The sequence below is a fragment of the Rhinichthys klamathensis genome, unplaced genomic scaffold (genome assembly GCF_029890125.1).
Source record: "Rhinichthys klamathensis goyatoka isolate OS25496 unplaced genomic scaffold, OSU_Roscu_1.1 h1tg000006l_1, whole genome shotgun sequence".
NCBI classification, from domain to species: domain Eukaryota; kingdom Metazoa; phylum Chordata; class Actinopteri; order Cypriniformes; family Leuciscidae; genus Rhinichthys; species Rhinichthys klamathensis.
This window is the reverse complement of record NW_026606559.1, coordinates 4,927,589-6,081,021: the sequence shown is the minus strand read 5'-3', so window position 1 is coordinate 6,081,021 and position 1,153,433 is coordinate 4,927,589. Positions and strand designations below refer to the sequence as shown.

Below are 1,153,433 nucleotides of genomic sequence, written 5' to 3'. Positions count from 1 at the left end.
GAAGATCAGCGTTTACCTTCGCAGGTGGCTAGGATTGCCACGCAGCATCAGCAGCACAGCTCTGTACGGAAGGGACAACATAGAATTCAAGGTCTCCCGCACTAGAGAGGCACTGCAGTACCGAGACTCAAAAGACCCAATAGTCTCAGCGGCCGGCATTGAAATCCGCACAGGCAGGAAATGGAGTGCCATTAGGGAGCTGGAGGCAGCAGAAGCGAGGCTGAGGCACAAGGCAGTGGTGGGGACAGTGGCGAAGGGAAGAACAGGCTTCGGGAGCTTTCCATCGCCGAAGTACAGTGAGAGCAGCTGTGGGAGAAATAAGATCAAGTAGAATGGCAGGCATGAGACAGCAGGGCGCTTGGATGAGATGGGAGAGTGCGATGGAGCGAAAATTTACCTGGACCGACATCTGGCGAGCAGAGCCCCAGCGCAAAAAATTCCTGATCCAAGCCATGTATGATACCCTTCCCAGTCTGGCAAACCTCCAACTCTGGGGCAAGGCTGATACACCGTCCTGTCCTCTCTGCTCTGGGAGAGGAACTCTCGAGCACATCCTGAGCAGCTGCCCAAAGGCCCTGGGGGATGGCGACACGACCAGGTGCTGAAGGTAGTGGCCGAGTGTTTCTCCTCAGCCATAACAAAGTTGCAGGCACCACCACCCCCCCAGAAAGTACATCTAATTTATAAAGGCAGGAGAAAAGTCCAAACCACAGCCAAGAGTTGCTGAAGGCCTGCTCACTACAGCACAGGACTGGCAGCTGATGGTCGATCTAGGCAGACAACTCAAGTTCCCGGCACATATCGCAGTGACATCTTTGCGATCTGGCCACGAAACACCTTGCCCTGATAGAACTGACTTTGCCCTGGGAAGACCGCTTGAAAGAAGCATTCGAGAGGAAGAATGCCAAGTACCAGGAACTTGCGGAAGAATGCCGGAGGCAGGGGTGGCCCGAGGCACACTGCCACCCAGTAGAAGTAGGATGTAGGAGTTTTGCGGGACGCTCTCTCTACAGAGCCTACACTTGGCTGGGTATGAGCGGGCTGTTGAAGAAAACAGCCATCAGGGCTGCAACAGAAGCAGCAGAGAGAGCTTCGAGATGGCTGTGGATAAAGACGGGAGATCCGTGGGCTAATGCTGCTGGGACGCAAGTCGGGGCTTGATCAACCCCGGCTGGGTCGCCTGGGCGAGGGTGTATGATGTTGTGAGACCCGAAACACCCAGTGAACCCAGGATACATCACTGATGATGCGTCCCAGTGCATCCGTAGGATATCATTCACCATCTGCCTGCATTGACACCATTATATGAGAACTGAACTGACCTGGACGATGACATCAGGTTTTTTTTTTCCCAGAGTGGCTATATATATAAATGAACTAAATTAATAACTTTTTTACAACAAAAATTAAACATCACATAACTTACTTAAGCTGGACTGTGATGCTATTTTCTTCTGGAAACAATCTTTGTTACATTATTTTCCTGTTATCTCTGTAAAGCTGCTTTGAAACAATCTGTATTGTAAAAAGAGCCATATAAAGAAATAAACATAATTTTGTTTTATTTGTAACTATTTGGTATAGATTACACATCATTATCTGTCTGAGCGATTCATGCAAATGGTCGGCTATAAATCTCCAAGAATGCTATTTACGATACATGACGACAGTGGTCTCCCAGTCCCCTTTTTTATCAAGCTGTAAAGAAGGCAGGAGATAAAATGCCAGTGAAATTATGTATTTTCTGCAATAATCTGCAGTCAGAAAACCAACGCAAAGTTCTGTTGTTAATTGTAGGTTTCATGTACTCCAGTGCTCTACAAGAGACCCTCACAATGTGCAAGCTCATGTAGTTCATACTATAAACCGCACAGATGAAGGAAGGGAAAAAGATGCTGCTCTTCTTTTCAGCCCTGTTTTGACCTGCCGGTAAATTTGCTCCCCACAATAGGAAACAAACTCAATAAAGAAGCCCACTAAGCTTGAACTCAGCCGTATGTGTGGCTGAAACGTCTCAGGGGTCCTGACGAGTATGTGGGTCTGTGGAAAAGTAATTCAACGCCACGGGCTTGTGTTGTGTTCTGCTAGCCCCGCTCCTCTATAATGAGCTTGGGATTAAACCAGCCCAAGTTGACATGTGAAACAGGCATTACTGGCAAGCTCCAGACTTCTCTGAGAGAAGCGGCTCATTATTAAAACATATTGCCCAAAGCTGGAATAATCGAGGATAGAACATAAGAATCATGTTCCTTCTCTATTTTTCTCTTTTCCTTGTTGAAAGTGAGCATGGAGGCTAGGGGAAATCTAGATGTAGTTTTAGGATGATTTATGATGTTTCACATGAATGTCACAATTCACTACTGATGTATTTGTGTTAGAATCTTAATTTACGAATGCTTTGCTTTTATAGCTCAGTCTGAAATCTAGTAACAAAAATAATTTATTCCTTAAATGCAGTAGCAGGTAAATTCAGAAAACTACACTTTAAAACAGCTTTCCATCAAAAGTGATTAACAAATATTACAGTGAAGGGCTATTTCACACTGTGAATATTTTTCAGTTTTTTTTTTTTCTTCCCCCAGTCAATTTCTACATGTTCAATGGCTTTTAGTCAATACTTAAAAAGACTTGTCTATGTACTTTATTGCCCACATTTTATTTTACATTTAACACACGTTTGTGTCCAAAAAAAATAAAAAATAAAATAGGTTTCCATCCAACTATTTTGATACATATTTTGAGAGTATGTTTAATAAATCTTTGATGGAAATGCTTTAAATTGACTCACTTTTCAAATTGTGTTACAGGTTTATTTGTACAGTGAGTTTTCGTAATGGATCAGTTTGTTCTCACATAAGCATTTAATGCACTAGGCAGAGGTGGGTTATTTAGAGTTTTGCATTTGTTAATATTGTATGTGCAGTGATGATAAGAGTTTATTTGCATAACTGATGAAATGTTTTCCCATTGGGCTGCCAATACACTCGCTTCTTCAAACGTGGCTTCAGACAAACGCGCTTTACCCACAACTGCCCGTTAAAGTGAGTCATCTCAACGCTATCTGCTCTAGAAGTGTTTTAGGTATATGATATATGGACTAGGAATGGCTACTTGAACTATCATGATGCTATTGCACTTATGCAATGTCTCCTGCCAACATTTAATCAAATGCGAAACATTTTGGATGGAAATCCAGATATAGGCTGTTTAAAACACTACAGAAAATTACTAAAACTAAAAAAAAAATCAGTGTTCAAAACTGTTGTGTCACTACAGTATATATTTTAGTGCACTTTGTGTACTCTTTAAACAGCATTATGGTAAAAATGGAACTCTATAACAGCCTTTGTATCTGTAAGCAACAGCGTTTTGCTATGGGGAGTTGGGGAGAAGGTGCTTCTCATTCCTTTTATTCCCAATTAACTGACAGATTGGAAGTTTCTTTCAGATTTTCTTCCGCTCAATTTGGGCTCAAACACTGTATTCCTAGTCATCCAGTTTGAAACTGAGACGTGGAGATTTTTCAGATTTTCCTAAAATCTGTAATCTGAAAAAAATCTGAAATCTTTCTAAAATTGTACTTGAACACAGCCTCGGAGCAGATTGGGAGTGCCCTTGAATGCCAACATGCCCAGTGGATTATAGGTCTTGAAGTTTTCCTTCCTATTGGGAAGACAACAGCCCCTTTTCTCTGTTTTCTCCAGCTTTAGCACCAATTTCAAAAATGTTTTGCCTTTCAGCACAGGCAGCCTAGTTTTATTAAAAGCCCATTTTGGCAGCAGTGAATTACCCATTTAAGTATTATATGATGTTATAATTTATGTTCAAGACTTATCAAATCAATGAAAGTTATTACAGAGTGTGACTACCTTTAATATTAACACAGGTTTTCATGGAGAGAGATTGTTAAAGAATACTACATTATAATTTACGAGGTTCTTTGTTTTCATTGTCACTTCCCATGGGCCCACACTCTCAATGCCCTTTGTTATGATCAATAGTGTGAAGGTGACGTTTCCACTAGTAAGACAGCAGGTTTCCTTCCTTGGCTCTGGTCAGGCCATAACTCACTGTCATAATGAATATCTCCAGGAGGGGCAGATAGGGGCCAGATTAATGATTCTCATTGCTTATAGTACAAGCTCCTTACTCCTATGGATACAGATTAAAGTACAGCGATGAAAGGTTCAATAACAGAGTTCATGTGTGACTCCCACTGAGGGCTGCCGTCACTCAGACTCGTACTGCTACAGTACACTGATCTCCTGGCTGACTGTGTCTAAAGTGTGTGAGATACAGTCTCCTTTAGAATCACAGATGTAGTGTCAGAGCATTTATTTATTATTCGTGTTGTCTGATGACTAGTATACATCATAAACCACTAGTTTACTTGGCTGAAACAAAACACAAGGGAATGTTTTTGAATAACCTTGGACTTTGCATGAGGGGAGACAAGTTGGAATAATAGCATGTCTGATCATCACATGGCAGAAGGTCATTACTGTGTCTGGAGAAACTACAGAGGTGTTGCTCAAACATTCTGCTCAAGGTTTAATTTAAACCTCTGACACAAATGATTATACTTCCATAATTTCATTGACTTCATTGTACAGACTTCTGTTTTGTAGACCAGTGTTTTTTTTTTTTCTTGCATATATTTGAATATTGTCATTGTCTTTAATACTCGTGTTAACATTAACATGAGAGGCAGAACTGCATTTCATTTATGCAGGATTAAATAAAAAAATTTTTAACTTGCCTAAATCTTTAAAACTACTCGTCTGCTGCTTTGCAAGTGCTTTAGCAAATCTTTTATGAATTACTGGACATTGTACACTCTTCGGTAACACTTTACTTGAAGGGGTGTGCATAAGACTAACATGACACCTTCATAATCATGACATGACACATGTTATGAATATGAAGGAAGTTGTGTGCATGTTTATGACAACTGTCATTAAGTGTCATTCGCTCAGTTATGACATTTTTAATGCAAATATGACATTGTTTGAAATGTCTTTGTTATGACAACTTGACATAAACAAATACATCATAACCTGTCAGTGTCTTTGTCATGACAACTTGACATTACTAAGACAACACAACCTGTCATAAACATGACATAGCAGATTAATTATCAAACTTAAGAAACCACTTAGCTTTATTGGTTAACATTACATTAAACTGTCAGGTGGTTGGTTTTGACATTGGCTGTCATGAAGCCATTATAACTTTTTAATGACAAATTCAATTTGAACCACTGTAGTTGAGGTAACGAAAAATACTCATGACACAGTTATAATGGCCTCATGACAGCCAATGTCAAAACCAACCACATGACAGTTTAACTTAATTTAATGTCAAGTTGTCATGACAAAGACACTGACAGGTTATGATGTATTGGTTTATGTCAAGATGTCATAACAAAGACATCTTAAACAATGTCATATTTGCATTCAAAATGTCATTATTGAGCGAAAGACACTTAATGACAGTTGTCATAAACATGCATAAACCCTATGTCATGAATATGAAGTAGTGTTACTCACTCTTCAAAATGAAGGTTCCTAAAGTTTTTTTTTTTTCTTTTTCTCAGTGATGCCAGAGAATAACCATTTTGGTTCCTCAAAGAACCTTTCAGTGTACAGTTCTTAAAACAAACTTATTTTTGTCTTAGTGTGAAGAACATTTTAATAATCGAAAGAACCCTTTTTCCACTGTAAAGAACCTTCTGTGCAATGCAACTTCATGGAAGCAATAAAGGCATTTATGCTTATTTCTGTGTACAGAAGAGACCAATAATGTTTTTTTTTTTTTTTTTTTTTGTAATTGGAACATTTAGCAGCTGCAATAAAGCAGGCTCTAGGCTGTATTCTTTATCCAGTGTAGATTTGTGGCATGCCAAAGCAGCATGCCTACAGATAAAGCATAAACTCCACAGTCCAGCATCGGTGAGAACATGGAGTTTCCTGGTGTAAGTAATTGTGTTGCTATTGGCATTTCACACACACCAGGCTGTTGCCCAAGCTGAACCCCTACAAGATTGCAGCCTGCTCAGCTCCATACTGGGGGTCTGAAGCTCACCCTGTGCTGACTGCGTGAAGATAGGTGTGTCCAAACATACCAAACACACTTAATACACAGGGGAAATACTATTTTTTCCCGAAGGCTGAATGCAGGGTTGGTTTAATACTTCTGCTCTGCCCCATACTGAGGAAGCTCTTCCAGCCCTGTGTTTGAGGTGTGCAAGAGCCATTCATCGGGTTATTTCAAACTTATGATGTATTTGTATGGATAACACATTATGCAGCTCAGCAGGTGTCACGCTCTAGCTGCATCTCGCTTCAGGTATTGCTCGCTGCGGGCCATCATTTTGCGGGTGGTGGGTTTCACAAATAAGTAGAACAGGTAGTAAGGACTTCCTGGAAGCATCCAGCTATTGCGAATTTCAGTTTTTTGTCTTGAAGAGACTTCATGGTTTTATTTGTGAAACGATATGCCATCCCACCCATACCTACTAACTTCTGATACTGCCGCATGTCCAAGAGAAATTTATGTCACCATACAGATGACACAAGCAATATATGGCTGCGGTAACCCCTTTCTTTGAGAAACATTAAATGTCAATATACTGACATTACAGTTTTTTTTTTTTTTGTTGTTTTTTTTACAATTGCTAACAAGCTTTTATCAATACTTAAAGTCCTTTTTCTAAACTCTTAACACAGCAACACACCTACATCACACAATAAGCCAAATAGTTAATTTTCTGCCTAAAACCACATTTTGTTAAATAAATATCAACTCTACATTTCAAAATGCTAAAAACATTTTTCTACATCTACTATAACTCTATAAAAACACAGCAAACCCGACTCAAAATTGAATCATTCTGTCAAAACTTTATCACTAGTTTTCTATCCAGCATGAACATATAGTCAATCAAAGTGCAATGGCTGTCAAAATACTAACAATTGATGGCATTATGAAAACTGCCTTACTTGTCATGTTTCAGTTCTACCTGTAGTAGACCATATGATATCAATAGTTGCTCAGGTCAGCCACTGGTCAAATGGGTCCCCTATGCAGAACTTCAGTTGCCCCCTCTGTTAAACTTGTTTCCAGGGGGTGGGGTGTTGATGGTGCCCTCTTAGTTAGTGCCCTACGCAGAACGCATATTCTGCATATACGGAACAGTGGTAATGGAATGCTTTTCATGAAGATTTTACTGAAATGAAAACATGAAATTTCTGCAATTGATCAACAACAAATCCAACATACACTTTGGTAACTATGGAATAAATTACTATAATATAAAAAGTATAAGTTAATTGTGAGTTTACATCTCACAATTCTGACTTTTCTTTTCCTTAGAATTGTGAGATATAAACTAGGAATTGAAAGGGGTAAAAAAAGTCATAATTGTGAGATAAAAAGTCAATTACCTTTTATTTTATATTCCATGGTAGAAAAAAGCTTTCATAGGTTCCACATGTGTAAGGGGGAAAAACATAAAAATGCATCCAGTACATATTATTTCTTCCCAATATAATAAAAAACATACTGTATATATATATATATATATATATATATATATATATATATATATCAGTACTTGGAGCTGCCCTTGTTGCAGAAGTAGAGGCTTTATACTGTATTTAAGGTTTGGAACATTAGTTGTCACGGTTCTGCAATAAAATGGGACCCAGAGTGAGCAGTGATGTTTTATTGTCAAGACTGTAGACAGGGCACAACAGGGAAAGTGAGGCCTGAAACAGTTCATACAGTAGGGCAGGGCAGACGACACGATGACAGGAGGGAGGATGACGACTGAGACCAGTCCTGGGCTACGTTTCCCCAAAAGCATCGTAAGGCTAAGTAGATCGTAAAAATGATCGTACGACTGATCTTAAAGGAGAACTCCGGCGCAAAATGAACCTCGGGTGTAATAACACATTGGTACAGACTAAATCGTTCCCTGAGATTTGTTTTCATGATAATCGAATGTAAAAAGTTTTATCTCTAAAAACAGTTTAGCTTATAACGCTAGTATATTGGGCATAGCGTAAGCAAAAAGAGATCGCTAGTTAATACCACCAACAAGGCTCAAATTAGCCCCACACTAAGACGGCAGCATAATGAGTGTCCTTACATGCAAACCGAAGCATTGATAACTTTGTAAGTGTATAGACAGTTTAATAAGAAGATACTTTACACAGACAGTACAGTTAGCGCATACAGACAGGAGCCATCTTGGAAAACAGTTTGTTTACCACTGAAATTGTTTACCACTGAAATTACTTTATGTTAAAGGGGTCATATAATGATACATGCACTTTTACAAGTTTATTGTACTGAAATGTGTGTTGGCAGTGCCTGTACACAACCATCATATAATGATAAAAATCCATCCAGTGCTTTTTTTTTTATCTCCTTATATGTTTTCCCGTCTCAAATCAAGCCGTTCGACCGTGTGACGTCACACTGTCGGACGCCCCTCCCACGGTTGTTGATTGACAGCAGCGTTTCAACACAGACTTGTGAGCGACTTGACACAGACGTGTGAGCGACTTGAGCGACTTGTGAGCTTGTGAGCGAGCTGTCAATCATAGTCCACGCGGACCGGCGCGGACATTGTTGATATGCTGGAGCACTGTCTATGAGCAGAATGGCGTCTAAGCGATTGTGGTGTTCTGTTCTTGGGTGCAATAAGGAACACAGCAGTCATTTTAATGTTCCCAAATCCGAACCGCTGAAGACGCAGTGGCTGAGTTTTGTTTTCGAAGGGAATATTCCCCACGAGCAACGTCATTGCTTTCATGTTTGCGCGAATCATTTCTCACCAGACTGCTTTATAAACGAGGAGGGTCAGTATAAAGCTGGTTTTGCTAAGAAGCTGCTCCTGAATAAAGGATCGGTACCAACTATTCGTGTTCCTGCTGAACCTCCAGAAGAACTGAAGTGAGTGTAACGTTTTATTAACCTTTAACCCTCTGGGGTCGGCAATCACGCCGGCGTGATCTGCTCGCTTTTTTCCTTATCAGTGCAAAAGAGACTCAAAATACTCTGCTGATTTTGATCGTACATATAAGTGTTATACATCAATCGATCCTATTAAGTGTCTATTTTTTTTTTTGTGGATACTCACAATAAAAACAAAGTGTTGTGCTTTTCGTCAAATAAAGAAAAATAAACATGATGCGCGTTTTACTTTCTCTCTGTCAGTAAAGTCCATTCTGAAACGCGTCCGAAAAATTAACTGTAACTCAGTCAATACTTGTCACAGAGATACGAGAGATGTATCTTTATGAAGCTGAAATTATCTTCTTTTAAATGAAGTAATTTATTTTTAAAAAAAAATATTTCCAGTTTATGTAATCCGTTTGAAACCAAGGAGAGGTTCCCTTCATTATCTTTAATTAGCTGAGGCCGCCACGCCCCCAGAGCTTTTCACATGGTAAATAGGCGATCTATGCATCGCACACGCGGGACGCCCCCCGATCAATGCCATAACAACACAAAGTAACTTTCTTCATCAGAATCACTGATAGTTCATCGCGTTTTGAGGATGGCAGCACGCTACTCCTTCAGAGGATTATGGACAGCGGGGAAAAATTCACCTTTTCCTCAGAGGAATTTGAAACTCACGACGAACGGCTGCATTTCGAAGAACGAATTGACCCCGCCGATGATACAAGCTCGGAGTAAGTTGTTTAGTGTTATATAATTCCTTTTCTGATCATAGAGCTCAAATTAATTTTCAGACTATATTTTGCCTAGTTTTGACATGGGAAATATTACCTATACGCTCGTGTAAACTTTTTTAATAACTGCTTAGGTTATTTATATTAATCTTTGCAAATCGCTAGCTGCACGGTTCACGATGAATGCGGCTAAGGTTTACACTCAGGGTGCATTACGGCATGTTTTCTATGTACAACGTTCTCAATATAATTCATAATCCCCCGTTTATAATGAACAACGCGTTATGGTTATGTGTTATTGTGTTACAAACGGTGTACGCACAGAACAGAGGGGCGGGGTGAGCAAAGCTCATTATCATTTAAAGTCATATGCACTGAAACGGCGTGCTGAAAACAGAGCTGTTTTTGACCAGGTAAAATAAGTGTTCTCTTACGAGAGTATCTCTCGTACTGCGTAATAGCTTACGCTAGGGGAAAAACTCTTTTCCGCGAGATATTGAAGCCAAAAATTATCCTTAATTTTTTAATAATGTAAAACGCTTTGCAGCAGCAAGCAGACATAGGCGAAACAGCTCGCGCGCCTATTGGCTGCTCTGCAGCAAATGCAGCAGCCTATCGAGAGAGACTCTGCGTGACGTAATGACCAATGGGGGCCATTCGCGCCCATATCGTCACGTCCCGCCAGAAGGGGCGTGGTCTCACCCTATAAATATGCTCGTTAGGCTGATACAAACTGATTTTTACCTCTTCAGCGAAGCACACGCATCGCTGGATCCGAAGTGAGAAGCCGCGCCGTCGAAGCAAGCCTTTCAGCGGGACGAGCTCTGGAGTCGCTGGCCTCGCCGCCTTCAACTGCCGTACCTGCTGCGCTTTCCGGCGTTCTATATCCTTTTATACTCTGTGTGTATTTACTCTGTTGAGAGTGTTTGTCAGCTTACTTCGCGACTCACACTTCTCTCACAAAAGAGCTGCGTCTTTTTAAAGATGCCTTCCTGTGGCTCGTGCCGCGCCCCGCTCAGCGATGGAGACCGGCACGTCATCTGTGTTTCCTGCCTGGGTGAGGATCACGCGGCTCTCGCGCTCGCTGAAGGCGGATGCCCTCATTGCGAGCCTTTGCCCATGGTGACTCTGAGGACTCGCCTGGCATCATCATTCTCCGAGCCTTCACCGCAGCCCGCCGTGGTGCCGCGCCGCAAGAAGCGCCGCCCAGCGCGCTCCCGAGCTCTCTCCAGCCCGCCAAAGCTCGCCGGTTCGCCCGCCAGTTTCGCCGGTTTCGCTCGAGTCGCTCACTGACGGACAACGGCCGCCGCCTGCCGCCGCGTCCATCCACGAGTTTGACGAACCCACCGAGGCGTGTTCTCTTCTGGCATCCGATAGCGAGGATTGGGCGAGCTCCGTGGACCTCCCCTCCGCTAGCGTTTCCGGCCAGACCACTGGTAAGAGAGCCGGCATTGAGACTGAGCTGATGCGTCTGCTCTCTCAGGCCGTGGATAGCATCGGCCTCGATTGGGAAGCGCCCGCGCAACCGCCGCGCAACAGGCGAGCTCTGTGGACCTCCGCCTTCTGTCCGCGAGTCATCAAGGAAACGGGCCAGCATTCTACCCCGCCCCCCATGGGCGTGCGTCACCGGCAAATGAGAAAAGAGTGTGTTTTAGTCCCCGCCGAGGCCGGATTAATCTCCATTTCTCAAACATTTCTCAGCTCCTAGTTTGAGCGGCTGAAAATGTCATTATTGCAGCAATGAGCCTGTTGTATAACACGCACACCTGCATTCAAACGCCGACACACACAAAACTGTGATGACACTCTCTTATCTGCTTGCGCTAGTGTAGTTCTCCCTCTGGCCCAGTGGCGGAACCTGAAGCTTTCACGTGGGAGACCCGTGTTCGATCCCGGCCCCGCAGCAGATAAAAATTTAGTCTCGCCGCGGCCAGACTTCCACCGAAACTTTTCGCTCGTTCAGTTCCAGATAATGCGACTGTTCCAGTGTATTTTGCAGTAAACAAGCTGGTACCACGGCCCGCTTGCCTGCACATAAAGGCCGTTTCCATGGCGACCCAGAAAAATCATTGTATTTCTGGTTTTCCGGCCACAGCCGATGGTGTTATAAGTGTAATAAAATGCTCACAGCCCAGTGTTCATTTCTACACACAAACACAGCCCGCCACGGTACAGGGCTCGCACAATTGTGCATTAAATGTAGTGAATGTGCCCACAACCCAGTGCCCACATACACTACCACGGTTTCTGTAAAACGAAACCAACACAAGTCTTCCTAGCCTCCTAGGAAATTGACGGTGTTTCAGTCTCGCCGTGGCCAGACTTCCACTGAAATTTTCGCTCGTTCAGTTCCAGAAAATGTGACTGTTCCAGTGTATTTTGCAGTAAGCAAGCCAGTACCATGCCCGCTTGCCTGCACACTAATGCTGTTCCCACGGCGACCCAGATAAATCACATAAATGGTGTATTTTCTGATATTCCGGCCACAGCCGATGGTGTTATGAGTGTCTTGAAAATGCCTACAACCCAGGGCTCATTTCTACACACAAACACAGCCCGCAAAAATGCAGGGCTCGCACAAACAATCCGGCCACGGCTGATGGTGTTATGAGTGTTGTAAGAATGCCCACCCAGTGCCCATTCCCACACCCAGACACAGCCCGCCACGGTGCAGGGCTAGCACAAATAAACTCGACTCAGGTCGATTGTGCAAACAATGTAGTAAACGCGCCCATGTCACCATGCCCGCTCACACTACATGCTGCGTGTCCCTTGGTTTCTGTAAAAACGAAAACCAACACACATTCAGTCGGCCATGAACGACGGTGTTTTCAGTGTAATAAATGTGCCCGCAGCCCCGCGCCCACATTTTGTCACAGACACGCCGATTCCTACGGGATCTCCCCCGCTCGCTTTTTCTGCACTATCTGCCATAAAAAAGCTGAGCGCGGTCAGGCCGCCCGCTGTGATCAGCGCGCCCCCCGCCTCGAACGCTGTAAACACGGTGTTGTGTTCCCAGTATGCCCGGGCTCTCGAGTTGCCGTTTTGCCGCGACCAGAGCCCGGATTTCATTCTGCCCCTAGCTATTCATGCAGATGCGTGGTCAAAGCTTCCCGGGGTATCAGAATGGGTGCTGAACACTATAAAGAGAGGCTATTCGCTACAATTCGCTCGACGCCCACGCCGCTATACGGCGCGCGTCGAAACTACGGTGAAAAACGAAGTGTCTCATCTACTTCGTGCCGAGATAGCGAAACTACTGAGCAAAGGGGCTATAGAACCTTTATCTCAGGCTCAGAGCGAAGGGGGCCTATACAGCAGATATTTTCTGGTACCGAAAAAGGATGGGGGTCTCAGACCCATTTTAGATCTGCGACAGCTGAACAGAGCGCTTGTCAAACGCCAGTTCAGAATGCTTACGACCAGGAAAATCCTCGCGCAAGTGCGCCACGGGGACTGGTTTATGTCAATAGATCTGAAAGACGCCTATTTCCAGATACAAATAGCGTCCCATCACAGGCGATTTTTGAGATTCGCCTTCGAGGGCCAGGCATATCAATACACAGTCCTGCCGTTCGGCCTGTCCCTAGCACCTCGTACATTTACGAAGTGCATGGACGCGGCGCTCGCACCCCTGAGACTTCAGGGCATGCGAGTCCTGAACTACTTGGACGATTGGCTGATTCTAGCTCGATCACGATCGGAGCTCATAGAACACAGGGCCGCATTACTCGAGCACCTCGAGAAGCTGGGCCTCACAGTCAATTGGGCGAAGAGCTCACTGTCTCCCAGTCGGAAAATTTCCTTTCTGGGAACCGTGTTGGACTCGCTGTCCATGACAGCACGCCTGTCACCAGAGCACGTACTGAGTATTCAGCGCGGCGTGAAATCCTTCCGCCACGGCGCGATAGTTCCGCTCAAAAGGTTTCAGAAAGTGCTGGGGCTGATGGCCTCAGCAGCCTCTGTACTCCAGTTGGGCTTGTTCCGCATGCGCCCACTGCAGATGTGGCTGAAAGCGCGGGTTCCACCCAGGGCATGGACAGCGGGTCTGTTTCGCCTCAGGGTCGACCTTCAGTGCGTTTCAGCTCTGGAACCTTGGAAAGTGACCGACTGGTATCAGTCAGGTGTGAGTCTGGGGACCGCTTCGAGTGTGAAGGTGGTGTCTACGGACGCCTCCACCTCGGGGTGGGGATCGCTGCTCGAGGGCAGACCGCTAGCTGGCCTGTGGTCAGAACGGGAAAAGCTCCTTCACATAAACTGCTTGGAGATGATAGCAGTCGACAAAGCGCTACGGCTTTTTTGTCCCCAGATAACAGGCCACCACGTCTTAGTCCGGTCGGACAACATGTCAGTGGTGGCATACATAAATCGCCAGGGCGGCGTCAGGTCACGAAGCCTTCTCAGGCTGACGGAACGCCTTCTGGTCTGGGCTCAGCACAGCCTGCTCTCACTGAGAGCGGCGCACGTGCCTGGTCACCTGAATGTGGGACCAGACAGACTGTCCAGGAACAAGGTCCCGGCAGGGGAATGGTCGCTGCACCCGCAGACGGTCCAGCTGCTGTGGAAAACGTTCGGCAGAGCACAAGTGGACCTGTTCGCGTCCCACGAAAACGCTCATTGCCCGGAGTTTTTCTCGAAAAGCAAGGACGCGCTGGCTCATGTTTGGCCCCGCTGCCCCCTATATGCTTTTCCTCCCGTCTCGCTCCTGCCTCAGGTGTTGGAACGAATCAGGGAGAACGGATGCCCAGTGCTGCTCGTAGCTCCGCTCTGGACAAACCAGACGTGGTTCCCTGCCCTGATGCAGCTGACCAGCACTGCCCCATGGCCTGTACCATTGAGGAGAGACCTCCTCTCTCAGGCGGAGGGCTCGATTTGGCACCCTCGCCCGGAGTTGTGGTCCCTGCACGCATGGGCCATCAACGGGTACCCGCTAGCCTCCCAGAAGGAGTGTTAAACACGATCGCGCAGGCTAGAGCTCCGTCTACCAGGCGGCTCTACTCCTCGAAATGGTCTGTTTTCTCTGCATGGTGTCAAGCCCAGAGCTTTTCACCTGTGGAGTGCGGGGTTTCGGAAGTGCTTTCCTTCCTTCAAGAGCTACTGGATAAGGGCAGGACCCCATCCACGCTCAAAGTGTATGTGGCGGCCATAGCAACGTTTGCAAAACCGGTGTCTGGCCAGTCGCTGGGGAAAAACGACTTAGTCGTGCGTTTCCTTAGGGGAGCTCGGAGGCTGAACCCTCCCAGGCCCCCTTCAGTCCCGACGTGGGACCTTTCCACGGTCCTGGAGGCCATGAAAGGCGCCCCGTTCGAGCCAATCCAGCTGGTGGACATGAAACACCTGTCGTTCAAAACAGTGTTTCTCATGGCTCTCGCTTCAGTGAAGCGCATAGGGGACTTACAGGCGCTTTCAGTAAGCGCGTCGTGTATGGAGTTTGGGCCTAATGACTCGAAGGTCATTCTCAAACCAAAGCACGGGTATGTCCCGAAATCCCTCAATACACCGTTCAGGGCCCAGGTAATTTCCCTGTCCGCCCTTCCGGTTCTCAGTGAGGAGGATGATGCGAGTCTCCTTTGCCCCGTCAGGGCATTGAGAGCTTATGTGTCACGCTCGTCTGTTTTCAGACAGACGGAGCAGCTTTTTGTTTTGTTTGGCGGGCGTTCTAAGGGACTCGCCGCCTCAAAACAGAGCCTATCCAGATGGATAGTGGATGCCATTGCGCTCGCTTACTCTGCGAAGGGCCTACAGTGCCCTTTGGGTGTCAGGGCGCACTCCACGAGAGGCGTGGCCTCTTCGTAGGCGTGGTCGAGCGGGGTTTCCCTGCAAGATATCTGTACGGCCGCGGGCTGGGCCTCGCCGTCTACATTTATAAAATACTATAACCTGGAGGTACCCGCCTTACAAGCTAAGCTTTTGGCGGTCTAAAATTCAGTGCTATCTGCCCCGCTGTGCGGCCCAGATGCTGAGTTTACTGCAGCCCCATGAGTGTTGACACACGTATGGCTACCCAGATCAGGCTGAAAGCTTTCACCCTGGCTGCGCGTTTTGTTGTCATATAATAGCCCCGCTGGGTGCTTTTTTATAAGGAATGACGCTTCCAGCCTCTCTTCCTCCACTCTATGTGAGTTTATGGTGATTATGCACTACATGAGCCCTGGGCTTCGGCCCCCGGGACTTTGGTGTTGGATCCCTGTACGCACGGCGTGTTGCATTGTGTTCCCCTAGCGTAAGCTATTACGCAGTACGAGAGATACTCTCGTAAGAGAACGTACTCGGTTACTAACGTAACCTCTGTTCTCTCTAGAGAGGGAACGAGTACTGCGTATCTTGCCGTGCTTGGAATACGCTCTGGTTCGCTTCAGCGGTAAAAACCAGTTTGTATCAGCCTAACGAGCATATTTGTAGGGTGAGACCACGCCCCTTCTGGCGGGACGTGACGATATGGGCGCGAATGGCCCCCATTGGTCATTACGTCACGCAGAGTCTCTCTCGATAGGCTGCTGCATTTGCTGCAGAGCAGCCAATAGGCGCGCGAGCTGTTTCGCCTATGTCTGCTTGCTGCTGCAAAGCGTTTTACATTATTAAAAAATTAAGGATAATTTTTGGCTTCAATATCTCGCGGAAAAGAGTTTTTCCCCTAGCGTAAGCTATTACGCAGTACTCGTTCCCTCTCTAGAGAGAACAGAGGTTACGTTAGTAACCGAGTACGTTTTCTTACAATACTAATGAGAATTTTTAATTAAAGTATATTACAAACTTTTAATTTAGACCCTAATGAATCATATTAGCTTGTACAAAAATGGCATTATGTGACCCCTTTAAGGTATAATTCTTGCATAATGTCCCTTTAATTTTAAAATAATGTTTCCCAAAAGCATCGTAACTTAAGTAGCACTTGAAAATTATCGTAGATCTATGAGTGCTCTGGAGTAATCCTATATCCCCAAGTGCATCGTTATGAGGTCACCTGCAGGACAACGGGCAAATTACACCTTTAACTTTTTCCAGTGCAATGTGATTATAATATAAGGTTTTGATTGTACTGTTTTAGCCATAACTACATTAATCATTTTATAATGTTTTTCCTTATATTAAGAGTGATTAAGTTTTTAGATAAATGCATATTTTGTGTTATTTGTATGGTATCGCGAGATTTGACTAGTTGTACGTGCTACGTACGTGTAATAAGTTGAAGAAGAAAAAGGAAGAAGAAAGGGTTGGTGCTAGACAGTCTTTTGACCGTGAAAAGGATCGGATTCATGTTATTGGAACGTGTATAGTGTATAATCTTTTTTATTTTTGTGTGTGTATTTGAGTTCCCTTTCGAAAGGGAACTCGTACTGCGTCGAATGACACTTTGGGGAACGCCTCAGGCATGACAGGTGTCTGAAATCACTATCAAATCACGGCAATCATATTGACCAGCGACAGCCCGTGAATCATTAACGTGAGTGATTAACGTGCGACCTGCTAGTATATAAGGGTGCCTTGCAAACATGACAAATCATCTTTTCGTCTTCAGGGACTGTCTGTTTGTGAACGCTACAAGGAAACGGTAAGAAATTAAAATGAAACGTACAGCAAAGGCCGATTGCTTTCAGAATTGTGCCGACCCCTGTCCAAGGTTCTTGACGCAGAGTGACACAAACGAGCTGTGCGTTTTTTGTCTGGGTGAAGAGCACGCACGGGAGGATCTCGAGGGAGCCCTCTGTGCAAACTGTGAGCGTTTTTCTTTGAAAACGCTCCGTTCTCGTCTAGCCCTCTTCTCGAGTGAAGAGGGCTCAGCATCTGGTCCTCGTGGTTCGGGTCCTGCTCGTGCCGAGGCAGAGCGGCGACTTGCATCATGGGGCTCCCAGATGGAGCTCGTTGATCACCTCGAGAGGGCTGTAAACCTCTCGGATGACCTGGCGACTGATGAGGGCGATCTGCAGGTCGATGATGATGTTTATTTGCTGACTGTTCCTGCAGATATTGCTCTTCGGGACGAGCAGGGGATGGCTGAGGAGGTTGATAATCCGGTAGATCCTGAACCCTCTCAGCCACCCTGCCCCGTGTATGCGGAGCTGGTGGATGTTATGGGTAGCGCTGCCGACAGGTTGCAGCTGCCATGGCAATGCGCTAGAGGAGAGACAATTCGCGGCAGGCTCGACGATCGGTTTCTCCCCGGCCATAGACCACCAGCTCAGGTGAGCCTTCCATTTCTTCCTGACCTTCATACTGAGGTCGAGAGGGCATGGAAGAACCCATTCTCCGCTCGTATCCATCGACATCAGCGGGCTAGTTTCGCTGAGGTTGAGGGGATCGAGGAGCATGGGTACGTGTCGATGCCGCCCATTGACGAGATGTTTGCGAACTATCTCGTGTCTGGGCGGGCGTCGACACTGAGAGCTCCAACCCTGCCATCCAAACCGCTGAAAACAACGGCGCGTCTGAATGGCAGAGCATACATGGCAGCGGGTCTGTGGCGGTGCTGCAGGCATACCAGGCCGACTTGCTGGGGGATCTCGACCAGGGGGCAGGAATGTCCCCTGAGGCGGTGGCTGAGCTGTGCCGCACCACAGATCTTGCTCTCCGGGCCACCAAGTAGAGTAATGCAGCGTGGTGCAGAGGCATGGTTTATAAAGATCCTGGGTTAGGCCTCAAATAGGCCTCCCCGGTACAATGTGTCTTTATTGAGCAGGGTTAGGCCGTCTTTCGTCTCACGAAGAGACTGGGTTGTCTGCCCGACCCTGCAGTGCAGAACTAGCATACAGATCTGGGCCGCCAGTTTAGGCTTCTACCTCACTGAGTTACTGCTCGGGCGCTGGGTTGTAGGTGGTTTGGCTCACAAACAAGCCCCACTACCCTAGGTTGGGCACAGATCCAATTTCTGTCACCCCTAGAGCCACTGGGAGGCCCGCACCTGGGTAAACCTCAGGGTGAGGTGGGAGTGATACAGGGTAGGCTGTGATACAGGGTAGGCTGAGTACTTCACTTCAGTTCTGTATTATCCTACCTCGCACTACTATGGCTCGGGTAGAGCGGTAAGCTGTAGCTTCACTTCTTCTTTTGTCAAAGTACGCTCCACTGAAGCCAGAGCATGGCCATGATTTTAGTTAAATCTGACTTGTGTCACGGGTGTGGTGCAGATGAAGACAGAGGCTGCGTCAAAAAGCTCCAATTTAAAACGTTTACTAAATATTCCAAACACAGGTACAGGATGACTGGCAAAAGGTTCACACAAACAAAACATCAGGTAACAGTCACAAGAACCGACAAGGACAGACTGGGCAGAAGGAAACTAAATACAGATACCAACGAACAATAACGAGGTGAGGACAGGTGACACGGATAATGAAGACGATGAACAGGTGGGTAATTGAGGGAGTGAGTACAGGTGTGGAGACAAGGAGGATTCTGGGAAGTGTAGTGAAGACGAAGACAGAATGGTGCAGACGATGACTGTGACCCATGATGACCCATGATCAAATAAAATCTTATTACTCCATTGATTTTGCCAAAATTTCTCGTCCTCCTTACGATGAGTTTAATTAGAAACAAAATTAGAAACAAAAATGTTAAAAGATTTACAAAACAAAAAAAAAACAGATTTTATCTTAATTATGTCTTATCCCCGAACATTAAGCGAAAAACAAGAAATATTAAATAACATAAAGTAATTAAGCTTAACAACCAGATTGAAAGCTGAATATGGAAAAAAGTAAAGAATTAAGAGAAAAAAGGAGCTTACTCAGAGTACAAAACCATTCATGGTTTACTTTTTTTTATAGAGAAAGAAAAACTATCAACAGAAATTGATTCATGCAAACAGAGCTGCACATAAAGGCTGTAATCAGCTTATGATTTACATTATGGATCACCTTTCATTTGTATTTAACTCCCAATCTGGTTACAAACTATTTACCTTGATACCTGTTCCCCTCTAAGCAAAGGCACCTCTAAAACCTGCCCTTTTTCCTTTGCCCCTTGCCTATTTCACTAGTGGCCACAATTTCTTGTTTTCCTCCATGTTCAAAAACAAGTCCTCCAAAATCGTATATAGTTATTCCATCGTAGGTAGTCGGAAGACTTGGCATCTTTCCAGATTTTGTCTCTGAGCGAGGTAAACTGGATGATAATACGACGAGAACGATCCGTAGCTGTTTTCGGACCAAGTCTATGTACAATGTCCACAGAATTAGCAAGAGACGAGGCAGATTCCGGTGAAACATTTCCGAAGACATCCAGAATGATCTTCTTTACATTCTCATTGTTAGATTCAGGAACACTTGCAACGCGCAAGTTCCATCTCCGTTTATATTCATCCAGTTCCAGACAAGGCTGACGAAGGACTTCATTTTTTTCTGTGAGGTTAGTAACCGTATTCTCCAGAGAATCAACTCTTTTCGTAACGTCTTCAATTTCCTTGCCAAATAATTCCATGGATGAGGAGAGGGTGCGAATAGAAGCAGTGTTCTCTTGAACGGACTTTTCCACAAATTCCTCGCCAAGCCTCGCCAAAGATTCCGGAGTTTGCCTATTTTTTAATTAGCCGTCAAGATAACGGAGTTCGGTACATCATCTTTGTTCACTGTTACACGCGACTTCTTGGCCAATGGGCGTTTGTCAGGAGTTTCAGTAGTGGTATATCAAGATTAGAAACTGAATCGCGAGGTTTCGCATATGGTATGCGTGTCCATCTCTTCTGTCTGTGAAGAGTGTGCCATAGTTTCCATCTGATTTGTCGAGGGGGAATTCGAGAGATTTCTGTTTGGATTTTTAGCAGAACGTTTGCCCATAATGCAACCAACGAAACAAAAATGATATATATATAAATCAGTAAGCCATTATACTATAATAAAAAAGTTCACCACATAGTAAAGTAAAACTGAGTTTTGCTCAAATAACTCACGAGCAACGTACACAAGCTTGTTAACACAGCGCCATCTTGTGCGCCACCCCTTCCATTTCTTAAAATTATGTACAGTTATGAAGAAAAACGTAACAGACAGACAAGTGTAATCATAATACTTTATTGATTGCGAAAATGTCAAAAGCGGTAGAAAAAGTCGTTCAAATGACGATATGCTATATATAATAGTAGAATTTAAGTTAATAATCCATGAAAATGTTAATGCGGCTTCGCTCCGCAAAGGCAAGCATTTCCCAATTTCAAATGTACATCGACTGAAACACGGCATGTGTTAAGGACTGACGAAACAGGCGAGAGCCAATGAGCGTTAGGTAAAACATCACGTAAAGCTTCTTGAGGGTGCAATTTTTGTATTTGAAATCATCATAAATAGCGCAGGATTTGACGTTTCTGGTCAATGCTGAGAATGGAGATGAAGATCGCTGGATAAATGGCTGATTATGGATCTGGATTTGGATTACAGCTAGTGAATAAAATGTATGTCTTTTGTGACTTTATGTTGTGTTTTGGTGTACTTTATGGTTCTATTGGCAGTCGCTGTATAGGAGAAAATGCCTTTTGTGTCTCACAACAAACAAATTAAACATTACAAAATGGTTAAAAGATTAAAGAAATGTTATTCATGTCAATGTTATCAAACGTGTTAATTGACTGTATATTGTGTGAAAACAACATGAATTGTGTTAATAGTATGGTCAAAACAGACGGATGTTGTGCTAATTATGTTTAGAGGTTTGAAAATGTGACTACAGATTGGACAAAAGTATTTTAGCAATAGAAAAAAATTGGGTAACGCTTTAGATTACAGCCCGGAAAGTACTGTGTAATTAAGAGGAATTTACAGAGTAACTTTCAGTAATTATAGTGTACCTATAAAGTACTTGCATGTAAGTATAAGGGAACAATATGTAAAGTTTGGGGAATAAAGGGGTAACAACCAGGAGAATTAAAAAAATATTTATACTGTAAGTATTATAGAACTAAGGGTAACTTATTCTACTATTATGATATAACAATCTTACATTTGGGAGCAATTTAGCGAGAACATACACATTGCTTACCTTTTTGTAATAATTGTATACCAATACATACTGTATAGGCTTTTTTTTTAATTACAGGGTACATATCTATGCATTTATACTTTCATTTATTTATTTTATGATAGTAAAAGTGCAGATGTTTAAGTTGGGCTAACATGTTTCAAGGCAAGAAAAGCTAAGACTATTGCAATTTTTTTAAATACTGGGAAATATATCTTGTTTCATGTGGTTACAGGGTAAGTGGTGCTTCTATAATAAATAAAGGTTTCTGAGTCAGTGATATAAGATTGTGTGTATACATTTTTATTGTTTCCCTGTAACTACATGGAACAAGGGGGTAAAAAGCACCACTTTAATTTACAGCCCGCAATGTCACACTTACCCTGTAACTACATCGAACAAGGGGGTAACAAGCTACATGAAACAAGAGTATCTTTCCACAATATTTAAGCAACAGTTGCAATCGTTTTCGTTTTCAGTTTTTGTTAAAAAGATTACATTTTAAAAATTACAGGGTACATCTATGCATTTATAAAGTAGCCTATACAGTATGTACTGGTTCACCATTATTTCAAAAAGGTACGCAGTATATGTTCTTGCTAAATTGATCCCAAATGTAAGATTGTTATATCATAATAGTAGAATAAGTTACCCTTAATACTTACAGTATAAATATTTTTTTTAATTCTCCTGGTTGTTACCCCTTTATTCCCCAAACTTAAAATATTGTTCTCTTATACTTATATTGTAAGTACAATATAGGTACACTATAATTACCGAAGGTTACGCTGTAAAATTGCTTTAATTACGCAGTACTTTCCGGGCTGTAATCTAAAGCGTTACCAAAAATTGTTAATAAAATACTTAAAGCTACACTAGATAACTTTGGCATCTTTATAGCCATCAGTCCTTGAAATATGAAATTGCAAGTTACAGGTGGAGTAGCTATTTGCCATCAGTTGTGTTTCGTCACTTCGCTTAGGTGTGGATGAATCTGATTGCTTGAGTAATACTCTGATCTTGTCTTACTTTGGCAAATTTAGAACAATTTAGAACTCCCCATGTTTAACAATAGATAGCTGACTAGTTCAGATTCATGCAACAACATTATTTAATCTAGCAAAAAACTAAACCCAGACCCCCTTCTGTCAATATTGTAGGCTTACCATAGTGAATCAAGCCAGGATAAGGCTACCAAATGTCACAGTTTTGAATTTAATTCATTTTTAACCAAAAAACATATGTAGTGCAGCTTTATAGCACGGTTTTATACAATGTGCTAGGATAGGATTAGACTAGAGACTAAGTTTTTTATATATTTTTATACAAAGTTATAAAAAGCTAAAAGAAACGCTTTATGTTGTCTAACTACTATGTACTTACATTTAAATGAATAATTTGACACGATGCACGTATTGTGTACATGACATGTTTTATATTGTACATATCAAACCTGTCCCTAACCTTATATAGCCATATCCCTCCTCAATAGTTGCACAAGTGTTTTGCTATACAACATCAACACAATCAGTACATACATAACCAGTATGTATGCAAGTACATAGTAAAGACACGTAATATATAGTGTGACCCAATATTGAAATCATGTCATCATACTTATATCTAATAGTAGATGTTAAATAATGTGTCACTCTGTAAAATTTAACCTTTACCTAATATGTGTTTGGGATAAAAAAATGCTATAAAACGTCTAACTTCCGTTTGAAATATCTGCTCACTCTTAAGGTTTATGTCAGCTTACACAGAGTCACCGAGGAGTCAGGCAGAAGAGTAAACCCTGTATATAAGGGGCCTTTGAATTTAGTGTGGTGTGTGTGTAGGTGCCTGGATGTGTAATTACAAATACTGTAATATGACAGACTTCCAAGTTCCAAGTCCACATAAACTCCAACTCTTTTGGACTGAGTAATCACTGGGAATGCACAAGTAATCTCATTATTCTGCAAGAGTTTTGATTTGCCATTCAGACAGAGGAGAGCAGGGAAAGTGTTTTTAACTCCCATTATACTCTCTTTTCTATCTAAGGTCTTATAAGCCACACCCACACCAACTCCACCGTTACACTCCACCTCAAAATAACAGCGACCTTTCAGAGCCTCTGTGCATAAGGCCATGGGGTACAGTTTGAATCTTTCAGGATGCTCAGGATATTTCTGCTCCTCTGTAGTTTCCGATATTCTCTGGTTTCCTTCGGAGAGTTTCAGAAGTGGATGTGCTGTGTTTGGATCCACAGTGAGCTGACATGCATCTGCAGAAAACAGGGGATTTGTTGTCATTTGTTAGTGGCTACCAGTTTTGAGGGTAATGCATTACAAGTAACGCAAGTTACATAATCAGATACTTTTTTAAGTAACTAGTGAAGTAATGCATTATTTTTACATTTACAACAAATATCGGAGTAACTTTTTCATTAAGTAACGCACTTTACTTTGTTTTCCCATTTATTGACTGACAGCTCTCCTGTCCCTATATTGATATAAATCTGGAGTGAGGTGTAGAGGCATTGTGTGCGCTGTGTAAACATGATGGTTATTGTACTTCTAGACTAAATGTGAACATGCATTTACTCATCTCATTTGCACACACACAAAAAAAGATTCAGTATTCCTCAAAATAAATAAACTATGAAATGCAATTTTAGAATATTACAAAAACCTGCAATAATTAAATTAGGGGGGACCCCGAATAGTCGAAGATTCGATAGGATGAGCCTGATTCCACTACCAATCTCACGGTCGAATCTTCGAAGAGGTGTTATGAAACAAGGATCATGCCACTTTGGCTATATGAGGGTGCTCAATGTCTGATTTAACAGCGAACTACCGTTTTTTTGTCAATACATTAATATACAGCCTATTATGATAATGCTGTAAATAAAAATGTTCAAAGAAAGAAGATTTTAATAAATATTTTTAACGTGCTTGAATAAATCCAAACACCCCGTGACAGATTTAAGTTTCACTTTCGATCCGTGACTGACAGGAGCATCTTGGCACAGCATCAGAAAGGATATTCTCCAAGGCTGGATTTATCATCAGGAAAACCATGATCACACTTCTGCCGGCCAACGTTAACAAGTTGGTTTTCCTCGGGACATTCTAAAACCTTTAATGTGAAAAAAAGCTTTTAAAACGCTTAAGCAGATGAACCCAGAATATGAACGCATTCATCCTATAGAAAGTCACGTAAAGCATTTTCTTTATAATAACAGTTTTCAATGGGAGGAAAATGCTTGACGTGTAATTAAACGCGTTGCGTTTATATATTGGGGTCATCTACTTTTCTGTAGGCTATATGCTTTGCTAATAAGGTGTGTACAGAATTTGATCTTTTAATATAACTGTCTTAGGACAAGCACGTTTTAGAATGTTTTTTATCCGCACACACATTTTGAAAAGACTCAAACGGACACAGCATGAAAGACTGCATCTTCTGCATCTTGTGACTTGATTCTGATGTTTTGTATTTTTATTTATTAGAAAGGTATATTCTGTTCTAATTTAATTCTGTAAATTAATTGTTGATTATTTTTTAGTGCATCGATGGTACTTAGAGTCTGCTCGCACAGGCAATTTAGCCATTTAATATGATTTGCCGACATGTGAAATGCAAATCCTGTCTGCAGTGTGGCCTTTCTGCAGTTATTTATGTTATTTCTTAGTTGCATTGATCCGAAATGTTTTTATACATTTTCTTCTATATCTTTGTGTGATATTCTGTACATCGCAGCTTTAAAATGTTAAAGCCCCGCCCCCTTCCCAACCCCACACACATGATTCGACTATTAGTCGACTATAGGCAAGACTTGACGATTCTGATTCGACTATGAAAATCCTTAGTCGGGGACACCCCTAAATTAAATATGTTAAATAGTAAAAATGTACTTTCTGTATTAAATCTCACTTTATTAACCAATGTCTTTGCTGCTGACCTTCGATTATCCAATTCAACCATACTAACTTTTGGTGTGAACGGACCTTTACAAAAATATAACTTTTTTTTAACTAGTAACTAATTAATGTAATTACTTGTAAAAGTCACTTTACCCAACACTAGTGGCTACCAACTTTAGTGCTGTATCAAATAAAGCAGGCAGTCATATTAACATTATTTAGTAAATGGATTTCCACTCTAATAAAAAATTCTTTAACAAACATGATAAAAACCATTTAAAAGAAAAAAAAATAGTTTGTAACAGCTTGTAGTTTAGTTCATGTTCATGTTCACATCTGACACACAACCTTTGACACCAACAACAAAAGGTTTTCTTCTCCATTTTAAGGAATAATTGACCCCGGGCCGTTGAATTACAGTTTTTCTCAATTGCTAAAACACAATTTCTGAATCCTTGCTCCTTTTTCTGAAAACATTAAACACAAAACCTCATCTTCAAGCACTATTTACAAAACCTCTGACTCTTCTTGCAAAATGAAACTTTCGCCTCAAAACAGTTTTACTTGTGTTCAAAATCAAACACTGCTCTCAAATCATTGACAAAGTGATCAAAATGATATACACTATCAAGCAGTCAGTAAACAATACACCAAAAAATAGAAAACACATTGTTCAAAACATACAGTTCTCGAAAGATATCTACGGACGGCTATTCTGTTTGTAGACTTACCCGTGACACATTACTGTACCATCAAAATTTCAGGGAGAAGTACATTTTTAATCTTAAAACAAATTTCATATTTGTCCGTCATTGTCTTTTGATGAATGAAAACATCATAGTAGCGCAAAATTGATCAGAAATTACTACTCTGCTTTGCTCTTTGCAATTTTATTTGTTCTTCTTCCTTGTACCCCTATTTTTACAGTACAGTGCCCTGCATCTCACAAACTTCTCCTTTGTCAGTTCTATTGTTTGATACTGTAATTCTTGTTCTTTGTTGATATGAACCTGCAAGTGCAACCAGTAAAATCTATTGAGCATTCAGTACTGTAACAAATGGTACTGTTACAGTAACGATGTTCGGGGCCATATAATTTGTTCATTGTACAGTATACAGCCTACAATGCACTGTACTACAGTATACAATACTAAAAGGGACAAAAATCAAAGGAGTAAACGTGATCAGTGTGCTTCTTCTTGTCTTTGGGCATCATTTGAAACAGGTTACAGTTTTTCTCAAATGCTAAAACACATTTCACAAACGTTTCCTCCATGTTCCCCAATGTCTAAACACAACACCCTTTTCTAAAGCTAAATAAACACAACCACACCTTCTCACTTCAAAACTCAAACTTTCACACCAAAAGAGCAGCTCGAAGCTTTCAAAAATGTAAACACTATACACATCATTACACACTACAGCAAAACAATTGAAAACACAATGCTCAATTTGTGAGAAGGTTCTTTGTTTCATAACTGCCAATGCATATTTTTAGAAACTTTACAGTAATGGATCTTCTTAGATCTCTGCAGAGGATTAGGCATTTAGATTTGTGAGTTTCATATGAAGAGTATAAATTCTGCATGTACACTACTGTAACACAACTCAATGCAAAAACAGAATCTATTGCACACAACAGTACTCTTGAAAACATGATCAGGGTGTGAAGTTTTTTATTTACTTTATTCACACCACACACACACCACAATCACTGTGCGGCATCGGGCCACATCACAGGCTATATTGTCTCTTGCCAGGCACCGTGGGAAAAACGCCCTGGAATGGCGAATCCATCCTTCGAAGGCCTCCACTGGGATGTCAACACAGGCCAGCTCCATTGCCCTTAGGAGGTTCTCTCTAGTGTATGGTTGTCTGTCATAAACCTTCCATCTCCACGATGAGAAGAACTCCTCTATAGGGTTCAGGAAAGGGGAGTAGGGTGGCAGACAGACGTTTAAAAAGTGGTTACTGTTGGTGGTGAACCACTCTCTGATTTGGTTTGTTCTGTGAAAGCGTACATTGTCCCAAATGATCACATAAATGCTCCTCTAGGAAGGTGAGGAGACGTTGGGTGTTGTAAGACCCAAGGACAGCATGCCGGTGGACAAGCCCCTCCAAACCCATGGCCGCACAAAGAGTAATATTACCCCCCCCGTTGGCCAGGAACCTCAGTGATGGCTCTTTGGCCAATGATGTTACGGCCTCTTTGCCTTCGTTTCTGCAGGTTGAAGCCAGCCTAATCCAGGAAGAGGTACTCATGAGGTCTAGCCATCGCGTCCAACTGTAATATCCTCTGTGAAAATGTGAAAGTGCACAGGTGTTCAGAACAACAGTCAATCAGGTAGCACAGTATTGTCCAGAAGTACTGTAGGCCACTGAGCAACACAGTATGTCCACTAACTGTACTGTGAACATGGATGTATACTTACTTGCACATACTTGTAACGTAGGTCTTTGTGTCGCGCAGAGTTGCGCTCAAAGGGAACCCTATAGACCTGTTTCATCCGCATCTTTTGGCGCCGGAGAACTCGGTCTATTGTGGCCAAGCTGACATCATCAATGCTCTCAAAGTTGACATTATCGGCAATGACTTTGTCTCTGATCTCCCGGAGTCTAATGAGGTTGTTCTCACGAACCATATCCACAATGAGGGTTTCTTGTGCCACTGTAAATATGGCAACCCTCCCACCTCTATGTGGCATTCTTTCAACTCTAAAGAAAGAAACATGTGTTGACAATACCTGTTGTGTTGTCTGAATGCCCTGATAATGGTGGCCACGGTGAACCTACTCAGGTTTGGACGGACTCTTAGTCCTGCTTCAGCCATTGTCATGCCATGGACAATGACATGGTCAATGACTGTTGCTCGCATCTCGTCCGTAATGATGGTGCGAGGTTGTCTTGCTCTCCCTCCTGGACCTTCTCCTCTTCCTCGTTGGCCTGCTCCTCTTCTTCCATGGCCAGCTCTTCTCCCTCCTCTGACTCGAATTCCTCTTCCCCTGACTCTGCCTTCATCCATTGTGTTTGTTTGTAATCTTCAGCAAACTATGCACTCTGAACTTGCTTTTATACATGTGGTCACAGCATTAGCAACAAGTGTCTTCAATTTTGAGTCGTTGTGTGTAATGAATGACGCCAGGTGTGTTCATTGTGTTCAAATATTGCTGACTGTGGCAAGCATTTTGCATCACATGAGCTTTCATTTGAGAATATGAGCAGAGTTCTTTTGCAACTTGTGTTTTAGCAAGGAAAAATGTGTTAAGATTTATGAGAACGGAGGATTGTGTTTTGTGAATTGTGTCTTCATGTGAAATGTGTTTATGATATTGGAAAATGATGGCTAGATTTAGTAAATGTGTTTAGACAACTGGTCATTTGATTTAGAGGATTGGCTTTTGTGTTTTAGCATTTGAGAAAAACTGTAAATCAATTTTGAGTGGTTGTGTTCAATCAATGACATTTGTTCTCTATTTGTATTTGATCATTGCCACTTGTGTTTACCAGTATGGATGACGTGTGCATTACAGTGCAGAATATGTTTTGAGAATGAGAATGTGTTTAGCGTTTTGCTGAAAAGTCTAAGTAAGATCTGCAAATTGTGTTTTGCCATGTGAAATAGTTTAAGGTATTGACAACAGACTGCACAATTAGCTAAATGAGTTCAGGCAACTGAGAACTGTGTTCAGCCAATGGGTTTTAGTGTTTTAGCAATTGAGAAAAACTGTAATAGAAAAATAATGCACACCTGAGGTGGTAATGCGGCCATGATGCGAAGCAGAGTGTTGAGTGCTCTTGTGTGTAGGACTAATTTCTTACACATCTAATCCCAAGCCTTCATTGCTAATTCCAAAACGTAATTTTAGAGCTAGTAACGATTTGAGCTACTGATAGCAGACTAATGTAGTTATTAATGCAGATACTAGAGAGAGAGAGAGAGAGAGAGAGAGAGAGAGAGAGAGAGAGAGAGAGAGAGAGAGAGAGAGAGAGAGAGAGAGAGAGAGAGAGAGAGAGAGAGAGAGAGAGAGAGAGACGGGGGCTGTTTACACCTAGCTACTTTGTGCGTTTTCTGTGATCGGATAGCAATCCGATCGTGAAAAGACCAGGTGTAAATGCCGTCCATAACGCATTTGAGACGGATTTAAATCCGGAGGTGGTCTGGGCTGCATTCCAGACGAAACTGGACAAGTCTAAATGCATCTGGTTGTTGAAACCACATATGTAAATTTTACTCCTTTTAACTGCTAAAAATAAACGTGTGAGAGCGTGTTATAGGTTATATGTCATGTTATAGCCAGATAGTAAGCCGCTATTGCAGAACGCATCACCGCAGATGAGCAGCTGAGCATCTATTCATTAAGCCAACGTGTAAACTACCGCAAAAAAACAACAACTGAAAGTCGCAGACGATTTACTCACAATCTTCTTCATTAAAAGTAAAGAAACTAAATTATCTTACCAGTGCTGTTGCCGTGCTCTCTCCTATTGCGGTCTTTGATTTTGAAATTAGCTGATAATCAATAAAATGCAGCTCACCGATAAATCTGATCAGTAAAAACGCATGAAGTGACCAGGTGTAAACATGCCCAGAGAGAGAGAGAGATTAAGCTTTGATTAAGAGATGAAATTCCCAAGTTTGTGTGTCTCTCAACAGTGTTCGGCAGTAGCGTCTCCACTAATAGCAAAACTGTACATTTATCTGCTTCAAGAACAGCGCCGTTATTACCTAGGTAGTGAGAAATGTCATGTAGTATTTTACTGATAAAATCGTCAGAACAGCGCTGACAACACTGTGCGAGTATGTGTCTGTATGTTGGGTTTGAGAGAGACAGAGTGATCGGGAGAAAGAGATTATGTGCTTTTCCATAATAAATAATAAATACATAATAAAAGGACATTTTGTGGCAAAAAAACATGGAAATAACTACTTTAGCTGTGCATTTCCCTGAAAATAATTGCACACCGTAGAACATTCGTCAACCAATCAGAATCAATGATTCAACAGCTACATAGTATAAATGTTGATTACATCTTTCAAAATATAATTAACAGTTCAATTTTGTGTCTTTGCATAAGATACCTACATTTTCTCAGACCTGGATTAGTTCGACACTCTCCTCCTTTCTCAACACTGGGGGAATATACAAACACTGAGATTTAAAATATAATCAACTGTTAAAAGAGCAGCATTTGAAATACAGAGGCTTGTGATATTGTAGAATCTTATGATCATGTAGTATGATCATAATGTCATGCCATGATTAATCAAGATTCTAACATGTAGTGTATTAGATAATAGCAAAATAAGTACATACTTTAGTTTCTCCAGTTTACAGGTTGGATCATCTTTTTTATCAGAGAGCAGTTTCACCCCTAAGTCTCCAGGGTGGTTGTAGCTCAGATCCAGTTCTCTCAGATGACCACCATTTGAGTTGAGAGCTGAGGCCAGGGAACTGCAGCCCACCTCTGTGATCATACACCCCGACAGACTGCAGATAATGTTGGAAAAAAAACACACAAAAAAAACAGTGTTTCTAGAGCATCTGATTTAAAAATATATATATATATATATATATTTAAAAAACAGAAATGAGCCCAAGATCATGACACATCACTGTCAAATGTCTTTTACACTTTGCCACACAGTCCCAGACTTGTAAGAATTAACAATATGTTCTATACATTTTCATGAAGATACTGTAATGGCATTTGCCTGTGCAAAAATTGCTGTCATGATGCTAGGGTGTTGTAAGTGGTTGTCAGGATGTTTTGAGTGGTTTTTATTCCATTGCTGTGTGGTTGCTTGAGTTTTCTGTTCTGGGCAATGTCTATGCGTTTGCAGTCATGCAAAACGAATCCACCCTTAAGTCACTGTGATATTCAGGTCTCTAGATTTGGCTTGGCTACCTCCTTCAGTGTAAGACTGTGTGACTTGTCTATGAGGTCTTTGCCTGTTTAGTTGTGAGTCAGCTCATTAAGAAAGAGCTTACCTCTTAACAAGATGTATCATTCATGTTCACAGCATAAAGTTTAATGCTTAAGGGTTTTTTCAGTTTCATTTCCCTCACCCGAACGATACCATAATAATAGTGATGCCTGCAAGGAGGACCACTAATAAAATAACCGTTGGTGACCTTTGGTTATAATATTATAACACAGCAATTATGTCATCATAGTTGTGCTTACCCCAGTTTCTCTAATGTACACTGTGGATCATGTAGTCCTTTTGAGAGCTGATTTACTCCTGAATCTCCCAGATCATTGTTTTTCAGCTCCAGCTCCTTTAGGTCTGAGTAAGATGATTTCAGAACTGATGCTAGATGTGCACAGCTTGCCTTTAGGAGACCACATTGCTTTAACCTGTAGAAAGAGGTCAATTACATATCATACCAAATTAGCTAATGATAAATGTAAACACTCTCACAAATAAATACTTACTTGAGTTTCTGAAGTTTACAATTTTGACTAATAAGTCCAGCACAGAGTTGTTCTACTCCATTTTTAGTTATCGTATTGTAGCTCAGATTCAGTTCTGTCAGGAGTGAATTTGTTGATTCGAGTGCTGAGGCTAGATTTGTACAGAATGCTGATGGAAAATCACAGCCAGCCAGCCTGAGATGCAGAAACAAAAGACACCACAACTAATGAATTAACAGTAACCATCAACTCACATTTATCCACTGTATTCTATTTGAAGTAATTGCATCAACACTATGAGGAGTCAATATTTTTGTCTAATAACAGAGTTTTATTTTCCAATTGCTATTGACAAATTTCTCAATATTTAGGTCACTTTTTCAAAACCTTATTGTGGAAACATTGTGTGCCCTGCATGCCGATCTGCTACGCCACTGTCTTAATCTAAAAAAATGGGAAACACTTTATTTTGATGGTCCCCTTAACACATTCTGTTGACTTTAAGTAAGCACCTACTGTAGATGTCAACTGTTACATGTTGCCTGCATTTGCCCCTGGACTTGCCCCTAGACAATTAAAATGTTTCCTGTTCCTTGTGCCGTGCTGTAGTCCTTTGTAGTCCTTTTGTTTGTTGGTTTTCCCTGTTCATTAGTCTTGAATGTTACCATATTTGAATGTATTCTGAATCTGAAATACTATTAAAAAAAACTGTAATACTCAACTAATACTTTAATACGAGTTAGTTGACATGTAGGTACAACATTACTTACAGTCAACAGAATGTCTGATGGGGACCATCAACATAAAGTGTAACCAAAAAATAAAATACTATCAAAACATTTAGATGTAGCTGAACACTTACACAGCTGTTAGTCTTTCAATTAAATTACCATCTATACAATAGGAGTCAAGTTAAGAATAATTTTGTACTGTAATTTAAACATGGGCCATGTTACATATATTGCAGCGAGTTCTAATCAGTAGATAGCTGTCATCCTTGTTTTAAATACATTTTACAAAAGACAATATTGTATAATGCAAACCATTGTAAGTGTTATAGGTCGATGCCTCGTGAGTAACAAAGTGTGTTTGTTGGGTGACAACCTTTACTTGTCTTATGAAGAATCTGAGACATGAAGTGTTTTGGTAGTTTTAACGCACTCTGAATGTGAAATTAACTGCTGTGCTGAGTTGAAAGGTCATTATGAGAACTGTTAAGAGTTTTGAAAAAGTGACCTAAGTGTTGAGAAATATGTCCTACCAACTGTGGGGGGGAAAAATTAAGTGGCTACAATAAATTACAATCACAACATCTCATATCAAATAATCACCAGATATTCATAGTCTTAATTATCCAGGTTATGTTTCTACTGATTTATTAAGGTTACTATGATGTGTATATTTTTGGTGTATAAGATGTGATTAAGGCCAATAACAGTGTTTACTCATTTAGCCTGGCTTCCAGAGAATAAATATCAAAGTGTTTTGTAATTGATAATTATATGACAACACTCGCCAGTCTGTGATTCTGACAAGAACAGGGTTTCTAAGAAATACCTCATACATATTGACTACTTAGACTACTTACTTCAGTTTTTGTAATTGACAAAGTGGACTTGCTAGTCCAGAAAAGAGGATGGTTGCTCCACACTTCTTTAGTTTATTGTTGCTCAGATCCAGCTCTCTCAAGGGTGAGTTGACTGACTGTAAAGCTGAGGCGATTCTTCCACAGGACTCAGATGAGAGATTACAACAATCTAGTCTGTAAACAAGAGTGCATTTTTCCGGGGTTTTTTTTTAAAGTTGTTCAGACAAACCATTCATATTGCTGTGTGCATTTAAATGTGACAATGCAACAAAAACATTCTAACAAAATAAGGTTAAAGGTGCTCTAATTGTTGGGTGAAGTCATTTCTTGTTGACGTTCGAAGTATTGTCAAACAAAACGGAGGCTAGCTAGACCCTCCCTCCTCCTCATCCCGTCCCTCCATTTTCCCTCTTCTTTGCAATCTGTTCATCAGAGCATCGTCTCTTTGGTCGTGTGTCGGCCATCTCAAACTTAAAGAGAATATAATTCTAACTTCCCTCTTCTTGCTTCTCTCTCCTCCACACCCCCCTTCATGTGTACGCACTAACCCCCCAAACCCCACCCCCATATCCTTGTCGGTTATTGGCTGGAACACTGTTTGTAATGTTTGTTGCAGTTTGTGGAGCCTAAGCTGTCAACAGAGACCGTATTTTTTACAGTGTGTTCAGGGGACAGGCAGCTAGCGGATAGTGAGGAGATGTTTGCTGTATGTGACAAAAAATCTTTTGACCTAAAAAACGTGACATCGCTTATGGCGCTTTTCCATTACCAGTACCAGCTCGACTCGACTCGCCTCGGCTCGCTTTTCGCTCCGTTTTCCATTGCAGAAAGTACCGCCACAAATAGTACCCGGTCGTCATAGCGACGCCTTTCGTTCCTCGTTGCCCCATCAAGCTCTCGCTGGATCCTCTCTTCGGCAACCAAACAAAGGAATGTCTGCACCTCCTCGTTTGACCACGGCGTATTCTTCCGAGTTGCCATAATAATAGTAGTAAGTTTAGTAACTATCTCTGGCCAAACTATTTAAAAATGGCGGGGTTATTCTGGATACTCCATCTGGCGCGTGCAATGATTACGCAGTGAATAGTGACGATTCTCTCTGACCAATCAGCAGTCGGCATTGTTTTCACGTCACATTTTAGTATCGCCTTAGCTCGCCTCAGCTCGCTTAGAACCTCGCCGGAGGTGGTACGAAAAAAAGTACCCGAAAGCAGGTACAGGTACAACTTTTACACAGTGGAAAACCAAACAAAGGCGAGTCGAGTCGAGTCGAGCCGAGCCGACGCGAGCTGGTACTGTGTAGTGGAAAAGCGCCATTAGAGCACCTTTAAGTTAGTAAAGTCTCAGTTCTTGGCTGGAAAGCCTTTTAATGATATTTTAAATATATGGAGGTGTAGCAGTGTACAACATATTATAAACAATTTGTATACAGTATGGATAATAAAAACAGACCTGGCCATTTTGCAGATTTTGAGCACTGGCAGCAGTCTTATCTGGTTTTCTGTTGATGTGTTGAACTTCTTCATGTCAAACTCATCTAATACCTCCCCAGATTTCAGCAAGACATAAGCCAGTGCTGACCATTGCTCTGGCTCCAGCTCACTACCCCTGAGTGTTCCTGATTTCATGGCAGTCTGAATTTCTTTAACAAGAGTGTTGTCATTCAGCTCATTTAAACAGTGGAACAGATTGATGATTCTCTCTGGTGATTGTACCAGTTTGATCTTCTCTTTGATGTAACACACTGTCAAGTTTTTATCTACACAGGGTTTACATGAACTGCCTTTGGTTACAAGGTCTTCCAGGAGATTGCAGTTAGTCTCAACAGAAAGACCCAAAAGGAAGCGAAGGAAAAGGTCAAGATGTCCATTTTCGCTCTCTAAAGCTTTGTCCACTGCACTCTGATGTACATTTGAAAGATTTGTCTTTTTGTCTTTTTCAAGAACATTTTTCCCATCATTAACACATGCAAAGTGAGCATATATCGCTGCCAAATACTCTTGGTAGCTCACGTGTACAAAGCTATAGACCTTCTCCCTGTACAATCCCAGCTCTTCTCTGAAAATCTCTGTGAACACCGAGTACTCTGAGGCTTGACTCGCATCAATGTCACCTTTTTTTAGATCCTCTTCTTGGAAAATAAAATTGTGCTTCTCCATTTGCTTGAAAGCAAGTTCCCCCAGTTTCAGAATCAATGTTTTGTCAAATTCAGACAGTTTCTTTGGATTATTGGCATCAGCTCCATTGAACTTCTTATGCTTGAGACTGATCTGAATGAGCAGGAAGTGAGTGAACATCTCAGTTAGAGTTCTGGGTATTTCATCAGAGTTTCCATCACTCATCATATTTTCTAGCACAGTGGCAGAAATCCAGCAGAAGATGGGCATGTGGCACATGATGTAGAGGCTCTGACATGATTTGATGTGTGCTATGATTTCACTTGCCAGCTTCTGATCACTGATTTTCTTCCTGAAGTATGCTTCCTTTTGATGGTCATTGAACCCACGAATCTCTGTGACCTGGTGGACACACTCAGGAGGGATCCTATTGGCTGTTGAAGGTCTTGTAGTTATCCAGAGGAGAGCAGAGGGAAGCAAATTACCCTTGATGAGGTTTGTAAGCAGCACATCCAAATTAACTTTCTTATTTATATCAGAGCAGTAGTCATTCTTATGGAAATCAAGAGGATACTGACATACTTCTAAACCATCTAAAATAAAAATCACTTTCAGTTTTGAAAGATTTTCTTCTTTCACCTCAGGAGCATATTGTTGAACCAGCTGTAGAAGACTACAGTTCCCCTTTTTCTGGAAAAGGTCACGAAATGGTAGATGGATGATAACGTTGATATCTTGCACTGTAACAAATTGCTGTAAAAATTACAGCAACTTACTGGCAATTTTGGTTGCCAGTAAGCCTGTACATTTTACAAGAGTACTGTAAATCATAAACTACAATTATACTGTAAAAAATACAGCACACCTGTAAAAACAGCAAAACAAGACCAGCTGTGAATTTACAGTTCTTTACTGTATTATTTACAGTATGTTACTGTTATTAATAATGCATTGAATTAAAACCTGAGACAACTCATTTCATTTGAGGAAATTTGCCATGAAATAGTTATACCGTGAGCTAATTTCATTTGAGTCTACTAAGAAAAAGACTTTATGAGTTAACTAGAAACATACATTTAACTAAATCCTACTAGATAACAACAGCACACATGAATGAGTTCAATAACTTTAATGCATCAGCAAATACACAGTCGCTACCTTTAAATAAAGCAACATTCAGCTTAACCTCAGTGTTTCTCTGCTCCTCCTGAACTGAAGCACAGGCTCTACTCTTCAACACAATGGTGACACACAAATCTCAACAGAAACACTTTAAATCCCAACAGATTAAACACTAACAGATCTCCACTATATCATTATGTGCAAAAACACATAAAATCACATAAAGTAATTCACATAATTTTACTTTTTTGTTTAGTACATTTGACTGAGATTTTTCAGGAAACAACTGACTTCAGCCACAGCCTTAGAGGAAATCCACTGAGGAGAAAAGAAGACATTAAATCTGTGAAGATCTCAGCAGAGGAGGATTAAACAACTCCACAAACAGCATTACCAGCTTCACTTATTACTAACCAGACTCTCTTTATTTCTGTCATAATTAGACTTACTGAGAAATAGCTGAGGGTTAGATGTGGATGATTTATTGAAAATATTTCATTTGAAGTTACCATGATCGTGATTAGTGTTTACTTTAGTTGGGCTCTTGACTCTTGATAAGTTTAACATTAGTTTTACTTTGACTACTATAACCACGTCTTTATGAGACAAATTTGTTATGGCAATAAAAGTCAAGTAAAATGATGTTCAGGTGTTGATGGTTGTCTATTGATATCAGCCTTGACAACATCTAGTGGCTGATCTTGATCAGAATAATTTTTTTGATTATGAAATTGAGGTTATAATAGATTTCTCCTTACTGATTGGTGTAGTCGTGTGATTCTACAGCATGATGATGATGTTCAGTTGTGATTATATCAGGTAATTTGTGTTTGACGTATATAAGATTCACAAAACCTTTCAAGCAACTGGAACACACGTGTATCAAGAATCAGTATATGAACCTCAACTATGGTGACAAACATAATATAGATATATCAACTCTGAACATCACAAATCAAGCTACTAAAAAGTCACATCAAAAAACAACAACAAAAATAAAAGCACATGGTAAGAAGAAAAGAAAATAAGACAATTCAGCTGCATAATTTATGCATGCTGCAATGCATGCTGGGAGTTCTGTATTAAGGTGATACCCAGCATGCATTGCAACATGAAGCGTTTCATTTGAGTGTCACCATTGTTGAGATTCATACGCTGATTGTTGATGTCTGTGTGTGACTTAATAACATGATGTTTTTTTAAACTATCTATGCCATATTGTTTTTAAAATCATTCAAATGATAATGCTGTTAAATTGTTTTATGGAAAATCGCTATATCAATCAATTATATGGAAAGAACCATATGACTGAGAAGACATTCAACTCTGGGCGAAATGAGGTGCTACTCATCTGTAAGCTCTTTTGATGACATCATCAATACACAGTCAGAGTCGCCAGATTTCTTTTATCTTGGCTTTATTGCCATAACTGTTGTGCCTTATAAACACACAGGTAAAGCAGCCAGAGAAAAACTAATGTTGCAATGTCAAGGGTAACAGCCCAACTAAAGCCAACACTTATCACCATCATGGTGACTACAAACTAAACCATAAATAATCAACATCTAAACCTCAGTTAATTCTCAAAAAGACCTTGACAAGTGATGCTGGTAATGAGTTATTTACTCCTCCTCTGCTGAGATCTTTAGATATGTACTGTCTTCTTTTCTTTTCAGTTGATTAAATATATGGCTGTGGCTGGAAGTCAGTAGTTTACTATACAATCTAAGTCAAATTTACTAAACAAAATAAGTTATTTTCTGTGCATGTATTTATGTGACAATAAATGTGAAATGTGAATATATATTTATATGAATGACTGCTCAGGAGAGTAAATGCTGAAATGAAGTGTGATTTTATGTGTTTTTGCACATAATGATATAGTGGAGATCTGTTAGTGTTTAATCTGTTGGGATTTAAAGTGTTTCTGTTGCGTTTTGTGTGTTACCATTGTGTTGAAGAGTAGAGCCTGTGCTTCAGTTCAGGATGAGCAGAGAAACACCGATGTTATGCTGTGTGTTGCTTTATTTAAAGGCAGTGACTGTAGTTGCTGATGTATTGATGATCTTTTTGTTAAGTTCGTCAATTCAGGTGTATGCTCTTGTTAACTAACAATTATCTGCAAGAGGATGGAGTTAAATAGATGGTTTGTTAACTCATTTAAATTTTTTTTTTTTTTTAGTGGACTCAAATGAAATAAAATCACAGTATAAATATGAAATGTCAATTGACCAATTTAAGATAATCGGTTTCCTCAAATTATCAAATAATCATACTGTAAATAATACAATAAAGAACTGTAAATTCACAGCTGCTCTTGTTTTTCTGCTTTTACAGGTGTGCTGTATTTTTTACAGTTAATTGTATTTTATGATTTACGGTAATCTTGTAAAATTTACAGGCTTACTGGCAACCAAAATTGCCAGTAAGTTGCTGTAAATTTTACAGTAAATTTTTTACAGTGTGGTTTGATTTTCCATCCGCCCAATCTAGAATGAACTTCTGCACCGACACATGCTTTCCAATGCCAGCTATGCCCATCGTCAGGACTGTTCTGATTTGTTTTCTTTGTCCTGGCAGTGTCTTGAATATGTCATTACATGCAAATGAAGTTCCTTGCGTGTTTCTGTTTTGTGAAATCACCTCAATCCTCAGCACCTCATGTTCATTATTTATCTCTCCACTTCCACCATCTCTCATGTAAAGATCTGTGTAGATATCCTTCAAAAAACATTGTTGACCTTGAGATGAATTTCCTTCATTTAAATGTTGACATTTGTTCTTAAGCTTTGCTTTATTGGCATCTGTGATTTTTTGAAGTGGATTAGCTAGACAAAAGTAAGAGATGTTTAGATGAAATGAAAAAAAAAAATCTTTATTTAAACTTCAATTAAATAATATTCCTACCATTTGCCACGAAGTGCCATGTGATCCTCAGTGCTGCCTCTCCTCCAAAGCTCTCCACTAGTTTCTTAGCAGCATCAGAGGGACTGAGCTTCTCTGGCTGATTCCCTAAGCATTCTGGGTAATCCTCAGATAGTTCTCTTTTGAAGGTTTTGAAGAATTCTGTTTCCATGTTCTCCATCTTATCATGAAGTATGGTTTGACTTCCTGGAACATTCGATTTCTGTGGTAAAATAGAGTACCCAATAGAAAAATGTTTATTAACCATAAATTATATAAATTGTTTTAAAATGAAATTGTCTGTTAAAAAACTGAAAAGTGAGCAACATCAGAAGGATTTTTTTATTTTTTTTTTGTTAACGGTTCCTGTCTATTCTTTCAACACTGTGCTAAAATACACTGATATAAATACACAGTTGGAATCTGCAGCTCTATGGTAAAAAATCTAGACATTCATCTAGATATTTCAAGTCGACTAATTGCACGTTATATTAATTTAATTACTTAAATGTATACTTGGGGGAATACTAATCCATAATGAGCTTTTAATATACATATATAGATGTAACATATAGCCTATTCCGGGCTCATGCTCACTTGTCGCTTTTGGCTTGCTTAGTTGGGGACATTTCATTTTATATTTAACAAAAAGATATTTCAATGGAAAACTAACCACAATGTAGAATTTACTGTGGCCTTGGTGCTCTTGCCCCATACAGATGCTACAGATGTGCATGTTATCTGTCTTACAGAACACCACTGGAGCTCCGTAATGCTGCTGACAGACTCTTTTAGCAGGTCTGTACTCCCCCTGGTCTTGGGTCTCTTCCACAGACAACCTCCTGCAGGAATATTCAACAATATATTGCTGCCTATTTTGGATTATCTAGGCATTATTATAACTATTTCAGCATGTTTTCTCATTTTCATGCTAACTTCTTTGTAAATGTTTAATTAGACAAAACCTTTTTATATTTTTCTGTGGTCCACTGCTGAAGTTCAGTGGTAGAGGGATTGATCTGCCACTCTTCAGAGACAGATGTGATGTTGAGTCTGATTCCTCCTGTTTGGTTCTACGAGTAAAACACAGACCGTTTATCAAAGGTAAACAAGTATGTTTATCCTTACACATGAAAGACAGTTTATACTTTTCCACTTCCATGTTATATTTACTGTAAATGTTACATTAGATCAAACCTTTCTGTATTTCTCTGTGCTTCATCACTGAAGTTCAGTGGTAGAGGGATTGATCTGGTACTCTTCAGAGACAGATGTGATGTTGGTGAGTCTGATCTCTCCTGTTTGGTGCTATGAGTAAAACACAGAACGTTTGTCACAGGTAAACAATTATGTTTATCTTTACACATGAAAGACAGTTTATAATTTTCCTCTTTCATCTTTACTGTAAATGTTACATTTGATCAAACCTTTCTGTATTTGTCTGTGCTTCATCACTGAAGTTCAGTGGTAGAGGGATTGATCTGGTACTCTTCAGAGACAGATGTGATGTTGGTGAGTCTGATCTCTCCTGTTTGGTGCTATGAGTAAAACACAGAACGTTTGTAACAGGTAAACAAGTATGTTTATCTTTACACATGAAAGACAGTTTATACTTTTCCTCTTTTTATGTTATCTTTACTGTACGGTATGTTTATCTTTACACATGAAAGACAGTTTATACTTTTCCTCTTTCGTGTTACCTTTACTGTGAATGTTACATTAGATCAAACCTTTCAGTATTTTTCTGTGCTTCATCACTGAAGTTCAGTGGTAGAGGGATTGATCTGTCACTCTTCAGAGACAGATGTGATGTCGGTGAGTCTGATTTCTACTGTTTTAAAAACGTCTCAGGTTACGACTGTAACCATAGTTCCCTGAGAAAGGGAACGAGACGATGCGTCAATGACGCTTTGGGAACGCCCCCAGCGTGAATGCGTCTGAAGCATCTATGTCAACTAGTCCAATGGAAAGAATGAGCGTCACGGGTGGGTGAAGTCATGACCAGGAAGGGATAAAAGCACATCCGGTGCAAACCGGCATTAGCTTCGAAAAATTGCCGAAGCAAGCCGATCACAGGGATGCAGGAAGTATGGCAGGGTGACGCATCGTCTCGTTCCCTTTCTCAGGGAACTATGGTTACAGTTGTAACCTGAGACGTTCCCTTTTGAGGGAACTCGCGATGCGTCAACGACGCTTTGGGAACGAGAATACCCAAAACGCCAGAATTCCAAGTACCTGAGTGTTAGTCTGTTGTAACTAAGCACTAAGCACCTGAGAACCTGGGGCAGCATCCAGGTCTAAGCTGTAAAACCTAACGAATGTGAGCGGTGAGGACCAGCCTGCTGCATCACAAACGTCTTGAAGAGAAACCCCAAATAGTAAGGCTTTAGAGGCCGCCATACTCCTCGTAGAGTGAGCTCTGACCGCCAAAGGACACGGCTGGTCAGAGTACTCGTATGCAAGTGCAATAGCCTCAACTATCCACTTACTAACTGTCTGTTTAGAAGCAGGAAGACCTATCTTAGGTGATCCAAAGCAAATAAGTAACTGGTCGGACTTTCTCCACGAAGATGTCCGATGAACATAAGTGTCCAATGCTCGCACTGGACACAAGAGGTTCAGCCTTTCCTGGTCCGCAGATGTAAAAGGAGGAGGACAGAAAGCCTGCAGCACAATAGGCCTCGGAATCAAGGTCGGCACGGGGGGACGAAATAGCTAGCAGAAAGATAGTCTTAAGGGTAAGAAATCTCTCTGAAATCGAATCTAAGGGCTCGAATGGAGCCCTAGACAGGCCTTCTAGTACTATAGCAAGATCCCAAGCTGGCACCCTAGTGCGAGAACGACACCTCGGTGCCGAACCGCCAACTGCTCTGATTCCGCTAGAATCAGCCAGTCGTCGATGTAGTTCAGAATACGTATGCCCTGCAGCCTGAGCTGGGCTAGAGCTGCATCTACGCATTTCGTGAACGTGCGGGGTGATAAAGCTAGACCGAAAGGAAGTACCCGATACTGGTATTCTTTGCCTCTCGAGGCTGGTCTCTGGTATTAACGAGACAGCCAGTTCTGGAGCCTGAAACATAATGGCAGGAACTACCTGAACTGGCTGCTCTAGAACCCCCCTCAGAGGGCGCGAAACCGATGCAGTGCCGCAGCATAGCATCAGCGACTCGCTGGAGACTGCTGCGCCCCGAAGCACCAAGGGTGACGGGGTTGGCAGAACGGTCCCGTGAGGACCCCGAAGTGGAACGGGCACCGTATTCTGAGGTGTACACCGCTCCACTTCGGTCGGGGCTGTCCTCACAGGTCTGACGCCAGTGACGTCAGGACCTCTTTTTTTGAGCCGAAGTCTTCTTCGCCTGAAGTGTTGCGCCTGTTTCCAGTGTTTATGTGGAGGTGCACGAGACGAAACACTCCATTTCTGTTGCGCATGATATGAGGAGCTCGACGGCTGGGGCTGCTCACGCCCAGTAGCCCCAGGGGGCTGGACACGGCGAGGGAGGAACTTTTTAAATGCCTCCGCTTGCTTCTTTGACTCTTGAAATCTCTCGACGACCGCATTGACTGCGTCGCCGAAGAGACCAGAAGGCTCAAGCGGAGCATCTAGTAAAAAAGCCCGATCTTTTTCTTTTATTTCGGCCAGATTTAACCAAAGATGTCTCTCAGTAGCTACAAGGGCTGCCATAGACCACCCAATTGCTCTGGCGGTCTCCTTTGTAGCCCTGAGAGACAGATCGGTGGCCCGACGAAGTTCTCGAACCTCGTCAGGACCAACTCCCTCACTCCTATCCAGATCCCCCAGCAGGTCAGCTTGGTAAGCCTGGAGCACTGCCATAGTGTGCAGACATGCTCCAGCTTGACCTGCTGCCGTATAAGCTTTGCTCACTAAAACCGAAGTTGCTTTAAGCGGTTTAGTGGCCAAAGCTAAGGCCTTCAGAGACGATGCTGGACCAGGTGACAGATAGCTTGCAAGCGTCTGTTCAGCCTGGGGCATCGCCTCATATCCGTACTCTTTCAGCCCTCTTATACCTGAATATAAATGAACCTGAGGGCTGAAAAGTCGTGACGAGTACGGCTTATTCCATGATCTAGATAGCTCACTATGAAGATCGGGGGAAAAGGGAAGGCCTCGTGGTGGAGATGATGTGGTTGAAGAAAGGAAGCGCTCGTTTAATTTGCTTTTGGGACAAGCGCCCCTTTTCTCAACTAGCCATTCAATATTTAATTTCTCTACAGCCCGAGACATCACCTCCACCAGCTCCTCATATGCTGGGGAAACAGGTGGCGAATCTCTTTCCCCAGTGTGTGTGCTTTCACTCTCCATACTCATTACATCAACCTCCTCAGAGGAAGAGCACTGAAGTAATGGAGGACTCTCTCCCCGCAGAGCGGGCTTCCGACACAGGGTGGAGAGCACTGGATCCTCCGGGTAAGGAAGGAGAAAAGGCCCTCGGACCCGTCTCCAACCCCTCCGAAAGATCCTTTTGCGATCCCCAAGAATGCATTCTCTGTGTTGCCTCGTCAAAGAGTGACAGGCGAGAGCGGAGCATGCGAAGCGGAAGCATCTCACAATGCTGGCACTCAGCCCCCTCGAAGGGTGAGACCGCATGCTCCACTCCCAAACAAATGACACAAAGCTTGTGTGTGTCCCCACCCGTTAAATAACGCAGGCAGGGAGAAGCACACTGTTTTTACATTTGTTTCGCCATAACTCTTTCCAATATATATGCAACAGACAACAATAAATAGACAGAGACAGTATAACACAGATCGCTTGCTGAGGCACAGAAGCTAATGCCGGTTTGCACCGGATGTGCTTTTATCACTTCCTGGTCATGACGTCACCCGCCCGTGACACTCATTCTTTCCATTGGACTAGTTGACATAGATGCTTCAGACGCATTCACGCTGGGGGCGTTCCCAAAGCGTCGTTGACGCATCGCGAGTTCCCTCGAAAGGGAACTGTATACTGAATATTTGTCACAAATAAACTACCAAGTTTTTTTCTATTTCTCAATAAAATGTAATAAATAATAAATTGTATCTCCATGCCCTTTAAACAGATAATGGTAACACTTTACTTAAAGCCTTTATATATAATGCATTATAAAAGTATTTTTAATGCATTAATTTATGCCTTGTAATGCACCTAATAATGCATTCTATGGTTTCATTAATAATTTTAACAAATACAATACTTATCTATTCATTGTTACACCTTTCGAAAGTATAGCATTTAAACACATGATAAACAACCAATTTCACAAGGAATATGCAAATATTATGATGCATTTTAACTATGGTTAGAATTATGTATTAAATATATAATGCACATAATGACTATCTTTATAATGCATTATACATTAATGCTTTAGGTAAAGTGTTACCCAAATAATTCGCCCTGTATAAGCTAAGGGTCACATGTACTGGTGTCTGCCTGTGTATAATATTAAAGCAATAGTGCTATATGTATAGCTATACTGTAAAAAAAAAAAATGTCAAAGCAAGTGTCTCTTGTGTGTCTCAAATGCTGCACAATCTTATCTCTTCACACGCATCAACATTCTTCATAACTGTTAAAGTCTAAGTGTGTTTCAATCAGCTTGCGTTTTGATGATTGTTAGTGTATGTATGAAGTCAGTTCTCCTCAAATCCAAACAGGTGTCCAACAGAGAACCACAGGTGTAAAGAATCACATTAACTAGCAACATCTTCCGCTTACCACAAACAAACACTTACAAACACAACACTGACTGTGTTGTTTACTCTATTGTTTTAGCATTTCAAACTTCTTTTAGTCAGATGTTTTGCTTGAAAATTTGTCCTCTGTAGAGTCACAGGTATGCAGGAGCCAATCCCAGCGTCTCGGGTCAAAGGCAGGGAAACACTCTGAATGACCAGTCCATCACAGGACCAACCCACAGACATACTGTACACTAGAGGTGTACTGGTACACAAACATGGCGGTTCGGTACGCACCTCGGTTTAGAAGTCACAACTCTGTCTTGAAATAAATTCAATTATTATTACATTTTTCTTAGGGATAAAAAATATATATATTAGCTAATGTTGTAAATTATAGGGAGCCCTTACTTACACATTATTACTATATTATTTAAGGTTAAAATGAACAACAGAGCACAAATTATTAAATTCAGTTGCCATTTATTTTTAGATAATAATCAACACTCAAATAAAATTAAAAACATGTAAATTGAGGCAGGTTTCGCATGAACTACTAAATCTAACTATAAAGTACATTTTCTACTCCAATTTTGAAATATAATCATTTACACAGTTACTGTCATAACTTGTTTTCATGATTATTTAATGTATGTTTAAATAAATTTGTCAAGACATTGCTAACAGGTTATGTAAATATAATGAATAGGCTAATAAAGTGCATATACGAAATGCTTATCTCTAGAGTTAATTTCTCTAGCGAACTAACCTGTTGTTGACACTAAATGCTTGAGGTAAATGTAATGCTACGTGAGATATTATTCTCAAGCTGTTTTTATTGAAGTCTTTCCGCTGGTTGATAGATTACATGTAAACATACCAATTGATCGTCTCATCATCTTCAACGCTTTTTACTGATAGCAAACAGTGTTGCATTACCGCGCGCGCCCCCTTCTGGATGGAAGTGTGGATCGCCTGTGACCGATTGTATTCATGGTGTGACTGCATGCACCGAAACCGTGATGTCCGTAACTTTCGGTTCGGGACGAATACATGTACCGTTACACCCCTAACATGCACACATTCACACTCGCACTTACACCTATATAAAAATTAGTCTCTCTGATTCATCTCTCATTTGTGAGGAATGAATTTGTGCTATCTTTAAAATAAATGTCAATAAATCAATACAAAGCATAATTGATCTTGAAATGTAGCTATGTGACTTTCTCATTGTCCTCACCGTTCAGAATGAAGGTCTTCTTCTGGACTGCTCATAGGGACAGAGCCATCCTCATTCTCTCCAGCACTCATTTTTGATTAATGGATTCCTGTCAAGACACAAATGTAAAAAAAAAAAAATCAACATTTGGCTGCATTTTTGTGTATGGAACTTTGACTGTGAGTTCGTATTTTGGTATTCTCCTGTTTGAAACCAACATACAAAACAACAAAAACCTTTTCATTCAAATTACTTATACGTTTTAACATAAACATTCTAATAATACAAAGCTGAATAAGACAGCAATTTGATACATTTCAACAATAATACCATATTGACATATTCAAAATCTAAAAACATTCTTACTTAAATGTTTTAACATGTACACATTCTAATAACACAAAGCTAAATAGCAATTTGATACATTTCAACCATAAATTCATATCGAAAAATATTCTGAATCTAAAAGAATCTGGAAAAAAATAATCAAAATAATTAGATGTAGCTGAACTCACTGTAGGCATATAGTTACTTTCAATTTCATTACCATCTATACTATAGAATAGGGATATTTATGTACTGTAATGTAATCATGGACCATAACATAAACTACAGTGCATTCTTAACAGTAGAGAAATGTCATGATTGTTTTGTAAATAAATGTTACAAAAGAAAACTGTGTGAAGAGTTTTGAGGGGGAGGGGAATGTAAAAAAATATAGAAAGATGTTGGAAAAAGCTCACCTGCAGTAATGTGGCCACTAACAACTTCCTTTGAAATGTGACATTATGCAAATTGTAGTGATTTTTCTCCAAAATAATGATGTAGGCCTGTGTCCCTAAAGAGGGAGATATTTGCAAAATGTCCCGTTAAGAGTCCGTCTGACCACAACCTACAATAATTGGGATGTGAAAATATCAATTAGGTAAAGTAAAGTAAATTTTCTTTCTAAAATAAATGAGTAACTGTATAAGTAGCCTACGTGTAAAAATAGAGACTTGGCAAAACCTCAACTGTAGATCTGGCACTTGGACCGTGCCAACATTTTAACGCAGTTGTTTTTTTGGTTTAGAATTTTAAGACGGTCCCTTTTTTATAGCGAATTATAAATATTCAGCTATAAAAAGCGTTGGCGGTTTTGAGTAATTTGTTGTTGTGCCCATATACAGTTGTTAAATATATTATTTAAACTAACTAACCGTGGTGTTTATGCCTATAGGACTGTCACATCTCTGAACAGAAGACTAATATCGAAACTAACTTTAACGCGGCAATTTAACCAAGTAACGTTAGGCCTAGTTAAACTGTTGGTTATAAGGACCCTATGCAATCATTTCCTGTCTCTCAATGCGACATGCATGAAGAAAAATATATTTTACATTTTTTATGAAATCGTTTTATGCCTATAACTTAATAAAATGTCACGGTCTACACCAACACAATCTAAATTATTCGGTTACTTTATTGAACATAAAGAGGGCACATGGTCACCTCTTTCTGTATCATTTAGCATAAGGTTACCAAATATGTTGCCTACTTATTGAATCTTTACAAAATGCACGTAAATCGAAAGATCTAATATGCAGCCATAGGTTAGGCTACTGACTGTTATTTCGTATGTCGTTTTCCTGCAGTGTCCTCCAAAGTGGTGCAGGTTAACATAAAAACATCAGCGGGGATAGTAGGTTTAGTAATCTATCATAGATTAAACCAATAGATTCAATAGATGAACAGTGTTTTTTTTAACTCACCGACACGTAGGCTCGTGGCACTGGCACTTTCACTTTCACTTATAGTGTGTGTCGCAGCTTTATATTCAAACGCGGAGGAGTTTTTGTAACCTGCTGAAGTGCCCTTTCAGAGTTGAACATTTATTCGAGACTCTTGCGCACAGTAACAGCTACTTTTGGATTTGGAAATTAGCGTTGAATAATATTTTTAAAATGCATTTATAGGATAATTTAAATGCTTCCCCCTATGTGGCTTAGACAAGAAAGACAACTGTGTAATAAACTTAAAGTAACAAGAGGCTATACCTATAACAAAGTGCAATGTGCAGATAAACTTACTTTAGTGGTGAGCAAAACTAGATGACAGTAAATGAATAACTTCTTAGTTTGAGCAAGTGTATCCGGACTCCCGCATGCAGAATGAAAGTCTATGGAGCAAAAGTCTAGTAACTGCAGACAAGTTTCTTATTTTACTGCATCTGAAAGTTCAAGTATGGTGAACTTTGACCTGACTTTGCATGACGAGAATATGTATGACCAATAGAATCTGAACACCACAGATTGGCCTTTGACTGAATTAAAAGAACACAAACTTTATATTGCAATTATGAAGTGTTTTGGGAAAGTGAGAAGATTGTATATTATCACATTTTGTATTTATTATTTCCTATATTTTTTCCTTTATTTTCACTTAGGCTATGTGTGACGCAGCATTAAATTCAAACGGGGAGTTATTTTCTAGGAAGCAGTCGCATGTTATTTAAAGACGCTGTGCTGAAGTGCCCTTTTAGAGTTGAACATTTATTCGAGACTCTTGCGCACAGTAACAGCGACTTTTGGATTTGGAAATTGATTAGCTTTGAATAATATTTTTTAAATGCATTTATAGGATAATTTAAATGCTTCCCCCTGGCTTAGACAAGAAAGACAACTGTTTATTAAACTTAAAGTAACAAGAGGCTTTTCCTATAACAAAGTGCAATGTGCAGATAGACGTACTTTAGTGGTGAGCGAAACTAGATGACTCTTGATGACAATAAATGACTAATTTCTTAGTCTGAACTTGTGTGTCCGGTGTCCCGCATGCAGAATGAAAGTCTATGGAGCAAACGTAACTTGCAGACAAGTTTTTATTATTTATTGCATCTGAAAGTTCAAGTATGGTGAACTTTGACCTGACTTTGCATGACTAGAACATGTATGACCAATAGAGAATGGATGGACACCACAGATTGGCCTTTGACTGAATTTAAAAGAACACAAACTTTATATTGCAAGTATGAAGTGTTTTGGGAAAGTGAGAAGATTGTATATTATCCCATTTTGAATTTATTATTTCCTATATTTAAAAAAAAGGAAGTGTCATGACGATCACAGTGTTGTGGATGCAGAATGCACACAAACATGAGAGACGGGATTCATGGCATGACTAGCGTAATAGGCCAATCAAACAGGGCTGGACTGGAACAAAATTTCAGGCCGGGAAATCTCACACTCATTCAGGCCATCGCATACAGACACAATAAATTTTGAAACCAAGGACAACATTATTTTTTGTTGGTATTTGTATTTTTCCATCACATAAAAAAAGTTCTCTTTACGAGAGGTTCTCTCATACTGCGTAATATCTTACGCTAGGGGAAAACATCTTTTCCACGAGATATTGAAGCCAAAAAATTATCCTTAATTTTGAATTAATGTAAAACGCGTTGCGGCGGCAGCATACAGACATAGGCAAAGGCGGCTTGCGTGCCTATTGGCTGTCCTGCGGCAACTGCATCAGCCTATCGAGAGAGGCCCTTTGGTGACGGTCCAATGGGGGCGCTTCGCGCCCACTGTGTCACCCACCCGCCGAAGTAGGCGTGGCCTAGCCCTATAAATATAGCTCTGTAGGAGCCATTTATACATTCACCATTTCTGCATAGGTTAATTCTGTTATTATTTATCCTAGCCACTTGGTGGGAGTGTTGCACTGGGTGTGACACGTCACTGGGAGTCAGGTATATTTACAGGTGTGGCAATTAGTCAGGAGGAGGTGTGGATGGCGGGGAACACACGGTTCTTACCGTAGCCGTGAGCACCCACTTCACCAACAGCACGACAGCACTTTATTATTTAGCACTGGGTGAAGTACCATAGTATGTGAATTATCCCCTTTTTACTTTTATAAATAAACGGGAAAAACACCCAAAAAAAGAGCTAATGTTTGGACTCAGGATTTATCTGCTACGAGTTGAGAACACCATGCCATCTATGCCGAGGCTTATAGGATAGCCTCCACACAGTAAGAACCGATTCCTTTCTGTTTTGGATACGCTTCTGAACTGGACAGGAGTGTCTTGATCGTTTGGATATTGAAAGGATTACCCATCTCATTGGATTGCTTACCTGTCGCGGAGTTTGGAAGTCATCATTGAAACACCTGTAAGTTCTCACGCAGATCGCAATCACGGAAAGCTGGTGGGTACACTTTCATAATATTTCTGCTGAAGGAATTGGAAAAAAGGTGGACTCTCGAAATCGAAATGAAAGACTGTTTCAGTGTTGTTGCTTCGTAAAATTGAAAGTGCTTTGTTGTGCGTGCTGTTGGTTGCCTCTGCATAAGTAAAGTTAATTTTGCTGTTTTCATTGAGTGCTTTGAACTTGACGTGCTTAGTGCATAAAGATGAGTGCAGAGGAAGAAACCTTGCTCGATGGAGCCAAAATTGCTTCTGTGGCTACAGACGAAAATTATATTTCTGATAAGCCTAGTGTTGCTGTTGATGACTCGGGGAAACGCATAAGAAAATTAACAGCTAAGGGATTTACAATGTTGTACGAAAATCTGCAAAAAAATCGGAAATCCCAACTTATGCAAGCTAATAAAATTAAGCAGAGGATTAATGAGGTTCTTTCTGGGAACAGAACATCTCAAACTGTGTTTGATGTGAAGAATTGTCTAAACAAATATACCACGTTGTGCAATGAGGCTTTAGAAACTCAAACTACTTTGCTGGAAATGCCTATGCCAGATTCTGAACATGACAAACAACAACGTTGGCTTGCACAGAAAACAGAGGAAATGAATACATTTGAGAATGATGTAAAGAACTGGTTGGCCGATGCTGATCCAAAAAATGATGAGAATCTTGATGTGCTGTCTAAAATAAATTCTGACATAAGGCCTGAAGATAGCATATCCAATGTTTCAAGTAAAGGGTCAAAACATAAAGATCACTCTTCTGTCCATTCAAAGGCTTCCAGTATTATTTCTGTACGTTTAAAGGCAAAGGCTGAAAGGGCTGCACTTCTACAGTCTGTAGCTGCTTTGAGAAAAATGCATGACATTGACGCTGAGGAAGATTCCCTTCAAATGGAAAAGGCAAAGCTGAAAAGGAAAAAGGAACAGCTAGAGGTTGAGGCCAAGTTGGCTGCTGCTACAGCTAGATTGTCTGTGTTTGAAAATGTGCGTGGTGGTGAAGATGTGGACGAGTATGAAGGGGATAATGGAGAGGATGCCATGAATGCCTATCTTCATGCTCATTTGAAATCACAGACATCAAGTTATTCTAACACAGCTCCTGTCTCGCAACTTCCTAAAACTGTCTCTTTCCAACAGGACCATTCTCTGCCATTGGCTGTGCGGCCTAAGGGAAGGCCACACATTTCACAAGCCCAGTCTTCAGTAAGGTCTGATAACCCTTTGTCTTCAGTGTCATATGCACCATCTTCTCACAGGTCTGAAGCGCGGGGAAATGTCCTTGAAACCAGACCCACCAACGCTGCACCAACAGGACTTCAGCCGTTGATCTCACAAGGGAGTCGGCCTACCCACATGCATGAGTCTGAATGGCAGGGACACGGATCCAGACACTCCAACGCTTTAACAGCAGGATTTCAGCCACTGACCTCACAAGAGAGTACATGTATGCAATCACAGTCTCATCATCATTCCTCTCTTGACAATGTTCAACACCCTACTTTGTATGACCTTATGCAACAGCAAACTAACATCATCGTTCAGCTGGTTCAAAACCAAGCCATAGCCTCTCTTCCGCCACGAGCTATCCCAGAGTTTGATGGTGATCCACTTAAGTATGCTGCCTTCATTAGAGCTTTCGAGCAAGCTATTGAAAGGAAAACTACAGATAAACAAGAATGTCTTTATTACCTTGAGCAACATACCAGAGGGCAGCCAAGGGAACTGGTTCGGAGTTGCTATAACATGGCTCCTGGGCAGGGCTATGAGAGAGCAAAGAATCTATTGAAAGAATATTTCGGAAATGAAATAAAAATTGCTGTAGCTTATATGGAGAAGGCTATGACATGGCCTACGATGAGGGTTGATGACATTAATGCTCTGCAGTCTTTTTCAATCTTTTTAAGGGATTGTTGCAATGTCATGGAAGATTTACAGCATATGGAGGAGTTGAACGTGCCATCCAATCTTCGCCTGATAATGATGAAGTTGCCATATAAACTGAGGGAAAAATGGAGGTCTGTCGCCTGGGAGCTACAGGAGCGCCGTGGTTACAGAGCTATGTTCCCAGATTTTGTGGCCTTCATTGAGCGTCAGGTAAAGATTCTGTCTGATCCTCTCTTTGGTGACCTACAGGGTACGCCACCAGACCCTTCCTCTAAACCCAAGAGTAGACATACCGGAAGAGGCCAAGCTACTGTTGCTGCCATCAATACTGCCTTAGGATCAACCACATCAGCAGCTTGGCACCAACAGCGCAGAGGGCCAGCTTCACAAAAGAATGACGAAGAGTCATGCTGTGTGTGTAAGAGCCAGCATTCAGTGGAGAAGTGTTCACAGCTTGACGAGATGACACACAGGGAGAAATTGGAGGCTTTGAAAGTAGGCAGAGTGTGTTTCAGCTGTCTGAGGAGAGGTCATATGAGCAGGGAATGTGACAAGCCTTTGACATGTGATATGTGTAAACACAAACATCCAACTGTCCTACACGTTGAATCTAAAACACAGGAAGTGTCCGTCAATAATGCATCCGTGTCATTGGAGACATGTGGCCATACTGGGGCCGGAAGTGATGAATGTGTTCTCTCTATTGTGCCTGTACAGGTGAAGGCCAAGTCCGGGAGCACAATTATGAACACCTATGCCTTTCTAGACCCTGGGAGTTCAGCTTCTTTCTGTACCCAACATCTCATGAGAAAACTGAATCTTTCAGGAGTCAAGACTAGCATTCTTCTTCGTACTCTTGGCCAAGAGAGGTCTGTAGACACATTCTTGCTTAGTGGTCTCGAGGTTTCTGGCTTGAATGAAGAAAACTTCCTGAACTTACCTGAAGTCTACACTCAGAGGACTATGCCTGTGAGTAGAAATAACATTCTCACTCAACAGGACCTAGAGGGATGGAAATACCTCGAAGGCATTTCAGTTCCCAGTCTTGAGGCAGAGGTGGAATTGCTGATAGGCACCAATGCGCCGAAGCTTATGGAACCTTGGGAAATAATAAATAGCCAAGGTGAAGGTCCATATGCTGTCAGGACTCTACTGGGGTGGGTCGTGAATGGTCCGCTGAGAGGTGGTGAGCCGCGTAATGTCAAGATGGGCCGTCCTGCTGTCACTGCCAATAGGATCTCAGTTGCCAAGCTACAAGACTTATTGGTTGCCCAATACAATCGGGATTTCGATGAAAAATCAGACGATGTTTGCCTTTCTAGAGAGGATCAAAGGTTCATGCAAATAATGGAGTCTTCAGTTCAGCTTGATGAAGGACACTACTGCTTTGATTTGCCTTTTAAGGCTGAAGATGTCATCTTGCCAAATAACCACAGCATCGCAGAGCAGCGTCTCTTAAGTCTTCACAGGAAATTCAAGAGGAACAAAGATTACCATCAAGAGTACACAGCTTTCCTCTCCGAAGTTATTGAAAAGGGTTATGCTGAGCTCGTACCACAGCAGCAGTTGAAGCGAGATGACGGCAAGGTGTGGTATATTCCTCATCATGGGGTATACCATCCGAAAAAGAAAACCCTTAGAGTTGTCTTTGACTGTGCTGCTGTGTTTAAAGGAATTTCATTGAATTCACATCTGTTGCAGGGGCCTTACCTCACAAGCACCTTACTTGGCGTACTTACCAGGTTTAGACAGGAACGTGTAGCGCTGATGGCAGACATCCAAGCTATGTTCCATCAGGTGAGGGTGACTCCGGAGCACACAGACTTTTTACGCTTCTTGTGGTATCCTGATGGCGATACAAGACAAGCTTCTAGGCAATACAGGATGAGAGTTCACCTCTTTGGCGCCGTGTCTTCGCCCAGTTGTGCGAATTATGCACTGCAGAGAATTGTGCGAGACTACAAAGACAACTTTGAACCCAGTGTTCTGAACACAATACTCCAAAATTTCTACATGGATGATTGTTTAAAATCTGTGTCATCGGAGGCTAAAGCCATAAAAATGGTGCATGAATTGACTGAAGCCTGTGCAAAGGGAGGATTCCGCCTGTGGAAGTGGACAAGCAACAGCAGTGAAGTCTTGACTAGTATTCCTGAGCCACAGCGCTCCAAGACCATTAGGGGGCTTAACCTGGATCAAAAGGCAAGTCCTGTTGAAACAGCTCTTGGTCTTCATTGGTGCATAGACGCAGACGTTCTGACCTTTAGGATAGCCATAGAGGAGCGCCCACATACAAGACGTGGCATATTGTCTGTGGTGTCGTCCATCTATGACCCTTTGGGTTTTCTTGCACCATTTACCTTGCCTGTTAAAAGGATGCTGCAGGAGATGTGTAGGTTGAACATCGGCTGGGATGCCAGCATTCCTCATGTCTTTTCCGAGCAGTGGTCCAAATGGCTGGCTAATCTCCATCATATCACTGAGCTCACAGTGGACCGGTGCATCAAGCCAAAGGACTTTGGAACACCTACTCACCTGCAGTTGCATCACTTCTCCGATGCCAGTGAGTATGGCTACGGAACTGCATCATATCTCAGGATGGAGAATAAGAGAAACCATGTCAGTATTGCTTTTATCTTGGGCAAGGCCAGGGTTGCCCCTTTAAAGCAAATAACAATCCCTCGTCTTGAGCTGACTGCTGCTGTCCTGGCTGTCCGGGTGGACAAGATGCTGAAGAGGGAGTTGCAGCTGGATCTATACCCATCAGTATTCTGGACAGACAGCACAACTGTTTTAAAGTATATTGGAAACGAGATCAGGAGGTTTCATACGTTTGTGGCCAATAGGGTGGCTGTGATCAGAAATGAAACAGATGTCGCACAGTGGAGACACATTGGTACAAGACTTAATCCAGCAGATGAGGCATCCAGGGGTCTAAGTGCTGAAGAATTTCTTGCATGCGAGCGGTGGCTGAAGGGACCAGAATTTCTCTTGAGGGAGGAAGTGGAATGGCCTAAGACCATCATGGAACAACCTCTGATCCCTGTGGAGGACCCGGAGGTGAAGAAAGACCCACTGGTGAATGCCTTTGTCTCCCACTGTTCACTGAATGCAACAAAAATGTTTTTAAGCTACTTTTCAGATTTTAAGAAGCTGAGAACGTCTGTGGCATGGATGTTCAGGTTCAGAGATGTGCTTCGAACCTTGTCCCAAAAGAGAAAGGTTCTTGAAGCCTCCGAAAGCATTGGCCACAATAATGGAGGCAGAAGAAACGACTACCTTTATGCCGAAATGCAAAGGGAAAAATTGGCACTTCGTGGACAGTCACTGACAGCAGGTGACCTTGAGAGGGCAGAAGGTGCCATCATCTGTTTTTCCCAGCAAGAGAGGTTTTCCGATGAGATTGTTGTTTTGAAAGACGGAGGATCTGTCAAACGAAACAGCGACCTCTACAAGTTGGACCCAGTGTTGGAGGATGGATTGCTGCGTGTGGGAGGAAGGCTTAGTAGGGCTGCCATGCCTGAAGTTGAAAAACATCCTGTCATCCTTTCTAAAGAGCAACATGTGTCCAAACTCATTTTAAAGCATATCCATCAAAAGCTGGGTCACGCAGGTAGAAATCACATGCTCTCTTCTCTCAGGAAGCACTACTGGATTACTCATGCCAATTCTGCTTGCAGGAAGGTCATCTCTGAGTGTGTAGTTTGTCGCCGCCTCCAAGGAAAGACGGGGGAACAGAAAATGGCTGACCTACCAGTAGAGAGAATTGTGCCAGACTTACCTGCTTTCACAAATGTGGGAGTCGACTATTTTGGGCCAGTGGAGGTGAAGAAGGGACGGGGCAGAGCGAAGCGCTACGGCGTTCTCTTTACCTGCATGGCGAGTAGGGCAGTTCATCTCGAAGTTGCTTATGCTTTAGACACTGACTCGTGTATAAATGCCATTCGCCGTTTCATGTGTCGCAGAGGTCAGGTGACACACTTGACATCAGACAATGGCACCAACTTCATAGGAGCTGAGCGGGAGTTAAGGGAAGCCATTGCTGAGTTAGACCACCAGAAGATTCAGCATGCCTTACTGCAGAGTGGTCTGACATGGTCCTTCAACCCTCCAGCCGGGTCTCACCATGGAGGGGTCTGGGAGCGTCTTATTCGTCTTGTGAAAAGGGTCCTCTCTTCCACGCTCAGACTCCAAACACTGGATGATGAAGGGTTTCATACCATTCTTTGTGAAGTCGAAGCCATTCTCAATGGTCGTCCCATCACAAAGGCCTCTGATGATGCGAATGACCTCGAAGCACTTACACCCAACCACATCCTGCTCTTAAGGTCAAAGCCACACTTCCCTCCTGGGCTCTTTTGTAAGGATGACCTGTATCTGAAGAGAAGATGGAGGCAGGTGCAGTTCCTATCTGATCTCTTTTGGAAACGCTGGGTGAGGGAATACTTACCGCTACTCCAGGAGAGACAGAAGTGGACGAGACCCAAAAGAAGCTTTTCTGTCGGAGACATTGTGGTCATAATGGATCCTGTCGCTCCACGAGGGTCCTGGCTGATGGGAAAAATTATGCAGACCTACCCTGACAAGAAAGGCTTTGTCCGCTCAGTGCTGCTGAAAACAAAAACGGGTCAGTTGGAACGGCCTGTAACGAAGATCTGCCTTTTGATGGAAGTCGAAGTGTCACAGAGGAGGTCTTGACTAGATGATCCTACCACAGATGTCCTAAGCTCAAGAGAAGAAGATTTCACTTAGATTATCATTGCAAAAATGACTCCTTTAGTTTAAATTAATTTGGGTAATTGTGGTTAAAGTAAATATTCACACAATTATGGGGCCGGTGTGTAGGAGCCATTTATACATTCACCATTTCTGCATAGGTTAATTCTGTTATTATTTATCCTAGCCACTTGGTGGGAGTGTTGCACTGGGTGTGACACGTCACTGGGAGTCAGGTATATTTACAGGTGTGGCAATTAGTCAGGAGGAGGTGTGGATGGCGGGGAACACACGGTTCTTACCGTAGCCGTGAGCACCCACTTCACCAACAGCACGACAGCACTTTATTATTTAGCACTGGGTGAAGTACCATAGTATGTGAATTATCCCCTTTTTACTTTTATAAATAAACGGGAAAAACACCCAAAAAAAGAGCTAATGTTTGGACTCAGGATTTATCTGCTACGAGTTGAGAACACCATGCCATCTATGCCGAGGCTTATAGGATAGCCTCCACAAGCTCGATGGGCTGATATCATTAATTTTTCATCTCTTCAGTGAAGCTCACGCATCGCTGGATCTGGAGTGAGAAGCCGCGCCGTTGACAAAGCCTTCTGCAGGACGAGCCTCTGCATCTGAAGTCGCTGGCCTTCATCTCGCCGCCTTCAGTCGCCGTACCTGCTACGCTATCCGGTGTCTATATCCTTTACACTCTGCAAAGTGTGTGCTCGCCATCGCGACTCACACTCTCTCTCTTTATCTAAAAGAGAAGCGTCTTTTTAAATATGCTTCGTTCCTGTGGCTCGTGCCGAGCCGCACTCAGCAATCAGTGGTGGACAGTAACGAAGTAAATGTAATTCGTTACTGTACTTAAGTAGCTTTTTTGTGTATCTGTACTTTACTCAAGTATTTAAATTTTGGGAGACTTTTACTTTAACTCCACTACATTTCAAAGTCAAATATCTTACTTTTTACTCTACTACATTTTCAAAATCAGTCGTTCCTTTTTATTTATGAGTGGATAAAAACGTAACTGGCCAAACGAGCCTCCAATCACAGTACAGCTCGCGCGCTTTGTTTTGAACTTGGCTTGGCGGTATCTACTAAGCGCGAACCAGAGCCGTTAAATGAGAGTTGCGAACATAGATGGTTGTGACAGTGATCTCGCCGCCGCGCGGACGGTCACGTTATTCGTATAGCTCTCAATAGTTCCAAACAAATCGCGTTGACAATGATTTTAAGCGGGACAGAGAGCAGCGGCTATTATTGCAGCAATTATCGGTAAGTATTGACGCATAATGTACATTGCTTACGTTACCACTAAAATGACTTGCATATAATAGCTTTTTTTCTGGGGAGTAGCCTAGCCGAAACACTGCATTAATACGTTTTTGTGTTTAATTTTGGAGGGAAATTGGCTGCTCCCATAACATAGAATATATATATGTATATATATATGTGTGTGTGTGTGCGCGCGTCTGTGAATGTGTGTGTATATGTTTGTGTATATAAAAAGAGGCGCGTCACGGAATAGCTACAGTGGCGTAGGTCGTAGCGCGTGAAGTGCTTGAAAGCAGCTTTTGATGCGCTCGACCCGAGTTCGAATCCGCCTTTTGCCGAACTCTCTCTTCTCCCTTTTCCCAACACATATGAGATGTAAAATGTATAACCTTACCTAACATAAAGGTCTCTAGCGTTATATTTTGCCAACGAACCAAAATCGAAACCATGATGGCTTTGTGCCTTTATAAAACAGCACAAGACTTTAAGAATAGGCATCCTGTTTGTGCTGAGTGATTGAAAGAAAAGTGCACTTTGCTCACGCGATCAGCATGGTTATCTGGTGTTTTCTCCTAAATAAAAGCTCAAGGGTTTATTTCTTGCAAGTGAAGAAATTAGGACAAAAGTATTTTAATTTTCCTGTTTTACAGTGTAATGTAGACTAAAATATACTTTTTAAAATATTCATTTTCATTTATATAGTACATTTATAGGCTATGGATTTTACGTCATAGGAATAATTATATAAATCATTATTAGATTATTATAATTATTGTTTGGCATCCTAAAACACCATTGATAATGTAATGTAGACTGAGACTCTCATAACTAATAAGATGTTTGAGCCCTCTTTATTTTCCTGGTACAAATCAATGCTTTTTCTTTGTTCAATGAGCAGTTCATGGGTTGAAGCTCTTAATTTTGATCTCTCAAAGAGCACGAGATTGATGCATTTAACCTTAAAATGTACAAAATTTTCTTGCGGGGGAGCATGCCCCCCAACCCCCCTAGAGGCACAGAGGTCCACCCAACATAGCTTTACAAAATCATATGGGAAAGAACGACCATTTATGAACTTTACTCCAGCATAGTACAACAAAGTTCCTTTTAAGTCAGTAAAACTGTAAATGCCATATAAAAATGTCCTTGGACAAAATATACATTTGGCCTGCCTAATGCCGAGTTCAGACTGCACGATTTTCAAAATAATCGGGTCACTGTTGTTTTCACACTGCATGACTATCTGGGGTAACATTCAGTTGCTGCTGTGTTCACACTGCACGATGGATCGGCGACAGGAGGTTTCACACTGCATGACTTTACAAAAGAAAGAATCGCCGACAACTTCTGCCTGGTCCGCAAACTACGTTTCACAACCAAACAAACGCGAGAAGTGATAGGAAATAACGGAAGATCACGCGTGCGTGAGACCGGAGTTCTCGCGCGACACTGAATTTGTTATTAAAAATGATAGACTACAAATTGTCTGTGCACTGATTTGTAGCGAAAATGAAAAGAAAAAAAAAAGTTTATGCAGGAAATGGTTGGGAACGAGGGGAGCAAGGACTGTGTTTTGCAAAGAGAGTTGGGGGTAAATAAATAGTTTTGCAAATGTCCTGCTGTTGCTGCTGGTCATGCAAATGTTTGTGCTTTGTTTCTGTTTGATATAATTGTAAATATAGGCCTATCTATTAAAATACTGACATTCTGGTCTATAACTCCTCCTCCCTGTATCTTGCTCTCTCATTGGCTGTCGGTCATCGCCGATGTAGTTTTCAGTCAGAACACATTCACACAGCAGGATTGTGAATCGCCGACAGGTCCAGATATTTAGCATGCCAAATATCTCACGGGCGTCGGCGACTCGTCGGCGATTCTCTCAGATCGCGTCTTTGCTCATTCACACTGCGTGATTGTCACTCGCGTGAACGAGCACCGATTTGCCTGTGATTTCGGGCATTTGTCGGCGATTTCTCAAAACCTGTCGGCGAGCCAAAATCGGGGCTAAAATCGTGCAGTCTGAACTCGGCATAAGGGGGGCCTACAAGACATTGTGCCCAGGGGCCTCTGAACTCTTAATCCGGCCCTGAGTGGAGTGCTACTAAGTGCTAATGTGGATTTCTGTCTATATAATAAACATTTACCAAAACCTCAATAAGGTTAATTATAGATAAAGTAAGACAGAAACACACCTGTTCACCGCTCATTTTCCCATGGGCAAAGGCAAGCACGCGTTTCACATCAGTGTTTCTCCCGAGAGACTAGCGCGAAATTGATCCCCTATCTTAGCGCCATCTACTGTTCTAGAAGAGGAAGTTGCTCAACTGCATTTGTGAGAAAATCTGCCTGGACGCGGAAAAATAGTGTCAAAAGTCACGTGACAGTTTTTCGTACTTGTAGAATTTTGTTTTGTACTTGTAGAATTTTGTTTTGTACTTGTAGAATTTTGCTTTGTACTTGAAGGTTTTTGTTTTGTACTTGTAGAATTTTGTTTTGTACATGAAGGTTTTTGTTTCGTACTTGTAGAATTTTGTTTTGTACTTGAAAGATTTTAGTTTGTACTTGGATGATATTTTTGTCATTGAAGAAATACGTTTCTATGTATATGTAAAACATAATGTATTTGTTTGATAGGTACGTTTTTTATTTGCAGAACAATATGCATTAGTTTGTGAGTGATGTTTTGTATTTACAAACCACATTGAGTTTGTTTGTGAATCATTGGGTGTGAGTAAAACACGTTTTGTGTGTGTGTGAGGTTTTGGCACATAATTCGCTCCATAAGCACGAATCTCCCTGCTCGAGTCGCGCGCGCTCTCAGATACACGCTGCTCTTGTAAGAATTTTCTCTGGGCTCACTCAGAGAATATGCCTGCACTTAAAACGTGTTCAGTGCAATCGCGAATCTCTCCTCTTCCCCAGCTAACAATTTTAGGTTATAAGAATGTTTTCATAACGTTCCCATTAAGTTATAAAAACGTTATTTCTGAATGTTAAAGGAACGTTCAAAACGTCAAGTTTTGAGTGGATGACGAGCGCGAGACGCCGAAATGGATGCCAACAAGATTCTGAATGGAAAGTTTACTTTTAAAAAGTTGCCAAATGGTTCCATTGACAAGACCAAAGTGATCTGTGTGTTTTGTCGTTGTGAACTGAGCTATCATCATCGCAGCACGTCCAGTCTGAATACCACTTGATGATGGCCAACACACACACACACACACACACACACACACACAGCTGATGCGAATTCTCCGCCCCCTCGTCAATATCAGGACCTCGTCAGTATTTATTTCACCCTTTTATTGATGGGCAGTGTTATATTGTGTGAGAGATTATTTGCTCCAAGTGATAATGTTTTAGTGTGAAATTGAATAGTATATGCCAATATTGTTTTCAATAAAAAACATTTGCACAAAGCAAGCCGATCCACTTTTCCATGTTGATAAGAGCATTAAAATGAGAAAAAAATAATGGGACAAAAAGAAATCAAGAGACATTTAGAATAGATAAAAATGTGCGATTAAATGCGATTAATCGCGAGTTAACTATGACATTAATGCGATTAATCGCGATTAAATATTTTAATCGTTTGACAGCACATATATATATATATACAGGTCCTTCTCAAAAAATTAGCATATTGTGATAAAGTTAATTATTTTCCATAATGTAATGATAACAATTAAACTTTCATATATTTTAGATTCATTGCACACCAAATGAAATATTTCAGGTCTTTTATTGTTTTAATACTGATGATTTTGGCATACAGCTCATGAAAACCCCAAATTCCTGTCTCAAAAAATTAGCATATTTCATCCGACTAATAAAATAAGTGTTTTTAATACAAAAAAAAAGTCAACCTTCAAATAATTATGTTCAGTTATGCACTCAATAGTCAATACTTGGTCGGGAATCCTTTTGCAGAAATGACTGCTTCAATGCGGCATGGCATGGAGGCAATCAGCCTGTGGCACTGCTGAGGTGTTATGGAGGCCCAGGATGCTTCGATAGCGGCCTTAAGCTCATCCAGAGTGTTGGGTCTTGCGTCTCTCAACTTTCTCTTCACAATATCCCACAGATTCTCTATGGGGTTCAGGTCAGGAGAGCTGGCAGGCCAATTGAGCACAGTAATACCATGGTCAGTAAACCATTTACCAGTGGTTTTGGCACTGTGAGCAGGTGCCAGGTCGTGCTGAAAAATGAAATCTTCATCTCCATAAAGCTTTTCAGCAGATGGAAGCATGAAGTGCTCCAAAATCTCCTGATAGCTAGCTGCATTGACCCTGCCCTTGATAAAACACAGTGCACCAACACCAGCAGCTGACATGGCACCCCAGACCATCACTGACTGTGGGTACTTGACACTGGACTTCAGGCATTTTGGCATTTCCTTCTCCCCAGTCTTCCTCCAGACTCTGGCACCTTGATTTCCGAATGACATGCAAAACTGAGCAACAGTCCAGTGCTGCTTCTCTGTAGCCCAATTCAGGCGCTTCTGCCGCTGTTTCTGGTTCAAAAGTGGCTTGACCTGGGGAATGCGGCACCTGTAGCCCATTTCCTGCACACGCCTGTGCACGGTGGCTCTGGATGTTTCTACTCCAGACTCAGTCCACTGCTTCCGCAGGTCCCCCAAGGTCTGGAATCGGTCCTTCTCCACAATCTTCCTCAGGGTCCGGTCACCTCTTCTCGTTGTGCAGCGTTTTTTGCCACACTTTTTCCTTCCCACAGACTTCCCACTGAGGTGCCTTGATACAGCACTCTGGGAACAGCCTATTTGTTCAGAAATTTATTTCTGTCTTACCCTCTTGCTTGAGGGTGTCAATGATGGCCTTCTGGACAGCAGTCAGGTCGGCAGTCTTACCCATGATTGCGGTTTTGAGTAATGAAACAGGCTGGGAGTTTTTAAAAGCCTCAGGAATCTTTTGCAGGTGTTTAGAGTTAATTAGCTGATTCAGATGATTAGGTTAATAGCTCGTTTAGAGACCCTTTTCATGATATGCTAATTTTTTGAGACAGGAATTTTGGGTTTTCATGAGCTGTATGCCAAAATCATCAGTATTAAAACAATAAAAGACCTGAAATATTTCAGTTGGTGTGCAATGAATCTAAAACATATGAAAGTTTAATTTTTATCATTACATTATGGAAAATAATGAACTTTATCACAATATGCTAATTTTTTGAGAAGGACCTGTATATATATATCAGACTAATTAATGTAATTTCATTAATAGATTGGTGTGCCAAGAGTGACATTAGTCTTCACTTAGACTGAGTTAAGTAAGAGTATTGTGACAAATTTTAATAGGACATTATAGCCATAAAAAAATCAAAGTACTTGGATACTTAAGTACATTTGAAGACAAATACTTTTGTACTTTTACTCAAGTCCGCGAGTCGTCAGGGAAACGGCCCAGCATCAAGACCGCGGCTATCTTTCTTTACGTTATAAGAAAGCTACCCCGCCCCCCGTGGGCATGCGTCAACGGCGAAATGACGAAAGAGTGTGCTTTAGTCCCGCCGAGGCCGGACCAATCTCCATTTCTCAAACATTTCTCAGCTCCTCTTAGTTTGAGTTGCTCAAAATGTCAATATTGCAGCAATGATCACAGCTTCCCGGGGTATCAGAATGGGTGCTGAACACTATAAAAAGAGGCTATTCGCTACAGTCCGCTCTACGCCCCCGCCGCTACACGGCGCGTGTCGAATCTACGGTAAAAACCGAAGTAGCCCATCTACTTCGAGCCGAAATAGCGACACTATTGAGCAAAGGGGCAATAGAGCCTTTATCTCAAGCTCAGAGCGAAGGGGGTCTGTACAGCAGATATTTTCTGGTACCGAAAAAAGACGGGGGTCTCATACCCATTCTAGATCTAAGACAGCTGAACAAAGTGCTTATGAAACACCAGTTCAGAATGCTCACAACCAGGAAAATCCTTGCGCAAATTCGCCAAGGGGACTGGTTTATGTCAATAGATCTGAAGGACGCCTACTTCCAGATACAAGTAGCGTCACGTCACAGGCGATTCTTGAGATTCGCCTTCGAGGGCCAGGCATGTCAATACACAGTCCTAACGTTCGGCCTGTCTCTTGCACCCCGTACATTTACAATGTGCATGGACGCGGCTCTCGCACCCCTGAGACTTTGGGGCATGCGAGTTTTGAACTACTTGGCTGATTCTAGCTCGATCTCATTCAGAGCTCATCGAACACAGGACCATATTACTCGAGCACCTCGAGAATCTGGGTCTCACAGTCAATTGGGCGAAAAGTTAGCTGTCTCCCAGTCAGGAAATATCCTTCCTGGGCACAGAACTGAACTCGCTGTCTATGACAGCGCGACTGTCGCCAGAGCGCAGACTGAACATTCAGCGCATCACAAAATCCTTCCGCTGTGGCACTATAGTCCCACTCAAGAGGTTTCAGAAAATGCTGGGTCTCATGGCCTCAGCATCATCAGTACTCCAGCTGGGTCTGCTTCGCATGCGCCCACTGCAGTTTTGGCTAATAGCACGAGTACCACCTCGAGCTTGGGCCTCCGGTCTGTTTCGCCTCAAGGTCGATCAGAAATGCGTCACAGCTCTGATACCTTGGAGAGCGACCGACTGGTACCAGTCAGGTGTAAGCCTGGGGACTTCCTCGAGTGTGCAGGTGGTGTCCACGGACGCCTCCACCTCGGGATGGGGAGCGCTGCATGAGGGCAGACCGTTCTTTGGCCTGTGGTCAGAACGAGAGAAGCTCCTACACATAAACTGTCTGGAAATGATGGCAGTTGACAATGCGCTGTGGCGCTTTTGTCCCCGAATAAAAGGATACCACGTCTTAGTCCGCTCGGACAACATGTCGGTGGTAGCCTACATAAATGACCAGGGCGGCGTCAGACCCCGAAATCTTTCCAGGCTGACGGAACGACCTCCTAGTCTGGGCTCAGCACAATCTGCGCTGACTGAGAGCAGCACATGTGCCTGGTCACCTGAATTTGGGGCCAGACAGACTGTCCAGAAACAATGTTCCAGCAGGAGAATGGTCTCTGCACCCGCAGACGGTCCTTCTGCTGTGGGAGACATTCGGCAGAGCGCAGGTAGAACTATTCGCGTCCCGAGAGAACGCTCACTGTCCGAAGTTTTTCTCCAAGAGCAGGGATGCGTTGGCCCACGTCTGGCCCCGCTGCCCGCTCTATGCTTTTCCCCCAGTTTCGCTCCTGCCTCAGGTGCTGGAACGAATCAGGGAAAACGGATGCTCAGTGCTCCTTGTGGCTCCGCTCTGGACGAACCAAGCTTGGTTCCCAGTCCTGATGCAGCTGACGAGCACTGCCCCATGGCCAATACCGACGAGGAAAGACCTCCTCTCTCAGGCCAAGGGCTCGATTTGGCATCCTCGCCCGGAGATGTGGTCCCTGCACGCATGGGCCATCCACGGGTACCTGCAAACCTCCCAGAGGGAGTATTAAACACGATCACGCAGGCTAGGGCGCCGTCTACTAGACGACTCTATGCCTCGAAATGGTCAGTGTTTGCTGGCTGATGCAGAGCCCGAGGCTTTTCACCCCCAGACTGCGGGATTATGGAAGTGCTTTCCTTCCTTCAGGAGCTGCTGGATAAGGGTAGAACCCCATCCACGCTCAAAGTTTATGTGGCGGCCATAGCTGCGTTTACAAAACCCACGACTGGCCAGTCACTTGGGAAAAATGATCTGGTCATCCGCTTCCTAAAAGGAGCTAAGAGACTAAATCCTCCCAGACCCCCCTCAATCCCCATGTGGGACCTTTCCACGGTTCTGGAAGCCATGAAAGGTGCCCCGTTTGAGCCGATCCATCTGTCGGACATGAAACACCTGTCGTTCAAGACAGCATTTCTTATGGCTCTCGCTTCAGTGAAGCGCATAGGGGATTTGCAAATGCTCTCAGTGAGCGCGACGTGTTTGGAATTTGGGCCAAATGACTTGAAAGTCATACTCAAACCAAGACACGGATATGTGCCTAAATCCCTAAACACACCGTTCAGGGCCCAGGTTATTTCCCTGTCCGCCCTGCCGGTTTTTAACGAGGAGATGGACGCGAGCTTCCTTTGCCCAGTCAGAGCATTAAGAGCTTATGTGTCTCGCTCGTCCGTTTTCAGACAGACTGAGCAGCTTTTCGTTTCGTTCAGCGACCTTGCTAAGGGACTAGCCGCGTCGAAATAGAGCCTATCCAGATGGATAGTTGATGCCATAGCGCTGGCATACACGTCAAAAGGCCTTAAATGCCCTTTAGGTGTTAGAGCGCACTCCACAAGAGGCATGGCCTCGTCGTGGGCTTGGTCTAGGGGGATTACCTTACAAGATATCTGTATGGCGGCAGGCTGGGCCTCCCCGTCCACATTTATAAGGTTTTATAACCTAGAGGTTCCCGCCTTACAGGCTAAACTACTATCAGTATAAAATCAAGTACTGTCTGCCCCGCTGCTTCGGCGCAGAATACTAAAATCGCTTGAGCACTGCTCGCTGACCGATAAAATTACCCCATGGGCAAAAGTAAGACCCATACTGTTACACAGTTCAGGCCGATTGTTTTCACCCTGACTGTGTGAAACACTGCAAGTGATTAGCTCCCTACGAGCTATATTTATAGGGCTAGGCCACGCCTACTTCGCCGGGAAGGTGACGCAGTGGGCGCGAAGTGCCCCCATTGGACCGTCACCAAAGGGCCTCTCTCGATAGGCTGCTGCAGTTGCCGCAGGACAGCCAATAGGCACGCAAGCCGCCTTTGCCTATGTCTGTATGCTGCCGCAACGCGTTTTACATTAATTCAAAATTAAGGACAATTTTTTGGCTTCAATATCTCGTGGAAAAGAGGTTTTCCCCTAGTGTAAGATATTACGCAGTACTCGTTCCCTCTTCTAGAGAGAACCAAGGTTATGTTAGTAACCGAGTATGTTTTACATCCTTAGGCTGGGGTTGTGCAAAATAATTAAAGATTCTCTAGAACTGCACTTTCTCTTCCCTTTTCCGTCTCTTAATTCCCTTATATCTGTCTCTCCCTTGTGTGTGCGTACTTTTTTGCTATTGTTCTTGTCCCTGTCACTTCTTCATCAGCAGGTCTACTGTTATGAACAAAACTTGTTAAATGCAAAGTATTAAATAGGACAGTGTTATTGTTGTTGTTATCTCAAAATTACTTAAATACCCAATATTTAACCCTTTAGGCGCCAGAGGATTTTTCCTAAAACGTTCGATTTTGACATCTTAATTTCAAAAGGCTATATCTTAAAAGTGATAAAAGATAGAGACTTTCTGTAAATTAGAGAAATATTAATGATGACCCAAAGTTTATGTAGGGATTACATTTTCCCATCTAATTTGCATATTATGACGTCATATGGTGGCGGCAATCTTGGATTATAGAATTTTCATGAAAAGTCACGTTTAAATGATAAAATGCAGCACTTATTTCCCCCCAAAATGTCCATCACCTTCTGTATGCTATATTGCACAATACTGAATGCTCAGGTATATAGTAAGTAGTAAACAAACTGTGTAAATCATTACTAATAAATGGTAGAAACAAACCGAATGCATGTAGTGGTTGGCCTTTTGCTGTAGAGATTTTCCATTTACTAAATACAGTAGGCACTCTGATTCCATGTATGGGGCACATATATATTATTCATATCACATACAAACACAAGTAGACAAGACCTGTTTAGTTCAAACGCTCACTCGCCACGGCAAGGCACAGATCATGAGTGAGATGATACGAGCAGTGCGGTCAGATCTGCCTCGCACGCGCGCGCCGAGTGTGCACAGCTCGGACTACTGTCATTGTCATTGCGACTCCTCACCCTGCCTCCACGTTGCCTCCTAACTGTCCAATGAATACTTCGACCTCGTCTAACATACCCAGTGGTATTAGACAAAGTCTCCACCACAATACTGTCGCCGCGATTGCGGAGAGGCTCTGATAACATGGCTTACTCGCACACTAGCTCCGCTTTTGATCGCACTGATTCATTCAATGCGCACTAACTCTAACATTTTGTATAGAAACATGACGTTTTTTTGATTCGGGGATGAAGTATGACATGTCTGCCATCCCGTGGAGGGGAGGTCGAACGAAATTTGACACCCAATTTGACAAAATTGGCCGTTTTATTCAGTGCCGCATCTTGTCGAGTAAACTTGACCGTGGCGCCTAGAGGGTTAAAGGGGTCATGGACTGCATTGTTTTATTGTTCCCTATCGGTCAGTCACTACAACGTAGGTCATGACTGACCAATAGGAATCTCGCTAGAGAGGCCAATCTACTTCGAGTGAAACTAAAACAAGCCAATGCACATTGGCGTGCAATCATTTGCATATGCAGCCTCGCAGCGCGGGTATTTAACGAGCAGCTGTTGCGATTGCACACTAGCTTTTTGCTTCGGAGCCAAGCACTTCGTATGCTGACTACACAGAGTGAATCTGCAAGCCTCTTCTGGATCTCTCCACTTTGGTGCGGGCGTGACAGCACAGCAGCTCGAGCGGTCTTCTTTTTTTCTCTCTCTCTTTTTTGTTTTCTGTTTTTTATTTTTAAACTGAGCAAAACAAAAAAACGTTTTTTACAGCTGGTAAGGTGCGTGGTGAGAGCGCTCAGCAGCCGTTTTCACGGCTGGTAAGACCAGTGAGAGAGAACAGCGCACAGACAGGTGCACATTCCTGTCTGTGTTCACGGCGACCGTTCCCCTGCGTGCTTCAGCACCAAGGAGAGCAGTCTCTAAAAGAGCTTACACAGATAGTTTGCGTCTTTTTCAGAAGAAAAAAAAAAAAAACATTTTGAAAAAGGATGACGTTCTATCTGTGTGTTTCTGGATGTGGTCGTTACCTGGGGTCACGGGATGGTCACGATCGCTGCCTCATGTGTCTGGGCCTCAAACACGCTGAGGCAGCATTTGTGGATGAGTCATGTACCCATTGTGGGAAGATGACCATCTCGGAGCTGTGGTCGAGACTCTCGTTCCTGCAAAGGGGCGGAGTCCCCATGCCTCTGCCTCGATCCAATCCTCCTCAGAGGGTTGCTTCGGGCAGTGACACGGGAGACCTGAGGATTGCGGTGAGCGCGCTTCCTTCGGGGAACCAACCTCCTAGGAACCCTCACCCCTCTCACACTCCGCAGCCAGTTGAGCCACCAAAGGAACGTGCTGGACCATCCTCGAGGTGTGTACCAGTCGTTTCATTTGGTGCTCTCCGTGACGATCAGATGTCGGTCGCTGCATCGGAGGGTGGGTCAGACTTCTCTGCGGACAACGGCTCGGAGCTGCTGTCTCCTTAGGACCCAGAGATGATGGCCATGCTGTCCTGGGCCGCCAACAGGATCGGGCTCGAGTGGAAACCTCCACCGTGTCCCGAGCCCTCGAGGCTGGACGATAGGTATCTTGGGGTGGTGCGTGCTGGTTCTCAGCAACCTACCCCAGTACCTTTCTTCCCGGAGGTGCATGAGGAGCTCACGGGGACGTGGATGGCAGCTTTTACTGCCAGAAACCGTCTCAGTGGCTCCTCCTCCCTCACCACCCTTGATGGCAGGGCAGCTAAGGGATACACGCGTGTCCCACCAGTGGAGCGGGCCGCTGCAATGCAGCTGTGCCCTAACTCCACTCGGCGCGGAGAACCGTGTCTTCCTTCCTGGGCCTGTAGGTACTCGTCGGACCTATTCGACGAGGCTTACAAGGCCTGTGGGAAAGCTGCCTCTGCCATGCACGCCATGGCGTTGCTGCAGGTCCATCGGGCCAAGGCACTGAAGGACCTGCACGAGGGTGGTCATGATCCACAAGTTCTCCAAGAACTTCATGCCGCAACGGACCTCACGCTTCGTGCGACGAAGGTCACCGCGCGGACAGTGGGTCGTGCGATGTCCACCTTGGTGGTTCAGGAACGCCATCTCTGGCTGTGTCTGGTCGACATGAGGGAGACCGACAAGCTCCGGTTCCTTAACCCTCTGGGGACCATGGTGTTTTTGGGGTCCTTGAGATGTTTTGACATGCCCTGACATTTGTGCTTTTTTCAGTTGTTTATAAACATATTAATGGCACAGGTGAAATTACACTCTATTTAGCACAAAAAGGGCTACCATAATATGTGAGCTACATGTATCTACAAGTTTGTATTTTTGAGAGAATATTGTTTATGCATGGTTATTGAAAAAACTAAAAATGAAAGTTTCTGAAATAAAGCCACAAAACACATACTAAATATGTGTCCACAAGACTTTTGACTAATGGAAGTTGTGGCCTAGAGTTTTTGCTTCAAAATGATCTGAAAATCATGCTTTCTAATCATTGACATAAAACAATAGATTATTTTAAATTGTGAAAAACTTTTTTTGTTAGCCAAGGCAATATGCGAATGGGCGTGAACGGCCCAACCCCATTGTGAATAATTAGGTGGTTGAGAAGACAAAGACCCCGCATATTAATGAGCCTTTCATTCAGGTGTGTCACACAAGAAAGAATGCAAGGACAATATACACACACACACACACATACATATATATATATATATATATATATATATATATATATATATATATATATAATCAAAATATAAAAAGCACATTTTTAGTCATACCTGGAAACAAATCCTGTTCAAATAGGTTATATGGGCCATTCTACAGAACTGGTTCAAAGTTAGAGTTGGAAACATCTTGAAAAGAAAATGGTCTTTTTCCATAAATGTCTTAGTAGGCCAATACATTTTAAAGTTAAAGGAGAACTCCGGCGCAAAATGAACCTTTGGTCTAATTACACATTGTTACCTAGTCAACCGTTATCTGAGATTTGTTTTCATGATTATCGAATGTAAATAGTTTTATCTCTAAAAACAGTTTAGCCTATAAAGCTAGTATAACGCTAGTATATTGGGCATAGTGTAATGACAAATAAAAATCGCTTGTTAATACCACTAACAAGGCTCAAAATAGCCCCACACTAGCACGGTAGCATAATGAGGGTCCCTACCTTCAAACCGAAGCATTGAGAACTTTGTCAGTGTCCACACAGTTTAATAAGAAGATATTTTAAACATACAGTCAACTTCGCGAATACAGGCAGAAGCCATCTTTGAAATACAGTCTCTACCAGTCGATCTACGAACGCCGATCCAAGTGTGCTGGTGAGATGTGAACGAGCTATAAGTTGTGATAAGGTGAGCGCGAACAGCAGGCTTGGATCGGCGTTCGTAGATCGACTGGTAAAGACTGTATTTCAAAGATGGCTTCTGCCTGTATACGCGAAGTTGACTGTATGTTTAAAATATCTTCTTATTAAACTGTCTGGACACTGACAAAGTTCTCAATGCTTCGGTTCAAAATGATCTGAAAATCATCCTTTCTAATCATTGACATAACACAATAGATTATTTTAAATTGTGAAAAACTTTTTTTGTTAGCCAAGGCAATATGCGAATGGGCGTGAACGGCCCAACCCCAGAAATATGATTAAAATTTAAACAGTAGGCTATTTTTGCGTTTACGGACACTAACGTTATTATATATCGCGATTAGAACAAAGCACAAGAATAAAAACACTTACAGTTCAGCTCGCTCCTCGAAGTGAAAATAAACCAGCACTTGTTCTGAGGTAGGTAAATTTCCCAGGATTATTCCTCACAGCCGCGCAAGACGACAGTACATTAATCTGACTAAATATAGTGTGTTTACCGAGTTTGTGTGGGCGTTTACACGTCTCAATGTGTTGCTTCAGATCATTAGCGTTTGAATAGCACGCGCTCTCCGTGGGCGTGTCACATTAGCGGAATAATGAGATGCGAGAACGATAATGAGAACGGCTGACACCTCTCTTTTATATAGATTACATAAACAGGGAATATTTATTTTAGTTTTAAATTAGATAATTTAAAAGTACAAACTTAAATGATCATAAACATATATTGCTCATGTCTGGGTGAAAAGTATTCGCTGAGTTTTGTTTAAGTTTAGAGACGTGCTCCAGAAAAAAAGTTCACGGACACGGAGAGGCAGAACGCACACCCTGTTTATTTTCTTTATTTTACAAAAGCACAATATTTTATTTCGATTGTAGGTGGGCACACAAAAAAGTAGACATTTAACAGTTTTTTTTTAATATATGTTTCATAACTCTGTATGACCAGAAATGATGGGGTAGTTTAAGTCTATTTTTTTCTGCTATGTGGAAAAAAATCTGCCGAGATTTGGCAGATTGTAAAAAAATCTGCAAAAACGCACGGGTGCGTTCTTGGTCCCCAAAGGGTTAAATCCCCTGTGTCCCAGACCGGCCTCTTTGGCGACGCGGTCGAGAACTTCGCCCAGCAGTTCTCGGCTGTACAAAAGCAGACAGAGGCTATCAAATACATCCTGCCGCGGCGGTCAGCTGCTGCCTCTACCCCACCGCCCGCGGTTCCTCAGTCTGCTCATCGCCGGGAGCGTCCTCCTGCGTCTGCCCCTGCTCCCGCACGGCAGCAGCAGCCTCCACCTAAACGGCGCCGTGGAGCCAGTCGCAGGCAGGACGGGCGACCCGGAGATGGATGGGACTGCTCTCCAGGAGACGGTGACTGCACCGCTCCTCCCCGGAAGAGGGCCGGGTGGAAAAATCTTCTGTTTGTGTTCCGCCGCTGGCCTCAAAAACCAGCGGTACCCAAATTTTAAATAAAAGAGTAGTTTCCTTCATCTCTGGGTCCGAAGAGGGCCCGGAGAGCAGTGGGAGGAGAGAATCCTCACCATTCTCATCCGCCTCTTCTATCGCCAGCGGGCAGCAGTGTGCGGTCCGGGAACGCCACCGAGCCGCCTCCTGCACCTCCTGCCCTGTGGAACCAGGTAAGTGTGGCACAGCACACTCAGACCCCGCTACGGGCCGCCTCCCAGAGAGAGCCTCCCGAGCCGCGTCCATGTGTTCCACCTCGCTGCCCCACTCCGGGTACGCCTGCGGCCCCTCTGGTCCCACTTGTACGGTCTCTGAGAGCCTGGTTAGCACTCCCCAGTCCGTCTCGATGGCTCATTCGGACCATCAGGCTCGGCTATGCGATTCAGTTCGCCCGGCGTCCCCCCAAGTTTCGGGCCATCCACTCCACTACAGTGAGAGCAGCCGATGCCCATGTCTTGTGTGTGGAGATCGCAGTCCTACTGGCGAAGGACGCGATAGAGCCGGTCCCTCCAGCCGATATGAGGTCAGGACACTACAGTCCCTACTTCATTGTACCCAAGAAAGGTGGTGGGTTACGACCGATCTTGGACCTGCGAGTTTTGAATTGGAGCCTCCACAGGCTACCGTTCAAAATGCTCATGCAGAAATGCATTTTCGAATGCATCCGTCCTCGAGATTGGTTTGCAGCGATCGACCTGAAGGACGCGTACTTTCATGTCTCGATTCTTCCTCGACACAGGCCGTTTCTGCGTTTTGCGTTCGAGGATCGAGCATATCAGTACAAAGTCCTACCCTTCGGGCTGTCCCTGTCCCCCCGTGTCTTCACGAAAGTCACGGAGGGGGCCCTTGTTCCCATGAGAGAACAGGGCATTCGCATCCTCAACTATCTCGACGACTGGCTCATACTAACTCGAGATTGCCCCCGTGCAGAGGATCTCTTTTCTCGGTATGGAGTTGGATTCGGTTGCACAGAGCAGCGCGCTCAGTCGGTGCTGAACTGCTTGAACACGTTCAAAGGCAGGACGGCGGTCCCACTGAATTTTTTTCAGAGGCTCCTGGGGCATATGGCAGCGGCAGCAGCGGTAACCCCGCTCGGCTTGCTTCATATGAGTACGCTTCAGCACTGGCTTCACGGCTGAGTCCCGAGATGGGCGTGGCATCACGGCACTCACCGGGTGGCAATCACACCGGCCTGCCGCCAGACCTTCAGCCCGTGGTCAGACCCCTCATTCCTTCAGGCAGGAGTCCCCTTGGAACAGGTCTCCAGGCATGCTGTGGTATTCACAGATGCCTCTGCCACCGGCTGGGGTGCCACGTACAACGGGCATGCAGTGTCAGGGGTGTGGACGGACCCCCATCTGCATTGGCACATCAATTGCCTCGAGTTGCTAGCAGTACATCTCACTCTGAGCCGCTTGAAAAGGCCGCTACAGGGCAGGGACGTGCTTGTCCGCACGGACAACACTGCGACCGTTGTGTACATCAACCGACAAGGTGGTCTATGCTCCCATCGCATGTCGCAACTCGCCCGCCATCTCCTCCTCTGGAGTCAAAAGCATCTGAGGTCGCTTTGAGCCATGTATGTCCCCGGTGTGCTCAACCGTGTGGCCCACGAGCTATCACGAGCTGTGCTCCCGGGAGGAAGGATCTTCTGACTCAGAGACGGGGCACCCTATGGCACCCGCGTCCAGACCTCAGGAAACTCCATATCTGGTCCCTGGATGGGACGCGGAGGTTCTAGGTGACTTACCCCCTGAGGTACTTAACACCATCACTTCAGCACGGGTGCCGTCCACGAGACGTGTTTACGCCCTGGAGTGGAACCTGTTCATCGAGTGGTGTTCTTCTCGCAAGAAGACCCCCGAAGATGTTCGATAGGGTCTGTGCTTTCCTTCTTGCAGCAAGGGTTGGAGCGAAGGCTTACTCCCTCCACCCTCAAAGTACATGCTGCCGCTATTTCAGCTTATCACGACCACATAGATGGCAAAACAGTGGGGAAGCACGACCTGGTCATCAGGTTTCTTAAGGGGGCGAGACGATTAAATCCTCCTCGACCCCCCTCCATACCCTCTTGGGACATTTCCCTGGTGCTTCGAGCACTTCAGGATGTTCCCTTGGAGCCTCTGCAATCAGTAGACTTAAAGCTTCGTTCCATGAAGACTTTGCTACTGGTTGCACTGGCCTCTGTCAAGAGGGTAGGAGACCTGCATGCATTTTCGGTCGACGAATCGTGCCTAGAGTTCGGGCCGGGTGACAACCATGTGGTACTAAGACCCTGGCCTGGCTATGTGCCTAAGGTTCCTATACCACTCCCTTCAAAAACCAGGTAGTGAACCTGCAAGCGCTGCCTTTGGAGGAGGCAGACCCAGCCCTGGCTTTGCTCTGTCCCGTTCGCGCTCTGCGTATGTACATGGACAGAACTCAAAGCGTCAGGACCTCAGACCAGCTCTTTGTCTGTTACGGAGGCCAGCAGAGGGGAAAGGCTGTCTCCAAGCAGAGGATGGCCCACTGGATAGTGGATGCCATCACCTTGGCTTACCAAGCACAAGGCGTGCCCTGCCCGCTCAGGTTGCATGCACACTCCATGAGAGGCGTTGCATCCTCCTGGGCGCTGGCACGTGGCTCCTCACTAACAGATATCTGTAGAGCTGCGGGCTGGGCGACACCTAACACGTTCGCTAGATATTATAGCCTACGTGTAGAGACGGTCTCCTCCTGTGTTCTCACCCTAGACGGGTAGAAGCACCGAGAGGCCCGGCTCTGTCGGCTTGCTGCACCCTACTGTGCAACCTTATTAATCCAGAGTAACACTTGTTGAGTCCTCCAAAACCCCTCGGCCCGGACATGGCGGAGCGTCCGGCGCCAGGCCTTCATCCGCTGAATCCTTGAGAACCGGATCTAGGCTGGGTTCCATATGTGTGACCCTACGTGGATCCCATATGTGTATGTTTTCCACGGCTGCTCCTATCGGAAGCCCGTGTCTTACCCTTGGGCTAAGTCTCCCATTATTCATATGCAGTACAACCTTCGGGTTAGTCCATATGTATTTTCCACATAAGTCTTGAAGAAGTGGCTTCCGCAGCGTTCTCCTTCCTAAATAGAAAGGGCACGCTTTCCCAGTATTATCCAATATCTCACTGTATGGGTTATCACTAGGGTTGGGTATCGTTTGGGTTTTATCCGATTCCAGTACCTACTCGGTATTTTTTAAACGGTTCCGGTGCTTAAACGGTTCTTAAATCGGTACTTAAGAAAATGAAACCGCACACACTTTATCAAAAAATAATACCCTTTAATTTACAGGGCCAAACTGGACACAATATTAACTTAAATCTTTAAACAATATAAATACAAGTAACATATGGTAATAATAAAACCAATATAAAATAAAAATTCATATTTACATAATATCAAATGAAACAATATTGTATAAAACAATGTAATAATACTGGAGATTAATAGAGATTACTAGCAGGCAGAGCTGCCAACTCTCACGCATTGACCGTGAGACTCACGCAAATGACCCTTTTCACACAGAGAAATCGCGGACAAAGAGGACACTGACACCGACAGACAAGACAGAGAAGGTTACTTATTTTGATATGGAACAAATCCACAGCTGTCAGATTCTGTCAATATTTTTACGAGATTCACACAATAAATAACGTTTTGGCTCTTTGAAATGTGACAGATCGCTGTGGCGCGTCAGTTCAAACGGTACGTGATACAGCAGCCTACAAATCCACTGCTTCTTAGCTACGCAGCGTTGAGTGAACCTATGAAAGATAACATCTCTGGTTACTGGTGTAACATATCTCTCAATAGGGAACGGGACGCTGCCAAGCTCCTCGCGCTGCCGACCAGCTTCCTTTTTCAGCAGAGAAATCAGAGGAGCAGATGGCGCGCGCGCGCCAACATATGACGACGTAAGTGCGTCGATGCGGCGCCCGCGCCATCAGCCAATGAATTGGCTTGATTCTATATGGGATTCAGACTATCGGCACACCCAGAGGGCGTTCTGACACGTAATTTTAAACGTGAAAATGCAGCCAAACCTTGCGAGAAAGAGCGCGCATGCGAGACAGAAGAAACTGTGCTCCAAACTGTGTAGCACACGCACGGCGGAGAGGGAGAGAGCGATAGACCTTGTGTGTGTGCGTGTGCATGTGTGCATAATGAAGTTAGGCACCGAAATCAGGCACCGAAATTTTCGTTCTTATTCGGTCTGGTTACTACCGTTTACGTCGGAACCGGTTCCCTATTGGCACCGAGTTTCGGTACCCAACCCTAGTTATCACGGAACAACAGTGTCAGACTCACTCTGTGTAAGCCTCCTCCTATCGTCCTTCCAGGCAAGGTGTAGAGGCTTGCATGGGGCGCTGGATGGGGTTCAGCGGCTGTGGCACTTTATTAGGGATTCCTATTGGTCAGTCATGACCTACGTTGTAGTGACTGACCGATAGGGAACGTCTCGGTTACATATGGTAACCCTCGTTCCCTGAGGGAGGGAACGGAGACGTAGGTCCCGTCGCCACATCTGCTGCCGCCCGCCGGGGCGGCCAGCTTTTTCAGGCTTGGCTCCTCAGCAAAAAACTAGTGTGCAACAGCTGCTCGTTAAATACCCGCGCTGCGAGGCTGCACAGCTGATGCAAATGATTGCACGCCAATGTGCATTGGCTTGTTTAGGTTTCACTCGAAGTAGATTGGCCTCTCTAGCGAGATTCCTATTGGTCAGTCATAACCTACGTCTCCGTTCCCTCCCTCAGGGAACGAGGGTTACCATATGTAACTGAGACGTTTTATAATGTTTCCTGGGGTGCACTGATAATGTATGGTTTTTACATCAAAAATTGTCATAATTTAGAAATAAAAGGCATTTTCCTACACTGATTTTAGCCTCTGATTTGAACGCTCTGTTTTAAGGGACGTATCTGCTATGAGACTTCAGTGTAAACGCCCACTGCTGTGATTGGCTAACATCTGGAAAACTTTTAGCATGTTTTTACTATTACAGCTCTCAAGGTTAACTAATCGGGAAATGTGTTGATTATAGCATTATATTTAGATCTATGGCATTATATTTAGATTGTGGCATGACAGGTTGCAGTGATGAGCATTGTAGCCGATCACAGACAAACTGTTGAGTGCATGAATGCTGTGATCTCGTCATTGCAACTCGATTTCTGCACACTAACGAATGATTTCATTATAACTAAGAGTGCAAACAAGATGTAAATAAGATTTTGATTTGAAGAAGTTGATTTTGGCGAGATCCCAGAACTCAGTCACAGATAAACTCGTGCTGTAAAGGGGGCGTTCTTTGATCGCTTTCTATATACAGTATAATTTAAACACAGTTTAAATAACATTATTTTCCTACTGAGAAACAATGTGAAATTGACCGTTTAGTCATGGTTTGATTTATTGACACATAGACAAAGAACATCTGACTGTACATGAATCATTACATATCAAAAATCACTGGTCACAGAATTATCAGAGTTACTTATTTGATGTGAGGGACATTACTGTCCAGTCCATATCGTAAAAGTCTGTTTGCAAAGCCTGGGAAGAAATTGCGACTGATTTACCAAATAATCCACAGTGAAATGAACCGAATAGAAATAAATAATGCTCAACTGAAACATAGTTGAAAATAAATAACCACATTCCTAGCATTCCTAGGATCCTTTGGAAGATAATGTTATTTTTAGTCCAGTGATCCTGTATTGCAATTGAAGACTGAAAAAAATATTGTTTAATGTTATTTTATTTTTATTTTATTATTTTTCTTTATTCATTTTAATAATAATTTCATAATGTTTTTTATGAAGTCAGACAGTGTTTGTACATGTGTGCTGAGCAGAGAGCTGCTTGAGTTATATTTTGCTTAGGGGTACTATGTCTGCAATGCAATGTTCACGGAGACAGTTGGCATGTTCTTTGCAGGGAAAGGAATGTTTCCACTGATGCAAATGTACCACTAATGTATACAACAAGGTTAGTTCTTAATATGGAAGTGGATTGTGCCATGTTTAAGCATGACGTGTACATATGACATATGTGTTCTAATTTTAAGAAGCTCAGAGCAACATGTTTTGTTACCTTACAAGGAAGCTGTAAGACTCTTTGTGATGTATAAAAGCTCAATCTTACTGTACCACCACAGAGAAACATAAGGCATGAGGGGGTGAGAGGAAGGAGGAAACTTAGAGATGATGGGGTGAGAAGATAGAAGATAGACAAATGGGGAACAGTTAAATCTAGAATGAGACTTCCTCACCGGTAGCCTTATTGTTATATGCCTGTTTCTCTCTGTCTGACATGACACACATTTAAATAATAAATCTATTGGCAAAAGTAACTGGTGTAGCTTCCGTGATTCAACATTAAATGGGGGAAGCATGATTTTCAAGTCTACATTTGGCGTCACGAACAGGATTGCATCTTCAGGCATTTGTCTCATTCATTTCAGGTAAGACTTTTCCTATTCTAAAATAGTTCTAAGTCTGCCTGATGATTTGAGACATTGACTGAGACTGCTTTAAAAGAACTGTGTTATTTAAAGTACCAGGTGTGTTGCCAAAGAATATATGTGTCAGACATAAAAATAAAAACAAAAATTAAGAAAATGGAATTAAATTCATTCAATTTAATTTGGCTTATTTAAGTTTCTCCGAAAAGTAGACCTCTAAAATATTTGAACAATTCTGGGGTAAAACAGTGGATCTTTTTTAGAAAGAAGACCATATAGAATTAGCTGTAAGGCGATTTAGCAATTAGCTTGTAAGGTGGTTGGAATATGGCGAGATTGCGATAAAGGGCAGATCTCTAAAATATATCCAATACACGAAGAATCGTTTCAGAAGAAGACGAGGATAGTGTGACAAGCAGTGATTTATAGCGGTTTAAAGTGGCGGAATAGATCCTAAAACTCAAATACGCAGAGGATTGAACTCTTAGAAGAAGAGTATCAATGAAAAAAAAAAGAGCTAGGATCGCGGGCATTCTGATTTTGACCGCAGAGCTGTTCGGGTATTTGAGGAGGATACTGATCTGAGTAAGCTTAAAGAAGGAAGAAAAGGAAAAATTATCTGAGATAAACTAGGAAAAAAGAAAGAAAAAGAAACAGATCTGAGTTAAACTAAAAAAAAAAAAGACAACTGAGTGAGAAGGGAGAGTGAGAGGGGAGATTGGAGCAGCCCCTTCCTTTGGAATCTATACCCTCCTCTAGACACACACAGACACACAGAGATATACACTCACCGGCCACTTTATTAGGTACCCCATGCTAGTAACGGGTTGGACCCCCTTTTGCCTTCAGAACTGCCTCAATTCTTCGTGGCATAGATTCAACAAGGTGCTGGAAGCATTCCTCAGGGAGTTTGGTCCATATTGACATGATGGCATCACACAGTTGCCGCAGATTTGTCGGCTGCACATCCATGATGCGAATCTCCCGTTCCACCACATCCCAAAGATGCTCTATTGGGTTGAGATCTGGTGACTGTGGAGGCCATTTTAGTACAGTGAACTCATTGTCATGTTCAAGAAACCAATTTGAAATGATTAGAGCTTTGTGACATGGTGGAAGTAGCCATCAGAGGATGGGTACATGGTGGCCATAAAGGGATGGACATGGTCAGAAACAATGCTCAGGTAGGCCGTGGCATTTAAACGATGCCCAATTGGCACTAAGGGGCCTAAAGTGTGCCAGGAAAACATCCCCCACACCATTACACCACCACCACCAGCCTGCACAGTGGTAACAAGGCATGATGGTTCCATGTTCTCATTCTGTTTACGCCAAATTCTGACTCTAACATCTGAATGTCTCAACAGAAATCGAGACTCATCAGACCAGGCAACATTTTTCCAGTCTTCAACTGTTCAATTTTGGTGAGCTCTTGCAAATTGTAGCCTCTTTTTCCTATTTGTAGTGGAGATGAGTGGTACCCGGTGGAGTCTTCTGCTGTTGTAGCCCATCCGCCTCAAGGTTGTGCGTGTTGTGGCTTCACAAATGCTTTGCTGCATACCTCGGTTGTAACGAGTGGTTATTTCAGTCACTGTTGCCCTTCTATCAGCTCGAACCAGTCTGGCCATTCTCCTCTGACCTCTGGCATCAACAAGGCATTTCCGCCCACAGAACTGCCGCTCACTGGATGTTTTTTCTTTTTCGGACCATTCTCTGTAAACCCTAGAGATGGTTGTGCGTGAAAATCCCAGTAGATTAGCAGTTTCTGAAATACTCAGACCAGCCCTTCTGGCACCAACAATCATGCCACGTTCAAAGTCACTCAAATCAACTTTCTTCCCCATACTGATGCTCGGTTTGAACTGCAGGAGATTGTCTTGACCATGTCTACATGCCTAAATGCACTGAGTTGCCGCCATGTGATTGGCTGCTTAGAAATTAAGTGTTAACGAGCAGTTGGACAGGTGTACCTAATAAAGTGGCCGGTGAGTGTAAATAGCCTGTTGCTTCTCTAGTATACATAGAGAGTGGTAAAATGACCGGAAGTAATGAATAGCAAAACATTATCTTCGGGTATTTGAAGAGAAAAACAATCTAAGCTTTTGAATAGAAATGTCTGGTGTTAATGTGGGTTTAAAAGTAATCATTTTTTAATGTTACAAAATTTAAGTTTTGTCTAAAAAGAACAAGAGATAAAAAATAAGATCATAAGATTGAAGTTAAGGAATTACTTTTAGGAAAGATCTATGATAGTTGTATAGTTAATTGACAAGTACAAGCTGGTGAAAATTATAGATAATCACTCCAAAAGAATGAGAGTTGGGAAAATATATAAGGAAAATGATAAATATATATAAAGATGTTTATTTGAAAAACATGTCATTTCTGACTAAGTCAGAGTAAAAGTGAGTAGAATGAAATTATAAAGTTATGAAAATGCAGAATTACTCTGAGACATTCTTGACTTTCTCTCAGAGTTCTTTCTCTCATTCAAAGTCAGTTAGAATCTGCTATTTTAGCCTGTGTCATAAGTCAAGAGCTATTTATAGTAAAGAACAGTGTCTCAGTCAGAGGCGGCGCCAGGGGGGGTCTTGGGGGGTCTCAAGACCCTCCCAAAAAATGCTTTGACCCCCCATTTGACCCCCCACCCCCTTCCTGATTAAAAAATATATATATCCGGGATAAATATTTAAAAATGTTTATCTTCAAACTATGCAGAACAATAATAATTAATAATTTATTCGACATACAAAATATATATACATAAGAATCACGTTCCCTCTAAGCTGCGCGCGTGCGCGGTCGTGCACTTCTGATGCCGCGGCCGCGCAGAAAAGAATAATGGTGTGTTCACACCGAACGCGAATTTAATTATTTGCGCGAGTAGATTACATACAAAGTCAATGCAAAGACGCGAATAGACGCATCATTCGCTCCGGGCGTTGCGAATGACGCGAATTGGGCGACGCGTTTGCCGCGAATGTCTTCCGCGCAAGTTGAAAAATTTGAACTCGAGCGAATGTTCAAGCGTCTAACTAGACGCGATAGACGCGTATTTGACGCTCTATTCGCGTTCGGTGTGAACACACCGTAATATGCCACGCGGAGGACTGACGCGAAATGTGTGGGGAAATCCATTTGATTGTATGTGAGAAATAATTGCAGTGCTCAAACTGGTGAGTGCAGTTAACATGTTTCAAAGAAAGAGAATGATGTGAGCGCGTGTGATTGGCAGTGAGTCGTGCGGACCAAATAGCCTATCTCAATACGAGAGGCGACGAGAAACGCAAAGACATGTGAAATAAAATCACAATATCATGTTTTAAAGAAGAGTGGTTTGATTAAAGTGGTGGAAATAACGGATGATGGACACAGAACGGTAACAATTACACACCCACCCGCGTGCAAACTCAAAATACATCATTAGTTTACATAGATTTAAATAGTTTCAGGCATGGTTAGATTAGGCTATAAAAGAGTTCACATATTGACTTTTCTTGAAAATATTTAGCTATTAGATCTAGCTATTTACAGTAAATGCTTCAGTTTGTTTTCATATTATAATAATATAATATGAAAACAAATTGAAGCATTTAAACTATCACTTCAAATACTTCAATTCATTTTTTTATATTATATTATATTGGGCATATATTTTATTATATTATAAGCCTAAATAAAGAATCTCACAAGGGTATTGTTTAGGGCTCATTGCCATTAAAAAGTTTGAAACCCCCTGCTAAAGAAAATATAGGCTAGGAAATTCATAAGCTATAAACAATCATTTAACTTTGATGGTTTAATGCTGCCTGTACAATTAATTGACTGTACAAAAACACTTTATGGTTTTCCTAAACCATCTCAGTGTAACAGCTTAATTTTCTTTTATAATATCTTATATTATTGTAAAGAATTGAACTGTCCTGCAGAAGATTTTGTAAATAATTTTTCATAGGATTTCTTAGTAAAGACTGGAAACAGAGGACACCGAGGAATTGGAGGATGAGGAGGATACTATTTTGTAAATATGTTTTCTGTCATGGGTGTGGCTATGGCAATTAAAGTTCGAGCATATTGTTTGCAAACTGCAATTGATTAATTAATTAAAAACAGAAAACCGTCGGTGTGTGAATGGGTGAATGTGAGGCAATATGTAAAGCGCTTTGGTGGCCATTGGGTCTGTGAAAGCGCTATATAAATGCAGTCCATTTACCATTTACCATTTGTTAAGTAGCAGCAATATGCAGTTATTAGCCGTGTCCACTGTATTTTTTGTTGGTTTTCATGAGACCCCCCTTGAAATGACCAGGACCCCCCATTGCCCCCCCAATCAAAATTGTCTGGAGCCGCCACTGGTCTCAGTTGGAGATTATAGACACAGAGATTTTAAAATTCAATTGGGAGTAAAATGTTTCTAGAAATGAGAATCTACCTTGAATGATAGAAGTGAACATTTTTTATTTGTTCATCCCATGACCAGTAACTTCTTTGTCTCATCTTTGTCTTCACCATGAACAGGGCTGATGGTTCGGTTATTGATGTAACAGAACATTACACTGAATGAACGGGTGTAATAACTAAATTCACTAAGTATAACTCAGCATTGCTATGTTGATGTTTTAAAGATGTCTAATGGATTTTAGTGATGAAATGCTGTCATTAATTTGTCTCCATATGTTTATACTATTAGGCATTCCAAATGGCTCTGATGGCTCTTGAATGCACTTTCCTGAGTTCCAGAAAATACCTGTTAAATTTCTTAAAGAGCGGTTACAGTGTGCATGAGGTGATTTCTCAAAGACGAGTAAGATTCTCTAATGGCCAACAGAGGACAACCTAAGGCAGAGGGTCACCGCCACTGGCCACCTACCCTGAAGGGAGGTCTTTATGTGAGATGGGTATGGTTGAGCAGATGTTTGTTAGGCCAACAGCATCATTGAGGGTTACAATAGTCTGCCCGTGAAAAATTGTGAGCTCTCCATGCCTGATCACCAGAAACCGCATTCCTTGGATGACTAGTATTTCATTGTGACAAGTGTCCTTTACTTGATATAAATATGTCAGAGGACAGCACCCTGAGTAGGGGAGATTATTTACAAAAGAGCTGATGGGAATGAGTTTTCAAAAACTATCTGAGACCATGAGGGATATTGTCGTTAACTTTATGGAGAACATAAATATTATTAATTAATTTTAGGAATTTGGTGTTAGTTGCTTTATGGACAACATTGTTTTAAAGTTTTAGATCCTGAGTCTGTAATGGTTGAATCTGTGAATTAATATGTCTACCATAGTTTTCATTTTTGCAGATTAGACATGCTATTGAAAATTCCAAGACATGGTGGTGTTTAAAGATGAAGACTTTGTTTTTGCCAAATCAAAAGAAGTCTGGATAACAGAGGATGAATGAATTAATTATATAAATTAAAGATAACTTTAGAAATGTTCCTTTAATAATAAATGGATAAAGCTGAGAATGGAACATACGAAGTGAAATAAGAGATTTTACACATTCTACACAACTTCACAAAGAATGAACATCCGTTTACTGATTTTCAACCCCAAGGGATAGGATCCTTTAACATCAACGTTTATTTTAATTTATTGTTTTAGCACGGAACTGAAGGAGTTAATTAATTAACGAGTTCAGGCACGGGCAGAAGACTTATTAGTTTTTCTTTTCTTAGATAAATGGGGTTCATTTTAAATACATACACATAGATATTAAAATACACATAGTATACGGGGACATAACATGGGTTGGGGTTTGTTTTTTTGTTTTGTTTTGTTTTCTGTTTCTATTCTTCTATCCTTTTTGTCTATTTCTTTTGTCTGCTTTTCCTTTTCCTCACTATCACTTCATTAGGTGGCCACTGGTGGAGTGACGGTGTGGAACTGACTGTCGTAGTTCCAGTGGAGGGACTGAAGACTGAAAAAAATATTGTTTAATGTTATTTTATTTTTATTTTATTATTTTTCTTTATTCATTTTAATAATAATTTCATAATGTTTTTTTATGAAGTCAGACAGTGTTTGTACATGTGTGCTGAGCAGAGAGCTGCTTGAGTTATATTTTGCTTAGGGGTACTATGTCTGCAATGCAATGTTCACGGAGACAGTTGGCATGTTCTTTGCAGGGAAAGGAATGTTTCCACTGATGCAAATGTACCACTAATGTATACAACAAGGTTAGTTCTTAATATGGAAGTGGATTGTGCCATGTTTAAGCATGACGTGTACATATGACATATGTGTTCTAATTTTAAGAAGCTCAGAGCAACATGTTTTGTTACCTTACAAGGAAACTGTAAGACTCTTTGTGATGTATAAAAGCTCAATCTTACTGTACCACCACAGAGAAACATAAGGCATGAGGGGGTGAGAGGAAGGAGGAAACTTAGAGATGATGGGGTGAGAAGATAGACAAATGGGGAACAGTTAAATCTAGAATGAGACTTCCTCACCGGTAGCCTTATTGTTATATGCCTGTTTCTCTCTGTCTGACATGACACACATTTAAATAATACATCTATTGGCAAAAGTAACTGGTGTAGCTTCCGTGATTCAACATTAAATGGGGGAAGCATGATTTTCAAGTCTACAGCAATTTTCTCCACTAAGACGCAAGTGGGATTGATTTTCTACTGCAGAGGCGGCCTTTACTAAGGGCAAACAAAGATGATTGAATGAGCATGTGTTGCAAACGAGGGAACTAATGGATAGTAACACACAAGATTGCAATAAGTAACCAAGGAGAATAATTAAAACACAGGCAAACGGGAGCAAAGCAGACTGGTTATAAATAAAACCAGATACAAACTAGAATGTCCATGTGACACCCCTTTACCCTCATTCGCTATTCCCTACATTAGTCCACTAATATAATTGACTTGAGGGAGTGAATGTGTCACGTTGTCAGTTTGTTTTGTTCTGTTCTTATCTGTGTTTGGTTAATCTGTTAATAAGTTCAGTCTCGTCTTTCTCTCCCCCTCCAAACCCATTAATTAGTCTCATTAGTTCCTCTGTTTGCTGTCTATTTAAGCCTTGTGTTTCTATCAGTTCTTTGTCAGGTCTACGTTGCATTTAGTTGATTGTTCTGTTCATGTTCCTGAGATTCTGTTTTGAGTTTGGTTTTGAATAAAGCTGTTGCACTCAGATCCTGTTTCATGTCTGCTGCAACCTTGTAACAGAATGAAAACTAAAGAGATAATTTGGACAATGTTTGTGTGCACTGGAAGGGCTGTAGCTTTTGTGTAGTAGGCCTATGTGTTTGCTGTTTAATAATAATTTGAAACTTAGCAAACTGGCAGCCCAGTAGTAAGATGAAAAGATTTATCTCAGTCTTGGAAAATTAAAATGTAATAATCAATTAAAAAGGAATTTTTACCTTTATGATATTACACTGTTGCCACATTGGTCCAGCAGTTTGGAAAATGGAGGGATGGATGATTCAGCTGTGGGTGCCATCTTCTATGCGGGGATTAATTCGGCACGCAACACTCAAACTGCATTATGGGTATTCTCCAGCTGTTGCGCATACATCCTGTAAGCCACTTGAAGGCAAGCCCGAAACCTTGGCCAAAAACAGCATAATGACAAGAGGCTTTTTTTTTTACTTTATGTTTGTCAATGGAGGAGAGGCTTCACTACACTAAATAAACCACTTTGTGAGGGAATAGCTTATTTAAAGAATCGACAGCCCATCAGCTAATCTTCAACATTATTTTAGATTGATCTATTTTTAGAGTTTACACTGAAAAAAACCCAATGCTGTTTTATAAGAGAAGTCACAGACAATTGTGCGGCAAGTATGATTTAGTTGCACTTCTCATTGTTAATTTTTAATGTTCTATGTGCTCTGCAATTGCCGATGCCATGCAACAGTTTACCATGCTTAGAAATATGTATTACCATCTCTGTCTCTACCAATTCTGGATTGCAAAGAATCTTTTCATCTGTCTCAATTTTGACAAGTCTTTCCTCGAAAAGTCAAGAGGGCCCATCGCTGACAAAGGTGGCAAATTTCATTTCATTGGGAATTTGTAATTTCAGTTTCTCTTGCCCTGAGATGTTCTCACCTGCAGACCCCTGGAGGAAGTAAGTTTGGTCTTTGACTCTGATCCAAAGCTGCAAATTGCTACATGCAATAGCTGGTGCTCCACTACACGTTTCATTTTTTCTAGTAAAGAGATAGAATCACCTGAGGAAGCAGGACAATTAAAGTAGTTACATTGAAACAATAACCTTCATTTCCTTACACAATTGTGATATGAGGAAACTATGCGTTTGACTTTTTGGACACTTAAATATACATGCATGTATTAAATATTAAATATACATATATTGCAAAAAGTAGGTGTTGCAAAATATCTCCTAAAATGGCAAAACATGTTGATAGGTTTATTTGTACACCTGCAACAATTCACTCTACAGTACGTTAACACGTTTTCATGTTCACGGTTTTTTCTCATCTTCTGTAGTGCAGAGTGAGTAGTGCTTCCAGCGTTCATAACTTCTTGGCAGAATTAAAAAGTATATTTAAATGAATAACAAACTAAATTTAAATAAATAACCTAAAAAACTAAAATCAAGTCTATTACTGAAACACACAAAGCTATGAGATGGCTTGGAAAACAGAGAAGGAGTATGGACTATTTGTATGCCTTTTGGAGTTTGACAGCCCCGGTTCAAATGTTTAAAATTTGTTTAGATTTAAGGTTAGGTTTAATCCTTCTGTATTCATCTATCATCTGAAATTGTGTTGGTTGGTTGATTCCTCTGTTGCTGCTGAAAAAAAGAAAATGTGTATTTATAGTTCTAAAATACTTACAGTATAAATTTGTTAATTTTCCTGATTGTTACTAGCCTGGGTTTCCCCATACTGCCTTTGCGCAGCGCGATTTTATTCACGCTGCTAGGCAGTCTGAATACCATGGACCAAATTTTCGCCTCAGCGAGGGGACCAATCACAGAACGGGGAGGGAGCAGCAAGACGATGACGACGTCTATGCGACACACCGAAGCAGTTTGTTTATACCTATGGATAAAACATGGCAGCAGACACGAAGTTACCTTTCGATGCAGCCTTAGATATTGTTCTAAGTAGTTCAGAACGCAAATAAATCTCTGACCCATTGTCTTCTTCCTCGTCTAATTTCTTTCGCTCTACATAGGTCATCTGGTATAATTGAAACGATTGGCTATGAGCTACGTACAGGCGCATTTGATAGACATTCGTAGCACCCAATAAACGGCTCTGGGCATTCGTAAACCACGCCTCAAATACGAGAAAATGAACATGTGGTTCCCAGACCACATCTCAATGTCAATGAGACGTGGTCTGACGTTAGCCAGGCTAGGTTGTTACCCCTTTATTCCCCAAACTTTACATATTGTTACCTTACACCTACACATATGTGACCAGTTACGGAAACTAGGGACACAAGTCGTTCTGGAGCATTTTGAGTTATTCACAGATTCTGAAAGTGTGGTCTCCAAGCTTTCCAACGATGTGTAACACATGGAAATCTGATAATATTTGGAGAAGTTGTAGCCATTTGAAGTTAGGCACTCAAAAAAACTAAAAGTGGAGAAAACCGCCTCGAAAGATGTGCAGTTCTCACCTCTCTCTGCTGCTGGGAGTGACAATAGGGCTCATTTACATCTCATTTAGATAAGCCATACCCCCTGTAAAGCTCCCCCTGTGCTTTACAGCTTTTTTTTCTTTCCTGAGCTAGCTAATAACAATAGGTAGGTATGGGAAGGTCTAAACAGACTAAACATGAGATAACATGTACCTGTTCTTAGAATTAAAACAAAACGACAAACTTTAATGTTTAATGCAAACTCACCCCCAGGACCGGCGAATGCACTTCTGCCGCTCTAGGCGAAAAACAATTGTGCTGCCCCTCTATTTGCAACGTTTACCAGCAACAACACACAAAGACCAATATGCCATATACATATAACGCAAAACCAGCAACAACACACAAAGACCAATATGCCATATACATATAACGCAAAACCAGCAACAACACACAAAGACCAATAAGCCATAGGCCTACATATAACGCAAATAGTGCGCAACGTGCGTGTGCCCAAAATGTCAAGAATATTAAAGTTTATGCAGGAGGTAAATGCCTGCTGGCATTTTTATTTAAGCAGTCATGACAGGAATTTTCCAAATAATCATATTTCCTCCTCAGATTACTGTTGCAAATCTCTTTACACCACTTTCTTATGTGCGTATACACACACAAATGAAATGTCCGCAAGCACATTATATCATCAGCAGGTTCAGCATCTTACATAACGACTAAGGAGCAAATAAAGCTTAACTTACGTTTCAGAAACGCGCACGGCAGGCCTTCATCGCAGCAAAGGTCTTAACTGCATCCTCTATTTCGATTCTCTGTGCCAGTTCATGTTCTATGGAGATTGTTGCCAGTCCATTAAGTCTGTTCCCTGTTCACAAAACGTTCCCCATTCAAAGCAATCGGGACGTCACATACGAAACAGTTAGCCACCGCTGTCAGCGAGCCGAGCCGCCGTATTCAAGCACCGAGGGCGCGCGCGCCGCGCCCATACCTCCGGTTCAGTTTCCCGAGCCCACAAAGTGCGGCGAAAACATTTTCGGTGTAACTGCCACGGTTCAGCTCGTCTGCGACTATCTTTGCGGCATCGATCTTCATTGAATTTTGATATCAGACAGAGCCGGCCAGAGTGCTGCATAATAAGTAGCCACGCTGTTGGGGGGCGGGGGCAAAAGCGCCGGCGGCTATTCAGTATGGAAATACACACAGACAATGACACGCCCCTACTGCATGCTAGAATCTCCGAAAAACAAGCCGATTTCAACCTCAAAATGTACGCTTTTAAATATACCAATACTGTTATCTCAAACATGGAGAGGCTTCTTCGTGATCTCAACTAACAGATTCTGCAAAAAAGCGGAAATCACCAATTTTGGAAAAAAACGCTTCTTTCTCATTTTGCTCGCAAGTTGTGCTGCCGACTTGTGTCCCTGGTTTCCGTGACGGGTCACATATGTGACCGATCACGGAAACTAGGGACACAAGTCGGTTCTTCGGCATTTTGAGTTATTCATAGATTCTGAAAGTGTAGTCTCCAAGCTTTCCAACGATGTGTAACACGTGGAAATCTGATAATATTTGGAGAAGTTGTGGCCATTTGAAGGTAGGAACTCAAAAAAGCTCAAATGGGAGAAAACGGCCTCAAAAGATTGTGCATTCTCACCTCTCTCTCCTGCTGGGAGTGACAATAGGGCTCATTTACATCTCATTTAGATAAGCCATACCCCCTGTAAAGCTCCCCCTGTGCTTTACAGCTTTTTTTTCTTTCCTGAGCTAGCTAATAACAATAGGTAGGTATGGGAAGGTCTAAACAGACTAAACATGAGATAACATGTACGTGTTCTTAGAATTAAAACAAAACGACAAACTTTAATGTTTAATGCAAACTCACCCCCAGGACCGGCGAATGCACTTCTGCCGCTCTAGGCGAAAAACAATTGTGCTGCCCCTCTATTTGCAACGTTTACCAGCAACAACACACAAAGACCAATATGCCATATACATATAACGCAAAACCAGCAACAACACACAAAGACCAATAAGCCATAGGCCTACATATAACGCAAATAGTGCGCAACGCGCGTGTGCCCAAAATGTCAACAATATTAAAGTTTATGCAGGAGGTAAATGCCTGCTGGCATTTTTCTTTAAGCAGTCATGACAGGAATTTTCCAAATAATCATATTTCCTCCTCAGATTACTGTTGCAAATCTCTTTACACCACTTTCTTATGTGCGTATACACACACAAATGAAATGTCCGCAAGCACATTATATCATCAGCAGGTTCAGCATCTTACATAACGACTAAGGAGCAAATAAAGCTTAACTTACGTTTCAGAAACGCGCACGGCAGGCCTTCATCGCAGCAAAGGTTTTAACTGCATCCTCTATTTCGATTCTCTGTGCCAGTTCATGTTCTATGGAGATTGTTGCCAGTCCATTAAGTCTGTTCCCTGTTCACAAAACGTTCCCCATTCAAAGCAATCGGGACGTCACATACGAAACAGTTAGCCACCGCTGTCAGCGAGCCGAGCCGCCGTATTCAAGCACCGAGGGCGCGCGCGCCGCGCCCATACCTCTGGTTCAGTTTCCCGAGCCCACAAAGTGCGGCGAAAACATTTTCGGTGTAACTGCCACGGTTCAGCTCGTCTGCGACAATCTTTGCGGCATCGATCTTCATTGAATTTTGATATCAGATAGAGCCGGCCAGAGCGCTGCATAATAAGTAGCCACGCTGTTGGGGGGCGGGGGCAAAAGCGCCGGCGGCTATTCAGTATGGAAATACACACAGACAATGACACGCCCCTACTGCATGCTATAATCTCCGAAAAACAAGCCGATTTCAACCTCAAAATGTACGCTTTTAAATATACCAATACTGTTATCTCAAACATGGAGAGGCTTCTTCATGATCTCAACTAACAGATTCTGCAAAAAAGCGGAAATCACCAATTTTGGAAAAAAACGCTTCTTTCTCATTTTGCTCGCAAGTTGTGCTGCCGACTTGTGTCCCTGGTTTCCGTGACGGGTCACATATACGTACATTATAGGTACACAATAATTACCGAAAGTTACGCTGTAAATTCGTTTTACTTACCCATTTTTCACAGAAGAGCTGAGGATAGATCCAGCTGGTGCTTAGCAATCAACCAAGCCTATAGAAAGTCCACACAGTGTTGGCGAGAAAGAGTCATGGCTACCATGCAACGCAAGAAGAACTCCACTACTGCACCTCTGAGAGCATCCTTTTCGTGCCTTTAGGGTTCCAAAGTGTGTGTATCCAGAATAGGCCTTATCAGTCACACACGTTCCCACAAGAGGAAAAATAAAAATTAGATAATCGAAACTGTCACGTTCAGTTCAGATTAGTTTTGTTCATGGACTTTCAGTGTGTTTTCATCTTCTGTCACATGTTTCTTTGTTCAGTTTCCCACTACTCGTCCGTCTCCTTGGTTACCATCATTATTAGTTCATGTGTGTCTGCTGTGTTTAGTAATTATCCTCGTTGTTCACTACTTAAGTTGTTCCTTCTCCTGCACTCCTTAATATCACCTTAATATCTACACTATTGTGTTAATGTGAGTTTCCCTGCCTGTTACCTGGTTCTTGAGTGTTATTATTAAAGTGTTGTTTGGATTTCATCTTCTGAGGGGGCTTTCACACTGGCAGTTTAGTTCGGAACGGGGCACGGTTCGCATGAAAAATCGCTAATGTGAACGCTGTCATGGGACCCGGGTGCGCACTGGGGTACCGAACCCGAGACTACCTGGAAGAGGTGGTCTGAGTTCGTTTGCTCCCGAACCGTGCCACGGTTCGCGTGAATGTGAAAGCAACACGGACTCGGGTGCGCACTTGTTCAGGAAGTAAAGTAACCTGCGCATGCGTTTTTAGCTTATTGTGATGTATTTAGTTAAATAAAACGCTTGTAAGGGATGATAGTGTTTATTTACCTTGGATACGAGCGAGAGTGAGCCTGCGTAAAGTGTATTCGTGCATTGCGCGTGGAATCAGGGCAACAAAGTTGGAAATCCACTGTCTCCTAAAAAGAGTCCGTTTGCAAGCAGCAGAAGTCCACCTTATGTGACACACGCACAGTAAACCTGTAGTGTTCACTCAACTGCGCATAATAGCAGCGAATTAATAAAAAAAAAAAAAAAATATTGACCCACGTTCTGTTTTCTATCATGCGCCGTGCACTTTTGCGATGACGTCACATGCACGCAAACGCACCAGGGTTCGATAGAATTAAGTTGAGTGTGAAACCAGACCAACGCTGCGGGGGGCGCCGGGAAGAAACGCGCTCGGGCTCGGACCGCAGCAAACAAACCCAGTGTAAAAGCCCCCTCTTCAGCCTGTTCCTGAACACCACACTGTTACAGTAACCAATAGTCAACCACCATTTTCTTCTAAAATGGATGTGTAATCTTTGTCGTGTATGTGTACATATTTCAATCAGGTGAATTTTGCATATGCAACAGTGTATAAATATAGCACATCAAATGAAATGTCTACATTACTAAAGCTTCTGATGAATTTAATGTGTGAATAACATTTTTTTGAAAAAAAAAATGAAATAATTGTCTACATATTCAACACGATCTCATGAAAGTGCGTATCTATAGCACGAATTTAATTTCTCGTACCATTTATATGCCATGTTTTTGGGTAGGATTAGGGGTACACGCCATAAAGTGCGTATCATATGCACGCGTATACTGCGTATCATATGCACGCAAAAAATATTTTTGGCATATAAATGGTACGAGAAATTAAATTCGTGCTATAGATACGCGCTTTCATGAGATCGGGCTGACATATTTCAGGAATACGATTTAAATATTGAGACTTTGTTTTACATCAGTAATGCAAATGGGAGAAATCTTTATAACTCTCATAAAAGTAAGTACACAGACAAATGGGTGGTTCTAACATCTGCTGGAATCAGACGAGCTGCTGATGCTGCTGTAGGCTGCTGATGGTGATGTCTCACCTCCACACTGCTAGGGTCATTCCATCAGCATGGCTAGCCTGATACCATTGTGTACCGTATAAATAGGGTTTTGTTTGTGACTCTACTGCCCTTTCCTTACCTCCATTTAGAGAGGGGGATCAGAAACCATCAGCACAAATAGACAGCTCGAAGAATAGAGCAATTCCTCCTGGGATGATAATGTCAGAAAAAGGAGGGCAAAGAGAAAAAGGAATGACAGATAAACCAACACATTCATGACGGAGGCTCAACTTCTCTTTGCCTATTGACAATGACATGTCCGTCAAACCAGAAGTCCTTTCTAAACATTCTTCCTAATAATACTACAGGGCTAAACGCTACAGAGAGACAATGCAATGCTTTTTAGAAGCCAGGTCTAATTTAAGACTTGTATTCACATATTTGTACAAGGTTCTGAATGGGTTCCTTTGTTTCTGCTCACCCAGATTCAGTTTGCCCGCGTCCGTTGCTTTATGTCATTCCAGAAATCAGAAAGTGTGCCTGTAATGCCTGCCATAAATTGCACATTTAATGACAGGCTCTCAATCTTGGAAATTTGACGACTTACTTCACGCCCACTGGATCAGGTCTAATTTCCATTTTCAGTGGCAAATTTTGCACTTATGTACTTGGGACCACATGCTCCTTCACAAATGAGAGTGAAATGAACCTCCATAAGTCCAATCTGACCACTCACAGGCAGTAAATAACATATTATTAAACACATAGTATAATGGGCTGATTCACGAGACATATCCTGCTCCATACAGCCGTCAGAGGTAAAAACTAAAAACCACCATACATTTAATATGAGGAAAAACCTCTGAGTAGAGATATGGACCATTATATCATGCCATTAAGACAATCTCAGGACTTTAATACCTGGTGTATGACATGCACACTGAGGACATTTATCTTGATATCAAATGATGCTTGAACTTCTCGATAATTCAAGAAAATTAACAAAGTGATATACACGAAATATAAAATGTGAACTGAGTTGTTGATGAAGTGTCACTTTCACATACTGTATGTGACCCTGGACCACAAAACCAGTCATAAGTCGCACGGAATATTTGTGGCAATAGCCAACAACATTGTATGGGTCAAAATTATCACATTTTCTTTTATGCCAAAAAAAAAATAGGATATTAAGTAAAGATCATGTTCCATGGAGATATTTTCTAAATTTCCTACCGTAAATACATCAAAAATGTGTTTTTGTGAGTGGATGCAGCAAAATCGAGGACTTCATTTTGACAACTTTAAAGGCGATTTTCTCAATATTTAGATTTGTTTGCACCTTCAGATTCCAGATTTTCAAATTGTTGTATCTCGGCCAAAGATTGTCCCATCCTAACAAACCATACATCAATGGCCAGCTTGTTTATCCAGCTTTCAGATGGTATATACATCTCGATTTCAAAAAATGTACCCTTATGACTGGTTTTGTGGTCCAGGGTCACATATCGGGTAACAAATAGGCTCTGAAATGATTTAAATACCGGTAGGCTCTTTTTTTTCTATTTTAACAAATAGTCAGTGAAATTAGGTGCAAAGTGTATATATAGGGTTAAATGGTTGATCTTAATGACTGACTTGTTTTCATCCCAAACTGTAAAAAGGATCCAAGTAACATCACAATTAAGAATTGTTCATTTTTAATCATGCAATGATAGGTTGAATATCAATTAAATAGATTAAAATGATGACACTGTTTATTGATTTTGGGAAAACACATTGTGTATCACTCAAAGAATGAGCAGAGAAATCCTGGACGTTACCTTTGTGTTCAGCCTCAGTGGACCAATGTCATGTTTATCAGGTTAATGTCACACCAGAACATTATTCACACTTTTTCTGATAAGATTTTGAATGATAGAGCTGTTGCTGGGGGATCACAAACATATTCCCCAGCTTCCATCCTTCTCCAATCTTGTGGATGTATTTTTACCAGGAAGGGGAAAGGTCAGGCCTGGCAATTTGAGCATAAGCCAACAAGAACTGTTCAAACACGAGGCAAATGTTTCCATATCTCGCTGAGTCCTTGAACTCACAAGGTTACTGGCAGTCATGTTGGTCCAACAGTTCACCCCTCTAAAAAATCATTCATTTTTCAGTGCACTTTCACATCTAATAGAATTTCTTATGACGGTACATATATGAGCAGAAATCCTCTGGAGCTTGCCTCAGTGAAATTCACTATCCTATTAAGATGAGAAATCAAACAAAACAAATTGTATTCCTTTGGCGTGTCAAGCCACTCTTTACACTAGATTGCTATTTGCTATTTGTCCTTTAAGAGATGCCACAAAAAATAAATACACAAAGACAAACAAATGTTTTAGTGAGTAGGCCTATAACCTTTTTAAGGAAGTCTTGCATCAGAGGTGTGACCTCTCTCCCGATGACTTGAAACTGCCTTCTGTCAGGACAGGGAAATGAAAAATGGTTATCATCAGCCCAAGAGACGAGCGCTGTGCTCCCCTGACTCATAGCAGCCGGCTCTATTTCACAGAGGAAACAAGAGGAAATGAAAACTTAATATATATGTTAATGAGTGAAAGCATGTTTAAATCACCAAATAAAACAGCACATGAACTTACACAGAGGTCACAGAGATTTATCTATCTATCATCTATCTATCTATCTATCTATCTATCTATCTATCTATCTATCTATCTATCTATCTATCTATCTATCTATCTATCTATCTATCTATCTATCTATCTATCTATCTCACCATTGTTCTATCTCATTGTATTGTTTTATCTACTGTTTTATCTATCATTCTATGTCTGTCTCCATGTCTAATTCTGTTGCATGTTTGCTCTAAAACAGATCATTAATTGGACCCTAAGAAGGCCATATGAAATTTAAGACAGTTGTTGACTTTGATTGACAGTGTAATCAACCTACGACAGTCGTACACTAGAGGAGTGACCCCAATTCACTTCATTATGACAGATGTCAGTTGCCACACTCATATCACATATTAGGTTTTAGTCAAGGTGACTGAGATATAAAACCAAATGTACTGTACACACAATTTTCTTTACAAAAAGACAAAAAATATTCACATTCAACTTTGTTTATTAATACTTTCCTTGACTGTTTAAATGACCTCTTTTGCTTTCACAGTCTAGCTACCATCCCCAGCATCTCTCCCACTGGTAAATATTCTGTTTTTGTCTGCCCAGAGGACGAACCAAAAGTCAAAGCCTTAGTGCTTTTATACTGATGCTTTTACTGCTGACCTCCAATATAGAAAACATGCAAAGACACGCAAAGAGAGTGTGTGAGAGCGAGACACATCTTACAGGTTTGCACAAAACACACTTGAATGACCTCTACTGTTTGGTCATGAATAATTGGTGACTGTTACTCTCAGGGTACAAAGACTCAGAGAAACACTCGTCCTGCTTTAGCAGACACTGATGGGTTGCCATGTTTTGCACTTCGGCCTCATGAAGCATGTGGCTAGAATGGAAGGTTAAGTGCGAAGTGGAGGAATGACTCTATTTGTTACAATAATGTCCCTTGCGGTAAGTTTCATTTCCCATGTATTGTTATTTATGTGGAGTGCATCATTCATTCCTGCCTTTTTTAACCAAATATATGTATGTAGATGGCTGCTCTTCCTTTCCCATTACCTCTGATGTTGCTGTTGTGTCAGAGCAAAACTTTTTCACCCTAATTTAATCACTGGAGGTCAGATAAATGGATCAATGTTTTATTAGGTTGACTGCATTACTTTAGGCATGATTAAAAGACACAATCTTCCCAGGCCTAATATTCAAATTAAACCTTTGATTTAATTTCTGGTTGCTAGTCTCTTAATTGTTGTGGAGAAATCTGATCACTAGAAAGGACATTAGTTTTTTTCAGGTTTTTGTTTTTTGCAATGTTTATGTTGGCTTTTTTAACATACTGTAAGTCAAGAGATTGTATGAAGTATGTTTTGTGTAGAGGAGTCATACTAAATCTTTGACCTTCCTTTTCGAACACTGCACACACATTGTTCCTTCTTTCTACAAAATTAGGGGTGAGTTGAAATATTTTAATAAATTAATAAGTGATGTAAATTCAAAGTTTATGGTTTCATCAAATGTCCGTTCATTGTAATATAAATTCATATTTTTAACGTATGATATGAAATACAGACCTGGAAGTAAAGGATGATGTACAATGAGCTGGTAATTACAAGCCCCAAGCCCCAACATGGTCTTCTATCACCCTAAAGGAATCAGTGTAGCCTTACCACATTAATGAGAGGCTTGAAACATTGTGCAGGCTTTTTACTCATTGTCCTTGTGGGTCTCCAATTGTCCATGAAAAACATAACATCCTCACCGTCTCCTTCTGCCTGAATAGCAAATTAATGCTGCTCTGAATTAAATCTCTATCTCATATCTCTATTGCATTAAATCACAGTCAATTTTAGTATGCTGACAGTATCATTCACTACTTTATAGCCTTCATTAAGAGAGAGGTTAGATGTTAAAGGGTAAAAAAATTACGAACTGTGGTGTCGAGCATGAACACAATTATGTTGTTATGGACTAGAGAAGAGAATAAGATTGTACTAGAGGAATACTGCAGCATTTCATGAGGACTGAAGAGGTGAAACACTTAAAAAGACTTTCTCAAATAGTTTATGTCAGTGTCTGATTATTTACATAATTATATAATTTGACTGGCCTCTCAAGTTCATTTGTTTTCTTATAAACACGGATAAAGCTGATAACATCCAATCAACCCATCTCAGATGAGAGATGTGTAATCTAAACTGCTGCAGTCAGTGTGATTATTAATGCATCCTGCGGTTAAATTTCACCCTCCATTTATTAATTCATCACCTAAAAGCAAAGTATTGATTTTTCTAATGGTTTTTCAAATCTGTAAAACACTCAGTGGGGTAATTAAAAAAAACATGGAGCTCTAATAAATAATGTGGAAAGGGACAAAAGTTGCCATCCTCTGTTCCGCACTGGAGAATTGGATGGATTCCTCAAATGGATTTTCTCCAATTGGAATCTTGAAAGTTGGTTAAGGAACAGTAATTATTCTAATTTCTTATGCCATTACAGTAAAAATTACATAGAGAATATGAAATATGTTTGGTTGTAAATATTCTCTTGATTTCCATTGCTGTGGTTTCCGCACCAAGAACAAAAGTATTGCCGTAATAGCTCAGAAATAAATCACCTTTTTACATGTACAATTACAAGCAACCGGTTTGATAATTACTCTAGCAAGTTAAATAAATAAATCAAGCAAAAATAGAGGGAAAAGGATGCATTTGACAGTCACATTTATTGAAACACAGGAGGCAACACATGAGCGTGAATAACAGGACGGGCTGTAATTACTGGGCTATAGGCAGTGTGCTGCATACATTTGTGTCAGCTCAGAGACAAATGCCCCTTTTAGTACATGTCATAAGATTCTTGTGTCAGGACGTGCCGGTGCGCATATAAATCTAACAGGTCCATCTTCTAGACTCCATAATTACATCAAATGAAGGAATTAGTGCTTTCCTACACAGCAAAAGTCCCAGTGCCCCTCAATTTCTCAACCGCTGTGGTGTGGCAACAGGCACCACACACCCTGTGTGCAGGAACACTGGAAATAATTGCGGAGCTGCATATGGTTCATAAATCTACTTGGTGGTGGTTTGTGAGATAATCTTTTAATTTTAAAGAGCCTCAGCATGCACTTCTGTGACAGATAGATACATCAGTTAAATTAATATTCTTAAAGCAGTGCAACTGCTCATGTGATGTGACGTGCTGAGGTTAGTGTGTAGAGCCAAAAATGGCGTTTCTGATGACAACTTTTTTGGCCACTTCAATATTTCATCATCATTTGAACTTTAGGCTCAGACATACCTCGAATAATACACAGATCTTTCCTACAGGTCCCTTATGTGATGATGATAATGATGATGAAGAAGAAGAAGAAGATGATGATGATGACAAAGACGGTGGTGATGACAATGCTAATAGTAATGACGACAATGATGGAGATGACATAATCATGAAGCAGATGACAGTGGTGAATGATGTTAATGATGTTGTTGGATTTATGAGAAGAACCATTCAGGCTCATCCCTCAAACAGGTACTGCGATAACTAGAAAGAGTTATGCTGTGTATTGTACACAATGAAATACAGTGGACTACATCCAACATAATGACTGCATACACATCACCATGAAGATAATAAACAATGAGTTATGTGTTATTAGGCGCAGTTTGTAATCCCTGTCATATCCTGTCGGCTTCATTATCTCGGGATCCGTGATGAATACGTCCTGCATAACGCTCCATTCAGGGTTTTTTTTACTCACAAACTGTACGTGATCATACTCAGAAATCGACTTCAAGGAAAATTAAGAAAAGGAATGGAGGTGCTAAAAACTGTTAAAAAACTGTCAACCCATATCACCCTGTGAACCAAGACTGGTTGCCCACTGAAGCTAAGCAGGGTTGAGCCTGGTCAGTACCTGGATGGGAGACCTCCTGGGGAAAGCTATGGGTTGCTGAGATTTCCCCCTTCTATGTAAAGCACTTTGGGTGCAGAGAAAAGCGCTATATAAATGTATCTAATTATTATTATTAAAGTATGGTGTAATGCATAACTTCTGATGCATGAAAATATTTTGGTCACACTTTTTATTAGGTGGGCTTAAAGGTATAGTTCTGAATTCTGTCATTAATTACTCATCCTCATGTCGTTACAAACACATAAGATGTTTGTTCATCTTCGGAACACAAATGAAGATCTTTTTGATGAAATCTGAGAGCTTTCTGTCCCTCCATTAGCAGCTATGCAACTGACAATTTTGACCCTTCAAAAAGGTCGTAAAGAGATTGTGAAACTAATCCATAAATCGAGCGGTTTAGTCCAACTTTTCAGAAGAGACATGATTGCTTTATATGATGAACATATAGCATTTAGGCTTTTATTCAACATAAACACTGATCAGCGAACATAAACAGAAGGTCAACCGAACCAGCTTGACGCGCGAAAACAAACATCTTGCGGAAACTCAAACGTGCTGCGTAACACGAGAATGAACCTCCTTGGTTCTTGCACGTCAAGCAAACATGGTTGAGCTTACGTTTACCACAACTGATCTGTGAGTTGATGAATGTTTGAATAAAAGCCTAAATTCAATAGTTTTACGATCTCTTTATAAACTTTTTGAAGCAAAGTGGTAGCTGCCAATGGAGGGACAGAAATCTCTCAGATTTCATCAGAAAGATCTTCATTTGTGTTCCGAAAATGAACGAAAGTCTTACGGGTTTGGAACAACATGAGGGTGAGTAATTAGTATCCGAATTAAAAATTTTGGGTGAACTTTCCATTTAAATACTATGTACTTAAGCATGTGATACAATATACTTATCAAATATTTACATGTCAGTGCATTTTAATCACATTTGTTGTTACACTGATAACTTTACCCTATGTAACCCAAACTCTTACCTCAAAACTCTAACCCCTAATCCTTATCCTAACCCTACCTTTACTCCTAAACACACCCATACCTCAAATTCATTAACAATAAATGTGAGAATTTTGCAGAAATACATGTAGCTACACAGTAAATGCTTAGTCTTTTGGGTATTTAAAGTTAGTATGTAGTAGTTAAGGCAAATTAGTTAATATAGTACATGGTATATAAAGTGTGACTAAGGCCCCGTCCACACTACTGCGTTTTCGTTTAAAAACGGAGACCTTTTGCTACGTTTGCACCTCCCGTCCACACTAAAACGTCTAAAACGGAGACCCAAAACGGCGAAGTTTAGAAACGCTGCCGATCCGTTTTTCGTTTTGAATCTCCGGAGGGCGTTTTAGTGTAGACGGGTCAAAACGGAGGACTTTAGAAACGATGACGTAGTAGAGGCTCACGCTCGGCTCTATGATTGGGTGTCATCAGTCATGGCGTATATCTTTGGTAGCAGCTGTTGTACAAGTAAATTCTGCATTTTACAACGCTATAACTGCCTACATGCGCCGGAGTCAAGCTATTATTCGAGCGATCTGTGACATATCCCGTGTGCAGCAGCGGCGTTGACCGTACATGGAGCGTCGGTTTGGGGTTAACCCAGAGCATGGTGAGATATTTTTATCAATGAAGTTGTGTTTACACCGACACGCGCATGCCCAGTGTTGGTAAATGGTCACGTGATCCGCGTTTTCAGTCGTTTTAATGTGGACGGAGATCAATTCTAATACGCAGCTAAAACGCTGGTGTGGACGGAGATCATATTCGTTTTAATTATCCGTTTCTAAACTAAAACGCAGTAGTGTGGATGGGGCCTAAGATGTTTTCTTTCGTGTCACAAGTGAACATATGACTAATTCAGAATCTGTTTTTTCACTCATGTTTTCATTCATTTCATTTTTTTTTTTTTTCAAACTGAAGCAAAGGTTTGTGTTTTAAACTCATTTTAAGTGTTTCATGCATTTTCTGTAAAGCTGCTTTGAAAAGCGCTATACAAATAAATGTGAATTGAATTGAATTGAAAAAAGCTCAACCATGGAGACTGGCAGTAAAGCTCTATTGTAAACGTGTATCACACCATTGCAATGCTAAATCAATTCTGATGGAACACAGAGAGACCAGTTTCTGTCCCTGGACCAATTTCATACGGGGTGCGTGAATGCAGGCAATCTCCATTTCGCCGTGAAAACAAGTGTTTCAGCTGTTTCCTGGAACTGCACTTTGACAATATCTTATTTACTTGGGACACTTGTCTGCCAAACATGATGACTTCAAAATGGCTGACATGCTCCGATGAGGACAAGCAGCTATTGATTTTCCGTGTCATCGAAACAAAGAAAAAGCCACTTTCATACAGTCTCCTCCAGCGCTGTGAAATACCGTCATCAATGATCATTCACGGTGTGCAGGTGTGGGAAGACAAACCGGTTCTCCCTGGCAATCTTTCCTTCTATTCTAAGAGACAGTTTTTTTCCACCTCTTTCTTCTTTTCTTCTAGCATAATTGCTAACAATTACCCATACATTGGTGAGGTCTTGCAATGGCATGATTGCTGTAACAGTCTAGTAGTCATAGCAGCATGTGCCCTCCATGGTCCATGATGTCAAAACACAGCAACATGCCCTTTAGTTTTCCCTGCAACCTCTATGGTCACAGTTGCATCAAAAAAGAAAAAGAAAAAAGAAAAATAAATTCCCTTGAATTCACCTGCATAATTACATACAGTACATACAGAAATATATTTTGTGTGAAATGTTCAGTAGACACACCCATCTCAATGATTTATGTATATTGTTTATAATGCACGTACTGACCATAAACATTACAGTAACAATTTATTTACATAGATATATCATAAAAACTAATCCTGTTTGACTTATGTTGCTGCAGATCTGGTCATTTTAGGTCAAGGTATCGGCTGTCTGTCATTGACACCCTCTGGTGGTTGGGAAAGGGAACATGGCCACTGGAGCACTTCAGGTGGCTTCAACGCCTACTGGTAGTTTAGAATTCAATAAGAAATCCATTCATAGATATAGGTCAGTTGTTCAGTGCAGGCCCTCAGTCCAAATGAGAAAACAGCCTAAAATAGAGCAAATGTACAGTATAAATCAAAGTTTCAATTTGAGCATCTGCTTCCGCCTGCTTTATTTTTAGTCCACAGCACACCTGCCATAATACTGCAAGACACATCCATTATACCTTCAATGTTGCCTGTCACAGATGTTGAGAGAATGGAAACTCACACTGCCTCAGCATTCCACACAGTGAATGATTCAGGTGTTTCAGGAGAGGGATATATGGAACTCATAGATTCCAGAAGGTCTAAGATGCTGTATTAGTGTGCTCTGGGGAAATACGAACAGATTTATATGAACTTAGAGACTCTCATGAGACTCATGGTTTATATTCAAATATGCAGAATCGCACCGATCTAGAAACATGATAAAAATCAAAGCTCTTTTTCAAACCAATGTTTTTAGGATCGAAGGTCTGAAGGTGCTGGAACCCTATTCTATACTGTTTTGCAATTTTTTTTGCCCTAAAAGTGTCTGGGTGTCAGAGATCGTAAGTTGTAGAGATCTCAAACTTGGTGGGATGGTTCCAAATCCCCCACCCTCTCCCCAATTACTCAGGCACCCCCACACGCATCTGTCAGACACTAGAAGGCGCCATACATAATTTTACAGTTGAACCCTGGGACATTTCTCCGCAATTTTGAATTTTCTGGAAAAAAAAACCTTTTTGAACTTTGAAAGCTTTACTTTCATTCTGATTCTTTTATAAAAACTACTTTTTTTCAAACTGTTCCTTGGCAAGGTATGCACCATCCTGAGATACAACAAGTTAACAAAATAATTTAGATTCATTTTATCATTTAAAAGAAACGTAATATAATTTGTGGTCTGGCACATATTGACAATTTAGTCTATTTCTTGTAAACACAATGTCCAAACCTCACAAAACACGAGGTTACAGCAATTTCTAAATATATGTGACCCTGGACCACAAAACCAGTCACATGTCGCACGGGTATATTTGTCGCAATAGCAAAAAATACATTGTATGGGTCAAAATCTTTATTTTATGCTGAAAATCATTCGAATATTAAGTAAAGATCAAGTTCCATGAAGATATTTTGTAAATTTCCTACCGTAAATATATATAAAAAATAATTTTTGTGAGTGGATGCAGCAAAATCGCGAACATAAACAGATACAAGATTTAAAGGCGATTTTCTCAATGTTTAGATTTTTTTGCACCCTCAGATTCCAGATTTTACTATCCTAACAAACCAGACATCAATTGAAAGCTTATTTATTCAACTTTCAGATGATGTATTAATCTCAATTAAAAAAAAAATACATTTTTGACTGGTTTTGTGATCCAGGGTCACATCAATGTGAATATATTCATCAATGCCAAAGGTTTGGTTGTCAAAACGCCGGTTTGATCAGCCCGGTTTTGTCTGCCTAGTTTGTCCGCCCAAGCGTGTTGTTCTGTTGTGTTGGCCATGCGTTCAACTTACCTTGTTAGTTCATCATTACTCTCACGTGTTACCCCTCATTAGCTTACCTTATATTTCCTTATATTTGTGTTTTTTGTTCCATGCCAGATCGTATTTAGGCATCTTGTTATTCACGTCTTGCTCTTCATCACGCTGTTCCTGTTAGTCTAGTCATCTAGTCAAGTCTTGTTTGGATCTCAAGTTATTTCTGTTTTGGTTTTATTTTGCGGTGTCTAGAACTCCTGATTGTTATCCAGCTTTGTTTTGATTTTCAGTTTTATCTTGTGTTTTACTTTCCCATTTTTTTCCCCTACATATTACATGGCATAGGTAGTTTTTTTTTCTCTCGTATAATTTTATTTTATTTTTTTCCTGTGGCTTGCCTTCAGACCAGTTGTCTTGTTTTTTTTCCTTTCCTTTTTATTTTATTTTTATTTTGTATTTTCTTTCCAGTATCCCTGGATGTTGGACTGTGCTTATCTTACCGCCACCTCAAGCTTTTCCGGCTGCCATCTGCAATGTTCACCTGCCACCATCGCAAGTTGCTCCCCCTGTCTTTTTCGCGATCATCCTTGACTTCTTGTGCGGAATGTTTTCCTATTTTGCTGGCTGGGCATTACCGTTCCATGGACTGTGTCTTTGCTACCTGAGGCCTTCATTGACTGGGGACCATATATAGCCTTTGTTTCTGTATGTTACACCTTGAACTCATGTGTTCTCAACAAACTGTGTTTTACCATGCAAATTGAATCCTCTTCTTTCTGAACCCTGACATTGGTAGCAGCATGAGTGCAGCAGGCGTAATGATATGACGCAGCGCCTGAAAATAGTTCCGTTGTGTTGACGGAAGGTAGCCTATTTTCAGGCGCTGCGTCATATCATTACGTCTGCTGCACTCATGGTACGGCAGTAAAGTTTCTTGATTATTACGCAGGAATGAGAGTATAGTTCCTAGCCATATCAGCCTAGAAAATCGCAACTTTACATTTCCCGTCAGTCTTAGTGCACGATGTAACTACAGAAGAGTCAAGTTTTAAATAGGAAAAATATCGAAACTCTTTGGTCATTTTTTTTTTTAGAAATGCTAATGGTCTTGTCCACTTCAATGATGTATGCTAAGCTATGCTAAAAGTGGTACCGCCAGAACCGGAGATCGGCTGAATGGATTCAAAAACGGTAAAACTCTGGGGGAGTTGTAAAATGAGCCTATTTCCAAAAAAAAGTGGAGTATCCCTTTAAGATATTGGACAGAATTTGTATATTGGTGTATCTCCACTTATAAATAATAATGTGTCACAACAGAAATAATTGTTTTGGACAACCTCTGAATATCATCAGGACAGCTGTTGCTCATAGTTATTAAGATGCATTTTAGCTGAAAAGGGTTTGACTCTACAATAACTCTGGCGAAACATACAAAATTACAGCTTGGCCAACTTATAAGCACACAGTTACCGGAGCAAATAGGGAGTGGTTATCTTTATTCATTGGTCACCTCTGTGGTCTCTGTGTGCAACAGTGATTGTCCTCAAATGTTTGAAAACCACAAAAACATCCCCAAAATGTCCAAAATGTTAATAGTGTTCAAATCCAATAAGTGACCAGCAATTTGTGCAACATCTGACAGGGTGAATTAAGATAAGCGGTTTTCTGTGATGCATGAGCATCTTACAGTTCTAATTAACCTTCCTACTGCTCTAATTAATTAAATTCCAGCAAGGTCAAGCGCTATGAATTGAACAATTAAGCACTTACCCGGTACGAGACATTTGCAGTGTTAACTTAGTTAGGGTCTGCCTTGAGTGCTGCAGAAATGCGTGAATGCAGGGGGTTTCTGTGTCTTTCCAGCAACCTGCTTGGCACATCTGCTGATGGTTGCGCGTGTATGTTTGGGGAGCACTCACATGTGTTATTCTCTATCCATCTGCCCACAAGTCGTCATGAAAGTCGGCAGAGGGCAAGAAACTGCGAAGAAACCTGGCACCAGCACTTTCTAGTTTTATGGTCCTTGTTGCAACTTGAGCCTGAGATACCACCAGGGTAATGAGGCAGTTGGACACAACAGCTTGCTGATGTTCCAGAAAGGCACTAATAACTAGGTATCATTTACAATGTGAGTCCCCCCAAGACCTAACCCATTCCTGTCTAGCAGTGTGTAACCTGCCAAATGTGACTGCCAACTGTTCCTGTCCTCAGGACATCCTTCGATTTGGCGTTTGTACAGTGTCCGGATGTGACAGCAGACCTGACACCATCCTTTGTGGAATTGTTAGCAATATTGTTGTGCCTCCTCATCAACCTGAACTCAGAGAAAAACACATAATGCATTAATTTATCTCATCTTTGGTAAAGTATAAAGGTCTTTTTAAAAAAAGTCCTGTAACTTGATTTCATCCATAATTAAGGTAAAAAATTACCTTAGCAAAATTAGTTTAAAAAAAAAATATTTTGTCAAGCATCCAACTCTGAGCATATTTGCCGGTGATGTGCGGCTTTGGTCTTGTTTTGCATACGTAATTAAGGTAAAATGGTTGAAAAAGTGAGAGTTGTGACTCTCGCACCACTTTGATTGTACTTATAAATGTAACGCAGCAATTAAATCAAAATTTACAATTTTAGTGTGGTGAAATTTTGTAATCTATTTTGTTTTCCTTTGGCTTCTACATTTTTTCAGTAATCCAGTGTTGCCAGATTGGCCAATGACATTGACTGAATTGTGCTGGGAAAAAATGTGTTTAGGATGGTGAGCACATTTTTAGTTAGTTATCAATCATTAAGGTGGATTTTATAAACATTTCTAATGATTAAAATTCTATTGATTAATTGTGCAACTAAAATTACAAACATTTTGTTGTGTCAATCAGTCAGAACAGGCGAATCTATATGGGTGGCAATTGCTACTCGCAAAATAATGTTAATGTTAATAATAATTAGTTCTGTCCCCTATCAGTTTGTCACCATGGTGTCTGATTTGATTAGAGTTTGAGTTCAGGTGAGTCTAGTTAATTAGTCTCATTAGTTAATCTGTTTGCTGTGTATTTAGGCCCTGTGTTTAGTCCTGACTCCTGTCTATTTTTCTGTTATTGTCGCGTTTTCCCTGATTGTTTAGTAACCATTTTCATAGTCAAGAGTGCTTTGTTATTTGTTACTAAACCTTTTACTGCTGCACCTAGATCCTGTAATCTTTATCACCTGCAACTGACTGTGACAGACTAACAGACCCAAAAAATTGATCTAGCAGCAGCAATGGAGATTCTCCTCCTCTAGTGGGATCTGTCCCTCGAGGCCCACCCACAAAGGTATTTTCGATCTGGTTCCTTTCATCCATTATGGTGACACTAGCCTCTGTGTTGGGCCTCGGGGAGCTTCCATGACTATGTGGAGTGGGTTCTTGTCCACAATGGATCCCACTTTAACATTGTAGAGAGTGAGGGGGAAACCAGCATGCCAGCCTTTCCAGTGTGTGAAATCCCCAAGTACGTTCCAGTGAATATTTTAGAGCCTGTTCACGTCATGGCCAACACGCCTGAGTCTATATGATGTTTTATTAACAAAGTTCGGGAGGAGCACGTTCAGTTAATTAACACGAGTGGAGTGAACTCAGCAATCAATGATAAGAGGTGTGTATATATAGATTCAGCAATCTCACCTCACTCCATTGATAGTTTAGCAGCATCCCTCCACCGCCCCTTCTCCACACTTCCAGTCCTAAACACTTACATAGGGGGGAGTACTCTGGGTTCGGGCCAAACTCCGAGCTCGGAGCCCTCCCCCCGGACAGCACGCCAAATACGCATTTAATCTTATCCACTCTAATTATATGCAAGTGTGAACTCGTGAAAACCCCAGAATCTACAGTGTGTGCAGTGTTGACAATTGTGACCACGGCTATTGTGTTGGGCCATACATGCATCCACTCCAGCTCCTGACCCGAGTCCAGTGACGGCTCCAGCCCACAACCCCATGGCTCCTCCCAAGAAGATTTTGGAGGGGTGCTATATATTTCCCCGGCCTTAGTGTCCAAGCAAAGCTCCTGGGTTGAGGCCACAGAGGCCGATCCACCCTGGGTCCCCTGAACTGCCGGCTCCGGGAGGGTGGGGTACTGGCATGTTTTAAGTTCATGTCTATTTATTGTGTTAATTAGCTCGGTCACCTATCAGTTTGTCACCATGGTGTCTGAATTGATGAGTTTGAGTTCAAGTCACTAGTTCCTCTGTTTGCTGTGTATTTAAGCCCTGTTTAGTCCTGCATGTCTAGTTGTCTGTAATTGTCATGTTTTCCCGGTGGTTCTGTTACCATTTTCATAGTTAAGAGTGTTTTTAGTTCTTTGTTAATAACTTTTACTGCTGCACCAAGATCCTGCAATCTTTATTACCTGCAACTGACTGTGACAAAGCACACGTTTCTATAAGTTGTTCTCATGGGCTGCGCAGTCAGATTATAACTTATTATAACAGATTATAACAGTCAGCAAAATAACTTCTTGGTAAAAAATTATAAACCTGCTTCTGCACACCAAGCTCAGACAAAATGTGTTAAACATCCCTATTTGGACAAAACTAGTTTTTCCTGAGAAGATTCATCACAGATTTTTATACCATGCAAATTGAGCACTGTCTGCCAACCTTAGAAAACTATGGGTGGAAATTCCTGTTTTTCATCTAACTCAGCTTTGAGTTAACCTTTGAGAAATCTAATCCTGTGTGGGAAAGGATATCTGTGATTGAGGTATATTATTATTGTGGTGTGCTGACTACCTGCTCCACTTGCATTATGAATACAGAACTTTGCCATCCAGCAAAAAATATCCTCAATAAGAATAAGATGATCAAGGGGTCTGTTCTTTGTACATTGCTTAAAACAACAAGATCAAATGAGACATCCAAGATGATATCGTCGGCCTAATCATGATCTGGCTAATAAGGTTCTTCGAACACACCTGCCGGTTATGATTAGTATATCTGGATTGAGTTATCTGAGATAATTGCGCGTTCATGCGCTGGTTTAAAAGGGGATTTGTACCGATAGTAGAAACATTTATCAGAAACGCTGCTCTTGGCTGATCACCATGGCCAAAGAGCATGATCAGTTTTTTTAAATGCGAAAGTGCTCACCATGTTATGGTTCTATCACTTATATTATTTTATTTTAATAATTTCATAATTGCTTAATGTCAGAGTTACCTCAGGACCCACTAGAACATGGAAACAAGTAAAGTAAAAGAATATTCTTCAAAATGGTAATCTTTTCTAGGCTACTTATACTGTTCTTAGTCTCTTTTACAAAAAACACTGTTAAATGATGTGTTTGTCTGTTTATAACAGCAACCAAGATAAAGGCTGAGCAGAAAAAACAGGTGGTGGTCCTGCTCCCCACATTATACCCCAGCAGAAGAGCTGGCCCTTGGGTTAAATGTGAACCGACCCATTGTGGAGGGCATCCCTGGGGGCAGCTCTCCCTTAGACCAAAAGCCAGGGACCAGTAGCAGCAACACCTTTTATTACTGGTAAATTAGTTTTAAATTCTCTTGCTACGCTGTAAAATAATTTGTTGCTGCATTAAATTAAGTAGGCCTATAATCCAAATGGCTGGTACAGTCATTTCAACTGTTAAATATGGAGTAGTGATCAATTGCTTTGACTTGTGAAGGTGAAAACTGCTGAACTTGAAGTAAAAATATTTTGCCATGAGTTACTGATCACATTTTTTCCAAGTGAGGTTCATTGTAATGCCATTTTGTTTTCCTCTTTTGTGCAGTTTTACACAATACACCAACACTTTTACGTTTTCCCAAGAAAGTGGTGGCTGAAATATGTGCAGTAAGTGGACTTTTTCTAACTTTACATCAAAATGGAAGAAAGTGCAACACTTTGTAATACCCATTTGTTTCCATTGCACAGGACCGTGAAGAAACCCTCTCAGATTACTGTCCTTTGGAGGAAGTACTTGTAAGTGGATAAATAACTTTACTTAATTAATAGTATATATTATTTCTGACTGCAATATGAGTTGGAAAGGCCACAAGTGATACAGAGGTGGACAGTGTATAGTACTTTTCATTTTCATTTTTGTTGCGTGAGTTCTTGTGTTGACGGTTCTTTTTTTATTTATTATTCTCATCCAAAAATGGCACAGGGTGATATCCGTACCCTATATAAACGGAGTCTTGAGTATAGTACAGAATGAGTACAGAAAATTGAGTATTTTGACCTGAAAAAACAAAGATTAAGGGGAGAAAAAGAACTTGACACCTTAAAGAATAAAAAAACTGGCACTAGATATTGAGTTGCTTCAAAAGGAACTTCAGAGTATAGTGCTAATACACTATTTCACACAGAGTACTATTGCTGAACTTGCATAACAATATCTCTTATTGCAGGCACAAGATGACTATCACTGGCTTTTCTTGACCAATAATAATTGAAATAAAACTCAAGGAACTAAGCATATTGTCTTTTATTATTAATTTAATTAAAGTTTTTATTTTGTTTTTTTTGTAAAATAAAAATGGTGTTCCACAATTCTGTCCCTGTGCAGCTCTGCCACTACTGTAGGTTGGTCCAAGGCAACTTTCTGGAGGTCATCATCAGGCTGCACATCCACCACAGGGGTCCTCTCCTTTCTGATGGTGGCAATGTTCTGGAGTATGGCACATGCAACAATAATGTCACAGGCCCTTTCAGGTGCAACCAGGAGCAGCTCAGACTGAAATCTTCCCTTTAGTTGCCCAACGGTCATTTAAATGCGTGCCCTTGTCCTGGCTAGAGCTGCATTGAAATGGATTTGTGGTCCGGGGTTTGGGTCAGGGAATGGCGTCATGGCATAGCCCCTGTCACCAAGCAGGATCCCATCGTAAGCACCTGTATAATTGAAAAATGCAGTTTTGTTAGGCTCAGAATAAATGTATGTAATACAGTGAGCTTGATATTTATTTATTTTCCCTTACCACATTCAAATAATGTGCATAAATGTGACTCTAAAAATCTCTCACACACCATGCCTTTTGATTACATTTAAAAAAAAAAAAAAAAAATTATATTACTAATCTGGAATATTAAGAATCGTAATAGTAACTTACCTGCACATTTACACTGTGAAATCCCTTTCGGTTCACAAAACCCCCTTCATTGGGGCCTGGTGGGGCCTTGATGGGGACGTGTGTGCAGTCTATGGCACCAATCACGTTAGGGTAGCCTGAGGAACAAATAATGTAAGTCCTACTTGGCATGGTCATGGTTGCATGATCTTCATTAACAATTATAATGTACCTGCAATGGCAAAACAATTCTGCTTCACAACCTGGGGTCTTAAGTGGCTTGGAAATACCACAAAACCCCCTAAAAACCACTTGAGTGCCAGGTAAACTTTGTGAATGGCATGACAGACAGCACTTTTCTGCAAGTTTTCCGTATCTCCAATAGTGTAAAGGAAAGAGCCACTCGCAAAGAATCTCAATGCAATGCAAACAGTTTGTGCCGTTGTTAAAGCCCGACTCCGACGAGTCGAACATTTAACATGTGGTTCCAACGAATGAATGATGTATATCAGTGGTTCTCAACCTGTCCTATAGGACCCCCAACACTGCACGTTTTCTTTGTCTCCCTAATTAAACACACCTGATTCAACTCATCAGCTCATTAACCCATGTGATAATGAGCTGATGAGTTGAATCAGGTGTGTTTGATTAGGGAGACATGGCTGCGAAAGACTTCCCGTATCACCTCCGCTTATAAAGCCACAATCTAATCCTGTTAACGTGAAATAAGCCTGCTTGCGAGCAGGTTTAAGCTTACACACCTGTTGCTATGACAGCAAGTCCAGGATGAGCGTCGAAGAACCAAACAATCCAAGATCATGCCAAATCGCCAACAATCAAATCCAGCTAAGTGAGTAAGCGACGTACGAAGAACAGACCACATTGATCACATAAACAATGTCAACGTTAGGCAATAATCTACTGTTTTAGACTACACAATGGAGTTCTACTGTATATAGAACCCTAGAGTGCTCAACTCTATTTTAAACAACCCTTTATGCCCAAAAGGTTCTATATATGGAGAAATGTCTTAAATGATTACATCATACTTTCATGTTTAACAGGTTTCTAATTTTTTTTCTAGTGATTAAGTATGTTTACGTGCTCTTTTATGGAGCTAGAAATGTGTCTATTACATGCGAGAAAATAAATGATCTGAGACAAAAAAAAAAGTTTGAGAAAAAAATTATCACACTGATAGCAAAAAAGCATTTCATGAGAAAAAATAATATTTGAGAGAAAAAGTTTTCATACCAAAAGCAAAAAATAATATTTGAGACTAAAAAAAGTTGAGAGAAAGTATTTTCTCATAGAACATAAAAAAAATATAAATTTGAATTTTTGTTTTATTATTTCTGAGAAAAAAAATCTCTCTCAAAATACTTATTTACTTACACATATATACATATATATATATATATATATATATATAATATATATATTTTTTGCTATCAGTGTGAAAACACTTTCTCTAAAAAAAAAAGTGTTTCTCTCAAAACGCTTTTCTTTGCTCTCGATGCAATTTTTTGCTCGTGTCAGAATTTTGCTTTAGCTGTGAAAATTGTGTCATGGGCGGGGCCACGTTCTTTTTTTCCTATTGGAACGTTCCTATTGGCCAGTCGGTTTGAGCATCGTCTTGTCTTGGGAGTCGAACTGAATCATTACACCATTGTTCGCGTTCGGTTCACCTAGATAGATGCTGCCTCTGCCTTAGAGTTTAGATTCTCTGCCCGAGCCCGAGCCGATATTTCCCGTCACTATCCTCGGGCCGGGCCGGGCCGGGCCTTTGATCTAGAGACGAGCACTCCCAACCACTAGCGGCGCCAGGAATTTGATTGTAGGTGGGCCTCCAGAAAACTGGATGGGCCAGTTAAAATAAGCAAAAAATAAATTAAAAAAAACGGGTTCCCCTTCATCTCCGTTTCAGCGCTTTTCTGCGGCACTAAGGACAGCGACTCAGTAGCCTACCTGTGTGGCTCTTGTGTCGCTGTCCTCAGCTCAGTGCAGTAACGTTAGCCTAACTGGGGGGTCGCACACTGGACAAGAAGCGCAGCGCTGTGCCGCGTCGCGTCTAGGACAACTCGAGGTATCGCACACTGGACGCGCACTTTCTCAGTTTATGGCCAGCAATACTGTTATGTTTAAGGACATTATGGAATTAAGATAATGTCTGTACTATGTTATGATTGTACTGTACAATTAAATACAATCGTTGCTGACTTTGCAGTCTGAACACTTTACCTCAGAGCGTCCGTTAACTGAATGAATTGAGAATATCAGCTGAAAATTCGATAACATCAGCAATTTTCTTTCAAGCAGCTGATTTCTGTAAATGAATATAAAACTAAATGTCTATTGCAGCACAGGGTGAAGTCAGTATATACATTAACGACGATTTGAGACAAATACATTTAAATTTAATATAAAACAAATGGCGCTCTGTGGCGTGGCAGGATTTTGAACAAGGTCCTGAGCCGTTGCTGGGCGCCGCAGACAGACGACGAATGGCGCCGCCGGTGTGTACACTCATAGAGAATAATGTGTTTGAATTTTAAAGACGCGGCGCTGCACTTCTCGTCCGGTGTGCGACCGCCTTAAGTCACACGCCTGCTTGATTTTATGTTATAACAGTGGTTTGTGTGTTAATGCTTTAATAACACATAATTTATCAGGAGCATTTATGCTGATGTGTATGATGGCGACACGGAGGTGCAGAACAAAGGAGGAGAAAGTAACATAGAAAGTAGTTGAGAACGTCAGTTATAACAGCCCGTTCTCATCCTTTGGCGTCATACATGTGACGCTTTGTACATTTCGTTGAAATCTTACGCACATGGCATCCTTTAGCATCAATATGAGACGCAGAACCCAAGACGTCATACAGGTGACGCTCGTCTAAATCCAACGCACATGGCATCGTTTAGCGTGAATATGAGACGCAGATCCCAAGGCATCATAACCGTACCCTACCCCAGACCTAAACCTACCCATAACAGTGCGTGTTATATTGACGCTAAAGGATGCCATGTGCGTAAGATTTCGACGAAATGTCATATGGCGTCACCTATATGACGCCAAAGGATGAGAATGCGTTGGTTATAACGACCCACATATTCAAATGGTCGGGTTTAAATCGGGCTCGGGCTCATAATTATAGTTAATGTGTCGGGCCGGGCTCGGACACAACGTGCACGGGCTCGGGTAGGGTCGGGCTTGATTTTTTTGGGCCCGATCTAAGCTCTAAGTTGAGCACGGACACTCCAATGTTTGGGTAAGATGATGACACACACAACTGGATGTTGGCTGGCTGAGCAAGTTCAGCATCACTGAAGATTAAACATTAAAAATAGCACTCATATTCATGAATGAATGTGTATTATATTATTAGCTTGCTATTCGCTAGTAAAGCTAATTATTAATTAGCCATCATGCTAGGTAAACTTGCATGAGTGCTATTTTTTAATGTTTAATCTTCAGTGATGCTGAACTTGCTCAGCCAGCTACCCATCGAGTTGTGTGTGTGTCATCATTTTACCCAAACATTGGAGTGTCCGTGCTCAACTAAGGCAGAGGCGGCATCTATCTAGGTGAACCGAACGCGAACAATGGTGTAATGATTCAGTTCGACTCCCAAGATAAGACGATGCTCACCCGACTGGCCAATAGGAACGTTCCAATAGGAAAAAAAGAACGTGGCCCCGCCCATGACACAATTTTCACAGCTAAAGCAAAATCCTGACACGAGAGCAAAAAATTGCATCGAGAGCAAAGAAAAGCGTTTTGAGAGAAACACTTTTTTTTTGAGAAAATATTTTCACACTGATAGCAAAAAAATATATATTTTAGATTTTTTTCAAAGTATTTTGAGAGAGATTTTTTTCTCAGAAATTAAAAATTTCAAATTTATATTTTTTTTATGTTCTATGAGAAAATACTTTCTCTCAACTTTTTTTAGTCTCAAATATTATGTTTTGCTATTGGTATGAACTTTTTCTCTCAAATATTATTTTTTCTCTCATGAAATGCTTTTTTGCTATCAGTGTGATAACTTTTTCTCTCAGATCATTTATTTTCTCGCATGTAATAAAGACACATTTCTCGCTCTATACTCTTTGATTCATAAAATTTTATTAAAATGAAAAAATTAAACCAAATCCATTATATGATCCCATGATGGGACCCCCTAAAAGGTTCTACATATAAAGTGCCTGCCAGAATGCTTTATGGTTCTATATTGAACATTTTCTTCTAAACAAGTTCTTACTGTGCATCACATATATAGGCCTCAAAATAAATATACTAAAATATACATAATTATCAGATGATAAAACTTGATATTAATAGCCTACTAAACCATAGTAAGCTTTTCGTATCTTTTTCTAAGCACTTTTCCACGTCGAAGACGTTTATATAAATATGAACGATGGCATGGATTTTAGAGTACGCACACTCTAAGATCAAATCTGTGCGTACGCTAAAATCCATGCCAACGTTCATATTTATAAAAACATCTTTGATGTGGAAAATTGTTTAGAACCACGTCAGAGTCTAAGCAGACATACACACTATTCCTTGTGACAGAGAGTCAGAGAACTGCAGATATTTGAAAATCAAAGTAATTCTTGCTGCTCGCCATTCTCAAGTAAAGGATTTGGACGTTACTGGTGCTCTTTTATATATTAATGGCATTAATTAGGCAGTGTGACACATTCTATGCCTGCTGTTTCCATCCTATCACCACTAGAGGTTACCTGTTCACAATTAAGACTTTTTCACTGCGCACACAGTTACAGGTTACTTTGGACTACATTTCCCATACTCCATTGCTTTGATTATTTCCACACCTGTAGTCAATATCAGGGACTATAAATCACTGATACATGAGCTCTCTGGTTGCGGAGTATTGTTTAACTATTGTGAAACCTTACTGAGTGTTCATTTCTGTGTCTGCCTGCTCGTCTTGTGACTTTTCTGTTTTGGATATCTCCTTGTCTGCTGCCTGCCTCTGATACCTCTGCTTGGCCTTCCGACTATGAGTATTTGCTGCCTGTCCTGGGGCCTCATTTATAAAACTTTGCGTAGGATTTGCGTCAGAAGTGGCGTACGGATGAAACATAGGACGTGCGTACGCACAGAAATATTCGGATTTATAAAACCGTGCGCACGCACATCCTACGCATTTTTCCCTTAATAAATCACAATCAATTCTAAATGTAGCGCAGCTTTTGCGGCTTCATGTCACGCCCATAGTTGCCCATAAATAGTCCGTGAAACGCCCACAAGTTAATATTCATCGATTGCGAAATCATGGCAAACATAGAGAGGAAATCAAAAAAACGTAACTTCACTCAATGTGAAGTAGAAGTTATCGTTGGCGAGGTGGAAAAGAGGAGAAAAAATGTTGTTTGGAGGGCACAGTGTGGGCATTAGCCTACTAATGCCAAAAAGGCACTTGAGTGGCAAAAGGTTGCAGACGCCGTATGCTGTAGCCACAACCTCGGACTGTGGCCGAAATAAAAAAGAAATGACAAGCTACAGATGTCGGTTATAATCTACTTGGAAATGGGAAATAGTTCAGCGCAAATGTAATTTCTTGCAGCTTTCTGAATGGTTGAGACATAAGTCATACGTTATTTTATCAAAAATAAAACAAACTAAAGGCATATGCATGAAATACCTGCATGAATAGGCCTACCATGATTCCGTAGCTGATGAAGACATTTTTACTATGAAAACAACTTTCCCCAGTGGACAAATAATACATCTATCTATTTATCTATCTATCTCTCCCTAATTTATCTATCTGACTGACTAGCTATATCTAGCTATATCTGCTCCGACAGACGGACACATTGGCGGGAATATCAGTTTTGTACATTTCATTCTGTTTACCATCTTATTAATGAGGATGAATTGTATAACATGCCAATATTATTGCAGAACATATTTCACTTTTCTTTTTGCAAATATGTGTTAATTTGCATTTCTGTTGCAGATCGATCAAACGGGTGTTTGTGTTGGCTGTTAATTGTAATACTTGCTTTAAGTCTTCGTGTTATTTATGAGAGGCAGTATTCCATTTATTTTACACAACGGTCTACAGTTTCACACACTTTCACGTGTTTCTTCCATCTGCCGACGGTGTCGCCATTTCTCATTTCACCCGTTTTTGTGCGTACGCCTGGGTCAGAGCTTGCGTGAAGGACCGCACATTTTACCGTCAAGTTTGCTTTTTATAAATACCAATTATTGCGTAGAGAGCGGCGTACGCCTTCTTTTGTGCGTACGCAACGTTTATAAATGAGGCCCCTGATCATTTGCTTGGTTTTGTACAACTTTTTGGCCCAGTCTTCACGGTTGTTTTTGCTGGTTCTGATCTTTGCCTGTTTGTTCATGATTAAGTCTCTGCCTGTTTTGAACGAATCTCGCTCTGCACATGGATCCGCACGCCTCTTGTATCTGTCCTACCGTAATAGGCAGTGTTTACAAGGCGGAGATCTGAATCCATTCAGTTGTGCACAATTTCAAGATCATTTGCGATTTTTTTTTTAAGTTTCACATCTGGAAGAGAGGCGTAGGCACGTCTTTTTGTGTGTATGTTCGTTCCCTGAATCACACGTACACACATTTGAGAAATGATCTTAAGATTCAATGTAGGGCAGTTTTTACACAACATTTTATGAATGAGGCCACCTGTGTCAGCGTGGGTTTCCTCCAGGTACTCTGGTTTCACCCAGAGTCCAAAGACATGCAGGATAGGTGAATTGGATAGGGCAATTGGAAAAATTGCCCGTAGGTATGAGTGAGAGTGTCCATGTGTCCAGGGTGTTTTCCCCGCCTGCAGCCTGAGATGTTGGGATAGGCTCCAGCCTCCTGCCACCCTAGAAATAATCTTCTAGATTTGCTGCTGTAGAACACTGAAATGGTTTATTGGTCCGCTGCTTCAAATTTTCATTACGGTTGCAATGGCTAACCTCTATACATTTGAAAGGGGTTTTTGAACAACCTTTTGGACTGGAAAAAGTGATCAGGTAGCCCTAGTTAAGTCTTGAATGGTCTAATAAAAGACAATGGAGGGTAAAGAAAGGATTGATTTTAACATAAAATCTGAAAATACTTGATACCTTCCCATCTTTTCTTTGCCAAAAGTAACTTTCACATAACTATCAAAGTCCAAATTAAAACCGAAAGGTTAACGACCTTTGAAACTGTCGCCAGTGGTTCCTGCACTATTTACTTCAGGGTTTAAATGTTGCCTCACTCAGTTTCACACTGAGAATTATTGAAAGCGAGTTCGTCCCAGAACAAAACAGGCTGAAAAACAGATCTTTAACGAGCCCAGCATAAATCCACTGTAGCTCAGATCCAAAAACAAGGCCGTTAACATGCGTGATACAACCGTCGGGGGGAAGGAAAAAAAAGAGGTGTCATTTCAGTCACTTTGAGAAAGTGAATATACAACAGATGGTTATTTATATTTTTCTCAGAGTTGATGTAATTACGTAGGCGTTCTAAAACACATTTTATTATGGGAAGTGCATCAGGACAAATGAAACCCCTGCAGAGGCATGGGTTAATTAGGCTATTACGTATTCATTTTATATCATCCTTGGCAAGGAGAGCGAGCTTTACCACCCCCACCTAAACTGCTTATTAAAGACGAGTTTAGGTGTTGTTGAGAAGATAGATGCACGGGTCCGGCTCTATACATAAGAAAAAAGAAAAATCCTGCAAGAGTAATCTTGAGATAATAGATATTATGGATGTTCTGTTTTCACAAGAAACAATGAGTTATCCAATTACCACCCTGCTTAGGTAGCACTTGTATAAAAAGATTAATGGTCTGCAGGTTTGTCCCACATGGAATGTCTCTTTAAAGCAAATCCCAAGTAACTTGTATGAGAACGTAAGGAAAACTAGTCCAGGGTGTTGTATATTAATCAACAAGGGATAATAAATTACATATGGGAAAGTGTAACATTAAGTAGCTACATGCATGTGAAAGGGCACAGTGGTAAATAACGAGACAACGAGGGAACTCGAATGTTGTTGTGGACAGACTCGTTCGCCCCAAAAGAGATTCTTCCTAAGATCATGAAATTTATACTGGTTAGTGTCTGAGAAGTACTGATTAAATGTGAGTATATGCCTCTTTTAGGTGAACTGTGTCATTTTCATGCGAAAATACTTAGAGTTGTCTCTGCATATTCAACTGAGTAAGCAAGTTGTTAATTTCTCCAAAAAGCGAAACACTGTGTCGCCTTAAATTTCTGTATAGTGAACATCATGACCAGCCAGATTTGAGCTTGTAAAGTAGCAGCATCGACCATCTAAACTGTTTAAGACCATTTTCAAACTGAAGCTGTTTAATCAGCAGTAGGTTGTGATTGTGTTTTGTGTGCACAGCTCCTGTTCACAAAAGTGTTGAATCTTCATCTAAGTAACCAAGGAATTGATCAGTTCACTATTTAGAATTCAGTGCATGTTAGAACAATCCGGTTAGTTATCAGTCATTTCTATCTGATAGATTTCCAGAGCGGTTAATTCAAAATGACAAAGCTCAACAGATGATATTTTTGCTTTTGGCTCTGTCCTCTAGCCCAACACTACCTCCTGAGACACTGATCTCAGATCTGTGGTTAATTAAATGATGCTAGTCCACTTGGGAGGCTAATCTGTGTGACACGTGTTATTGGCATGTGTCAGATAAGAGCTGCCGAGTGAGTGAGAGACAGCTCAACTGTTGTACGTCCTCAGGGAACATTAGACAGTTTTCTTCTATGCCATGAGAGATCATTAAATTGTCACAGCAGACTTTGGAAGACTTTGTTGGCAATGGGTACATAATTACATAAAATCATGAATGGCAAACTCACAGTACAACGAATGGTAAACATGACTAATAAATAATATGTTAACAGCTGATATTCCAACGCATTCTCATCCTTTGGCGTCATATAGGTGACGCCATATGACATTTCGTCGAAATCTTACGCACATGGCATCCTTTAGCGTCAATATAACACGCACTGTTATGGGTAGGTTTAGGTCTGGGGTAGGGTACGGTTATGACGCCTTGGGATCTGCGTCTCATATTCACGCTAAACGATGCCATGTGCGTCGGATTTAGACGAGCGTCACCTGTATGACGCCTTGGGTTCTGCGTCTCATATTGATGCTAAAGGATGCCATGTGCGTAAGATTTCGACGAAATGTACAAAGCGTCACATGTATGACGCCAAAGGATGAGAACGGGCTGGATCCAGAGCGTACGCATCGCTGGATCCGGAGTGAGAAGCCGCGCCGTCGACGCAAGCCTTTCAGCGGGACGAGCTTCTGGAGTCGCTGGCCTCACCGCCTTCAACTGCCGTACCTGCTGCGCTTTCCGGCGTTCTATATCCTTTGTATCCTTACTCTGCTGAGAGTGTTAGCTCGCTTACTTGACGCGACTTGAATTCTCATCACAAAAAGAGCTGCGTCTTTTTAAAGATGCCATCCTGTGGCTCGTGCCGCGCCCCGCTCAGCGACGAGGACCGTCATGTCATCTGCGTGTCCTGCCTGGGTGAGGATCACGTGGCTATCGCGCTCGCAGACGGCGGATGCCATCATTGCGAGCTTCTGTCTATGGTGACTCTGAGGACTTGCCTGGCGTCATTCTCCGAGCCTTTGCAGCCCGCCGTGGCGCCGCGCCACAAGAAGCGCCGCGCCCAGCGCGCTCCCGAGCTCTCTCCAGCCCGCCAAAGCTCGCCGGTTCGCCCGTCAGCTTCGCCGGTTTCGCTCGAGTCGCTCACTGACGGACAACGGCCGCCGTCTGCCGCCGTGTCCGTCCACGAGTTCGACGAACCCACCGAGGCGTGTTCTCTTCTGGCATCTGATAGCGAGGATTGGGCGAGCTCCGTGGACCTCCCCTCCGCTAGCATTTCCCGCCAATCCACTGGGAAGAGAGCCGGCATTGAGACTGAGCTGATGCATCTGCTCTCTCAGGCCGTGGACAGCATCGGCCTCGACTGGGAGGCGACCGCGCAACCGCCGCGCAACAGACTGGACGGACGCTTTCTCGGGAAAGACGAAGCGCCGTCAAGGCCCGCGCCCTTCCTCCCCGAACTACACGAGGAAGTGACTAAGTCGTGGAACGCCCCCTTCTCCGCCAGGCTGCGTACCTCTGCCTCTGCTGCATTCTCCACGGTGGATGGTGCGAGGGACAGAGGGTACCTCTCCGTTCCTCCTGTGGAACCAGCTGTAGCGTCTCATCTCTGCCCGACCTCCGCTGGACGGCGCGCTCAGACGACGCTCCCATCTAAAGCCTGCCGAGTGACGTCAGCCATGCACGGGCGCGCTTACACCGCCGCCGGGCAAGCAGTTTCAGCGCTGCACACTATGGCTATCCTGCAGATCTTCCAGGCCGACCTTCTCCTTAAACTGGACGAGGAAGGGGCCCGAAGCGATCTGCGTGGCGGACCTGAGAAGCGCTACAAACCTCGCTCTACGCGCTGCTAAAGCCGCTGCACAGGCCATAGGACGGAATATGGCCTCTCTCACCGTGGCTGAGAGACACTTATGGCTGACGCTGTCAGAGATGACGGAAGCCGAGCGCTCTGTGTTCCTCGACGCGCCCATTTCGTCAGCGGGCCTCTTCGGATCTGCCGTCAAGGATTTCGCGGACAGATTCATGGAAGTGCAGAAGACTTCGCAGGCTATGAAGCACTTCCTTCCGAAGCGCTCGAGCTCCGCTGCAGGCCGCCCAAAACAGCTGTCTGCTCGCAGCTCTCGGCCGCAACCTGCACCGCCCGCCGCCGCCGCTTCACAGCGCCGCCAGACCCGAGACCCAAGACCGCGCTCTCGCTCTGTTGGACACCGCCCCCCTCAGCGCGGGCCCCGGCCGAGGATTGAGATCAAGCCCGAGGCCTCAAAGCCTTCCTAGCCACTCTAGGAAAGCGACGGTGTTCAGATCCCGCTGCGGCCGGATTTCCACCAAAACTTCTCGCTCGGTCAGTTCCAAGCATTGTGACTGTCCCAGTGTATTTCGCAGTGAGCCAGCCGGTGTCTCAGCCCGCTTGCCTGCGCACAAAAGCCGTTTTTACGGCTACCCACATAAATCCAATAAAGAGTGCATTTTCTGGTGTTCCGGCCACGGGCAATGGTGTTATGAGTGTTGTAAGAATGCCCCCGCCCCAGTGCCCATTCCCACACCCAGACACAGCCCGCCACGGTGCAGGGCTAGCACAAATAAAATCGACTCAGGTCGATTGTGCAGACAATGTAGTGAACGCGCCCATATCACAATGCCCACTTACACTGCACGCTGCGTGTCCCTTGGTTTCTGTAAAAACAAAACCAACACACATTCAGTCGGCTCTAACCGACAGTGTTTTCAGTGTAGCAAATGTGCCCGCAGTCCCGCGCCCACATTCTCTCACAGACACACCGAATCCTACGGGATCCGCCCCGCTCACTTTCTCTGCACAATCTGCCATAGAGAAGAAGAGCGCGGCCGGGCTGCCCGATGTGATCAGCGCGCCCCCCGCCTCAAACGCTGTAAACACGGTGTTGTGTTCCCAGTATACCAGGGCTCCCGAGTTGCCGTTTTGCTGCGGCCAGAGCCCGGATTTCATTCTGCCTCTAGCTATTCACGCCGATGCGTGGTCAAAGCTTCCCGGGGTATCAGAATGGGTGCTGAACACTATAAAGAGAGGCTATTCGCTACAATTTGCTCGACGCCCTCGCCGTTATACGGCGCGTGTCGAAACTACGGTGAAAAACGAAGTGTCTCATCTACTTCGTGCCGAGATAGCGAAACTACTGAGCAAAGGGGCTATAGAACCTTTATCTCAGGCTCAGAGCGAAGGGGGCCTATACAGCAGATATTTTCTGGTACCGAAAAAAGATGGGGGTCTCAGACCCATTTTAGATCTGCGACAGCTGAACAGAGCGCTTGTGAAGCGCCAGTTCAGAATGCTTACGACCAGGAAAATCCTCGCGCAAGTGCGCCACGGGGACTGGTTTATGTAAATAGATCTGAAAGACGCCTATTTCCAAATACAAATAGCGTCCAATCACAGGCGATTCTTGAGATTCGCCTTCGAAAGCCATGCATATCAATACACAGTCCTGCCGTTCGGCCTGTCTCTAGCACCTCGTACATTCACGAAGTGCATGGACGCGGCGCTCGCACCCCTGAGACTTCAGGGCATGCGAGTCCTGAACTACTTGGACGATTGGCTGATTCTAGCTCGATCACGATCGGAGCTCATAGAACACAGGGCCGCATTACTCGAGCACCTCGAAGAGCTGGGCCTCACAGTCAATTGGGCGAAAAGCTCACTGTCTCCCAGTCAGAAAATTTCCTTTCTGGGAACAGTGTTAGACTCGCTATCCATGACGGCACGCCTATCACCGGAGCGCGGACTAAATATTCAGCACGTCACGAAATCCTTCCGCCACGGCTCGATAGTTCCGCTCAAAAGGTTTCAGAAAATGCTGGGTCTAATGGCCTCAGCAGCCTCTGTACTCCAGCTGGGCTTGCTTCGCATGCGCCCACTGCAGATGTGGCTGAAAGCGTGGGTTCCACCCAGGGCATGGACAGCGGGTCTGTTTCGCCTCAGGGTCGACCTACAGTGCGTTTCAGCTCTGGAACCTTGGAAAATAACCGACTGGTATCAGTCAGGTGTGAGTCTGGGGACCGCTTCGAGTGTGAAGGTGGTGTCTACGGACGCCTCCACCTCGGGGTGGGGAGCACTGCTCGAGGGCAGACCGCTAGCTGGCCTGTGGTCAGAACGGGAAGCTCCTTCACATAAACCTCTTGGAAATGATAGCAGACGACAAAGCGCTACGGCGCTTCTGTCCCCAGGTAACAGGCCACCACGTCTTGGTCCGGTCGGACAACATGTCGGTGGTGGCATACATAAATCGCCAGGGCGGCGTCAGGTCACGAAACCTTCACAGGCTGACGGAACGCCTCCTGGTCTGGGCTCAGCACAACCTGCTCTCACTAAGAGCAGCGCACGTGCCTGGTCACCTGAATGTGGGACCAGACAGACTGTCCAGAAACAATGTCCCAGCAGGGGAATGGTCGTTGCACCCGCAGACGGTCCAGCTGCTGTGGAAAACGTTCGGCAGAGCACAGGTGGACCTATTCGCGTCCCACGAAAACGCTAATTGCCCGAAGTTTTTCTCGAAAAGCAAGGACGCGCTGGCTCATGTTTGGCCCCGCTGTCCCCTATATGATTTTCCTCCCGTCTCGATCCTGCCTCAAGTGTTGGAACGAATCAGGGAATACGGATGCCAAGTGCTGCTCGTGGCGCCGCTCTGGACAAACCAGACGTGGTTCCCTGCCCTGATGCAGCTGACCAGCACTGCCCCATGGCCTGTACCATTGAGGAGAGACCTCCTCTCTCAGGCGGAGGGCTCGATTTGGCATCCTCGCCCGGAGCTGTGGTCCCTGCACGCATGGGCCCTCAACGGGTACCCGCTAGCCTCCCAGAGGGAGTGTTAAACACGATCGCGCAGGCTAGAGCTCCGTCTACCAGGCGGCTCTACTCCTCGAAATGGTCTATGTTCTCTGCGTGGTGTCAAGCCCAGAGCTTTTCACCTGTGGACTGCGGGGTTTCGGAAGTGCTTTCCTTCCTTCAAGAGCTACTGGATAAGGGCAGGACCCCATCCACGCTCAAAGTATACGTGACGGCCATAGCAACGTTTGCAAAACCGGTGTCTGGCCAGTCGCTGCGGAAGAACGACTTAGTCGTGCGTTTCCTTAGGGGAGCTCGGAGGCTAAACCCTCCCAGGCCCCCTTCAGTCCCGACGTGGGACCTTTCCACGGTCCTGGAGGCCATGAAAGGCGCCCCGTTTGAGCCAATCCAGCTGTCGGACATGAAACATCTGTCTTTCAAAACAGTGTTTCTCACGGCTCTCGCTTCAGTGAAGCGCATAGGGGACTTGCAGGCGCTTTCAGTAAGCGCGTCATGTATGGAGTTTGGGCCTAATGACTCGAAAGTCATTCTCAAACCTAAGCACGGGTACGTGCCGAAATCCCTCAATACACCATTTAGGGCCCAGGTAATTTCCCTGTCTGCCCTTCCGGTTCTCAATGAGGAGAAAGACACGAGTCTCCTTTGCCCCGTCAGGGCATTAAGAGCTTATGTGTCGCGCTCGTCTGTTTTCAGACAGACTGAGCAGCTTTTCGTTTTGTTTGGTGGGTGTTCCAAGGGACTTGCCGCCTCAAAACAGAGCCTATCCAGATGGATAGTGGATGCCATTAAGCTCGCTTACACTGCAAAGGGCCTGCAGTGCCCCTTGGGTGTCAGAGCGCACTCCACGAGAGGCGTGGCCTCTTCGTGGGCATGGTCTAGCGGGGTTACCCTGCAAGATATCTGTACGGCCGCGGGCTGGGCCTCGCCGTCTACATTTATAAAATACTATAACCAGGAGGTACCCGCCTTACAAGCTAAGCTTTTGGCGGTCTAGAATTCAGTGCTATCTGCCCCGCTGTGCGGCCCAGATACTGAGTTTACTGCAGCCCCACGAGTGTGACACACGTGTGGCCACCCAGATCAGGCTGAAAGCTTTCACCCTGGCTGCGCGTTTTATTGTCATATGATTAGCCCCTCTGGGTGCTATTGTATAAGGAATGATGCTTTCTGCCTCTCTTCCTCCACTCTATGTGAGTTTATGGTGATTATGCACTATATGAGCCCCCGGGTTTCGGCCCCTGGGACTTTGGTGTTGGATCCCTGTACGCACGGCGTGTTGCATTGTGTTCCCCATAGCGTAAAGCTATTTACGCAGTACGAGAGATACTCTCATAAGAGAACGTACTTGGTTACTAACGTAACCTCGGTTCTCTCTAGAGAGGGAACGAGTACTGCGTATCTTGCCGTGCTTGGAATACGCTCTGGTATGCTTCGGCGATGAAAATCAGCTTGTACCAGCCTACCGAGCTTATTTATAGGGCGAGACCACGTCTTTTCTGGCGGGAGGTGACGATATGGGCGCGAATTGCCCCCATTGGTCATTACGTCACGCAGAGTCTCTCTCGATAGGCTGCTGCATTTGCCGCATGAGCAGCCAATAGGCGCGCGAGCTGTCTCGCCTATGTTTGCTTGCTGCTGCAAAGCGTTTTACATTAATAAAAAATTAAGGATAATTTTTGGCTTCAATATCTCGTGGAAAAGAGGTTTTCCCCCATAGCGTAAAGCTATTAGCGGTTAGTAACCGAGTACGATATTCTGCATAAAGTCGAAATGCCTTTACTTAGTATGTAGTAAATTTGAAACTTCTCGACCTTTTATGAAGTATCCTCTGACTTACATCTGCCATGTTGCCATTGTTCTTTGACATTTTTTTTTTAACTACTGTATGACATACTATAACAATTTGCAAAATTATAAAAGTACAATTTGAAAAATAATGTTATTGGTACTTGTAGCGCTTGTTGTTGAACAGCAACCAAGGTCACTATTCTACATTCTTTTTTCAGTGTATAATAAAGGGTATTGTTCAACAACTGTTTCATGAACACTGCACGTTCACACATCATACTGGTTAGTTAGTTACTTTTGTTGACCATAAGGTGGAAATTTGTCTTTGGTTTCAACATAAAGGCATCAACGCAACCTACAGACAGAGAATACAAATTACATAAAAAATATATTGTATATTTAACTGTGAAAGACTGTAAAAAATACTACAGTTAAAACATGTTAATTTTAACAGTAAAATGACATTCCCAGTGTGATACTTCACATTTTATGGTTTAAAATATTTTTTTAATAATTATGTTTCTTCTTAGTTTTTTTTCTTATCACTTATGTACATAAGAGTTTTATGTTACATCCTATTTAAATTAAAATATTGCATTATTTTAGAGTCATGTGTGTTACCATGATGATGTTTTATATTTAGGTGTCGTAAATCAACCCAATCACATAAATGCGTCTCTATAGCACGCAGTGTGTTTATCGTGTAATCTATACGCGAAAATGAGTTTTTACGTGCATAGGATACGCATGGGTTGGTTAGGGTAGGTTTAGAAGTGGTGTGGGGTGCGTGTGTATTATACGTTTGGGTAGAATTAGTGGTGTGGGGTGCGTGTGTATTACACGCAAATGAACTGCGTATCATATGCATGTAAAAACTCATTTTCGCGTATAAATTGCACGATAATACACAATGCGTGCTATAGAGACACATTTACGTGAGAACAGGCTGCGTAAATGTACAGGTTGTTGTCAAGTCACCTTCATTTATATAGCGCTTTTAACAATATTGTTTCAAAGCAGCTTTACAGTGATAATAGGAAGTTACAGTAAGAGAGATTGTTTTGGGTTTTACAGCAGCTCTAGGATGAAGTTATTGTCCAGCTAAAGTTAGTTTTGTTAGATTGATTCACTTCTTTTGCAAAGATCATTATTTATTAACTTAGGGGCCGCTAACACGACACCGTTCTAACAGAAAACATTCAACGCTCTCCGGCCCGCTCATCCGCACAAAACAGTGCCTGGTGGCTCGAGAACGCAAATCCTGAAATAGATTCGGTGCAAGCCTTGAAATTTTTGGAAAAAAAGGTTATCTCTGCGCAAACCTCAAAAACGCAAACCCGCAAAAACGCAGACGGCGTGGACATGCGCATCAGTATGCGTGTTTGAATAAATAATGTTCACATTTTCACTGTATTTTTAATTTTTTTTACGGAATAATTTGAGCAACCACAGCTGCCAGTTTTCTGTAAAACAAAACATGTTATTTTCTATAGAAATTACAAAACCGAAAAATTTTAACACACACACACACACACACACAGTTCTCTTACGAGAGGTTCTCTCGTATTGCGTAAGTTTAGCTTACGCTACGCTACGGGAAAGATTCATCTTCTCGAGATATTGAAGCCAAAAAATTATCCTTAATTTTGTATTCATTGTCAACGCAGTGCAGCAGCTAGCAGACCTAGAGCAGGCCATCTCGCGTGCTCATTGGCTGCCCTGCTGGCATCTGCTGCAGCCTACCAGTGAGCCCCGCGTGACGTCACGCCCAATGAAGGGCACTCGCGCCTTCATAGCGTCACAGCCCGCCAGAATGGGCGTGGCTTAGCGTATAAAAGCAGGGGCTGTAGGCTGACTTCCCTGATTTTTCGACTCTTCAGCGAGCTCTCTGCATCGCTGGATCTGAGAGAAGCCACCGCCGCCGTCGAACAGCGAACAGCCAGCTTAGGACAGCGCTGAGGAAGCCGGCCGTCTTCGCCACCTTCAGCCATCCGTGCGAGCTATGCTATCCGGCGACGTATCCTTTTTACTCTGTTGTATTCTCTTCTAGCTTACTCCTAAAAGAGCGCGAGTGTCTTTTTAAAGATGCTTCGCATTTTCTGCGGCTCGTATAGGGCCCCGGAGACAGCCGGAACCTGTGGCCACTGCGACGCGCTCGCCGGAGAACCTCCCTCGAGCCTCGCTCTCGCCTTCCCCGCCTCTCTTCACCGACGCGCAGCTGCCGCTCACGAGCCTCACTGCCGTCGCGTCTGAGGATGAGGTTGAGGGACACGCCACAAGGGACTGCTGTTCTAACCGCGGCTAGCTTCCTTTACGTTACAAGGAAGCTACCGCGCCCACCATAGAAGCAATCACTCCGCCCTTTGTGGGACCGCGCAGTGATAAGCGCCGTTCCCAAAGGCAGCCGGAGCCTGTAGCCACAGTGACTCGCTCGCCGGAAAGCCTCCCTCGAGCCTCGCTCTCGCCTTCCCCGCCTCTCTTCACCGACGCGCAGCTGCCGCTCACGAGCCTCACTGCCGTCGCGTCTGAGGATGAGGTTGAGGGACACGCCACAAGGGACTGCTGTTCTAACCGCGGCTAGCTTCCTTTACGTTACAAGGAAGCTACCGCGCCCACCATAGAAGCAATCACTCCGCCCTTTGTGGGACCGCGCAGTGATAAGCGCCGTTCCCAAAGGCAGCCGGAGCCTGTAGCCACAGTGACTCGCTCGCCGGAAAGCCTCCCTCGAGCCTCGCTTTTCACCTTCCCCGCCTCCCTTCACCGACGTGCAGCTGCCGCTCACGAGCCTCACTGCCGTCGCGTCTGAGGATGAGGTCGAGGGACACGCTATGGACTGCTGTTCTAACCGCGGCTAGCTTCCTTTACGTTACAAGGAAGCTGCCGCGCGCTCTTATCTGCTCGCGCTACTTAAGCTTTCGTAGTTTCCCCCGTGGCTCAGTGGCTAAACTCAAAGCTTTCGCGCCAGAGACCCGTGTTCGAACCCGGCTCTCGCAGCAGAAAAAATTTATGCAGCTCTCCTCTATGAGCTCGCGACCAGCTTTCTTACATACAGAAAGCGAGCGCGCGCCCCCGAGCGCATGCATCACCGGCGAAGGAAGGAGAGAGTGTGGTTTTTTTGTCCCGCCGAGGCCTGACAAACCCCCTCTTTTTTCTCAAACATTCTCCAGCTCCTCCTAGTTCGAGCGGCTGGTAATCTCTATACTGCAGTAGAGAGCCTGTTATAACATGCACGCCTGCAGACAATGCCGACACGCACACGAAAACTGTGATGACGCTCTCTCTCTTATCTGCTCGCGCCAACTAAAGCTTACGATGTTTCCCCTGTGGCTCAGTGGCTAAACCCTAAGCTTTCGCGCCAGAGACCCGCGCCAGAGACCCGGCTCCCGCAGCAGATAAAATTTATGCGGCTCTCCTCAGCGAGCCGCCGTATTCAAGTTTATTTCCATGTCAGTCCCCTTCAATCAGGCTACTGCAGTGGTCCATTTAGCAGCCAACGAGCCGGCTCATTTGCCCTCTCGCCTGCACACATACGCCGTTTTCACGGCGAACCAGAGAAAATCTCAAAAGAGTATAATGTCTGGTCCGGCTCACGCCGTTGGTGTTTTAAGTGTAGTGAAAGTGCCCACGCCCCAGTGTTCACCCCTACACACAAGCACATCAAATCTCGTGTCACTCACAGAGCACACTCTCATAAAGCGCAGAAAAGCCGCTCGAGTGTTGAATATAAGGAATGTGTCCACAGGTCTGTGCCCACTATCTGCCCGCTCTGTTACACGGTCAATAAAACAGGTTATGAATGTAAGTCTCGTGCCCGCCGGAGAGCGTTCACGCTTACTGACACACACCTCCCCCCGGGCGCCGCCCGCGCGTTTAAATGTTATCACAAAACGCAGGGCATTGATAAGACGCTCCCCATCCGTTATGATCGGGGCGTCAAATACACTTGTAAGTCTCGTGCCCGCGCACACGCGCTCACGCTTACAGAAAGCTTTTCCACCCAAAGCGCTGCTTGCGCGTCAAAAAGTGAGAATAAAATGCTCCCCATCCCTTATGATTGGGACACCTCACATAAATCAGACGGTCTCGGCTTTCAGCAAGCAGCCATTGCCCAGAACCGAGAGCGTGCGCGCCGCGCTTTCGGCTCCGGCTCAGTTTCACAAGCCCGCAAATGGCGGCGATCTGAACCCGGAGGCCATTCGCCCCCTAGCGGCTCACATAGCTGCGTGGGAAACTATCCCAGGGATTTCAGAAATGGTTCTGAGCACAATAAGCAGGGCTATACACTTCAATTCATTCGCCGTCCCCAGCGCTTTCGAGCCCGGACCGCGACGATAGTGAATGCGGAAGTAGCACACCTACTTCACGCAAAAATAGCAAAGCTGCTGTGCAAAGGGGCTATAGAAAAGGTGCCGCCTTCTCTGAGCGAGTCAGGCTTTTACAGCCGTTATTTTCTCGTACCCAAGAAGGACGGAGCCTTCAGACCTATCCTAGATCTGAGACATTTGAACAAAGTGCTTGTGAGAAGACCGTTCAAAATGCTTACGACCAGGAAAATCCTCGCGCACGTTCGCCCGAGGGACTGGTTTATTTCTCTAGATCTGAAGGATGCCTATTTTCAGATTCAGATAATACCCCGTCACAGGCAATTTTTGAGATTCGCCTTCGACGGTCAGGTATATCAATACACCGTCCTGCCGTTCGGAGTGTATGGACGCGGCGCTCGCCCCCCTGAGAAGTCAGGGGCTGCGAATAATGAACTATCTGGACGATTGGCTGATTTTGGCACAGTCAGAGACAGAGCTGCTATCTCACAGAACAGTGCTTCTCAGTCACCTGGAAAGCTTGGGTCTCACGGTCAACTGGACCAAGAGCTCATTACTACCCAGCCAGTCAATTTCCTTTTTAGGAATAGAACTGGACTCGGTGACCATGTCGGCTCGTCTATCGGCACAGCGCTCCGTGTTCACCACCTAGCCGCGTCTTTCCAGAAGGACAGCTTTCTCCCTTTGAAAACATTTTAAAGGATGCTGGGCTGTATGGCATCAGCTGCAGCGGTGCTCCAGCTGGGCCTACTGCGCATGCGCCCGCTCCAACGCTGGTTGAATGCTCGCCCGTCCCGCCGAGCTTGGGTTTCTGGCGGTCAGAAAATCAGAGTGACTCAGACCTGCATAGCGGCTCTGCAGCCCTGGTTAGTGGCCGACTGGTACCAGCTGGGAGTGATGATGGGAACCATCTCTTATCGGAAAGTCTTTTCGACAGACGCGTCCAACTGGGGTTGGGGCGCGCTGTTCGAGGGCAGACCGGTCTTCGGCCAGTGGTCAGACCAAGAGAGGTGTTTTCACATAAACTGTCTGGAGATGATAGCGGTCGAGAATGCGCTGAAGCGCTTCCTCCCGTTCATACAGGACCAACATGTTCTTGTCCGCTCGGACAACATGTCTGTGGTATCCTATGTAAACCGTCAGGGCGGTGTCAGATCCAGAAATCTCTGCAATCTGACGGAACGCCTCCTTATTTGGTCTCAGATGCACCTGCGCTCGCTGAGGGCGGCGCATGTGCCTGGCCATTTGAACGACGGCCCAGACAAACTGTCCAGGGACAACGTTCCCCCAGGGGAATGGTCCCTGGGCCCCCAAACGGTCCAGAAACTGTGGCGCCTATTCGGCAGGACGGAAGTCGACCTATTTGCGTCAAAAGACAACGCTCAATGCCCGACGTTCTTCTCGAAGGACGAGGACGCGCTGGCCCAGGTTTGGCCCAGCCTCCGGCTATATGCTTTCCCTCCGGTCTCTCTGTAACCACAGGTGATCAAGAGGATCAGGGAAACGCGCCACTCGGTGCTCCTCAATAGCCCCGCGTTGGGAGAATCAGATTTGGTTCCCAGAGCTAGCACGGCTGTCACATACAGCTCCGTGGCCGATTCCGGTGAGGGCAGATCTCCTCTCTCAGGCTCGCGGCACGATCTGGCATCCCCATCCAGAGCGCTGGTCTCTGCACGCATGGTTGATCAACGGGTACTCGTTGCCCTGCCAGAAGGAGTAATGAACACGATCGCGCAGTCTAGAACCCCTTCCACGAGAAGGCTCTACGCGTCTAAATGGTCGGTGTTCTCTGGATGGTGCACCGACAGAGGTCTGGACCCGCGGACATGCGGGGTGGCGCATCTGCTCTCCTTCCTACAAGAGCTGTTGGATAAGGGAAGGTCCCCATCCACACTCAAAGTATACGTGGCGGCCGTGGCAGCGTTCGCAGAATCGACGCACGGCCAGTCTTTAGGAAGACATGAGTTGGTCATCCGCTTCCTTAGAGGAGCTAGGAGGATGAACCCGCCGCGGTTTTTTTCCCTTTTCCCTTCGAACCACTAAACTCCGTGGGGTTGAAATATCTATCACTCAAAACCGTCTTTCTGACTGCACTGTCGTCAGTAAAACGTGTGGGGGACCTGCATGCGCTGTCTGTCAGTGCATCGTGTCTTGAGTTCGGGCCGAATGACTCTAAAGTCATCCTCAGACCTAGACATGGCTACGTTCCTAAAGTGATGGGCACTCCGTTCAGAGCGCAAGTTATCTCGTTGTCAGCTCTGCCAGCATCTGACAGCGAAAGTGATGTGAACCTCCTCTGCCCTGTCAGAGTGCTGAGGTTTTACATTACGCGCTCCGCCTTATTCAGGCGTTCGGAACAGCTGTTTGTTTCGTTCGGTGGGCGCACCAAAGGTCTCGCCTCCTCGAAACAGAGCCTGTCCAGATGGATAGTGGACGCTATAGCAGCCGCTTACGCGTCAAAAGGTCTGCAATGCCCTCTGGGCATCAGGGCTCATTCCACGAGAGGCGTGGCCTCTTCGTGGGCATGGTCCAGTGGAATTTCTATCCATGACATATGTGTAGCGGCGGGCTGGAGCTCCCCGTCTACCTCTGTCAGGTTTTATAACCTAGAAGTTCCTGCCTTGCAGGCTGAACTGTTGTCAGTTTAAAAGAGAGTTGTATTCTGCCCAGACCTCCTGCTCAGATCACTCTCACATGACTCTAAGTACTAAGTAGGGTATGTGCCATGTGCCTATACAGACCGGCGCGCTGCTCTGTATTCCCTATGTGTGCTTATGTACAAGTGATGGCCCGCGTGGCTGGCCACCTTATTCTCCACCTTACAGGTTTCCCCTGAAAGTTCGGGGTCTCATGGTGGATGCTTGGCCCGCACAGCGTTGACAAAGTGTTCCCGTAGCGTAAGCTAAACTTACGCAATACGAGAGAACCTCTCGTAAGAGAACGATACTCGGTTACTAACGTAACCTCGGTTCTCTCTAGAGAGGGAACGAGTATTGCGTAACCGGCCGTGCTCGCGCCACGAGCGACTTCGCTTCAGTCGTCGAAAAACCAGGGAAGTCAGCCTACAGCCCCTGCTTTTATACGCTAAGCCACGCCCATTCTGGCGGGCTGTGACGCTATGAAGGCGCGAGCGCCCTTCATTGGGCGTGACGTCACGCGGGGCTCACTGGTAGGCTGCAGCAGGTGCCAGCAGGGCAGCCAATGAGCACGCGAGATGGCCGGCTCTAGGTCTGCTAGCTGCTGCACTGCGTTGACAATGAATACAAAATTAAGGATAATTTTTTGGCTTCAATATCTCGAGAAGATGAATCTTTCCCGTAGCGTAGCGTAAGCTAAACTTACGCAATACTTACGTTAGTAACCGAGTATCGTTCTGTGCAAAAGTCTTAAGAATGTTAGTATTTTCACTCCAAAAAATGGTTTTAAGCCAGTTATTTGTATATTAACTCCGAACTCCGAGCTCGGAGCCCTCCCCCCGGACAGCACGCCAAATACGCATTAAACTTTACTCCCTCTAATTGTATGTAAGTGTGAACTCCAAGACGCTTGAAACCTACTGGCAAAGGTACCTGAAAAACTATGTGTAACTGTACCTAGAACAAAAGCTGTTTTGAATGCAAAGGCTCACACCAAATATTGATTTGATGTAGTTAATAGAAGTTAATTGATAATTCAAATATATTTATGACATTATTTTTTTAAAGTATCCTCACTTTACAGCATTTTTACACGCGCCTAAAAGTTTTCACAGAACTGTAGCTTTGCAGGTAGGTTTCTTCAAGTGTATTGAAGACATTTCCGCAGTTCTTATGGATTTAATCTGTCAATAGTTTCTTCATGTAATCCCAGACAGATTCAATGATGGCGAGATCAGATCTCCATGTGGATCATACCAGCTGTTGTCAGACTCCTTGTGCATACAAAAATTTCACTGGATTATTACAAATTGAGCGTCAGTTCTGGCAGGCCAGGTAGTCAAGATGCTGCTAACGCTATCGGCCGACTACACGGTCTCATCAGCGATCGCTCAGCTGAGCTGCATCAGCTGTTCATCTCCCCTCGCTGCTAATGACTACGCTCAAATCAGGGCGCCCTATTTAAGCAGATTCAGTTCGCTCCTAACTGCTTGCTCTCTGTAATCGCTGCTCGCTCTCTGCAAAATTGAAACAGGGCTCGATATATTCACTCTCCATTCATCTCTGAAAGTCTTCACGAAGCTAAGCTAAATTTCTTTTTAATGCTCATTGTTAAAAGCTATCAGGATATGGGCACCATGCTGTTGCTAATGCTATCCGTGTGGTTGGGCTTATCTAGTCGTTTTATTTAAATGCTCTTGCTAGGCTTATGCGATCAAATTGGCTGTGCGTTTACTTATCTGTTTACTTATCATTGGCAACTGCTCGCGTTGCACATGCAGTGATTTAGCACTATGCAGCGATATTAGCACTATGCAGCACAGATCATGCAGCTTGCAGTGAAAGATAGTTAGTAAATTACAATTCATGGTGCAAACTGAATTATTTCTGCTGTGGCACAGCTCTGAAAAGACATAGTAAACAGTCACTATTCAGTGAGTCAATTAAAAGAAAGTCTCATCTGCTAAATCTTACTTGTCTGTCTTCTGCTTAGTTACATTGCCCTTGGATGCGCTTACTGGCTGCTGGCGCCATTCACATATAGCGCCTAAAAACGCGTAGAAAACACTAGGCGTGCCACGTTCTCCTTTTTCCAAAGCGCTAGGGCGGTTGCGTTCCGGAGGTGTCTGTCGTTGCTGTGCTGGTTCTTGTCACGTGACCTCGGTGCGCTTGCGGCATTCTGAAAAGTTGAGATGTTTTTATCTCGATGCAGCACGGACGCGCTTGAAAAAAATGAGCGCATCGCACCGCTTCCATTATGAGCGCGCATACCGCGAGCCTACATTTGAAATAACGAACTTCGCGATATGTTAACAGGCCCTAATTCATCCTTCATTTATTTGATCACAGGAGGTTGCTTTATGGTCTCCTATAAGTTCAGCTCTCCTAGTCCTAAATAATGTGAGCGTCCCCTAATGCTGCTGCTCTCTCCTGACTCTCTGCTAAATTCATGGTGCTCATGAATGGTCAGGAGACTCATCTGAACTGAAACATATTGCCAACTAATTCATATTTATCATCAGATTCTAAGCATTTTAATTGTCTAATTCCATCTCTTGTCTATTCACAAGAGGTTGCCAGGTATTGTTTGTTTCGGGCAAGCGGCAACATTCTAATCTGAAAAATGAAGCCTACCCGGAAGTGCGAAAAACTGCAATACATCGAAAATCCGCTAGAGGGAGGTCCCAAAAGGGAGCAAATATCCATAGACCCCATGTTAAAATGTCCGTTTTCACAGCATAAATTCATGTTTTTGCAGGTTGGTCCGATGGACTTTTATTGTATTTTTCGATAGGTTCCGAGTGCCTGACAACTGTGAGGGGGGTGATTTTTTTTTTTTTTTTTTCTAACTCGTTAGTTTAGATTGTATTTAGATATAAAATGTATGACAAATAAGGGCGTGGTTAACTTTGATTGACAGCTTGATTGACAGCTGATAACGGGCTGCGTCGAGTGGAATTCCTGAAATTTGACATCTCGGCCATGATCTGACACAACACATCATACCACCTCTGTATCCTTTCTGAACATTTGTATTGAAATATTGTACATAACATGGGTTGCTCTGCTGTAAACTCCACTAACCGACACTGTAGGACTAGGAGTACTTCGCTCTTTTTTTTTTCGGTAAGTGACATTCCACTACTATTTCACGTAGTTAGCACTATTTAGCATCAATGTTTGTGGGCAGTGGCACTGCAACAGTTAGCATTAAATCGCCTCAGATAAGTTAGCGTCCGAGTAGTCTCGCGTAGCCAGACCTTCAGACTGACGGCTGAAGGTCTGGAATTCATAGCAGCTTTCTTTGGCCAAGGCCCGCCCATAAGGCCGTTTGACCGACATGTAAAACAACCAATTACAGATCGTTTCGTTCAGCGTCACGTTTCGGGCGTGGAAATGTCCCCACAACAACAGACCTGCGTGCAACAAGGCTACAAGTCAGTCAGCATAGAAAATCAAAGAAGGAGAAGAAAACTTCAAGAGTCTATGCCGTGAACCTTGCATACTTTTGAGAATCCTACGTTTAGCTGATCTTGATAAATGCTCATTGTCACTCATGTAAACACAACAGATTTTCTTCCGCAATCACATGTCAGCGCTTTGTTTCCCGGCGGTCCGAAAATAAACGCGACACTCGCGCCCCCCGGAAATCCGATAAAATTCAACCAATCAGATGACGACTTCGACATTCCTGAAGTGTTTCCAGTTAAGTGTACCATATGCATCAGACGTTTAGCCAACGTTCGGTGGGCGTGACGTCTGAGGCTGAGACTAGCGTCCGAGGTACTTTACCTATGGTTATAACTGACGTTTGAAACACTGTAAATGCGTCTGCCAAATGAATAACAGTAACATAAGAATAGACTGATCTGCGAGCTAGTTGGTCGTACGTCAGAGGCGCCCGCGCCATTGGATGTGCAGTTGCCGCAGCACAGCCTATGAGCGAGCTATGCAGCTGCAAATGCGTTTTACATATAGGCTTCAGTAAATCGAGGAAAAGGAGTTTCAACATAAGAATGATACTGGCTGTAAAAAGTAGCCTAGTCTGCCAGATAGCTGAGGCTGCTTGGCTGAAGAGGCGCGTCCACCGGCCGGCTCAGTCTCACACAAAGCCCACCCTTTTACCCATATATGGATTGGCAAGAAGGTGGGCGGGGTTAGGATTTCCCAAGATTTTCAAAAGATGGCGCCGCCCATACCCCCCATAAACGGCCTCAAAACCGTTCTTCAGAAAGTCTATGGGTGACGTCACAGACGCTTTGTCCATATTTTTTACAGTCTATGGCTTCGGGGGAATAGTTCTGCTCTCCCAGTACTAAACTGTAAGCGTTCCCTAATGCTGCTGCTGTCCTCTGACTCTTTGCTATTTCATGGTGCTCATGAAAGGTCAGAGGACTCCCTGAACAGAGCCATACCGCCAAATTTTAATTATCAACTTGAATTGCAATTTATTCAATACAATTTCCTAATCATTTATTGTCATGTGTGTTCTTGACTTAATGGACCTGACAGAATTACAATTAATGGCAAAATTAATGTTTGTAAATGCAAACTGATATTTTCTACTGACACACTACAGCAAATATTAGGGGTGTAACGGTACATGTATTCGTATTGAACCGTTTCGGTTCGAGGCTTCCGGTTCGGTACGCATACAAACCGAACGATTCCTTGGACCATTTTTCTTGCCGACAAAATTCGCGCTGGCGCGATCACCACAACGTTGCGCAACATCAAATGGCAAGCGTAATGAAAGCGAAACGAAACTGCGCTACTCATTATATTGTGCTTCACGGATCGTTTGACCAGCAACATCTGTGCAGCACGAGCCGATCTCGATCAAGCGACACTGTTACAACACAGCGCTAAGAGATCCAGTGAAGAAAATATTTGAATTCGCCACTGAAGTAATAACAGCACTGCGAGATCTAGTGAGAAGCATTCACATTTCTCCGTTATTAACCGTAGATCTCTATTAGATCAGACAGCGCTGACGTGGAAACCAGGAGAAACATTGTGCCGTGAATGAACTAGTAATACTTTACGTCCACAGACCAGCAACATTCACCATGGATTTATATCCATTTATATTTATATAATATATATATTTAAATGTTATTTTTAATGTGATGACCAAAACATTATTTGTTCATCCTTCAAAGATGACCCCCATTTATAAACCTGAAAGTTTCAAGATGTAGGAAAACTCAGTTATTTAAAAATATTTTTTTCTTTTAACAAATAATAAATTTCTCTGGCATTTCTTTCTTTTTGCTGTATTGAAAACGTACCGAACCGTGACTTTAAAACCGAGGTACGTACCGAACCGTGATTTTTGTGTACCGTTACACCCCTAGCAAATATACAAATAACTTGACTTAAAAACATTTTTGGGGGGTGAAAATAGTATACTAACATACCTAAGACTTTTGCACTGTACTATATATATATATATATATATATATAATAATATATATTATATTATATATATATGCGGCCACGTGGACGTCCTGCAACACGATGGCGTGACTCGCTACGACAAGATCTGGGACAAAATTGGATGGGGCTCACCCAGAACCGACAGATCTGGGCAGATCGTTGTGGTCTGCGCTGACCACCTTTGGCCGGCGAAGACAGACCTATTCTGGATTCTGGATTCTGGATATATGCCTACAATAATTCATTAAAATTCATGACATTTCTAGAATGTGTTTAATCACACCAAAATGTTTTAAACTTCATATAATACATTGTCTCTCCATTGCCTTTTAATTGTCTCATAATCTGCATTCTCAACAAAATTATAATGATTATCTATGAATGTTCCTAAATAGTTAAAACTGCTAACTGTTTCCACCCGGTGTCCATCAAGTATCAGGGCTTGCAATTGTTCACGGAGTTCACATTTTGACATAATATGCTTTTTTATGTAAAGTACACATATTTTGGACACATGCACGAGTTGATGCTGATAGTAATTTTCAGCTACAACATTTAAAGAATATCTCAGGGTCAAGATGTGTTCTAAAAAAGACAATACTTATTTGCAATGCAATGCTTTAGTAATTCTGGTTACGCTAATGGCTAGAACAAACAGCAGGAGGCAAAGAGTCTGCAATGCAAATATTGCTATTAAAAATCAATTAGCCTGTAATCAAATGCTTTGTTTACAATGTAATTCAAACATAAATGCTTTTCCTCTGCAAAATCAAGACAACACATAAAACAAAGGTCAGGATTGTGATGCTCCTCTAGCTATTAACTCAGTGAGAGGCAGTTATCTTCGCTTGAATTACAGCAGCAATCTGACGCGCTCTCAGCGTGAAACCAATAAGCACTTATGGCGCCCGTGATGCCTATTAGAAACAATCGTTGGAATATTGTCTTCATATTGCATTTCAATAGTCAAAACTAGAAATGACAACTTTCATGCTTACATTTGTTACCCTTCGGTGGTTGCTTATGTCAGTTTTGATAGCTCTCTACCACAAACGCTCCACTGGAGTCAACGTATACTGACAAAAACACATCTTACAGTTCAGTGAATCTGTCTGCTGTGACACCCCATCAAAGAACGAGTTCCCAGTTCTTATTCTATGTCCCTTTGGCCATTTATATACTGTTTTCACTCTGCACTCTAATTGACCTGCCATAATTGGATGTCAAAGAATGATGAACTGAAGAGAAACAACTGTTTCTAATGTATGATACACCTAATTACTCCCTCGGCTGAAATGGGGATTGTGGATCAGTCTATATTGTATTCAGGGGGTCAGATTGCTGACCTTTGCCCAAGACAGGATGTTTATATTTCAGGAAAATAATAATAATAATAATGTAACATTTAAAATGAGAGTTACTCTTAAATAAAAATGTAACTTAAAGAGATATGGATAAGAAAAAAAATATATATTGTTATGCATGATATGAAAAAATAGATATTTAGTAATAATAATAGTGATTAGTAGCCTAGTAGTAGTTATGTTAACACATTTACGCAAAATTATTTTTGTGATTAAATTTAACATTTCATTTAATATTCAACAATAATATTGATCTGCCTGCATTGACACTAATAAGCAAGAACTGAACTGAGCTGGACGATGACATCACGGTTTACTGCAGAGTGGCTATATACTGTATATAAATTAACTAAATTAATAACTTTTTTTAAAACAAAAATGTAACCACTGAACTTATTTAAGCTGGACTGTGACGCTATTTTCTTCTGGAAAATCTCTGTAAAGCTGCTTTGATACAATCTGTATTGTAAAAAGGGCTATATAAATAAATGTGACTTGACTTGACTCAATGTATTATATTGCAGATTTATTTTTAGATTTTAATCAAAATCTAAAAATAAATCTGCAATATAATACATTGAGTCAAGTCAAGACTCTTTTACTTGAAATAAGTTGATTTAATTTTGTGAGTGCTGTTGTTGAGTGCTGCTTTTTTTTTTTAAACCCACTAAACAGTGGCATTTATCAGTAGACTAGATATCAAATAACTGATTACACTGTATTATGAATAAATATCAGTAAAATAAAAAAAAATGAAGCAAGCAAAGTGACTGAGCCTCAGATTAAGATACAGCAGCACTGAGGATGGACCAATTCGACACTCCAGTTCCATCATCCCCCTTGATCCCAGAGATGTGTCATTATCTGGTCCGGGGAGCATCTCAGAGGAGTCCTCGTGTATGCGGTAGGGAGACCTGCCATGCAGCTCAGTCGATTAAGAGACAACCTGACAAGAGGTGGATGGATGTACTTGTATCAACGACTTCACTCTATGTTTCCTCTGAGACCTTGGTAAAATATATATTTTCCACTCATTGTCAGAGGACCACATTGACTATAATGTACCGCCGACAAAAAAACAGTGACAAAAACAATGGCTAATTTGCTGAACACTGCATTTTTTTCTTCCCCTCTAAGAGGTCAGTCCACAGTAATAGTGTCTGCGCAAAATGTATTTCTGCGTAAAATAAATAAATCAGCAGTAATAAATGGAGATGAACCCTCAAGGCACCGCTCTTTCTTGTGGTGCCAGATATCTATTGATGTCCATGCATATTTCGTTGAGTTTGGTCTTAGCTGTGTTTTACAGTCAGCAGAGGTGGAATGGATTCAGATCAGCTGTGTCTTGCAGCAAATGTAGGCAGAACATTTTGAGGAAGAAATTTGAGCCGAAGCAAAGGTTTAGTTGAATTTATCTAAATCTTAAAATCTAAAATCTAAAATTTAGGCCATTCTTGGATAATGCACTAGTTATGTGTGAGTTGATTTGCTTTGAAGCTGAAATTAAAATAACAGACAGTGATGACAGTTACAGACAAAATCTGTATATATATTTCAAATGAAGGCAGGGATAAATTAGACATTTATCATTATGGGTTAATGGGATGATTGTTGTAAGTTTATTAAAGGGTGAATTTAAAAGTGTTATAAGTTTGCTTATTAAACGATGATAAAATGATTCAAATATATAGTTTATTGGCTGTAATTGTTCTGTATATTCTCAAAATGTAAAACAATAAAGGTATTGGTAACTTGGTTCTTAGTAAAAAATATCATCAGACAAACATAAAATATTAAATGTACTTCCTTTATGCTGATTCTACATTACTTTGGCGATTAAATGTGCAGATTAATATATAGGGCTGTGGAAAAAAAATATGGAGAACCTATTCTACAGAGTAATTGTCTAAACCAGAGGGATTCAATTCAGGAGGTGCAGTTTCCAAATTCCTTTTCCATTAAATGTTCAAATTTGCAGGAGTCATTATGCTGTATGGCTATTGAATATCCATTGCAGATTTTCAAGTTGGCAGTCATTTTGCAACTATGTTGCATCTTTGTATTTAAAAGCACAAGTCTAAAAAAAATCACTGGGATCCTTGATTTAGTCTAGATCTGGAAATAAGACACAATGGAACTCTTATGATGTAATTTATCAATGCCCTAAGTATTTCCAAATGCAACTCAGATTCACCACCTCTCGTTGGTCCTTCTAGACCGTTCTACAGAAGATAAGGAATCTAAAATGGTTTTCTTGTCATCATGTCTGGATGACCTTGCTCATTCAACCTTGGGGTTCATGGGCAATAATCCCCAGAGGGTCCCATCACAGAGTGCTGATCATAGTGAAGGATCTCCAGGGTTGTGCTCTTAGTCTGGCCTAATTATTTAATGGAGCACAAAGGTTGTTCAAATTACCCAGTTCCAGTTTGTCTCCAAGGAAAAGGCCTTAAGTGAGATTCGATCAATCCCAACATGAAGCTCTCACTCTTACCCTAAGTTTACTTTTAAAGATGAAGTAATGTCTCCCATTGCTTCAAGGGTAGTTTTGAAACACAAGTGCCTCATGTGTGCAGTTTGATTCATCCCTATAAGAGTGATCAGTGGTCCTTTAAATTTATGAATTACACAATTCTAGACCTCAACTTCCTCCAAACTCATTCCTCTTAACCATTCATATAGCTGTCCAAAGGAGTGTTTATGATAATTGGGGATGAGATATCTGATTGACATGTAATGCAACCACATACAGTGTGTGTGTGTGTGTGTGTGTGTGTCGTTTAGGGACAGATATTCAACTATACAACAAACACCAAGTTCATGCCTGTGGTACAAGATTTTGACCTTCGTTCTAGGTGGAAAATTCACTAGCACTACTCTTTGTTTTGAATCTATGTGCTCAACCATAGTTTGGTAAGAAAGTATTGACCAAGAAAATAAATGCAAATGTAAGGGTATACTTCATTCCCTTTTACCACCAATACGTTCATCATCAAAATAGAAAAAATGTCAAAATTGCCAAACCGCCTACTGACTGAATGATTTATTGAGCCCACAAAATCCTGGTTGATTCACTGTGAATAAAAGGTTTCCACAGCAAGTTGTTATCTGAGCGAGAAATCTCACTGGCCCGCTCGTACCGGGGGCTCGTTGCAAACGTGTCAGCCCACCGCTGCTGATTTATGGCATGTCATATCAGATGGTGGAAATGCCCAAGGAATGAGGCTGAAGTGTGAATGTCTTTCAGCGGGGGGCTTGAGGAGGATAAATTAACAAGTCTCTCTGAGTTATGAAAGAGCGGTGGCCATCATTATGAAACAACGTACGCTCTTGCGCTGTGTACGGAATCCTGATGATTCTGTCAATGGTGCGCAAAGTTATGTTGCTAGCTAAGCATACCCGAGTGCTGTTTTTGATGGATAACAAGGCAAATAAAGACAAGAACTTTACTTTGTAAGTTACTGCATTGGATTGAGTTGTAGTGTTGCTGGAAAATTACATCCTGAATGGGATTGCCAAACAAAGGTGGTGTTTTATAGTGTGTTTGTGTCTGTACACAATGTGGTTTATGAGAGAAACATTCAGAATTATCCGTAGACATTCAGAAATCAAAAAACAATTTAGGGTTATTCACCAATTGACTTCATCTCCAGAATTTAAAGCAGTCATTAACACTTTCCCTTACGACAGATATATGAACCAGAACTTTTTTGAAGGTGTATTTGTTCATTTCTCACTGCACAGTTGCGTTTTGTTATTTTGGGCTATACTACATGGCATGCTTGTAGTAACAATAGTTTGAGTGTTTCTAATTATCTTCATAAATCACTGCATGAAATGTTCTCATGGATCAGTTTCACAGAGCTAATGTTTAGGAAAGTGCTGTGCTGGTGTTTGGTGCTATTTAGTGTTTTGGGGCGAAAATAAAATGTATATTTAATGGGGACATTGCATGTTAATAAACTTAAATTTTAACAAATGTCAAATGTAAACATACCAAAAATATTGCTAATTTATGTCCATAGTACCTATGGTCTTCATCATAAAGTGTCTTTTACCACAGAGGGCCTTTAGCTGTGTCTTATCCTATTTTTTGCTTTTTCAGCCACAAGCCTTTTCACTTTTACTACACACTTGTGTGTACTTCTGAACTAGTTGCCTACACTGCACTGAAGTGTGCTTTCAGTTTGTGTCCACTCATTAATCTCTCTTGACTTCAACAAAGCCCTTCACCACAGCCATAATTACAGCACCTCATATTAGTCAAAGCACCTTCAACAAAGAGGCACTTGTGAACTTTTTAGCATGGCTGAATGTCGGCGGGGTGGTGAGACGGGTCATTTATCGGGATGTTAAGGTTCTCAACCAGCCACAGGCCTGCAGCTGCTGAACGCCTCAGACGCTAAAACTGTTCAAATGAGCTGGTGAACAAATGAGGACAAGAAGTTCCTCATCAGAGCAAAGGTTAACTCCAAGAGCCGAGAGCTATGTCATAATCCCAGATCTTGTAAATTTTAGCTCGGCTACATGATGCTGTCTCCAAAAGCAGATCTTTTTATGGCTTAATGATCATTTGAAACACATGGGACCCCAGGCCACTGATAGTTAAATAAAACTTGCTTCAGAGAAACCATACGAACAAATGCATGCCTTAATCTCTCAGCAAGTACTTGAGTTTATTATGTGACTGGGGCAGGCAAAGGGTCAAAATTGTTAAAAGCTTCAATTCAATTCCTAAGATATATACAGTACAACTTAACTGGTCTCCAGATAACACACTGTTAGTCACTGTTAGGGATTTTTTTAAAGCATTACAGGAGGAATCATAAGGACTCAAATTTTAGATTTTCAGAGATTATTTAATTGTAAATTAAAAACAGACTGTAGCTTTCAGAACTCATAACTTCTTCCCCAGCTCAGGGATAAAAGTAAAATGTGTTAAAATGTGTGAAAGTTTGTTCTGCCGCTCTGAAGATCCGTCTGAAAAAATGTAATGTAATGAGTAAAAGATGGCATAATTTTATCCCATAAGAATTTACATCTAAAAACAAATGCACACCTGTATATCAGTAATACAGACAGTTACAGTAAGACTCATTTGAGATCATCAAGACTGTTTTTGAAGTTTGAAATGGTTTTAGACTTTACATGCAGTATTTGACAGGCTGGAACATCCAAGATTTTTAAGTCAGTCAAACATGTTCTTGGCAATCCCTAACCAATCAAATCCCTCTATGCCCCAGGCCCAAATAAAACCATAACATGTGTAAGGTTTTATATCTAGATGCTTTTGCAGAAGTTGACAGCTGAGATTGGGATTAGACCTCAGAGCTCATCTCAATCAAATCCTCTGGAGTTACACTCTCACATGCTAAAGATTTCAAGGCAAGGTCGCATGCAGTTTTGTAGCTCTCTGTCAGTTTCATTCAGGACTCAGAGGTTTGCGGCTTTGGGAAAGCACAAGTTAAACATGAATACTTCTGCTGCAGTGCCACCTGTCACCCGACCTTTGGGATTTCACCAAGAAAAAAAAATCTCCTAAAACAGCGTCCTTATGGGCTTAAAATACAACAGGGTTCTGGTGGAGCCCACACAAAAATGAATAATATTCAAATTAAATAAAAATATTACATGTGTGATGCATACTGATATCAGAAAATCTTGTTTAATTTTATTACAGCCAATCTTTTAAACGAAGGCACGACAGTTTAAAGATGCACAAATGCAAGTGCTTTTCAAATGTGAAACAATTGCCTGCCTGAAAAATGAATTAATATTCAGCCATGACAGATAATGGGAATGTTCTAATCCACTGGGAACAAACATTAACTGATCTCGTGTCTGACTCTCCGGCAGGACTTGAAAGTGAAGTGCGTTTGGAGGCTGACATTTCGCCTCAAAGCGACACCTGATTTGCAATTTGTATTAAACTCCAAAGTGACTCTGTGTCAAATGATAATATCTGTATGGTCATTAATCTACACTTTCCCTGGCTCATGTGGTGGAGAGAGGCCAAAACAAGAAGCTCCTGAAGTTTGGAAACAAATCTGAAATGCAAATACGCTTTTAATAAGCCAGGAGGGAATATGCAGCATGTTTGTGAAGCACACCTGAAGCTCGCCTGTGAGCGGAGAACTGTTTCATCATGTGTGTCGAGAAGGCAGAGGTCACTAACAAATTGGACAAAGCTGCAATGAGGTGATGAACGGTAAACAAACCTTCCCAGCCTCATTAGGAGTCAAGCCGTTTCGAAATCCAGACATGAAATGGGCAACATGCGTCTTGGTGTCATGTTCAATGGGAAGATCAGATCTCTTGTGTATGATTTCTAATTTTTTCTGTCCATTTAGGCCCTTTTATCTCCAGTAGGTATTAGTAAATGGAAAGGTAATTTTTCTATTGCTTTGCACTGCTGCAGGGCATTGTGTCGTAAAGTTAATTTTGAACTACTTATTCTGTCAGGTTATATTTTATAAAAATAACAATCGTCAATATTGCAAAACATTTCAGCATATTCTCATAATCATATATTTCATAATAATATATTTCAGCATAAACATTCTCCACTCTTTGTATTTCAACCATGCCTCGTTGGGTTAAAACACATGGGAACCAGTGCCATCAGTTGTCAATCCTAATGGCGAGTCCACACTGCACGATTTTAGCCCAGATTTTCACTCGCCGATAGATTTAGCGAAATATCCGACAAATGCCCAAAATCGGAGGCCAATCGGTGCTCGTTCACTCGAGTGATAATCACTCAGTGTGCATTATCAAAGACACGATCTAAGAGAGTCGACGATGCCCGTGAAACAGCTAAATATCCAACGCATTCTCATCCTTTGGCGTCATATAGGTGACGCCATATGACATTTCGTCGAAATATTACGCACATGGCATCCTTTAGCGTCAATATAACACGCACTGTTATGGGTAGGTTTAGGTCTGGGGTAGGGTACGGTTATGACGCCTTGGGATCTGCGTCTCATATTCACGCTAAACGATGCCATGTGCGTTGGATTTAGACGAGCGTCACCTGTATGACGCCTTGGGTTCTGCGTCTCATATTGATGCTAAAGGATGCCATGTGCATAAGATTTCAACGAAATGTCCAAAGCGTCACATGTATGACGCCAAAGGATGAGAACGGGCTGAAATATCTGGACCTGTCGGCGATTAAAAATCCTGCTGTGTGAAATGTGTTCTGACTGAAAATTACATCGGCGATGACCTACAGCCAATGAGAGAGCAAGATACAGGGCACAGCAAGTTTGGGGAGGAGTTATAGACCAGAATATTAGCGTACACATAAGCTTTAAAATTATATCAAACAGAAACAAGGCACAAACATTTTTTTGATTGGTCGAAAATCAGCAGCACATTGTAACATTATTTATTTACCTCCAACTCTACTGGAATGTTAAAGGTGAAGTACATGTCGAGAGCTTGACTTTACTGCAGCAAAGACATAAAGTAAATTAGCAGAACACTGCATCGTACCAGTGATGAATTATCATCATTATTCAACACTCTCAGCACAACTGGCTCAAAGTCTGCTATTTTATCCCTGATTGACCTTCATTCAGATGATTTTATTTCCAGACCAATTAGTGAAAACTTTCCTCTGGTGTTGACAGGAACTGCAAAATGAGGAGGTACTTCACATGGACTACCGTGATGTATTGTCCATTTGTAATAATATAAACATTTCAGTACCAGAGGAGCAAGCAAATGTAGTTGAGATAGCTGCAAGGATTAAGCTTCTTCTAAACTGTGATTTCAGTTTTGTGCTGGTCGAATCACAGCATCTAAAATGAAAACTGCATATGTTGCACTGATCCCAATAAACCAGCTCAGAGCTTTATCAAAAGTTTATGCTATCACCAATTATACAAATTTATATCAAAAGGATGGGGATGGGGATACCTGGGGATGTTCTCATGAGAAATTTGCATCTGATATGCCAATTCTTAGGTGCTTCCCCATGGCCTTGTTTCTTGTGATTGTCATTGAAATGAAATGTCTATTCTGTGTAAAATCCCACAAGTTAGACAGTGTGTACGGGATTTTACTTGGAGAAGGATGGTAAATGGAAACTGACACTAAACAGAAACCACCAGTATTTCTACCAGGTCCAAACACAGCTTGGAGTGTGAAAAATGGAGTCTGCCTATTTTGTTGTTTGGACAGAGAAAGACGTGCATGTTGAACACACTTTGTTTAATGAAGAGTTCCGGGACATGATATGAAAGAAAATCAAGCACATTTTTGACACAGCCATTATGCCCGAACTAGTTGGCAAGTTCTATACACTAGGCTTTCTTAATAGGCTAATGTGTCAGCACAACCTGGTATATATGTCCCTGATTCGGATGGTTCTGACAATGGTGCAAGTGGCAGTGGGCAAGGAAAAAAGCTGGTGTCACTGTGGCCAGGTTGAATTTGGTCAGATGATTTGATGTGTGACAATGCAAAATTTCATATTCAGTGGTTTCACTATTCATGCGTCAATGTTGAGATTGCTCCAAAAGGAAAATGGTATTATTCAAACTGCCGTAAGCTACCTCAGTTTCTCCCAAAAAGGTTAAAGAAATGTATTAAAGGGATAGTTCACCCAAAAAATTAAAATTAGCCCATGATTTACTCAAGTCATCCTAGGTGTATATGAGATTCTTCTTTCAGACTAATACAATCGGAGTTATATTTAAAAAAATCCTTGATCTTCCAAGCTTTATAAAGGCAGTGAATTTCTGTTTCTGTTTTGAAGTCCATAAAAGTGCATCCATCCATCATAAAAATGCTCCACACGGCTCTGGGGGGATAATAAAAGCCTTCTGAAGCAAAGCGAGGAGTTTGTTTAAGAAAAATATTCATATTTAACATGTTTCAAAGTAATGGCGTAGCGTAAATATCAGCAGTATGTCGCATTACTCGCTTAAGTTGCGTTTTAGGCTTGAGTCGAATCTGTATGTTCGTGTGACCGGAAGCTATTTTACTTTATAAAGTTTTAAATATGAATATTTTTCTAACACAAACTCCTCGCTTTGCTTCAGAAGGCATTTATTCATCCCTGCCCCCGCCCCAGCTCATTCTTTTATGGACTTCAAAACAGAAACAACCATTCACTGCTATTATAAAGCTTGGATAAGCCAGGACGATTGTATTCTTCTGAAAGAAGAATTTCATATACACCTAGGATGACTTGATGGTGAGTAAATCATGGGCTAATTTTCATTATTGGGTGAACTATCCCTTTAAGTAAAAAAAAAAAAAAAAAAACTGTTGTTATATGCAGTAAACCGTTCTGTAGCTTCGCATGGTCAGCCTAAGTGTAGCCAAGCATAGTGCAGAGGGGGTTTTTTCAGGCACTTTTTGTTTAAATTAGGCTGAAAGCTTTATTTTAATATTCATTTATTTATTTATTCATCTCCTTTTGAAAATGTAATGGCAATGTCTCTCCCAATATACAATATTTCTGGCGCACACTACTGTTCCAATCACACGTTCAACATGAATCCTAACATGAGTGATTTTCCTTGTGGTTTCTCAACTGGAGCTAGTTGTGACTTCCCACCTAAAGTGTCCTGAATATCAAAGCCACGGTCAGCAAGAACTAAATCACCAGGTAAAATGTTGTCCAGAAAGCCACAGTTTTCGGTTATGTACTTATCACTTACTCTTCCTCCCCATGCATTTGATATGTAAGAGACTGCCATGTGGTGCAATACCAATCAAAAACTTGACTGTGTTATGGTGCTTGTAGGATGACCATGTTTCTGCTCTGGCTATAAGGTTAGATGGATGATCTATAAAGACCTCAAAGCAGTCGATAATAACAACACATTTTTTCCCAAATTGTTTTCTTGAATTGCATTAGCATGGTTTTTAGCAACTGTTCTCTTTCTGGCCATATCACAAGTGGTTTCATCTGAATAAACATAAGACATCGGTAAAAAGAAAGAAAATAAAGGCAACAGCAGCTCATCTATGATTGATTATGATTGGTGTATAGGCTCAGTATTTGAAAGATGGTGGATGTAGTAAATCAAAGTTGTTTCTAATCTCTTCATCCAGGTTAAAGAGGGAGAGCACATCACAAGTTTGTGTCCTGAATCACCAAGTTATTATGCCACTAGATTCGATCTCCTCCAGACCACCCTAAGTGCTCACGGTAATTGCAAACACCAGGATGGATCGCTCTAGTCAGAAAGATGTGTCTGCACACATAAACTAATAGAACTGTGTGACTGATCTAAAAAAAATATATCATGTGTAATATGATGAATAAAAATAGTAGTACCATTTTACAATAAGGTCCCATTAGTTAACAATGAGCAATAGATTTGTCAGAGTATTTATTAAACTTATTAAACAAATACAACTGTAGATACAACTTTTGAACTAAATACTGTATTAGTGAATGTGCAAATTAGAATTAACTAAGATTAATAAATGCTAACAAACCCAGAGCTTTGAAATAGCACCAGAGGTCCTGGATCAAGTGTAGAGCTGTTCCAACTGCAGATTGTAATTGTAATTTTAATTTCAAATGTCCTGAAAAGAATGAGTCTTCCTAAAGTCAAGGTAAAATTTGTTAAATGAAAAGCTGTGGTGGTGCTGATGAACGCTTGGAAACTCACTCCAATTATGAAAGACACCCATGTTGCTTCACCCAGAGTTTGCAAGTCACAGATGGCAAGAAACAACATCAAGCAGTCAGCAATAATCCACAATACGCATGCTCTCCAAGGATAGCAGCGATCTGCAACTCATTTTAAAAGCTGAATGTACTCACAAGTGCAATCATGCATGGCTAATGGATGTCATGTCAGCGCTGGTTTGATGCAAAAAGGTAAGCACATGTATATTCAAGATGTTTGTGGATAGCTAAAATCTGTTGACGCTAACATCATTTCCATGCCATGTTTGAATGCACAAACTCCTAAGTCAATAAGTCACCTGTCTTAGTAGGACCACCAGGGACTGATTTGAATAAAGCATATCATTAAATAAAATCTAATTTAATTGCAGAGCTCTAGGATCAACAGAGCACATTCCCTAAAGTGCTCAATACAAAGCCTCAGATATGTTCTCAGCCAACCAAATGCATATATTAAACATCATTTAGTCAGGATGCATCTCTTCACTCATTATGTTTGACTCAGTTATGTTTTCCAGTGTATTCAGCTCATTGTAGAATACAAGCATAGACTTTGATAGGGAATATGATTGGAGCATTCTTAATAATTATATATTTGTTATATATATATATATATATATATATACACATATATATTTGATTGTACTAGACGTGTTCAAATTGACATGCCTATTAAAACATTACTTATGTTTTGATCATATTTGTATCAGGGCCATAACCACCGTAGACACTGACAATGCCAATGTCCCCCCACCCCCTTGATTACTTAATAACAACTTTCTTATTTATTTTTCATTATTCCCTTAAACCCCTTTTAATCCTTTATTATTTAATTCCTTTAAATAAAAAGACCAACAAATAAAGACCAATAAATAAAAACCTTTTTATAAATATAAAAACCCAACCCAAGTTGTGGAGCCTCCACCTATGAACTCTCAACGGGAGCCTCCAAACCTCCCCCAGAAGGTCATGAACACGATCTCTGAAGCTAGGGCACCTTCTACCAGGCGCCTCTATAGACAAAAGTGGGCCATATTTTCCGGCTGGTGCTCAGCCCGGCATGTAGACCCCATATCCTGTGAGATTGAGTCCATTCTCTCTTTTCTTCAGGAGCCGTTGGACGACGACACACTCCTTCCACGCTCAAAGTGAAGCATACCATGCACTGATAGCTGGCCAGTCGATTGGGAAACACAACCTGATGGTCAGATTTCTCAGAGGGGACAGAAGGCTAAACCCACCTCGTCCCAACTTAGTCCCTTCCTGTCCTGAGGGCACTCAGAGGACCTCTGTTTGAGCTGCTCACGACAGCTGACGTTCGACGGTCACTCTCGCTAAAGACCGCTCTCCTGCTGGCTCTGACATCGGTCAAGCGAGTCGGTGACTTGCAGGCTCTCTCAGTGGATGCTACCTGCCTCGAATTTGGACCTAACGACAGCAAAGTAGTCTTTAAACCCAGAAGAGGCTATGCGTCTAAAGTGCTCTCTAAGCCCTTTAGAGCACAGGCTATATCGTTCTCTGCTCTCACCTCGGCTGAGGGTGATCAGCCACCACACCCACCCTGCCCAGTGTACATTGAGCGCTCCAGCCAATCGGAGCAGCAATTTGTGTGCTTCGGAGGCCGCTCTAAAGGGCAGCCAGTTACTAAGCAGAGACTGTCCCATTGGTTAGTGGAAGCTATAGCGCTAGCCTACAAGTCTCTGGACTTACAGCCCCATTGGAGTGAGGGCCCACTCCACCAGAGGAATGGCCTCCTTTAGAGCGTGCTCTAGCGGAATAACCAGAGGTGGGTAGAGTATCCAAAAACTGTACTCAAGTAAAAGTACAAGTACTTATAGAAATATTTACTCAAAGTAAAAGTAAAAGTAATAATCTTAAAAGTTACTTGAGTAAGAGTAAAAAAGTATCCAATGAAAAAACTACTCAAGTAGTTAGTTACTAGTTACTTTACACATAGGCCTATATATATATATACTGTATATGTAACATGATATTATTTAGATTTTTTTTTTTCATTTAAATGACTATTATTATCATAATTAGATAAGCTATCTTTGCAACAAAAACAGAAGAGACAAACATTATTTCTGTATATCTATAGCCTGAAAACCATTGGCTGTCCTTTGGTTTGTATAATAGTATAGTAACTTATACAACTACATTTGGATTATTAGACAATGTCGGAAAAAAGTGACTATGGAGTTTTGCATTCAAGGGATGGGAACCATTGACAGAAAGTGTAAAAACTCTGCGCATGTGCTCGCAGTCATGTCATGCCCAACACAAACAACGATCAAATGCACGGATCTTCTTCTGTCTGTTCTCCAAAATGTATTTAAATGTAGGCTATATTTATGAAAGCATCTTTAAACTGGTTAACTGTGTCTAATAAGGCAGGCAAAGACATTCGTTTTCAAGTCGAGTTCGCACGCCACTGCGCAATACACATTGTGTGTGTACACACATTCATAAACTGGACGATGATAGCTTATTTAATGTATAAAGTAATGTATATGTCCAAAAAAAGGGTAATGCCATACTTTGTAGTAGTGCTATGGCGCAATAATCTGTTTGGTTGTAAAATGTATTACCTTGTCCTGAATAAAATCGAATGTAGCCTATCGTCGTGTGGAATAATTCATTCACAGACAGCTTACGAAGTAACATACGAAGATGTTCAAGTTCAACTAATAAAGATCTTCATCGCTGGCAAAAAATATGATGCATTTGCAGATTTACTTTCTAGACTGTACTGTAGACTGCCACTTCATACAACGCTCTTGATGTTCTTAAATCTTCCTGTTACGACTCCGAGACGATTCGTGCGTGCAGGAAACTGAACAGATCATTCCAACTGATTCGCGAACCGATTTAGACAGATCTGCCCAACTTGTTTGATGAAGTCTTTGAACAGAATCGACTCAAAAGAGTGATTCATTTGTGAATTGAGCATCGCTCATGCCCAGAAAAAAGAGAGAGCGCGCGCTTAGAATAAACTACGCTTTTAACAACATATTGCAATAAAATAAAGTAACGAGAGGAACGTCGCCAAACGTAACGAAGTAAAAGTAAAGTTTTTTCATTAGAAATCTACTCGAGTTAAAGTAAAAGTACCCACAATTAAATCTACTCTTAAAAGTACAAATTTTCCAAAAAAATACTCAAGTAAATGTAACGAAGTAAATGTACTTCGTTACTACCCACCTCTGGGAATAACTATGTGAGGCTATGACCCCAGGCTATGACTTCGCAGGACAGCTTCCGTTCTGTGCTGGTAGCCTGGCATTTTGCAGCCGTTCCCCATATGCGAGAGAGATATCTCACGAAATGCGAGTGAACCCTATCAAAAGGCAATGCTCCGGTTACTGACGTAAGCTTGGTTCCCTGAGATAACGGGAACGAGCATTGCGTATCATGCCGTGCTACTGCGCATATGCACGAGTCGACACTGTTGCGCTTCAGTCTAAAAAATCTGACTAGATGACTGTTTTTGTGTGACTATAGGCAGTCGGCCCCACCCATTCTAGCGGGTTGAAAGGCCGTTTGTCTGTGAAATTCAAAGATGTGAACCAATCAGGCTTCAGTATTTGGAGAAAACAGAATTTCCCTATAGTGAGAGAGAGATAATATCTCAGTCTGTTGGTTTATTTGTATAGTTTGCATAGTAATTACAGTTATTACGTTCCTGTGTATATTGCGTGAATGAGGGTTGGTGTTTGGGCAGATATTGTGTTTTGCGGTAGGTAGTATGCCATACGGAACCGTTCCCACTGAACCTGCTTTAACGACGACAGTGGGGCTCGACAGCCTTAGTCAAACGGGTTGGCGCGTATGGTTGGGTTGCAGAGAGATTGTGAGATTGTGGTTAGGTCACAAGTGAACTACGAGGAAGGAGCAACCTCAGCAGCAGGAGGGATGTAAAGGTCAGTAAGCTGGGCTGAGTTGAGTGGGGGACGGAGGGGAGTGACTCTGGGACGCCAGAGTCACTGTCGAGCCCTCTTGAGGTGTCGTGGGCTAGTCGACGAAACACTGAGGATGGAAGGTGCCCACTTGAAGACCCTAGAGATGTCCACTACTCGGCTCAATCCAGATGGTTGTCATGCTGGTCCACTGGGGAGACCGGCTGCGCTTGCAGCCGTTGTGTGTGCTGACGCGCCAAGTACACTGCAGCCGTTAACGCCGGACAGAAGGAGATTCACATCACCATATGGAAAGAAGTGTAAATGGATGGAGAAGCATAGGTTACTGTAAAGCTACGTCTTAGTTTGTGCTTATCTTGGCGAAAGCCGAGTACAAATCAGCATGAAGTTTTAACATCTACTCTCGTGTAATGGAAATCATAATTTTTCTTCTTCATAGTAACGCATAGATGTTTAAATAGAATAAAACTGCAATAACAAAGTGAACTAGGTAGGTTAAAAGTCAATAGATATCGGCATCAGTTCATACGGCTGTTAACACTTTCTCTGACAAGCGGATGCGATGAGATCAGTGTTCCGGTTTGGTCATGCGATGTTCAACATATACCCTATTATGTGTGAGGTCAAACAAAAATTCTATGGGATCTAGAAAAAATCTGATCTTGATTAAACCAGAAATCTCAAAGTTAGTGAACAAAAACAATTTCTAAAGTTAGGGCTCCTAAACATTAGATCGCTCACACCTAAGGCGGTTATTGTAAATTAAATTATCACAGATAATAGTTTTGATGTACTCTGCCTAACTGAAACCGGACTTAAATAAAATTATTATTTCACTCTTAATGAGTGTACTCCCCCATGCTACTGTTATAAGCACAAACCGGTCTGATTGGTAGTGGCGGTGGTGTTGCAACTATCTATAGAGATATTATTAATGTTACTTAGAAAACAGGACACAGGTTGTGCTAAATGTTACACTCTCAGATATATGAAAAAATCCCTAATATCTCTAGCTTTGGCTACCGTAAATAGACCTCCAGGGCCCTACGTTGATTTCCTAAAGGATTTTCTCTCTGACCTATTGGTCAACTGCGAGAGAAATTTGTAATCTAGAGTGCAAATGGAGACAAAATCATTTAGAAGTCTTTAGAATCGCATGGAAAGACTGCACGTCCTGTTATAAAAAGGCTCTAAAAGCAGCCAGGGCTGAGTATCTACATAAACTTATTGAAAATAACCAAAACAATCAAAGGTTCTAGTGGCTAGATTAACAAATAAATAGACATCACCTGAACTGAATATTCCATAACAGTTTAGTAGTAATGACTTTATGAATTTCTTCACTGAGAAAATGTAAAACATGAGGAGTACAATTGTAAATGTGCAATCTTTGACAGCGTTTTATGATTCAGTCTCAATTATCGCCCCTCAAGAACAATTGCAGTGCTTAGGACAGGAGAAGCATGAGGCTTCGATTCTCAGTCAGGCATCCTGTTTTGACATTTTAAAGCAGCATCTTAATGATCTGTTTTCCAGTGGACTTCTAGAGGAGTAGACAAGCACCTACAGAAACACAAACAGAATAAAAGCAGGTATGAAATACTGAAGCCGTATTCATCACCGCTCGGCTGAGAGGCTGTCCATCAAACTGATTGCACATTGAATTAAAGGCCTGTTCTCACAGCGATGGTGTCGTCTGTCATCAGCAGGCCGTGGAAGATGAAGCTCTACCTGTTTGGGTGATGTATGACCAAAACAACACACTCACATTAATGCAGCCCAAACAAAACGAGTGAAAAAAAGCAAAAAAATATCCCATTGATGTTTTTTTTTTCTTGTTGGTTTTTTATCAGATTTTGGATTGATGCGTGTCTGATCAAAGCCTTCAGTATTGCAATATGAAACCTGGACACGTAACATCTGAAGCTTATGAAGCTGCTCAGTGTTTTCAGTTCCTGGTGGATTCAGATGTTGATGGGCTGATTTTGTTGAGTGTGTCGTTGGTGGCACCGTTATCATCATAACGTTAAGTCACCGTTATCATCATAACGTTAAGTCACGTAACCAGCTGAAAACTGTCATGAGGAAATGACTTCATCAGAGCAAATGGTCCTGAGAGAAGTGTTTCATAGATGATCATTGGAAGTGCTTCATAGATGACCATTGGCTTTTAAGTGTCCTGTAAAGACATATTAAATGTTAGTGTCTCGTCAGTTGCATCTTAAAGAGATACTTGTTCTCCCAATATCAGGGCTTTTTGTTATTGCTGTTATTGCACTCAAACCCTTTGAAACCCAAACATGAAAAAATGTGTGTGTGTGTGTGTGTGTGTGTGTGTGTGTGTGTGTGTGTGTGTGTGTGTGTGTGTGTGTGTGTGTGTGTGTGTGCGTGTGTGTGTGTGTGTGTGTGTGTTTTTTTGTTGCTCTCTTTCTCAGTCTTCATTAGTTTATGATCTGTTTAACAGTCCTGTCTAATATGTTATTAGATAGAGCTGTTATACAAAGTTAGTAGGCAGTATATGAATAAGTATTAGCGTTTGCTTTGTGGTTGATGTGCATAATCATGTTTCGCTTGGTCTCTTCAAAATTACGTTGGATTTTTTCTTTAGCGTAAAGGCAAGGCAAGGCAAGGCAAGTTTATTTATATAGCACATTTCATACACAATAGCAATTCAAAGTGCTTTACATAGAAGAAATTAAAATAATCAAAACAAATAAGAATAATTCAAATAATCATCTAGGCGTGATTGTGTCATGAAGCACCTGTGAAATCAGTCCAATGTTGTGACGAGAAGTAAAGATTGAGAGGTCCATCTATCACTATTCTCCATGTTCGTTTGTGGAGTAAATATATAAGCAATAATCTCTGTTTACACAGCTTTTTTTTTTAAATGGAGGGTGCTGGTGTTCCACGTGCGTTCTGCCAATCAGCGAAATCTAACGTCACTGGTAGTTCCTATTGTGCTGGGTTAGACCCTACTCTGAAGTAGGAGCTAATTTACTTCCCCCAAAAGAAGTTCCTAGAACTAAAAGGTTCCTGCGAAAACCCCTTATAGTATGTAATTTTGTTTCTGAAGAGCGGGAACCCTCAAGCTGTTTGAAATACTGACTGAACCAAACGTCAAAACATCCCACCGCTGTATGGCCAGATGAGATTCAAACTATGTCTGTCGGCTGGATAATGCAGACCAGCATTTCGCTAGAATTAAAGTTGAACCACTGTAGTTACATGGACTATTTTAACAATGTTTTTACTACCTTTCTGGGCCTTGAAATTTGCAATGACGTTGCTGTCAATGGAGGGACAGAAAGCTCTAAGATTTCATCAGAAATATTTTAATGTCTGTGTTCTGAAGATGAACGAAAGTCTTACGGGTTTGGATTTGAGGGTGAGTAATTAATGACAGAATTAAAATTTTTGGGTGAACTAACCCTTTAATGCTGTTTTTGTAAAAGGAATAAAAGCATTATGGCAGTGAGTCATATGAAGCAGTATTTCAGCATACTGCTCGTGCAGCATGTGTAATTGCTTGTTATACAAGCCCTGAATGATCTCAATTACATCTGTATCTAAGAGGGAAAAATGCAAATTCAATTATGGTGCAATTGATGGCTTAGATCATCAGGGCTTTTAGCTTTTGAAAAATGCCTGTCTTCAAAATGTCAATGATATCCTCAATTGCTGCATGAAATGCTTCAATCAGTTACATTTTGTCAGGATTATTCAGTTATTTGTTCATTTAGTTTCATTTTCATGGACTTTTAGTTTGCTTTTGGTTTCCTGTTGTCTCTGTTCCCGCTATCATTAGTGACTATGGTGATTGATGTGATCATGACACGTGTTAGTCCTTTAGTTTTCTGAAGAGGGAACGAGACGCTGCATCGATTGATGCTGTGGGAGCGCTAGGCGTGATTGCGTCATGAAGCACCTGTGAAATCAGTCCAATGTTGTGACGAGAAGTCAGAGGCGTGTGACGTCACCAACCAGGAAACTATAAAGCCTGCCCAAACAGTGTAACGCTAGCTTCTAATCGGCTGAAGCAAGGCACTAACAGGCACGCAGGAGGTATGGCAGGGCCACGCAGCGTCTCGTTCCCTCTTCAGGGAACCAGGGGTACAGTCGTAACCGAGGCATTCCCTTTCAAGAGATCTTGTGATGCGTTGATTGATGCTATGGGAACGTTTATACCCACCACGCCATAATGACCTGTGTCTGTCTAGTGTGAATCGAGAAAGCACTAGGACAAGAACACCTGAGCCCCAGGTGTAGAGCCAAAGTCTAGGTCATAAAACCTCACGCATGTGTGTGGTGAGGACCAGCCTGCCGCATCACAAACATCTTGAATTGAAACTCCTGACACTAGAGCCTTTGAGGCAGTCATACTCCTAGTTGAATGGGCCCAGACTGCCAAAGGAGTAGGAGGAGAAAGCAAGAGAGATAGCCTTTACTATCCATTTCCTCAGCCTCTGCTTAGATGCTAGATTCAAAACACACAAACAGTTGTTCCAATCTACGCCACAGGGCAGCTCTGTGGGCGTAGGCATCCAATGCCCTAACTGGACAAAGCTTTTCTTTTCTGGTCGGAATCCTGGAATGTAGAAGGACAGAAGGCCTGCAGAACAATACATCTGGCCACATTAGTGGGGACTTTAGGAATGTACCCTGGTTTAAGGTGAAGGAACGCCTTTACCATGCCGGGTGCAAAATCCAAGCACGAAGGGGCAACCGACAAGGCTTACAAATCTCCTATCCTTTTAAGAGAAGTGATAGCTAGGAGGTACAACATCTTGAGAGTCAGAAACCTGACTGGAACCTCCTCAATAGGCTCAAAGGGAGCCAGGGATAGTCCTCGGAGCACCACTGCCAAATCCCACGCCGGTACCCTAGTGCCACGGCGGAAACGTGTTACCAAGGGGTCACGCCCTAAAGATATACAACCCAAAGGAACGTGGAAAGCAGATATGGCCGCCATGTAAACCTTTAAAGTGCACGGGGATAACCCTGCAGCGAATCGCTCTTGCATTAACCCTCTGGGGTCTAAGGTGTTTTTGGGGTCCTTGAGATGTTTTGACATGCCCTGACATTTGTGCTTTTTTCAGTTGCTTATAAACATATTATTGGCACAGGTGAAATTACACTCTATTTACAAATATGGCTACCATAATATGTGAGCAACATGTATGTACATGTTTGTATTTTTGAGAGAATATTGTTTATGCATGGTTATTGAAAAAACAAAAAAAATAAGGCCACAAAACACATACTAAATATGTGTCCACAAGACTTTTGACTAATGGATGTTGTGGCCTAGAGTTTTTGCTTCAAAATGATCTGAAAATCATCCTGCCTAATCATTCACATAAAACAATAGATTGTTTTAAATTGTGAAAAACGTCCTCGGGTTACGACTGTAACCCTTGTTCCCTGAGAAGGGAACGAGAACTGCGTCGAATGACATTTTGGGGGAACGCCCCTCAGCGTAGTGCCTCTGAAGCATGAATGAAACTGAGCCAATCTCCAATTGGTGCAACGTCACAACGTAATGTGTGACGACACATAGGCGGAACTATAAAGGGACGCCGGCACACATGAAATGTCAGCCTCTGTGATGAAGCAAGCGCTCCCAGGCAGGGGAAGGCGTGACCAAGGGACGCAGTTCTCGTTCCCTTCTCAGGGAACAAGGGTTACAATCGTAACCCGAGGACGTTCCCTTTCGAGGGAACTCCAACTGCGTCGAATGACACTTTGGGGGAACGAGTGCCCACTACGCCACAACGTGCCCTGCCTGCCCTAGTGTGAAGCTGCTCACAGGCGAGAGCACAAGAGAGCATTCTGTGTTGACGGAATGTCCAGACTATAAAACCTAATAAGGGTATGAGGGGTGGCCCATCCTGCTGCATCGCAGACCTCCTGGATGGGGGCCCCCGCGAGAAAGACTCTAGAGGACGCCATGCCTCTGGTGGAATGAGCCCTCACGGACAAAGGTGAAGGCATACCGCGCACCTGGTAGGCCGTGGAAATCGCATGGACAATCCAGTTGCTGATGGTCTGTTTTGAAGCGGGAAGCCCCTTCCTGGGCGACCCGAAACACACCAGCAACTGGTCCGACTTCCGCCATGAAAAGGACCTCTGAATGTAAATACTTAGTGCTCTGACAGGGCAGAGCATGTGAAGTCTCTCTTCATCCGCCGTCACGTGAGGTGGAGGATGAAAAGCCTGCAGAACCGTAGGCCGTGCCGCACTGGACGGCACCTTAGGCAGATAGCTGGGCCTAGGGTGAAGGATGGCCTTAATGTTGCCTGGAGCAAACTCCAGGCACTCGTTAGATATGGAGAGCGCCTGGAGATCTCCTACCCTCCTCAGAGAAGTAATGACCAACAGAAAAGCGACCTTCAGCGACAGGTTCTTGGCCTCAGCCGACTCCAGCGGTTCGAAGGGGGCCTCAGCCAACCCTTCAAGAACCACTGCCATGTCCCATGTGGGAACCCTGGTACGAGCCGCAGGTCTCATCCTCCATGCCCCACGGAGGAAACGTACGACCAACTGGTGTCTCCCCAGAGGCCCATCACTCAGAGGAGCATGGAAAGCCGCAATGGCAGCCACGTACACCTTGAGTGTGGACGGGGTAAGACCAGTAGAGAAGCGATCTTGGAGGAACTCCAGCACTGAAGCCACTGGGCAGTTAACTGGGTCCACCTCACGCTCCCTACACCAAACGGTGAAGACGTTCTACTTTAACCCTCTGGGGTCTGAGGTGTTTTCAGGGTCCTTGAGATGTTTTGGTATGCTCTGACATTTCTGCTTTTTTCAGTTGCTTATAAACATATTAATGGCACAGGTGAAATTACACTCTATATAGCACACACAGGGCTACCATAATATGTGAACAACATGTTAATATATGTTTGTATTTTTGAGAGAATATTGTTTATGCGTGGTTATTGAAAAAAAAAAAAAAAATAAAGTTTCTAATATAAGGCCACAAATAACATACTAAATATCTGTCCACAAGACTTTTGACTAGTGGATGTTGTCGCCTAGAGTTTTTGCTTCGAATTGATCTGAAAATCATTCTGCCTAATCATTCACATAAAACAATAGATTGTTTTAGATTGTGAAAAACATTTTTTTGTTTGCAAAGGAATATGCGGATGGGCGGAACGGCCCAACCCCCTCATGAATAATTAGGCAGTTCTCACCTGAGCAGACTGCATACTAATGAGCCTTTCATTCAGTGGTGTCACACAAGAAAGAATGCAAGGACAATATATATATATATATATATATATATAAATAAATAAATATGTATACACACACACACACATATATATATATATATATATATATATATATATATATATATATATATATATATATATATATACACTACCGTTCAAAAGTTTGGGGTCAGTGAGAATTTTATTTTTATTTTTTGAAAGGAAAAAAATCAATACTTTTATTTATAATGTTACAAAAGATTCTAACCCTAACCCTATTAATCAAAGAATCCAAAAAAAAAAAAAAAAAAACTGTACAACTGACAGACCAACAACTGTTTCAACATTGATAATAATAATAAATGTTTCTTGAGCATCAAATCCTCATATTATACTGATTTGTGAAGGATCATTTGACACTGAAGACACTGACACTGGTGATGCTGAAAATTCAGCTTTAATCACAGGAATAAATTACACTTTACTATATATTCACACAGAAAACAGCTGATTTACACTGGAATAATATTTAATACTATAACTACTATAACTTGTATTTTTAATCAAATAAGCGCAGCCATGGTTAGCAGAAGAGAATTCTTTTAAAAGTATTTAAAATCGTACCGACCCCAAACCTTTGAACGGTAGTGTGTATATATATACAAACAATCAAAATATAAATGAAAGCCAAAAGCACATTTTTAGTCACACCTTTTAGCCATCCACATACCATTTTTAGCCATCCACCTCGGTAAAAATAAACCAGTCGCATTTCAAAGTCGTTCGCGAAATGACCGCCAGGTGGCGCAAAGGGACATTTAGCAAAACGTAAGTGGGGCTAATGTCTATTAACAGTAGCCTAAGGGTGAAATACTACAAGTTATGGTAATTCCCAAATAAGCCTACAACAAACATTTATAGCCTACTCCGTAATTGTTGGTCATACAGATAAGATATAATCTTTTAAAACTGTAAAAGGCTAAAGTATAGGCCTACACTCACAGGGTAAATGAAAAAATCGCTCATGTGAGAAAAAGACGTTTGGGTATTTCTCAGTGAGAAAATTCATAGCCGAGTGGTAGAACTTAGGGTTCATCATCAAGATGACACGGGTTCAAATCCCGCACAAACATGGTCTGCTGTAAATTTTATATATATTTAGATTTGTCTAGCTCTAAAACTCTGTTACACCATACAGTTTTTTTTGCTTATATTTATAAAATACAATTATCATGCATTTCCATTTTACACTAAGGAACAAAATAGTATCCAACAGAACGACTTTGCATCTGTATAATAATATGCTACCAATCGTAATTTCAAAAGCAGTTCTGTAAAAAAAATAATTATATATAGCCTATATATATATATATATATATATATGTATATATATATATTTATATATATATATATATATATATATATATATATATATATACTATATATATATATTTTTTTTTTTTCAGGGCTGCCAACTCTCACGCATTGAGCGTGAGAGTACTCACGCAATTGACCCAAATCTCACGCTCTCACGCCACACCCCCGATTTCTCCCGCTGAAGTGTCAACCCGGTCGGTCAAATTCCTAAAAGATATAGTTTATCTATAGATCTACCTGTTGAGCCACTCGTGATCGACTAGTTATACCGCAAATTAGTTAAAATATCCCGTAATCTATCTAGAGCGAGCGTGCATGTGAGACAGATATTGTGCTCCAAACCATGCGCGCACATGGCAGAGAGGTCTGTTCCCTACAACCTAGAGTTTTTAAAAACATGGTTTTAAGTAAAGTGTGATTTGCCAGGGGGGACTAGGATTTCCTTCTGGTCTAAACATCCCTGCTTCTGCTGAATTATTTTAATCCCCCCCGTAATTTTTTGGTCATACAGATAAGAGTAGAGTAGCTTACATCGTTCAAAACTGTAAACTTGTATTCATATAGGCTAACGACAAAAACAGTATATCTGTAGTCTCTGTCTTCGGGAACTGCGCGTCACAAAAAATGAACCGAAAGCCACTTCAGCTCAGTCACGATAAGAAATCGGCTATGTCTAAAGCCTTTAAATGTCTAAATATGTAGGCTAATAAATGTTATCTGATTATGTAGGCTAATCCATATGAAAACGAGAGGTACAGAGGATCTACTCAAACATGCAATGTAAGCGCTTCCCAATGAGAAAATGACAAGACAAGGGTGAAAATCTCGCTCTAATTTAATGTAGGCTAAATCGCCCTGAATTAAAATGTAAAAACAGATCAAATAATGTATTTGTCAAAATGTTGCGATATTGTTTCATTTAAGTTCATAATTATTCTATAAATGTTATTTAATTTAGCAGCATTACCACGAAGCACCGTGTTTCGATATTTATTTGAATAATACAAAATAAAATAAAAACTTAATTCACAAATTGCATGCCTTGTAAGGATCCAAAGATCCCTGTAGAATTTAATATTGAGTTGAACATTTTGTTCATGACAACAAATTAACATGCGTTTTTTCAGATTATATTTAGTTTTGCTTGGAAAAAGCTGGCCCAAACCAGTTTTATTTCATCAATTATTGAAATAATGAAATATTTAGTAATAAACTTTTATGACAGAAATATCACTAGGCTACATGTAACTTAAATCATTTAATTCCTTCATTATCAACACTGTCTAGAATAGAGATTTAAGTGTGAATTGCGACTTCTCTTTGTGTTAAGTCAGCCTCAGACTCAGACGATAGCCTGTGGGGGGGTTGGAGGGACAGTTGCTGGACAAAGGTGTTAATGTTCCTCTTTCATATGGAGAGTGTCGGATAGCCAGCCTGATGAGCAGGCAAAATTATTGTAAGGATAAATCTGTGTCCAAATGTAGACCCCATATCTTATTAAATTATAAATATTGTAGTTTATTTATTGTAGCCTATTTAAAGTTTTTTTCAAACAAAATTTCAATTGAAGTTATTGTAAGGTGAATTCAACAAGGCATGCTGTGTCTTTGAAGCAACAATTAAAGGCTAAATAATTTTTTCGTGATTTGTATGGCTGACACGCAGCGACATAAACAGTATTATCAGCTGTATGATGTGTTTTTACCCTGAAATGTTTAATTTCGAGAGAGAGACCCGCGCGCGCAGCGAGGGAGACTAAATAAACTTGTTAAAAAGAGATCCAGCGCGAGAGAGGCAAAGAGAAACGCATGTTTTTAATTTAATTATGTTTCTTTGGACAATTTTCGTTTTGTACTGTTTTAATTGTTTAATTTAGCTGTAATTTCTTTGGCAATACAAATTTAAAATGTCACAAGAATAAGATTAGCCTAGTGTTTCTTATTTTGCATCGCAAAAGAAATAAACTCTAAACCCGATGCAACCCTGTTTTAAATTTAAAAAAACTGTCCCGACACTTTATTTAAACCTTGAAATGTTCGAACTTGGTTTCAAACTTAAGTAATTTTAGTGTTCTTTTACATTACACAATAATTTAGCAGACTAAAGACGAGCTTCTTCATTTTCATTTTCTGATGCAATCGGCTGACAATCTTCCTTCATCAGTTTTTGTCGTTTGTGCAGCGGCTGCGGTTCTACAGGAATGTAGCAAATTTATGTTGTAATGATAATCAAACAAAACTCTTGACTTTAAATAAGTAAACAGATATAAACAGTTACCTATTTAAGCATCAAGGTGGGAAAATATAAACGCTGTAGGACAACATCGGTTAACAACATGTAGGCTACATTGAGATTTGATCGCGGGTCTATTGAAGCTCCTCGAAGCTCGTGTTGTTGCGTTGATCATTGAGCTACCTTCTGTACGCTGATAAAGTTGTAAAGCCTCATTGATGTAGCCTAAATGTTTTTATTGCAATGTTTTATGTTGAAATGTTTTCATTATTTATTCAATTACATTTCAGTAGCCTAATTTCAGTATTGTGATTATGAATTATTTTAACTACGTTTCACTTGTTGAATTCTTCTGCTACCAGCTTTCAATCGCTCTGAATCAGCGCGGTGCGGCAGCAGATTACGCATTAGAGTATAGCGTTATTCCCCTGTCAAATGTCGAGAGCGCATTATTGTAGTGCGAAAGTACATTAATATAATGCGCGAGCGTGAATCTCTCTGCTCGCGCGCGGAATATGATGTGCCGAGCGTGAATCTCTCTGCTCGCGCGCGGAATATGATGTGCCGAGCGCGAATCTCTCTGCGCACGCGCGGAATATGATGTGCCGAGCGCGAATCTCTGCTCGCGCGCGGAATATGATGTGCCGAGGGCGAATCTCTCGATCATGCGCACGCGCGGAATATGATGTGCCGAGCGCGAATCTCTCTGCTCGCGCGCGCTCTCAGATACACTTCTCTTGTAAGAATTGTGGGCTGAGTGGGCTCGCTCAGAGAATATGCCTGCACTTAAAACGTCTTCAGTGCAATCGCGAATCTCTCCTCTTCCCCAGCTAACAATTTTAGATTATAAGAACGTATTCATAACGTTCCCATTAAGTTATAAAAACGTTATGTCTGAATGTTCTAGGGAATTTCAAAACGTCCAGTTTTTTAGACGTTGTATTAACGTGTATTAAGGTTTTTTTTTTTTTTTTTTTTTTTTTTTTTTTTTTGGCTGTTCTGTAAAGCACTTTGGCCAGCCAGTGGCTGTTGTAAAAATGAGCTATATAAATTAAATGAACTTTAACTTGTGAATGTCATTGATTGTTTTTGGTCATAATCCGTGTCCTTGTGTTCCCATTGTCTCTTGTCTAGCTTTGTTCCCTGTACCATTGTTGGTGATTCTGCTTAGTCCAAGTTTATGTTCATGTTAATTTCATATTGTCACTTCAACCCAAATCGGTTTATTGGAATAAACTATACTTGGGTTCAATTCAACTCGACTTCAGTGGACTACATTACACATATTATAGACATGATTCATGGGTCTTTTTTTTTTAAATTTTTGTCTTAATTTTAAAATCTGAAAATCTTGTTTTTCTAGGCCTATTATATAGGCTACCTTGTTATATAAAAAACATTAAGAAAGGTTTTAATAATTATTAAAACATTTCTTAATGTTTTTTTATTGAATGAAACGTTTTTCATTATCTTAGAAAAACATTAAGAGAACGTTTATATAATGGGAGAATTGAACGTTTGAATAATGTTCTTATAACCAAGCAAGAACGTTAATACAACGTTTATATAAAGGGAGAATTGAACGTTCTAACGTTATTATAACCAGGAAATAACGTTAATACAACCAACGTTTATATAACGGGAGAATTGAACGTTCTTATAACCAAGAAATAACGTTAATACAATGTCTAAAAAACTGGACGTTTTGAAATTCCCTAGAACATTCAGAAATAACGTTTTATAACTTAATGGGAACGTTATGAAAACGTTCTTATAACCTAAAATTGTTAGCTGAGGAAGAGGAGAGATTCGCGATTGCACTGAACACGTTTTAAGTGCAGGCATATTCTCTGAGCGAGCCCACTCAGCCCAGAGAGAGAATTCTTACAAGAGAAGTGTATCTGAGAGCGCGCGCCCAGTTCCCGCGCGCGAGCAGAGAGATTCGCGCTCGGCACATCATATTCCGCGCGTGCGCAGAGAGATTTGCGCTCGGCACATCATATTCCGCGTGCGAGCAGAGAGATTCACGCTCGCGCATTATATTAATGTACTTTCGCGCTACAATAATGCGCTCTCGACATTTGACAGGGGAATAACGCCATATTAGAGAGAATAAACCGGAATAAACGAACACTTTTCAGAGTCTATGATTGTAGCGCCTCTTAGCGGTAAAAGGCAGCAAATACACCACACATTTTACCGCCACGGTGGAACGGCTGATGTGGGCATTGTCATGGCTTGCCTCGACATTTGCGTTTGAATAGCGCGCGTCCTCCGTGGGCGTGTCAGATTAACGCGTAATGAAGTGTAATGAGCTGGGAAAAAAAATACTGACAGCACTCTCTTTTCATACAGATTGCATAAACTGAGAATATTTGTTTTTTATATAAATTACTTCATTTAAAAGAAGAGAATTCAAGCTTCATAAAGAAAAATCTCTCGTGCCTGTGTGACAAGTAATCGCGGAGTTACAGTTAATCTTAGGACGCGTTTCAGAATGGACTTCACTGACAGAGAGAACGCAGAACTCGCATCATGTTTGTTTTTCTTTATTTGGTGAAAAGCACAACACTTAGATATAGAAACTTAACAGGATCTAATGATGTATCGCACTTATATGTAAGATCAAAATCAACCGAGTATTTTGAGTCTCTTTTGCACTGATAAGAAAAAAAGCGAGACAATCGCGCCGGTGCGATAGCCAACCCCAGGGGGTTAAGCCGTACAATTTCCTCGTGGAGGGAGCTCTAGAGCTGAGTATGGTCTCCACTACTCCAGCTGATAGGCCGGCCTCTAGGTACTGTGCCCCCTCAGGGGCCAGACCCACAGTTTCCATAACTCGGGCCGAGGGTGAAATATTGAGCCCTCTGCCTGTGTCAGCAGGTCCCTCCTGATGGGAATCTCCCATGGAGGGCCGTCCAGGAGCAAAATTATGTCGGAGAAACATACTCGGGCCGGCCACAACGGGGCTACCAGCAGTAGACTGATCCCGTCGCGACGGACCCTCTCTAGAACTCCCGGGAGCAGAGCAATCGGGGGAAATGCGTACAGACGTAGCCTCGGCCACGTCTGCACCATTGCATCCAACCCCATCGGGGCTGGATGGATGAGGGAATACCACAGTGGACAGTGGGTCGTCTCTCGAGACGCGAACAGGTCCACTTCCACTGGGCCGAACCTCTGAGATATTGACTCCACCACCTCGGGGTGGAGTCTCCATTCCCCGGGCCTCAGCCCCTGTCTCGACAGGATGTCTGCTCCCTGATTTTGACTCCCCGGGATGTATGTTGCTCTTAGAGACAAAAGTTTCCCCTGGGACCACAGGAGGATCTGATGCGCCAGTCTGCATAGAGAGCGAGATCTCAGACCCCCCTGATGGTTTATATAGGCCACTACCGACATGTTGTCTGACCTCACAAGTACATGATAACCTTTGAGGTCCGGCAGGAAGCTCCTCAGAGCTCGGAAGACCGCCAACATCTCCAGGCAATTTATGTGCCAGGAGGCATGATGGTCCTGCCATAGGCCTGTCATAAAGCGGCCGTCCATGACCGCGCCCCACCCCGTGAGGGAGGCGTCTGTCGAAACGGTTCTCCGGCGACATGACGCTCCCAACACTGGACCTTGGGACAGAAACCAAGCTTTCTTCCACATAGATAGGGAACGAAGGCATCTGCGCGTAACCCTGATCGTGCGGAACGGGTTTTCCCTCGGGCAGAACCCCTTGGTTTTTAACCACCACTGAAGGGCCCTCATGTGTAGCAGGCCAAATGGAATGATATTGGACGCTGCTGCCGTGAGCCTCAACACTCTCTGGAAGTGCTTTATTTTGATGCCTTTGCCTAGCTTTATCCCGGACACTGTGGTCAGGATGGACTCGATCCGCGCAGGAGACAATTGTGCCCGCATCGTGACCGAGTCCCACACCACTCCCAGGAACGTGGTTCTCTGGGCTGGTGTCAACACGCTCTTTTTCGTGTTGAGTCTCAACCCCAGGCTTTGGATATGGGCGAGGACGACATCTCGATGCCGAACCGCCAGCTCTTGTGACTGTGCTAAAATCAGCCAGTCGTCGATATAATTGAGCACCCTGATGCCCTGAAGCCTCAGCGGTGCCAGAGCTGCATCCATACATTTGGTAAATGTGCGAGGGGAGAGAGCTAGGCCGAACGGAAGAACCCGATATTGGTACGCTTCGCCCCCGAAAGCGAACCTCAGGAACTTCCTGTGAGATGGAAGGATGGATATGTGGAAGTATGCGTCCTTTAGATCTATCGTGACAAACCAATCCTCGGATTGAATTTGACTCACGATACTGGGAATAGTAAGCATCTTGAACCTGAATCTCCTCAGAGAACGGTTCAGGTGCCTGAGATCTATTATTGGACGCAACCACCAATCCTTCTTGGGAACTATGAAGTAGCGGCTGTAAAACCCGGACTCCCTGTCCGGTGGAGGAATGCGATCTATAGCCTCCTTTGCCAGCAGGGAGTTTACTTCCTTTTCCAATACCCGACCCTGCACTGGGTCGACTACAGTCCAGACCACCCCGTTGAATCTGGGTGGGCGGAAACTGAACTGCAGCCTGTACCCATTTTGAATGGTGCGCAGGGCCCAAGGAGAAATATTCGTCAGATTTTTCCATGCATCGAAATATTTTACCAAGGGAACCAGGCTCTCGAGCCTGGCTTCGGGTATTAATCGGGATTCGTTCTCGGCCCCCTGAAGCGGATTCCCAGCAGGGCTGAACCGAAAACGATTCTCGATGGGCGGACGCGAATGCTGCCTGACCGCAAGCCTGTGGGGCGGACAGTGCAACCTGCGTTTGCTGGAAACCGATGTGTCCCGAAGCGTGTTTAACGGCGGGAGAGCAACATCGATTTCCTGCGGGCTCCGCGAAGGAGACGACCTCTTTGACGAAGCCTTCTTCGCCTGCAGGACGGCCCTCAGGTCGCCCTGCTTTTGTTGAGGCTTCGCCTGAGAGCGCCGTCTATGCCCCCAGGCTCCTTGGGGGGGGGCTCTAGACGAAACGCTCTCTCTTTGGGCCTGTCTGTAGGCGAAGAAGCTGGTGGATGGCTGTGGCTGCGGCTGCCCACTAGGGGCAGACTTCTTTGACTTCGAGCGGCGATGGAGATATTGTTTGAAGGCCGCCGACAGTTTTTTCGCATCCTGAAACCTGTCGACGACGGTATTTACGGCGTCGCCGAACAGGCCAGAAGGCGAAATCGGGGCATCAAGGAGGAAAGCCCTGTCCTTCTCCTTGATGCCCGACAGATTTAACCATAAATGTCTCTCCGAGACCACCATTGCCGCCATGGAGCGGCCGATAGCACGGGCCGTCTCCTTGGTGACTCGGAGAGACAGGTCAGCGGCCTTCCTCAACTCCACGACGTCATCGGGAGTTGGTCCCTCGCCCTCATCAATATCTTTAAGAAGGTCGGCCTGGTATGCCTGGAGCAGAGCCATGGTGTGAAGGCTCGCACCAGCCCGACCCGCAGCCATATATGCCCTGCCCACTAACGATGATGTATCCCTACAGGGTTTAGTGGGCAGCACCGGGGCTTTCAGGGATGACGCCGATTCGGGGGATAAATAGTTAGCCAGTGGCTGTTCCACCCGTGGCATCATCCCATAACCGTTTTCTCGTGCCCCCAAGATGTTACTATAATTAAGTACTGGGGGGTTGGACACACGAGATGAATGTGGTCTGTTCCACGACTTACACAACTCGTTGTGTAAGTCGGGAAAAAACGGTAAGCCCCGGTGATGAGGTTGCTCTCTGTGCTGCAGGAAGCGCTCGTCCAACTTGCTCTTAGTAAGCGCTTCCTGCTTCTCATGTGGCCAACTGATGTTCAGACGGGCCACAGCACGAGAGACAACCTCCACCAGCTCCTCATATGCGGGGACATGGGGTGGCGTGTCATCCCCAAAATCACCGCCCTCGATGCTGAGCACGTCTACCTCATCAGAGGCAGACAGTTCAAGCATTGGGTCCTCGGCTCGCGCAGAAGAAGCCGCCGGGCGGGCTTCCACGCGAGGCTCGAGAACATCGGAACTGTAAGAAGAATCCCGAGAAGGTGCCTCAGCAGCCTCGGGATCCCCTGACAGATCCATTTGCGAGCCCCATGAAGAGCGTCGCGCTCCCGCACCACGGGGCTCGTAAGGTGGGCCATCTTCATCAAAGTTAGCCAGCCGGGAATGCAGCACACGGATTGTCATTTTCTCACAATCCTCGCAAGCAGCCCCCTCGAGAGCTGCCTGCGCGTGCTGCATTCCGAGACAGTGCGTGCACAGTCGGAGTGTGTACGCGCCAGTGATGTAACGAGGGCAAGGATGCACACACTTTCTGAAACTCGCGCTCGCCATTTCACCATAGATACTCAGTTTTGGGTGGCGGCAGTGGCTCAGTGGTTCATGTAGGTTGTCTACAAACCATAAGGTTGGTGGTTCAATCCCCGGTTCCACCTGACCAAGTGTCGAGGTGTCCATGAGCAAGACACCTAACCCCAGCTGCTCCCGACGAGCTGGATGGCGCCTTGCATGGCAGACACCGCCGTCGCTGTGTGAATAGGTGAATGTGAGGCAATGTAAAGCGCTTTGGTGGCCATTGGGTCTGTAAAAGCGCTATATAAATGCAGTCCATTTACCATTTTTGACAGACAACAATAAATAAGACACACAGTCACAGATAGCGCTTGCTGAAGAACAGAAAGCTGACAGTGCCGGTGTCCCTTTATAGTTCCGCCTATGTGTCGTCACACATTACGTCATGACGTTGCACCAATCGGAGATTGGCTCAGTTTCATTCATGCTTCAGAGGCGCTACGCTGAGGGGCGTTCCCCAAAGTGTCATTCGACGCAGTTGGAGTTCCCTCGAAAGGGAAAATTTTTTTGTTTGGAAAGGCAATAGGCGTGGCCCAACCCCCTCATGAATAATTAGGTGGTTCTCACCTGAGAAGACAAAGACCCGCATAATGAGCCTTTCATTCAGGTGTGTCACACAAGAAATAATGCAAGGACAATATATATATATATATATATATATATATGTATATGTGTGTGTGTGTGTATGTATGTATGTAGGAACTCTCATTCCTGCGTAATAATCAAGAAACTTTACTGCCTTACCATGAGAGCAGCAGGCGTAATGATATGACGCAGCGCCTGAAAATAGTTCCGTTGTGTTGACGGAAGGTAGCCTTTTTTTCAGGCGCTGCGTCATATCATTACGCCTGCTGCACTCATGGTAAGGCAGTAAAGTTTCTTGATTATTACGCAGGAATGAGAGTATAGTTCCTAACCATATCAGCCTAGAAAATCGCAACTTTACATTTTCCGTCGGTCTTAGTGCACGATGTAACTACAGAAGAGTCAAGTTTTAAATAGGAAAAATTTCGAAACTCTTTGGTCATTTTTTTTTTAGAAATGCTAATGGTCTTGTCCACTTCAATGATGTATGCTAAGCTATGCTAAAAGTGGTACCGCCAGAACCGGAGATCGGCTGAATGGATTCAAAAACGGTAAAACTCAACAGTTTAACTCTGGGGGAGTTATAAAATGAGCCAATTTTCAAAAAAAGTGGAGTATCCCTTTAACCCTTAGGGGACCAGGGTGTTTTTGGGGCCCTTGGGATGTTTTGACAAGCACTAACATTTGTGCTTTTTTCAGTTATTTATAAACATGTTAATGGCAAAGGTGTAAATTCACTCTATATAGCGCATACGGGGCTACCATAATATATGAGCAACATGTATGTACATGTTTGTATTTTTAAGAGAATAATGTTTATGCGTGGTTATTGAAAAAAATACAAATGAAAGTTGCTGAAATAAGACCACAAAACACATACTAAATATGTGTCCACAAGACTTTTGACTAATGGATGTTGTCGCTTCGAGTTCTGGCTTCAAAATGATGTGAAAACCATCCTGCCTTATTGTTCACATAAAGCAAAACATGAATTCATACTTTGTATGACAGTTTTTTGGTCAGAAGAGGTTTATGCGAGGGGGTGGTAATGGCCTATCAATATTAATGAGATTCAGACCAGGGGTGTGACAGACACTCTCCCAATGGCTAATGGCCCATCAAGTGAGGCAGCCTGAACCAAGAATGAGAGGAGATTCAAAGGTTTTTCAATCTGTTTTATTGTAATTCCTCTATATGGAGAAACTAAATGTTCTAAATTTGCTCTAAGCAAATCAAATGTGAGTAAAATAAATAAATAATCAGTCGGCTATAAACAAAGCAATTGTGAAGTCATACAGGCTCATATTGTATTAACACTAAGTATAAACAAAATTGAACTAACATCTGTAAAATTGTAGGTAAATATGTACTTTCTTTCTGATTTCTGACTGTGTTGCTAAGCGCACTCCGAGTTGCAGGCGGAGGTAGTGATGAAACTACATTCCTTTTTTTTTTTTTTAAGTTGAGGAATATTATTACATAAATATAACCATAGCAGCATTAGTCTATAATGAATAACTGATGTAAATAATTTTAGGCGAGTGCAATAAATATGCGTGTCAATGGGCCATTGCCGGAGAGGCACACCGCAAACAAAACACATTTGCGCAATTTATTAACTGGGAGCATTAATTTGCGAGCATGCATCGTCAATGATAATAATGAGGCAGCATTTAAACTAGTCAAAATATAATCGAAACATCTAGTAGGCCTAGGCCTATTTTCTAAAATAACTTCTACATTCTAGCTTTCATACACAATGATCTAAACATATCATTTACACATACAAATTTCCTAACTGGGGTTTACAGTGCGTAGCATGCACAAAAAAAAAAAAAAAAAAAAAAAAAAAAAAAAAAACCTTTTTCTCTTTAACACGAGAGATTACATTCATGGTATAGATATGCACTTTCATTAGATCGTGTTGAATATATCAAATGTCAATACTCTGGATGGCAAGTGGAAAATAGTCCACCCAGTATAATATGTAAGCTACATGTTTATTGAATAGCTTGTCAACTAATGGAAGTAAGACTGCTTGTCAACTAATGGAAGTAAGACTAAATACTTACTCATACGAAATTCTATCCACGGCTCGATCAAACGATCGTCATCAGAGTCGCGCTCTTCTTCTGATGAAAATGTGGATTCTTCGTCGCTAGTATCCAGGACGAGCTGAAGAGCTTCTACACCGGTGTATCGTGCCATCTTCCTAACGCGCAGGTGAACTGAATGATGAAACTTGAAGCCTTTAATGCATTTGCTTGGGGGCGTTTACCTGTTTTCCATAGATGGCTTAACACATTATCTTGTGAATAGCGCGCTCCGGGAGTAGGCGTGAACGAATTAAAGTGAATGAGCTCGTAATGAGCTCGACTGGAATCGCTCTATTTTCATACAGATTACAGAAGCTGAGAATATTTGTTTTTAAATATAAATGACTTCATTTAAAAGATGCGATCTATAGCTTTATGCCCGTGGGTATGTTTGCCTGTTTGACTGAATTTTCGTGGAGTTACAGATCATTTCCGAACGCGTTTCAAATTGGAGTTCGCTGACAGAGAGAGTGAAGAACTCGCATCATGTTCATTTTTCATTATTTGGCAAAAAGCAAAACACTTTTTTTTTATTGTGAGTATACAGAAAAAAAATTGAAACTGAACAGGATTGATTGATGTATAACACGAACATGAAAGATCAAAATTAACAGAGCAGTTTGAGTTTATTTTGCATTGCTAAAAAAAAAAACGAGCAAAACGCGCGGGCGCGTTTCTGGTCCCCAGAGGGTTAAGAATAAATGACTTACAACATCAGCTGAATCTGTTGCTCCTCGAAATGAAACTACCAGCACTTCTGAGGTAACTTTTCCAGGATTATTACGATAGTATTATTCCTCACAGCGCAGCAAGACGAGGTAAAGTACAAGATTGTTATTAAACTGGATGTTTTATCCAGCTGATGTGGGCGTTTTCATGGCTTTCCTCAACATTTGCGTTTGAATAGCGCGCGCTCTCCGTAGGCGTGGTCACATTAACACTTCATACGCTATATTTAGCTGAAAGGAAAAAGACTGACATCTCTCTCTTTTCATACAGATTACATAAACTGAGAATAGTTGTTTTTTATATAAATTGCTTCATAAAGAGAAATCTTTCGTGCACCATTTTTCGGACACGTTTCAGAATGGACTTTATTCACAGAGAGAAGGCAAAACGCGCATCATGTTTATTTTTCTTTATTTGACAAAAAGCACAACACTTTGTTTTTATTGTGAGTATACACAACAACAAAAAAATAGACACTTAACAGGATCGAATGATGTATAACACTTATATGTAAGATCAAAATCAGCAGAGTATTTTGAGTCTCTTTTGCACTTATAAGAAAAAAAAAGAGCTGGTATCGCCGGCGATACCGCCGACCCCTGAGGGTTAACTCCAGCACTGTACCAACAGGGCAGTTAACTGGGTCAAGCTGATGACAACTGCACCGAGAAGTGAACATTTTCCACTTCAGGGCATACAGTTTCCTCATGGAGGGAGCTCTAGAGGGAAGAATGGTCTCAACAACCTCAGTTAATAGACCAGCATCTATGAGCTTTGCCCCCTCAGAGGGCAAGACCACAGCTTCCACAGTTCTCTGCGGGTGTGAAGTATTGAGCCCCCTACCTGGGACAGAAAGTCCCTCCTGATCCGAATTTCCCAAGGAGAGCCATCGAGGAGAGACACTAGATCTGAGAACCACACTCTGCCCGGCCACCACAGGGTGATCAAGGTGAGATGAATCTTGTCCCGGCGAATTCCCGTGAGCAGAGCGATCGGGGGAAAAGTGTACAGATGTAGCCTCAGCCATGTCTGAACCATAGCATCCAGCCCCAGAGGAGCTGGGTGCACGAGAGAGAACCAGAGTGGACAAAGAGATGTCTCATAAAACGCAAACAGATCCACTTGAGCCTGGCCGAACAACCTCCATATCTGCTCTATATAGCCTCCATTCCCCAGGGCTCAGCCCCTGTCTCGACAGGACGTCTGCTCCTATGTTCTGGTTCCCAGGGATGTAAGCTTCTCTGAGTACGATTCTGTACGATTTATGATTTATGTACGTGACCACCGATGTGTTGTCTAAGCGGACAAGCACATGGTGGGCCCAGAGGTCTGTGAGGAAATTCTTGAGAGCAAGAAAGACAGCCATCATTTCCAGACAGTTGATGTGCCAGGAAAGATGGTGTCCCCTCCACAGACCCTGAGTCGATTGACCCTCTAGGATCGCACCCCCCCCCCCCCCCCCCCCCATTGGAACCAGGGTTTCTTCCACATAACCAAGGCTTGTAGGCATCGCAGCTTGACCTTGATCATGTGAAAAGGATTGCCCCTCAAAAGGTATCACATTGGACGCTGCTGCCATCAGATCAAACAGCCTTTGAAACTGTTTGACAGTGAGTGACTGGCCTAGCTCTAATTGGTTTACTGCTGACAGGATCAACTCGATGCGTGCAGGAGAGAGACGTGCTTGCATTGTGGTCGAATCCCATACCACGCCTAGAAAAGTAGTTCTCTCTGCTGGAGAAAGTACACTCTTTTTGACGTTTAACCTCATCCCCAACCTTTCCATGTGCGCAAGAACGACATCTCGATGCCGAACCGCTAGCTAATGCGACTGAACTAAAATCAACCAATCGTCGATGTAGTTCAGAATGCGGATGTCCTGTAGACGCAGTGGTGCTAGTGCTGCATCCACGCATTTGGTGAAAGTGTGGGGTGATAAAGCTAGACCGAATGGAAAAACCTGATTCTGGTAAGCTTTGCACCTGAAAGTGAACCTCAGGAACGTCCTATGTTGTGGAAGAATGGATACGTGGAAGTATGCGTCCTTGAGATCTATTGTAACTAGGGCTGCACAATTAATCCAATTTCTAATTGCGATTACGATCACGGATGCCACAATTACAACAAAAAAAAGTCCATTTACATTATTTTGCGTGCTTAAGAGGAGTGTTTAGAGCATGCTACGTTGTGAGAGGGGAATCACGACTAATTTAGAGAACCCAGCATAATAGGAACTACCAGTGACGTATGTGTAGCTGAAATACAAAGTCTCAGCAAACTGAGAGGGCACAAATCAGATCTGAGGAGCAATGCACTCATGGTGCTGTCCATGTTAACATTACTGCATGAGAGATGTTCTCAATTTCTCAATCTCAATCATTTTTACTAAAACTTCAAACAAACAAACCAAAATAATAGACATGATTTTCTCGGGCCACATCCCACTTGTAAAATTAGATGAATTATTAAAAAGATTATTATCATACCTATGGATGACAGTTGAGGACAATAACAGTTCAGTTAATTCCCCTAATACTGTCATGGATGTTTACAGAACAGAGGTCAACTTATTATAGAGGTCTATAATTCCAAAGTGAGAGATGGACTTTTGTTTTTAATATTATTTTGTGCTGTACTATTTGGTTACTGTGTTATTTCTGTTTCAAAAGACAGCAATAAATAACACTTTAAAATCTAAAGAATTCATGTGACTTTATACATTGTTGTGAAATTAATGAATGCATAATAATCGTGATTATTCCTCAGACTATAATCGTATCAACAAAATCTATAATCGTTGCATCCCTCCGCACAACACATTGAACCTTGAAGCAGATGGGCTAGAAGACCATACCGGATGACCACTCCTATCAGCTGAGAACAGGAAACTGAGGCTACAATTTACACAGGCTCACCAAAATTGGACAATAGAAAACCGGATGTTGCCTGGTCTGATGAGTCACAATTTCTGCTGTGACATTCAGATGGTAGGGTCAGAATTTGGCAAAAATAACATGAAAGCATGTATCCAATCTGCCTTGTATCGAGGCACAATGTGGGCCGCTTAAGCACCAACTGAGCATAGTTTGAATGCCACAGTCTACCTGAGTGAGATCTTCAGAAGATCTTCTGATGGCTATATTTATCAGAATAATGCACCATGTCACAAAGCTCAAATCATCTCATACTGGTTTCTTGACAATGAGTTCACTATACTCAAATTACCTCCACAGTCACCAGATCTCAATCCAATAGACATCCGGATATTCGCATCATAGATGTGCAGCCGACGAATCTGCTGCAACTGCGTGATGCTATCATGTTAATATGGAGCAAAATCTCTGAGGAATGTATCAAGCACCTTGTTGGATCCATGCCATAAAGAATTAAGGCAAGTTCAGAAGGCAACCGCTCAAAAGTGAAGCAGACAGCAACTATATACATATGTTTAGGGGTAGGTCATTCGTACAAATTCATACGAATTGGGCAACTCGTAAATTATGTGTGATTTAGCAAAAATCATATGAATTCGTACAAGTGAGGTCGTATGAATTTGTACGAATTAGCCACCTCGTAAAACAGGTACGAATTGCTGTGAGATCGGGTTGGTTCAAACATATTTTTGCAGCAGCAGTGAATTTCTTATCTTCATAGCAACAAATTCATATTATTGACACTTTTTCCAGCTTCCATGCAGAACCGGTTGGTCTGAGAGCAGGCAAGTGCAGTACAGTTTGTTTGAAGTAGGTCAGCCCTGCATTTCTAATGATGGTACGGTCTGCTGACCTCATGGCCCGTCTGTCTGCCCCGCCCTATAATAACCTCAATTGCCTAGTGACACAATGACATACTACCCTGTTAGAGTTGCAGTCAAATCAGTCGCCGTTGCGTCGGCCACTGGATCTGACGGGCCTCCAGGGCTTGGGTGTGCTGGCAGAGGACCAGCATTTATCAAGCCCAGATGGGATCTTCTTCCAGCGGCTACATTACAATGTCTGTCATGGCCTGAACTCCAGTAGCTTCTTCATATTCTTTAGGCTTCGGAAAGAAAGATGGTTTTCTGCAAAAAAACAGCAAAGTGAAAGTAAAAGTGTCATGTCACTTTTGAAATACAGAGATGCTGTGAGTGTAAGTCAATAAGAACTGTAATTTCCTTTATTGCAATTTCAACAATGAGATACGACTAAACAAAAAAGTCTGAATTTACAAGAACCTCTCAAAAATGTGTGTGTACCTGATTGCATCAACCAAACATTTACAGTACAAATTTAGCAAAACATCTGACTAAAATTATCACAGCACAATATTTCAATATTTTTCTTTCACAAAATATGGGCTTGATGTGAACAGACATTTTGCTTTTTATATAATCAGGTCTGTCAATATTATTTAAATTTTCTTCAGAATAATTTTAATAATAACAAGAAACTAGCCATTTTTATTTCTAATTTAATCTACTTTTTAATTTCCTTTACTTTCTAAGTGTTTTATGTCATTCACCTGCAGGGATCAGCACTGTTTCCTCTTATTCTGTACAAATACAGAATTTAACAAAAAAAACTGTAGAGACAGACATTTGTAGAACACACACCCCTGATATGCTTTTAAAGAAAGTATTCATGGATATACACGCACCATACATATAGAGTTAGAGATCATAGATTCCTTCTAATGGGAACATGCACACTGAAAAAAAACATGGTAAAGATCAGCTCAAATGTCTGAGTTGACATGATCAAATGAAGAGTTCAAATGTCTCATTCAGAGGCCTGAGAAAATGACAAATACACACATAAACCAGGTTCAGGTGTGTGTTTTTCCACTCAAACCAAATGTCTCTTTGTCTCATTTTTCATGAGATCAAATTGCAAAATGCTGCTGTTCCATGTAATCCGATTATTATAAAACTTGAATTGATTTCAATCACATATTGATACATTCTACATACTTAATTAGACATTTAATGAAACGAAAACTGGATGAACAGTGCTGCAGAAGCTTCATTAAAAACTGGTTTCTCAAGACAAAAGCAGATGATGTAGCAACTACAATCAATTCACCAATTTACCAGTTTATCAATATATTGTATTACTTATTTTTATTACTTGAGTCAAAAACATAGTGATAAACATTGATGAACAAAGTGATAAACAACAATATTGCACTAAGATGTAAATAAATCAGACAATTGTTTATTTGATCATTTAATGATTTGTATACTGTATTGTTCAAACAAACCAATTTACTAAAACGAGCCAAGAATTAAAATGAAGCATATGTGAGAGCGCAAACAGTGATTATTTAAATATCGCTGTATAGCTAAACCACTGTCTGTAGCACTACTGTAATAGCAGTTATGTTAGCAGCGGCACTATTTTTAGGTAGTTACCCCTTAACACTGGTATTAACAAATGCAAATAAATAAATCCATCAAACAAACAACAACAAAAGGCTTGATTCCCAATGTACAGTTTACAATTGTCACATAGACAACATTTGCCCTATAAAAATCTCTTGCACCATTTAAAATTAAGCCAATTTAATGGTTTGAAGATTATTATATTTCATTTTTCATTTGTTTTAATCATAGACATTTCTATTTCCCCTTCAGTCACAGACAAATAATTAGGTTAACGACCCTGTTTCGCTGAGATGATGCAATTAGCTGAAAAACTCCAGAATGCAGCTGACCGCCAGCGTTTCTCAGGCATAATTAACTTGGCACAGCCACTGAAAATCATGTGCTGCGACAGAGGAAACAAACGTATACACACACACATGAATACTCATATACACACGAGTACATTTGCAAAAGGGGGACATGGTGTCAAAAGTACAATCATAACATCTTATGATTAAATCTAAGTGTTTTCAGGGGTAAAACAAATTGACAAAGTAAAAAATCGCCACATCAGCGAGCAGAATTGAAGGACAAATGAAGGGAAAATTAACAACAACTGTTGTTACTTTTTCCTAGAGCAAACATTCTTTATTTTCAGTGCAAACATGCTTCTCGCCTGTGTAAATTAGGCTCACTATAGACTAACCCTTTAACACAAAACTGTTTGCCTGCACAGTTAGTTTCACAATAACAATGACATCTGCTGAAAGCAGGCACTAATTGGATTTTATTTCAAAGCAATGTTTTGTACATTTTCTATTGATCATAGCAGAAGTTATTCATCAAATCATGCAGAAGAATGTTCTAATCAGTTACATATCCAGACTCATTGTTGACTAATTCAATTTCAGCATTGTAAAGAATCTTTTTTGCTGGATCAAAGTGTCACAAATGTGCCAATAAAGTATGCCAGATCGCAGGAGTATGCTGTATCTATAACATCCAGAACCGCACTATCGGAAACTGCACCATGCCAGTTTCATTCAGCATAGATTCTCTGGGCACATTTGCACAGGTAGCTGATAATAATAATTCCTTTATTAATTGAGCAATAAAAAACTGCAGAAAGTGCATGCAAATAAACAACCAAAAATCTGTGCTATCAGCAGGTAAGCGTTTTGCTCCACTGAGGAATCCACAGGCAACAATGAACCGTATATTTGAACAACACTTCTGTCCAGAACTGTCGTACGCACATGTGGGAATATGAACACACTATAATTTTCTGTGTTGTCTAAAGCCCTCCTGGGATGAGCAGTTTCTTTTCCACTGATGTTTCACATCCTTCTAATGACTAGTCCAAATAGCAGACCTCCGGTAATGGATCTGAGCATCCATGGCTGCCAAGAAGTTGGTGGAAAGCCGGTGAAGCGACCGATGCATTTATACCCCCTTTCTTCATTCTAGCCCTTGACAGAGGGAATACGACAACATGGCTGAATGTTTATCCTTTGCCAACTTTACTGTCCCAGCTCAAACGTGTATTTCACTCTAATTTGAATCCCATCTAAATGAACACGTGAGCAGTCCAAATTTTTCATCTTTCTTTTTACAGTCTCTCGTTTAGCCCATGGCGGCAACGTCCCGGAGCAACTGAAATCACTAACATCACAGTTTAATTCCTTTCAAAAAAGATTCCCCATCACAGAAGACAAAAAAAGCATGAGAGGTGGCAAGCGTAGCACTCCAGACGATCCCTTATGAGCGTGCTTGAAAGAGGAGCAGATAGCCAGTGCAGACAGTGGCTGGATGGGATAAACACGTACTGCACGCTCTCAAAAAGTCCCAGACTGCAGACTGGAATCATCAGCAGTGTGTGTCTTTTGTTTCACTCCCACAGACAGACAGACGCTCAGCCTACAGCAAGACACAGTAAAACACAGGACACTGCTTCTATCTCTTCATATGCTACAACACTGCCGCATGTTTTTTTTTTTTTTTTTTGGTTTGGTTTGGTTTGGTTTGGGGAGAATGAGCTCTATTCTTCCTTCCTTCCTTCCTTCCTTCCTTTCTTTCTGAGAAGAACTGTCCCATATCTGTCTCTCACTGATCGGTGGAGAGCCACATACTGGATGCGATTCCACCGACTCAAGCTTGATGGCAGCAGCATCCGCATGTAGGAGATGACAGAGTCCCATCTGAAAGCTTTGTCTGAGATGATGAGAGACAGATATATCACAGCATGCAAAAATTCGATGATAGTCACTTAACTGAACAAAATTCAATTCAACCCTCATTTCACATCTGATGCGTGTCTTATGAACTTGAAAACACGCTTGTATATTAGTTCCATTTTTAAACACGTCATTTTGGGTTGATTCAGGATTATTGCTTTTTTTAGTTGAGCTTATGCACAACTTTTGCCTAATGGTTCTTCTGTGTGACTAAAACAAAATGGATTTATATGCAGTAATTCCTGCTGCAGGACAGGGATGAGATATCTAAATTGCTCTTGAATCGGATTGAGCAAATCCTCCCCCTCGATTAGCCGCCAGCGAGACTCATGCAGTTTGTTGTGTCTGACTAGTATGTGATGTAAGCATGTGTCATTTCAGGCCGTGGCAGATAATCAGCCATATTCTACTGGCACAACACACAGAAACGCAAGCATAATCAGAAACTCACCTCAGAAGTTTGTTATTTGCAAGCAACAAATTTAATTCAGGTTCTGTCATTACTTACCCCTGTGATTTACCAAAGCCGCATGCTGTTATGGAAAACACAGTAGAAAAGAAGTATAAATCTTTGAAGAATTGTCGCACAGCTGGTATAAAACGACAGTTCATGAGCTGTCAAGCTCCAAAGAGATTTTTTTTTTTTTTCATATGACTGCAAGTCCTCCCTTACATTTAAAAAATAATATTTATAATATGAAAATAAAATAGAGCAACACTTTTTTTTTACAGTGTCTTTGTTACATCAGTTCCACTTACCATAGTAATAACAGTAAATAATGCATAATTACATATAACTAACCCTCAACCAAATCCTAATCCTACCCTAACCCTAAGTATGTAGTTAATTAATATTACTCAGTACTTAAATATATCATTACACTGTAACAATGACACCTTAAAATAAAGTGTAACCTAAAAAAACATACTTAAGTGTGAACTGGATGTAACACATAAGTGCATGTTAATTACAATTAAATTAAAATGTATTGTACTTTAAATTTATATTTTAGTTCATTCATTTCATGAATTGAGAAATTAAATGTTCCTTTTGACATTTAAGAGGTCATTGTAATATAAAATATAGTACAACAATATAGTATATAGTATAGTTTCAGAACTCAAAACTTGTCAGTTCAAAACAGCTTTTATTGAAACCAAGCTCAGAAAACGACACGTTTCGGATTTTGTCACATTATTACATCATAGTGCGAATCCACATCATTCAAGTCAAGTCAAGTCGCCTGTATTTCTATAGCACTTTTTACAATAACGATTGTTTCAAAGCAGCTTTACAGTGATAACAGGAAATTAATGCTAGAAAATTTGTTTCGGCTGTACAGCAGATATAGAATAAAATAGTGCCATAGTCAGTAAGTTCAGTGATGGTTCATTTCTGTTGTAAAAAAGTTATTAATTTAGTTTAATTAATTTATTAATTAATTTCTCTATACAGCCGCTCTGGAGAAAACAGTGATGTCATCGTCCAGGGGTGCGTTTCCCGTACAACGGCGTAACTCGATGCTTCACTACCATAGATGCATCGTTGAAGAAATCAACTAGCTAGTCACGACTGTTTCCCGAAACCATATTATCGCAAAGTTCAACCACGTTGGTTTATGATGTCACGCACGTGGTGGAGTAATAACTTATTTTAATGAAACTGTTTGAGATCTAATTAATGCTAGATGTTTTGATATAAATTACAGACATGGCATCTGAGGAATATTTCTAATTTTTCTCAGTTATTTCGCTTTATTCCCAGATTCAATCACAGGCTCGTTCTTAGTGGAGCACGTTCGCACATGCGCAGTCTTCAAAAATGGTGCTTTAAATCTCTTGACAAACTCAAAGACGTAAATGACATTTGTATTTATTCTAAATTAAAGACACAGGTTGTACTGAATGTCAGCTTGCTTATTTTGAGAGTTGTCGTTCCAACCACACAACTTTGCGATGCTGTTTGCGAATGTTCGTTGGAACGATGGTTTTGGGAAACATGGACTCGTTGAACTATGCTGATAACGACGGAACTTGCGAACATAGTTGGCTAACGATGCTTTTTCGGGAAACACACCCCAGTTCAGTTCTCATACAATGGTGTCAATGCAGGCAGATCAATAATATTGTTGAATATTAAGTGTCCCCACTAAGCAAGCCAAAAGCCAAAGGCGACAGTGGCAAGGAAACACACCACAATCAGTTGACAGAATGGAAAAATTGCCTCTTTAGCCCCGCCCACCGCATGTCATGTAGTAGTAAATACGAAAGAGTTGCAAACACAGGATTACACCAGCAATAAAACGATAGAGATGCCTCAAAGACGTTTTGAAGTGGCCAGTTGTGGAAAAACACATCCTTGTGATGCTAAAGCCACGTTTCCACCACAGGAATTTTCCCCAGGAACTAGGGACTTTGGGATGGTACTCGGTGTGTTTCCACCACAGGAACCAGGGTCTAAATGAAGTTCCGGGTAAATATCTCCCCCTCAGAAAGTCCCTGCTTGCGAGGTAGTTGTTTTTCAACGTTCCGGAACTTTCAGGGGTGGGACTGAACATGCTGATTGGTTGAGTTCATGCCGCATTTTGATTGGTTGACTCCACGCAGCATTTTGTTTCAGCCACCATTTTTTAAATCTGTTGCGGTGCGTGCAGTAACATTTACATTTACATTTACATTTACATTTAGTCATTTAGCAGACGCTTTTATCCAAAGCGACTTACATCTGAGGACTAAAGCAAGCGAGTCACCGTGAAGACGGAAGAACGACGCAAGAAGTGCTCAAAATACAAAGTTCAGGCATTGCTCAGAGTAGCAAAAGCCAGACAAGGGAAGATTTAAAAGGGACGGAAAGATTTAAAAGAGAAGATTTTTTTTTTTTTTTTTTTTTTTTTTTTTTTATGTTTAGTACTCACGGAAGAGATGAGATTTCAGTTGTCTTTTGAATGCTGTCAGGGATTCTGCATTACGGACGAGGGTGGGGAGATCATTCCACCAGCATGGAACCGTGAATGAGAATGTTCTGGAGAGTGATTTAGTGCCTCGCTGTGATGGCACCGCGAGACGTCGCTCCTTGGCCAATCGTAGGCTTCTGGTAGGAACGTAGACTTGTAGTAGGGAGTGAAAGTAGGACGGAGCTGAGTCTGTGGTAGATCTTTAAGCAAGCGTCAAAGCTTTGAATTTGATGCGAGCAGCGAGTGGTAGTCAATGCAGGGAGATAAACAGCGGAGTGACATGGGCCCTTTTGGGCTCGTTGAAGACAAGGCAACAGTTGTTTGCTATTCGAATCAACAATGGAGTTTAAAAAATACGACAGATGGACCTACCACAAGGTTCAGGCTTTATGAAGCTTAAAGGTTCTGTCACAGGTCGGGGGGAGCCAAGCCAGACTGCGCCCACCCCTCAAACCCAGGATCACCTCGAGGAGCGTACCAGAGACCAGACAGACAAGAAGATTTTCTAAAAGTAACAATCTTTATTTGAATAAAAGCAAGAATTAAAAGTCTTAATACGGGCTTCGTCTCTCTTTCCAGGGAGGAGGAGGCCGAGGGGTTCACTGCGGGGGCCCGGGTTACTGGCAGCCACAGAGGAGGAAGGAGTCGAACGCCCGTCCGGCGTGCAGGTAAGTAACGTGGTAAGTAGGCTCTTTCCGGCGTAATACAGGCGGACAACGGTCCGGGCAGACCAGGGTCGGGACCACAGGCCAGGAGGGGACTCTCTCCACCGGACAGGTGGGTAGCAGGTAAGTTTTTCCCCCAGCGTCAGCTATTCGGCGAATGATCGGCACAGGGGGCGATGGAGTCCAGGAGGAGGACTCGCTGCCGGTCAGGTAGGTAGTCGGGTAGGCAAGTCTCCTCCGTGTAGGGTGCTCTCCCCCGTGGCGTCACTGAGCAGCAGGTGTGAGGTCCTCTGGGTGCCTTTCCGCCCTTGACGACTCCAGCCAGAGACAAGGGTACCCTGTATATTCCAAGACAGAGACAAGTGTGCAGGTTCAATTCTATTCCGGTGAAGTAAGGACTTACGGCTGGAGCGGGTGATTCGGGACAAGCAGCGCTGCTGCTGGGATGTGTCTCTCCTCTGAACAGGCAGCACAAGAGAAGGCCGAGGCAGAAGAATCTTCTATTTAAATAGGCACAGCCTTTGATACAAAAACGAACATGATCCTTTCGTATAATGGAGAATAGGCTTACGGCTGGACTGGGTTGCTCCACACAGGCACTATGGCTGGGGTGTGTCTCTCCTCCGAACAGGCAACACCCAAGAAGGCAGTGGCAGAAGAATCTTAAATAAACGGAGCATTTGATACAAGAACAAACATGATCCTTTCGTATAATGGGGAATCAGGCTTACGGCTGGGCTGGGTGGTTCCCACGGCGACACGAAGGCTGGGGTGTGTCTTTCCTCCGAACAGGCAGCACACAAGAAGGCGGTGGCAGAGGAACGTTCTATTTAAATAGACAGGACAAGTTAAACAGGACAATCACACTCCTCTCCCATATCACAGGACCTGATGGCCGAAGTGGACTATGCACATCCAACCTGAGGGCTTCGTTCCGCAAACACTGGCGAGAATGTGAACTGGAGAACACTGGCGGTTAAATAAACATGTATATCCACACACTGCAACTTCACGTCAAGTCCAATACTGTGTGACACTTCAATTCAGGCACCGCAATCCACTCTCAAATCTTAGTGCAATAAGGCCAGCACTCACCCAATGTTCAATCCCTCCACTGTTGCGCTGATTCAACACTCAGAAGCTGATGAGATGCAGAGGATTTCGCACCGCATGGAACACAGCGTCTTCAACACTCTTTCACACTCGGAAGAAGATATCAGGGTTTCAAAGATGAATCAGTTCACACTCTTAGTGGTAATTATATTTGTGGTCAATACACTTCACAATTCCTTATCCAATTCAGTGCAAGACATGCATTCACACGGATCCGGTGTTTCATTACTTATCTTTCTCCCTCGAGTGATGACATTCTCCAATCTTGACTCAATCTCCACAATTCACTCACTTCACATCCAATTCACGTTCCAGCTTGCACTCCCTCAATCACCGTTGCACCCCTTTCCAGTCAGATCCTCACAGCCGCTCCAAAGATCCCAGCAAACCCAAGCCACTGCCAAAGGAATCGATCTCTCCCGGGGGAGTACCACCCTCGAATGCCTTTTCCTTTTCCTTTTAACTGCTTCTCTGGGCCGTGTTTCCCAATCACAGATCCCCACACCAAACACCCGCACCTGGTCCCGCTTAGCTAAATCAGCTGCCGCTGTCATGGCAACTGACAACAGCAAACCAGCACGGTGTGCCGGTGAAATCGTCCCGGGGGGAAACACACTCCTAGCGGAAATTAGTTCCGCTAGATTTGTCACCTTGTGACAGTTCTCTAAGCGATCCTGGCTGACGTCACTTCTTGTTGACGTTCGAACTATTGTCAAACAAAACGGAGGCTAGCTAGACCCTCCCTCCTCCTCAACCGCACACTAAGCCCCCAAACCACACCCCCAAACCCTTCTTGTCGGTCATTGGCTGGAAGAGTTTGTTATGTTTCGTGGTGCGGGTAAGCCCAGTTTGTTTTTGTTGCCGTTTGTGGAGCCTGGGGTGTCTACAGAGGCCGCGTTTTTTTACAGTGTGTTCAGGGGACCGGCAGCTAGCGGATAGTGAGGAGATGTTTGCTGTATGTGACAAAAAAAAGTTTTGGCCTAAAAAACACGTGACATCGCTTAGAGCACCTTTAAATTCAGAGGATGAAATCCAGCGGGAACTATAAACTGACTAATTTGCCTAATCTTCACGGTACTTTAGACCGCGGTGGAAACGCAGACAGCAATTGGTCTGTGGAAAAAAAGTTCCTGGGACAAATTGTTTCGGGTAATTCCGGTGGAAACGCGGCTTAACATTATGAAAGCGTGGATGACTTAATGTGGAAACTTAATGAGCGACCTATTCTGATTTGTCATCAGTAAGACATTACAACACGTTTCATTTTATTTAAAATGGCAATGTAAATGTTTTTCACTAGAAAATAGCCTCCATAAAAATCTGCAAGTGTCTTGTTCACTTCGGAAATAAAAGTCACAGCACGTTTCAGATGATAAAAAAATATAGTCTGGAAAATAAGGTTTTCAATTATTTGGCAAATTATTTTGCGGACCATCTGGCTATTGGTCACTTTGAGAATCCCTGAAATAGATGAAAAATCGATGCTGTACTATCGGTATTTTCCAACAAGATATGTAACATTTTTCCCTCTATCAGCAATCAGATGTGCTTTCTCTGTCTGGTGTGGTCTGCACGGTCTAAAGATCTAATCGGCACTGAGCCGATTCAACCACTGAACAAAGCCGTGAGGCACAACAACATACAATACAGCATTTTGATTGGCTTAGAGAGAGTAACCTAAGTATTGATTTTTTTATATTTTAAATTAAACTCTTATATTTTGCAACTTAAACTCTTATATTTTGCAACTGGGTTACAATTTAAACATAATTCAATCCTGCTGTAAGGCAACTCTAAAAAGACAATACTAAACAGTCATTTAGTTGAAATCAGTTGCTTTAGTTTGTTAAGCCGAGTTCAGACTGCACGATTTTCAAAGTAGTCGGGTCACTATTCTTTTCACACTGCGTGACTATCTGGGATAACATTCGGTTGCTGCTGTGTTCACACTGAACGATGGCTCGGCGACAGGAGGTTTCACACTGCATGACTTTACAAAATAAAGTATCGCCGACAACTTCTGCCTGGTCCGCAAACTACGTTTCACAACCAAACACACGCGAGAAGTGATAAGGAAATAACGCAAGATCACGCGTGTGTGAGACCGGAGTTCTCGAGCGAGACTCAAATTGTTATTAAAAATGATAGCCTGCAAGAAGCTTGCAATCCCAATTGTCTGTGCGCTGATTTGCAGTGAAAAGGAGAAAAGAAAAACAGATTATGCAGGAGGAAATGGTTGGGGAGACGAGAGCAAGGATTGTGTGTTCTGCAAAGAGAGTTGGGGGTAAAAAAAAAAATTTTGCAATGTGCTGCTGGTCAAGCAAATGTGTAGGCTACTTTGTTTCTGTTTGATATAATTGTAAATATATCTATTGAAATTCCTCCCCGAACATCCTGCTGTCCTGTATCTTGCTCCTGTGTCGGTCATCGCCGATGTAGTTTTCAGTCAGAACACTTTTCACACGGCAGGATTTTGAATCGCCGACAGGTCCAGATATTTAGCATGCCAAATATCTCACGGGCGTCTGCGATTCTCTCAGATCGCGTCTTTGCTCATTCACACTGCGTGATTGTCAATCGCGTGAACGAGCACTGATTTGCCTGTGATTTCGGGCATTTGTCTGCGATTTCTCAAAACCTGTCAGGGCTAAAATCGTGCAGTCTGAACTCGGCTTAAGTCAACACATAATTATAAAGCACAACAAAAGATTATTACACCATAATATTGATAATGATACACCATGATATTGAAAATTATATCAGATTAATACTTTAATTTGCCATTATTATAAAGTGTACTTAAGTGTGATAAGAAACGGGGTAACACTTTATTTTACCGTGTCATAGTTACACATTACATGTTACTGTCGTAATACCTATAAATTATGCATAATTACATGCTATTAACCCCGAACCAAACCCTCATCCTACCCCTAACCCTATATTAAGTACATGTGGTTAATATATATTACTCAGTACTTAAATGCATAATTACACTGTAATACTGACACCTTAAAATAAAGTGTAACCAGAAACGGTGAACGTAATTTAAAGAACAGCATTCCTGGATCAACGTCTTTGTTGATCATGGAACAACACTCCAATTAACCAATCAGATTTGAGGGACAAGTTTACGGTTTATATCAAGTTTAGGCAGGGCCGCCCCTGACCAATTTGCTGCCCTAGACAAGATTTTACATGGTGCCCCTTGCATCACAGCCCAATCCACCTGTCATTGTGTTAAAAAAAATAAAAATAAATAACAACAACAACAAAAAGGCTGATGATGGGTAAACTATACACAATGCACCTAAGCCACATTACAGCCTAAACATAAAATGTTGCTATTTTAAATAAACCCATTTATACACATCATTACTAATTTCTATAAATAAAATAAAATAAAATAAAATAAACAAAATGCCATATATCCCCCCAAATCTGTACAACAGAGCAAAAACATTAATAAAAGACTGATATTACAAGTGTTTAAAAAAACTGACATGATTGTTACAAAAATCACACTGTGGAGGGGACATTCAGTTCATTTATTTTTGTCGTGGCAACGTCATATTAACTCGTGGAATTGTGATGAGTCATGGCCACGAGATAATTTAGGAAACAACATCCTTATGTCGTGGCCACGTGATGTAAAGTAATGGCCTCGAGATCATATGTTGAGGGAACTACATTTTTTTTCTCATGACCACGACTTCATATGTTGAGGGGGTAACACTTTAGATTAATGACCCGTCATTACTAAGTAAATTAGGATTAGGGTTAGGGTTGGGTTGTAGGAAGTAATGCAGGACTAATGAGTAGTACTAAATTAGCACTTCAGCTACTACTATTAACTAATATAGAAACAAACTAATCAGTAAGTAATATCAGATTTAGGAGATAGTTACTTATTAGGTAATCAATAATTACTGAATGAGATTAGCCTCATTAATAACTATTAACTTACTGACAAATTATAAAGAACATTATGTGTGTCTGAGACGTAATCAGTCATCATTTTTACTTTGAAAATAGTCAAAAAATTTATCACTAATTACTCAAGTGTTACCTAGTTACTATGCAGGAACTAATGGACCATTATTTTATGATAATTACTTACATTTACATTTACATTTAATTATTTACATTACTTTAAAATAATGGTCCAGATCACTAGCAATTCTTGAAGATTGTCTTTTTTTACACAGAACATGGTCATAAAATGCATCACTAATAACTCAAGTACCTAGTCACTCTTCAAGGACTACTAGTGATCTGGATCATTATTTTTAAAGTGATACATTTTCACTTTAAAATAATGGTCCAGATCACTAGTAGTTCCTGCATAGTGATTAGGTAACACTTGAGTAATTAGTGATGCATTTTATGACTATATTCAGAGTAAAAATAATGACTGATTACGTCTCAGACACACATAATGTTCTTTATAATTTGTCAGTAACTTAATGAGGCTAATCTCATTCGGTAATTATTTTGATTACCTAAGGAACTATCTCCTAAATTTGATATTACTTACTGATTAGTTAAACTTGTTTCTATATTAGTTAATAGTGCTAGCTTGAAGTGTTAATGTAGTTCTATTAGTCCTGCATTACTTCCTGCATAGTTACGTATTAATGATGAACCATTACTCTAAAGTGTTGTTGAGGGAACGACATCTATTTCTTGTGGCCACGAGCTAAATGAGTAAACAACATGCGCGACCATAGCAACCTGGAATTATCAGAAATGGATATGCCTATAATAATTTTTATTTTTAATTAAAATAAGTGCAGAATTAAGAAATTATATAATGTATTGTCTAACACAGTCTCATCCCAAGAAGTCATATAACTGACGTCTTGGGACGTCTTTTGACCATTCGTCAATATCCGCCTTTTTAGGGTACCCTTAAACGTCGGTTTATGACGATCCTGGGACGTCATACAACTGACGCTTTACCTTTAACGTCAGTTAGGTGACGGGGTAGGTTTAGGGGTAGGTTTAGGTCTGGGGTAGAGTTAGGATCCGATAACGTCATCTAACCGACGTTTAAGGGTACCCTAAAAAGGTGGATATTGACGTATGGTCAAAAGACGTCCCAAGATGTCAGTTATATGACGTCTTGGGATGAGACTGCGCATTATGATACTTTTATGGTGCTGTTTTGGAGCTTGACAGCTTGGCAGTCTCTATAAAATGGTCACTCATTTTATGGCAAGAACCTTCGATTTGAAATAACATGAGCAACTAATGCCAATACTATTTTTTTAGTTGAACTGCTTCTTCAAGAGTAAAGCCTCATGCTCTTTAACATCTAAAAAGAGCTGTTCCGAGGTCAGTTTTCATGAAGTGGTGTAAAAGTGCCACAGTTTCAGATTAATCCTTTGCCTCTGACAAGGTAGCAGTGTTTTGGAGGTGGGTTCATAGCATGACAGCGTGTGTTTGAACACCTGCAGGAAGTCTCATACTGGCAGCAGAGGCTGAGGAAGTCAGTTTTTCCATGGCTGACTTGGTCAACAAACACAGCCTCACCCAGAACACCCAGTTGAGAGCATCGCTCACAGAGCTGTTAGTGTGCTTATTTCCCGGGGTGGGACTGGACTGGACCAGAGCATTATCTCCAAATATCTCCTCAGAAAACTCTGTGTTTGACTGTGATAAGCGGGAGAGACCAAGAGTGGATGTCATGTAGACAAATAAAAATGTATTAACATTAGAAAATATCAACAGATCAGTCAATCAATCGATACATATTTCAATTCCTTTATTTTACAGGCTTTAAATTGTGGTGTAAATTATGAATTATAAATAAGAGCTTAAAGCGCTCTAAGCTATATACAGTAAATAAAGGTAACACATGTTTTTGCAATGATGCAATAGAAGAACCAATTTGGTTCCCCAAAGAATGTTTCAGTGATCTGACCTTAATAGAAACATGTTTTTTCTTAATGTGAAGAACAATTTAATAATGTAAATATTTTTTTTCCCCATTATAAAGAACCTATTGTGCAATGGAAAGGTTCTATGGATGTCAAAGGTTCTTCATGGAACCATTGATGCCAATGAAGAACCTTTATGTTTAAGAAAAGTCAAGTAACAGGGTGAAACATTGTAAGTACATGTGAAATACCATAAACACTTTTTAATAAAAAAATGTATAAGGTGCATACAACCAATATCCATGAAGCCTATCATTAAGTGCTTAAGATTTCCTTCTTTCGAAATTAGTTGTTTCTTTCTTTGTGATGAGGACACTTAGAAATATAAATTGTTATAATAATGCATTATAATGGAAGGAAATTAAAAATGCAACCTTGTGATATACATAAGATGATCAACCTGCATTTAACATGCATGTTCATTTTTATGAACTCCATTGATTAAGTTTAAGTGCAATTGAGTGTATAAAGAAAAGCTCTCAGTACCAAAGAAGAATGGATTTGACATTCAAGCAAGTCTACTCTAAAGCATCCCTGGACAATAAAAAAGGCAATGACTCCATGTTACAGGTGATCATGTATTGTTTCTGTTTTGGGTCCGTTTGCATGTGTTTGTCACGGATCAGCCAGGCTCCATCATCAGCCAATCACAGAGGTCCCAATCACCAGAGTACTGATCACCCGCACCTGCTACACATTCCCTGATCATCTCCCTCTGAATTTTAGCACACACTTTGCATCACATTGTCTGGTTTCGTTTGAGCAAACACCTCCTGTTCAGTGTTTTGAAAATTGGAAACTTGCCTGTTCCTCGCCGATGTGTGTGCTCAGTCATCCATCCACAATCTCCAATCCACCTGCAATAAAGACTGTCAATATATTTATATTATTTGTCACCAAACTACCATATCTGTCTGCAAATACTTACCTGCATTATCTGTTGCGCATCTGTGTTAAATAAAGAAACACCTTTTGGTTTATCTCTGACTTGGGTCTCTGTTCCTTAACAGTTCTCTCGCTCTCTCCCTCTCTGGCGTGCGTGCGTGCGCTATGTTATGCATAGATTCCGGGAGATTTGAACTAATTTGCGGGCATCAGGGAGACGCTATCAATATGCGGGAGACTCCCGGAACTTCCGGGAAACTTGGGATGTCTGGGATTACAGTACACTGGATAGATCCTGCTAATCTGCATCGCAAAAAAGCTGCAATCGCCTGCAGACGATTTCGTGGGAGACACACGTACGATACCATCGCAGCGGAGTTTGAGCAAATTCACAGCTCATATGCTCTTTGTGGTAAGATAACTGCCACGGTCACTGACAATGGCTCGAACTTTGTGAAATCATTCAGAATGTTTCAAGCTGATGATCAATGAAACAGAGAATGATGAAGACGAGGTAAGTTTTACGGACTTGCACGCAGTTTTACGAGATGACATTGAGTCCAGCGAACGGTATGTTCTCCCTCCACATCACCGGTGAAATCTGACAGATCTGTTTAATTGGTGATGTTGTTTGTTCTCAAGTATCATCTTATTGTCCTCTAATAAGTTAATAAAACATTTTAAATGTTTGAGATATGTCTTTTACCCTAATATAACTTATTTCATAATGGCAATTTGCTAGTATTACACTCCTTATTATTACAATGGATAGTGAATTCACTTTATATAGTCTACCCACACAAAAAGTACAAAAGTAAAAAAACACTTTACTTTCCATAATCTGTAATGTTTATTGATATTTTATATAGCATGCATAGCTCTGGGATCAGGAAGATCTCCGAATATAATATTATTCTATATTATTATTCAATATATATGTGTTTTTAAAAGAACATTAAGGTGCTTATATAGGCTGTTGTTGAATATATTACTGCTTTAAACACTAGTACAATAACTTCTCAGTCGAAAAAACACCTGTAAGACCTGAGAGAGATCAAGCCTCAGCCAGGTAAGAAAAAGTAACGCAAAAGTAACGCAAAAGTAGCGTAACACATTACTTTCCATAAAAAGTAACTAAGTAACGCAATTAGTTACTTTTTTGGGGAGTAACTAAATTTTGTAATGCATTACTTTTAAAAGTAACTTTCCCCAACACTGCTTACAGGCACATCTTTCCGCATTAGCAGTCACCACTACTCCTTCACCACCAGTAGCCGCCAGTCCTGTGGCCAACCCAGCACCCTACTTTGGCTCGGTGAAGATTGCAATGGATTTCTCCTGCAATGTTCGCTGACCCTGGAGATGCAGTCGCACCCCTTTTACACAGAATGAGCCAAGATTGCTTTCATCATATCCCTGCTGAAGGGATAATTTCACCACTCACTTGTTTGGAGTTCCCGAGGGTGATTTATCTGTCGGTGAGAAATTAAATCATCTTAATCAAGGAAAAATGTCTGTAAATTACTATGCTCATCAGTTTAGAACCCTCACTGTGTCTGCGACTGAATCTCGCTGCATATGATGAAACCATCGGCCTCGAGAGATTTATCCAGTTATCCACCGTGTGGCCCGAAGTATGCAGCCCTGTTTAGAAGACCTACAGGGCCAGCAATACTCTCATTTCCCTCACCAGCCACAAAATACCAGCTCTCCAGAACCAGGTCACGAACCAATGCAGCTCAACAACACTCGTCTCAAATTTATTAAGTGGCAGAGGGGGCTGACCTAGGGCTCTGTTTGTCCTGTGGTGCTGGAGGACATGTCGGTAACACTTTACTTGAAGGGGTGTGCATAAGACTGACATCACACCTTCATAACCATGACATGACATATGTCATGAATATGATGTAGGGTTTATGCATGTTTATGACAACTGTCATTAAGTGTCTTTCGCTCAATAATGACATTTTGAATGTAAATATGACATTGTTTAAGATGTCTTTGTTATGACATCTTGACATAAACCATAACATCATAACCTGTCAGTGTCTTTGTCATTACAACTTGACATTAAATTAAGTTAAACTGTCATGTGGTTGATTTTGACATTGGCTTTCATGAGGCCATTATAACTGTGTCATGAATATTTTTCGTGACCTCAACTACAGTGGTACACATTAAATTTGTCATTAAAAAGTTATAATGGCTTCATGACAGCCAATGTCAAAATCAACCACTTGACAGTTTAATGTAATGTTAACCAATTAAGCTAAGCGGTTTCTTAAGTTTGATAATTAATCTGCTATGTCATGTTTATGACAGGTTGTGTTGTCTTAGTAATGTCAAGTTGTCATGACAAAGACACTGACAGGTTATGATGTATTGGTTTATGTCAAGGTGTCATAACAAAGACATCTCAAACAATGTCATATTTGCATTAAAAATGTCATAATTGAGCGAATGACACTTAATGACAGTTGTCATAAACATGCATAAAACTTCCTTCATATTCATAACATGTGTCATGTCATGATTATGAAGGTGTCATGTTAGTCTTATGCACACTCCTTCAAGTAAAGTGTTACCGACATGTCTTTCCAACAAGTCCAGTTCGTCTCCCACGACCAATGATGAGTGTTATTTGCTCTGTGTCTGTCCAGGGGCGTAATTTGTGGGGGGGATGGGGGGGATATAACCCCCCCAATATTTAAATCTATGCATTACAACCCCCCTATTATTTATACCATGATCACAATATCAGGAGGCATACCCAAACTTCAACCCCCCCAATGTTCACCCCAAATCTACACCCTTGTGTATGTCAATATGAAACCATTAACCAATAAGGTAAACCTTATTCTGAATTCAACAAATAAATCTAGAGATTATGTGTTATTAACCCCCTGGGATCGGCAGTTGTGCCGGCGATACCAGCTCGCTTTGTTTCTTATCAGTGCAAAAGAGACTCAAAATACTCTGTTAAAATAAGTGTTATACATCATTCAAAACGGTTAAATGTCTTCTTTTATTTGTGTACACTCATAATAAAAACAAAATGTTGTGTTTTTCGTAAAAAATAAAGAAAAAAAAACATGATGCCCTTCTCTCTCTCAATGTAAAGTTCATTCTTAAACGCGACAGATAATGATTTGAAACTCAGCGAATGTTTGTCACACAGGCTTGAGACGTATGTCTTTACAAAGCTTGGAGTCTCTATTTTTTAAGGATGTAAATTATATAAAAAAAAATATCTGTTTAAGTAATCAGTATGAAAGCAACGACATGTATAGTTTCTCAAACGCTTCCTCATTAACTCTAATGTGACCACACCCACACGCACAAGAGCAATTGACATGCAAATCACATGAGACTTCTCTCCGTGAGGAGACCCCGAAGGTGTTCGATCACTTCTGTGCTTTCTTTCCTGCAAAATGGGTTCGAGTAGGGCTGTCTCCCTCCACCATCAAATTGTTTGTTACCTCTACATTGTTGCACATCATGATGCAATGGATACAAATCCATGGGAAGCACGACTTGGTCGTCAGGTTTCTGAGAGGAGCAAGGTAACTGAATCGCCTTGCTCTTTTGCTCTTTACCCTCTTGGGACTTATCTCTGGTCCTACTGCACTGCAAAGACCTCCCCTTGAGTCACTTTAGGCAGCTGAGTTAAAAACCTGTTTTTAAAAGAACAGTTCTCCTGCTTGTTTGGCCTCTATCAAGAGGGTAGGGGACCTGCACACATTTTTGGTCAACGAGCTGCGGGCTGGGCGACACCTATCACGTTCGCTAGAAAAATAGCCTACGTATCGAAAACCGCTGCTTCCCGTGTACTCCCTTCTCCCTTCTGGATACGTGCGCAATTCTTGCTCCAGTAGAGTTCCTCTTAGCCAAACCCTGTCGAGTTCCTCTATACCCTTCGGCTAAGGACGTGGCGGAGCATCCGAAGCCAGGCCTTTTACTCGTATGCACTCGTGGAACCTGTGTTAGGCTGGGTCCATATGTTGTATCCCTACAGCGATCCCATATGTGTATTCTTCTACGGTACGGCTCCCTGCGGTGAGCCCGTGTCTTTCCTTGGCAGAGCTTGCTCTGCCGTCGCTGACCAGTTGATTCTCCCCCCTGTTATAGGCTGGAGCCACCTCAGTGACATTCCAAATGTTGTACTGCCCGGTAACGCCCAGTCCATATGTGTATCCTCCACATGTTACCTCCCTGTGGTATGGATGTGGCTTCCGTAGCGTCCCTCCTTCCATCGAAAGGGCACGCTTTCCCAGTGGTCTTGTGGAACAGCAGTGACTTCCCTGGCCTAAGCCCTGTCCCATCTCCGCCTCAATAATGTGGGGGGATCAGGGAGCTTTTGTCTAGGCACTGGAAGGTGGCAGCACTAGTGGCGTTTTCAATGGTGATCCCATTCAGTCGACGTCGACCACGTCGAACATGAACGAGTGAAAAGGAACGTCTCGTAGCGTATGCAACCCTCGTTCCCTTCGCCACTATTGCTGGACCACCGCTGACTCCGGGGTCTGCTCGGCTCCTCAGTGAATAACAACTGGTGCGTGCATCTACTTCCGTATTTATGCCCGCGCTGCGGGGGCGGAGCGTGTGATGCAAAGCTCGCACTTTGGCATTGGCACAGTGCATTGGCTCGTTTTAACAGTACTCGAAGATGACAGGTTCCCTAAGCGTGATCCCATTCAGTCGGCGTCGACTACGTCTCCACTCCCTCCTTCAGGGAACGAGGGTTCCATACGCAACGTTCTCATGCATCAAGCAGGTTTGGTTGACCCATACGGAAATGTATTATGTCCCTATATCCAAGTAGTGTTGTCATATTGTATATTATGTATATATAATATGTATATTATTATGTATAGGCAATATATTATCACATATATACATCCACAGGATATATTAATATATAAGTTTATATCATGTATGACATTACCATAGTATAATTATTTTATATACAGTTGTGCTCAAAAGTTCACATACCCCTTGCAGAATCTGTGAAAATGTTGTGGGGGTTGGCTGTAATGCAAACGTTTTAATGCCTCTAGTGTTCATTTTATCTGGAATGTGCATTGATTTGAATGTGTCAGTATACGTTGTTTTTTTTTTTTGCGCTTTGCATTTTGTATTTTCAATACATTCCATAATATTTTCAGTGCCTTGCTTTGTATAAATAAAGAATAAATTTAATCACTCTCCCCCTGTTGCAATATTCACATTGATTATATTTGATTAAATTACTAGATGGCATTGGTCAGCTCTCTTCTCATTCTTATTTATTTGCATATGCAATTGAAGGGTTATTTTAAACCCTCTTTTCAGGTTTTGCTTTTATTTCAGAATTTGCTTTTATTTGTGTTTCACGTACCATAATGATTAGAAGTTTCAACCCATTCAAAATGGTCTACACTTTATGGCAGGATGAAAATTATATTTAAATAGCATCAAAGATGATAAATATGAAATACAAATGAAGAATTTGACTTAAAATATATGTTGGCCAACATATTTCACAAGATTTTCTTATATCTCATGTAAAAAAATAAGGTGTTTGTTTTTGTGGTTCACTGCTAAGGCCAGCCAAAAATAACAACCTCTAGACATAAACAGATGGGAGATAAACCATTATGTTGAGCGGGGCCAAGACCAAATACATTCACACATTCAGGAAAGTGGACTGAAGTTTAAAATGAAAAGCTTTACCATCATTAAAAAAAAAATACTTCTGCACTCTGGCTCATCGGATCTTTCCCACTCACAGCTTTTAAGCTCTCAGACATTTAAACTTTTAATGTTTATAGAACCTCTGAAAATTATATTTGACTAAAGGAAGAAAAAGGACGACGCAGCCAGATTAAATTGGTGTTAATGCACTAATGCACGTTCCATTAGACCCATTTTAAGCCAGGTTTGCTGGTGAGGGTATTGACTGACAAACCTCTCTGGCCTCTTTCGAGCTTTTTAATGATACGTTGTTCTGTTCGGTCATAGGAAAGTATGATGAGGCGTTAGACCAAATCCACAGGGAGGGAAAGCAAAGCATCTCAGTGCAGGGTTTGCAGCTGCAGTGCTGGGGCATTTACTACCGTGACACTGAGCTTTCAGAAGAAAGACAAATAAAACAAAACCTACAGCGGCTGTGACCTTTCCCAGAGTCCATCCACGGTCCACTGCCCATGGCTCCTGAACCCTTCAGAAATGTACAAGGTCTGAGTTCTGGGGCACGTGTATCAGGGAACATGTTCACTGAAATAATTGGGCCAGCGCAGTCTTTCTCCACCTGACTGCACAGGTCACTAAGCGTCCTCTCCTGACCTGTGCTCCTGAGATCAGGTCCCGCCGTACAGCTGGAGTCTCTAGATCTCAGTTTAATAAGCGTGAATGATCTACCGTTTGTTTTTTGGTTCAGTATGTTACTGCTGGGTCTTTAAAACAGCTGATGTTCATTGGCAGATGTTACAGATGTCACAGTCGATGGATGGTGATGATTCTGTAAGATTAATGGCAAATCTTTTACTTTGGCCACTTGTGTCATCAAATTACTTGTGTTCAGTTATTAGGCTTGTTGCTGCACCAAATTTTTAGAATTTCAATAAAACCTTATAGATTTTAAAATTCTACATAACACTGCAAAACAAATTAACTCTTGTTTCAGTACATTCACATTTAGCAATATATACAACACATCTTGATTGATTGTTTATATCGTTGACAAATGTAAACAATCCCATCACCCAGTTCAACTGCTAAATGTGGAAAAATCTGCATTAAGGTATTATAAACATTAACAAATTATGATTGTATGTAAAACTGATTTGAAAAGATGTGTACTGTGAAAAGTGCTGTACAAATCAAATTGATTTGTTGGTCAAACTGCGGAGACTGCGGTCACATTAAACCCATCAAATTGTGCCCATATTTCCCTATGGTGAAATCTTTTATGAATCCCAAAATTTGTCTCATAAAAACCATTAAGGGATAGTTCACCCAAAAATGAAAATTAGCCCACGATTTACTCACCCTCAAGTCACCCTAGGTGTAGATGACATGCTTCTTTCAGACAAATACAATCAGAGTTATATTAAAAAATGTCCTGGCTCTTCCAAGCTTTATAATGGCAGTGAATGGCTGTTTCTGTTTTAAAGTTCAAAGAAGTGCATCTATCTAAATTAAATAAAATAAGCTTTCTGGACAAAAAAAAAAAAGTATAATTTTAGGGCTTCAGGTCATTTTGACCTGGCGATGGAAAGATGTGTTGCAAAGTGCGAGGGAAGGATGAGGTTTAAGTGATACCGTTCACTATTAAAATCATGCACTGAACTGTATAAAATATTTTCATGGATTATTTATATTCAAAAACTGAATCCATAAAGCTTGCTTAAATAGGGTGAGGGTCAAAAGTGCAAAATCCAGCCATGAATCTCTGCTTCTTCACTAATCAAACATTCTAATTTGGAGCTCTAGATTGACCTCGACTGTGGGCGGTTGACACAGACACTTCATGCTCCTGTTACTGGAGGGCTACTTCGTCTAAATATGCTATCACTTGTCTTAAATTATGTAGTGTTCTTCTCTTTTTGCAAAGTTACCTGTTAAAGCACATACATAAGCAGCTCTACCTGAGTTATGACAGCAGGGTCTCCTAGCAGGGGGTTTCCCAGCACAACCCAGCTAGCTCTAATGCATCCCGACATCCGCTCAGAACAATGCAGGCTAGACCTCACCCTGGGAAACATATGCCAACACGGCCACAGTCCAGCCATTTGTGGACCGCATGAGGAAAAGGCCTAACATTAATGCAAACAGACTCATCTAGCGCAAAATCAGCTAATGCCCTTTCACCAGACATAATGCCATGTGAGCAGACGGCTTCCTTGGGCTATCTATATAGGTCAGTGCCGAGTGTCCTGTAATCTCGCTTCGGATGAGCTTCCATGTTATTGGCTTGGGAGTGTTCCTTAATCAGAAGTGCTGAGATTGCAGTAGTTATATTTCTGGAAGGCAATCTTTCAGAGCAGGCACAAAGTCTAATATTTTTTAGATGTGCTTTCATTAGCGATGAGATTTGTGGCAAAATTTACATTACAAATCAGAGTATTTTTAACCATCAAAGTGTTCATTTTTAAAATAATTTATTTTAAACTTTAAGCATTGATTTTAAAAGCCTTAGAATTTGTTCTGGGGGAAAAAGCACAGTTAAATCACTCATAGACCAAAAAGCATAACACTGACAAAAAAAGGGTCAAATGAAGTTTTCCTGGACTGACCAAGACTTTAATTCTACAACAGATGCTGTTCCAAAACACGTTCAAAGTTTAGTTGCAGTCTGACTCAAATTGTACCTGTCTGGTTTTTGTCAAGTCAAACTAAAACAACTCGATAGTAGCTCAGCTTCATCCTGTATATTTAGCTTTAATTGGTGTAAAATAGGCCTCAGCACTGTGTGCGCTTAAAGACAGTGGTGACCTTTAGTCCTTTAGAGTATTTTCACAATGTATCACAACTCTTGAATATTATTGCCTCATTATGAAACTAAAATATTTGATACAGATACTTGAACATCAACTGTTGTATTTATATGTTAGTACACTAAACACTGATTCATGTCGTACCATCTATCTATCTATCTATCTATCTATCTATCTATCTATCTATCTATCTATCTATCTATCTATCTATCTATCTATCCATCCATCCATCCATCCATCTATCTATCTATCTATCTATCTATCTATCTATCTATCTATCTATCTATCTATCTATCTATCTATCTATCTATCTATCTATCTATCTATCTATCTATCTATCTATCTATCTATCTATCTATCTATCTATCTATCGATCAACAATAATGACCAGTTGACTGCAAATTATCTTTTAAATATTGTACATTTATCATGTTTAAATGGATGTTCGTTTTATGCCCAGTTTGTGTCCAGTAAGTCCTTACATTCACGTCTATTAGCTCATAAGGCTAAAGTATTTTCTTCATACCATCTGCATGAAAGGCAAAGGCAGATAGGTGGAGAGCGAAAGACCAGGACTGGGTTTACCAAAGGCATCGTAAGCATAAGTTGAACGAAGAACAATTGCCACCAATGGTCTCTATGATCAACTTAGGCTACGATGCTTTTAGGAACGCAGCCCTGGATGAGAGAGGGACCCCTCGACACTAACCTCTGCTCTCAGTGCTCAGTGGCCCTGTGGTTCATGGAGAAATATTGTTAATCAATGTCACAGCCTGCCTGCCAAGTGAAAATAAAAAAAAGTTCAAAGAAGATAAAGTTTCTCTAGTGCCAGATTCTTTAACTGGAATCATTGTACAGATTTGTCCGCTTTGAAATTAGTGAACTTCAGTAAATGTAGGGAGGTTCTTCCCTTTTCATTTAGTTAATGTGTCCTCTTAAAAAGGTTCTAGGGGGACCTGAGGACAGGTAAACACAGACAGGTCAGCCAGGTTTAAAGGGGTGCCAGGATGTCTGACGGCTGGTAACGGGGTAAACGGCCACTGTAAAGACGGCAAGACACCCCCCTGTCTGATTTTAACAGCAGCTAGTTACAGTTTTTCTCAGTCACTTTGGTACATTTCTCGAATCATCCTCGAAATTTGCAAAACAGTAAGTGCATTTCTCAAAACAATTCGTACAAATAGCAAAACACCATGGATTACCAGCAAAAGCCAGTCTCTTGCTCAAAATCTTTAGTTCATCTCTCAAAAGTAAATATCTGTGTCAATGAACATGTCAGTGCCATCAGAATGACAAGTCCTTGTGTCATTGTGTACGGATAAGACAGTCAAATTGCTTAGTCATGTTGTAAATATAACAGTGTACTCTGGAGGGATGTTCTGATGTAAACTATGGCTAAAGTTTTGATGACAATTATTGTAAATTGTTGGTTACACCTTAGTGTATGTGTGAGTTTGATTGCAAGAGACTGGGCAAGATTCACATTTACGCTTTTACTGTTTGTACTGTAATTTGTTGACAGACCATGTCATTGCGATACAGAAAGGAAAATACATCACTGCATAAAAAAAAAGTCTAATGGAAATGTATATAAATATGCTTGACACATTATGACAACTGGAAATGTGAACAGGACAGATTTAGAAAAAAAAGTCAAATGGAAATGTATAGAAATATGCTTGATTATGACAACTTGTTCAACCATTTTGCATGTAAAGACTTATGCTATAAACCAATGCCTAAATGTTGTGGGGGGTGTCAGGGTGAGACAATTCAACAGAGACCCATTATAATGCATTTTGATCAACATGACATAAGCAATTGATAATGTAGGAAACAGCAGAGAATTGTACATAATCATTTGCATGGATGTACCAAAGCATTTGCAACTTGTTCAAAGAAATGAGAAACTGCTTTTTTGATGTGCACACAATGATGTGAAGATTGATCAGGTAGTTTTGAGAATTTCAATTCTGATCTGAGAAATGTACCAAAGCGACTGAGAAAAACTGCATTGTAAATTGTATTAGGGAGTTTGATTGCAAGAGACTGGACAAGATTCACATACGATTTTACTGTTTGTACTGTAATTTGTTGACAAACCATGTCATTGCGATACAGAAAGGAAAAGACAGTACTGCATAGCACAAAGAAAAAAAAAGTAGAAATGTGAACAGGACAGATTTAGAAAAAAAAGTCTAATGGAAATGTACAGAAATATGCTTGATTATGATAACTTGTTCAACCATTTTGCATGCAAAGACGTATGCTATGAACCAATGCCTAAATGTTGTGGGGGGTGAGACAATTCAACAGAGACCCGTCATGACATTTTGATCAACATGACATAAGCAATTGATAATGTAGGAAACAGTAGAGAATTGTACGTATTTGCATGGATGTACCAAAGCATTTGCAACTTGTTCAAATAAATGATAAACTGCTTTTTTGATGTGCACAAGTGACACAATGATGTGAAGATTGAACAGGTAGTTTTGAGAATTTCAATTCTGATCTGAGAAATATACCAAAGCGACTGAGAAAAACTGTAATATGTCACTTCTCAATGTGGACAATTATGCAGATAAGCTTTTTTCTTTTCACTTTATAAAATGTGAATGGTGTTTGCCAGTTCTGTGTTGTTGTTTACTTTCTCGAGTAATCAGGGGTATGAAGGAATTACAAATAGGCATACTCACGTTACTGTTAATGGTAAATGGACTGCATTTATATAGTGCTTTCACAGACCCAATGGCCACCAGAGCGCTTTACAATTTGCCTCACATTCACCCATTCACTCTCTCATTCATACACCGACGGGCGACGGCAGCCATGCAAGGCGCCATCCAGCTCGTCGGGAGCAGCTGGGGTTAGGTGTCTTGCTCATGGACACCTCAACACTTGGTCAGGTGGAACCGGGGATTGAACCACCAACCTTCCGGATTGTAGACAACCTACATGAACCACTGAGCCACTGCTGTTAAATAGTTTTTTATTTTATTTTTTCAGAAACAGAAAGTTCAAATACTTTTTAAACTATAGATTTGATAGAATAGATGTTGTATCTGTACTTTTACTCTGCTATTTTCCCCTAGTTTGTAGTCACATGCTTGTTTTAATTTTATTTTATCGATCAACATGATTGGACAGGGAGAGAGTAATCGGTCTCTTGACTCCCATCAAATCTACCGCGCATAGAAAACTTTAAACACGTAGACGGCGATTTGTCATTGCTACTGTGGAAGCGCATCCTTCAAGCTTCAATTCAATCAAGATATTGTCAGCATCTTTCTATAACTTGAAGAAACATGTTAAGGTAAATTTCGGATTTTTGCTTAATCTCTATATATACACTGTAAAAAAAAATCATAATTTTACAGAAAATAACTGTGATTTTTTGACGATCATTTTCTTTCATTTTAAATTGTACTCAAAACACTGTAAAATTACAAATAATATCTGTCAAATAAAAATTCAGCTGTTATTTTAGGTATTGTGACATTAATGACAAATTGCAGTAATTCACATTTTTTATACAGGAAATTGATTGTATTTTTCATACAGTCTTTTTTCTGTTTTCTTAAATTACATAAAAATGTATGTAAAATTACAAATATAATCTGTAATTAAACAGTAACAAAACAGTTAAATGATAAAACGGTCAAATGACTGGCAGGCCCCAAAAAACTGTAACATTAAAGTAAAAAATCCTAAATTAAATAAACTGAAAAACACTGTGATAATTCAGGATATACCTGTAAAATAACAATCATATACCTTCAGTGGAAAAAAAAAATCGTAAAAAAAGGGTCAAATGACTGGCAGCCACGGCTGCCAAACAAAAACCATAAAATTTAAGTAAAATCTTCTAATTCAAATAAAACAAAAAAACACTGTTATTTCACAGGTATTTCCTGCATTATTATGATCATATCCCTTTATTGTAAAAAAATCGTAAAAAAAGGGTCAAATGACTGGCAGCTACGGCTGCCAAACAAAAACCATAAAATTAAAGTAAAATCTTATAATTCAAATAAAACAAAAAAACACTGTTATTTCACAGGTATTTCCTGCATTATTATGATCATATACCTTCATTGTAAAAAAATCGTAAAAAAAGGGTCAAATGACTGGCAGCTACGGCTGCCAAACAAAAACCATATAATTAAAGTAAAATATCCTAATTTAAATAAAGTGTAAAAAACTTTAATAGAAATGTGATGTCACCATGATTGAGATCAGTGTTTGCTTTAGTTGGGCTCATGACTCTTGAGTTTCAACATTACTTTTTCTCTGGTTGCTTTAACTGTGTTTTGATGCACATTTATTATGGCAATAATTGCAAGAGAAAATATAAGATGATCTTGGTCATTTATTGATGATTGTATAGTCATCATATGATGATCTGATTCATTGATATGACAGTCAAATCTCTATTGGCTGTGAATACATTATATATAGATGGACTTTAGTGTTATACAAAGTTATACTTTTTTTCACATGATTTGTTGAAATATTGTGGGATCAGTATTAATGCAATCTCAAATTTAAAAAAATTATATATTCTACATACATTTTTTTGAGTTGGCTTATATTGTTAGGAGTATGGAGACATCAAGAATCAACATATGAATCTCAACAATGGTGACTATCAACAAAGCCTTTTTGTGACTTTATAATAGGTCAGAATTTTTTTTTCATTGTCACCATTTTTGAGATTCATACGCTAATTCTTGATGCCTGAGTGAAAAAGTCTGTATGATCCTGTCAAAACATTTTTTGCATAATGACTTCATAAAATCTTATATCAAAGCATTGTAGGATCTTCTATAGCAATACTGGCATTCTATATTAACAACTAACATTTTACAACTTATTCAGTCATTAAAAAGTCATACCAATCAGGTGGTATCAATACAGCAGACAACTGCTTGATGAATATTATCACTATTAAGTGACCAATATCTTCTGATCTGAGTTTCTCTCGATTTCCTACAATAAGAAATATGCATCAAAGACATGCACAGTTAAGAGAAAAACTAATGTTAATATAAGAAGGGTCAAGAGCCCAACTAAAGCAAACACTGACCTCTATCATGGTGACATCAAACTTTATTATTTTCAATAAAATATCACCTTCTAAACCTCTGTTATTTCTCAATAGGAATGTTAGTATGAAAGAAGTCTGGATTGTAATAAGTGAAGATGCTGAGATCTTGAGAGATCTGTTAGTGTTTAATGTTCTGCTGGGATGTAAAGTGTTTCTGTGTGGTGTGTTTTGTGTGTCACCATTGTGTTGAAGAGTAGAGCCTGAGCTTCAGTCCAGGATGAGCAGAGAAACACTGATGAAATGTTGTGTGTTGCTTTATTTAACAGACAGTAACTGTGTAGTTGCTGATGACATATAATCATTAAATCATGCGTGTAGTTTAGATATTTACTGTTTACAGTGAATATATTATTTAGTAAAAATTCAGTAAATATATATATATGTGAAAGAACAGTGTTTCTGTTAAAAAGCTTAATGAAGATTTCTGCAATAGTATTTATTATTTAAATTAGGATATTTTACATTAATTTTATGGTTTTTGTATGGCAGCCATTGCTGACAGTCATTTTACCTTTTTTTCACAGTGAAGGTATTTGATCATAATAATTCAGGAAATAACTGTAAAATAACAGTGTTTTTCTGTAAAACATTTAAGGACAAAGTTTGGAAAAGTTTTTTGCACTCAATTTAAATTAGGATATTTTACTTTATTTTTACGGTTTTTGTTTGGCAGCCGTAGCTGCCAGTCATTGACCGTTTTTTTACGATTTTATTTTTTACAGTGTAGGCTAGCCTACAGGGCCTGAAATTTGGCGGGTATTGTGTACAATGTTAATAACTCGTAAGTGCCACGTTCATAATGCAGGAAATTCCCACTCCCATTAATTTACTTGAATATATAGAGAGATGCGTAGCCTGTTTCCCTCACACACGACCTGCAAGAGTCGGCAGTTTGTTGACTGAGTTTAGAATGAGCGCACTGTGAAAAGGAATGTTGGGGACACACACTAAGAATGAACATTTCTAACTCACCATGTTACCCTAAATGTAAAAATACTGTTGTGCACCTTATCAACACTCTTTCATATGGCATTGATTTGTTGATAAACATAATTCTACAGCAGAAAACAAATGTTGTTCATGTTTATACGCACTTTACTACCATTACTTACATTTAAATAAGTATATGGATTTAGTGAAAAGTATACAGTATTTCAACATTAACTGATGTGTTACTAACATTTGTAGACTCTTTATTGACATTAATTACCATTAATAAAGCATTTATTAATGGAATTTATAAACCTTATTGTAAAGTGTACACTATTCAACATTAACTGTTACTAACATTTGTAGACTCTTTATTGACATGACTTACCATTAATAAAGCATTTATTAATGGAATTTATTAACCTTATTGTAAAGTGTACACTATTTCAACATTAACTGATGTGTTACTAACATTTGTAGACTCTTTATTGACAGGCTTTATCTTTATTGTAGGCTGTGTGTAGCATGCCAGAAAGGTAACAAAGCGTCAATTCTATGCGGTCCGCAAACGCTGTGATTGGTCTGCTAGAACCAGCCTACTTTATAAATTACTCAGTCATTCAGTGAAAATACCTTGTATTTGTCAGTAATTTCAAGGCAATAACAATAATAGTGTGACACTGACATGTAGCCTAATCTGTAGCCAAACATTTCCTTTGCAAACTTTTAATGCTGAAATTCTAGGAAACATGATAAACATTTGAAATCAAATCAGTTTAAAATCATGTTCGCCACGTTCAACTTCCCTTGATCAATGACAAAAGAAATAAGCTGTCATTTCACTGGATATATTATTGTATGGCTGTACAAAAAACAACAAAATTTAAATAAATTAAATAGGGCTGTCACTAAATTATGTTTTATTAACAAGGTTCGGGAGGAACACGTTCTAATGATCAAACAATCAAGTCATTCCAACCAGCTGTCAGCAATCAGTAATCAACAGGTCCACTCAATCAGCATGGGTAAGGCCTATACAGTCGACTCACCCATATTCCTCGACAGTTTTCAGCATCACTCCACCACCCCATCTCCTCACACTTGCCTGGTTATCTTACTAACCAGAGATATGGGGGGAGTACTCTGGGTTCGGGCCCAATTTCCGAGCTCGGAGCCCTCCCCCCGGACAGCACGCCAAATACGCATAATCGTTTACTCTCTGATCATTCGTAAGTGTGAACTTGTAAACGATTATTTCAGTAATCGAGTAATCGGTCGATTATTTTGACGATTACTCGACAAATTGGATATTTTGTTTGTGGTGATAAAAACAGACCGAAGCAAACAATAGCCTTTAAAGGGTCATAAAACCCTAATCTAAATTTTCTTAGATTTTAACAGAGGTATGTGTGTTGAACATCATTGAAGACAATGTTAGCATCTGTTAGATTTAATTTTAGGGGAAAACTGGTTAATTTTTATTTATTTTTTCCCCGCTATTTTCGTCTTCCGGGTTTAACATCTACATCGTGGCAGAGCACTACTGCGATGATGCATCTGTGTCTCAATTATTCATGAGACAGTTTTTTTTTTATCCTATGAGAAGACACTGTCTCTTAATTATTCATGACACAACATTGTGCTTTCCAATGACAGACGTGTCAAACTGTGAGATAGCGTAATAGATAAAAGACGCGTTCATGGGTTGCAAAGTGTTTGTTTCCGTGGTGTAAAAGTTCGGGTGTGTTGCGTGGCTTTCACTGTGATGCTGCCAGGGCTAGACTGTGGCTGCGGGCGGTTGGTTGGTTGGCTATCATCGACACATCAAAACTGTTTGTTGCAAGCATCTTTCTCAAGGAGTGTTTTGTCATTTAAAAACCTTTTATAATGACCATGTTAGCTGATCTATAATGCGAGATGGGCGCCGCAGTTCAGAGAATCGGATCTGTCGGATTTACAATTCGTCCACTTCTCCCGAAATACATGAAAGTAAGTGGCCAGTGAAGTTGGAGAATAACAGAATAAACTTTATAGTTATTTACACAATGTTTATCTGATGTAAATAAACACGTCAATTTATAATTGAAAGGATTATTATCTACGCTTGTGTATTTTACAAACTCTAAATATATTGTTTTGCTAGTACTTTTATTTAAATGTCTGAAACCTAAAAGAAAGATTGTGTGGTTGAAAGCACGGAATAGAAAGCACACCAGTATGATCATATGCGTGATTAACCCTGCTCCCACAGGGTTAATCTCCTGTACATTCAGTTACTTCTCAGTCACTTTGGTACATTTCTCGAATCATCCTCGAAATTTGCAAAACAGTAAGTGCATTTCTCAAAACAATTCGTACAAATAGCAAATACCATAGATTACCTGCAAAAGCCAGTCAAACAGACATTTAGTGTATTTTATTGGACTTTAAAAAATTAAAATCTTGTATGTCCTCACGTTTTACCCCTGATTTTTAGTGAGAGTTGGCATGGACCACTGACATATGCCACACTCCTCTCCTTGCCACCCACTTCCCTCCCTTCTTCTCACAGCCATCCATGCCCATTTAAGTTGCATTTTTCAAAAAGATTGTGAGCTACACTTGAGCTGAAAGAGGGACCCTTCATGACCCTTTAAGTAAACAATAAGCTACGAGAGGCTGTGCTGTATCATGAATAAGTCACGGTTGAAGGGAGTTGCGTGAAGCGGAGTGCCTGCAACCCCTTCAGTCGTGACTTATTCACGATACAGCACTAGCCTCGAGTACGTTATTGCTTTTATAAAACGGTTAACACACAATACAAATATTAAAGCCGAAAAATATGTATCTATGCAACTTTCATGAAGTAAAATCACTAAAAAGCCTTCCTTCCGCTGGAAGAAATAGTCTCTGACCGTAAACAGCAACAGAATTTAAATACATTATTTCGCCAATAGATGGCGGAAAAGACTGTCTTTATGAGTGAGTCTGTCAGTAGAGAAGACTTTTACATTGAAAGGACTGAAACTTGTGATCATGGAGAAGGAAGACGCAACTGACAAATGACTAGGCCACGGAAAAACCCCTTAACTGTTAAAAGGACAAGTTCTCTTTCATAGGTTCACTCAACGCTGCGGAAAGCGCAGTGGGATATCCTCTGGATGTGCCGATTGCCTGAAGCCCTATAGAATCACGCCAATTCATTGGCTGATGGCGCTCGCGCAAAGCTGGCTCCGCCCCGACGCTCTTACGTCGTAGCATGATGAACGCGCGCGCGCCATCCTCTCCTCAGATTTCTCTGCCTTCACGAAGCGGTCACATGTTGCCCTTCGTTCGGTTTTTCTGAGCCCGAATTCTAAATTCAACTACAGCTTTCGTCTCGACACTTCAGCGACTGGTATAAGTGGAACTCTGTTCTCCTTACAGTGAAGTGTCATGGATTATCGACGCTGCTCTCCGCCATGCGTTCGTTTTATTTCGAATGACGACCCTCACAGTAAGTGTGTTAAATGTATGGGTTTTTCCCATGCGCGTGAGGCTGTATTAGGATTGTCAAAATGTAAATTTTGTGACAATCTCCTTCTCAAAACCCTCCGCTTTAGACTCGCGGTTTTTGAGAAGGAGTCATTCGTTCCCCCCCGTCGCGCTCCCGAGACTGCTGAGGCCTCTCGTGGATCCGTGGCCTGGGGCTCGGATGTTGAGCTCGAGGATATTGAGTACGAGCAGACGGGCCTCGCCCTTTCTCTCCCTCCCTCTCCCGAGCATGCACGTGGCGCGGTTGAATTCGCGCATGATTATTTATGCCCCAGCCCGGGAGCCCGCGAATCGGTTTCTTTCGGTCTGGATGACGTGATTTACACTGCAGCTTCCGACTCCGAGGATTTCGGGCCTGCTTTGACTGATGACGTTATCCTGCCTACCGGCCAGGATGCGCGGCCTACTCCGGCCTACACTGAGCTTATTGACGTGCTATCGCGCGCTACAGAGAAGCTCTCTATTGACTGGCCTGATGAGCCCTGCGAGTCTCAATGGTCCAAACTCGACGAGAGGTTCCTACGTGGCCCTAATTCTAGGCCAGAGCGAAGAAAGCTGCCCTTTTTCAGTGATCTGCATCACGAGATCTCCAGATCCTCTCCGCACGCCTAACTAATGCGGCAGCCGCTGACTTCACCAACCTTGTGGGTTTTGTGGAGCAGGGTTATTCCGCTATTCCAGCGGTCGAGGACACGCTGGCTAACCACCTCGCCCCGTCGTCTGCACCGTCCTGGAAGTCGCGTCCCCTTCTTCCTTCCAAGGCTTGTAGGACTACTTCCTCCCTTATTGGGAAGTCTTACATGGTGGCTGGTCAAGCAGGCATGGCCCTGCATACCATGGCCATCCTTCAAGCCTACCAAGCGGACATCTTGAAGGACATGGATGAAGGAGAGGGACTGACGCCCGAAGCTGTCAAAGAGCTTCGCAAAGCCACAGATCTGGCCCTAAGAGCCACCAAACACACTGCTCGGGCTGTAGGTCGCTCTATGGCGGGCTCGGTTGCCGCAGAGCGCCACCTCTGGTTGAATCTCACGGAGATCCGAGACAAGGATAAGAGTTTCCTCCTGGATGCCCCTATCTCCCACTCAGGTCTTTTCGGGGAGGCGGTCAACACGGTGGTTGAGAAGTTCCGTGCCGCTAAGTCTCAGTTCAGGTAGTTTATGCCCAGGAGGGTTAGAGAGCCAAGAGACTCCAACCCTCCCCCTTCAAAACAAACCCGAGAACGCTCTGCTCATAGGGCTGAATTCCCTACTAGCAGGAGTGACCCGGCTCACCACCCACCAACTACGGTCTGGGGAGCCCGAGGTCGTCCATTTCCCCGCCAGCGCCCTCACAAGCGCCTTCAGCTGAAGCGGTCCAACAAATCGGCCGCTCCAGCCTCCTCGAGACGTTCCTGACCCGCAGGTCAGAAGGAGGAGAGCCTCACCAGATCTACGAGGTTGGGACAGACAGCGCAAGCGTTTCTGCCCTCCTCCAACCGGCTCTCCTCCTCCAACCCTGTCACCTTCGCCACCCAGTGTGCACTGCAACACTCCTCTCCCTCTATCTCATTTCGTTCAAGAATGGGAGCGTTTACTAGGGGTATCGCCTTGGATCCTTCGCACAGTTCGGCTCGGCTACACCGAACTGGCCGCTCAGGCTTCTGTACTACAGCAGGAGATTTCATCCCTTCTGCTGAAGGGGGCGATAGAAGAGATTCCTTCGGGGGAAGTCGAACAGGGCTTCTACAGCCGTTACTTCCTGGTCCCGAAGAAGGGAGGCGGCCTGCGGCCGATATTAGATCTTCGCCGGTTGAATTTCTCTCTTTACAAAGGGAAATTCAAAATGTTGACGCTGAAGGCCATCATATCTCATTTCCGGCTGGGGGACTGGTTCGTGACAGTAGACCTCAAGGATGCTTATTTCCACATCCAGGTCGTACGGCGACACAGGAAGTTTCTCAGGTTCGCCTTTGGAGAAAAAGCGTACCAGTACAGGGTCCTCCCCTTTGGCCTCGCTCTAGCGCCAAGGAAGTTCACAAAGTGTATGGATGCTGCTCTGGCCCCGCTGCGGCTCCAGGGCATCCATATACATCCATAATGTAGTACTCAACTACCTGGACAATTGGCTCATTTTAGCCCACTCCAGAGAATTGGTGACTCACCACAGGGACATTGTCCTCCGTCATATTCAGTCTCTCGGTTTGAGGTTGAATACGGAGAAGAGCGTTCTTACTCCAGCTCAGAACACGGTTTTCTTGGGGGTACGCATGGACTCCGTTCTTATGCAGGCCCGTTTGGCTCCTGCACGGATTTCCAGTCTGGTGACATGTCTTTCCCGCTTTGCGCTAGGCCAGCATGTTTCCGTGAGCACCTGCCGCAGACTTCTGGGCCTTATGGCCGCGGCCTCCCCTGTGCTACCTCTAGGGCTACTCCACATGAGACCTTTTCTGTGGTGGATGAAGCTCTCAGGGGCTCGGCCCACGGGGCCAGCCCTTCGCCTATTGAAGGTGTCATGCAGTTGCTTTCGCGCCCTGTCAATCTGGCGGGACCCCCTCTTCCTTCAGAAAGGAGTCGGTATGGGTGCGGTATTCCGTCGCCAGATGGTTACGACGGATGCCTCTCTGACCGGCTGGGGAGCGGTTTTCGAGGGCAGGCCAGCGTGTGGGGTTTGGACTGGCGAGACCCTCTCGTGGCACATAAACAGCTTGGAGCTGAGGGCTGTCTTCCTGGCTCTTTGCCACTTTCTCCCCCTCAAAGGACACCATGTCATTGTCAGAATGGACAATTTGGCAGTAGTGTCCCATGTAAACAGACAGGGGGGTTCACGATCGCGCACCCTAGACAGGCATGCGCGTCACCTTCACCTGTGGTCCCAGGACAAGTTCCTCTCTCTGAGAGCAGTTCATGTCCCAGGGATTCTGAACCTCGCAGCAGATTTCCTGTCGAGGCAGAAACTCAGGTCTGGGGAATGGATGTTGAACCGCCAGACAGTGGCCCTGATCTGGGAGGTGTTCGGGAAAGCGGAAGTGGACCTCTTTGCATCTCAGGAGTCGTCCTAATGCCCGCTTTGGTTCTCTCTGAGCCCTCCAGCTCCGTTGGGGATAGATGCGTTCGCCCACCCTTGGCCGATGCAGAAACTCTATGCCTTCCCGCCCATCAAGCTGATCCAGGCGGTTCTGTCCAGAGTGAGGGAGAGCGGAGTCCGCCTCCTTCTGGTAGCCCCATTCTGGCCGTCCCAGCCATGGTTTTCGGAGCTTATCCCTCTGTTGGAATCCTCCCCCTGGGAGATCCCGGTCAGGGAGGACCTGCTTTCCCAGCTTCAGGGCAGGATATGGCATCCTCGCCCCGACATTTGGAAGCTGTACGTTTGGCCTATCAGAGGCCGTTAGCTTTAAGCTTTGATCTCCCAAAGGACGTTCAGGAGACCATTGCGAGTGCTAGAGCCCCTTCTACGAGGAGGCTGTATTCCTCCAAGTGGAGGGTGTTCGAGGCATGGTGCTTAGCACATGATAGAAACCCAGTTAGCTGCCCAGTAGGCTCAGTGCTGGAATTCCTGCAGGAAAAGTTTGCTTCCGGAGCGGCTGCTACCACTCTCAGAGTATATGTCGCAGCTATAGCCGCTCATAGAGAATCAGATGAAATTCCCCTGGGGAAACTGAGGTTAGTTTCGGCCTTCATGCGTGGGGTTAGGCGCCTGAAACCGGCTCGCCCCCCTAGTGTTCCCTCGTGGGACCTGTCAGTCGTCCTTCGAGCTCTTGGAGTCAGCCCCTGAGCGAATTCTGACTCTTAAGGTTGCTCTTTTGTTAGCTTTATCTTCACTAAAGTGGATGGGGGATTTGCAGGCTCTCTCTATTAGTGAGTCATGCTTGGACTTCGCTCCTGGCCTGGTTAGGGTTACCTTGAGGCCGAGGTCAGGGTATGTACCCAAGGTTCTTTCCACGGCGTTCCGCTCTCAGGTTGTTAACCTTAACGCTTTCCCCCCTCCTCCTTTTGCCTCTGAGGAAGAAAGGAAACTTAACTTGCTCTGCCCGGTCCGTTCTTTGAAGTTGTATGTAGATCGCTCAGGCGGTTGGAGGAAATCAAACCAGCTCTTGGTATGTTTTGGTGCTGGCCGCCGCGGGCTTGCAGCATCAAAGCAGAGGATTTCCCACGGGGTAACGGACGCTATTTCGCTGGCTTACGAGGTGCGTGGTTTGCCCTTCACCTCTTTGCATCAGAGCACATTCCACCAGAAGTGTGGCTTCCTCTCAAGCTCTCTTTAGAGGGGCCCTCTTGGAAGACATTTGTGTGGCGGCAGGTTGGTCCTCTCCGCACACCTTTGTAAGGTTCTATAATTTAGATCTTGACATGACTCCAGGTTCCCAGGTTCTATCTGCTTGAATCGATCATGATTGTTATTATTATTTGGTCTGGTACCAGTTATGGCAGCGCTTAGCTTGGCGAATTTGGTATTTCGTTCCCACTGCGCTTTCCGCTGCGTTGAGTGAACCTATGAAAGAGAACGTCTCTGGTTACTTGCGTAACCTATGTTCTCTGAATAGGGAACGAGACGCTGCCAAGCTCCTCGCGCTGCCGACAGTTTTTCTTTTCGGCAGATAAATCTGAGGAGAGGATGGCGCGCGCGCGTTCATCATGCTACGACGTAAGAGCGTCGGGGCGGAGCCAGCTTTGCGCAAGCGCCATCAGCCAATGAATTGGCGTGATTCTATAGGGCTTCAGGCAATCGGCACATCCAGAGGATATCCCACTGCGCTTTCCGCAGCGTCTCATTCCCTATTCAGAGAACATAGGTTACGCAAGTAACCAGAGACGATATCGCAGCGGACATTCAAAAAGATTTTTTTATTATGAATATAGGACCTGAAGGAGAATGCCATGTCTACTGTAAATGCAGGTACACTCGCTTACTCAATCTCTCACAATACTCTACTCTAGCTTCAATGAACAATATCAATGATATCAAACATGTGTTTAAGTTGCTAAGAGTGGTTGCTAGGGGTGTTGTGTAGTGATACATAGAACCGTTGGGTGAAGCAGTCATAGCAGTGTTTTATCGTGAATGAAAGGCATTTGTAATATAACAAATTCCTGCAGAGGGGCGCCAACGACCTGGTGTTGTTACACTACAGCAGATCAAATCCTTGTTTAATATGGCCAAACAACATTTAATTCAAATGTTAACTTAATCTTTAATATTTGGCTACTTCTTTAAGATAGAAAAGATAGTAATGCTTGAAGCATTCAGTTGCATGCTAGATGGTGGGGACAAGTCTGTGGCAAACCTCAAGTGTTTTCCGTAACCATTTCAGATAAAAAAGAAGGTTTGTTAGAGGCACGAAACTTCTTTTTATCTTTAGGTAAGTGCCAAGATAATCTGTGACTGCCGGGTCCATTTCTGTCTGATTTTAAAGCAGCTCAAGGATTGTGTTAACTTGCTACTCGCGAAATCCTGTCATTGCCATTGTACAATTGTTACATCGTTACGATGGACAAAACTTGATAAAAACTCATGGCTCATACGCACACCATCATTCATCTTGAAATCATATGATTCGATTCATGTCTTTTGATTGCTATTGTGGACTTAGAGGATGTGTTGCTGGCAAAGGGAAGTGGCGTTTAGCAGTTTCTGCCTTCCATTGGTGAAAAGTGAAGCCGCCAAAGTCCTAATATGGCGCTGACATCTTGCGCAGATTTGGGGCCTGATTATGCGCAGTTGTGAACGCGGGACCCGAGTCTGCGCAGTAGTGAGCGTGAAGTGGAGCCGGGATATCAAGGTCCCGCCCTAGCTCTCGCAGAAACCGTTAGTTCGGTTTACTACAGAACAACTCATTGTGTCAGTGTGAACTAAACAGTTATGGACATGTAGAAATTAAAGCTGATGCTCCTATCTCCTCCCAAAAAATTCCCAAAAAGTCTGTTGGTGCCTCAGTGAGAAGCTGTCAATCACAGCTGTCAATCATGACGTCACATTCAGTTTTTAAGCATCAAATAACTAACTAAGACCAAACTTATTTTTTTTTTAAACCACACACTTAAACTTACATCAGCGTGATAACTACCTAACATTGCAGAAAACATCTTCAGAAAAAAATTATTTTAAGTATAATTTGATTGTTTAGTTTCCATCCCTTCATGACTTCATGAGGAGGGCGGGGTTTATGACCTATACTGGGACAGGACTTGTGTGGCACGCTGGTTTCTGCAATGAACTGGTATTTCTGAATGGGGCTTATGCTGGAATATAGCGGATTTAGCGGACAAGTGTTTATGAACATTTACTATGTGCGTAGAGCATTTTCTCTATATCATGATCTCATTGTTGACAGAGGTGGCATTTAGGGGCTTTTGAATCTGAACTCTTCATATATAGGTTATGTGATATGTGATAACAGGAAGCAACGTAATACGCACATGACAACAGGGAGGTGACGGCAGTGTGTAATTTGAGTTACCCCTCCACTTATGGTAGTTTTTACTGAGATTTCTTATCCTGTTCGAATTGGCCATTTAATGTTACAGACGTCCTGTGATAAAATTGAATTACTCCATCTACCCTTGTAAAACTAATCCCATCCGAATAGGGCTTTATAAACATATCTCACATGTACATACCTCATGTGTAGAATGTTCCACAAGCCCTATAGAGGTTGGACAAGTCATTTGTGTTTACCAAAAGTCAAATTCAAAAATACCAATCCTCATAATATAGGCAAACACTTGTCAAAACCTTACCAGTGTCATTGATGAGCTTTTTGGTATCCCCATCCGAATAGTTACAGTACACCCTGTTCATCGATGTCAAATCACCTCTTCCCAAGGACACGTTCAGCTAGCTGTTTAGAAGCAGGTTATGGATCTACTGTAATGCATACCTAACATGACTAAAAAAATTGCAGAAAAACTTACCTTGCACACCAAAGCCCCACAAGATGTTTTATCCTGTTGATGCAGATGCCCAATTTTGCTAGATGTCCACCGTGAATAGTTGACACCTCTCTGTCTAATGAAGGCTCTGTAAATAGCATTCATAATCATTTTGAACATACATAAAATTCTGCAAAACATGTACTCACCGGGATACATCTCTGCATTTAAGGATTGTCATGGACTTGGCTCCAAATGGATAGATGTAGAGGAATCACCACTCCTTTGGATAAATGACCTTGATTGTGCAGCAAAACGATTATAAGGAATAGACTTGTAAGGAACATCTAAGTTCATTAAGATGTCCTTTTCCACTTACGATGAGTGTCCAGATGACAGATGTTAGGAAGAAACCTGGCAGATTAGGTGCTTAAATAATATAAAATACATGCAGTTATGTTATTAACCAACTTTGTGGATGATACAACCTGATCTCACGGCAATTCGTAAGTATTCATATGACCTCACTCGTACGAATTCATAAGATTTTTGCAAAATCGCACATATTTTTACGAGTTGCCCAGTTCGTGTGATTCTTTACGAATGACCTACCCCTGACCCCGCCCCTAAACCTACCCATCACTTGGATTTAGACAAAAATCCAACTTTATCTCACGACCAAAGAGTGAGTACGAGGTGGCTAATTCGTACGACCTCACTCATACGAATTTGTACGAATTAGTCGAGCCTATAGCGTTGGATGATACCACAAAACACCATTTTGTTAAAATAAATAAACAAACAAATAAATCTCACGAGGGAGCATGCCCTGGGGACCCTGCTAAACAGTTCACACTTCAACCTGCCAATGTTCAAACCAAAACAACGCCCGTGGTGCGTTATTGTCCTATATTGTTATTGCATGTTTTTTATTGTCTAAACTAAATGTACTAAACTTTATGTATTGTTCATATTTAATGTATCTTTTACTTAGGTATGTGATTGAACTCCTTGGTGGTGAGGCTTATGTCTCATGCTCTGTCGTGCTGCCTGCACTCTGCCTCTTAACCATGTAATGAACCATGTGATTAAATATAAAACTAAAGGAGAGAGAGCATTTGCAGTAAGGGCTCCAAAGTTATGGAATAGTTTGCCAGTGGATATTAGAACTGCTGAATGTGTGTCTGTTTTTTAATTGCGTTTAAAAACGTATTTTTATAGACATGCTTTTAGTATTTTGTGATGTCTTTTGGGTTTGGGTTTGGGTATTTTTTATTTTCATTAAATTACACTCTTTTTTAAGTTACATTTTGTTTGTTCATATACTGTGTATAGCTCTTAATGAATGTATTCTTAATTATTGTGTTCTTATATTTTGTAAAGGATTTTGTGCATTGCAGCTTTAAAGGTGCTATATAAATAAAATTGAACTTAGGCTACTTAATTACTTAACCATGTAATGAAGGTCTCTGATGAGGATCCAGACTATGTGGCAAGGTTTAAGATTGCCTTCAAGAAAGACCTTGATGAACAGCAAGCTGACATGAACAATGAATGGCTGAAACTGGCTTCAGCATTGACCCACATTTTAAGAACTTGAAGTGCCTATCAAGAGGAGAGAGAGAACAAGTGTGGTCCAGCCTTGAGAAGAAGAAACAGGATCCAGCACAGATACTTCACAAAGCTGTGACGAACATGAGCCAGCAAATAAGAGAATCCTCCTGCTGGGTTCAGAATCAGAGGAACAAAATGAGCTTAGCAATGCTCTACATCACTACAGAGCTGACCCCAGTATTTGGATAAAAAAGCGTCCTCTACAGTGGTGGTCAGATCATGCAGAGGCCCATGATAAAAGGTCTTCCTTAGATCACAAATATCTGGCTACTCCTCCAACCACTGTACCATGCGAAATACTTTTCTCACTGGCTGGCAACATGGCCCAAAAGAAGAGGGCATCTTTAAACTCAGAAAATGTAAACAAGTTAATTTTTCTTTGCAACTGTCTGAATGAGAAATAAGAAGAATTGAGATCAGTTGAATTGTGTTCCTCTTAACTTATAATAAAAAAAATAAAAAAAATAATGTGGTTATGTAAAATGGATTGTGTTAAATATTAATACTAATACACACACACACACATATATATATATATATATATATATATATATGTATAATTGTTATTAATTGGTAATTGTTTTATGCATTTGAGGAGCAGAGAAGAGTGTCTAATGCTGGGTACACACCAAAAGATTTTTTACATCTAATAAGATTTTCAAAATGTGATAGACCACAAACATGAGGACAAAAAATCCAAGATTTAAGCGTTTTGCTCCTATAGTGTGTGGTGTGCCATGATGTGACAAAGACAGCACACCACACACGAACAGATTTTCCACCAGAGTCTCGACTGTGAACAAAGGAAATCTCACAAAATCTCGCGAGACTTCAGAATAAGCTTGGCGGACGATATGCAGGAAGAAATTGCGATGATAGTGTTTGGAATGATTTTCACAGAAAAACATTCGTGCTGTTGCCACAAATCAACAAGCTGATCCTCCATCTCTGCTGTTCACATCAATTTAACTTTTTGCAACGTCATGACTGCGTTTGTTATGCTTCCGTCTTCCATCATCTCGCTTTCTGATTGGATATTGTTTCGTCTCACGTGATAATCTCCAGAATCTCCATAATCTCAATGCTACAGTTAGTGTTTCCGTCAGTTCTAGCTTTGTATTTATTTTCAGTATTTTCTAGTGGTGGACAGACCGAGGCTTCGTGAAACACTGAAACAGTTGAAGCAAATGTGCCGTTTCGTGTCGAGGCCGACACCTGTCTCCATGGTGACCCCTAGTGGTCAGAACAGTGTAAATGCAACAAAAACCAGGGTCAAACATGCATAAAAAACCCTTTTACAAATCTATTGCAAATGTTTTGTTGAAAGTAAAATCTTTCAAATGTAATTCTCTAATCATCTAATGAGATTATCAAGTGTATGTTCTTTTATCAATTGTCAGGGTTTGTTTTGTTAGTTCTATGAATGGCTCAGCTAATAAGACTATTAACTACCATTACTCATTTTAATTATAGTAATGTCTAATTAAATAGTCTAAAAATGTCTAAAACTGATCAGAGATCAGGTAAAACCCACAGACACTTGTTCAATGGTTCTCAGTGAATCCTCATGATTCATGGGTTGACCGAGATCATCGCCCCCAACGGTGAACCACTGAAATTCCGAAGTGTTCCGAAACGTTTCGAGTTATGACGTAATGAAGCCTCGTTTACTGAAATCACGTGACTCTGGCAGTTTGATACACGCTCCGAACCATTGATTCGGAACAAATGATTTGTAAAGGCTTCGACGCTTCATGAAGCAGTGTTTTGAAATTGCCATCACTAGTATTTTCTTTGTTCCTGATTTTTAGTCTTGTCAAGTCCTAGTCTTCATTTTTCTCTAGTTCTCCAAAGCTTTGTTTTTGGTTCATCTTTTGTTTTTGCTTTTGTTAACTAATATTGTATTTAGTTTATCTCTAGCTTGCCTTCTAGATTGGAGTCTTGTTTTATTTCTTTTTTTACTAGTTCCAGTTATTCATTTATATAATTTATTTTATTTTTCCTTTGCTATAGCTCCAGTTATATTTAGTTCTTATTGTTTTCTGGTGTTCTAGTTTTTGCCAGTTTTTATTTTTGCTCTTGTTTTTGTTATCTCTTGTCTTGAGTCTTGTCTTGTGTTGGTTCTTGTCTGCTCCCCGAGATTCCCTGCCTGCTGGTTCCTTCTGCCTGGCTGTTAGACTGGTTCAGGGTCTGTGTGCAGCAAGTGCCAGATCTCTGCTTCATGGTTCCATAGCCCTGTCTTCACCACAGCCAACTGCCTGGCCTGGTCTCGTCCTCAGCAGTTCTTCGACCTGTTGTCCTCTGGAGTTGGTTCCAGCAGTCACCCTCATCTGTCCTGTCGTTGTTTCCTGTTGATCCTTCTGTTTGGACTGTTCCTGCCTCACCCTATCTTGTACTGTCTCCTGTTAATAAATGTCACTCCCCTGCTCATTCTGCATCTGCGTCACAAAGAAATGTATGTCACAATATGAATTAAGTCCGGCCCTGATAACGACAAAGAGGAACAATATTTTTGGAATCACTTTCGGGGGGAAATCCCTCATATTTTAAAATACACAGTTCAGTTATGTTCACAGAATGTAATTGAAGCACTTGCTTAGAATAAACAGAATGTTTGTCGTCTGACGTTTAGTTATCATGGTTATAGTTATAGTTGTTGTTTTGTGAACGGGCCTTAACTTGAGTCTGAGTGTGAGGTCTTCCATGTGGAAGATTCCAAAGTGCAGTGAATATGTCAAACTAACCTCTGCCCTGCGCAACTCTGCTGGGACCATTGCTGAAGGCAGGCTGGCCACCAATTACAATGTCTGTGTGGCAGCTGGAGGCAACAGAGGGACATCCCACTGCCCCAAGGGTCACTGTTTTCATCCTCTCTCAACCCACCTCTGACGCTCTGCTCCACTTACAGTCCGACAGGAGCGTCTATGAGGTATATGGCCATCACTCAGCTGTTGCCCCTCAGTCCCCACAGATGGCTGGAAACGTCAGCAGTATCCCAGAAGAGTTCGGTTATGACTGTCCGTCCACATTGATCTGGGCAGAACAAATCCCCAGGGCTCATCTCCACCTGTATGAGAAGCTACCCACTAGAGAACAACAGTCTAAACATATGAAAAATACATATCTGTCACCACCACGTCAAAATCTCACTGTTTTCTATTTTATTTATAAAATATTACAAACGTATTTTCTCCAGAGGATGTGATACATGAAACCTGTTTCAAATTTTGTGTTATCAAGCCACCAAAATGCAGTTGTCGTGTAAATGAACGGCAGAACACATAAAAAGTTTTCTGTTTTCAGTTGAAAACGGTGTTGTGTAAACGGCCCCTAAATTAATAACTAATGATTTTTACAACAGAAAATGAATCAATGTTGAACTTACTTAAATTGGACCATGACTTTCTTCTAGAGCTTCTGTACAGCCAAAACAATTGCATTAATTTCCTGTTATCACTGCTTATGTAAAGCTGCTTTGAAACAATCTGTATTGTAAAAAGCGCTATATAAATAAAGGTGACTTGACATGAACAACAGCTGCCTTTGTGCATTAAATCTGATGATGGATGGACTCATACGACAGGGCCACAGTACAATTCTCCACTTAATCGTTGTCTTGATTTAACCTCCACATGAAAACCAAATGTATCTGATTTTTGCACTGAAGTTGCTAGGTGGCATAAAAGTAGTGAAGATAGTGGAAAAATGATTTACTAATACACAACACCAGTTCAAATCTTATTTTACTGCACATTATTCAGGTTTTCACAAATCAGCCATGAAAAAGTTTAAAGGGGTCTTATTGTCATTAAAGGGTTGTTGTTATCTTTAGTTTCACTTTCATGGACTTTCAGTTTGTTTTCATTCATCACGTGTTCCTTTGTTTGATTTTCTGCCACTCAACAGTTGTCATGGACACTTATCAGATCATCACACCTGTTCGTCATCTCCTCATTATCACTGTTCCTCACCTTCACTCTGTGTTTATTGATAGTTGTTTGTGTGTCTGTTATTTTCTCTTCATTGGATTACCTGAGATTGTTTTCATTGAAGAACCGTTTTGTTTATAGAAACCTTTTTGAACTCTCCTTCGTCTTCTTCAACTGGTGACAGAACAACTGACCAATAATGGAATATGTAGCCAGGTTTGCTGCTGTGGCTCGGGAGAGCTATGATTTTTAATGTTCACTGAACACTTGTCGTCTTGCCATCACCAGCCCCTTCGACGACAAGACCCTCAAGTCTTTGTTCTGCATCAGGGCGAACTACCACCATTCCATAGACCTCCCAGGCACCTCTAGATTAAACTGGAGGGACGCTATCATCCGGTGTCTGGAGAGTGTCTAAGAAAGCTGTCCAGAAAACAGCCGGACCCAGAGCATGCTTCACCAGTGTTTAGCTACAGGGTTCTCGCTTTGGTAAGGAGGAAGGAGGGGTTTCATCGAAACAGGAACTAAACCAGTTGATGATGAAGGAGAGTTCAAAAAGGTTTCTTTAATGAAAACACGGAGGAATCGTGTGAGCCCCCCGCAGAAGGAGAGCTACCACCCGCCACGCCGCGTCAGCCAGTGCCCGAGGATAAGAGGCTAGTGTGGACCCTCTCCCTGGAAGAGACCAGTGAGTCTGACCAGGGGTGTGAGACCGCGACATCAGTGGCCTAAGGGTATTTTGGTGGATTTTGAGACTGAGGCCTGGCTGATTGACTGTTTTCATTAAAGAAACCTTTTTGAACTCTCCTTCATTTTCAACTGGTGACAGTTATATGCCCTTTTCTGAAGTCTTGAGTTTGTTTTTGGGGTGAACTAGAATAAGTTTTCTTGATTGTTTAAAAACTGCATTATTTTTCACATATTACATTATTCCAGCACCTCTCTTCCCAGTCTGTCTCAAATGCATGTTTAGTTCCTGTTTCTATGAAACCCCTCATTCCTCCTTACCAAAGCGAGAGCCCTGAAGCTAAACACTACATCAACACTGTTATTAGCTAGCAGGTAATTCCTGTTTACATCAAAGCAACAACATAAAACTGATAATTAACTGTTAATTGAAAGCACAACACATAATAAAACACATAGGATGTGATCCATAAACAACTGATTGTCCCGACAAAGTGGGAAGTGCTCTCTCTTTCAGGAAAAGCCTTTGTGCATGGCCGGCAATGTACTCTCTTAATGTTCAGGAACAGTGTTAAAAAAACTTACCCAGATTAATCTTAGAACGTTTTCTAAGTTCGTCCATCTTAGGAAGGCCAAACAGGGGTTTTCTTTGTCTTCTCTACAGCGGCTCCAGGCTCTTCTTTGCATATTCTGTGGGCGGGGAATTTTTAAATGATTGACATTGTGATTTCACAAGTACCCGAAGAAGTGTGTTGTAGTTCTTGAAAAGTGTTTTCTGTTAAAGGGGTGGTTGATTATGTTTTCACTTTTCAAACTTTAGTTAGTGTGTAATGTTTGAGATTAAAGAAATCTCTTTTTAAGGACTACAACAAACGGCTGGTAGAGACTACAACAAGCTTCTCACCGGGTTAGTGACATCACTAATCATAAAACTTGCATAAACCCCACCCCTGTGTAGAATAAAGGTAAACTATGTGAAAAATAATGTGATTTTTTAAAAACGTATGAACACGTTTCAGTGCACCCCATAAACACAATCAAACCTTCAAAAATAGCTGTTTTACCACCCCTTTAAAGAGAATATCTCCCTTTGGAATGGACTTTGAGCTTTGTAACCTTGCATATTTTTTTATGCACAAACAGAAGCATTACACGCCAACTAAAATTGAAAAAAGTAAAAAAGCATAATAGGACCCCTTAAATACTCTGAATATTTGCACTAATGCATATTGTAATGTAATGAAACCATTTGTCTGCTGTAAAGCCAACACATTCTCATCCTTTGGCGTCATATAGGTGACGCCATATGACATTTCGTCGAAATCTTACGCACATGGCATCCTTTAGCGTCAATATAACTTGCACTGTTATAATAATAATAATAATAATAATAATTCATTACATTTATATAGCGCTTTTCTAGGCACTCAAAGCGCTTCACATGGAAGGGGGAATCTCCTCAACCACCACCAATGTGCAGCATCCACCTGGATGATGCGACGGCAGCCATATTGCGCCAGAACGCTCACCACACACCAGCTTACTGGTGGAGAGGAGACAGAGTGATGAAGCCAATCAGTGTATATATATATATATGGGGATTATTAGGAGGCCATGATGGACAGAGGCCACTGGGCAAAATTGGCCAGGATGCCGGGTTTACACCCCTACTCTTTCGAAAGACATCCTGGGATTTTTAATGACCACAGAGAGTCAGGACCTCGGTTTAACGTCTCATCCGAAGGACGGATGAGGTAGGTTTTGGTCTGGGGTAGGGTTACGGTTATGACGCCTTGGGATCTGCGTCTCATATTGACGCTAAAGGATGCCATGTGTGTCGGATTTAGACGAGCATCACCTGTATGATGCCTTGGGTTCTGCGTCTCATATTGACGCTAAAGGATGCCATGTGCGTAAGATTTCGACGAAATGTCCAAAGCGTCACATGTATGATGCCAAAGGATGAGAACGGGCTGGTAAAGCTCACTATTGGTAGTTAAGCCAGTCACCAGCTTACTCCGAAGCACTTGGCACCATTTTGGAAAATATAAATAAATCATGGCTAATTTAATTTACATGGTTTATTCATTGACCAACATGTATCTTTAGATCTAGGTAAAAAGTCTCAATTTGCGGACTTATGCACTACCATTTTCAGTGTAAATGGTGCGAGTAGGCAATCTTTTCACTCATTGGGCCCTATTTTAAGTATCAAGCGCGAAGCGCAAGTAACTTTGTGGGCGGGTCTTGGGCGCTGTTGCTATTTTACCGGCGGGATAAATGACTCTTGCGCCCGACGCAAGTTTAAAAGGGGTTGGTCTGAAATAGCTTCATTATTCATAGGTGTGGTTTGGGCGTAACGTGAAATAAACCAATTAGAGCGTCATCCAACATACCCTTTAAGAGCAGGTGCGCATGTTGCATGGCGGATTGCTATTATAACGGCGGATTTACCAGGCGCGCACCAGGAGCGGTTCACAGCCGAGGAGACCGACGTTCTTGTCAGGACCGTGAAAGACAGAGAAGTGACGTTGTATGGGGATGGGAGAAACCCACCCAAATCAGCGTCGGTTAAACAGGCGTGGGAGGAAAAAAACAACATTTTTTTACATCTTCATGGACACCACAATGATTTCCCTCATGTATTAATATTTTTCCTTGTTATAATTCATGATTTGCAAAAATAAAAACTGCTGCATCTGTGTTGATGAGAGAATCAAAGTGTATGCGCGTCGTGCACCCGCTACATTATGGCCAAACATGCGCGCTTAAAATAGCATTGTGAACAACGCGCAACGCGCCACTGACTTTAGACTAGGTTTTTTCTGGTCAGTGGCGGAATTGTTTTCTGGAACTGCAAAATAGCACTAGGGAATGTTTGCGCCGAAACACGCCTCCTTTTTGCGCCAACCCGCCCAGGGAGCGCAAGTTCATTTCCTAATTCACCGACGTGCGTCTGTGGAGGGAAAAGCCGGCTTTGCGCGGGTGTGAAATAGGAATGATACATGCGTCAGTGTACAAAGTCATTTGCGCCGGGTGCAAGATAGGGCCCATTGTGTTTATTGCATCGGAGAACATTGACACAACCCACATGAAAGGGCCTTTAGTTGTAGCTTTAAGCTTCTGTCTCACTGGAGCCTGAAACAACGTTGTGGCTCTGGTGGGCAATTCTCAAAGCTCCAACATTCAAGATACTCAAAGTGGGAGATACAGAGATGATCCCAAAACTGAATACATCTCACTCTGTCCTTTGCCATCTTTCTTCAATCCTTTCTTTCTTATTCCCATTTTGCCCTCGGTCTACTTTTTAGTCCCTTAAGCCTCAAGGAGATCAAATCCAGTCCAGCAGTGTGTGACTAACGTTGCAGCAGACAATACGTTGCTACGACTCTTTGATCATAAATCCATTTAACAGCAAGAAATTTTAAAGAAGAGAAAGTGGGGGAGAGAAAGGAGCACGTCAGGCTTGTTACGGATCCTTCACGGCCCATCAGTCTGGCGTCGCTGATGTATCGGCATGAGTATGCCAAGCACGTACACAATTACGGATTAGTTTCTTTGACTGAGCCTGAAGCTAGCATATAAGAATCACCTTATTTCAGGAGTCGCATGTGTATGCTAATCACGTGTGATAATGGCAATGTTTAACAAAGTAACCTATATCAAATGCAAATGTGGAATTTGTATTGAAGGTTTCTTGCTTAAAGCTTTTACTTTATTTTAGGCATGTTGTGGATGTTTGCACACTTAAAAACATTGTTTAGAAATAAGCCTTGTTCACATGGAACTGAATTTCCCTCAGGAGGTTTTCACAGACGTACTTTGTAATTTCAACCACGTCCCAATCGAACACATCTATGGTTTTTCTCTGGGTAAAATCTAAACAGCAAATTGCCTACTTTTTTTCGGCAGTATTCAGGTGTCCTCTGAGAAATCTAATCCCGTCCGGATGGGAATGTATGATTATGGATATTTTATTTCTTATCCACAATGCTTCTCCTCATGTACGGTGACCTTTGTTTAATACCTTATCTAAAGCCACATTTCTCATTGCGCTGTCTGTCGCAGCTTCAAAATGGATTTAGACCTTATAACCAACTTTCTGGGTAAAATAACAGCTGGAGGTTCATCCTTTTTTCTGATTAAAAAATAAAAATTTATATAAAAAAATCTGACACTATGCAGAAAACTATTGCTTACTATTCAAACACGTTAGACAAGCTTCATAGAATATAATGGGGAAAATTTAGTTTTGACACAACACGTCATGTCTAAATGTAGGTGGTTTATAACAACATTATTCATATTAATATAGATTTCAACTGATGTGCATCACAGTGTGCCAGCTATTTTACAACAGTGGCTCATCTAATCATAATGATCATATTTTATGGTTGTATGGTTTCATTTATTTGGTTGTCTTATTGTATATGATGTGAAATGAATCTTTTGGCCTCTTGGTCATTTGTAAAGTATTTCATAGATCAGGGGTTCCTGGAGACTCAGAAGTGAAGACCAGGAGACTTGGTTGTATCTTCAGCACAACACGAGCTGTCGGTAGCTACAGTCATCAGGTCTAACTAAGGCAGTGTACATTGTAGTTTATATAGATTTTAGTGGGCAGTGCTTATATATGGAGATAAAGCACCTGGGTGACGACCTTAAACAAAGCATGCAAATGAAGTATCCTGGTTTAGGAACCCGCCCTAGAGTTACCAATCCTAATCCAATCAGCATTCAAAGACTAGGACAGGGGCTCCAAGAGCCCCTATGAAGTACTTTATTTCTATGAAATACTTTAAGACAAGGGGTGAGAGTCTTGGTAATCTGACTCATTTAACTTACCAATAGAGAGAACAGGACTGGCAGGAATCTCTTGCTGGAAACTTTGCTTAACAGCTGATATCATCATAATAACCTTAAATGCTAAATTCAATGTACTCTACCTTAGTTGTTCATGTTATGTTATGTAAGGACATAAGATCAGCCAACCCGATCTCACGACCAATTCGTCCGAATTTGACGAGTGATTAAAAGATGGCTAATTCGTAACAATTCATACGACCTCACTCGTACGAATTAGTATGATTTTTGCTAAAACGTACATATTTGACGAGTTGCCCAATTCGTATGAATTCGTACGAATGACCTACCCCTGACCCCGCCCCTAAACCTACCCATCACGTGGGTTTAGACAAATTGTACAAATTCGTACGAATGAGGTCGTACGAATTCGTACGAATTAGCCATCTTTTAATCACTCGTCAAATTCGGACGAATTGGTCGTGAGATAGCGTTGGATCAGCAGATCTTAAACAGATTCTTAAATTTGTAATCCCACAAGATCTACCTACCTGCAGAGTTCCAACCCTGCAATCTTCATCCAGATCCAAATCAGCAAATCTTTGGCAAATTTAAACTATCACTTTGTAATAACTATAGTGTTATAGTTAGAGATAGTTTATAATAGAGATCCAAAACCAGTCAAATCAACATGAAATTACAGATGGCCAAATAGGTGTTATACAGTAATTGTAACTCTAATGTTCATTAGAAATGTGTGTGTGACCTACACAATCTTGTAAATGATCATCTAAACTGTTTTTATATTTTGTAATATTATAAGTATATCTTAATAATTTGTTCTTGTGTAAAAGCTATGTTGCATCATCTCTTAAGGGGGGATTTGTTGGATCCACTGTGGAATTCTTGAATCTTGAAAACTGCATGCAGAAGTAAAGAATGACCCTCGCATCATCATCATGCCAAACCACTATTGCATATTCATTAGTAATATTTAAATGTTAGTTGAATGTACTTTTCAAGTAGTCAAGCAAATCTCAAACTTCCTTTTCATCATTAGAGCAGTTGACAGAGAGGTTTTAGCGCTTTTTTGAGCTGTCAGACTAGGAGCGTCTCTCACCACAGGTGGTCCACCACACATCTGACATGCTGCTTTTGTCACTACAAAACTGGCAAGGTGAAAACTTCCCTGGTGAATGTATGATAGTTTAAACATGTTGAAGAGAGGGAGTGATAGACTGAGGTCCATATGTCTGGAAGAGAGATGAAGAAACAACAAACCAAACAAATAAGAAAACCCTCTCTCCTCTGTTTGTTTCATCAGCTGTCAGATACCTTCGGTCCAGCCCTCTCTTTGGTTGAATCCTCTGTCTGCCAAAAATGTATAAAACAAAGCAAGCACATTGAGATTGAAAAAGCTTTAAAGTGCTCTGAGCTCGAGCAGTTATCTGGCTTTGTTCGCTGATCACTCTACGGTCCTGCGCGATACCCATCAAATGAGAGCATATCACAGGAAGGAAAACTTCACAGGACACTGAACTCTTTGACAATCAACTCTAATGTATTATGCAGAAGAGTAGTGTTTAGCTTTTCAAATGCAAAAGCTCTCAAAGTCTTAAATCAACACAATAGAGATCACAATCATATTTTTAGGCCTAACACACTTTTACTGTAGTGACTGGATGTCATATTGTGGGTAGTCATCGGCGGTCACTCGAAGTGGGTAGTAAACGTATACTGTAGACAACACAGTCACGGTGAAAGCAGTGCTGCTCTGTCTGTAATGTTAGAAAACATTAAACCTAAAGTCTCTCACTGCTGACATTGCTCCTTAAACACCTGATATAACCATGAGTGGAGTGATTTTGTCACAAAAATTACTTGTCCACAAAGAATATTGAAAATATCCCATGGTGCAAAACCACCACAGCCAATCAGAACACATCTTATATATGGGAACTGGGTTTTCATTGTGAGCTACCCAACACAATGTGACAGACATAACCAAGAAACCTGTTGCTTGTTGACCTGGTAAGGACAAAAGGTCTGATTTCCCATCTATCATGGAACGTTCTCAGAACTTTATTCAAGGTTCTCTCAAAGTTATGAACAAGCGTTTTTCCAGTTTACAAGTTCAAATACATCTGGTCTTTAATAATGTTCTCAAAACATTAGCATATTATGTACATCATTTAAAGGGTACATATCATGCTTTTAAATCGTTCCTTTTTACATATAAATCATACATTTGTAGTATATATAAAGCGGAACTGCAATGCTTGGGTCTGAATTCCTCATTATTATAGCTCCACAGCCTTTTCTACCCCTTTTCTGATGTGCGTCTGAGAGCAACTCGTTTTGGTGCGGTCTCTTTAAATACAATTGAGACACTTCAAACCCCGCCCCCTCTCCAGGTTGTAGCGGTGACACTCGGTTCAACTCCACCCCGTTCGGCCATTTTTGTAGTTTGATAGCAGAGATACGATTATCTAGCGGCACAGAAACGTTTTATTCACACGTTATTAACAAAATGTCAACAACGGAAGACTTGTCCAGCCAGCCTTACATGTTCTAGCCAGAGTCGGAGCCGGAGCGAGATGAAAATGAAGACGACGAACCTGCAGAACAACGTCTTCATATGGATGTATCGCAATGGTGTGTTACTGTATTTACACATGAAACTTTGGTCTTCCGACCTTTTACCACCGTGTCGATTTATTTTGATTAATATGTGCGAGGGAGAGAGAGCAAGACAGCGCCTAGTTTGGAGACGGTGAAGTCTTGTTTACACTTTCGCCTGGCTCCGAAGAGAGAGAGTGCGCGCGCGCGCGACCGGGTCTCTCTCTCTGCTCGTTCTTTCAGTTAAATATGCGCCCTATCACAACACAAGCACGGCAGTTCATCTACATTAGACGGTGTAATGAAGCGTGTGGGTTACTACATCCAACAACCGAACATTTTAACTTACCCTCTCGTAAGTTCTGCATCCTTTAGCTTGGACTACAAAATTGCAGCGAGAAATAAAAATGGCGGATTGCTCGAAGTGGTGGGCCGGAAGTCGATGTCCTTATTTGGCAGTTCCGCTGCAAATACTGTGACGTAATAGTTCAAAAAACGTCATCGAGAACAGAAAAATCGGAACAGGTTGAAAAATATGACCAAAACAGAATATAAAGATATCAACGAAGCACCTGAAGAGAATAATTTAAACTTTTCTGTACTTCTAAACACTACAAATATTCAACAAAATGCATTTAAAGGGATAGTTCGGCCAAAAATTATATTTAACAGGCGTACGAGGTAGGACGTAGCGTAGGAACCGTCGTGACGTAGACGTTGTTTTGCTCTGCTCTCTGGCTGCGCAGGCGCGTTCGTTCTACGTCACGACGGTTCCTACGCTACGTCCTACCTCGTACGCCGACTTCCATCACCCGTGAACGCGCATCGATCGTTGCCGGAAGTCAGATATTTTCATTTATAAGGTTTTAAATGTGTATATTTTTACGACAAAACCGCACGGATTACCCTCAGAAGGCCTTCGTTTATCCCCCTGGAGCCGGATTGATTACTTTTGTGAAGGATGTATGCACATTTTGGGACTTGAAGGAGGTGGACCCCATTGCTTCACATTATATCCACTGAAGGGTCTAAGACATTTTCTAAAATAACTGAAAATGTGTTCGTCTGAAACAAGATTGACATATGCATCTCGAACGGCTTGAGGGTGAGTAATGCATGTGTTAAATATCATTTTTGGCCGAACTATCCCTTTAAGGGCTAAAAAAAATGGATTTAGCATGATATGTCCCCTTTAAGGAATGTTTTTTTTTCTTTTTCTGAAATGTTTTAATTGGACGTTCATCTAACACTTTTAAATGTTACTACTTGTTTCAGAATGTTCATAGAAACATTTTGCAAAATGATCAAATGGAATGTTCTGTTAACATTCACATAAAACATTAAAATAAAATAAAAACTAGATATTTTAAATGTTCAGAGAACATTCATAAATCACGTTTTCATAATTGTATGGGAACATTTGCAAAGAGTTCTTAGAAGATATTTTTGTAAGCTGGGTTATCAGGTTGTGCTCAGTTAGGACACAGTGAAATCTCTTATTTTAATGAGTAGGATGGCAAGTCATACCATCATCTTAAACACAGTTTTGCTAATATTTCTGACAGGATAAGAGCCTTAATTACTGTAATTATCATTTCCGGCTCCATTATGATGATCATTATGTAGTTAATGATCTACACGCACTATCAGTTTGGCTGACAGGTGAGGATTAATTAGTGTTAGGGCCGGTCATTTCATGGGCCCCTGGACCACTGGACCAGAAATGCTTTGACAGCTCCTGGTAAAATCCTGCAGTGACAGCAGATGCTCTACAGTGAGAAGGTGCGATCACATTCAGCCATGCTAAATATTGCTGCGTGATGTTGTGGAACTTACAATTAGATTTTATGTGCAATTGACGACGTATATCGCATGATGATTTTAAACATTGATAAAAAAAAATTAAAAAGATCATTCTGATCTCTGACTGTCTGGCCGCTTCGTTTCTCTTCATAAACAGAGATCGTCTGATTGTTACATTTCTTCATCCCCCGTTACATCAGATGCAATTACAAATAAATTTAGCCTTGTTGCCATAGAGACATAAGAATTTGTCAAGTTTAGATCAAACTATTAGTATCTCAAAAGAAAAAACAACAACTTATATTTCTGTTACATTTTAGCACATCAGAAAAAGATAATTATGATTCATTTAAAAGCTATACATGAACTTTAATAGACTAAAAGACAAACAGCAAAATTCATTATGACAGTCATTCCATCCAGAGAGCTTGTAAGTTTAACCTCTCCTGGAGATGAGCGTAAATGAGCAGCTCTGGGACGCTGGAGAAGAAGAGTAAGTGAAGGGTGACCTGTTCACAAGAGTTCTGCAAGCCGTGGTATTTGTCTTCATTGCATATTGACAGTTTAACTGGTCTCCAGTGTTGCCAGATTGAGCGGTAAAAATTGTTTTGGGCGGGTGGAAAAAAATTGGGCTGGTTTGGGGTCAGTTCTGTTTGGTTTATATCTGGTTTCGTGACAGAGCTCTGACATTCCCGGTTTGTCATGTGTTTGTGTTTAGTCTGGTTTGTTGTGAGCACATGGCTTGTCTTATATTCCTTGTGCCATGTGCTCTCTTGTCAATTGTCTGGCCCCTCCCATCTTGTTACCTGATTATTGATTAATTTGCCCCACCTGCCTTGTTCGTTACCTTCTTTTATTTGCTTCCTATTTAGTCTCCCTGTGTTTGCAGTCCTGTGCTGGTTTGTCATCTATGTATCCTTGTGTTCCTGTGTCCTGCCATAGTTTCTGATCAGGGCTTGACATTAACACCCGCCAACCCGCCAAATGCGGGTGCATTTCACCCGTGGCGGGTAACACAGTCACTCTCACTAGCCACTTTGGCGTGTTGAAGATTTGTAGTCTTGTCAAAGGACATCTGACATAACAAACGAATTGCAATTTGACACTATGCCACTACCACTCCCATGAGTACCACCTGCACATAGTTTAGTGTTTGCTCATTGGTCCATTCGTGAATCCTCTTGAACGACAACACTGCAAACAAGAAGACACGCGGAGATTAAACTCGCGGACTGTGCGACGAACTGGGCTGTTTTAGTCTGCCCTTAATTATCAACTTAATGTGATGATATAGCGATCTTTTTTTAATAGCAGGAGAATCCAGACCACCGGCGTGTCTCACGCTCTCCTGCAGTGCCGCTGCGCGAGGGTGCGCGCGCCAAACGAACGATCATCACACGCGACTGGTTGCATACACACACACATCAACACAGCGTTCAGTCAGTTCGTGAGTGTGCATGGCCGGTATTAAAGCAAAAATCATCTTCATGATTAAGGGCCACGGTGTAGGCCTAACTACTAGCAGGGCTGCCCTTATGTCACGTCATATCACAACTATCTTTCCAGAGTTAATTCTATGTTTTAATAAAATTAATCATGCCATGAAAGAAAGCAGGAGATGCGCTTGTGGGAATAATCTGGAAAATAAAGACCTGTAGGCCTATACTTGTTTCAGGTGGACATATCTCCAGTTACTCAGAGCTTCATGATGATAATTATTAAGTCAGAGCTCTGAGGAAAAGCTGATGCAAAACAATCCAAAGTCCTATATAGTCCTATATAGCCTATATAAAGTTGTAATCCTGGTGCCTTAATTGTGGATTTTTTCTTTAAAATTATTATTTATTCTTTGCTCGTTGTTTCTAATGCAGATAATTGTTCTACTCTGTATTGCAGTATTTACTGCTGTAAAACAAAAAACAAACAAACAATGCAGCACTTTTATTATATACAATAAGAAGCTATTTTATGTGTGTATCTTAGACAACATGTTATCAAAAAAGGAGCTTAACAACCTTATCAGAGCTAATGATAATATTAGTTCATTTTAGCACGTTTTCAGCCCCATTGTCAATTTTAATCATATAAAACGTACAACAACAAAACTGTGGCTAGTAAAAATGCTGCGTGGCTAGTCATTTTGGAAAACCACTAGCCACATTGGCTAGTGAGCAAAAAAGTTAATGTCAAGCGCTGTTTCTGATGTATTTTGATGCCTGTGTTGTTTTTCCCCCACGGGGAGGTTTTGTTTGTATTTTATTTCCATTTTATTATTAATTAAAGATCCTTCCATTCTTGCACTTGAATCCTGTTTTTCTGTATTTAATAAATCCTGTATTTACATGCGGTAAACATAAAGCTGCTTGGTTTTATATTTTAATGTATATCATTAAAATATAATGATATATTTCCATTTTTTTTAAATGACATCCATCCTTTTGAGATACAAATGCAAGACAGAAATTTCAAATATAGCGTGTCCTATTTTTAAAAATGATATTTAAATTAAATAATAAATAGAACATTATTTCCCTATTATTAAATTAAATATGAATGTATTCGTATTATTCCAAGCATATGACATTTTATTTACAGCAGACAATCGTCGACCCGATCTGGCAACACTGCTGGTCTCCACAGAACCTGCAGCATTTGAATCCTTTCAATAGCATCATGGTTGACCACATTTCTTCCACCAGCAAACACTAACCAGCCTAAACCAGCATGGAAATCCTTGCAGTGTATTTCATTAGATTGGCGATGAAGAAAGACAAAGAGATGTTACCATGCCACTTAGGAGCCCACCAAAGGACGTCTGCGATTAGCAGAAAAGTGCCACTTCAACCTGCATGCCTTCCTCAAAGTGTCAGAGCCCTTCATCTGCAGCTCGCTAAACCGTCACGGTCCATGTAAAAAATGCGAGCCCTGGAGGTTAAGACCCTCATAATCATACTAATCACAGGCCTTTTCTGTCTAATTAATATTAAAATGCAGCAAGACCTGATAAAACTCAGGGGCGAAGTAAACGTAAACACGCAGACCTGCCATATCCTCTGGAAAATGAAAATCAACAGAGGTCAAGGAATGAGTCTGAGCCAGAGAGAGGCAATGCTAATGAAAGGAAGCCCTCTGTGGAGATCTTCCTGTGAGCAACACAATGGCGAGGGCTTGACCCCGTGTTTCCCTCATGAAAGATTCATGCCGCTGACTGGCAACTCAACCTCAGAAGGAAAGTTTCTGTTGTGCTCTGTGATGATGCTAAAGAGTCTTTAAAGTACATTAAACACTAACATCAAGCACATGAATAAATGGAAATACCCATAACCACTCTCCTGAAATGCAAACACTGGTAAATTCTGAGAAATAGCTTGGATGCATCCGATTCCATAACCTCATCATTTCAGTCAGTGTTGGATTTAAATGTGTTACTGTCATAGCAGCAGCGTTCTTTCATTAGCTGAAGGGAAAATGATTTGCAGTCTAAATATGTTCTGAACAGGTTTGTAGCTCATGCACAACACGAGATCTCACTGCGCAGCTCACATAGCAATATCATTTATGTTCCAAAACCGACGTTCTTTCTTATCAGGACGGGATCTAATCTAGGCTATAAATTATTTGATTGATACAATAACTTTCTGATGAAAATTTTAGGGATAAGTTATGGGTAGGGTTAGGTTTAGGGGTAGACTACATTTTTGGACAGAAATGCTGTTCCAGCAACAACAAAATATGTTGACCCTGGAACATGTTTTACTTGGCAAAATCACTGTGATCCTCCAGAGCAACATGAACTTCATCCACAGGAAGAGATAATATGAATTATCCTTCAGTTGGTGGAGTGAAGTTGGTGCTGTGCTTCCGCACATGTGACCACAGTGAGAGCCGCTGCTGGAATTTAGATGGGTCACCTAGGGTGAAAACATTTGTGTATGAAGCATGAGAAAAAGACATGGGAGGGGGGATGAGCCCTATAGAGGGAAGTAATTATGTAAATGTTACTACAATGAGCCTGACTGACTATCCCTTTCTCTTGTCTGTGGTTCTTCTGACCCCAGCAGCAGCCAGGTAGACAAGAAGCCGGGTTTGAAAGGATGAAACCTCACTGCTCCGCTCAAACACACACATGCACAAGGACTGGGCCCTTTCCAGATGGTGGTCTGTGATCATTTATTAATGAGGAAGTTCAGAGAGTTACTGCCAGCTGCTGCTCCGTAGGCCACACACACACACACGTGCCCTCTAACATCCAGGCTCACTGTTGCCACTAGATGCAGAAATTTGGGTAACGCTTTAGATTACAGCCCAGAATTAAGACAAATTTACAGTGTAACTTTCTGTAATTATAGGTGTACCTATAAAGTACTTGCATGTAAGTATAAGGGAACAATATGTAAAGTTTGGGGAATAAAGGGGTAACAACAAGGAGAATTAAAACAAATATATTTATACTGTAAGTATTATAGAACTAAGGGGTACTTATTCTACTATTGTGATACAACAATCTTACATTTGGGAGTAATTTAGCGAGAACATACCTACGTACCTTTTTGTAATAATTGTGTACCGAAAGTTACACTGTAAAATCGCTTTAATTACGCAGTACTTTCCGGGCTGTAATCTAAAGTGTTACCAAAATTTGCAAGTCATTTTTAAAAGAAATGAAATCAACTTGGAAAAGCCTGGGACACACAAAGTTTTTCTGTGTTTTCTGCACCACTGGCTCTAGTTGCATGCTGTCTGGGTTTTTTGGGCCGAATCAACATGTTGAACCAGTGTCGGGCCGTCGGTGAAAGAGATAATTCTTCTTCTGCCGTTTTATGGCGGTTGGCAAACAAAAGATAGGAGCATTCCCGCCCCCTACTACTACATTGGTCATGACCATTGATGGAATAGAAAGAACTAAATAAAATAAAATAAAAAATGAAAGTTAAAAAAAATATATTACAGATTTACCTTATGTCATTAATGCATTTTATGTTTTATGACGATTTAAGCCATATTTCCTATCCCCACTTAGAGAGAGAGAACTCTGATTGGCTGTTCAGCTTAGAGAATGAGTCAGTGCACGAGAATAATAGCAAAACAGCGAGCAAAGAAGTCAAGATGGTACAGACAGAAGATTTAACCAGATTGTGTTTAATCTTATGTCATCTTACCTCAGAATTCATTAAAGTGATGTCCATGTGACTTGCATATGTTACTACATATGCAAGTGAAACAGGTATATACATATGCAAGTGAAACAGGTATTTCACTTGCATATGTTACTACATATGCAAGTGAAACAGGTAGCTGTGGTGAATGAAGTGCACAACGACAGAAATACGATATATAACACTCAGGTGTATCAGAATACACAGCAACTTGTATAAACAAGCAGACAAAGGAACACACAGAAACTCAGGGTATAAATGCATAAGGCAAACAAAGGGGAGTAATCAGGACACAGCTGAACAGAATAACTAATCAATCAGTAACTAAGGAGACTAATGCGAACAACAGAAACAGAACATGACAGTAAGCAATAAGGTACGAGGCCTTGCTTTATTGTGAATGCAGTCTCGACTGGAGGATGATATGATATCAATATGATATTCACAGGACAGAGCATGTTTGTCTAAGATTCAAAAAGCAACATTAAATAGTTTAACTCAATGAACATTCAGTACCATCTTGTCACCGTTGAGTTTATGTCTGAGTCTTGTTGTCACTAGTCACATGTCTTCCTTTGTTCTGTTTTCCCGCCACTCATCTCTTTCCATGGTTACTGTCATTTAGTTCATCTGCATCACCTGTGTTTAGTTAATTATCATCATCATCTTTATCTGTTTCACCTGTGTTCTGTCAATCAATGTTCATCTGTGTTTGTATTTAGTTCCCTTCTGTTCAGTCATTCTTTGTCCGTACTCCATTGTATTTAGTGTGTGTACGTTCAGCCTGTCTGTACCAGTTTAAGTTATATTGTTGTCAGTAAACGCTTTGCTTTGGAACTTTGGATTCCTCATCTCCTTCTGCCTGCACCACACTGTGACACATCCATAGCTGAAACAGAAAACTTAAATTATATTCCCTCTACACTTCAGAAACTTTGAGCATCCACACACAGAAAACTTTCTTTAACAGGGGACATAACACCAGCAGGGGTCACTCAGGTTTCAATAAATAATAAACAATTTTTCTGAAATACATGGAACAGGTTTGACAACATATTTATTGTTTTTGCTGGCAAGTGTGCAGTCACACACAGATTTGTGCGATTAAGGGGTCATGGCCATGTTTTACTGTAAATAAAACTCGGAGAGGGATCAATCAGCAACAAGGACTGGAACTATCTGTTAATATAATACATATTATCTGCTCAGTTAATGTCATGTACATTATGAACACCTTTACAATCCATTAAAGATAAAGGCTTCAAGTAAAAAAATAATAAAAAAAACAGCAGGTTGCGATGATTTCCATATATGTCATGCATATTGTTATTTAAAGCTGCAATCCGTAGTTTTTCCTCTTTGTCGCCATCTCTGTTCGAAATCTGCAATTGCAATCACGCTGATTAAATATAATGTTAACGTAATCAAGTCAAACCGTGCAAATTATACTTTGATGTCAAATTGTTAATGTTAACAACATCAGCATTGCGTGACTACATTTAATGTGTATTAGGGCTACCTGTAGTTTAGTACTCCATAACTGTATGAATTATAATTGAACCATTGAAATGTCTTACCTGTCCAGCAGAAAAAAAGCCGTCTCTGTGTCCATTTTGAACCCCTTCAAAACACGGAGTTCACGCCACCTTTCAAAAGCCCTTCCAATATTTATCCTTTTCGCATGGGCCAGGTTGCAGTCTTTTTTTTTTTTTTTTTACTGTAACCACTCTGAAGTCCGAAGTCTTTTGCATTTCACAACGGGTAAATCTCCAGTTGTGCAAACACATGCGCAAATTTGAAATAATACTTTAACAAAAAGTATTTTAAAAAAACTCTAAAGTAATAATGAAAGCAGCATAAAGGAGTAGAGCACATATCCATAGTTTTATGCCTGATCTAAGGTAAACTTATAGGGAATTACAGAGTATATATTGTGTAATATCTGTAGTATTTTAAAAGTTTTTCGGATTCTGTTGCACTTTACTGTGTAAATTACAAAATTACTGTTAACTTTAATGGCACCTTATATATTTCTTATTTTAATCATTCCTCTGTAATAGTTCTTGTTTATTTTTGTGCATTATATAGGCTTTTATTAAACATGTATAATGTGGGGGTGGTAATGTGGGCTGGCGTGGCTACAGTGCCAGTGTTCAGCAATTTTAACACAGTATAGTCATCATATCAGTGTAGATGGACCAAAATAAAACCATTAAAATATCAAGTAAATAAGTACTGTGATAATTGGTGCCACAGTGACACTCTTGTCCCAAAAAGTATTGCTATACCACGATACTCAATATGTTGTCCCACGGTGAGTCATTTTTCCCTTTTGGACCTACACAAAATTTGAGGGTTCCCCCACCTGCCAAATCCCACTTTAACCACTGCGTTACACATACACACACACGTACGTACGTGTGTGTGTATGTGTAACGCAGTGGTTAAAGTGGGATTTGGCAGGTGGGGGAACCCTCAAATTTTGTGTAGGTCCAAAAGGGAAAAATTTTATTCCGAGAAGGACGTACGTACACGCACACGTATACCCCTCCATCATTGAAAAAAACAATCAACCGAGCAATCGCCCTCAACCTCCTTCTCGGAATAAAATCAACGCAGGACTCCCCTTCTGCCATCACCTACAGACCCAGGTGGGCAGTCCTCGTATATTGCAGTGCAAGCACAGAGTCAACGAGTAGAGCACCCGGAACTCTTGCCTATATTGTCTGGAAAATGCACTCCAGTTCACAACACCTAATTTAGATAAAATACAAACCAAACAATATTGGGTAACACTTTAGAATACGGTTCCTTCGTTAATGAATAACTACACAGGAACAAATGAGTAACACAATATTAACAATCTAGTTACTACTATTAACTAACAAGAAATTCTGATTAACAAATTAGTAAGTAACAGCGCACAGATGAAAGTGGTAGTTCACTATTAACTAATTGATAACTACTTTTTTTTTAATGCTTCCCAGAGAACTACTGAAGAAGATTAATAGTTCATTAATAGTTCAAAACTAATCAATAACTAATGCAGGACAAATGAATAGCACTACATTAACATTAATAACTGCTGTAAACAAATACACAAGGTTTATCAATATGTAATAGCATAGCAGACTTATGATTTGGGAAATAATTAGCCTATGCTCTCTCCTAGAGAACTATTTATCAACTGAATAATTTGAAAGAAATGGCTTTTTAAATGCAGTTGTCGGGACCTTACTTGTCCTGTAGTGATTCAATGCCAGTCCAGAGGAATGCCAGAAAATTGGCCAGAGTCACGGTGACGGCTGGAACATATTGAGTTATCGGCCATCCAAATACCATACAGGGATTTAATTATTTAACCTATACCTCAAAAAAAAAAAAAAAAAAGATTTTATTAATGTCTCCTACCTCATACGTGTGTGCAAATATCTTGTGAAGGATTAGAAGATTCTACACTTTAGGATTGGCTTTTCATGTAAGAATCATGATAACTAACTAGTAATGACTCAAGTGTTACTACATACTTCTAAAGGAATGACTAATTATTTGGATCCGTATTCTAAAGTGAAGATCATGGTAACTAACTAGTAATTACTCAAGTGTTACTACATACTTCTATGGGAATTACTATCTAAAACTTCACCAAAAACCTCAAAAGCTTAAAAGAATTAGTAATTCCTTTAGAAGTATGTAGTAACACTTGAGTAATTACTAGTTAGTTACCGTGATCTTCACTTTAGAATACGGATCCAAATAATTAGTCATTCCTTTAGAAGTATGTAGTAACACTTGAGTCATTACTAGTTAGTTACCATGATTCTTACAGTAGTTCTCTGGGAAGCATTTAAAAAAGTAGTTATTGATTTGTTAATAGTGAACTACCACTTTCATCTGTGCGCTGTTACTTACTAATTTGTTAATCAGAATTTCTTGTTAGTTAATAGTAGTTACTAGATTGTTAATATTGTGTTACTCATTTGTTCCTGTGTAGTTATTCATTAACGAAGGAACCGTATTCTAAAGTGTTACCCAATATTGAATCATTTTGAAGAAAGGCATTAACATAATACAGAGTCATACAAGGAACTTCTTTTTATATATATTTTAAACATATTATAGGAAAATGTTAGACAAGATATGCTTGAGCGTTATTGGCTTTGTCTGCCTGGAAGTTAAGTATGTCTAGTAAGACCTTGATTGACTGGTTCAAGTGTGTTTAACTGGGGTTGGAGCTAAACTCTACAGGACAGTTGCCCTCCAGCAGCAGGATTGGACAGTGTATAGCAGCATAAGTACAAGTAACAGTATGCAATATATAAAACAAGCCCTACTTTCAAGGAGTTTTGTTGAATTTGTGTTGAATAATAATACTAAGAATGTTTTAGTCTGGAATAAGATAAGACTGCCCTTCTCTTTTTGTCCCTCCTTCCATTTATGTTAATAGTTCACCATTTTAAGTTATCCATGTAAAGAGGGAAGAGAAAAAAATATAGGAAGACAGAAAAGAGATTGAAGAGAATATTCACCATTTGTGCCATTAAACAGTCTTGCTTTGTCTTAAGTTGGACATTTTCCTCTCCTTAATTTTGTTACAATTTTCTTAGTCTGAACCTTTTCTTCTGCTAAGTTCATCAAAACCTATTGATATCTGTATTTTCATTGCTGAACATAAGAACTTGTCAAACGTTTCATCCAGAAAATCATTCATTTCTTTTACAGTGTACAACTGTATCTCCACACACTGAGAAGGGATATCCAACATTTCAGGCATATTATCATAATTACTTCCTCCATTCTATGACCAATTCCCTCTTTCTCTGTAAGTGAAAAAAGTGATCTTCACTTTTTAGCATGGGTGATAATCCATACTAGCTGTTTCAAAAGTACAAGTGACTTCAGACTTTCCAACCCCAACACTCTTCTCACCATTTTCCTCAACTACTTCACTCACTGTACTTTCTTCACTCTCCTGTACATCTTCACCATTTACATTTTCACTTGTTTCCATATGAAGTTGATCTTCCTCTACTTCAGTTCTCTGTACTTCTGCTATTGGTAAGTATTGCTTCAGTTCCATTTGTGTTTTAATTTCTTTCAATCTGTGTTTTGTGTGGACAAGCATATCTTTATGTCCAATATCTCCAGACTCAAAACATTCTAGCCAGTATTCGCATAATATATAGGACTTCCCTTCATGTTGAAGGCAAAAACAAATATCAGAAGACGGCGATTTCAAAAACATAAACTGTTAGGGTTCTGGCATTTTCTCCTCTTCTACCACCTCCTTATCTTCCTTTACCACACCCCCTTGTTAAGTCCTTGTCTGGTCCTTGTTTCAGTAATTGTGCTCACCTGATTCTCATGTGCTCTGGTCCCTTTTTATTGTGCTCCTTTACCTCGTGGATCTGGTGACAACAAAGTTTATTTAGATTACAGAGACTACTGATAGACGTGAGATTCTGCTGGGTACCTGCCCATGGCATGTAGGTATAAAAGGGAATGAGGGAGCAGATAAAATAGCTAAAAAATCAACCAGGACGAACGATGTCATAAATATACCCATTGGAAAAGGAGAAGATAAGGCGATAATCAAAAAAGAAATAATGAAGAAATGGCAGGATAGGTGGGATATGGATAAAGGTGGAAGGAAATATTATAGCTTGCAAAAATCTATTAATGTTCAGGGGGTGAATAGAAGTAACAGAAGAGAGGAGAGCGTTTTAACCAGGCTGAGATTTGACCATACAGGGTTAAATAAAACATTGTTTTTAATGGGCAAAAGTATATCAGATAAATGTTTGGAATGTAGATCCAAGGAAGATGTAGAACATGTATTAATACATTGTAAGAAATATAGGGATGAGAGGATGAGGTTAAACCAAAAGATAAGTAAGGCAGGAAGGAAGTGGAACCTCGAAGGTTTATTAGGCACAACAGGTGATGGGGTAAAGGATACACAGAAAGCAGTTGTACAATATTTAAAAACATAGGAATATATAAGAGGATCTAGTTTTTTTTTTTGTTTTTTTTTTGTTTTTTATATAAAGTAGTCCCAACGGATAGTTCATGCTGCATACTCTGATACAGTAGGTGGCGGTATGCACCTTTAAAGTCATGGATGCAATCTGCCATAAAACGGAAAAGAAGAAGAAGTGGATCTGGTGGTTTGTTGCTTGTCTACTGATCTTTTTAGACAGTTATTGTTTTTTGTTGCATTTTATTCTTTTGAGGTTTTTTAAGTCTAATTCCAGTTTTTTGCTCTAGTTTTCTGCTCTAGTTTTCTCAAGCCTTATTTTTTGGTTTCTATTTTGACTTGGTCTTTTCTCTGTTTGAAGTTCCAGTTATTTATACCTAGTATTTACCTTTCGTATATATATATATATATATATATATATATATATATATATATATATATATATATATATATATATATATATATATATATATATATATATATATATATATTAGTGCTGGGCAACGATTTAACAATTTAATCGCGATTAATCGCATGATTTTCTTGCGATTAATCGCATTGTTACGTGCAAAATTGAATAATGAATTCTAAAGTAGTGTATTGCGCACTTTTGATTTAAATGTACTGCTACAAAAGTGTTTTCCTGGCACACTTTAGGCCCCTTAGTGCCAATTGGGCATCGTTTAAATGCTACGGCCTACCTGAGCATTGTTTCTGACCATGTCCATCCCTTTATGGCCACCATGTACCCATCTTCTGATGGCTACTTCCACCATGTCACAAAGCTCTAATCATTTCAAATTGGTTTCTTGAACATGACAATGAGTTCACTGTACTAAAATGGCCTCCACAGTCACCAGATCTCAACCCAATAGAGCATCTTTGGGATGTGGTGGAACGGGAGATTCGCATCATGGATGTGCAGCCGACAAATCTGCGGCAACTGTGTGATGCCATCATGCCAATATGGACCAAACTCCCTGAGGAATGCTTCCAGCACCTTGTTGAATCTATGCCACGAAGAATTGAGGCAGTTCTGAAGGCAAAAGGGGGTCCAACCCGTTACTAGCATGGGGTACCTAATAAAGTGGCCGGTGAGTGTATACATATATATTCTCTCTGCAGTTCAATTTTAGTTGTTTTAATTTGTAGTTTCTCTAGTTGCTGTGCTGAGTCTTTTTTTTTCTGTTTTGCTTTTTCTTGTTGTTCTCTTGTCGCCTTGTGTTTGTTCCTGTCCTCCATCCTGATCCACCCTGGCTGCTGCTCTCAAGACCAGGCAGTGAGACTGTACAGCATCAGTTGCAGCTCAGTTTCCAGCCTCTGGTTCCTCAAGCTACTGCCTGATCTCCAGTGTTGTCGTTTTCTTGTGCTACTCCTTCTCCTTGGTTCTCCAGCCTAGCTTTGCTAGCGGGTTGGATCTCATTGGATCTTCCCTTTCTCCTGTTGACTCCCCTGTCCTACTGTTTGGATCATCCTCACTCTTAACTATCCCTATTGTGTCTTGTCAATAAAATTCTATCCCTTGGTCATTCTGCATCTGGGTCTTCTTTCTCCATAAGACTGCTGTGACAACCTGACATAAGCACATCCTCTCATTTAGAAGCCAAGTATTTGATTTTTTACAACTTAGCAGAAAATGTTTAATTCCCGCTATAGCAAACTTAGTAATTTTCACTCAATTTCACAGTTAGGTTAGCCTGGGAAAACCCAGACAACTTTAGATTTGCTCTGAAAGTTAGTCTGGCAAAGAGCTCATTCAAGCTCATTTCCAATCCGCCGAAATCGCGGCACCAATCAGAAACGTTGGGGCGGGCTTTACACGATGACGACAGCGCTGGGATTTTGAACATGATTTTGAAGCAGATTTTGTAGCCTACATTACAAAGATGGATGCCGCCGTCGAACATCACTCGTTCGAATCAGCTATCGCGTCTGTTTTAAGCAATTTGAACGTTTCCTTTTAGTTAAAAACCGAGCAAAGAACAACACTCGGAGATGTTTCTCCGCTGCTCTGCATACGTCATCTCCTTCATCGCTCTGATTGGGTTTAGGTCTATCCGCGATGTCCGTTGGTGACGCCCCTCTGGAAATGATTTGTCTATGACGCTTTACCAGACCATAACTCAGTTACAACTGAGAATGGTCTGGTTTTGACCAGGCTACAGTTAGGTATGAATAGTGGCACATTAGAAACAATAACTCCGCTCTCAATCAACTGACCATCCAAAGGACCTTGTTCATTCGTGAGGCAGAAATTTTCTAATCTTTTTTTTAATTTTTTTTACATTTTATCATTTAGCAGATGCTTATATCCAAAGCAACTTACAAATGAGGAGAACAATAGAAGCAATCAGACCAACAAAAAGGCCAAAGTATTCAAGTGCTGGAACAAGTCTTAGTTAGTCTAGCACAGTACAGCAAGATTATTCTTCTTTTTTTTATCAGAAAGAAAAAAAACAGAATAGAAAAGGTACAGAAATTTTTTGGAAAATGGCTAAAGACTCAGCAGCTCAAATTGAGATGGGCAGGTCATTCCACCAGCTGGGAACAGTCCAGGAAAAGGTCTGTGAGAATGATTTTGTGCCTCTTTGGGATGGCACCACGAGGCGTTGTTCACTTGCAAAACGCAAGTTTCTGGAGCAAGGATAAGTCTGAACTAACGAGTTTAGGTATATTGGTGCAGGGCCAGTGGTTGTCTTAATGGCAAACATCAGTGTCTTGAATTTGATGTGATTTCTTCGGCTCGTTGATGATCACCCTCGCTGCTGCATTCTGGATCAGATGCAAAGGCTTGATAGTACAGTACATGCTGGAAGGCCCGCTAAGGACTAAAATGCTAGTTGTCACTAAGGAATCTAGTTGAACAGATTTATTGGTACAAGCATATGCAGAGGGGGAGCCAGGTTGTAGTGGGTTGCATTATTCAGTGTTCTCAAATAGCAGATGAGCATGAACACTGGTGTTGAGTGGTATCGTCTTGTGCTTTATGTCCTTAGAAGTGTATCAGCATATGTGGTCTGTTACAAACAAAATAAAGGATATGCTAAAGGATATACAAACAATGCTTTTTCTTATCACAATTCACAACATTTATAGGCTCACATTCATAACAACAACAACATAAATGTCATTAATAGGCCACTGGCTTCCCCCACACATAAAAAAAACAATGTATCACTTGAATATAACAAAGCAGGGCATTGTCAAACATTGTAAACAGCTTGCAATATTACACTTTACACTGGATGTGAACTTACATACTGCAATACTTCAGATTAGCGTTCGTTTTGTGTCATTGTTCCTTTAACATCTCTATTTAGTAATTCAGTATTCAGTAAGCAGTATCAACTCAACTCGAGTAACAGTGAAATTTACAATACTCACTTTCTCTCTGGATGCACACAACTTACCATTCACTTTCAGCTGACTCTCGACATCACTGTATAGATTCCTGAACTTTTACACAAATTCTTGGCAAAAACCAAAAGCTGCTAAAGGTAATTATGTTGGACTTGATCGAAGGCCTTCTCTTGATCAAGAGAAATCAAGGCAAAATCTAAATTAAACAACTTGGAGACATAGAATATCCCATACTATTTTTTTTTTTTTTTATCAAAAAAGGACCTACCAAGCTATAGCTATAGCTTTGGTCTGGATGAATGACATGCTCCATTACCTCCGCTAGCCTATTTGCCAATGCTTTGGAGAGCAGTTTGTAATCGGTGAAGAGAAGAGACACAGGACACTAGTTCCTAGTTCCAGGTCACCTTTTTCCGGGAGGAGAGTAAGAACTGCTCTACAGCAGCTGCCCTTCAAGCTAAAGCTGGGCACACGTAACAAGATAATCGGGCCGGTTTTGGGCCCAGTTCTCCCCTCCCGGCAATCCTAGGTAAAGACCCGATTATTTTGATGGTTCTACAAATTATCTTATCAGATATCTTAACTGTGGTGTGTTTTAAGAGTAATTGAATCTGCTCGGAAGAACGGCGGGAAAAACCTATCTCACATCATAAATATCCAACATGTTGAATTTTTACAATCAGAAATGATGTTTTATAAACAAAGTTCGGGAGGAGCACGTTCAAATAATCATTCCAATCAACTTGTCATCAAACAATTACCATGTCTACCCTATCAGCACGAGAGGAAGCATATAAATATTCACTCTGTCAACTCACCTAACATTCCTTGACAGTTTCAGCATCCCTCCACCACCCCGACTCCTCACTCTTGGCTTATCTTATTTATTTATTTCACAGCCAGGAATACGGGGGAGTGCTCTGGGTTCGGGCCGAATACCTAACTCGGAGCCCTCTCCTCGGACAGCACGCCAAATACGCATTTATTCTATCTGACTTATTTGTAAGTGTGAACTCGTGAAATCCTGTTGTGTGGGGGGAACCCCGAGGACAAATACGCATGCACATGCAGGTTGTCACATGGAACGAAACAATACCAAATCAGAAAGCGAGCTGATGGAAGCATAACCCGACTTCATCCAACCCTTTGTCTTGTTTTCTGCAAATTTTCTGTGGAGAGCCTTATCTATTGAGTAGCCTATTAAATACTTATTTCATATAGTTTTACATACTGTCTTATAAACTTACATAGTTTAAATTGATTGATTTATAAAGAAAACAGATATGTTCTTAAGCCTGAGTTTCTGATTTGTTTGTGTGGGCTAGTCCACTGTACATTTACTTCAAATCTACTTTACTCTTTCCCTGCCATTGACTGAATTTTCCGGCTATCCATGTTATCACGGTTATATGGTAGGGGGCGCTATTACGCATCTTCTGAAATAGTACAGAATCTCCGTACAAAACACAGGTGAAGAAGAAGCAGAAACAAAGTGATAAAAGATTGCTTACGTAATAATTGACAACGGGCCTTGAATTATTAGAAAAATAATGTACACCCAAGGTGGTAATTCGGCCACGAGGCTTTGCCAGCCTCTGATAGCAGACTAATACAATTATTCTCATGGGTTCGCGTTTTTGAAGTTTGAATATAGAGAAATTAAGAGTTTTCTGTTAAAACGGTGTTGTTTTAGCGGCCCCTAAGTTAATAACTATCAGTTCCAACTGAACTAGATAACTATTCCGTTGCAACGGAAGTGAATCTGAAGTGAACGGAAGTGAAACAATCAAAACTTTAGCTGGAAAATAACTTTATTCTAGAGCTGCTATAAAACCAAAACAATCTCTGTTACTTTAATGTCCTATTATCACTGTAAAGCAGCTTTGGAACAATCCTTTGTTAAAAGCGCAATATAAATGAAGATGACTTGACTTGACTTAAAGTGAAAATCACAAATGACATTATAAAACAAATATTGTATACATGCAAAAAATGTTATTCAGTTGAATAAATTAAAATGAGCTGAAGTAACACATTTTATTTTTTTTTAAATCACAACTTACTTTAATTCTGTTCAATCCACCTAATATATAGGAGGGTATGCGCGTGACGTCACCATCGGCCAGAGAGACGGCGGTTACACCCACTGACAAAAAGACTGCTGCAGAATTTGTTTTCTGCGTGAATGCCACGAAAAACACACAAAACATTGCTTTAGTGATTAAAATCTAATAACTTTAGGTATACTTTAAGATACTGCCGAAAGGTACAGAGAAGCAAATGGATCGCTGCAATTCATAGAAACAACTGGACTCCAGGCAGAGAAAGGTGGATTTGCAGTTATCATTTTGTTTTAATATGCTGAATTTAGGGGTAAAATCATACTCTATATATTGGATTGTTAAATGGTGTATTGATAACTCATCAATTCAATATTAACCATCATATATTCTGTATAATTGGATGTTTTTAAATAAACATGTTTTAGGGCTGGATGATATGATGATACTTATAACATTGGTCACGTTAACATTGGATATAAGTGATCACCCGGATTTACACCTACCTATATTGTATTTATATAAAGCGTTCACGGGAAAATTTGCTATATATTTCCCCGGCATCGAAATCAGGCACATATAAATATCAGGAAACATGATTCCTGGCTGCATGTATCAAGGATCCATGGATCTTTGGTGAGTTGTATCAAGTTGTCTCACTATATCGAGTCCAATCTTTAGTTTAAACTGATAACTGATTTGTTTTACCTGCGTTTTCACAGTTCCCTTTCGTAGTCACTCCGAGGTACGTCAGATGATGGAGAATGGGGGTTTCGCCAGAAAGCCTATCATCTTCGACTATTAAAAAACGAGCCTATGGCAATGAAATGCCATGGGTCTGCGGAATTTGCATAATGTATCTCCGCCCCACCGCGTGGGTATTTAAGGAGAGACACCTGCAACAGCAGATCATGTTTTCGCTTCGGAGCCAAGAGCATCTCTTCACTCCACAAGCCAAATCCTGAGTTTCTAATCAGTGACTTCATCTCTTCGAGACGAGCGAATTCTCCGATGTTGGTGTTACGCCGGTATCCAGCAAGCTTCACATTGCCTGCGATCTGAGCAGTGGTCTGCTGTCTGTGTGTCTCTCCCTGGTCGCCCCAGCATCGCAGAGTTTTTCCTCTCTAAAAGAGCTGCACGTGGCACGTCTTTTTAAAGATGTCTCGCCCGTGTTCTTCTGGGTGCGGTCGATATTTGTCATCCTTTGATGGGCACAATCGCTGCTTTGCGTGTCTGGGCTTAGAGCACGCTAAAGCAGCGCTTGTGGATGACTCATGTTCTTTCTGTGGGAACATGACCATCGCAACACTGAGGTCGAGACTCAATGATCTCGTTCGAGAGAGAGTCCCCTCATCCACACCCCGATCTACACCCTCCACGAGAGGTGGTACTTCGGCTGGTGGACAGGGTGACTTGAGGGTGACGGTGGGGAACAATCCGACGATGCGTCCTCGGACCACGCCCCCATCTACAGTGTTGCAACCCGCGAGTGCCGCGGTGATTCAGGCGGGTCCATCTGCGGATGCCCGGCGTGTTTCATTCGGCGCTCCAGAGGAGGATTCAATGTCGATCGCGGCATCACAAAGCGGGCAAGAGTCATCGGGAAGTGATGATGCGGCTGCGTTGCCTCCCTCGGGAGTGCCAGCGTTGCCCGTATCAGATCCCGAGATGACCGCCATGCTCTCCCGGGCCGCCGCGAGCATCGGGCTAGAGTGGAACCCTCCGCCCTGCCCCGAGCGCTCGCGGCTGGATGATTGGTTTTTGGGTGCGGCTGCCGCCTCACGGCCACAGCCAACCCCAATTCCATTCTTCCCGGAAGTGCATGAGGAGCTGTCGAAGTCATGGAAGGCTCCTTTGACCTCCCGTGAGCGTTCGACAGCTTTCTCCGCCTTTCCTCCCCTCGATGGCGCGGTCGCCCATGGGTACACTGGGATTCCCCCGGATGAACGCTCTGTTGCGATGCAACTGTGTCCTCAGAGTGCTTCTTCTCGTGGTACTCCTAAGCACCCATCCAAGGCCTGTAGATTCTCGTCTACCCTGGTGGCGAGATCTCACCGAGCTGCAGGACAGGCGGCTGCTGCCCTGCATGCGATGAGCACCCTGCAGGTCTACCAGGCCAGGCTGCTCAGAGATATGCACGAGGGCAGGACTGACCCCGAGCTCTTCGATGAGCTGCGTGCCGCCACTGACCTCGCTCTCCGAGCGACGAAAGTGGCCTCACGTTCCTTGGGTCAGGTGATGGCCACCTCTGTGGTCCAGGAGCGTCATCTGTGGCTGAACCTGGCCGATATGCGAGACGTTGAGCGGACTCGTCTGCTCGACGCCCCCATATCCCAGGCCGGCCTCTTCGGCGGAGCGGTTCAAGACTTTGCCCAGCAGTTTTCAACCGCACAGAAGCAGTCTGAGGCGATCAAACATATTCTGCCCCGACAGCCCGCTGCTGCCTCCACCCAGCCGTCGGTACAGACGCCTCAGCCTACTCGCCGCCGAGGGCGCCCTCCTGTGGCTCCCGCCCCTCCCGCACGGACCCAGCAGCAGCCTTCACCCGGGCCGCGTCGTGGAGGAAGCCGCAGGAAGGCGCCCCAGCCCTCTCCAGCCCCGCGCCCCGCTAAACGCCAGGCCAAGCGGCGCTCCTGAGACGGGCTGCTCAGTGATGGTGTCGTTTTTTTCCCAGGAGGCGGTTGCAGGCCCCCTCCTTCCCCCGGTGGAGGGCCGGGGGAGAATCTTTTGTTCTCCACTCCCCGCTGCTCACCCACGGGTGGGCAGCACCCTAATGTGGTTAAAGAAAGAACCGAAATGTCCATCACTGAGCACACAGAGCCGGATGACAGTGCGCGACACCCCCGGGCCTCGCCGCTCTCGTCCCCCTCTGTCCCTGAGAGCGCGGATGACAGTGTGTGCCGTCTCCGGACCACACCACTCTCATCCCCCTCTGTCGCCAGACCCCTGGCAGAGCAGACCCCGTGGAACGCTGGTCCTTCCCTGGTCTCCTCTGTCAGGACGCGGAGTATGACCGCGCCCCCGCACCGAGCCGCTATGCCACCCACGCCTGGACCGGTCACTCCGCTTCGCTGCCAATCCGGGGGGACGTCTGTGGTTCGGATGATTCCACTGGTTCAGTTCTTGGGAGCTTGGTTAGAGCTTCCCAACCTGTCCCGCTGGGTCGCCCGAACTATCAGGCTCGGCTATGCGATTCAATTCGCACGGTCTCCTCCCCGCTTCAGGGGAGTCCGCTTTACGATGGTCGGTGCCAATGCCCCGGTCATGAGAGCGGAGGTTGCCACCCTGCTGGCAAAGGGTGCAATCGAGACTGTCCCTCCAGCCGAAATGAGGTCAGGGTTTTACAGCCCGTACTTCATTGTCCCCAAGAAGACCGGTGGATTACGGCCAATCCTGGATCTGCGCGTCTTGAACCGCTCCCTTCGCAGGCTGCCGTTCAAGATGCTCACGGCCAAACGCATTTTCGAATGCGTGCGGCCACAGGATTGGTTTGCAGCGATAGACCTGAAGGACGCCTACTTTCATGTCTCCATTTTATCTCGACACAGACCGTTTCTTCGGTTTGCTTTCGAGGGGCAGGCATACCAGTACGCGGTTCTCCCATTCGGGCTGGCTCTGTCTCCTTGCGTCTTTACGAAGGTCGTCGAGGCAGCCCTTGTTCCCCTACGCGAACACGGGGTTCGCATCCTGAATTATCTCGACGACTGGCTAATATTAGCTCACTCTCGAGATCAGGTTTGCGAACACAGAGACCTTGTGCTCCGGCACCTAGCCCGTCTGGGCCTTCGGGTCAACTGGGAGAAGAGCAAACTCTGCCCCGTGCAGAGGATCTCTTTTCTCGGTATGGAGATCGACTCGGTCACCATGTCCGCGCAGCTTATGAGCGAGCGCGCACACTCACTGCTGACTTGTCTTCGACAGTTCGAGGGCAAGAGTGCGGTCCCACTGAAATTGTTTCAGAGGCTCCTGGGGCATATGGCATCTGCAGCCGCGGCAACGCCACTCGGATTGCTTCATATGAGACCGCTTCAGCTGTGGCTTCGCGATCGAGTCCCGAGGTAGGCATGGCATCATGGCACGCTCCGAGTCCCAGTGACTCCGACCTGCCGTCAGACCTTCACCCCGTGGAGGAACCTCAGTTTTTTACGGGCCGGAGTTCCCCTAGAACGAGTTTCCAGGCATGTTGTTGTCTCCACAGATGCCTCGTCCACGGGCTGGGGCGCCATGTGCACCGGACATGCTGCCGCGGGCTCCTGGACAGGACCCCAGCGCCTTCTGCATGTCAATTGCCTCGAGTTGCTGGCAGTATGCCTTGCCCTGCACCGTTTTCGAACGTTGCTCAGGGGTCAACACGTACTAGTCCGTTCAGACAATACAGCGACAGTAGCGTACATCAAACATCAAGGTGGTCTACGCTCCCGCCGTATGTCGCAACTCGCACGCCACCTCCTCCTATGGAGTCAGAAGCACCTGAGGTCCCTTCGTGCTATCTACATTCCGGGAGATCGGAACTTTGCAGCCGATGAGCTGTCACGGTTTCGGCCCATCTCTGGCGAATGGCGACTCCATCCCCAGTCGGTCCAGCTGATTTGGGACCAGTTCGGGGACGCACAGGTAGACCTGTTTGCCTCCCACGACTCATCCCACTGCGCCCTGTATTACTCCCTGACCGAGGGCACGCTCGGCACGGATGCACTGGCGCACAGCTGGCCGCGGGGCCTCCCCTTATATGCGTTTCCCCCAGTGAGCCTTCTCGCACGGACTCTGTGCAAGATCAAGGAGGACGAGGAGCAGGTCATTCTGGTTGCGCCGTATTGGCCCACCCGGACCTGGTTCTCCGAACTGATACTCCTCGCGACAGCACCTCCTTGGCCAATTCCTCTGAGGAAGGACCTCCTTTCTCAGGGACGGGGCACCCTATGGCACCCTCGTCCCGATCTTTGGAACCTCCACGTGTGGCTCCTGGACGGGACGAGGCAGGTTTGAGTACCCTGCCACCAGCGGTGGCGGCTACCATCACTTCCGCTAGAGCATCGTCCACGAGACATGTCTATGCGTTGAAGTGGAACCTCTTCGTCAACTGGTGCTCTTCTCGCCGAGAAGACCCCAGGAGATGCTCGATCAGTGTCGTGCTTTCCTTCCTGCAATTACGGGTTGGAGCGAAGGCTGTCTCCCTCCACCCTGAAGGTGTATGTGGCCGCTATCGCCGCTTATCACGAAGCAGTTGAAGGTAAGTCTCTTGGAAAGCACGACCTGATCATCAGGTTCCTGAGAGGAGCGAGGAGACTGAATCCTCCTCGCCCTCCTCTCGTTCCCTCTTGGGACCTCTCAGTGGTGTTAAATGCCCTGCAGAGGGCTCCCTTTGAGCCTCTGCAATCAGCTGAGCTTAAGTTCCTGTCAATGAAGACAGCGCTCCTGGTTGCACTGGCCTCCATCAAGAGGGTAGGGGACCTGCACGCATTCTCCGTTGATGAAGCATGCCTGGAGTCCGGGCCGGGTCACTCTCATGTGATCCTGAGACCCCGGCCTGGATATGTGCCCAAGGTTCCTACCACTCCCTTCAGGGACCAGGTGGTGAACCTGCAAGCGCTGCCCTGGGAGGAGGCAGACCCAGCCTTGGCACTGCTCTGTCCAGTACGCGCTCGCCGTGCTTACGTAGACAGGACGCAGTGTTTCAGGACCTCAGACCAGCTCTTTGTCTGTTATGGTGGGAGACTGAAGGGAAAGGCTCTCTCAAAGCAGAGGTTGTCTCACTGGAAAGTGGACACCATTGCTTTGGCTTACCAACAGCAAGGCCGACCGTGCCCCCTTGGTGTGACAGCGCACTCCACCCGGAGTGTGGCTTCCTCTTGGGCTCTAGCGCATGGCGCCTCGCTGGCAGACATCTGTAGAGCTGCAGGCTGGGCAACACCCAACACATTCGCCAGATTTTATAATCTCCGAGTGGAGCCTGTGTCCTCTCGTGTACTCGCTTCTGTTAGCTAGTACTGGACCCGCTCAGGTGTCTTCGCTTGCTCGCCATTCCACTCCACGGACTGGATACGTGCGATATTTCCTCAGGTGAGCCTTCCTCTCTGAAGCCCTGAGTTCCTCCAGCACTGTTGACGCTGGCGCCAGTGTCTATTGCCTGTGCGCCGGCTAGGGGTCGACATACGGCGGGAGCGTAGACCACCTTGATGGTTGATGTACGCTACTGTCGCTGTATTGTCTGAACGGACTAGTACGTGTTGACCCCTGTGCATGGTTCCTCCTCTGAGTAACCCCTACATGTGTATTTCCACTGTAAGCCTTTTTGAGCATGTGTCTTTCCCTCGGCAAGCCACCTTGCCACTCCTGGAGTTGAAAGTTGCCACCCCACGGGCTGGTCACTCCAGTGTTCCTCCATATGAAGCCCTCCTCGGGCCATATGTGTATAGGGCCATATTCTTAAGTCCTCCCTACGGGTAGGCATGCTGCGGCATATCTCCCCTGAGATATGCTTCCCAGTGTACCTTGGTATTCCTGTGTTAAGTAGGACTCCTTCGTCCGTGCCTATATCACGACAGGGAGGTCAGACTTCGCAGGGCACTGGAAGACAGCTGTGAAGGTGGCGTGATTACACGGGGACCCCCATTCTCCATCATCCGACGTAACTCGGAGTGACTACGAAAGGGAACGTCTCGGTTACGGATGTAACCCTCGTTCCCTGAGTAGGGAACGGAGACGTTACGTCTCCTTGCCACTTCCGCTGTACCGCTGGGTAGACGCCTGAGTTCAGTCTCGGCTCCTCAGCGAAGACATGATCTGCTGTTGCAGGTGTCTCTGCTTAACTCTCTGGGGTCGGCGGTCTCGCCGGCGATACCAGCTCACTTTTTTCCTTATCAGTGCAAAAGAGACTCAAATTACTCTGTTAATTTTGATCTTACATATAAGTGTTGTACATCATTCGATCCTGTTAAGTTTGTATTTTTTTTTGTGGAACCTCATAATAAAAACAAAGTGTTGTGCTTTTCGCCTAATAAAGAAAAATAAACATGATGCGCGTTCTGCGTTCTCTCTGTCAGTGAAGTCCATTCTGAAACGCGTCCGAAAAATCATCTGTAACTCTGCAAATACTCTGTCAAACAGGTATACAGTCACACAGGCATGAAGCCTGAATTATCTTCTTTTAAATGAAGTAATTTATATTAAAAAAAAAATTTCTCATTTTATGTAATCTGTACGAAAAGAGAGAGATGAGAGTCGTTCATGTCTCAGCTCATTAAAGTTAATTTGACCACGCCCACGGAGCGCGCGCTCTATTCAAACACAAATGCTCTGAGGCGATCCACGCCCACATAAACTGGATAACCCACCAAAAGAGACTCAGATTTACGACGCTGTGAGGAATAATAGTACTATCTTAATAATAATCCTGGAAAAAATTACCTCAGAAGTAGGCTACAGGTAGTTTCATTTGGAGGAGCAACGGATCCAGCCGAGGAAATAGGTACATTCTTTATTTTCAAGTGCTTTGTGCTAATCGCGATATGGAATAGTGTCTGTAAACAAAAAGACTGTTTGAATCGCGTTTTTGTGTGTGAATGAATGAACAGCTTTTACCTAACTATATTCCAATACTGAGATGAGTAAAAATCGACTGAAATATGTTGAAATAAAATATTTTTGTATAAGCAACGTATTAAACTGCAAATTAACATTTATATGTCCTAATCATAAAAACGATATGTTACATATGAAAGACAAGATGTCGTTTTTACTGTAAAATACTGCCACATCAAATAAGCTTGTTTGCTAAGATGTTATTATAGTGTTTGTTCGATTGTAAGCTATATTCAAACTAATTAATCCACAACTGTGAAATATGTATGATAAAATGTATACTTTAGTACATAATACAAAGAAAGATTACATTTGAAATATAGTTAAAATTTTAATTGTTGTTGTAATTGTAACCTTTTTATTAAAATAGCAAAAATATATGTAGGCTACATATAAATAAATCTTAGGTCAAAATACATATAAATAAAAGCTCAATATAAGCCTCCTCTTTAAATTATTTGTATTGTGTTTTATTAGTGACACATTTGGGATATAATCCCAAACTTTCTGTAAAAACAGTATGATAATTAACTGCACAATTACTAGAAATTTTTACATTTGATATTATACAATTTGCAAGCACAATTTGAATAATAAATAAATAATTGGAACTGTGAACCAATTTTGTATTATATATATATATATATATATATATATATATATATATATATATATATATTGTCATTGCATTCTTGTGGCTCAGTGACACACCTGAATGAAAGGGTCATTAGTATGCAGCCCCATTATGCGCTCATTATGCGGGCCCATTGTCTTCTCAGGTGTGAATCACAGCAGGTCACACCCCTGCGCATATTGCCTTTCCAAACAAAAAGTGTCATTTTTAAATTTAAACCAATCTATTGTTTTATGTGACTGATAAGGCAGGATGATTTTCAGATCATTTTGAAGAAAAAACTCTAGGCGACAACATCCATTAGTCAAAAGTCTTGTGGACAGATATTTAGTATGTGTTTTGTGGCCTTATTTCAGAAACTTTAAGTTTTAGTTTTTTCAATAACCACGCATAAACAATATTCTCTCAAAAATACAAAAATGTACATACATGTTGATAACACATTATGGTAGCCCTGTGTGTGCTAAATAGAGTGTAATTACACCTTTGCCAGTAATATGTTTATAAGCAACTGAAAAAAGCACAAATGTCAGAGTATGTCAAAACATCTCAAGGACCCCAAAAACACCTTGGACCCCAGAGGGTTAAATACCCACGCGGTGGGGCGGAGATACATTATGCAAATTCTGCAGACCCATGGCATTTCATTGCCATAGGCTCGTTTTTTAATACTCGAAGATGATAGGCTTTCTGGCGAAACCCCCATTCTCCGTCATCCGACGTAACGTCTCCGTTCCCTACTCAGGGAACGAGGGTTACATCCGTAACCGAGACGTTTCCCATATTAAATTCAGTCACGCAGCAGATCTTTTTGCCACTCAGTCCGGCTGAGGGGGCGTGTTCTGGCAGAAAAGTGACCTCAATGCCTACCCTCTATAGGAGAGTCAAAACGTAGGTATCGTTTGATTTAGAAAAAAAAAAAACATTTGGACATTCTCATGATAAGAAATTGCTGATAAAAGACAAAAATATATTTTTTTATTTATTATAATTTTACATATCTTTCTTATTTGGCATGCAAATAACTTAGGATGGAAATAAGGTTGGAGGAAAGCTACATTCCCCTACATGTGAGCAGCATCTGGATAACATTTTGTGGTGGTAGCATAAAGTATTCAAAAGTTACAGCATTTGGAACCAAGGTAGCCTTTTTGTTAGGCCCTTGACAGCCCCCTAATGGGCATTTTTAAATTGTTTCTCCATGAGGGATATCTCATGATCGACAAAAACGTGACAAATGCATCATGGATTATGTTAATTTTGTATTCATTTCAATCGGGAGCATCCACTGTAAGTAATGATGTGTCATTTTATAAGATCTGTGCATGTTTCATGAAGTTAGTGAAAACGCATGTGAAAGCTACATTTGATTTTAGTTAGCGCCTGTGAAGGTTTATGTGTCTTTTAACTCAACTCTGTGACTATCTCGTTATTGACGCAATGAAATATGTTGATTTTGAACTCATTTTAATCATGAGAATCTGCTGGATGATTTTCCACAATCGGACCGTTTCATGAAGTGCATCAAAAATGCATTATACTATATTATTTATTTATCAAGTTTAGTTGTTAACCCAAAACAATTACAATTAACAATTTCTACTCTGTAAGACCTTTCAAATGACATATTAACGCATGACAAGCATGTTTTTATTTATCAGCAAATAACTCTGCAAATAACTTTTTATTTATCAGCAAATAGCACTATTTTTGAGTTAATCAAATTGGCTACATTCCTTGCAAAGTTCAGATTTTAAGCTTTGGAATTAAATCTATTTTCGCGGCAGTAATTTTGAAAAATATGATTAATAATTTTTTCTTGTAGCTTGGTGACCATTGCTTTGTTAATTGATTATGATTTTTTTTTTCACAGGGGTGCCCACTGCCCACTTGCTCCCACCACCAGAGAGAAAGAGAGAGAGAGAGAGAGAGAGAGAGAGAGAGAGAGAGAGAGAGAGAGAGAGAGAGAGAGAGAGAGAGAGAGAGAGAGAGAGAGAGATGTGTGTCCCACCATGTTTTGCCAGATGTGGTGCAATGATTCCCTTTAGGAGTGGATTAATACCGTTTCCGTGGCTTCTTCACCACGCCTGTGTGTTCTGTTTTCATGCACTTTGAGTCAAACCCACGTCAGCCGACCCCTCGTGCCCTTTGTTAGGAATGAAAGTCAGCATAATCATAACTTCATTACCTGCCACCTAGATCTGTCTGACTAGATACATACGTTTTATTTAACAATTTATGTTTTAACATCCATGAGCTGTTGACTCAAAGGAGCTTCTTAAATTGTGGCCTGTAGCTTTTCAAATGGAAATTCTGAATGAAACGGAAATTCAGGGTGGTAAAAAGCCAAAAAGCCTATTTATCCCATTCCAGTTTCAGGTATTTAAAATAAACATACCATGAGATGTTAAAAAGCAGATACACAGGATGGACTCCTAAACTCCTGAGAGAGCCCATTAATCTGAGCGTCACTCTCAACCACTTCAAATCATCAGCTGTGTTTGTTTCAGTGGCCGGAGCTTCACCTCATCAAGACACGTCAGCTTACTTATTTAGCAAAGTCAGGCATGTGCGTGTTAGGCATAAACATTTACATGTATGCATTTGGTAGATGCTTTTATCCAAAGTTTTGATTCCCAGGGAATGCATGAACTGATCAAATGTACACCATGAATGCAATGTAAGTTACCATTATCCTGAATTGAATTCCTGCAAACAAGTGTCTGTGGATCAGGCTAAAGGCCCAGCTTATACTGGCTGTTTGTTAATATCCATGACCATTTCTGAACATCTGATCACACATCTGGTCAGTCAGGGCACTCTCATTTACATATTCTACATGAGACCACTTTATTAAATTAACCCCTTCTCCCACATCCCCCGTTTTGGCAAGTGGGACATAAATGACAAACCCAAAATAAAAAGGTTGCTGCTCATAAGTCATTCTGAATAGACAAATAACCAACATATTTTAGAAAGCAAACACTTGAGAGTTTACAGTTCAAGACTCAGAATTACTCGTGAAATATGACTGCACCTCTGCAGCAGGTGCAGTAGAGCTACAATTAGCATCAAGCTACATAAGAAAATGTATTCGATTAATACTATGCTTTTGCTCAAAACTCACTTTAATCCACCAACGGGTGTCATAACTTCCGACTGCGATCTAATGTGGATTTTAGTCATTTAATGTTGTTGAAATATGTTATGTATGGCCTTTTATAAGCAATCATTTTGCTAATAAAATTGCAAATGTTTCTAGATGTATCTAGATGTTTCCTGCTTAGCATTTATAATAAACAACCATTATTGGTATGAAAATACCCCAAATTGCATAAAAATCACACACAAATCATATACTATAGTAATCATGTGTTTATTAGCTTCTTGTTTCACGTGTATTGCCGTGAATTCCGGCGTATGAATGTTCTGATCTGCAGGTTATTTTCAGTGTTTGATTGACAGCTCCACTGCTGCTACTAAATTAGCATTTACACTACGAATGCTAAGTGTTCTACAGTAAGTAAACAGAGTATACAAAAGGCTCTGCAGAGACAACCATTTGTGTAAAACTAAGTTGAAGAAGCCTTAAAATGTCCCAGTTGGCATTTTGGTGATTATGCATTTATGTAGATGCAGTGTGAGTAGGCTATGAGAAAGACAGGCACTGCCGCCCATATGTTTTAAACATGTCACATGTTTTTGACTCTGTGCTGAGAACAGATGATTAGAAACCAGATATATTTAATGTTCTCATTGCTCAAAAAGGGTGATTCAAACATGGGGCGCTGACAAATATACTGACCAGCTGAGACACATGCAGGCAGACAGACAGGCGGGCAGATGGTCTGGAGCGCAGACTCATGGGGAGAAGCAGGCCTCGGCAACACTTTACAGGGACACAGAAGTGTGAGATCATGGTGGCTTTAGTCAGATCCGACAGACAGGTGACCCAGTAAGGACTTAACTTTGTCAGACAGAAATGGAAAATTGTGCCCGCATGCACTTTTGATGTGATACTGATGGTATCTAGATGTTTTTCTCCTCAGCACTGAGTAACTGTGAGAGAGACAGACATGGAGGTCTATTTCTCTATCTTTCCATGGAGGTAGAGACTCATGAAAAGCCTGCTCTCAGCGTGACTCAAACCAGATGTGTGAAGATCCAAGCACAACAAAGAAACCTGCAAAAACACGATACGCCTGTATTTTGTCTTGCAGCGTGAGTTAATTTCCAATACAAATGGTCATTTCACACACGTACACACACACAAACACACACTTAAAAACATTTGAAAACTGATCTACGTGCAAACAAACCTAACACACCTTTGTTGGTTCAGCGATAATTACGCCCAAGTACTGGCAATTAAACAGGTAAATGTGAACTTAACTGAAGCTTTCATTTAAAACGGGAAATCCAAGTTCACGGACACGCCAGCATTTTTATGAGGCAATAAAACAGTTTGAGGGAACGAACAGAAACCCCTGAGGTTCAAAGTGAGAGCTGCTAAAAGATTTCTTCTCTGGAGTTTCCCCCTCTAGCACGTTCATAAAACATCATTACAGTCGACCTCAATCACGAGAATATGTTTCTTTGAAGCTCAGGCAAACTAACTAACTCTGTTCCAGCTAAATAAACTCCAGACATGCACGCTTTCGAGTTCTGCCAGCTAGTCTGATAAGCACCGTTTCTGGATCATGCTGATACTCTTTAAACATTCAAAGATTAAATGGCCGAGGATTTTCTGTGAACTACATCATAATGTGATCTTTATCCTTAATTTCTTTATTGTTGGCACACTGTATCAACAAATATTCCTGGAGGGTGCAGTTCTAGGAACACATTTCAAGAACCCTAGCTAATTCTACTCCAACAGAGGAGACTGATTCAAACCTGAAACGATCAGGCGCAAAGACTAGACACGTGAAAATTAAGGCAGGATCATGACACTCGACTGTATGAGCGTGTGACCGCAGTGCCAGTGTCTGTTGATAGGCGGTGCTGTTTCACATGCAATCAGATGGCTAAAAATGTGAGAAACAATCGTTCTCTTTATTCTGTCTCTCTCCAAAGCTTTGTGATTGATTGAGAGTGTGTGTTTGTTTCTTCTTAGGCGTCATCATAAACACTTGTAATTTAAAACAGAATTCAAGGCCTGTAACTGCAAACTGTACCCACTGCAAAGGACAATTTACACCATGAAAATTCAGCATGGAAATTCATTATGTGTCAACAAATAAAGGTCAGAATATGTTCTAAAACTCGTTTTAATAGAGGCCTTCTTAGGCTCTATTTACCTATAGTACAAGTTTAAAGCTAAAGCTGTAAGCCTGTCTTTTGTAAGTTGCTTTGAATAAAGTACATAGGCCTACATTTGTTAACACATTATTGGCTCAAAAGCATCCACTGCTTTTTTGTGATAACACATTAATCTGCTTTTTGGTGTACAAAAACAAGCAGATGTTGATTGTCTCACTATGCTCACAACACTTTATTTTGATGGTCCCCTTTAGTCACTGTTGACTATAAGTAACGTTGCACTGTCAACTTATTCCACTATCCATAACCCCTTATTCTACTAACCCTACCCCTACCTCTGCACGCTTTCTAGTATGTCTGAAATGTCTACTAATACTCAACTAATACTCTAATGAGAGTTAGTTGACATGTAGGTACAACGTTACTTATAGTCAACAGAATGTCTAAAAGGGACCATCAAGTGTAACTATATATTTACAGTATATATATATATATATAGTAATGTGGTATTTAATAAACCGTATTGGAGATCATAGATTTTGTTGCCAAATAAGTAGGTTTCTTCAAGCATCTTGGAGACATCACAGTTCTTCTGGATTTAGTCTGTCTCAGTTTTTTCTGTTTCTTCACAGACTCCGATGACAGAGTATGCCGGCTGTTGTCTGACTCCTTGTGCATACAAAAATCTCACTGGATTATAACAATTAATGGATGTTTGGAAATGTAAACTGATATTTCTACTGACACACTAAAGCAAAAGATATAAATAGCTGGCTTAAAACTTAAGTTAACTTTTTGGGGGGGTGAAAATAATAATGTGCCTAATACTTTTGCACAGTTATGTATATACTTTGAAAGTTTTGTAGTTTATTACGACAACATTATAGACCCTCTGACCCTCACTTTTACGGAAGAAAAAGAGTAATTGGCAAAACAGTGCAAATACAATCGGGTTTTAGTACCTTCACTGATTAGACTGCAAACAAGCCTAAAATAGACCACGACTCTTATTTTTAAATGTATATCCTTTACTATTTTTAGATGCTCATTAAAATGGTAAACATCATAATTTATTAACATAAGCAATACATTTAAGGTATTCACTGATTGTGAAAACATTGAGCTGTGTTTTTACTTTGAAACCAGTAGCACTCATGTTTCAACACTGAATTAACCAATAATGTGAGTTTGGGGCGGGACTGTGTGTTTGTCTGACCAATTGAAGACTGCTTGAAAACAGCGGTCATGTTTGGAATACAATAGCTTATAGCATAGCTTATACTCACTGAATACTGTATGGTACTGTATATTACATTTATTACAATAGTGAACTTTAAGTTTAACAGTGGGCATTATTCCACAATAAACAGTACACATGACCTCATCACTTTCCATTTTTAATTCAGCAAGTGGAATGACCAGTAATCAGCTGGGAAATAAATATGGTCATGTTAAAAATTGTTCAAATCAATCAAATAAACAAAGAGATGAAAAATCAATCCATCTCACTGGAATGGGATGATTGAGAGCATTGCATTGTGTAATACAGTGAATACAGTATCCCGCAGAAAATTCACAACCTCAGTATAACATACTACAGTAGCCTGTGTAGTGCAGCAACAGTAAGAGCTATTCCAAACATAGCAGGCATTGTTTGCACTTCCATCAGGTGCCACTGTGATGCAAAAATCTTTAAATTGCACAGCTATTGAAAATACACTCAACACAGATGTACAGTAGAATATTTAATTGTTTTTTTTTTTTTATCAAGAACACAACCAAGTCCCTGCTGACATCAATTTAAGCTTACATTAACCTATAGATTCAAGTTCAAAAGTTTGTCTAGTGGATGCTGGACTGAAAGCAGAAAACACTCACAAATGTTCTTTGTATTTTGCATGAATTCATTATAAACAGTATAAGCATTATAAACAGTTCTGATCACGGCCTTTGAAGGACATTTGCCCTGCAGGTATGGTCTGCAGTGAAAGCCTGTTTTCCTCCGCCGTTATTCCCACAGAATGGAGCCCCCGAGTTTGCTAATTCTCTGAGCCCATGGAGGGCAGCAGATATAGTCAATGCGGGTGTTGGTGAGCTCAGACTAGCGGGAGTACAAATCCCTCAAAGAACTTAAGGCTGGCTGTAGTCCTCCGCTAGGCTGTGGTGGGAACCGAATCAAAGAAAAAGGTGCCTGTAAGGCAGATCAGCCTAGAGCCCAAATTGATTTACACACACACACACACACACACACACACACACACACACACACACACACACACACACACACACACACACAGACAGAGAGAGACAGAGAGAAGGAGGAATGATTTGAGGTAGTAAAATGAACAAAATTTAGCTGCATTTATTTCAACGATAACTGGAGGATACTTTCCGATTAAAGAAGACATGTTGATGTTCGAAACATATTTTAACCTAATTCTGGTTATTTTTCAGATGCTGGACCTTATCACCTAAAACCATAATCGATACAAGACGAAGCAAAGTGTGCTCCTCACAAAGCATTTGAATAAGGCATTTAGACATCAAAACACACAAAACTTTCCCAGACATTTGAATTGCTAGCTGTGCACTTCTTGACGTCTCAAGCCAAATTTCTTGACTTCCCTGCTTTTGCTCTCTGAACACACTGAGAAATCGCCTCAGACCATGTTCCACATCAAAAACAACAGCAGAGAAAGAGCGATTCACCTGCTCCCCTCTCTGCACGTCTAGATTCAGAGTGAATCGCTGAGCCACAACAGGGTTCAGAGATCAGCTTTGAAAATAAGGCCAGGGGTCGCAGTTCGCCGTGGCTCAACACCCTGTGGCAACCGGAATAGTAATGTAGTTGCTGGGATCCGGCCCGGGCCGCTGTGAAGACTTCCAGTGAGGAGAAGCTATTGTTTATGGGCCTCTTGGGCTGGAGCAGAGCAGAGAGGCGATGAGCTCCTCCGGCTCCTCTGTGCTGATGCTGGATTTCTCGGGCTCCTCTTGAGGAGATCAGCATTCCTTTCAGCGTGAACTTTGGCCGTTTACGGTTTCTCACTGTGTCCTGCCCACCAGTGATGAATGTTCATTCTGAGCCAGGCGCCAAGAAGCAGTTTCTGAAGGAAGAAAACAAAGTACATCATGGTTTGCAATACATCTTACTGAGTCTATGGATAATGAAGAACTGCAAATAAAATATACATCATACAGAATGTGAATCACCAACATAAACCAACAGATGACATCAGGAGTCGGGCTGATCTAACACTTCTCTTGCTGTGTAGTGTTTGTGATTTTTAAGTATGGATAGAATAAAGGACCTACAGTACTGCCCCAAATAATCTACAACAGCACTCGAGGAATAATATATCCCACAATCCCACTGTGACAAAGATATTGAAGATATTTTCTCCCAAAGTTGAATTAAATTAACAAACTAGTTACATTTTATTTCGGAGATCGTAACCAAATGCCACTCACCGAGTTAAATATGTGATGAGGACTAGGGATGTGCCTGAAGCTGAAATTACCCTATTCGAAAATAATGCCTTCAAAATGAATACTGAATACTTCTACTGAATAATAGGAAACATTATAATATTAGATCTAAGGTTAGATGGAGTCACTCCTCGTGTTTGCTGGATATCTGGTGAGCAGGGGATATAGTCCAATATTATACATAAACCTCTAAAATCACTATGCAATAATTAGTGTGTGAAGTGAATGAGTGTCAACTCTATGAATGAAATGTGCACAGCATGATCGCAAATCAAAAAGACTCTGTAAGTCTCTCAGATAGCAGAACCTGCCAGGAGTTATTTCAGCTAAGATACTGAATCATACACATTTTCTACTACTTGATATGTCTATTTAAATGTTTTAAACCTTTTACGATATGACACTATATGCTTCTCTGTCTCACTCTCTCCCGGAGCCGGCAAGCATTTTCTAATCTTTATAATTTGTTCAGCTTTGCATTTGTTGCATAAAAGTTGTTTTAGCTATTTTCAACCATTGAATATTTTATTTCAACTTCCATGTTCTATAGCTGTTTTATATAGAGTCCTTTTATATGAGGTTGTGGATGATTGTCCTGACATGTACACAAAATTCCTCTGAAAAATAATAGAGTTTAAATATAAAATATATAAGATAGAGTTGTTTTCCACTTGTTTAACAGTTAGCATTATTGGTGTTAAAAGATATTGGTGTTTAAGATATTATATTTAAAGAAATGTCATAATTATTTTTTTTAAAGTATAATTTTATGAGTTATACAAGGCACATTTATAAACTGAAATGAATGAAGGTAACAGAATTACGTTTGAAAGAGGCTTTTGATGTAATTTGACTAAGCTCCGCCCACTCTTGGTTTTATCCAAATACAGATACAAATATTTGGAGATTTCTACAGATACAGATAGGCTCCGCTACATATACCCTTAATGAGGACAATTGTTGCGTTCTTTGTTTCACATACTTCTTTTTCTCATTTAGGATCATGAACATGTCTGCAAAGTGTTAACACTCTGATGTATTGTGGAAAGTGCATACAAACCTTTTATTACTATTATGATGTTTGCGGGTCAATATGACTCGCATATTTCATGGTTAAAGGCATGCTGCACAGACTATTTTTAATGTATTTTGTTGTGTCAGTTTCTCAACCACCCTCTAAGGTTGTTACATAAGGTATGTATTGAAGACATCATTTAAATTTTTTATGCGTTCATTTAGCTGGCAATCAAACCAATGTGTTGCTGTTGCCTCAGAAAAAGCACACAGAAAAAGTGCTGTTTTGATCACACCTGTTTTGTTTAATATGTATTAAAACTTTTTAACATTTTAGTCACAATACTGTTAATAATATTTATAATTTGTATTGTATTTGTATAATATTTACAATTTGTATAATTTTTAAAACAAAAAATGTTTACAAAATAGTCATATACAGCTTATGTTTTTTTGTAATGTGTGAGAAATACTGTTTTATTTTTGTTTTTCATGGGGTGATTTTTGGATCATTGTATTGAATCCAATAACCCTAACCCTACATAAAAATTGTAGCAGAATTTAACTTACTTTGAGTTTGAACCAGAATTTGAACTTAATACAAGGGATAAGCAATACATCCTGCATTATTCAGTAAGTAGATTGCCAGTATTCCCTTCTGAAAACAAATTGGCTTGCAATCCTGTAGCATAAACAACAATATCGTGGAGTTCCTTTGGAGTTCCTGTGGTGTCATTCCTTTGTGGTCTAGCAAACATTTGTGAGTTTGACACATGTATAAGCTCAGAAAACCAATAGTTACATCATCACAATTAGCTGAAAACAGCACTGGCCACAACAAGGGGTTATGTGACCATGTATTCCATACAGTCACTACGTTCTCAGAGCAGCAGGAGCCAACATTTAATCTAAACCATGTCATCACCATGCCACATATGTACAAATTAAATTACAGCGCACTGCAGTAATTGGTCACGTCGGCATGAGTAAAGGTGAATGTATAGGGTCTCGCAGCAGGGGTTGTGTCCAGCCTGAATGAGTCAGTAGGTGCTGCAATGGTCTCTGTTGAGACTGAGAGGAGCCTGTGGTACAACCACCGGGGTCTGATTTGACCATTACATCTAAACATCATTCAGACTTTCTGCACACATCGCCTAGAAGAGGAGCATCACACACTCATAAATTGTCACTTCATGGATACTTTAATCTAGTCAGTGAAATCCTTCATGTTAACAAGCTAAGACTGCTTATGTGATGTTATGCTAGTGGCCTGAATCAATCAGGCTGGGTCATCTTCTACAAATATAATGAGCATTGACGTGTCAATTTTAAAGAAATCCTTGAAGCTATTATTGTTTTGGAGGCTCCTTATGGTGGAGGAATTCCACAAAAAGAGAGAGCGAATGCCATTTGTAACTAATATAGTAAAATTAACTATAAATAAAAGATGTAATCCAAAAAGTACCCTTTATCATATTCAAAAGTCCTCATTAGGCATTCAAGCCAAGTCTCGTTTCCTCTCCAAATGCAATTAAGTGTGAGCCTTTAAGGATAAAGTAAGCTTGTTAATAAGTTCACAGAGTAATGAAAAACAGCCTTTTCTTTATTGCTGAAGTGAGAATATTGAATCTAATAACAGGGCTGTGAAACATCAGCGACTCTGAGCAGTGCACCTGCCAACTTCTTGGGGTTAAAAATGGAGCCATGTGTTTTTCTCATTACACATGGAAACCTCAGCCCAGACATCAGGGATCTTCACGACAAATAAACAGACATGATTAAATATCATAGCGTAGCGATGTTGACTATATGGCTGTTCATGCGAAGTTTAAATACTGTCAACGGGAAAAGTCCTCGCATTGAGATGGCGAAAGGAAAAGTTATTTAGGGAATTTTAAGCTGTAGAAATGTTAAGCCAAAAAAAGGTCCATGTAAACTTATCAACATATACCTTGGGGAAAGTTAGGGTTAGGATTTTCCAAGATTAATGAAACATGGTAAAAACGGACATGATTACAATCTGAGGACACAACAAAATCAAGGAAGCTACAGCTACAGCTAAATCTACATATACAGCTTCATCTACAGTTACATCTACATCTACATCTACATCTACAGCTACTGCTACATCTACAGCTACTGCTACAGCTACATCTACAGCTACAGCTACAGCTACTGCTACATCTACAGCTACTGTTACATCTACAGCTAAATCTACTTCTACAGCTACATCTACAGCTACTGCTACATCTACATATACAGCTACATCTACAGTTACATCTACATCTACATCTACATCTACAGCTACTGCTACATCTACAGCTACTGCTACAGCTACATCTACAGCTACTGCTACATCTACAGCTACTGTTACATCTACAGCTACATCTACAGCTAAATCTACTTCTACAGCTACATCTACTGCTACATCTACATATACAGCTACATCTACATATACACTCACCTAAAGGATTATTAGGAACACCTGTTCAATTTCTCATTGATGCAATTATCTAATCAACCAATCACATGGCAGTTGCTTCAATGCATTTAGGGGTGTGGTCCTGGTCAAGACAATCTCCTGAACTCCAAACTGAATGTCAGAATGGGAAAGAAAGGTGATTTAAGCAATTTTGAGCGTGGCATGGTTGTTGTTGCCAGACGGGCCGGTCTGAGTATTTCACAATCTGCTCAGTTACTGGGATTTTCACGCACAACCATTTCTAGGGTTTACAAAGAATGGTGTGAAAAGGGAAAAACATCCAGTATGCGGCAGTCCTGTGGGCAAAAATGCCTTGTTGATGCTAGAGGTCAGAGGAGAATGGGCCGACTGATTCAAGCTGATAGAAGAGCAACTTTGACTGAAATAACCACTCGTTGCAACAGAGGTATGCAGCAAAGCATTTGTGAAGCCACAACACGCACAACCTTGAGGCGGATGGGCTACAACAGCAGAAGACCCCACCGGGTACCACTCATCTCCACTACAAATAGGAAAAAGAGGCTACAATTTGCAAGAGCTCACAAAAATTGGACAGTTGAAGACTGGAAAAATGTTGCCTGGTCTGATGAGTCTCGATTTCTGTTGAGACATTCAGATGGTAGAGTCAGAATTTGGCGTAAACAGAATGAGAACATTGATCCATCATGCCTTGTTACCACTGTGCAGGCTGGTGGTGGTGGTGTTATGTTGTGGGGGATGTTTTCTTGGCACACTTTAGGCCCCTTAGTGCCAATTGGGCATCGTTTAAATGCCACGGCCTACCTGAGCATTGTTTCTGACCATGTCCATCCCTTTATGGCCACCATGTACCCATCCTCTGATGGCTACTTCCAGCAGGATAATGCACCATGTCACAAAGCTCGAATCATTTCAAATTGGTTTCTTGAACATGACAAGGAGTTCACTGGACTAAAATGGCCCCACAGAACACCAGATCTCAACCCAATAGAGCATCTTTGGGATGTGGTGGAACGGGAGCTTCTTGCCCTGGATGTGCATCCCACAAATCTCCATCAACTGCAAGATGCTATCCTATCAATATGGGCCAACATTTCTAAAGAATGCTTTCAGCACCTTGTTGAATCAATGCCACGTAGAATTAAGGCAGTTCTGAAGGCGAAAGGGGTCAAACACTGTATTAGTATGGTGTTCCTAATAATCCTTTAGGTGAGTGTACAGCTACATCTACAACTACTGCTACAGCTACATCTACAGCTACTGCTACATCTACATCTACAGCTAAATCTACTTCTACAGCTACAGCTACAGCTACAGCTACAGCTACATCTACAGCTACTGCTACATCTACATATACAGCTACATCTACAGCTACTGTTACATCTACAGCTACAGTTACATCTACATCTACAGCTACATCTACAGCTAAATCTACTTCAACAGCTACATCTACTGCTACATCTACAGCTACTGTTACATCTACAGGTACAGTTACAGCTACATCTACAGCTACTGCTACAGCTACATCTACAGCTACTGCTACATCTATACAGCTACATCTACAGCTAATGTTACATCTACATCTACAGCTACATCTACATCTACAGCTAAATCTACTTCTACAGCTACATCTACAGCTAAATCTACTTCTACAGCTACATCTACAGCTACATCTACATCTACATCTACATCTACAGCTAAATCTACTTCTACATCTACATCTACAGCTACATCTACAGCTTCAGCTTCAGATTGGCAATTCAGTCAAATAATGAGACATTTCCACAACTTTTACAATGTGTTTGGACCCTGAGGATTGTTGCTTGTGGATACATTTTCAGATTATGATGAGAAACAATTATTCAGTATGTTCTTCCACCGTATAAGTGCAAATTCCAAAACCTGACATCCACTTTACCATCATTCCAGAAGAGGCATATGTAACGCACAGTGGTAATAAAGCATTACACTCGTAGTGTTGCTTAGGGAGCCTGTCGGTGAGAAAGAGCCCGAAAATGGCTGTGGAAACAATTTCCTCATCCGCGCCTCAGGCCAGAGATTAAAAAGTGTCAATTATAAATGATGTCAGTCTCACTTACCATGAGGAGCGTTTATGCATGAGGCTATCTGGGAGATTGAGTGGACGGCAGCGGATGATTTCAACATTGCCAGCAGCCGTCTCTCTGTGCCATTGTCCACTGCTGGATGTGACAACTGACGTGTAATGAATTGCGTTTGCCAAAAACAACAGTTTGATGCACTAACATTGTTTATTGACTTTGCTACTCACACAAACCCCATGCCAACTGCAGAATCAGTGGAAATGCGTCTGTACAACCTGACAGTTTCCACGTTGGTTCAGCTTCTGGAGGGAGCGCAAGCTGCTATTTGTTGATCTTGTTTGTTGAGTTTGCGCTAAAGCTCTGGCAAAGTGCTTAACTTCAAATTCAAGGACATTTGTTTCTTCTTGGACAGGAGCCATTTTCATCAGAACCGTGTGCATAAAGCGGGCTTATTTAGCAACCGATGTGTTGCTTTGAATATGTGGCCCCCCTTGAATCCAGATGTCAGAATAAAAGAATGCCTGCACCCTGCAAAGGTCTTCTTTCTCTGTCCCAGAAAACCTGAGAGGGAAGTGAATTCCCACTGAGCAGGAGCATGGATCATGGTAATTGCCAGCGGTACCTTGGGGCCAGAGCAATGAGCTCATTATTTCTCCCAAAACCCTTAAGTCTCGCAAAACAACAGCCGGCCGACTGTGGCTCTCGGTGGGAGTCGTGGGCGTGTGTTTGTGCATGTCGGTGTCGTCTTCCAGACATCCACTCTGCTGAAGCGTCTGGAAGTTCTTATTGTTTTCATGATAACAAGTAAGTAGAATATAGCTAGTTACAAAATAAAAAATAAAAAAAACATTTCTCACACAGCCTCACAAATCTGACTTGAAAAGCAACGCATTCCCTTTTTTGTTGTATCTCTCTCTTGGTGAGGTGCTGAGGAATACAGACTACAGTATCCAATATCCATCCATCTATCTTTATATACATCCAACATCTCTCTAAAAGAACAACATCTCTTGCAAAGTTTTTCACATATCTCAAGCAGAGGAGGCTGTCCAGAGAACTGATGTGAATGGGAAAGCTGACAGTCACCCTGTCCTGGACTGAGCTTTCATCTGGAATAGGGTTGTCGCTGGCATTGGTCAGTGCCCAACAGATATAATGCCAAGTGGAGCTTACACAATATTTAATGGAGAGCCCTTTCAAAACCAATGCAGCAATTCAATTAGAAAAATTCACTAGTTTCTATTTTTGCTACTTTTAATCAGATGTCTTTAACTACTATATACTTGTACAATGTACTTTGTTTTATTGCAAAACACTTGTGCTGCTATTGAGGATGGATATGGGTAAGGCTAGGGATAGGTTTGGTGGTATGGGTAGGTTTAAGGTGTAAGGGAAGGGTCAACAGTGTAATTATAGATGTAATTACAGAAATTAATTACAGCTGTAATTGCATGTGCATTATAAAAATGTACATAATAAGTGCAGTTTATCAAATGATTGATTTAAATATACTTAATATACACTTAATACACTCAGTGGGGCACTTTTTTATTTCATTTTGTTTTTGTATTCACAAATACTGTATAAGGAAAAGGTTTTAAAATGCTTTTAAGAGCTTCATCTGTAAAACATCTACAATAATACAAAGACATGTTTGTTACTTGTTTAAAAATGCAACAATGTTATTTATTTGTTTGTTTATATTTATTATTATTTTAATATGTGGCTACTTTTTAAAATGGCCGTCAATAGAGAAACATGCTTTTGGTGTGTAGTTACAACATCTACCAGAAGGGGCTGATGTATTAGGGATTGAAATCTGCATACACAATTTTCCACGCACATATCGGGATTTATAACAAATAAACGTTACGTAAATGGGTGCGCACAGTACGGACACTCTAGACACTATTTTACTGGAGAGTGCGAAGTAATGAATGATTTTAAACTGTTTTCCAGTTGAACATTTTCATTTCCACAATTATATTAAATGTGCAGTATCACATCTGGGAAAATGCTAACTTTAGCCTGATAGCACTAAAAGCGTACGTCCCACCCTCCCTGCAAATCACCATCCAATTTATTAATTTATAAAAAAATACATTTAGACCGCTTAACAGCTTTCAACTTTCAACCAGCAAAACAAAAAATGTTTGGCACCTATGGCACTTTTAAATTTAAGTTAATTTTAAGTTAAATTTAAGTTTTGGATACACTGCTTTTGAACACTTTTCCTGTGGCATGCTATGCCAGAGGAAAGAACATCTCTTTAACATCTCAAATGTTTCTCCTAGACAAAAATAAGGTTACTTTAACATCAAATGGAGACTTGAGTCTTGACTCCTGCTTCTCATACTTGTCTCCTGAGAGAAAAAAAAAAAATCTAACACTCTCACAACGGTCTCCTTTAAAGATTTAGATTAGATCTCATCATCACCACACAATGTGCTCATACTCTGGATCGCTCACATGTCTCTTCTAAAGATTATGAAAAGATCTCAACAACATCACACACTGTGCTCAATTTTTTTTTTTTTACTCAGCTAGAGAAACTGGAGCTCTCATATTTGTCTCTTTAAAAGTTAAAACTAAGTTTCAGAGAAGATCTCATCAGACATTGTGCTCGGATTTTTGGCAGCTAGAGGAGCTGTCACATTTGTCTCATTTACTGTAAAGTCTAGAAAATACATCAATGACTTTACAAATTGGGCACAAAGTCAAGTACTTTTAATGCACCAAGTAAAAATCAATCCATAAATTCAGAGTTTGAGCCTATATTGAGAGTGAAGTTATGCAGAAATAAGTTCAAAGTTAATCTTAATTGCTGCACACAATAAGAGACTTGAGCTGTACAGTTTATGTGCATATGGCACATCATGTGTTCTTGGAAATAGTAATGTACCCGATGCCAAACGTCTTACTACAGGAAGGGTAACCCTGGAGCTTATTTTGCTAAAAGGCACATTAAATGTCTCACGACTCAATCCTTGAGCAATTTTATTATTAATATGCAAAATCTGGCTTTTGTGAACGCACACTTTTAGGATGAAATCTACGGAAAGTTGTATATATGAGGCCCCTGATAACCAGCCAAGGGCTGACCCCTTTATGACACTCACACACAAAATAAAAAATTGTAACAAACATCTGTGGTTGATTGTTCTATATGTCTCTCAGGCAGTCACTCGTCTCATTGGGCACTTTATTTATGACTCTAATAGTCTGAATTCAGACTACATTCATTAAATCAAACCATCCATCGATTAAAATTATGACAAATTAGTTTAGTCTGACATTATATTGGGGCTCAATTTGCATTTTATTTTATTTTCGTTTACTTGATGAGCTTCATTCATGAAACACAAGCAGAACTTTATAAATCATTCTTAAAACATTTCCTAAAAAACTGCCACATTCAATTACATTTACATTTATTCATTTAGCTGACGCTTTTATCCAAAGCGACTTACAATTGCTTTATGTCAGAGGTCGCACGCCTCTGGAGCAACTAGGGGTTAAGTGTCTTGCTCAGGGACACATTGGTGTCTCACAGTGGATTCGAACCCGGGTCTCTCACACCAAAGGCATGTGTCTGCTTCTATTTTTCACAGCCATTTTTTGTCTCGTCTTGTAAAAGTTAACAGTAATAACCATACCATACCATACCATCTTCTTCCGCTTATCCGGGGCCGGGTCGCGGGGGTAGCAGTCTAAGCAGAGATGCCCAGACTTCCCTCTCCATAGACACTTCCTCCAGTGCCGGGGGGACACCGAGGCGTTCCCAGGCCAGCCGGGAGACATAGTCCCTCCAGCGTGTCCTAGGTCTTCCCCAGGGTCTCCTCCCAGTGGGACGCATTGGCTCCCTATTAAACATCGTATACATTTTAAAATATTGTTGATTACCTACAAAGCACTAAATGGTTTAGCTCCGCAGTACTTGAGCGAGCTCTTAACGCATTATAGTCCTTCACGTCTATTGCGATCTCAAAATTCCGGCCAGTTGATAATACCTAGAATATCTAAATCGACTGCTGGCGGTAGATCCTTTTCCTATTTAGCACCAAAACTTTGGAACAGTCTTCCTACCATTGTCCGGGAAGCAGACACACTCTGTCAGTTCAAAGCTAGACTAAAAACACATCTCTTTGAACTAGCATACACATAATACATTATAGACTTCTATAAATTCAATGTTAGGCTGCATAGATTAGGTCAGCCGGAACTGGGAACACTTCCCTTAAATCTTGATGTACTCGCTACATCATAAGAAGAATGGCATCTACGCTAATATTAGTGTCTTTGTTTATCCCGAGGTTTTCCCGCAGCCTGCCGGATCCAGGCCTTGTCCAGATCTGACGAAGGAGATTCGCCTGGACCCGATGACAATGCAGTGCTGAAGTATCCACTATCCTCTCCCTATGGAGGATCCCTTTCCCACTCTACAGATAAAGCGCTGTGAATTCCGGCTCGCGTACCCCGAAGTGATAAAATAAAACAAAATTCTGTATCAAAATTTATAGGCAAGAAAAGTAGTTTGTTTAGGCTGGGTTGTATGAATTACAAACCTGCGCACATATTTTAAAAAGCACATAACTATAATATTCTGAATGAGCATGTGAACGCCGTCAGCGTTAATCACAGGTTCGCGTTTAAAGTCTGATCATTTCGACGGAGGTGAATCAATCAAAGTTAACTTTAGCTGGAAGTAACATTATTCAAGAACCGCTATAACGCCAAAACAATCTGTTACCTTAAATTATATGTTTATCTCTGTAAAGCTGCTTTGAAACAATTCATTGTTAAAAGCGCTATATAAATGAAGATGACTTGACTTGACTTGACGCGCCCGGAACACCTTCCCGGGAAGGCGTCCAGGAGGCATCCAGAACAGATGCCCCAACCCACCTCAGCTGACCCCTCTCGATGTGGAGGAGCAGCGGCTCAACTCTAAGCTCCTCCCGAGTGACCGAACTTCTCACTCTATCTCTAAGGGATCACCCAGCCACCCTGCGGAGAAAGCTCATTTCGGCCACCTGTATCCGGGATCTTGTATTTTCGGTCATGACCCAAAGCTCATGGCCATAGGTGAGAGTAGGAACGTAGATTGACTGGTAAATCGAGAGCTTCACCACGACAGACCGGTACATCGACCGCATTACTGCAGAAGCTGCACCGATCCATCTGTCAATCTCCCGTTCCATCCTTCCCTCACTCGTGAACAAAACCCCAAGATACTTAAACTCCTCCACTTGAGGCAGGAACTCTCCACCAACCTGAAGTAATAACCTTGATCCTGAGTTTTCTTGCCAGAATAAGGATGTAAACCAGTAAAGTCCGATCAGCCCTTGAACTACAACATCTTTCTTGATTGACACTCATTCAAGTTAACATGTTTTCTGTCAAAATCAAATGAAAATGGATACAATTTCATTTTATTATATTTGATACTTTACTGACTGATGTTCTTCCCGAGACTTTTATTTGTCCTGTCTGCCACAGCTCATCACTGCCTCTAATGAAGATCTGAGACTGTGCGTGTCATTAAGTCACATGATATACTCACAAGTCATACAGCTCAGGTGAATGGCTCAAAAGCATCTGTGCCTAGAACTGCACCGATCCTAGTTCATCAGCAGAGCAGATATTGAAAGCAAGTTCCCACACCCCTGCCTCTCGGTCGGATAAAACCCAAGGATCAGTTGCCTCCCTGAACACCCATGGTCGAGGCAGGCAGCAGACGCAGGCCCTCGGGCTTTCATGTGCTGAGCAGGAAGCAGGCGGTAGGAATTAGACCGCTTCGTCTGCTGCTTCCAGTGGATGAAATCTCTCTTTCATCCTGCGCCATGGCTCTGACCGCTGCTAAATTTCACTGTATGATGTCCACTCACTCTTTCCACACACAAGACCTTTAAATGGAGCTGCTCTGCCTTCATCTCCTCACCATTAATTACAGCCACTGCGCTGATCTCTGACAGTGAAACAGACGATCATCATTATAGATCTCATTCACTAGATCAGGGGTCGGCAACCCAAAATGTTGAAAGAGCCATATTGGACCCAAAAAAAATAAAAAATATCTGTCTGGAGCCGCAAAAAATTAAAAGCGTTATATAAGCCTTATAATGAAGGCAACACATGCTGTAAGTGTTATATTAGCTTTATTAGTATCAAAATGATAAGTAGGCTACAAATTAGAGCTTAGAACGGCCCAAAAAATCAAGCCCGGCCCGGCCCGGCCCGACACATTAAACGTAATTATGAGCCCGAGCCCGATTTTAACCCGACCATTTTTTAATGCGTGGGTCGTTATAACTGACGTTCTCAACTTTCTTTCTCCCGCCCGCAACATTTGTTTTGTCCCGCTCCCGCCCGCAAATACACTTTTTTCTGTACCTCCAAATACTTTCAAGTTAGCCTACGTGTCGCCACCATACATCCTCCTGATAAATTATTTGTTATTAAAGCATTAAAACACAAACCACTGTTAATTTAACATGAAAGCAAGCAGTTTACTGCGTGCATGGTTTGCCATGACTGAATGCGCGCAAAGTGCGCTCTCTTAATAATCCGTAAAAAGATGACAGTTCATCGCGATCTCACACATCTCTGTTATTATCAATGAAGCTGACTGCACAATGAATCTTTCATAATATCCACACTTTGTTCATTATAATTAAAGGATTTGCCAGCATACAGAATTCAGCACTGAACAAAAACGTCAGTTTCAAGCGATGAGGGGAGTCTATCTTAAATGCTTCTGATTGGCCATTGCGTTCAAGAAATCAACACATATGTCTGTGATTGGCTATATCGCTCAACGCTGCAAACATGTTATGAATAGAAATTCTGCCCTGTAAATCGTTTCTATTTTGTTTTAGTAGAGTGAGTGCATTACCGCACGCGCCCGCGCTCGCGCTCGGCCATCAAATCTAGTCCCGCGCCGCACTCTATTGCGTTGGGAGTGCTCAGCTATCTTTCTCTTTTTCCCCTTGGGATCCATGGCCCATGACACACCCGCCGGTTTGTTTGTTTGTTTGTCAGCCACCGGTCTACCATCACGCCGATCTGACAGACACGTGTGTCACAGTCTATGACGTAAATTCTTCAGTGACAGAAATGTTGAAATTAAATATTTATCATACACATTTTTACAACGTTGAAAAACTTTAAGAATATTTGTCATGTTTTTCCTCATACAGAAATTATATTAAAACAAAAAAAATATTTTTTCCATTTTCAAATTTTTGAAAAAGCTCCAGGGAGCCACTAGGGCGGCGCTTAAGAGCCGCATGCGGCTCTAGAGCCGCGGGTTGCCGACCTATGCACTAGATGAACACATTTCACATAGCGTAATCCTCCAGATTTAAGTGGTTTACGTCATAACATAACATTATCTGAGATGTTTCTCCCAAAAATCCTAAAAGAAATAAAAACAGATACACTTTACAATAATAACATTTGTTAATGCATTAACTAACATGAACTAACAATGAGATCTAAGCTGTGCCGTTGCTCTCTGTTTATGCATGTGTGTTTATAACTCTTCAAGCTCTTTGTGAAGCAAAGCGGGTCTTTGCACAGGGATGATTGTGATATGACATTTCATAGGAGAGCCAAACAGATTAATCTCACCCCTAGGAGGTTTGTGTAGCTACAAATATTCCCAAAGCATTACCTAAACCTGGAAATTTTCTGATTCTGTTAGTGTTACACCTACTACATCACTGCCAATAGAAGAACAAGCCAAAATAGGATGTTCATTGAAGAGCATTAAGAGCAGCAGTTTTGAAGATTGTCTTGCATTAACAGGTGGTCCTACTCTTGGCAGTCAGTCTGGATTTATGCATATTTTAGGCATCTTGCGTAATACTCAACTGCCATACTGCCCATCAGAAGTGGGGAAATAAGTTATTTATGTCCGATTAAGGTTGCTGAATAAAAATAAATAAAAATCCCACCTGAGAAAACAAACAGAGAAAAGCAGCACATTCTGAGTGGTGAAGAAAGTAGATAAACAGTTTAAGGACAGACTTTATGATGTTGGTTTAGTTTTTTTAACTTGCATAAGTATGTTTCTTAAAGGGTTTCTGAATATGAATATCATGTATTTCAGTAGGGCCCTTGTTTAATCACAGCCATTCGTTTTAATATAAATACTGCTCTCTTGACATTCCTTATAATTAGTAATTACCATGTTATCATTTCTGAGAGATTAAATGCAATGCTCTTATTATTTTGAGCTGTATTTACTGCATTAATCTTGCAGAAATAAAAATCAGTATGGAAGACATACAGAACATACACTACACTACAGTAAAAATATACAGTAAAAAAACAGTAATGTTGTGAAATAATATTACAATTTAAAACAATATATTTTAAAATGTAATTTATGCCTGTTATAGCACAGCTGTAATTTTAGCATTATTACTCCAGCCTTCAGTGTCATATGATCCTTTGGAAATCATTATATGCCAAGATTACTTATCATTATCAATATTTTGTATCATTATCATTCTGAAATGTGGAAACTGTCAATTTATAAAATACCCTGTTTCTCTTCGCACAATACATTTCTTTGTCTACTTATAAAGAAATAATAATATATCCAGCCCGTTCTCATCCTTTGGCGTCATACATGTGACGCTTTGTACATTTCGTAGAAATCTTACGCACATGGCATCTTTTAGCATCAATATGAGACGCAGAACCAAGGCGTCATACAGGTGACGCGCGTCTAAATCCGACGCACATGGCATCGTTTAGCGTCAATATGAGACGCAGATCCCAAGGCGTCATAACCGTACCCTACCCCAGACCTAAACCTACCCATAACAGTGCGTGTTATATTGACGCTAAAGGATGCCATGTGCATAAGATTTCGACGAAATGTCATATGGCGTCACCTATATGACGCCAAAGGATGAGAATGCGTTGATATCGCAGCTTGGCTGCAGTAATAATCACACAACGAAGAATTGTCCAGAAGGAAATATTAATATATTAATCAAACTCATAAATCTACTGATCTTCCAAAAGCTTTAAAAGTGAACCAAAGAATAATTACAGACAAGGTTAATATTGTTAATATGTTTAATAGTCATTTTATTTCAGCTAGTTTGATAGACTCTAGTAATTTGTTGTTCATTGATGAACAGGGAATTGATGAGTCGACTAACTATAGGGAATCCAATTTATTATCCTTCACCCCTATATTACCCACCCAAGTTCAAAAACTACTCTCACATTTAGACTGTAAGAAATCAGTTTTAAAAAATAGTTTTTAAAAGTGTCTGCGGATATTAACCTATTGCGACGATTTTTAATCTGAGTCTATCTACCAATGTAATTCTGCCATCTTGGAAATCAGCTATGGTTATACCATTACTAAATCCCTCCGATTTGAATAACTATGGTGATGTTATTTATATGCATGCTTCCATGTATTTACTGAAAAGGCTGGATGGTGTTTATCATGCTGCACTGCATTTAATAACAAATGCTTGCTCACGTATTCATCCTTGTTTGGTGTACAACTGTTGGGTCCTCTTTCAAAGAAGGAAATCACATATGTTAGTGTATACTGTAAAGGCATTGCTGCGTATGCTTCCAAATTGCATTACTAGTCTTTTATGCTTTCGTAGAAAGAACTATAGCACCAGATCATCAAGTGGAATTAAATTAGAAGTACCTAGGATACACTCAGAGCACGGAAAATCAGCTTTCTCTTATTATGCCTCATGGCTGTGGAATGAATTTCAAGCTATTATTCCACTAGAAACAATTCCTTCTCTGAATACGTTTAAAAATGTATTGCAGTGTAAAATGAATAAACCCTGTTGCAGTTTTATTTAATTTGTTGATTTATGATTCATGTTTTTTGTTTTGACTGTTTAGAATTTGTCTTGAGTGTTATATGTTTGTGTGAAGTTTAATGTCAAATTTTAGTACGGCCATTTTGGTCAGGACTCCCAGGAAGAAGAGATTTATTTTAATCTTAATAGGACCTTCCTAGAAAAGTAAAGGATAAATAAAATAACATAAAACCCAGACTAGCACAGGAGAAAATACAACCCACAACAGATCTCGCAGAAAAAATTAACAGAATGAACTGACTGAGGGCTTATATACATACAGAGATAATTAATGTAGAAACAGGACAGGTGCAGTGAACTAATTAACTACCTAAGAGACTAACTAGAAAACAAATGACAGTGAACATGGGCAAACCAAAACTGAACTAAGCACTGAAGGACTGAACCAAAACACTGAAACTAAACAAAACAGAAATATAACCCTGAAAGTAGCTTCTCCTGCAGGAATGCACATCCTCGCGCCGTAAAAAGTCCATCTGAGGAGGGGGGAAGAGGGCTCTGGTGGAGGACATGGAGCTGGAGAGGGACGTGAAGCCAGCAAGAAGGATCTCCTCGAAAAAGTCATTGGGCCATCGAATGTAAATGGAGCTGATGGAAAGGTAGCCCAGAGCGCAGAAAAAGAGCAGATAGACCAGAACAGCATGCAGGCTTCGGAGGCACCGAAGGAGCCGTAACGACAACCCCCCGAGGTGGAACCAGGATTCCGGAGGGCTGAGGCGGAGCCAGAGCAACTGAGGGCCGAGGTGGTGCCGGAGGGCTGAGGTGGTGCCAGAGCAACTGAGGGCCAAGGTGGTGCCGGAGGGCTGAGGCGGAGCCAGAGAACTGAGGGCCGAGGTTGTGCCGGAGGGAGGGCGGAGCCAGATGGAGCTGTAGGGGTGTGTGGAGAGAGGGAGCACAGTGGACGGCTTGCAAGTCTGTGGCGCAGGCGAGGCAATGTCCGACCGAGGTGGAACCGCAGGATCGAGGGATGCCAGTTCAGCTTCAAGTCTGATGGTCCCAGGCGGAGAAGTCTGGATGACAGGGCAAGGTGGAGTGACGGAATCAGCGGCTGAAGGTAGAGCCAGGGGATACCTTCTTCCAGGAGGAGCTGGATGCCGAAAGCAACAAGGTGGATCCACGCCACAGAGGAGAGGCATAGGAGTAGGAGGAGCCGAGGGACTGACGGGAGACAGCAGAGGAACTGGCTGAAGTTTGAAGAGGAGGTGGGAGAGGGAGGCTAGGAGGTATCATAGGAGATGCAGGAGACTTGGAGCTGGGCGGGACCAGTGAAGACGCAGGTCACCAGCACCCACTAAAAAAAAAAAGATCCCCGGAAGACCAACAGGGCAAGCAAGCCTTTGTGCGCTCGTTGATGCTGGTGTAGTAGAATGTGCACATTGAACAATCGGGATAGTCAGTAAGGCTCGCCAGATGGAGGAATCTATGAATGTGGTCTTCGAGTCTTTGCTGCTCCTGCTCGAAGGAAAAGCAGCTGGACTGCCGGCAAGTCCATTTTCTCTTGTATCGGTTGCGAGATCGTGTCACAGCTTGGCTGCAGTAATAATTGACCTACAAATAATTGTTTGGAAGGAAACAAACTTTAAAATAATAATCAAACTCAGGCTAGCACAGGAGAATACACAACCAACAAAAGATATTACGGAACAGCCCCCTGCCCTCCATCATGGACCTGCACAGTTCCAGATCCATTATTAGAGCTGTGAAGATTGCGGCCGACCCCTCTCATCCTGCCAATAGTCTGTTTAATCTTCTCCCCTCTGGAAAGCGGTATAGGGCCATTTTGCCCAAAACATCACGCCACCGCCACAGTTTTTTCCCCCACGCATAGCCCTCCTAAATGACTCTTAAACCTGGTATACATTGCACTCTGTTTTTATTTAACACAACACTATTTATATTTATTCATATTCACTTATTGCTCAAAATGTCTCTGTTTGTCCTTGCATTGTGGTTCTGTCCTTGTTTTCTTGTCTTTCTGTTTTACTGTGTGTTGAGGTTTTATTGCCAACACGCACTACTTGAGTCCTCTGACTGAGGAAGTCCAATAGCCAGTTGCAGAGTGAAGTACTTAGTCCTAGTTTATGAAGTTTACAGATGAGTTGTTGCGGAATTAATGTGTTAAATGCTGAACTGAAGTCTATGAATAGCATTCTTACGTATGTGTCTTTTTTGTCCAGATGGGTAAGGGCTGGATGAAGGGCAGAGCAGATTGCATCCTCTGTAGATCGTTTAGCTCGGTATGCAAACTGATGGGGATCCAGCACCCTGGATCCCCATCAGTTTGCATGGGAGGACGGATTTAATGTATGACATGACAAGCCGTTCGAAGCACTTCATGATGATGGGTGTTAGTGCCACAGGGCGATAGTCATTGAAACAGGATGGTACGGGTTTCTTTGGCACAGGTATGATGGTAGCAGCTTTGAAGCATGATGGAACTGTGGCTTGCTTCAGGGAAGTGTTGAAGACATCTGTGAAGACCTCCTTCAACTCCTCTGCGCAGTCCTTCAGTACACGACCCGGAATATTATCTGGACCTATTGCTTTGCGTGAGTTGATAGTGACGAGTGTCCTCTTCACGCTGGCGGTGGAGAGGCACAAGGACTGATCATGGAGGGGGGGAGGGGTCTTCTGTGGCCTTGTGTTGTTTTGTTCTTCAAAGCGTGCGAAGAAACTATTTAGGCTGTTGAGCAGAGAGGGGTTGCTCTCGCAGCTCTGTGGCACAGGCCTGTAGTCCGTGATGGCCTGAATGCCCTGCCAGAGGCTCCGTGCGTCTCCACTCTCTCTGAAGTGAGCTGTTATCTTATATGTGTGATCCTGTTTTGCTTTCCTGATGCCACGGGACAGGTTGGCTCTCGCTGTTTTCAGTCGAGATTCATCCCCGGCTCTGAAGGCTATGTTTCTAGCTCTCAGCAGCCTGAGGACATCGCCTGTTAGCCATGGCTTCTGATTAGCCCGAGTGATGATGTTTTTTGTGTGAGTCACATCATCGATACACTTGGTAATGTAGGAGGTCACAGTGTCTGTATATTCCTCAATGTCTGTCTGGTTATTGTAGGTGGCTGCGTCTTTAAACATTCCCCAATCTGTTTTTCCAAAGCAGTCTTGAAGACCCGAAGTTGCTCCCTCTGGCCACACTCTTACCTGTTTCCTAACAGGTTTGATGGCTTTCACTCTCTGTCTGTATGCTGGTATTAACATAACAGTGCTGTGGTCAGAGAGTCCGAGGTGGGGGAGGGAAACGGCCTTGTAGGCTCCTTTGTGTGTAGTGTACACTAAGTCCAAGATATTATTTCCCCTTGTTGGAAAATCAACATACTGATGTAATTTTGGAAGGACAGTCTTGAGGTCAGCATGATTGAAATCCCCGGCGAGGATGATAAAACCGTCTGGGTGTGCTGTCTGTTGTTCGCTGATAGCCTGGTACAGTTCATTTAGGGCCTCATTCCTATCGCTGCTGTTGTTAGTGGGAGGTAAATAAACCGCAACTAGCAAGATCGCGCTGAACTCCCGAGGCAAACAAAATGGTCGGCACTTCATGATCATAAACTCCACCAGTGGTGAGCAATGTTTGCACACCACCACAGCGTCTCGGCACCACTCGTTGCGGATATAGACACAGACTCCTCCGCCACGCGTCTTTCCTCCGTCTATGAGGGCCCTGTCCGCCTGGTAGCATGCTAATTGCTCCAGTTGTACAGCAGAGTCGGGAATGTTGTCATTTAACCAGGTTTCAGTAAATATAAACACACAGCAGTTACTCACTGTTCGGTTCGCTGAACTCAGCAGTCGTATGTGATCCAGTTTGTTGTCCAGTGATCGTACATTTGCCAGGAGAATAGATGGTATGGCTGGGCGAGTTGGGCTAACCGCTAGCCTGGCCCGGATGCCTCCGCGCTTGCCCCTCTTCTGCTTCCTCGCACACCGCTTCCGACGCCTCCTTTCCGGGGGAGGAATAGCAGGCGAGTCCGGTGTTATCGTAGGCCGCAGTAGTCTCCACTCTCTTAGCTTCTCTTTTGTGTAGTCTAAAACATTGCAAATCCTATTTCTGCTGATGTCTAGCAGAGCCTGTCGACTGTACTTGTGTTTCAGACGAGACAAACACGTAAAACATTCGGACAAACACTTTCGAAACGAACATATCACCGCACAGTTGGGACAGAGAGCAGCCGCTGCGTCTGCACGCGCCGCCATTCCCAACAAAAAAAGCCATTCCCAACTACATACTTCTAAAGAAATTTTCTAAAAGTTTAAAAGTTCACCAAAAATCTCAAACGCTTGAAATGACTTTTGTGTTTGGTTGCACAAATCATGACTAGATCATGTAGTAACACTTGAGTCATTACTAGTTAGTTTCCATGAACTTCACTTTAGAATACGGATCCAAATAGTTAGTAATTCCCATAGAAGTATGAAGTAACACTTGAGTCATTACTAGTTTGTTACCATGATTCTTACGGTAGTTACTAATGAAAGGCCAATAAAGTGTAGAACTGGATTGGTTATTGATTAGTTTTGCATGAATTATGAAACTTTTTCAGTAGTTCTCTGGGAAGCATTAAAAAATAGTAGTTGTTGATTAGTTAATAGTGAACTACCACTTTCATCTGTGCGCTATTACTTACTAGTTCGTTAATCAGAGTTTATTTTTAGTTAATAGTAGTTACTAGATTGTTAATAAACTTTTTCAGTAGTTCTCTGGGAAGCATTGAAAAAATAGTAGTCATTGATTAGTTAATAGTGAACTACCACTTTCATCTGTCCGCTATTACTTACTAGTTTGTTAATCAGAGTTTCTTGTTAGTTAATAATAGTTACTAGATTGTTAATATTGTGTTACTCATTGGTTCTTGTGTAGTTATTCATTAACGAAGGAACCGTATTCTAAAGTGTTACCTAATATTCTACTTAAGAAAAAAGACATCATACTGACCAAGAAAAAGAAAGAATAATGTAATTAATTAAAATAAACTGATGCGTCATTATTATTGCTGCTAGCAGCCACAGACTGTCTGAACCGCTTGTGTCCATAAACAGCATTCGATTCATTTGCAGAGTCGTACAATGTCAGGAGGAAAGTACTTGGCATGCATTCCTCATAATCCATGAGTGGATTAATGGAGATGTAAGTAGTCCTTCTACAGAACCAATTATATAAACAACATGAAGGTATTAGCACATAAAAGGGCCATTAAATTGAAGAGACCAAGCAAAAGATATTCTCCCAAACAAAGTACTCAAAAGTTCTGATAAATCAATGAGTTCATTCAGATATGTGACCCGTCACGGAAACCAGGGACACAAGTCGGCAGCACAACTTGCGAGCAAAATGAGAAAGAAGCGTTTTTTTCCAAAATTGGTGATTTCCGCTTTTTTGCAGAATCTGTTAGTTGAGATCATGAAGAAGCCTCTACATGTTTGAGATAACAGTATTGGTATATTTAAAAGCGTACATTTTGAGGTTGAAATCGGCTTGTTTTTCGGAGATTCTAGCATGCAGTAGGGGCGTGTCATTGTCTGTGTGTATTTCCATACTGAATAGCCGCCGGCGCTTTTTGCCCCCGCCCCCCAACAGCGTGGCTACTTATTATGCAGCACTCTGGCCGGCTCTATCTGATATCAAAATTCAATGAAGATGGACGCCGCAAAGATTGTCGCAGACGAGCTGAAGCGTGGCAGTTACACCGAAAATGTTTTCGCCGCACTTTGTGGGCTCGGGAAACTGAACCGGAGGTATGGGCGCGGCGCGCGCGCCCTCGGTGCTTGAATACGGCGGCTCGGCTCGCTGACAGCGGTGGCTAACTGTTTCATATGTGATGTCCCGATTGCTTTGAATGGGGAACGTTTTGTGAACATGAACTGGCACAGAGAATCGAAATAGAGGATGCAGTTAAGACCTTTGCTGCGATGAAGGCCTGCCGTGCGCGTTTCTGAAACGTAAGTTAAGCTTCATTTGCTCTCTAGTCGTTATTTAAGATGCTGAACCTGCTGATGATATAATGTGCTTGCGGACATTTCATTTGTGTGTGTATACGCACATAAGAAAGTGGTGTAAAGAGATTTGCAACAGTAATCTGAGGAGGAAATATGATTATTTGGAAAATTCCTGTCATGACTGCTTAAAGAAAAATGCCAGCAGGCATTTACCTCCTGCATAAACTTTAATATTGTTGACATTTTGGGCACACGCGCGTTGCGCACTATTTGCGTTATATGTAGGCCTATGGCTTATTGGTCTTTGTGTGTTGTTGCTGGTTTTGCGTTATATGTATATGGCATATTGGTCTTTGTGTGTTGTTGCTGGTAAACGTTGCAAATAGAGGGGCAGCACAATTGTTTTTCGCCTAGAGCGGCAGAAGTGCATTCGCCGGTCCTGGGGGTGAGTTTGCATTAAGCATTAAAGTTTGTCGTTTTGTTTTAATTCTAAGAACACGTACATGTTATCTCATGTTTAGTCTGTTTAGACCTTCCCATACCTACCTATTGTTATTAGCTAGCTCAGGAAAGAAAAAAAAGCTGTAAAGCACAGGGGGAGCTTTACAGGGGGTATGGCTTATCTAAATGAGATGTAAATGAGCCCTATTGTCACTCCCAGCAGGAGAGAGAGGTGAGAATGCACAATCTTTTGAGGCCGTTTTCACCCATTTTACCTTTTTTGAGTTCCTACCTTCAAATGGCCACAACTTCTCCAAATATTATCAGATTTCCACGTGTTACACATCGTTGGAAAGCTTGGAGACTACACTTTCAGAATCTATGAATAACTCAAAATGCCGAAGAACCGACTTGTGTCCCTAGTTTCCGTGATCGGTCACATATGAGGAAAAGACTAGGTTATAAAAAATTCATTTCAATTCTATAACTGTTTTTTTTTTTTACATGGTTATCAAGGTGATTAGACATGGTTGATATCTGGAAATGTTTAAGGTTTCAGTCATAAATATTAATTATGTACATTAATTTAATGTCACACCTGTTGGTTGTTTGATTCAGAACGATCAAGCTTGAAGATAAATGGTAAATGGACTGCATTTATATAGCTCTTTCACAGACCCAATGGCCACCAAAGCGCTTTACATTTGCCTCACATTCACCCATTCACACACTCATTCATACACCGACGGCGGTGTCTGCCATACAAGGCGCCATCCAGCTCATCGGGAGCAGCTGGGGTTCAGTGTCTTGCTCATGGACACCTCAACACTTGGTCAGGTGGAACCGGGGATTGAACCACCAACCTTTTGGTTCGCAGACAACCTACATGAACCACTGAGCCACTGCCGCACCAAATGAAGAAGTATTTAATTGAAATAAAGACACAAACAGAGAGAACATCCAGGTAGCAATGTTAACACGAGACAAAGATCAGAAGCTAACTGAGTGTATAAATACACAGTGGTAATGAGGGACAGGTGAGACTCTAATCATTATAATAATAAATAATTAGACAATGAAACAATGAATGACTATGGCAACCCAGGAAGCACGAGCTAAATACACAGGAGCTAAACCCTAACACAGTCAAAATAAGACAAAAGAATATCAAATAAAGGTCCATAGACCCAGACACAGAGAATTTGTGACATTAAAATTATCTTTATCTATTTATTTATTTTTATTGTCTGTGTGAACTGTGCAAGAGGCAACGTAATATTTTGCAACACTTTCAGAGTGAAATATCCAGTAAGTGGCAGTGTGGCACTAAAAGCATGTTCAGTTTTATCTGAAACAGATTAATGTGAATCTGACATTTTATAACGTACATATCGTGGCAGTTCGAAAATGAAATGTCCAGTGACAGGCACTAAACGGTTAATGCTCTATCGTGTTTGAAAATAACGTACCACCAAACCCTATTAACAAAACCAAATGTGAGATAAAAACACATTTGCTAAAGCATCCATGCCATTTTAGCTTGCTTTTTATTAATCTTTCTGCGCTTCACAGGACTCGAATGCTCCACATCACAAGAGCATGAGCTGAGATGAGCTACTGAGCAAGTCTACTACATAAGAAAAGCCAGCCCGTTCTCATCCTTTGATTTCATACATGTGACGCTTTGTACATTTCGTCGAAATCTTACGCACATGGCATCCTTTAGCATCAATATGAGACACAGAACCCAAGGCGTCATACAGGTGACGCTCGTCTAAATCCGACGCACATGGCATCGTTTAGCGTCAATATAAGACGCAAATCCCAAGGCGTCATAACCGTACCCTACCCCAGACCTAAACCTACCCATAACAGTGCGTGTTATATTGACGCTAAAGGATGCCATGTGCGTAACATTTCGATGAAATGTCATATGGCGTCACCTATATGACGCCAAAGGATGAGATTGCGTTGGAAAAGCCACACATATGTGATGCAAACATCTACATTTAGTGATGCAAACATCTACATTTATTACAACAACAAAAAAGTTACTCCAAGGCACTCGAATAAAGTAGAAAAAAGTTTAAAAAGTATTTTATTTATTTATTTATTTATTTTTATTTCTTATATTGAGTTTGACTTAACTTCATATTACGTGAGATACTCGTCCATTCCTTGAACTTTTCTCCCTTCAGGTCGCCTTACTTTAGTGCGACCAGGTGTTTGTTATTTAATTAATTAACTGCTGCTTAAAATGAACTTGTGACTTGTTTGTTACACACACCCCGACGAAGGCCTAAAGCCGCAACGCGTAGGTGTATCTGTCACCAATTTTATTCACTTAAAGCCATGACCAAATAAAGGCTTTTTAAACTTTTTTCTACATTATTCGAGTGCCTTGGAGTACCTTTTTTGTTGTTGAGCTGAAATATCCCAAGCAACCAAAGAGCACCGAGATTTCTCACCCTGTGCAGCACTTCTTTTGCATTTTTTTGCTTTGTGCATCATTTGTAAACTAATAAATGTAGATATCAAAGGTAAAAGTGTTTTGAGCATGTAACATAAAAATAAGTCTTTATTAATAGATAATTTGCCCTGTAATCAAAAATCATAACTCCAGAAAAGTTGTTGGTGTTTTACTGCCTCTAGTGTTCTTTTCAGCTGGAAATTGCAGTGATTTGTATGTTTTTGGTATGCTTTTGGAGTTTTGCAAAAATGTAGAGGCACGTTTTTCCAATGAGCCTATGTATTTGATTCATAATTTCCAAGTCAACCCTAACCCTAACAGAAATAAAGTAAAGAACAATATTAAAATGAGAACCTTTAAACAGCACGTTGTGCCTTGAAACTAACCTCCTGTCACATCGTGATTTAAGCAAGCACTGATTCCTCTTAAATAGTTCAAGAGCTGGATTTGATTTTATTCAGTATGAAGGTTCAGGGTTCTGATCCACACTAATGTCTCATCTATTGTAATAAAGTACATCTGTGAATGTATATCAGGAGTGAGGATACATTTCACTTACAATACATAATTTACTGTAAAATAAAGTGTTACCTAAATTAACAATAATTTCTTTTCCTGCTAAATCCATTTTGTCTTAAGGATTTTTCTATATTTTTACTAGCAAAGGATGTGATGACCAACACTCCCACAGTACTGTAATTCAGCACCTGGACAGACGGCTGGTGGTTTTAATTCATAGACATCCCATCAGCACAGTTACATGTGATCTTCCCAAATGCTCCTACACACTGGAAAACTCTTCACAAACACTTGATGTGTTGAACGGATCCAAAGCAGCTGTGTTGGAGGAGGCAGGGCATAAGAAAGTGAAGCGAGTGGGAGAGAGAAACGGGAAGAGGAAATGAGAAGGACTGTGAGAAATAAGACGGTTGCTAAATAAATCCAGACATATAACTGAACAATGAAGAAGTTACAACTCTTAAGGTGAAACTGTTAGTCAAAGCCACAACTAAGCAGTGTTTGTGTTCCTCCTGATTCAGACCAAAAACAGGCAGCTCTGTTTACCCACAAATCACAATAATAATTGTTTGGTTGTTTATTTGCAGGGAGCGCAGAACCATTTAAATTTTTCTTCCTTGAGTTGTTGAATAGGTGCAAAGTCTCCGTTTTTTTTGGAGGGCGCTCTTCACCAAGGGAGGAGACGCATGAGGTGGGCGTAATGATGTGAGCGCACATGACCAAACAGGAGCCAATCGAGGTGAAGGGAATTTAGGTTCACTACAAAGTTTAGTGGGTCATGCCCAGCTGTGGACAGATACAGCCAATGATATGCAGAAAGAAGACTGTGCCGCGCGGCTCCAGACAGACGAAATGTGATCGTCTCGTGTGACACAAGCTGCACGAGAGAGAGACGGATAGAAAGAAAGAACCAACAACGGAATCAGTATGAATGGATGAGTGCTGGAAATATGGTACAATATGACACCTGACACTCTTTCAACTTGATGAACATTGGATTGTTTTTATACATGTATAGGCTAGTTCAGCATATAGTCAACACAAACATTCATATTTATGCATTGGACAGACGATTCTGTCTAAAATGACTTGCAACTTGTTTTATTAGTATGTGCAATCTTTAGGAATCAAACCCACAATCTTCATGCTACACACACAATGCATTTACCAGTTGAGCTACAGGAACAGCAAATACTTGAATAACTGCAACAACGGAACCATAGCCAGAGGGTGAACCAACTCCAGGGTAAGGCTAAGCAGACACACTTCCCCTTTAAAAACACATTTAAATAGATTTCCATGAAATAGTTTCAAGTTACGTGTTGTAACGACTGGACCGATCAAACACACTTAATCACTTAATCTTGAAAACTCCTCACCCAAGCAGACTCTGTGATGTCTGGTTGCCCAACTGTGAATGATCACCCTTTTTCTCCACTCATACACTTCAAAGACTCTTGGGACATTGATTGTTCTCAATGAGAGGACAGTATAGGCTGCAAGAAACTGACATGCAGTCCCATAGAAATGGAATTCTCTCCACTAATTCATTGGCAAATCTGTCTAATGAATAAACATGCATTTCCTCATTACATTTTGTGTATTATTACTGTTTGTATATTGTCTTTTTATATCAGAATTTGGCGTAAACAGAATGAGAACATGGGTCCATCATGCCTTGTTACCACTGTGCAGGCTGGTGGTGGTGGTGTAATGGTGTGGGGGATGTTTTCTTGGCACACTTTAGGCCCCTTGGTGCCAATTGGGCATCGTTTAAATGCCACGGCCTACCTGAGCATTGTTTCTGACCATGTCCATCCCTTTATGGCCACCATGTACCCATCCTCTGATGGCTACTTCCAGCAGGATAATGCACCATGTCACAAAGCACGAATCATTTCAAATTGGTTTCTTGAACATGACAATGAGTTCACTGTACTAAAATGGCCCCCACAGTCACCAGATCTCAACCCAATAGAGCATCTTTGGGATGTGGTGGAACGGGAGCTTCGTGCCCTGGATGTGCATCCCACAAATTTCCATCAACTGCAAGATGCTATCCTATCAATATGGGCCAACATTTCTAAAGAATGCTTTCAGCACCTTGTTGAATCAATGCCACGTAGAATTAAGGCAGTTCTGAAGGCAAAAGGGGGTCAAACACAGTATTAGTATATGGTGTTCCTAATAATCCTTTAGGTGAGTGTAAAACACAATGTATGTTATAAATGTACATTACAGTCTGTGAAAAGGGACCATAACATGCTGAATTATTTTATTTCAATCAATCAGAACTATTGTTACTGAAATAAATGATATTCTGCACATAGTCCCTGTGGTTCTTGTTCCCATCAGATAATGAATGCCATCACCCAAAAACCTGCCTACCAATATGGATATCTTCTATTCTCATCACTAGACATCTAGAACCTCTACTTAATGGAAAACGGCTTGTATGAGATAGCTTTATGTATTTTCTGCATAGAAAACATGTCTGATATTGAATACAAACATACAAGAACCAGACCTTAGACCTCACACCAACCAGGAGACACCTCCCCCCAATGCTTTGTGAAGAAGGTGAATTATTCATGCTTTTTTCTTTATGAAACATCAAGGATTCAGAACTTGAATTTAAGCTAAATGTAAAAAAAAAAAAAAAAAAAATACGTTATACATACCAAAAACCCGAATAACAAATGTATCTGTTCATACACTAGTAAAGTTATTTCATTTCTTTCTCAGGCTGAATTCAAATACAGGAAACAGAAAAAAAAATGTTTTTCAACAACAACAGTGGAATATAACAGTAGTACAGCAGGTGTCAGAGTTCTGCTGCAGATGTGCTACGTACACACACAAACACACACACAATACACAACTTCTACAATGAAAACACACCGTTATCAGATGAGGGTCTATTTTATGTTTCTTCTTGTTTGACATTCAAGAAAAAAAAACAGGTTAGAATCAATTCTGTTTAAGAACAAACCATTATTTTAAACAAATGAATGAATCATTCTGCTAGATTTAAAAGTAGGCTAGGAAATTTACTTTATAAATACTTTTTGTAATACTGGTCGACACTCTCTTCACATCCTGATAGCAATCGATAATAGAAGTGGTCTAAATAATATCTTCTGTGGAAGTCTCAGGACCAAAACACTTTCACACGTCATGAGCGCCTTCCATATGGCTATCCAGAGTTGTACAGCAGACACCTTTTACAGTTACTCCTAAACCGAATCATCGAGCTTATGCTTCATTCACACCATGTCATAACCGTAATTATGAGATGGCAGCCCATGACATTCTACCTAGTGCTGTTCAGGTCCTCAGACTCAGATTTATGCTTTTCTATGTCAACACTATCAACGCCAAAATTAACCAGCAGTAGTCAGGTGGTACAACTTAAGCTCTGTAAGTTGTTTACATTCATTATTATTGTAATATTATGTGCTTTAAGACATTAGGGTAATTTAATGCTCTCTCATCTTGTGACATTGTGCAGACTCTGCTGTGCGTTCATGTGTTTTGGAACACATGAACGCACAGCTTTGGCTTTGGAAAGCGCTCTGAAGGGATGATGGGATCTTTTTTTTCAAAGCTAGCTATTGCTAGCCTCTTTGAAATTGCCTACCCAACCTTTAATCAAATTGAGTCTAATTATGGATACTATACAGAGAAACCAAATGTAAAGATACTGATTTTTTACAATCTCTATTTTCTCTATACTTTTTAAAACAATTCAGTTTTCCTTTATAAAATTTCTTTACAAAACAAGAATGACATCTTTCTACTGTTAAAATGAATTGCAGTATATGTGTCACAATCCTCCAGACCAGTAACCTCGGCACGCTACATTTCCCATAATCCTCTCTGGCTACCACTTGTGCACACTCAACAATGACCACACCTTTCTGCCGTCAGCCTCATCAGTTCATCCTTATAGGCCAGCACCAAACATACATGTTTGTCTGGTCTTGTCGTTCAACCCTAAACACTTACTTGACGACCAACCTTTTTAGATTCAGAATATTTCAATATGGTATTACTGTAGAAATGTAGTAAGTTGCTGTCTTATTCAGTCTTGTAATATGTTAGGTATTGAACTTACTCTTTTCAAAACTTAGGATGTAGGATTACAGAGTTTTGGGGGTGTTTGTGTCTGTGTATAAATATTGCTTGAGTATGTTATAAGAAAATACAATTTCAGTATTAAAATTTCATGTAGAATTCAGTGTGTCATTTCTTTTTAATTATTTGTGAAATTTACTAGCAATTTCTGAGTGATAAAGGTTTCAAAGTAAATCAGTGTATGGTTACGCTAGTAACCAGTGTATGGTGTAAACCTTTATCACCATACACAGTAACCAGTGTATCAGTGTATGGTGATAAAGGTTTCAAAGTAAATCAGTGTATGGTTACGCTAATAGCACTACACCACATATGGCATCCATCATGGGTAATGATATGAACTGTTGTGTGTATATGCTTTTCAGTAATGGAAATATAATTTAATATCTGACCCAATATGCACAACATCCACCCCTAAAATCATCACGCACAGATACCCATAAACCCCGGTCCAAAAAACATCCAACACTCTATTTTTGACACAAATATTTCTGTTTGGTTGCAGCTTTCAGATGGGAATGATCTCTGGAGATTGTTATGAGGAAAGACATGTTTGGTACTTGTGGCCACATTAGCCTACGGTTCATGAGAATGCAGCACCAGAGGCCATGTGACATGCTGGAGAGGAACACACCTCACAGACCTGCAAATGTCAAAGTGGCTTCCTGCTGAGCGGCCGATCAATGCTAACCTGTGACCCTGCCACCATGCCGCAGGATTTATGCTCGGTTCTTCAGAGGTCAGACGTCCCACAATTAGCACGAAGATGAGAAGCAGAGAAGGAACGAGAGTGGAAGGAACAGGAAGAAACCGAGTACGATGCTAAATATAGATGAGGCAAAAACACATGCCTTATAAACTCTTTTTAAACACGTTTGACAGTAGCTGTAATACAACGGTTTCCTTCCAAATACAGCACTTAAAGCATTTTGTAAAGACATTTTATGCTCAAAGACCAGTCCAGGAAGGATAATGCAGTTAGTCCTGATTGAGTTGATGTGCAAGCAAAGCCACTTTTCACCAGCTTATATATTTACAGTACGTTTATTTATTTAGCAGACACTTTTATCCAAATATTTTGTACTTTTTTTTGCAAGAGGGAACACAGTAAAACAGTAATTTATCATAATGGAACCAACAATATTAGCAGTGCAGCAACAGCACATTTTAGTGGTTTACAAATCTAGAGAAGTGAAATTGCAGAACAGAAGTTTACATGTGGGTGTATATGGTCTGGTAAAGTCTTGGTGGTGGAAACCATTTAAAGCTTTGCCTTGGACCAGCATCCAAAGCACAAAATACTCTGGAGTTTTCAGAAAATTAACGTCATGGCTTAATTTATTTCAATAATTGCCACTGCATCTCTAGTATTGTTAAAAATTAAGATTATTGCCAAAGATCTGTATCTCCATGCTTCTATCCGAAAGTGTTCAAAACTAGCACTTGATTCACATATCCGACCTGAAATATATTCTAATTCACACAGAGATAGTGTATGAGTCACAGAGTTTGTGAGCGCTGACCACTACCAGTATGTTACATAATGGCTGTCCATGCGGCTCGTAAAGTCAGGCTGGGCATCTGGGAGACTCTGCAGGACAAAACCCAGCACCCAGTGGAGCCCATCGGGAGCCATGAGCCTGAATGCACACATTCTGCACAGATGGATGTGCCGTAGCTTTCTGTGAATTGCATCAGCCAGGGTGGTCTATTTTTACTGTTTATTTGAAAGCTGGTGTTTTTTCTAAACATGCAGAAAGCTTTTAGAGTAGATATGTATGAGAAATGAGGGGGTATTGATCCTTGGAGTTCCTGGATATCAAGACCAAACCGATGAATGTCTTAAATCATTTATGTCATAAGTTGACTAAAAGTAATTTCAACTTAATTGTCCAAGTAATGCTCAAAGGGATTTAGACTACATGACAACAGAAAAATAAAGCACAACAAGGGCAACAACACATACCAAACTCAGATATGGTCACAAAGTTCAGTGATGCCTAAACAAGACATCTGTAGTCTTTACACTGAGTTTCTCTTCATCCCTCCACCTGTTAAATTCCTATTAGCCCTAATGACACTCAAGCCTTTGAAGCAGCATACAGGATTTTCTTTCCTTTCTGACACCTGTTAAAGAAAGGCGAGCACTTCAAAAGGCAAGCGTAAGTGGCACCTCGCAGGGAGAGACGCGATCGCACTGCCGCCAGACCGTCATGCCATCGTCTTGACGCTCCAGAGATGACGGTGAGAATGCGCAGTTCGTCTGCATATCATTGTCTTGTCTTATCATGCAAACAATTATTAAAAGGCAATAAATCAGTCGGGAATCTTTTATCACCTGCAGTCAGTAAATATGACATGAAAGTTTTTGATACCAATTGATAAGTATGTTCCAGGGGTGTTCTAAAATTAGGAGGCAAAGAATTCAGTTCCCTATCACGTAATTGGGATCACTTTAGGGAGCCCTATCATCTTTGAGTGTCTACAGAACGAGCCAGTGAACGTTGGCGTGCGTGAATCGCGTCACGCACCCCGCTCCGCAGCGCAGGTATAAACACGGAAGCAAGCGCACACATCTTTGTCTTTCACTTCGGAGCCGAGTGGTTTCACTTATCTTCTCAAGTACTGCATAGAGATTCTGCAAAGTTGGAAACCAGAAGAACTCTGTTTCAGTGTTGGCGTGATGGCACGATCAGTGGTGGCCGGGAGCATTACAGCTCACAAACTGCTGTTTTCACAGAATTGCATTCTGTGTGTGTCAGTTTCGGTGGGCGTTCCATTTGACTGTGTAAACCTTGTTACACCACGGCTAACCCTGGGTGTCTCAGCACTGAAAGAGTTTTTTTATTTAAATTTTTTGTTTTCTACTAAAAGAGCAACATAGGCGTGACACTGCGTCCTTTTCAGAATGTCATTCCGCCTGTGCGTATCTGGATGCGGTCGTTCCCTGTCCCCACAATAGCTCTTGTGTTTGGGCATTCAGCACGCTGAGGCTGCTTTTGTGATAGTTCATGTTCTCACTGCGGGAACATGACTATGGCTGCGTTAAGATCGAGACTCGCTTACCTCAAGGGAGGTGCAGTCCCCTCGCCTATGCCCCGATCTAGTGTCTATTCTGGTCCCCAGAATAGAGCTACTTCAGCGTGTAGCCAGGGTGATCTGAGGGGATTACCGTGAAGGCTTCCCGGCCGAGCCAGTCTCCGTGGGCCCCTCACGCCTCTCTAACGCAGCAGCCGGTGGAGTCTTCAAAGGAGCGCGCTGGTCCTTTGCATGGACGACCAGTCATTTCCTTAGGGGCTCCAGCTGATGACCAGATGTCAGTCGCAGCATCGGAGGGGGAGCTTCAGTTCTCCGGAGATGAAGATTTGGTTGCGTTGCCCCCTTCGGGGAGCATAACGTTGCCCGAGTCTGATCCAGAATGGGCGGCTATGCTTTCCTGGGCCGCCGAGAAGGTCGGGCTTGTGTGGAACCCTCCACCACGTCCCGAACATTTTAGTCTGGTCTAACGGCAAAGGCTTACAGAGCCTGTGGACAGGCTGCTTCCGCCCTCCATGCCATGGCGCTCCTGCAGGTCCAGCATGCCCAGGCGCTCATGGACATGCACGAGGGTGGTTCTATCCCAGAGCTCCTCCGGGAGCTCCGTATGGCAACCGACCTTGCCCTCTGGGTGACGAAGGAAACTGCGCGTTCCGTTGGTCAGGCAATGTCCACCTTGGTGGTCCAGGAACGCCACCTTTGGCTCAACCTGGCGGACATGAGGGAGACTGATAAGTATCGGTTCCTGGACTCCCCCCTCTCCCAGGTTGGGTTATTCGGCGACGCAGTCGAGAGCTTTGCCCAACAGTTCTCGGCTGCCCAGAAGCTCACTAGGTGAGCTTGCTCAGACAGGACAGTGGCACCACTGAAACTATTTCAGAGGCTCCAGAGACATATTGGATTGCTTCATATGAGGCCGCTTCAACACTGGCTCCACAATCGAGTCCCGAGATGGGCATGGCAGAGTGGCTTGGCTGTCGACATCCGGGCGATAACCGACGGAGACAGAGCCAGTGGATCCGATGGCGCAGACCGAGGGTCAAGGGAGCTGAGCAACATCGCCTGGGTCTCCGGCGAAGAGCGTCGAATTACAGTGTGACTGAGGACAGAGGCGATGCCGATGGGAAGGAGGAACCTGCGATGGGAAGGAGGAACCTGCTGCAGCCGAAGGGGTGAAAGGACGGAGTGCAGCGGTTGGCCCGTAAGTAAGTAGCGGAAGTGATGTGACGACTGACTAAGGGGGAGCCGGTGGGATGAGGGAACCCGGAGGAGCCACTACGCTGAGCGTCTCTGGTGGAGCCAAAGGTGGGAGGAGCCAAGACGGAGCCGATAGGTTGACGGGCTGAGATGGAGAGACCGAAAGCCTCTCGGACAGCCGTTGCTGGTGGTTGCGTGACCTGCGGCTCGACATCCTGGTAGGGCATCCCCAGAGACTGCGCAGGGCTGCAAACATCCAGTAGCGATTGGGCTGGAGGACTGGCCTGAGCTCTGTTGGAGAGGATGACCGTAATTATGATAGCGCAAAGAATAAATTCATACCAATATCAACTGTGACCGGACAAGGAGTGCAGGAGAAGAAAAAACTTAATTACTAAACGCAAACAAGGATAATTATTCAAACACAGCTGACACATACAAATTAATAATGACGGTAACCAAGGAGACAGAAGAGTGGCGGAAATCTGCAGAAGGACACGTTTTAATCTCCCCCATTAAAAACAAAAGTCCATGAAAACAGAAACTAACAGAACATGATGTTGACATCTTTATAGTTCTTTTGAACTTTAATTTTTTTTAAACATTTGCTTAAATTATTCATTTTTTTTGTATTGTTTTCTTGTATTTAAATTAGAGTTTTTGTTATAAGAAAAAAACGTTAAACTATTTTATGATGTCCTTGTTAGAGTGGACATACTGTACTACTGTAATATATACAGTAGTAATATTAATGAACATGTACTTATTATAGGGTTAAGGCTAGGATAAGGGTTTGGTTTAGGGGTTATTGCATGTATTTATGCATCATTCACTGTTATTACTACAGTAACTACATGCAACATATGTAACAAGGACACTGTACAATAAAGTATTACTGAAAAAAAGTTATTAAACTTGTTAGGAGGACTAGAGTTCTCAACGGGTCGGGTCGGCCCGACAAACCCGACGGGACCCGAGGGTTCGGGCCGGGTTCGGGTCGAAAATATTTGCAAATGACTCGGGTCGGGTCGGACCTCGGGCTTAATCTTTTGAATTGTACAGTGAAAAAAAATTATTCATCGCTGCTGTTCACTGTAAAGAAAGTCTGGCTGCTGCGTGCAACGTGCATCGCGACGCGAGGGCAGACCTGACGCCGCTGCGTGCACGCCTTTAGCCCGGAGAAGAAGATGGAGTTGGTGAAAAGTAAACTTGCTGCAGGTGAAATCACCGTTGCTCAGGGGCGGCGCGACACGTTGTGTGATTATCTCGGCAGTTTAGGACATCGCACAAGATTTGCGTCAATACAGAAAACATTTAATCACTGGATATTTTTTTTCGTTTATTGAAATGTGGTTTACGTATGTCAGCTGGATGGGCGGAATGTGTGAGACGTGAGAGTGAGCGCGCGCGCGGCCGGGGCTCTCTCTCTCTCTGCGTCAAGCGCAGCAGTCATTCTACATACATCACTCACCGATCAAAAGGGTGGCGTCGGGCCGCGGGTCGGGTTCGGGCAGATAATTCATGTTGATGTGTCGGGTTACATCGGGTCCGGGCTTTAAAAGCCACGGGCCGGGTCGGGTCGGGTTGTAATTTTCAGGCCCGTTGAGAACTCTAAGGAGGACCACTCTTTTTGTAACTTAATTCAATAACATGATAAAAGCTTCAGCAATTTTAATATCAAAATGTAATACCATCACATGCCTAGTGTTGATTTACTTCAGTTCAATAACTGTGTAAAGTTCATTCAGTGATTTGTACTCTTTTAAATATAATGTTTCATAATATTTCTGTTGTGTTGTGTTGTTTTTGAAAAGTGGATTATTTTCTCATCCAATTGTTTTGAGGAAGCACTGCCTCCCTTGCTCATGATATGTTCTAACAAAAACCCTAAAACTAAACATGCCTGCTGTCCTGATGAAAAGACCAGCGGTGCAATTTGCAAGATCTACCATCTTCAACACAGTGACTATGCAGCTCAAGCTGCTTCATCAGTCACATTTGCTGGTGAACAGTGAACAGACGCCAACTTCTGCGAATACCTCAGATGACGCAACTCTGAATCAACATGCACCAATGCTCCATTTTTCTAAATGTCATAATCATTTAAACAAACAAGTATTCATTACTTCAATGAGCTCATTGTTTCTGCCTTAAATCATTACACTGTTTAAATTAATACATTTTTAGCTAACTGTGATTTTGTATATGTACTTTTCTGAAATACATTAACAACTTAGACAGTTACCTCTGATAACAGATTACTCTAAATTGTAATGTGGACTCATGCATTTTCTGTAAAACTGCTTTGAAACGATTGTGAAAAACGCTATACAAATAAATTTGAATTAAATTGAATTGAAACAGTATGGCTGTTTGGGTAAACCATCAATACCAACATCAAACAAACACCTGGGACTAGCATGCAGATTTTGGTCTAATGGTATTTAGACTCTAGTGCTCTCCTTTCTCAGAATATTTCAAAGTGCAACCTCTGGAATAGAGCCACATGCAACCCACGTGGTTTCACTTGAGCAGATCTCTCAACCACAGCAGGCCAAGTAAACATCTTCATGTGCTTAACATATCGTCTGCGTCCCAAAGCAGGTGTTTGACTGAGCGGTGCAAACATCCGGTTGGAGGAGGCCTTCGTGCCACCCAGTTAGCGCTCTTTCTTCCTCAGGAAGAGGCTCAGTTATCTGCGTCTGTGATCACATCAGCTGCTGATCTGAAGTCAGCTTCATGCTTTTTTCATATGGCTGTGTGGGGTCTACAGAGGCTGGTCCTAGATCAGTGCTGGAAAGTTTGACACCAAGCGTGGGACGTGAGCTAACTGACACCAGATCACAAACACAACCGTGAAGTGCTTCTGTTTCTCTTGATCAACCATATGATCCAAGACGAGATCTCTGAAAACACTGTGAACCCCTCATGCGAGATGAAAACAAGAAAATTTGCATTCAAACAGTAAACATGTTTAAGATTCAGAGAATCTTTTTTTGATGGCTGATGCTGATATCTTAGAGAGCAGGGTGCATGATGACCGATATAAAGCCAATCACGCTGTTTAATTTAAACATAACACATGCAAAGAAAATTAAAAGTTATTTTACATAATATTTGATAAAATAGTTGGGCATTAATTATTTGAAAGAAATTAAGAACATGATCAGAAAATGAATCTGTTCAACATTTTTAACGACAACTTCTACATTGTATAATTCTAAAAAAGTGAATATAACTTTTGAGTTCTTAATGCATCCTGCTCTTATTGGCCAGATAAACTGGAAAAACCTACTGGAAAAAAAACTTACCAGCCAATGCTGGTCAATAAAAACTGCCAAAAATCAACCACTTGAAGCAAACCCAGCAAGGATTCTGATGCTTAGAGCAGTTCAAATGTCACACAGTCACACAATCCATTCATGACACACTGAACAGCGCCAGTGTGCCATGAACAGTAAATATCCTTTAACTATTTATCTGTGAATCGGATTACAGTAAGCTTCAATATGCAGAAAGAATAAATCACACACATGACCCTTTTTCAAACCTAACAAACAACAGCTCATTGTGTGCAGACTGTATGACACTCTATCAGCTACAGTGTCTCATTGTGTACACAAACACACACAGAAGGAGAAAAACATTCGCATCTGTTAATAAAGGAGAGTCGCTGATGCTACACAGGCTTTGTGCAGGAGAAGCATCTCCATGCTGTTCCACTTCCTGTCCTGGCACCACTCACACACACACACTCACACACACACACACAGACACATTGTCAACACTCGGCACGCTACCCGACACACACCTCCTCCCTCCCTGCCGACCTTCACACACCCCTGGAGTCTCCAAGAAACCCAATGACCTGACAGACGGGGCCTGGTGGATATGTGCACACACACACAGACCCTCCCTGTCTCCCTCAGGCAGACTCCTGTTGACATGCACTTCCCAAGCATAAGTAAAACAGCCGGATAATGAGAACGTGCTGAACAAACACACACGCACACAAGGGGAACTCCAGCTTATAAACTGTTGTTAGTCAGCCAGTTCCTGCAAACAGGCCTTGCTTGTCTCTTCATAACACCAGCCAGAGTTCATCCAGGAATCTCATTATTTTGCAGTGAATCTGCAGTAGATTGAAGGAAGTGATCGAATGTGTCTGTCTGTGAACTTTAGATTTGACAGAGTTATCAAAAGAGACACTGTACTCAGCTGCAGCTGTGAACATGGAGCAGAATGCTGCTCATGACAGTCTAACGATACAATCACTCATCCTCATGATGTTATATCACATCAGTCTTCAAGCTTAGAGATTCGGGTCTTTTGAAGAACAAGTTAGACAGCAAGTTCTGACAGCTTCTGATGGAAGGGACTGTCTCATTACACAATCCATATGTGCAACAGGTTCCTCTACTGTGATATACAGGGACACAGACACCTGCAGATGTCAATATTGTTATTTTACGTCTCAGGTTTTGAAAATCATTTGGGTTCAATCCAACTGTTCAATCCCAAATTAGCACTGCCTTTACAAAATAGAATTGGGCCTATACTTCAAGTTTATTTTATTGAATAACGTTCAAGTATATTTTCCAAGTAGTTAGTATGTTGTTATCAATGTACTAGTATACATGTAAGAGCACTATTTCAATACTTCTTGGTAGGTAATATTGTGATACGTTTTAAAAGTGCTTTCTTGTACTATTTCTGTTTTTATACACTTTTGGAAAGACCTTCTTCATTGCTAAGAAGTTATGAATTCAGTTTTATCCAGCACTCCTTACTGTTGCAATAAGTGAGAATCACTCAGAACGATTTGTGAACTGTCCATAATATTCAGAAAGAATCATTTTGCTTACCCATTTGACTGATTCATTGATAAGAACTGACTCAAACTCTGATTAATTTGTGAGTCAGCCATCACTAGTTTTGATGTAACATTGTAATAGAAAATGTAATATTGTTCTCACGGCTCAAAACTGGGCCACACTATGAAAACTTATACAATTTATTTGTCATGTGAAAACAACTACTGCACTTAACCCACACCTCCAAACCTACATAAGTTTGAGACCAAAGATCTGGAAGCCCCAAATCGAAAGAGAAGAGACAAATCAGGAATCTGAGTGAACATGTCAAAACAAACAGCTGCTTCTGTGACTTCCTGTTTTTCTACAGTGATCCCATTCGTAACACCATTTGAAGAAATGGTCAAGCTGTACACTCATGTAATGGACAGAATGAAAACAAGAGCACGTACCAAGCAAATCATCCTGTTCCTCTCGTCAACACTGCAGCTGGTCCGATCTGGAAGGAAAATATTAAGACACATTAGCAATGCCATAATGCCATGCTGTGTGTCTGAGAAAGGACACATACAACTGACTGCTAAACTACAGAAGGAAAATAGTTGTGAAGGATGGATATGCATTACATTATATGTCCAACAGAAACTGTAATCGGACAATTTAGAAGCATGTTTACAGCAGATAGACAAATTGTCAACAAGTAAAAGTTGACTCTGCTTAATTTTTTTTAATTAATAAAAAAATAAAAAAATAATAAATAGATAAATAAAATATTTGTCCACATAACCATCTGATCAAAATGTAATAACTTGTGCCACCTATAAACTGAATTTCGTGGGATTTTGTCTCTTCAAAAAACTTGAATTAAACTGCTTAATTCATATGGATTACTTTAATGATGTCTTCATGTATTTTCGTGAAAGTTTTGGTTTTGTGGACTGTTTTTAATGGATGGACAAAAGTGATGAGAATAATAAAGATAAATGTAGGGCTGTCACAAATTTTGTCATAATTTTTTTTTTTTTTTATAATGGTTGAAACTCTCCTCACATCCTGATAGCAATCAATAATAGAAGTGGTCTAAATATTAAAGGGGTATGAGAAACCCGAAACCCGGGAGGAAGGAGGAACACGCTGTCAAAGAGCCCTCGCCGCTGTGGGGAATCCGCGGTGCCATCTAGCACGTCTGAGCAGAGTCTGTCGCCATGGACGATCGAGGCAGTGCGCTGGAGTGAGTTGCCGGGGGGAGGGACTAACCCACTGCCGGCCACCTGGGTTCTGAAGGGGCGGCTGCCGTCCACGAGGGAGCGCCGTTCGCCATGAGCCGGAGCCTGCTGCCGTCAACCATGATGGGGAGGAGCAGGGAACGGGGGACTCCTGCCGGCTGCCCGAACTCGGTTGACCCGTCACCGTCCACCAGGCGGCGGAGGAGTATCGAGCCGTCCACCAATCCAGTGTCACCGTGGAGGGAACCAGATCAAGATTTTTTCTTTTCTTTTCCTTTCCGCTCTCCCCTCTCTCGTCTCTGTAGCTCCACATACTTCCCTCTCCTTTTCTCTTGCCTCGTCTGTACTTACCCCCAGGTGCCGCAGCCGCCGTGTCTGGCCCCCTGGGCAAGCAGAGCGGGGCCGAGAGCCGTGAGAGAACGGCACGAGACGGGTGGCGTGATTGATGATGAGAGCCACCTGTGCACTTCACCAGCCTCGTATCTCTCACGGAGGAGCTTCGAAAGCATAAAAGGAGGAGCGACGACAGTGAAGACGAGAGAGGACCAGGCCTGGACTTTTACTTTATGTTTTATTTATGTGTGTGCGGCAGTCGTTCGTGAGGGGCTGCCGCCTTTACTTTCATTTTGTGTTTGTTTATTCTATAATTAAAGATTGTGAAAGTTTATTGGTTCCAGCCTCCTTCCCACAACAGCTACAGTGTTATGCTTTTTCACTTTTTCAACTGCAGTTAGTGTAATGTTTCTGTTGTGAACCGGCCAATCACTGCCATTATAACGCTTGGAAGAGCCAGGATTTTTTTTTATATAACTCCGATTGTATTTGTTTGAAATAAGAATGTTATATACACCTACGTTTGCTTGAGGCCGTGTAAATCACTGGGTAATTTTCATTTTTGGGTGACCTATCCCTTTAAAGGGTAAATGTTATGTGGATAGCAGATGAACCCAATAGCAGACAGCAGATAACTTAAACAAGGGGTTTATTAAAGACAAAACAGAAAACAAAACCCACGATGGGGCAAAACAAGACAGGATAGACTAAGACTCTGACAATAAACAAACAACTAAGACAGGAACAAACACTTCTCTTAACAAGACTTCCAACAACTCTTCTAACTCACGGTTTGAACACACAAAGTATGTCTCACCATCAAACAATGAACCGGCACAAGACAGCAAACACAAGGGGATTAAATAGGGAACACTAATGACGAGGACAGGTGAAACTGACTAGACAAATGACAAGACGAGGGTAACAAGGGGGCGGAGTAACATAACGAGACAACACAAGCACATGGCCGAACACTAAGCCATGTGCTTGCACACAAAACATGATTCTGTCATGATCCTGCCTCACGACTAGGGAAAATCAAGGGCAGAATCATGACAGAACCCCCACCTTAAGGAGCGGCTTCCAGACGCTCCTCAAGTGGACATTAAACACGGGACATGACAGACTGTGACAAAGACACAAACCAACAATACATGACAAAAACTAACAAAGGCATACAAGAGAAAACAATAACAGGGTTGGGATGGAACAATAAAAACAACAAACATGGCAGAGGAGGAGGAGGAAAAACAAAGTCTTTGGGAGACTGTCCAGGGTGGGTGGGGGGAACAGGGGTCCTGGGACCACGGGGAGTGGGCTTAGGACGAGCGGGCTTGGGTGGAGTGGTGTGGGACAAGGGAAAAACAGTCCGGGGTTGAGCCATGACAGGGGAGGCAGGGGAAACAAACGGAAGTCCGGGGACAGTGGGGACTGCAGCAGGCAGTGGAACGGAGACATGGGGATCGACAGGCAGTAAGGAAGCAGGAACAGGAACAGAGCTCTCAGAGGCAGACCCAGAGTCACCGCTTCCCCAGGTAGAACCGACACTCATGACCTCTGACTCTGAAGAGGCGTTGAAAGTTGTTGACTCTGGAACAGCACCCTCAGCAGCAGGCCTGGATGCAGCGCCCTCTGCGGCAATCGTAGTGCTCTCTGTGGCAGGTACGGGGGCTGGGGACGAGACAGGACAGGCAGGGACTTCAAGGATCTTGGCTAGACAAGACAAATAATCAGACAGGGTCTTGGCAGCAAGGATGATGGGCATCTCCTGACGGGCCGAAACCGATTGCAGAACCTCCTTTGCGGCTAGATTGGCCGCAACTCTCTCAGCAGACTCTGGGACGGCGCTTGCTGGAGCGGGCTCTGGGACGGCCATCGCAGACTCAGGGGGAGACAGAGACGGAGGACAAGACGCTCCCTTCTTTCTCTTCTTCCTCCTGGGTCGCGGAGCAGAGGCCGTAGCCGGGCTTGTGACCGGTTGGGGAAGCACAGCAAGAACTGTGGTCTCAGTGGAAGAGGACTCCGAAGTCGACTCCCACGACAGCCGTCTCTCTCGTTTGCCACGGAGATCAGCGGGTGCAGATGATGCCTCGGGAGCCGAACTGGGACAAGTCTGGTTCCCCATAGTAGCCACGGCGAGGACGCGACCCTCCGGGATCACGGCCAGCATGCCAGGTGATGACGATATGGTGGGAGCCCGCGATTCCTTCCGTGACAAACCGGCCACCATATCCTGGAAGGGGCGACGAACCAGCCTTTCCCGTTCGTCCAGAGGAGGAAGATCATTGAGGCCCGCGATGAGGTAACGGTTAAAGAGGATGTCAGGCAAGAAGAACCTCCTCTCTTCTGCAACCCGCACGTACTCCCTCAGTGTCCTCTCACCCTGGGGAGGAATTGGAAGCTTGCCATTCCAACTGTCGGCGATAGCCGACTGCCACCATAGTTCCGGGTCAGTCGGTTGTAGTATTGCGGGAACAGGCAAACTGTCTGCTGGGTTCTGTATTGGCCGGTTCATTCTGTTATGTGGATAGCAGATGAACCCAATAGCAGACAGCAGATAACTTAAACAAGGGGTTTATTAAAGACAAAACAGAAAACAAAACCCACGATGGGGCAAAACAAGACAGGATAGACTAAGACTCTGACAATAAACAAACAACTAAGACAGGAACAAACACTTCTCTTAACAAGACTTCCAACAAGTAACTCACGGTTTGAACACACACAAAGTATGTCTCACCATCAAACAATGAACCGGCACAAGACAGCAAACACAAGGGGATTAAATAGGGAACACTAATGACGAGGACAGGTGAAACTGACTAGACAATAATGACAAGACGAGGGTAACAAGGGGGCGGAGTAACATAACGAGACAACTCAAGCACATGGCCGAACACTAAGCCATGTGCTTGCACACAAAACATGATTCTGTCATGATCCTGCCTCACGACTAGGGAAAATCAAGGGCAGAATCATGACAGTAAATTGCAGGTTCAATTTTTCACAAAGATAATGCAATGTGCTTACTAAACATAAAGATAAGAACCGCCCACCATTGTTTTTTATGTTTTTTTATACCAAAATGCTGAATATAATATGAAAAGTTAGTACTTTTTACACTCTCCCTCCCTTCCACTGGGCTGGGCGTGACGTCATAAAAGGGACTCCAAGCCTAGAGTTACCGTTAGTCTAACGGCAAGTAGGCTAGCAATTATATAGAAAAGTTTTTTAGATTCAGAAGTGATGAATGAAATAACTCAATTGTAAACATACTCATGTGTGCTGGCTTTAAGAGGACCGTGATCCTGTCTGAAATGAGAGTAAGCTATTCGCAAAACAAACGGGTTCAGGCAGCATGCGCCAAAACCAAGATGCTGCGTGAGGCACGTCAGATTTGCCGGTCGCGGGTCGAAAACGCGTTCACCTCACGGCAGCACATACTCTCCACTGCTGATTGCATTGGGTGGCATAGCCCACACAAACACATGTCAAACACAGCGATAGGGACATCGATCTCTTTTTTTCTTTATGACAATGAGCATCGCTAATTAGTTGCGTTTTAGCACAGGCAATATCGCATTCTGTCAGCAGATGCCAGCAACAGCGCCATTGTGCCTGTGCAGGACTACTAACACCATGTAAGTAAATGTAAATGTCTTCATTTGTTGTCCCTCCTTGCTATTCTACATGACGGCAAGATTTTGAAAAGACTTTGGCTTGTTCCCTAATGTTATCCGGGTTAGCACCAGGCTAACTCTAGCTACTCACCAGGACACCTGGCCAACCCTCCACTCATTTTCCTCACACCAAGCATTGATAATTGATAAATTGTAGGGCTGTGGTCCATCAAGAATTTGATGGTTTTCCACCTCCTCAGTCTCCCAGTCGTTCTCCATAGTCAAGCCACAAACTGTAGGAATCTAGCAGAGTATGGGTTGCTACTCCCTCTTATGACGTCATCACCCAGTTACTGTAAAAAACATGCTACATTTGCAACCCCAATAAATGTTATTTTAACGCATTTTAAGACAGAAATGTTTAAATATATACATATTGAGCACTTTAATTTACACATTAATTGGTTGTGGTGGTTAACCTGCAATATACACTTTAACCGTCTTACCCATCCAGTTAGCTTTAACCAGAGCCATAGAGAGAAAGAGTTGCGACACTCTTTGATGTCGCCGCGACGGCTGTCACGTGGTTCATGTAAGCTCCAATAGTTCCAAAACGTACGCGGGCTGTCATGTTCTTCTATGGACAGACAGCAGCGATTGCATTATTAAACGGTAAATATAAAATAAAACACACACCCAAGTACTTTTTAAGCTGTTATTGCGTTTTGTTAATGTCAGTTTTGCATTTGGAGAGGCAGGGTGACAACTTAGATAAGTTTTAGGCTATATTTTTGGAGGGAAACGCTAGTGTTCATGTTCGCATGGGTAGTAATAGCACTGGCTTTAGCGGCTCTAACTTAACTTTTCCATGTCATTCATCTGATGATGGACGTCTCATGATATTTATTTTAGCACAACTGGGCTGTATTAGGCTATTGATTCCCGTGATCTTGCTTATAAATTCCGCTTCGTGATCACGCAAAGAGGTCTGCGGTCCGTTCAGAATTCCAACCAACATAAAATATAAATAATTACGCTGTGCATGTACAAATGAATGATTTAGGAGGGAATAGACTGCTCCCATAACGTAGAAAGCAACGACTATATACAGCAATGTTCGGTAAATATTCAACCGAAAAATATTCTTCATAAAATTAAACCGGAGAGATAGTTAATGAGTGAATTAACTATGTTCCTAAATACATATAAGCACATGCATAGCCCTAACCCATTTAAATAAATGAATTGTGTGTGTGTGTGTGTGTGTGTGTGTGTGTGTGTGTGTGTGTGTGTGTGTGTGTGTGTGTGTGTGTGTGTGTGTGTGTGTGTGTGTGTGTGTGTGTGTGTGTGTGTGTGTGTGTGTGTATATAATATTATATATAGGCTATATATATATATACATATAAAATATTATTAAAAATATTATATATTATATACATCAGGTTACCAGTTAGCTAACGTTAGTGAAGTGTTGGTCACGTAAGCTATCGCTGCAATTAACCTATTATCTTCCAATAAACATTTACTAAAACTGGCTACATAAAATATAACTACAGACTAGATTCACGAGAGGTCGGCTAATGTGTGTAAAAGTAAAAAAATACAGTAATTTCATTCATTTACCAGCGAACGTACTTCGGAAGCACTGAAAATGAATGGGGTTCAATGGGGGAACTATCAGTGTTTGGAACTATTGGCTGCTCCACGACACGCGTTACTTCCGCATTCCAAAGTTCCTATGGCGGTCTATGGGAGTGTCGCAACTCTTTCTCTCTATGGCTCTGGCTTTAACTTGTCAATTCTGGCGAATGACCAATACCGCTACTCCCTATACGCAGAGTACGCATTCTGCATAGGGCAACAACTACCACAGGGGGCACCATCCGTTAACATCCTGTTTCACTCAGAAATGAGCCACATTTCGTCAAGACAATGACTGGTTGTACATGACCTTTTGTTTTGACTGGAAAATTGTATTATCTGCTTTGTGTTTCCTCCAAATGAATCATAGGTTCATAGTGTGTATATTAGCCAGGGTGATTCAAAGTGGAGTTTTGGGAAGCCCATGTTATTAAGATTCCCATGAGCCTCTGCTGGTGGGAAACAGCACAATAAAATGTGTCTCACGAGAGTGCACCAACTTCAGAGAGACTCACATCTGCATATGCATCTTGTTAGTCTCAAAGCCTCTACAATGCTGGGTTAGCAATAGCCTAGAAGCCGCTAAGAGTGCAAATGAGACAAAGATCTTGTTTTCGTCTCTATTGTGGCTCTTCTGTGTTTCTGCTCTTGTGGGGTCAGCCAGGACACGCTGATGCAGCACTGGTTTCTGAATTGGAGGGTGTTTTTGCTGTAACACTCAATAGCAGTGGAACCAGTTCAAATTAGTGGTGAGAATGTTCTGCTGTGGATAAAACTGAAACCAGCTGTAGGGTAATTAAGCTAAATGGAAGATTTCAAATGACTTTAAAACAATATTTCAACTTCTTCGTTGAAACCTCCCTCTTCAGTAACAGCAATAAACAAGAGGCCATAAGAGGTTTTGGACTTTTTTAAGTGTTTAAAAAAGGGTTTTAAGCTCTGCCTGAACAACTGAGTGAACTTCAGTTGCACACAGTTATTCCTGCTGGAATGAGAGTGTGGTATTCATTAGTATTATAGCTTTGTGCTGATGAATCATAGAAATATAACTTTGCTTTACCGTGTAAATCAGAAAATGTTGCAAACGTATAATGTGCATTTTAGACAGCCATTAGCTGGACTTTAATGCACCAGTAGGGCCCTATCAAATTTTTCCAAAAATCAGTTTTTTTTTTTTTTTTCTGGATTATGTTTGTTCTGTTTACATTTTTCTGGAACCCCTTTTAGTGGTTAAAATTTGAAATCACCAACACAAACACACCCCTACATAAAAGGATCACACCCATATCTTGATAGCTCCGCCCCCAAATTCACGAACACACAATGGGTGTTTCTCAAACGGAAGGCTGCATTCTACGAAGGCTGCATATATCGGCTGCCACGTCATCAAATGTTGCTGAAGGCAGTCTCAAATTGAAGGATCCTTGGAAGGCAGCCTTCGATCCACGTCCTTCATTCGGCCTGTTTTGAAGGATGCATCGGATGTATCCTTCGCGGCCTTAAATCACCCACAATCCTTTGCACACATTCCAATTTACAAAAATACTGAATGAAAACGAGTCGGTACTGAGGTTGTCTGAGCTTATTATGAAATGTAAGACAAATATAAAGTTTTCGGACATTAAAACATTGATGTTATCTTTTATTGTGCTGTAAATTAATCACCAAAACTAAACTGACAATAATGTAAGCCACTGGGAGACCACAGACGGCTGTCATTCACTGAAAGCCAGTTAATATAAAGATTTGTAATACAATGTATTTTTCCAAAATTAAGTTTTAATAGTATTTTCGTGCCTTGACCGCGGAGTTGGGAACAAGTGTGACATAGCCATGCACTCTTACTAGAGCATATCATTCTATCGTTTAATTGCTAAGGAGGACTCTAGCCTACAAGCCTCAGAAAGACTGAATTGGGAAGGACACAGTCTCAGTAGATGCAGCCTTCCGTTTGAGAAATGCCCAATGCAACACAGGCACCTCCCGCCTAATGAGCGTATACGCCCCTTACTGCTGTGTTTTGGTGCTCGGTCCGATCCACTCTCAACAGAGTTTCTCAGAAATCGCTTACTTCACCTTTAAATTTAAATTTAATTCAAACAAAATAAAAAATAGTGTCTAATTAATTGAAATTATGTAACAATTTAAACAATTTAAATACAATGTGCCCTATGAAATCTGTTTTATTTTTTCCCAAATTCTGTATTTTTTGTTTAAATATATTTAATTTTGGGGGTGATTCTGTATTTTTAATGGTTTAATAACATTTTATTAATCAAAAAAAATGTCTAATCAATTGAATTTTTACAATAATTTACCATTTTGTAATTTTTTACAATAATAGGGCCCTATTAATTTTTTTTTCTAGATTTATGATTTATTACAAATCTGTTAGTAGAAACGATAGAAATCAAAGGCATACAACATTAGCAACTAAATTTTTTTTTTTTAAATGTCATGACATTTATTTTAAAATCTCCTATTTTTGGTGATTTTTTTTGACACAAACAAATAGGAAACTGCATCGCTCGTTCACATAGAGACACACGTTTTTCACATTGTGGAACTAGTAGGGCTCTACACCAGTCAGCGCTCTCAAACACTAAAGATCCTAAAGCTTCTAGTTTTCCTGGATATTCAACTTCAGCATGTTGCATGAGCTCCGGCAGATTGATCCTGACCTGCGTCAGCCGTGACTCCTGATTCAGTTGTGATGGAAGGTCAAGCACGGGGAATGTCAATATTTCCAATAGCAGAGACAGAGACATCATGACTATTTGTTCTTCTGATCCTTTCCCAGGCCTCCCTGCTATGGAGCAGATATGTCATCAGCTGAACACTCAGCACTTCAGCACACATTCTTTCACACAGACTCCAGCGCTCATGACGTTTCAAATGACTCATTCCAGTGAGGTGAACTAGAGTCACCGTAACAGCACACAAGGAGAGTTTCTCCCTGATTACACCGAATTTGAGACTCTAAAGAACTCTTTCACCAAACAGAAATTCTTTTGAGGTTATAGAGTGTGTTTGAAAACACAACATGCCTTTGACAGTGTAATGTGAGAGCTGCAATTCTCAGACATGACATCAGAGGAATGTGCCATCAACAGGCCCCTCTTAATATTCATCTCCTCTTTCTTCAAGGGGCACAGCTAGAGTGCCAAACCCCTTTAATTATGCTAATTCATAACAGTAATGAACTGAGCGACTCAAACACCTACGACCGGGTTCTATATAGAACTTTAAAGGGTTCTGTCCAGCGCTTCATATATAGAACCCTTTAGGGGTTATATTTTCGATAACAAATTGAAATAACCCATTAAACATTAAACCTTTTTTGTAAGAGTGTGGTATTGAGGGAGGAAAGAGTCACTGACTCGCAGAGAGTCCAGCCCCTGAAGGCCTGACCGTGGTCTAGCGACGCCCCTGATCGCGTGTGATGAGTTTCAGACTGCAATATTTTTACATTCATATGCATGACTGACAGCACTCAAGCACATCTCCTTATGTAAGACATTACGTGCGTATCCGGTGAAACATTAAACTGAAAAATGTTCTACCCTATAATGGGCCCCAAAAAGTCTGAGAACGCCTGTGTGGCGAGCAGGACGAGGTCGAGGGCCGTGGGAGGACGGCGCGAGGCCGGTGCCGTGATTACTGATGAAGCGACACCTGCGGGACGCACCGGTCTCGTATCTCTCACGGAGGAGCGGAAGCATAAAAGGAGGAGCGATGACAGTGGAGATCGAGAGAGGCCAGTCCTGGATTTTATGTTGTGGTTTGTTATATGTGACAGCAGTCGTCCGTGAGGGGCACTTTGTATTTGTTTATTTTATTATTAAAGTCTTTAAATGTTCGCCGGTTCCTGCCTCCTTCTTCCCATAACAACGAACTGTGTTACAGCCTGCTCTGAAGTGACACCAAGGTTCAGTAATTTAAGCAATGAACTTCTCAAACTAGTCAAAAAAACAATAATTTGTGCATTCTTATGATTGTTATGGTATTCTGCAGGCAGTGCAAAAAGACAACCTTTGAGTTGTTTTTCATTGAGTTGATCAGAAGACTCTTAATTGTCTGGCAGTTCTTGACAAAATCAATAATTTTCTTAGCGATAGATGCTATTTACACTAAGTACAAAAAGTGATAGCTGCTTTTTACACTAAGTTTAAAAATAGCAATAGATTCTATTTACACTAAGTGAAAATAGCAGTGTTTTCTTTGCAATAAGTGTTGCTACTTATTATAAATAGTGGCAGATATTATTTGCACATCAGTGTTGTCGTATTAAACGGTATGAAATAATAACAGAGTGTAAATTATTATATTTAATAAAATTATTAAATGGATTCCGCCTTACTGGGACAATAAAGCCCTCCCTACACCAACCCCTAACCCTTACTGATAAACACTTTATTTTAAACACACGTTAGACCCTTTATTTCCAATTTCCGTATATTTTCTTTCCGATCTGATATATGATGGGGAAAGGGAGTAGAGCGAGTTCAGCAAAAGGCTGTTGACAATCAGTCCATTTTTTTCCCCCACTTAAAGCAACGGAAACAACTTAAATACTCTGTCATTTATGGTTAATTATTCTTAATTTTTTTAATAAAACAAGTAATAAAACAATTCTACTTTTATGACCCCTGAGCTGTAATCACATTACCACATTCCTCCAATATTCTGATTATTTGTCCAATGGGTTTATTCTTAAATCTCTCATATTGCCTTTACTGCATGACTACACCAAAGATTAGGAAGGAGAAAATAACACTGTGATGTTGTGTCCTCTCTGCCTTCAAGCTAAATCGAGTTCGACACCCCTGATTTAGTGCATTCATCTTTATTGGGCGGCAGACAGAACCGCTATAAACGAGACACACTGGCTCTGTTACAGACATTCATTAATTCTGGAATGCTGACAGATCCAACATCCCAGTTGTTTGCAAGTTGTCTGTTCATGTCCTCTTCAGTACAGAAAGAAAAGAGAACTTTAAAGTGTGGGATAGACAAAAGATCTCGCAAAAACTCATAAGGGATCAATAAAAAGTCAGGCTCATGGCTCGTCACTCTTGTCCTCCTACTGTACCTCATCCTTCCTTACTGGCGGTTACAGTGGCCTGGTTTCCACCTCTGACCACAGACAGGCCCCGGGGTTCCTGTTTACTTGTGCCTGACATGAAAGGCTGTAGCTAGCAGGCGTGACACACACACACACACACAGAGTTCACACTCCAACTGCCTGCGAGCTGAAGCCTTTGCTAAACAACTGTGTAATAGGACTCAGTGTCTGTGCATAACGAAAAGCACCACTATCAGCCATTTCATATAAACATGAGATTCATCATCAGAGGAACATCCTGCACACTGCCTGTTTTTAAACAAACAAACTGGCTACTCTACTGCTGTTGAAAATCTGTTGTTGTTTTTTTTCCCTTGTTAGTTGTGATGCTATAGAAAAATTCTCCTTTTTTTTCTCAGATTTTGCACCTGGTTTTCCTAAAGCCAAATGGCCCAACTCCCATCGCTGACTAGAGTCGGCCAATTCAAACATTCTTTACAAATAGGCACATCTCACGACTTCCCCCTCTCATTGGTAATGACAAAAAAAGGCGTGAACAACACAAGCTAAGCAGTTCACCAGCATGACCAGACCTACATGTTCATGCATATGCTAATACAGGCAGTCAAAAGAAATCAAAAGTTCGTTAAAAAATGCTGAATTATAAAAGTGCTTATAGAGCAAATTTTTCAGCAGTATTGGTTCTGGAAGTATTCTTTCCATTCATTTTTACCATAACGATTTAAAAGAGTCTTTGTTAAAGGGGTTATTATGAACCAAACCAATCAACTATAAGCTTAATCACAACATTGCAACATTACTTTCATTTGAAGCAAAAGCATTTAAAAAACTGACAAAAAGACAAAGATACAAGACTGTGTACCAAACGGCTTTATTTCTTTCCCAGCCATTGACTTTAACTCTTTCCCCACCATTATTTATGACACAAGGCTTCCCCGCCATTGATGAGTTTTTCCAGCTTTCCATGTTTTTACTGTTATACGGTAGGGGGTGCTGTTACGAATCTTCTGAAAGAGTATAGCATCTTCGGATCCAAAAACAAGCGAATAATGCCCGTTTCGTGGGGATTCGTAAACGACAATGGGCCTCGGATCAAAACACAGACGAAAAAGAAGCAGAAACAAGTGATAAAAGCATTTATTATGCACGTTGTAGTAAAAAAAAATAACGCTATTTTCTTTGCTTTTTCGTCAAAATTTAGCCTTTTTTATGAAACTTACCCACATTTTTTATTTTTTCAATTTTTTTCAATTTTAAAATGTTTTAAAGCAGAGACTTTGTTATTTCCTTTGATATTGCCTATTGCATGTTCAGATATTCGTACAACAAAATATTCTGGGGACCATTACATTTTTGTGAAAATTATGAAAAATGCTGGTGGTGGCTGGCAACTTTTTTTTTTTTAAACCTGGTTGGGAAAGAGTTAATAAAGTGAGATTATATACAAAGTATATTTGTGTAATTTAACATTTAGTTATTGCAGGTTTGAGTAATATTCTGATTGTAAAATGAATGAAGGAAAGTACTATCCCTTAAAAAAGCATTGCAAACGACAATCAAATTCAAAACTATGGTGAAATATAAAACTATTCATTTAAATTTGTTGATTATATCTATAGAAACGATACATTTTAGAATTATTGTAAATATGCATTTACACATATTTAAATACTAAAAAATATTCTTGTTTCTGTTTGAATTAAGATAATTTTTCTTACCCCATTGGCAGATAATTTAGCTTTTTTTTAAGCATCAACTTAAAAATTCTAATTCTTTAAAAAAAATCTTTTTTTTTTTTTTTTTAAGCATCAACTTAAAAAAAGATCAATTCCCCCAGAAAACAGGACATAATGTCTTATGTCATTTTACTCATCTAGTAAATGCATCTTGATCTAAGAATGTTTCGATATTTGGACTCGAAACAAGACAAAAATACTAAGTAAGAAAAGCATTTTTTTGCAGTGAATGGTAAAATACTAATGTTAAAAACACTGATCATCTTGACCCGCGCATAGCTCTCTTGACCTGATGGCAGCGGGCCACTGAGCGCAGGACAGCGGTGTTTTCCGAATTATGTGATGCTGAAGGAATGTGCCCTCTGACCCAGATCTGCCTGTATAAAAGGATGTGGAGTGGCCCGGAGAAGAAAGCCCAATGTTTAGGACCCCTGCAGTCCATCCCCACTCTTCTCGAACACTGCACTGTTTTAGTCCACCCTGTGTTAACACCCCCCTTCAGCTCGCACAGACGCTGTCTTTCTCTTCCTCTGCCCCTGCAGCTGCAGCTTCCTTTATGTAATCACCTCGGAGACACACTGCCACTGCGTGAGGCCTTTATTGTCCGGCAGCGGAGAGGGCCGCCCCAAATAGTTGCAGTCCTTGGACGAGTGGTCTGCTGTTAGAGTAAGTGTGGATGGAAAATAGACAGTGGAGACCACACTTGAATACTGATGACAGATGAACAGGTGCACCTTCACACACACACACACACACACACACACACACACACACACACACACACACACACACACACACACAGGTCATCGAGTACAACGGGGAGAAAAAACAGCAGAGTAACTTGAGGCATCAGCAGTTTTCATCAGCAGTGATGTGAAGCTTACTGTTTTAAACGTGCAGATTTTTGAAATACTAATGAATAAAATACTAATATGAATCATGAACTCTAATAGTTAAAGTTGTGTTCTTTTGCAGCCTCATGTGAGACAAAAATATTACCGTTTGTTTCTCAGTTCAGGCCTCTTGAACAGTGGCTACTCAGACGTTTGATTATCAGCATTAAAGATGAGAAAAAAAGATTTGAAAAATATGCTTTAAATCAGGCACTTACACATTTACTGAAACATTAGAACACTTAAAATCCCACGTATGAGATCCACCCTTAAGAAAAAGAAGTATACTTCAAGTTTATTTTATGAAGTATACTTAAGTTCAAGAATATTTTTAGGCATACTTTATGTAGTAAGTAAACTGATATCAATGTACTAGTAAACTTAGTAGTAGTAATACTGGTAGTAATACTGCTTGCGACTAAATTGGCCCACTTTTTAGTATATCCCACTTTTAAGTGTATAAGTGAAGTAGTAAACTTTAAGTGCACAACTACGTTTCTCATTTGTACTGTGTCTGTACTACAAGTGAACTTATAAGTATACTTGTAGTTTTCTATTTTAATACCTGTAGTACATTTAATACTTGTACTTGCATTAATGCTTCTATCACTTATTTCTGCTACTAGACGATCTGTAATAGCGCCTCCTACCGTATAAAAGTACGTATAACTATCATGGTTAGCCAGAAAATTCTGTCAATGGCGGGAAAAGAGTAAAGTAGATTTCAAGTAAATTCTTCTGTACACTACCAGTGGACTAGCCTACACAAAAATACTCCGAATTAGGAACATATCTGTTTTCTGTGTAAATCAATATTTGTAAGTATACTTAGAATAATTATACGTTTTAAGTATATCTCAATCAAAAGTTCATGTATAGTCAAAATATACTTAGACCTTTCTATCAGTATAAGTAAAGTATACTTAAGTGCAATTATTTATGCAAATATTTCTGAGAAGTACATAAAAAGTAGACTCAAAGTATACTTTCTTAATTTTAGTTTAAAATAAGTATACTAATAGCACACTTGAATAAACTTCTTTTTCGTAAGGGGCAGTCATATCAGCGTTTTTTTTTTTTTTTTACAGCTGCTTTGAAACTTTTTTAAGATTTTTATGTTTCATAATTTTCAGAGAACATTCAACAGTATCGTTTCCATAATGTTTGCAAAATGGAATGTTCCCTTAGCTTTCGCATAACCAAGAAACTTTTTTTTAAAACATGTTTTAAACTTTTTTGGGGGTGTTTTGAACATTCAGATAACATTGTATAACTTCTTAGAACATTTTTGTTAGCTTGTACTCACTTTACATTTTACTCCGTATCCGCACTGTTAATCGTGCATTTCACAATGGCATGACTGAAAACTTTTGTGTGATTCTGCATCCATACCACTAGGAGTCAGTCCAAGATGACTTTCACATCTGCCAGTGCAAATTAAACTAAATAATTATTGACTACAGCTATAGTTCTGAAGCACTGCAACTCAGTTTTTCCTGAAACCCGGTATACCTTGTAAACGTTTTATTTTTCCGACATTTTTGTGTGCAATACGAATCAAGACGATCTGAAACTGCGACTAGTATTAAGAATATAACGTTAAATATCTATTTGTAACAGCTCCAGGATCTCATATTGTGATAGTTCCTGTTTCCCTGCTCAGTTTAGTTTCGGTTTCCTGATTATGTCCTCATTTTTTTCCATGGTCACTTGGTTCAGTCCCTTGTCGGTTCTCGTTTGTAATTGATTGTGGTTGCGGTTCTCCTACGTTTATTCCTTTGTTCTCCTGAGTGTTTGTATTATAAATAAATACTGTGTTTACTTGAACCTTTGTCTATATGTATGTGTACCACTACGTGTGACAATATTAGCATCCACACCAAAGCACGATAATGTTCTGTTTATTGTAAGATCATGCTGTAGTTTTGTAGTCTTCCGCTTTAAATGAATATGCTAGAAGGGCAAAGAAGAGCATACCTAAAGTGGTTTGCAGAACTTTGAACACTGGATGAGAAGCAATACGTCTTTAAAACAACATTTCTGAATCCTGGATTATAATGTGTAGTTGAAAACACTGTTTGTGAAGCCGTTACAAACATGACCGCTGTTCTCTTTGGGTCAGTGGCAGCGCGAAAGCAGCTTTAAATATTCCAGTGTGATCGTAATTTCAAAGGTTTAATAGACAGAGGAATAATTGTCATTTAGCTATAAGATCGCGTGTTTGAATCGAGATCACAACCTTTTAATGAATAACCGTGCATACATATGGGCTTATAGCCTATGTATTTTTTATGCCACATTTGTACCAGGCCTCAAAAGTAACCCGGGCCCAGGCCAGGGCGACCTCACTCCCACTTCTGATCCAAGGAGTTACATGTAATGTAGCTCAGCTGTTTCTCATAAAAATATGAATTCTTCCAATACAGCACTGCTCTAGACAGCCAACCACCCCTCATCTGCCCCAGAGTTCAGCTGTTTCATCTGTCACACTGGTGCCTTAATTCTTCAGAATGTGATAGTGCTGTAATGTGGTCTTTGTGCTGTAATTTGCACACAGTGACTCCAGTGTTTGCAGCAGTCTGAGGAAGAGGAGAGTGATCTGTACACAGCTCCTGGTCAGGCCTGTGAATCTGAAAGAGAGGCTTTGTCTGCCATATGCAGCAGTGCTGAAACCGAGCACTCACAGATTACAGGCTAAAGACTAACTGCATGAGAAGCCCCTTCATCGCATAAAATGTCACCACGACTCTGCAATACATGCAGTACTGAACAGTGAAAGGGTCACAGAAACACACAGAACATGGCAGCAGCATCTCCTTCTGTCTGAACTCACCTGAGAGAGGAGCGTCAGTCAAGATTATACGTCATTACAAACTCACTTGTGAATGTCACATTTCAGAATTTAGACTGAACTGCTTTTTTAGTGAAGAACTTTGGATGGATAAACAGATTTTAGATTTCCTATTAAAGTGTCAGCCATGATCTGTGTGTGTGTGTGCGTACTGATATTTCAAATGTGACCCATTCGGTTTCAGAATCAGAATTTAGAATTAAAAAATTTAGAGTGCTTGCATGATTAAGCTTTTAACACCGAATGTAATATAATTAATTCACAAAACAAGTTTGTACTCAGGCATGAAAAATTTAAAACAACAAATGTTTAGTGCATCTGAGCTGTGATAAAAACCGGTCACATTCAGCAGCATGTTTAGTGTTTATTCTGTTGTTACGTCTTATGTCTTTTTTGAAGTGTTTTGTTGTTGTGTTTTTGAGTGTGTGTGTTACAAGATAAAGGTCTGGCCTGCACTCAAGCCAGCAGAGATCCTGATTGGTCTGGTTCTGGTGACAAGGACCACCCAAAACACACTATCGAAGCCGAATTCATGCCATTTGTTCTGCTCGGCCTTGGTTTCCTCTTTATAAAACTTGCTTGTGTTCAATTCGATTTACAATTCTTAGCATTACTTTTGCCTTTTGTTATATTGTGTAAATATTATGTACATATTCAGTTTAAGGGAAGTGTGTTGCCATTTCTTTTGCATATATCGTTTGTTCTATGTTTTGGGTTAATGGAGATAGGGAAGTTGCGTTGTATTTTGTGTTTTCTTTCTTTTAGGGAATTTAGAGGGTACTAAAACTAGTTGTTTGTTATTTTGGCCTTATCCACTCCTGAATTGAATCCCTTTGTTTCTGGTTTTCCCTATATTTTTGTTAATAAATCTACTATTATTAAAGATTAACTTTGTGAGGGAGCGCACATTCATTTATGTTCACTGTTCATTTTACACTTTCATAACCTTATAAAATGTAATATATATATATATATATAAACACAATCTCAAATCACATTTGTGAAAGCAAACGTTTCTAGCAAAAACTTATGGAGCTCTGAAGGTCTTAACTAAGAAGGCTGTTTTTAATCAGTTATGAAAGAGAAAGAGAAATCCAGGGATTTTGAAGCTGTAAATTGGGATGTCTTCCATGAGCGTCTAATTGCACGCCTGCTGTTGTCAAGGCATGGAAGGTGACAGCAGGTGAAAGCCAGTCATGTTTTTCAGGGTTCTGGAATTTAAATGTGCCTTTCTCTCTCTCTCTCTCTCTCTCTCTCTCTCTCTCTCTCTCTCTCTCTCTCTCTCTCTCTCTCTCTCTCTCTCTCTCTCTCTCTCTCTCTCACACACACACACACACACACACACACACACACACACAAACATGAGTGTGAGTGTGAGTGGCAATCAAGCTTCTCTCGGGATGAGCGCGGTCTGCACTCACGCATTCTCTCTGTCCCTGGATGTCAGTCACTGTCAGAGTGTCAATTGTGCCAGGAGCGTCACGCCTGATTATATATTTTTATTTTTTATTTAAAGACTCATCAATTCCTCAAACCACCAAGGTCATTGTTGCACCAAACCAGTTCAAGTGCTCCGGCACGTGGTTGAAAGGCACATTATTAGAGCTCTGAGTTCAGAGAAGTCTCCACTGAATATGTTACAGTACAGACTCACAGGCACATGTGCTCCGTCAGGAAAATGTCTCATCATACGGCCTCTCACTTGATTCTGTTTTTAATGCTAATATAAAGTATTTGAAATCCAAATAGCATCTCCTGACTACATCCAGCTTTTTCAACATGCTGGAGGCTATAAAAAAAGAAATTCTATTCCGTCACAAGGAGATGTTCACCATAGCCTGATGGTTTGTGCCACAGCACTTTCTATAGAATAATTGAAAGAGGAAAGTGGATATGGAATAGCGCAATAATAATAAACATTTATACTGCTGATTTATATGGAAAAATCTACACGCTGGTTCCTACGATCACACTGCAATAGAAATGTGTAATGTGGACACGCATGACGGCACTGCTCTCACTGGAAATGTGTGTATTCATCGCTTGGCCATTACATTAAAAGCTAGCAATAGTGTCGGTTTTTGTGAACAGCAAAAGCTTTTATCTTAATATACATAGATGATGTGATAATTTACGTGCTCCGGTTTCAGTCAACAGTGTGAGTCTTAGCTTGGATGTTTCACAGAATAATTTCTCAAGGGTAACCAAATTAATGCACTTGTTTTTTCTTCAAGCTGGTGACTCTGCAAATCAATGCAGAGAACAGCACTGAGGGCCTGTCAATCCTCTAATTCAATTCAAAATCTATTTTCGATTCTTCTAAATCAATCCGTCCTCAATCCAATATTGCACTCAATAAAGCTTCGGTCACAGCTAGTGAGTTCTGGAGAAGGGCTCTTTGTGAAACAAAGAATTCAATCAATCCAATGAAAGCTTTTTGAGAATTTCACCAGTATGTGAACGACACAATATCAAAAACCGTTACAGCAGATCTGCATGGATACTAAAACTGGGCCGTTACTCTGGATACAGGTGCATTCTACACTGTTAACTTTTAGGCATGAATTTATATGTCTTTTCACATCAGTGGATGCAATTACGTCAGTAAATAAGTCAGCTCTGCAGTGCAATAACACTGGAGGGGAACAAGGACTGCAGAGGAAGGCGGACACCCACCGCAGTGCTGAGAGGGGGGACCGCTCCCTGTCTCCGAATGGAAATTAATCCCCCAAAAAACAAGCTCATCAGTATTCTGCTCACACAGCCTCCAATCGCAAAGAAGGGCGGTGGGAAGGGTGCAGGAGAGTCCTGACTGGCTGCAAGAGCACTCCCAACACCCAAAATGTGCCTATTCTTTCTTCCTCCAACTTCATTACTCGCTAGTTGTGTTTAGACAGCATTTCAAAACTATTCCCTCTTTTAGCAAGTCGTTTTTACCTTGAGAATCAAACAGGAATGACGGGCGTCCTTGCGTCTGTCTGTCAGGCAGCTTTAAAGAAAAGCCAATCCACCAGAATAAATTATGTGGACATTATCATAACACAAAAAGATCCATCCAATCCAGGATAAATTGCTTCATGCTTTCAGGCGCCTCAAATTGCCCATATGACAAGTTTTTTTTTTCTTTCTTCTCTCTATGGGTTGGAATATATTATTTCTGTCTTACACCTACATTTAAATGGGTGGAAGAGGAGTAACATGGCTGCATGCTACTGATACTGTACATGTCAACCAAACACACTTCTTACACATGAGATTTGCTTCCTCCTTTTATGTAAATCTGACTAAATTGCGGTGGATGAACACTTGAGGGAGTTGGGGGAGGTTAATTGTGATTGGATGACAGTTTCTTTCTTTCTTTCTTTCGTTCTTTCTTTCGTTCTTTCTTTCTTTCTTTCTTTCTTTCTTTCTTTCTTTCTTTCTTTCTTTCTTTCTTTCTTTCTTTCTTTCTTTCTTTCTGCCTATGCAGAAGTTTTAATTTTTAAATTAGTTATTGCACAAATCAAAACATCAATTTTAGCTCTGATTTCTAGCTCACTGCTGATATCAAAGTTTAACTCTCCTTGTGTCTGATTGACCACATTTACCAAAAAACAACTGCCTTGGAGTCACTTGCCGAGCCCGCAGTTTCAATAGGTCAGAAATTTCAATCCAGTTTCTGTTACATTTCTCAAAACAAGACTGACAGGGAAATGTGACAAATTCACAAGAACAGAAATGTGCATGTAACTTCCCTCTAATGCATGCAATTCAAGACTTAAGATGACATTTAGAGGTGTTTAATCAGGGAAGCATCACTTATTACTGCTCAAACTAAGTGTGTGTGTGTCATCCTGCAGTGTTTGTGCTTCAGATATGAATGATTCCTAAAATGATTCATGTTGTTGAGGAGAGTTTGCTGCTACTACTAGGTGATCAGACACCCATTTTGGACCAGAAAACAGCTGCAAAAATCCCATTGGAAGAAGGGACCTGATATCAAAGAGACTCAGAACACCATAGAAGCCACTCAGAACACCATAGCAACCCCCTGGAAACCACCCATAACCTAACATTGTGGCGCCAACTACTGCACAGTGTACGACTCTGAGCGTCTGTCACGTCCTCAGCACATGCACACTGAGCTCAGATTAGCTGCCTTTAATTGCTGCCACAAACTGTGATGAGATCAGATGTAGACACTCCCTGTTCTGGAAGAGAGATTCAGGGAGTTATGGCTCAATGGCCCAATGTCAAAGGGTGGAGAACACAACCACAGCCTCTCTCTGTTTGACTCCCTAACTGCCTACACTCTATTTATCGTGCGTCTTTTCAAATCTCCACAGGTTTAGATTGTAAGTAAAACTGCAGATGCAACTGAGTTAAAAAACAATGCAGAAGTGACATAACTGAGTCAAAGCACCAACAAGCTCTGTGGTTTTTTTTGCGTTATTTAAAATGTAAGATTCTTTTTCTCCTTGTGATAAATAATTGACATCGCTCATGTAAGTAACAGTGTGACACATCATCACTACACATCGCAACCATCTCTTACATCATCCTTGACTCCTTTTCCGTCATATTTCAGCAATTCCCGGCTGTCAAAGAGCTGATGTAGGAGTCCGTTGACTAACGCCATGCGCATATGCGGCTAATGAATCCTCCTCAAGAGAAAGAGTGACGAGTTCCGCAGATCAAACACTGAGAAAGAGAGAGAGAGAAAAAATGTAAACAGAAATGTGCTGTTAGTGCCACTTTGCCATCATCGCGTCCCGTTTGAATGCTTAGCCAAGAATAACAATCCATAATTCATGAGCTGCCGTCTAGTCCACAGACACAAGTCAACCAAGCATTTATTATTCATTGGCACACACCTCATGTGATGAGCTCCAACAAATAGGTTTCAGGCCTGCTTTTTCTGTAAATCATTTATTTTAGTTTTAGTTTCGTTTGTTGCTTTTTTTCTTCCCTGTTGTGTTTTTTTTTTTTGCATGTTTTATATATGAAAAGGGGATTAAATCATCAACTGGCAGCAATTAGCTGTTATTAACTGGTATTAGCATAAACAGAGCGAATGAGCATTAGAAAAATGCCCTGAAAAGACTTAATTTCAAATTCACCAGACCTATTAAATCAGTCTAGCATATTAACATACATGAATCACCGTGTATGATCATGAACTGCACATAACACTGTTTTATGTGAACGGTAGGGGTCAGAGGTCACGAGCAGCTTCTGCAGCTGTTTATGAAAATGCACAATCACTCACACCAGACCTCTGCCATGTTAATGTGCAGTCATTAGCGCTGTGAGAATAGCTGGATTTGATCATTTCTGTTGTGTGGAGGGATCCTGGGGCACATGTTTCCTCCGCTTTAATCAAATTTGAACCAAATTCACATCTGATTTAGCTGTTTATTTCTCCCAGCGCTCCTGATGATATGCGTGTGTTGGTGACCTACTTTTGCTTGAGCTGATTCAGCAAGAGGCAGTGGGGTGCAGGATTCATGGTCCCTCATGTTGATCTGTCTATTGTGTTTCAGTTTGTGTGTGTGTGCGTGTTTATATGTATATACGGGTGAGAGTGTGGCTGCCGTGTGTTTAGTAATATCAAAATGCTGATAAAAACAGTTCTGCACACTGTAAACGAACAGACACTTCCTCATGTCTTAAAAGTTAACAGGAAACGTTCACAACAAAAAAGTGGAGCAAGATGGATTAAGACAGTAAAAGGAGTTTGATCTCAAACTTTGAACTCAACATCTGCAAATGTGTTGCTGTCTGATGTGATGGAAGAACATCTCTCATAAAATGTAAAGAGGACAACACAGAGACAAAGCCAGTTCCCAGAGGAATGGATGCATTTCCTCAGATAAACAGGAGTGAATCCTGTAACATGGTCACTCAGGAACGCTGTGGTCTGCACACGCTCAGTCAGTGGTTATGTATACACACCTTTTGTTTCAATAGGAATTAATTCATTCCGGTTGATCAGTCCGGCCGTAGTGTTTACATGAACACTAAATAAAGTGACCGGGTTGATGTGTGCATTTACAGTATATGTCACAAGCTTCTAATCAGAATTGTTTTTTGTTTTTTTTTGACATGCTAATACTGCATGAATATGCATAGTTTGCAGTTGTTTGCACATACTATTCTCCAACATTGCTTCTTTTCTTTGTTTTAAAGACTTAAAATGTATCTATTTCGTTCCTGATTAGGAGACGATGACCACATGAACCGTTGTGCAGTGCTGTTATATTTATCAAGCACTATAAACGCCCCATTCCCGTGCCCAAAACAAAGTGCCTGTGGATGAGAGTATGAAGTGAGGACTGATGGGACGTAGCTCTGCTCCACTTCACAGACGATGAGTGGTAGGGGAATTTTTAGATTAACACAACAGTCATTTATGACATTCTATTTAACAACAACTGCAGCTTGTTCCGTGTGTCATACGTCATTATGCCATCATTGCACATCGCAGTCCTTTCCGGTTTCGGTTTTCAATCTGATCAAGTGTTGTCCTCTCGATCAGATTAGAAAATTAATTAACCACCCCTTCCAATCCAATCGAAATTTAATTCGGATCGAGCTCAATCGGATCGATTAAGGTGTTTACATGAAGGCTTTCAGTCCGATTGCCAAACGATTATTTGGTTGCATTTAAACGTAGTCAGTGTGTCTGCTAAACACTGAGGGTTTTCAGGATGAGGACACCCTATGCAGTTGTAACTGGCTATTGTTGCATTATATTACAGCAACAGCCTCAATGAGACTGATGAGAAACTGTGCTAAACAGTATTTCATGTCTTATCTGAATGACTGCCCTCTGTTTGGGCTCCCAGAGACCTAAGGATGTGTATGTTAAAGTAACACAAATGAAAAATACGTAGCATCTAATTTCCCTTTTAAAACATTTTTAAAAATTATTCTGAGAAGACAACCAGCGAATACAAATCTGAAAGGTTATTTAAAAACATATAAATGCAGTTTGACTTTCTGTTTGACTTTCACTAGTTCACACTGAGCTTAGAATTTGTCCCGAACCCAGATACCCAGAATTTGCTTTTCTATAAACAACACCTACTGTCAGAGAGTGAAGCTGCATTTTCATTCAATCCATCAGCTGTTTTTTTTATTTTTTATGAATTTATCTGAACAGACAAATTTGCATGTGAAAATTTGACAGAAATTTTGTGCCGAACATTTCTATTGGATTGAATACGTTTTTATACTTTACCTGGAGTCTCTGAGACCCCAAACAGAAGTAATGCACTTTTATGGAAGTTTGGATGTTTGATACGTTTAGCTTGCTAGTAATCAGTAAGGAAATAACATCTGATCAGCTGAACTATGATCTAGAACTTTGAATATAAGGACGTTTGGGTCTCTCATCCCTGAAACATTAGTAAAAGGTGCATGCTGAATGTGTATCCTAAAATATGCCAATGACAGAAGTATTACATTCTACATCACTTTTGTGAAGTGTTTGAGAAAATGATGGTCTGCTTGTGAAGATATGACAGCAAAACACCAGAACAGGAGTGGAACAGATTCATGCAGCCATTAAAGCAAAGACACAAGTAACAACAAGAACTCTCTACCATTACACACGCACACACACACTTGTTCTCTGTCTGTGTGTGTGTGTGTGTGTGTGTGTGTGTGTGTGTGTGTGTGTGTGTGTGTGTGTGTGTGTGTGTGTGTGTGTGTGTGTGTGTGTGTGTTAGGGGTGGGGGAAAAATCGATTCTTAGATGCATCGCGATGCGGACGTGGACGATTCTGAATCGATTCACAATTGTCAAAAATCGATTTTCAAAAAAAAATAAAAAAAATTTAGATATATATTTATAATAACGTAATATTGACGGAACGCGAAAGACGGAACTCTGAAGCGCGGAAGTGCAGTGGCCGGACCGTCTGTGGCGTGCACATAACAGACGCGGACGCGATGGCTGAGCGCCAAATCCAAACACCCTCCTCGTTAAAAGCTGACGTGTGGAAATATTTTGGCTTCTGAAGTTGAAGCGGGAAAGGAGCTGGACAAGAGCCACACTAGTTGTAAGCTTTGTAGAGTAAAACTAAAATATTTCGGAAACAAGACACATATGAGAAGCCATATGACACGTTTCCAGCCAGAGGAGGAAAAACACTCGGCTGTAACGTTACCGGTCGGTTATATTATTAATTTACTACAAATATGCTGCTGCTAGTTCAGACACACATGTAATTTCCTGTTGGTTCTTTGCAATGTTAATAAAATATATTGTACGTTAATTCTTAATGGGTCATTACTTTCTACTTTTAAAGCAAAGTATTTATAGTCACACACACACAAAAAAAAGATTCTGATAATCGATTTAGCATCGAATCGCAGCCCTCTGAATCGTAATCGAATCGAATCGTGAGGTGCCTAGAGATTCCCACCCCTAGTGTGTGTGGCCTCATCTGATTCATCGTCTCATGTTGAACAAATCTGAGTTTGAACAAATCAAAGTTTGTCCAGACAAGAGTCATATTTTACCAGGTTATTTCTTTAGAAGTACATCTATGATAATGATCAAATTAAAGCCACGCTACATAGAGGACAGTAATTGCAACCTCATTTGCATTAACGGTCTTACCTTATGAACTTGTGTGATTTTTGTACAGCTCTGCACCTATAAACACAGTATGCATGTCGAGACGCGAGTGAAAGTAGATGTCACGGCTAATGAAGGAGCCAGGCAGAGCGACACGCGCTAACTGCATGAGAGGGCCATGATGTCTCAACCCTCTAGCACACTTAGCCCTACTCCGGATTTAACTAGAGAGATGCGGGCCCTCTATAAAATGCTATCGGTAAACACCATCCACCGTGTCCTTTCCTGCTAGCTACGGCAATGGCTCAGCCACCTCTTCACCCTGTTGGCTACAAACCGTTTGGTTCCTGAAAAGGGAGGTCAGAGGTCGTCACCTAGGTGCGGACCATTGTTAATCCCAATGGTATTATGCTAAATATCCAATCGTTTAACTTTCGCTTAATCTCCCCTGTGGTTACCCTAAAGGAGCACTTCTTTAATGGCAATAACGTTGTTTTTCTGAGAGCAGTCATGCAAACAATAGTAGTGCAGAGACAGCGGTCTCTGAGGGTTAGCAAATGGCTCAGTAACATGAATCAGAGTGACCAAAGAATGTGTGGCGTCTGCCCTGCTGGAAACGGGCAATTATGTAAATAATGTGTGTGATCTTTAAAAATAAGAACATCGTCTAGAACTAAGTGGGTTAGAATCTGCATGTCAGGACTCGAGGACTTGCTGTTACTGGCTCAACGGCAGCTCTATCTTCATGTTTCAGCCTGCTGGACAGACTATAAGTCTTCCGTCCTATCTAATGCCTGTGTGACGTATCCCGAATAATCTCACACCTGTTCGTTCAATAAGGCCATGGGCAAATGAGCCTGGTTTCTCCCAATGTTTTTTCCTCCCTTTCTTTCAAATGATGGAGTCACATTTGGCTTGCTTGATGGAGACACTTAATATCCAGCAATATTACTGATTTAACTGCACTGACAATATTGGATGAGAAACAAACTTGAACTGAGTTGAGCTGAATAATGACACTATTGTCTTCTGCTTTATAGCGGAGTAAAAAAAAAAATTCGAAACTGATGAAGTTTGCAACATTGGTACCTTTATTGAACTAAATTGAATCAACAGTAAACTGACTCGAGCTGAATAACGACACTGTTATCTTCAGTAGAGCTGCTTATAGCTATATTGAACTTGTTTCTTAATGAATTTAATTTAGTCATGTCACTGAACTGAATCATCACTGAACTGAATTGAGTTGAATAATAAGTTTGCATCATTAATTCTGTTACTTTCCTGTTTATTTTTGTGAAGCTGCTTTGAAACAATTTCTATTGAATAAAGCCTTATAAAAATAAAGCTGACTTGATTTGAGGAAGTAGGAGTATATCCACAGGACATGATACAGAACTCAATGAATCCATAGTCATGGAGCGCTAAACAGGTTAACTTCTTTGTGAGCCTGTCAAACAGAGAGAGCGAGAGAGGTAATTTTTTCACATGTCCTCAGAATGAACCAGAGTGAATGAAATAAATAGCTTTAGACCTCAATAACGGTTGCGTGACGTAAAGCGCTCGGAGGACTGACCTCATCACTGTACAAAGACACCTACTCTGTGTATTGTTCCTTAAAGGTGAAGCTAATATTCAAACTGGATTGTATGCAAACAGCAATTAATCATGTTGTACAGCCATGAGTCAGTTCAAAAGCACTTACTGTAGCTTCTCAATCTACAACTATTCATAATAGACTTTGGAGGCTATGTTATGTTGTAAATATTTATAAAACGTGTGTATGCAGAGATTAGAAGTAGAGTGTGCGTACGCTAAAACCCAAGCCAACGTTCATATTTATAAAAACGGTCTTTGACGTGGAAAAGTGCTTAGCGCCATGTCAGGGTCCAAGCTGATGTACGCACTTTTCCTTGTGGCAGAGAGTCGGAGAACTGCATGTATTTGGAAATATAAGCAATTCTTGCTGCTCGCCATTCAAGTAAAGGATTTGGACGCTGACGGGTGCTCTTTTATATGTTAATGACATCAATTATGTGGCATTTAAAAGGCGGAGATGTGAAACCATTCAGCTGAGCACAATTTCAAGATCATTTGCAATTTATAAATTTCACTTCTGGCATAAACGGCATACACGTTTTTGTGCGTACGTTCATTCTCTGAATCACACGTACACACATTTGAGAAAGGATCATAATATCAAAGACACCTATGGGAGATTTTGGACTCCACTATCATCAAACACCAACAAATGAGGGAATATATTTTGGAAGAATGGTGGTCCATGCCTCCAGTAGAGCACCAGGGACTTTAATTGTGAACTAAAGTGGTTCTGGTAAGCATGTGGTGGCCCAACCCCTTACTAAGACATGTTATGTTGGTTTTTTCTTTCATTTGTCACCCATCTTAGTATATTCTCTGTTTTGCATTGTGCTTTTTTCAATTATGCAAACAGAATTCTACTGTAAAACAACTCTAAAAAGACAATAGAGTAATTTTTCAGTTGAAGTCAGTATAGTTTTGATTCATTTTGGTTTAAGAACTTTGTAAAGTTAATAAATTATGGAATGAGTTCAATTCAGCTATAAGCAGCTCTGCATAAAACAGTGATGTCATCATCCAGCTCAGTCCAGGTCTCATCCAATAGTGACAGTGCAGTCAAATCAATAATACTTCAAATCAATAAGACTTCTAAGTCTGCAAGGCATGCTGGGAAGAGAATCCTGTACTAGATTAAAGTGAGATGTGTCATTCTTGCACATAAATAAAACCAAGGCAGCAACAGCCAAACACAAATAGCAGCTTCTGCATCACAGGGGTTGTTCATGTTTCCCTTTCTGCAGATTACCGCCTATCCTCTCTGCTCCTTCTCTCTTTTCTCTCGTACTTTTCTGCACTTTCACTTCTGCTGTAGCTTCTGTACTGCCCCAGCTTTCTCTTTAAACTTGAGTGTTGTTGATCTTGTGTGATAAGCTGCTAGTGATGTTCCTCATTTGTAAGACACTTGGGATGAAAGTGTCTGCAGAATGACTAAATGTACTTGTCAGTCTCTTCTCGCGGCCTCATCCACCCTTGCTCATATCTGCCTACCCTCAGAATCACAAGACAACACCCAGCAATCTACAGCTCTAAACAAGGCATTTAAAACACCCATATGAGCTATTAAAACTTCAGAGTTACAAAACGTTCCCAAGACTTGAGTCCACCCCAAGCCTGTTGAAGAGTCTAGCCCTGAGCTGTAGACCCAGGAGGTTTCCACAGCAAGGTCAGACACCGAAGAGGGTTATTACATTACAATTAGGCCCTGGCAAACCAGTAGGGAGTGACGGTTCGACTTTATGAGCCTGCAAGTAATATGGGCCTGTTTGCTGATGTTATCACACAGAGCTCTGGGAGGGTTTGGACAGTCCCTCGAGGTGTTTGCATGCTGTTTTAATCATGCACTTACTAGATTTCTAAATGTCTAAAATGGCCAGCTCTCTTTGAAGTCCTCACCTCTTCAACCTCACAGAAGAACAATCAATGTGAAAGACTCAAAGACGAAAAAATGACGTCCTACCTCCTACCCGTCTTGCAGCAAAAACATGCTTTTCATTTTAAAACATTATTTGTACAATCATTAGCCTGACCTACTGAAGGTTTTATTGTTATTCAGAGAACATGATTATGTTACTAGCATTACACACATATAGCTACCTGAAGACCACAAACAGGGTCAAACGTAAAAACAGTGAAACCTTGGTGACTGTGAACTGTCTGGATCATGTGTCCTTCACAGACAGGACACAAAGGAGCTGGAGTGAGTCCAAACCAGAGGATCTCCACCTGGAGTCTCCAGAGATGCATAAGGAAATGCATCTTTCTTACATACTTTGTATGGCTGTACCTGTATGTTAAACCTACATATAACATACACAGCTAATCCTGCTTTAAAATGTTGTGTGAATTATGTGATACAACAGAACCTGACCTGGTCGCCGAGGTGACCTTAAATGCAAAGAATATTTTTTTTCCATAACTTGACTACCAGTGTAGTTTTTGCTGCTTGTAAGATCCAAAAAGTGTATACAGATTAATTATGTTATGTGGGTGGGTTGGAATAATTTGTCATGGAGCCAAAAAAAAAGTTGAGGCACATGTTTTCAGTCACTGGGTTTACAGACAAGCTCAGGAAACACTGGAACGGAAATATATTTTGGACCACACAAATGCAAAAGACATTGCAGGCCAACAAAGAAGAGGTTTTCATCAAGACGACATGCCTGAACATGCCCCGTATCTGTGAGAGTCTTGAGCTTGCTGCCTCAGTGAAAAAGACTGAGCTTTCCTTGACCTCGGGTTTGTATTCAGCAATAATTAGACTCTCAAATTTAACCCGCAGTAAATGTTCTGCCCGGATTACATCAGCATTCCAGTGGGCAAATGGCAAACAGCCATTTAAACCAGTTTCATGGTGAACGACAAGGTCTGTTTTGAGAGTTGGCTAAGATTTAACCTCAGTGACTGCCATGCAACATTTCTCCACGCTTTTCACTATACAGGGACGAGACAACATGCATGATTGTTTGTGTTTGTTCATGATACAGTTTCTCCAAGCTGCCAGATCAGCCCTCCAGAGGGTCCCACAGCATACAAATTAGCCTTTTATTGCGGCTGTTGACTGGAATGCACCTCACAAGAGCCACAAAGGTTTAGATCCAAGCCATAGTGAAGTCTGAACAAGCGCAGTGGTTACAAAATGCCACGGTGGCTCGAGAATAAGGATGAGAAAGTGAGAAACCACAAAAAAACCATTAGCATACCATCGTCTCTACCACCTTATTAACATTTTGCATCTGTCTTCCCCCGACGCTCTCCTGCGATCAGGGCTGGCTGCTTGAATCCTACACATAAAGATAAATGTACTCTGGAAAGAGCCTGAAAAAAACGTCAAGGCACCAAATGCATGCCTGGGTTCAACTCTCTAATTCAACATTATCTCAAGGTTAATAGCCCTGACACACAAAGGCACTTAATAACCCAATAAAACAGCACTACATCATTAAACCTCCCTCACAGCATTGCACTGCCGCTGTGCTGGGGACGGGGACCACAACAATGGCCGTAATAATCTCAGAGACTCTAATTCACAGCTAGAGTTAGCCTATAATTCATGAAACCATATGTTCGGGTTTTGGATGGACTCAGAGAGCTGAGCGCAATTCAATGTCAGCTCTCGGAGCAGACTCCCCTTCAGGCAATAAGCTACTTTGTGAAAAGTTGGTGTTTTACTGCCAGTAGTGGTCATTTGAGCTGCAAACTGTAGTGAATTGCATGTATGGGTACATTTTTGCCAAATTTGTGACATCACTTCTGGAGATCTCTGAAACACGTTAAGATTCTCAAGTTTCTCTTTGATCTCAATTTAACCTCATTGCTGTTTAGGAGCAACAATCGAGCTGTGCTATCCAGACAAGATTCATCTTTACTCTTACTGTTTGTTAACAAAAAAATAAACAAAGTACACAACTCTAACAGAAAAAAAAAGAAACATAACTGAGAAATCAAGTCTCTTGCGTTATGAAAGCACTTCTGAACCAAATGTTCTTTTGGTTCCCCTTACTCCCCTCACTGTAATTACACACGTCCAAAAAAAGACAAATGATGAAAAGTCTCGAGAAATCGTGTCAATTTTATTTTTTGACATCCACGGTTCCTTTGTTATTGTACACAAGGTCTAAATGAGTTGCCTGCAGCTCTGTTTATATTACTTCTCTGTATCTCTCTCTGTATCTGTAAGTTTTAATAAACCCCTTTGGATGGGGAACATCTACAGCAAAACATCTGCTTATTTCAAGTCAATCTAATCAAAATTAGTATCAAATGTTTGGCCCCATAATTTGAAATCAACATGAGCTCAACTGTTACATAATAGGCTATGCCGTCTAAGCAAAAAGACAAATTTACAGTTTATCAAGAGCCTATCAAATTCTAGGCTCCCAAAATTGCCACAAATGGCCACACGCCTCCCACAGCAGGGCAGAAGCCCGTCAGGGGTGTAAAGTTAGTTCCCCACTGGGCTTCTCTCCCCATCAGTAACAGCAGGGTATGAAAGCCGGGAGTGGAAAGTCCCTCCGAGCCCAGCCCATAAAAATGGCCTGTTATCTATGAGGTGTAAGGCCTGGCACTACAGCGAGGTTCATATGGGGCCTGCTCACACCGCCTGACCTCACCGTGTGCGTGCTTGTGTGTGTTTACTGTGCGAGGGAAGCAGATCTGACGAGTTTATACACAGTTTACTCTGTGTTTGGGTTACCAGGGAATTACGAGTCAGTAATGGTTTCTTATGAGGCCAGATTACTGTGTCGCATTTGGACCGAGTTTGGATTGGACTGACTTTTGTTGGGTTTGATCTGTAAATGATTATTCTTTATTTTTTTGTGTTTTTGACGAAACAAGCAACATCTGTTTGAAATCTATGCATGTACAAGGTGACACTGAACAAGGGTCCTTAAAACAAACACACACATCTGGAGTCCTTCCTGCTTTCAAGAATAACAGAGGAAATATGGACAGATAAGACATGAAATATGAACATAATACATGATAAACTGCCACATCCTGCAGAAGAAACATGGCCTCCCTTCAGTTTAATTTCAAAACCATCTCTCGCTTCACTCAAAGAGATTCTCTAGCTTTTTTTTTTGTATTCTTTCTTCAGCCCATTTCGTTTTTGTTCTGATGTTTATTGACCCATGACTGCAACACAAATACTGTGCTGGAGTGATGGAGGGATGAGGATGAGAGAGAACACAGGACAGAGACAGGAGGGAATTACTGACGGCATGAATCTGGAGAGTCTTGGGCTTCACCACAGGAGCTCAGCCTGCAATTTCATCCATGGCCAAACCAGAATACGACCAACCCAGTCTGGTCCTGGGTAGCTGAAGGATCACAGCACCCGCTACATCTGTCTCAGACCTGCTGTCTGTTCATGCGGACTGTAATTGTCAGAGCCAATCTAATCACTGGACTTGCCAAAGTTTGCAAGGGTAGTAGCAGAAAATTCATGCAAAGTTTCAACATGCTGATGTGTGTGAAATGTGCATACAGAACATGTATATGATCTTGATGTTCACGGGTCAATTTGACCCATATAGGCAGCTATTCAAAAGCAACTGTACAGACCCAAAATAAAAACATTTCTTTGATGTATGTCAGAGCTCTTAGTTCTGAAGCGCCAGTGTCAAAAAAAAATGTTTTAATTTGTGAAAACAAAACTGTTTTTCTTGTTAAAGCTGCAGTCCACAGTTTTTCCTCTTTGTCGCCATCTCTGTTCGAAATCTGCAATTGCAGTCATTCGCGGAATTATCAACTTTACGTGAGTTGTACCTCGACACGGCACAGCGCGGATGAACACAATGTTTTGAGGAGAATGTGCAGCTGTCAGTCACCTCGCCGGTGTGGATACTGTCATTCGGAATCACAGATTCTACTTTTTGGAAGTATGACCAACATAAGAATTTTCACCCTAAAATGTCATCTGAACAAGTAAGTAACATCCACTTTTGTTCTGACTAACTGAAACAAAGCATAGCAGTAAATCGCGCTGATTAAATCTACCAATCGGGCCCGGTTGCTGTCTCTTTTTCCAAACTCTCAGTCCAAAGTCTTTTCCATTTTACAATGGGTGAATCTCTAGTTGTCACTGGTGATTGTCGTTTGAACCTTTCTGGATCCGCCATCAAATTAATAAGTTTAATTATATCAAGTGCTGTGAGAAAAGGCTATAAATCTCCACCTCCAACATCCTCACTCGCAGTATAGCCTACTAGCCGAGACTCCTTCTTTATGTGTACAGATGTGACGTAGTGACGCAAAGACATGCTCGAATCTCCCGCGGAAATCCACCAGTACCACTGTAATTAAAAACATTATTACAAGCTTACCGCTTTGAATCGAGCTAAGGCAAGCAGATCGTTTTGAACACAGGCTGGTTATGTACTTGCTCAAATTTATTTTGGATAATTTTTAACCCAAAAAAGTTACGGACTGGAGCTTTAAAGGTTCTCTAAGCGATGTCGGGTGATGTCACTTCTTGTTGACGTTTAAAGTATTGTCAATCAAAACGGAGGCTAGCTAGACCCTCCCTCCTCATCCGCGCACTAACCCCCCAAACCCCGCCCCCAAGTCCTTCTTGTCGGTGATTGGCTGGAACTGTTTGTCATGTTTCGTGGAGCGGGTTAGCCCAGTTTGTTTTTGTTGCTGTTTGTGGAGCCTGGGCTGTCTACAGATATCGCGTTTCTTTACAGTGTGTTCAGGGGACAGGCAGCCAGCGGTTAGTGAGGAGATGTTTGCTGTATGTGACAAAAAATGTTTTGGCCTAAAAAACATGTGACATCGCTTAGAGCACCTTTAACTGTAAGTCCCACTTTTTGAGCATAGATCTGAAAATTACATTTCCTAATTTAATTTGTTCTTTAATACTTTGGAGCAGAGAATTAAGTTTCGTGTCTTTTTAAAGGGGACACTTGTCAGATTATTATAGAAGCAAAAAAGTTATAAAAGTGAAATTATAAAAAAGTTATAGAAGTTAAGTATATGAACATATATATATATATATATATATATATATTACAAAACATATTCAACTCTAAAACTACAAACAAATATAAACCCAAGATCTGAATAAGTTCTGTGCCAAATTGTAGGTTGATATGTTTAAAAATTTACTTTCAATAAGATTTTTTGGCTGCAGTACCAAACTTTTCCACTAGATGACATCCAGGCTCCACTGGTGACAAATAAGGATGCACCCATTTCCAAATAGTTTGGTTTAAGCGATCTTAACCATATATTTCCACAGTTTTCATAATATTTATTAAGTAGACATCCTATTCAGAAGAAATTTGGGCAGTAATGTTAATATTTGATTTGAATTCCATCTCTAAAACCCACATAAAAACATACAGAAAGAATCAGGGTGTGCGTTATAGTTTGGCACAGATGGAGAATATTTTGGTATCTATCTATTGCTCTGTCATTTCTTTTAGACTAAGATATTATTGTTATAAATGTGTAATGGCAAACGTCCCACATGTGTGGGGGAGGGGCCGTTTTAAAAATAGTGCTCAACAACATTTTTATTAATCATAAATTCTTTGTAATGTGTGAAAAGTATTGACATTAAAATGTAATTGTTTGCACCTGATTCTAGGTTGTTGTTGTTGTTTTTCAAAGTGTGATTTTTGGAGATTTTTTATTGCATCCCGTTGGGGTCAATTGGACCTACTCCAACAAGATTGTATGCAGAATTCGAACATAACATGAGGGTTAAATGACCAGTACTAGTTCATCATTGTCCATCTTAAACTAGTCCCATCTTGGAATTATTTTCAGAGTTGAAATGGTTCTGTTGAAGAGTCACACCCTGTCATCACATGTTCTAACTAAAGAAAATGGTGTCACAGACCACAATAAGCCACGTGAAGCATATCTTTCCCCAACACAACTGCAACACACTACCATCCTTCCTGATTGGATTGGGTTTGCTTACAGTGTTTCCCATCTCTGCTTAATGAAAGTTAATATTTTAGAACTGTTCCATGCTGGGCAGTGTTGCATTACCAGTCATAAATATCCAGACGAATGTACCGCAGTGCCTTTGACTATCAGCAGCTCTCGACTGGGAGCTGCCCCCCCCCCCCCCCCCCCCCCATCCCGCCGGCTCTAACCCAACATGAGCTGACCTCAACTGAACCACTACTGCTACTGAAACTGAAGCAGAGCACTGAAACGGAGTTCATTAGTGCCTCTCGCCCTTATTGTGCTCAGCTCAGGAACACAGCCACCCTGCAGCATGAAAAACACTGAATGCACAGCAAGTTGTCCTCTCCATGTCTGAGACATCTGAAAGGTGTAAGGTGTCTGATGTCTTGAGACACGTCTGGGCCACAACACTAAATGAAAGTAAGGAGTTTACAGTTACGTGCTTGTTTTCCAACCCATTAAACAGAACACACACTCAACTATTGGGGGTGTAAAAGACAGGAAGGAGTTCTGCCAAATAGGGACAGCCAAGATGCCTGTATATGATGCCTGGCAGTGACCTGAACCAGGGCCATTTAGAAACCTGTCTCTACTTATATGCATCAGTTTCCAGTGCTCATGAAATATAGATTAGATGTGTGAGATAAGGAGAGAGGCCCGTAGAAGATGGTGGCATAAGGACAGATGGAAGAAAGTGAGATAATCAAAGAATGAAAGATATAAACAAAAGGCAGCAAATGAAAGGAGCTAATGGCTGAATTGCAGGCTGGTCTTTAAATACAGTCCTCTGGTGGGATGCTCCCCAGACACTAGGACCCAGACAGCAACATAGTGTCAGCCCAGATCCGGCCCAGATGTGGAATCCATGTGTACCAGATGTGGGCCGGATCTGGGCCGACACTATGTTGCTGTCTGGGGAGTTTCTTCAGCCCGTCTTTTCACTGCAGCTTCTCTAGGAAAAAACCCTGTCAGGCCGTTCTACCACAGGAGGGGCCATATCCCACCAAACGGCCCATCAGCCTGGACCTCAAAACCAATAATGGACACCAGAGACGATGGAGCTCTGCTCATCACAATATCACACATTTTTTGCTTCATTACCACTACACGCTTTTATGTTTTAGGACCATTTTAATTGTACAGCCTGGGGATTCCTGGACCCTCTCCTGTCATTAGGGGTGGGAAATACACCGGTAGACACAATAAGCCAGTAGAAATTTGTCAACCGGTAGAGATTTCTGATTATCGTCTCTATTGCGGCTACGAAAGCTTATGCGGTATCACGAAAGCTTATCGTTTGAATACGTTTTTTTAAGCCTTGCGGTTTAAAACCAAATGATTTTAAACCCTTCATGCCCAATAAGCAGCGGAAGATAAATTATTCGGTATATGCACGCACTTGTATGAGAGACGGTTTCTGAGTGCACACACCTGAAACACACACACACACAGCCATTGCTCATACAGTGCATGAGGACTGAACTGATTACTTTTTGGATGCCTTTTTTGGCTTGAACACTCAAATTCACACACTTGTGTCAAAATGCCGTCTTTGCGAGCATCCTTGTAGACACAGTCATGTATGTCTTAACCAGTGGTGGACAGTTTATCTACTTCATTACTGTACACTTCATTCTACTTCATTACAGCACCATTAATAAACAGTCGATCACACACATAACTTTCCACTCCCATCGTCGCTTTTTTGGTTTTGTGCTCTCACACTAATTTGCCCTGTTTAGTAAATCTGGCACTCACTTGCACACAGTATGTTAGCATCATTCAATTAACAACATCAATCTCTTCACACACTGTTTCTGATAATTTATTTGATCATATATCTATTACTCAGTTAAATATAATTCAATGATTTATAAAAAAAAGAATCTAATCTGTGTACAGTAAACTGAAAGAAAGTCTGTCCAGAACCTAAATGTAAGAGACAATGAGAAACAATAAGAAGCTGGAAATATTTTATTTTAGAAAATTATATTCTTTAGTAGAATAGTCAATAAGACATTAGAGGAATATCAAACAAATGCAGCTCTATAGATTTTTTTTTTTTATATATATAAATCATTGAATGCACAGCATCGGTTTATTTCTTGTTTACCACACAAAAATGATTTCATTATATGAGAACTGAACTGAGCTGATATCACGGTTTTCTCCCAAATGGATTGTAAATATAAATTATCTAAATTAATAACTTTTTTTCAACAAAAATGAACCATCACTACGGAAGCCCTGAACCGCAACGTAAAAAAAAAAAAAATCAGTAAAAAACAAAAAAATCAGTAAAAAAACAAAAAACAAACTAGCATTTTGAGATTAAAGTCGAAATATTTCGAGAGTACGAGAACACAGTCTTCTGTGGAAGTTGCGTGTGTGCTTGCCATTGTTTCACATTGCCGCACACACAGGCATTCATAATGGTGCATAGCGAGTGTTTCACACTGTGTGTGTTTGTGTTTGTGTGTGTGTGTGTGTGTGTGTGTGTGTGTGTGTGTGTGTGTGTGTGTGTGTGTGTGTGTGTGTGTGTGTGTGTGTGTGTGTGTGTGTGTGTGTGTGTGTGTGTGTGTGTGTGTGTGTGTGTGTGTGTGTTTGTGTGTGTGTGTGTGTGTGTGTGTGTGTGTGTGTGTGTGTGTGTGTGTGTGTGTTTTGTTTCAACAAAAGGAAATTCAACAGGTGACAATCTACCAGCATTAGGCTACCATTATAGGACGTTATAAAATATACTGCGCCGGAATAGACTTTAGCCTATAGGAAAACCAACCCGGAAAACACTTTTTTTAGACTGGATGGAGATATCCAGCTGTATGAATGAATTAATGAATGAATGAGGCATTTATATAGCGCTTTCATATGTCTACACTCAAAGCGCTTTACAATCATATCAGATAATCTCTCCTCAACCACCATTAGTGGTTATAAAATCTGAGGAAATCACGGGATCCGACCAAATGATTGGATACAGAATGATAAAATGTATCCTGAACGTATTTACGGTGAAGAGGGAGACAGAACGGTTACTGTTGTGTTCTCGACCCAGATAGTGTTGCCTAGACGAGCACGAAAACATTTAAAAAACACTGCCACATAAAGTTTGGACCATTGTGATACCTACTCCGGCGGAGTCTGTGCGCTCGTCTATAATAGGCAACGCCATGGTAATTCTTGTTGGTAGATTAGCACCTGTGTAGAATTTTGTTAAAAGCCCAGATAACACACACACGCGCGCTCTGAGCCAGTGGACGCGCACTGTTATGAATGCACACACTTCTATGGAAGACTATTCTCGAAATGTTGCGACTTTAATCTCGAAATGTTTCGACTTTAATCTCGAAATGTTTCGACTTTAATCTCGAAATGTTTCGACTTTAATCTCGAAATGTTTCGACTTTAATCTCGAAATGTTTCGACTTTAATCTCGAAATGTTTCGACTTTAATCTCGAAATGTTTCGACTTTAATCTCGAAATGCTAGTTTTTTGGGGTTTTTTACTGATTTTTTTTTTTACGTTGCGGTTTCGACTTTAATCTTGAAATGCTAGTTGTTGTTTTTTTACTGATTTTTTTTTTTTTTTTTTTTTTACGTTGCGGTCTCAACTTTAATCTCTAAATATTTCGACTTTAATCTCGAAATGCTAGTTTGTTTTTTTTTTTACTGATTTTTTTTTTTTTTTTTTGATTTTTTTTTTTTTTACGCTACGGTTCAGGGCTTCCATACATCACTGAACTTACTTAAGCTGGAAGCTGTTTTCTTAGCAAACTTTGTTGCATTATTTTCCTGTTATCAATGTAAAGCTGCTTTGAAACAATCTGTTTTGTAAAAAGCGCTATATAAATAAAGGTGACTTGACTTGACATGACGAGATACCCAAACAGATCAAGTTTTTAAAAGTCACAATGTTACACTTTTCATTGAAATCAACCTACAAATGACTGAAAGTGACTCCTCTTATTAAGCAACTGGGATTCAAAGTATTTTTAAATAAAAAATATACTGTAAGAGCAAGAGACAGATTGGGAAGGTGTGGGCATGTTTTTAACAAATATAATAACTCAAACTTAATCAAACTGCAATTGTAGTAAGAGGAGCTATCTTTTCGCATAAACCATTCAAACATATGCACAAGAGTATCACAAAGAGGTACAAAACCTTTAAAAGACACAGAGAGGATGTTGCTCTCTGCTTCTCTGTTGTTTCTGTGTCATTGAGCAACGCATGTAATTGGTTTTGATCGCTTCCATCACACCAAACTTCCTCCTGCTAGTTTCACTCGTCTCTTGCACTGAGTTCCTGATTTAAAACACAGCACTCATGATGACTCCATTCACTATAAGTTTTGTTTGTTGCCTTAACCCAGAGAAACTAACTAATCATTTTGTTTAGATGGTGCTGTAGTTTGTCACAGCAGTGCAAAAGAATATAGACTATAAAACAAATTGTAAATAAAACAAGCAGTTGAATTAGGCTTTACAAGAAAATACTATTTCAGTCTTTCTACAAAATTCAGGTTTAATTCAATGTGTCAATTGTGTCACAGCTCATTGGACTATTATTTTGATATTCTGTTTTGTTTCCTTTAGGTCCTGTTTCGCTGCTCTGTTTATTTATTTTTATTTTTTTTGATTTTAATAATAAGGTCACAATTGTTTGTTTCTTATGGCTATATATTATTTGCACCTGTCTGTCATTATGTCCACATGGTATTTATACTCTCAGTCGGTTCAGTCCGTTGTCGGTTCTCGTTTGTTTGAGTTTATGTGGTTGTGATATATTACTGGTTATGTGGTTGTGATTTAGTAGTTAGAACATTAAAGATTGTTCTAGTTGAATTCTCCATCGTCATGCACTTCACTGCAGCCACCAATACCATGACAACTTGCTGTTTCTTTGTAATTATATATTTATTAAATTTAGTAGCAATTCTTGAGTGAAAATTGTTTCAAGTAAATCCAACACCTTTTTTTTTTACCGTACGACACTGCAAAAAATATTTCCTGAACATGCCGCCCCCCCGTCCTCCATTGGTCAGACAACCAGAAATATCCACCCAAAGCTCACACCATTGGCTGAGCTAATGTTGTCAATGTCAAGTATTTTAACATCAAAACAACATTCACCTGTATAAGGTTAGGTGTGTGTGTGTGCGTGCGTGCGTGCGTGCGTGCGTGCGTGCGTGTGTGTGTGTGTGTGTGTGTGTGTGTGTGTGTGTGTGTGTGTGTGTGTGTGTGTGTGTGTGTGTGTGTGTGTGTGTGTGTGTGTGTGTTTGTGTTTGTGTGTGAGAGAGAGAGAGAGAGAGAGATCCACAGGGCATCTGCTGCTCATTTCAGAAACTCTATCAGATAATGGTGCATGTCTCATGTAAAGGCCAAGGGCTGGTGAAACAGACACCGGCAGCCCATATCACTTCTACTGCAGAGCGGACTGGCTCCAGACACCAGCTCTGAATGGCCTGTGCGGGAACAGGGGGCCGATTCAGACTCATTGTTGGGACCGGGATGGGGCGGCTTCCAAACCGCTCCATTAAACCGGACACCGAGACCCAGAGCCTAGAACATCTGTCAGGCAAACCCAGCCAAATCAGTTGCAATCCTGTTTCAGCCATGAACAGGAGGAAGTAAAACTCACTGCTGTTTTCCCTGATGCACAGATAGAGTTTCTTCCATCGTGCAAGCAGGAATTGAGATTTCATTCCATATAAAACAATCATCATGTAATATCTCTGTGTAGTTCTTTGCACTTGAACTCCTCATTCTCACTGAAAGTACAACAGCAAGCCATGTCTGTCTCATTTTCTGTATTAGGAATATACACTCACCTAAATGATTATTAGGAACACCATACTGATACTGTGTTTGACCCCCTTTCGCCTTCAGAACTGCCTTAATTCTATGTGGCATTGATTCAACAAGGTGCTGAAAGCATTCTTTAGAAATGTTGGCCCATATTGATAGGATAGTATCTTGCAGTTGATGGAGATTTGTGGGATGCATATCCAGGGCACAAAGCTCCCGTTCCACCACATCCCAAATATGCTCTATTGGGTTGAGATCTGGTGACTGTGGGGGCCATTTTAGTACAGTGAACTCATTGTCATGTTCAAGAAACCAATTTGAAATGATTCGAGCTTTGTGACATGGTGCATTATCCTGCTGGAAGTAGCCATCAGAGGATGGGTACATGGTGGGGGATGGACATGGTCAGAAACAATGCTCAGGTAGGCCGTGGCATTGAAACGATGCCCAATTGGCACGAAGGGGCCTAAAGTGTGCCAAGAAAACATCCCCCACACCATTACACCACCACCACCAGCCTGCACAGTGGTAACAAGGCATGATGGATCCATGTTCTCATTCTGTTTACGCCTAATTCTGACTCTACCATCTGAATGTCTCAACAGAAATCGAGACTCATCAGACCAGGCAACATTTTTCCAGTCTTCAATTTTGGTGAGCTCTTGCAAATTGTAGCCTCTTTTTCCTATTTGTAGTGGAGATGAGTGGTACCTAGTGGGGTCTTCTGCTGTTGTAGTCCATCCGCCTCAAGGTTGTGCGTGTTGTGGCTTCACAAATGCTTTGCTGCATACCTCGGTTGTAACGAGTGGTTATTTCAGTCAAAGTTGCTCTTCTATCAGCTTGAATCAGTCGGCCCATTCTCCTCTGACCTCTAGCATCAACAAGGCATTTTCGCCCACAGGACTGCCGTATAAATCGGCTTAAAAATCGCTTAAATCACCTTTCTTTCCCATTCTGACATTCAGTTTGGAGTTCAGGAGATTGTCTTGACCAGGACCACACCCCTAAATGCATTGAAGCAACTGCCATGTGATTGGTTGATTAGATAATTGCATTAATGAGAAATTGTGTATGTGTTGATACACTTATTTCACTATTAGCCAGAGGAAACCCCATTTTGGTTGACTACAACTAGTCTATGAAAAAAGCATAAGATCATAACTCTCCTGGTGTGCTCAGATGCTATGACAAAATAAATTATTCCGTCACGTGTGCACACTGTGAAACAGCAAGAGAGTGCATGAGCAGAGAGGGGAGTGAGACTGTACTGGTAATGTGAACCAGATACCCATCAGATCCACGTCTCCTCGACCCCATCAGTACAAGTACGACCACAGACTCATCCTGCATGGTCTCTGTTGATGTTGTGAAGAATCAGCGTGTCAGTGTGTCGTTGCTGTCTTGATGAGTTTGTGTGAAACAGAATCCTAACTACCGCACACAGCAGGAAAGAGAATGATCGTGTATTAGCTGTGTAAAGGACGGACCAGAAAAAGTGCTTAAAGGAGTCATAATGTGCAATTTTCACTTTTCCATGAGAATCAATGTATGTTATGATTGACTAACGATTATACATTTGCCGGGATGCCGATATTCAAAAGTGAAGCGTTTGTTTACCCCAGGGTTCTTAAACTAGCCAACGTGCACGCGCACTCAAATACGAGATTTCAATTTCTCCCCCGACTTGACGTCAAGACGGGGCCGGATATACCATATATGGACACCGCAGAGGAGGCCCGCCCTGCCCCTCTCCCCATCATATTCAGTCAAGAAAGATGCAGAAACGTAGTGCACACGTGAGTTGCTCTGTGGTTGACTGTCATAATCCACATTCTAATGTTTTTTCTTTACCCAAAACTGACCAAACTACAAGGGACAAGTGGATGAAATTTATTTTTAATGACGCTGTTCCAACAACCATCTCAACTTGCTCAACGTTAGGTGTCTGCGCAAAACATTTCACAAAATAATCTTTTACAAATTTGGGGCAATATCAGGCGAAGTTGGCATCGAAGCTACGTTTGGAAAAAGGTGCCATTCCAACAATCAGGGACTTGCCTGAATTTGAAACGGTAAGACTGTGTTTTTATTACTATATTTTGTGTAACAAACAGCAGCTAAATACTAATGCGGTTAATGTATGTGATGTAAGGACTGGGCCAGGGTGAATTTGAATAACTAAATACCTTCCTGCTAAAGACCCAAAAAGCCTGGAATGTAAATTTACACACACACACGCACAGCCACACACACACACACACACACACACGCACGCATCCCCCCACAAATGAAGCCTGCTCAGGACAGAGCGTGGTTTCCTGTTACGAGACACTTGTATGACTGACTTGGAATTTGATGTTCAAAGAGAAAGAAACTTCTTTTCTTTAAAAGACATTTAACCCGATATATTCGATGTGTTTTTATGTGTGTCCATTTGCCCATGTCACATTGTAATGACTATAATTTGTCCGTAACTTAAAAGTGAATTATAAATACCCTAGGTGTATTTTTAATGTAAATGTTTACCTATAACAGTCGTGTTTGATATCGTAAAAATGCCCTTGACTTGACTCAGCCAGATATATGTATGAACACACCTTAAAAGGTATGATTATGTGCATAACACATCTCTGCAGTAGAAATGACCCTTCCTAACACAGGTCATAATTTAATTAGACAAGCAGTCTGACAAGACAAAGAGAAATAAAACCCAAAGTCCCGCCTGTAAACTTCCAACCCTCTAATTGGCCAAGCCAACAGGAAGAGGCTGGATTTCTCCAAAAAGTGATAAAAGACGCTTCTCTTTTCTCTCTCTCTCTCTCTTCCTGCCGTGTCATGATGTAACGTCTCGCCTCCGGGCGAGCTCTTCGCCTTTCTTTTATTTGTTTCTAGTTTAGTTTGTGTTTTTCAGTTGTAGATAAGTCTCTGTGTTTAATTCCAATCGACGATTGAAAAGAAAACCCTGTGGCATATCTCTTCAGCAAATCCATCTACGAGGGACCTTTAAACGAGCGCGCGCTCTCTTTGAAGGAGAAACACGCGCACGTGACCACGTGACGCGCCGGACCGAGAGACACACACGCTTCTTCAAAGCCATGGAAAGATGCAACGTTAACCCCGCGTGATTTCCCCGTAGAGATCTTTATTCCCTTTTTGTTAGTCAAAGTTTTGTTTTCCGTAGCCGACTCAGTTCACTTCCACGAAGTGAAACGAACTTAGCCGAACTATTTCCCTTTGGAAATGTTACAACAAAGACTGTAAACCTCCGTTCAACACGCGCGCCACGCAACCCACGTGACGCTTCCTCACACCCAAAAGGACTCCGCTCACGCGGCCAGACAGGGCCGTACAGGAATGTTTCGGCACAGAGAGAAACCATAACATACGTTGATTGCAAGTATAAATCTCTTTATAGAGCTTCTAAGAAGTTTTAAGATGATGTTCCGTGTTGTAATCGGAGAGGTGAATGTCTTCCTGCCAATGAAATTCTCCCAATTTCTCTGTTCTCTCTCTCCCCATCCCCTTTTCTCTCTCTCTTACTCGCTCACGCGTGTACGTTATCCATTGTCCAAACTTTATGCATTTCTCGTTCATTGATGTCTTATTGTATTGTTCATTGTTGTCTATGTGTTTGTAAATACATATATCCCATGTAACCGTAGTAAATACATAAGTAGTCATGCCTTTATTAAATCCATTATATTCATTTTGATTGATGTTACTGTGTCTGCTCATACTCCAGGTCTCTGAAATGAATAGATCAAGCTACGGCTTTATGAATTAAAAATACTTTTAAAGAGTATGTGTTTATAGGGCAGAAAACCCAGTTCTTCTGGCCAGAGAATTGCGTTTCCTGAAATCCTATGAAGTAAGATGATATGTGGGATTCCCCCAATATTAATCTGACAATTGAGCTAATTAAATTTTACCTGTCTGTAAAACGTGATCTATGCAATCAACTTGTAGTTAAAATGCAAGGATACACGTATGCATGCAGGTAAAGTGATAGATCCTCCCTTAGAGGGAGAGTAAATTCAATGTAAGATTGATCTAATCCAAACATGTATGAATAATTATTAATTACCAATTATTAATTAATTTATGCAAATTCCCCACGGATTAGATCCGCCCTGAATCCTTACAAATGGTGGAGAAAATGCTAGGCACATTTTAAACTTGTTTTATGAGCAAAATCAGTTTTCAATCTATGTCTATATTGTGATTTAATATTGTACGTGCGCCTCGAGTGAGCGAACGCAATGCGAACTCACCGCTGCAAAATAATGTCTGACATTCTGTTTGCCATTGTTAATAACTAAAAGTAAACTGCAGTCCATAGTATTAAATTTGTCCCACAAAAGACGAAGAAACCTCTTTTGAACGACGACATTTTTAATGTTAAACTCCCCTGTCCGAACGATGTTCTTCTGTCAGGGTGAAGACAAGATTTAGTGAATCGATGCTCTTTCACTATTCTTAAAAAGGCCTTATTTTATAATCGTTAGATTAACGATAAAAACTCCTGGTTAAAACATTGACTTAGCTACTCAATTGTAAAAAACCGAAAAGCATATTATCACAAGTGCTATTTGATATATGCTTGGAGTCGAAAACAGATGAATAATTCCTGTTTCCTTTTGCACGACGCAGCGAAGAAAACCTGCTAACGTGTTAAATAAATATAGCACCGATAAAAATCCAAAACTGAAAACATTTTTAATCAATGCTATTTGACATATGTTATGGGAGTCGAAAAACAGATGAATAATTCCTGTTTTCTCTCGCACAACGCAGCGACGAATCCTGCTAGATGTGCTCGTAAAACATAGCACCGAGAAAAAAAAAAAAATCCAACACTGAAAACATTTTTCATCATATATGCTATTTGATAAATGTTATTTGGATCCGAAAAACAGATGCCTAATTCCTGTTGTCCACAATTTACGTGTAGTGCAGCGAAGAAATCCTGCCACACACTTGTGTGAAATATAGCATCGAAAAAAATCCAAAACCTAAAAAAACATTGTAAATCATAAAATGCTATTTGATAAATTTATTTGTATCCGAACGACAGACGTGTAATTCCTGTTGTCCCTATGTGTGTGTGTAGAAAAAATCCTGCCACGCCGTTTTGTGAAATATAGAACCGGAAAGAAATCCGTCGATATTTAAATTCCGCACTATTTCGGATTGATGCAGCAATTGAGGCGTGTAATTCTTTGCACGTCCTCTGAGACAGTCACTTGTGAAAGCAGGCGGGTTGCAATGCTACTGCCAAACGCTAGGGCGCGCCCTTGAGTTTCCCAGTATCAGACGGCCTCCACGTCCTGACTTTACCCTCCATGAGCGAGATGTCGCCATCGTGTGGACAATGGTAACAAGGTCATCCTTTCCTAAATAATTTTCTCTCAGCACCATTTCAGATTGTTCCAGTGAATTCCTGAAATTGTGTTTCTAACTTTCAATGCATGTGCAAGTTCCAGTTTTAATAACATGATTTCACTACTGACTGTGTACATTTATTTTGAATTTAGTTCAAACCACGTTTGAATTTAAAATTCAAAAGTAGGTATTAGCAGTTTCTGATGACTAATCAAATATAATGCCAACCTTCAATTTCCTACACTTATTCAAATTTGGTTTGAAACAAACAAATTTCAAATTAACTTGAAGGAAGTCTCCGTTCCTGTCGGGAATGGTTTTATGGCTTTATTTCTATATTTCCTTTTTCAAATTATTTTTAGTCATTTTGATTCGATACGTTATGACAACTGTATCCTTACTTTCTAGAAGTTACTTAACATCTATGCATATGCTTGATTTGAATTGTAGTTAAACCAGTTTGAATGCAATTTAAATCAAGGTCTCTGTCAGCCAGATTGACCACTAGGAGGAAGTGGCCCAAACACGCCACTGCAGCTTGCTTCCTCCTGTGCTCTTCCTGCGGCTCTAAAACTCTCCTCCGAAGGGAGACTAGGTTATTCTGATAATTAACATTGTCATAATTCCCTTTTGTTTTTACCATAATTTTAGTAAAGCCGTTGCCTTTGATTTTTCAAAAAAAAAAAAAAGAGACACTCAATTTGATTTAGATAAAAGAGCTTTAATTCACGTTGAGGTTCAATTGTTCTTCATCCTGTTTTGTGTTCGTAGGTAGAAATCTCTCTCGGGCTGTGGCGATTTGACAGTCAGCTCTGCTCGAGGTCCGGCGGGTGGTTCGTCTGATCTGCGTCACCAGCACTGACTGAGCACGGGTCTCGGACTTTCCTGTATCTTTCCCTTCGTGCGGCCCGCAACACGACATTACCAATTCGGCACCGCCGGTTGTGTTCCAGGTCAAGTTGCTTGAAAGGGCGCACCTAGGTACAGATGCACCGAAAGGCCCGGGACACTGCTGCCAAGTGTTTGGGGCGACAGAAGGACCAACCACGATGCTGACTTCGAGCGGAATGACCTCATTTCACCCCAGGCAAACTAGAAAAAGGTATTAAACCCATCCACTTAGTATTGGCCACAGAATCTATGAATTCCCCCGGTCATTGAAGCGTGTGGCTCCCTTCTCCTCTCCGAGCCACAAACCGCAGGCTTAGGCCTCCTCTTCCCTTGTAACACTTCCTGTGTACTATTGACGCCATTTCATTACAGAACTTTCCATCTTTAATGGTTGCATGTTACTTCAAACTTTGCTATCTTGCCACTGCTCTTTTCTGTTGTGCTCTGTTCCTTTCAGTTCACCTAGAAGACAGAGCCTATCTGAGACAACAAGGAACGCTGAATAATAGTTTGACAAACCAAGCCGTTAGCATCAACAGGTGACCACTAAGCTACCGCCCTGTTAAATTTTATTCAGGCCCATACTGAACCACCTAAATTGTCCCACCGAATGATTTAACTGTCTGCATCAGTTAACCAAAATTTTCATACACGGCATAGCCGGTATTATAGCTCGTTAGACATAGACGAACTTGCATTGGTCTCTCTGTGTGTGTTGTTCCTCTCGCCCACAGTGAAGCCAGTATGTTCCGGTCCTACAGTCCCACAACCCGCTGGGACAACATGGAGACATGGCTGAGATTCATGACACCTCCATTCCTGCCCAAGGTCGCCAGTGACAGAGCCCGAGCAAAGAGCAGCTGGACGCAGACGTGGACACGCTAATGTCGCACCAACCCAGCCAAAGCTCCCACGACAAAGACTGGGCCAAACACGTCAAAACCTCGCTTTCCAGCTCACCGCGAAAGCACGCCTCCACAAAGGAGCCGCATCGCCCTGGAGCACAAGGTTGCAACGCCGAGGATGACAACGACCCCGAGCTACAAAAGGAAGTGGAAAGACTTCAAACTGCCCTGGCTAACCTTCATCGACACAGACCGAAGTGAATAGTCAGAGAAAAGAACCAGAGAGGAACTCGACGAGAAACTCCGACAAAGTGAAGCCTCTTGCAAAGAGCAGAGACCGAACTGAAAGAGATTTGAAAGCGCACAGCCTGCGAAAAACTCAATAGAGGCCCGTGCGACCATCCACAAGCCCGTTCAACAGAGACAAGATCTCGAACACGAACTTGGCACCGATCACACAGAGTTGCCACACTCTTATAGACTGCAGCATGACCTGAAAAGGGGAAACACACACCACAAGTTTCCCCTGACCGGTCCGCACATTTCAGCCAACGCACAAGAGCTGAAAAGGGGGGTGAAAAAGCCCGCCTTCCACACATCTCTGACAATCTACAGGACATTGATTTTTCACCTGCAGTCTCCAACCGGTGAACACACGTCACAGACACCCAGCAGCACAGACCTAGAAGAACCTGTGCTACCACCACCGGCTCCGAACGAGTTTGCTGTGGAACTTACAACGAACCTGTGACTGAGGACACAAGTTTCAAGAAACTTTCCCTCCAAAACCCGTTAGCCACCATAGTTCTTCTGCCCCCACGCAATGCCCACTCAACGATGCGTGAAGGTCCCCTCAGTAAGAATTCCTAAAACCCCAAATTCCTGAACTGCAAAACCAGAAGACACACTGCACGAACACCGTGCAAGACTCCGCTAAAAGGTCCTTGATCAACATCGGACATAAAACTTTTAAAAGTAGATGAAAGTGTGCTCAAAGAGTTGCAAGACTCTGCGTCTGTAAAATTAGAATTTTACTGATTTAAAGGAATCTTAGATGGACATGTAAGCCTCAACGGCCGACAGACTATGCACGACTCTTTTGAAACAAACGGTTTCTAGATGTTGAGTAAATCGGCACCGCTAAACATTAGGTTCCGTGACAGTGAAGAGTTACATAGAACACCAGCTCCAAATAGGGTATACGTCACCTTGACGCCAGAGTGTAGTATAATCACCTGAGTTCTAAACTACCGTTAACCCACGGGCGTGCACTTGATCATCGCGATCCAACTAAAACAAAACGTGCAATACGTGTTTCGATCGCTGGCTTGTCTAAATGCCGATAAAACAATAGCTGGAATTGACATCTCTACTTCAAGTAAAAGAGCCTTAGATTCTCAACTGGTATCAGTAACTTCAGCATTAAAGCGTAAGTCTGTGTGAAAAGGGTATCATCTCAGCAGCTTGTAATCTGTACCGATATCCATTCCGCTTTGGTTAAAAGGAAATCCAAATCGCGGTATGACTAAAACCTGTTTCTGACAAAGAAAACTCAGAACAGTGTTATCTATGTAGACCCGGGTGATGCTCCCCTTTCTACGATGTAAAGGCCCTCAGAAAAAAAAAATTGTTGCTAGATTGATGTAATTCACCTAAATTTTGGCTGCATCTACAAGCAGAAAGCTACTAAGCGATCAAACCAAGTCACGTGCTGAAAAATCAGCATTTATGCACGAGAAGGGACGTAACTACATGCGCTTAGACAAGCGTTGACTTGCAGCAATTCTATTTCCTTACTTTGTAAACAAATAGAATAAGTCATGTAAAGTAAAGAGCAAAGTTGCATTAGTACAATTAGCAAATGCCAAAACACATCTGCAGTTTACTAAATGGAACATCAAGTTCTTGAAAAACAAAGTATAGGCGCCTCCTGTTAACCCGTTAAAACGTGTGTGATTCATGTAAAATGTACAGACATTCTTCAAGTACTGTTGAATTGTTCTGACATGCTCTGGTTCCCATGACAACAACTTGCCACAGGAAGTGTTAACTCGTAATGTCACTTTTGTAAACAAACCAGCATGGGTGGCTAAGCTAAATCTAGCCTAGCATCCAGCTAACTTAGGCTAAGCTAACCTAGCTCCCGCACAGCATAGGCTAAGCGAAATAACTTCCACAGTTAGCAGCTAGCATAATTTACTTGAACCCTTAATCACCGCCTGTGTTCCACAGGGCAAAGTATTCTAGAATACTTTCCTCAACACCAGTTAGGGTTTCTAATTATCCACTTTCCGTGTTTGCAATTCTTATTAGCTAAAGTTCACCTTCACTGGTTTAGGAATACTCCTTGCTAACCGTTGAAGACTAACTTCGCAGATCCCCTGTTAATTAAACTTAAGTTTAACTACATGTAAACTGCGTAACTAACTACAGAAGAATTTGTATAACCATAGGAAGTTTCATCTGCATGTTGACTAAACCTTTGGAGGGACACACACGATGTGGTTTTGAACATGCAACCGCTACAACCCACTATAAAGTGTTGATCAAAGCAAATCCAAAGTTTAGTCACTAATGCCACTGATTATTCTCGACTTCAGATCATTCCTGTGTTTGATCATTTTATTCCATTTTGCTTTAATTTTTATTTTATTTTCCTCATTAATTATTTCATTCCTTTGACCTTGATAATAATAGCAAGCAGCTATTCCCTGGTCTATTAGGTCATCTATATGATTTAATTTTTTTTTTTTTGTGCCTCTCTTGTCCGAGTGTGGTTCCATCTCCTATAGGGCCCAGAAAGGAAACAGACCCCCTTATTTGTTATTTTGGCTTAATTTCAACCAGTGCACTCGTTTTGTGACCCTTCAACACCACTACTAGAGTCCTGAGGATTGACAATAAGCAGAATTTAAATAAGAAAGCTGTCCTTTTCCCTATTATCGTTCACTTCGTCGAACCATCTCTAAGTCCAGAGAAATAATCTAGTCATAAGAACCACCTTACGTCATTTATTTCATCTCGGCTATGTCCTTTCCAGGAAATACCATCGGAACCACACAAAACTTAGCCTAACAGTCACAGCTAAGATAAGGACACAAGAGACACTTAGCTTTATGCTAAATGCTTAACGAACCTATTAAGCAGTAGTTCTGAACTTTTAGGGCCACGCATTAATCACTCACAACAAGTGTGCCAGAATGCCACAGAGCCCCTGCCTAACCGCTCATCAGTCACGACACCAGCCCAGACGCCAAGACTTCTGTAAAGCCTAATCAAAAAGGGGGTGGCACGAAAACTCTACCCAACCACCACCAGAGACATTGATTTGAGCCTTGAAGGCCTGCTAGACACTAGCTCGAACACCACGCTAATGTCAGCCCAACTCTCTGAAAGACTCAGTGCTACAGCTGAGCATCAAAACGAACTCTCAAGTCCCAAACATGTGAGCTGAACGTGCAATCCTACAGCCAAAACAACACTTGGCTCAAAACAGGTAGCTTCCGTTCACCCAGTGTACCGATCACGTACCCACTTCTGATTGGCCAAGTTCTGTTAAATCGCTTTGAGCCTTTAATAGACCCTAAACAACTGAATGTCTGAGCTCAAGTTCAAAAACCCCTCCCCCTCCAGTCACACAGGTCAAGAGAACCTAACTGGCAGGTCACAGAGGTCACAAGAACTCCCTCAGCCAGCCATAAAGGCACAGCCTCAGCACCAAATGGAGATGTGAACTTGCTACCCTGCACCTTTCAGCTCACCAAAGACTGTGACTAACCAAATGAACTTTGAGACAACCACCTCTCTACCCCTCCAACCACCCACGACCGCCGTCTGCACCCACCGACAACCGGTGCCTTCAGCCAACCTGCGTCGACAAGCACATGCTGCGTGCACTAAACAACATTCAGCGTTCTGCACCTGATGCCATCACCGCGCCACAGCTTGTGATGCCACAGTGCAAAAGGGGGGTAATGCCAATGTATGCCGCTGCACGCCGCAGCACCAGAGACACTCGCAAGACACCGAAGCAAGTGGCATACCGGCGAAATTTTTCCTCCCTTTCTCTCTTTCTCTCTCCCTTTCACTTTTACCAGGATGCTGCTGTGCCTCCAGCCAACCAGAGGGCAACCGCACTCGGACATCTCACCAGGTCTGGCACCAGGACTCCTTTTCTGCCGGACCCGCACTCAGAAAGTGAATGTGCCACCTGATCCTTACAACGCCTACAGAACACACTACCCCAGCGTAACAACACAATACAGCTGGGTAGGTGCCGATGGACAAAGGACTCCCGCACTCACGCTGAGACCGTGGTTGAACACATGCTCAAGCAACTTGAGAAAATGACTGTCACGAGCACTCACAACAGAGTGCATCCCTGCAGACCATCGACAAGACACTAAAGGGAACTGTGGTAACTTTAAACACTCACAGCGTTGAACCCCATGCACTCCAACACTCACTCCATGAAACAGCTGTTTACTGTCTTCCAGAATGACTTTGCCCAAACTCAGCTGGTAACAGCCCTGATGACAAACCTGCTGCAGGGGGTGAACTCCTCCATCGACAGCCTCGCCAGGGGTAGAATTCCACCGCACCTGATACCCTTAAGCCTCGTGAAAACCGCGCTGGCGTCCGCCATCACCACGCCAACTGACTCTTTACAAATACACCTTTCCTACTCTCTGGGTAGTGCCATCCCTCTCTGCGTCGACTACAAGCAGAGAAGGGGGGGGGGCTTTCTCTCGAACTTGCCCATCATAGAGTCAAGCCGAATCTACCGGCTCAAGAACATTGTCAAGGTCAGATTTTGAAAAATAACATTCACATCAAGATCCACACGCCGGACGGGGTTGACTGCAACGACAGCAACACAAAGCCGTCCTAAGCTCCGAACCCGTACGTGTGCACATTGACCAAAGAAATTCACTATCTCTGCCCTAACAAGCCTTTCCTCAGAGACAACACTGACGGAATCTGCGGGCTGCAGATCAGCGACACCCGCTGCCCTGCCGAAGCCAAGCTACGCACTCAAGGCATCAAGACCCAAGCAGAGAGTGTAAGTGACAGGCGGCTCGCTAACACTCCTGTGCGCACAGCTGCACTCACTTACGACCAGAATGACACTGACACCTGTGTCACCTCGCTCCACTAGAGCCTGTGAATCCAAGCACCGGAAAGTGCCATCCTTCACCTTGACGACCTGGCATGATACCATCTTCCATGCAAAGAGTACAAATTAAAACTGGAAATCCCATCCTTCTCCAGGTACCACACTTTCACCCTAACTCCAGAACGGGAGTTGTGGTTTGCGAAAGGGGGGGTGATCCCAGCTAATTGACATTGCTCCTATCGACACAGCTTTCCAAGCTGTGTCTCTACTACCCATTCTGACTACCTCACCTGTTGTCCAAGGCTGGACCGCAGCCGACACTGCACGGTGTACCTCTATGGTAGTCAGACACACCCTGACACTGGGCTTGACCTTCATCCTATACAGGAGACTCAACGAGATACAAACATCTTCAGCCAAGCTCACGAAAGGTTTCGGACGAAACCCGCAAAAAGGGGGTGCCAAGTCAGAGACCAGGCCAGAGGCAGCTTCGAACCTCATAGAGCTGAATCCTCAGCCCTAATAACCACCTGCTGCATGAGTCATGATTCACCTGCCATCCGTCCATTGTGATGATTGTTGTCCGATTAAGTCCACACAGGGACTTCATCAGACAAAAAGGGGGACTGTAAGGACTGGGCCAGGGTGAATTTGAATAACTAAATACCTTCCTGCTAAAGACCCAAAAAGCCTGGAATGTAAATTTACACACACACACGCACAGCCACACACACACACACACACACACACGCACGCATCCCCCCACAAATGAAGCCTGCTCAGGACAGAGCGTGGTTTCCTGTTACGAGACACTTGTATGACTGACTTGGAATTTGATGTTCAAAGAGAAAGAAACTTCTTTTCTTTAAAAGACATTTAACCCGATATATTCGATGTGTTTTTATGTGTGTCCATTTGCCCATGTCACATTGTAATGACTATAATTTGTCCGTAACTTAAAAGTGAATTATAAATACCCTAGGTGTATTTTTAATGTAAATGTTTACCTATAACAGTCGTGTTTGATATCGTAAAAATGCCCTTGACTTGACTCAGCCAGATATATGTATGAACACACCTTAAAAGGTATGATTATGTGCATAACACATCTCTGCAGTAGAAATGACCCTTCCTAACACAGGTCATAATTTAATTAGACAAGCAGTCTGACAAGACAAAGAGAAATAAAACCCAAAGTCCCGCCTGTAAACTTCCAACCCTCTAATTGGCCAAGCCAACAGGAAGAGGCTGGATTTCTCCAAAAAGTGATAAAAGACGCTTCTCTTTTCTCTCTCTCTCTCTCTTCCTGCCGTGTCATGATGTAACGTCTCGCCTCCGGGCGAGCTCTTCGCCTTTCTTTTATTTGTTTCTAGTTTAGTTTGTGTTTTTCAGTTGTAGATAAGTCTCTGTGTTTAATTCCAATCGACGATTGAAAAGAAAACCCTGTGGCATATCTCTTCAGCAAATCCATCTACGAGGGACCTTTAAACGAGCGCGCGCTCTCTTTGAAGGAGAAACACGCGCACGTGACCACGTGACGCGCCGGACCGAGAGACACACACGCTTCTTCAAAGCCATGGAAAGATGCAACGTTAACCCCGCGTGATTTCCCCGTAGAGATCTTTATTCCCTTTTTGTTAGTCAAAGTTTTGTTTTCCGTAGCCGACTCAGTTCACTTCCACGAAGTGAAACGAACTTAGCCGAACTATTTCCCTTTGGAAATGTTACAACAAAGACTGTAAACCTCCGTTCAACACGCGCGCCACGCAACCCACGTGACGCTTCCTCACACCCAAAAGGACTCCGCTCACGCGGCCAGACAGGGCCGTACAGGAATGTTTCGGCACAGAGAGAAACCATAACATACGTTGATTGCAAGTATAAATCTCTTTATAGAGCTTCTAAGAAGTTTTAAGATGATGTTCCGTGTTGTAATCGGAGAGGTGAATGTCTTCCTGCCAATGAAATTCTCCCAATTTCTCTGTTCTCTCTCTCCCCATCCCCTTTTCTCTCTCTCTTACTCGCTCACGCGTGTACGTTATCCATTGTCCAAACTTTATGCATTTCTCGTTCATTGATGTCTTATTGTATTGTTCATTGTTGTCTATGTGTTTGTAAATACATATATCCCATGTAACCGTAGTAAATACATAAGTAGTCATGCCTTTATTAAATCCATTATATTCATTTTGATTGATGTTACTGTGTCTGCTCATACTCCAGGTCTCTGAAATGAATAGATCAAGCTACGGCTTTATGAATTAAAAATACTTTTAAAGAGTATGTGTTTATAGGGCAGAAAACCCAGTTCTTCTGGCCAGAGAATTGCGTTTCCTGAAATCCTATGAAGTAAGATGATATGTGGGATTCCCCCAATATTAATCTGACAATTGAGCTAATTAAATTTTACCTGTCTGTAAAACGTGATCTATGCAATCAACTTGTAGTTAAAATGCAAGGATACACGTATGCATGCAGGTAAAGTGATAGATCCTCCCTTAGAGGGAGAGTAAATTCAATGTAAGATTGATCTAATCCAAACATGTATGAATAATTATTAATTACCAATTATTAATTAATTTATGCAAATTCCCCACGGATTAGATCCGCCCTGAATCCTTACAGTGATAAGGATAGATACATTTAAAAAACAGTCAAGAATTAATAAACATAAAGAAAAACATAACGTTACATGTCTGCAGATGAAAATGATTAAATATCTAAAAAACCACAACGTCAAAAAAGGCAAAAACAACACATTATAGCAAACGTTAATCTCTATAACCACTGTAAGCCGAAAATAAAGTAGACTACATCTCCGTTAATGTAATCTACATTAAATTAAAGCTAAACTTATGTGGGAGAAAATGGCAAAAAAACGTTTTAGCTCGTTACTGATGTTAATGTATGTCTCAGTCAAAAAAATTGTCTTTACCATTCAGAGACATGTTGATGTAGACGTCCTTCAATTGACTGTTGTTCCTCTTCCGTTTCCAGCTCTGGTTCAGAGTCTGGCTCAAACATAGGCTATACCAGCCTTTCTCAAAGTGGGTGCCGCGGCACACTGGGGTGCCCCCTGACTTTGTCAGGGGTGCCGCCAAAAAATTACGTAGGCTAAATATATATATATATATATATATATATGAATTTACATAAATACATTCTTCTTCTTTTTAAACATATGAACGTATTAATAAAATTGTAAATTCATTTTAGATAAATATATATATATAAAATTAACCATAAAAATCCGTCTCACAAGACCGAAGCAAGACACACACACAACTTGACGCAAGTGACGCAACCTATAGCAACAACACCGACCGCGCGAACGCGCGTCACACAGCAACTGCAGGCTCTGACAAACACATACAAACTATACTATACTTCTGCATAACGTGTCTCTTTTTACAACAAAAATGTGAATTCTGCCGGTATTCAGACAGTCCCATGCATACAGATACAAATCCGGCCTACAATCGCCTACGTAGGGGAAATTTGTTTGACATATGATGTTTTATAAACAAAGTTCGGGAGGAGCACGTTCAAATAATCATTCCAATCAACTTGTCATCAAACAATTACCATGTCTACCCTATCAGCACGAAAGGAAGCATATAAATATTCACTCTGTCAACTCACCTAACATTCCTTGACAGTTTCAGCATCCCTCCACCACCCCGACTCCTCACTCTTGGCTTATCTTATTTATTTATTTCACAGCCAGGAATACGGGGGGAGTGCTTTGGGTTCGGGCCGAATACCTAACTCGGAGCCCTCTCCTTGGACAGCACGCCAAATACGCATTTATTCTATCTGACTTATTTGTAAGTGTGAACTCGTGAATTCTAATCGTAAACACAGCCATGTTGAAGCCTGCAGTAATGTTTTTCATTGATGTTATGGCAGTCCACTCTGCTTATTGTTTATCGAGAATCTTGCACTCCTGTTTGTCATTGTGCACGAAACTTCATGCCAATAAATCATCAGAAATATTGCTGACTTGTGCGCGTCTCAAGCGCACTCTTTACGCTCGTGCTAATGCCTGTTAGTTGTCCGTGGATTTGCCTATATTTGGCGCTGAAAATGGAAACATCTTTAGACATGGAAAATCGATTTTACAATCGATTCAATGAACGTATATGTCTCAAAAATCGATTAGGATTTTTTCACAAAAGTGATAGCCCTGTAAAGTTGTTATTATTATTGTTATTTACAGTTCGTATTATGCTCTGTTCATTACTGTTCTGTCTAAATAAACAGGACATTTGCATTTACATTTGGGTTATGCAGTGTTTTTAATTTATATTTTACACTGGGGTGCCTTGAGATTTTATGCACTTTTGAAAGGTGCCCCGACTGAAAAAAGTTTGAGAAAGGCTGGGCTATACGGTTGAATCCCGTAGGTCGCGGCCAGGTCGGGTTCATTAACAACTTGCGCCATGATCTCTTTTTGGAATGATATGCTGAAGTTACCTGCGGTGTCAAGCCCCCTCCTTCCTGCCACCAATCAACGCGCCCCTCATTTGCATTATTAAAATGACCGTCCACGACAGCCAAAACCTCGCATCAGATCTCGCGAGACAATAATGCATTCAGAAATAAGGGTCAAACGAGCTCTGTGTTTATTTTTTTCCAATTTTTCTTTTTTAGAAGGGCATGAAATGACTATAATAGAGCGTGGGTATCAAAGTTAATACTACATTATGACTCCTTTAAAGACACCATGAAATCAAAATTGAACATTCTTATACATTTTATTGAATATTGCAGTATTTAATTATAAATGATTTATCGATGCTAGAGGTGTCGCGATATTGACGATAACCATAATATTTAAAAAAAAAAATTATATTGTTATCGTGTTAATTTGGGGTGTCTGAATACTGGTATTGCCGATAATCATAATGTTCCAAATTAATAGTGCACATATGATAAAATGGCACGTAAATTATCCAGTGCCAGTGTCTGGATGACATCCCAACAAGGTGGTGTCGGTATTGCACCTTAACACTGGTTGCCATCAGTCATAAAACACACACAGACACAGCTCGCAGCAGCCACTGCCATGTAAAAGCATGTCGTCGGATATGACAGACGACATACTCAACCCTCACTCCAAGAAAGTTAGCTCGCCAGTGTGGACGTTTTTTGGATTCCGTGAAAATTACTTGTTAATCAGCCCAGGACTTGCCAATCAACAGTGAGCGCAAAAGAGGGCAAAACCACCATCCTGTTCACCCACTTCTGCTATCTTGCAGATCACTGACTGTACAGAGAGTAAGGTGCCATTATTTTTGCAAGTCCTGAAACATGAAATGCTAGATTAATCTGTTAAATGCTGACACCTTTCTGTGTTTTATTATATTCACATATACAGCCAGTGCACTTCTTTTTTTTTTTTTTATCCATTTAATCTTTAATTAAAAACTTCCCCTCCCTATTACAGCAACATCACTTCTCTGATGACATGTTTACTGGCGTGAGGGCAAAACAACCTGTCACTCACATGAGATCGACCAATAGAAAACCACAACCATCCAATCAATTTCCCATGGACAAAATCAAGTCCCACCCTACATTTTTTCTTATTCCTGAAGCCGTTCACTAATATGTCACAATAGGGAAGAAAAGATTAGGGCAACTTCCGCTTCACTCCGACTTTATATAGACGGAGTGTGACGGGCTTTCGTTTTTTTTTTTCTGTGTGCACTTGGTTTTATGGGTGACCAAAAGATTCAGTAAACAAACAATGAAGCAGCTGGGATGAGCAGCGTTCTGCAGGACACTGGTAACAAGCTGAAGTCAAACTAGTCATTTATGGTTCCTCCAAAGGGCGATAATACTGCGGAAACAAGTGTCTAAAATGTGCGGTTATGTTTAAAGGGACTCCAAAAATGAGCAGATGATTCACAGCCATACAATTGAGATAAAGATAAATGGCTTCTTCGATCTCAGCTAATTAAGACCCGGGCCTACAGGAGGGAGACGTCCATGTCCAATCTAAATGTCAAGCCGGACCCAGAGGAGCCTCTTTAACTTCATCAGAGAGGGCTCAAGTGTCCACTGCTGGCTACCTATGTACCTCTACTGTATGATCGCTCCACAATAACAGGGTGTCGCATTAAGAGACGCAGGCAAGCGGAATTAAACACCCCGTTCATTTTAATGAAGCACTCAGATAGAATAAAGGTCATTTCTGTTCACTTTTGCTCCTGTTCACTTACTACTTATAGCTCTTTGTTTCTCCCTCCCGACTCCCTTACTTATTTAAAAAGTGGCTTAATGGTCTATCAAATGAGGCATGTAGGAATCTCAGGGCTTCATTAGACATATTCCAGTGTATGTGTAGACCAGAGCTGCTCTCTGCGGACACATGCAAGACACTGTATAAGTTACCTTGACCATCTGATCAGTTGGGCTGCTTCTTTGAACTAAAAAAGAGTACATAGACCAGGGGTCTCCAACACGTCACTCGCAAGCTACCAGTAGCTCGTGGCCTGATTGAAGGTAGCTCGCCAAGGGGCTGTTCACATATCGCGTCTTTTGCACGCTCAAGTTCGTTTTTTCATAATTGAAGCGACGCGCTCATTTTTTCCAGGCGCAACCAGATGAAAAAATCTCAACTTTTCAGAATGCCGCAAGCGCATGTTCATGTGACAAGAACCAACCAATCAGCTTCACCCTTTCCGTAACAACATTGAAAGCTCAGTCAACATGAAGGATGGGGGTGCACCCAAACACTGCGGGTGTTTTTCTATTCTCTATAAATAAATCTTGTAGCAGAGCTACAGCAAGCGTTTTTCGGTGGTGGAAATCCATTAGCTACTAAAACTTCTTTGTCGTTGTAGAGAGCGCAGTGCATGGTTGCATAGCAATGACAGACGCCACGGGAAAATCGGACCGAATTTTACTATTAATAATAAAAGATAAGCTAATGTGCATTGTAAATTTATCTTTTTTGACTAATTATTTTTATAAAAATGATTTAAAGGCTGAAATATGTGAGTCTTAGCCTATCTTTTTATAAAACCTTTTTTGTCAAAACTTTATTTGAACTTATACATGTTAGATAACATGTTACAAGACACTCCTTTAAAATAGGGCCATTATTTTTTAATGTTATTATTTTAATGTTTATGTAAACAAAAAGTGCATATTGATGCTGGTTTTCGACATAAAACTTGGTGAATTGATTTCCTTGTGTAGAATTAGTACTTTTTGAACAGGATTCTGTAATAACAATGATCATTTTGGTCACGATAATCATGAAATGAAATTTTCATGCCATTTCATCTCTAGTTATGATCAACTAAAATCAACTATAATTATGAGTTTTTACAGTATAATATGCAAAGTACAATTTTCTATAATTGTTTTATCTCTAATTTTGTTCTTTTCTCTGACACAAAAACTTTTTCAGGTCTAAAACAGTTTGGATTGTTGTAAATATCAGAGTTATGAGACATTTTGAACAGGATTCTGTAATAACAATGATCATTTTGGTCACGATAATCATGAAATGAAATTTTCATGCCATTTCATCTCTAGTTATGATCAACTAAAATCAACTATAATTATGAGTTTTTACAGTATAATATGCAAAGTACAATTTTCTATAATTGTTTTATCTCTAATTCTGTTCTTTTCTCTGACACAAAAACTTTTTCAGGTCTAAAACAGTTTGGATTGTTGTAAATATCAGAGTTATGAGACATTATTTAAGAGATTTAAGTATTGTATTACATGAGTAGCTCTCGGCCACTTTCATTTTTAAAAAGTAGCTCTCAAATGAAAAAAAAGGGCTGGAGACCCCTGATCTAGACATACACTAACCTTCAGAACATAAAGCTTCTTCGGTCCACACAAACCATTAATGGACAGTAAAATACATGCAAAATGGGTAATTCTGCTACCGTCACAGTTATGATGTCATGACACGAATAGGGCCCAATGAAATCAATTTGATTTTTTCCCGTTTAAATTATTCTGGATTCGGTTTTAATGGTTAAATTAAGTTCAAATCTAATTAACTGAAATCATAACACTTTAACAACAATTTATTAAGTTTATTACAAATAAACAAAACAAAAAGTGAATAAAAAGTTTAAAAAAATTAAATTAAATTAAACAAATTTATTATAAAATAAGGTGTCAATTAAAGGAAGGCATAAGACTTTTTTTTTGTAGTAGTAGTAGTAGTAGTAGTAGTAGTAGTAGTAATAGTATTTGACAGGAAATTGTTATGCATATACTGCAGGTTAGCCAGTCTTATCAGAAGTCTTAAAGGTACCGTGACAAGAACATTTCTCATCAAATGATGTGAGCTTCTCTCCACATTCGTTTTATATCTCTTGTTACTGTATGACAACTAGTGAATAATTTGGGTCTGATTTATTTCTCCTAAGGAATTTTAGGTGAAACATCTAAGACAAAATTGAGCAGCTTCTGAGCAATACTGGGAATGTGAATGTAAGTCGGCTGATCCTGATCAACTTAAACCAACTTTTCTCCAAAACTTCACTCAATGAATCAATAAGTAAACAAAGTAATAAATTAAGGCAGAAAGAAAGCCGTCCCTCCATGGCCTGATTTACATTGATCACACCAAACAGTTTTATGTTAAAGCAAATAATAAATAGCCTTTAAAATGAGATTCACTGGATGGTTCAGCCTTGGTGTAAATTGAGCTTTACTCTTATCGTCATGGAATATCATTCATTCCATCCTATTTCAAGGTCCATTTATGATTCAGACACCAGATCTGATAGAAAAATGAATTCTGTTCTCAGATCAGGACCATTACCTCAGTAAAGCCTCACGTGTCACATGCAAATGAAATATGAGCGCTGTTTGTGATTGAGTTAATTACTGACTGAGAGGCTTTATGAAGTTGAGCTCAATATGCCTCATCAGCATCCTGTAATCTGTTCAACCACAGGATCCGACCACCATCAGGCTTTTGGCGTGTGATTCACATCATCACGAGAGGTGTGACTCATGCGTGTAGGCAGGCTGTCTGAAAGCTTGTTTACAGCATTTCTCCCATCATTCTCTGAGCCTCAGAGAGACGGCAAATGCTTTAAAGTTCAGGAGTGCAAACAGCCCTTTGCCTCTTCTCTGTGCAGGGGGTCAAGCTTTGAAAGCAAGCCAAAGATCTCCTCAGATGTTGACAAGACGCCAACAGAAAGAAGAAAGCAGATTGCCATTTCAGACATGACACAGACACAAATCTGCCTGGTATAAGTCTCAGGCATCTGTGGTTTTGCTGATTACAGGGCCTCCATGTCAATAAAAGTGAGTGCAGATACATACGCAGTGGCTTCAAACTTTCTGAATGCAGATCACAGCATGGTTAGTGCCAAAGGCCTGTGAGACCATTTCATGTGAAAATAATGGGCTGATCATCCAATAAGAGCCAGACAATCCACATGTGACACTCTCTGTTTGACTTGCATTACTCTATACGCAGTTTGAAGACAACGACCACGATGGAGCGAGAAAGAGAGCTTTCCGCTGATCCACAATCACACCATTGTCCATTTGCTTCTACATAGACTGCAAACAGAGAGTATAATGACATATTTGCCTAATATCTCTCACATCGTTCTTTATGAATATATGAGATTTGAATACTCAGTTAATCACATTAGTCCTGTACATTAAAAGAATATTTTGTATTGCACTTTTGTTGTATTGAAAAGTTAAACTTAATTTTAGTGGGTTGAAGTTTCCTATAAAGCAGATTCTTTTTTAGCTTACAGGTGATGTGGAGCCAGTGTAGTCTGTTCTAAACAAATGCAGTCTGTTTCAAACTTGTTCTTGCCAGATTCAACACTGTGGTTGAAGTTTTAGTTTGATGGAGAAATTCAGTGAACTGAAGGAAAATATGCTTAGTATGGAAACATAGGGCTTTAGAAAACAGCTATAGAGGGTGACTAACTGAAACAGTCTTTGATGTCACACGTTTCAGATCACAAGAAACAGACCCCCCAGAAGATCACTCGGGGACTCGGCTAAAACGGCAGTGCTGACATACACATGAAAGGGATCATTCACTTGAAAATGATCATTCCTTCGTCATTTACTCACCCTCATATCATTCAAATCTTCCTTCAAAATATCTTCTTTTGTCTTCTCAGGAGAAAGAAAGTCATGGAACGACATGAGGGTGAGTAAATGTGACAGAATGATCTGGATCTTCAAACAAAAATGCACATGTAAATAAAACAAAGATTATTAGAGTATGTTTTACAAGAAAATACTATTTAATAATAATAATAATACATTTAATTTGTTATGCACTTTATATTTAAGTAAATACCAAAGTGCTACATAATAAAACAGGTAAGTGCTAAAAAAAAACACACATGGAGCTGTGTTTAAAAGAATATTTTCAGTCTTTCTACTTAAAAAAAATCATATTTAATTAAACGTGTTCCTTGGTGTTTCTGTGTAATTATTTGTGAAATTTACTAGCACTTTCTGAGTGGAAATTGTTTTAAATTAAATCCTACACCATTTTTTTTTGTCTGCGCAACTTGTAGAAAACATTTGCTTTAGATTATAAATAAATCAATGTGTGGGAATATGCAAAGAATTTTGCTGCATTCTTCTCAGACTATATTACTGAACTAATTAGTGATAGATTGGTGTGATCTTAAAGGTTTCTACTCATCCGACTACAACTTAACCTTTCATGCTGAGAGCTTAAAGCTCATAACTGGATCATCACACATTTATAGTAACACATTTCTGCAACAATATTGAAAAGTCACAGGACAAGAAGAAGACATGAAGCGCTAAGTCTCTGAAATCTACTCAGTATGCAGTAATGTGTTTCTTCACTGAGAGAATGAGCAGGTCCCTCCATGTAAAAGCTGTGCTTTCTGGCATTGCCACCTCTTAAATTACTCTTCCAAGCTCCTGCAGGAATTTAATAGCTACCTGTGGCTTAAATTCCAATCGTTACAGGGAGTCCTGATGGAGCGAGTATAACCTCACCCAACACACACACACACACAGTCATCGTAACACAGCAGGAGAGAGATGGAGAGAAATAACTGGAGAAAGACAGATAAAGAGAAGAGAGACATAACAGTCGTGTAACAGAGGGTTGAGACTCACTGATTACTATATTCATATAAGAGGTCTGTTAGATTAACACAACATGTGATTTCCATCATGTATATGGTGTAGAGCGGCAAAGATGGGTGATGCAGTAATCAGCTCATGTTAAAACATATGGAACTGGTCACTTGTCTTTAAAAATGCCAGTATCATGACTGTTCAAACCGGACAGAGTGCAGAGATCTTTGTAAAAGTACACTAGATACTACACTTGTTTCATCACTGCAACCCGTCTCACTGTTTTTAGCCACTCACCCATGAGCGTTGTGTTCTAAATTCATCATGATCATTCTACAAACAAAGTTAAACAAAGTGCCATCCCACTGTGCGGTCTATAGGTTTTAAGAGAGGAATTAAAGTGTAAAGTGCTTACATATAATTATACCTCACATTTCTGCTAATAAATCCTAAAAAAGCAACTGAACTAAGCTCAACTTGTTGTACTTAACCCAGAATATTGCTTTAAGCTAATTACAATAACTATAGACTAGCAATAAAATACAACACCACACATGCAATTACCTAGCAAAATTGCAACAGGGCCGTTCAAAGGCAAACTAGACGGTTGCCCCGTTAGCACATTAACATAATGACACTGCATTTTACCAGAAATTCACAGTAACACTTTATGAAGTCCATGCTTATAATTATAGTCTCATTTATACTTTATACTTTTTTTTACAAGTATTACTATTCTATAAATATATTTATAAAGACTCATGAGTCGTATACTATAAGAACAGTTATATTAAAGGTGCTCTATGTAACTTTTCTACTAAAATGAATCCTTTTTTTATTGCCTGTGTGTGAAGGGGTTGTAATCACACACAAAATGATCCACTTGTCGAGTTTTGCTATTACCTCTGAAGGCCAGTATTCCTATTTCTATGTGAAGTCTCCGGGTCGGATTTACCGCGAAATCCAACAGATGTGACGTGCATGCGCGCTCCCGAGCCTCTCTCCTTATATACAGTCTATTGTAGACGGTCAGGGAGTTACGTCCGGTTAAAGGCGCACGTTTTTCGGCTTATATCTCAGTCAATCTTTGATCAATATTCCCAAGACTCTAATCGTTCGTAGTGCTGGACGGGGCCTTTCGAACGAGCCCACCCCCGAGGTCCAACTCGCCCGGCTCCCTGAGTTATAGCCGTTCGAAATCGGGGGTCCCAGCGAACGGCGATCCGGTAGGGGGCATCCCCGAGGCCCGCCACTCTAGCGTTCGGGCAAGGGTTCCCCTGGGACCTCCTCCCCCGAATTTGAGCTCTCTGGGTCTTTGCGTTCCAGAGATACGAGCGATTTTCTTCTGAGATCGTGACGTCACCGGCGTCCGCAATTTTGCAGCGTGCCCGATGGTTTTCTGCTAATATCTCCGCGAAAACACCACCAAAAACTATGGAACTTATATGGTTCTTTTCAGCTCGACTAGATGGTCCCAACGAGCTCGGTGCTCGCCGAATCCGTCTAGTATTCGCCGAGATATTTGCGTAATAGACGGTATTGTCTATGAGTTCGAGCACGAGCGCTCTTGTAAAATTTGGTTGCAATCTGAAACATCACCACTAGAGGCCGCTAAAAGTTACATAGAGCACCTTTAATATTAATTACTTTTAAGCCACACATTTGCTTTTTCAATGTGCATGCTCATAATCCATAATACACTGATTTATAAATGATCAAATATAAAATAGTTCCAGAGACACTTGTTTGCTGTATACCACATAGTGATCAATTATGTATTTGATGACTAACGTTTGCATTAGAGATAATGAATAGTAATTTTCAATCAATCAATCAATCAATCACTTTATTTATAAAGCACAATTAAACAACTTCCGTTGACTTCCGATGTGCTGTACAGAGTGCAAAAGTTTTATTTGATTTGTTAAACAAATTTTGATTTGTTAAAATCTATGTCTCCTCAGTCATATGCATGGTATTCCTTATATCAGTTTGGAATTATACTTTAAAAATGTTGTTGCAGTGTTTTACTGGTGTAACATTAAAAAAATAGATATTCAACTGTTTGTATTTAAATTATTTTATAACAGGAATTATTGTTCATTAGTTATAACTTACAAGTAAACAACTTAAAATGCATAATGAGCACATCTTCATAATTTCTCTTAACATTTGCTTTAGTAAAATTGCATCCTATGTTTTCACTTTACTTAAAGCCATCAATGATGCATTTATAGAGATTAGTAACTGTATTATCATCCACGATGAGTATTTATAAGAACACAACACGGCTATTAAATCACAATATATTCACTTATTTGACAGAAATAAATCTGAATTACTAAAAGTCATTGTAACTATAATATTGTCTGCATACAGAAGGAGACAACACAGGGAACTGCGGTAACACTAGTTTATTGTAGTAGAGAGCAAGTGAGATAAGCAGGTGAGTGTTCAGCAGATAGATCGTTTGGTTAACTTAACTCGGAGAGATGACAGTCTGTGTGTATCTTGCAGGTGCTGTGACGATGATGAGGAAGAGAATGAATTATGGCAGGTAAGAAGAACGGCTGAGCCGGGTAAGTGTTGCATAGTTGGTAACAACAAGACCAGATGATTTGGGGAGTGAAAGGTGACTGCTTAAGTACTGTGTGTGTGTTAATGAGTGGGTGCAGGTGCGCTGGATTAATACACAGGTGAAGCTGATCGAGTGGTGAAGGGTCTGGTGTTGACTAGGGTGTATATATCCGTGACAAATATAACATTATAGCAATGCAGGTTCCATCTTTATAAATATATTCATGGAACCAGTATATGATTAATACTTATAAATCAGTATATAATGGATTATGAACATGAGCATTGAAAAAGAAAATGGATGACTTATAAGTGATTATAAAAATAATATAAATGTAACTATAACTGTTCTTATAATTCAGTATAGGTCTTAATGAGTCTTTATAAATATGTGTATAAAACAGTGATACTTATAATGAATTATAGCTCCATTATTTATACAAGCATGGTCATTTTTTAAATGTTATTTGACAGACACCGATCAGAAATTACAACTGATTATTCCGACATCAAATGTCCTCCCGCGAATCCTTTCGCATCCTGCGAAAATTTGCTGAATAACAGTGAATGTGACCCACTTTAAGCATACACCCTGACTTAAAGGCATAGGATATTAACAACAAGTAATTGCTGTGATTTGCTTGACCATTCAAGTCCTAAAGAATGAATCACAGGCAGTGATTTGCATATGTGTATGCAAATCCAGCACCTGAGATTTTAAGATGTTGTTGAAGGCAAAAAAAATCTGTATTTAAATGAAATCACGCACACATCAGTCTTCCCACTGTGGCCACAGAGCAGCAGTCAGGACCTCGTACTAAATTAACAAGATAATGTTTTCACAAACGTGCACATGCTTTCATTCCCTCACACTACACAAATATACTATACTTACATGGGGCTGAGCTCAAATCCATCCATTCACAGCGATGCCCTACGGCACTACACCAGACTAGTCGTGATACTAAGTTAATCACTCATTACTATACCACAGAAAGAGAGAGAAACAGGAGAGGTGGTCCATTTCCGCTGGCCGGGCCTCTATAATCGTAGTTCTGTGATGATATAAATCGTGCCTAGTGTGCCAAAATCCCATCAGCTACACCCAGTATTTATAGGCTCCAATTCCTAACCAGGGCACTAAGCTCTCATAACATCAGAACTGGCACAGAGTCCAACAGATCTCAGATTTAAGACTAGACTGGACAGTTTCACAACTAAATCATCTGGAAAGCTGTAAAAGACCGCTGACTTCACACCGGCTTTGCATTAAGTCAGCTCGGACCACAGGGGTTCGCGGGGTCGGAGCAGCAGATCCAGATGACTCTGAAACATAGACAAAAGACCAGAAGCAACATCCGGCTTCTCACAGGGAAAATGTAAATCCGAGCGGCGCTCTATAAACACAGCAATAAATCAGCAGGATCTTATCAAAGCTGTGCTGATGATGATCTGGGCTGTTGCACACACACTTACAGACCCAATTATTCTCATCAAACAAGCAGAGTCACTTTCAAGTCCACACACGGTAGCTTTTATGACAGATAAAGTAGTAAATGCATTTCTTATGAAGTGTCCTATTAATTTCACCATAATTTCTTTGAACTTTCATGCTTTTCTGTGATATGGAATCAAGCAGATCCTCTTTCAGATTTATTTTTTATCCAACACACAGTATGTGAACAGATCAGTAGCAGAACAAGTTTAAGTAGGTGATGGAGCAGCTCGGAAAGGTTAAATCAATTAAAAAAATGAATCACCGCATTAGGGCAGATGCTGAGAAGCAGGTCACACATTTAGAGAACCGATCGGTCTTGTCGTGAGATCAGTGGCTGCCTAGCTAACAAAAATATGTTCTAAGAATGTTTGTCTCATTGAGTTATGAAAACGATATTTCTGAAGTTTTCTGAACAATCAAGACATCCAGTTTTTTTTTTTTTTATGATTTAAAAATCCAAAATAAATTAAAAAAATCCATGAAATGATGTATATGTGACCGTGGACCACAAAACCAGTCACATGGTTCAATTTTCTGAAATTGAGATTTATACATCATCTGAAAGCTGACAGGACATAGTATAGGATATAGGACATATATTTGGCCGAGATTCAACTATTTGAAAATCTGGAATCTGAGGGTGCAAAAGAATCAAAACATTGAGAAAATCGCCTTTAAAGTTGTCCATTTATGTTCGCGATTGTGCTGCATTCACTCAAAAATAAATGTTTTTTGTATTTACGGTAGGAAATTTACAAAATATCTTCATGGAACATGATCTTTACTTAATATCCTAATAATTTTTGGCATACAAGAAAAATCGATATGTTTGACCCATACAATGTATTGTTGGCTTTTGCCACAAATATACTGTTGCTACTTGTGACTGGTTTTGTGATCCAGGTAGGTATACATATCCATCCAACATATATGTTTTTGTGCTAACGTTTCGAGAATATTATTAAAGACAAGATAACTTTTCATGTACTTTCATGTAATCAGATTAGATATGATAACTTATGCATATTTGGCGTCCGGAATTTGGACCGAACCCAGAGTACCCCACCATCCTTGACATGTATATGAACCAGCCAAAGTGAGGTGCTTGGGTTGAAGACGAGGGATACTGCAAAAGTGCCATGGGACAGAGGTGAGGGACGGCTATATATACTGGTCTCTTCTCACTTTGGTTGGTTGGATTACCTGAACGTGCTCCTCCCTAACTTTGTTAAATAAACTTCATTTTGAGAGAACCTTGTCAGTGTCACGGGTGGTGTCGAATTTCCAAATTCAATAAACTTTACTTACAATAATTCCAAACTTAGGTACAAGGAAGACAGGCAGGCAGGAAGGAAGAGAGGCAGGAAGGAAGGAAGGAAGGAAGGAAGACAGGAAGGAAGGAAGGAAGGAAGGAAGGAAGGAAGGAAGGAAGGAAGACAGGAAGACAGGCAGGAAGGAAGGAAGACAGGAAGACAGGCAGGAAGGAAGGAAGGAAGACAGGAAGACAGGCAGGAAGGAAGGAAGGAAGGAAGGAAGGAAGGAAGGAAGGAAGGAAGGAAGGAAGGAAGGAAGGAAGGAAGGAAGGAAGGAAGGAAGGAAGGAAGGAAGGAAGGAAGGAAGGAAGGAAGGAAGGAAGGAAGGAAGGAAGACAGGAAGGAAGGAAGGAAGGAAGGAAGGAAGGAAGGAAGACAGGCAGGAAGGAAGGAAGGAAGGAAGACAGGAAGGAAGGAAGGAAGGAAGACAGGCAGGAAGGAAGGAAGGAAGACAGGCAGGAAGGAAGGAAGGAAGACAGGAAGGAAGGAAGACAGGAAGGAAGGAAGACACACACACGCACGCACACACACACGCACACAGAGTACATCTAACAACCAACAAGGACTGACTGAACTGAAGGGAACTAAATACAGGGTCTGATGAACTGAAAACAGGTGACACAGATGATGATAATTAACTAAACACGTGAGACAACTGAAGACAAACGAGGAGTGGGAAAACTGAACAAGGAAGACATGTGACAGATAACCAAAACAACAGAACAGATGAACATGACTGTGACAGTCAGAACATTAACCAAAGTTCTGAATACGTTTCCTGTTAACTACGTATATGTGCATATGCTTCCAATCTACATTAGAGGTTTTACTCAGATGGTCATCAGGGTTTTTCATGAACAGTTGTCACTATAACATCGTTATTTCTAAAGTTTTCTTTTCAAGACATCTATTTTTAGATTTTAAAATATGGCTTTGTTTTTAAATGTTAAACGAACCAGTAAATCAATCGAAAACTTACTTTACCTGACAATAACGGATGTAAAGCCAAAACAATCTCTGTTACATAAAATTCCTATATTCACGGTTAGTCTGCTTTGAAACAATTTGTATTGTAAAAAGCACTATATACTGTAAATGAAGCTGATGTTGGACAAAAAGGCCTGTTACTCCATTGATGACCATTCAAAAGTAGCCTGATAAAATCATGAATGATTCATAGTTTAGTTGATGTTTAGTGCCTTCAGTGTGAATCAGACTCACGTTTTTCCCTGTCCACTGCAATGCACTCAGTCACATGGTGCTTACGGCTCAAACGATTGGCAGAAAGTAAAGATGGCGACAGAGAGCAGCTGCAACAGAGATGAACGGGAATTCGTTCATTTTTAATGAATCTTTAACATGACTTGAGAACAACAAGTTGTCTCAGAGAGTGATTAGTTCATTTTGTGTTGACCATGCATGCGCAACATCCTATTGGTTCTTTAGCTACAGGAAAAATAAATGATTAGTTCACCTCTCGAGTCTTCGGGTTTTGAGTCGTTCGTTCTTCCAGTGACAGCCCCATAGGCTAATTCTATGTAGAAACAGAAATGATTAGTTCACCTCCAGAGTCTTCAGGTCTGAGACGTTCGTTCTTTTGTTATGTGACTTGACAGCCATATTGGATACAATACAAACAAATGCTTAGTTAGTTTTCTTGGTAACACTTTAGTATAAGGTTCCTTCGTTAATGAATAACTACACGGGAAGTTTAGTTTAGCTACTTACATCTTATCTTGCTCTTTATAACCGTTAACTGAAGCGTTGCGCTGCCTGGAATTCGCGCTCAGCAGCTTGTTTGAACATGAAGCCTGCCTACTTTGATTTGATTGGTTATTTCTAATATTTTGACATTGACAAGTGGTGACAGACCAATGTGGCTCAAATGAGTAGATCTTGGTGCTGTGCAATATCCTTGCAGCACTAAAGTAGTGTTAATACTGTATTAGGCAATTATTTCACAACCTTTATTATACACACCTCGGAAAAATACGAAGGTCCGGACATCGGTGACCTCATAGCCGGCTAAAGCCATGCTCACACATCGTGAAAATAAGAATTTAATATAAAAAAATCAAACAGAGAAGGGAGTAATCCACAGGCAAGAGAAAATAAGAGAAAATAAAATGTCTCAGAGTTAGAGAACACTTACACAGGCAACCGGCTTAAGAACAACTAAACACCAAGCAAAGAAGAGTAACTTAAATACACATCTGAACGAGACACATGTGAACCTAATAACACTAATTACAAGTTGAGTAAGCTGGGCATGAGAGCACCATGAGCTAGGCACTTTATTTCCTCTTTTCAAATATTTACTTCATTTTTATTGAAAATAAATGTATTTCCATTCTGATATGTGATGGGAAAAGGGAGAAGAGCGAATTCGGCAAAAGGCGGATTTGAACTTGGGTCGAATGCATCAAAAGCTACTTTCAGGTCACACTGCCTACGGCCTACGCCACTGCAGACCTTAAGTGGTCCGCGTCTTTAAATCTTGGTTGGCCCAACCAGACATTGACATTGAAATAGACACTCCGTTATCCTCGGAAATGTAAAAAGAAACAAAAAATGTCTTCCCCTTGCTTAGGCCCCAAGTGTGCATGGGCCCCTGGGCCCACACCCATAATGCCCATTGCATAATCTGGCCCAGCATATTTCACAACCCTACATCACACCTCCTTGGAAAAAAAGACATCTGAACTTTTCCCTGGTTCAGCAGTAACACTGAATGAACACATCTGAAGGCCACATCACTCCCTCACAATGACTCCACTTCACTAATTTCAGTTGAAATTGTGATATTGCTATGTACAGTCATTGACTACAGGTGATGATGATGCAGACTATTTTATTTGACCAACATTCTTGCTCGCCTCTCTGATGACAATCATGCCATTCACATTTACAGTGCCCAACCTGTATAGAAAACATACATTTGAAATAATCATGGCTGTTACAGGGCCTTGAGTTTAGTCGAGGAACACATTTTCTCCAAGACAGAAATACACGGACATAAATATTTGAAGAAATTTTGACAGAGTAGGTAAATCCTCTTTGACCACCCAGTCAGTGTCAAGAGCAACGCTGCTTTATTCATTCACACACACATGAGGAAAAAAGCATAAACTGCCCGCTCAGCATGATTTCATAACTTACAGCCACACCACAAGTGGTCTAAAGTGAAGCACTTGTAAAGTCACCATCGGCAGGTCCTCAGATCTCGTCTCCACCCCACATCTCAGGGGAGCAGTTCTGTATATACAGCCTTTATTCAACATGACCAGAACCGACATTCAAAAAAACCTCAGAAAAATTCCCACAGCCCAGAAATTTAAACAAACATCAAACACATGTGTGTGCCAGCAGCATGACATGTGTCCTTATTTGACTTGTGACTTGCGCAGCATTACACCAAAAAAAGAGCAACTTGATTGAAAGTACTTATTAAATCAAGACTAGCATTCCCTGAATGCTTTCGTGATCCTTTCAACCGGAAACCTACCGGATGACTGCTTTTATTTGTGGGTGAGAGAGGTGTGTGCAGCCAGATCTCAAGAATAACAGTGGTGCTCTTTTACTCTCTAAACCTTCTCCTAGACTGACCAATCGGCCACCCAGGAAGACGGCACAGGAACTGCCAGCCATGTTTATAAGCCAGGATTGGATTATGAGCCGTGTGTTCGAGCGATGGCGTCTGTTCAGCTGTGTCTAATTAACATCTGCCTTTCAGTGAGAATGCAGTGTTCCATCATAACCTGTTCATAACAAGAGTTTATTATAGTGCCCGAGGATAGTGAAGTTCAGGTGAATCCTCCATAAACGGTTCAGCCTGCTAAAGGTTTCATATTCAAAGCTTTTACTGCATTGTGAAAATAATGCACCCAAATGCAGAGTTTCCTTTTAATTAACTAGACTCTGGCAGGCCAGCCATAGTGGTTCTCAACTATGGCCCTTAAGGTCCACTTTTTTGGGGGGTGGGGTTTGGGTGGAACCCTAATAAAACACATCTGAACAAGCTGATCAAGGTCTCCAGGATTACTAGAAACTTGTAGGCAGGTGAGTTGATCAAAGTTGGAGCTAAACTCTGCAGACATGTGGACCACATGGTCCAAAGCTGAGAACCCCTGGGGCCGGTTGCATAAACTGCTAAGACCAGTTTTACAAGTTACAGGTCATTCATTATTTATTTTCTTTAAGACTGTTCACAAAGTCAGTTACATAAAACCGGTAAAACTTTCTATGAAGACCATGCTTATAATGAATTACAGCCCCATTTATACTTATTTATAAGTACGTATTACTATTTTATAAAATATATTTATTAAGACTCATTAAGACCTATACTGCATTATAAGAACAGTTATAGTTACATTTATATTATGTTTATAATTACTTATAATTCATGCATTTGCATTTTCAATGCTCATGTTCATAATCCATTATACACTGATTTATAAGAATTAATTAGTCAGTCATATGGTTCCATTAATGTATTTATAAAGATGGAACCTGCCTTGCTGTAATGTTATTATAATATAGTTACAATGACACTTTAGTAATTCAGATTTATTTCTGTCAAATAAGTGGTTATATTTAGCCGTGTTGTGTTCTTATAAATACTCATCGTGGATGATAATACAGTTACTAACCTCTATAAATGCATCATTCATCAAGAAAAGTGAAAATGTGAGATGTACTCATGATACATTTTAGGTGGTTTACTTGTAAATGTAACTAATGAACAATAATTAATGTAATAAAATAATGGAGAAAAAACACAGAAATCATTAATACAAACGTTTGAATTTTTTCAACGTTGAAATACGTTACATACTAGCAAAACACTGCAACAGTATTTTTAAAAATATAAAATTATCATTCATGAACTCTAATGCAAATATTAGCCATTAAAGACATAATTGATAACTAAGTGGTACAGCAAACAAGTGTCTCTGGAACTATTTTATATTTGATCATTTATAAATTAGTGTATAATGGATTATGAGCATGCACATTGAAAATGTAAATGCATGACTTATAAGTAATTATAAAAATGATATAAATGTAACTATACCTGTTCTTATAAAGCAGTATAGGTTTTAATAGTCTTTATGAATGTATTTATAGAATGGTAAACCTTCTCATATAAATGAGGCTATAATTCATTATAAGCATGGTCTTCATAAAGTGTTACCGAATTGGTAATGCAAATATTTTGAGAACATTATGAAAAACCAGACAACGTTGAACGAACATTCTATTACCATTTCTGGATGACAGTTTGTTAAACTTCGAGAGAACCTTGCCAGAATGCAAATACAAAATGCAAATACAATACATTTTGATATGCAAATACAAAAGCGAAAAACAATTTCACTTTAAAGAGTTCACATGCCAGCAATGCTTTGTCTCTGTATCCTTGCGGCAACTACATTGTCTGCTTTCTGCTGCTGCATTAACACAATATTGCATATTCACTAGCCTCTAATATGCTTAGTAACTCACTCTAAGCATTAAAACAGGACTTGTAAATATGAAACATTATTTTAAACCTCGTGTATGTTTACTTCATAAGGAATTGACCAAGCAGACAATGCAAAAACCCAGTAATATAGCAGCAGCAATTATGTATCATGTTTATACAGCAGCAGCAAGGCATTTATGTGAGATTACTGTGACTAAACTTGTGGATATGACAACATGTTGAGTGAAATGTGCTTTGCATGTTTACACATTTAACCGGGGCTCACCTTATTTGCACGAAACTTTCATCGACACCTTTTCAAGGGTGAACTTTTCATTTACACGTGTGTGTAAGAGTCATACTCCGTTATGTATCTATTATTCTATATATAAAAAATACTTATAATAATAAAAAAATCATTTCAGATTCAGTTCTGTTTAGTGAGAGTGTAAAGTTCAATTATAAAATTAGTTCAAGTCACATAAAGAAAAAATCAGTTGGATGTAAAGAGTGAGCAGTTAGTGAACATAACTTTAGACTTTTTAAACTTTAATTGGAATTTGCTTATGTTTTCGGTTATTCAACAGTGCTTACAGCAATTCTAAGTACTTTGGTGCAGCTGTAGCAGCAGTATGCAGAGCAATTAATATTGCAAGTTAGTGAATATTATTAACAGCAGCAGCATGCATAGCAAATTCAGACGGCAAAGTTATAATTATAGTAACAAGCAGAAGCATGCATAGCAAAATTATAATGTTTGAACAATATTAGCAGCGGCAGGAGTAAGTAGACAATGTAGTTGCATGAAATTTGAGTGACAAAGCATGGGTGCTGGCCTAAATTAACTCTTTAAAGAGAAATAGGCATTCACGTTTTGCTTATTCAACAGGGCTTACAGCAATTCTAAGTAGGCTACTTTGTCCAGCAGCAGTAGGCTATATCAAATTCAGATATCAAACCTCCATTTAGACACTTGTTAGCAAAATATCCTGAGCTTGAGTTATCCACAGACATTATTTCATTTAACCAAAAACCTATTCAAAAACCCACTGGCTTCAGGGTTTTGGCTTACAAAAATATGTCATTCCTGCAGCATAGTCACAGTACACTGTCTTGTGTAATTCTTCGTCTCTTGCCAGAAACCACACGTTAAAACACACACATGCATCCTTGAAATTTGGCCCTTGGTTGGTAGTTGGGCCAAATGACACAAAGACCTGCTCTCAGTCTTTACTCACATTCCTCTCCTGCTGACCATGCTTGAGTCACAGCCAATCATAACGGCTGTCCAGAGCCAAGGTTGTCCACCAGGGCTTTGGTCTAGACCCGCTGCTGATTTTGTATGCAAGGTGAATGGGACACACGCTTTGATCTTTGGGGTCTTGTAGCTCTAACCCCTCAGTGAACCAAGCACATCCTCTCTGTGATGGGCTTCGGTTACACTCTGTTTCTCCACTGGCCTTGTAGAAGGGGCAGAGCGCGGTAGAATGCTAACATGCAGTGGGATGGGTTCACATACGGAAGGAGCTCACTGCTGAGCCTTGCTGAGAATGCATCACCGAGGTTGGCAGCAACTCTCTGGCATGGCTGAAGTCAGAACGAATGACCTTCCAGAGCCCTCGCCGACATGCCAACCCTGATCTATTGGGCATGAAAACTTGGCCGGAGTCTGTGAGACGCCGTTCACATAGATACGGTTTCAACATGAACAGGACATGAACCTCTCCACACATTCTGCCTTAGCACTGCTGACACAGAGAGATGGTTGACCTACCACTTTCATGGCTTTCCTGAAAGCTTCCGGTCCAAGATCCTCAGTGTTCCTTTCAACGACCTCTTCCTACATGCAAGATCAATAATCACACATGCAGAAGGCTCACGTAAAGATTATCCTGCCATGGTTGCAGCAGCAGTCCCTGCTCTATTCACTTCATACAAAGAGACGAAATATATATTCGACATCACTTGATCCTGCAGTACAATCCATTTGTGGTCCGGAATGAAATACATTAAAAGCCACAAATGAAAGCTTCTGTTACTAAGATCTGTCAGCCACACAGGTTCAGCTGCAGGTCACCCAGTGTTGTGGCCTGTACATCTCTGGTTACCCAATCGGAAAAGATGAATAGAGGAGGCCTAAAGGACATCAAGCGCTGCCCTGGTGCTGCATGCTTTTAAGCCTGCACGCAACACTCTGCTCCTCATAATGGAAAACTTGAAGGAAACATTGGATTATTCTATTTGTCTTTCATTATCACTTGTGAAACAAATGTTAGAATTGTAACTGGTTATGGACACTGTGATTTTATTCAGTTTCCCATGTTCTGCTCTCGTGATTTTCGACATAAAAGCAATTGTGCAATGGTCATAAACATTTGGCTCACATATTTCTTTAACACTGTTATGCTGGATATCTTGATATAGACACATTGCCATTATAAGATCTCCTTGAGGGCAGGACATTGTATATATCTTCAATTTCAGAAGCGTTATCAAGATTCAATATTCACATTTAGTGACAGCAGGTCATCACATCTGAACAATAAAAGTATGTACAGGAGGCCGGCAATGGAAATGAAAGGTGATTGAGACCACAGGTGAATATGCCGTTATGATTGCTCACATGGAGTAGCCATGAATTGTGCTGTGCTAAATTGAGCCATATTGGTAATATATATATATATATATATATACTGTATATATATATATACACATATATATATATATTAGGGCTGTCAGTTAAATGCGTTATTAACGGCGTTAACGCAAACCCATTTTAACGGCGTAAATTTTCATCGCAGCACGTCCAGTCTGAAATACCACTTGATGATGGCCAAGCACACACACACACGGCTGATGCGAATTCTCTGCCCCCTCGTCAATATCAGGACCTCGTCAGTATTTCTTTCACCCTTTTATTGATGGACAGTGTTACATTGTGTGAGAGATTATTTGCTCCAAGTGAGAATGTTAGTGTGAAATTGAACACACTATTGTCAATGTTGTTTTCAATAAAAAAAACATTTGCACAAAGCAAGCCGATCCACTTTTCCATGTTGATAAGAGCATTAAAATTTGAAAAAATAATGGTACAAAAAGAAATCAAGAGACATTTAGAATAGATAAAAATGTGCGATTAATTGCGATTATTCGCGAGTTAACTTTGAAATTAATACGATTAATCGCGATTAAATATTTCAATCGTTTGACAGGACTAATATATATAGTTGTTTTTGCTAAAAATAAGCTTGCTACAAAAAAACACTAATATTAGCCAAATACATAGTAAAAAGCCTTCGCATCACTTCTGAATTGATTTTCTTGAATTGAAGAATGTTACAAAAGAGTAACCCTGCCTCAAGTGGAGGAGTTTAAGTATCTTGGGGTTTTGTTCACGAGTGAGGGAAGGATGGAACGGGAGATTGACAGACGGATCGGTGCAGCTTCTGCAGTAATGCGGTCGATGTACCGGTCTGTCGTGGTGAAGAAGGAGCTGAGCCGCAAGGCGAAGCTCTCGATTTACCGGTCAATCTACGTTCCTACTCTCACTTATGGTCATGAGCTTTGGATCATGACCGAAAGGACAAGATCCCGGATAGAGGTGGCCGAAATGAGCTTTCTCCGCAGGGTGGCTGGACGATCCCTTAGAGATAGGGTTAGAAGCTCGGTCACTCGGGAGGAGCTCAGAGTTGAGCCGCTGATCCTCCACATCGAGAGGGGCCAGCTGAGGTGGCTCGGGCATCTGTACCGGATGCCTCCTGTACGCCTTCCCGGGAAGGTGTTCCAAGACACGTCCCACTGGGAGGAGGCCCCGGGAAGACCTAGGACACGCTGGAGGGACTATGTCTCCCGGCTGGCCTGGGAATGCCTCGGTGTCCCCCCGGCACTGGAGGAAGTGTCTAGGGAGAGGGAAGTCTGGGCATCTCTGCTTAGACTGCTGCCCCCGCGACCCGGCCCCGGATAAGCGGAAGAAGATGGATGGATGAATGGATGGATGGATGAATTGAAGAATTCTTGATTCTTCTCTGTACGACTGCAGGCTCTATTAGCTAAAAAAAAACTGTTAATAATTAGTGCATGTTGACATTGAGGATTGAGGGACTGCAAACATTCACTGCTCAAGCAAAAAACAGACAGATTCTGATGGGCAGTACTAAATAATACATACATATACACTTGTGTTCTCATGCTCTGAATTCAGTAAAGCACTCATCTTTGAACAGTTTGAGGAAAGAGATGTTTTGAGGCTATATTACTGTATTACCGGTTGTTGCATGCAGGAGGAGCTGGTTAAGCAAGAGAGCTGTTTAGATGGAAACACAGCTTGTGTGAGATGTGAGTGGGTTTAAACAGCATTGCTGTATACTGAGCATTAAAAACAAGCTGACCTACTCAGGAAGCTATGAAGTCAAAATTACATACTCACCAACGGCGCTTATGAAACATTTTGGTTACGTATGTAACCTTAGTTCCCTGAAGAGAGAACGAGACTCTGCGTCGAAACACTGTGGGAAAGCCTCTGCGTGATTGCGTCGTGAGCATGACGACTGCGTTGCATCGTTGCGTATGAAATCAGTCCAATGGCGTGACGGAACGTCATAGGCGGGTGACGCCATCGACCAGGAAACTATAAACTGCACCCAATCCAAACAGAGTTAGCTTCTGATAGGCTGAAGCAAGACGGTCACAGGCATGCAAGGAAAACACACTTTGTGAAAGTGTGAAGTGACAAAGCTAGGCCTAAAGGAAGAACTCGATATTGGCACGCTTTGCCCCCAAAATCGAACCTCATAAACTTCCTGTGTTGTGGAAGGATGGATACGTGGAGGTATGCGTCCTTGAGATCTATTGTGACAAACCAATCCTCTGACCTGATTTGAGACACGATTTGCTTCAGAGTAAGCATCTTAATTTTTTTGCTTCCTTACAGAGCGTTTTAGTTGGTGCAGATCTCAAACCGGATGCAACACCCCATCCTTTTTTTTTTGGAACAATAAAGTACCGGCTGTAAAACCCGGACTCCCTACTGGGAGGAGGAACCCGTTCTATAGCCTCCTTTCACAGAGGAGCTTTTACTTCTTGTTCCATGACCAGACGCCAAAAGAGTAACCCTTGAACTTGACGCACAACGTAATGACGAACGTGGTTGACTAGTCCTGTTTGTTTGAACTGCGTCATACATCACAGAGGGTTACTCTTTTGCCGTAAGTCGACTTCCGTAGGCCGTCTGCCGGAAGCTAGTTATTTTAGTCGATAAAGTTTTAAAAATGGATATTTTTCTTACACGAACGCATCGCTTCACTTCAGGAGGCCTTTATTAACCCCCCTGGGCTGCGTGGAGTACTTTGATCAGGGATGAATGCACTTTGATGGACTTCCAAAGACATACACCCATACACTCACATTATAAAGCTTGGAAGAGCCAGGACATTTTTTAATATAACTCCGATTGTATTCGTCTGAAAGAAGAATGCCATATACACCTAGGATGACTTTTAAGGGTGAGTAAATCATGCGCTAATTTTCATTTTTGGGTGAACTATCCCTTTATTAAAGGTAGCCGCTCACAGTGCTCCAGTCCCCTCGAGGGCTGACTGAGCGTGCTGCGCTCCCAAACAAACCACACACAGTGCATTTGTATCCCCACCCGTGGGCAGGGATGAACACACTTCCTGAACTTTTGTTTGCTCGCCATTATAATGTTTTTTTTTATAGTGGTGAATAACTCCTGCCCAAAATGCTTTGAAAAATACTGAGACAGACAAAAACACCTAGGACAAATGATTCATATGAAGCACTTGCTGAAGGCACAGAATCTAACTCTGTTTGGTTTGGGTGTGCTTTATAATCTCCTGGTCGATGACGCCACCCGCCCATGACGTTCCGTCATGCCATTGGACTGATTTCATACGTGCTTCACGATGCAATCACACAGAGGAGTTCCCAAAGCGTTTCGACACAGCGCGAGTTCCCCTTGAAAGGGAACCGTCATGTTGTTTTAATATAGACAACACTGATGTGCTGTGTAACTGAAATGAGCCTTTAATTGGCTTTGAGCATGATCTGTTCCCATTTAAATAGCAATGAATGAGTGGAATTAACCTGTGAATGGAATAACCTCAGGCTGAGCTCATCAACACAGGTGAGAGAGAGACAGAGAGAGAGAGAGACAGGTCCTTAAGTCACCGGGAGGAAATTTTAACTTTACAAGCTGGTTTTTTTCCTAATCTCACATGTATACATTAGTGTTTTCACACAGTCCTCGAGTCCTCACACAATCCATCACTGTCTGTAAATGACTAAAGTGTGACATTCTAGACAATAAGCACCTCATAACTACAATGTTTCCCAGACAGATGTCGGGAATCACGAATAGACTCATGTACAGAGACAGAAACTAAACACTGTGAGATAAACATACTGACAGACGTCATCTATGACACATAGACTAATCATGTTTCTAAAACACTGCAGGCATAACAAGACAGTTTTTTTTACCCAGTCTAACTTTACAAAAACACTCTGAAGGCACCATGATACAGTGACACTATCGGGTGGTAATGATGCTGCTTTGAATTAGGCGACACCGGGGCTAGTTGTCCCATTAGATACTCAGACACAATCTTGAGTTTTTTTTTTTTTTTTTTTATACAAATAAACCTACTGAACATTTTCACTGATAATGCCAAGACAAAGATACAGTTGAGTGAACACACACTGGTTTCACATTTGCTCCATGTATGTAAGCAGAATCAGAATGAGATTTATTGCCAAATATATGCTTATGCACACACACAGATTTATATTGGTGAAGCTTCCAGTCGAATGAATGAATGAATGAATGAATGAATGAATGAATGAATGAATGAATGAATGAATGAATGAATGAATGAATGAATGAATGAATGAATGAATGAATGAATGAATGAATGAATTTCCATACAGTGAACCCGAAGAGAGCAAAATCGTCATAAACTGGTGCAAAGTCACATGACTTTTTTGATGCGCGTCAAGGAATTTATTCGGTAAATGTGTTTCCATCGTAGTTTATGCGCATTTTTACTTATCGGACACTCAATGGGCTATATGCACACATAACTTCCGCGTTTGACGCACGGATGCTCTTGCGTTTCCGGTTGGGAAGATTTAAAGCGGAGGAAAATACCGCCGTGCATAGAGCCCATTGTGCGCACACTTTTTTAAGCGCATTTTTTTATTTATGCGCAAATAGGTGGATGGAAACATCACTAATGTCAGTGTTTTTTATTGTGTTGAATAATAGATCTTATAGAACTATGATGATATTGAATTTGGTTTTGGAGGACAGGGCTCCCGAAATAATCATTTCAAGAGGGTTTTTAACTGTCTTTGTCATTTATTTCTTAAAGTTAAGGTTATGTTATACACTACATGGCCATTAAAACGAATAGAGTAAATATTTGTGACAAATTGAGATTAAATTGAGAATGGTGTCAGCTGATGGCATAAAGATCTTATGCAAATGTTGGAGTTTTAATTGTGAGCGTTGCTGGCAAAGGACCTGGAGAGTTATTGAGATCTAAGTCTAGCTTTATCACCATTGTGCCCTTGAGTGAAGCATACACAATTAGTGCACTCACAGTCATTTAGGTTAAGACTTGTCTGCTTGATAACATGTACTCGTACGAGAGAACATGAAATGTAATGGATGACAAAAGCCTCCGACGTTACCTAGAAGTGAAGATTGATGTCTGCAGAACACTGCGTCGGTGCTCTGATCTCCCCTTAGCTTCAAGAGACTGGTTTACACAAACACTTTATTAAGGAAAATCAACATCTTGCTTTGTGTAAATTACTTCATCTAATTTGATTGCTCACCTCACACTGTTTATTTTGTGTTATGAGCCAAGATTGCACAAACAAATTAAGTGAACCACCTAAAATGACTAAGAGCAGAGCAATCATTTCCATAAGCCAAGAGAGAGAACTCGACTGATCAGTTCTCTCTCATTTTACAATGTCATCTGATGTAAGCAGCATTCCGGTTCCATCATCACGTTATGGTACACTGCACTGCAAGAACGATTTGTTTATTGCGCTTAATCTGATATAGATTTAAAACACTCAGGTTTCTAAAAGTTCATGATGTTGACAAACTGAAATTCATATTGTCATAAAAGAAAGCTCTACAAGAGTTTCCTGTCACACCAGTTTTCCTCCTTCATGTCAATACTCAGAAGTTCAGATGTGCCCGTTAGGAAATTGCTGAGAGGTTACTGGGAGTATGTAATGCAAAATAGTTGTACAGCATACCATTAATGTATGTCAACAGATATTTTCACTTTTTAATTTACAGATAAAATTTGAGGTCTCAGTAAAAAAAAAAAAAAAAAAACATTAATGGAATAGTTCGTACAAAAACTAAACATTTTGTCAGAGTGCTGCAATAATGACGTACTTTTGTAGGTCAATCTGGAAGTTAGCATCACACTGGTTCCCTTGACAAAAAAAAACAATAGAATTTTCCCATAGGCGTTTGAATTATCATAAAGAATAAGCTTTGTGATCAACAAAAGTTTATGATACTTACACTTTTTGTCAATCAAGATAATTTTCACAAATTAGCACAACTTTAATGAATTGTGAAACCTAAATACAATCTAAAAGCTAACTTTAGGCTATACATGAACTACGCCACGGTCACTCAACTTTAACATCACGTCCACCAAGCGTCCGAGAACTCTTTCAGTCTTTATTAAAATCCTTGAAAGTGGGGCGGGAAGTGTGTGTGGGGAGGGGGGGTTAGAATAGTTTGCAAGAGCGTGATTATTAACACAAGGATGCATAAGAAAGCAGAGTAGTGTGCAGATGAGTTTACCTGTTCGGTGTGATAACATTTAATATCAACGACCATGTCTATAGTCTCATTTAGCAACTTGTTAGCAGATGCCTTTTTCAAGAAACGTAAAAGTTTTTTTTTTTTTTTTTTTTTTATCACAAGTGGGTTATCATATGTGTGTTTTACAGTAAAATGTGAATCTTGAGCTTGTTTTCACAAAAGACCTGCACTGTAAAATCCAATAGCGTTCCTGACTCACATATATTAGTTAACTTTACTCAGTTATATAAAATACATACTTCTTACTAGGTTTTGTTGAGTTACGGTCAATTGCAGGGTGAAAATAACAAGTTACTCAATCATTTGAGTGACGCTTACTTGATACAAGCAAGTAGCAACAAATGATGCAATGGCGTTACTGAACCAGTGAGAGGCAGCAGTGCATTAAAGCGTGCCTAATGTGCCGAAAAAACAAAGAAGAAGAAGCTGCACTTGTGAGAGCATGCGCGATAGATTCTGTGTATTTCAGCGCCAATTTTGAAGATGTGGAAAGACGTTGACAGACTGGAGACTGCCTACATTTTTATCTGGAGCCTCGCTACATTTTTGGAATAATAATATGAGATGATAATAAGGTGAGTAATCAAGCATGCGACTTTTGTGTGAATGTTTTTTTTTACTGTCTGTCGCTAATCTTTACTGATCTCCTTAATGTGTACCAAATAATTGTGATATTCGGAGCTTGAAGAATATGGTTTGGCATAACAGTTCCTGGAATGCCTGAAAAGCTATTTATTGTTCCCAAATTTAAAACCGATGCATTTTCACTGATGCATTCTCCTCTGTTGGCATTGGTTTATAAATGATTAAGGTTACAAATCGTGTGAAATGGCGCACATTTACAGTTAAATGTAACGTTAACCTGCAGTTTATGCAGAGATTAAGTTTTCTGTGATGATTTGTGACAGTATTTATGAATTCACAATAGCATTATACTTTTATTTTTTAAATTGAGTAACGTTACATTAAGAATGTAATGCAAGCACTGGTAAAAGTGATTTTCTTTACTCAAACTCAACTGCTTTATCACTGCTGATAAAATTAGCCATCTTTTAACAAGATGAGAAACTTAGTAATGTTAAGTGATGTTATCCTAGACTAGTGGAACCTCTGATTGCATCAAAGATGGACCAGACCTTCTCAATGCGAAGACGTGAGATTGTGGATGCAGATGGAGCAGTGGCCAGCTCTTTTTACAGAGAGACCAGTAAGAACTTATTCATATCCCTTTTTCCACCATGAGAAACCACATTCTGTTTAGGTTTGGCTTTAGGATTGGCCTGTAGGCCTGACCATGCATTGAAAAATTTCCACACTGTCCCATGCCTTTTTTTGTGTGCCTGTGTTGTAGGTGTTTGCAGAGTTTGACAGGATTGTCACCACAGATCTGCAGACTGCAGAGTAACTTTTATGGTGCTGTGGATCGCTACACACCACGTTTTGTCACAAGTCTTCAAGAAGCATTGGAGAGAAATTTGATGATCTTATGCAGCGAATTAATACAGGGGTGAGTTTCCTGCAGCCTTAATTTTTTATTATTATGACACTTTTTTTCATCTTCAGATAAAAAATTATGATACTTTTAATAAAATCCAAGTCCTTTCTGTTCCTCAATAGGCAGCAATGAAAGAAATCATTAGCTCATGTGTCTCCAGTGGTTTAAGCTCATTTCATGAAGCAACATGAGCGCTTTTTGTAATAATATTTATATATAATAATATAAAAATAATATTTTGTATTTACTAAATCTTATCGATTTGTTCAAAGGATAACAACTGGCTGCTCATGCAGCAATACACACATGTATGCAGGACAGATAACTGACAATTAATCATGCCTTTTCACTTTTCCCTGTTGTAATATTTTTATTGTTTGGTTTCATTCAGGTTTGTGATGTTGATGAAGCCTGGGCACAAGTATCTGTTGGGGTGCTGACTGTCATTGATGAAGAAGAATCTCTCTCTCTACCTTTGCCCAGTGTCTACTGCCATCATTGTTGAGAGAGGTATTGTAATAATCTGCAGAATCATGCAATTTGCATCTATTTAGGTCTGTCTTATGCTTTAAATTTGGATTACACAAAAGACATGAAAAACACTTGGTTTGGGACAGAACAAACTCCCACCAAAACGGCAATCTCTGAAAAATCTCTTGAGTAATGAAATGTGCAAGATTAACGATGTTTGGCATTAGATTAAATTCGTTTATGACAGTGGAATTAGATTAGTTGATAGACAAATAAAAGGGAAACTAAGCCACTTGTTTAAAATTATCAGCCCATTAGTTCATGAGCAAGTTAAAGGGTTAGTTCACCCAAAAATGATAATTCTGTTAGTATTTACTCTCCCTCATGCCGTTTTAAACCCGTAAGACCTTCGTTCATCTTTGGAACACAAATAAAGATATTTTTGATAAAATCAGAGAGCTTTCTCTCCCTCCATTGAACGCAACGTCATTGAAACTTTCCAGGCCCACAAAACTAGTAAAAACATTGTTATCCATGTGACTACAGTATTTCAACCTTAATATTATGAAGCGACGAGAATACTTTTTATGTGCAAAAAACCCCCCAAATAACGATGTAACGAGGTTCAGTTGTTATGGGAAGGAGGAGGCGTGAACCGGCGAACATTCAACAAGTTTAATAACCTAAAATAAAACAAATACAAAACGAAAGTATAAGCCAGCTGCCCCTCGAGGATGACTGCTGGCCACACATAACAACATAAAATCCAGGCCTGGCCTTTCTCGATCTCTACTGTCGTCGCTCCTCCTTTATGCCTCTGCTCCTCCTCACAGGTGTCGCTCATCAGCAATCACGCCAGCGGCCTAGCGCCGCTCTCTCACGGCCCTCTGCCTCGTCCTGCTCGCTACAAACTACATTCAACAATCTCTTCTCTTCCACGTCATTCTCCTACACTGTTGACGATAGTGTAAACAGCACAGTGCTTCTAGGTTCTATGTCAGAATGTAGGCTTATTATTGGCCAGCATCACACATGACCAGCGTCGGCCAATAATAAGCCTACGTTCTGATGTAGAACCCAGAAGCGCTGCGCTGTTTAAACTAGATCAACAGCGTAGGAGAATGACGTTGAAGAGAAAGAGATTGTTGAATAATGTCGTTATTTGGCGGGGGTTTTTCACACAAATACTATTCTCGTCGCTTCATAACATTAAGGTTGAACTACTGTAGTCACATGGACTATTTTAACGGTGTCTTTACTACCTTTCTGGGCCTTAAAAGTCACAATGACGTTAATCTTTGGAGGGACAGAAAGCTCTCATATTTCATCAAAAAGATCTTCCTTTGTGTTGTAAAGATTAATAAAGGTCTTACGGGTTTGGAACGGCATAAGGGTGAGTAATTACTGACAGAAATTTCATTTTTGGGTGAACTAACCCTTTAAGATGCTGTCAGCGTATTCATTTCTAATGTACATGTGTGTCAGAGACATTGCTTTTTCATTGTTTAGGATAATGAATGTAGCCACTTTTTTTGCACTTCTATATACCAAGTTTGGTCTCCGAAGTGTTATTGATTAAAGTGAGTAATTGTTATTTATTGAATTGTTAAAGCTGTTTGTTGAGGATGTGTTAGAGTCAGGGTATGGTCTCAAATTTATTTATTTTTATTCAGATTTTATATAAAAAAATATATATATTGTTGTACTGTAAAAGGTTTTTGGGAAACAACTTAACAATAAGGTTAATTAGTTAACATGAACTAAGAATTAACAATACTTCTACAGCATTTATTAATCTTAGTTAATATTAATTTCAACATTTACTAAAACATTATTAAAATCAAAGTTTGTATTGGTTAACATTAGTTAATGCACTGTGAACTAACGTGAACAAACAATGAACAGCTGTATTTTTATTAACTAACATTAACAAAGATTAATTAAGACAATAGCAAATGTATTGCTCATTGTTAGTTCATGTTAGTTAATACACTAACTAATGTTAACTAATGAACCTTATTATTAAGTGTTTCCGTTTTTTTGTTTTACAGTTGTTGTTGTTTTTTTAAACCTAGTGATTTACATAAATTGTATACCCAAATGCAAACTTGTGTGGACCACCCCTGTGCAGTTTTTAAGAAAACAATACAATAAATTTACCTTTGAACTGTATCATTGCCTTACATTTATTTGTCCAGTTGTAAATGTTATCTTTGTAAAATTGTGAAACTATTCTCAATGATTTATAATAGATGTGTACACGTGTAAGTGTACACTACTAGACATGCACTTGTTAGTTCTACATATTTTTCCTATTTCACTTTACTCAGTTTTTAGAGTGCAATCGGTTTGCATGCTTTTTTCAAGTAAGGTGTACTAATTGGATTTTACATCAGAGTTAACACAACTAGCATAAATGAGTACATCTAAAGTAAAAGATCAAGTATAGTATACAAATTATTTTAAGTTACTGGAACTCTCTTGTAAGTGTACACTACTAGACATGCACTTGTTAGTACTACATATTATTCCTATTTCACTTTACTCAGTTTTTTGAGTGCAATCGGTTTGCATGCTTTTTTCAAGTAAGTTGAACTAATTGGATTTTACAGTGTGGGTTTGTTTCTGGGTTTTGGCCTACAAAAATGCATCACCCCTGCAGCACTCTATTATTTAATCAGACTTCTGTCGTTCCAACCGCATAAGTTGTTGTCTGTGGTACACAAAAGGAAACTTCAAAGAATCCTTACGCAGCTCTAAAGTGACTATGACCAAAAAAGACACAAGAGCACCCTAAAAGGATCATAAAAGTAGCCAATAATACATATATTAAAACAATAATATTATTCTTAAACTATTCACATTTGCTGCTCTACAACCTAACAAATATAATACAAAATAATAATAATATAATAAAACTAAAATTTTCTTTTAATAAACCTATGCGTAGCCCTTATCTTCTGCTTCAAAATTTTACAAATGCATATTCCTATGCATAATTGATTTGCCAATTCAGAGTTGATGCTTATTAATGTTGATGCTTACCAGACTACTCAAGCACTTTTGTGTAATAAATGAGCATAAGTATTTAAAAAGCTTCACTCAGCAAAGGCAGCTGTCACAGCGAGTGTCAGTTATAGGTCACGCTACTTATTGCTTGTTGTACACTAAATAAATGCTTAAAAGTATACCAAATATTGTTTTAGTTTTTTTGCCTCATCTGCATAAGCATCCAGCCGTCCTGCTTAGAGGCATTTAAAAATTCCAGCAAATATCAACATTTCTCCTCTTGTGTCCACAGAAGAAGAAAAAAAATACCAGCATACGGGTTTGGAACGACATAATGAATAAATGATGACAATCACTATCCCTTTAAATTGCTCCTCCATATGATTTTCCACTTATATATTCCCATGATAGATATAGAAAGTGACAGTTTGAACTGGATATACACGTGGCCTTTTTTATGAATGTTGTTCAAATCAAGTAAAAAACATTCCTGTTATTGTTTATGTTAGTGTGATTACATTTCCTGGCCTGCCCTACACCTGCACTGCCAGGGATGTGGAGCACAAGTGCACCCGAGGCGAGCCGCCGAGTCTCGCTGTCACTTTGCATCTGAGAACAAATCCGAAATATTTACATTTAAGCAGGGCTTGTTAGCTTCACAACCAAACATCATTCTGAATCACTGTCTGTTCTCTTCAGGCGGATGCCACGATCACAAGCACAAGGCACTACGGGGCGAGTACGCACATGCACACGTAACAAGCACTCCACTCCGATCCCCACACTGTGCAAGTAAATTGCTGGGAGCTGGTGTGCTGGTGCTGCAAGGCATGCTGGGATGTGTTGACCTTTTCCTCAGATCATTATTAATACATGCAGGGTATTAGGAAAGGTTAATGAGTGAGAGGAAGGCCATTCTCTTCGAATGCAAACAAGGGCCTCTGAGCATCGGCTGTTAGCAGTAACCGCTGACTCTGCTGTGTGTGGAAACTTAATCGTGTACATGCATCGATGTCACGTCCAATCACATCAAAGGGATGGAACGGTTTGGTATTCATTTGTAAAACTCAGCAACAATATGTATCTTTCTATGTTTTTGATGATCACTCCCATTAGTCAATAAAAACTGGGCATCAATAGGATGAAACCACACTTCTTTTCTTTCTATTCTTTTTTTTTTTAATCTAAAAGGGCTTATTCTCTGTAGAAATTTCTTAAAACTTTTCAAGAAACAGTTCAGTCAAAAACTGACAATTCTCTCATTGTTTACTCACCCTCATGTCTTGTATGCTGTTTTGTGTGAGGAACTGACTGGAATTTAAGTGGTTATTGAAAAACATCAATAGGTAGAGTGCTGATGGTAAAAAAAAAAAACTTTTATAATAAGGTGCTCTATGGAGATGTTATAATTAATATACCAAAAAAAATAACATTTAATAAGCTTTTTAAAAGCCTTTATTTTTAAAGTGTGTGCCATGGATATGCAATATTTTTGACCTGGGCTCAGCCCAGCAAGGTTTTCAGTGAAACTGGTCTGTTCCTCACACAAGTATCATATGGCTTCAGAGACTATGAATATAGTTGTCTGAAATTATGTTGTGGTACTTTTATAAGGTGTTCGAAGCTTTTCGAAGCTTCACAATGAGAAACATTGGCGTAAGTTTTCTTCAAAATTGCTAAGAAATACAATAATACTGGTTTGAGAGGGCCAGGGGTTGAGTACATGATAACCGAATTTTCATGTTTGGGTGAACTATCCCTTTAATTTAGCAGGCTAAACCTTCAGACTTAATCCTCCTTTATTTATTTCCTATTAGACTACCATGATTTTACATCAGTGACTTGAGTTCAGTGCGTCTGAAACGGTGTGATACCTCTCCCACCCCACACATGCACACCTTCCTTGATAGGAAATCTCAGCAGAGATAAACTTTAAAGACCCCTGGTGCTTCTTTGAACTCTTTTTCCCAGGCCAGCCAAGAGTCTTTGTTGATAAGCCACAGAAGAGCACAAAGGTAGCCAGGGATTGTGAAGGTTCTGGTGCCATTTTCATTTGAGCAGATTGATGGGTTATTTTGGGCTGAAAGTCAAGAGAGTTTACCTGTCCCCTACAGATTAAGACGGATGGCACGCCATCCGATCTTTATGCAAATGTGACCACTTTTAACACACAAGGACCGCACTGATCTGACAAGACCACCGACTGTGCCCAAGCATGTCTCTGCAGGCCAAGAAAGTGCACATTTGGCAAGCAAGAGACTCCCGCTATGCACTCCGCGTTTGCAGATGCGACGGTACGCTCGAAAAGCAGACGTCCTGTCATCAGACACATAAAGTCTGGTTGAAGCCGAGCAGCTCCCGCCGTGTGGTGCTCTGGACGGGAAGGAAAGGAGTCGTTCTCTCATTCGCATGCCAGGCAGGGTGCAAAGCGCATCAGCATTCCTGAACCCGACACATATTCTGCCAGCCAGCATAGCAGGAGAAACAGCGAGGGTGAGACAGAACGCGTGTGCATGTGTGAGAGGCACATGTGTGAGCATGTGCCTCCATCCCAAACCAGTCAGACGCGCTGCGACTCGACGGGAAGTTGTAACACAGCGAGCTGACATGTTGTGGTTGTTTGTGAAGCATGAGAGATTTAGGTGCGAAACAGATGTCAAAGTTGTTGAAATACAAAAAGCGTTAACCTGTGAATGCTGAAAGCCCTGCCTCGCTGAGTTCTTCAGCAAAGTGTTTACTTCACTGGGAGAAAAGTCTATAAACATGTGTTGACCACTTGTCTAGCCCTCATCCTTCCCTCGCTTTTTTTAACACATATTTCCCTCGTGGGTCAAAATGAGCCGAAACCCTAAAATTATACTTTTTTTTTTTTTCAGAAAACTTATTTTATTTCATTTTGATCATATTTTTGCTTTTTTTTATGCTTTTTTTTTAGGTTTTTTGTTATTTTTTAATTTTATTTACCTTTAAATTACTAGATTTTGGTCAATAAATAATAAATAAATAGTAAATCAAGCACATTCCTCACATTCTTTCAACTTAAATCCAAAATAACTCACAATTTTCATTGATAATCCTTTTAATTCAGCTCAAAATAACTCACATTAGGTGTCTGCAGTCCTATTGTGGACTTCATGACTTTTGCCACTAATGACTTTTGGTCCTGAAGTCAGTTTTTCTTCAGAAGCATTCAGATACATGTAGACATTATAAAAAAAAATTTTGGTAAAGTTTTAGCATTTTTAGTTACAAAAACCTAAAAATGCTCAAAATGCAATGTGTACTGAAGCATTCCTCGCATTCCATTTATTTATATGGGGGTCAAATTGACCCGCGAGGGAAGGATTTGTTACTTTTATAATTTTAAACTCAAATCACAAAACTCCTCGAATCCATAAAAAAAATTTTTTTTAAATGTGTGTATTCGTGGTTCAAGTGCGACAAAAGTCCTAGGGTCTTACACCCCTCTGATGAACACTCAATTGTAAAAAAAATTACAAAATGATTTTCGGGCCAAAATGACCCTCGATGAGGGTTAAATGATCAGTTGACTCCATCAGTCTTAGTCTCGATGGCCTGCAGATGTAAACTCCTGAGATGTTTTCATGTTCACCATCATTATAGCGCTTTTATTATATTTGGAATGGGGAGTCTCTTATGTCTGGACATGTAAAATGGTTTTAGCCCATATAAAATCAATAATATAAATGTCATATCATTTCTAATCTTTATGCATAATTTTTCTTTCTCCTTATCATGGGTAAAGCCCTCTGGATTTATGTCATACAATACAAATAAACCTGCCGCTTTTAATTGGATCACTCAGTTGACGTCTCGCGGTAAATGTCTTTTTTTCTTTTACTGAGGCAGATGCTTCATATGTCTATTGGAGAAACACAACGCTGTTCCCCTGCTGTACTTCAGTGACCTTTCCGTGAATGAGGTAACCGTGCAGGGATTCATGCAACACTACTCATGCATGACCGCTGTTGTCCACCGGGGGCAGAGTCGACTCGCTCATCCTCCTGCGTGGCCAGGTCAGTAATGTGGCACTCAGTAGATAGTGAAAACCCGTCAGGGGCCAGAGGGTGCCATCTTCCCCTCTGAGGAGTGGACCATAACCACCAGCCTCCTGTGACTCCTGCCCTCGTCAGGCCTGTAAAAATGTCATGAGGTAATCACCGCCCTCCCGAAGTGCTTCCTCCTCGTAACAAGGCCCCCCTCCCTTAACCTGCTAATGCCAATATCCTCTGTGCGCGGCATTCTGCCTCCCCACTTTCTATATGCCTGTCATTCGCAGGGTCAACTGAAACGGTTCAAATGGCATAAGCGTGTGCCGGTTCTTGGCTCGTCACCCTCTCGAACACAATGGCTCTTGCTGCACGTGTCACTCAGTGCCACTCCTTTTCCATGTATAATTCATCACATTTAATTATTGCGCTATTGCTGACAGTGGCTGTTCTGCCTTCCAGTGCTCGGGAACAGCTCATTGGTTTTGTTGTCGGATGCATCATTGACTGTTTTTACAGAGAGACAGACAAGGCGGTGAATTAGCCCTCCGGGCACGATGCACATACATTAGCCGAGCTCTCGCGCCAGAGGAAGCGGGTCCCACTGAGATGAGGAATGGGGATCTGGGAACAACATGGGGCTCGGATCATTCTTGAAAGAAATGGGATCTTTTCTTTCAGGCACAGATCCATGACAAGAGGCCGAGATTCGAATTCTGATGCTTGGTTCATTTTCGTTTCAATTTGTACAAGTTCAGATACAATAGTACAAGATACAAAAGCACAAAGTAACCTTTTCATCTGAGATTCTCAGAGGGGCATTTTCACCTGATGAATGCTCAGAAGTTGCATATGAATAAATAAGCAAAGTTTAAAGCTGTATCCAGTTATCAAAACTTGCCATAAAAGATGAAATTTAAATGCATGTAATTTTTAAACTGATGACATAATAGACCAAGCAGTAAAAGAGACCTTTCATATAGTTCAAATTTAACACACCACAAAAAAAGAAACATGTATTATATCATTTAATGTATTGTATTAATTGGGTAACACTTTACAATAAGGTGCATTAGTTAACTACATTAGTTAGCATGAACTAATAATGAACTGCACTTATACAGCATTTATTAATCTTTGATAATGTAAATTTCAACATTTACTATAACTTTATTAAAATCTTGTTAACATTAGTTAATACATTGTGAACTAGCATAAACATTGAACAGCTTTATTTGTATTAACTAACATTAACAAAGATTAACAAATACAGTAACAAATATTGCTCATGGTTAGTTCATGTTAGTTAATACTAGGGCTGTCAAATGATTAATCGTGATTAATCACATCCAAAATAAAAGTTTTTTTTACATAATATATGTGGGTGCACTGTGTATAATTATTTTATATATATAAATACACACACATGCTTGTATATATTTAAGAAATATTTTCATGTATATACTGTATATAGATTTATATATAATTTATATTATATATAAATATAAATATTTTATATATAAATAATATTTTTTCTTAAATATACATGCATGTGTGTGTATTGATATATATACAAAATAATTATACACAGTGCACCCACATATATTATGTAAAAAAAAACTTTTATTTTGGATGTGATTAATCGTGATTAATCATTTGACAGCCCTAGTTAATACATTAACTAATGTTAACTAATGAACCTTATTGTAAAGTGTTACCATTTATTGTACTGTAGAATTCTTCCTCTGTTCATATTAAATGGGTTACCAAAAGATTTTGTCATTACACAATTGCCAGTTTATTACACATGGTAAGCATCATTGGTGAACATGCAGGATGTGTTCAAGCATTCAGAGATTCCAGACGTCCTTAACACAGTCTACAAACATCTGAATCCTCTTAACAGTCATGGAGGATCCTCAAAGCAGGACATTCTTTTGTCATTTAAAAGCTTTAAGCTGTTTTCAGTTGTGCAAAAATAAAAAATTTGCCTCTAGACAAAATTTTGAGATTTTGTGCATTGTTTTTAAAAAACAGCTAATTCAGTCAGAACTCGCCAGGTCATCCCTGGCACTGCATCGAGTGTGTTAACACATTGTTTTGGCGTGGTTTGGACTGTGAAGTCCATGGCTCATTTGGCCAAATGACAAACCTTCAGTCCTTGTGCAGCTAAGCCCCAGCTGGAGATCTTGATTGTATGTGTCAAGCATGGCCGAAAAGCCTTCCAAAAGGTCCAACTGGCGTTTTTACGATAAAGGCTTGCTAAATAATATAGCTGACATTAAAGGCTAACAAGTTCTTGAAATGCTAAGCATTCCGACATTACATTCAGTTTTGGAGCACAGAACAAAAGTAGACAGAATAAACATTACTATAATGTTGTTTTCAGGCATGCTTTCATTTTGTTGCGGAGCTAGACGAGGTTCCTTGGAGATGCCTGCTTGAGTAAGGCAAATCTGGGCTAAATGTGACGATGTGAATGACAAGTGACCTGCAAAACCCAAAATGAAATATACTCCAGGTTCAGCCAGTTTGGCAGCATCAAATAACAAAAGGCCAAAAGCTGAAATAAGCACTATAATTGAATCTCTTGCATTGTGGACGCACCTGAATGGACTAACTGAAGTGGTGTGACAAGTACTGACTAACATCATTACTATCGCCCTGCTTGAAGGTGAACGTGACACAAATGACCTTAATTTGTCAAACGTGAGACTGGATAGACAGACTGGAAAACAGTAACACATGTGTTTGATTCTCTGGTGGGATACTGTCCTAGTAACCTTTGACCCCGCGATGTCTGCAGACTGACACAGGTCATGATGGCGACCGTCCAGAGCTCAAGCGCGGACTGAGGTAACTGTGCATGTGATGAGAGCATTTGGACTTCAAAAAGCCCAAGCTTGGGGAATTGAGTTTAACTGGGCATGCAGTCCATCCAGTGAGACCAGAGAAGAGCTTAAACCCACGCTATACTGCATACACTCTCAGTCATTTCAACACGCTTGACTGAGCTTTAAAAGCTTTTGATCTAAAGGCTTCTGCTTAAATAATTGAACTTTGTAGACAATATCAGTTATGTCTGCATAAAACGTTCAGTTATTATACATTAATATTACTAATTATTATACATTTATGATGTATAAGTTCAGAAGTAAAGTGCTCCTCACACATGTTCATTCACTAGTGTTTAAAAGCATCCCAGGATGCAAATCATGATGTTGGTTAATGAATGCTCAGAGTTAACAACATGTGTTCTAAGAACGTTTTGCTAATGATCCCATTAAGTTTTGTATTTCTAAATGTACATTCGAAAAATATTTTATTGTTTTTGTTTTATTGGTTTTTTTTAAAACATATTTGATCATTTTGCAAGTATGAATGATGCTTTTGAATGTTCTCTGAACCATAGTTCAGGTAACAAAAACAGGTAACACTTTACAATAAGGTTCATTAACATTGGTTAATGTATTAACTAACATGAACTAACAATGAGCAATACATTTGTTACTGTATTTGTTAATCTTTGTTAATTTTAGTGTTATAAAAATAAAGCTGTTCATTGTTTGTTCATGTTAGTTCACAGTGCATGAACTAATGTTAACAAGATTTTAATAAAATATTAGTAAATGTTGAAATTAACATTAACAAAGATTAATAAATGCTGAACAAGTGCAGTTCATTATTAGTTCATGCTAACCAATGTAGTTAACTAATGTTAACTAATGAACCTTATTGTAGTGTTACCAAAAAACATTAGACTAACATAACGTCTAAATAAAATGTTTCAGAAAAACGTGATGTATGAATAAAATGTTTGTGCCAATATTTTGATAATGTTATTTAAGAGATAACTTTGACTGGAAGAACAATTGTTGATAACTTTTATCAACATGCCAGAACTTTAGCCAAAGTTCTGAGAACATTCCCAGTTCTACAGTTTTCATGCTGTAGAAATGAGTCATTTAAAACCCCTGGGCTTGATAACACATGCTGATGTACAGGAAATACACACATTATGTGTGTGTTTGAGTCTGGACATCAATGAAGCCACATGTATTCATTTTAAATTTTACACACTTTTAATACACAAACAAATGCCTTAAACTATGATAAACACAAATATTTGTAGTTAATTAGACTCCTGCTTGTTTCAGCTTTTATTTATTCATATATTCATGTATTCATGCAATAAAAATGATTTTACATTGTAATTAAAGCACACGTGTGACTGTTAGATTTGCGTTTCTTTTTTATTTACACTAATAGCTCTAGGTTAAGTTTAAATTGCAGGTCTTCTGTCGGATCAGTTTGATTTCTAAGGGACTGTTGTGACTGATGGATCCCTTATTAGGCATAATATTTTATGTTTTGAGTTCATGAAGAGCTGAGAGAAGAGCACAGTTCACTGTCTGTTTGCCATCTCATGTCTGCTCAGATCAGCTGTTACAACACAGAAAGTCTCCACAGCAAACAACCATGACCAGCAAAGTTAAGCAGAGATCTTGAACATCCCAGAGCAGTGCTGTTAGTCTACCAGCTGACGGAGAGACGCTTCCTGACTCACATTCCACAGCGACAGAGTCATTCCTGGGGATTTGCCGACCCAAGGCAAGCATAACGTGGATGGATGGATTTTCCTTTGTGAATATATGCAAGCAAGAAAGAAAAGCAAATACCACAGGCTTGTCATGTTGACTTCTTTTTAAGTTCCAGCTAAACGTTAAAGGCCAGTCCTCCCTCAGCTTTTTTTTTTTTTTTTGAGGATCTGTGTTTGGACAGTTTATAGTAATAAAATCACTTACATTTTGTACTTGTCTTTGCTTTGAAATGAGGAAATAACTGAAAGAAGCATTTGAATTCACTTCTGATTCACAGCCTCTGAAGTTTTTAATCATGTTACTTTGTAACTTCTTTAAAGAATAATGGCAGATTAAAGTACTTTTGCAATGTCTCAATTCTCAATTCATTTCAGTCGAGGTAGGAGTAATGTCTAATTCATTTAGCCTGCTTTATCAGCACAAATACACTTATTTGTATATGTTTTGTACATTCTCTAATGCCTGTCTGAGTTATTTATTTGCACTCATGTCATTCCAAACCTGTTTTTTTTTTTTTTTTTTTTTTTTTTTTTGCAGAACACAAAATATAGTTTAAAGAGTGATGGAAACTAAACCGTTTTGGTGAGCATTTGGGTACCATTAACTTTCAGACAAAACAAACACTAAACATATCTCATTTTGTGTTTTACAGAAGGTTTGAAATGGCGTGAGGGGGGAGTAAATGATGACAGAGAGATCTTTTTTGGGCGAACTAAGATTATCAGCACCTGCTTTAGCCTTATGAATGACATATTTGCTGACGTCTGTTTCACTTGGGTTGGTCACTTTGAGGTCAGGATGTTTTATTCTCATGGAATCTCAGAATGACTCATTGGAGGTAAATTCCCAATACTTGCAAACCAGGAGGAGTGACCGGATGAACCGCTGACAGAACAGACACGCTTCCCCAGCACGCTGCTTCTCTGCCTGTCTCGTCCTCTGTCTCTCTGTCTTTCTGTACTCATTCGGCTCCTGAACTCTCAGCACAGTTAAAACGTGAAAGACTAACAGAAAAACACTTTGCATGCGCTCTCTGCCAAGGACGGATGAAGGATTGTGAACGCAGCCACATGCTGACGCCAACCGCACAGAGGCATGACGATGAAGGACATTTCACAATTTGCGGACAGACTGATTCCCTATTTGAGACTTTTTTGTGTCTATGTGCAAAAATAGCAATGTAATACCATCTGTGCTTTCATCATGAGAGCAGTGCGGCTTAAGGCTTTGTGCTCATTTGCATTACACCACTGAAATAGAAGTAATGCGATATTTCACAATGCTTTGATCTGAAAACAATGGTTCTCAACCCTGTCCCTTCAGCCCTAATCAGGTCTGATTGTCATTAGCAGAGAATCCAACAAAACAGACACTCAAAAGTGGACAGGTTTGAGAAACACTGGACTCCTGAATCTCCACAGATGCTGCAGGAGAAGCTCCAGGTTCATCACATTAACTATCAGCATGATCCACTAACCACAAACACAGCACTTATTGTCTTCACACAGGTGTCCAGACACATGTGACCACCCTGTAGCACACATCTGACCTAGCATTTACAGATGTTGAAAATAATTTCATGAATAGCACATTTTTCACAGTTTCCTCCAACTAACAGGCAATTATGTTTTTTTATGGGGTTTTTTTTAAGGACTCAGCAGTAATGGCCCTATTTAACCCTAGACTGCCAGCTGTCAGCAAAGCCGAATGAATCACACTGTTAGACCGGGTCTAATCTCAAAGACAGACAGATGAGAAGAAATTTAACTTGACTGCCAATGCATAGCGTAAGGTATTTCCAGGGCTGCAGTGTTTTTTTTTTCTTCTTCTTCTATTTCCTTTTTAACTTTCACAATAACAAAAAAATCAAGAAGCATGGCTGATAAAATAATCAGAATACCACAATTTAATATGAGTATTTAACTAGTGTGTAGGCAACGAGAAATAATGCATTTGGATACATCTTAGTGCTCAGACAGAACATGTTCACTTATCTCTGGGCGACAGGCACGGAGAGCTAAAACTAAGCCTGCTACTCCACTTCATTTCACAGGCTGTGAGAACCTAGAAGGTACGCTGTCAGGACAATTGGTAATGCTAGTCTAAATGTGGAGCTTTTCCAAAGCACATTGATATGCAGAAGAGACTGTGAACTGAGAACGAGGGAAAAAAAAATAGTGATCTTTTTACGCCTATCCTGTACGAGCCGCAGGAGTGACATCAGGCTCTCTCTTTTCATTGCTGCTTATTGAATAATGTGGATGAAAAGGACCAGGTTAAGAACAGTCACTATGAAGCCAGCCCCATCTGCTATTTTCTAGAGAAGAAAAGAGTGAATATTGCTGGTGGCCGTCTTTACAATGCAACATTTCCTTTACATACGCCTACATGTTATATGTGCAGAGTGATTGAAACTGAGTACTTGATTGTATGTCTTCATAGGATGATCATACAATTAATAACACAACCACACAAGCCCAATGCCCTTTTTCTAAATCTAATTCCATCTCCAATGCAACTATTAACTATCTCATCTTAACCTGCACCTTTATGCAGCATGCATAATACTCTCTGTTTTAATACGAAGCTCGTGTCACACCAGTGTACTTTTGTCTGCTTTCCTCTGCATTACTTCATTTCAGAGCTGCGACCTCCAACATGGACAAAACGTGCGGTGGGCGGGGCCGCTTCTCTCGCCTCGCGTTTAATTGGCTCGTATGATTCCCGCTCGCGTTTGATTGGCTGCTAATGACATCATACGGAGACTAATGACATCATAGTTGAGAGCCGCCGTAGGGCGAGATGCTTGGCTGGTCTCGACGCAGTCTGAGCTCACTCAATCCTCGACTCGTGGTAAAGAGTCAGGGGAAGATGATGGGATTACTCATTTGATGAAAGAAATGGCTGCAATGCGGCTCTAAATGTTTTGCCCGTGGATGCTGAAATCCAGCGAGTCGCAAAGACGCTGTCCAGCTCCACACGTGCTGAAAAAACACTGTTGCGCTACATAAACCGCCTTAGATAGAACTGAAGCTCTCCTCGACAGTTTCTGATGCTTTCAATCATGCATGATTGACAGACACAGCCCTGAATGACCTCATCACTAACCCCTGCGCAATTGTGTTGAGGAAAAAGTTGGATTCTGCCGGTCATGCCCGAGCCTGATGTGTACAGGAACCTGCCTGTCTGCATTAGACCAGTGACAAAATGTGCTAAGACCTTATAATAACTTTATTTGATGATATTAAAAAGCATTATTCTGTTGTGCAATGCTCATTTATGTACATTCTAATGCATATTTAAGCAGCTAGGAATTATATTCTTAGCCTATATATTTTGTTTATTTCTAAAGGGTTAAGAAATGCCTTTCAAACATAGGGTACTTACCTAGTTCGTGCATTGTGTCAAGATGTGGAAAGTAATCGTTCTCATTATGAATAGTCCAGTAGTAATCCAGGAGGAAAGCAATATTCCACAGCAAATAAATAATTAAATAAATCCTTAAATGGTCGTCCGTTGGAAGAAGTTATCCAGTACTCATTGTTCTGATGCATATGCATAGTGGCCTATAAGATCAAAGAAAATGGTTTTAGGTTCAAAGAAGAAATTAATCCAACTGTTCTCAGCTCTTTTTTCGCTTCAGGCACAGATAAATACAATAAACATGTCCAGTATTAAAAAGAGTTTAAAAGATAGGCCCTATAAAGTCTTCGAATGCAGGTAGGCTATAGGCCATTAGCCGTTTTCACATATACTGTAGCAACACAATAAATCGTCCTGGAAAAGTTGATTTGAGAACTCACATTAAACAATTTAAGGTAAATTAAACTACATTTAAATTTTTGGTTTCCTAAAACGTTTTAGCTTCAACTTTGGATTGGCATGTAGCCCTATTCATGTATTATTTGTATGTTTGTTGTACACCTGTTGTGCATTTTAAATGAACACGTATGTTTAATGCATTGGATTGTAAGAGCAAAAGATGGAGAATAAAACAAAGATATTACAACTTTTTCCAAAAGTGAACTCCTTTTGGTCTCCAGAGTTACTGGGCAAATTAAACGTACAGGCAAATGTCCATATAAAAAATGAGCGGGTATAAAACTCGAAATAAAAAGTCAAATAACCACTTCTGAAATACGTTCATGACCTGTTCTGCATGGAAAGTTGTCTTTAAATAGGCCTACCTAATCTTTTTTTTAACATATTATGGGGTAAATGTTAAATAATAACATTTCATGTTATTTCATCTTCAAAAAAAAGAATACACTGAAACAAAATTGTTTCAATAACTTCAATAACATATCCATCAGTCCTGATGGATATGTTATTGAAGTTATTGAAACAATTTTGTTTCAGTGTATTCTTTTTTTTTTTTTTTGTCAAACTTTTTACCATTCGTTGCAATATCAGACACTTAAGCAATGATGATGAAAGAGATAATTTGCGTTAAGTTTCCTCATATTCTTTGGTAGCTGCAGAACAAAGAAACTCCATCGTGCCTTTCTAAGTTCTGTAACAAAGGACTGAGAGCGACTGTTCATTGTACCTGTTGCTCGTTCACACAATCTCAGCATTTCGTGGTTAATATGCATCAAAATCACACTCAAACATGATGGCAAATTGCACCAAATAGCATTGAATTAATGGCAAATTATTTAATCTAAGAAACATTAAAAACACAAGTATGCAGAATTTATCAGTAGGTATCATGCGCTTATAATTGGCTATATCTACTTCGCGATTAACTACTATATTATCTTACCGATCAAAGAGATCAATGCATATCGCTCTACTTGTAACTAAACTCGTCTTTCATTTAATATTAATAGTGAAATACTTTGCATGCGTAATTTTCGGTCAACTTCCTTCGCCAATCAACTTTTGACAGCTTTGTCTTCCTGCGTCATCCTTAAGTCCCACATGAGCCAAAAATGGAAAATAACTCTCAACCCTTTTTCTCCGAAATACATCCTCTCGTTTTTGCCTTCCAATTTCTTCATATTTCATCTTCATTTATAGTTTGAGCATCTAGAGTCGCCCTTCAAAGCGCCCCGCTGAACAAAGGAACGCTCCTCTTGCTTTGTGTTCAACTTTGCGAGCTGACGCACCAACTCTTGGAGAACTTTTCAAGATAAAATTCATAAACGAAATGCAATTTGAGCGCGACACAACCCCGATGGGAGCATGCGAATAACTCACCTGAGCGTTTTGCGAGGTCTTGGCGTGAAGTCGCGTGCACGGAAAAAACTTTTCGAATGCATATTTGGGTTGTGTTGATGGGTCCCTTTGTCTACACGTGTGAAGGGGTTCTTGGCCGCGCCTTGTTCATTTCAGTTCGAGTCCCGCCCTCTACATACAACTAAATAACAACAAAGAGAGTAACTTAGGCTACTAGAATAGCTATTCGTGGGTGCTCGATAAATGCGTAAATAAGTGATTGTTTTGCTCTCCACGATACAAACTGCAACGGAGGAGCACATTTGTTTCTACAATTCAATCATGTTTTCCAAGGATTTGTGCCATTTGTAATGTATGGGCTTTTAATAATTTTAAGTAGCCTAAAGATATATCTGTTTTGTGTTTTTGTTTTAAAAATTGACACTGAATGGTTATGACTTTATTTTTTATTTTATTTGTAAATAGGCCTATTTGCAGTAAACTGCAGTGCACTAAACACACTTAGAATGAATATATATTTCCTGTCATAATTCCCAAGTCAAAACAAAAGGTTATATGGGTTATTTTTCTAAATAGCTATGAAAAAGTATTCGATAAAAAGTTGGTAACCATAGCAACAAGGTTTTGGACGTCAATTTTGCCATCATGTATCACTTTTTTATATAATATAGATTATTTACTTATAACAAGTAAATATAACTTTTTTTGTAAAAAGTAAAAAAGTTATATATATATATATATTGATTAAGGTATTTATCATCATAATAAATATTATATAATTATTATATAATTCGAACTTCTGAGTGTCCTAAATACTGTACTTTTTTGGTGCCCATATAGCAGAAAGAAACAGACAACGGTCTTTTTTAATACAGTTTATTTAAATGTAATCTATCTAATATTGGCCTAGAGGGAAAGGTCAAACGTCACACCAAACTGACTTCAAACATGCTTGTTCAATGCTTGGTGTTTTGAGTAGCCTAATGGATGCATTCCTAAATGCATTAAAAAAAAATTAAATGAAGGCATGCAGTTGTTGGGCAAATTTTGACTAAATAAAACACGACAAAACAATTTATTATGACTAGGCATTTTTGGAAAGTACTTTAATGCACAGTTACCATGAAAATCCAGAACGCGCACCGAGGTAAAAGGCATTTGATTTCATTATCTTTTAAACCACTAGATGGCAAAAAAAATTCAGCTCAGCACTTTTCTTAACAACCGATTTTGATGATGCATGTGGAAGTTGCAACGCTATCTCACGACCAATTCGTACGAATTCGTACAATTTGTCTAAACCCCAGTGAGTGATGGGTAGGTTTAGGGGCGGGCCCAGCTGGCATTTTAACGTCGAGTCACTGTTGAATCAACGTCAGGTGCCAGTGTTGGATAACCATTGAATTTTGTTTAGATTTTGCAAATCAGATTGCAAATTGGATTTTGGAACAACGTTATTTTTCTACTGATATATTTCAACAAAATGTTTAAAAGTCATGGTTGTAAAAATAATGTTGATTTGACGTACAACAAAAAAAAAATTTATATTTCTATGTTGAATCCGTAGTGAGTCAACCACACAACTTCAACTATTTGGTGTTCAACGTTGTTTTAACGTTGAATTAATGTTTTTTTTTCATAAACTGACATTATTTCAACCACATTTAAACGTTTAATGTCCGCCAGCTGGGGGGGTCAGGCGTAGGTCATTCGTACGAATTCATACGAATTGGGCAACAACTCGTAAAATATGCACGATTTAGCAAAAATCGTACGAATTCGTACGAGTGAGGTCGCATGAATTCGTACGAATTAGCCACCTCGTAAAATACGTACGAATTGCGGGATTTGGCTGATCCTTGGTGCGATCGCGGACAGCAACGCAAAGTTGATTCTGTGCTAATTTGATCTAATATTTAATGTTGTTGTTTTTTATGTTGTTGATTTAAATAGCAAATGAGAATCGATTAAATTAATGTCTATATTTTGAGACAAGTCTTGTTAAAGATTTTCCGTTTTGTTCAAGGTAATTAAAGAAACAGTCTTTCAAAAACGGAAGAATATGTACAAGTATGGTATGGGGTAAAAGGTACTCCTGCTGTCGGGGCTTAAGGCACAATAATTAACATGATAATAAACAGACGCTGACATAGATAGATGTCATATATTAAGTTGGCTGTCCATTATATTCATAATGAAACCATCATATTTAAAAATATATTCATAATTTCATACAATAAAATATCATATTTATTTGTTACAACTGTAAAGCTTTATTAAATTGTTATGGGATCCCATTCAATGCTTTCAGAATCTTTACTTTTTTCACAATTTTGTTTCTGTGTTTTTTTTTAATTAACATGATAGTATATTGGAAAATGATTAAGAAATGAATTATTTTATTTATCAAAACAAACCAAAAAATAGTACAAACTTTACCAAAGTGATTGTTTTGAACAAGTAGCTTATTAACTTAGACATTATTAAAAACATAATGTTAGCTAAAGCATTTGTATCAATACTTTGTGCCGTTTGCCCCATGCTGGTGAGCCCCGTGTGTGAGGTAAAAGGCCCACCTTGCCATTTCATCCATTTCTAAGATTTTTAAACAAACAAACCACTTTTATGATTTATTATTCACACAAAATCTGTTGCTCTATCAATGTTCAATAAAAACATATAAATTGTTTGGGTGTAGATGACATACGATTTGAGTAATATTATAAATTCTTAGATATTAAAAACTCTCTTTATGCAAATGCAGCAAGTTTCCTCAAGTATTTTGAGTAATGAGTCAGAGTTTACAGCACAAATTGGCTCCTAAACATAAATGTTTACATATTGTACCATTTGGTTGCAGATGCCACTTATTTTTTGTATTTTGTCACTTATTGCAATGAAATGTATTCATTTTTCTAGAAACAGATGCAGTTTCAGAACTGTAAATACTGGTGATGTTAATATTTAATATAGGAGAAAAAGTAAAAAGATGAGATCTGACAGCCTCAAATGTGCATTTTCATAACTCATCATCAGTTATTATATAGAGCTTTCAGGCGTTATCATTAAATGCAATGACAACAGAGCCAATCTAATAGTAAGTACCAACAATGTTGTGTAACAGTGACAGCAAAGTGCATTCTTTTTTATTCAAAGAAACACTGCTAATTCCTTTTTAAGCTTACAATGTTAGCAAATTGACCGTTGATAATATATAATTATTGGTTATACTGAGTGATAACAACAATATTTAGTATAAATGTAATAATAAAAGATCAAATATAACCAATAGCTTACAACATTTGAACAAAATAGAAATATCTCACATGAGTCACGAGTCTTATATGGCGCTTTTCCATTACCAGTACCAGCTCGACTCGACTCGACTCGCCTTGGCTCGCCTCGACTCGGCTCGCTTTTCGCTCCGTTTTCCATTGCAGAAAGTACCGCCACAAATAGTACCCGGTCGTCATAGCGACGGCTTTCGTTCCTCGTTGCCCCATCAAGCTCTCGCTGGATCCTCTCTTCGGCAACCAAACAAAGGAATGTCTGCACCTCCTCGTTTGACCACGGCGTATTCTTCCGAGTTGCCATAATAATAGTAGTAAGTTTAGTAACTATCTCTGGCCAAACTATTTAAAATACTCCATCTGGCGCGTGCAATGATGACGCAGATTCTCTGTGACCAATCAGCAGTCGGCATTGTTTTCACGTCACATTTTAGTATCGGCTTAGCTCGCCTCAGCTCGCTTGGAACCTCGCCAGAGGTGGTACGAAAAAAAGTACCCGAAAGCAGGTACAGGTACAACTTTTACACAGTGGAAAACCAAACAAAGGCGAGTCGAGTCGAGCCGAGCCGAGCCGAGGCGAGCTGGTACTGTGTAGTGGAAAAGCGCCAATAGATTCACATGCATCTTTACATTATACATAGCATAAAAAGTTTATTATTATTATTTAAAATGTTATCAGTTAATGATGATATTGTGTGACTGACCAAATGTAAAACGTGTATATTTAAAAGATAGTTTAAATATTATAGAATATTATAAAAGACGTGTTTTTGCACTTTTTTAACTGATACTGTATGTTGTTTACAAAAAACAACATGTTTCTGCATTTATTTCAAATACACTCTACAGTTTGTATGTGCCACACAAGACACACATTGTGGGTGAAACATTTAAAACCACCCTTTCAAATTATCCTTAGTGCTTTGGTTGTCCGGACAAAACCTGAATATTCTGTCTTTATACCCCATAATGTTTTAGTTAATAAATCTCATAAAAGGTGAGATCAGCACACACACCAAACCTGTATTACACTACACTAACAAACTGTTTGAGTTCAAAGGAACTTCATTTAAAATGCAAAGATCCACCGTATTTCAAAAGAATGGGAATGGTAGAGGGAGGATGTTTCATATTTAAACATTTCAGTGCCACAGTGTCCAGTGTTTTATGGAGAGCAGTTTTGGATCAATATTCCTACCATTTGGATTTGTTCTCCCTATTATTATTAATGGTACTTACATGAGCACAATAAACACATTCAGTACAGAAAGGAAACGTGTATAAAAACAAAATCATGTTCACAGTAAATTAATCTTGTTCAGTCTCAAAGATTGTTAACAAATAAGCACATAATCTAAATTCAATATGATATAATTAGCCATTGTTTTGTCACTGAATTGTAGGCTAGTTCGTGACAATAGTACAAAATGATCACTTAAAATGTATTATACATGTTAGTGACTGATACACAACAATCAAGAAAACCAGTACAAATGTAGCTATTCTTGCATCAATAATGTCACAGTACTTTTTAACTTCTATTCACGGAAGCAACATATCAGTAAAATAAATCAAATCTTTCCTCACTTTAGTACAGCAAATTATATTTGTAGGCCTATATTTGGCAACACATCATGAAAGATACTATAACCGTTTAGAGACTGGCTCTTCTGTCATTTTGTAAGGCAATGAAATGGAAAAACTGGTGCCTTTTTTCTTCTAGTGGCTGTCAGGAAGTATCTTATGAAAGATAAACCTTTTTCTTTTTATAGAGGATACAGTAATATAATTAAGCTGCCTACAAGACAATGACTGCACCCCCGCCAAACTGCACTGCACTGTAAAAACTGGGAATGGCGTCAATTAATATTTAATAATCAAACATTAGTAACATATACATAATAAAAAAGACTATTTGTAGTTTGGAATCACACTGAGCTGACTTCAACAAATTCTAGTTATTTATTAATAACATTTTACTCAGTTTTGTTTGAATAAAATCAGCTGTGAATCGTTAAGTAGAATTTAATTATATTTTATCAGGAAAGTCAACGATGCAGAAAATTGGTAAATGTTACTCATTGGGAGGTCTTTGGATTTAATCACCTCACACTTCCGGTCCAGCTATTTTCAGCCACATGATGGATCGTCAACATTTCAGAGACTGGCTGCCATTTTCCCAAAGGTAAGACTTGTATAAGTTAATAATCATTTTACAAGGAGTTGCTGTAACAGTTAGCAGTTGAACATTGTTTTGCATTGCTGCAAGTTATCCAACATTCCAACTTTATTGGTTGAAAGTAAAAATAAAGATATGTTAACTTAATGTAAAGTAACAGTGATTCTGCCTGCTGTTTCGACTAAAAGCGTGGTAATTAATGACTGAAAAAGTAACCTAGTCGTTTAAATATCACAATTTTTTTTTCAAAGTATAACGTTATAGATAATGGCCTTTAAGATACCAGCTATGTTAATCTACTTTTGCCAATTTTCCTGGCATCGGCCTGCATCTCCACCCCTCCCCAAGCTAGCTAACGTTAGTCTGTTTTGCGCACGCCTGGATGGTGTGCTAATCCCAAATTCACAGAGGCTCCATGTTAAGTAATGTTAGCCACGCAGTTTCAAGTCGCAATTCACGGTAACATACAATGAGGCACAACGGGAGATGGCAAAAAGTATGCATTAAAGCCGGTTTCAGCACGTGCTGACAGATTACACCGGCGAGCTACGTCTGAGGTCACTAAATTAGAGCATGATGTGGACTTGTGCTGCCAGAGAGAGGCATCGTCCGTCTGTTTGCAACAACAGATTTATCATTTAACACTATTATGTTAGCATTTCATGCTCAGTATATCCTCATTCTGTCATGAACGTGTCTCCACAAAACAGAGTAAATAACTAATTTAGGCGATTGACCTTCTTGTAGAATATATAACACCCTTGTAGGTTTAAAAGACAAATTATTCAAACGTCACATCACTGTATATTAGGAATTTTCTTTGTCAGGTTCACTCTTTATTCTTATTTGCATAGTACATGTTTCAGTGTTCTTAAGCTTTAATAATTACTGTTTGTTTAGTTACTCCTTATGTTTCCTCTTATGTATGTGTAAAATACAATTTCAAATTAAATCTAAGCTCATTTATCATTTCTTTTCAGATGCATGAAGAAACTTTGACTGAAATTTATCAATAGGTATGTTTTTGACTTGTATGAAAAACAAAAAAAAGCTGTGATACCACATTTCACATGTTGATTATTACTATTTCTTGTATCAACATTTCCTGGTTAAAAGCAGATTACCTGCAGGTTTTTTTTTCAATTATGTCCAAAACCTGTAGTTCCAACTTAAATTTGAAATTTAAACAGCAGAAAAAATAGAAATACTGATAACATGTCTCATAGACATACAATTAAGTTATGATAACACATTGTTTGTACATACTTTTTCACATCCTAGTTACCATTTAAGGGAATTTTATTACGTTGACACTAATTAAGCAAATTTTCTTTAAAATGGTTTATTGCAAAAATTAGATGTCAGACAAAAACTTAATATTTAACATATGTACCTGAAATCAAAGGTGTCCAATCTCTTACATGTCATGATCCATCATTTAATTATTAGACCTATTAGACTCGTTTAGCGCCAGTTATCACTCAGTTCTGTGTACTTACTGCTTAAAGGAATACGTTGAGGAACGGCTAGTCTGGCTCTGTCCAAAAAATTTGCCTACCAGCACATATAAAGCTCACCGATTGACATGTTATGTCTTGTTTGTTTAATCCATACAAAATCCAAGGTGTAAAAATTGTGTGGTTTTATGGGAGTTCATATGCACTGTTAGTTGACACCTAAGACATTTTGTTTAGCAGTAATGTAAGCCACCTATTGTTAAAAGTTGCAGCTTTAAGAATGTTTTATGTCATTAAATGATTTTTACATCATGAACTTGAATTATGTTTATGTTTGTCATTTCAGGCTCCAAGCAACCCTAGCATCAGCATGACCAGAGATGTTGTCATTCGGTGTTTGATGGTGTATCTTGGGGAATCCACAGATCACCTCTTAAAGGAGTATGATGTAAGTTGACGAACATGTTAAAATATAAAGAAGGTGATCTGTCTCATCTCTAGGGCTGGGTGTCGACAGCCAAATTGCTTCGACAAGTATTAAAAAGTGCCTGGTCATTCTGTACCAAATTTGATAAGGAGTAAATCTCATCAGCCAAGCCAATATGCATGCAGCATGCTTGTACTACCAAGATCTACCAAGATGCTGCTCTTTGGCTGGCTAAGGTTAACTTAACATCATAGATGTGCACCAGGAAAAAGACTACAGTATACAGTACTCCCAGAGGGTCACTAGGTGACCAGCCTGTGTCAGTGAATGTAGAATAATATGTGTGCAATAGATCACAAAGTGCACAGACAAGTGCTGGGAAGAAATTCATTTCTGTAGCAATGAATGGATTTAATTTAGCCGATTTAACTGTGACTAAATTAAGACCATCATCTCTGGTGTCATTGAATTGTTTTCATGTGGTGGTCAGCTGATTAGATCCTTTTTAAATTACCTGGCATGAAAATATGCTTATGGAAGTATATTATCTCTGATTTTTTTCTGTAACTGAAGTAAATCATGTGCAACAGCCATGATAGCCACAGGTTTTCTTGTCCAAAGGGTTGAAAACAATTTGGGAGTTGTTGAATTAGAATCTTCTCCTTTGGTGGTGCAGTCTGAAATACCCAATGTTGTTGCTTTTTCAGGACGCTGATAAAGACAGTGTGTCACAGGACCTTGCTGTACAAAGGATTAAAATCTACAACATCAAGCCTACTACGCCAGAGGGTCCTGATGACATCGGTATCGTAGTAGAGGGCGTGAAAGTTCTGACTGCTCTGGGTAACTTTCCAAGGGCTTGCTCATGGTCATTGGCTTGGCATATGCAGTGAATCTTGCCTATCCCAAGGAGCTCAGGTACACGCTTGAAGTCTTCCAGAAACTCCTCCTTGAGCTGGATTGTTCAAAGCTGTCCCCAAAAGTGAACAGCCTCAAGAATAAGCTACTAGCTTAAGAAAAGGGACCCTCGCAGAATGAAAGGGGACAATTAAGTCACTGTAACAACTGTCACACGGTTACCCACTCACTGTGAAGGAACTGCAAACTGTTACTGAAGGAGACCTTTGGACTTTCTGATGAGTTCAGTCGTTAGTGTTCGGACTTGGAATTTGAAGATTACTTTACTCTTCATAAAAGTGACCAAATTAAACATAAAGGCACCATAAAGATTGTTCACGCTGCCCTGATTGTTCTTAACTTTCTTCCACTTGATGAATGTTTGGGCATTTTCTTTTTCAACTGTTAAGTAACTGAAAAATATTGATTTTCAGTGCAACATGGGGTTGTTCAGAAATATCAAACCAACCATACTCATTTGGCATTGTGTTTTTGAATTTATATTGCCACAGGCAGCTGTTATTATACATTGTGATTCCTCTGTGTACACCATTAAACATCTTTTAATTGAGAAATTTGAACAAATTCATGTGATTGTTTAAGTGAGACCTATTTAAGCAAAAAGTAAATTTAGGCTAATGGAATTACTTGACCTTATCCCAGGTTCCATGTGATATTTTAATCAATTACTATTAGCCGTTTGAATAACATAATGGCCCTGACGATTTCAATTGGCACATGTAATAAAATATTTTAAATGAAAATGTAAGAAAAATTTGTAGACTAAAAACTGCCATAATAACTGTCATGGTCATAATTTAAATGCAGTAACAGGACTAAACCTTAAATCACATCACAAATCACTGGAAAATTTAAGCCAATGATGTAGCAGAAATTAAACACCATTAAATGAACAAACATTTATTAACATCCGAATCCCAAATGCCATTATATTGTCCCTATTGTACGCATACATGTTTTCTGCCTTTGTTTTCTTAGTCTCTTTCTGTGTTTTATTGTTGTATTTTGACATTTTGCACTAAACAACTTGAAAAATGTCAGATAAACATGTTTAGAAAAAAATTGACAAATAAATGTTTACCTGCTGTTATGCATGATGATTTATTAACCCAATTTAAGTTACCTGTGGCACCAAGAAGGCATGATATTGAGTGTATTATACATAGAAAAATTATGGCAACAAAGTGACATCCAATATAATTGAATAGATTTAAAGCAATGTGATACCAATTAAAACTTCAATTTAAACAATTCATTTAGGTACGGATAAATATGAAACGCAGAATAAATGTGTTGAATTAGGCAAAAATGTGCTAAAATATTAGTTAATATAACTTATTTTTATCCAGATATTTAGTAAATCTAAATTCACTTCTCCTAGATATTTAGTAAATCTAAAGCAATTTCTCCTAGATATTTAGTAAACCTAAATTCACTTCTAGATATTTAGTAAATCTAAAGCAATTTCTCCTAGATATTTAGTAAACCTAAATTACTTTTGCTCAGATATTTATTAAACATAAATTGATTTTCTTTGTGAAACTGATTTGGATTTACTAATAATATTTTGGCTTAAAATTTTGCATGCTATTACTAAATTCAACACATTTTAAGTGTTGCTTTTATGAACATGTACTCATTTTTTTTGGTTTAAATTTAGTTAATTTATTCAATACTTTTTAATCAAAGATGTAGAACTTAAAATCTATTCAATTATATTACGTGTCACTTTGTTGCCATAAATTTTTTAAGTAACCATTGGTCACATTTTTTACAGTGTGAGAGTACTTACAATGTAATATCTATGCTTTCTTTCGCTGCTGTCCTCAGAGACAGGCAGGTTTCTCTCCGCTTCTTGTCTGACACCCCTCCCTCTGGAGAACAGATCTGGCCAGAACCCCTGCTGAGTTGTTCTTTGGGTGCTGTGGTAACACCCACACTACCGGCGAGAGGAATGTGCGCAGATTGTACAATACAGAATATCGTATTGGGCGTACAATAATAAGCCTACCACGGCTCTTTGCATGCGTGTTATTTCCAATGTCATGTGTTTTTTTTTTATATGCATTCTTATAATCCCATATATTGTGCACGGATGTTTTATGGCAATCTCACAGAAATACAGGGGGAATATAAGGGCAATAAACGATGAAGGTTGTGTTTGGTGGTGAAGGGGCCGATAGCAGCCCATCCCCCTCTCTAGGAGCCCAGACTGTCTGGAGGAGGGGGAGGGGAGATGCAGTCTGCTAGCTAGACAGCCAGTCACTGAGTGCATGAAGCCACATGGATCACCTTTCAGTGTAAATTCATAATCAAGGAGCATCTGTACTCCAGTAGCCTGGCACATGCACATTAAAATTACTGCCACCGAGGCAAGCCTAAGTCTTGTGCATTGACCCGCAGACATTTGTAAACTTGCTCAGATATAAGAGCCACTTACAGTATAAGCAACATGCAGCTTGCACAGCTGCTGTTATGTGAGCGTTAAAAAATCGTTGAGGCAGGTAATATGTGCTTTGCAAGTCCAAACAGACAAGGCAGACGGTTCATCGGGATCAAAGGTGACACGCCCACTTATGCAAATGAGGAAGTGAGTCAACGGAGCAGTGTTTAGGGTTCAGTTCCAGCTGAGTTTATTTCCTTTATGAAAAAGTTCTGTACAGGAGTTTATGAACAGTCTGTCAGGCAGTGACTTGACACAATAAGCTGGCATGAGATTTATGGCATGATAAGACAAAACAAGATTTCTACACAGCATATTGCACAGAATGGGTGAAAATAAAGTTAATATATTTCCAATGTATATATAAAAATCCTTAACAACCATCTTGAAATGAAGTAGCTAAGCAAGAATGTTTAAAGATAGCCATTCTAGTGCCTGTCGAGATAAAGCGCAAAAACATACATAAACACACAATCTTTTTGCCTATGATACAGCTGTACAAAGATGTTTTTTTCTTGCTTTTTTAACACAACAGCTAAAAACCTGAATCGGAAATACAAATCTATGACACCATGCCTTAAGATACTAAACAATTAGCTATAGGCCTACTTATGGACAAGTATAAAAGATTAAATATTCAAATACAGCGAGGAACGCAGTACATAATCGTCGCGAATCTCAAATGGACCATTTTGAATGTGTAACGATTTTCCATCCAGTGGTTTCTCAAGATATAAAACGCCAAGAAAATCGCTCGTGTTAAAGCTACAATCTGTTTAATTCGGCACGCTCAGAGAAAATGTAAAAAAACGAAGCACATGTTGGCTTGAACTGGGTTTTGGAGTGTGTGTCTTTAAGACGCCTGCAGATTGAGACTGTAAACATGAAACAGGAGGTCGGTTCAGAGACCACCGACCACCTGCCTCTTCAAATTACGAAATCCAAAACAGAGATTTACACCTATGACACCCCCCATTTATATATATTTTTTACAAAAATACACTGAGAAAATAATCAAACGTTTCCTCTCTTTAAGTGTCAAAAGTCTACATTTAAATATAAAAAAACAAAGGTTAAAACTCTAGCCCTTCTTCGGAGAAGGAGACAGACAGATGGGAGTGTACAAGAACATAAAAATATGACGAACTGTTTGGCCAGTGGCCTATATAAATACATCCATATAAAAATGGCATCTGAAGAACACAGAAAAGGAAACAACCATGACAAAACTTAACAGTATTTCTCAATAGTTTCAGAAACTTAAGAGTTTTGGTCCTGAATTGTAGAGAGTAGTATATAAAGTTCAGCACAGATTTGAGTTTGTATTTGAATCCTGAAGTTAAGAATGAAAACAGCTGGTGATTTTTTTTTCTTCCTGTGAGTAGGAAATCAAACATAGCGCCATCTATCCATGTAAATAATCCTAACGTTAGTTAAACTGTTCGACAGTCTTACAGAATTCTCAATACAAGAGAGAGGACAGATCAACATGCGTTATTTCCCCCCCTTTCTTAATGTAAAAAAACCTGTTTGTCCTTTGTCAACCCACCTTGCCAATAAATCCGCCATGCTGAAAAACAGCCTATATTTCAGTAGGCTACCTCTGTTAAGCAATAAAGTCCATTAAAGTTCATAAACGTCTCTTTTGATGTAAAAATGATTAAAACAGACGACAGAAGCCCGCCTTCATGTACGTGCAAATCAATCGGTTTCCAGTTCAGAAAGTGTTTTCTCAAGCACTCCTCGTGAATTTCCTCCTGTCGTCTCGTGCCGAGCACGGGGAAATAACTTCGGCCCTCTCGCGACAAAATGTTTAGCGGCACTTTTCCATCCTGCCAGCGTTTCACGAAAGCATCGTGGCTTTTGTTTTTTCAGCGCTTTGCCGTTGTCTCACGCGCGGGACCCCTCACATGGTGGCTTATTTTACAAACACACTTGTCTGCTATCCCTTTTGTTCGGTGTTCTTCCTCAGAAGCATGTCCTCAACTTTCTCTAGTTCAAAACGTGAGCCGTGAACACCAAGTTAGAAATGGTCGACTCCAACCAGTCCCCTGAAATCATTTCGCTCACCTCAGGGGTGCAGTAGTCGGGGAACTCGAAATGTGAAGCCCCGGATTCAAATTGCATGTCAAAGTCTCTGTCCAGCACCGAGGAGCCGATGCTTCCCATGGACATGCTATCAAAACCCGGGCTCGGGTTAATGTCCAGCATGTCGTCGTCGAGTTCCTCGTCGGAAGAAGAGGAGAACTGGGATGAGGACGACGAGTGTGACGCGGACGGAGTGGGTGAAGACGCTCGCATGCTGGTGTACCTGTGGCGGTCCGAGGACGAGCTGCTGGGGGAATCAGCGCCCTCCTTGCCGCTCGTCGCGCCGTCCTCGTACAGGCTCAGCGGGTCGCTGGACTCGGCGGAGCTGCTCAGGGTCGGACTGGCGGGCACAGCTGCTGAAGACGGGCTTATGCCGCTGCTGCCTCCGAAAATGTAAACCCGCTTTGCCTTCTTGTCAAGAATTTGCTTGGAAGCTGACGCCGACTTGGATTTGTAAAGAGAGTGGTGATCCGCGGGTCCCTGTTCGGGAAACGCCGCCTTCGCGCTACCCAAAACTATTTTGTGCGGCTTGCTGGTTGCTCTGGGGCTCCCATTCTTTTTTGAGGACGGTTTCGACCCGGCACTCGTGCTGCTGCTCCCGCTGATCTTTTCTCCCTTCTCGCTCGGTTTGGGGCCGCCTGACTTTACCTTTTTTCTCGGTCGGTACTTGTAGTCTGGGTAGTCTGCCATGTGCTTGAGTCTGAGCCGCTCCGCCTCTCGGATGAAGGGAATCTTGTCGCTGTCTTTCAGGAGCTTCCAGCGCTTGCCAAGTCTCTTGGAGATCTCCGCGTTGTGCATGTCCGGCGACTGCTCCATTATCTTGCGCCTTTCGATTTGCGACCACACCATGAATGCGTTCATTGGTCTCTTGATGTGACCGCTGGGGGTTTTGCACCAGCCGGGGTCAAGCTTGTCACCCCCGGATGCCGTGAAACCAGGGGTCGGAGAGGACGCCATGTCCAGATCCAGCGCGCCGGAATCGGAGGAGTCCCCAGCAAACAGCGCATCGGGGTTCTCCGTGCTGCTTGTTTTCTGGACCATTGCTACAGTCTGAGAGAGAGCGCGTGAACTCTCAAGTCCAACGTGTCGCTAAAGAAAACTCAGTCTGAGAATAGTCCTGAGGAGAGACGAGGCGGCTGGTGCACCACACTCTTTCTGTCGTGCTTAGTGCAGTGGCTTTGTGTGTCTAAAGTTTTGTTTCGGGGCTTTATCATATAGTTCAATGAGCTGATACAGTTTCCGATTTCCACAGTGTCCGTGCATCCATTGATAATGTTGTATAACAGTCGATGAGCAGTTGAAAGTTTGTATATGAGCGCAGCTATGCGAAAGCTCAGTGTTATGGTCTGCGCTGCGATGCAGCCAAAGCTCTGTTCAAGTTTCGGAAGATATCTGACTCCTTCTGCATATCCTTCACCCGTTAAACCATGCGGGAAAACCATGTAATGCTAGCAACAAGGGTCCGTCTCTTAAAAGCAGTCTGTAAGTTTCAACAGACTTCTATTCTGCCTCATACAGCTTTATCCGTTTCCAATGGTATAATAGCGACAGCGGCCAGCCAATCATAGGCTGTTTCTAGCCTTCTCTGCGCCAAAACACGCCCACTCTCTTTTCATTGGCTGAAAAAGGAATCTAATAATAATCAGCGCGTGCAATGAGCAGCTTTGGGTCTGACCTCATTCCAGTATACACGACAAACTTAGTTTTAAAGGTACACGATTGTTATTATTATTTTTTTCGTTTTTGCTTGTAGACAAGGGAGGTCTTCGAATGCATATAAATACAGACACTTACTGCTTTGAGTTAGAAAGTGAAGCTGGATATGTTTTATATCAGATAAACACATTTACATTTAAAGAAACAAAACAGCCATTACATTAAAAAAATGAATAGCCTATGGTATGATAAAATAAATGATAAAAATGATAAAGTATCATATCCATAAATAAATTAAAGCTTTCTGTGTATTCATCAATATCTGCCATCAAGTCAGCTCATTTCTCAAGCTCATTGCTGTGTGGGGCTATACATCGGCAGACACACAGTGTAACTGAGTCCGGTCTCGAGTCTATGCGCATTAATGTTCTGGCTGAATCGGAAGAGGGTGGAGCCGCTGAAAAGCCGGGCGGTCCATTGTTACAGAACGCACGCCCCTAACCCCCTAAACAAAACACACAAACAGCAGCAGTGTTCATTTTCGAAGTTCAGGTTGAGCAACACTCTCAACATCTCGTCAAGAGAACCTAACTCGCTGAATGCACTGACTGGAACAAGTTTACACCATTCGGACCCCTTCCTGCCCATGCGCCAGTGTTCAGTGGTGCATCACGGAGATAAGGAGACTACATGTTCATGATTAGGGCTAGAGGTCTACAGTCATACACGATTTGTTATTTACCCCGAATCTACCAAATCTAGTACTAATCCAGAAGAAACACCGGATTGGAGTGACGCTAGATGGCAGAGTGGAGCCAAGGGACGCGTTTCGTTTGCTTTTAATGCAACAGAATGTTTGTTTTACATCCTTGTTATTATTTACCCAAAACATAGGCTCAAGCACGAGATCTAAAAAAAATGATAGTAATGTCACGGATTTCACGTAAGGATAAATCAGCAAAAAAGTAGTTTTGAGCATTTCACTGTGGTTTGTGTTCATGGGTCATGAATTGTTAATATTAAATGTGAATATGAATTTTTCAAACCCCCTCAAGAGAAACCAAAACGATACGTAGCTATATCAGAACACAGATGGATCCACATTAATCCAATAAACCTTTCTCTCATACATGACATAAAATTACATAGTCGTTTTCCTAAAAATAAGAAATAAGCATTGTTATATCTCACAGTTGAATCTCTGTCTTTTGCGTGTTTGATTTGTCTCGGTGTAAAACAGCCACACACACACGCACACACGAATCGGCTCTGCAGGTTTTCAAAACTTCATCTTTATTAGAGTAGTCTAAAGCACACATATAAATAAACGCATCATGGATATATGTAAATAACGATGGTAAAACGTGTTATCTTTATGCCCGCGGGGGGTTGTTTTGCATATTAGACTTTATGGCTTGTGTTGGCGCGTGACGCAACTGAACAGCTCGCGACTGTAAACGTGCAAAACGCCAAACAGCAGGTGCAGGGTGTCTATAACACACAACAAAATTATAAGTATAGTCTACTATCCGATTTATTGGCAGTATTATTGCTTGGACACTGGCATATCCAGTAATCAGCTACTTTTATACTGTGTATGCTCTGGGATTGGGCTGAGAACTGAGACTCAAGAATTTTCTTTCTTCTGATTTTTTTTTATTTTTTATATCACAACAAATGCATATATTATGTGAACTTAACCATCCATTTCAAAGAAAACAATACATGCAAAATACATACACAATAAATGTTATATCATTTAGTTCAATTTATAGGCCTATGTATTATTGCCAAAATTGATCTCATGTTCTTTTCAAGTGTACATTTTTCTGTGCTGTAACAACTCTGTTAAAAACCATTACCAGTGTTTTAGTAAGGCACGACAAATAAATATAGTAATAAATGTACAAATATTCCTTTTCTACAACAGGGGTTCTCAACTCAGATGCAACTAGAGTTTTGCACAAACCCTAATCAAACACATCTGAACATCTAATCAAGGAGGTCTTCAGGATTACTAAGTTATAGGTCGATGAGTTTGATCAAAGCTAGGAAAGTGGACCTCGGGGGCCAGAGTTGAGGTAATAAAAGCTGCATGAATAATTATACAATACTTAGAAAAACGCTGTTTTAGATGTTCCACTGATGTTACTTCTGGACATTGTTTCCCATTCTACAGTTCTGCAATGCACGGCCACATATGATTAATGATTACTGATGAATAATTGATCTGCTCTGAGATGACACTATGTTGAGTCATATGCAGAGTTGTGTGCACACTCAGATCCATGTTTTTTTGTGAACTGACATAGACACCTTGTGTATAGAGCACACATATACATAAATCTGTGTCATTCACTGACAAGATACCACACATCTGCTGTGCTATAATGAAGATATTGATCATCGTATCATGCAATGTATATTTGAACAGCTGCTTCAGATACATCTTATCTTATCAACTGAGCACCTGTCTGGTAATGCCGAGTTAATTATTTCTAGACACAGCTCCCAGCATGCCTATTGACAAGACTTTTGTTTTCAAACTTTGATTTAGAAAGTTCAGCAAGGGCAGTGTGAACATCTGTTGGTGCCAGGATGGAAGTATGAGACAGAGATATGCAAAGAAAGGTTAGATTAGATGTTGTTTTAATAATTGTTCAGAAAGCATGTCTCTCATTTAAATATTCATAATGCCATTTTTACCCAGTTATAAAATCTAGTCATGCAGCTAAAATCCTCTGGGATGTGTGAATTGCAAACACACACATACACACACTTCCTAGGTTCTAAACCCTTTGGAGAGATGTTTTGGCTGCAGAACAGTGGATTCCCCTGAGGTTCATGTCCATACCACAACTCACTGTCCCCTGAGGAGCTTTAAAAGAGTGTGACAAAAGTAGGTGGCAGGCATCCAGACATGCAGTGGAAGCTCTTGTTTTGAGCTCACAGACATGTGCATATAAGCATAGCGAGAGCAGGGTAACACAGGTTCGAGACGCACCTGATAAAGTACACTTGATGTTGACACCTGCAATGAAAAGAAGAGATAAAATGCCGAAATTCTATGATTTTGTGGCCACTACCAGACTGTGAAATGTGTGAGGATGTAGTCCTAGTCAATGTAAGACTATCTGATGAGACACAAATGTGAAAGGCACGTGAATTCACTGCAGGCCCACACCACATATTAACATAAAATAAGAAAGCATCGTAAAATAACAACAATGAAATATGACCAAAAAAGAGCTATCTATTGTGGAATAAAACTGCACCAAAAAAAGAAAAATGAAAATTGACACATTTTCCAAAGAAATGACAAAGTGACTCAACACCAATTACAGGCAAACGTCAAGCTCTTCACACCTGCTGACCACACGGGAAAAACTGAAATGGAGATTAAAGTTAAGGGTTAAAGAAAAGTGTGTTAATGTGTGTGTAAGAAAGAGAACTATTGAGCAGAGAGGGCCCATCTGGCTCTCATTTTACCTCCTCGATTTGCCTGTGTATTTAACATGAATGTTAAGGAAATGTGTATGCAAAAAACAGGATTGTCATGTCGTGTTTGGAAATCAGGGAAGATGTTTTTGCCATTCATTCAAAATTAGAAATGAAATTCTGAAGTGAAATGAACGTCACTGATGTTTCATCTATCTGTCCGGTCTCTTCTTTATGTGACCATTGATTTCACAACCAATTATGAGGGTAGTCAATGCTTGTGACTTCTGTAAGAAAGTACATTTATAATTTCAGCAGATGCCTTTATCTAAAGAAGCTCACAAATTAAGAGACTTGGCTGTTCAGAAAGGGTGATGAAGATCATTCCACCATAGGTACAGGGATTTTTTTCCAAAACTATAATGTCAGTGTCCAGAGATTCATTGCTGACGTGATTCTTAGTATAGTTCTGTTAGTGCTAAAGCTGTTTTTCATGCCTCTGTAATATCCGCTCAGACCGAAAACTGTTGCTAAAATGTTGTCTTACTAATATACCTAATATAATACAATACAATACAATACAATACAATTTTTATTTATAAAGCACATTTAAAAACAACCAATATAAAAAGGCAACCAATATAATAGGTTGTTTCTATCTGATACAAGACACACATTTGGATAATCATCTCTAGTTAATTCCCATTTATTTAAAATACATAAAATATTGTTATGAAATAAAAATTTAGCTGAATATCAAGCTGGAATTTTTGTAAAAGTGCAAAAATTGCCTTAAAAGCATGATCTATAAAATATGGATTTGGGCAATTTACAATGTTATTTACAATTTTCAGAGAAATGATCAAATAAAATAAAACATTCAGGTCTTTTAATTTATTCAGGTTGAAAAAGAGTGATGTTGAGCAGGTGGTGTTGGCCAGACAAGGCAGTTTTTTTTGTCAATTACAGAGACATATGGTGTATTAATACCTTCACCTGACCACAGTGTAGGCGCACTCCTCTGAAGTGACCTTAGAGCACAGAGCAATTACCAGACCACAATTTTTTCCCCATTCAACACGTCCGATGAGCTCTCGTGTTCTTGCTCTCCTTTCCAGCATTGGTCTTGACCTTACAAAAGTGTGTGGGTTTAAGAAAATCTTGACACTGTGAGATTTAGGCTGTGCACATTCAAACATGGGTTTTTGAGTAAGCATGTTCATTGTGTTGAAAGAAGATGCCTTATGGTTTGTTTCGCAATAGAAAATCACTGTGTAATAAAAAAAGGTTCCTCTCTGGGTTTTATAGACCAGACTAAAAACTGGTAAAGGTAGTGTTGTGAGAGGAATCATTGACCAGTCAGTTGTCCATAGTGTCCTTACTAGACTCTATTTTAGAGGGCTTCACCCAGCTGACTTTTCATCCCCCCCTCCCCCCTTTCATATTTGTACAGTGTGTAGTTATTTCACTATGACTTCTCTCCTTACCAATAATTACATTAAGTATTATGACTCCCCAATGAATATTCCACTCTAAGCGGCATCTCATATTCAAGTAAGAGATTATTCCCCCAAGATCTGAGCGCTCTCCCTGAATCCCACATCATTTTAGAGCATCAGGACCAGACCTGGCAGCCAAATGCATTGGTGAGGGATTCCCTGTGCTTTGATTCTCTGTGTCGCTCTCTCTCCTCACCTCCATGCTGGCAGTCCCGGTCTGGGTAGGATGCTGAGCGATGGCAGATGCGTCAGCTGACCTCCGGTCATTTGGCTGCTGTATCTCCAGTTTGCACGGGCGTCTCTGGGCAGAGTCGGGCTGTTCGAGTTTCCCTCCTCTCTCCCCTCAGACGCACTGCGGCAGCCTAGGCACACACACATTTCCAACCCTACACACACACTGCACTCGCTTCTGTTTTAAGGAGGGAGGGAGTGAGACAGCTCTCTTGTCTTGTCTCTCCCAAACTATTCCTTCTTCAAGCCTCTTCTTGCTTGGAAGGCTTTCTTCGGAGAACGTGACCGTGTCTGTGAAGTTTGGAGGCAGATTTTTGAAAAAGCTTGGATCTATACACTGGTTTTCCATGAGGAGTACAGCATTTCCCCAAAGAGTTTGCATGCTTGCAGCCGATCCCAGAGGTACACACTTCCTTGAAGGAATGAAAGCATCTTCTTTGGTCTGCTTGGCACTGGATTGTCGTGATGGACTTGATTCCAATTTAAGGCTTTGACCACAGGCCTCTCCTATGCCGGACCTATCCTGTTCCGGGACATATGCGATCATCCTGTAACTGGATAATAGATTCCCGGAGTCTCGCTTTTAGCGGGTGAATCAGGGGAGAGCGCTGCCCCAGACATGCTGACCTAAATCGATCCCAGTGCTGTCTGGAAGCCGCAAGTGAGAGAGAGCGAGAGACGCAGCTGCGTCGCTCTTAACCAGCGGAGCTGCTCTCCGCCAGCAGCCATCGTGTGGAGAATCAGAGGGATTGCAGAATCTCTCTCTCTCGCTCTATTTTCCTGAGCTGCTGGAGGGAAGCTGGCACGCCTTGCCATATCTCTTGGGGATCAGATCCTTTCCAACTGTTTCTTCCTCTTCTCCTTCAGCAGTGATCGATCAGTCAGGCTCTGGCGACAGTTTCATGGTGAATTAGTTGCTGCTCTGAGCCCCTCTTATCAGGCGGCACTTGGGGAACACATCTACCAGGGCTAGGACGCGACCGCGCTGACTACATGCCCACTGTCTGCCTCTGTGGAGCTGTGTGAGGAGCAGAGCAGTCAGACGGTCTGGGCACGACAAGTGGAGTAGCACGACAGCGCTCACAGGTGATGGCAAAAATGTATCCTTCGCCTTCTGCTCTCTTCCCTCTTCGCCTCCTGTTTTTCCTGTGAGTGTATTTCGCTTTGCTTTCTCTATCTCTTACACTCTCTCTCTCTCTCTCTCTCTCTCTCTCACACACACAGACACACACACACTTCTATTCTCCCTCGCACTCTATGCTCATTTCCGTCTTTTGGAGTAAGGCTGATCTTTAAACAGAGTCTCTGATATGATATTAGTGACTGATGGCTGTTTCTGACGGGCTTGTCCTACAGACGCACAGAAAACACGATTTAAACATTTGACGAGGGAAACGACGTGTAATGGTAGATAACGACACCAGGGAACAATGGGCACCAATTGCTCTTTGTATTTGTATTTTTGTGTTATGCATGGCAATAACTTTTCTTTTCTTTATTTTTTTTAGTTTTATCACAAGCAACAATGATCTACAACTGAAGAAAGCTATCAGTATCATCTGACCTAGGACAGATAATTGCAGATAACTGATGCAGATGCAAAATATGTTTGCTGTACAAAGAACACAATGAAAACATTTTGTTTTAGTTACTAACACATTTATAAATCTCTTACTGGGTTTCTCTCTTTTTTCTTTTTTCTTTTTTTTTGCCAATTTAATTTAAATCCTCATTGTGGTTACCACATTTTAGAACATCAGAATTTTGTTGAGGTACACTTCATTTTGAGGTGTCGTTGTTACAGTGTAATTATACATTTAAGTACTGAGTAATATTAATTAAATACATGTACTTACTATAGGGTTAGGGTAGGATTAGGATTTGGTTGAGGGTTAGTTGCATATAATTATGCTTATTACACGGCTTTGTGGAATACTTGATGATCAATATTTTGTATACAGTTATTTAATTATGCCATCCAGTATCGTGGACTCGCTCTCTCTTGTTTCATACAAACGCAGCTGCTGCCATTTTGTGACTATTGTTTTGTACACTGTTGGTTTATAAAATACGGAGAGGTACGATTTTAAAACAGTTTTATCTGAAATCAATATCTCTTATCTCCATAATTATTTGTGTGGTGAAGTGCTGTGTAATAAGTGGTATGACTGTAAACCGTATCTCTTGAATGTCCATCTAGTTTGAACTTGCCGTGCTGCAACTGCTCTCTCCGCGGATTGCGCAGAAGCTTTGCGTTTTAAAGAGCTAATAAAATATTTCAACTCAGATCAATATTTTGTGTCTAATTATTTACTTATGTGGCAAGTAGCCGTGTAATAAGCAGGATAATGTACATCCAGCCTGTTGTTCTGTTGTTCTCTCAAAATAAACCCCCTTCAGGCTGTTCAAGACATCCTCATCACCCTGTCGGGGTTCATTTTGAGAGAACAACCGGCTGGATGTACATTATCCCTTACATCATTTACTGTTATTACTATGGTAAGTACATGTAACATGTGTAACAAGGACACTGTAAAATAAAGTGTTACCATTTGTTGTTATTCGCATTTAAATATGTCTTCTTCTTTTTTTTCAGTTCTCTAAGATAAAAATATAAGTCAGATTAGTCTCACATACAGACAAGGAGAAACGTAAGATGCAGATGCAGATGCAGATGTGCTAAATTGGATACTCCAAGTCTTTAATTACACATTAGAAGACGGAAATATGGTTAACTTTTCTAGGTCATATATCCACATCTGTGTAATGTGAGATTTCATGATGTTGTTTTTTTAAAGCGCCTTTTAAAGTGGCTTGTTTAGTGATATTTATAGTTTTATGTACCTTTAATTTGTTTTAAATGTTCATAATTTCATGAAATTATTATGAATAAAGACACATAAAAGCAAATGCTGCAATGTTGTTTCTTTGTGCATTCTGTCTTATGTCTCCAGTACAATGTACCAATATGTCATTATTTAGGATCTGAGCTCTATGAATTCGCCATCCATTGTTGTCATTAAAAGTACTAAAAAGCAATATACACCCTAACACACAAAACATGGCAAGATGTTTAGCAGCCTCATCTCTGTTCTTCACCCTTGAACTCCATCCAGGTAATGCGTAACAGATTAATCAACTGGTCTGGATAACAACCGAGTGTATTAGGCATCATAATTACACCCTGCTCTATCTCTATCACACACTCCATGAGATTCTAATATCACTGGCCTTTCTGTTGCCATGTATCATATTACGAGCTAAAGCTAGCCCATCACATTGGCTCATGTTGTATTTCAGACTCTAAATCACTTGATGTCAGGCAGTGTGAGTAGCCCACTCATTTTTTTTAGATGTCAGGCAGATGTTTGTCACTGAGTGTGATAGTATCAATTAGGAAAAGTAAAATGCACTGACAGGAATTAATTCCTGTTTATAATGGTATTTCATGTATTTTCTCAATGTCAAATGATTAGTTTAAGGCTGAAGTCCATCATTTTTGCACGTTAAAGTGCGTTCTCGCTATAAATAAGACATTATCAATTCCCATGAAAAGTGTAGCACTCTGATGCTATTGTTTTAATCTGACCAGCCCAACACAATAACAACAAGACTGACTCAACCAATGGAGTTTGTGGCAGTCTTATCTCTTTGGCTGACCAGTGGAAGATGAAGGGAATGTTCAGGAAAACCTTTTTCCATGAGATCATTTGCCCATATAATCTTTAAGCTATTAAGGTTAAATGTATTTGGCTTGCTGTCCACAGTGGAGAGGCTCGAGAAAGTCAACTTGAGCTTAGATATAACCTAACCCCCCAGTGGGACTACTAATGCTTGGAAGATGAACCTGGTAGCAAGATGCCTAAATTATGTTGGTGGATGTGGAGGGATGCCAAAACAGCTGATGCCAGAGCAAGGTGAGCGGCTGCTTATATGCTCTGGCAGTTAATTGAAAGATTAGATGGGTTCACATGGGTTCTCTGCAATTAAGTTTAGGAACTTCACTTCTGTTCAAATCTGTTTGGTGATGCTAATGGTGCAGAAATTATTATTTAAGCATCTAAATGACAAACATAGCTTTATGCTTGTACCCAAGTCATCTGAAACAGGGTAACATCTGTGTTTGCATGAAATATATGCATACTGTTTGACAATCTCCATCCAGTAGCAAATGTCACATGTATGGCTGTATTGTGACCACAGTCTCGAAATCCCTTTTCTCAGCTTAATATAAATTCTTTGACATTTCAGTAAAATTCCCCTACATGTACATAATGAATGATTCCAACGATTATGAATTTTATTATGTAATAAATAAACACCTCCAATGGCAGAAATTGTTTGTGTGACATTAAAGAACACAAGCGTAATTCTAATGTTTAATGTCATGTTTATGGTTTCAGAATTTGATCTGACTTGTAAATAAACAAGCCTTTGGTTTCATAACCCTCAGAGTTTGTGCTGTTTTCTTTATGTTTTAACACATTGGGAAAATGCATAAAGATTGTTATGCTGTTGCGAAAGATGGCAGGAAAGACGTGACAGACAGCGGCATGATGATTAATCAGATTTTCTTGTTTGCATCAGCCGTGCTCAAATGTAACAACTCGTGTCCGTCAGCCTTGAAGAGTCTGAAATTAGCGTCAGTTTCGGCAGTGAATCTCTAAGCTCGGCTTATGCTCTTCTGAACGTGAAGCTCGTTTATCATTCAGTGCCATCTGAAAAAACATGTCCTGTCACTCACATCAGATAGCTTTTCGAAGCGGCCAAGCTTTCATTTCATCTCAGCTGCTTTAGCAGAGCAGTGTAAGCTTGTGCCAAACTCACAATAATCATGTGGCACCAGGAGTCGCTCCCAAAACACTGTTCAGTTCAGGTTCAGTTTGAGTTACCACATATTCTGTTCTCTAAATTATCCTGCCTTGAGAAACATTCGGTTTTCTGCTTAACCAGGGTTTTATGTTTCACTGGCAAACTTACACTGCCTTGAAGAGTGCTGAACATTGGAGCTTGCTTGGGTGCAGTATTGCAACTGCCTAAGGACTTTATTCAAAGGACTCCAGGCCTACCCCAACAAGGACATCTAATACATTTCATAATTTCATACCCTACCATCAACAGATAAGACTGCTCATTCTTTTGACTGCTCTCTTTACCAAATTAAATCATTCATCAGCATCTTATTGGACAATTTATACTCATACACCCACACCATTATTTTGGATATTGACTATTTTCTTTGTGATCATTTTATGTGATGGGAGTTTGTTTGTTTTGTGTTTATGGTCAATTATATTGTGTAAATAACTCAATGTTTGCTGGAAAAAGATTTTTGTTGCCATTTGTATTCACGCATTCACAATCCAACCCTGAACACAATATCCAGTAGGGTAGGTTGCAAAACTGATTCCCCCTCATTCACCTGTAGCAGGCCTGTTTAACATGCCGGGACAGCAAGAATTTATGCTTGTTAAGATTTTTCATTATTGAAACACTGAGACTAACTGTATGTCCAAGCGATGGCAGAGGTTCAGAAACAATCATTATTTTGCCATGCTGTGCCACTACACTGCGGGAGAGAAAAAATTGATGTTGTAAATAAAAGATTATTGGAGTACCTTTTACAAGAAAATACAATTTCAGTATTACAATGTTACATTTAATTAAATGTGTTACTTGCTGTTTCTTTGGGTGTCTTAACTATGTACTTACCTCAAAAAAACAAATGTTTAGGTTCAATGTACTTATTGTGTTGATGTTGTATTGCAATATATATATATATATATATATATATATATATATATATATATATATATATATATAAGAACAATGTAAAAACATATACAGTTTTTAAGTGCATTGTATCAAATGATTAATTTAAATGTTATTACATAGTAGTTAAAGACATAGTAATTCATATGAAGTGGGACCATGATACTATTCTGAGAGAAAACATTTTCTACACCATTTCTTTTCAGTGTAGTGAAACACAAATTGCACACAAGTAGCCTTTAACAACATTGAGAATTTGATTGTTAAAAAATGTTTCACTTTATTATTAGAAAACACTAATACATCAGAAAACACTTTTGATTGACTCAAATGGTGCCAGTTCCATCATAATTGTTGTTGAAAATTGTGATTACCTGCTGTCTGTCAGCTCATCTCATGCTCATCACACGAGTCCTCAGAGGTGCTTCAGGGCATTGATGTAATATGCACATGTATATTTTCAATTAATCAGTGAACGGAATCTAAAGACAGAATTTCCTTTTCAAATCGAGCTTTTTCTGTTGTCAAAGATTTGCTGCTCTGGTCTTACAGGAACTCGCTGTGGCGTTGTATGTTTCCATCCATCCATCCATCAATCCACATGCAAACATTTCCACCCAGGTGGTCTATCAGCACACAATTCTGGGGTTTCAGTATCAGCAAGGTTTCAGATAAAGATGATGGAATTGTATGATATGCAGCATCTCAAGATGTCCCTGCAGAGTGCCCTGGCCCGTCCGTCTGCAGGCCTGAATGTAATTGGAAGGGAAGGATCTGATCATGGGCAGACACACGTCTCCAGTGAGCTCAATCTGAGCCTGTTGGTAAGCAGGGTCCCTAGTGACCTCTCCACGCACCGGAGATGTGGAAGAGGAATGATGTCATGGAGGGAGAGATGTGCAGTTGCATGTGAGGTGGCAAGAAGTGTGAATTAGCAGGAGGTGAAATGGAGAGAGACAGCTCGCCACAGCAAGCAGATGGACTCATTATTGGAGATGATGGGGAATGTGGAGGCATTAGCCAGCCATCACAGTCACCAGCCTGACTCTGCTATTCATTATCTTCTCACAGAGATCACGTCCCGCTAACAGCCACACGCTCATTCCCAGATAACAGGGAACGTTTCCTGAACTTTGGCTAAGGTTCTGGCAAGCTTCTCTCAATGAACAAACATTCTTCTAGTAATGTTAATAACACATTTGTTCAAAGTTATCTGGTTATTAAATAATAATTTTCTTTAAAACTCAGCAACAAAAAAAAAAATGTGATTTTGACATCGTTAATGGAACGATTTATATCTGGAATCTTTTAGTTGGACTTTTGTCTAATGTTTTTTTTTTTTTTTTAAATGTTTCAGAATGTAGCGTTCATAATGTTTGCAAAATGATATAAACAAATGTTTGGATAACCAAGGAAAAAAAGTTTTTAAAACATAAAAAAAAAACGTTGTTTTGAATGGTCATTCAGAAATAATGTTTTTATAAAAATATTAGCAAAACGTTATTAGAACATTTTTTTGTCAGCTGGGTGCACATCTGACCAATTCATCAATTATCAGCAAGGCATCATATCACAGAGGGGAAACTAGATAACAGCATTCTATGATCAAAACAGTAATATGGCATAATACAGTAAGTATGAAAAAGTATCTGGACACACACTCATGTTAGTATATAATTAGATGAAGAACTAAATATCAGAAGAGTGGTGTGTGTGCTCAGGCTGCGAGCGCTATATGACAGTTATAGTATGTAGTTTATAGCTTCATATTGATTGCGGTAGCAATAGTGGTGAGATCAGGCTTCTCTTGCTCGCTTATCCCATATGTATTAAATATTAAACATAACTGTCTATAGCATGATTCTTACATGGTACTGCTATATATTATTTAACACAGGAACTTACATTTATTAAGTTGATTGAGCAAAAAAGTATTTGTTTAAATTAACTAAGGATGTGGAGAGGTGGATCTACAGTACTTGCAGCTATACTTTTATTTATAAACAAGACAAAGTCAATCCAAGGCAGGAGCTAAGACATGCAACAGCTTTGGTTTTAGACAAAAGACTGAACTAGACTAAGATAATGAGCAACTAAAAACATGTAATGAACATAGTCATTAACTCTGGTAGCAAATAATGAGTGGGAACATGGGAAACAAGAACAGAACACATGCAAACAAGGTGATACACACTAAAAGTCCATAAAAGATAATGAAAAACTAACAATCAACTGCAACAAAACAAAAACAATTCAGCTCCACTGAATGAGTAGCATTGAGGTGAACCAATAAGTTTACTTAGACTGAAAATACTTTTTTTGTCTTGTGATCATTCAGTATAAGAGAATCCTTCAGTTATCTAGATGTGAATAGAAGACATGGTAAATGTTTACACAAAAAGTTCTTTTTTGAAATATATCAATATGCATGAGGTTTAGTGAGTGTTGTGCCAATGCATATTTACTCAGGTACACGATTTGATAACCACTGTTTTAGGGAAAATGGCACTTTATTGGTAATGTTCATTATGTTTGGGGAAAAACAGAATCTAAAGTAATGAGTAATGAGAAAATGCCAAACAATATTTGCTGTGATATTTGAATGATCCAGAATGTTGCACCATGAATGCAATAAATGACACCAGTGTCAAAATGTGTATGTATTGTTAAAATTACAGTATTGTTAACCCTCTGGGGTCTAAGGTGTTTTGGGGTCCTTGAGATGTTTTGACATGCCCTGACATTTGTGCTTTTTTCAGTTGCTTATAAACATATTAATGGCACAGGTGAAATTACACTATTTAGAACAAACAGGGCTACCATAATATGTGAGCGACATGTATGTACATGTTTGTATTTTTGAGAGAATATTGTTTATGCATGGTTATTGAAAAAAACAAAAAATGTTAGTATATGTGGTTCTATGAATATGCAAAAGGGCCCTGCCTCCACTCACTCACAGCAGCTCAGACATCCACTCGTTGACGATCACACGTTGACCTGATTGGTTACAAGGTAGTTTGTGACGTCAGAAACACCAGCGATTTCAAATCGCGTTTTTGAGACTGTCTTTGGTTCACTGCAAGTTTTAAGGAGAAAATACTCAGCAATGGTGTTGACTTATGAATTTGCACATGGTTTGTCTTAAAGCACATAAAAAAACACATAGACATATAAACAACATTAAAAGATTGATTTTCACCACAGGGGGACTTTAAAGAAATGAAATGAAAGAAAACAGTTAGGAACAGATTTACTCACAGTTTCACTACATGGTAAATTTAATTAGTTAGCCACCCCAGATGTAATAATTATAAATAAACAACATTTGAACATTTGTATAGTTATATATTTGAGTAAGCTGAAACCCAATACTTAGATTTAAAAGTTTAATTCGGCAATTTCTCTCTCTCTCAAAAAAAAAATTCTGGGTAGGCGAGGCCACGAAGGGTCCACCTGTTGTATCCTTCATTTCACGGGAAACGACGGACACATTTGAAGGAGCTTTCGAATTGGGACAGCCTTTGTCACGCCACTGTGACGCATTCAGCCTTCGAATGTGCCCTTTCAATTAACTCATTTAGTCTGTGTATTATACTCCCTGTTTTGTTCAGTTCTTTGTCCGGTTTCATCTTGGTAATGTGGATGTTACCCCCGTGATGTATTCTGTGGATAATTGGATTAAAAACTGTTTTGATTGATTGAGCTTTTCGTCTTTGTGTGCTAACTAATACAGCCACACATGACAACAGTTAGTATGGCACAAGTTGAGTCAATGAATCACAGTCTTTGGAGTTTGTGGCTTTCTTTCATCTTAATCAGGTGATAACAGACAACTTGAAGTAACATCACAACTTGAAGTAAAATCTTTTTTTTTTTTCTTGTGTATATGTGAACGCCTGGCCTACTTCTGTGCTCTAATTCCATTCAGCTTTCAAGCTTCGAGACACTTTCCATGGTTTTTTTATTATTATTTTTTACCACTGGCTGAACCTGTGCACGCTGTCCCTTGTGTGCCGGTCATCACCTTAAATAAGGTGTAGTGTGTTTTAAGCATGTCTCGCCTCACTGGCCTCGGGCAAAAGGTGTGTACAGAGGTGAAGCAGCTCTATAAAGCAAACCCTCCTAATGTCAAGTCCTGCTGACCTTTTCTTCTTTCTCAAGCATGAGTGGATCCACTGCAGGTCCTGCTGGATTTATGGACTTTACACTCTTACGGAGAAACAGTAGGAGAAGAGACCTTTGGAAATTGGATTGCTGCTGTTCGTGTCCCTCGAGTCGCTGACTTTTAATTGGACGGCTGCTTTTTGTTCAGATATTAGCATGAGTAATGTGTCTTGCTCTGGGCTCTATGACGACCCCCTGACTTCTCAAGGTGACGGCGACTTTCACCGCACAAGTCTCTCTCTCGCTCTCTTTTTCTGTGTCTGTGTTGGGCGAAAATTCTTTCTGTTCTCTCCTCTCGTCAGAGTCCATTGTGAAAGTCAAGTAGGGCTAGAAGGAACTGAAGAAAGGAACACCCTGTGATCCGCTTTCAACACCTTGAGCTTCACTCCGATCCTCTCGCCACTCAAGTCTCATTAAACTCCCACCGCGAGTCCATGAAAGAGACTCACGGTAGTTAAAAAATAATAGCTTTTGCTCCTTCTCACCTGGCAGTGATTAATATTTCCTTATAAATAGCTTTTCATTATGAAGTGAATCCAAGGGAAGGTAATTTTTTACTGAAAGACCAGTTTTACCCATTTACATTTTAAAATGTAAAATATCCTTTTTAAATCCTGTCGAAATAATAGGATGAATAAGCAAAGAATTAAAATTATTCAGGCACGTGTGTGTGTGTGTGTGTGTGCGCGCGCACGTGCGCATATATCAGTGCAAATATAGTACGCCTTTTAAGAGCACTTAAACTGTTTGCCAGTTCAAATCAGATTTGTTCTAAATCATGCAGAAATTTGAGCAGGATTTAGATATTCATCCATGAATTCATGGACATGGAAGGTCATATGACAGATGTATTAATGTTTTTTTATTCCTCTCTCTTTCTCTCATATAGTGAAGCTTCATCTCAAATTATCATTGTAGTTCCATCTGAATAAGCATTGAGTCAATAGAAATGACTCATTACTTGCATTAATTCATTTATGTGATATAAATAAACAACTGAATAACACATTATTTCTTCCTTCTCATATGTACATTCATATATATCATCATATTCATATACAGTATGAGATGTATATTCAAAAAACTTTGAATGAACAACAAAAACAGTTGGAAACACAATCTGTAAACATGTCATGTTTAAAATAATTTTATAGTCATCACACTGATAACGGTGATTTCATATAGAGCATACACTCACCTAAAGGATTATTAGGAACACCATACTAATACTGTGTTTGACCCCCTTTCACCTTCAGAACTGCCTTAATTCTACGTGGCATTGATTCAACAAGGTGCTGAAAGCATTCTTTAGGAATGTTGGCCCATATTGATAGGATAGCATCTTGCAGTTGATGGAGATTTGTGGGATGCACATCCAGGGCACGAAGCTCCCGTTCCACCACATCCCAAAGATGCTCTATTGGGTTGAGATCTGGTGACTGTGGGGGCCATTTTAGTACAGTGAACTCATTGTCATGTTCAAGAAACCAGTTTGAAATGATTCGAGCTTTGTGACATGGTGCATTATACTGCTGGAAGTAGCCATCAGAGGATGGGTACATGGTGGCCAAAAAGGGATGGACATGGTCAGAAACAATGCTCAGGTAGGCCGTGGCATTTAAACGATGCCCAATTGGCACTAAGGGGCCTAAAGTGTGCCAAGAAAACATCCCCCACACCATTACACCACCACCACCAGAGAAATTTAGAGAAATTTAGATGATTTTTAAAGATTTTAAATGACTTTTCCAGGCCTGAATGTTTGGGAACCATTGTCAGATCAGTCCACTGAATCCTGCATACCAAGTGTTGTATTATTTGCTATTCTATACGTTTCTTCTACAGAATGAATACATTAAGCTTTATTAATGTAATAAAAATGATTATTAAAGTCTCCTGCCATGCAGATAACGCCCTTTTCCATAAATTCTGCAAGAAATGGCGTCTACATCAAGAATAGAACATTTTGTGTTGCGGCAGTATTGTTGACCAGAACAGCCGTGTGTGTGTGTGTGTGTGTGTGTGTGTGTGTGTGTGTGTGTGTGTGTGTGTGTGTAAATACACACACAGACACACTCTGATGTTCTGATCAATATTGGATGTCCAGCCTTTCCCTGAATTACCCTTTACATTACCTCATCAACTGCTGGTTTTATAGAGATGAGGCAATATGCCAACAATTGGATCAAGGTTCCTGTAAAACCTTTACAATATTGCTGATGCACTCACTCAGCCGAACTCTTCATATAGGGTGCATATATTTACTGTGCCCAGGGGAACAGCAGAACAACAGAGAAAGAGAATGGGGCACTATACGAGCAGATAACTGTGTTTAGAGCCTTTAAAAGAGTGTTTGTGTGTGTTCTCTCACTGATCTTCACATGAGTCCTGTCCAAGGTTACTGAAGATCTCTTTTGTTAAATGAAAATGTTCTCTGGCTCAATAGCTTGTTTTCCATTTGAAGCTGGTGGAGTAGAAACACTCACAGGCCATAAGCCTGCAGCTCCTATTGAGTGATTCTCTATGCAAGACATTTGCACAAATTATCAACTGAAAGAATAGTGATGGTGTCTGGAGATCAAAGCATGGGAATAAATGAGAGTTCAAGAGGATCCGTGCAAACAGTTCATAACATGTCAGGAAAAATAAACATTGGATACCGTATATTTAATAATTTATTACTGCTTGTTTTCAATCGATCGAACTCGGGCTTCATCATAACAATTTTATAAAGAAAAGCAATAAATAAATATATAAAGCTGAGGGCGTCAGTGTCAATGAATCCATAACCATGCATGAGAAGGAGCATCTCCATTTCTCTGTGACTGGAGATACAAACCTGATTATGATTTAATTTCACAATCCTTCTTCTGCCATCCACAAGTCTACACTACAATTTATAAACCTCACTTCTGCAATATTTGTTAATATGCTACATGAGTTTATGCTTCTACTCACATCTTTAGTAATGTTTGAGTGTCTAGTTCTCATCTAGTACTAGAACTCTGAACAAACCTCTATCAATAAGCATAATCTAATATCTGATGTCATTTGAAGTCAACTGAGCATTTCCTCTCTTGCAAACAGAGATAGGTTATGAGGTGTGGAAAGACATCATGTATCATTGGAACATGAACAGACGGGGCACAATTTATAATAATTTTAAGGAATTTTAAGGGCGACTGATGTACAAATATCGCGATATGTACAGGAATTGAGGCAGTTGCCAATGACAGCAGTAGGAGTAAAAGCTGCAGGATTATGTACGAGTATAGATACGAATGTACGAGTATCATGAATTTGACAACTTGTTAAATCTTCTGAATTATTAAGACTATGTTCTTACTGATTGGGCTATGGGGTTTGTAAAAAAAAGTTGAAGAAACAACAAATGCTTGATAAAATGTTTGATAAAGGGTTAAAACCATGCATGGTAAATACATGCAGCTTTCTGTCTTCTCCACAAACAAGAATGGGCTGACTGAGTCCGAAAGGCCCTTTTGGTGTTTTCAGCTGAAAAAAAGAGAATTTTTTTTTTCATAATTTATATTATATAGGATTATATAAAGGAAAAAGTACTGATTTACATAAAAAAAATTGGATTTTACATTAAAAGGCATTAAAAGCATGGTAAGTGTTGTGATTACTGTCCATTTACAACAAATATCACATTAAAACTGCCAATACTATGGTAAAAGCATGGTAAATTTTGAGGTTACTGTCCTTTTACTACACCTATCACAGTAAAACTAAGTAAAAGTGGTAAAAGCATGGTGTTGATTTTGCTGTGCTTCTACTACAAATACCACTTTGGGACTACATGGTAGTTACTACTACAACCCGAATTCCGGAAAAGTTGGGACGTTTTTTAAATTTGAATAAAATGAAAACTATAAGACTTTCAAATCACATGAGCCAATATTTTATTCACAATAGAACATAGATAACATAACAAATGTTTAAACTGAGAAATTTTACACTTTTATCCAATAAATGAGCTTATTTCAAATTTGATGCCTGCTACAGGTCTCAAAATAGTTGGGACGGGGGCACGTTTACCATGGTGTAACATCTCCTCTTCTTTTCAAAACAGTTTGAAGACGTCTGGGCATCGAGTTTATGAGTGTCTGGAGTTTTGGTGTTGGAATTTGGTCCCATTCTTGCCTTATATAGGTTTCCAGCTGCTGAAGTGTTTGTGGTCGTCTTTGACGCATTTTTCGTTTAATGATGCGCCAAATGTTCTCTATAGGTGAAAGATCTGGACTGCAGGCAGGCCAATTCAACACCCGGACTCTTCTACGATGTAGCCATGCAGTTGTAATAGCTGCAGTATGTGGTTTCGCATTGTCCTGCTGAAATTCACAAGGCCTTCCCTGAAATAGACGTCGTCTGGAGGGAAGCATATGTTGCTCTAAAACCTTTATATAGCTTTCAGCATTCATAGTGCCTTCCAAAACATGCAAGCTGCCCATACCGTATGCACTTATGCACCCCCATACCATCAGAGATGCTGGCTTTTGAACTGAACGCTGATAACACGATGGAAGGTCTCCCTCTTCTTTTGCCCGGAGGACACGGCGTCCGTGATTTCCAACAAGAATGTCAAATTTGGACTCGTCGGACCATAGAATACTTTTCCACTTTGAAATAGTCCATTTTAAATGAGCCTTGGCCCACAGGACACGACGGCGCTTCTGGACCATGTTCACATATGGCTTCCTTTTTGCATGATAGAGCTTTAGTTGGCATCTGCAGATGGCATGGCGGATTGTGTTTACCGACAGTGGTTTCTGGAAGTATTCCTGGGGCCATTTAATAATGTCATTCACACAATCATGCCGATGAGTGATGCAGTGTCGTCTGAGGGCCCGAAGACCACGGGCATCCAATAAAGGTCTTCGGCCTTGTCCCTTACGCACAGAGATTTCTCCAGTTTCTCTGAATCTTTTGATGATGTTGTGCACTGTAGATGATGAGATTTGCAAAGCCTTTGCAATTTGACGTTGAGGAACATTGTTTTTAAAGTGTTCCACAATCTTTTTACGCACTCTTTCACAGATTGGACAGCCTCTGCCCATCTTTACTTCTGAGGGACTCTACCTCTCTAAGACATCCCTTTTATAGCTAATCATGTTACAGACCTGATATCAATTAACTTAATTAGTTGCTAGATGTTCTCCCACCTGAATCCTTTCTAAATTTCTTGCTTTTTCAACCATTTCTTGCCCCCGTCCCAACTATTTTGAGACCTGTAGCAGGCATTAAATTTGAAATGAGCTCATTTAGTGGATAAAAGTGTAAAATCTCTCCGTTTAAACATTTGTTATGTTATCTATGTTCTATTGTGAATAAAATATTGGCTCATGTGATTTGAAAGTCTTATAGTTTTCATTTTATTCAAATGTAAAAAACGTCCCAACTTTTCCGGAATTCGGGTTGTACTTATGAATATAATTAACTATTGAAGGTCTATAGCACGCCACGTGACAGACAGCGTTTAATCACAGTGTTTAATCACAGCAAGGTGTGATTGATTTAGAAAGCAATGAAATGTAAAGCCTCAGTGGAGAGGACAGATATAATGCAATGACTGAACATGAGGGAGCTAATCTGATTAACAGAAAAACAGAAAACAAACAGAAAATGTTTTTTTATCAAACATTAGAACAGCGCATTCACAACTACTCACCAACATCTGGCACACGTGAACTGATGCTGAATATCGCGATGTGTTCTGAATGAGACTTCTTCAGCGCAATTTCATAACAATAAAATTCGGGTCTGTTGTCAAGTCGTACTCACTGCAGGGTCAAATGACGACCAGCTCCTCCTCTCTGGAGCTCTAAGGGGGTGGGATTAGTCCAGCTCCTCCTCTCTGGAGCTCTAAGGGGGTGGTATCAGTCCAGCTCCTCCTCTCTGGAGCTCTAAGGGGGTGGGATTAGCAGCTCCTCCTCTCTGGAGCTCTAAGGGGGTGGGATCAGTCCAGCTCCTCCTCTTTGGAGCTCTAAGGGGGTGGGATTAGTCCAGCTCCTCCTCTCTGGATCTCTAAGGGGGTGGAGGGATAGAGTTGTGAGTAGGGTTAGGGTGTGGTTGTATATTGTAGCTCCACCCATTAGGCCCAAATTACATTTGCTCCTCCTCGCTGAATAGGGTGGCCAAAAAGGAGGACACATATATTTTGTTGATCGGTGGTTTTGTTGACGGGGGGGGGGGGGGCTGAGGGCACGCAAGGTCTCTTGCTCTCTGCCGCGCGCTGCACGGTTTGGAGCGCCTACAGTATGTTCTGTCTCGCATGCGCGGCTCTACATTCCAAGAGATTTGAACTAATTTACGGGCATCAGAGAGCCGCTATCATTATGCAGGATTTTTATAGGTTAATTTTTTTAAACAATTCAGCGCAACTCCAAAAAGGAGGACAAATGAGTGTCCGGCTTGAGGCTGCGCCGGACAGGGGGCTTAAAATGCGTACTGTCCGGCCAAAATCCGGACGTATGGCCACCCTATCGCTGAAGCTCTGGCGTACCCTCACTTTTTCTTGCGTACCGCCACTTCTCACATGTTGCCGTTACTCTAAGCACACACACCGAAACATATAATCAAGCTATTAATTGTATACATCGCGCGCTCTGAACTTTTATAAGCTGTACGAACTGAACGGATCAATTATCTGCGCAATATGACTGTGACTGAAGCCCAATTGTTTAATTTTGCATGAGTGGCGCGCCAATCACCGTAGGCGCGTTCACCAGAGCGCTCCAAAAGTGTGATAAAATTTGCACAAGCTGTTCCTATGCGACGCTGAGGATAAAATGTGAAACCCATTTGAATTATATTGAGAATGTATTAAAACACTTCAGAGAAAGACAAACATGGTCTAAAACAGCCACTAAAAAGACTGATGAAAAAAGGGGAAAACATCCTGCACCAACATAAATTATAGAAAGCTTTTTCTATTGTATTTATTGTGGTAAATAGATAATCTCTGTTAAGGGAATAGATTTTTCACTAAAGATTTATATTACAACTGTGGCATGTTGTAGCTATAGTTTCTAAATGCGTAAGTTGCTGTTTTTCATAACAAATGCTATAGATAAAAAAAAAAAAAAAAAAAGTTAACATTGGCCTAAGCATAATGAGGAGCCATCAATAGTCATACTTGTGATTAAATCCTTATTGTAACAAATGCTATAGTTAAACAATTACAAGATGTTTACTTTAAGGCCGAGCACAAGTTAGAAAGAGATTGAATTATCGACTAAACACATTTTTTTCCCCATGTGTAAAATGTGTTCTGCTAATGATAGATATTAGAAAAAAACTGCTTTTAGATATTCCAAGATATGACAGGAAATGTTCAGTATAAGAACATTTTAAGTAAAGATAGCTTGACTTCACATTGCACTTTGTAAACAAGTGATTGTTAATAGGCTACTATATTGCAGTTATGTTACCAACTAATTTGTATGTTATCAACTAATTATGACCATTTTGCAACAAAAAAAACTAACAAATAAATAGACCTCACGAGGTAGCATATGCCCTGGGACCCTGTTAAACAGTTCACACTTCAACCCCCCAATGTTCAACCAAAACTACAGAGGGATACAACCCAGGACAACCCAGGAAATGCGATCCTCCCATACATGAGGGATTACTCTTTCTTAGCGTCACAAAATAAAGTAAGAAACATAAGTATAACAAGAAGGTAGAGCAGGCGTATCCTCTACTGTGGTTCTCATCTCACACTCACAACTCAACAACGTCATTGTGCATAGCGCACAATAATGTGATGCATGTAAATACACAGTTTCGTCCGTTCCAACATGTGTATATATATATATATATACAGCCCATTCTCATCCCTAGGCGTCATGAAACTGACGCCTTGGGAATCATTTTGGCCATGCTTCAATATTCGACGCTTTAGGCACCCTTTAGCGTCAGTTACATGACGCGATCCTAGGGCGTCATCTTGCTGACCCTTTACCTTTAACGTCAGTTAGATGACGCTATCTAATCCTAACCCTACCCCAGACCTAAACCTACCCGCGTCATCTAACTGACGCTTAGGTAAAGCGTCAGTAAGATGACGCCCTAGGATCGCGTCATGTAACTGACGCTAAAGGGTGCCTAAAGCGTCGAATATTAAAGCATGGTCAAAATTGTCATTTTAGTGACGCCTTGGGGTGAGAATGCGTTGCAATATATATATATATATATACATGTTCATACAGTATATATACAGTATATATATATATATATATATATATATGTGTGTGTGTGTGTATATCTATACATGTATGTGTATATCTATACTAGCGGTTGAAATGGGTACTGCAGTCCAAATTCAAAATACTGGAGAGCGTTGTTTCCCCCACCCCCTCCTGCTCAGACTCGACGCGAAGGCGGGTTGCCAGATTGAGGACACGCAACAGGAACGAGCGCAATTGCCAATGGAATGCGAGGAAACTTACACACTGTAAGTTGATTTATTGATCAGTTGACATCACGTTTTAATATGCTCCCATTCATTGAGATTTTTAGATGGGTGCGTAGGCTTTTTAGGTCGGGTAAAATCTGCGATCTCTGACCCAGTTTGTTCACTGGCTTCCATGGCTGCAATAGGTTGTGTTTTCTGCCAACTGGCAACCTGTGGTGGCGAAATACTATTGGGTAAATTGAATTTGTTAAATTTGTTTGTTTTTTTCACAACGAGTTCACATAATCGTTTCCCTGAAAAAGAGCGATATCGCTATCGCTCTTTTTCAGGGAAACGATTATGTGAACTCGTTGAAAAAAAACAAATTTTTATGCTTTAGTACAGTAAAAAAAAAAAAAAATTACATACAGAACCTTTAATGTCTAATGCTAAAGTTTATTTTTACATTAGGTAGGTCCACAGTATGCTCGTTGGGTATTATGTTTAGGTATGTATTAGGTATTATTTATGCATTGTATTTTTGTGCATTTCCTGCATTACACATTAAAGTTGATTAAAGGATTTGGTCACAATCTCTTCACATTGCAGACTGTTATATGACCTACTTCATCATGTTTATTTATTCTTGTCAGGCATAAAATGATAATGTTTCTCAATGAATAGCTTCTAGTATTATGAACACTAAATGTGATACATTAAAAACCATCAGTGGTTTTATGGCTGGCAGCTCACTGTTACAGGACATAATTTCAGTGTGAGAGTGACGTCAAGAAAAGATAAACAAAAAAGATTAATTTTGTCTATGAAACACACACACACACACACACACTCATTCAATTTGACATGTCAAGAGAGGCCTCCTGCTAGGCAGTATTATTAAGCTTGCACATTATTTATGCAGAGGAGATTGCTGTAGCCTGATTTCGCTCATAAAATGTTAATATATTCATGAGGAAATTGTACTCTTTTAATCTCAGGATGAGACACTTATCAGGGAGTACCACTTGATTTTGCACTTTGCTTGTATTTTAGCCTGCAAACATAAAGCCACCATTTCAAATGCTAATTCTCATTATGCTCTAACGTCCCTGTGTCATGTACGGTGAATGAAAAAAAATTAAAATAATTTATTGTACAGTGAATGTATGTGTATTTAATGGAGTTCCTGATCAGGCACACTTCTGAACAGCTTTTATTGTGCTATACGGGGAGAGAAAAAGGGGAATTTAACTGGCTTAACTCATCAATAAGAAATTACAAATGTGTGATATTCAGCACTTAACCAAATTCAAAGGCCTAGTTCAACTTATTTTCAAAGATAATACTCTCTAAGGCCTTCTCTTTCAGATGTTATGGCATGTAGGCAGGCACATTAAGCATTCCTTTAACAGTTTTTCAGAAAGACAGGGACGAACCGTAAGAAAGTGGTGATCCAGTTCCCACCATCACTGTCGAGTGGACACTGGCCAGATACCATAATACAATCTAGTCATTATAATCCTAATAACTAATTTGATTTTAATAATCAGATCATTATTCTGTGTTATTTTCCATTCCTAGATCACAGGCTTTGCTGGTAATCCAAAAGGACTCCAAAAGAAACAGCACATGGATGTATTAAATTAAAGAGAGAGGAAAAAAAACCTTGCTAGCTGAAAATTACCTTTCTGACGGTTGCTAAGCAACCGCTGCATGGGTATAAACCCTTGTCATTTGCACAGCCAAACCAATATCTTAAAATAAGCCAACACACGGCAGACAGCGGTGGAAGCGTGGCCCATGTGATTACATCTTCTCTCTGCAAGACAGAGATACGGCCCTCCAGAAGAGCTGCAACATTAACAGAGCCTTTCAAGCAATTTCACTCGCTCTGAGCTGCAGCTCATCAGACAGGCCGCTGACATGCAGGAATAGCTCAGATTCAGCAGCAAGAAACCAACCGGACACATTCTGATATGGCCGAGCTTATAGCCTTGATTGAATTTCTTCAGTGTAATCATAAGTCTGATGGGTGCAGTTTTGTTAAAGGGGTCCTATTAAGGTTTTTATTATTTTTTTCATTTTCAACTTTCTTCAGTGTGTAATGATGCTGTTTGAGCATGAAAAAGGTCTGCAAAGCACAATGAGTGGTGGAGTTATTCTATGTAGTTATTCTCTATATCAGTAGAAACGGCTATTCTCCCTGAAACGGCTGGATTGTAGTTTTGCTTTTCTTCCGGGAAAGTACATGTCACAATAATCTCCCTTTTAATTAATTCCTGCCCAAAGCATATATAGGCAAAAAAAGGGGGAGAGTTGTGTTAGTAGTGTGTTGAAACTCGTGGTTATGGTAAGGAGCAATCCAACCTTCTGCAATCTCCATTGACTTTGGCATTGCGAGAAGCTGCCTCCTCATCATTTCTGACTTTTAACAAAAAACAAAACAATGTCTAAACATAGTTTGCTATGTGACAAGGTGTACAGCAAACAAGCTAAACAAACAGAAATAAGTTTTTATAAGCTGTCGACCCCAAAAAACGAGCGTTTAAGTTTTTTTACTTGGTGAATGTATGAGTGTATTATCAGTGACCTGCAGTTTAGCACAGATTAATGACAGTAGAACATGACACATATTGACAGTCTGTCATCATTCAGACACACAGCGCTCATGCACAATTGCAAAACCACGAGCCATGGGACAGAGTCTGATTCGGCACATAAACGCTGTAATCCTGCATGCGACAGGTAAATTCCTCATCTACACTACCACTGATCCTGAGGCCGGACTGCATTATGAAGAATGTGAAGATTTCGTTGGAAGCTGTTAATCTGTAACCGAGGCGAGAGAGTTTATGCTGCCGGTTCTACGATAAAGCACTTAAGCCATCAAAATGCGTAATGAACAGCAGAGCTGCTGTGAATACTACAGGAGCATTTCAGACCGATAAGATTGGGCAAATCACTTCTGCTTGACTTCAAAAACTCTTCTCAGCCTGACAGATTGGAGCACATGTAACGCTAAACGCCCTCTGATCATGTTCTCAAACTACTTTAACTGACCTCAACACGGGGATCCTGGGAAATTGTTTAGGATTCATGTGATGTTGGGTTTTCCATTGCACACTTCTCTCTGTCTGCCATAGAAACAGGTGACCAGAGGATATGGTGCCTTTGATGGAGCCGCATCTCTCCCGAATATTGATTCAGAGTATATGTTCAACTAATGTCAGGAAAAATAAGAGGCCCTGAATTATTAAAGGGATAATTCACCCAGAAATGAAATTCTGTCATCAGCTACTCACCTTCATCTAGTTCCAAATCCATAAGTCATTTGTTCATCTTCGAAACACAAATGAAGAAATTTTTAATGAAATGTGATTCCATTAAAAGTTGTATTCACCCAAAACTGTGATGATTCATAACGTTCATAAAAAGATCATAACATTTCCAAGTATAAAATCCAAGTATTCTGAAGGGACACGATCGGCTTATATGATGAACTGATTTAATTTAGGCTTTTATTCATATAAAAACATTGATCAGCAAAGTAACACACTCAAATATGGTAAACAGAAGCTCAAGTATAAGAACTAATGAGTACAGTTTTGCTTCCATATTGGTTGAATAGCCTTTCAATGGAGGGACAGAAATCTCTGAGGTTTCATTAAACCAGCCTGTTCTCGCGTAAATGCGTCTCTATAGCACGCATTTTGTATTATCGTGCAATTTATGCGCGAAAATGAGTTTTTACGTGCATATGATACGCAGTTTTCGCGTGCATTTGATACACAGTTCATTTGCGTGTAATACACACGCACCCCACACCACTAATTCTACCCAAACGTATAATACACACACACACCACTACTAAACCAACCCTAACCAACCCATGTGTATCCTATGCACGTAAAAACTCATTTTCGCGTATAAATTACACGATAAACACACTGCGTGCTATAGAGACGCATTTAGTGTGATCGGGTTGATTAAACATATCTTCATTTGTGTTTCAAAGATGAACAAAAGTCTTATGGGTTTGTGCTACGATATCTCGTTTTTATGTCTCGGGGTTAAGGGAAAATGTAACAAAAGATGAGTTTCCTATGGGGAACTTCTCATCTCCAGCCCCAGCTCAAGAAAGAACACTACCAACCAAAGGTCAAACTGAAGCGTAATTTATTAAAACAGGAAACAAAAGCTTCAGGAGGGGCAAGGCCAAAATAATAAACAAAAATGTTCGAACTAAATTTTAATCTTCTAAATTACCTATAACAAAAAGAAAATGAAATGAAAAACAGCAAAACTTCCCTGTCTCACTCAGAAAAACAGGAGAAAAAGATAAATTACAAAGAAAATGGATCCTTGCTGTGTGGCTTTAGGATGCTTTTATTGCTGGCCCCCTTCTTGCAGCAACCAATGAATGGAGTGCCAGCATCATTAAATAAGGTGCAGGTGTCTACAATCAGCACCTGAAGAGCATGAGCAGAGAAAGAAAACAGAGGGAAATTGCAAAAGCAACAATACCCAAAAAATACACTGCAATGACCGTAAGCATGCACAAGAGAAAAACAATAGCTCCTTGGACGGAACAGTTTTTAATTGACATATATTTGTGATGACAGAATTTTCAGTTTCGGGTGAACTAACCCTTTAACTAATCAATCCAGCATCGTCGCATTAGAGAGATTTAGTGTTCAAAACAGACTCCACTGACTGAACTGATTAACTTAACTTACTTAACCTAATTGTCATAATCACAACCCACCGTGACTCTTTCACAGCAGCATTGTGTACGTTGAGTGCTCTGACACATTATAAATGTACTTCTGCCATTTGAAAGACATTTAGTCATTTTTTTTTACTAAAGAGTCACGTTGCGTTGACGGTTCCAACTGGGCGGCAGGCGAGAGGAAGAGGGAGGTCGCACATGTGAAGATGTGAGTGTTGCCAACTTCCTGTGGCCTGTATTTATAGACACACATTTTCAATACACAACAGCTTCAGGAAGTGAACCTGTAGAGACAAGAAGCTGCTCTGGGCCAACTGAGGTGAAAATGTGATGATCAATGTGCTTCAGGGGCTGAGAAAACAACAGGCACAGACAGATTTTTGATTAATTCTACTACAGGTGTTTTAACCCTCATGTGTTCGACAGGATTGACTGCGCTTCAAATTATTTAAAAAATGTCCTCTGAACTCATCAAAACCCAGTGTGCAGATGAACCTCAAACCTACTGTTGTTCACAAATTAAGCTTTTCAGAAATGGGACTGTTATACATTATAGTAATGTTTTTGAGGAATGAATGTATGCATGTATGTGTAACCTTTGGCTAAAAGTATTAAGGAAACCCGACTACGCCCCCTAGATTATTTCACCACCTAGGAAAATAAAGTAGAAATACCCAAAAAAGATTCAACTAAATGTGGTTACAATAATATGAAGGTACCTGCTGGTTCGCATTGAATTACAGGTAGAGATGTGACTTCCAAACAATATAAATTTATAAAAGAAAATTTTAAAAAATCTTATTCCACTAAAAGCTTCCTAAAAATGTACCACTTGACAGTTTACCAATTAAATACCCACAGTCAATACGACACTAATTTATCCAACATGAAGTGTAAATCACACATCAAATCAGTGCATGAACATTCTTAAAGCAAGTGACAACCAAAAAGAGAAAGAATGACAATACAAAATGACAAAACAAATAAACTCCCCTTTTCTGTTAAGCTTCAGTATCACAGCTTGTCAAACATTAACGTGAATATATACACACCCGTGGATGTACACTCACCGGCCACTTTATTAGGTACACCTGTCCAACTGCTCGTTAACACTTAATTTCTAAGCAGCCAATCACATGGCGGCAACTCAGTGCATTTAGGCATGTAGACATGGTCAAGACAATCTCCTGCAGTTCAAACCGAGCATCAGTATGGGGAAGAAAGGTGATTTGAGTGACTTTGAACGTGGCATGATTGTTGGTGCCAGAAGGGCTGGTCTGAGTATTTCAGAAACTGCTAATCTACTGGGATTTTCACGCACAACCATCTCTAGGGTTTACAGAGAATGGTCCGAAAAAGAAAAAACATCCAGTGAGCGGCAGTTCTGTGGGCGGAAATGCCTTGTTGATGCCAGAGGTCAGAGGAGAATGGCCAGACTGGTTCGAGCTGATAGAAGGGCAACAGTGACTGAAATAACCACTCGTTACAACCGAGGTATGCAGCAAAGCATTTGTGAAGCCACAACACGCACAACCTTGAGGCGGATGGGCTACAACAGCAGAAGACTCCACCGGGTACCACTCATCTCCACTACAAATAGGAAAAAGAGGCTACAATTTGCAAGAGCTCACCAAAATTGAACAGTTGAAGACTGGAAAAATGTTGCCTGGTCTGATGAGTCTCGATTTCTGTTGAGACATTCAGATGTTAGAGTCAGAATTTGGCGTAAACAGAATGGGAACATGGAACCATCATGCCTTGTTACCACTGTGCAGGCTGGTGGTGGTGGTGTAATGGTGTAGGGGATGTTTTCCTGGCACACTTTAGGCCCCTTAGTGCCAATTGGGCATCGTTTAAATGCCACGGCCTACCTGAGCATTGTTTCTGACCATGTCCATCCCTTTATGGCCACCATGTACCCATCCTCTGATGGCTACTTCCACCATGTCACAAAGCTCTAATCATTTCAAATTGGTTTCTTGAACATGACAATGAGTTCACTGTACTAAAATGGCCTCCACAGTCACCAGATCTCAACCCAATAGAGCATCTTTGGGATGTGGTGGAACGGGAGATTCGCATCATGGATGTGCAGCCGACAAATCTGCGGCAACTGTGTGATGCCATCATGTCAATATGGACCAAACTCCCTGAGGAATGCTTCCAGCACCTTGTTGAATCTATGCCACGAAGAATTGAGGCAGTTCTGAAGGCAAAAGGGGGTCCAACCCGTTACTAGCATGGGGTACCTAATAAAGTGGCCGGTGAGTGTATATACACCGGTGTAACACGGTTAGATGTTGTGGGAAGGAGGAGGCGGGAACTGGCAAAAATTCAACAACTTTAATAAAATTGACCAATACAAAATGAAAGTAAAGACAGCAGCCCCTCACGGACGACTGCTGTCACATATAACAAAACACAACATAAAATCCAGGCCTGGCCTCTCTCTCTCTTCACTGTCATCGCTCCTCCTAATTAATATTATTTAAAATCTTTCCAACCGCTTTAACTCAGTGAACCAGAACACAGACCTATTGGTTTAATTTATCAACGCAAAGGACAAAAATGTCAAACACTTCTCATCACAGATATTTCAAACGAATCCACAGGACAGAATCATCCTAAACCATCCAGGCGTGAGAACAGGACTGTGAAACAGCAGTAAGCCTAGAAAACAGGCATATGAAACAGCAGCTAGCGCTCTCAGGCCACACCTAAAATACAAATGTGGTAAGAGCACGATTAAAGTTCATAAATTCCATCAGGATTACGAAAAAAAAGCATATAAATTCTTACCTCCCAGATGAAATTCTTACTCCACAGTAGGCTTAATGCTAACTGTGCTCGCCACCTCTAACACACACCCCTACTAACAAGTACATTATTAGACTGTGAATCTCGTAAGAAAGAGCAATAGTTCAGGTGACTCACCAGGGAAAAGCGTCAGAAAATAGAAGCCGGTAGACCTTTTCTGCCAACAGAACACACATAGAAGGAGAATGACACCACCACACTTAGACAGTCATGCTTTTATAAAGCCACTAGATCCTAACACGCCTCAGTGATTGCACCGCACAGGTGTGCTCAATGTCAAGACGCAGCGCATGTCTTCCCATTTGAACAAATTCTAATGAACCAAGAGCCAGAACAAATACTAGAGACACTCAACCTGTTCTCACTCACAATCTCAGTCACCAGACCCGTTACCTCAGAACACTACACTTCCCATAATTCTGCAATCCATCCTCAATCACCCACACCTGCTATCATTCACCTTCATCAGCTCCACTCCATTTAAGCCTGCTTCACACACTCATCAGCGTCTGGTCTCGTCATTCTACACTGAACCTACCTGACTACTTACCTGTGCATCGAACTGACCTGTCCTTCGTCTTCTTCAGTCTTCTGTGTGTCATCGTCTGCCAGTCTTCAGCCCACCAGCCATTTCTCTTTACTACCTACAACAAGAAAAGACTTATCATTCACGTGCCATGTATCACCATCACGATATACAATCCAGAGACTCACCTGCTAACTTCATGTGTGTTATTCAATAAACTCTGTTCAGACATTACCTTGTGTTTCCACTCTTCTGTTCTATGACACCTATCACGTACGTATGTATGTAATCAGTCAGAGAATAAATGTGAAAATGTTGCATTATTTCGTTTATTTTTTATCTGGGGTCTCTGCAACAGAGTATTGCACATTTTTCCATTGAGGACATTTATTGCACGTTAGATCTTGCTAATAATCAGCTCATACAAGATTAGCAGTGCTCAAAAAGTATCAGCATGTTATTCTAATGTTTCATATGTATATTTAGATATTTAAAAAGGGGCTTTGGGGTCTTGTGTTTCCTGTCTGATGCAGATAAGCCTGTAATTTTTTTTTAAAAAACTGCTGACTTTTTATCGTTCATCTAGACGCCTGAGAAATTCAGATATAATCTGAACGTTGTGACCACACACATGACAGTTGACAGAGTGTGTCGTCTATTTTTACCAAATAATGTGATGTCTGCGTCTTTTCAGTAATGAATCAATCCCGTGGCACAGCAGTGTAGCAGAGAGAAAGAGGAACAAGATGAGGGCCCATTCGTCCCCCATTATCAGCAAACTTACATCACGCTGTAATTGATTTTCATCTTCCCTTTGATCTGGAGAATTGCCCTGCATAAATTGTCAATGCTGAGCAACATTAGAGACACACACACACACACACACACACATCAGTTGTCTCTGATTGTAATTTTCCAACGCTATCTCACGACCAATTCGTCCGAATTTGACGAGTGATTAAAAGATGGCTAATTCGTACGAATTCGTACGACCTCATTCGTACGAATTTGTACGATTTGTCTAAACCCACGTGATGGGTAGGTTTAGGCGCGGGGTCAGGGGTAGGTCATTCGTACGAATTCATACGAATTGGGCAACTCGTGAAATATGTACGTTTTAGCAAAAATCGTACTAATTCGTACGAGTGAGGTCGTACGAATTGTTACGAATTAGCCATCTTTTAATCACTCGTCAAATTCGGACGAATTGATCGTGAGATCGGGTTGAATTTTCAGCCTATTTTATTGTCAAATTGTCAACAGATTGATCAATACAAACATTGCTGATAGACTAGACAGTTACACAGAAATGTGACAGTGATGAGGACCCTTAGAGCTGATGTGTGTAATGTTTATGTTAAAATACTTATCCAAAATTAATATTAACAAGGCTTAATTAGAGACAACGGTAACACTTTACAATAACTGCATGCTATGAATCATTAGTTCCGCATTAGTAAATAGTTAATTCATAATTTATAAAGCATTGTCCCTAGATTAAAGAGGTGGTTCAGAATTTTGGACATCGGGCCTCATTTCGAAGTTAGCCTTAGTGTTATTTATCAGTGGAGACCGTTTTCAAAAAATTTCATCCAGTCGTTCCAGTTGCATAGTTCGCCGGTGCTAGGCTAGCGCGACTCAACGGTAACTGCTAGCCTGCCATTAAAAACAGTTTTACCCACTCCACAGTACACCAAAAGCAAATAAATTATAACGCCAGACTATCGATGTAAATGTCTGTTGAGAGAATAATGTTAGAAATCAAACTACCCTTTCATCGCATTGGAATAGTTATAGTTTGTTCCCTGTATTTATTAGCACAGTCTACAGCAGCGGCGGAGTGATATTAAGTTACCTAGGCAACCGAGAGAGGTAGTACAGGTAGTCCCGACTGAAGTGCGCTTCTGTTCTGTGTTTACTTTTCGGCGCAGTACTACTAACCGGAGCAAAGTAAAATTCTGCCGCTGCTGATAAACTAGTTCCTGTAAATGTATTGCGATCATTGAGATGCAAGAGTAGTTTGATTTTTAACATTATTCTCTTAACAGACATTTACATCGATAGTCTGGCGTTATAATTTATTTGCTTTTGGTGTACTGTGGAGTGGGTAAAACTGTTTTTAATGGCAGGCTAGCAGTTACCGTTGAGTCGCGCTAGCCTAGCACCGGCGAACTATACAACTGGAACGCCTGGATGAAATTTTTTGAAAACTGTCTCCACTGATAAATAACATTAAGGCTAACTTGGAAATGAGGCCCGATGTCCAAAATTCTGAACAACCCCTTTAATAGACATTAGTAAGCAAATTATAAAAAATTCTTTATTCTTGATTTATAATCTATAATGTGTTCAATGATTGTATTTTCATACTTTATTAATGATCAATTTATCATTTCTAAATTATTACATTATTTACAAACCAGTTATTTAGGACTTGTCAGTGGTTCATAAGATCATTTAGAATGTGTAAGTAAATGATTAATAAACTATTTCGATGTACATTTATACATCTTATTATATAGACAAATAGTAATATATTACCATTACTATATAGTTACTCAGTGTGTTAATAAATGCTTTATTAACACGTTTTCTTACTGTAATTCATGATTAATTCAGGTAGTTATAAAACATTTATTTGTTGTCAGTTAACTATTTTTGTGAGCTCATCTAAAGCTAGGACTATAGATGCCGTAAAGCTTTTACAAAGGAGATTTAAAGGCTCAGTTATCTTCTAAACAAAAAAAAAGGAAACTAACACAACACAGATCTTTAATCTGATCTTACAGAGCCTGACACAGACCAAGGATTCCCAAACAAGTACCCCTTCTCTTTCACTTAGACTGCAGTCACACCTTTTCCTTTAAGAAAAAATATTTGCCCCCTTAAATTGATTTTACAGTGCTTTTTGCCTTTATAAATATCTTTATAAAATAAATAATGTTTGTTTTAAATAAAAATGTTCAACTGAGAAATATGAAATTAGGGTTAAAAAACAAACAAAAAAACAACAACAACGAAGAGATACTTTTAAATATGAAACTAAAATCGTCTGTACGTGGCGTTAAGTTACTGTATTAACGAGTGAACCATCGAGTCAAAATTAATTAATTCAGTAACTAAGCAAGTGGCAGTATTTGCGAATGGGTCATTGAATCATTGAGGATACGTTCAAAGCCGCAGGTTCGTTCTTTAAACACCGCTGTGTGTTGCAGTTCTGTTGTGGCTTTCGTTGGCCCGTCTCGAGTGCAGGGCCAGAGCAGTAGGCCTTTACCAAGCCTGGGTCATGCCCCCTCGCCCCCGAGACATCCACCTCCCTCCCCGGCGTCCTCCTACCTTTCGGCTCCGCAACGATAACTCCCGTCAAAAAATGGACAGTAGTACGCTTGAGACATGCACTGATTAACGCAGACGTGCCGTTCTTGAGTAGGTTAAACAAAGCCCAGCAGTACAAGCTATACGTTTACCTACAACCAACTATCATCTCTCCTATTTCCACCTCTGCCCCCAAATCAGCAAAGCCCGCAAGGCCCCAAACTAAGGTGGGCTTACCTGTCCGATGACGTGAGTATTGAACTCCCGTCGGACACTGCAAGAGCCCTCCAAGGTCGATCGACTGCTTTCTCTGTTCGACTGCCGGTGAGGCTTACCTGTTCAATGCTGCGAGTTTTCAACTCCCGTCGGATGCTTCGAGAGCTCTCCCGGTCGAGCAACCATGCCTTTCTCCATCCGGCGAGGCTGCGAGTGCCTTCCTGGTTGAGCGACTAAGTTTTCTCTTTCTCCATCGGGCGAGGCTTATCCGTGCGAGGCTCATCCGTCCGATGCCGTGAGTATTGAACTCTCGTTGGATGCCGCGAGAGCCCTCCCGGTTTAGCGACAATGCCTTTCTCTGTCCGGCGAGGCTTACCCATCCGACACGTGAGTATCGAACTCCTGTCGAATGCTGCGAGAGCCTTTCAGTCGAGAAATCTTGCCTTTCTCCATTCGACTGCCGGTGAGGCTTACCCGTCTGATGCCGTGGGTATTGAACTCCCGTCGGACGCTGTGACAGCTCTCCCGGTTGGTCGTTTCAAATCACGTCTCGTCATCAGCTGGTAAGGTCCACCCTTCCGACGCCAACAGCTGCTCCTGTCAGAGGCTATGTGGGATTTCCTGGTGGGGCGTTTCGAGCTACATTTACCTTGTTTGTCAGCCTTGTTTATATACAAATATGTGTCAGAGCAAATATGTAAATAGGACCATTATAAAATATGCTGATGACACCGCCATAGTGAGTCTGCTCCATAAAATTGAAAGAGGCCATGGTCCAATAATTGAAGACTTTGTCAGATGGTGCGAGGAGTCACACCTTCAATTGAACATATCCAAAACAAAGGATATGTACATTGATTTTGGAAAAACTCCAGGATATGAGGCAACAATTATAAACGGTCAACTAGTGGACCAAGTACAATCTTATAGATACCTAGGAACAATTATTGACTCTAAATTAAATTTCCAGGAGAATTGTGAGGCTGTCTGTAAAAGACAACAGCGCCTATACTGTTTGAGAAAATTACATCATTTCAATATAGACAAGACTATGATGACCTTATTTTATAAGTCTTTTATTGAAACGATTATATCATTCGACTTGGTGGCATGGTTTGGTTGTGTCTCAGTCAAGCACAAGAATCGCCTAAACCAAATTGTAAAATGGTCAAGTAAGCTGACCGGGGAATTCCAGCTGCACCCTATGACTCTTAGTAGAGGTCCTGGGTAAGATTTGTATGCACTTCATTTAGCGGAGAATATCTCAACTGTTGTAGACTAATATGACCCCATTGACCAACATGGGATGTGTGCCAAAATCTGTACCCGGGACGAAAGTCCTGAAAATTACCACAACAGGGGACACTATTATCACACTACAGGTGAATGGGACTTTTTCTTCGCTTTATAGATATTCTCATACATTTCTACCAGATTAATCTTCATATTAAGAGAAATACATTTTGTATTACACTTTGTCTAAAATATGCAAATGAGGCACTATCTCATTAAATATGCATACATATAAACCCTTGAAGCTACATATTTTCTGAGGTGATCACAATGTTCACAATGACCATGATTATAAGGTCATAGAAGAGTGTAAGCATTCTGATTTGATATAAAGAAAATGGCTAAAAAACAGTCAACCTATTACATTCAACTACCAACATACAGGAATTGCCAGTTATTTATTAACCTAAACTTTAAAACTTACATTTCCTACCTATTCGAAATATTGCTGTCATCAACTCAAACTTTTTTTTTGCCAAAAGTTTACTTGGTAGCCATAGTGACCTGAGGTCATAGCAGAGCACATGACTTGAGATCAAGGAAAATAAGGAAATCTACTCTTTATTCTTTGTGTTGGCGTGTACACTTATTACGTGTCATTATCATATGAGTTGTAATTTTGTGTATTTAAATACTCTCACTGGAGAAATTGTGACCAACGTAAATGTAGACAAGTAGTTGTGCTGTATCACAGAGGGCAGCTTGTGCTAAATTTATCGATGATCGACTCAGAAATAAGTCGATATCGATACACTCAAAAATTTGTAAAGTCAAGTTTACTTTGCCAAAGACCACCTTGAATTTAGCTTCCAAAGCAGACATCAAAGATGAGACAATCAAAGCTCTCATGTTTATTGAGTATGGGTGTCACCGGGGGTTCACAGTTGAGGAGCTACTCCAGCATGAGATCACCAACTCTGGATTCTTCTCAGTTGACAAAGATGGTTACTTGAGAAAGAACTTGGGACTGAGCTGCTGAAGTTGTGTCCACAAATAGATAAAAAAGGTCCAGATACCCCCCCGCAAACACACGCCATCATTATCGACTTCATGGCATTGGTGAGAAAGGTCTCCTTAAAGAAACTTGATCCACCCGTCAAGACATTCCATGACTTTGCTATTGCTTTGACATTTATGGTCACCAAAGCTGGAAGCAACTGTGATGAGATCCATATCGTTTTCGACACTTACAGAGAGGACAGCATCAAACATGGAGAGAGGGAGAGAAGAGGAAAATCAAAAAAACATGGTTGTCCTTGATGTGATATCACCAAACCAAAATGTTCCAGTGGTATTATAGAACTTTTGGTCATCTTCCATTAGCAAAACTGCTTTTCAGGCATTCTATGTTGAGTGGCTGACCACCAATTACAAAGGCACCAAACCACTATATTTTGGTATATCACCACAGGCATGGATTGTGTCAGCTGCGAGTGCTACTCCATTCCTTCAGCTCAACTGCACACATGAGGAAGCTGATGACAGGATGATGTTCCATGTGCAGGACATTTTAAGTCACCGTACAGGATCTACATCACTGACACTGTCATCAGGTGACACAGATGTCTTTGTGTGCCTATTATACCACATAACAGTCAATTGGAGAAATCTTGGCCTCCAAGAGCTCTGGCTCATCCGCAACTCAGGAGTGAAAAGATCAATATTACCACTTCATGATATCTGCATAGCGCTGGGAGATGAGCTCACACAGTGTCTCCCAGCACTACATGCGCTGACTGGGTGCGATACAACCAGCAAAATATCAACCAAACTTGCAGCTCTGAACACTGTCCGCAAACCAGACAACTCTTCTCTGATTCTCCATTTCAACTGTCCACAGCTAAAAGAGAGTGCAATACAAATGGCGGAAACATACTTGGTCAAATGTCTCAAACCATCAACGGACATGGAGACATTTGACGACCCGTGCATTGCTGCGTTCGATAGTAATGCCCTTAAGATGGACTTTGAGAGGACCGCTTGCACCTCAACTAATGCAAGAAAACATATACAAAGAGCCTATTATCAACAGCAGCTTTAGGTCCAAGCACCATTTACAGACGCCACCTCGATCTTAAATGCAGATGCTTATGGTTTTGTAAGAAAGGGCAGTTTATTAGTCCCTGAGATTGTAATCTCAAAACCTGAAGGTTTACCAGATCCCTGCTCGTGTGGCAAGTGTGCACACAAGGATGGGTGTCCCTGTCGGGTAGCTGGTATCCATTGTTGCAAGTACTGCAAATGCAAGGGAGGCAATAGGTGTAAAAATCCTATCACTGAATGAGCTCTCATCATCATCCCGCATATTTATAGATATTGCCTAATTTGCATATTTTACTTTATTTTTAAGAGAAAGTGTAATACAAAAAGTATTTCTCTTAATATGAAGATTAATCTGGTAGACATGTATGGGAATATCTATAAAGGGAAGAAAAAGTCCCATTCACCTGTAGTGTGATAATAGTGTCCCCTGTTGTGGTCATTTTCAGGACTTTCGTCCCGGGTACAGATTTTGGCACACATCCCACGTTGTTCAATGGGGTCATATTAGTCTATAACAGTTGAGATATTCTCCGCTAAATGAAGTGCATACAAATCTTACCCAGGACCTAGACTATCTGTATGCAAAACAATTACAGAGGTTAGCTATGGCTATCACTAATGATAGTCTACATCCTTTGAATAGGGAATTCCAGAGTCTCCCTTCGGGACGGAGGTTAAAAGTCCCTATTTGTAGAACCACTCGTTTTAAAAACAGTTTTGTACCAGCAGCAATCACTCTGTTAAACAAGCTGTAAAATTACTATTTGCACAAAACGCACAAGCACTTTGGTCATGTACTGTTCTCTGTTTCTTCCTTTTTATTTATTTTTATTGCCAGTTTTTATATGTTTTAATGTTTTCTGTGTTGTATGTCATGTTGTGGTCAACAATGTTCTAAGGATGTCCTGCCTCTTAGACTGTAAAACCAGTTTACCTAAGTGTATTAATAAAGTAACCAAACCAAACCAAACCAAAAGCCAGTTGGGCCTCTCCGCCCGGCACCGTGAGCTGCTCCTGTCGGAGGCTACGTGGGCCCTCCCGGTCCATCATTTTTAAATCACGCTGCACCTCGTCTTCAGCTGATAAGGTCCACCCTTCTGACGCCGTCAGCTGCTCCTGTCAGAGATGTGGGCCTTCCTGTCAGGTGATTCGAGCTACGTTTAACCTGTTTGTCAGCCGGTAGGGCTTGTCCACCCAGCGCAGTGAGCCACAGCCCTACCTTCCCCTCGGACAGCACGCCAAATACGCATAACCTTTAATCTATTTAATTATATGCAAGTAAGAACTCATGAAAGAAAAAGAAAAAAAAGAAAGAATATGAGGTGCTTTACTGTCTGCAGTAACAGGGTTATCAAAACATATTTTGCTGATCAAAAGCTTTAAAATCTGAAGCACGATTTTAACTCCACTGTAAAAGCAACACAGAGACGTATGATTGCTTGGGATGGCATTTCCGGGAGCTGTGTGAATTGTCTGATTGTTTAATCAGATGTGGCACGTGGCACAGTTTTGCGGGTCTCTGCGGGGCATCCGACAAATTGGCAAGTGAGAAATGTTTTTTTTTTATAAGAGAGAGTTTTCCTTTTTTATAAAAGAGAGCGAGAGTTCTTCTGTCCGTAATCCCCGATTCTAAACTTTCACCCCTGCAAATGAATTTCTCTCAGTGTAAATAAAGTATGAATGAATTATATATGCAAGTGGAGAGAGCTGCGCTTAATTATCTCACAGAACAAAGTTAACGCCGCCTCATTCCTGTTTCACAGATGAGAGCACGAAATCTTTCGTCTTTAATTGTTTAACACTGGTTCTGAAGACTGACGTTTTAGAGATTTTAGAAGGCTGTTAATACACTACTTTAAAAAAATCTTCAGAGGCCATTACAGAAATTCTTTATAGCTACAAGCTTATGTTGTTGAGTTCATTTTCATGAATAAATGAATAAAAAAAAAAAAAAAGACTTCACAGCACATTAAATTATCCATGTAATCAGGCAACGTGCATTTGATTTGTTAAATGAAATCCTGATTGAAGCACTAAATGAGTCTGGTTCTTTGAATTGGCAGGGTTTGATGACTGTGAAGCAAATGTTCAGACATTCGTCTTCTGGTCATACTATATCTGAAAGCTCTGTGGACCTTCATACTGCTGTTTGGTGGATTTACTTTTGTGTAGTATGTGAGAGTGTCAAATTCATTTACTTCTAAAGATGAATCGCTTCTAATCAGCTAAACCAATCTGGACTGTGATTACAACTGAAATAAAGCAGACTTAGGTCTGATGTACTGAACTGATGATATAGTCTAAATGTCAAAATTATGGATTCTCTTCTGGGCAGAGAGATAAACATCAGTTAGATAACTCACAGGATTATGTTGCGCATGTATCTGTGTTATATAGGGTACAACAGGGCTAAAGGTACACCTTAAGAAAAATTGTCACTACTACGTGTGATTTCAGAAAAAAATATACATGTTTTTATTCAACAATGATGGAGCAACAGATGTTTATGAAAATAAATCATAAAAGTGTTTTATTTTATTTAGAAATCTTACAAATGCGTCAAAACAATCACTTTAGCAAAGTTTGTAGCTACTATTTTCTGTTTATTTTGACATATAAAATAATGTATTTTTGTTCAATAAATATAGATCGGCTGTCATTCTAAAAGCATTTACAGAGATCCCATAATAATGTAATATAGCTTTACAATGGTAACAATAAATATTATATTTTATTATATGATATGATTTATATTATAATATGATATGATTCATATTATAATATGATATGATCGACATCATATTATTAATATTATATTATAATAAGATTACATATTATTTTTAAATATGATGGGGGTTTTTTTATAAATATGGTGATTATCTCTAAGGTGGACACTCAAGTTAGAATATGATATTTACCATCTGAATCTAACCATGGCATGGAAAAGACAGCCAGCTATTTATATCTATATCATGTTAATTATTGCAACTTTAGCCCCAACAGCTAACACAGTCTCATCCCAAGACGTCATATGACTGGCGCTTTTGACCATACGTCAACATCCGACGTTCTCTTACGAGAGTATCTCTCGTACTGCGTAATAGCTTTACGCTAGGGGAAAAACTCTTTTCCGCGAGATATTGAAGCCAAAAATTATCCTTAATTTTTTATTAATGTAAAACGCTTTGCAGCAGCAAGCAGACATAGGCGAAACAGCTCGCGCGCCTATTGGTTGCTCTGCAGCAAATGCAGCAGCCTATCGAGAGAGACTCTGCGTGACGTAATGACCAATGGGGGCAATTCGCGCCCATATCGTCACGTCCCGCCAGAAGGGGCGTGGTCTCACCCTATAAATATGCTCGTTAGGCTGATACTAGCTGATTTTTACCTCTTCAGCGAAGCACACGCATCGCTGGATCCGGAGTGAGAAGCCGCGCCGTCGAAGCAAGCCTTTCAGCGGGACGAGCTCTGGAGTCGCTGGCCTCGCCGCCTTCAACTGCCGTACCTGCTGCGCTTTCCGGCGTTCTATATCCTTTTCATACTCTGTGTGTATTTACTCTGTTGAGAGTGTGTGTTCGCTTACTTGACGCGACTCACACTTCTCTCACAAAAAGAGCTGCGTCTTTTTAAAGATGCCTTCCTGTGGCTCGTGCCGCGCCCCGCTCAGCGATGGAGACCGGCACGTCATCTGTGTTTCCTGCCTGGGTGAGGATCACGCGGCTCTCGCGCTCGCTGACGGCGGATGCCCTCATTGCGAGCTTTTGCCCATGGTGACTCTGAGGACTCGCCTGGCATCATTCTCCGAGCCTTCACCGCAGCCCGCCGTGGTGCCGCGCCGCAAGAAGCGCCGCGCCCAGCGCGCTCCCGAGCTTTCTCCAGCCCGCCAAAGCTCGCCGGTTCGCCCGCCAGCTTCGCCGGTTTCGCTCGAGTCGCTCACTGACGGACAACGGCCGCCGCCTGCCGCCGCGTCCATCCACGAGTTTGACGAACCCACCGAGGCGTGTTCTCTCCTGGCATCCGATAGTGAGGATTGGGCGAGCTCCGTGGATCTCCCCTCCGCTAGCGTTTCCCGCCAGCCCACTGGTAAGAGAGCCGGCATTGAGACTGAGCTGATGCGTCTGCTCTCTCAGGCCGTGGAAAGCATCGGCCTCGATTGGGAGGCGCCCGCGCAGCCGCCGCGCAACAGAATGGACGGACGCTTTCTCGGAAATGACGAGGCTCCGACGAAATCGCGGCCCGCGCCCTTCCTCCCGGAACTTCACGAGGAAGTAACTAAATCGTGGAACGCCCCCTTCTCCGCCAGGCTGCGTACCTCTGCCTCTGCTGCTTTCTCCTCGGTGGATGGCGCGAAGGACAGAGGATACCTTTCTGTTCCTCCTGTGGAACCAGCTGTAGCGTCTCATCTCTGCCCGCCCTCCGCTGGACGGCGCGCTCACACGACGCTACCTTCTAAAGCCTGCCGAGTGACGTCAACCATGCACGGTCGCGCTTACACCGCCGCCGGGCAAGCAGTTTCAGCGCTGCACACTATGGCTATCCTGCAGATCTACCAAGCCGACCTTCTCCTTAAATTGGACGAGGAAGGACCCGGAGCGATCTGCGTGGCGGACCTGAGAAGCGCTACAGACCTCGCTCTTCGCGCTACTAAAGCCGCTGCACAGGCCATAGGACGAAACATGGCCTCTCTCACCGTGGCTGAGAGACACTTATGGCTGACGCTGTCCGAGATGACGGAAGCCGAGCGCTCTGTGTTCCTCGACGCGCCCATTTCACAAGCGGGCCTTTTCGGATCTGCCGTCAAAGATTTCGCGGACAGATTCATGGAGGTGCAAAAGACTTCGCAGGCTATGAAGCACTTCCTTCTGAAGCGCTCGAGCTCCGCTGCAGGCCGCTCAAAACAGCCGTCTGCTCGCAGTTCTCAGCCGCAGCCTGCACCGCCCGCCGCCGCCGCTTCACAGCGCCGCCACGCCCGAGACCAAAGACCGCGCTCTCGCTCTGCTGGACGCCGCCCCCCTCAGCGCGGGCCCCGGCCGAGGATTGAGATCAAGCCCGAGGCCTCAAAATCTTCCTAGCCATTCTAGGAAAGCGACGGTGTTCAGATCCCGCTGCGGCCGGATTTTCACCAAAACTTCTCGCTCGGTCAGTTCCAAACATCGCGACTGTCCCAGTGTATTTCGCAGTGAGCCAGCCGGTGTCTCAGCCCGTTTGCCTGCGCACAAAAGCCGTTTTTACGGCTACCCAGATAAATCCAATAAAGAGTGCATTTTCTGGTGTTCCGGCCACGGCCGATGGTGTTATAAGTGTTGTAAGAATGCCCACCCAGTGCCCATTCCCACACACAGACACAGCCCGCCACGGTGCAGGGCTAGCACAAATAAAATCGACTCCGGTCGATTGTGCAAACAATGTAGTAAACGCGCCCATGTCACCATGCCCGCTCACACTACATGCTGCGTGTCCCTTGGTTTCTGTAAAAACGAAACCAAAACACATTCAGTCGGCCATGACCGACAGTGTTTTCAGTGTAATAAATGTGCCCGCAGCCCCGCGCCCACATTTTGTCACAGACACGCCGATTCCTACGGGATCTCCCCCGCTCGCTTTTTCTGCACAATCTGCCATAAAAAAGCTGAGCGCGGTCAGGCCGCCCGCTGTGATCAGCGCGCCCCCCGCCTCGAACGCTGTAAACACGGTGTTGTGTTCCCAGTATGCCCGGGCTCTCGAGCTGCCGTTTTGCCGCGACCAGAGCCCGGATTTCATTCTGCCCCTAGCTATTCATGCAGATGCGTGGTCAAAGCTTCCCGGGATATCAGAATGGGTGTTGAACACTATAAAGAGAGGCTATTCACTACAATTCGCTCGACGCCCGCGTCGTTATACGACGCGCGTCGAAACTACGGTGAAAAACGAAGTGTCTCATCTACTTACGAGATAGCGAAACTACTGAGCAAAGGGGCTATAGAACCTTTATCTCAGGCTCAGAGCGAAGGGGGCCTATACAGCAGATATTTTCTGGTACCGAAAAAGGATGGGGGTCTCAGACCCATTTTAGATCTACGACAGCTGAACAGAGTGCTTGTCAAACGCCAGTTCAGAATGCTTACGACCAGGAAAATCCTCTCGCAAGTGCGCCACGGGGACTGGTTTATGTCAATAGATCTGAAAGACGCCTATTTCCAAATACAAATAGCGTCCCATCACAGGCGATTTTTGAGATTCGCCTTCGAGGGCCAGGCATATCAATACACAGTCCTGCCGTTCGGCCTGTCCCTAGCACCTCGTACATTTACGAAGTGCATGGACGCGGCGCTCGCACCCCTGAGACTTCAGGGCATGCGAGTCCTGAACTACTTGGACGATTGGCTGATTCTAGCTCGATCACGATCGGAGCTCATAGAACACAGGGCCGCATTACTCGAGCACCTCGAGGAGCTGGGCCTCACAGTCAATTGGGCAAAGAGCTCACTGTCTCCCAGTCAGAAAATTTCCTTTCTGGGAACCGTGTTGGACTCGCTGTCCATGACAGCACGCCTGTCACCAGAGCGCGTGCTAAATATTCAGCGCGGCGTGAAATCCTTCCGCCACGGCGCGATAGTTCCGCTCAAAAGGTTTCAGAAAATGCTGGGGCTGATGGCCTCAGCAGCCTCTGTACTCCAGTTGGGCTTGCTCCGCATGCGCCCACTGCAGATGTGGCTGAAAGCGCGGGTTCCACCCAGGGCATGGACAGCGGGTCTGTTTCGCCTCAGGGTCGACCTTCAGTGTGTTTCAGCTCTGGAACCTTGGAAAATAACCGACTGGTATCAGTCAGGTGTGAGTCTGGGGACCGCTTCGAGTGTGAAGGTGGTGTCTACGGACGCCTCCACCTCGGGGTGGGGAGCGCTGCTCGAGGGCAGACCGCTAGCTGGCCTGTGGTCAGAACGGGAAAAGCTCCTTCACATAAACTGCTTGGAGATGATAGCAGTCGACAAAGCGCTACGGCGTTTTTGTCCCCAGGTAACAGGCCACCACGTCTTGGTCCGGTCGGACAACATGTCAGTGGTGGCATACATAAATCGCCAGGGCGGCGTCAGGTCACGAAACCTTCACAGGCTGACCGAACGCCTCCTGGTCTGGGCTCAGCACAACCTGCTCTCACTGAGAGCGGCGCACGTGCCTGGTCACCTGAATGTGGGACCAGACAGACTGTCCAGAAACAATGTTCCAGCAGGGGAATGGTCGCTGCACCCGCAGACGGTCCAGCTGCTGTGGAAAACGTTCGGCAGGGCACAGGTGGACCTATTCGCGTCCCACGAAAACGCTCATTGCCCGGAGTTTTTCTCGAAAAGCAAGGACGCGCTGGCTCATGTTTGGCCCCGCTGCCCCCTATATGCTTTTCCTCCTGTCTCGCTCCTGCCTCAGGTGTTGGAACGAATCAGGGAGAACGGATGCCCAGTGCTGCTCGTAGCTCCGCTCTGGACAAACCAGACGTGGTTCCCTGCCCTGATGCAGCTGACCAGCACTGCCCCATGGCCTGTACCATTGAGGAGAGACCTCCTCTCTCAGGCGGAGGGCTCGATTTGGCACCCTCGCCCGGAGTTGTGGTCCCTGCACGCATGGGCCATCAACGGGTACCCGCTAGCCTCCCAGAAGGAGTGTTAAACACGATCGCGCAGGCTAGAGCTCCGTCTACCAGGCGGCTCTACTCCTCGAAATGGTCTGTTTTCTCTGCATGGTGTCAAGCCCAGAGCTTTTCACTTGTGGAATGCGGGGTTTCGGAAGTGCTTTCCTTCCTTCAAGAGCTACTGGATAAGGGTAGGACCCCATCCACGCTCAAAGTATATGTGGCGGCCATAGCAACGTTTGCAAAACCGGTGTCTGGCCAGTCGCTGGGGAAAAACGACTTAGTCGTGCGTTTCCTTAGGGGAGCTCGGAGGCTGAACCCTCCCAGGCCCCCTTCAGTCCCGACGTGGGACCTTTCCACGGTCCTGGAGGCCATGAAAGGCGCCCCGTTCGAGCCAATCCAGCTGGTGGACATGAAACACCTGTCGTTCAAAACAGTGTTTCTCATGGCTCTCGCTTCAGTGAAGCGCATAGGGGACTTACAGGCGCTTTCAGTAAGCGCGTCTTGTATGGAGTTTGGGCCTAATGACTCGAAGGTCATTCTCAAACCAAAGCATGGGTATGTCCCGAAATCCCTCAATACACCGTTCAGGGCCCAGGTAATTTCCCTGTCCGCCCTTCCGGTTCTCAGTGAGGAGGAGGATGCGAGTCTCCTTTGCCCCGTCAGGGCATTGAGAGCTTATGTGTCACGCTCGTCTGTTTTCAGACAGACGGAGCAGCTGTTCGTTTTGTTTGGCGGGCGTTCCAAGGGACTCGCCGCCTCAAAACAGAGCCTATCCAGATGGATAGTGGATGCCATTGCGCTCGCTTACTCTGCGAAGGGCCTACAGTGCCCCTTGGGTGTCAGGGCGCACTCCACGAGAGGCGTGGCCTCTTCGTGGGCGTGGTCGAGCGGGGTTTCCCTGCAAGATATCTGTACGGCCGCGGGCTGGGCCTCGCCGTCTACGTTTATAAAATACTATAACCTGGAGGTACCCGCCTTACAAGCTAAGCTTTTGGCGGTCTAAAATTCAGTGCTATCTGCCCCGCTGTGCGGCCCAGATGCTGAGTTTACTGCAGCCCCATGAGTGTTGACACACGTATGGCCACCCAGATCAGGCTGAAAGCTTTCACCCTGGCTGCGCGTTTTATTGTCATATAATAGCCCCGCTGGGTGCTTTTTTATAGGGAATGACGCTTCCAGCCTCTCTTCCCCCACTCTATGTGAGTTTATGGTGATTATGCATTACATGAGCCCTGGGCTTCGGCCCCCGGGACTTTGGTGTTGGATCCCTGTACGCACGGCGTGTTGCATTGTGTTCCCCTAGCGTAAAGCTATTACGCAGTACGAGAGATACTCTCGTAAGAGAACGTACTCGGTTACTAACGTAACCTCGGTTCTCTCTAGAGAGGGAACGAGTACTGCGTATCTTGCCGTGCTTGGAATACGCTCTGGTTCGCTTCAGTGATAAAAACCAGCTAGTATCAGCCTAACGAGCATATTTATAGGGTGAGACCACGCCCCTTCTGGCGGGACGTGACGATATGGGCGCGAATTGCCCCCATTGGTCATTACGTCACGCAGAGTCTCTCTCGATAGGCTGCTGCATTTGCTGCAGAGCAACCAATAGGCGCGCGAGCTGTTTCGCCTATGTCTGCTTGCTGCTGCAAAGCGTTTTACATTAATAAAAAATTAAGGATAATTTTTGGCTTCAATATCTCGCGGAAAAGAGTTTTTCCCCTAGCGTAAAGCTATTACGCAGTACTCGTTCCCTCTCTAGAGAGAACCGAGGTTACGTTAGTAACCGAGTACGTTTTAGGGTACCCTTTAAAGGTGCCCTAGAATGTTTTTTTTTATTATTTTATAATGTTTCCTGGGTTACCCTTATAATGTTAGTATGTTTTTTAGATAAAAAATAATCATAATTTAGAAATAAATGGCATTTTTCCTAGCCTGCTTTTAGCCTCTGATTTGAACACTCTGTTTGAAGGGGCGTGTCTGCTGTGGGATTCAGTGTAACCGCGGCCACTGCTGTGATTGGCTGACATGCTTGCATATGAAATAGCTAGTACGCATTACATGTGAAACTCTCTCCCGAATACTTTTACAACTGCTATTATACGTTTTTACTATAACAGCTATCGAGATTAACGAATCGTGAGATGTTTTTAAAGTATTTAGATCTATTCCCATCACATAAAATGTTGCGGTGATGAGCATTGAGCAGACAGTGTGTTGATCGCGAGAATGAAGATCTTATCATTGCAAAGCAGTTTCTGCACTCTCTCTGCTTTCACCAATGCAAACACGATGATGTACATACAGTAAGAGCTTCGTTGTGCAGTAACGTGCGTCATTGATTTCATAACGAGTTTGGCAAGTGTCCAGATAAACTCGCGCTGTGTGGAAAGATTGTTCTTTGATCGCTTTCTGTATATAATTTGTTCACAATTTAAATACGATTATTTTCATCCTACTAAAAGAAACGATGTGAAGCTGATATTTTAGTCACTGTCTTGACTTATGCATAAACAGTATTGAACGATTTTGAGAGAAAGATTACCTGTCTGAACTTGAACAATTACACATCAGAAAGTGTTGCTTGGTAGCTCGATCCGAGGCCAGCTCTGTATTGGCCCAAGTTGAGGAAACCGTCGTCGGTGAAATGTTTGAAAATTTCCAGAGAAAATAAAATTAACCCGTTGTTTCTTCAGAGGCTCAGATGAAGGAACTAAAAAATACTTTTGTGTTCATGTGTACATCCACACTGAGCAACTGCCATGCTTCGGCTGCGCAGTTCCGCCTGGCATTGAGGGCTGGCATTATGCAAATATTTGGAGGCGTACATATTAATGATCCCGACTATTGCGTCACAGTCGGTATTGTGTGGAGAACCGACCGTTTTTCAGGGGTGTTTTTCATAAACGTGAATTAAATGAGAACGCGAAAACAGTCCAGTTTGAGATTCACTCTATGTCATGTCCATGCACTGAACTCTTGTTATTTGACTATACCAAGGTAAATTCAATTTTGAATTATAGGTCACCTTTAACGTCAGTTAGATGACGATCCTAGGGCGTCATCTAACTGACGCTAAAGGTAAAGCATCATCGGTTCCCAACAGGGGGGTCGCGGCCCACAAGGGGGCCTCAGCGTGCTCTGTGGGGGGTCGCGTCATATTTTGAAAGGTTTGCGCAATGAGCATTAAATAAAAGTCCTTAACTTTTTTCTGTTCAAAATGTACAAAATTTATATAATGAGCGAGTTCATCATGAATCCATTTTCCAATCCGTGTTTTTGTCTTATCCTGAACCACTATGGTACACCTATAAGTGTTTACATTGGGACTATTTTACACTGGTTCGGAGTAGCCCAGTACCTGCGTGACTCGTCATAGACGTACACAGAGAGATGTAGTTCCGGCTACAATGTTCTTCCGAAAGACGCATTATTCTGTTAATAAACGCAAGTTTATTATCGCTCGCTATAGGGCCAGAAACATAAAAAATAAAGCCTCACATTGATAAAGCCTCACAAATAACATGCAAGTATTGAGGCCCCAGACAACAGTCATTTAGTAATAGCCTATATTCTTTCTTTTTTTTACCTACACACCAGTGTGAATATTTTTATAGTTTTTGCATTTCAAATAGGGCCAATCTATAGGCTTCTCCTAGGCTTACGTTTTTAAATTACAAAGGGACTACTGATGTTTTTGTTATTGTATTTTCAATATTATAGGCTATTATTTGTGCATAAACATACCGTTTGTTTGAAAACAACATATTTTGACATCCTTCCTGCAAGCTTACAAGAGCGATAATATCATTAAATGTGAAGGGGGGCCCTAAAATATTTTCTTGAGAAAAAGGGGGTCTCAGACAAAAAAAGGTTGGGAACCACTGAGTTAGATGACGCGGGTAGGTTTAGGTCTGGGGTAGGGTTAGGATTAGATAACGTCATCTAACTGACGTTAAAGGGTACCCTAAAACGTCGGATGTTGACGTATGGTCAAAAGCGTCAGTCATATGACGTCTTGGGATGAGACTGGGCTGCAACAGCAGGGGCACGTTTTACCCCAAATACCATACTTTTACATATTCTTCTATAATTGAAAAACTGTTGCTTTAATTACCTTGAACAAATTGAAAAACATTAACAAGACCCTTGTCTCAAAATATAGTCAATAATTGTATCGATTCTCATTTGCTACATAAATTTACAAAAAAAAATTAAAACACAAAAACATTAAATATTAGATCAAATTGTTGCAGAATCAACTTTGCGTGCTGTCAGTGATCACGTCAAGGGGTGCTTCTAAATTCTCAAAATGATGATTCCTCGATACCTTGCACCTACTGTTAGTCCTCAAACCTGTGACCCGGAAACAGATGGAACTCAGTCATCTTGAAGGACATCTTAATTCTCTAATTGCACCGCAAGGAGGTGAGGAATGGGGAGCGAGGAATGAGGAGCGAGGGAAGGAAATGAGGATGCACAAATATGTAATGCAGAGGTCAGCCAAATTTTCACATGCATAGTCAAGCGTGGTTGTTGAGAAATGTGCTGAGGCAAATTTTTGTGGCATCTAGTGGTTTAAAGGAAAATAAAGTCAAATATGCCTTTTACCCCGGTCAGCCTTTAGCCCCACTGAGTGGTTCCGATAACAGCAACATCTCCTCTTCTTTGATGACATGTTTACTTGCCATGGGCGGTACAACCTGTCAGTCATAAGAGCGAATCACAATCATGGATAAAATCAAATCGCCCTATTTTTTTTTTATTTTTTTTTAGGAGCAGTTTTACTTGGATATACAGTACGTCACACTTGGATATACGTCACAATATGGAAGAACTATCACAACTTACATTTCATGCCAAAAACCAAACCCTGCTTATTCACAGGATTGATGTGCCCAACATAGAACTGTCAGGGATCTGCCAGGCTCTCACCTCAGCCAATCACAGCGTACTCCTTCACCAGGGTACTTATCCACCTGCACCTCATCTGGACCCTCATCATGCCAGCTACTAAAGCACATACCTCGTCTTAGCTTATTGTCCGGTCTCGTTTCAACGAAGTGGACAACTTACCTATTCTCCAGCATTTACTCCAGCGATCACCTCAAGTGTTTGTATACTGTAGAGTCTTCCTCTCCCTTGTGTCTCCTGGGTTTACTAGTCATCAACCTGCAAAAGACTACTCGCCAACCACGACGAGGTGTGTGCATCCATCCTGCCATCCGTCCGGCCATCCACAATTTCCTGCATCTGTAATACAAGGAAAGTCCTCATTATTAAGCTATTCTCATTCTGCAAAGTCTATTTGAACTGCATACTTACCCGTATTCTCCAATCTGCTCAGTGCTATTAATAAAGGTCGCCGTTTACTGCATTTCTCTGTGTCTGAGTCTGCATTCCGTAACAAGAATACCTAATTCATGACACAATAACAAAATTCCTGAGGGATGGAAACTGCTTAAACCTTAATATGGTACTGTGTATCATATGATAAGTTGCAAGAAATCCAAAACATTTATCATGCTAAATGTCTTGGTTACTGATGTAACCCTTGTTCCCTGATGGACTGACAAATGGGGTCTAACTTGGGATCCACAATCACCTTTTGCATGGCGAGCCACTCGCCATGCAAAATTTGCATGGCGAGCCACTCTCCTGTACATACAGGTTTATAAGATAGCGGCACACATCCACTCATTCAGGTTTTATGCTCAGGATCCGAGGCTAGAGCACGAGGGCCCTGGTGGTTCAGGGTTGTGGCAGGGGGGACATGACATCTCTGTTCCCTCCGTCAGAGAAGGAGGGTTAAATCCGTAACCAAGACGTTCCCATCTGTCAGTCAATACAACATTATGTTGACTGACAAATGGGGTCCCTTTGGAACTCGCCAGGAACCACTGAACTGTGTTATGAGTGTTGGAAATGCAGATGCTGGCAAGCCATAGCATGCCCTTTTGGCAACTGCTCCCATTTAGTGGTAACCTAACCAGCGCCCCAAGTAAGTCCAGATGATGGTCCTCCATGTCAACGGGATGGACGGGACAGGTCTTACCATGGAGACAGTTGCAGCTGCTGTTCCTGTTTCACGGGAAGAGAGCTTTGGTTCTCAATTCCCATTTATCAGCCATGACCAGTAATATTAACACTGGGGAAGCGTACTTTTTCCAACTGAGAGGGACTCTATGGAGGCCACATCCTACCTGTACGAGGAAGATGTGGAAATACACACATGGACTGACCCGTGGGGCAGTGCATCATAGAGAAAGATCACTGCGGTAGGTCCAGCCTAGACAGGAAGGGAACTACTACAGAGACAGGGCAGAGCAGAATCTACCCAGGGTAAAGACACAGGTTAACCGACAAGTGTTCGTATTAGAGACAGTCTTTAGCTTCTGCTGACCTCCAAAGCAGACAAAGAGCTTCTCAGAGCTTCTGAAGCTTTGCGTGCGGTCCACGTAAACACGCAGGGCATGAACGGGACACAGCTACTGGGCCTGGCTGCTCCAGGGGCAGAGCTTGCAAGTTCACCACCTGGTCCCGAAAAGGACTGGTGGGAACTTTGCACACGTATCTGGGCCGGGGCGTCAGGATGACGTGAGAAGAGGCTGACACAAACTTAAAGCACGACTCGCTGACCGAAAATGCCTGCAGGTCCCCAACCCCCTTAATGGAAGTGAGTTCAATCAGGAGCACTGTCTTTAGAGACAGGATCTTAAGCTAAACTGACTCCAGCGGCTCAAAGGGAGCACTCTGCAGACCAGAAAGAACCACAGAGAGAACCCAGGAGGGGATGAGGTGCTGCCTAGTGGGATTTAGCCTCCTGGTGCCTCTCGGGAACCTGACGACCAGGTCATGCTTTCCCAGTGGCTTCCCATCAACTGCAATGTGATGTGCCACAATAGCAGCAACATACACCTTCAAAGCCAACCCTTCTTGCCAGAAAGAAAGCACAGAACTGATCGGTCATCTCCAGGGGTCTTACTGATGGGAAGAGCACCACTCAGCGAACAGACTCCACTTCAAAGCATAAGCTTGCCTGGAAGAGGGAGCTCTTGCTTGAGTCTAACACCGTGGGTGGTAGACCACTTAAGCCCTCCACGTCCCTTTCAGAAGCCACATGTGGAGGTTCCAGAGGTCTGGATGCGTGTGCCACATGGTGCCCCATCACTGAGAAAGAAGGTCCTTCCTCAGTGGGACCCAGCGTGTCATTCAATGCTCTAGGTGAGGATCAGATGTCAAAAGCTGCATCGGAGAGCGGGCTATTGTTCTCTGCAGAGGAAGATGAAGCCAAGCTTTTCCCTTCGGGCATGTTCACTCAGGCTGAATCGGATGTAGAGGGCACCGTTGGCTTCGAACTCGAGTGGAACCCTCCATTTTGTTCTGAATGCTTGTGGTTGGATGATTGGTTCCTGGGCACTGCTCTTTTAAGGTGAAACCCACTGAATGCACCCTCTCCACCAGCGTAGAAAGATCTCCTGTAGCATGTCTTTCATTGCTTGTTGACACTCGGCTCCAAAGCAAAAATCTGAATGAGTGGATGCAACATGTGCTTCGCTTATACAGTATGTTATTCTTCAACGCATGCAATGCGTTTTATATACCTACAGTATATGTACGGGGGAGTGGCACGCCATACAAATTCCACTCGCCAATTCTATTGGCCATTTTTTCAAAACTCAGAGGTGACTGGGGCTCCCAAGTGAGACCCCATTTGTCAGTCGACATGACGTTGTAATGACTGACAGATGGGGAACCAGTCTTATTTAATGTTTTTTACTGGTGATTAAAACTGGTTGTAGATATACAAAATACACAAACAGCAAAAATACAGCCCAGTTTCACTGTGCCAAGATATTTTCACTTAATAACAGTATTCATTGATTTAACACATAATGGAAGAGCAAAAAGTTCACTTGACTGTTTTGAACTACAGCCTAGTTGTTAATGAGTTTTGCTTTTGACAGTTTTGCCCTTTGTAATGATACAAATGCAGCCAACCACAAACCACATTTTATTTTGGCAACTTAAAAATATTCTTCATGCTTCTGAGAGCTAATTCATTAGCATGCTGGTTCAGCAGCCGTATAAATAATTCTGTTTTCCACACTGACCCTGGTTATTGTGAAACCCACAAAAGCCAGTGTTTGGTCTTGATAATTGTGGCCTCTAATTATGGTGTGTGCCACTGCTGATCATGCTAATAAACTCTATGAGGGGAAAAAACCTTTGGTTTGCAATGGCCCATTTAAGACGTCACTCAAGAGCTTATGTTTTAAAACGCATTGTTTCTAATTAAGGCAGATTCTTTAATTGTTCTTGTTTTGCCAAATTAGGTCACCATGTCTGGTGGATTTTGTTCTAATCTTCATGATAAAACCTGGCTGCTGTCCAAATGATGAGAGTCGGCTTCCACTCTTTCAGATGTATCGGAACCATCTGAGTTGAGATATTCCAACAGCCCAGCTTATTGGATCCTGTTTTTGTTTTTTTATTAAAGAAGCATTTCACTTAATTTCGCTGTGCATTTTTATCAAAGCAGCAGAAGGCCTGTGCTTGCAGAGCTATGTACAACCTCTGCAGGGCCTTGAGTGTCCCACTTCAGGGGACTAAATAACCATATCATTTATAAAACGTATGTATGCACAGGTTTGATCTTAGAGTGTGTGTACGCTAAAATTAATGCCAACATTCATATTTATAAAAAAACAGTCTTTGAAGTGAAAAAGTGCTTAGCGCCACGTCAGGTTCTAAGCAGAAGTACGCACTTTTTCCTTGTGGCAGAGAGGTGGAGTAGTGCAGGTATTTTGAAATCGGAGCAATTCTAGCTGCTCTCAAATTTAAAAAAGGATTTCTTGTTTCCTTTCTTGGATGTTGCTCTTTTATGTGCTATGGGCTCCACTACATTCTGCTCTTACTGTGCCTCATTTATAATAATAATAATAATAATAATTCATTACATTTATATAGCGCTTTTCTTGGCACTCAAAGCGCTTTACATAGAACGGGGAATCTCCTCAACCATGGAGATTTATGAAATTTATGAAACGAACGTATGACAGAAAATTGGGAGTATGGTCGTTTCCACGCAAAACTTGGCATCAATATGGACGTGAGCGGTGGCTACGACCAAATCTCAAGTCAGTTCCCAGCTCATGAACACAAGTTTTTAAGTTTGTGTGAACTTATAGTAAATCTGGTGGATAATTATAATAAGAGCATAATAACAAGATGGTGCTGAGAATGGCAGCCACGGTGCTGAGCTCTCCAATTCTTGTTGTTTTTTATTGTTTGTTCTGTGTTTAGTCATTCTTCTTCTATAAGTTTTACCAGAGACAAACTCCTTAACATTAAGCAACACATACCAGATAATTTTTTTTTTCAGTTTTTTTGATTATTCAGACGTTTTGTTGGACATTCTTGTCAGAGGGGCAGCCGTGCTGTTCAGACGCGTGGTCAGACGCAGGCGGGGGAACGCGCCGACACGCTGGTTAAGCAGATCGCGTCGTGGAGTTAACGGGGCAAACAAGAGGTGGTGGATTGTGTTTCTACATTAATGAAAATTGGTGTTCAGATGTAACAACGCCGAAGAAGATGTGGTCTCCTAATTTAGAGGCGATCTTCATGAACTGCAAACCTTTCTACTTTCCGCGGGGGTTTTCCTCATTCATTCTCATGAATGTGTACACCCCTCCAGATGCATGATGCGGTGCTACAACAGCTAGCTGAACAAATAGCTGAAAGGGAACAGAAATACACGAACTCTCTTTTAATCATTCTTTGATTTTAACAAAGCAAATCTCTCCCGTGAACTGCTAAAATACAGACATGTCCCACCAGAGACAGTAATATATACTGTATCACTGTTACACCACAATAATAAAGACTGCATATCACTGTCTAATTCACTTTATACAGGCCTACAAGCAGAAACTGAAATCAGCTAAACCTGTAATTAGGACTGTAAAAAGACGGACTAATGAAGCAGAGTGGGATTTACAGGGCTGCTTCAATTGCACTGATTGGATTGTATTTGAAGCTGCTGCCACCGACCTGGACGAGCTCACAGAGACTGTAGCATCATACATCAGTTTCTGTAAGGATACATGCATTCCTACCAGGACATTCTTATCATTCACTAATGATAAATCATGGTTTATTGGGAAACTCAAACAGCTTCGTCATGCCAAAAAGGATGCTAACAGGATAAAATCTTGTATAACCAGGCCAGAAAAAGACTAACAAAGGATATCAGAGTGGCTAGCTACTCTGAAAAGTAAAAAAAAAAAAAAAAACTGTTTTCAGCCAATGACCCGCCGTCACACTGGACAGGCCTGAGGACCATCACAAAGTACAAGTCACCATCCCCCTGATCTTTGCAGAATCAACAAATGGCTGATGATCTGAATGCATTTTACTGCAGGTTTGAGAAGCCCAGACTCACACCCCTCACCCGCTCGTTTTATTATGTTACATTTTAATTACATTTCATATACATATAGATTAATGTAATTGTTTGTAATTACGAGGTTAATGAGTGTTTTGGGAGTAAGATCATTTTCTCTATGGGTTTTTCGCCGGGTTATGTTTCTCCATGTTGTAAACTCTAGGGCGAGGCTTCTAAACGGCTTCAGAATGTTTCATGAATCACAATTTAACCCTCTCATAAGATTATTTCATAAGTCAAGTCAAGTCATCTTCATTTATATAGCGCTTTTAACAATGGAGATTGTTTCAAAGCAGCTTTACAGAGATAAACATACAATTTACGGTAACAGAGATTGTTTTGGCTTTATAGCGATTTTTGAATAATGTTATTTCCAGCTAAAGTTAGTTTGATTGATTCACTTCCAGCAAAATGATCATTTGTTATTACATTAGGGGCCACTAAGACGACGGCGTTCTCTCTAAACAGACTTTAAACGCGAACCTGTGACCTGATGGCGTTCACATGCGTTCACATGCGCATTAAAAATTGATTCTATAGTTATATTCGTTTGAATATATGTGCGCAGGTTTGTAATTTCCCTACAAACCATGCCTAAACAAACTACTTGTCTTGCCTATACATTTGATAAAGGATTTTGTTTTATTTTATCACTTCGGGGTACGCAAACCGGATTTTCAACAACGCTTTATCTGTAGAGTGGGAAAGGGATCCTCCATAGGGAGAGGATAGTTGACACTTCAGCACTGCATTGTCATCGGGTCCAGGCGAATCTCCTTCGTCAGATCTGGATACGGCCTGGATCCAGCAGGCTGTGGGAAAACCTTGGGATAAACAAAGACACTAAAGATAGCGTAGATGCCATTCTTCTTATGATGTAACGAGTACATCAGGATTTAATGGAAGTGTTCCCAGTTCCGGCTGACCTAATCTATGCAGCCTAACATTGAATTATAGAAGTCTATAATGTATTATGTGTATGCTAGGTCAAAGAGATGTGTTTTTAGTCTAGCTTTGAACTGACAGAGTGTGTCTGCTTCCCGGACAGTGGTAGGAAGACTGTTCCAAAGGTTTGGTGCTAAATAGGAAAAGGATCTACCGCCAGCAGTCGATTTTGATATTCTAGGTATTATCAACTGGCCGTAATTTTGAGATCGCAATAGACGTGAAGGACTATAATGCTTTAAAAGCTCGCTCAAGTACTGCAGAGCTAAACCATTTAGTGCTTTGGAAGTAATCAACAATATTTTTAAATTTATACAATGTTTAATAGGGAGCCAATGCAGTGTTGACAGAACCGGGCTAATATGGTCATATTTCCTGGTTCTGGTAAGAACTCGAGCTGCTGCGTTTTGAACTAGCTGTAGTTTGTTTATTAAGCGTGCAGGGCAACCACCCAGTAGAGCATTACAATAATCTAGTCTTGATGTCATGAACGCATGAACTAATTGTTCTGCATTTGTTAATTAAAGCATATGGCGTAATTTAGATATGTTTTTAAGATGGAAAAATGCAGTTTTACAGATACTAGACACGTGACTTTCAAATGAAAGATTGGTATCAAAGAGCACACCCATAAGATTACTACATTAGATTGATAAATGAGGCCCACTGTGAGGCAATTAATACAACACATGGAAATCTATATCTTGTAAACTCTCTGAAATAATGACGAAAATGATGCTCTTAGAAAAAAAGGTTCAATGAGTTCCTACAGTATATAGAAGTTTAAAGGACCGTTTATTCCAAAAAGGTTTTATGTAAGGAGAAATGCCTTAAATGATTGGAAAATACTTTCATGTTTTTAAAAATACTTTATGATTATTTCAATTGTATCTAATGATAAAATAGGCTGTTTAAATAATTTTAAAAAAAGGGATAACTTTAGAGCATTTAGAGATAACTGAACACTTTGTGTACAAGCCCTGTGAATAACCCTAAAACATAGATTTGACAGGTTAACTGATGAAAATTAATCTGTTTATTGTTGTTTTCCTCTTTGGTCCATGTGGAGATTGTGTAAAGTAGGGCATGTTCCATCATGCCGTCTGCATCCTCGGACACTATGCACAGATTATTTCGACCTCCCCTGTCATCAGCTCGTCTTCCACTCGCAGCACAAGTAGGCTCCTGCTATCATTCCCCGATCACACCACATCTTTGACGGTTAGCCTGCAAATGACATTTTTCAGTGTGTGGCAGAGCATCAGACCCATCCTTTACTGTCACGTCTGGACTCTATCCATCTCAGCCTTTCACCTCTTGTACTGCTATTAGCATTTTGTCACTCTGGGTGTTTAAAGGCTGCGTGCTCTTTTAGACACTGTAGAATGTCTTAAAGCTTTCTCTATAGCGCGTACCACAAAATCACCCTAATGATGACTGATGAGGTCTTCTCAGATCATATGATGCACTATTCATTCACTGCTACAGTTTAAATACAAACACTTTCCCTTGCAGTGCTTTTTTTCTAAATAAAATGACATCTTTATTTGCAGTTCTGCAGCCCACCAAGAACATTACATTCAGCAGTAGGAACTACTACTCCTGATCAACATTCCAGTGTTCTCAAGTAAACCCTTCTGAAATTTAGATTTAGTATCTCTGTACCTCAAAAACAAAAATTCTGAGCAATAAAGAGTTTTATACCTGCTACAAATTGTGCAATTGTGGCAATCCTAAAGATTGTTACAAATCACGCCACGACATGGATCTAATAAACTGGGGTATGACATGTATGTAGACTGTACGATGATGACACCTATTGAATCATAGGCTACAACGCAAGTTAGTATAGAAGAATAAAATGTCATCAACATGCGCTAGTGGTAAACAAAATAGATCAAGACGAATTGCACTTTGCCAATTGTGGTTTTTATGTGTGCTGAATAGAGGAAGCGAAAGAGGAGAATATGAATGCAGTCATGGCTAGGGAAAAAAGGGCAACTTGGCATGCCAATTTTGTAAGTGGAGCTTTAGGTAAGTAGTTTTAAGTTTTAGCGCCATGTCGGGTTGATAAATATGGCATTTCATGTTGCATTTTTATTGGCTAGTCAGTAGACATAGCAGCAAACACAATGTAAGATGATCATGCTACAGTACATTTCTGACACTGTCAGAAAATTATTGCAGGCTATATTTGCTCACAAATCTGTGACAACGGCCATCATTGAACCTCTCACTGTACAACATAGAGACTCTGTTTAGGAGCCACGACCACAGATATCACCACGATTGATCATCTTTCGTCTGGGACAGCCCAAAATTGTACAATGTGTACCAGGTATTAGGGCCCATGTCCGAGTGTGCCTCAGTCAGACTCTTTAGTTAGGCTCTTTAGTCATACCTAGTCAGTCATTTCCAGTGCACTGAATAATTCCCTCCCTAGAATGCACTATAAAAACATAGTGAGTATCAGCTGCTCTCTATGTTCACTTAGCTGAAATGGTGTCATAGGTCTCAAGTCTTTAGATGCGTTTTAGTGATGTCATTGTGTACCGTCTTACTATGACTAGTGCCTGAAACCACAACACAGAGAACAAGGGAGTGTAATAAGAGTGAGTGATGAATCATTGGGCGTGAATTGTTTGAGACAGAAAGCAAGACATGGAGAAAGAAGGAAGATTCCCTCCTGATCATCTCATGGCTATCTGAAGTGGATGCATTTACCTCAGATGTAGATTGAAGCATTTCACTTGAAGTGAATGTGTGAGCGTCAGACAGCAGCATAAAGAGACATTGACATCAGAGAGACGGCAGTGTCTTGACTAGTGTGTTCTGTGTCATTTCTGATATTTCATTACCACAGGACAAGACGACATCTAAACCGACTGCCTGCCACTTAATCAGAGAAGCATTTATTGTCCTTTAGTCCATTATTCTCTCACACCTTTATATTAAAGTTCAATAGTGTCAAGTGTTGATGAAGTAGCAGACTACTGTAGCAGCTCTCTCTCTCTCTCTCTCTCAAAAAACACACAAACGCACGCACACCCACACACACACACATACACAGACATCATGATTATTATACTTTAAGGTAAGACAGTGACCCCAATCCCCCAGTCAAACCTCCACACGACTTCCCCATGGTGTCAACCATTATGTCTATGGAGAGTCCCCACAAAGATAGCGAAACCGAGTATGTGTGTGTGTGTGTGTGTGGACGGACCAAATGTCCCCAGAAGGATGGTAAAATCTGAGATTCATATTATCCCCTAACCCTAAACCAGCCCAACAGAAAACAGTTCTGTTTTCAAGATTTTTACATTTCAAAAAAAAAAAAAAGGAACAACATCAACAATTTAGTGTGATTTAGAAGTTGTTTTCCTCATGGGGACTGAAATTTTGTCCCACAATGTAAAAAATCTCAGGTTTTACCATCCTTCTGGGGACATTTGGTCCGTCCACACACACACACACACACATACTCGGTTTCGCTATCTTCGTGGGGACTCTCCATAGACATAATGGTTGACACCATGGGGAAGTCGTGTGGAGGTTTGACTGGGGGATTGGGGTCACGCGGGTAATGAGCGCTGCTGTCTCCCTGTGGCACATCAGAGCACTGCCGTTCGTTACCCTGGAGCCCATGTGCACGCATGTTCTCACTGATGCTGTGGGACAGCACTGTCTTACCTCCTGGCATCAAGCCACGGCATGTACCTGTTTACAGTCTCAGCTTCAGCAGCCATTACCTCAACCCCAGCTGATTGATATGAATGGATAAATGAAGCACAGACAAGAACACAGAGGAAAGAGTTCATGCAGCACTACCAGGCACGTGCACAGGTAGGGCTCAACCTGTGCAGAGCACATGCCCTTTTTGCCGAAGTGCCCTTTTTTTATATATATAAATAAATGCTATTGGTCACCCTTTACGTCTATCTGTCCGTTTTAAAAAATATTTAGCCAATGAAAGATCTTAAAAAGAGCTTGTGTAAATCTTGTTCGATCTTACTGTCAGTAAAGCTGATAACTCCGCCCCCTCTATCGTGACTGAACTGAAGCTCCGCAGCGGCCGCACAGCAGACAGCAGCTGAACGAAGTTTTGCAAGGGTAAACAAAGATCTTGTTGTTTGAATAAGTAGCCTACTAAACACGTTGTCTATAAAAGCGCATATTTTATTTATTTGATGTCTGACTAAGATATGTGGGACCTGAGAGAGAGTGCTATGCTAGCATTTGCCACAGTCATAGCCAATTCATAGCCTACACTTAAATAGCCTGTGCATACAGACAGTAGCATTTCATTTTGTATAAAATGCGATTTTGACCAAATGTATTTTACAACAGGAAAAACTGAGCGCCTATATAGCTATAACAATCTAGTTGGTAAGCTGTTGATGAAAATGTAATGATGCCGCCGGCGCCGTTCCATCGGAGAATCATAATCACAGGTGCGCCCCCGCGCTGTTCGTACTGGAACTACACAAAGCGACGAGTGATCCTCGTCACCGAGGTAACATATATTTCTAAGAAATGTGTTCTTTGATTTATGATTGCTGATACACTTAATTTATTAACATTTAATCATTTAACATTTAATGTTATGGTAATAATTAAATTATGGTTAATTCAAGTCTGTTAATATGCACGTATTCGCTATCTAATTTTTGAATCTACAGTAGGCCTATTCTATACTCTCCGGTCGTCCTCAGATGTATAAATGTAGTTAAACATGGTTTTACTACAGTAATGTTGTAGTAGTAACAAAAAAAAAAAACATTACAGAAGATCACTGTGAAATCTTTATATTTTATCATGCAGAATGTAATTCATGATTTAATTCATTCCAAGGCTTAATTTATTTGATCCAAAATAAGCAAAACCAGTAATATTGTGAAATATTTTTATAATTTAAAATAACTGTTTTCTATTTGAATATATTTTAAAATGTAATTTATTTCTGTGGTCAAAGCTGAATTTTCAGCATCTTTAGTTCAGTACTCTGCAGTGTCACATGATCCTTCAGAAATGCTTTTCACTGCAACTGTACTTTTCACACTATTTTATAATTGTTTTATATAATTTTTTTATTTTAAAGCATGGCTCACAGAAGGTTGCTGTTGTAATTAGGTTTAAAGAAGCCCTGAAACCCTGTATATCTATATTATTATTATTATTACTACGGTTATTAATAGTGAATAAATCTAAAGCTTTTGAGACTATTTTTTTTTATTGAATTTGTCATGAAGATGAGACCATTTCCTCCTTTAATGTAGGCTTACTAAATAATCTTGATATAAAAAAAAAGGGAGGGGGGTGCCCTTTTTCAGTTTCAGCACATGCCCCTCAAAAGGTCTGTGCACGGCCCTGAGCACTACCACACTGATCACATTTCAACACGGAGCCATTGATGATTAAACGTGCTGTTTGTTTACGCTCATGGGCCCTCTGCTTGAGCACCGCAGTCGCAGTCCTGGTGTAATGGGTAAGATGTAATATACCAAGTTAAACTGAAGTTAAAACCTATTTACCAACAATAAAAATTGCAGCAGTGTATGGTAGTACATTTCCTTTTTAAGACTTTTTAAGGTCATAATTATGGCTTTTTAAGTCATAATTTCAACTTTTCATCTCATAAATATGACTTAGTATAATTAGTCATAGTTTTAGTCATAATTTTGACTTTTAAATCCATCCATCTTTTTCCGCTTATCCGGGGCCGGCTCGCAGGGGCAGCAGTCTTCGCAGGGGCAGCAGAGACGCCCAGACTTCCCTCTCCCCAGACACTTCCTCCAGCTCTTCCGGGGGAATACCAAGGCGTTCCTAGGCCAGCCAGGAGACATAATCCCTCCAGTGTGTCTAGGTCTTCCCCGGGGTCTCCTCCCAGTGGGAAGCAACTGGAACACCTCCCCGGGAAGGCGTGCCCGTCTATATGGACTTGGAGGTGCTGATTCTCATCCCAGCTGCTTCACACTCAGCTGCAAACCGTCCCAGTGCACGCTGAAGGTCCTGGTCTGATGAGGCCAACATGACAACATCATCCACAAAAAGTAGAGACGAAATCGTGTGGTTCCCAAACCAGACACCCTCCGGCCCCTGGCTGCGCCTTGAAAATCTGTCCAAAAAAATTATGAACAGAACCGGTGACAAAGGGCAGCCCTGCCGGAGTCCAACATAAACCGGGAACAAGTCTGACTTACTGCCGGCAATGTGAACCAAGCTCCTGCTCCGGTCGTACAGGGACCGGACAGACCTTCGCAGAGGGCCCCGGACCCTATACTCCCAGAGCACCTTCCACAGGATGCCGCGAGGGACACAGTCGAATGCCTTCTCCAAATCCACAAAGCACATGTGGATTGGTTGGGCAAACTCCCATGAGCCCTCCAGCACCCTGGAGAGGGTATAGAGCTGGTCCAGTGTTCCACAATCGGGACGAAAACCGCACTGTTCCTCCTGAATCCGAGGTTCTACTATTGGCCGAATTCTGCTCTCCAGTACCCTGGCATAGACTTTCCCGGGGAGGCTGAGAAGTGTGACCCCCCTGTAGTTGGAACACACCCTCTGGTCCGCCATCTTGAAAAGAGGGACCACCACCCCGGTCTGCCAGTCCAGAGGTACATTCCCCAACCGCCATGCGATGTTGCAGAGACGTGTCAGCCAAGACAGCCCCACAACATCCAGAGACTTGAGGTACTCAGGGCGGATCTCATCCACCCCCGGTGCCTTGCAAACGAGAAGCTTCTTGACTACCTCTGTGACTTCAGCTTGGGTGATGGACGAGTCCTCCCAACCCTCGGCCTCTGCTTCCTTAATGGAAGACGTGTCGGTGGGATTGAGGAGATCCTCAAAGTATTCCTTCCACCGTCCGACAATATCCCCAGTTAAGGTCAACAGCTGCCCACCTCCACTGTAAACAGTTTTGGTAAGGCACTGCTTCCCCCTTCTGAGGCGCTGGATGGTTTGCCAGAATCTCTTCGGAGCCAACCGATAGTCTTTCTCCATGGCCTCACGGAACTCCTCCTAGGCCCGATTTTTGGGCTCCACAACTATCAGGCCTGCAGTCCGCTTGGCAAACCCACACCAGCCCGCCGCCTCTCACCATGGGCAACTCCAGAGTGGTAGAGAGTCCAGCCTCTCTCAAGGAGTGTGGTTCGAGAGCCCAAGCTACACGTGGAGGGGATCCCGACTATCTCTAGTCGGTACCTCTCAACCTCCCGCACAAGCTCAGGCTCCTTCCCCGCCAGCGAGGTGACGTTCCACGTCCCTAAAGCCAGTTTCCATGTCCAGAGATCGGGTCGTCGGGGCCCCCGCCTTCGACTGCCACCCGATCCACTATGCACCGGCCCCTTACGGTCCCTCCCGCGGGCTCACCACCTTCCCACGTCACTCGTTCGGGCTGAGCCCCATAGGGGGAGGCCCGGCCACCAGGCACTCGCATGCGAGCCCCAACCCCGGGCCTGGCTCCAGGGTTCTTGATTTGATTTGCTTCATAATGGGCTTCTGAACCGCTCTTAGTCTGACCCATCACCTAGGACCTGTTTGCCTTGGGAGACCCTACCAGGGGCATACAGCCCCGGACAACATAGCTCCTAGGATCATTCGGGTACTCAAACCCCTCCACCATGATAAGTTGGCAGTTCAAGGAGGAGTACTTTTAAGTCATGATTATGATTTACAAAAGCATGCTCTTTTTTATGTGGTGGAAATGGACTTCCATACAGCACATTATTCAAGAAAATAATTTTTGGGTTTAGTTATTCAGCAAAATCCAATTGGCTGAAAAGTCTGAAAGGGTACAATGCAAGTCCAAAGTCACACCACAGCCAGTGAGCAAGAGAGCATACATATCATAGTATAAATGCTAACTAATTAAGCATTTGCTTTGATTATAGGCCAACTGTGTTAACCAAATGCTTCGAAAAGGACAGCACTGTATATCTCAGACAGTTTAGTGGTAGCCCAAGGCTTTAGAGTCCTGATACACACACACACACACACACACGGCTGCAAGCGCTCATTACATGTATTATGCTAATAAGCTCAGGCTACTGAGGATGAGAATACATTTGCATTATGTTGATGCCCAGATCCACATTAAATTGCATCCAAACCGTGAATCTGGCTTGATCCAATCTGAATGGGCTGTAATTTCTAGGGATTTAATTTAGACTACTTTCAGTTCTGTTTTTAATCATCAAATAAACATGCAAAAACTAAATATAGTTTGTGGAATCACAAGATTATTGGACACACAAACAGAAGCGCTGTATAGTTTAGCTTGAAAACAAGAGAAATGATTGCAGCCAAAGCCATTTCACAACAATTTCAGCAAGATGATACTTGATTGCTGAAACATCATGGCACTTTAGAAGCTATTTTTACATTAAAGTTATTGAAGTTACTGAAATCAGTTTTTTTTTATGTGTTAAACACTGTAGTCCAGCTGCTTAATATGCTGCAACAGACTGACTTTGAATGCCATTAACAAGATTATGTGACTTAAACGAAACCTGACTTGATTAAATTGTTATTTTGAGCGACTGGAAATTGATCGGTTCAGCGGGTGCAGTACTTTCATCAGCTGGACTGAACAAGCAATTACTGCACTAATTGAACAAATTACATTAATTCATTATCCACTATTTTTGCCTATCCTGATTCCAGTTATACTTTTAAAAACACAGTTCCTGTTGATGGGAATGTAATTTCTAACATATGGTGCACTCCCATGCAAGCCAGCATATGGTGAACTGAGTTTAATTTTCACACAAATTTTACACAAAATGCCTGTACATCTGTTGGATTACTGTAACAAAGTAGTACTATGTTTTATAAACCATATAGGCTAAGAGAGAGAGAGAAAGTCCATTGACCTCACAGGAACCTCGGGACAATTTCATGAGAAATAAAAGTACCTAAAATGGTAAGACGGTTCCTGTAGAGAATCACATTTAGTAAGGGACTGTTAGCAGCAGGTGTTGATCAAATGTCCTGTGGGGGTCAGTTAAATGACATAAAATGTGAAAGTAGTCTAACCCACATTACTTGGATCATCCATATGATGCAGTATTTGACCTGTCTTTCAGCTTCTGCATTTGACTGTTGTCCCACACTGCTATTTCTGCTCCCAACGAAGTCAGGCAAAGAAAATAACAAACATGAACAACTTTTATATCAGCATCACACCTGACATGGTCAATCAGTGAATTAACCAATCATCCAAAAAACGAATGGATTCCAATGAAAAAAATGATAAATTATTTTATATATTTATTTATATAAATGTATTTATTATATTATGATTTATACTATATATTACAGAAATGTAAAACAAAACAAAGACACTGTCATCAGTTTACTGAGACAGAAACACTGCCTGTATGTATTGTATATATGCCTGATTTCTTCCCTAACATCAAAGTCATGCTAAAAATATTATTATTATTATAATGAGACAGCAGCATTCAGCTCTCAACACTCAACACTCAAACAAGAACTTCTAAAACTCAAGCACATCAAACAAACATGTCATGTGTCGCCCTCTCAGGTCAAGCGCTCTGAATTTGGGACTTCATGCATAAGGATGAACACACAAGCAAATATTCTTGCAGACAAACAGCTTTGTTAGAAGTATCGCAGAGGAGCTTCAACCCAATATCAAATAAAACCTTGTTTCTTTGACTGGAGATTCTCACACACAAACGCTGGGGAGAAGCGGAGGATCTGGGCTATAATGGGGGATGATGGAGTCTGTCGTGTGTTGAGGGACTGACCTCCTCCCACCCCGGTGGCCACGGTGCCAGCCGATCTGAAAGGTCTTGCACATAAACGGGATTAATGCAGAACCCCGTCGGCAATCATTACACATTCTCTTTAAAGCATGCACCACAACTCCAAACAAGCATTTGGCCTGCCGTTTGTAAATTATTCAAAGCAGAAAAATGTAAGTAAAATCGCAAAGGGAGTAGATTTAAAGAGAAGGGGAGCTTGACAGAAATAGATAAACTGGGGAAAAACAGTTTCCCGAAAGGACTGTCTCAAAGCAGACAGGAAGAAATGTAATGAGTGTCATGTCAGTTTGCTTGTGTGCGCATGTGTGTGTGTGTGTGTGTGTGTGTGTGTTTTTGTGATATATGAGGACACAAATGTGTATAATGACATGCATATTACACTGGTATTACAACTTACACGTGATATATGAGGACATTGCATGAGTCCTCATATTTCAAATAGCTTAAAAAACATAAAAAACAATGTTTTTTTTTAAATGTAAAAATGCAGCATGTCTCCTGTGATGGGTAGGTTTAGGGATAGGGGCAGTGTAGGGGGATAGAATATACAGTTTGTCCAGTATAAAAGTCATTACGCCTATGGAATGTCCTCATATATCACAAAAACAAAGCTGTGTGTGTGTGTGTGTGTGTGTGTGTGTGTGTGTGTGGGGGGGGGTGTGGTGTGTGTGTGTGTGTGTGGTGTGGGGTGGTGGGGGGGTTAACACCTTCAGTAGTATGATATCCAGCCTGGTAAAATTGTAATAACTGTTTACCCCATGCTGAGTGCAATTAGACAGAGCTTTCAGAGACTTACTATGCATTTCTATATTTGCACACCAACACTGATATACAGCCTCATATCACATTGGATATCTAATTTAAAATTGGAAATAAACTATATGATGATTTCAAACATTTTTAAACAGAAACTTTATAAAATCAAATGAATATGGTTTCAGATTTTGTGACTAATCAAATTCAACCCAACCCAAAAACCACAGTTTTAGAAGAAAAGGCCTTAAAGGGTTCTGTCAGGCACTTCATGTGTAGTGAACCTTTTAGGGGTTCTCATCATGGGATCATTTTATGGATTTAGTTTTAAGTCATTCAATTTAATTCATTTTTTTTATTTCAATTAACTTTTATGAATAAAACAGCTTGTATACATACTTTATCATTCGGATTTTTAAAAAAAAAAAATCTGTTAAATATTGAAGTATTATGCAATAATTTAAGACGTTTCTCTATATATAGAACCAACCGTTTTTTAAAGCTAGGAACCCTATTTCACACTGTTTGCCTTTAAATGCACCAGCGACAGAATAAATGCACAAAACATGTATAACAAAATGGACTATTTTCTCTGGTTCTGTTTCAACTCAAATATTCTTTGTGTAGAAATACATGCTGTGTAATTCAAAATTAGACACACATGGATCCTCTGCAGAAGTGTCTCAAAACAGAAAGTGAATATATGAGGGTGTTTGTGTTTCATCACAGAAATAAGAACAGATGCTTCAAAATTAAGGCAACTTACACCTTAATTAAACACTCTACTTTTCATATATTTCACATGAGTTTCCTCAGGTAGACCTAACATAGACTGAAGATAAATTTGTAGGGTGTAATTGTTCTGCCTTTGAAAACTGATCATGACTACTTTCAACCAAGAGAGACTGTAAAAAACAAGAGTCTTCAGCAGTGGCCCATTTTACACCTTCATCCAGCGAACAAAAGCTGCTCGAGCCATGACAAGAGCCTCTACAGCAATAAGCTTTGATGAAATATAGTTCAAGGAGAGATGCTGCATTTTCACTCACACCATGTCTTTGTCATTTATTAGTAATGGAACATAGGGAGCTTCATAAATAACCGAGCATTCTGTCCATTCTTCAGCACTGAAGGATTACGCTCACACTGAGTAATAAATGTTATTACCCAGGTGTATGCTACGATAGAGGTGTGCGGCGCGTGTGTGGAAGCCTGTACTTTCATGGTTTCTTGCTCCATGGTGAACCAGTGTTCCTTGAGCTGTGACGCCTTGAGCAGAAAGCAATCCTGCGTATTACGACAAAGCCAAATAATACGCCTCCGGTAAATCTCTATCAGTAAGAAACAGGTGTTTGTAAATGAGAAAACTGTCAATCTACAGCATTAAACAGAGGCGATGCGGAACAGTCAGTGGTCCTCTGAGACACCAGGAAAGAACAGCTAAACTCTGCCGAGGCTTATTTCACCTGCTCTCTAGAGATCATTCTTAATGGAACAATTCAGCCCAAAACAGACATTTTGCCTTCAAAATGGACACCATTTGTGTCCTGAAAATGGTCCAAAACAAACAAAGAAAAACCACCATAATGCACAAATAAAATAAAATAATCTTTGTAGACTGCCATTTGATTCACTTTTTTGTTTGCAATTAGAATAAAAAAAAGTTTTTTTGGAGCATGATGCAAAAATATTCATCCAAATTTCTCCTTTTGTATACCACAAAAAAACAAACCATGACAGCATATGTGTTTGGAACAACTTGAGGGGTAAATAATGACTGAATTTATATTGATACATGAGCTTACCCTTTAATGTGACTTTATAGACAAACAAATGCTGTTTGATACAAAAAAAGAAACACTGCGGTCTGCTCCTCTTTGCTTAAAAAATCAATAGATTTATTAATCACCAAAACACACATTCACTTCACAAAAGCCCAGATAATCCATTCAGCAATACAGCAGCCACTGCCAATATCACAACTGCACACGGTCATCGCAGCCTTGCTCCTGCCGTCATCTGTGAAGCCAGCTTATTTATAACCATATAACAATGTGCTATATGTGCAGTATGCAAATCGACTTGAAATAATTAAACCGTTTTAAGCACATGCAAATGGCTGTATGTGTGGTGGGCTTCATTAGCGGAGGGGAGTGTGTAAGTAATGTGTCGAGCGGGAATAACTGCTGCCTGAGAGAGAACGAGAGAGAAATAAAGGGAGACGGGATGAAAGTGGGCATTATGATACGCCTGAGAACAAAGACAGAGTTAAAAAGACAAAATGGCCCTGACATTACAGCATTCTGCCTCTTTCCCCTTTCAGATTGCCTGGCATTCATCTCTGCGCTAATTCTCCTGACTAGTCCTGTCACAAACAACCAAGAAAAATCCAGCTCTGGAGCCACTGTAAAGCAATTATATAAGCTCCTCCAACAGCGAGGCCCTTGATCGGAGCTCATTAAACACGGCGATACGCCGCTGCCTGTGTGTGTGCAGTTCAGGCCACTATCTAGTTAGAAAGACTTTTATAATTATGCCGACTGCTGCTATTTTCCCACTGGTGCCTGCACGAATGAAGGTTATGGAAATTAACAACCTCACACACTGCCTGGCTAACAAGAACCGCACAGGAGAAGGAGGGTGAACTGATGGCTTTTTTTGATTGTTTCGACAAAATGCCAGGACTGATCTGGTTTGCCTCCCGATGTGAGAAAAGACACAAGAACATATTGAAAAACTTCAAAATGAATCAATGGGCCAGATTGTTTTACAGCCAGTCCGTATAAAGCGGTTTTATAAATACACTTGATTGTGATTAGTCACTGTGGTCTCACTCTTATGTTAGTGTGTAACAACTGTAAACTGTATAATTGACCGTTGTATCTGCTATGCTAGTTTTTTTTATCTCATATTACTTCATATGCTCTCTCTCTCTCTCTTATAAAACCAAAATAAAACTGGAAAGTCAGCCTTTATTGCAAAATTAATCTTAAAACTAAACATTATTCCTTACCGTTATTCAGTACTTGTTGATACTTGTTTAGCTTTGTGGTAATCATCTTTTTAGATTCAACTTTTTTGTCACAGTACATAGAGCCAATGATTACACACGGATCTAATCAGAAGTGCAAATAGCAATACCAGTGTGAATACTGTGTGTGTAAAAGTATAATATAATTTATGTAAAAAATGCATTTAAGTTGCAGATGGAATAACAGAACAGAACAAATAGCAGAACAGTGAGAAGTAACAGTTATCATGTACAACTGTAGTTTTTTCTTTTGCTTTTTTTTTACATATTGTTTTTGAGTTTGTGGTTTGGTTTGTTTCCCATCATTCATGGTCATGAGGTCATACAGTAAGTGAGTTTTCTGAATGAACCTGATTCTGGTTTAAGGACAACCGCTAAATCATGTGCAGGACACAGGGAGACCACGTCATTTGTCAAACCAACCAGCAACTTCACTTCAACAAACAGAGGTTCAATTGGGTATGGCTTGATAAACAAACCAAACCGTCACACAGTGACCAGAGGGTGTCTTACCTTCAGTTAAACCTGATTTCAAACATCTAAACTACATTTTCCAAAAGGAAATGAACATCCAGATTCCTCCAGAGTGTTCGGTGGGTTTTTAAAAGGAATATTCTCTCTCTCATCTGGATGTGATTGATGGTGATTGGAGAACAGACTCAAAGGAGATTCCTGTGCTATTCACTATGGGATGAAAAATGAAAAAGAGGCTCATTAAAAGAATATCTTAGAGCTTGAATCTGCTGACGCAAAGGATTTTAAAGAGAATATGTTGAAGGACGTTCTCACTGAATCACAACAAAACCAACAACTAAAGAAATCCATTTAGTGGGAGGTACACAATAGAAATAGACTGCATACAATGATGCATCTATCTTCCTGTCTTTGAGAAGACCTGATATCCTGTGGATATATACCGTATGTTCCGCACTATAAGGCGCACTTAAAAGCCTTTAATTTTCTCAAAAAACGACAGTGCGCCTTATAATCCGGAGCGCCTTATAAATGGATGGTGAACACGCGTTCACCAAGACGGGGAGACAGCGCCGGGCGACTTACGCCACTATCTGCCAATGGATCGTGGATGCCTGGGCTGATATATCAGTCTCAACTGTGATCCGAGCTTTCACGAAGGCAGGAATAATCTCTTTATTCAGCCAGCTCACATACCCGTATTTACTTCCTGTTTTCGGCCGAAGTCCACAGTAGTTGATTGTCGAGTTCGCTTGCGCGCGATCAAACCTCCTCCGTGTTTTCAACATCTAATTCGGATGAACTATCCATTTGAGCTGATATTCTCAGAACACCACACAGCACCGTCATCGGCTGACAGCTGACAGTCTGAGTCTCCACTGTTGCTTAGTTACCAACGATCGCGCGCGCGCACTCGACAATCGCCTACTGTACTGTGGACTTAGACCAAAAACAGGATGAAAATACGGGTATGTGAGCTGGCTGAATAAACATCATTTTTATTCATATCTTTCACATTTACTGCAGTCAGATTCACCGTGTTCACTCACATGGGTGTGCACTTGTAATGACACATTAAGGTTGTTAAGAGGCTAAAAGCAGGTTTAAAACTTGCCCCGTTTAAGTCAACAGGGTGCGAATTTTAAAAAGAGGATAACACGGTTTGTTTTTGTCGTTGTTATCTGTACTGAAAGCACTCCAAATTTACAAAAAAAAATTAAAATTGACCGGAGTTCTCCTTTAACGTTTGAACAACGTTACCATGGGAGTGAACGGAGTTGTCAGAACGCTTAATAAAGTTTGCCTTTGTCTGACTGTTTTGTTGACATTCCCTTTAGCACATCTAGTGGATGCATAACGCAAACCCAGTCAAACGTTTGACTGCAGTATCTTATGCGCCTTATAATCCGGTGCGCCCTATATATGAAAAATGTTCTAAAATAGGTCATTCATTGACGGTGCGCCTTATAATCCGGTGCGCCTTATAGTGCGGAAAATAAGGTAGCTTTAGATTTTAGGTTATATTGATCATGTCAAAACAAATGGCTCGCCAGCCAAGAAGATTACGAGAGCGAGGGAGGAAGAAAGAGGGAGGGAGGGAGGGAGGAAGAAAGAGGGAGGGAGGGAGGGAGGGAGGTAAATTTAATCCTAAATTGAGTGGAAAAAGGTTACTCTCAGGGTCACCATCAGCATTATTGAAAATGTCATCGATATGAGATGGACACGTTAGTTTCACTGACACAGAGCAAACTCATGGGCCATACATGGCCTTAAAGTCACATTTAATTGGAGAATTCCCCAAGTAAATAAAAAAGGTGACATTTTGCCTCCTGTCCGGGTCCAGAATGCTAAACTGACTACTGGCCTGAAATGTCAAGATGGAATAATTTGAGCTGATATTCCTGTCCTATAGTTTCCCTTTGCCCCAAGAAAATCACAAAGGTCAAGCTTTCATTTGACAACCATTCACTCGAAGCAAAGGACATATACAGTGATCACAGAGAAGCGCCTGCATGGTCAATGGCCTTCAGACTTGGACATTTACAGGAGAGTTTGTGAACAAACACAGGATCACATTCAGAGACCACTCCATCGAGATGTGGAGCTATACAGACACTGGTGAGGTTTTCTGCATTTTAACGTCTCTTTTCTGGCTCATCACTGGATTAAAAATGGAAACTAACCATGTTTTATTACCTGGATATCTGGACACCCCTCGCTTAATTACTGTTTGGAATGTTTACTAACATGTATTAAATGCAAGTTTTTATATCTGAACATTTCTGTGAGCCTTTCCCAGTTGGAGCATGTAAATTAAAGAATAATTTCAGGAGAATCTTTGAGATATTGATCATAAGGACAAAGGAGAAAACTGACACTATGTAGAGTTATATATTCTGTAGGGTAGGGCATTTATTATAAAAAAATAATAATATCACCAGAAAAAATATTAATTTCATTACTAATTAAAAAAAAAAAATCACCTGAATGCACATCATTAGAATGTCCAGTAGGAACTTGCCAAGAGGATTTCAATGCACTCAGTGACCTTGTGAGATGCAACTTTGTTCTACGTTAATTTGGAAAACTATAAAATGAAGCTCTAATTCTGGTTCAGACCAATGGCTCATTTCCAGTACGGTACAGTACAGTACGATTCGGGACGGTAAACCCTGATCCGGCTTGCGTTTCCACTGCCAACAGTACCCTTACTTGATAGGTGTGGTGTAGTGATCGAAGTCATTCTCACCCGAAGAAGAAAGCGACACAGTAAACAACAATGGACGACATACAGCAGATCTTGTTCTTGCTTCTCAGCATATGGCTGTTTGCCACAAGAAGAAGACAAGCTTTGCTTGAGCAAAAGCTGCAGGCTGCAAGGAAAAACACAGCCGAAAAAGCATGCGCAAGTGACGATTCTCTGTCAACCAATCAACGTTCTGCAGTGAGTCTAGCTCCACTTTTTAGGTACCAGACTACTGTGCTAGGTACCCCAACGGGAGGGTCCCAAAAAAGTGGTACGGTACGGATCAGGATTTTGATACAATTCACAACTTCTGACAATCGAAACGGAAATAATTGCGTACCATACTGTACTGTACTGTACAGAGAAAATGTACCTTTCAAAACATAATAGCGAAGTGCTGTACACAATCTCTGACTATTTGATGCCTGTACATGAATCTGAATAAAACATGCAGCAGAATCTCAGTATCCTACATAAACAAGTAGAGCAGACTGCACTCAATAAACACTTTCTAAATGAGAGATTCTGCTGGTCTTTTAGCTTTATTCTAATTAACCAACATGCTCGATTAACAAACACACCCTTAAACAGCCTTTGATCGTTTAATGATCAGTTGCATTAGAGGTAATTAGCTGTAAGATTGTGTTCCTCAAGAAAATTCTTAGAGCCTTGAGTGTAATTACTCGCTGGGACAGATGAGCCGTTCACACTGGCAGTATGGACGCAGTGAGGTCATATAGAGTCTGTATAATGCACTGCCGTGCAGTTTGATTGAGTAATTGCATAGATATTCGAAGCTCTTGATTATGGAGTTGAGAAGACCTAATAGATGGTTTACGGTGAATGAGAGAGTCGATTAATGAGGTGAACGAGCTCTAAAACGAGCTAATTATGCTCTAATGATATCTTTAATGGGGGATTGAAACAATGGCATCTACTCCAGAGATACAGAATTTATCTGACTCTCATGGAATGTTCTCCTTCGCTCTGGAGTAATGTTCATCAATAAGGAGGTGCTTTTCTTCAGAACATAAAAAAGATTCATAATATTGTCAGAATGAAATTTCGAGTCAAGTCACCTTCATTTATATAAAGCTTTTACAATACAGAATGTTTCAAAGCAGCTTTACAATGATAATAGGAAATTAATGCAACAAAGATTGTTTTGGATGAACAGCAGCTCTAGAAGAAAGTCATTGTCTATAGCTTAAGTAAGTTTTTAATTGATTCATTTCTGTTGTAAAAATCATTAGTTAAAGGTATAGCGGAGGATCTTTCCGAATTTTAGAGAAGACCCCCCCTCTCCAATTTTTTTAAAAATGCACATGCGCAACACTCTATTTGCTCCCAAGAGGGAACGCCTATTAAACGTGTGCACGAGAGGCTAGCATTGCTAATCATAGCTTACATTAACTTTTACTAGCAGTGATTTTAAATGGATTTCTCCAAATAGCATGACAAACTTTACCTGTCTAGTAGAATCTTCGCGACTGCGGCATCAGTGGGAAGCCCAACCTGTGCTTTTAGCGCACGCCAGAGTGTGAAATATTCACCCAAAATCACTCTGGTCTTGTTTCTATATTCTGCGGCCTTTCTCTTCTTATCACTTCGTATACATTTTTTCTCTTTCGACCCTCAGCCATTTTCAAAGGAATGGCTGAAACCGTAACTCATCACATAATACACCTGAAAGTGTGCATGCGCAGAAAGCGAAAACTACATAGGGACGAGCACGTACGACGGCCTTGCGTAAACATATCACCAGAATGATTGACACTTAGGTGGACCAATAGTATAGACTACCCACCCGGAAAAAGAAAATCCTCCGCTATACCTTTAACTTTTACCAATACCAATTAACTTTGGGGCAGTTTTACACCACACCATTTCAACCGAATACAGAAAACTTTCAATGCGTTCTTGGCTGTTAATTTAGAGGATAACAGTGTTTTGGTGACCTAATAACACAAACTTTGAAGTAGTTTCAAAGTGCAAGATTTTGAAAATGATTTTGAAAGCGATACCGTTATCATCTCTGTGTAAACTTCAAAAACGTGAACCTGTGAAAACAGTGATGGCATGCACATGCATATTACGTGTTTAGTTTATAGGCATGCACGTTTGAATGTGTACATGCGTGGGTACACAGTTTTTAGTCGTTTCCGCGGATGCGTGTTAATGGGAATAATTTTGAGTACGTTTTCATCTGTACAGAGGAAAAAATAACTTTTGTTGTGTTGATGAGGCATTCGCAAGGGATAGTCTCTTTGACATGGTCTCTGCTGACACTTCAGGGATGCATTGTGGTCGTGTCTAGGCGCAGGTCCTCCATCTGATCTGGATACGACCTCGGGATAAACAGAGACTAATATAGGGCGGCAGTGGCTCAGTGGTTCATGTGGGTTGTCTACAAACCGGAAGGTTGGTGGTTCAATCCTCGGTTCCACCTGACCAAGTGTCGAGGTGTCCATGAGCAAGACACCTAACCCCGGCTGCTCCCGACGAGCTGGATGGCGCCTTGCATGGCTGCCGTCGCCCGTCGGTGTATGAATGAGTGTGTGAATGGGTGAATGTGAGGCAAATGTAAAGCGCTTTGGTGGCCATTGGGTCTGTGAAAGCGCTATATAAATGCAGTCCATTTACCATTACCATTTACCATATTAGCGTAGATGCCATTCTTCTTATGATGTAACAAGTACATTTATGTGCTGCTTGGAAACGTCTGGGCTTGAAGCTTTATTTTTCGTTAGTTTAGCCACTGTTTCAAATAAATACCTAAGGTTTTGTTTATTTTCTTCTAATAGGGTTGAAAAATAAGCAGATCTAGCAGTTTTTAAGGCCTCTCTGCAATCGTGCTCTCTTTCCATGAAATGCGAAATACCTCTAGTTTTGTTTTCTTCCAATTGCGATCCATTTTTCTGGCTGCTAGAGAGCAGCCAGAAAAATGGAGCGCAATTGGAAGAAAACAAAACTAGAGCTATTGTGCATTTCATGGGCCTGATTGTGCTCGTTGTACCATGGCGTTGGACTATTTTCTTTAATCTTCTTTGAGCGCAAAGGAGCAACTGTGTCTAAAGTGCTGGAAAAGAGAGAGTTAAAAGTTTCTTTCGCAATATCGAGTTCTTCTAAGCTATCTGGGATGCTGAGGAGATGAAACTGATCAGGAAGATTATTTATAAAGCAATCTTTAGTGGCAGAAGTGATGAGTCGGCTTTGCAGCCTTGGCTAAATGAAGTTTACACGAGAATTGCAGAATTTCAACGCATCAACATTGATTCCATGTGATAATATTAGATCTAGAGTACTATTACGACAATGAGTAGGTCCTGACACGTGTTGTCTAACTCCAATAGTGTTAAGCATGTCTTTAAATGCCAATCCCAATGCATATTTTTCGTTATCTACATGCATATTAAAATCACCAACAATCAGGACTTTATCTGCAGCCAGTACTAACTCTGATAGAAAGTCAGCAAATTCTTTGATAAATATGCTGTATGCATATAAAGTATGCTAATGTATTATTTATCAATAATAAATATTGATAAATGCAATCCCAATGCATCTTTTTCATTATCTACATGGATATTAAAATCACCAACAATTAGGACTTTATTTGGAGCCAGTACTAACTCTGATAGAAAATCAGCAAATTCTTTGATAAAGTCTGTGTGGTGCCCTGGTGGCTTGTATACAGTAGCTAGCACAAATGTCAAGCGCGATTTATCACTTACACTAGATAGTGTCACATAAAGCACCATCATTTCAGAAGAATTATATTTGAAACTAGGCTTCTCAGTAATTCTGAAGATATTACTATAAATTACAGCAACACCCCACCCCCTTTTCCTTTCAGACGAGGTTAGTGTTTATAATAGTAATCTTGGGGGGTGGACTCATTTCAAGTAATGTAATTGTCTGGTGTTAGCCAGGTTTCTGTCAAACATAGCACATCTAGGTTATGATATGTAATCATATAATTTACAATAAGTGCTTTTTAAGAAAGGGTTCGTATATTCAGCAACCCAAGCTTTATCATGTTCATCTGTATTATATCTGTTTTTTATTTGTTGAACAATTACATTTTTAACCTTAAATGAGTTTGGAAGTTTTTTGTATTGCTCAGTCGGGGAACAGACACAGTCTCTATATGATGATATCTAGATGAAAGAGTCTCTATGTGATGGGATTTATCTGACCTCAGTGACGTGAGACAGCTAGCAGACGGTCGGTTTAGCCAGTCTGTTTGCTTCCTGACCTGAGCCCCAGATTGTCATGTTTGAGCTCTAAGACTATGTGCCATATTACTAGAAAGAAGAGTAGCACCACCCCAGGAGGGATGAATACCATCTCTTTTCAACAGGTCAGGTCTGCCCCAAAAACTTTTCCAAGTGTCTGTAAACCCTATATTTTTCTGTGGATACCACTTAGACAGCCAGGCATTGAGTGAGGACAATCTACTAACTATCTCATCACTCCTTCGAACAGGAAGGGGGCCAGAGCATAATACAATGTCTCACATCGTACTTGCGAGTTCACACACTTCTTTAACGTTGATTTTAGTGATCTCCGACGGCCGAATTCAGGCGATCTGGCTCCCGGCAAACGTGACTATGGTGGCTGGTGTCTCTATTTTTACGTTCCGTGTAATAGAATCGCCAGTCACTAGGGCACTTTCAACAGGATTCTCAGTGGGTGCGTCTCTGAGTAGTGAGAACCTGTTTGATGTTCTAATCGGAAAGGAACAGAGTATAAAAGACCCGTGCTATAGGATCCTCTACTTATACTGACTTTTAAATCAATTGCACCCAGTCCACACTGCAGATAAAACAGGGGGGGGTTATGTTTGTATCTTTTGTTTGATACAAACATAAAACAACTGTTGGGTCTACTGGAAGTGGGACAAAGCTCCATACAAATCATTAATATGGTGCATAGGTTCATGAATATATATACCATACAGTATCAATGCATCATTTAACCTTAATTGAGCTGAAGAGTTACCAACAAACCCCAGCATGTTCTTGGCCCTGACTTTTCTTCTTTTTTTAGACATGTGCATGGAGACACTGTCATTTATCAATGTGTTTACTTCATATATTTATTAGTTCAAGTACAAAAGATTCCACTTGTCTTAGGCCCAGTTTACACTTGGTATTAAGATGCATTTTGGTCGATCGGACTGCAAGTGGATTACACATACAGTTTACACATACACATACACATTCAAGACCCCTCCGAATGCTGTGAGTGCATGTTAGAAATCATGAATGATAGGAAAACTTTGTGCTTGGTACGTTTTTCGTTTTCAAACCAAGCTTGGGTCTCCAGCCAACAAAGTTTAAATGCAATCTGGTCGAATACATTTTCGACTGTATCTGGGGCCCTGTTTACACATGGTATTAAGATGCATTTTGGTCGATCGGGTCACAAGTGGATGACGCTAAATAAAGGTGTAAACGGGGTCTAAAACATTTTGAGCCTGTCCACTTCCACTTCCAGTGGTAGTCGAAAATGCATTGGACCAGATTGCTTTCGTAGTGCAGGTCTTCATTGGTCCTCAAGGTTTTGCGTAGTGTAACTGAGCAACGCTTCTGTGCTGTACGTCACACGCATCACACACATGACCAGCGTCGGCCAATAGTGAGCCTACGTGTGACGTACAACACGTTGTTTTTTTATTTTTGTTTGTTTTTTTGCGCACAAAAAGTATTCTCGTCGCTTGATAAACTTAAAGATAGAGCCACTGTAGTCACTTGGACTATTTTAACGATGTCTTTAACTTTCTGGGCCGGCAAGTTTCGATCCCTTAGAAGCCTATGGAGGAGTGATCCAGCTCTCAGATTTAATAAAAAATATCTTAATTTGTGTTCCGAAGATGAACGAAAGTCTTACAGGGTTGGAACAACATGAGGGTGAGTTATTACTGACAGAATTTTCATTTTGGGGTGAACTATCCCTTTAATACCAGGTGTAAACAGGGCCATAATCAATTTGTTTTGAATGCATAATGTTTCTTGTGGTCGTATTGTATTTAATATGATATTGTACTGTGCTAATATTTTACTGGTTTTCTGTAATACAATCAAGCAATGTTCTGGGGGCAAACAAACTTTCTACCATATGGTTTGCAGTACTGCAGAACTGATGCAATGAGATTTAGTGCTGAAGTGGGCCTTGATGACTAGCAGCGTTGTGAATGTGACTATTAAATTTGATCCAGACTGGTGTTAAAGTCTGCATGAAACAGAAGTTGTGATAATCTTTTCTTCCCTATTGTTACGTATATATCCGAGTGAAACGGCTTCTCAAACGAGAAAAAATGTAGGGCAGGACTTGATTTTGTTCATCGGGAATTGATTGGATGGTTGAATGTTTGTGGTTTGCTATTGGTCGATCTCATGTGATTGACAGGTTGTCCCGCCCATGTGCCTGTAAACACGCCATCAGAGAAGAGATGTTGCTGCAAGAGGGAGTGGAAATTATTTTGATTAAAGATTACAAGGCACATGAATTAAAAAAATAATAATGATGATGTGCACTGATAAATCATTAATAATAAATACTGCTACTTTTTTTTTATGAGAGTCCCATTTGCTAAAAAATTTTATTTCATGGTGACTTTAAGCAGAAAGATGTAGTTTCATTTTTATATGACAGGGGTTTTTTTGGACATTTTTTAGACGTTTTGTTAGAGAAAATGTTACCCCTGCTTCAACATCCAAAAGGTGGCTTCCTATCCAAAGTGAACGCAAACTCAAGGAGAGAGCTACATGTGCTGCTTATGACAGTGGATTAAAGTTCAGAACAAGGGTTTCTTTGTTACAAGGGCAGATGGTTGCATTGATGCCCTGCGGGATGCTGACCCAAAACCCTAGAGCTTACCAACGCCTGGCCATGAAAACCACACGTTTCCTCAAAGTACTCAATCTGTGATTGCTGCCTCATTTATATCTGACACGACCCTGTTTGTACTCACATTACATTTTAACTAGCCCTCATACACACTAGACTGGGTTCATGCTACTCGTTAACCAGTGACAGAAGATAGTGTAACGCACGCCTCAGTAAGAGTGTTTCAATCAAAACAGCAGGTGCACAGCTCGACGACAGGCCTGGGTGTGTTTGTGTATGTGTGATTGTCTCTGTGTTGACATTCAGATCTGTATCAAGTATATTCGGTGCTTCCAGGTAAAGTATACGCTTTCTGCCACTCGGTAAACAGTAGTTATATCAGATATGATGAAGCCGTTGTATATAAAACAGAAGATTAATTTGCTGGTTAACTAACAGATCGATGGCCATCTGTCGTTGTGAGTGTTTATAGTTCATGAACAAGGGAATGGATCAGACGCAGACTGTCACGCACAAATGGAATGAAGCCTCCATCATAAGAGGCTTTGCAGTATAAATATTAGCATTATCAATTAGACACAGGTGCCTGTATATACCACGTCCCTCTGAGTGAAATCATACATACTATGGTAACAGGGTTTTCTTCAGTAAGTCAGTGAGTGTGTGTGCTTATGAGAAGCAGAGCAGAAATTGTGAAGCATTTGCAGAGGTGCTGGCTGACCCGACACAGGACATTCAACCCTAGCCACATCACCGTCTGTCAGATATCTGATGTGAATGCCGTTACACATCTAAGTCATCATGAAATGGGAGTTGTAATGGTCTTTTCTTCCCGATTGTGACATATCTGAGTGAAACAGCTTCTGGAACAAGAAGAAAATGTAGGTGGCAGAACTTTGTCCATAGGGAATTGATTGGATGGTTGTGGTTTGCTATTGGTCGATCTCATGTGAGCGACAGGTTCTCGCACAAGAGGGAGGGGAACCTATTTTGATTTAAGATTGTGAGGGACATGAATAAAAAAAAAAAAGATGTGCACAGATAAATAATTTATAATAAATACTGCAATATTCCATAAAAAAACAAGGATTGCCCATTTTGATTTCAGTTTTTATTGGATAGAAATTTGGATACAATTAGGATTACAAATATGACAGGGTAAAGGTTTAGGAAATAACACAAACTAAAGTCTGTCCACATGATGCCATCACACGGGGTGTTGGAGCTACACCAGGCTAATCCCATTCAACATTTGTTTTCATTCTGTACAGAAGTTGGTTGTGCGGCACAACCACAATTCTTTACCATGGGGTGAGTAACTGTAGTAACATTATAAAGTTATTGCATCCAAAAGATTGTTTATATATTAAATAACAAAGCAGTGTTGACTATTTTGGGATAATCCCGTAAAAGAAATACACTAGCATTCAAAAGTTTGGGCTAATATTTTTAATGTTACAATGTTTAAATGTCTCTTATGTTCACCAATGCTGCATTTATTTGAACAAAAATACAGTGAACACAGTTATATTATGAAATATTATTGAAATGTAAATGTTTTTAATGTGATTATACTTTAAAATATAAGTTTCTGTGATGGCATTTTCAGCATCATACTCCAGTCTTCAGTGTCACATGGTCTTTTAGAGATCATTTTATTATGCTTTAATAAAAGTTGTGCTGCTTCATATTTTTGTGGAAATTGTGATGCAGTTTATTTTTCAAGATTCTTTGATGAATAGGAAGTTCAAAAGAACAACATTTATTTAAAGCTGCAGTCCGTAGCTTTTTTTGGGTTAAAAATTATCCAAAATACATATTTGAGAAAATACATAACCAGCCAGTGTTCAAAACTATCTGCTTGCCGTAGCTCGATTCAAAACGGTAAGCTTGTAATAATGTTTTTAATTCCAGTGGCACTGGTGGATTTCCGCGGGAGATTCGAGCATATCTTTGCGTCATTACGTCACATCTGTACACATAAAGAAGAGTCTCGGCTAGTTGGCTATATTGCGTGTGAGGATGTTTGTAGGTGGAGATTTATGGCCTTTTCTCACAGCACTTGATATAATTAAACTTATCAATTTGATGGTGGATCCAGAAAGGTTCAAACAACAATCATCAGTGACAACAGATTCACCCGCTGTAAAATGCAAAAGACTTCGTTCAGACTTCGGAGTGGCTACAGAAAGAAGAGACTGCAACCGGACCCATGCGAAAACAAGGATACATATCGGAAGGACATTACATGTAGTCACGCAATGCTTGCTTATGTTGTTAACATTAACAATTTGAGAACAAAGTATAATTTGCACGGTTTTGCGTGATATGATAGCTTATAAGCGATTGTTAGATTTAATCAGCGCGATTTACTGCAATGTCAGAACCAGAACAAAGGTGGATGTTTCTTACTTGTTCAGATGACATTTTCCGGTGAAACTTCTTATGTTGGTCATACCAAAAAGAATAATCTGTGATTCTGAATGCCATTATCCACACCGGCGCGGTGACTGACAGCCTCACAGTCTCCTCAAACATTCTTCATCCGCGCGGTGCCGTGTCGAGGGTGTTGAACTACAACTCACGTAAAGTTCATAATTCCGCGAATGACTGCAATTGCAGATTTCGAACAGAGATGGCGACAAAGAGGACAAACGCCGGACTGCAGCTTTAAAATAGAAATCATGATTTTTACTGCAACATTTTATCAGTTTAAACTCTGCTGAATAACTATAATATTTTATTTATTTTAAATCTTACTGAGCCCTTTTGAACAGTGTACTTAGTGTATTTTTAAAATGAAAGTTGCTTTATCTCATTTGATTAGTACAATTTTGTATTTGAAACATGATGGACACAAAGCAAATGACCAGTTTATTCATAACAAAGGAATGAATCGGTCTGAAATCAGTGTTTCACATTATGATACACATGAGTTCAGAACTAAAGACTAAAAACAGTCAAACTAATATTACAAAAAACCTGTTCACTCTTTATATTAGGTGTCATTAACTACTATGTACTTACAACAAAAAAATAAGTACTCATTGTGTTCTTATTGTTTTGCAAAACACTTTTAGCTGTTATTGAGGTGGGATACGGATAAGGTTACAGTAGGGACAGGTCTGGTGGTATGGGTATGGTGTAAGGGTGGGTTGAAAGGTCAGGGATGGTCAACAGTGTAATTATAGATGAATTTACAGAAATTAATTACAGCTGTAATTACATGCAGGTATTTTTGAAAAATATAAGTACAATGTAAAAACATGCATGTACACACAATAAGTTTATTGTATCAAATGATTAATTTAAATGTTAGTACATAGTAGTTAAAGACACCTAATATAAAGTGGGATCCGAAACCCTATCTTCTGATTGGATGAGACACACTTGAAGTTTCGTAAAATATTCGATAGAAACACACCTGTGACGCACATTAGTTACATTTTACATTAATGAACGAGGTAAAACTGCGTTCTGTGTCAGTTTTACTGAAGGAGGTTCAGTGAAATCCAGCATACATATGAACTACACTGAGGGTTAATTATCATAGGACAAGGCACATTTCACTAAGTGAGAAGATCGAAAGGGCATTGTTTTTGTGTCAGATCCAATTAGATTTATAATTAGCTATCAACGATTGCATGCTGTGTGGGGAGCATTGTAGTTTGCTGTGAAAAAAATAGACTGCAAATAGACTGGTGAACTCTAGAAATGCTCTAAAAATGACCAATCTCAACACAGTCGACATAAAACCAATCAGAATCATCCCTGTGGCCTTTAATGAGCCAAGGCTCTTGAGATCCCATTGGCTGACACGACCTGCACTGGGACACATATCCTGTCCCACAAGGCATGTTCAAAAAAGAGTGAGACATTAAATCAATACGTCATATTCGAATTGAACCTGCCAATCATATCAGTAACATGGGAGCAAAGTTCACAGTGACAGACCGATCAGTCAATATGAAATATCAGAGTCCCAGTGAACCTGGCTGTCGACATCCAGAGAGAAGTGGGCCGTACGCACAATAGAGAACACGTGCCATTGATCTCTGGTTAGGCAGAGGCAGGGGAGACGTCTTCAGAAGCAGGTGTCAGCATGTAGAGTGGGTCTGTCTGCCCTATAGTTCAGGGAGTCTGTCTGTTTGGTTCTGTGGGCAGCCATACCAGTGCCACTCATTACAGGCTCCATATGATCTCAGACAAGATCATGTCCTGGGGAAGCTTACACTGACAGATTAAAAGAACACAAAAGAAAGATGCATATTTACAGCTCTGATTGACAGGACACCTGTTCTTTCATGTCAATGAAAGAAGAATCAAGAAAAAGGTTCTTCAGTAGTGTCTGTAATGGACATCAGACTCCATCCTGAACTAAAGAAACTGTCTCATCCAGCCAGAGATCAATTAAAGCAAGCTTCTCAAAGCATAAATCTCACTGGAAAGCCAAAACTACACAGATGCAATCCACTTCATGCACAAAAATGAAGCATTCAGGCATTCTCTTTGGACAGTTTCATTCCGGATGCTCAGCGTAGATCAGAAACCTTTTCCACTAGTGCCTGCATGTTCAATATATAAAGACTTCAAAATGTATATCCTTTGCCATCTCAAAGGCCACGCTTCTTAGATGCTTAGGGTACAACGGGGCTAAAGACTAATTTATATTTTTTTATTGAACATTGATGAAGCAACAGATTCTGTGTGAAAATAGATCATAAAAGGGGTTTGTTTTGTTTTGAACAAGTATTAACTTGGACATTATTCAAAACATATAATTTTACCTAAAGTATTTGTATAAATAACTAAATAAATAATTAAAAAGTGCCTTTTGCCCCATGCTGGTGACCCCATGCCACTTCATACATTTATAAGATTTTTAAACAGTCACTTTAGGAAAGTTTATACTATTTTCTGTTTATTTTGATAAATAAATGGATTCATTTTTGTTCAATAATTGTACTGTCATTAAAATGTTTGTTTGTTTTTTTATACAGAAACAAAATTATTTAAAAGCTTAAATATTCTGAAAGCATTGAATGAGATCCCATGATAATTTAATATAACTTTACAGTAGTAACAATAAATATGATATTTTATTGTATTTTTAAATATGATGGTTTCATTATAAATATGGTGATTGTCTCTAAGGTGGAAACGCAACTTAATATATGATATTTACCATCTGAATCTAACATGTCATGTCAACAAATTGAAATTTAGTCTCAACAGCAGGGGCGCCTTTTACCCAAAATACCATACTTTTACATATTCTTACGTTATTGAAAAACTGTTGCTTTAATTACCTTGACCAAAATTGATTCTGACCTTTGTTTCAAAATATATAAAATCATTTTAGCGATTATAATTTGCTACTTAAATCTACAACACTTAAAAAAACATCAAATATTAGATCAAACTAGTAAAGAATTAAATTAGCGTTGCTGTCCGAGATGGCGTCAAGTATCAGCCACATTTCCACGTGCATCTTGAAAAGCTGATGTTTTTTTGAAAGGGCTGCGGCAAGTTTTTGTGCCATTTAGTGGTTTAGAGGAAAATAAAATTTCAGTTGCCTTTTACCTCGGTGTGCCTTTAGCCCTGTTGTACCCCTATGCATCAAAATGTTATGTGCATGCTCTCTGACAAGACAGAAGCTTTAAGACATGGAAACCAGAGTTTACTGAATTGTATTCTACTTTCATTCCACAAAACAACACAGTGATTCAAACTTATGGTTTTCCCATTGAGTGAAACTGAAAACTTCTTCTTACATCTTCCTAAACTAGCCTGTGTGACAGCAAAGACTCTAAACAGCTGTTGAAATGCCATTATACTGCAGTCTTTACTCTCGGGGGCTGTAATAGCTAGCGCTCAGAGCCCAACACTAGTGCAATATGAAGAAATAGAGTGTGGTACAGTTACAACTACAACAACAAGACAGCCAAACGCCCACATTACATCAATTACGTCAACATGTTCCTTGCCATGCAGAGAAATAGTATTTTTTTTAGTAAAACACAAAAAGAATCTATGGCATTCTCAAGCTACGCGTTTAGTTCAGCAGCTTCAGAGGAGAAAGTGACCAAACAAACAAGTGTTTGGACGCAACTGCTGTTAATCTGTCCAATCATGACATGCAGGTCCGTTTAGTATATGTTATGTGCTGACATTTCTCTTTTGCCCTCTGCCGTAAATGGATGTGTTAGGATGGAGGTGCTCACAGTTCTCTTCCTCCTCTCCATTAATTAACATTATTTACTGACCCTGGCCTTTGAGGGGGCTCCGGAGAGATGGCAGGAGAAATTTAAAAGTGTCGATAAGCCAGTCAGCGCTTGAAAAGGGGAGTGTTAACGTGGTAATGTGACAGCCGAACAAGTCTGGAGAATGTCAGAGGCAAAAAGGTATTACCATCCGCTCTGACAGTCCACAAAAGCCATTAGCCCATCTAAAACTGACAGCTCCCGATCTTGTTACTGGGAGCTGATGCAATGCGAATGCAACACCGTCATTCGCTCGCTCCCTCCCACACTCTCTGTCTCTGATCCCTCACGCTGTGCCTGATATGTGGCTAATCAGCAACGGGTGACCGCAGAGGGACAGTACGGACCCCTGCTGCTTCACTGCTCTACTGAGGAGCACTTTTTTTAATCAAACAGCAGACGGTGGGGCCCCTGGCAACCGTCTGCCACCAGCGCCCCATTCTCTGGCCCCGAGACAATGATTTTGGGGCCTCTTGTCCTGAGTCTTGATTACATCCATCACATAAGAGGCCTGCATACAGTGAGAGGTGAAGAGCACACACAGCATATAAAATTAATCCACAGCACAGCAGAGACAACGCTATCTCACAACCAATTAGTACGGATTCGTACAAGTGAGTAAAAGGTGTCTAATTCGTATGACCTCACTCGTACGAATTCGTATGATTTGTCTAAACCCCAGTGATGGGTAGGTTTAGGGGCGTGGTCAGGGGTAGGTCATTCGTACAAATTCATATAAATTGGGCAACTCGTAAAATATGTACGAATTGCCGTGAGATCGGGTTGGCTGAGAACAGAGTTAGAGCTTCGGCTGAGATGGATGTTTATGATTCATGTATGTGAAAAACACTGGAACTATGGAGAGGTTTGGACCAGCATCAAGCTGAAGTAAAGGTACTCTTCCTTCAGACTTAATAGCACACTCATTAACAGTGCGAGAGACCCCAAATAATAGTACAGATGTTATTAACAAGTACTAAAGGTTAGAAGACTCAAAAACAACAGCACACTTCTGCTCTTTCAGTTGTTCTTTGTCGAATTGTTTAGCCACTATGGACCTTAGTCAAGTCAAGTCAGGTCAAGTCAAGTCACCTTTATTTATATAGCGTTTTTTACAATACAGATTGTATCAAAGCAGCTTCAGAGTGATAACATGAAAATAATACAACAAAATGAGTAGACCATTTCTTAGTCAGAGTAGACCACATATTTAATCTGATGTGAAATAAAACGAGGCTGTGATGGATAGAAATGCAGCCCCCGGAAACAAAACATTCTGGAAAACATGAGTTGTAAAATAAACGCTCAGTACTTCCATGTCCAATATTTTATATTTATTTTTTACTGAACAGCTGCTGCTGGTGTCTGGTCTAGGTTTAACAAGCTATCTTTGTGTACATGACTAACATGCTGGTCTGCTAGTCAAATGCCTTTGTTGAGTTTGGTCAGTTGTTGACCAGAAGAACACTGCTCTATTTAACATACTGCTCATGAAAATTTGAAAAGCAAAAAAATAACTTAAGATTTGAACAACACACTTGTCAAAGTTTTGAAGAATAACAATCTAGAAAGAGTAGTCATTTGAGCTGCTTGAACAGAAGCTTGAACAAATGAACAGAGAATGAACACTGGTAAACTGAAGCGCTTTACTATTATATACTATTTAATCACCAAAAGCATTCTATATGAGATTAATAAGATAATGCACAAACGAGTTTGAAGTAAGTTACATTAGCTGCTTTTTCACTGTCAGGCCAGTGTGAACCAGGGCTAACAATGAGCTGAGTGGGGAGTGAGTTTGAGCTATGAGGCCAAAATCGAACTGTGTTTCCACTGTCGGGCCAGTAGCCCCGCAGCGCTACCCCTAAAACTCGCCCTTAACAAGCCTCTTTAGAACAACGTCACAGGACCCCACCATTTCACCAACATGGGGCTAGCAGACTGAAAATTAGCTATATTGCAAAATGAACATGACGTTGGGTCTTTACTTAAAGACATTAGACTCCAACACATCAACACATAGGCTACTTGTTCAGTCACGATTGCTTCCATTTATTTGTGATCCCAGGAATGCACAAAACAGCTCAATTAAGGCTTTTAATTCCAAAAGCTTACACAAAAATATTGATATAATCATATGTTTACGTTGCATGTCTTTAGAAAGAATGAGCATTTCTGTTAATTTTCCATGAAATTATGCAATTCGAGGAGGATTGAGCAATCTCTCCATCTCTCACTTTTCATCAGTTACGGCTTGTTAGATCTACCATTCTGCCCACTTTGAATCAGACACAGAGATAAAGTAGTGCGTAAGATTACATTTATTTGAGTGAATGAATTATAGCATTTATTTGAATTAATTATCGAGAGAGACAGAGAGATGAGAGAGATGAGAGATGCGTACCTGCGTCTGTTTAGCGTCTGTCTCTATTAGAAATGAAGCTGCATGAGTTTAATTACTTTAAAATAGCGATGTAACCCCCTCGTTTCTGAGTAATATAATGTAGCGATTCAGTAGCAAAGCTATTTTAATACAAAAAATTACTAAACGTTACTATTTTATTACTAAAAGTTTCTGTGCTCCTGAATGTTTCTCTGTTGAGTGAAGCTTCAGTGAAAACAGCGCATTAATATAGAACAGTGATTCAACTGACTTGGAACTACCTGTGCATTAAACAGTTTTATTGCACATCTTATTGCAAACAATAAATAAGTGTATTTATTAGGACAACAGATAGCATAAGTAGCCTTTCACATCCCATAGAAATATATTTGTGACCCTGGACCACAAAAGCAGTCTTATGTGTCCATTTTTTTTTAAATTGAGATCTATACATCACCTGAAAGCTGAATAAATAAGCTTTCCATTGATCCATTGTATGATTTGTTAGGAGAGGACAATATTTGAAATCGGGAATCTGAGGGTGCAAAAAAAATCTAAATATTGAGAAAATCGCCTTTAAAGGTTTCCATTTCTGTTGGCGATTGTGCTGCATCCACTTACAAAAATAAAATTTTGATAAATTTAAGGTAGGAAATTTACTAAATATCTTCATGGATAATGATATTTACTTAAAGGGATAGTTCACTTTGAAATTAATTTTTGGTATGTTTTAGCTTACCTCAAGGGCATCCAAGATGTAGGTGTCTTTGTTTCCGCAGTAGTTTCAATTTTGATATTTTTAGGTCAAACCGTTCTTGTCTGTCAGTCATATAATGCAGGTCTATGGTCACCACCCTGAGCATGCACAGAGAAGTCCAAATTAAACATGATTTAATGACTCGTAAATGTAAGTACACATTGATGGCCTAAGACACGAAACGAGCGGTTTGTATGAGAAAACGAACAGTATTTATATAGTTTTTACCTCTTGTAACCACAGCCACGTCCACAGCCGGAAAGCGCCGGAAGTATTCTGGTTCAAATAAATATGGTTGTGAAAAAAATTCAACGTTGTCTGTTGATATATCGAAATCGTCTTCCATTGCGATTTCCTGTACATCAAAATATGTTTAGATCTTCACAGTGAAAGGTAACACTTTCGAAATCTCTGTGTAAACAATAAGTGACGTACACACGCGAGAGATCACTTCCGGCGCTTGCGCAGACCGAAGCGCCCGCGCCCTCAGATCACTTGGACGTGGTTTTGTGGTCCAGGGTCACATTTGTGCCTCAAACGGTGATCAGAATCCCAATGGGATCTTAATCGGAAGTTATTTCGGACATTCGCTGGTGTCTGAAAGTAAGTTTTGAGCTGAAACGTGTTATATAGTATGTCTTAAATGTTTATGTTAGCTGGTAGCCTGATATGATGACGAGGAATATGAGCAGCGGTGTCGACCCTCTGCTAACTCAGATAATAAAACCTTTTTTCTTTACCACTCCTCAAGCCCCAGTTGGCCCGCTTTGGACCAAGATATGCGGTGGGCCAAAAAAAAAACAATCAAGCACTGGAAGTGACAGTGGAAACGTGACTGGCTCTGGCACGCACAAGCACGCTCACTTTTGGTCTGACATTGGAAATGTGGCTATTGTGGATACACTATTTCTCTATCAATGCACTAAAACACAGACCATGAATAGCACAAAGACCACAATAACAACTTTCACATTGTTTTGATACGTTTATAGTATATATATATCTTTGGGTTTATTTTGCTAATTTCCATTGATTAAAGCATTCTTTTCATCAACTTAAATTAGATCGCATTTCAATCAGAGTATGACTAAAATTAATGAATATGACATGAAGAAAAATGGACAAAATTCAAAGGATATTTTCAACAAAAGTATATGACTACTATGACTAAAACTGCCAATAAACTCTGCTCGAGGTACAGGTGGCTGTACTGTGTGAGATGAGAACTGCGGGAGCAGGTCAAACTTGAACCCTGCAGCTGATGATAAGTGAACTCCAACTCATATTCTTCTCATTTTCATTGGAGTCCAACTTCTGCAGCCAAGACAGTGGCTCAGGAATCAATTAACAAAACCAACAGTTATTCGAGAGCCAAGACGCTGACCCTACTGAGCTACAGAGTCTCTTCTCCTGCCTGCAGAAACTCACTTTCAGCATCTTAAACCACAAACTCCTGCCTCAGAAAGCCCTCGAGCCTGCATGTAGCAGCTAACAGCATGAGCAGCTGCGGCCCATATCGACTGTCTCCAACAGATTCGTGCAGGGAGTCATTTCTTTATTTTCAGTTCAAGTTCATATAGAAAACAGGAGGGAACAGCAGCATTCCTGATATCAAGGAGGGCATGCAAAACTTAACGTCGGCTTGTATTCGAGTGAGACTATGCAAATATTACTAAATCCACCCAAACTGACTGAACCAAACTCATGAAGGCTGTACTAATTTAGCAGGAAAGAAACTACGATAAAGAGCGAGCACACAGACATCACCGTCTCCAGAGGCTTGAAGCAGTTTAGCACTGATGCACGGACGATTCTCCAAGGCACGTACTGACCTATAAACTCCCTGCTGGGTAGAATCTTCAGCACCTGTAAAATCAATATCTCTCTCCCACTAGATGGAAGCCATTGTTGATAATTGTTTCTGCTTCCAGTGTTTTCTTACGCTGTGGCTGCGGTGGACCTGGACAGCAGAGATACTGTGTTCAGCCTGGATCCCTAGGCTTCTTTCACATGGGCAATTGGAGTGCTCTCTTATCAGGTGCACTGAAGCGAGGAAGGATTTGAAGCCGAACTGGCACACAGTGCTCCGGGTCTCCTGGTTTGCTCTGGAGAATGTCCTGGCATCGAATCAAACGCTGAGTCCATGACCAACCTGATTTGACTCAGTCTTGGGGGCAGAAGAGGGTCTCAGGCTAGATCAAGAGAGCAGCGAAAGGCTGAGAGAGATTATCCTCAACAGGAGAGAAAGAAGCAATAGGGGTGAGATGTGAAGGAACGCTGTTCTTGGGTAACACTTTAATTTAAGGTGACGTAGTTACACATTACTATATGTACTTACTATAGAAATAACAGTAAATTATGCACAATTACAAGTAACTAACCCTAAACCAAACCCTAACCGTAACTCTATAGTAAGTACATGTAGTTAATTAATATTACTCAATACTTATCCAAGTAAGTACAATGTAACTATATGTCACCTTAAAATAAAGTGTAAGCCGCTCGTTTCATATAGTGACGCACACTTTCTTCAAGCACAGGAAGAAGAGGGGAGAGAGAGCAGGGGCTGATGGGAAAGGAGTGTCTCAAATGACCCATTCCATTGATCCAACTTGCCACTGAGGTGTCCCTGAACAACAGACATAAATGCCACAACGCACGTTAATACTGGAGATACGCAAGAATAATAGCGCACACGGGTCGGCAGATCCCAATGAAGGAGCAGAGGCCAGACAACCCGATCTCACGGAAGTTGAGAGAGAGAAATTGTTCGATTTAGCAAAAATCGTATGAACTCGTACGAATTAGCCACCTCCTAAAATTCGTACGAGTTCATAAGATTTTTGCTAAATCTAACATATTTTACGAGTTGCCCAATTCATATGAATTCGTACGAATGACCTAGCCCTGACCCCGCCCCTCAACCTAACTATCACGTGGGTTTAGACAAATATAGTGAGGTCGTACGAATTTGTACGAATTAGCCACATTTAATCACTCGTACGAATTGGTCGTGAGATAGCATTGGCCCAGACAATGATGCTGCATGCATTTTTCATACTTGAGTGTTTGCTAGGCAAAATGCACACTAGGTTATTACAGAAATATCAGAAGAATAAGAATCTCAAAGCAGAACACTTCACATACTTTATTTACAGGCACATATAGTTTTTAAAGCAGTATGAGTAGATAATTTAGAGAAGGTCAGAAAGGGATCTGTAACAGTATAGCCAGTAATTCTTCATTTGGTGTGATGATTTCAGTTCATGGGCAGACCTCTGTAAAGGAGCATGAGGCCATTTCACAGGACCAGGTGCACAGTATGAAACCCCTGTCCCTCATGACGGCCCCAGATGCAGTGCTAAACAAACTCCAATATCAGTAAAAAGAGATGTCTTCCGTTGCTTTTCCAATGTCTCTAAACCAGTGGTTGTCAACCTTTTTATCTCAAAGCCCCTCCATTGTCCAACACATTTCTTTAAGGCCCAGGAGATAATTTGGCTATTTTTAACAAAGATTGTCAAACGTTTTATTTATATATTGAATGATTGTGGTTAAATAATAAAAAAAAATTATTATCTCTATTTTTTGTTTCATTTTAGCCTTTTAATTAACATTAGAATTCGATTGTTTTAATTCATAATAATTTATTCATTTAAAAACATTTAAGTCATCCTGGAGAATTGATGAGGTCCCTGAGTGGGTGCCGGACCCCCGGTTGAGAACCCCTACCCTGAAAACCCATGCTGTATGATATTGTTTTGTTGTTAATAATTTGGCCCACCAATTTCAACCGCAGCTTATACAACATGGACAGGACTTTGTCAAACTAGAAAAGCTTCAAAGTGCCAAATTGGGAAGAAAGAATAACTCCCAATGAGAAACTCTTCCCTCTGGAGATGTGTAATCCTGCTATACATCTCTTTGTAGATACTATGTGACCTAGAAACGTTTGTATCAACTGATAATAAAAAAAAGAGGATTGTTGCTGCGTAGCTTCTGCCACAATCATCACAATATGTGCCACTTTTACCTTCTTGGTAATTAAAATTCAAACTCCTCTTTTCAAAGATTGAGTGGGTGAAAAAAAAATGACATTCGCTCTAAGAATCAGTTTTTGGTCTTATAACAGTGGGAGATAAACAGCTTGAAATCACTTTGACAGCCTGTGTTACTCTCATCACATACCACAGGGGATTTTAATTCCAACCTGTGAAATTGTAATTGCTTCTCTAGCCAGCACTAGAGGATTGTGGGTAACAGACATTTTCAAATTCTGTCAGCATTGCCCTATATGAATTCTCAATCTCTCTCTCAAAGCCCTCTGTGTCTGCCTGTTTGCTTGAACAGTTTGTGTTTTCCTTCCCAGGTTCCCCTCGTTCTCTGTGTTTGGAGCCGCTATAGTTGACACTGAATTAACTGAAGCTGTCAGGGGACTGTTTCCGAGCAGCAGCGCCACACAAAATAAGATGAATATCTCTTCAGGGTGTGCGTCAACTTCCTCCTCTCCTCGTTTTTATCTGTTGTGTGGTACTTTGTGTCTTCCTCTCCTCCTCTTGCAGTGAGGCAGCTTCATAAATGAATTTAATTGTGTTTCATTTGTATGACCCCCTGCTTAAAGACCTGTCAACAGACGTCCCATCACACCGCAACCAGAAAAAAGCACAGACAAAAATAAAAGACTCTTCTAAACAGAAACTAATTAGCAATGATCAAAACCACGCAGCTCTCTAATGCAGCGTTTGTCGTCATGAAGTCCCAGAGAGACCTGCTGAAGATAAGAATAATGTCAGCATATATCGTTGGCAGTAAAAAAAATACACTGCCAAGGAGACTTGTCTCCCTTGGTATATCAACCAGTCATTGTAGAGATGTAATTTACATGATAATAATTTGAACTTCTCCCATTGATAATCTTGCAACTACCTTAATTATGGAGGGTAGATATATTGAATATTGGATCACCATTACATTTCCAAACTGCCATTCGAGCAGCAGCTACAAACTGAAAATAAAGGCCTAAGTTGGGCATATAGGCAGCCGAACATGCTCTTTTAATGTAGATGTTTAAATAGACAGCAGGGTGGATTTTATTTCAACTTCAAGTGACAGTTGAGTGAAAGTATATTTATATTGTCTTGCTGTATATGTGTAATTTCATTTTCCGGTTTTCTTTTTTTTTTCTTTTTTGTAAAAGTGGCAAATAAGTGCCGCCTCTATTTTAAAACCCACCAACCGGGACTGGAAGAAACCTTCGTCCAATAATCTACAAACTGCCTTAGGAAGCAGAGGGTGTGACACTACAGGGCCACAGATGTGCAGACCTGGGGGAAGAAAATCAATGCTGGGAATACACAACTAAAACATACTGATCATGAACGTTGGACCATTTTCAGCCACTGGACAGGATAGTTTCTTGTTTACATCTTAAAGCTGAATTGCTCATTCATCTCTTAATTAGTAGCAAAACAGTTTGGTGAATTAAACACAAGCTGAGCAGTAGAGGACAAAGGTAATTAGCTGCACTCAGCTGGTTGGAGAGCAGAATAACCATCACTCACTATCCACATTCATTTCATTTTGTGCCCCATTATGGCTCAGTAACATCATTACATCACTCCAAATAGTGTAACTTATCTTCACTTAGTGGAAGTTGTCGGTCATTAGGGCAGATGTGGAAGTAGGGCTCTTGCTGTGGGGCCGTACGTCAGCTGTAATTAGATGGCTCACTTTCACAGTTGATAAACACAACTTCGCTCTTGGGCTGCATTCGTCTACTGTTGGTCGTCTCTCCGATCACCTCTAGCAAAACGGACAATCTACCAGCTCACCTGTGTTTAGTGTGGTGAAGCTAATAGCTTGTGAATTGTCTGTGGAACAGTAAGAGGATTTATGGATAAGTGGAATAAGGGCAAAACTGTGTCTCTATGGCTGTGTGTAAATCCTGTTTTCCTGTCAGCTCTTCATCCGCACCCTAATGCATCATATCTGTCAAAGTACAGTTGATTGCTCTTGCAGCCTAAGAAAAATAAGTGTGATCGTTTGACTTTCTGGAAAAAAAAAGATACTCAGTATTTATTATTGTTCACTCTAAGTGTTGAACTAAAACTAATACCTAGTTTTTCGCTAGGTTGTTCATTAAAAGTTAACATGTGGACGCTGGTAAATATTCAACGCTATCTCACGACCAATTCATAGAAATGAATACGGGTGAGTAAAAGGAGGCTAATTCGTACGATTTGTCTAAACCCTAGTGATGGGTAGGTTTAGGGGCGGGGTCAGGGGTAGGTAATTCGTATGAATTCATACAAATTGGGCAACTCGTAAAATATGTACGATTTAGCAAAAATCGTACAAATTCGTACGAGTGAGGTTGTATGAAGTCGTATGAATTCGTATGAATTAGCCACCTGGTAAAATTCGTATAAATTGCCGTGAGATCGTGTTGAAATATCTAATCATGGCTGTGAACTCAGCTATAACACTAGCTAAATAAAAATGGTGTAACTTTATTGTAAAATGTGAAGTAAAGTAAAAGTCAGTGGTAGCTTGTCAGGGGAGGCACAGCCTACACAAAATGTTGAGGTGAAAATGGAAGGAGTACGATTTAATGTTAATCAAATTCCCAGTTATTCATTTAATTTCATGTCTCAGAATGTGTATTTCTTGTTAGTAATTTAACCACTGTAACACCATATAATATTACTGAAGTCGGAATCACAGCTGCTCTTCCCTGCACATGTCAAATCTGGCGATGCAATTACAATAGTTCGGAAAACTGTGCTCGTCTGATTGGATAGAGGAGGGAAGGTTTACCAACTTCCGTTGGTAAAAAAAAAAAAAAAGAAACAAAAGGCCAATCTCCATTGAGTATTTAATTTTTAGCAGTTAGAGTGTTGAGAAAAAATACATCACAGATGAGGATAGCCTTCCTTGGTATATCAGCCAATCATCATAGAGACGTACATTACGTGGTATTAGTTTGAACGGCTTGAGCTGCTAATTTACCAACTACCTTAGTTGAGATATTGAATATTTGATCGCCAACAAATTTACCAAACTACCATTCGAACAGCAGATCACTGTTCCCAGACGTACGGTAATTATAGTACTTGTACGATCATTTTGACCTCTGTATGATGTACAATCAACAATGAAAAAAAATCCCATAATGTAAGATAATTTCAGAATTTTGTGACACTTCAAATGATGGTCGTTGTAATCATAGGGCTTCTATACTCATTGATCTAGCTGTGGATTCTACGTCTACCGTCATGATTGTTGTGAGGAGAATGTGAACGTGGTGTTACGCATGTCTTCCATCTCATCTCACATTATGTCTTCTCGCCCAATCACTGTGGAGAATGGCTCTCACGTGCAGTAAACGGTCCTTTTGTATATTGTGTACAAACTTGTATATCATAAACATGTCATCTCTGTATGGTTTTGCAAGAAAAAAGTAATAAAAAAAAACAAAGTTAACGTTAGCCACGGCACTTAGGTCAGTTGTTTCCAAGCTGAGGTCTAAAGTTGAGCAATAAAGTCATTTTCAGGTCGTGTCAAAAAGTTGTTGATCTAGATAAATAGCTGTATTCTGTACATTTGACTCATGCACAATAATTTTCTTTCAAATACGATAATTTTGGGCTTCTGGTACGATACTTGGACATTTCCAATCTGGCAGCACTGCAGCAGATACAAATTAAAGATGAAGGAAGACCCCATGCCTTAGCTGGATATAGGCTACAGCACTCAGCTTCACTAAATGGCCGAGCGAGCTCTTTAAACACGGACATTTAGGATGGATTTTTGCTTCCTAAGCAAAAGTGATAGGCTAGGTGAGTGAAATTATATTTATATTGTCTTGCTGTATGCGTCATATTATTTGCATTTCCTGTCTAAAAGTGACCAAAAAGCAATTTTAATACAGTTAAGGAAAAAGAAATCCTCGAGAAGGGATCCCCGACCTCTACTATTTAGTGTGCCTTTTAAAACCCACCAGCCGCCAATGGTAAAAATGTAAAAGTAAGAAAGGTTTAACCCATTTCAAGTAATTATAATGTAGGTCTCACTTAGACATTTGCTTAACACACATCATCCCTGCCAGCTAAAAAACAAATCTGTACTATGTAAAGAGACTATTCAGTAACAATATTAATGCAGTAATATTTTTTACTTTGAGGTGTGCTTTGATGTAAGGTAAAGTTGGTTCCTTTTTTTGCCCAAATTCCTCTGACTAAAGCAGATTTTATGATCTAAACCAGTGGTTCTCAACTTTTATGACTCCAAGGCCCCCCTTTGTCCACAACAATATTCAAAGACCCCATGAGTTTTGGATCCAGTCCTGATTTACAGGAAAAAGATATTTGCAAATATTAGAAATAATATATATATATATATATATATATATATATATATATATATATATATATATATATATATATATATATATATATATATATGCCCCTATTTTAACGATCTAAGCACATGGTCTTAAGCGCATGACGCAAGTGCACTTGGGGCGTGTCCGAATCCACTTTTTACATTCCACTCAGTCTAGGATAGGGGAAGCAACATTAAAGTTAATGATAACTAAAGTATTAACATAAAACAAAAGTTTGGCTCCAAAAGTTACATACCAGAAACAAAAGAAATGTGGTAGGCTACAACAAGGTTTATTGGTATGGGGAGTGTAAAATAACTTGGTGGGAAAAGCAAAACAAACAAACAAAATACCTCTAACTATAGGGGCCCAATCTACACTTACCTTAAGGAAAGAAACAACAAAATAGTTCCCTGACTCCCTCTCCTCTTTAAACAGGAGAAAAGCATAGTATTACAAAAACAAAATTTCACCCACTCCCTAGAACTTACAAGTTTAGTCTATATACAATATTTACAAGAGAAACATCAGATCTACAGTTTAACAATTGGGTTCAGCAAATAAGTAGTGTCTACATCAACGTCACACTGTTTATACAAGCTTTTAACAACAAAAATAAATAAAATGGGTAAGTTTTGTAATAAATCACAACAGGTTAGCAACTGACAGGATAAGTAAAATAAGCTTTGTAATGATTCACAACCGAACAGCAGCAGCAATCTACATAAAGGACAAACAAGGCAAGCCTTGTTTTTCCTTGAAGACCAATCCCAACCGAGCAGTCGTCAGCAGAGGTGAGCACCCTCACCTGGCTTTACCTGCACAGAAGAAAAAGGCAGAAAAACAACCACTACTGCCACCTAATGGCCTGACACACATGACGTTCAATACGATAAAATAAAATAAATTACACCATAGGACGTAACAGTTTAACGACGGGAAAAATGGCTGCATGGTCTAAAAGTGTTGTCCCTATTCTCTCTCGCAGTCTATTTCAGTTGCCTCAAAATAGCAACGCGCTTGAACACACCTCGTTTTCAGACCAGCACGCCCATGGGCGAAATGATGGGCGCGAATGCATTTGCTATTTAAACAACGTGGCGCAGGACGTGAAAATGATAACTGCTTCGGACTGAAAGTAGCAAAAAACACTTGCGTTGCGCATTACGCCGGGTGTTTGATAGGGCACATAGTGCCATTGTTCAGCTGAAGTCAGTGTGGTGTTGATTCAGTTCCATTGTAAAGATCATCAATTATTAAATTAATTAATTTAATCTATAAAGAAGTTATGCAGAAAACAGCGATGTCATCGTCCAGCTCAGTCCAGTTATCATCCAATAGTGTCAGTGCGGTCAAATCAATAATATTTGAATTTTAAGTGTCTCCAACTAAGCAAGCCAGAGGCGACAGTGGCAAGGAACCCAAACTCCATCAGTTGACAGAATGGAAAAAAAATTTGGGGGAGAAATCAGGCTCAGTCGGGGGGCCAGTTCTCCTCTGGCCAAAGAATGAATCCGGCTGCATCACAAGTCAGAATTCAGATTGTGGATTGGTAGCATTCAAATGTTTAGTCCAGTTCCTTTTGCTTGAAGATCAAACTAAGTTTCCCAAGACTGTTCGAATCCTAAAACTAATAGAGTTGTAGATGAGGTGAATTAAAATAAGAAATAGCTTGATTTTTATTTGTTTTAGCTTGTTCTGTCCAATTTTAAAATATTTTAAATCGTCATCAGGCACCCTTGGAAGTCTGCCTAATGGGCCCCGGACTCCCAGGTTGAGAACCACTGAACTAGACATTTAATTATTTTAATTTAATCCCTTTCTATTAATGGCACAGATATTTTTTGTCACATACATGGTTTCTTCTACCAAAAGAAAGCAAATGTGGTAAATGTTGGGACTGTCCCGGTCTCCCCTACACTACACTCATGTACGCATGTGTGATTATTTCCTTCTATCCATCTCTCATGTAGTGATGAGAATCTCTGATAAGACTGGCAAGCAGGGAGCATAATTGCTTTGGATTTGAAGTGCTCATGTCAAAGGTCCTGGTGCTCAGAGGAAGTCCAAGCGATGGGGACAATTTCCACTGTCATCATTCATTGTGCAAACAGGGATGGAGAGACGCTGCTTCATAATGAACGCTGGAGACACTGCAGGTGAACAGCTTGATTAAATGACATCACCATGACATCCATTCACAGTTCAGTGCACACAAAATGACGAGAGACCAAACAAATTAGCCAAGCTTGAGCAAGGTTTCTGTGGCAAATGGCCTGGATGATTATGTAAAGGGATTCACTGCTATTGACAGGTGACACTTAACGGCAGAATGTGCCTCCATTCAGATTAAAGGTTTTCTGACATGCCACATCAAAACATCATTGACAATATAATTGACAATTATCCCTCAAGTCATTGGAGGTCACAAGTATATGGCCTGGAAGCAGATGTCAATGTATTGCAATTGGCTAGAAAGCTTTTGTGCCCCCGATTGGCTTCTGAAGATGATTATACATATATATTTTTTAGTTCTGCACAGTAAGGCCTCTTTCAAAACGAAATAGTTAGCAATGAGATTAACATGAAAATATGCTTGAAGTAGCTTTAAGTGATGAAAAAAGCTGCTGTTTCTCTGATGTTTGGATGTTCAGGTGTGCGTCACTCAGAGCGGTTATGAACATCCATGTTGACACACTAAATATTTATTTAGGTCTCTCCCCAACGTATTCAAATAACCTCAATCGCTCAAAGTCAAAGGCATACGCCTCAACACAAGCAATGCTGGCAAGGGACCAAGCAACTAAACAGAAGCGTTTCGCTGTCACAATGGCTCCTGAACTCCCAGCATGCATTGCAACAGCAGAAGTGTGTGTGTGGATTAGATAAAGCAGCAAGAGACTCCAATCCAAGACACAAGGGCCACCCAGCTAAGAGAGCGGATGAAAAAGCACTGCATACAGTCCACAAGTTCTTGAAAACCCCTGCCAACTCATATGGGTTTGACTAAAAAAACAACGTGACAGAAGCAGTCTGGAAATGGTCAAGACGCTTAACGGGATTTAACATGAAACATGCCATTTGCACTGTGGCTTTCAAACAGACCTTGTTGTTTTGGTGTCTGATGAAAATGGTTCCTTTCATTCTGACAATAGAGTATCTGTCTCGCAGAAGTTCATTTGGGGTTATTGACACTGACAAATGGCATTATGCAGACAGCAGAGACATGATTGAGGGTAGAAACTAAGCATTCAGACTATTTACATGAAAGTCAAGAGTGCACCAAACCCACAAGATTCTCACTTTCCCATTACAACAGTAAAAAAATAATGTTTCATCAGCAAAGCAATTGAGCCATATTGACTCAAAATATAAGTTCAGTATATAAGTTCAATATATTTTCATTCGAATTTGTCATGAACTGTGTTAAAATACTGATTAATGTAAAATTAATTTTATTTCCACTACGTTCCTTAAAGCGTTGTTTGTCTATATTTAACATCTCTGATGACTAGATATCTTGTTGTGTGTTTAAATGCTCAATTAAACATTGTGACTCAATGGCCCATCAACAACCTCAAGCAAACAATCCTGAAATAGAAAGTGAACACCGTTTCTCTCTAGTATTCAATAACAGACTTACAAGGGAGTGGTCTCACTGCTAGCAGCTGTTGAGTGATTCAATATAATACTTTAATAAGCACAAAAGAAGAAAGAAAAAAATCATACATAAAACTGCAGACCCGCGTGTTTATGAGCAGAATATCCCTCAGGCTGAACTGACAGCAGCTCTCCTCACAAAGCTATTTGAGGGACTGAACTTTCAACACCTCCAATAAACAGTGAGCTGGCAGCACTCATGCACGGAATTATGGGTCATACCGAGAGCAGGGCCTCTATTCGACAGCTCCATACTAATGGTTTATGCATATGCATGTGCATCTTCATTGGAGCGGTACAGCTGGAGTCGTCCTCTCTGTCCTGTCTGAGCTGAACAATTCCCCTTTGGCTGTGTTTACCGTGGACAAATGCTGTTTTGATATTCACACACACGCAGGCATCGACCTGCCAATCAGAGCCCTCGTGCCCTCTAGTCTTTTCAGAAACTAGTTCATCTGTGAGGCTGCCAATTAAACAGCACAATGAAAGACTAGAGAGCCTCCCAGAAGCCCAAGCGGATGCAGAAGTCGCCACATACAGAGCCAGTAAAACCACTTAGAATTAAATGACACTGCATGGAGGTCTCGGATGCAATGTGCTGCCATTCAGAAGGATAAACCCACAAAGTTGTAAGTGAAAACTGCTGTAAAAGTTCAAAAATGGGAAAGCTTCTGTCAACAATGTTGTTTAACTGTTGAATGTTTCTTGACAATCTGTTTAATGTCAATGGGAAATGGTTTTCACAACCAATTTAAAAATAAAAATGCGTATTCCTTGAACTCACCTTGAAAATACTTTATCCACAGGCAATTGGTGTGAAGTGGGCGTTCCATTGACAAGATTTTCGAGATGCTGCATCACCTCTAACAGCAGCCTAAAACAAGGGGTAAATAGAGTACAGCATGTTGATGTATTTTTGTAGGCCATCCTGTAAGTTCGCATCACCCTGGTTCCCTCAACAAAAAAACTATTTAATTTCTTCCATTGGCTTTTGGATTATTACATAAAATAAGCTGACCTACAACACTTTTTGATTCTTACACGTTCATCATGATAAATCTTAACAAATTAACACAACTTTCACAAATTTTGAAGCCTAAATACATTCGCCAGCAGTAAAAAGCTAAATGTAGCCTATAAATGAACTACACCAGTCACATGACTTCAATGTCACCACCATTCGACAACTTTCAGTCTTAATTTAAGAGTTCGAATAGTTTGCAAGAGTGAGATTATCATGCAACGAGGCTGTGAAAGCAGACTAGTGAGTAGATGAGTTTACCTGTTTGGTGTGATGAAGTTTAATGTGCCTGACTGCCTCTGTAGCCCAACACTTGTTAGCAAAGGTTGTTAGCAAGGCAAGTAAAAGCTTTAAAAAAAATCAAAAGGGTATTACTGACGAATTTCATGCTGTAGAATAAAACGTTAAAATATTTTGAGCTTGTTAACCACAGATCTTTAACCAAAACAAAACATTGACTTCAGGACGGTGGAACCAAAATGACTAAACGCTTCCTATAGATATTTGACTACTATATTGACCCACGTTCCCTGAAATCAAAAAGTCATTGAGTTGTTTTAGAGTAAAGGCCCTGATATACTTCAAGCGAAATCGAAGAACTGATGTGACGTCATTTCGAACAAAATCAGGCCAAAACGAACTCCAAACGAAGTTCGAAACAGCTTGCCAAAGCAAAGGTTCCGCAGAAGTTCGCTTCGGCTGGTAAACACCTTTGTACTATCACTGGTCCATGGTGATTACATAATAGGTAGGGGTGTGCACGGAGGCTCAGCCTTCCTGCTCAAATCTTTTCCAGTTCATTTCTTTTGTTCAGTCCGTCGAGGTCAGACGTCCGTGAGTAAAAGCATGAACACACTGGAGAGTCAGTTTAAATTAGAAAACGAAGTTGTACTTCTGATGAAATGAGACACTGACACTATTTTTCATGTTTATTTCGGTAAAGCTGCTTGATTTTAAGCAATCTATTGTATAAAGTGCTTTATTAATAAACGTAAACCAAATTGCAGAGCTTGTGCAAACATATCCACGTTGCTATGATCAGATGCTTTTTCTTATGCCTTATTTTTAAAAATGTTTGCGGTGTTCTCAAATTTGTTGTGTTTATTTTGTTATTGAGAGGAAAGCGCGCAGCACATATTTACATACTGATCTCATTTATTTTTGCTGTTTTCTCAAATTTGTTGTGTGTTTATTTTGTAATTGAGAGATAAGCGCGCAGCACATATTTACATATTAATCTAACTGTCCTCAGCAGTGTGGCGTTGGATGTTCACTAACAGTATATTGCTGGTCACGTATTTCAAACTTGGTTTTACCCTTAACCGAAGAATGAAAAAGAACTTTGGCGTGAATATATCGGGGCCTTAAGTTGCGACATTGTAAAAAAAGTTAGTGAATAATTTTTTTTTTAAAAGAATATGCATTAAGACAGAAATTTTGATTTCTTACTGAGTTTATTGCATTTTTAAATGAGAACAAACAGGAGAAGAGTTTTTTTTTGTGTGTGTTTTAAAACAATCCAGAGTCCCTGAGGAAAAAGCACTCTTCTTTTGATGACCATCCCCACGCACAGAAAGACACACGCTGCTTCTTTCACAGGCATTTCCCATGGTGTCGAGGTTACTGCAGTCTCTTCTCATCTGGCCAGTTAGCGTTCTCTAAGGAGGCAGAAGTTCCTCAAGGGAGTGTTGTGAGAGCGCTGCTCCCCTCATGCCGAGCACACACATGGAGTGTTGACTACATCCCAGTGGACTGGCGTCAGCTCCGCTAAAGCTTCGGTCTACACTGAAACGTGCCCAGGGATCCCTGCTTGCTTAAGGTTTTGCATGTCCTGCCATTCTGTACACTTGTGTAGACAGAGCTGGCTCCAAAATGCCTGCACGGATCGCTCAGCTGTCTCAGCGAGACTTCTCAAAAGACACAGCCCATAATAAGACTGCAGAGTGGGAGATTTCAGCAGGAACACTCGGCTGGGAATCTGTGTGGTGCCGATGGGGTTTAATGCTACAGCACAGACTCGAACTACAAGCTCATTTGAGATGTTTTGACAAAGCCTTTGTTGCAGAAATGTTTGAAGAACGCACAGACAACATAAAACAAAACTATTCCTGTGGTGAGGAACTGTCAACATCATGCATCATTCTGTATATTGTACACTCGACCATAAAGACATGTAGGCATTGGTGCAGTTTGAGGGCATTTTTAAGTTAACAAGAAAAGTGAATTAATTTGTAGGATTGCTTATGAGGGTTTGTCATGATGTTTACAGTCACGGTACTTTATTCCCGTAATATTTGAGCAAAAAGTACATGTGGTTTCTTTAATATAAACAGCCCTTTAGCACTTCATTATGTCAACAAGAATATTACATTTTCAATGAATCTGACATTCAAGAACACGGATGATAACACACACCATGCCAGGTCATAAACACACTGTAGCTTTAAAAGCACACAAAAAAGCGACTGACCTCCTCATGCCAGAATCCCTGAGAAAACATTCCAGAAATACAACCAAGGAGACAGAGAAGAGTGTGTGGAGTCATTTATTAGACATGCTTTTTGCTGGGAACAAAGATGGGAAGAGTCTGTTGCTCTTAGCTCAAAGCCAACAGTGAGAACACCTGGCCCGAAAATGAATGACTGCTGGGATTGAAAATTAACAGAAAGCCAAAGACGCTTTAAGCTGTCCTTAAAGGCAAAGGGGCTTCAATTTCTACAAGAAAACAAAAAAATAAATAAAAGAAAGAAAGCTATTCTAAAACATCACAACGATTGCTGTCACTTGAAAGCAAAAAAGGTTTCAGTCTTTAAAACCTTTAAACTTTAAAATTGGAGTCTTTAATCTGCAGCAAAAAAAGAAAGAAAGAAAAAAAGAATAAAGAAATATTACTAACCATCCAACATAAATTACCTTTACTTGACCTTAAAACACAAGACATAGGTATTCGGAGTCCTTGGGCCACTCCACACTCTTATAAGGCCTTGTCCGACACATCGAGATGAATTTACAGTGTCAGTGAAGCTCAATCACAAAAATCATGATTATGGCAGCCAGAGCAAGTCCAAAAGAGAGCAGCTTGAGTCCATCACCATCAAATCTCCATGACCATCCCACTAGTGCAGAGGATGCAACAGAGGCACGGACCGTCTTCAGCTCCTGTGAAATGAAAGAGAATTGAAGATAAATACCAGACAGAGATAAGACAGTGATAAGAGTGATCTCAGTCTTATGGGTTATTCATATCTGTTACTGTACAAGCGATGTGTTAGTGACTCCTGCTGCCTTTTGCATGGGGACCTTCCTAAAGTATGTTAAAGCTCATCTCTGGGTCTGTGCTCATGCAAACACAAGAATTCAATAGCTTTATTCTCTACTTTCACGTGTCTTCATTCCACTACTGAAAAGCACCTGCGCTCAGAGGCAATCATGGGTGGTTCAACAGAAATAAGACCCATTAAACACTGAAATCATATTCAACATCATCACCTGTCCTGCACTAATCGCAACTCAAAAGAAAAAGATTATTACTGTTACAACAGAGTTTATGGTGTTATGCATTTATGCATCGATGGTGTTAAATCATCACAATCGCTGGAGCACGAGAACACTTGGATGGTGGACCGCGTGATGTGAAATGAGTGAATGTGTGCGGTCTAGATGTCATCCATCTATATCACTCTGACAGGATGGTGATAGAGGGCAGTTGTGCTCGAAAATGGAAAGAGAATTAAGCACAACTTCACATCAGAGACTCAAAGGGTAAAATGGTTGTAAGTGGAAGTCGTGTCCTCTCTAATGTGTTGGCACATTAAAGGATCATCTATAATGGACACAGTAATGGGTTGTCGTCTCACATCAAGACAGGCCTGACAGCTCACCCAATAATATGTTCATTTCTGTACCCCTGATATTAAATATAGAGCCTCAATCTGAATGGCTATTTTGTGATTTTAATATTTTAGGCTGTCATGGTGTTAATAGCCATGCAGATTTTAATTTGAGCCCATTGCATTTATGTGGTTTTAGGAAAGTGTAGGTGATCTTTTGGGCAGTCGGGACATTATGAAAAGTGATATTTCTGGGCCGCCATCTTTAGCATCTCTGGGTCATTAATAGTCTCAGCCTCAGACGTCACGCCCACGGAACGTTGGCTAAACGTCTGATGCATATGGTACACTTAACTGGAAACACTTCAGGAATGTCGAAGTCGTCATCTGATTGGTTGAATTTTATCGGATTTCCGGGGGGCGCGAGTGTCGCGTTTATTTTCGGTCCGCCGGGAAACAAAGCGCAGACGTGTGATTGTTTAAGAAAAACTGTTGTGTTTACATGAGTGACAATGAGCATTTATCAAGATCAGCTAAACGTAGGATTCTCAAAAGTATGCGAGGTTCACGGCATAGACTATTTAAGAGATGTCCAGGAGTTTTGTTTGAGGCACTTAGTGGAGACAAAAAGAGATATTTTAGCCTGTTTGCCGACGGGATTTGGGAAGAGTATTATTTTCCAAGCCTGGCCGACCCTTTGTCAGCATTTAGAAGGATTCCCAGCAGATCCAATTTTACTAGTTGTGTGTCCCCTCCTATCTATTATGCATAGACATACACAGATACTGCTTGTTTTCTTCTCCTTTGATTTTCTATGCTGACTGACTTGTTGCACGCCGGTCTGTTGGTGTGGGGACATTTCCACGCCGCGAAACGTGACGCTGAACGAAACAAACTGTAATTGGTTGTTTGACATGTCGGTCAAACGGCCTTATGGGCGGGCCTTGGCCAAAGAAAGCTGCTATGAATTCCAGACCTTCAGCCGTCAGTCTGAAGGTCTGGCTACGCGAGACTAGGTCATTAAAGACCATTACAGAGAGCGTATATTCGTTTCTTACAGGTGTAAATGGCCTTCTCACATAACCTAGGAAGTCTATCTGAGAGGCCACACTCTTAAAAATAAAGGTTCCGAAAGGGGTTTTCCAGTGATGCCATAAAAGAACAATTTTTGGTTGGAGTTTGTGATATATCTCCTCCTCCTCTACAGTGAAACGCTCGCTCTGTCTGGATGAGCTTAAATCCACAGTAATGGCTTCACATATCACACATGCACACTTCAATAAGCATTCAAAAAGGTTAATTTGTTCAAATGCCGGGAGAAATCGGGGTAAGGGGCAAAAATCATTAAAGTACTTGCTTTAATGTTAAAAGAATTTAATGAAAGTTCGAATATCATTTATTGCCATTCTGAAAGCATGAAACAATGGATAATTCACCTCAGATCTTCAAAATAAATGAAAGGAAACAATAACGTTCAAACTGTGAACTCAATGTGAACAAACAAGTGTATTCTATGACAAAGATGGTTTCAGTCACCCAGTATATATTTTTAATCATGTTAAAGAGGTTATATTTATGTTTTTGTTTATTTGCTAATCCATTTCTTCTTTCTGATTTTGCCGTATTTTGTAGTCGTGTCACATCTGGTGTGGACAGACAAATTGCTTGTTGCTGGAATCTTACTGCATCGCATCTGGTTAGGGCAGGGTGTAAGTCGGTAACATTACAAAAAGCTTCCATTTTTTAACTACGTTATTTAACATAATCTAACAATGAAAAAGACTTGGCCTTTTCTAGACAGACAGGAAATCATGGAAAAGGGAGAGAGGGGAATTTGACGGGGAAAGGATCTTGAGCCGGGACTCGATCTCGGGTCGCCCGAAGTGCAACTGCATATGTTGGAGGACTTGCACACATGGCTATGGCTCCGACAGTGGATTAACATCAGAGACTCTTTAACATTTACTGATACATTATTATAACCAAAAGTTGTATCTGTTAATATTATTTAATGGATCCGAGGAAACATGAACAATTGTATTTTTATTAAGTAATGTTAACAAAAATTAATAAATACGGTAACAAATATATTGCTCATTGTTAGTTAATGCATTAACTTATGTTAACTAATGGGACCTTATTATAAAAAAATATTACATATATTAATTTAAAATGACTTTATATCTAAATTTCATCCTAATGGTTTGGATTATTCGAAAGCACATTAGCGCCTTTTCAATACACTGGCTGAATGAAAATGCAATTTTACTCTCTGACAGTATATGCCGCTTATGGGTGGCAGAAATATGGCATTTGCAGGTATGATATAAACACCATAAAGTAAACATTTTCATAATAAACAATCTTTTGGCATAAATGTGCAACATTCATTGATTGTGAACTTCTCTGAAACCACGAGCCTGTAGAATGCGTAACAGCACCGTGATTTTACTTTGAAGCATGCGGCGTTCACATTTAATTAAATCCACTGCTTTAGAAGTTTAATAATCACATTAAGCCAAATAACGATTCCGTTTTTTCTTTCCCAAAATTTGAGAGCTCTTGAAATAATAATGAAGACGTTTCTAACAGCATTTAATTTAAGTATTTAATAGAATTTAAGGGACCCTGTATGGTGGGCCTTTTAGTGGCATCTGTGCGTCTCAATGTGTATCAGGTTCCAGATGGTGCCTTCCTCTGCCGAGTGTGACTGTGTGTGAGTTTCTGAATGGAAACGTCGTCATTGTGCTTTACCAGAGTGGGATCATGTAGCAGACCCTCCACCCTCAGATGCCCTACATTACTCATTGTGCCTTATTCAAGCACCACCTCACCTCTGAGATTGTATCCCACAATTTCTGGTCCTAGGGCTATCAAGAAAGCAGTCTAAGGCATTCAGTGCATTCACTTCTGACTCCCACACGACCGTAACATGTTTATAACTTTTTTTTGTGACTACAGTAGAAGAGATAACCTGCTCTATAAACACGATACAGTGGCTGAAAGTTCTTTAAAAGCACACAATCCACGGTGTCAGATTCTGAAAGCAGCCTGTCTACAAAACCAGAATTGCTATTCAATTTCCTATTGTGCTGGACATATCCTATTCAAGGACGAATATGAACAAGTAAACAGTTCTGCTATGATTCTTATCAGAAGAAGAGCAAAGGAAAAGCAAACTCATTGTGAAATGTTTCCCTTGGGTGTGTGTATTGAGTCTGTGTTCCCACTTCAGGGGGCTAGAACCGAACCCTGGGGATCTCCAGTGATGAATAATATAATCCAAGAGACGTTCTGCTCTAAGGAATGTCTGAAGTCGACATGAGGTTAGACTTGAGTAATGTAAAGCACCTCTAAGTCTCTGACTGCACTACAGGAGAGCGCAGAGGAACTGGTTGGAGTGTATTAAAACTTTCAGCTGTGCGGGGAATGCCTTTGTACTGAGCGGATATTCAATGCAATTACTTGCCACCCATGTCATCCCAGGCAGGATGCCTGTGATGAATGCGGGTGCAGTAATACTGGATATCTCCTTAGCAATGGAGATGTGAGCTCCAGTTATCTGCTGATGCTGCACTACATATATTATAGGCCATGCACAGAAACCCTTGCTCAACTCCTCTGCCTCTTCCTCTTTCATCAAATAATCTGCTCATAGCTAAGAGGGAGGTTCATATGGAGAGTGTACTGTATTTCAGAATCCTATTCCCTTGTCAAATTGGAGCAGGGGCTGATGGAATGGCAGGTCCCATCAGCTTGTTTAAAAACTTAAAATAAAAACTGGATGGGTCAAACCATTAGGAGATCATGGCTGTGGATTAAGAAGAACAGTCTGCAGAGGACTAAACCATTCCTGTCATCATGTTTCTATTTTTGACTGGCACCTCGTGCTGGATCGATTTCTACATTTATTTTCACTTGAAAATTACACAAAAGTAGTTGTATATGTAGATTTCTTTGAAAAAACAAGTAAAAAAAAATACTAACTAAAAACTGAATTGAATTGAAATGCACTTGATGTCTTCTTGTATGAAATTCTAAGTAAAATTAAGTAAAAACAGTTTAGAAGCAACAGAATAAAAGATAAAAACATTACCAGACTGTCACGGTTATGTTAGTTTGCACTTTTTGTGTTTCTCCATCTCGAGTTAGTCATTTGTTGTTATGTATATTCCGCTGTGTACTAATTCATTATGTCATTATTGTGTTTAAATATTCAGGTCCGTTTGAGTTAGTTTGTCTGGTGTCATCAGTTCATGGATGAGTTGTATGCTACTCTGTTCTTGTGGATTATCATGTGGACCTATTAAATATGGCCTGTTTACATTTATCTTCATCTTCGTGTGTGTTTTTACAACCACCTGCGTGACACATTCTAGTTTGGAGGGAGCCGGTGTGTTTTATTTCTCTCGCATTACTTTCTCCGTCTGCCAATATCTTTTCCTTTTTTTCTCCTGTTCTTTCTCCTCTTTTGATGAATGTCAGTTAGAGTGACCGCTAGTGCATGCTGTATCCAGACACCACATTGATTCATGTCTGGTTCATACACACACACAAATCTAATGAGTGTCCGTCGATAGACTGTGGCGGCTCAGACTGAGGTGAGAGGCTCAAGGACAGGGACGCTGGGCCTCCAGACACCTGAACGATCTCCCGCCCGGCTGAGGTGATAATCCACACACACACACACACACACACACACACACACACACACACACACACACACACACACACACACACACACACACACACACACACACACACACACACACACACACACACACACACACACACACCAGCCTGTGATCCATCTATCTCAAACGCTTCACCATGGGGATTAGACACAGCCGAACCCAAATAAACACTGACAACATGAATATGCTAGAATGGAAAAATCTTCTTGTTTTGATGTTTGGCTACACTGAACAAGAGCTGAAAATGAAGATGTCCGTTTTGACACCAGTCCCATTATATGAAACATTTAGGAAACAGTTCACAACATTAGGGAATGATGTGAACTGGACTTGAACCTGTGTTCCCCACATGAGCATCAATGTTTCAGCATCAGCATCAAAGCATCAATGTTTCAGAGCATATACACTAGCCACTAACAGCGCAAACCCTTATAAAACAAACCAAGCAAAACATAACAAATCAAAACAAAGTACTTGACTAATCCAGAGTAGGGCTACCACATATCAGATTTTAACTACACAATTATTGTGACCAAACAAATTCACTAAAATTAGTTATTTATTTATATAATTATATAAAATATAATATAATTTAAATAAATATTATTTATTTATTTATTATTTATTTATGAGTTATTTATAGAAATTTGGAAATTAAGAAAATGATGATATCAGTCAAATTTATCTTTAACCTATTTATTTAACGTTTCTCAGTTCTGGCCAATGAATCACACTGGAAATACGATTGTATGGAGGCGGAAATAGTGTTTTTTGATCAGCACTTCCTGCAGACTCATGTCTAACAACAGAACCCCCCCCCCCCCCCAACCCCCCAAAAAAAAAACTAACAGACTGGGTAGAGAGTCATCTCCTTAAATGTGATTTTGTGCAGCAGTAGTATCTACACACTGCATTCTTCGTTCCTTCTTTTTTCTATTTTATAACAAGTGGGAGACACTTATATAACCACTATACCGTGTCCTAACCAGATGTGACGGAGTAAGATTCCAGCAAAAAGCAATTTGTCTGTCCACACCAGACATGACATGACTACAAGACACAACAAAATCTGTCAAAAATCAGAAGAGCATGTGGGCAGTCTCTCTTCAAGTGCACTGCACTTACAACAAAATGGAAAAGCACAATCAAATTCATATTACGCCATTTTAACATGACCAAACATACACACTGAATGACTGAAACAATCTTTGTCATAGAATACACTTGTTTGTTCACAGTTTGAGCGTTCTTGTTTCCTTTTAATTTTGAAAATTTTGAAATTTATTTTCATGATCTGAGGTGAATTATCCATTGTCACTTTCAATATAGGGTATAAGGTCATGTAAAAATGATATTCAAATTCTCAATACTTTCTTTAAACATTAAATAAAGCACATAATCAGTACCTGAGATTATCATTGTCATACTTTGTATGTTGTTGTTCCAGTCTTGACATCTCAGAAATACAGTAGAAACTGTTTCTAAAATACAATCATTTGTCGTTCAATGCGTATCACCGTCAAGGCTGATTAGGAAATCAAAAGCTCTGCTTAACATGTAAAAGATACCTTTTATTGCATAGTATCTGGTAAGGACATGGTGTTAAGGTTCAATGCCTTCACTTACTATTTCGTCAACCAGTTAGTGGCACTTCATTATCATCATATGTGCAGTTTTTACACAATTTCAATATTTAATGTTTTTATATCACAGTTATTGTCAATACCGGTATATTGCGGCACACCTAATCCTTGTCTGACACGATTACTGCATCCACACACACAGACTCAGCTTATGTGTGTTCTTCACATAATTTCACATTTTACACAAAATCTAAATTTCCTTGAGCTTCTGACATATAAGAGGTCATCATACTATAAGAATATCCTGTAAGTTTCAGATTTACTTACTAGTCCAAGTAAGTACTTTGCTAGTCCAAAAACAAATTTGATAATATCCAAGCCTCGCGAACGACTCGTTGTGGAATGTGCCTAGGTGAAAGACCGCATCTGCAGAAGAAAATCAACATCTACTTCATCATTGCAACTTTGGCCCCGCCCACTGGTGTGTTAGTGAGATGATGAGGAGAGAAGAGCGATCAGTGGATCAATGGACTAAAAATAACATTAGGCTAACTTCCAAAGGATTATTTTCAACAATGTGAATGTCTCAGTTGAGCATTATTTATTTGTATTCGGTACATTTCACTGTGGATTCTTTGGTAAATCAGTCGCAATTTTGGCGCAGGCTTTGCAAACAGACTTTTACAATATGGACACGACAGTAATGCGACATATAAGTATAACATATAAGTAACTCTGTTAATTCTAATGCCTGATCTGTGACCAATGATTTCTGATATGTAATGATTAATGTAAAGTCAGATGTTCTTTGTCTGTGTCAGTAATCAAACCAGTGACTAAACGGTCAACTTCACATTGTTTCTTTTAGTAGGATGAAAATAATTTAAACGGTGATTACATATAGAAAGCGATCAAAGAACACTCCCTTTACTATTGCTGGAGCTGTCAATCAAACAGTGCAAGTTTATCTGTGACTGAGTTCTGGACTCTCGCCAAAACTCCTGTTATAAAAGTCCCTTTTATCTATAGTCTTTGGTTATAATCAACAAATCTCTTATTTACATTGTGTTTGCACTGTTAGTTATGATGAAATCATTCGTTAGTGTGCAGAAATCGAGTTGCAATGACGAGATTACAGCATTCATGCACTCAACATGTCTGTGATCGGCTGCAATGCTTATCACTGCAAGCTGTCATGCCACAATCTAAATATAATGCTATAGATCTAAATATAATGCTATAATCAACACTTTTCACTATTAGTAAACCTTGAGAGCTGTAACAAACGTGCTAAAAGTTTTCGAGAGAGTTCCACATATACTAGCTATTTCATATGCAAAGATGTTAGCCAATCACAGCAGTGGGCGTTTACACTGAAGTCTCATAGCAGATACGCCCCTTAAAACAGAGCATTCAAATCAGAGGGGAAAATCTGGGTAGACAAAATGCCTTTTAATTCTAAATTATGGCAATATCTGATGTAAAAATCATACCAACATTATAAGTGCACCCCAGGAAACATTATAAAACAATAAAACAACATAGCTAATGACCCCTTTAAATAACATGATTAAAGTATTTCAGCCAGAGCTGTGGCTTCAGACACTCATCAGGAACATCACCGCTCAGACCTTCAATCTCAGTGTGCATATACAAAGACCCAATGCAGCCAACAGCAATCACTGTGCAATATTTTTTCCAAAGATTCAGTAAGCCTCCCATCAGGGTCATCAATCAAGTTACTGACACAGCACCTCTATCCATCAGTGACTGACCAATACAAATAACAGGAAAACCTCATCTGTACAGTGTGAACGTTCAGTCTAAGACTGTAAGAAGCAGAGACTTTGCTGTTACAGCTCATCAGAGAACTCAACCCAAGAACAGAGCAAGCAGAGAGGAATGGGGTGAGCTCAAGGATCCCTCTTCAGTTTGATATCTGGCTTTGCAGTAACAGTAGATACTATGAAGCCATCTTATCTGGACAGAGAGGAACTAGAGTAAAGAGCAAGATCAACGTAAAGAACTAACGGTAACACCTTACAATAAGGTTCATTAGTTAACATTAGTTAATGTATTAACTAACCTGCACTAACCACAAGCAATCCATTTGTTACTGTATTTGTTAATCTTTGTTAACGTTAGTTAATAAAAATACAGCTGTTCATTGTTAGTTCACAATGCATTAACTAATGTTAACAATATTTGAATAAAGTATTAGTAAATGTTGAAATTAACTTTAACAAAGACTAATAAATGATGTATACGTGCAGTTCATTATTATTTCATGTTAACTAATGTAGTTAAAGGAGAACTCCGCACAAAATGAACCTTTGGTCTAATAAAACATTGGTACCTAGTCAACCGTTCTCTGAGATTTGTTTTCATGATGATCGAATGTAAAGAGTTTTATCTCTAAAAACTGTTTAGCGTATAACGCTAGTAATGGGGGCATATAATAAGTAAAAAGAAATCGCTAGTTTATACCACTAACAAGGCTCAAAATAGCCCCACACGAACACAGTAACATAATGAGGGTCTCTACATGCAAAACGAAGCATTGAGAACTTTGTAAGTGTACAGACCGTTTAATAAGAAGATATTTTATGAAGACAGTCCACTTCGTGTATACAGACAGGAGCCATCTTGGGAAAACAGTCTCGACTAATCAAACCACGAACGCCATTCATACAGTTCAGAAGTTCACTGAACTTCATACAGTTCAGCTCACTTAGCACGTCGTTCGTGGTTTGATTAGTCGAGAGCGTTTTCCAAAGATGGCTCCTGTCTGTATACACGAAGTGGACTGTCTTTATCTTCATCTTCTTATTAAACGGTCTGTACACTTACAAAGTTCTCAATGCTTCGTTTTGCATGTAGGGACCCTCATTATGTTACTGTGTTAGTGTAGGGCTATTTTGAGCCTTGTTAGTGGTATTAACTAGCGATTTCTTTTTACTTATTATATGCCCCCATTACGAGCGTTATACGCTAAACAGTTTTTAGAGATAAAACTCTTTAAATTCGATTATCATGAAAACAAATCTCAGAGAACGGTTGACCAATGTTTTAGACCAAAGGTTAATTTTGCGCCAGAGTTCTCCTTTAACTAAAGGGAGACAGATCAGTACAATATCTGCTTGATTACCAAGGAAGTCAAAGGACACTTACATTGAAATAAAATGCCTAAATGTTTTAATGAACATTATTACGATTAATATTTTAAACGTCAATGCCAGTTCGCAGTAGACGCCTCTCATAACTTCTGTAAATATACCACTCTTAAACATGAAATGTAAAGAAAGCCACTGCAATTCATGCCAAAGAACCAATTAACAAATGTAATTTGTGCTCTGTATTTATAAATGTCAAACATAAAATTACTTCAAAGGCTGAAAAACCAACGCATTCTCATCCTTTGGCGTCATATAGGTGACGCCATATGACATTTCGTCGAAATCTTATGCACATGGCATCCTTTAGCGTCAATATAACACGCACTGTTATGGGTAGGTTTAGGTCTGGGGTAGGGTACGGTTATGACGCCTTGGGATCTGCGTCTCATATTCACGCTAAACGATGCCATGTGCGTCGGATTTAGACGAGCGTCACCTGTATGACGCCTTGGGTTCTGCGTCTCATATTGATGCTAAAGGATGCCATGTGCGTAAGATTTCAACGAAATGTACAAAGTGTCACATGTATGACGCCAAAGGATGAGAACGGGCTGGAAAAACAGATGCAATCACCTAAAAATGTAAGTCTAAAATATATTTAACTTTGTGTTGCTTCACAGCACTGACTGACTGGCCCACCACAGATATAAATACAGCTTGAATCGTTTGCACATGAACAAACAACAAACATTTACAGAAATAAAGCAATATGTGCTTTGATATCAGACGGTCCAGCTGGCTGTAGTCACTCAGATGGCTAACATCAAAATACGCTAGAAGAACTTACACTATGGTTACACATTATTTCACAGTACGTGCACTTTCTATGTACTTACAGTATATCTACCCACAAAAGTACTGAGTAATAAGGTAAAAACATGGGTTACGGTTAGGTTCAAGGTTAGTACCTAGTTATTGCCTAGTTAATGTCATTACTACAATAAGTCCATAGTTTGTACATGCGAAACAGGACTGTAAAAATAAAGTGCTACCTACACTACCATCACGTCATGTTTCTCCTTCACTTTTCAAGATGGGATGTGTGTAGGATGAGACTCAGGACAGGAACGTGTCCACATGCATTACAGAAACAGCCAGTGTCAGCAGGGAAAACATGGCCAGTGGCTCTCCAGATGATGTAAAGGTCCAGCAATTACAATTGCCACTGGAGAAACCCACTGACACACACACACACACACACACACACACACAGAGAGAGAGAGAGCAGTGTCTTTCAACAGAGCAGAGCTGTTTTTGTCACTTCAGAATCTCTCTCACATTGTCTCTTATCAATTGATCGGAACAGTTTCAGTCATGGAGCGATGAACATACACACTTGTGTTATAAGACTTAATTATCTCAAACTTATTCACACACACACTCTCTGGGGAATCTACAGTAAGTTCCAATTCGTCCTTCCTGACCTATCAATTAACATCAGTTAACACTACCAAATCTAATTAGCCCCTAATAAACACTAACAAACAAAGGCTTTATCATGGGAGAACAGAACATCTAAGATCAAAATCAGAGGAAAATCCCAGAACTGCAGCGTTCTACATCATTACCTCATGTACAGTAGTGCTGCACAAGCCATTTCCCAAAACACACAGCTCTTACTCTGGCCTCACACGGGCACCACAAATGTTGAGCTTTAGTCACATCACTTAAGGCAAGTGAGAGTGTCAGATGATTCCTTCCCAAGTTACGGGGCACCATCACACCATTCAACACACCATCTAGGTTCAGAATAATGTCTTTGTTCAACATTTCCTTGCTCATCAGAGATCTGAGATCAGCACTCCACAGTCTGGGATCATTGCTGGAGGTCAGCGAGTGCAGTTGTAATGCAGTGCCAGAAGACATCTACACACCTGCAGTGGCACAGCACTGTTCCTCCTCCCGTCAGCTGACAGCTCCATAAATCAGCATTCAAAGCTGGATTCATCTCTCTGATGATGTATCTGTGTCACTCTGCTCTCTTCAAAGCAATATGAGCATTTGACAAGCAACTGAAAAGCAACTTAAGCGGCCAAAAATGGCCATGGGCACGGGAAATTTCAAGTCACAGTGCATTTACACTAGCAGAAACACGCGAGAAGCTCTGCTTTGGAGCCCAGCAGGTTTCCACAAGTTTCTGGGAGTTTTTTTGGTCTTTGTCAATGCAAAACAATTAACAACTATTTGATGAATAGATAATTTATAGCTTCATGTCTGACATGGCAGCAAATACCATTGATTTTGTGTGTCTCATTAATGTTTGAATATACGTAAATATGAATAGATTTGAGAGCTCCCACAAACAGGAAGATTTTCAGTGAATACAGATTCTGAACAATATGACCAAAATAAATGTTGACAGAATTTGATATGCATTCACTACTGTTCAAAAGTTTGGGGTCAGTAAGATTTTTTTCAATTAAAGAAATCTCTTATGCTCAGCAAGACAGCATTTATTAGATCAATACAGTAAAAACAGAAAAATGACTTTTCTATGTGAATATACTGCATGTTAAAATGTAATTTGTGAGGGCAAAACTGAATTTTCAGTATCGTTACTCCAGTCTTCAGTGTCACATGATCCTTCAGCAATAATTCTAATATGCTGATTTGCAGCTCAAGAAACATTTCTTATTATTATCAATGTTGAAAACAGTTGTGCTTCGTCATTTTTTTGTGGAAAGCGTGATACATTTTTTTTATAAACTGTTTTTTTTTAGGATTCTTTGATGAATACAAAGTTCAAAACAACAGCATTTATTGGACGAGGAAATATTTTTAAATCCTAAACATGAAATAATCATTATTATTATAATTTATAATTATGAAGTGTGTGTGTGTGTGTGTGTGTGTCTGTTCTGTGTCTGTGTGTCTGTGTAAGTGTGTGTGAGCTCCACAGGGCAAAATTTCAAAATAGCTGGTAGCAGGCACAAATTTTGGTAGTCCGAAATGAATTGAACTAGCCCAAAATAAAAAAATATATTTTTTTTTATGTAGAAAATTGGATAGGAGTCAAACTCACAAATATCAACAATGGTACATAAAATAATCAAAATTCAATCATCAATTCAAATATGCATTTGATTCTAACTGAACTGAAATTTCTATGAATTTCTATCTTCTTCATCTTGACCTGTCTTTTTTTGGCTAAGTAGAACTGAAACGTAAATCTATGTGCCTCTTAACATTTTAACACACACAACCAAGTGTCAGCGACTTTAGCAGTTTTCTCCACTACACACCTGATCGTCACATTACAATTATTAAAATTCTCAGTGTTAAGCAGTGTTGGGCAGTAACGCAGTTACTTTTGACAGTAACTCATACTGTAACACATTACTTTTTAAATAAATTAACTCCATTACCGTTACCATATGGTGCGTTGTCCATTACTTTTTTTAAATTAATTAATTTTGGCTGAAGTGTAGCCTACAGCCTAACCTGTTTACAGCAGCGACGCATTGTTGGTGGTAGGGTTGCCACCCGTCCCTTAAAATACAGAATTGTACCGTATTTACAAGTAAAATGATGCGTCCGTATCAAATCAATAAGAGACACGATTTGTCCCGTATTTCACACAAGGCCCACACATAGCCTAGTTGGATAAAAACATAGGCTTTACTATACTAATAGCAAATAGCCTATAAATAAATCAATTTCACAATAATGTTACATTATGATTAGAATCAAATGAATTTTGTCCATTTTCTAAGCTTAGAAAATGCACATTTATACGGGCTGAATTTTATAGGCCTAAAATAAATATTGTTTAGTAATTATGTGAATTACACTGCGCAAACTACTACCCACCGAATGAAGAAGGGTTGGCTCTCAGTCTCCACAGAACAAAATATTCATTTTATTTTATTTTTAGTGTTCGCATTTATGAGGAAAAAACAATGTTACGGACGTGACAGTTCTCCGTTGCGGACGCGACGCGCTCTGAAAGCGGCACTAAAAGATGCTTTAATACTTTCACAGAGACATCAAACAGAAAGCACAAAACCTTTCTTTAAAGTGAATTTCGTTTTGTATTAATTGTATCTTAATTTTAAATCAATGTTTCATCAACCAATTGCCTGGATTTAATAAATAAGAAGTAAATATAGCAGACGATAGATAATCACGAAATGGAGGTGCCGGCGCATGAACTGGAGCTCGTCTCATAAATGAACCGAAACTCAGCGTATAAGGTAGCCTACTTGCCTCACAGACATGTCTACTTTTAAACAGAACAATTCAAAACGAAAGAAAACAGACTACAGACTGCTCTCTGCTTATGTAATCCGTATGAAATGTGCATTTCTCTCTGGTGCGTCTACTGCGAAGATCGCGAGTCAGCATAGTGAGTCACTTCAGAAATCCTTGTAATATATTCAGTTTGTGCTGGTCTGACTCAAATAAAATAGTGTTTAAAAATTAATTTCTGTTTAAGTCAGTTTTGTGTTTGTATAGACCATAACGCATAAAAGGGGATTAATGGGAACATTAAAGAATGTTTTTTTCTAAAAAGTTACTTTTAACAGTAACACATTACTTTTTGGTGTAAGTAATCAACAAAGTAATAGCTGGGTTTCAGTCACGTGATTATGATGACGCGCGAAATTCAGATGGAGGGCAGGGGAGTGAAGAGCGCAATGGACGAGATGGAGGAAAGTCCGTACTGTACCTCTTTACAGCTATTACAAGAGAAAGATATAAACAAAAAATTAAACATATGTTGGACGTGATCCTTACGTTATGAAGAGGAGCGATTTTCAACTGAATTGAAAGATTTTCCTGCCATCGAGGTGGTAGATATCAGCAACTACCTCGTCTTACAGACATACTTTGACTTTACAAAGTTCGTAAATGTTACACGTTACACAAACATAGCCACTTAAGTTGTATTAACTCACCATTGACGAAGTGATCACTGCACAAACGGGCATTTTTCCCATTCGGCTCCTCCCGACCGCAGACGTAGGTTTTTCCGGAGTTTTTCGGTCAATTTCTTGCATTTTCCCCCTTTATGAACAACAACTTTTGGTACACGATAAAAACTCCTCGTGGTTTGATCGATTTAAGTAACCATAAACGACGCAAAACATATGCATTTTGAGTTTGTTATAGTGCTTTCTAAATACAGCAAATCACTTCCTGCCCTCCATTTGCATTTCGCGCCATGGCAACGCAGTGGCGTGACGTCATATGAAAACAAGCTATTGAGTTACTTTTTGAATGAAGTAACTAGTAACTGTAACTAATTACTATTTCTTAGTAACTAGCACAACACTGGTGTTAAGCATGATGATATGGTAACATGTTACACTGAAGTAAGCTGCTTTTAAATTAACATTTATCTAAATGCAAAATTGCATTTCCTTAATAGCCTAAACACAGACTTTACGTCAATGCAACTTCCCGAAAACAAACAAGAAATTAAATGCATTCAGCCCAAGCAAAGGCTAGATATAGGCTTTATTAATTTACTGTCATGTACATAGAGCGCTTCACGTCTGTTACACATCACATATTCAATACATGATTTGTCCTGTTAAACTACTTCTCTAACACGCCCACATGGTACTTGACTTTCCTTCCTTTTTAGTTTTTAATTTGGTAAATTTGGTCAATTAGTAGTACCTGAAGGAAAAAAAGAAGAAGCTTTAAAACACGTTAATATTTCCAATCATTATTTTGGAAAATTCTTATCAGAATAATTTCTAAGCTTGTGTATATTTTTAGGTAAAACTTGAATTATTGTGTTTCATGTGGGAAACCCACCTCACTGTCTTAGGAGGTGGTCTAGGCATATGTTATCTTTGATTTGTTTTCCCTGAAGAGATATATGCTAGTTTTGAAAACGAAAGTAAAAGAATGATGCACGTTTGTTGCGTTTTACCATGAAATGAGAGTTCCGTGTCTTTAAATCAACAGTACACATTAATGATTTATCTCTCATCGACCTGCAATTAATTCGATAAGTCAAGAGAGTGAAAAACGCAAATCAAATTTTATTTGACTATATTTAAAATAGCCCGTTGGGTAAGGCGGTGATACATTTTGGTAGCCCGACTGGAAGATACTTTGAAAGCCCAGCTCCATGAGTGATCTAGGAATGACCCGACTGGCTGTCTCTATTTGTCATTCTGTGCTAATTTGTGTCTGCTGTGTTATTTTTCTAGAGAGGAGAGAACACGTCCACACAGAGGACATCAAATGATCCTTCAAAATGTGATACACATTTTAATTTCACACCCCATCAGATTTTACTGCTGCCCTGGCAGACCATTAAACGCAAGAGAGAGAGAGGAGGAAAAGAGAAATAAAGAGAGATTAAAAATACGCTGATAAGTGGTCATGGTCATCTAACAGAGGGAGTTCTGAAGAAAAAAAACGGGATGAAAAAGCATAAAGATTTTTTTCTGACAATCTACAACAATCAACTCTTTCTTAATGCCAGATGTCTTTGGATGGGAAGCACAAGGATTCGTCCTCTCCTCAGGATTGCTGGAGAAGATATGCATGCAGCCAGAGGCGGTGATAAAGCAGCAGGACCGTAGTTTAATGGAAGGAGGTCTAATGGTGCAGAATGAACTCTGTAAGTAGTGGAGATCTGCTGTCTTCATATTGGCCCAAGTTCACTAGTTAAGCACTCGGAAGCTCCAGACAATGACAGAGAAGCGTGTGTGAAGAGATAATTAGGGCAGCAGAATATCTCGCTAGCACGATTCCTCTCTCAGACACACTTCATTTAAAAGTCACTGTTCTATATGAAACACATGAGCACATGAGCTCCTTCATTTGACATGAATTGGCCAAAGAGTTACTAAGAACTGGATCCTCACCGTACAACACACAAGTTTTCACCCTTCAAGTCATAAACTTGCAAGACTAAACCCTTTGATATCAACATCCAGACCAAGTCACTCAGTCCAATAATCAGGCTGACCATTTGAGTTAAGTGAATTAGAAAAACAGCTTTCATGCAAGACACTGCCATGGCATTACTGGAACAACTAATGGTGAATGGCTTTGGCAACCTGTGCATGAGGTAGTTCTGGTTACCTTTAGTTGATAAACAAACAAACTAGCTTGGTCATACCTGCTTAAAGGAATAGTTTATCCAAATGGAACGCACGCACACGCGCACGCGCACGCACACACACACACACACACACACACACACACACACACACACACACACACACACACACACACACACACACACACACACACACACACACACACACACACACACACACACACACACACACACACACACACACACACACACACACACACACACACACACACAATCCAATCAGCTGTTCTGCTCTTTCAGCCAAATTTAAGTGGTTATTTAACCTTAAGATTAATTGCTTTTTTATATGAATCACTTTTTGAATACCTCATTTGTAAATCGCTTTGAATAAAACGGTCTATTAAATGTAAACGTAAAACAATGATCAACCCATATACACTCATGCCCAAAATTGTATGTACAAACTAAAGCTGAAATATCCGTTCCACAGAAGGAAGAAAGTCATACAGGTTTGGAACATGAGTAGGAGTAAATGCTTACAGAATGATCTTTTTTGGTAAACTATCCTTTTAAAGGTACTTTTTGGAGGATGGAGGATGGTGGCTGGTCAAGCAGCATGGACCAACTAACAGCTTAAACCAGCTTGAAATTAGCTATTATATTGGAAACACCAGCAACCTTTTGGTCTTTTTATTTAACAAGCCAGACCAAGACCTAAAGATAAAGACAGTAAGTCTCACTGCTGCCAGGCATAAAATGGTGTTTAAATTGATACAACACAGAGAAACTTTCATTAGACTTAGACTTTAGACTTTCATTTAGCAGGAATGACGTCCTCATTTCTTTTATCAGTTCTCTATGTGATTTAAAGAATGTATAAAATTCGGTTTGCTCAAACTATAATAGTTGATTCTTGTGTGTAGGTGGCTTCATGTACTATCAGAAATCCTGTGAACATGCTTTTTGAATTTCACACTCTCATCCTAATGTAAAACAGACTGCAAACAGAGTGTGAAGTCTGGACTCTCTGCCTCCAATCTGTCACGTCCATCTCTTCAGACACAGACTGAAATAGGGTGCTGCTCACACCATTCTCCTTCAGACAGACTCTCTGGCAGCTTAGCGGTCAATTGGCCATCACAGGCTCTAGGCACAACTGACTGTTCACTCATCCAGCTTCTGCTGGTCCCTGAAAGGACCCCATCATTACATCACATCCAGGCTATCAGACTGCAGCCGAAGCTGTTGTGCTTCTAAACACCTAAAAAATACTCCACAAATGAGGCCACTGTAAAGAGAGGGAAAACTTTTCCACTGATTGCAAACCAAAACCAAAAGTCAAGTCACCTTTATTTCTATAGCGCTTTATCCAATACAGACTGATTCAAAGCAGCTTCACAGTAATAAACAGGATCAGAATGAATGATGCAAACTTTATCAAATATGATAAATTACAATTCTAAAGCAGTTCTTAAAAGACAATAGTGTCATCATTCAGCTCAATGATGATTCAGTTCAGTTCAATAACTGTTTAAAGGTCATGAATAAGGAAATGAGTTCAATTCAGCTATAAGCAGCTCTACAAAAGACAACAGTAGCATTATTCACCTCAATTCAGTTCAAATTTTTGTTCTAATCCAGCAGTGTCAGTGCAGTCAAATGGATAATATTACTGAAAATGAATAGTCTTTTAAAACCCCACAGTCACAATTTGTCATCTTCAGAATAAAGACGTAGAACAAGCTAATCCGAAAAGACATGGTCAAGTAGACTGACCTGAGGGAGTCCAGACACCTGGCCCTTCTGAAGAGGCTGAGCAATAGAGGGAGTGAAGACCTGTGCATCCTCCACTGGCCGTCCCTTCATGTAGTGCTTCCCAGCCTCATATATATTCACTTCGATCATCTTCCCTTTGAACTCAGGCTTCTTCGGCACCAGCACCTGCAGATACATGAAGAAGAACATTTTACACGGTCAGTCCCTTGAGGTTAAAAGCTCTAAATTCATTATAACAAAATATACAAAACAGCATCATGAGCAAAACATAAAACAATAGGAAAGCAGCGGCGTCTACAGTGTTTTGCAACAAATATAATCTATAGCTCACAAATGGATTCTCATTCATCTTTAGCTCTGAGATCCACGATCATATTGAACACTTTAAACTGACATAACACACCATTAAAGTGAATGTGTAATACTGTAATACTGGAGATCAATAGCATTTGACAGATCAAACAGTCGTGCCATTGTTCATTGCTTTCACAACATGCCTTCCACCGTATCCACTCCACACATAAACTTTAAACTGCTTGTTAAATGTTCTCACACGCTCCTCAGGACCTGTTGTGCATTTCCATAAAAGAAGCTTGTTATGACCTTGTAAGCACCACATTGACCATCTTGATCTGTGTTGTTATTGGTTTCCTCCAGTGGTAAAAAAAAAAGAAAGAAAGAAAGACAAACAAGCATCTTTTTTTTCATGATCACATGTGCTGTTGGGTTCTTGATGCCGGGTCGCCATACACTCCTCTAATCCCAGAGCATCGGACACATTCCGCTGAGACCTTAGATCTGCACAAGGTTTGAGGGGAGATGAATCAGTCCAGGCATGGAGGCTGAATTGGATTAAAAAGCTGTGCAGTTGGATCTATAGGGGTTTACATTGAAATTGCCTTCATTACGCTGAGCGGCAGATAAGTTTGGAGCATAAAAACCAGCTTCCCCAGACATGAAAGGCTCGGCAGAAGCTTAAAGCGCATTATGATTCATCAAAACACCGACGTATCAGAGGATCTGTCGAATACGTTTTCAATTAGGCTGGGGAAATAAATGTGTTTTCCTTTTCCTCCATCTCTGCCCTGGCCAACGTGTGCCATGAATTTTAATACTTTAATAGGAGAATATTTTTTTTTCCCATTTACTTTTTCATTCAATTACACAAACCCTGAAGGTCAAACACTAACATTTTTTAGGTGGGAGATAAAATACCCGTGCGTCTTTGTCTCGTCTCTATTGAGATGTGTCCTTGCACACTTGAAACCCATTAAGAGTTGTCCACATTCTGCTGGAAATTGCTAATCATGTCAACCTCCTGCTTCTCATTCTAAAAAGAAGGGTATTTCAGAGCCTGTGGCAGAGGACAAGGCAGCATTTCTTTGAAGTCTTCTTAAGTCTTCTCTCGAGTCTTTTTGAAAGCACACATCTGTCGCTGAAGACCGTGAGCGTGTGCTTGAAGAACACATGAGCAGGATGGTGGAGGACAGGACGTCATGCTGAGGTGAGGAGTGTGGCTGGTTACTGTTTGGTTGGCTATGATTTAAACAGAAGAACTGCTGGTTTACGCACATGGTGGAGAGCACACACAATACCTAGTGGAGCAGAGATGGCAGAGTGTAGAGTAACTGACAATATAGTGGTTTGAGATATGAGCCAGTAATTGAAAGGCTGTTGGTATAAATCCCATACGGAGAACCCATGATAAGAGTGAACCAATGAGGTCTAGAATACCTTTGCTGTTATAAGGCATCTCTAGTTGAGTGCAAACAGGTGAATAATAGTAAACAATAGTAGGAGCTCACCTGTCTGCACCTACAACCCACTGCTCTCTTGCAAAAGATCTGATGAACTTTTGATTGTTGATGTCAATGTGCTTGTAAGTAAACTGTAAATGTGCTTGTAAGTAAACTGTAAGTGACTAGCTAGAAATAACATTCTTAATTCTTGTACTGATTTTCAGTCAATTAAAACAAAATTTCACCCAACGAGATATTGAGGCCTGTTTTCAAATATCTCATGGTGCTGGCAGATGTTTTCACTCATTTATGCTTAAACCTGCTCGCTGCTGTCCTTGACGAGTCTGAGCAAAGCGCTGGCAGCTCAAAGACAGACTAGGCTTAAGCCCCAAACAACCTGAGCTCTTAATCGGCACCATGTTCATGGTGATCCGTTGAATAAAGCTGGGCTCTCTCTGATGGATGGTCAGTCACGTCTCAAACACTCTGGAGAGCCTTCCAGCTTAGAGACTGCAGATCAAGAAGGAAAAGGAGAACAAAAGGAGGAAAAGAAAACAGAGGGCTTGCACCCCAGATTAGACCTCCCATCCTTTAATGTGCAGCCCCATCCTCAATCAATGGCACTGGAGATGGCTTTCTGCTGGCCATTATAATGGAAAGATCAATGGCAGCTGGCGGGATGGGTGACCTCCATGACCTTCAATGAGCTGAGAGCCACAGCACTGCGCTTGTCTGTGCTCACCACTGAGCTCTCCCTCAATTGGAAACAACTTTTTTATAATAACATCTGTCTCACTTAAGACTATTAACTAGTTAGAAAGGAAACCAATGGCTTATAACAATGCAGAAGACATGTGCATTTAAAAAGTAGAGGAAATAAAACTTTTGAACCAAAACATTGCCAAACACACCAGGCACCATGGCCATAGAATTCCTATGTCCAATTCTAAGAAAAAAGAAAGTCATGTGACATGAGGGTGAGTAAATCACTACATTCTTTTCATTGCCATTTCTTTAACTCTGAGGTGATTCTGGCATTATTTGGAGACAAATGTCTCTGAAAGGGATTTTCAAATGAGAAGCTGGTCGAACAGAAAACGTTAGTAAGAACGCTCTGTCTGAGCAGTGGGAAAAGCCAGCTCTGAAAGTAAATGGACTGTCAATCATCACGTCAGCCTGAAAATGCAGTGAGGGTCATGATGGGAAATCCTGGAATAGTGCTGCTGCTTGTATTTCTGCAGTAAATATGAGGTGAGGGCTAGATTGAATTAAAGGAAACACAATCTTGTTCGGTTCACATTCGTATTGTAGACCTTATGGATCTACAAGTTAAAATGACAAATTTTTCCCCCCCAAAACATTGCTCTGTTCACAATCAGTGATGGATGTTCTGGATAAAAGCTAACATTTTCTTCGGCTAACAAATCACTTAAATAACACCTTTTAAAATCTTTCACATGGGGAAATATGATCAAACCACTAAATTCTCCAGAAAAAAAGTGACAATTATGGAGAAGCTTTTTGCCTGAAGACAAGCCTGCAAACATCTACTGTAAACTTCAAACACTCGGAACACAGGTGTTCATGATATATTTGAAGATGTCTTAAAAGTATACTCTTAAACTCATTGCAGCTGAGCATTTTTCCCATTTTATATTGAAGTGAAGTGTACTAAGCGCATTTACAAGTTGACTGTTTGCTGTCGGATTTCATAGAATAACTATTATTTGTATTATTATATAAATATATACATATACAGATTTAAACAATAAAAACTCAAGCAGACATGAACTTATCATTATTCATCTTTCAAAAAAAATCTTACGATTCATACTATGAGTATATTTGTCTAGATATGCCTCTTGTAGGTATGACAGGTTGAGTGTCTCTAATATTTTCTCTGGCTCTTGGTTCATTAGAATTAGTTTTTCCATCTTAATGTTTCTGAACATCTCAAATGGGAAGACATGTCCACTGGCGTTGAGCTGCATCTTGACATTGAGCACACCTGTGCGGTGCAATCACTGAGGCGTGTTAGGATCTAGTGGCTTTATAAAAGCATGTCTAAGTGTGGTGGTGTCATTCTCCTTCTACGTGTGTTCATGTTCTGTGGGGAGTAAAGGTCTCTGTCGGCTTCTATTTCCTGTCACTTTTCCCTGGTGAGTTTCCTGATTTATTGCTCTTTCTCACAGTCGCTATTCACAGTCTAAATATGTAATTGTTATTAGGGACGTGTCGTGTGGCGAGAACAGTTAGCATAAAGCCCACTATAGAGTAAGAATTTCATCTGAGAGGTAAGAAAAGTATTGTTTTTTTGTTGTTGTAATTTTGTCGGAATTTATTAAGTTTATTCGTGCTCTTACCACATTTGTATTTCAGCTACGGCCTGAGAGCACTAACTGCTGTTTCCTATGCCTGTTTCATACAGAACTTTCACAGTCTAGTCCATATGGCTGACTGTTTCATGAAAAGGGTTTGACATCATCTTTTGTGTTTTTACTTTATTTTCCTGGGTAGTGAAGTAACCTAGGTGGCATAGTCGGGCTTTCTTAATACTTTTAGCCAAAGGTTACATAGGCATGCTCAATTTTAAATTTAAAGTCAAATTTAATTAAGTGACATTTAAAACTTTGGCTTTTGACGTGGAAACGTTTGAAATAAAATAAATTCTTCACTTTCCCTTATCTGCTTTCATCAACACTGAATGAACAATCATCAGACTACCACAAAAAATATGAACCACAAAGTAGTTCAGACATTACAGCCCGTTCTCATCCTTTGGCGTCATACATGTGAAGCTTTGTACATTTCGTTGAAATCTTACGCACATGGCATCCTTTAGCATCAATATGAGACGCAGAACCCAAGGCGTCATACAGGTGACGCTCGTCTTAATCCAACGCTTATGGCATCGTTTAGCGTGAATATGAGACGCAGATCCCAAGGCGTCATAACCGTACCCTACCCCAGACCTAAACCTACCCATAACAGTGGATGTTATATTGACGCTAAAGGATGCCATGTGCGTAAGATTTCGACAAAATGTCATATGGCGTCACCTATATGACGCCAAAGGATGAGAATGCGTTGGACATTATCACTGCTTGTTCAGCAAGAATATAACTACTAAGTCAAAGACAGATTTGATTACAAAGACACAATTCCATACTTGGAATAAAATAAAAGTTTAATGTAAACTCGTTTTATTTCAGCTAGTTAAAAGAGCAACATTTCTCATTTTCATTTAGTTTAAGTTGATGTACTAAAATAACTAAAACTGAAATAAACAATAAAAATCAATATGGGCATATTTAAAAAAAAAAGACAAAAAAGATACTAAGATTACTAAAACTAACTAAACTTAAAATGAAAATATAAAATTATTTCTATTTCAAAATCTACAAAAAATATCATAGTGACAAATTTTTTTTTTATATATATATATATATAATATATATATATATATAAAAAAAAATTTGTCACTATATCTATATCTATATCTATATCTATATCTATATCTATATCATAGTATCTTAATGACACTAAGTTAACACTAATAAAAGGTCAACTTGTACCTGCTCATAGAACTTGTTGTGGGCGACGTAGTACTGGGAGTCAAAGGACTCTTCAGTGACCAGGACATGCTGCCTCTCCCCAATCTGTAGGACAATACAGAGAAACACACATGAACAGGTTAAAGTGCTTCTGTAAGACAAAAACAGACTAGCATGTGGCTCCTTAAAGATGTCTGTGTGTTTGTAATGGTAATGAAGAGCTGTCAAAAACAAGCATTTAAAATCCCCTTGCAGACCTGACAGCAAACACAAGTGTTTATTTGCTTGTAAAAGATGACATTCGTACATTGTGCATATGAATTTAACCCGATGCATGAGACAAACAAGACCATCATTCATTCGCATCATTATTATGTGCTAATTGGAGGAAATAAAAGGGGCTGCAGCGCATAAGAGATGGATGTGTCTGGTCTGTGACTATTGCAAGCTGTATGCTGATATTATCTTATGATGGAAAATATCTCCTTCCATTCACACTGTCACAAAGCAACTGTGCATGTATTTAATGGTTTTCAAGAAGCCTTTGTGTGCGACCATGGGTTTACTAATCACAGTAGTTAATTTAATCCACAGATAGACATTTGGGAGAATAACACAAATCCAAACACACGCTTTTAGAGGAAGTACAAACGTGTGTGAATTGTGTGCGAGGCCTGCTACGCCTTCAGAAAGAAACAGATGGGAAGGTTGCTCTCGAATGATGGGCAGAGAGACGCTTTATGAAATCCAGATTGCCCTCTTTCTATTTAGATGTAGCATCTGGCCTTTTGAAATCACAACTAACTTAATGTGCTTTGCGGAGCCTATTGGCCTGTGAAAGGGGCCCTCATTGTTCGGGACCCCTCGGCCGACTGCAGGAACAAGAGACGCAGAGCTGCTTATGTCTAAACCGCTTGGTTGAACCCTTGTTCTGATGAAAATTTTCTGCTTATCCAGTTGGTAAATCAACACACATGCACGCACGCGCACGCACGCGCACACACACACACACACACACACACACAGGTGAGCTGTACGCTTCCAGAGCTACTGGAAACCCTGTAGATGAACTTCATTGTTGTTCTTTCACAATACATAGAGCATTTCTGCTTGATAAAATGGGGAAACACATGAATGCAACCAATTCATCTTTCAGTCATGCAGGCATTCAAATACTTTTAAAAACAATGAATAAATACAATGAATCACAAGGGCTGTGTCCGAAACCTTAAAGCCTGGAACACACCAAGCCGACGGTCGGCCGTCGGGCTGTTTTTGTGCGTCGACCGTTTAAGGCCTTGTCCACACAGACACGGGTATTTTTATAGTTTTTCCTACAGCATTTAAAAAAAAAATCCCGTCCACACATGCTCGGTCTCCGTCTACATGAAAACGCAAAAACACGCTATCAACCGCGGTCAAGAGCATGCCACGCCAGCAGGCGGCGATATAAACCTTTACCGCAAAGCCACGTTGGCCAATCAGAAGCGCAAATCTGACGTCAAACACAGCGGATAACGGCGCACACTCTGACGTCGCAAGGCAAAAACCCCGGTTTCACTGTCTACACGACAACACTGTAACCGGCTTTTCTGAAAATCCTCACCCTGGCAGGGGTTTTCGAAAATGTTCGGTTTCAGTGCGTTTTCGTGTGGACGAACGGCCGAACTGCGTAAAAAAAGTCACGGTTATAAAAATACCCGTGTCCATGTGGACAGGGCCTTAGTTTCCTTGGTGTGTTCCGCACGGTAGTGATGCGCGGGTCCGTTTTCTTTCCAACCCGCGGGTCCCGCTTTTATGAAATTATTTGGCCCGCCCCAGCCCGCACCGCACCACTGTATCTATTTTTACAACCCGCCCCGCCCCGCGACCGTTAAATAGGCATACTACTAGGCATCGTAATGTAAATGAAAACAGCCTTTATTTCAGCTTGAAAGTGCTTGGAAACATCGCCCTGTAAACTGGCAACAAGAGACAATTATGAATATGAATCATAAATCAGGTCATATTAATAAGATAGCCTACTAATAAACATTTTCAACATTTACAAAGCAGCGTTTGTATTCATCTAATAGGCTAAACCATTTTTTATTACTTAGACCCCCCACAAATATGTCTTGACATGCTGGAAGTGCCCGTTTTGTGGCGCTACTGTTTGTATATTTTTCACACGAGTTGCACTTCAGGTAGCCGATCTAGCTAACGTTACTGTTGTCTCATGCTGCAACTATTTCTGAGAACAGCTCCCAAACATTAGATTTAGCAGCCTAACCTTATTTTTCTTTTCAATTTAATCAGGTAAATTCCCGACCTCAATTTCTCCCGCACCTCGTCTTCCATCTTTACTTTGTTTTATTTCTCCGTTGTTGTCGTGGCTGGCGGCGGGAGCTGCGGAGCTGCTTGGCGCGCCGCTTTCGTGACGTGTCACGTGACGCCAAAGGTTTATGGACCTCACGCAAGTTGCTACAGCATTCGTATTGTAACCTTATCAAATAACCTAATAAAATACAAAAATAGATATTCCCAAATATTTAATAGGCTGGAAATTGCAAGCAACATACATGGATAAAAAAAAAACAATAATAATGACCCGCCCCAACCCGCCCCGCAAATAAAGTGACAATTTCTTTACCCGCCCCAACCCGGTCCGCGGGTTACGAGTCCGCGGGTTACGCATCACTACCGCACGGTTCCGTGCCGTCGGCTGAAATTGGTCCTCGACGGCTTTGTTTCGGCCGATTCGACATGTTGAATCGGCGTCGGGCCGTTGGTGAAAGAGGGAACTCTGATTGGCTGTTCAGCTTAGTGAAAGAGTCAATGCACGAGAATAATAGCAAAACAGCGAGCAAAGTCGTCAAAACTCTACAGATAGAAGGCTGTTCTTATGTTACGTCATCTTACCTGAGTGTTCCTTGGCGAATATTTCAATATAGACGGGTTTCCGTTTCTCTAATTACCCATTATCCTCTGCGGCGCGCCGCCATGTTGTGTGTCAAAGCTGTCATGCTCATGTTTACCGCCTATTCATTTACCCAAGTATTTTTGACTCTATTGTGTTGAGATAACGATGACAAATTCCTCCAAACCTGGCGACAAGGTGAAGGTTATTTACAGGGACACATTAGACGATGTTTGCAAGGCAAGATATGATGAGAAATTGAGTTATATCGATGGAAAGGATCCTTACACAATGTCGGAAGAGGACTGGTCATGTAATTTTTTTGTATGTGTTTTAAATCCGTGTGTTATTCGTTTAATAAAATTTTTGTCCCGCCAAAGTCTTATTTGATCGGTGAGTAATGTAGATGAACTGCTGCACTTGTGACAGGACGCATGTTTAACTGAAAGAACGAGCAGAAAGTGAGAGAGAGCCGGTCGCGCGCGCGCACTCCCTCTCTCTTCGGAGCCAGGCGAAAGTGTAAACAAGACTTCACCGTCTCCAAACTAAGCGCTATCTTGCTCTCACTCCCTCGTGGAAAAGTTAGTCTTAAAGTCCCTGTAAAGGCAATTTCAAAAAAAAATTCTAAACACATTATAAATGTTAGAAATGTATTGCTAAAACATATTACAAAGACTGTGAACTGTGAAGTACTGAATTGTGGAGTTAGATCGTTAAACAGTTTTTCACCATTGATATTTTACGGATTTTCTGGGCGGGGCTAAAACAGGGCTCGATGACGCACTGGAGCCCTTGAGCTCCTGGACACGCCCCTACTTGATGACGCTCTGAGGCCACTGAGGCTGGCCGCTCCTAACAATATTATAGAGCACATTCACATCAGTTTGCCGCTCAATCGCGAGTTACTGTCAGTACTATTATTAGTAACACAGCCTACAGATTGCTAGCTACTAGCTATGCCTTCGTCACGGAAATGCGTACTACCTGGATGCAATCACCGGATCACTACAAAACAGATCGGTGTCCTTGTTTAAATTTCCGAAAAACGATTACATCAAGAAGAAGTGGATTAATTTTGTGAAGAGCCACCTTGATGGAGAGCTGAGGATCACCGCCAAAACCCGCCTCTGTAAGTGATCATTTTACACTGGATAGTTTTATAAACTTTCGTCGGAGATAACTGTCTGGGATTCACTGATAATCCGCTGTTACTGGTGAATGGGGCCGAACCGACTCCCGCCTCAGCCTTCATCCTCCCGTCGCGCCGACAACTGGTGCCATTCGGCAGTGCGTGCCCACCGTGCGAGCATCCATTCCGGCTGTAGAGTTGAGTGAGGCGAGTCGACGACGACAGCTTTCCCGCGAGTGGGCGTGGTTTCAGCGCAGCCAGTGGACACGCCCCCAGCGTTTGAGATCAGAGATTACTGCTCATTTTTTCAAGATTTTGATAGCTTATTTTATGTACTTGCTGGCTTTTTTTATCATTCAAATTTGGCTGGGTGACTAATAACACATTTTTCTGTGGTGTGACAAACTCAAAACACATACTTAATTTTGACTTTACAGGGACTTTAAACTTAATATTTAAACTTGAATCAACTGTTTTGTATTTAACGTTTTTTAGAGCATACACTGTACCAATTTGATATATTTTTAATCCAAATGTACAAAACTTCACAATACGTCTGTGCCACATCTATAACTAACATACAATACAAATTTTTTTCATATTTTATTATAATGTACACAAGAGAGTGAATATTTACAGTTTAACTTTGTATGTTCCTTTTAGTGTGGGAGAAGAGGTGCTGGGAATATCTTTGTTCACCCAGAAACGCAGTCATTCATTATTAAGCCAATTTATCACTGTAATAAAATATAGAACTATATAGTCGTTTTAAATCGACAACATGTGCGTACGGCTCGCATGCATTTAATGTATTTGTGTGTACTCTTCTCTGGGCGTACTGTATTCGCTAGTGTGTTTTTGCACTGACAAGGAGCCATGTGATCAATGGCTAGGCTAACACAATCATCGTAATGTGCATGATAATCATGAAAATAAAACAACGTAGAATTAACGGAACTCAGCTGTTTATCAATTTACCTGAGAGAAAATGATCGGATAGACTTTATAGTGTCTAACGTTAACAAAGATGAACAAATACAGTAACAAATTTTGCTCATGGTTAGTTAATGTAAGTTAATACATTAACCAATGTTAACTTTTGATTGATACTGTAAAGCAGCTTTGATACAATCTGTTTTGTGAAAGCGCTATATATAGAGAAAACTAATTAACCTTATTGTAAAGTGTTACCTTATCATGCTCCGTAACACAAACGCTTGAGCCACTTGACACACAATATGGCGCCGCAAGGAGTTACGGAAGAAATGTGACGTCATCGGAAACCTATCTATTAACACGAGCGGAGTGGAATAAAGAAGTGTTTAGCAGGATTGATATTTAAAACGGTAAGCACACACTGCTTTGTTTATGGTTTGTGTATCTGCAGCCGGCAGCGTCGGTTTTCCCTTTTTGAATGACGAATATAGACGATATATATCTGCAGAAATAGACAGTTGTCTCATTTACACTAGGGGTGGGAATCTTTGGTCACCTCACGATCCGATCCGATTCCGATTCTGGGAGTCACGATCCGATTCCAGAACGATTCTTTATCTACCTTCCCCCCCTTATTAATTCATTAGTTTATATAAGTAATTAAGTACTTTTTTAAAAAATAATAACAAATTAATTTGTTTTAATTAAAACAGTTGTATGTTAAGAATTTTAAACTAATATAACAAATAATAAAGAGTATAGAAAAATATAACAAACAACAAACAAAAAGTGCTTTCAGTAGCCTATAGATTATCTGAACGTTTTCCATTCAAGAACTGTGAGTGATTTTTCTTCATCTTTACTGTAGTTTTTTACTATGACATCATAGACTGCGGGAGATCTATTAAGCTGCATTCACGCACGCATCTCTTTTGAAATAAAAGAAGTAATACGGTGTGTCCTGTCCGTTTAATCTCTTAAGACATAACTGGCTGTGTTTACGTTAACTTTGCACAAGTACATTAAACCACTACACGGAGTCGCACAGCCGCATGCACGAGCAGTCTCACAAACAAAGCGCGCGTCAGCATTTTAAATTGAAAGCAGCCTTCTGTTAGTGAGGTTCATATTTTAAATATATAAGTCCACTGCATTCCAAACCACATAAATTATGACTTCGTAGAGCATTTGTAAGGAAAATACCGACGGGCGAGACAGCACACTTCAAGTGTAACATCAAAGAAAGCGCGCGTCTCTCACAGCGTATCCTGTGCAATGAAGCCTGTGAATGTCCTTGTAATTCGCTTCAACCTTTCCGAACTTTATGAAAGATTATTTTACGGAAGGTTCGAGTGGTGTATGTGTGTGAGGAATTGGAAGCAAGCAGAATACGGGTGTTTCGAAAGCAAACTCAACGTCATCGCACATCTGGTTAAAAACTAAGCTCAGAATCGATTCTGGAATTCTCAGAATCGTTGGAGAGAGAATCGCGATGCATCGATGGATCGATTTTTTCTCCCACCCCTAATTTACACGCAGGCGCAGAACGCGCGTTCTAGCTGACAGTCGGCAGTAGTTCTCTCGGTGTGTTCAAGTGCAGCTTTTTACCCGACGCGAGGCGACAACACAGTCGGCTTTCATCAGCGCTAGTTCGTCGGCGTCCGCTTGGTGTGTTCCAGGCTTAAGGCAGCTGACTTGTTGCCTTGATGCCCAATCAGGCAATGTCTTTGCAGGCAGTGTTTGCGCACAAAGGTTCCTCACAATTTTGGAAAGACAGCATGCAACCCTTCTTAGACAGCATAACAGTCTAGTGATCTACAACAAAAGAGAGAGCTTTGGTCAAAACCAGGGGCGTTGCTAGGCATAAAACTCTACTGGGGCACAGGTCCCCCATTATTTGTAAGATATAGCAACAGTAACTGAGGAGGGCGGGGCTTGTCGATAGGTCAATTAAATATAAATTTCATATCCGAAAGAATGAGTCATTGTTATCACACACAATCAAAGACAGTATTACAGAACACAACAATGTGTTTATTTTCTGTGCTACAGTGCCACAGACAGGGGCAAAATTCAGGGGGAAATTAGTTTTTTTCTGATCTACATAATGTGCATTTTAAGGTGTTTGAAGGCTAACAAATTGGATAACAATAGCTTTAAAAGCATGATAGTGGGCAGCAGTAGCATAAATGATTTGTCGAGCAGATAACAGATTCTTAAACATGAGAATGAGGATAAATGTTGCAATGAATGATCCATACTACAAAATGTTAATGTGTATTGTCAACATTCAAAACTATTTTAACTCATCCAAAAATTGTTAGTAGTAACTCTACACACAAACATAAAATGATTAGGCCACATATATATATATATATATATATATATATATATATATATATATATATATATATATATATATATATATATATATAGGCTATATTTGCACTATAAACAGAAATTCAAGGGGGTAAAATTAATTTCTTTCTCAAAACTTTCTGTATAAGTGTTTTCACACATGATCACTGGTGTAGGTCGTCAGTAAATGAGTGTGGCATGTAAAGAAGTCCATCTACAGAAGCCAATAATGAATAAAAATAAGATTATTTGTATTATTTACAAACTTTTGTTTCGTCATGTTTTCATAGCCTACATCAATACGCGTGCAAACACCGGACTTCGGTGAGCTCAGATGTGTGCGAGCGCTGCAGTGGCTAGGAAACAGACGCGCGCAGACATGAATTTCTGTCGCGCGGGTCAGCTTCTGTTTTCGGTTAAACTGCGTTGCTTTTACAAGCGTTGATTGTTTTATTACTGCGTTGCAAATAGATAATTTATATTACCCTATAATATAATTTCTATTAAATACACTGACAAATAAGATAAATTGTTAAACTCAAACTTCAGATTTACTGGGGAACAGCAGATTTATACTGGGGCACGTGCCCTAGTAAAAGGGGTCTAGCAACGCCCCTGGTCAAAACCAAGTGAATATTTAATTACTAAGAGTAATTTCATAAAAATTACATCAAAAGTGGAAAAAGTTAGTAAAATGAAATCATATGAAAGTATCTAAGTTAATGGGATGTGGCCCGATCATTGAATTCATACGTGACTTATGTTTTTGCTTTGTGTTTATGTTTATGCTTATTGATAAGGCTGTCAACATGGGGCATCCAGTGCGTCAGGCGTCAAGTTCTCCCGGCCTGGTTGAGGACCGAGCGGCAATGCGTTTTGTTAACCGGACCAATAGTTTTTTTTTTCTCTCTCCCCTCTCTCATCTCTCTCTCTCCTCATTATTCCATCTCCTTTTCTCTCGCCTCATCTGTCCTTACCTCCCATACTGTATGAACGAACTTCACAACAGTGCTATATTACCTCGGCAGTAAATTACAAAAAAAAAGAATTAACACTGCTGGGTGAGTGTTTCTAATATTACGGATGAGGGAGTGATGCAAATTTCACATCATTCTCTCTTCTGACTGCTGTAATAAATCTCTTTTGTTTTACTTCTTTCGTAAAGTCGTGAAAACGCTATCATGGATTTTTTTTTCTATTGGAGCAAATGGGAATACAACATTTTTATTTGCTGTCATTTCCCATTCACCACTAAGTTTACCCAGCTATGACGACTTCCGCTTCTCAGAACCCCAGGATTGTGAAAAGGGTCCATTGACTTCAAATGGCCTACACAAGCTTCAGAGATGCATGAAGTGAATAGGATTATCCAAGTTCCCTCAAAGAGCGTGTAGGAGTTTATCTTACAGCCTGAGGTGACGAGGAACACATCTTGTTAATGTTCAAAACTGCCCGACAGGCAGAGCGATCAAAGACAAGCCTCCTCGGGTTCCACACATCAATGCGAAGCACAAAAAAAAAAAAACAAGCCACATCCTGGCAGGAAAAGCTGCTTACCATCATGTTCTACTGTGGGCAAATTAGCCAGACGAGAACCTGCTTCCTTAGCAACAAGCTGTGATTTATGCACGCACATTTAAAGCGGTCAGCACACTGCACAGGTGCAGTTCACCGAAAAATTAACGTTCTATCATTATTTACTCAACCTTGTGTCATTCACATGCTGGTATTTTCTTCTTGGAACACAAAAAGAGGGATTTTCTTCATGCAGCTTTTTTTATTTTATTTAATCACAGTCCAATTCATAGTGGCAAAAGTTTGTCGAGCTCCAAAAAGGTATACCATAACAGTATCCATTTTATATTTTGGTTACACTTTATTTTAAGGTGTCATTGTTACAGTGTAATTATACATTTAAAGGGTTAGTTCACCCAAAAATGAACATTATGTCATTAATGACTCACCCTCATGTCGTTCCAAGCCCGTAAGACATCCGTTCATCTTCGGAAAAAAACTGTTTAAGATATTTTAGATTTAGTCCGAGAGTTTTCTGTCCCTCCATTGAAAATGTATACACGGTATACTGTCCTTGTCCAGAAAGGAAATAAAGACATCATCAAAGTAGTCCATGTGACATCAGTGGGTTAGTTAGAATTTTTTGAAGCATCGAAAATACATTTTGGTCCAAAAATAACAAAAACTACGACTTTATTCAGCATTGTATTCTCTTCCGGTTCTGTTGTCAAGCCGCGTTCAGTGCCGCTGCTGACGTAAGACGCTGCTGACGTGTTATCTGGTGCGCCCAAGCTTCGTTTACAGTCTGAGGGAGACACACGCTGTAAACAAAACAATCTTCGCAAACATGTCTAAGGATTTCGACACAGAGGAAGACTTGAATTTTTTTGCCCAGCCATTTTTATTTGAACCCGAATACACGGACGCACCAGATATACGTCAGCACTGTGGACTCGTGAACGCGGCTTGACAACAGAACCGGAAGAGAATACAATGCTGAATAAAGTCGTAGTTTTTGTTATTTTTGGACCAAAATGTATTTTCGATGCTTCAAAAAATTCTAACTAACCCACTGATGTCACATGGACTACTTTGATGATGTCTTTATTTTCTTTCTGGACAAGGACAGTATACCGTGTATACAGTTTCAATGGAGGGACAGAAAACTCTCAGACTAAATCTAAAATATCTTAAACAGTTTTTTTCCGAAGATGAACGGAGGTCTTACGGGCTTGGAACGACATGAGGGTGAGTCATTAATGACATAATTTTCATTTTTGGGTGAACTAACCCTTTAAGTACTGAGTAATATTAATTAACAACATGTACTTACTATAGGGTTAGGGTAGGATTAGGATTTGGTTAAGGGTCAATTGCATGTAATTATGCATAATTTACTGTTGCTACTATGGTAAGTACATGTAACATGTAACAAGGACACTGTAAAATAAAGTGTTACCAATATTTTTATATGATGGACAGACTGAAATGGACGTTGTTATTCACTGAAAACCAGCTTTAAGCATTTTTCTCAGCTCGAGCGGGAAGGACAGACTATGATTTCAGTCTTTATGAAGTTTTTAACAGCAAGGTCGGACCAAAGCCCTAAAGCATATGTCTAATGATGAATTCGGTGAGGGGTGAGAAGCACTTCACCGTACTGAAACATACATCAGAGGAGAACAGAGACCAGCAGTGCTGCCACGCATCCTACCGATGATAAAGAACGTCTAGCATCAAGTTTGTTCTGGAAACACTAGCCATTTGATCACAGATATAATATTCCCTCTTAATAGAGCATAATCTAGGTCGTGGGATGACAACATCAAGAAATCAAACTACGAAGTAAGAGCGAGGGATTACGATCCTGCAGGATCCCATTCCTGATGACGGCTGAATCCTGTTGTATGAAAGCACAGGATGAGAAGGAGAGAAAATTTGTTGTGGAATCTCTTCTTCAGTGCTGTCGTGAACGAAAACAAATAGAGCTCAGCTGGATTTGAATCAAAAGAGAATAATAATTACACAGGTCCGCCTGCTCATCTGCAGGGCTTTACAGGCGACGTGAGAGGATTCACATCAGATGCAGACGAGCCTTTCAGGAGATAAAGACTAGCTGACTCTCTGGTGAGCTTCACGTCTTCAAATGCTCCAGTATTCCATAGGTTAAGCTCAAAGATTTCTTCAGGGAACATGAATCTCTTTAGTTTGTCAGGAATCACACACTGTTAGACAACAGACGATGCAGTGTGTCAGGATTAAGATGATGATCATGCTTTAATTGATAATTAATCAATCCAAACAACAATCGGAATGAATTAAACTCAAGCGTTTAGGGTGTGAGACTAGTTCTTTCAGCAGAATGAAAAGCTTTCTTTGTTTCCTTACTGCATAAATGTTCCTCATAGTTTGGGTGAAATGAACTTTCTCTGAACGTCATTATTGTATCTCTGTATGTTCAGACACAGTGAGGGTCAGTGCTATCAGAACACATTTTTTCATTCCACAGCACTGATTTTACATCGTTTTTCCATAATGTGATAGTTTGCTTCACACATCAAATGTCACTCAAACTCAGCAAAAGCTGATAATAGTTTCAGGCAAACCGCCCCCACACCGACTCAACTGAAACATTTTCATTCGTGCAGAATAACATCCAGCAGAACGAACACATTCAGAACACAGATGGCATTCAACGAACCACAGCGACACTTAAAGACACATGAAACTCACACCGCACTCCAAAATCTAATTGCGGCCCTGAAACTTAGTGTCTGCTGTTACCGTGACGACCCACCGGGACTTAATGAAGACCATCACGTTGGATTATATAGAGTTGAAAAGAAACAAGGACAAACGAGTACACGAGGAAGTAATTAAAAAAGAGAAACTCATGTTGAACATCACAAATGAGAGAAAAACATCACTGGTGCATGTGGTATTTTTACATTTAATTTAAATGAGGGTGTGCAGGAGAAAACACACTGACACACACACACACCAGTGAGAGCGAGGTGATCTGCAGCAGAGCTCTACTGGCGTATCATGATCAGCTTGTCTCATTAACAATCACACAAACACTGGAACTTTACATATTCATTCTTTACTTCATCCTTAATTATTGAATTAATATTGCAATTTATTTATTTTTCTTAAGTGTATATCATTACTTTCTTGGTTATTTGCACTTTGACATTTTTATATTCTTTATTGTTTTTCAATAAAATGAACTAATAATATTCTAATTGTTAATATAATATGTCTACTCCATTTGCACTATTATTTCAATTGATTCACATTTGCATTTGACAACACTGTGCTTATATGACTGCATGTGTCGCAATGCAACTACAATCAAAACTGGAATTTTCTGATCACTGAAACAAATTACATTTATTCATTTGGCAGATGCTTTTATCCAAAGCGACTTACAAATGAGGAAGCGTTTTTAAGGAGGCAATAACACGAGAAGTGCTTGAAATACAAAGTTTTTTAAATTGCCTCGTCTAGTGCAAGCTGCAAAATAGATATAAGAGAGATATAATAAATAGTTAAAGCATAGACTGCATAATAGACTGTAGAAATATAAGTTTCAGCCGTTTCTTGAATATTGTCATGGATTCTGCTGTCCAGATAGCAATAGGAAGATCATTCCACAAATACTTCCTCAGTCTAGTAATGGACATATAAAACATTAACACAGAACATGTGTCACAGGCATTCATCCGCATTATACAGCTTCAAACACACCTTGTCCAAACAGAATTCAGAGTCTGACATATCAGCTTTAAAATCAAGCTTTACTAATATCAGGCTATAGACCCCTTTTCAGTTGGTAAACATGGTGACGTTTTTATGTGGGCGGAGCTTAGGTGGAGTTAGCAAGTATTGTTAGCTTGTTTTTTAACAATGACTGGAGAAAATCAGATTTTATCTTAATGTGTAAGGTCACTCACTGTCCAGGACCGCGATTGTTATTTTCAAAAGTTAATTTTAACAGACGGAAGCAGATTGGCCGACCCGTAGCCTACACGCTCACTCAATGCATGGACAATCTGACAGGGTTAACGTTACGTTACCTCGGTTGAGTGGCCTGACTTCTACACCTACCTTATAGAGAAACTGATCGTAAAGAAAAACATGTATAAATCTTTAGATGCCTATAACTATGTGCTGAATGATCATGTACAAGACTTGTGTGTACGATCCGCAGTTCTGCCTAGCCAGCGCCAATAAGACGACATGTAAAGAGTGACATTACGGTGCGATTTTAATGATGTGAATATTTTCAAGAAATAAAAATTCCAGATACAGCATATTCATTTTTCATCAATTCTTGCACCAAACAACACAACAAGATGACATTTAATAATAATAATAATAATTTAAGCTCCTTATTATGTAGCAATCTGTGCTGGTTTGTATTGGCCGCCTCCAGTTTTCACTTTGTTTTGCCTCCAGCTAGCAAAAGGGGTCTATTGCTACACACACACAACACACACACACCCATTTGTCAAAATTTAGCAAGAAAAACTAATTTCATTACTTGCTCAGAATCACAGTTGCTCTGTAATGAAGCCACACAAATGATGTGATGGTGAAAAATGTCTTTAATCACTGATGTTTCTCATATTATTCTAACTAATACATCTGCACAAACCTGCACTAGCTGAAAGTGATTTATGGTTCAAATCAGCATCAGCCCGTCAGATTACAGCCACATGGGGAAGTGAATAAAGCTTCATTAGTGTTTGTGAGTGAGTCATGGCACCACGTTCAGCTGAGAGACACAATGAAGTCTAAATGAGAAGGACTTTGCTCTTGGTTTCAAGTGTTTCAGTGATTTCAGCAGGACACATAGAGGCATTTGTGTTCCGGTAGCACAGACGATACAGACCACCAGACAGACTGAACGTTCATTCTGAAGAGCTCCTGTGTGTTACACTACATGAATCAGTGCATGTGTGTATTATCATGTTCTGCTCCATCTGATCAGTGTCGAGTGCTGGTGATGTGTTTTGTCCCTTTGCCAGATTACATGTGACCAGCTGGTTTCTTTTACATTACACATAAAACACGGCAGCACCGACAGCATACAGTAAGCTCATAGCCAAATATTTCACAAAGCACATGCACAGGAAGCCATAAAGTTAAACCTGTCTAATCACGTCTGTCTGTCTGGTTTACACTGAGAATCTGGCTGCTCACAGATGAAGTGATTTGTGCATGTACACTAAAACAGAGATGTATTCAGTGTGTGTATATATGATCTGTGCTAAGATTAGAGTTACTCTCCAAAAAATAAAGGCTTCAGATGTTTTCACAGCCTGATGCCACAGGAGGATCCACAAAGAACTTCAGTCACTTTAAAGAATCCAGAAAACAAAACACTGATCTGATGCACATGAATTCACAACTGACCCTGTTTACTTTAATACATGTTCCTGATCTTATTGTGAACAATTCTTCTGAACAAGTTATTCCAAAGAAAAACGGATTTAATCAAAATGTTAAAGCTCACTCTGAAATACCTTTGACCTTCTCGTTGATAAAATCAAGACCTACGTGTACCCTTGTTAAAATGAATGTTATGGAAATAAAATGTGTTGCAAACACCACTTCAACTCATCTATACAGTCCAAAAGAACAAGAACCTGTGAAGAACCGGTTTTTGATGAGAAGAGGGCCACGATCCAGTTGGATATCTTCTATGCACAATCAGGCAATTAATTAATTATATACATTGTGCGTTTAATGCTTTTAGCGATAAAAGCATTAAACGCTAGCCTGGATGCCAGCCCGAACCCCACCCACAACATTGGTTTGGTCGGGAAGTTCGGTCTGGACTCGATCCATTGAGGAGTAATTATGATCGGTTCAGAATTAGTCGGGCCAATCAAATTGCCAGGGCGGGCTTTATACGATGATGGACAGATGATCTGCAGTTACGTAATCATCACGCTATCAAAGAGCGCTTGGGTTGAACTGGTTTCCCTCAAAGATGACTGCAGCTGGAGAATTGAGATGTATTCGCTATTGCGTCTGTTGTAAAATAAATCGACAGCGCATTCATTTTAAAAGACGAACAGAGAACTGCAATCAAGGCATTTGTCGATCGGGAAAGATGTGTTTGCCGTCCTTCCTACGGGATTCGGCAAAAGTTTATTTTATCAGCTGGCTCCGATGGTCGCTAAGAAGATGGGACGCAATGAAAACCCTGTGGTCGTTGTGGTTTCTCCTTTGGTCGCACACTCGCACTCATGGAGGACCAAGTAAAGGAAGAAACACTCATTATTTTACTACTTCTTCCAGCGTGCGTGTAGTTGAGTTCTGTTGACAATGTGCTATGCAACTATATAGCTGACTTACTGCGTTGCTCTGATTGGTTGTAGGTCTATCCAATTGAGTGCATAGTTTTATTTTTTTCCTGGTTCGGTTAAGACACGCCTCATAATCAAAGCCCTATGGAGCAGTATCAGACTCACATTCTGACTAGAATATGAGTATGACGAAGTCAGGCTAATTAAACGCACAATGTATAGAATTAATTAATGGCCTGATTCTATGTTTTATAAGCACAAAGTTCCCGTACAAATCGAACAGACCAATTATCTGTGTATTATGACTGTTTATTTCTGTGCATGAGTGGCGCGCGCGGATCACCGTATACTCTGCGCGAGTTCACCAGCGCGCTACAAAAGTGTGATAAGATTTGCGCAAGCCATTCCTATCGCGACGCTGATCATAAATTGTGCAACTTATTTTAAATATATTGAGAATTTGCTGCTTTAAAACACAATGGAGAATGTCAAACATAATCTAAAATAGCCACATAAACTAAAAAGACTGATGAAAACATCATCCTGCACCAACATAATTTAGAAAGCTTTTTATACTCACGACCACCTTTACTAGAATTCTATTGAATTTATTGTGCTAAATTTTGACTAACTTGTAGAATTTATAATAGATTAGCCTATTTGTTAATGGAATAGATTTTTCACTAAATATTTATATTACAACTGTGGCATGTTGTATATATAGTTTCTGAATGTGTAGGTTGCTATTTTTCATTACAAATGCTATAAATGAAAAAAAGGAAGAAAAAGTTAACATTGGCCGTAGCATGGTAATGAGGAAATATAAATGGTCTTACCTGTAATTATGTCCTGCAGCCTTATTGTTAAACAATTACAAGACCTATGTCACTTTTTAGGCCAAGTACAAGTTAGAATCAAGAGGACCTTATTGACTAAACAATTGGTTTTCCCCAAAATGTGTTCTGCTAATAATGACAGATATTAGGAAAAACCTGGCTTTCAGATATTCCAAGAAATCAATATTTTCAATATAAGAAAATGTCAAATAAAGTTAGTTTGACCCCATGGCACTTTGATTTAAAAATTCAGTGAAACTGATTTTTCGTTTTTAGTTGCTTGAATAATATAAAATACATTAGTATCCTATGTAAACAAGTAAATGCTAACTAGGCTATTACTTACTTTATTGCAGTTATGTTATCAATGTGTGGATGATACCACAAAAAAACAAACAAACAAACAAACAAACCAACAAATAAATGAATCTCATGAGGGAGCATGTCCCGGGACCCCGCTAAACGGTTCACACTTCAACCCCCCCAATGTTCAAACCAAAACTACGCCCTTGGTTGAAGGTCAGGAGTGTTGGATGGAAATGACGCATCAGAGAACTTTGTGACTCTAATGTGACAACGTCAATGTGAACGATTGACTGTTTTTCAGCAGGACAACATGAGGGACTGTGATGAACAGAACAGAAAGACAAAAAACACAAAGGAGAAAATGACTGCTAAGCCGACTCATACAGCTCCAGTGTGTCAATCTGAGGAGCTCCACGATTCATACAGCTCATCTCAATCTGAGGAGCTCCATCATCTAAACCATCACATCTACCACATCATGGACAGAGTAATTCATGAATGAGTAAAGAACACCTATCTGACCTTTCAAACACATGATCATTGTAGTTTTCCATCATCAGATGAGGTGATGCTGTGTCTGACGTGACAGCGACATGTGCAATGTATACACAAACATACTATACTTAATACTAAATGGAATAGTCAGGTTAAACATCTCCTTTTGTGTTCTGGACAATTCTTTCAAGGAGAAACCAAGGGAGTTGATTACTGTAAGGCAGTATTAATCTTTACCTGTCTGTATGTGTGTTTGTGATGCCTGATTGTGTGTTAGTAAATGAGTGTCAGAGGGAGGTGATGCCTGATTGCTTCATCAGCCATGTCTGTGTGCTGATTGCGTCCAGCAGTTATATATAAGAATATATATAACAGCTTTCATAATGATGCAGAAGATATGGAAATGATATCTCTAGAATATAATTACACAAAATGCTCCCTGTATCGCTTTTCATCACAAAACACGTACAATCAGCATTCACCTTGAGCTAATGACAGTCAGCTTCTTGCTAGAAAAACCAAGTCGTAATTTCAGACCTGTTTGTCTGACTGAACCTATCAAAGTCTTACAGCCATTCACACACACTGTAAATGTCAATCTCATAAGAAGTTTTTGCCTTTTATTTTGGCCTGCTATTACAGTCTCCAGTGAGTACTTGTGATCGCTGATGATTCAGTAACTGCATGTATCACTGACTACGTTACATGTCGATAAAGCATGTAAAATGCTGCTCACAGACGTGAGTCGTGCAATACTGTAAAAACTCGATGCAAAATTTATCAATTAATGTAAGATAATAGTTTCATTACTCAACTCAGTATTGATTTAGTTCAGTTTAATAACGGTGTAAAGTTAATCAATTATGAAACAAGTTCAACTATAAGCAGCTCTACAGTAGACAATATTGTCGTTTTCAGCTCAATTCAGTTCAAGTTTTGTTCTAAACCGATAGTGTCAGCAGTCCATTCAATAATTTTACTGCATATTAAGTTTCTTTGTGTCAAGAGAGTCTAAATCCAACTTAAATGCAAATACTGTAGAGATCCTAGATAGATGTTTTGATCATTTGAATATTCATCAGACTTTCTGTTCTGTCTCTCACGCTTCTTTTGGATTGGATCAACTGCGTGAAGTGGGCGGGGTCAGGGAGATGGAGGGAGTGAGGCATTATCAGCAGCGGGTCTAAGGAGGAGGAATATGTCTGACTAATGCCAGGTTCACTGGGACCAATCAAAAGACTTCATTTTAAGATGTTTAATGTCAGCGGGCCGGCTGTGAAGTGTTGCTTGTTTGCATGTGTGGTGAACACAACGTACGGCCAAAACCACAGGGCTGCTGACCTGTGCAATACTGCTCAATATAAAAAACAATTATTAATATCATACAGCTTGACTTACAACATGGTTTATGTTTGTAAATATGCCTACAGCTCACAGACACATATGAAGGACATAAGCGATTCACTGAAATCTCTCTCTATTTCTCACACACACACATACAGATGCAATGAGGCAACTGTAGGCCTGCAGACCGAGAGCTTCTTCAGAGAGCCTCGAACCGTCCCGTGGATCAGACGCTGGAGCACTCCAACAACATCTATAATGCATGATCTGCTTCTCTTATGCCAAGTGTGTTGAACTAAAGCACGCCTCTCAGAACTAGAACACTCGCCATGTTGGATTGTGACATGAGATCAGAGACGAGAACTACTATGATATTAGACTACATAGCCTATAATAAAAGATAATGAATTTCAAACCTGAACCAAACATATTTTTTTATTCAAAGATCAAGAGTCTGACATTAGTATTTAGTCTGCCACAAAAAAACAAGATAAAAATCATGAACTCAAATGTCATTGTGAAAAAAAAAAAAAAATACTGTTGTAACAGTGCGTAATAAGCCTTCTGCCAAAATTGTTATTACAACTAAATTGTCGGTCATTAAATAGGAAAACTAAATAATTGTGTAGATGATTTGCTTTGTGTCACCCCACATCAGACATTAGGCCCGGCAAAAGTATTTTTTTTGCACACAATGCCGCGGCCAATCAATCACTCACTGTCCTCGCAGCTGCTGCAACTTGAGGGACGACTCAACCTCAACTGCAGGACGACTCAACCTCCACGGACAGTTTTTAATGTTTTATAACTACTCAAGATTTTGCTTTAGTATAATTTTAGGGACAATTAGGGCCGGATTTGGGATTCGGGACAACAGCTTAGATTTCGGGACTGTCCCGAATTTTTCGGGACGTCTGGTCACCCGACTGGTGTTTGACACGTCTACCTTGTATGTCAACTTATGTATAAGATGTTTTTACATGTACAGCTAATGTAAAGCAGTGAGAGTGAAGCTCCAAGCAGTCATAAAATCATAAACTCATCAGGCCAACCATCCATCATGCTAGCAGTCCAGAACAATTAATTAAATAAATAAATAAATACAATTGTAAAAGTATATCAATAGCTATTTGGTCTCAAACTATTCCCTACTGAGTGTTAATTTAGTGCCTAATTTAAGCTAGATTTGCAACCCTGTTACTAGCGTAACTGTCACTCAGTACTCGTTTTAAAAATACTTGTTTGAAGATTGAAAGTGAAAGAGTTGTGAAGATAAGTACTTTGAACGATTTGGGGTAATTTGGAAGGGAAAGAAAAATCCTGGTTCAGCTCATGTAGTCTCATCCTTAAACCACCATGGATTATTCACAGAAATGACAAGAGCTTTCACATCATCTCAGGCGCTTCATGAGAGGCAGGCGCTCAGGTCATTATTAGTCTGCTGAGGAACATCTTTAAAGTTCAGGTGCTTTTTAGTAACACTATTGACTTGATTCGTTTGTGACGTTCATGACATCCATTCAATGAAAGATATTGAGACTCGTCTTGTATGAGGCACATCTTTGCGTCTGTAAAAATCAAAAGTTGTTACTTGTGGATGGATAAAAATCTGACTGAAGTCTAAACACATTTCACCAGTTTTTTTTTTTTTTTGGTGTTGTGTTGACAATCCTCCTTTGAGACTGCATGCTGTGACATTATTTAACAGAGCTGCGAGAAACTGCTGAATGCTTGCAATCTCGTTTAAGGTTTCCTCACTCCAATGCCAAGTTCACGCAACAAGACAGAAGCTCAACTCCTTTTCACATATTAAATCTGTGATATATCTCTGATTAAAGCCCTGAAACAAACTAAATCCAGCACTCATTTGCTGTATGAGAGAACATATCATAACAATAAATGCTGTTAATGAGCATATAAAGGTAATGGTGGTCAATCGCTGAACTGTACATGTCATGCTCATCCTCCTGTGTAGAATAAGATGGAAAATGGATCAGACCCTGTGTTGAAGGAGCCAAATCGGCAAACATACACAGACAATGTAAAACTGCAAACTAACAATAAACTAAAGCAAGCGTTATGTAGAAGCTCAGATGTCATATCACACCAAGTCACATTTATTTCCATAAACAGGAAAATAACTAAATAAATGATGCAAACCTTATCAAATATGAGACTAATTCAAATTCATCAATATGAAACATGTTCAATTCAGCGATACACCCCAAATGCGCAAGCCAAAGGCAAAAGTAGCCAAGGGGTTTTCCGAAAAAAAAAAGGTTTAGCACATCAACATGTTTTCTGATATAGCTGATGGAAATGGCAATTATCGATAATGTTTTGCAACTTTAGCGCATACATTCCAGGCCCATACTTCAAATGTCGCGGAAACTAATTTAGAAACACTTTTTGTCGATAAAAAGGGCTTTAACGCAATGGTGTCACATGACAGAATTAGCCTATACTACGGTGTCCGCGTTCGTTCCGTTGCTCCAGTTAAAGCACCATTTCTCTGTAGTTCAAAGGCACATAAATCTATTAGCTATATAGGCTATATATCTTTTTTTTTTTACAGTGTATTAATTCGGAATAGGCAGTTGTTGCTCCCATTTTAAAAATAATAAGCCTATTACCAAGCATTCTTTTCAGTCTACAATCTAATAAAAGTTAATCCAAAAAATAATACAACTGCACCCGTTTCTGAATATTGCTTGATGATCAAGTCTGTCTTTATAACGAAGTTAAAAAACATGACATGTTAATACAAATCATTTTATGTTTACTATTTAATAATACATAATAAAGTTTTGTTTCAAATGCATGAGGAAAATATAGTGCCAATCTATGCGGCTCGTCAAAAAAAAAAAAAGGGGCGTCTGTCAAGGAAGACTGTTGGAGTTTCCAAAGCTGACAAAAAGCAAGGTAAAATACACGTTACTTCTGTATCTGAATAAATACAGTTAATGTCATAAAATCACGATTTCATGGTCTGAGGCTGGTTACTTGACAAATGAAAAGAGCAAACAAAACAATTTTATAAATACAATTAATATGTAATTTTATCTCAAACTAATTAGGAAAATAAAGTGGGTTGAATCCAAAAAGCTCTAAACAAATTTTAGAATTCTTAAGACGGCATCAATTTAACAACAGACCATTTAAAAAAGTTAAATATAGGCCTACACAAATAAAAACTGCATCTGTCTCTGAAGAAAATCAGCAACAACATGATGTTGTTGAACTAATTTGGTTTGAATGATCTGAATATGCACCATGTCAAACCGTGACTGGCTTGACTGCATGTTCAAGGCTTACATTAAAGATATGACTGAACACTTCACTGCCAACCCTATTTATGGACCCGGAAATTTAGCATAGGCTACAGGACAAATGCTGCCCTGTGTCCAAACCCATGGGGTTCGTTACATAAAGGGTGTTAGTCCTGACAGAGTCCTGTCAGACCAATATTTCCTCATTTAGTAACAGGCTTATTATTTGTGAAATAGTAAGCAGTAAACTGGCGAATTCTAATTGTCTCATTACTATAAAAAATTAGGATGCAAAAGATACACTTTAATTTGCGATATACTTGAAATTATGTAGGTATGGTTTTTAGGGATGACGTCATCACGCACACCGTTTTGTTTCGGTAAAAGGCCAATTGGATTGAAAGGCTGGAGACAGAAAATGTTGCACTCTTTTTTTAACGCATATCACTTTGTCAATAACAAAAAGTGGGTGGAAACTTGGTTAGTGGCATATCTGTCAGAAATGTCCTTATGGTGCTTCTTCAGATGAATTATGGCCGGTTACTGTGCCTCAGATCACCCGCATTCAATCCCTCAACGTCAGTGTGGGTAAACACAGATCCTGGCGTCACACAGGTCTGGAGCGCATCTCCACCGGCGTCCCTCTCGCCTGTCTGTCCATTAATCTCACGCTCACACTCTTCCCTCCATCCTTTCTTCTCTCAGAGGCACACGCTGTTTGTTCTCGATGGTTTTATCCGCTCCCCTCTTCCCAAGCAGGATTAGAGGGGATGTTTCTTAAAAGAAACAAAGCGCTCTGTCTCTGGGCTTGTCATAATGCTCCATATTTCATGGCTGCTGAGGAAAAGCAGTGAATGAAAGCAGATGTTTTCATGCCGTCTTTGATGGGCGACGCAACAGGAGATATTAGGAGTTACACATTCACCAACGGAAATGGAGAGAATTCTGCCTCTCTTCTGGTCATGTCAGAGCTGCTTTCTGTCTTGATGACACGACATGACACGGCCTTCAGCACTCTGACAGACATCATCATCGTCCTGGATGATGACATCACTGTTTTCTCCAGACCTGCTTTATAGCTGAATTGAACTCATTTCATAATTGATGAACTTTGCACAGTTATTGAACTGAACTGAATCAACACTGAACTGACTGCAGCTGATCAGTGACACTATTGCCTTTTTAGAGCTGCTTTAAAGCAGAATTGCATTCTGTTTGCATCACTGATCTTTACATTCCTGTTTATTACTGTAAAGCTGCTTTGAAACAATCTGTATTGTATAAAGCACTATATGAATAAAGGTGAATTGACTTGAAACTGCATGGCAATGATAAACAGCCCTACTTCACTTTGCATCTGTATTGCGTTTAACATCTCTCCACCATGGTAAAATCACTGTAACACAGGACGACTCATGACTTATTGTGAAAATCAAAACCAGTACGTTGTATAGACAGATTCTGTCCTCTATTTAGTTCAGACAACATGCTCTGAAGTCTAAGATGTCTTACAGCAAATGAATGGGGTTAGATAGTGAAGACACCTCTGAGAAGATCTGTGATGAAGGACGAAGGAGGGTTGAAAGTAAAGCAGACGTGAAAGAGATTCTTCTGTCTAGACATCTTTTCATCCTGCCGTAGAGGATTTACCACTGCTGTAGACGTGGAGTCAATGCTTGCAGAGATCTCTACAAACACTGTCTAAAGAGCCCAGGGTTTCGGAGGCCTGGGTTTCCCCCGGTGGGATCTGACTCCATGTCTCTTTCCAGACCTTCTGTGGAGAGCAAACCGCTTCAGCTCAGATGCCTCTGGCTGAACGGACAAACTCAATTCCCCACTTCTGAATATGTAGGGCGGCTTCAGGCCCAAAGGCAGCAAGTTTTAAGTGCAGGGATTAAAGTGAAAAAAATTCTTCTGACTGAAATTTTTTTCAGGCCAAGTCATATTCCTGTAACTTTATTTAAATAGTCGAGACCAATAGCGTTTTAAGGGAAGATGTTTAAAACCGATCTAATATTGAGTAATTTAAAAGCTATTTTAATCTATGAAAAACAATTACTTATCTTGACAAATAATCAACCATCTACATAACTTTTCAGTGCATGTTTTTATTTATCTTATGAGACCAAACAATGCAAATTGTTTTGGCTGAGGGCAAAGTGAAGTTTTATAACTTTATTATGTAGGCTATATTTAACTTTAACTTTGTAGCCTATTACAGAGCTGACTTATGTTTAATTGAATTGTTTGCTTTATTTCTCATTGTATAGCTTATTATAGCCTACCTATTAGGCTACTACTTTTGAACGGGATATTAGCATTAAAACTGACATTTAACAAAAAAGAGACATGGTTGTGTAATTTTATATATTCTAAAATATATAAAATATTATATTACTATGCATTCTCTTCACTGTATGTGTACGCATAATACAATAAAACGATACAACCCTGTCTGTTTGTTAAATGTCAGTTTTAATGATAAATAATGTTTCATATTTTTAAAATGAAAACAAAAAGAAGCAGGTTTGTGTTTTAGCTATATTTCGTGTTGTTATAACTATATGATAAATCAATGTGCGTTGCCTGAACCACATTTGTGTGGCCATTTATATGTTTATGATAATAATTATGTTCATTTATAAAAGAAAAGAGGCACAGTGGTGTTGATGAAAAAAGGCAGAGTTGATAACCGGAGTAGCCGCGTGCTGAGTGACGCGATCAAGAACGCGCTGTTAGCAGCGTCCTCTCGTCCTCGGGAGTTTGTTCTCCTGAGTCGAACTTGGCAAGTCCGAACTACCAAGGACGCAAGTCCGAAGTTTGCGTACTTGGTATTGAGAAACGACCAATATTGACCCGCGTTCTGTTTTCTATCATGGGACCGCAGCAAACGAGCTGTAGCCTCGCCTGACAAGATTGAGTGAACAGGGTCCAGGGAGCAGTTTTTCCGTGAGCGGGAATTGAAAAACCGGAGTGGACCATGAGCAAAGTGATTACAGAATGCTTAGAGTGGAGAGAGGAACGTGCTTTTGCTCCACTCCAGGCTTTATCACATCCCCCCTCAGCAGGGTGAATACGCATCATCTTTCCTTAATTTAAGACCTATTCAAACTAAAATTAAGACATTTATCACACTGTTTGCGAAATGAAAGCCTATTTACGGCCTTAAAATTATGAAAAGTTAATTTAAGACATAAGGACAGACGGGAACCCTGCAATTGACGGATATCCGTCATAGACTCGCTGCAATTAACGGAAATCCGTCGTAGCGACGGAGAACTTTAATCCCTGTAAGTGAGTGTCAACCATGTGATGATCACAAAACACCATCTATGCTGTGCTGGACACACATCAGCAGAAAGCAGCTGACAGCTGATGTTCATTAGCAGTCGCTCATGTCATTATACACACCTCAAACACTGAACCGCACAAGGTCGTGAGCTCCATCAGCAGAATAAAACCAGAGAAACAGGCACTGAAGCTGAGCACAGTCTAAAAGTAGAAGACTGTATCTGAGATCAAGAACAGTCAGTGTCCACTTTTATCCTTCATCTTAGTGGAACAGTAGAAACATTTTGAGATGCAGTTTTTTATTCAGTGAATGTCTAATGTGACAAGGGTTGTCAAGTCCCAAAAATGACAATAAAAAGATCCTTCACATAGAAATTCATCTTACAAATAACTGGGCATGTGCATATTAAAACAATAAGACGCATATGAACCAATGGTGTTTTGGTGCCACTAATAACAATTAAAAATTTGTCCTGAAAATAACCGAGTAATATAGACTACTTTTATGATGCAATCGTGTTGCTCTCTTTTTTCTTTTCTTTTCTTTTTTTAAAACTTGACAGCGGCTGGTCACCATATGCTTTCACTGTATGAAGAAGAGCAGCTTGGACATCATGCTGAACAACGTCTTGAATGTTCAACAGAGGACATGAAGTCAGAGGTAAAATCTCGTCAATTACACACACAGTTATTCACGAGTGTTCTATGAATATCAACATTAATTCGTGGGATTTTACAATAAGTTTAATTTGTTAACATCAGTTAACTATGTTTGTTAAAGCATTTATTAATCTCAGTTAATGTTAATTTCAAAATTGGCTAATACATTAATAAAATCAAAAGTTATAACAAATGTATTGCTCATGCTAATTGGTTACCGTTGACTAATGAGACCTTATTGTAAAGTGTTACCGTTCATTTAATGTTGTTTAAATGTCTATAAAATGGAAAAAAATAGATCCACATCTTCCGTGGTGATGATTTATGTGTCCACAATGTGAAAAGACAACACATTACAACTGCAGATTTATGATCTGATGTTAAACGTGGTACCATGTGTACTTTATGACCTGCACATCTGTGTGTGACTGATCGTGCTGAATTAACAGATGGAAGCAGATGAACGGATTTTATGAGGGGTCAGAAAAGGAGAAGAGCAGATTCCTGTCGCCCTGTTAAACCTCCTGCCCTTTTACCGCATCATAATCGACAGCTGATGATGTAATTCTATCTCTGAGACACATCAGGCTGTTCAGGGATGCAGTGAGATCAGCAAATGAAGACAAGCACAAACATGAACTGCTATTATAGTATGAAAAAATCTTACCCGCTGCAGTCAGTGTGGGTTAACATCAGATCATCAGATAATAAAACCCTCATCTGTCCTACATGAGGACATGAGAGCAAGTAAATGATCATATTTGGGTAAACAATCCCTTTAAGAGTGTGAATGGCACTGGCACACTGGAGAGATGACAGTTCAGAAATCTCAACTGTTCATCTGAATTATACTGTACATCAGGACTAGTTCAAGCACAGAGTTTTTCATTTTTATCACTGCAGAGACACAAAATAAAAATAACTGAATTTGAACTACAGAAATTGCTGTGAGATTGGAGCAGTAATGCTCTTTATAATAGATCATCATCACAGCTGGACCAGAATCTGTCTTTACGATAAATGCTGTCAAAATAAATTGTTCTGATTGGAAATAAAGGCAGCAATGAACTGCTGCTGAATTATAGCAAATGGATCCACGTTTGCCAATGTCTTAAATGTGTATGGGCAAATAGACACATTTAAACACAGCATGGGGTGCTGATATAAGGTACACTGCTGAGGCCACTGAAACGCAGCACTGCTGCTACTGGTGATGCAGTGAGGTCAGAGGAAGAGTTCGTCCTGAAGAACATTCTGGGACTGAAGTTATCACACACACACACACACACACACACACAAAACCCTTCTATAAAGCAGATGTATGTGTTTCTTTGCTTACAAACTAAAGAACTGAGCTTGATTTAAAATGTTCACTGTCATGTTGAGTCCGACAGCAAGAATCAAAGCCAGCATCTAATGTTGTTAGACACTTTCACATTTCTAGCCGCCACCATGTGGATCTGCAATATTGGTACCAATAGCATTTTTATGATCACTTATTTAGAGGTGGAAAAAAATTATGTGCATACGATGTTCAGAGCAAACATATCATGTTGTCACACACAGACATCAAGATTTTGCATATGATTCACAACAATGGTGACAATAAAAAAATGGTCATGCTGCAATGCATGATGGGTAGCTTTCATAGTTCCAAACTCATCATTGATTCCCAAGCTTTTTTGTTTTGATTGTCACCGTTGTTGTGATTCATATCCAAAATCATGATGTCTGTGTGTGACTACATAATACATTTGCTCAAAACATCATGTGCACATGCTTTTTATATTTTAAAAATATTTCTTATTCTATTGGCACCAATATTGCACTTCCACAAGGTTAGTAATGCCAAACATAAATACAATTTTAAACTCAACATTTGAAACTTGATTTGTGATGATTATGTCATCATCAACATTGAGCTGATAACACCTGATCTAACTTTTTCTTGGCTTTCTCTGCCACAACAATTGTGTTATACAAACACACAATTACAGCAGCCAATGAAAATTTAATATAAAATCTACAGGGACCAAGAGCCCAACTAAAGCAAACACTGATCACCACAATGGTGACACTTCAAATGAAACAAATATCTAAATATCTAATAATCTAAATATCTAAACTTCTGCTAATTCTCACTAAGATCATCTGACAGCAATAGTCAAAGTAATTCTGTCTAAATGAGACCATAAATGATGTTGAAAATATGTCCACAATGGCCACATTTGAACTAGTTTTTAACCTTGTACGAAGGTTCGATGAAAGTCTATATCGGTTCAGTTAAGTCTGTATCAGTTACAGGGAAGCAATTCCATTGATTTGTTTGGACATTACTATTTCACATAGATTCATTCTGATTCAGTTGTGTTGTCACAACACAAGGAGCTTACATAGATTCAACAAATTCCATTAATGTTAATAAAAAATAATGTGCTTGTGTGGAACCACTGTCCATAATTAAATTGAGTAAGTTTAAAGAGTCATTTTTTTGAGTGACAGGTTAAGTTAATTAAATGCAATACAATAGTGTTTTGGTGGTAAAAGAAATATATGTGTGTTACTTTAACAAAACTTAGGTAAAAATAACAGAGCCACAAAACAATTTTTTTGAGTGTGTATGATCACTTTGAGGTTATTGTGCAGATATGCAAATCATCATCTAACGGACAGATGTCAGTCATCTCTCTCCACATGCATGTATATGTATGTGTGGATATTTACACTTTCAGACAGTGGAAATATTGCATTGATTTACAGCATTAAAGACACAAAATGTTGTCCCAAACCTGTATGACTGTCTTATGTGGAACATAAAAGAGGATCGTTTGGAGAATCCATTGACTGGACATTGTATGGACAAAACAAAAAGACTGGGATATTCTTCAAAACATCTTTTATGTTCTACAGAAGAAAGTCCTACAGGTTTGGAATGACATAAGGGCGAGTAAATAATTAAATTATGTTGTAGGCTGAAATAATGACATATGACCTGTTCAAGGCAAACTAGAGTGAAGAACCCGTCCATCCACCGTCCACAGAAACCTGCTTCCGTCTCAAAACAGAACAATGAGGATTTTCATCCGAGCTTCTCTCTGCGTGCTAAATGAAGAGCTGTGAAGGTTTGACCCTGAAGTGTGAGATTTGGCCTGAGAGCTGAGCACACACATCAAAGACGTGTTCACTGTTGTCTCCAGGGCTCAACACACACTGAACATCATCAGGTGTCTGCCTGCAGCTCAGACGCTCACATATGAGGAGTGGATCGATGGAGAGACGCAACAATCCCCCTCCTTTCATGTGCTCAGAACTCGCTCTTAAAGGAAAAGACTCACACAAACCCAGGCCTCACTTTCACTGGATACACAATCTGAAATTCTCAGCTTTAACAAGAAACATCATCAATAGCTACCTGTACATGCACCCAAATGATCTGTTAGCAATCGGATCAAAAAGGCTTCATATAAACACCTCAATCGATTTGATTGAGCTCGATCCAAAATACAATTTCGATATGATACCCTGTGCACTATTTAAACTTTGTTTAAACTTATAAATTAAATAAAAAAAGTTTTTTTTTGTCATTAAAGCAACAACGACAATAATTAAATACTCAAGGTAGCTCAAATGACATTATTGCAGTGAACATGGCAACTGGCCACTGTGCATGTGCTGAAGTTTGTAATGCGCATGTAAAAAAAATTGTTTTGCTACATTTTGTGTTCATATGTAAATAGAGCTTCAAAATATGAAATGGTATTGGATTCATTTGGATTGACAAAAAATACTTTACTCGCAAACTACAATTCATGTTCATCACTAAGGTGAGAAAATATACTCAAATTATTTGAATTAATTGAAAAGTGTACTATCCAAGTAGCAATAGAAGATGTTTGCTGTTGTAGGATAACAGTAGCACACAGCTGTTCCATTCTCCGTTCATGCGTACCACACCTAAGTCCAATCGAACCGTGCTCTGGCCCACCTCTTCCAACCGGGCCAGGGACGGTTTAGCGAACCACGCCTGGGCAGGGTACGGAACGATCACACTAGTCAAGCCAACCAGCCTTTGGGGGTCAAACGTGCTCAGGCACAGTTCAGATCGCCTAGTGTGAGTACACCCTCAGAGACAATATCTGACAGGCTTTCCTGTAGCTCAAACAGAAGAGCATTGGCACTTGCAACGCCAAGGTCATGGGTTCGATCCCCAGGGAAAGCAAGCACTGATAAGAATGTAAATGTGTACCTTGAAATGCAATGTAAGTAGCTTTGGATAAAAACGTCTGCCAAAAGTAAATGTAAAAAATGTAAAGGACAGTGAAGGACAGAGTTGTGTGCTGAAGTGAGCACCGCACAGGACACCTGTTGCCTGATATTTATGTAGAAATTATGTTTATGTTCACACAAAAGCAGCCGCTGTGTCATGCGTTTCCTTAGATAGTGTCAATAGAAACTAATTTCAAAGACAACTTGTACTAGCTTCAAGATAATACAATCTTACTCAACAGCATTTGCAAATCCGAACAATAGTCCATGATGAATGCTACTGTACTGATGTCCTCGTGGACAGCCGTGGGACGAAACACACAATGAAGTATTACAATCACAGGCTGTTATTAAGTCATAGCTCAACAAAAGCCATAATCCGGCTCTGAAAGCGTCTGTGCGGTTTGAGCAGATGATTATGCTGTTGTAAGTGGACTAGTTTCAGGGGGCTTTAACATGAAAGGCTTGTTAAATGTGGCTCCAGATGTGTTTGTCCATCTAGGAACTCTACATGCAAAGCAGGACATAAAGCAGATGAGAATACTGAGTCATATAAGTCACATTAATACAACATAAGCAAAACTACACAAACCACACCAACAAATGCTCGCTGTGACTCGTCCACGGACGCATCTGAATGCTTCATTCACTCAAACAAAGACTGCATGCATGGTAATGCTTTTCATTAGCCAGTTACTAAGAGACATTCTGTACTGACATGAAATTATAAGAAATACTTCAGAACAAATTTAGTTAGAAACCCTTTCTACATGTAAAACTACTTGACATCCTGTATGGGAACAGCAGCTCTGCTCCTAATCCTAGTGTTGTCTAACAACACAATTTATCACAATCACTTTTTTCAATTATTCACAAAAAAGGCAATCCCACAATGCATTGCAACAAGTGCAGTGAACAAAATGATCAAAGGGAAATGTCACCTAAAGACAACATTATTTCAATCAATGCTGAAATATATCCATAAAATATTGAAATGGGATATTTTATGGGGGTATGGGTGCCCATAAGAAATGGGCACCCATACCCCCTGAGTGAGTGAGTGAGTGAGTGAGTGAGTGAGTGAGTGAGTGAGTGGGTGAGTGAGTGAGTGAGTGAGTGAGTGAGTGAGTGAGTGAGTGAGTGAGTGAGTGAGTGAGTGAGTGAGTGAGTGAGTGAGTGAGAGTGCGTGCGTGCGTGCGTGCGTGCGTGTAATGTTTCTGTCATCATGTGTAGTTGACAGCTGGTATCATGAGACAGATGGTGGACAGTGACTCTTAACCACAAGAGTTCTGAGCATTCAGATGCTGATGTCTCATGGGTAGTGCATTACTAAACTACATATTGTTGTGACACATCTGCTTAAAGCTTTGAAGAGTTCTCTCAGTGAGATGATGAGTCACGCAAACCACAAGCTGTTCAGGACGTTTCTCCACGTGACACCTGCTGAAGCCTTTACAGGACTGTAGCCAAAGTTCTGAGAACATTCCTTGTTAGCTGGGTATCAGGATGTGCTACCAACGCTGTACTAGGGTATAGTTTATTTAGGGTTAGTAGATGTGTTGGCAATCAGCACTGTGATTAACATGACTGATAAAATCTCTATGAACATGTTCACACTGCAGTTAAATCCTTCATTTCTGAGCATATCATCTTGAATAATTCAAGTAGTGTCAACCGCATTTACACACAAAACATAATGTGAACATCACTGCAGCGATGTGACTCTTTTGGACACTGAGGTGCTATAAAATCACACAAACAGACTTGTGTCGTAAAATTATTCACAAATGTCTCTCCACCGTAGTTTCTCGGGGAAACACACACATTACGCTTAAGAGAGAGAACAACAGATAAAAGAGCAGGAATAAAACACATCTTTCAACAACAGTTCACTAACAAATGCTGGACAGTAAATGTATACTTAAACGAGTAAAGGCAACGACAGGACACATTCTCTTTGTTCCGTCTTCCCAATAACAAGGCAGAAAGATTCATGTCCAAGAGACCAATAAAAGCAGCACTTTGAATCCAGTAACATCACTTGTCTTCCAACAGGTAATGAAACCAAATATGCCCACAACTTCATCTATGGCCCAGAGCACAACTGTGCATTAGTTTGCAGTCGGCGATAGGATTCATAATCAGGAGTTCCACCATAAACACACAGGACATATAAACAGCAGAAATATCATGCAAGTTGAGAGTGTGAATCACCATTTACTAACTATTGTGGACATCCAACAAAATATCTCAGTTCAGTGTTTGATACAACATCAGGGCGACTAAATGATGACAGAAAAAAACATACATGTCTGGATTGAGTTCAAGTCAGTGCAAGACTAATTCTGGAAATATTTCACTCCCCCAATCCACCCCCCACCCCCATCCTCTTGAGAAAATAAGAGTTGTATAAAACATGAAAACAACTTGATTAATAAAGTCTTAGCACTCACTCATGTAAATCTAATAGGTCATTAATTAATTGCACTAATTAATTACTAAATTAATTCAAGACTCAACATTTCTGATTTGAAAGCACAGATTACAGATCCAATTAAAAAGTCTTAAAAATATCGCCAGCTGTTCCTGTGTGGAGTTTAATTAAAATGCAAACCTCCACAAGAGCACAAGGTGAGACTGAATCAAGGTGCGTCAGCTGAACGGACAGGAGCGGCTTTGCGAAACATTCATGTTTCTGATGGTTTTGTGCACATCAGCAGGTGTCCGAATCAAACAACAATCTACAACTATTCAAGAGAGAGCTGCAAATCAAGCGTTTTCCACCAGCCTCTGAAATAATGACGTCAGACAAACAGAGCAGGTCAGATCTTCCCATTACAGATGGATAATAATATGTCCCATACGACACCACAAGACATGCACATCATTTATAATGGAGTAGTATCTGAAGTCTAAAGGAGAAGATCAATGTGGGCTGATAACAGTACCTGCTTGACCGATTAACTACAATTAAAGTAGAGCTGTCAAAATAATGCGTTCATTTCTCGGATTTTTTTTTTTTTTTTTCAGTTTAAAACATTAAAAATATTTAACAACTAACCCATCCTGCCATCCTTTGGCTAGTGTTTACACTACATGATCACAGTCTCATTCATTCAAATGCTTTTAAACCATTTAATATATGATAGGACACAAAAGAGAACGAAAATCACTACTGGCACGCACACAGAAAGACGCTCCTCAGACAGTGCGCCAGTACAGATTTGAGTTCTCTTTTACATCTTAATTGCACTTGAACAGACAAAAACACACACAATGATTTCCAGTTTTTGCCAAGCAGTAATTGTCTTTTTTATCCATGTATGAACCAAACCCATATTAAGTGTTTGCTTTTTTGGAAGCAAACCCTTAAGATTAAAGGGCATTATAGGAGAAGACTCAGAGCTGTTATCTTGGAAAAAAAGGAGGTTGCAATAAGTATTTAATAAAAGGGGGCAAATAATTGTTCCCAACGTGTTTTGGAGAAAAACATTTATTTCATAATGTGATTTTCCCCCCACTTTCAATTATTTTACTTCAATAAAAGGTTAGATTTTTGCATTTAAAAAAATTAAAATATCAGAAGGATAAACAATGCAGATTTATTTAGCAGTTAATAAGTTAATATTTTGCAGATTTGATCATATTTACCAAGGGGGCAAATCATTCTGACCAGCACTGTATACCAGCTGCAGTCTATGTCATTAATGTTGATCAAAGAACAAAGAACAGTTTTTTTGTATTTTTAATCAAATAAATTCAGCATTGGTGTGCAGAAGAGACTCATTTTAATCGATTGACAGCACTAATATAAACAAATCTGTTGCAGTGTCCGAGTAACGTGCTTTTTTATTGCCATTTTTCCTATTATATATTTTAGTCATCTTTTTTTTGTAAATATTTTACTAATAAATTGGGTATCATTTGAAAGCTTAAACACTCAAAATTCATCCTGTGAAAATTGACATTATCATGACAATGGTACTTAAATTTCTTTTAGCGGCTCAATTTTTGTGAAATCATCTTCAAATTTGGATCTTGATAGACATATGGCTTTGATTTTCTTTTGATTATTTTATAATCAGATCTAAGATTTCAGATTCTAATCAGATTTTAAGTTCAGATCTATGCTAAAAAATAATTACAGCAAAATTAGAACGCAAATGAGAAGCTTATGATGAATAAACAGACACACGTCAAGCTCATTTACAGTATTCCAGTGTTTCTTTCTCTCAGAGGAGCCGGTGACCAGCATGAGTGAGCAAACTGTGAGCATGATTGAAACTGAGTTCTTAATGTGCTGAACAAGTTGAGACTCAGGCTGCAGTGTGTATGTTTGCCGGAGCTTATCTCCTCTTTATTGTGGTGAAGGATAAAGACGATGCCGACTGCTCCTGCAGTAGGGCTCTAGACTCGCCCTGTGTCCTGGGCCGAGCGCAGAGCCCGTCTGCATTGTACGGCTGCTCAATAGTCTTTTCACTGTGATTGATGGGCCTTGTTCACTGCCATCTGGCTGCAGATAGAACACATAAATCACTGCCCCGAAACGCAGGGCTCCTGCGTTCATTATGCATCTGTACAAAATATCAGCCTCTTTAGTGGCCATTCACTGGGGCCAGACTGATGCATGAACAAATCCCAAATTCACACACACACACACACACACACACACACACACACACACACACACACACACACACACACACACACACACACACACACACACGTGTGTTAACTTAACTATCTAAATGGGATCATTGCATAGACTTTTATTGTTTTTATATACAGCTAGCTACAAATACTATAGACTAACCCTTACCCACACACTAACCCTTACAGAAAACCTTCAACAATAGAATTTTAACAATAACAAAACAAACAAAAAATACTTTGTTTATATATTGTTTTTTATATTGTTACCCAAGCTGCTTCACACACCCACCTCAAAACATGTCTCAATCTCACACACTCTCAGAGCGTCAGACGTGTCTGCACTTACCCTACACCTAACCGATTGGTACGAATAGGAACAACAAACAAATAACTAGGAACAAATTTCAAGATTTGTGAAAATGACTGCCATTCATTTTATGTGCATATATGATGATGTAAGTCTAAAGTACTAATTTTAAACCTTCTGCTTTAGTATACGCAGTTGCAGCAATAATGAAAATGAATGGCTTTTCTCGAAAATTAAACAGGACACATGTAGATTCACGTTATTTATTCACGAGGTTTGACGTGAGGTTTCCCCTGATACCAGCTACCTGAACACGAAATAGAAAATAAATCCCCACACAAAAAACACAAACACAAATTGTTGAAATTTAGCAAAAGTGGTGTACATAAAGGAAGATGGCATTAAAATTTCCAGCAACAAAAGGGAGGGTCATTTCTATTTCCCCAAACACCTTCCTCCTCCTCCTCCTCTGTACGCCTGTAATTACGCCTTTTTGAGCAGAGCGAGGTTAGTGTAATTACTTCATTCACAGCACAGGATATTAGCATAGCTAAGAGAGCAATTTATTCAGCTTGGCAGGAGACACGTCTGTGTGTTATTGTGGAGACGAGTTATCCAGCCGCTGACAAACGCTGAGATCCCAGACGAAACCTTACATACAGTCATAATTGCTCTCTCTTTCCATCCATCCATCCATCCATTTGAGTTGCTGTGATTGGATCTACCAAATCTGCCTACCTGGACGTGTTCAAGCCCACTGCTGACCATTCTGGTGTTGTCTTATTGGTGTGAACATTTTTACACAAATCATGTTGTAATCCTGCCTGAGGCTGCCTCTAATGAAGTGTTTTCTACAGTGAGTAAAGCAGTGAGACAACAGTCAGTGAAAAGAGACGCGCAGGATGCAGGAAGAAAATAAAACTAAATTTAAATATCTCAAATCAGAATATTTCTGTCATCAAGCTATAATTTTGTGAGATCATGCAAAAACTTGTGTGTATTTAGCATCAGCCATTTCCATGCTCAGCCATCATCCAATATAAATAAACTAGTGAGAGTGTGAAAGGTTTTAAAAACTCTCAGTTGAAGAAACATTTGCTCTTTTACAGATAAAAGATAAAAAGATAAAAGCTGGCCGGCCCAGCTATCGGTAGCCTACCTGAAAAACGTTTTGGAAAAGCTGGCTATGGACCCAACCAACTCTATTTGGGAGGGGAGGGGAGAACTCCCTCACATGGTACAACCGGGTACAACCTGTCACGATTCCTGTCTTGTGTTTTCCTTGTCTTGTGTGGACTTTAGTTATTTCCTGTTCTGTGCCATGTTTTGTAGTCCTTTGTAGTTTTTCTTGTTCATGAGTCTCTCCAGGTGTTTCTAATTAGAAGAAAAACTACAAAGGACTACAAAACATGGCACAGAACAGGAAATAACTAAAGTCCACACAAGACAAGGAAAACACAAGACAGGAATCGTGACACAACCCATGCAGAGGCTGCGTGCTGCGGTGTTAGAATGTGGAACGTGTGTAGCCTTATTTAAGAGAAGATAGACTAACGTGACAACGTGACCGGCCCAAAAGTGAAGCGGCCCACAGGGAATCCTCCCGATTATCCGATTACCCACCCCGGACCTGCCGTCAACTGTTTGATTACCAACATTCTTTAAAATATCTTCTTTTGTGTTCAACAGAAGAAAGAAACGCATACAGGTTTGGAACAACTTGAGGACGAGAAAGTGATGACAACATTTTTGGGTGAACTAACCCTTTAATGAATCATTTATGTGACTTGGGTTTAATAAATAGGTGTAACAAAACAATAAATATTACAGCATTGGTAACTAGTTGATAGTAAATGTTGTTCCATTAAACCAGTAAAGACGTGGCTCATCACTGACACTGAATCTGAACTCAGCATCCAGCATAAACCTCATCTGTGGATTTTACGGAGCACTTTAGTGTGAAGGGAGTGCTGTGATGTCAACACGCTCTGCTGCAGGCTTGCTTTAGGAAACACACACAAACACGGCTGACTGTGTAATTACCGTTCTAACGGCTGACCACAGGGAGCTAGGGGCAGGCTTACATTATGCAAATGATCTGATCTGAGGCCACTTGTCTTACTTGCATGCAAATTTCAATCAAAAGCAACATGGGCCTCGTGAGTACACAGACTGAAGCAAAGGAACATACAGACACGCATGAGCATATTTCAGTCAGGAGCGCAGCTTCAGATCACATGATAATGGTACTCTGAAATGACCTGATGGAAATCAGTTTTAAATAATGATCCTCATTTTCTGAATTAAGCGCTCAGGGTGACTGTGTATCTTTGTGTCTGTGACCTTCTGGTGAAACGCACACGAAGGAATCGTGATGTCTTTCCTCTTTTTCTTATTACACTTATTCAGAGAGAGAGAGAGAGAGAGAGAGAGAGAGAGATAGAGAGAGAGAGAGAGAGAGAGAGAGAGAGAGAGAGAGAGAGAGAGAGAGAGAGAGAGAGAGAGAGAGAGAGAGAGAGAGAGAGAGAGAGAGAGAGAGAGAGAGAAACGAAAAACAGATGCATGAGTAAATCTAGCAGATCTCATTTGAGTAAGACGCACTTTGACAGTCGCTTTCAACGTCCAAAAATGTGTCAACAAGAGCCTGGGCCAGAAAACAGGAATTCTGTAACCCAAGAAGGGCGACGCTGCATGAAGATGTCTGTCCGGTTAACTTGCATCAGCAAATATGTATTCTGAACCTTTCTGTGAACACTAAATCTGACTCCAAGTTTTATTTGGAGGGTAAAAACTGACTAAAGCATCATGCCAAAGATCACGATCCCATCAGAAGAGCGATCTCTACTCAGATGTTGACCATTTATCATCATCATGTGAGTTACAGATTGACACCACTGAAAGTGAGGGATTCACATTATCTTCTATAAAACCAAAGTACACTTTCATCCTGTCTTATTGTACAGACTATGGGCCCTATTTTAACGATCTAAGCACATGGTCTAAAGCGCATGGTGCAATTGCACTTAGTGCATGTCCGAATCCACTTTTGCTAGTTTAATGACGGGAAAAATGGTTGGCGCACCAGGCGCATGGCCTAAAAGGGTTGTCCCTATTCTCTTAATGAGCAATGGGTGTGTTTTGGCCGTAACGTGCAATTAACCAATCAGAGTCTTGTCTACCATTCCCTTTAAAAGCCAGTAGTGCTCGCGCCATGGCGGATTCGCTATTTACATGGAGGAATTTGCAAGTTGAAAAACTGACCGCTTCTCTAGCGAGGAAACAGATCTGCTCGTGCGCAAGGTTAAAGCGCGCAAGCAGACCATCTACGGGACAAAGTGTACGTGGGCTGTGGACCGGCCTATAGGCGCACATTTCTAACGCACTCTTTGAATAACAAAAAAATATTGCGCCATTGTCTTTAGACCAGGTTTCAGTTGGTCAATGTCACAGTCTATTTCAGTTGCCTCAAAATAGCAACGCGCCAACAATGCGCCTGAACACACCTCGTCTTCAGACCAGCAGCCCATGGTCGCACAGATGGTCGCAAATGCATTTGCCATTTAAACAACGTGGCACAGGACGTGAAAATGAACTGCATCGGGCTGAAACTAGCAAAAAAACACTTGCGTTGCGCCAGGTGTATGATAGGGCCCAATATCTTCTTTTGGTGAGCATGTCACTACATAAATGTGTGTATCTTTTTAAATCAACATTCATTATTGATTTTTGGCCATCATACATTATATTGGTATCTGACAAAATGTTTATTTCATTGCTAGCTACTTAATGCAACACCTCCATGCATAAAACACTGATCAACGTCCACTGAAGCATGGAGCTGGCAATCCCAATGACATTTATAGAAGCTGAAAGCATGAAATATTAAAAACATCTCTCTTAGCAGCGCAGCAGTGCTCTTTTGTTAATTAAGAGCTTCTCTGACCATTTTCTCAGGCGGTTGTAATGCACTAATCAGTGCAGCTCTGATTAGTTACATCAGAATGATTGCATGTGGCATCAGAAATGTGACGAGAACATTCAGAGCCACTAACTGGACTGATGCTGGATTTTGTCTTTCTGTGATAGAGCCACAAGGGCTGGGCTCTGCTGAAACTTTAATGATGTCATTAAAACAGCGCTGGAGGGCCAACATAACTTCCTGTTCATGCTGTCATCTGTGGTTATCTGATCGTTCTTATGTCAATAAAAAAAATAAAAATAAAAAATAACATAACTTCCTGTTCCTGTCCAACATCACTCTGCTATTCATAATCCTCTTTCTAATCTTAGCTTTTGTTTAGTAATAACATCACTGTAATACCATGCACACACATTAAAAAACAATTAAAAACAACAACAATTATATATTTTACTATATCTTAAAACACAACTTTCACTTACCTTGTGGTCATAAGGGTTGTATGAGTGGAAGAGAGCGGAGAGATCTTTGGTTCTTTGTTTTTTCTGTGAAAGTGGAAAAACAACAACACACCAATCTTAATTAAAGAAATAAAAAATTAAGAAAGAGAGTCAAAAAATTATCTGAATGCCAACTAAAATGACATGAAAACATCAGACAGTGGAATTAAGAAAACAAACACACTTAAAGAGAAGAAAATGAGGATATCTGCCCTCAAGACCTCTGTTTCTGTAGTGCCTATAAAAGCCTATACGTCCTTAATTTGTAATGAAATGCAAACACTGAGCACCGAGGAGATGAATGATGGCTTTTAATGCAGTCACAAGTTAAAGAAAGGCTAATAATGAGCAATTATTCAGCGTCTAGATGAAGAGAAGTCATGTTTTACAGCCAGTGGGGACGTGAAGAGAATTTATCTACAATATAGACATCACATATATGATTCATGAGTGATTTCACATCAAAGTTGAAGAAAATGGTTTAAATAATTAAATTCTGCAATGACATGAGGAATAAAATTTAAAAAAGGATGTCACCATTTAAGACTACAGTAGACTGAACACTCAATATATTTTAAATGTTGATCATTACTTCAATTTGTTTTTTTCACATTTTGACATGATTGATGTAAAACCAGATATCACAACATTATAACTCGAACTGTCAATCAATTACGTTTCTAAATTTAAACATTGTCGCTGTGGTTTTTAATGTCTGTTGAAGTAGGTGCTGCTGAGTCTCAAAAACAAGTGAGTATTTCATCGGTACATCGAAAATGTGAGGCATTAATACATTGACATTATATCTATTTTATAATGAACTTAACCTAAATGAACACATTGAATTGACAATTCCAATAACCACATACTATGGAAAAGCCGGATATTCATTGAATACTTTTCCAATTTGGAAAATGAGTGTCCTGTTGGAAATTATACAAATAACCACTGGTTTGATCTGCATCTGTCTAATCTGACTAACACCAATCAGCACAAATAACAAAACGGTCACAAACGTATTGTTACAAGTCAAGAACATTTCACAGCATCTTTAGCTCACTGTCAGATGCACATTATTCTCCTCCAGAAGCAGTAACATCTGATATAATGGATCAGTGATGCATGAAGAACACTGTAAATGAGCTCAGACCACCTAAACCACTCAAATGATGTCCTACGATCACATGGAGGTCTGAATTCACACCTGCCTAATGATGCCTGTCATCCCGTGACAACATATCTCTCTCTCTCTCTCTATCTCTCTCTCTCTCATCCACATAATCAGACCAGGGCCCTCTCGACACGGAGAAGAACCAGGTGGAGAGGAAAAGCAGCCACCAGCAAGTTAAGATAATCACATGCATTAAAAAAAAAAAAAAAAAAAATATATATATATATATATATATATATATATATTTAAGTTTACTTAATTAAAAGGAGCTAAAGCAAAACAAATCTTTAATTTACTTAATTGTCATCTGCACTTAATTTATTACGTCAAATTAAATTACATTTGTAAAATGTTAAGTTAACAATCCATTTGTGTTGGGAATAAATCATTTTAGTTGCATTGACTGGAACTGATCAGTTAATTCCTAGCATGCTTTGCATAGGGCTGAATAAGGGGAGTAAATGTTGCAATTAATTGCTATTTATTGTGTTTTTTTAGTAAAGGGAAATATGTTTAATGTTCAGTTATTTCTGACATTTAACAGAGTTTCTGTTATGTTGATTTGCAGAGTGAATTATGTTCAGGGAACAGTCACAGAATGTGTCAAATGAAATTGGTGTGATCTTATTGAATTAACATGAATTTTACTCATCTGTACAATTAACCTAGTTTAAGTTAATAAATCTATTCAACTGTGTGGAAATGTGTGCCATTTTTTTAGGTTAGAACAAACAAGTTAGAGTGAACTCAATCAATTGTGGACTGATCTTTGGTCCAGCAGCACACCTTCTAGAGGTCTGATTTGCACGACTGGAGAGAGAGAGAGAGAGAGAGAGAGAGAGAGAGAGAGAGAGAGAGAGAGAGAGAGAGAGAGAGAGAGAGAGAGAGAGAGAGAGAGAGAGAGAGAGAGAGAGAGAGAGAGAGAGAGAGAGAGAGAGAGAGAGAGAGAGAGAGAATGAGAGAGGAGGCAAGAGGTTAGCGAAATCTCAGATAACCAAGATGGAGGCCTTCAGAGAATACACTCGCACTCCTCAAATCACACATCTTCATTCGGTAGAAAAATAGTAACTGAAATTTGATCAAAAAAGATGAACCTCAGAGTGACCTCGAGAGACTCAATATTTCAGCATATTAGGGCCGCAGTCCTGAGATTACACCAGCCTCAAAGCAGCAAGCTGAGGTGAAAAATCATCTCGATAAGCCAAAGAACCAATTTTTTCCCTTTATTTGAAGTCATAGCTCAGCCTCACAGATGAAGGACAATGGCAAGATGGACAAAGGTCACTGTAGGGTTTTTGATGGGTTTACATTTGACTCAAGCAGGTCTAAATGAGACAATCTTATCTTGTGGTGGTGTACTGCAGGAAATTGATACATTTCCATACAGTTCTACACACCAGGTTCCTCCTCTGCTGTGGCCTTGCAAGGACTCAAGAACATCAGCTTTACAGAGCGGTTGAAAAGTTTCTGTCAGAAGTGACTGAAGTTATAAAAAGGATAGGTTGTGACATAAGGACAGTTAGACCACTGAGAAGAATATGAGCTCTGCAGTCCGAGTCATTCTCATTACACAATATCCTCATGTGTATCAGCCATTGTGCGTCTATAAATAGTATGAAGACAAGCCGCTCCACCACTGCAAACAGATCACTTTGCACAGAGTGTGAAAACGTCTCAGGCAAATGGAGATAATATAGAAGCATGTTGCTATTCATAAATCCAAAACGAATGTGCATCTGACACCTCAACAACTATGAAAGATGGCACCTCATAAACTGTCCAGCTGCTTGATTCACTGCTCACATAGAGAACAAACATCACAGCAGTGGACATAACGGACACATCCGCCATCCCAGGACGAGTCTTTGGTATCCTGCTCTTGGCTCCGTACAGTATATTGTAGATTCTCTGTGTGCAGTGAAAACCCAGATGACCTACTGCTATGGCCAAAATGAACAGCATACAACAGAGCACATAGTGAGGAACACTCTATCCACAATACAATGCACTTAAATTGAACTTCTATTTCTGGTGTAATGACAATGAAATAATACCAACTGTGACTTTTAACATCTCTTTCTGGGGTTATGACATGTTCATGCAACCAAAGTTTCAGAAATTTTTACACAATATATATATTTTTTTTAAGCAACCATTTATATTTCAATGATGATAACTGCTACTGCTGCGGAATAAATGCAAAGTAAGTCACATCACTACAGTGGCTAACATTACATTCATGCTACATTTCTCATTTTTGTTTATACATGTGTGTTGAACATATGACTTGTTGAGCATGGTGTTACTAGCATCATGCTCTACAGGTTGACCTAAAGGATAACGTTATGTGATAATGTAGCAAACTGCTATTTGAAATGTTCATCACTACTTACTGTTCTACACTACCGTTCAAAAGTTTGGGGTTGGTAAGATGTTTTTGATGAAAGAAGTCACTTCTACTCACCAAGGCTGCATTTATTAGACAAAAACACAGTAAAAACAGTAGAATTGTGAAAAATTATTACAATTTAAAATAAACTTTTTATGTGAATATATATTTAAAATGGTACTATAGGCAGTACTCAGTGTGTGGAGTGAGCAGAACATTAATATTCCATTGTGAATATAGCATTAATTACAAGGTGAGAAACAGGCCCTGAACAATACACTTGACAAGTATTGAAACATGCGGTGTACATGTGGTGTTGAATTCGGTGAACAAAAAGGCCAAGATTCTCTCCTCTACAGGAAGTGCAGTGATGACACTGTCCGTGCACAATCACAACTTCCATTCACAGTCAGTCTCATAGATCGCACAAGACCTTAGGATCTGCTCCTTCACCCTCATCAGTCCATCTGAGAAAAGCCAGAAACAGCTTAAAAAAGAGTCTCAGATGACGCACGGGAAAGATAACAAGCAAGCTGTAGCTCTGGGGGAGATGTTTCTTCACGGTGACTGAAAAATGGCTAAACGATTTGGAAATGAGAAGTCTGTTTTGTCTAAGCGACACCAGTTTAGTTGTTGTTTTGCTCCAGTTTTCCCCATGAAGCTGACATCGGTCGCTCCAGGCCTTGCCCATCTGTCTTTGTTTTAAGATGAATTTGTTTTCACATGTGCTGGGTATTCCTTACTGATCCCTGTGCAGGAATGCTCAGAAAAACTGGCAGAAGCTTTGAATCCAAATCCCTCTAACTTTGACTCTAGGATGCTGCCTTAATTTCCCCTGGTTACGGACGAGCCGCCAAGGCAGACGAGCTGTCAAGGTAAACACCTGTCCAGCTAGTAAGAGCAACATTCCAAGAGATCATTCCAATTTATCTCCACTCACCCTTCCCTCATGTGGGAGTAATTATGCTGTTCTGGAGGCTCCCAGTTTTTCCAGCTCTGCCTGCATGCCAGATCTCCTCGGCCCGAGCGACCATTCGACGCTGATAACACGAAGCAATCCATTACTCTGACCAAGCCATTCATCACACTGTGGCGGCTGGACCTCAACTATGAGATAAACGTGCTAAGAAACCAAAGCGCCCATCCATCCCGTGGCCCCTGGCAAACTCGACCCAGATCGTTCGGTCCCAGGCAGACATCTGGAAGTGTTATTAATGCGCCGTCCTGCCAGAGCTGACTATCTCTGATGGGTCTGGTAGAGGGACGCCCCTGTGCGGATGTAGCAGGTGCACCAGGTGGGTCCGGGAGATCCCACAAGACCCTCCATCAAACCTCCATGCTCCCGCAGCTACAGCAGCATTGACCCTGCTGTCATGATGAAATCTTTCCCTACATACTAGAGCAAAGAAGAGCAGAAATAACTCCGCTTGTGGCACACACGTTCCAATCTTATCAAACATCCTATCAGAATAGCTGTTCTGACCCACAACATGAGCAATGAGTCATATGCATAGGTAGGAACCCCGTCTACAATCTATCACAATCTTTAATATCAGGAAGATCAATCTGACACAGAAGACGTCAGATTGGGCCACTGCTAGCAATGACCTTCATTACCTCTGATAAATAGACAGTGCAAAAACATCATAAAGGAATTGAACGGATTCTCAGAAATGGGCAATCCCATCTTCATTAGGGTTAATCACCATTCAGTTCCTCGGATCGCTGATGTTTTACATTACTAAAGGTTCCTGTAACGTGGGATGGATCGATCCGTGCTGGAGAGGCAATGTGCGATCACCTCAGAGGAAGAGGCAACAAAAGGAATGACATATGAAGAAGCTTTTATAAAAGAAACATGCAGGACGTTAGATGAAAGATGATCTCGGTGGTGAGAGCAGAAACACTGACTGTGATAGTTACACATCAGCAAGTCAAACAAAAGGAGAGTGAAAACACTCTGACTTCAGGAACGAGTCCAGGAGAGAACAATTTTTACGGGAGCACACATTAACACTGAGAATGTGCTGATAATAACGAGAGCCACACCAACAACTGAGACACAAAAAACAATAGAAGAGTTATTTACATCTGACAGGTTTTGCTGCACTAAATCGATGAAGGCAGCTAAACTGTTCAAGTGTGGATAGAAAAACCTACAGGAATCCCCATGTGTGAAGCCACTCTTCCTCTAATAGTTTGAGCTTCATTAGTCAGTTTAATTGTTTCAGTGGGGTCTAATCGCTGAGAAACTCCATAAGGCCATCACATCTGGGAGACGTCTTCCAACAGCTGCATTACATAATGAAGAGTAATCGACAGGAAGATTCGCATATACCTGTTGTCTGGAAGCATTTGTTAACAGGTAGGGTGATTGACTATGGGTCCTGGTACTATAACCAGTGCTGCATATTGTATGTTAGACCAGAAACAGGGCATACTTAATCCCTTAGCAATCTACTATGGGCAATCGGATTTGATATTATTACATCTTCAGCATAAACTCAGCCTTTCCTCACAACATTTCAACAGTGTAATGCCGGAAGCCTTATTCACACGCTCTTAAATATGCTGCACCACCAAGAAAGATAACTATAAAGATAACTATAACTATATTTGCGTCCACACCAACGAACGATAACGATTAGGTTTATTCTAAGCTCGTGTGCTGCAGTTTCAAACTGTGTACAACATCATTGAACATGTTTTTGCTCGCCATAAATTCATTTCAACGCCACAGCCAAACTGTTCGAGATATCAAAAATCCGCTTGCAATTTAGCATCCTGTCTTGGCTTCATGTTTCAAGCGCTTTTCAAACAACCCTAAACAGCCGACTTCCTGTTGGGCAGAGCTAATGATATACAGTGCGGTGGTTCGGATTGATGAGATCTATATGTGTACGGAGTTCCATACAAATCCATTCTTGTATGTGTCCAAGATGATAACAACAAGAAAACAATAGGGCCTCCACCCCCTTGGGGCTTGGGCCCTAATAATAATCCTTAGGAAAACAATACCTAATTAAATAAGTGAACAAGTGAGTTTGAGTGAGCAAGTGAACAAGTGGGAAAGAGAGATGCAACAGAGCATCAGTGTGAGATGTACATGAAGACACTACATATTCGTACATACACTAGTATTCTCGTAAGAGCCTCACATTGTATGAACCTCTTTGAATCTTCTGAAGAAGAAATAAAATGTGAGTAAGGTAAAAAGAGTTGTGTTCAGCTAAAGGTTGTTTGCATATCGAATATGATTTATAATAAAGTAGGACTAGGAGCACTCATGAAAAATACTTGTGATCAATTGCTTTCATTTATTGATTTATTAAATTTACTGATCGTGTTTTATTTATAAGTAAAAAAAAGTTTTTATTTATTTTATCAGTGCAGATCTGTTCTCTATTTTTATATCTGTTCTCTTACATTTACTTTCATAATAAACAAAACTGAGCATGAGTACTGTAGGTACACTTGTTATCATCTCACCATGTGTGCTGGAATCTGTTCCATCTTGGCCGCTGGAGTTCCAGGTCGTGGGTAGAACTGGTTAATAAAGAGGCTGGGAAAGCAGTACTGCCTCACGAGTTCCATTGTCTCCTCAAAGTCCTCATCCGTCTCACCTGGGAAGCCGCAGATGATGTCAGTGGCAATAGTGATGCCTGGAACCCTACAGGAGTCGGACACAAGACATGCATTTATTTATCATTTAACGCATCAAGGGCTATATTCATGGCAAACTCAGAAGTAACATAATTTTAATATAATCATAATAACAATAACATTTTAATTAATTGTATACAATAATTTAACAATATTATCTCTATACATAATACATAAAAATAACAACAATAATAACAATAAATGGTTACTCTTTATTTTAAGGTGACAAAGTTACATTGTACTTACTCAAATAAGTACCAGGTAATATTAAATAAATAACTACATGTACTTACTATAGAGTTACAGTTTGTTTTTGGTTTATTAAAATCTTTATATTTGATAAAAATTCTAATAATTTCCCAGGAGAAACTTATGTAAAAATTTCCATTAATGTAATTTCTGAAAAAAAAAAAACATTGTCTAATATAATTTAAAGCACGACATTCCAATAAAATATGCTTTATTTTCAAAAAAGATGTACAACAATCACATAATCCCTTTTAATAAATATTCATGGGTACAGACACAGAACAACTCACTGTCTAATAGCATAACAGTGTAATGAATGATGAAATAAACATGAGAAGTGTTAAATAAAAACCCTTTACCACACAAGTAGCATTATGGGGCAAATTGTCCGTGCAACAAAATGCAGTCAATGTAGCGAGTGAATGTGATTGTGTGTGTTCTCACACAGGTCTCAAGAACCTTATTAGCAGCTTCAATAACCATCGACTACTGACTTCCACTCTGATTAAATTAGGACCTCTGCAAAGAAATTGGTTCATTGATTTCTTTGTCCATGAATTCTCTTATCATTGATCTTTTAACCAACAGAAAACAAAACAACTTGGAAACTGCCTTCTGAGCGAGTTGCTTGGTTGACAGGAAGTCCTATGTAGTCTGTACTGGACTTGTTCGCATGCGTCAACTTTTGGAAAACATGGATGGCATTCATCAGCCATAAATGCATGAACCCTGAACAGGAAGAATTCAGATCATTTTAAGTTTGTAAGTTTGTGTAAAGTGCTCAAAAATATCTAAGTGAGGATCTAGAAAAAAGGCTGGAGATAAAAAAAAGTATGCGCAAAATTTCTATTCTTACATGACATCTGAAACACTTGAGGCACTGGTGCTTGATGGCCTAAACATGTCGAGGAAATGACAAAAATTGCTGTGCCATCAATGAAACAATCACTCTATTTCCTGATATCTGTTACTGTAGATCTTCTTTCCCCATGATATTATTCCATTACCCAGCCACGGTGCTCCCATAACTCTCACTTCCACACATATCTCCTCTCTTTGGTCAAGTCCACCATAATGCACATTCTTAATCGCGTTAGGGTTCTTTCTTACGTTTCTGGCAGATAACCCCCGGCCTATTGATATATTTCTAGCACCGGCCTTCATTAACATTCACAAGGACTTGTAGGCAGTAATGTGTCTCACCCTTTCCAAAGGAAGAGTCACTGATGGGCATGGTGGAGAGGGTCCAGGTGTTAGCAGGGTCCGCTAATATGTATTTTGTTGCTTTTCTTTCCCTGACATTTCTCTTTTGCCACAGCAACTGCATTCCAAGTAATATGCAAGGCTTTAGCACCAAATGAAATTCACAAAGGCCACATTACACACTAACGTTTCAGGAGTGACAACCGCATTTAAATGCAGGAGTGATTCCCCTAAATTATCGTTCCATGTGTGTACGGATTGTGACTAACTACCGAAACGGTGATTATTGACACCGTGGTAACCATAGCAACATTGTGGCGTCTTTGGTATCAGCTATTCTGACAAAAGTAATATTACAGTTACAAAAGATTCGCTGTGTTCAGAAATTTTAACGAAAGCACAATCGCCGGATTGTTTATGCTTTACAGAGAGGGCTCGCAGTGTTGCATTATAAGAGTTTGTTGTTTAAAGGTTCTCTAAGCGGTCCTGGGTGACGTCACTTCTTGTTGACGTTCGAACTATTGTCAAACAAAACGGACGCTAGCTAGACCCTCCCTCCTCCTCATCTGCACACTAACCCCTCAAACCACACCCCCAAACCCTTCTTGTCGGTCATTGGCTGGAACAGTTTGTTATGTTTCGTGGAGCGGGTCGCCGCAGTTTGTTTTTGTTGCTGTTTGTGGAGCCTGGGCTGTCTACAGAGATCGCGTTTCTTTACAGTGTGTTCAGGGGACAGGCAGCCAGCGGATAGTGAGGAGATGTTTGCTGTATGTGACAAAAAATGTTTTGGCCTAAAAAACGCGTGACATCGCTTAGAGCACCTTTAAGCTTGGCTCATACAGCAATCATGTTTATGGAGTTAATAAATTGAGCAGAGGCGGGCAGCAAAATTTCTTATTTTCAGCATAAAGCATTTCCATTTGTTGTGGGTTTTTTTTTTGGGCTTGTTCTTGTTCACTGATTTGCTTGCAAGATCTAGCAACACAAATAAATTAAGGCTCGTACCACTTTCTCTGTGATTTCTTGAACCGCACATACAGACGAGAGATCCATATCTGATGCACGGTCAAATATTTATTTTTAAAATATATATATTTTTTAAACTGTTACCATTCTTACACTGAACATTGTTATGCACTTGATGATGCCTTAATCTGTTAAAATGTGTAATGTCCTGAGACTAGTTAAAGCTAGGCCTGGTTTTATCCTGTCTCATCAGTTCCTGTCTTCCATGGTACACTAAAAGGAAGAGTATTTTAGTAGAAATCTCCAAAAAGGACACAATAGCCTCATGAATGTATGATAACTGTTGACACCCATGTCGTTCCATGCCATCATAAAATAGAGTGCATATAGAGATGGCACTAACAAGTTAATTTCAAACTGGACAGGAATTTTTGGCTAGACACTCTTCCTGACATGAGACCACTCAGGCATTTGGTCAATTTTGGAACAAGTGCACAGCGTCCTTCCTTATAAAATAAACCTGTTAGTTCAGGACATTATTGACCTGAACATCTCAGGATGACACAAAGACAAATTAGAAGTGCATTAGAGGAACCAGACACATCAGGACTCCTCATCTTTCAAATTTAAGAAGCCTTGATAGCTCATCAGAGAGCGTTGAGAAAAACATACACTAGAGATTCAGTGGAATGGACTGCTTTCCTCTAAATCCATTATGTTTCCCAGCTCTTCAGCCTTTCCATCCTTCTGTGGAGAAAAACAAACTAAAGAAAAGAAGAAAGCAAATGACAGAATTGGATTCTCTCTAAAGCAAGCAGACCCTTTCTGCATCTACCTTCCGGCAATAGTTGCCCTGTGTGTGCTGGCAGATGGAGGCCCTTTGATACTTTGTTGGCTTGTCGAACATGATTGCGGTCCATTCCATTTTTGGGCTTATTAGAAAGCATCACTCCCATGGTCACAGTCAAAGTTGCTGACAGCTCCCGTCCCTCGAACGGTACAGTCCAGCGAATGCCCCAGATCTGAACTACAAAACACTGACATTAAAGGCAGAGGTATCGACATGGAGGAGATCCAGAAGAGCAAATGTTGCAAAGCAGTTAATGAGATCCATTGAAGGAAAATAAACAGCAGCCGCCACAGGAACGGCTTTCACAATGACAGTCCTAGAAGCTTGAATAGTACATGTTGGCAAACAAACATGGCCTTGTTTGTTAATCAGCCACTCAATCAGAAAGGCACACACCAACCAAGCAGACCCTGATTGTTTGGTCATTTGATGTGAACTGTGGTGCCAAAAGAGAATGTGGACATTCAATTGGAAACAAAACAGCGAGACAAGTGGCACATTGTATGATAGTATGTGAGCATTAACAAGCCTCTAAATGTCGAAAGGCAACACAAAATAACTAAGTACACAAATAATGGCCCATTTCTCAGGAAGCAGAAATGCCACAGAGCAAAGCAAGTTCCAGCTGAATAAATTGAAAAGAAACAGGAGAACTGAAACTCAATCAAGATCGGCTTCAGAATGGACAGTAATAGGATCTTCATGAAGCTTGGAGAGATCCAACTGTGTGTTTTGGTGTCACGGTTTGGTGGATGGGTAAAACGGCTTCTTCTGCATCTGTCAGCCCATCAATCTCTCATGCCAGAACCTTTTGGCCCCTGTTCATGCGGTTGATCAAATTACGGTTTGGCACGAAACTGGAAGAAGCCACGTGTTGAGCTCATCCTCATGGCTGGAGTGCTCATTCCCCTGGGTCACTGGCAGGTCTTGCAAGAATAAATCAAGGAAGGTTCCTCAAGGACACTGCATGAAGATCCTTATAAATACACCAATATATAACCACTGAACAGTAAATACTTAACAGTGCCATTGTTGTGTTTATGTATTGAGGGTGCTGTGGTTGAGAGGAATGCCGAGCAGGGTAGTTGGACCACTGTGCACTCGCGGATTGTAGATGGTACTATTTCATACTCTAATGAACTCCATGTTAGATTGAGCCAGGACATGAGAACTGGACTTGATATACCTGTCGGATTCATTCAATTCATACATTCCACTAAACAGAAAAGACTTAAGAGGTCCTTCAAGAAACTTCCCTTCAGGAAATGTGTGATGAGACCAGGCTCATCTAAGAGCATACAACATAATTCAACATTCAAACACACACACTCCATGCTCTAGATCACACTGATTTCCATCTCCTGTGTTTACACTTTATTCCTACCTGCACTTAAAATCACTGCAGAACATTTCCCAGCGGGGCTTGAATCCATTTAATTAAAACCTTCTGGATATTGTCAAACTTTGAATTAGATTGGCAAGTGTGGGACTAGAAGGGTTTATGAGAGAAATTCACTTTCTGTAGTGAATTATTATAATTTCTTTGTTTGCAGAGGCTCTGAAGGTGTGGGGCGGAGTAATACCCTTCTATAGACGTTAGGCTGCTTTCAGAGGTGTATATTTACATAATAGATATACGAGAGTGAACGAGATAAAATGAAACGAGATAAAACGAGATAAAACAACTAAAATAAACAAAGGAGCAGGGATAAAAAGAGACGAGGCAATCTGTGAAGGTTAACATTTACTCATTCATCCAGCATAGGAGTACCCTGCTACCCATCTGTGGGCCGCCAGCATCCCAGCTAGAGCGGAGCGGGCCAAGCTGTGAAGTGGAAATGTGGAGCCCATCGGCAGTGCTGTGGGTGGAGGAGGTAACGTAGCAGTAAGCAGACATCATGTCAAACTGTGAGCCTTTTGAAAAGCCTCTTCAGAGATGGAAATAACAATGGAAATGTGGCATTCACATAACTTATACCATTTTGGTCCCCTGGAAATGGAATGAATATGTAAGAGTGAGATGTAGTGAGAGCACAGATATAGACTATACACTCACCGGCCACTTTATTAGGTACCCCATGCTAGTAACGGGTTGGACCCCCTTTTGCCTTCAGAACTGCCTCAATTCTTCGTGGCATAGATTCAACAAGGTGCTGGAAGCATTCCTCAGGGAGTTTGGTCCATATTGACATGATGGCATCACACAGTTGCCGCAGATTTGTCGGCTGCACATCCATGATGCGAATCTCCCGTTCCACCACATCCCAAAGATGCTCTATTGGGTTGAGATCTGGTGACTGTGGAGGCCATTTTAGTACAGTGAACTCATTGTCATGTTCAAGAAACCAATTTGAAATGATTAGAGCTTTGTGACATGGTGGAAGTAGCCATCAGAGGATGGGTACATGGTGGCCATAAAGGGATGGACATGGTCAGAAACAATGCTCAGGTAGGCCGTGGCATTTAAACGATGCCCAATTGGCACTAAGGGGCCTAAAGTGTGCCAGGAAAACATCCCCCACACCATTACACCACCACCACCAGCCTGCACAGTGGTAACAAGGCATGATGGATCCATGTTCTCATTCTGTTTACGCCAAATTCTGACTCTAACATCTGAATGTCTCAACAGAAATCGAGACTCATCAGACCAGGCAACATTTTTCCAGTCTTCAACTGTTCAATTTTGGTGAGCTCTTGCAAATTGTAGCCTCTTTTTCCTATTTGTAGTGGAGATGAGTGGTACCCGGTGGAGTCTTCTGCTGTTGTAGCCCATCCGCCTCAACGTTGTGCGTGTTGTGGCTTCACAAATGCTTTGCTGCATACCTCGGTTGTAACGAGTGGTTATTTCAGTCACTGTTGCCCTTCTATCAGCTCGAACCAGTCTGGCCATTCTCCTCTGACCTCTGGCATCAACAAGGCATTTCCGCCCACAGAACTGCCGCTCACTGGATGTTTTTTCTTTTTCGGACCATTCTCTGTAAACCCTAGAGATGGTTGTGCGTGAAAATCCCAGTAGATTAGCAGTTTCTGAAATACTCAGACCAGCCCTTCTGGCACCAACAATCATGCCACGTTCAAAGTCACTCAAATCAACTTTCTTCCCCATACTGATGCTCGGTTTGAACTGCAGGAGATTGTCTTGACCATGTCTACATGCCTAAATGCACTGAGTTGCCGCCATGTGATTGGCTGCTTAGAAATTAAGTGTTAACGAGCAGTTGGACAGGTGTACCTAATAAAGTGGCCGGTGAGTGTATATCATTATATATAATATACATCGTTATTCCTGAACAATGTTCTTCCACATCAACACTAATCAGGTAAACATGAAGGAAATCGAACAGAGTTTAACTACAACATGCCAGCCAACAGCTCAAAGGAACACCAGCACCAGTTTGTGTCGCATTAAACTACAGTGAAAATACTTTATGAGTTGATAATCATACAAAAAAAGTAAAAAAAAAACTCCTACTCCAGTGGTTTTCAACCTGTGGGCCGCGGCCGACTAGAGGGCCTCTGCGATCCTCCAGGGGACCGATTGATTACTTAAAATTAATTTAAATATATTCATATAATTCAATAATTTTATTACTAATAATTTAAATAAAAAAATTTAAAGCACCACCTCTCTCGTACGTATTCTGTTATTGTTTCGAGGCAGCCCAAGTAGTTTCTCATCCTGCTGTGTGAAATACAGACGGAATGGCGGCTCAAAACACCCAACCGCTTCATGAACATAGTATACGCAAACTACATCTCTCAGTTGGATAAAGAAAACCAGTGTCGCTAAAAAGTATAGATGGATGATGATTGTAATGAAGGTAAAGACGATTACAGTGACATACAGGTGTCGTACATTAGGCATGCACGAGTCCATTATTATTGATGCGCAAACAAACCATGTATGTGTGCGCTCTCGACCAACTGATCACTATAACATCGTATTTCTGCATGAACAGTTCAATATATTCACGTTGTTGTCAAAATTAATATTCGTCTGTGAGCGTCTTATAACGGATGCTCGCTAAGGAAGCGTGTTTTGGAGAAGTTTGTGAGGATCAGTGGTGTTTATGTACACATGGGCATCAGACTCTCCAAACAGACATGATTGCTTGTTCTGACAGAGGAACTGTTCACTGATGACATCGACCCGCCTTCAGATCGCTGAGTTTCCTCACATTCAGAATGTTATTACTTGCAGTATTGATTTGGAGAGGAGGGGGACCTTGGAGTAAAAAAGGTTGGGAACCACTGTCCTGCACTATCACAAGCTGAAAAATTGTACGGGGTAAGTTAATCTGATAATAACATGCATATTCCTTCATACAGTAAGGTCTGAGTAAGAGCGGATTTCTTCTGGCTGTCTTTTCCATGTTCAATCTACAGTACACAGTTTTTAATCTGACAGAGAAACAACAGAATTATACTAAATAGTCACATAATTCACACACTTTATAAGATACACAGATGGAAACTGTCAGCAGTGGTGTAATGTAACAAAGTACAAACTTTGTTACAGTAACTTTAGTATTTTTTGGTAGAATCTGTACTTGAGTTTTTATATTTCAACTTTTACATTTACTCCACTACATTTCCTAAAAAAAATGTATACTTTTACTCTGATACATTTCCCCAAAGCATATTCCTTACTTACTACAAAATAAAGTCGAAAGAACACAGACTTCTAGCAAGCATGTGCAGAAAAGTGCTTGCACAACCGCGGCTGATTTCATTTTCCGGGTTGCGTCCATTGTTGGAGTGGCTGAGAAGCGTGCGCTGTCATTATACAGTACGAGAGCGGCCTCTAGCGGCGAAATAAAAACTATCACTGACGCCTCGTGGTGTTTGTTTTGACACGTGACATGAGGCTGGGCGCTGCAGAGAGCGTATTTACTTCAGAAACGTGTTTAAAACATAGACAGCAAAATGGTATGTTATGTTACAGTGTACAATACAGTAAATGTTTTCCTATTATTATTATTAAGTAATTATTTTGTTGACTAGATGCTGCATTGGTGGAGAACAGCAGATTGTTTCTGTCGAGGCTGAGAGGACGCTAACATTAGTAGCCTACCTCAAGCGGTTAAAACAATGTGACAAAAACACACGCAAGTCTGATCCAAATGTTTAATGTCATAATTGTTACCATCTATTTGCATTAGTTTATATCCATTTGTTTGCTTTTATGCATTTGTTATCCAGCGAAGTTGGATATTTAAAGCTAGAGAAATAGCACATCGACAAAGCAAACTGTATCCTCATGCAGCCGACAGAAACATAAATCAGAAATGCATTCAATTTCAGTTCTTTTTTATCGTCACTGTAACACATATTTTTATTAGATAATCATCAAGTGCTCTAAAATAGAACAAATAACGTGTGAAAGTATACATATAATATACATATGTGTCTAATTTCAATGCTATATTTGCAAACAGCATGACTGTTTGGATTTTTTTGAAATGGTAACAATGTTACAAATTGACTCTTATTGTAAAGTAACTAAGGTTAATAAAAGTATTGTTTGTTGTTAATTTCAACATTTTATAATACATTTTAAAGTTGTCTCTTACATTAGTTAATGCATGAATTAACATGAAACAGCTTGCTGGATGACACAGTTTCAGACTCAGACAGCCCATAACACATTGGTTGCAAGTTTTCTTTTCAGCTTTTGTGAGCTGGCAGACAAGCCAGAAACCTAACTAAATGCAATACATTTCATCCAATGTCCCCTTTGAGTACAATAAATATCACATACTTTAAAACTTTTACTCAAGTAATATTCTAAACAGTGAATTTAACTTCAAAGTAATTTTCTGGTAAGATATCTATACTTTTACTCAAGTGTGGCTTTCAGGTACTTTATCCACCACTGACTGTCAGCAGTGCAGAAGTAACTCCAGGATCTCCTGCCACCTGATGGGTTAGATATGGTATATCACCTGGATAAAACAGGCCATAGTTTACTTCTAAGTATGGGTGTTTCATATTTGAACATCTCTATGCTGAAGGCCATTAGTTAAATTTCAGCTTACTGCACATCCATGATCATGAACATTAGAAGAAACACTGAATATACAGTACTCATTCTCAGAGACTGAACGAGAGCTTCTGTTGCAGCTGATTTGTGTAGGTGTGATGTTTTGATACACACGCACGCACGCACGCACGCACGCACGCACACACACACACACACACAAGTGAACTTAATAGCAGTTGAAGTGCAGTCAGTTTCGCAGTGATGTGGAGTAACTAATTAAAGGTGCAGTGTGTGCCTTTTAGCGACCTCTAGCGGTTCGGTTGCGAGTTTACACTAAGGGCTCAGCCCACCGCTCACCCCTCCCTTTCGAAGAAGCTACGGTGGCTAAAACGGGACAAACATCGTCGTCTGAGACAGCAGAGAATAGCCAGCGTAAACCAAGTTTCTGTACCACAGTCCATTATAAACCACATCATGGATAAAGTTTCAGGTGAGGATCAAGGGTCTTAATGCATAATATAATAATAGTAATCAGCTGATTGTCTCACGAACGTAACCAGCACATTCTCCCCACATAGCAAACCCGTAATACAGCGAGGGAGAAGAACCACATGAAACTATGCAACTATATATTTTTTCTAACAGGGTAGTAAAAGTTTAGCTGGCTAATATGAGCTGTTACTGTGGCTGAGCTGGTTAAAGCGTTAAGCCTTGTTTAAACTCGACGTGTCCGCATGAGCCCAAAGGTGCGTGCGGCAAAAATGACGTGATTGTAACAGCGCGCGCGCCTCCACATCCCCTAGACACCACTTACTACACACGATAGGCTTTTTTTCTCTGATTTTGGAAACTCGATCGACTTAAAATGCTTCCAAGATCGACGGGTTGGTGATTCCTGTAACTGTTTTACGGTCAATGACAAGAGTAGCCTACTAATCAGCTGTCTCACGAACTTAACCAGCACATTTATCCCCACATAGCAAAGCCATAACACAGCGAGGGAGAAGAATTAAGTTACATGAAACAATCCAACTACATATTTACACCACTGACAAGGGAAAAGTCCCTACTCACGGTGTTTATGACTAGCTTCTTCTAGCTTCCTGCAGCTTCTCTTTCAAGGTAGTGACGAAACGCGCTCTGTAGCGCTGTTTGTTCGCTGTCGGCTACGGTAGAAACATGACGTCACAATATGGCGACCTTCATAGAAGGGGATTCCCGCGCCTATGTAGATATACACTCACCGGCCACTTTATTAGGTACACCTGTCCAACTGCTCGTTAACACTTAATTTCTAAGCAGCCAATCACATGGCGGCAACTCAGTGCATTTAGGCATGTATACATGGTCAAGACAATCTCCTGCAGTTCAAACCGAGCATCAGTATGGGGAAGAAAGTTGATTTGAGTGACTTTGAACGTGGCATGATTGTTGGTGCCAGAAGGGCTGGTCTGAGTATTTCAGAAACTGCTAATCTACTGGGATTTTCACGCACAACCATCTCTAGGGTTTACAGAGAATGGTCCGAAAAAGAAAAAACATCCAGTGAGCGGCAGTTCTGTGGGCGGAAATGCCTTGTTGATGCCAGAGGTCAGAGGAGAATGGCCAGACTGGTTCGAGCTGATAGAAGGGCAACAGTGACTGAAATAACCACTCGTTACAACCGAGGTATGCAGCAAAGCATTTGTGAAGCCACAACACGCACAACCTTGAGGCGGATGGGCTACAACAGCAGAAGACTCCACCGGGTACCACTCATCTCCACTACAAATAGGAAAAAGAGGCTACAATTTGCAAGAGCTCACCAAAATTGAACAGTTGAAGACTGGAAAAATGTTGCCTGGTCTGATGAGTCTCGATTTCTGTTGAGACATTCAGATGTTAGAGTCAGAATTTGGCGTAAACAGAATGAGAACATGGAACCATCATGCCTTGTTACCACTGTGCAGGCTGGTGGTGGTGGTGTAATGGTGTGGGGGATGTTTTCCTGGCACACTTTAGGCCCCTTAGTGCCAATTGGGCATCGTTTAAATGCCACGGCCTACCTGAGCATTGTTTCTGACCATGTCCATCCCTTTATGGCCACCATGTACCCATCCTCTGATGGCTACTTCCACCATGTCACAAAGCTCTAATCATTTCAAATTGGTTTCTTGAACATGACAATGAGTTCACTGTACTAAAATGGCCTCCACAGTCACCAGATCTCAACCCAATAGAGCATCTTTGGGATGTGGTGGAACGGGAGATTCGCATCATGGATGTGCAGCCGACAAATCTGCGGCAACTGTGTGATCCCATCATGTCAATATGGACCAAAGTCCCTGAGGAATGCTTCCAGCACCTTGTTGAATCTATGCCACGAAGAATTGAGGCAGTTCTGAAGGCAAAAGGGGGTCCAACCCGTTACTAGCATGGGGTACCTAATAAAGTGGCCGGTGAGTGTAAATGCCTCATTCTAAGGTAATAAAAACATTACGGTTTATTAAGTACGTTTTTTATACACCACTGAACACATAGTTATGGATGTCATATTGCATTTCTGTTAATAGATACTCAAAAATGTTACACATTGCACCTTTAAAAGCAGTGACACTACGGACATAACATTTTTCGGTGTTGACAGTATAGAGCTGCTGTTTCAAAAAAACTGTAGCATTTCCAACCAGCCAATTCATAATTCCTAAATCTGTGTGGAGTCACTACATCAAAATGCTTCATCTGTATACTCTGAATACTGTATAACTCTGAATACTGTATAACTCTGAATACTGTATAGCTCTGACTTTTTACAAAAAAAATCTCTGCTCTATTCTATTCCCTAATATATTCTATATGAATGTATATATATTATTTGCATATTTTTTGATAGTTTACTATAGTAATGATATATTTTTATTTTTGCTATGTGCCCATAATTCCTTGCTGGATTTGTGAGATGTTGAACTGTGGGACAAGGAACTAAGAAAAAAACAAACAAAAACAACATTTGATTACATTTCATGTCTAATAAACTTAAAGAACCTTGAATCATTGTTTTTTTATATTGTGTACACAGATTTACCACCACAAAACACTCAAACACACTCTCCCACATCGTATATATTCAGTTGAATAGGGCTGCAACAACGAATTGATAAAATCGATAATAATTGATAATGAAAATAATTGACAAAATTGGTTACGAATTAGTCGCATTTAAGAGTTTTGCATGAAGCCAGTCACAGATGCTGCGCCCCAATTCGCATACTGTACTATCAGTCCTAAACAGTATTGGAAATTAGAATTAGTGTGTCACAAATCAAAGATCAGGATGGTCTACTTTTTACAGTTAGAATACGAAGTGCAGATCCGTGCACACTCTAACGGCTAATATTGCCCACAAACCATTGCGCTTTGGACGAGGATTAGATTATAACTATAAACACAAATAAAAAGTGTTTTAAAAAACAACAAACATGGTGGATGTGCAAGTTGAAGGTTAAGTAGAGAGGTTTAGATGAAGGGGTTTGAGTGATTAATAATCAGTAACTATCCCGGGGAAAATATGTTATCCACATTATATCCACAACAGCATTGTGAACTTTTGTAAAAATACATTTGGTCATTAACTTTTAAATGCATCATTATGCAAATTGCAATCAGAGGAGAGTTCTCCGCTTGAAAGACCCATGGCTGGCAGATCAATGTGCTTCTACATTTATTTCCAAAACGGTAGGAAATTAAATTCAATTGAATGTGGAGGATTTAAACTGTGACAAGATGATTGACAGGGCAGTTTAAACGGTGATAGGATGCAGGGTGAAAGCTTGCCTACACTTCTGCTACACACTCAAATGTATGTACTTTTTCTTTACAAAAACAGTACATACTTTTAGGGCATAGTATAAGTAGGTGAATCGGAACACAGCAAAAGTGAGCAGCTGCAGGAAAGGTGCATGACCCAAGTGGTCCAAAACATGAGAATGCTTTATATTTAGCGCTTCAAACAAAAGCATAAGGTAATAAAAGTATTAGCCTGTCGTGGTGTGACAGACGCGTGTGCTGTTTAATGCTTTTGAAACTTGTTTTCCTTAGCTAATGACTTGCATTTTAAGGTTACATCCTTATCTGTTAGAAAGTCCAGTAAATATTTCCATTTTGCATAACCAGACTTTACTGCACGAGCACTGGTGAGCGCATGCGTGTCAAGAAGACAGAGCCATGTAGAATAGGAGCGCAATAACTCAAGGCTGCATTTAAGTACAAATTTTATACCCTTCTCACTAACTTCCTTTTGTCTCATTCACTGGGCTGTATGTCATTTCTTACGTTATACTAATGCCCACTACTGGCGGAGCGCCCTAGGCCCTTTATCACTTGGAATCAACTATGGAGCGGATTTATTATTTACAGTTTTTCCTGTAAAATGAATTTGTTTTACGCACCATTCTATAGGCCTGCATATTGTGCCCATCCATGCAGTCTAGCGTAGATAAGAGCAGGGAGCACAGCATTAACCCCCCAAACAAAACCATATGCTGCCATCCCCCAACCACAAGTTGACAGTGATAAATCAAAAGGATTTTGTTTTTCTACAAGCTTAAGCAACATCATGTTACACATACTGAGATAGCCTTGAGCAACAAGCATGTCGCCAATACCCAGATAAGCTTAAAGCAACAAGCATGTTGCCGATAACAAACAGAGCTTTAAGCAACAAGCATGTTGCAGATACCTGGATAAACAAGCAATGAGGATAAAAGGAAAAGTTGACTTAGCTGCATTGAAGACACATTCGGAAATGAATGGAGGGTGAATATTAGACAGATGTGACGAGGATGCTCTGATCTTCCTCGGGAGCATGTGGGGTGGGCTGATCTTGTCTAAATATTGCTCTTAAGGCCCGGTCACATTAGGGAAAGAAGGTGCACTGTTAGTAGTACTGCTTACTCGGAGGTCAGTACCAAACCAAACAGTTAATATTAGTCAACACGGCAACACGTTCAAGGTTCAAGGTTCAACAAACATGTATCCGATGCAAATTCCAAGTGGGGAACACGTTCTTCACGCGAAATCCCCAATCGTGTGGATTCCTATTGAGATAACTGTTTTTTCGCCCATGCCATTTAATTAGCTCCTGAGCAACACAATGAAGCCACTGAACGATAACTTAAATAGGAATGCTGTGATAGGTGTTGTATTCCTATAGGTAGACATATATCAGCTGAGCATCAGCTAATGAGAGCTTGACTAATGTGACTAATGTGGTTTCCTGTCTGCCTGAGTGAATTGCGTTTGTGCTTAGTATAGCTTTGTTTTTAAACTCTATTTTCTATCTTTGCTGCCTTTTATATTGCTTAATATAATTTAATCATCACAATATATCTGATATTATCTAATATAGCCCACGGTCAGAATTTAGGCTCACTATTGGCCAGCATCACACTAGGGGTGTCGCAATATACCGGTGTTGACGATAATCGTGATATTCAAAGCATGAAATATCGCCATCGTGTTAATTTAGAGTGTGGCAATATACCGGTATTGGCGATAACCACAATGTTTAAAATTAATAGGACTGTTATGATAACATGACACGTAAATACTCCAGCGCGAGTACCTGGTTGACCTCTCAGGTGGCTGTATTGCACCCGCTGACACCTATCAAACAAGAAAACGCAGCCCGGGCCGCGCAGCTAATCTGAGAAGAATGTCGTCTGAGCGAGAAACACTCTGTCCACACCCGAAAAAAGTAAGCCCGCCTGTATGGGAGTTCTTCGGCTCAAAAGAAAACAGCACTTTTAAGGGGGTCACACACCGGACGAGAAGAACAGCACCACATCTTTAAAATCCGGTGTGCGATATACCTCCAGTTGTCCTACACGTGACGCGGCGCTACAGAATGTGTAGCTAGCCACCAACCTTTTTACCCATCTCCGTGTCCATCACCCTGCGGATTACGCAATTTTACCCCGTTTCTTATTTTTGTATTTGTATGTGCACTTGATTTTTTTGTTCAAATCTGCTATCTGCATGACTTTATTGGCGCCGGCGCAACAATAGATTTTAGAGCTTTTTTTAGTTCTTCAGGAAATATTCAGACAGTGTTTCTCTTCAGTTTGAAACCAGATAAACTTCACATGCTTGTCTTCCTTCACAAAAAAATTGCCATAGATTGAGTATGCAAGAAGTAAAAATACATGTGCCTTGTGTTTATCAGTACCCTTATGTTTGTTGGGTAAAAAAGAAAAACTATATAAACAAAGTAAAAATGAATTTGACTGATAACTAAGTTGAATGGGGTTGTAAATATATGAGCACAACTCCACATGCTCTATATTTTTAATATTCATCATTTCACTTTTAAGTTCTATGCAGTCACCTTAACTGAGATTACTTTATTTAAAAACCCAATGAATTAAATAGTAAATTATAGAATTGGAGAGTTGTGCATTTATAAATTAATAAATAAAAGTAGCTAATTACTTATTTAAAAGAGCACATTGTCTATAGTTTTTTACCTGACTTAAACTTGAGAGAATCGTTTGAGAGAATCTTCCTACCACTGCTTTGAGTATAATACTGTCCATTTCATGAACGAAACACTGAAACACATTAGAATGACAAGGCTTAAAGCTTCTCAACAAATAACAAACCCTCCATTCAACCCCAGACACACATTTTCCACCTCTTCCCTCCAAACGGCACTGATGAGATATCAATTACAGTGAAGTGTCAGTGATGAACTGTGCCAACCTTATCATGTTGTCATCTATGGAGCATTCCCAGACCGTACATTGATCCAATCACTCCCTGGGTATGTGCTATTCATTCAAGTGAGAGCAGGACACATGAAAGAATGAGGACACAACCCACTAATGCAAGGATGATTCATAAATCTCAAGATCGATTTCTTAGTCTATGCTGCTTTCTGTTGATGAGTGAACAAAACTTTATCAAACAATTATAGCGCCTCCCATTCTTAGTGCTTTGTTACTTATAATATGACAGTCTCAATTTTCAAATTCTGTCGATTTTGTCGCGAAATTCAAACAAATTGTTTTGGCACTCTTTAGTACAGTGTGACAGGTCACCTGTTCAAGCAGCAACACAGATCAAACACACATGAATGATCATCAACTCTTCCTTAGTACAAAATAAACGAATGAACAAAAGGTATGTTGAAAGATACAGTACACACTACTCAAATGTATCATGCCTCCTGTAATTGCTCAATCAGTGTTTAAACGGGGGAAAGACGGCAATAAAACAGCTTGTGAATAATGTCACTTAATGTAACATATACCTCAGGAAACCCATTCAGTTGCCATAAACTCATTATTTAACCAAAAAGAATTTCTCTAGAGGAGATTTTTGATAAATATATGCAGTAGATTACATATTCATTCTATTTTTTTATAAGGCAGCTCACTAGGACAGGAGAGGACAGGCCAGATTCAAAACCTAAATGAGAATGTGTGAGAGACGTCAACCTTAATCTTTTAACAGATCTGCACAAACGTCATAAATCAGACTGCACCGACTTCATTACAACCAAATCCAAAACAAGGTCCACTGTGTAAACACTGCTTTAAGGTTAAAAATACAAACAGTCTGTCTGCCTCTCATTGCAAGCAGACAGAGGTCAAATGAACCCAAATGTGGTGACATTTTAGTCCCCAAGTGAGTTTTGCTGATTTAAAACATTGATTGAATGTTAATCTGAACATATGAACATAAACTAAACATGTCTGCTCCAATGATGATGATGATTTAGCTGGTTCAAACACTAGTGAGCTGACGTGTGCTGTCGTCTGAGAGAAACTCCAGACATAAATGATTGAAGAACACACTGCATGTGTGTGTGTGTGTGTTCTAGTTTACTGTAATGTAAATGTAATGTTTTATTCATTTATTTGAGTTTATTTCAAAGTAGACCTTAAAGTGTCTATGTTGGCAGATCACTAGGTTTGGGACAGAGCTCTAGTGTTTCCTTGTGTACTTGAAAAAGAAAAGTAGAGCTGACTATCTGAGAGAGCAGATGTTCCCACATATAAGACCGAAGAGGTTAATCCCACTCCAATAGATGCAAAAAATCACACAGATTCATATACATTCAACGTGGAAAGCAGCCAAATAAGACTGGCTGCTTTACTTTACATTTCTCTTTCTCTCTCTTTTAATTGATGTTCTGCTGTTTGCACACAAGCACAAACACACCGCCATCACCAGCTAAAGAAGAGCTCCAAACGTGTGGACTTAAGGGATACAATAGCTGTCAAACACTGGGCCGTACAGCAGCTGGCCTGATCTGAAACTCATATTTGAACAGATGTGTTTAAATTACACCTCTCTATGTCTGTCAGTGGTGTGTGTGTGGACGGTGAATGCAGCCAGAGATGAGGACAGATGGATCTTCAGATAGATGGCGCTTCAGGGGACTGTATCTGGGAGTGAGAAAGGTCAGTTCACATGGAACATCTACTGCGGAGACTGAGCACAAAAACTCTCTCGACCTGTCCTGACACCTGCTTTCATTCTCTAGCTCCACTCGTCTCAGTGTTGGGATACAACCAGACAAAACACTGTATCATCTCTCACACACTCCTTAATGTCTCTCTCTCATTCATTGCTATAGCATTGGGAAGTCCAATTCAACAAGTTAATTCAAGTTCAATATGATGATATTAAAGAAACATGCTAGATAAATACTGCTCTGATGGCATCTGATGGTCCTCTATAAACTGTACAATCACACTCTTAAATGGCTTCAATCTAGTTTTTGTTAGTAGCTTATAATGAAGCGGTTTTAAAGGGCAGCTGGACTGGCCTCTAAATGATGAGCGAAATGAAGGTTTCTGAAGCAGCACTGCTCTCTGCGGGCCACACGGGTTCAGTCTGCATGAGCAACATCAGGAGGGACGTTTGCACGAGTGTGTGGTTTGTTCACCCCTCTCAGGGTGGGCAGGTTTCTAATTAAAGGAACATATTGAGCTGTCTCTGCGCATTTCCTGCTGGCTCACGCACACCAGCAGCGCTGAGCTCTCATGGCCTATCACTCTCACAGTCTCTTCTGTGGTTTCACTCAACACTTGTTTTAAACTCATGGAAAGTGACCTTTACTGGTTTTCACACACTTCTTAGAATACATGCGTATTGTGTTCTTTATTTTTGAACGCCTCTCCAGTGGTCCAGGGTCATGTTCTCAAGTCACAGAAATCACAATCATCGTCCTGTCAAGAGAAACATCTTAAAACTCGCTTCACGGTTTTTATCAGCCCTGAAATTCACATAGGCTGGGTTTCATGCTAACACTCACAGCTGAGGCAGCAGCAAACTCCCTCAAAAGAGCTGGATCAAGGTGTCTAAGTTATGAGAGGAAAATTGAGGTATCCAGGCCAGGCGGCCATCATTAAAGAAAAATAGAAGCAGAATGGATGACAGGCAGCCCTGCAAAAAAAATTACCCTCTTGAAAAGTGCACTTCTCCATTGGGCTTGGGCTCTTCAGGGTTATTAAAGGCTCCTCTCATTCACAGGTGCTGGATTAATGGATTTTTTTTGTTAGCTTCCAGCCTAAAGGCGTCTTCCAAGCTTCCCCTCAAGACCTGATGTCCATGGTGAGTGTTGATCATTATACACTTGTTAAGCTCGCACATATGTGCTCCTTTCTGATAAGAATTGTACTGCAGTGTATTTCAGCTTTCGAAGTCCAGAGGAAACAGTAATCTAAAGCTCATAGAATTCCAGTGTAAGTGTATCCAGATCGTAAAGACTTCTCTAGTGCACAGGGAGCAAACAAAAATTAAAAGATTGGTGACATGGCCAGTCATGTCAGCAGTGGACTTTCTTTTAGATTGAGCATGAAGAACCTGCAAAAAAATCTACTCAATGAGTTTTTCTTATTTACCATGCAGTTAAAATATCTAAAAAAAAACACTGAACCAAGATAAATGTATACTTGTGAGGCAATGCTGCATAAGGTATTGTTGTCAAGTGAAGTAATCTTTATTCATATAGACCTTTATACAATACAGATTGTTTCAAAGCAGATAAACAGGAAAATAATGATTCAGTGATGAAAACAGACTTCAAATATGCTGTAAAGCAGCTCTAAAAAGACAATAGTAAACGGTCATTATTCAGAGTTGAATCAGTTTCTCCTTCAAGGACATCTGAATGTTTTTCAAAAATCCATCAAAAGGAGCAATATCAGCATTAAGTCTCTTCTCTGTCTGCAGCCAATGTATATGTACAGTATGTGCATTAACATGTGTCTCTCTCTCTCTCCGTCACATTTAAAGGCTGTAGCTTGAAAGTATTTCCAAAGGTCAAAACAAATCATTTAGATTAAAAATGTGCTAAAGCTCAGACAACGGTTTCTTAGGGAAGCAAAGTGCTCAAAACATCCGTCTTAGATGAGCAGCTCAAATGATTTCCAGTGCAGAGGTCACAATCAGCCCACTAAATAATTAACCGCTCAAAGCAATCAGTTTACCATTAAAAAAAAAAATTGATGTCTCAATGGCGCTCTGTGCACGCTTCATTAGTCCAGCCAGAGGAGGATAATGGGGCTGCTCGGCTATGGGTGGAGTGGGACAGTGGGATCGCAAAATATACTTTCAATTAGCTGTAGTGAGAGCTGGGTATAAACCGCCCGCTATCACTGCGTTTACACCGGACAACTCATCATCCCCACCCACAAAGCAACAAACGGCGGCTGGTCAATCAAGTGGAAAATCGAGTCTTCTGGATCTCTTTAATTTAATTTCATTCTGCTTTACGGAGGGGAATGATGCTGCTTACCAGAGGACATCGTATATACTGGATGACAGTGAGGATCACTGGAGACTATACAGGAAGTTAACACTGATTGGATGGACTGAGTGTGTGCAGTACATTAAGTATGAATTCATTTAGAGGAAACACATTTGATATAAACAGATCAGACAGTGTTTCTCTCAAAGCACAGAGTAAATGTGAGGCTACTGTTAGAAAACATATTCAGTTTTATTTTGATGTTTTACTAGACATTGCTGCTACATGAAAATGGCCATGAAGATCATCCGCATCACGAAACATGATTCCTATCAGCCTGATTGAAAAGCAATACTCAGAATACAGCACTGCTGTAATCTTTGCACACATACTTTGATTGGGGACTGGGTCTGATCAGAATACCTGATCTCCAGCATGACCAGAGGAGCCTTTCACTGTCCGTGGTCCTCATTCACATGACTTACACACCCAGTAAATAACAGCAGAGAATTCTCACTCGAATGTGAAACCCGTCGCACTTGAGTTGTGAAAGGAATGATAACAGTAAACTGACAATCTGCCATCTGGGACACCAGAGAAATCAGCGAGTTCATTTGAAGACCTGTGAACGTGGCCACTTCTTAATACGAAGAAGTGTGCAAGCGTAAAGTTGAATTTATCCCTCGAGATCCAGTTTCCACGCTGAAGTACCATGTAACTGACACACACACACACCACCTGTTGCTGGAGGCCTTTTTGGCTCATTTGACACGTGAGAAAAACAATCTTTGTTCCGTAAATGGATTTAAGACTCCAGAGCACACGCACGTGCCTATTATTAGAGAAGCCGTTGACACACCTGAACACACATGTAAAAGAGTGGACATGCTCGCACACACAGCGCATTGAAAAGTGAAGCCAGAGATGTTCTAATCCTCCCAGAGGCTGAGGGCAAAATTACCATCTCTCGTCACTCACGCTTATCAACACGTTGCTGGAGATCCAACAGTCTCATCGGTGTCTCATTCCTCTAAAAATTAGGTATGTGCATCATATTTGGTTCCTCCATGACTTCATGAGCTCCCAAGGGCTCATGAAAAGAGATCCAGGTTCAAACATCTCTCTCACTCAAACTTCATACTCTAATTTCAATGTTTTAAAACTGGATTTTACCTTATAATAACTGGAAAAATGGTTTCCGATGTCACTTAGTTCTCGTGCTGAGACATAGGAGAAACTTGAAATTTTTAACTTGCCATGAATAAATTCTTGTCTTACTACACTTGCAGACAACAGGCAACAGCACAAGCAGCCCACATAGCACCTGTAGGCCACTTACTGAGCGTTACCTCATTATATCCAGTCAGATTCCCTGAATTAATAAACAGCCTGGACACATGCAGGCATGCAGGTTTTGTGCTGATACAGTGAGGAAGAACATTCAAGAAACAAACAAAAAACATTTAAAAAAAATGTTGCACTTAGTAGCATGTAAACTAGTCATCCATGAGATATTGTGACCTCAAGACTACACACATTTTAGACACGTTCACTCTACAGTCATTCATGAAGTGGATTTTTTTAAAAACATTACTTGAAAGAGTTATTCTTTTTTATATTAAGCAACAGAAAAACTAAAACCAAAAGCACATTCTTTCAAGCAGTTGCGGCTGCTAGGTACGTAGTGAGTGCAGGAGGCACCAGCAGCCTCTCACCGGTCCAGTTCAGCACAGTTGGCCCAGCAGATGGCCTGTCAAAAGAGGGCTTCAAGGGAGACAGTTCGTCCCAACCGCAGATGAGCCATGGGGCGAAGAGAGCTAGAGGAGCTAAGCTGTAATGGCACAGGTGGAGAGTGTCCTACAAGAGTCTGTCTGGCGTGCGTTCCAGACAGTATGTGTCATTTTACGCTGATTTAGCATGAGTCTGGTGTGAATATATCAAGAGAAAGAGAACACACAGGACTGATCTCTGGTCAGAAGACAGGGACGACTTCCAGTAACACCTTGGCATGCCCAGTCCTGCAGGTGGCGAGCTGGTGGAGCAGGTAAAAGACTATTGGCATGGCTGTTTCACCATCTGGAGGAGTCAGACCCTCAGTGGGCCTCAGAAGACCAAACACGGCCAAAAGAACCATCTCAAGAGAGATCCGTTCCTCGGACTGCCTGAAGTAATGATGAAGATGTGATGCACTAGAGATCTGTGCCAGCAGTCCGTAAACATCACCAAAACAACAGCAAGGATTCTGAGTTTTCATTTTTCAGAGGCAGGATGTTTTTAGGTCAAATAAAAACTTGGTAAGGTCCAGCTTCAGAAGCATTCTGGAGAACATGCGGGCCTACACAAACAAACCGCTGGAATGCTTCAGATTTCAATCTGAACAAACGCAGGCATGCTTACAGGCCGACAGCATGCTTGACTCCCGAGCACCTTCAGGAAATGAGCTCCACACAAAACAGCTCCCTAAAAGCACCCAAGAGATAACAAGAGTCTGGCTGTTTGCTTTCAAGACACAGGGAAGCCACGTGTGAAGAATAATCCAAACTCACTCTCGATCTCCAGGTGATCTTTACAACCTTTCCAATCATACAAAATCAACAGTAAGACTGACCCATGGACCCATAAAATCACATGCACAGAGGGAAATTAGCCGTAACATACATTTGCAGGCATGATGGAATAAATGCAAATGAAATAAAAGCAAAGCCTATCTGTAAATATGAAACTATTAAATTCATCTTCAGTATACACTGGCTTTCAATTATCGCACAATGTTTCCCAGGGGTTGGTGCTGTTGAATCTCCTGTGCTCATTGTTTGATAATTCTCTCTGCCACCAAAGCATATTTCTACCCCAACCCTGACGGACAGAGTGCAAGAACACGTTTAAGAAAAAAAGAAAATTGAGGGTGATTGTAGGACGTATCTGTCCACAAAGGGCAGATCTTCCCACAGGACGCCATTAGCTCAGTCTCTCTTCTGTGTGTCCTTTCTTAAGTCTGGAGACGGCAGACCACCGACCTCCTCCTCCTGCCTGATTTGTATGCAGCGGTGCGGGTGGCAGGGTCGTGTCTGGCCCACCATAACTCAAATTAAATGCGGGAGATGTCCTCCTACGTGATCCTGCATTTCCTGCGGCAGGTGCCGAATGTGGGGACCACAAAAGTGGATGCAGGTCCCTGGGGAACTCCAGCACACATGGGCCTTAGTGTAACATGTAAATGAAATGTCAATTTAGTTTATCATTGAACTTTACAGCAATTAGACCTCAAGTTCAAAGGCCACAGGAACTTTCATACTGCAAAAACAATGCCAACGCTAACTCACAGAGGAATGTTTAAAGTTTATTGCCATTTGCACAGGTACGTTACAGTACAGGTACCTAGGAATTATTGTGCGCTTCTCAGAGTCAGCTTTTATTTAAAAAATATATATATTTTAAGGGAGAGCAAGGAGCAGCAAACATTTTAAAAGTGGAAGAAAAAAAACGATGTACAAATAGACTTTCTAATTTAAATAAGTACACATTATAAAAGATAAAATAGATTAATAATATTGCACGTTGTTAACTCTACATAAGTAATATTGCACAAGTTATTACAATGATAATGATAATGCACCTGGATTAAAAACATGGAATAGGGTACTACTTACCCTCCTTAATGTCCTGTGCCACTAACCTAACATGGTCTGGAAAGAAGCTGTTAGACGGGCCTTGTGAGTGCTGATGCTCACAGGCCTGCGGTGAGACCTTAATTAAATAATGAAAAGATGACTGCGAGAGTTTGAGCGAGATCTGGCCATTTGATATACCACTCTCAATATGTCACCGACTTACTGGAGTTTTCTATGCACTTGTACATGCTAAATAACTCTAAATCAACTGAAAAGGCCTATTGAATCAGGAATGAGGCATTTATAAAATCAAATATCTGCCAGCCGTAAGTTTGTGGTTTAAGTTCATGAAACAAAATAAACTCTGAAGATGCGTTTGCAGTGACAGTCATTCAATCACTAGATGTTGTCAAGCTGGTTGCTAGTAGTAGAGGTCTGAACGGGCTTTAAACTAAATCGTTCAACCCGGCCCGTACCCGAGATCGTTTGACCCGACCTGAACGGTAATGTTAAAAAGTTTAAGACCAAACCCGACCCGAACCTGAAATCCATTGCTGTAGAGATGTACTTGTAATCTTGCTATCAAAAGCCAAGACAGCATTGTAAGACCTACACGTAACCATTGAGCTATTTATTGGTTAAAAGGACAAGATCATATCGAGGTTAAAAACATTTAAATGTGTACAGACACGGCAATATTTTACTATTTTACTTGCTATCGCGCTTCATTTAATTAATATACAGTTTGCACTCATTCATTTATCATATCGTACAATGTTTTAAACATTTAAATACACAGAAATCAGCTTTGTCAAAAGTAGGCTGCTATCAGCTATTTTATGAGTGACGAGAGAGAAACACGGCTATTTGATTTACGAACGAGCTTTGCTCATTTCATTCATAGAGTTTTCCCTCAGTTGTATATCAATCATATTGTCACGTGTAAAACATTTAAATATACATATCAAATAGTTGAAAATGTTTCTGATGCAGTATTGTATTTAGTACTAGGGGTGGGGGGAAAAATCGATTCTTAGATGCATCGCGATGCGGTCGTGGACGATTCTGAATCGATTCGCAAATGTCAAAAATCGATTTTCAAAAAAAAAAAAAAAAAAAATATATATATATATATATATATATATATATATATATATATATATATATATATATATATATATAATAACGTAATATATTGACGGAACTCTGAAGCGCGGAAGTGCAGTGCCCGGACCGTCTGTGTTGTGCACATAACAGAGACGCGATGGGCCTTTCTCAATCTGTGTTCTTGTCTGTACTTGTGTCCTTGTGTTCTTGTGAAACGTCATCTTTTGTGGCCCAAGTACTGTCCCGGTCCGTGTATCTTTTGGTCATTTGATTTCCTGTTTGGAATGGAATAACGAGAAATGAAATCCAGCTCGTTTATTCGTTTTTTTGTTTAGTTTAAAAAACGAAAAATTAGATTTTGGCTCGATTTTTCATTTTTCGTTTGTGGTTTACAAATCGGTTTATGGGTTCGATATTTCATTTGCACACGTGGGCGGCGCTGAAACGCCCCTTTCATCTGATTGGTCAAACCGCTCCGCCTTCAGTACAAGCTTTTCTTTCTGTCGGGCAGAATAAGAGTATTAATAAATGCACTTTAATAAAACAATGTCTGAAACCACCACTCACTGTTAACTACGCACAATATTTGAAGCAGAAATGTTGCTGGTAATGGGGGCTCTGCGACCCCAGTAATGTGAGCCACAGTAGACCTATGACAGATTATTTTAGCATTTCCCATTGATAAATACAGTGCAAATAGTTCCGTCTCTTTGGATAAAAGGGAAGTGGAAATAAAAATCAATAATAGGCTGGACTGTAACATGATAATATGTTCATAACATTTACCACTCTCGTATTTTATTTACATCAAAAGGTGTGTGTGTGACATGCACAGTATATGCCTAAATAATTTTGAAAATTGAATAGAAATAAAGTTTATATTTATAAATGTAAGCATAGGCTATAGCCTACTCGGTTCACATGAAAAGAAAGAGACAGAAAAGAGAGAAGCTAGAATCAGTGAACGTACAGAACGGCTACTTTCAAAATTAGCAGGGTTTGGGATTAATTAAAATCATGACAGTTGAAGAGCACGGCATACCTTTAAAATGTTATTAGTTTTATTATAAAACTAATACAATTTTATTACATACTGAATTGGTCGATGTTTCTCTGAGTTCTGTTTATTATGTTGGCTTGAGAAAGCATATATTTAAACGTTATTATTATTATTATGAGAAATTGACTCCGCCTAGAACTTTAATGCTTCACCAAACTCAGCTCAGACCTTCAGACTGGTCTGACTCGCTTATATCTTTTTCTAACTGGTCAGACTTACTTTCCCAAAAAAATCCATTGACTTGCGTTATCTGAGCAATGGGCGTAATACTTAATGCTGTCCACTAGAGGGGGCGACAGGATAATACGTCTTTCTACTCTTTTCCTGTTTGCATCAGTTGAAATGACAAATAAAAGCATGAATTTCATTCATAAATAGGCCATATCTGTGTATGAGAACAAGCTTTACATTTCAAGCTGTCAAACTAATTAAAACTTGAACCCTACTTCAAAGTTTGCCACTCTATAGTTTCTTTTAAGATATTGTTAGTTTTTGCATTTAATATTAGTCCATCTGGAACTTTTATTTGTCATGAGCTCTATATTTTAAGATGTACTAGAAAAAATATGATTCAACAACAAAAACTCTGTTTTAACTCGGCAAATGTGTTTTCCTTTCAAGGCTATAGCCTACAAGTTAGCCTGCTTTTTGCCATGGCTTGCCATACTGCCCAGAATAAACTATATTTTCTCCACACGAGATGTTTAAAAACCCTGCATGCAGTTTTTGTGAAGACGAGCGCATATCTTACAATATCTTACAAAGGTTCTATCTATCTATCTATCTATCTATCTATCTATCTATCTATCTATCTATCTATCTATCTATCTATCTATCTATCTATCTGTCGGACTGACTATATGAAAAACTTGAATGCAAACATTTATGCACAAATATATCTTAAATAACAGTTTAAAAAAAGGTGGTCTGCTATATTTCACAAAGGAAGCCCATTTGTGTGTTATACGAGAAGGACATAGCCTACTGTAAAATTAGCTGGTTTACGTAAAAATGCGGATTGATCATTGCACAGTTATTCCAGACGCCTCCCGGTGCTATTCGTATTGGAATTGTGTAATCACAGATTATGAACGGATGTTTTACACAACAACAAGGATATATTCCCATTGGGTTTTCATGTTTTATGGGAACTTTAGACATCATGATTTTTATACTGTACAAACTGTGTTATCCCCTAACTCTAATGTAACCGTTATGGGTAGGTCATCTACGGACATCTAATGTTACGGACATATTTTATCATGGTACAGTTCAGTTATTGATTATTTTTTTTCCCTTTTCCCTTTTATCCAAAGAGACGGAACTATTTGCACTGTATTTATCAATGGGAAATACATCATGCTAAAGTAATCTGTCATATAGGTCTACTGTGGCTCACATTACTGGGGTCGCTTGCAAGTCGCAGCAGCACGAGTTACGTGACCAGCAATATCTCTGCTTCAAATATTGTGCGTAGTTAACAGTGAGTGGTGGTTTCAGACATTGTTTTATTAAAGTGCATTTATTAATACTCTTATTCTGCCCGACAGAAAGAAAAGCTTGTACTGAAGGCGGAGCGGTTTGACCAATCAGATGAAAGGGGCGTTTCAGCGCCGCCCACGTGTGCAAATGAAATATCGAACCCATAAACCGATTTGTAAACCACAAACGAAAAATGAAAAATCGAGCCAAAATCTAATTTTTCGTTTTTAAAACTAAACAAAAAAACGAATAAACGAGCTGGATTTCATTTCTCGTTATTCCATTCCAAACAGGAAATCAAATGACCAAAAGATACACGGACCTGTCCCAATACACAAGTTTGCATTTTGGCAAGAACAGTTAAAAATCCCGGATGTGTTCTTGACACGCCCATTTTACCGAGGATGCATCGGCTGGTAACTTGTGTGAACTTGACGGCAGAAATATCCCAGCATTCAATTCGGCATTCGAGGAAGGAGAGGCAGGTCAATACAGTATTTCGTTTTTCTACAATTACGTACACTATTTCATCACTAAATTCACTTCTGAGAACATTTGATGCGAGAAATCAACTGTGTAGATTTCAAATATTGGCATTTTACGAAAATGTATGGCTAATCGAAAATGTGCTCAAACGTTTTCGGAAGTGAGAATCTCCATAAGCGCCTGCGGGTGTAACGTTACTATCGAGCCAACCGGCCAGTTTGCTCACAGACTCGTTTTTCCCCACAGTCAAGAGACCATTGCAGCCTGGCTGTTATCGTCAATAATTCTCGTTATGTTTGGGTACTGCAGACGGTGTCTGTGCGGGGGAATTATTGCGCAATACCAGCAAGAACACATCGTCTCAAACTGTCAGCAGCGTTCTGTGTGCTCGTCACCTTGTGAGTTCATTCTTCCAAGAACAACTAGCAAGAGCGTTCTCCCCAAGAACACAAGTCCGTTCTTTGCATTCTTGGTTTTGAGAAACACCCGAAGACTGAGCGCGATATCCAAACACCCTCCTCGTTAAAAGCTGACGTGTGGAAATATTTTGGCTTCTGTGAAGTTGAAGGGGGGAAAGGAGCTGGACAAGAGCCACACTATTTGTAAGCTTTGTGGAATAAAACTAAAATATTTCGGAAAACACGACAAATATGAGAAGCCATATGACACGTTTCATATGGCCACCAAAGCACATTTTTGTCCCGCCAAAGCCTTTTTTGATCGGTGAGTGATGTAGAAAAAAATGACTGCTGCGCTTGACAGCCGCGAGCAGAGAGAGAGAGAGGGAGAGAGAGCCCCGGCCGCGCGCGCGCACTCTCACGTCTTCAAACAACACGAGCGCTGTCTTGGTCTCTCTCTTCCTCGCGCATATCAAAATCAATTGACACGATAGTAAAAGGTCGGACGGAAGACCGCAGTTTCACGTCGAGCATTTGGAGATTTTTAGAGACTCTAGGCCTACACTCAAAGAACAACATATCACTAAATTATAAAGGCCTGTCTAGTTAGTGTGTTGCATTTTGTCACTGTGTTCTACAGTACAGTATATAAGCTGAAGCTACAGTAAGCTGTTCAAAAATGTTCATTTTGTCTTCTTAATGATTAAATTGGACAATTTTCTTCTAGAAAGACAAGGTGTTCAGGTGGAGAAAAAACTTTTTCTTTACCTTGACATGTTTCGACTGCAACCTGCAGTCTTCCTCCACCTGAACAACACCTTGTCTTTCTAGAAGAAAATTGTCCAATTTCTACAGTATGTTGGTTCTGATCTACTTCCTAAAGGAAATAAGCCTTTCATTTATTTGTTATTGTTTAGTTCAACTTAATGAGTCACAACACAATGTGATGTATTCATGTTCTACAGAACATAAGCTACATACACGACACAGAAAGTGCTTTGAGTTGTTGTTACTCAATAAAATACTTTTTTTAATACTGCAATCACTTTGTAGTGTATTTTCATTTACTGTTGTGAAATGGAAAATCAATAATCGCTAATCGAGAATCGTTAATAATCGAAAATCGACTGTAATCGAATCGGGACTTCAATAATCGTAATCGAATCGAATCGGGAAATCAGACAGATTAACCACCCCTATTTAGTACTCTTGAAAAAGAGAGACAGAGACGGCAGAGCGGCTATTTGATTTGAGCTGTGCTCAGTTTACACTCATTCACTTCACACACACATTACTGCGTAGTAATTTTAGAGGTTTATGCATAATTTTGTGCTATCCCCTGGCTCACCTGCTATCCAGCAAACACGAGGAGTGATTGTGACTTAAATTCGTTATAAATATTATTCGGTAGAATTTGTTGCAGTACAGCTTTTGCTGCATCATTTGGCACTGTAATACGTTTTCCCTCAGTAATTTTTTGCCTTATCGCACTCATAGTTCAGGTTTACTGTTAACTGCGGTCTAACTGTGTTGTGACTGAAAAAGCGTGCAAGTGCAGGAGCACATGCGGAAAACACTTAGTATATATATTATATATAAATGTGCTTCCGCTCACATGCACTCTTTCGGCCAAAACACAGCAGACGGCACACAAACCTTAACTACATATATAGTTTTTCTTAGTTACAAACCCAAACCCGACTGAACCCGAAGATATTCATGAAATGTTAACCCGAACCCGACCCGAAACCCGCGATTTCTTTGGGACCCATTGCACAGGTAAGCAGACCTAGATAGTAGGCCTAGCTGTTCTTATGTTTCTATCCAACAATGCTTAACAGGTGGCTCACCGGTAGTCACCACATTGTGTATATTTGTGCATATTTGCATAAAGGTCTTTGACAATATAGCTTCTGTTGCTCACGTCGACTAACATTGCCAACTCTTATTAACGACTTGTAGTAAGGACAACTGACTGCATAATAAAAAAAAAAAAAAAAAAAAACTCACTTAACTTGTGCATTCAAAACTCTAATGAGCTGAACAATTCTATGTGGACTTAATTCCTGATATGAGATAACATGTTATCTGGCAAAACAGGCAGTGTGAGTGCCTTTAAGCAGCACACAGAAAGTCAGTCTCTGGGATAATCTGATCATTTTCTCTAAATGGGTATATTCAGAACTTCAAGAGTCGGCATCCCGCTGAAGCTCACAACTGCACTCCTTCAGGAGAACCATGCCTGCAATCCACAACCTACAGTTTCAAACTATCATGTGATATCCATTACATGAAGCAGAGAGAATTCCACCTGTAGTTACATGCGGAGACAATCCTCTATCCTCTAATACTGAGAACAATGATGGCTTTAAACACTCAAGTGACACGGCTTTGGGCCTAATAAAGCAAATTACTCAAAGACGTGTTGATTTCTCCAAGGGCAGTCACTGATCTGAAATCTGCACTTAAAGGCCCTATCCAGGACAGGCTGATGAACACAAACGTTCCCCTGCTCTTAGGGAATAAAAAGGCTGTGACGGTCACGACATGTCACAACTCTACTTGTATTCCTTTTGCATACTGCTGTTTACTCACCTGCACTCTTAAACCATGTGTGACACGGGGGATCAAGTTTCATCATTGTTCTGACATGCTAAAAGAAAGCCCTCAATAACAGCCTTTAGACTCCAACTCTTTCTGTCTTGAGCAGGTGTTTTCATGTGTTCTAGAGCAGGGCAGCAGAAGAACTCTTCATGAACCTCAAGGGTTTGTAATGACAGGGTAGCCTGAAGAGCCAGTGCAGGCTCGTCTCATCCGTTCCTGCGCACCACCATGCATTTCCCAGTGCCTGCTTTCATTTACAAATTAGACTCTCCAAAGAAAACACTCAAATACAGATGGAATATCTGATATTTATAGGCTTAATAGCATCCCTGGAAAATGAAAATAGGCCTGTGTCACAAACGTTGTTCCAGTCAAAAAGACCATAGTCAGCTCTCTGTTAAACATCAAACCTGCACATTCTTCTGAATTTTGTTGTGCTGTGACACAATGTGTTTTCCAGACGTCTAAGACTCTGGACATCTGAAGCACATCTGAAGCACATGTGGGACTTACTGATTCAAACACACTCAATTCTTATTTTGATGCATGACAATTGAAACATGTCATCCTCTAAGCGTAGTTAGCAGTGCGATGGCTCCGACCAAATCATTATGATTATGAAAACAGACAGTGCTGGTGAACTTTGTCCCTGAGCTGGATTTCCAAAGCTTAGCTCTGCTTTATTTTAGGCTACAAAAACCTGTATACAACCTCTTTTTTCATACAATTCACAAACATCATCTTACAGTGCAGATAAAAGGAGACATGGCACAATTACACATTTACATAAGCAGCGTTTTGCTCTAAACGGTGCCTTCCATGTAATTTCATTCAGCAGTTTAGATGTTAAGTTAATCACACACAGTGTTGTCAGAAACTAGCTGCTATCCAAACACCACAAATCAGACACGTGGAGACACCAATTCATTGAGTCATAAGAAAGTACACAAAGAACGGAAAAGAGTCAAGCTTTCAACAGCGTGCACAAAAACTTCAAACTCACCAGTGATGCCTTTGGTCTACAAGTGAAGTCATTTTCATACATCAACACATCTTAAAAGAGAGGTGAGTGAAAATAAGTCTTCCATTCACATTGCATCTAAAATTAGAAGTGAACTCATGTCTTTTGGTCCAACTTTATTATTATTATTCTGCAGTTAAACTGATCGTGCAGACCAAACTGTAAGGCCTATACAGACTTGAAACCTGGCCAGATGGTAGATCTCAATTTGGTGAGACATTGACAAGGTATGACCCCGATTGGCCAATAGGGGGCACTACAGCTATCAAAAATCATAGTCTGTTTGTCGTAGACTCAAGTGTATTATATCATTGGAATCCTTGGCTTAAGACGAGCATACATCATAAACGTATATCTCTGATTTCATTTTTACCATTACATTTTTTTTCGCCATTTTGAATTTTCAGAAAAATCTTTTTCAAACTCCTCATAGGCTGATTTACTTGAAACTACGGATGTGACGGGGAGGACATTTTAATCGCCGTCACAACACTGGTAATACCGGGGGGTGGGGTGAGAGGAATTTTTCACTCTTTTGCACCTCGCTTTTAAATCGCTAATTCGGCCACACGGCATCCATACCGGTGTGGAGCCATTCAAGAAAGTCTTAATTATTTAATAAAATATTCTTAATGAAAAATACAACAACAAAACAGTACAATGACAAACTCACTTAAATGGGTGCTTTTACATTTGAAACCAAATCTTCCACCATCGAGACGTCAGACAGCTCCTAACTTTAGGAGGAAATCTGACTCCTGTTGCTGGTCTGTACTGCGACTGTCGTTCGGCTCACTCTGCATTAAGCAGACGCGTTCAGTTTTTAATTGTAGTGTCTGTTCTATAACTGAACTAAATGATTTTTATTTCTATTAAAAAAATCTAAACTACGGTGTAGGGTGGTGTCACAGTGGGCAAGTAATGTAACCGGTGTTGAGGCTGAACACCGGTAACACCGACTATTGCAGCAAGCCTACTCGAAACTTGACATGCATCATCTAGACACCCTTATGGCAAAAGGTTGTCAAAAGAATTTCGATCGGTGATTCACGCTCGCGATGGGATGCCAAAAATTTCGAAGCAGGCAGGGCCACTTTCACTAAAATGGCTATAACTCCTGAATGCATTGAGATATTTTCAAACTTCAAACTTTTCAAACTTGTTATACTCATGGCAAGCTCATTCTGTGATTACACAAATCTGTGGCGATTCACCACATGGTGACGTTATAGCCACCAAACACCGTTGTCGTGCAATTGAACAGCCAGAACACATTATAAGTTTTCTGTTTTTAGTTAAAACGGTAATATTGATTTTTTACAACGGAAGTGAATGAATAAAAAAAACGTACTTTAACTGGACAATAACTTTTTTCTAGAGCTGCTGTAAAACCAAAACAATCTCTGTTTCATTCATTTCCTATTATCACTGTAAAGCTGCTTTGAAACAATCTGTATTGTTCAATGTGCTATATAAATGAAGGTGACTTGACTATAATATGAAAAAAAAACATAAAACAGCTATAACTACGCAACCATTAGTACGATTGACTTGAAAATTTTCATGAAATATCTTTGTCCAAGTTGCCATGATGATTTTTGAGGACATTTGTGTATCGAAAAACATGGCTGCCATCGGCCAATGAAATTTGTGCACCTATTAGACCAGGTTAACAGAGGATGATCGGAATGAAACTCTGTGTGCTTGTTTGACTCATGGCCCTAGAGGTCTGTGCGAAGTTTGAAAGAAAATGGCCACCGGGTGGCGCTATCGTATTTTACACCCTTATGTATCATGCAACGTATACACACAATAGCATACACACATATACACACGTATACACACATAGCATATGTTGAATCTCCTCATTCTGAACAACTTTGCCTCAAGCACCAATGCTGTCATATATATATATATATATATATATATATATATATATATATATATCTGGTATGGCCCATTGTGCATTTTGAAGAGACATGCCAGGTTTCATGAATATCTGATGCTCAGAGGGCTCACAGTAAATTCTAAACTATCAATCATTTCAGCTGAAAGATGAAGGCTGTAATACTACTGTTGTCAAATAGAGGGACCCGGCATTGGCTGATAAACAAATGCTTAAAACCATTTTTGTATTATTATGAAATAAAAATATACATCCACTGTAAATGCATCTGTTCAAGTATAATGCTGCCAGATGTTGATTTAAATAAATAATGAAATTAACTTGAGCCATTTAACTTAGTCACAGTGAAATCAGAAGAGGTAGAGATCATGATGAGATACACACACCTGCAGGCCCATGTCGTACTCTTGTACGTTTTAATGCTGCTGCTACTAATCACCGTTTTCAACTCAGTTGTACAGATTAGGCTATAGTCTATTGTTTTAGTTTAGCGTTTATGAATTAAAAAAATAAGCATTTATATAGCGCTTTCATATACTACTGTACTACTGTACACCCAAAGGGCTGTACAATCATATCAGGGGATCTCTCCTCAACCACCACCAGTGTGCAGCATCCACTGTAAATGCATCTGTTCAAGTATAATGCTGCTAGCTGTCGATTTAAATAAATAAATGAATATAATTGACAGTTGACCCTTTCATGTTCAATGTAGTTAGTTACTGTGTGTGTGTGTGTAACTTATTGCAGCTAGCTACTTTTTTTTTTAGAGTATTTTGACAAACTAGTATTTTTTTCAGAGGCTGTGACGTGACATCCAACAAATTAACTGCTATTAGAGAATAATCAAAAGACAACTTGATTTAAATGTAGTTTTAACAACACCGGTCCAATGCTAGAGCCTTAAAGACCCACTCCGATGAAAATAATGTTTTTCTAGGTGTTAACATGTTCTTGTGGCATTTTTCTGATGTTAGAGGACATATCTTGAGAAAAATAAGCTCAAAGTTGTATTTCTGAGTATTTCTACATTCAAATGGCTGTGAATCAGTAGCAGACGCTAAAATGCCGGCTAAAATAGACTGGAGTTGTGACGTAGTAACTCCACTGGGCGTCTCCACACGCGACGTCTTGGAGTGAAATAATGATCGGTGATCGGTGATAACTTTGATTAACTTCGGATAATAATAATTAACGTGTATATAATACTGTTGCCCCACCGGTATTGGGGGTGTAAGCTAGTGGGAGAGACAGAGCTCTCAGCAACGGGCAGGGGGAGGGTCGTCTCCGTGCCAACGGCTCCGCCCACAACGCAGAGGCGAATTGCTAATGAGCTACTGCCGCTCTGCTGAAGCGAAGTCCCAGAAAACGGCACAGGTTTTGTGATTTTGGCTAAAAATGGCATTATCATAATTTAAAGACCACTGGGAATGTTTAAAAATAGCTCAAAATATGATCGGAGTGGGACTTTAAAGTACCCCAAGATAAAGCACAGAGGAACCTTTCATACAAATCATAAAAAAAATAAGGTTTTCTCTCAAAAAGCTGTGTACTTGAAGTTAAGGTTCTAGTGTCATTATCACTAGCCACATTTTTATTACAGATTTGCGCAAAACTTTGGGATATTTTCTAAATGTCAATAAAAAAACAATTACAAAATTATGGCGTTTCCATTAACTGATGGTATGCATTTAAAACATCATTTTTTCCTCTCGCGATAAGTCATTCAAAAAATCATGACAACAGATGTTGGTAGGTTTACCTATATTCCAGCCACCACACAAGCCATTATTTTTAATCAAATGAGTCGTAGGTAGGTGTGTTATCCAAGTATTAATGGCAAGGAAAGCCCCTTATACTTGGGAGCGGCCACGTATGAGGTTTTTCTCCCTCATATCTGCTTCAAGGTCTTGATAAATAGTGGCATTTCTTAGTTGTTTAGAATCCAGTATTCCCTAATAATATTTGTCTTTTATGAGTTTAATGAAGAACTCTGTCTCGTCTTCTGTCCAAACATACCGCGTCATCTTAATGATCGACTTTTGCGTACGTCAGGTGACCTGTAAACGAAGAAAAAAAAAAATGTTTCCATTGCAGTTTTGTGAAATATTTCTTTTTCGTATTGCCTGAAAAACCACCTCACGTGAGCGTAAAAACTTTTTTGCGATATATGGGAGTTTTTGCAAAATTGACGTGTTTCCATTGGGCGTATTTTCAATTCGCAATTTTAATTTGCGCAATTTGAAGGGTAATGGAAACGCAGCTACCGTGGCTGTCCCCGACCAACAGGGCAGCTCATCCTGGACTAGCACTTCTGTTCTAAACTGATCAATGAAAGGGATCTATTAGCTAGTGCGTTCAAACTGAGGATTTATTACTGTCAGTGGACAGAGTTAATGAGCAATTCTTTATCTACTTCCTGTTTTTGTCAGGCCTACATTTGCTGAACTTGCTGGGACACGGCAGGAGCAGCTCATGTGTGAAATGTGAAGATGTCTAGCATACTCTCACATTTAAGCACAGAATGATCTGCCATTTCTTTCAAACATCTGCAGAAGGCTATGTAAAAATCTGCTGATCAACTAAATCAACTTTATTTATATAAGACAGGCATTTATCTGAACTTTTTATGTTAGACAGACAGACAGACAGACAGACAGACAGACAGACAGAGATGTCTTCTGTATGGACAGGTTTGGTAAAACTTCTAGAGAGATTGCAGGCGAGTGACAGTGCAGTCAGCAGGCATAAACAGCTCACTTTATTACTATGAGGCCACTGTTTATGCAGCTCTAAAACATAGATAACACACATCAAGTTATTCCAGTTACAACTGATGGATTACACAACAAGTTCAACACATGGACAATTAACGTGTGGGAATGTAGAAGAGAGAGACCAGAACCTTTAAGCAGGATCAAGATGAGTTGTGTGATTTCAGTGCCTCTAGTGTCACCAGAGAGTACTGCAAAAATGAAGATTGTTTCCTGAACACTCCCCCATCCTGCCATTGGTCACACAAATACAAAGTCCCGTCCTTAAAACCATTGATTGAGTCAATGTTGCTGTGTCTGTTATGCTCAAACCAAAGGGTTTGGCTTCTTTTTTTAATAAAAGCAATGATACACTTGTATTGTGAATGCAGTCACTCTTAAAACAACCTCAATTTAATTATTTGTCTGCTGTCTGTGATGTCATCAGTGATCGATGTCAACATGACGTCATATTCCAGGGGCTCCAGAAAGGGAATGCTGACAGACAACATTGTCCAGGTATGACTGACCTCCTTGGCACAAACAGATCAATGTATCATCAAAGTGTTACTGTTTTCAGAGAAACCTATGAATAGATCATCTAAAGCCATCTATCTACATTAAGGCATGAAAATAAGTATTTCAACAGAATAAATGACCCGTCCTTCTCATGTTTCATCCCTCAGGGGGAAGCAAACACACATCCTACATACGACACACCTAGAACCGGTTACACAGATTCCAGCTCTTGCTCAGGCGGCAAACACAGGGGGTTTCTGCCATAAGAGCTGAGACAGAAAACAGAGTTAAAGTGGGTTGATGCATGTGCGTGACAGTGAATGCTATGAGGCGACGAGTCATTTCTTATACAATAGTGTGGATGTGTGTGTACGCTTTGAGTCAGCACGCTTGACAAAACAATGACTCATATCAAACAGATTAACGAGACGGACAGAGTTGTCAAGAAACTCTAATCCAGGCGGGATCGGAGCAAAGGAGGCGGGGAAGCGTGTGGCGGGAACCAGCGCAGAACAAACAATGAGTTTCAGGACACAAACAGCATGACTCAGGGTGGCAAGTGAGCAGAGCGTGTGCCAGGAGTGAGAAATCCCGCCAGTCAGACGTGAGAGCGCCAAAACTTCCCCTTCTGCCTCAAGGGATTCTGATCCATTGCTCCTCTCCGGTGTCCTGTGTACATGTGAAACATTAACCACCCTCCACCCACACCACGTAAAAAAAAGGAAGGATTCCTGTCCCTGAATACATATTGACCAAAAAAATGCAAATAATAAAATGGAGTAATCAAAAAAGTCAAACCCTTCTGTTCACCTCTCTCCACACAATAACATTAAATAAAAGAGAGGTGCATCACAGTACAGATGAACGCTGCTTTTGCTTCCATCTAGTTCACTCCACATAGCAGAAAGCTTATTTCCTCCATCGGGAACTTGGAAGTCGAAGGCATGGCAGGGTGTTAAAAAGACATCTGAAGGAAAAGACTCAAGGATTTGGTGGTGACTCTGGTAACGACTCTGGTTACGTGATCAAGCAGAGAATCAGGGCTTAAACATCAACAGGTAATGCTGCGTTTAACTCAAGGACAGGAATGCTAGTGAGATCCCACAGTACTGAGAAACATAATGACTAACTACAAATACATTATCGCCCATGAGGCTGTTTGTCTAGAGTATGCAACAGACTACAGAAGAGGAGTCTGTAAACATCAGTTGTGACTTTCTCCATCACTGCATTTGCACGCTCACACATGCTTCAACACGTCTCAACGCAATTAAAGCACGAGACAAGCGTGGTCAAGTGAAGGGCCATGTTCAGCTACTGACCAGAAAGAGCAGCGGATTGTGAACACTGGACTTACAGATGAGCTGATGATCTGAATCATGAATCACCGGGAGCATCTGAATCAGAGAACAACTGATGCTTCACCTAGGATGACGACAACTGCTGTTGCCATAAAACAACACTGAATGATCTGTCTATAAAACTTTACATTAAAATATTTAGATCTTTTCACATTTATATTGTCAGCGTAATAAAAACAGAAAGAAATAATCAACATTCTAACCCTAACCCTCAGGATTCATTATTATTTGCGAGTTAGAGTCAAGACAAAGACTGTTCAGATCCAGGGAGAAATTAAGACTTCTAATAATAAATGAAAATTAATGAACAAAATAAAGAGTGTATGAATGAATAAATGTTTATCTTCGCCCACCCCTACACTAATCTTGAAATCATGAAACAAGCGGACAATGTTTTTTTGGGTGCAGTGCATCTGTTGAACCGATACGGCACTCACAAAGATTGTCTCATGATATCAACACTTCTCAACACTGATCTTCATCCAAACGCAAACATTTACAGACCTTAAAACAGGTTTATTAAGGTAAAACGTGTGGTCATTCACGTGTCAAGTAGACAGTTCAGATCCAGGGAGATTACAGTTTATAAACATGACAAGATTACAGTTATAAACATGAATCTCGTCTGAAAGGCAAAGGGAGATGTTGCTGTAATTTATAGTAATATTTTCAAAACCACTAAGAAATCTAGTTTTAAATATACTTCTTTTGAAGTGTTGGTTCTTAATGTAAAAATATATAGCGTAAACGATAAATCACATTTGAGAATTATGCTGGCTACTGTATACAGGCCACCAGGGCACCATAAAGATTTTATCAAAGAATTTGCGGACTTTCTATCAGAATTAGTATTGGCATTTAAAGACATTGTAAACTCAATTGGAGTTAGACAACACGTGTCAGGACCTACTCATTGTCATAATCATACTCTAGATCTAATATTATCACATGGAATAGATGTTGATGCCGTTGAAATTCTGCAGCAGAGCGATGACATCTCAGATCATTATCTAGTCTCATGTAAATTACATTTAGCCAAGGCTGCAAAGCCGACTCTGTGTTATAAATATGTTAGACCTATAACTTCTGCCACTAAAGATTGCTTTATCAATAATCTTCCTAATCAGTTTCATCATCTCAGCATCCCAGATAGCTTAGAATAACTCGATATTGCAACATAAACTTTTAACTCTCTCTTTTCCAGCACTTTAGACGCAGTTGCTCCGTTGCGCTTAAAGAAGATTAAAGAAAATAGTCCAACGCCGTGGTACAGCGAGCACACCCAGCCCCTTAAGAGAGCAGCCAGAAAAATGGAGCGCAACTGGAAGAAAACTAAACTAGAGGTATTTCGGATTTCATGAAAAGAGAGCTCGATTGCTTACAGAGAGGCCCTAAAAGCTGCTAGATCTGCTTTTTTTCAACCCTATTAGAAGAAAATAAACATAATCCTCGGTATTTATTTTGAAACAGTGGCTAAACTAACGAAAAAGAAAGCTTCAACCCCAGAAGTGTCCAAGCAACACAGCAGTAATGACTTTATGAACTTCTTCACTTATAAGATCGATAATATCAGGGACAAAATTATAACTATGCAACCGTCTACCACAGTATCACATCAGGCAGTGCATTGTAATCTCCCTGAGGAAAAATTTGATTCATTTGTTGCCATAGGAGAGGAAGAATTTTCTAAACTCGTTAATTCATCTAAATCGACAACTTGTATGTTAGACCCTATACTGACTAAGCTACTGAAAGAGATGCTTCCAGATATTATAGATCCTCTTCTTACTATTATTAATTCGTCTTTGTCTCTAGGATATGTACCAAAAACCTTTAAGCAGGCTATGATAAAACTGCTTGTTAAAAAACCGCAACTTGATCATACAAAATTAGTCAATTACAGGCCGATCTCGAATCTGCCTTTTCTATCAAAGATATTAGAAAAAGCAGTATCCTCACAACTGTGTTCCTTTCTTGAAAGAAATTATATCTGCAAGGATTTTCAGTCAGGATTCAGACCGTACCATAGTACCGAGACAGCTCTCATCAGAGTCACAAATGATTTGCTCTTATCATCCGATCGCGGTTGTATCTCTCTATTAGTGTTACTTGATCTTAGTGCTGCATTTGACACAATTGACCACAACATTCTTTTAAAAAGACTCGAAAATTATGTTGGCATTAGTGGAATTGCATTAGCATGGTTTAAATCATACTTATCTGAACGTTATCAGTTTGTAGCAATAAATGAAGACATGTCTTATCGATCACAAGTTCAGTATGGCGTACCACAAGGCTCAGTACTAGGACCGTTGCTGTTCACTCTGTACATGCTACCATTAGGAGATATCATTAGGGAACATGGAATTAGTTTTCACTGTTATGCCGATGATACTCAGCTGTATATTTCTTCAAAACCTAACGAAACTTTTACAAAATTAACGGAATGCATAGCTTATATAAAAAATTGGATGACTAGTAATTTACTACTACCAAAATCTGAAAAACCAGAGATTCTAATTATTGGACAAAAATCTTCCACACGTAATAACCTAGAATACTGTCTAACACTTGATGCCTGCTCTGTTAAGTCTTCGTCGTCGGTTAGGAACCTGGGTGTGCTCTTTGATACCAATCTTTCATTTGAAAGTCACGTGTCTAGTATCTGTAAAACTGCATTTTTCCATCTTAAAAACATATCTAAATTACGCCATATGCTCTCATTAACAAATGCAGAACAATTAGTTCATGCGTTCATGACATCAAGACTAGATTATTGTAATGCTCTACTGGGTGGATGCCGAGCACGCTTAATAAACAAACTACAGCTAGTTCAAAACGCAGCAGCTCGAGTTCTTACCAGAACCAGGAAATATGACCATATTAGCCCGGTTCTGTCAACACTGCAATGGCTCCCTATTAAACATCGTATACATTTTAAAATATTGTTGATTACTTACAAAGCACTAAATGGTTTAGCTCCGCAGTACTTGAGCGAGCTTTTAAAGCATTATAGTCCTTCACGTCTATTGCGATCTCAAAATTCTGGCCAGTTGATAATACCTAGAATATCAAAATTGACTGCTGGCGGTAGATCCTTTTCCTATTTAGCACCAAAACTTTGGAACAGTCTTCCTACCACTGTCCGGGAAGCAGACACACTCTGCCAGTTCAAAGCTAGACTAAAAACACATCTCTTTGACCTAGCATACACATAATACATTATAGACTTCTATAATTCAATGTTAGGCTGCATAGATTAGGTCAGCCGGAACCTAAATCCTGATGTACTCGTTACATCATAAGAAGAATGGCATGTACGCTAACTTTAGTGTCTTTGTTTATCCCGAGGTTTTCCCGCAGCCTGCTGGATCCAGGCCGTATCCAGATCTGACGAAGGAGATTCGCCTGGACCCGATGACAATGCAGTGCTGAAGTGTCAACTATCCTCTCCCTATGGAGGATCCCTTTCCCACTCTACAGATAAAGTGTTGTTGAAAATCCGGTTTGCGTACCCCGAAGTGATAAAATAAAACTAAATTCTTTATCAAATGCAAGACAAGTAGTTTGTTTAGGCATGGTTTTGTAGGGAAATTACAAACCTGCGCACATATATTCAAACGAATATATTTCAATTATTCAATTTTTCTATAGAATCAATTTTTAATGCGCATGTGAACGCATGTGAACGCCATCAGGTCACAGGTTCGCATTTAAAGTCTGTTTAGAGAGAACGCCGTCGTCTTAGTGGCCCCTAATGTAATAACAAATGATAATTTTGCTGGAAGTGAATCAATCACAACTAACTTTAGCTGGAAATAACATTACTCAAAAATCACTATAAAGCCAAAACAATCTCTGTTACCGTAAATTGTATGTTTATCTCTGTAAAGCTGCTTTGAAACAATCTCCATTGTTAAAAGCGCTATATAAATGAAGATGACTTGACAGATCTCAAAGTAATTTTACAATATTGAAAGATACACAATAGTTAGATCCCTTTAATCGGAGGCTCATGCTTCAAAATGCTTATGGATTCCTACACTGCGGATAAATGTTATGATGTCACTCCCTCCTGGCTGTGGTGAAAGAAATTTCTGACAAAAGAAGTGGAGAAAAGAGTTTGAGCTGATAGGGTGCTAAGAAAGCTGCATTTGCAGCCGCAGGTTCTTCAGTTCTCACGGCTGAATGTGAGGGCCTCTGACAGGCCTACGGGTAAAGAACCTTTGAGAACATCCTGTCATGAGTCAAATGAGTGATATGAGTCAGCTCATGATATGTCACTCAGAATATTCTTCACATCCTTAATCTTACAGCCATGAGAGAGGGATCCGTGTGGCATTTGTTGGCCAATGTCCTTAACCAAGGTCCTGACAGATCTTCAGGACTTCACAGTGAACTCAGATGTGGTATTCTGAGGGTTTACTACACACACTGACAGTGCTTCTGTCCTCATTTGTGGTCTTCTCCACAACTTTTTTTGAGGCTCTGCCAATGGCATCTTATTCTGTTGTACCTCATTTCCATTTACAATTCTATTCTGCTCTTCTGTTTTCTTAGAAAGATCTCCACAGATTTATGAGTCCACAAAAGACATTATTTCAAATCAAGGCAGCTATAGGATGCATCACACTGACACACATTCATGTTCTCAGAGAGATTTTGCTATATCGTGTATATTGCAGTATAAAAATATATACAGTATGTAAGTATATAAGTGTCATTATTGACACTTTATAGTGATAACACTCATGAATGAGACAATAAAATAAAAACTCACGAATGAGACAAAGAGAGGGACGTGCCTGATGTTAGAAAGTGTTAAGTGGCTTTAGTTGTGAAAAAGAACCCTGCTGAAACACTCACAGAAAGCCACGTCTCACAGCATGCGATCACAGATTCAGTTCTCTTTCACGTCTTATTGCACTTGAATGGTGTAATACACATACAATTATGTCAAAATGCCCACTGTGTGGAGTATTCATGTAAACAGTTGATAATGTCTGAAGTGAAAGTAAACAGTTCGGTGTAAACCGGATGTGCATCAGTATAATGGATCCGTGCAATCGGTCTTAAAGTTACAGCAGTCCAATATATCTGCTGCTCTCTGTGTCGTTACTGTTAATAAAACAATCACTCAGTGCTCTGACTGAATAACTTTTGCAGCATTAATAAGAATATATTTAAAAGAACACTATGCAGTATTTTATTTTTACATTTGATTATTCATTTTCTGTACTATTTGTAACTGCATGTTAAATAAACCTATTACACCTGAAACAATTATTTGTTGTATTGTATTTGTCCTATTGTTTTTAATTTCCTGCTTTGTTATTTTTAATAAAAATAAAATAAAATAAAACGCTTCGTTCAGGAGGCCTTTATCTGATCATCATCATCTGATCAGAATTTCTAAAACGTTTTGAGCTTGTCCACTTTTGACCACTTCCAGAGGTAGTCGAAAACACATTTGATAGGATTGCTTTCGTGGTGAAAACGCTCATGTGGTTGAATGCCTTCGAACTAGGACTGCAACAACTTATCGATCAAACCGATTATAATCGATAATGAAAATCATCTACAACAAATTTCATTATCGATTGGGTGCGTCTGCCCACCGTGCATTGAAAACTCCGGCCAGTCGCATCTAATTACAGCACCGAATAATGCATTTCTATGGACAAAATACATCTAAAAATAGTGGAGGAAACAGAGTGAGCTACTGCTGGAAAGGTACGTGATCCAAGTTACCCAAAACATGAGAATTCTTTAATTTAAGCTTCAAGCTAAGGCATTAGCATAATGTTTAACATGGCTTTCCCTGTCAGGTGAAAGACAAACAGACGGGACACATGAGGAATACAATTAATATTCAGCGGAAAAATATTAATTTAGCTGAAATATCTGCTGTTGGACGTTGAATTTAGGTTTAAAAGTCAATATGTAATTCAAGTATTTTATGAGAGTGGCAACTGTAAAGGGATAACAGTGTGTAATTGAATATAAATGTAAGACATTTCTTTAATTTACAGGATAAAGAAATGACAGTAACAGGTGTCCAGAGTGAATGTGTGTTCCTGCAAAACATTCCTCTTATCTGTTAACACTGAGTTTGGGGGGGGGTGCTTGCACACGCAAGGTCTCTCGCTCGCTTTCCCTCTCTGCCGTGCAGGTGCGCTATGTGGTTTGGAGCACAATCTCTGTCTCGCGTGCGCGCTCGCTCTAGATTACGGGAGATTTTAACAAATTTGCGGCATAACTAGTCGATCACGAGTGGCTCAACAGGTAGATATATAAATAAACTCATCTTCCAGGCATTTGACCGACCAGGACTGCGTTTCCCAAAAGCATCGTAAGCCAAAGTTGATCGTAGAGACCATTGGTGGCAATTGTTCTACGATCAACTTAAGCTTACGATGCTTTTGGGAAACCCAACCCAGGTTGACACTTCAGCGTGAGAAATTGGGGGTGTGGCGTGTGAGCGTGTGAAACCAATCAAATGCGTGTGTCTCACGGCCAATGCGTGAGAGTTGGCAGCTCTGGATATAGATATACTCACTATAAATGTTTTCATAACATTCATTTGGCACGTTTGTTTGAAGCCTTGGGGAAGATGTGGAATAGTGTGTTTTGTCAACAAAAAAAGAAAAAGAAAATCTGTCTTTTTATCAGATTAATCGACTAATTGAAGAAATAATCAACCAACTAATCGATTATCAAAATAATCGTTAGTTGCAGTCCTACTTCGAACAGCCACAAAAGACCGCCAGCTCTCCGCCTACTGACCTTACGTGTAAACATCATGGCAAGCGTGCTAGCCAGACAGGATTTAAACTTTGTCGACTGAAGACTCAAGTTTGGTTTGAAGATGAAAAAGTTACCAAGCACAATGTTCTCTCACCATTCCTGATTTCGAACACGCACTCACAGCGTTCGGAGTGGTCTTGCGGATGTCAGAGCAGAAACGAAAGCTGCTGCCTTCTGTATGTTTTCCGTCGTCTCCTTTCGTGTTCATATGTAAATTGTGCAAGCTTATTTCATCCATTAGATCGAAAGATCTGAAAAAACACATACATTTACCCGCCCATAGACCCTTCCCTCGAACAATTCAGGTGGCTCTATATAATTCAAGTGTTTTTTAAATTTATTTTACAGATATTGTTTGTAACTTTACAGAGTTTTAAATACAACTTAAAAGAAAAGGACTGTAAAAATATATTATTTTCTGTAAAAGATTAAAACAAAATGTACAGTGTACATTTGATCCAAGCTGTTAGGATCAAATGCTGCATGAGAGGTCTGGAATCATGGCTGCTGGCGGTGGGGTTCACAAATACATAGAGAAGCAATCGCTCCGCTCAGAAACACCTTTAATGACTTCTCCACTATATTACCGAAGAAGCAGACTCATCTTGAGCTCGTTCCACGCCGGGTGAGTCCACTTATTGCACATTATCGCTGCATTCATCAAACGCTAGTGTCATTAGCCCTGTTCTCCAGACTGGAGTTTGAATCACTTTAATTTAGCATGAGAGAAGGTGATTGTAATAGCTTGGGCTTTTAGGAGTCCTACTCACTGAGGCTCAAACACCTCTCAGACAAACTGACAGGATGGCGGAGCTGATGACTTCGGATTGAGAAAATTGTATTAAAATGACTCTTTTAAAGTTCAAAGGAAGCAATAAATGGGGTTTGTTGGCAACCCGTGTGCGAAACGAGAAGTTTGGAAGAGTCTTAATCAGGAACCAGTGCAATCCATATGATGAGGCATCTCATCTCATGTCCAGCAAACAGGTTGGCATAGAAAACCTTCATTCGAGCAAAACAAAAGATTCATTGGCAGGCTGAACATTGGAACAAATCAGTTTCATTTTCTCATCCTTCCTTTTCTCACCCCGTAACCAAACTCCTTCTGTGTCATGTGAGAATGTTTGCCTCTACGCTCCCAAATCCACCACAGCTGTCAGACAAGACCTCAGGGATCTCCCCAGTCTCTGACATCAAGAGCCTTGGTTTTTCAGCGTTATTGCCTAAAGTTCTGCTGTGAGCAGAAATTACGTGTCGAGTCGTCTGAAACAACTCTGTGCCACTTGATAAGGAAACAGGAGTCTGACCTCTGCAGCACAGCTGCTGGTAAAGTGAGCGCTGTGTGTCTGGGGTATAAGGGTCAGTCGGCGTCTGTGTAAAAGATAAGACCCATCGTTGGGGCTCCCTATACAGATGACTGGCCCTGACCGCTCTAGGCTCTTAAAAATGAGTGATGGGCATGGATGTGTCATCTAGGAGGAAAACTACTGCAACTTTCACCCGATTGCCACTAACCTTTCAACGCACCATGTATGGCACAATTTTAAAATAGCTGGGTTTCAGTCACGTGATTATGATGACGCGCGAAATTCAGATGGAGGGCAGGGAGTGAAGAGCGCAATGGACGAGATGGAGTTAAGTCCGTACTGTACTACTTTACACGCTATTACAAGAGAAAGATATAAACAAAAAATCAAACATATGTTGGACGTGATCCTTACGTTATGAAGAGGAGCGATTTTTCAACTGAATTGAAAGATTTTCCTGCCATCGAGGCGGTAGATATCAACAACTACCTCGTCTTACAGACATACTTTGACTTTACAAAGTTCGTTTCACAAACATAGCCACTTAAGTTGTATTAACTCACCTTTGACGAAGTGATCACTGCACACACGGGCATTTTCCCATTCGGCTCCTCCCGACCGCAGACGTAGGCTAAGTTAGGTTTGCAAGCCGTTTTTCCTGAGTTTTTCGGTCAATTTCTTGCATTTTCCCCCCTTATGAACAACAACTTTTGGTACACGATAAAAACTCCTCGCGGTTTGATCGATTTAAGTAACCATAAACGACGCAAAACATAGGCATTTTGAGTTTGTTTATAGTGCTTTCTAAATACAGCAAATCACTTCCTGCCCTCCATTTGCATTTCGCGCCATGGCAACGCAGTGGCGTGATGTCATATGAAAACAAGCTATTGAGCAAGAAAGACCCTTCATCCTTCTGATGACATCATAGTAACAAGCAGACAAATGTGCACCTCTGTACAGACAGAATATATCCATCGTCATAACGACCACGGGGTGGGACTGTCCCTGTCCTTTCTGTTTATTTGTTTGTTTGTCTGTTAGAGCATGCGTTTGTGTGTACTTGCTTAGCTGTACTTGTGAGGGCCAAACGTCCTCATTAATATAGTTAAATATATGACAACCAACTTGTGATGGCATTTTGTGTGTTGGGTTGCAAAGTGAATCAGATTGGAAAGTTTGTTCAGTAGCTGCATTTACATGAATCCTAATAATCCCAGAATCTCTGTGGGATAGTTTCTCACAGGAGCGGCTCTTAGCATCTCATTGATTTTCTTTCTTATACGCATCTTATATCATGTAGCTTTCATATTTTGTTGTAGTTATTTCTTTGTTTCTTTATTTTCCCTAGACTTATGTTTGTTATGAGTGGTTATTGTTATATTTGTTAAAGAAAATAAAAACAAGCTCGAAACAAGCTGGCCTACACATAAAATTGGGATTTATATGATACTGAAATCGGATTGGTTTTGTTTGGATTGATGAAAATCACTGCATGTAAAACAAAAACCTGCTCAGTCTGAGCCCAGGGTGTGAGTCACACAAGGTTGTCCAGGTCGTTTCTTCCACAGTCAGGGCATATTTTTATATAGCAGTGCTCTGGTGACTCCTGGACGGGCTCAGGCAGGAATGAAACCATTTAATGTTTGAGTGTGTGGCAGTAGAGCCTGAGATTTGCACTGAGACCTTTGACCACTGGGATTGTGTTCAACAACAACATCCAACAGTGAAACTGAGAACGTGTCTGGGAGAAAAAGAGAGAGACAAATAGATGTGTTTTTTTGTGACTCTCGTCAGCAGGTGCTGGTAATCAGGTGTAAATGTGGCTGTTGATTCAGGTAAGAAATCAGTCAGATCAGCATCTTTTGACTTTCTACAGCAGGATCAGCCTTTATGAAGGCAAATGATCACACTATAACTACAGCAGCTATCAGCAGTGTTTGTGTGTTGAACATGTGATGCTGTACTCCTTCAGTAGATTCCCTGCCATCCTCTTTTACGATTTTCAGTGTTGAGATAAATGGTGAACACCATATGAGTGAGAATAGTGTAAGCAAATGAAAGGTAACGTGACTTTCTGCCTTAAAAAGTTTTTCTATGAATGTCATGAAATGCCTTTCAACTACACACATCGATATCTGACTGGCCTCGATCGTTTCCTCCATATGTACCCATGTTTCAGTGTTTCAGATTTATTGATTTGCTCTCCAACAAATGCACTCGAGCACAATAATCATAAACAGTAATGAAGAGCTTATCAAACTCATAAAAACTGACATTTGCGAAATGTCAAGATTTAATCCATACTATTGAGTGTAGTGCTCACTTTATACACGGATGACAAACGTCAGTCTGAGTAAAAGAGCATTAAAAGAATAAAAAGCATTTCTCTGTCTGGTTATCAATGCACATATGATCGGAAGCGCCAGTCAAGTGTCCATCATGAAGAAACACTGATAATTAGTAGGTAACTGTAGGTACTCACTTCTCCTTGAGGAAGTCCATGACCTGTCTGAAGTCAGCACAGCAGTACTCTCTCTTCATGTCCATCAGGACGCTGTCAGATGCTGATTGGACAGGCACATGGAGGAAGGCGTAGACTCGCGGGTGGTTAAGGATTTTGGCCATTTCCTGTTGGACGGAAAAAGGAAGGTGAGCTACAACACAAACATAATGTGATGGAAAAAGAGAAAGAAAGCTTTGATTTCCACCAGTGTGTATAGACCCCTGTAACATGACAACACCATCAGCAAAGCTAAACTACATATGAAACAACACATACACAACAAATGTGGCACTAATTTGTTTGTGTTCAGATGAGATGTCTGTAGTGTGTCTTTCACATCAGAGGTTTAGAGTAACACAATCTAACCGCGTCACTACAGCTGTTCAGGGTTTTTGCTCAGATTCACAAACTTTCAAGGATTTCAAGGACCCGTGGGAACCCTGATTGATAATAAAAAGCAATGTTTCTTGAGCAGCAAAAAAGCATATTGAAATAATTTCTGAAGGACACATTGCGCCTTTGGCTTTTGGCTTGCTTAGTTGGGGACATTTAATATCTAACAATATTATTGATCTGCCAGCATTGACACCATTATATGAGAACTGAACTGAACTGGACAATGACATCACTGTTTTCTCCAGAGTGGCTATATATAAATTAACTAAATTAATAACTTTTTTACCTTGCCTTGCTTCTAAATCTGCTGTACAGCAGAAACAAACTGTTATCACTGTAAAGCTGCTTTGAAACCATCTATATTGTATAAAGTGCTATATAAATAAATGTGACTTGACTTGACTGAAGACAGGAGGAATGATGCTGAAAATTCAGCTTTGCATCACAGGAATAAATTACATTTTAAAATATATTATGATAGAAAACAGTTCTGAATGGTAGTGAAAATCATTTGAACGCTGCTCATCCAATCATGATCTTAATGCATTATACTGTATATAGTGTCCTTTAAATTATTTTGCATATGTCATTTTTGCTTGTTTTTGCTTGTATGATTAAACAAAACATATTGTACCAAATAATTATGCACAATGCAGTTTGAAAACATTCAATTGGTTAAAATGAAATAAAAACAGGAATATATGCTGCATGGACAGATTATTAAAAAAAAAAAATTAAATAAAACATATATACAGTTGAAGATACATATTCAGTTCAGTTCATTTATTTATAAAGCACATTTAAAACAGCCTCAAGACTGACCAAAGTGCTGTACAAGAGCAAAGCAAACGTACAAAAACTTAAAACATACCAAGGAGTGACATTAACCTGTATTAAAAGCTAAGGAAAACAAATACGTTTTCAGAAGATATTTAAAAACTGATCAACAAGGTGCTACTCCGTTGCATTGACAAGATATTCCACAATCTAGGCCCCACCACTGAAAAGGTTATATCTCCTTTGCGTTTTAACCTTGAACTGGTCAGTAAGTTAAGTTTACCAGATCTTAAACTTCTGGGAGGGTTGTAGGGACACAATAGATCAGACAGGTAGTTAGGAACATCTACAAATTTTACAAACATGGAAGTGTTTGTAAAAACAGGAGAATTTTAAAGTCAATCCTAAATTGTACTGGAAGCCAATGAAGAGTTCGCAAAAAAGGGGTGGCATGATCATATTTGCAACCATTCTTGAGAAATTTGGCTGCAGCGTTTTGAACCAGTTGAAGATGAGCTACCTGAGAGAGTACATAAAATTGCAATAATCCAATCACGATGTTCTAAAAGCATAAATAGCTATCTCAAGAGGCAACAACAGAGAACACATGTTTGTCTAACGTTAACCAACTATCTAGAAAAACACCAAGGTTCCATACACAATTACAATTAAAAACAGCCAAATTACCTAGGGCGGTATTATTAAACTCAAATTTGTCGAATGAACCAAAAAATATATCCTCGGTCTTGGAATCGTTTAGAGTTAAAAAGTTACTGGCTAACCAAAGTTTTACCTCATCGAGATAATAGAGATTGTAATGCAGAAGGGTTGTTTCTTTTTACTGGCAGGTAGATCTTAGTATCATCCACATAGAAATGGAAGGATACTCCATACTTTCTCAGAATCGTACCCATTTTAATATATGAGCCCTTCTTTGAGAACAACTCTTTGATCCATTAAACTTGTAAGTCAACGTAGTCTCTGCCTGTATTTCATTTGAGGATGCCAGTATTGCCTCCCAGAGGTATACTGCCGCCCACCCTCATAGATCTTCCTTTCAATAATGTTCCACAGGTTCTCAATAGGATTGGCCACACCATGATTTTTTCTCCTTTCATGGTCATAGCAACCAAGGAATCAATAGTGTCTTTTGCAGCATGGGATGAAAATTATTTTAATTTTGGAAGGCATGATTCTTCTCTTTGTACCATGGTAGAATATTATTGGAACTCCACATATCTTCATCTCACTTCCCAATATTCCAGCTCAAATCATCACTCTGCCACCTCCCTGCTGACTTGTTGGAACAGGGTGGGCATTTACCAACCATCCACAACTCTAAACATCTGGACCATCCAGTGTAGCACACACTTTTTCTGAGCCCACTGCAAACATTTCTCTTTGCGAGCTTTGTTTAGGGGTGGCCGAAATGCAGCTTTATGCACAACTGCCAGGCTCTGGAGGATCCTGCAGCGAGAGGTTCTTGGGATTCCAGACACCAGCAGCTTCAAAAACCTGTTTGCTGCTCATCAGTGGCTTTTTTATAGCTGCCATTTTAATAGCATTAATTTGTCTGACAAACTTTCCTTAAGCTTTTATCTGAACAAATTCTTCTGTGCTGTGAATTACTCAAACATCTTTTGACAGTTGATCAATGATCTCTATTCAGTTTTTTGCTAAATATCAGTTGTTTTTATCACTTATCTTAAGAAAAATCTTTCTTCCTCGCCATATTGCATGAAAACTGTGACTTGCTTAATAATTTGGAAGAACAAATATGAATGTTTATTTTCTTGAAATCCTAATGACATATCGCATTATATTTTTGGAACACTGTATACACACACACACATATGAATATATACACATAGTGTGTGTGTGTGTGTATACACACACATATAGTGTGTGTGTGTGTGTGTGTGTGTGTGTGTGTGTGTGTGTGAGAGAGTGTGTGTGCCAAATTATTATGCAAGTGATTATTATACAGTACATTCAGCTCTGGAAAAAATAAGAGAAGACTGCAAAATTATCAGTTTCTGTGGATTGATTATTTATATTTTTCTGTTTGAGTAAAAATAACACTTAATTTATTCTACAAACTTTTTATTCTGACAACATTTCTTCCAAATTGCAAATAAAAATATTGTCATTAAGAGCATTTAAAAAAAAAATATATATATATATGAAACCTCTTGAATGTGATCAGCAGGAAGACGGATGCTCACCACCCATTAAATAAAGCCAAGCTTTGAATTGTTTCGCCAGGAGTGCCATAAAGTCGCCCAACAGCCATGTGACCAACTGATAAGGAGCATACCAAGACGCATGAAAGCTGCAATTGGAAATCAGGGTTATTCCACCAAATATTGATTTCTGAACTCTTACAAAGTTAAAACATTAGTATAGTTTAAAAATGAACAAACTTGTTTTCTTTGCATTATTCGAGGTCTGAAAACACGGCATATGTTTGTTATTCTGACCAGTTGTCATTTTCTGCAAATAAATGGCCTAAATGCAATATTTTTATTTGAAATTTGGAAGAAATGTCGTCAGTAGTTTGTAGAAGAAAAAAAGAAATAAATAATAATAATAATTTCACCCAAACAGATACATATAAATAATAAATCCCAAAAAACTAATTGCTAAAAACTAATAACTAACTGCTAATTTTGCAGTGCTCTTAATTTTTTGTATATATATATATACACATACACACACACATATATATATACATACACACACACACACACATATATATATATATATATTTATTTATTTTTTTCAAATCTTGGAAATTATCAAAAGTTCACACATACATACATACACACATATATATATATAACATTCACCCCCCACCCCACCCCCCAGCTGATGAGTCTCATCTGGTTCTCTTGTGCATCTCTGCGTGGGCTTCTACATTACAGAATCAGAATTAAAATAATTAATTAGTTTAAAGAATAGTGACTGATTAGCAGTGAAGATAATTTGGGCCCACTTGCTCTGGGACATGTGAAGAACCTCAGAGTGAACAACACGTGTCACAGGATCGACACAGACATGAAGCTCGACACAAAAGGCTGCATGAAGGAGCCAGTCAAACTGAACGTCATAGGGCACCTACAAATGACTTAAGAGGACAGGACAGGACAGCAGACTCAGTAAAGAAAAGAAAAAAATAATGTAAAAAACAAAGGGGAGGAAAGAGGTCTTTAACCTGACTTAAGAGTACACGTATATGGTTCCTCCTGTGAGCTATGGTCATTGAATGAGCGATGCATTTTCGTTCAACGAAGTAAGTCACTTTTCATTCCCTTTACCCTTTCTGCTCCTCTCTGGTGGAATGATCTGCAAACCTCCACCAAACTGTTGAGACCATCACATCTTTAAAGAAACAACTGAAGACACACCTCTTCTCCAAGCACTAAAACCAGACCACAAGGCAGAACAAAATGATCTCCTGTTTCCTCACTGCATTTTTCCTCTTCTCTACATTCTGGACTCTTCTGAACTCTATTGGAGTTAGACAACACGTGTCAGGACCTACTCCTTGTCATAATCATACTCTAGATCTAATATTATCACATGGAATCAATGTTGATGCCGTTGAAATTCTACAGCAGAGCATCTGTAATTCTACATATCAGATCATTATCTAGTCTCGTGTAAACTTCATTTAGCCAAGGTTACAAAACCGACTCCGTGTTACAAATATGTTAGACCTATCACTTCTGCCACTAAAGATTGCTTTATTAATAATATTCCTGATCAGTTTCATCACCTCAGCATCCCAGATAGCTTAGAAGAACTCGCTATTGTGACAGAAACTTTTGACTCTCTCTTTTCCAGCACTTTAGACACAGTTGCTCCTTTGTGCTTTTAAAGAAGATTAAAGAAAATAGTCCAACGCCATGGTACAACGAGCACACTCGGGCCCTTAAGAGAGCAGCCAGAAAAATGGAATTTTTTTTTTTTCACATTTCATGGAAAGAGAGCACGACTGCATTCAGAGAGGCATTAAAAGCTGCTAGATCTGCATATTTTTCAACCCTATTAGAAGAAAATAAACAAAACCCTAGGTATTTATTTGAAACAGTGGCTAAATTAACGAAAAATAAAGCTTCAGGCTCAGACGTTTCCAAGCAGCACAGCAGTAATGACTTTGAACTTCTTTACTTACAAGATTGATAATATCAGGGCGAAAATTATAACTATGCAACCATCTACTACAGTATCGCATCAGGCAGTGCATTGTAGTGTCCTTGAGGAAAAATTCGATTCATTCATTGCTGTAGGAGAGGAAGAATTCTAAACCTAAATTCTAAATTCAAATCTAAATCGACAAGATGTATGTAGACCCTACTGACTAAGCTATTGAAAGAGATGCTTCCAGAGGTCATAGATCCTCTTCTCAATATCATTAATTCATCTTTTTCATTAGAATACGTACCAAAAACTTTTTAGCTGGCTATGATTAAACCGCTTGTTAAAAAAACGCAACTTGATCCTACAGAATTAGTCAATTACAGGCTGATCTCGAATCTACCTTTTCTGTCAAAGATACTAGAAAATGCAGTCTCTTCACAACTGTGTTCCTTTTTAGAAAGAAATGGTATCTGCGAGGATTTTCAGTCAGGATTTAGACTGTACCATAGTACTGAGACAGCTCTCATTAGAGTCACAAATTATTTGCTCTTATCATCCGATCGTGGTTGTATCTCTCTATTAGTGTTACTGCATTTGATACCATCGACCACAACATTCTTTTAAATAGACACGGAAATTATGTTGGCATTAGTGGAATTGCATTAGCATGGTTTAAATCATACATATACTACTACTTAATTATGAAAAAAACAGAGATTCTAATCATTGGAAAAAAAAACGTCCTTACGTAATAACCTAGAATACTGTCTAACACTTGATGGCTGCTCTGTCAAGTCTTCGTTGTCGGTTAGGAACCTGGGTGTGCTCTTTGATACCAATCTTTCATTTGAAAGTCACGTGTCTAGTATCTGTAAAAACGCATTTTTCCATCTTAAAAATATATCTAAATTACGTCATATGCTCTCAATGACAAATGTGAAACAATTAGTTCATACGTTCATGACATCAAGGCTAGATTATTGTAATGCTATTATTGGTGGTTGCCCAGCCTGCTTACCTAGAATATCAAAATCGACTGCTAGAGGTAGATCCTTTTCCTATTCAGCACCAAAACTTTGGAACAGTCTTCCTAACATTGTCCAGGAAGCAGACACACTATGTCAGTTCAAATCTAGACTAAAAACACAACACTTTGACCTAGCATACACAACACATTATAGACTTCTATAATACATTGTTAGGCTGCATAGATTAGGTCAGAAACCGGGAACACTTCCCATAAATCCTGATGAACTCGTTACATCATAAGAAGGATGGCGTCTACGCTAATATTAGTCTCTCTGTTTATCCCGAGGTTTACCGCAGTCCGCCGGATCCAGGCCGTATCCAGATCTGATGAAGGACCTGCACCTGGACATAACGACAATGAAGTCCTGAAGTTTCAACTAGTCTCTCCCCTGTAAAGGCCTCCTTCCCTTTATCTATGTACAGATAAAATGTTGTCGGTATAAGTACGGTTCACGTGGCTACGCGGAAGCGATAAATAATTCTGCATTATAAATTTTTAAGGCCAGACAAGTAGTTTGTTGAGGGTTGGTTTGTAAAGGACTACACGCCTGCATACATATATATTCAAATGCGCATACCTATGGACTAAACACGTGATGTGCATGTGCACGCCGTCTGAGTTTTCGCGGGTTTGCACAGAGATAACCTTTATTTATTTATTTATTTATTCAAGGCTTGCACCTTGAACCTATGTCAGGGTTTGCGTTTTCGAGCCACCATGCACTGTTTTGTGCGGATGAGTGGACTGGATCGCTTTGAGGGTTTTCTGTTATAACAGTCGTGTTAGCGGCCCCTAAGTTAATAACTAATGATCTTTGAAATGGAAGTGAATCAATCAATCAAAACTAACTTTAGCTGGACAATAACTTTATTCTAGAGCTGCTGTAAAGCCAAAACAATCTCTGTTACTGTAATTTCCTATTATGCCTGTAAAGCTGCTTTGAAACAATCTATATTGTCAAAAGTGCGATATAGAAGGTGACTTAACTTCTCTAGCTCATTTTCTTATCAAGTTGTCTAATAAACCTATTACAGATATTGTTGGCTCTTTGACAAGTTGCTCTTATTGCTCTTTCGTAAACTGCATTGGATAAAAGCGTCTGTTAAACGCATAAATGCAAATAGAGTACTAGTTGTCTGATCGCCTGCAGCAGATGTGCTTCAGGTAACAGTAACTCCATTGATGCGGCCATTGAATGTGACATATTCAAAGGCTTCATTAGTGTTGTTCTGGTTATATCTGAACAGAGTGGTCATCATCTCTCATTGGTCAACACATGATATTATTGAGCTCCCACAACAGTCCCTATAATTCATCCTCTCAAACATGGAAGATAGTATTATGCAGATTGCTGAGGGAGTGTTGAATATTAAATATGAGGATGTGGTTGTTAGCTTACAGGCAACACACAGGCAGGCATACAGCTTTAATTTCAGAGCCGACGTACAGATCACTCTGGAGTATCAGATCTGATCAGATGTGAAACACACAAGCGTTAATTAACAAACATAATTATTCTTCATTTCTGTATGTCCTGCACCTTGTAGCCCAAAGCATCATTTAATATGCATGCTATTTACTCAAGGAAAACACTTTTTTTATGCAGTCATGCTAATATGTGCTCAGAGCTCATTACAGGCGGACAATAAGCCAAACACACGTCTCGCTTGCTGAAGGGGGGGGGGGGTGGCTCTGGCAGATGGCACACGAGATCAGTGACAGCCGAGAATGATTTAAATGCCTGTGAGACGCGTTTATGACAGCACAGAGACCGGCTGATGATGCAGTGGTCACACGCTCCACTAACACATCACAGCAGCCCTGTATTTAAACACTGAGTCCGGCTCTACTCCTCAACCTCAATCACAGGAGACGGTCTGATCCAATCATTCCAGCTCTGTATTGCCTAAGGATGGCAAGACTACCGACAATGCTTACATGCTCAGTTAAAAATAAATAAAGAGTAGTTAGCAGTACAGCATTGAGAATGGAGGAACTGAACACATCAACCTAACCAAGCATGCTGTTTTCTTATAACACGTTTGCTGAACACACAGGTTCGCTTTATTTTCAGACACCATATATATGTGGCCAGCGTTTATATGTTTCCCCCACTCCAAGATCTCTCTTTCATGAGCACACACAAGCGAAAGCATCAAATAGTGGCAAACCAACCAGGTAGTGCAACCCCTAATATCTCCACAATAATATTACATTAATCATCTATCTACATAATTTAATGCAAATACTTCTTTACATTTAATGAGGTCTAATCCTAGGAGATTGACAGCCAATGAAAACATACTGCACATTTCAAAACAGTCTAAAACCAATTAATTCTGAACTTTGCAACTCACACAGATCAACATATCAGGATATATACTATTACTATATTATTATTGTTTTATTTGCCCTTTATTTAACCAGATAAAACTTTCTGAGATTAAAAATCTCTTTTACAGAAGTGACCTGGCCAAGATGAGCAGCACAACACTATCAAAAAAAGTAAAAGAGAAAATCACCATTACATTAAAACATATCATCAAAACAATTAAAAACATGTACAAATTGTTTCTTCCTTTAACAGCTCACTAAGCAACAATCTAAAAATTCACACCAGGGTCTGCAATTTCAGGTCATTTTGTAAAAAAGTTCCAAATCACTGGGTGCCGCATATCGAAAAGCTTGTTTTCCAAATTCAGTGAAACTGAGAGGGATACAAATCCTGTGAGCGCGGAGAATAAACTCCAACAGGGATGTGTTGGGTAAGAGGGCAAAGATATGGAGGCAATAGTCCCAAAATGGATTTATAAATAAACAGGTAACAATGTTTACATCTGCGTATTGATAATGAAGACCAACCCTGTTGTACAGATCACAGTGATGAGTATTGTATTTAAAATTTAGTATAAACCTAAGTGCACAATGATACAACGTATCCAATGAGCTTAAAATGTATACAAAATATCCCCATAATCAATGACTGGCATAAAAGTGGCCGAGACTAGTCTTCTTTTTGCCTCAAATGAAAAACAAAATTTATTTCTATAATAAAATCCCAGCTTTATTTTTTATTTAGTCCTTAATTGATTAAGATGGGATTTCAAAGATAAGGAATCATCAAATATACAAATGATAAAAAGTAAAAGGCCCCAGAACAGACCCCTGAGGAACACCCCTCAAAATCTTTAAAGGTGCGGATGAATGACCTTCCATCCACACACACTGTGTCCTGTCCAATAAATAGCTTTTAAACCAAGAAATTGTATCATTTGACAATCAAGTTAGTCTCAGTGATAGTTTTCAGTATACTGAAATCAACAGTGTCGAAAGCCTTAGACAAATCAATAAAAAGTGAAACACAATAATGGCCTCTATCAAGCGCCTTAATGATATCATTTAGAACCCTGGTAGCAGCTGTAGTTGTGCTGTGCTTTTTCCTAAACCCTGACTGATTATGTCATAAGATGTCGTGTTAATTCAAATATGAAACCAACTGCTCACTAATAAGAGATTCAAAAACCTTAGACAGAATACAAAGTTTAGAAATTGGCCTATAATTATTCATATGAGAAGGATCCTCCATTTTAACAATGTATTTACTATTATAACTAGTAGTAGTAGTCTTATTGCACTTGCAATAAGAATGGAACTCTGGGATGAAATGAAATGAAAAATAAAATAAAAATATATTATATATGTATACATCAGTAATGTGACACCGAAATCCTGTATTCATGTAATGTGCCAATTAATCTGTGGCTCTGACCAGATCTGCCAATCAGATTGCCCGGTCAGTAAGGCGTTGCCGCGACATCACACCATTCTCCTTCAATGGTTTAGTATGAGCACGAGGGACACAGGAGCCGTTATCATGCTCTGATCAAATAAAAAACAAAGCAGTAGCACACAGCACAACACGCGAGCCAATCGGCCCAATGGTTCAGATATGCACCAGATAAGACACTCTGAAACAGAGTAAATGAGACACATTAAAACAGAACTTTCTTCAACGATGCAGCATGATACTACATTTTCTAATGCACAATATCATGCTTTAGGATGATATTGCTGTGATGTGAGGAACATAATGGAGTGTTTTAACTGTCATTAATTTTAAGCTCGAACGCTATTCAGCTTTCTTCAGCAGGCCAATGAATCAGAGCCTGTGTGACTCTTTTCTTTGGATGGTGTACATCTGCTGTACAACAAGAGAGAAAACACAGCGATGAAAGGATTCTAATCAGAATGAGGAGAGGAGGGCTCAGAAACACAGCACACGCATCCATGAGAAAAGCGGTTTGGTGCTAAAATACTCCTAACTAAAGATAAAAAATAAAAATCAGATAATTTATGACTAAAAAAAATAAAAAATATCTTCATATAAGTCACAACTATTCCAAGTCTTCTGAACTTACATGATATTTTTGCATGAAGAAAAAAACTGAAATTAGATTGTTATTCACAGAGTCTCTGTCATATAGCTCTCAAATCCCATTCACATTTGTAAATGAAATACGAGAGCTGCAGCGACATAGAAGATAAATAATAAATTTCAGTCTGTTCTTCACAAAAAGCAGAAGTCCTCGTCATATTCAAGTCATAAGGACCATATATACACTCCAGGGCAAAACACTCGAGATGCACCGATTCTGATACCAGTATCGGTATTGGCCCAGATACTGCGCTCATGTACTTGTATTCATTAAAATGCTACCAAGATACCAACAACCTAATTGTGACTAAGAAACACAGACAACAGAGCAAACAGACAGTATATTTCAGAGATGGATGTCTATGAAGTAAATGTATGGAATTGATTGTATGTTAAATTTAAATTAAATATTTACGCATTTATGGCTGCTGGGCACGAGCTGAAAAGCGAAACACGTGGAGTTGATTAAGCGCGCAGCAGCACACTTGTCGAGCACATCCCTTTTTCACAGAAATTCCTGTAGATGCCTGTTGTAGTTCGGTCGGATATGTCAATAGCAAAGAAGGTAAAACGAGGCACATATTACTAGCATTAACTGGATGTAAAAAGTGAGCAAGAGAGCACACATCTGTTGTATGCTCTTGATTCGGCACACATACGATTTCGTTTTAACCAAATGACATATGTATGTAAAATCTTGAACTGTTACGTGATTTATGTGTATAACGAGTGGTTCCCTACATTATTACAGGACGTTTACAGGTCAAGGAGCTTACTGTGCGCAAACATCCAAAAGCCACGTCCCAGACAGCTCTTGAAAACTGCATTGAATTCTCTTTCTCGTATTCTTGCACTTGAACTGACAAATTTACACAAAATTATGTAAAAACGCCAATCTTTGCGAGTATCCTAGTAAACATAGTTGGTTATGCCTTAAGCGAACGTAAAGAGTTGAGAAATAAAATGCACGTGTAACAGTATATTTGATCTGTGCATTCAGTCTTAAAGGGACAGCACCTTAATAAACCTGATGCTGTACAGGTAATGCTAATCAAACAACAAAGGACAAATAAATCACTCAATGCTCTTGACTGAATGACTTTTGTAATTTACAAAAAAAACCATCTAATTTTAATTTAGACATTTTACATTTGATTACTTTATTCAAATTCTGTACCAAAAATAAAAGTATTGGTCCCAGCCTCGTTCTGGAAAAAGTGGCATGCCAACTAAACACTAAGCTTTTAAAGGGGTCATATAATGGTACATGCACTTTTTTAAGTTGATTGTACTGAAATGTGTGTTGGCAGTGCCTGTACACAACCATCATATAATGATAAAAATCCATCCAGTGGTTTTGTTTTAATCTCCTTATATGTTTTCCCCTGCCTCAAATCGAGCCGTTCGACCGTGTGACGTCACACGGTCGGACGCCCCTCCCGCGATTGTTGATTGATAGGTGCGTTTCAACACAGACCCGCCCTCGCTCGTGAGGGAGCTGTCAATCATAGTCTGCGCGGACCGGCGCGGTCATTGTTGATATGCTGGAGCACTGTCTATGAGCAGAATGGCGTCTAAGCGATTGTGGTGTTCTGTTCTTGGGTGTAATAACGAACACAGCAGTCATTTTAATGTTCCTAAATCCGAACCGCTGAAGACACAGTGGTTGAGTTTGTTTTCGAAGGGAATATTCCCCACGAGCAACGTCAATGCTCTCATGTTTGCGCGAATCATTTCTCACCAGACTGCTTTATAAACGAGGATCAGTATAAAGCTGGTTTTGCTAAGCAGCTGCTCCTGAATAAAGAATCGGTACCAGATATTCGTGTTCCTGCTGAACCTCTAGAACAACTGAAGTGAGTGTAACATTTTATTAAACTTTATATTAATATTTAATTTATATCTTTGCAAATCGCTTCACGATGAATGAGTCTAAGGTTTACACTCAGGGTACATTACTGCATGTTTTCTATGTACGACGTTCTCCATATAATTCATAATCCCACGTTTATAATGAACAACACGTTATGGTATTGTGTTACAAACGTGTACGCACAGAACAGAGAGGCGGAGTCAGCAAAGCTCATGATCATTTAAAGTCGTATGCACTGAAACGGCGTGCTGAAAACAGAGCTGTTTTTGACCAGGTAAAATAAGTGTTTTCTTACAATACTAATGAGAATTTTTAATTAAAGTATATTACAAACTTTTAATTTAGACCCTAAAGAATCATATTAGCTTGTACAAAAATGGCATTATATGACCCCTTTAATTGTCTTGACCACAAATGATTGGTCAGGAAATTAGCTAAATTTAAGCAAATGCACTACTTAAAAAGCCATTGCTGTCTCAGAAAAACATCAAAGACAGAATATGGGAAGTTTTTGGCAGAATATGGGAAGCCCTGCTGGAAGGCCTAATGAGAAATAGATGACAGTAAAGGTTTTTTTTTTCTCCTGTACCTCAGTGCGTATCACTGTCTCACACATGCACACTTCTCATCGGACTAAAAGAAAGCTGTTGAACAGATAACTCCCTTTTTAAAACCTGCTCTCACTTTTCATTGCACAGGATAATCAATCCATTAAAATGTCATTCATTCAGTGAGAAAAGGATGTCCTGGAGGTGCTACAGGACTCTATTGAGCACACGCAGCGCTAAGCAGTTGATGATCGTCGGCTGCCGGACCGTTCACGCTTCCCATTTACAAGGGTAAAAGCATTTCTATAAACGACAGGCTTCATTTGTCTCAACGGCGCATATGGATTTCTGCACACGGCATGGAGGAGAGCCGAAGGACGGTCAATGGGTGAACAACTCTATTAGTTCATCAGTTCTGAATTATCTTTATCACATCATTGTTTTTTTTCCTTCACATTTCTTCACTTCATACTGGTATTACAGCCATTCCATTCACATCTTCACTATATTTACTATGACGATTCTCCACATTTAATATTCTAATTAATATTAAATGTGGAAAATTGTCTTAAGCATGAGTAGAGGACTGTAATATCAGTATGAGGACTCTAATACCAGTCATTTATTGTGCAGTGATGACAACTCTAACACAAATGGAAGTCTGGGAATGATGTGGCAATCAAAACGTGACAAAGGAAAACTCTCTTATATGTGTATATTTGTCTACAAAACCTATTTCAAGAATTTAAGCAGAAGCCTTTAAATCAAGAGATGTTTACGGTCATGCGTTTTATTTAGAATATTTAAAATAAATATAATAGCATGGTTAGTTGTTGTGGGGAGGAGGAGGCGGGAACCCCCAAATGTTTCACAGACTTTAAAATATAAATAAACAAATGAAAGTAAAAGGCGGCAGCCCCTCACGGTCGACTGCCGCACACACAAACAAAACGTAAAGTTCAGGCCTGGTCCTCTCTCGTCTCGTCTTCACTGTCTTCGCTCCTCCTTTTATGCTTCCACTCCTCCGTGAGACATATGAGGCCAGTGTAGCGCACAGGTGTCACTCATCATCAATCACGCCAAAGGCCTCGCGCTGTTCTCTCACAGCTCTCGGACCCGACCTGCTTGCCACAAATATGTTTCCAAATGATTTGATAGTTAATAGTTTAATACTGCAATCCTTATTACTATCACATATCGGTGATCACATCGCTGTCAATCAGTATTATGACATATACTGTAAGAGTGTTCACAACTGACAGAATGATCTGTTAAAAATCTAGTTTAAATACTCAACTTCTTAGACATCTAATCTTCAATTATTCATATTGGTTTCAGAAAAAAAAGTTTCAGCGTATTGACTCTTAACCTCTTGAGGCGCACTGTCCTGACTTCGGGCTTGACGTCACTCTATTTACCATTGTAAACATTTACGATAATAAATAAATATTAAGAATGTTAACAAAGTATACATCTTTTGAAAGTTCTAAGGGTTTAGTGTCAATCTACGGTGTCTGTTTTACAATATAAACAACAGTAATATTGTAATTTATGTCGGGAGTGCAAATGGCAACATGCAAAATCAAAATCTTTTCATAACCTTTTTTATGAAATAGCGATCGCGAGATGAATCCAATCCCTCGCATTTGGGTAAAATGTCCACGAGAAGCATCCATTAAAAAAACATCCAACAGCGATGTCTACAAAAGAGTTTAATCCGTGAAATATTGATATATTGTCCATTGTTTACGCCAGATTTCGCCTGAACGATTTGCACTCCATCATCGTTCTTTAAGAAATTATGCTGCGTCAACACTTTGAAACAATCTGTATTGTAAAAAGCACTATATAAATAAAGGTGACTTGACATGACATACCATGATTAGGCCAGTGTTAACTTTTTTCTTTCTTTTTTTATTCATTTTTATCTATAGCATTTGTTATGAAAATACACATTTAGAATCTATAGCTACAACATGCCACAGTTGTAATATTAATCTTTAGTGAAAAATGTTATTCCCTTAACAGTGATCTTCTATAAATTCTACAACAAGTTAGTCAAAATTTACCACAATACCATGATCGATTCTAGTAAATGTGGTCATGACTCATGAGTAGTTACATTCTCAATAGAATTCAAATGGGTTGCACATTTTATCATCAGCGTCGAGATAGGAACGGCTCGTGCAAATCTTATCACACTTTTGGAGCGTGCTGGTGAATGTGTCTGCGCGCCACTCATGCAAAATTATTAATATTATGTTCTAGTAAAATGCATCACATTCACAATGAACAGTAAAGGAGTAACAATAGAAAGGAAGATCTAATTCCAGCAATAAATGGCTCAAAACATGTGACTGTTTTCATACCAAGTTGTGAAAGCTGACAAGTGTAGGACAACTGGAAGACAAGACCCTGCTATATTAGAGAACATTCTAAAAGGTGCCATGTGAGAGTGAAACCTAATTACGACAGCAAGATCATGCAATCTGTGGTGATTAAAGCTCCCTGTCTCCTGAGAGACGTCTCTGTTCACACCTGTAGAAGTCGGAGCTGGAGTGACCGTGGATAAACGAAAGAAACTATGTTAAGTTAACAGAGCACAAATGGCTTCAGAATGACTCCACTAGAATCACCAGGACAGAAATACTGCTTTATCTGCTGCATTCATGAGCCTCATCGCCTCCTGTCCTTTAGCTAATGTCAGACAAACAGCTTCAACCAGAGTCACTCTTTCACAAACAGACAGAATAAATCGACTGTCCCTACAATGGTACATTAAGCCAGAGACTCTCAGGCGGTTCATTAATATGAAAATGGCCCGTGTTAGGGATGAAATTAGCGTCCGCTCCAAATACAAATTGTGGCGACTCCCCAGAGCCTGAGCTATAATTGACTGAACCGTGAATGTTCACACATCTCTAGATTCAACACTCTGCTCAATTCCTTTACTGCTACCACTCATACTTTCATTCACTTCCAGTGGCGGTTCTACATTGAATTACACCCTGGGCGAGACGCCCTTCGAGCTTTTGACAAAAACTTTTGACAAAAAAGGCTTTATTAAAAGATAAACCTCACATATTTCAGCCTTTAAATCATCTTTATAAAAAGAATGAGTCAATAAAGATAAATTCCTGACATTTATGATGCACAGTAGTTTATCTTTTATTATTAATAGTAAAATTCGGTCCAATTTTCCCATGGCTGTCGTTGCTATACAACCATGCACTGCGCTCTCCACAATGACAAAGTTTTAGTAGCTGATGGATTTCCACCACAGAAAAACACTTGCTGTAGCTCTGCTAAAAGATTTATTTACGGAGAAGAGAAAAACACCCACGTGTTTGGGTGCACCCCCATACTGAAAAGTTACACATTTTTCATCTCGCTGCTCCTGGAAAAAATGAGCACATCGCTTCAATTATGAGCGCGCTTCCCGTGCACCTACATTTGAAATAACGACCTTGAGCGCGCCAAACACGCGATATGTGAACGGCCCCTTGGTGAGTTACCTCCAATCAGGAGACTCCCTTGACATAGCTTCTGTGTACGGCACCTTCTCAGCAAGCAGGGGCGCCATTGCCAATAATTGAATTGAAATGATAGAAAATAGAAAACCTTCGCGGCACAGAGGATTTTTTTAAACTGCTCGTGCCGCCCCCCATGTGACATGAAAAAATGCCGCCCCGGGCGACTGCCCGGTTTCGCCCGTGCCTACTGTTCACTTCCCTATTTTACATCATGGTTTAATTGGCTGGAGTTAAGTCAAGCATTACTATCACTATTGCTCATGACTGGGTTACTGATCTAAACAAACTTAGCATTCAACGTTGATGTATTAAGCACCACAGGCATGAATGATTTCTTAAAAACCTGTCTTGAGGAATGAGCCATGTACTGTTACTCACTAAGAGACTTGGCTTGGTGGACAAAAGAAAACAAAAGAGTAACCCTAGCAACCACCACAAACAACCTAGCAACCTGAGGACAATCATCTTTATATAGTGAAAGTCTGAAATGTTTCTATTTTTCCCACTATATGTGATATTATCAGCTTAACAAAAGAACAATAAAATGAACTCTTTTTTTTTTGCTATGGAACATTGCAGTATTTATTATGAATGATTTATCCATGTAAATCTTTTTATTATTTTTCATTTATGTCCCCTCGTAATCTTTAATCAAAATAAATTCCCCTCGCTCTTGCAGCAACATATTTTCTCTTCACTAATGATTTGTTTAATGTCGCAAAGGTGGGACCAACCTGTCACTCACATGAGATCAAACAATACTAAACCACAACCATCCAACCAATTCCCCATGGACAACAAAGTCATGCATTCTGATTTTTTTTGTTTTTGTTTTTTAAAACAAACTATTTCCAGGTTTAAATTTTATTGTATGACATGACCAGACCTGCTGGATCTGTTTTCGTTATAATCCACTGTACGGTGAACAGCTCCAACTGTTTAAAGGTAGAATTGGTGAAAATTATTCTGGATAGGAGGAAGGTGAATGATGGGAAGAGAAGATGGACAATTGAAACACAAGGTCATCAGGATTGTCATATGAGCTGCCTTTCCCAGGCCATTTTTTTTTTTTTCTTATTTCTTCCAGTCATCGTGTAGTTAACCATGATTTTCAAGACGAATAGCAGCAAGTGTAGCCGAGTGTCTGAACATGCGTGCACAAAGCAGCGTTCCATTAGCCAACCATCACAGAGGCCACGGCCTGACCTCCGTGCTCATCAGCGGCCACTCGCGGTGTGGCCCGTCAGTGGAGGGTGCTTCAACTGAGAGGAGACCACTGCAAAGGGCACTACAGCAGAGCGTACACTCAGATCACAGTTAAGCGCTCTTGTTTTGCTCTTAGAAAGGCTTGCCTTAATGAGGTGATTTCCCCGTGACCTCCTGAACAGAAGCAGGGATGAATTACACTGATGCTGGCCAGCAATTAAAAGACACTTCAAAGAAAAAATGTGAAGGCTAATGTACTCAGTGTGCTCATGTTTTCCAGCACATATCAAATGTGCGCTACTGGCCTGGAGGTTAAGGCTCGGATGGTGCTCAGGTATATGAATGGAGAGTGCACTCCATAGCTCCCAGCACAGAAAGCTTGTATCTCGGTTTAAAGATATCATTTGAAAGCCCTGTTCTTGGATTTCACTGGCGCCACAGCTCTTACAGTATTCATGTAGTGTATGGTGCGGCACGCTTCACGGCATGTTAACCGGCGGGTATGATTTTATGACTGTAAATTGAAGGTGATATGCTCTGGCTTTGGAAAAGCTAAACTTTCATGCCACCAAGTTTTGCTTCCTAAAATAAGATGACATCAAAGAGAGATTTAAGTAATCAGAAGCATGTTAAAGAGGAAGTTGAACCTCCAGCTCTCTGCATTTAAATTGGGCTCCGCCACACTCTTAAATAAAACTGAATGTAATTGTAAACTGTCTGAATGGGTACGACTCCTCACCTACAGTGAAGCCACATGATCTGATCATAACTGAAGATCCTGATGAAGAGGACAGCGTTCCACAGTTTATTGTGTTTTTCTCCATTAGCGTTCCCCAAGACAGTGGTTCTCAACTGGATTGGCCATGAGACCCACGTCCAAGATGGGCGCCCGGTGGTGTGTTTGGCTGCTCGTCTGGCTTCGTTTGTTTTATTGTTTTTGTTGTTTCTATTGTGTGTATTCCCCAAACTAAGCCAGTCTCACTGGACTTATGATCGTCAAACGTTACTTCATGTTCAAACAGCCGTATCTAACCTCTCTGGTGCTGCTCAACGCCACTTTTATCCCTGGCTCACGAGATCTCTACCGCCTCAGATACTTCGTCAGACGGGGAATGTCGGCAGAAGGAAGAAACGCTGGAGGAGACGCGGCTGTAGAGCAGGTGAATCAGTGAAAGCAAAGATAACTTGGATCGCCTTTTCTCAGAGGGCGTGTGATCTGCGATTCCCTTGTCTTCGTACTGTTTATCCGGAGGTGTTGAATGCCGTGTTGAGGCCTTCTCTTTCAAGATCGCATTACTTCAAGAAAGGCATACACCTGGATAACCTGCGCTATCCGAGGAAGGTAGACGAGCGTGGAGGCTCAAGTGCACCGACCGGGAACACAGTGGTAAGGATGGCATTAGTTAATGCCAGATCCCTTTCAAACAAGTCATTTATTTTAAAAGATTTTTTTTGTATCGAACAATTTGGACTTTTTATTCATTGTTGAAACTTGGCTGAATGCTACTGAACTCACTCCTATTATTGAAGCGACTCCATCTGCCTGTGATTTTTTTTTAGTTCTCCCAGAAATTCTGGTCGGGGTGGGGGCCTCGCCAATGTTTTTAATAAATGTTTTAAATGTCGTTTATTGCCATCCATGAACTATCAGAGTTTTGAATCTCAAGTGATGATGATGGAAAGTTAATGGGATTAGAGCTAGTTTTTCTACTTTGGCTTCAAACCCAGGTTTAATAGATGTAACCGGATTGTGTTTTAATCAGTTTGAACCTGTCACTCTCTGATATCAAGGACATTATTCTTCACTTAAAGTGTTCATCTTAGCCCAGCGATGCCGTTCCGTTGTGCATTTTTAAGGATGGTGTGGACATTGTTAGCCCAAGCATTTTATCCATTATTAATTGTAGCCTCCAGAAGGGGGTTGTGCCAGTATGTTTTAAGCAAGCTATCATTGAATATATTTAAAAAAAAAAAATAAAAAAAAAAAAAAAATCTGGATCCGTATAATTTAAAATATTATTGACCAATATCTAAATTACCCAGCCTAGCCAAGATATAAGACAAAGTTGTATTCGGACAACTATCTACTTTTTTAACCAACAATAATATCTTGGATAAATTCCAATCTGGCTTCAGGTGTGGGCATAGTACAGAGTCAGCACTTTTAAGGGTTGTAAATGACCTCTTGCTATTTGGCGATGCTGGTAATCATGCAGCTTTAATTCTTTTATATCTATCTGCAGCTTTTGATACCATTGATCATTCCATCCTTCTGAACCGCCTAACTCAGTTTGTTGGAATTCAGGTTTGTCTCTTACTTGAAGCAAAGATCTTTTACAGTTAAGCTTGGGAATTATTTTTCCTCTCCAGCATCTATTGACTGTGGGGTCCCTCAAGGATCCATTTTGAGTCCAGTCTTGTTTTCACTGTACATGCTTCCCTTAGGAATGATTTTTTTTTTTTTTTTTAATGGTATCCTTTACCATCTATATGCGGATGACACTCAAATTTATGTACCTTTGAGGCCAAATAGTGATGACACAGGGGCAACACTTCTTAAATGTCTGAAGGAAGTAAAAACGTGGATGGCCGATAATCTTGTCCAACTAAATGAACAGAAAACAGAAATGATTATCTTTGGCCGTACAATTGGTAATAAGAGTGTAAATGATAACTTAGGACCTTGGGGTTTAGATTATTGCAATTCCATTTACCTTGGGACTTGTCAGTCGCATATCGCACGTCCCAAGTTAGTTCAAAATGCTGCTGTAAGATTGCTTATGAATGCAAAGAAGACAGATCATATCACTCCTTTGTTATCCTCATTGGGCTGGTTACCAGTACAATATAGGATTCATTACAAGATTTTACTATATGTTTTTAAAGCAGTTTATGGTATGGATCCAGAATACTTGGTGGAGCTCATTAAGCCTTATAAGGCAAATATATCACTAAGATCCTCAAATAAGTTCCTGTTAACTATCCCACGAGTACGTCTTAAATACAAGGGTGATCGTGCTTTCGCTGTTGCTGGTCCAAGATTATGGAACGACCTACCCTTTTTTGTTAGATCTTCCCCAACATTACATTTTTAGGTTTCGTCTAAAGTCTCACTTGTTCTCGCTTGCATTTTAGGTCACTCTTTTAATGGGTGTTGTACTTTTTTTTTTATTGTTTATCTTGCTGTTTTGTTCTCGGTCATTTGTTATGAGAGCTGTTTTGATTTATATAATTTGTAATGTACAGCACTTTGGAGCTACTGTGTAGCCTGGAAGGTGCTTTATAAATAAATAAATAAATACAAAAAAATAAAATACCCACATTTTCCCATGATCATTAAGCCGCAACCATTTTTTTTTTGTAATTTGACCTAATATGTCAAAATAGATCGTTTTTTTCTACTAACTTTATTTGTATTATTTTGTAATATACTATTTTAGTAGTATACTATTATTTTATATATATTTTAAATGCAGTTTACTTAATTGTTTAATGTATTATTAACATAATTATTCATAGCATTAATAATTAACTAATTTCATTTATTTAATTTTTTTTAAAAATAGTTACAGGTAATGAAAGATTACAGGTACTTTTTGCTATGGTACTGAAATCGGTCTGTGGAACCATGACATTTTACTGGTATGGGTACCAACTACTGAAATTTACCTGTCTAAAGGGCATTCACCCCTGATAGCCTTTTCTCTACACATAAGAGCACAATTATTAGTGCATGAAACCCATTTTCTTCAGAAAGAGTCAATTTTGTAAGTGACACGTAAGGTCTCTCTCAAACAGCACTGATCAGTCCTCTCCTGTCTGATAGGTGCTTCTGCCATTTCAAAACGCTGAGAAGAGGGTCCATAAATCACACATCTGTTCTACTAAACACCTCTAATACTGCTAAATGAGTCCTCAGAAAGAGTGTCAGACAGCCACTGCCTCAGCCTCCCAAATCGCAGTCATTTACCAGCGCTGTGAAAGCTCTCCACCCGCAAAAACACTTAAGAGGGAGTAAATGGAGGAGATCTCTCAAAGTCAGGGGGATGTGATCAGATGAGAGGAGGAACAGTTCTAGTGTTAGCTAGCGTGTCTTACACCAGTTTCCCTGAGATGATTTAGGAAATGGCTAAAGCCTGTGAGCTTTGAGAGGACGTGTCATATGTCTGTATGTGAGCGGGGAGTGGACATGACCTCTCCGGACAGCATTTGGTTTCAGGTGTGGGGTTGAGGAGATGAAGCGAGGGCTCAATTGCAGGAAAAACGGGTTTTTAATAAGTATAAAAAATAAAACAAATACAAACAAAAACTACCCCGAGGGGGAAAACAAGACAGACTTGACTTGGAAAATAAAAGACTTGATTTGACTTGACTGGACTTGGCAACAGCATCTAGGCAGGACACAAGAGGTACATTCGACGACGAAACAGCACAGGACTGCAAACACAGGGAGAATAAATAGGGAGACCAAACAAAGGAGGTAACGAGGGAGGACAGGTGGGTGCAAATTAGAGTCCTGCGCGGGACTGTTTTCTTCATCCCGCTCCCGCCGAATTTCTGACCATTACCGCCCGCTCCCGCGACGTATGTGTTACAGTCCCGCCCGCTCCCGCAATATGCATGTCCACTCCCGCAATATGCATGTCCACTCCCGCCCGCACCCGCAAAACTCTGAGAATTTATTCCCGCACAATAATAGAGATGCATTGACTTTGTGTCTTCTCCCGTCCCGCAGGAAAAAACACGTATTTGTATTGCTGTTATTAACCCTCTGGGGACCAGAAACGCGCCCGCGCGTTTTGCCGTTTTTTTTTTCACATAGCAGAAAAATAGACTTAAAATACTCTGTTGATTTTGATCGTACATATAAGTGTTATACATCAATCGATCCTGTTAATTGTCTATTATTTTTCTGTATACTCACAATAAAAACAAAGTTTTGTGCTTTTTGTCAAATAAAGAAAAATAAACATGATGCGAGTTTTGCCTTCTCTCTGTCAGTGCAGTCCATTCTGAAACACGTCCGAAAAATTAACTCTAACTCTGCAAATACTTGTCATACAGGCACGAGAGATTTTTCTTTATGAAGCTTGAATTCTCTTCTTTTCAATGAAGTAATTTATATAAAAAAGAAATATTCTCAGTTTATGTAATCTGTATGAAAAGAGAGTGCTGTCAGATTTTTTTTCCCCAGCTCATTACACTTCATTACGCGTTAATCTGACACGCCCACGGAGGACGCGCGCTATTCAAACGCAAATGTCGAGGCAAGCCATGACAATGCCCACATCAGCCGTTCCACCGCGGCGGTAAAATGTGTGGTGTATTTGCTGCCTTTTACCGCCAAGAGGCGCTACAATCATAGACTCTGAAAAGTGTTTGTTTATTCTCTCTAATGCGTAATCTGCCGCCGCACCGCACTGATTCAGAGCGATTGAAAGCTGGTAGCAGATGTATTCAACAAGTGAAACGTAGTTAAAATAATTCATAATCACAATACTGAAATTAGGCTACTGAAATGAAATTGAATAAATAATGAAAAAATAAAACATTGCAATAAAAACATTTACAGACGCACAGACGATAGCTCAGTGGTTAAGGCAACAACACGAGCTTCGAGGAGCTTCAATCGACCCGAGATCGAATCTCAATGTGGCATACATGTTGTTAACCGATGTTGGCCAACAGCGTTTGTATTTAACCTTCTTGATGCTTAAATAGCTAACTGTTTATAACTGTTTACTTATTTAAAGTCAAGAGTTTTGTTTAATTATTATTACAACATAAATTTGCTACATCCCTGGAACCGCAGCACTGCACAAAGGACATAAACTGATGAAGGAAGATTGTCAGCCGATTGCATCAGAAAATGAAAATGAAGAAGCTCGTCTTTAGTCTGCTAAATTATTGTGTAATGTAAAAGAACACTAAAATTACTTAAGTTTGAAACCAAGTTCGAACATTTCAAGGTTTAAATAAAGTGTCGGGACAGTTTTTTTTTTATTTAAAACAGGGTTGCATCGGGTTTAGAGTTTATTTATTTTGCGATGCAAAATAAGAAACACTAGGCTAATCTTATTCTTGCGACATTTTAAATTTGTATTGCCAAAGAAATTACAGCTATATTAAACAATTAAAACAGTAGGCCTACAAAACGAAAATTGTCCAAAGCAACATAATCAAATTAAAACATGCGTTTTTCTTTGCCTCTCTCGCGCTGAATCTCTTTTTAACAAGTTTATTTAGTCTCCCTCGCTCTCCATATGAAAGAGGAACATTAACACCTAGGCCTATTGTCCTGCGCGCTCGATACAGCACTGAACTGTCCCTCCAACCCCCCACCGGCTATCGGAGTCTGAGGCTGATTTAACACAAAGAGAAGTCGCAATTCACACTTAAATCGCTATTCTAGACAGTGTTGATAATGAAGGAATTAAATGATTTAAGTTACATGTAGCCTAGTGATATTTCTGTCATAAAAGTTTATTACTAAATATTTCATTATTTCAGTAATTCATGAAATAAAACTGGTTTGGGCCAGCTTTTTCCAAGCAAAACTAAATATAATCTGAAAAAACGCATGTTAATTTGTTGTCATGAACAAAATGTTCAACTCAATATTAAAGTCTACAGGGATCTTTGGATCCTTTCAACCAGGCATGCAATTTGTGAATTAAGTTTTTTTTATTTTTTTTTATTATTCAAATAAATATCGAACCACGGTGCTTCGTGGTAATGCTGCTAAATTAAATAACATGTATTGAATAATTATGAACTTAAATGAAACAATATCGCAACATTTCGACAAATACATTATTTGATCTGTTTTTACATTTTAATCCAGGGCGATTTAGCCTGCTACATTTAATTAGAGCGAGATTTTCACCCTTGTCATTTTTTCATTGGGAAGCGCTTACAGGCTACATGTTTGAGTACATCCTCTGTACCTCTCGTTTTCATATGGATTACATAATCAGATAACATTTATTAGCCAGAATATTTAGACATTTAAAGGCTTTAGACAGAGCCGATTTCTTATAGTGACTGAGCTGAAGTGGCTTTCGGTTCATTTTTGTGACGCGCAGTTCCTGGAGACAGAGACGACAGATATACTGTTTTTGTCGTTAGCAAAAGTTCGAATAAAACCCGACTTTAGAAAAATGCACAGGGCCACTCGGCGTGGTCTGCCAAAACACTTAATTATAAACTTCAATATTTCATTCAAAATAATCTCAAAACGCTTTGTGAAATTTTGAAAAGCCGTGCATGCATTAAGGCCACTGGAACTAATGAACAACTGAAACGCTGGTTTTGATTTTATTGTTTGTCGTTGTTTAAACGTGCTTGTTGCATATCTCTATTTTATATTTGATATGGTCTATTGGTGAAGTAGCCTATAGCATTGATTACTGTGGAGGGAGGGGTGTGGGGATTCAAATAATTCAGCAGAAGCAGGGATGTTTAGACCAGAAGGAAATCCCCGTCCCTCCTGGCAAATCACACTTTACTTAAAACCATGTTTTTAAAAACTCTAGGTTGTAGGGAATCAAAATAATAATAATAATAGGCCTAATAAAAAAAAAATATATATATAGGCTATATATGTAAAATTACTTTTTTTACAGAACTGCTTTTGAAATTACGATTGGTAGCCTCGTACGATTGGTGCAACGTCGTTCTGTTGGATACTATTGTTCCTAGTGTAAAATGGAAATGCATGGTAATTTTATTTTATAAATATAACCAAAAAACTGTATGGTGTAACAGAGTTTTAGAGCTAGACAAATCTCTCTGCATTAATAAATATAAAATTTGCAGTAGACCATGTTTGATCGGGATTTGAACCCGTGTCATCTTGATGATCGAACCGTAAGTTCTACCGCTCGGCTATGAATTTTCTCACTGAGAAAAACGCCCAAACGTTTGTTTCTCACATGAGCGAGAAAACGTTTTGTCGTTAGCCTGTGAGTGTAGGCCTACTTTAGCCTACCTACATGAATAAAAGTAGACCTTTTACAGTTTTAAAAGACGATATCTTATCTGTATGACCAACAATTACGCAGTAAGTTCTTTTAGCTGTTATGAGAAAAATAAATCCAAATGAACGCGCCGCCGCGTTTGTCAAACTCTAATTCAACATGCCAGAATAAAGCCAGATTTTAGAATAATGCATAGCCACTCAGCGTGGTGTGCCAAAATACCCTAATTATAAACTTCAATATTTCATTCAAAACCATCTCAAAACGCTTTGTGACATTTTAAAAAGCCGTGAATGTATTAAGGCCACTGGAACCAGGATCGTAACTGAAACGCGCTGCATGTCTCAATACAGGAAGCGCTGGTTCAGATTGTATTGTTTGTTGTTTAAACGTGCATGTTGCATATTTAAAAATATTTGTTTAAAAATAAATGTTTGTTGTAGGCTTATTTGTAAATTACCATAACTTGTAGAATTTCATCCTTACTGTTAATTGACATTAGCCCCACTTACGTTTTGATAAATGTCCCTTTGCGCCACCTGGCGGTCATTTCGCGAGCGACTTTGAAATGCGACTGGTTTATTTTTATTGTATTGGTCTACTTTAAAAAATAATACTTTATAAGACATTTATGGGAAAAGACTATTTTCTTTTCAAGATGTTTCCAACTGTAACTTTGAACCAATTCTGTAGAATGGCCCATATAGCATTTGACCAGGATTTGTTTCCAGGTATGACTAAAAATGTGCTTTTGGCTTTCATTTATATTTTTATTGTTTGTATATATATATATACATGTGTGTGTGTGTGTGTGTGTGTGTATATATATATATATATATATATATATATATATATATATATATATATATATATATATATGTATATATATATATATATATACATGTAGGCTATATATAAATACAAGAAAGAATGCTATGACAATATATATATATATACATGTAGGCTATATATATATATATATACAAGAAAGAATGCAATGACAATATATATATATATATATATATATATATATATATATATATATATATATTGTCCTTACATTCTTTCTTGTGTGACACCCCTGAATGAAAGGCTCATTATTATGCAGGGTCACTGTCTGAGAACAACTTAATTATTCATGATAGGGGTTGGGCCGTTCCGCCCATCCGCATATTGCCTTGGCAAACAAAAAAATGTTTTTCACAATTTAAAACAATCTATTGTTTTATGTGAATGATTAGGAAGGATGATTTTCAGATCATTTTGAAGCAAAAACTCGAGGCAACAACGTACATTAGTCAAAAGTCTTGTGGACTCATATTTAGTATGTTTTTTGTGTCCTTATTTCAAAAACTTTATTTTTTAGTTTTTTCAATAACCACGCATAAACAATATTCTCTCAAAAATACAAACATGTACATACATGTTGCTAACACATTATGGTAGCCCTGTGTGTGCTAAATAGAGTTTAATTTCACCTGTGCCATTAATATGTTTATAAGCAACTGAAAAAAGCACAAATGTCAGAGCATGTCAAAACATCTCAAGGACCCCAAAAACACCTTGGTCCCCAGAGGGTTAAAGAGATTCATGGGGTTGTTTGTTTCGTTTCCCTGGCCTGCATGTATTCTGACGCATTGATCAGGAAGATGAATAGTAGTCCAAATGTCAGACTTGCCTTGCTTAGGTTTTGTGCTGTAATACCTCGTTTGAGGTTCTCTTCCACATCATTGACATCTCCATCATGTCGCTAGGCTATCTTCCGATCCCGCAGTTGTTTTTTTTAACCGCCCATTCCCGCCCGCAGCAAAGTTAAAACCGCCCGCTCCCGCGAGATTTGCGTTGGGTCCCGCGGGACCCGGCGGGACTCAATCCCAATGCAGCCCTCTAGTGCAAATGAATCAATCAGGTAACGAGGGAGGACAGGTGGGGCAAACAAATCAATAATCAGGTAACCAGATGGGAGGGGCTAGACAATCAACAGGAGAGCACATGGCACAAGGGCCCTGTCCCAAATGGAACCCTAAGCACTCGCGGTCTTCCTCTGAGTCCGCACTTTCGTAACGTAATGCCGCTTTGACTGTCGGGAAGAAGTCTGCTGTGGAGTCCGCATCAGCACGGGCTCGGCAAGGGTGCGCATCAAGGGCGCAAATCGACCACACGGGGCGCTCGCGAGCACCCTTCTGAGAACTAAAAATGACAAATGGGACACACTACGGTCTCACGGACTTAACGGACACGCGCACGCGGCAGCCATTGTAAGTCCACAAGACCAAAAGTGCACATGAAGTGTGTCATTTGGGATTGGGCCTAGGAAACATACATGACAAGCCATGTGCTCACACCAAACATGACTTGAACACAAGCACATGGCCAGTAAAACCAATCACCAGCCATGTGCTCACACAAAACGAGACATGAATAAGCAGCTAATGAAAACACTTATAAGCCACGTGTTCACCCAAAACATGACAACATGAAAGCACACAGCTAGTGTAAAACACAAGCTGTGTGCTACACAGCACAATACAAAGCATGAAAGCACATTAAACAAGGCACACAGACAAGACAAAACAGAAGTGTCAGGGCTCTGTCACAAAACCAAGAAATAGACTAGACAGAAGTGACAGAACCCTGACAATTTGGTATTTCCATCACCATTACCTCATTCTTACAAAGCATCTGATGCAACACAAATACCATGTGTTTTACCCACCAACGAGGAATTTATAGTCCCACCTGCTCTTGTAGCAGAAGTCAATAGCCTTTGTCAATCTTCAAGAAAGCTGCTCCTTGCAGGAGTGATCTAGCATTCGTGCTCTGCCGCTTCCCGCAAGACAAATAGACGCATCAAAGAAGCGATATGTATTTAAAAATACTTGCTGAGCACATGGAAATGAAATAAGGACAAATAGTCCAATGATGGAAATCAAATTAGCACATAAAAAGAAATAACCGTCCTCTAGCACGTATACAAGCACGCCTACATTTCTAATTAGCATTTCATTGTTATTTCTTTTCATTTAGGGGGAGGGGGAGGGAGGGGGGAATCATCGCTTTTTAATTTGAATGTAACAGAGAATAAATGTAACATATACATAAGGGGACAAAATTACAACCTCAATTAACCCTCCACAAATTAAAACTGCTTCTTCAGAATTTCTTGCAGCCGTCTGAGGGATTACAAGTGTCCTCAGCATCTGGGGCTCCAAGGAGATAACGCACAGCATTATGGGTATTGTTCTAGAATGATGGAATTGAGACTGAGATGGAAGTCAATGAGCTCTGAATGAGGTGTCACTACAGTCACTACTGTATGCTAGAAAACAACCAGACGAACACGCGAGACACTAAAGGCTTGGGCACACAAACAACAATAGAACACCAGGACTTAACTACACTAAAACTGCTCACGTGGATTATTTATATGCTATAATAAATTAGCATATAAATAATTTACTGTGTCATTTAGTGTGGGAAAGAGCAAACCCACCTTAATGAATGAATGAAACACTGACACAATTAACAATTAATCATCTACTGCAAGATCTTAATGGTGAGGTGCATGATGAGGATGTACCTCCAGATGTTCCAAAATATAGGGTGGGTTGGTCATGCCCAGGCGCAACATCGCTCCCTCTGGGATCTCCTTCACCAGTTCCCAGAGCAGAGACGGCAGGTCAGTGCCGATGTCCCGGCCATACGCACCCGTGTCCTCACTGGTCAGCCAGATCTCACAGACACCCTCTGCAAGAAAAGACAGCGGCCGTGTTGTGTTGATTAAACATAGCCATTTTGCATTCAATACAGGAAACCATTGTTATTTAATATTTCTAACTGAAAGTTTTTTCCAATTGCTTTTGTGCCTATCAGTTTAGAAAAACGTTGGCGTCTTTTGTAAGCAGTTTCATCTGGTGTGCTGCCTATGAAGACAGTCACTTGAGGTTTCATCTCAGTTAGAGAAAAAACTTATACTCTTAATTCTTGACTAAAGGCAATTTTCATACACAGGCCAATTTTGAGATTTTGCTTCCATAACATGCCTTCTTTCAGACTAGTGGAAAGAAAACACATTCAAATGTGTCCTTCGGATGAGACGTTAAACCGAGGCCCTGACTCTCTGTGGTCACAAAAAATCCCAGGATGTCTTTCGAAAGGGTAGGGGTGTAACCCCGGAATCCTGGCCAAATTTGCCCAGTGGCCTCTGTCCATCATGGCCTCCTAATAATCCCCATATATATATATATATATATATATATATATATATATATATATATATATATATATATATGTATACCAATTGGCTTCATCACTGTCTCCTCTCCACCAGTAAGCTGGCGTGTGGTGGGCGTTCTGGCACAATATGGCTGCCGTCGCATCATCCAGGTGGATGCTGCACACTGGTGGTGGTTGAGGAGATTCCCCCTTCTATGTAAAGCGCTTTGAGTGCAGAGAAAAGCGCTATATAAATGTAATTAATTATTATTATTATAAATGTTAATTGTATTATACTTTATCTATTTGCGTCTGTAGATGTTAATTACAATATATCTTTAAAAGCCGTGAGTTTTTTTCTCCTGCACAGAGTCAGAAATATCCACTTTAGCGGCACTTAAATACACCAAACTTTCCATTTTAATTTCTTTCTACAGATTTATCATTATCATTTTATCCTCTGTCTGTTGACAGCATTTTCTGATTTATGGAGTGATAAAGAGAGATATCCAAAATTGCCTCTGTAAAATCCTCTAATACGTGAACAAAATCAAACAAGGTAATGGTTAATTAGAAAATTGCATTTATAAACATAACATTTCAGAAAACTTGATACAAATCATTTGGTCTTTGTACAATCACATACTGTGATTAATCTACTGTTTAATTATGGCCATATCTATTTGGTTTTGTTGTTTTTTTCATCTGTGGTGCCTTGCGAAATACCATAGTAAATAAACGGATAGGACAGGATTCTGAGTTAGGATGTTTCTGTAATAAAGCCCCTGACCTCTAAGGATAGTAAAGAGATAGACAGCTCACAGTGCTTGACATTAGACCGTTCTACAGACAATGGATGGTAGTCATGTAGTCCACAAATGGAAACCAGTTCAGACACAGGTCAGAGATAAACTCTATAGCAGCAGATATCTCAACCATCATGTGTTACTTCATGCTCTCCAGAGCACCAGATGATGAAAGCTTCCTCATTGGGAGATCAATCTCGCACGCTTTCTTGCACTGTGAGAGACTTAGGGTATCATTGGTTGTGGAACGTTCAGCCCATCATTTCATGACTTTGCATCAAATCTGAGTCTCTGCTGGATGCTACTTACAATGCAGAGACACAATTAGCAAAGGCATAAGGATTCTTAAACATGCAAGTGAGTGAAGAGAGGCCACGTGCATGGTTAATTTAAAGGAAGTTAGCGTTAAGTCCAGATCAAGGCCATTAGGGCAGCTCTGATGGGTGTCCTTCTGCTTGCATTATTAATCTAGTGTCAGCGAAGTGGAAGAGAAGGTTAGTGCTTCTTGAACATCCCCTGATCATTATAAAGCCATTTTCTCTCAGGGCCATTCAGCAGCTAATGTATGATTCAGCATTGCTCCATCAAATTGCAGGGGTCCAAGTGAAACGACAGTCTGGGCCGTAACAAGTATTTTTTGTGTCATAGGGCTGAATCTGACAGGAGACAACTGACTGTGATGGACAGAGCAAGTGTTTTCTCTTAGATGCCAAGTCAAGTCACATTTCTTTATACAGTATATAATTTTTAACAACAGAGATTGTTTTAAGGCAGCTTCACCGTAATAAAGAGGAAAATAACAGTGGTGATGCATCAATTTTAAAATAAATTTAATTTTAGCTGTAAAGTAGCTCTACAAAAGACAATAGTGTCATTATTCAGACAAATTCAGTATGCTAGTCTGTTCAGTCTGTTAAACAGTCCATCAGTTATGAAACAAATTAATTTGTAAACAGCTCTGTAGAAGACACTGACTATGTTTCCATGCACCTTCAGAATGATTATAATGAGATTAAGGCAATATTACGATTAAACTATCTCATGTCATCAAATTGATGCCATTAAGCTCATAATCGTAGCAACCATTATTGTAGTAAAATGTGGAATATGCAGATTGTAATCACAAACAAGCATGTAAACACTTGCATTTTCCACTCTGACCAAAGTGTGCATGTGCTTGTACATAGTGGTAAAAAAGCATCACATTTTTGGGATGCTGAAGAAACGGAGATAATTCTGACAACATTGTGTGACAAATATAATGCAGTATATTTATGCTAGAAAACATCAAAATGGAAACATTTTATGCACGTCAACGGAAAATGACTGAGGCCAGATAAAGATACCAAAAAATCTGTGCGCTGGAAGAGCTTGCAGTAACACCTACTGTACAGTGGGGGAAATAAGTATTCAACACGTCAATTTTTATTGAACACAGTTCCAATGCAATTCACATGAAATTTTGATCAGACATTGATATTAACTCAATGAATATATGCAGATAAAGAAATCATAATATTACAATCAATAAAAAAAGTTATGTTTAATAAAGTGAAATGATACAGGAAAAAAATATTGAACGCGCTGAATAACTGAAATTGTACTTAATACTTGGTGGAAAAGCCTTTGTTTGCAATGACAGTTTCAAGACGCTTCCTGTATGACCAAACTCGCTGACAGTGCTCAGGAGGGATTTTGGTCCATTATTCCACACAGACTGTTTTTATATCTTGAATATTTTGGGGGCCCTCTTGTGAATCTTGATCTTCAGTTTCTTCCACAAATGCTCTATTGGGTTTAAAGGCCTGTTCACACCGGGGCGAATTATTAAAAAAAAAAAATATATATATATATATATTTGAAAAAAATTAGAATTATTTAGTGTTAAACTAGTTAACACAAGTCTGCGGCGCGCTACGGCTGTGACACGGCTACCGGAGCTCATAATGCCCACTCTAGTCAATGCTTGTGTTTACACCAACCACGACGCAGCATTTCAGAAGCATCCTAGAAGCGGGATAAAGCTTCACTAAAGATAGGTGCTAAGTCTATTTTCGACGGACGCCGCGTCCAAGCCGCACTGTAAATACAAAATAAAAGTAAAAAAACACTGTAAATTTCTAAATAAACACCCTGTAAGGACTCCCAATTGTATTGCACACCAATATATCCTTGGTAGAAACCATAAACTGTAAGGTAGAAACCCAAAAATCAAGAAAAACCACATCGGACAGGCAAATCACATGGTCTCGCGCATCCAGTCGCTTTGCTTCTGAAATACTCCTGGTGTGAGTTGGCACCGCGTGGAGGACGGAATTAAATCTTGTCGGAGCCGTAATGCGCTGCAGACGTGTGCAGTGTACAAAAGGGGTAAAGTCGAGAACAGTTCAGACGCTTCTTGTTTATTGTTATCTTATTCATAAGTGTTTAGAAAAACCCTGCACGAACGCTCAGTCACATAATCATCATTCAGATCACCGCTAGGGGGGCTTGAGATCATCATAGGGGGGGGGCTTGAGATCATCATAGGGGGGGGCAAAGCCCCCCCATCCCCCCCCTTGACGCCGGGCCTGCGTAACGGCGAAGATATACGCCAAGTAGCGTCTACACCTTCTTTTACTGTCTATGGTCTACACTGCCCGGAAGAAATAAGACGAGGAAGATGCAAGGCAAGATGAATGTAGAGCTGCTGGTCTCGTTGGTGTCGGAACATAAAGAACTATATGACAAACGCGACAGCGACTACAAAATAGGGCTATTTCTGTTTTACATTAAGCGCCATCTAATGTCAGGGAATGAAAACGTGTTGAAAAACGCTGGCGAACAACGCGCGCCGATATTCGTCCCGGTGTGTACAGCCCTTAAGTCTGGTCAGGGTATATGCAGGAATCTTGAATTTAATTTTAATACCTTTTCAAGACTTTTTCAAGACCTTCTCAATATTTTTTAATACCTCACCGCCACTTCAAGCTGTAACCATTTACATCAGTGATACTTTTAACTTGACAGTTTTAGTTTGTGATAAAGACTATAGACCACTCTGATAAAAAAAATAAAAAAAATAAAATAGGCTGGGATAGTAAATCAAAGCAAAGTTTATTAAAAAACAAAACAAAACTTTGCTCCACCCTCAACAACAATCATGCTGACATGTGCCTCAGTTCTTCGTTTTTTTAATAAAAATGACTAAATTCACACACTTTTACGATGCTTTTGGGACTCAAACTGTTGGACAGCTAATTCAGAAAAAATACTTTCAAAATTTAAGACTTTATAAAGCCGTGATAAGACTTTTTAATACTTTTTAAGGGTCTTAATTTTCCCAAAATTGACTTATCACCTTTTAATACTTTTCAAGACCCCGCGGATACCCTGCTGGTGATTGACCGGGCCATTCCAACAACTTTATTTTCTTCCTCTGGATTTGATTGTCTCACCTTCATCATCCTGGTGGATGGCAACAGATTCAATTCAAGAATTTCCCGGTACATGGCTATGTTCATCTTCCCTTCAACAATATGGATCTGCCAGTACCATGAGAAGAGAAACAGCCCAATACCATGATGCTTCCACCTCCAAACTTCACTGTTTGTATGGTATTTTTGGGGTCATATGCGGAGCCATTTCTCCTCCAAACATAATGTGTGGTATTATTGCCAACTCATCTGACCACAACACATTCTCCCAGTAATTCACAGGCTTTTCCAAATGTTGTGTAGCAAACTTCAAACGAGCTTCAACGTGTTAATGGTGTCATACTGGGTGAGTGTGCATGGAGGTGGTGGCGGTGGAGAGCATTGCCTATTGTTTCCTCTGTGACAACTGTCTTGTGAACAAAAGTCTTTCTGGAGCTCTTTCCGAGTGGTCCTTGCTCTTGGCCTACTCTTCTGATTGACCTTCTGACTCCCTGATCAGAAATCTTGCGTGGAGCTCCCAGCGTGGCCAGTCTATGGTGGAGTGATGTTCCTTCCACTTGCAGATAATGGCCCCAATGGTGCTTACAGGAACATTTAGGAGTTGCGAAATCCTTCTGTAACCAGTTCCAGTGTTATGTAGCGCAACAGTATCGTTGCAAAGGTCTTGGGAGAGTTCTTTGCCTCTACCCATCATGAGATGTTTGCGTATTTTCATTTAGAGGTGGATATGCCTTTTTATAATCTGTCAACATGCACAAACTCAGCTGATTCTAATTTGCACAGGTAGGAGGTAGAACTAAGTGAAGCAGCTGCCTTGTCTTTCCTTGCCTTGGTGTACTGCTTTTTCTTAGTGTTGAATACTTTTTTCCCTGTGTAATTTCACATTATTAAATATAACTTTTTTAGATTGTAATATTATGATTTCTTTATCTGCATAGATTTCTTGAGTTAAAACCAATGTCTGATAAATGTCGATAAATAAATAAAAATGTTAATGTGTTAAATACTTATTTCCCCACTGTATGTAAGTTCATAATTTGTGCTGTGCAATTATGTACATAATTGCAGTAAAAATAACCACAATTCTTAGCGAATTATCAGAATAATAAAAATTGCATGTAAATGGGAGTGAAGACATTTGCTCGTGTCATGTAAACATCTTACAGCAATTAAGTCCCTACTCTGATTATTGGACATAATCACATTATTGATGCATGTGTAAACGTAGTCAATAGTGTCATTATTCATCTCAATTCAGTTCAATAATTGTGTTGATGTTTATCAATTATAAAAAAAAAGTTGCAGCTATAAGCAGCTCTACAGAAAATAAAAAGTTTAAAGCACTGAGAGAGACAGAAGGGCTCTGCTCCAAAAACTACTGAGCTGCCCACCTGCACAACATATCGGTGACCTGGTGTCCGTTTGAGCAGCATCACATGGAGCAGCTCCAAAGATATGTAGCCACATCACATACCACATTTAGACTTAAGAACGAGACTCAACACAAAATCCCTGTGACACAGCTCATGTTTACGGTCTCATTCACAGGGCTCATTGTGTTGGCCACAGTGAATGAGCAATAACAACACTGTCATGAATCTCAGTCATTGGTGACAGCTTCATCTGGGCCGGGTCACGGCACCATGGGACACCTAATCATGTAACCTCACAAAACACAGTCAATTAACCCATGTGACGCAGTGGGGCATTGTCATAAAGCATGCGGCGAAAACAGGATGCACACACACGGCCCCAGCACCTTTCCATTACCTGAACCGTGGGCATGAGCTGATGTCATCTACATACGGGGTGTTCCTTTTTCCAGCAATAAAGTAAGGAGGGATGGAACAGGGTGGTGTGGAAAGAGTGGGGTGTGAGGATGTATGACATGTTAGGAAACAGCTGGAGCTGCAGTCCTGCCTTTCCTGCAATGAAACACACAACACCATCCTCGTTTGGCCCGGCTCTGCAGGAAACCCATGGTTGTCGTGTCAGAGCCTGGCGCTCACAGGACCACGGTGCGTCCATGAATCCTCCATCACCACACTGCAGCTCATACTGGTATACAGCTTGTTCTCTCTCTGTGTGCTGTGCGTTATTAACACAGTTGTGTACAGCAGGTGCTCCGTGATGAAGCTGCTTTCTGGAGCTCACACAATAAAGAACACGTCAGAGTGGATCAGATGAACTCACTGGGAGGGTCAATAAACTGCACTGTGGAGAGTGGAACTGCACACAATACACTCAGCACGACTGTGGATATTTCCAGTGAAAATAAAGCTAAATTGTTAATTAGCTTTCACACAGAAAGTTGAGTTTGGCCTCTGAATAATTAATATCACATAATACTCTTAAAGTGATGATGCAAACAGATGAGAGTATGTGCTCAGGTCTGGCATCAGTCAGATCACATCAGTCCTGAAAACCAATCCCACCATGACTACAGTGTGCTCTTCAAAACCAAGTCCTGCTCACCTCTGATGAACTGTTTACAGGTATACAGAGTGGAAGTTTGTAATGAGTGGTGCTTGCCAAGATGAACTTCACTATCATTACTGCTTACACAAAAGTTTAGACCAGTGTTTCCCAACTTTGTGTCAGCAATCATATCAACACTAAACATGTTCAAACTCTTCCTAATCAATCCTCATTCATCTCATCAGCATAAAGTCAGAGACCTAAAATGGATGGGTGAGGTAGGAGAGACATTCAACATGTGTACTGTTGGTGTGCAACCAGGAACAGGGTTGGGAAACACTGGGCTAGACAAGAGTTGAGCTTTAACTGGAGGTGATTAGGTGACTGACAATCTTGACCTGGAAGATGAGAAAATGAGTAATAAACAAACAAATTAATTAATTCAATTATTCTTGGGTTTTTGGCTTGGACCAGTAAGCAACCACTCAAAAAACAGTAAAAGACTGCTACGGTAAAAACCTGGTTATTAGTTAACAGTAAGTTTGTGTAAGTTTTCAATGAATATTTGAAAATATATTCATTGAAAACATTCATTGGCCCAAAAGACAGAAGTGTGAGAGAGAATGCATTTACTCATAGACTGTCTCGATCATGTGACCACTAAACAGCGCTGTGAGACCCAGTGAGAAGCATTAGAGTTCTCAACGGGTCGGGTCGGCCCGACAAACCCGAAGGGACCCGCGGGTTCGGGTCGAAAAGAAATGACTCGGGTCGGATCGGACCTCGGGCTTAATCTTTTGAATTGTACAGTGAAAAAAAAACAAAAAAACATTTATTAATCATCACTGCTGTTCACCGTAAAGAAAGTCTGGCTGCTGCGTGCAACGTGCATCGCGAGGGCAGACCTGACGCCTGATGTTGGGTTACATCGGGTCCGGGCTTTAAAAGCCACGGGCCGGGTCAGGTTGTAATTTTCAGGCCCGTTGAGAACTCTAAGAGGCATTCAATTTCAGCAGAGAGTTCTCCAATACAAATCACAAATGTTTCTGTCATTTAAACTAGTTCAAAACCAGACGAAACAGCGCTGCCATTCTCAACAACACTGATGCAAAAAACAGGAGAAACATTGTGCCACAACGATTCAGTTAGAAGGGTTTTCAATCCACAAATTACCAACATTTACTATTGATTTACTGTAGCAACAACTCCAACCATGGTATTGTGGCAGAAGCATGGGATTTTCATTATACAAAATGTAATTATTTTATTAATGTAGATATGTTTTAAATCTGTTTTTAAAAACAAATACCATATAATCCATATAATGTTTACCATGGTAACGATAATTGGCATAGAATTGTTGTAAAAATCTGATTTAAAAATTTCCTTTTTTACTTTTATTTTCAGACGTCAGAAGAATAATGTGACGCTTGGTATTTTAATGTGACATAGTATGACAAGAATATTTATGGCAGGAGCTCTTTTCAATTGCTGCATTCTTTCCTTCCTGATTATATTCTCTTTTTTTTATTATTCCACTGTAACAGTATGAAAAAAATATATAGGCATATACTGCACATTTTTGTGGTCTGCTCTCCCGATTTAATTAATGATATATATCCCTTGAATGATTCACTGGAATGCACTAAGAATCTCTAGTTTTCTCCCCAAATCCTCAAATCTCTTTATAGGTTTATCACACAGATGCTTTAAAATGCAATTGTCTCCTCTTTTCACTTCTAATCCCTATTAGCAGTGTTTACTGGAATGCTACTAAAGCAGGCACAATATTTATTGTCTGTCAAAATGACAGAAATTATTTTGAAATAGTATCACTCAATGTTCTAGTTAATGAACATTTTTGATTAAGGCAACGTATGTTACATAAAATACAGACATATATTACTACAGTAATATTTAACATGTCCGTAATGTTGCTGCAGAAATAATTGAGCTTTTGGGGTTTGTCTGTTGTAGTATTTTGTTAACGATTTTACACTTTTAAATTTCCTTTTAATATTCGATGGTTGAAAGGCGTTGTACCCAGTTTTTTGAAAATGCTTGTCTCGTTCACAGACCGAACCTTTTGCTGATTGTTTACAGTAGGGCTGCCACGATTCCGAGATTAAATTTGAGAGATTTATGGAAAAAGACAATTTTCTTTTCAAGATGTTTCCAACTCTAACTTTTAACCAATTCTATAGAATGTCCCATATAACCTATTTGAACAGGATTTGTTTCCAGGTATGACTACAAATGTGCTTTTGACTCTCATTTATATTTTGTATATATATATATATATACACACATGTGTGTGTGTGTGTGTGTGTGTGTATGTATATATGTATTGTCCTCGCATTCTTTCTTGTGTGACACACCTGAATGAAAGGCTCATTATGTGGGTCTTTGTCTTCTCAGGTGAGAACCACCTAATTATACATGAGGGGGTTGGGCCATCCACGCCCATTTGCATATTGCCTTTCCAAACCAAAAAATGTTTTTCACAATTTAAAACAATCTATTGTTGTATGTGAATGATTGGACAGGATGATTTTCAGATCATTTTGAAGCAAAAACTCTAGGCGACGACAACATCCATTATTCAAAAGTCTTGTGGACACATTATCAGTATGTGTTTTGTGGCCTTATTTCAGAAACTTTAATTTTTAGTTTTTTCAATAACCATGCATAAACGATATTCTCTCAAAAATACAAACATGTACATACATGTTGCTTACATATTATCGTAGCCCTGTTTGTGCTAAATAGAGTGTAATTTCACCTGTGGCATTAATATGTTTATAAGCAACTGAAAAAAGCACAAATATCAGGGCATGTCAAAACATCTCAAGGACCCCAAAAACACCTTAGACCCCAGAGGGTTAAAAAAGCATGTTATATATAGTATGAATGATATACAGACGTACTACATCCACCATGTTGTTGGCGTCTTGTGACCAGCAGCATTAGTTGCGTCACTTCACTTCCATTCACAAATCCTCTCCCGTGGCATCATGAGATAGTAAAGTGTCCATTGAATGCACACTTCAGAATCTCGGCAGGAGTAATAAGTCATCCAGGGACTTTTCGCCTACTGTTTTTCGAATACTATATACTACTCTTTATACTATATACTACCATTTTTCACATGCTATATAGGAGGTAAGAATTCGATTTCAGACAGAGTATCAGATCATGGAAGTCCTGTAGCTTTAGCCAAGCAGCATGTCATGTCACTCCATGAGGATTTTCTCAAGATTTTCTGGTTTGAAACGAAACAACCTGCTCTAAATAAAGATGAGCGATTTACTATTATTTATGAATGTTTCGCCAAGTTACAAAGCAGAACGTGGCACAAAAGCCTCATCTGTATGATGTTTATATAGTGGTGCACGATATATCGGCCGCCGATATAATATCGGCCGATATGGTCAATATTTTACACATCGGTATCGTTCCGATGTCAAAATAGGGCCGATGTGAACAGGCTGATAATCATTCCTGTGTATTTGACGTGTGTGTAGATGTGAGTGCGGGGGAGGGGATGTTTGTTTTTGCACGAGCGCATACATTGCAAGCGCAAGTCCTGTCAGTTTAAACATCAAGAGCAAGGAGACTGGAACTTGCGCGCTGTTTTCTGTCAGCCTTACTAAGGCGTATTTTTATTCCGCCAAAGCCTTATTTGACCGGTGAGTGATGTAGATGAGTGACTGCTGCGCTTGTTTAACTGAGAGAACGAGCAGAGAAAGTGAAAGCCCCGGTCCGGTCGCGCGCGCACTCTCACCGTCTTCAAACTGTCTTGCTCTCTCTCCCTCCCTCGCGCATATTAATGAATTGAGTTGACTGAATATCTTTGAGAATACACGATGGTAAAAGGTCGGAAGACCGAAGTTTTTTTTTTCTGAACTACCACTGGTTAGTTTTGAGCCTTGTTAGTGGTATGATGAACTAGCGATTTCTTTTTACTTATTATATGCCCCCATTACTAGTGTTTTACGCTAAACAGTTTTTAGAGATAAAACTCTTTACATTCGATTATCATGAAAACAAATTTCAGAGAACGGTTGACTAGGTGCCAATGTTTTATTAGACCAAAGGTTCATTTTACGCCTGGAGTTCTCCTTTAAAGACACATTTCTGTCCAAACAAACACTTTGATTGAGAAAGTCAAATCATGGTTTTGCTGGATTGTGACAAGTCTATTGGTCCTCTGTGAGTTGAACTGTCTGATAATTTTCAATTTGCTGTTAGCCCTTGGAGCACCAGAAATTCATGAAATATTATAGCGTGTTATACCAGAATGTCCATATCTCTATATGAGAAATATAGAGAAATATGAGAAATATCGGCATAGGAACTAATAAGATCATTTAGTCTCACTACTTTTAATTAAGATGAAAGTGCCTGCGACTTTCAGTTTCATGTGCGGCAGTTTGTGCATTGGCTTGCTGTAAAGATATCATATAGCCTATAACACCGTCTCACACGTTTTTCTTTTTAACATTTTGGAAGGAGTAAAATTCACATATGTGGTTTCAACAACCAGATGCATTTACACTTGTCCAGTTTCGTCTGGAATGCGTCCAACTCCTGAAGTGATTTGAGCGATCAGATCTAAATGCATCTCAAAAGCGTTTTGGAGGACATTTACACCTGGTCTTTTCATGATCGGATAGCTATCCAATCAGAGAAAAAGCATGAAGTGACCAGGTGTAAATAGGCCCAGTATTAGCTGGTTCAGATGTGTTTGATCAGGGTTGGAGCTGAACTTTGCAGGAAGGTAGATTCCTGGAACAGGATTGGGCACCCCTGCTCTAGATGTACAAAGTTTTAAGTTTAGACTTGCAAAAAATAAAATAAAATAGTAGTTTGGAAAAAAGTAGTTAAAAAAATAATCACTGATAAATCATATAGATAAATATGAAAAGAATACACACATTGTAGGGCTTAAAGTAAGGAGTCAATAGAAACAATAATTTTGAATTGGTTGCAGAGTTTTAAGTGGAAATTTAAAGCTGCTAACCACATTATCATATTTTGGCCGATTTCCCCAAAAAAATCCCACTATGTTCAAATTTGTAACTGTAACTGTAGTCCATTTAGATTTGAAATTATAGTGCTTAATTTGACTGGGTGTTTTTTTTTTTTATGTAGTCGAGTCATATTTGAGGATATGTTAGGATGGCCAACAAAGATTCATACAAAAAAATTTTTTAAGTTATTGATAATACGGTTATGCTTTATGTGCAAAATCCTTGAATATCAGACCAACGGCCTAGGAGGAGTTCGATAAAGTAGGCTTTTCAGAACATTAAAAATGGCGGACAATTTTATAGATTCATATATGAAATGAAATTGGAGATATACATTGTATAGGATTCTGTAGGATTCATGGACCATCCTGCCAAGTTTGGAGTGTCTTGCAATTTAAACACCATTAGGTGTTTAAGATGACATGGGTGTGAGTAAATGATCTGTGGGTGAATTATTCCTTTAATCACATCTGGTGTAGATACTAGATTAAAGTCTGGCTGAACATTTCTGCTCTCCATCCAGATTTGCAAAAGTACACGGGGTTGACGGCGTCTGTATCTGGACTCTTCATATCAGAAGTTCAGAGTCTGCCAAAATGGATTCACAAAAGCTCCTTTGGACTTTTTTCCACTTCCAAAAAGAGGTGAGAAGTGAAAAACCTAATATAATTTCTCCCTGGCTTTGACAGAAAGAGAGAGAATGATAATAACTGAGGCACTTGCTTCAGCTGCAGCATGTACAGCATTGTGGGAGCTGGCTCCCACCCCCTAAAAGCCAGAGGGAGAGATCGGGGGGTAAATTAGCTGTACCCTTGACTATTCACTACCTTGAGCCAGTTCTTTAGTGAGCGCTCAGCAGCGAAAAGGATAAAAACACAAAGCAGCAGCTGCCGAGTGCTGGGCTGGACAATGGGGCCTATTAGTGGGCTTTAAATGGAGGAGACAAGCCCCCTCCACAAATCCTCCTGCAGGCTAGAGAAAGAGACGAGTGTGGGTGCAGACCACGTCAAAGCTTCTGTGAGATCCAGAAACAAGTGCTACGGTTGTAATTTCCACTACTACAATGAAGAGAATATACCATGGCTTTCCATGTTAACATGCAGTCACATCCACAAAAGCCTGGAGAACCAGTTTTCAAAAAGAGACAGACACCAACTAAAATAGATATAATGTAAATAAACCTTAGATGTATGAAGTAAATGTGAATGATGTCTGCCTGTGAAAACATGACAGGGTGTTCTCTGAGTTTTCTTTCTTAGTGATCTAGTCTGTTTTGACCTCGGGTTCCTCCAATATGCATCTGTACGACTTTTCCAGTAGGTGAATATGGTGCATCTTAACACTTAGTAAAGTAGCAGCACACTCTCCTAAACAACACATGATTTGAGAAATCAATCATGTCTAGAGCACAAGGATGAAACACACAATTGATCAGTAAAAGCACTAGTAATGATGATTCTCCGCTAACAATAACTATAAATGCATCATCTAAAGTAACACATGCTGCATAAAACAAAAACAATAGCTATGTTTCTATACACTTGATTCTATGTGAATTTTAGAATATAACAAAAAAGTTTTCAACTTTATATAATCTGTATACATATATTTATATATAATCTATATACAATACAGATTGTTTCAAAGCAGCTTTACAGTAATAAACAGGAAAGTAATGATCAATGACACAAACAAATTCAATTCTTCTGTAAAGCAGCTCTAAAAAAGACAATAGAGTTATTGTTCAGATGAAGTCAGTTTAGTGTTGATTTAGTTCAGGTAAAAAAAAAATAATAATAATAATAATAATAACATTGGACTGAAACACCAAGATGTGCATAAATTCAACAAAAAAAAGTGCATTAAAACCTTCTGTGCTCTACCTGAGGCGGATCATTTTTATCCGGCAAGACGACATGCGCATATAAACTACGATAGAAAAACATTTATTGAATAAATTACTCAATGTGCAGCAAAACACTCATTTGACTTTGCCTCAACAGAGGATGTGATTGGATAACTGGACTAACACAGCATCTGAAATTTTGGTTTGGTCATTCTGAAATACCTGAACCAAAGTGTGTCATCAAAATGACTGGATATACACTCACAGATAATAGCCTATTACATGATTGTGTTCCCAAACACTAGGCATCCACCACCAAATTACCCTTAGCATAGCATCAAAACACAGCAATTTATGAGATAAATGCAATGTTTGTTCCAAACTCATCAGTTGAGCGTTTGAAATGATTTCCTTCTGTGATCTGATGTAGCTTCTTATGGTAGAATGAGGCAGAAAATATATTATTTTATAGTATTCTGTGAAATAATAAAGACTATGCCGAATCCGATTAGCATTGCATTATACATATAGGTTATTCTTATAAAAATACCCAAGATTGGCTTGAAGAATACAGATTTAACCATTTGTTGTCGCAATCATATGTATATTGTCTTCATGTAATTCAGTCAAAGCGTTTCTATCTGCTTTTCATTCGCCGCAACGAAAGCTGGATGCCTTTGTCCATTTCCCGGAACGTCATACATTTTATGACTTCTATGAGTCTCATTTCACAGGGCGGCCTCTAGCTTAGAGTATGAATGAAACACACATTGCATGATTGTTTGAAGCTCCATAATGCTCACAATACCCCAATTTGGGTAAAAATAGAAACAAAAAACTCCTCTCTAAAGAAATTTTAAATAAATGTGATAATCCATACATTTTTCTCCAAATGAACACACTTGCGGACTAAAAGCCCTGAGGTACTGAGTTTAGTAAAGGACACTGACGAGAAGAGTATTATCTTTTTTTTCCCTCTGTGGATGCATAAGAGGCTCATATTAAATATTAAATGCATGGTCTCAGTTTATTTATTTTGCATACCTTGTGACAAATTAAGAAATGACTGTCACTATACCACACTAGATGCCCAAGAACAAATTACTGAAGCTCTTCCAGGGACGTGTTTGTCAAACTCACAGACAGACACCAGAGGCACTGACACACAAATACAACATCTATTATTCAGGCTATTATTCAGGCTTCTGGCTGGAACGCCCGGGCTACGTCTGACCTTCTGAGGGTCTCTCATCCCCTCTGGCTTTGGTTTGTCTCACACTCTCTCTCACAGATGGGGAAAGGAAGAGTTTCAGGGCAAATGTCAAAAGCACCAGCAAAGAGATTCTAAAACCGAACTGGAAAAAAAAAGAGAGAGGGCGAGAAGGGTTTTGAGGGACAGAAACGAATAGGATGAATAAAGCGATCTGCGTGATTATCTAGAGTGTGCTCTGGCAGAAAAGCTCTGCGCTTAAGGACAAGTCGTTCTCTTTCAAGAGCATTGTCCATCATTCCAATTACCAGCATCATTTCTCCCAGACAATTAACGATAATTCTCATCAGACCTGTGAGCGGAGAAAACCACAACTTTGTTCAAGCAAGAGTTTTCTAGAGCTCCTCATACAAACAACTCAATCATGCACCATGAACCCAGTCTGTTGAAGGTGGAAAAAGTCTTTGAGCTTGCTTCCTGTCGAGCAAGTAGAAATCCCAAGTGCAACAACCAAATAATTTCCTATATGTGGCACGTGGAGAATTCATTGATATGTGGGCTGACAGGCTCTAATACACCCAACCTAACAGCTCGGTGACCAGCACTAATGTGTTTTGAGCTTTAAGTAGTTTCACAAATGTTTGGGAAACACTTATGGCTAATTGTTTGGATTGTCTGAAGTCCCTGTGACTAATGATAAGTGGGCCTTGATTAGAGACCACTGATTAGTCTCCGTTTCAGGCAAATTTAATTACCTGTCACTTTATTTCCCGGCTTTTATCTCCACAAGTCGATATATTAATGCCCAGGGCTTAAAGATGATAGCCATTGCTTGGCTGGGAAAACCTTTCTCCATCACACTCCACATTCATTATACAATACGCATCACACGCGCATGGAAACCAAACGTGTCCAACCTTGAAGGCTAAGCTGCGTTCACTTTGTGGACGTGAATTTGTGAGTTCACCCAAACTCAAAATCACAGCTATAAATGATGTAATTATAATTACCGCACATCGTTTAACTGCAAATGTGCCACAAACAGGTTGTTTTTGCAAAGGTCACTATACACACTAATGTCTACTCATGTCGATAGTGTTTTTTTCTGGTGGACAGCACAGATCCAAAAGATCTTTAATGATTTCAGGGGCCCTAAGCAATCACATTTGCATTATTTACACCAATTAAACGCAGAAGAGCATCTTGAGAAAAAGAGCATACCCTTAATTCTTTATCCAGGGATTCCCAGACTTTTCTGTCAACTGAACCCCTGAGCTCAAATATTTACTTGAAGTTACTCTGAGATTTCACTATTTCAATAATTTAACAACACATTCACATATTCATGGTTCTACAATGTTGGTTAATGGTCACATGACAAAGGTGAAAAAGCACTTACTAAAAAGCTGAAATATTTGTTTTGATACAAATATTGGAAAAATTTTGTTTTGATCTAATGCAATCAAATCGTTCATCAGATTAATTTATAAGATTGTGCCCTGAGCAGGTCAGGAAGGAAGGGTTTAAAATGAATTGATAGGGTAAACAATGAACTTGTGTAAGAATTTCTCCATCCAGCTTTCCTGTAGATGATCACTTGTGGTCCTGCCACCCAACACAAGCCCCTGATAGAGGCCAGATGACCAGCGGGCTGGAGAGGGTATTCCTCCATAAGTAGGTCTGCAATGCTCGTGTCTGAGGGTAAGCATTTGGCAGTGTACGTAGATTCTTTGATGATGAGATGAGTCTGCATATGCAAATGAGCTCTGATTAAAGTCATTGATGTGTTAATGTTTAATATCAGCTGTCAAAGAGGTCTGCTGCCTTACCCAGAAGCCTCCACACTAAGCTATCTATCTGCTGAGAAACAACATAGTGACAACATGAGAGACAACAAAGGTTTTTTTTTTTAAAGCAATGACCTCTTTTCTGCAATTTCATTCTACGCTGACTTTCCTCCATCTGCAGGATCGACTCCTTAACTCATTGTTTCTCCACAGAGGGTTTATTTATTCACTTCACTAGTCAGTTCCCAACTTTATACACTTTTTGACATTTACATACATTATGCACTTTGACCTCAATGTGTTTGGTTTTACATGGCATGCTCTCTTTCTAGGTACGTCCAGAGAGAAAGAGAGCATGCAAACTCGTCTCTTTCGTCTTTTATGTGAGTGCTTGATATCGTTGTCGTCATAGTTTTTCTCTCATCTCAGCAGACGTACCTCAGGTTTTATCACAAACTCTAAACTCTGTCTGTCTTGTCACTATTTGGCTGTTCTGCCAGCCATCAAAACACCGGGGGAGCACTTCAAAATGTGAAAAATATGTCGCTCCGCTAAATTATTGATCAGGGGCACACGGATGTGACCCCTCTCCACACACACATACATTTTAGATGTTTTCTGCTCAGTGTACTCGTAAATAGGTTTAAATGAAAGGTGTTGGAGCATGAAGAAGGTAGAAAGGTCTGTGAAACCTCGCTGATGGGAGATTGGCTAGAGTCGGTCTCCTCATGGCTGCGATGCCCCTGAAACACCCACTAAAAGCCCGTCTGCAGGACCCCCACTGCTTCAATCAACCAGTCCCTCTCCACCTGTCAATACCAACTATCCACGGCTGTCTCGTTCCCTTCTTCCATGTCTCTCCAGATCCTGTAAGCCATAAATACTGCATGATGGGAAAGGACTGTTTAAACAGGATGAATGGCCAGTGAAATTAAAGTTGGCACAAGGATTAATGGCAGATTGGGGTCCTTGACTCAAGTTGTGAGCGTTGTGGGATTTCTGACAGATACTACGTCAGGAACCTGTCACTCAACAGGATATCAATGACCACTTCACTCCACAGAAAAGCACAAAACAAAGGAGCTGCTGCTGTCAGGAACACTATGTGATGGACTGAGGATTTCTCCAGGTAAGACAACACCATCTACACCTGCTCAAATGTGACATTAGCATCCCTATGATCCACTGTGAAGTGAGAGCTTTGGTCCATGGCATAAATTAACATCTTACTGAACTGAACTCAAACAGCACCTACGACACGCATATCTGCCCAGATCAACAGACATGACAGCAAACATGTGTATGTACCTGTGTGACTGCACATCAAACTGTGATAATCTTGTATAAAAATGTGATAATAATGTATGCAATAAAAATTTAGGACGGGACTTGATTTTGTCCATGGGTAATTGACTGGATGGTTGTGGTTTGCTATTGGAGGATCTCATGTGAGTGACAGGTTGTCCCGCCCTTGTGCCAGTAAACACATCACCAGAGAAGAAATGTCACTGCATAAGGGAGGGAAAGTTATTTCGATTAAGGGCACATTAATGTAAAAATAAAAAAATAAATGAATATGTGTATGGATGAATCATTTATAATAAATACTGTAAAAAAATAAATATAATTGTCAGTTTTGATTTCATGGTGACTTTAACCTTTAACTATCATCTGGACCAGAGCAAAAACCTTTAGCATCACGTAACATGACGCAGCTGCCCTCAGCCCTGAAGTTCTGCTCACTGGTCTTTTAGGACAATAAGCAGAGCAGATAACCAGAATGCCACAACACTAAGACTGAGGTTTGCCTCGAATGTTTCAGGCCACATTAAGAGGGTGGAGGCACGCAGGGATCCAGCACCCGAGCACGGCCTTGTCTCCTAATCAAAGGCGTCCGGTCTCAGCAAGCTGACATGTGTGGCGAGAGGCGACCCAATCAAGCGAACATCTTACCCCAGACTTGAAGTGACATTTACTGCAGCTGGAGAGAAGATCAAATGTCACCGAGCTCTTTACCCTTCTCCTCCACCCTGTTCACAGCACTCCCTGAAGATGACATCGAGGATATGCCCTAACCGGCTCTCAGGACAACTCCTGGACTGCTTCTGTTGGGTCTAAGACCCCTCATCATCAGTCGGCGCCTCTCAGACCCCCCACACAAAAGATGCATAGTGCTAAATAAACATATAAAGCCTGTTTGACAAGCATGTTTCATGATATGAGTGTTTTAACCTCAGTCAACACCTACTTCAGGAGCCAGTGGGTTTAGAGACGCATCTTGTCCCTCTGAGCACAAAGTAAAAAGGATTTTCACATGAAATTACTTTTGCACTGTTTAATAAATGAACCTCAACAACTGAAATACACAAAACCAAACTTGCACATACATTAAACTCAGTCTCACTGAAATACCTTCAAATGTTTGATTAAAATCTTACTCAACCTAATGAGGGACATCTAATGTCACTTCAGGTAAAGGCATTCCAGCTCTGCAAGGTGACCACAATACTTTTGCTTTCATGATGCTTTTCTATTTATCTACTTGAGCGTTTGGATGTCAATAGATGTTCATTGAGGTGGTCATGATGTGGGGGAGCAGCGAATCACCCGAATCATTCATCAGAAGGGTCAATATACAAAAAACATCCCTGTTACATATATCGACAGAAAGCTACTTATGTTTATTCCCAGTGATCACTAAAGTTTACCAATGAATGCAGTTTACATCCAGAAAGGTGTCCTCCTGTACAGAGGTCAGTGAATATGTGAAATCTATTGCATATGATCATCCAAGCAGGGACATTTGCAAGTTTACAAAACTTCTTGGGAAAAAGGCTCTTAATGCCTGAGAGCATTTATTCATTTCCACTTCTATACCTTCAAACACAAACACTTATTCGCTGGCATTTCAATTACAGAGTGACCTGTGCTTTTGTGCGACTGAATTTACCAACTGTCAGATGAAGTAAACACACGCTCCTCACCGGAGTTAACGTGCGCTTTTGTCTAAGCCAAGGCCAGGTCCAGCTTGCCTCTCTCTGCAACATTTTAAGACATTTTTCCTTTTCATTGAGGGGACTCGAGTCTTTTGAGACATCCATCACAGGTCGTGTGTTTGACGTCTGCAGTGGCGTTCTGTGAAAGGCCCTAGGCTGTTTACAGGGGTTTGCCAATGCAAAGCTCCACAGCCAATGAAGCCCAATGAATGGGTGCCTTGGTTTACCTCTGATCAATTCACCCTCCTCCACCACACATCTCTCTTTTTCATTTCTGTTATGGTCCCGTCACTATCATGGCAACGTCTGGTAAACCCCCAGAGGACAGAGCAAAACACTGGCCACAGGTCTAAGGAATAAGGGCTCACAGACAAGCATGGACTCCATCATATCATGTGATGAGTGCAGTTTTTGGACCTGCGTGACTTTCTTTTTAAACGACCAAAGGAATAGGGCTGGGCAAAAAAAAGATTTTTCGATTAATCGTTTTTCAAAATGTGTTCGATTCAAAATTGATTCTCAAAGGCCACGAATCAATTTTTTTTCCATATTTATTTATCTATCACCCAAAAGCCAGTATTAATATTCCTACTCTGTTCATAGGCTTGCAGCCTCCATGTTACAGCTAATGCTGTGAGATTTTATGTTTGTTTTATCTTAAACATAAAATAATCTGATCCTGTTTGATCAAGGCATGCGACTGGTTCTGACTTGTCCAATTTTCAGCATAAATTTTTCATCTTGCATCAAAACCCTGTCTATTCATTGTATGCATTTGAAATATAGAGTTGGGTTCTGTTTTAATGTATTCAAGTGTACCTAAAATAAAGTTTAATATACAGGTTTGTGGCTCTTAATTTCATTTTAATAATTAACCACTTGTAAAGTTGTGTTCTGTTTTTTATAAATATAGGACTTGTATGAAATCTATATTCATTGAGTTGAATCGTAAAATCGAATTTAAAATCGAAAAATCGAATCGAGAATCGAAATCGAATTGAGAGCTTGCGAATCAAAATCGAATCGAATGGGAACATCTGAATCGATACCCAGCCCTACAAAGGAATCATTTCACAGCAATGAACTTAGTGTCAGGTAGTTTTAGGATGAGGGACAGTCTCGCGCAAGTCTAAAATCCTCGCGCAAGTGCGCCACGGGGACTGGTTTATGTCGATAGATCTGAAAGACGCCTATTTCCAAATACAAATAGCGTCCCATCACAGGCGATTCTTGAGATTCGCCTTCGAGGGCCAGGCATATCAATACACAGTCCTGCCGTTCGGCCTGTCCCTAGCACCTCGTACATTTACGAAGTGCATGGACGCGGCGCTCGCACCCCTGAGACTTCAGGGCATGCGAGTCCTGAACTACTTGGACGATTGGCTGATTCTGGCTCGATCACGATCAGAGCTCATAGAACACAGGGCCGCATTACTCGAGCACCTCGGCCTCACAGTCAATTGGGCGAAGAGCTCACTGTCTCCCAGTCAGAAAATTTCCTTTCTGGGAACCGTGTTGGACTCGCTGTCCATGACAGCACGCCTGTCACCAGAGCGCGGGCTAAATATTCAGCGCGGCGCGAAATCCTTCCGCCACGGCGCGATAGTTCCGCTCAAAAGGTTTCAGAAAATGCTGGGGCTAATGGCCTCAGCAGCCTCTGTACTCCAGTTGGGCTTGCTCCGCATGCGCCCACTGCAGATGTGGCTGAAAGCGCGGGTTCCACCCAGGGCATGGACAGCGGGTCTGTTTCGCCTCAGGGTCGACCTTCAGTGTGTTTCAGCTCTGGAACCTTGGAAAATAACCGACTGGTATCAGTCAGGTGTGAGTCTGGGGACCGCTTCGAGTGTGAAGGTGGTGTCTACGGACGCCTCCACCTCAGGGTGGGGAGCGCTGCTCGAGGGCAGACCGCTAGCTGGCCTGTGGTCAGAACGGGAAAAGCTCCTTCACATAAACTGCTTGGAGATGATAGCAGTCGACAAAGCGCTACGGCGTTTTTGTCCCCAGGTAACAGGCCACCACGTCTTGGTCCGGTCGGACAACATGTCAGTGGTGGCATACATAAATCGCCAGGGCGGCGTCAGGTCACGAAACCTTCACAGGCTGACGGAACGCCTCCTGGTCTGGGCTCAGCACAACCTGCTCTCACTGAGAGCAGCGCACGTGCCTGGTCACCTGAATGTGGGACCAGACAGACTGTCCAGGAACAATGTTCCAGCAGGGGAATGGTCGCTGCACCCGCAGACGGTCCAGCTGCTGTGGAAAACGTTCGGCAGAGTACAGGTGGACCTATTCGCGTCCCACGAAAACGCTCATTGCCCGGAGTTTTTCTCGAAAAGCAAGGACGCGCTGGCTCATGTTTGGCCCCGCTGCCCCCTATATGCTTTTCCTCCTGTCTCGCTCCTGCCTCAGGTGTTGGAACGAATCAGGGAGACCGGATGCCCAGTGCTGCTCGTAGCTCCGCTCTGGACAAACCAGACGTGGTTCCCTGCCCTGATGCAGCTGACCAGCACTGCCCCATGGCCTGTACCATTGAGGAGAGACCTCCTCTCTCAGGCGGAGGGCTCGATTTGGCACCCTCGCCCGGAGTTGTGGTCCCTGCACGCATGGGCCATCAACGGGTACCCGCTAGCCTCCCAGGAGTGTTAAACACGATCGCGCAGGCTAGAGCTCCGTCTACCAGGCGGCTCTACTCCTCGAAATGGTCTGTTTTCTCTGCATGGTGTCAAGCCCAGAGCTTTTCACCTGTGGAATGCGGGGTTTCGGAAGTACTTTCCTTCCTTCAAGAGCTACTGGATAAGGGCAGGACCCCATCCACGCTCAAAGTATATGTGGCGGCCATAGCAACGTTTGCAAAACCGGTGTCTGGCCATTCGCTGGGGAAAAACGACTTAGTCGTGCGTTTCCTTAGGGGAGCTCGGAGGCTGAACCCTCCCAGGCCCCCTTCAGTCCCGACGTGGGACCTTTCCACGGTCCTGGAGGCCATGAAAGGCGCCCCGTTCGAGCCAATCCAGCTGGTGGACATGAAACACCTGTCGTTCAAAACAGTGTTTCTCATGGCTCTCGCTTCAGTGAAGCGCATAGGGGACTTACAGGCGCTTTCAGTAAGCGCGTCGTGTATGGAGTTTGGGCCTAATGACTCGAAGGTCATTCTCAAACCAAAGCACGGGTATGTCCCGAAATCCCTCAATACACCGTTCAGGGCCCAGGTAATTTCCCTGTCCGCCCTTCCGGTTCTCAGTGAGGAGGAGGATGCGAGTCTCCTTTGCCCCGTCAGGGCATTGAGAGCTTATGTGTCACGCTCGTCTGTTTTCAGACAGACGGAGCAGCTTTTTGTTTTGTTTGGCGGGCGTTCCAAGGGACTCGCCGCCTCAAAACAGAGCCTATCCAGATGGATAGTGGATGCCATTGCGCTCGCTTACTCTGCGAAGGGCCTACAGTGCCCCTTGGGTGTCAGGGCGCACTCCACGAGAGGCGTGGCCTCTTCGTGGGCATGGTCGAGCGGGGTTTCCCTGCAAGATATCTGTACGGCCGCGGGCTGGGCCTCGCCGTCTACATTTATAAAATACTATAACCTGGAGGTACCCGCCTTACAAGCTAAGCTTTTGGCGGTCTAAAATTCAGTGCTATCTGCCCCGCTGTGCGGCCCAGATGCTGAGTTTACTGCAGCCCCATGAGTGTTGACACACGTATGGCCACCCAGATCAGGCTGAAAGCTTTCACCCTGGCTGCGCGTTTTATTGTCATATGATAGCCCCGCTGGGTGCTTTTTTATAGGGAATGACGCTTCCAGCCTCTCTTCCTCCACTCTATGTGAGTTTATGGTGATTATGCACTACATGAGCCCTGGGCTTCGGCCCCCGGGACTTTGGTGTTGGATCCCTGTACGCACGGTGTGTTGCATTGTGTTCCCCTAGCGTAAGCTATTACGCAGTACGAGAGATACTCTCGTAAGAGAACGTACTCGGTTACTAATGTAACCTCGGTTCTCTCTAGAGAGGGAACGAGTACTGCGTATCTTGCCGTGCTTGGAATACACTCTGGTTCGCTTCAGCGATAAAAACCAGCTTGTATCAGCCTAACGAGCATATTTATAGGGTGAGACCACGCCCCTTCTGGCGGGACGTGACGATATGGGCGCGAATTGCCCCCATTGGTCATTACGTCACGCAGAGTCTCTCTCGATAGGCTGCTGCATTTGCTGCAGAGCAACCAATAGGCGCGCGAGCTGTTTCGCCTATGTCTGCTTGCTGCTGCAAAGCGTTTTACATTAATAAAAAATTAAGGATAATTTTTGGCTTCAATATCTCGCGGAAAAGAGTTTTTCCCCTAGCGTAAGCTATTACGCAGTACTCGTTCCCTCTCTAGAGAGAACCGAGGTTACATTAGTAACCGAGTACGTTTTCTGTATTTTACAAAAGCTTTACAGTTTTGAATAATTTCTTGCTTCTATCCGTATGACCATAAATTACGGAGTACTTCCTCAGAAGGACACAAATTCATGTGATTGGTCCAGCGCCTCACGCGCACACGTTCTAGCATTGCTAACTTGACATCGCAGCATGTTCATTATCAAAATAAAACAGTCAACCAAACATATAGAAAGTTAACCAAACCATGTCCATGTTACAGAGGTAGCCCCTTGTTTAGGAACGAGCTCCTCGGTTTGTTCTGGCTGGTCCATCTCCTGCTCGGAGCCACCCGGTTCTGTCTCCCCTTCACTCGCTATATTATACCAACCTCAACACCACAATGATAAGCTGGTCTGGGTGGTTTCTAGGGTGTTGTTATGTGATTGCTTGGATGTTTTTAAAATAGACATTTCTTCACAAAAAAAAATAATAATAATAATTTGCTAACAAATCCTAATTTTAATGTCATGACAAGGACAATCAATCGTTTCCCAAGCACAGAAACCCTCATGGCCTCAGATCATGAATTCAGACACACGGAGATATCAGTAGCCTAAACATCAGCTTTGGAAGGAACATGAGGGTGTTAGACATTAATGTCACATGTGACCCTCAGCACTGGCAGCGAGAGGAGTTGTTTCCTGGAGGACTCAGGGTAGTTTCCTGGTGAAGTGTTCATGAAAAGCGAAAACACATCAGGTCTTCAGGCGGCTCCAGCAGCCTCATGCGTGTCTGTGAGGAGTTTTTGCACAGCCGTGAGGAGACTCCTCTCACGTTTCACAGTGCAGCCATGGGCACAGCTGTGTTTCTGGTACAAATCAAACCCCTGCATGTGCTGGATTATTGGAGGGGTTAGTGTACTAAAGAGTGTGTGTGTAAACGTGACATTGAGCTAAAGGACAGCTTGACAGTCATGGCCAGGTCTGCCCTGGTGTTTACATAGTGTACAATAGCCGAATTTACACAAATTAACAAATGCAAAAGTTTAGATACCCTTAATTCGCAATACTGTGATAAATGATCCAGTTGTTTTTATGCTTTGTGATAGTGGTTCATGAGTTTGTTTGTCCAGACCAGTTAAACTATCCACAATTGTTCAGGAAAATGTTCCTGCTCCAGAATAGGATGCCTACTTCATAAACTTTATGAAAATTGGGTAACACTTTACTTGAAGGGGTGTGCATAAGACTGACATGACACCTTCATAATCATGACATGACACATGTCATGAATATGAAGGAGGTTTTATGCATGTTTATGACAACTGTCATTAAGTGTCATTCGCTCAATTATGACATTTTTAATGCAAATATGACATTGTTTGAGATGTCTTTGTCATGACAATTTGACATTACTAAGACAACACAACCTGTCATAAATATGTCATAGCAGATTAAGTATCAAACTTAAGAAACCACTTAGCTTTATGGGTTAACATTAGGGGTGGGCGATATGAGCAAAAATTCATATCACGATATTTTTCACTGTCCGGACGACAGGGGCGTGGTAGTGGGGGGAAAAACCCAGGGCCCGAGGCAGAGGCACGGCCTTAGAAGTCGCCGAGCTCAAGTCAAAAGTCCGTCCACCCCCCCCCCGTTGGAGAAGCCGCCGCGCTCAAGTAAAAAGTCCGTCTCCGTCTGTGTCAGACGTGCTTCATCTGTTAGCATGAGCAGTGCAGACACACGAGTCTGATCACACCATCAGCCGTCATCCAGTGAGAGCAGAGAGATGATGCTGTTCACACAGACACTGATGTGCTCCTGTGTATGTGTGTGTATGCGTGTTCTCTCTATGAACATCAAAGATCCAGTTCACACATCCACGATGGGTGGAGTTAAATGCGCTGGCATCATCCTTTTCCAATCATCACGCAGCGTTTCACTCAGGCGTGAGAGGCACAAGCTTTCTCATGAAGCGCTTACGGAGAGAGAGAGACACACACACAACCTCAACACAACAAACTGGATTTTACACCTGTGCTGATATGGCTTTGTTTAGAACAATTTCGTTTGAAAAATAAAGCACAAAATAGTCAATTTAACGCACTAATTTAATTATTTAGTTAAGCAAAAGCGATTCGAAAGCATATGGAGCTGTCTGGTCTCTAATCGCTCTCTTTACTTTGATGCCATCGGTCTGTGCAGTGCCGCTTTAAGTCGAACACACCTATTTACTTCACCACTGAATGAATCAGCCGTTTCAACGAATCAAATGAATGACTGACTCAACTTACTCATTTAGACATTTACCACTACCAACTGGCAGTTTTAGTTTCTTCTTTAGAGTATATATATATATTTTTTAATATTTCATATTTTAGGGATAGTTTGCCAAAAAATGAAAATTCTGTCATTTCAAACCTGTATAACTTACTTTCTTATACAGAACATAAAATAAGATATTTTGATTAAGATATTTTGAAGAATGTTGATAACCAAACTGTTTTGGTCTGTAAATATATCTAAATACCAATTAGAAAAATAAAAAATAGGTCGTTGTAAAAGTTTGTGTAATAAATTCTATGTTGAATCAAATAAAATATTTATTTCTAAAACTACTTTTTGTAATGTCTATTTTTATATTTTTCTCATTTAACACAATATTGACTTTAAATGATCTTTTGGAGGTAATTTTTAAGCCAAATTGGATGTGCTTTTAATTAATGGAATTAACTGTGTTCATAATTAATTATGCAAGTGACGTCAGTAGGATTTCAGTACAATAAACATTCATTTAGTTTTTCGATGAGAGTTGGTTTGTTTAATTTCTCATATCTTTTTAGATAACTTGTATCAATCTCAGACAGGTTTGTTAAATAGTTTGCCAGGCATGAAATCCATTTATAAAGCATGAAATAATGCAATGTCTTGCAAAAGACATGAAAACAACGGATATTTTGTGAAAACTGAACAAATTTGACAGAAGTCTAGGGTTCTTCTGTTCTCTAAATCACTCACAATCCTTTGATATAGTTCGATGATCTCTATTCAGTTTTCGCAAAATATTAGTTGTTTTCATTGCTTTTGCAACATTGCACCATTTCATGTTTTTCATCTTCAGAAAGATATTTATTCCACCTCAAATTGTGTGAGAAATGTGACTTGCTTAATAATGTGGATCAACCTCTAAGTAGTTTACCAAAGTATAAAAAGAACATTAGACAAGCATGGCCTTCATGTTGGGACATCTTTCGGCCACTCTTGACCGAGAAGAACATAAAAGGCCAACTTGAATATGCTAAAATTCCTTTGGATAGACCTGTGGAGTTCAGGAAGAATGTTTTATAGAGAGATCCAAACTGAAACTTTTCGGACCCAAAGATCAGCGGTATGTCTGGTGCAAAAAAGGCAAAGCTTATGTGCAGAAGAACACTGTCTCACGGCCAAACATGGAGGTGGTCCAGTCTTGTAATGGGGAGCTTTGCTGTTGCAGGAAGTGGAAATCTTGAATGTGTAAAGGACATCATGAGTTCTTTGAAGTGTTAAGTCATTTTGGCAAAGATTACGATGCCTTCATGGACTTTCCTGCAGGACAGCCATCCCAAAGTATACATCCAAATCTACTTAAGCTTGGTTCAGGGATCAGTCGTAGAATGTTCTTGAGTGGCCTGTACAGTCTTCAGATTTAAATCTCATTGAAAATATTTGGTGGAATTAGAAGAAAGCAGTGATTAAGTGAAAACCAAAGATCATCAGTGATCTGGAAGCTTTTTCAAGCGAGGAATGGGCAAAGATTTTAGTAGAGAGGTGACAGAAGCTTCTAAGCACTTACAGGCAGCATTTATTGGAGGCTAATAAAACGTGCTATTAATAAAAGGTTCTGCACAAAATTTGAATTCTGGGGGTTGAATAAATTTGTACATGAATGTTTAGAGCCAATTTGAATGTTTTTTTGTTTGTTTTTTATCAACTTTACGTTCTCATAATCACTCAAATGTGCATTAAAGCTGCAGTCCGTAGCTTTTTTGGGGTTAAAAATTAAAATACATATTTGAGAAAATACATAACTATTTTGTAGTGTTCAAAACTATCTGCTTGCCTTAGCTCGATTCAAAGCGGTAAGCTTGTAATAATGTTTTTAATTCCAGTGGTACTGGCGGATTTCCGCGGGAGATTCGAGCATGTCTTTGCGTACACATCTGTACACATAAAGAAGGAGTCTCGGCTAGTTGGCTATATTGCGTGTGAGGATGTTGGGAGGTGGAGATTTATAGCCTTTTCTCACAGCACTTGATATAATTAAACTTATCAATTTGATGGTGGATCCAGAAAGTTTAAACGACAATCACCAGTGACAACAGATTCACCCGCTGTAAAATGCAAAAGACTTTGTTCGGACTTCGGAGTGGCTACAGAAAGAAGAGACTGCAACCGGACCCATGCGAAAACAAGGATACATATCGGAAGGACATTAAATGTAGTCACGCAATGCTGACGTTGTTAACATTAACAATTTGAGAACAAAGCATAATTTGCACAGTTTTGCGTGATATGATAAGCGATTGTTAGATTTAATCAGCGCGATTTACTGCAATGTCAGAACCAGAACAAAAGTGGTTCTAGTAAAGTTTCTTACTTGTTCAGATGACATTTTCTGGTGAAAATTCTTATGTTGGTCATACTTCCAAAAAGAATAATCTGTGATTCTGAATGCCAATATCCACACCGGCGCGGTGACTGACAGCTGCACACTCTCCTCAAACATTGTGTTCATCCACGCTGTGCTGTGTCGAAGTACAACTAAGTAAGTTGATAATTCCGCGAATAACTGCAATTGCAGATTTCGAACAGATATGGCGACAAAGAGGAAAAACTGCGGACTGCAGCTTTAATAAACAATCTATAATAGTTTACTGATGCCTTTGTTGAATTGTTTTCATAAAATGTTGTTCTCTGCAGCAAAATGTCTTGCAGGTCAAGGGGGGTGAATAATTTTGATTGCAACTGTATTTATAAGGTGCGAGAGGGTGTGCTGCAACCCCTTTAGCTGTGACTTATTCACCATGCGGCACTAGCCTTGAGAACCTTATTGCTTTTATAAAACGGTGGCACACAATACACATATTAAAGCCCAAAATATGTATCGATGCTTATTTCATGAACCAAAATTACTAAATGCCTTCCTTTCACTGAAAAAAAAAAAAAAGTTCTTGTGTTTTTCTTCAACACAAACATATGTTTATGTTGCTAAGGGTGTTGCGCAGTAATACACAGAACCGTTTGGTGAATCGGTCATAGTCGTGCTTTCAGCACAATCAGCTTAGATCTACAGTGCATAACTACTAAATAGTACTGCCTGCCATAATAATACTATGGTAGTAATATTTAAGTGTTATTCATGTCAAACATTAAACAGTATGTTCTTACATTATCACATTCTGAACATATATTATACGGGTAACAAAGGTATAACATAGTCAGACAAACAGCCAACCACAGAGCACAGAACTGTGAGATGAGGTGGAGGAGGAGGGTTCACAGAGCAGAAGTGTCACACTAACCTCAATGACCCTAAACAGATGACAGAGAGAACTGATGAAGCCCTCAGTGTAAGTCACCGCTGACCCCTGCTGGAGGACACGGGAACTGTTCATCATTCCCCCACCACAAACACACTGAGGAACTAGAACACGCTCCTCAAAAACATCCCAACACAGAGCTGCTGCTGCTGCTCTAGCATGTGAGCAATTGTAATGTGTCTGCACAAACCCCATGATGTTCTACAGAAGATCTCTCCGCACACACAGCAGAGTCTGCTACTTTCACCTCAGGATCATCAGTAGAAACTATTTATTTATTCATGCATTTTCAAGAGGGTAAATCTTCTATTTGTTAATATCATGTCAGATCAACAGAAAGTGGTTTACAGGATGACATTTAATCAAAAAAATGAAGTTCAGATGCAAGAATCCACAACTCGCGAACACACTCATGGTCCAACACTAGCTCCTCATAACCTGGGCTTTTGACCTCTGATACATAATTAAACCTCATGCTCTGCCTTTAAGCAGACAGAGCTGAAATTTGAACACACAGGCTGGCGTGACTCCTCAGACCCCATGAGGCCCCTGTGTGAGCACATTTCAGCGGTGCTCAGGTGAGTCAGTGGCAGAGACAGAATGTAATAAAAAAAAGCAATATTTACTATATATTTCTAGATGCATTTTATTATCTTTATAAGGTCACATTTTTTTACCTTATTAAATGTGTCCTTTTTTTTTGTCAAATTCTTTAATGTAATCATTATCTTGACATAAAATAAGATACTAAAGGCTGTTACCAATCAAAATCCAGCTCAGTTCTGGCATGAAAGGATTTACACTGCAATTAAAAAGTGCGTAATTAAAAGTGCATAATTAATGTTATGAAATTAATGCTTTAAATTGAAAATTTAGAATATAAAAATATGGAAACTAGGCTAGTCGGTGTTGACGGCATTACTGGTGTTCAGAAACAACACCGTTTACATCACTTGCCCAGCACGGCACCACCCCCCACTGTCGATTTGAATTTATTTTTATTTTTTTATAAAATCATTTAGTTCAGTTAGAGAACAGACACTACAATTAAAAACTGAACGTGTCTGATTAATAAATCGTGAGCTGAATGAGAGTTGCAGCACAGATCAGCAGCAGGAGTCAGATTTAATTTATCACGAGAGTAAGGAGCTGACGTTTTTCATTAAGAATGATAGGCTAATGAACTTACCATTCAAGCAATCCGCCCCCGAATTGGCGCTAGTTTGAAAGCGAAACTAAAATGAGCACTGCCGCACGTGTCCACGGGAGCGGAGCAAGCAGAAAAGAGCTCCGCACCATTTGACACACGCATTTTACTTTTGCCTTCAAATTAGCGATTTAAAAGCCCCCGTTGGTGATACCGGTTTTACCGGTGTTGTCACACGTCAATTAACCGGTGGGAAAATATCCTCACCGTCACATCCCTAATGGAAACATTCATGAAACTACAACTGCCAGTAGGTGGCAGCAAGTCACTGTCATAATGAGTGAGTCATTGAATTATTCACTCAACCGATACATTCAGAAACATGGATTCATTCAGTAACAAAACGAGCTTCTGCTGTGGCTTTGTTTAGAACTATTTTCGTTTGGAAAAACAGCTAAAAAACAATCAATATTGGGTCAAAACTAAGTCTGTTGTATAAAATCATATTTGCAATAATGCATCAAGCGATCTAATGCAATAGTTTACAGACAGTATGAGATGTAAATAGCAACTGCGTAATGAAGGATGATTGGATATTTCTATTATTAACTTGTGCTTACTTCACTCAAAAAGCACAATTGGCTACAGAGAAACTGGTAGCCAGGCAACAGACAAGTTACCAATCCTGAGTGGTGACGTCACCACATGCATTCTACTGTACCAGCACGGTTCAACAAGGTTGGCCAACCGTGTAATCGTGCTGTGGCGAACCAGCTCAAGTAGAAAAGCAGCTGTTCTGTCCGTCTCTTCCTGTCTTTTCTCCACTATTCAATAAAAAATAAAAGAATACAAAAAAAAAAATAAAGTGTGTTAAAAGTCACTTTAGATAACAGTAGCAGCTAAATGAATCGCAGTAAAACAGGAGATGCAATTAGACAAGCCGTTCAGTCAGATGTATGCCGCATTCTGAAGGAGCTCCCATGTATGCTCTCGGGTCTCAATAGATTGGGGGAAGGAGTGATAGGAAAGATGGATAGTGAACAAGAGAGAACAAGTGATTAAGAGACGCCAGTGAACATACAGAAGGCTGGACGGGAGGATCAGATGTGTTTGAAGAGGGTATGGAGAGGGCACAGCAGGTGGCATGCGGGCAGCACCTGTCCCTTCACCTGCAGCGGACACTTGAAGGCCACCTGGCAGAGAAGAATTACCACAACATCCCATTATATGCCTTCTGTGCAACCTGCTGTGAGCTGAGAGCCCCATTCAACACTGAATCAGAGTGGGGGGGAAAAGGAGAACTGAGTCCCTCTCTGATTGTTCTTCTATGAAAGGGGCACAAGGCGGACATGCTCCTGTGTGAGCTGATGCTGGCGGTGACATCAACGGCTGGCCAGCCAATGGGAGCAGCTGAATGAGTGTGTGGGCGGAGCTGAAGCACAGGTGTGCAGAGAGGAAGAGCTGCCAGTGTGTAACGGATCTGTGGCAATGGCACACAATGAATGTAGCTAGTTCACCTAAAGCTCAGGAGCAAGTTCACTCAGCTCAAGAGAGTGTGTGATGAAGATAAAACTGAAGAAAGCAAAAAGAATAATCCTTGGGAGAGAAACTTGTGGGACTTGACAAGAGAACAAGAGAGGAAGTCAAGCATTATAAGACATACGTGCATCTTTTAATCTTTAAAGAGAATCACCCAAATACATCTTCACTCACTCACTCACATGTTAAACACAAACATGTTACATGCTCAACATCTGACTGCTCATTCAACATGCAGCAAGAGCTCAAGACTGTTGATAATAATATTCACGTTCTGATCAGGACAGACAGACCAGCTACTGTATAAAAAGATCCTCATTTTCTGGAGACTAATATCACAGACTCCACAATGAGAGAAACTTATATAAACTACAACTGATCACATGGACACACTGTAATCTTCATAAAACAATGAGAGCTGCGGCCCAAACACATCAATATACAAGAGTTCATTCAGGGCAGCGCTGCACATACCCTGCAAACATTCAGTGACTGGGACAGAACTGGATCCATCAGTCTTCCTTTAGCTCTAATGACTACACTTGTTTCTATGTGTGTCTGTCAAACGGGGTGACTGGAGAATCGTCTGCCAGCGTGCTTATCCACACAGAACTGCGGCTCGTAAATCAAACTTCAACTGTGTGATTGCTTGTCAGCACATTTTCTGAGCCACTGCATAGAGCGGCACCAAGTGATGACAGAGGCGGGAGAGATCGCCCTGGAGTATTGATGAATGTGTGCACTACTCAGTGGTCACTATGCTGGCGTGTAATTGAAACTGGAGAGGAACATTTTCTTCCATGTTTTGTTCTAGAAGGGCAAGGGTCCATCACAGATTTAAGAGTCATGGGACAGTGGCCCCTCAAGTTGACCAAGCGACACCCAATATGATACACATCATGTTTCAAGACGTCACAATGCATTACAATGTAACTGGATCACAACAATCAGCCAGTGTGTCCGCAGATCTTCAGACCTGCTGCTGCTGGACACACATGCAAGGATATGAAGAATTAATACAACCTGAGAGAAACCATACAGACAAACAATAGTATCAGTACAATCACATTGAGACTTAAACAATGGTGAAATGTAATGTTAGTGAAGAGAAAAGATCCTGAAGCATTTCAGACACATCTGATGAAGGGCAGTCAGACATTTATAAACGTGACTTCAATGTAAACACTGTGGCAGCTGTAGCACTTATGATAAGTGATGAAGAACATCTGGAGGTGTTTGCAGGCTGAAGCTCATCGTGTGTGTCTTATTTACTGCTAAAAGCCCAGTGCCCGGTTGCATAAAGCACCTTAAGTTTTTCCCTTAAGTATGATACTTAAGGGGCGATTTACCCTTACCTAAGAGAACAACTTAAGGGTGTTGCATATAATCTCTTAAACGGTTCTCTTAGGTAAGGGAAACATTTAAGTGTTTCACGACAGCGATCCTGGATTCACGTTATAAAAGTCTGTTGTTGCCATAGATACGCAAAACACTAACATGTCGGAATATCACGTGTCAGTCCAGTGACGCTATCACGCAACACCGCGTTAGCTCCGAACGTGGCGGCAGTTTGTGTCTCATGCTTTGGCATTTGTTTAGGTTTTGTGAATGCACTTCTGGCTCTGTGTCTCGAAATACAGCTGAGTATATTTCCATAGGATACCTGTTTTCTTCTGTCATGATTCCTTTTAAAACACAGAATCAGCTCGTTCTCCTGTGAATTTTTTGTCGGCCACACACTCTCCGTGCGCACACTGACTTAACGTTGTGATAGTTTACATGCGAGTCGCGTGTAATGACAGACAGACAGCCGTCTAGTTTGATAGCGATGTCAAATATTGCGTGTCGATCAAATCGGTATTCTTGCAACAATTTTTCATGGCTAAATTGGTCCAAAGGGTTCTTCCTATTCCTTATGATCTTCAGCTGGTTTCATAAATTCAGCCATGTCGTCTTATTTTTGTCCGCGTTACTCTTAAGGTTACGATTTCCAAACCTTAAGTTATACTTAGGGAAATTACCGTTAAGGGGTTTTCTGCAACACTTAACGATTACTTAAGTGAAAAAAACAGCATTTAAGGGAAATTCTAAGTGTTTATGACGTTTCACTTAAAAAAACCGTTAAGTAACACTTAAGGGTATTTTTCTGCAACACCCTTAGGTTTAAGGGAAACATAAGGGCGACTTTAAGGGAAAATTACACTTAAGGTGCTTTATGCAACCGGGCACAGAGCTTGAGTAAACACAGCCGACCAGAGCAACACTTTACCCTGTCTGAACCTTGATGGACCCCACATCGGGTTCACACTCTTGGACTCATTCTAGTCAAGTCCACAGACCAGCTCTATCGTGTAATGACAGTGTTTTTTCTGCTCGTCATGGACCACAGTGGAGCTCACGATGAGACAAACCTGAGAGCTCAAACAGGACTAACGGTACACTACTCAAACCCAACGGTAACCAAAAGCAGCTTCAGATCCACTTAAGGTGCTCTTGCTCAAAATGCTTTCTGAGGAACTCCTGAAAAAATAATTTTCACTTATGGAGTCTGATGTAATGTGTGATAAGGAGTATACGCTCTCCGGAGCTCAGAGCTCATTTGACAGCATGCGATTCATTCCTGATAACTGGTCAGATTAAACTCATTCTTAATGAGGCCTTCTTGATGTCCGACAGGCATACAAACGATCGTGAATAAATGAGTAGCACTAAATAAATTATAACTTCTTGAAGTGCCACATCAGTGGACAAGGTCGTTTCACATGCTGTCAATATGTCAGTCTTAACCTGACCTTACCGCTACGATCAATAATCCTCCTGCAAATATCACTTTGAAAGTGAGGACTGGCAGAAGAGCAAATATTATTAAGAGCAGGAGGCTAAAACTCAAATCTAACCTTAATGTCTATCACTCCACCATACAGTATACTCCACCATTGGACTGGACTGAAACTTCAGAGTGTCCGTTCAGCAGACAATATAACCACAAAGAGAGAAAGACAAAGCAACTGAAACCAGCAATGACACAAATCAGCCTAAATTAAAAATGACTCAGAACATATTGAATCATTCTGGTCCACGCTGCTAACGATCGTGAAGAACAGCGAACAGCATGTGCAAACACATGCGTTTCTGAGATGTGGCTTCAGCATTAGGTGTAGACGTGTTTCCATGTCGAGGAAATCACTGGGACACATGTGGGCCTAATCTAATAGCTGAAATGAGTGGATGCATTCATGAAGAGCTGCAGTGACTCAAATTGAATACAGAAGAATAATTTGCTTATGGGACTAAATCAACACACATAAGGTCAGTATATTTAACCACAGTAATTAAAGGTGCAATAGGTGATTCTCTACAGATTTTTTTTTTTGTTATGCTGGTTAAAAGTTTCCTCATATCCTGATAGCGATCACTATGTTAAGTGGTCTAAGAGCACTGTCCTTCAGATGATACATTAAACCGAGGTCCTGACTCTCTGTGGTCATTAAAAATCCCAGGATGTCTTTAGGAAAAAAAGAGTAGGGGTTTAACCCCCATCATGGCCTCCTAATCATCCCCATATATACTGATTGGCTTCATTACTCTGTCTCCTCTCCACCCCACCAATAAGATGGTGTGTGGTGGGCGTTCTGGCACAATATGAATGAATGAGGCATTTATATAGCGCTTTCATATGTATTACTGTACACCCAAAGCACTTTACAATCATGTCGGGATCTCTCCTCAACCACCACCAGTGTGCAGCATCCACTTGGATGATTAGACGGCAGCCACAGTACAACGGCGCCAGTGCGCTCACCACACACCAGCTATAGGTGGAGAGGAGAGAGAGTAATAGAGCCAATTCAATGGATGGGGATTATTAGGAGGCCATGATTGGCAAGGGCCATTGGAGGGAATGTGGCCAGGATGTGGCCAGGTTACACCCCCACTCTTTACGAGAAGTACCATGGGATTTTTAATGACCACAGAGAGTCAGGACCTCGGTTTAACGTCTCATCCGAAGGATGATATGGCTGCCGTGGATGCTGCACATTGGTGGTGGTTGAGGAGATTCCCCCTTCCATATGTAAAGCGCATTGAGTAGCCAGAAAGGCACTATATAAATGTAAAGAATTATTATTATTACTTAGATTTTAGTTGTTTGTTTTTGTTCTATGTCCCAAAACAAACAAAGCTGTATAAGCATTGCAAGTATCCAAAAAACACATATTGATGTTGTGACTGAATTAAAAAAAACCTCACTGAAACGGATGAGTGTCTGCTGAGGTGTCACGAATGCTGCTAGTGGTGCAAAACCTCAACAGTGCAGATAAGAAGATTTCTGATCATCTGTGAAGGAGCACAGATCCACCTTGTGTTCTCCTGATTTGAAACATCTGCAGTTACTCAAACTCATTCAGACCCACTGCTCATTCTCCGCTATATTTCAAATTAGATTTGAAATTTTAAATCAAATTTGAATAAATCCATTAAAATCTGCCCAGATTTCAGTGCAAATGAAATAAATCCCCCGTTTGGTGACACCACTGAAAATTACGATTCAGTGTGGGTTCAGGAGGAGATTTAGAAGAAAATCGCAGCTCAAGTGATCTCAAGGGTAAGGCATATATAATCTGAGAGAAAAAAGAGACACATTATTTAGGACATACTAATTAACATCACTAGTTTTTTTTGTTTGTTTGTACTACTGCAGGACCTCAGTTGTCCAATCACAGTACACCTCTAGAATAATGTCACTGCAGTGTATTTGAATTCAGCAAGTGTTACACTAGCGGCAAATGTCTACACGGCACACGCTCCAGAAACTAAAATGTTCTGCTCATTTCGCAGGTTTTTGAAAGAAAGAAAGAAAGAAAGAAAGACAGAAAGAAAGACAGAAAGAAAGACAGAAAGAAAGACAGAAAGAAAGTATTGACATGGGATGGTAGAGCGTTGCTATATGAGATGACAAAAACGTATACCATTAATCGTATCCAGCATATGTAAAATGTTACCTGAGGGATAGAAAGAGAGAGAGAAAGGCTTTAGAAAAGAGAAGAGAGAAAGAGCCAAGAGCAACAGTTCAATCTTCTTTTATCCCTTCCTGGACCATGTGATTGAAACCCAAAGTGAGACATTCAAACTGACCAATCAGAGGATGGCAACTTCCCCCACCATATTAAAGGTGTGACAATTAGCAGACCATTAATGTACACACCCTGGCCTTCAGGCCTTGATAACCATTAACACCTCTTTGTCTTTAGGAATTCCACATGGTCATTGTGGTAAGAAATAGAGGGGGGTTGAAACAGTAAAGCAAACAGCGCCGCCGCTCCCACCACGCGCATCACGCGCTGTGCGTAGGGCACCAAGTGCTGAGGGGGCACCAAAAATAGCCTAATGAAAAACCAATCATCAAACTTCTTGTTATAATCAGATTCAGCGCGTTCTTCCTCTTCATTCCGCAGCGGCGCCGAGCAGAGACAGAGAGCACGTCAGAAACACAGGACAGGGTGTGTGTGTGTGTGTGTGTGTGTTCATGTGTGTGTTCTTCTGAGCCTCATTGGTCTGTCACTGCTCGTCAATGTCAGAATATTTGAGATGACCAATCAAATCAAAGTAGGCAGGCTTTATGTTCACAGACGCTGAGCGCGAATTTTAACAGTGCAACTCGACGCTTCAGTCTACGGTCAAGTGCGAGATAAGATGTAAGTAGCTAAACTTAACTTTATTTGACAGGTTTTTTTAGGTCATAAATGTTAAACGAATGACAAAAAATAATTAGGCAAACTAATATAGTTTTGTCTAATTTCGCCATTTTTAACTGAAAATAGGCCTGTAACATGTAGCCTAGTGTAATAGTTTAGGCTACTGTCATTGTGAGGGGACAAGAAACATGAACAAAGCCGTTTTCATCATGTTAGGCACAGGATTTATAATGAATGTGTACATATTGAGAATAAAATACAAAATGTAACCTTTAGTAAATTAAAAAAAGCCAACTTTAGGAGGGGAAGAGACAGGGCAAGATAAAAACAAAGAGAAAAAGAGTGTGATGCTGATGAGGAGAGAAAAATAATCAGCTGCACACTGACATGGTTTTAAAGCTGTTGTTATCGAATTATTATTATTATTATTATTTTTGCCTTCACAACATCTTAAAATGCACATCTGTAGTTCAGAAAAATCCAAAATTTCCCCCGAACACCCCTAACTAACCTGCCTCAAATTCGGGATCCCAGTGATTATAAAACCATGCCATTGCATGGTAATGAAACTAGTTAATAGTAAACATTAGACCCTAATCTAAAGTGTTACTTTTTAGCTTTTTATTTTTTTTATAAATCATACCCTCATTGGGGGCTTAGCCCCCCAAAATGAAAATCCTAAATGAAAATGTTTTTTTTTTAGGGGGGGCGGGGGGGGGCATCATAAATGAATTATGCTTAGGGCACCAAAATGGCTAGCAGCGGCACTGAAAGCAAATGTCTGTTAATTTTTCAAATATATTTGATTATTTTCAACCCTACACATTCTTTGCTCCACTTCCATCAGTGTTTAATGTGCAGTAGTGCACATGCTCAGACAAGACTGCTCTGTGTCTCACATACGTATGATCTGCTGCATAGTACTGTCAGATGTAGATGGTCAACATTAGCAAATGTGTGGAGCACATGTCTGCTACTGTGACACCACGAGCACTCTCACAGTAACAGAGAAACACACAAACACACACATCCATAAAGGCACACGTTGATCAATGCATTTCTGACGTGACTTACTCATGCTCAAACTCAGCTTTTTACTAAAAACATTTTATATAAAAAAATACTTTACCAAAAAAAAGAAAAAGGTGTCAAGAATTTAAAGACATCTATCAGTAATCCAGTCCATGTTTCAGATTCTCATCCACAGACGACTGCATGATTAATATAAGCAGAACGGCACAACGGTTCATATGCTCATTGTCTCCAAATTATGACTAGAAATGAATAAATATTAAGTCTGCTGTTTAAAACAAATAAAGAACCAATGTAGGAGAATAGTTAGTATGTGAAAACAGCGGTAAACTTATATTGTATATTTGTATATTTGTGCAGTGTGCGCATGTCAAAAAAATCTATTCCGATTTGAAGTAGAGCCCTGCACGGGCCTCAAATCTAGGCCCTAGCCCGGCCCTGGCCCGAGACGCTCAGGCCCTAGCCCGGCCCGTGTCCGACAGCTCATCAGAATGATCAGCCCGAGTCCGACCCGAGCCCATTAAAAAAAAAAAAAAATTCCACAGCCTGTACTATTTGCAGTCAGTAAAACAGATATGTTTTGTTCTCAATGGCAAAGTATTTACCAGTAAGTTTATTTTCATTTCTTTATAAGTTAATTTAGAAAAATGTTTTTTTTTTTTTTTTATGACGACCAAGCAGCCGACAGTGAGTTAAACATGTTTGATCCATTTATAGCCTCTCAAATCAACACTTTACTTGGCTACAATAATATCCATATATATAAAACAACTTAAGCATATGCATATCACACAGACAGTTAACGTTTGTTTAAACATTTATTGTCATTTTTGAAAAGCTGAGGCAAACTGCTCTGCTGCTCAGTCGCAACAGCGCTCGCAAACTAAATGAGTTTACAATACAATACAGAGAATGCAATCTAAACAAATCAAATAAATTACATTAAAAACAAACATGCAGGTTATCTTACCTCAAAAATCAAGTCTTCACTACAGAACATGGACATTCTTATTTCCAATAGTTTCCAACAGACTCATAAAGTCCAATCAAACAAAAAACAACCTACTAACATGGCTAAGAACAATCTCAGAGTATCGTGAAGAAAAAGCACAGCATCCACAGTGGAAGGTTTTAATCCAGTCGTACTTTTTCCAGCTGCGCTGAAGTCACGCTCGCTACCGGGACACTAAACACAGACCGAGCCGGTCGCGCGAATCTCAGATCGCGCCGCCGGGAAACCTGTGTGCGTGTGCGTGAGCAGACTGTCACGTGTGATAGGTTATAAAACGTCTTTCTATGTTTGCTTTTCAATCGTCATCTTCTCATATTTTATTTTAATTAATGTCTAAAATAGGCTATAAAAAAAGATAAGCCTAAAACAGGCCCGAGGCCCGGCCCGCGTGTGAACTATAACGTGAAAATTGGCCCGAAGCCCGGCCCTAGAAGTGTAAATAAGTCGGGGCCCGTCGGGCTCGGGCTGAAATGCAGGCCTCTAATTTGAAGCTTGTGACATAAACGCGCACATCAACCCAATCACCTGTTTAGCGTTCATGTAAACACTAAATTCAGATTCACCAATCGGAATGAATTCAATCCGATTGAAACAAAAGTTGTGCATGTAAACAGCCAATGTTTGGGATTGACAGCATCATTTGCTTTACAGGTGTGAGTCTTGAAATGTTTTGTTCATTCAGCAGATTAAAGAAGCTGCTTGAATACATATCTGTATGAATGAACATCTGAAGTCACACCTGTATAATCCCCATAGCGACAGTATCATGATAAAGATGTCCAATTGAGAATATCTTCTTCATATAACCACAGGTTTTCCCAGAATGCGGTTGGGAGCACCAAAAATGTCGGTTTGGGTAAAAAAATAATAGTTGTATAAAATAATAGTTGTATAAAATAAAAAGCTGTATAAACAACATTATTACGCATGATGCAATTCTAACCATTAGCTTCAGGAGATGCATCAACGCATTTACATAATCTGTGTTGTTTCAGCCCTAGCTCTCATATCATTCATAGGAATCATGGGCTGATTAACCTGATCTCTGTCAGACGACTGAAGCTTATGTACTTCAGTAAATGTCATTAAACTATTGTGGTTTAAACCTGTTCGATTGCTCCTGTTGCTCGATTGCTCATGTCTGCTGCGGAGTTGGTTTGCGTCTGTAAGCTTTGTATATCATTCCCTGTTGTTTATACTGCTAAATATAACTTACTTAACATCACATATTATCCTGACATCGCTAGCTTCAATCTAAATCGTTGCTAGCACAACACGCTAGTAATTCGCTAGCCTGTTAGCGTGCCATCCGTGCGCTCTTTATTTATTTCGCTCGCACCTTTTACAAATCCATCAAACGACTGTGGTGAGTATCAGTCAGTCAAACAAACACGGAGAGTTATGCAGACCTGCCAACATGTATGCATTTTGCGTAGCGGGCACGCATTTTGACCTCAAAGTACTCTGGTATGATTTGTCACTCTAAACTACGCAAAAACCTGGTGACGCCTCTTTGCACGCATGGTCCTCAAATCAAGCAACAGCAAAAGAAGAAGAGTTCAACCAATTATAGCGCTGGGTTCATTCCTCAAATTGCAAGCGGAGATGATTGACAGATGCGTAAGTCCTATAATTAAAAAGACACTGAAAATCGACACCAATAAAGAATCCCGCTCGATCCACCCTCTACTCGCACGCGCCCGCCGTCTGACTGATTTAAGCGAGGACAGTAGGCCTACAGTAGTCACGGTACTTCTGACTCCTGAAGGTAAACGGGCTGGGGTGGATGTGGAAAGTTGAAATATTGTATTTGAGTTAATTTAAAATGGATTGGTTATCACACGGGACGGGAGTGATCGCATGGATTATTTAAAAAATACTCCGTAATTCATTCATGGTAACTCAGATAAGAGAAAGACATTCAGCCATGCAAATTATAAAATGCTCAAGTAATGTTGAACGATAAATCGAAATAAAATTGAAATCGCTATGTCTTAGTGATTATGAAAGTGCTGTAATTTGTGGATGACTGATAACGTTAAGCGCGAATCTGGAGAAACAGGAGTTTATTTTTTCATTCTCAGTGTTGAGAAACGTAGCCTGCATGTGTTACGTTATTATGTTAATAACTAAAGTACCGAATTATGTTACATATTTATTTTGTATGAAAACTAGCGAGTTAGTTGGCGTACTTATGGATTGAAAATTACCGTTGTATGATATCATGTATCAGTGCTGCGCGAGCTCTCTCACAAACACAGACTCGCGCACACAGAGAGAGAAGATATTTATAAAATAAGAATTGACAGGCAAAGTTCTTGCTTGTGTTTTTTATGTCAAAATGTCAAAGCTTTTTGTACTCATAAAATTTCTTCTAGGTTGGCAGGTCTGGTTATGTCATCTTCTCCTCGTATTGTCACTTGCACTTCATGTAACATGTATAACATAGCCTTCTCTGTAGTGATGTATGTCTCGAGACCGGTCTCGAGACCACTTTTACATGGTCTCGGTCTTGTCACGGCCTTTGGTCTTGGTCTTGTCTTGGTCTCGGACCTCTCGGTCTTGTCTAGGTCTCGCTGTCTCAGACCGACATAGTGGTCGGGGGATTTAGCAATACAATACTACAATATCCACGACGATATCCGCAACGGATTGAAGCGCGCGTCCGAGTGAAGACAGTGCGGTGTGCGCGAGCCACACGAGAAAACACCATATCCGCGCCACTGATTGCAGCGGCAACAAACATTTTAATCACTTGATTTAAAAAACACATATCATGTACAGTTTTTGATGTATTAATATTTATTAAAACACATATCAGTGACATGATGGGTTTTAACTTCATTCAGGAGATTTTGGGTAACTGCACAACTGACAGATGACTTTGAGTGCAATGCCAACGGTGTGTGTGTGTGTGTGTGTGTGTGTGTAACCATAGCGACAAAACAACCAACTTTCGGATCCTGCACTTAAGCTTATAATTTCGTTTTTAAAAATATAATTATGTATTTAAAAGTTGCAGAATGGATTCATTTGGAGACTTCGAAATCGACAGAGATAGGCATGCAATGCAAAACAAAATTTTACAAGTTATTGCTTAGCTTCAACAACACTAGTCTGTTTTTTCCCCCTCCGGTCTCGACTTGGTCTGTCTTGGTCTTGTCTTGTTCTCGATACCCTCTGGTCTTGGTAGTGTCTTGGTCTCGGTATAGGCGGTCTTGACTGCAAGTCTACTTCTCTGTCAGTACAGGATTTACATGTGATAAATGCAGGGAGATAGTCAGGCTGACGGAGAAGATTTCAGAACTAGAGACACACATCCAAACTTTAATTACGTTAATTGTAAGAGTGCAAGGGCTTTAGATACTGCTTTGGATGTGCCTAGCTTAGTGAACACTGTACATTGTTCGGTTCCGGCTGAAGTAGAGCCCGTGCAGCAGGGCAATTGGGTGATGGTGAGAAGCTGTAATCACGGGACAAAACACCGCTCTTCCGTTCCGATTACAACATCAAATAGATTCTCCCCACTCAGTGAAACACCCACTGAGAATCCTATTGAATGCACCCTATTTATTGGCGATTCTATTACACGGAACGTGAAAATAGAGACACCATCCACCATAGTCACATGTTTGCCGGGAGCCAGAATGCCTGACATCAAAGCAAATTTTAAAGTGCTGGCTAATGCTAATCGTAAATTCTCTATGATTATTATTCACGTCGACACTAATGATGTTCGACTTCGCCAGTCGGAGATCACTAAAATTAATGTTAAAGAGGTGTGAACTCGCAAGTACGATGTCAGGCACTGTAATTTGCTCTGGCCCCCTTCCTGTTCAAAGGAGTGATGAGATAGTTAGTAGACTCTCCTCACTCAATGGCTGGCTGTCTAAGTGGTATTCATAGACAATTGGAAAAGTTTTTGGGGCAGACCTGACCTGTTGAAAAGAGATGGTATTCATCACTCCTGAGATGGTACTGCTCTTCTCTCTAGTAATATGGCAAATGGTCTTAGAGCTCAAACATGACAATCTGGGGCTCAGGTCAGGAAGCAGACAGACTGGCTAAACCGACCTCCACTAGCTGTCTCGCGTCACTGAGGTCAGATAAATCCCATCACATAGAGACTCTTTCACCTAGATGTCATCATATAGAGACTGTGTCTGTTCCCCGAATTAGGAAATACAAAAAACTTCCAAACCCATCTAGGGGTAAAAATTTAATTGATGTTCAACAAATAAAAAAAACAGATATAATACAAATGAACAAATGATAAAGCCCGGGTTGCTGAATATTCGATCCATTACTTCAAAAGCACTTATTGTTAATGATATGATTACAGACTATAACCTAGATGTGCTGTGTTTGACAGAAACCTGGCTAAAACCAAACAATTACATTACTTTAAATGAGTCCACCTCCCAAGATTACGGTTATAAACATGAACCTCGTATGAAAGGCAAAGGGGGAGGTGCTGCTGTTATTTTTTAGTAATATTTTTTAGAATTACTAAGAAGTCTAGTTTCAAATATAATTATTTTGAAGTGTTGGTGCTTAATGTAACAATATCTAGTGTAAATGATAAATCACGTTTGAGATTTGGGCTGGCTACTGTGTACAGGCCACCATACAGACTTTATCAAAGAATTTCCTGACTTTCTGTCAGAGTTAGTACTGGCTGCAGATAAAGTCCTAATTGTTGGTGATTTTAATATACATGTAGATAACGAAAAAGATTGGGATTGGCATTTAAAGACATTCTTAACTCTATTGGAGTTAGACAACACGTGTCAGGACCTACTCATTGTCGTAATCATACACTAGATCTAATATTATCACATGGAATCAATCATGTTGAAATTCTGCAGGATAGCGATGACATCTCAGATCATTATCTAGTCTCGCATAAACTTAATTTAGCCAAGTCTGCAAAGCCGACTCTGTGTTACAAATATGTTAGACCTATCACTTCTGCCACTAAAGATTGCTTTATAAATAATCTTCCTGATGAGTTTCATTGTAGTCTCCCTGACGAAAAATTCGATTCATTCATTGCTGTAGGAGAGGATGAATTTTCTAAACTCGTTAAATCATCTAAAATCGACAACATGTTAGACCCTATAACGACTAAACTACTGAAAGAGATGCTTCCAGAGGTCATAGATCCTCTTCTTAATATCATTAATTCACCTAACTTCAAAAACTTTTAAGCTGGCTATGATTAAACCGCTTGTTAAAAAAACCCAACTTGATCCTACAAAATTAGTCAATTACAGGCCGATCTCGAATCTACCTTTTCTGTCAAAGATACTAGAAAAGGCAGTATCTTCACAACTACAGTATGTTCCTTTTTAGAAAGAAATGGTATCTGTGGGGATTTTCAATCAGGATTTAGACCGTATCATAGTACGGAGACAGCTCTCAGAGTCACAAATGATTTGCTCTTATCATCCGATCGTGGTTGTATCTCTCTATTAGTGTTACTCGATCTTAGTGCTGCATTTGACACTATCGACCACAACATTCTTTTAAATAGACTCGAAAATTATGTTTGCATTAGTGGAATTGCACTAGCATGGTTCAAATCATACTTATCTGACCGTTAGCAGTTTGCAGCAGTAAATGAAGAGATGTCTTATTGGTCAAAAGTTCAGTATGGTGTACCACAAGGCTCAGTACTAGGACCGTTGCTGTTCACTCTGTACATGCTACCCTTAGGAGATATCATTAGGAAGCATGGCATTAGTTTCCACTGTTATGCTGATGATACTCAGCTCTATATTTTTTTACACCCTGACGAAACTTACCAATCCACAAAATTAACGGAATGCATAGCTGATATAAAAAACTGGATGACTAGCAATTTCCTACTACTTAATTCAGAAAAAAAAACAGAGATTCTAATTATTGGACAAAAAAAAACTTCCTCACGTAATAACCTAGAATACTGTCTAACACTTGATGGCTGCTCTGTCAAGTCCTCGTCGTCGGTTAGGAACCTGGGTGTGCTCTTTGATTCCAATCCTTCATTTGAAAGTCACGTGTCTAGTATCTGTAAAACCACATTTTTTCATCTTAAAAATATGTCTAAATTCCGTCATATGCTCTCAATTAAAAATGCGTTCATGACATCAAGGCTAGATTATTGTAATGCTCTACTTGGTGGTTGCCCTGCACGTTTAATAAATAAACTACCTTTAAATAAACCCTATTAAACATCAAATACATTTTAAAATATTGCTGATTACTTACAAAGCACTAAATGGTTTAGCTCCCCAGTACTTGAGCGAGCTCTTAACGCATTATAGTCCTTCACGTCTATTGCAATCTCAAAATTCCGGCCAGTTGATAATACCTAGAATATCAAAATCGACTGCTGGCAGTAGATCCTTTTCCTATTTAGCACCAACACTTTGGAACAATCTTCCTAACATTGTCCGGGAAGAAGACACAGTCTGTCAGTTCAAATCTAGACACATATCTTTGGCCTAGCATACACATAACACATTATAGACTTCTATAATTCAATGTTAGGCTGCATAGTTTAGATCAGCCGGAACCGGGAACACTTCCCATAAATCCTGATGTACTTGGTACATCATGAGAAGGATGGCGTCTACGCTAATATTAGTCTCTCTGTTTATCCCGAGGTTTACCGCAGTCCACCGGATCCAGGCCGTATCCAGATCTGATGAAGGACCATCGCCTGGACACGACGACAACGCAGTCCTGAAGTGTCAACTAGTCTCTCCCTTGTGAAGGCCTCCTTCCCTTTACCTCTGAACAGATAAAATGTTGTCGGGATAATTCCGGTTCGCGTGGCTACGCAGACGCGACAAATATTTCTGCATTATACATTTTTAAGACCAGACAAGTAGTTTGTTGAGGGTTGATTTGTGAAGGACTACACGCCTGAGTACATATCTATTCAAACGCGCATACCTATGGACTGAACACGTAATGCACATGTGCGTGTCATCTGTGTTTTCACGGGTTTGTGTTTTTGAGGTTTGTGTAGAGATAACGGATAATCGTTTGCACCTTCAAACCTATTTCAGAGAGTGCGTTCTCGAGACACCAGGCACTGTTTTGTGCGGATGGGTGGCCGGAGCGCGTTAAGAGTTTTTCTGTTAGAACGGTGTCGTGTTAGCAGCCCCTAAGTTAATAACTAATGATCTTCGCAACAGAAGTGAATTAATCAAAACTAACTTAAGCTGGACAATAACTTTATCCTAATGCTGTTGTAAAGCCTAAACAATCTGTTACTTCTATTTCTATTCTGTTTCTGTTTCTATTATAACTGTAAAGCTGCTTTGAAACAATCCATACTGTTAAAAACGCTTTATAAATGAAGGTGACTTGACTTGGTTGCGGTTTGCTCGGGTACTATTATAAATTGAACAATCTTAATGACACCTTTAAATTTAATTTAGACAGAGTAACTAGGGTAAATATTAAGAAAACATCCTTTCCATGTAGTATTTTGTGATCACTCTGACTTCAGGATTTAAAAGTCAAACAGTCGGACTCACCCTGGAAAGACTGTCTGGCTCTCTCCACCAGCTCCTCTATGGGGTAACTGGCCAGATCCCCTCTGGCGTGTTTAGTTTTGCAGTACGTGCAAGCGTTCAGACAGCTGTGGGAGAGAAAGGAGATCATAAACATCATGAGGCGTTAAATACACACAACTAAGTATGACAGATATCAACGGCAACATGTCTGAACACTGATTTCACCATTTACTGCAGAGCAATCATTCTCCATAATAATTTGATTGGTAAAATACTAACAGAAATGTAAGTTGTCAGGGTGAGGTCTGGGTGAATCTTATGTCCATGTCATGTTTCATACTTTGTTTTGGATAAAGGCAATGAACTCACTTTAAGGAGCATCAAGATTTTTTCCGGGTTTTTTTGGTGTGAAATATTATCTGGACACATGAGCTTCTTCATTCACACTGAGTCATGATACACAGGTTTATCCGTTGTTCCTGTGTCCTCATGCACATCCCCTCTTCTCTAGGGGTGCTTCGATTGATTGGCCACCAATTGCTATCAGTTGATAATCACTTATAATGGCTTGCCAATCTCAAGCTGATGACGCATAAAGATGTGTGCCTTTCGTGAGAGGCATGGCATATGCTTGCAGCGGCTTGCTGAAGGTGAGGTACAATTCATACATCTTTAATAAATAACTTTTGACAAATCAGTAATTTTTCTGTGACATAATAAACAGCGTGAGTGAATCAGTGAAATCTCTCTCTCCTTCTACTATGTGAAAATGGCACCATCACATCGTGTCTGCATTATAAGCGAGCTGCAAGCTGCACAGTTGACAGAATTGTCCCTTGCACAATCGGGGAGACGATGTTGCATCGTCACTAAAGTTTGTCATTTGCATATCTTTTGAAATCTTGCCAGTTTAAACATTCTATCATTTTTAAACCATTCAGTTCTCAAGTGCTCTCTGAGAGCCTCATAAACAGCTCGCAAGTACCAAATTGACTGAATTATGTTTCAAGTTTCTGAAAAATATAAAAGTAAATTTTCCCAGCTCATGAGCCTTCTATAAATGAGATCAAATGAAAAAAAAAAAAAAAAAAAAAATTGTACATTTCAATGGACGTCAGGTCAAAACAGGTGTACTTCCCAAAAATGTACCAACATGAAATAAATTAATAAACATTAAAATTGTTGGTCTATACTTTAAGCTTTTTCTCAAGGTCAAAACATTTTCAGCAGTATACCATTTCAACTTTAATTTTTAGGTTTTTGTTTTACAGATTACACATTGTTTGTAACAAATTAAATATATTCAAATCAATCAATATGGTCATATTACTGTGCGTTCACACCGGACGCGAATAGCGCGTCAAATTTGCGTCTACCGCGTCTAGTTTGCCGCTTGACCACTTTGTGTTAATTCGCGCGTCAAGAGTGAAACTGACACGCGTAAAAACAAAAGTTTGAAGCGAAATTTACGTGCGTCACGCACGTCGGATTTGAAACCCGCTGGCTCTTCCAAGCTTTATAATGGCAGTGAATGGTTGTTTCTGCTTTGAAAGTCCATAAAAGTGCATCAATCCATCATAGAAGTGCATCTATCCATGATAAAAGTGCTCCACACTACTCTGGGGGGTTAATAAAGAAGCGAAGCGATGCGTTTGTGTAAAAAAAATAAAAAAAATATTCAAGTTGCGCTTTAGATTTAAGTCAAATCCGTGTGTTTGTTTGGTCGGAAGCTAGTTATTTTACTTTATAAAGTTTTAAATACAGATATTTTTCATACATCTCCATCTTTCTTATCACTCCACATAAAGTCAACATCTGAGATATTTCCATCAGCTATATGTTCAAGCACTTCAAGAACTGTATATTCTGCATATGAAAAAGTTTTAAAAATGTATCGGTACTGTATCGGTACTGTGATATAGATTTTTTTTTTTATATAAGAAATTTCAATCAGCATTACTGAAAATGTGATTTCAGTAACAGGCTTTCGAACCCACTGTCCATTCTAATGGACAGACACATTTGAAAAAATCCTGATTTAAAACTTGCAATTCTACAATCGATTTTTAACTTTAATAAGTTCAATATTTCTATTTTACATAGAAACTATGAAATACTGGCAAAAATATAAAAAAAAAATGTAAATAAAACCATAGAAAATGTTGCTTGCTTCTGTGTTTGGAGTGAAGTGCTGCCATGCTTCTCTTCAATGTAGTGTTTTTTTTAATAATTACTACATGCAGAGCTTTACTGCCATTTGATTGGATGAAAAACGTCCAATCTCATGGACTGCAGGATTTAAACTAGGTGAAATGCTCCAGAAGAAAAAAAAAAAAAAAAAAAAGGGCTGACATGTGATGTCCATTGTAATGGACGCAGGGTCCGAATGGGTTAATTGCACTTAAATGGTCAAATACACACAAATATGTATTGTTATCAAAAATTACCATATTGGTGAGTATTCACGTAAACTGGCGGTTATGTCTCAAGTGAACGTAAACAGTTGAAAAAGGAAATGTATCTATATCAGTATATTAGATCCGTGCATTCAGTCCTACAGTGACAGCGGCCTAATATACCTGCTGCTGTCTGTGCCATTAATGTTAATCAGACAACAAAAGAAAAAGAGAAAATCACTTACTGCTCTTGACTGAATCACTTTTGTAGCTTTAATAAAGATTAATCTATATTTAATTTATACAGCGAAGACTATGCAGTATATTACTTATACAATATCTGTAGTCTATTTCTTACCTAAAAAAATATTACTGTTAGACCTATCTGGGGGAAAAAAACTACCTTAAAGCACTGTTTTTCTTTTCAATTGTATCTGTATTCTATTCTATTTATTTATGCTACTGCTTGTAATTTGTTTATTTGATCTTTATTTATTACTGACTGTTTACTTGTCTTTTTTTGTTTGAAAAGTTTGAAAGCAGTTCTCCTACGAGAGGGTCTCTCGTATTGCGTAAGTTTAGCTTACGCTACGGGTAAGATTCATCTTCTCGAGATATTGAAGCCAAAAAATTATCCTTAATTTTGTATTCATTGTCAACGCAGTGCAGCAGCTAGCAGACCTAGAGCAGGCCATCTCGCGTGCTCATTGGCTGGCATGCTGGCATCTGCTGCAGCCTACCAGTGAGCCCTGCGTGACGTCACGCCCAATGAAGGGCGCTCGCGCCTTCATAGCGTCACAGCCCGCCAGAATGGGCGTGGCTTAGCGTATAAAAGAAGGGGCTGTAGGCTGACTTCCCTGATTTTTCGACTCTTCAGCGAGCTCTCCGCATCGCTGGATCAGAGAGAAGCCACCGCCGCCGTCGAACAGCGAACAGCCAGCTTAGGACAGCGCTGAGGAAGCCGGCCGTATTCGCCACCTTCAGCCATCCGTGCGAGCTACGCTATCCGGCGACGTATCCTTTTTACTCTGTTGTATTCTCTTCTAGCTTACTCCTAAAAGAGCGCGAGTGTCTTTTTAAAGATGCCTCGCATTTCCTGCAGCTCGTGTAGGGCCCCGGAGACAGCCGGAACCTGTGGCCACTGCGACGCGCTCGCCGGAGAACCTCGCTCTCGCCTTCCCCGCCTCTCTTCACCGACGCGCAGCTGCCGCTCACGAGCCTCACTGCCGTCGCGTCTGAGGATGAGGTTGAGGGACACGCCACAAGGGACTGCTGTTCTAACCGCGGCTAGCTTCCTTTACGTTACAAGTAAGCTACCGCGCCCCCCATAGAAGCAGTCACTCCGCCCTTTGTGGGACCGCGCAGTGATAAGCGCCGTTCCCAAAGGCAGCCGGAGCCTGTAGCCACAGCGACGCGCTCGCCGGAAAGCCTCCCTCGAGCCTCGCTTTTCACCTTCCCCGCCTCCCTTCACCGACGCGCAGCTGCCGCTCACGAGCCTCACTGCCGTCGCGTCTGAGGATGAGGTCGAGGGACACGCTATGGACTGCTGTTCTAACCGCGGCTAGCTTCCTTTACGTTACAAGGAAGCTGCCGCGCGCGCTCTTATCTGCTCGCGCTACTTAAGCTTTCGTAGTTTCCCCTGTGGCTCAGTGGCTAAACTCAAAGCTTTCGCGCCAGAGACCCGTGTTCGATCCCGGCTCTCGCAGCAGAAAAAAATTATGCAGCTCTCCTCTATGAGCTCGCGACCAGCTTTCTTACGTACAGAAAGCGAGCGCGCGCCCCCGAGCGCATGCGTCACCGGCGAAGGAAGGAGAGAGTGTGGTTTTTTGTCCCGCCGGGGCCTGACAAACCCCCTCTTTTTCTCATGACGCTCTCTCTCTTATCTGCTCGCGCCAACTAAAGCTTACGATGTTTCCCCTGTGGCTCAGTGGCTAAACCCTAAGCTTTCGCGCCAGAGACCCGTGTTCGATTCCCGGCTCTCGCAGCAGAAAAAAACTATGCAGCTCTCCTCTCTGAGCTCGCGACCAGCTTTCTTACGTACAGAGAGCGAGCGCGCGCCCCCCAGCGCATGCGTCACCGGCGAAAGAAGGAGTGAGTGTGGTTTTTTTCACCCCGTACATTTACGAAGTGCATGGACGCGGCGCTCGCCCCCCTGAGAAGTCAGGGGCTGCGAATAATGAACTATCTGGACGATTGGCTGATTTTGACACAGTCAGAGACAGAGCTGCTATCTCACAGAACAGTGCTTCTCAGTCACCTGGAAAGCTTGGGTCTCACGGTCAACTGGACCAAGAGCTCATTACTACCCAGCCAGTCAATTTCCTTTTTAGGAATAGAACTGGACTCGGTGACCATGTCGGCTCGTCTATCGGCACAGCGCGCGCTCCGTGTTCGCCACCTAGCCGCGTCTTTCCAGAAGGACAGCTTTCTCCCTTTGAAAACATTTTAAAGGATGCTGGGCTGTATGGCATCAGCTGCAGCGGTGCTCCAGCTGGGCCTACTGCGCATGCGCCCGCTCCAACGCTGGTTGAATGCTCGCCCGTCCCGCCGAGCTTGGCTTTCTGGCGGTCAGAAAATCAGAGTGACTCAGACCTGCATAGCGGCTCTGCAGCCCTGGTTAGTGGCCGACTGGTACCAGCTGGGAGTGATGATGGGAACCATCTCTTATCGGAAAGTCATTTCGACAGACGCGTCCAACTGGGGTTGGGGCGCGCTGTTCGAGGGCAGACCGGTCTTCGGCCAGTGGTCAGACCAAGAGAGGTGTTTTCACATAAACTGTCTGGAGATGATAGCGGTCGAGAATGCGCTGAAGCGCTTCCTCCCGTTCATACAGGACCAACATGTTCTTGTCCGCTCGGACAACATGTCTGTGGTATCCTATGTAAACCGTCAGGGCGGTGTCAGATCCAGAAATCTCTGCAATCTGACGGAACGCCTCCTTATTTGGTCTCAGATGCACCTGCGCTCGCTGAGGGCGGCGCATGTGCCTGGCCATTTGAACGACGGCCCAGACAAACTGTCCAGGGACAACGTTCCCCCAGGGGAATGGTCCTGGGCCCCCAAACGGTCCAGAAACTGTGGCGCCTATTCGGCAGGGCGGAAGTCGACCTATTTGCGTCAAAAGACAACGCTCAATGCCCGACGTTCTTCTCGAAGGACGAGGACGCGCTGGCCCAGGTTTGGCCCAGCCTCCGGCTATATGCTTTCCCTCGGTCTCTCTGTTACCACAGGTGATCAAGAGAATCAGGGAAACGCGCCACTCGGTGCTCCTCATAGCCCCGCGTTGGGAGAATCAGATTTGGTTCCCGGAGCTAGCACGGCTGTCACATACAGCTCCGTGGCCGATTCCGGTGAGGGCAGATCTCCTCTCTCAGGCTCGCGGCACGATCTGGCATACCCATCCAGAGCGCTGGTCTCTGCACGCATGGTTGATCAACGGGTACTCGTTGCCCTGCCAGAAGGAGTAATGAACACGATCGCGCAGTCTAGAGCCCCTTCCACGAGAAGGCTCTACGCGTCTAAAAGGTCGGTGTTCTCTGGATGGTGCACCGACAGAGGTCTGGACCCGCGGACATGCGGGGTGGCGCATCTGCTCTCCTTCCTACAAGAGCTGTTGGATAAGGGAAGGTCCCCATCCACACTCAAAGTATACGTGGCGGCCGTGGCAGCGTTCGCAGAATCGGCGCACGGCCAGTCATTAGGAAGACATGAGTTGGTCATCCGCTTCCTTAGAGGAGCTAGGAGGATGAACCCGCCGCGCCCCCCGTCGGTTCCCATGTGGGATCTTTCACTGGTCCTAGAGGCCCTGAAAGCTTTTCCCTTCGAACCACTAAACTCCGTGGGGTTGAAATATCTATCACTGAAAACCGTCTTTCTGACTGCACTGTCGTCAGTAAAATGTGTGGGGGACCTGCATGCGCTGTCTGTCAGCGCATCGTGTCTTGAGTTCGGGCCGTATGACTCTAAAGTCATCCTCAGACCTAGACATGGCTACGTTCCTAAAGTGATGGGCACTCCGTTCAGAGCGCAAGTTATCTCGTTGTCAGCTCTGCCAGCATCTGACAGCGAAAGTGATGTGAACCTCCTCTGCCCTGTCAGAGTGCTGAGGTTTTACATTACGCGCTCCGCCTTATTCAGGCGTTCGGAACAGCTGTTTGTTTCGTTCGGTGGGCGCGCCAAAGGTCTCGCCTCCTTGAAACAGAGCCTGTCCAGATGGATAGTGGACGCTATAGCAGCCGCTTACGCGTCAAAACGTCTGCAATCCCCTCTGGGCATCAGGGCTCATTCCACGAGAGGCGTGGCCTCTTCGTGGGCATGGTCCAGTGGAATTTCTATCTATGACATATGTGTAGCGGCGGGCTGGGGCTCCCCGTCTACCTCTGTCAGGTTTTATAACCTAGAAGTTCCTGCCTTGCAGGCTGAACTGTTGTCAGTTTAAAAGAGAGGTGTATTCTGCCCAGACCTCCTGCTCAGATCACTCTCACATGACTCAGCTCTCCTGGTTGAGCTGCACTAAGTAGGGTATGTGCCATGTGCCTATACAGACCGGCGCGCTGCTCTGTATTCCCTATGTGTGCGTATGTACAAGTGATGGCCCGCGTGGCTGGCCACCTTATTCTCCACCTTACAGGGTACCCCTGAAAGTTCGGGGTCTCATGGTGGATGCTTGGCGCGCACGGCGTTGACAAAGTGTTCCCGTAGCGTAAGCTAAACTTGCGCAATACGAGAGAACCTCTCGTAAGAGAACGATACTCGGTTACTAACGTAACCTCGGTTCTCTCTAGAGAGGGAACGAGTATTGCGTAACCGGCCGTGCTCGCGCCACGAGCGACTTCGCTTCAGTCGTCGAAAAACCAGGGAAGTCAGCCTACAGCCCCTTCTTTTATACGCTAAGGCATGCCCATTCTGGCGGGCTGTGACGCTATGAAGGCGCGAGCGCCCTTCGTTGGGCGTGACGTCACGCGGGGCTCACTGGTAGGCTGCAGCAGATGCCAGCAGGGCAGCCAATGAGCACGCGAGATGGCCTGCTCTAGGTCTGCTAGCTGCTGCACTGCATTGACAATGAATACAAAATTAAGGATAATTTTTTGGCTTCAATATCTCGAGAAGATGAATCTTTCCCGTAGCGTAAGCTAAACTTACGCAATACTCGTTCCCTCTCTAGAGAGAACCGAGGTTACGTTAGTAACCGAGTATCGGCTTGTGCTGTGTTTAAGCTATTGTGCAACACGATTTCCACATTGTAAAAATAAAATGTGTGATCAAACATTTAGGTGAGACAATTATATATTTTATTATGTCTACAAATTAAAGAAAAAAATATCCCCCACAATAGACCCACCTAAGTGGGACATTCCCACCATTTTCCAAAACGAAATTCAGGCCCAGAGGTTATGTCTGTAAAATTCTGATCGGAGCATCCCTATAAATAATGCTACATGATAAAAATAAGGCTTCAAATAGATGATCGCTATCTGTGATTGGTATCAGCCGATACTGCTTCCTGTGACCGGTGATCAGTCCCAAAAATGTTGATCCCGTCTCTTTTTCCACTGTAGTTTCTCCCATCAGCTCCGCGGTCTCAGTGAAACACACACATTATGCTCTACAGATAAAACTGAATAAAAATTAATGGTATTCACAGCTACATTTTATTTATTTATTTATCATTTATTTAACAAGGAAGATCCCATCTCTTCGACCTGGTCAAGACAGCAGCACAGAGTTTTAAAAAAAAATCTGAGGATACCTTTGGGACTTTTAGTCGAAGGTGTAACTGAGATCTAGTACCATAACTGTTTGTATAAAAAGTTAAGAGCTTAGAAATATAAGCCACCAATTTACCTAAAAGTGCCTTAGCAATGAATATATGCATATGCAATTATATACTATATTGTACAGAGGACCCTGCTAAAGATTCATAAAGTATACAGTGATGTGTACGTGATTCTGCACCACACACAAAACGTAAAGGCGCATGATAGAGTCCAGTCAGTTACCTTAATGAAGACGAAGACGCCATAATTATAGATAAATAGCTATTTTTTAGCAATAAAGGAGACCCAATTTTGCCTTAATCTTCAGCAAATTATCAATGTGAACATTAAAAGCTAGTTTTTCGTCCAACCATATGCCTAAATATTTATAAAAGCTAACTCTTTCAATATGTGTGCCATCTAAAGTTGAAATAGCCACATCTGTTTCCTTAGAATGCGTATGACTAAAAATCTTATATTCTGTATTGTTTTTTATTTAAAACCAATTTCAATTGTAGCAATAAATGTTGTATTACATTAAACACAATTTGTAAGTTCAGTAGAGCTTGTTTTAAAGAAGATGCTGCTGTATATTTAATTGTATCATCGGCATACGGCATACTCCTAAACCCAAAATCATTGATAAAGATAGAAAACAGAACAGGAACGAAAATGAAACATAGGGGAACTCCTTTTTTACTTGGAAAAAAATTTGAATTATAGTTTTCTAAACTTACACACTAAACTTTTCTAACCATTTTAGAGGTTAGAAACCAACCATTTTGCTAATACCTATAGACCTAAGTTTTTGTAGCAATAGATTATGGTCAACAGAATCAAAAGCTTTTAAAGATCAACATTGCTGCACAAGACTTTTTACTATCTTTACTATTTACTAGTTTATAAGATCATTTGTAACTAACAAAGCTGCAGTTATACTATGACCTGCTCTAAAACCAGATTGGTCATAATTAAATATATTATTATGCATTCAGATTTGTTTTAATTGGTAATTTATCAATGATTCAAATAATTTAGCTAAAACTAGTAATCTGGAGATAGGACGATAATAATTAGGATCTGAAGGATCTACACTTTTTAATAATGGAATAACTGTTGCCGACTTCCACGTTCTCTGTATAGTGTTTGAAATTAAACTTAGATTAACTAGACTATCTAGTTTCACTAAAGGCATTGTAAACCTGAGATGTTGTAATGGAAGAGAAAATAAACACTTGCCTGGTGTTTAGCTTAATCAGCATATGTAGAAGTAAAAACACCAGAACTAGTAGACCACACTAGTTTAAACCAACAGTAAAATAATTACTAAAAGTGTCAGCAATGTTCGCTCTACCCTTAACAACAGTTTGATTAACAATTAAGTGATCTGGAGCTTTAATTGATTTGTATTGGATTATTTAGTTATTCATTTACCATAGAAAGATAATAAATCACGGTTTGCTTTTTTTTTTTTTTTGGGATTTAGTGCAGATATTTCTTATATATTTTTTAAACTCCAATCTATTGAATCATTTGATTTATTCGCCTTGGCCCAAGCAACATTTTTCTGTTTAATAAGGGTAGAGAGAGTATCACTGAACCAAGGATTGTCTTCTCCGCTTATCCTTAAATTAAACATTTACAAGAGCATGCTTATTGCATATTGTTCGAAAAATCTTTTTAAAATAATCCCAAGCTAAGTTTACATCTGGCATATGTGAAACAACACCCAGATCACTGTTATAAAGATCATGCATAAAAGCCTGTTCGTTGAAATGCATAAAGAATCTTCTATAAATAAAATGGGGTGAACACTTAGGGATCTTACAATTTCTCACACAAACAACTGCACAATGATCACTAATGTCATTACAGAAGACACCAACTGTGGTAAACTTATGAGATGCATTAGTTAAAATTAAGTCCAGTAAAGTCGATTTATCCCAGTCCTTTTGATTAACTTGAGTTGTTGAATTAATCAGTTGTACCAAACAAAGAGAGTCATTAAATGAAGAGTCTTAAATCTCTTTAAATTGGTCCAACAGTGGCGAAAGCCAGTCCCAATTCAGGTCGCTGAGTATAATAATTCATGTTTATTCCACAAGTGTTTACATTTGAAGAAGATGAAGGTGGACGATAGCATCCAATAACAATAATGTCAGATTTCGATGAAAAAGTTAATTTTAGTGCAAGTAATTCAAATCCATTTGGTTAGATGGCAGACTGTTTGCAGGAACAGTTGAGATTAGGTTTTACATAATAAGTTTTACATTTCTCCTGATAGTAAAAGCAAAAGGAAAACAAACAATGTTTTCCTCGCCGCACTCACAGAAGAAACTTTTTGAACAAAAGGCGAAGCGTAGGGTAAAATACTCCCGTTTCCCCACGACAACAAGCACACTGTAAAAAAAATCCTAATTTCACAGAAAATAACTGATTTTTTGATGATCATTTTCTTTCATTTTAAATTGTACTCAAAACACTGTAAAATTACAAATAATATCTGTAAAATAAAAATACAGCTGTTATTTTAGGTATTGTGACAATGACAAATTCCAGTCATTCACATTTTTTATACAGAGAATGTATTGTATTTTTCATACAGTATTTTTTCTGTTTTCTTAAATTACATAAAAATGTATGTAAAATTACAAATATAATCTGTAATTAAACAGTAACAAAACAGTTAAACGATAAAAAGGTTAAATGACTGGCAGCCCAAAAAACTGTTACAAAGTAAAACATCATAAATTAAATAAACTGAAAAACACTGTTATTTACAGGTATTTCCTGCATTATTATGATCAAATACCTTCATTGTAAAAAAAAAAACATTAAAAAAGGGTCAAATGACTGGCAGCTACGGCTGCCAAACAAAAACCATAAAATTAAAGTAAAATGTTCTATTTTAAATAAACCAAAAAAACACTGTTATTTCACAGGTATTTCCTGCATTATTATGATCAAATACTTTCATTGTAAAAAAATCGTAAAAAAAAGGGTCAAATGACTGGCAGCTATGGCTGCCAAACAAAAACCATACAATTAAAGTAAAATATGCTCATTTAAATAAAGTGCAAAAAACTTTAACAGAAATTTGATGTCACCATGACTGAGATCAGTGTTTGCTTTAGTTGGGCTCTTGACCCTTGAATTTTTAACATTAGTGTTTCTATGGCTGCTTTAACTGTGTTTTTGATACACATTTGTTATGACAATAAATGCAGGAGAAAATATCCGATGATGTTGGTCATTTATTGATGATGTTATAGTCATCATATGGAGACCTGATTCACTGATATGACAGTGAAATTTCTGAATATACTAGTTGAGATTACACTATATGAAGCAGATGGACTTTAGTTTTAAACAAAGTCTATGATTAATGTCATAATTTTCCCCATGAACCTTGAAATATTGAAACATCAGTATTATAACAATCTGAAATTTAAAAAAAAAAAAAAAAATTATAAAGAATGTTTTTAGCTGGTTTATTTTTTTAGGAGTATAGAGACATCAATAATCAACATATGAATCTCAACAATGGTGACAATCAGCAAAGCCTTTATGTGACTTTATAGTAGGTCAGAGTTGATCACCATTGTTGTGATTCATATGCTGATTCTTGATGTCTGTGTGAGTCTGTATGATCCTGTCAAAACATTTTCTGTATAATGACTTCATAGTATCACAGCGCTGCATGATCTTCTATAGCAGTATTGGCATGCAAAATTAACAACTAATATTTAACGACTTAATCAGATATTACACTTCAGGTGCTATCAATAAAGCATGTGACTACATGATGACTATTATCACTAATAAGTGACCAAGATCTTCTGATCTGAGTTTCTCTTGGATTCCTACCATAACAAATATGTATCAGAGACACAAAGTTAAAGCAGCCAGAGAAAAAGCAATGTTAAAACCAAAGGGTCAAGAGCCCAACTAAAGCAAACACTGATCTCCATCATGGTGACATCAAACTTTATTATTTTCAATAAAACATCAACTTCTAAACCTCTGTTAATTCTCAATAAGAATGTTAGTATGAGAGAAATAAAGTCTGGATTGTAATAAGTGAGGATGCAGAGATCTTGAGAGATCTGTTAGTGTTTAATGTTCTGTTGGGATGTAAAGTGTTTCTGTATGGTGTGTTTTGTGGGTCACCATTGTGTTGAAGAGTAGAGCCTGTGCTTCAGTCCAGGATGAGCAGAGTATCACTGATGAAATGCTGCATGTTGCTTTATTTAACTGACAGTAACTGTGTAGTTGCTAATGCAGTGACGTATAGTCACAGTAAATCATGCATGTAGTTACCTACATGTTTTTTAGTAAAAAATTCAGGAAATATGTGAAATAACTGTGTTTCTGTTAAAAAGCTTAATGAAGATTTCTGCTTTTGCACTTATTTAAATTAGGATATTTTACATTCATTTATGGTTTTTGTACAGCAGCCATTGCTGACAGTTATTGACTGTTTTTTATGGGATTGTTTTTACAGTTAGGGTGTTTGATCGTAATAATCCAGATAATAGCTGTAAAATATCAGTGTTTTTCTGTAAAACATTTAAGAAAAATATCTGTAAAAGTTTTTTTGAGCTTAATTTAAATTAGGATATTTTACTTTATTTTTACGGTTTTTGTTTGGCAGCCGTAGCTGCCAGTCATTTGACCCTTTTTTTTTACGATTTTATTGTTTACAGTGCAACGCATACCACGCGAAGTCGCTCCAGAGGAGGCTTGCAGCTCAGAGGGAAGATCTCTCCAGAGAAGCGAGATCTCATGAACATGATCCTTGAGCAGACCTGAAGCAATACCGGCATGCCAAACAGGCCACTGAGTCCACAACCAGAGCGTCATTGCCTCCCAAACTCTCTTGTCGATTCCTCCGGAACAGTCCTCCATAACAAAAGACACACCAGTCCAAAGCGCCGCTGCCTCCCAGTCGCTCTCACCATTACCTCGCCAAAAGACACACCAGTCGCGAAAGTCCACGACAACAGGCCGCAATACAAGTAGAATAGTAGGGTAGGTATTCACATTTTTAAAACTATAAAATATACTGAACCGAGCTATAAAGATATGATGGTAAAATAGTGCAAACGTTTATATTAAAAGTTAAAACAGATGAAAAGACAGCGACAAATACTCGTCTACAAACAAGACGCCACCTTGAAAAGCACTTTTCCTTTCTCAGTCATTGTTAAACTGCAGTGTGCGCTAGGCCATAAAGTAGTGCAATGCAGAAAAAGCACAGTGAAAATACAAATAAAAGTCATTTAAAGTAAAAGCCTCAATTTAGCTCTAAGTTTGTTGTCCTGCACAAGTTCAGTGCAGAGGTAAAGAGTCTTATCTTTGCATTTCAGACCACTGATCAATAAGCGTCTGGCAGGAGGACGGTGGTATGGATGAAAAATCTTTTTGCTGTTTGTTTGTGCGAGAGCTTTGCTGAATGAGCTCCACCGAGAGCCTGACTAAGCTTTGAGCCTTGAGTGCCGCCACATCTTTCATCACCACTGTTGATGAAGCCCTCTCCGGCTCGCTTCAAACAGCAACAGAGAAACCGGCTCCGCCACAGGCCAAATCTCTGACAGGATGTCAGGCCGTCATCCAAGAGCTCAGAGGAGAGAGTTCAAATCGCTGCACTGCCATGAGAAGTATCATTAGACTCAGAGAGAACAGCATCCAGCATTACTTCCCCTGTAGCTAACATCTTCTGGAAAAGTGCTGAGCTGAGTGTCTGTGGAACATCAGTACTGTGCTTAAAGCTGCAGTTTGTTTCTATGTGTAGCCACAGATTCAACATACACACATCTAAATGTGTTGATATTTGTTCCATACTACTGTCTGCATATGTAGCTCCCTTCAAAGGCAGCATCCTCCCTCAAATCAAACCGATTCTGTGATTTGTAATGCTCTACTTGGGCAACAACTACAAAACAACATTGTAGATGCACACAACTGATTAGAGTTTGATGTCATTATTAATAAACATTAATAAATATACAGAACACACAAATAATGAGTAAACATGTCAAGTTTTAATTAGACTATTTTTACAAAATGCATTTGGTACTGCATTGTAGCACATCGATAAACGCCATCCAAATGTATATGAAAATGTATGAGTATGACTGATGCCTTAAAGGTAATTGAGCGGAGTGAGTTGTCTACCTACACAGCATCACCATTCATGGTTTTCCTATTGAACCATCGGAAACAAGCCCAAATGTAAGGCGGCATCACACATATTCACAGATAAGGTAATCCCAGAATGCACTGCAACTTTCATCCAAGATGGCAGCTCACTGGGGTTTGATACCGTCAAAGCCCGTCTACGGAAAGCCTGGCCACTCCCTATTAAGTCCTATTGTACCGAATTTTGGTTGTAGTTCCACCAGAATTCCACTGGGGGCGATCGTCCGAGTGCAAAATGAATGGGAGTCAATGGGGCTAGACGGCTAAATTTGTCTCTTTTACCCGATTGTCATTGAGAAATCTCAGATTTGAATGTAGGTTCTGCAAGTTCAACATGGGTTATAGGTCGAAAGTTGAATGAACGAGTGCTTATGTCCTTTCGATTTCTTACAGGTTGAGTTGTTGTTGCCCATAACACGCTAGCATTTTGCTAATGGACGCTGATTGGTCAGTGAAGGACTGATTACGACCAGAGACACCGCTTGATGGCATCGTGGCATCCGAAGCGGGACCAATGTTAAGGCCATAGGCGGACTGAACTCTTTATATACAATAGACTGTAAAAAAAGATATTTACCCGTGTCAGATGTGTAGTTGATGCCTCGAGAGAAAAGAAAGTGCAAAAGCATAAACATAATAAATACACAGACGCCCTATTGGCCGCTTTGTGGAAAAAGCATTTTCTGTGATTGACCCGATTTTAGCAATAACAAAGATAAATGATGGATCCTTTATCTATGGTAATACGATATGGTACAACTACAATGCAGTGCAAATAGTAAATATAATACAGTGAGTAATAGTAAATAGTTTAGTCAATAAAATAAACAAACAGTATACAGCAAATAAAATAGTAATGAAAAGGCTATATAAAATAAAATGACACAACCCTGTCTATTTTTGTTAATTTTCAGTTTTATTGATCAGTAAGAGACATTATAACAGTATAAATAGCCTAAAAGGTATAATAAGTTATACAAGACAAGAAATAAAGTAAACCATTCAGACACAGCAGGATACAACGTTTAAATAGCCAAAATATAAAGTTATGAAACTTCACTTTGCCCTCAGCCAAAACGATTTGCCAGGGAACAAATGATACGATTAATAAGACCAAAGATCTCCCGTTAGATATACACAAGACGAATTATACCTCGTTTAACCACTACTAGAGACATCAGAGCCAGCGGCGAACGTCAGATGCACTAGCCGAGGAAAGGCTGTTCCAGGCGGGGTGCAGAGCACTGAGACCCGGTGAAAGACTGGTCCTCACAACTCCGAACACGTCAGATCAAACTTTTAAATAGGCGCTATCTTTATAAATAAACCACAGATTTGAGCTTTAAACAACTACAGTGTCGACTGAAAAACTATTAAAACTACATTTCGTGACACAATAACAGTAGTATTTTTAAATTTCGCGGCTTCTCTCGTCTGTCTATGCGCGAAAGCACCAGTGAATGAAGGATTGCCGTAAAGCAGGTCTCTGGTCGTACGATGTGTATGACGTCATTGACATTTTAAAAGACTTTTTAAAGCAAATAAGTGACTCTAAAAAAATCTAACACCCAGTAATGTGTAATTTTGTTGCATCTTCTTTCGAATACAACATTCAAATTACTAGACAAAAAATTATATCCTGAGAAAAGTGGATTTTTAGGGGTATTGCTCCATAGACCTCCATTCATTCTGCACTCCGCCTGTGAGCGCCTTCATATGGATCTAGAGTGGAACTGCAACCAGTTCAGACCCCGGAAGTTTATTGTGAGTGGGAGTTCTCCCCATATTAGACATTCTCTGATACCGTACTGCTGTTTGTATGAACAATTGATGCTCACAGTAAGTGAGTCAAGACACATATTCCTCTAACTTCATGAGCACAACCACTAAATAATGGTCTTCAATGGTTTGATGGATTACATGTGCTTATTGGAAGGCGTCATTCAAAGTGGACTAGAGGAATGTTAGGACAAGAAAAGTTAATCAAAAGGGGATGCTTGTGCATTGAGTGAAACTAAATTTGCCTTTGTAAAGAGCTGGAGTCAAAAAATCTCAACTAACTAACTAAATATCATGACCTAAAGCCAAAAGACCAGGATCAAGACATAAGCACTCCCACAATCTAGATTCCCCAACAAACATTTTAACACAGATGACCAAGACAGACGTCATTTCTGTTTACTGAAATCCCTCTTAAAGACAAACAGTCGAATTGTCTGGCTTTGACATCACACCATTTTTAGCAGTGTCCATCTATCTCCCAGCACTCCAGCAAATTAAACCAGCTATTGCAGAAGAGGATGACAGGTCAGTCACGTGACTCTGCCTCAAAGAAAACAGGCACAGATGGGTCCTCTAAATCCCCTACACACACAGGTCTGACTGAAGCCCCCTACACTGTGAACGGATCTGCACCGGGGGCTGCTTTAATGTTAGACCAACAACATGGATCAATATCACTGTATTGCCAATGGTTATGACGTCTCTACGCAACACTTTCACATTAAACCAATTCCCGTCTACCTCTACTCTGCCCCACATGGCCCCTGACAGGAGGTCAAGACACACCGGCCTATTTATAGAAGCTAGACCACAGTCACTCATGGCAATGGCTGACATTAATGTAGGCTGGTCTGCATTCTGGGAAATCCATTTACTTAAAGTCCTGCCTTAGACAATTCCAGGAAAATGTTGCTTCAGTAATAACAGAGCGAGAGACAACAAAAATAGAAGGCTGACACAGTGAGGCGCTTGAAGAGTTTGATGGGTATTTCAGTCATGTTACTGAATCAAAGAGGGTCTGTTCAGTGCTGCTCTTTCACTACATTCATCATGCCAGTGAGACATGCTTCCATCCACAGGTACCTGTCTGAGCTGAGATGCATCCACATTTGAGTAGATATAATATATTCAGGGCATCTCATTGCTTATTGATGCAGGTGATGTGTGATATCATTATTGGTGGATGCATGAACAATCACGGAAGATTAAGGTGCCATCACCATGACATGCCACAAGATCCATCAATGCCAGCCGGCAAGTGCAAGTGTAGAAGATCTTGTAAAGCTTGTAGAGCTCCTCAATGGGGTTTACTACAAGAGATAGATTAAACACTGGACATCAAGTAGCAATATTCGTACCGAATATTTTATTCTCCTTATCAATATATTGTTTTATGTGAATGAGTGGGCAGGATGATTTTAACATAGTTTTGAAACAAAAACTCTAGCCTACGTGACAGTTTTCAAAAGTCTTGTGAACAATTATTCAGTAAGGGTTTTATGGCCTTATTTCAGTGACTTTTTTCCACAAACCACGCATAAACATAATTTTCCCAACAAAACAACTTTTACATAGTTGCTGCTCACATATTATCGTGCAATTAATCGAATTTCGATTTTGGCTTCCAACGAATATGAAAACAATATAATCGAGGTAAAACGATTATTGCGCAGCTGTCGCATTCCGTCCAGCACACTCTCCTTTCCTTCACAGCGGTGCGCTTTCATTCCTCCCTACGCCAAACTTAACGTCAAAATCACCCAAATAAGTGATGTAAAATGCAGTCCACTGTTGCTAAACTGCGGGACATGCTTGATATTAAACAGTGTTATTAAAAAGCACATTAAGCCGCGAAAGAGATGCTGTTCCATAGGCAGCTTCCTGTGTGTGCACTCCGAGACGAGGCGGAACGCGCATAAGCAAAGTATCCTGTGGGCTTTGGATACGCGCCTAAAAGGTCAAATAACCTACACACAAATATGTTGAAATGCTGTTTAACGACTGAGACAAATCAGACACAAGTATTTGTTATATTTAGCATATAATCTTTAAAACCCCTTATCAACCACAAAGGAAGGTGTCTGTGACAACCCCCAAAGTAAGAGAACCAGGCCTCTGGTTGCCATGGTTTTATGACCTGAAAGAATGCAGAGCCTTGCTCAAACATACTCAAACATTTACTCTCTAAGTTTATAAACTTTTTTTATTATTATTCATTTAAAAATGTTTGCAGAGTATATGATCACTATCTTTTGTCATGTGTTATAGTCACTAAAATGTTCTTAATGTTTGTTTAATGTTGATTAAAGTTTCTCAACTTTAAATTAGTGCTTCTGACCAGGGGTCTGATACGGTTTCAAATATCTGAACTTTTACATTCATTCTTCTATTGCAATTCATAGCACCGCTTTCTAATTCGCAAGTGAACATGCCAACGTACTTGCATCACACAGCTACATGATACATTGATGACAGGAAGAGAATTTTTATTTCAAGTTTTATGGATTGATTTCTTACACAAACCTGTGGTTTTGCTACATAAGACATTCATTGATCAGGTGAAGCATGTAATATTTTAATACGCTCCTTCCGCATTTTGGACTATCCAAATGATTGCAGCCTTTCATTTAAATGGTATGCATCTACAGATCTTTGATTTTGTTCTAAAAATCTGTGTCCTGCTGAAGAAAAACAGTTGTAAACATCTGGGATAGCATAGGCGTAAGTTAATCTTTTTAATCTTTGTACCAAACCTTTAAATGATTTGTGTTGGTTAAAGCAAGCACATTTTTTCTTTTTTCTTTTCTTTTTTTTCTTTCTTGACTTGCTCAGTTTGGGTCAGTCTCGGCCAATTTGTCAATGCCTATTAAATTTATTTTCGCTGTGTTTAAATAAATAGCAAATGATCCACCATAATCTTTTTCTCCTTTATTTTCTCTCCATCTAGTGAAAAATCTGTTTTACATGTCGATACATTATATACAACATATACTAGAGATCATAGTTATAGGCATCAGAAAATAGTATTATTAGTATTTGTATTTTTTTTATTGTAGAACTATAGCTAAAACATTATCTGCCATGTTCTTTACTGTGAAATTGCAGTACAGCTGTAAAATTAACAATGGTATTAGTACTGTTGCTTTACAATAAACTGGACCCACTTGAACAATTTCTACCAGTAATTTACTGTGAAATTAGTACTGAGATGCATCCACATTTGAGTAGATATAATATATTCAGGGCATCTCATTGCTTATTGATGCAGGTGATGTGTGATATCATTATTGGTGGATGCATGAACAAATCACGGAAGATTAAGGTGCCATCACCATGACATGCCACAAGATCCATCAATGCCAGCCGGCAAGTGCAAGTGTAGAAGATCTTGTAAAGCTTGTAGAGCTCCTCAATGGGGTTTACTACAAGAGATAGATTAAACACTGGACATCAAGTAGCAATATTCGTACCGAATATTTTATTCTCCTTATCAATATATTGTTTTATGTGAATGAGTGGGCAGGATGATTTTAACATAGTTTTGAAACAAAAACTCTAGCCTACGTGACAGTTTTCAAAAGTCTTGTGAACAATTATTCAGTAAGGGTTTTATGGCCTTATTTCAGTGACTTTTTTCCACAAACCACGCATAAACATAATTTTCCCAACAAAACAACGTTTACATAGTTGCTGCTCACATATTATCGTGCAATTAATCGAATTTCGATTTTGGCTTCCAACGAATATGAAAACAATATAATCGAGGTAAAACGGGAAAAAAAAATGTTGTTGAAACTGTAAAATTATGGTAAATGGCTGGAACCACTGATGCTAGTATTTTACTCAATTTACAGGTAAACCTCTTGCTGTGCGACTCATTAGAACAGACCCGAGACCCGATTGAGGCCGTTCTGCTCTATTCACAATTATAAACAGGCTCATTTATGAGGCTTCACAGGTTCTGTTCTCTCCACACGTACTGTATGGCACAAAATATCAGGGCCAGATTAGACACCTGCAGTAAATAATTTCTTAATTACATCTGCTGAAAGCCACTCGTCGTGGCTGCATCCGTCTGTCATTAATTACACAAGCGATACATGCGGACAATATACTTCATCACAGCGCTGGGGCTAATGGGCCCCTGGTGAGACTAACCGCTTTACTCTTTGTTACCTATTCAACAGTACTGTGACAGTAAGACAATGCAGAAAGCTCCCCAGATGCTCCCTGGTCCCTCAATTTATTAATTTGAACCCCAGCGAGTGAGACACAGCTAAATTATGCTGACCCCCGCCAGCAGAGAACGTGCCCGAGAGGACAGAGCCAGACACAAGCTTCTCCATAAGGAGAGAGGAAGGAGACTCTGAGTTGATGATAAGCGCTCACATTTGCAAGGCGCCATTAATCGTGCGTTAAGTCGGTGGGCATGTTTGGGGTTGACTTGAACATAATTAAAGAAGTTTGAACTTTGTGTAAGTTACACAGCTCATCCAGCGGTTTATCATTGTGTTTGAAGGACAGAGGGAAGTCAAATGAGCTGGAGAGAAAGAAACAACAACAACAGACAAAAACTGTGACCGATGATAATACTGCAGCACTATAAAACTCAGAACTGTGCAGAAGGTCACTGGACACTAAAGAACAGAACAATGTTAATCAGAGCAGGTACAGGATTCGGTTTTCATAAACTGAAAAGTCATAATTGCCAAGATGATGAACAACCTCAACATAAACACAAGACATCCCAGCAGCCCCAGCATCACTAAAACCAGCAAAAACCATGAGTTGCAGAGGGTCAAACGTATTCATGAGCTCATGGCCGCAGGGGATTATGGGAACTCCTGGGCAAGATTCACAGAAGCATTGAGAAGCAGTCTGGAAGACTTTACTGTGGCATTGGTCTCAGATGAGTGGAGAGCTGGGTTTGTTTTCCATGTTTGAAGTGAATCTGATAGATTGATTGTTTGTTGTTTTACCTTTATATTGACCCACTTTAAATGAACAATCTTTATCCAGACATGGGCTGACTCTTCTGGTGCCTGCTGTCTGATCTGAGATGCACTTCCACCAAACATCAAACAGAAGCAATGAAAGCTCTTTCCCGGTGTTTGGCTCAGTTTTAGATGCTCTCAGTATTGTGCAGGGTTTGAGTTTTCCTCTCTATCTCTCAAACAGTATGTCAAACACTAATGGAATACATTCAAGCATGTCTGCTTACAGAGCAGCAGAGTCTCACGCTTCTGTGAAGCTTCATTTTGCTGAGATCTTTGTCTTCAGCATCTTGTTTGTATTTGTGTCACTGATGTAAACTCAGGTTTCCCATAATGGCATGTTTACCATTGCCTCATGACCCAGCCCCCTCCTCATGTTCAGCAGTTTTCCCACAGTAATATTGTAATTGAAGTATAATCTGCTGGTGATCAGTGCTGATGCAGCGTTTGTTCACTGAGAGGAAAACAGAAAGTTAGCTGTTAATTAAAGCGGATGTGCAGCAGGCTGTAATCCGAAAGCATTTGTGTGCTGCTCCTGGAAACATCCTCTGCCATGCGAATATGTGCTGGGGTTGGCTGTCACTGGAACTTTTTATAAATAAATAAAAAAAACAGAAAAAGTATTTTCCTGCAGTTGTAAAACCTCACAAGTGCTCTTATAATAACCCTGAAAAATATAGGACGTTCTGGAGTTACACTGATTATCTGGAGTCACTGTTGTCCTGACAAATAACTTAAACCTCTTTCCAGAGACCTTGGCATTGTTGTATGTGATTGCAACAGTATGTGATTTTCTAATTTACATTAGAGGTAATATAGCGGATTATGCTAGTTAATAACAAATACTATTTAATTTATTTGTTTGATGCATAATATGGTTCTTCACCTTATTAGTTTCAGAGAAACAACAGCCTATCTTTCCGTAAGATAACATGACTCTGACGTAGCCACATGGACATCAAAAGGTATGTTCAAATATACAGTACAACTTACAGAAATCCATTTCTTGTCTCATGTAATCGCTTAATCAGTGTTTCAACCGCGAAAAGACGTCAATAATATAGTTTGTAAAAAAATTACAAGTAATGTTACATTTACCTCAGAAAAGCCATTCAATTTCCAAAAGCTCATTAGTCAGCTATAACAATTAACTTAGAGAGGAGCATTTTTCTAAATATATGCAATATCCATAATATTTGGACTTAACCTGTTCTTCAATATTTAATATGCGTGTATGAATAAATTATTCATGTTTTTTTTTATGGCAGCCACAATTTAAATGTTTATATTTAAAAAAATAATATAAATAAATGCAATTTAAATGCAAGTAGCCTACAAATCAGTGGATTTTAACCTTTAATATTGTAGTGATATACCACCTGGGGTTCCCTACTGTATATAATTTACAGCATTGAGAGATTTTTTCCTTGAGGATATTTGGCATGTACTGATAGGCCCCAATTAATCGATATCAAATCAAATTGAAATCAAATCGAATTGCAAGCTTGTGAATCTAAATAAAATCGAATCGAATCGTGAAATGTGTCAATGCCCAGCTCTAATCATCTTGTCTGATAGCTTTGTGCTAATTATGTCTAATGTATTGCTGTACTTTCAGGCTCACATTATCACATCGCGAAAATATAAATAAGCAAGTGGACAGATGCCCACTGAAATTTGCACTAAACTTGACTACTGACTTCTACCTCCTGCATATTTTTATTTTTGACAAAACTAATCAAACAGAACAAATTTTCTGGCTACTCTTTTAGTAATAACGTCACATTCTTACTGGCATCGCTCTGGCAGAGGTGTCAAGCTGATATCAAAATTAACTGATCCCACTGTACAACACACACCAGCCAAGAACACTAAGAACATCTGATCATGTTTCATGCTCCGAATGATCAGTGATAAGGCCGTGTCTGATGAAGGTATTACCATATTCTGGTCTTGATGCAAAAAGAGCCCGTGTATAAAAATAAAGAAGTTACAGAACCGCACACATGTCCAATCCTAATGAAAGGACATTGATTTATTTCCCATGCTCTACACTCTTAAATGTATCAACAGGGAAGGATCTACTCTAGTTCGCATTCGGTCACAGTATCTTTATCCATTTTGTTGCTTGAAACAGGGTGATCTGAATACTGAGACGCTCTAGCAGTATTTAAGGATCTGTTAGCACACGGTCCAAGGGTAAATCACATCCGACTTGTTTCTATTACATGCCAAACTGTTAGGGTTAGGTGAAGTCAAAAACAGACTGATCCATAAAATAACCCAGCAAACAAACACACTTTACTGACATTTGTAGCACCTGCCATCCAATAATTACATTAAGCTATGTGCTTTGTTACTTTTGATATAAAACAGTCTCAGCTTTTTAATTCTGTAAATTTTATTAGGCAATTAAAATAATTGTTCTTTCAACCACAGAAAGAAAACAAATAAACTGTGAAGAAAACAAACTGTCGTTAAAACAGCTTGAAAGCAATTTCACATTACTTTTTGCATCAGAAAAGCCAATTAATGTCCATTAAAGGATTAGTTCACTTTAAAAAAAAAAAACTTTTGCTGATAATTTACTCACCCCCATGTCACCCAAGATGTCCATGTCTTTCTTTCTTCAGTCGAAAATAAATTAAGGTTTTTGATGAAAACATTCCAGGATTTTTCTCCATATAATGGACTTCAATGGGCCCCAAACGGTTCAAGGTCCAACTTACAGTTTCAGTGCAGCTTCAAATGGCTTTAAACGATACCAGACGATGAATAAGGGTCTGATCTAGCGAAACGATCGGTCATTTAAAAAATAAATAAAAAAGTTTACGTTTTAAAAGCACAAATGCTCGCCTTGCTCTATTCTGTGATGCGCGTTCGTGACGCCACGTAATACGCAATTACGTTGAAAAGGTCTCACAGAACAGAGTCATCGCCAAAAGCAAACAGTAAAACAGAAACATTCTGAGATCATCTACAGAGCACAAACCACCTTCATGTGCCGATATGGACTGTGACTGTTGTTAAATATAAAGTCTGTGTCAGAGTGAATGAGCAAGACAGTTTCGTCTACAAGCACATGTGATGCTTGTCAATAATTTATCAAAACATTTTTTTTAAACAATGAATATAACCCAATCAAAAGATTTTTTTTCCACTCATGTATATAAAGTTGTAATCGAAATTATTCAAATTATTCAAATTGCAAATCCGGTTTATTGGCAAAATTTGTTCATGTTCCTGTTAAACTTTGTACTAAAATTTATTTGTAGTATTATTTTTAGTATTTGCAGTTATCATTGTTATTATTTATAGTAAATAAGTAAATACATTTTAAAAAGCATCTTTGCTAGTGGTCTCAGTAAAGAGACCTTTGGACTTGGTTGAATTGCTGGTTTCCCCCAGGTCATATGAAAACTGTCTGTATTTTATTACTAAGTCGGACTATAAAGACAGTTACATTAGGAGAGGATGGATGACTCATGTAAGATGCCCGTGCTGACCAAATGTACAAACAGTGATCATCCAAATGGCATGAACCTTCTAGCGAATGGAGCAGTTCTCTACCAATGAGAGCGAAGTGAACCATCCTCAGCAGAAGATCTGCTCCAGTTTTACCGCTCTGCAGCTGGGTCCATGAGGCAGTGGCCAGTGGCAGAAAGCGACTGGCAAATCTTTCATCTACGACCAGCACTGGTGAGCTCATGACTCATTCTTCTAAAGTCAGCAACACAATAAAACCTACAACATTCATAAAGCTAGTCAGAGCGCTGAACCTTGTGACCCACTCCTCTACACACAGACGCAGGAAAGAGACTCAGGAATAACATATTTTAAGGTACGCTGCGAGTCTAATGAGAACCATTGTTTGTTGTCATCCAACATCACCTCAGGGAATAGACCTGTCCGACAGCCAAATCATTCAGGAAGCAGGCAGCCCTCATGGGGCACAAGAACCGAGTCAGCAGGGCCCGACCGACACACGCTATGGTACTCCAGCAGCGGATTCCACCACCCAAATTGCTTATCTAAACAGAGAAGCACAGAAAAACGCTGCCCTAGTTTTCCACAAACACGAGATAAACTACAGCCAACAATATGAGCTAAACTGTTTGGCCCTGGAAAAAAATGCTTGTAAATAATCCACTGAAGCAGTATTGTGGAGATAATTCCTGAAAAATGGAGACAAGTGAGTAACTGGAGATGTGGATCCCAAATGCCAAATGGATTCATTTTGCTGCCCTGAGCAACACAGGCAAAAGCAGATCACATAATAAATCTTGCAAAGCTGTACATGCAAAAGAAAACTTCAGACTACAGGCGTATTCAGAGCAGCAGTATTGCTACCGTCTCAACAGTGCTGTAACACTCGCTTATGGACACATCCTCAATGTACAAGCAGAATTAGACACATTTTGTGAAATTATTTTCTATTGCATACTAACAAACAACTTGTGGCGACAGGACAAGGATTCAGAAGCAAGCTGTAACTTCATACATCATCCCCACTGATTCATGTGTGTTTTATGGAGATTGCACTTAGTAAATTGTCAGAGTCCACTGTAACACCTACTAGTCAAATTTATTAAATGAAACAAGTTAATTTTACTCAAATATGAGTGAAAGTTAATTGCACTTAATGGAAAAAAGTTGATGAAATGTGAACTGATTATATTAAGCAGAACTCAAACTGACTCAGTTATAGCAGATTTCAATTACACAGCATACTTTGCTTCAGACTGTGTAAGGAGATAAAATGTTGAAATTAAATGTTATTTTATGTGTTTTTGCACTAGATGAATATAGTATATAGATAGAATATAAATAGTATATAGATATGTTATTGTTTAATGTTGTTATGTTGGGATTTAACAGGTTTTTGGGGGGTTACTATTGTGTTGAAAAGTAGAGTCTGTGATTAGGTCGAGGATGGGCCAAAGAATGTCAAGACTATATTCATGCTGCTTTGTTTAAAAGTAGTATTTGCTGATGCAGTTGTAGCCATGTGTGCTATTGATAGCTATAAAGCAGTCAAGTAACTACAAGAGAGTAAAGATATCGAGCCTCATTCATGAAACAACATCAATATGAGTAAATTCGGAGTAAATTGCACATAAAACGGACCTTCCTGAAAACTCTGCTCTGGATTCACAAACACTTCATAAACCTCAGATTTGATAGTTAAATGTGTGTATGTTAAAGAATTCCAATCATTTATAAATAGGGCGCATGTGCACGCTCATTCACAATAATCCCACCCATAAATTACAACTACGTAAATCACGTGTCCAGGAATGCGGTGGAATTTTCTGGATTTCCTTCTCTGGTTTGGCTCCAGTATATTGAAAAAAATGGAAAAAGAAACTAATTGGCCATATGCCCAACAAAATATATTAAATTAAAGGACAATCGGTTTCCTCAGTTGAAATGACTTATCCTAACTTGTTGGGTTTTATAGTGTGTTACTAAATGTTACAAATGGCACAGTTAAGGAGCGAAAGCGTTTGCTGATAGTTTGGTTGAGACGGAAAGATTCTAGCTGGCTGTGTACAGGCCGCCACGCTACGGTTTCGTAGAATTCTTGAAAAACTTGAGTCTGTTGGTTTATTTGTATAGGTTGTATAGTATTTACAGTCATTACGTTCGGTGGTAGGTGGTATGCCATACGGAACCGTTGCCACTGAAACTGCATATTAACGCACCAGTGGGGCTCGACAGCCTTAGTCAAACGGGTTGGCGCGTATGGTTGGGTTGCGGAGAGATTGTGAGATTGTGGTTAGGTCTCAGCAGCAGGAGGGATGTAGCGGTCAGTAAGCTGGGCTGAGTTGAGTGGGGGACGGAGGGGGGTGACTCTGGGACGCCAGGGTCACTGTCGAGCCCTCTTGAGGTGTCGTGGGCTAGTCGACGAAACACTGAGGACGGAAGGTGCCCACTTGAAGACCCTAGAGATGTCCCCTACTCGGCTCAATCCAGACGGTTGTCGTGCTGGTCCACTGTAGTTGCAGCCGTCGCGTGTGCTGACGCGACAAGTACACTGCAGCCGTTAACGCCGGACAGAAGGGGAGTCACACCATCATATGGAAAGAAGTGTAAATGGATGGAGAAGCATAGTTTACTGTAAAACTACGTCTTAGTGTTGCTTATCTTGGCGAAAGCCGAGTACAAATCAGCATGAAGTTTTAACCCTCTAGGCGCCGCGGTCGAGTTTACTCGACAAGACGCGGCACTGAATAAAACGGCCGATTTTGTCAAATTGGGTGTCAAATTTAGTTCGACCTCCCCTCCACTGGATGGCAGACATGTCATACTTCATCCCCGAATCAAAAAAACGTCATGTTTCTATACAAAATGTTCGAGTTAGAGCGCATTGAATCAGTGCGATCAAAAGCGGAGCTAGTGTGCGAGTGAGCCATTTTATCAGATCCTCTCCGCAATCGCGGCGACAGTATTGTGGTGGAGACTTTGTCTAATACCATTGGGTATGTTAGACGAGGTCGAAGTATTCATAGGACAGTTATGAGGCAACGTGGAGGCAGGGTGAGGAGTCGCAATGACAATGACAGCAGTCCGAGCTGTGCACACTCGGCGCGCGCGCGAGGCAGATCTGGCCGCGCTGCTCGTACCATCTCACTCATGATCTGTGCGAGTGAGCGTTTGAACTAAACAGGTCTTGTCTACTTGTGTTTGTATGTCATATGAATAAAATATATTTGCCCCATACATGGAATCAGAGTGCCTACTGTATTTAGTAAATGGAAAATCTCTACAGCAAAAGGCCAATCACTACATGCATTCGGTTTGTTTCTACCATTTATTAGTAATGATTTACACAGTTTGTTTACTACTTACTATATACCTGAGCATTCAGTATTGTGCAATATAGCATACAGAAAGTGATGGACATTTTGGGGGGAAAGAAGTGCTGCATTTTATCATTTAAACGTGACTTTTCATGAAAATTCTATAATCCAAGATTGCCACCACCATATGACGTCATAATATGCAAATTAGATGGGAAAATGTAATCCCTACATAAACTTTGGGTCATCCTTAATATTTCTCTAATTTACAGAAAGTCTCTATCTTTTATCACTTTTAAGATTTTTGTCTTTTGAAATTAAGATGTCAAAATCGAACGTTTTAGGAAAAAACCTCTGGCGCCTAAAGGGTTAACATCTACTCTCGTGTAATGGAAATCTTGAGGTCCATTAGGTAGACACTGGCCAGTAAAGCTCATAATGCACTGAAAAATTCCTCATGTGTAATAATTACACCCTCCAATAAACAAACTAGCTGTAGTGAGGAAAAAACACACACATACACACACAAATCCAGTGTGATTCCTCAGAGGCCAATGATTGGCCTGCTTTTACACTACACGACACCAGAGCCCGTCTACGGAGAGTCTGGCCACTCCCTATTAAGTCCTATTGTACCAAATTTTGGTTGTAGTTCCACCAGAGTTCCACTGGGGGCGATCGCCCATGAGTGCAAAATGAATGGGAGTCTATGGAGCTAGACGGCTAAATTTGTCTCTTTCACCCGATTGCCGTTGAGAAATCTCAGATTTGATTGTAGGTTTTGCAAGTTCAACATGGGTTATAGGTCGAAAGTTGAATGAACGAGTACTTGTCCTTTCGATTTCTTACAGGTTGAGTTGTAAGAATAACACGCTAGCATTCTGCTAATGAACGCTGGTTGGTCAGTGAAGGACTGATTACGACCAGAGATACCGCTTGATGGCATCGTGGCATCCAAAGCAGGACCAGAATGTTAAGAACTTTAGTTTTACAAAAACTCTTCTAGCACATATATTTAACTGTGTCCGCTGTCTCGAGAGAAAAGAAAGTGCCGAGCGCGAAAGCACCAAAGTGACTGAAGGATTGCCGTTAAGCAGTATCTCTGGTCGTACGATGTGTATGACATCATTGACATTTTAAATGACTTTTTAAAGCAAATAAGTGACTCTAAAAAAATCTAACACCCAACGATGTGTATTTCCTTTGCATCTCATTTCGAATACAACATTCAAATTACTAGACAAAAAATTATATCCTGAGAAAAGTGGATTTTGAGGGGTATAGCTCCATAGACCTCCATTCATTCTGCACTCGTCCTGTGAGCGCCCTCATATGGAACCAGAGTGGAACTGGATCTAGTTCAGAAGCCGGAAGTTTACTTAGAGTGGAAGTTCTCCCCTTATTAGACATTCTCTGACGACACTAATGACGGCGTCTCTAAAAGACAGGGCTTGTTTACGAATGTGATCACCAAAATGCGCCGGAATGAGAGTGAAGAGCAAATGTGACAAAACACAAATGCTGTTTTCAAAAAAGTGTAAAGGTTCTTCTCTCTCCTGCTACTGACCTTCAGCGAACTAAAGGACACGAGAGAGAAAAAAGGTAATATAATTAGTTCAACATTGTTGCCGAGTTAGGAGGATCAGAGCATGAACGAGTTAGGAGGATCAGAGCATGAACGTCTATTAGGACACAAGACAAGACTGAAGCCTCATTAGCGTAAGGAGATTTTGAGTGGCTCAAACCGATTTTCAGCAAGCAGAAGCCGACTATCATCAGGAGTAATTCTGCCTGGTTTCAGCAACATCAGCTGAGGCTGCTTTAGACTAGCAGACAAACTCATTTGTCAGATTTGTCCTAATGGCCAACTAGTGCTCTTCAATCATTTTGGATTTAAGTGGTAGCAGCAGTGGTCCATGTCTCTATACAGCAAAGACAAATAGACTTGTCCATCCCTCCGTTCACCGTAGGACAAACGCCAGGCTGAACCGCAGTGCCTCCAAGAGCTAAACTAGGTTAGCGCTGTATCCAGGTGTACATGCAGATGACGCTCGGCTAGAGGGGTCACCGTTAGGAGGGTCATCCTCGCCTGCAGCCTGACAGAGCTTTACATCATCAGCCATATAACCCCCTTCACAAGTCCCATTGCAGACGCACTCACACGACTAACCACATCGACCAGCCACACTGACTACCAAAAGACGAGGGGATCGATCCTTAATGGCCCATAAATTAATCTCTAAGAATGAATAACAGACAATCAATAACAAACAAATGAAACTGAAACTCCAACGGCAGGATGTTTGATTCATACATGCTAAACGCACAACATGCTAACAGAATGCCAAGCATGAATCCAATTGAGTGGAACTCTGGAGAAAATGAGTACTAGTATTGTTTAGTAACTAGTATTGTCATGTTTAGTTCTCCACACAGAATAAAAGTAGGGTTGCAACTAAGGATTAATTGGATAATCAGTTGATTATTTATTTGATTAATCAGATTTTTTTAAAAGTCACATTTTATTTCCTTTAAGTGGGAAAAAACAAACTATAAAATAAATGATTACACATTCTGCCCCAACGTTGTCTTCCAAACATGTGCAAATGCTATGAAAACAAACATAGTGAATGCTTTATGTAGCCTATGCTAAACAAACTGTATGTTAAAGGGAAACAATGGCTTAAAATAAAAGTTTAAGCCAAATAACAATTTAAATGACAAATAAAGAAATAAATAAAAACAAAAGCACAAACAGGTGAGAGGAATGTTCTTCAGGACACACATTCACTCTTATGAACCTTGTACTGCATTTTCTTTAAACTTTTTACATTTATATCCAGTTACATGTTATTGCCCCTTTACAATTATTACACTCATAAAATATCATTACTAAGATTGCAGATACCAAACTGAACATCCAACAGCAAATTTATAATATTATAAATAGACTCCAGCTCAAAAGTGCACTGTTTTCATACTTGTAGGCACAAGAGGTCAAAAATTCATCCAGATCGGTCAGGTGAAGCCTGGGAGCTCAAACAATCTTTAAGCCTCATGTTTCCACACAGACTGGAGCCAAAGGCAACATGCATTATGTATGTGTAAACATAAAACCAACACAATGAAAACAACATTCTACATAGATAAATGTAATATGTGTGACAACTGGAATAAAAATTAATTTGAGAACATTTAATGATTTTAAATTTTAATAGAGTTCTGTGAAGCCTCTGTGGAGACAGATGGCAGCAGCTAATATTACAACTGAATTTTAATGATAGATTTCAAGGTCAAATTCATGTTATTGTTACGTACTGCTCTGAGACATCAGTTGAGGATCCAAATGCAGCTTTATTTGATGGTAATCAAATAATCCAAACAATCAAAGGGCAGAAAACACAGGAGAAAAAAGGGAAAATACAAGGAACCAGGCACGAGAATGCCCTCTGGTGGAGTCCTCATAGAGTCACAAAAATCCAGGAGGGAGGTGGAGAGGAGGGCCAGGATCATGTAGTGGAGGGCAGGACTAGGGAGTGAAACAGATCGGGGACCCAGGGTGGACCAGGCAGAGCAGACGGGACTAAAGACCACCATGGCGGAGCAGATGACCACCACAGCCAAGCAGACTGTACTGATGATCCCCACCACAGAGAGGAAGACCACCACAGCAGCGTAGGTGGGGCTGAAGATCCCCACGGCGAAGCAGAAGTCCACCACAGCAGAGCAGACGGGCCTGAAGACCCCCACGGCAGAGTAGAGGACCACCATGGCGAAGCAGACGGAGCTGGCAACAACCACGGTGGGGCAGGCAGAACTGGTGACCACGACAGAACTGGCAGGGCCGAAGGCCACCTGGAGCAGGAGATCCCCAGGGCACATCAGGAGGAACTGGAGACCACCACGGCTGATCAGGCAAAGCTGGAACACAGGGAGGTTAGGAATGGCCTCTGTGGCCATCACAGAGAGTTCATAGACCACCTGGGTCGTCATGTCAAGGCAAACAGGAAGTCCACGGGCGGACGCCGCCACATGGCGACTGCTATTACTGAAAGCGCAGCCGATGGTGGTAGGACCTCCGGGACAACCGGACTTGGGACCCCCAGACTCAAATGCTCTGAGACCACTGGACTAGGGGGTGTGCTGGAATAGGGGATGATGTTGGCACTGCAGGGATACCACATATTCGCACTGACATCAGCATTGGACCACAACATTGGACGCTAGTCTTGAATGCCTAGGGGCTGCCTTGGTAGCTTCAGGTGAAGAGTTCATAATGGCCGGGATCTCTGGCGTGACGTCCATCTCAACTCAACTCTTATTTATAAAGCACTTTCAAAATCAAAGTGGACCAAAGTGCTGTCCACAAGTAATAAATATCTATAAAATACACAGAAACATAAAATTACATCAAGACACGACACCCAGACAATCAAACCACAAATTTGGTTCGCTTCTAACCATCCCACGGTCTCGCTTGATTTTTCTCGCTTGATCACGGTCTCATCCCACAGTTGCTATACTCCAGGGGTCTCCAACCTTTTTTCATTTGAGAGCTACTTTTTAAAAATGAAAGTGGCCGAGAGCTACTCATGTAATACAATACTTAAATCTCTGAAATAATGTCTCATAACTCGCATATTAACAACTATCTAAACTGTTTTATACCTAAAAGGGTTTTTGTATGCCTATGTCACCCTTAAATGTCAGAGAAAAGAACAGAATCAGAGATTATTTTTTTTATAGAAAATTGTACTTTGCATATTATATTGTAAAAACACATAATTATAGTTGATTTTATAGTTCATCATGACTAGATATGAAATGGCATGATAATTTAATTTCATTAGTGACCAAAATGATCACGGTAATCACAGATTCCTGTTCAAAAAGTACTAATACTACACAATGAAATCAATTCACTAAGTTGTATGTCGAAAACCAGCAAATAACAAATTAATCCGCATCAATATGCACTTTTTGTTTACATAAACATTAAAATAATAACATTAAAAATTATGGCTAGATTTTAAAGGAGTGTCTTGCAACATGTTATCTAGCCTACTGTACAAGTATGTACAAGTTCAAATAAAGTTTTGACAAAAAATGTTTTATAAAAATATAAACCTCACATATTTCAGCCTTTAAATCATTTTTATAAAAAGAATGAGCCAAAAAAGATAAATTACTGACTTTTACAATGCACATTAGCTTATCTTTTATTATTAAGAGTAAAATTCGATCTGATTTTCCCGTGGCGTCTGTCGTTGCTATGCAACCATGCACTGCGCTCTCCACAATGACAAAGAAGTTTTAGTAGCTAATAGATTTCCACCACCGAAAAACACTTCCTGTAGCTCTGCTACAAGATTTATTTACGGAGAAGAGAAAAACACCCGTAGTGTTTGGGTGCACCCCCATCCTTCATGTTGACTGAGCTTTCAATGTTGTTATGGAAAGGGTGAAGCTGATTGGTTGACCTGCGGTACGTTTGCGGCATACTGAATAGTTGCATTTTTTTCATCTCGCTGCACCTGGAAAAAAATAGCGCGTCGCTTTAATTATGAGCGCGCTTGCCTCGCACCTACATTTGAAATAACGAACTTGAGGACGCAAAAGACTCGATATGTGAACGGCTCCTTGACGAGCAACCTCCAATCAGGCCACGAGCTAACGTTACTGGTAGCTCGCGAGCGACGTTTGGACCCCTGAACTAGAGTAAGTCAGAGTTCACCTAAACTTATCTAAACTCATGTATAATGAACAGAAGATATTGTCATTTTTAAATATAAATATATAAATATATGCTATATAAATGCAACAGGTGTGATTGAAAAAGAATATCAACAGAATACAATTACATTTCAGACGCAGCTCACTACTGAGTTGTGCTATTTTTAGACCAGGCCTGCGGGCGACTCATGTGGTCCCTGGGGGCGACCTGGTGCCCGCGGGCACCGTGTTGGTGACCCCTGCTATACTCACACCCAGAAAATCAAGCCACAAAACACTCACAATTCTCAGACCTAATCAAACGCCAAAAGCTTGATGAAATAAGTCTTCAAGTCCTTTCTAAAAATATCCATGCTTGACGAGGATTTTAGAGATAATTGCAACACTTTCCAAAGTGCAGGAGACGCAACGGAGAAGGCGCGATCTCCACTACGCCTCAAGCGAGACCGTGGGATGATTAGAAGCATGTTCTGAGAGGAGCGTAGGTGACGTTAAGACTGATAAGGGATTATCATGTCCTTTATATATTCAGGAGCTAGATCATGCAGTGCTTTAAAAACAAACATTAACACCTTATATTGTATTCTGTATTTAACAGGTAGCCAGTGAAGAGATATCAATACAGCTGAAAGCTCTGGGTGTGGCGGCCATGTTGAATGAAGGCTCTGGTGTAGTGGCCATGTTGTGGACAGGCTATGGTTTGGCGGCCATGTTGTGGACAAGCTCTGGCGTGGGGATAACCAAACTGGAAGGTACTGAATGTAAAGGGCTGGCGACCATCCAAACTGGACTTGCTGGAAAGCGTGATGTGGCAAACTCCGTGGCCACCGGAGCTTGGTACTAGGGATGCAGCGATTACCGGATTTCACAATTAACCGCGCTTTAAAACGTCACGGTTAATTAATCGTAAAGACTATGCTACACCGAGTGTTCTGCAAAGTACGGAACTTTTGCACCTAACACAAAACGAAAACAAAGTTACACCAGCGGTGCACCAGCTTAAATTGCCGTGCTCGTCAACCACTATGGCAGAGGGACTAAGCAGCGACGCTCGATTTCCACCGAAAAAACACCTTAAGTGCGTGTTCACATATCGCGTCTTTTGCGCGCTCAAGTTCGTTATTTCAAATGTATGCGCGCTCATAATGGAAGCGACGCGGTCGTTTTTTCCAAGCGCGTCCGCGCCGCATCGAGATAAAAACATCTCTACTTTTCAGAATGCCGCAAGCGCACCGTTGGTCAAGTGACAAGAACTAACACAGCAATGACAGACGCCTCCGGAGCGCAACCGCCCTAGCGCTTTGGAAAAAGGAGAACGCGGCGTGCAACTTTCAGCTTTCAGTGCAACGTAAAAAAAAAAAAACAATAACAAAAAAACAGCGGAATATTTTGGTTACGCAAGTCTGTGGAAAACCGAATGTGACGTGCTCTCAAGAGTTTCAGTGAACATTTAACTTAATATCCTATTGCTTTCTCCTGTCTGTGTTGAGTAAATGTTAGGATTTGTAGTTTTAATATGCCCGGTGTAAAACACTAACATAAGATCATGTAGACTTCTAGGACTACCAATTAACTGCATTTCAGTTATTAAAAAAAAAATGAGAGATGTTCTCAGTTTCTTTCTATAATTTTTACTTAAACTTCAAACAAACAAACAAAATTAATGAGATTATAATAGATGATTTTCTAAAGGCACATGTAAAATTTGGATTAATAATTTAAAAAAGAGTATTAAAATAAGTACAATAATATTGGTGGATAACATTTGGACTATATTTTTTTTCTTTTAAAAGAAATACATAGGCCTAATATTTAGCTTGCATTTAATTCAATAGAGCCAGCCAAATACTTTGTTTATTCTTATTTTCATTGGGATTTATTATCCCTTTATTTATGTTTTTAAGTCAAATACCAACAAGATATTGTTTTCATGTTATCAAGTTTTCTACCTCAGGTTGAAAATAAATTTAGAACAAACTAAAAACTTAATAATTTTGTGATCTATTTCAATCAAAGAGTCTTGCAGCCTTTGACTTAATTTGTTATTTTTAAAAGAAAAATGCTGGATGTTTACAAAGCACTTCTCTTTAATTCCAAAGGAAGAGATTGATTATTGTTTGCCATTTTATAATTTTGTACTGTGTTGTGGCAGCAATAAATAACACATTAAAATCTAGTGCTGAGTGTTCATGTGATATTATACATTAGTAGTGTTGTGAAATTAATTGATGCATAATAATCGTGATAATCGTTAAACCGTGATTATTTCTCAGACAATAATCGTACTTAGAAAATCTGTAATCGTTGCATCCCTACTTGGTACTGCCTCTTCTCAAAAAATGTCTAGGGGAAACGTCCTCCTCAACCTCGCCGACAGTGAAGGAGGACCCAGTCAACTGAAGAGCATAATCTAGGAACTCATTCAGGGACCCTCAAGGACCATCACGTATGAGTTTAAATTGTATCGGGTAGTTGATTCCATGGCAAAAGAAGTCAATCAAAGCGAATTCTGGGAGGTCAGGTATATTAGCAATGTCCAAAAGGTCTCTGATGTGGTGTCATCAGTGAGTGAGTTCCTTGACGTAGTTGGACTAGGGTGACTGCTGGATGCATCTGTGATCTGGTGTTCTGTTACATACTGGTCTGACACACAGAGTCCAAATGCAGCTTTATTTGAGGGTAATCCAGAATCATAATCCAAAATACAGGCAAGGAACCTGTCAGAACCACGGGGCAAAACAATCAAAAGGCAGAAAACAGTGCAAACAGGGAAAATCCGAGAATCCAGGCACGAGAATCAAAACCATAAATGCAGGAAATCAAAGACAGAATGCTCAGAATTGTAGCGTAACACTAGACAAGACTTTGCAAAGAATGACTGAATAAACCATCTATATATAGACAGAGATAACAAGGGTAATGCCACATAGGTGGAAGAGATCAAACAATAATGAGTCCAGGCAATGGGTTATGGGAAATGTAGTCTATAGTGGAATGGCACTGGTCTGGGGTGGAGTGCCCTCTGGTGGATATTCTGGGCACTCCACCTGGTGATAGTGAGAGTTATCAACAGCAATCATTTGACACAAAGAGACTCCAGTGCAAGATGGTGAAATGTGTTTCGTTTACAAACGGAACAGTGTTGCTTTGCCTAAACATCTGTGGATGTTTCACCCACTCAGAAACTACAGGGAAAATGCATAGTGGGGAAAACATTTGTCTGGTGTTACATTTTCACCCCCTCCAAAATGTGTTCCAGCAGTCTAGAGGATTTACTGATGGCACAGCTGCTTCGGACAGGAACACAGCCAATGGGAACTCACACCACAAGCCAAAGCAATAAGATAATGTTTTTAACATTGCACATCTCTATGATTACAGTTGCAGGATCAGAGCAGGGAGAGCCAGAAAGCACTCCATGTGTCCGCATTATTTCAGACGAGGGGCTGTTCATAGGGTTCACTAGTAACTCTCGTCTCCTTGCTGTAACAAAGGTAATGATACACGGGCCAACTTTTTTGAGCAATGTTGCCGAGCGATGTTGCTTGGGCACCCGTTGAGAATGGGCAACAAATTTCTATCTGGATACTTTAGATAGGTTGTGGACCGTCTCACCTGGTTGCCCGATGACGGCCCCATTGCCCAGCAACACTGCTCAAAAAGTTGCCCCGTGCATCAACCCCTAAGACATTTGTCAAGAACACATTTACATTTATGCATCTGGCATAAATGCATTTATCAGTTCTTGCTTTCTTTCTTGCTTTTTGGCGAATCAAACCCATGACCTTGGTAGTGCTAGTGCCATGCTCTGCTGTTTGAGTTACAGGAAAGCTGTATTCACTAGGGATGGACATCTTTGTCATTTTAACTGCTCAAAAATCATCTCACCATTTTTAACATCTAACGGCATGAACACTGCATTTGTAGGTCCCCTGCACTCTCTATCATGCCATCAGTCTGTACATCCACTAATCCTCTGGAAACTCAATGCAAAAGTCACTCTGTATCTTTATCTGCAGAAGCAACTCAATTGGACAACAAAGCACCACCCAATACACCACTGTAACTAAACACAAAATTAAAAATGAACTGGAATTACTGGGATTGATTGCTGCCATCACATATTCACAGTTCCTAAGCGATGTTGACATTGTTCTAGTAATGTACACAGAAGAATCCAGGCATTTTGACTACAGAGCGTTTATTTTAACGGGCACAAATCCAGTTTAAAGGCAGCGATTCAGCAGACTCATTCAGGCTTGTCTGAGTGAACAGCCTCCATCAGAGTCATGACAGGACAGGAGGCCTGTGGCCATTAAATACTTGTATTTCTGTAAGAGAAAAATTCGTGTTAATCTGACCTTTGTTTTATAGCAACTGAACTTCTCCAAAAATTCATTCCAGCTGCTTCAGGCTCCAATAAACAAGCTGCCTGCAATCTCACCTCACCCCTCCCACACCGCTGTAAAATACAACAGCCGTGAAATCAGAAATCTGGTATGGTGACCGGGAGGGGACATGTTCGGTTCACTTCGCTGTTGCCTATAGACAGCATTCAAATTAAGTTTGTTATTATCAATGAATGTTAAAAGAATATGTAAGAAACAACAAAATAATATAGGCCTACAAGAAAACATTTTCATCCATCCCATCCCACTGCTATCTCTGATCGTGATCAGATACATGAAATTAAGGGGGAAATAAAGCAAATACATAATGAATACAAATATTAAATAAAAAATAAATGAGTGAATGATTTAAACAACTGTTGGCTGAAATGGATAAAAATGTTTTTTAAGGTATATCTTGTGTTTTTAAATATTCTTTTAACATTTATTGATAATAAACTTCATTCGAATGATGTCTATAGGCAATGTAATATAATATAATACAATACAATATAATATAATATAATATGATATAATATAATATAATATAATATAATATAATATAATATAATATAATATAATATAATATAATAAAATATAATATAGGTTAATAGAGCAGCTGCAGTCCGTAGTTTTTCCTCTTTGTCAACATCTCTGTTCGAAATCGGCGATTGCAGTCATTCGCGGAATTATCAACTTTACGTGGGTTGTGCCTCGGCACGGCACAGTGCGGATGAATCCAATGTTTTGAGGAGAATGTGCGGCTGTCAGTCACCGCACCGGTGTGGATACACACCAGCGGTGCCATTCGGCGTGTGTCTGCGGCGCCCAGCAACGGCTCGTTCAAAATCCTGCCGCAACACAGAGCGCCATTTACATAGTTTTATATTAAATTTACATTATATTTGTCGCAAATCATCGTGAATGACTTAACCCTGTGCTGCAATGTACATTTAGTTTTACATTAATTTACAGAAATCAGCTGCTTGAATGAAAATTGCTGATGTTATCGGATTTTCAGGTGATATGCTCAATTCATTCAGTTAATGGATGCTCTGAGGTAAAGTGTTCAGATCACAGACTCAGCAACTATTGTATTTAATTGTACAGTACAATCATAACATAGTACAGACATTATTTATATTAATTTCATAATCTCCTTAAACATAATACTGCTGGCCATAAACTGAGAAAGTGCGCGTCCGGTGTGCAGTACCTCGAGTTGTCCTACACGCGACGCGGCGCAGCAGAATGTGTAGCCACCAACCTTTTTACCCATCTCCGTGTCCATCACCCTGCGGATTACGGAATTTTACAGGGAATACATTGCGTTTATTTTACTAGTCATGAAATGGGAAACGTGACATTAGCCTGTTAACAGGGGGTTTCTGTGTTCATATATTTAATAAAGGGTGATTATTATCATCTTATTTTTGTATTTGTATTTGCACTTGATTTTTTTATTGGGTAAAAAAAAAAACTATATAAACAAAGTAAAAATTAATTTGACTGATAACTACCCCCCATGGAAAATGTCATCTGAACAAGTAAGTAACATTCACTTTTGTTCTGACCAACTAATATAAAGGGAAAAAAGCATTGCAGTAAATCGCGCTGATTAAATCTAACGATCACTTATATCACATCAAACTCACATCTCAAATTGTTAATGTTAACAACATCAGCATTGCGTGACTACATTTAATGGCCTTCCGATATTTATCCTTGTTTTTCGCATGGGCCCGGTTGCAGTCTCTTTTTTTCTGTAGCCACTCCGAAGTTTTTTGAATTTTACAACGGGTGAATCTCTAGTTGTCACTGGTGATGGTCGTTTGAACCTTTCTGGATCCGCCATCAAATTGATAAGTTTAATTATATCAAGTGCTGTGAGAAAAGGCTATAAATCTCCACCTCCAACATCCTCACTCACAATACAGCCTACTAGCCAAGACTCCTTTATGTGTACAGATGTGACGTAATGACACAAAGACATGCTCGAATTTCCCGCGGAAATCCACCAGTACCACTGGAATTTTAAAAAAAATATTACAAGCTTACCGTTTTGAATCGAGCTAAGGCAAGCAGAGAGTTTTGAACACTGGCTGGTTATGTATTTGCTCAATTTATTTTGGATAATTTTTAACCCAAAAAAGTTATGGAATGCAGTTTTAATTAAAAATAAAATATTAATGTATTAATAATATCATTTACTGATAATACCAGGTTGCTAACTTGCTATTGTCACGCAGGTCTGTTTTATAATAATCTGTGAATACAAACACAGAGGAGGGGGAAAATCCCATCTGCTGCAAGAGAACAAAATTTTTAAGGCTCTGATATGCCTTCAAGCTAAATTGAAGAACACACTGGTGTGAAGTCATTTTGAAGAACTTTCTAGAAAAGTTTGCTCCTGCTGGTAAACACCTTTGAATTACCATTAGCTCGTGGTGATTACGTAATAGGTAGGTGTGACTGTGAGGCTCTACTTTTTTTGACGTGGACATCTTCTGTTCAGTACGTCAAGGTCAGACATCTGCGAGTAAAAACATGAACACACTGGAGCGCCGCTTTATAGTGTAAAATGTTGTTATAATTCAAATTTAAAGAGACATATCTTGTTTTTTGTTTTGTTTTTAAAAAACAATGGTAAAAAAAAAAACAATGGAAATGGTATATGTGAAGATTTCTAGTCAGGATTTAGACCGCTCTCATCAGAGTTACCAATGACTTTCTCTTATCTGATTGTGGTTTTCTCTCCATTATTGTAACTGGACTATAGTGCTGCATTTGATTTATCGACGCCAACATTCTTTTGAATAGGCCTGAAATTTATGTTGGTATTAGTGTACTTGCACTGGCATGGTTCAAATCGTACTTATCTGACCGTCATCAATTTGCAGCACTAAATGAAGAGGTATCATATCACAAGTTCAGTATGGAGTACCTTAAGTACTAGGAAGGTTGCTTTTCACCCTGTACTGTACATGCTACCCTTCGGAGATATCATTAGGAGACATGACAGTTTTCACTGTTACGCTGTGGATACTCAGCTCTATATTTCTTCGCGGCCCAATGACACATAGCAATTCACAAAACAGAAATTCGTCAAAAATGGATGACTAGTAATTTCCTAATACTAAATTAAGAAAAGAAAAAACAGAGGTTTTAATTATTGGACCAAAAACCTCGACATGTAATAACCTACAATACTGTCTAACTCACCATGGATGTTCAGTCAAGTCTTTGTCGTCAGTTAGGGACCTGGGTGTGCTCTTTAATGGCAATCTTTCTATTGAAAGCCACATTTATAGTATTTGTAAAACTGCATTGTTCCATCTTAAAAATATCTCTAAATTACGACATATGATCAAAATGTCACACACTAGATTATTGTAATTCTTTACTGGGTGGTTGTCCTGCATGCTCAATAAACAAACTCCAGCTGGTCCAAAATGCAGCAGCTAGAGGTCTTACTAGAACCAGGAAGTATGACCATATTAGCCCGATTTTGGCTGCATTGCATGCAACACTGCATTGGCTCCTTATTAAACATTGTACACATTTTAAAATCTTGCTGATTACTTGTAAAGCCCTGAATGGTTAAGCTTCTCGGTACTTGAGCGAGCTCATATGAGAAAGAGACTCAAATTACTCTGTTGATTTTGATCTTACATATTGTACATCATTAGATCCTGTTAAGTGTCTATTTTTTTTGTGGATACTCACAATAAAAACAAAGTGTTCTGCTTTTTGTCAAATAAAGAAAAATAAACATGATGCGAATTTTGCCTTCTCTCTGTCAGTGAAGTTCATTCTGAAACGCGTCCGAAAATGAACTGTAACTCAGTAAATACTTGTCACACAGGCACTAAAGATTTTTCGTTATGAAGCTGAAATTCTCTTCTTTTAAATGAAGTATTTTATATAAAAAAACAACTATTCTCAGTTTATGTAATCTGTATGAAGAGAGAGAGATGTCAGTCTTTTTCCTTTCAGCTAATTATAGCGTATTTGTGTTAATGTGACCACGCCTACGGAGAGCGCGCGCTATTCAAACGCAAATGTTGCGGCAAGCCATGAAAACGCCCACATCAGCTGGATAAAACATCCAGTTTAATAAGAATCTTGTACTTTACCTCGTCTTGCTGCGCTGTGAGGAATAATACTATCGTAATAATCCTGGAAAAGTTACCTCAGAAGTGCTGGTAGTTTAATTTCGAGGAGCAACGGATTCAGCTGATGCAGTAAGTTATTTATTCTTAAGTGCTTTGTTCTAATCGCGTTATTGAATAGTGTCTGTAAACTGCACAAAGACTGTTTAAATATGAATTGCGTGTCTGTGTGTGAATGAATGAATGGCACAGACGCACGCACGATGTTGTTTACTACAGCTGTACATCGCATCTGTGCGTTCATTCACTCTCGCTCCTACATTAGTAAATGTTATTTTTACATGAACACATCCGAACTATATTGCTATAGCCTACTGAGATTTGTTCTAATCGCGATATAGAATAGTGTCTGTAATGACAACATTTCGTTGACTAGTTTTGAATAGATTATAAAGTTTTTACTCTAAAATAGACATCAAATAAGCTTTTGTTAGACAGTTTCTGCTCATATGTTAAATATATAGTATGTTTTGTCGAAAATAAACTAATCAACTGTTAACATGTTTGTTCCGATGCAAGCTAGGCTATATCAAAATAATGAATCCTTAACTTTGGAACATGTATGATAAAATGTAATGGCCTACTTTAAAAAATAATACTTCGTAAGAGATTTATGGAAAAAGACCATTTTCTTTTCAAGATGTTTCCAACTCTAACTTTGAACCAATTATATAGAATGGCCCATATAACCTATTTGAACAGGATTTGTTTCCAGGTATGTCTAAAACTGTGCTTTTGACTTTCATTTATATTTTGATATATATATATATATACACTCACCGGCCACTTTATTAGGTACACCTGTCCAACTGCTCGTTAACACTTAATTTCTAAGCAGCCAATCACATGGCGGCAACTCAGTGCATTTAGGCATGTAGACATGGTCAAGACAATCTCCTGCAGTTCAAACCGAGCATCAGTATGGGGAAGAAAGTTGATTTGAGTGACTTTGAACGTGGCATGATTGTTGGTGCCAGAAGGGCTGGTCTGAGTATTTCAGAAACTGCTAATCTACTGGGATTTTCACGCACAACCATCTCTAGGGTTTACAGAGAATGGTCCGAAAAAGAAAAAACATCCAGTGAGCGGCAGTTCTGTGGGCGGAAATGCCTTGTTGATGCCAGAGGTCAGAGGAGAATGGCCAGACTGGTTCGAGCTGATAGAAGGGCAACAGTGACTGAAATAACCACTCGTTACAACCGAGGTATGCAGCAAAGCATTTGTGAAGCCACAACACGCACAACCTTGAGGCGGATGGGCTACAACAGCAGAAGACTCCACCGGGTACCACTCATCTCCACTAAAAATAGGAAAAAGAGGCTACAATTTGCAAGAGCTCACCAAAATTGAACAGTTGAAGACTGGAAAAATGTTGCCTGGTCTGATGAGTCTCGATTTCTGTTGAGACATTCAGATGTTAGAGTCAGAATTTGGCGTAAACAGAATGAGAACATGGAACCATCATGCCTTGTTACCACTGTGCAGGCTGGTGGTGGTGGTGTAATGGTGTGGGGGATGTTTTCCTGGCACACTTTAGGCCCCTTAGTGCCAATTGGGCATCGTTTAAATGCCACGGCCTACCTGAGCATTGTTTCTGACCATGTGCATCCCTTTATGGCCACCATGTACCCATCCTCTGATGGCTACTTCCACCATGTCACAAAGCTCTAATCATTTCAAATTGGTTTCTTGAACATGACAATGAGTTCACTGTACTAAAATGGCCTCCACAGTCACCAGATCTCAACCCAATAGAGCATCTTTGGGATGTGGTGGAACGGGAGATTCGCATCATGGATGTGCAGCCGACAAATCTGCGGCAACTGTGTGATGCCATCATGTCAATATGGACCAAACTCCCTGAGGAATGCTTCCAGCACCTTGTTGAATCTATGCCACGAAGAATTGAGGCAGTTCTGAAGGCAAAAGGGGGTCCAACCCGTTACTAGCATGGGGTACCTAATAAAGTGGCCGGTGAGTGTATATATATATATATATATATGTGTGTGTGTGTGTGTGTGTGTGTATATATATATATATATAGTCCTTGCATTCTTTCTTGTGTGACACACCTGAATGAAAGGCTCATTATGCGGGTCTTTGTCTTCTCAGGTGAGAACCACCTAATTATTGATGAGGGCGTTGGGCCGTTCACGCCCATTCGCATATTGCCTTTCCAAACAAAAACATTTTTTTGCACAATTTAAAACAATCTATTGTTTTATGTGAATGATTAGGAAGGATGATTTTCAGATCATTTTGAAGCAAAAACTCTAGGCGACAACATCCATTAGACAAAAGTCTTTGCATTTTTTCAATAACCATGCATAAACAATATTCTCTCAAAAATACAAACATGTATACATGTTGCTCACATATTATGGTAGCCCTGTTTGTGCTAAATAGAGTGTAATTTCATCTGTGCCATTAATATGTTTATAAGCAACTGAAAAAAGCACAAATGTCAGGGCATGTCAAAACATCTCAAGGACCCCAAAAACACCTTAGACCCCAGAGGGTTTAAGGCCCATCTCTTTAACCTAGCATACACAACACATTATCACATTTCTATCATTCAAATCCCTTAACGGATTGTTAGGCTGCATAAATTAGATCAACCGGAACCAGGAATGCAGCCCATAACATCTGATGTACTTGTTACATCGTAAGAGAAATGGCATCTATGCTAATATTAGTCTGTATGTCTCGTTCTAATCCTGAGGTTGCCGAAGTCAGTTGGATCCGGTCCGTATCGGGACCAGATGGTAGGCCTGCACCTAGAGACAAACACAACACAGCCCTGAGTGTCAGCGGAGAACACAATAACTAGACGAGCCCTAGAGACAAATCCCTTGCAAAGACCTCATAGACTCAACAGCCATCAGCACAGATCCTCAGCCAAGACCATGAGAACAAGACAAGTCCCTGCAGAGACCCCTATGGCCAGCTCCAACTCTGCCTCTCTCCATATGCTGGCCTTTGTATCCTGATCTTCAAGCAGAAAGAACTGGATGAAATATCCTGAATGCTATCAATCCGCAATCTGATGCAGTCTGAAATCATAATCACACCATGTTTGTTCGTTTGGCCAGAGGAGAACTGGTCCCCAGACTGAGCCTGTTTTCCCCCAAGGTTTTTTGTTCCCCATTCTGTCACTTGATGGAGTTTGGGTTCCTTGGGTCACTGTCGCCTTTGACTAGCTTAGTTAGGGACACTTCATATTTATAAATATTATTGATTTGATTGCACTGACAGTATTGGATGAAAATTGAGCTGGATGATGACATTAGTGTTTTCTCCGGAGCTGCTTTAAAGTTGAATTGAACTAATTTCATAATTGATGAAATTTAGTTTCAGTTATTGAACTGAATCAATACTGAACTGACTTCAGCTGAACAATGTCACTATTGTTTTTTTTTTATTGAACTCTGTTTGCATTATTGATCATTACCATATTCTGTTTATCACTATAAAGCTGCTTTGAAACAATCTGTATTGTATAAAGTAGGATATAAATAAAGGTGATTTGACTTTTTCCATGTGTAATACTGTAAATATGTTTGCTTTAAAGAAATACATTGTATAAAGTGCTATATAATTAAATGTGACTTGACATGACTAGAGTCATGTCAAGTCAAGTCACCTTTATTTATATAGCGCTTTTTACAATACAGATTGTATCAAAGCAGCTTCACAGTGATAACATGAAAATAATACAAGTTTGTTTCTAGAAGAAAATTGCGTCATTGTCCATCTGAGTAAGGCAGATCAATAATATTGTTGAATATTAAATGTCCCCAACTAAGCAAGCCAAAAGCCAAGGCAACAGTGACAAGGAACCAAAACTCCATCAGGTGACAAAATGGAGAGAAAAAGCCTTGGGAGAAACCAGGCTCAGTCGGGGGGCCAGTTCTCCTCTGTCCAACGAAAAAACAGTGTACGATTATGATTCAGGCAGCATTACAGGTCAGAAGTCAGATTGGATCAGAACATTCACAATATTTATCCAGTTCCAAATTGAAGTGCCAAATTGAAATGTTTGTGCAAACAAATCCACATTGCTAGGATCAGATGCTTTCTTAACTGATGTTGTCTCACTGCTGTCATTTTCATTGTGTGTTTATTTTGTTATTGAGAGGAAAGTGTGCAGCACATTCATCTAAATGTCACTCTCAGCAGTATGGCTGGATGGGGAGTCAGGACGTTCGCTAACAGTATACCGCTGGTCACGTATATGTTGCATTTTCTTAGAATTACACTCTTCACTCTGGTTTCCTAACACAATGTGATGGGATTCCAGCAACAAGCAATTTGTTTGTCCACACCAGACAACAAAATCAATGGTAAATCCAATCAGTAGAGTGTGTGGGCATAATCACATTAATGAAGAATTAAACCACTTTAACACTATTCAAAATACATACTCATTGATTAATATCCTTTTTCATGAAATATACTTTTAACGCACACTGATGGATCCTTTACAATAAAACCAGGTTTTAAAGTAAAGAGTCAATTGTGATGTCATGTTAACATCTTGACTGCATGTTTAATTTTAATTTGAAGAGAACCCTTATTAATGTCTGTGTGCTGTATTTCACATTGGACAGACATGCATCAGTCCCGTCAGACCAACACAAACAAAACATATCATCTTTCATCTATCATGGTCAACAAGATGTCTGAGCCGAAAGTAAACGTGTCACGCATCCGTACGCACAACAGTGGAAGGAATGAAGAGGAGCTCTGTAATGCCTCCGTCACTGCGGTGAGAGATCTGAGGTCTGAGACTCTGATAAGAGACTGAATGACAGATGGGGTGTCCAGCTGAGAGAGAGAAACCTCACACAAAGAGCTCTCTATCTACACAGCCTTTAAATGTCAGGCCTGATGTCAGAGGTACCTGAAAAGCAAATTAAAAGCCACTCTGGAGTCGACTAAAGACAGACTGACAGAGGTGGCATCAGACATGAGCTCTGCTCTTGGTTGAGCTGATAACATCAGACATAAATGCAAATGAAATCAGAGATCTGAAATATAAGTTCACCCAACACAGCTGTATACAAACACGTTTTATTTTAACAGAGCGGCAGTCCTGTTTAACTTCATCTAACGGCACTTGTGAATGAACAGAAGGGTTAAAAACTTCAACAGACACACCATCTCTCAAGATGGGTTTATACAATCAGTGAAGATTAGACTATTAACATTTTAAAATGTATTACAATAGAAAACCATTATTTTAAATTGCAATATTTCACAAAAATACTGTTTTTACTGTATTTTTGATAAAATAAATGCAGTGAGCATGGTGAATAGACTTTTTCCACAAACATTGAAAAATCTTAGACACCAAACTTTTATGTTTAGTGAGTTCGTTGAAAAGACCCAGTTCACATAATTGATTGAGTCACTTGAGAAGCTAAATGGCAAAATCATGTTTGACATTTATATAAATTGCATTTTCTAGCTTTTAGGTTGCATTTAATATCAACGTATTGGTTTAATTTAATGTGTTTTACGCTAGAAAACACTGCATATAATCATATAATCATATTATATTTATTTTCTTTATGTAAAACACCATTATAATATTCAAAAAGACTGTTAGCAGTCTGTGGTGTAGTGTAGTGTTTAAACTACTTTTTGAAAAGAGCAGCGTGACTGTAGCTGATGTGTTGTAAATGAGTAACTACAGTTCACTGCTGATGTTTATATAAGCTAATGTGTGTGGTTTTGTGTGTTCCTGTGAAATAGGGCTGTGCCGGTTAACTTGACAACCAAATCACCGAGGTGGTAGAACGCCACAGCGGTGGCTGAGTAGCACCGGAAGTGGTCCACCAAAACACGTTTTTTTGTACGTGAATGCTGTTTTACGTGAATATTGACATGAGTGAAGCACAAAGCTTTGTTTACAAAAGAAATAATAGGTTAGAAATTAAATATTACATTGGAACATGGAAACATTTGGATTCGTGCCGAATGAGAGAGGTACGTCGATCACGTGAGGCCATAAATTTAAGCTTTGTTGGCTTTGTATTATGTTTAGCAATCTGGTCACCCGATTATCAGCGAATTTAACAATATTCCTCTTTTCCCAAATCTTCACTCATTTTCACAGGGAATTATAAATGTTTTAATTTAAGCCTGATTTGCAGGTCGGGCTGTGATTGAGGGGAAATCAGCGGGTGATCAGCACCCGCCAATATTTATATGTGAACTACTCAGCGATGCATCAAAGAGGCTTTCCGACACCACATTGACGCCAGACAAATATCTAGCATGATAAATATCTGGTGCTGTCGTCCGTCTTGAAAATACAGTGGTGTCAAGTGTCGAGACGAGCTACAGCCAATGAGAGAGCAAGGCATCGGTTGAGGTCACCGGAACAAAAACAGCAGTAGCAACATGGCTTCAAGAAAACCCATATTCTTTAAGGTTTTTTTTTCCTCCTAGGTTTTTCAAACAGCTTGCAGCACTAATTTCTTCCCAAAATCCATTTTCAAATAAAGAACTCCTGTTTTGCACGTTTTTCGCATCATTTCCCATTCCACTTCTCGCACGTGTTTTTGTGACAAAATGTGGTTTGGGGACAGGAGAGTCGTTGGGTGACAGAGCTGTTGTCAGCTTGTGTAGTGGGTGACCCTTTTGCGGATCATTTACGTAGTAGGAACACCACAACAACTTCAAGATAACAGATTACAGACAGCAAGTCATGTAGTCTGAACACCACAGCGATCTGTTGACGTTTAAAGTCATGTAGTCTAAACTAGGCATCAGCCGCTGAATGTGATGAAGCAGGATCACGCTCAGCATTACTGTGTGCCTTCATTAAAGTGCTCCTGAGGGAAAATAATGCTGATCAGTCATAACATGATTGCATTCAGGCATCTGAGGACATGACACCACCTTCAACCTGTTAGCATTAGTAAATAGTAAGGGTGCTCCGATTGATCGGTCGCCGATCATAATCGGCCGATAATTGCTTTGGGATGTGTGATCGGCGGTCTCTATAAAGGCCGATCAGATGAAGCAAAACTCGCGAGACAATTTTTTTACGCCCTGGTAAAAATGGCTTCACCGGTCTGGCAATTCTACAACAGGGCTCTCAAGTGTCAAGCATTGAGCGTGACAGTCACTCATTTCGGTCTTTTGTCACGCTCTCCCGCCACACATTGTATTTCTCACGCTGAAAAACTATTTGTAATATATTTAATATGCCGCAGCGGCCAAAACTCTGGCCGCGCCGCTCTCACTGTGGAACCGGCATGAATCAAGCGCGTTTCCTCTGGTGTTGTTCGTCGAGCTACACAATAGCCAATCAGAAAATAGCACTATTGTATCTGGGTAAGATTTAACGCAACAACCAATGACAAAAATGTATCCAACCCCCCCACCCCGTGCGTCCGTCAGTCAGTCAAATCACTCGTACATATTTTTTTCTCTCATCAAAACTTAATATGTTCATCAGCGGTTACAGTTATATCAAGCAAGGATACCTTTGTGTTTTATTTTGTGATACGGCGATAGATTGAAGAGCGCGTCCGAGTGAAGACTGCGCGAGGAGCAGCTGTATCCATGCAACTGATCGCCGCGTCAACGAGCGCGCAGCTTAAAGGAGAACTCCGGTCAATTTTAACATTGAGCTCATTTTTTTGTACATTTGGAGTGCTTTCAGTACAGACAAAAACAACAAAAATCGGTGTTGCCTACACAGTGTTATCCTCTTTTTAAAATTCGCACCCTGTTGACTTCAATGGGGCAAGTTCTAAACCTGCTTTTAGCCTCTTAACAACCTTGATTTGTCATTACAAGTGCACAGCCATGTGAGTGGTGTTATTAAGGTCAATCTTACTGCAGTAGATGTGAAAGATATGAATAAAAATGATGTTTATTCAGCCAGCTCACATACCTGTATTTACTTCCTGTTTTCGTTCGAAGTCCACAGTAGTCGATTGTCGAGTTTGCGCGCGATCATTGATAACTAATATAACTAATGATCGCGCGCGCGAACTCGACAATCGACTACTGTGGACTTCGAACGATAACAGGAAGTAAATACAGGTATGTGAGCTGGCTGAATTAACATCGTTTTTATTCATATCTTTCACATTTAGTGCAGTCAGATTGACCGTGGTCACTCTTAATAACACCACTCACATGGCTGTGCACTTGTAATGACACATTAAGGTTGTTAAGAGGCTAAAAGCAGGTTTAGAACTTGCCCCATTGAAGTCAACAGGGTGCGAATTTTAAAAAGAGGATAACACTGTGTAGGCAACACCGATTTTTGTCGTTTTTGTCTGTACTGACAGCACTCCAAATGTACAAAAAAATGAGGTCAATTTTAAAATTGACCGGAGTTCTCCTTTAAGTTCAAAAACACATTTTAGCGCTAGATTTCTTATTTAATAGCGAACTAAATGAATGATCTGCTAGTTAACTGAAGATGTTTTATTTATTTATATTAGGTACATGGTGGGACAGACTTCACTGGATCTAAAAAAAAATCAATCTAACCATAGATGTGACCAGTAGTGGTGGGTTTCTTAATCTGTTTAAAATAATTTTGCAAGGGTTCTTCACACACACAGACACACACACACACACACACACACACAAAGGTTTCTCTACCTCTCTCTTCCTCTCTAAATGCCCACAAAATCTGACTAAGCATCCCAGAAAAAAGCAAAGTTATAGATACAGATATGGAAGTTGTTAGTTTTTTTTTTTTTTTTTGCTGTGAACTTTACTACCTGTGGTCCTTTAAGTGTATTAGAAAAACTGATGCCTGACTGACTCAAAACATTATTTTTGCTATAGCCTTTTTTGTTGCTAGTTTTAGTTTAAAGTAGTCTAAAGCTAAATTTAAAGACTCAGATGTTCTGTTTTTTATTAATTTTACTTTATATTCTACAGGAAAGTTGTATGTCAAGCCCTAAGCTGCTCCCAATAACCAAGCTGCTATGTTAATACATGTTGCTTGCAAATAAATACACAGGTGTCAATTGATTATGCATTGTCTTCTCTTAAATGTAATACTTAATGTACATTGTTGTTAAATATAGTTTAATAAGTAATGCTACATGATAAAAAAAAGTCTTCAAATAGACCCTGTAATCGGTGATCGTTATCGGTATCGGGTGATACAGCTTCCAGTAATCGGTGATCGGCCCCAAAAATCCTGATCGGAGCACCCCTAGTAAATAGAGCATGAAACCATCAGACACACACAAACAAAAACAGCACTCGTCTTAAGTACATAAATACAAGCGCCCAAGTGAGTCCACTGCAGCAAACAAAATCAGCTATTACCCACAGATTTAGACTAATTCCTGTCCCAACATGAGAGTTCATATCATGTGAACACAAACTCACTCAATCACAGATGTCTCAAACAGCTACACAGATTCTAGAATTCCTGAGTCACTGGAACTGACTGAACTGATGTGGAATCTGGTCACTGCTCCTAATGTTTACATCTGGAAGGGGCAACTTCGGTCCTGGACACTGTCCTGCAGAGCTCCAACCCTGATAAAAAAACTCACCTGGGTGTAGCTTTCTAGTAATACAGAGGCCTGTTGCATAAAGCCGGTTTCAGTTGCTACCCAGGTAAGTTTGAGATTACTTTACTTGTTTTTTTCAGGCTCAAGTTTCATCACACAGCTAACCACAGCAGGTTTTGTTCCGGGTAAGATATCGCAAACCAAAACTGTACAAATCAGCTATGAGCAAAGTGACACATATCTGATGCAATAAAGCTCCCCTTGTATCTCTTGTTCCAAATTAAAAGAGTTTATAATGAAAAAATCTAGAGACAAAATTGCCCACCTTTTGCAGCTAGTTATTTTTTTATATTTATATTATATATATTTATGTATAATTCAATTAATATATTCATATAATAATGCTATTATATTAATTAACAATTAATATTAAATTTTGCATTCAAATATATATATATATATATATATATATATATATATATATATATATATATATATATATATATATATATATATATACATATATATATATATATATATATATATATATATATATACTGTATATACACACTCACCTAAAGGATTATTAGGAACACCTGTTCAATTTCTCATTAATGCAATTATCTAATCAACCAATCACATGGCAGTTGCTTCAATGCATTTAGGGGTGTGGTCCTGGTCAAGACAATCTCCTGAACTCCAAACTGAATGTCAGAATGGGAAAGAAAGGTGATTTAAGCAATTTTGAGCGTGGCATGGTTGTTGGTGCCAGACGGGCCGGTCTGAGTATTTCACAATCTGCTCAGTTACTGGGATTTTCACGCATAACCATTTCTAGGGTTTACCAAGAATGGTGTGAAAAGGGAAAAACATCCAGTATGCGGCAGTCGTGTGGGCGAAAATGCCTTCTTGAAGCTAGAGGTCAGAGGAGAATGGGCCGACTGATTCAAGCTGATAGAAGAGCAACTTTGACTGAAATAACCACTCGTTACAACCGAGGTATGCAGCAAAGCATTTGTGAAGCCACAACACGCACAACCTTGAGGCGGATGGGCTACAACAGCAGAAGACCCCACCGGGTACCACTCATCTTCACTACAAATAGGAAAAAGAGGCTACAATTTGCAAGAGCTCACCAAAATTGGACAGTTGAAGACTGGAAAAATGTTGCCTGATCTGATGAGTCTCGATTTCTGTTGAGACATTCAGATGGTAGAGTCAGAATTTGGCGTAAACAGAATGACAACATGGATCCATCATGCCTTGTTACCACTGTGCAGGCTGGTGGTGGTGGTGTAATGGTGTGGGGGATGTTTTCTTGGCACACTTTAGGCCCCTTAGTGCCAATTGGGCATCGTTTAAATGCCACAGCCTACCTGAGCATTGTTTCTGAACATGTCCATCCCTTTATGGCCACCATGTACCCATCCTCTGATGGCTACTTCCAGCAGGATAATGCACCATGTCACAAAGCTCGAATCATTTCAAATTGGTTTCTTGAACATGACAATGAGTTCACTGTACTAAAATGGCCCCCACCGTCACCAGATCTCAACCCAATAGAGCATCTTTGGGATGTGGTGGAACGGGAGCTTCGTGCCCTGGATGTGCATCCCACAAATCTCCATCAACTGCAAGATGCTATCCTATCAATATGGGCCAACATTTCTAAAGAATGCTTACAGCACCTTGTTGAATCAATGCCACGTAGAATTAAGGCAGTTCTGAAGGCGAAAGGGGGTCAAACACACTATTAGTATGGTGTTCCTAATAATCCTTTAGGTAAGTGTATATACATATACAGTATACACTCACCTAAAGGATTATTAGGAACACCTGTTCAATTTCTCATTAATGCAATTATCTAATCAGCCAATCACATGGCATTTGCTTCAATGCATTTAGGGGTGTGGTCCTGGTCAAGACAATCTCCTGAACTCCAAACTGAATGTCAGAATGGGAAAGAAAGGTGATTTAAGCAATTTTGAGCGTGGCATGGTTGTTGGTGCCAGACGGGCCGGTCTGAGTATTTCACAATCTGCTCAGTTACTGGGATTTTCATGCACAACCATTTCTAGGGTTTACAAAGAATGGTGTGAAAAGGGAAAATGCCTTGTTGATGCTAGAGGTCAGAGGAGAATGGGCCGACTGATTCAAGCTGATAGAAGAGCAACTTTGACTGAAATAACCACTCGTTACAACCGAGGTATGCAGCAAAGCATTTGTGAAGCCACAACACGCACAAACTTGAGGCGGATGGGCTACAACAGCAGAAGACCCCACCGGGTACCACTCATCTCCACTACAAATAGGAAAAAGAGGCTACAATTTGCAAGAGCTCACCAAAATTGGACAGTTGAAGACTGGAAAAATGTTGCCTGGTCTGATGAGTCTCGATTTCTGTTGAGACATTCAGATGGGAAGAGTCAGAATTTGGCGTAAACAGAATGAGAACATGGATCCATCATGCCTTGTTACCACTGTGCAGGCTGGTGGTGGTGGTGTAATGGTGTGGGGGATGTTTTCTTGGCACACTTTAGGCCCCTTAGTGCCAATTGGGCATTGTTTAAATGCCACGGCCTACCTGAGCATTGTTTCTGACCATGTCCATCCCTTTATGGCCACCATGTACCCATCCTCTGATGGCTACTTCCAGCAGGAGAATGCACCATGTCGCAAAGCTCGAATTATTTCAAATTGGTTTCTTGAACATGACAATGAGTTCACTGTACTAAAATGGCCCCCACAGTCACCAGATCTCAACCCAATAGAGCATCTTTGGGATGTGGTGGAACGGGAGCTTTGTGCCCTGGATGTGCATCCCACAAATCTCCATCAACTGCAAGATGCTATCCTATCAATATGGGCCAACATTTCTAAAGAATGCTTTCAGCACCTTGTTGAATCAATGCCACGTAGAATTAAGGGTCAAACACAGTATTAGTATGGTGTTCCTAATAATCCTTTAGGTGAGTGTATATATATATATATATACTTGACGCTTTTAAAGAACTGTAGATTTGTTGCTTTGTTGATAACAGAATATAAAATCCTATCTAAATATCTTGCCAACAGCCTCGAGATCTATCTACATTTAATAATTCAGAGAACTCTGAGAACTATAAATGGTTTATACCCGATACCCACAAGGCCTCGAACATTTTAAGATAACAGTTACTGCTTGTACTGTAGTTTCAAAAACAAAATAGGGAGGGAGTTTTGGAGAGAGTGTGCACCCAATTGTCTAGATGGACCTAGCTGCTACCCCAGGTGTCCTACAGGGGGAGAGTTTCAGTTGCTAATAACTTGGTAGCTTCTGCTTTGTGGCACAGATTTATTGTGTAACAGCCACCTGCTGGACTAAATCAAGAAATTCAAAGGAACCTTGGTGACATTTTTTTAGTTAGGACATGCAGCATTTGGTTCGATCAGCTGTCCTATTTTTGCCAGTGTAAGAAGGGGGACAAGGTCTAGTAGATATCAAATCTAGACTTATATCTATAGTCAAGTCAAATCAAGTCACCATTTATAAAGCACTTTTAACAGTATGGATTGTTTTACAGTTATAATAGAAATTACCGTAACAGATTGTTTAGGCTTTACAACAGCATTAGGATAAAGTTATTGTCCAGCTAAAGTTAGTTTTGATGGATTCACTATAGTCAGGATTCTCAGAGACTGCAGTTGCACTGCTGAGAAAGGCAGGTAACATGGGACTTGATAGACACCTCTTCTTAATTAACTTGAATGAAGCCATTTTAAAGGGGTCATGAACTGAGAATTCAAATTTTCCTTGATCTTTTGACAGTTAAGAGTTCGTTATACTATAAAAATACCCTGTACGTTTTTCAAAACTCAAAACTTCGGTAACGCTTCCTTTTACAGTACAGTACTTACGTGTACTTACAGTGTACTTACCTAGAAAGTACTGGCTAATATAAGGTAAGTACATGGGTTAGGTTAGGGGTAGGTTCAGGGTTAGTACCAGTAATTATAATTACTATAATAAGTACATAGTAAGTACATGGGTAACAGGACTGTAAAAGGAAGCGTTACCAAAACTTCCTTGTTATTCCAAAACAAATTTTTATTGACACCAAAGCCAGAAAATGACAGGATCTCAAAAGTGGAGACTTGTGACGTCACAGGACAGCGAAAGACCGCCTTTGCAGAAGAATATCAACGCCTGCGTCTACATCACTGTGTCTTTGGCGCCGCCCACTAGAGCGTTAGAGAATAGTGACATGAAAACTAGTAAAGATCGACAGAGGATCAATACCATTACCTTCCAAACGATCCTAATGTTAGGAAAGTAGTTTATTTTTTCAACAATGTGAATGTCTCAGCAGTGCATTGTTTGTATCCGGTGCATTTCACTGTGAATTATTTGGTAAATCAGTCACAATTTCGACACAAGCTTTGCAAACAGACTTTTATGATGTGGATCTGCCAGCAACACCACAAACACGAAAGTAACCATGATCATTCTAATGCCTGATCTGTGATCAGTGATTTCTGATGTGTATTCAAGTTCAGACAGATAATCTCTCTCTCAAAATCATTCAGTACCGTTTATGCATCCGTTAATCAAGTCAGTGAAAGATCAACTCACATAGTTTCTTTTAGTAGGATTAAATTAATCTTATTTAAACTGTGATTAAATTATATACAGAAAGCATTTAAAGAACGCTCCCATTTCCAATCGCCCAAGCTGCACAGCGTGAGTTTATCTGGACACTTGCCAAAACTTGTTATGAAATCAATGACGCTGTTACACTGCACAACAAAGCACTTACTGTATTTGCATTGTTATTTGGGGAAAGCATACGTGAGAGCGCAGAAATTGCTGTGCAATGAATGTATCTTCATTCAAGCGATCAACAGACTTGTCTTGTCATCTGCTCAATGCTCAGCACTGCAACTTTTCATGTGATGGAATAGATCTACATATAATGCTTTAATCAATACTTTTCATGATTCGTTAATCTCCATAGCTGTAATAGTAAAAACTTTGTAAAAGTATTCAAGAGATTTCCACATGTAATGCTGGCTATTTCATATGGAAAAATGTCAGTCAATCACAGCAGTGGGCATTTACATTGAAGTATCACACAGACAAGCCCCTTCAAACAGAGCGTTCAAATCAGAGGCTAAAATCAGGGTAGGATAAATGCCTTTTATTTTTAAATTATGACAATTTCGATGTAAAAATCATAACATTATAAGGGCACATAAGGCCTGCAGAAAACATAAAATAATACAATAATCCAGTTTATGACCCCTTTAACAGACTTGACTCCCTTCTATAGCTTGTGATGGAAGCCCTGGAATGTCTTCTCTGTGTCAAGACCAGGTGAAATATGTGTATGGTTTTGGCTGCTGGAAAAGCCACTGTTCTTAAACTTTTTTCTTTTACCCTCTAGACCAGGGCTATTCAATTGGCGACCCGTGGGCAGCCCCATTTCCCTCCCCCTCTTTTCCTGGCGGTGCGGCTAAATTTGGCACCTGTAGCTTGATAGATGTATGCACTGTGCGTACCATGAGAGCTCTGACTGATCTGAGAAACATTTTCCAAGCAGATATTTCCGCAGGTATTATACGTGCTCATGCGATTACAATCATTCATGAATTAATAATTCTTTTGAGTCGATTCTTTCTTTTCTGTGAATTGGCCAAACGCGCTTGCATAACAGTCTGAAACTATTCAGATTTGTTCGGACCGCTCTGTCACTGAATCACCTGAAACGGTTTCTCGTCAGTAAATCAAACAGACCGTATACATAGAGAGAATAAATAGCACTAATTTCACTTGTTTCAATAGTTAGAACTACACAGCACGGCCCAGTGGATAACGGAACGCAAGCTCAAAGGAGTTGAGTTTACTCCCGGTCCCGGACATCAAATTATTAAACAGAGCTGTGTTTAGGCTACTGGTATTTTTGTTTTGTTTTTAATAACAGATTCATACTAACATAATAGCATATGACTATGGTAGTGAGTAGCCAAAATGGTTTTACCTGTGGATACAAAGTCAGTCTCACTGTCTGAATATTTTAATTTATAATAATTATAATAATTATTACCAATAGCTATGAGCTTGTATAATTACGGAGACCCTAAAGGGACATGATGAATGGAAAAAATATGAGATGAGATTATTTGGCAATGCTTTTGCGTTCTCTCGCAAATGTTTTGCGTTCTCCAGATAACTTTTGCGTTCCCTCGCAAAAACGTTTGTGTTCCCCCGAGAAATTTTGCGCTCTAATTGAAAAGCCCTGCTCTAGACACTCCGCTCTGCCAATTTGTCATCATAGCTGTTAGATAAACAGTCACAAAAAATGTCTTGTTTAATTAAAAATTGTGTATGTAAACAGGCTATGATGTTTGGATAAATAAGATGTTTGGTAAAGATACATTAGATCTGTGCTAATGTTTATGGGTTTGGTGACATCGAGGCTCAGAAAAAATATGAATAATATAAACTATTACTGGTTTTTTTTGTGATTTGTGAAATGTAGATCTTCAGTTGTAACAGCTTGGTTTTGCCTTCATATTCAAATGCACATTCGTCCCATCAGCAGTCGAGTCAGATATCTTATCAGGACTGCAGTTTGGACTGGCTGACTGACTGACCGAAGCGGCTCTTCATTTATGCCGAATTTATTCAAACATCATAGCCAGTCTTTAGTCTGGTTACCATAGCAATGACCCATAATTATCTCATGAGCACAATGATAAACTCAATTTTATATGGTGAGGAGAGACGGCACACGTCCACACAGAAAATGAGAACAGCTAATCTCTCATGAAAACATGCTGCTTAACATGAGTGTCTGAGCGCTGGACTCAGAGCCACAGATTTATTTGCATGAACTTAAATATGTATTAGTAGTAGTTATGGCTACTACTAGTAGTTAACTCTCCTGTGCCTAATGCTTCCCTAAACTTTTGTGTTTCCCCTCCGGATGACAGTATCATGTTAACAGTGAGGTAAAAGTCAGCTGTAAAGTCAGTACCATGGCAGACTGAAAAAAGAAAAGAAAAAACACAGAGGGGCATAACTGTCTCAACTGTCTGTTTTGTGCATGTCCATTGATAAAAGTTTATATGCAAATAAAAGCCTAAATTAAATCTGTTTATCATATAAAGTGATAGTGTCTCTTCAGAAGACTTGGACAAAACCACTCGATTCATATGGATTTATTTTACAATCTCTTTATGAACATTTTAAAGCATCAGAGTTTTGGGTGAATGGACTTTCAATGGAGGGACAGAAATCAGATTTTATTAAAATCTTCATTTGGGTTTCGAAGATGAACAAAATCTTATGGGTTTGAAACAACATGGCAGTGATTGATGAAAATGTAAATTCTTGGGTGAACAATCCCTTTTAGGCCGTTTGAGAAGAGCTCAGGATCCTCACATGAGGTTGCTCCTAAATTAACATCAGGCTATAGTGAAGGGCTAGAGCACTTTAAGACAATATGTATGAGAAAGATAATTAATTTCCTTCAATAAACGACCTCAAACACACAACTAGCAGCTATACTTTGTTCCGACAGTATTTGTTGAGAAAATCCTCAGGAGAAAGTCCTCAGTAATATACAAACTTCACTGTACAGAAAAACCCAGCAGAAAGTCACAAAGTCCCCAAACAGCATGTTCTCCTGCCAGGATGACTCTCCTCCGCGTCTTGAGGTGTTACCATTTGCATCTCATTTGCTTCTAACTGGCACTAAGCAACGAGTTTCTAATTAAGCCACCGTCATGCTGGGGAATTTGTTGAATTCTGTCGAACAAACAGGCAGATTAGAAGCGGCAGACGCGGCTAAGAGCGATGGACCTCGGGGGCCTGCAAACGAGGGACCGACGGCGCTCAGGTTTCTTCTGCAGCACTGACATCCTGGATGTCAATGATTAAGAATCTGTCAGTGACAAACAATATGACACTGATGAATACATCAAAATGGTCTATGGTGTGTTGAAAGCTCAGGTCTGGCTGTCAGTTCACTGAAGGTCATGTTCAGCTATGCAAAACTCATATGGTCAATGTGAACTAACTCTGTCAAACATCACACACAAGATCAGGATAACTGTGTGCTAAAACCACTAAGCAATGCTGTTATGACAGTGTGTTAGAGGCGTCCAGATGGACATTATTTGTGGCAGAATTACAGTAAAACTATGTATCTGTGTATGTTCTGGGGTCAATATTACCCATAACCCCTTGAAATATGCAAGCAGAATTTTGACTACATCAAATGCCACTGACATGATATTGTAATACTGATGCACTGGCTACATAGTGTGCTCGTAGTGTTAGAATGTTACCGCTGGATGTTTAGCAACAGAAAACCAATCGCGTACTCGTAGGAACTATGAACACTGTTGTATAACAGTAAATTCAACGTTTGAGAAGAAAAAATGTCAAATGCTGACAGAAAACACAACAATATGAATGAAGAAGAGAGTTTAATTCTAACCTTTATATTCCAAAATTTCCATTCAGTATAAACTCGATAGTACAGTTGGCAATACGAGGAGGCTAGAGCTTTTATGTAAACAGGTCGCGTGCTGCGTTCATCCAATCAATGACATCGACACCGCAAATATGCAAATAAGAACGTTAACCCAGGGTTTAGAATGTACAATGTAAAACGTCAGCTTATGAATACCCAGGATTAATTGTTAACCCCCACGTTAATTATGACCAGTGTGAAACGTGAAGCAAGATAACCCAGGATTCCCTTTACCCGGGTTTAGAATGACCCAGGGTTAACTACTTCAAGTGTGAAAAGTCCTAATGACTTTCTAGGATGACATTATAACACCAATGCTGAACTACCTGTTCATCCGACCAATGGCAGACAGGGAGGGTGGCATCATTTTTGCAGTTCTGTTTGGTGACACTAATAGAACAGAGATCACACTCTTCCATGCTTCACCATCAGCAGAACATCATGTTGGTATTCAACCAGGGGCATTGATAGACCACTGATGCACGAGCCCCAGTGAAATACCAGTGTGCCCCAGTAAAACATTACTGATAAATTATTTGCCTGACAATGGAGCAAGTATACAGACCTGAGAATCATTTTCCCTGATAATATTTCTGCAAACATATCGTGTGATTTCCATCAGCTGTTTAGAATCAGAACAGGCGATGCCAAATTCATGAATAAATCACTCTTTTGAACTACTTGGTCAAAGTTGTTTGATTCAGTTTGATTCATTCAGACAATTGAATCATGCACTGAATCATTTGTAGCAGTTTCTCACACTGTAAAGTGATATCTCATAAGATAGAAATCGGTAACATTTTATTTTAAGGTGACCTAGTTACACGTTACTACATGTACTTACTATAGTAATAACAGTAACTTATGCATAATTACAAGTAACTAACTCTAGAACAATTCCCAACCTTAAACGTAAATCTATAGCAGTGGTTCTCAACCGGGGGGACACGAGATAACGTAAAATTAATTTAAATGTATTAATCTAATTAATACATTTTATTATAAATACTTTAAATTAAAAATTAACAAACCCCCGCCCCTCTTGTACGTATTCTGTTATTGTTTCGGAGCAGCCCAAGCAGTTTCTCATCGTGCTGTGTGAAATACAGACTGAACTGAAGCTCAAAACACCCAACCGCTTCATGAACATAGTATACGCAAACTACATCTCTCAGTTGGATAAAAAAAAACAGTGTAGCTAATAAAGTTTTGATGGATGATGATTGTAATAAAGGTAAGATGATTACAGTGACAGGTGTCGTACATTAGGCATGCACGAGTTCATTATTATTGATGCGCAAACAAACTGTGTATGTGCGTTCTCGGCTCACTGATCGCTATAAAAATGTATTTCTGCATGAAAACAGTTGTACTGTGAGTGTTTATAACTGATGCTCACTGAGGAAGCGTGTTTTGGAGAAGTTTGTGAGGATCAGTGGTGTTTATGTACACATGGGCATCAGACGCTCCAAACAGACATGATTGCTTGTTCTGACAGAGGAACTGTTCACTGATGACATCGACCCGCCTTCAGATCGCTGAGTCTCCACACATTCAGGATGTTTTTATTTTTCATTTGCATTTTGGTGTGTTTAACAATTCTGAATGGATCGGAATGGAATGTATAGTAGCTATATGCAGTCCTTTGGCATCCCCCTGTGGTCTTGTTTGGTATGGCAGGTTGACTTGTGCTTATTTAAGTTACTGTATAACTGAGCAGAGTAAATACTTTTAAGTTGTAATATATGTTTGCAGTGACATTTTTGCAAACTATGTTTGCAAAAATGTCACTGCAAACATATATTACAAGCAGTTTCTCACACTGTAAAGTGATTTGTATCAAAGTATCAAAAAAAGAGCATCAAAATATGATGTGGGACTGTGCTCCAGTACTGATGAAAGAATAAAAACGCTTCTCGATTCAGCCACATCAGTCAAGGCTGTATATCAGCGACCAAAGTCAGCATTAGCAAAGAACCATCAGTGCCCGAGGAGCCGCATTCTTAATGAAAGAAACAGCTTAAACATTGCATCTATAATCCAGCAGTAAGTGTTGATGGCTTCATACTATCATTACACCAAACATCAACAGGAATTCATTTTTATACTGTTTTTACAAATGAGGGACGTTTTTTTTTTAGATTTTGAAAGGTTTAGCTCACTTATGGGTACAAATTTGTCCCCAAAATGTGGTTAATTAGTTACAAACACACGCTACGTCAATGTGATCATTCAGCTGAAAACATAATCCTCTGATGACTGTGAATTGTTCATGAATGTTTGTACGGCACACAGCTTACCCTGTATTGATGGAAATTATTTCAATCAGCGGGTTCTTTCTGATCTTGGGCAAATCCAGCCGCGCTCCTCCCAGTCGTTTCCCTTTCTCCTTCTTCTGACCCAGCAGACGCACAGAGTGACCTTGAACACAAACACAGCGTCACACACAAGCAATGGCACAGAATCATCATGCCGCAAGCCATGAATACAGATTGATGCCAAAGAGAATAAAGGATTGTGTTCCATTCCAACATAATCACACATTAACTTTAGGCCACAAGAGACAGGCCGCGAGCTGTCATTTCCCCAGAACGCCTATAGCTGTTCAAGCCATGAGGGAGAGCGTCTGCTGCATGTTGACTGAGCCGAGAGCATAAGGACGAGAGAGAGAAAAGGAGCGGACGGAGAAGATGAGACGTGGCCATGAATTATCCTGATTCCTTATAGTTTAGAGCAAAAGAACAATGAGAAACCCTGAGCTCAACCCTCCAGATGTTCACACACACCTTCAAAAAGCATAACATCATGGAAATTAACTCAGATTCCTCTGGCGGCAGCAGTAACAATGAGGAGAGACCGAGAGCTCTCTGAACCGCGGCGCACGCTCACAGGAGCCAACCAGCTGGACATGGTCCCGAATCACAGTCCACAACATGGGCAATCGCTTTATTCACACAACAATTCTCAAGCATTCTGATGGCTCACGATTAGGGCTACAACAAGCATTTAATATTAATTTTGATAATTATTAATTATAAATTCAATAAAGCATAGTGTTGCGATATTTTGCGTGGCGATGTTATATCGATACACAAACCAAGTATCGGAGTATATTATATTTTCAGGGAGTTAATTTTGTCTAACAATTGAGTATTTTACATAATTTTACCATAAGTTCTGCGCTTGTAATGTGGGATATAATGTTCATTTGAAATATTTTTCACTCACACACGCAGTGAGCTGTGTAAAGATCGCTTAGATCGCTGTGTAACCGTTTATTTCTGAATATGGAACGCTCGGTCCATGTTTTTGTTTTAATAAAAATTTTATTTGACAGCCCAAATGCAAGCCAGCTGTACAATACTGTACAGTAGCCTACATAACTCTGACCGTTCAAACTTGCTCGGACGGATCATTTGAATCAGTGAGTTGTAACACTGCTATCGTGTCTCAAAGTGGATTTCTTCAGTTCTAAATAACGAGGAATGACATGTTTTTATGAAATGTAGAGGAGTAAAAAGTATGATATTATGCTATACTCTCAACAACATCACACAGGAGCTGAACAGAACGTCCAGGTATATTAAGAGTGAAATGAGAAACAAAAAAGCTCTTGAGACATTGTTACAACTTATGAATAACTTTAGAAACAATTTTTTTTTCATGCTCTGATAAGAATATAGAGAAATGTTTGCTTTGCTCCAAAACAGAGAGCCATGACATTCTCATAAAATTAATCTACAATCTGATTTGTGATGCAGCCTGGAATCACAATCACACCATGTCCGTTTGTTTGGCCAGAGCAGAACTGGTCCCCTGACTGAGATGGTTTATCCCAGGTATAATATAAAATAAAATAAAATAATATAATATAATATAATATAATATAATATAATATAATATAATATAATATAATATAATATAATATAATATAATATAATATAATATAATATAATATAATATTTCTCATTTCTGTCATCTGGGGAAATATATGACACAAATGATTTGAAGCAGCTGCATATATAGAAAACAACCAGACTAGCACAATACCAGAATAAAGACTGACTTCAGTTATGGCTGCTATGATGAATAGTGGTATATAATGTGTATTTAATGTGAACTATATTAATCCACAGTAATAGCTTTGATTGTTTTTTTTTTTAGCTTTTACAACTGACAAATTTCATCGCTTGAAGTATACTAGATACTCAATTCATTTAAATGGAGTTTGATGTTAACATGTTTACACTCTAAGCATAATGCATTATCACATTTACTCTACATTTGTATGAGCTATTTTAAATTAGATAACTAATGTGCATAAATATATTTCATTAAATCCTGAAATAGAACATTACTCTGTAATCTTGGATAAATATTTCACCAAGTTTGCAACAAAATGATGAGCAGATTTCAAGAGCACAGTGTCTCTTTTTCACATTGAAAGAGCACATCAGGATGGAAATGACAATCAAAGGTCCCGTTTTCTACTGCTGCTGTGACAGCAGACCTGATTCATTACACTGAGCTTATATCAGTGCATTCTGGGATTGCGTTCACTGTGAAGGACAGCTGTGTAGGATTTGCAGTGCACTAGGATTTGAACTACTAGGCTGTGTAGGATTTGCAGTGCACTAGGCAGTGCACTAGGATTTGAGCAACACTTTAAATGTGTGAGCAGCTACTCATTCAAAGTATGATAAAAGTAGCGTAGCATGACTACTTCCACATTGACAAGTGCTCAAGGCAACACACACCTTCCCTTCAAAAGTAGTCATGCAGTGAATGAACAATCCTGAGCAACACTAATGAGCACTGAGGCTGCTGATGTGGATCTGTTCCTCCTCTAAAATATCCTCCTGCTATATTTCTCTCTCGCTTCAAAGTGACCTTCAAAGACAACATCGCAAAGACAGCTCGATCAACTTCCATCATGTGCAATTAAACCTCTATGGAATGATCTCCCCACCCTCATCCGGAATGCAGAATCCCTGACAACATTCAAAAGACAGCTGAAAACTCATCTTTTTCCCGTGACCACTTAACCTCATAAAAAAAAAATATATATAAAAAAAGATTTCCTTTTCCTTGCATCCCTTCCTTGTCTGGCTTATGCTACTCTAAGCAATGTCTGAAACTTTGTATTTTGAGCACTGCTTGCGTTGTTTGCCTTTTCATGATGACTCGCTTGCTGTATTCCTCATTTGTAAGTCGCTTTGGATAAAAGTGTCTGCTAAATGACAGTCTCTGTGGGGTAAGGGCCGTTTCTTCTTTCAAGCTGCTGTCGTTTGGACAAATGGACAGGCAGAGCAGTGGTCAGCTCATCCTAATGCTCACAGTTAAGTGGTCTTGTTTCATTGATACAGTGTATACTTCTTTATTTACCCCGAAAGAATTTAAGTGAAATGTGACAATATGCCCCATAGGTGGGGAAAGTTGTAACATGACCATACGACAGCATAAAACTAGTAAAATGTCCTTAAGGACGCACAAAAGACTCATATCTATCGCAAACATTTGACTCAATAATACTAACACTTACTATTCTATAAAAATCCTTGCTACGCTGGTCTAGCTGAGACTGGTCACGGCATTTGCATATTGTTGCCCTATTGTTGATTTGACTGATTATATTGCTCACTTCATTTGTAAGTCACTTTGGATAAAAACATCTGCTAAATGATTAAATGTACATTTAAATGTACAGCAAGCCTCCAACAATGTTGGCACAAAAAATGTGTTGGGTTTGTGGTTTTATATGTATGAATTCAATAATACAGGCTTTTAAACTATGGTAACATTTTAATGTCACGTTAGAAAACATCGTTGTCTTGTTGTATTGTGTTGGATTAGCAAAATCTTCTGCTGAAGTCTATTGCAAATATAGATATTCATACTCTACGGTTGCAGAGGCACAGTCAACTTGCTCTCGAGTGTTGACATACCGGCATTGACCGTTCCAATAAGGCGGACGGCTTGCATATAATGCCCAAAGAAAGAGCTGCTAATGAGGCATATACTGTATACAGTATATATCTATGTAAATTTAAGCCCAAAATTATTCATAACCAGGCCAAATTAGTATGGTTTTTGACAAATAGGCATCTTCTGGCTGGAAATTACACAAAAAGGTGACAAAAGAAATTAAGACATTGTGGTAAAGATATAAATGAAGAAGCTTCTTTTTTTCTTCTTTTTTTTTTTTTTTACATTTTGACAAAACATTCCATGTCCACAATTATTCATACCCTTTCTCAATAATCAATGGCAAAGCCTTTATTTTTCATCTCAGTTGTCAATTTTTTTTTTTTTTTTATTGGTGACCTTTTTTTTTTTGCACATTTCCACTGGGATTTGGACCACTCCTCTTTTGCATACAGTAGATCTCTGGGTCCTTGAGGTTGGAAGACATTCTTGCCACCACCCAGGTCTTCAGTTCTCTCCACAAATTCTCAATTGGATTCAGGTCTGGACTCTGGCTTGGCCAATCCAAAACGTATTATTGTTCTCTGCCAACCATTTCTTGACCACTGAGTGTTTTGGATCGTTATTTTGTTGGAAGGTCTACTGCATCCCCATGCCAAGTTTTTCTGCAGACTGTCTGATGTTTTGCTCCAGAATCTTAATGTAGTCTTTCTTCATGATGCAATTTACAGTACTTTTACAAGGTTGCCTGGCCCATTGGCTGAAAAACACCCCCAAAGCTTTATGTTCCCACCCCCATGCTTGGCCGTGGGGATGGAGTTCTTGGGGTTGAATGCTTACTTTTTCTCCAAACAAAAGCCACATCCATACTGTCCAAACAACTCAGAAGAAGTGGAGTCCTCCTTGGACTGTGTCCATGAAGGCCAGCCTTGTGCATTGTCTATTGGACAGTCTACCTTGAAATGTTGGTACCAGCATTACTCAGATTATTCAGGATGGCTTTGCTGGTCATCCTTGGATTCTTAGCCTCCCGCACTACCAGTCTTGCCAGCGCAGGGGTCACTTGTGGCTTCCTACACGTCTGGTCTTCCTAACTTTTTTTGTGAAACTCCTTGAACTTTCTAATAATGCTTTGCACAGTGGCCACTGGAACTTAAAAAAAAATTGGAAATACCTCTGTAGACTTCCCCTTTCTTGTGATCGTCCACAATGCGAAACCCAGTTAAGTTTAAGCCATGACTTGCAATTGACCAGAAACTGACTAGCAAACAGGTGTATAAGATAGCATTTCCTGAGAATTTTGCGATAAGATCTGGGATATTAATCATTTTGGACGTTTCATATTTTTGTCATTTGAAGTCAGAAGATACCCATTCACCAAATAATAGTGCATCCGGAAAGTATTCACAGCGCTTCACTTTTTCTACATTTTGTTATGTTTACAGCCTTATTTCAAAATGGATTAAATTCATTATTTTCCTCAAAATTCTACAAATAATACCCTATAATGACAACATGAAAGAAGTTTGTTTGAAATCTTTGCAAATTAAAAAAAAAATGTTGAACGGTAGTGATAATGTTACAAAAGCTTTCCATTTCAGATAAATGCTGTTCTTTTGAACTTTCTATTCATCAAATAATCCTGAAAAAAAAAAAAATTGGGCATCAAATCATCATATTAGAATGATTTCTGCAGGATCATGTGACTCTGAAGACTGAAGTAATGATGCTGAAAAATCAGCTTTATCAACACAGAAATAAATTGCATTTTAAAATATATTCAAATAGAAAACGGTTATTTTAAATTGTACAAATATTACACAATATTTGATATTGAATTGATATGAAGACATCTTCAGAAGCTGAGAGGTGAAAGGTAGCAGGAGAACAGCTGCAGAAAGATGGCACAGTTATGAGTTTAGGATTTTTTGGACTGCTAAGCCATAAAGCACTGGCAAAAACAAAAGAGCGAGTTACATTGTGTGATGAACGCCCAACAAACAATGATCAGAGGAGTTGCAAAGGTCACTGCGACTCACTACATGAACACCTGAAGACCTACAGTCAAGCACTTCACACATGCATTTACACACACACACACACATATATATATATATATATATATATATATATATATATATTATAACAATGCCATTGCAACAATGCTAGTGCTGTGCACGACAATGATTTTACCATGTTCACAAACCATGTTCATGTGTTGATTATACCATTGAAACGTCTTCCATTGCTGTGTTACTTTTAGAAACAGTGTCGAAATATTTCAGTCATTGTGCAGCGGCAGGATAGAATACATCAGCCATTTGTACATTTGAATTTGTTACTCATTCAAGCATCCTTTCATGAAGAACAATCCATTTGAGATTTTTTTTTTAACACTAAACTAGTTCATCACCAAAAAAGGTCAAATAAAACGCATATGATAAGCTTTTCAGAGAGAGACGAGAAACACTGTTTTACCAAATCTGTCAACATGAACCGTGAGCATGCGACAGGTGAAATAAGAGACCTGCTGCAAACACACAGCAGTGAGACAGATACCTTCACATAGACAGAAAGACAGGGTGGGAGTGTGTGTGTGTGAGAGAGAGACTAACCTTTGACAGCCTCGTCCACAACCTCCACCACTCTATCAATCTGCTGAACCTATAGAGAGAAATAGAGACATTATGAGAACATCAGACTGTCATCTGCACATATTCAATGTAAATTTGACCGGTAAACTTATTGTTTAACAGGCAATTTAAATGAGTGATTCAATGACTCAAAAACAGTCACTTGTTTTGCTCTTGAGTGAATAAGTGTTTTTGAATGAATCCGTTGAATGATTCAATGACTCACACATTAAGACAGTAAGAGCTGGTCCACCTACTGGTGTAACTATGTAACTGCAGAAAGAGTCAGTGTAAGGGCCTGTTTACACCTTGTTACTGTATGTGTTTTTACTGATCGGATAGCTATCTGTTCTCCTACTGTTTAAAGCGGTTTTATTTACACTTGGCCGCACACGTGTCTATTTACACAAAACAAATATATATGCGATGTTCAATTTTCGTGTTATATGCAAATTCATGTCAATGAAAGCAACAGATATGAGCTGCATTTTATTTATTATCAGCTAATTTCAAGATGAAAGATCACAATAGGTGAGCGACATCAGCACCGGTAAGATGATTAAAGGAACACTCCGACTTTTTGAAACTTTAGCCAATTCACCTTATCCCCCAGAGTTAGATAAGTCCATACATACCTTTTTCATCTCCGTGCGTGCTGTAACTCTATCTGACGCACCCACCGCTAGCCTAGGTTAGCACAAAGACTGGATGTAAATGGTTGCAGCTAGCATACTAATCCAAATAAGTGACAACATAACGCAAACATTTTCCTATTTACATGTTGTGATTTGTATAGTCACAGAGTGTACAAAAAACAAAGTCACATGAGACACAGACATATTTTAACCGTATAAATACTGGGAACTATATTCTCTGAAGGCGAAGCACTGCTACTTGGGCGGAGTGATAACCGCAGCACCTGAGACGCGCCGTGGTGAGGAGCAGAGCGCGTCTCAGGTGCTGCGGTTATCACTCCGCCCAAGTAGCAGTGCTTCGCCTTCAGAGAATATAGTCGCCTTCAGAGAATATAGTTCCCAGTATTTATACGGTTAAAATATGTCTGTCTCACATGTGACTTTGTTTTTTTGTACACTCTGTGACTATACAAATCACAACATGTAAATAGGAAAATGTTTGCGCTATTTTGTCACTTATTTGGATTAGTATGCTAGCTGCAACCATTTACATCCAGTCTTTGTGCTAAGCTAGGCTAGCGGTGGGTGCGTCAAACAGACTTATAGCACGCACGGAGATGAAAAGGGTATGTATGGACTTTTCTAACTCTGGGGGATAAGGTGAATAGGCTAAAGTCCCAAAAAGTCGGAGTGTTCCTTTAAGTCTCACTACTTTTAACTAAGATGATTATGTGTTGAACGCCTGAGACTTACTTTCAGTTTTATTTGCGGCAGTTTGTGAGTTGGCTTTCAGAAGTAAAACTCTACTCATCTGTGGTGATGCTGTGGCATATCTGGCTAAAACAGTTATATAGGCTATAAAACGCTCACACGTTTATTTTTTAATTTTTACCATTTTGGGAGGAGTAAAATTTGCGTATGTGGTTTCAATAACCAGATGCATTTACACTTGTCCAGTTTCGTTTAGAATGTGTCTCAAACCACCTCCTGAAATGGTTTGAGTGATCGGATTAAAATTCATCTCGAAGGCTTTTTGGAGGGCATTTACAACGGGTCTTTTCAGGATCAGATAGCTATCTGATCAGCAAAAACGCATGAAGTGACCAAATGTAAAAAGGCCCTAAAATTCCAACCACTTTAGGCCCGTTCACACCAAGAAAAATAACCATAACGATAACTATATTAGCGTCCACACCAGCGCATGATAGTGTTCTATTCATTATAAGCATGTGCTGCAGTTCCCTTTCGAACGGTCACTTTGTATTGCGTAGCTATACGCAGTGGGAAAACTCCTTTCCCTCGATTTACTGTAACCTATATGTAAAACACATTTGCAGCTGCACAGCTCGCCCATTGAGCATCTAGCTCGCTCATTGGGCTGTGCTGCAGCAACTGCACATCCAATGGCGCGGGTCAGAGCCCGTCATAGGGGCGAGGCCTCAGCCTATATTAGTCCCTGAATTCGCCATTATAGCAGATTTTACTCCTTCAGCGACAAACTACACATCTCTGACTGTTTACTGAGCCTTCGCCGTCGAACAAACCTTTCAGCCAGAGTGAGCTACTATTTCAGCAGATTACGCCTTCTCAGCCGTGTGTCTCCTGACGCCGTCTCACCTGTGGCTATCCGGCGATATCCTTTTACTGTTGCTACACGCGAGGCGTTGTTTCAAATGCCTCGTGTGAAAACCTGCGCCACGTGCGCACACAAGCTGCACGAGGCCGATCACCACGCTAGCTGCGTTTCATGCCTGGGACTCGACCACGCGGAGAATGCTTTCTCCTCCGGCGGATGCGCGGCCTGTGAGAGCATGCCCATCTCCTCGCTGCAGACTCGGTTAGCTCTCGCCCGGGACGAAGACGCCGCTTCACCCGCGCCTCCTCTCGCGGCCCTACTTCAGCCGAGGAAGAAGCGCCGCAGCCAACGGCAGCCCGAGAGCATGGATGTTTGTGATCGCACGCCGGCCACGTCCCCGCGTGCTTCACTCCTGCTCGATCTTCTCCGGTCCTGTTTGAAGGAGATCAGCTCATCGGGTCATAAACATTATAAAGCGAGGCTACTCGTTCCAATTCGCTCGCAGACCCCCAAAGTTTCAGGCGGTTATCGAGACCTCGGTGATAAGCGACGTGGGTCAAGTGCAGAATTTATTAGCAAAAGGGGCGATAGAATTAGTCCCCCCTGCGCTAAAACAAGCGGGTTTTTACAGCCGTTATTCTCTAATTCTGAAAAAAGACAGCGGTCTCAGACCCATACTAGATTTGAGACCTTTGAACAAGGCTCTCATGCGACGGCCCTTCAAAATGTTAACTATCAAACATATCCTTGCGCAAATTCGCCTGGGGGATTGGTTTGTTACAATGGATCTGAAAGATGCTTACTTTCACATTCAAATAAACCATTGTCACAGGCCATTCTTGAGATTCGCCTTCGAGGGACAGGCTTATCAATACACAGTTCTGCCATTCGGTCTGTCTTTGGCACCCCGCACATTCACGAAGTGTGTGGATGCAGCACTCTCTCCTCTGAGACAGAGAGGAGTGCGCGTGCTGAATTACCTCGACGACTGGCTGGTGCTAGCGCAGTCGAGAGGCGAACTAATAGCTCAAAGGGATTTGATTCTCGGCCATTTAAAATGCCTAGGTCTCACGATCATGTTTCAAAGAGCAAACTGTCCCCCAGCCAGAGTGCAATCTTTCTGGGCATTAGGGCTGTGCTCAGAATATCGATACAACTCCTGGCGATGCGCGTATCGATACAGCAGCTGCCGTATCGATACTGTTGTGCTTTTGAATGTAGCCAATTCAGGGCTCGAATTTCGGCGCGGGTATTGCACATAATTTTAATCATTCCCGCAGCTCTCCCACTTATAATGCGGGAAATTCCCGCAAACATTGATTCACTTTAGCATGTAGGTTGTATTAGTAAATGAATCCACACAGATTATAAAATCAAATCAGCAGTTTTAAAACGTGCTGCGAGTTCAATGGTGCTGCATCCTCTCTCTCTCGTCTCTCAAAACGGCTGCTCAAGGCAAGCGTCAACCGCTGCAGCCGGCGAAACTACACGCTCGCGTTTAGGAGTCGGGACATGACGGAATGTTCACTTGCTTAATCGGGCCAGCATTGCATCGTGACTAAAGTTTACCATTTGCGCGTCTTTAAGTCTTAACAGTTTTCAAACGATTTTAAACTATTCAGTACTTGCGCGCTCTCTGACAGTTGGTTTTCTCTGCGTGCATACATAGACTAGAGTAAAGCCGCCTCACATACAGCTCGCAAGATTATATCGGTTTAACAGACTAAAACACGCAAAATTATGTCAAAAATTTCGGTCTTGGTAAGTATCCTCTAAGCACAGTTGGTTGTCTTAAATAAGCACAAACATTTTTTAACAGAAATGGCAATTCGCGGTTGTATGATGAAGTTAAACGAGATATTCTGCTGTCACTCTCTTAACCCTGAGCATGTCAATAAATTGTTGTTTCTGCATAAAATTCTGAAAATGTAATCATTTAAAATGATTTCAACATAGAAGAAATGACTTTGTTTGGTGCACATTTCAAAACTTAAGAGCAAATTGTTAAATACTAGGTGTTTAAAAGAGTTTGAGAAAACTAAGTTAAAGTTAAGTTGTTACTGTTTTTGCTTTTATGGAATGTTTTAAGTTTTGTTTAGTCATTGAGCAGTGTAGACAGGCAGTGTAGAGCAGTTCAGATGCTTCAGTGTCACTTCAGTGTCACTATAATTGTCATTTCAGTTATTGAGGCAGACTTTAAAAGCAGAAGAAAGAGCCATTCTAAGCATTTTTATTTATTTAACTCATTGTTTTTTTATGACAAAAACTAAATTGTTTTTCAGTTATCACAACTGATATAACACTGTTACTAAACTCAGCTCAAAATAAATTTAAATTCCAAATTGATCCATATCGTGATACGTATCGTATCGTGGCTTTAGTATCGTGATGTGTATCGTATCGTGACATTGTTGGTGATACACAGCCCTACAGGGCATAGTTTTAGACTCGGTGACGATGAGAGCGCGGCTCACACCAGAGCGCGCGCTCTCAGTGCGAACGCTGGCATCCTTGTTCAGAGTGCGCGAGCACTCAGTTTTCCCACTGCGTATAGCTACGCAATACTTTGTTCCCTAACTCAGGGAACTGAGGTTACGTGAGTAACCAAGTAGTTTTGTCGTCTGCTGCTTTAAGTGCTCAAGCTCTTTAAAGCAGGATGGATTCTGATTTTATTGTTCATCAGCTGGAAAAAAAAAATGTTCTGAAGGTGATTCCAATGATATTTTTTCCTCTGTGTCGTTATCATTATAGTTGTGGTGTGGCACAGTCGAGAGGCGAACTAATAGCTCACAGGGATTTGATTCTCGGCCATTTAAAATGCCTAGGTCTCACGATCAATGTTTTAAAGAGCAAACTGTCCCCCAGCCAGACTGCGATATTTCTGGGCATAGTTTTAGACTCGGTGACGATGAGAGCGCGGCTCACACCAGAGCGCGATACACGAGGGTGCGCCTGCATCCGGCCTGTGGTCGAGCACGGAGCAGAGCTTACACATCAACTGTCTGGAAATGAAAGCAGTTGGTTTGGCCCTGAAGGCATTTCTGTCGAACCTCAGGGGTCATCACGTCTTAGTCCGCACGGACAACATGTCAGTAGTGGCCTACATAAATCGCCAGGGGGGCGTCAGGTCAGGCGACCTGCATGCTATGGCGAGAGATCTCTTCTTATGGGCACAGACCAATCTGAGCTCTTTGAGGCAGCACATATCCCGGGCGTCCAGAATTTGGGCGCAGATATGCTCTCACGGGGCAACACTCCCTTCGGCGAGTGGTCCCTAAACCCACAGACGATCAGTCTAATATGGGAGGTGTTTGGCAGGGCAGAAATTGACTTTGACCTGCTTTTGGACGCGGGTCGCTCCCCGTCCACACTCAAAGTGTATGTGGCAGCCATTGCAGCACACCATGTTGCAGCACACCATCAGAGGCGCCCGCGCCATTGGATGTGCAGTTGCTGCAGCACAGCCTATGAGCGAGCAAGACGCTCAATGGGCGAGCTGTGCAGCTGCAAATGCATTTTACATATAGGTTTCAGTAAATCGAGGAAAAGGAGTTTTCCCACTGCGTATAGCTACGCAATACTTCGTTCTCTAACTCAGGGAACTGAGGTTACGTGAGTAACCAAGTAGTGTTGTCGTCTGCTGCTTTAAGTGCTCAAGCTCAAAAGCAGGATGGATTCTGAATTTATTGTTCATCAGCTGGAAAAAAAATCGTTCTGAAGGTGATTCCAATGATATTTTTTCCTCTGTGTCGTTATCATTATAGTTGTGGTGTGGACTAAATCATTATGGTTGTAGTTATCGTCCGTGGTGTGAACAGGCCTTAACACTAACACAAATAGACAAGCGGAGTGATACAAACTGTGGAAAGGCCAAGTGCTGTTGGGCAGTTATGTGAGCACTCTCGGAACACTGCTCGACCTTTCAGATTAGAGAACTGTAACTAACTGTTGTATAGCATATGAGCAGATATGAACAGAAGCTTATGTTGGAGGAAAACACACCAGAGCTCATTTGGAAATTAAGCTTTTACATTCATTTTATGTCATTTGAGCTTTTACTAGCAATTTTATAAGCATTAACATACACCAAAAACAAAATGTGTCTGTCGTGCGCGCGTTGATGTGAACACGTATATCAGATCAGTCAGTAGCTGCTGTCAGTGTTCAATCCTCATTATAACTCTGACTGACAGCTGATTCAAATCAAGCTCCTCTGCATGATGAACCTCTAATCTCCAATACTAGAATGTCACATTGGTAAACGGCAGCAGATTAAACACTGCATTTAACCATATTCAACTCATTTTAGGAGGATTATAAGGTAATTAAGAAGCTCTCTGACAAAGGGAGAACTATTAGACATGTAATTGGTTCTTTTCAGGAAATAAACCAAGGAAATATGACAATTGATTAATGTGTGGAGCTGTCTGACCGTTATTCAACTGATGAGTGTCATGAGGATGAAGAGTGGTGATTTTCTACAGCATACAAATAAATCTACAACAAATGTTGACCGGTGCAAATATATACACAGAACTGTATGGACATGTAAAATGTCATTTCAAGACAACAAAAATATGTAGAAGCAAGAAATTAATATGAAGAAATTAAATTTTTACACTTACACTACACAAATTTTTATCAATTTACATAAACCAGCTGATTATAGTTAAAGTTACAGTTAATAAATTATAGTGTGGTGTCACTATACAAGAATATTCTAGTGAAGAATACCACGACGTATGACCAATCACAATCAAGTATTTCCGAGAGAAAGGAAGAGATCAGCAATCAAATCCTATCAGCTGATCGCTCCGTACAGAAGCTGTAGAATTCTTCAGAAACTCATTTTGCACATTTTCACTTTGAAATTTAACCCCAACACTGCAAAATTATACACATTCCTCACCAGCTGTGTATTCATCTTTTTTGTTTCTGTTGGAGCCAGAAAAAAAAGATGATGAAAAGAAAAAAGCCTGTAATGGTGAGAGTCGGCTGGAGGCAGGTAATCTTTCCCTCCTCTGCTGAGGTCATTTCTGCAAGGAGGCTGTGAAATTATAGAAGCTGATCTTCAGTATTAAAGGGAATTCATATCCATTGTGCACAGCACCCTGTGGTTAAATGGCCGACCCGAGGCCTGTGCATGCTTTTCTCTAGCCACTGGGGCCATTAATTCAACTGTACTGTGGGCCGAGAGATAGATCGCAGACCCCGGGCCTCCACTGGCTGCAGTTACATTGCATGAAAAACACTGAAACAGAAATCAATTTTGCCCTAATGGGAGCGCAATTTCAGGCCCTCTCTGGGCAGCACCTGCTGGACCAACGTGTCCGAGATCCGCTAGGTAAATGCACTTTAGGCCCCAAGCACAGTGGGACGGGCTCTGAATGCTACACACTCTCAAGCACCACGTCAAAGAGGGAGAAGAAAGGTAATTTTATTGAGTGGATTCTTTCATGTGCTGGCAGAGATGTTTTGGGAGCGGCAGGAAGTCGGCCTGTTAAGCATTACTGACTCCCTCGGCTGCAGTCCCATGCTTTAAATCCAGCCCTGGTCAGAAGAACTTCAAAATCGGTTTTGTGATTCCCCACAGTTATTGTTTTTAAAGCAAACTACTTGAAAGCAACAAGGGATGAACCGCTTTAGATGTGGATGTCTGTTGTCTAGACAAAACAAAGATGTGCTGCAACTTCATCAAATGCTTCCAAGCCTCCAGATAAATCTGGGCTGCAGTTTCGATCTGCCATTTTTGCTTTTGTCGCTGGGGAGTTGGCAGATGGTGCATTGTAATGTTAAAGACTGCAGTTTTCCAGGCTCATGTTCTACTATCCCCAAGCCCCTGACCAAAGCAGAGTGGGTCCATGTGTCTTTGCCATCGATGGTGAAATGTTACCGAAGAGGTACTGTGCACCAGGGCACCTCTGCAAATCTTGAACCTCGCATTTGTTCTCCTGCAGGGGGCACAGGATGGGCTGAGTGCTCCATCACTGCTCTCCCAATCAATACAGCCTTTCAGAAAGCCTCTACTCACCCCTGTCTGTCTTTAAACTGCAGCGGTGAACGCAGCAGGAGGAGCTCTGATGGTGCTGAAGGCTTCTGTCTGGTGTCGCAACAAGCCACCAGTTCCAACACACTGACAATGACGGTCAGAGAAAGAAAAAGAAAAAACTAACAACAAATAAGTTTTAAATAAATAAATGCAAAATTTAAAAAAATCTAGTGCAGGAAAGTTTTCACTTATTCAAGTGGATGAGGGTTCAAATCCTTATTTACATATCTATTTTTGGTAACACTTTAAAAAAAAAAAAGGTTCAACTTGTTAACATTAATGAATTAGTAGGGGTGGGAATCAATTCAATTCAATACTTGGGGTCACAATTCAAAATATTAATGGTAGACTTGCCACATCATCATAATATTCACACCGTTGAATATTATTCGGCGTAAAAAAAAACGGTTAGCTCTGGATTGATGCAAGGTGGTGCTATGAATTTTAGATTTTATTTTACTCAAATTAAAATGAGCCTGAAAAATGTATGTAAACAAAATTATTAATCGACTCACTTGAAGGAATTAGTTGGACTAGTCAACTAAAAATGAAGGACACAAGAACAACATAATACACTGTACGCACGCAGTTGCTGATTTGCCTAATTGCAGTAGCAGTATTTAGTGACAGTCTCGGATGCAGGATATTTTCAATCACTATCACAAGCTGGAATTGTTGGTCGTTACCACAGGGACCGCAGATATCGTCCCACATAACTGGCATAAACATAGGCCCATTACTGTACAGTGTGGCAAGCCTAATGAATACATTTCAATCTAGAATGCTGTAGTGTTCCCAACATACCTCACCTTCACTTTACAAAGCTTGGATATTGCATTATGCCACTTTCATTATGTCACAAGCAGCATTTCTTTACCACCGATGTTAAGAATTGGAGCATCACACTTCAGATGTTCACACTCTCATTGGCATTGTCAACACACTCACTCCCATGTAGTATTTGTTTCTCGTCCATTGCTTGTAATTACTCCACTGTACTCTCTAAACCATCCATGTGCTGCACTGCCTTTGCAGTAGATGCATTTTTTGTTTAAAAAATTACATTAAAGACAATTTTTATAGGTTTTTTATTATTATTATTTTTATTTTTTTATGAAGTAATATAAGAAATAATGGTGTTTAAGTATTGTTAAATTGAACAACAAACAAATAAAAAAAAAAACATCCATTCAACTGATTTGTTCAAAAACATTCAGGAACAAAAAGCCCATGATTGTGTTGCAGCGGTTCTGCTTTGGCTTTGTTTGGAACAAAAAAGTAACTGTCTAAAAATGTGTCTAAAACTTTATTGAATTGGTGCATCAAAAACAATATAAAAATGTTTCTCAAGTAAAAAAGTTCTCAAAGACTTTGTAGGTGGTTGCTTTGTCATCTTCTCTAGTTTTCCCTGAGTTAAGTTTGACTGAAGCCCCTGGAGCCATTCAACATATTCATCAGATATAAACAGATCCGGTGAAGCAACAGACGGGGTCGATGCTGTTTGGAAAAGTATCTCTGTGGGACAGCAATCTGAGCCTCACCATCCCAGTTGTGGCTAGTAACCAGTGCGACCAGGTCAGCTTAACATATGAATTACAGAGAGCTCACGTTTAACAGCAGAGGAGAGTGGCAGCAGACCGAAAGCTCATCGTCCGCCAACTGCTGCACCATCAGGTCAAACCTCCCGGATACACAGAGTTATAATTCAACAAAAAATCTCTCATCAGGACGAAATGCATCTCTCCAGACTTTCGAACATTTGAAATGCAGTTTCTCACCTCTGTCTTTAAACCATTAAATTTTTTTTTTTTTTAAATCAAGGTTTGTTTATTTGCATATCCATGTTTTATTAAAACATGACCGGTTAAGCTCAGGCCATTTATAATGAATCGTCTCCTTCATAAACATGAATCTGGTTGTAATCCCACATGCTATGTCAAACAGGACACCATAAATAATGTAATTAAATTCAATAAACACACCTGCTTCAATAAACACACTGGTAAGCCAGTGGCTTAGCTCTAACAGCTGGTGAGTTAACGGCCAAAAGCTCGAGAGCTCTATTCTCTAGAAAATATAACGCACTGATTAGTTCTCCACACATACATCCTGCTCACATCCTGAGACACTAAATGGCCCAGGCATAATATGCAAAACGGCTGTTCATTTGCATAAGGTGATTTTTCCACCGGTAAGAAGGGTGCAGTCAAGAGCAAACAATCATCGCCCACACGTGTTGACTGATTTCAGCTTTAACTAATGCAAATATGGGCTGAAAACTTGAGCAGAAAACATGGTCACTTCCTGAATATCACACCACTGCACTACTCAATACTCATTCACCACTTCAACACACAGAATAGGAGGACAGAAAGAAATGACCACTGGCATAATGAATTGAGCTTCAACACGTTTGAACACGTCAGATTAAACGGTGAAATGATCTCCAGCATGAGCTTGCGCATTTACCCCAATGATGCTCAGGTCTTTCAGATAGTCCATTCTGGGCTGGGCCTGCGGCACACATCCCGCTAAAACAACCTTCTTATTCTGCTCCTGAGCTTTCCTGAAATAAAACACAAACAAAACATCACAATCAACATTAGTTTGACATAGTGGCAAAAATGACTTGTTCAAACATATTCTGAAATTAAAGTGACATGACGTGAAGGCCAAGTATGGTAACCCATACTCAAAATTTGTTCTCTAGATTTTAACCCATCCAAGTTAGTGCATACACATTAGGAGCAGTAACACAGCGCAAACCATGGACACACACACCCAGAGCAGTGGGCAGCCATTTTTGCTGCGGCACCCAGATTGTGGGTTAGGTGCCTTTGCTCAAGGACACCATCATTTCCTGCCGGTATTGAGAATTGAACCTGCAACCTTTGGGTTATAAGTCTGACTAACCATTAGGCCATGACTGCCCCAGTCAATCAATCAGTCATTGATATACTGTATATCTGAACAAATTTCACAGGCATTTGACAGACAAAGATGGAACGACTCAGCAGAGGTCAATATCAAAAGAAGTCAGTTAGTAGCAGTCAGTAACCCTTTAAGCCCTGAAGGCATTTTTAGAGACATAGACAAAAGTAAAGACTCATAATAACTCAAAAACTAGCCTATAGCAAGGAGAATCAAAAGGTAGGTATAGTTTGCTAGAAAACTTTTTACATTTTTGGAAAGAAAAAAAAAAGTCATTATATTTGGACATTCTCATGCTGAGAGACTGCTGATAATTATTTTTTTTAATTTTTTTTGTGTGCTCAAGGGAAATTTTACATATCTTTCTTAGTTGACAAGCAATAATAAGGTAGGAGGACACATCTTTTTAGGTGAAGTTCCCCTATATATAAGCTGCATCTGGATCAAATATTGTGGTAATAGCATGAAGTAATCAAAAGTTACAGCATTTGGAATCAAGGTAGCCTTTTTGTTTAGCCCTTGACACCCGGAAGGTATTTTTAAAATTGTTGTTCCTCCGTGAAGAATATCTTGGGATTGACGCAAAGGATTTTGTTGATTTTGGACTCATTTGAATCAGGAGCATCCACTGTAAGTAATGATGTGCCATTTTCTACGATTTGTGTATGTTTCATGAAGTTTTATTTTTATTTTACTTGGCTACAAGTGGGGTTATGTGTTATAACTACATTAAGGGAATATCTAGATATAAGTGATGGATTATGGTGCTTTATGTTGCATTATGGCTCTTTTTAATCGTGAGAATCTTCTGTAAATAATGATGTGCCATTTTCCACGATCGAAGCATGTTTAATGAAGTTACAAGCGGAAATGTAACAAATTCCGCATCTGTATATTATTTACATATTGGTCTGGGGGGGGGGGGGGGGGGGGGGGGCTTCACATACAAAAACTTTATCAAGTTTAGTCAGAGCCCAAAATAATTATACTTTTTGGTTGTATTGTACTTCGAGACATTTCAAATGACATATGATACAACTATATGAGCTGTATGATGTTTTTGACATATTACAGTACATAGTACGAAAAAAGTATTTAATAAATTATGAAAACTTTTTTTTAATCAGCAAATGACTCAGCACTACTTAGGAATGTAAAATTTACTACATGCATTGTAAAGTTAAGACTCTAAGCTTTCAAATGGGTGTTGATTTTGTGTTGATCAAGGCAGTCGTTTTGAAAAATATGATAAATTTTTTCGTAGCTAAAAATTATACCAATTTTGTGTTATTCCATTCATTGGTTGCTTAGTAATTTGATTATGAATTTTTTCGCTAGGGGGTGTACCGCCGGCGGTACACTTCAGGTTTATAGGGTTAAGTAATACAGTGGATATCATCCTCGTCGACTGAGCCAGATCTGCCAGTTCTTGCTGTGAGATGCTATTCCACTCTTCCAACAAGGAGCTTGCAATTTTTCGAACACGTCCGGGTGGACACATGGTTACATGTGGTTTGGCAAGGACGATCAGCTGTCCTTCCTGTCTTCCTGAAGCACTGTCTTAAGCATCTTAAATTATGGACATTACAGTTTATTGCTCTGTTCACATCTGCAGTCCTCATGCCTCCCTGCAGCAAGACTATGGCATGGTCACGCAGGTGATCAGGGACCCTGGGAATCTTTCTCCAGGGCTGTGTCCGAAAACACCCCCTATACCCTTAAATAGGGGGATGGCCATTTGTAGTGGTGTCTAACCATAGTGAATGTTATTGAGTGCACTCAATCACATATTGCACCGCAATAACGAGTGTACAACTGATGTACGTGCAATGGCTAGAGCAGTGGTCACCAACCTTTTCAAGCCCAAGATCCCTGACCTCGGCCTTGATGAAAGGCAAGATCTACTCAGATTTTTCATTGACGATTCCGATTCTTTTACAAGCAAATTGCCCAATTCCGATACCAGCTGCCATTTTATCTTCTTCTTCAAGCAAATTTATTTGTTGTCAATTTGCTCTATAACAGTCCAAACTTGCCTTGAAAAAAACTGTAGCCATTTGAAATTAGAGTCAACCACTGCATTTTAATCACAATCCAAACAAAGATGCTACACACGTTGTTTTTGATTTAAATTAGATTGAATAATTTCAAAACTTATACAGAATGGTCTGATACAGACTTTAGCTTTGTGAAATTGTTACATAAGACACACCTGCATAAAACAAAAACAGACGGACTAAATGAAAATGTAAATTCACTCTCTGACAACAGGTGGCGCTTATGGAAAAGAACCGTTTCTTTGGGTACCGCTGTAAAAAAGCAGATGTGCTTATAAACACCACTTTATATGGAGGTAAGAGGAAAAGAAAATGCCATCGAAAGTCGAAACTATTCTGAGGACAGTCAGTTTCCTTCAGAGATCCATAAATATAAATCCCCACCCCAGTACAATATTTATATATTTTTTCTTCCTATATTTCGAGCATCACCAACTGTGATCTTGCTGTGATCCTGGTAATTTCTCTGCTGAGCGTCTGCGCTCTCCTCTTGGCGTCCGTCTTCAGCTTGTCCCATCTCTGGCCTGTATTAACGTCCCGTTTAAAAAACTTTGTAATATTTTCACACAAATGACATTTGTGGAAACGATTGCAATGCAGTTTGTGTGCAAGTCTGGAATCGAGATCACCCAAAATTAAACTTAAACCTTCCAGTAGCCGATCTTGTGTTTGGAGCATAAACCAGCCGTTTCCGATTTGTGACTGGTCGACCGGTGCATCTCTAGAAAAAAGGTCGCACCACAACAATTATTTGTACTCTCACAAATAATCCCAAATAAATTTTGAGGTTGCACAGATTTGATTTTGGGAGCATATGCGATATTTCGAGCTTTGATCATCTGCTTTTTGTACTTATTTGTCTGTTATTTTCAGGAGCTACCGGGACAGTGAAAAAGATCTACTAGTCGATCGAGATCAGCGACGGGTCAGCATTATGGGCTAGAGAATAGAATAGGCAGAAGATGGTGCCCGCAGCTGAATCATTCATCCATCTATTTTCCAAATCACTTGTTCAATGTGGGTACAGGTTAATATCATACATGTATAAATTCCTTTTTAATTGATCATTAAATTGTTTAATTAAGTTTAATACATGCTAGTTTCCATGACAGGGTTCAAGATAAATCTTGTCATTACTACTCGAGCAGCCAGTTTGCTTAGTTTTAAATGATTATTAAATGGCAAGCACAAACCATGCAAAAGCGGCAGACCTTCCGGCGCACTCAGGGCCCTATTTTAACGATCTAAGCGTAGGGTCTAAAGCGCATGGCGCAAGTGCACTTAGGGTGTGTCCGAATCCACTTTTGCTAGTTTAACGACGGGGAAAAAGGTTGGCGCACCAGGCGCATGGCCTAAAAGGGTTGTCCATATTCTCTTAATAAGTAATGGGTGTGTTTTGGGCGTAATGTGCAATAAACCAAACCAAGTCTCATCTCCAATTCCCTTTAAAAGCCAGTTGTGCTCGCGCCATGGCGGATTTGCTATTTGCATGGCGGAATTTGCAAGTGGAAAAACTGAATGCTTCTCCAGAGACGAAACGGATCTGCCCGTGCGCGAGGTTAAAGCGTGCAAGCATACCATCTACGGGACAAGCTGGTTTCCACCATATCTTTATGTACACAATATTAATATTTTACATTGTAATCCTTTTATTTTTAATATTTGGCATGTTTGCGTGCTGCTGCGCATCCTTGTGTGTGTAATAAGCAGAGTGTATGCGCATTGTGGACCCACCTATAGGCTCATATTACTAATGCGCCCTTTAAATAACACAAAAAAAAAAGTGCGCCATTGACTTCAGACCAGGTTTTTGTTGGTCAATGCTGCAGTCTATTTCAGTTGCCTCAAAATAACAACGTGCCAACAATGCGCCTGAACACACTGGTTTTCAGACCATGGGCGCAAATGCATTTGCTATTTAAACAACGTGGCGCAGGACGGGAAAATGATAACTGCATCAGGCTGAAACTAGCAAAAAACACCTGCATTGCGCCGGGTGTTTGATAAGGCCATCAGTGTCCGAATTTGCTCACTCGTTTTCATTCACTCCTTCAATTGGACAATATTAGTGGACTAATGTAGGAAGTAGTGAATGAGGGTATAAGGTAGAGGTCTACACGGAGTCCGGGTCCGGGTCGGGTCCCAATCTATTACTTCGGGTCCCGGGTATGTTTAACATTGTGTGTAATACCCTTCGATCGGACTCAGAACACCCGGCCGTGATCAGAGTCAGTCAGCACTGCTTGTTGTGTTTTTTGTAACTTGCAACTTGTAAAATTAGGATAAGAAAAGTGTGAGCTGGGGAATGAGGTTAAAGGGATAGTTCACCCAAAAATGAAAATTAAGTCATTAATTACTCACCCTCATGCTGTACCAACCCCGTAAGACCTTCGTTCATCTTCGGAACACAAATTAAGATATTTTTGGTTAAATCTGAGAGGTGGATCACTCCCCCATAGGCTTCCTAAGGGAGTGAAACTTGACGGCCCAGAAAGTCATTGAAGAAAATGTTTAAATATTTCATGTGCCTACAGTGGCTCCACTATAAGTTTATCAAGCGACGAGAATACTTTTTGTGCGGAAAAAAAACAAAAATAACGACTTTATTCGACTATTCCACTGCCTCCTTGTGGGCCTGAGACGAGAGTTCAAGAGATTTCCAGGACGCATGCGCGAGAACTGACGTTCTTCTTCTACTACTATGTACAGCGCGCGTCTTCCTCTGCTTGTAAGACGCGCGCTGTGTAGTAGAAGAAGAACGTCAGTTCTCGCGCATGCGTCCTGGAAATCTCTTGAACTCGCTCAGAACCTCGCCGGAGGTGGTACGAAAAAAAGTACCCGAAAGCAGGTACAGGTACAACTTTTACACAGTGGAAAACCAAACAAAGGCGAGTCGAGTCGAGCCGAGCCGAGGCGAGCTGGTACTGTGTAGTGGAAAAGCGCCATTAGTGCCAATTGGGCATCGTTTAAATGCCACAGCCTACCTGAGCATTGTTTCTGACCATGTCCAACCCTTTATGGCCACCATGTACCCATCCTCTGATGGCTACTTCCAGCAGGATAATGCACCATGTCACAAAGCTCGAATCATTTCAAATTGGTTTCTTGAACATGACAATGAGTTCACTGTACTAAAATGGCCCCCACAGTCACCAGATCTCAACCCAATAGAGCATCTTTGGGATGTGGTGGAATGGGAGCTTCAAGCCCTGGATGTGCATCCCACAAATCTCCATCAACTGCAAGATGCTATCCTATCAATATGGGCCAACATTTATAAAGAATGCTTACAGCACCTTGTTGAATCAATGCCACGTAGAATTAAGGCAGTTCTGAAGGCGAAAGGGGGTCAAACACAGTATTAGTATGGTGTTCCTAATAATCCTTTAGGTGAGTGTATATTACATAAAGTAGTAATACTGAATGTCTTTTCATCTGGAGATACAAACTACAGATGAACCATCATTACACAGGCAGAAATAGGTTAGTACAGCTCGAGCAACTAACCAAAAACACATCTATATCAGACAAGAGCAAGACAATGAAGCTTATAGCAAGTTGCACCTGTCAAACTGTAGACATTGAGAGAGTAGCGAGTCTGAAGACAGTGAGCAGCCAGGAGTGAGCTCATGTGAAGTGACAGTGATGATGAGCCTCTGAGGAGCGCTGGTAGAGTAACGGGAAGCTCAGCTGGAGAGACAGACAGTGTCGCCTCTATTCAACATTCTTAAGACATGGACAAATAAATGCTTCGGGCTAAACGCTAAAGGATCAGAAAAGCAAAATAAATCCAAAGAACACGATCAGAAGAAAGTAAATCTATTAATGTCAGAGGTGGAGGTGCCTCACAAGAAACCACTGACCAAGCACATATATGAAGACTAAAACAGATGGTTTTGCTTTATTATTTTTTTGTTTGAAATGCTCTTGGCCCATAATATTTCATGGAAAACAATGCTGAAAGGGAAAGTTATTATTTTATTTATTTTTTAAGTTAAAGCACTGTAGAGAAATGCGCAGAACTCCAGTTCCTAATGTAGCCTGACAAGAGTATGAACCGGAGTCTGGAAGTGAAGCACCATTGACAAACACAAGCCCTCATTTACACAAGGTGGACCAGTGTCGGCCAAGATCATTCTGGTCAATTGTGCTTTCTGACCAAGCAACGTTCTGCCGTCGGTTGTCCTCCGTTTTAATAGCATAAAAGCAGTTGCCCATTGACCTCAATGTTTCAGAGATACACACAAAGGTCAAGAGCCTGGTGGACTGTTCCTCATCACTATACATGTTAGATGATCATGGCGGTTAGCACACAGGATGAATGTGCCTCCTCTTTTTCAGTGTTTTGTGATGTCTTGATGTTCAGCAGGAATGGCAGCTAGAGGACTGTGGTGCTCTTATAATATTTGTTTTTTAGCATGTCAAAATGCATTCTAGTTTTTTTGTGTCTGTGTGTGTTTATATTATACTTATATATTATACCATACTACTAACATACTGTTATGTTTATATTATACTTATATATTAAACCATACTATTAACATACTGACCCCACCCATGCACCTCCCATTACTGGTTTTAACTCAATCAAAACCAATACTTTCACTGTATTCATTTTTTTAGTTTATCAACCTTAAATTGATAAGTAAACTGAAGACAACAGAGTAAAAGAATATTAAATTTGTACTGTAGGTACTGGTCTGTGGCATTACACGGTACACCGGTACTACGGTAGTATAGTAAACGGTAGTATCATCATTACAGTAGTACCATAAGTAATGTATGTGTAGCAGTTTAAAATGTTTATTTTAAATGTTAATTTGAACACTTTACAACTTTTCAACATTACAAGAGAGACTGATAAGAGTTTAAAAATTAGCAGCTTAAACATCACTATTCAACATCATTATATCTTATATAAGATTGTATTCGCTCAGTTCATCCTTTGCTCATTTGACCACTTCTGGAACAAATCTAATGTTTAGTTTCTAGAATGCGAATGCAATTCCATTCAACTCCAGTCTAAAAAAAAAAAAAGCTTTATATATATTATTAATTCTCATCAAAGTATTCAGAGTAAAATCTGGTCTGTTTTCATTTACATCTATGCATTTATGAAAATTTGGTTAATTTTGTTGATTTGAATTATGAATTAACACAATACTGTACAGTATTGTGATACTACGTGGTATTGTGATAATTCAGCTGGTATAGTATCATAAGATATGTTTGTGGTATCATGACAACCCTAGTCCTTAGCAACAGTCCCATTGTTTATCGGGCTCAATCTGGGAGCTGCACGAAACAAACTCACACTTGTATTTGAGTTCATGACGTTTCTCCAGAATGTACGGAAATGTCACTGCAGACTCTAAGCCCCAGCATTGGGCTCTTGGAGACAAACTGTATTGATTTCTGATACAGTGAGATGAACAGGTCAGATGTGAGCACATACATTGTGACGAAATTGCCATAGCCACTGTGATTGACCCGCATACAAAGCATTGTCCTCAAGTTTTGTGTGTATGCGAGCGTGTGCATGTCATCTGTAGTGATGTGCCAAACGCTGTAGCCCTGAAGAACTGAACGGGGTTCAGGAGATCTGCTGGAGCGCGGGTCACTGGCGTGTGCTTACGCTCACAGTAGATCTACAGCGCAGTTACAGCAACGATGGCGCAAACCACTTCTGAGACAGGCCCGTCCCCAACAGCTCAGACGCTGGAAGCTGATTGGTCATTTCACTGAGGACAAGGCTGTTGGGGAGCTCATGCACTCAGCAGACGCTGCAAGTTCAGCTAGACAGGAAGGTGTCAGTGGTGTCCACGTGGACAAAATAAAACTGCTTCACATCTCCACTTATGTAAAAAGTGTAAAGTAGCACACAAATTAATAAATGATTTAACAATCACAAAAAAAAGTGTATTGAAGCGTTGAATATCAGCACGGCTGTGATTGGGCCGTAAGCATGCAGTTTACGCATAAACAAGATGTCCATAATTAGAAACTAAAATTGTGTTTTGGCATAACTTTTGGAATGCAGATGCAAGTACTAGAAGTGTTCTATAAAAACAAATGCAAAAAAAAAAAAAAAAAAACTAACTTGACTTCAGTAGCAAGAGAGAAAGACAAAGAAAAAAAGTGTGTGTAATGACTGAACAGCAGCTGTCTAAAAAGAGATGCTGTTCCTTAGATGACAGCATGTCCATGACATGTATTGTACCAGACTGTAATGCAAATTAATTATGCAAGTAAAGGGCTGAAAACAGTTCTCTAAATTTCTCTCAGATAAAAACAATGATCACAGACATGAAATATTCAGGTGATGCACCAGTCCTCAAGCAACTGTGTCAAAACAGTGCTGTTTAGCACAGCAAGACCTCACTATGAGTCCTTGACTTAGAAACTAAAGCGTGTTTGGGACGATTTTTTCCGTTCAGGACCAGATGCAGGTTCACACATTCCGACCAATGAGTCACGGATCAAGCTGTCCAAACACTCAAGCGTGAGATGGTCAGATGACTCCGTTCTCTTCTGAAGTATTGTGTTGTGTACCAAAACACACTAATTACAAAGGCAGCCTTGGGGACCAGCACAAACTGAAAGTCTTGCAGCATTAACAGTCATAAACAGATGGCAATATTACCAAGTTTGCCCAAACAGAAAGGGTTCGACAGCAGCATTGTTGTGTGTGTAATTGCCATATCTGTCTTCCTGTATGTGTGTAATCCGAAAATGATGCCCATACTGAAAGGAAAAACACAAAATCAAGGCAGGTTTTAAGGTGCAAAGAATTGGCATTGCTAACATTTTGATACTAGTGCAGAAGCAGATTATCATGCAACACTAACTCACATTAGTTTGTCTTGGTTACACCGGTTTCACACATACTCCGTATTCAGTTCGTATGAGGGAACGCATGCGGTGCGGAAGCAGCACGGGCTCATTGTTCTTTCACATAAGACGAGTTTGCAGTGTTCAGAGTAACTTTTCCACGGCTGTATATCACAAATACAACTGTATATTTTCAAATCCAAACATTGTTAAAGTTACTGATAATGCTTTTTCATCATTGTGATTCTCTTTGCATAATACAATCTTTCATAAACATATTCACGTTTAAAATAAATATGAACAATGTGTTATTCCATTCATCACTTGTATATTTATCTATTATGTTGCACAAGCAAGTGGAAAACATTTAAATGTGGTACTACTCTTATGTTGAAAGGTAGTATCACAAACATGTTAAAAGTACGCTATGTAACTTCTAGTGGTTAAAACAAAACTGCATGCATTTTGGAGAAGAACGTTGTTTTGGTTGTGCTTTGGCTCTGAGTGATTGTCGCGATGAATATGGTTATTTCGCATATCTAAAAAAGAGAGGGATTATTCTACCACTCATTAAACTTCACAGACCACATTGCTTGTTCTTCCCGGTCCTGCAGATTTGCCTTGTACAAAATTAGGAGGATCAGGCCCTTGTCCAAGCGCTTGTTCAATTCAGACTGGACTATTGTAATGCTCTCTTGGCAGGCCTTCCAGCATCAACTGACAAACCTCTGCAACTGATCCAGAATGCTGCAGCTAGAGTGGTCTTTAACGAGCCAAAAAGAGCACACGTCACACCTCTCCTCACGAAACTGCACTGGTTGTCAGTTGCCGCTCGCATCAAATTCAAGCCACTGATGCTTGCCTACAGATCAACCACTGGCTCTGCTACCTTTTACCTAAACTCATTACTCCGGACTTATGTGCAATCCCGAAGCTTGCGTTCTGCAAGTGAACGCCGCCTCGTGGTGCCATCTCAAAGAGGCACAAAATCACTTTCACAGACCTTTTCCTTGAATGTTACCTGCTGGTGAAATGATCTACCTAACTCAACCAGAGCTGCTGAGTCCGTAGCCATATTCAAGAAACAGCAGAATACGCATCTCGGAAACACTTCACCCATTAATACTAACACTTTCTTTTTTTTTTCTCTCTTCTCTTCTATTTATTTTTTTTTTTAAATAATTACACTGCATTAGACTAAACTCAGAAGGGTCACAGCACTTGCATGCTGTTGTCATATTTTTAGTTTGATTGCTTCTATTGCTCTCCTCATTTTGGATAAAAGTGTCTGCTAAATTATTAAATGTAAATGTAATGTAAACATTCACAACATACACGTGTCAATGTAGCTGGAGCAACGTTTCTTTATTTACGAATATGACAAGACATGCACGGGCGAGTGACGTATGTAGGCAATTTTCTGCTAGGTCTAAAGTATAAACACTTACGACAGGCTTCCCATAGTTACCATAGGGTAAGACAAAAACACGTTTAGGAAAAAGTATTGATGATGTATTGACTCATTTAAGTGTTGTTAATTTTAAACAAAATAAAGTTTAATTAAAAAAATAATAATCTTCACACAAACAGCTGGCTCCCCTGTCTTTTCTTTTGCATTTAGACCTTTATGCAAGAAATCCATTGGGCCATTTGTTTTTCCACCTCCACAAAGAGATGAGTATCATCCATTACTTTGCTTTGTTTTTAAAAATGTGAGGTATAAAGTGTAGATTTCCTTGCTTTACCCAGGGCAGAAATTCTTATGTTGACTGTGGTCAAAATGAACATGAATTGACATTAACATTTTGTAAATTCTACTATACAAGTCTGTTTCACAAACAACAGCAAACATTGACACTGTGCGGAAATGATCACTGTATCGCACCGATCCTGCAATGCCCTGGCTGCACTGCAGTGTGAATGCTCTAACCTGTTGACATGGGCACAACAAAAATGCACCGCATACACAAATGGAGTATGTCTGAAACTGCTGTTATCATACCACATGTGCCATGGTGATATGTTTGTTTCCTGGACTGGAAAAAAAGCAAGTCAAAGTCTAACAAATGGGTTAACTATGGAGGTCAGTGAAGTAGAGAGGTCTAAAAAGTAGGGCTGTCAAAATTAGTGTTAATTTTGCGATTTTTCTTCAGTTTAACATGTTAAAAAATGTTAACGTATTTAAATGCATAGTCCTTTTTTTCTGGGATCCTTTGTCTGCGTTACATTAAATGATCGCACTCATTCATTCAAGTGCTTTTAAACCATTAAAGTGTGATAAGATGCAAAAGAAAACTGTACTGAAGTGGCTCTCTCTGACACCCAATGCACAGAAATGTATAGTTTATGCTTATAAAATGTATAGTTTGTGAGGATTGTTTTAAGTTCACTTAAATTAAAAGTTATACATTAGAAAGCCAATTAAATGCTAAAAATAATGGCTTCCAATTATACTGTATTGTTGAATGGCTAAAATTGAGTGGGAAAAAATTAGACAGCAGCAGAATTTGTGATACTGACTTTCATTTATAGTACTTTATAAATAATATTCCATTAAACAAATATTTAAAATATACCACAGACTAGGTAGCCTGGTTAAAACCAGACCATTCTCAGTTGTAACTGAGTTATGGTCTGGCAAAGCGTCATAGACAAATCATTTCCAGAGGGGCGTCACCAACGGACGTCGCGGATAGACCTAAACCCAATCAGAGCGATGAAGGAGATGACGTATGCAGAGCGGCGGAGAAACATTGTGAAACACTCTTGAGTGTTGTTCTTTGCTTGATTTTTAACAAAAAGGAAACGTTCAAATCGCTTAAAACAGACGCGATAGCTGATCCGAACAAGTGGTGTTCGACGGCGGCATCCATCTTTGTAATGTAGGCTACAAAATCTGCTTCAAAATCCCAGCGCTGTCGTCATCGTGTAAAGCCCGCCCCAACGCTTCTGATTGGTGCCTCGATTTCGACGGATTGGAAATGGGCTTGAATGAGCTCTTTGCCAGACTAACTTTCAGAGCAAATCTAAATTTGCCGGAAGTTGTCTGGGTTTTCCCAGGCTACAGACTAGGCTGACCTTGTCAGAAATGGACTCCTACTGTAGAGCTGGACCTACATACATAATACAATTCAACTGCAAAGGGACTGGACACTTTCAGATGGATGTTGATGCTACGACTGTCATAAAGCTCACAGGAGCGATAAACACGCTGGCCTTTCTTCCGAACTTTATTACAGAAAGAAAAAGTTAACCATTTACAAGGAGATTGTAAGATTTCTCATCAGCCCACATAATTTAAATCAAGGAAACATGGAAGACTTTGATTTCCTTTTCTTGTATAAATCCACCTTCTGGCAATGATGTCTTCTTGACAACCACAGCCTTAGGTGAAGATATACGAAGTGGCGGCAGGATACCAGAGGCGCCCAATAATCCAGAGGCTCGTTAAAAATCCAACTCCTCTCACAAACGGCGGCTTTGACCAGCGTAATAAGTAAAGGCTGAGCACTGGGCAGCCCTGTAAAACATCAAGTGGATTGGCACAGCTGCCTCAGGAGCATGACAAATCTCAGGCTTTGAGCCTTTATACAGTAGCTGCAAGCCCACAATAAGTCGCCTCAAGAAAAGCTTCCATGACAAGAGGAGTGGAGTTTAGACGAAAGTGCAGACACCACCTTCATTTCCATGTTTGTAGGAAAGATGAAATGATTGAAGACTTGTGTGGGTGAAATGGAAAAAGCTTCAGAAGCAAACCTGCACACATCTCAAAGGATCATATCTCTGACCAGATCAAAATGAGAAGGAAATGATTGAAAAGGAGAAAAGTTTGCACTTTTTCCTGGTGGATTGCTTCTCAGCAGTGGGGATCAGAAAGATTTACTCCGATGTTTGAAGAGAGGCGATTCCCCTCATGTACTAATGGTTTCTGACTGCTGCCTCTCAGTCAGAAGCTGCTCATTGTCTTGTCGACACAACAAGTGACTCTCGCCAGCAGAAATCAAATCTCTGCTGCTGCCTTCCATCACTTACCAGTTCATTTTCTCCTTTACTCACCAAATCCTTTAGTCTGGGAGATTTATGGTGCAGCTTCAAATCCATGAGACCGATTAATCTTGGCCGAATTGGCAGGGTTTACCTGGAACAAATGACCAGGGTTGTTGATTGTTGTGCCATTCAAATAACGTTCATTTTCAGCAAGGATTTAAATTTCACAGTGAACCGCAGAAATGCAGGCACGTGTTAAGGAAGCTCACTTGGCTATTGAATATCTTGAATCTAATTGTACATGATGTTATAACCAGGGCTTTAAAACGGGGGGGGGTTTGGCAATCGGTTCACTCTGAGTAGAATTAGTATTGTAACGTTTCTGTTCTGCGCTCCTGTAACATTCCAAAAAAGGTTTGATTAGAAACAATACTAGTTAATAAATGTTTTTTTTTTTTGTTTTTTTTTTGTATTGGTAACAGCCCTATTTGTGTCTTCTTATTCTAATTTAATTTATTGCTTAAATGTTAGAATTAGACACAAAAGATGATGCATTTGATTAGGTTAAAATGGCTTTATAAAAGGTAAAATGCCCATAAAAGCTTAATATCAATTTAAACTGAAACGAAAATTTCTGTCACTGCTGCGAACTGACCACCACACAGAATATAAAGAATATCAAAAACTTTAGGTGTTCACTGTCAACGGCAGTCCTAAACCTGCCAAAGTACCAACACAATAAACACACTCAGCAAAATATCGTCTAATTATCATTATCGATAAAATCTCAAAATATTGAGAAGGTTTGGCATGAAGTTCAAAGAAATGACCTTGCTATTGCACTCGGAAGCTCCTGGTTAGGGGTTAAACCTAAGGGTTGCTTCAAATGCCACCACTGTAATCATAGTGATAATGTTGTACAAGGTTAAACGTTTTTAGATTTATAGACTGGAATGTCCTCAATGTAATGTATTTTATATTGGGAGAACAAAAATACGTTTACTAGATCGATTAGCTGAACATAAATATGCCATCAGAAGGGGCAATGAAGAATATCCTATGGCAAGACACTTTAAATTAATGCATAATAGTAATAACCCTTCTATCCTGAGAATACTAGGTATTGATCATGTGAACAGTACTATTAGGAAAGGGAATAGAGAACTTAAACTGAATAAAAGAGAGATGTTTTGGATTTATAAACTAAAGGCCAATATGTATCCAGGGTTGAATGAGGACTTGGATTTTATTCCTTTCTTATGATAATTTTTTTATTATTATTATTGATTTATGAAGGGGTGTTTTTGAGTTTGGAAATGTATTGGTGAATGTTTAATGCTGCAAACTTAAGAGATGTTGATCACATGACAACTGTTAACTAATCAGATGTCTTAATGAATGAACCTTGCACCTGTTGTTGAGTTTGTTCTGTTGCTCTCCCTGAGGAAGACATGGGCTGAATTTTTTTTTGTATATAGCCATCTGATAATAAAGGCTTTTTAATTCGAAAGAGTGCCATGGTCATCCTGAAGTTTTATTTGATGGACTATTAAAAACCCTAGACCATAGAGCACCTTGATTGAACACTTCTCAAGATGCGCTCTCTTCTATTGGACTTTATTTGGAAATGACCTTATTCGATTTCGTAAGAGTCGACAAACCCAATATAAATTTAGTTCACAAAGAAGCTAACAGGCTCTTCGTGGAACAACATTTGGTGGAGGTTAACGCTGGCATGCGTATAATAAAATCTCTCATATACATTTTATTACCTGAACTGCACAGTAGTCACACATGACGGCATTAATTCCCCTACAAAATCTGAGCGCCTTAATCCTTATAAAAACAAATGTTACCAACTGACAACCGTCAATGTCACAGGGTTTGAAAAGGAGATCTCCATTTTCGTTTTCACAGTAACTTCAATTAGGTTTTTAGAGTCACTTTAAATATTATTAGCCACAGCAAACTTTATCATTCTAGAGTGACGAAACTGCCAAACAGATGTTGAGCCCCATCAAGGCAACAAACTATTAAATCTAATGCACATTTGCTTGAGCCACTATTGAAGCCCTGGAGGATCAAGACACAGGATGAGATTTAAAGGACTTCAGGTCTCCCTGGAAGAAGAGACAGTGATATCTCAATGGGATTTACCAGGTTAAATAAAGGATACTGTAAATAAAGCTCCATAATGCAACTTGAGGATTCTAAATGTCCTTTAAATAGAGGCTCATGGGAAGGAAATAGTAAGATTCAAATACTACAGTGGTCCTGTCCCAAATGGCACACTTCATATGCACTTTCGGTCTTGTGGACTTAACAATTAGGGCTGTGATGGTGGCAGTTTTTGACCAACATGGTGAAAATGGACCAACTACCGGCGGTGACACGGTGGTGTCAAAATACGGGAGGTTTATAAAAAAAAATAATAAACAAGGCTTCCATTTTGTAACAGACGCGCGTGTTTATTTTAGCGCTTCCATCAGTGAAACTGAAACACCACACTACAGCCTGTAAACATTTAAATAAATATCAGTAAATGTTGGTAACCTAAATATATCAATAATATAAGAAAGTTACATATTTAAAAAACATTTGTTATACATTTCCCGACAAAGATGCGTCATTTGGCCTACCTCTCTGCACTTTGAGAGGGATGTGGGACACGAGCAGGAAAGAGATTCATTCTCTTTTCTAATATCTTCATGTTTTCTCCTGATGTTCCAAGCGACTGACACTTGTAAAGATCTGAAGAGCGAATTTCATCTTCCACAGTGTCAAGACATTTAGGCTATGTTTGATGTTGTGCTGCCAGAGAAAGCGAAACTAAAATCCCAAGCGTGTGTGAAATGCGCAATACAAATAAACTTGACACGTCTTACCATAATAACAAGCACAAACTGTTAAATAGAATTTAATGTGCAACTAAAAAGGTATCAGGCCCATTATATTCACATTTTTACTGTGGTAAAGTAGGAAAAAACGCAGTAGGACCAATTAAAAGCGAACCAAAGGAAGAAACGTTTATAATCCCCTGCGAAAATGGGTGAGACGTGAGTGAAGATTTGGAAAAGGAACCAGATATTCCATGTCCAATGGAATATTGCTAAATTCGCTAATAATCGGGTGACCAGATCGCAAAACACAATACATACATAAATGTATGGCCTCACGTGATTGACGTACCTCTCTCATTTGGCACAAATCCAAATGTTTCTATGGCTGGCAATGTAACATTTAATTGCTAACCTATTATTTATTTAGTAAACAAAGATTTGTGCTTCACTCATGTCAATATTCACGTAAAACAGCATTCACGTACAAAAAAAATGTGTTTTGGCAGACCACCACCGGTGCTACTCAGCCACGTGATGCGGTTGCCAAGTTTACCGGCACATACTTACAATGGCTGCTGCGTGCATGTGTCTGTTAAGTCTATGAGACCATACTTAGGGTGTCCAAATTGTCATTTTAGGTCTCAAAAGGGTGCTTTGCGCTCTTTGCGGTCTATATGCACCCTCGAAGCACACTTTTGCCGAACCCGCACTGATGTGAACTCTGCAGCAGACATCTTCACAACAGTCAAAGCGGCGTTACGTAACGAAAGTGTGGAGTTGTAGGAAGACCGCGAGTGCTTAGGGTGCCATTTGGGACAGGGACAGTATGCTACAGTAACCACTGGGGGGTTTGTGCTGCTGAATCTTCAGAAAAAAATTTTTTTTCCGTTTCAACTTCTATCAGGTTTACTCTATTAGCTACCCATCACTACACTCTAAAACGGTGTCAACCCATGTTTGGGTCAAATATCAACAATTTTTTTATTTTTTATTAAAATGTTAAAAACCAACGATTGGGTTGGCCTATACAGACTAATATACAAATACAAATATAGACCCAAACATTGGTTAAAACAACCCAGCATTTTTTAGAGTGTAACTAAGTTCTGCTTCACATGCATGTGCTCACACACGGCCACCGTAAGAGAATCTTGACATGCACCGGCATACAATATGCCACATCGTTCATCATTTAATACCCAATGACACACAAACAGCAAGAAATTTGTCACTGGAAGGTCAGCTTAAAAGTATCCACTGTTTACAGTCAGAGTGGTTTTATTGTCATTTTGACCATACAGCATGTACACAGTGAAACGAAACGATGCTACATAAAAACAACACCAGACTACAAGGCAAACACTAATGAAATAAATGTAAATAGAATTAAAAAAACTAAAATTAAGTATTAAATAAGAACTAAGATAAGGGAGATAGTCAATATCGTAGTCATGTTTGTGTCTAATGACTCTCCACTGTAACTGATCACTGTGTCTTCTTTGTTCTGTTTTGATTCTTTGTTCTAGGTTCATGTCTCTCACAATGTAGGTTGTCTACAAACCGGAAGGTTGGTGGTTCAATCCTCGGTTCCACCTGACCAAGTGTCGAGGTGTCCATGAGCAAGACACCTAACTCCAGCTGCTCCCGACGAGCTGGATGGCGCCTTGCATGGCAGACACCGCCGTCGGTGTGTGAATGGGTGAATGTGAGGCAATATGTAAAGCGCTTTGGTGGCCATTGGGTCTGTTAAAGCGCTATATAAATGCAGTCCATTTACCATTTACATCCATTCACACTCTGAATGGGACCTTCTGGGTTTATTCTTTAATAATGACTGACCATTAGCCCTCATGTATCATACAGTACATTTCATACTTTCATTAACTCATCATGTGAACAATAAATCAGAGTTGATGTTACTCTCAAAGCCACACAAAATCTCCTGTATGAGCAGCTTGGCTCAATCACATTCCCGAGCTCCACCACAGCATGTCTCATCTGTTTCAGTCACACCAGTTCAGTTTAGTTGCCAAATTGGATGCAGTAATGTGCAGCACTGAGACTGTGTTTTACGGACACAGCTCATACTCTAGCTGACTGAGATCAGACTCGTCGGTGGAGAAAGACCAGATCGCACGTCATCTGCTATGACTGATGATCTGGACTGTGCAGGAGCAGTTCAGAGAATAGACCATGGGACCCATTACAAAGACATACTGATCTACAATCCAGCCCGTCCCAATAATCACATTAGTGAGGATCTACAAAAAAATATTCCTATGACAACACTGCACTCAAAATGAAATAATGTGCAATGAAGAATCAGTCCTAATAAGTCCAGGTTAGGGTTAGGCACATGGTCTCACTAATGGATAAAAATATGCTTAAAGGGTTAGTTCACCCAAGAATGAAAATTAGCCCATAATTTACTCACTCTCAAGTCATCATAGGTGTACATGACATTCTTCTTTCAAACAAATACAATCAGGAGTTATTTAAAAAAATGTCCTGGCTCTTTCAGGCTTTATAATGGGAATGGATGGAGAAAATTTGAAGCCCAAAAAAGTGCATCCATCCATGATAAAAAATACTCCTCAGGGCTCCGGGGGGTTAATGAAGCAAAAGCCATGGGTTTTTATAAGAAAAATACCAATATTTATAACTTTATAATCTAAAATAACTAGCTACTGCCAGACGACCGTATGCATACTATGCAAGTCGACTCGCGCCACAAGAGTAACCCTCATGTATGTATGACGTAGGATGTAGGAGTATCATGAGCTTAGAAGCCTCTCGCGGTTTAAACAAATAGGGCTGTGCAACAAACTAAAGCTCCTCTTCGATTATATAGAAATCCTCCGACATTTCTCTTCAAAATGCCTAATTCGTGACCGGTGTTTTGTTTTGCCCTTTCCTTTTTGAGCTTCCACGTTCGTCATTGCGTTGTGCGTCAGGTCAGGGGTAAGTCTTCCACCGTAAATCGATGCGTACGGCCGTCTGGCGGAAGCTAGTGATTATAGTTTATAAAGTTTTAAATATGGATATTTTTCTAACACAAACGCATTATTAACCCACTGGAGCCATATGGATTACTTTTATAATGGATGGATACACTTTTTTTGGGCTTCAAATTTTTTCCAGCCATTCACTCTCATTATAAAGCTTGGAGGAGACAGGACATTTTTTAATATAACTCTGATTGTATTCGTCTGAAAGAACAATGCCATATACTCATAGGATGGCTTCAGGGTGAGTAAATCATGGGCTAATTTTCTTTTTTGGTGAACTATAGCTTTCATTTATCCAAAATACCTATAGTCAAACACACTGAGCAAACACACACATGGGCCTGTAGGTGTTGTAGATCTCTCAGATCTCATCTTAAAAGCAATTGGTCATCACAAATATTATGAACAATCATCAGATCAGATGACTAAAGCTCTGCAAACAATGATGTTAAATTACACTAGACACGTTCATCCACTCTGAGTACATCTGAATGAGGGAAAGTGGACGCATCAGGACATGAGCTTTACAACTAATATACCTGCAGCAGCAGCACATGAGGATTCAGCCTTTATTATCAGATGGCTACATACAAAAACATCTAAAATCTCTCCAACGTGTTTCGGCCCATCCCTTCCTCAAGGAGAGCAACACCACAAACTCAGCAACAGTTGAAAGTATCAACAGTATCATTCATTAAGTCATCTGATTACTTAACAGTTGTCACGTGACCAACATCTCTTTAAAGCATTTAACATTCACCAATACATTTCCATACTCAAACACCACTTCAAATATCAATAACAATATGTATATACACTCACCGGCCACTTTATTAGGTACCCCATGCTAGTAACGGGTTGGACCCCCTTTTGCCTTCAGAACTGCCTCAATTCTTCGTGGCATAGATTCAACAAGGTGCTGGAAGCATTCCTCAGGGAGTTTGGTCCATATTGACATGATGGCATCACACAGTTGCCGCAGATTTGTCGGCTGCACATCCATGATGCGAATCTCCCGTTCCACCACATCCCAAAGATGCTCTATTGGGTTGAGATCTGGTGACTGTGGAGGCCATTTTAGTACAGTGAACTCATTGTCATGTTCAAGAAACCAATTTGAAATGATTAGAGCTTTGTGACATGGTGGAAGTAGCCATCAGAGGATGGGTACATGGTGGCCATAAAGGGATGGACATGGTCAGAAACAATGCTCAGGTAGGCCGTGGCATTTAAACGATGCCCAATTGGCACTAAGGGGCCTAAAGTGTGCCAGGAAAACATCCCCCACACCATTACACCACCACCACCAGCCTGCACAGTGGTAACAAGGCATGATGGTTCCATGTTCTCATTCTGTTTACGCCAAATTCTGACTCTAACATCTGAATGTCTCAACAGAAATCGAGACTCATCAGACCAGGCAACATTTTTCCAGTCTTCAACTGTTCAATTTTGGTGAGCTCTTGCAAATTGTAGCCTCTTTTTCCTATTTGTAGTGGAGATGAGTGGTACCCGGTGGAGTCTTCTGCTGTTGTAGCCCATCCGCCTCAAGGTTGTGCGTGTTGTGGCTTCACAAATGCTTTGCTGTATACCTCGGTTGTAACGAGTGGTTATTTCAGTCACTGTTGCCCTTCTATCAGCTCGAACCAGTCTGGCCATTCTCCTCTGACCTCTGGCATCAACAAGGCATTTCCGCCCACAGAACTGCCGCTCACTGGATGTTTTTTCTTTTTCGGACCATTCTCTGTAAACCCTAGAGATGGTTGTGCGTGAAAATCCCAGTAGATTAGCAGTTTCTGAAATACTCAGACCAGCCCTTCTGGCACCAACAATCATGCCACGTTCAAAGTCACTCAAATCACCTTTCTTCCCCATACTGATGCTCGGTTTGAACTGCAGGAGATTGTCTTGACCATGTCTACATGCCTAAATGCACTGAGTTGCCGCCATGTGATTGGCTGCTTAGAAATTAAGTGTTAACAAGCAGTTGGACAGGTGTACCTAATAAAGTGGCCGGTGAGTGTATATATATATATATATATATATATATATATATATATATATATATATATATATATATATATATATATATATATATATATATATGTATATTTGTTTTGTTTATTTTTTAAAACATCATAAAAAAGGAGTAAAATCCAAATCCTCTTTCAATCCTGGATATATATTAGCCTTTAGTTTATAAATCCAAAACGTCTTTGATTCAGTTTAAGTTCTCTATTCCCTTTCCCAATAGTACTGTTCACATGATCAATACCTAGCATTCTATTCTAAGGATAGATGGATTACTATTATGCATTAATTTAAAATGTTTTGCCATAGGATATTCTTCATTAACCTGTTAAGCTTCACCAGTGCGTGGGCGCTCTGAAGCGTTTTTTTTTTTTTAAATAGTTCAAAGTTACTATCATATTTAATGTTATTAACTTGACAAACTATACATCATTAAAACGATATAAGACTCAAGTTTCAGTATTTGACCACTATTGTATTCTGAGAAACTTATAGTGACAGTTATGTCTTAATTTGTGTCAGGAGTTATGAAATTAAAAAATGAGTCGTTACCTTTAATATGAATTATGAGCGTCAGCCGGTCTCATTCAGAAAAAAACTCCCGTGCGATCGTCATGACAGCGCTTGACAAAACAACGTCCCTCAGGGCTTTTAGCTCAAACATGTGCAGATTTGGAGAAATATTGATAGATTCTCATAGGTTTACATCAGATTTCTATAGACAGGAATAATATTTATTGAATTTATACCCAAATGCGTCGATGTAATCATTTTGAGCGCTGTATACTCTGATGTACTGTGTTTTCAATTCATACTGGCAGTCTGAGGGTGCTGTGTGCACGTATGCAGTCCATATATGGATCACATGAAGAAGAGACATAATCATGTGACATTCAGAAAGTCCTGACACAAAAACAAAGCAATAGGTTACTTGCGTAACCCCGGTTCTCTGATAGCATTAAGTGAGGTGTCTCACTATGGGATACGCCCCTTCCGCGTATTCCTCAGAAGCCCTATTACATTACGCCAGCCCCAATTGGCTGGCAGACATGACGCTGTGTCTGGGAGTGGCTACCCCACCCCTCCGTATAAGAGGAGCAACACAACGTCATTACGACATTCAAAACAAGCACACCTCTTCCTCGCTTCACACAGCAAGGAGGGTGATCTGGTGAGACACCTCACTTAATGCTATCAGAGAACCGGGGTTACGCAAGTAACCTATTGTTCTCTTTCAAGCATACGTTTCGGTGTCTCACTATGGGATATCCTAACTCCCGTATTGCCAGATAGCCTGCCTCGAAGTCCTCTGCCAACCACAGCACCACCTCCAGGCTGGACGAGTCTTGAGTCATGATTCAACTCCAACGCTCAATACCGCATGTGCTAAAGTCTGAGCTGTAACATCCAGTTTATAAAACCTAGCAAATATCCTGTATCGTGACTCCTTTAAAAAGAGCCCACGAAGTTGACATTCCCCTTGTTGAGTGTGCGCGTAAACCAGCTGGGGGCTCATGACCCTTACTGGAATATGCCAGTGAAATCGCCTCCACTATCCAGTGCGACAAACGCTGCTTAGTAATTGGCTTCCCCTTACGTGGTTTCACCCAAGATACGAACAGCTGATCACACTCCCGGAACTCTTTGGTTCTTTCAATGTAAATGCGTAAAGCACGCACTGGGCACAACTCATTTAGCTTTTGCTGTTTTGAAGAAGCAAAAGGTGGTGGATAGAAAGCTCTTAACTCCAATTGAGTGATAGAATTAACTATTTTGGGCATAAATGCAGGATTAGGTCTCAAAACCACCCCTGCATCCCCGGGCATGAACTGTGTACATGCTGAATGCACCGAAAGTGCGTGAATCTCACTTACGCGCTTCGCCGAAGCCAAGGCTAACAGCAGCGCCGTCTTAAACGACAATATTTTCAAATCGATCTCGTCCAGTGGCTCAAATGGGGACATTGAAAGAGCATCAAGTACCAGTGCTAAATCCCATGAAGGGGAAAGCGGTTTTGAAACTGGTAAAGCGCGACGCGCGCCCTTCATGAACCTGCATACTAAAGGATGCTGCCCAACGGTTTTATTATCAAACCCTATGTGACAAGCAGAAATAGCGGCCAAATACACTTTGATGGTTGAAAATGCTTTCCCTTGGTCTATCAAATCCTGTAAGAATGATAGAACAACTGCCACTGAACACTGAAAGGGAATCTCGTGCTTAGCCGCGCACCAGCGCTCAAACACGCCCCATTTGCATTCATAGAGTGATCTAGTCGACGAAGCTCTAGCATTCTGTATGGTTCTGATAACATTGTCAGATAGACCGGTCATATTCAAATTGAACCACTCACTGGCCAGGCCCATAGTGCCAATCGTTCTGGGTGGGGATGAAAGATCTCCCCCCCTGCTTGTGACAGTAGATCTCTGCGTAACGGGAGAGGCCAGGGGTCTTCGTACAGCATATGTATGATCTCCGCCAGCCAGTATTTCCCCGGCCACCTCGGAGCTATTAATATGAGCTTTAGTCCCTCCTCCCTCACTCTGTAGAGTGTTGGGGATATTAATGCTATCGGTGGGAACGCATAGAGGAGAGTGCGAGGCCAATCGTGTGCCAGTGCATCTATCCCCAGAGGCGCGCTCTGATCTTTCAGGGAGAAAAACAGAGGACACTGAGCATTGTCGTGCGACGCGAACAGATCCACTGTCGCTCTGCCGTATATTTCCCAGATTTGTTCGACCACTTCCTTGTTCAATTTCCACTCCCCGTAAAGTGGATTGCCTCTGGACAGCAGATCCGCACCCCGGTTCATGACACCCTGTACGTGCGTCGCTCTCAGGGATGAAAGATTGGCATTGCTCCACAAAATCAGGTTGCGTGCCAGCATGTGTAAGGGAAGTGATCTGAGGCCTCCCTGTCGATTTATATACGCCACAACTGTAGTGTTGTCCGTTCTCATGAGAACATGATGCCCTTTCAGAAAAGGGAGAAAATGCTTCACTGTCAGAAACACGGCCAGCATTTCCAGATAGTTTATGTGAAGATTGATCAGATGATGACCCCATCTTCCATTCACTATCCTGCCCTCGTAGATGCCCCCCCATCCGTACAGCGACGCGTCCGTCGTTATGACTTTTCTGGCCTGAACCACGCCCATGGGTACCCCTTGAACCAGAAAGGTTGGGTGTCTCCACTGACGCAGTGCAAAGACTGCCTCTGACGTCACTCTCACTCTCCTTCGGCAGTGCCTTAATGGGTCCAGTCTCTACCCACGCTACCCAGCGCTGAAATTCTCTCATGAATAGTCTGCCTAAGGGAATAACTATTAGGGCTGAGGCCATCAGTCCCAATAATCTGAGGCATGTGCGGAAAGAGACATTTTTCCCCCTCTGAAATTCATTCAGGCATCGGGTGAATTTTACCACCCTGTCCCGTGACAGTCGCGCTCTGAAGGTCACCGAGTCCAGTGACAGCCCCAGATACGTTATGGACTGTGCGGGAATCAGAACACTTTTTTCGGTGTTTAGTTTTAAGCCCAGTTTCTGTATGTGTTCCAGAAGCATGGTTGTGTGATATCTCACTTCCTGTTCTGACTGAGCTGTCACCAGCCAGTCGTCTATGTAAGTAGCGAGACGGATGCCTTTTTCCCTGAGCGGGGTCAGGGCCGCTTCTGTACATTTTATAAATACTCTTGGACTCAGAGACATGCCAAATGGGAGAACCAGGTATTCGTATGTCACTCCGAGGAAAGCAAACCTCAGGAATTTCCTGTGGGGTGGGTATATCTTTGTGAAAATATGCGTCTTTCAGGTCGATCGATGTAAACCAATCGCCTGGGCGCACCAGTTTCAGGAGTGTAGAATGAGTGAGCATTCTGAACTTGTACTTTCTTAAGTATTTGTTCAGTGCACGTAGATCTAATATGGGACGAAGGGCACGAGTCCCTTTCTTTGGGACTAGAAAGTACCTCGAGTAAAACCCACTGTGGCTTTTCTCGGGTGGTACCACTCTTATCGCCCTTTTGTTCAGTAGTGAATAAATTTCGTCCTGAAGAACATGTTTTAATTCTTCCCGCACATGAGAATGAATTATCCCTTTGAAGTGCGGGGGGGAAGTGGCAAACTGCAGTCTGTACCCGAATTGTATTGTCTTTAATACCCAGCGGGACTGTGTGCACTCTCGCCAGTTGTTTATTTGCAGCGTTCTGGTGCCATCGTGTGGCTGAGTCATAAATGAGTTCGTGGTCTGTACTGCGCATGCGTGGGCACTTAGCGCTTGGACAGAGTCTGTGTGGCTCATCACCTCTAAGGGATCGAAAGCTCCCTGAGGTGATGTTATAATGTGTTCTGTTAACATGTTTTGCCACATTTTTTGGGGCATTGTGTTTTGCAACATTCTCTGGGGGTACAGTGAAAACTTTATTGAATTTTGTACATGAAAAGTGCTTGTGACTAGTGGGTTGGTGTGCACCACTGCACCGTTTCTTTTCTTTTTCACCACTCTGCTTCCCCTGGCCCAACCGGGCGCTGTTTTCCCCACAGAACATCTGTGAACAGTGGAACTCGTGATTTGACGAACGCTGAACATGTGAGGGTCGGGAGTTAGCGAACTGGGGGGCTGTTGACTCCCTTCCCTGGTGAAGACCCTGTCAAACCGTCTTCTTCTTCCTCCTCGCTCCCTGAAGATGGGGATGAGGATGAGGATGAGGTTGAGGGGCTGACTGGACCGTCTGAGCTGCTGCAGGCGGATAGTTCTTCCTAGGCCAGGCAGTTCTCTGTTCCTGTGCTCCGCTCTGACCCGCTGCATTCACGTTAGGTCTCTGCCGTTTCGGAATGCGAAAGTTGGGGGGTGGGCGGGCCGTGGCCTGTGCGAAGGTCTGTCGGGGTGGCGGAGGTGGTGCAGTCTGCGTCTTTCTCGGCATACAGAGCTGCAGGGCCTCATCATCCCTCTTTTTCTCTTCGCATCTCTTTTGCATCAGTGTCAAAGCTGAGCCGAAAATGCCATCTGCAACTACCGGTGCGTCTAGGATGGCTTCTTTTTCCCTGTAAGAGAGATTAGCAAAATTAAGCCATCGAGCTCTCTCCTGGATAACCATTGTGGCCATGGCTTTCCCGGCGGCTTGAACCGCGCATCTCTGAAGACGCAGAGAGAGATCCGTTACAACACAGATCTCTTCCCAGTGTGTCTGACCTGGCATGGTAGTCACTTCGTCCTGCAGCTCCGCTTGGTATGCGGTCAGCAGAGAGATCGCGTTCATAGCCCTTACAGAGAGCGCGACTGCTTTGTAAGCACGTTCCGTCATGCTTGACTGGAAACGGTCAGCTTTAGATGGCAGCGTCGGATTTGCAGCCGCCGTGCGCTTCGGTTGCAAGTGCGCGGCAACTAATGGCTCCATGGGGGGCATTCGGAGAAGGCCCTCCTTTTCCATCCCCTCTACATCTAGAACGGAGCCACCCTGCACGGGCATCTTGCTTGTGAACGGCTTGTCCTTCCACGTAACCGCTACCTCCTCCAGGAGCTCCGGGAAAACAGGAAGGAGCTGTCGTGCTGCCCGTTTTGCACTCGGTAGTCTCTTACCCTCATAGCGAGACTTTGCAGTCTCTGCTATCACGGTCGGCCATGGAATATTAAGTTTTCCCGCAGCGCGTTTGCACACGTCCTGCAGGTCAACACTGAGAAGCGGGGAGGATGGTGTCCTGTCCGCCTCTTCCGTGGATCCCGCCGCCACGAGGAGTTGTGCCGGGTGCGCAGGCCGAGGGAGGAATGGAGAATCTTCAAAGTCTTCCTCTTCGTCAGAGAGATTAATATCCGATTGCCCCTCTTCCTCGTATTCGACCGCATCCTCTTCCTCATCCGTGCTGAGCAGACTGGAAAGAGGCATGCACGCATCGAGCTGTTCACTCCAGGATAGAGCTGCCGTGGTGGGCAGTTCTACAGGAATGGATACCTGCGGAGTAGCAGCTGGTGCAGGGCTAGGAGTCATGAGGGGATCCTGGCCCGACAGGCTAGCTTGGCGTGCTAGCCTGCAAAGAAAGGCTCTTCGTGGTGAAGCGTGCGCAGTGTTCACACGTGCCGGGATTCTCGATCGCCAGTTGAGCATGTTTCAGCCCGAGACATGCAGAGCAGACCTGGTGTGTGTCCTTGCATGAGATCTTGTTCCCGCATGAACAGAGTCGCACAGAATCTCCCTCACTAGCCTGGATAGTCTGCATTGCTGCAGCCATCATAGTATCGAACAGTCCTTGCAATCGGCTGGAATGCAAATCGAAGGAGTCAGACGAAAAACGGCGTGGTGGCCAGTAATTCGTCCAAGAGTTCGTAGAAAGTTTCAAAGGCTTCTAGGCTTCTGGTGTGAAGCGAGAAGAGGTTTTTGAATGTCGTAATGACGTTGTGCTGCTCCTCTTATACGGAGGGGTGGGGTAGCCACTCCCAGACACAGCGTCATGTCTGCCAGCCAATTGGGGCTGGCGTAATGTAATAGGGCTTCTGAGGAATACGCGGAAGGGGCGTATCCCATAGTGAGACACCGAAACGTATGCTTGAAAGAGAACTTCCAGAGATCGCTGTAAAGTGCAGATAAAGATGTTTTGAAGACAATAAACATGATTGCAATGATATTTGATTTACCTGTGTTCTTCGAGCCATGTCAGGTATTTTCATAATAATAGATTATATGTATAATGTAATGCTAATCGAGAGAGACTTTCAAATTGTGCAGAATACAATAAAATAATATAGTTTCTATCTGATTTTTTTATCTGAAGCCAAATCAGATTACAGAAAGTTATTTAAAACACTCGACTTGCGCTATAAAGTAAGTTTGGAGCACAAACATAGTTTTATTCTTATAAATTGTCGTGTATTGATGGTGTGCTAAGCTAACATGCTAGCTAGCTCTGAGCACCTGCTACCTAACTTCGGTGTAATTTTTATGATTTTTTCTAAATAAGAATGCTTACTGAAATGTTTCGTTTTTCAAAAAGGGCATTTGATACAGTTTCACTGTGAAGTGAGAACTTTTATAAAAGAAATGAGGGATTGAAACAGTGTGAATTGCTAGTCGTTAGTGATTATAATGCAGACAAAGGAAAAGCATATTAAGAGCAATAACCAGGCTGGAGAGGTGTGAATATGTGCAGGGGAGACTGAGACTGAATGGGGCTCGTTTTTGCATCACAAAACAATAGAGGCAATAGACTGAATAGATGCTTATAAGATGACAATAAACACCAGTCTAATCAAAATAAAGTCATATGACATGATCTTGAAAAACATTGAACTAAATACAGAGTTTTAGACTTATCATCTTCAGATTTTAAATATAACATGGCCAGACATGTGGCTTTAGCTGCAGTGCATTTCTAGATTGCTACAATGCCAACTTCAATTTTATTTTCATGAAGATGTTTCATAAAAATAAATGTATAATAACTTTACAAAACTTTGAAGCTATTTATAACTATTTTTTTTCATTATGACAATAATTAATTCTACATTTACAATAAACTTCCAGGTGTCAGCTTTCAAATGAGATCTTACTTGTGCTTTTAGTACAAAGGGTTCATGAACTGTATCTGTTTCAGTTTGGGAATGCCATATCTGGGGATTTTTCAAAAATGGGGTTGCAGCTTAACAGGTTAAAAAAACATCTGTGTTTGCAGAGCTTTAGTGATTTGATGGCATATGTTCAGCCAATCGATACATTGAGGACATTCCAGTCTATAAATAACATGAGTAGTTGACAATTAATAAAATATTTAATAGAATAGATCTTGTTTGTTTTTACATCTAAAAACGGTTTACCTTGCATAACATTATCACAATGATTACAATGATGACATTTAAAACAACCCTTAAGTTTAACCCCTAACCAGGAGCTTTCACGGGTGGGTGGCTAATAGCTATGCACTAATTTGTCCCCTAAGGTTGTACTTTTTTTTTTCTTTTTCTTTTTTTACTTATCATTGGAAGATCTGGGAATAAAAAGCTGATCATTGGAAGATCAGCAAATTATCACTCTGTAAAATGCCCCGATTTTTTTGAATAATTCTTAAAAAAAAAAATCAGCAATTGTACTGTATTCAGCTATTTTGTTACTAAATAAACTGTTAGAATTTTCTGCTCATGTTTTTCTTTTTAACAAATCTTCCTCATTTTTTTAACGTATCTAAGCTTTTTTAATGGTTTCAAACGTATACCCTCTATTTAAAAAAAAAAAAAAATCTAGACCCTTAGCTTTATCCTCAAAATTTTGTTCTTTATCACAAATTCTACTTAATCTTTGAAATTGCCCAAAAGGTATATTATTTATCAACTTAGTGGAATGTAAACTTCCTGCATGGAGAATTGTATTCCTGTCAGTGGGTTTTCTAAATAATGATATGTAAATATCCTTCTTTATCTTTAGTAATTTCTTGGTCCAGGAAGTTAATCTTTTCCTTATTATATTCTGATTTCATATTAGAATTGGTATTAAGATATCTTGATGAAATAAAATCAAGTCTTCCTCTGACCTACCCAAAAAAATAGAATAACATCATCAATATAACATCCCCACCAAATAATGTTCTCTAAATAAGGATTGGTTGTAGAGTTCAATGCATAATGTTTTTACCATTTACCTAATAATAAACCAGCATAAGAAGGGATATAACAAGCACCCATAGCACATCATTTTACCCGTTTAAAGAGCTTACCTTGAAAGACAAATATATTAATGTTAAGGGTCCATTTTGTTACATTTAATAAAATTCAGAAGGTGGTAAATCCGTTTCAGAAGGCATGGGCCGAAATACATTGGAGAGTTTTTAGATTTTTTTGTATATAGCCATCTATAAAGGCTTTTTAATTTGAAAGAGTGGCATGGTCATCCTAAAGTTTTCTTTGGTGGACTATTACAAACCCTAGACCATCGGTTCCCAACAGGGGGGTCGCGGCCTTAACTTTTTTTCTGTTCAAAATTTACAAAATGTATATAATGAGCGAGTTCATCATGAATCCATTTTCCAATCCGTGTTTTTGTCTTATCCTGAACCACTATGGTACACCTATAATAAGTGTTTACATTGGGACTATTTTACACTGGTTCGGAGTAGCCCAGTACCTGCGTGACTCGTCATAGACATAGACAGAGAGATGTAGTTCCGGCTACAATGTTCTTCCGAAAGACGCATTATTCTGTTAATAAATGCAAGTTTATTATCGCTCGCTATAGCGCCAAAAGCGTAAAAAAATAAAGCCTCACATTGATAAAGCCTCACAAATAACATGCACGTATTGAGGCCCCAGACAACAGTCATTTAGTAATAGCCTATATTCTTTTTTTTTTTTTACCTACACAGTACACACCAGTGTGAATATTTTTGTTTTTGCATTTCAAATAGGGCCAATTTATAGGCTTCTCCTAGTTACGTTTTTAAATTACAAAGGGCCTACTGATGTTTTTGTTATTGTATTTTCAATATTATAGGCTATTATTTGTGCATAAACATACCGTTTGTTTGAAAAAAAAAAACATATTTTGTCATCCTTGCTGCAAGCTTACAAGAGCGATAATATAATTAAATGTGAAGGGGGGCCCTAAAATATTTTCTTGGGAAAAAGGGGGTCTCAGACAAAAAAAGGTTGGGAACCACTGCCCTAGACCATAGAGTACCTTGAATTTACACTTTTACCTAGGATGCACATTCTTCTATTGGACTTTCTTTGAAAAATACAGGAGTCTTGACTTGTGGTAAACTCAAAAAAAGGAAAACTCTTCATCAGCCCACTATTGTGTGGCTTGTTTGCAGGGCCTTGTGACAAAATATTCAGAGGAAAACAAAGTGAACATGACAAGGCAGAAACTGTTTTATGGCAAATAAATTAGATAAGTAGAAAACACAAAAGGGCATAAAGCAGCATGGACACTTGGGCCATGCAGAGAGAATCTACAGGCTCATTATGGGCAAAAATAAGTGTCACTTTCCAACTTAATTTCCCTGGCTGCTATTTCAGCATAATGTAGCGTGGCTTATCATCGCAAGCGGCGCTGCAGCTGTATTGATGTGCTTTAAAACTCTCTCATTTTGAGCATCATTATTTATTCTAAACACAATCCTTCTCTGAAAAAAAAAACACTGGAAAGACTGCACAATGCTGGCTACCTAATTAAATTGCTATTTAAAATGATTTCATGGAATGAAAAACTGCATTTTTTTTTTTTTTTTTTTTTAGAAAATGAGGGGAGAGGCAATTAAAAAGAAGGTTTAAGGCTAGGTTCATTACATTACAAAAAGCAGAAAGAAAAGAGTTGAGTGAGAAAACCACAAGATGATTTTAATAAAGATTTAAGGATTCAAGAAGCCACACTTGTTAGAAGTAATGCTTATCTTTACATCCCTGCTTTCCGCACATCTGTGTCTGATGATTCCTTGCATTAAATATTCAACTGCTAATGTTGTAAAATCTGCCTATCCCTAGACAGTGACTCTAAAGAAATTATTCCATGTATATCTTAGCCGGATTTATGTTCATCCTCTCTAATACAGCACACAAGAAACATCAACGATGCAAAATCATTTAATAGAGGGAAACCCAGAATAAATGTGTTATTACAATATGTATACACAATAATATGGAATAAATAAAATGTCGTAATGCAGACGCACTTAAGCACGCATGTCTTCGTGAAAGCAGCAGTGCAGCTTGCAATGGGACAGCAGTAACATTGTGAATTACTGAAGGACCAGATCAGGGTCAGGAGGTCATCCAAAGTCAAATCTGCACTCTAGCATGAGTGAGAGGCCATATTACCCAGATAATTCAATGGCCATATTATCCAGCAACAGATTTCATGAAGGTGGGGCTAATGGGATGTGACTCACACCAATACAGCTAGAAAGATTCCTGCAGTTACACATGCTACCAAAAAAAGAAGAAAAAAAAGAAAAGAGAAAGACACTTTGTTCGGTTGTATTTCAGCTTATTATTATTACTCAAAGGAGCTATGAACATTTGTCATTAAGAGACCATGTACAACGAGGAGGTCATTATCTCACAATTAAGCCTGACAGGGTGAGCAGGCCAAGCGAAGGAATAAACGGGTGTATTTTGTGACAATGATCAGCTGAACAGCATTGAATATAAAGATACTGAATAATTAAGAGAACAATACTACAGCTCAAATCATTTTTTATGTGCATGTATTCCTTTATTTGGGAAGAAGCAGTGTAATCCACTTCAAGTCCTGATCATAATCAGGTCTTCCAGAGAGTTCAGTATTTAAAGTTTGACAAAGATATAAACGTCACATATTTTCCATTAACATATAACTTATATAACTTATTTCAAAACAAACTGCACCAGAAGCATGGACGGACCTCTTTGAGGAAGATCTCAGTTGAACTTCAGTTGGTGTTTTATTTGCGTGGGATTTTCTTGTGCACCGCCCCCTGCAGGCAGCTGTGAGAAACAGACGGACTGGAATGAAGAGACTTTCACAGGCTTAATTGACTCCAGAGGAGTCCGATTCATGCTTCCTCCAGGCCAGGCGCTCAAGAACATTTACAATTATGATGCGTACGAGCTGCGTCTCTCCCTCAACGCTGTAAGCATTAAGGTCTCGTTTGGATTCAGTGAAATATACCCTCGTAACTTTTATTCGTTTTTAATTGAGATGGTTTTCCCCACCCATTGCTTCTCTGCTCAAAAACACTCGTTTTTTTTTTTAAAGACACCATTAACCTGACCGTGTAAAGGCTTTTGAATATCCGCTGAGGTACAAAATGAGATGCAGATACAGGTCACCTGAGCCTCTTCCTCCACACTTCCTCCACACAACAGCATCCAGAGGCTTCCCTGCCGGATTTCCACAAGTCTCCTATCCTGAACGAACGCTTGAGAGGATTAGACTCATAATGAGTCCCTGCGCACAGAGAGACCAGTCTGAACAAGCAACAGAGGAAAGGAACATAATCTCTGACAATCTAACAAAACATTTGTGGAATTCCCACAACTCAAGTGTGGAGAACATGAAAATGCTGCAGAAAGTAAACTTAAAGCAGAATATGAGGACTGTCCTAAGGCCAGATGGAGCAGGAGATGGAGCAAAAGTAAGATATCGGCAAGAGTGAAGTGCTGAAGATTCATGGAAGGTTGAAGTAGAGAGCCACGTCATGGCAGGATGGAATCAGAAACCACCCTATTCATATAATAGTGTCACTAACGTTTCATTAGATCTGGCTAATGGCACTGTTACAGTAGGCTAGTCATCTAAAAACATAACGGGACACTTACCGCATCCGCTACACTTTGTCCTGTCTGTGCTATCGATGGGATGGCCGTATCCTTCAGCACACGTTTCATGGTCCGTGTGGCAAATTCCATTTTTTCAAAAAAATTCGTCCTCAGTGAAATGTACTGACCAAACACGATGGTCCTTGATGATCTCTTCAGGTGTGTTTGGATCGATATCCAGAGCAAGTAGCCATTGAGGAAATCTATGAAACATCATGGTATTACCTGGTCTCCCCAGTTTATTGTCACAGCTCTTTACAATACAGCGAACACCCATGATTGTAAACTATGCTTTTACTATCTAGTAATTGCTGACTCTATTACTCCAACTCTGAACGAACTCTCTGCTCCTCACCACGGCGCGTCTCAGGTGCTGCGGTTATCCCTCCGCCCAAGTAGCAGTGCTTCGCCTTCTGAGAATATAGTTCCCAATATTTATACGGTTAAAAGATATCTGTGTCTCATATGACGTTGTTATTTGTACACTCTGTGACTATACAAATCACAACATGTAAATAGGAAAATGTTTGCGTTATTTTGTCTCTTATTGGGATAAGTATGCTAGCTGTAGCCATTTACATCCAGTCTTTGTGCTAAGCTAGGCTAGCGGTGGGTGCGTCAAACAGAGTTACAGCACGCACGGAGATGAAAAAGGTATGTATGGACTTTTCTAACTCTGGGGGATACAGTGAATAACCTAAAGTCCAAAAAAGTCGGAGTGTTCCTTTAACAAAAAAAAAAACTTTGCAATGAACTTTACAATTTAGACGCGCAAACTGGGTGCCGGTGCGGTGAGACGTAGTAGCCTACATGCTCGGGCAGATTTGGCTTTAAGTTGTTCATCCTCGGACACGGCGCCGCGCACGCTGTTACAAAAAAAGCCGTGCACCGCACTCGTGCGGACGAGTCGAGTATAAACAAGGCTTTACTCCGTGTCAGCGCGTGCTCTGATCGGTAAAGGGGCAGAGATTTCAGACCTCCGTTTATTAAGGAGATCTCCAAGACTTCTCTTCTTGTGAGGGGGGGGGGGGGTGCACAGACCTCTCCCGAATAATCTCCAGCAGTAGCAGCCTCCGAAAGACCACTAACTCCGCCTCCGTTTCACTCGTAAGCTGATATTAGTATTTAAACATTCTCTATGATAAAAAATGTTTGTGAAAAAAATAGTTTAATACCATGGTTTTGCCGGTTATAGAGTTCTATTGACAGTGTTCAACTATAACCGTCACACCCCTAGTTCCGTCGCAGTGCTGTCGTCATCGTGTAAAGCCCGCCCCAACGTTTCTGATTGGTGCAGCGATTTCGACGGATTAGAAATGGGCTTGAATGAGTTCTTTGCCAGACTAACTTGCAGCCTCTCATATCTCTCATATAACCCAACCTCTCATACCTTATTGCTTACATGAAGCATGTGCATAATGATTTAGGATGAGCAGCTTCTGCTGGAGTACAGATGGTGTAATGGTCCATGAGTGTGTCCCTTCAATGACTCGCCCATCTGTGACTACAACTACTGGAAGGACAAACCATCTTCTATGAACCAGCTGATGCATGTTTCAATGCATCTTATAAAGGATCATAATGAGAGTGAAAATTAATCCCAGTAGTCCTTCAAAAATAAGGCTGCAGATTTCTGCCTCTAATGGCTCGACTATAAATGAATGAGGACCAGAGGAGATCAAACTGCATTCTATGAAATGCATTTACACTTCATTACAGTAGACTTTAAATCACATGGGGTAGGCCAGGGACCGGAGGGGGAATGCACTTTAATTGCCAGTCCAATTACAAGCAGGTTTTGATCACGGCATTCAGAGCATGTTTAAAACTTCACACAGTCCATGCAGCCGGACGTCTGGTAACCACGCTGAACATCAGGATGATGACGAATAATTAAAAACATTCAGAGGACCTTACATGAACTGCATTCAAATAAAGAGGATGGATAGATAGATAAAGACATTATCAACTCTCCCATTTAAAGAAACTCTATTAAAAACATTAACACAACATATAACACTTTCCCCTCTACTGTGCCCAAATCCAAATCTTGCAATTCACGAAGGTCCAGCAAAGGACCTGACATATCCTTCAAGTCCAGAGTAATCCTAATTTTCAAAACAGGATATTTTGTATTAGGAACCACAAACCCTTTTCCAAATGTGATTTCCTCATCTGTAAGCTTCTTCCTCCACATTTCAACTATTGTTCTTGTGTGGCAAATTGACCTCCAGTGTTTCTACTCCTGAACTACTCGTGTCGCGGAGCGGTCTTGTCACAGCTTTTCCATGTCTAATTTTTTTTAATTTGGTGTTGTTTTTTCTGGTAATCAAATGAAGACATAAAACATGAATTTAATTTATTTTAATCATATGAAATAAAAAAAAACTTTTTTTGTCAAACAATGTGCTGCACAATGAGCTTTACTGTTAAAATTAAAACATGAAATAAAAATTGAGATTATTCCTTAAAAAATAAAGTTTTGATGATAATTTATTTGTATTAGTGTTAGTGTTAGTATTATTATTACATTGAGATTAAATTCTACTGTACAACAGTAATACATTTCTGTCAAGTTAAACCGCACTTTTATTTTGACGGGTTGCCGTAAAGACGAAGGTCATGCATTTGTGTCCTCATATAGGCAAAAACAGCGCAGAGCATCACACGTGCTTCAGTAGGGGTGTGTGTGTGTGTGTGGTGGTAAATGAAACTGCACGTCATCTGCACCATTCATTCACACAGAACATGTAGGATTCGTATTTAAGTCAGGGTTTATGCAGGAATCATAGAGATGAATTTACTACCTTTTACTACCTTTTTTACTACCTCCACAATATTTTTTACTACCAACACGACATATATTCTATGTAACGTTACAATGTTCTCAATATAATTCATAATCCCACGTTTATAATGAACAACGCGTTATGGTTATTGTGTTATTAAAAACTGTGTACGCAGAGGGGCGGGGTGACCAAAGCTTATTATCATTTAAAGGGATGTGATTGTGCACTGAAACGGCGTGCTGAAAACAGAGCTATTTTTGAGCTGGTAAAATGAGTGTTTTCTTAAAATACTAATGAGAATTTTTGATAAAAGTATATTACAAAGTTTTCATTTAGACCCTAAAGATTCATATTAACTTGTACAAAAATGGCATTATATGACCGCTTTAACCCTAGCCCTTGAGTTATCCTAACCATTACGTTAGCCCTTAGCCCTAATAAGGTGAATAATAACCTTGGCACTTAAAAACAAATGACACTTAACAGCCATAAACTTTAATAAAGATTAATAATAAAGTGTGTCACATCACACACACTTACCCACAAACACACATTCTCACACACACAGACTTAAGCAGTGAAATTACTATCCCAAAACAGCAATTTATTTAAATCACATCTCTAAATGTGCTTCAAATATGGCACTGCTTTGCTCCTCCCTCACGCGAACCCGTTAAATATTTTCAATTAGGGATGCACGATACCACTTTTTGCAGAACGAGACGGATACCAATACTTTCATTTTTGGTACTCGCCGATATCGATACCGTAACCGATCCCTGAATTTTCACTGCATTTGTAATTTTTAAATGTATTAGTAGATAAACCAAAAGAATATAAATCATATTAGTTGGCTTAATTTGTTCATCAAATATATATTTCCTTCAGATATTTTCATGCTTAATTAATCCTGCTAAAAAGCATGCTTCTGTTTCTGTCACTGTTCATTCTATTGCTCTATCATATTTTATCTTTCATTTAATACAGGGTATACACAGAAATTCTTAAAATTAATTTAATACCTTCACTATATTTTTTAATACCATCACGACTTCAAGATGCAACTGTAGTGGCGTATATAGAGACAAGTAAAGTAATGAAATATCTTTGAAAACTTGCATTTCCCCATAATGTCCAGGGTTTTTTCCTTGGTCAAAATTGGTCTTCGTTGGTGGCCGACAGACACTTATCCTTTCTTGCCCTTTTTAAAAAAAAAATACTTCTTTGCTGGACGTGATAATTGTTTTGGTATAATCATATCAATATCAAAAAGTAGAATAAAAACGGAGCATTAAAAAGTTTATTTTAAAAGTTTATTGAAGTCTAATTTTCTACCATATACTGTAAAATTTAATAGAATTAGCTGCCAGATACTTTTTTTTTAAAAATTAAATAACAAAAATTGCTGCTAGATAACAACTTGCTTTGCACTTTTTTTCTGGTTTCACCTCACTCCAGTCTAAACTAATTTTTTTTTTTTTTTTTGCAATGTTTCTACACATTATAACATAAATAACCTGAAAATACTACGTAGTTTACAACATACATGAATTGTTTGTTCATATTACTTCACAGTGCATTAACTAATGTTAACAAATACAACTTTTGATTTCAATAATGTAGGCTATATGGTGAAATTGACATTAAGAAAGATTAATTAATGATGTAGACGTGCAGTTTATTAATAGTTCATGTTAACTAATGTAGTTAACTAGATTTTAATAAATGGAACCATATTGTGTTACCGATTCAGAAGTCCCATGAGGACAGATCCGTTGTGTTAACCATTCATTAAAGTGACGCGTCATTAGCGGACGTGTACGCATTGTGTGGTTATCCCATCAGTTAGGACATCGCACAAAATTTGTGTCAACAAATAGGTTTTTTTAGGATAGATTTTTCCTTTATTGAAAGTGTGGTTATGTCAGCTGAATGTGGCACACGCCGTGAGAGAAGATAAGGCAACGTTTTTTTAGCACAATTCACACACAGCGGGAAATAAATTTCCAATTGCACCACGTGAAACTTCGGTCTTCCGACCTTTTACCATCGTGTCTGTCAATTGATTTTGATTAATATGAGCGAGGGAGAGAGAGCAAGAGTGAATTGAGTGCGCGCGCGCAGCCGGGGCTCTCTCTCTGTTCCTTCTTTCAGTTAACATGCACCCTGTCACAAGCGTAGCAGTCAGTCGTCTACATTAGGCTACTCACCGATCAAATATGGCTTTGGCGGCCGACTGATGACTGAAATAGAAGCGAACTCGCGAACAGGTTGGGCAGCAAGCCAGGCCAGCCGGGTACCCAGTTTGTTTCAGCGCGCGCGAACGAACAAACACCACGTCACATGATATCGCACAGGTCCTACTCGCAACATATAAATAAATCCACGCGAATTTTAGAACAAAGTCCTGCACTTAACACAAATTGAAACTCATAGGCCTAGTTGGATGGGGGTTCGAAAATTTACTACTTCGTCAGATGACGTTTACTACTTTTTACTACTTTTTACTGGCCTTAATTTGGCATAATTTAATTTACTACCTTTTACTACCTTTTACAACCCCGCGGAAACCCTGTAAGTAGACTTTTTGCAGTTTAATATTCACACACTCTAGTCTAGATCGCGATTTGATTTCAAGTGTACTGAACTGCCAGTAAATTACATTTTTATAACTGCATTGCGTGATTCCGTCCGCGTTTTCTTTCTTTTTTTGGGGTATATATTTTTGTCATTCTTTCAGGGGGGGGGGGGCGTTTTGGGGGACCTCTGCCCCAGCAAAAGGGCTATTGCTGCAACATCACTTAAGTCAGGGCCAGCCACAGTAACAATTTGCCTCAGCTTCACAGTTCTAGAGGCACACAATTTCTGGGTGAGACCCGGCACCTCGTCTGTTATATCAAGACGGACCCCTTTGACAAGAGGCTCCTCCAAAATCCAAAATAAGGAGTCTGAATAGTCCATTCTCTTAACAGTAAAAAGTCCCCATATTTTAAAGAGTCCACAAAAAAAAGGAGATATGCCATTCAGGTACAGCTTCCTGTAATCCATTAAAAAAAAAAAAGAGACCAGCATCAAGTCCAAGTCCATCCACCCTTCATAGAATATCCTTGGTCACATTCCTCCACACCAGATCAACAGGACCTGTTAAAAATCTTTGAATGAACTGTAGCCGAAATGTTGCCATTCTGCTTGGCAAGTGTACCAATCCTTGTCCACCTTTATCCTTAGGTAAAAACAACACACTTTTCTGGAATCCAGTGCAATCGATCCCCAAAAAAATCAACAAAAATGATTTGCAGCTGAGATAATAAGCCTATGGGTGGATCTACACAAAACAGCTTATGCCAGAGGATCAATGCGACTAAGTTGTTGACTATTAACACTCTTGCCCTAAAAGATAATTGTGAATGAATCCACTTCCATTTAGCCAGTCTACCTACCATTTTCTCTACTATTCTCTCTCCATTCTGCACTTTTCTGCACCCCCTGCTGGTGAGGTCGACTAACAGCAGATGGAGATTATACTCGGTAATCGACTACTTTTCCTGCAGCTCCTGGATGTCAACGTTGAATTTACTGTCGAATTTGAACCACTGAATTTGTGGAAGCGAATTTGAAAGCGAAATAAAATGGACCGAAAACCGCCTGTTGAATATTATAGGTTGTATTTTTAATCAGTTTGAATATTTTTGGAAGTGAAATATGAAATGACAGATTATTTTAAGTCTATTTTGCTGCTATGTGAAAAAAATCGAGCAAAACGAGCTGGCGCGTTTGCCAACCCCAGAGTGTTAACTTGCTGTCAAACTTCACAAAGATAATACATGAAGGGAAGACAGTATAAGCTGTTACAATGACAAGGAACACATGGAGGTCAGCTCCATTCATTCTGTGGAAAACAGAGAAAATAATCTCTTGTAGACTCAACAGAAAGCACTGCACAAACAACATGACAGGTAAACATGTCACATGGTTCTTACAACCAAATGAACCAGAGAAATAAAGTAACATTTCAATTCATCAGCTACAAAATACTTCCTGAACCATCCATGCCTTGACTTCACACACCATGATGGCTGCCATTCAACACAAAAAATCAACACTTTTGATCAACTGATCCAACTCTGCGTGACATTTTTAGTCTGTAAATGCAAAGATTGCAGTGAGAAGGACTCCAGTAAACACTAGATAAGTCCCAATCCCACCCCAAAAGTAAACAGTCAAGATTTTGCCCCAGGGAACTAAAGCACTCCAACCGGCTCCAAACAGAGCACTGGGACAGGCTGTGAGGAGAACAGAAGTTCAGCATGCACAAAAGGAATAAAGATCGAAGAAAAGAATCAGCAGCCTAAAGCAAACCAAAAAGGCATCTGGACGGCAGCTTTGACACATCTGCAGGTAAACAGCAAGTGCTCACAGCGATTATCCCTCAATGCCATCTGTCATTGAGAGCCAGAACACCAGCAAAATCAACTCTATACAAACACTTGCATTTGCTGTAGGCAGAGACAGACATGAACTCTAAGGACCTCGTCCCTTCGGCTCATGTGCCGACCACCTGTAGAGAGTCATGGGGTTGTCTATCTGTCCGGCAAACACACCGCCTAACGTTCCTATGCCTCACGTATGAATCCAAAGAGGGATGTTAGGGCTGGGCGATATGGTCAAAAAATCATATCTCGGTATTTTTTGGTTAAATGGCGATGTACGATATATATATCTCGGTACTTTCTACGTTTTTCTATTTGGATAAAGAAAATCTGTATTTATTTAAAAAAATGTTATTTCACATTCTACCCAATGATATCCAACAAACAATGTTGATACTGAAGGATATGGAAACAAATATAGTGAATGTAATGTAGGCTATGCAATATGTTATGTGCAAAGGTGGTTAAAATCACATTAAATTCTAACATTGTAACATTACAATCTAAAAACAAAAATAATGCTTTTGTTTTTAAATTGACTAAAGGCTAAAATAAAAATGAAAATAAAAACAAAAACAAATGCACAAACTAATTATATTAGCCTGCATTTGATTAACCCATTATAATGGTCACTTTCATAAAAATCTAATCGTAGGTTTAAAATGCCACATATGGCACATTTATTGTCTCCAACAACAAATATTTTAGCAATATGTATATTTTAGTCAGAATTATTGCGCTACTATTCTATTGTGCTCCATCTGTTTGACGAGCATGCGCACGGCGGCGCTCATTCACGGAAGCTTGAGTTTTAGTGGAGATTCACTTGCAGAAGGCTAGTTCTCTCCTGACAGTGAAATGGACATATTTGTTTGACTTTCTAACATTTACAGATGGATAATATACCTGTGAAATGTAAGTTAAGCACTAAGGAAAGCGCCACATCTCAAACGCCTTAAACAGGGCGAGTATTTAATCTGTAAGTCAGCATTCTCAGCAACAGTATATGTCAGAGCATCTGACAGGGCAAGCTGCTTTAAACTTGAAAACTATATCTTACCAGTTATTTTGAAGCCCTTAATAGCCTATAACATGTTTAGGACAAATTGTACTATATACTTTCACTGCAGCAGCTCACACTGCGTCCTTCGCTATCTTTCAGATGTGCTCGTATCAAACTACTGTATCGGTATTGCCTCATTCCATTTCGTTTCAAAAAAATTAGTGCTGGGCAACGATTTAAAAATTTAATCGCGATTAATCGCATGGTTTTCTTGCTATTAATCGCGATTAATCGCATTGTTACGCGCAAAATTGAATAATGAATTCTAAAGTAGTGTATTGCGCACTTTTGATTTAAATGTACTGCTACAAAAGTGCAATAACATGTGGTTTGCAAAAACATTAAACAAATAAGGTGCTTTTATACCAGCAGTATTCCCTTTACACAGTATCAATAAAATATTTCTTGTAAATCTTAACTTAAACATTAACGTAATCAAATCAAATATTTAAAGCTATTTGCCACTGCCAGGGCATTACCTTTTATCTAGCTTCTTAAACCGAGTCCAGTTTTCTTGTTTTTTTTTTTTCTGAACAGGTATCTTGTATCAGGGAGCAGCAGAAACAGTCTATGTAGTCAAAGGGTCATGATCACTACTACAGATATAAGTCGACCAACGTTACTTCTCTGATAGCAGCTTAGGTTTGGTCATGGCATGCCATGGTTTCCCACGTAAGATTACATTAAACAGAGGTAAAGCCCAATTTATACTTCTGCGTCGAATTCACGGCGTAGCTGTGTAGCGCGCGTACCCTGACGTGCATCTCTCCAAAAATGTAACGTCAATTCTACGCGTACCGCAAGCACTGTGATTGCTAGAACCGCTCCCCGGGTTTCACACTCTCCCTCTGCATGTGTAATTGCGCGTCAACGCGGACAACGACGCAGATATATAAATGAAAACCAAAGCGTAGTCTATAGCGTAGAGGCTCCGGCTTAGGTCCGACGCAGAAGTATAAATCAGCCAAGAGTGAGGTGAAGTGGTCGAGCACAGGTGCAGCGACAAGCGGGTGCGTTCCTGTGAAACTGTTGCGGTCATGCTCGCCTCACGCACGCGCCCGCGCGTTGCCGAAGTTGAATTGTCTAACTTTTTGTACACGACGCGCAGCACAAATCATTGGAAGAGAGACTGATCCTCGGCTCGCTGTTTGTGAGTTTCCAGAATCTAAATAGTTATCAGGACATCAACAGGAGGGAATTCACATGGCAGAGCATCCCCGCTAAACTAAACGCAGGCCTATCAGGTAAAGTTATGTATAATTTTAATTTAAGTTAAAAAGGCTACAGCTGCGTAGGGCACAGAAGCCGTTGCCATGGTTACTATCCATTGAGCGCCTGTCATTCACTCACGGAGCGCTGTCTCCCTTTCTGTCCACCTGAGAGAACCTGCCAAAGCCTCTCCACTGCTTGTTTGGGTGGGTTATTTGCTGGCTGACCAACATCCCACCCCTCCTGTGATCATGGTTTGACTGTAGGCCTATGTGTATTCAGAGCCAGTGAGCAACGGACTTTCAAAATAATAATAATAAAAAAAAAACTGCGTTAACGCGCGATAAAAAAATTGTCGGCATTAATTAATAAATGCGTTAACGCGATAACGCGTTAACTTGCCCAGCACTAAAAAAAATATATCGATATATCGTACAAACTCGATATACCGCCCAGCCCTAAGGGATGTCATGAGAACCGATACGATTGGTACTTCGGTACCAAGTCGGAAGAAACATTTTAAAATCCTGACAGTACTTGTTTTTCTACAGTACCATTGAACCGATGGTACGGAAGGTAGCGAGGATGCAATTCTTCAGGAAACTGACCATCCGCCAAGAAGTGTTTCATTCGGTCCTAAAAGAGTACAGAAGAAGAAAAACGCCTACAAGCACAAGAAAAAACTTTATTAAAATATTGAAGATCTGTAATGTTAAACATATTTGACTGTACGCCTGTTGATGGGACTTGATGCGTCGTGATTTTCCTCAGAGTAAGAGCGGGCTCAAGCAAGCTCACCGCACATCTGACTAAAATAAAAAAATACTGAATTATCCCATAAAACAGTAGCTAGCCGTTATTCGAATTCAGCATTATTTACAGTATTCAACTATTTACTAAGGACAGTATATTACTGTACAAAATTTCCCGTATTTTTACCGCTTTATTTCATTTCCCATGACTTGATACTGCAATTTCTGTGCCAGTTATTTTCATTTTAAAGGGGTCATATAATGGTACATGAACTTTTACAAGTTGATTGTACTGAAATGTGTGTTGGCAGTGCCTGTACACAACCATCATATAATGATAAAAATCCATCCAGTGTTTTTGTTTTAATCTCCTTATATGTTTTCCCCTGCCTCAAATTGAGCCGTTCGTTTTTGTGACGTCAATAAAACGGACGCCCCTCCCGCGATTGTTGATGGACAGCAGTGATTCAACACAGACCCGCCCTCGCTCGTCCTGTCAATCATAGTCCGCGCGGATCGGCGCGTTGATATGCTGGAGCACTGTCTATGAGCAGAATGGCGTCTAAGCGATTGTGGTGTTCCGTTCTTGGGTGCAATAACGAACACAGCAGTCATTTTAATGTTCCTAAATCCGAACCGCTGAAGACGCAGTGGCTGAGTTTGTTTTCGAAGGGAATATTCCCCACGAGTAACGTCAATGCTCATGTTTGCCGAATCATTTCTCAGTGGACTGCTTTATAAACGAGGATCAGTGTAAAGCTGGTTTTGCTGAGAAGCTGCACCTGAATAAAGGATCTGAACCTATTCGTGTTCCTGCTGAACCTTCAGAAGAACTAAAGTGAGTGTAACGTTTTTATTAATCTTTATATTAATATTTATATTAATCTTTGCAAATCGCCAGCTGCACGCTTCACGATGAATGCGTCGGTTTACACTCAGGGTACATTACAGCATGTTTTCTATGTACAACGTTCTCAATATAATTCATAATCCCACGTTTATAATGAACAACCGTTATGGTTATTGTGTTATTGTGTTACAAACGGTATATGCGCAGAACAGAGAGGCGGGGTGAGCAAAGCTCATTATCATTTAAAGTCATATGCACTGAAACGGCGTGCTGAAAACAGCTGTTTTTGACCAGGTAAAATAAGTGTTTTCTTACAATACTAATGAGAATTTTTAATTAAAGTATATTACAAACTTTTAATTTAGACCCTAAAGAATCATATTAGCTTGTACAAAAATGGCATTATATGACCCCTTTAAGCACCGCATTGTTTAAAATACTTGAAGGCTATATGCCACTGTTCATCAAGAAGCCATGACTTCAAATGGCCGGGAATTGCAATAAAACTGTGCCTTAAAAAGTTGACTGCATTGCACAATTTTTTAGGTAATGCTAAACGGTTCTCTTACGAGAGGTTCTCTCGTATTGCGTAAGTTTAGCTTACGCTACGGGAAAGATTCATCTTCTCGAGATATTGAAGCCAAAAAATTATCCTTAATTTTGTATTCATTGTCAACGCAGTGCAGCAGCTAGCAGACCTAGAGCAGGCCATCTCGCGTGCTTATTGGCTGCCCTGCATGCATCTGCTGCAGCCTACCAGTGAGCCCCGCGTGACGTCACACCCAATGAAGGGCGCTCGCGCCTTCATAGCGTCATAGCCCGCCAGAATGGGCGTGGCTTAGCGTATATAAGAAGGGGCTCGTAGGCTGAATTCCCTGATTTTTCGACTCTTCAGCGAGCTCTTCGCATCGCTGGATCTGAGAGAAGCCACCGCCGCCGTCGAACAGCGAACAGCCAGCTTAGGACAGCGCTGAGGAAGCCGGCCGTCTTCGCCACCTTCAGCCATCCGTGCGAGCTACGCTATCCGGCGACGTATCCTTTTACATTGCATTCTAAAAGAGCATATTTCTAAAAGAGCGCGAGCGTCTTTTTAAAGATGCCTCGCACTTCCTGCGGCTCGTGCAGAGCCCCGCTCAGCGTTGGAGACCGCCACGTGATCTGCGCTCTCTGCCTGGGCCTGGAACATGCAGAGCTCGCCCTCGCGTCCGGGGGCTGCGAGTTCTGCGAAGCGCTTCCGCTGTCGACCCTACGGGCTCGACTCGAAGTCTTCAACCCGGACGCAGCCGCTCCGCCCTCCGGGGGACCGCGCAGGAAGAAGCGCCGTTCCCTGAGGCAGCCGGAGCCCGTGGCCACAGCGACGCGCTCGCCGGAGGATCTCCCTCGAGCCTCGCCTTCGCCCTCCCCGCCTCCCCTCCCCGACGCGCAGCTGCCGCTCACGAGCCTCACTGCCGTCGCGTCTGAGGAGGAGGCCGAGGAACACGCCACGAGAGACTGCTGCTCCATCCTGGCATCGGACAGCGAGGAATGGTCGCTTCACTCCGGCTCCTCGTCGATCCAGGAATCCAGCCGTTCCCGCGTTGGAGCTGACGCGGAGCTTATGCGCCTGCTAACGCAGGCCGTCGACCGCCTCGGGCTCGAGTGGTCGCTGCCGAAGGAACCCGCGCCGAACAGGCTCGACGGCTGTTTCCTTCAAAGCCGCCGCCGTGCAGCTTCAACGAGCAGGCCCGCTCCTTTCCTGCCGGAACTTCATACGGAGCTAACGAAGTCCTGGAATGCACCATTCTCCTCGAGACTTCAGTCCCAGGCCTCCGCGTCGCTCTCCCAAGTGGACGGCGCCGCCGAGAAGGGATACACGGATTCCCCCTGTGGAAGAGACGGTCGCAGCGCACCTTTGCCCGCCCTCCGCGAGATGGCGGTCTCGGTCAGCCCTCCCGTCTAAAGCCTGCAGAGCCACGTCCGCCTTGGTCGGCCGCGCATATGCCGCCTCCGGCCGCGTCTGCTCTCCACTCCATGGCTGTGTTACAGATCCTGCAAGCCGACCTCCTCCGTGAATGGGACGAGAAGGGCCGGGATCCAGCTGCGGTTACAGATCTGAGAAGCGCGACGGATCTCTCTCTCCGCGCCACCAAAACCGCAGCTCAGGCTATCGGACGAGCCATGGCCGCGTTGACTGTAACAGAGAGGCATCTCTGGTTGACGCTCGCGGATATGAGGGAAACTGAGCGAGCCACCTTCCTGAACGCGCCGCTCTCCCCCACTGGTCTCTTCGGCCCAGCGGTTAACGGGATCGTTGACCGTTTCTCTGAAGTGCAGAAGACCACGCAGGCCATGAATCTCTTCCTGCCGCGACGCTCGAGCTCCGCTACGGGCCGCTCTCGCGAGAAACAAAGCCAGCCTCCTGTACGAGCTAACACCCAGCGTCCAGCACAACCCCAGCCTTCGCAGCGACGTCAGGGCGGCCGCCCTAGGTCGCGCTCAGACAGCCGTCACAGACCGCCGCCCCCCAGGGGGCCTCGGCAGAAGATCACGCTGAAGTCTGAGCACGCGAAATCCTCCTAACAAAGAGAGAGAAAAGACGCGCGTGTCCCGCCGCGGCCGGACCGCCGTCGAAGCTTATTTCCCTGTCAGTCCCCTTCAGTCAGGCTACTGCAGTGGTTCATTTAGCAGCCAACGAGCCGGTTTGTCCACCCTCTCGCCTGCACACAAACGCCGTTTTCACGGCGACCCAGAGAAATCTCAAAAAGAGTATTATGTCTGGTCCGGCTCACGCCGTCAGTGTTCTAAGTGTAGTGAAAGTGCCCACCTCCCAGTGTTCACCCCTACACACAAGCACATCAAATATCGTGTCACCCACAGAGCACACTCTCATAAAGCGCAGAAAAGCCGCTCGAGTGTTGAATGTAAGAAATGTGTCCACAGTGTTGTGCCCACTATCTGCCCGCTCTGTTACACGGTCAAAACAGCAGGTTATGAATGTAAGTCCCGTGCCCGCCAGAGAGCGTTCACGCTTGCTAACACAAACCTCCCCCCGGGCGCCGCCCGCGCGTTTAAGTGTTATCATGAAACGCAGGGCGATAATAAAACGCTCCCCATCCATTTTGATCGGGGCGTCAAATACATGTGTAAGTCTCGTGCCCGCGCAAACGCGCTCACGCTTACAGAACGCTTTTCCGCCCAAAGCGCCGCTCGCGTGTCAAAAAGTGAGGAAAAAAGGTTCCCCATCCCTTATGATTGGGACATCTCACACAAAGCAGCCGGTTTCGGTTTTCAGCGAGCAGCCGTTGCCCAGAACAGAGAGCGCGCGCGCCGCGCTCTCAGCTCCGGTTCAGTTTCACAAGCCCGCGACTGGCGGCGATCTGAACCTGGAGGCCATTCGCCCCCTAGCGGCTCACATAGTTGCGTGGGAATCTATCCCGGGGATTTCGGAATGGGTGCTGAGCACAATAAAGCAGGGCTATACACTTCAATTCATTCGCCGTCCCCCGCGCTTTCGAGCCCGGACCGCGACGATAGTGAATACGGAAGTAGCACATCTACTTCACGCAGAAATAGCAAAGCTGCTGTGCAAAGGGGCTATAGAAAAGGTGCCGCCTTCTCTGAGCGAGTCAGGCTTTTACAGCCGTTATTTTCTCGTACCCAAGAAGGACGGAACCTTCAGACCGATCCTAGATCTGAGACATTTGAACAGGGTGCTTGTGAAAAGACCGTTCAAAATGCTTACGACCAGGAAAATCCTCGCGCACGTTCGCCCGAGGGACTGGTTTATTTCTCTAGATCTGAAGGATGCCTATTTCCAGATTCAGATAATACCCCGTCACAGGCGATTTTTGAGATTCGCCTTCGACGGTCAGGTATATCAATACACCGTCCTGCCGTTCGGCCTGTCTCTGGCACCCCGTACATTTACGAAGTGCATGGACGCGGCGCTCGCCCCCCTGAGAAGTCAGGGGCTGCGGATAATGAACTATCTGGACGATTGGCTGATTTTGGCACAGTCAGAGACGGAGCTGCTGTCTCACAGAGCAGTGCTTCTCAGTCACCTGGAAAGCTTGGGTCTCACGGTCAACTGGACCAAGAGCTCATTACTACCCAGCCAGTCAATTTCCTTTTTAGGAATGGAACTGGACTCGGTGACTATGTCGGCTCGTCTATCGGCACAGCGCGCGCTCCGTGTTCGCCACCTAGCCGCGTCTTTCCAAAGGGACAGCTTTCTCCCTTTGAAAACTTTTCAGAGGATGTTGGGCTGTATGGCGTCAGCTGCAGCGGTGCTTCAGCTGGGCCTACTGCGCATGCGCCCGCTCCAACGCTGGCTGAATGCTCGCGCGTCCCGCCGAGCTTGGGTTTCTGGCGGTCAGAAAATCAGAGTGACTCAGACCTGCATAGCGGCTCTGCAGCCCTGGTTAGTGGCCGACTGGTACCAGCTGGGAGTGACGATGGGAACCGTCTCTTATCGGAAAGTCATTTCGACAGACGCGTCCAACTGGGGTTGGGGCGCGCTGTTCGAGGGCAGACCGGTCTTCGGCCAGTGGTCAGACCAAGAGAGGTGTTTTCACATAAACTGTCTGGAAATGATAGCGGTCGAGAATGCGCTGAAGTGCTTCCTCCCGTTCATACAGGACCAACATGTTCTCGTCCGCTCGGACAACATGTCTGTGGTATCCTATGTAAACCGTCAGGGCGGTGTCAGATCCAGAAATCTCTGCAATCTGACGGAGCGCCTCCTTATTTGGTCTCAGTTGCACCTGCGCTCGCTGAGGGCGGCGCATGTGCCGGGCCATTTGAACGACGGCCCAGACAAACTGTCCAGGGACAACGTTCCCCCAGGGGAATGGTCCCTGCACCCCCAAACGGTCCAGAAACTGTGGCGCCTGTTCGGCAGGGCGGAAGTCGACCTATTCGCGTCAAAAGACAACGCTCAATGCCCGACGTTCTTCTCGAAGGACGAGGACGCGCTGGCCCAGGTTTGGCCCAGCCTCCGGCTATATGCTTTTCCCCCGGTCTCTCTGTTACCACAGGTAATCAAGAGAATCAGGGAAACGCGCCACTCGGTGCTCCTCATAGCCCCGCGTTGGGAGAATCAGATTTGGTTCCCGGAGCTGGCACGGCTGTCACATACAGCTCCGTGGCCGATTCCGGTGAGGGCAGATCTCCTCTCTCAGGCTCGCGGCACGATCTGGCATCCCCATCCAGAGCGCTGGTCTCTGCACGCATGGTTGATCAACGGGTACTCGTTGCCCTGCCAGAAGGAGTAATGAACACGATCACGCAGTCTAGAGCCCCTTCTACAAGAAGGCTCTACGCGTCTAAATGGTCGGTGTTCTCGGAATGGTGCACCGACAGAGGTCTGGACCCGCGGACATGCGGGGTGGCGCAGCTGCTCTCCTTCCTGCAAGAGCTGTTGGATAAGGGGAGGTCCCCATCCACGCTCAAAGTGTATGTGGCGGCCGTGGCAGCGTTCGCAGAATCGACGCACGGCCAGTCATTGGGAAGACATGAGTTGGTCATCCGCTTCCTAAGAGGAGCTAGGAGGATGAACCCGCCGCGCCCCCCGTCGGTTCCCATGTGGGATCTTTCACTGGTCCTGGAGGCCCTGAAAGCTTTTCCCTTCGAACCACTGGATTCTGTGGAGTTGAAATATCTATCACTTAAAACTGTCTTTCTGACTGCACTGTCGTCAGTAAAGCGTGTGGGGGACCTACATGCGCTGTCTGTCAGCGCGTCGTGTCTTGAGTTCGGGCCGAATGACTCTAAAGTCATCCTCAGACCTAGACATGGTTATGTTCCGAAAGTGATGGGCACTCCGTTCAGAGCGCAAGTCATCTCGTTGTCAGCGCTCCCAGCATCTGACAGCGAAAGTGATGTGAACCTCCTCTGCCCTGTCAGAGCGCTGAGGTTTTACATTACGCGCTCCGCCTCATTCAGGCGTTCGGAACAGCTGTTTGTTTCGTTCGGTGGGCGCACCAAAGGTCTCGCCTCCTCGAAACAGAGCCTGTCCAGATGGATAGTGGACGCTATAGCAGCCGCTTACGCGTCAAAAGGTCTGCAATGCCCTCTGGGCATCAGGGCTCATTCCACGAGAGGCGTGGCCTCTTCGTGGGCATGGTCCAGTGGAATTTCTATCCATGACATATGTGTGGCGGCGGGCTGGAGCTCCCCGTCTACCTTTGTCAGGTTTTATAACCTGGAAGTTCCTGCCTTGCAGGCTAAACTGTTGTCGGTTTAGAGGAGAGGTGTATTCTGCCCAGACCTCCTGCTCAGATCACTCTCACATGACCCAGCTCTCCTGGTTGAGCTGCACTAAGTGGGGTATGAGCCATGTGCCTATACAGACCGGCGCGCTGCTCTGTATTCCCTATGTGTGCTTATGTACAAGTGATGGCCCGCGTAGCTGGCCACCTTATTCTCCACCTCATAGGGGTTCCCTGAAAGTTCGGGGCCTCATGGTGGATGCTTGGCGCGCACGGCGTTGACAAAGTGTTCCCGTAGCGTAAGCTAAACTTACGCAATACGAGAGAACCTCTCGTAAGAGAACGATACTCGGTTACTGACGTAACCTCGGTTCTCTCTAGAGAGGGAACGAGTATTGCGTAACCGGCCGTGCTCGCGCCACGAGCGACTTCGCTTCAGTTGTCGAAAAACCAGGGAATTCAGCCTACGAGCCCCTTCTTATATACGCTAAGCCACGCCCATTCTGGCGGGCTATGACGCTATGAAGGCGCGAGCGCCCTTCATTGGGTGTGACGTCACGCGGGGCTCACTGGTAGGCTGCAGCAGATGCATGCAGGGCAGCCAATAAGCACGCGAGATGGCCTGCTCTAGGTCTGCTAGCTGCTGCACTGCGTTGACAATGAATACAAAATTAAGGATAATTTTTTGGCTTCAATATCTCGAGAAGATGAATCTTTCCCGTAGCGTAAGCTAAACTTACGCAATACTCGTTCCCTCTCTAGAGAGAACCGAGGTTACGTCAGTAACCGAGTATCGTTTCATTTTATTTATTATTTGAAGGCCAAGTGCCACTAAGGTTTTGTTTTTGTAATGTTAAAAGGTTTAAGAAGTTAATGTTTCAGTATTATTGTTCTTTTTTTTTTCCACGGTATCGGACTTTGGATATCGAGTATTGTGTACTTTTGGTGGCATCAGTACGGACTACTAGATTTTTGGTATCATGACATCTCTAGTCCAAAGTGGTGGCCAATGAAACACAAAAACCAACCTTCACCTCACATTCTTGAGGGCTTCCTGTTGAGATGATGATTGTTTTGAGACTCAGCTTTGTGTCTCCTTGTAGAAAGACCGGAAACATCTCCAGGATGAATGGAACAAGGGAGTGATTTATTTGTTGAACTTTCCTTTAGCTGAAATGATGTGTTCAACTTTGACAGTTCAGACCAGCCATCGTTTTCCTATTAAATTAACCTACGAATGGCCCAGGAATAAATTAACACAGTTCCTGGGAAAGATCCAATTGTAAGACACATTGTTGTCTTGATTATAGCACACAAAACCAGAGATCACATTTATATAAGCCTTGTTTATCTCTGATTTTAATGAAGTCCAAACAATGTGATGCTGTCTAAAAGGTTAGAAGTTTCCTTAAACCCAATGCCAAACAACACACTAAATTAGAGTGAGAAAGCATCTATCACACAGCTGCTGAACCCAGTTTACAGGATACTGTCTAGAACTGTGTTTAACATGTCAAGTAAAGCTTTATACACCCAACTAACTGAAGTACCGCCACAGGACCTTTCAGATGTCTATAGTACCTGGAAGAGGCTATCTGTTAGCACATTCATCCCATTCATCTTAATGACAAGTTGTGCAAAAGGTGCAGGACCCCTCGCAAATACACGATCTGAAATGTACCATCTTTGCTCAAAGGTGCTTAGTTCTGCAACCAATGTGACAGGTTGATCAATGAGCCAATCACCTGAGCTGAGCATGAGACTAATCATTTCAGGGCCACCATGAAAATTACATCAAAAGAGCAATGATTGGCTGATGACATCACAAGAATATGCACAGTACCCTAACCCTGAACTAGCATCTAGCAGCAGGGGCTAATCAGCCAAACTCTGATGACGATGATGAAGTAATTTCTCTGTAAGGACCAGGGATCAGTCATCCAAGAAATGGAAAATTATACACCTGCGAAAAGATGACATTTCTTACAGATTTGAATTATACAAAATCTCTTTTTTTCTTGCATCTTGACTGTGTGTGAATCATAATTTTTCTCAAGGTACTCTAGACAGCATGACAAAAGAACCAACCACATTTAGTTAGTTAAGTCACATTGATCTGCATGGAGGCTGGAAATAAATGCACTGGGTAACACTTTATAATAACTGCACGCTATTAATCATCACAGCCATAAATGCTTTATTCTTGATTTATAAGCATATCTATAATGTGTTTAATAATTGTATTTTCATACTTTATTAATGATCAATTTATCATTTCTAAATTAAATATTGCATTATTTACAAACCAGTTATTTAGGAGTTGTGAGTGGTTCATAAGATCACTTAGAAAGTGTAAATGATTAATAAACTATTTAAATGTACATTCATACATCTAAAATATGTCTATGTTATGCATCACTGTGTTGTGTTTGTTAGAAGATAACTGACCCTTTAAATCTCCTTTGTAAATGCTTTACAAGGCATAAAGTCCTCACTTTAGATGAGCTCACAAAATAGTTAACTGACCACTACTAAATGCTTTATAACTACCTGAATTACAGTAGAAATAAAATAAAAAGCATTTATTAACACACTAAGTAACTATTACTATATGTCTGAATAATAAGATGTATGAATGTACATTTAAATAGTTTAATCAATCATTTATTTACACTTTCTAATTTATCTTATAAACCACTGACAACTCCTAAATAACTGGTTTGTAAATAAGGCAATACTTAATTTACAATTGATAAATTGATCATTAATAAAGTATGAAAATAGAATTATTAAACATTATAGATATGCTTATAAATCAAGAATAAAGCATTTATAGTTGTATTTATAAACTACTTAATGTATATTAATGTTTTATAAATGATGAATTAACTGTTTACTAATGCTTAACTGATTAATAGCGTGCAGTTATTATAAAGTGTTACCATGCACGGTTTACACTGAGTCAAGCCAAGCAATGTTGTTTTCGTCAACGATGACGATAACGAAATGATTTCGTTGACGCACTTTTTTTTTATGACGATAACTCGACGATGACTAGCTAAAAATGGCTCTAAGGTGACTAAAACATGACGAGACGTTTTCGAGTTTTCGTTGACAAGACGAGACGGAACGAAAATGACTATAAGTCTGACGCTCGCAATGCATGTCATTTCTGCCTATTTTGCGCGAAATCTGTCTGTTTTGAGCTAAAAAAAAGTATCAATGCTACCGCTTCCTATCATTGTTTTGGGTACCCATGCCGCGCGCGCACCAGATTCCACACAACAACACAGCTTCATAGCGAATAGTTCTGCGGCTGCGGCTAGTCACTCACCACACATCTTCAAAGGACCATGGCGGCGAAGCCAATTAACGGGCTTGGTGGTCGGAAACGAAGAGATGATTTATGGACATACTTTCAGTTTCAGTATAATCCAGCGGTTCTCAAAGTGTGGGGCGCGCCCCACTGGCGTGACAGGTCTCCTCCAAAACGGAAGGAAATTTTCCGTTTTATGCCTTTTTATCTTCATTCGTTCATGGCGAGTCCGCATCGTCAAATTCATCTTTGCAGCGAAACCGAAAACACCAGTTTATTAATAAACAATTAAATGTCTTCTTGCTGTTTTTTTACACATTCATAATCATAATCGTTCTTTGTGGCAAGCTTTATGCGTGCGGTCGTGCGCTTGAGTGCGGCTATAACGCTCAATATCCCGTATAGCCTATTTAAGTAGGCTAATTAAATTAATATAAAGGGGCGATTTGTCCACTAATGGCTTAAATGAACAACTACTAGTCGACTAGAATAAAAACTTTAGTCGGAGGCAGTTCTTATTCCACATATTCTCGAACCAGCAGGCCATTCTGTGTTGAGCGCGCGACCCTGAGCTGAATAAGCGAGCGGGGCGGAATATTCAGAAATGCGCTCTCCACTCACATGCTCTGATCGGAACAAAGGAATATTAAAGTAATTATCATTAGTTTATATCTTATACACTGCCCATACACTACCCATCATTTTAATCCCATATCAAACACAGTATGTTATGTCTATTTTATCTATTTAAAAAAAATATATAGGCTATATCACGTTTTTAAGTAGGCGAAAGGCAGAGAGCTGTGTGTATTCTTCTTCCCTTTGCCACATCATATCTCTGTGAGATGGGCTTTTCAGCTGTTTCAGTTTCACTGAAAACAAAGTACAGATCTCAGCTGAACATTGAGCTTGACTTTTGAGAAATTGTGCAATTCAAAACAGGCTCATTGCAGCCACTAATGCAGGGATAAATAGACCTGTCTTGCCAAATGGATTTCTATTCTTTTCTTTTTTTAACAGATTGCAAAGTGGCACTTTTATTTCTTTTCTATTTTTGAACTTGATACCAATTTTGACACAGCCGCATTTTATTTTCTCTATTTTTTAAATACTTTTTTTTTTTTTTTTACTAAAATTGACTAAAACTTGACTAAAACCTTTTTTTGTTTTCGTCGACTAAAACTTGACTAAAACTATTACGTTTTTAAGTGACTAAAATGTGACTAAAACTAAAAAGCATTTTCGTCCAAAAGACTAAGACTAAAACTAAAAGGGCTGCCAAAAACAACACTGAAGCCAAGTGAGCCAAAGAAAAATGACAGATGAATAATAAGGTTAGGCCCAAGCAGTTCAAGTCTGTGAGAAGGCTCAGTTCACTCATAGAAGGCTGGACACATCTAGATACTTATTGCACAATCAAAACACACACACACCTGCACTGCAGTTCCTCTCAGACAGCACCTTACATCCGTAAACATCCCTGAAGCTCCTCTGAGGAAAGACACTGGATATTCTCTGAATTAAGCCAGAATTTGGCCTGCATCCAAGTGGGATGAGCAATGCAGGAAGATCAAGTGGTTGACAGGCAATGAACAGAACAGTCACTTTTCCTTCTCACTTTCTCTGTTTATGAGTGCAAGACCCACAGCAGGCATTCTCCATGACAAACTAGACAGTTTGTACTGCATATCTCAGACATCTCTGAGTACGCCTGAGCTGTCCTGCACCTGTCAAATCAGTCAGCTGTGTCCAGCTTGTCATTCACTGAGCGGCATCTGCCAGTCACAGACATCTGATCACTCTCCTCAAGCACTGTGACGATAACTCAGGCTGAGGCCGCAAGGTTTGTTCAGTGGCTTAATTAGACAACAGTGGGTTTGGCAAGACAAGCCTCACTAGGCCTCAATAGTTATCTTATTAGTGATTGTTAAGCCAAACAACAGTACTAGTACTCATACTGGTCAAGTGTGTGTCGTCCTGCAGCAATTAAATTATTCCTCAAATCACGTGTGTAGAGAAAAGTGTGCTACTATACCAAGTATAGTTTACCCTAACCCTTACACTTTACCAAGTGATCAGATGCACCATTTTCACCTGCTGAACCAGAAAACAGCTGGGGAAGAAATTCCCACAGATGCACACTGAAGGACCCAGGCCACATCTACAGACCAGGACACAGAGATATGCTATCAGTCAGAACACCATAGCAAACATCATTGGGGGAACTTAGTTCAGTCACACACAAACTCCCCATCCCGACGACTACAAAGAGGAGACTCGCAATTCTTCAGTTGACCTCAAATCGGAAAGCCAATCTCACTCACATGTTAGTTAATTAACACTGGCTAGAGAACAGGACAAAAATTAGTTTGCTCTCAAGGCTCAAATCATTAACAACTGTTGATTTCCAGAGGTGGGTGAACTTACAGGCCACAAAAACAGTCACTCCGCTTTACAGAAAAGATTTTCTCCTAAGTCTCATCTATTTCTCAGACCATGACACACTGTCCCTCAGTTGTTCTCAAGTCATTTCTAGTCTCAAAGCAGTAGGCAGCTCCCTCTGTGACCTGTTCTCCTTTCTTGCCCTGCCATCCAGTTTCAGAAGAAATTAACTTAAGCTTGCCGTCTGCAGAGCTTTATATTACAAACCATACACATAAGATAACTATCCGCAATACGGTTTGGAAATGGTGACTTCAATTACAGATGCTCCTAACTGTAATTATTTCAGTTTAGTGTTTAGTACAATTCCAACAATTATGCTAAATAACTTTAATTAAACAGTGTATGTGGCAAGTTGAAATATTGCTATTAGACATTTTAATTAACATGCAGCTTACTTACTTTGGTCTAAAATTTTGGACTAAAAGTCCAGCTGGAGTCCGATAATGTTTGTCTTGTAATGACATTCCTCCCTTAACTTTCTCATTCTGTGTGTGTGTGTGTGTGTGTGTGTGTGTGTGTGTGTGTGTGTGTGTGTGTGTGTGTGTGTGTGTGTGTGTGTGGTGAGCCGATGGTCTCAGGGTGTACTCACACTAGGCACGGTTGCCATGAACCGGGCCCGAGTACGATTGTCCCCCCTCCCCACTCCCCCTCTGGCCTGCACTCACATAGGGTTTCAGCATTCGTGCCGGAGCACGCTTACGTCATTATGGTGCGTGCGACGGTTTCGGGTTAAACAAGAAGAGCGGCGCTCTCTGAACACAATGAAGTCCATCGCTCTGTTTTCTTTGTGGATAATTTTGTGTCGTTTGGTCCACGGTGGTCCACAGCCTGTTGTTAAACAGATGCGTCGCCTTAGTGGCGCGAAAATTTTCACGTAATCGTGCTGCTCGTATGAGGAGGTTTGCAAGGTACCAGCTGAAGTGCAGCAAGGACTTTGCAGCTTTGATTACGGACTGTGTTGGTTTTGGAGCGTCGCAAAACCATGACGCCACGCGTCCTTTTCCGTGCTCCAGCACGGTTAGCGCTCACACTGCATGCGAACCGCGCCCGAGTCCAACTGAACCGTGCTCTGGCCCACCTCTTCCAAGCGGGCCAGGGCCGGCTAATCGAGCCGCGCCCGGGCACGGTTCGGAGCACTCACACTAGTCAAACGAACCGCGCTTTGGTGGTCAAACGCACTCGGGCACGGTTCAAACTGGCTAGTGTGAGTACACCCTCAGCCAGGGAATGCAGATGGAGTAAACCATGTGTAACAATGACAGGAGCAACTCTCGCTCACACACAGTGAGAGGACACTGCCCCATACAGCGCGCACACAAACTCACGCACAAGCTCAGTGTTTGATCACTGCTGCATTTAGAGAGTGAATCAGAACCACCGACTTAAGACTCTCAGAAGTTCACTCGTCACAGAAAGCACCACATACAAGGAATGCCTTAAAGAGTCTGGCCTTAAAAGAAGCCTAAGTCATTGTTCTCTATTTCACTGGTTGATATACCAGTCATGTGAGACTTGTTCAACATGGCAGGACCTAACATAGAATAAAAAATTTTTTCTCATATGATCTTACTTTTAAAAAATGTTTAAAATGAGTCACTTCTATAGGTACTTTACAGTAGAAAAACTGAAAAGGATAAACGTGGTTTACAAAAAAGGGTGAGATATCTGCAACAACGCAGACAGGCTCTTTCTGTCCCGGCTTTTGCGGATTCCCATGCAGGCAAGTGCTTTACACAGAAACGAATTAAAATAATCACAAAATATAAACAAGGAAAATTAAAACTGTTATAAAAGGAATTAAAAGGGATATAAAGATGATACAGTTACAAACGTTATTAAAAGAGTAAAAAGATGATACATTAGATAAACTTCTAATCTGGCAAAACACCGGTGTATAATTTTTCACAGCTGCTTGTTTTACTGTGAGATTTTCCCATGTTGATTGTACGGTGTCTGTGGTGTTCTTTCGGCGCGCCTAGGATCAGTGACAGGATTAGTACTGTGTATTTACTATGCTAACTGTAGTTTCAGTAAACAACCCAAAATACCACTTTATTTTCACTTGTGTTGTTTTCTATATTTTGATGACTGTGGTTTGGCTCATACCAAATTACTAACTTCATTGCATTAACAAAAACTAATTTAGGACTGCTATTTAATAGCCTTACATCATAATGTTTATTCATTAGTGTTGGTGATATTCTTAAAATGTATGTCCATGTTAAAGGTCCCCTGACATGAAATTTTCACTTTCTGAGGTTTTTTAACATTAATATTAGTTCCCCTAGCCTGTATTTGGTCCCCTCGTGTCTAGAATTTTCAATCGGTGTAAACCGAGCTTTGGCTATTTTTCTCTTCTCTGCAGCTCAGACGCGCTGATCTTGAATCTCCTCGTTATGACGTCATAACGAGGAAAGGTTACCTCCCCTTTCTCTGCTTTGCCCGCCTGGAGAATTTGGCTCGCCCATGAGAAAACGAGCTAGGAACAGGCTTTTACTGTCTATGGGAACAGGAAGTACGAACGCGCCGGCACGATTTTAGTTTTTAGTTTTTCCCCGAGAGATATCATGGCTTGCAAACGAGCGAAGCATGGCAGTTGATCAGTGTTCGGATGTACAAATGAACACAAAAGTATTTTTTAGTTCCTTCATCCGAGCCTCTGAAGAAACAATGGATTAATTTTATTTTCTCTGGAAATGCGCCGACACAACTTCCCAAAGTTTTGTATGGTCCAAACATTTCACCGACGACTGTTTCCTCAACTCGATGAACGTCTGAAAATAAATCGATCAAGCTACCAAGCAACAATTTCTGATGTGTAGCCTAATTGTTCAAGTTCGGACAGGTAAGTTAATCTTTCTCTCAAAATTGTTCAATACTGTTTATGCATCATAAAGTCAAGCCAGTGACTAAAATATCAACTTCACATCGTTTCTTTTAGTAGGATGAAAATAATCTTATTTAAATTCTGAACAAATTATACAGAAAGCGATCAAAGAACAATCTTTCCACACAGCGCGAGTTTATCTGGACAACTCGTTATGAAATCAATGACGCACGTTACACTGCACAACGAAGCTCTTACTGTATGTACATCATCGTGTTTGCATTGGGGAAAGCATTAGAGAGAGTGCAGAAACTGCGTTGCAAAGATAAGATCTTCATGCTCGCGATCAACAGACTGTCATCTGCTTGCTCAATGCTCATCACGGCAACATTTTATGTAATAGATCTAAATACTTTAAAAACTTCTCACGATTCGTTAATCTAGATAGCTGTAATAGTAAAAACGTATAATAGCTGTAGTAAAAGTATTCGAGAAAGTTTTGCATGTAATACATAGCTATTTCATATGCAAGCATGTCAGCCAATCACAGCAGTGGCTGGCTACACTGAATCCCACAGCAGACACGCCCCTTCAAACAGAGCGTTCAAATCAGAGGCTAAAATCAGGCTAGGAAAATTGCCTTTTATTTCTAAATTATGACTATTGTTGATCTAAAAAACATACTAACATTATAAGGGCAACCCAGGAAACATTATAAAATAATAAAATAACCCCATGTCAGGGGACCTTTAAGTAAAGTGGGATGGTACTTGTGTGTGTCAACCATTTTTGAGAAATATATTTGCTTGATTCAAATTGTGGGTCACGGCTTAATGACCATGGGAAAAACCCATGAAACTATTTATTATCATTCCTTGTTAGCTAAATATAAATATTTATAGCTAAATATCACTATATATAACTCACTCATCACCATATATCTGATATTTCCTAATATTGCCTATCACATTAATCTGACATCACTAGGTTTTTTTTTTTTTTTTTTTTTTTTTTTAAATACAATAACCAACATCAGACACAACACAAAGGCAACAGCAACAACTACAGAACGACAACAACAAAAGAAAGAAAAAGAAAAGAAAATAAACGAAAAAGGGAGATACAATGTAAGACAGTTAGAAAATTAACTTTATCAAATCAAGTCATGTGGTACTATATTTAATTCAAAAAGGGTTTCCAGATTTTATGAAATAAGTCACCCCTGCTTCTCATTGAATATGTGATCTTCTCTAAGGGTACACAGCTGCAAATCTCCGACAACCACAATCCAATTGGCACATCAGTGTCTGCTTTCCATTTCAAAGCAATAAATTTTTTAGCTATTAACAACATTTCAGTAAGCTTAATAGCTTGTCTGTTTCGGAGGTTAGAGTTGGTAAAATTGCCTAATAAACACACCTCTGGATCCACTGGAAAATCAATTCCATGAATGCGTGATATGCTATCACATACTGGCACCCAAAACACCTTAACTTTAGGACACAACCAGGTGGAATGCAAAAATGTCCCTTCTTCTGTACCACATCTGAAGCAGAGGGGTGAAATACTGTTGTTAAATGTATGTAATCTAGATGGAGTGTAGTAGAGCTGGTGTAAAAAATTAAACTGAATTAATCTATACCTAGAACTCAAGGTTGAGGTGACCCCATCTTTACATAATTGACCCCACAGGTCCCCATCTATTCTTACCCCCAAATCCTGCTCCCATCTCCTTCTGGATTTATCTGGGTCATCTAAAGGCTGATTTGAGAGCCAATCTAGAGATTGTTTTATATAGTGGTTCACAACTTTCTCTAAAAGACTAGCCAAATAAAGTTTATAGAGATTCTTTAAGTTACCATCTACCTGAATACCCAAATATTTAATTCCGGTAGGAGAGCACTTAAAGGAAAAGCCGTCCAGTGCAGTATAGTCGAACCCTGATAATGGCAAAATGACACTTTTGTCAATATTAACTTTGTATCCAGAGAATATTTAGGCGGTACAATGCATCTTCCCCCTTGAGGTTAATGTTTATTGTACGCTGTCCCTGTTTCTCTAAATAATAAAAAAAAAAAAAAAAGAAAGTGCTATATAATTGTAACACACTCTGTAGATTAGAAAAAGAGCTTATAGGGTCAGTAAGAAATACAAGAATATCATCGGCAAACAATGATATTTTATGCATTTCAGGGCCGATTCCAAAGCCCTTTATATCAGAGTTGCATCTAATAGTCTCAGCTAAAGGTTCAATAGCCAGTGCAAAGAGAGCTGGGCTTAGGGGGCATCCTTGTCTACATCCTCTGTACAAGGGAAATGTAGCAGAAGTAATTCCGTTAGTAACTATTTTTGCGTTAGGAGATTTATAAAGTGAATAAATTAGGTCAATAAATGCAGCTCCAAATCCAATTTTTTTCAGCACTTCAAAAAGATGACCACTCGACGCGATCAAAAGCCTTTTCGGCATCAAGAGAAACAGCTACTCCCAGTATGCGTTTTTCTTTAGCAGTATGGATGACATTAAAAAATCTCCTCAAATTATTTGCTGATAGTCTCTCAATTACAAAACCAGTTTGGTCTGGGTTAATCAGCAGAGGAAGACGAGTTTCTAATCTCTTGGCTATCATTTTAGTAACTAATTTATAATCCACATTAAGGAGTGAAATTGGCCTATAGGACGCACATTTAAGCGGATCCTTACCTTTTTTGTATATTACCGAAATTATTGCATTGGAGAAAGAGTCTGGAAAACATGTCCGTCCTAGACTGGTCAAGCACTTCCATCAAGTAAGGCACAAGCAAATCTTTAAATACTTTATACAATTCGGATGGGAAGCCATCTTCACCCGGAGATTTATTATTAGGCAGTAAAAGAATGGTTTCAGTCAACTCAGAGGCAGAAAATGGCTGATTCAAATCAAGCCTGTCAACCTCTGAAACACATGGTAAGTGGATTGAAGATAAGAAAGAATCCATTTGTGAACTATCTGTACTTGCCTGAGAAGTATATAACTCTGTGTAATATTGCTTAAATGCATCATTAATCTCTAGAGGAATGTATGTTTCCACGTTACCTGTATTTATAGCATTTATCGTTCGTTTCTGTTCATCTCGTTTTAATTGCCAGGCCAAAACTTTGTGTGCTTTCTCGCCAAGCTCATAATAACGCTGATTAGAGCTAATAATAGCCTTCTCTGCCTGGTAGGTGTTCTTTTTATTATACTCCATTTTTTTATTAAGTAATTCCCTATAAACATCCTTATTCTGATCCGTAAGGTATATTTTTTCAAGTGCTGAGATTTCAGATTCTAGCTCATTCAATTTGGATTTTTTTTTTTTTTTATTAATCCCTTAGTATATGCAATACAATGACCCCTAAGATACGCCTTTAAAGTGTCCCATAATATAAAGCTATTGGAACAGGAAGGTTTATTCGTAGAAGTAAAAATATCGATTTGTTCTCTAATACATTTTTGGAATACCGATTGTTTAAGAAGAATGGGATTTAGCCTCCACCTATAAGTTCGTCCTGTTTTCTCTGGGATGGACAGTGACATTACAAGGGGAGAATGGTCACTCAGTAAACGAGGAAGATATTCAACATCCAGCACACAATATAAAAGTTGGGTGGATAACAAAAAATAATCTATACGTGTGTGTGTATCATGAGGATGTGAATAAAAAGAGTAATCTCTAACCTGTGGATGTTCATGCCTCCAGACATATGTTAGATTTAAATCTTTCATAAAAGCAGTGGTAGATTTAGCTGCTTTAGAAAGAGGCAATGGTCTGGTTGAAGATCTATCAAGTACATTGTCGAGACAAAAGTTAAAGTCACCACCTACCAAGAGTGAGCCTGATGATTGAGCGATTTGAAGGAAAACATTTTGTATAAACAAGTGATCATCAATATTTGGAGCATATATATTTAACATCGTCCACTGTTCAGAATACACATGTCCTTGTATCATTACATATCGTCCTAAAGGGTCGAGTACCGATTTTGTAACTGTACATGGGATATTTTTATTTATCAGTAGCTAGTATAGCTGTTCCCCTTGACTTAGAATTAAACGAGGATGCAAACACTTGACCTACCCACTCCCTTTTTAATTTTTTCTATGCTCAGAGTCTGGTAAATGGGTTTCCTGCAGGAAAACTATTTCTGCCCCCAGCTCCTTAAGGTACATATAGATTTTTTCATTTTTACATTTTTCTTTTAACTGGACTATGTAGACCCTTAGTATTAAATGTCACAAATTTCAAAGGCTTTATCATGTATAATCTATGGTATCCAAATCACCATATAAAATACCCTCATAAAAAATTAACATTATCCTGATCGATCCACTATCACCCTGGAATTGAAATGTTGACATGCATCTCTCCGAAAAAAACACACCCACAAAAAACACACACATATAACACAGAGATCCTACTAAAACTACTGAACCAGAACTATCAGCAGCTGAGGAGAAAAAAAAACGTTGAGAAACGATTAGCTCGCACTTCCTTCCCAAGCAAGAATGGAGGGCCAACCCCGAGCTCTCTTTATACATAAAACACTGATATAAGCAACTGTCATTTATAAGAATAAGAATAATGCCCCAAACTTATTGAACTCAATTAGAAATCCAATCATGTGCAGCCGCCCGTCAGAGAAAAAAATTTCCATGTCTGGCTTCAGTCCATAATCAAATGAAATCCCTCACTAATAGTGAAACCAGAAAAATAAAATTAAATAAATAATAATAAGAAGAAGAAAAAATATATAATAAAAATAAAAACATTTAAAATAAAAAATGTATAAATAAGAAATAAGTAAATTGCGGGCGACCAAAGATTATCAAGTAAAGTTCCCAAAATATCCGTTTAACAAAATCACTCACCCATCCAGATCTAACAACTAATCGTTGAGTTAGATCAATCTGGGACAAGTATGAGACTATATCCATCCCGAAGCGCCGCAGACTCCGGCGCGTCAACTAGCTCAGTCACGTTCCGACAGAAACTTGAGGGCTTCATCAGGTGTGTGACAGAACCGCGTTCCACCATCCTCCGTAAGAATACGAATGCGAGCGGGATATACGAGATGACAATTGACATTCTTCTCCTTTAATGCCTTAAGCGCTGGAATCATCCCTCTTCTGCGGTTCATCACGTCTGATGAGAAATCCGGAAAAAAGCTGACTCTCTTCCCATCAACAGAAATTGGAGCTTTATCTCTGGCAATACGGAGGATACTTTCCCGGTCCTGGAATCTCAGAAGTCGAATCAGGATGGGCCGCTGAGCCTTTCCCGGGATTCGGACTGCCGGAACGCGGTGTGCACACTCGATGACAATTGTAGCGCCGAAGTTCTCTTCTCCCAAAACGTTTGGAAGCCATGTCTTAAAAAATTCGACAGTATCCCGACCTTCAACTCCTTCACTCAATCCAATCAAGCGGATGTTATTTCGTCTGTTGTAGTTTTCTATATATTCCAGCCTATTTCTGAGAACCTCGTTGTCTTTTTTTAGGAGACTGAGGGACCGCTCATTTCCCGAAACTGCATCTTCCACATCACTAATTCTTTGCTCAGCCGTAGTGATCCGGCCTTGCATAGATGATACGGACAGGGTCAGGGTATCAATTGATCCCTGAATAGAGTTGTGAAGGTCCGACATTTGAGAGATCAGCTCCTGCTTAAAACTCCCAATGATCTCCCGAAACTCTTTCAGCGCGGTGGCGAGCACCCCCGCTGAACCTTCCCCCTCAGAGGCGATCCCCTCGGCGGCCATTTGCGGAGACTTTCTCTCAGTTGTTTCGGCGGTTTTATGCTCATCTTTCCTAGGTTTTGGTCGACGCTCCATAATTCCACGTTCCACACAAGTACCCGGCAGACTATTTACTACTATTTGGGCAATGTTTCAGTGTTTATTCAACAGATATTAGGCGATTTCTAGAGAGCTCTCTAGGTTGCGACTCTCTACCTCGAGCGCATCACGTGACTCCCACATCACTAGCTTTTAATCTAAATCGATATCACTAGCACAACGCGTTAGCATTTTGCTAGCCTGTTAACTTGTCATTCGTGCTTACCCACTTTTTATTATTTAGGGCGCTCCGTTTTTACGAGTCCTTCAAACAACTGTGGTAAGTCGGAATCAGTGAACAAATACAATGAGTCATGGCATCTTTTCCACTTTTTTTTTAGGTAGTCTTTTTTCTTTTTTTCTTTTTTTTTTTTCTTCAAGGCTTGCACCTTGGAATTTATTTCAGGGTTTGCGTTTCCGAGCCACCAGGCACTGTTTTGTGCTGATGAGCAGGCCGGAGCGCGTTGAGTGTTTTCTGTTAGAACTGTGTCGTGTTAGCGGCCCCTAAGTTAATAACTAATGATCTTTGCAACGGAAGTGAATCAATCAATCAAAACTAACTTTAGCTGGACAATAACTTTATTCTAGAGCTGCTGTAAAGCCAAAACAATCTGTTACTGTAATTTCCTATTATCACTGTAAAGCTGCTTTAAAACAATCTATATTGTTAAAAGCGCTATATAAAATGAAGGTGACTTGACTTGCACTGCCTGCCACGTTTAGCGTAGCCTTCTCTGTCAGCGATGAGGGTTTCACATGTGATAAATGCAGGGAAATAGTCAGGCTGACAGAAAAGATTTCAGAATTAGAGACACACATCCAAACTTCAATCGAGGATAGTAAGAATGCAAGGGCACTATATACTGCTTTGGACGCAACTAGCTTAACGAACCCTGTATGTCCGGTTCCGGTTGTAGAACTGCTACAACTGGGTGACTGAGACGGCAAAGTCGCGGGACAAAACACCCCTATTCCGTTCCGATTAAACATCAAACAGGTTCTCCCCACTCAGTGACGCACACACTGAAAAACCTATTGAAAGTGCCCTAGTTATTGGCGATTATATAGTACAGAACATGAAAATGGGAGACACCAACCACAAAAATCAAATGTTTGCCGGGAGCCAGAGCGCCTGACATCAAAGCAAATTAAAAGTGCTGGCTAATGCTAATCGTAAATACTCTAAGATTGGGATTCACGCCAGCACTAATGATGTACAACTGCGCCAGTCGGAGATCACCACAAATAACATTAAAGAGGTGTGTGAACTCGCAAGTAAGTTGTCAGACACTGCTCTGGTCCCCTCCTTGTTTGCCGGGGTGACGAGATACGTAGCAGACAGTTGTCACTCAATGGCTGGCTAAGTGGTGTCCGCAGAATGACAATTCTTTTCACTAACAATTGGAAAAGTTTTTGGGGCAGACCTGACCTGTTAAAAAGAGATGGTCTCATGTAGAGCCCTTTTGGACCTTCAACCTGTTGATAACCGTTGAAGAGAATATGGAGAAATAGAATATCAATTTTCTATATGGAGAAAAATTCTGGAATGTTTTCCTCAAAAACCTTCATTTATTTTCGACTGAAGAAAGACATGAATATCTTGGATATCTTTTTGTCCTTCATTATATATATTTGGGTTGTGTTGTAAATAAAATACAAACAATCAAAAAGCCATTATTTTATTCCCCTTACATCTTCCCTCACAGTCCCATTCACCTGATAGGGCCATTAGGGGAGGGTCTTTGTCTTCCCATATGTGAAACGCATCAATATTCATGATCGTTCACGCCCTCCGCATAAGCCTTCCTGACACAAAACATGACTTACAAATTTTAAATCAATATATTGTTTTATGTGAATGAGTGGGCAAGATGATTTTCACATCGTTTTGAAGCAAAAATTCTAGGCTGCAAGATATATTTTTTTCTTGTGAGTCTTGTGAACAGATATTCAGTATGAATTGTATGGTCTCATTTCAGTGAATTTTTTTTTTTTCACAAACGATTTTCTCAAAACTACAAACTTTACATACATGCTGCTCACATATTATTGTAGCAGAGTTTGTGGTGAATATAGTGTAATCAGACTTTAGCTATGAAAATGTTCGCCAGTGTGTGTGTTACACCGTTTCCTAACCAGATGTGATAAGATTCCAGCGACAAATAATTTGTCTGTCCACACTAGACACGACTGCGAGATGTGTAAAAATCAATCAAAACCCACAGCCAATCAGAACAGCGTATGGGCAGGCTCTCGCGGCAAGTGCACAGCACCAGAGAGTAATCTTGACGGCACTCGCAAGAAAATGGATAAGTAGGCTACATAATCAAATTCACAAATATTACACCATTTAAACATTATTCAAATACTGAGTTTTTGTTCACAGTTTGAACGTTCTTGTTTCCATTTGTTTCAGTTCAAGATCTGAGGTGAATTATCTATTGTTGCTTTTACAGCTACAAAGCTGGGAGCACTAAATGATATTCAAAGTCACATTACACGCTTTTAACATTAAATAAAGCACATAAACAGTACCTGAGATTATCATTGCCACACTTTGTGTTTGTTCCACCACGAAGTCGCAGAAAAATAGAAGCCGTTTTTAAAATAGAATCGTCGCCGCGGCTGGTTAGGACAAAAACTCTGATTAACATGGAAAAGATACCTTTTATCGTGCGTCGCGTGTAGTTAGGACACGGTGTCAGAGGCTGAGTTTAGTTTATATTTTCACTCGCTGAACACTGACTAATGGTGTGTTCACACCGAACGCGAATAGAGCGTCAAATACGCGTCTATCGCGTCTAGTTAAGCCTAGTTCACACTACATGATTTTAAAACGTCGGGCTGAACTGTGCGGTTCACACTACATGACTTGCTCTCTGTGAAATCAGGAGTGTTCAAGTTGTTGAGCTGTTCACACCACACGACACAACGTGATTGATCTGAACAGGAGGTAACGCACTACACGAGTTGACAACAACTCTGTCACCCTACGATTCTATCTTGTCTACAAACCACGTTTTGTCACGAAAAATCACACGATAAAACAAACCGGAAATGACGCGAAACAGCACGCGCGCCAATACCCAGCGAAGGCGGCGAAGAAGAACGCAACACGCAAACATGCCATGCTCTGATTGGCTGTAGCTCATGACATCACGTGAGCTTGAGTCGTGCGACAGCTCTGGATATTTAGCATGCTAGATATTTTTATGGGCTCGGCGACGCGTCTGCGAGCGTCTTTGATGCGTTGTTGGCTCTTTCATACTAAAAGTTCATCGCCCGCTAATCCCCCGCGATTTGCATGCGATAACACCCTGACCTGTCGGCGAACTCAACGATTTGCAAATCGGGCTTAAAATCATGTAGAGTGAACTAGGCTTTAGACGCTTGAACATCCGCTCGAGTTAAAATTTTTCAACTTTCACGGAAGACGTTTGCAGCAAACGCGTCGCCCAATTCGCGTCATTCGCGACGCCCGGCGTGAATGATGCGTCTATTCGCGTCTTTGCATTGACTTTGTATGTAATCTACTCGCGCAAATAATTAAATTTGCGTTCGGTGTGAACACACCATAAGCACTTGAGAGTTTCGCTCTCCATCAAGCGATCAGCTCAATGGATGCGTAGCGTACCAGTATTTGACGTACCATAAACTCCAGTGTGAAGGTGGCAGGACTCGCGGTCGCGGAGTAAATTTTGCTAATTACTTACAAAGCTCCAAATGGTTTAGCTCCTCAGTACTTCAGCGAGATCTTAACGCATTATTGTCGCATTATATAATGCATTATAAAATCCTGTCCAGTTGATAATACCCATAAAGGAGCAGTCTTCGTAGCCTTGTTCGGGAAGTAACACACTGTCAGTTTAAATCTAGAGTAAAAACACAAATCTTTAACCTGGCATACACAACACATTATCAATTTTGATAATTCAAATCAGTTTAATGATTGTTAGGCTGCATTAATTAGGTCAACCGGAACCGTGAACACTTCTTATAATACCCAATGTACTTGTTACATCGTAAGGAAATGGCATCTACGCTAATATTAGTCTGTCTGTCTAATCCTTATCCCGAGGTTACCATAGTCAGCCAGCTACGATCCATATCAGATGGTGGACCTGCAGCTAGACACTACCACAACGCAGCCCTGAATGTCAGCAGAGACCGTGTCTACTAGCCAATCCCCTGTGAAGGCCTTGTCGACATGCCAGCCATCGGCATAGATCCTCAGCAAAGACCACAAGAGCGAGACAGGCCCTCCGCACAGATCTAAGACTAGCTTTGTCTACATTCTGGCGAGATGAATCTGATCTTCAAGCAAAAGGAACTGGATGAATATTTAAATGCTGCCGATCCTGATCTGAATTCTGTCTTGATGCAGCCTGAATCATAATCACTTAATTAATCACTTAACACTAAATATTCAATATTATTATTGATCTGATTGTACTGCCGCTGAACAATGACTTTTTTTTTGCAGAACTGCTTCTTAATTTGATGCTGTTTTAATATGATGCACATGTATGCTTGTGTTCACAATGTCCACGTCTGTTCTTTTGTGAATCTCTCATGATTGGCATGGCTACTCCTTTCACAGCGTTTTTGTTTTGTTTTTGTAAATGATGTGCGTTTACTTAGTGGTAACACTAGCGTTTGCCTCCAAGCCCACAGATGCCGTATGTGCCTTCCTTTGTGGGGGGAGGGGATTGAATTGGCAAGCCATTGCACTAATTCAATATGTAAATGAAATGTAACAACCCAGCAAGCACTGCGCTCAGAGCCACAACAGCAGGCGCAAGAGGCCCGGCACCGCAGCCCGACGCACAGCTCAATGCAGCTGTAATTGCATTAGCATTATAGCAATGGCTCTCTCAAATATTTTTTTTTTTCCTAGAGAACTGTGTGGTTTTGAAAAGGCCCCATTCTTCCCTGACTAATTTCAATAATATTTGCATATTCATTACAAGTAAGATGACTTTGAGCTTTCGGTTTTTTGTATTTCTGAAGAGATGACAAAGACAATGGCAGAAATTATGTGGCACTGACGATTGTGGCGCATTCTCCAAAAATGAACCTTGCAAATCTGAAAATGTTACATTTTGGGATTTGATAGCTACTTCCTGATGATTATGTTCCCTTTAAAATTGCATTTTTATTTTGAAGGGTTTTCAGCTGCATCTCAATTCCTACAAGAGGCTCTGTGTGTGTGTGTGTGTGTGTGTGTACTAGTGAGATGTTGACAGCAGCATTAGTGAAGCTGCTTTGGAACAATCTGTATTCCATAAAGTGCTATAGATATAAATGAGACTTGACACACACACACAATAGTAAAACAGACCATTTAAAAATTTCACTAAACTACTGCTCTACACTTGTCTAGGTAGACAGCACACTAAATCCTGAAGCAGGTTGTTTTTTGGTATATGGTGCTCTGTGTCGCAATGTCACATGAAGGGCTAAAGTAATCAACGGCATCTGTAATGATGAGGGGTGTCCATCCACAGAACAACACAAATGATTTATATGCGAGTTACACTAATTATGTGAACTACGCATTAAACAGCAAATATTTAAAAGGTAGGGAAGGCAATTCGTAGAGGCTAGCAAAAGCAAGGTAGCTTTGAGAGCATGAGATCCCACCCTCCCTTCAGAGTGCTTCCCAAAACTGCTACTCCAACAAAAGACACACACACACACACACACACACAGCAGAGTTTGCAAAGAGTCACAATATGAGACAGCATTAAATTGCCTAATGTCTCAAAGCACATAACATTACAATAATGAATGTAAACAACTTACAGAGCTCTTACTTGTACCACCTGACTGCTGCAGATTTATTTCAGCGTTGATAGTGTTGACATAGAAATATTAAATCCAAGTCTGTGGACGTGAACAGCTCTGGGTAGAACGTCACGAGTTGTCATCTCGTAATTATGGTTACGACATGGCATGAAAGCAACAAAAGCTCCTTGTTTTGGTTCAGGAGGAACTGTAAAAGGTGGCTGCTGTTTGTTTGCGGCTCTCTGTGAATGTCTGTCTACAACTCTGCATAGCCTCAAGGAACGCGCTGATGACGTGTGATGTCTGCGTGAACAGGGTACGCGGAGGTATGCAAACATACACATTGATAGGCAGGTAGGACATTGTATGTTGGACGAACACTTTTTGGTCCTGAGACTTTCACAGAAGATATATGTACATGTTGTAATATTCAAACCACTTCTATTATTGATTTATATCACGATGTGAAGAACGTTTTAACCAGTATAACAAGAAGTGTCTATAAAAGAAAATGGTCTACCCTACCTTTAAGTCACAGAAATTCACATGTTAATTTTTCAGACCCTAAAGTAAATACACATAAAACATTCATGCAGTTACTGTGAGTTACAGAAACTTACTTTATGGAGTTCCTGAAGTGATCTTCTGCAGGGTTTTTGACTGTGCAACTGTTCAGTAACCACAGATCAGCGTCAGATGGATTCTCTGGAGAAAGAGAGACAGTTACAGATTAACAAGTTACACTAGAAGATTCCCGTCACGATGATCTGTCAAAACTATTCACACAGCTGTAATGCAATATGAGACATTGTCAGATTAACAGCTGCCTGTGATTAAGATGCACATGAGACGAGTGTTTCTAAAATCACAGTAAATGATCTACATGGTAGAAAAACTGTTTCACTACATTCAAATGACCTCAATCCTTTTTTCAAGATACTTTATTTAAAATGTGAAACGTAAAGCAAACTATGACTTTAGACTGGTATTGTGTATAGTTCAATCTTTCTTTCTTAATGTATGCTCATATTTTTTATTTGAAATGTAAAAATGTCCACAAATGCTCCAATGACTCAACCCAGCCCTTGGCATTAAAAGCAGGCTTATTAAAATAAGCATGCAATTCTAGTAAAGCAGAGTCAGTTTGTGCAAGACAATCACTGATTGAACCCAATATGCTTAAAGCATACGTTACAGTTTCCATCTCTTTTCTAAGATTTTCATTCAGAATGATTGTATAGTTTTAATCATTTTATGTAGACTGCCATATTTCCATTTGTATGTCAGGTTGCAATCTTTAGAATGAACAGATTAAAATGATTATCCATATTAGCATACAAACAACTCTAATAAAGTCCATAACAGACAGACTAATGCCATAATGCTGCAACACACAGCACAACAGTATCGACCTGATGAAACACTGCAGAGCAAAGCGAAACTAGAAGGATGTAGACAAGACATTTCAATATTTCCAGGTTTTCCATGATCATAAGAAGCTTAATAGCATGTGTATAATCTGTATGACCTAGTGGTTATCACACATGATTGCACGCATTTTCCACTACAGCACGGAAGAACCAGATGCTGGATGACACACCTGAGCTACGGAGGCTCGCCTGCAAAAATGTTTATTTATAGAGCACATTTAAACCCAACCAAGGTTGACCAAAGTGCTTTACAAGAATAAAAGAACACAATGTACATAAAAAAGATAAAGTAAAAAACAAAATAAACAAACAAATAAACAATCAACAGTATGAGTAAAAGCCAGGGAGAATAAATATGTCTTGAGATAAGATTTAAAGGCAGGGCTCTACAGTGCGACTGCATTTGCGACTCAAAATTACTGCAATGCGACTGTGAAAAAGTATTTAGGAGCAAATGTAATATTTTATACAACAATTTAATAAACAAAGTTAATATTAAGTGACTTACATTTTAGAAACAGTATATATATATATATATATATATATATATATATATATATATATATATATTGTCAGATTTTGCTCTATTTCATCAACGAAAATAGTTCCAAACAAAATCACAGCTGAACCGCTGAGCATCTCAGAGCAAATTTATGAATGAATGTGCGTTTTCAAACTAATCTAGTGAGTCAATGATTAAATTACCCATTCAAAAACACAATCGCTTGCTTTGTTGCTGAATGAATCAGCCGTTTGAACGAATCAATTAAATGAATGATTCAGTCGTGACAAAGACAGTGACTTGCCGCCCCCTACTGGTGGTTTCAGTTTCATTTTTAAATGATCACTCAGTTATTTAAATAATTTAATATTTATATATTTAAAACATCAATCTCATAACATTGTTATGACAAATTTAAATGCATTCATGCCACTTCTGAGCCTTATAACAGTCTGTTAAACATAAACGCCACTTTTTTTGTTCATTTATGCCACCTCTGCAGTGCAAAGATTAATTTTGTTGATACTGATTTCATTTGATTGGTAACTTACTCTTCCTGATTTTGTATTATTATTTTAACTCAATTTATACATATAAATGTATGAATTTGACATAAAAGATGACATTTAATAAGGTTAGAAAAAACACCCTTACAAAGGTAAAAAAAATAATAATAAATGCCCCGGCAAGTCATTTTAAGGAGTCAAATATCACCTCATAATTGGGAAGGTTGATTTTTGTCATTGATCAGAAGGTGCTCCTAAATTTTGAATGTGCTCCTACATTTCTCCTAAAAAGAAACGCAAGCATAGAGCCCTGAAAAGTAGTGAGAGATGGGGCATGCCTAATATAAAGAGGAAGGTTATTCCATAGTTTTGGTCCAGCAGTAGTGAAAGCGTGATCACCGCGGTTTTTAAGTTTAACTCCAGGAACTGTGAGTAGGCCAAGGTCGCGAGATCTCAAGTCTCTAGAAGGGGTATACGGAAGCAATAGATCAGTTAAGTATAGAGCTGCCAGGTCATTGAGGGCTTTGTAGACAAATAACAAGATTTTAAAATCAATCCTATACTTGCCAGGGAGCCAGTGCAGAGACATTAAAATAGGTGTTACAGTATATGGTCATATTTTCGAGCAGTCTAGCAGCTGCGTTTTGGACCAGCTGCAGACGAGAGATGGAAGCCTGAGAAATGCCATAACACAGCGAGTTACAGTAGTCAAGACGAGATGTTACAAAGGCATAGATTGAGGTTTCAAAATTGCTCCTGGATAAAAGGAGCTTAACTTTACTGAGAAGGCGAAGGTGGTAAAAACATGACTTTACAACAGCAGTGATCTGTTTGTCAAACTTTAAACTGGAGTCAAATAGGATGCTCAAATTCCTGGTACACTGTTTATTACATGGGGCGATAAAGCCGAGACCAAAATCATTTTATTTTCATTTAGGAGTAAAAAATAGCTTGAAAGCCACAACTTAACTTCGTTTAGGCAATCTAACAGTGGCTGAATCATTCCAGCTCATGCATTTGAGTATCTGTTGTATTACACTTAGTCTTTTTCACATGGATCAGGTGTACCATGATTAAACGCCCGTGGTTTGGAGAGGTGAATATGGCGCTCTGCTCTCTGAACTCACTCATAGCAGGAAGCAGGGGACTCGTAAAGGACACTTTACGACTAAATTACACACTTTGAAATGAAAGTTTATGAGTTTGTTTAGCGCATATTGATTTAGCAATGAATCACACAGTGGTGCCCAAATAAAGGATTTCTTCCTTCTCATTCTGCTGTGTTTGCTTAGTTTACTGGTGTACTTTTAAAGATATATTTGTACAGCAGATATGATTACTTAATAATTGTGCACCTATAAAGCAATAAATTATTTTTTTGTAGGGGTGTGACGAGATCTCGTGCCACGAGATCTCGCGAGACTAAATATGACGAGATTTCTCGTTGAGTGAAAAAGCTGTCTCGCGATATCCCCATTAATATTTCACCGCTACACTCACATTCTCCTAAACTATCGTTTTGTTGTTTTTATAAAAAAATAAAAACCATTAGCCTATAAACTAATGCAAAAGTCTGCTCTGCTCATCCAGCACGAGTTGCCGTTGCAATCAGTGCAGCACGAATCACAGTTCACTGATCGCGTGACGATGGCGGAGAATTCGTTGCGCAACAGACTAAACGTCTGATAATGTCTTATCTTGTAGAATGCGCGCTCAGCACCGCTGCTCCCTATACGCCGGTCACGAATTTGTAAGTTAAAGTAAAACACAAGCTCCCTGATGTGCATTGCGCACAAATTAGGCTGCATACATACAATAATCCGTCTCCCAATACCCATCTCTGGACTGTTTATTTGCGGCTATGGTCTCTGTTGGCACTGCGAATATTGAGAGAGTACTGTAACGTATAAAGGACAACAGACAAGGGAGGCTCCGTTTCTGAACTTATAATCGGAACGCAAGAACAACTGTAGAGACAAACACACCAGCCTCGTTTCTCTCGGCCTTTTCCGAACTCACCGCATTAACCCTATAACTGCCGGTGCAAAATAAAACCGCAATTTCACAACAATTATAAAGAGTCTGTGTGCTAACTTTGATTATGGTTGCACTTGCACTTATTGTTTGCACTTAATAAGACTAAGAGAAACCAGTTATTTATTTTTGTTATTTATACGGTTTTTATTTCTCTGTTAAATGTATGTAAAGGAGTTCAGTTAGGAGGTTACACACAGCCTCAATCAGAAGTTCTGAAAGCTCTTAAATGTACAGTAAGGTCTGAAGAGACTAATGTGAAATCATACAGGAGAAAAGCCAGTCAATAAAAACCTTTTACAGTGCTTGTATATTGTTTTCTTTCAATGCATTTGATAATTCATACTCATAAAGTAGACCTGAAATGACATGCATTAGAAGATTATTAGTTAAAACATTGAAAAATGCACCTGCATGCTATTTTTCCAGTCATGAATTTTGTCATTGAGGATTTCTGAAAAATTGTGCAAAAATCTCGTCTCGTCTCGTTCTCGTGAACCCAATCTCGTGTCTCGTCTCGTCTCGTGAGATAAGCGTCTCGTCACACCCCTATTTTTTTGTGTTAAGATTTATTCAGGCTCACGTTGTACAAACCGTATAAAAGGAGATTTGGCTATTTTTAAGGAAATGAATGTGATTGCAGACTGGCTGTGGAGATCCAAACATGACAAAAACAGCACTTCAACAGTCCTAACCAGATGCGACGTGACACCGCAACATGCGAAAAAAATGCCATTTCTGCGACACTGCGTCTGGAACATACAAACTATGACAATGATAATCTCGTAATTAATATAAAAGCGACAATGGATATTTTATCTATGTGAACAAACAAGTGTATTGTATTAGTCACATGTATTTTTAATAATGATTAAATGGTGTAATATTTATAAATTAGATTAACTATTCATCCATTTTGTTGCGAGTAAAGTGCTCCTGCAGAGAGACTCTTCTTGATTGGCTGTGAGTTTTGATTGATTTTGTCACGTCTCGTAGTCGTGTTGTGTCTGGTGTTGACAGAAAAATTGCTGGAAACTCAGTGTGTCACTTCTGGTTAGACCACAGAGCTATACTAGAAATACTCAACTTTTTTTTTTGGAGCTCAACAGTCCTCATGTACTTTATGGCAGAGAGCAGTGTGAACTTTCTGCTAAACATCTCAATTTGAGAGAGTAAGAATACAGGTTTAGAATGGGCGAGGGGGAAAAATGGTGAGAAGACTAACCTTTATATGTGAGGGCCCTATAAAATCTGTTTTATTTCTTCACAAATTCCGCTTTTTCCTTAAAAAAAATCTGGATTCCATTTTAATGTATTTTATTGGTTAAATTAAATGTTATTAATCAAAATCTTAATACTTATTACTTGTCTTATTACTTGAAATCATGAAACTTATTCAATTGACAAATTACATGTTTAGGACCCTATGAAAAATGTTTTTTTTTCCTTAAATTCAGTTTTATTTTTACCAAATTCTATGTTTTCTTGCTTTAAGTTTTCTGAATTCCATTTTAAGGGTTTAGTGAAATTTTAATAAATCAAAAAGCATGTCTAATTAATTGAATTATAAAAACAATGAATTTTGTATTTATTTAAAAAAAAAAAAATTCTATGATTTTGTATTTCATTTCTAAGAAATTCTGTGTTGTTTATTTTTATTTCCCTGGCAATCAAATATTGATTGTATATAAAAAAAATATATATAGTATAAAACATTAATTTAATTTATCTTTTTAATCATATGAAATTAAAACTTTTGTCAAACAAAGTGCTGCACAACATAGCTTTACTGTTCAAATTAAAACATGGAAGAAAAATGTATTCCTTAAAAATAGTTTTAATAATTATTATTCATTATCATTGTTAGTATTAATATTACGTTGAGACGTAGCTATTCTACTGTACAACAGTAATATATTTCTTAAAAGGTCTATAAAAGTTTGGTTTATCTTGAAAGGAAATTTGAAGACCTTTGAGTTTCTGTGTTTATGATATGACACTATTTTTTGCAAATGAACAGTAAAATGCTGATGAAGTGACTCAAAGCAGCTCTCTAGATGAAGTTCATGTGTTTATGTCCTCATATAGTGAGGTGGCAGAGGTTGAAAACACAGCAAGCATCACGCGTGCTTCAATGTGTGTGTTGGAAATGAAACTGCATGTTTAAATTTGTCTTTTTGCGGTTTAATATTCACAGACAATAGTCTATATCGCGACTCGATTTAAGTTTACTGACCTGCTTTTTATTTATTCATCAAATTTAACCAATTCAGTGAAATTCCACGTTATACAGTAAATTCTGTTTTTATGACTGGTCCGCATTTTCCGCATTGTGGAAATCATAGGGCCCAACCTATATGTCCTTTCTTTTGGGCTATGTAAAAACAGACAAATGAGACTCATATGTGATAACCTCAAAAAACACCATCTGAAACTTTTCTGCGAAAGTGATGCTTGTGGGCCTTCACTGTAGGATGACAGCTGTATGTTTGGAGAATGAAATGGGGTTGAGAAAGGCAGGATGTCCAAATGATGATGAGGATGAGGATGAGAAAGCAGGAGTTCCAGCCAGGGCTGCATCCGAAAACTTAGACAGCTGACTTGTTGCCTCGCTGCCTTATCATGGCAATGACTTTGTAGGCAGGTACCTCACGAAACTGATTTCGAACAGACTTCTGGGGCAGCGTAACGGTTTAATGATCTACAGGAAAATAGAGCAAGCTTTGGTGATATTTAAGCAAATATTTAAATTACCACAATAGTAATTTCTCGCTAGAAAAGACATCAGAATTGGAAAATGTTGGTCAAAAATGAACATTTACACACAAACTGACCACCATCCACAACTTTCAGATTAGCTTAACTGTCATGGAATGGAAAGTATTGCTATGAAAGTAATGACATTATTTATCTTGAACTCTGTTTAATTAAGGTTCTAGTTTCCATGACAATTTAAGAATCAATTATGAAGGAAATTATACCAGCGGTTTGGAAAATGGATGGATGATTTAGTTACGGGCGCCCATCTTCTGGCAGGATGCAGGAATTCATTCGGCACGACCGTCGCAGTGGTTTGTGGGTATTCTCTAGCCATTGAACGCCAGTTGTACAATAGTTATTGCGGTGCATTATGGAATTGAATGAGTGCACTCGATAATGTCCTCTATGGTTTCGGACACCACTACAAATGGCTGTTCCCTCAAATAATGCCCTTCTTAAGGGTATAGGGGACGATTTCGGACACAGCCCAGGTGTGTTGGAGCAGCGTCACATCCCTGCTGGATAAATCAGTGCTTCATGAACACTAAACATCAGGAAGCGAAACGATAACCTTACATAACCTGAAGAGAAGTGAACTCAACGGACATTTAGAAAAAATATTTGCATAGTACAATTTAAAACATGCCTTAAGTATAACAGGTTTATTAATTAACCAGGTTTACACAGAGATAAGGGTCAATTCCCACCATAATTCCAACTAAGAAATGTCTCACTTTGCAGACACACGACAAGTGTGCTTTTTTTGCGGTTTGTTTGCCTGAGGTACGAGCAGTCAGTTTGACAAACACACACACACAGCTGTTCATATGTTTTCCAGAAGTCATTTGCATGAATTTGCCTGTAGGGCAGAGCACAGATAATCACATAGGCTGTTTTGGGTAAGATCCATCTTCGGTTGAATGGACTCACTGCAACCGTCCTTATCTTAGTCACAAAAGATCTTCCACCACCAACGGCCAAAACACACTCAACCAGAGTGCCGAGTCAGCGTCACACAAGTTTCAACAACGCAGGTTTAATAAAGATTATATTTCATTCAGCTTATCACAAAATCTCAAAATGCACGATTCAGTCATTCATTCAGCTGATTTTGGTGTAAAGTGTTTCAGCATTGTTCTGAGTAGCAGCTTTAGCCATGACAAAATTTGAGGTGATCTAACAAAGCACATTTAAAAAAAGATACACAGACACCAGCAACCTTCAATGTTCAGACATTGTACATGATAATGACCTAAAAACATGCAAAAAAAGAAAATTCCAGAGAATGGATAAGATGATATTTTGTCCTGGCAAGATCCAGATCACAGAGTTCAAGGATTTTTGCACAGAAGAATGGACAAAAAAAAGAAAACATCAGCTACTAAAAATAGAATGGAAAAAAGCAGAGAGAAAAAAATTATATTTTCTATTGTGTACATATTTATGGAAAATGAGGTTAGCAAAAGCATTTTATCTATGGCCAGTGTCTCTTGAGGTGTCCTGTGGTCAATGTGACCAAGCGTTAAACCAAATATGTCACACCTGTGGACCGTGGTACAAAGAACAAACAAGATGGCTTCAAACTGTAAATGACTGCTTTATGGCTCAGCTTATGTCGTCAAAACAGCCAATGGCACAAAACAGCCCCACTCAATAACAGGATATCCCAGAGATCAAATCCTGATGTTCAACTGAAGAGAAAGTACAATACATAGGCAATGTGCACATCTGGAATGACTCAACTACGGATTGTTACTATGTGTCAAAAGCAGATCAGGTGATCTTAACCATCCTCTATTTGGAGCATGAGGCTCTTCTGAGTTTGTGTCGACTGCATCACATCATCAAATATTACATAAAGCATAGACTGAAAACATTCTCCCTGCAAGCCTATTGTATCTGAGCTGCAATCAGGTCAGTGCTGATGGCATCATAAGCGACCCTTTGTGCCAGGAAGCAACGGCATGAATTGGAGGCTAAAATTTGTTTGCGAAGAGCAGTGATTTATAATTGCTTATTCCTCCAGCTAAAAAACAAATGCATTTGAATAAGAGAAGTGAGATGAGAAAAGACTAGATGTAGTGGTGCACATGATTCTTTCTAGCACAAACAGCATCAGAGCGACAGAGCACACTCCGGCTGCCTTGACCACAAACGGATGTCAGACACACACGCTCCTGCTTTCCCTCTAACATTGACAAAAGATGTCTGTTTAAGATTGAGCCTTAAAATATCAACTGTGTGACAATTCCATAAGCACAAAGCAGCAACAGGATTTTAATAGGCTAAATGTGCCAAAAGAACCAAATGAATCAATGAATGTCTGTGAGACCTGAGGAAATCATCTTTCTGATCATAAGCTCATGCAAATCCATTTATCCTGTCAAGTTAAAGTGATTTTACTGCATTAAAAAAGCAGTGAATATGGGTGCACTGAGGTGAACATAAGACAAATAAAGGTTACATACAGCATACAGGGCCACAACCGACGGACAAAATAGTGACTGAGGTGTCATAGCTGCAGCATGTCATGCAACACAACATATGGCTGGAGCCGTAAGAATCCACCTCTGACCTGAAGGATGAGGGATGACAAACTGTCCATCCCAGAAAGTGAAACTCACATATAGAATGATGAATTTAACACTGGGTAATACACTCAAAGCCTCAGAGTGATAACACACTTCATCATGTGATCGGCCCTTAAAAACTCATATTTAAAGCATAAACAAGGCATTAACATCCACTGTGAGCACAAGTGCTCCAGTTTCACTTTATTTCAATATCTGTGTTATGGAAAATATTTTGGGGTGTCAAATTTTTCGGTTAGGAAAATATATAAATTTACATGACATGACTAATGTAATCTAATTTGTGTACATGTGACAAGACAAAAATAAACAGCCTATCAGGCATAAGATAAAAAGTGAATTTAATAAATGTGGTAACCTGGCTTTTCTGGAAGTTTTAAAGTAAAATAAAATATCTCCAAATGGTTCAAATATGTCTTCATCCTTGAATTCTTTAATTTCCTTAAATAAAAAGGAATATTTGATGTCAATCTATATGAGAACTTATGAAAAGTTATGATTACAGTCCTAATTCAAAAAAAAAAATTAATATAGAGCATGAATATTTTGAAGCTTAAATAGCATTAATGAAACACTTGATAACCAAACAAGACAAACACACAAAACAAAACAGCAAGTGGTCTCTTTCAGACAAAACGATGTCAAACAGTGCATCGCGTTTGCTCTGCTTGTATTTGAGCAGAAATATAAATCACCAAGGTCATATAAATGAAGTGGTATTCCAAACAATGATATTCATTAGAGTTTTGTGTGAATGTGGTTAAAATCTCTCAAGACAGCACGACGAACATTTAAAAACCTAATTAGGTTAAAAAGGAGATTAAAAACATAATCGACATTGAGTAAGCCACTAAAAGCAGGGCCTTTTTTCCATCTTATTTTCCTAATATAACTATTAGAACTTGCAAAACCACAGATACTGTATACTTTTAAAACTCCAAGCCCTATGGATGCAATGCATGCACTGAAATGAGTCTTCACATATGAGATTGCAGGGTGAGGAATACACATTGATATCACAAATAGACATTATTGGGGCGGCATCTAGCAGCAATAAAAACACCCATCACCAATCATTATATTTGTGTAGTCAGAATTTTTTTTTTTTTTTTTTTTAGGAGTGATGACGAACACTTTGAAGAACGTTATGAATACTTGAATATGGGGGATTTTCATCTCCTGTCAGATTTGTTGGGTTGAAAAGTGTAAAGAAGTGAAATTTAGGTGGAGTCAATGCGCCTGTCAGGGTCATGATGAGAGGCCGTCAGAGCGATGGGGGCAATGCCACTAGGGTTGCAAAGGGGTGGAAAATTTCCGGAAAGTTTCCGGTAAATTTCCATGGGAAGTTAAGCTGGAGAATTTTGGAAATATTCCATATTAGAAACTTTCCATGGGAATAATGGGAATTAAGGGGAACTAACTGGGAATTCATTGTAATGTAATCGATCATTATATCATATCCAAGCATAAATATAAACAGAAGTCATAAGAAAACATCCATGCAAAATGTTTTCAACAGATATTTCAACAGATTTATTTGTAAGTAGAACAGAAAAAGTTTTAATTATTTTACTGAACAATCACTTGTTTCATGGAAGAACAAAAACAGGAATATTGGGTTAAATATTACTCATCCCCCAACCCCACTCAATCAAAAATGCACCCCCATCCAAAAATCCCCACAAGGTCCCATTCAAAATGTTAAATGAAAAAAAAAAACCTTCTCCCTCCAAAACCCTCCAGAAATCTCTGAACTGCGGCCCAAACACGGCGCCCATCTCACGTTACAGATCAAGATAACTTATAAAGGTTTTTTAAACTACAAAAACTCACTTACACATATTTGAGAATCGGAATAGAAGATAGTTTATGACATGGTAAGCATGTTTGTTAATATTTAGAAATAAAAGCGCTAAATCTGTCATACAGCGCTATTCTGGCTGTGGTGAATCACGTGCCAAGCATGACGTGTCACCATGGAAACCATGGGGGGGAGGGGGACATCGCGATGTCGGCTAAACATCGATATCATCGTCCATCGGCCCAACCCTAGTAAGAATACTAATGCAATGGCATGAACAGATACATAAATAGTAAGTGTAGACTTGGAATTAAGCCTTTTCCCCGTTATTATTTAATTCACGGGACCAGACACCAGTTATCTTGCCAAGAAAGATTTTTATTCTTATATGTCAGGAGAGAAACTCTGAGAAGATGTTATATTCATGCCAGGTCTATGCGTTTCGTGTTTCTCCTTCCTCTCACCCAGTCATGCATCCATGTTTCTCTGCTGTAGTACAGTAAGATTGAGTTTTTATACATCACAGAGAGTCTTACAGCTTCCTTGTAAGGTAACAAAACATATTGCTTATGCTTAAAATGAAATGTATATGCACATGGTACAATCCACTTTCCACATTAAGAAACTATTTCTCAGTGTATACATTAGTGGTATACAAATGGTACATTTGCATCAGTTGAAACATTCATTTTCTTGCAAAGAGCATACCAACTGTACACATTTGAAGTATATTCATCATTGGAACTCTCTGCTAAGTGAACATTACATACCTCTAAGCAGAATACATAATCCTCCCAGCTACCCTCCTTGTGTCTAAAATATGTTCCTTAAACACATGTGTCCATGCAATCTATAGTCTACTCATGCATTTTAAACTTCATAAGATAATACAACTTATTATGAATACTAAATAAAGAATAATAATACAGATACATAATATTAATTAATGAAATTATATTCAAAGATGAAATTTTAGTCTTCATCTCCCTCCACTGGAACTACGGCCGTCAGTTCCACACCATCATCCCCAGGTGGCCAACCTATTGAAGTGATAGTGAGGAGAAGAAATAGCAGACCAAGAAATAGACAAAGGATAGAAGAATAGAAACAGAAAGGAAAACGAAAAACCCAACCCATGTTATGTCCCCGCATGCTATGTGTAATTTAACGTCTATGTGTAAGCATTTAAAATGAACCCCAATCATCTAAGAAAAGAAAAACTAATAAATCTTCTGCCCGTGCCTGAACTCGTTAAGTAATTAACTCCTTCAGTTCCGTGCTAAAATAATAAACAAAAATAAATGTTGATGTTAAAGGATCCTATCCCTTAGGGTTGTAAATCAGTAAGCGGGTGTTCATTGTTTGTGAGGTTGTGTTTCGTAGTGTAGAATGTGTAAAATCTCCTATTTCACTCCGTATATCCCATTCTCGGTTCTATCCTTTTGGTTAATAATATTCAACTTAACAGGTTTGGTACTCTTCCTTCTAGTAACACATATGATGAGTTGTATTGTTAACAGAAACAGCAAAACACCTACCATAGTCAAAACTATCCATTCCGACCATGATAGATTTCCCGGAATTTGTGTTAATTTTCTCTCAGACATCAATTTAGCTATTCCGTTTGCTACGATAACATGACCCATTGCTTGAATTCCCTCCTCTTGAGCTGCTTTAACACTCTTTTTAACTCTTCTAACCATTTCAAAGAGTTCATAATTCCTTTCTTCTACTAAATCATTATTCCACCATTGTGGCTCTAACTGCAACAATTGCACATGTGGAACATGAATTCCACCCAAGTGAAGAGGATAGAGAATCTCAAGACAAAATGGATCAGGAGGAATTGGACACAACTTCCCTCCGTATATCATATTTTCACTTTTCCCATCATGTAATATGCACCACTGTGCTTCTGACACCTGCCATGCACCTGTGGCTTGATCTAAAGGAACTACTTCCCAAACTGCAGAACCATTAAGAGATAGACTAAACATTGTAGAGCATGAGCAAATTACCCACTCATGTTCCTCAACACAACAGTCTGTGGTAGAAATCATCGGCATTTCACCTTCAGCCCAATATCCATTCCTTCCTAATCTAATTACTGAATTTCCTTGTCTAACACCCATTGATTGGAATCGCCTAACTGTCATAATATTGCGCTTCCCATATTGAGGCCATATCATAGTCAAAGGTAATGTTCCAGAACCTGACAACGAATTCTCATTAATGCCAATTTTAACTAACGGGACATGTTTAGCAGAAGTCAAATTAAGTTGATTACCGAAAACCATTAACAAAGATTCCGCTATCCGTTCAGGAACTTGACCCATTCGAATAACCTGAATATCCTCTACCATTTGATCCTTTAAATTCTGGGCTAAAAATAAACACGCCGCACGATGCGTCTCAAAATCAGACGATTTTGTTAATGCATCTGCCAATTCCTTTGCAGCATTATTAAGATGCTGACCCGCTGCTATAATATGTAGAGTACCTTGAAGGGCCTTAGTGAGTCCTTTCCCACTCATTGTTCCCACCCACTGAGTGTACTCACTTAGTTGATTAATTTGAGCGGTATTGCTAATTGAATTAACAGAACCAAACACCCCCGCTATGTCTCCCCATATACTTCGAGGTTTACGATTTTTACTACTCAGAGGATCTCCAGAGGTATAATATTTAACTTCTTTTTCCAACCAACCCCTTATTTGTGTGAAATTTCCACAATAAGACTGATCAAAAACAGTAAGAAGGGATTTCAAGTTATAATTTATGCGTTGCCGCACCATGTGGGCTTCATTTATCAAGGTTTTGGTTTCTTTTGCTAACAAAATACCATGAGCTGGTGCAATAGTTGTATTTGGGCATGTTTTAGCTTTGTTTGTCTTTTCCGCAGAAAGATAAAAACACCTTCCAATTTCCCCAGTTTCTAGTTCAGTCTCACAATATTCATTCTCATCTTCTGAATGCCATACTCGTACATAATTTCCCTTGAATCTTGTTGTCCCCGAGGAAGTATCCCTTAGAAACCCTTCACATGGCAACACTATGGGATAAATACACCCTTGGGCCAACGAATCCCATATTGTAAGCATGTGAGTACGATTCAGAATGAAATTAATTTCCACATTAGTAGACGTTATGAGGTCTAACCCCACAACTTCACATTGTCCTTTTGAACAAATTTCTCGTCTTTGAGCACTACCAGAATACCCCCCGTCTTTCACAGGCCAAATTACTCTGCTTTTGTAACATTGATGATAAAAGTTACATCCTCCAAAGATGTCCTCACGATATTTAGCAAGATCTTTATCATTACGTGGCACCCAATCCCATAATCCCCATTTGGAAATAAAGGGTAGATTAAAATGTTGGCCAGATTTCAGAGTAGCATTCCGATTGATTTCTTGAACTCGAGGAGTCCATAAAGCTTGGCTTCCTTGGTAAATGCCAAGTAAAATTAAAAATAAGCATACCATTGTCGTTGGGTATCGAGAATAACTTGCAACCATCTCTAATCAATGTCAATGGAATTGATTCCTGAAATGGAAGCAGAGAAATAATTAAACATCACTTCTTTGTTCCCAATCTTTAAAGCTAATGGATGAACAGTGCTCAATATCAGGCCATAAGCCGTCATTATCATTTTGTTCATTCACTAAGCAAGGTTTAACTTGTGACCAATGATACCATCTGTCTGTTCCTACACCCTTCCCTTTAAGACAAACACTTGTGTCAGTAGTTAGGAGTATCTCGTATGGTCCTTCCCATCTAGGCTCTAAACCTTTCCTAGCAATTCGTTTGATCATAACAAAACTGCCTAACTCGGGAATGTGTGGAATGTCAGTAGTGGTGTGTTTTTCATCCCATTGCTGTTGAGCTTCTTGCACTTTCTTGTTATTGTCTTTAGTAGCTTTGTCCAGCATTGCGAGATAGCGTCGTAACTTTTCTTGGAACAAAGTAGAGTCTCCTCCTGTTCCCGCAGGTGGCGGAGCATCAGGAGGTAGAACCATTGCTCTTCCAGTCATTAGTTCAAAAGGGGCTAGTCCTGTTTTAATCCCCATCAATTTCATTGCTTCCTTCATCAGTTTTTTCAGTGAAGTGAGTTCCATTGTCAGAATCAAGTTCATATGGAAGACCCCAGCGAGGAAAAACTTCTTCCACCATTACTCGTGCTGCCGCTTCAGCAGTGCAAGTTTTTGTAGGGAATGCTTCCACCCATCTAGTAAATCTGTCCATGATTACAAGTATGTATTGATACCCTCCACTGGGTGATAAAGGTCCTGTGAAATCGATTTGGAGATGTGTCCATGGACCTGTTGGTCTGGGTGCATGTGACATTCGCACCTTTACAGATTTTCCCACATTTGCTTTCATGCAGATCAAGCATCTCCTACAGTAATCATCAATGTCTCTCATCATTCGTGGCCACCACCAAGTCTCGCTGATTTGAGCTTTCATTGCTTTTGCTCCAGCATGCACTTTTCCATGATACAGCTGCATCAGTTCTCTTCTTGTTCCGATAGGCATCACCACTTGTCCTGTTGGAATTCTCCAGATACCTTGATCATCTTCTTTCGCTCCTGCTTTTATCCATTGCTCTTTCTCTTCATCTGTCTCCATTTGATATGACAGAAGATGGAGCTCAGGATTATCTTTGCTGTTTTCCTTTACCAAGGTAACAGGAGTAAGAGGAAGTAGAGCTGCTTCTCTAGCCGCTGCATCTGCTGCCGTGTTTCCTTGACTTTCTTTGGACTTGTCAGATTGATGTGATTTTACTTTGATCACGGCTGCTTCTCTGGGTAAGTGACATGCTGTAATCAAACGGCGAATTATGGAAGCATGTTGTATTTCGCTCCCACTGCTGGTGATAAGTCCACGTCTTTTCCACAGAGCTAGGTAGTCATGGACCACCCCAAAAGCATAACGACTATCTGTATAGATGTTAACTCGATCTCCTTCCGATAGTTCAAAAGCTTCCGTAAGTGCGATGAGCTCAGCTACTTGTGCTGAAAATTGCCCAGAAAGAGCTCCTTTCTTCACAACAGTTCCATCAGCTTCCACTACAGCCCACCCAGTATGTCGTTTTCCATCAACATAATAACTGGATCCATCGACCCATAACTCTTTATCTGGATTTTCAAGAGCGATTGGATTAACAGGACCAAGACTTTCCTCTTCAACTTGTTTTTCACACTCGTGTGGTATTCCCTCATGTGGTTCCAGCATCATTGTTGCAGGGTTAAGAGAAATGTCTCTGATGATTTCCACTCTCAAATCCTTGTTTAACAAAGTTGCTTCCCATTTTGCTCTCCTCGCGTCAGTTATGGTCTTGATGTTTGTATTGTTCAACAACGCCACTATACTGTGTGGAGTGTGCAGTATGATAGTCTGTGCTCCTATCAGATTTTCAACAGCATCCACTGCCCATGTGGCACCATCGAGGGCTTGTATACATCGTGGTTGACCAATCATTGTAACAGGAATCTTTGTGGAAAAGTATCCAACTGGCCTGTATCGATCACCTGGTTTTTGACACAGTACTGCTGAGTAGGACTCGTCTCCCACCCTGGTCCACAAATGAAATGGCAATCGTCCATCAGGAAGTCCCAAGGCTGGAGCTGAAGTCAGTTTCTCTTTCATAGAAGTAAACGCTTCCTCAGCTTCCGGTGTCCAGTTTATCTGTTCCACTCCAGGCTTTCCTCCCTTGTACAAGTCGATGAGGGGGCTAGTGATGCTGGCAAAATCAGGAATATACTGACGACAATAGTTGAAAAGTCCCATCACCTTCCGCATTCCTGTAACTGTTAGAGGTTTTGGGAGTTGCCGTAATGCCTCTACACGCTCTGTTGTCATTCTCCTTCCCTCGACAGATATTTCTTGGCCCAAGTAGATAACCTTGGTTTTGGCCAGCTGTGCTTTGTCAGGGTTGACTTTGAATCCTCCTTTCTTAAGGGCTTGTAGGACAACATTCAGAGCAAATATATGGCTGTTTTCATCTGGGCTTGCAATCAACAAGTCATCAACATATTGGAGGCAAACACTTCCTGAACTCTCAATCTCAGCTTTTTGCTCCATTAAGAACTGATCCAAAGTTCTATGAAATACAACAGGGGAAAGATTAAGACCTTGTGGGAGTCTGTTCCAAACATACTGTTTTGCGCCTACTGTGAAGGCTAATTTCTCTTGAGATTTTTCATCAATAGGTATAGACCAGAAAGCTGACAGTACATCTAGTACCGTGAAAATTCTTGCATTTCCTGGAATATCATTCAGAATGGTGGCAGGATTGGCCACAATAGGATGCGGTTTTGGTGTTACACTGTTAAGTCTTGTGTAATCAATGGTTAATCTCCATGAGTTATCCGATTTCCTGACAGGCCAGACAGGACTATTAGTGGTAGATGAAGTTTGTCTGATGATTCCTTCAGCTTCCAAGTCTGCCACTATCTCTTCCACGGCTTGTCTTGCTTCAGGTCGGATAGGGTATTGTTTATGAGGGGCATGTATCGGTCCCTCAATAACAACGGGGTCAATGTTGGCTTTGCCACAATCCAATTTGTGTTTAGCCCAAACATCTGAATATAAACTGCACAGAAGACCCCACACACCATCTTTTCCCCAATTTCTGATGATTGGTTTTGCTGTACCAACAGAACTTAAATTACATGTGCGGTCTTCATGTGGTATTATCCCAGCTGTTGTAGCGATTTGACGACTGTCAGTGAATATGATCATGTTCAACAATGGAAGAATGTCCATGCCAATAAGGCTTCCTTGTGAATTCGGCCCAACCCAGAAAGATGTCCATAAGACTTCATCTTCATGTATTTGCAGTGGAACTTGAATACTTTTGCGAAATTTTGTGATACCTCCTCCAACTCCTTCAACTTCCATAGTTTCATCTGTTGTAGGTAGGTTCAGATCTGTTATTGAAATGGCTGCTCCTGTGTCAACAAGGATGTCACATGGGTGGCCCCCTATTAATGCATTGACGAAAAGGCGATTGTCTCTTTTCTTACTAATACAGGGGGCCGCTGATTCCTATTGCGGACGCATAATTCCCTCAATGAGCTGACGGACTTGTGCTTCAGTCCATGTCTTCCCTTGAGTGGTTTCTTCATGGTTTTTCGCACTGACCTGTCTAAATGATGGACCTTGACCTTCTGCTCCACCTCCTTTAGCCCAACAATCTATTTTGGAGTGTCCACGCTTTCCACAGTTGCTGCAGAAAATCACCCTATTCTTTGTGTCCTTGTTGTATTGAGCTGTTGCCACTCCTCTTCGATATGGCTTGTTTCCTTCTTCTTTATTTGATCTCATAGCCATCTCTAAGCGGCCAGCCCATTGCATAATTTTGTCAAATGTTTCACCTGGATTGACTCCAAGTGATAAGGCATGTTGGTATTTTGTGCTGAAACCATCGACAAGTGTGTCAGTGAACTGTACATCATCTCTGTCAGGTTGTTTCTTAGCACAGAGGGCCCATCTTTCATAAGCATTCCACTTACGTAGAGCATATTCATCTGGAGATTCATCATCCTTTTGCTTAATCAATGTCACTGATGTGAATGGAATTTTACCACTTCCCAAGATTTCTTGGATTACTTTTCGGAACTCATCTAATGCTTGCCAAAGACCCAGGTGTCTTCCCTGGCCGTCGACCCACAAGTCTACCCACTGGGCTGTTGTTATCGATGCTGGCAAGCGTTCCCATCGGTCTCTTGGGATTTTAGCTTTCACAATGGTGTGTATATCTCTTAATGTCATTTGATGTGCTTCAACTAATGAGTCCAATTCTCGCCAAAACTCTGTGTTTGGATCTTGTCTCTTCAGAGGAGGCAAGGCTGTGAGAATGGCTTGACGTTCTCCTGGTGTGAATGGTCTTTCTTCTGTCATCATTTCAGATTCTTCCCTTTTAATCGCAGGTGAAGAAAATTCAGGACCGATCTTATCAACTGTGATCATGTCGTCATCTTTTGTCTCATCGCCCCAGTCAGAATCATAATTCCGAGCTGGTGTACATCGCAGCATGTCTCTGTTTGGCTGAACTGTTTTAGATCTTGTTATTACCGGAGCTGCTTGTGCAGATGCAATATACATTTTGTCAACTGGACCTCCATTTGATCTCGAAGCTTGAGGCTGTGTCAGAGGTTTAGATGAACTTGTACATTGTTCAGGCAAAGTTGGATAAATTGGGTTGTAAGGAGGAGGCGTTACAGTTGTTGCGGATTTCACTGGTGGTTGTGAGTATTTTCTTTCAGCTTCAGTTATTATATTTGTCCAATCTGGATCAAATAAATCTTCACTGGTTGTATTTGCTTCATCTGAACATTTAATAGACATGATTTTGTTCAATTTGGTATATGCTTCAATTTGAGGCTTCATTGCTTCAGCAAGTGGAACTGGACCACCATTCATATCGCAAAAAATTCCACCTTGTTTCACAATCCAATGAGCCGCCAGTATTGGGAATGCTTTTGATTTGATCTTGTCTTTTTGGGACTCGAACCAGCTTAACTGCTCATCCATAGATGCATTGATATCCAGACCTTTTTTCAAAAGTTTAGCTTGTTTCTTCCTCTTCCTTTCCAGGTACCAAGAAGATATTGTTCTGCTGTTACAGACACTTTCTCCCATGTTTCAAAGAATTTGTCACTCTGTGTCTCTGTGCTCAGAACAGCAGGGCTATGTGTGTGTGCGTATATGTGTGTGTGTGTGTGTGTATGTATATAGAGTGAATTCCAAAGGGAGGGGCTGCTTCTCTCTCTCTCTCTTCTCTAAGCCCTATAAGAACTCAGGGAAAAGAAAATTTTAAAGAAAGATTAAAAACAAGTTATCCCTTATATTTTAGTTATCTATTCTTTTTTCTTTTTAATTTACTTAGTTCAACTCAGATACATTTTTTCTTCTTTCTTTTTTTCCTAGTTTATCTCAGATTAATTTCTTTGTTTTTCTTTTTCCTTTAAGTTTAACTCAGATCAGTATCCTCAAACATTTGAACAGCTTTATGGTCAAAATCAGAATGCCCGCGATTCTAGCTCTTTTTTTTTTCATTGATACCCTTCTTCTAAGGGTTCAATCCTCTGCGTATTTAAACGTTTTAGGGTTTTCTTCGTATCTTCTATATACTGCACTGCACTAACTCAGAGCACAGACCCGCCACTTTAAACCGCTATAAATCACTGCTTGTTACACTTTCCTCGTCTCCTTCTGAGAACGAATCTTCTGTGTGTTGGATGCTTTAGGGTTCATTCTGCCATCTTTTTAGACAGTCCCGCCACAATCCAACCACGTCGCAGTTGTAAACAAGCAAATTTGCCTAGCTTAACCGTCTTATAGCTAATTCTATATGGTCTTCTTTCTAAAAAAGATCCACTTTTACCCAAGCATCATTCAAATATTTTAGAGGTTTTACTGATCAGAGCAACTTAAATAAGCCAAATTTAATTGTCTGACATATATTCATTGGCAACACAACTGGTACTTTAAATAACACAGTTCTTTTAAGCAGTTTCAGTCAATGTCTAATCATCAGGCAGACTTAGAATTATTTTAGAAAAAGAAAAAGTCTTACCTTGAATGATTGAGACAAATGCCTGAAGATGCGATCCTGTTGTTCGTGACGCCAAATTGTAGACTTGGAATTAAGCCTTTTCCCCGTTATTATTTAATTCACGGGACCAGACACCAGTTATCTTGCCAAGAAAGATTTTTATTCTTATATGTCAGGAGAGAAACTCTGAGAAGATGTTATATTCATGCCAGGTCTATGCGTTTCGTGTTTCTCCTTCCTCTCACCCAGTCATGCATCCATGTTTCTCTGCTGTAGTACAGTAAGATTGAGTTTTTATACATCACAGAGAGTCTTACAGCTTCCTTGTAAGGTAACAAAACATATTGCTTATGCTTAAAATGAAATGTATATGCACATGGTACAATCCACTTTCCACATTAAGAAACTATTTCTCAGTGTATACATTAGTGGTATACAAATGGTACATTTGCATCAGTTGAAACATTCATTTTCTTGCAAAGAGCATACCAACTGTACACATTTGAAGTATATTCATCATTGGAACTCTCTGCTAAGTGAACATTACATACCTCTAAGCAGAATACATAATCCTCCCAGCTACCCTCCTTGTGTCTAAAATATGTTCCTTAAACACATGTGTCCATGCAATCTATAGTCTACTCATGCATTTTAAACTTCATAAGATAATACAACTTATTATGAATACTAAATAAAGAATAATAATACAGATACATAATATTAATTAATGAAATTATATTCAAAGATGAAATTTTAGTCTTCAGTAAGGCTAGCTAAACAACTGGAATGATCTAGAAAACATATTGCAGGAGGCAGAGAAAAACAGCCACATGAGGTAGCTAGCATCTGCCTTATGTGGTAAATAAAGTTATGCTAGCTTATTTAACATCTAACTTATCAGCATTGCTACTAGATGAATACATTTGTATGTGATATTTGCAATTTAAACATTTAATAAATATATTTCCCCATAATATCATCAAAACTTACTTCACTTTGTTTAGTCCACAGGCTCAAATGTGTGCCTTCAATAGTCTTGTGCTTTGGGCTTCTGTACGTGTGATGGAGGCATGCACAGTGCCAGTAGGGGGTGTGGTCTCAATAGCCATGCAGTAAGCAGTGTCCTATGTGCATGTGATTGAGGAATGGCATGGATATTCAAGTGTATTTATTTGAATGGCATCTGTTTGTTTTAGTCAAGATTATGCTAAAATATACTTTCCTCAACTATATTTAAGTTCCCTATGAAGAGCCAACCCTCAACTTTGAAAATTCCCACTTTATTCCCATAAATTCCTGTTAATTCCCTTAAATTCCCATTAATTCCCATGGAAAGTTTCCATCTTCGAAAATTCCCAGAATTTCGCAACCCTAAATGCCACACTCCATTCTGTCATTACATTTTACTTGCTGCTACGGGCACCAAGAAATTTTGTCACCAAGGTCACATGTGCACCAAACCTGAATACATTTAGAGAGAACATTGGTTAAATTCATCCTGTGATTAGTGGCTTCTATCAGGAGTCTTATGAAGCCAGAAGCTAAGGGACATTTTCCTGCCTGGAGATCAAATTTCTCAATCATCCAGTCTCACGCAGCCTTATGGAAGATGGTGACATTAGCCAGAACAAACTAGACCTGTAATGGGGTTAGCTGTGACATATGAATAAAGGAGAATGAATGAGAGAAAGAGGTTGAGACAGATGTACACTACTTCACTGCCAGAAACTCAAAGCAACGAGAACTACATGGAAAAACTCACAAATCTCATAAATAACTTATGAATATATTCTGCAGGACTCTATGTGTGTGTATGTATATATATATATATATACACACTCACCGGCCACTTTATTAGGTACACCTGTCCAACTGCTCGTTAACACTTAATTTCTAAGCAGCCAATCACATGGCGGCAACTCAGTGCATTTAGGCATGTAGACATGGTCAAGACAATCTCCTGCAGTTCAAACCGAGCATCAGTATGGGGAAGAAAGGTGATTTGAGTGACTTTGAACGTGGCATGATTGTTGGTGCCAGAAGGGCTGGTCTGAGTATTTCAGAAACTGCTAATCTACTGGGATTTTCACGCACAACCATCTCTAGGGTTTACAGAGAATGGTCCGAAAAAGAAAAAACATCCAGTGAGCGGCAGTTCTGTGGGCGGAAATGCCTTGTTGATGCCAGAGGTCAGAGGAGAATGGCCAGACTGGTTCGAGCTGATAGAAGGGCAACAGTGACTGAAATAACCACTCGTTACAACCGAGGTATGCAGCAAAGCATTTGTGAAGCCACAACACGCACAACCTTGAGGCGGATGGGCTACAACAGCAGAAGACTCCACCGGGTACCACTCATCTCCACTACAAATAGGAAAAAGAGGCTACAATTTGCAAGAGCTCACCAAAATTGAACAGTTGAAGACTGGAAAAATGTTGCCTGGTCTGATGAGTCTCGATTTCTGTTGAGACATTCAGATGTTAGAGTCAGAATTTGGCGTAAACAGAATGAGAACATGGAACCATCATGCCTTGTTACCACTGTGCAGGCTGGTGGTGGTGGTGTAATGGTGTGGGGGATGTTTTCCTGGCACACTTTAGGCCCCTTAGTGCCAATTGGGCATCGTTTAAATGCCACGGCCTACCTGAGCATTGTTTCTGACCATGTCCATCCCTTTATGGCCACCATGTACCCATCCTCTGATGGCTACTTCCACCATGTCACAAAGCTCTAATCATTTCAAATTGGTTTCTTGAACATGACAATGAGTTCACTGTACTAAAATGGCCTCCACAGTCACCAGATCTCAACCCAATAGAGCATCTTTGGGATGTGGTGGAACGGGAGATTCGCATCATGGATGTGCAGCCGACAAATCTGCGGCAACTGTGTGATGCCATCATGTCAATATGGACCAAACTCCCTGAGGAATGCTTCCAGCACCTTGTTGAATCTATGCCACGAAGAATTGAGGCAGTTCTGAAGGCAAAAGGGGGTCCAACCCGTTACTAGCATGGGGTACCTAATAAAGTGGCCGGTGAGTGTATATATATATATATATATATATATATATATATATATATTGTCATTGCATTCTTGTGGCTCAGTGACACACCTGAATGAAAGGGTCATTAGTATGCAGCCCCATTATGCGCTCATTATGCGGGCCCATTGTCTTCTCGGGTGTGAATCACAGCAGGTCACACCCCTGCGCATATTGCCTTTCCAAACTAAAAGTGTCATTTTTAAATTTAAACCAATCTATTGTTTTATGTGAATGATAAGGCAGGATGATTTTCAGATCATTTTGAAGAAAAAACTCTAGGCGACAACATCCATTAGTCAAAAGTCTTGTGGCCACATATTTAGTATGTGTTTTGTGGCCTTATTTCAGAAACTTTAAGTTTTCGTTTTTTTCAATAACCACGCATAAACAATATTCTCTCAAAAATACAAACATGTACATACATGTTGATAACATATTATGGTAGCCCTGTTTGTGCTAAATAGAGTGTAATTACACCTTTGCCAGTAATTTGTTTATAAGCAACTGAAAAAAGCACAAATGTCAGAGTATGTCAAAACATCTCAAGGACCCCAAAAACACCTTGGACCCCAGAGGGTTAACAAGCTCCTCTCGTGTAGTTCTGGACTGATGAGGCAAGATCTTGCATGAAGCTCCAGACCAAGGGCGATTGATGGTTATTTTTATTTTTATTTATTTTTTTCATTTCCGAATAATCGCACCAACAGTTGTCTTCTCACCAAGCTTCTTGAAAATGGTCTTGTAGCCAATTCAGGTCTACAATCTTGTCCCTGACGTCCTTTGACAGCTCTTTGGTCTTGCCCATGGTGGTGGAGAGGTTGGAATGGAAGATACAGATTGTGTAGGCAGTTGTCTTTTATACACGTAACGAGCTGACATTAGGAGTACTTTGACTGAATCAGAAATCGCCCCCTAAATCCCTACGTTAATCCACTAATCACTTGACGTAGTGAATGAAAATGAGTGAGCGAATTTGGACATACACTCGTTATTGCGGTGCAATGTGGGATTGAATGAGTGCACTCAATAACCTCCACTATGGTTTCATACACCACACTGTAAAAAAAAAAAGTTTTTTCACAGAAATATACTGTTTTATTTTACGGATATTTTCTGTTTTTTTAACATTACGTGTAAATGTCATTAAAATACAGAAAAAAACTTTTATTAAAAACATTAACCATAAAATAAAAGTAATAATCTGTAAATTCATATAAGGAGAAATTATAGTTTTTTTACAGGATTATTCTTTTATTTAATTGGCTTGAATGTTAAATTACATTAAATTGTATGTAAAAGGACAAAAAAAATCGCTTATTTAAAATTAAGACAACTATGTGTTTTTTTACTGTGAAACCTTACATTTAAGGTAAATACATGTAAAAAAACAATCGTAAAAAAACGGTAAAAAGTCTGGCAGCAAAGTTGCCAAACACTTACCGTCAAATTACAGTAAAAAACTTTAAGTTATTCTACGGAATAATTCTGTTTTTTAAAATACAGATATTTACTGTAAACATTTTCTGTATTTTTACAGTTCCACTACTGTAGAATGAAAAGAAAATCTCATTAAAAAAATGTCTGTAGAACATTAAACAAATGAATAAATCTGCATATAAACTGGAAATTATTGCAGGAATACCTTACAATTATAAAATTAAAGAAGTCTTCTGTTTTTACACAGTATTCTTTGGTAAATTCATAACATTATCAATTACATCCACAAGAACTCCCCGTCAAAGTACAGATTTTTAGATGTAAAACACGTACTTTTCACATTAATGTATAGGTTTACTTTGAATAAACTTACTTTTATAGTAATTAAACGCAACTATCCAATATATCTACATACTTTTAATTCAAGGAGTTCACTTTATATAAACATTGTTTTATAGTAAATAAAAGCAACTATCCAATATATCTACATTACTTTACCATTAATGTATAGGGTTAGGGTTAGGTTAGCACCTCACACCTATCAAATACAGGGTAAATGTAAAACTTCCAAGTCCCCTGCCACCAATGCAGATATTTTTCAGAAGCAAAGATAAACTTTGCTGGCCACATCAGCTTAAGATTCAACAAGTGCAGATACAAGAGTGATAGATAAAAATATATACATAAAATAAAAATAAAAAAACAGCTATGTAGGCTATACCTTTCATGCAGATATGCTGTAAATAAAAATTGAACATAATAATTACTGTGTGTTATACTACAGAAACAGATCTAAAAATATTGCCTTGAAAGATGGATGAATACAGTAGGAGATATTGTTGCACAGTGTAACTAAATATACAGTTATTGTACATGAAATAATTGAGCTTAAGTTTAATATAAAATTAAATCAAGAATAGTCAGTGATTGTTTATGCATCCTATATCCAGTGTTTCTACTGTCAGGTACCACTGACTCAGTGTTTACAATTCTGAAGTGTTCTGTAACAATTTCATAAGTGGCAGAGAAAAAATTGAGTGGCAACATTTTCAGACCCCACCCCGTGCACTGTAGCTGCTGCTGTCTGGTGCTGCAGCCTCAAGTCTCGGATCATCATGCTTTGGGACAGTTGCAGCAAAGTTGACCAGGCTCAAAGACAACCAGGCTAAAAAATGCTGGACACTAACCGCCTGTCTGCCTGTTGGTGTGAAAGGCTGAATCTTATGTGCTGATATGTCCTCTTTTGGCTTGGCTTTTAAGGGTGACATTGTCCTTTTTGTCTGTTTGAAATGCTGCCCTGACAGTGATTTTCTGACCATATACTATATTGACACGTATCTCATATGCTTATTTGAGAAGAAAATATGTGATTCAATTTAAAAGTAAAGGCTGTAAATCCACTTTTAAAACGTTGAAGCATTAAGACACAAAGTCAATCTATATTCAACAAAATTCAAGGCTCTCACTGCAGTGAAATCATTAGGCCACTCCACAATTTTCTCGGTTGATGGGAACAAACCGCCACACTATGAATAAAGCTTTACAATGGGGTGCTATATATTTTTAATTTACAATAGGTGAGCAATGTGTGAAAGACAAGGAATTTATTCTGGGGCTCGAGTTCAACAAAGGCTCTTGTAGCATAAACTTGAGCTTTGGTGAACTGGGGGTAAAGGAATTGAAGACATTAAAATGGTTGAAACATTACACAACGTGTAAACAAACATCCTAATTGTTTTTCTCTGTGCTTTAGATATCAAGAAAGTGCGCGCAGATTCAAATAATTGAATGTTGTACAATCATTGGACGAATCATACGCCAGAGGCAATCTCGACCAATGATATTGTTTGACTTTGGGAGGGGGATACGTAATAACTTCGCGCGAAGCAGTAGAGAGCCTGGATAAAGTATGGAACATTTCCACGATATCGGCATTCAGCTTTCACTAAAGGTAGATTAATATACCCAGCCGGCACATGACCGACCTTCAACGTTGAAATATGATTGAAATAATGCCAGTCGTTGAAACAACGTTTAATGCTAAATGGTTGAAAAAGGTTAACAAAAACACTTTCTAAATCAACGTTTAATTTTTTACAAGATCTGTACGTTGAAACAACGTAATGTTTTCAACAACATACATAAATATCTGCCTTTTAACATATTATTATGATAATTCATTAGCATTTAATGATTTTTCTGATTTTCATAACAGTTCTTCAATGTATATGTTAAAATATAAGTATTATCATTAACAATAATAGTTTCACCCTCAACAGAGCAGTGCAGCAGAAACCTTTTGCTTTATGTGATTTTGTGTGAATTTACAATTTTGTCTGCTTGCCTAACAGTTTACATTGCATTATTACATATTCATACACTGTCATGTAATTTGACCAATTAATTAAATAATAATACAGACTGCAACTCGCGCAAACTATTCCTATTGTCATTGGTTGTTTCTCCGTTTTACTTTGAGCATGATTGGTTAATCTGTCTGTCTTCCAGGAAACTGTCCAATGAGAATGTGCGCAGCTCTGCGCGCCTATTTTAAGTTTGAAAATACGTCCGTTACTCTCGGTTGATGGTGTGAGCAGCTGCTGTTTGCGTTGTTGATTACTTGGTCAGACCTGGATTATTTTATATCTACCTGTTGAATTCTTAAATTCTGAGCGAATTTTAGTTGCTATGCAATGAAGAACAAAAGCTGGAATATGAACAGAGGAAGGGGTCGTAGCCTACGTGGTCTGTTGGCGATATCAGGTAAGAAAACATTTTTCAGTCCTTAACAGTCTGGGTTAGGGTTAGGGTTAGCAGCTAATTTACCTGTCATAGGCTTACTGCAACCTCATAAGATAAATAAGTTATCTCTGTGTGTGTTTTTGTACTGCTTCACTATTAACGTAGCGATATTAGCACGTATTTCAATGTGTTAGTACCATCTAACATTGCTGTGTTTTTGTTGTTGGTAAGTTAACATGAGAGGTAAGAAAGCGTGGGAATGAGTAAAGTGATAAAACCGTCATTTATTCGTTAGAAGTATGTTTAACGTTACATAACCTCTTCAAACACTGATAACATATTGAAAAGATATTTGTTTACTTTATTTTTTAGATCAAGCATTGGAATAAGATGTTTATCGGGGGAGAACACCCAACAGAAAGACCCATTCACCAACTAACGTTACAGTAAGTCAATTTTACCCACGTACTGTTCGAAAACCTACACTGGGATCGTATTAAGTGTGACTTTCATACTGTTACTGATGGAAAGTCTGAGTAACTTTCTGTCCTTTTGTCTTTCTTCTGCTGAAGTGGCACACTGAAAGGGGAGATTCGTGTCACCTTCATCAGTCCTTTCTTTAATCACTGGAAACATTAAGGGAAAGACCCTCAGATGCAGGTAAAATTATTTGATGGGGTTAGGGTTATTTGATTTTGGTGTACCAACTGGCATTTTTTGTGTGTGTGCTTCCCTTTCTCTGATACACATTTCTGACGGGATTGCCATGCTTTGTGTATGTTTACATTTTTAATCATGTAACAACTAACAGTCTCAAAGATGACATTACTCAAAGATAACATTTTTACAATTGAAATAAATTTCATATACATAATATAGGCTATATATATATATATATATTTATATATTTATGTTTCCTCACAATGTCAAATGTGCTTGTTAAGTGCGGCAGCTTTTATACATTTTACAATTTTAATATGCAAGTTAACATTTATGTCGAGTCAGCAGGGCTAACGTTAAAACTCACCGTTTGTTACATTATGTCTTAACCTTATTGTCTAACCATAAGTCTGTCTAGCTTTAGCATGTAACATGCTGGTCCTAATAAAGTTAAACCGTTATTAACGTTAGCCCTGAATGTGAAACATGCATCAGCCATCATAACATTAACGTTAAATACCTTTGGTTGACTAACATTAATTTAATAACGTTAGCTGTTAACTTAACGTTACATCTTACAAGTTACTGTTGCCTCTTGCAAACACGTAACAGTAGGGGTGTGAAGGTTATTATATAACCGTGAGACCGACAGTTATAGTTGAACACCGTCGTCATTAGAACTCTATAACCGCCAAAACCGTTATTCAAATATTTTTACAAAAATGTTTTATCATAGAGAATGTTTAAATACTATTATCAGCTTACGAGGGAAACAGAGGTGGAGAGTTAGGGCTCGTAGGAGCGCGTAGCTCGCGTTGGTTGCTCGCGTTGACTATGTAACGGCCCTAAAGGTGCACAGACCTCTCCCGAATCATCTCCAGCACTCAGCCTCCGAAGCGCTTCAGAGGCTGAGTGCTGGAGATGATTCGGGAGAGGTCTGTGCACCTTTAGGGCCGTTACATAGTCAACGCGAGCAACGCGAGCAAGCAACGTGAGCGACGCGCTCCTTTTCATAGTACACAAGCGTCACCGGCGATGCGTGAAATGCAATACACCGATCGCGCAGCAGGGGGTAGTAGAGTCTAGAGTCGGGTCACGTAATATTCAGATCAAAATGGCAACTGAAGAGGAGTGCATATTGCTGATTTTACATCGGCGGCAACAAAGGATGTATACGAACAAGCTCGCATAACTTTTCCTCTTCGCCCACCATTGTATTCAAATCTTCTTCTTCTGTAAACATAATAATATACCTTTTTATGTACATTACTTGCAATGTCGCCCCCACCGACAACGCATAGTATTGCGTGCATCGGCGCGTCGCGTATCAAAAACTAGGATGACACATTTGGCTACGCATCGACGCATAATGGCGGCCGAAGCGTAGCGATGTGTAGCCTTGCGCACGCGTATGCGTACCGATGCGTTGACTATGTAAGGGCCCTTACCGATCAGAGTGCGCGCTGACACGGAGTAAAGCCTTGTTTATACTCGACGACGTGTCCGTTTCTTTTACTGTCTATGGTCCGCGCGCACCTTTTAAATAAACGCGCAATTTTAAATAAACGTAGAGCAAGTAGCTAATCAGTGTCTGCTCGTTTATTCAAACTAAGTTGTCCTATAACAGACGAACGTCGCAACGCATACAGTTCAATTTTCATTCAAGCTCCAAACTGCAATTATTGTTAAGGGGCAACCTAATGGCTCTGCTCTGGCGATTTTTACAAGCATGATACATCTTATCTATTTTTCAGGACAATGCCTGGTGAGAGCCACTACAGAGGATCATAGCCATCGTTGGAATTTTGAAAGGACGTGGGTGAATATCAATCTGCCAAATGAACTTTTTTAGCATGCACATTCACATCTGTATATTAATACTGATTATATATTAACTTTGTTTGTTACTGGAAAGAACTTAGCTTCTGAACTAAGAACAAAGAACTTTTTGACTAAAGGACTTGACCGTGTTTTAAGCCTATGTGCATTTTAAAGTAAACCCCATGCCATAATGGAAAAAGTATGTACACATATATTGGACAGTTGCTTGTAATTGCTATCAAATATTGTTTACATAAAATAAACATGTGTATTTTTACATATATTGGAGAAATGCTTGTAATTACTGTCTATTAATGTGTATATAAAGTGAATCCATACATTGAGTAAATGTCATGTTGATATATTGGAAAGTTGATTTTAATTAGTATAAAGCAATGTTTATATAAAGGTTTATATAAAGTATACCTCATACATTGATGTTAAAAGTATATAGAAGGTAAAGCCCCATACATTAAAGGTACAAATATGTAGAAATATTGGAGAGTTGCCTGTAATTATTGTCAAATAATGTTTATATAAAGTAAACCCCCTTATTTAAATGGTAAACATGTAGAAATATTGGAGAGTTGCTTGTTATTACTGTCAAATAATCTTTATATAAAGTAGCACACTGTATTTAAATGGTACAAATATGTAGAAATATTGGAGAGTTGCTTGTTATTACTGTCAAATAATGTTTATATAAAGTAAACCTGCATACATTAATGGTGAAAGCTTGTACATTTATTGGAGATGTGTCTGTAATTACTGTCAAATAATGTTTTAATAAAGCAATAACTGTTAAAAATATGTTTCTGAAACTTAATATCACAAGATCTTGTTTTTTTGTACAGGATAAAACCAATATTTAACAGGAATTTACTGTAAATAGATTGAATAATGACATAAAATAAAAGTTTAAATCGATCAATATACTGGTATTAGGCTTTAAATTAGGGTATCTGAAGGTAATTATACAACATTTTCTGTGTGTTTTACATAGAAAAGTCTTTACTTTGACAAGGAGTTCTTGTAGATGGATTGGATTATCCTAAAAATATACCAAATAATACTGTATTAAAACAGAAGTCTTTGATTTAATTATGTAATTTTAAGGTATTTCTGCAATATTTGTAAGTTTTTATACAGATTTATACATTCGTTTAACATTCAACAGACATTTTTTTTATGAGATTTTTTTTTCTTTCTACAGCAGTTTGACTGTAAAAATACAGAAAATGTTTACAGTAAATATCCGTTTTCAAAAAACAAAATTTTTCTGTAAAATAATTTAAGTTTTTTTACTGTAATTTGACGGTAAGTGGTTGGCAACTTTGCTGCCAGACTTTTTACCGTTATTTTACGAAAAAAATTTTTACAGTGCACTACAAATGACTGTCCCCTCAAATAGCCCCCCTATATGAGGGTATAGGGGGCGATTTCGGATTCAGCCTTTCTTAAAGTGATAGGACTAATCTGTGTGGCACATAACCAAACTGAGGGAGGCAGAATCCTTGCTGGTTGGTAGGGGATCAAGTGCTTATTTCACTCAATCAAATGCTAATCAATTTATAACGTGTTTTTTTCTGGATTTTTTTCTCTATCCATTAAAATAAACCTACCATAAAATTATAGACCCTTAATTTCTTTGTAAGTGGACAAACTTACAAAATCAGCAGGGGATCAAATAATTATTTTCCCCACTGAATATAGGGCTATTCTACTCAGGGCTATTCAACAAATATTTTTTTTTTTTAAATCTATATTTTTCCCAATGTATTTGTCAGAAATTCCAGTATCATGACAACACCACTGTGAAGGCCAGAAAATTGAGGCCACTTACAAGTTTTTAGCCTTAGCCTAAAGTGATCTGGCTTTCAGGGACTTGCCATTTTGTCCATCATGCGTTGCATGACACCTCTTCATTGGATGTGTTGCATCACACCTCTTCATTGGATGGTTATTATAGTATATATTCGTATTAAACTCTTAGTATACTCTATAAGAGTGCTTCACCTCAGAAGTGATTAAGACTATTGTTCCAAAATAAGCTTGCTCAAGGGACAGAGGAAAGGACAAAGTAGAATGAGGTGAGGATGATAAAATTCACCCTATCAGTCAGACATATGCCAGTCCATTATTACATCAGCCAAAAAAAAAAAAATCAGACCTCAGACTTTATTCTTAACCATCCAACACTGAAACACTTTACCCAGCAGATCTTTCATTGTCTGAGCTCTAAAATACTGTTCATGTCAACTTTGCATCAAAATTTCATCCCAGAATTTGCCAAAGGACAAAACCTTGTTTTATACGATTTTGTGCTATGATCAAAAGCAGTCATGCAGTGGTACAGTACTTTGGGATAACTCTCTCTTCAAAGCAGCTGCAGAACTCAGTCATGCCTTTGATATTGTGGCAAACATGCTGTTAAAGGCAGGGAACAATAACAGATACTGCAAATATTTACATGCAATTTCAAAGCTATTACATGTGAGATTATGTTTTTGTTTGCAAAGTGCTGACAGGTTGCATTCAGACAAAGGGAGAGATTTGAATAAAAAGTACACCTGTCAGTTTGCTCAGCAAACAGACCAAGTATTAAATAAAGACGGCAGCTGTTGTCCAATGTAACCAACGTTAGGATTGCCAGGAGTAGGACAGCACAGCGGACTTAGCATATGTCAGGACTTGCTGGATTTAAGCACATTCCCATTGACTTCAATCATCTCAACAGTACCAAAGCACTCTGTTTAAAGCGGCTTCAGTTGCCAGATTTAGAGGTACACATGTAGGATTTTCACTATGCAGGAAGTATAGACTCAAAAATAGAAGTGCGTGGTGGTTTTTGTTTCTACAGAGATGTATTTTTCACTGGCTGTACGTTCTCAACTCAAAAACAATTTGGTTGTCTGTAACTCAACAGATTACTAGGCATTGTAATTATATTTTTATGACACGTAATTGATTATTAGTGAGCTAGACTGAAGATGGCAAAACTCATCCACAAATTCCAGCAAGTATTCTAATCATTACATAACAGTTCATTCATATACAGATATTTTTTCAAAGATTGTGTTTATGCAGCATTTTATTTGTGTAACACTATCACTCATCTTCACGCGGGTAGTCTGCTCTTGAGTCGCTGTCTTATGTGATGCTGCTGCAGGTTGGTCAGTGTGTATCCTGGAAACTGATATGATGTCAAGGACAGGGGCATGGTTTCTGGCGATGTTAAGCACGCCCGCGAGGCAGTGGCAAAACCTGGGCCCACAATTGTGGCTCATCTAATCAAAGGTTGGTCATTTTCAATATAGATGTATGAAACCATAACAGTTGATTAGTTTATTTTTGACAAAACATACAATATATTTAACATATGAGCAGAAACTGTCTAACAAAAGCTTATTTGATGTCTATTTTAGAGTAAAAACTTTATAATCTATCCAAAACTAGTCAATGAAATGTTGTCATTACAGACATTATTCTATATCGCGATTAGAACAAATCTCAGTAGGCTATAGCAATATAGTTTGGATGTGTTCGTGTAAAAATAACGTTTACTAATGTAGGAGCGAGAGTGAATGAACGGCACAGATACGATTTACAGCTGTAGTAAACAACATTGCGCGCGCCTGTGCTGTTCCTGTGAATAAATAACTTACTGCATCAGCTGAATCCATGCTCCTCAAAATGAAACTACCAGCACTTCTGAGGTAACTTTTCCAGGATTATTACGATAGTATTATTCCTCAAAGCGCAGCAAGACGAGGATTCTTATTAAACTGGCTGTTTTATCCAGCTGATGTGGGCGTTTTCATGGCTTGCCTCAACATTTGCGTTTGAATAGCGCGCGCTCTCCGTGGGCGTGGTCACATTAACACGTAATAAGCTATAATTAGGTGAAAGGAAAAAGACTGACATCTCTCTCTTTTCATACAGATTACATAAACTGAGAATAATTGTTTTTTATATAAATTACTTCATTTAAAAGAATAGAATTTCAGCTTCATAAAGAGAAATCTTTCGTCTCTGTGACAAGTATTCACGTATTGTGACAAGTATTGTGACGAGTTATAGTTAATTTTCGGACGCGTTTCAGAATGGACTTCACTGACAGAGAGAAGGCAAAACTTGCATCATGTTTATTTTTCTTTATTTGACAAAAAGCACAACACTGTTTTTATTGTGAGTATACACAAAAAAATAGACACTTAACAGGATCGAATGATGTATAACACTTATATGTAAGATCAAAATCAGCAGAGTATTTTGAGTCTCTTTTGCACTTATAAGGAAAAAAGTGAGCTGGTATCGCCGGCGATACCGCCGACCCCAGAGGGTTAAGTATAAGTGGACATTTTTTACAGTGTAGTTTTTTTATAGGTTGATGTTTGTTGTTTGAAACTTTGAACTTGAAGCTGTGCTGTGTTAGTTTTCTTGGTAATTTGGCATGCAGTTTTCAGACTCTACGCTATGCCTGCCTGTTTTATAAAGGCCCACCCCCTTTGAACATTTCTGGCCTCGTCCCGGCCACGAGGGGGGGCCAAGTTTAAATGTTGTGTTTACAAACAGTTACTGAATATCCTGCATAGCGCACTTTAACCTTTCCGTTTTGAACACCATCCAAACAAGTAGTCATGTTGTTACAAATCTGTATGACTTTCTTTATGTGGAACATAAAAAGACAAATTGTAAATATGTTGGTCACTGGTTTCCATGTAATTACAATGAATGGGGACTGAAACTTTCGATCTTCAAAAATGTATGTGTGTGTGTGTGTGTGGCCTGGTAAACCCTACGTTATGGGGACAAAATGTCCCCACAAGGATGGCAATATCCGAAATCCTTGTTCGTGTAGGGACATTTTTTGGTCCCCATGAGGAAATCAGCTTATAAATCATACTAAGTGATGTTGTTTGAAAATGTAAAAATGCAGAATGTTTCCTGTGATGGGTAGGTTTAGGGATAGGGTTAGTGTAAGGGAATAGAATATACAGTCTGTACAGTATAAAAATCATTATGTCTATGGAAAGTCCCCATAAAACATGAAAACACAACGTGTGTGTGTGTGTGTGTGTGTGTTTGTTTTTGTGATATATGAGGACACAAATGTGTATAATGACATGCATATTACACTGGTATTACAATTTACACGTGATATATGAGGACATTGCATGTGTCCTCATATTTCAAATAGCTTAAAAAACATAAAAAACAATGTTTTTTTTTTATGTAAAAATGCAGCATGTCTCCTGTGATGGGTAGGTTTAGGGATAGGGGCAGTGTAGGGGGATAGAATATACAGTTTGTCCAGTATAAAAGTCATTACGCCTATGGAATGTCCTCATATATCACAAAAACAAAGCTGTGTGTGTGTGTGTGTGTGTGTGTGTGTGTGTGTGTGTGTGTGTGTGTGTGTGTGTGTGTGTGTGTGTGTGTGTGTGTGTGTGTGTGTGTGTGTGTGTGTGTGTGTGTGTGTGTGTGTGTGAGTGAGAGAGAGAGAGAGAGAGAGAGAGAGAGAGAGAGAGAGAGAGAGAGAGAGAGAGAGAGAGAGAGAGAGAGAGAGAGAGAGAGAGAGAGAGAGAGAGAGAGAGAGAGATTTAAGTCACATGATAGCTCTGTGTAAGGAAAATAGCAAAACGTAAGTTGGTTAATGATTAATTGTGTTAGTGCAATGGACTAATCAATTAATTGAAATTGGTCTGAAAATAACCATTCACAAATCAGACGTAGCTACTTAACTTTTGTTCGGTTCATCACAAAAAAAAACAGTCCTCATTCACAAGAATATTCTTCAAAAAGAATTCACCCTCTGTGTTCCACAAAGGAAAGAAAGTCACAAGGGTTTATTACAACATGAGGGTGTGAACTTTGTGTGTGAACTATTCTGTTGATGGAAAAGCACTTTGGAGCAAAGCTCTGGCAGAACTTCAAACGGTTAGATTAGCTGAGCAAAATGAATCATCCTGCGTAACCAAAATTATTTTATTATTTTATTTTGTTATTTTATCACATTCTGTGTGCTTTCACCTTGCTCATTGGCCCCTGGATACTGGAAAAAGCCATGCTTTGATCCTCATTGGTGACATTGTCCATTGGAGAGCAGAAATATGATTTTATTAGTTAGATGGAAAGCACACACAAACATCAGGACTGAGTGAGAAGACTCTTACAGTAAATCATACGTCCCCATTGACCTCTCCATTTTCAACATGCTCTCCGATGTCCACCTAACCGACAGCACAAAATTGCGGCTTTGACAAAGTGGAAGGAATATCTTTCCCTATGGGTGATAATATTACCAGCAGGTGCAAGATGGTCTCATCTGTCACAGGAGGAGGACCTGTCTGATAGTAAGAGCTTGAATTGGAATTGGAAACGCATGCAACACAATGTCAACAAAAAACCAAGACATGAAAAGAGCAGATTTCAGAATTCATGTGCTAGAAGGCAAGCTTTCATGCTCTGCGCATCATGAACCGCAGAGTAGGGCTGCACGATTTGGGGAAAATGTCATATTGCGATTATTGAGGTCAATATTGCGATAGCGATATAATAAACAAATGGTTTCATGAGTCAACTTGCTTGGTAATGATTGATTAATGATTGATAACACCTATAATGATCAATAAGCCATTGGTGTCTGGATAAAAATTCATTTAATTTTAATTTAAGTGAACTTCAAACAATCCTCACATAAACCCATAATAAATGTCATATTTACCTGTGCTCTTCCTGTCTAACAGGTAGTACATATACAGAAATTGAATAAAGTTATCAAACAGTCTGCGCTGCATAAATTATAAATTATATGGACTAAAATCCTATTTAAAGCTACAGAAGTTCTTTGGTCAAGAGCAGTGAGTGTTTTTCTCTGTTCCCTTTGTTCTTTGATTAACTTTACTGACAGAAAGCATTATTGGATGCTGGCCCTTTAAGAGTTGCTGACAGAGAGGCGGATCTCACACGCGCCTTATTCTCTCACAACTCTTTACGACCATCATAAGACTGCGCTTATGTTATGAAGACACTCGACAAATGATATTTGGGCATAATTGTGTGTGTTATTGTTCGTTCACTTCAAGCGGAAAGAGAACTGTATTCTGGCGCGCGGTCTGTGCATGCGCATGATACTGGCGCGCGTCTTTCATTCAGGACATTCACAGAGAGGACGCGCTCTCTTTTGACTTGTCTCGCTGAATGGTTTAAAGCATTCGCATGAATAAGAGCGGGATCATGTAACACTAGCCAAAGGATGACAAAAAATAACAGATGCTGCGTTAACAGCCCTAATTTGTTTATTTCATATAAAATCGCAGTATTTTGCGTCATATAATCGCATAGGCTTGACATCGCGATTACGATTGCGATATGATTAATCGTGCAGCACTACCGCAGAGGAACCTCGGTGAAAGAAGGTAAATATCTGAGTCTTATTTCTCCTCCCATCCCCCTGGGCTGAGATAGGTGACAGGTACTCTGAGGGGTCTCACCCATTGCATGTGACATCAAAGAGATCTTTTTAAAGCGATTGAGGTTTCCACAGTGGAGACCTTCTACTTGGCCTTCCCTGTTCCCTCCAGCCACCTGTTCGGAGTGCTCACCTGCTGCAGGTACAAGAGACGAGGAGAGCCAACTGCCTTTAAACTCTTGCACAACTAGGAAAGATTCTCCAGGGGAGAGAAAGAGAATATGAATAAAGAGATAAACTGAAGGAAACGGATAGAAAGGCGTGGGGGCACAGGGGCACACTTGCATGAAAATATCTGTATCTATTTCTCAAGCATTGACAGCTTTATTCATAGTTTCTTTCAAACCAAAGTGTGCACACTGAAAAGAAAGACAGCACAATACAGCGCTTCACTGCAGAGAAGCCTTTCAGCCTGTTCTGTTGCACCCTGGTAGTCTTGCCATGTGGCACAGGGTTTTAACTCTGCCAAAAAACAAAACAAAAACACTTTATGCACTGCATAGTCATAGTCCTTCCTGTTCGCAGGAGTGATGAGATACTTAGCAGACTATCCTCACTCAATTGCTGGCTGTTTAAGTAGTGTCCGCAAAACAAAATTATATAGGGTTCATAGACAATTGTAAAAGTTTTTGGGGCAGACCTGACCTGTTGAAAAGAGATGGTATTCATCCCTCCTGGGGTAGTGCTGCTCTTCTCTCTAGTAATATGGCACATAGTCTTAAAGCTCAAACTTGACGATTTGGGGCTCAGGTCAGGAAGCAGACAGACTGGCTAAACCGACCGCCTGCTAGCTGTCTCGCATCACTGAGGTCAGATAAATCCCATCACATTTAGAGACTCTTTCACCTAGATATCATCATATAGAGACTGTGTCTGTTCCCCGAATTAGGAAATACAAAAAAACTCCCAAATCCATTTAAGGGTAAAAATGTAATCAGTTTAAAAAATAAAACAGATATAATACAGATGAACAAATGATAAAGCTCGGGCTGCTGAATATTCGATCCCTTACTTCAAAAGCACTTATTGTTAATGATATGATTACAGATTATACCCTAGACGTGTTGTCAGGGCCGGCCCTGACCAATTTGCTGCCCTAGGCAAGATTTTACCTGGTGCCCCATGCATTACAGCTCATTTCACCCCATCATTGTGTTGGTGATTATTTAGTCATATATATATATATATATATATATATATATATATATATATATATATATATATATATAGCAAGAGCATTACATCTAGCATTAAAGTTAAGTCCCCTTTATTTTTATATAGCGCTTTTTAGCCTACAATACAGATTATTTCAAGGCAGCTTTACAGTGATAACAGGAAAATAATGCAACAAAGTTTGCTTCTCCTGTACAGCAGATCTAGAAGAAAATAGTGTCATAATCCAGCTTAAGTATGTTCAGTGATGGTTTATTTTGTTGTAAAAAAATATAAATTTATTTAATTTATATATAGCCGCTCTGGATAAAACAGTGATGTCATCGTCCAAATGTCATTCATGCAAAAACTATTCATTGAGCACTAGCAAAAGTGTTTGTTTGGGAGCTGATGGCAGCAATGTTCCACTAAATTATGGCACGTTTCATATTTTCAAAATGAATGAAACTGCAAAATGTCTTCTTTAATGTGAATTTTACATAAAACATTGCTACTTTTAATAAACCTGTAGCCTATAAATATTGTTAATAATTTTGGCAAAAAAAAAAAAAAAGCCATATATCCCCCTCAAAACTGCACAACTGTATAGTAAAACATTAAATAATAAAAGTGATAGTAAATGCGTCTAAAAAAAACTGGCATGATTGTTACAAATCGCATTGTCTGGGGGCTCTGAAGAACTCAGAACTACTGTTAGCATAAAGTTATAAGGTAAAAATAACTGCCATTAAAGGGGCATTCGGTAACTCTAGCCACTTATTCGCTGATTTTCACTTTTCTTGTCGCATGTTTTCTCAACGAGCTCCCCCTACAGCTGTGGTGTGAATATTTCACAACACTGTCGTAAATTCACTTGCGGCGTCCTCCTCCCCTTTCTACCGTAGACGCGCTCATGTCCTTTTGTTATTGTCGGATCCGGTGTGTTGAACAAATGAGTCCCAGACACTTCAACTTTATCGTGTGGAGCTATCTACCGAGATGGAGGTGTGTGTGTTTCTAATTGCCGTAAAGCAGTTCGTGTTACTCGCTCTTTCTCGCTCGTTCTCGCTTCTCACGAGACTTCCTATTTCCAACTTACTGGGACGGTAGTCCCTATGTTTCAAGGCTGGTTTTCCGCCGGGGAACGCTGGGGGGAGCGGGGAAAGTCACCATTCTCACCAGAACAGGTTATTTAAACATCCAAATGATTTCTAAATGGATTTATTAAGTTGAAAAAGTTGCCAAGTGCTGCTTTAAAATTATAGTATTTTACTACAATTAGATAAACTGTTCATTCATTACATCACTTTACCTCTGTCTTTATCCCCTTGTATCCTCTTCTCTTCTTTATGGCACTGTATCTATCGCAGACTACAATGCTAATTTAAATGTGTCATGAAAATTCAGCCATCCGTCACAATGAGGTAACTTTCACCGTGTCTAGACCTGGCACGAGCTGCCAGGCCCATTTCTACGGCAGTGCTTGAGTGTGTTAAGCGCCCTCAAACGAAAGCAATGCTGTCTACATTGGATGCGGCGAGAGGCGACGCTACACAACAAATGACCAACAGTAAACTGATCGTGCGCACTTCAAGCACTCGCTGGGCGGGGGAAGACTGATGCGCCGGACCGGAGTCGGGGGACTTAGTTAAGTTTTTGTGGAGTTGTTTTGCTTTATTTTGTAGTATTTCGAATTAATGGTTTTAAAATAGTATTAGTAAAAATAAATTCACTCGTTCACTCATTTTGGCGCCCCTATTGAGTGGTGTGTCTGACAGAAACCTGGCTAAAACCAGACAATTACATTACTTTAAATGAGTCCACCCCCCAAGATTACTGTTATAAAAACGAGCCACGTCTGAAAGGAAAAGGGGGTGGTGTTGCTGTAATCTATAGTAATATCTTCAGAATTACTGAGAAGTCTAGTTTCAAATATAATTATTTTGAAGTGTTTGTGCTTAAAGTAACACTATCTAGTGTAAATAATAAATCGCGCTTGACATTTGTGCTAGCTACTGTATACAGGCCACCATAACAGACTTTATCAAAGAATTTGCTGATTATTTGCTGATTTTAGTACTGGCTGCAGATGACTGGCTGATTTTAATATACACTTATCACAACGTGTTTGTCTACTTATAATGAGACTACAGAAAGAAACATCTGTCATATAGCTTAAAAGTTTTGTCATACCTGTATTAATATAAAATTGAAGTTGGCATTGTTTTAATATAGAAATGCACTGCAGCTAAAGTCACATGCCTGACCATGTTAGATTTCAAATCTGTAAAGAAGTCTAAAATTCTGAATTTTATTAAAATGTTTAAGACTATGTCAGGTGATTTTATTTTGAGAAGACTCAGAGAATGACAATAAACATCAGTTATTCAGTATATTGTCTCTATTGTTTCGTGGTGCAAACTGCCCCATTCAGTTTCAGTCTGTCCTTCACACATTCACACCTCTCTGGCCAGGTTATGGCTCTAATTATTCTTTTCGTTTGTCTTAATTATAATTACTGACGACTTTCACACTGTTTAAATCCCTCATTTCTTTGATCAATCTTCTCACTTTACCTTCTTTGAAACTGTATCATCACCTGAGTAGCAGATGCATCTTAGGGGTGGCTAGCACATCATCAATGCACGACAATTTATGAGATTAAAACCATGCTTTTGCTCCAAACTTACTTTATAACACAAGTTGAGTTTTTTAAATAACCTTCTGTGATCTGATGTGGCTTCGGATCAAAAAATCAGACAGAAAATATATTATTTTATAGTATTCTGCACAATCATAAAGGCCATGTCAATTAGCATTGCATTATAAATATAATCTATTACTATTAAAATACCCGACATGGTGGGGGGGGGGGGGGGGGGGTGTGCTACTGAGGTGCGCATGGAGTAGACGTGTTTCAGAGCTCCTCCACGCCAAGTTTTTAAATTAGTGAAATTAGGTGCAGTCTTAATATTTTATTTCGTATAAGTGTATTGTGAATTTCTACATAGCTTATCTCTCACGTGGTCTACATCTGGATACGCGAAAATGCCTTTGAAACAAGCAAAAGCCTTGAAAAGTTCTGGCCCTCAGCTGTCGGCTAACGTTAGCTGTGATGGAGCAAATCTCGCCGATAGTCATGCTTCTACCGACGATAATATGCCACTGATTGTGGGAAAAGAATCAAGAAAAGAAATTAATCCTTCGACTTCGCAGAGTTCGCACCCTGGACTACAACGGAGTCACAAGGTGTATATCTTTCCAGACTATACTGCAGAAGTGATGGAACAGCAAAGAGCGTTCAGTGATGTGATGCTTAAGCTGAGCGAGTTAAAGGTGACACAAAGTCTCCGCTTTCCTGCGGAGTGTTTACAAAACGCATATATATGTACAGCGCTACTGTTAATTGTTCTAGAACTTGAAATGTTTATTACTTGGAAGTGGAGTTGAGTGGGATCGAAGTGACTGGAGATGGATCCTCTCACTACTTACATGCGAGTGGTGTTCTCGGGTCGAAAAGGGGACAAAAGTGCTTAATTTCGGGGAAGCCAGATGTGGGAGGGGGTGGACTGACTTTTTTCTAAGTCCTTTTTTTCTGCAAGATTTCTGCATTTCGATGTTTAATGTGAATTTTTTTTTTTTTGTCCGTAGTGCCTCATTTCAATATCCCAGTCTTTAATTGTTACAGAGGTTGATGACTAATATGAATGGGGAAGATATTATATTGGCTTCTTAGAATGTAAGAGGCCTTGGCCATGTAATTAAAAGGAGTAGAGTATTTGCACATTTGAAATCACTCAAGGCTGATATAATATTTCTTCAGGAATCTCACCTTAGTGTAACTCATCAATGCAGACTCAGGACCAACTGGATATCTCAGGTTTACCAGGCCCCATTCAATGCCAAAGCTAGAGCTGTAGCTATTATTTTCATATATTTATATATAATGGTATCTGAACATATCAATTCTCTCCCCATAACTTTGCTCAATATTTGTAATGTAATTCCAGATGCAAATTCCAGATGTAATAGTAGGTGGTGATTTCAACTGTTACTTAGATCCCTATATGGATAGACTTTCCTCAAAACCACTACGTACAATTACCTCCATACAAACACTTCATAACTTAATCAAATCTAGAAATATGGTTGATATTTGGAGGCTTCAGCATCCGACAGATAGAGATTATTAATTTTATTCTCATGTTCACAAATCATACACTAGTATTGATTACTTTTCGGTAAAGTCTGAATTGGTTTCTAATATTAGTAATACTAAATATCATAATATATTAATATCAGAATTTTATTCTGAATTATATACTTCTAAAGTTAAAGATACGGATTAAAATTACGATAGTTTTTTTTCCAAATGAAGTCTTCCAAAACTTAGTGAATCCTCTAGGTCTGATCTAGAATCTGAACTCTCAATTAAAGATTTATTAGAGGCAATTCATGCTTTTCCATCTGGGAAAGCTGCAGGCCCAGACGGGTTTGGCTGTGAATTTGTTTTTTAAGCTTTTAGTAAGAGGCTGGCTCCTTATATGCTGACAATGCTACAGGATTCAATCCAAAGGAAGAAACTTTTGATACCCCTGGGATAGCTTCCCATGCTTTTATATGTGCCGCCAGGGGTTGAATGGCCTCCGGGCTCTGATTGCCACACTGTGTGTCTACAGGCAGTACCGGAGGTGTGTGCGCGGCGTGCGCGTGCTCGGTGTTTGAACACGGCGGCTCGCAGGCAGCAGTGACAAACTGTTTTGTGAGTGACGACCCGATTACAGCGAATGGGGAGCGTTTTATGACTGCTTTGCAGTGCGCGAGCAGCGCCTTGGGCGAGGTGCCTTTCTGTAAGCGTGAGCACGTGAGAGCGGGCACGGTGTTTACATGAATGTGTAGCGCGTTATTATAGCCTTGTGGCGAGCAGGCGACGCTTTGGGAGAAGCGTTTATTTGTAAGCGTGCGCGCTTGGGAGGGGGCACGAGACTTACATTCATACAAGTGTTTTCTGGCCGTGTGACAGAGCGGGCAAGGAGAGAGCGCGCGCATGGACTCGCGGGCGCGTCTTCTGACTTCACCACTCGAGCGGCTTGTGTCCGCTTTATGGGAGTGGGCTCTGTAAGTGACACGGGGAGTGTAATGCTTGTGTGTAGGGGTGAGCACTGAACTGTGGGCACATTTACTACACTTATAGCACATTCGGCGTGAGCCGGATAACCAGACATTATGCTCTTTATGAGATTTCTCTGGGTCGCCGTGAAAACGGTGTTTGTGTGCAGGCGAGAGGGTAGTGTTACCGGCTCGTTAGCTGCTGATTTTTCCACTGCAGTAGCCTGGGTGAAGGGGACTGGCAGGGGGCGGAGTTTTGACGGCAGTCCGGCCGCGGCGGGACACAACCGTCTTTTCCTCGGTGTTGAAGCTGCTAGGAGGACTTTGCGTGCTCGGGCTTCAGCGCGATCTTTGGCCGAGGCCCACGGGGGGGCGGCGGCCTGCGGCGGCTGTCCGAGCGCGATCTAGGGCGGCCGCCCTGGCGTCGCTGCGAAGGCTGGCTGTGCTGAGCTGGGCGCTGTGAGGAGGCTCGTGCAGGAGGCTGGTCACGTGAGCGGCCTGCAGAGGAGCTAGAGCGTCGAGGCAGGAATAGACTCATGGCTTGAGTGGTCTTCTGAACTTCGGAGAACCGTTCAACGATACCACTCACCGCGGGGCCGAAGAGACCGGAGGGAGAGAGCGGCGCGTTGAGAAACGTGGCACGTTCAGATTCCCCCATGTCCGCGAGCGTCAGCCAGAGGTGCCTCTCTGTAACAGTCAGCGCGGCCATACATTTTCCCAGTGCTAGAGCTGCAGACTTTGTGGCGCGAAGGGACAGGTCCGTCGCGCTCCTCAAATCCGTGACAGCTTCTGGTTTCCTGCCTTTCCCATCCCACTCACAAAGGAGGTCAGCCTGGAGGATCTGAAGGACGGCCATAGAGTGCAGAGCAGATGCAGCTTGACTGGCGGCGGCGTAGGCGCAGCCAATGAAAACGGATGTTGTTCTGCAGGGCTTAGACGGGAGCACGGGCTTTGAGCGACCATCTCGCGGAGGGCGGGCAAAGGTGTGCTGCAACCGAGTCCTCGACAGGGGGAATAGCTGTATAGCCCTTCTCCGCGGCGCCGCCCACAGCAGAGAGTGACGCGGAGACGTGTGAGTGAATCCTGGCCGAGAAGGGCGCGCTCCATGATTTAGAAAGTTTGGTGTGGAGTTCCGGCAGGAAGGGCGCGGCCCGGGCCGCGGGCGCTGAGCGGCGGCGGCTTTGGAGGAAGCAGCCGTCAAGCCTGTTGGGCGCAGACTCCGTAGGCGGTGACCACTCGAGCCCGAGGCGGTCGACGGCCTGTGAGAGGAGGCGCGTAAGCTCGTTCTCCACTGCAGCACGGGTCCGGCCAGATTCTTGAATCGAGGAGGAAGCAGAGTGAGAGCCTGACCACTCCTCGCTGTCTGAAGCCAAGATAGAGCAACAGTCACGAGTGACGTTCTCTTCCGCCTCTTCATCTGTCGTGACGCGATGCGGCCACTCGGCGGCAACGGCGCGTCCGTGGGGGGCGGGGAAGGCGAAGGCTAAGCTCGAGGGAGAGGCTCCGGCGAGGCATTCGCAGTAGTCGCGGGTTCCGGCGGCCTTTGTGAACGGCGCTTCTTCCTGCGCGGTGCAACGAAAGGCGGCGCGGCGGCTTCGACGTTGAAACTCTGAAGTCGAGCCCGCAGGGTCGACAACGGGAGTTCTTCGCAGAGCTCGCATCCGCCGCCGGCGAGGGCGAGGGCTGCGTGTTCCTGGCCCAGGCAGAGAGCGCAGATCAGATGGCGGTCTCCTGCGCTGAGCGGGGCTCTGCACGAGCCGCAGGATGTGCGAGGCATCTTTAAAAAGACACTTGCTGCTCTTTTAGTAGTTCGCGCTGGCAAACGTGCTCTAAAGCTTTTAGAAAAGGATACGTCGCCGGATGGCGTAGCTTGCACGGATGGCTGAAGGTGGCGAAGACGGCCGGCTTCTTTGAGCGCTGTCCTAAGCTCGCTAGATGCCCCTCAGACGGCGACGTGGCTTCTGTAGTCCAGCCGGAGAGCTTCGCTGAAGAGATGAAAATCAGGGAAGCAGCCTCTGAACCTCGCTTATATACACATAGCCACGCCCATTCTGGCGGGCTGTGATGCCATGAGGGCGCGAGCGCCTCTCATTGGGTGTGACATCACGCCAGGTTCACTGATAGGCTGCTGCAGTTGCCGCAGAGCAGCCTATGAGCTCGCTAGATAGCCCGCTCTAGGTCTGGCAGCTGCTGCACTGCGTTGACAATAAATACAAAATTAAGGATAATTTTTGGCTTCAATATCTCGAAAAGATTAATCTTTCCCGTAGCGTAAGCTAGCTTACGCAATACGAGAGAACCTCTCGTAAGAGAACCTGAGACCGATCCAGCTAATTATAGACCCATTGCACTCTTAACCCTCTGGGGTCGGCGGTCTCGCCGGCGATACCAGCTCACTTTTTTCCTTATCAGTGCAAAAGAGACTCAAATTACTCTGTTGATTTTGATCTTACATATAAGTGTTGTACATCATTCGATCCTGTTAAGTTTGTATTTTTTTTGTGGAACCTCACAATAAAAACAAAGTGTTGTGCTTTTCGCCTAATAAAGAAAAATAAACATGATGCGCGTTCTGCGTTCTCTCTGTCAGTGAAGTCCATTCTGAAACGCGTCCGAAAAATGAACTGTAACTAAGTCAATATTTATCACAGAACCACGAGACATGTGTCTTTTTAAAGCTTGTATTCTCTTCTTTTAAATGAAGTAATTTATTAAAAAAATAAATGGTCCCACTTTATATTAAGTGGCCCTAATAACTGTGAACTTACATGGTTACTAGATATGTACTTAGCATGTAACTACAGTGTAAATACACATTGGTACATAGTATTTACAACTGTAATATTTGTGTAACTACACATATGTAACAACCCAAGGAAAGGTATGTGTAAGTACAAATGTGTAACAGGACATTGGTAACAACACTTTTTCCACTACAGTAAGTACACATGTGTAACAGGCATTATGTAACTACATTTTGTAACAACAATATGTATTCACACAAGTTGTTCCACTTCCACACGCAGTCTTCCATACTGTAGTTACCAGTTAAGAACACACTGAAACCATGATGATTCCTATGTGTATACCATGTATTTACTATATGACTTGGACTTATGTTGAATTACAGCTAAAGTTTTCCCTTGTGGTACCAGTGTACATACATGGTAACTCCTCAGGAACTCTGCACTTGATACAATGTGTTAAACTGTCATAACTTACATGTATTATGCAAAACCCAAACCTCTGTGCAACTGTACTAACAGTGTACTTACATGGTAACTCCTCAGGAACTGTCCACTTAATATAAAGTGTAAAATGGTCATAACTTACTGTGTATTATGCAAAACCCAACCCTGTGCAACTGTACTAACAGTGTACTTACATGGTAACTCCTCAGGAACTGTCCACTTAATATAAAGTGTAAAACGGTCATAACTTACATGTATTATGCAAAACCCAAACCTCTGTGCAACTGTACTAACAGTGTACTTACATGGTAACTCCTCAGGAACTGTCCACTTAATATAAAGTGTAAAATGGTCATAACTTACTGTGTATTATGCAAAACCCAAACCTCTGTGCAACTGTACTAACAGTGTACCAAAATGGTAACTCCTCAGGAACTGTCCACTTAATATAAAGTGTAAAACGGTCATAACTTACTGTGTATTATGCAAAACCCAAACCTCTGTGCAACTGTACTAACAGTGTACTTACATGGTAACTCCTCAGGAACTGTCCACTTAATATAAAGTGTAAAATGGTCATAACTTACATGTATTATGCAAAACCCAAACCTCTGTGCAACACTGCATTAACAGTGTACATACATGGTAACTCCTAAGGAACTGTCCACTTAATATAAAGTGTAATTGTTAGGGTCATTGTTGTGTACCACAGTAAATGCAAAACACAAGGTTACGTAGTGGATAGTAAACTCTGAAATATAAATGTGATAGTTATGCTTTGATAGATTCTGGGATATTACGGCATAGCACTTTTAAAGATTTACTCTTTATTTTAGATTTTTTTTATTTGACATTGTGGTGACCTATTTGCCTTTACAGTAAATTACAGTGTTCTGTAAACAATAAACAAGAATTGCCTACACTTTAAAACCTTAAAAATACCTTGTTAAATCGTTTAACCATTTTGTAGTATTTAGTTTATTTACCGTTAGACACAAAAAGTGTTTTCTCCAATAAAACACAACATAAATTCACAAAAAACATCAATTGTATTAGCTTGATGTAATCCAAATCTTTAGAATCCATACGTTGTTTGCAAGAAACAGATCCAAATTCAGCCCTTTATGATCTTCATCTCTATTTCTCAGCAGCGACCGCCAACGTCAAATCCCGCGCTCAGGCGCGCTGGTGATGAATTCAAATTCAAAAAATGCGCCTTCAAGCGTTACGACATGTTTTACGGCCGTGATATCAAACGCTCATTGGCTCTCGCCTGCTTCGTCACAGATTGCGACATGCCGTGTTTCAGTTGGTGTAGTACATTTGAAATGGGGAAGCGCGCGCGCCTTCACAGAGCGAACCGAAACCGGATTAACATTTTCATGGATTAATAATTTATATTCTGATCTGTACCTCATACACAACTATTATAATACTGACAGAGAGGACTGCGGCTGCAACGCATCATCATGTGAACGACTTTTGGTACCGGTTTTGACATTTTCGCAATAAACAAATTATTGTGAAATTTATAACGTTACTTGTCTGTCTGTTATGTTTTTATTTTCTTCATAAGTGTAGCCTACGTAGTTTTAAGGAATGGTTATGGGTAGGTTTAGGGGTATGAGTAGGATTAGTGGCTCAAAATATATTTTAATGCTATTGTTAATAAAACTATGAGAGGTTTGGGTTTGCTGAGATGGTCTCTATTATGACCGTTTTTACACTTTATATTAAGTGGACAGTTCCCGAGGAGTTACCATGTAAGTAAATTACACTGTTAATACAGTGTTGCACAGAGGTTTGGGTTTTGCATAATACACAGTAAGTTATGACCGTTTTACACTTTATATTAAGTGGACAGTTCCTGAGGAGTTACCATGTAAGTACACTGTTAATACAGTGTTGCACAGAGGTTGGGTTTTGCATAATACACAGTAAGTTATGACCATTTTACACTATATTAAGTGGACAGTTCCTGAGGAGTTACCATGTTCACTGTTCGTACAGTTGCACAGAGGTTTGGGTTTTGCATAATACACAGTAAGTTATGACCATTTTACACTTTATATTAAGTGGACAGTTCCTGAGGAGTTACCATGTAAGTACACTGTTAGTACAGTTGCACAGATGTTTGGGTTTTGCATAATACACAGTAAGTTATGACCATTTTACACTTTATATTAAGTGGACAGTTCCTAAGGAGTTACCATGTAAGAACACTGTTAGTACAGTTGCACTGAGGTTTGGGTTTTGCATAATACATAGTAAGTTATGACCATTTTACACTTTATATTAAGTGGACAGTTCCTGAGGAGTTACCATGTAAGTACACTGTTAGTACAGTTGCACAGGGTTGGGTTTTGCATAATACACAGTAAGTTATGACCATTTTACACTTTATATTAAGTGGACAGTTCCTGAGGAGTTACCATGTAAGTACACTGTTAGTACAGTTGCACAGAGGTTTGGGTTTTGCATAATACATGTAAGTTATGACAGTTTAACACATTGTATCAAGTGCAGAGTTCCTGAGGAGTTACCATGTATGTACACTGGTACCACAAGGGAAAACTTTAGCTGTAATTCAACATAAGTCCTGCCGGTCATATAGTAAATACATGGTATACACATAGGAATCATCATGGTTTCAGTGTGTTCTTAACTGGTAACTACAGTATGGAAGACTGCGTGTGGAAGTGGAACAACTTGTGTGAATACATATTGTTGTTACAAAATGTAGTTACATAATGCCTGTTACACATGTGTACTTACTGTAGTGGAAAAAGTGTTGTTACCAATGTCCTGTTACACATTTGTACTTACACTTTCCTTGGGTTGTTACATATGTGTAGTTACACAAATATTACAGTTGTAGATACTATGTACCAATGTGTATTTACACTGTAGTTACATACTAAGTACATATCTAGTAACCATGTAAGTTCACAGGTATTAGGGCCACTTAATATAAAGTGGGACCAAATAGATATTTCCAGTTTATGTAATCCGTTTGAAACCAAGGAGAGGTACAGTTTTTTCGTTCTCCCTTCATTATTTTTAATGAGCCGAGGCCGCCACGCCCCAAGCGCTTTTCACATGGTAAATAGGTGATCTAACGTTATGCATAGCACACGCCCAGCGATCAATGGCATAAAAACACGAAGTTTCTTCACTGATAGATTCATTGCGTTTTGAGGATGGCACGGTACTCCGACAAAGAGGCCCTTCAGATGACTCTGGACAGCGAGGAAGAATTCACTTTTCCTCAGAGGAAGATTAGCCTATAACTCGGATGAGGAACGGCTGCATTTTGAAGAACGAATTGATCCCGCGCCGAGGATAGGCCTACAAGTTCAGAGTAAGTTGTTTAGTGTTTTATAATTTCTTTTCTGATCGTATAGAGCTCAAATGAATTTTCAGACTATATTTTGCCTATAGCTTTTGACATCTTACAGAAAAGATTGCCTCACAATATCCCTAACATTCGCTCGTGTAAACTTTTTAATGTGATATTACTCTAAACATATTTGTATATTAAATATATAGTTTTGATTAGCTTATGACACTGATTATCATGCTAAAATACTGCCTTATGCGTTATGTATTTTGTTTGCGAATAACTGCATGTTTAGGTATAGCCTATTGATTTAGTGAAATATATTTCAGCCTCCGGTAAAATATGTGATGCTGTCTAAATACAATATATTTTTTATATAAAAATGTTGAGTTTTGGTTAGCCTATGACACTACTTATGCTAAAATAGTGCCTTATGCGTAATGTAGCCTATTTTGTTTGCGAATAACTGCTTAGGTTATATAACGAGAAATATATTTCAGGCTCCGGTAAAAGAGGTCTAAATACAATATATTTTTTATATAATTAAATGTTCAGTTTTGGTTAGCCTATGACACTATATCATGCGTAAATAACTGAATACAGGTGTAAATGTTTGAAATGTAGTGATGTGTCGTTCGCCAACGATCCGTTCATTGCGTGTAGGCCTATCACTAAATGTGTGTGGTCTATATGGGCCATCAACAGATATGTCTCCGTCCCATGGCCCATCAACAGATATATACATACTGTGCATCCATACCCATTAATTGTCCATCAGTTTACTTTGGATAATGTATGCTAACAGTTTTTTTTTTTTTTTTTTTTTTTAGGAATGTGTTTGCATCATGTGTTTGCATCATCGAGAATCATACTGAGTAAGTGCACAGACGTAATATTTTACAGATGAAATTTAGCCTAATTGTGTTTACATCGTCATAATGTAAAAGTAGGCTACCTATTGTGTGAAATTACAAAAAAAAAAAATTATCCATGGCAATTAGTGATTGATAATGATAATAATAGAGTTTATTTGATTGTGTTATCAGCATGCTCATGCTTTTTTCTTTTTTATAACAGATGTGACAATGAACACGTCCATCCACCAGTTCCGAAGAGAGCCAAGGCAAACAAGCAGGCAAGCAACAGGCAGTCCACTTTTTTATATATATAAAAAAACAAGTTTGGTCTTTTTATGTTTTTTTTTTTTTAAAGGATGTGTTAAGTGTTAGTAATGACTTTAAGTCTTTACGTTCTTAGGAAAGATTTATATTTTGAATAAATGCTGTTCTTTTTTACTTTTTATTCATCAGTGAATCATTCTTAGTTCAGGCTGCCTCACAGCACCTTGATGGGCCATTGGGGGAGTGTCTTGTCTTCCCACCCACATCTAAATCACATTAATATTCATGGCCATTCACACTTCCACGCATACAGCAGTGCTGACCAAAAACTGACGTAAGAAATTTAAATCATTATATTGTTGTTTGTGAAAGAGTGGTCAGAATGATTTTCACTTCATTTTGAAGTAAAAATTCTAGCCTACAAGAATAGTAACTCAAAAGTCTTGTGGACAACTATTCAGTATGTGTTAAATGGCCTTATTCCGGTGAGATTTTTTTCCCCAAAACGTACGAACCACGCATAATATTTTTTTTCTATAAAATGCAAACATGTACATCCATTTTGCTCAAATATTATTGTAGCAGAGATTGTGCTGAATACAGCAAATTTATATGTTGGCAAATGGTATGTTTTAAGTAGCTGAAATAAGCACAAATGTCAGGGCATGTCAAAACATCTCAAGGACCCCAAAAACACCTCAGACCCCAGAGGGTTAATATTGGCTTCCAGGTTAGCACAACACATCTCAACGATTACCCATCCTGACCAAACTGGGTTTATTCCAGGAAGGTTTTCATTCTGTAATGTCCACACCTACTTCTTAATATTTTATACGCAGACCGTCAGTTAGCCAAAAATTCTGCAGCTATTATTTCACTAGATGCCCAAAAGGCCTTCGATCAGATTGAATGGCCATATATGTTTGAGGCATTAAAACAGCTTGGATTTGGGGACAGATTTATCGACTGGACCACAAGTGTTTATTTCCATCCATCCTCATCTATTTTGACCAATGGTATTGGATCCAGCTCTTTTAAACTGCACCGGGGTGTACGACAAGGTGATCCTTTATCACCTCTTCTTTTCAACATTGCACTTTAGCCATTAGCTGTAGGAATCACAACTCACCCACATATTCATTGTATTTCATTGGGCAATGCTGAAAGTCTGATAAATTTATGCAGATGATCTTTTACTGTGTGTTACCGATCCTGTGGTCTCTGTCCCTAAAATATTTTATTACATTGACACTTTTAGTAAACTTTCAGGATATTCAATAAATTGGAGTAAAAGTGAATTTATGCCCCTAACAAATAACTCAAGTGATACCTTTTTGAACAGTATACCATTTAAAATAGTGGAGGATCACTTTACATATCTTGGCCTGAAAATTCCAAAGAACCCTAAATATTTGTTAAAATAAATTTTTAGACATGATTAACAAACTCAAATTAAGCATCAAAAGCTGGAAATTGCTTCCTTTATCACTAATTGGCAGTGTGAATGTGATAAAGATGGTTACTCTCCCCAAGTTTCTATATCTCTTTTAAAATCTCGCTATTTATTTGCCGGCAACCTTTTTTAAACAACTTGATTCAGTTATTCTGTCATTTGTATGGAACTATAAAACACCTCGCATAGCAAAAGCCACCTTGCAAAAACCTTCTAATTGTGGAGGCCTCGGCCTTCCTATTTTTAAGCATTATTATTGGGCAGCAAATGCCAGAGCTCTCACTTTCTGGCAAAGGGGCATCCTGGACAACATGCTACCTGAGATTTCCCCATTATGGATTCGTGCGGAGGCTATGTCAGTGCCGGAGTCCTCTCTCCCAACTTCACTTTTTACAGTGTAAATCTATCGGCAAAATAGGAAGCGATCATTTTGTGTTGAGAAATTCTTTGAGGATTTTGAAGCAGATAAATAAATTCTATAAATTACCAAAGGTCTCACTCAATACTCCAATATCATACAATCCTTCATTTGTTCATTTGTCAATCCTTCATCAACCTTCTCAGATTGATGGAGCTTTTTCAGGATGGAGAAGAAATGGTTTATGATGTATAGGAGTTGCGTCTTTTTCACAACTTAAAAGTAAGTTTGCACTCCCAGTCTCACTTCCTCAGTTACTTGCAAATTAGAAATTATGTAAAGAAAAATATTACACAGCTTATAAATAACCCTGAAAACCATATTCATGATCTTTTATCTTCTAATCCTGAAACCAGACATTTTGTATCTTGTTTTGTTCATGCTTTTGCAACATCTATATGCACCAACCACCTTAAAAATAAAATCAATCAAAATGGTTCATTTTTTTCCAAAAATTAAAACAATTTAGGTCATCTAACTTCCAATTCCCAGCCATGCAGAGACAATGCAAATGAGATGCAAATTCAACTAAACTAAAAACCAGTTAAGGTCTGGGTAATAAACACAGAATTTAGCTTCTTCCCATTTGCATATTGCACCTGGAGGCTGTTTGTAATCACATGCAAATACCAGCACAGCTTTTATTTCTAGATAAAGAGAACCTGCAAACACAAAAAAACTAAATGCGTACATGAGTACAAATAGAATATTATCTGACCTGTATGAAAGAAGGTGAATGATCTCCTCAAGATGAATGAGGGACAGACAATGGGGACGGGAAAAGCAGGCATAAAAACATTTTGAAAAGAAAAAACCTCAGTGAATGCTGGCTTCGGATTACAGCCGCTCAAGCAACAGACATCTAGCCTACATGCATCTGCAACAAGCCGACTGGCCTCCCCCTAATTGAAAAAAATAGAGCCAATATTGAATTCCTGTTTTAACTGAACACAAGCCTTGGCTGATCATTTTCAAGCATCCAAAAGAACAGTGCACCCAATAAAGATCAATGGGATCACAATGTGAAAGGTGGACATCCAGTCACACAAAGTCTGAAGACTCAAAGCACTCCTGCGAGACCATGTCTTCCTGTCTAAATCATTAATCCAAAGCGACATGAAAATTAAATCACAATAACCCCTTAGAGGCAGCTATGAATCCAAACATCCCGTTTTATTAGCAAAGGTTATTCTTAAGAAGCTGGGAAAAAATTTTCATGAAGAAATGTATCTTATGATGTGGTTTTTGCAGCCATGTCCATCTTGAATTTTCACTGATAGTTAGGGTTTGATTAAACAGGTTGCAGCAACAATGATTTAAAAAAATAAATAAGAAAGCATTCTCTCTTACTGTTAAAAGAGATGTAAAAAAATCTGTATAAATATGGTTTACTGTCATGAATCACTGATAAATCACGTCATTGACAATTTCAAATGAATGTGAAGATTTCATTTGTAGCTCAAAACCTCATTTATTGGAAGCATTTATCTTAAGAACCTTTTCATTTTTATAATTTATTTCTATAAGATGTTTAGCCTTCTAAAATGCTGAAAGATGAAAGTTATTCATCTAACTGTCACTCTCACCAGTGTGAGCGGTGTTGGATGTTCACTAACAGTATATATCGCTGCTCAAGTATTTCGAACTTCTTTTTACCCCTAAGTGAAAAACGGAATAGACCTTTGCCTTGAGTATATCGGGGTCTTAAAGGGCACCTATTATGCAAAATTCACTTTTACATGATGTTTGAACACAAATGTGTGTTGGTAGTGTGTGTACATAACCATAATGATAAAAATCCACCCAGTGCTTTTATTTTCATCCCCATAAATCATAAGCACCGTCTCAGAACAAGCCGTTTTCAGATTCAGGGCAATGTGACGTACTTTTGCACAGGCCCCTCCCACGACTGTTGATGGACACTGCCGTTTTACCGTAGATCCGCCCTGAGTGAGCTGTACACAGTCCGCCATTGTTTCGACGCCAGAACAGGTGTAGACAAGAATGTCTCCTAAGCGATTGAGGTATTTTGTTATAAGATGTAAGAATGAACATAGCAGTCTTCATTTACTCCCGTTGTTACTCGAGGATGGATCTGTACCAACTGTTCGTGATCCAGCTTACAGTCTCCGGAGTGATACTGGTCACGGCAGAAATGAAAGTGAGCGAGCACTTTATGACAGCTCATCGAGTCGTTTTACGGATATAAAGTTTACCAGTTTATTAAGCACCCCCTGAAAAGGTGTGTATATATTTGTTTATTGTTAGTTGTAGCGATTGTTTTGTGTAATTCGCTGTTTATGTTGATGATAATGAAATGGAGAGAGAGAGAGAGAGAGTGTGTGTGTTTATGGAGAAGACTTTAATGCCCACTTCTTATACTGTGTTTATTTATTCAGCTCTTACAATGATTTTCTGGAGTAAAACTAACGCTTAATTTTTTGTGTGATGTACAATAAACTTCATTGAACTCATCAGTATATGTTTGGCCATCATTAGGCGGGGTCCGCTACAACAGGCTTGTATTAATAGTGGATAAAAGCAGATGACAAATACGTTATAACCAAAATTAAACTAAACTATACCTGTTCTATCTCCATACAGCATATATTCTCTGGCTCTGTGGGCATTATTGTCCGACTACGGGTCGAAATGAACACCGCTACTGAGAGTTTCTGTTTTGATATCATTCTGTGAGATGAGATTGTCCTGCCACTGAGTGCAAGCTCGTGAGGCTCCGCCCTTTTTGCCGGCAGCAGCAGCTCATTTGCATTTAAAGGGATACACACTAAAACGGAGTGCTTTTCTGGGCACCAAAAAGTGACAATTTAACCCTCTGGGGTTGTTCGGCCCAAATGGACCCGAATCATTCAAATAAAAAAATGTTAAAAATCACAGCTTCTTCGGAATGGTCCGAAATTTGGTGACTTTGTTGGTATTTGGTATGTGAACACCCAAAAAAATTGGGGACAGGATGTGAACAGTCTAAGTGGTTGTAAAAAAAATAGTCACACTCAGGACCTTCGGGTCCAAATGGACCCCCTTAGGAAATGAATGGGAAATTGGCAAAAATGTGAAAAAACAGAGTTTTTTGCAGCGTACAATCTACAAATCAGCCACAATCCATAAAAAAAGCACACAACAGTGAAGGGGAGAATCTATAAAACATCAATAGTGCAAAACAGACACATCCACACACACACACAAACACACACACACTTTTATACACATACACACTCATAAATTCAGATTACTGTACATAAATCTGTTTTGAATTTTTTTAAATCACAGCTTAATCGGAATGTTACGAAACTAGGTGACTTATGGTATTAGGTATGTGAACACACAAAACAAATGGGGACAGGATCTGAATAGTCTAAGTGGTTGTAAAAAAAATAGTCAAACTCAGGACCTTCCGGTTCAAATGGACCCCCATAGGAAATGAATGTGAAATTGTCAAAAATATGAAAACACAGATTATTCAATATGAAAACACAGACTATTCAAATAGAATAGTCTATTTGAATAGTCTAAGTGGTTGTAAAAAAAATACTCACACTTAGGACCTTCGGGTCCAAATGACCCCCATTGGAAATGAATGGGAAATTGTCAAAAATATGAAAACAGTTTTTTTGTGCATACAATATACAAATCAGCCAGAATGCAGAAAAAATGACTCAACGGTGAAGGGGTGAATCTCTAAAACATCAAGAGTGCAAAACAGACACACACACACACACACACACACTGTATTATATATTTATAATAATCTGTATTATAAAGTAAAACTGGCACGTCAAATTACCATTTAAACCAACCAAACAAACAAAAAACAAGACAAAAATAGTCTTTGAGAATCTGTTATTATATTTTAAAAATCAACAACCTGAAAAAAAATTGGTATATATTTGCAAAAATCACTAGAATCCCCAAGCCTTTCTACAGAGAGCTGTAAATCCACTAGTGGTAAAAATGTGCTATTGCGTGATAAAAATGCTCAGTGTGTCCACCAGATGGCATCTATATTTTTTTAAAAATTGCTTTCATGAGGCCTAGGCTTCACTCTAAAATGTAATACAGCTTTGATAAAAAAAAAAATTTTAAATAATAAAAAAAAAAAATTCTATTATGTTCAATGGGAAAAAATGGGTCATAATTATTGCATAAATATTAATTATAAATCATAAAATATCTCAAAACACCAAAAAAGAAAAGAAAAAAAATTATAGAAAACAAGTTTAAAAAAAAAAATTATGATTTTCTTTTTTAAAATATGAATCCTGCCCTTTGGGTCCATTTGGACCCGAACACCCCAAGTGTGACTGTTAAACGAACAACCCCAGAGGGTTAAACATGCTGTAAAAATCTGATCTGTTGGGTATTTTGAGCTAAAACTTCACATACACACTTCTGGGGACATCAGAGACTTATTTTACATCTTGTGAAAAGGGGCATAATAGGTGCCCTTTAAGGAAAAAAGGCATCCATCAGGTCATGGGAGGGCTGAAGCAAATCCCAGCATCTCGAGCCACAGGCGGAGAAAACACCCTGGGATTGACAAAGATGATTAGGGCTGTGAATCTTTGGGTAGGCAGCGAATCGATTCGATTCACGATTCATAGGTTTTCGATTCGATTCAAGAACGATTTTTGCAAATTCAGAAAGATTCGATTCGATGCGATTCACATTAAAATTCGATGCGATTCGATTAATTCGATTCGATTCTTAATTTTTTATATGCATTCATAGGATTATTTAAATGCTTCCCCCAATGGGTCTTAGTCAGGGTGTGAATACAGCTGGCTTCGGGGGTCAGAGAGTGGGAACAAAAAGAAAGAAAAAAAAAAAAAACGACATTTTGTCTATTGTTAACGTTAGTTCATGTTAGTTTTTAATGAATCTATTCTTATAAAAAATATTTCCAAAGCCTATAAATTAGCATTTGTAAAAATGTAAACCAAGATTTAAAAAGGCTTTAAAAGTATAGTTCATCATGCTAACTATTTTGTAGGAATGGATACACAACCTTAAAGTGTTCCTACATTAAACATCCTTCCATTGTGAGACTAAAAATACCATGAACTTTCCCAACTAAAACCTTAACTAACGTTTCCTCATGGAATAGCTATACTCTTTGTTTTCTCTTTATCCGACTGAACATTTTCCTTGTGATTCTGAAAGAAAACGCGCCGGCTGTCTACTTGTGCTATATTAACGATTACGAATGCAACTTTAATGCGCATCTGATTGATGGATAAACCACGCGCTCTTATTTCAGTGTAATTAATGTTGTAGTTATTTCATCAGTTCAGTTTACGACATTAAGTTACATTTCATTCATCATTCATGATTAATCGGTGTACATTTTAGACACCTATTATACGTTTTCTCTTTCCATGTAATAAATGCGCACCCTTGAATAAGTGGGGTTTTACTTTAACTGCCCAGGACGGGTATGACCCATTTCCGTAAAACTTCAGTATCTTATCTTAAAGAAAATAACGGTGACGTTTCCACGCAACGAACGCGTTGTTTCATAGCAGTGGCCGGCTGCCCGCGCAATGATATGGCAGCTTTATCAATGGCTTGCTTTCTCGATAGAGAGCTGTCATCTGCTCATGTGAACACCAATGGCTGTCCTGAGGAGAGCTCAAACACGGACTGCTCAAAAATCTGCAGATGAGAGCTATATGGGACCGAGCGCGAGCGAAATCCAGTGAAAGATGGTAAGAGTGCAGCGAGTATGTGAGAGCTGTGAGGACGCGAAATGACGCCGCACAACGCCTCATTAATTCGCGCATGTCATTTAATGACTGTTTTTATGTTTTAAAGCACTGAATCGATATAGAATCGGAAATTATTCGATTCTTAGCATTTTAAATCGAATATTGACCGAAATAAACGATTCACAATTCGAAATACATGTTTCAAGATCGATGCATATGCATCGTCAGGATTTGTAATCGATGCATCGAGAAAACGAATGAATCGTTACACCCCTAAAGATGATACAGTATGGCAAATTAAATGGAATAAACCACTATTAAAAGCAGTTTTCACTGTCGGTATAAGAAGTCGTCAGTCTCTGTGTGGTGAAGATAATCCCAAAAGTTATTTGTGTTTTTACACTAAACATCAAAAATGAAAATCTAAACTGTGTTGAGGCAATCCCTTCCCAATAGAGCTGGAAAGGCATTTTGTGGCAGGCAGAGGTAGAGAGTGGAAAGATAAATGACTCCATATCGAGACAAGTGTCCTTAAAACCATCATCTGCGATGAGGGCATCTGGGATCTGTTCTTCTAATGTCAACCCCAAGAGAGGCGTAATATCAGCCACAGTGTGCTGTCATGTGACAACAGTCAGAGGACACCAAACTTTTAGCCACGTGCACCCACTACAGCAGTTTCAAGTAAAAAAAAAAAAAAAAAATGTGTCTTATACAAGTTACACTGTTACAACCTCCCCATATTTCGCAAAAAAAACAAGGGAAAAGGCAACATGACAAAAATGAATGAGCAATGCAAATGCTAAGACCTACGCTTAGTAACACTGTGAAAACAACACTTTTGTTTTCACACTGGCAGATTAGTTCGAAACAGGGCATGGTTCACATGAAAAATTGGTAATGTGGAAGCTGAAATGCGGACCCGGGAGCGCACCGGAGTAATGAACACAAGACTACATGTAGGAGGTGATCTGAATTCAGTTGCACTGAACTGTGGTGCTATTGCATGAATGTGAAAGCGGCTTGGATTTGGGTGCGCGCCTGTTTAGGAAGTAAAGTAACCTGCGCATGCATTTTAGCTGATGACGCCGTAACTAAGGCAGAGTGTCCACCAAAGTGTTTTTAGCCAGCTGGAGAGCATTTTGGCAGTAGGACTGGGTATCGATTCAGATGTTCGAATTCGATTCGATTTCAATTCACAAGTTCTCAATTCAATTCGATTCTCAATTCAACTCAATGAATATAGATTTAAAGTCCCACTCCGATCATATTTTGAGCTATTTTTAAACATTCCCAGTGGTCTTTAAATTATGATTATGCCATTTTTAGCCAAAATCACAAAACCTGTGCCGTTTTCTGGGACTTCGCTTCAGCAGAGCGGCAGTAGCTCATTAGCAATTCGCCTCTGCGTTGTGGGCGGAGCCGTTGGCACGAAGACGACCCTCCCCCTGCCCGTTGCTGAGAGCTCTGTCTCTCCCGCTAGCTTACATCCCCAATACCGGTGGGGCAATAGTATTATATACACATTCATTATTATTATCCGAAGTTAATCAAAGTTATCACCGATCACCGATCATTATTTCACTCCAAGACGTCGCGTGTGGAGACGCCCAGTGGAGTTACTACGTCACAACTCCAGTCGATTTTAGCCGGCATTTTAGCATCTGCTACTGATTCACAGCCATTTGAATGTAGAAATACTCAGAAATACAACTTTGAGCTTATTTTTCTCAAGATATGTCCTCTAACATCTAAAAAATGCCACAAGAACATGTTAACACCTAGAAAAATATTATTTTCATCGGAGTGGGTCTTTAATACAAATCCTATATTTATAAAGAAGAACAGTGAACATAAGTTTACAAATGGTTAATTGCCCCGTTTTGGCATGATTTAGACACTCGATATTCAGGAATATTATTGACTTGAATGCACTGACAGTATAGGATGAGAATTGAACTGAGCTGGATGACGACAACACTGTTTTCTCCAAAGCTGCTTTATAGATTAATTGAACTCATTCCATAATTGATTAACTTTACAGTTATTGAACCAAACTGAAATCAACTGATTTCAACTGAATAATGACTGTTAACTATTGTCTTTTTAGAGCAGAATTGAATTATGTTTGCATCGTTGAAAAATTATTATCCTGTTTATCACTGTAAAGCTGCTTTGAAACAATCTATATTGTATAAAGCACTATATAAATAAAGGTGACGACATGCTCTACATAACAGTTTACTACATTGAGTGATGAAATCAAAAGGACAATACTTTCTGGTACTTGACCCACTGCAAGAAATTGATCTTTCAAAACCTTTAAAAGTATCTGAATATGGAGACCAAAAACTAATTCAGCTGAATTCAAGAGACTCTGGTCTTGCTTCACGAGCAGCAAACAGCACCAGCAGAACTCCGTCATACCAATCATTAGTTTGTTTTAAGGCAATAATCACGTATCATTGTCTGATGCTAATGCTCCAAGGCACCCTGTGATTCAAGATGGAAGGCAATGGATACAATGAGAAATACCCAAAGCTTTCAGCGTTTTTTTCTCACACGCCGACTCTGCACAGAAACGTAATGCGTTACTGAAAGCACCTCGTTTCACATAATATTTTCACAGTTCACTGATCCTCAACCTTACCTGTCAAAGACACAGGACCCCCAAACACAAAAGGTTTGAAACAATCCTCAGTACCCCCAAAAGTAACAGGAAAAAATTTAGATATTAGAATTTTATGATTGTGTTAAGTAACAGTTAGTAAATCAATAACTAATGAATTCTGTCATACCTCCTGAAGATATACTACTAATTATCTACTTATTAAGGTTAAAGAATAATAAGTAAGAAGTAACTAATGAAGTGTCATACAAAACTACATTGAGTTGTGACCTTTCTTATTCACTAATATTATTAATAGAAGTAGCAATTTTAACAAACACATAATGTTAAAGTTAAATGTTTGCCTGTTTGGTTTTGTGAGTGTGTTCTGTAAGAAATCAACTTCAGAAAGGAACCCCACACAAATGCTTTGCCATAACTAACCTCAGATTAGTTTTATACTTTATATACAGTACTGTGTCTGTCTGTTTTCCACAGCATAGAATGCCATTGAGTAAATTCATGTATTTGAGGCAACGACTGAGGGAAACTGAAAATATAGGGAACCTATTAGTAATTAATAAATAATTATTAGATAATTCTTAAGAAATAACTTAGAACCTGATACAGTATTCTAAAGTGAAAATATAGGGAACCCATTAATAATTAATAAAGAGCTATCAAATAATTATCCAGGAATTAGGCAACGGATAACCTGAAACAGTATTCTAAAGTGAAAATATAAGGAAATGAATTGTTAATTAATAAATAATTATTAGATAATTCTTCGGGAATTACTTAGAACCTGAAACAGTATTCTAAAGTGAAAATATAGGGAACTTACTGTAAAAAAAACACTATGAATGTTACATTCATAGAGCACATTATGATAAGTTTTGCTAATGAAATAAAAAGTTATTTGCACATCAATATATCATATAGGTAAATGTCTACACTTTTCTTTCATATTAGGGCTGAAGAATGACTAAAACTGGCTAGGGGGAAAAAAATCAGTGCTTTTTACTTTTCATGTACTTGAATTACTTTTGAATTACCTTTGTACTTTTACTAAGGTAATTTTGAAAATGGCCTAATTATAATTTTACTGGAGTAATATTTTATTGTGGTATCTGTACTTTTACTCAAGTACTTGATTTGTGTACTTCATTCACCACTCCACTGCTAACATAAAACGGATTATTGTAGTAACTACTGTGTATGACTGTTCCTTAGTAGTTACTTCATAGTTATTTTTTTTTAACCATAATTAATAGTAGTTCTTTAGGAGGTATGACAGAATTAATTAGTTATTAATTAACTAACTGATACTTAACACAATCATAAAATTATATTACATACTGATTAGTTAACACATCTTCCGTAGTAGTTAACAGTAGTGACTTAAGTGTTAATAAAGAATTACCTATTAGTTATTCAGTAATTCCTTATTAGTTATGCAGTAAGTAAGAAACAGTATTCTAAAGTGTTACCGAAATAACTGCTACACATTTTGTATGTGTGTGAGAGAGAATGTTTCTATGAGTGTATTCTAAGCCATTATTTGGAACCTAAAATAAACCTAAGAAAAAACATCTGTGAGAAACACGGATGCATAAGAAATAACTGCTTCTATACCACAATTTACAAATGAAAGAGGAAACATTTTTCATTTAAAAATAAAAGTAACTGTTCATTGGGAAAATTAATCGTGATTTGCTACACATTAAGTTTAAAATATTGAGTCTCTGGTTAAATTATTTTGTTAACGCGACAGTAATTGTAGAACATTCCTATTTCCATGGCGACGCATCAAGCGTCCGTCACGTGACACTTTTTGGGGCTACGTGCTTGTCATTTACAAAACGTAAATCCATCCATTTCTCCCGAAAGACATGAAAGTGAGTGGCTGGTGAACAGGGAGAAAACTTTATAGTTACCTATAGGCTAAAATGTGCGTTTGTTGTGGGGAAAAAAATCATGTCTCAAAATTATATTTGAAAGGTTTATTATTTATTTCCGCTTACTTAGACATCAGTGTGTTTTTTTTCTCAAATTATAAATGGTTCGCTAGTACTTGTGTATTTAAATGCCTGATAAAAAAAAAAAAAAACATTATTTGGTTGAAAACTGTCTGAACGTGTGATAAATGACAACTACTCGGTTACTATCGTAACCTCAGTTCCCTGAGAGAGGGAACGAGTATTGCGTAGCTATACGCAGTGAGGAAACTCCTTTTCCTCGATTTACTGAAGCTTATATGTAAAACGCATTTGCAGCTGCACAGCTAGCACATTGAGTGTCTGGCTCGCTCATAGGCTGTGCTGCGGCAACTGCACATCCAATGGCGCGGGCGCCAAGGGGGCTTGACAACTGACAAGCCCTGCTGAACGCACTCTATCAAGCGCTCTCTGGCTCAGTGCCAAACGTGCGAAAGCAGCGCTGTGATCATGCATCATGATACAGTGCTATAGGCTACTACAGTGATTATTACTAGGGATGGGCATTTTTCAAAAATATTGCATTCGAATATTCGGGCTCATAAAAATCGAATATTCGAATATTCGTTTATTTAAATGACGTTTAATGAAAAAGACGTTATTTTTTAAGTTAAATTTTTTTTCACGTTTTTGTCACTATTTCTGAACAAGCTTACAATTAGGCAATATACACAACAAGCTTACAATATATGTTAAAGTTTTCTTTTAGTTGAAAACATTAAACAGTAGGCCTATGTGTAAACAAAAAATATAAAAAACAAAAGCATTAATAAAAGCATGCTTAGCAGCGCGAACGGAAAAAAACGCCTAGTAAAGCAGATTGCGCCAGATATCGTACAGAACGTACACACACACACGCGAGTCAGCATATGATTATCGTGTTTATATTGTTTCACGTTTTTATTGAGAAAAACAATATCCACAGAGGGAGAAAAGGCGCTTTGCTGACAGACGCTTCAGAGACACAAAGATAACGGTGTTTTAAGTTTCTAACAGCACTTTGCGTTTTCTGTTCTTAAACCTGTCTCCCTCAACGAAACCTAAAGGAAGTATATGTCTCAAAATCATTTTGCTATAAGATAAGTTATCATTTCGGATCACGCGGGGTCCAGCTGCGCTTATCTGCAGTCGTGATGCAGTGATGGACAGCTGTCTTTCCTCATTCGACTGTTTGGATTTCATGCGATTTCTCATTGTGTTGATGATATTATAACTCAGATTAATTAATTAATTCGATCAAAAGTAATTCCATTTAGTAAGATCATTTTCAAGTAATTCCAAACTTCGCGAGTCAGACGACAACATTATGTGATCAAATACACACAACTTGTTAAACACGCTCCACAGCGCCACCCAGTGCATTTAATTATAACTGCGAGTTAGTGCTTGGGATTTATCATGGATTCACTGCATTTACGGCCAGCAAAGCAATGTAGTAAAATTCGAATAGTATTTTATTTTTCGAATAATAATTACAGATCGAATATTCGAAAATTCGAATATTCGTGCACATCCCTAATTATTACAACTGATCTGTGGTTTTAGAAGGTAGGTCAAGTCTTTCCAAGTCACAGGGCTCAAGTCCGAGTCAAGTCGTGAGTCATTGTTGTCAAAGTCTAAGTCGAGTCGCAAGTCATCTTTGATTATGTCAAGTCGAGTCGCAAGTCATCAAAATTGGGACTCGAGTCCAAGTCAAGTCCAAGTCATGCGACTCGAGTCCACAACCCTGGAACCAGGAAGTATGACCATATTAGCCCGGCTCTGTCAACACTGCATTGGCTCCCTATTAAAGGGATACTCCACTTTTTTTGGAAATAGGCTCATTTTACAACTCCCCCAGAGTTAAACTGTTGAGTTTTACCGTTTTTGAATCCATTCAGCCGATCTCCGGTTCTGGCGGTACCACTTTTAGCATAGCTTAGCATACATCATTGAAGTGGACAAGACCATTAGCATTTCTAAAAAAAAAATGACCAAAGAGTTTCGATATTTTTCCTATTTAAAACTTGACTCTTCTGTAGTTACATCGTGCACTAAGACCGACGGAAAATGCGTAATATGACGCAGTGCCTGAAAATAGTTCCGTTGTGTTGACGGAAGATAGCCTATTTTCAGGCGCTGCGTCATATCATTACGCCTGCTGCACTCATGGTGCGCAACTTTACATTTTCCGTCGGTCTTAGTGCACGATGTAACTACAGAAGAGTCAAGTTTTAAATTGGGAAAAAAATCGAAACTCTTTGGTCATTTTTTTTTTAGAAATGCTAATGGTCTTGTCCACTTCAATGATGTATGCTAAGCTATGCTAAAAGGGGTACCGCCAGAACCGGAGATCGGCTGAATGGATTCAAAAACGGTAAAACTCAACAGTTTAACTCTGGGGGAGTTGTAAAATGAGCCTATTTCCAAAAAAAGTGGAGTATCCCTTTAAACATCGAATACATTTTAAAATCTTGCTAATTACCTACAAAGCATTATATGGTTTAGCTCCCAAGTATTTAAGCGAGCTCTTAACGCATTATAGTCCTTCACGTCTATTGCGGTCTCAAAATTCTGGCCAGTTTACAATACCCAGAATATCAAAATCAACTGCTGGCGTTAGATCCTTTTCCTATTTAGCACCTAAACTCTGGAACAGTCTCCCTAACATTGTTCAGAAAGCAGACACACTCTTGTCAGTTTAAATCTAAACTTAAAACACATCTCTTTAACCTGGCATACACATAGCACATTATCAATTTATATCTTTATTATATAAATTTATAATTTATTAGTAAAATTATTAGGCTGCATAAATTAGGTCAGCCGGAACCGGGAACACTTCCCATAACATCTGATGTACTTGTTACATCATAAGAAGAATGGCATCTACGCTAATATTAGACTCTCTGTTTATCTCAAGGTTTACTGTAGTCAGCCGGATCCAGGCTGTTTCCAGATCAGATGAAGGACCTCCGCCTAGACACGACCACAACACAGCCCTGAAGTGTCAGCAGAGACCGTGTCAACTAGACTCTCCCCTGCGAAGGCCTTAACCCTCTGGGGACCAAGGTGTTTTTGGGGTCCTTGAGATGTTTTGACATGCCCTGACATTTGTGCTTTTTTCAGTTGCTTATAAACATATTACTGGCACAGGTGAAATTACACTATTTAGCACAAACAGGGCTACCATAATATGTAAGCAACATGTATGTACAAGTTTGTATTTTTGAGAGAATATTGTTTATGGATGTTTATTGATAAAACTAAAAATTAAAGTTTCTGAAATAAGGCCACAAAACACATACTAAATATGTGTCCACAAGACTTTTGACTAATGGAAGTTGTGGCCTAGAGTATTTGCTTCATGAACGGCCCACCCCCCTCATGTATAATTAGGTGATTCTCACCTGAGAAGACAAAGATGCATTCATTTCATTCAGGTGTGTCACAAGAAAGAATGCAAGGAAAATATATATACATATATACACACACACAGACATATACACTCACCGGCCACTTTATTAGGTACACCTGTCCAACTGCTCGTTAACACTTAATTTCTAAGCAGCCAATCACATGGCGGCAACTCAGTGCATTTAGGCATGTAGACATGGTCAAGACAATCTCCTGCAGTTCAAACCGAGCATCAGTATGGGGAAGAAAGGTGATTTGAGTGACTTTGAACGTGGCATGATTGTTGGTGCCAGAAGGGCTGGTCTGAGTATTTCAGAAACTGCTAATCTACTGGGATTTTCACGCACAACCATCTCTAGGGTTTACAGAGAATGGTCCGAAAAAGAAAAAACATCCAGTGAGCGGCAGTTCTGTGGGCGGAAATGCCTTGTTGATGCCAGAGGTCAGAGGAGAATGGCCAGACTGGTTCGAGCTGATAGAAGGGCAACAGTGACTGAAATAACCACTCGTTACAACCGAGGTATGCAGCAAAGCATTTGTGAAGCCACAACACGCACAACCTTGAGGCGGATGGGCTACAACAGCAGAAGACTCCACCGGGTACCACTCATCTCCACTACAAATAGGAAAAAGAGGCTACAATTTGCAAGAGCTCACCAAAATTGAACAGTTGAAGACTGGAAAAATGTTGCCTGGTCTGATGAGTCTCGATTTCTGTTGAGACATTCAGATGTTAGAGTCAGAATCTGGCGTAAACAGAATGAGAACATGGAACCATCATGCCTTGTTACCACTGTGCAGGCTGGTGGTGGTGGTGTAATGGTGTGGGGGGTGTTTTCCTGGCACACTTTAGGCCCCTTAGTGCCAATTGGGCATCGTTTAAATGCCACGGCCTACCTGAGCATTGTTTCTGACCATGTCCATCCCTTTATGGCCACCATGTACCCATCCTCTGATGGCTACTTCCACCATGTCACAAAGCTCTAATCATTTCAAATTGGTTTCTTGAACATGACAATGAGTTCACTGTACTAAAATGGCCTCCACAGTCACCAGATCTCAACCCAATAGAGCATCTTTGGGATGTGGTGGAACGGGAGATTCGCATCATGGATGTGCAGCCGACAAATCTGCGGCAACTGTGTGATGCCATCATGTCAATATGGACCAAACTCCCTGAGGAATGCTTCCAGCACCTTGTTGAATCTATGCCACGAAGAATTGAGGCAGTTCTGAAGGCAAAAGGGGGTCCAACCCGTTACTAGCATGGGGTACCTAATAAAGTGGCCGGTGAGTGTATATATATATATATATAATCAAAATATAAATGAAAGTCAAAAGCACATTTTTAGTCATACCTGGAAACAAATCCTGTTCAAATAGGTTATATGGGCCATTCAATAGAATTGGTTCAAAGTTAGAGTTGGAAACATCTTGAAAAGAAAATTGTCTTTTTCCATAAATCTCTTATAAAGTATTATTTTTTAAAGTATGCCAATACATTTTTTATTATACATATTTCAAAGTTAAGGATTCATTATTTTGATATAGCCTAGCTGGAACAAACACTATAACAGTTGATAAGTTTATTTTTGACAAAACATACTATATATTTAACATATGAGCAGAAACTGCTAACAAAAGCTTATTTGATGTCTATTTTAGAGTTAAAACTTTATAATCTATCCTAAACTAGTCAAACACACACACACACAGAAACATGATTCAAATTTAAACAGTAGGCTATTTTTGCGTTTACAGACACTAACGTTATTCTATATCGCGATTAGAACAAAGCACAAGAATAAAACACTTACAGTTCAGCTCGCTCCTCGAAGTGAAAATAAACCAGCACTTGTTCTGAGGTAGGTAAATGTCCCAGGATTATTCCTCACAGCCGCGCAAGACGACAGTACATTAATCTGACTAAATAAAGTGTGTTTACAGAGTTTATATGGGCGTTTTACATGTCTCAATGTGTTGCTTCAGATCATTAGCGTTTGAATAGCGCGCGCTCTCCGTGGGCGTGCCACATTAGCCGAATAATGAGATGCGAGAACGATAATGAGAATGGCTGACACATCTCTCTTTTTATATAGATTACATAAACAGGGAATATTTATTTTAGTTTTAAATTAGATAATTTAAAAGTACAAACTTAAATGATCATAAACATATATTGCTCATGTCTGGGTGAATAGTATTAGCTGAGTTTTTTTTTTTAAGTTTAGAGACGTGCTCCAGAAAAAAAGTTCACGGACACGGAGAGGCAGAACCCTGTTTATTTTCTTTATTTTACAAAAACACAATATTTTATTTCGATTGTAGGTGGGAACATAAAAAAGTAGACATTTAACAGTTTTTTTTTTTTTATATGTTTCATAACTCTGTATGACCAGAAATGATGGAGTAGTTTAAGTCTATTTTTCTGCTATGTGAAAAAAATCTGCCAAAACGCACGGGTGCGTTCTTGGTCCCCAGAGGGTTAATACGACAAAAAAAAAATGCTCTGTACCGATGAAAACGTTATCAAAATGATTACCGTTCACACGGATCTGCAGAAGCGAATAAAAACGCTGTATTATGCATGCCAGGCAAGTAATTGCCAATGTCACTTTGTAAAGAAAGACTATGCGCCCGCGCACGTACGCATTCAAACGCGTATGCCTATAGACTAAACAAGTAATACGCATGTGCATGCCATCACTGTTTTCACAGATTCACGTTTTTGAAGTTTACACTAATGATAACGGTATCGCTTTCAAAACACGTTTTCAAAAACGTGCACTTTGAAAACTACTTCAGAGTTTGCATTCTCAGGCCACCAAAACGTTGTCGTGTAAATGAATGGCTAAAATGCATTCAAAGTTTTCTGTTTTCAGTTGAAAAAAGTGTTGTGTAAGCGGCCCCTAAGTTAATAACTAATGATTTTGCAACGGAAATGAATCAATCAAAAACTTAAGCTAGACAATGATTTTCTTCTAGAGCTGCTGTACAGCCAAAACAATCTTTGTTCCATTAATTTCCTATTATCACTGTAAAGCTGCTTTGAAACATTCTGTATTGTAAAAATCCCTTTATAAATGGTGACTTGACTTGATATTCAGATGTATTAAAGCATGTTCAAATAATAAGTATATCGAATAATTTACAATTCTCTAGAGCGAATTAACAGAATTTTTAGTCATTCAAAACCGCTGTCTACAGTGCTCAGTCATTAGTTCATATGCACGAAGGAAGGATGGCATTTTGTTCTTCATACTGGACACTTTCCTCCAAAAGGAAGCGATGTACACACCTCCATAGCTTTTCCATTGAGCTTACACTGCAGTATTAAAGTCCAGGCCTTGCTTTGCCATTTCAAAGTCAAGTCACCTTTATTTATATAGTGCTTTATACAATACAGATTTTTTCAAAGCAGCTTTACAGTGATAACAGGAAAATGATGCATTCCGGGTGTTGTTCAGCGGAAGTCAGTTGTGTTGATTCAGTTCAATTGTAAAGATCATCAATTATTAAATTTCATCTATAAATGAGTTCTGCAGAAACAGTCAGGAGTCTGACTGAAACACATCTGTGTTTCCCGAAACCATAGTTAGTAGAATTAGTCCACAGATGCCATGTTCATAATTTATAGCAAAATAATTTAGCATTAATTCGATCTCAAACGGATTCATTAAAAGTGGTAATTACTCCACCACCTGTATGACATCATTATCCAAGGTGGTTGAACGACCAATTTACAACAATGCGGATTCGGGAAACAGCCATGACTAGCTAGTTAATTTATTCATGTCAGAAATCATGTCTAAATTGTACTCTGCTAGAGCGGGAAAGTTAAGAGACCATGTGACTAATCATATATCATGTAATTTATATGAGGAGAGAAGAAAAATTACACCACAAACTGAAGACAATGTCTAATTGGTCAGAACTCCTCCAAAGGGTTGGACAAACATCTGAGTTTAAAAACTCAGGACACGAACAAAGCATTAGTTAAGATCAGATGAAAATGGGTTGAGACTGGTAAAATGGTTTAAGATGGAGGTTAAGACCGAACAGCATCTAGCAAGTCATCCAATTACTCTATTCTCACTTACTTTTCTTTTACTTAGATAACGAGACTCTCAACAGAAAAGCAACTAAGTTAAGTTTTGCCGCAAAGCTTCAGACAACAACTCAATAGTCTGTTTGCCTCAGACTTCAACCACGAGACTTTGCTTCCATTCATCCACCAACACATCAACTGATTGGCCTCCCAAGACATTACTCCAGACACGACGAGACCGCCAGCGAATCAACGAACCGGGGAAATCCGTTTCAGCAAGGACGCCACCGAAGGGAATCCCCATCAAATACAAACAACAAATACAAGTAACGCCTTCAGATCCTATCTGAACTGGTGCATTTGTATCAAATTAAATAAGCCCACCTAGGAAACGATAGAAGGGTTAAATTAAATGATTGATGGTTCGTTCAGGTCAGGTCTCCAGATGAAGAAACAGGTTTACTTGCGGGCCGATCTCGATCACGCGACAGCGTTACTACACAACGCTTGGAGATCCAGAGAGAAAAGCATTTGAATTTGCTGCAATATTGATAACATCGCTACTGCAAGATCTAGTGAGAAGCATTCAAATTTGCAGCAGAATTATCTATTATAAACCGTATCAGATCAAACAGCGCTGAGGTTGAAACCAGAAGAAACATGGTATTGTGGCAGAAATAGTTGAATGTTTTTAAATTATTAATCTCAGGGTTCATACAACCTTTTGAGAGTGAAATTTTCCAGCACTTCAAGGCTCTAAATATTATCCAATTGTAATGTTATTTCTAATGTGATGACGCACAACTTTTACAAAACACTCATGCGAATCAAGTTCAACGGTTACTCTTTTGGCGTAAATCGATGCGTACGGCCGTCTGCCGGAAGCTAGTTATTTTAGTCGATAAAGTTTTAAATATGGATATTTTTCTTACATGAACGCATCGCTTCACTTCAGAAGGCCTTTATTAACGCGTGGAGCACTTTAATCATAAATGGATGCGATTTGATGGACTTCCAAAGACAGACAGCCATTCACTGCCATCATCGAGCTTGGAAGAGCCAGGACATTTTTTTATTAGGGCTGGGCAAGTTAACGCGTTATTATCACGTTAACGCATTTATTAATTAATGCCGACAATTTTTTTATCGCACGTTAACGCAGTTTTTTTATTATTATTATTTTTAAAGTCCGTTGCTCACTGGCTCTGAATACACATAGGCCTACAGTCAAACCATGGATCACAGGAGGGGTGGGATGTTGGTCAGCCAGCAAATAACCCACCCAAACAAGCAGTGGCTTTGGCAGGTTCTCTCAGGTGAACAGAAAGGGAGACAGCGCTCCGCGAGTGAATGACAGGCGCTCTATGACAGTAACCATGGCAACGGCTTCTGTGCGTTACGCAGCTGTAGCCTTTTTAACTTAAATTAAAATTATACATAACTTTACCTGATAGGCCTGCGTTTAGTTTAGCGGAGATGCTCTGCCATGTACATTCCCTTCTGTTGATGACGTCCTGATAACTATTTAGATTGTGGAAACTCACAAACAGCGAGCCGAGGATCAGTCTCTCTTCCAATGATTTGTGCTGCGCGTCGTCAATTCAACTTCGGCAACGGGAGGGCGCGGGCGTGTGCGTGAGGCGAGCATGACCGCAACAGTTTCACAGGAACACACTCGCTTGTCGGTTCTAGCAATCACAGCGCTTGCGGCACGCGTATAATTGACGCATTGTTACATTTTTGGAGAGGTGCACGTCAGGGTACGCGGAGCCCGTTCTCATCCCAAGGCGTAATATACTGACTCTTTTGCCAAAGCGTCTATATCCAACGCACATGGCACCCTTTACCGTCATATGAGACGCAGATATATGGCGCCTCCTAGTGGTCTAACCCTAACACTACCCCAGACCTAAACCTACCCAAAACCGAAGCGTGTTATATTGACGCTAAAGGGTGCCATATGCGTTGGATATAGACGCTTTGGCAAAAGAGTCAAAATATTACGCTTTGGGATGAGAATGCGTTGGTACGCGCGCTACACACAGCAGGTACGTAGCTACGCCGTGAGTTCGACGCAGAAGTATAAATTGGGCTTTACATCTGTTTAATGTAATCTTAGTGTACATGGGAAACCATGTCATGACCAAACCTAAGCTACTATCAGAGAAGTAACGTTGGTCGACTTATATCTGTAGAAGTGGTCATGACCTCTGACTACATAGACTGTTTCTGCTGCTCCCTGATAAAAGATACCTGTTCAGAAAAAAAACAAGAAAACTGGACTCGTTTTAACAAGCTAGATACAAGGTAATGCCCTGGCAGTGGCATAGCTTTGTTTAAATATTTGATTACATTAATGTTTAAGTTGAGATTTACAATAAATATTTTATTGCTACTGTGTAAAGGGAATGCTGCTGGTATAAAGTAGCTTATTTGTTTAAAGTTTTGGCAAACCACATGTTATTGCACTTTTGTGTATATAGCAGTACATTTAAATCAAAAGTGCACAATACACTACTTTAGAATTCATTATTCACTCTTGCGCATAACAATGCGATTAATCGCAATAAATTTATGCGATTAAAATTTTTAATCGTTGCCCAGCACTATTTTTTATATAACTCCAATTGTATTCGTCTGAAAGAAGGTGGTCATATACACCTAAGATGACTTGAGGGTGAGTAAATCATGGGCTAATTTTAATTTTTGGGTGAACTATCCCTTTAAGGTTTTAACGGTATTACTACTCTTACCGATACTGCTTATCGACCCGGTACTTTAACAGTATTCTTTTCTTATTGGTTCTTTTTATGATATTTTTTTATTAAACAAATTAAACAAATTAAACAAAGTATTAACATTGCTTTATATTCTGAAATGTAAAATAAATATATATAGCAAAAGAAACGGCAATGTTTGAACAAAACAAATGAATATAAAACATTGATTTGTAAATGCACTAGTGTGCAGGCATTTTTAGTGTTTGCATAAGATAGCATACAGTAAGAACAAAAAGTAAGAACAAAAACAAAAAAAAAACAAAGTACAAACAAACGGACAAATAAACAATATAACAAATATACAAACTGTGCTTAATTATTTTTTCAGGAAGGTCTATTAAAGGAGAACTCCGGCGCAAAATGAACCTTTGCTCTAATTACACATTGTTACCTAGTCAACCGTTATCTGAGATTTGTTTTCATGATTATCGAATGTAAATAGTTTTATCTCTAAAAACAGTTTAGCCTATAAAGCTAGTATAACGCTAGTATATTGGGCATAGTGTAATGACAAATAAAAATCGCTTGTTAATACCACTAACAAGGCTCAAAATAGCCCCACACTAACACGGTAGCATAATGAGGGTCCCTACCTTCAAACCGAAGCATTGAGAACTTTGTCAGTGTCCAGACAGTTTAATAAGAAGATATTTTAAACATACAGTCAACTTCGCGTATACAGGCAGAAGCCATCTTTGAAATACAGTCTTTACCAGTCGATCTACGAACGCCGATCCAAGTGCGCTGGGTGAGAATGTGAACGAGCTATAAGTTGTTATAAGGTGAGCGCGAACAGCAGGCTTGGATCGGCGTTCGTAGATCGACTGGTAAAGACTGTATTTCAAAGATGGCTTCTGCCTGTATACGCGAAGTTGACTGTATGTTTAAAATATCTTCTTATTAAACTGTCTGGACACTGACAAAGTTCTCAATGCTTCGGTTTGAAGGTAGGGACCCTCATTATGCTACCGTGTTAGTGTGGGGCTATTTTGAGCCTTGTTAGTGGTATTAACAAGCGATTTTTATTTGTCATTACACTATGCCCAATATACTAGCGTTATACTAGCTTTATAGGCTAAACTGTTTTTAGAGATAAAACTATTTACATTCGATAATCATGAAAACAAATCTCAGATAACGGTTGACTAGGTAACAATGTGTAATTAGACCAAAGGTTCATTTTGCGCCGGAGTTCTCCTTTAAAATTACTGTTCAGGTAAGTAGAATAGATATAGCCTACAAAAGAAATCTAATAAAGTAGTCAAATTTAAAATAACACTGCATAGTTTTCACTGTATAAATTAATAGATTAATGCTTATTAAAGCTAAAGTTATTCAGTTAACATCAGTGAGTGATTTTCTGTCTACTGTTTACCTCCACTTAAGACATAAACGACTGTTTAAGTGACATACCATTTTGACATTGTGTGCATTTAGGTGTCCAAAGAATAGTATGTTGAAAATAGTATGCCAAGTCTCTGGATGGTCTACTATTTCTGATATATTTTCAAAGTGTGTTTCTGTGCACCCTCTAATGACTGATTGTTGCTTACAAGCCACTGTTCTTTGGAGAAGGATTCAGTTTAAAGTAAAGAGAACTACAAACTCAAATAACAATGACTACAAACATATAGCCTGGGTTTCCCCATGCTGCCTTGCCGCAGCGCGATTTTATTCACGCTGCTAGGCAGTCTGGATTCCATGATCCAGATTTTCACCTCATCTAGGGGACTAGGGCTGGGCGATATGGCCAAAAGTCGATATCGATAATTATCACGATAAATGTCATATTTTTATTTCTTTCAAGTTTAAAGGCAGATTTTAGCTCCTAAGTGAAAGTTGAGCGTTAATTATGGTTTTAAACTAATCTTTATTGTCAGAACATATCATGACAAATAGGTGAACATTTCACAAATCTCAGGTAGAACATTCAAACATTTGTCATTTTTCCTTAAACTAAATATCTTAATAGAAAAATTTATTTCTTATTTTCTATGGAAGCTTGTTTCCGCCACTGAATTAAAAAAATAAAATAAAAAAATAATTGCGACTTTTTATCTCACAATTGCGAGATATGAAGTCAGAATTGTGAGAAATTAAAGTCGCAATTGCGAGATATAAAGTCCCAATTCTGAGAAATAAAGTCGCAATTGCGAGATATAAAGTCGCAATTCTGAGAAATAAAGTCGCAATTGCGAGAAAAAGAGACAGAATTGCGACTTTTTCTCACAATTCTGACTTTATAACACATAATTGCGAGTTTATATCTCGAAATTCTGACATCTTTTCTCAGAATTGTGAGATATAAACTCGCAATTGCGAGTTATCAGGCCAATTCTAAGGGGGAATAAAGACTAACTTTTTCCCCCTCAGAATAGTTTATATCTCACAATTCTGACTTTACAACACGCAATTTCGACTTTATATCTCACAATTCTGACTTTATAACACGCAATTGCGACTTTATATCAATCAATTCTGACTTTATATCTCGCAATTCTGACTTTATAACACGAATTGCGACTTTATTTCACGCAATTCTGACTTTATAACCTGCAATTGCGACTTTATATCAATAAATTCTGACTTTATATCTCGCAATTCTGACTTTATAACACGCAATTGCGATTTTATATCACGCAATTCTGACTTCATATCTCGCAATTCTGAGAAATAAAGTCAGAATTGTGAGATAAAAAGTCGCAATTACCTTTCTTATGTTTCATTCTGTGGCGGAAACAAGCTTCCTTAATTTTCTACATGTGCTAATGGGGGATATTGTTTCAAGTTTTGAAACAGGTTTGTGTTGCCTGACTTTGATGGCACGTGTCTTCAGCACAGTTTGCAGTGCAGGCTGCAATATTAATATTACATGTTTCTCGAAACGCATATTTGACAGTGAGTTGACAGAAGTATTAGCTTGAGTTAGGATGCAGATTTACTAAGTTAAATTTATGTTCATTAACAAAAACAGTAACATCTGTTAAAAAAAATTAACGACCTCAATTTTATTTGGTAAAATGTAATATTCTGACTGAGTTTTATTAAAATTAACCATTGGTCATCCAGTATCATGCGTTTAGATCATGATAACCACAGATAAAGCCATGCAAGCCTATTGCACCTCACTATCATGGCAAAATGTAACTTTATGGTTTTTGGTATTTGTATGAAAAACAGTAGCCTAAATACATTATTAAATACTGTAATTATATTCCATTAGTCCTTTAATACATTGTCTACATTAATAATATAATACAATTAAATATGTATATCCCACATTTCATGGTGCAGTTAATAGTTACTAGGCTAACGTTACAGTAAATCCATGGTAAATGATGGGAATTTGTAGACGGAAAAGCCTTCTGACTGTATCGTTGCGCACAGTGTTTCTCCTGTTTGTCAGCGCTGTTTCATCTGCCTTTAAACTGGTTCAAATCACTGAGACATTTGTGTTCTTCGCTGAATTCAAGCGCTTCTCACTGGATCTCGTGACCGAGGCCGATCAGAGTAAAAGCGTCTGCTCTAGTGAGCTCACGCTGCGCTGCCGTTTGGACTTTGAGCCGAGCGCATAAATGGTCCGTGTGGCGCGCGGTTCAAATGAGTTTCGTTCCGCTTTTTTCCCGAATAAACATTATCAAACTCTTGATATCATTTTATCGAGTAAAAATTATATCGCGATAATTATCGTTATATCGCCCAGCCCTATAGGGGACCAATCACAGAACGGGGAGGGAGCAGCAAGACGATGACGACGTCTATGCGACACACTGAAGCAGTTTGTTTATACCATGGTTTATACCTATGGATCCAACATGGCAGCAGACACGAAGTTACCTTTCGATGCAGCCTTACGGCCGTTTCACTCCGCAAGCGTGAGCGGCACTTGAGCAGAGTATTCACACTGGAAGTGTTTGTACAGCGTCACAGCAGCGGCTTCAATTCTTTACAAAGACAACTATACCTTTGTTTTTAGAAGTTGGTCATTTATAACATTGATAGTCTTGAAAGTTTGTTATGGGGAGGTGTACAACATTCGCAAAAATGTTAAACAACAAAACAACCCAGAAAATGGCTCCAATCTATTAGTTTCAGTCATACTTTCGATATGTTTACAAGACTGCAAACTCCGCGGATAAAAAAGAAAACACACAAATAAACCACACACTCGGGTTTGATTTGGGTTGTGTTAGCCTATGCAGCTGTCTGTGTGTTACATAAACTAAAAGAACGTTTATATATAATATTTTCTGGCTAGTTTACTTTAGTTTCTTTTTATATAATACACAACTTTCACCCAAACTGAATAATTAAAAACAAGTTTTTACCGGGTAGCCTAAATCTAAAGACATGCTTATTCTGTGCATTTTGGGCACTTTTTGTGTGAAATCATATTTATTTTTGTCCATCAAAAGTGTGCTTTCACTTTAATTGAGCGTGAGCAGTGCAGAAAAAACAGATTCGACGCCGAAACCCCCGCTTCACTGCTGCTCACGTGCCGCTCCTGCTCGACACTCACGCGCTGCTCCTGCTCCCGGTGTGAATGCACTCTTTGATTAACATGCACGGCGAAAAAAATACCCGCCGCTCACCCATGCGGTGTGAAACGGCCGTTAGATACACGCCATCGTGTACACAAATCTCGGACCCATCGTCTTCTTCCTCGTCTAATTTCTGTCGCTCTACATACGTCATCTGGTATAATTGAAACGATTGGCTATGAGCTACGTACAGGCACATTTGATAGACATTCTTAGCACCCAATAAATGGCTCTGGGCATTCGTAAACGATGCCTCAAATACGAGAAAATGAACAGACCCAAGTCTCAATGAGACTTGGGTCTGACGTTAGCCAGGCTAACAAACATAGCAGATACATAGTCATTTGTGAGACCGATGGTTAAGTAGAGATGCTCTGAAAGGGATTTGAGTTCTTAATATCGAACATGATAAAATATATAATATGTGTTAACCTCAGGCATACGTGCACCCGAAGCCCAAAGCCAAGTATAATTTGCTTATCTAAGTTGCAGTCCGTTTCGGAGCACGCACACAGAAAGCCGCCTTAAGAAATCGTCTCTTGCGTGGATTACTGTGCTTTTAATAACTCTTTTTATTAACACATACCACAATTTGGCAACATTAGACTACATTTTACAAAATCAACAATTTTACTGATTTCGACGCTGTAAAAGAAATGAAAGGAAGTTTTGCCTCAAATATCTTCTTTTCATAATCCTTGAAAGCCAAAATCAAAATAAAATTAGATAAAAATGACATTAAATCGCACAGCCATAAAGTGTAACCAGACAAACCTTTTGTCTAGTTCATTAAACATGGGCGCTGTAGCTCTGTGAGAGAGAGCTCTCTTCTGGATTGTAAATACCAAAAAATTGATCAGACAAATGTCTTAATATGATCGCATATAGAAATGGCTGGTGAGAAAGAATTTGCAAGATAATGTCCATCTTGCAAAGTACCAACAGCAGAGCCGATAACGTCAGAGCTTATCGATACTACTGTCTTTCATAATTTAGCCCCAGGGCTCATTTAATATTCGGTACCCATCCCTAATTATAAAAGCAAGAGAAATAAGCAAACATTTTGATCAGTCATAAATCCTCATGTCAAACTCTGAGATGGAGGAAGACAGCCCCTTCTGATGGGTCTTTTCACAAAAGCTCTTCTGTGTCTAATCTCATTTCTTGCTCCAACAAAACACTGCTGTAGACATATGACAAGCAGTGCTCTAATATAACCACGTTGCATCATGACATTGTTTGTACCCTGAGATATGATATATATATAGATATATATATATAGATATATATATATTTTAAAAAACACCAAGGCAAGGGTGTAATGGATCAAATCCTGCCACGGTCTTCAAATACATAAAAGCCAATTCATGTTAGGCCGGTCCTGCCTCCCCCCAATAACATCACTCGAACACAACGTGGAAATAATTTTGCTCTGGGCTGTCAGCCCATGCAACAAACCAGGGGTCTGAGAGTTATTACATTGAGGGGAAAGGTCAGAACATCAAACTGTAGCACTCACAGCAACTCTGTCTACCAATAGTAGATGAGTGGTCATCTGGTTTCAGAGACTTTTTTCTCTCTTCATTGAATGGTAGCATAGGAATACGATTCAAGCGGGTCTGAGTTTAAGGGGTTAAGGGTAGAGAAAAATACTATATATTAGTGTGTGTAGCAAAATATTAGGAACCTCAGAGAACTCTGTGAACTTAAAAAAAATCTTTACGCTAGAAACATGAGCAATGTTGTTCCAGATGAAATATAACATGATATTCAAAAGACATTTTTTACCATGTTATATATTAAGAACTCAAATCCCTTTCAGAGCATCTCTACTTAACCATCCGTCTCACAAATCACCATGTATCTGTTACATTTGTAGTCATTGAGTTATTTTACTACATTTGTAGTCATTGAGTTCTAACTGAATCCTTCTCCAAAGAACAGTGGGTTGTGAGCAATAATCAGTCATTAGAGGGTGCACAGATACACACTTTGAAAATATATCAGAAATAATAGACCATCCAGGGCATACTATTGTCAACATACTATTCTTTGGGACACCTATTCTAATATCACATACTATTTAAGATTAACAGTATGCACATTGGGAACAGTATGCACATTGCAACAGTATGCACATTGGGAATCACCATGTATCTGTTACGTTTGTAGTCATTGAGTTTGTAGTTCTGAACTGAATCCTTCTCCAAAGAACAGTGGGTTGTGAGCAACAATCAGTCATTAGAGGGTAAACAGATACACACTTTGAAAATATATCAGAAATAGTAGACCATCTAGGGCATACTATTGTCAACGTACTATTCTTTGGGACACCTATTCTAATATCACATACTATTTAGGATTAACAGTATGCACATTGGGAATTTGGGATACAGGTTGCAATACTTTATTCTGGAAGAAGTTTACAGTGTCAGCCGGGAAGGATATCACACAGAGTGAATTGCAAACACAGACATTTACAGTCCACTCGACTGTAACACTTTAGTTTAGGGTCCAATTCTCATTATTAACTAGTTGCTTATTAGCATGCATAATACTAGGATATTGGCTATGTATTAGTACTTATAAAGCACGTATTAATGCCTTATTCTGCATGACCATATTCTACATCCTTTAATCCTACCCAATACCTAAACTTAACAACTACCCTACTGACTATTAATAAGCAATAATTAGGCAAAAGAGTAGAGTTTGAGGCAAAAGTCATAGCTAATAGTTCGTTAATAGTGAGAATTGGACCCTAATCTAAAATGTGAACCAGTTCACCAAATTATTAAATTAATTATAGCATTGTGTATACGTCACAGCATTGCGTATACGTAACAGCATTGCATGATTATGTACATAGTACATATGAAAGCGTTATATAAATGCCTCATTCATTAATGTAAACAAAATGATGAATTGTTTTTTTTAACCGGTTCACTTAAACGAACTGTCCGAAAGAACCAGTTTGCGGAAAAGAATCACTACACCCAAATACTAAACTTCTCTAACATGACAGACACATGGATCGGAGCAGCTTACAAACTGCACCTAAAGCCACACATTTGAGCCATCGGCCCACAGTGAAACTCCTCATGTCTTCCCTTATTCAAGTCAATCTCATCTGCAGAATGGTTCACAAAGACCAGTGAAGTGCAGCTCACACCTGACTGTGAGCCGATGCATGTGCCAACACCTACGCTCAGCGGGCTTTTTCTTCTAAATTCCCTCAATCCTCTTTTGCTGTTCTTAATCTACATCTCCTCTCTCCGGGTGTGGGAAGAAGGCTTGTCATAGTACTGAACACGTCTCCTGGCACCTAGGACTCTGAGAAACAGTGGTAGCTGCAAAAACAAGCAGCAAGTTGCTCTGTAGCCAGTGAGAGGAGGAGGCTGTAGCATCACAGCAGTTGTGCGCTTTCATTGGTCACCTCTGCCAGACGTAACATTGTGTAGACCGAATTCAGCCACTCATAGCACTGTGAGCATGGTCTATTTTATGAATGAACAGTGAGACAAATACATAAATATACTGTTCATTGAAAACTTGAAATCAAGCACATAGATGGTGACACCTTACAGAAAGGTATCTCTGAAACAATATATTTAAGTATTTATACGCAACACATTCTTAATGTTTTTCTCCAAAAGCACGTAAATAAAGTTTGTGTGGTTAAAAAAAAGATATATTGTAATACTGTCTATGTAAATTATTGCGGTATTCCACTCATCAGTGTTGACTTGATATGAAGACAATGCCTGACGATCAAAGACAAGGAGATTTGGTGATGGAGTCACTGCCGCTCATTTCATTTGTCAAGAGTGCCACCTACAGATGGGTTAGGGTTATGATTAGGATAAACCCTATGATTCAGACATTTCAGAGGATTCAGAGGAACGTTTAGATATATATTCTTCAACATGCAAGCACAAAGTCAGAGTATGTGTGTGTGTAATAAATTAATAAAATATTTTGGTACACATTACTGCTTATGTATTGATATCTTGGTGTATCAATGAATAGATTAGATAATTATTTGCAGAATTTTAATTCTTGCTTTAAACATTTTAATTTATCGGGCAACAACAGTTCTATGAATAAAATTATTTGGAATGAAAGTTTCAGAGCAAATGTAAAGAAAAAAAAAAGAAAAAAAGTTTTTTCTACAAATTGTCAAAAATTGTCGCATCGCGTGACAACTAAACAGACAAAACAATACCAAGCATGTATCTTAAGTGTAGTTCAAACCAAATTTCCTGAGTTGCGATTATAGTAATATTTATACATTCCGGGAGGGAAAAAAGTGGCTCAACTGGTAAAAAAAAAAAAACGCTCATGTGATATGTGACAGCAAACACATACAAACGACATGCTGAGAAAGAGAACAATGTAAGAGAAAGAAATAGAAAAGAGGAAGACGGCAAGGTGCCCACGCTTGTATTTGTCCCTGACTGGACATTACAGACAAATGAAAGAAAGGAAAAACAACTGTATATTTGACATCAAAAGACGATAATCACTCCAACTGAATTAAACTTTAAATTTCCTCAGGTTTAAAGCTTTAAAACATTTACCCCTACAAAAAAGGTATTAGAAAAGGGAAACTGAGTACACACAGAAGTTTTCCAATTTGTAAAACCACATGTACAGCAGAACCTGTGCAAGGCAATGATAGACCAATTGATTCCCCATTGATCACTATGTCCAGCCATGTCAGTAACTGACATATAAATTGCCAGAACATGCAAGAAAGTTTGTCTTGGCTTCAGAATACAAGCCCTCAAATCCAAGATCTCTGCAGCGAAGGGACTCATTTCAGACCGCCAAATGGCCATGCTGAGCATCACCAACACAAGAGGCCTGCTCATTAAACCCTGCTTGATGCTTTTTACATAAGACAACCACTGCAGATCCCTCCAAAGCTTTAGCATTCGCCACTGTACCAAACACACTTTTATCAAGACTATGTCAACCCTCTACGCACACATTGTCAATAGAATCACAATTGGCTTGTATATTTATTAGTTTACTCACCATAATTTTGAGGCTCACACACAGACACATTTTAGGTCTGCCTCCGAGTCCCACACTAAAGATTGTTTTAGTTAGTCGCTCATTTAAGCGAATAGTTGACTAGTTGCACATTTATGATATTAATTTAATTACTTAAATATATAGGGGGACCTTTAAAATATAAAATAGCGCTCAAGCACATGCATAATTTGGCACAGCGCACCAGGAAAAGTAATGATTATGAATGTGTTGGAAAAAACAGCAAGGAGACTTATTTTAAGATTTTAAGAATTTATTCTTAAATAAATAGTCGGTGTTGGCTGCATGCTGACTCGCTTACCTCCGTAGTACAGTGGAAGAGAGATAGAAAGAAATGATCAGAGAATATTTGTTTTATTGGTTAATTTAAAAGTAGACATTTCAAGATTTCTACGGACATGTCTGTAAGGCAAGTATATGTTTGTATGAGTAAGTTCATTTTTGTTATGCGCTCCAGAAAGTAGCTCACAGACACCAAGATGGCAGAAAGGGCATGCTGCTTTCTTTATTTTACAAAACTACATGTTTTGTTGTTATTGTGAATTTACACAAATAAAAGTAGACTCTTTACAGTTTCAAATTATATATTATTCTTATCTGTATGACCAAAAATGACCGTTCTTTTAGCTGTTATCAGGAAAAAAATGCAAGTGCACATGTAAGCGCACTGTAAAGTGGCTAACGTTAGGCTACTTCGTATATGTTTCAAATAATAAGCCATATTTGAGGTCGGTGAATGATAGGCGAATATTTGGATTTCCTACCCGACATAGGCTACTGAAATTACCACATGGACCAGTCGTGTTAACGATCCGCATAATGAGTGTGTTGCATGACACACTGCAGAGAGATTTAAAACAGTATGAATAGAAAAGTGCCAGTAAAAAACAAAGTGGGGTACAGGTTGACGTTAAATTAAATGCTCTTTTTTTTCGTTGTACTGAAAATGTGCTGGGAGTCCACTGTTGGTATAGTAACGAACAGATAAACCATGCAATCTAATTTCACTGTTGTTGCCAATGTTGAGGTTGAGGCTTCCTTCGTATTTAGTTTAACTGTATTGTTAGAGGGCAAGCTTTACCATTCAACTGAACTGTGTTTATGCATTTTAGACCAACGTGAGACAGGTTAGTTTTACCCTACTGATGTCCGTGTCGTTGCAATAGTAATCCTGCTCAGTACGAGAGGAACCGCAGGTTCAGACATTTGGTGCGTGTGCTTGGCTGAGGAGGCACTGGTGCGAAGCTACCATCTGCGGGATTATGACTGAACACCTCTAAGTCAGAATCCCGCCTAGAAGGAACGATACCGCAGCGCCTCGGGACTTTGATTGGCCCCGGATAGGCAGCCCCCGGGCCGGCGAGGAAGGCCGTCCGTGACCGGAACTGTGAGGCAGCCGAAAGAGCGTCGCTCCTCTCCCCCTTATCGCACCTCAAGTTTATGGAGTACCCGGTGCTAAATGACTCGTAGACGACCTGATTCTTGCTCCGTCCATGCAATAACTGCATCCTTGTCTGAGCCGAGTTTTCTATTTACTTCAACTGCTCAGTCCTCTGGTATCATCAATGGTATGACCCATTTCAGGAGTTAAAATTTAAATCCATAATTAAAATTTAAAATCAGAATATGAGCGTAGCTAACTTACATTCACTAAAATATTGAAACGTTAGCGATGCTATGTCAAAGCGTGTTTGAACGCTTCGCCCCCCAGCTGAACTGGAAGTTTTGATTGGTTTTGCACCTGAGTCAGACCTGTCTGTTATTGGCTGAAGCGCAGGGCTCCACCGCAGTAGTTTGAAAAGTGTCTGTCAAATGTCAGCTCACCCTGTTGCTCCGTCGGCACCTTTGTCAAAGTACTTTGTACTTTTAGTGAAAAATAAATGTAGCGAAGTTGAATACTTTATTTTTATTCAACTCAAATAAAAGTAAAAAGTACCACAATTTAATTATACTCAAGAAAGTATAAAAAAAATTACTCGCGTACCGTAACGAATGTATTTGTAATTAGTTACTTTCCACCTCTGGAAATACTTAGCGAACTTTTCAAAGAATTCAAAGAATTCAAAGAATAAATGTTTAGCGGGAGTGAGTTACTTTCTGTCTCCAGTGAAGAATCCAGTGCATTGTAGGCAGTGGCTAAAGGCTGCAAAGAATCGTAAATACGGAGAGAATGCCGAGACGAACAATCTGTGTTTGAAGTCAAAATCTTAAAGTGATGGGTTTTTGTAAGAAAAATATCCATATTTAAAACTTTATAAACTATAAGGGTGACCTCTGACCTGACGTATGATGTAGCTCCTCTTCTCTTATATCGAAATCCTCCAACATTTTTAAAACGTATCATTTTAGAACTCAAATTTTAGATTTCAAATAGACTTTGTTTTGCTCTATCCTCTGCGCTTCCGCGTTCATTAATTCTCACCTAAGCTTAAGCTATGCCATGCATCCTACGTCTGGTCAGAGGTCACCCTTCCGCTGGAACTTGACTCTCGGAAATGCGCGTACGGTCGTCGCCAGAAGCCCATGATTATAGATAAATATGGATATTATTCTTACAAAAACCCATCCCTTCCCTTAAGAAGACATTTGTTAAACCACTGGAGTCGTATGGATTACTTGTATGGTTGGATGGATGCGCTTTTTGGAGCTTCAAAAACAGTGACACTGTATAGGATCACTGTATAGGAGCCTCAGTTCAAGCGGCAACGCGAGTGAACGTGATCATCTCTTCCTCTTCAATAAGTAACAGAATATACATGAATGAACATGTATGAACTTACTGAAACGTATCTTCTAGTGTAATCGCTCAGTGTTTCAACAGCAGAAAGACACCAATAAAACAGCTTGTAAAAAAATGTCACGTAGCATTACATTTACCTCAGGCAAGTCATTTAGTGTATCACAGCTTGTTAGAGAAATTGAATAACTCTTTCATAAAGAAAATTCCTCTTCCGCTAAATATATGCACTATATTAGCCTATATATTCATTATATTTTACTTATCCTGTTAGTGATGTCTTGATTATTTAATCTATGTTTAAAATTTCTGTCATGAAAATGACAGCCACTGTGTAAATGATTATATTTCAACAATGAATTGGAGTAAATACATAATTAGATTTAGAAGTTAATGCAAAAACTACCTTATGTGCAGTTTACATCTTTGCATACAATTTGTTATTTGAGTGTTGATTGTTGTATTTAAAAATAAATAGCAACTGAATTTAGGCTAAAGGCCCTTACACACTGAGTCCGAAATTCGCGTCCGAAATATTCGCACGTTAAAAAATAAATACGACCTAACGTTATGTCAATCATGCTTGCACACTGCCTCCGAAACTTTCGTCCGTCATAAAAAAACAATCGGATCGGGTTCGATTTTCTGCGTTTTTCGCATCCGTAGCAAGCAGTTTGAATGGTGTTTTGACAATTCAGAGCCAACGAATCACGAATACGAAAAAACGCAAATGAAAATTTTGGACTGGAGTGTGCAAGGGCCTTAATAGTTTGGGCTCTATTGCTAACCCTTAATATTAAAGTAATGTGCAAGTAAGGACTCCCTATATAGTTTACAGCATTAGCATATATCTTTTTTATCCTTAAGAAACTTTTAATAATAATTTAATTAATTTAAAGACAGAGATACAATTTGTTCAGTAAATCACTGTTTAATTTTAAAAAGAGCAATTCTATGTTTAGTTTTCTTCCCCCTGCTGTACCAAAACGTGACTTCAAAACCGTGGTATGTACCGTACTGTCAGTTTTGTGTACTGTCACACCCCTAATATATATATATTTTTTCCCTTCCCTTATTTCATCTCCTTCCCCCTCATCACAACAAATAAATAACAACAATAATAATACAGATATGATTTCCTTGTTGATATGGCTAACTGTGCACATCTTGGACATTATTTCCAAATATTGGACATTATTGGAAATCAACTACTTGTTCTCTCAATGCTATTCCTATTAAGTTGTTCAAATACTGGACTCTGTCTTGCCTTGTGTACGTTCTACTTTTAACAGCTCCTTACAAAATAGCATTGTTTCATCCGGTTTTAAACATGCTGTAGTACAGCCTTTGCTTAAAAAAAAAAAAAAAAAAAAACCTCAATTCTTCTGATCTCAATAATTATAGTCACATCTCAAAATTAACATTTCTGTTAAACAAGCTATCTCCTTACTTTTTTCTATCAATATTCTGGATCCTTTTAAGTTTTAGAGCCAAGCACAGTACTGAGTCTATCCTTTTAAAAGTGGTAAACGCCCTCATATTATCTGTTGACCCGGGTAACTGTGCCATTCTTTTATTGAAAAATAGATATAATACAGATGAACAAATGATAAAGTTTGGGTTGCTGAATATTCGACCCCTTACTTCAAAAGCACTTATTGTTAATGATATGATTACAGATTATAAGCTAGACGTGTTGTGTGTGACAGAAACCTGGCTAAAACCAGACAATTACATTACTTTAAATGAGTCCACCCCCCAAGATTACTGTTATAGTAATCTTAATACTTGGCTGTTAGAAACGAGCCACGTCTGAAAGTAAAAGGGGATGGTGTTGCTGTAATCTATAGTAATATCTTCATAATTACTGAGAAGTCTAGTTTCAAATATAATTCTTTTGTAGTGTTGGTGCTTAATGTAACACTATCTAGTGTAAATGATAAATCGCGCTTGACATGTGTGCTAGCTACTGTATACAGGCCACCATACAGACTTTATCAAAGAATTTGCTGATTTTTTATCGGAGTTAGTACTGCCTGCAGATAAAGTCCTAATTGTTGGTGATTTGAATATACATGTAGATAACGAAAAGACTACGTGAAATCTCGTAGCCTCGTGAGACCATCCTGATCTCGCGAGCTTTCAAGGTTTCACTCGCAGATCAGTCTGGATACTTTCCGTTAAAGAAAATTTGGGAGCAGTTCACCAAACGAACGTCCAATCAGCGTTGGCTTTGAGGCGGGTTGAGGTGTGACACAACGAGAAGCGCGTCAGTTCAGTCTAAAGAACATGTCGGCTTCAGCGGATGAAACTAGCATCAGCGTGGCTATCGAGCAAGTTTTATCGGAATTACAGAGTATTTCTTCACTGAAAGAAGAGCAAAACACTGCTCTGGAGGCTTTTCTCAGAGGAAAAGATACGCTCTGTTAGTACGTCATATGCTTCGTTGATCTGATTGGTTGATTTGGCCCGTCTATCACCAACATAGGCCAATCAGCTAACCAGTATTTTCGCCCCTTACCAAAACTACTTCAACGGAAGGTTTCCAGATGGATATGCGGAGCAAATCCATCTGGCGGAGTCAGGTTAGAAATCTCGAGGCCCACAGAGAAGGAAATGAATAGTTGAATAAAGTTGTTATTTTTGTTTGTTTTTTGCGCACAAAAAATATTCTTGTCGCTTAATAAACTTAAAGATAGAGCCACTGTAGTCACTTGGACTATGGACTAGGGTTGGGCGATGTCTACCAATTTGGCATCAGACGATGTCTACAGTGAAACATCGCGATGGACGATGATATCGGGAGCGGGAGCGGGAGGGGGAGGGGGAGGGGGGGTATTTTCGTAATATTCTCATTTTCCACTAGATATTTTCCTCTATATCTCATCAGCAATTTCGATGTCGGCAGCTCTGCAGCAGCTGAGCACTAAGGAGCGAATGTACAGTGACGTGACATCACTGCCAGATTCAAACTGCGTGCTTTCGCTCTATGGCTGGCACTGAGCCAAAGACGGACGCGCTCAGCGCTTGTCATAGGCTATATCACAACTGTTCAGTGTTAACCACATAATGTTTATTTTAGGTTTCAGACATTTAAATACATATAATCTATAGCAAAATAATACATTTATAGTTTGTAAAATACACAATGGTGTCTATGGAAGCAGCAATAACAACCCATTCAAATATATTTGACGACGGTTTTTATTCATATCAGAGAGACACAGTGTAGCATTAAATAACTATAATGTCAACTCAAGTTTTCTCCCAGTTCACCGGCCACTTACTTTCATGTTTTTCGGGAGAAACTGGTGAATTCACGCGCTGTAATAAATCCAACAGACAGAAATCTCTGAACTGCGGCCCAAACACGGCGCCCATCTCACGTTACAGATCAAGATAATTTATAAAGTTTTTTTAAACGACAAAAACTCACTTACACATATTTGAGAATCGGAATAGAAGATAGTTCATGACATGGTAAGCAAGTTTGTTAATATTTAGAAATAAAAGCGCTAAATCTGTCATACAGCGCTATTTTGGCTGTGGTGAATCACGTGCCAAGCAGGACGCGTCACCATGGAAACGGGACACACGATGTTTAGCCGATGCCGTCTAAACATCGTGATGTCTGTCAGCCATCACGATGGACGATGATATCGTCCATCGGCACAACCCTACTATGGACTTTAACTTTTCTGGGCCGGCAAGTTTCGATCCCTTAGAAGCCTATGGAGGAGTGAGACAGTTCTCAGATTTAATCAAAAATATCTTAATTTGTGTTCCAAAGATGAACGAAAGTCTTACGGGGTTGGAACAACATGAGGGTGAGTAGTTACTGACAGAATTTTCATTTTGGGGTGAACTATCCCTTTAATATTGTTAATTCATCTTTGTCACTAGGATATGTACCGAAAATGTTTAAGCTGGCTATTATTAAACCTCTTATAAAAAAAAACTTAACTTGATCCTAGAGAAAGTCAATTACAGGCCGATCTCAAATCTACCCTTTTTGTCAAATATACTAGAAAAAGCAGTATCTGTATACTAGTAAAAGCTCTGTATATGCTACCCTTGGGAGATATCATTAGGAAGCATGGGACTAGTTTTCACTGTTATGCCGATGAGACTCAGCTTTATATCTCTTCGCGCCTCAACGAAACTTGCCAATTCAAGAAATTAACGGAATGCATAGCTGATATAAAAATTTGGATAACTATCCTATTACTTAATTCTGAAAAAACAGTTTCAAATGATTGGACCAAAAAAACCCGCACGTACTATCCTAGAATTCTGTCAAACAATTTATGGCTGCTCTGTCAAGTCTTTGTCGTCGGTGTGCCTGGGTGTGCTCTTTGATACCAATCTTTCATTTGAAAGCCACGTTTCTAGCATCTATAAAACAGCATTCTTCCATCTTAAAAATATATATAAAAATGATATATGCTTTCAATGAAAAATGCGGAACAGTTCGTTCATGCGTTCATGACCTCAAGGCTAGATTATTGTAATGCTCTTATGGGTGGTTGCCCTGCATGCATAATAAACTACAGCTGGTACAAAATGCAGCAGCTCGAGTTTTTACCAGAACCAGGAAGTATGACCATATTAGACCATATCATCAGTTAAAATGACAGTTAAATTAATGAAATTAATGAAATTAATGAATTAATGAAATAGTTTTTTTGCTTTTATAACAAACTTGAAACCATTTGTTTGTTTTGTTTATTAAAATTTCAATAAAACATGTCTAATCAATTAAATTCGATAATTGATAATGAATTAGATTAACAACTTATTTTTAACATTAATCATTTATTAAAATATTTAATAATAATATTGTCCTATGAAATGCATTTTATTCAGAAAATTAATGTTTCTTTTTATGATTTAATCCAAATATATTATCAAAAACGGTGGTAATCAAATGTAAAATTAAACTTGTGTCCTTTTATTTTTTGGGGAAGCGCTGCAAAAACGGATTTACTAAATTAAACCATCGACAAAAAATATATTCCTTTAAATAATGTTTAATTATTAAATAAAATTATTATTGTTGTTATTATTATTATTTTGAGAAGTAGAATAGTAATATATTTCTGTCATAATTTCTCCTAGTAAAACCGAACTTTTATTTTGACGGCTTGTAAGTGAAGACCAAAAATGTAAAAAAAAAAAATTGTTTCAAAGTGTATTTGACAATGGTTTTGTTTTTCTCAAATAAAATTATGAAAATGCTCATTAGGAGCTCTCTCAGAGCAGCTCTGGAAATGTTCATGTATTCATATCCTCAAATTGTTTGTGAGACGCTGAAAACACCATGAACGTCACGCGTACTTGAGTATGTAGTAGACAAAGCGGCGCAGCTCACAGAACAAATAGGGTTATATATTTACATACAGTATTTTTGTGCTTAAATATTCACAGACCATGTCGCCATTGGATTTATTGCACAGTTCTACTTTCCATGTATTCATCCATCCATTATTTTGCGTGTTTTACGTGACATCTACGTTATGTAAATTTCATTTTCATTACTGGATTCCGGGATTCCCTCTGCGACTTACGCAGTCATTCGGCCTTAAGTTATATTCGGGACATACCTTTATCAGCAGGAGGGATGGTGTCCTTTATATCCTCCTTTTGCAGCCACTTTGCGTCCACATTTTTTGCAAATTGGATATATATCCTCGAGGACAACCACGCTTTTTTTCTACAAAGTATTTTCATACTGGCCATAATTCGCTTCATAAGAATTCGAGGGTGCTTCGCTTTCAGCTTCAGCTGGGTCTGCGTCACCTTTTTTGCGCGTTTGTTCTCCTGCCCTTCAACCAATGCAGTAGTTTCCGGAGTGTGATTTTTTTCCTCCCTTGTATTATTATTTTTTACTCAGTATGATTTCAAATGTAGCGAAGTAAAATACTTCAAACAAAACGTACTTAAGTAAAAGTACAGATTTTAAAAAGTACACAAAAAAACTACTCAATTACGTAACGCGAGTAAATGTAATTTGTTACTTTCCACCTCTGGTTGAGGGTAAGTTGCATGTTATTATGCATAGTTTACTGTTATTACTTTGGTGAGTACATGTAACATATGTAACAAGGACAATGTAAAATAAAGTGTTACCCTTGTTTTTAAAGTGCTATATAAATAAAATTTGACATTGAAGACAGCACACAGCCTAATCTGTTTACACAGAGTACCTGTTATCTTATAGCCGCTGGCAGCCAACTGCCCCGCCATGTATTCGCCATCAGAGCTGTTGTGAGAGCAGCCCCACGTCCTCACCCAGATCTTCTGTGTGCCAGGAATCACACTGTAAATAAGGCAGAAGATTAAAGGTTTATCATCATAAATGCTTGCTGTCCAGGGTTGTTTGGATGTTATATTCTGATACACATGGATCAAAAAAATAAAGATACCTGAAAACAATGTAGGAAAATCTGAATCTATACTGTAAAGCAGTCATCTTCAAGAACGTTTAATAGTGATTACATTGTTGTAGATCTGACATGGCCCACACTGTCAAACATTTATTTCCAAGCTTTATCCACTAGATGGCAATATTTAATCAGTGTAACTAACTATCACAAAATTATAGGTTTGATTAGTAAGATTTGATTAATAAGATTTATTATATCAGTCCGCACAGACAATTTTTCATAACAAATAAAGTTAGATAATAGATAATAACCGAAAAAGGTGTAGGCTGAAGCCTTTGCTTATTAAGCCTACCCTTTATACATATAATTTATCAATCAAATGAGCGTCACTTTTTCACTGGAATTGATTAATACAAGACAAGAGAAAAGAAAAAGAAAAAAAAGAAAGAAAAAAAAAAACAAGGTATACATGTCAGATGCTAGTCCAATAGTTTAAATATTAAATAAAATTAATAAATAATCATATAATTCAGTATGAATAGCATTTTTTATTATTTACCACCATGTTTTTAAACATCTTCTAAAATTTACAAAGTCAAATAAACAATTTTAATTCCTTATCCAAATTATTCCATAGATTTATCCCTTTGACAGATATACATCTATTTTTTATATTGGTTCTTGCCCTTATTTTTTTAAACATATGCATTCCTCAGTTTATACTGACTTTGTCTTATTTCGAACAGCCTCTGGATACAATTTGGAAGCAAATTATTAAAAACTTTATACATTGTCTGTACAGTATAAAAATAAAAAAAAGCAACTAATTTTAAGGCATGTAAAGTATTAAACTATTTGTTGGTTCGTAATAGTCAACGTGTTTTATTATCCTGATTGCTCTTTTTTGTAACATATATATTGGATTTATATTGGTTTTATATGCATGTCCCCACACCTCCACACAATAGGTCATGTATGGAACTATGAGTGCACAATACAAAATATATAATGAGTTTTCGTTCAGAATATGTTTTGTATTATGTATATTGCAATGGATTGTGACATTTTTCTTTTTACATGATTTATATGTGGTTTCCAGCATAATTTATGATCTATTATAACACCTAGAAATTTATTTTCATACACTATTTCCTCATTTTTTTAAATCTAGGAACACAGTATATTCATTATTATCCATTGAAGTGGAAATCTCTTCTACCATTTCCATAACTGCCATTGAGGTCGACCTATTTGCTCTAAAGCCATACTGATGTTCACTCAATAGTTTGTGTTTATCTATGAAATTATCAAGCCTCCGCACAAATAGTTTCTCAAAAAAAAATTTGAGAAATGGGAAAGTAGAGAAATTGGTCTGTAATTGGAAAAAAGATGTCCATCTCCACTTTTAAAAATAGGAATAACTTTAGCTGTTTTCATATTATTTGGAAATATACCGGTTAAAAATGATTGATTACAAATATGTGTAAATGGTTTTACTATATTCTATAATATTTTTTAATAATAACATGTCAATATTACAATCATTTGATTTTTATTCTTACAATTATTAACAATATCAAGTATGAGCTCCCCTAATAAATATTGAATGATTATTTCTAGAAATATTTACTACATCTGCCCTGTCCTCAGTTCTCTGCTCCACAATCTCTAGTGCTAACATAATATTTACAAAATACTCATTAAATGTATTGACAATGTCATTCACTTTATTTATAATTCCTGAATGTTCATTTACAAAATAATTTTTTTAAATTTAGATTTAATAAAAATCAACTTTTCCAGTATTCTTTTTAATTATACTGTTAAGAACTTTCCATGTTTGTTTAGTGTTACTCTTATACCCGTTCAATAATGTTTGATAATAGTCCTTTGCACTAAATCTTAATACTTAATTTAATGTTATATATTTTATAATTATTTTCAGCTTGTTGTGTCCTAGTTGCTATAAATTTCCTGTATAATACATTCTTCTTTTTACACGCCTTCTCTATTCCCTTTGTAATCCATGGTTTGTCATAATTTTTGCGCTTCCTTACAAACTTATTGGAAAAAACAACGTTTTTCATATTTTTCAATCAGTATGGTTAAAAAAAGCATCATAGGCTCTATTTGGATCTTCATTTACATACACCATACTCCAGTTTCCTTTTTTCATTTGGTTTTATAAAAAATCTTTGAAAGATCGCAAAAACTGGAAGATGATCAGTCATATCATTTATAAATAATCCTCCTACAATTTTCCCTTCAATTTAATTTGTATATTATCAATTAGTGTAGCAGTGTCTGATGTTATTCTACTTGGATTTGTAAATCACTGGAAATATACCTTTACTACACATTGTATCAATAAAATCTGTTGTTCTCATGTCCATTTGGAATCAACAATTCAAATGTTAAAATCTCCACATATAATTTTTACCTTTTTCACATTCCATTTATCTAACACACCTACTAATTTATCCATAAATGTATCAATATCAATGTTCCTGATGTTCTATACACACAACTAATAATTATATTTTTAGATCGTTCAAATGTCGATTTCTATGGTTAAGCATTCCAAAATATTTTCTATAGTCAATGACATACTTTTAATCACAATACAATTTAACGCTGTATGATGTATCAACATATAAAGTTGGAAACTCCTCCTCCTTTTTTGTTAACTCTGTTAATCGTAAACAAAGTATATCCATCCAATTCCACATCTTGTACTTTCTCGTTATCAATCCAGGTCTCTGACACAGCAATCACATTAAATTTGTTAAACTGGCACAAAAAAATCCTTAATTTGTATGAAGTTTTTATAGAGACTTCTACTATTAAGATGTATTATTGATAATGCCCCTTCCATTACCACATTTCTATTAAATTTATCTTCTGTATAATACTCACAACAATCATAATTTACTTTGAGAAAGTGGTTTTCCGGGTCAATATTATTACCAATCTCATACATTTTATGATCTGTGTGATTGAACGTTTTAAAATGACATTTTTCGTACTTAGTGACTTTGTAAATGGCCAGACACACAGTGCTTATAAATATATTCACAAACTCCACATCGTCAATATCTCTAAATGGAAACAAAAAATCCTGATCAAGGTCCATCATTTATATTGATGATCCGTATGAATACGGTATTCCTCCGCACAGTCCTCCCTTGTAGCACGCGTTTCACACTTATCATTTTACATGGATAGTCCTCCTCGCAGTCCTCACTTATCCGTACTGGTCCAATTCTTTAAGTTATCTTATTGTCAGTACTTTGGCTTCTTCAGGTGTTCCATTTAGCCGTATCATCACTGCACTTTCTTGTCCATAGCTTGTATCTTGTTTCCTCAGAGTGCGTGCGTGTCTTACGATGTCTGCGTTCTTTTTTGTAAGATGTTCGTTCAGGTACACCCCCGTTGCCTTCAGCTTCTTTGCCTACTTCAGTAACTCGGTTTTATGCTTGCGATTCACAAACCGAACTACTATGGCAGGCTTCACTCCGCTGTTCCTTCGTGGAAGGGTATGACAGGCCACAACATTTTCAGTGTGAATGTACATATTCTTGCTTTCAAAGAACTTGATTACTTGTTTTTCCAGCGTTTGTAGTTCCTCTGGCAGGGCATTTTCACCGACGTTGTCTCTGGCCACAGTACTGGCATACGTTCGGTGTGTTGTTTCCAATCCGCTTATAATTAAATCCTCCATTCTTGTATATTGTTCCAAATCGTCAATCCCTCAATTCTCTTATCCTTCTCTTTCACAAGGTTCTTCAGTTGTTTAACTTCATCCATCAGATCAACAGCTTCTTGTTTAGCAAGTTTGCTCAATTCATCCGACATTAAGTTCAGATATTTTCTAATCTCCTCCAACTCTTCCTCAACTACGTGCTACTGATTTTCTTCGGTGGCATTTTGTTTCGTATAATTCAGCAATATCAATTTAGTTTAGTTTAATTATTCTCACTTTGTTCTTTCTTAAGTAACTGCATGCCACAAGGTGCCGCCATCTTGGACAAATCAAACCCCGCAAACCATTAGGTTTCATTCAGATATTTATTTTATGTAGTTGTAGCGAACAAGAATCATGATTCTTTCATGCTGAACGCAATGAACACATTCGTTCTAAGATCTCCAAAGCTCGCAACCTGTGACTCATCCCATCTAAGGCCCCGTCCACACTACTGCGTTTTCGTTTAAAAACGGAGACCTTTTGCTACGTTTGCACCTCCCGTCCACACTAAAATGGCAAAAACGGAGACCCAAAACGGAGAAGTTTAGAAACGCTGCCGATCCGTTTTTCGTTTTGAATCTCCGGAGTGCGTTTTAGTGAAGACGGGTCAAAACAGAGGACTTTAGAAACGATGACGTAGTAGAGGCTCACGCTCGGCTCTATGATTGGGTGTCATCAGTCATGGCGTATATCTTTGCTAGCAGCTGTTGTACAAGTAAATTCTGCATTTTACAACGCTATAACTGCCTACATGTGCCGGAGTCAAGCTATTATTCGAGCGATCTGTGACAATTCCTGTGTGCAGCGGCGACGTTGACCGTACATGGAGCGTCGGTTTGGGGTTAACCCAGAGCATGGTGGGATAATTTTATCAATGAAGTTGTGTTTACACCGGCACGCGCATGCCCAGTGTTGGTGAATGGTCACGTGATCCGGGTTTTCAGTCGTTTTAATGTGGACGGAGATAAATTCTAATACGCAGCTAAAACGCTGGTGTGGACGGAGATCGTATTCGTTTTAATTATCCGTTTCTAAACTAAAACGCAGTAGTGTGGATGGGGCATAAGGGCGTTTTCACACCTGAAAGTCCACACCAAGGTCCGAACCAAAGGTCATGTTTTGATACATTTTAAACACTCGGTAAGTTTTGGTTTGGTTTCACATTGCAATTATGCGAGCGCACTAAAGAACTTTACATGACATACTTGTGTCCTGTCGTCATCATCTATGTGGGCTGCATCTTGACATTGATTGGTTTGTAAACGGACGTGCGTCTGACGTCAGCGTGTTGTCAATTCGGCGGGTAACTTTGACAAGAATAAAAAAAAAAAACCTTTGACAAGAATGAATGAACAGACGCATATCATTGTCACTATACTGTTATTATTACGGCCTTACTACCTGCAGCACCAACTATACTCGAGGCTAGTTCAAATTCGCCAAATGAACGTCCTCGTTGTGCGAATATTTTATCGTCGCCGACAGGAAAGGAGGAGAAGACTGCAAGCAATCCTGCGAGAACCACCAGAACTTCCTGTAAATGGTCTGAAAGTCCGAACCATACAGAAAATGCTTTCACACTAGAAACGAACCAAACCTTTGTTCAGTTTGATCCGGACCTAGACTACCTCTTTTCGTCTGACCAAATTTCGTCTGTTTGGTCCGGACCTTGGTCCGGGGGAGGTTTCACACCTGTAATTTTGATTCGGATCAAACTGAAAAGTCCGAAAATCCGGACCAAACAAGGTAGGTGTGAAAGGGCCCTAAATCACCAGCTTAGCGCCAGAAAGTCTGGGGTAGATTGCCTTTTCGACACCTTAGAGAATCACCAGAACACACCACACATTCCCCAGCTCTGGGTCCAAGCTTCAAAGAGATCCTAATCAGCTCTCCTAGGTCCTGGAAGGGAGAGTCAGAGACCTTTTCATGTCACAGACATGACACACACACACATACATGGACTTTTCATTAGGTAGAAATGACCACTTTTAACGCCCCCATAAACTATGCAGATGAGCCGCCTTGACAGGACAAAGAAAGACTTTTCCCTCTCAAACATCTCTAAGGTGATTGGTCATTCACCCCAAAGGAGGTGTGAACTTCATTGTCCTTAAGAGGACGGAACGCCAGTTATCCTTCGTCGTCGCCAGTTATCCTTCTGTCTTCAGTTATCCTTCTGTTACACAACAGACTACTTCGGGTCTGTTTTCTTTTGTTTGTCTTCTTTAGTTTTTGTTTTCCCTTTTCGTATTCTCCTTTGTTCATTTCTACTTCAGTTTCAGTTTCAGTTTATTTATAAAGCACATTTAAACACGGCCACTGGCCGACCAAAGTGCTGTACACAGAGAAAGAAACTAATGCAATTAAGAGACATAAATAATGACAAGCAGTTCAGAACAGCATGATCATTCTAAGCTAAAAGCGACCGAAAATAGATAGGTTTTAAGACAGGACTTGAACTCAGACAGAAAGGAAGTTGTTCTAATATAAAGTGGGAGCTTGTTCCAGAGTGTGGGACCAGCCACCTCAAAAGCTCGGTCTCCCCTTAATTTTAGCCGGGTTTTAAGTATCTGAAGAAGTAGTTTCGTTTCAGATCGAAGACTTCTAGTGGGAGAGTAGAAGTGCAGTAAATCAGATAGATAAGAGGGTGCTAAATCATTTAAAGATTTATACACCAGTATTAATTTTATATTCAATTTTAATATTTACCGGTAGCCAGTGAAGGGATCTCAGCAGGGGGGTGGCATGGTCAAATTTCCTTTTTCCCATAAGGAATCTCGCCGCCGCGTTTCGGCCAATCTGTAGGCGGGCCGTTTGGGACTTTGATACACCGAAATAAAGGAGGTTACAATAGTCCAGGCGCGAGTTGATAAGAGCATGGATCGCAATCTTCAACGAACGTTTAGGGAGATAAGATTTAATTTTCGCTATAGAGCGAAGATAGAAAAAACTAGATCTGATGACAGCACTAATTTGTTTATCGAATTTAAGAGAGCTATCTAAGATCACACCTAAGTTCCGTACCTGGGGAGCAATAGATGAATATATAGATCCCAGGTCAAAATCGTAGATTTGCCTAGTTTCTGAGGGGTTAAAAACAATAACTTCTGTTTTGTCTGAGTTCAAAAACAGGAAATTTCCAGCTAGCCACTCTTTTACCTCAAGACATGTTCAGGGCTTAAAGTGAAAAAAATTCCTGAGCCTGAACTTTTTTTTGGGGGGGGGGGGGGGGGGGGGGGGTGGACTGCACAAACTGACTTATCTTCAAATGGAACCATTTATGGCATCATTTTATTAATGAAGGCCAGTATCACTGATATTAATATAGCTAATGATGTCTCGATGAAAATTCTTTCCCCCACAATTTTAGGGATATAAAATAGTCCGCACTGCATATATTAAATTAGATTAATCCTTATTAAAGCTACAAGCGTTCTTTAGTCAAAGAGTAGTTAGTAGTTTTCTCTGTTCCCTTTGTTCTTTGGTTAACTTTACTGACAGACAGAATTAGTGGCTACTGTCACTTTAAGATCTACAGCTGGTGACAGGATCTCACGCGTCTTATTCTCTCACTACTCTTTACTTCCATTTAAGATTTTATTTAACTCATTTAAGGTTAATAATGATTGATTCTTGTGAGGATACTCGACAAAACGGACATTTTGGCATAAATATGTGTGTTATTGTTCGTTCAAGCGCGAAAGAGAATTCGATACTGGTTCGCGAATTTTTGTGCCTCGTGTGTGTGTGTGTGTGTGTGTGTGTGAGGAGGACATTTACTGAAGTGCCTTCTCGTTTGTCTTGTCGCACATTAATGGTTTAAAGCATTTGGTGGACAAACTAATAACTAATAAGAGCGTGATCATAACCCTAGCTAAAGAATGACAAAGAACGGATATGCAGCGTTAATTGTGTTAAATATTTTAAAACATTAAAGCTGGACAAAAAAAAAAGAAATCGCATACGTTAACGTTGACAGCACTAACTTTACTTGTCATACATTGCTGACAGAAAATGAAGCGGTTTAAAGTGGACTTGTTTTCATGGTAGGCCTACACATAATGTTTTTTTTTTAGTAAGCTACACAGAATGTTCTACATTAAATATTTAACTAACAGTCTGAAGTTACCTAGCAGCAGTGTATGTTAATGTTAGCTCAGTCAACATAAGGCTAACATCAAAAGGTGTAGACAGAAAATATGATTATGCTGACCTGAGATAATTTACGAAATCAACCAACTCACATCTCCTTTCTTTCTTTTCATCCATGATGACATTAAAGTCACCTGCTGTTGTTTCTGGAGTTCTGCGCTCCATGCTTTCTCCGACGACGCTAACGTGAGGTATGGATCTCAATCACACTGTTGCCAGGACCCGCCCTGCTCTGCTTCTGATAGGCTTGTGACGTTAGTTAGAGCTGCGCTCCTCTCATATGATTGGTAGGTGAAATCAATTGACTCGAAAATATTAAACCGCATTCAAGTTCCTAGTTTCAAATGTAGCCGCGCGGTATGCGCGCTCATAATGGAAGCGGCGCACTCGTTTTTTCCAAACGCGTCCGCGCCGAAAGTGCCTCCGACTGTGATTTGCAGCCTGATTAATACATTTTGCCTGCGCCGGAGGCCGGACCTGCCCTCAAGCTGGAAATCCGGCCCCCGGCCGGAATACTTTAAGCCCTGCATGTTGTGAGACTGTCAATAGCACTCTTATTTTTCTTAGACAAAGGCATATAAATCTGCATGTCATCAGCATAAAAGTGAAATGAGATATTGTGTTTCCTAAAAATAGAGCCCAGAGGAAGAAGATATAGTGAGAATAAGACAGGAGCTAAAATAGAACCCTGAGGCACAACGCAAGATAGATTTTGGAGTGAAGAAGAGAAACGTCCAATATTTACAGAGAAACGTCTATCAGTTAAAAAAGATTTGAACCAGCTCAGGACCACGCCCCCTAGTCCAACATAAGACTCAAGTCGAGAAATGAGAATCGTGTGGTCAACGGTATCAAAAGCAGAAGACAAATCTAACATCTAACATAACTAAAAAGACAGATTCTCCCGAATCTGTAGTCTTATAAATATCATTGAGAACTTGAGTTTCTGTACTATGCAGTGATTTAAACCCCGACTGAAACTTCTCAAAGATACGATTGTCGTTTAAGAAAGTCTGAAGCTGTAAGAATACAATTTTCTCTAATACCTTTAAAATAAACGGCACAATGGATATAGGACGATAGTTAGATAAATTAGAGGCATCAATTGAGGGTTTCTTTAGTACCGGTGTAATTGAGGAAATTTTCTAACTCGAGGGTATAGCTTCCTTCATGCGAAGATTTGTTAAATAGTGATCTCAACCCTGGGCCGACGGTATCAAATAATTTCCGCAGATAGCGAGGATTTAAGGTGTCATACTTACAAAAGGAAGGTTTAAGTTTAAACATTATTTCCTTTATGTTATGTAAAGAGACAGGATTGAATGAAGTCCAGAGGGTAGGTGAACTCATCTCTGTTGGTATTTCCTGTTTCAAGACTTGAAACTGAGCTCTCAGGTTAGAGACTTTATTGCCAAATAATCTAGCAAGATCCTCACAGAGTGCCAAAGATGGGCAGCAAAGAGAGTTTGTAGGAGGATTTAAAATAAAGTTAATGACCGAAAAAAGTGCCTTTGGGGTGTGGTGACGTTTCTCAATCAATGTAGTAAAATAAGAAGCTTTAGCTTTCTTAACCGCATTCTGATATGACGATAGACAGTCTCTTAAGATCTCGTACGAGACCTGTAATTTGTCTTTTTTCCACTTCCTTTCTGCTTTCCTGCATGACTGTCTCAAGGAGCGTAAACTATGATCAACCCATGGCTCAGATTTAGATTTAGTCTTAGATTTAAAAGACTTGAGGGGAGCAGTAAGATTTAAAATATCTTCCCAAACAGTGTTTATAAGGGAGAGATGATGCTCCACATCAAGGTCAGGGAGTGGGGATTCTAAGAACAAAGTAGGATTAACCTCATTCTATAGCTTAATAAAATCCATTTCAAAATCAGGTAAATATGCACGCGCTTGTGTGGTGTTAGAAACAGGTGTGATAGTAAGCAGAGGAAGAGACATTTTAAATAAAATAGGAAAATGATCAGAGATTGCAGAATCAACAACTTCCACTTCAGGTAACCCATATGATAGAATTTGATCCAACGTATGACGCGATAGACACGTATTTGACACTAGAATCGATCTATTCTAGACAATTGACATTAATATTTAATTATAATTCGTTGTGATTAGTGTTGCTTTCGTCAACGAAAATTATGACTAAATATCGTCGTCAACGAACCTTTATCACGTGACGAAAACGAGACGCAACGTAAATGCTGGTCATGTGACGATGACTATAATTAAATGTATAATGCAATATTGTTGACGAATAAAAACGAGACTAAATGTGGTTTACAAAATAAAAACTATGCTAAAATGTCTCTTCATTTTCGTTGACCAAAACGAGACGAAATGTTATTTAACGTTATTTCGTCTCGTTTACTTGCATTATTATTATTATTATGCAGCATTTCTGTTTCCTGTGTCACTTCAGGTGTTGCATCAGATCGCACTGCGCAGACGCAGGCGACTTCACATCCTCAACCCCCACTCGCGGCATTATTTAGAAGATGCAGCTGCGTGAGTTACGGCTGTTTCACACATACTCCGTGTGTAGTGCGTATGTGGTGCGTGTTGCGGTGTGTATGCAGGAGCAGCACGCGCTATTGTTCTTTCACGTGTGCTGCGTTTGCAGTGCGCAACTGATCTACGGCTGTACCACAATCACAACATTTATTTTCTATTTTTTATTTCAAATCAATATTTTTAGCCTACATCCATTATGTCCATTATGAGGTACTGTGTAGATCTCAGCTCTGCTGTTATGCACGCACCGCTCCTGGAGCGCATTGCCGGACAGGCACCGGGTGCGGTGTGAGCGTTCTAACCATAGGCTCTAACCTATTAACATGGGTGCGGGGAAAAACATACACATGCACCACATACGCACTGCAAACGGAGTATGTGTGAAACAGGCGTTAGCATAAACAACAACAAACAAAGTTAAGTCTGACACAGAGAAAGGGATTCGTCTTTGGGAGAAAAAGAAGAAATGACATTTGGAAAAACTTTCATTTCATCATGTGTGTAAGCTACTTCTAACATGTTTGGTTGGTAAAATAAATATGTTGTAAATTCAAATCAGAGCGTCTTCCGTGTCTGGAATGGATGTATTCTTGAGTCTAAGGTAACAATAATATAATAAGATAACTATAAGAAGATAAGATTGTTTGAAATGGGTTTGGCTAAAAGAAAATTTTGGTTTCGTCTATACTACTAGGTACTTATACAATATTGACTGGGTTAAATAGAATTGCATTACTAAAAAGAGACTAAAACACAATTTTCATTGACTAAAAAGAGTATGAACGTGACTTAAACTAATAAAAACTAAAATGACAGCTTGACACAAAGACTAAAACTAAAATTAAAACAGGCCGCCAAAAACAACACTAGTTGTGATTGATTATTGATATATTCAATTGATCTATTTTTGCCTACCTGTATGGATAATTGATTATAATCCGTTGTATGTAGTTGTCCATACAGATACATTGGCAACGTATACCCTTTACGGGTAATTTTAATCTGTGTATGCGATTCCTGATCATATTCATGATTAGTTATTAAAATTATATTTCCTTTATTTGAGCTAGAATCACTACATAGTGATCCACCAATCATGATTTTTCATGGCTGATTCAGATTTGTTTTTTTACAAGCAAAATGGCTGATTCAGATACCGGTTGCCCATTTTTTTCTGCCTAATGGATAGAGAGTCAGACTGGTAACCAGAAGGTTGCGGGTTCGATGCTCAATACCGACTAAGGTGCCCTTGAGCAAGGCGCACCCAAAAATCGCTCACTGGGCGCCGCAGCAAAAATGGCTGACCACTGCTCCAGGTGTGTGTGCGCGCGTTCACTGAACACTACTCGTACTACTGTGTGTCACTGTGCACTAACTTGGAAGAGTTAAATGCAGAGGACAAATTCCGAGTATGGGTTACCATACTTGGCCTTCACATGTCACTTTCACTATAACAGGCACTTGAAATTAGAGGCAACCACTGAATTCACACGTAGCATTATCAGTTGTTTTTGATTCGTATTATTTCAACATTTAAAACAAAAACAGAATGGACTGAAATCAGATTTGAGAATTATGCTACATAAGAGGAATACACAATTGCAAAATTGAAAATTCACTCTGTAACAGTAGGTGGCGCTTATGGAACAGCAGCAGTTTCCTTGCACCGCTGTACACAAAGCAGTGCTGCGCTTATAAACACTACCTTTCAGTAGGGGTGTAACGGTACACAAAAATCACGGTTCGGTACGTACCTCGGTTTTAAAGTCACGGTTCGGTACGTTTTCGATACAGCAAAAAGAAAGAAATGCCAGAGAAATTTCTTATTTGTTAAAAGAAAAAATATTTTTAAATAACTGAGTTTTCCTACATCTTGAAACTTTCAGGTTTATAAATGGGGGTCATCTTTGAAGGATGAACAAATAATGTGTCAAAAAATCATCACATTAAAAATAACATTTAAATATATATTTATGTATATATTATTTGAGTTTTGAAGAGCTGGAAAAAGATGTGTGAAGTACTTGAAAGCAGTTCACTATTCCAGCCAAACTGGTTACAGTTAGTGTTAGCCTACTATATTAAATCCATGGTGAATGTTGCTGGTCTGTGGACGTAAAGTATTACTACTTCATTCACGGCACAATGTTTCTCCTGGTTTCCACGTCAGCGCTGTTTGATCTAATAGAGAACTACGGTTAATAACGGAGAAATGTGAATGCTTCTCACTAGATCTCGCAGCGATGTTATTACTTCAGTGGTGAATTCAAATGTTTTCTTTACTGGATCTCTTAGCGCTGTGTTGTAACAGTGTCGCTTGATCGAGATCGGCTCGCGCTGCACAGATGTTGCTGGTCAAACGATCCGTGAAGCACAATATAATGAGTAGCGCAGTTTCGTTCCGCTTTCATTACGTTTGCCATTTGATGTTGCGCAACGTTGTGGTGATCGCGCCAGCGCAAATTTTGTCGGCAAGAAAAATGGTCCAAGGAATCGTTCGGTTTGTATGCGTACCGAACCGGAAGCCTCGAACCGAAACGGTTCAATACGAATACATGTACCGTTACACCCCTACCTTTCAGAGATACATTCATATAAACCACTACCCCCAATTATTATTAATAATTTTTCTTCCAATATTTTGAGCATCGCAAACAGTGAACTTGCTGTGCCTGGTACAGTATTTGCTCTGCTGATGCGTCTTGTGTTCTCTTCTTTGTGTCCGTCTTCGGCATGTCCCGTCTCTGGCCTGTCTCCTGTTTACAGACTTTGCAATATTTCCATACAAATGGCATTTTGGGAAATGATCGTAATACAGTTTGTGTGCAAGTCTGGAATAGAGATCGGCCAAAAAAAAGAACTAAAAACCGGTTTCGATTTATGGCCAGTTGACTGGTGGTGCACCTCTATTTTATGTTAGTTTCTGTTATAACTTCATCTTTACAGGAGCCTACTGTTGCTATAGCGACAAATGCAACTTTAATGCCTATCTGACTGACAGATAAACTGCATTCTTACTTCAATATCTCCTTTTACACAGCAATTATTGCAAATTAACATATAAAATTACCAGAACGACTTTTCTGGTAAATACACAAATAGGATGTTCACACATGTTCTCTTAAAGGCCAATTCACACTGCAAAGACAGACCAACGGCGACAGTCACCAGATTACAGCATTATGAATCAGACATTCTAATTCCGATTCAGCATGTTCAATCAGCAAAAACAAGCTCCGACAGACACCAACACACTCCAACAAGGGGTAACATGTTACTTATAAATAAGAAGATTATTTTCTTTAGCTGATTGATTTTAAGTATATGAAGATACACATTAAGATACATTTTAAACACCCCTGCCCGTGTCTAGATCCGGTGTTCTGTCGATTTGTCCAACCTTGTCAGATTTTGCTACCTCCAATTAAAACAGTCAGTAGAACCATTCGACAGCAAAAAATGCTAGCCATCAGATTGTGCAAACAGCAAATCCTATTAATGTGTTTGAGGCTTTATTAACATCCATACCTACCCCTACCTTAAACCTACTCTTAAAACAATGCATGCTTTTTTTTTAAAATGACACAATATAGATGTGTGCAGTATGCCCTGGTAGGACAATCTGGTGGTTAGGATGAAATGTAAAGACACCGGGCCCATACCTACATTTTTGGTGAAAAATGTAGGGGCTCTTTAACCCTCTGGGGACCAAGGTGTTTTTGGGGTCCTTGAGATGTTTTGACAAGCCCTGACATTTGTGCTTTTTTCAGCTGCTTATAAACATATTAATGGCACAGGTGAAATTACACTATTTAGCACAAACAGGGCTACCATAATATGTGAGCAACATGTATGTACATGTTTGTATTTTTGAGAGAATATTGTTTATGCATGGTTATTGAAAAAACTAAAAATTAAATTTTCTGAAATAAAGCCACAAAACACATACTAAATATGTGTCAACCAGACTTTCGACTAATGGAAGTTGTGGCCTAGAGTTTTTGCTTCAAAATGATCTGAAAATCATCCTGTCTAATCATTCACATAACACAATAGATTCTTTTAAATTGTGAAAAACATTTTTTGTTAGCCAAGGCAATATGCAAATGGGCGTGAATGGCCCAACCCCATTGTGAATAATTAGGTGGTTGAGAAGACAAAGACGACCCGCATATTAATGAGCCTTTCATTCAGGTGTGTCACACAAGAAAGAATGCAAGGACAATATACACACACACACATATATATTAGGGGTGTAACGGTTCACAAAATTCACGGTACGGTTCGATACGATACACTTGTGTCACGGTTCGGTACGTTTCCGATACAGCAAAAAGAAAGAAATGCCAGAGAAATTTCCTTGATTTAATTTTTTTAATTATATTTTTATTAAAACTAATCATAAAGTATGATATTTTTTAACTTTGAGCAATGATGGAGCTATACTTAACTTTTCTTAGGAGCTTATAAAACAAAACAGCTCCTTGGACTAAATTAAATGTAATATTGTAGTAGTTATAAACAAAGGTTTATTTTAGTTCAGATTAACATTTGAGGGCAGCAAAAATGTAATATTGTAGTAGTTATAAACAAAGGTTTATTTTAGTTCAGATTAACATTTGAGGGCAGCAATTGTATTCATAATGTCAAAATAAAACCGACGTGATGTTACTTGAAAGCATTATAGCCTACTATTCCTGCCAAACTTCCATGGTTACAGTTAGTAGTGTTACTACAGTAAATCCATGGTGAATGTTGCTGATCTGTGGACACTGGATAGTTCATTCATGGCACAATATTTCTTCCTGGTTTCCACGTCAGCGCTGTTTGATCCGTTAATAACGGAGAAATGCGAATGTTTCTCACTAGATCTCGCAGCGATGTTATTACTTCAGTGACGAATTCAAATGCTTTCTTTACTGGATTTCGCTGTGTAGTAACAGTGCTGATGATTAAGATCGGCTCGCGCTGCATTGGTCCAAACTGATAAACGGTCCGTCAACCACACAATAACGAGTGGTTTCGTTCCGCTTACATTACATTTGCCATTTGATGTTGGGCAATGTTGTGGTCACGCCAGCGTCTCTTACATTATGAGCGCGCTTGTCACGCGTGACGCGCCTACATTTGAAATAACAAAATTTTGGTCGGCAGGGAAAATGGTCCAACGAACCGTTTGGTTCAAAAATGCGTACCGAAAACCGAACCGAAAGCCTTGTACCGAACGGTTCAATACGAATACGTGTATCGTTACACCCCTAATATATTTATAATAGTGCTGGGCAAGTTAACGCGTTATCGCGTTAACGCATTTATTAATTAATGCCGACAATTTTTTTATCGCGCGTTAACGCAGTTTTTTTTATTATTATTATTTTGAAAGTCCGTTGCTCACTGGCTCTGAATACACATAGGCCTACAGTCAAACCATGATCACAGGAGGGGTGGAATGTTGGTCAGCCAGCAAATAACCCACCCAAACAAGCAGTGGAGAGGGTTTGGCAGGTTCTCTCAGGTGAACAGAAAGGGAGACAGAGCTCCGCGAGTGAATGACAGGCGCTCCATGGATAGTAACCATGCAACGGCTTCTGTGCGCTACGCAGCTGTAGCCTTTTTAACTTAAATTAAAATTATACATAACTTTACCTGATAGGCCTGCGTTTAGTTTAGCGGGGATGCTCTGCCATGTGAATTCCCTCCTGTTGATGTCCTGATAACTATTTAGATTCTGGAAACTCACAAACAGCGAGCCGAGGATCAGTCTCTCTTCCAATGATTTGTGCTGCGCGTCGTGTACAAAAAGTTAGACAATTCAACTTCGGCAACGGGCGGGCGCGTGCGTGAGGCGAGCATGACCGCAACAGTTTCACAGAAACGCACCCGCTTGTCGCTGCACCTGTGCTCGACCACTTCACCTCACTCTAGGCTGATTTATACTTCTGCGTCGGACCTAAGCCGGAGCCTCTACGCTATAGACTACGCGTTGGTTTTCATTTATATATCTGCGTCGTTGTCCGCGTTGACGCGCAATTACACATGCAGAGGGAGAGTGTGAAACCCGGGGAGCGGTTCTAGCAATCACAGCGCTTGCAGTACGCGTAGAATTGACGTTACATTTTTGGAGAGATGCACGTCAGGGTACGCGCGCTACACAGCTACGGCGCGAGTTCGACGCAGAAGTATAAATTGGGCTTTACCTCTGTTTAATGTAATCTTACGTGGGAAACCATGGCATGCCATGACCAAACCTAAGCTGCTATCAGAGAAGTAACGTTGGTCGACTTATATCTGTAGTAGTGATCATGACCCTTTAACTAGACTGTTTCTGCTGCTCCCTGATACAAGATAGGCCTACCTGTTCAGAAAAAAAAGAAAACTGGACTCTTTTTAACAAGCTAGATAAAAGGTAATGCAGTGGCAAATAGCTTTGTTTAAATATTTGATTTGATTACGTTAATGTTTAAGTTGAGATTTACAAGAAATATTGTATTGATACTGTGTAAAGGGAATACTGCTGGTATAAAAGCACCTTATTTGTTTAAAGTTTTTGCAAACCACATGTTATTGCACTTTTGTAGCAGTACATTTAAATCAAAAGTGCGCAATACACTACTTTAGAATTCATTATTCAATATTGCGCACAACAATGCGATTAATCGCAAGAAAATCATGCGATTAATCGAGATTAAATTTTTTAATCGTTGCCCAGCACTAATTTATATATATATATATATATATATATATATATATATATATATATATATATATATATATATATATATATATATATATATATATATATATATATATATATATATATATATATATATATATATATATATATATATATATATATATATATATATAAAATCAAAATATAAATGAAAGTCAAAAGCCCATTTTGGTAACACTTTACTTGAAGGGGTGTGCATAAGACTGACATGACACCTTCATAACCATGACATGACATGTTATGAATATAAAGGAAGTTTTATGCATGTTTATGACAACTGTCATTAAGTGTCTTTCACTCAATTATGACATTTTTAATGCAAATATGACATTGTTTGAGATGTCTTGGTAATGACACCTTGACATAAACCAATACATCATAACCTGTCATTGTCTTTGTCATGACAACTTGACATTACTAAGACAACACAACCTGTCATAAACATGACATAGCAGATTAATTATCAAACTTAAGAAACCACTTAGCTTTATGGGTTAACATTACATTAAACTGTCTGGTGGTTGGTTTTGACATTGGCTGTCATGAAGCCATTATAACTTTTTAATGACAATTTCAATTTGTACCACTGTAGTTGAGGTCACAAAAAATATTCATGACACAGTTATAATGGCCTGATGACAGCCAATGTCAAAACCAACCACATGACAGTTCAACTTAATTTAATGTCAAGTTGTCATGACAAAGAGACTGACAGGTTATGATGTTTTGGTTTATGTCAAGTTGTCATAACAAAGACATCTCAAACAATGTCATATTTGCATTAAAAATGTCATAATTGAGCGAATGACACTTAATGACACTTATCATAAACATGCATAAAAGCTCCTTCATATTCATGACATGTCATGTCATGGTTATGAAGGTGTCATATCAGTCTTATGTACACCCCTTCAAGTAAAGTGTTACCCACATTTTTAGTCATACCTGGAAACAAATCCTGTTCAAATAGGTTATATGGGCCATTCTACAGAATTGGTTCAAAGTTAGAGTTGGAAACATCTTGAAAAGAAAATTGTCTTTTTCCATAAATGTCTTAGTAGGCCAATAAATTTTATCATACATATTTCAAAGTTAATGATTCATTATTTTGATATAGCTTGCATTGGAACAAACACTATTCTTAGTTGATTAGTTTATTGACAAAACATACTATATATTTAACATATGAGCAGAAACTGCTAACAAAAGCTTATTTGATGTCTATTTTAGAGTTAAAACTTTATAATCTATCCAAAACTAGTCACACACACACACAGAAACATGATTCAAATTTAAACAGTAGGCTATTTTTGCGTTTACAGACACTAACGTTATTATATATCGCGATTAGAACAAAGTAGGGCTGGGTTTCGATTCAAATTTCAAGAATCGATTCGATTCCGATTCTCAAGGTCTTGAATCGATTATCATTTTTCGATTCGATCCGATCTGATCCGATCTTCGAGATTTAGATAAGTGTTTTTGAAAAAAGCTTTTTTTTTCCAGCTGTTACCTGAATTACAGGACTGTAGTTATGCAACATATTGATACTATTATTATAGACATTTAACTGCAAATTAATGGAGTATTGATGGTTGTAAAGAACAATCCCCCTTCCAGAGTGTTGATACAACTGCTTTCACAAACTTGCACTGGTGTAGACGACAGAGGACGCAGAGGTATATCAGCAGCAGTACTAGGGCTGTCGCGATTACCGCAATCTTGTAGTACCGCGCTACTGACAAGTCAACCGCAGAGGATTGCAAGTAACCGCAGCAACCGCGATATTCACGTTTTTTATCTTGTTCCTTCTTGTTTTGAAGTTCATAATGATAACAAACAAGACTGTTTATCGTGGTGATGTGTAGCCTACAGAGGCTTCGCACAGACAGTGAATATGAGAGATCGGCAGAGCGCGTGCGATTACCTGCGTCTGTCTTTGAAGTCATATGTATTCGTGAAAAAGGTTGCCGTGTCAAAGGAAAGCGAAATATTTGTCGTATCATCCTTTTAACTTTCACGTCACGGGTATTTACCATAAATGCGCGTCAGCAGCAGCGCTGGTCAGCATTCCACAGCGCGAGGAAGCGCGGGGAAATAAAATCAGCGAGTCACGCATTGAATCAATGCCATATTGGTCTCTCTAATAAGTGAAGCTTCAGCTTCAGCGATACCCATGCGACGCATTGCAGCTCAGCTGAGCCTTGAAAAGTGGAACTCAAAGTTAAAAATAATTAACACCTTGTTTCATTACATCTCTTAATGAATCAGCTTTTTGGAACGTGTTCGTTGAATGAACGGTTTAATGACTCACTCACTCAAAGCCCGTTGTCGTAACAATGTGCGCGCTGAGTGAAAGCCTTTCAATGCGCATACAGGGATCTCCAGTCGCGGCAAGTTAAAGTTCACGGGGAAATGTAAGCCTATTATTAAATCGATCCTCTGAGTTACGGATCAATCTTTAGAAATTAATATCAAAATCGATTCAGAATTAGTGAATCGATTTTTTCAACACAGCCCTAGAACAAAGCACAAGAATAAAAACACTTACAGCTCAGCACGCTCCTCGAAGTGAAAATAAACCAGCACTTGTTCTGAGGTAGGTAAATGTCCCAAGATTATTCCTCACAGCCGCGCAAGACGACAGTACATTAATCTGACTAAATATAGTGTGTTTACCGAGTTTATGTGGGCGTTTACACATCTCAATGTGTTGCTTCAGATCATTAGCATTTGAATAGCGCGCGCTCTCCGTGGGCGTGTCACATTAGCGGAATAATGAGATGCGAGAACGATAATGAGAACGGCTGACACCTCTCTCTTTTTATATAGATTACATAAACAGAGAATATTTATTTTAGTTTTAAATTAGATAATTTAAAAGTACAAACTTATATGATCATAAACATATTGCTCATGTCTGGGTGAATAGTATTCGCTGAGTTTTGTTTAAGTTTAGAGACGTGCTCCAGAAAAAAAGTTCACGGACATGGAGAGGCAGAACGCACACCCTGTTTATTTTCCAAAAGCACAATATTTTATTTCGATTGTAGGTGGGCACATAAAAAAGTAGACATTTAACAGTTTATTTTTTAATATGTCTCAACTCCGTATGACCAGAAATGGAGTAGTTTAAGTCTATTTTTCTGCTATGTGAAAAAAATCTGCCAAAACGCACCGGTGCGTTTTCCGTCCCCAGAGGGTTAAGGTCAGGTTTGTTGATATACCGTACCTTCACATGATCAATGTGTTACATCTCAGTGATTTTATTGGATTTGTCACATTTGCATCCTGGTGTTCATGGTTGCAGTGTTTAACATCATACAAGGGTTTACTTAAAGTTGCACAAATAGTTGAAAAATGATTGATTAGTTGTGACTAATCATAAAAAAAATGGGTCTATTCCCATTGTGTGTGTTTTTCTTTTTGCAGCAGCAGCAGCAGCCAGCAGCACTGAACATTAGCCAAACAGAAATCAGCTTAATATCACTTAAACGCAAGCTTCTTTTGTTTTCAGTGTGAGCTCACTGATGGAGCTCTGAGCTCTCGTGAATGCTCTCATTATCTCATTTTGGTGAGAGTGCAGAAGTCGCTTTCTATCTGTATGCAAGGAGATCCAGGAAAGATCCTGAAGATCTGTCATGTTTTCTGTCTAAATGTATTTAAGGTAACTTTTAAGGCAAAATGTGAAAGTGCACATTCCCATAAACTACGTTATGCACATTATCCTGTGGGAATTAGGGCTGTGCTCAGAATATCGATACAACGTCATGAACTCCTGGCGATGCGCCGCGCGTATCGATACAGCAGCTGCCGTATCGATACTGTTGTGCTTTTGAATGTAGCCAGGGCTCGAATTTCGGCGCGGGTATTGCGCATAATTTTAATCATTCCCGCAGCTCTCCCACTTATAATGCGGTAAATTCCCGCAAACATGATTCACTTTAGCATGTAGGTTGTATTAGTAAATGAATCCACACAGATTATAAAATCAAATCAGTAGTTTTAAAACGTTCTGCGAGACGCAATTTCACAAACAGCGTGAGTTCAATGGTGCTGTGTCTTCTCTCTCTCGTCTCTCAAAACGGGCTGCTCAAGGCAAGCGTCAAGTGCTGGAGCCGGTGCAACTACACGCTCGTGTTTAGGAGTCGGTACATGACGGAATATTCACTTGCATAATCGGGCCAGCATTAAAGTTTACCATTTGCGCGTCTTTAAGTCTTACCAGTTTAAACATTCAAACGATTTTAAACTATTCAGTACTTGCGCGCTCTCTGAGAGTTGGTTTTCTCTGCGTGCATACATAGACAAGCCACCTCACATACAGCTCGCGAGATTACATTGCTTTAACAGACTAAAACACGCAAAATTATGTCAAAAATTTCGGTCTAGGCAAGTATTCTCTAAACACAGTTGGTTATGTCTTAAATAAGCATAAACGTTTTTAACAGCAACGGCAATTCGCGGTTGTGATGAAGTTAAAGGACAAGTTCGGTATTTTACAATTAAAGCTCTGTTTTAAGATCGTTTCTGATGAAATAGAATGGTTACGATTGTTTTTTAGACAGATGCTGCTGTTTTGAGAATTTTAGGTTTCTGTGGATACCGTTTTTGCTTTTATGGAATGTTTTAAGTTTTGTTTAGTCATTGAGCAGTGTAGACATGCTTCAGTGTCACTATAACTGTCATTTCAGTTATTGAGGCAGACTTTAAAAGCAGAAGGAAGAGCCATTCTAAACATTTTTATTTATTGTTTTTATTTATTTTATTTATTTATTGTTTTTTTATGACAAAAACTAAATTGTTTTTCAGTTATCACAACTGTTATAACACTGTTACTAAACTCAGCTCAAAAGAAATTTAAATTCCAAATTGATCCATATCGTGATATGTATCGTATCGTGGCTTTAGTATCGTGATGCGTATGGTATCGTGACATTGTTGGTGATACACAGCCCTAGTGGGAATCCACCTTTATTGTATGTCATGGCGTAGCTGAATGCTTACATAGACACAATATTTGCATAAAAATAGATGGAAACTCAGCAAATAAGATGTGCAACACGACTTCATCACAACAGCACCTGAGCGCACTAATAGGTCTGTGAAATCTTGACAATACCTTTCATAGTGTTAGTTTAAGGACAGCAGAGGACCAAATTGTAATGTGACTGCATGTGACAGTTGTGTTTCTGACCTGTCTGCCAGAAGCTCTTCTCCTACAGGCTGTTGCTTGTGCTTGCGTGCGCGAGGCACAATGCTTCTCCTGGCAAACTGGCGCTCATGGGGAGTAGGGTCATTGGAGGTCACCATATCCTCGATATCATCAACAAGAGAGTCACAAGCAGACGGCATGATCTAATGAAAACAAATGCACTAGATGAAATACCGCAGGGTAATTCTTTATTTTATTCATTTTATTTGTTAGTCTATTTTTAATAGGGACAGTGCACATAATAAACTTTTCAGTTGCCTAAATGTGCCAGAGTTAGGCGAGGGCTATTTTTCATCTGCAGTTCCTGGACAGAAGTCACCCTAAAACAGAGTATATGATTAAAAATAAACAATAGTTACTTTTTATAAGGAAACAATTATAATGAAAAACAAAAAATATAGCATACACAGTGGATTAGGGGTGGGACAAAATATCGACAGAGCAACATATTGTCGCTACTTTTTTATTTTATTTTATAAAAGTTTATTAAAGCTGCAGTAGGGAATTGCAACAATATGCTTTACATTGACTAAGGCCTGCCCATACTTTGACTACAAACTTGGTCCTCAAATCATTACGTATTTTGCAATACATGTAATGTAACTTTATAACGTTGCACCCTTTCTATAAGTTATAAATAGCTAGTAAGATAATATAACGGTAACTAACGTAACAGTATGTAAGTAATTATTCTAGCGATATGTAGGCCTAATGCTAGATAAGGTTTGCTAGTACATTATTTCAGCAACATGACAAGCCAGTGAATTAGCAGGTTTCAATTGTTGCTTTGCACAGTGCGTGACATTTTATCTACATGTTATGCGGCTAGAGTTTTGACACTGAGTCAATGGGCTCTGTCTAATTCTTTCTTTTTCGCTTATTTATCGTCATCGGTCTTTTTCCTTTTACCCGTCTTTGTTTTATGAGCAGGTGCCACTCGAGAAATTGGCAGTTTAGGTTGTTTCTCCGCAATTAGCACAGCTGCCGCACACCGGCAATCTTGAGTTTGAACGACGGTACGCGCTGTGCAAGAGAGGGGTGTGATAAGCGCGAACACAAGCGTGATTGACACTGCTAAGACATTCCTCCTGGCTCTGATTGGTTGTTTCTGACCGGGAGCGGTGTATTTCTGCAAATGGCAATAGGACCCCTGGGAGGAGCCAGAGGAGCTTGATTTTTTCACAGATTATCCATCTCATATTCTACTGTCAGGACATAATGACAGTTTTAACAAATATGTTAAAAAAAAACACATGCATGAGGGAAACATGAAACATGAACATAAGTTAACTAGCCTAAGAAAAAGAGGTTTTAAACGGGACGGCAGACAGCAGTGCGAGTAAAATAATAGATGCCCCAGCCAAGTTTAACTCCAAAGTTTGGACCCACTTCGGCTTTTATACCATTGATGGGACAAACAAAATTGACAATGAGTATGTGATAAACAAGAACTGCCAGATAAATGTAAAATGCACAGGTATTACCACAAACATGCAAAGCCAATTGCAATGCCATCACCCTGATCTCATTGAAAAGGTTTAATTTACTTAAAATGTTCAATTTAATTTACAGACTGAAAAACTTTTTGTGCTGTTTTCTAACAGTTTGGACTTGAATAAAAAGAGAAAACCTGCACTTAACCTTTTAACGGGCATTTTGTTTTCATAGTGAACATCTTTCTTGTAATAGTTTATATGAGCCGTTTCAGTCAGGGTTTCGTTCCCATCAGTTGAAACTGCACTTGTAAAGATTTCTAATGATCTATTACTAGCTGCTGATTCTGGTCTTTTATCAATCCTTATACTTCTTGATCTTAGTGCAGCATTTGATACCATTTCACATTCTATACTCTTAAGCAGACTGGAATCTTTTGGAATTAATGGTATGGCTCTAAGCTGGTTTTGTTCCCATCTCACATATCACATTAAATTTGTACAACTTAAACAGTTTAAATCAAAACCCACCCATGTTGTCACTGGTGTCCCCCAGTGTTCTCTTTTGGGACCTCTTTTGTTTATTTATCTTTTACCAATTGGCATCATCTTTAGGAAATATGATATTAATTTTCACTTATGCTGACGACACCCAACTTTATCTGTCTTCTAAACCTTCTTCAAAGTTTCCCTCTTCTGCTCTTGGAGAGTGCTAAAGTGAATTAAAAAAATTGGTTTTCAAGTAATTCTCTCAAATTGAATAGTAGTAAAACATAAATTCTTCTTGTTGGTTCAAAAAATACAATAGCCAAGTCAAATATTTCTTCTGTGGTAATAGATAATTGCTCTGTTCCAATGTCTAATCAGGTTAAAAGTTTTGGTGCCCTTCTTGACAAAACTCTGTCTTTTGAAGCTCATATTAACAGTGTTACCCGTTCTGCATTCTTTCATATTAGGAATATAAATCGTCTGCGTCCTGTCCTTTCACTCAAGAGTACTGCTTCGCTTGTGCGTGCCCTTGTAACATCACGAATCGACTACAGTAATGCTTTTTTTATAGGCTTCCTTCCAAATCTCTTCATAAATTACAGTTGGTACAAAATGCTGCAGCTCGAGTTATTACCAAAACTTCCATTTCTGAACATATTTCTCCTGTTTCACAAAATTTGCATTGGCTCCCAGTTAAATTCTGTGTAAATTTAAAATTTGTACTTTTAACTTACAAAGCACTTAACAACTTGACTCCTTCATATCTTCTAGATCTTGTTCATATACATACAACCTCCCGCATTTTAAGATAGTTTTTATGGATTTTGTAAAGTGTCCTTGAGTGCAATGAAAGGCGCCTATAAATAATAACTTTATTTTGTATAGCGCTTTTAAAAGTCAATTCTCAGAGTGCTTAACATAGACAATAGATAAAATAAGCATGACATACAAACTATTACAGTGCATGCATACAAACAATGTTATAAATCTAAAAAACAATTTAAAATCAATAAACAAAACATAAGTTAAACAAAACCGTAAAATATATTACATGGAGTTAACCACAACAATCACGTTTCACCCAAAAGCTTCTTTAAAATAATAAGTTTTAAGGGATGACTTAAACAATTTCAGAGATGGAGCACTTCTAATTTGTGAGGGCAGTGAATTCCATACCTTTGGGGCAACCGAAGAAAACGCCCTGTCACCCATAGTTTTCAGGGGCGTTACCGGAACAACTAAAAGACCAGCATTGGCTGAGCGAAGATTACGTGTCGGAACGTAGGGTACTAAAAGATCAGAAAGATATTGCGGAGCAAGTCCATTTAAAATAAAATGTATAATGATGATAATAATAATAATAATAAGTCAAACAGATATCGTGATGTATCATTATACGATTGTCTAGCAATATATTGATTATCGCAGAATTGCTGTATCGTGATATTATCGGTATCGTGAGTCGTGTATCGTATCGTGAGGTGAGGTACCCTGTGATTACCACCCCTACAGTCGATTAAACCATAAATCGATCTACCAAAAAAAAACATGAATTAATAATAATGATATACTCACAACATAATACAGTGCTTCTCAATCCTGCACAAACTGTTTGTATCTTAGAGCAGTGGATCCCAAACTGGGTTACGCTAACGAAATACTGAGATTTGCCATACATTTAAAAATACCCCAAAATAAACTCCAAAATATCATTCAAACTGAGCATGTATTTCTCACTGGCATGCCTCCTAAAAACAGCTAAATGAGAGTGCCATAAAAGGTCAAATACATGACATCCAGTCAAATTACCCATCTTGAGTGGTCAAAAATGCACATGCGCATCTTAGCGCAAAAATCATAGGATTTTGTGATGTCACGTGCAGGGACTCTTGCCTTGGCCAATCGTGCTGTAAAGACATTACTACCCTTCTCAAAAATGCATCTTTGTGAAAGTGGGTTCTCAGCACTTACATAGAGAACGATTTAAGTCTCAAACTCTCTCCGATACAACTAAACAAGTCATATCAAGCACACCCATCTCATTAATCGGTGAGTTATTTATTTAAAATAAGTATGATTGGCTATATACAAATTCTATTATGGGATAATATTTTACACAGTTAAATGAATTACAGTTCTGTGTACCTTCTGGTCATTTGATTTTCTACTGAAAAAGAAATAGAGAAAGGGTGTGTGTTTTTATGTTTTTCATTTCATTTAAGAAACGGATAAACAAATTACGTTTAGTTTTTTTGTTCATGGGTAAATAAAAAGAAAGAAAGTTTCGCCCTGAAACGCACCTTCTATCTGAGAAGTCAACCCTGGCTGTCTTCTGTATTGCAACACGGTAAGCAGCAACTGCAATCTCACATTTCATATTCAATGGGAGAGTATCTTACAGTCCAAGATAAAAAAAAATTTAAAAACAAATCTCTCTTCGCGGCTACTGCTTGTCATTGTCAAATCAGAGATTGATTCATTCATTGCCAAAAAAAGAATTTAGATTTTATGTGAATTTTTTTTATCTTGTGCTGTAAGCACAGGATTGTCATGAACAAGTTTGGCACGCCTGCCTCGTCTAATTTACATTTAATCATTTAGCAGACGCTTTTAATCCAAAGCAACTTACAAATGAGGAGAACAAAAGAATCAATCAAACCAATGATAGAGCAACAATATGCAATTGCTGTGTATAGTCCCCGTTAGTCTAGAACAGTACACAGTGAGTTTTGTTTTGAGTTTCAACCTAAACTTTGTCTTTTTAAATAGATATATACCGGTAGTGTTAGTACTGATGGGTCGAGTGTAGACGAAAGAGATGTGTCTTCTGTTTCTTGAAAATGGCTAAAGAGCTCGAATTGAGTTAGGTAGGTCATTTCACCAGCATGGAACAGTCAAGGTAAAGTGATTTTGTGCCTCTTTGGGATGGCAACACATGGCACTTTTCACTTGCAGAACGCAAGCTTCTGGAGGGTACATTAGTCTGAAATAGTGTGTTTAGGTATAGGGGTGCAGAGCCAGTGTTATTTCTGTAGGCAAGAGTTCAGAAAATAATGTTCTCATCCAAATGAACCGAACTCTGCCATAAATTGAACCTAGATGTGCACCTAAAGTGCTAGTTTGAAAGCACTCTTAAAGGAATAGTTAACTTAAAAATGAAAATTCTGTAATTTACTCACCCTCAAGTAAATTTCTGTCTTCTGCTGAATACAATGTGCAAAGGAATATATTTTGAAGAATGTCGGTAACCAGACAGTTGATGTACCCCAATGACTTCTATAATAGGAAAACAAAATTCTATGGAAGTCAATGAGGTACATCAACTGTCTGGTTAGCTAAAAAATGCCAAAAATGAAAATTATCCCATGATTTACTCACCCTCTTCCTAGGTGTATATGACCATCTTCTTTCGAAGATAACGAAAGATACGAACACAATCGGAGTCATATTAAAAAAAAATATCATTGTAGTGAATGGCGGTCCTGATTTTGAAGCCCATAAAAGTGCATGCATTCATCATAAAAGTAATCCATATGACTCCAGGGGGTTAATAAAGGCCTTGTGAAGCAAAGCAATGGGTCTTTGTAAGAAAAATATCCAACTAGCTTCCGGCAGAACTACTAGCTTCTTACGCCAAAAGAGTAACCTCTGACGCAATGTATGACGTAGGATGTAAGAGTACAGTAAGCTTTGACGCCTCTTGGGGTTAAAACAAATAGGGCTGTGCAACAAACTCAAGCTCCTCTTCTCTTATATTGAAATTCTACAACATTTCTCTTTAAAAATTCTCATTTTAGACCTCTAATTCGTGACCGATATTTTGTTTTGCTCTATCCTCTGCACTTCCGCGTTCGTCAATACGTCATGCGTCAGGGTCAGGGGTTACATAAAGTTTTAAATATGGATATTTTTCTTACACAAACGCATCGCTTCGCTACAGAAGGCCTTAACCCCCCGGGGCTGTGCGGAGTACTTTTATGATGGATGGATGAACTCTTTTGGGCTTCCAAAATCTCGACCCCATTCACTGCCATTATAAATCTTGGAAGAGCCAGGACATTTTTTAATATAACTTAGATTGTATTGGTCAGAAATAAGAAAGTCATTACACCTAGGATGGCTTAAGGGTGAGTAAATAGGGGGTAATTTTCATTTTTGGGAGAACTATCCCTTTAATGACGTCATCAGCGACTAGTCGACTCGACTTTCATCACATACATTTCGACTTTAAAGGGCACCTATTATGCCCCCTTTTACAAGAAGTAAAATAAGTCTCTGATGTCCCCAGAGTATGTATGTGAAGATTTAGCTGAAAATACCCCACATATCATTTTTTACAGCATGTTAAAATGCTCATGCTCCGGTCTCAGGACGCACTGAAAATGTCAGAAACGTTAGGCCTATCGCTCCGGAGACTGTAAGCTGGATCACGAACAGTTGGTAATGATCCATCCTCGAGTAACAACTTTTTAGCAAAGCCTGCTTTGTACTGACCCTCATTCACAAAGCAGTCAGGTGTAAAATGATTTGCGCAAATATAAACGCTAGATTGAGGGGCGTATTCCCTTCAAAAACAAAAGTAATCCACTGCGTCTTCAGCGGCTCAGATGTCGGAATAAATGACGACTGCTATGTTCATTCTTACATCCAACAAAACACCTCAATCTCTTAGGAGACATTCTCACCTGCTCCGGCGTCGAAACAATGGCGGACTGTGTACAGCTCACTCAGGGCGGATCTATGCTAAAACTGCAGTGTCCGTCAACAGACGTGGGTGGGGCCTGTGCAAAGTGACGTCACTACAGTGCTTATGATTTATGGGGATTTAAAAAAGAAAGAAAAAAACACTGGGTGGATTTTTATTATTATAGGGTGGTTGTGTACACACACTGTCAACACACATTTATGTTCAAACACCACCATGTAAAAGTGAATTTTGCATAATAGGTCCCCTTTAAAAAATCTGAAGTCGTTTTAGCACATAGTAGTAGCACTGACCGACATGTAAACTGGCCAACCATCGATAAGTTATATATGATCTAGATCATACATGGGCAATATACGGCCCAGGGGCCGGATCCGGCCCGCAAAGTGCTTCAATCCGGCCACCGCGATGCACTCGCAATTTGGATGAAACACACGCCGCCTTTATCTGAACTGCGATCCTGAATGCGTTTCTATCTTGGAAATTCAAACAGCATTTCACATTAAAGAAAGAGAAGGGAGAACGAAATATAACTGTGCAGTGTAACCTCTGCTTGCCAGCAACCAACCTCCTTTCAGTGTCCAAAGACTCCACCTCCAACCTGAAGAAGCATCTAAAGTACTTTTTTTTTTTTATTAGCCAGGGGTAGTCGTCTCACTCGTCTGCTGTAGTTTTACTGGTCACCTTGCTTTTTTTTGTTGTATTAGCTAGCTATCAGGGCTGTAACGATATGCGATATGAAACCGAAATCGCGACATGTGAGAAGGCAGAATCACAACACACCCCTTCCAACTCCCATCTATCCTTCCCGTCCAGATCCAATGCTACCTCATCTTCAAATTACTATTAGTAGGCTATTATTTGAAGTTAACATTATAAAATACGTAGACCTACACTACACCACACAAAACTAGTTGAAGATAAATTCTTTAAAATTGGGCAATTCCAGCGTTATGGACATGACATTTGCAGTTAAAACTTGAAATATAAAATCTCAGAAAATGCATTTAATACCAATATATTGAAACGTCTGTTTATATATCCATACTCCCTTAATAAAGGAGTCCAGATATTAGAAAAATATCTGTCTACACATATTATATTTAATATGAGGGAAATAAACATGCGTGACACAAAACAATCTTTAACTTTTAGGTGGCAAAATATTTTTTTGTAATTCTATGAATTACACTGCGCAAACCAAAATAATACTACCCACCGGATGAAGAAGGGTTGTCTCTCAGTCTCCACAGAACATAAAATATTTATTTTATTTTATTTTTTCGTGTTCGCATTTATGAGGAAAAACATTGTTACGGACGTGACAGTTCTCAGTTGCGGACGTGAACGCTCTGAAAGCGGCACTAAAAGATGCTTTAAAACTTTCACAGAGACATCAAACAGAAAGCACAAAACCTTTCTTTAAAGTGAATTTCGTTTTGTATTAATTGTATCTTAATTTTAATCAATGTTTCATCAACCAATTGCCTGGATTTAATAAATAAGAAGTAAATATAGCAGACGATAGATAATCACGACCGGAGGCGCCGGCGCGTGAACTGGAGCTCGTCTCATAAATGAACCGAAACTCAGCGTATAAGGTAGCCTACTTGCCTCACAGACATGTCTACTTTTAAACAGAACAATTCAAAACGAAAGAAAACAGACTACAGACTGCTCTCCGCTTATGTAATCTGTATGAAATGTGCATTTCTCTCTGGGGCGTTCACTACTGCGAAGATCGCGAGTCAGCATCGTCAACTTCATCTTTGCAGCAGACACTGACAAAGAAAACACTTATTAATAAACAATTAAAATATATCCTTGCTATATTTTACATTTCATAATCATTACTTTTGCCGGTTCTTTGTGACAGCTTTTAGGTGCTTTATTGGCAGCGCCACCCTTACATGTTACATGAGCGGCCTGTTTAGTAAGCAGGATTTGATGGCCGCATTCTTAAGCCCAATTTATACTTCTGCGTCGAACTCACACCGTAGCTACGTCGTAGGCTGTGTGTAGCGTGCGTACCCTTCGGCGTACCCTGACGTGCACCTCTCCAAAAATGTAACAACGCGTCAATTCTACGCGTACCGCAAGCGCTGTGATTGGTCTGCTAGAACCGCTCCCCGGCTTTTACATGCTCCCTCTGCATGTGTAATTGCGCGTCAACGCGGACAACGACGCAGAAGTATAAATGAAAACCAACGCGTAGTCTATAGCGTAGAGGCTCCGGCGTAGGTCCAACGCAGAAGTATAAATCAGCCTTTACACTTATGAAAGCCAATTCAATGTGGAAGTAATCCAAGTATTCAGAATAAGTTACTCAGATTGAGAAATGTAACGTAATGCGTTACAAATTACATTTTTGGGCATGTATTCTGTAACGAAATACGTTTTGAAAGTATCCTTCCCAACACTGGAAGTCTGTTAATGTTAATGTAACCTGCACACATACATTTGCAGTTTTGTTAATAGTTTTCTATCTTGAATAGCTACAGCTGGTATGAAGTTGAGGAAAGTAAATCATGTTATTGTAACCTTTGAGTAGCCTAGGTCAGACAGGCCTATAGCAAAAATAAATATCAGGCCTTGAAATAGGCTGGCAAAGTCAAAGTAACTGTAGAGTAGCCTTATACATATTTGCATTGAATTAATTTGTACCATTTAATCATGTAACTATGTTTAATTGCAATTGTCCAAAGTGTGGCCCTCCGTTTACTTTGCCAAAGTAACTGTGGCCCTCAGACTAAAACTGTTGCCCACCCCTGATCTAAATCTTTGGGAATTAATTATCCTAAATTAAATCAGGATTTAAATTTCCTGAGGCAGAGTGTACTTGACTAGATCAATTTGTTTTAAATAAAAATAAATAAATAAAAAGTAAACACCCTCAGCCATTACTTCAATAGCAAGATGTAGCTGCTTCAAGTATCTGTAACGTTACGTATAACTTATTGGTTGCATTGTAGTTTGGCTAGAATACTGATCTCACCATCTGTCAAATTAAGCTATTTGCAGCTTCTTTTTTTTAAATTCACTTTTAAATTATGTGTCTACTTTGCATTTTTGAACATCTGACGGCAGCGCAGTTTTTTTAAAACACATGCACAGAGCGATTATACACACTCCGTGTGTAGTTTTGTAAGCATGGTCTGTGCCAGACTTTTTCATGTCAGGGCAATAATTTAATGAACAAGAAGTTAAGTGACTTAAAGTGTAGAGACAATTTTTTGTCTGATTTTTTTCTTTTTTTGCTGTATTTCGCTAACGAAAATGGTTCCAAACAAAGCCATGTTGCACGGTTTTCAATCCAATCCAATGTTTACATCATGTCCTATTAACAAAGAACTACAAAAGGTTAAGACCACCCCTTACGGTCCAAATTTAATTTTGAATTTGGCCAATTCATTCCGATTGACGTGGTTACATGTGACTTTAACTAGTCTGATAACAAATTATTTTGTAAACACTGCTAATGATTCACTAACCCATTCATAAAGACAGTCAGTTGCTTCGTTCCTGAATGAATCCACTTTTTTTAACTGAAATCGATTGAATTATTTGAGTACATTTACATGACAACAAGGTGCTAAAAAGAAAAAGAAATATGCACATTGGCATTCTTTTACTACAGTGCAGTGCATTTTCTCAAATTCGTGTTTTTGTAGTTTGCACGGAGATAAGGGTTTCGTTTTCAAAAACTTGCACTTTGAAACCCGTTTTCAAAAGTTTGTGTTTTCAAGCCACTAAAACGACATAAAAGGTCTTACATTTTTAGTTAAAAATTGTGTCGTTTTAACAGCCCCTAAATGACTCAATGGCTCACTCATTAAGACGGTGATTTGCCGCCACCTACTGGCGGTTTTCGTTTAATATTTAAAAGTACCATTCTATCTTTTCTATCACTTCGTATCCTATTCCAATTTTATTCATGAAAACATGAATCACATAACATTATTTATGCAATTGAAGGCTAATTGCAGATTAAATGCATACAAGAGCTCCTTCAAATATAAGACTAACCTGCGTTTTTAATTCTAACGCTACTTGGCTTAAACCAGTGTGTTACGCATGCGTGTGTCTGTAGGGTCCTTTGACTGGTAACGTTATATCTTTCTTTGTAAGAATACGTTTTCAGTTTAACTCGATGTGACGCTAAAAAATATTTACCTCTTTTAAACACACGCTTTGCCGATATAACTTTTAAACATATCTTAAAGTGTATCTGAGTCGTGTATTATGACACATACATGAATGTCTCTGGGATAAGCCCCGGATATCCACTGAGGAAAACCCATGTGTTTACCTCAAACAAACTCTTTATAGAGAGTCCAAGAGTGCATACTTACTGAAAAGACGCCAAAATCAATCGTATTGGGAAACACTGAGAAATCCGTGGGAGTTTGAGGGAAAATATAGAGTTGTTCTGCTCTTTAATCGGTTATATTCGCGTTGTTTTGCTTTCAGAGCGCCATGCTGAAAACTTTCACCTTTAACCTCGACGCAATACGGCAAGTATAAGAGGACAATCCTCAATCTAGTGATGGGCACTTTCGAAACACTAGCAGTGTTGCCAGATTGGGCGGTTTCCCGCCCAATTGGGCGGTTTTGCAATCTATTTTGCGGGCAAAATGGGTTTGGGCGGGTGGATAAAAATTGGGCTGGTTTCGGATCGGTTCGGCGGGTTTTTGATTATTGATATTTAATAAAATAAACTGTAAAATCATGTGTAAATATTGCTATGTCTTTCACTTCCGAATGGGTTCATATACACAAAATATACAATAATTTAAAGCTTAATAGCATTTAAAAAATATAATATACATCACCTTAATAACCTTTATTTATATAGCGCTTTATACCTTACACATTGTTTCAAAGTAGCTTTACAGTGATAACAGGAAAATAATGCATTTTTGCTGTTGTTTAGCTGAAGTCAGTTCAGTGTTGATTTAGTTCCGATGGAAGGATCGTCAATTAATAAATTACTTAATTTCTTCTATAAAGCAGTTCTGCTAAAAAATATATATATATATATATTTCTATAAAGCAGTTCTGCTAAAAATATATATATATATATATATATATATATATATATATATATATATATATATATATATATATATATATATTTGTCTTCGTTCAGCTCAGTTCAGTTCTCATACAACAACGTCAGTAGAGTCAGACCAATAATGTTGAATATTAAGTGTACCCAAACAGAGGCGACAGTGGCAAGGAACCCAAACTCTATAAAGTGAGAATGGAGAAAAAACCTTGGGAGAAACCAGGCTCAGTCAGGGGGCCAGTCCTCCTCTGCCAACAAACAAACACGGTGTCATTATGATTCAGGCTGCATGACAAGTCATAATTCAGATCGGGATCGGGAGCATTCAAATATTCATCCAGTTCCTTTTGCTTGAAGATTGATTCATCATGCTGATGGAGCCGAAGGCCAAGGCATTCAAAGGGCATTTTCTAGTTGACATGGTCTCTGCTGACATTCAGGGCTGCGTTGTGTTCTTGTCTAGGTGCAGGTCCACGATCTGCTGTCCATTTGGTTTTGATAGACAGAGAGACTAAAATTAGCATAGATGTCATTCTCCTGGTTCCAGTTGACCTAATTTATGCAGCCTACAATCCTTTAACGGATGTGAATTATAGACATGTGATAGTGTTATGTATGCCAGGTTAAAGATATGTGTTTTTAGTCTAGATTTAAACTGATAGAGTGTGTCTGCTTCCCGAACAAGAGTTTGGGTGCTAAACAGGGTGGGAATTATGTAATTTTAGGGCCAAGGCCATTTGGCCTCCACCCATTAGACAGGGCACAAAGGCCATTGAGTACAATTCGATGGTTTTCCCATTCAGATTGATACCATAACATCCTAATTTGGAATAAGACATGGATTATGACTTTTTTAATAAAAAAAAAAAAAAACATTTTCTAATGAGAGAGAGAGAGTGCCATTACATCCAGAAGGTATACACCCTCACACAACAATAGAAACAACCAGTGTTGGGGAAGCTCTGAAACTGTAGTTTGACAAGCTACAAGCTACTAGCAAGTTAAAGTAGTTAAACTACAGTCAAGCTACACTTTTGGAAAAGTAGTTAGCTACACTATAAGTTACTATCAAAAAGTAGCAAGCTACATTGAAACTACTTTTGCTTTTTTTGAACAACGTATATTATAAATAACTGAATAAGTGTCTGAGGAATGTTTTAAGTAAAATATTTAGTGTTTAAAACAATTCGCTCTGAAACCAGTCACAACAAATCTATACAGCAATTTAATTAGATCAAAGCCTTTGTCGTGCGATAAACAAACTAAGATTACATTTTTTGTTCAACTGACAAACACGATGGCACACACGTTAGTAGTCTTTTATGTTCATTACCAAACTGGCAAAAAGAAACAGAAATTTGATGTAACATAGAGAGCAATAAAGCAGGATAATTAATACATTTAAAATGGCCATTACTGTATGTACGTCCTTAAATTTGTGCTTGAGGTCTTCCACGTAGACAGCGTTTTAAACTTTGGTTTGCAAAGATTGCATACAAAAGTGTAACCTTTACTTGTCGTTTATTTGAGAGACATGAACTTGGACAAATAAGGCCATGGGTAATTAACGTTAGTTGTTTCTCCATCCTCCAAATCTGCCGCCACGTCTTGCTCCATCATGGGGTTTGTCAACCCACTTCTGAACCGTTAGCCGCAAGATGCGTGATTAAAGTCCCCATGAATTCAAAATTGACCATACTTACTTTGTTTGCCTAAATTGATCGTTTTGTGGTGAACAATTCATCCATGCAAGTCAATCCACACAAAAAATTTTTTTGGCTTCGTAATCTTTAATCAAAATCTGAAATTTCCCCTCCCCTCTGCGTTGGAGGACCTTGCCTGATGACGTAGGTTTCACGGTTTGGGCGTCTTCTTAACATCCGTAATCACGCCCCTCCAACTGACAGTAGACAGGCTGAATGAAAACACCTACTTTTCTAGATCCAATCAGGTGCTAGTTGGGGAAAAAGCCACGCCCACCATTTTGCCTCATTTAGTATTCCGTTTCTCTCGGAAATACGTCACAACACTGGAGAAAAGTCGTTTGCAACTTCCGGTTCACGGGGACTTTAAACAACAGGTGGCGGTAATGGTAAAAAATTAGTTTGTAATCTAACAAGAAGAACATCCTTGCATCGCGCTGATTCGCACAGGCTCGACAAAACGCAATGTAGCTTTTGCTCGCGCTACACCACTACTTGCTGCAAAAAGTAGTTAGCTACTGGAAAAGCTACACTGTTTAAAAAGCAACTGAGCTACTGCCAAGCTACTGAAAAATGTAGTTAAGTTAGTAGCGTCGCTACTTGTAGTTAACTACTCCCCAACACTGGAAACAACATAAATGCCAATAAAAGCATTCAGAAACACCACAAATGCCAATACAAGCATTCAGAAACAACACAAATGCCAATAAAAGCATTCAAAATATTAATTCAGTCCTCTATATCATGTGAGTGTGAGAGAGAGAACCATTTCATCCAGAAGGTATACACCCTCACACAATAGAAACAACATAAATGCCAATAAAAGCATTCAGAAACAACACAAATGCCAATAAAAGCATTCAAAATATTAATTCAGTCCTCTATATCATGTGAGTGTGAGAGAGAGAACCATTTCATCCAGAAGGTATACACCCTCACACAATAGAAACAACATAAATGCCAATAAAAGCATTCAGAAACAACACAAATGCCAATAAAAGCATTAAAAATATTCATTCAGTCCTCTATATCATGTGAGAGTGTGAGTGTGAGAGAGAGAACCATTTCATCCAGAAGGTATACACCCTCACAACAATAGAAACAACATAAATGCCAATAAAAGCATTCAGAAACAACACAAATGCCAATAAAAGCATTCAAAAAGTTAATTCAGTCCATTACATCATGTGAGAATGTGTGTGAGTGAGAGAGAGATTGAGTCAGACAGCTGCTAACTAAGGTTGAGCTGGTTTTCCTGACATTTCTGCAATATAGCATTAAATATCCCCCGAGCATCACAGGTGTCCGGCTCTACAATTCTGAAAGAAAAACATACATAAAAGAAAACATTTATTTACCTTAAGTCATTTAAATTGAGTCATATCTGTTGGCTTTGGGTGAAATTAGAAACGACTGTGTTATTCGATAAACAATTTATCTTATCTATAAATCCAAAATATACTAAAACCAATTATGCAAAAGCAAGGTGCATAAATTGACACAAATCAAGTACATGGGTGCTTACCCTAGCAGCCTTATTCTTGGTGTGCCATTCTCAATAACCTTGATGCTGATCAGCTCTTTCTCCATTGTTGCTTTGTCTGTGGTTCCATCAAATAACAAAGAGCAGTAGAACGGCTTCTTTGTAATCAGGTCATGGAGCTCGTCTTGCATCGTCCCAGCGATGTGTTGTATAAAAAAAACTTGACAGACTTTTGAATTGTGATATGTAGCTCCTCCTAGATCCAGTGCGAATTACAGGGGGGACAGAAATATCAGTTTTGGGGGGGGTCATATAATTTTTCTGATATTGTGAAAAAATATAATTACAGTTACAATACAAGTCAACTCCTATTTTCACTGTAGGAAAATTTTAATGTAGCCTAAAGCGATTTCAGACACCCCTATTGTGGACCGTATCATTTTATCCACCGTGGCGGCTAGAAGCAACGGAGATAGAGAACGGTTTGCTGCTGATGTGCATGGATAAATGTAAGTTGCTAGCTGACTTATAGCTTGTTGATTTTACAAAATATTATTTTGAGTTGAAATATTTTATCTCACTCACTTGAAATAAACGTGAAGCTTCCGCGAAGAAAAGTTTTTGTGAGCCAAAGACGAACGAACACGTTCAAATAAGAGTGACATTTAAGAGATAATAATGTTGTACACTAGTGATGTTACATATGACACTGAAGCTTCGATGTGCGTATCGCGAAAGCGAAGCAATTTCTATTGAAGCCCCATATCGGAGTAGGGGGAGGCTGCAGACCTGACAGAAAGTGAGGCTTCGTTTGTCATCGATCACGTGACCTCTGGGAAACCAATACACACCCCGATACGGCTATATGGGGAGGCTGCAGACCTGGAGCCGGCAGATATACGCCCCTGACAGTTTTACGCCCCAGACAGTTTTACGCCCCTGTTGTTCCTGATGTGTCCAGTAGGGGGAGGCTGTATAGCGACACGAATTGAGTTATGTTAAATAATCTTTTTTTTAAATTATTATTAATTAATTTATTTATTTTGTATTCCAAATGAAAGGATACAAGACATTAACAGTGAGAAGAGGAAAAAAACAAAACAGGGGGGCATCAAAAGAGATTGAATTAGGCTATACAAATGTATTACAATTTTACATTTTGTCAATATAAAAAATTAAAGGTTCTTTATAACAGACTCAATGACATTATTTGTTTTAGAAACCTTTTAGAAACCCTAGTCTTCTCTACTCACTTTAAAATTCGTTTTCTTTTTAATTTTCTTTTGTTGCCTGCAGTATTTAGCTTGCGTGAGATGGCCTCTTCTTGTAAGACCCTGTTTTTTGTAAGACCCTTGCATTAAAACATAGCCTACTCCACATGGTTTCTGGGGCAACATTATTGTAGATATTGGAAATATATAAACTTGTTTTTTTACAGTCTATGGTGTGAACACACAAAAGATACATGTATAATAGGCATATAGCTATGTATACATGGATGTAAATCTCTCTCTCCAAGTAAAGAGTTACTGCACACTCACTCAAATATTTTGATTATTTCCAACATCACACAATAAAACCCACATTAAAAACTTTTCCCATATTGGTTTGAATGTAAATTCTGGTTTGAGTTGTTTCTTATGAAATGATCTAATTATATAATTTATATCTTAATATACATTTTTTTTCTTAAAATAGCTTACTGGTCTGGACTAAAATGTAGGGTATGTGCACTTAATGTGGGTTTTATCATACTCCGTCTTTACCAAATTCTTTTTAACTTGCATCTCATAAAGGTGTGTGTTTGCTTAAGCTATAAGAAAATGAAAATCTCTCTCTAAACTTATAAACACCCATCTTTTAACGACTTACAAAATAAACAACTTACAGAGACATACATGGACATAATGTCATTTTCAATTTTCTCTGCACAGTCCATCATCAGTGAGTGACCAAAAGATAGCAAAGTGGAAATCAAAGTGGCTTGACACTTTTTCCACTATTGTTCCACCAACAAGTGCCTGTGCCGTTGTACTTTGAAGATCAGGAGCAAATTGATGCAATCCACACTCACCTGACATCAATTACACACACACACACACACACACACACATACACACACACACACACACACACACACACACACACGATAAAATCACCATGTATGCCCTTTTCAAAATAGTTAAAGAAATGGGGCAAACCATAGGGGAGTCATCATAATTCATAAATGGTGTTAATAAAATAATTTGTGAACAACAATATTGTGTCTTTCTTTTAAATGGCCCTTGGAATTTTAGAAAAGGGATAAATTGTGTTTGTCTTCATAAAATGCTAGGACACTGTTTTGTAGCTGTATGACGACCAATAGAGAATAATAGCTACATCATATATTTAGTCGAGGATCCATATGATTACACAGTACTGTCTAATTGGCTAAATTTGGTTAATATCTAAATGTAACTTTATATAAATTCTCACTCAGTCTCCCATAAAAACCTACGGTGAATAGGCCTATAACTGCAGCAGGTCATATACTTGTCATAACATAATTGATCCAACTATGTGTATTTTTAATTTTTCAATTCACAAAAACTCATAGTCTTTTGTAGGCTGAGTGAAGAGAGTGAAGCCCAACTGAATATCTACAGACATTTTAATCCGTGCAGATCTACACTGTAGCGGTTATATTTAAATTAACAAAAAACAAAAAAATTGTCAAGTCTATGGACGAGTTATTAATGTGCACGCGTCGATTTAATTATGTTATTTCGCAGTATATCCCCCTACTGGACGCATCAGGAACAACAGGGGCGTAAAACTGCCAGGGGCGTATATCTGCCGGTGTTCTGACGATTTGTGCTGCCTTGTCGAAAAATGCTACCGTAGTGCGAATCGATCACAGAATGTCGATTAATATTATATGAAATACAACTATAATACAATTCTAAGTTATGAGTAGCTACTGTATACTGTAGACTACTGTTTTTATTTTTTAAACGGTGTGAAAAGTAGAAATTATCATCAAATATTGACTTGTCAAAGCACACCTTTCCTTAGTAACTGAAACTTTCAATTATTCTTGTTCAGCTGGCTGACCGTACAAATATTCATATGGTAGTTATCATTTTTTAAAGGGAAATTACTTTATAACACATGAAAATGTACCTTTTGTTAAAAAAAAACTGAGTCTGCACATGCGCATAACCAGTAAGTAGCAAATCTCGATGGGTAGCATGAATCGTCAGAACACCTGTTCCAGGTCTGCAGCCTCCCCATATAGCCGTATCGGGGTGTGTATTGGTTTCCCAGAGGTCACGTGATCGATGACAAACGAAGCCTCACTTTCTGTCCAATCACGTGCGCGTCTCGCTTTGGGTGTCAGAAGCTATGGTCAGAAGGCTCGAAGGTCCTTGTTGGCTCAGTCTGGTTGATGGGTTTGTGAGGAGAGTGCTGTACTTTGAAAGTTAATCAATACATTACATTTAAAGGTGCCCTATAATGATTTGAAATAATATTTAAATTTGGTCTTTGATATCTACATAGAGGGTATTTCATATTTTAGGTCATTTAAAATGTCCAGAAATGGTTTTACAGGTCCATGTTCAACTCTAGAAATTGCCCCTAGAATGAAATGGTCTGTTTTTACCTTATTTGGAAGGGTCATGAATAGTAATGAAGAGCTCTGCACTGATTGGCTGTTTCACTGCGGGCTCATTACAGTAGCTCAGAGCGTCAGCAAATAGGTTCCTGATGTCCAGCGTGACAATGGAGAGATTAGGTGTTCGACCGTACATGTTTGAGCCTGTATCTGATGAAGACGGCGATTTTGAAGAACAACCATTTGTTTCAAGATTAAAAATGAACGCTTCTGAGTGGTAAGTTGTTGTTTTTTTGTTTTTGTTTTCAGCAAGAACTCAACTGTCACGTCAATGCTAGAACTTCTATCTAAACGTTAAGTAGAATTAGCTTTACTCATTAACTCATAACGTCAGCAGTCACAATTTTATTTGTAACATGGTAAAACATGTTAATTAGTATAAACTAACCATATAATTTCAATATGGCAAGTTTTCAAAGTTGAATCGAGACTAAAAAACAGCGAATTGTGTAGCGCGTGAATGTGTTGACTGGAACGTATTTAACGTTACATTAATTTAACCTATTAAAGACGATTTAGACGTTAGATGCCTTGTCAAATTAATCTAGCTTCAGTTTATGGTGGTGGAGATTGTCACGTTAGCTAGAAGGATCCAGTGAGCTAACATTATCCATGAGCAAATAAAGTAACGTAGTTATTAGCCCCTGACGTGCTGTTGATGAAAACGAAGTTAAATTATTTCACAAAAGGGAATTTGCATCTGTTTCTACTGTATTATTTTTTATAATTATATAACAACACAGGCAATAAATATTAATCCTCAGCATAAACACTTTGTCACACTAGTTATACGTTGAATCGTTACTTGGAGTATTATGTTACTGTACTATGGTGTTGCGCTGGATCTAGATAACAGTGTAAATAATCGTTAATAAGATCACTAAGTTACTTACCGCTTGCGGGATTAGAGTTGGAATTGCCCCCTTCTTCAGTAAAAGACGCTTAGAGAAGCCTGCTTGAAATTGTCCCAGATTTGTAAATGAGTCCGAGGTGAAATGCGCGGAGCAAACTAACAGTTTATAATTGAAGTGTTGCGGTATTCGATTGTAAATAACCATCAACCACGCCTGTTGACATGTCTTTTCTGAAGGAAGGGTATGAAAAGTAGTCACATTTCCTGCACAGCCTGGGACCAGTGGTGGAGGAAGTACTGAATCTCAGTACTTAAGTAAAAGTACAAATAACCAGAGACATATTTACTTTAGTAAAAGTAGAAGTACCACAATGACAACCCTACTTAAGTAAAAAGTAAAAAGTACCTGATTTTAAATGTACTTTAAGTATTAAAAGTAAAAGTACTTGCATAACAATTTATTCTCTTAATGTCTATATTCTAATGATTAATAAAACAGTTAATTCTAACTCATTCAACCTAATACTCATATAATGATGTTTAATATGATGGAAAAGCAGTTATATTTTAAGTTTTTGTCACCATTTCTGAACAAGCTTGCAATTAGGCAATATACACATCAAGCTTACTATATACCCTTACTATATACGGTGTGTATATATATATATATATATATATATATATATATATATATATATATATATATATATATATATATATATAAACACAAATATCATGTTAAAACGCCGTATATGACGGCGTTTGGCTGTAAACGCGATTCATTTATGGCGTAATTCTGAACCTCTTGGCTTGCCATACTAATCCTAACCAAACGTATAATACACACGCGCACCCCTCATCACTACTAAACCTACCAATACGTTTCCTATGCATGTAAAAACTAATTTTCGCGTATAAATTGCACGATAAACACACTGCGTGCTATAGAGACGCATTTAGTGTGACCGGGTTGATATATCTAGGCAACCAAACTTCACTTGTGAGACAGAAACGTGCGATGAACGGACGGTCAGGAAGACGTTTTGTCAGGGAAAAAAATGATCAGAAAATGTAACGAAAATGTAACAGAACGTTGTAGAAATGTAGTGGAGTAGAAAGTATAATAATTGCTGCAAAATGTAACGAAGTAAAAGTAAAAAGTATGCACTATTGATTCTACTTAAGTAAAGTACAGATACGTGAAAAATTTACTTAAGTAAAGTAACGAAGTATTTGTACTTCGTTACATTCCACCACTGCCTGGGACATGACATTTATTGCCATGGTCTGCCATTTTCCCTCTGAGTCTCGATTGTATCTTCCCCTGCAAAACTTCCTATGCTTCGACTGCGCAGTTCCGCTTGTCATTGAACATGTGCTGGCATATGCAAATTTGTGGAGGCATACATATTAATGATCCCGACTATTGCGTCACAGTCGGTATTGTGTGGAGAACCGACCGTTTTTCAGGGGTGTTTTTCATAAACGTGAATTAAATGAGAACGCGAAAACAGTCCAGTTTGAGATTCACTCTATGTCATGTCCATGCACTGAACTCTTGTTATTTGACTATACCAAGGTAAATTCAATTTTGAATTATAGGTCACCTTTAAAATAACCAAAACTACTTATTATTTTGTTGTTGTTGTTGTGTCTTTTTGTTTTTGTAAGATCGTTGCACTTTTGGTGTTTTTTAGGTAATTTGGTGTTGGTATTTGGGTGTTTGGTGACGGGTTTGTATTTACAGCAATGGCAACAGCCAAAAAAAGGAAGACTTCCCCTAACTGGGAATATTTTGAGCTTATAGCTTCCAATGTATGAATGCATTTCTAAAAAAGAAATAAAGAAATATTTATTTATTTATTTATTTGGTATTATTTTATTTTTTATCATTGTATTCTATAATTGTTGACCGTTGATGTGTCTTATATTCAGTCAATGTACATGTACAGTCACTCCCAACAAAAAAAATGTATCCTCACACTTCTGAGGTGGAAACCTTTGGCTTCTGTTGGACAGTGCTGTAGACCAGCGCAAACAAAGCTCAAATGCCACTTCTGATGCGATCGTAGAAGTGGATAAATACCTTACAGAGACAAACATACAAAGAGCTGAAGATCCACTTGAATACTGGAGAATGCAGAAACATGTCTACCCCCATCTATATACATTGGCATTACAGAATAATTAAAATCTTTATCACCTTTCTGTCATTCCTACAGTTACATAAGCACTATCACTGCCAAGTGTCAGATGAACAGATGATCCTATCACACAATGTCCTTATTCACTATGTGTGTGTGTGTGTGTGTGTGTGTGTGTGTGTGTGTGTGTGTGTGTGTGTGTGTGTGCGCGTGCGTGCGTGCGTGCGTGCGTGCGTGCGTGCGTGCGTGCGTGTGTGTGTGTGTGTGTGTGTGGAGAGAGAGAGTAGGCCTACATTAACTCTTATTAAATCATATGCTCATTTTATATTTTATTGTCACACTTTAATGGGTAAAATAATTTATTTATTAATGGACAAATCAAACACAAACGTGTAAGGCTTTTTTATTTCTACACATAACATTGAAATTATGGAGTGTGTTGTGGTTGCTTCATCTGAGAGAGCTTTTAACACAGGCTTCTGACTGCTTTATTTTAAATAAGCACCAGATGGCGCTGTTCTCGACACTCTCGAAGCTTTTAATCTTTTCCCGGAACAGTCAGGGGAAAGCCTCATTGATTCACGAGGCTTCCTTTCCCCATCCCTACCTTACACACCATAGGAGATGGTCAATCCATTGTATTTGTTTTTTAAATAGGCTATTATTTAATATTGTATTTATATTTTATATACATTGTATTTATAATTAATATTAGGATAGACTAGAGATATTATCTTCTCTTATAATTATTATTATTGCTATTATTATTACCTATTATAGGTAATATGATAATAGGTGCATTTGCTTGTTAAAAAATGTCAAACATTTTGTTAAAGATTATAACATCTTTGACGAAAACAAAACACAAGTTTGTGAGTGTGTGCATCTGTGAGTGTGAGAGTTTGTGAGTGTGTGCTAGTGTGGTGTAGAGAACAAGTTCTGACGTTCAAACAAATCCTGTTAAGTTTTCTGATTTGTATTTTTCTTTATTTTTTATCAATTATTTATTGTTCTGACAGCAGCTCACTTTATTTTTAAAAAGCCTATATATATTATTTGGCAGATGTAAAGCATACACTGTAAAAAGTGCTACACCCACAAAGTAGGTTTTATATATTTTAAATATTTGTAATCTAGTTTATTTTATTGGTTTTATACAAAAAGAGTATCAAAATACTTCCTCTTTACTTAAAATATATCAGTTTTTATATAACAATATATTTTAAATAAAACCCATGCAATTTATTTGGGTAGTTATTTGTATGTGGTTGTTGTGTACAATAAATGTTATAAAAGTGAGTTGACAATGCACAATTTATTTGAGCAGCTGTCGATGTGACAGGTGTGTTCATCAAACGTAAATATTTTAAATTTTATAAGTTGGCATTATCCCTTTTTCACTGGCGGGGACTGCAGGCAGATGCAATATCTTCCTCGGTACTTCAACTGTTTGGTCGCTGCAGCAGATCTGAATTTCAGGGTCTGATTAACACGGTAAGTTGAGCAAATTTAGCCGAATGACTGGTGATGTAAACTAAAGTCACGCAAAATCGCTTACTCCACTAGGGAGCTGAGTTTAGGTTTGCAAATTGTATAGCTAGCTATCCTGCACACATGGTAAGCTAAGATGGCTGCACAGTGTGGTCGATCGGCAGACAAACAGCAGCAGTGTTTAAAAACACATACAAGTTACGTATGTAATAATTAGTTGCACAAATGCCCTCGGTTATATTTTTAGATTGCACAGATTAAATTTCGGGATCATATGCGATCGAAACGGTCGCAAATTCGAGCCTTCAGGCAATAGTTGTGCGGGCAAATAAGGGAAAGTAAGATGTGGTGTTTTATGGACAACACTTTGTTTTGTGTGTTGTGTGTCTTTGACAGAACTCAGAGATTATGTTATTATACTTTTGCATTACTAAAGCAGATGCACAGATTAGACTGTAGAGATGTATGTTTAGTAGTCTGTCTGATTTTAGAGATTTGATCCACGATATTTTAATGCTGCATTGTCAATTAATGACAGATTTTTGGTCTAGATTTTTAAACTATTTCTAACCTATTACCTAAAGAAGTTTACAACTGATTTTTTTCTAACATCTAACATTTTCCTGGTCTTTAGATACCCAAGCACTTTTGTTACCTGGGGTCTTCGAGCTTCACATCCAGGTAAGACAAACTTCAGAATAGATTCAATTACAATTTGATCAGATTATACGTGTTCTGTAAGTCCAATAGACGTTCAGGGAACCTCCATACAAGGTTAAAAACTAGTTCAGATGTGGACATATTTTATGTAATTTAATGTCTCATTTAGACAATTTAAACTTTTTCTGGACCAAACACTTTCAGGATGCATTAAATTAAAACTCATGTTTATTTCAACGTAATTTCTAATTGCAAAGCAACTCTCAGACAGTGTGTGTTTGTCCAAAAATCATGAAATCATTACTGTCTACTTAGGGCAGGCAGCTTAAGGTCCCTGGTTCGAATCTGATTTCTCTCACGATCCAAATATGTATAAATGACAGATGCTAAACTGTCTAAAGGTGTCAGTGCGTGTTTGTCCAAAAATCATGAAAAGAAACTTCACTGTCTGTGAATTGCTTTGCAATTACACATGAAAATTACATTGAAATAAATGTGAGTTTTAATTTAATATATCCTGAGAGTGTTTATTTGGTCTAGAATAAGTATAAATTGTCCAAATGAGACCTTAAATGATGTTGAAAATTGTCCAGATTGTCCACATCTGAACTAGTTTTCAACCTTGAATGGAGCTTCCGTGAACGTTCATCACAGAACACCTCAAAAAAAGTCGTAAAAACTTTCATTCTGGCTCCTCAGTGGACGTCTTTTCAATGTACGTCTTTGTGACAAAGACGTTGAAAAGATGTCTTTTGGACATAATTTTGTCTGTAGCTTAATTAACAGTAATGTGATGACCAATCAGGTACAGGCAAGGACAATTGCATTTGTTTTATTGTAATTCATCCTTTGAACCAGAAAAATACAACACTCATGCTAGAGTAGATCATGATATTTTAGTACCCATGGCATTGTCATGGTAGACTTCACTCTGGTCACATGTTCTAGTCACAGTCTCCATCTTGTATCCACCACCTTTAGCAACAAAAGTACAATTTGGACTTTGTCTCTTATCTCTTCTACCTGTCTGCTAATATTCATCTCATTTCCTATGTGTCTGACCAAACTCTTGTTTCTTTTTTGTCTCCACCAATAGAGTCGGGCTGAAAAAGAGGTGCACGCTGAGCTTGGCAGTTGCCCACTGAAAATTTACATGTGCCATCACCCCGACACGATTGGGATTATCATATAAGGACAGCCCGTGGTCAGAGGTGTGCCAAACCTGTCGAAAGCATGCTGCCTCCTGTTGCTCCTCCTTACCTATGCTCTCGACCTCATGTATCCCTCAAAACTGGTGTATACTTGAGATATATCAGAGGCTTTTTGTAGGATTGGACCCTGTGCGTCCTAAACTATCATCATGTAATTTTTGACATTGCAGTTCCAGTGTGATACAATGTGATGTTATGGCTCACTTTACCTTGATCCAAACATTTCAGATTGGGCAGTTTGGATATTTCACTGTACTGTTCAGAACAGGTTGAAAATACACTTCTACAGTGTTTGTTTTATATTAGAGTGTACATGTGCGGCCACATTTATTTGCTGTTTTGTAGTCACTGTTAAAAGTGACACTGGTTGACATTGAATAAATTATATATTGTCTTCAATTTATCTTCTCATCTTTTTATTCTTCAATTGAATTTGTAATTGTTATTGACAATTAAAAAAATATATTAAAATGTTTATTCACATATGATTAAGTTAATTTTACTAAGAAAATAAAGTTCATAAAACCTAATTAAAATGAGTACAGGTTACTCGTAGCAACCCATAAATAAGTTACCTGTACCAAGAAAAGTAGGTTTATCCAACTGAGTAATACTAGTACTATTAGTTAACTCAACTTGATTTTTTTGCGTTTCTATAAAGTAATGTTAAAGTGTTTAATATACTTAAAAAAGGCTGCAAGTTGAATCAACATAAAACATCCAATGCAGCCACTTGCCTCACTTTTTATAAGTTAGATCTAGGTATTACTTTTTACAGTGTACATGTGTATGTTTTTTGTTAGTCCATTTTTTTTGCACTGGATTTTTTTTTTCATGGTGAATTTGCACTGTCAGTTCTGTTTTTTAATAAAGGATTGGAAATTGATGCTTTTTTTTTAAATCCGATTCATCGATTAATCGGAAAAATAATCGACAGATTAATCGATTATTAAAATAATCGTTAGTTGCAGCCCTAAACCCAACCCCCTAGCAACTGGTAAATGGCTCTCTCCATGGTTCACCTGCTATACTTCATTTACACTGTAAATCGTTTGATGGCTGCAGCCTGCAGGTGTAAATGGATACATGATCTTGACCAAAATTCAAGCTGCATAATCAAAATATTCTTTGCTTTCTTTCAGGTTAATTCAAAATATATTATAACTGTTCCACTGAGACAGCTTTCAGTTATGTGGTAGATGTCTATCAAAAATGTGAAAATGTGGTGTTTTTGTGCCCTGAAAGTGCCGATTTTTACAACAACCCCCCACCAAAAAAAAAAAAAAATAGTACATTTAAAAAAAAAAGTAAAATCAAAACGGACCCAAATCAAAGTTTGTTTTTATCCTTTAATTTTCATACTTTTATTGTTGCAAAAGTGGATGGTTTTAAAAGCAAAGTGAATACATTTCCTTATTTTTATTTCACAATAACATATTTTGCAAAGCGATACACAAGTTATACGTAATGCTTTCACCTTCCAAATACAGTATTGAAATACAGTGATCTTTGGAGAACTTCCGTCTGCATGTGAGGACTATGGCTTAAGCTTCACTCCCAAACACAGGGCCAGCTCACTCTTCTGAATCTTTCCGTCTTTATTCACGTCACAGTGATGCAGCAGAACCTCACGGAATTTATCCAGATCCACTCCGCTGATACTGGGCTGAGAAAAAGAAGGTGTTTGAATAAAGAGGCAAATAGAGAGAAAGAGACAAAGTGACACAAACAGCTGCCACTATTGACAATTATTAGTAGTATTGTACCAGGGATGCCAACTTTGGTTGCCTGGCTGGAGTTAGATTTTGATAACATGACTGAATCAGTGACACGCCCCTTTTGGGGATTTTAAGAATCCAACAATTCATTTTTAATTTCCTGTTAATAATGCAAATTAACCAAATACTTAAGCCTAATGTTGTACTATATGCACCTTTTAGAAACTATTTGTGTATGCTCTGTGTGTAAAAAGTGTAGTATATACATGTTATAGTACATAAGTATAAAAGTAGTGTATACAAATATAAGTATAAAGTATAAAAGTAGTGTATACAATATAAGCTTGTTTGTCCACAGTTGTAAAACAGAAAGACACAATCTAAGTGTATAGGTCTAACGAATGGCCTTAATCAAATGCCCTAGTCATTAGAAAACCTTCCCTCTCCCCTGTTGTCATCGGCCCTAAAACCAGTTCACTTCAAAGGCCGTTATCTATGGAAGCTTGTTTCCGCCACAGAATGAAAAATAAACAAGGTAATTGCGACTTTTTATCTCACAATTCTGACTTTTTTTCTCACAATTGCGAGTTTACATCTCGCAATTCTGACTTTATTTCTCAGAATTGTGAGATATAAAGTCAGAATTGCGTGATATAAAATCGCAATTGCGTGTTATAAAGTCAGAATTGCGAGATATAAAGTCAGAATTTATTGATATAAAGTCGCAATTGCAGGTTATAAAGTCAGAATTGCGTGATATAAAGCCGCAATTGCGTGTTATAAAGTCAGAATTGTGTGAAATAAAGTCGCAATTTCGTGTTATAAAGTCAGAATTGCGAGATATAAAGTCAGAATTAATTGATATAAAGTCGCAATTGCGTGTTATAAAGTCAGAATTGCGTGATATAAAGTCGAAATTGCGTGATATAAAGTCAGAATTGTGAGATATAAACTATTCTGAGGGGGAAAAAGTTAGTCTTTTTTTCCCCTTACTGTGCGTTCACACCGGACGCGAATAGCGCGTCAAATTCGCGTCTACCGCGTCTAGTTTGACGCTTGACCACTTTGTGTTAATTCGCGTGTCAATGGCGAAATTGACGCGCGTAAAAAACAAAAGTTTGAAGCGAAATTTACGCGCGTCAGAGGCGAAATCCGGAGGCGAAAGTTTCGAAACCCGTTGGCGGCCATCTTTTTAGATGTTTATCGAGCATTAGCATTAGCATTATTCGAGAGAGTCACCGCTCGTATATGCTCTGGAGAGCAGAAGCAGCTCCGTAGGGGACATCGTCGCTGTACTCGGGTCCACCAGAACCTCCGGAGGGTTTCAGGAGTTTCACAATTTGCTCCAGGAGCTAGGTTTGGTGGACCTAATGGTGAGGACGCTGATGAGGACAGCGTAGGCCGTATAAGCCCTCGGCCTCGAGTGGTCTAGCTATGCCTGTCGAGCCCGCGCTCTACAGCCCGGCGCGAGGTTCACCCTCGCCCGCATCCACCTAATCTGTCATTTATTTTTGTTTTGATAATAAATGAAGCCAGCCTCCAAAAGTGATTAATCTGTCCTATGATTTTTCTCTCTCTCTCACACATCACTGTCCAGACACGAACTTATATGTTGGTTGTCTTTACATTATAATAATATTTCATATAATCTAGATATGGAATAAATAGCATTCAATGCAAAATGAATATGTCTCATATATTGAAATCAAGTTTTATGTGATAAAATATTTGCTTTGTTGTGCATTAGAACCACAGTCATATATTACAAAATAATTTATTGAAGCATCCAGATACTTCACCACGTGACAGCAGCAAGCAGCTAGGCTCCTGATTGGTTAACGCGGCGCGAATTGACGCAGAAGTTCAGATTTTTCAACTCGGGCGGCAGACGCGAATTCGCGTCAAACGCGTGAATGCACAAATAGCACTAACTAAATCATTCGCGCGTAACGCGCTTAACGCGCCAGACGCTCAATTCGCGCCATTCGCGCGAACTTGACGCGCGAATGAGGCGTATTCGCGTCTACCGCGCCGCGCTCTATGCCTCATTCGCGCCGCAGGAATTTTTTACGCGCGTAACGCGTCTTTGCATTGACTTAACATTGAAATCACTCGCGCCTGACGCGCTATTCGCGTCCGGTGTGAACGCACCATCAGGCCGTGTGTCCACCAAAGCGTTTTTAGCCGGCTGAAAACGCTAGACGCTCTGCTGAAAACGCCCAGCTGTGGGCACTTGAGAGCGTTTTGGCAGCGCAGCGTTTTTTCCGTTGAGACGCTTCGTTGCTATGATACAGAATATCTGAATAGAATATTCCGATTACCGGGCGTTATTTATAGAAATGTATCTAAAAAAAAAACGGTTTGCAAGCTAACGTTACGCTAACGTAGATCCCGGCCCCCACCGATCAGCTGTCTGACTGCTTACCTGATAGACCGATCGCCGATGAAATGTTCCTCCAAGCATTGTTTTTTAAATTCACATTGTGGTAATCCGGGGATGTCATCTGGTATAAACACGTATGTTCGGAGACCAGCAATATTAATTTTTCATCCATTTTGTTCAGCTCTGCTGGTTGATGTCCTTGTACACAAAGAATGTTGAATGACAGTTGGTCGGTGTGATATTAGTCCCGCCCCTCCTCCACTGTGATTGGACGGTTGGTGAAAAGTGACAGTGATGAGCTTTTTATCCAAAAGTTGAACATTTTTCAACTCTCGGCGACCAGTAAAAACGCCGGGCGCTCAGCGCTTCAGCGTGTAAAAAACGCCGAACGCTCAGCGCTTGAGCGTTAAATACACGCTCAGCACCTCGTTGCGCTCATGGCGTTTAAAAAACGCGGCGCTCCCATTGAAAACAATTGAAAACGTACGCCAGGCACGAGTAAAAACGCTTTGGTGGACACACGGCCTTAGAATTGGACTGATAACTCGCAATTGCCAGTTTATATCTCACAATTCTGAGAAAGGATATGTCAGAATTTCGAGACATAAACTCGCAATTATGTGTTATAAAGTCAGAATTGCGAGATGTAAACTCGCAATTGTGAGAAAAAAAGTCAGAATTGTGAGATAAAAAGTCGCAATTATTTTTATTTTATTTTTTATTCAGTGGCGGAAACAAGCTTCCATAGTTATCACCTCGGCTCCACTGAACGATCTTACCAGGAGTGTCTGCAACCCTCAAAGACAGCACAGGAGACCAGACGACACTAGCCATTTGGTCAAAGACTATAGAGATAAACTTCCAATACACAAGGACACTTACTCCATTCATACACACAAACTTTCCCAAATGTTTATAGTATTTCTCCTGTGTTTTATGCATGCTCCTATGTTTTATTAGTTCTCTTACGAGAGTATCTCTCGTACTGCGTAATAGCTTACGCTAGGGGAAAAACTCTTTTCCACGAGATATTGAAGCCAAAAATTATCCTTAATTTTTTATTAATGTAAAACGCTTTGCAGCAGCAAGCAGACATAGGCGAAACAGCTCGCGCGCCTATTGGCTGCTCTTGCAGCAGCCTATCGAGAGAGACTCTGCGTGACGTAATGACCAATGGGGGCAATTCGCGCCCATATCGTCACGTCCCGCCAGAAAGGCCGTGGTCTCACCCTATAAATATGCTCGTTAGGCTGGTACAAGCTGATTTTCATCTCTTCAGCGACGCACACGCATCGCTGGATCCGGAGTGAGAAGCCGCGCCGTCGAAGCAAGCCTTTCAGCGGGACGAGCTCTGGAGTCGCTGGCCTCGCCGCCTTCAACTGCCGTACCTGCTGCGCTTTCCGGCGTTCTATATCCTTTTATACTCTGTGTATCTTTACTCTGCTGAGAGTGTTTGCTCGCTTACTTGACGCGACTCACACTTCTCTTCACAAAAGAGCTGCGTCTTTTTAAAGATGCCATCCTGTGGCTCGTGCCGCGCCCCGCTCAGCGACGGAGACCGTCACGTCATCTGTGTTTCCTGCCTGGGTGAGGATCACGCGGCCCTCGCGCTCGCTGACGGCGGATGCCCTCATTGCGAGTTTTTGCCTATGGTGACTCTGAGGACTCGCCTGGCATCATTCTCCGAGCCTTCACCACAGCCCGCCGTGGTGCCGCGCCGCAAGAAGCGCCGCGCCCAGCGCGCTCCCGAGCTTTCTCCAGCCCGCCAAAGCTCGCCGGTTCGCCCGCCAGCTTCGCCGGCTTCGCTCGAGTCGCTCACTGACGGACAACGGCCGCCGCCTGCCGCCGCGTCCGTCCACGAGTTCGACGAACCCACCGAGGCGTGTTCTCTTCTGGCGTCCGATAGCGAGGATTGGGCGAGCTCCGTGGACCTCCCCTCCGCTAGCGTTTCCCGCCAGACCACTGGTAAGAGAACCGGCATTGAGACTGAGCTGATGCGTCTGCTCTCTCAGGCCGTGGAAAGCATCGGCCTCGATTGGGAGGCGCCCGCGCAACCGCCGCGCAACAGGCGAGCTCTGTGGACCTCCGCCTTCTGTCCGCGAGTCGTCAAGGAAACGGGCCAGCATCAAGACCGCGAGCCCTAAAACCGCGGCTAGCTTTCTTTACGTTATAAGAAATCTACCCCGCCCCCCATGGGCGTGCGTCACCGGCAAATGAGAAAAGAGTGTGTTTTAGTCCCCGCCGAGGCCGGACTAATCTCCATTTCTCAAACATTTCTCAGCTCCTAGTTTGAGCGGCTGAAAATGTCATTATTGCAGCAATGAGCCTGTTGTATAACACGCACACCTGCATACAAACGCCGACACACACAAAACTGTGATGACACTCTCTTATCTGCTTGCGCTAGTGTAGTTCTCCCTGTGGCCCAGTGGCGGAACCCGAAGCTTTCACGCGAGAGACCCGTGTTCGATCTCGGCTCTCGCAGCAGATAAAAATTTAGTCTCGCCGCGGCCAGACTTCCACCGAAACTTTTCGCTCGTTCAGTTCCAGAAAATGCGACTGTTCCAGTGTATTTTGCAGTAAACAAGCTGGTACCACGGCCCGCTTGCCTGCACATAAAGGCCGTTTCCACGGCGACCCAGAAAAATCATGTAATCATTGTATTTCTGGTTTTCCGGCCACAGCCGATGGTGTTATAAGTGTAATAAAATGCTCACAGCCCAGTGTTCATTTCTACACACAAACACAGCCCGCCACGGTACAGGGCTCGCACAAATGAAATCGACGCATGTCAATTGTGCATTAAATGTAGTGAATGTGCCCACAACCCAGTGCCCACAAACACTACCACGGTTTCTGTAAAACGAAACCAACACAAGTCTTCCTAGCCTCCTAGGAAATCGACGGTGTTTCAGTCTCGCCGTGGCCAGACTTCCACTGAAATTTTCGCTCGTTCAGTTCCAGAAAATGTGACTGTTCCAGTGTATTTTGCAGTAAGCAAGCCAGTACCATGCCCGCTTGCCTGCACACAAATGCTGTTCCCACGGCGACCCAGACAAATCACATAAACGGTGTATTTTCTGGTATTCCGGCCACAGCCGATGGTGTTATGAGTGTATTGAAAATGCCCACAACCCAGGGCTCATTTCTACACACAAACACAGCCCGCAAAAATGCAGGGCTCGCACAAACAAAATCGCCTCATGTCGATTGTGCACTAAATGTAGTGAATGTGCCTACGTCTCAGTGCCCACAAACACTACACACCACATGTCCCACGGGTTCTGTGAAAACGAAACCAACACGCATTCAGTCAGCTCAGGCCGACAGTGTTTTTCAGTGCAGTAAATGTGCCCCACGGGGCTCGCCCCGCTCTCTCTCCCTCAGCAAACTGCTATAAGGGTTTTGAGCGCGGCCAGGCTGCCCGCCGCGATCGGCGCGCCCCCCGCCTCACACACTGTAAACACAGTGTCTGCGTTACAGCACGCCGGAGCTCTCTTGCCGTCACTATGTCTCGGCCAGAGCCCAGATCTCATTCTACCCCTAGCTATTCACGCGAAAGTGTGGGCACAGCTTCCTGGGGTATCAGAATGGGTGCTGAACACTATAAAAAGAGGCTATTCGCTACAGTTCGCTCGACGTCCCCGCCGTTATACGGCGTGCGTCGAGACGACGGTGGAAAACGAAGTATCTCATCTACTTCGAGCCGAGATAGCGAAACTACTGAGCAAAGGTGCTATAGAACCTTTATCTCAAGCTCAGAGCAAAGGGGGCCTACACAGCAGATATTTTCTGGTACCGAAAAAAGATGGAGGTCTCAGACCCATTTTAGATCTGCGACAGCTGAACAGAGCGCTTGTGAAGCGCCAGTTCAGAATGCTTACGACCAGGAAAATCCTCGCGCAAGTGCGCCACGGGGACTGGTTTATGTCAATAGATCTGAAAGACGCCTATTTCCAAATACAAATAGCGTCCCATCACAGGCGATTCTTGAGATTCGCTTTCGAGGGCCAGGCATATCAATACAGAGTCCTGCCGTTCGGCCTGTCCCTAGCACCTCGTACATTCACGAAGTGCATGGACGCGGCGCTCGCACCCCTGAGACTTCAGGGCATGCGAGTCCTGAACTACTTGGACGATTGGCTGATTCTAGCTCGATCACGATCGGAGCTCATAGAACACAGGGCCGCATTACTCGAGCACCTCGAGGAGCTGGGCCTCACAGTCAATTGGGCGAAGAGCTCACTGTCTCCCAGTCAGAAAATTTCCTTTCTGGGAACAGTGTTAGACTCGCTATCCATGACGGCACGCCTGTCACCAGAGCGCGGACTAAATATTCAGCGCGTCGCGAAATCCTTCCGCCACGGCTCGATAGTTCCGCTCAAAAGGTTTCAGAAAATGCTGGGGCTGATGGCCTCAGCGGCCTCTGTACTCCAGTGGGGCTTGCTTCGCATGCGCCCACTGCAGATGTGGCTGAAAGCGCGGGTTCCACCCAGGGCATGGACAGCGGGTCTGTTTCGCCTCAGGGTCAACCTAAAGTGTGTTTCAGCTCTGGAACCTTGGAAAATAACCGACTGGTATCAGTCAGGTGTGAGTCTGGGGACCGCTTCGAGTGTGAAGGTGGTGTCTACGGACGCCTCCACCTCGGGGTGGGGAGCGCTGCTCGAGGGCAGACCGCTAGCTGGCCTGTGGTCAGAACGGGAAAAGCTCCTTCACATAAACTGCTTGGAGATGATAGCAGTCGACAAAGCGCTACAGCGTTTTTGTCCCCAGGTAACAGGCCACCACGTCTTGGTCCGGTCGGACAACATGTCAGTGGTGGCATACATAAATCGCCAGGGCGGCGTCAGGTCACGAAACCTTCACAGGCTGACGGAACGCCTCCTGGTCTGGGCTCAGCACAACCTGCTCTCACTGAGAGCAGCTCACGTGCCTGGTCACCTGAATGTGGGACCAGACAGACTGTCCAGGAACAATGTTCCAGCAGGGGAATGGTCGCTGCACCCGCAGACGGTCCAGCTGCTGTGGAAAACGTTCGGCAGAGCACAGGTGGACCTATTCGCGTCCCACGAAAACGCTCATTGCCCGGAGTTTTTCTCGAAAAGCAAGGATGCGCTGGCTCATGTTTGGCCCCGCTGCCCCCTATATGCTTTTCCTCCTGTCTCGCTCCTGCCTCAGGTGTTGGAACGAATCAGGGAGAACGGATGCCCAGTGCTGCTCGTAGCTCCGCTCTGGACAAACCAGACGTGGTTCCCTGCCCTGATGCAGCTGACCAGCACTGCCCCATGGCCTGTACCATTGAGGAGAGACCTCCTCTCTCAGGCGGAGGGCTCGATTTGGCACCCTCGCCCGGAGTTGTGGTCCCTGCACGCATGGGCCATCAACGGGTACCCGCTAGCCTCCCAGAAGGAGTGTTAAACACGATCGCGCAGGCTAGAGCTCCGTCTACCAGGCGGCTCTACTCCTCGAAATGGTCTGTTTTCTCTGCATGGTGTCAAGCCCAGAGCTTTTCACCTGTGGAATGCTTTCCACGCTGGGGAAAAACGACTTAGTCGTGCGTTTCCTTAGGGGAGCTCGGAGGCTAAACCCTCCCAGGCCCCCTTCAGTCCCGACGTGGGACCTTTCCACTGTCCTGGAGGCCATGAAAGGCGCCCCGTTCGAGCCAATCCAGCCGGTGGACATGAAACACCTGTCGTTCAAAACAGTGTTTCTCATGGCTCTCGCTTCAGTGAAGCGCATAGGGGACTTGCAGGCGCTTTCAGTAAGCGCGTCGTGTATGGAGTTTGGGCCTAGTGACTCGAAGGTCATTCTCGAACCTAAGCACGGGTATGTGCCGAAATCCCTCAATACACCGTTTAGGGCCCAGGTAATTTCCCTGTCCGCCCTTCCGGTTCTCAGTGAGGAGGAGGACGCGAGTCTCCTTTGCCCCGTCAGGGCATTGAGAGCTTATGTGTCGCGCTCGTCTGTTTTCAGACAGACGGAGCAGCTTTTCGTTTTGTTTGGCGGGCGTTCCAAGGGACTTGCCGCCTCAAAACAGAGCCTATCCAGATGGATAGTGGATGCCATTGCGCTCGCTTACACTGCAAAGGGCCTACAGTGCCCCTTGGGTGTCAGAGCGCACTCCACGAGAGGCGTGGCCTCTTCGTGGGCATGGTCGAGCGGGGTTTCCCTGCAAGATATCTGTACGGCCGCGGGCTGGGCCTCGCCGTCTACATTTATAAAATACTATAACCTGGAGGTACCCGCCTTACAAGCTAAGCTTTTGGCGGTCTAAAATTCAGTGCTATCTGCCCCGCTGTGCGGCCCAGATGCTGAGTTTACTGCAGCCCCATGAGTGTTGACACACGTATGGCCACCCAGATCAGGCTGAAAGCTTTCACCCTGGCTGCACGTTTTATTGTCATATGATAGCCCCGCTGGGGGCTTTTTTATAGGGAATGACGCTTCCAGCCTCTCTTCCTCCACTCTATGTGAGTTTATGGTGATTATGCACTACATGAGCCCTGGGCTTCGGCCCTTGGGACTTTGGTGTTGGATCCCTGTACGCACGGCGTGTTGCATTGTGTTCCCCTAGCGTAAGCTATTACGCAGTACGAGAGATACTCTTGTAAGAGAACGTACTCGGTTACTAACGTAACCTCGGTTCTCTCTAGAGAGGGAACGAGTACTGCGTATCTTGCCGTGCTTGGAATACGCTCTGGTTCGCTTCAGCGATGAAAACCAGCTTGTACCAGCCTAACGAGCATATTTATAGGGTGAGACCACGCCCTTTCTGGCGGGACGTGACGATATGGGCGCGAATTGCCCCCATTGGTCATTACGTCACGCAAAGTCTCTCTCGATAGGCTGCTGCATTTGCTGCAAGAGCAGCCAATAGGCGCGCGAGCTGTTTCGCCTATGTCTGCTTGCTGCTGCAAAGCGTTTTACATTAATAAAAAATTAAGGATAATTTTTGGCTTCAATATCTCGTGGAAAAGAGTTTTTCCCCTAGCGTAAGCTAATACGCAGTACTCGTTCCCTCTCTAGAGAGAACCGAGGTTACGTTAGTAACCGAGTACGTTATGACTAGTTATGATTCTTTAGTTATGTTAGAGTAACTTCCAAGGTTCATATCCAACGATGATGTATGTATCACTGCTTTAATGTCTTCGAATCCCCTCTTTCTTGGTATCAAAAGAATCCTCTTTTGATTTTATAATCAATGTTGTACAATATGATAAATTGCATCAGGATATTTGTTACCATACTTTTGTGTAAAGACTGCACAAATTATCCAGGCCACCATGAACATGCAAATGGAGATAAGATAAAACAAAGACTTTCTCCAGGTCATCTTAGATTAGTCACCTCACCAAATGGGTGTGAACGGATAGCACCCTTAAAAGTATCTGATTAGGTCAGATTCTTTGCTCAACCTCTTTGAGACACCATCCTCCTCTTTTTCCGGCAACTTCATCTTCAAGTTAACTTCTTTGGATTCAACTTGGACCACCCCAAGAACCCAAACGAACGCTTCAGCGCACTCCTGGAAAAATCATCAAGAATCTCAAGAATCTACTGCATCTGGACTTGTTCAGCAACCAAAACCAATGCAAGTACCTGTTTGCAGCCTTTAGATGCGTTTCTAAGTTATTGTGCCCCTTTAAGGTGACTCTGATTCTCTGATGTTTCTCGTAGGTTGTGGTTAACTGGTTGTAATCTTGCCATTCTCCTTTCTTCTCTCTCTCTCTCTTCACTCTTTTTTTTTACTTTCTTGATTCTGTATACAATCTTTGCTTAGTTTAGTTGTGTGTGTAGCCTATCGTAGTTTCGTTTATTAAACCATTATATTCACACGTTATTGTCTCTGTGTTTGCCACTCACAAAAATATCAAAGTCACTTAAACATATTGATCTAGCTACCTATGCTATTACCCTGCTAGTACTTGATTTACTTTAGCTGGAAAAGGCTATTCTTTCTTGGCCATGAAGATACTATATTTCCTAGAATTAATAATTGATTATGCTTTCTGTTCGTTGGATGAACTGATTAAATAATTGTACTATTGATTCTGCTACAGTCAATTCTAAAACATTGAAATATTTATAATTAATTATAATTCGTTAAAATTAATTATATATATAAACATTTTAAACTGTAATTCCTTACATAGGTCAGAGGTAGAATGTTCTGTAAGAACACACACATTCTGTCCTCTCAATATAGTAACATATTACTCATGTATTTTTCCTGTAGGGCCTAAATGTAAAAGACTCTTTTATGAAGATCCCATTACAGTATTGTTATAAAACTAGTTTGTGTACATTATATGATGCATGAAAATACATATTTTAATCAAAATGCTTCCACCTGTTTAACACTCATGAACATGCATTTTGAAGTTATAGCTATAGTTTGGTAATGGTTCAGTTATAATATCATTTGGTTATGCCAAACTATTGCAAAAACAGCTCAAATTTAACTATGAATATAAGTCCAATTGGATAATGCCCTTTTCGCACTGTGGTCTCAATCATTTTTAAATGGTTCTTTAATCTTACAAACTACATTACTGACAGAGTGCCATATTCAACTAATTTACAACCAAATTATCACCTTCACTGAAAATTAGGGCTGCACGATCAATTGCAATGAAACCGCACGCGATTTGGCAAAGGCTGCGATTATTTTATGCACAGCTTGTCAGTGCAGCACAGCTGATCGGTAGTAAATGCGTCATAATCGCGATAAGCCAAAATGGTTTAAGTGCGATTTCATGTAAATTGCGATTAATCGTGTAGCCCTACTGAAAATAAGAAAAAAGAGATTGAAAAAGAGAGAGAAAAAATCAGATATTGAAAATTCTGAATGCTTAAAGTCATAGCACATCCCTCCTCAACAAGCCATACGATTTGATCTTTCCAGAGCACAAACTATGCATAATGAGTTACATGCTGATATTTAATACTCATGGTTAAGGAATTATTTTTATAGGCCTAGCTGGAGTGCCCTTGATCTCCATCAGAGGGCACTCATCTTGACTTTTGTGCTTTTGCATTGTGACCTTAATTTCCCAGTGTCCTTTGCCTAACCTCATGAGTGTTGTGATTATGTTCAGCTGTGTCTTGTTATCTTGTTAATGTTTCCCTATATAATTCCTTGTGTTTCCTGTGTTCTTTGTCTGGTCTTTTCCTTTGTAGGATGGTGCGTTGTTGTTTCTCAGTTCGCCACCCTGCTTCTTTGGATTTTCTTGTATTTGGTTATTTTGTTTGTTTGGTATCTTTCTAATAAATTTTCTCTGCATTTGGATCCTGCCTTCTCCCTTCTCTGAGAGCTCATCATAACATACATAGGCCTATAAATATAATAACTGTTATATTAGTGTAGTACCTACTGAATGCTGGGGAGTTTTTGTTGGGCTTTGATCCTGCCCACTTGAGCTTTTCAGCGGTGTGTTCTCCTTGCACTAGGTGCGTTTACATGGAATATTTTATTCCGATTATATTTGGTTTAAAAATCCAATCCGAATGAAAATGCTTCATGTAAATTCCTTAATCAGAATAAAAAGGCCCAAACCGATTGATATTTCAATCAGGTTGAGAGAGGAAGGAAAAACCTTTTCTAATCCGCTCGATGGCGTAATGACGAATGACGCAAGGATGAGCTGATGTTGTTGACTATAATAAATGACTGTAGTGTCAATCTAAAACCTAGTTTTGGGCATGGGAATGGGCGCCTTTACTTCTAATTAGAACCCGAAATTGATATTAAGTCTGCTTAAAAAAAAAAGGAAATGAGGATGGTTATGAAACAACAGCGGGGAAACTGTGCAGTGTGTGCATGTCAAACATTTAAATTCGATTTAAAGCTTGTGACATATTAGCTCGCGCATCAACCCGATCAGTTTATTTAGCGTTCACGTAAACACTATGTTCCGAAAAGTGTCCATGTAAACGTGGCTATTAACTGACGGAAGAAATTTAAGAGACAAGCTGCGAGAGGAAAGGTGAGTCCTGGGAGAGTTAATGTGACTGGCCTTCGTGCTCAGGGGAAAAGGGAAAAGTTTTGTGTTGCTCGAGACCATTAGGATTTGTCCAGCAACAAAGATGGCTAGATATATCTTACGTGTTAAGCTTAGTTAGATAATGAAGGGGAAGTATTAAGGAGCGCTAGTCACATGCTCTATGAGCATTTAAAGAGAGTGTGCTGGGCAAAGAGGACTCCTCACCACCAGTGACCGTGACTCTCAGACTGTGAATAATTGCCTTGACTGCGGGAAAGGAAACAAAGTGAAGAAGAGTTCTTGCTTTTTCAGAGGATGCTGACCCGGCACGGCAGATTTCTGGTGGGATATTGTTTCTTGGAGGCGGAGAAGTGCTTTACATTTTTTAATTCTTTCTTGTGTGTTGTGCATATGTATGAGTGTGTACGTTGTAGTTGATGAGTTTTAAAAGTTTGTAAAAACATGATTATTTTGTATGTGCTGAGCTAGGGGAAATTGATTTGATTTTCCCACTCAAGTCATCTACATTTATATAGCGCTTTTAACAATGTAGATTGTTCCAAAGCGTCTTTACAGTGATAATAGGAAATTAAAGTAACAGATTGTTTTGGCTTTATGGCAGCTCTAGAATAAAGTTATTTTACAGTTAAAGTCCATTTTGATTGATTCACTTCCGTCGCAACGATCATTAGTTATTAACTTAGGGGCCGCTAACACGACACCGTTTTAACAGAAAACTCTTAAGTTCTCTCTACGCAAACTTTAAAAACGCGAACCTTTGAGAACGCTGATAGTGTGCACATGCACATTAATAGTTCATTCTATATGTATGGGCGTTTGAAAATATGTGCGCAGGCATTAGTCCTTCCCTAAAAAATCAACCCTCAACAAACTACTTGTCTGGCCTTAAAATTTATAATACAGAATTTTATCGCTTCGGCGTAGCCACGTGAACCGGAATTATCCCGACAACGATTATCTGTACAGAGGTAAAGGGAAGGAGGCCTTCGCAGGGGAGGGACTAGTTGACACTTCAGGACTGCGTTGTCGTCGCGTCCAGACGCAGGTCCTTTATCAGATATGGATACGGCCTGGATCCGGCGGACTGCGGTAAACCTCGGGATAAACAAAGAGGCTAATATTAGCGTAGATGCCATTCTTCTTATGATGTAACAAGTACATCAGGATTTATGGGAAGTGTTCCCGGTTCCGACTGACCTAATCTATGCAGCCTAACATTGAATTATAGAAGTCTATAGTGTGTTATGTGTATGCTAGGCCAAAGAGATGTGTTTTTAGTCTAGCTTTGAACTGACAGAGTGTGTCTGCTTCCCGGACAATGTTAGGAAGACTGTTCCAAAGTTTTGGTGCTAAATAGGAAAAGGATCTACCGCCAGCAGTCGATTTTGATATTCTAGGTATTATCAACTGGCCGGAATTTTGAGATCGCAATAGACGTGAAGGAATATAATGCATTAAGAGCTCGCTCAAGTACTGGGGAGCTAAACCATTTAGTGCTTTGTAAGTAATCTATTGCTTTGTAAGCAATATTTAAAAATTTATACGATGTTTAATAGGGAGCCAATGCAGTGTTGACAGAACCGGGCTAATATGGTCATACTTCCTGGTTCTGGTAAAAACTCTAGCTGCTGCATTTTGGACCAGCTGTAATTTGTTTATTAAGCGTGCAGTAGAGCATTACAATATTCTAGCCTTGATGTCATGAACGCATGAACTAACTATTCCGCATTTGTCAATGAGAGCATATGACGTAATTTAGATATATTTTTAAGATGGAAAAATGTGGTTTTACAGATAACCGACAGATCACGTGACTGATATTATCAATCAATCGTTTTACAGATCACGTGACTTTCCACTCCCAGGTTCCTAACCGACGACGAAGACTTGACAGAGCAGCCATCAAGTGTTAGACAGTTTTCTAGGTTATTACGTGAGGAAGTTTTTTGTCCAATAATTAGAATCTCTGTTTTTCAGAATTAAGTAGTAGGAAGTTACTACTCATCCAATTTTTTATATCAGCTATGCATTCCGTTAATTTTGTGAATTGGTAAGTTTCGCCAGGGCGTGAAGAAATATAGAGCTGCGTATCATCAGCATAACAGTGAAAACTAATGCCATGTTTCCTAATGATATAAGGCTGACTAAGGGTAACATGTACAGAGTGAACAGCAGCGGCCCTAGTACTGAGCTTTGTGGTACGCCATACTGAACTTGTGATCGATAAGACATCTCTTCATTTACTGCTACAAACTGATAACGGTCAGATAAGTATGATTTAAACCATGCTAATGCAATTCCACTAATGCCAACATTATTTTCGAGTCTATTTAAAAGAATGTTGAGGTCGATGGTATCAAATGCAGCACTAAGATCGAGTAACACTAATAGAGAGATACAACCACGATCGGATGATAAGAGCAAATCATTTGTGACTCTAATGAGAGCTGTCTCAGTACTATGGTACGGTCTAAATCCTGACTGAAAATCCTCTCAGATATCATTTCTTTCTAAAAAGGAACACAGTTGTGAAGATACTGCCTTTTCCAGTATCTTTGACAGAAAAGGTAGATTCGAGATCAGCCTGTAATTGACTAATTCTGTAGGATCAAGTTGTGGGTTTTTAACAAGCGGTTTAGCCAGCTTAAAACTTTTTGGTATGTATCCTAATGACAAAGATGAATTAATGATGTTAAGAAGAGGATCTTTGACCTCTGGAAGCATCTCTTTCATTAGCTTAGTTGGTATAGGGTCTAATATACATGTTGTCGATTTAGATGATTTAACGAGTTCAAAAAATTCTTCCACTCCTCTAGTAATGAATGAATTGAATTTTTCCTTAGGGAGACTACAATGCAATCCCTGATGCCATACTGTAGTAGACGGTTGCATAGTTATAGTTTTCTCCCTGATATTATCAATCTTATAAGTAAAGAAGTGCATAAAGTCATTACTGCTGTGCTGCTTGGAAACTTCTGGGCTTGAGGCTTTATTTTTCGTTAGTTTAGCCACTGTTTCAAAAAAATACCTCGGGTTTTGTTTATTTTCTTCTAATAGGGTTGAAAAATAAGCAGATCTTGCAGCTTTTAAGGCATCTCTGTATGCAATCGAGCTCTCCTTCCATGAAACACGAAATACTTCTAGTTTTGTTCTCTTCCAGCCTCCATATTTCTGGCTTCTCTCTTGTACCACAGAGTTGGACTATTTTCTTTAATCTTCTTTAAGCGCAACGGAGCAACGGTGTCTAAAGTGCTGGAAAAGAGAGAGTTAAAAGTTTCTGTCGCAATATCGAGTTCTTCTAAGCTATCTGGGATGCTGAGATGATGAAACTGATCAGGAAGATTATTAATAAAGCAATCTTTAGTGGCAAAATTGATAGGTCTAACATATTTGTAACACGGAGTCGGCTTTGCAGCCTTGGCTAAATGTTTACACGAGACTAGATAATGATCTGAGATGTCATCGCTCTGCTGCAGAATTTCAACGGCATTAACATTGATTCTGTGTGATAATATTAGATCTAGAGTACCCACTGTATAAAATGATTTGAGTTTGATCACAATGTATGTTGTGCCACGTGGGGCGGGAAAAGTCTAGTGCAGTGCAGTCCTGAAGTTTCACGTTTTTCGCTGTTTATCCTAGCGAGTGCATGCAAGTTGATTTTTGTTGTACTTATTTAAATGTTTATTTAAATAATGTTTCTATTTTTTTGATCAACATCTTTGTGGCGAGCAGGAAGAGGCCGAGGGCCGTGGGAGAATAGCGCGAGGCCTGTGGCGTGATTGATAATGAGCGACACCTGCGCAACGCACCAGTCTCTTATCTCTCACGATGATGATTGTTTGCCGGTTCCCGCCTCCTCCTTCCCACAACATCTAACCTTGCTACAATCGTTAATAACGTAATATTTTTCTATTAAGTCCTGGTGGTGTGATGTACCCTCTGTCCTCCATATATGTCTGGTTAAACCTTTGTAAGGACAATTAGATGTGTTTTACATTCAAATTACTCCATAGTGATGTAAGAAATTATAGGCTCATAATTTTTACATGCCCCTTTTTTTACATTTTAGCCCCTGCCCTTGACAACCTCTCTGCATGGCCCAGTAAACATTGGATTGGTTTTAATAACTTTAATGTACTTGAAGTGTGTATCAAGGACTAGGAAAATTCAAGTATTGGATCAGGACATGGTATCAGCAGATACTCAATATTTAATAACTCGGATCGGGGGCACAAGAAACTTGATCAGGACGTCCCTAATTACATGTGATGTTTATTACTGTATAGGTATGGTAGTTACATTCCAACAATCTATCACTTACCTTGACAAGCTCCATCATGTCTTTGACAAACCCATCCACTTCTGGACCTTCAAGTGCTCCAGTCTTACTCTAGAATCAGAGCCAACCACTAAGTGATGGAACATCAGGATAAGTATCTAATGTGATACTCATACACAACAATAAACAAGACGTACTGTTAATAAAGTAATAAATCGTTAGTCTACTCAGGTTGATGCAAAGTGAATTGAAGGTTAAAAAAATCTTACAACATCATAGTGAGCAAAGATCTTCTCAAAGTCTCTCTTTCTCTCCATTTGACTACTGGCCTGTGGAGGGTGAGAAATCATGACAGCATCATGCACTTTATCATCAAATTTGAGTGTCACAAGCAGGGGGGAAAAAATTGAGATAAAGTACTCTAAATAAATTAGAGAAAAAGTACTAACATCCATTTTGAACTGCAACAGGAAGTTCTCTTGTAGAGCCAGAATTCTGGGAAGGAGATACAGTTAAATTAGAAGGCAGGCAATGAAAACATTGTGGCAGCGCGTTCGGATTTCATACGTCTGGAAATATATTAATAGTGGATATATTAATCAATGGAGTAATATGGCAGCATAACGGTGCTTTATGCAATTGGCACTGAGCCTTTGCCTCTCTCTTTCAACAACACGAACACCCATACTCACTCTTAATACCAATGCCTAAACAACTTCACATGTACAGTACAAAAGTGCTATCATTAAACACACATCACCTAGCCAGGTCATTAAGATCCAATCTGCCATCTTTGTTTTTGTCAAAAATGTTCATCTGAAAGACACAAAAACAAAGTGTTCGTATTTAGAAAAGGGTTGAACATTTTTTAACAAGAAAAAATAAATAAGAGTACTTGCGGTCATTTTACACAGATTGTCAATTTAACATACCTAAATGTTGCACTACAGTCTGTTAAAAAAGTAGTACACCGACATGAAATGAACTAACATGAAATGCTTATAAAAACTACATGACCAGCCAAACACTACTCACTTTAGGAGAGGCTTGGGTGAGGAGTATCATTCATTTTGGAGTGTACTTGGACTATAAACTGACCTTGGCCACTAACGGAGCAGTGTACCATACACTGATGGTGTATATACTTTTTTTAAAGTTTAATTTGCTTCATTGGGTGCTGTGATCAGGAAAGGATTGTGTACTGTCGTATGATAAATAATAGTTTCTAGTTAGTTAATTGCGCTAAGAATTTTGCTCAAGGTCCCAAGGTGGACAAGTGCAAGCCAAATGTTTGTATCTAATAGTGTACCTACTTTGCATGCTATATTACGGAAGTATATGTACAACTTCACGTGTCGGTTGAGTGATTCAAAAAATAGTATTATAATGGTCTTAAATAATATTACATTAAGTGATACAAGGTATTTTTCCTGTTTTTGGAAGCAGTGGAATGAAAGCTTGTATGTTTTTTAAAATCTGTCTGTTGTTGGTGAAATTATGTTTGTATGTTTTTTGATATGGAGCCATGGTCTGAAATAAAGAATAATAATAATAATAATAATAATAGTGCTGTTAATTCAACATGCTAATTTAGTGTAATTATAAAAATAATAATGTGGTTCAAAAAAATTGGTTTTGAACTGACCGAACTGATGGACTTGAGGTATTCAGCTAACCTATCTACTTTATTCCATTTTAATATCCGATTTTAAGTAAGAAAAATTAAAAAAAAACTTTTAAATATCAATCTGCATATGTGATGAACATTGGTTATGCTCATCTTTAGTAGTTCCTTTTAAAGGGATTGTTCACCCAAAAATTAAAATTACCCCATGATTCTTAGGTGTATAATCCTAGGTGTATATGACCATCTTCTTTTAGATGAACATAATCGGAGTTAGATCAAAAAATATCATTGCTCTTCCAAGCTTTATAGTGGTAGTGAACGGCAGTCCTGATTTTGAAGCCCAAAAAAGTGCATCTATCCATCATAAAAGTTCTCCACACAGCTCCGGGGGTTAATTAAGGGCTTCTGAAGTGAATAGATGGGTTTGTGTAAAAAAAATATTTAAACTTTATAAACCAAACTTTATTTACATATTTAAAACTTTATAAACTAAAATAACTTTCTTCCGCCTTTCATTAATAAACTGTAATGCATTAAGGCACATTAAGAGTATTCTTTGTGATGGTTTTTTTATGGGAGTGTGGTGGAGGAGGCATGGTCGAGCACCAAGTGAGCATGACTGTGGTGGGATGAGCGGTAGGGAGTCAGGTAATAAATACAGCGGTTTCCACTCAGTAAGTGGGAAGAGAATGAATAAAGCCGACTCCAGTGTTTGATTGAGGAGAGAGCACAAGACAAATGGACTTACCTTGAAATTGAACTGGAGAATACTGCTGAAAAGCTGGCTTTTTGTTGAGTTTTATTTTGTTCGGTTATTTTTGAAAAAAATAAAAAATAAATAAAACTGAGTACAACTGGCTCGCTGCCCCAATCCTTCTTTCCTTCACAAAATATACTACAATGGTGCCGAAACCCAGGACTGATGGTCAAGTCAAGTCACCTTTATTTATATAGTGCTTTCTACAATACGGATTGTTTACATTGATAAACAGCTTCACAATGATAAACAGGAAAAAAACATGATTCAACATGTATCAATTCAATTCCACTGTAAACCAGCTCTAAAAAGACAATAGTACTTTTAAACAGTTATTATTAAGTTGAAATAAGTTCAGTGTTGATTCAATTCAATTTAATAACTGTGAAAAGTTCATCAATTATGGAATGAGTTTAATTCATCTATAAAGCAGTTATGGGGGAAACAGTTCATCCAGCTCAGTTCAGTTCTCATCCATTAGTGTCAGTGCATTCAAGTCAATAATATTGCAGAATATTAAGTGTCCCCAACTAAGCAAGCCTTTTGGCGACAGTGGCAAGGAACCCAAACTCCATCTGTGATAGAAATGGAGAAAAAACCTTGGGAGAAATTAGGCTCAGGCGGGGGGCCATTTCTCCTCTGGCCAGACTAACAAACATGGTGTGGTTTAATTCCAGTCTGCATCACAAGTCAGATTGTGAATTGATATTCAGAAAATTTCATCCAGTTCCTTCTGCTTGAAGATCAGGATTCATTATGCCAGCATTCGGTGGGAGAGGAGAAGATGGCCATAAGGGTCTGTGCAGAGGACTTGCCTGGTTCGCATGGTTTCTAGTCGACAAGGTCTTTACAGGCGGTTTGTATCTAAGGATCATCTAGATATCATCTAGAAGCGTTTGTGTGAGGGGCTTATGAGATAGCCGCAACTTTTGTTTAAAAGAATACAAAGACATTTTTATCGGTCACAACTTCCGGAGAGAAAAAAGACGCAGACACTGGACACAGATGAAACTATCTAGAGCGCATGTGTCAACCACCTGCCAACCACCTGCGAAGTTTTTCACATTTCGTTAAAAGACAGCACTATTCATTGCATTCAGAAAGGCCTTGAAAACTGCTAGATCTGCATATTTCTCGACCCTCTTAGAAGAAAACAAATACAACCCCAGGTATTTATTTCATACAGTGGCTAAATTAATGAGAAATAAAGCTTCAACCCCAGATGTTCCATTCATTCATTGCTATAGGAGAGGAAGAATTGTCTAAACTCATTAAATCTAAATCAACAACATGTATGTTAGACCCTATACAGACTAAGCTACTGAAAGAGATGCTTCCAGAGGTCATAGATCCTCTTCTCAATATCATTAATTCATCTTTAAAAGTTTTCTTTTGCCGAAAACTTTTAAGCTGGCTATGATTAAAATGCTTATTAAAAAAAATTACAACTTGATCTTACAGAATTAGTCAATTACAGGCCGTTCTTGAATTATCTTTTCTTTTAAAGATCCTAGAAAAGGCAGTATCATCACAACTATGTTCCTTTTAAGAAAGAAATGGTATCTGCAAGGATTTCCAGTCAGGATTTAGACTGTACCATAGTACTGAGACAGCTCTCATTAGAGTCTGATTAGAGTCTCACTAGAAATGATTTGCTCTTACCATCTTGTACCGTGGTTACATCTTTCTACTAGTTTTACTGGATCTTAGTGCTGCATTTGATACCATCATCGACCACAACATTCTTTTGAATAGACTCGAAAATTATGTTGGCATTTGTGGAATTGCATTGGCGTGGTTCAAATCATACTTATACTTCATACTTACTGGACCAAAAACCTCTGCACGTAATAACCTAGAATACTGTCTAAAACTTGATGGATTTTTTCTGTCAAGTATTAGTCGTGAGTTAGGAAACTGGGTGTGCTCTTTGATACCAATCTTTTATTTGAAAGCCATGTTTCTAGTTCATGCGTTTATGACCTCAAGGCTAGATTATTGTCTTCACGCTGAATAAACAAACTACAGCTGATCCAAAACGCAGCAGCTAGAATGTTTACTAGAAACAAGAAGTATGACCATATTAGCCTGTCAACACTGCATTGGCTCCCTATTAAACATTGTATATATTTTAAAATCTTGCTAATTACTTACAAAGCACTAAATGGTTTAGCTCCCAAGTACTTGAGCGAGCTCTTAATGTATTATAGTCCTTCACAGTCTATTGAGATCTCAAAATGGCCAGTTGATAATACCTAGAATATCAAAATCAACCGCAGGTGGTATATATCATTTTCCTCTTTGGAACATAATCTGGAACAGTCTTCCTCAGGATGCAGACACACTGTCAGTTTAAATCTAGACTAATCACTTTTACCTGGCATACACATAGCACATTATCAATTTCTATAATTCAAATCAGTTAAATGATTGTTAGGCTCCATAAACTAGGTCAGCCGGAACACTTCCCATAACACCCGATGAACTTGTAACATTACAAGAAGAATGGCATCTACTCTAATATTAGTCTCTCTGTTTATTTTGAGATTACCGTAGTCAGCCGGATCCGGGCCGTATCCAGATCAGATGGAGGACCTGTGCCTAGACACGACCATAGCGCAGCCCTGAAGTGTCAGCTGAGATTGTGTCAACTAGACTCTCCCTTGTTAAGACCTCATTGACAAGACAGCCAGTGGCACAGATCCTCAACAAAGCCCGTCCCATACCAGGGTGATGAATCTGATTTTCAACCAGATGGAACTGGATAAATATTTTTAATGTTCCGATTCCAATCTGACTTCTGACCTATAATGCTGCCTGAATCATAATCATACACTGTTCGTTTGTTGGCCAGAGGAGAACTGGCCCCCCGACTAAGCCTGGTTTCCCCCAAGGTTTCATCAGGTTGTCACCTGATGTTTGGGTTCCTTGCCAGTCGCCTCTGGCTTGCTTAGTTGGGGACACTTAATATTCTGCAATATTATTGACTTGAATGCACTGACACTAATGGATGAGAACTGAACTGAGCTGGACAATGACATCACTGTTTTCTCCAGAGCTGCTGTATAGATAACTGAACTTAATTAATAACTAATGATTTTTCAACCGAAATAAATCAACACTTAACTTACTTAAGCTGGAAAATGAAACTATTTTCTTCTTGAGCTGCTGTGGCGAAACAACCTTTGTTGCAGTATTTTTCTGTTATCACTGTAAAGCTGCTTTGAAACAATCTGTATTTAAGCACACTATAAATAAAGGTGACTTGTCTTGACCCTTATTTTTCTCAGTTCCATGTCCTGTATTGTATTTACATGTTGATTGTAAAGCTGTTGCACTTTTTTTAGTTGTGAATTACCTTTCTTTGTTTTCTTTTGTAAATAAAGTGTTAAGCTGCAAACAGAACATTATCTCCTCTTCCTTGCTTGCCAGTCGTGACATACTGATTTTTAAATAATGAAATTGTGATTTTATTTTCAGTTTAAATATTCAGTGCTTAAATATAAAGAGGGTATATTGAATGTATCAAGCAATGCGTTTTAAAGGTTAAATGTCCTTTACAATTAGGTTTATTGATTAATTCACTCAATGCTTGGGAGAAACTACCCCTAAAGAGAAATCTATCTCTAAAGCGGTAGTTTATGCAGACCCGTCGCCAGACCTCAGTCTTAAGGGGGGCACAATTATTATTAGCCTACGTATATGTATAATAATCGTATACTCTATTCGCGCAGCACGTAATCGTCACGTTAAACATAACCAACAGTTTTATGACCAGGTAGCCTATAGCCTACACCACATTACATAGAAGCAATGTTATGAATAACCATAACATACTTGACTATACAACATATTAGATGTAACACCAGTCCAGAAGCTTCTCTAAAACATTGCATTTTGAAGCAGTCAACAGAGGGATATGCATTGCCAATGAGACACACACACACACACTGATGTTACATCTGACATTTAGCGCGTTTCCATTACAGATTTGCGCAAAACTTTTGCGATTTTTTCTAAATGTCGATAAAAAACTATTGCGAAATGACGGCGTTTCCATTTACTGATTTTATGCGACTACAACGTCCTTTTTTCCCTCTCGCGAAGTCATTTAAACATCAACGGGTAGGTTTATAGCCTATATCCCTAAATCACAGCCACCACCACAATAGACATTATTATTAATAGAAGGAGACGTGGTGTGTTATCCAAGCATTAATGGCAGGGAAAGACCCGTATACTGCGAACGGCATAAGGAGTTTCTGGGTGTTTCTCCCTCATTTCTGCTCCGAGGTCTGATTGTGGCATTTCTTTGAGGTTTAGAATCCAGTATTCCTGTAGCCTATTGTTTCTTTTATGAATTTAATAAAGAACTCTGTCCAAAGTACAAACGGTCAGTGTACATTTGCATGTGTCCATTCGTTTTTCCTTATTTAACCCGTATTGCAAAACGTAAAATGAACGGTGGTTGTTTTTTTTAAATGCAAAGTTGAACACCAATTTTTTTCAAATTTGAACTGTACACAAATGCTGCGCAAAAAAAAAAAAAAAAAGACTAAATTTAAGATGTTTGTTTATGACTTTTTGCCCCTTTATTAAACATTTAAAATATTCACAACTTAATACAAAAAAAGAAGAAGTAGATTTTAATGGTTTTCTAAGGCCAAATTAGAACCTGAAAATTATATTTTTCCCGCAGTGCTGAATGAGAAGAGCCATATTTAGGCCTATGTCTCTGGAACCACAGCCTACAGAAAGGTGTCTTTAGGTGAGTTATAGGCTAATGACAATAAATGTGTCTGAAAGAATAACGAGGCATTTTAATTTTATTAATAAACTATTGTTTTCTAAATTAGTGTCGGCTAAAAACATATCTCCATCTCCGCTGAGGCGCGCCGCGCGAATGCACTTTTAGAGAGAAATGCACCTTTCATACGGATTACATAATCAGAAGGTATTAGCTTTCGATTCGAATTTGTTTGTTTTAAAGTGGAAATTTCAAGCTTTAGCCTACATAGGCTATACTTTGTTTCAGTTCTCGCGCTACAGTTCACGGAGATCATGAAAGCGCGCATGATTGTTTTCTTTTATTTTACAAAAGCACAACGTTTTCTTGTTATTGTGAGTTTACACAAATAAAAGCATAGTTGCGCGAATAATGTATTATTATTTTCTGTATGACCAGAAATTATAGAGTATTTTAAGTTGTTTCCACTGTTGATAGGAAAACGCAAGTGTTCGCGCCCGCGTCTCCCTGCCTGCAGCACGCTCCACACTCTGCACAAACACTTGGATATGCGTCAAAATCTTGTGTTTATTTGTGATAATCTTAGCCCTGTATTATTATTGTCTAACCATTATGAATGACATTTGACTAATTGCTTTGTTCCTTTTTTTTGGATAAAAGCATCTTCTAAATATATAGCCTAATAAATGTTATAATAAGGATGATAATTATTAGCCTATAATTATTTGCGTATACCACGGACCCCAAACACACCGCGTATTCTAAGTCAGGTGACTGTAAATGCGCAAAAACTGTTTCCATTGCAGTTTTGCGAAATATTCCTTTTTCGAATTGCCTGAAAAACCTCCTCATGCGAGCGTAAAAACTTTTTTGCGATAAATGGGAGTTTTTGCGAAATTGACGTGTTTCCATTGAGCGTAATTTCAATTCGCGCAATTTGAAGGGTAATGGAAACGCGGCTGAAGCTTCAAAGCGCGTATCGAGTACGCAGCGCAATTTCTCATGAAGCTCTGTGCCGGAGCGCGTATTGTTTTCAGAGAAACACGTGATCAACGAAAAACGAAGCCTCACTTTCTTTCCAGTCACGTTAATGCTTCACTTTGTGTGTTGGACTGTTTGAACCCAGACCACTACTCTACAGGTTTTTGGAAGTTTAAGCGCATTTACTAACTCTTTTTTTAATTATTTGCCCATCCCTAACACACGCACGGTCGCACGCACACACACGCACAGAGACTTTGAACCTACCGGTACTTTGAGTGGAGGCAGCGCTGTCCTCTCTCCAGACGAACTGAAGCGAGTAGTAAGCCGGCGAAAACTCATCTGACTATAGCTTTAAAATGCGCGGTAACTGTTGAGCGGCTACACTGACGTGATACGTCACGTACGTATCCTAACTTTCTTTTTAGTGAGGCCGTGATAGGCTGTTGCAGTGTAGATTCCCATCAATCAAACACAATCACACCATTGTTTCGTTATATATTTTTAATGTTTTAATGATAAAGAATGCAACTATTATAATATAAAATTAAAGTAATTTTTTTAAGAAAAAAAAAAAATGTGCCTGGGGTGGGGGGGGCACAAGCATTTTTGCGGGCGGGCCCGGCCCCCTATGGCCCGCCCATAGCGACGGGTGTGAGTTTATGACTGCCTATTTTGAATGCATGTGTATTATTTTTTGCATTAGATTATTTCAATTGGCAACCAAAAACATATTGAAACCGAGACTAACATGAAACATGAGCTCAATTTAAGAAGCATGGATAGATATGGATAGTTGAGAAGTTTAGGTTTATACAACTAAAATAAATGTATGGTGCATAATTGAAAATAACAATGTTACCATGGCATCTGTGTATTCTTCCAACTTGTTTGAGGAAATATTCTTTTTGTGCTGCTCAAACAGGTCCTTCAAGAAACCCTGCCATGAAAAAGAGACATTTTATCTTTATAATTATGATGACTAGACTAAAACAAAACAGAAAAGAGAAGGTAAGAGAAAGAAATTATTGAAATATTTTTATGAAATTGTGATGAGAATAGTACATAGCCCCTAAAGTGACTTTTGAAGAAAAAAACCTTCCTGTGTGTACCATTTTGCACATTGAGAAAAAACTTCTATCAAAATTGATCATTACATTGCGGAATCTATTGATAATCTATGATTAAGATGTTGTCACATTTCTGGAATCAATTTGGTGCTTGGTGCTTTGTGAGAGTATTGAAACAGAAGACGGTTAACTTATGAGAAAAAGTCAGTTCTCTTACGAGAGTATCTCTCGTACTGTGTAATAGCTTTACGCTATGGGGAAAACCTCTTTTCCACGATATATTGAAGCCAAAAATTATCCTTAATTTTTTATTAATGTAAAACGCTTTGCAGCAGCAAGCAAACATAGGCGAGACAGCTCGCGCGCCTATCGGCTGCTCTTGCGGCAAATGCAGCAGCCTATCGAGAGAGACTCTGCGTGACGTAATGACCAATGGGGGCAATTCGCGCCCATATCGCCACGTCCCGCCAGAAAAGGCGTGGTCTCGCCCTATAAATAAGCTCGGTAGGCTGGTACAAGCTGATTTTCATCTCTTCAGCAAAGCGTACGCATCGCTGGATCCGGAGTGAGAAGCCGCGCCGTCGACGCAAGCCTTTCAGCGGGACGAGCTTCTGGAGTCGCCTTCAACTGCCGTACCTGCTGCGCTTTCCGGCGTTCTATATCCTTTTTATCCTTAATCTGCTGAGAGTGTTAGCTCGCTTACGTGACGCGACTTGCACTTCTCATCACAAAAGAGCTGCGTCTTTTTAAAGATGCCATCCTGTGGCTCGTGCCGCGGATGCCCTCATTGCGAGCTTATGTCTATGGTGACTCTGAGGACTCGCCTGGCGTCATTCTCCGAGCCTTCACCACAGCCCGCCGTGGTGCCGCGCCGCAAGAAGCGCCGCGCCCAGCGCACTCCCGAGCACTCTCCAGCCCGCCAAAGCTCGCCGGTTCGCCCGCCAGCTTCGCCGTTTTCGCTCGAGTCGCTCACTGACGGACAACGGCTGCCGTCTGCCACCGTGTCCGGCCACGAGTTCGACGAACCCACCGAGGCGTGTTCTCTTCTGGCATCTGATAGCGAGGATTGGGCGAGCTCCGTGGACCTCCCCCCGCTAGCGTTTCCCGCCAATCCACTGGGAAGAGAGCCGGCATTGAGACTGAGCTGATGCGTCTGCTCTCTCAAGCCGTGGAAAGCATCGGCCTCGACTGGGAGGCGCCCGCGCAACCGCCGCGGAACAGACTGGACGGACGCTTTCTCGGAAAAGACGAAGCTCCGTCAAAGTCAAGGCCCGCGCCCTTCCTCCCTGAACTACACGCGGAAGTGACTAAGTCGTGGAACGCCCCCTTCTCCGCCAGGCTGCGTACCTCTGCCTCTGCTGCATTCTCCACGGTGGATGGTGCGAAGGACAGAGGGTACCTCTCCGTTCCTCCTGTGGAACCAGCTGTAGCGTCTCATCTCTGCCCGCCCTCCGCTGGACGGCGCGCTCAGACGACGCTCCCATCTAAAGCCTGCCGAGTGACGTCAGCCATGCACGGGCGCGCTTACACCGCCGCCGGGCAAGCAGTTTCAGCGCTGCACACTATGGCTATCCTGCAGATCTTCCAGGCCGACCTTCTCCTTAAACTGGACGAGGAAGGGCCCGAAGCGATCTGCGTGGCGGATCTGAGAAGCGCTACAGACCTCGCTCTATGCGCTGCTAAAGCCGCTGCACAGGCCATAGGACGGAATATGGCCTCTCTCACCGTGGCTGAGAGACACTTATGGCTGACGCTGTCCGAGATGACGGAAGCCGAGCGCTCTGTGTTCCTCGACGCGCCCATTTCGTCAGCGGGCCTCTTCGGATCTGCCGTCAAGGATTTCGCGGACAGATTCATGGAAGTGCAGAAGACTTCGCAGGCTATGAAGCACTTCCTTCCGAAGCGCTCGAGCTCCGCTGCAGGCCGCTCAGAACAGCCGTCTGCTCGCAGCTCTCAGCCGCAACCTGCACCGCCCGCCGCTTCACAGCGCCGCCAGGCCCGAGACCAAAGACCGCGCTCTCGCTCTGCTGGACGCCGCCTCCCTCAGCGCGGGCCCCGGCCGAGGATTGAGATCAAGCCCGAGGCCTCAAAGCCTTCCTAGCCACTCTAGGAAAGCGACGGTGTTCAGATCCCGCTGCGGCCGGATTTCCACCAAAACTTCTCGCTCGGTCAGTTCCAAGCGTTGTGACTGTCCCAGTGTATTTCGCAGTGAGCCAGCCGGTGTCTCAGCCCGCTTGCCTGCGCACAAAAGCCGTTTTTACGGCTACCCAGATAAATCCAGCGGTGAAAAACGAAGTGTCTCATCTACTTCGTGCCGAGATAGCGAAACTACTGAGCAAAGGGGCTATAGAACCTTTATCTCAGGCTCAGAGCGAAGGGGGCCTATACAGCAGATATTTTCTGGTACCGAAAAAAGATGGGGGTCTCAGACCCATTTTAGATCTGCGACAGCTGAACAGAGTGCTTGTGAAGCGCCAGTTCAGAATGCTTACGACCAGGAAAATCCTTGCGCAAGTGCGCCACGGGGACTGGTTTATGTCAATAGATCTGAAAGACGCCTATTTCCAAATACAAATAGCGTCCCATCACAGGCGATTCTTGAGATTCGCCTTCGAGGGCCAGGCATATCAATACACTGTCCTGCCGTTCGGCCTGTCTCTAGCACCTCGTACATTCACGAAGTACATGGACGCGGCGCTCGCACCCCTGAGACTTCAGGGCATGCGAGTCCTGAACTACTTGGATGATTGGCTGATTCTAGCTCGATCACAATCGGAGCTCATAGAACACAGGGCCGCATTACTCGAGCACCTCGAGGAGCTGGGCCTTACAGTCAATTGGGCGAAAAGCTCACTGTCTCCCAGTCAGAAAATTTCCTTTCTGGGAACAGTGTTACACTCGCTATCCATGACGGCATGCCTGTCACCGGAGCGCGGACTAAATATTCAGCACGTTGCGAAATCCTTCCGCCACGGCTCGATAGGTTCGCTCAAAAGGTTTCAGAAAATGCTGGGTCTAATGGCCTCAGCAGCCTCTGTACTCCAGCTGGGCTTGCTCCGCATGCGCCCACTGCAGATGTGGCTGAAAGCGCGGGTTCCACCCAGGGCATGGACAGCGGGTCTGTTTCGCCTCAGGGTCGACCTACAGTGCGTTTCAGCTCTGGAACCTTGGAAAATAACCGACTGGTATCAGTCAGGTGTGAGTCTGGGGACCGCTTCGAGTGTGAAGGTGGTGTCTACGGACGCCTCCACCTCGGGGTGGGGAGCGCTGCTCGAGGGCAGACCGCTAGCTGGCCTGTGGTCAGAACGGGAAAAGCTCCTTCACATAAACTGCTTGGAAATGATAGCAGTCGACAAAGCGCTACGGCGCTTCTGTCCCCAGGTAACAGGCCACCACGTCTTGGTCGGGTCGGACAACATGTCAGTGGTGGCATACATAAATCGCCAGGGCGGCGTCAGGTCACGAAACCTTCACAGGCTGACGGAACGCCTCCTGGTCTAGGCTCAGCACAACCTGCTCTCACTAAGAGCAGCGCACGTGCCTGGTCACCTGAATGTGGGACCAGACAGACTGTCCAGAAACAATGTCCCAGCAGGGGAATGGTCGCTGCACCCGCAGACGGTCCAGCTGCTGTGGAAAACGTTCGGCAGAGCACAGGTGGACCTATTCGCGTCCCACGAAAACGCTCATTGCCCGAAGTTTTTCTCGAAAAGCAAGGACGCGCTGGCTCATGTTTGGCCCCGCTGTCCCCTATATGCTTTTCCTCCCGTCTCGCTCCTGCCTCAAGTGTTGGAACGAATCAGGGAAAACGGATGCCCAGTGCTGCTCGTGGCGCCGCTCTGGACAAACCAGACGTGGTTCCCTGCCCTGATGCAGCTGACCAGCACTGCCCCATGGCCTGTACCATTGAGGAGAGACCTCCTCTCTCAGGCGGAGGGCTCGATTTGGCATCCTCGCCCGGAGCTGTGGTCCCTGCACGCATGGGCCATCAACGGGTACCCGCTAGCCTCCTAGAGGGAGTGTTAAACACTATCGCGCAGGCTAGAGCTCCGTCTACCAGGCGGCTCTACTCCTCGAAATGGTCTGTGTTCTCTGCGTGGTGTCAAGCCCAGAGCTTTTCACCTGTGGACTGCGGGGTTTCGGAAGTGCTTTCCTTCCTTCAAGAGCTACTGGATAAGGGCAGGACCCCATCCACGCTCAAAGTATACGTGGCGGCCATAGCAACGTGTGCAAAACCGGTGTCTGGCCAGTCGCTGGGGAAGAACGACTTAGTCGTGCGTTTCCTTAGGGGAGCTCGGAGGCTAAACCCTCCCAGGCCCCCTTCAGTCCCGACGTGGGACCTTTCCACGGTCCTGGAGGCCATGAAAGGCGCCCCGTTCGAGCCAATCCAGCTGTCGGACATGAAACATCTGTCTTTCAAAACAGTGTTTCTCACGGCTCTCGCTTCAGTGAAGTGCATAGGGGACTTGCAGGCGCTTTCAGTAAGCGCGTCATGTATGGAGTTTGGGCCTAATGACTCGAAAGTTATTCTCAAACCTAAGCACGGGTACGTGCCGAAATCCCTCAATACACCGTTTAGGGCCCAGGTAATTTCCCTGTCTGCCCTTCCGGTTCTCAATGAGGAGAAAGACGCGAGTCTCCTTTGCCCCGTCAGGGCATTAAGAGCTTATGTGTCGCGCTCGTCTGGTTTCAGACAGACTGAGCAGCTTTTCGTTTTGTTTGGCGGGCGTTCCAAGGGACTTGCCGCCTCAAAACAGAGCCTATCCAGATGGATAGTGGATGTCATTACGCTCGCTTACACTGCAAAGGGCCTGCAGTGCCCCTTGGGTGTCAGAGCGCACTCCACGAGAGGCGTGGCCTCTTCGTGGGCATGGTCTAGCGGGGTTACCTTGCAAGATATATGTACGGCCGCGGGCTGGGCCTCGCCGTCTACATTTATAAAATACTATAACCTGGAGGTACCCGCCTTACAAGCTAAGCTTTTGGCGGTCTAGAATTCAGTGCTATCTGCCCCGCTGTGCGGCCCAGATACTGAGTTTACTGCAGCCCCATGAGTGTTGACACACGTATGGCCACCCAGATCAGGCTGAAAGCTTTCACCCTGGCGGCACGTTTAATTGTCATATGATAGCCCCTTTGGGTGCTATTTTATAAGGAATGATGCTTCCAGCCTCTCTTCCTCCACTCTATGTGAGTTTATGGTGATTATGCACTATATAAGCCCCGGGTTTCGGCCCCTGGGACTTTGGTGTTGGATCCCTGTACGCACGGCGTGTTGCATTGTGTTCCCCATAGCGTAAAGCTATTACGCAGTACGAGAGATACTCTCGTTAGAGAATGTACTCGGTTACTAACGTAACCTCGGTTCTCTCTAGAGAGGGAACGAGTACTGCGTATCTTGCCGTGCTTGGAATACGCTCTGGTTCGCTTCGGCGATGAAAACCAGCTTGTACCAGCCTACCGAGCTTATTTATAGGGCGAGACCACGCCTTTTCTGGCGGGACGTGACGATATGGGCGCGAATTGCCCCCATTGGTCATAACGTCACGCAGAGTCTCTCTCGATAGGCTGCTGCATTTGCCGCAAGAGCAGCCGATAGGCGCGCAAGCTGTCTCGCCTATGTTTGCTTGCTGCTGCAAAGCGTTTTACATTAATAAAAAATTAAGGATAATTTTTGGCTTCAATATCTCGTGGAAAAGAGGTTTTCCCCATAGCGTAAAGCTATTACGCAGTACTCGTTCCCTCTCTCGAGAGAACCGAGGTTACGTCAGTAACCGAGTACGTTGTTACCATTCTTGACAAGAACATTTTGAGGAGAAACGTGAGCTGACATCAAGTTAAACATGCTTCAAAACATGCTTTAAAATTCATGTTTAAAGGTGCTCTAAGCGATGTCACGCGTTTTTTAGGCCAAAACATTTTTTGTCACATACAGCAAACATCTCCTCACTATCCGCTGCCTGCCTGTCCCCTGAACACACTGTAAAGAAACGCGATCTCTGTAGACAGCCCAGGCTCCACAAACAGCAACAAAAACAAACTGCGGCGACCCGCTCCCCGAAACATAACAAACTGTTCCAGCCAATGACCGACAAGAAGGGTTTGGGGGTGTGGTTTGGGGGGTTAGTGTGCGGATGAGGAGGAGGGAGGGTCTAGCTAGCCTCCGTTTTGTTTGACAATAGTTCGAACGTCAACAAGAAGTGACGTCACCCAGGATTGCTTAGAGAACCTTTAATGTTCATTCTTACATCTACTATAAAACATTATATTGTTAGTCCAACCCTCTAATTACGCTTGGAGTATAAATCTCCCTGTGAGTCATGTATGTGCATTTACCCTGAGCTCCACAGCTGATATGTAACCACTGCTGTCAGCATCATGTTTCCTCCAGATCTATCATGGAAAATGTGGAAACTTTTTAAAATGGAAAAGTGAAATGAAAGTGTGATTATGTGAAGTGAAAGGTTACCTTCATAAACTCCACACTGTTATCTAACAGAGCCTCTCTACGAAAGATAAGAAGGAAGTTCTCATCGTCGGGCAGGATCATATTCGCCATCTAGTACACATGCACACACACACAAATGACGTTTACTGTTTAGTACCAGCAAATAAAGGGGTTTAATCATACTGAAATCAATTATGTCTCCACTCATAAAAGTGAATTACTTCCTTAAATCCAAGGCAGATGTCATACCAATGTTTTTGCCCATATGCCCTAGTGTTAGATACGATAACTAGGGTGCTCTAGATGAAGGCTAGGTGGTTTCTTACTGGCCCAAGTCTATGATATTTTGGTCTCTTGATATGCTCAGGTCCCTCTTTGTTTGTTGTTTTGTTTAAGTTTTTTTTTGCCAGTTTTATCATCAGGTTATTTATTACCAATACCCTTGCCTTTTTGTATACTATTTTCCTGAATAATTCTCTGTCCTAATATTTTATGAGTAAATGTCCTCGTTTGTGTATTGTTGCCTGGAAGGGGAAAACAAGACTACACAGAAACATACACAGATACAAAAGTAGGGGCGTGCAATCCATAAGCTTTGAATGCTCTGCATACCCAAGCCAATTGAGAGAATGTGTTTGTGGACTCGATAATGAATTACTATTCCTTATCATTTGAGGTGTAACGTAAAACTTGCACAATAAAATGTTAGTAATACGTATGTAACTGTCTGTCACTTATTTATTTGCCAAACGACTGTAACTTTCTTTAAATATGGGATTCTGTGCCAGTTATGGAGGGTTTCGGGTAAGCGGAGATTCCACAACAGCTTTGGCGCCTGCACTCAGTTGTCATCATTGTTCTGCATTCTCATTGGATTGCTGGCAAATGGGGCATTACATCGAGCAGGGAAAGCCATAGACATAAAATACATAGATACCCAGGTGTTGCCAGGTTGGGCGATTTTGAATTTGTGCCGATAAAAATTGGTTTAGGCGGCTGGACAAAATTGGGTCTGGTTTGGGGCCAGTTCGGCCGTTTATAAACATCCAAATTTTATAGGATTAATTGGTTAATAAACAAAACTCAAGTGTGCATGCACTTTTATGCTTGCTACATACTGCTTTTTTGGCAATCCTATAAGATCATAATAAATCACACTGGATCTATTAGACATGGTTCTAATAAACTTGGGTATGACATATAGGACATAGGCTACATCCGAAAACTTAACCAGCTGACTTGTTGCCTCGCTGCCCTATCAGGCAATGACTTTGCAGGCAGCATCTGCACACAAAAGGTACCTCACAAAACTGATTTCAGACAGACTTCTGAGGCAGCGTAACGGTTTAGAAATGACATCATAGGTGGCAAACGTTGATCAAAAATTTACATTTACACAAACTGATGACCAGCCGCTACTCTCATATGCTCTCAGTTTCCTGTTTACACTCAGTGCATTTGGGGTCTATATGACCCCAAACATGTATAGAGCTATTGTACAAAAACAATATTCATTTTAATAATACAAATTATATATAATTTTTTTGTTTACTTCTTCATTAATGATGATCAAATTTAAATATGAGTTGTCTCTGGATATTTATAAAGGTGTTAGATGCATAATTCTGCCATCTGCTGGTTAGATGTTTTTTTGTAGATAATATAGTTTTAGCCAGAAATTGTGATTACCATATACTTCCAGCGGAGGCCCCATAGAGATCCATTCATTTTTCTGGATGTGACTTACTGCTCTTATAACAGCTTTTGTTATGAATATATATATTTAAACATTTTAAAATACATTAAATCAGTATTTTGTCAAAGTTTAGAATTATTTTTGTTGTCGTTTGAGGTCTTTTGAAGTATCTTGTTATTGCAATAATGCTTTATAAATTTGCAGTAATGCCACATAAGTTGCCACTAAAAGAAAATATTGGATTTGCAATTACATATTTCAATAATAGAAATGTATGAAACGATTAACTTCAGAATAAGAAATTAATTTTTAAAAAGTAAATAAAAACAAAAAACAAACAGCTATAGGCGGATAGGAACAGGAGTGAAGTGCCAGGCCTTCATTTATGTGTGAACATTTTTAGATTCATGCTTGAATTATTGATTTTATTTGCCAATTTCAATAAAAATGCTCTCTTTTGCAGTCACACCTGATTGTTTGTGTGTGTCTCTCTGTGTGTATGTAATCTGTGTGTAGTCATGTTCTTTCCATATTGCATTTGTGCTCTCATACCATACCTTCATTTATGTGTGAACATTTTTAGATTTATGCAGAAATTATTGATTTTATTTCCCAATTTCTATAAAAATGCTCTATATTGCAGTCCCACCTCTCTCTATCTGTGTGTGCATTTGAGTCTGTGTCTGTGTAGGCGCACATGTGTGTGTGATAATGTTCCACATTGTATTAGTGATCTAGTACCAGGCCTATGTGTGAGAATTTTCAGATTTATGCTGGAATTATTGATTTTATTTGCCAATTTCTATAAAAATGCTTATTGGAGTCACACCTGTGTGTGTGTGTGTGTGTGTGTGTGTGTGTGTGTGTGTGTGTGTGTGTGTGTGTGTGTGTGTGTGTGTGTGTTTGTGTGCTTGTGCACGTGTGTGTGCAAGTGATTATGTTCGTTCCACATTGCATTTGGCCTCTAGTACCAGGACTTCATTGCGGTATTGAAAATTTCAGATTTAATAAGGATTTAATGATTTTTTTTTGAGTAATGTAAAATAAACAAAACATTTAAAAAATTCGATTTTCCCATTCATTTCAATGTGGGGTCATATTGACCCCAAAGGTCATGAGTGTGACTTTTTTTTTTTTTACATACCTTTAGAACAACCAAATCAAGCCCATTTGTTTTGTGTGTATAGATAGATAATGTAGAACTACATATAGACCCCAAAGATAAATTGAGGGTTAAGGCGTCATCTTTATTTTTCTAGCTCAACTGTCACAGAATGGAAAGCACAGGATTGTGGGATATCAAAGGTAGTGAAGGATACATCTATGCTGCCTTCAAAAATCAATCAGATGAAGGCATCTCAGGAGACAGGAAGTGAAACTAACATTGCATTCGGACATGCCTTGATCCCTTCTGACCTTGGAATGCGTCCCCCGAAGGCAGCATTTATCAGTTTTCGGACGCAGCCAAAGACTGTAAGATGATGACACCTATTAAATCGTAGGCTACCTACAACTCAAGTTAGTATAGAAGAATAAAATGTCATCAGCATGCGCTACGATTATTGTAACTCAACCAAGAATGCTGACACAAAATAAAACGTTGCGCTTTTCTAAGCGTGTAAAGTGGATAACTATAATGTATGGTGGAATACCATAGCAAGTGCTTGGGAGCAATTAGACTCGGCGCAGTAATATCATCACTCGTGAAAAATCCTCTCCCCCCTCTCCCTTTCCGGAGTGATGATATTACTGCGCCGAGTCCATGGATATATATATGCGCCGAGTCGATGTGCTCCCAAGCACTTGCTATGGTATTCCGCCATACGTTATAGTTATCCACTTTACACGCTTAGAAAAGCGCAATGTTTTATTTTGTGTCACCATTCTTGGTCGAGTTACACTACTCGTGTAACTGTATTTAAATAGGGAAAACGTGGAGGTGTTTGGTCACTTCTCTGCTTGGATCCTAATGAATGAACTGGGCTAAGCTAAGTGCTAACAAAGTTTCGCCGCAAGACAGAGCGATTTAGTGCACGCACTGAGACGAGAGAGGTATGTATTAACTCAACTTAGTTAAGGGAATAACAGTTTAATGTGAAAAAAACGGTGCAGTATCCCTTTAAATCAATAAAAAGGTTAAAAAAAGAATCCCCAGTTTTAAATGATTGGTAAGATTTAGGTTCTAAAGTACATTCAATGGAGACGATAACATATGAAATGAAGAGCAAAAGTATACAGTTTAAAAAGACAAGGGCACCTCTAAAATCAAAGAATATGTTATAAAATAAAGGAATATATATTACATTAATTACTTTTTTCATATAATCCTCCATTTTTATTTATCTATTTATTTATTAATATTTTTATATTATTATTTGATGTTTAAATAATTTTATTTGAATTATTTATTAGGAATGGAAAGACAAAGTATACAAATAAAAAGCTTTATTATCTTACCAAACATCTTTTGTGTTCCAGTGAAGAAAAACTCATACAGGTTAGAACAACATAAGAGGGAGTGAATGATTAATTTTTGGGGGGTGGACTAGCCATTTAACACGTTCTATACAGCTTTACAGCCCATACTTACATGGTGAAACAGTAGCAAATGAAACCAGCTATCACCAAATAATCAGTTGTTCAATTGCAAAATCTATAATGTGCTTATGAAACTACACATTTGATTTCAGTAACAATGTGGTTCTGTACAGCACATTAATTATAGCACTTCTATAGTAGTTCTAGCTCGTCTCTGACAGCTGGAAATAGTTATATCTAATCCCGTGTTTCAACCATCCCCAGCCTCACTTTACTTACAAATCTATTGCACAAATATGTGAAGGAAGCAAAACAACCATTAACATGACAAAGCAAATAATTTTCATGTCATTGATCTGACTAGTGCAACCATGCTGGAAACAGCCGGAAGCCATAAAGCAGATAGATAACAGCTGCAGAAAACCTCTGCCATCAATGCATGCAGAAAGTAATTCAGCTGTTTGTTTGTTTTTCTTTTCACACAGAAAGAATAATTAGAGAGAAGTAGCCAGAATGTAAGGCATGTGTTTAAAACATGGGTTTTTAGTATTCCCTCTTTCATGCTTAATTTTTACCAGTTCCATCAAATTATTATATTACAGGAATATTCTTTTTTAAATATCAGCTTTTACTTCTATATAGGACTAAAAAAAAAAAAAATTCAAGGGAAATGTAAAAAAAAAAAGTGATGTACTTCCTCGATCTGCAGGCGTCCATCTGATGTGACATCATAGGCAGACATGAACCTCTTCTTTATCTGCTGTACGCTTCCCTTTGATATCTTATCCTAAGGAGAGTAGAGAAAACAAACTGGTTACCATGACCAAATTTCCATAATTTACCTCTCATTAAGCTCCCCAACATCACTCAGCAAAGCCATTAGATTGGTACACCTGTGCACCAATAGAGATGCCCTTAAGATATGCTGGTACACAGTGAACATCTGGCTCATCATTTATTTATAAAAGCTTATTCACAGAGCAATATCAACTTCAGAACTACTATTGTGTAAAAACAATGTAACACTGTACACTTAGTCAAAAGTTATCCTACGAAACATTTGTGGAGATCATATACACGATCATTGTAGATCTAACTACAGAAGTGGGTTTTAGAATCAGTAGAAAACACAGAACATGTATTTTTATCTTATGTGTCTAACCAGTTTCCTGAAAAATTAAGTGTTATTTGAATTTCTGAGTGCCAGTCTGAGACCAAATCATTTCAGTCACAAGTGTGTATGTGCGTACATTTTTTATACTACAATTACTATAGTGTGGTGAGCAGGACGAGGCTGAGGGCTGTGAGAAAAGGACACGAGACCGGTGAGTGGTGTCGCTCATCATTAATCACGCAACCGGCCTCGCACAGTTTTCTCACAGGCCTCGTTCTGCTCGCCACATATAGTTTCTATAAAAAATAGTACCGTTACTGTTACTATAACTGTGATAAACTGTGGAATTAACCATCAAAATGAAACAAAATGACAGAAAAAAAAACATTTCTAGTACCACAACGATTTTTAAATAAATCAGCAGATGTTAAATGGCTGTTGACTTTATTATGTCAGCTTCCTGCAGAAAAGAGAGGACAGATTCTAGTGTGTAAACAGCCAGAGAAAACTGATGACCTCATTTACAAAAATAGTGTGTTTGTTGTTCTTCCATAAAGGTCAGCAATGTAATCAATAACACCTGTGTCATCAACAACAATTATACCGGTGCCGAGTCCAAAATGTATTGGACACACTTTATAATAAATTTCAGTAATGAAATTAGCAAACATTGGTTTACTAAAGATTATTAATTTATGTACATTTAGATTTATAAGTAATTGTCAATAAATTTACTCATCTATTTGTATAGTCTTATTTAAATGTGCACAAACTACAGATCTGTCAACCATCATATAAAGTTTGTTTTAACATACCTCTGGGCCTAATTTCTTCACCATGAGCAGGAAAAAGTCATCCAACTCTTTCCCTTCAATGTAGCCATTATCTGCAGAAAAGCATTTATCAATACAATTTTATGAACAGATACGGATAGAGACAATACTTAAATCTAAACACAACACTCACAATATATGGAAATATAAATATGAAAGCAGAATTGAAACCATTTTACATTCTCACCATCAGCATCAAAGTGTTGCCAAATCTGTAGAAAACCAGCAGCATCTAGGTTGGCAAAAGCACAGTCCATGATGGAAAAATAGCGTTAAGGAGTGATTATAGAGCAAGAGAAGAAATGCACCTGTGCTCAGAGAAAGCAACTGATGTGGCCAATTTCCTCTGACTCACTGTGTCAGAAAAAAACCCCTCCTCTTTCACACAACGTATCAGTCATATCCTGAGAGCCTGATATGATCTAAGGACAAACTTTAGTATGTTTTATCAAGATCAAACTTCACATCTTTTTTTCTCTCTTTTTCAACGTATTTATCAACGGCACATACATCATACAAAGAAAAATTAATCTGTCAGCATATAGCTCACATTAAAGGGGCCGCTTGCAAGTCTCAGCAGCACAAATTATTAAACAGTGTAAAATTAAGTCTCTGTGTAAACAACAAAAACGCGAATCTCTGAAGAAAATGACGTCATGCACATGCCAGAGATAGGCACTCAAGACTTGGACTCGAGTTGCATTTTAATAGACTTCAGACTTGACTCGGACTCGACCAAACGACTCAAGTCGACTCAAAAACGACTCAAGTCTTTAATCTTAACAACTGATATAATAAAAAAAATAATTTATTTGAATGGTTTTATAATATCTGCATCACATAGTTCGGACTTCAGACCCTTGTGCAGGGGCGTAGCAGCCATTATAAAAGTGGGGGGGACAAAATGGTGTGGTGATGTGACCCAAAGGTCAGTCCTTCCAGAAAAATGCCGAGTTTTTTTGTGATTGTTGCGGGCAAAAATCCTTGATTATGCGGCGATGGAATATGCAGGATATTTGCAATTTTATGTGATGAAATTGCGGGAACTTGCAAAAACTGCGGTTTGATGAAAAAGTGATTCCCCAACACCCTGTTCTCACTAGGCTACTACCTTAATGTAAAGAGCTATTTCTTATTACTTCCTATGATAAGCAAACATACTACATCACAGAAAGTGCTGGAATATTTAATCTTGTTTTATTTCAGACCTTAATAAACACATGGCTCAAACTTACAAAACATTGATGAGTCAAACAAGTTCTGTAGCTTTACAAAAGTAATATGCTACAACTTCTGTAAAAATGAATAAATAAAATATGAAAAAAATGTTTCCTGTTTTACAGCTTTTTTTTCCATTTTTTTTTCAATGATGTTCATGTCGAGTAATTACGTCACTTCATAACGTTCCCATGGCAACCGGGGGAAACGGCTGCTCTCGTGTGAAGCAAACGCAACATTTTTCAACTTTCTGCTAAGATATATTTGACTTTTTTTTGCAACAAAAATGCGGGGATTATGAAATCTTACAAGCCCCGCATATTTTGCGTGGAAATCGGCAATTTATACGGCAAAAGTGCGGCGTATTTGAAAAAATGCCCCCGCATAAATATGCAGACTTTGGCTGATTATTGAATCATGCGATTGCATAATCGCGTTTTTCTGGAGGGACTGAAAGGTGATGTTCATAATAATAAATTCTAGATGGAATAGCAATTGGCATTTTACAGCACCCTAGTGCCAATTTTGGGAACATGCCATGATAGTTTACAGCAACCTATTTTTGTGAAATCATACTCGAAATAAAAAAATATTGCAGGACTTGGGACTTTCAGACAACTGTGGACATATATACTTTATTTTTATGAAATAAAGATATTTTATGATATTTACAATATTTCAGTTAAACTACACTTGAACAATAACTTTTATCTCACTTAACAGTTGGACCAAAAAAAAGTGTTCAATGAGTACAGAACAGATTACATCTAGCCTACAGTAATTTTATACAACAGACATTTTATAAAAAATATATCAATAAAACCTAAATCAATGTATTCGGTATTGGACATCAATTTAACATTGACATGTTGAATTTACATTGCATTTTGGTCACCCGACGTCGCAACCAAAATTTAACCAAATATCAACGTCTTATGACGTTGTGTGCCTGCTGGGAATAATCTACGTCTCATTTAACAGACGCTTTTATCCAAAGCAACAAGTAGGAGAGCATTTAACACACACTCGGCACAATCCGGCGCGACGTGAACCCATACGGGTTCTGTTGTCTCGTCTTACAGCAGCGTTACAGTAGGTTAAATCATAACAAGGAAACTTTACGTGTGATTCATGTCATCGCGACATACTGTAGGCTAACAGTGTGTGTTTGAAAAAAATGATGTAGTCCTCTGCTTTTTTTCTGGGGTGCATTAGACGGCCAAACAGCAAAGCGACTAAACAAACACGAAAATTCGCAAGAGCGACAAAAGATTTGAAGCTCATGGCAGACGCGCCCAATAGATGCTTCGCGCTGTGATTGGCTGAATGTTAGCTCACTCAAGTCTAAGTAACAAATCAGAGAACACGGGCGGAAATATTGGCGCTGAGTAAAAAAAAATGCGGGGGACAGAATCACCTGTTTCTAAAAGTGGGGGGGACGTGTCCCCCCCGTCCCCCCCGGTTGCTACGCCCCTGCTTGTCATACAATTTAATTACGTATGTCGTTATATTGCACGTAAACTCCGAAATGTCATAATGAAAGTCATGAAACATGACGGGAGAAACCGTGCCATATGTTCTTTCATTTGGGTTCACATGTCAAATCAGCTAGATGCAAAGAATGTGAGAAAACAATTAACAACATAAAATTGAGACATCGCATCCACAAAGGTGTCACATTATTATACTGTGGTGTATCTGCATGGCTCCTTTGGATTGCAAGCCTGTTAAAACATTAACAATTAAATCTAGCCTTTAAACCTATAGCACTATGTTTTACTTTAATCGATCTTTTCGAAGCAGCTTTTCTCTCTCTTAATGTATGTCTATGAGAGAGAGGAGATAGAAGGATGATAATCCATTTATTACTTAAAGCGCATAACTTAACATATCGCAATCAGCATGCGTACAGTTTTCTATTGACGTAAACATTCCGAGGTTTGATATTTTCAGATAATGACTGTCGTCAATAACAACGCCACTGTATAACAAACTACTGTATAACAAACCGCAACTGGCGCCATCTTGCGTCCGTTTAGTGATTGTATTGAAAATAACTAACTTGTCTTGTTGCCAGGACGATTTTACACGTTGTAATGGATTATAAAGCTGGATTTACATTATCTCTTAAATCTTAGGACCTTTATTACAAACAAAACAGATAATAGAAAGATCATATATTTTGTCTTTATAATAAAAAAAAATATTTATTTTTTTTGTAAGGCATGAAATGACTCGAGACTCGACTCGGACTCATGACAAAATACTCGACTTGACTCAGACTCCAGCTTAAAGACTTCAGACTTGACTTGGACTCCAGATTTAAGACTTGTGAACATCTCTGGCACATGCATATTGCGTGTTCAGTCTATAGTGTTTGGAGGCCAACATGGCAGTGTGTTAGGTGGACACGTTTTTGAACGTCTCGTCAGGAAATTTTGAAATAGGACGATTATTAGCCATTATAGTTTGACATAATATTTATGAACATGTACGTGATTGCTCTCTTCACATTACCCTCCTTGCGTCAATTTATCTATGGGTAGAAGGAAAAATAGACAAACTTCCAACGTGACAGAACACGCGCCTATGTCAACTATTGAGCCTATTCAAAATGCTGAAGGGAATGATATCACCGCTTCCTCCGTGGAAGTGATTTCATCGGATAATGTTGAGGAACATAAACTGGTTCGATTCAAGCCCAGATTTGAGTTTTCTCCTTGCTACTCCCCTGCCTGATGCTCCCTTAAAACCTCTATCAGAAAGAAAAAAACGGGAAAGTATGGAAAGTAATGGCTCTTCAGCAGAAATTCTGGCCGCCATATGCGACCTGGCAAATATGAAGAGATGTTTCAGAAAATTTCTGCAATTGATACAAGGACTGAATCTACGGCTAAGCAGATTGAGACTATGTCGTCAACTTTTACTCAACTTGTTACTGAGGTAACAACGCACAAGAAGTCTCTGAGAATTGTGGCGACGGAGATTCAGGAGCTCCAAAAAGGTGAATAAAACCCTGAAGGAAGAGGTGGGAGAATGTAAGCGTTACAGCTGGAGATGGACATTAAAAGCTACATGGCGTGAGAGAGAAGGATGGCGAGGATGTCTGGAAAGTTGCAATCGATGTCCTTAGCAACGTAGTTCCCGGTATCAGCGTTAACCTTGAGGATGCCGTTGACATTGCACATCGTCTTGGCCAGAGAAAAAAGGATGGTTCCCAAAGTTCAATCATCATCCTGTTTGCTCCGAGTCGTCTTCGCGACACTGTCAAGCTGCCAGAGGCTGCAAATTTCTTCTCGACAACAAGATGCGACTCACGGAAGCCCTTTCACCAGAAGATAAGGCCACCAGAGAAAAACTTTGGCCCTTTGTTAAAAAAGCCAGGGACGACAGGAAAAGATCCAACTACTCTGATGTACAATAAACCGGTTATGCGAGTATGGTCTTTATCCTCTTTTAAGGGGAAATACAAGGTACCAGGCTGCTTTTTCTTTTCTTTTTTTACGTTTATGTGACTAGCCCACGCTTGGATTTATTTTATTTACTCTTACTAGACTGCTTGCTCCTTTTATTCCCATGGACAACGAATTTTGTGAAGTCCTCTTTGTTGTTCCTCCTCTTGAACCGCAAACTAGTGTAGATGATAACGGTTGGCGATGTTCTACATTTAATTAGATTGCTCAATTTAATATCTCTATATTGACTTTTTTTTCCTTTTTGGATACCTAAATGCTTAGCGACAAGCAAGGTGGTTAAGTGATTATTTTCTAATTTAATGTTTGTGAAGTATCTTCGGTTATATATTGTTCCTATTTCAAAAATAGAATTGTTTGTGTTTGTTCAGATATAAGAGGTACTACATTTTTTTCTGTTTAATGGATTTTGAGTTTAATTCTTTTTCTGCTGTATCCTTAAACGTAAGGGGTTTATGTGAAGCAGTAAAGAAGAACGCGTTTTTATTTATTTAGTAAAAGTCAGATATAATTCTTCTTTAGGAAACACATTCATGTGAAATGTAAAATTTTGGAAAAATCAATGGGGAAATGCAATTTACTGTAGCCATGGCTCTAGTCATTCTGCTGGAGTTTCAATTTTACTGCACAAATTTAAAGGGCATAGGAGTGAAGTCTTCTGATGAAGGATTATTTTAGCGATAAAGCAGGATAACTCAATCTTTATTATGTGTAATAATTATGGGTGTAATTCCCGATCTACTAACAGGTCTCTCGTTTCTCAGATATCCTCTAAATTGAAAGAAGTACTTATCAAGTACTTTTAATTAATGTGTGGATGATTCTTTGGACAGATTCCCTCCCACAAGCAATGATAGCCTGCATTTAAACATTAACATTTTATCATTATGCACGCAATTTTCTCTTAGAGATACATGCCGTTTTTTTCACCCTGAACTGGAATTTACTTGGTGTAATAGAAGACATATAATAATAATCAACTTTATTTTATATAGCGAAAGCACTTTACACAGAAAAGGATACAATGTAAAGGTAAAAAGTAAATGCATAAATACAAGATAGAAAAAAATCTAAACAACAAACTAAACATAACGCAAACATACAATATTCAAATTACAATATACAAGATATAAAATATACTAGTACACTACAAAATCTCATATACAAAAAACATTACAAAAACAAAAACATTTTAACAAATGGACTAACGTTAGATGCCTTGTCAAATAAATATAGCTTCAACTAATGTGGTGGAGAATGTGACGTAAGCTAGAAGGATCGAGTGAGCTAACATTATCTGTGAGCAACTAAACTAACGTAGTTAGCCCCTGACGTGTTGTTGATGAAATAGAGGGTTTTCACCGACGTCACATTCTGGGCAGTAACCCGGATGCCCATTATGGAGGCACTCGGATGTAAACAACAGCATGGATTGCACTGTTTATGTACTACTGAACACATTGTTACACCAAAAAAACACGGAAAAAACATGTGGTAGGTGCGAAATCATATAGAGAAGGACTTAGTAAGCAGGAGAGTGCGCAAAATTTTGACAAACTAAAGTTAATATGTGGTAAAGGTCCGAACGAGCTAGCTTCTCTAGCCCGTACTGCAATTCTTCCTTCTATTTCTTAAAAAGCACATGAAATTAGTTTCAAGCTACATCCATATGTGGTTTGAAATCCTAGTCACATATCAGGACATCGGCCTTAGTCTGAACGATCGGATTTCGGGTGGTAAGTTATGTGACTCTCACGCCACATAAAATGTAAACGTCAGAGGTTGTTAGAGGAAACATGCTGCAAGTCGCTGCCGAAACAATGCTGTGTTGTTGCAAAGTGCCGGACGAGCAGAAAATTATTATTTCTGAAACATATTTTGAAACCGGCGCAGACAAGAGTGCGGAAAAAAGCTGTACTTAACAGCCTCCTACAGTTCTGCAGCTCAATACGCAGTATAGTCCATCGCGGCGGCTACACATTTCCATGTTGTAAAATTTAAATAACTGTGCGGTCACACCGAGCTCCGGCGAGGGCGGCGCGACGCGTCTTGGACGGTGAGAGCGGCGAGGAGAGTTGAAGTCAGGTCAACTTTATGGTAATAAGCAATGACGCGGTTCGGCGGCAACCAATCGGAATGTAGAAGTGCTCCGTTTGAGAATTCCAGAGAACGTAGTCCTGTAAACTTTGGTTCCGACCACATTAGTTCCCAAGCAAAATAGAGGAGGTTGATCATTTGAATTTGATAAGAAGGCGCGCAACACTATTCATAGGCAAGATTTTCGTGCTAGAACACTTTTTCAGCGGGAATGCAAATTATAATAGCACTTAACCATGAACACAAAAGCCACACCACACAAATGGCTTTTAATTTGTTTATTTCATTAGCAAACATGTCACTATAATTGTTAAGTTCTTTCCATCGATCAATTTTCTGCAAAAATAACGATCAACATGCTTGTTTGCTTTGCGGCCCCTTTAAATACAGTTTTAAAAAAGACCACGCATTCGATCTACGTCAGAGCATCAGAGCGTCCACGAATCTTTCCACGGCGTCGCTGGCAGGGCGGCGAGAGCGAATTTTGCCGCTCTCGCCGGCGGCGGTGTGAACGTACGGTAAGACAACATCTCTATTGCAAATGCAAACCCCTCCATCAACGCAATGTCAGTGCCATATTGCCCAAGAGCTGCATGGACACACAAATCGGATCTGAACAGTTGCGATACACAGTGTGGACATCATTTTACATCAGATTCCAATCGGATACAAAGATAATCGGATTTGGACTGACAGTGTGAATGTAGCCATAGTTAACTACGTCAACATTTTTGCCATAGTCAACGCTTCATTTACACATGGTTGATGAGCTGATGCTGTGCCTCTCTCAACCACAAACACCTTCTTTCATCAGTTTTTTGCACTCTTCTCTTTAACTTTTGGCAGTCTATAGAACTCGAGATGTTTTTTTCCCGCTGCGACCGATTAGTACAGACCAAAACTCGACCATTTTTCAGCAGAAATAATCAGCCAAATTTGCGAGTCCGTTCAGTTCAGTGGCATTGTTTATGTTCAGTGCCTCCAAAATGGCCGACTTCCGGATTGATGACGCGTCGTCATCTAAAACCCTCTATACAGGCCAGTTAATGTCACGTGACCTCCCCGGAGACGCCATCTTTGAGGGCATAAGCTGCTCTGTTTACAAAGGTTTACAAGCAAATTTCGAATATTTCTTTCGGTTTATAATGTTACGAAAATCATGAAGAGACAAAGTGGCAGAGATTATAAAGAGACTCTATTAACAGAGACAGAGAGAGGTACACTGCGAAAATTTCAGTCATAAATGGTGTGGAGGAAGCACCGAGCACTGATTATGCAGCTTTGCCTCATACAGTATTATCATGTGTAACGTTACCATTATCTGGTATTTTATACACATGTGAGCAATTCCGAGCCTGGAAATCACTGGAGGCGTACAATCAGTTTGTCGAGGGTTGGGTTGGTGACGTTTGCTCAAGTGCAATCAATGGAAAAGTAGTCATCATAGCGAATGTTAGACTAACTGTCTATTAAAAAGCCATAGCCTTCACAACTTAATTCCTGTTTCCCTTATAACAGTCATCGGTGCTTTCTGTAATATGCATGTACTTATTTATTTTGTACACTGAAGAATAGGGTTGGAACGGTACATGTAACGTTATTCGTATTGAACCGAAACTGTACGGGCGTCACGGTTCAGTGCATGAATATACACGGTATAAAAATAAATAAAACTCGCGTGGAAATTAATTAATGTAATGCGGAACTACTTTATACGCGGGTTCTTTAGGGACATAATCTGAGATTGCAATGCTGGAGTGTGTGTGTGTGTGTGAGAGAGAGAGAGAGTCGCGCGCGCGATCGAACAGTGGAAACTGTTGTTTTTAATACCTCGTCATTATGTTAATACAGGACATCATTCAAACTGCAAAGTGTTAACTTGTTTATTATCCTCGCCAGCCATAACCTCCGTCGTTGTTCTGACAAAAGCTTAGTCTTCTCACATTCATGAAGTCTAAAGACGGGTATGCTGTAAAATCCAAATTTAACTGAACCTCCGGCACGATTTGAACATCCATTGACCCAGCAGGAGATGACCATTTTCACTTTTTATCACGAAATGAACTCGTTTCAGCTTCTTCTTCTAATATTCTGCCCGAAACATGCCCACAGAAATGGCGCCGGGTCGGCAAATGCCCGTATGTTGTGACGTCATATGGGAACTATGTATAGACGAAAGTAAAATTATTTGGGGAGGGGGGTTCAAGATGGCGCCTTAGTAAGACGAAGTTTCCAGAGCTCCTGACCAAACTTTACTGTTTTAGAAAGGCCAGCTGTAGTTTATTACTTTTGCTACATCAGTTGTGTTAATACCTCAAATTACGAGAGCTGCAAACATGCCAAAGTTTGAAAAACGCAAAGAACGATTAGATACTGATGTTGTCGACGTTAGCATGGATGTCCACGATTATGTTTCTCCCGCTGGAAAAGAGACAGATCTTTATGCGACATCGCTCCCTGTCACTCCAAGCAAGCCACCTGTCAATAAAAAAGGTAAACCCTCAAATCCAGATGAGCAGGCTGATTCTGCCGTCATTTCCACACTCTCCTCTTTGATCAATTCTCGGTCTGACGCGGTTGAAGGAATGATTAGCGCTAATGCTCTCAAGATAGAAGGGCTGAAGAAAACTGTAGATTTTGTTTGTCTCGAAGTACAAGATTTAAAGAAGAATGTGAAAGATGTAGATACCAGGCTTAAAGCTCAAGAACGTCTCACGGACACATGTGAAACACGCATTTCTGATCTAGAGAGATACTCTCGCAGATGGAACTTGAGATTGTTTGGGGTGTCTGAAAATTACAAGGAAGATATCAGATCCGAGGTAATTCGAATTTGCGGCGAGACTTACCCCGAGGCCAAGAGCAAGTAGGCTACCCTGACGCCGTTGACACTGTGCATCGGCTGGGGAGAAGAAGCGACAACAAGAGACCTCGCGCCATCATCATGCAGTTTACCTCACGGGTTGTCCGCGATGCCTTATGGAGAGCTGCCAAGAAGTCTCAGTTTCTTAAAGATAACAGCTTGCACTTCGCAGAGGATCTGACTTCAGCAGACCGGGAAAGACGGAAGACCTTGTGGCCGAGAGTAAAAGAGGTGAGTGATGCTGGAAAAACTGCCTATTACATCGGAGCGCGCGCATTTATTGAAGGTGTGGAGATTACTTTTTGAATTCCTTCAAGAGAGTTACGTATATGATAACTGGATTTCGAAAAAGGTGACTGTTAACTGTCACTTTGGCATTTGTGTTTTCATCTTATTACAGCTGGACCTTTCAATTTGGTCGTTAGATGGTCACATAAGCTCTGTTCTTTTCAATTTTCTTCTCATTAGTCAATTTTGACTTTTTGCCTTTGTTTTGATTCTTGTTAACTGTTCTCTGTTGTTCATTTAGGCCTACTCATGTCGATGTCGTTCATTTCTCTTAATGCCAGGGGTTTAAGAAACAATGTGAAACGCAAAGCCCTTTTTTTGTTTGTTAAAAACCACGGATCAGATTTCTGTTTTTTTTCAAGAAACCCATTCCACGCAGGATGATGCAAAATTTTGGAGGTCCCAGTGGGGCAGTGATATATGGATGTCTCACGGTACAGAGCGATCAGCAGGTGTTGCTATTTTGAAAAATAAGTTTGCTGGTGAAATACTTCACCTCGTCAGTGACCCTAAGGGTCATTTTCTTTTGTTAGTGACTTTACTTGGCCAGACCACCACAGTTCTTATAAATATGTATGGATATAATTCTTCTAAGGAAAATACCGCCTTAATGGATGTGGTTAGTGATCATATACAGTACTGGATAAATAAATACCCCAATGCTGGTCTTATTTTGGGTGGGGATTTTAATATGGTATTAAATAGTGATTTGGATAGGTTCCCTTCAAGAGCGGCTTCTGTGTGTCCAATTATGAATACATTTATGATGTGATTTAGTGTTGTTGATATATGGAGAGAAACAAATCCACAGCAGAGACTCTATACCTGGAGCAGCAAGGACCAGTCTAAACAGTCTCGTATAGATTATTGGCTTATTTCTCAAAGTCTAGCAAGCAGTTGTAACTCAACCAGTATTCACACTACGCCTCTTACAGACCACAGTGCTGTCTCTCTTAAGGTTAGTCTTTCAGCATCCCTGGATTTCAGTGCAACTCCTTCTTATTGGAAATTGAATAATTCTCTTCTCCAGTTTAAAGATGTTAAAAAAAATATTACTTTATTGATTGAGCAGTATTGGAAGAGAGCTTTAGCGTTAGATTCATATTGTTGCCAGTGGGAGCTGTTGAAGTTTGAAATCTGTCAATTTTTCAGAAAATTTGGTAATAATTTAGCTAAATCTAAACGAGCAGAAGAAAATCAGGTGGTGTCTAAAATTGCAACACTTTCTTCCAAACCCCAAGAACAACTTTCTGAATCTGATAAGGTTGAGTATGCTGCACTGCAATGTAAATTAGATGAGCTGTACACTTATAGAGCGCAGGGCGCTTATATAAGGTCTAGACAAAAATGGATAGAGGAAGGAGAATGCAACACAGCATATTTTTTTAGATTAGAAAAGAGTTGTTTAAGAACCTCATTAATTGAAACTCTAAATATTGATGGGACAGTGACTAATAACCCTCAAGAAATTGCACGCTAGTGCGCTAATTTTTACAGTAATCTTTATCATTGAAATTATTCTGAAGAGGCAACTGGTACCTTTTTTGAGTCTGTGAAAAACTCCAAAATTATCTCAAGAAATAATAGAAACATCTGTGATAGTGAAATTACTTTATTAGAAGTGAATAACTCAATTATAGAACTTAAAAACAATAAATCACCCGGAACTGACGGGCTAAGCGCAGAATTCTACAAACAATTTTCTGAAGAGTTATCCCCTTTTTTGCTTAAGGTTTTTGAAGAAAGTATACAGAATGAGACTCTCCCCCCAACTCTCACTCAAGGATTAATTACTTTAATTCCAAAACCCAAGAAAGATCTACTTTTAATTGACAATTGGCGTCCTGTATCTCTGCTCAACAATGATTATAAAATTTTAGCTCTTATATTTGCTAAAAGATTAAAATCTGTTTTGGATTCTGTAATAGATGAGACACAATCTGGTTTCATGACTAAAAGACATATTGTTAATAATATAAGATTGGTTCTTGATCTTTTAGATTATTCAGAATTGATACAGGAGACAGCTTTATTTATTTTTTTAGATTTCTATAAGGCTTTTGATTCTTTAGAGCACCAATTTATTATTAAGTCATTACATAGATTTGGTTTTGGAGATATGTTTTGCAAAGTAATTAAAACTCTTTACAATAATGGAAGCTGTTCGATTAAAATAAGAGAATGGCACTTCCCCAAGGTTTAGTTTATCTAGAGGAGTCAGACAAGGGTGTCCCATTTCTCCCTATTTATTTTTACTTTGTGTGCAGCTACTCTCAACATTTATCTGTGAAAGCGGTATTCAGGGTATCCGTATAGCAGATCGAGAAGTTATTATTAGCCAATTAGCGGATGACACCACCTTATTTTTAAGAGATGCTTCCCAAATCCCTTTAGCAATTGATTGTAAAAAGCTGTTCTCTAAAGCTTCAGGACTTAATCTAAACTTAAGTAAATGTGAGTTAATGTCTATTAAAGATTGCACAACACCCTCCTTTTATAATATTCCAGTTAAACCTGTAGTTACTTATTTAGGCATCGTGATCACTAAAACTTTGACCCTGTTATAGTAAAAGCCCAAAGAAGATTTAATTTATGGTTGCAGAGAGACTTGACCTTGAGAGGCAGAACACTGCTTGCTAAGGCTGAGGGCATCTCCAGGTTAGCATATCCCGCACTCTCTCTGAATGTGGACAACAACATGTGTAGGTCAGTCGATAAAATCCTCTTCAATTTTATTTGGAAGAACAAAATACATTATGTTAAGAAGTCGGTAATAATGAATACGTATGATAATGGCGGTTTAAATTTTCTGGATTTCTCATCTCTGAACAACACTTTTAAAATTAACTGGCTTAGACAGTTTTTATGTAATCCAAATTCAATTTGGAACTTTATCCCTAATTACTTCTTTTCAAAATTAGGTGGTCTCCCTTTCCTATTGGTCTGCAATTATAATATTGCTAGAGTCCCTTACAATTTATCGAAGTTCCATAAGCAAGCATTACTTTAAACACAACTTTTCCCCTCACCGATACTTCATTTGGAACAATCAAAATATTGTATATAAGAAGAAATCTTTGTTTTTTAGTAATTGGTTTGAGAAAAATGTGTTGACTGTTTCCCAGTTACTTAATTCAGAAGGATTTATTTTAAATTATGAAGAATTTTTATGTAAATTCAATTTCCCAGTAACTCCCAAGGAATTTTCCATTGTAATGGACGCAATCCCTAAAGGAGTTGTTATGCTTCTTAAGGACTCTGTTAGATCATCTAACACTTTTCTTACTTCTTTAGACCCGTTTGAACACCCAGTAGGAAAATTGTGCTTTTTTTCACATCCTTCATCACGTAATAAAAGAATTAGATCTCTTTTTCAAAAGGAGCTTGTAACAGTTCCATATGTGGCTTCATATTGGAAGAATTTATTTGATCATATCGATTGGAAAAAAGTATGGACTCTGCCTTTGAAATTCATAATAACTAACAAGGTTAGAGAAATTTCGTTTAAATTATTACACAAATGTTACCCTGCTAAAGCTTTTTTGAAAAGATTTAAGTCGGATATAGACACAAGTTGTTCTTTTTGTGGTGCCCCTGATGAAACTGCTCTCCATATCTTCTGGGATTGTCCTCACACACAGTTATTTTGGGTTGAATTTTCTAATTTTATTAAACGCAATGTGCTTCCGGATTTTTCCTTGCTCTTTAAGGATGTACTGTTTGGCTTCTTTAATACAAAAAGTTAAATTTAATGAGTATTTTATTATTAATCTATTATTGTTCCTTGCAAAATTTCACATTCACCGTAGTAAATTTACTCAGCAGAATCCCTTATTTATTGTTTTTAGAAGAGAGGTCCAACAATACATCCAAAGCATTTCATCATCTAAGAATCTTAAAGCTCTTAAGACCATAAATTTGTTTCAACTTTTTAATTTATTTTATTAAAGCATTAGTTTCTGTTTTTTTTTATTTTTTATTTTTTATGAGTATACATACAGGCTATATCTATATATGTGCTGTATTGCTTTCATTATTTCGTTGTATGTAATTTGTACATTGTTGTAGACTTGTTTTTTTGAAACCTTGGCATTAAAGCTGCAGTCCGTAGCTTTTTTAAGTTAAAAATAATCCAAAATAATTATATTTAAAAAAACTTATTCTGCCAGTGGTCAAAACTATCTGCTTGCCATAGCTAGATTCAAAATGGTTAGCTTGTAATAATGATTTTAATTCCAGTGGTACTGGTGGGTTTCCGCGGGAAATTCGAGCATGTCTTTGCGTCATTACGTCACACCCGTACACATAAAGAAGGAGTTTCGGCTAGCCGGCTATACTGTGCGTGACGAGATGTTTAGATGTATAGGCTTTTCTCGCAGCACTTTACATAATTAAACTTATGGCATCCAGAAAGATCCAAACAACAATCATCAGTGTCAACTGGAGATTCAGCAGTTATAAAACCCAAAAGACTTCGTACTTCGGATTTAAGGTGGCTAGAGAAAGAGAAAGAAACTGTCTCATGCGAACACAAGGATTTAAACATCGACGGGGCTTTTGAAAAGTGCGTGAACTCGGTGTTTTGAAGGGGTTCAAAACGGAAGAAGAGACGGCTTTTTTCTGCTGAACAAGTAAGTTAAGACATTTCAATAGTTCAATCGTGTAACAGTATGTTTTCTTAATTCACACAGTTATGGAGTTCCCTTTGTTGTGCCTTTCTCGTTTTGCTATTATGGAGAATATGAATTCTGAACAACACAGGTAACCATAAAACACATTAAATTTAACATTAGTCACGCAATGCTGATGTGATGTTGTTAACATGAACAATTTGAGAACAAAGTAGGCTATAATTTGCACGGTTGCTGTAAATCGCGTTGATTAAATCTAACGAAGCTTATCATGTCGAATGCTTTTTCCCCCTTAGTTGGTCAGAACAAAAATGGATGTTACTTACTTGTTCAGAAGACATTTTCTTATGAAAATTCTTATGTTGGTCAAACTTTCAAAAAGTGAATCTGTGATTCTGTATGACAGTATCCACACAGCGCGGTGACTGACAGCACCACTCGCCTCAAAACACTGTGTTCATCCGCGCTGTTTCATGCCGATTTACAAACCAGGTAAAGATGATAATTCCGCGAATCACTGCAGTTACAGATTTCGAACAGGGAGATGGCGACAAAGAGGAAAAGCTACGGACTGCAGCTTTAATAATAAAAATAAAAAAAGTAAAATGATTTGACAAAAGGGAATTTACATATGTATCTACAGTATTATTTTTTTGATTTATATGACAACACAGGCAAGAAATATTAACCTCAGCGTAAATACTTTGTCATACTATTTAGTTATGTATGCTCGTTACTTGGAGTTTGCTATTTGTTACTGTAGGATCTTGCACTGGATCTAGATAACGATCTGTAAATTATCGTTAATAAAATCACTACTTACCGCTTGCAGGAATATAGTTGGAATTGCCCCCTTCTTACTTAGGTAAAGTTGGTTTTATATTCGCATATTCGCACATTCGCGGTTCCCTTCCGAGGGAACTCCGCTGCGTCGAAATCGACACTACGGGGAATGCCCTTAGCATGACGCGTCTGAAGCCTGAATAGAACTAGTCCAATCCTGATTGGTGCTGCGTGATGACGTCAGCCGTGACGTCGTACGTGACGGTGAGCGGAACTATAAAACGGGCGCCGGAACCCGGAAGGGGCAGCTTTCTGTCCTTCAGCAAGCGTTATATGTGAATCTGTCTGTCTTATTTGGTGTTGTTTGTTCGGTAAAACAAGGTATTTGTGATGGAGAAAAGTGTGAAACAGTTCAGACAGTGTGCGTCCCCTTGCCCACGCTATTTAAGCGAGGGTGACACACACTCGCTCTGTGTTGTTTGTTTGGGTGTGGAGCATGCTCGGGCAGCGCTTGAGGGCGCTGCCTGTGCAAATTGTGAAACATTGCCCTTAAGAACGCTCCGCTCCCGCCTGAGCCTGTTCGATGAATCAGGCCAGGCTCGCGCTCCCCATGGATCAGGTCCCGCGTCTGTCGAGGCAGCGCGGCGCTTGCATTCATGGGGATCGCAAAAGGATCTGGCTGATAATGTTGAGACAGCTTCGGCTCTTTCTCAGCATTCATCGGCCAGTTCTCATGGTCCCGCTCACGGTTCGGGAGCCCGCCCTGCGGCTTCTCCCGACCGCAGAGAGGAACCGATGCTAGAGCTATCTGAATCCGAGGATTTAGATGTTCTCAGCATCGGGGTAGGGGATTGTGAAATTCCATCACCACATTCCCCTGCCTTTGAGGAGCTGCTGGAGGTTGTGACCAGGGCTGTGGCTAAATTAAACATCGATTGGCCCCCAGAAGTGCAGGAAGCGACTAAAAAAAAGTAAACTCGATGAGCGCTTCCTGCAAGCCCGGTCACAGCCTTCGCGCCGGAGTCTCCCGTTTTTCACTGATCTCCACACCGAGGTGTCGAGATCGTGGAATAAGCCTTTCTCTTCTCGACTTTCCAGTCCCGATGTTCATTTATATTCATCGATTATGGGGTCGAGAGAGAAGGGCTACGGGACGATGCCGCGGGTTGAAGAGGCTTTTGCAAACCATCTCTCGCCCGATGCTGCATCGTCCCTGAGAGCTCCGGCGCTTCCCTCCAAGCCCTGCCGTACCACTTCGGCCTTGGTTGGGAAAGCTTATATGGCGGCAGGTCGGGCTGGTGCATGCCTGCATACTATGGGACTTTTGCAGGCGTACCAGGCCGACCTCCTCAAGGAGGTGGACGACGGCGGGGAGGTCGCCTACGACAATATTCGCGAGATGCGTCGTACGGTAGACTTGTCTCTCCGTGCTACCAAAGAGACGGCCCGTGCCATCGGCCGTTCTCTGGCAGCATTGGTAGCCACGGAGAGACACCTGTGGCTGAATCTGTCGGGCATCGGGGATAAAGACAGGGCTTTCCTCCTCGATGCCCCGATTTCGCCTACTGGCCTCTTCGGCGACGCAGTCAACACTGTCGTCGAGAGGTACCAGGAAGCGAAACGACAGTCAGCCGCACTTAAACACCTTATCCCCCGCCGTCGTTCTAAGTCTCATGGGTCTGCTGCCAGGGGGCAGTCCCTTGAGGCAGCCGCCAGCCCCTCACGCCTGCAGCAGCAGAAAGAGAGTGTTGCCTCTCGTGCTCCCCCGAAGAAGGCCTGGAGCCAGGGGCAACACTCTCAAACGAAGTCTTCCAAACCGAGGGCAGATCTGAGGACTGTCATTCAGGCTAGGAAGGCTTCGTCAAAGAGGTCCTGATGCGTTGCGCAGGCCTCTGAGGGGGGTCCCCTCCGTGATCGAGCAACAACAGCTCGCTCCTTCACGGAGCCCTCAGGAAATCGATGTATGCTGCCCGCCGCCACGTGCGCTTCGGGACGCATCGGTTTCCAGCGAATGCAAGGTGCAGTGTCCGCCCGTAAAGTTTGCGGCTCCGCGCATTGTGTTCCCTCTCACGAGGTCTGCAGAAAAATTAAGTCGGTTAGTTCCTGCCAGTCAAATGCTTCAGGTCACCGATATCTCTATTTTAAGACCAGAGGTCAGTCCCGAGAGGCTGATCCCCTTAGTGGATTATCTAGACACCTGGAGGGGTCTTCAAGATATATCTCAGTGGGTCCTGCTCACAGTAGAAAAGGGGTACAGAATTCAGTTCGAATATCGTCCACCTCGATTCAGCGGAGTGGTTTACACGCTGGTCAAACCAGAGCAGGGTCAGGTCATGGAACAGGAAGTTCAGTCCCTCTTGGCAAAGGAGGCCATAGAACGTGTTCCTCCTCAAGATTGGGAAACCGGGTTCTACAGTCGGTACTTCATAGTTCCCAAGAAGGATGGGGGGTTGCGCCCGATTATAGATCTCAGAGTATTGAATCGGTCTCTGAGGAGATACAGGTTCAAAATGTTAACTATACCTCTAATTGTGAGTCAAATCAGATCCGAGGACTGGTTTGTCACCATAGATCTAAAGGATGCTTACTTCCATATCTCCATCCTTCCTCAGCACAGGAAGTTCCTGAGATTCGCTTTCGGGGGAGTAGCGTATCAATACAGGGTTCTTCCGTTCGGCCTAGCACTGTCCCCTCGCACCTTCACGAAGTGCATGGATGCTGCTCTTGCTCCTTTGAGACTTCAAGGCATTCGCATCCTCAACTACATCGACGACTGGCTGATACTGGCGCAGTCGCTGGAGTTGGCGGTTCAACATCGAGATGTTGTTCTGCATCACCTGAAGTGCTTGGGGTTAAGGCTCAATGTCAAGAAAAGTTCATTAATTCCCCTACAGAGAACAACTTTTCTTGGGGTGGTTTGGGACTCAGTCACGATGCGGGCACAGCTGTCTCCCGCTCGTATAGACTCCATCCTGACCACAGTAACGAGTATCAAACTAGGCCAGGCTGTCACTGTCAAACATTTCCAAAGGGTTCTGGGTCTTCTTGCAGCAGCGTCCAACGTTATTCCTTTTGGCCTGCTGTATATGAGGGCCCTGCAGTGGTGGCTCAGGACCAGAGGGTTTTCCCCGAGGGGGAACCCTTTTCGATCAAAGTAACGCGCAGATGCCTTCGTTCTTTGATCATGTGGAAGAAACCGTGGTTCCTGTCCCTGGGTCCTGTGTTGGGAGCACCGTGTCAGAGAAAAATTTTGACCACGGATGCATCCCTCACAGGCTGGGGTGCGGTAATGGAAGGCCGCTACACCAGAGGTCTCTGGAGGGACCATCATCTTTCTTGGCACATCAATTGCCTGGAGATGATGGCAGTGTTTCTGGCTCTCAGGCATTTCCCCTCGGACCTCAGAGGCCATCATGTTCTAGTGCGAACAGACAATATGTCGGTGGTCTCATATTTAAATCGTCAGGGGGGCTTGAGGTCGCGCCCTCTGTGCAGACTGGCGCATCAAGTTCTCCTATGGTCCCAGGGAAAGCTTCTGTCAATCAGAGCAATGTTTATCCCGGGGGACAGCAATTTGGGAGCAGACATCCTGTCGAGGCAGGGGCTGAGGCCCGGGGAGTGGAGACTCCACCCCGAGTCGGTGGAGTTAAAATGGAAGGAGTTCGGTCAGGCGGAGGTGGACCTATTTGCCTCCCGAGAGAATTCTCACTGCCCGCTATGGTACTCCCTTACCCATCCAGCTCCTCTGGGACTGGATGCCATGGTACAGACGTGGCCGAGGCTACGTCTGTATGCTTTTCCCCCGATCGCTCTGCTCCCAGGGGTTCTAGAGAGGGTCCGGCGGTACGGGATCAGCCTACTTCTAGTAGCCCCGTACTGGCCGTCCCGAGTATGGTTCTCGGACATCGTGGTCCTCCTAGCAGGTCCTCCGTGGCAGATCCCTGTCAGGAGGGACCTTCTTTCTCAAGCAGAGGGCACAATTTTTCACCCTCGTCCAGAGCTATGGAAACTGTGGGTCTGGCCCCTGAGGGGGACCAGCTCATAAATGCAGGTCTCTCAACCGAGGTTGTTGAGACCATTCTAAACTCTAGAGCCCCCTCCACGAGGAGACTATATGCTTTGAAGTGGAATGTGTTCTCTTTATGGTGTAGAGATCACTCTTTGGACCCAGTTAACTGCCCAGTGGCTTCAGTGCTGGAGTTCCTTCAAAACCGCTTCTCTGACGGGCTCTCCCCGTCCACGCTTAAGGTCTATGTGGCGGCCGTGGCTGCCTTCCACACGCCTTTAGGGGTGGGCACCTTGGGGAGGCACCCACTTATTGTTCGTTTCCTTCGTGGAGCAAGGAGGATGAGGCCTGTCACCCAGTCCAGAGTTCCTTCGTGGGACTTAACAGTGGTCCTCGAAGGGTTATCCCTGGCGCCCTTCGAACCTCTGGGTGAGGTGTCGGAGAAATTTTTGTCTTTTAAAGTAGCATTCCTGCTTGCCATCACGTCCCTAAAGAGAGTTGGGGACTTACAGGCTCTATCGGTCGCTCCTTCTTGCCTCGAGTTCTCTCCTGGCAAAGTAAAGGCTATTCTCCATCCTAGACCGGGCTATGTCCCTAAAGTGCCCTCAAATGTGGCACGGTCTACTATCCTCCAGGCTTTTCATCCTCCACCCCATGTGTCGGTTGAGCAAGCTAACCTTCATTTACTGTGCCCGGTCCGAGCCCTGGAGGTCTATATGCAGAGATCCTCAGGCTGGAGAAAGTCGGACCAGCTCTTTGTGTGTTTTGGGGCGCCTAAAAAGGGTTCTCCTGCTTCCAAACTGACTATAAGTAGATGGATTGTAGAGGCTATTTCGGCAGCTTACGAGGTGCGCAACCTGCCTTCACCTCTTCTGCTTAAGGCCCACTCCACGAGAGGAGTGGCTTCCTCTAAAGCCCTTCTTGCGGGTGTTTCCCTTCAGGAGGTCTGTGATGCCGCAGGCTGGGCCTCCCCTCACACGTTTCTAAGACATTACAGTCTGGATCTGACCTCTACACCGGGTTCACAGGTTCTCTCGTCTTGAGTGTGCCAGATTGCTTCACACCAGGGCGTACTCTCTTAGTGTGGCGCAGTGGGCATTTCGTTCCCCGTAGTGTCGATTTCGACGCAGCGGAGTTCCCTCGGAAGGGAACGTCTCGGGTTATGTCTGTAACCCTCGTTCCCTGAGAAGGGAACGAACGCTGCGTCCCTCGGCCACACTCTTTGCGCCCCTAGAGACGACTTGCTTCGGACTATTTAAAGCTGCCGCTTCCGGGTTCCGGCGCCCGTTTTATAGTTCCGCTCACCGTCACGTACGACGTCACGGCTGACGTCATCACGCAGCACCAATCAGGATTGGACTAGTTCTATTCAGGCTTCAGACGCGTCATGCTAAGGGCATTCCCCGTAGTGTCGATTTCAACGCAGCGTTCGTTCCCTTCTCAGGGAACGAGGGTTACAGACGTAACCCGAGACGACTTCCGCGTTCAATAACTCGTGAACTAAACGTTGTTGCTACACACAACACATATCACAGATAACTACAGATAAAACACCAGAAACTACAACATAAATTTCCTCAAAACGATCTTTCCTTCGCACTGGACAAAATACATTGATCTCTATGCGCAGGCTGCTGAGAAGGGACCATCTGCAAAGTGCAAACCCGAAGGAAAACTCGTTTTGAGGAGATTAAAATATTAAAACAATGTTATTTGTGTAGTAACAATATTCAGCTCACGAGATATTGAACGCGGAACTCCGCAAATATGCTAAGCGAATATAAAAAGCAACTGTACCCAAGTTGCAGACTTGATCATGTAGGACCTTCAGGACCACATTGTACGTGGACAGCACCATGAACATAGTCAAGTTTAAAAAAGTAATCAACCAGGGTGAAAATAGTTTCAGGTTTGATATTTGCTGAGTATTCACCTAGATCACGACTGCTTTAGTGTACTTTTGTGTAGGCTATTGTACATACAGTACGCAAATTTTTTTTAAAACTTACAGTAATTCACCAAAGAGATTTTTTCATGTTCCAAAGGTTGTAGTATGTTCCTACTGACCAGACTGACTAACTACTACAGGTGGAATTTTGACAATAACTCCCTTACTGTACGTACAATAATAAGTTCAAGAAAAAATTTATGTAATTCCCCTAAAGTATTTTTTCCCGTTTCAAGGGCTGTAGTGCTTTCCCAGTGACCACACTGACTTACTACAGCTGAAATTTCCACAATAACTCCCTTACTGTACGTACAATAAACTAATAAGTTCAAGAAAAAATGACTGTAAATCCCCTAAAGTATTTTTTTCCCATTCCAAGGGCTGTAGTGCTTTCCCAGTGACCAGACTGACTTACTACAGGTGAAATTTTGACAATAACTGCCTTACTGTACGTACTATAAACTAATAAGTTCAAGAAAAAATGACTGTAATTCCCCTAAAGTATTTTTTCCTGTTCCAAGGGCTGTAGTGCTTTCCCAGTGACCACACTGACTTACTACAGGTGAAATTTTGACAATAACTCCCTTACTGTACGTACAATAAACTAATAAGTTCAAGAAAAAATTACTGTAATTCCCCTAAAGTATTTTTTCCCCTTTCAAGGGCTGTAGTGCTTTCCCAGTGACCAGACTGACTTACTACAGGTGAAATTTTGACAATAACTCCCTTACAGTACAATTATCAAATTTATTTATGTAATAAACTATAATTGACCTATAGTGTTTTTTAAATATATTGCAATGGTTGTAGTAATTTCCTAGTGATCAGACTGACTTACTACATGTTGAATACTGCCTATACTTGCCGCACTGTAAGTATACTACAATAATATTATTTTGAAAAATTTATTCCAAAATTATTCCATGTTCCAGAGGTTATAGCATGTTCCCAGTTATCACTCTACTCAATTAACTTTGATCAATGTATTAGGTAAAAGTATGTATTAACTGCTGTTCCTTGTACAACACATTTCTTTTATTGATTAAAGATGTAGTGACCTGATTCAATGATTTCTTTCAGTGTCTAATATCTGATTGAAAAGGGTGACATATTATAGTTGTATTCAGAACTGTGATTTTACAGCAAAGTGCCAGCAGTGTTGTGGTATCAGATACAATTAAGGATTTTACAAGCAGTGTTCACAAAAAGTTTTCATCTATGGCTTTACTAAAACTAACATAGACATCAAGAATCAGCATATTAATCTCAACAATGGTGACCATTAAATAATGATTCATGCTGCAATGCATGCTGGGTACTAGCATATCCATGGCTCCCAGCATGCATTGCGGCATGAATCACTTTGGTCACCATTGTTGAGATTCATATGCTGATTATTGATGTCTGTGTTAGTCTTAATGCAATTGATGAAAACTTTTTGTGCACAAACTGTTTGTAAAATCCTTTCTTTTATCTGATAGTCATAGATTTGTTTTATAATCTAATATACATAACATATATCTTCAGGTCTAATTTAAATAAATAGGCAAACCTAATAATACATCACTTGTTCAATCAGAGATTAGACTCTGTAAAAGTTCAGTCAACATGTCATTAATTAGAGCGAGATTTTCACCCTTGTCTTGTCATTTTCTCATTGGGAAGCGCTTACATTACATGTTTGTAGATCCTCTGTACCTCTCGTTTTCATATGGATTAGCCTACATAATCAGATAACATTTATTAGCCTAAATATTTAGACATTTAAAGGCTTTAGACATAGCCGATTTCTTATCGTGACTGAGCTGAAGTGGCTTTCGGTTCATTTTTGTGACGCGCAGTTCCCGGAGACAGAGACGACAGATATACTGTTTTTGTCGTTAGCCTAATATGAATACAAGTTTACAGTTTTGAACGATGTAAGCTACTCTACTCTTATCTGTATGACCAAAAAATTACGGAGTCGCCTATTAAGTTATTTTAGCTGTAATAATGAGAAAAATAAATTAATCTAAATGAACGCGCCGCCGCGTTTGTCGAACACTAACTCACCATGCCAGAATAAAACCCGACTTTAGAAAAATGCATAGGGCCACTCGGCGTGGTGTGCCAAAACACTTAATTATAAACTTCAATATTTCATTCAAAATAATCTCAACACGCTTTGTGAAATTTTGAAAAGCCGTGCATGCATTAAGGCCACTGGAACTAATGAACAACTGAAACGCTGGTTTTGATTTTATTGTTTGTCGTTTAAACGTGCCTGTTGCATATCTCTATTTTATATATTTGATATTGGTGAAGTAGCCTATAGCATTGATTATGTGGAGGGAGGGGTGTGGGGATTAAAATAATTCAGCAGAAGCAGGGATGTTTAGACCAGAAGGAAATCCCAGTCCCCCCTGGCAAATCACACTTTACTTAAAACCATGTTTTTAAAAACTGTAGGGAACAGACCTCTCTGCCATGCGCGCGGACGGTTTGGAGCACAATATCTGTCTCGCATGCACGCTCGCTCTAGATAGATTACGGGATATTTTAACTAATTTGCGGTATAACTAGTCGATTACGAGTGGCTCAACAGGTAGATCTATAGATAAACTATATCTTTCAGGAATTTGACCGACCGGGTTGACACTTCAGCGTGAGAAATCGGGGGTGTGGCGTGAGAGCGTGAGATTTGGGTCAATTGCGTGAGTCTCACGCTCAATGCGTGAGAGTTGGCAGCCCTGGAAAAAAATATATAGCCTATAAATTATATATATAGGCTATATATAATTTATTTTTTTACAGAACTGCTTTTGAAATTACGATTGGTAGCCTATTATTATACAGATGCAAAGTCGTTCTGTTGGATACTATTTTGTTCCTTAGTGTAAAATGGAAATGCATGATAATTGTATTTTATAAATATAAGCAAAAAAAACTGTATGGTGTAACAGAGTTTTAGAGCTAGACAAATCTCTCTGCATTAATACATATAAAATTTACAGCAGACCATGTTTGTGCGGGATTTGAACCTGTGTCATCTTGATGAAGAACCGTAAGTTCTACCGCTGGGCTATGAATTTTCTCTATACTTTAGCTATACTTTCTCTATACTAAGGCCTATACTTTAGCCTTTTACAGTTTTAAAAGATTATATCTTATCTGTATGACCAACAATTACGGAGTAGGCTATAAATGTTTGTTGTAGGCTTATTTGGAAATTACCATAACTTGTAGTATTTCATCCTTAGGCTACTGTTAATAGACATTAGCCCCACTTACGTTTTGCTAAATATTCCTTTGCGCCACCTGGCGGTCATTTTGCGAACGACTTTGAAATGCGACTGGTTTATTTTTACCGCGGTGGATGGCTAAAAATGGTATGTGGATGGCTAAAAGGTGTGACTAAAAATGTGCTTTTGGCTTTCATTTATATTTTGATTGTTTGTATATATATATATATATATATATATATATATATATATATATATATATATATATATGTGTGTGTGTGTGTGTGTGTGTATAAATATTTATTTATTTATATATATATTGTCCTTGCATTCTTTCTTGTGTGACACCCCTGAATGAAAGGCTCATTAGTATGCAGTCTGCTCAGGTGAGAACTGCCTAATTATTCATGAGGGGGTTGGGCCGTTCCACTCATCCGCATATTGCCTTTGCAAAAAAAAAAATGTTTTTCACAATTTAAAACAATCTATTGTTTTATGTGAATGATTAGGCAGGATGATTTTCAGATCAATTTGAAGCAAAAACTCTAGGCGATAAGGCGACAACATCCACTAGTCAAAAGTTTTGTGGACCAATATTTAGTATGTTATTTGTGGCCTTATATTAGAAACTTTATTTTTTAGTTTTTTCAATAACCACGCATAAACAATATTCTCTCAAAAATACAAACATGTACATACATGTTGCTCACATATTATGGTAGCCCTGTGTGTGCTATATAGAGTGTAATTTCACCTGTGCCATTAATATGTTTATAAGCAACTGAAAAAAGCAGAAATGTCAGAGCATGCCAAAACATCTCAAGGACCCCGAAAACACCTCAGACCCCAGAGGGTTAATATTGAGTTGAACATTTTGTTCATGACAACAAATTAACATGCGTTTTTTCAGATTATATTTAGTTTTGCTTGGAAAAAGCTGGCCCAAACTAGTTTTATTTCATCAATTATTGAAATAATGAAATATTTAGTAATAAACTTTTATGACAGAAATATCACTAGGCTACATGTAACTTAAATCATTTAATTCCTTCATTATCAACACTGTCTAGAATAGCGATTTAAGTGTGAATTGCGACTTCTCTTTGTGTTAAGTCAGCCTCAGACTCCGATAGCCTGTGGGGGGGTTGGAGGGACAGTTGCTGGACAAAGGTGTTAATGTTCCTCTTTCATATGGAGAGTGTCGGATGGCCAGCCTGTTGAGCAGGCAAAATTATTGTAAGGATAAATCTGTGTCCAAATGTAGGCCCCATATCTTATTAAATTATAAATATTGTAGTTTATTTATTGTAGCCTATTTAAAGTTTTTTTCACACAAAATTTCAATTGAAGTTATTGTAAGGTGAATTCAACAAGGCATGCTGTGTCTTTGAAGCAACAATTAAAGGCTAAATAATGTTTTCGTGATTTGTATGGCTGACACGCAGCGACATATACAGTATTATCAGCTGTATGATGTCTTTTTACCCTGAAATGTTTAATTTCGCGCGCAGCGAGGGAGACTAAATAAACTTGTTAAAAAGAGATCCAGCGCGCGAGAGGCAAAGAAAAACGCATGTTTTTAATTTAATTATGTTTCTTTGGACAATTTTCGTTTTGTACTGTTTTAATTGTTTAATTTAGCTGTAATTTCTTTGGCAATACAAATTTAAAATGTCGCAAGAATAAGATTAGCCTAGTGTTTCTTATTTTGCATCGCAAAATAAATAAACTCTAAACCCGATTCAACCCTGTTTTAAATTAAAAAAGCTGTCCCGACACTTTATTTAAACCTTGAAATGTTCGAACTTGGTTTCAAACTTAAGTAATTTTAGTGTTCTTTTACATTACACAATAATTTAGCAGACTAAAGACGAGCTTCTTCATTTTCATTTTCTGATGCAATCGGCTGACAATCTTCCTTCATCAGTTTTTGTCGTTTGTGCAGCGGCTGCGGTTCTACAGGAATGTAGCAAATTTATGTTGTAATGATAATTAAACAAAACTCTTGACTTTAAATAAGTAAACAGTTATAAACAGTAACCTATTTAAGCATCAAGGTGGTCAAATATAAACGCTGTAGGCCAACATCGGTTAACAACATGTATGCTACTTTGAGATTCGATCTCGGGTCGATTGAAGCTCCTCGAAGCTCGTGTTGTTGCGTTGATCACTGAGCTACCGTCTGTATGCTGTTAAAGTTAACATCTTATGCTCTTGTAAAGCCTCATTGATGTAGCCTAAATGTTTTTATTGCAATGTTTTATGTTGAAATGTTTTCATTATTTATTCAATTTCATTTCAGTAGCCTAATTTCAGTATTGTGATTATGAATTATTTTAACTACGTTTCACTTGTTGAATTCATCTGCTACCAGCTTTCAATCGCTCTGAATCAGCCGCGGCGCGGCAGCAGATTACGCATTAGAGAGAATAAACGAACACTTTTCAGAGTCTATGATTGTAGCGCCTCTTAGCGGTAAAAGTCAGCAAATACACCACACATTTTACCGCCGCGGTGGAACGGCTGATGTGGGCATTGTCATGGCTTGCCTCAACATTTGCGTTTGAAAAACGCGCGTCCTCCGTGGGCGTGTCAGATTAACGCGTAATGAAGTGTAATGAGCTGGGAAAAAAATACTGACAGCACTCTCTTTTCATACAGATTACATAAACTGAGAATATTTGTTTTTTATATAAATTACTTAATTGAAAAGAAGGAGAGTTCAAGCTTCATAAAGACAAATCTCTCGTGCCTGTATGACAAGTATTTGCGGAGTTATAGTTAATTTTCGGACACGTTTCAGAATGGACTTCACCGACAGAGAGAAGGCAGAACTTGCATCATGTTTATTTTTCTTTATTTGTCGAAAAGCACAACACTTTGTTTTTATTGTGAGTATACACAAAAATATTAGACACTTAACAGGATCGAATGATGTATAACACTTGCCTGTATGACAAAAATTGACGGAGTATTTTAAGTCTATTTTGCTGCTATGTGAAAAAAATCAAGCAAATCACGCCGGCGTGATTGCCGACTCCAGAGGGTTAAAAGATGAATTTCATCATCAATGCACAGCCATTGACACCTGATCATACTTTCTTTTGACTTTTGTGCCATTACAAATGTGTTTTATAAACACATGAGTTACAGCAGCCAAACACAAACTAATTTGCAAGGGTCAAGAGTCCAACTAAAACAACCGCTAATCTCCAATATGGTGACCTTGAACGAAACTCAATAAATCATCACCTTCTAAACCTCTGTCACTTCTTCTTGTGTCACTCCATCCATGTCTGACTCCGGTTTGACAATAAAAGGCTAAACGTTTTTGAAATTTTCAGTGCATGTTTGTTTGAGGTAAAAGGACAGAACCTCATGAGGCTCCTCCCCTTGTGCTGGGAGCAGCAGCTCATTTGCATTTCAAGTTTTTCTTTCCTTCAGTGATTTTGCTTGTTAACAGCAGGTGTTCATCACTAATGCTCAATCATCACTTAATTAGTCACTTAAAGCTGCAGTCCGTAGCTTTTCCTCTTTGTCGCCATCTCTCTGTTCGAAATCTGTAACTGCAGTGATTCGCGGAATTATCATCTTTACGTGGGTTGTAAATCGGCATGAAACAGCGCGGATGAACACAGTGTTTTGAGGCGAGTGGTGCTGTAAGTCACCGCGCTGTGTGGATACTGTCATACAGAATCACAGATTCACTTTTTGAAAGTTTGACCAACATAAGAATTTTCATAAGAAAATGTCTTCTGAACAAGTAACATCCACTTTTGTTCTGACCAACTAAGGGGGAAAAAGCATTCGACATGATAAGCTTCGTTAGATTTAATCAACGCGATTTACAGCAACCGTGCAAATTATAGCCTACTTTGTTCTCAAATTGTTCATGTTAACAACATCAGCATTGCGTGACTAATGTTAAATTTAATGTGTTTTATGGTTACCTGTGTAGTTCAGAATTCATATTCTCCATAATAGCAAAACGAGAAAGGCACAACAAAGGAAACTCCATAACTGTGTGAATTAAGAAAACGTACTGTTACACGATTGAACTATTGAAATGTCTTACTTGTTCAGCAGAAAAAAGCCGTCTCGTCTTCCGTTTTGAACCCCTTCAAAACACGGAGTTCACGCACTTTTCAAAAGCCCCGCCGATGTTTAAATCCTTGTGTTCGCATGAGACGGTTTCTTTCTCTTTCTCTAGCCACCTTAAATCCGAAGTACGAAGTCTTTTGGGTTTTATAACTGCTGAATCTCCAGTTGACACTGATGATTGTTGTTTGGATCTTTCTGGATGCCATAAGTTTAATTATGTAAAGTGCTGCGAGAAAAGCCTGTACATCTAAACATCTCGTCACGCGCAGTATAGCCGGCTAGCCGAAACTCCTTCTTTATGTGTACGGGTGTGATGTAATGACGCAAAGACATGCTCGAATTTCCCGCGGAAACCCACCAGTACCACTGGAATTAAAATCATTATTACAAGCTAACCGTTTTGAATCTAGCTATGGCAAGCAGATAGTTTTGACCACTGGCAGAATATGTTTTTTTTAATATAATAAGTTTGGATTATTTTTAACTTAAAAAAGTTACGGACTGCAGCTTTAAATAATTGCTTAACTTCTTGACTGCAATGTATATCTTCTTTTTGTTTTTAAAATTCAATTAAGGTAATCGGTGTCCTCAAATGTGAGTTAGCTTAACGTGTTGGGTTTTACAGTGCACCTCTCAGATATTCAATACAGACATTAGATAATACATGAAATAACATTTTCGATAATCACACTGGTGATTTCTATAACAAAGTACAATCTCATAAGCCTAGAGAAGTCATTCAACTCATTTGATATTTAGAAGGAAAATATTGAATAATACCTTGATTAAATTTGCCATTAGATATACATTGAAGCAGGAATGGATTCCAGATTTAAATCATTACAATAAGATTGTTGCTTATTTATAACGTCAAAAATATGATTAAGCTAAAATCTTTACAGTTTTTAATCAATGAACGAAATGTGTTGTACCAGGAACAGCAGTTTCTAATACCTACTTTTACCTAATACATTTATCAAAATTAATTGAGTAGAGTGATCACTAGAAACATACTATAACCTTTGGAACATGAAGAAACACTTAAGGTGAATTACAGTAATTCTTTCATAAAAAAATGTGTATGTACTGTACTTACAGTAAGGCAGGTATTGGCAATATTTAACCTTTAGTAAGTTAGTCTGATCACTAGGAACATTCTCCAACCTTTGAAACATGAAAAGAATGCTTTAGGGGAAATACAGTAATTTTTTAATAAACATTTGATAATTGTACGTACAGTATGGGAGTTATTGTCAAAATTTTACCTGTAGTAAGTCACACTGGTCACTAGGAAAGTACTACAGCCTTTGGAACGCGGAAAAATAGTTACGGTCATTTACAGTTAATTTTTCATAAACATAATTGACAATAGTACATACAGTAAGGGAGATATTGGCAAATTTTCACCTGGAGTAAGTCACACTGGTCATTAGGAAAGCACTACACCCTTTGGAACACTAAAAAATACTTTCAGTGAATTACAGTAATTTTTTCATAAACCTATTTGATAATAGTATATACAGTTAGGGAGTTATTGTCAAAATTTCACCTGAAGTAAGTAACACTGGTCACTAGGAAAGCACTACATCCCTTGGAACGGGAAAATAATACTTTAGGGGAATTACAGTATTTGTTTCATAAACATATTTGATTATTGTATGTACAGTAAGGGAGTTGTAGTCAAAATTTCACCTGTAGTAAGTCAGTGTGGTCACTGGGAAAGCACTACAGCCCTTGGAACGGGAAAAAATACTTTAGGGGAATTACAGTAATTTTTTCTTGAACTTATTAGTTTATTGTACGTACAGTAAGGGAATTATTGTCAAAATTTCACCTGTAGTAAGTCAGTGTGGTCACTGGGAAAGCACTACAGCCCTTGGAACGGGTAAAAATACTTTAGGGGAATTACAGTAATTGTTTCATAAACATATTAGTTTATTGTACGTACAGTAAGGGAGTTATTGTCAAAATTTCACCTGTAGTAAGTCAGTGTGGTCACTGGGAAAGGACTACAGCCCTTGAAACGGGAAAAAATACTTTAGGGGAATTACAGTAATTTTTTCTTGAACTTATTAGTTTATTGTACGTACAGTAAAGGAGTTATTGTCAAAATTTCACCTGTAGTAAGTCAGCGTGGTCACTAGGAAAGCACTACAGCCTTTGAAACGGGAAAAAATACTTTAGGGGAATTACAGTAATTTTTTCTTGAACTTATTAGTTTATTGTACGTACAGTAAAGGAGTTATTGTCAAAATTTCACCTGTAGTAAGTCAGCGTGGTCACTAGGAAAGCACTACAGCCTTTGAAACGGGAAAAAATATTTTAGGGGAATTACAGTAATTTTTGTCTTGAACTTATTAGTTTATTGTACGTACAGTAAAGGAGTTATTGTCAAAATTTCACCTGTAGTAAGTCAGTGTGGTCACTAGGAAAGCACTACAGCCTTTGGAACGGGAAAAATACTTTAGGGGAAATACAGTTAATTTTTCATAAACATATTTGACAATAGCACGTACAGTATGCGAGTTATTGTCAAAATTTGACCTGTAGTAAGTCAGTCAGGTCACTAGGAAAGCACTACACCCTTTGAAACACGAAAAGAATACTTTAGGCCAGGGGAATTACAGACATTTTTTTAATAAACATTTGATAATTGTACGTACAGTATGGGAGTTATTGTGGAAATTTTACCTGTAGTAAGTCAGTGTGGTCACTAGGAAAGCACTACAGCCTTTGAAACACGAAAAGAATACTTTAGGGGAAATACAGTAATTTTTTTAATACACATTTGATAATTGTACGTACAGTAAGGGAGATATTTTCAAAACTGTACTTTGTTTAATGGTTTCAATGTTCTTTTAAAGCAAATCATTCTTCTATAAATACATCCATGAAGTAAAGAAGTTACTGTTTTCAGCCATTACAGTAATAAATACATTTAGATAATGTAATATTTTTTGATGGAAGGTGTGCCATTGAAGAACCCCATAGGAGTTTTGCTAGTTTTTTAAATGTTCACCTGTTAGGGGCGCACAGTCAAAGACCCCGAACCAGAAATGATGAATGAAGAGCAGGAGTCAGAATTATAATAAATTAAAGAAAAGATTTACTGAAGATAGTTTTCAGTTTCATCAGCAGAAGTCAGCTTCAAGACTCTCACAGGAGTTCGTAGGCCGTTACAAAGATCACAGAATCACTAAATGAGCAAGCACTGTTACTGCTTTCAGATATCAAATACAGACATTAGAAAATACATTAAACAAACATTTCAGTAATCATACTGGTAACTTCTAGCCTATAACTAAGTAAAATCTCACATGAGTCATTCCACTCATGTGATATTTAGAAAGAAAACCTTGATTATTATAATCACTCATTATATATACATTGAAGCAGCAGTTTATTCCAAAATCCACACCCTTCACCCCCAAAATAAACATCATGTTTGCTGTTATGCTTTCTGGGTACTTGTCAATTCAGTACCATGGACAGTGATATTTCTGCAGGACTGTAAACATCAATCAATGCACACGAATTGTGTTATTGTGAGAGTTTAATGTTAATTGAAGATGCTATACAACAGGAAAACATAAAATACTGTTAGGCCATTCTTTTTATTCAGCACCTGGAGAACACTGTTACACTGTAAAGTCTTTATTACACTTAAAAACCGAGGTGGATAAAACAGCAAGACGTGGGCTGTAGTATGTTCTGTAGGGTCCAGACAAGACCATCCAACTTGCTTTGGAACAGTCGGCCCATCCTTTCAAAACCTATTGAAATAAATCATATGCCATTATTAAAACCAACACCAACACTGTTCTTGTTCATTTTGATTTCAAATAAATAAATATACATAAATATAAACAGATGTAAAATGAAGCGATTAACTATGTTCAGGACAGGAGATTACACATGATTTTCCACTTTCTACAGTCTGGATTGTTACCAGATTACAGTTCATGTTGCCTACATGTTCATTCTTTATTATTTCCTAAACACCATCATTATAATGCAGTTTTTATTGTTGCTAAAGGACATTCTATTGCATTAGAACATATAATGTGAGAGATATTTGCTGGTACATCTTTAGTTGACCCATACTGTCCTGATATAGAGTAGCCGCTTCGAATCTGAAAACAAAAATGGCTTCATTGACTATTTAATTGAGAAAGTTCTTTAACGCGAATGTGCGAATATAAAACCAACTTTACCCAAGTCCCCTTCTTCTGTATGAGACTCTGAGAGAAGCCTGCTTGATATTGTCCCAGGTTAGAAAATAAGTCCGTGGTGAAATGGGCAGAGCAAACTAACAACTTCGAATTAAACTGTTGCGGTATCCGATTACCGTATTTTCCGCACTATAACAAGGCGCACTTAAAAGCCTTTAATTTTCTCAAAAAACGACAGTGCGCCTTATAATCTGGAGTGCATTATATATGGATGGTGAACACACGTTCACCAAGACGGGGAGACAGCGCCGGGGAGACTATCTGCCAATGGATCGTGGATGCCTGGGCTGATATCAGTCTCAACTGTGATCCGAGCTTTCACGAAGGCAGGAATAATCTCTTTATTCAGCCAGCTCACATACCCGTATTTACTTCCTGTTTTCGGTCGAAGTCCACAGTAGTTGATTGTCGAGTTCGCGCGCGCGATCAAACCTCCTCCGTGTGTTCAACATCTGATTCGGATTAACTATCCATTTGAGTGGGATATTCTCAGAACACCACACAGCACCGTCATCGGCTGACAGCTGACAGGCTGAGTCTCCACTGTTGCTTAGTTACCAATGATCGCGCGCGCGCACTCACAATCGCCTACTGTGGACTTCGACCGAAAACAGGAAGAAAATACGGGTATGTGAGCTGGCTGAATAAACATCATTTTTATTTATATCTTTCACATTTACTGCAGTCAGATTCACTGTGTTCACTCACATGGCTGTGCACTTGTAATGACACATTAAGGTTGTTAAGAGGCTAAAAGCAGGTTTAAAATTTGCCCCGTTTAAGTCAACAGGGTGCAAATTTTAAAAAGAGGATAACACTGTGTAGGCAACACCGGTTTTTGTCGTTGTTATCTGTACTGACAGCACTCCAAATTTACAAAAAAAATGTTCTCCTTTGAACAACGTTACCATGGGAGTGAACGGAGTTGTCAGAACGCTTAATAAAGTTTGGCAGTGTGTGGAAACAAGCACGTTTGAAGTTTCGAGTGTGTTGCTGATTGCACGAGTGTGGGAAATTCTACTTCCACTCGTAGTCCCAGCTGTTACTGATCCTCTGCTGTTCAGTCTCTGTTGCCAGGAATGAAGAATCACTGAGCCGGTGAGCGAATGTGAAGCTATGAGCTATTATTGACCCTCTGCTGTTCTGTCTCTGTCGCCAGAAATGAAGAATCACTGAGCCGGTGAGCGAATGAGAAGCTATGAGCTGTTACTGACCCTCTGATGTTCAGAGCTGGAGGAACCATTAGCCGCGTTTCCACTGTCGGGCCAGGGCCGGGCCAGAGCTAACAGCGACCCGAGCTGGGCCAGTGGCCTCGGGCCTTAAGCACCGGGCTTGCGTTTCCACTGCCGGGCCAGTAGCCCCGCAGCGCTGCCCTAAACCCCGCCCCTAACACGCCTTTCTGAATCAAACGTCATACAACCCAACCCATTTCAGCGGGTATTATGAATTTATTTAATTTTTAAGTTAGGAAGATTGCATGTATATTAACTCACCGGCCGTGGCTGCAATAGTGTCCCGACTTGTCTCGCGAGTCGCCACTAACAGAGGGACGGTGACCCAGCACACCGTCCATCAAGTCGAACCATGGAAAGTTCCTTCTCTGGGCTCCGCTTTGTCCATTGTGCGTTTTAATCGCCTTGTACAATACTGTGCCCGCAACTTTTTTTTTTTTTTTTCGAACTTGAAGTGTTGCTCGCTGAATCGATGTATTTTATAACGTCCTTGTTTCTTCACACGCCGTCAAATTGACGTTGTACCCTTTCTTCTGCCCAAATGCTCAGAAAAGCTTTGGTATCTTCGACAGACCAGTACAGGAGATTCTCCATTTCGAGCAGCGATGATTTTGCGCGATATCAAAAAGTGAAATGTGCATCTTGCCGCAGACCATAACTTTCCATAACACCGATAAACTCCGCCTTCTACCTTGAGCACGCCTCTAGCCCGAGCTGGCCCACTTTGGCCCAAGGTATTCGACGGGCCAGAAATCCTGGCCGTTGGCCCCGAGTAAGCCCCGATCAAGCCCCGGAAGTGACAGTGGAAACGCGACTGGCCCTGGCACGCACTAGCACAGCTCGGCCCTGGCCCAGCAGTGGAAACGCGGCTATTGAGCCGGTGAGCGAATGAGAAGCTATGAGCTGTTACTGACCCTCTGATGTGCAGAGCTGGAGGAACCATTGAGCCAGTGAGCGAAGGAGAAGCTTGGAGCCGCTACTGATCCTCTGCTGTTCAGTCTTGATCGCCAGTAACGAAGAACTACGGAGCCAACTTTTAAAAAGACTTTTTAGAACCCAATAAAGAAACATTATCTATTTTAACCCCTTGTCTGCCTCATGTGTTTCCACGGCCTGCTCCTCGGGCGGTGTTTCGGTTTAGGGGTGGGCGGCCCGCTGGCGCTCACCCCGACCTGTGACAAATGCATGAATTTCATTCATAAATAGGCCATATCTGTTTATGTGAAACAGCTGTACACTTCAAGCTGTACAACTAAACTTTCCATTCAGACTTTTTGAAACCTACTTCAAATTAGCCACTCTCTAGTTTCTTTTAAGATATTGTTATTCACTCTGGCATATACCGTTTGTCAATCTGGAACTTTTATTTGCCATGAGCTTTTTGTTTTAAGATAAACTAGGTGTTGTACTATTTTTTCCAAAACATAATCATGTTTATTTGGGACCAGCTGCAGTTAATGTTGACTTTTTATATTTTATTTATCAAGCTATCATTGCAGAACCTGTTTTCAACTGCTGCAGATTTATTTGGGATTGGACATGCCTCGGACCATTTAGTATAGTAGTCAACGAGGACACAAATGTACTCATTTCCCTGGTTGGTTTTTAATGACTTCCCCACTAAATCCATGCCTAGCAGTTCCAGAGGCTTATCCACCTTAAAATTAAAATAAATACATTTAAATGATGTGCACTCATGAAATACCAGTCTCAAATCCCATGCACATCTGTGGACAAGCTTACACATATTGGGATGTACTTGGGCTCCTGCTTGATGGACAGTCTGCTAAATTGGCACTGGGCACACTGCACACTGCAAAACCTGATTTTCAGAAATAAGCACATGATAAATGCATTCCAAAACATAATACATTCGTATGTTTCACAACAAAGTTAGAAAGGAATAATTTAATATTTACCCATTTATCAATGTCCACCCCCATTCCAGGCCAGTAGAATCTCGCTGAAATAGCAAGCTTGTTTTTTTCTGTTCCACAGTGTGCTCCATAGGGGCTGGCCTGGAATTCTGTGAATATTTGGTTGGCCTCTTTTGTCCAATGACCACTTTTTTCCTCAAACTACTAGATAAACGTTAATGCCCTGGCAGTGGCAAATAGCTTTTGTTTTATATTTGATTTGATTACATTCATGTTTAAGTTGAGATTTACAATAAATATTTTGACTGCTACTGTGTAAAGGGAATATTGCTGTTAATTGCACCTTATTTGTTTAAAAGTGTTTGCAAACCAAATATTATTGCACATAATAAAATGAAGGTGTGCCATATGCTCTTCAACCTATTGGATTTTAAGTAGCCCAAACCCTGCTAATTTGTGTCAGTATTAAGGTCTCTTTCTTTTCATGTGAACCGAGTAGGATACACAAGCTTGCATTCATAAATTTAAACTTTATTTCTATTCAAATTTTCACAATTATTTATACATGTGTCACACACACCTAGTGCCTTCTGATCTAAATAAAAGACGAGAGTGGTAAATGGCAAGGTTTAGAAATACCATAGAAAACCAACTAGCCTAACTAATATAAATTTCAAGCATTATTAAAGACAAGTAAACACTCTTTACTATGTAAAAATAGTTACACATGCCTATAGCCTATAGATTATAGCCTATATATTTACTCCAGAAACTAACTCTACGAACATGGAAAACAGTGATAGGTGGGCCTATAACCTTTACGCTGAGGAGAAAATTCAACGCAACTTTTGAGGGGACCAAGCCAAACATGATTATGTATTTCTGTTCAGCTAGCATACTCTAGCTAGCATATGCTAATAACATTTCATATTCTGTCTTTCTATGTATAACAGTTCTATTTAATAATGTATTAGACAGGAATGTTAGACAGATCGGAAACTAATGGACACGGAGAATGCGAGCACTGTTTGTTTGCTTATGGCGCTTTTCCACTGCATGGTACGGTACGGCACGGTTCGGTATGGCACACTTTGGCGCTTTTCCACTGCATGGTACGGCTTGCTTTAAATGGTACCACCTCTGTTGAGGTTCTAAGCATACTGTACCGATACTAAAATGTGACGTGAACACACTGCAGATCACTGATTGGTCAGACAGAATCGTCACTACCAGCGTCATTGTATTTGCGAGACATCAAACCCGCTAGATTTAAATAGCCAGTACCAGCCACCACTGTAGCACCTGTTTTAAAACTACTTGCTTGAAGAAAAAAGAAAGAAAGAAAACTTACAAAAAAGAAAGGGCTGAATCATGGTCAGTGGACGAAGTGCAGACGTTCCTCTCGTTGGTTGCCGAGGAGCGGATAAACTATAACGATCAGACTATAAATCCCACCCACTTTGAAGTAGATGTGATCCACAATACCTCCCAGTGAATTAAGCCTCCACTCATATCTCCACCGGGATCCTTCATGCCGCTGGCTTGGGGTTCTCCAGACTTTGTGAGGAATAAACATACCACAAGTTCTCTTCTTTCGCGGCTCCCCCTCTGCTGCCTTTCTGTGCCTCTCTCCCTGTGTGTTTCCTCTCTTAAAAATGGCCTTGTTTTATACTCCACTTTGGGAGCATGTGCCCCAATCACCACTCCCTCCACTCATTCTCCCAATAATCACCCGGTGACACATTTATTTGTCATTAACACTGATGCAAACAGAAAAAGAGTAGACTGAAAAGATTTCTTATGTCGCCCTCTCTAGTGGACAGCATTAAGTATTACGGCCTTCATTGCTCAGATAATGCAAGTCAATGGGATTTTGGTAAAGTAAGTCCGACCAGTAGGAAAAGATATAAGCGAGTCAGACCAGTCTGAAGGTCTGAGTAGAGTTTGAAGCATTAAAGTTCTAGGCAGAGTCAATTACTCCCATAATAATATTTAAATATATGCTGGGTTTCTCAAGCCAACATAATAAAGAAGCCTCAGAAAAACATCAACAAATTTAGTATGTATAAATTTTTTTTAGTTTTATAATGCCTTATCAAATTAAGGCATGCTGTGCTCTTCATCAAAGGGATTTTAATCATCCCAAACCCTGCTAATTTTTGTCAGTATTAAGGTCTCTTTCTTTTCATGTTTACTGATTAGGCTACACACTCCTACATTCATAAATTTAAACTTTATTTCTATTCAATTTTCATAATTATTTATACATGTGTCACACATACCTAGTGCCTTCTGATCTAAATAAAAGACGAGCGTGGTAAATGTTACAGACATATTATCATGGTACAGTTCAGCCTATTATTGATTGTTATTTCCACTTCACTTTTATTGAAAGAGACAGAACAATTGCACTGTATTTATCAACGGGACATACTAAATCATACAATGCTAAAATAATCTGTAAGTGTCACCGTTTCCCAAAGCCAAGGGTTAATAACCACGCTCTGGAGGAGCCGACACCAAAGGCACCAATCAGGCAAGACAGCAAGAATTGTAAAAACTCTTTTTTATTTATTAATTAACAACACTTTAAAACAGCAACGGAATGACTTTGGGTTCCTTCACTCCCGGACGTCCCAGCTCGTAGAATAGCTGCAGATCGAGCGCAACAGTCAGCAGCTTCTCCTTCAGAAGGATGATTCACAGGATCTCTGTTCACAGAACGACAGCAGATAGAACACAGCAGTCAGCAGACTCACTTCAGAAGGATGATTCACAGGATCTCTCAGTTCACAGAACGACAGCAGATAGAACACCGCAGTCAGCAGACTCGCTTCAGAAGGATGATTCACAGGATCTCTGTTCACAGAACGACAGCAGATTGAACACAGCAGTCAGCAGACTCACTTCAGAAAGATGATTCACAGGATCTCGGTTCACAGAACGACAGCAGATTGAACACAGCAGTCAGCAGACTCACTTCGGAAGGACGATTCACAGGATCTCTCCATTCACAGAATGACAGCAGATTGAACACAGTAGTCAGCAGACTCACTTCGGAAGGATGATTCACAGGATCTCTCCGTTCACAGAATGACAGCAGATTGAACACAGTAGTCAGCAGACTCACTTCAGAAGGATGATTCACAGGATCTCTGTTCACAGAACGACAGCAGATTGAACACCGCAGTCAGCAGACTCACTTCAGAAGGATGATTCACAGGATCTCTCAGTTCACAGAACGACAGCAGATTGAACACAGCAGTCAGCAGACTCACTTCAGAAGGATGATTCACAGGATCTCTCAGTTCACAGAACGACAGCAGATTGAACACAGCAGTCAGCAGACTCACTTCAGAAGGATGATTCACAGGATCTCTCCGTTCACAGAACGACAGCAGATTGAACACAGCAGTCTGAACAGCAGTCAGCAGACTCACTTCGGAAGGATGGTTGGGAACCTGGACACAACTTCACAATCGACAGATCAGGTTTAACTCTTTATGTCCCACTGGTTAGGCTTCCCCGAACAAAGATGATAGAGTGAGGGTAATGATTTGGTCTCCCACACTCGTGCATGCATCAATACTATAACTCTTTACACGTGCTCACTTCACACTTTCAGACACTGCAATGCCACATCACCTCTCGTGAACAGGCCTTCACTCCATCTTTGCAGGGTCAGACAATCCACAGATGGCTTTTCGCATGGGGGTATCAGGTTTCAAGAACGATCCTATAAAGCCCAGTTCCTTCTTTGGATCTCTGAGACTCACAATGAGAGAAACACCACACACTGCCAGCGCAAGTCAGTATTCAAAAATGTTCTTGGTAAGTATTCATAACATCACCCTTTCGTACGTTGATGAAAAGTGCACTTAACTTCTCTCCTTGATAACAGCATAGATCCTCAGGGCGGCCCTTAATCACTCTGTCCTCTCAGTCCCATGTGTCAATCACTCACCCGTCTTCAATGCACAAACATCCCCACACTTTATATTCGCTGCGGTTGCTGCTTTCTGTTGTCTGCTGACAAGAACGCCAAGGGGAACCCAACGTGAAAACCAAGCACCAAGAACCAACACACCATGTCTTCAAACTTCTCCTTATATATCCCTCTTCCCGCATGTGCTCACTGATAACGGCCTGATTGGTGTCCGCAGCTGGCGCTCGTCAATGCCGGCGGCCATGACATGTCACCGGAACCGGCCCGGTGTTACACCGGAAGTCGCTCCCCCGTGCAACAAATCCCGGTTCTAAAGTTCCTATTTCTCACCCGGTGACATAAGCATATAGCTCACATTAAAGGGGACGCAAAGACATGCAAGTCTCAGCAGCACGAATTATGTGACCAGCAACATATTTCTGCTTCAAATTTTATGCGTAGTTAGATTCGAGCATGTATAATTTTTTTAATAAGGAATTGTCAAAGCTCAGGCTTGTCATGTAAGTTAGGCTATCTGGCTTTTTATTCTTGGATAAGAATTGTGAAGATATAATTTAATTTTTACATTAAAGGTGCTATATGGAACTTTTCTTCTAAAATGAATCCTTTTTTTATTGCCTGTGTGTGAAGGGGTTGTAATCACACATTACAATGATCCACTTGTCGGGTTATGCTATTACCTCTGAAGGCCAGTATTCCTATTTCTATGTGAAGTCTCCGGGTCGGATTTACCGCGAAATCCAATGGATGTGACGTGCATGCGCGCTCCCGAGCCTCTCTCCTTATATACAGTCTATAGGCTTTATGCCGAGCGTCACGTGACCAAACCGGAAAACGGGTCTCATTGCATCCGCTTGTCAGAGAAAGTGTTAACGGCCGTAAGAATTAACTACGATATCTATGGTTCTCTTACGAGAGGTTCTCTCGTATTGCGTAAGTTTAGCTTACGCTACGGGAAAGATTCATCTTCTCGAGATATTGAAGCCAAAAAATTATCCTTAATTTTGTATTCATTGTCAACGCAGTGCAGCGGCTAGCAGACCTAGAGCAGGCCATCTCGCGTGCTCATTGGCTGCCCTGCTGGCATCTGCTGCAGCCTACCAGTGAGCCCCGCGTGACGTCACGCCCAATGAAGGGCGCTCGCGCCTTCATAGCGTCACAGCCCGCCAGAATGGGCGTGGCTTAGCGTATAAAAGAAGGGGCTGTAGGCTGACTTCCCTGATTTTTCGACTCTTCAGCGAGCTCTCCGAATCGCTGGATCAGAGAGAAGCCACCGCCGCCGTCGAACAGCGAACAGCCAGCTTAGGACAGCGCTGAGGAAGCCGGCCGTCTTCGCCACCTTCAGCCATCCGTGTGAGCTACGCTATCCGGCGACGTATCCTTTTTACTCTGTTGTATTCTCTTCTAGCTTACTCCTAAAAGAGCGCGAGTGTCTTTTTAAAGATGCCTCGCATTCCCTGCGGCTCGTGTAGGGCCCCGGAGACAGCCGGAACCTGTGGCCACTGCGACGCGCTCGCCGGAGAACCTCCCTCGAGCCTCGCTCTCGCCTTCCCCGCCTCTCTTCACCGACGCGCAGCTGCCGCTCACGAGCCTCACTGCCGTCGCGTCTGAGGATGAGGTTGAGGGACACGCCACAAGGGACTGCTGTTCTAACCGCGGCTAGCTTCCTTTACGTTACAAGGAAGCTACCGCGCCCCCCATAGAAGCAGTCACTCCGCCCTTTGTGGGACCGCGCAGTGATAAGCGCCGTTCCCAAAGGCAGCCGGAGCCTGTAGCCACAGCGACGCGCTCACCGGAAAGCCTCCCTCGAGCCTCGCTTTTTCACCTTCCCCGCCTCCCTTCACCGACGCGCAGCTGCCGCTCACGAGCCTCACTGCCGTCGCGTCTGAGGATGAGGTCGAGGGACACGCTATGGACTGCTGTTCTAACCGCGGCTAGCTTCCTTTACGTTACAAGGAAGCTGCCGCGCGCGCCCGAGCGCATGCGTCACCGGCGAAGGAAGGAGAGAGTGTGGTTTTTTGTCCCGCCGAGGCCTGACAAACCCCCTCTTTTTCTCAAACATTATCCAGCTCCTCCTAGTTCGAGCGGTTGGTAATGTCTATACTGCAGTAGAGAGCCTGTTATAACACGCACGCCTGCAGACAATGCCGACACGCACACAAAAACTGTGATGACGCTCTCTCTCTTATCTGCTCGCGCCAACTAAAGCTTACGATGTTTCCCCTGTGGTTCAGTGGCTAAACCCTAAGCTTTCGCGCCAGAGACCCGTGTTCGATTCCCGGCTCTCGCAGCAGAAAAAAATTATGCAGCTCTCCTCTCTGAGCTCGCGACCAGCTTTCTTACGTACAGAGAGCAAGCGCGCGCACCCGAGCCCATGCGTCACCGGCGAAAGAAGGAGAGAGTGTGGTTTTTTTTGTCCCGCCGAGGCCTGACAAACCCCCTCTTTTTCTCAAACATTATCCAGCTCCTCCTAGTTCGAGCGGCTGGTAATGTCTGTACTGCAGTAGAGAGCCTGTTATAACACGCACGCCTGCAGACAATGCCGACACGCACACGAAAACTGTGATGACGCTCTCTCTTTTATCTGCTCGCGCCAACTAAAGCTTATGTTGTTTCCCCTGTGGCTCAGGGGCTAAACCTTAAGCTTTTGCCCCGGAGACCCGGGTTCGATTCCGGCTCCCGCAGCAGAAAAAATTTATGCGGCTCTCCTCAGCGAGCCGCCGTATTCAAATTTATTTCCCTGTCAGTCCCCTTCAATCAGGCTACTGCAGTGGTCCATTTAGCAGCCAACGAGCCGGCTCATTTGCCCTCTCGCCTGCACACATACGCCGTTTTCACGGCGACCCAGAGAAAATCTCAAAAGAGTATAATGTCTGGTCCGGCTCACGCCGTTGGTGTTTTAAGTGTAGTGAAAGTGCCCACGCCCCAGTGTTCACCCCTACACACAAGCACATCAAATCTCGTGTCACTCACAGAGCACACTCTCATAAAGCGCAGAAAAGCCGCTCGAGTGTTGAATATAAGGAATGTGTCCACAGGTCTGTGCCCACTATCTGCCCGCTCTGTTACACGGTCAATAAAACAGGTTATGAATGTAAGTCTCGTGCCCGCCGGAGAGCGTTCACGCTTACTGACACACACCTCCCCCCGGACGCCGCCCGCGCGTTTAAATGTTATCACAAAACGCAGGGCATTGGTAAGACGCTCCCCATCCGTTATGATCGGGGCGTCAAATACACTTGTAAGTCTCGTGCCCGCGCACACGCGCTCACGCTTACAGAAAGCTTTTCCACCCAAAGCGCTGCTTGCGCGTCAAAAAGTGAGAATAAAATGCTCCCCATCCCTTATGATTGGGACACCTCACATAAATCAGACGGTCTCGGCTTTCAGCGAGCAGCCATTGCCCAGAACCGAGAGCGCGCGCGCCGCGCTTTCGGCTCCGGCTCAGTTTCACAAGCCCGCAAATGGCGGCGATCTGAACCCGGAGGCCATTCGCCCCCTAGCGGCTCACATAGCTGCGTGGGAAACTATCCCAGGGATTTCAGAATGGGTTCTGAGCACAATAAGCAGGGCTATACACTTCAATTCATTCGCCGTCCCCCGCGCTTTCGAGCCCGGACCGCGACGATAGTGAATGCGGAAGTAGCACACCTACTTCATGCAGAAATAGCAAAGCTGCTGTGCAAAGGGGCTATAGAAAAGGTGCTGCCTTCTCTGAGCGAGTCAGGCTTTTACAGCCGTTATTTTCTCATACCCAAGAAGGACGGAGCCTTCAGACCTATCCTAGATCTGAGACATTTGAACAAAGTGCTTGTGAAAAGACCGTTCAAAATGCTTACGACCAGGAAAATCCTCGCGCACATTCGCCCGAGGGACTGGTTTATTTCTCTAGATCTGAACGATGCCTATTTTCAGATTCAGATAATACCCCGTCACAGGCAATTTTTGAGATTCGCCTTCAACGGTCAGGTATATCAATACACCATCCTGCCGTTCGGCCTGTCTCTAGCACCCCGTACATTTACGAAGTGCATGGACGCGGCGCTCGCCCCCCTGAGAAGTCAGGGGCTGCGAATAATGAACGATTGGCTGATTTTGGCACAGTCAGAGACAGAGCTGCTATCTCACAGAACAGTGCTTCTCAGTCACCTGGAAAGCTTGGGTCTCACGGTCAACTGGACCAAGAGCTCATTACTACCCAGCCAGTCAATTTCCTTTTTAGGAATAGAACTGGACTCGGTGACCATGTCGGTTCGTCTATCGGCACAGCGCGCGCTCCGTGTTCGCCACCTAGCCGCGTCTTTCCAGAAGGACAGCTTTCTCCCTTTGAAAACATTTTAAGGGATGCTGGGCTGTATGGCATCAGCTGCAGCGGTGCTCCAGCTGGGCCTACTGCGCATGCGCCCGCTCCAACGCTGGTTGAATGCTCGCCCGTCCCGCCGAGCTTGGGTTTCTGGCGGCCAGAAAATCAGAGTGACTCAGACCTGCATAGCGGCTCTGCAGCCCTGGTTAGTGGCCGACTGGTACCAGCTGGGAGTGATGATGGGAACCATCTCTTATCGAAAAGCCATTTCGACAGACGCGTCCAACTGGGGTTGGGGCGCGCTGTTCGAGGGCAGACCGGTCTTCGGCCAGTGGTCAGACCAAGAGAGGTGTTTTCACATAAACTGTCTGGAGATGATAGCGGTCGAGAATGCGCTGAAGCGCTTCCTCCCGTTCATACAGGACCAACATGTTCTTGTCCACTCGGACAACATGTCTGTGGTATCCTATGTAAACCGTCAGGGCGGTGTCAGATCCGGAAATCTCTGCAATCTGACGGAACGCCTCCTTATTTGGTCTCAGATGCACCTGCGCTCGCTGAGGGCGGCGCATGTGCCTGGCCATTTGAACGACGGCCCAGACAAACTGTCCAGGGACAACGTTCCCCCAGGGGAATGGTCCCTGGGCCCCCAAACGGTCCAGAAACTGTGGCGCCTATTCGGCAGGGCGGAAGTCGACATATTTGCGTCAAAAGACAACGCTCAATGCCCGACGTTCTTCTCGAAGGACGAGGACGCGCTGGCCCAGGTTTGGCCCAGCCTCCGGCTATATGCTTTCCCTCCGGTCTCTCTGTTACCACAGGTGATCAAGAGAATCAGGGAAACGCGCCACTCGGTGCTCCTCATTGCCCCGCGTTGGGAGAATCAGATTTGGTTCCCGGAGCTAGCACGGCTGTCACATTCAGCTCCGTGGCCGATTCCGGTGAGGGCAGATCTCCTCTCTCAGGCTCGCGGCACGATCTGGCATCCCCATCCAGAGCGCTGGTCTCTGCACGCATGGTTGATCAACGGGTACTCGTTGCCCTGCCAGAAGGAGTAATGAACACGATCGCGCAGTCTAGAGCCCCTTCCACGAGAAGGCTCTACGCGTCTAAATGGTCGGTGTTCTCTGGATGGTGCACCGACAGAGGTTTGGACCCGCGGACATGCGGGGTGGCGCATCTGCTCTCCTTCCTACAAGAGCTGTTGGATAAGGGAAGGTCCCCATCCACACTCAAAGTATACGTGGCGGCCGTGGCAGCGTTCACAGAATCGACGCACGGCCAGTCATTAGGAAGACATGAGTTGGTCATCCGCTTCCTTAGAGGAGCTAGGAGGATGAACCCGCCGCGCCCCCCGTCGGTTCCCATGTGGGATCTTTCACTGGTCCTAGAGGCCCTGAAAGCTTTTCCCTTCGAACCACGGAGTGGAGTTGAAATATCTATCACTGAAAACCGTCTTTCTGACTGCACTGTCGTCAGTAAAACGTGTGGGGGACCTGCATGCGCTGTCTGTCAGCGCATCGTGTCTTGAGTTCGGGCCGTATGACTCTAAAGTCATCCTCAGACCTAGACATGGCTACGTTCCTAAAGTGATGGGCACTCCGTTTAGAGCGCGTTATCTCGTTGTCAGCTCTGCCAGCATCTGACAGCGAAAGTGATGTGAACCTCCTCTGCCCTGTCAGAGTGCTGAGGTTTTACATTACGCGCTCCGCCTTATTCAGGCGTTCGGAACAGCTGTTTGTTTCGTTCGGTGGGCGCACCAAAGGTCTCGCCTCCTCGAAACAGAGCCTGTCCAGATGGATAGTGGACGCTATAGCAGCCGCTTACGCGTCAAAATGTCTGCAATGCCCTCTGGGCATCAGGGCTCATTCCACGAGAGGTGTGGCCTCTTCGTGGGCATGGTCCAGTGGAATTTCTATCCATGACATATGTGTAGCGGCGGGCTGGAGCTCCCCGTCTACCTCTGTCAGGTTTTATAACCTAGAAGTTCCTGCCTTGCAGGCTAAACTGTTGTCAGTTTAAAAGAGAGGTGTATTCTGCCCAGACCTCCTGCTCAGATCACTCTCACATGACTCAGCTCTCCTGGTTGAGCTGCACTAAGTAGGGTATGTGCCATGTGCCTATACAGACCGGCGCGCTGCTCTGTATTCCCTATGTGTGCGTATGTACAAGTGATGGCCTGCGTGGCTGGCCACCTTATTCTCCACCTTACAGGGTTCCCCTGAAAGTTCGGGGTCTCATGGTGGATGCTTGGCGCGCACGGCGTTGACAAAGTGTTCCCGTAGCGTAAGCTAAACTTACGCAATACGAGAGAACCTCTCGTAAGAGAACGATACTCGGTTACTAACGTAACCTCGGTTCTCTCTAGAGAGGGAACGAGTATTGCGTAACCGGCCGTGCTCGCGCCACGAGCGACTTCGCTTCAGTCGTCGAAAAACCAGGGAAGTCAGCCTACAGCCCCTTCTTTTATACGCTAAGCCACGCCCATTCTGGCGGGCTGTGACGCTATGAAGGCGCGAGCGCCCTTCATTGGGCGTGACGTCACGTGGGGCTCACTGGTAGGCTGCAGCAGATGCCAGCAGGGCAGCCAATGAGCACGCAAGATGGCCTGCTCTAGGTCTGCTAGCTGCTGCACTGCGTTGACATCATCATCAAGGCCTTTTACAGCGCAAGCGCCGATCTGAACGGTATCTAGCATGCCGTCTTTCTGTGCAAAAGCTGGTGTAAGCATGACAGGACAAAGTTGTTCCTTCTGTCAGTGCAGACCGCCAAGCTGCCCGGTCTTCCGCAAGGTGATGCCATTGGTGAGGGTTGATGTTAAAGACATTCATGTCCTGCTTGACGACATCCTTAAAGCGGAGCTTGGGTCGGCCACGAGGGCGGTGTCCCACAGCTAACTCCCCATGGAAGATGGACTTTGGGAGACGTTCATCTGGCATACGACGTACATGGCCGATCCATCTGAGTCGCCTCCTCCGGAACATGGTATACATGTCACTGCTGTTAGTGAGCTTCAGCACGGTGGTGTTTGGGACCCGATCCTGCCATGACAGGCCAAGGATCTGTCGTAGGCAACGGAAGTGAAAAGCATTAAGCTTGTGCTCCTGCCGCTGGTATGTAGGCCACGTTTCGCTTCCATATAGCAGAACGGAGAGCACACAGGACTCATATACGCGCACCTTTGTTTTGAGAGAAAGGTGGCTGTTGTTCCAGACGCGAGACTGAAGCCGCCCAAAGGTTGTTGAGGCACGACCGATCCTGGTATTCAGTTCAGCATCAAGGGTGTTATTTGCTGTCAAGGTTGAGCCGAGGTAGGTGAATTCCTCGACAGCCGACAGCACTGTGCCATTGATGGTGACGTGAGGGGAAGCAGGAACGTTCTGAGCCATCACCACTGTCTTCTTGAGGCTTATGGTAAGTCCGAACTCTGTGCAGGCAGCAGCAAAAGAATTGCACATCTCCTGAATTTCTTGTTCAGTGTGAGCCACGAATGCAGCGTCATCTGCGTAAAGCAACTCGCGCACAAGGACGCATTTCACCCTGGTTCTGGCCCTCAGACGAGCCAAGCTGAAGAAGTTGCCATCATACCTAGTGTGCAGCAGAACCCCAACCGGATCAGGAAACGCCCGTCGCAGCACAGCCGAGAAATAGATGCCAAACAAGGTGGGAGCGAGGACACACCCCTGCTTTACTCCACAGCAGACATCAAACTCATTTGAGCGGGCACCGTTGAACTGTACGGCTGCCCGCATCCCATCACGGGCATCTCTCTCTAGAGAGGGAACGAGTATTGCGTAACCGGCCGTGCTCGCGCCACGAGCGACTTCGCTTCAGTCGTCGAAAAACCAGGGAAGTCAGCCTACAGCCCCTTCTTTTATACTCTAAGCCACGCCCATTCTGGCGGGCTGTGACGCTATGAAGGCGCGAGCGCCCTTCATTGGGCGTGACGTCACGTGGGGCTCACTGGTAGGCTGCAGCAGATGCCAGCAGGGCAGCCAATGAGCACGCAAGATGGCCTGCTCTAGGTCTGCTAGCTGCTGCACTGCGTTGACAATGAATACAAAATTAAGGATAATTTTTTGGCTTCAATATCTCGAGAAGATGAATCTTTCCCGTAGCGTAAGCTAAACTTACGCAATACTCGTTCCCTCTCTAGAGAGAACCGAGGTTACGTTAGTAACCGAGTATCGATTTTTAAGGTAATCAGCTAACCTACTAAGTTCACTTTGTTATTGGTGTTTTATGCTATTTAAATATCTAAACGTTAGTGTGAAGAAGAAAAATTAAAAAACTTTTAAATATCAATCTGCACATGCGAGGGACATTGGTTATGCTCATTTTTGCTTGCTCCTTTTAAGTTATCTTGAGTAAAACCGCAAAAAATGTCATGAAGCACATACAAAAGACCTGAATCGGAAGCGATGTGATCTGTTTTCCGGCTTGGTCACGTGACGCTCGACATAAAGCCTATTGTAGACGGTCAGGGAGTTACGTCCGGTTAAAGGCGCACTTTTTTCGGCTTATATCTCAGTCAATCTTTGATCAATATTCCCAAGAGTCTAATCGTTCGTAGTGCTGGACGGGGCCTTTCGAACGAGCCCACCCCCGAGGTCCAACTCGCCCGGCTCCCCGAGTTATAGCCGTTCGAAATCGGGGGTCCAGTGAACGGCGATCCGGTAGGGGGCATCCCCGAGGCCCGCCACTCTAGAGTTCTGGCAAGGGTTCCCCTGGGACCTCCTCCCCCGAATTTGAGCTCTCTGGGTCTTTGCGTTCCAGAGATACGAGCGATTTTCTTCTGAGATCGTGACGTCACCGGCGTCCGCAATTTTGCAGCGCGCCCGATGGTTTTCTGCTAATATCTCCGCGAAAACACCACCAAAAACTATGGAACTTATATGGTTCTTTTCAGCTCGACTAGATGGTCCCAACGAGCTCGGTGCTCGCCGAATCCGTCTAGTATTCGCCGAGATATTTGCGTAATAGACGGTATTGTCTATGAGTTTGAGCACGAGCGCTCTTGTAAAATTTGGTTGCAATCTGAAACATCACCACTAGAGGCCGCTAAAAGTTACGTAGAGCACCTTTAAATTAAATAAAGTTTTCTTATTGTGTAAAAAGTATTTTCTGTGATTGACCCGATTTTAGCAATGACAAAGATAACGACTCGGTTACTTACGTAACCTCGGTTCCCTGAGAGGAGGGAACGAGTATTGCGTAATAGCTTACGCTATGGGAAAACTCCTTTTCTTGAGAAATATTGAAGTCTTTATGTAAAACGCATTGCAGCTGCACAGCATACAGCAATGAGCAAGGCAGCTCGGTCATTGGCTGTGCTGCGGCAACTGCACGAACCTATGACGGGGCGACTCTGAACCCGCTTCCAATGAGCGTGCTTCGCGCCCACGCGCGTCAGAGCCCGCCAAGGGCTATATATTGGGCGCCCCGTCGTCTGAGTTCTTTAGGTTCAATCGACTGAAGCAAACTGACCAAGCACAAGCACGGCAGATTACGCAATACTCGTTCCCTCCTCTCAGGGAACCGAGGTTACGTAAGTAACCGAGTCGTTCCCTTTCGAGAGGTTCCTCATATTGCGTAATAGCTTACGCTATGGGAACGCCATGTAAAACGCCGTGCGTGCTGACTTCGCTCTGTTAAGCCGGAGGCAGATGCCTGAGTCTTCAAGCAAAGCAATTATCCAACGAGCCAGCCGAAGGCGGGCTTTATAAAAGGACAACGTGGAACGGCCCGATGGGCGTCCAGAGACACACACAAGCACATTTTTATGTACTGTCATGTATGAAAAATCCTCTACATCAGTCAAAGACGGATTCTATGAGGGAGGAGACAATGCTCAGCATGTACACACCCCAGCCTATGCATAGTTAGACCGACAGTATGTTAGAGTGCAATGAGGGGACCTGTAGGTTATAAAACCTGATAAATGTGGACGGTGAGGCCCAGCCTGCTGCCGCACAAATATCTTGAATGGGTATCCCACTCGACCACGCCCACGAGGAGGCCATGCCTCTCGTAGAGTGAGCTCTGATGCCCAAGGGGCACTGAAGGCCCTTGGCTTCATAAGCCAGCGCTATAGCATCAACTATCCAGCGCGATATTCTTTGCTTTGAAACAGCCAGAAGTAGTTAATAGCCTATGGCAACTGTCAAAATGATTGATTGCAGGTGGGCGTGTCTATCCTTTGATCTTCCCCCGCCCCTTCCGGTTCCTCCCCTTCCTGTCCCGCCCCTCGTCCCGCCCCTTCCGGTTCCTCCCCTTCCTGTCCCACCCCTTGTCCCACCCCTTCCGGTTCCTCCCCTTCCGGTTACCTTTGACCTAGTTTCCGCCCCTTCCTGTTACAGCTTCTGTCAAAATGATGGATGATGACCTTTATCTAGTTCCGCCCCTTGTGGTTACAGCTTCTGTCAAAATGATGAACTGTTTGAAGTTTGTTTGATCTAGTTCCGCCCCTTGCAGTTAAAAAGTTTCTGTCAAAAATGATGGATTGTTTGAAGTTAGTTTGAACAAGAAAAAGGGGTGTATAGGATGTGTGACAGATAGTTTGATCGTATGAACAAGAAAAGGGTGTATAGGATGTGTGACAGATAGTTTGAGATGTATTGGCTTTGATGTGACAGTTAGTTTAATCGTTTGGAGTTTGTTGTTACAGTTACAAAGCGATGGATTGTTATTATTTAGCGCATCCCCTCGCTATGCCTAAGCTTATCATAGCAGGTGTGTGTGAAAGTGATAAGAAAAAACTGTTATAGTTTATCTGTTCTTTAAAAGAATATAAAATAAAATCTTACATGTTTAGAGAGCAGGGGTTTTCTTCCCACACGGTAGCGCCGGATCTCTCTGAAAACTATCTCCAATTATAATTTTTTTGGACCGTAGGGAGTCGTTTGTGTCTGTGTGTGTGTGTGTGTGTGTGTGTGTGTGTATGTTGCAGCGGCATGGATCTCCTCCCCTCCCTCCACATTGCTGGGGACCTTGAAAGTTTATCTCACACAGAAGTTGAAAAAGCATGTTGTTCATTTAAAATCTTACTAAATTACTGAAGTTGAAAAGCATTCTGTTCCTTTAAAATAAATTTTTTACAAATTTACTGTAGTAATTATGTTAGATAAAAATAAAATCATCTTACATTTTTACCAGGGTTGAAGTAGCTCCTAGCACATAGATGTCCATATTGACCATTTAAAGTTGAAAAGAACCCCCAGATTATTTCTCTCTTTCTCACACCAGCGTTTGACAGTCAGAGGGGTGTGTTCAGTGATCAGAATGAGACTGTGAATGTTTTGCTAAATTTATTTTCATAGTGTATAAGCATTAAAAGTTTGAAATAGACCTTTTTAAAAATATGATTTTAATTAAATTCAATGAATTCATAAAAAACAAATATGCTATATCGATGGTCTCTGGGGAAAACTTGACTATATTTTTTATTTATCAGGGTGCATGTAAAGAACTTTGAAATTTGGCGCTCGTGTAATCAAAAGGTCTGCCTAGCCCCTGGGAATGTGAATTGGCCTTGAACCTAAACACTTCCATTCATAGAGTACTGAAAGAATATAGTGGACACACAGCTCCGCCGTTTTCCCATAGTTTCACTGTAAAAGGCGATAAAATAGCCAAGACACATGGACGTGTGCCATACCCCATGTCTGGACCAAAAACTTTTGCACCTTTGACCACCTCATCAAAAATGCAAAACAGTGAGTATTTTCTCTATAATTCATTTATGCTACGCTGTTTTAAACAATGCTATTGCTGTTTATCTGTATTATGCAATGATGTTTAATTTGAAAAATTGTTTATACATAAGGAAAAGACGGTATAATTCATTAGTGTTTTAAATAGCCTAGGCTATGTATTTGTTTTATCCGCATTATGCTATTGGTATTTTTATCTGCTGTAACTGGTGATACAGATATTTTTATCTACTATATTAATTTATCATAAAGTATGATTTTAAAAATGTACAACATTGTTTATGTTCATTATGCTATGGTTTTTTAAACCATATCACAAAAGTATCAGTTTAATATGACTGTTTTACAGCAATGTTTATTTTGCATTATGCTATGTTGTTTTAACTGGTGTATTTTTTATCTGATGTAACAAAAATCTGCAACATCGTGTATTTAAGCGGTGGGATTTCCATAAAGGACCTTAAAATAAATGTTTTGGATTTTATTCAGTTTTAAATCTTATTTAGATTATTTTAGTCAGACATGCTTATATGTGCATAGGCCTATTTTATTCCTCTTCAGTTACTTACTATTTAAATTTTGGTAGGCTACTTTTTAATTCTTCTTTTACTCTGTCTTTGATTTTAACTTTTAGCAATTTGCATGATAAATTGTTTAACATGTAAGCTATATGAATGACACTGTCACAATGTGATAAGCAAAACATATAAAAGTCAAGTCAAAGCTATTAATATAGGCTAGTGCTTTTCATTGGCATTTAAAATAACATGGTCTTTCCTTCTCTCTCTCACACAGAAAACACTGCAGGACAATCAGGCATCCAAGTAACATGTTAGTATGGTTTATATTTTATTTTTAATGAGAAAACATTATAGAGTCCAACAGGCGGTTTCTGAAAGTAAAAACATTTACTTTCTCCATACGGAAATTAATTTTAAAGACAGACCTACTGTGAGCTAAGAGGCTGTTAATACATGGTATTTGCTTCTGATAAAGCCTTCAGCTTATTTTTTTGTAAATAATCGTGTTTCACAGTTGAACTCCTGGTGAAAACTACATTACCCATGAGCCATGATGCTGTATTGAAAATTATGTCAAACATAGTTTTTTTAAAAAAAAAAGCAACACACTCCAAAATAGCTCTGCCCACTCCCATGAAGCACTGCGAATGACATAATCTCCCTACCCTCTCAAAATACTGAAATGTTTGTATAAGCTATATGTGCATATTTTGCATATTTATATATAAATATATATATTTTTAAATCACTTTGGGAAATTAGAATGAAAAAGGGGGGAGGCACTGTTGCACTCTATGTATAATAAACAATTGACAGATGAACTGACATATATTTTATGTAAACAGGCAAAATCTCTGCATCTGATGATGGCCATGTGTTTTCGCCGATCATAACTGGTTTAACTCTTGGCTCCTTTGAGATCAATATGACTTCTGCCAAATCAAATGTGCCGGCAAATTGTAAGTGTAATACACGAGAAACTATTAAAACAGTTTTCGCCTATGTAATGTATAAAATTAATCTTAATTAATCAGTCGTAGTTAACTATTTGGGACCAATTTTAAGGAAGGTTACATTCTTGTCTAACAGTGTCATGTGCAAATTTGCAATACAGAATCTGTTTGTGTTTTTGGTACTATTGGATCGAGCTTTGTAGAATTTGCCCAGAGGAATTTATTTTATTTAGTGTCATGCTCCTGGATTATTTAGACTCAGAATTGTAACTATTACTATAGCCTTTATCAGCCATTTATTTTACTGCAGACTTATCAAACTTATTTATTTACTGCAGATTTTATCAAAGGCACGAATTAACTCAATTCATGGCAGCAATAAAAAAATAAGAAAAAAATGAACAATTGACAGATGAACTGACATATATTTTATGTAAACAGGCAACATCTCTGCATCTGATGATGGCCATGTGTTTTCGCCGATCATAACTGGTTCAAGCTCCTTTGAGATCAATATGACTTCTGCCAAATCAATTGTGCCGGCAAATTGTAAGTGTAATACACGAGAAACTATTAAAACAGTTTTTGCCTATGTAATGTATAAAATTAATCTTAATTAAGCAGTCATAGTTAACTATTGGGACTAATTTTAAGGAAGGTTACATTCTGATCTAACATTGTCATGTGCAAATTTGCAATAAAATTTTTTTTATTTATGTTTTTTTGCTACTTTTGGTTCGAGTTTTGTAGAATAAGCCAAGATTCATTTATTTTATGTGGTGTCATGCTCCTGGATTATTTAGACTCAGAATTGTAACTATTACTATAGCCTTTATTAGCCATTTATTTTACTGCAGATTTATCAAACTTATTTATTTACTGCAGATTTTATCAAAGCCAAATACTGCCCAAAAGGGGATACTGGGAAAGAAGAGAAACAGGTTAATACAAGGTTAGATTCAATCTTTATATTCTTTCCCGTTTTGCCTTCATTTTCCTTTTCCTGTTATTGTTTTAATTTTTATATTCTCAGATCATCAAAGGTTTCTGAAAGCAAACACCAGTCAGTTGGTTAAAAAAAGTGAAGAACATTAATCCAATAATTGACCATCTTGATTGCTCAATGAATCAGTTACAAATGTGCGAGTGAATCCAACACACCAGTTGAAGATGAGGGAACTGCTGGACTGTGTGAATTGTGAAAGCATTGCCAACGACCTGGTCAACGCTTTGTTCAAGCATGAAGAATCTTTCATGAAGAAACTGTAATAACAACTGTTGTAGCCTATTGTTTGGCATTATGTACTTAAACAGTTTTTTTAAAAATAAATGTTTTTAATAATTGATTGGTGATGGAGTTTTAATTTTTGTATTGAGAACCAAGTATATTGTACAAGTAAGAAGATACCAAACTGGCCATATAATGATATATTGCACATAATAAACAATGGCAAAGTTTGTATTCCTTAAAAAACAGACAATGTTTGAGAACCCTAATATTGGTGTAATCTTTGCTCGGTCTCACCCTCACGCTGATCCAGGCATAGCTTTTTACTAAAAGAAAATATTATGGAAGTCATTATCAAACTATTTTATTTATTAATATTAGGGTTTCCTGCTGATTTAAAGTTTTTGTTTGTTATTAACTAATACCTTTATTTTTTTACATCCAGCACAAATATTTTCAAAAATTGTTCTCTGACCCCAAATAAACAGATAATGGAATGTTCACAAGCTACAGTTAGATATTCTCCTGCTTAGTATGTGTGTAAATAGTAGTGCTTAAATGTTTGGCTGTATTTTGTCACACCGTAGTGATGCAAAGTTTCACACTCTTGTAAAGACTATGGTCTAACTGTAAAACATAATCTTTATACATGAATTCAAAAGACCAAATCAATAAGAAAAGCATCGTTTATAATAATACATACACAAAAGTTCACAAATGATGGTTTTATTACTATTACTATTCAGATACCAGACGACACTGGTTCACATTTTGAATGTGTGTCTGTTTTAGGTGTGACTTTTCTTTGAGAGCCGTCAACATTCATTGTTTATAGGAATAAATGACCATTAATTCCCCAGATTAATTAGTGTTTGTACTCTGATGTATTTCTGTTTGACTAAATTGCAACTTTCCCTCTATCTACGATGTGGCATCACACAAAGTATTAACATGCTGTTAATATAAGCAAGTATTACTTGAGTTACTTACTTATAAGTAACTATTAACACGAAAAGCAAGTACATGCTGCTTTACACGTAAACTATTACAACAGAATCACATATGACTATTGCACTGAGAGAGGCGTATTCATTAAGACTGTTAAACAAAGTTCGGTGTTTAAAATTAAAATTGCACAAAAGTAAATGCTAGTGATCAACTTGCTAAAACGTAAATGCAACATGAGCCATACAGAAAAGCGATTCGTGAGCAGTTTTGAAAGTTTGTAATTGACATCATGTTTCTTTTTGTACAGTTTCAAAAACTATAGTCTACGAACGTGGTCAAACATAGGAATTTATGAAAAACATGAACAGATATTTCTACATGAGATATTTATTTTAGAACATCTTTCAGCTATGTCTATGAAACATCGACATGAAAGATGAGTATTCTGTTTTTCTGTTACCTATAAAACTATTATACATCAAACTCGTATAGCTATTGCCCATTTCACAGCACAGTCATAGATACATCGTTATGTTGTGTATGTCGCTAAACAACGGTTAAGCTAATGAATTACCGTTGAAAGGCGGGATGATTCATTTTTTTTTAATCCGTCTACACCGATACTTTGACACAAGAGTTTTAGGCAGGGGTCTTTTAGGCCTGATCCAGAAAACAGGCATTGTGTTTTATGTCTTAATAATCGTTCTTCTTTTTATGAAAAGTAAGCAGTTTTATGGCCTCATCATCAAAAATGTTTTTACATATCGTAAATATCAATTGTTATATAAATTATATGTGAAACACGCTCAGTCGCATTAGAGTCGGATTCTTGTTTATGCTGAACATTGTTATTGACCGCTAGTGTTCTTAAATTGTTTACCACGGTTTCATTTTTAACAACACTATCGTAACACTTTTCGTATTTTGTACGATGTTTTCTTTACACTCTCACCCCATGGATATACGGTTCCTACGGTTAGCTGTAATGTTAGTGAACTCTAGGTGTGACGAGTTCAGTAATCAACTCGTTGTCTCTTGAGTTGCAGGTGATTGGCTGAAGTGCGTGGTTGTACACCTGAACATAATCATGAGCTCTATAAAAGACTGTGACAGAGAGGAGAGTGTGTTGGGGGCTGAGCTTGTGCAGAGCTTGGTCTGGTTTCGTCTGCGCTGTACATTCGGACTCTTGTCGGCTCGGAGAACTCATGAGATGTGAGGGATATGGGAGATCACCGCCGCCCTTTGATCCATCTCCGTTGGGATGGTTGGATTGTGGACTTTCATGAGTGATATACATTTGCACACAACTACTGACACACTGATTGTCATTTCTACTGATCCTTAGTGTTGTTTGTCTCACACGAATTAATAAATTCCTTTATTAATTGGAAGTGGTGTGTGGTGGCTCCATTATTTTGTTGCGACTCTGAGGAGATCGTAACATAGGTCTTCTCTTTTTTCATATACGACAGTATTTGCATGAATTGGCTTGATTTAATAAAATGATGGTTTAAACCACAGTGTAATTTTATACCTTCCTAGTTTTTAAATATCTCTTAAATTTGATATTTTAACCCTTTATGCGAATGCGAATATAGAATACTGCACAAGGATCTCTGAAATATTTTTTTTTGTGTAAAACATCTATGTAGGTCATAGATCTATCTATGTTTTTAAAAATACAAATACATCTTTCTCTAAGTGACCCTCAAAATCTGGGGATAGCTTTCGTGTAGCTATGATGATTGATCAGAAAATTACTTTTGTCGCTTTGTTTGAAGAAACACTTTAATCAGCTGGTGCTTGATAATTATTAAACAACCCTCAATTCGGTAATGACGTGTTTTACGCGATATTGATATCGCGTTTTAATTTAAACTCAATGCGTTAAAGTTCTATCACTAACTTAATATTTGGTAAAGTTAACTTAAAGCCTTACTTTCTAAATGCTTTTTACAGAACTTGTTGCAAACAATTCATCCCCCTTTTTTAACCTCTTAATCTTTAATGAAAATATCATTACTGGATCAAGAGAAAATATTTGTCTTTGTCAGGAAAACAATGTTTCCTACATTTAGCCGTGATGCTAGCAAACTCTTGGTTTTCTCGGCATCTCTTTGCTTGTATACAACACTTGATATGCATTCATTTAAATAGTATATTATCCTAGTTTATTACTATAATTATATTTTGGGGCGGTAAGTGGACATCTCTCTGGCGGCATATGCATAACTTCTCCATGACTTTACTTATGATTCAATGAGGCTTTAATCCTACGTAGCGGTTTACGACGTCATGACGATAACACCTCTATACAACTCCTCCTACGGGGCGGGCTGAGCACTATCAGTTGTCCTGATAAACTCTACACAGAGCCCAGCCTCTTTTTTCGCACACAACCCCTGGCTCTAGCTCTAATAGTCGCGGACTGCTGTGCTACTGAAACATTGATCAAAAGTCGAAGGAACATTGTCTGGTTGTTACACGGACTGTCAAAGGCCGCTTCAACCTTCTTGTTTGTCAGACGCAAAGTACACTTTTTCGACTCACACTTCTGACCCAAAAACTTTGTTAACGCACAAAGTCTATACGATTGTGCTGTAAGGACTTCCAGGAGATTCCAGGAACTAACAGAATCTTTCACCATCGAATAGGGGACCGAAAAATCTGAAAACTTCAGAAATGGCGACGCAAAAGCTGATGGAGAGCGACTCCCCGTTGAGTTCTGATGTAGCGGGGACACTGCGCCATCCAGCGTGTGAGTGCGCCACAGGGAAAGAGTGTCGTTTAAGAGCTACGCTAGACTCTATGTTTAAAGATCATTTTAGAGGCCCAATGGTTAGCTTGATGCACAGGATCATCGAGGCTGCGTTTGATGAGAATAACGATTGTGCGAGGGATACCAAACGTGTGAAAAATCTCAAAAAAGAAATGGATGTCATAAGAGGCTTGGTTGGATCCTGGACAGATGTTACGCCCATGTTTTTAAACGGCAAAGAACCGATCGGCGTAATCCTCAGAAAAGTTCTGGATGTGATGCTTGAATCTCGTGAGGAATTCGAAGTCGACGAACTACTCTGTATGTGTACGTTTGTAACAGATCTCTGTGTGTCACTGCTGTCAAAAAATGTTAAAACAGATATTGATGAAATAGTTGAATGTATGGTGAGCTATGCCCTGGAGCAAAACATGATTGCGTGTCGCGACTTTATATTGTGGCTGGATCACCTGTAAATGTCGTTAGTGTTTACATTATGTACAGGATGTAATGCCGGTCAGTCATTTTCTTCACTACTTCAATATATATGATTGTATACTCAAAAGTATAACGTTGAAAAAAAAATGACTTATGAATAAATGACTTAAAAATTATTCATTTTATAGTCATGTCCGATCTCATTAAAACCTTACATCTAAATTGCATTTAAAATATTTCAAAGACCCTCGCGCCATATTCGATGTCCACTTACCGCCCCAAAATATAATTATAGTAATAAACTAGGATAATATACTATTTAAATGAATGCATATCAAGTGTTGTATACAAGCAAAGAGATGCCGAGAAAACCAAGAGTTTGCTAGCATCACGGCTAAATGTAGGAAACATTGTTTTCCTGACAAAGACAAATATTTTCTCTTGATCCAGTAATGATATTTTCATTAAAGATTAAGAGGTTAAAAAAGGGGGATGAATTGTTTGCAACAAGTTCTGTAAAAAGCATTTAGAAAGTAAGGCTTTAAGTTAACTTTACCAAATATTAAGTTAGTGATAGAACTTTAACGCATTGAGTTTAAATTAAAACGCGATATCAATATCGCGTAAAACACGTCATTACCGAATTGAGGGTTGTTTAATAATTATCAAGCACCAGCTGATTAAAGTGTTTCTTCAAACAAAGCGACAAAAGTAATTTTCTGATCAATCATCATAGCTACACGAAAGCTATCCCCAGATTTTGAGGGTCACTTAGAGAAAGATGTATTTGTATTTTTAAAAACATAGATAGATCTATGACCTACATAGATGTTTTACACAAAAAAAAATATTTCAGAGATCCTTGTGCAGTATTCTATATTCGCATTCGCATAAAGGGTTAAAATATCAAATTTAAGAGATATTTAAAAACTAGGAAGGTATAAAATTACACTGTGGTTTAAACCATCATTTTATTAAATCAAGCCAATTCATGCAAATACTGTCGTATATGAAAAAAGAGAAGACCTATGTTACGATCTCCTCAGAGTCGCAACAAAATAATGGAGCCACCACACACCACTTCCAATTAATAAAGGAATTTATTAATTCGTGTGAGACAAACAACACTAAGGATCAGTAGAAATGACAATCAGTGTGTCAGTAGTTGTGTGCAAATGTATATCACTCATGAAAGTCCACAATCCAACCATCCCAACGGAGATGGATCAAAGGGCGGCGGTGATCTCCCATATCCCTCACATCTCATGAGTTCTCCGAGCCGACAAGAGTCCGAATGTACAGCGCAGACAAAACCAGACCAAGCTCTGCACAAGCTCAGCCCCCAACACACTCTCCTCTCTGTCACAGTCTTTTATAGAGCTCATGATTATGTTCAGGTGTACAACCACGCACTTCAGCCAATCACCTGCAACTCAAGAGACAACGAGTTGATTACTGAACTCGTCACACCTAGAGTTCACTAACATTACAGCTAACCGTAGGAACCGTATATCCATGGGGTGAGAGTGTAAAGAAAACATCGTACAAAATACGAAAAGTGTTACGATAGTGTTGTTAAAAATGAAACCGTGGTAAACAATTTAAGAACACTAGCGGTCAATAACAATGTTCAGCATAAACAAGAATCCGACTCTAATGCGACTGAGCGTGTTTCACATATAATTTATATAACAATTGATATTTACGATATGTTAAAACATTTTTGATGATGAGGCCATAAAACTGCTTACTTTTCATAAAAAGAAGAACGATTATTAAGACATAAAACACAATGCCTGTTTTCTGGATCAGGCCTAAAAGACCCCTGCCTAAAACTCTTGTGTCAAAGTATCGGTGTAGACGGATTAAAAAAAAATGAATCATCCCGCCTTTCAACGGTAATTCATTAGCTTAACCGTTGTTTAGCGACATACACAACATAACGATGTATCTATGACTGTGCTGTGAAATGGGCAATAGCTATACGAGTTTGATGTATAATAGTTTTATAGGTAACAGAAAAACAGAATACTCATCTTTCATGTCGATGTTTCATAGACATAGCTGAAAGATGTTCTAAAATAAATATCTCATGTAGAAATATCTGTTCATGTTTTTCATAAATTCCTATGTTTGACCACGTTCGTAGACTATAGTTTTTGAAACTGTACAAAAAGAAACATGATGTCAATTACAAACTTTCATAACTGCTCACGAATCGCTTTTCTGTATGGCTCATGTTGCATTTACGTTTTAGCAAGTTGATCACTAGCATTTACTTTTGTGCAATTTTAATTTTAAACACCGAACTTTGTTTAACAGTCTTAATGAATACGCCTCTCTCAGTGCAATAGTCATATGTGATTCTGTTGTAATAGTTTACGTGTAAAGCAGCATGTACTTGCTTTTCGTGTTAATAGTTACTTATAAGTAAGTAACTCAAGTAATACTTGCTTATATTAACAGCATGTTAATACTTTGTGTGATGCCACATCGTAGATAGAGGGAAAGTTGCAATTTAGTCAAACAGAAATACATCAGAGTACAAACACTAATTAATCTGGGGAATTAATGGTCATTTATTCCTATAAACAATGAATGTTGACGGCTCTCAAAGAAAAGTCACACCTAAAACAGACACACATTCAAAATGTGAACCAGTGTCGTCTGGTATCTGAATAGTAATAGTAATAAAACCATCATTTGTGAACTTTTGTGTATGTATTATTATAAACGATGCTTTTCTTATTGATTTGGTCTTTTGAATTCATGTATAAAGATTATGTTTTACAGTTAGACCATAGTCTTTACAAGAGTGTGAAACTTTGCATCACTACGGTGTGACAAAATACAGCCAAACATTTAAGCACTACTATTTACACACATACTAAGCAGGAGAATATCTAACTGTAGCTTGTGAACATTCCATTATCTGTTTATTTGGGGTCAGAGAACAATTTTTGAAAATATTTGTGCTGGATGTAAAAAAATAAAGGTATTAGTTAATAACAAACAAAAACTTTAAATCAGCAGGAAACCCTAATATTAATAAATAAAATAGTTTGATAATGACTTCCATAATATTTTCTTTTAGTAAAAAGCTATGCCTGGATCAGCGTGAGGGTGAGACCGAGCAAAGATTACACCAATATTAGGGTTCTCAAACATTGTCTGTTTTTTAAGGAATACAAACTTTGCCATTGTTTATTATGTGCAATATATCATTATATGGCCAGTTTGGTATCTTCTTACTTGTACAATATACTTGGTTCTCAATACAAAAATTAAAACTCCATCACCAATCAATTATTAAAAACATTTATTTTTAAAAAAACTGTTTAAGTACATAATGCCAAACAATAGGCTACAACAGTTGTTATTACAGTTTCTTCATGAAAGATTCTTCATGCTTGAACAAAGCGTTGACCAGGTCGTTGGCAATGCTTTCACAATTCACACAGTCCAGCAGTTCCCTCATCTTCAACTGGTGTGTTGGATTCACTCGCACATTTGTAACTGATTCATTGAGCAATCAAGATGGTCAATTATTGGATTAATGTTCTTCACTTTTTTTAACCAACTGACTGGTGTTTGCTTTCAGAAACCTTTGATGATCTGAGAATATAAAAATTAAAACAATAACAGGAAAAGGAAAATGAAGGCAAAACGGGAAAGAATATAAAGATTGAATCTAACCTTGTATTAACCTGTTTCTCTTCTTTCCCAGTATCCCCTTTTGGGCAGTATTTGGCTTTGATAAAATCTGCAGTAAATAAATAAGTTTGATAAATCTGCAGTAAAATAAATGGCTAATAAAGGCTATAGTAATAGTTACAATTCTGAGTCTAAATAATCCAGGAGCATGACACCACATAAAATAAATGAATCTTGGCTTATTCTACAAAACTCGAACCAAAAGTAGCAAAAAAACATAAATAAAAAAATTTGTATTGCAAATTTGCACATGACAATGTTAGATCAGAATGTAACCTTCCTTAAAATTAGTCCCAATAGTTAACTATGACTGCTTAATTAAGATTAATTTTATACATTACATAGGCAAAAACTGTTTTAATAGTTTCTCGTGTATTACACTTACAATTTGCCGGCACAATTGATTTGGCAGAAGTCATATTGATCTCAAAGGAGCTTGAACCAGTTATGATCGGCGAAAACACATGGCCATCATCAGATGCAGAGATGTTGCCTGTTTACATAAAATATATGTCAGTTCATCTGTCAATTGTTCATTTTTTTCTTCTTTTTTTATTGCTGCCATGAATTGAGTTAATTCGTGCCTTTGATAAAATCTGCAGTAAATAAATAAGTTTGATAAGTCTGCAGTAAAATAAATGGCTGATAAAGGCTATAGTAATAGTTACAATTCTGAGTCTAAATAATCCAGGAGCATGACACTAAATAAAATAAATTCCTCTGGGCAAATTCTACAAAGCTCGATCCAATAGTACCAAAAACACAAACAGATTCTGTATTGCAAATTTGCACATGACACTGTTAGACAAGAATGTAACCTTCCTTAAAATTGGTCCCAAATAGTTAACTACGACTGATTAATTAAGATTAATTTTATACATTACATAGGCGAAAACTGTTTTAATAGTTTCTCGTGTATTACACTTACAATTTGCCGGCACATTTGATTTGGCAGAAGTCATATTGATCTCAAAGGAGCCAAGAGTTAAACCAGTTATGATCGGCGAAAACACATGGCCATCATCAGATGCAGAGATTTTGCCTGTTTACATAAAATATATGTCAGTTCATCTGTCAATTGTTTATTATACATAGAGTGCAACAGTGCCTCCCCCCTTTTTCATTCTAATTTCCCAAAGTGATTTAAAAATATATATATTTATATATAAATATGCAAAATATGCACATATAGCTTATACAAACATTTCAGTATTTTGAGAGGGTAGGGAGATTATGTCATTCGCAGTGCTTCATGGGAGTGGGCAGAGCTATTTTGGAGTGTGTTGCTTTTTTTAAAAAAAAAACTATGTTTGACATAATTTTCAATACAGCATCATGGCTCATGGGTAATGTAGTTTTCACCAGGAGTTCAACTGTGAAACACGATTATTTACAAAAAAATAAGCTGAAGGCTTTATCAGAAGCAAATACCATGTATTAACAGCCTCTTAGCTCACAGTAGGTCTGTCTTTAAAATTAATTTCCGTATGGAGAAAGTAAATGTTTTTACTTTCAGAAACCGCCTGTTGGACTCTATAATGTTTTCTCATTAAAAATAAAATATAAACCATACTAACATGTTACTTGGATGCCTGATTGTCCTGCAGTGTTTTCTGTGTGAGAGAGAGAAGGAAAGACCATGTTATTTTAAATGCCAATGAAAAGCACTAGCCTATATTAATAGCTTTGACTTGACTTTTATATGTTTTGCTTATCACATTGTGACAGTGTCATTCATATAGCTTACATGTTAAACAATTTATCATGCAAATTGCTAAAAGTTAAAATCAAAGACAGAGTAAAAGAAGAATTAAAAAGTAGCCTACCAAAATTTAAATAGTAAGTAACTGAAGAGGAATAAAATAGGCCTATGCACATATAAGCATGTCTGACTAAAATAATCTAAATAAGATTTAAAACTGAATAAAATCCAAAACATTTATTTTAAGGTCCTTTATGGAAATCCCACCGCTTAAATACACGATGTTGCAGATTTTTGTTACATCAGATAAAAAATACACCAGTTAAAACAACATAGCATAATGCAAAATAAACATTGCTGTAAAACAGTCATATTAAACTGATACTTTTGTGATATGGTTTAAAAAACCATAGCATAATGAACATAAACAATGTTGTACATTTTTAAAATCATACTTTATGATAAATTAATATAGTAGATAAAAATATCTGTATCACCAGTTACAGCAGATAAAAATACCAATAGCATAATGCGGATAAAACAAATACATAGCCTAGGCTATTTAAAACACTAATGAATTATACCGTCTTTTCCTTATGTATAAACAATTTTTCAAATTAAACATCATTGCATAATACAGATAAACAGCAATAGCATTGTTTAAAACAGCGTAGCATAAATGAATTATAGAGAAAATACTCACTGTTTTGCATTTTTGATGAGGTGGTCAAAGGTGCAAAAGTTTTTGGTCCAGACATGGGGTATGGCACACGTCCATGTGTCTTGGCTATTTTATCGCCTTTTACAGTGAAACTATGGGAAAACGGCGGAGCTGTGTGTCCACTATATTCTTTCAGTACTCTATGAATGGAAGTGTTTAGGTTCAAGGCCAATTCACATTCCCAGGGGCTAGGCAGACCTTTTGATTACACGAGCGCCAAATTTCAAAGTTCTTTACATGCACCCTGATAAATAAAAAATATAGTCAAGTTTTCCCCAGAGACCATCGATATAGCATATTTGTTTTTTATGAATTCATTGAATTTAATTAAAATCATATTTTTAAAAAGGTCTATTTCAAACTTTTAATGCTTATACACTATGAAAATAAATTTAGCAAAACATTCACAGTCTCATTCTGATCACTGAACACACCCCTCTGACTGTCAAACGCTGGTGTGAGAAAGAGAGAAATAATCTGGGGGTTCTTTTCAACTTTAAATGGTCAATATGGACATCTATGTGCTAGGAGCTACTTCAACCCTGGTAAAAATGTAAGATGATTTTATTTTTATCTAACATAATTGCTACAGTAAATTTGTAAAAAATTTATTTTAAAGGAACAGAATGCTTTTCAACTTCAGTAATTTAGTAAGATTTTAAATGAACAACATGCTTTTTCAACTTCTGTGTGAGATAAACTTTCAAGGTCCCCAGCAATGTGGAGGGAGGGGAGGAGATCCATGCCGCTGCAACATACACACACACACACACACACACACACACAGACACAAACGACTCCCTACGGTCCAAAAAAATTATAATTGGAGATAGTTTTCAGAGAGATCCGGCGCTACCGTGTGGGAAGAAAACCCCTGCTCTCTAAACATGTAAGATTTTATTTTATATTCTTTTAAAGAACAGATAAACTATAACAGTTTTTTCTTATCACTTTCACACACACCTGCTATGATAAGCTTAGGCATAGCGAGGGGATGCGGTAAATAATAACAATCCATCGCTTTGTAACTGTAACAACAAACACCAAACGATTAAACTAACTGTCACATCAAAGCCAATACATCTCAAACTCTCTGTCACACATCCTATACACCCTTTTCTTGTTCATACGATCAAACTATCTGTCACACATCCTATACACCCCTTTTTCTTGTTCAAACTAACTTCTAACAATCCATCATTTTTGACAGAAAATTTTTTAACTGCAAGGGGCGGAACTAGATCAAACAAACTTCAAACAGTTCATCATTTTGACAGAAGCTGTAACCACAAGGGGCGGAACTAGATAAAGGTCATCATCCATCATTTTGACAGAAGCTGTAACAGGAAGGGGCGGAAACTAGGTCAAAGGTAACCGGAAGGGGAGGAACCGGAAGGGGTGGGACAAGGGGTGGGACAGGAAGGGGAGGAACCGGAAGGGGCGGGACGAGGGGCGGGACAGGAAGGGGAGGAACCGGAAGGGGCGGGGGAAGATCAAAGGATAGACACGCCCACCTGCAATCAATCATTTTGACAGTTGCCATAGGCTATTAACTACTGCCAGACCTTTAGTGCGGCCGCCAAAGCATACGAACAACTGCTCTGTCTGTCTGAACAGGGCAGAACGTTCCAAATACACTCTGAGTGCCCTGACCGGGCAGAGTAAATTAGCGTCGCTTTCGTCTGCTGGAGACGATAGCGCGGCCAAAGATATCACCTGTGCTCTGAAAGGAGTAGAGAGCACCTTAGGAATATACCCGTGTTTTGGCCTGAGGACAACCCTGCTGTCGTTAGGTCCAAACTCCAGGCAGGTAGCGCTTGATGACAGCGCGTGCAGGTCGCCCACTTTCTTGACCGAGGCGAGAGCCAGCAAGAGAGCAGTTTTGAGCGAGAGCTGTTTAAGGTGCATAGTTCGGAGGGGTTCGAACGGGGCACGTTTAAGTGCGTCCAGGACCGTGGCCAGGTCCCAAATCGGCACCGAGGGGGGGCGTGGGGGATTTAACCTCCTGGCGCCCCTCAGGAAACGAACAACTAGGTAGTTTTTCCCTAGTGTGCGGCCTTCCACAGGGTCATGTGATGCCGGTATGGCAGCCACATATACTTTGAGCGTGGAGGGGGTGCGGCCTGCCTCCAACAGCTCTTGTAAGAAAACGAGCACACTCGGTACTTCGCATGTCTCAGGATTCAGGTTCCTGGATTTACACCAGTCACTGAACACCTTCCATTTCTGGGCATATAAGCGCCTCGTAGAGGGCGCCCGTGCCTCAGTGATGGTTCTCAACACTCCACTGGGGAGGTTCCCGGGAATCCGTTGAGGGGCCACGCATGGAGGGCCCACAGATCGGGGCGGGGATGGAGGATCATCCCGTTGGCCTGCCTGAGGAGATCTAGCCTCAGTGGAATCGGCCATGGGGCAGATTGCATCATCTGCATCAGTTCTGGAAACCACGTCTGGTTCTTCCAGAGTGGGGCTACCAGGAGCACTGCACATTTCTCCTCCCTGATCCGACTGATGACCTGAGGTAGCATCGCGACCGGAGGGAAGGCATACAGCGGGCGGCTCGGCCAGATTTGGGCGAGCGCGTCTGTGCTCTTCGAAAAGAAGAGAGGGCAGTGCGCATTTTCCTTGGAGGCAAAGAGGTCGACCTCTGCTCTGCCAAAGGTTTGCCATAACCACTGAATCGTCAGGGGGTGGAGAGACCATTCTCCTGGGAGAACTTTGTCTCTGGACAACATGTCCGCTCCCTGGTTCAGAACACCTGGCACATGCGCTGCTCTCAGCGAGCGCAGGTTGCGCTGGGACCATAGGAGGAGCTCCCTGGCCATCGAGTGCAGGGAGCTCGATCTGAGTCCACCCTGACGATTTATATGCGAAACTACCGTCATGTTGTCCGTTCGGACTAGGACGTGCTCGTCCTTCAGGTACGGGAGCAGGGCTCTGAGAGCCAAAGCGACCGCTTTCAATTCCAGACAGTTTATATGTAGGCGCTTCTCCGGGTTTGACCACAAGCCGGAGACAGGCCTGCCCTCGTAAAGGGCCCCCCAGCCTATTTTGGAGGCATCTGTCGTGATCATTTTTCTCCTTGTGTTCACGCCCAAACTCACGCCGGACTGATACCAGTCGACAGCTTTCCAGGGCGTCAGGGCTTTTATGCAGCCGTAATTCGCTCTGATTAAAAAGTGGCCCGAGCGCCACGCGTGAGTGGGGACACGGCTTTTGAGCCAGCGTTGGAGAGGACGCATGTGCAACAATCCTAGCTGGAGTACAGCTGATGCTGAGGCCATGAGACCGAGCATCCTTTGAAATCGTTTGACGGGGGCGCGCGCACCCGCTCTGAACGATGTTGCAAGGCGCCGGATAGTGGGCGCGCGCTCTGACGAGAGGCGCGCCGTCATCTGCACTGAGTCTAGCACTATTCCCAGAAAAGAAATATTCTGGCTGGGGGATAGCATGCTCTTTGCAAAATTGATTCTTAGACCCAGGCAATCTAGATGACTGATAATCCAAGATCTGTGTGTCACTAACTGGCTCTCTGATTGTGCTAGGATTAGCCAATCGTCGAGATAATTCAGTATTCGCACTCCTCGCTGCCTCAGGGGGGAAAGTGCTGCATCCATACATTTCGTAAATGTACGGGGTGCCAGTGACAGGCCGAATAGTAGTACTGTGTACTGGTATGACTGTCCCTCGAAAGCGAATCTCAGAAAAGGCCTGTGATGAGGCGCTATCGGAATGTGAAAGTAAGCGTCTTTCAGATCCACTGATAGAAACCAATCCCCTGGGCGAACTTGCGCGAGGATATGTTTGGTTGTTAACATTCTGAACGAGCGAATCATTAAAGCTTTGTTCAGATGTCTGAGATCTAGAATGGGGCGGAGACCGCCATCCTTTTTCGGGACGAGAAAATAGCGGCTGTAAAAACCTGCCTCGCTCATAGAGGGAGGGACTGTCTCTATAGCGCCTTTCTCTAACAGTTTGAGCATCTCGGTGCGTAGAACATGTGAAACATCTTTTCTCACTTTCGTCTCGACCACTGCTGTGAAGCGGGGCGGTCTGCGAGCGAATTGAAGCGAGTAACCGTGTTTTATTATGTTCAAAACCCATTTCGGCATGTCGGGGATATTTTCCCAAGCTTTCGCTCGCACAGATATGGGCTGAATGCTGGCTGGGGGCGTGTCGCAGTGACGTATGGCTCCCGCCAGCGAATCGCTCTGTGCTAATACCGAGCTTACAGCTCTCAGCGGCGCGGGCGCGCGCTGAGCAGCTTTGTTGAATGCCGAGTGCAGGGGTGCGTGTGAGATTACAGGCACGCTCGCCGTAATGCTCACAGAGTGAGATGGGGAAATGTTTAACACTGTATGGGCAGTGCTTATGGGTGGGGGTGCAAAGACTGTGGTAGGCACGCGCGCCACTTTCATAAAACTTCCCGCTCGTGGCGGGAGGTTTTTGGTTATATAAACAGTGTTTGTGAGTTGGGGTGCGTGCATAACAGCGGGCACACGCGCTACTCTTATACAACTTCCCGCTTTTACTGGGGAAGTGTTTATAACTGTGGGAACAGTGCTTGTGTGTAGTGGTGCATACGTGACAGTTGGCACACAATCTACATTTATGGGGCGTCCAGCTTGAGCTGGGAAAACATTTGGCACTGCGTTGACAGTTTTGATATGTGGGAATGCGCACTTTGGTGTGGACACGTGACCCTTTAATGACACAGGCAGAAAATGGCTCTTTATGTGATTTCTGTGTGTCGCCGTAAAAACGGCGTTTGTTTGCAGGTGGGCGAGCTGTGTGGCTGGCACATTGGCTGCTGTATAGACATTTCCAGCCGCCTGTAAGGGGACTGGGTAATGCTTTAAACGTTTTGGAGAGAACGGTCCGGCTCTTGCGAGACACGCGCTCTCCCTTTTTCTCCCTGTAGCTAGGAGGACTTACGAGGCTCTGGGTTCAGCACAATCTTGGGCCGAGGTCCCCGTCGCTCGGGCGGTTGTTTCCTGTTGGCAGAGCGCGAGCGGCGTCGAAAATCCGTTTCAGGTCTGGGCTGAGAGACGGGGGGCGCCGTCTTAGCTCGCTGCTGCTGAGGCGGCCGTTGGCGGCTCTGCGATGAGCTAGATCGCTTGGGCAGGAAGTGACGCATAGCCTGTGAGTCCTTACGGGCTTCGGTAAAGCGCTCGGCGAACTCCTTCACCGCTGGTCCAAACAGGCCGCTTTGGGAGATAGGCGCGTCGAGAAATGACGCCTTATCTGCATCCTTCATCTCTGTCAGCATCAGCCACAGATGGCGCTCAAGGACAGTCAGGTTAGCCATAGCACGGCCGATGGATTGGGCGGTGGCTTTTGTAGCCCGTAGCGCTATGTCAGTGGCGCTGCGCAGGTCCTTGAATGCCTCAGGATCGGGTCCAGACTCGTCCATACTGCGGAGAAGTTTAGCTTGAAACACCTGGAGGACAGCCATAGAGTGAAGCGCTGATGCAGCTTGGCCGGCGGCGGCGTATGCGCGACCGGCGAGAGCTGAAGTAGATCGGCAAGGCTTCGAGGGATGAGAAGCTTTAGCTTTCCATCCAGCGTTGGAGGGTGGACACAGATGATTGGCCACAGCCTCCTCGAGGGGCGGAGTCCCCTCATAGCCTCTTTCTTTCGCGGCGTCCACAGAGGAGAGCGACAAAGAAAAAGAAGGCTTCAGGCGAGCGGAGTGCGGGGCTTTCCACGACTTCGTGAGTTCGTCGTGAACTTCCGGGAAGAAGGGGGAGGGTCTTTGTCGAGGGGCCTGTCGGCGCCCCTGCAGGAACCACTCGTCCAGTCGGCTGCGGGTGGGTTCTTCCGGGGAAGACCAATCGAGCCCGAGGTCTTCCACGGCCTTAGATAGGATGTGGACGATCTCCGAGTCCATGCTGGAGCCCGCGCTCGTGCCCGCTAATGTCGATGGCGCGGGGTCGAACGACGAACCCGGCCAGTCGTCGGATGCAGCATCACAGGAAAAACTGTCATCCTTGTCATCGTCATCCCCTGACGCGCCAAACGAGACGAGCCCCATCGCTTCGCTGGAGGGGTGCTGGTCCGCCTGTGTGAACTGGACTGGCGGCGGGGAGTCTTCGGGTGGTGGTGAAGCACGCGGGGATTGGCCCGGCGTGACATCACTGCAAACCGCGTGCTCCGGCGGCCTCTGTGAGCGGCGCTTTTTCTTTCGCGGCTCGACCAGAGGAGATGGCAGCACGGAAGAGGTGGGCTCTTTCGCGGTGAAAACGGTGAAGCGAGCGCGCAGCTCGGTGAGGCCCAGGGCGTCACACTCGGGACATCCGCCTCGAGTAAGGGCAGCCTCTGCGTGGTCCGGTCCCAGGCAGCGGGCACAAATGATGTGACGATCCCCGTCCTGAAGAGGGCCTCGAACGAGGCGCAGGAAGGCATTTGAAACAACGCCTTGATAATTTGCTCTTTTAGAAAAAGTGTCGCGGGGGCGAACACTGATAGCTTTGAAAAGGATATAGGATGATGCGCGCCGGATGGCTTAGCAGAAAAGGTGATCGAAGGCGGCTGAAGGCGCCGGCGTCCTCGAAGCAGTCCTGCTGTAGGCTTGTCGACGGCGGCGGCGAAAAGACTCCAACAAATCCGGAGGATCCAGCGAAGAGAAGGTTCTTTGCTGAAGGAATTTAAATCTAAAGAACTCAGACGACGGGGCGCCCAATATATAGCCCTTGGCCACGCCCATCTTGGCGGGCTCTGACGCGCGTGGGCGCGAAGCACGCTCATTGGAAGCGGGTTCAGAGTCGCCCCGTCATAGGTTCGTGCAGTTGCCGCAGCACAGCCAATGACCGAGCTGCCTCGCTCATTGCTGTATGCTGTGCAGCTGCAATGCGTTTTACATAAAGACTTCAATATTTCTCGAGAAAAGGAGTTTTCCCATAGCGTAAGCTATTACGCAATAGGAGGAACCTCTCGAAAGGGAACTGATGGATCCTTTATGGTAATACATATGATATGGTACAACTACAGTGCAATGCAAATAGTAAATATAAGATAAAGTGAGAAGTAATAGCAAATAGTTTAGTCAATAAAATAAACAAACAGTATACGGCAACAAAATAGTAATGAATAGTATGATTATACAATATCATAAGTACATAATATAATAATACAAATATTGATAATAGCATCTAGTTTATGTATACTATAATAATAGCAATGGAATAAGAAATATCAATTACAGTATATAGACAATAATAAATAATAAGTTAAATGGTGACTATGAATAGTACAATCATTTAACAGCATAGCTGTAATAGATTGATAATTGCAAGTGGTATAAGATTAACTGGTACAGTTGAAAAGAAGCTGGATAAATTTGGGGACATCATTTACGCATATGGAAGTGAGAGGTTTGGTGTGAAAAAAAGGAAGGAAAAAGTACAAACTACTCCTGGAATGTCTAGACAGCAGCAGAAAATTGAAGGGTTAGTTAGAGAAAGGAGACAGCTGAGGAAGCAATGGAAAAGAGCAGAACAAAGTCAGAAGGAGGGACTCAATCTCTTACAAAGGGCCATAAAAGATAAGCTGGCAACATTACGCAGAGCTGAGCGCCTACGGAAACGCTACAAAAAGAAGGAACGTCTGAGGGCTAATTTCTATAAAGACCCATTCAAATTCGTAAAGAAGTTATTCACCAGGGAGAAGAATGGCACTTTAAAAGCATCTAGGGTTGCGCTAGAGAGATATTTGGAGGAAACGCATACAGATGCAAAAAGGCATGAGCCTATGTCAATTCCATCAGACATACCACCTATCAACCCACCAGAATACCAAATGGAGGTCTGTGCACCTAAGTGGAAAGAGGTAGAGCAGGCTGTGAGAAAGGCAAGGGCTTCATCATCTCCAGGGCCTAATGGAGTTCCGTACAGAGTGTACAAGAGTGCTTCAGGAGTTCTGCGAATTCTGTGATAATTGATAAAAGTGGCATGGGAAAAACAGGTTGTACCTAGAGCATAGCGCAGAGCAGGTGGAGTCTTTATACCTAAAGAAAAAGATGCTACAAGCATCAGTCAGTTTCGTCCTATTTCACTATTAAACGTTGAAGGTAAGATTTTCTTCAGCATTATTGCCCAGAGATTGTCCACCTACCTATTAAAGAATGGCTTCATTGACACTTCAGTTCAAAAAGCGGGCATTCCAGGGTTCTCAGGATGCTTAGAACACATCAATGTTATCTGGCAACAAATTCAGTCAGCTAAAAAGGAGAGGAAGGAGCTCCATGTAACATTCCTGGATTTGGCTAATGCATATGGTTCAGTGCCACATGAGCTTCTTTGGGCAGCATTTGATTTTTTCAGAGTACCAATGTCAATAACAAATTTAGTGAAAGCCTATTTTGGAGATTTGCAATTTAGTTTCTCAACTCCAAAATTCAGCACTGCATGGCAATGCTTAGAGGTTGGAATAATGGCAGGATGCACCATTTCTCCACTGTCTTTTACCATGGCAATGGAAGTAATCATTAGGGCATCAAGATGGGTAGTAGGAGGAGAGCGCTTGGCTTCTGGGATGCGACTACCACCAATCAGAGCATACATGGATGACATGACAACCATGACTACAACAGTAGCCTGCACTAATCGGTTATTGGGGAAGTTAACAGATAATATTGAATGGGCACGAATGCATTTTAAGCCCTCTAAATCAAGGAGTATCTTGATAGTTAAAGGAAAGGTAGTTGATAAAACATTCTTCATTAATGGTGAGGCAATAGCAACAGTTTCTGAGAAGCCAGTGAAGAGTTTTGGGAGATGGTACGATGGGGATCTAAAGGACACGAGTGGGAGAAGTTAGACGACAAGCAGTGGAAGGGTTGAAGAGCATAAACAGCTGTGCTCTACCAGGCAAACTAAAACTCTGGTGCTTTCAGTTTGGTCTACTGCCGAGGTTGCTGTGGCCACTGACTGTGTACGAGGTTTCTTTGACAACAGTGGATAAACTGGAAGCGTTAATAAGTTCATACATCAGGAAATGGTTGGGAGTTCCACGCTGCCTCAGCAGAGTGGGACTTTATAGTAAAGGAATATTGCAGCTGCCAGTCTCTGCTTTAACCGAGGAGTTTAAGTGTGCCAAGGTCAGACTGGAAATGACCTTAGTAGAGTCACGCGACAAATGTGTAAGGGAGGCAGCCCCTGTGTTAAAAACTGGTAGAAAGTGGTCAGCAAAGAAATCTGTAGTAGAGGCAAAGGCTGACCTTCAAATTGGGGATATCGTGGGACAGGTACAGCATGGAGGAGGGGGTTTTGGGCTCAGTTTAGCTCCTCCTAAATGGCACAAGGCAGGCCCAGCTCAAAGGAGGAAGCTGGTAGTCAACGAGGTGCGAAAGCAGGAGGAGAGGATGAGGTGTATAAAGGCCATTTCCCAGCCCAAGCAGGGAGAGTGGATGAGATGAGAGAGTGTGGAACAATGCAAGATGGGCTGGCAAGACCTTTGGTCAATGGAAGAGAGTAGGATCAGTTTCCTTATTAGGTCAACATATGGTGTTCTCCCATCACCGCAGAACCTAAACCTCTGGGTAGGAGAGGATCCCTCTTGTCCTTTGTGTTCATCACCTGCCACATTAAGGCACATTTTGACAGGATGTAAGGTGGCTCTTAGCCAAGGTCGGTTTACTTGGCGCCATGACCAAGTATTGCGATGTTTGGCTTTAGCATTGGAAGGCAAGCGTAGTATGACCAATAAGTTGCCGCCTGTTCTAGCAAAACATTACTAGACCATTACGCAGCCTTAGTCAAACGGGTTGGCGCGTATGGTTGGGTTGCGGAGAGATTGTGAGATTGTGGTTAGGTCTCAGCAGCAGGAGGGATGTAGAGGTCAGTAAGCTGGCCTGAGTTGAGTGGGGGACGGAGGGGGGTGACTCTGGGACGCCAGAGTCACTGTCGAGCCCTCTTGAGGTGTCGTGGGCTAGTCGACGAAACACTGAGGACGGAAGGTGCCCACTTGAAGACCCTAGAGATGTCCCCAGACGGTTGTCGTGCTGGTCCTCTAGGGAGACCACACTGTAGTCGCAGCCGTCGTGTGTGCTGACGCGCCAAGTACACTGCAGCCGTTAACGCCGGACAGAAGGGGAGTCACACCACCATATGGAAAGAAGCGTAAATGGATGGAGAAGCATAGTTTACTGTAAAGCTACGTCTTAGTGTTGCTTATCTTGGTGAAAGCCGAGTACAAATCAGCATGAAGTTTTAACATCTACTCTCGTGTAATGGAAATCATTACAATAATAATAAGAACAGCAAATACAAGGTAATATCAATTGCAGAATAATATAGACAATATGAAAAAAATATGAAACATTATAATATTGATCATTAAACTGACATTTAACAAAAAGATTTGTGTCATTTTATTTTATATAGGCCTACATGAAGAGAATGTATATATAAAATAATTTATATATTTTTAAATATTCCTACATAGGCTATATAAAATAAAATGCCACAACCCTGTCTCTTTTTGTGAGACCAAAGATCGCCCGTTAGATATACACAAGACGAATTATATCTCATGTTTAAAGGGACACTTCACCCATTTGCATTAAGCTTTGTATCTTTAGAAACCCAGCCATATTTTTGAATGGTCATGGTTTATTCCCTTATTTTCCACTGAGATGGGAGAAATAAGGATTTAAGTGTTCCACTTCCTGCTTTTTATGACGTAAAAATCGTCATTTTGTGTCATAAAAAACAGGAAGTCCCATTTCTTTGTATACGGGTTGAGACTACAGACACTAGCTCATCATTTATTCAGGGTGTGGGACCCACTCACGCTACAGACCTATTACAGATCAGTGGGCGGGACTTCACTTGTTTGGAAGCTAAGGTAACAAGCGCTGTGGAGATAGGAAGTTACGACAATAACGGAAGAAACTAAACATGATATGGAAGAAAAGGATTTAGAAATTCTGCTGCTCGAATCCGATGTTCGTGGCTATCTTTATGAGACAAAATATAGTGAAGAGCAGCTGAGGCTGATGGAGGAAAAGGAGGCGGCTCAGAGTCGTCGCCAGAGCAGATCTACTGGAGGGGCATTGGGTCATCAGCGGTTTGAGAAATATTTTTACGCAAAAAAAACGAAACACCTTTTATTATTATTAATAATTATTATTATTTGCGAATTACAGAATATTCGCAGCACAGTTTACTTGTAACTGATTTCGTAGATAATTTGTTTCATACTAAAAATTTATTTTTCATCCATTTTGTTTGGTTTGATCTGCTGGTTGATGTTGTTGTACAGAAAGAATGTTGTGACCTTGTGACAGTTGGTCGGTGTGGTATTAGTCCCGCCCCTCCTCCACCGTGATTGGACGGCTGGGTAAAAAGTGACAGTGATGAGCGCTGCGTTTTACCCAAAGTTGAACATTTTTCAACTCTTGGCGACCAGTAAAAAATGCTGAGCGCTCGGGCTCTTCAGCGTGAAAAAAACGCTCAGCATCTCGTTACGCTCATGGCGTTCTAAAAACGCGGCGCTCCCATTGAAAACAATTGAAAACAAACGCCAGGCGTGTGGAAAAACGCTTTGGTGGACACATGGCCTTAGCGAGAGCTCTCCCTAGCGGTTTGGATAATTTACATCGCAGAATACACCTGAATAGACGTAACATTCCTGCAGATTCTCTATTTCTATATGAAAGAGTCTATTATCTTTAATAAACGTCTATACATACTCATTGACACCTGTTGATGTTACATCAGCCAAACAGTACTCCTCCTCCACATTAAACTTTCTATACATAGGCCTACTTGACTCCTTCTGATGTTCTGATCAGCCAGACATAGTCAATATTTGAACTTTTGAACATATCCTGGTCCGAGCCGTCGATTACGAACTTTCAATGCTTACTCATTAACACCTTCTAAAGTTACATCAGCCAGACAGTAGTCTGTATTTGACACACTGACCAAAGTGTCCTAGATCTTGAACTCTCTAGGATACTCATTGACGTGATGTTATGTAACCCTTTTCTCAACCCTTGTGGTTAATTTAAATATTTCACAAACAAGAAAATCCTGGATTCCCGGCAGTTGAATGTTGAATTGGCCAGAGGTTAGTTTCTTCTTTTATCAAATTATTAATAAGCGCACGGTGCCTCCACCAGGGAATAATAAAGCAAAATAATCTACTTATAATTTACTTCCCCAGAATATTAGATTCCTGTTTTTTCCAATTAATTTAAATAATAAATCAAGACAGCAATTCTAAATAAGGGGGGGGGGGGGGGGGGGGGGGGGGGGGATAACAAAGATTTATTAGACGCTAATATGAAACGATTAGTATAAAATAAAATAACAGCTGTTGTATCAAAGCGTAAAATAAGAAAAATGGAAAGATATTGTTTGGTTCAGTTGTATAACAGTTTGTTCACTCTTTAAACAATTAAGTAGCCTATGATACCCCTTTTCCACCAAGGCAGAGCTGGTGCTGGTTCGGAGCCAGAGCCTAGTTTCAAATCGGTTCTTTGTTTTTCGACCACCAAAGCACCAGCTCCGAACCAGTAAAAGTGGTTCTTAAGTAGCACCAAATCATTGCTGGTCTAGAAGTAAGAACCGCTTACGTCAGCGGCTGGGGGCGGGGTTACCGTGATCAACAAGACGAACAGAAACTTGTGACCGCCATTTTTTAAATAGCAGCTAATAGCTAATAGCAGCTCGATTGTAATCTCCGTTTATGCAAGTCACGGTAAGCTGCACGAACGCGTTGTATTCGCCGTGTTTGGATGCCGATGTACGTTAGGTTCGCAAAGCCATGAGCATTAATAGTAACGCAACGACCGTCATTGTTGATAGAAGGCTTGTTCGAGATGCATCGGAGCTGCGCGGACCGATCGGAGCTGCGGGAGTGTGTGGAGTACGACTCCTTGTGCTTTTCGATCGCTTTTGCAGTGCTTTGATGTCATGCGCCAATCGGTCTGCGAGAAGCCGATGCATCTTGAACAAGCCTAGTGTGTTTGGCGCTGCCGCGCTAGCTTTGCTGGGCAACATGAGATGTATACAGTGACGTAAGAACTGGCTCTGTGGTGGCTCTCTGGCCTGTGGAAAGGCAAACCGGTTCTTAGAAAGCTCGTCAGTCGAACCAGCTCCGAACCGGCAATAGCACTAGCTCTGAACTAGCACCTGGTTCTTGCTGGTGGAAAAGGGGTATGAGTAGCCTCAATAATCTCTGAGTAGTCTAAATTATCACCCTCAAAACAAAATTAAATACACTCTCCCTTCTTATTTCAAGGGGGGGGGGGGGGGGGGGGGGGATGATTATTGACAACTCACAATTACTCCTTTGGATCAATTTACACAATTCACAGAATGAACCCAGTAACAACACAATAGATGAGTTTGATCACAGTCTCTTATGAAAAAAAAAAAACCACACACTCTTTTGGCTAGCCATTGGGGCCCAATCGTTGGTGCACTTTCAAGGGAATGGATACAAGTTAACTCAGGACATCAAGAGCATTTGTCGAGACGAATTCACTTACATTCCATCCAAGGACATGACGAAGCAATGAAAAGTGATCACTTACAGCCCGGGCCACGAACAGAACAGTCATGCAGCCTCGCAGCGGGGTGAAAGTCCAGTCCAAACGCAGCAACAATGCAGCTTGCGATGAATCTCATCCCCCAAACACTGTTATGAGTCGTTTGGAAGTGCTTCTTGTGACAGCGATAATGCAGCTGTCGTCCTCTATGCGAATTTCTCCGTCACAATATCTCACAGTTAATGCACTAAACAGATAACGTAACCCAACGGCAGAATGGGTTGAAATTAAAATACAGTAAAATAAAAATAACACTTTTAAACAAACAAAATCGAGTGGATGAAAGTTCTATTTGTCACTTTGGGCCTGTACTAACACAAATAGTGAAGTCTCCAAGAATGACGCTCACTTTCATTAAAATGAGGACATGTGCTGCACTCTTTTCGCCATGTGCGATCTCCTTCCCTGTCGTCTCTATAACGTAACTTAACGCAACTTGCGTCCGTAAACTTTAAACAATCTCAATGCTGATTGGTCAACATTAGTACACTTCAGTTCAACAGAACACCTTATTTGAGTAAAGGAAAACAGTATAAATAATAAAGAAACAAAGAATGTTGATACATTTAGTTACATCACAGTCAAATAAACAAAAAAACAAATAATCAAATATATATATTTTAATACTTCAGGCATATTTTAAGGGGTCCCTACACACTCCCCCCACCAAAAGTCCAGTATGCCCCCATGCTGGTCATAGAAAACACACACACCATCTAAGGGAGTGACCATGTTTTTAGACAGGGCTAAGACTAATTGGTACAAGTGTGGGCATATTGTTACACACATTGCATAATGCATCCGCATTTCACCACCAAGCATGTGAACTTTTATAGCCACTAGAAAAATACAAAGCATTTGTAGCTGCTACATCAACACTACATCGCTTGGATGCAACAGTCTCAGTATGAGGCACTCCCAATGTATCATATGTAAATCGGGTATTAAGCTTTCTCTCCCTACAGGATCTTCGTACTGCATGAGGTACCACATCTGACTGAAGTACCTTCAGCACCTTCACCAGTAGTTGGAGTCTGCATAGCATTGTCATGACCTACAGCCATTACATCATCAGTCACATCAACCCTTTCAACATCAGCCTCATGTTGAACAGCAGAAGTTTCACTTTGAATCTCCTTCCCTTGTCGCTAGGGGGGAGAATAAATGTTATTAAAATGAATATTATGCCCCGATTTTTGTTTCTTTTCCAGTGTATCCCCATCTTCTTAACAAAATCTTTTTTCATAAATATAGATAAACTTTTGTCCGGTTTTATTTGGAATGGTAAAAATCCGCGTATACGTAGGGAAATTCTGTAACGTCACCGATTACATGGTGGGCTTTCCCTACCCAATTTTCAATACTACTATTGGTCTGCCAACATTAAAACATAATGCACTGGATTCATTTTTATAGAGTTGAAGACCCAGGTCCCAAGTGGCTAGAGCTTGAGCGTGCATCCTGCACACAAACATCTTTACATGCACTAGCCTGCTCTAAAATACCCTTTCCAGAATCCATATCAACATACTGCATAAATCCAGTGGTGAGGCACTCCCTCAAGATATGGATACAGTTCAGACGGGCTTTTTCTTTAACTGAGATGTCCATGGATGCCCCTTTGGTGGGAAATAACATGTTTGCTCCCTCCATAACTGATGATGCTTTTAAAACATGGACTGAAAAGGGACTGAAAACAGTCAAAGACGTATATATAGGTGGCACCTTTGCAAGTTTTGAACATTTGAGAACACATTTTGACATTCCTAATTCACATTTTTTTTAGATATTTACAACTTCGCAGTTTTGTTTCCGCAAATGTTCCATCTTTTCCTTTGATATCACCAGATTCCCTTTTAGACAAAATACTTAAGATGCCCCTTTGGCCTGGGGAGGTTGTTGGTAGATTATACTCTATACTCAGCATGGACAATTTGAAGCCATTAACAACATTAAAACATCAGTGGGAGGAAGAACTGGATGCAGAGATGTCAGATGAGCTATGGCAGGTCGTTCTCAATAACATACACTCATCTTCTATCTGCCTACGACACACCATTATCCAGTTTAAAATTACTCATTGTTTACATTGGTCAAAAGTAAAGTTGGCTAGAATTGCACCAGATATTGACCCAGAGTGTGATCGGTGTAATATAGAGCCAGGCACTTTGTCACATATGTTCTGGAGCTGTCCCAAACTGTTTGAGTTTTGGGAGTTGATTTTTGTTTTTCTTTCTAGAGTATTGCATACTCATATTGACCCGTCACCGATCATTGCCATCTTTGGAGTAGTACCACAAGAACTTGGTATAGGCAAATGGGATAAAACAGTGATAGCATTTGTAACTCTCTTGGCCAGATGCATTATTTTATTGAAATGGAAGGATAAGTCTCCACCTGTATTTAAACATTGGATTAACGATGTTATGCACTATTTAACACTTGAGCAAATTCGTTATAATTTGCACGGTAATAACATTAAATTCAGTAATATCTGGCAACCTGTTCTTACTCTAATTGAACAAATGGACTCTAATGACATTGTATGAGTTTATTTTATTTAATTTTTTTTTTTTTTTTTTTTTGTCTCTATACCAGTGGTGCGATGTGGGTGGGTGGGTTCTGGGTTGCTAAGTGTCTGTTGTTTGTTGTATGTTAAAATACAATAAAAAGACTTTGATCAAAAAGAAGTTTCACTTTGACATGGAGCTATAAGTGCTTCAGAACTACTATGAAAATCACAAGACTCCGAGCATTCTACATCTCGTACAGGGGTTTCAGGCTGTATCTCTGCCATTGGAGGAGGAATATCTGCCACATCCTCCACATAAAACCCAAACTCAGACTCAGGCTCTGAATCAGAAGAATGGCATTCTCTTGGAATGGAATCAACTACAAGAGGAGAGTTTGTTGACTCTGCAGTTTTCCGCTTCTCCTTTGCTCTCCTACGCCTCAAAGCTCTAGGTGATGGAGTAGGCATGATGTCTACCTGGGTATGTAGCCTGACTGCCTGTCCCAAAGGCAGGATATGATTGCGATGCAGGACTTTGACTGGCCCCCCACCATCAACAGGCTTCAAACGATACACAGGAATGCCAGAGAATTGACTCTCCACTACATAGGGATTAGCACTCCACCTGTCTGCAAGCTTTTGTTTTCCTTTTAGGCCAAGGTTTCGAATCAGAACTCTGTCTCCAGCATTCAGACTATGGTAACGAGCTTTCTGGTCGTACCTCTCTTGTTGCTCTGATTCATCTTTGTGGCAGTGGCATGAGCTAACTGATAAGCTGTGTGTAATTCCTGCTTCATTTTGGCCACATACTTCAAATATGACACAGGCGAGGTGTTGTCAAGGGAAACACCAAAACATACATCCACAGGTAATCTGGCCTCTCTGCCGAACATAAGAAAATAGGGTGAGAAACCAGTGGCCTCGTTGACAGTACAATTGTATGCAAAAACAAGATACGTTATGTGCTGACTCCATTGGCACTTCTGGCTAGGCTCAAGGGTACCCAGCATGTCCAACAAGGTCCGGTTGAACCTCTCCGGCTGAGGATCACCTTGCGGATGATAAGGTGTGGTTCTTGACTTCTTCACATTCAAACATGTCAGACACCAACGTCAGACACCAACGAGTGTATCCTGGGTTAGAGGGTTGTTATCAGTTCTAACCTCAAACTGGACACCGTAAAGATATTCATGCAGTCTGTCCACAATTGCCCACTTCAGAGCTAAAAATTCCAGTTTGTGCGCAGGATAATTTCGCTCTGAAGGGGAAAGGCTTCGACTGATGAAAGCAACCAGGCGGAGCCCTTTATCATGCTCCTGATACAAAACCCCTCCAAGTCCATCCAGACTTGCGTCCACATGCAAGGCGTAAGGCTGTTGTACATCAGGAAAGGCTAGCACGGGAGCCTGAGTCAGACAATTTTTGAGAGTTTGGAAGGCATCACACTGAGCAGTCCATCGGGAGCCAAAAGGTTCAGAGAATTTGTTGCACGGCTTGGCATTACAAACAGGTTTCTTTTTAGAGGATGGGTACCCCTGCAGCAGTTCATTTAGGGGCCGGCACAACTTTGAGAAATCCTTCACAAAACGGCGGTAATATCCACAGAATCCCAAAAAAGCGTTTGAAGCTCTGTCACTGTTTGTGGTTTGGGCCAGGATACAACAGCCTCGATCTTTGAAGGGTCAGTAGATATTCCATCCTGTGAAACGATGTGCCCCACATAGTTCACAGAAGTCCTGCTGAATTGACACTTATCAAGGGAGATCTTCAGCCCTTCATCCCTCAACCTATCCAGAACCTTCAACGGCCGCTGTTGGTGCTCTTCAAGAGTCCGCCCAAAAACAATTAGGTCATCTAAGTACACAAGCACTTCCAAGAAGTTCATGTCTCCTACAGTTTTCTCCATGACCCTCTGGAAAGTAGCAGGTGCTCCACAGATACCCTGGGGCATACGCTCAAATTCATAAAAACCCAAAGGGCAGATGAATGCGGCCTTTTCCTTGTCGGTGTCACTCATTGGTATTTGATAAAATCCACTTCTCAGATCTAAAACAGTAAACCATTTACTCCCAGAAAGGCTGTGCAGAGCATCTTCAATTTGGGGTACGGTATATTGATCTGGTATGGTCCGTTGGTTGAGTGTCCGATAGTCCACACACATTCTGACCTTCCCTGACTTTTTACGCACCACTACAATGGGTGAAGCATAGGGCCTTCGGGACTCTGAAATGATGCCAGTACTCTTAAGCTCTTGTAGATGCTGCCTCACATCCTCCCAATCAGCTGGGGCGAGACGTCGAGATCTTTCTCTGAAAGGGCGCGAATCATTCAGTCTTATCTCATGCATGGTACTTTTTGCACAGCCCACGTCCCATTCATGAAGGGAAAACACTTATTTTCTCTGCATCATCTCTTCACACATCTCTTCTGTTTTGCTTCTTCCGGCATCGGAGAATCTCCAAAATCAAAGCATGTAGGTGACAAGTTACTTTGTTCTGACTGTCGGTTGGAGGAAAGTTGCGGCACCATGGTCACAGGAAATACATGAGCAAGGGGAGTTCCTCGCTTTATCCATAATTCTCTTGTAGACGTGTTCCTGACAGTCACCCTGACCCGTCGGCTGGACACAATGGATGCAGAATGAACTTCAGGTCTCACTTGCAAGTCAGCAGTAAAGTTATTATCAACTTCTGTTTTATCTACTAACAACAAAGATTCTGTCATCCGACTGGGCAATTTAGGTAGACCTGGGAGTTGTACAACCTGACCTGGCTTCAAGACAACAGGGGAATGCTTTTCAAACCACACTGTTCCATGTTTGTTCAGATCACCCTGACACACGTCTGTCTGCTGAATCAACTCAAATGCCTCTCGTATTACATGATGCATAGTCAACACGTTCAAGAACTTCTCTCCAGCCTGTTCGCGACAAGACTCAAGCAGCTTCCTCACTAAGCTAGTGTTGGTCCCAACCAAAATGGCTATCCCCTCTCTTTTCAAAGGGTCTGGACACACGATTGCGAGAGTGTCAACCACCTGATGCACCCCAGCTACATTTTCAGTAAATTCAAGTCTGAGGGGTAAGTATCCATCATACGAATATTTATGCGAGCTAAGACCCCAGATCTCAAGATTTTCCACAGGTTGAAGAGGCAAGTGCTTCAGATACGTATCATAGAAACTACGATATAATAGAGTGACCTGAGAGCCACTATCAAGAAGAGCTTTTGCGTAAATCCCTTCAATCTGAACAGGAACCTCAGAGACAGGCTGAGGTTTAGAGACTACTAAACCTACAGGCAATTGTGGCTGGCCAACATCAAGCAGAAATGAAACATGAGTGGAACGTAGGTTATCTGGAGCTCCGCGCCATTCCATCACTGAGCTCCGCTGAAGTTTCCCTGCAAGCGGTGCATTTTCATCAGTTTCTGATTTACCTTCCTGAGATCCTCAGGTGCTTTGCATTCCCACTTCTTATGACCATCTTCACCACAGTTGTAGCAAAAGATACCGGGCAAAGTTAACTTGGAAGTTTTGGGCTTGTAGGCACTGTCTCGGTTCATAGCTTCCTTTGTCTGACTGGGCATTTTCTGTGGGGCACGGTCAGAGGCAGGGGTCACAGTGGCCACACTCAACAGTTGACTCACCTGAGTAGACAGTTCTTTAACCTCCTTCTTCAGGCTATGTAATTCAGGTGGCACAGGCACATGGGGAGAGGCAACATTGGCAACAGAAGCTTTAACATTCTCTCGTGCAGCTACCCAATGTTCTTCCTCTCGAACTTCCTTCATCAACTGTGAGAAAGAAGGGGGATCTTGCAGAGTGTGAGTCATTCTGATTCGCAAAGCAACCATATCATTGGTAAGAGCCCCCTTAATTAGCTGCTCCATTCTAGCTCTATTTATACCGGCTGCCTCAATCCCACCCTTCAACCAGGCTCTGTGGAGAAGTTTATCTAGGCGGTACAAGAAAGCTGAAAGTTTCTCTCCACTTTCCTGGTAGGTATGGCGAAATCTAGCCATACGGTCAGGCCCACTCTCAGTAGTTCCATATACAGTCTCAAGGGCAGCCAAGTACTCATTTGCAGTCGCTGATGGGCTACTCACTTTAAGAAACCTGATAATATCAGCAGCGGGACCTCGCAAACTCTCAACGATGTGTTGTTTCTTTGCAGATTCAGTGCATTGCCATTCACTTATCATTTGAGCGGCCTGCTCCATCCAGACTTCATACTCTTCCTCACCTGGAGTGACAGGTTTCAACCCTGAGAACCTCAGTTTTCTGTAACTAGGCCCATCACTAGACACCTGATTTCAACGATCTACTAATTTGCCTATGGCATCAACTAGGTCCACACTGATGTCAGATTTAGAAGGCTGATTTTCCAAAATCATGGCCTTAACTTCATCCATAGACTTGCCCTCCTGCTGCAACAAGGCTTGCAGCTTGAGCTGGAACGTATCACCTTCTGAGGAATTTCTCGATATTTATCGATTCTCATTTTTACGAACCGATATCGATTCTTAAATCTCAAGAATCGATTAGTCATCCTGTTTTCATTTGATGAATGAATGGAACATTGTAGCGCCTATCCCATCCAATAAATCGTAATAATCTTTGTGCTTTGTTACTCTTGATACTAAATAAAGTCTCAAATTTCAAATTACATCCATTTTCTTACGAAATTCAAAAACATAAATACCGTTTTGGCGCTGTGGCGTGAGATCGCTCTGGCTCAGCTCAGCTCAAGAGAAGCAGCAGCGCGGAGCGCACATGATCTCCTCTTCTGCCTTAATAATACCAGTTACAGTGCGAAATAAACATGCACGAACATCTGAAAGTGTGTTAAAAGATAGAGTACAACTTATCGAAATCTGTATCATGTCACATGGAATCGCTCAATCAGTGTTTCAACCGTGGAAAGACGTCAGTAAAACAACTTGTAAACAATGTCATGTAACTCACATTTACCTCAGAAAAACCATATGTGACCATAAACTCGTTAGTCAGCTAGAAAAATTAACTCTAAAGAGGAGCATTTTGCGAAATATATGCACCATATTACATATTCATTTTAATTTTTAATGTTCTTCGATATTTAATGCATGTTTGAATAAATCTGGCAAGTTTTTATGACAGCCACCATTTAAATGTTTATATTTCATATAACTTTATTATTATAAAAATAAATAAAAGTGTAATTTAAGTGTTTGTATAGCTACAAATCAGTTAATTTTTACCTTGAATATTATAGTAGGCTAATGAAGCCTAGTAGGCTACAACTGACTCCCATAGTTTACAGCATTAGTTAAGAGATTTGTTTTCCTTGAGAAAATTTGCCATGTATTGTACCTGATATTCAAAATTATCAATATTGAATCGAATCGAATCGAATTGCAAGCTTGTGAATCGAATTCGAATCGAATTGTGAAATTTGTGTCAATACCCAGCCCTAACGGCGACCACGTATTCTAGTGCGACCAAAAACTTTTACTGTGTTTAACACCTTTCCAATAGTGTCGTTACTGGCATCCAAAGGAACATTGCTCAAAACAATAGCACGTGAGACATCAACACTCTCTTCTCTGCTCCACTCTACAGTCTGTGACAGATCCAAAATTATTAGGTAAATGCAAGTAGCTAGTATTATGGCAAAAATACAAACAAACTGTTTTCAGGTCAGCTCTTGCCGCTACACTAAATTATAAGAGGAAAGATAAAGAAAAAACACGCTGATAAACAGGGAAAAAAGAAGAAAAAACAAATCCCAGCGGTGCCTCCAAAAATTTAGCCCTTTTCTCAACCCTTGTGGTTAATTTAAATATTTCACAAACAAGAAAATCCTGGATTCCCGGCAGTTGAATGTCGAATTGGCCGGAGGTTAGTTTCTTCTTTTATCAAATTATTAATAAGCGCACGGTGCCTCCACCAGGGAATAATAAAGCAAAATAATGTACTTATTACTAGTAAATTATACTTCCCCAGAATTTTAGATTCTTGTTTTTTCCAATTAATTTAAAAAATAAATCAAGACAGCAATTAGATAAGGGGGCGGGGGGGAATAACAAAGATTTATTAATTAGACACTAATATGAAACGATTAGTATAAAATAAAACAGCTGTTGTATCAAAGCGTAAAATAAGAAAAATGGAAAGATATTGTTTGGTTCAGTCGTATAACAGTTTGTTCACTCTTTAAACCAGGGGTTCTCAAAGTTTTGATAGGTGAGGGCCAATTTAGGAACCCAACATTGAACTGAGGGCCGCCAAAGTGGCGGGGGAGAAAACGAAGAAAAAAAAACTGAAAAGAAAATCCCATCTGAAATTATTTTAATGACCAGGTTGCATCTCTACAATTTACATTAGTTGCAATAAACACATTTTAATTCATAACTGAGGCTAAACCTGGCAAAACTTGTGAAAATTTTGGGGGGGAGAGAAATAAACTTTTAAAATAGAAGCTTACCAAACAAGTCATCATCATCATTAATTTCTATCATTGCTTGTCAGTCGCGTTTCCATTATTGCAGATTTGCATATTATTATCTATCTTTTTTAACCCGTAACTGAAAAACGAAAAATGAACAGTTGTTGTCTTTTTAAAACGCAAAGTTGAACAAAATTTTAATTTGAACTGGCTTCACCAACTGCTGCGCAAAAAAAGTAAATATCGACAGACTTTTTCAGATTTTTGTTTAAATGACTTTTTGAAAGCTGTCTTTTTTAAAATATTCACTAAAATACTTTTTTAAATATTCACAAATTAATATGGAAAACATGTCGATTTTACTGGTTTTCTATAAGGCCAAATTAGAACCTGGAATTTATATTTTTCCCGCAGTGATGAATGAGAAGAGCCATATAGCCTGTACGTGTCTGATCTAGCCTGATTTATAGGTGAGTTATAGGCTAATGATAATAAATGCGTCTGAAAAAACAGCGAGGCATTTTAATTGTTTATTAATAAACTATTGTTTTCTAAGTGTCGGCTAAAAACATATCTCCATCTCCGCTGTTAAGCAGATGCGCTTTTAGAGAGAAATCCACCTTTCATACGGATTACATAATCAGGTATTTGCTTTCGATTCGAGTTTGTTTGTTTAAAAGTGCACATTTTAAGCTTTAGCCTACATAGGCTATATTTTGTTTCAGTTCTCGCGCTCCAGTTCACGGAGATCATGAAAGCGCGTAGTAGCCTAGGCTACTGATTGTTTTATTTTATTTTACAAAAGCACGTTTTCTTGTTATGAGTTTACACAAATAAAAGTAGTTGCGAATAATGCATTATTATTTTCTGTATGACCAGAAATGATAGACTAGTTTAAGTTGTTTCCACTGTTGATAGGAAAATGCAAGTGTTCGCGCCCGCGAACATTTTGAAAGGTAATGGAAACACGGCTATTAATAAGCTTGACATTGTTAAGATTATTATTAAGTCACATTGAATATTGATTACTTGGTCAACATACCCTTTTAAATTGCAATGGGATTTGTGGTGCTGGTTTCGGTTGGCCACGATTCCTATTCCTGTGTAGACAACCACTGTTCCTGGTGGCCTTGGGAGTGAGGTCAAGTGCGATCGGTCGGTCGGACCATGTAATTACCGCTTATGCCTATGGATGCCGCTAAACACCACTAAACGGAGATATTCATTTTTTCAAAGCAATAGTTTTAACAGTTTTACAGATGTTATCGCGGGCCGCCAGAAATGTTTCGGCGGGCCGCCATTGGCCCGCGGGCCGCACTTTGAGAACCTATGCTTTAAACAATTAAGTAGCCTACACTGAAATGAATTGCTGTAAAAATTACAGCATTATTTTACAGCAGCTGGCTGTTTTTTAATAATACAGCATTTTGCTGTAAACTGCAATGCATTCAGGGGTCCCGTGGCAGTTTGACTCAAATTTACGGAATGTTGCTGTAAATTTCAAATCTACAGAGCCATCGTCGTCGTGGGATTTTCAACGGTCGTGATTCGGGACAGCGGCAAGGCGAATGATTCACACACAACTGTGGTAAGTGACTTTTAGTTTTTTTTTAGTTTTCATGTTTTGTAACTGTCGCAGTATATGAAGGTAGGCTATTAGCGGTTACTATTTGTAATCCAGGATTCACGCGCCCGCGGTAGGATTTCACACATTCCCCGGCGCTATAGCATCTAACGTTATGGGTAGAAAACCTGAGTCCCTACATTTTGAACATCATGCTTCAATGACACCAGTGGGTATTCACGGGAACTTCGTGTTAATTAGCACAGTTCGTCGTGATTATTTTATGCCAGACAGTCGTCTGTTAACACAGGCGCAGAAATGAAAACGCGTTGCTAAGGCCTTGCTGTCAGCCCACTCACGGAGCGTCGCTGAATGGGAGAATGGTGCTGTTCCAATCGGTTTAACTTAGCTACTTAACCAGCTAGGTGTGGATTTGTGTGACTTTATTTTCAGCCAGGTAATGTTAGTGTTTTGTATAATGTTAACGAGTTCGTTTGCCCATAAAATCTTTAAGATATTAGGTTAAACTTATTTGGCTTGCTGTCCGCTGGAGAGGGGCTCGATGAAGCAGCTTCAACTCGAGCTCTGATATACCCCCCAGTGGCTAAATGTAGGACCTGTTAATTAAAGGGCAAGGTACCTAAGATGAAGGTGGAGTTTGGGGAGGTGGAGGGATACTGGAACAGCTGATACTAGAGAGAGGTAAGCGGCTGCTTATATACTCTGTTTGTTGATTGAAAGATTGGATGGGCTCGCTCCTCCCTAACTTACGTTTAGGAACTTCATTTAGTTCATTTATAATATACGTAATATGCTTTATAAATTTACAGATATTTGTGTTTGTTTTTATCGTCTGGCAAATGTTTTTTTTAATAGGGTGCACAAGGCATTTTACCAGTGTGGTGACACATGAACAAATGAACTGATCATGCGCGACGCTGACCTATTAACAATCGAGTTGACTTATTGGAGTTGTAAAATGTTTTTCTTTTCATAATTTTTTTTATTGCGCTTCTGAATCTGGCTCTAATCTGGTCTCGGTTGTCGATTTGCGTTAGTGCAGTTGAGTTGGGAAGTTGAGAGGGCAGTGCAAGGAGTTTCCAGTTAGCAATAGAGGTAATTTTCAAAATATTTCGTTGGCTGTTGCATTTGTTGGCTGTAGAGTAGTGATTTAAAACAGTAATTTATTATTTGACTTAAGTGTGAGATTTTTTTTTGTGTGCGTCAGTTGGAAATTATATCAGGTATAGTGCCAATTAGCATTTAAAACATATTTGGTAACACTTTATAATAACTACACGCTAATAATCATTAGTTAAGCATGAGTAAACAGTTAATTCATCATTCATAAAGCATTAATAGACATTAATAAGCAGTTTATAAATACAGCTATAAATGCTTTCTTCTTGATTTACAAGCATATCTATAATTTATTTAATAATTGTATTTTCATCCTTTATTAATGATCAATTTATTATTTCTAAATGATTAATTGCATTTTTTATAAACCAGTTATTTTAAGAGTTTTCAGTGGTTCACAAGATTACTTAGAACGTGTAAGTAAATGATTAATAAACTATTTAAATGTACATTCATACATCTTATTATTCAGACATATAGTGATGGTTACTTAGTGTGTTAATAAAGCATTTATTAACACACTATTTAAGCTGTAATTCAGGGTTAATTCAGGTAGTTATAAAGCATTTAGTAGTGGTCAGTTAACTATGTTTGTGAGCTCATCTAAAGTGAGGACTATTCATGCCTTGTAAAGCATTTATAAAGGAGATTTAAAGGCTGTTAAATATTTCTATGTTCTGTATTACTGTGTTGTGTTTGTTACATTTTACTGTTTAGAAGATAACTGAGTCATTAAATCTCCTTTATAAATGCTTTACAAGGCATGAATAGTCCTCACTTTAGATTAGCTCACAAAATAGTTAACTGACCACTACTAAATGCTTTATAACTACCTGTATTTACTACATTTACTTACACTTTCTAAGTGATCTTATGAATAACTGACAACTCTTAAATAACTGGTTTATAAATAATGCTATACTTCATTTAGAAATTATTAATTGATCATTAACAAAGTATGAAAATACAATTATTAAACGCATTATAGATATGCTTATAAATCAAGAAAAAAAGTGTTTATAGCTGTATTTATAAACTGCTTATTAATGTCTATTAATGCTTTATAAATGATGAATTAACTGTTTACTCATGCTTAACAAATGATTAATAGCATGCAGTTATTATAAAGTGTTACCACATATTTTAGTGTAACGTTTAGACATATTAAGCAATGATGCATGTTGTGTAGAGCATTTAACTGTTTAAAATGCATTTAAAGTCCCACACGGGGGGTTTTTCGCGCACGTTTTTTGAGCGTTTGCGCGCACTTATTGAGCGCCTTGTTCCTTCTATCCATTGTATTTTAATGTCTGACTCCAGATAGCATTGTTTTCTGAGTGTGGAAATTAAGGGTAGTTAGCTTCCAAAATAATAAGTTTCAAGATGATCTGTCAGTTTTGCTCAAATGAATTTGAGACCGTTATGTCTTATGTAAGGCACATGAAATAACACAGATATTTGCCAAATGCAACTTTTAAGTGTGGAATAGCTAACTGCAGTTTGGTGTTCAAAAGCTTTAATGCATTTAAATCACACTCATACCGGTATCATAATGAGAGACAACCTGTAGCTGTGGCACAACTCTGCAGTAACGTTACTGATTTGACTTGTCACATTGAATGCTGTTCTGTGCATTGTGAAGATTTGACTGTTTTTTTTTTCACATCTAAAAACCCATTTGAAAGAGGGCACAGCAGTAACTTGTCCATTTAAACAGTGCAAAAAGACATATACTGTCTTGTCAACGTTCACATCACATTTATCAAGATGTCATAAAGGAAAGACAGAGCACAGTCTAATTGAAACCATTGTTCAGATAACAGGTGCAAGCCAAGGACGCTCTCTGGAGTCTATGGTCCATTCTGAGGACAGGTGTGAGGCTGCTAACTCAAATCAAATGACTGTAAATGAGATTTGCCCAGAACATGTAGATGATGAGATGTTTCTAAAAAATCTGTCCCTATTTTACCTTAAGTTGCAGGCAAAGTTGGTGCTTCCTGCGTCTGTTATTCAAGCGGTCATTGAAGGATTCCAGGAGATACATGACATGAGCCTGTCAAATTTGCTGAATAAACTAAAAGAAAAATTGATTCTACTTGGAGTCCCTGAGACGGACATAGAAAGAGTGGTAGATGAAATTAAAGTGGATGATCTTCTCCACACTTGCAACACTCGGATATTGAAAACAGATCAGAGGAGGAAAACCGTGTTTAAAGAGAGCTTCAACTACATTGAGCCAGTTCCCATTTGTTTAGGGAACAATGAAGCAGGAAATGAATGTTTTGCCCAATACATTCCAATAAAAAAAACACTTGCTAGTCTTTTCAAGAGCGAGTCCATGCGGGAGCAACACAGCAACACCCATTTGCAAGTTCACGACAGCAATGTTTTTAAGGACATTTGGGATGGAAAAGTAGTTGCAGAAAATGCTTTGTTTAAGTCAGATCCCATGTCCTTGGGCTTGATTCTCTATCAGGATTCATTTGAAGTAGTTAATCTATTAGGTTTAGGAAAGAAAAAAACACAAAGTGCTGGCAGTCTATCTCACTTTAGGAGACATTTTGCCTCATAATCGGTCAAACACTGACCATATGCAACTTGTTCTTCTTTGCAAAGAGCAAGATTTCAAGTTCTTCAGACATGATTTGGTGATGGGGCAGTTGGTAAAGGATCTTAAAGACCTTGAGGTGAGTGGCATCCAAATGCCCAGTGGTGAGATTAGGAAAGCAAGTGTGTGTGCCATTGCTGGAGATAATCTTGGCTCACATGCTATAGGAGGTTTTGTTGAAAATTTCAGCACAAGTTCCTTCTTTTGCAGATTTTGTGAAATTGATCGACCAACATTTGTGGCAGACCCACTGGCCAAGGGGCCAAGCAGGACTGTGCATTCATATAAAGGTAATATCCAAGCAGAAGATTTGCACCTTAAAAAAGGGGTCAAATTTGACTCACTGTTCAATGACTTATCACATTACCATGTGTGCCAGCCTGGCTTGCCTCCATGCATTGGACATGATCTTTTTGAAGGTGTTGTGTCCTATGATTTGGCTCTGTGCATTAAACATCTGGTCAGGGTTGAGAAACAGTTTACATATGTGGAACTGAATAGAAGGGTAAATCAA

At 40.4% G+C, this 1,153,433-nt stretch overlaps 4 protein-coding genes and 1 long non-coding RNA gene across 6 annotated transcripts; all 5 read right to left on the bottom strand.

Moving 5' to 3' along the window:
• Positions 1–23,107: 23,107 nt before the first annotated feature.
• si:ch211-201o1.1 (NACHT, LRR and PYD domains-containing protein 12) lies at positions 23,108–47,484 on the bottom strand. The gene is made up of 15 exons (XM_056257724.1): positions 47,360–47,484; positions 46,638–46,725; positions 41,143–41,253; positions 40,913–41,023; positions 40,681–40,788; positions 40,389–40,557; positions 39,719–39,938; positions 39,272–39,639; positions 35,025–36,442; positions 33,573–33,746; positions 32,006–32,179; positions 31,754–31,927; positions 30,883–31,056; positions 30,652–30,698; positions 23,108–23,922 (listed from the first exon to the last, which is right to left on the bottom strand). Exons 2-15 carry the CDS (start codon positions 46,706–46,708, stop codon positions 23,402–23,404), a joined length of 3,840 nt encoding a protein of 1,279 aa, XP_056113699.1. The 5' UTR covers positions 46,709–46,725; positions 47,360–47,484; the 3' UTR covers positions 23,108–23,401.
• A 220,049-nt stretch (positions 47,485–267,533) lies between these two features.
• Positions 267,534–329,823, bottom strand: LOC130090363 (uncharacterized). Its single transcript, XR_008807693.1, has 3 exons — positions 329,510–329,823; positions 308,052–308,098; positions 267,534–269,256 (listed from the first exon to the last, which is right to left on the bottom strand). It is a non-coding gene; the product is annotated as an uncharacterized LOC130090363 (long non-coding RNA).
• Positions 329,824–421,584: 91,761 nt separating this feature from the next.
• On the bottom strand, positions 421,585–425,099 carry sox4b (SRY-box transcription factor 4b). Its single transcript, XM_056257719.1, has one exon. The coding sequence runs from the start codon at positions 424,545–424,547 to the stop codon at positions 423,411–423,413; it is 1,137 nt and encodes a 378-aa protein (XP_056113694.1). The 5' UTR covers positions 424,548–425,099; the 3' UTR covers positions 421,585–423,410.
• Positions 425,100–531,571: 106,472 nt separating this feature from the next.
• cdkal1 (CDK5 regulatory subunit associated protein 1-like 1) lies at positions 531,572–1,006,250 on the bottom strand. Its single transcript, XM_056257716.1, has 15 exons — positions 1,006,080–1,006,250; positions 995,083–995,243; positions 972,556–972,668; positions 879,929–880,013; positions 808,307–808,403; positions 797,560–797,608; positions 791,320–791,440; positions 728,791–728,894; positions 680,762–680,928; positions 651,241–651,386; positions 602,168–602,348; positions 595,101–595,163; positions 556,137–556,220; positions 550,823–550,987; positions 531,572–531,895 (listed from the first exon to the last, which is right to left on the bottom strand). Exons 2-15 carry the CDS (start codon positions 995,238–995,240, stop codon positions 531,752–531,754), a joined length of 1,677 nt encoding a protein of 558 aa, XP_056113691.1. The 5' UTR covers positions 995,241–995,243; positions 1,006,080–1,006,250; the 3' UTR covers positions 531,572–531,751.
• Positions 1,006,251–1,021,402: 15,152 nt separating this feature from the next.
• scgn (secretagogin, EF-hand calcium binding protein) lies at positions 1,021,403–1,060,518 on the bottom strand. Of its 2 annotated transcripts, XM_056257717.1 has the most exons (11): positions 1,060,384–1,060,518; positions 1,060,179–1,060,249; positions 1,058,944–1,059,036; positions 1,054,037–1,054,126; positions 1,053,904–1,053,960; positions 1,047,360–1,047,437; positions 1,039,146–1,039,201; positions 1,038,835–1,038,880; positions 1,038,655–1,038,714; positions 1,038,428–1,038,496; positions 1,021,403–1,021,664 (listed from the first exon to the last, which is right to left on the bottom strand). In XM_056257717.1, exons 1-11 carry the CDS (start codon positions 1,060,451–1,060,453, stop codon positions 1,021,536–1,021,538), a joined length of 819 nt encoding a protein of 272 aa, XP_056113692.1. In that variant the 5' UTR covers positions 1,060,454–1,060,518; the 3' UTR covers positions 1,021,403–1,021,535. The 2 variants fall into 2 exon arrangements, with proteins under 2 accessions (XP_056113692.1, XP_056113693.1); XM_056257718.1 differs by lacking the exon at positions 1,053,904–1,053,960.
• Positions 1,060,519–1,153,433: the final 92,915 nt, after the last annotated feature.

Bases quoted from the DNA above. Each gene is read 5' to 3' on its own strand.
- cdkal1 (XM_056257716.1), bottom strand. From the start codon at position 995,240: ATGCCGTCTGCTTGTGACTCTCTTGTTGATGATATCGAGGATATGGTG. The intron at 880,014-972,555 runs GTACTCTGTGTA...CTCTTTCTCCAG, and splicing joins CAGCGGCTATAAGATAACAG to AGAATCCATCTGACGCTGAT. The intron at 531,896-550,822 runs GTCAGTCTACTT...TTCATTTCACAG, and splicing joins AGGTGTCTGGACTCCCTCAG to GAGCTGAAGACGGTCCGTGC.
- sox4b (XM_056257719.1), bottom strand. From the start codon at position 424,547: ATGGTCCAGAAAACAAGCAGCACGGAGAACCCCGATGCGCTGTTTGCT.
- si:ch211-201o1.1 (XM_056257724.1), bottom strand. From the start codon at position 46,708: ATGAGTGCTGGAGAGAATGAGGATGGCTCTGTCCCTATGAGCAGTCCA. The intron at 40,789-40,912 runs GTTTGATCTAAT...TTTTACTCGTAG, and splicing joins GCACAGAGAAATACAGAAAG to AACCAAACAGGAGGAATCAG. The intron at 39,939-40,388 runs GTTAGTTTTCCA...ATTTTACCACAG, and splicing joins ACAGTAAATTCTACATTGTG to AAATCGAATGTTCCAGGAAG.
- scgn (XM_056257717.1), bottom strand. From the start codon at position 1,060,453: ATGGACTGTGCTTTTGCCAACCTAGATGCTGCTGGTTTTCTACAGATT. The intron at 1,053,961-1,054,036 runs GTAACCTTTCAC...TTTCCATGATAG, and splicing joins ACAGTGTGGAGTTTATGAAG to ATCTGGAGGAAACATGATGC. The intron at 1,038,497-1,038,654 runs GTAAGATTTTTT...CTCTGATTCTAG, and splicing joins TCTTTGCTCACTATGATGTT to AGTAAGACTGGAGCACTTGA.